At 48.5% G+C, this 905,564-nt stretch overlaps 316 protein-coding genes and 1 non-coding gene across 317 annotated transcripts; 156 read left to right on the top strand and 161 right to left on the bottom strand.

The window, feature by feature from the left end:
• Positions 1-2,602: 2,602 nt before the first annotated feature.
• On the bottom strand, positions 2,603-7,383 carry RhiXN_00771 (Retrotransposable element Tf2 protein; the record flags this gene model as incomplete). The annotated part of the gene is made up of 2 exons (XM_043320590.1): positions 2,603-5,951; positions 6,035-7,383. The coding sequence occupies 2 exons, from the start codon at positions 7,381-7,383 to the stop codon at positions 2,603-2,605; spliced, it is 4,698 nt and encodes a 1,565-aa protein (XP_043179602.1).
• A 1,192-nt stretch (positions 7,384-8,575) lies between these two features.
• On the top strand, positions 8,576-10,262 carry RhiXN_00770 (Retrotransposon-derived protein PEG10; the record flags this gene model as incomplete). Its single annotated transcript, XM_043320589.1, has 3 exons — positions 8,576-8,630; positions 8,679-10,223; positions 10,258-10,262. The coding sequence occupies 3 exons, from the start codon at positions 8,576-8,578 to the stop codon at positions 10,260-10,262; spliced, it is 1,605 nt and encodes a 534-aa protein (XP_043179601.1).
• Positions 10,263-10,383: 121 nt separating this feature from the next.
• RhiXN_00769 (Retrotransposable element Tf2 protein) lies at positions 10,384-13,830 on the top strand (the record flags this gene model as incomplete). Its single annotated transcript, XM_043320588.1, has 3 exons — positions 10,384-11,393; positions 11,436-11,732; positions 11,781-13,830. 3 exons carry the CDS (start codon positions 10,384-10,386, stop codon positions 13,828-13,830), a joined length of 3,357 nt encoding a protein of 1,118 aa, XP_043179600.1.
• Positions 13,831-15,419: 1,589 nt separating this feature from the next.
• Positions 15,420-16,922, top strand: RhiXN_00768 (flavin-containing monooxygenase/FMO family protein; the record flags this gene model as incomplete). Its single annotated transcript, XM_043320587.1, has 2 exons — positions 15,420-15,595; positions 15,644-16,922. The coding sequence occupies 2 exons, from the start codon at positions 15,420-15,422 to the stop codon at positions 16,920-16,922; spliced, it is 1,455 nt and encodes a 484-aa protein (XP_043179599.1).
• A 428-nt stretch (positions 16,923-17,350) lies between these two features.
• On the bottom strand, positions 17,351-18,322 carry RhiXN_00767 (carbohydrate-binding domain protein; the record flags this gene model as incomplete). Its single annotated transcript, XM_043320586.1, has 6 exons — positions 17,351-17,438; positions 17,500-17,651; positions 17,718-17,813; positions 17,878-17,980; positions 18,041-18,072; positions 18,134-18,322. The coding sequence occupies 6 exons, from the start codon at positions 18,320-18,322 to the stop codon at positions 17,351-17,353; spliced, it is 660 nt and encodes a 219-aa protein (XP_043179598.1).
• An 892-nt stretch (positions 18,323-19,214) lies between these two features.
• RhiXN_00766 (carbohydrate-binding domain protein) lies at positions 19,215-21,440 on the bottom strand (the record flags this gene model as incomplete). Its single annotated transcript, XM_043320585.1, has 4 exons — positions 19,215-20,579; positions 20,637-20,762; positions 20,932-21,086; positions 21,308-21,440. 4 exons carry the CDS (start codon positions 21,438-21,440, stop codon positions 19,215-19,217), a joined length of 1,779 nt encoding a protein of 592 aa, XP_043179597.1.
• A 199-nt stretch (positions 21,441-21,639) lies between these two features.
• Positions 21,640-23,385, top strand: RhiXN_00765 (uncharacterized protein; the record flags this gene model as incomplete). Its single annotated transcript, XM_043320584.1, has 7 exons — positions 21,640-21,932; positions 21,981-22,312; positions 22,420-22,705; positions 22,756-22,978; positions 23,029-23,088; positions 23,145-23,225; positions 23,284-23,385. 7 exons carry the CDS (start codon positions 21,640-21,642, stop codon positions 23,383-23,385), a joined length of 1,377 nt encoding a protein of 458 aa, XP_043179596.1.
• A 730-nt stretch (positions 23,386-24,115) lies between these two features.
• RhiXN_00764 (transporter protein Sec23) lies at positions 24,116-27,424 on the top strand (the record flags this gene model as incomplete). Its single annotated transcript, XM_043320583.1, has 16 exons — positions 24,116-24,314; positions 24,367-24,540; positions 24,592-24,633; positions 24,689-25,092; positions 25,152-25,249; positions 25,311-25,416; positions 25,481-25,703; positions 25,766-25,915; positions 25,968-26,227; positions 26,293-26,421; positions 26,471-26,543; positions 26,605-26,823; positions 26,880-27,025; positions 27,079-27,226; positions 27,280-27,314; positions 27,374-27,424. 16 exons carry the CDS (start codon positions 24,116-24,118, stop codon positions 27,422-27,424), a joined length of 2,457 nt encoding a protein of 818 aa, XP_043179595.1.
• A 2,179-nt stretch (positions 27,425-29,603) lies between these two features.
• On the top strand, positions 29,604-30,745 carry RhiXN_00763 (uncharacterized protein; the record flags this gene model as incomplete). The annotated part of the gene is made up of 3 exons (XM_043320582.1): positions 29,604-30,298; positions 30,349-30,510; positions 30,562-30,745. The coding sequence occupies 3 exons, from the start codon at positions 29,604-29,606 to the stop codon at positions 30,743-30,745; spliced, it is 1,041 nt and encodes a 346-aa protein (XP_043179594.1).
• A 450-nt stretch (positions 30,746-31,195) lies between these two features.
• On the top strand, positions 31,196-33,495 carry RhiXN_00762 (Cellulase (glycosyl hydrolase family 5 protein); the record flags this gene model as incomplete). The annotated part of the gene is made up of 9 exons (XM_043320581.1): positions 31,196-31,341; positions 31,391-31,464; positions 31,537-31,785; positions 31,840-32,030; positions 32,092-32,239; positions 32,291-32,552; positions 32,613-33,100; positions 33,170-33,388; positions 33,446-33,495. 9 exons carry the CDS (start codon positions 31,196-31,198, stop codon positions 33,493-33,495), a joined length of 1,827 nt encoding a protein of 608 aa, XP_043179593.1.
• A 225-nt stretch (positions 33,496-33,720) lies between these two features.
• On the bottom strand, positions 33,721-36,560 carry RhiXN_00761 (FHA domain protein; the record flags this gene model as incomplete). Its single annotated transcript, XM_043320580.1, has 12 exons — positions 33,721-33,900; positions 33,959-34,108; positions 34,164-34,274; positions 34,331-34,663; positions 34,794-35,162; positions 35,212-35,259; positions 35,313-35,364; positions 35,421-35,578; positions 35,631-35,967; positions 36,029-36,093; positions 36,144-36,254; positions 36,303-36,560. The coding sequence occupies 12 exons, from the start codon at positions 36,558-36,560 to the stop codon at positions 33,721-33,723; spliced, it is 2,172 nt and encodes a 723-aa protein (XP_043179592.1).
• A 322-nt stretch (positions 36,561-36,882) lies between these two features.
• Positions 36,883-39,074, top strand: RhiXN_00760 (endoglucanase; the record flags this gene model as incomplete). Its single annotated transcript, XM_043320579.1, has 10 exons — positions 36,883-37,180; positions 37,245-37,270; positions 37,328-37,376; positions 37,431-37,544; positions 37,601-37,606; positions 37,663-37,735; positions 37,786-38,434; positions 38,488-38,559; positions 38,593-38,603; positions 38,654-39,074. 10 exons carry the CDS (start codon positions 36,883-36,885, stop codon positions 39,072-39,074), a joined length of 1,719 nt encoding a protein of 572 aa, XP_043179591.1.
• Positions 39,075-39,502: 428 nt separating this feature from the next.
• Positions 39,503-40,506, top strand: RhiXN_00759 (Uracil phosphoribosyltransferase; the record flags this gene model as incomplete). The annotated part of the gene is made up of 7 exons (XM_043320578.1): positions 39,503-39,673; positions 39,764-39,794; positions 39,855-39,995; positions 40,048-40,167; positions 40,229-40,308; positions 40,358-40,426; positions 40,477-40,506. The coding sequence occupies 7 exons, from the start codon at positions 39,503-39,505 to the stop codon at positions 40,504-40,506; spliced, it is 642 nt and encodes a 213-aa protein (XP_043179590.1).
• An 85-nt stretch (positions 40,507-40,591) lies between these two features.
• Positions 40,592-42,639, bottom strand: RhiXN_00758 (small nuclear ribonucleoprotein; the record flags this gene model as incomplete). The annotated part of the gene is made up of 9 exons (XM_043320577.1): positions 40,592-40,728; positions 40,781-40,888; positions 40,938-41,113; positions 41,176-41,308; positions 41,364-41,553; positions 41,606-42,019; positions 42,074-42,214; positions 42,268-42,582; positions 42,637-42,639. 9 exons carry the CDS (start codon positions 42,637-42,639, stop codon positions 40,592-40,594), a joined length of 1,617 nt encoding a protein of 538 aa, XP_043179589.1.
• A 367-nt stretch (positions 42,640-43,006) lies between these two features.
• RhiXN_00757 (alpha/beta hydrolase family protein) lies at positions 43,007-45,530 on the top strand (the record flags this gene model as incomplete). The annotated part of the gene is made up of 15 exons (XM_043320576.1): positions 43,007-43,102; positions 43,162-43,238; positions 43,296-43,402; positions 43,459-43,563; positions 43,623-43,638; positions 43,688-43,746; positions 43,808-44,036; positions 44,092-44,145; positions 44,204-44,348; positions 44,399-44,552; positions 44,607-44,706; positions 44,757-45,048; positions 45,106-45,113; positions 45,168-45,252; positions 45,315-45,530. The coding sequence occupies 15 exons, from the start codon at positions 43,007-43,009 to the stop codon at positions 45,528-45,530; spliced, it is 1,743 nt and encodes a 580-aa protein (XP_043179588.1).
• A 225-nt stretch (positions 45,531-45,755) lies between these two features.
• Positions 45,756-46,323, bottom strand: RhiXN_00756 (ribosomal S13/S15 N-terminal domain; the record flags this gene model as incomplete). The annotated part of the gene is made up of 3 exons (XM_043320575.1): positions 45,756-45,976; positions 46,033-46,233; positions 46,290-46,323. 3 exons carry the CDS (start codon positions 46,321-46,323, stop codon positions 45,756-45,758), a joined length of 456 nt encoding a protein of 151 aa, XP_043179587.1.
• A 68-nt stretch (positions 46,324-46,391) lies between these two features.
• On the top strand, positions 46,392-49,879 carry RhiXN_00755 (ribosomal protein S6e; the record flags this gene model as incomplete). The annotated part of the gene is made up of 13 exons (XM_043320574.1): positions 46,392-46,491; positions 46,537-46,653; positions 46,714-46,737; positions 46,791-46,842; positions 46,891-47,346; positions 47,399-47,509; positions 47,559-47,624; positions 47,674-47,752; positions 48,020-48,213; positions 48,268-48,431; positions 48,480-48,571; positions 48,624-48,986; positions 49,046-49,879. The coding sequence occupies 13 exons, from the start codon at positions 46,392-46,394 to the stop codon at positions 49,877-49,879; spliced, it is 2,652 nt and encodes an 883-aa protein (XP_043179586.1).
• Positions 49,880-49,990: 111 nt separating this feature from the next.
• RhiXN_00754 (neugrin domain-containing protein) lies at positions 49,991-50,716 on the bottom strand (the record flags this gene model as incomplete). Its single annotated transcript, XM_043320573.1, has 1 exon — positions 49,991-50,716. One exon carries the CDS (start codon positions 50,714-50,716, stop codon positions 49,991-49,993), a length of 726 nt encoding a protein of 241 aa, XP_043179585.1.
• A 253-nt stretch (positions 50,717-50,969) lies between these two features.
• On the top strand, positions 50,970-51,632 carry RhiXN_00753 (cofilin/tropomyosin-type actin-binding protein; the record flags this gene model as incomplete). Its single annotated transcript, XM_043320572.1, has 5 exons — positions 50,970-51,003; positions 51,063-51,121; positions 51,175-51,378; positions 51,435-51,548; positions 51,603-51,632. 5 exons carry the CDS (start codon positions 50,970-50,972, stop codon positions 51,630-51,632), a joined length of 441 nt encoding a protein of 146 aa, XP_043179584.1.
• A 585-nt stretch (positions 51,633-52,217) lies between these two features.
• Positions 52,218-53,058, top strand: RhiXN_00752 (NAD(P)H:quinone oxidoreductase, type IV; the record flags this gene model as incomplete). Its single annotated transcript, XM_043320571.1, has 5 exons — positions 52,218-52,229; positions 52,290-52,332; positions 52,388-52,445; positions 52,501-52,897; positions 52,960-53,058. 5 exons carry the CDS (start codon positions 52,218-52,220, stop codon positions 53,056-53,058), a joined length of 609 nt encoding a protein of 202 aa, XP_043179583.1.
• A 213-nt stretch (positions 53,059-53,271) lies between these two features.
• RhiXN_00751 (glycosyltransferase family 8 protein) lies at positions 53,272-54,213 on the bottom strand (the record flags this gene model as incomplete). Its single annotated transcript, XM_043320570.1, has 3 exons — positions 53,272-53,750; positions 53,809-54,001; positions 54,115-54,213. 3 exons carry the CDS (start codon positions 54,211-54,213, stop codon positions 53,272-53,274), a joined length of 771 nt encoding a protein of 256 aa, XP_043179582.1.
• Positions 54,214-55,579: 1,366 nt separating this feature from the next.
• On the bottom strand, positions 55,580-58,375 carry RhiXN_00750 (uncharacterized protein; the record flags this gene model as incomplete). Its single annotated transcript, XM_043320569.1, has 8 exons — positions 55,580-55,743; positions 55,826-55,982; positions 56,132-56,284; positions 56,364-56,499; positions 56,554-56,830; positions 56,888-56,998; positions 57,050-57,561; positions 57,609-58,375. 8 exons carry the CDS (start codon positions 58,373-58,375, stop codon positions 55,580-55,582), a joined length of 2,277 nt encoding a protein of 758 aa, XP_043179581.1.
• Positions 58,376-58,535: 160 nt separating this feature from the next.
• On the top strand, positions 58,536-60,225 carry RhiXN_00749 (Serine/arginine repetitive matrix protein; the record flags this gene model as incomplete). The annotated part of the gene is made up of 8 exons (XM_043320568.1): positions 58,536-58,577; positions 58,637-58,840; positions 58,915-59,145; positions 59,208-59,342; positions 59,502-59,600; positions 59,656-59,843; positions 59,893-60,169; positions 60,223-60,225. 8 exons carry the CDS (start codon positions 58,536-58,538, stop codon positions 60,223-60,225), a joined length of 1,179 nt encoding a protein of 392 aa, XP_043179580.1.
• Positions 60,226-62,522: 2,297 nt separating this feature from the next.
• On the top strand, positions 62,523-65,899 carry RhiXN_00748 (protein phosphatase PP2A regulatory subunit A; the record flags this gene model as incomplete). Its single annotated transcript, XM_043320567.1, has 10 exons — positions 62,523-62,843; positions 62,911-63,156; positions 63,207-63,443; positions 63,500-63,614; positions 63,668-63,913; positions 63,965-64,302; positions 64,352-64,631; positions 65,027-65,348; positions 65,436-65,567; positions 65,737-65,899. 10 exons carry the CDS (start codon positions 62,523-62,525, stop codon positions 65,897-65,899), a joined length of 2,400 nt encoding a protein of 799 aa, XP_043179579.1.
• A 1,239-nt stretch (positions 65,900-67,138) lies between these two features.
• Positions 67,139-68,418, bottom strand: RhiXN_00747 (uncharacterized protein; the record flags this gene model as incomplete). The annotated part of the gene is made up of 3 exons (XM_043320566.1): positions 67,139-67,674; positions 67,719-68,228; positions 68,280-68,418. The coding sequence occupies 3 exons, from the start codon at positions 68,416-68,418 to the stop codon at positions 67,139-67,141; spliced, it is 1,185 nt and encodes a 394-aa protein (XP_043179578.1).
• A 350-nt stretch (positions 68,419-68,768) lies between these two features.
• Positions 68,769-70,678, bottom strand: RhiXN_00746 (uncharacterized protein; the record flags this gene model as incomplete). Its single annotated transcript, XM_043320565.1, has 7 exons — positions 68,769-68,972; positions 69,031-69,158; positions 69,220-69,372; positions 69,431-69,512; positions 69,569-69,835; positions 69,904-70,148; positions 70,429-70,678. 7 exons carry the CDS (start codon positions 70,676-70,678, stop codon positions 68,769-68,771), a joined length of 1,329 nt encoding a protein of 442 aa, XP_043179577.1.
• A 966-nt stretch (positions 70,679-71,644) lies between these two features.
• On the bottom strand, positions 71,645-72,271 carry RhiXN_00745 (anaphase-promoting complex subunit 4; the record flags this gene model as incomplete). The annotated part of the gene is made up of 1 exon (XM_043320564.1): positions 71,645-72,271. One exon carries the CDS (start codon positions 72,269-72,271, stop codon positions 71,645-71,647), a length of 627 nt encoding a protein of 208 aa, XP_043179576.1.
• Positions 72,272-72,634: 363 nt separating this feature from the next.
• RhiXN_00744 (WD40 domain-containing protein) lies at positions 72,635-73,903 on the bottom strand (the record flags this gene model as incomplete). Its single annotated transcript, XM_043320563.1, has 4 exons — positions 72,635-73,298; positions 73,354-73,421; positions 73,466-73,653; positions 73,699-73,903. 4 exons carry the CDS (start codon positions 73,901-73,903, stop codon positions 72,635-72,637), a joined length of 1,125 nt encoding a protein of 374 aa, XP_043179575.1.
• Positions 73,904-74,041: 138 nt separating this feature from the next.
• On the top strand, positions 74,042-76,707 carry RhiXN_00743 (DEAD/DEAH box helicase; the record flags this gene model as incomplete). The annotated part of the gene is made up of 7 exons (XM_043320562.1): positions 74,042-74,209; positions 74,264-74,426; positions 74,484-75,547; positions 75,610-75,975; positions 76,036-76,156; positions 76,206-76,294; positions 76,348-76,707. The coding sequence occupies 7 exons, from the start codon at positions 74,042-74,044 to the stop codon at positions 76,705-76,707; spliced, it is 2,331 nt and encodes a 776-aa protein (XP_043179574.1).
• A 126-nt stretch (positions 76,708-76,833) lies between these two features.
• Positions 76,834-78,941, top strand: RhiXN_00742 (NADH pyrophosphatase I of the nudix family of hydrolase; the record flags this gene model as incomplete). Its single annotated transcript, XM_043320561.1, has 10 exons — positions 76,834-76,966; positions 77,029-77,122; positions 77,188-77,636; positions 77,739-77,794; positions 77,860-77,975; positions 78,039-78,132; positions 78,215-78,230; positions 78,308-78,435; positions 78,498-78,585; positions 78,652-78,941. The coding sequence occupies 10 exons, from the start codon at positions 76,834-76,836 to the stop codon at positions 78,939-78,941; spliced, it is 1,464 nt and encodes a 487-aa protein (XP_043179573.1).
• Positions 78,942-79,181: 240 nt separating this feature from the next.
• On the bottom strand, positions 79,182-84,012 carry RhiXN_00741 (RasGEF domain-containing protein; the record flags this gene model as incomplete). The annotated part of the gene is made up of 15 exons (XM_043320560.1): positions 79,182-79,286; positions 79,339-79,482; positions 79,536-79,611; positions 79,666-80,022; positions 80,072-80,175; positions 80,226-80,626; positions 80,679-80,716; positions 80,767-80,986; positions 81,040-81,104; positions 81,159-81,636; positions 81,688-81,942; positions 82,005-82,223; positions 82,274-83,321; positions 83,374-83,919; positions 83,974-84,012. The coding sequence occupies 15 exons, from the start codon at positions 84,010-84,012 to the stop codon at positions 79,182-79,184; spliced, it is 4,095 nt and encodes a 1,364-aa protein (XP_043179572.1).
• Positions 84,013-84,966: 954 nt separating this feature from the next.
• On the top strand, positions 84,967-88,622 carry RhiXN_00740 (amino acid permease; the record flags this gene model as incomplete). Its single annotated transcript, XM_043320559.1, has 10 exons — positions 84,967-85,102; positions 85,158-85,283; positions 85,336-85,597; positions 85,659-85,925; positions 85,969-86,273; positions 86,337-86,426; positions 87,633-87,814; positions 87,867-87,925; positions 87,979-88,386; positions 88,439-88,622. 10 exons carry the CDS (start codon positions 84,967-84,969, stop codon positions 88,620-88,622), a joined length of 2,019 nt encoding a protein of 672 aa, XP_043179571.1.
• Positions 88,623-89,849: 1,227 nt separating this feature from the next.
• RhiXN_00739 (F-box protein) lies at positions 89,850-91,911 on the top strand (the record flags this gene model as incomplete). The annotated part of the gene is made up of 6 exons (XM_043320558.1): positions 89,850-90,942; positions 90,996-91,003; positions 91,061-91,104; positions 91,157-91,355; positions 91,415-91,462; positions 91,510-91,911. The coding sequence occupies 6 exons, from the start codon at positions 89,850-89,852 to the stop codon at positions 91,909-91,911; spliced, it is 1,794 nt and encodes a 597-aa protein (XP_043179570.1).
• Positions 91,912-92,036: 125 nt separating this feature from the next.
• Positions 92,037-94,397, bottom strand: RhiXN_00738 (Ran-binding protein 3; the record flags this gene model as incomplete). The annotated part of the gene is made up of 7 exons (XM_043320557.1): positions 92,037-92,222; positions 92,277-93,758; positions 93,813-93,896; positions 93,951-94,040; positions 94,097-94,169; positions 94,231-94,286; positions 94,338-94,397. The coding sequence occupies 7 exons, from the start codon at positions 94,395-94,397 to the stop codon at positions 92,037-92,039; spliced, it is 2,031 nt and encodes a 676-aa protein (XP_043179569.1).
• Positions 94,398-94,547: 150 nt separating this feature from the next.
• On the top strand, positions 94,548-95,390 carry RhiXN_00737 (Endoplasmic reticulum vesicle transporter; the record flags this gene model as incomplete). The annotated part of the gene is made up of 4 exons (XM_043320556.1): positions 94,548-94,878; positions 94,945-95,017; positions 95,077-95,207; positions 95,269-95,390. 4 exons carry the CDS (start codon positions 94,548-94,550, stop codon positions 95,388-95,390), a joined length of 657 nt encoding a protein of 218 aa, XP_043179568.1.
• A 151-nt stretch (positions 95,391-95,541) lies between these two features.
• On the top strand, positions 95,542-97,590 carry RhiXN_00736 (uncharacterized protein; the record flags this gene model as incomplete). The annotated part of the gene is made up of 3 exons (XM_043320555.1): positions 95,542-95,570; positions 95,626-95,835; positions 95,886-97,590. The coding sequence occupies 3 exons, from the start codon at positions 95,542-95,544 to the stop codon at positions 97,588-97,590; spliced, it is 1,944 nt and encodes a 647-aa protein (XP_043179567.1).
• A 3,599-nt stretch (positions 97,591-101,189) lies between these two features.
• RhiXN_00735 (xenotropic and polytropic retrovirus receptor 1) lies at positions 101,190-104,933 on the top strand (the record flags this gene model as incomplete). The annotated part of the gene is made up of 22 exons (XM_043320554.1): positions 101,190-101,203; positions 101,261-101,279; positions 101,336-101,361; positions 101,409-101,868; positions 101,923-102,097; positions 102,151-102,257; positions 102,309-102,410; positions 102,459-102,670; positions 102,721-102,748; positions 102,801-102,828; positions 102,879-102,907; positions 102,962-103,076; positions 103,133-103,267; positions 103,320-103,516; positions 103,572-103,851; positions 103,901-104,070; positions 104,117-104,177; positions 104,230-104,303; positions 104,358-104,447; positions 104,506-104,523; positions 104,582-104,705; positions 104,761-104,933. The coding sequence occupies 22 exons, from the start codon at positions 101,190-101,192 to the stop codon at positions 104,931-104,933; spliced, it is 2,637 nt and encodes an 878-aa protein (XP_043179566.1).
• A 569-nt stretch (positions 104,934-105,502) lies between these two features.
• On the top strand, positions 105,503-109,315 carry RhiXN_00734 (xenotropic and polytropic retrovirus receptor 1; the record flags this gene model as incomplete). Its single annotated transcript, XM_043320553.1, has 21 exons — positions 105,503-105,516; positions 105,565-105,583; positions 105,634-105,659; positions 105,718-106,246; positions 106,293-106,473; positions 106,536-106,741; positions 106,792-107,015; positions 107,080-107,107; positions 107,163-107,190; positions 107,247-107,275; positions 107,324-107,438; positions 107,490-107,624; positions 107,684-107,880; positions 107,932-108,211; positions 108,266-108,435; positions 108,487-108,547; positions 108,597-108,670; positions 108,719-108,808; positions 108,858-108,875; positions 108,935-109,058; positions 109,116-109,315. The coding sequence occupies 21 exons, from the start codon at positions 105,503-105,505 to the stop codon at positions 109,313-109,315; spliced, it is 2,748 nt and encodes a 915-aa protein (XP_043179565.1).
• A 216-nt stretch (positions 109,316-109,531) lies between these two features.
• On the bottom strand, positions 109,532-111,150 carry RhiXN_00733 (uncharacterized protein; the record flags this gene model as incomplete). Its single annotated transcript, XM_043320552.1, has 6 exons — positions 109,532-109,683; positions 109,734-110,334; positions 110,388-110,514; positions 110,576-110,711; positions 110,770-110,931; positions 110,997-111,150. 6 exons carry the CDS (start codon positions 111,148-111,150, stop codon positions 109,532-109,534), a joined length of 1,332 nt encoding a protein of 443 aa, XP_043179564.1.
• Positions 111,151-112,201: 1,051 nt separating this feature from the next.
• Positions 112,202-113,389, top strand: RhiXN_00732 (salicylate hydroxylase; the record flags this gene model as incomplete). Its single annotated transcript, XM_043320551.1, has 1 exon — positions 112,202-113,389. The coding sequence occupies one exon, from the start codon at positions 112,202-112,204 to the stop codon at positions 113,387-113,389; it is 1,188 nt and encodes a 395-aa protein (XP_043179563.1).
• A 554-nt stretch (positions 113,390-113,943) lies between these two features.
• On the bottom strand, positions 113,944-116,281 carry RhiXN_00731 (cytochrome P450 family protein; the record flags this gene model as incomplete). The annotated part of the gene is made up of 13 exons (XM_043320550.1): positions 113,944-114,030; positions 114,089-114,194; positions 114,260-114,371; positions 114,433-114,580; positions 114,633-114,704; positions 114,758-114,903; positions 114,964-115,172; positions 115,271-115,407; positions 115,472-115,591; positions 115,651-115,794; positions 115,856-115,947; positions 115,997-116,088; positions 116,148-116,281. The coding sequence occupies 13 exons, from the start codon at positions 116,279-116,281 to the stop codon at positions 113,944-113,946; spliced, it is 1,599 nt and encodes a 532-aa protein (XP_043179562.1).
• Positions 116,282-117,562: 1,281 nt separating this feature from the next.
• Positions 117,563-118,720, top strand: RhiXN_00730 (salicylate hydroxylase; the record flags this gene model as incomplete). Its single annotated transcript, XM_043320549.1, has 1 exon — positions 117,563-118,720. One exon carries the CDS (start codon positions 117,563-117,565, stop codon positions 118,718-118,720), a length of 1,158 nt encoding a protein of 385 aa, XP_043179561.1.
• Positions 118,721-118,932: 212 nt separating this feature from the next.
• Positions 118,933-121,551, bottom strand: RhiXN_00729 (DSBA-like thioredoxin domain protein; the record flags this gene model as incomplete). Its single annotated transcript, XM_043320548.1, has 9 exons — positions 118,933-119,088; positions 119,135-119,333; positions 119,385-119,422; positions 119,478-119,670; positions 119,724-119,788; positions 120,851-120,949; positions 121,009-121,134; positions 121,194-121,392; positions 121,454-121,551. 9 exons carry the CDS (start codon positions 121,549-121,551, stop codon positions 118,933-118,935), a joined length of 1,173 nt encoding a protein of 390 aa, XP_043179560.1.
• Positions 121,552-122,206: 655 nt separating this feature from the next.
• Positions 122,207-122,795, top strand: RhiXN_00728 (S25 ribosomal protein; the record flags this gene model as incomplete). The annotated part of the gene is made up of 4 exons (XM_043320547.1): positions 122,207-122,209; positions 122,366-122,474; positions 122,545-122,715; positions 122,773-122,795. 4 exons carry the CDS (start codon positions 122,207-122,209, stop codon positions 122,793-122,795), a joined length of 306 nt encoding a protein of 101 aa, XP_043179559.1.
• Positions 122,796-122,950: 155 nt separating this feature from the next.
• Positions 122,951-123,405, bottom strand: RhiXN_00727 (4-hydroxybenzoate polyprenyltransferase; the record flags this gene model as incomplete). The annotated part of the gene is made up of 3 exons (XM_043320546.1): positions 122,951-123,108; positions 123,171-123,324; positions 123,376-123,405. 3 exons carry the CDS (start codon positions 123,403-123,405, stop codon positions 122,951-122,953), a joined length of 342 nt encoding a protein of 113 aa, XP_043179558.1.
• Positions 123,406-124,703: 1,298 nt separating this feature from the next.
• Positions 124,704-125,878, top strand: RhiXN_00726 (uncharacterized protein; the record flags this gene model as incomplete). Its single annotated transcript, XM_043320545.1, has 4 exons — positions 124,704-124,800; positions 124,850-124,987; positions 125,048-125,193; positions 125,258-125,878. The coding sequence occupies 4 exons, from the start codon at positions 124,704-124,706 to the stop codon at positions 125,876-125,878; spliced, it is 1,002 nt and encodes a 333-aa protein (XP_043179557.1).
• A 472-nt stretch (positions 125,879-126,350) lies between these two features.
• On the top strand, positions 126,351-126,989 carry RhiXN_00725 (NADH-ubiquinone oxidoreductase family protein; the record flags this gene model as incomplete). The annotated part of the gene is made up of 5 exons (XM_043320544.1): positions 126,351-126,466; positions 126,524-126,573; positions 126,624-126,652; positions 126,708-126,824; positions 126,885-126,989. The coding sequence occupies 5 exons, from the start codon at positions 126,351-126,353 to the stop codon at positions 126,987-126,989; spliced, it is 417 nt and encodes a 138-aa protein (XP_043179556.1).
• A 395-nt stretch (positions 126,990-127,384) lies between these two features.
• RhiXN_00724 (FAD-dependent oxidoreductase) lies at positions 127,385-128,958 on the top strand (the record flags this gene model as incomplete). The annotated part of the gene is made up of 7 exons (XM_043320543.1): positions 127,385-127,481; positions 127,534-127,633; positions 127,678-127,703; positions 127,768-127,967; positions 128,035-128,255; positions 128,297-128,700; positions 128,741-128,958. The coding sequence occupies 7 exons, from the start codon at positions 127,385-127,387 to the stop codon at positions 128,956-128,958; spliced, it is 1,266 nt and encodes a 421-aa protein (XP_043179555.1).
• A 157-nt stretch (positions 128,959-129,115) lies between these two features.
• Positions 129,116-133,635, bottom strand: RhiXN_00723 (Serine/arginine repetitive matrix protein; the record flags this gene model as incomplete). The annotated part of the gene is made up of 8 exons (XM_043320542.1): positions 129,116-129,514; positions 129,547-129,770; positions 129,824-130,020; positions 130,087-130,548; positions 130,606-130,820; positions 130,876-132,788; positions 132,845-132,902; positions 132,961-133,635. The coding sequence occupies 8 exons, from the start codon at positions 133,633-133,635 to the stop codon at positions 129,116-129,118; spliced, it is 4,143 nt and encodes a 1,380-aa protein (XP_043179554.1).
• A 367-nt stretch (positions 133,636-134,002) lies between these two features.
• RhiXN_00722 (ribosomal protein L3) lies at positions 134,003-135,495 on the bottom strand (the record flags this gene model as incomplete). The annotated part of the gene is made up of 7 exons (XM_043320541.1): positions 134,003-134,358; positions 134,410-134,671; positions 134,723-134,911; positions 134,974-135,113; positions 135,165-135,282; positions 135,340-135,426; positions 135,481-135,495. The coding sequence occupies 7 exons, from the start codon at positions 135,493-135,495 to the stop codon at positions 134,003-134,005; spliced, it is 1,167 nt and encodes a 388-aa protein (XP_043179553.1).
• A 332-nt stretch (positions 135,496-135,827) lies between these two features.
• On the top strand, positions 135,828-137,186 carry RhiXN_00721 (TPR-1 domain protein; the record flags this gene model as incomplete). Its single annotated transcript, XM_043320540.1, has 7 exons — positions 135,828-135,993; positions 136,049-136,185; positions 136,248-136,253; positions 136,299-136,438; positions 136,490-136,643; positions 136,700-137,009; positions 137,047-137,186. The coding sequence occupies 7 exons, from the start codon at positions 135,828-135,830 to the stop codon at positions 137,184-137,186; spliced, it is 1,053 nt and encodes a 350-aa protein (XP_043179552.1).
• A 2,092-nt stretch (positions 137,187-139,278) lies between these two features.
• Positions 139,279-142,849, top strand: RhiXN_00720 (RNA polymerase I-specific transcription-initiation factor; the record flags this gene model as incomplete). Its single annotated transcript, XM_043320539.1, has 12 exons — positions 139,279-139,416; positions 139,466-139,579; positions 140,670-140,714; positions 140,764-140,887; positions 140,938-141,229; positions 141,281-141,386; positions 141,446-141,584; positions 141,638-141,830; positions 141,875-142,003; positions 142,059-142,218; positions 142,280-142,358; positions 142,416-142,849. The coding sequence occupies 12 exons, from the start codon at positions 139,279-139,281 to the stop codon at positions 142,847-142,849; spliced, it is 1,953 nt and encodes a 650-aa protein (XP_043179551.1).
• Positions 142,850-143,118: 269 nt separating this feature from the next.
• On the bottom strand, positions 143,119-143,702 carry RhiXN_00719 (U6 snRNA-associated Sm-like protein LSm1; the record flags this gene model as incomplete). The annotated part of the gene is made up of 4 exons (XM_043320538.1): positions 143,119-143,289; positions 143,342-143,457; positions 143,507-143,575; positions 143,648-143,702. The coding sequence occupies 4 exons, from the start codon at positions 143,700-143,702 to the stop codon at positions 143,119-143,121; spliced, it is 411 nt and encodes a 136-aa protein (XP_043179550.1).
• Positions 143,703-144,032: 330 nt separating this feature from the next.
• Positions 144,033-146,964, top strand: RhiXN_00718 (RNA polymerase I-specific transcription-initiation factor; the record flags this gene model as incomplete). Its single annotated transcript, XM_043320537.1, has 10 exons — positions 144,033-144,108; positions 144,160-144,263; positions 144,309-144,519; positions 144,575-144,712; positions 144,762-145,008; positions 145,058-145,187; positions 145,237-145,447; positions 145,496-145,870; positions 145,916-146,030; positions 146,079-146,964. The coding sequence occupies 10 exons, from the start codon at positions 144,033-144,035 to the stop codon at positions 146,962-146,964; spliced, it is 2,493 nt and encodes an 830-aa protein (XP_043179549.1).
• A 309-nt stretch (positions 146,965-147,273) lies between these two features.
• On the top strand, positions 147,274-148,868 carry RhiXN_00717 (uncharacterized protein; the record flags this gene model as incomplete). Its single annotated transcript, XM_043320536.1, has 6 exons — positions 147,274-147,464; positions 147,520-147,623; positions 147,777-147,989; positions 148,042-148,144; positions 148,196-148,586; positions 148,644-148,868. The coding sequence occupies 6 exons, from the start codon at positions 147,274-147,276 to the stop codon at positions 148,866-148,868; spliced, it is 1,227 nt and encodes a 408-aa protein (XP_043179548.1).
• Positions 148,869-149,304: 436 nt separating this feature from the next.
• RhiXN_00716 (NADH dehydrogenase (ubiquinone) 1 alpha subcomplex 5) lies at positions 149,305-149,796 on the bottom strand (the record flags this gene model as incomplete). The annotated part of the gene is made up of 4 exons (XM_043320535.1): positions 149,305-149,362; positions 149,418-149,533; positions 149,590-149,674; positions 149,735-149,796. 4 exons carry the CDS (start codon positions 149,794-149,796, stop codon positions 149,305-149,307), a joined length of 321 nt encoding a protein of 106 aa, XP_043179547.1.
• A 990-nt stretch (positions 149,797-150,786) lies between these two features.
• On the bottom strand, positions 150,787-153,589 carry RhiXN_00715 (proteoglycan 4; the record flags this gene model as incomplete). Its single annotated transcript, XM_043320534.1, has 4 exons — positions 150,787-150,886; positions 150,960-151,209; positions 151,281-152,431; positions 152,484-153,589. 4 exons carry the CDS (start codon positions 153,587-153,589, stop codon positions 150,787-150,789), a joined length of 2,607 nt encoding a protein of 868 aa, XP_043179546.1.
• A 2,136-nt stretch (positions 153,590-155,725) lies between these two features.
• Positions 155,726-156,469, top strand: RhiXN_00714 (ribosomal protein L13e; the record flags this gene model as incomplete). Its single annotated transcript, XM_043320533.1, has 3 exons — positions 155,726-156,142; positions 156,202-156,378; positions 156,437-156,469. The coding sequence occupies 3 exons, from the start codon at positions 155,726-155,728 to the stop codon at positions 156,467-156,469; spliced, it is 627 nt and encodes a 208-aa protein (XP_043179545.1).
• A 240-nt stretch (positions 156,470-156,709) lies between these two features.
• Positions 156,710-157,795, bottom strand: RhiXN_00713 (RNA polymerase I specific initiation factor; the record flags this gene model as incomplete). Its single annotated transcript, XM_043320532.1, has 5 exons — positions 156,710-156,943; positions 157,005-157,111; positions 157,172-157,302; positions 157,361-157,440; positions 157,490-157,795. 5 exons carry the CDS (start codon positions 157,793-157,795, stop codon positions 156,710-156,712), a joined length of 858 nt encoding a protein of 285 aa, XP_043179544.1.
• Positions 157,796-158,310: 515 nt separating this feature from the next.
• Positions 158,311-159,432, top strand: RhiXN_00712 (cytoplasmic protein; the record flags this gene model as incomplete). Its single annotated transcript, XM_043320531.1, has 3 exons — positions 158,311-158,424; positions 158,476-158,844; positions 158,953-159,432. The coding sequence occupies 3 exons, from the start codon at positions 158,311-158,313 to the stop codon at positions 159,430-159,432; spliced, it is 963 nt and encodes a 320-aa protein (XP_043179543.1).
• Positions 159,433-159,676: 244 nt separating this feature from the next.
• Positions 159,677-165,417, top strand: RhiXN_00711 (AhpC/TSA domain-containing protein; the record flags this gene model as incomplete). The annotated part of the gene is made up of 29 exons (XM_043320530.1): positions 159,677-159,708; positions 159,758-160,167; positions 160,347-160,639; positions 160,691-160,785; positions 160,832-160,923; positions 160,975-161,163; positions 161,207-161,274; positions 161,322-161,407; positions 161,461-161,647; positions 161,699-161,756; positions 161,814-161,894; positions 161,982-162,009; positions 162,077-162,341; positions 162,394-162,455; positions 162,508-162,756; positions 162,814-163,040; positions 163,092-163,189; positions 163,243-163,314; positions 163,374-163,601; positions 163,663-163,728; positions 163,788-163,874; positions 163,930-164,224; positions 164,274-164,478; positions 164,536-164,568; positions 164,627-164,703; positions 164,754-164,952; positions 165,005-165,083; positions 165,236-165,337; positions 165,367-165,417. The coding sequence occupies 29 exons, from the start codon at positions 159,677-159,679 to the stop codon at positions 165,415-165,417; spliced, it is 4,014 nt and encodes a 1,337-aa protein (XP_043179542.1).
• A 1,128-nt stretch (positions 165,418-166,545) lies between these two features.
• RhiXN_00710 (Fungal specific transcription factor domain) lies at positions 166,546-168,219 on the top strand (the record flags this gene model as incomplete). Its single annotated transcript, XM_043320529.1, has 6 exons — positions 166,546-166,900; positions 166,966-167,098; positions 167,145-167,250; positions 167,296-167,796; positions 167,849-167,974; positions 168,034-168,219. 6 exons carry the CDS (start codon positions 166,546-166,548, stop codon positions 168,217-168,219), a joined length of 1,407 nt encoding a protein of 468 aa, XP_043179541.1.
• Positions 168,220-168,343: 124 nt separating this feature from the next.
• RhiXN_00709 (nuclear fragile X mental retardation-interacting protein) lies at positions 168,344-169,905 on the bottom strand (the record flags this gene model as incomplete). Its single annotated transcript, XM_043320528.1, has 5 exons — positions 168,344-168,517; positions 168,565-168,675; positions 168,728-169,445; positions 169,496-169,583; positions 169,641-169,905. 5 exons carry the CDS (start codon positions 169,903-169,905, stop codon positions 168,344-168,346), a joined length of 1,356 nt encoding a protein of 451 aa, XP_043179540.1.
• A 619-nt stretch (positions 169,906-170,524) lies between these two features.
• On the top strand, positions 170,525-171,449 carry RhiXN_00708 (methyltransferase domain protein; the record flags this gene model as incomplete). Its single annotated transcript, XM_043320527.1, has 4 exons — positions 170,525-170,663; positions 170,713-170,935; positions 171,039-171,261; positions 171,309-171,449. 4 exons carry the CDS (start codon positions 170,525-170,527, stop codon positions 171,447-171,449), a joined length of 726 nt encoding a protein of 241 aa, XP_043179539.1.
• Positions 171,450-172,905: 1,456 nt separating this feature from the next.
• RhiXN_00707 (methyltransferase domain protein) lies at positions 172,906-174,112 on the top strand (the record flags this gene model as incomplete). Its single annotated transcript, XM_043320526.1, has 5 exons — positions 172,906-173,044; positions 173,109-173,331; positions 173,435-173,615; positions 173,661-174,000; positions 174,051-174,112. 5 exons carry the CDS (start codon positions 172,906-172,908, stop codon positions 174,110-174,112), a joined length of 945 nt encoding a protein of 314 aa, XP_043179538.1.
• An 833-nt stretch (positions 174,113-174,945) lies between these two features.
• On the top strand, positions 174,946-176,243 carry RhiXN_00706 (methyltransferase domain protein; the record flags this gene model as incomplete). The annotated part of the gene is made up of 4 exons (XM_043320525.1): positions 174,946-175,090; positions 175,145-175,367; positions 175,436-175,616; positions 175,713-176,243. The coding sequence occupies 4 exons, from the start codon at positions 174,946-174,948 to the stop codon at positions 176,241-176,243; spliced, it is 1,080 nt and encodes a 359-aa protein (XP_043179537.1).
• Positions 176,244-178,183: 1,940 nt separating this feature from the next.
• RhiXN_00705 (CBS and PB1 domain protein) lies at positions 178,184-178,767 on the bottom strand (the record flags this gene model as incomplete). The annotated part of the gene is made up of 2 exons (XM_043320524.1): positions 178,184-178,510; positions 178,570-178,767. The coding sequence occupies 2 exons, from the start codon at positions 178,765-178,767 to the stop codon at positions 178,184-178,186; spliced, it is 525 nt and encodes a 174-aa protein (XP_043179536.1).
• A 275-nt stretch (positions 178,768-179,042) lies between these two features.
• RhiXN_00704 (CBS and PB1 domain protein) lies at positions 179,043-179,493 on the bottom strand (the record flags this gene model as incomplete). The annotated part of the gene is made up of 2 exons (XM_043320523.1): positions 179,043-179,200; positions 179,247-179,493. 2 exons carry the CDS (start codon positions 179,491-179,493, stop codon positions 179,043-179,045), a joined length of 405 nt encoding a protein of 134 aa, XP_043179535.1.
• A 189-nt stretch (positions 179,494-179,682) lies between these two features.
• On the top strand, positions 179,683-181,472 carry RhiXN_00703 (SPRY domain protein; the record flags this gene model as incomplete). The annotated part of the gene is made up of 2 exons (XM_043320522.1): positions 179,683-180,046; positions 180,094-181,472. 2 exons carry the CDS (start codon positions 179,683-179,685, stop codon positions 181,470-181,472), a joined length of 1,743 nt encoding a protein of 580 aa, XP_043179534.1.
• A 1,206-nt stretch (positions 181,473-182,678) lies between these two features.
• On the bottom strand, positions 182,679-184,793 carry RhiXN_00702 (uncharacterized protein; the record flags this gene model as incomplete). Its single annotated transcript, XM_043320521.1, has 4 exons — positions 182,679-184,223; positions 184,277-184,350; positions 184,397-184,674; positions 184,741-184,793. 4 exons carry the CDS (start codon positions 184,791-184,793, stop codon positions 182,679-182,681), a joined length of 1,950 nt encoding a protein of 649 aa, XP_043179533.1.
• Positions 184,794-189,122: 4,329 nt separating this feature from the next.
• Positions 189,123-191,952, top strand: RhiXN_00701 (Nascent polypeptide-associated complex subunit alpha; the record flags this gene model as incomplete). Its single annotated transcript, XM_043320520.1, has 7 exons — positions 189,123-189,506; positions 189,560-189,868; positions 189,915-191,091; positions 191,138-191,463; positions 191,520-191,666; positions 191,722-191,795; positions 191,853-191,952. The coding sequence occupies 7 exons, from the start codon at positions 189,123-189,125 to the stop codon at positions 191,950-191,952; spliced, it is 2,517 nt and encodes an 838-aa protein (XP_043179532.1).
• A 1,084-nt stretch (positions 191,953-193,036) lies between these two features.
• Positions 193,037-194,570, top strand: RhiXN_00700 (protein phosphatase 1, catalytic subunit; the record flags this gene model as incomplete). The annotated part of the gene is made up of 7 exons (XM_043320519.1): positions 193,037-193,094; positions 193,204-193,335; positions 193,385-193,615; positions 193,675-193,851; positions 193,905-194,191; positions 194,249-194,476; positions 194,556-194,570. The coding sequence occupies 7 exons, from the start codon at positions 193,037-193,039 to the stop codon at positions 194,568-194,570; spliced, it is 1,128 nt and encodes a 375-aa protein (XP_043179531.1).
• Positions 194,571-195,360: 790 nt separating this feature from the next.
• Positions 195,361-198,629, bottom strand: RhiXN_00699 (major facilitator superfamily transporter; the record flags this gene model as incomplete). The annotated part of the gene is made up of 15 exons (XM_043320518.1): positions 195,361-195,414; positions 195,479-195,555; positions 195,606-195,667; positions 195,834-195,986; positions 196,038-196,046; positions 196,100-196,148; positions 196,201-196,253; positions 196,302-196,941; positions 196,993-197,597; positions 197,648-197,669; positions 197,726-198,015; positions 198,063-198,076; positions 198,128-198,301; positions 198,358-198,525; positions 198,579-198,629. 15 exons carry the CDS (start codon positions 198,627-198,629, stop codon positions 195,361-195,363), a joined length of 2,421 nt encoding a protein of 806 aa, XP_043179530.1.
• A 602-nt stretch (positions 198,630-199,231) lies between these two features.
• Positions 199,232-201,729, bottom strand: RhiXN_00698 (C2H2 zinc finger; the record flags this gene model as incomplete). The annotated part of the gene is made up of 6 exons (XM_043320517.1): positions 199,232-199,339; positions 199,418-199,692; positions 199,740-199,809; positions 199,864-201,217; positions 201,300-201,419; positions 201,485-201,729. The coding sequence occupies 6 exons, from the start codon at positions 201,727-201,729 to the stop codon at positions 199,232-199,234; spliced, it is 2,172 nt and encodes a 723-aa protein (XP_043179529.1).
• A 459-nt stretch (positions 201,730-202,188) lies between these two features.
• On the top strand, positions 202,189-206,649 carry RhiXN_00697 (transporter protein Sec23; the record flags this gene model as incomplete). Its single annotated transcript, XM_043320516.1, has 15 exons — positions 202,189-202,951; positions 203,004-203,036; positions 203,091-203,123; positions 203,179-203,206; positions 203,258-203,532; positions 203,881-203,905; positions 203,956-204,102; positions 204,159-204,453; positions 204,512-204,826; positions 204,881-205,039; positions 205,106-205,345; positions 205,406-205,931; positions 206,124-206,302; positions 206,364-206,573; positions 206,626-206,649. 15 exons carry the CDS (start codon positions 202,189-202,191, stop codon positions 206,647-206,649), a joined length of 3,252 nt encoding a protein of 1,083 aa, XP_043179528.1.
• Positions 206,650-206,759: 110 nt separating this feature from the next.
• RhiXN_00696 (uncharacterized protein) lies at positions 206,760-207,256 on the bottom strand (the record flags this gene model as incomplete). The annotated part of the gene is made up of 3 exons (XM_043320515.1): positions 206,760-206,897; positions 206,955-207,065; positions 207,140-207,256. 3 exons carry the CDS (start codon positions 207,254-207,256, stop codon positions 206,760-206,762), a joined length of 366 nt encoding a protein of 121 aa, XP_043179527.1.
• A 2,131-nt stretch (positions 207,257-209,387) lies between these two features.
• On the top strand, positions 209,388-209,940 carry RhiXN_00695 (uncharacterized protein; the record flags this gene model as incomplete). Its single annotated transcript, XM_043320514.1, has 2 exons — positions 209,388-209,843; positions 209,893-209,940. The coding sequence occupies 2 exons, from the start codon at positions 209,388-209,390 to the stop codon at positions 209,938-209,940; spliced, it is 504 nt and encodes a 167-aa protein (XP_043179526.1).
• A 127-nt stretch (positions 209,941-210,067) lies between these two features.
• RhiXN_00694 (pre-mRNA-splicing factor SPP) lies at positions 210,068-211,708 on the bottom strand (the record flags this gene model as incomplete). The annotated part of the gene is made up of 3 exons (XM_043320513.1): positions 210,068-211,280; positions 211,329-211,611; positions 211,663-211,708. The coding sequence occupies 3 exons, from the start codon at positions 211,706-211,708 to the stop codon at positions 210,068-210,070; spliced, it is 1,542 nt and encodes a 513-aa protein (XP_043179525.1).
• A 460-nt stretch (positions 211,709-212,168) lies between these two features.
• On the top strand, positions 212,169-215,271 carry RhiXN_00693 (AMP binding enzyme; the record flags this gene model as incomplete). The annotated part of the gene is made up of 12 exons (XM_043320512.1): positions 212,169-212,410; positions 212,460-212,852; positions 212,905-213,062; positions 213,117-213,374; positions 213,435-213,497; positions 213,551-213,608; positions 213,666-213,954; positions 214,012-214,086; positions 214,555-214,737; positions 214,798-214,988; positions 215,050-215,116; positions 215,179-215,271. 12 exons carry the CDS (start codon positions 212,169-212,171, stop codon positions 215,269-215,271), a joined length of 2,070 nt encoding a protein of 689 aa, XP_043179524.1.
• Positions 215,272-215,591: 320 nt separating this feature from the next.
• Positions 215,592-217,829, bottom strand: RhiXN_00692 (O-FucT domain protein; the record flags this gene model as incomplete). The annotated part of the gene is made up of 10 exons (XM_043320511.1): positions 215,592-215,862; positions 215,913-216,102; positions 216,157-216,328; positions 216,384-216,531; positions 216,589-216,709; positions 216,787-216,988; positions 217,044-217,155; positions 217,221-217,321; positions 217,384-217,523; positions 217,574-217,829. 10 exons carry the CDS (start codon positions 217,827-217,829, stop codon positions 215,592-215,594), a joined length of 1,713 nt encoding a protein of 570 aa, XP_043179523.1.
• Positions 217,830-218,198: 369 nt separating this feature from the next.
• On the bottom strand, positions 218,199-220,977 carry RhiXN_00691 (cohesin subunit rad21; the record flags this gene model as incomplete). Its single annotated transcript, XM_043320510.1, has 17 exons — positions 218,199-218,272; positions 218,325-218,446; positions 218,497-218,557; positions 218,617-218,744; positions 218,799-218,994; positions 219,049-219,165; positions 219,221-219,328; positions 219,379-219,475; positions 219,528-219,707; positions 219,768-219,860; positions 219,922-220,021; positions 220,072-220,103; positions 220,142-220,348; positions 220,410-220,482; positions 220,536-220,667; positions 220,719-220,782; positions 220,923-220,977. 17 exons carry the CDS (start codon positions 220,975-220,977, stop codon positions 218,199-218,201), a joined length of 1,839 nt encoding a protein of 612 aa, XP_043179522.1.
• Positions 220,978-223,608: 2,631 nt separating this feature from the next.
• Positions 223,609-225,646, top strand: RhiXN_00690 (glycoside hydrolase family 47 protein; the record flags this gene model as incomplete). The annotated part of the gene is made up of 12 exons (XM_043320509.1): positions 223,609-223,629; positions 223,682-223,945; positions 224,002-224,011; positions 224,061-224,167; positions 224,222-224,293; positions 224,352-224,580; positions 224,631-224,733; positions 224,788-224,833; positions 224,901-225,020; positions 225,076-225,114; positions 225,146-225,367; positions 225,425-225,646. The coding sequence occupies 12 exons, from the start codon at positions 223,609-223,611 to the stop codon at positions 225,644-225,646; spliced, it is 1,455 nt and encodes a 484-aa protein (XP_043179521.1).
• Positions 225,647-226,244: 598 nt separating this feature from the next.
• On the bottom strand, positions 226,245-228,392 carry RhiXN_00689 (uncharacterized protein; the record flags this gene model as incomplete). The annotated part of the gene is made up of 6 exons (XM_043320508.1): positions 226,245-226,583; positions 226,660-226,872; positions 227,013-227,918; positions 228,056-228,151; positions 228,216-228,224; positions 228,312-228,392. The coding sequence occupies 6 exons, from the start codon at positions 228,390-228,392 to the stop codon at positions 226,245-226,247; spliced, it is 1,644 nt and encodes a 547-aa protein (XP_043179520.1).
• A 2,260-nt stretch (positions 228,393-230,652) lies between these two features.
• RhiXN_00688 (uncharacterized protein) lies at positions 230,653-231,199 on the top strand (the record flags this gene model as incomplete). Its single annotated transcript, XM_043320507.1, has 2 exons — positions 230,653-230,842; positions 230,898-231,199. 2 exons carry the CDS (start codon positions 230,653-230,655, stop codon positions 231,197-231,199), a joined length of 492 nt encoding a protein of 163 aa, XP_043179519.1.
• A 1,778-nt stretch (positions 231,200-232,977) lies between these two features.
• RhiXN_00687 (cation efflux family protein) lies at positions 232,978-234,907 on the bottom strand (the record flags this gene model as incomplete). The annotated part of the gene is made up of 8 exons (XM_043320506.1): positions 232,978-233,006; positions 233,059-233,439; positions 233,495-234,247; positions 234,308-234,388; positions 234,450-234,594; positions 234,644-234,683; positions 234,730-234,781; positions 234,829-234,907. The coding sequence occupies 8 exons, from the start codon at positions 234,905-234,907 to the stop codon at positions 232,978-232,980; spliced, it is 1,560 nt and encodes a 519-aa protein (XP_043179518.1).
• Positions 234,908-236,254: 1,347 nt separating this feature from the next.
• RhiXN_00686 (glycosyltransferase family 31 protein) lies at positions 236,255-239,035 on the top strand (the record flags this gene model as incomplete). The annotated part of the gene is made up of 8 exons (XM_043320505.1): positions 236,255-236,279; positions 236,333-236,510; positions 236,564-236,855; positions 236,905-237,289; positions 237,349-238,113; positions 238,162-238,280; positions 238,336-238,553; positions 238,636-239,035. The coding sequence occupies 8 exons, from the start codon at positions 236,255-236,257 to the stop codon at positions 239,033-239,035; spliced, it is 2,382 nt and encodes a 793-aa protein (XP_043179517.1).
• Positions 239,036-239,349: 314 nt separating this feature from the next.
• Positions 239,350-240,338, bottom strand: RhiXN_00685 (uncharacterized protein; the record flags this gene model as incomplete). Its single annotated transcript, XM_043320504.1, has 5 exons — positions 239,350-239,505; positions 239,730-239,896; positions 239,957-240,122; positions 240,199-240,268; positions 240,316-240,338. 5 exons carry the CDS (start codon positions 240,336-240,338, stop codon positions 239,350-239,352), a joined length of 582 nt encoding a protein of 193 aa, XP_043179516.1.
• A 199-nt stretch (positions 240,339-240,537) lies between these two features.
• Positions 240,538-241,187, bottom strand: RhiXN_00684 (uncharacterized protein; the record flags this gene model as incomplete). The annotated part of the gene is made up of 3 exons (XM_043320503.1): positions 240,538-240,683; positions 240,743-241,033; positions 241,088-241,187. 3 exons carry the CDS (start codon positions 241,185-241,187, stop codon positions 240,538-240,540), a joined length of 537 nt encoding a protein of 178 aa, XP_043179515.1.
• Positions 241,188-242,699: 1,512 nt separating this feature from the next.
• Positions 242,700-243,485, bottom strand: RhiXN_00683 (uncharacterized protein; the record flags this gene model as incomplete). Its single annotated transcript, XM_043320502.1, has 2 exons — positions 242,700-243,316; positions 243,410-243,485. 2 exons carry the CDS (start codon positions 243,483-243,485, stop codon positions 242,700-242,702), a joined length of 693 nt encoding a protein of 230 aa, XP_043179514.1.
• Positions 243,486-243,809: 324 nt separating this feature from the next.
• Positions 243,810-246,779, top strand: RhiXN_00682 (uncharacterized protein; the record flags this gene model as incomplete). Its single annotated transcript, XM_043320501.1, has 8 exons — positions 243,810-243,846; positions 243,947-244,544; positions 244,590-244,928; positions 244,980-245,558; positions 245,607-245,769; positions 245,823-245,881; positions 245,940-246,711; positions 246,762-246,779. The coding sequence occupies 8 exons, from the start codon at positions 243,810-243,812 to the stop codon at positions 246,777-246,779; spliced, it is 2,565 nt and encodes an 854-aa protein (XP_043179513.1).
• Positions 246,780-247,252: 473 nt separating this feature from the next.
• RhiXN_00681 (WD repeat-containing protein) lies at positions 247,253-250,744 on the top strand (the record flags this gene model as incomplete). The annotated part of the gene is made up of 17 exons (XM_043320500.1): positions 247,253-247,708; positions 247,764-247,836; positions 247,889-247,995; positions 248,046-248,132; positions 248,193-248,295; positions 248,383-248,408; positions 248,507-248,567; positions 248,620-248,745; positions 248,797-249,048; positions 249,099-249,206; positions 249,436-249,660; positions 249,714-249,795; positions 249,854-250,010; positions 250,069-250,483; positions 250,537-250,564; positions 250,619-250,679; positions 250,730-250,744. 17 exons carry the CDS (start codon positions 247,253-247,255, stop codon positions 250,742-250,744), a joined length of 2,382 nt encoding a protein of 793 aa, XP_043179512.1.
• Positions 250,745-251,264: 520 nt separating this feature from the next.
• Positions 251,265-252,577, top strand: RhiXN_00680 (glutathione S-transferase; the record flags this gene model as incomplete). Its single annotated transcript, XM_043320499.1, has 8 exons — positions 251,265-251,384; positions 251,433-251,465; positions 251,520-251,542; positions 251,596-251,672; positions 251,736-251,749; positions 251,805-251,864; positions 251,913-252,198; positions 252,255-252,577. The coding sequence occupies 8 exons, from the start codon at positions 251,265-251,267 to the stop codon at positions 252,575-252,577; spliced, it is 936 nt and encodes a 311-aa protein (XP_043179511.1).
• A 262-nt stretch (positions 252,578-252,839) lies between these two features.
• On the bottom strand, positions 252,840-254,113 carry RhiXN_00679 (uncharacterized protein; the record flags this gene model as incomplete). The annotated part of the gene is made up of 5 exons (XM_043320498.1): positions 252,840-252,952; positions 253,021-253,349; positions 253,404-253,597; positions 253,653-253,843; positions 253,903-254,113. 5 exons carry the CDS (start codon positions 254,111-254,113, stop codon positions 252,840-252,842), a joined length of 1,038 nt encoding a protein of 345 aa, XP_043179510.1.
• Positions 254,114-254,637: 524 nt separating this feature from the next.
• RhiXN_00678 (BRCA1 carboxy-terminus (BRCT) domain protein) lies at positions 254,638-256,181 on the top strand (the record flags this gene model as incomplete). The annotated part of the gene is made up of 8 exons (XM_043320497.1): positions 254,638-254,862; positions 254,916-254,959; positions 255,016-255,079; positions 255,146-255,259; positions 255,321-255,475; positions 255,526-255,892; positions 255,945-256,085; positions 256,137-256,181. The coding sequence occupies 8 exons, from the start codon at positions 254,638-254,640 to the stop codon at positions 256,179-256,181; spliced, it is 1,155 nt and encodes a 384-aa protein (XP_043179509.1).
• Positions 256,182-256,351: 170 nt separating this feature from the next.
• On the top strand, positions 256,352-258,276 carry RhiXN_00677 (PTCB-BRCT domain protein; the record flags this gene model as incomplete). The annotated part of the gene is made up of 5 exons (XM_043320496.1): positions 256,352-257,443; positions 257,503-257,571; positions 257,622-257,793; positions 257,845-258,032; positions 258,082-258,276. 5 exons carry the CDS (start codon positions 256,352-256,354, stop codon positions 258,274-258,276), a joined length of 1,716 nt encoding a protein of 571 aa, XP_043179508.1.
• Positions 258,277-261,366: 3,090 nt separating this feature from the next.
• Positions 261,367-269,511, top strand: RhiXN_00676 (SHREC complex subunit Mit1; the record flags this gene model as incomplete). The annotated part of the gene is made up of 31 exons (XM_043320495.1): positions 261,367-261,488; positions 261,541-261,633; positions 261,683-261,841; positions 261,909-262,063; positions 262,114-262,147; positions 262,252-262,627; positions 262,684-262,735; positions 262,797-263,040; positions 263,091-263,212; positions 263,284-264,903; positions 264,959-265,179; positions 265,232-265,306; positions 265,359-265,644; positions 265,717-265,805; positions 265,854-265,996; positions 266,051-266,087; positions 266,157-266,220; positions 266,270-266,375; positions 266,424-266,589; positions 266,637-266,702; positions 266,756-266,852; positions 266,908-266,947; positions 267,000-267,013; positions 267,062-267,107; positions 267,164-267,189; positions 267,240-267,485; positions 267,541-267,809; positions 267,865-268,449; positions 268,504-269,311; positions 269,375-269,463; positions 269,509-269,511. 31 exons carry the CDS (start codon positions 261,367-261,369, stop codon positions 269,509-269,511), a joined length of 6,453 nt encoding a protein of 2,150 aa, XP_043179507.1.
• Positions 269,512-270,335: 824 nt separating this feature from the next.
• Positions 270,336-273,524, top strand: RhiXN_00675 (Cell-membrane associated Mucin15; the record flags this gene model as incomplete). The annotated part of the gene is made up of 14 exons (XM_043320494.1): positions 270,336-270,416; positions 270,469-270,501; positions 270,556-270,628; positions 270,666-270,723; positions 270,783-270,820; positions 270,877-270,942; positions 270,997-271,005; positions 271,089-271,145; positions 271,197-271,211; positions 271,267-271,317; positions 271,362-271,647; positions 272,843-273,006; positions 273,059-273,154; positions 273,223-273,524. 14 exons carry the CDS (start codon positions 270,336-270,338, stop codon positions 273,522-273,524), a joined length of 1,329 nt encoding a protein of 442 aa, XP_043179506.1.
• Positions 273,525-273,911: 387 nt separating this feature from the next.
• Positions 273,912-274,981, bottom strand: RhiXN_00674 (uncharacterized protein; the record flags this gene model as incomplete). Its single annotated transcript, XM_043320493.1, has 4 exons — positions 273,912-274,178; positions 274,233-274,432; positions 274,508-274,598; positions 274,820-274,981. 4 exons carry the CDS (start codon positions 274,979-274,981, stop codon positions 273,912-273,914), a joined length of 720 nt encoding a protein of 239 aa, XP_043179505.1.
• Positions 274,982-275,285: 304 nt separating this feature from the next.
• RhiXN_00673 (uncharacterized protein) lies at positions 275,286-276,895 on the top strand (the record flags this gene model as incomplete). Its single annotated transcript, XM_043320492.1, has 2 exons — positions 275,286-275,629; positions 275,674-276,895. 2 exons carry the CDS (start codon positions 275,286-275,288, stop codon positions 276,893-276,895), a joined length of 1,566 nt encoding a protein of 521 aa, XP_043179504.1.
• Positions 276,896-277,115: 220 nt separating this feature from the next.
• On the bottom strand, positions 277,116-278,703 carry RhiXN_00672 (Isocitrate/isopropylmalate dehydrogenase; the record flags this gene model as incomplete). The annotated part of the gene is made up of 10 exons (XM_043320491.1): positions 277,116-277,278; positions 277,334-277,396; positions 277,452-277,532; positions 277,587-277,634; positions 277,685-277,702; positions 277,754-277,911; positions 277,960-278,100; positions 278,153-278,354; positions 278,408-278,529; positions 278,593-278,703. The coding sequence occupies 10 exons, from the start codon at positions 278,701-278,703 to the stop codon at positions 277,116-277,118; spliced, it is 1,107 nt and encodes a 368-aa protein (XP_043179503.1).
• Positions 278,704-279,471: 768 nt separating this feature from the next.
• On the top strand, positions 279,472-283,045 carry RhiXN_00671 (vacuolar protein sorting-associated protein; the record flags this gene model as incomplete). Its single annotated transcript, XM_043320490.1, has 19 exons — positions 279,472-279,734; positions 279,789-279,818; positions 279,867-280,251; positions 280,304-280,364; positions 280,420-280,481; positions 280,538-280,632; positions 280,685-280,758; positions 280,810-281,084; positions 281,139-281,194; positions 281,246-281,321; positions 281,371-281,413; positions 281,467-281,505; positions 281,562-281,836; positions 281,912-282,017; positions 282,075-282,157; positions 282,204-282,244; positions 282,293-282,775; positions 282,826-282,862; positions 282,917-283,045. 19 exons carry the CDS (start codon positions 279,472-279,474, stop codon positions 283,043-283,045), a joined length of 2,613 nt encoding a protein of 870 aa, XP_043179502.1.
• A 352-nt stretch (positions 283,046-283,397) lies between these two features.
• Positions 283,398-286,020, top strand: RhiXN_00670 (mRNA-decapping enzyme subunit 2; the record flags this gene model as incomplete). The annotated part of the gene is made up of 7 exons (XM_043320489.1): positions 283,398-283,537; positions 283,588-283,659; positions 283,717-283,930; positions 283,990-284,088; positions 284,138-284,290; positions 284,342-284,439; positions 284,493-286,020. 7 exons carry the CDS (start codon positions 283,398-283,400, stop codon positions 286,018-286,020), a joined length of 2,304 nt encoding a protein of 767 aa, XP_043179501.1.
• A 435-nt stretch (positions 286,021-286,455) lies between these two features.
• On the bottom strand, positions 286,456-288,699 carry RhiXN_00669 (aldehyde dehydrogenase family protein; the record flags this gene model as incomplete). The annotated part of the gene is made up of 13 exons (XM_043320488.1): positions 286,456-286,611; positions 286,668-286,780; positions 286,837-286,875; positions 286,927-286,967; positions 287,042-287,101; positions 287,159-287,193; positions 287,250-287,289; positions 287,349-287,728; positions 287,804-288,058; positions 288,127-288,195; positions 288,248-288,404; positions 288,465-288,595; positions 288,655-288,699. The coding sequence occupies 13 exons, from the start codon at positions 288,697-288,699 to the stop codon at positions 286,456-286,458; spliced, it is 1,521 nt and encodes a 506-aa protein (XP_043179500.1).
• A 240-nt stretch (positions 288,700-288,939) lies between these two features.
• Positions 288,940-289,697, top strand: RhiXN_00668 (uncharacterized protein; the record flags this gene model as incomplete). Its single annotated transcript, XM_043320487.1, has 2 exons — positions 288,940-289,003; positions 289,063-289,697. The coding sequence occupies 2 exons, from the start codon at positions 288,940-288,942 to the stop codon at positions 289,695-289,697; spliced, it is 699 nt and encodes a 232-aa protein (XP_043179499.1).
• Positions 289,698-290,035: 338 nt separating this feature from the next.
• On the bottom strand, positions 290,036-291,704 carry RhiXN_00667 (F-box-like domain-containing protein; the record flags this gene model as incomplete). Its single annotated transcript, XM_043320486.1, has 5 exons — positions 290,036-290,366; positions 290,435-290,706; positions 290,809-291,432; positions 291,489-291,588; positions 291,640-291,704. The coding sequence occupies 5 exons, from the start codon at positions 291,702-291,704 to the stop codon at positions 290,036-290,038; spliced, it is 1,392 nt and encodes a 463-aa protein (XP_043179498.1).
• Positions 291,705-291,797: 93 nt separating this feature from the next.
• Positions 291,798-292,511, top strand: RhiXN_00666 (uncharacterized protein; the record flags this gene model as incomplete). Its single annotated transcript, XM_043320485.1, has 3 exons — positions 291,798-291,980; positions 292,036-292,389; positions 292,440-292,511. 3 exons carry the CDS (start codon positions 291,798-291,800, stop codon positions 292,509-292,511), a joined length of 609 nt encoding a protein of 202 aa, XP_043179497.1.
• A 137-nt stretch (positions 292,512-292,648) lies between these two features.
• Positions 292,649-293,619, bottom strand: RhiXN_00665 (uncharacterized protein; the record flags this gene model as incomplete). Its single annotated transcript, XM_043320484.1, has 5 exons — positions 292,649-292,701; positions 292,757-293,039; positions 293,095-293,249; positions 293,306-293,456; positions 293,509-293,619. The coding sequence occupies 5 exons, from the start codon at positions 293,617-293,619 to the stop codon at positions 292,649-292,651; spliced, it is 753 nt and encodes a 250-aa protein (XP_043179496.1).
• A 313-nt stretch (positions 293,620-293,932) lies between these two features.
• On the bottom strand, positions 293,933-295,782 carry RhiXN_00664 (transcription factor TFIID complex subunit 8 carboxy-term protein; the record flags this gene model as incomplete). The annotated part of the gene is made up of 8 exons (XM_043320483.1): positions 293,933-294,136; positions 294,175-294,394; positions 294,438-294,597; positions 294,648-294,723; positions 295,077-295,256; positions 295,309-295,593; positions 295,645-295,725; positions 295,780-295,782. The coding sequence occupies 8 exons, from the start codon at positions 295,780-295,782 to the stop codon at positions 293,933-293,935; spliced, it is 1,209 nt and encodes a 402-aa protein (XP_043179495.1).
• Positions 295,783-295,934: 152 nt separating this feature from the next.
• Positions 295,935-299,190, top strand: RhiXN_00663 (Myb-like DNA-binding domain protein; the record flags this gene model as incomplete). The annotated part of the gene is made up of 16 exons (XM_043320482.1): positions 295,935-296,057; positions 296,107-296,244; positions 296,297-296,363; positions 296,412-296,493; positions 296,552-296,645; positions 296,695-296,916; positions 296,974-297,175; positions 297,225-297,405; positions 297,454-297,553; positions 297,603-297,689; positions 297,747-298,113; positions 298,158-298,255; positions 298,628-298,700; positions 298,763-298,833; positions 298,889-298,957; positions 299,023-299,190. The coding sequence occupies 16 exons, from the start codon at positions 295,935-295,937 to the stop codon at positions 299,188-299,190; spliced, it is 2,142 nt and encodes a 713-aa protein (XP_043179494.1).
• A 294-nt stretch (positions 299,191-299,484) lies between these two features.
• RhiXN_00662 (endo-beta-1,4-xylanase) lies at positions 299,485-300,729 on the bottom strand (the record flags this gene model as incomplete). The annotated part of the gene is made up of 5 exons (XM_043320481.1): positions 299,485-299,724; positions 299,773-299,991; positions 300,042-300,209; positions 300,266-300,443; positions 300,497-300,729. 5 exons carry the CDS (start codon positions 300,727-300,729, stop codon positions 299,485-299,487), a joined length of 1,038 nt encoding a protein of 345 aa, XP_043179493.1.
• A 423-nt stretch (positions 300,730-301,152) lies between these two features.
• RhiXN_00661 (glycine cleavage system T protein) lies at positions 301,153-302,485 on the top strand (the record flags this gene model as incomplete). Its single annotated transcript, XM_043320480.1, has 4 exons — positions 301,153-301,374; positions 301,425-301,803; positions 301,856-301,996; positions 302,052-302,485. 4 exons carry the CDS (start codon positions 301,153-301,155, stop codon positions 302,483-302,485), a joined length of 1,176 nt encoding a protein of 391 aa, XP_043179492.1.
• Positions 302,486-302,542: 57 nt separating this feature from the next.
• RhiXN_00660 (uncharacterized protein) lies at positions 302,543-306,348 on the bottom strand (the record flags this gene model as incomplete). The annotated part of the gene is made up of 12 exons (XM_043320479.1): positions 302,543-303,216; positions 303,266-303,344; positions 303,408-304,214; positions 304,272-304,469; positions 304,516-304,796; positions 304,856-304,983; positions 305,036-305,295; positions 305,348-305,712; positions 305,762-305,853; positions 305,901-306,046; positions 306,102-306,250; positions 306,303-306,348. The coding sequence occupies 12 exons, from the start codon at positions 306,346-306,348 to the stop codon at positions 302,543-302,545; spliced, it is 3,225 nt and encodes a 1,074-aa protein (XP_043179491.1).
• Positions 306,349-306,667: 319 nt separating this feature from the next.
• On the top strand, positions 306,668-308,399 carry RhiXN_00659 (polygalacturonase; the record flags this gene model as incomplete). Its single annotated transcript, XM_043320478.1, has 10 exons — positions 306,668-306,811; positions 306,853-307,108; positions 307,157-307,271; positions 307,330-307,520; positions 307,574-307,687; positions 307,742-307,773; positions 307,842-307,931; positions 307,983-308,056; positions 308,110-308,220; positions 308,276-308,399. The coding sequence occupies 10 exons, from the start codon at positions 306,668-306,670 to the stop codon at positions 308,397-308,399; spliced, it is 1,251 nt and encodes a 416-aa protein (XP_043179490.1).
• A 304-nt stretch (positions 308,400-308,703) lies between these two features.
• On the top strand, positions 308,704-309,400 carry RhiXN_00658 (uncharacterized protein; the record flags this gene model as incomplete). Its single annotated transcript, XM_043320477.1, has 4 exons — positions 308,704-308,793; positions 308,850-309,029; positions 309,079-309,207; positions 309,269-309,400. 4 exons carry the CDS (start codon positions 308,704-308,706, stop codon positions 309,398-309,400), a joined length of 531 nt encoding a protein of 176 aa, XP_043179489.1.
• A 323-nt stretch (positions 309,401-309,723) lies between these two features.
• Positions 309,724-310,876, bottom strand: RhiXN_00657 (ATP(GTP)-binding protein Fet5; the record flags this gene model as incomplete). Its single annotated transcript, XM_043320476.1, has 8 exons — positions 309,724-309,765; positions 309,819-309,941; positions 309,994-310,102; positions 310,159-310,284; positions 310,335-310,467; positions 310,520-310,599; positions 310,662-310,724; positions 310,773-310,876. The coding sequence occupies 8 exons, from the start codon at positions 310,874-310,876 to the stop codon at positions 309,724-309,726; spliced, it is 780 nt and encodes a 259-aa protein (XP_043179488.1).
• A 225-nt stretch (positions 310,877-311,101) lies between these two features.
• RhiXN_00656 (Mago-bind domain-containing protein) lies at positions 311,102-311,695 on the top strand (the record flags this gene model as incomplete). The annotated part of the gene is made up of 2 exons (XM_043320475.1): positions 311,102-311,205; positions 311,257-311,695. The coding sequence occupies 2 exons, from the start codon at positions 311,102-311,104 to the stop codon at positions 311,693-311,695; spliced, it is 543 nt and encodes a 180-aa protein (XP_043179487.1).
• A 268-nt stretch (positions 311,696-311,963) lies between these two features.
• RhiXN_00655 (phosphoglucomutase/phosphomannomutase, alpha/beta/alpha domain protein) lies at positions 311,964-313,827 on the bottom strand (the record flags this gene model as incomplete). Its single annotated transcript, XM_043320474.1, has 6 exons — positions 311,964-312,043; positions 312,101-312,424; positions 312,472-313,063; positions 313,163-313,504; positions 313,561-313,678; positions 313,727-313,827. The coding sequence occupies 6 exons, from the start codon at positions 313,825-313,827 to the stop codon at positions 311,964-311,966; spliced, it is 1,557 nt and encodes a 518-aa protein (XP_043179486.1).
• Positions 313,828-314,112: 285 nt separating this feature from the next.
• On the bottom strand, positions 314,113-316,351 carry RhiXN_00654 (Fungal specific transcription factor domain; the record flags this gene model as incomplete). The annotated part of the gene is made up of 6 exons (XM_043320473.1): positions 314,113-314,316; positions 314,372-314,497; positions 314,548-315,060; positions 315,111-315,406; positions 315,459-316,249; positions 316,299-316,351. The coding sequence occupies 6 exons, from the start codon at positions 316,349-316,351 to the stop codon at positions 314,113-314,115; spliced, it is 1,983 nt and encodes a 660-aa protein (XP_043179485.1).
• A 535-nt stretch (positions 316,352-316,886) lies between these two features.
• RhiXN_00653 (alpha/beta hydrolase family protein) lies at positions 316,887-318,125 on the bottom strand (the record flags this gene model as incomplete). Its single annotated transcript, XM_043320472.1, has 5 exons — positions 316,887-317,041; positions 317,101-317,555; positions 317,650-317,728; positions 317,777-317,821; positions 317,885-318,125. The coding sequence occupies 5 exons, from the start codon at positions 318,123-318,125 to the stop codon at positions 316,887-316,889; spliced, it is 975 nt and encodes a 324-aa protein (XP_043179484.1).
• Positions 318,126-318,626: 501 nt separating this feature from the next.
• On the top strand, positions 318,627-323,373 carry RhiXN_00652 (RNA recognition motif protein; the record flags this gene model as incomplete). The annotated part of the gene is made up of 22 exons (XM_043320471.1): positions 318,627-318,701; positions 318,759-318,796; positions 318,852-319,082; positions 319,132-319,306; positions 319,357-319,681; positions 319,736-320,393; positions 320,443-320,506; positions 320,560-320,603; positions 320,657-320,714; positions 320,884-321,091; positions 321,145-321,179; positions 321,284-321,560; positions 321,892-321,952; positions 322,007-322,100; positions 322,155-322,298; positions 322,355-322,508; positions 322,557-322,606; positions 322,661-322,823; positions 322,879-322,931; positions 322,984-323,134; positions 323,196-323,234; positions 323,300-323,373. The coding sequence occupies 22 exons, from the start codon at positions 318,627-318,629 to the stop codon at positions 323,371-323,373; spliced, it is 3,171 nt and encodes a 1,056-aa protein (XP_043179483.1).
• A 449-nt stretch (positions 323,374-323,822) lies between these two features.
• On the top strand, positions 323,823-324,164 carry RhiXN_00651 (glycosyltransferase family 20 protein; the record flags this gene model as incomplete). The annotated part of the gene is made up of 1 exon (XM_043320470.1): positions 323,823-324,164. The coding sequence occupies one exon, from the start codon at positions 323,823-323,825 to the stop codon at positions 324,162-324,164; it is 342 nt and encodes a 113-aa protein (XP_043179482.1).
• Positions 324,165-324,187: 23 nt separating this feature from the next.
• On the top strand, positions 324,188-327,538 carry RhiXN_00650 (glycosyltransferase family 20 protein; the record flags this gene model as incomplete). The annotated part of the gene is made up of 14 exons (XM_043320469.1): positions 324,188-324,280; positions 324,337-324,499; positions 324,556-324,878; positions 324,929-325,077; positions 325,134-325,296; positions 325,347-325,663; positions 325,824-325,848; positions 325,953-326,198; positions 326,251-326,541; positions 326,594-326,670; positions 326,727-326,794; positions 326,995-327,044; positions 327,104-327,175; positions 327,230-327,538. 14 exons carry the CDS (start codon positions 324,188-324,190, stop codon positions 327,536-327,538), a joined length of 2,346 nt encoding a protein of 781 aa, XP_043179481.1.
• Positions 327,539-328,713: 1,175 nt separating this feature from the next.
• On the bottom strand, positions 328,714-329,064 carry RhiXN_00649 (protein-L-isoaspartate(D-aspartate) O-methyltransferase; the record flags this gene model as incomplete). The annotated part of the gene is made up of 3 exons (XM_043320468.1): positions 328,714-328,810; positions 328,842-328,909; positions 328,975-329,064. The coding sequence occupies 3 exons, from the start codon at positions 329,062-329,064 to the stop codon at positions 328,714-328,716; spliced, it is 255 nt and encodes an 84-aa protein (XP_043179480.1).
• A 396-nt stretch (positions 329,065-329,460) lies between these two features.
• On the bottom strand, positions 329,461-329,832 carry RhiXN_00648 (eukaryotic translation initiation factor 4E binding domain-containing protein; the record flags this gene model as incomplete). Its single annotated transcript, XM_043320467.1, has 2 exons — positions 329,461-329,687; positions 329,742-329,832. 2 exons carry the CDS (start codon positions 329,830-329,832, stop codon positions 329,461-329,463), a joined length of 318 nt encoding a protein of 105 aa, XP_043179479.1.
• A 465-nt stretch (positions 329,833-330,297) lies between these two features.
• Positions 330,298-331,400, bottom strand: RhiXN_00647 (mitochondrial acidic protein mam33; the record flags this gene model as incomplete). Its single annotated transcript, XM_043320466.1, has 7 exons — positions 330,298-330,345; positions 330,420-330,536; positions 330,590-330,742; positions 330,882-331,014; positions 331,071-331,129; positions 331,184-331,302; positions 331,355-331,400. 7 exons carry the CDS (start codon positions 331,398-331,400, stop codon positions 330,298-330,300), a joined length of 675 nt encoding a protein of 224 aa, XP_043179478.1.
• Positions 331,401-335,790: 4,390 nt separating this feature from the next.
• RhiXN_00646 (2-oxoglutarate dehydrogenase E2 component (dihydrolipoamide succinyltransferase)) lies at positions 335,791-337,557 on the top strand (the record flags this gene model as incomplete). Its single annotated transcript, XM_043320465.1, has 10 exons — positions 335,791-335,842; positions 335,909-336,036; positions 336,099-336,219; positions 336,273-336,348; positions 336,380-336,518; positions 336,594-336,974; positions 337,035-337,087; positions 337,151-337,221; positions 337,309-337,434; positions 337,505-337,557. 10 exons carry the CDS (start codon positions 335,791-335,793, stop codon positions 337,555-337,557), a joined length of 1,200 nt encoding a protein of 399 aa, XP_043179477.1.
• A 334-nt stretch (positions 337,558-337,891) lies between these two features.
• RhiXN_00645 (uncharacterized protein) lies at positions 337,892-338,832 on the top strand (the record flags this gene model as incomplete). Its single annotated transcript, XM_043320464.1, has 2 exons — positions 337,892-338,032; positions 338,068-338,832. 2 exons carry the CDS (start codon positions 337,892-337,894, stop codon positions 338,830-338,832), a joined length of 906 nt encoding a protein of 301 aa, XP_043179476.1.
• A 1,475-nt stretch (positions 338,833-340,307) lies between these two features.
• Positions 340,308-341,090, bottom strand: RhiXN_00644 (major facilitator superfamily transporter; the record flags this gene model as incomplete). The annotated part of the gene is made up of 4 exons (XM_043320463.1): positions 340,308-340,423; positions 340,475-340,603; positions 340,828-340,904; positions 340,966-341,090. The coding sequence occupies 4 exons, from the start codon at positions 341,088-341,090 to the stop codon at positions 340,308-340,310; spliced, it is 447 nt and encodes a 148-aa protein (XP_043179475.1).
• Positions 341,091-341,511: 421 nt separating this feature from the next.
• RhiXN_00643 (major facilitator superfamily transporter) lies at positions 341,512-342,743 on the bottom strand (the record flags this gene model as incomplete). Its single annotated transcript, XM_043320462.1, has 7 exons — positions 341,512-341,673; positions 341,726-341,984; positions 342,050-342,149; positions 342,214-342,270; positions 342,318-342,351; positions 342,401-342,464; positions 342,520-342,743. The coding sequence occupies 7 exons, from the start codon at positions 342,741-342,743 to the stop codon at positions 341,512-341,514; spliced, it is 900 nt and encodes a 299-aa protein (XP_043179474.1).
• Positions 342,744-343,307: 564 nt separating this feature from the next.
• On the bottom strand, positions 343,308-348,039 carry RhiXN_00642 (major facilitator superfamily transporter; the record flags this gene model as incomplete). Its single annotated transcript, XM_043320461.1, has 19 exons — positions 343,308-343,393; positions 343,447-343,575; positions 343,634-343,710; positions 343,760-343,896; positions 343,951-344,075; positions 344,126-344,160; positions 344,209-344,474; positions 344,522-344,676; positions 344,745-344,848; positions 344,913-345,012; positions 345,072-345,128; positions 345,190-345,223; positions 345,280-345,343; positions 345,407-345,779; positions 345,839-345,989; positions 346,038-346,076; positions 346,333-347,075; positions 347,133-347,432; positions 347,484-348,039. The coding sequence occupies 19 exons, from the start codon at positions 348,037-348,039 to the stop codon at positions 343,308-343,310; spliced, it is 3,531 nt and encodes a 1,176-aa protein (XP_043179473.1).
• Positions 348,040-348,784: 745 nt separating this feature from the next.
• On the bottom strand, positions 348,785-350,077 carry RhiXN_00641 (protein farnesyltransferase/geranylgeranyltransferase type-1 subunit alpha; the record flags this gene model as incomplete). Its single annotated transcript, XM_043320460.1, has 6 exons — positions 348,785-348,844; positions 348,896-349,199; positions 349,252-349,653; positions 349,719-349,833; positions 349,888-350,014; positions 350,075-350,077. 6 exons carry the CDS (start codon positions 350,075-350,077, stop codon positions 348,785-348,787), a joined length of 1,011 nt encoding a protein of 336 aa, XP_043179472.1.
• Positions 350,078-350,495: 418 nt separating this feature from the next.
• RhiXN_00640 (uncharacterized protein) lies at positions 350,496-352,908 on the top strand (the record flags this gene model as incomplete). Its single annotated transcript, XM_043320459.1, has 10 exons — positions 350,496-350,519; positions 350,645-350,986; positions 351,036-351,133; positions 351,183-351,200; positions 351,257-351,513; positions 351,571-351,639; positions 351,698-351,999; positions 352,049-352,540; positions 352,602-352,761; positions 352,814-352,908. 10 exons carry the CDS (start codon positions 350,496-350,498, stop codon positions 352,906-352,908), a joined length of 1,857 nt encoding a protein of 618 aa, XP_043179471.1.
• Positions 352,909-353,737: 829 nt separating this feature from the next.
• RhiXN_00639 (Serine/threonine-protein kinase) lies at positions 353,738-356,044 on the top strand (the record flags this gene model as incomplete). The annotated part of the gene is made up of 8 exons (XM_043320458.1): positions 353,738-353,957; positions 354,011-354,077; positions 354,137-354,178; positions 354,227-354,271; positions 354,327-354,624; positions 354,678-355,580; positions 355,636-355,801; positions 355,851-356,044. 8 exons carry the CDS (start codon positions 353,738-353,740, stop codon positions 356,042-356,044), a joined length of 1,935 nt encoding a protein of 644 aa, XP_043179470.1.
• Positions 356,045-357,579: 1,535 nt separating this feature from the next.
• Positions 357,580-359,253, bottom strand: RhiXN_00638 (uncharacterized protein; the record flags this gene model as incomplete). Its single annotated transcript, XM_043320457.1, has 5 exons — positions 357,580-357,830; positions 357,918-358,245; positions 358,309-358,354; positions 358,411-358,627; positions 358,674-359,253. 5 exons carry the CDS (start codon positions 359,251-359,253, stop codon positions 357,580-357,582), a joined length of 1,422 nt encoding a protein of 473 aa, XP_043179469.1.
• A 4,239-nt stretch (positions 359,254-363,492) lies between these two features.
• RhiXN_00637 (Complex 1 protein (LYR family)) lies at positions 363,493-363,876 on the bottom strand (the record flags this gene model as incomplete). The annotated part of the gene is made up of 3 exons (XM_043320456.1): positions 363,493-363,579; positions 363,632-363,714; positions 363,777-363,876. 3 exons carry the CDS (start codon positions 363,874-363,876, stop codon positions 363,493-363,495), a joined length of 270 nt encoding a protein of 89 aa, XP_043179468.1.
• A 68-nt stretch (positions 363,877-363,944) lies between these two features.
• Positions 363,945-367,521, top strand: RhiXN_00636 (Zf-CCCH domain protein; the record flags this gene model as incomplete). The annotated part of the gene is made up of 9 exons (XM_043320455.1): positions 363,945-364,143; positions 364,195-364,224; positions 364,282-364,444; positions 364,503-364,586; positions 364,641-364,678; positions 364,730-364,917; positions 364,981-365,218; positions 365,281-366,347; positions 366,400-367,521. 9 exons carry the CDS (start codon positions 363,945-363,947, stop codon positions 367,519-367,521), a joined length of 3,129 nt encoding a protein of 1,042 aa, XP_043179467.1.
• Positions 367,522-371,160: 3,639 nt separating this feature from the next.
• Positions 371,161-372,756, top strand: RhiXN_00635 (Cyclin, N-terminal domain; the record flags this gene model as incomplete). Its single annotated transcript, XM_043320454.1, has 3 exons — positions 371,161-371,580; positions 371,631-372,179; positions 372,232-372,756. 3 exons carry the CDS (start codon positions 371,161-371,163, stop codon positions 372,754-372,756), a joined length of 1,494 nt encoding a protein of 497 aa, XP_043179466.1.
• A 1,557-nt stretch (positions 372,757-374,313) lies between these two features.
• Positions 374,314-376,141, bottom strand: RhiXN_00634 (oxidoreductase family, NAD-binding rossmann fold protein; the record flags this gene model as incomplete). Its single annotated transcript, XM_043320453.1, has 11 exons — positions 374,314-374,565; positions 374,631-374,813; positions 374,879-375,062; positions 375,118-375,226; positions 375,279-375,458; positions 375,512-375,571; positions 375,626-375,669; positions 375,725-375,828; positions 375,883-375,984; positions 376,041-376,048; positions 376,108-376,141. 11 exons carry the CDS (start codon positions 376,139-376,141, stop codon positions 374,314-374,316), a joined length of 1,260 nt encoding a protein of 419 aa, XP_043179465.1.
• Positions 376,142-378,159: 2,018 nt separating this feature from the next.
• On the top strand, positions 378,160-378,975 carry RhiXN_00633 (ribosomal protein L16p/L10e; the record flags this gene model as incomplete). Its single annotated transcript, XM_043320452.1, has 4 exons — positions 378,160-378,234; positions 378,313-378,551; positions 378,606-378,851; positions 378,900-378,975. 4 exons carry the CDS (start codon positions 378,160-378,162, stop codon positions 378,973-378,975), a joined length of 636 nt encoding a protein of 211 aa, XP_043179464.1.
• Positions 378,976-379,608: 633 nt separating this feature from the next.
• Positions 379,609-382,441, top strand: RhiXN_00632 (poly(ADP)-ribose polymerase PARP protein; the record flags this gene model as incomplete). Its single annotated transcript, XM_043320451.1, has 18 exons — positions 379,609-379,984; positions 380,048-380,092; positions 380,146-380,159; positions 380,215-380,240; positions 380,289-380,391; positions 380,450-380,552; positions 380,608-380,735; positions 380,792-380,866; positions 380,925-381,079; positions 381,129-381,198; positions 381,247-381,400; positions 381,460-381,562; positions 381,620-381,759; positions 381,812-381,840; positions 381,892-381,944; positions 382,006-382,119; positions 382,173-382,320; positions 382,373-382,441. 18 exons carry the CDS (start codon positions 379,609-379,611, stop codon positions 382,439-382,441), a joined length of 1,905 nt encoding a protein of 634 aa, XP_043179463.1.
• A 457-nt stretch (positions 382,442-382,898) lies between these two features.
• RhiXN_00631 (Isocitrate/isopropylmalate dehydrogenase) lies at positions 382,899-384,951 on the top strand (the record flags this gene model as incomplete). Its single annotated transcript, XM_043320450.1, has 15 exons — positions 382,899-383,030; positions 383,087-383,152; positions 383,213-383,275; positions 383,327-383,363; positions 383,414-383,454; positions 383,504-383,623; positions 383,674-383,817; positions 383,871-383,930; positions 383,990-384,118; positions 384,173-384,253; positions 384,316-384,354; positions 384,414-384,471; positions 384,525-384,750; positions 384,806-384,857; positions 384,910-384,951. 15 exons carry the CDS (start codon positions 382,899-382,901, stop codon positions 384,949-384,951), a joined length of 1,290 nt encoding a protein of 429 aa, XP_043179462.1.
• Positions 384,952-386,631: 1,680 nt separating this feature from the next.
• Positions 386,632-388,937, top strand: RhiXN_00630 (aldehyde dehydrogenase family protein; the record flags this gene model as incomplete). The annotated part of the gene is made up of 15 exons (XM_043320449.1): positions 386,632-386,750; positions 386,818-386,864; positions 386,922-387,058; positions 387,109-387,234; positions 387,286-387,356; positions 387,417-387,528; positions 387,584-387,612; positions 387,665-387,776; positions 387,802-387,937; positions 387,992-388,055; positions 388,113-388,230; positions 388,292-388,412; positions 388,467-388,613; positions 388,675-388,770; positions 388,822-388,937. The coding sequence occupies 15 exons, from the start codon at positions 386,632-386,634 to the stop codon at positions 388,935-388,937; spliced, it is 1,551 nt and encodes a 516-aa protein (XP_043179461.1).
• A 290-nt stretch (positions 388,938-389,227) lies between these two features.
• On the top strand, positions 389,228-391,834 carry RhiXN_00629 (major facilitator superfamily transporter; the record flags this gene model as incomplete). The annotated part of the gene is made up of 18 exons (XM_043320448.1): positions 389,228-389,555; positions 389,670-389,754; positions 389,809-389,823; positions 389,880-389,906; positions 389,962-389,997; positions 390,048-390,113; positions 390,166-390,187; positions 390,246-390,580; positions 390,631-390,658; positions 390,709-390,766; positions 390,823-390,860; positions 390,904-390,942; positions 390,988-391,161; positions 391,211-391,259; positions 391,312-391,430; positions 391,484-391,500; positions 391,551-391,706; positions 391,765-391,834. 18 exons carry the CDS (start codon positions 389,228-389,230, stop codon positions 391,832-391,834), a joined length of 1,662 nt encoding a protein of 553 aa, XP_043179460.1.
• A 718-nt stretch (positions 391,835-392,552) lies between these two features.
• On the bottom strand, positions 392,553-394,131 carry RhiXN_00628 (RNA recognition motif protein; the record flags this gene model as incomplete). Its single annotated transcript, XM_043320447.1, has 6 exons — positions 392,553-392,875; positions 392,929-393,060; positions 393,113-393,257; positions 393,313-393,685; positions 393,756-393,832; positions 393,949-394,131. The coding sequence occupies 6 exons, from the start codon at positions 394,129-394,131 to the stop codon at positions 392,553-392,555; spliced, it is 1,233 nt and encodes a 410-aa protein (XP_043179459.1).
• Positions 394,132-395,129: 998 nt separating this feature from the next.
• On the top strand, positions 395,130-395,887 carry RhiXN_00627 (uncharacterized protein; the record flags this gene model as incomplete). Its single annotated transcript, XM_043320446.1, has 5 exons — positions 395,130-395,158; positions 395,214-395,332; positions 395,367-395,538; positions 395,600-395,709; positions 395,766-395,887. The coding sequence occupies 5 exons, from the start codon at positions 395,130-395,132 to the stop codon at positions 395,885-395,887; spliced, it is 552 nt and encodes a 183-aa protein (XP_043179458.1).
• Positions 395,888-397,680: 1,793 nt separating this feature from the next.
• Positions 397,681-400,214, top strand: RhiXN_00626 (PQ-loop repeat-containing protein 1; the record flags this gene model as incomplete). Its single annotated transcript, XM_043320445.1, has 7 exons — positions 397,681-397,809; positions 397,867-398,088; positions 398,138-398,197; positions 398,246-398,340; positions 399,205-399,549; positions 399,604-399,634; positions 399,717-400,214. The coding sequence occupies 7 exons, from the start codon at positions 397,681-397,683 to the stop codon at positions 400,212-400,214; spliced, it is 1,380 nt and encodes a 459-aa protein (XP_043179457.1).
• A 788-nt stretch (positions 400,215-401,002) lies between these two features.
• RhiXN_00625 (glycoside hydrolase family 128 protein) lies at positions 401,003-402,414 on the top strand (the record flags this gene model as incomplete). The annotated part of the gene is made up of 8 exons (XM_043320444.1): positions 401,003-401,095; positions 401,146-401,399; positions 401,454-401,522; positions 401,571-401,717; positions 401,768-401,947; positions 401,999-402,021; positions 402,165-402,263; positions 402,314-402,414. 8 exons carry the CDS (start codon positions 401,003-401,005, stop codon positions 402,412-402,414), a joined length of 966 nt encoding a protein of 321 aa, XP_043179456.1.
• A 1,380-nt stretch (positions 402,415-403,794) lies between these two features.
• RhiXN_00624 (NAD(P)H:quinone oxidoreductase, type IV) lies at positions 403,795-404,819 on the top strand (the record flags this gene model as incomplete). The annotated part of the gene is made up of 7 exons (XM_043320443.1): positions 403,795-403,810; positions 403,866-403,882; positions 403,936-404,018; positions 404,079-404,194; positions 404,251-404,333; positions 404,385-404,686; positions 404,756-404,819. 7 exons carry the CDS (start codon positions 403,795-403,797, stop codon positions 404,817-404,819), a joined length of 681 nt encoding a protein of 226 aa, XP_043179455.1.
• A 624-nt stretch (positions 404,820-405,443) lies between these two features.
• Positions 405,444-407,365, bottom strand: RhiXN_00623 (WSC domain protein; the record flags this gene model as incomplete). Its single annotated transcript, XM_043320442.1, has 11 exons — positions 405,444-405,484; positions 405,542-405,659; positions 405,719-405,835; positions 405,908-406,215; positions 406,268-406,276; positions 406,331-406,359; positions 406,470-406,610; positions 406,672-406,695; positions 406,767-406,884; positions 406,935-407,061; positions 407,117-407,365. The coding sequence occupies 11 exons, from the start codon at positions 407,363-407,365 to the stop codon at positions 405,444-405,446; spliced, it is 1,281 nt and encodes a 426-aa protein (XP_043179454.1).
• Positions 407,366-408,907: 1,542 nt separating this feature from the next.
• Positions 408,908-411,169, top strand: RhiXN_00622 (bZIP transcription factor; the record flags this gene model as incomplete). Its single annotated transcript, XM_043320441.1, has 9 exons — positions 408,908-409,143; positions 409,198-409,267; positions 409,327-409,438; positions 409,519-409,584; positions 409,644-410,571; positions 410,626-410,714; positions 410,763-410,822; positions 410,875-410,992; positions 411,043-411,169. The coding sequence occupies 9 exons, from the start codon at positions 408,908-408,910 to the stop codon at positions 411,167-411,169; spliced, it is 1,806 nt and encodes a 601-aa protein (XP_043179453.1).
• Positions 411,170-411,627: 458 nt separating this feature from the next.
• RhiXN_00621 (Peptidase family M28 protein) lies at positions 411,628-413,609 on the bottom strand (the record flags this gene model as incomplete). Its single annotated transcript, XM_043320440.1, has 15 exons — positions 411,628-411,773; positions 411,834-411,877; positions 411,941-412,027; positions 412,082-412,155; positions 412,206-412,283; positions 412,356-412,453; positions 412,510-412,561; positions 412,613-412,672; positions 412,730-412,813; positions 412,867-412,911; positions 412,968-412,981; positions 413,034-413,141; positions 413,195-413,244; positions 413,303-413,340; positions 413,400-413,609. The coding sequence occupies 15 exons, from the start codon at positions 413,607-413,609 to the stop codon at positions 411,628-411,630; spliced, it is 1,188 nt and encodes a 395-aa protein (XP_043179452.1).
• Positions 413,610-413,854: 245 nt separating this feature from the next.
• On the bottom strand, positions 413,855-415,615 carry RhiXN_00620 (ribosomal L22e protein family; the record flags this gene model as incomplete). The annotated part of the gene is made up of 7 exons (XM_043320439.1): positions 413,855-413,885; positions 413,937-413,987; positions 414,038-414,140; positions 414,200-414,377; positions 414,447-414,466; positions 415,144-415,531; positions 415,583-415,615. The coding sequence occupies 7 exons, from the start codon at positions 415,613-415,615 to the stop codon at positions 413,855-413,857; spliced, it is 804 nt and encodes a 267-aa protein (XP_043179451.1).
• A 3,032-nt stretch (positions 415,616-418,647) lies between these two features.
• Positions 418,648-419,494, top strand: RhiXN_00619 (uncharacterized protein; the record flags this gene model as incomplete). The annotated part of the gene is made up of 6 exons (XM_043320438.1): positions 418,648-418,823; positions 418,865-418,923; positions 418,985-419,042; positions 419,100-419,166; positions 419,248-419,376; positions 419,429-419,494. 6 exons carry the CDS (start codon positions 418,648-418,650, stop codon positions 419,492-419,494), a joined length of 555 nt encoding a protein of 184 aa, XP_043179450.1.
• A 452-nt stretch (positions 419,495-419,946) lies between these two features.
• Positions 419,947-421,078, bottom strand: RhiXN_00618 (bZIP transcription factor; the record flags this gene model as incomplete). The annotated part of the gene is made up of 5 exons (XM_043320437.1): positions 419,947-420,245; positions 420,339-420,457; positions 420,511-420,587; positions 420,673-420,846; positions 420,917-421,078. The coding sequence occupies 5 exons, from the start codon at positions 421,076-421,078 to the stop codon at positions 419,947-419,949; spliced, it is 831 nt and encodes a 276-aa protein (XP_043179449.1).
• Positions 421,079-422,143: 1,065 nt separating this feature from the next.
• RhiXN_00617 (transcription factor atf1) lies at positions 422,144-424,126 on the bottom strand (the record flags this gene model as incomplete). Its single annotated transcript, XM_043320436.1, has 6 exons — positions 422,144-422,385; positions 422,455-422,559; positions 422,608-423,139; positions 423,191-423,396; positions 423,447-423,774; positions 423,821-424,126. 6 exons carry the CDS (start codon positions 424,124-424,126, stop codon positions 422,144-422,146), a joined length of 1,719 nt encoding a protein of 572 aa, XP_043179448.1.
• A 621-nt stretch (positions 424,127-424,747) lies between these two features.
• RhiXN_00616 (major facilitator superfamily transporter) lies at positions 424,748-427,074 on the bottom strand (the record flags this gene model as incomplete). Its single annotated transcript, XM_043320435.1, has 13 exons — positions 424,748-424,808; positions 424,855-425,027; positions 425,087-425,185; positions 425,249-425,496; positions 425,551-425,634; positions 425,715-425,811; positions 425,872-425,969; positions 426,049-426,136; positions 426,208-426,324; positions 426,388-426,580; positions 426,632-426,707; positions 426,764-426,835; positions 426,888-427,074. The coding sequence occupies 13 exons, from the start codon at positions 427,072-427,074 to the stop codon at positions 424,748-424,750; spliced, it is 1,593 nt and encodes a 530-aa protein (XP_043179447.1).
• Positions 427,075-427,483: 409 nt separating this feature from the next.
• RhiXN_12372 lies at positions 427,484-427,580 on the top strand. Its single transcript has one exon. It is a non-coding gene; the product is annotated as a tRNA-Ser (tRNA).
• An 843-nt stretch (positions 427,581-428,423) lies between these two features.
• RhiXN_00615 (inositol phosphorylceramide synthase catalytic subunit aur1) lies at positions 428,424-430,047 on the bottom strand (the record flags this gene model as incomplete). The annotated part of the gene is made up of 3 exons (XM_043320434.1): positions 428,424-429,093; positions 429,142-429,355; positions 429,402-430,047. 3 exons carry the CDS (start codon positions 430,045-430,047, stop codon positions 428,424-428,426), a joined length of 1,530 nt encoding a protein of 509 aa, XP_043179446.1.
• Positions 430,048-430,215: 168 nt separating this feature from the next.
• Positions 430,216-431,353, bottom strand: RhiXN_00614 (superoxide dismutase, Fe-Mn family; the record flags this gene model as incomplete). The annotated part of the gene is made up of 4 exons (XM_043320433.1): positions 430,216-430,893; positions 430,944-431,068; positions 431,118-431,287; positions 431,343-431,353. 4 exons carry the CDS (start codon positions 431,351-431,353, stop codon positions 430,216-430,218), a joined length of 984 nt encoding a protein of 327 aa, XP_043179445.1.
• Positions 431,354-431,510: 157 nt separating this feature from the next.
• RhiXN_00613 (dolichyl-diphosphooligosaccharide--protein glycosyltransferase subunit dad-1) lies at positions 431,511-431,985 on the top strand (the record flags this gene model as incomplete). Its single annotated transcript, XM_043320432.1, has 3 exons — positions 431,511-431,719; positions 431,771-431,869; positions 431,919-431,985. The coding sequence occupies 3 exons, from the start codon at positions 431,511-431,513 to the stop codon at positions 431,983-431,985; spliced, it is 375 nt and encodes a 124-aa protein (XP_043179444.1).
• A 128-nt stretch (positions 431,986-432,113) lies between these two features.
• On the bottom strand, positions 432,114-432,542 carry RhiXN_00612 (uncharacterized protein; the record flags this gene model as incomplete). The annotated part of the gene is made up of 5 exons (XM_043320431.1): positions 432,114-432,143; positions 432,194-432,228; positions 432,277-432,306; positions 432,356-432,393; positions 432,451-432,542. 5 exons carry the CDS (start codon positions 432,540-432,542, stop codon positions 432,114-432,116), a joined length of 225 nt encoding a protein of 74 aa, XP_043179443.1.
• Positions 432,543-432,664: 122 nt separating this feature from the next.
• Positions 432,665-433,979, top strand: RhiXN_00611 (Transcription initiation factor TFIID subunit A; the record flags this gene model as incomplete). The annotated part of the gene is made up of 6 exons (XM_043320430.1): positions 432,665-433,012; positions 433,057-433,167; positions 433,214-433,480; positions 433,532-433,604; positions 433,701-433,775; positions 433,840-433,979. The coding sequence occupies 6 exons, from the start codon at positions 432,665-432,667 to the stop codon at positions 433,977-433,979; spliced, it is 1,014 nt and encodes a 337-aa protein (XP_043179442.1).
• A 211-nt stretch (positions 433,980-434,190) lies between these two features.
• Positions 434,191-436,147, bottom strand: RhiXN_00610 (aldehyde dehydrogenase family protein; the record flags this gene model as incomplete). Its single annotated transcript, XM_043320429.1, has 8 exons — positions 434,191-434,337; positions 434,394-434,433; positions 434,489-434,660; positions 434,734-434,864; positions 434,929-435,135; positions 435,187-435,524; positions 435,575-435,719; positions 435,774-436,147. 8 exons carry the CDS (start codon positions 436,145-436,147, stop codon positions 434,191-434,193), a joined length of 1,554 nt encoding a protein of 517 aa, XP_043179441.1.
• Positions 436,148-436,898: 751 nt separating this feature from the next.
• Positions 436,899-438,850, bottom strand: RhiXN_00609 (hexokinase; the record flags this gene model as incomplete). The annotated part of the gene is made up of 11 exons (XM_043320428.1): positions 436,899-436,936; positions 436,991-437,112; positions 437,175-437,517; positions 437,570-437,607; positions 437,658-437,716; positions 437,766-437,954; positions 438,002-438,161; positions 438,222-438,312; positions 438,363-438,469; positions 438,526-438,561; positions 438,624-438,850. 11 exons carry the CDS (start codon positions 438,848-438,850, stop codon positions 436,899-436,901), a joined length of 1,410 nt encoding a protein of 469 aa, XP_043179440.1.
• A 620-nt stretch (positions 438,851-439,470) lies between these two features.
• RhiXN_00608 (acyltransferase) lies at positions 439,471-441,377 on the bottom strand (the record flags this gene model as incomplete). Its single annotated transcript, XM_043320427.1, has 6 exons — positions 439,471-440,181; positions 440,251-440,561; positions 440,726-440,796; positions 440,850-440,937; positions 440,993-441,214; positions 441,371-441,377. The coding sequence occupies 6 exons, from the start codon at positions 441,375-441,377 to the stop codon at positions 439,471-439,473; spliced, it is 1,410 nt and encodes a 469-aa protein (XP_043179439.1).
• Positions 441,378-442,204: 827 nt separating this feature from the next.
• RhiXN_00607 (uncharacterized protein) lies at positions 442,205-444,037 on the bottom strand (the record flags this gene model as incomplete). The annotated part of the gene is made up of 5 exons (XM_043320426.1): positions 442,205-442,316; positions 442,371-442,550; positions 442,600-442,658; positions 442,709-442,807; positions 442,862-444,037. The coding sequence occupies 5 exons, from the start codon at positions 444,035-444,037 to the stop codon at positions 442,205-442,207; spliced, it is 1,626 nt and encodes a 541-aa protein (XP_043179438.1).
• Positions 444,038-444,435: 398 nt separating this feature from the next.
• RhiXN_00606 (Adaptor complexes medium subunit family) lies at positions 444,436-446,272 on the top strand (the record flags this gene model as incomplete). Its single annotated transcript, XM_043320425.1, has 11 exons — positions 444,436-444,467; positions 444,528-444,724; positions 444,778-444,890; positions 444,941-445,059; positions 445,113-445,235; positions 445,285-445,346; positions 445,402-445,474; positions 445,529-445,689; positions 445,742-445,938; positions 445,989-446,056; positions 446,107-446,272. 11 exons carry the CDS (start codon positions 444,436-444,438, stop codon positions 446,270-446,272), a joined length of 1,311 nt encoding a protein of 436 aa, XP_043179437.1.
• A 532-nt stretch (positions 446,273-446,804) lies between these two features.
• On the top strand, positions 446,805-449,701 carry RhiXN_00605 (ATP synthase subunit D; the record flags this gene model as incomplete). The annotated part of the gene is made up of 11 exons (XM_043320424.1): positions 446,805-446,834; positions 446,907-446,946; positions 447,012-447,238; positions 447,305-447,409; positions 447,467-447,548; positions 447,604-447,637; positions 448,092-448,596; positions 448,648-448,753; positions 448,801-449,329; positions 449,387-449,479; positions 449,530-449,701. The coding sequence occupies 11 exons, from the start codon at positions 446,805-446,807 to the stop codon at positions 449,699-449,701; spliced, it is 1,923 nt and encodes a 640-aa protein (XP_043179436.1).
• Positions 449,702-449,993: 292 nt separating this feature from the next.
• On the bottom strand, positions 449,994-450,438 carry RhiXN_00604 (Conidiation protein 6; the record flags this gene model as incomplete). Its single annotated transcript, XM_043320423.1, has 3 exons — positions 449,994-450,083; positions 450,153-450,221; positions 450,304-450,438. The coding sequence occupies 3 exons, from the start codon at positions 450,436-450,438 to the stop codon at positions 449,994-449,996; spliced, it is 294 nt and encodes a 97-aa protein (XP_043179435.1).
• Positions 450,439-450,707: 269 nt separating this feature from the next.
• On the top strand, positions 450,708-452,220 carry RhiXN_00603 (uncharacterized protein; the record flags this gene model as incomplete). The annotated part of the gene is made up of 7 exons (XM_043320422.1): positions 450,708-450,966; positions 451,139-451,291; positions 451,352-451,576; positions 451,630-451,734; positions 451,788-451,896; positions 451,945-452,019; positions 452,070-452,220. 7 exons carry the CDS (start codon positions 450,708-450,710, stop codon positions 452,218-452,220), a joined length of 1,077 nt encoding a protein of 358 aa, XP_043179434.1.
• Positions 452,221-452,316: 96 nt separating this feature from the next.
• Positions 452,317-453,173, bottom strand: RhiXN_00602 (ADP-ribosylation factor family; the record flags this gene model as incomplete). Its single annotated transcript, XM_043320421.1, has 7 exons — positions 452,317-452,365; positions 452,414-452,442; positions 452,495-452,508; positions 452,561-452,669; positions 452,724-452,903; positions 452,958-453,005; positions 453,063-453,173. The coding sequence occupies 7 exons, from the start codon at positions 453,171-453,173 to the stop codon at positions 452,317-452,319; spliced, it is 540 nt and encodes a 179-aa protein (XP_043179433.1).
• Positions 453,174-453,733: 560 nt separating this feature from the next.
• Positions 453,734-455,139, bottom strand: RhiXN_00601 (methyltransferase domain protein; the record flags this gene model as incomplete). The annotated part of the gene is made up of 9 exons (XM_043320420.1): positions 453,734-453,939; positions 453,996-454,032; positions 454,107-454,261; positions 454,315-454,366; positions 454,424-454,580; positions 454,639-454,700; positions 454,754-454,806; positions 454,937-454,998; positions 455,057-455,139. The coding sequence occupies 9 exons, from the start codon at positions 455,137-455,139 to the stop codon at positions 453,734-453,736; spliced, it is 867 nt and encodes a 288-aa protein (XP_043179432.1).
• An 835-nt stretch (positions 455,140-455,974) lies between these two features.
• Positions 455,975-457,052, bottom strand: RhiXN_00600 (dihydroorotate dehydrogenase; the record flags this gene model as incomplete). The annotated part of the gene is made up of 3 exons (XM_043320419.1): positions 455,975-456,176; positions 456,240-456,889; positions 456,939-457,052. 3 exons carry the CDS (start codon positions 457,050-457,052, stop codon positions 455,975-455,977), a joined length of 966 nt encoding a protein of 321 aa, XP_043179431.1.
• A 260-nt stretch (positions 457,053-457,312) lies between these two features.
• On the top strand, positions 457,313-458,480 carry RhiXN_00599 (20S proteasome subunit; the record flags this gene model as incomplete). The annotated part of the gene is made up of 8 exons (XM_043320418.1): positions 457,313-457,315; positions 457,372-457,500; positions 457,569-457,672; positions 457,720-457,808; positions 457,857-457,934; positions 457,982-458,104; positions 458,153-458,263; positions 458,332-458,480. 8 exons carry the CDS (start codon positions 457,313-457,315, stop codon positions 458,478-458,480), a joined length of 786 nt encoding a protein of 261 aa, XP_043179430.1.
• Positions 458,481-458,623: 143 nt separating this feature from the next.
• Positions 458,624-460,412, bottom strand: RhiXN_00598 (cytochrome C oxidase assembly protein COX15; the record flags this gene model as incomplete). The annotated part of the gene is made up of 4 exons (XM_043320417.1): positions 458,624-458,950; positions 459,003-459,190; positions 459,239-459,801; positions 459,862-460,412. 4 exons carry the CDS (start codon positions 460,410-460,412, stop codon positions 458,624-458,626), a joined length of 1,629 nt encoding a protein of 542 aa, XP_043179429.1.
• Positions 460,413-460,933: 521 nt separating this feature from the next.
• Positions 460,934-461,745, top strand: RhiXN_00597 (glutathione S-transferase; the record flags this gene model as incomplete). The annotated part of the gene is made up of 3 exons (XM_043320416.1): positions 460,934-461,285; positions 461,341-461,525; positions 461,578-461,745. 3 exons carry the CDS (start codon positions 460,934-460,936, stop codon positions 461,743-461,745), a joined length of 705 nt encoding a protein of 234 aa, XP_043179428.1.
• Positions 461,746-461,909: 164 nt separating this feature from the next.
• On the bottom strand, positions 461,910-463,051 carry RhiXN_00596 (uncharacterized protein; the record flags this gene model as incomplete). Its single annotated transcript, XM_043320415.1, has 5 exons — positions 461,910-462,193; positions 462,243-462,340; positions 462,389-462,700; positions 462,756-462,997; positions 463,049-463,051. 5 exons carry the CDS (start codon positions 463,049-463,051, stop codon positions 461,910-461,912), a joined length of 939 nt encoding a protein of 312 aa, XP_043179427.1.
• A 3,088-nt stretch (positions 463,052-466,139) lies between these two features.
• RhiXN_00595 (alkaline phosphatase) lies at positions 466,140-476,849 on the bottom strand (the record flags this gene model as incomplete). Its single annotated transcript, XM_043320414.1, has 43 exons — positions 466,140-466,207; positions 466,276-466,349; positions 466,403-466,634; positions 466,685-466,734; positions 466,786-466,908; positions 466,972-467,029; positions 467,079-467,183; positions 467,239-467,260; positions 467,306-467,447; positions 467,484-467,542; positions 467,595-467,760; positions 467,814-467,823; positions 467,891-467,906; positions 467,957-468,093; positions 468,153-468,244; positions 468,299-468,341; positions 468,394-468,461; positions 468,520-468,626; positions 468,679-468,729; positions 468,792-468,911; positions 468,975-469,160; positions 469,600-469,962; positions 470,017-470,358; positions 470,412-471,186; positions 471,240-471,544; positions 471,593-471,638; positions 471,690-471,877; positions 471,929-471,947; positions 472,004-472,199; positions 472,255-472,318; positions 472,366-472,523; positions 472,578-472,846; positions 472,900-473,177; positions 473,238-473,402; positions 473,453-473,874; positions 473,933-474,566; positions 474,620-474,646; positions 474,766-475,311; positions 475,364-475,462; positions 475,513-475,971; positions 476,027-476,227; positions 476,281-476,722; positions 476,776-476,849. The coding sequence occupies 43 exons, from the start codon at positions 476,847-476,849 to the stop codon at positions 466,140-466,142; spliced, it is 8,001 nt and encodes a 2,666-aa protein (XP_043179426.1).
• Positions 476,850-477,221: 372 nt separating this feature from the next.
• RhiXN_00594 (ankyrin repeats) lies at positions 477,222-482,740 on the top strand (the record flags this gene model as incomplete). Its single annotated transcript, XM_043320413.1, has 16 exons — positions 477,222-477,338; positions 477,400-477,508; positions 477,578-477,723; positions 477,771-477,881; positions 477,940-478,031; positions 478,103-478,116; positions 478,177-478,507; positions 478,959-479,259; positions 479,392-479,589; positions 479,643-479,771; positions 479,827-481,446; positions 481,506-481,701; positions 481,776-481,975; positions 482,030-482,255; positions 482,327-482,496; positions 482,552-482,740. The coding sequence occupies 16 exons, from the start codon at positions 477,222-477,224 to the stop codon at positions 482,738-482,740; spliced, it is 4,149 nt and encodes a 1,382-aa protein (XP_043179425.1).
• A 160-nt stretch (positions 482,741-482,900) lies between these two features.
• Positions 482,901-485,512, bottom strand: RhiXN_00593 (ABC transporter; the record flags this gene model as incomplete). Its single annotated transcript, XM_043320412.1, has 8 exons — positions 482,901-483,002; positions 483,056-483,259; positions 483,315-483,721; positions 483,784-483,890; positions 483,946-484,190; positions 484,247-484,862; positions 484,917-485,023; positions 485,078-485,512. The coding sequence occupies 8 exons, from the start codon at positions 485,510-485,512 to the stop codon at positions 482,901-482,903; spliced, it is 2,223 nt and encodes a 740-aa protein (XP_043179424.1).
• A 1,991-nt stretch (positions 485,513-487,503) lies between these two features.
• Positions 487,504-489,197, bottom strand: RhiXN_00592 (C2H2 zinc finger; the record flags this gene model as incomplete). Its single annotated transcript, XM_043320411.1, has 4 exons — positions 487,504-488,611; positions 488,669-488,806; positions 488,866-488,937; positions 488,992-489,197. 4 exons carry the CDS (start codon positions 489,195-489,197, stop codon positions 487,504-487,506), a joined length of 1,524 nt encoding a protein of 507 aa, XP_043179423.1.
• A 1,426-nt stretch (positions 489,198-490,623) lies between these two features.
• RhiXN_00591 (uncharacterized protein) lies at positions 490,624-491,625 on the bottom strand (the record flags this gene model as incomplete). The annotated part of the gene is made up of 3 exons (XM_043320410.1): positions 490,624-491,155; positions 491,259-491,325; positions 491,406-491,625. 3 exons carry the CDS (start codon positions 491,623-491,625, stop codon positions 490,624-490,626), a joined length of 819 nt encoding a protein of 272 aa, XP_043179422.1.
• A 267-nt stretch (positions 491,626-491,892) lies between these two features.
• On the bottom strand, positions 491,893-492,591 carry RhiXN_00590 (nucleic acid-binding protein; the record flags this gene model as incomplete). Its single annotated transcript, XM_043320409.1, has 6 exons — positions 491,893-491,957; positions 492,012-492,103; positions 492,157-492,241; positions 492,303-492,349; positions 492,399-492,514; positions 492,562-492,591. The coding sequence occupies 6 exons, from the start codon at positions 492,589-492,591 to the stop codon at positions 491,893-491,895; spliced, it is 435 nt and encodes a 144-aa protein (XP_043179421.1).
• Positions 492,592-492,901: 310 nt separating this feature from the next.
• Positions 492,902-495,719, top strand: RhiXN_00589 (cell surface glycoprotein 1; the record flags this gene model as incomplete). The annotated part of the gene is made up of 6 exons (XM_043320408.1): positions 492,902-492,936; positions 492,986-493,034; positions 493,102-493,153; positions 493,209-494,429; positions 494,491-494,544; positions 494,632-495,719. 6 exons carry the CDS (start codon positions 492,902-492,904, stop codon positions 495,717-495,719), a joined length of 2,499 nt encoding a protein of 832 aa, XP_043179420.1.
• A 411-nt stretch (positions 495,720-496,130) lies between these two features.
• Positions 496,131-499,550, bottom strand: RhiXN_00588 (Elongation factor Tu GTP binding domain; the record flags this gene model as incomplete). The annotated part of the gene is made up of 14 exons (XM_043320407.1): positions 496,131-496,296; positions 496,351-496,560; positions 496,614-496,704; positions 496,758-496,934; positions 496,994-497,183; positions 497,243-497,507; positions 497,556-497,721; positions 497,770-498,040; positions 498,240-498,988; positions 499,090-499,128; positions 499,183-499,320; positions 499,373-499,396; positions 499,446-499,490; positions 499,538-499,550. 14 exons carry the CDS (start codon positions 499,548-499,550, stop codon positions 496,131-496,133), a joined length of 2,544 nt encoding a protein of 847 aa, XP_043179419.1.
• A 1,373-nt stretch (positions 499,551-500,923) lies between these two features.
• Positions 500,924-502,254, top strand: RhiXN_00587 (uncharacterized protein; the record flags this gene model as incomplete). The annotated part of the gene is made up of 8 exons (XM_043320406.1): positions 500,924-500,987; positions 501,047-501,151; positions 501,336-501,476; positions 501,535-501,597; positions 501,663-501,833; positions 501,889-501,952; positions 501,996-502,030; positions 502,082-502,254. 8 exons carry the CDS (start codon positions 500,924-500,926, stop codon positions 502,252-502,254), a joined length of 816 nt encoding a protein of 271 aa, XP_043179418.1.
• Positions 502,255-502,380: 126 nt separating this feature from the next.
• Positions 502,381-503,147, bottom strand: RhiXN_00586 (uncharacterized protein; the record flags this gene model as incomplete). Its single annotated transcript, XM_043320405.1, has 5 exons — positions 502,381-502,473; positions 502,523-502,608; positions 502,666-502,729; positions 502,782-502,952; positions 503,007-503,147. 5 exons carry the CDS (start codon positions 503,145-503,147, stop codon positions 502,381-502,383), a joined length of 555 nt encoding a protein of 184 aa, XP_043179417.1.
• Positions 503,148-504,058: 911 nt separating this feature from the next.
• Positions 504,059-504,925, top strand: RhiXN_00585 (uncharacterized protein; the record flags this gene model as incomplete). The annotated part of the gene is made up of 2 exons (XM_043320404.1): positions 504,059-504,351; positions 504,403-504,925. 2 exons carry the CDS (start codon positions 504,059-504,061, stop codon positions 504,923-504,925), a joined length of 816 nt encoding a protein of 271 aa, XP_043179416.1.
• Positions 504,926-505,222: 297 nt separating this feature from the next.
• Positions 505,223-511,141, top strand: RhiXN_00584 (integral to membrane protein; the record flags this gene model as incomplete). Its single annotated transcript, XM_043320403.1, has 22 exons — positions 505,223-505,689; positions 505,736-505,865; positions 505,922-505,936; positions 505,992-506,006; positions 506,062-506,161; positions 506,212-506,296; positions 506,350-506,355; positions 506,406-506,597; positions 506,653-506,799; positions 506,866-506,975; positions 507,033-507,078; positions 507,920-508,123; positions 508,180-508,450; positions 509,160-509,391; positions 509,450-509,730; positions 509,795-509,937; positions 509,987-510,099; positions 510,152-510,266; positions 510,315-510,409; positions 510,462-510,644; positions 510,695-510,833; positions 510,892-511,141. The coding sequence occupies 22 exons, from the start codon at positions 505,223-505,225 to the stop codon at positions 511,139-511,141; spliced, it is 3,339 nt and encodes a 1,112-aa protein (XP_043179415.1).
• A 365-nt stretch (positions 511,142-511,506) lies between these two features.
• RhiXN_00583 (GTP cyclohydrolase I) lies at positions 511,507-512,587 on the bottom strand (the record flags this gene model as incomplete). Its single annotated transcript, XM_043320402.1, has 5 exons — positions 511,507-511,651; positions 511,729-511,901; positions 511,959-512,068; positions 512,122-512,316; positions 512,371-512,587. 5 exons carry the CDS (start codon positions 512,585-512,587, stop codon positions 511,507-511,509), a joined length of 840 nt encoding a protein of 279 aa, XP_043179414.1.
• A 167-nt stretch (positions 512,588-512,754) lies between these two features.
• On the top strand, positions 512,755-514,605 carry RhiXN_00582 (PPR containing protein; the record flags this gene model as incomplete). Its single annotated transcript, XM_043320401.1, has 1 exon — positions 512,755-514,605. One exon carries the CDS (start codon positions 512,755-512,757, stop codon positions 514,603-514,605), a length of 1,851 nt encoding a protein of 616 aa, XP_043179413.1.
• A 490-nt stretch (positions 514,606-515,095) lies between these two features.
• On the top strand, positions 515,096-517,886 carry RhiXN_00581 (short chain dehydrogenase; the record flags this gene model as incomplete). The annotated part of the gene is made up of 10 exons (XM_043320400.1): positions 515,096-515,498; positions 515,560-515,940; positions 515,987-516,160; positions 516,426-516,524; positions 516,577-517,049; positions 517,210-517,263; positions 517,318-517,423; positions 517,479-517,639; positions 517,693-517,833; positions 517,884-517,886. 10 exons carry the CDS (start codon positions 515,096-515,098, stop codon positions 517,884-517,886), a joined length of 1,995 nt encoding a protein of 664 aa, XP_043179412.1.
• A 1,944-nt stretch (positions 517,887-519,830) lies between these two features.
• Positions 519,831-525,054, bottom strand: RhiXN_00580 (Vesicular-fusion protein Sec17; the record flags this gene model as incomplete). The annotated part of the gene is made up of 21 exons (XM_043320399.1): positions 519,831-520,063; positions 520,121-521,226; positions 521,293-521,417; positions 521,929-521,940; positions 521,989-522,051; positions 522,103-522,158; positions 522,212-522,291; positions 522,348-522,530; positions 522,584-522,804; positions 522,880-522,990; positions 523,046-523,111; positions 523,164-523,367; positions 523,425-523,482; positions 523,543-523,560; positions 523,624-523,638; positions 523,687-523,867; positions 524,004-524,055; positions 524,106-524,261; positions 524,314-524,488; positions 524,545-524,725; positions 524,775-525,054. The coding sequence occupies 21 exons, from the start codon at positions 525,052-525,054 to the stop codon at positions 519,831-519,833; spliced, it is 3,576 nt and encodes a 1,191-aa protein (XP_043179411.1).
• A 180-nt stretch (positions 525,055-525,234) lies between these two features.
• On the top strand, positions 525,235-526,323 carry RhiXN_00579 (uncharacterized protein; the record flags this gene model as incomplete). The annotated part of the gene is made up of 4 exons (XM_043320398.1): positions 525,235-525,559; positions 525,608-525,988; positions 526,043-526,157; positions 526,206-526,323. The coding sequence occupies 4 exons, from the start codon at positions 525,235-525,237 to the stop codon at positions 526,321-526,323; spliced, it is 939 nt and encodes a 312-aa protein (XP_043179410.1).
• Positions 526,324-526,450: 127 nt separating this feature from the next.
• Positions 526,451-529,700, bottom strand: RhiXN_00578 (Gpi16 subunit, GPI transamidase component; the record flags this gene model as incomplete). The annotated part of the gene is made up of 13 exons (XM_043320397.1): positions 526,451-526,845; positions 526,897-527,110; positions 527,167-527,454; positions 527,506-527,607; positions 527,705-528,029; positions 528,180-528,378; positions 528,429-528,485; positions 528,544-528,723; positions 528,793-529,032; positions 529,080-529,210; positions 529,259-529,451; positions 529,497-529,563; positions 529,641-529,700. 13 exons carry the CDS (start codon positions 529,698-529,700, stop codon positions 526,451-526,453), a joined length of 2,451 nt encoding a protein of 816 aa, XP_043179409.1.
• Positions 529,701-529,760: 60 nt separating this feature from the next.
• Positions 529,761-533,271, top strand: RhiXN_00577 (AAA family ATPase; the record flags this gene model as incomplete). The annotated part of the gene is made up of 11 exons (XM_043320396.1): positions 529,761-529,907; positions 529,951-529,999; positions 530,043-530,234; positions 530,281-530,510; positions 530,576-530,699; positions 530,765-531,205; positions 531,545-532,047; positions 532,095-532,130; positions 532,190-532,597; positions 532,650-532,796; positions 533,161-533,271. The coding sequence occupies 11 exons, from the start codon at positions 529,761-529,763 to the stop codon at positions 533,269-533,271; spliced, it is 2,388 nt and encodes a 795-aa protein (XP_043179408.1).
• Positions 533,272-533,709: 438 nt separating this feature from the next.
• On the bottom strand, positions 533,710-534,473 carry RhiXN_00576 (GATA type zinc finger; the record flags this gene model as incomplete). Its single annotated transcript, XM_043320395.1, has 3 exons — positions 533,710-533,787; positions 533,839-534,277; positions 534,319-534,473. The coding sequence occupies 3 exons, from the start codon at positions 534,471-534,473 to the stop codon at positions 533,710-533,712; spliced, it is 672 nt and encodes a 223-aa protein (XP_043179407.1).
• Positions 534,474-534,814: 341 nt separating this feature from the next.
• Positions 534,815-543,942, bottom strand: RhiXN_00575 (DEAD/DEAH box helicase; the record flags this gene model as incomplete). Its single annotated transcript, XM_043320394.1, has 28 exons — positions 534,815-535,253; positions 535,304-535,407; positions 535,459-535,886; positions 535,940-536,002; positions 536,055-536,211; positions 536,264-536,578; positions 536,656-537,049; positions 537,100-537,356; positions 537,413-538,154; positions 538,207-538,292; positions 538,350-538,373; positions 538,437-538,515; positions 538,576-538,671; positions 538,727-538,911; positions 538,966-539,275; positions 539,328-540,577; positions 540,627-542,125; positions 542,176-542,219; positions 542,269-542,333; positions 542,638-542,801; positions 542,853-542,949; positions 543,003-543,065; positions 543,122-543,265; positions 543,329-543,390; positions 543,444-543,597; positions 543,646-543,678; positions 543,731-543,772; positions 543,835-543,942. The coding sequence occupies 28 exons, from the start codon at positions 543,940-543,942 to the stop codon at positions 534,815-534,817; spliced, it is 7,404 nt and encodes a 2,467-aa protein (XP_043179406.1).
• Positions 543,943-544,203: 261 nt separating this feature from the next.
• Positions 544,204-547,317, top strand: RhiXN_00574 (SH3 domain-containing protein; the record flags this gene model as incomplete). Its single annotated transcript, XM_043320393.1, has 9 exons — positions 544,204-544,270; positions 544,329-544,381; positions 544,430-544,528; positions 544,582-544,638; positions 544,693-545,381; positions 545,898-545,907; positions 545,960-546,016; positions 546,076-546,111; positions 546,160-547,317. The coding sequence occupies 9 exons, from the start codon at positions 544,204-544,206 to the stop codon at positions 547,315-547,317; spliced, it is 2,226 nt and encodes a 741-aa protein (XP_043179405.1).
• Positions 547,318-547,670: 353 nt separating this feature from the next.
• Positions 547,671-548,279, top strand: RhiXN_00573 (uncharacterized protein; the record flags this gene model as incomplete). Its single annotated transcript, XM_043320392.1, has 1 exon — positions 547,671-548,279. The coding sequence occupies one exon, from the start codon at positions 547,671-547,673 to the stop codon at positions 548,277-548,279; it is 609 nt and encodes a 202-aa protein (XP_043179404.1).
• Positions 548,280-551,287: 3,008 nt separating this feature from the next.
• RhiXN_00572 (aldo/keto reductase family protein) lies at positions 551,288-554,997 on the bottom strand (the record flags this gene model as incomplete). Its single annotated transcript, XM_043320391.1, has 16 exons — positions 551,288-551,435; positions 551,494-551,627; positions 551,685-551,824; positions 551,880-551,946; positions 552,001-552,071; positions 552,647-552,749; positions 552,801-552,893; positions 553,586-553,713; positions 553,773-553,888; positions 553,947-554,074; positions 554,126-554,290; positions 554,348-554,493; positions 554,545-554,632; positions 554,686-554,785; positions 554,837-554,900; positions 554,958-554,997. 16 exons carry the CDS (start codon positions 554,995-554,997, stop codon positions 551,288-551,290), a joined length of 1,731 nt encoding a protein of 576 aa, XP_043179403.1.
• Positions 554,998-555,620: 623 nt separating this feature from the next.
• Positions 555,621-557,675, bottom strand: RhiXN_00571 (uncharacterized protein; the record flags this gene model as incomplete). Its single annotated transcript, XM_043320390.1, has 5 exons — positions 555,621-556,833; positions 556,893-557,131; positions 557,181-557,347; positions 557,394-557,466; positions 557,514-557,675. The coding sequence occupies 5 exons, from the start codon at positions 557,673-557,675 to the stop codon at positions 555,621-555,623; spliced, it is 1,854 nt and encodes a 617-aa protein (XP_043179402.1).
• Positions 557,676-557,790: 115 nt separating this feature from the next.
• On the top strand, positions 557,791-558,924 carry RhiXN_00570 (uncharacterized protein; the record flags this gene model as incomplete). The annotated part of the gene is made up of 4 exons (XM_043320389.1): positions 557,791-557,925; positions 557,980-558,267; positions 558,319-558,628; positions 558,689-558,924. The coding sequence occupies 4 exons, from the start codon at positions 557,791-557,793 to the stop codon at positions 558,922-558,924; spliced, it is 969 nt and encodes a 322-aa protein (XP_043179401.1).
• A 191-nt stretch (positions 558,925-559,115) lies between these two features.
• Positions 559,116-564,733, bottom strand: RhiXN_00569 (uncharacterized protein; the record flags this gene model as incomplete). Its single annotated transcript, XM_043320388.1, has 13 exons — positions 559,116-559,660; positions 559,714-559,809; positions 559,859-560,097; positions 560,163-560,316; positions 560,369-560,837; positions 560,888-561,163; positions 561,216-561,516; positions 561,567-561,707; positions 561,772-562,241; positions 562,292-562,464; positions 562,551-563,391; positions 563,441-563,682; positions 563,734-564,733. The coding sequence occupies 13 exons, from the start codon at positions 564,731-564,733 to the stop codon at positions 559,116-559,118; spliced, it is 4,947 nt and encodes a 1,648-aa protein (XP_043179400.1).
• Positions 564,734-565,773: 1,040 nt separating this feature from the next.
• RhiXN_00568 (uncharacterized protein) lies at positions 565,774-567,057 on the bottom strand (the record flags this gene model as incomplete). Its single annotated transcript, XM_043320387.1, has 4 exons — positions 565,774-566,043; positions 566,102-566,910; positions 566,964-566,970; positions 567,019-567,057. The coding sequence occupies 4 exons, from the start codon at positions 567,055-567,057 to the stop codon at positions 565,774-565,776; spliced, it is 1,125 nt and encodes a 374-aa protein (XP_043179399.1).
• A 77-nt stretch (positions 567,058-567,134) lies between these two features.
• RhiXN_00567 (Fungal specific transcription factor domain) lies at positions 567,135-570,602 on the top strand (the record flags this gene model as incomplete). The annotated part of the gene is made up of 18 exons (XM_043320386.1): positions 567,135-567,176; positions 567,231-567,468; positions 567,541-567,570; positions 567,632-567,862; positions 567,920-568,567; positions 568,625-568,782; positions 568,820-568,949; positions 569,006-569,073; positions 569,129-569,225; positions 569,288-569,411; positions 569,462-569,554; positions 569,605-569,629; positions 569,687-569,811; positions 569,871-569,877; positions 569,930-569,959; positions 570,010-570,089; positions 570,142-570,217; positions 570,267-570,602. 18 exons carry the CDS (start codon positions 567,135-567,137, stop codon positions 570,600-570,602), a joined length of 2,538 nt encoding a protein of 845 aa, XP_043179398.1.
• Positions 570,603-571,034: 432 nt separating this feature from the next.
• RhiXN_00566 (Enoyl-(Acyl carrier protein) reductase) lies at positions 571,035-572,101 on the top strand (the record flags this gene model as incomplete). The annotated part of the gene is made up of 7 exons (XM_043320385.1): positions 571,035-571,122; positions 571,191-571,261; positions 571,319-571,368; positions 571,429-571,532; positions 571,593-571,784; positions 571,847-571,939; positions 571,992-572,101. 7 exons carry the CDS (start codon positions 571,035-571,037, stop codon positions 572,099-572,101), a joined length of 708 nt encoding a protein of 235 aa, XP_043179397.1.
• Positions 572,102-572,173: 72 nt separating this feature from the next.
• Positions 572,174-572,928, bottom strand: RhiXN_00565 (cupin domain-containing protein; the record flags this gene model as incomplete). The annotated part of the gene is made up of 5 exons (XM_043320384.1): positions 572,174-572,379; positions 572,439-572,472; positions 572,524-572,623; positions 572,675-572,748; positions 572,809-572,928. 5 exons carry the CDS (start codon positions 572,926-572,928, stop codon positions 572,174-572,176), a joined length of 534 nt encoding a protein of 177 aa, XP_043179396.1.
• Positions 572,929-573,230: 302 nt separating this feature from the next.
• Positions 573,231-575,408, bottom strand: RhiXN_00564 (peroxisomal membrane protein PEX16; the record flags this gene model as incomplete). The annotated part of the gene is made up of 9 exons (XM_043320383.1): positions 573,231-573,453; positions 573,502-573,550; positions 573,605-573,679; positions 574,007-574,113; positions 574,166-574,282; positions 574,347-574,784; positions 574,842-575,109; positions 575,192-575,203; positions 575,279-575,408. The coding sequence occupies 9 exons, from the start codon at positions 575,406-575,408 to the stop codon at positions 573,231-573,233; spliced, it is 1,419 nt and encodes a 472-aa protein (XP_043179395.1).
• A 164-nt stretch (positions 575,409-575,572) lies between these two features.
• Positions 575,573-578,092, bottom strand: RhiXN_00563 (CorA-like magnesium transporter protein; the record flags this gene model as incomplete). The annotated part of the gene is made up of 8 exons (XM_043320382.1): positions 575,573-575,847; positions 575,909-575,974; positions 576,031-576,132; positions 576,184-576,339; positions 576,368-576,665; positions 576,715-576,933; positions 576,981-577,921; positions 577,969-578,092. The coding sequence occupies 8 exons, from the start codon at positions 578,090-578,092 to the stop codon at positions 575,573-575,575; spliced, it is 2,181 nt and encodes a 726-aa protein (XP_043179394.1).
• A 958-nt stretch (positions 578,093-579,050) lies between these two features.
• On the top strand, positions 579,051-579,657 carry RhiXN_00562 (uncharacterized protein; the record flags this gene model as incomplete). The annotated part of the gene is made up of 5 exons (XM_043320381.1): positions 579,051-579,112; positions 579,166-579,191; positions 579,254-579,410; positions 579,471-579,529; positions 579,584-579,657. The coding sequence occupies 5 exons, from the start codon at positions 579,051-579,053 to the stop codon at positions 579,655-579,657; spliced, it is 378 nt and encodes a 125-aa protein (XP_043179393.1).
• Positions 579,658-580,400: 743 nt separating this feature from the next.
• Positions 580,401-583,291, bottom strand: RhiXN_00561 (White collar 1 protein; the record flags this gene model as incomplete). The annotated part of the gene is made up of 5 exons (XM_043320380.1): positions 580,401-581,518; positions 581,568-581,824; positions 581,876-582,066; positions 582,121-582,709; positions 582,762-583,291. The coding sequence occupies 5 exons, from the start codon at positions 583,289-583,291 to the stop codon at positions 580,401-580,403; spliced, it is 2,685 nt and encodes an 894-aa protein (XP_043179392.1).
• A 1,289-nt stretch (positions 583,292-584,580) lies between these two features.
• On the bottom strand, positions 584,581-584,923 carry RhiXN_00560 (uncharacterized protein; the record flags this gene model as incomplete). Its single annotated transcript, XM_043320379.1, has 2 exons — positions 584,581-584,741; positions 584,809-584,923. The coding sequence occupies 2 exons, from the start codon at positions 584,921-584,923 to the stop codon at positions 584,581-584,583; spliced, it is 276 nt and encodes a 91-aa protein (XP_043179391.1).
• A 2,141-nt stretch (positions 584,924-587,064) lies between these two features.
• Positions 587,065-587,663, bottom strand: RhiXN_00559 (SnoaL-like domain protein; the record flags this gene model as incomplete). The annotated part of the gene is made up of 3 exons (XM_043320378.1): positions 587,065-587,278; positions 587,358-587,408; positions 587,464-587,663. 3 exons carry the CDS (start codon positions 587,661-587,663, stop codon positions 587,065-587,067), a joined length of 465 nt encoding a protein of 154 aa, XP_043179390.1.
• A 2,715-nt stretch (positions 587,664-590,378) lies between these two features.
• Positions 590,379-592,139, bottom strand: RhiXN_00558 (DNA repair and recombination protein RAD22; the record flags this gene model as incomplete). The annotated part of the gene is made up of 6 exons (XM_043320377.1): positions 590,379-591,203; positions 591,256-591,378; positions 591,433-591,576; positions 591,642-591,748; positions 591,800-591,858; positions 591,889-592,139. 6 exons carry the CDS (start codon positions 592,137-592,139, stop codon positions 590,379-590,381), a joined length of 1,509 nt encoding a protein of 502 aa, XP_043179389.1.
• Positions 592,140-592,422: 283 nt separating this feature from the next.
• On the bottom strand, positions 592,423-593,687 carry RhiXN_00557 (delta-sterol C-methyltransferase; the record flags this gene model as incomplete). The annotated part of the gene is made up of 5 exons (XM_043320376.1): positions 592,423-592,875; positions 592,927-593,012; positions 593,066-593,333; positions 593,394-593,488; positions 593,546-593,687. 5 exons carry the CDS (start codon positions 593,685-593,687, stop codon positions 592,423-592,425), a joined length of 1,044 nt encoding a protein of 347 aa, XP_043179388.1.
• A 392-nt stretch (positions 593,688-594,079) lies between these two features.
• Positions 594,080-596,631, bottom strand: RhiXN_00556 (DEAD/DEAH box helicase; the record flags this gene model as incomplete). The annotated part of the gene is made up of 9 exons (XM_043320375.1): positions 594,080-594,314; positions 594,376-594,553; positions 594,610-594,839; positions 594,899-595,068; positions 595,124-595,245; positions 595,300-595,490; positions 595,566-595,678; positions 595,733-596,257; positions 596,332-596,631. 9 exons carry the CDS (start codon positions 596,629-596,631, stop codon positions 594,080-594,082), a joined length of 2,064 nt encoding a protein of 687 aa, XP_043179387.1.
• Positions 596,632-596,994: 363 nt separating this feature from the next.
• RhiXN_00555 (RNA recognition motif protein) lies at positions 596,995-599,995 on the top strand (the record flags this gene model as incomplete). Its single annotated transcript, XM_043320374.1, has 12 exons — positions 596,995-597,226; positions 597,281-597,479; positions 597,544-597,652; positions 597,711-597,845; positions 597,900-597,990; positions 598,060-598,142; positions 598,194-598,244; positions 598,302-598,353; positions 598,445-598,689; positions 598,746-599,722; positions 599,778-599,814; positions 599,876-599,995. The coding sequence occupies 12 exons, from the start codon at positions 596,995-596,997 to the stop codon at positions 599,993-599,995; spliced, it is 2,331 nt and encodes a 776-aa protein (XP_043179386.1).
• A 292-nt stretch (positions 599,996-600,287) lies between these two features.
• On the bottom strand, positions 600,288-604,140 carry RhiXN_00554 (heterokaryon incompatibility protein Het-C protein; the record flags this gene model as incomplete). The annotated part of the gene is made up of 20 exons (XM_043320373.1): positions 600,288-600,955; positions 601,012-601,129; positions 601,242-601,308; positions 601,359-601,444; positions 601,503-601,550; positions 601,606-601,618; positions 601,679-601,704; positions 601,763-601,872; positions 601,927-601,989; positions 602,042-602,351; positions 602,401-602,607; positions 602,673-602,806; positions 602,858-602,881; positions 602,934-603,024; positions 603,082-603,160; positions 603,214-603,229; positions 603,396-603,446; positions 603,743-603,797; positions 603,850-603,886; positions 603,938-604,140. The coding sequence occupies 20 exons, from the start codon at positions 604,138-604,140 to the stop codon at positions 600,288-600,290; spliced, it is 2,406 nt and encodes an 801-aa protein (XP_043179385.1).
• A 1,189-nt stretch (positions 604,141-605,329) lies between these two features.
• RhiXN_00553 (uncharacterized protein) lies at positions 605,330-607,242 on the top strand (the record flags this gene model as incomplete). The annotated part of the gene is made up of 14 exons (XM_043320372.1): positions 605,330-605,454; positions 605,512-605,535; positions 605,591-605,621; positions 605,675-605,742; positions 605,799-605,902; positions 605,963-606,109; positions 606,167-606,191; positions 606,247-606,308; positions 606,366-606,466; positions 606,533-606,554; positions 606,611-606,691; positions 606,751-606,822; positions 606,858-607,048; positions 607,102-607,242. 14 exons carry the CDS (start codon positions 605,330-605,332, stop codon positions 607,240-607,242), a joined length of 1,194 nt encoding a protein of 397 aa, XP_043179384.1.
• Positions 607,243-607,750: 508 nt separating this feature from the next.
• RhiXN_00552 (nuclear transport factor 2) lies at positions 607,751-609,448 on the bottom strand (the record flags this gene model as incomplete). Its single annotated transcript, XM_043320371.1, has 3 exons — positions 607,751-608,176; positions 608,244-609,194; positions 609,257-609,448. 3 exons carry the CDS (start codon positions 609,446-609,448, stop codon positions 607,751-607,753), a joined length of 1,569 nt encoding a protein of 522 aa, XP_043179383.1.
• A 914-nt stretch (positions 609,449-610,362) lies between these two features.
• RhiXN_00551 (mitogen activated protein kinase kinase) lies at positions 610,363-611,962 on the top strand (the record flags this gene model as incomplete). Its single annotated transcript, XM_043320370.1, has 9 exons — positions 610,363-610,459; positions 610,512-610,705; positions 610,764-610,824; positions 610,883-610,956; positions 611,011-611,371; positions 611,415-611,584; positions 611,641-611,706; positions 611,760-611,820; positions 611,883-611,962. The coding sequence occupies 9 exons, from the start codon at positions 610,363-610,365 to the stop codon at positions 611,960-611,962; spliced, it is 1,164 nt and encodes a 387-aa protein (XP_043179382.1).
• Positions 611,963-612,301: 339 nt separating this feature from the next.
• Positions 612,302-614,175, bottom strand: RhiXN_00550 (mitogen activated protein kinase; the record flags this gene model as incomplete). The annotated part of the gene is made up of 3 exons (XM_043320369.1): positions 612,302-613,072; positions 613,121-613,408; positions 613,462-614,175. The coding sequence occupies 3 exons, from the start codon at positions 614,173-614,175 to the stop codon at positions 612,302-612,304; spliced, it is 1,773 nt and encodes a 590-aa protein (XP_043179381.1).
• Positions 614,176-614,538: 363 nt separating this feature from the next.
• On the bottom strand, positions 614,539-616,099 carry RhiXN_00549 (mitogen activated protein kinase; the record flags this gene model as incomplete). Its single annotated transcript, XM_043320368.1, has 9 exons — positions 614,539-614,585; positions 614,638-614,737; positions 614,921-615,081; positions 615,140-615,359; positions 615,408-615,503; positions 615,576-615,656; positions 615,710-615,905; positions 615,970-615,994; positions 616,051-616,099. 9 exons carry the CDS (start codon positions 616,097-616,099, stop codon positions 614,539-614,541), a joined length of 975 nt encoding a protein of 324 aa, XP_043179380.1.
• A 398-nt stretch (positions 616,100-616,497) lies between these two features.
• Positions 616,498-620,192, bottom strand: RhiXN_00548 (CAP-Gly domain protein; the record flags this gene model as incomplete). The annotated part of the gene is made up of 8 exons (XM_043320367.1): positions 616,498-618,233; positions 618,289-618,324; positions 618,350-618,485; positions 618,533-618,708; positions 618,770-618,878; positions 618,944-619,453; positions 619,502-619,917; positions 620,000-620,192. 8 exons carry the CDS (start codon positions 620,190-620,192, stop codon positions 616,498-616,500), a joined length of 3,312 nt encoding a protein of 1,103 aa, XP_043179379.1.
• An 817-nt stretch (positions 620,193-621,009) lies between these two features.
• RhiXN_00547 (uncharacterized protein) lies at positions 621,010-622,747 on the top strand (the record flags this gene model as incomplete). The annotated part of the gene is made up of 6 exons (XM_043320366.1): positions 621,010-621,179; positions 621,228-621,468; positions 621,515-621,578; positions 621,627-621,745; positions 621,802-621,981; positions 622,037-622,747. 6 exons carry the CDS (start codon positions 621,010-621,012, stop codon positions 622,745-622,747), a joined length of 1,485 nt encoding a protein of 494 aa, XP_043179378.1.
• Positions 622,748-622,876: 129 nt separating this feature from the next.
• Positions 622,877-624,248, top strand: RhiXN_00546 (alcohol dehydrogenase; the record flags this gene model as incomplete). The annotated part of the gene is made up of 5 exons (XM_043320365.1): positions 622,877-623,267; positions 623,320-623,485; positions 623,555-623,873; positions 623,927-624,021; positions 624,074-624,248. The coding sequence occupies 5 exons, from the start codon at positions 622,877-622,879 to the stop codon at positions 624,246-624,248; spliced, it is 1,146 nt and encodes a 381-aa protein (XP_043179377.1).
• A 189-nt stretch (positions 624,249-624,437) lies between these two features.
• On the bottom strand, positions 624,438-625,910 carry RhiXN_00545 (glycoside hydrolase family 16 protein; the record flags this gene model as incomplete). Its single annotated transcript, XM_043320364.1, has 9 exons — positions 624,438-624,660; positions 624,709-624,877; positions 624,938-625,046; positions 625,100-625,143; positions 625,195-625,211; positions 625,268-625,374; positions 625,435-625,519; positions 625,572-625,714; positions 625,773-625,910. 9 exons carry the CDS (start codon positions 625,908-625,910, stop codon positions 624,438-624,440), a joined length of 1,035 nt encoding a protein of 344 aa, XP_043179376.1.
• A 509-nt stretch (positions 625,911-626,419) lies between these two features.
• RhiXN_00544 (NUDIX family hydrolase) lies at positions 626,420-630,282 on the top strand (the record flags this gene model as incomplete). The annotated part of the gene is made up of 14 exons (XM_043320363.1): positions 626,420-626,524; positions 626,575-626,626; positions 626,677-626,751; positions 626,799-626,825; positions 626,882-626,893; positions 626,950-627,066; positions 627,125-627,265; positions 627,623-627,862; positions 627,914-628,171; positions 628,219-628,488; positions 628,560-628,913; positions 628,943-629,309; positions 629,354-629,501; positions 629,554-630,282. The coding sequence occupies 14 exons, from the start codon at positions 626,420-626,422 to the stop codon at positions 630,280-630,282; spliced, it is 2,895 nt and encodes a 964-aa protein (XP_043179375.1).
• Positions 630,283-631,976: 1,694 nt separating this feature from the next.
• Positions 631,977-639,795, bottom strand: RhiXN_00543 (ABC transporter; the record flags this gene model as incomplete). Its single annotated transcript, XM_043320362.1, has 51 exons — positions 631,977-632,069; positions 632,126-632,160; positions 632,218-632,238; positions 632,303-632,321; positions 632,379-632,417; positions 632,471-632,543; positions 632,594-632,603; positions 632,659-632,708; positions 632,764-632,912; positions 632,972-633,103; positions 633,159-633,200; positions 633,253-633,305; positions 633,361-633,553; positions 633,606-633,624; positions 633,676-633,738; positions 633,798-633,837; positions 633,891-633,938; positions 633,990-634,027; positions 634,081-634,213; positions 634,264-634,344; positions 634,400-634,442; positions 634,494-634,519; positions 634,568-634,576; positions 634,627-634,644; positions 634,705-634,716; positions 634,769-634,861; positions 634,986-635,035; positions 635,093-635,197; positions 635,257-635,277; positions 635,329-635,372; positions 635,438-635,470; positions 635,525-635,860; positions 635,918-635,944; positions 635,996-636,156; positions 636,211-636,252; positions 636,303-636,333; positions 636,383-636,409; positions 636,474-636,545; positions 636,603-636,787; positions 636,850-637,133; positions 637,196-637,277; positions 637,498-637,531; positions 637,598-637,687; positions 637,745-637,771; positions 637,834-637,931; positions 637,986-638,021; positions 638,074-638,132; positions 638,184-638,475; positions 638,542-638,774; positions 638,825-639,201; positions 639,565-639,795. 51 exons carry the CDS (start codon positions 639,793-639,795, stop codon positions 631,977-631,979), a joined length of 4,509 nt encoding a protein of 1,502 aa, XP_043179374.1.
• Positions 639,796-640,008: 213 nt separating this feature from the next.
• On the top strand, positions 640,009-641,174 carry RhiXN_00542 (NADH:flavin oxidoreductase/NADH oxidase; the record flags this gene model as incomplete). The annotated part of the gene is made up of 5 exons (XM_043320361.1): positions 640,009-640,065; positions 640,117-640,225; positions 640,276-640,677; positions 640,731-641,059; positions 641,112-641,174. 5 exons carry the CDS (start codon positions 640,009-640,011, stop codon positions 641,172-641,174), a joined length of 960 nt encoding a protein of 319 aa, XP_043179373.1.
• Positions 641,175-641,737: 563 nt separating this feature from the next.
• RhiXN_00541 (Zinc-finger double-stranded RNA-binding domain-containing protein) lies at positions 641,738-642,557 on the bottom strand (the record flags this gene model as incomplete). The annotated part of the gene is made up of 4 exons (XM_043320360.1): positions 641,738-642,033; positions 642,082-642,300; positions 642,354-642,468; positions 642,522-642,557. The coding sequence occupies 4 exons, from the start codon at positions 642,555-642,557 to the stop codon at positions 641,738-641,740; spliced, it is 666 nt and encodes a 221-aa protein (XP_043179372.1).
• A 236-nt stretch (positions 642,558-642,793) lies between these two features.
• Positions 642,794-643,581, top strand: RhiXN_00540 (uncharacterized protein; the record flags this gene model as incomplete). Its single annotated transcript, XM_043320359.1, has 4 exons — positions 642,794-642,904; positions 642,958-643,118; positions 643,171-643,264; positions 643,324-643,581. The coding sequence occupies 4 exons, from the start codon at positions 642,794-642,796 to the stop codon at positions 643,579-643,581; spliced, it is 624 nt and encodes a 207-aa protein (XP_043179371.1).
• Positions 643,582-643,686: 105 nt separating this feature from the next.
• RhiXN_00539 (RNA recognition motif protein) lies at positions 643,687-646,563 on the bottom strand (the record flags this gene model as incomplete). Its single annotated transcript, XM_043320358.1, has 10 exons — positions 643,687-643,894; positions 643,954-644,104; positions 644,158-644,260; positions 644,342-644,389; positions 644,443-644,607; positions 645,320-645,382; positions 645,436-645,547; positions 645,611-645,648; positions 645,701-645,982; positions 646,042-646,563. The coding sequence occupies 10 exons, from the start codon at positions 646,561-646,563 to the stop codon at positions 643,687-643,689; spliced, it is 1,692 nt and encodes a 563-aa protein (XP_043179370.1).
• An 846-nt stretch (positions 646,564-647,409) lies between these two features.
• Positions 647,410-651,826, top strand: RhiXN_00538 (autophagy-related protein 11; the record flags this gene model as incomplete). The annotated part of the gene is made up of 18 exons (XM_043320357.1): positions 647,410-647,477; positions 647,533-647,662; positions 647,715-647,805; positions 647,859-648,221; positions 648,280-648,373; positions 648,431-648,501; positions 648,554-648,618; positions 648,670-648,871; positions 648,926-649,138; positions 649,189-649,350; positions 649,410-649,448; positions 649,496-650,065; positions 650,115-650,574; positions 650,624-650,730; positions 650,790-650,905; positions 650,964-650,986; positions 651,036-651,467; positions 651,520-651,826. 18 exons carry the CDS (start codon positions 647,410-647,412, stop codon positions 651,824-651,826), a joined length of 3,513 nt encoding a protein of 1,170 aa, XP_043179369.1.
• A 408-nt stretch (positions 651,827-652,234) lies between these two features.
• On the top strand, positions 652,235-653,515 carry RhiXN_00537 (RNI-like protein; the record flags this gene model as incomplete). Its single annotated transcript, XM_043320356.1, has 2 exons — positions 652,235-652,663; positions 652,730-653,515. 2 exons carry the CDS (start codon positions 652,235-652,237, stop codon positions 653,513-653,515), a joined length of 1,215 nt encoding a protein of 404 aa, XP_043179368.1.
• Positions 653,516-653,975: 460 nt separating this feature from the next.
• Positions 653,976-655,707, top strand: RhiXN_00536 (DEAD/DEAH box helicase; the record flags this gene model as incomplete). The annotated part of the gene is made up of 6 exons (XM_043320355.1): positions 653,976-654,004; positions 654,054-654,117; positions 654,170-654,766; positions 654,823-654,951; positions 655,006-655,186; positions 655,244-655,707. The coding sequence occupies 6 exons, from the start codon at positions 653,976-653,978 to the stop codon at positions 655,705-655,707; spliced, it is 1,464 nt and encodes a 487-aa protein (XP_043179367.1).
• A 734-nt stretch (positions 655,708-656,441) lies between these two features.
• On the top strand, positions 656,442-657,899 carry RhiXN_00535 (glycosyltransferase family 32 protein; the record flags this gene model as incomplete). Its single annotated transcript, XM_043320354.1, has 1 exon — positions 656,442-657,899. The coding sequence occupies one exon, from the start codon at positions 656,442-656,444 to the stop codon at positions 657,897-657,899; it is 1,458 nt and encodes a 485-aa protein (XP_043179366.1).
• A 231-nt stretch (positions 657,900-658,130) lies between these two features.
• On the bottom strand, positions 658,131-658,757 carry RhiXN_00534 (succinate dehydrogenase assembly factor 2; the record flags this gene model as incomplete). The annotated part of the gene is made up of 2 exons (XM_043320353.1): positions 658,131-658,328; positions 658,395-658,757. The coding sequence occupies 2 exons, from the start codon at positions 658,755-658,757 to the stop codon at positions 658,131-658,133; spliced, it is 561 nt and encodes a 186-aa protein (XP_043179365.1).
• Positions 658,758-658,988: 231 nt separating this feature from the next.
• Positions 658,989-662,006, top strand: RhiXN_00533 (periodic tryptophan protein 2; the record flags this gene model as incomplete). Its single annotated transcript, XM_043320352.1, has 8 exons — positions 658,989-659,006; positions 659,064-659,176; positions 659,233-659,342; positions 659,383-659,482; positions 659,532-659,678; positions 659,729-659,864; positions 659,924-661,839; positions 661,895-662,006. The coding sequence occupies 8 exons, from the start codon at positions 658,989-658,991 to the stop codon at positions 662,004-662,006; spliced, it is 2,652 nt and encodes an 883-aa protein (XP_043179364.1).
• Positions 662,007-662,679: 673 nt separating this feature from the next.
• On the bottom strand, positions 662,680-664,356 carry RhiXN_00532 (transcription initiation factor TFIIE alpha subunit; the record flags this gene model as incomplete). Its single annotated transcript, XM_043320351.1, has 7 exons — positions 662,680-662,786; positions 662,845-663,269; positions 663,331-663,528; positions 663,579-663,820; positions 663,871-663,999; positions 664,058-664,172; positions 664,238-664,356. The coding sequence occupies 7 exons, from the start codon at positions 664,354-664,356 to the stop codon at positions 662,680-662,682; spliced, it is 1,335 nt and encodes a 444-aa protein (XP_043179363.1).
• A 324-nt stretch (positions 664,357-664,680) lies between these two features.
• Positions 664,681-665,485, bottom strand: RhiXN_00531 (GPI-anchored small secreted protein; the record flags this gene model as incomplete). Its single annotated transcript, XM_043320350.1, has 5 exons — positions 664,681-664,864; positions 664,918-665,025; positions 665,078-665,193; positions 665,253-665,324; positions 665,387-665,485. The coding sequence occupies 5 exons, from the start codon at positions 665,483-665,485 to the stop codon at positions 664,681-664,683; spliced, it is 579 nt and encodes a 192-aa protein (XP_043179362.1).
• A 1,293-nt stretch (positions 665,486-666,778) lies between these two features.
• On the bottom strand, positions 666,779-667,933 carry RhiXN_00530 (GPI inositol-deacylase; the record flags this gene model as incomplete). The annotated part of the gene is made up of 3 exons (XM_043320349.1): positions 666,779-667,089; positions 667,140-667,274; positions 667,330-667,933. 3 exons carry the CDS (start codon positions 667,931-667,933, stop codon positions 666,779-666,781), a joined length of 1,050 nt encoding a protein of 349 aa, XP_043179361.1.
• A 1,927-nt stretch (positions 667,934-669,860) lies between these two features.
• Positions 669,861-670,744, top strand: RhiXN_00529 (charged multivesicular body protein 5; the record flags this gene model as incomplete). Its single annotated transcript, XM_043320348.1, has 5 exons — positions 669,861-669,926; positions 669,997-670,314; positions 670,368-670,479; positions 670,532-670,641; positions 670,694-670,744. 5 exons carry the CDS (start codon positions 669,861-669,863, stop codon positions 670,742-670,744), a joined length of 657 nt encoding a protein of 218 aa, XP_043179360.1.
• Positions 670,745-671,704: 960 nt separating this feature from the next.
• On the bottom strand, positions 671,705-679,950 carry RhiXN_00528 (IQ and RasGAP domain protein; the record flags this gene model as incomplete). The annotated part of the gene is made up of 19 exons (XM_043320347.1): positions 671,705-671,909; positions 671,969-672,079; positions 672,132-672,288; positions 672,344-672,375; positions 673,233-673,604; positions 673,663-673,944; positions 674,002-674,242; positions 674,294-674,435; positions 674,485-674,624; positions 674,678-674,862; positions 674,915-675,000; positions 675,054-675,169; positions 675,217-675,337; positions 675,393-675,584; positions 675,638-677,352; positions 677,409-677,611; positions 677,662-677,738; positions 677,790-677,867; positions 677,935-679,950. The coding sequence occupies 19 exons, from the start codon at positions 679,948-679,950 to the stop codon at positions 671,705-671,707; spliced, it is 6,471 nt and encodes a 2,156-aa protein (XP_043179359.1).
• A 588-nt stretch (positions 679,951-680,538) lies between these two features.
• Positions 680,539-686,330, top strand: RhiXN_00527 (histidine phosphatase family containing protein; the record flags this gene model as incomplete). Its single annotated transcript, XM_043320346.1, has 29 exons — positions 680,539-680,577; positions 680,633-680,741; positions 680,800-680,893; positions 680,957-680,975; positions 681,035-681,062; positions 681,159-681,204; positions 681,255-681,367; positions 681,426-681,638; positions 681,700-681,845; positions 681,901-681,984; positions 682,038-682,078; positions 682,369-683,092; positions 683,140-683,233; positions 683,285-683,396; positions 683,452-683,621; positions 683,671-683,793; positions 683,840-684,186; positions 684,247-684,283; positions 684,337-684,369; positions 684,422-684,447; positions 684,498-684,982; positions 685,040-685,095; positions 685,143-685,209; positions 685,267-685,434; positions 685,494-685,689; positions 685,744-685,754; positions 685,803-685,952; positions 686,006-686,078; positions 686,130-686,330. The coding sequence occupies 29 exons, from the start codon at positions 680,539-680,541 to the stop codon at positions 686,328-686,330; spliced, it is 4,005 nt and encodes a 1,334-aa protein (XP_043179358.1).
• A 137-nt stretch (positions 686,331-686,467) lies between these two features.
• On the bottom strand, positions 686,468-687,669 carry RhiXN_00526 (ABC transporter; the record flags this gene model as incomplete). Its single annotated transcript, XM_043320345.1, has 7 exons — positions 686,468-686,754; positions 686,812-686,892; positions 686,949-687,043; positions 687,102-687,155; positions 687,206-687,300; positions 687,360-687,460; positions 687,510-687,669. The coding sequence occupies 7 exons, from the start codon at positions 687,667-687,669 to the stop codon at positions 686,468-686,470; spliced, it is 873 nt and encodes a 290-aa protein (XP_043179357.1).
• An 891-nt stretch (positions 687,670-688,560) lies between these two features.
• On the top strand, positions 688,561-689,075 carry RhiXN_00525 (uncharacterized protein; the record flags this gene model as incomplete). The annotated part of the gene is made up of 2 exons (XM_043320344.1): positions 688,561-688,772; positions 688,826-689,075. 2 exons carry the CDS (start codon positions 688,561-688,563, stop codon positions 689,073-689,075), a joined length of 462 nt encoding a protein of 153 aa, XP_043179356.1.
• Positions 689,076-689,547: 472 nt separating this feature from the next.
• Positions 689,548-693,025, bottom strand: RhiXN_00524 (ubiquitin-conjugating enzyme; the record flags this gene model as incomplete). Its single annotated transcript, XM_043320343.1, has 15 exons — positions 689,548-689,820; positions 689,870-689,907; positions 689,961-690,135; positions 690,188-690,229; positions 690,282-690,348; positions 690,399-690,413; positions 690,487-690,602; positions 690,651-691,011; positions 691,067-691,413; positions 691,461-691,724; positions 691,779-692,171; positions 692,228-692,464; positions 692,527-692,697; positions 692,755-692,907; positions 692,993-693,025. 15 exons carry the CDS (start codon positions 693,023-693,025, stop codon positions 689,548-689,550), a joined length of 2,685 nt encoding a protein of 894 aa, XP_043179355.1.
• A 1,007-nt stretch (positions 693,026-694,032) lies between these two features.
• Positions 694,033-697,639, top strand: RhiXN_00523 (BRCA1 carboxy-terminus (BRCT) domain protein; the record flags this gene model as incomplete). The annotated part of the gene is made up of 12 exons (XM_043320342.1): positions 694,033-694,113; positions 694,180-694,279; positions 694,344-694,428; positions 694,544-694,812; positions 694,861-694,954; positions 695,304-695,589; positions 695,639-695,690; positions 695,739-695,900; positions 695,960-696,270; positions 696,322-696,477; positions 696,524-697,099; positions 697,157-697,639. The coding sequence occupies 12 exons, from the start codon at positions 694,033-694,035 to the stop codon at positions 697,637-697,639; spliced, it is 2,655 nt and encodes an 884-aa protein (XP_043179354.1).
• Positions 697,640-698,106: 467 nt separating this feature from the next.
• Positions 698,107-701,855, bottom strand: RhiXN_00522 (mitotic chromosome condensation-like protein; the record flags this gene model as incomplete). Its single annotated transcript, XM_043320341.1, has 15 exons — positions 698,107-698,508; positions 698,559-698,668; positions 698,724-698,812; positions 698,876-699,000; positions 699,057-699,188; positions 699,239-699,487; positions 699,546-699,674; positions 699,726-699,902; positions 699,953-700,110; positions 700,165-700,515; positions 700,566-700,668; positions 700,718-700,985; positions 701,035-701,220; positions 701,275-701,470; positions 701,522-701,855. 15 exons carry the CDS (start codon positions 701,853-701,855, stop codon positions 698,107-698,109), a joined length of 3,009 nt encoding a protein of 1,002 aa, XP_043179353.1.
• A 1,080-nt stretch (positions 701,856-702,935) lies between these two features.
• Positions 702,936-704,799, top strand: RhiXN_00521 (mucoidy inhibitor A; the record flags this gene model as incomplete). The annotated part of the gene is made up of 5 exons (XM_043320340.1): positions 702,936-703,064; positions 703,138-703,633; positions 703,695-704,257; positions 704,313-704,405; positions 704,461-704,799. The coding sequence occupies 5 exons, from the start codon at positions 702,936-702,938 to the stop codon at positions 704,797-704,799; spliced, it is 1,620 nt and encodes a 539-aa protein (XP_043179352.1).
• A 699-nt stretch (positions 704,800-705,498) lies between these two features.
• On the bottom strand, positions 705,499-709,794 carry RhiXN_00520 (glycoside hydrolase family 16 protein; the record flags this gene model as incomplete). The annotated part of the gene is made up of 27 exons (XM_043320339.1): positions 705,499-705,654; positions 705,714-705,731; positions 705,789-705,871; positions 705,925-705,949; positions 706,005-706,135; positions 706,191-706,329; positions 706,382-706,425; positions 706,475-706,572; positions 706,621-706,639; positions 706,696-706,759; positions 706,825-706,963; positions 707,035-707,070; positions 707,125-707,383; positions 707,434-707,599; positions 707,935-708,072; positions 708,131-708,148; positions 708,207-708,289; positions 708,350-708,374; positions 708,428-708,558; positions 708,610-708,751; positions 708,803-708,846; positions 708,900-708,997; positions 709,085-709,103; positions 709,154-709,230; positions 709,280-709,408; positions 709,458-709,493; positions 709,550-709,794. 27 exons carry the CDS (start codon positions 709,792-709,794, stop codon positions 705,499-705,501), a joined length of 2,562 nt encoding a protein of 853 aa, XP_043179351.1.
• A 527-nt stretch (positions 709,795-710,321) lies between these two features.
• RhiXN_00519 (ribosomal L15) lies at positions 710,322-711,205 on the bottom strand (the record flags this gene model as incomplete). The annotated part of the gene is made up of 6 exons (XM_043320338.1): positions 710,322-710,346; positions 710,399-710,469; positions 710,522-710,608; positions 710,658-710,830; positions 710,917-711,071; positions 711,129-711,205. The coding sequence occupies 6 exons, from the start codon at positions 711,203-711,205 to the stop codon at positions 710,322-710,324; spliced, it is 588 nt and encodes a 195-aa protein (XP_043179350.1).
• Positions 711,206-711,716: 511 nt separating this feature from the next.
• RhiXN_00518 (2OG-Fe(II) oxygenase family protein) lies at positions 711,717-713,114 on the top strand (the record flags this gene model as incomplete). The annotated part of the gene is made up of 7 exons (XM_043320337.1): positions 711,717-711,812; positions 711,867-712,095; positions 712,147-712,358; positions 712,417-712,526; positions 712,584-712,749; positions 712,803-712,863; positions 712,939-713,114. 7 exons carry the CDS (start codon positions 711,717-711,719, stop codon positions 713,112-713,114), a joined length of 1,050 nt encoding a protein of 349 aa, XP_043179349.1.
• A 304-nt stretch (positions 713,115-713,418) lies between these two features.
• Positions 713,419-714,075, bottom strand: RhiXN_00517 (uncharacterized protein; the record flags this gene model as incomplete). The annotated part of the gene is made up of 4 exons (XM_043320336.1): positions 713,419-713,555; positions 713,589-713,810; positions 713,870-713,984; positions 714,025-714,075. The coding sequence occupies 4 exons, from the start codon at positions 714,073-714,075 to the stop codon at positions 713,419-713,421; spliced, it is 525 nt and encodes a 174-aa protein (XP_043179348.1).
• A 1,796-nt stretch (positions 714,076-715,871) lies between these two features.
• On the top strand, positions 715,872-720,013 carry RhiXN_00516 (cytochrome P450 family protein; the record flags this gene model as incomplete). The annotated part of the gene is made up of 14 exons (XM_043320335.1): positions 715,872-716,067; positions 716,128-716,266; positions 716,335-716,541; positions 716,596-716,911; positions 716,972-717,102; positions 717,160-717,173; positions 717,241-717,426; positions 717,506-717,572; positions 717,629-717,643; positions 717,709-717,816; positions 717,873-718,019; positions 718,632-719,104; positions 719,160-719,255; positions 719,316-720,013. The coding sequence occupies 14 exons, from the start codon at positions 715,872-715,874 to the stop codon at positions 720,011-720,013; spliced, it is 2,793 nt and encodes a 930-aa protein (XP_043179347.1).
• A 514-nt stretch (positions 720,014-720,527) lies between these two features.
• RhiXN_00515 (uncharacterized protein) lies at positions 720,528-724,197 on the bottom strand (the record flags this gene model as incomplete). Its single annotated transcript, XM_043320334.1, has 12 exons — positions 720,528-720,847; positions 720,904-721,144; positions 721,193-721,368; positions 722,685-723,066; positions 723,115-723,182; positions 723,238-723,477; positions 723,531-723,627; positions 723,682-723,758; positions 723,817-723,877; positions 723,929-723,936; positions 723,991-724,038; positions 724,095-724,197. The coding sequence occupies 12 exons, from the start codon at positions 724,195-724,197 to the stop codon at positions 720,528-720,530; spliced, it is 1,821 nt and encodes a 606-aa protein (XP_043179346.1).
• Positions 724,198-724,364: 167 nt separating this feature from the next.
• RhiXN_00514 (Serine/threonine-protein kinase) lies at positions 724,365-726,382 on the top strand (the record flags this gene model as incomplete). The annotated part of the gene is made up of 12 exons (XM_043320333.1): positions 724,365-724,407; positions 724,459-724,664; positions 724,722-724,812; positions 724,877-725,035; positions 725,089-725,171; positions 725,225-725,306; positions 725,366-725,422; positions 725,464-725,472; positions 725,528-725,609; positions 725,672-725,882; positions 725,940-726,084; positions 726,153-726,382. 12 exons carry the CDS (start codon positions 724,365-724,367, stop codon positions 726,380-726,382), a joined length of 1,398 nt encoding a protein of 465 aa, XP_043179345.1.
• Positions 726,383-727,117: 735 nt separating this feature from the next.
• RhiXN_00513 (uncharacterized protein) lies at positions 727,118-729,394 on the bottom strand (the record flags this gene model as incomplete). Its single annotated transcript, XM_043320332.1, has 6 exons — positions 727,118-727,865; positions 727,923-728,259; positions 728,308-728,487; positions 728,546-728,791; positions 728,843-729,035; positions 729,089-729,394. 6 exons carry the CDS (start codon positions 729,392-729,394, stop codon positions 727,118-727,120), a joined length of 2,010 nt encoding a protein of 669 aa, XP_043179344.1.
• A 1,590-nt stretch (positions 729,395-730,984) lies between these two features.
• RhiXN_00512 (endoribonuclease Dicer) lies at positions 730,985-736,138 on the top strand (the record flags this gene model as incomplete). The annotated part of the gene is made up of 19 exons (XM_043320331.1): positions 730,985-731,141; positions 731,189-731,207; positions 731,265-731,342; positions 731,399-731,484; positions 731,597-731,983; positions 732,055-732,159; positions 732,221-732,307; positions 732,361-732,485; positions 732,535-732,557; positions 733,555-733,942; positions 733,994-734,375; positions 734,430-734,710; positions 734,783-735,034; positions 735,079-735,164; positions 735,219-735,282; positions 735,334-735,525; positions 735,579-735,831; positions 735,880-736,002; positions 736,035-736,138. 19 exons carry the CDS (start codon positions 730,985-730,987, stop codon positions 736,136-736,138), a joined length of 3,192 nt encoding a protein of 1,063 aa, XP_043179343.1.
• A 331-nt stretch (positions 736,139-736,469) lies between these two features.
• Positions 736,470-738,442, bottom strand: RhiXN_00511 (Sugar (and other) transporter; the record flags this gene model as incomplete). The annotated part of the gene is made up of 10 exons (XM_043320330.1): positions 736,470-736,577; positions 736,639-736,727; positions 736,780-736,917; positions 736,980-737,062; positions 737,118-737,128; positions 737,213-737,298; positions 737,351-737,500; positions 737,549-737,712; positions 738,047-738,154; positions 738,234-738,442. 10 exons carry the CDS (start codon positions 738,440-738,442, stop codon positions 736,470-736,472), a joined length of 1,146 nt encoding a protein of 381 aa, XP_043179342.1.
• A 697-nt stretch (positions 738,443-739,139) lies between these two features.
• RhiXN_00510 (Sel1 domain-containing protein) lies at positions 739,140-741,735 on the bottom strand (the record flags this gene model as incomplete). Its single annotated transcript, XM_043320329.1, has 6 exons — positions 739,140-739,332; positions 739,388-739,824; positions 739,878-740,174; positions 740,242-740,463; positions 740,528-741,457; positions 741,514-741,735. 6 exons carry the CDS (start codon positions 741,733-741,735, stop codon positions 739,140-739,142), a joined length of 2,301 nt encoding a protein of 766 aa, XP_043179341.1.
• Positions 741,736-742,984: 1,249 nt separating this feature from the next.
• Positions 742,985-743,308, bottom strand: RhiXN_00509 (uncharacterized protein; the record flags this gene model as incomplete). Its single annotated transcript, XM_043320328.1, has 2 exons — positions 742,985-743,227; positions 743,279-743,308. The coding sequence occupies 2 exons, from the start codon at positions 743,306-743,308 to the stop codon at positions 742,985-742,987; spliced, it is 273 nt and encodes a 90-aa protein (XP_043179340.1).
• Positions 743,309-746,192: 2,884 nt separating this feature from the next.
• Positions 746,193-749,403, bottom strand: RhiXN_00508 (uncharacterized protein; the record flags this gene model as incomplete). The annotated part of the gene is made up of 2 exons (XM_043320327.1): positions 746,193-748,458; positions 748,520-749,403. 2 exons carry the CDS (start codon positions 749,401-749,403, stop codon positions 746,193-746,195), a joined length of 3,150 nt encoding a protein of 1,049 aa, XP_043179339.1.
• Positions 749,404-751,264: 1,861 nt separating this feature from the next.
• RhiXN_00507 (anucleate primary sterigmata protein A) lies at positions 751,265-756,696 on the top strand (the record flags this gene model as incomplete). The annotated part of the gene is made up of 7 exons (XM_043320326.1): positions 751,265-751,534; positions 751,587-751,749; positions 751,797-751,964; positions 752,017-754,004; positions 754,057-755,707; positions 755,762-755,904; positions 755,953-756,696. The coding sequence occupies 7 exons, from the start codon at positions 751,265-751,267 to the stop codon at positions 756,694-756,696; spliced, it is 5,127 nt and encodes a 1,708-aa protein (XP_043179338.1).
• A 788-nt stretch (positions 756,697-757,484) lies between these two features.
• Positions 757,485-759,625, top strand: RhiXN_00506 (actin cortical patch component; the record flags this gene model as incomplete). The annotated part of the gene is made up of 12 exons (XM_043320325.1): positions 757,485-757,570; positions 757,620-757,682; positions 757,739-757,802; positions 757,854-757,938; positions 757,988-758,166; positions 758,216-758,285; positions 758,348-758,442; positions 758,570-758,799; positions 758,856-759,039; positions 759,090-759,218; positions 759,273-759,314; positions 759,368-759,625. 12 exons carry the CDS (start codon positions 757,485-757,487, stop codon positions 759,623-759,625), a joined length of 1,485 nt encoding a protein of 494 aa, XP_043179337.1.
• A 202-nt stretch (positions 759,626-759,827) lies between these two features.
• Positions 759,828-762,651, bottom strand: RhiXN_00505 (uncharacterized protein; the record flags this gene model as incomplete). Its single annotated transcript, XM_043320324.1, has 10 exons — positions 759,828-760,109; positions 760,164-761,116; positions 761,165-761,231; positions 761,279-761,396; positions 761,446-761,568; positions 761,634-761,776; positions 761,828-762,206; positions 762,257-762,376; positions 762,432-762,515; positions 762,575-762,651. 10 exons carry the CDS (start codon positions 762,649-762,651, stop codon positions 759,828-759,830), a joined length of 2,346 nt encoding a protein of 781 aa, XP_043179336.1.
• A 358-nt stretch (positions 762,652-763,009) lies between these two features.
• RhiXN_00504 (lysozyme) lies at positions 763,010-764,050 on the bottom strand (the record flags this gene model as incomplete). The annotated part of the gene is made up of 7 exons (XM_043320323.1): positions 763,010-763,062; positions 763,113-763,131; positions 763,186-763,305; positions 763,366-763,499; positions 763,553-763,603; positions 763,657-763,791; positions 763,858-764,050. 7 exons carry the CDS (start codon positions 764,048-764,050, stop codon positions 763,010-763,012), a joined length of 705 nt encoding a protein of 234 aa, XP_043179335.1.
• Positions 764,051-765,123: 1,073 nt separating this feature from the next.
• On the top strand, positions 765,124-766,892 carry RhiXN_00503 (aquaporin, Major intrinsic protein family; the record flags this gene model as incomplete). The annotated part of the gene is made up of 9 exons (XM_043320322.1): positions 765,124-765,216; positions 765,269-765,637; positions 765,688-765,804; positions 765,857-765,890; positions 765,946-766,041; positions 766,101-766,254; positions 766,316-766,414; positions 766,473-766,586; positions 766,697-766,892. 9 exons carry the CDS (start codon positions 765,124-765,126, stop codon positions 766,890-766,892), a joined length of 1,272 nt encoding a protein of 423 aa, XP_043179334.1.
• Positions 766,893-767,319: 427 nt separating this feature from the next.
• RhiXN_00502 (glucosamine-fructose-6-phosphate aminotransferase (isomerizing)) lies at positions 767,320-769,848 on the bottom strand (the record flags this gene model as incomplete). Its single annotated transcript, XM_043320321.1, has 9 exons — positions 767,320-767,344; positions 767,400-767,712; positions 767,771-768,050; positions 768,111-768,389; positions 768,447-768,952; positions 769,003-769,174; positions 769,224-769,422; positions 769,474-769,751; positions 769,807-769,848. The coding sequence occupies 9 exons, from the start codon at positions 769,846-769,848 to the stop codon at positions 767,320-767,322; spliced, it is 2,094 nt and encodes a 697-aa protein (XP_043179333.1).
• A 2,513-nt stretch (positions 769,849-772,361) lies between these two features.
• Positions 772,362-773,731, top strand: RhiXN_00501 (alpha/beta hydrolase family protein; the record flags this gene model as incomplete). Its single annotated transcript, XM_043320320.1, has 7 exons — positions 772,362-772,510; positions 772,573-772,780; positions 772,841-772,903; positions 772,954-773,106; positions 773,137-773,301; positions 773,326-773,387; positions 773,449-773,731. 7 exons carry the CDS (start codon positions 772,362-772,364, stop codon positions 773,729-773,731), a joined length of 1,083 nt encoding a protein of 360 aa, XP_043179332.1.
• Positions 773,732-774,304: 573 nt separating this feature from the next.
• RhiXN_00500 (cytochrome P450 family protein) lies at positions 774,305-776,334 on the bottom strand (the record flags this gene model as incomplete). The annotated part of the gene is made up of 10 exons (XM_043320319.1): positions 774,305-774,356; positions 774,426-774,710; positions 774,759-774,840; positions 774,892-775,064; positions 775,113-775,282; positions 775,333-775,448; positions 775,500-775,645; positions 775,711-775,899; positions 775,958-776,090; positions 776,142-776,334. 10 exons carry the CDS (start codon positions 776,332-776,334, stop codon positions 774,305-774,307), a joined length of 1,539 nt encoding a protein of 512 aa, XP_043179331.1.
• An 836-nt stretch (positions 776,335-777,170) lies between these two features.
• Positions 777,171-778,301, bottom strand: RhiXN_00499 (DnaJ domain protein; the record flags this gene model as incomplete). Its single annotated transcript, XM_043320318.1, has 3 exons — positions 777,171-777,302; positions 777,358-778,122; positions 778,182-778,301. 3 exons carry the CDS (start codon positions 778,299-778,301, stop codon positions 777,171-777,173), a joined length of 1,017 nt encoding a protein of 338 aa, XP_043179330.1.
• A 200-nt stretch (positions 778,302-778,501) lies between these two features.
• Positions 778,502-779,003, top strand: RhiXN_00498 (LSM domain-containing protein; the record flags this gene model as incomplete). The annotated part of the gene is made up of 3 exons (XM_043320317.1): positions 778,502-778,515; positions 778,575-778,651; positions 778,726-779,003. The coding sequence occupies 3 exons, from the start codon at positions 778,502-778,504 to the stop codon at positions 779,001-779,003; spliced, it is 369 nt and encodes a 122-aa protein (XP_043179329.1).
• A 103-nt stretch (positions 779,004-779,106) lies between these two features.
• On the bottom strand, positions 779,107-780,776 carry RhiXN_00497 (asparaginyl-tRNA synthetase; the record flags this gene model as incomplete). Its single annotated transcript, XM_043320316.1, has 4 exons — positions 779,107-780,087; positions 780,138-780,275; positions 780,335-780,452; positions 780,511-780,776. 4 exons carry the CDS (start codon positions 780,774-780,776, stop codon positions 779,107-779,109), a joined length of 1,503 nt encoding a protein of 500 aa, XP_043179328.1.
• A 90-nt stretch (positions 780,777-780,866) lies between these two features.
• On the top strand, positions 780,867-782,625 carry RhiXN_00496 (Pre-mRNA-splicing factor of RES complex; the record flags this gene model as incomplete). Its single annotated transcript, XM_043320315.1, has 6 exons — positions 780,867-781,516; positions 781,580-781,658; positions 781,716-781,815; positions 781,872-781,954; positions 782,415-782,472; positions 782,522-782,625. The coding sequence occupies 6 exons, from the start codon at positions 780,867-780,869 to the stop codon at positions 782,623-782,625; spliced, it is 1,074 nt and encodes a 357-aa protein (XP_043179327.1).
• A 405-nt stretch (positions 782,626-783,030) lies between these two features.
• On the bottom strand, positions 783,031-784,930 carry RhiXN_00495 (enolase C-terminal domain-like protein; the record flags this gene model as incomplete). The annotated part of the gene is made up of 10 exons (XM_043320314.1): positions 783,031-783,121; positions 783,176-783,322; positions 783,386-783,713; positions 783,770-783,902; positions 783,960-784,009; positions 784,071-784,188; positions 784,283-784,403; positions 784,461-784,576; positions 784,634-784,836; positions 784,897-784,930. 10 exons carry the CDS (start codon positions 784,928-784,930, stop codon positions 783,031-783,033), a joined length of 1,341 nt encoding a protein of 446 aa, XP_043179326.1.
• A 650-nt stretch (positions 784,931-785,580) lies between these two features.
• On the bottom strand, positions 785,581-786,229 carry RhiXN_00494 (uncharacterized protein; the record flags this gene model as incomplete). Its single annotated transcript, XM_043320313.1, has 2 exons — positions 785,581-786,060; positions 786,116-786,229. The coding sequence occupies 2 exons, from the start codon at positions 786,227-786,229 to the stop codon at positions 785,581-785,583; spliced, it is 594 nt and encodes a 197-aa protein (XP_043179325.1).
• A 2,843-nt stretch (positions 786,230-789,072) lies between these two features.
• Positions 789,073-790,686, bottom strand: RhiXN_00493 (GPI-anchor transamidase; the record flags this gene model as incomplete). The annotated part of the gene is made up of 7 exons (XM_043320312.1): positions 789,073-789,495; positions 789,563-789,673; positions 789,729-789,846; positions 789,901-790,075; positions 790,137-790,342; positions 790,398-790,420; positions 790,480-790,686. The coding sequence occupies 7 exons, from the start codon at positions 790,684-790,686 to the stop codon at positions 789,073-789,075; spliced, it is 1,263 nt and encodes a 420-aa protein (XP_043179324.1).
• A 166-nt stretch (positions 790,687-790,852) lies between these two features.
• RhiXN_00492 (HCNGP domain-containing protein) lies at positions 790,853-792,197 on the top strand (the record flags this gene model as incomplete). The annotated part of the gene is made up of 6 exons (XM_043320311.1): positions 790,853-790,859; positions 790,912-791,066; positions 791,164-791,203; positions 791,264-791,547; positions 791,602-791,812; positions 791,872-792,197. 6 exons carry the CDS (start codon positions 790,853-790,855, stop codon positions 792,195-792,197), a joined length of 1,023 nt encoding a protein of 340 aa, XP_043179323.1.
• Positions 792,198-792,509: 312 nt separating this feature from the next.
• On the bottom strand, positions 792,510-795,651 carry RhiXN_00491 (general transcriptional corepressor tupA; the record flags this gene model as incomplete). Its single annotated transcript, XM_043320310.1, has 8 exons — positions 792,510-792,532; positions 792,590-792,661; positions 792,717-793,401; positions 793,533-793,644; positions 794,094-794,195; positions 794,569-794,812; positions 794,938-795,405; positions 795,453-795,651. 8 exons carry the CDS (start codon positions 795,649-795,651, stop codon positions 792,510-792,512), a joined length of 1,905 nt encoding a protein of 634 aa, XP_043179322.1.
• A 1,179-nt stretch (positions 795,652-796,830) lies between these two features.
• Positions 796,831-798,279, bottom strand: RhiXN_00490 (major facilitator superfamily transporter; the record flags this gene model as incomplete). The annotated part of the gene is made up of 11 exons (XM_043320309.1): positions 796,831-796,999; positions 797,052-797,077; positions 797,129-797,186; positions 797,236-797,268; positions 797,324-797,499; positions 797,550-797,593; positions 797,653-797,716; positions 797,769-797,782; positions 797,863-798,003; positions 798,061-798,204; positions 798,255-798,279. The coding sequence occupies 11 exons, from the start codon at positions 798,277-798,279 to the stop codon at positions 796,831-796,833; spliced, it is 894 nt and encodes a 297-aa protein (XP_043179321.1).
• Positions 798,280-800,011: 1,732 nt separating this feature from the next.
• RhiXN_00489 (major facilitator superfamily transporter) lies at positions 800,012-802,285 on the bottom strand (the record flags this gene model as incomplete). Its single annotated transcript, XM_043320308.1, has 16 exons — positions 800,012-800,087; positions 800,144-800,169; positions 800,231-800,288; positions 800,343-800,375; positions 800,428-800,603; positions 800,668-800,699; positions 800,754-800,817; positions 800,872-800,885; positions 800,940-801,089; positions 801,138-801,281; positions 801,332-801,424; positions 801,491-801,511; positions 801,570-801,638; positions 801,699-801,743; positions 801,797-801,929; positions 801,998-802,285. The coding sequence occupies 16 exons, from the start codon at positions 802,283-802,285 to the stop codon at positions 800,012-800,014; spliced, it is 1,422 nt and encodes a 473-aa protein (XP_043179320.1).
• A 450-nt stretch (positions 802,286-802,735) lies between these two features.
• RhiXN_00488 (methyltransferase domain protein) lies at positions 802,736-804,058 on the bottom strand (the record flags this gene model as incomplete). Its single annotated transcript, XM_043320307.1, has 9 exons — positions 802,736-802,794; positions 802,849-802,888; positions 802,942-803,153; positions 803,208-803,340; positions 803,393-803,478; positions 803,530-803,642; positions 803,693-803,715; positions 803,772-803,805; positions 803,859-804,058. The coding sequence occupies 9 exons, from the start codon at positions 804,056-804,058 to the stop codon at positions 802,736-802,738; spliced, it is 900 nt and encodes a 299-aa protein (XP_043179319.1).
• Positions 804,059-804,964: 906 nt separating this feature from the next.
• RhiXN_00487 (Enoyl-(Acyl carrier protein) reductase) lies at positions 804,965-806,017 on the bottom strand (the record flags this gene model as incomplete). The annotated part of the gene is made up of 5 exons (XM_043320306.1): positions 804,965-804,998; positions 805,053-805,218; positions 805,292-805,403; positions 805,461-805,648; positions 805,708-806,017. 5 exons carry the CDS (start codon positions 806,015-806,017, stop codon positions 804,965-804,967), a joined length of 810 nt encoding a protein of 269 aa, XP_043179318.1.
• A 431-nt stretch (positions 806,018-806,448) lies between these two features.
• Positions 806,449-810,797, top strand: RhiXN_00486 (AMMECR1 domain-containing protein; the record flags this gene model as incomplete). Its single annotated transcript, XM_043320305.1, has 13 exons — positions 806,449-806,606; positions 806,695-806,820; positions 806,883-806,945; positions 807,001-807,033; positions 807,107-807,290; positions 807,599-807,764; positions 807,822-808,319; positions 808,368-808,619; positions 808,676-810,364; positions 810,415-810,469; positions 810,527-810,549; positions 810,624-810,648; positions 810,710-810,797. The coding sequence occupies 13 exons, from the start codon at positions 806,449-806,451 to the stop codon at positions 810,795-810,797; spliced, it is 3,360 nt and encodes a 1,119-aa protein (XP_043179317.1).
• Positions 810,798-812,059: 1,262 nt separating this feature from the next.
• RhiXN_00485 (uncharacterized protein) lies at positions 812,060-814,068 on the bottom strand (the record flags this gene model as incomplete). The annotated part of the gene is made up of 3 exons (XM_043320304.1): positions 812,060-813,600; positions 813,663-813,795; positions 813,865-814,068. 3 exons carry the CDS (start codon positions 814,066-814,068, stop codon positions 812,060-812,062), a joined length of 1,878 nt encoding a protein of 625 aa, XP_043179316.1.
• Positions 814,069-814,562: 494 nt separating this feature from the next.
• RhiXN_00484 (uncharacterized protein) lies at positions 814,563-815,015 on the bottom strand (the record flags this gene model as incomplete). The annotated part of the gene is made up of 3 exons (XM_043320303.1): positions 814,563-814,571; positions 814,622-814,732; positions 814,785-815,015. 3 exons carry the CDS (start codon positions 815,013-815,015, stop codon positions 814,563-814,565), a joined length of 351 nt encoding a protein of 116 aa, XP_043179315.1.
• Positions 815,016-815,242: 227 nt separating this feature from the next.
• RhiXN_00483 (uncharacterized protein) lies at positions 815,243-815,943 on the bottom strand (the record flags this gene model as incomplete). Its single annotated transcript, XM_043320302.1, has 5 exons — positions 815,243-815,354; positions 815,411-815,453; positions 815,506-815,718; positions 815,772-815,798; positions 815,859-815,943. The coding sequence occupies 5 exons, from the start codon at positions 815,941-815,943 to the stop codon at positions 815,243-815,245; spliced, it is 480 nt and encodes a 159-aa protein (XP_043179314.1).
• A 257-nt stretch (positions 815,944-816,200) lies between these two features.
• Positions 816,201-820,211, top strand: RhiXN_00482 (Minichromosome loss protein 1; the record flags this gene model as incomplete). The annotated part of the gene is made up of 18 exons (XM_043320301.1): positions 816,201-816,277; positions 816,346-816,466; positions 816,536-816,687; positions 816,741-816,852; positions 816,904-817,013; positions 817,066-817,145; positions 817,196-817,260; positions 817,312-817,418; positions 817,474-817,913; positions 817,971-818,105; positions 818,159-818,336; positions 818,388-818,569; positions 818,623-818,741; positions 818,791-818,970; positions 819,023-819,126; positions 819,178-819,830; positions 819,880-820,011; positions 820,063-820,211. The coding sequence occupies 18 exons, from the start codon at positions 816,201-816,203 to the stop codon at positions 820,209-820,211; spliced, it is 3,096 nt and encodes a 1,031-aa protein (XP_043179313.1).
• A 231-nt stretch (positions 820,212-820,442) lies between these two features.
• RhiXN_00481 (succinate dehydrogenase subunit D) lies at positions 820,443-821,191 on the bottom strand (the record flags this gene model as incomplete). The annotated part of the gene is made up of 5 exons (XM_043320300.1): positions 820,443-820,480; positions 820,531-820,663; positions 820,717-820,919; positions 820,979-821,050; positions 821,107-821,191. The coding sequence occupies 5 exons, from the start codon at positions 821,189-821,191 to the stop codon at positions 820,443-820,445; spliced, it is 531 nt and encodes a 176-aa protein (XP_043179312.1).
• A 486-nt stretch (positions 821,192-821,677) lies between these two features.
• Positions 821,678-825,312, top strand: RhiXN_00480 (Sugar-tranasporters, 12 TM; the record flags this gene model as incomplete). Its single annotated transcript, XM_043320299.1, has 8 exons — positions 821,678-822,637; positions 822,694-822,917; positions 823,133-823,255; positions 823,561-823,913; positions 823,965-824,112; positions 824,165-824,610; positions 824,663-825,066; positions 825,121-825,312. The coding sequence occupies 8 exons, from the start codon at positions 821,678-821,680 to the stop codon at positions 825,310-825,312; spliced, it is 2,850 nt and encodes a 949-aa protein (XP_043179311.1).
• Positions 825,313-825,633: 321 nt separating this feature from the next.
• Positions 825,634-827,813, top strand: RhiXN_00479 (alpha-amylase; the record flags this gene model as incomplete). The annotated part of the gene is made up of 11 exons (XM_043320298.1): positions 825,634-825,720; positions 825,780-825,873; positions 825,932-825,954; positions 826,011-826,070; positions 826,175-826,381; positions 826,437-826,497; positions 826,550-826,561; positions 826,614-826,666; positions 826,718-827,202; positions 827,259-827,595; positions 827,646-827,813. The coding sequence occupies 11 exons, from the start codon at positions 825,634-825,636 to the stop codon at positions 827,811-827,813; spliced, it is 1,587 nt and encodes a 528-aa protein (XP_043179310.1).
• Positions 827,814-828,320: 507 nt separating this feature from the next.
• On the top strand, positions 828,321-831,065 carry RhiXN_00478 (glycoside hydrolase family 43 protein; the record flags this gene model as incomplete). Its single annotated transcript, XM_043320297.1, has 17 exons — positions 828,321-828,559; positions 828,610-828,728; positions 828,782-828,880; positions 829,413-829,472; positions 829,522-829,596; positions 829,659-829,665; positions 829,720-829,752; positions 829,808-829,897; positions 829,956-829,992; positions 830,049-830,180; positions 830,234-830,258; positions 830,310-830,361; positions 830,421-830,488; positions 830,542-830,671; positions 830,723-830,775; positions 830,842-830,931; positions 830,989-831,065. The coding sequence occupies 17 exons, from the start codon at positions 828,321-828,323 to the stop codon at positions 831,063-831,065; spliced, it is 1,386 nt and encodes a 461-aa protein (XP_043179309.1).
• A 656-nt stretch (positions 831,066-831,721) lies between these two features.
• Positions 831,722-833,342, top strand: RhiXN_00477 (fructose-bisphosphate aldolase, class II; the record flags this gene model as incomplete). The annotated part of the gene is made up of 11 exons (XM_043320296.1): positions 831,722-831,745; positions 831,807-831,866; positions 831,918-831,929; positions 831,987-831,992; positions 832,049-832,095; positions 832,150-832,302; positions 832,354-832,919; positions 832,979-833,010; positions 833,067-833,144; positions 833,194-833,281; positions 833,332-833,342. The coding sequence occupies 11 exons, from the start codon at positions 831,722-831,724 to the stop codon at positions 833,340-833,342; spliced, it is 1,077 nt and encodes a 358-aa protein (XP_043179308.1).
• A 512-nt stretch (positions 833,343-833,854) lies between these two features.
• On the top strand, positions 833,855-836,188 carry RhiXN_00476 (glycoside hydrolase family 16 protein; the record flags this gene model as incomplete). The annotated part of the gene is made up of 10 exons (XM_043320295.1): positions 833,855-834,007; positions 834,066-834,310; positions 834,366-834,641; positions 834,696-834,856; positions 834,911-835,024; positions 835,079-835,086; positions 835,170-835,480; positions 835,536-835,632; positions 835,688-836,037; positions 836,092-836,188. The coding sequence occupies 10 exons, from the start codon at positions 833,855-833,857 to the stop codon at positions 836,186-836,188; spliced, it is 1,812 nt and encodes a 603-aa protein (XP_043179307.1).
• A 683-nt stretch (positions 836,189-836,871) lies between these two features.
• RhiXN_00475 (Beta-glucan synthesis-associated protein (SKN1)) lies at positions 836,872-842,971 on the top strand (the record flags this gene model as incomplete). The annotated part of the gene is made up of 27 exons (XM_043320294.1): positions 836,872-837,063; positions 837,119-837,384; positions 837,435-837,707; positions 837,758-837,918; positions 838,121-838,242; positions 838,302-838,606; positions 838,660-838,756; positions 838,817-838,996; positions 839,049-839,218; positions 839,293-839,318; positions 839,376-839,410; positions 839,687-839,772; positions 839,828-839,864; positions 839,917-839,978; positions 840,040-840,151; positions 840,205-840,242; positions 840,302-840,701; positions 840,754-840,975; positions 841,034-841,106; positions 841,156-841,383; positions 841,731-841,768; positions 841,827-841,959; positions 842,023-842,190; positions 842,250-842,343; positions 842,398-842,656; positions 842,710-842,799; positions 842,855-842,971. The coding sequence occupies 27 exons, from the start codon at positions 836,872-836,874 to the stop codon at positions 842,969-842,971; spliced, it is 3,984 nt and encodes a 1,327-aa protein (XP_043179306.1).
• Positions 842,972-843,347: 376 nt separating this feature from the next.
• RhiXN_00474 (uncharacterized protein) lies at positions 843,348-845,396 on the top strand (the record flags this gene model as incomplete). The annotated part of the gene is made up of 3 exons (XM_043320293.1): positions 843,348-843,432; positions 843,491-843,506; positions 843,554-845,396. 3 exons carry the CDS (start codon positions 843,348-843,350, stop codon positions 845,394-845,396), a joined length of 1,944 nt encoding a protein of 647 aa, XP_043179305.1.
• Positions 845,397-846,141: 745 nt separating this feature from the next.
• Positions 846,142-850,053, bottom strand: RhiXN_00473 (ribosome assembly protein 4; the record flags this gene model as incomplete). The annotated part of the gene is made up of 6 exons (XM_043320292.1): positions 846,142-847,566; positions 847,626-849,125; positions 849,190-849,237; positions 849,288-849,429; positions 849,483-849,619; positions 849,676-850,053. The coding sequence occupies 6 exons, from the start codon at positions 850,051-850,053 to the stop codon at positions 846,142-846,144; spliced, it is 3,630 nt and encodes a 1,209-aa protein (XP_043179304.1).
• A 1,982-nt stretch (positions 850,054-852,035) lies between these two features.
• RhiXN_00472 (vacuolar protein) lies at positions 852,036-854,847 on the top strand (the record flags this gene model as incomplete). Its single annotated transcript, XM_043320291.1, has 20 exons — positions 852,036-852,147; positions 852,212-852,241; positions 852,300-852,348; positions 852,400-852,454; positions 852,515-852,613; positions 852,670-852,719; positions 852,774-852,790; positions 852,842-852,860; positions 852,913-853,044; positions 853,096-853,195; positions 853,251-853,297; positions 853,348-853,436; positions 853,498-853,578; positions 853,628-853,636; positions 853,689-853,771; positions 853,820-853,940; positions 853,988-854,173; positions 854,230-854,456; positions 854,510-854,735; positions 854,789-854,847. 20 exons carry the CDS (start codon positions 852,036-852,038, stop codon positions 854,845-854,847), a joined length of 1,791 nt encoding a protein of 596 aa, XP_043179303.1.
• A 208-nt stretch (positions 854,848-855,055) lies between these two features.
• Positions 855,056-856,039, top strand: RhiXN_00471 (5-formyltetrahydrofolate cyclo-ligase; the record flags this gene model as incomplete). The annotated part of the gene is made up of 7 exons (XM_043320290.1): positions 855,056-855,155; positions 855,207-855,332; positions 855,394-855,540; positions 855,609-855,647; positions 855,706-855,750; positions 855,803-855,868; positions 855,924-856,039. The coding sequence occupies 7 exons, from the start codon at positions 855,056-855,058 to the stop codon at positions 856,037-856,039; spliced, it is 639 nt and encodes a 212-aa protein (XP_043179302.1).
• A 117-nt stretch (positions 856,040-856,156) lies between these two features.
• Positions 856,157-856,877, bottom strand: RhiXN_00470 (uncharacterized protein; the record flags this gene model as incomplete). Its single annotated transcript, XM_043320289.1, has 5 exons — positions 856,157-856,297; positions 856,358-856,450; positions 856,501-856,635; positions 856,691-856,756; positions 856,809-856,877. The coding sequence occupies 5 exons, from the start codon at positions 856,875-856,877 to the stop codon at positions 856,157-856,159; spliced, it is 504 nt and encodes a 167-aa protein (XP_043179301.1).
• Positions 856,878-857,222: 345 nt separating this feature from the next.
• RhiXN_00469 (lim-type zinc finger-containing protein) lies at positions 857,223-861,974 on the bottom strand (the record flags this gene model as incomplete). Its single annotated transcript, XM_043320288.1, has 12 exons — positions 857,223-857,933; positions 857,984-858,022; positions 858,071-858,122; positions 858,155-858,471; positions 858,528-858,872; positions 858,932-859,751; positions 859,816-860,191; positions 860,259-860,849; positions 861,016-861,566; positions 861,618-861,664; positions 861,731-861,923; positions 861,967-861,974. 12 exons carry the CDS (start codon positions 861,972-861,974, stop codon positions 857,223-857,225), a joined length of 4,050 nt encoding a protein of 1,349 aa, XP_043179300.1.
• Positions 861,975-862,001: 27 nt separating this feature from the next.
• On the top strand, positions 862,002-863,214 carry RhiXN_00468 (Golgi apparatus membrane protein TVP23; the record flags this gene model as incomplete). The annotated part of the gene is made up of 10 exons (XM_043320287.1): positions 862,002-862,161; positions 862,213-862,235; positions 862,290-862,391; positions 862,442-862,489; positions 862,540-862,629; positions 862,688-862,719; positions 862,773-862,782; positions 862,835-862,905; positions 862,958-863,023; positions 863,082-863,214. The coding sequence occupies 10 exons, from the start codon at positions 862,002-862,004 to the stop codon at positions 863,212-863,214; spliced, it is 735 nt and encodes a 244-aa protein (XP_043179299.1).
• A 179-nt stretch (positions 863,215-863,393) lies between these two features.
• RhiXN_00467 (uncharacterized protein) lies at positions 863,394-868,586 on the bottom strand (the record flags this gene model as incomplete). Its single annotated transcript, XM_043320286.1, has 11 exons — positions 863,394-863,848; positions 863,911-863,967; positions 864,021-864,165; positions 864,224-864,259; positions 867,440-867,591; positions 867,652-867,729; positions 867,806-867,934; positions 867,989-868,141; positions 868,192-868,330; positions 868,383-868,425; positions 868,486-868,586. 11 exons carry the CDS (start codon positions 868,584-868,586, stop codon positions 863,394-863,396), a joined length of 1,488 nt encoding a protein of 495 aa, XP_043179298.1.
• Positions 868,587-869,310: 724 nt separating this feature from the next.
• Positions 869,311-870,376, bottom strand: RhiXN_00466 (uncharacterized protein; the record flags this gene model as incomplete). The annotated part of the gene is made up of 4 exons (XM_043320285.1): positions 869,311-869,473; positions 869,529-869,878; positions 869,938-870,193; positions 870,252-870,376. 4 exons carry the CDS (start codon positions 870,374-870,376, stop codon positions 869,311-869,313), a joined length of 894 nt encoding a protein of 297 aa, XP_043179297.1.
• A 586-nt stretch (positions 870,377-870,962) lies between these two features.
• RhiXN_00465 (AMP binding enzyme) lies at positions 870,963-873,727 on the top strand (the record flags this gene model as incomplete). Its single annotated transcript, XM_043320284.1, has 22 exons — positions 870,963-871,054; positions 871,262-871,351; positions 871,410-871,423; positions 871,475-871,523; positions 871,574-871,637; positions 871,676-871,736; positions 871,788-871,875; positions 871,929-871,947; positions 871,998-872,025; positions 872,077-872,116; positions 872,165-872,191; positions 872,250-872,319; positions 872,377-872,466; positions 872,525-872,664; positions 872,691-872,721; positions 872,766-872,984; positions 873,036-873,163; positions 873,220-873,229; positions 873,275-873,302; positions 873,350-873,578; positions 873,630-873,648; positions 873,695-873,727. 22 exons carry the CDS (start codon positions 870,963-870,965, stop codon positions 873,725-873,727), a joined length of 1,569 nt encoding a protein of 522 aa, XP_043179296.1.
• A 339-nt stretch (positions 873,728-874,066) lies between these two features.
• Positions 874,067-880,203, bottom strand: RhiXN_00464 (Cyclin, C-terminal domain; the record flags this gene model as incomplete). Its single annotated transcript, XM_043320283.1, has 12 exons — positions 874,067-875,159; positions 875,215-875,302; positions 875,360-875,596; positions 875,647-876,323; positions 876,390-876,602; positions 876,659-878,175; positions 878,238-878,625; positions 878,919-879,062; positions 879,135-879,454; positions 879,508-879,706; positions 879,755-879,948; positions 880,009-880,203. The coding sequence occupies 12 exons, from the start codon at positions 880,201-880,203 to the stop codon at positions 874,067-874,069; spliced, it is 5,265 nt and encodes a 1,754-aa protein (XP_043179295.1).
• A 1,048-nt stretch (positions 880,204-881,251) lies between these two features.
• On the top strand, positions 881,252-884,009 carry RhiXN_00463 (urease accessory protein UreD; the record flags this gene model as incomplete). Its single annotated transcript, XM_043320282.1, has 9 exons — positions 881,252-881,439; positions 881,507-881,561; positions 881,610-882,214; positions 882,516-882,576; positions 882,629-882,769; positions 882,834-882,982; positions 883,030-883,329; positions 883,383-883,498; positions 883,564-884,009. 9 exons carry the CDS (start codon positions 881,252-881,254, stop codon positions 884,007-884,009), a joined length of 2,061 nt encoding a protein of 686 aa, XP_043179294.1.
• A 1,183-nt stretch (positions 884,010-885,192) lies between these two features.
• Positions 885,193-891,831, top strand: RhiXN_00462 (intermembrane space AAA protease IAP protein; the record flags this gene model as incomplete). Its single annotated transcript, XM_043320281.1, has 14 exons — positions 885,193-886,965; positions 887,021-887,176; positions 887,243-887,379; positions 887,432-887,527; positions 887,578-887,728; positions 887,993-888,578; positions 888,631-888,725; positions 888,775-888,912; positions 888,965-889,574; positions 889,628-889,673; positions 889,721-890,404; positions 890,462-890,551; positions 890,607-891,428; positions 891,483-891,831. The coding sequence occupies 14 exons, from the start codon at positions 885,193-885,195 to the stop codon at positions 891,829-891,831; spliced, it is 5,733 nt and encodes a 1,910-aa protein (XP_043179293.1).
• A 106-nt stretch (positions 891,832-891,937) lies between these two features.
• RhiXN_00461 (Secretory pathway protein Sec39) lies at positions 891,938-895,041 on the bottom strand (the record flags this gene model as incomplete). The annotated part of the gene is made up of 3 exons (XM_043320280.1): positions 891,938-892,823; positions 892,876-893,035; positions 893,091-895,041. The coding sequence occupies 3 exons, from the start codon at positions 895,039-895,041 to the stop codon at positions 891,938-891,940; spliced, it is 2,997 nt and encodes a 998-aa protein (XP_043179292.1).
• Positions 895,042-895,271: 230 nt separating this feature from the next.
• RhiXN_00460 (cAMP-independent regulatory protein pac2) lies at positions 895,272-896,955 on the bottom strand (the record flags this gene model as incomplete). The annotated part of the gene is made up of 5 exons (XM_043320279.1): positions 895,272-896,094; positions 896,146-896,348; positions 896,401-896,610; positions 896,660-896,699; positions 896,750-896,955. 5 exons carry the CDS (start codon positions 896,953-896,955, stop codon positions 895,272-895,274), a joined length of 1,482 nt encoding a protein of 493 aa, XP_043179291.1.
• A 336-nt stretch (positions 896,956-897,291) lies between these two features.
• Positions 897,292-898,049, top strand: RhiXN_00459 (uncharacterized protein; the record flags this gene model as incomplete). The annotated part of the gene is made up of 4 exons (XM_043320278.1): positions 897,292-897,512; positions 897,564-897,570; positions 897,622-897,674; positions 897,734-898,049. The coding sequence occupies 4 exons, from the start codon at positions 897,292-897,294 to the stop codon at positions 898,047-898,049; spliced, it is 597 nt and encodes a 198-aa protein (XP_043179290.1).
• A 1,623-nt stretch (positions 898,050-899,672) lies between these two features.
• Positions 899,673-901,836, top strand: RhiXN_00458 (uncharacterized protein; the record flags this gene model as incomplete). Its single annotated transcript, XM_043320277.1, has 2 exons — positions 899,673-899,899; positions 899,955-901,836. 2 exons carry the CDS (start codon positions 899,673-899,675, stop codon positions 901,834-901,836), a joined length of 2,109 nt encoding a protein of 702 aa, XP_043179289.1.
• A 198-nt stretch (positions 901,837-902,034) lies between these two features.
• On the bottom strand, positions 902,035-902,976 carry RhiXN_00457 (uncharacterized protein; the record flags this gene model as incomplete). The annotated part of the gene is made up of 4 exons (XM_043320276.1): positions 902,035-902,051; positions 902,108-902,282; positions 902,338-902,504; positions 902,553-902,976. 4 exons carry the CDS (start codon positions 902,974-902,976, stop codon positions 902,035-902,037), a joined length of 783 nt encoding a protein of 260 aa, XP_043179288.1.
• Positions 902,977-904,553: 1,577 nt separating this feature from the next.
• On the top strand, positions 904,554-904,886 carry RhiXN_00456 (uncharacterized protein; the record flags this gene model as incomplete). Its single annotated transcript, XM_043320275.1, has 2 exons — positions 904,554-904,665; positions 904,720-904,886. The coding sequence occupies 2 exons, from the start codon at positions 904,554-904,556 to the stop codon at positions 904,884-904,886; spliced, it is 279 nt and encodes a 92-aa protein (XP_043179287.1).
• Positions 904,887-905,564: the final 678 nt, after the last annotated feature.

Here is a 905,564-nt window from a genome sequence, read left to right as displayed (position 1 = left end):
AGGGTCGCACTTAAGCTGGTTCTAGGTTCCCTGTATAGGTTGGGACCGTCCTAGAGGCTATATGCGCCGAACTTAAGAGCTTTAGGCAAATTTACTATGTATGATACTTAAAGAGATCAATAGAAGTTCTTAAGAGTCACACAGGCTGAGAGAGTATGGTAAAATGTGATGCATTCAAAAGGCCAGTTCAAGGGGCTATTTATACCCTTAGAGGCCTGTGATTACTATATACAGTAGGGTAAGATACATGACAAGATGAAAAGAGATGAGATGTTAAGTGAGAGCCTATCTCATAAAGCCATGCCTTATAAGAGTTAGCCTCCAGTTCTAAGAATATCCTTCCCCTCACTAAGACACTCTAGGAAAAGGCTGAAACAAGCTGTGCTTTAAGAATAGCCAGTTAGACTCAAGTTATTAAGTCTTCCCTTCAAGGGACTGTTTCTCCCTTAATACCTCGAGTATTTACATGATTAAAAATAGTAGAAATAACAGAAAAATTCAAGGAATATTTCTATGTACTTTACAAGTGTTTGTCTACACTAATTTCAAGGCCAAATCATGTTTGCTTTGCCGTTCTTTACTATTTTATCCTGTTCCATAACAGGCGGGGGAGTGCAACGTCCCCCAGCGACTTATATTATTAATATATCACTGTGCATCATATATACTATATATATCTTTGACAGTGGATATATATGGTAATAACCCCTCCAGATATGGGTTATGACATTGAAAACAAGCTGCTTACCTATACCCAGTATATATATACATATATATGTGTATATGTACTGCCTATAGGGGATGTAGGGATGACTAATGCCCCTACATCACTGATGCACAACATATTGTCCCAACAACACGACGTCAGATTACCATTTATGGTAACTCACCTTCCTAATTAGGAAAGAGACATAACTTGAAGAAGACTTTCAAGACAATAGAGACTAAGCAACCTAGACTTACCAAAAATGGCAATCCCCTTTCCAAATTAGGAAAGAAGATGAAATGGATGGATGACTAAGCTTAGTCAGCTGAACTCTGATGAGTCAGCAACCAGATCACATGATCAACTCATTGATAACAAATCAAGTATGACTAAGCAGGATGACAAATGCTTAGTCAGCAACCAGGTCACATGACCAACTCATGAATGACAAATCAACTATGACCAAGCATAATGACAAATGCTTAGTCATCAAGTACTACCTGCACTGCCACAATCACATGATGATGGCTGTGCTTGATCTCCGGGTAAAACCGGGCCGGATTGGGGAATAGGATTACCATATATGGAAATTGGATGAGTCATACTTATATTGTGGCTGTGCATGCCAAGAGTATGAGTCATACTTAAGCAGTGTTCCACGTGATCATGTGCTAAAAATAGAACCAACTCCGCCAAGACCTCACCTCACCGGTATATTTCTTGGCATTTGATTGGCTAATCAAGCACTGCCACATGGTTCTTTGACTCATACTGCTTCTTGAGGCTGTGCTACGGCTCCAAGAGGCTGTGCTCCCATTTGAAATATGTATATAGACCCAAGTGATGCCCAGGTATATATAGGGGTGGAACAAGCTGCTTAGAAAGCCAGCTTGTTTTCCCTTGTCTTACAACCTATAGGGACAAGCAGGTGCTGCTACACCTAAAAAAGAGCAACTGAGTGATTAATTTCAAATTCAACTATCAACAACTGTCAACAAAGGGTCTCCACTGACTCTTATATCTGATTTGTGATAAGAAGTACTATCAGAGTCTTCTCATCACCTGGACCCTAGGTGTCCATTACTTTACTTGCAATCAGCTAAAGACCTCTTTGTGGGTTGCGCTATTTTGCTCTGATCAATAGAAGCTCTTGGAGTATTCTATTTGAAGAAGATACTGAGGTATCATTGATTATCAATTAAGATAGCCTTATCTTAAAGAACCACTTCTTAAAACACATGTCTGCCACTCCTGAACCTGACAGTGCCACAGGGGGTACAGATATTAGAAGAAACCCTAGTAGAACCAGTCGATCTTCAACTGTCCTAGACGTCTGTAAGGACGTCGAGGCGGTTGGCGCTTGCGGCCAGGTGTAACTAGTAAGTGTTGCTTAAGGCAACGAGCAAGCTACCTACGACGACGACCAACTATACTACGGTGACAAAGCCTGTAAGGGCAATGATGAGCTACCTAAGTACAGTGCAGAAGCCGCTTAAGGCGACGTGGAACTGAGTAGTCTAAGTGAGTTACTGGACCTAAAGTCCTTGTACAGTTAGGGGATGCGACAAGAGGTAATCGACCTGGGTGTTACCATGGTCGGTTGGCCTCCTTATATATTACAGAGGTAGTCTATTTACCAATACATAATATGCAATACCATAACCAATAAGAACCCCGCTCCGCAGTTGGCCTTACTCATGCATACGTGTCACTGACGTGTCATGGTGATGTCATCAGGTGGAGGTGGCTACGTGTGCTGAGGTAAGTGCAGATAGGGACGTGGCTCGGCGCTTAGCGTATGATATAAGCGCCAATGTCACGTGATCGAAAATATCGTCCGTTTGAGTTCGTTTAAATTTGAGAAAATCGGAATAAATTCCGTGGTATCGAGTGTGTCTACGACACTGCCCCCCCTCTAAGGGCCTTGGCAGCGCCGAGGGCCTTCTTCTTCATTTCTTCCTTGTACTTCTTCAAAATTTTACCCGCGTTTTTTAGGTTTTCCCGGGGTTCCCATGTGTTTTCTTCTGATCTGTAGCCCTTCCATTTCACCCTAAAGAACCATTTTCCATTTCGTTCTTCCGCGTCGGTTATTCCTTCCACCTCGTATTCCTCTTCCCCATCCACAGTAACAGGTGGGGGGCGGTTCTCAAAGGCTTGGTTTTTGTCACGTTTGACCTTGGATAACAGTCCTACATAAAAGACGTCGTGGATCCTCATGGACGGCGGAAGCTCCAGGCGGTATGCGCGGTCGGAGATTTTCTCGGTTATTTTAAAAGGGCCTAGCCGTTGTTCTGTTAGCTTGGGACTCAGGGTCTTTAGCTTCACATTTTTGGCGTCTAGCCAGGCTTCTTCACCGATTTCAAAGATTGGGGGTTCTCCTGTTTCTCCGGCTGTCATACGTGTTTTTGACTGCCGAAGTGCTGCTTCTACTTCCCGCCATTGTGCTTCCATCTGAGTGGCTAGATCGTCTGCTTCAGGGACGTCTGTCAGGATGTTGCTTGGTGTGAGTACAGGTTCCCAACCGTAAAGTGCCTTAAACGGAGTTTTTCCTGTGGCGCTATGAATCGCGTTGTTATAGGCAAACTCCGCCATTGGTAACCATTTTACCCAGTCCTTCTGGTTGATCCCTGAATAAGCCTGTAAGAAGTGTTCGACCGTAGGGTTTACGCGCTCAGTTTGTCCATCGCTTTGTGGGTGGTAGGCTGAAGAGAAGTGGGGGTCTATTCCCAGGCGCTGGTACAGGGCCCTTAGGAATTTATTGTTGAACACCCTCCCTTGGTCCGATACCGTCTTTTCGGGCATGCCATAACGTTTCCACACGTGTCGTAAAAACAGGTCTGCCAATTCCGGGGCCTTGAGTTTCTTGGAGCATTCGACCAGGATTACGTATTTAGTAAAACTATCCACAATGACCAAAATGGAGTCATTGCTTCCGTCCTTGGGTAGGTCCACTATCATGTCATAGGACACATGTTGCCAAGGCCGTGATGGTAATTCCAATGGTTGAGGGGGAATGGACGCATATTTTGGTTTTTGGATTCGTTGGCATGTTTCGCAAGAATCAACGTGCCAGTAGGTGTCTGCACAAATGCCAGGCCAATAGTAGTTTTGCAAGAGCAGCTCCAGAGTGCGTTGCCTTCCTGGGTGCCCTGCCAAGGGACTATCGTGGAAGATACGAAGTAGATCAGTCCTTAGCGTTCCGACGTCTGGGACCACAATGCGACCTTGATAGAATAGTAACCCGGCTTCCATCTGATAATCCTTGAACGCCCGCTTGATTGAGGGGGGCGCCTTTGACTCGTTCTGGAGGAATTGTAGTATCTCCTCCAGTGATTCGTCTTGGTCTAGGGCAGATTCTATTTGACGTTGGAGTTCCTTTTCGGGAGTTACCAGGGCTACGTTAGCAAATACGGGGTCGGGCAGCATTGTCTGGTTTGCAGGAGGAATATCGGCATGGTCGGATCTGCGGGACAGAGCATCAGGTTTGCCGGACTGTTTTCCTGGACAATAGACAATCTGGAAGTTGTAACCGGCAAGGAGTAAGTGCCACCTGGCATGACGACGGTTGAAGGTGCGGGACTCTTTCCAGTATTCCAAGTTCCGGTGATCTGTGAAGACGGTGATGGGATGTAGGGTCCCCTCCAGGAAGATACGCCAGTATTCAAACGACCTTATGATTGCCAAGAGTTCCTTATCGTGGGTGTCATAGTTTTGTTCGGCACCTTTGAATGATTCCGAAAGGAACCCTAAGGGGTGTAGGCGGCCGTCTTCCTGTTGCTGACTGAGTATGGACCCCAGGGCTGCTCCTGATGCGTCTGTTTCCAGGAAGTAAGGCTTTGTTGGGTTGGCGTGGCAGAGAACCGGGGCATTGGTGATGGCGTCCTTAAGGGCCTGAAAGGCCTCCTGTTCCTTGGTATCCCATTTCCATGGAGTGTCCTTTTTTACCAAATTGTGCAACGGCCTGGCAATGTGACTGAAATTGGCGACGAACCGGCAGAGGAAGTTGGCGAACCCTAGGAATGATTGGACTTCTTTAACCTTAGTGGGCGTGGGCCACTCTTGGACTGCCTGGATTTTGAGCTTATCCAGGCTGAAACCCTTGTCCGATACGATTATTCCTAGGTATTCCACCGATGTGACGTGGAACGTGCACTTGGATGCCTTGCAGAACAATTGGTTTTCCATTAAGCGCCGTAGGACCTCATGGACGTGCTGAGTATGGGTTGCGTCATCCTTTGAGTAGATTAGGATGTCGTCAAGGTAGATGATGACGCATACATCCAGGAGGTCTTTGAACAATTCGTTCATGAAGTGTTGAAAGGCGGCAGGGGCGTTTGTCAAACCAAATGTCATGACCAGGGACTCGTATAGGCCGTACTTAGTGCGGAAAGCCGTTTTCCACTCGTCACCTTCTTTTACCCGGACGTTGTTGTAACCCCATCTCAGGTCTAGTTTGGTGAAGACCTTGGCGCCACGGAGCTGGGCCATGAGGTCATCTGGACGGGGTAGTGGGTAGACATTCTTCTTAGTCCGGTTGTTGAGGCGTCGGTAGTCTACTACAAGGCGGCGGGAGCCATCCTTCTTGGGTACAAACATAACCGGGGAGCTGATTGATGATTTACTGGGACGGATCTTCCCAGCTTTGAGCTCGTCCCTGAGCCAGTCTTTCAACGTGGCGGACTCGGCATCGGTCATGCTATACAAAGGAGAGTTGAGCGGGCCTTCTTCCGTAAGTTCAATACCAATGTCATAGTGCCGGTGAGGGGGAAGCTTGTTGAATTCTTCCTCTCCAAATACCTTGGCGTATTGATGGTACTTGGAGGGTACTCCTTCAAGAGGGGTTTTGTCAGCTTCTTCTTCCTCGGCAATGGCAACTTGTTCTGGTGGCGCGTGAGGGAAGGAGAGGGTTCGCTGATTCCAATCAATCTCCGGGTTGTGGGCATCTAACCACTTTAACCCTAGGATGGCGGTGTGGGACCCTGTGTTGCAGATTAGGAAGGTCTCAGTCATTCGTTTGCCATCAAGGGTGAAGGTAAGATTAGCCTTCTTCCAGATCTTGCCAGCCTGGGGGCTCGACCCATCGAGCATAGTAACGGTACGTGGGGTGGGAAGGTCAATGAGTGGGAGGCGGAGTGATTCCGCGGTGCGAGGGTTCATGAAAGAGGATGTGGCGCCTGAGTCAATCAGGACTTCTAAGTGTTCCGCTTTGTCTGGTTTGATTGGAATAGTGAAAAGGGGTTGATTTCTATGAGAGGATGATATATTACATAATTCCAAAGCAAAACCAGAGTCCTTGGGGTCCTTGCGCGCGGCAGCAGGTACCCTTACTCTTTTCCCGCTTGGGACTCAGAGTCTTTGCCAATTTTGGCGGATTCCTTCGCCTTCCCCTTTTCCTCAATAGGGGTGGCCTTCCAGCCCGTGCGGCATTCCGCGAATTTATGGCCCATCTTGCCGCACTTGATGCAGGCGCCTGCGGCACAGCGGCGATTGCGTTCCTCTTCCGACACGAAGTTGGGGTCGTCGGATAGTTTCTTTGAACCGGAACTTGATTGGCCGGTACTCGTCCCCCTTGCGGGGTTGGATGGTCGGCTAGACTTATTATCCTTTGGCGGATGGCTAGCTTGCTCTTCCCAGAGAGCATTGTCAATGACGAGTGCTGCATTTTGCAGCTCGAGGAGAGTACAGGGGCGGTGTTCGCGGGTTGCGATTTGGCGGCTGACCTCCCAATGGAGGCCACGGGCGAACTGGCCTCTAAGGGCCGCGTCGTTCCAGTCCAGTTCCATAGCAAGGGTTCTGAACTTAGTAATGTAGTCCGCGCAGGTGCCGGACTGGGTGAGTGTTGTAATTTTCTGCTCGGCGGCCCTTGTGGCATCAGGGTCGCCGAATGCTGCCAGGAATTCCAACTTGAAACCTTCGACCGTTTGAATGATAGCCCAATGTGATCCAAGCTGGTCGAGGTGAGGGTGGGCCCAAGCCCCGGCGGTGTCCTTCATGTTCATCAAGAGGAATGATAGGACCTCTTGATCGGAGGGGAACATCCGCGAGTTAAGGCGGGTCCAGGCCAACATCCGGGTCAGCCATTGCTTTGCTTTGCTCCCTATTTTGCCTGTGTAGGCGTCGGGGTGGTCAACCTTGACCGGAGCGGGATAGGCGGCGACTGGAGCCGGAGGTGGAGGGGCAGATGCTCCAATGGGGGATTGGAGACGCGGAGAGATAGGGGGAGAAGGGACTCGCGGGGGTGGTGCTCGGACCGGTGTGGGCTGGGCAAAGACAATGGGGGCCTTGGATGGTTCAGCCCAGAAGGACACCCGACTAGTCGATCCAATAGGGTCGGCTTTGGGTAAGGGGCGTGGCGTTGCTTCCACGACCGGGGGTTTGGTGTCTTTGGGGGTGCGGGGCCCGTGGAGCTGGAGGCTTTTAAGCCCATCCTTGACAACATCGACCGCCTGGGAGATGTTTTCGAGGTTGGTTCGGGCCTTGACTCCTGCTTCTCGGACTTCTTCAACCTTCCGTTCAAGGTTCTCAACCTGGCCAAGGAGGCCGAGGAGGAGCCTTGTGATTCGCTCAAGGGAGACTTCCCCGAGTTCGTCATAGGGGGTTGCCGGAAGGTGGGGTCCCAGCTCTCCTTGATTGATTGGGGAGCGGGCACGAGAGGGCGGCCGGGAACGGGTTGCCATGGAATGTGTGGGCGGATAGGATCGGCCAGCGTGGGAAGATGCCCGAGACGATGAGCGGGTGGGAGTGCGCGAGGTAATGGTGGGCGAGTGGGGAATGGTGGGGGCTGTACAGCCAAGGGTGCCTATGTCAGGACTTATGAGTGCTTTACTACTCGAACGCTAAACCTTTGTCTCAGCCGACCTAGCGTTGGACAGTCCTTTCAACCAATCAACAGCCGTGAGCAGGCGTGATGTGGAGTAGGTGTTCTGCAAGCGGGTGGATTGACTGTCTAAGGTCGCAGGTAGAGGGTGCAGCAACCGGGGTAAGCGGGCGATAGGAGTATTCAGCCTTATAGCAATTTCCTACTACGTGGGGGTGGGGGAATTTTGATTATTCTTTCCCGCAAGGTGGCCCTGATCACGTGATTTCGGTCGTGCTAGTACTGGTACTCTTCTCGGTGGTTGGTTCTTAGTGGTGGGTGTACAAAACGGTTTGCAACCAACGTAAGGTCGATTACCTAGTGTCCTAGACGTCTGTAAGGACGTCGAGGCGGTTGGCGCTTGCGGCCGGGTGTAACTAGTAAGTGTTGCTTAAGGCAACAAGCAAGCTACCTACGACGACGACCAACTATACTACGGTGACGAAGCCTGTAAGGGCAATGATGAGCTACCTAAGTACAGTGCAGAAGCCGCTTAAGGCGACGTGGAACTGAGTAGTCTAAGTGAGTTACTGGACCTAAAGTCCTCGTACAGTTAGGGGATGCGACAAGAGGTAATCGACCTGGGTGTTACCATGGTCGGTTGGCCTCCTTATATATTACAGAGGTAGTCTATTTACCAATACATAATATGCAATACCATAACCAATAAGAACCCCGCTCCGCAGTTGGCCTTACTCATGCATACGTGTCACTGACGTGTCATGGTGATGTCATCAGGTGGAGGTGGCTACGTGTGCTGAGGTAAGTGCGGATAGGGACGTGGCTCGGCGCTTAGCGTATGATATAAGCGCCGATGTCACGTGATCGAAAATATCGTCCGTTTGAGTTCGTTTAAATTTGAGAAAATCGGAATAAATTCCGTGGTATCGAGTGTGTCTACGACATCAACCTTTGATGAAGGACCAGCAAGAAGGAGGGGAATCTCAGGAACCTCATCTGTAGGAACCTCTAGAGCCTCTTCTCCTACCTATACAGCAAGGGGACCATCTGTCATGCCAGGATCAATGCCTGGCTCTGAGGATGAAACTACTGTGATTGAGGATGATAGTACAGTAGAAAACCCTAGCATTATGATTACTGACACTTCTACCTTAGAACCCATAGTAGTGCAGGATACACCTCCTACACTACCAGTCACTCATAACCAGCCTTCCAACAGATCTTCTGTCACTATAGAAGACATTACTGCCCAGGAAGGGGATACCACTCTTAGGAGACACAACCTTACTGGTACCACCATAAGACAAGCCAGAACAAGAAGCACTTCCAATATGGGGTATCAGGAAACAGCCCTACAGAGCATTCCTGCATCCATTACATCTAGTAGGAGAACAAGCCCTGTAGAGCTTGACCAAAGGCTGGGGGAACCAACACTGGGTCACCAGCCAGCAGCATTAATTGCACACCAACCACAACCCCAGATACCTATGCAGGGGTTACCTTTATCCAGGGCTGCTATAGCTGACTATGAGGCCAAGAGCCATCAGGTGATGCCTCAAATCAGGGTAGAAGCAGCCATCAGCAGTGCCATCAATGATATCAAAGATGACATTGCCTTGAAGATGGGCCCTATCAAATACATACATGCTAATAGCTCTGAAAGTGCAGCTGCCCTGAGACAAGTAGGCAGAGATGTAGCAGACCTCAACCTGCAGACCAACTATATAAGAAGGAAATTAGGTGAAGTCTCTGAGGAGCAAAGAGCAGCTCAAACAGCCCATAACCACCTGGCAAATCAAGTAGAGGATCTACAAGACAAGGTGGATGCATTGCCTCAACTCTTTCAGGATGTACAATCTAGGATAGCTACCATGGAGGAAAGACTTTTGGAAGCAATTTTGGAGGTAGACAGGAAGATAGGACTACCTAAAGAACCAGAGCCAGAAGGAACTGAGACTGAAAGCAACAGTGAGGAAGAAGATGGTGATAGTCTTCATCTCTCTAGACAAAGACAGTCCTCTCCAGCCAGAAGAACTTCCATTCCAAAAGAAGCCAGACTTAAACAGCCAAATGCCTTCAATGGAAAAAGAGGTACTGAAGCTGAAACATTCATCATGAAGATGGAAATGTATTTCAAAGAGTATCCTGGTACCTTCACTGATGAGAGAAAGATCAGGGCCACCTTAACCAATATGGGAGAAGGTGAACCAGTCAAATGGGCCAGTCCCCTGATGCAGAAACATCTCAGTGATGAACCTCATGAGTACCTTACCTCCTGGAATGCATTCAAAGCAGCATTCCTACTCAACTTCAGTGATCCATCCAAAAGGGATAGGGCTATTAGGGAAATCAATAGCCTAAAACAAACTGGATCAGCACAAATTTATGCCAGCCAATTCCGAATTTTAAAGGAAGATCTTGATTGGGATGAGAAAGCTCTCATTGACACCTTCAAAAAGGGACTCAAGATCAACCTGCAGTCAGAATTGATTTGCATGAAGATCACTACTCCTGAAATTGACAACTACTCTTTAGAGCAAATCATTGAAGTAGCCATCAGGACTGATGACATTCTTCAACAGGCTGCTTCAATCAAGGACACTACTACACCACCTAGTATCCTAAAGAAAGGAAAGACCAACAACTATAGACCTACAGAGAGGTTCCCTGCAGAGACTTTTCTGAGGAGAAGCCAAGCAGGTGAATGCCAAAAATGTGGGAGCAAGACTCACAGGCTAAAACAATGCCCTGAGAAATTCTACAAACCTGACCCAGTACTGGGAAAGAGAGGGACAGAGAAAAGGATAGAGGAGGATTGTGAATCCATAGAGTCAAAAAATTACCAAGGGCCTCTGTAACCATGTCAGAGACTCCCCTAGAACCCTCAGAGGATAGTGATGAAGTGTATATTATGAAAGGAACAAATGATACTCTATCCACTTACACTTCCATTGAGGGAATCATGGACCCTATTAAAACACTTATTGACTCTGGCTCTTCACAAAACTTCATGGATATTACCTTTGCTAGGAACCTCAAGATTCCTCTGATTGAACTCCACTCCCCTAGGACAGTCATAGCCATTGATGGGAAAGAAGTAGAAGAAAAAATTCGATATAAGGCCATCTTAAACCTTATCATTGAAGGAAGAACTTTCAGACAGACCTTTTATGCTATGCCACTAGGAGATACTCCACTTATCCTAGGTCTCTCCTGGCTAAGAGAAGCCAACCCTACCATCTGCTGGAGGGATTTCTCATTAAGCTATAAGGATGAGGAACCTATGAAAGGAAAACTGGCAGAGATACTGGAACTCCCTTCTGAGATAGAAGACTTCCAAGATGTATTCTCTGAAGAGCTCTTTAAACAACTCCCTCAACACAGATCCTTTGACTGCTCCATTAACTTCAAGGAAGGGAGTGAACTTCCAAAACCTGCTAAAGCCTATCCCATGTCTCCAGCAGAGTCCAAAGCCATGAAGGAATATATGGAAAAGGAACTATTGGATGGGAAAATTGAACCAAGTCACTCTCCTATTGCTTCCCCATGCTTCTTTGTGAGGAAAGCTGATGGGGGACTGAGACTAGTAGTGGACTATAGGAAGATCAATGACATCACCATCACAGATCAATTCCCCATGCCCTTGCAGTCTGACCTTCTAGAAAAGGTCAAGGATGCCAAGATTTTCTCCAAACTTGATCTGAAGTCAGGATACAATAACATCAGGATCAAGGCAGGAGAGGAATGGAAAACTGCTTTCAGGACAAAGGATGGTCTCTTTCAGTATCGTGTGATGCCCTTTGGCTTGAGAAATGCCCCTCGAATCTTCCAGAGGTTGATGAATCATATTTTCCATGACATGATTGATGTGTCAGTAATTATCTACTTAGATGATATACTGATCTACTCTAGGAATAGAGAAGAACACACCAAACATCTCAGGGAAGTACTTAGAAGAATCAGGGACAACAACCTATACCTGAAACTTGCAAAGTGCCTATTCTACACCACTGAAGTGACCTATATTGGCATTGTGATTACCCCAGAAGGTATCTCCATGGAGAAAGAAAAGATTAAGGCAGTACAGGAATGGAAGGAACCTAAGACTGTCAAGCAACTGCAGTCTTTCATAGGATTTGCCAACTTCTACAGACGCTTTATCAAGGACTTCAGCACTATTGTAAAACCCCTAACTCTACTTACCAGGCAGTAAGTAAAGTGGAAGTGGGGTGAAGCTGAACAGCAAGCCTTTGATAGAGTCAAGGAGGAAATTGGAAAGGACCCAGTACTTATTCACCCTGATGCCCAGAAACCTTACTTCTTAGAAACTGATGCCTCTGGAGTAGCTATGGGTGCTGTCCTTAGCCAAAGACACACTGATGGCTACCTACACCCTATTGCCTTCCTATCAAAGAGCTTTGATGATGCCCAGACCAACTATGACACACATGACAAGGAGCTACTAGCCATCATTACTTCCCTGGAACATTGGAGACTTTTCCTGGAAGGCACAACTGAGCCCATCACAGTCTACACTGATCACAAAAACCTGGAATACTGGAAGACAGCTCACACCTTCAACAGGCGACATGCAAGGTGGTACCAAATCCTGGCACCCTTCAACTTCAACATTGTCTACAGACCTGGAAAGATGTCTGAAAAGCCTGATGCCCTATCAAGAAGACCTGATCACTTAGACATTCCCAACAAGGAACAGATAATGATTGATCCTAAACACTTCCTGGTAATGAAGGCAGAGGTAACAACAGACATTATTTCTCAGATCAGAGAGGCTCAGGATGAAGATGAGTCAATTCAAACACTGATTGCCACTGTCAAACACAAGGAAGAACTTCCTCCTAGTGTAGCAAAACAATTTACTAAATACCAATGGAAAGAAGAACTCCTATGGTATGAGGAGAGAATTTTTGTACCAGACAGCAAGGCTATCAGACTTGAACTCCTAGAACAGTACCATGACTCCCCCATTGCTGGCCATCAAGGGCAAGCACGTACTTTGGAACTCCTGTCAAGAGATTACTATTGGCCAGGAATGAAAGCCCAAGTAAACAGATATGTGGAATCATGTGAAAACTGTCAAAGGAGTAAAGGCCACAAACATACAGTCCCCATAAGACCACTACCTATTCCAAGCAGGCCCTGGGAGGATATTGCCTATGACATGATAGTCAAACTTCCACTATCCAATGGATATGACAGTATTCTAGTGGTAATAGACCGCTTTTCAAAGCAGGCCCATTTCATTCCTTGTATAGAAAAAACCAATGCTAAGGAAATGGCTGAAATCTTTATCAAGGAAGTATGGAAACTGCATGGTACCCCTAGGACAACAATCTCAGATAGAGGCAGAGTATTCAACAATGAATTCCAAAGGGCCTTATATGAGAAATTGGGAATAAAACCTCTATACTCTACTGCCTATCACCCTGAGACAGATGGCCTGGCAGAAAGAACAAACCAATGGTTGGAGGGATTCTTGCGCAGCTACTGCAACTATGCACAAGATGATTGGGCAAAGTGGCTACCTATAGCTGAGTTCTGTCACAACAATCAAGTCAACTCTACAACTGGCAAATCAGCCTTTGAGACAGTGTATGGAATGCACCCAAGATGGAATATTGCACCTACCACCTCCAATGTACCACATGCAGAAGACATGACCAAACAGATGGAACTAATCTGGGATGAAGTCAAGGCCTCCATGGAGTTCCACAAAGCAAAGGAAAAGGCACCCAGACAGGAATACAAAGTAGGAGATAAGGTGTGGCTAATGACCACCAATATCCAAACAAAGAGACCTGCAAAGAAGCTGGACAACAAGAAAGCTGGACCCTTCACTATCATTGAAAAGATCTCATCCCATGCTTACAGACTAGACCTTCCTAACACCATAAAAATCCACAATGTGTTCCATCTCAATCTCCTGGCTCCCTTCAAAGAGGACACTGACTTCCACAGAAGACAAGTGAAACCTCCCCCCATCATAACAGAGGAAGGAGAAGAGGAGTATGAAGTGGAAAAGATTGTGGCATGGAGACAGGACAAAGAAGGGCTGAGATATCAAGTCAGATGGAAAGGATATGATGAGCTAGAGGATACCATGGAGAGAGCTGAAAAGATTGCCCAACTGCCTGAGATCATGGAGAGATTCAAAAAGGAGTTCCCTAATGGGCCTCTACCTCCTGAAATCAAAACCCCAGGAAAGAAAAAGAAGACAATAAAGAGGAAATCTGCTTATATGAGTGTGTCTCACTCTAACAGATATGCACCTCTTCAAGTCCCCTAAAGAGGCGCAAAAGGGGGGGCAATGTCATGAGCCACACCCCTATTGTGCCCTCTATTCACATACCAGGGCACTCATGGTACACACTACGGCCACCGGAAACACGCATATACTCGCACTTATGCACTCAGAAACCCCAGGATCCCACATATAAGAGACTTATGGTTGACATGGCTGGACTTAGTGATATTCTCTAAGTCCAGGTCACATGACCTCCCCCCCTCCAGTCCTTTATCAAATACTATACTAAACTACTACGGATTTGAGGTGGGGGGGGGGATGACATAATCTCTTCTATAATAATATATTATTCAGACCTTGCCCGCGGGCTCCATTAACATTGGCCCGCGGCTAGGGGGGCGGGGGGAGTGCAACGTCCCCCAGCAACTTATATTATTAATATATCACTGTGCATCATATATACTATATATATCTTTGACAGTGGATATATATGGTAATAACCCCTCCAGATATGGGTTATGACACCAGGTTGATTACCTCTTGTTGCATCCCAACGCTGTACAAGGGCCTTAGGTCCAGTAATCACTTAGATAGACACTAGCTCACCACCTTAAGCAGCTTTATCATTGTACTTAGGTAGTAGCTCATTGCCTTAAGCAATCTCAATGCCATAGTACAGTTGGTCACCACCATAGTTAGGTCCTTTGTTGCCTTAAGCAGCTTATCTGTTGTACGCTGCAGCTGCAAGCACCAACCCCCTTGGCATCCTTACAGACATCTAGGACAGCTGACTAGGGTCTGGGACAGCTTAAGCACTGAGCCAGCCTGACAGCTGGGAGGATCCAACATAGACACAAAACATTGTATATAGCATGTACAGTGTACATAGCAATTAAATAGATGACTAATTAACTTTATAAGGAGTCTCTAAATAAATATAAATATGTATTACTCAATAAAAAAATAGTATTTGGGACAGTGAGAGAAAAAGAGAGGAGAACAAAATGAAGTAGCTCTATCTCAGTTAATACTTTGCAGATTTGGACGCTCTTACGCTCATTTGAATGCTGTAGGAGACGCAAACAACATTAATTAAGGCATCTAAGTGTCAAAACGGCAGGAAAAAGCTCCCCCTACTAATTGTAATTTAAGGCACATTTATACTTGCACACGTTCCATGGTGCCTTTGAATTGCATTGCTGAAATTGTTGTGTCTCTTACGTGTACCTTAACCGCCACTTATTAATCATTGTCAATCAGACGTAATAATTACTATCCTTGGGCTCTACGGGGACTGCAAAACCTCCGGAGCACTCACTCACTCGTGAAGGTGAGCGAGTACTTTGGAGTATTAAATATGGCGCTCCGAAGTGCTCGTGGGACGCTCTGGATCCGGTAGGATCCAAATGAGGAGGTCCCCAAAATCCGGACATTCTGGAGCACTCCGGGGTTTTTCGGGTCCCCGTAGAGAGTTGGTAAATCAAGTACACTACCCTGTGCTTCGATTGTGCTAGGACGTAATATTTTACTCATGTTATAGACTCTGCTATATATACTATTAGTTAATTGGACCATACCCTGAGTTCAGTGGTAACTTTCGACGAGCGTCCAACCGAGAGTAATTCCTCCCAATGGTTTCGACTTCAACACGACCAACTCGCCCACGTCGCTTCGCGGTGATTGGAGCTGGAGGTGCAGCAGGGCTCGCCTCACTCAAAGTACTATTTGATGAGCTTCGCGACTATGTTCGAGCTGGGGAAGTCGAGGTAGTGGGGTTTGAACAGCGTGAAGATGTCGGAGGCGTCTGGTATGACTATGAATCGGCTGTAAATAAGTCTGCTAACATTGTTTTCAGGCTTTCCGAGCCACGTCCAGATCCCTCGAAAAAGAAATGGCCCGAGACACCCGTGTACGATTCGTTAACTACCACTGTTCCACATCCAATCATGTTTTTCCCTTCGCACTTAGCGCCGCCATCGACTCCCCTTTTTACAGGCTCTCAGACGGTCAACGATTATATGCGGAGCTATGTCGACAAGTTCGAACTGAGAAAGTACATTCAGTTTAATGCACAGGTGACCTCGGCGACTTGGAATAGTTCAACCCATCAATGGAAGGTCGTCACCAAGCCACATGAAGGACCAGGAGCTGAAAGCGTCTCTTATTTTGACCATCTGCTAGTAGCCAATGGACACTACCGACACCCCTTCGTTCCAAATATTGATGGGTTCGGAGAATGGGCTTCATCAAACGACCGAAGCTATATCCATTCGATATGGTACCGTACACCTGACCCATACCGCAACCGCGACGTCCTGGTTATCGGAGGGAGTAGCTCGGGAGTCGATTGTAGCGACAAAATCTCCCTTGTGGCGAGGAAGACAGTCCATTCGGTCAGGTCACTCGGGGACCAGGACTTTGAGCACATCATCCAGAGAGGCGCTATATCCCACTTTACATCCGACGGCTTCGTTCATTTCAAGAACGGGAAGAGAGAATACGTAGACCGAGTTATTTTTGCAACCGGGTACCAATACGACTGCTCGTTCTTGACGCAACTACCGGTCGAGGAACCACAGTACACCTCTGGCCACTTGTACAACTCGGGATTCCATATATTCCCGCTTGCACTACATACATTCCCCCTTCGAGCAGCGTTTCCTCCGAACTCTCTTGCATTCATCGGGTTGCCCATTGGGATCACCGTGTTCAGTCTGGTCGAGGTTCAAGCTACGCTCGCAGTCCGCCAAATGACGGGTGGAGTCTCATTAGACTTTGATTACGAGTTATCACGAGCTCTGCAATGGAACGACGAGCTGCAGAAGACTCAACCCTCGGCATTGGAGGTGGCAAGAGCATGGCATAAGTTTCGAGGCCACATGTCATATGACTTCCTTGATTTACTATGGCAGAAGGCGAACGATGGTAGGCGTATCCCCAAGTGGAAGAGAGATTTGGTGCACCATGTATACGCCATGCACACAGAGTGGAAAGAGCTAGAGAGGTTAGGGTTAGCCGCAAGGTGGGCGCATGGGGTAGGAAAGGGAGGAATTCAGGATTGGATTGATCTGATGTGGCGAGTCATACATCGAGCGGAAGATAAGCAGCGGAGGCACATGAACCTTTTGACTTAAAACCGTATTCACTTATATTGATCAATGTTATACATTCGCACATTGTACTTTTCCTTAGCTATGCAATTCAACTGGAGCTAGTGGAACCGAGAAGCGAATCAGTCGTAATGCACACCACTTAGAAGACAGATGGCTCACTCTAATGTTTTGACGTCTAGTACCTGGCCGTGCCGGCCGTGCCACAACGATGACGAAGTACAAGAGCTGAAAGCTTATCACAGTAACGATGTCTTAATCATCCGAGTGTAGGTTTTCAGAGTTCCTTATATTTGGGTACCATGCCGCCGGTTATTTCTCCTTACATATTTTCATGAACAATAGCTTTTTAGATCATAGAAATGTATGCTGCCTAAGACAATACAATCCTAGGGAGAAAGCGCGCGAGCCGCAGTTTCAACCGTTTAAAGACCCATGTATGCGCCAGTAATTTAGCAAGCACCGCCGTCTTGCCAGACACCGCTACCACCGGTGCTGGGAGTCTCGTACTGAGTCCACCATTTAGCGGTCCACAAGTGTCTGTCGAACAACCAATTATTAGTTTGTATTCACGACCATCAACCAAGCCCGAGTTACTTACCCTCCATAAGTACACTTTTGCCCCCCAGTGTAAACAGTAGCGGAGCCATATGCGGCGACACCAGAGCACTTTCCGGTACCAGGGTTAGTGTTTCCGACGGAGGCCCGGGCTTGGTTGATCAAGTTTTGGGCGATACTCTGAGCTTGGTCGTACTAGATAATCAAGATGGCAAAAGTTAAGAATATGGGATGAGTGCATCCGGAGGAACAAGGACTCACACGATCGGGGAACTCAGAGCGCTGAACAGATTGAGCGAGCTGACCGGCGGTGTATCCTGGGTTGTTCCTGTCGTTGACAATGGCTTGGTCGAGGTACTAAGTTCATGATTGATGATGATGAGTCTATATGCGGCTTTTCGTTCAGAAAACCAAATCCTACCTTGTTGGTGCTGTAGTCGACGTTCATGATCTGGTCGTAGGTTCCCCATCCTTGACTGGGGCGCTGTTGGAAGACACCGATTGAGTCCTGGTCGCCGCAAGGCCTAAAACGATTACAGGTTAGGTTGGCGCTGATAGTTGGTACGGTGATTGTAAGTGCTCACAAGTTGTTGACATGGGATTCAATCCAGGCGGTCTGAGGAAAGGGTCAATGATGAGTCGCTCCGCATGAAAGCATATACAATGGATTCACGTACCTCAAAGGTGCTGAGCAAGACCTTGGCGGTGACACTACGGGATTGAGTGATACGATAGACTTGATCACGAACCGCGGCGTTGGCAGTCGAAGGGATGGTCTGGCAATCCCGAGCCTTGACAGCAGGTGCTGCGAAAGACACCTGAAGGAGGGAGAAAGCGGCAGTGATAGCAAGTGCGAAAGTCCTCATGGTGAATAGTTTTTCTTTTTTTCTTTTCTTTTCTGGACCTTGGGAGATCGAAGTAAGAGATGAAAGACTTGCTGGTGCTGGGTATCCAGTAGCCTACTGTGCACATTATTTATACTTTCAGCCATATGCATGTACCATTACTATAGTGACCTCGTCTTCAAACACAATAACATATGGAATGCTATTCCACATGTGAAAGAATGATACGCGCCGTCGGCTGCGAGCGAGAAGGACAAGTACACAGACAGACAACCACATGGAGGAGGCCGCCTGAGTACCCGAATCCCATGGATGCATAGGCGCTCCGGTCCATACGCTCTCGACGAGGAACGTGTTCAGGGGCAGCGTGGGTGTCGGGGTATTGTTACATTCGAGAAGCATAATCGAGCGTCGGCAAATCTCCTGCGAGTCTGCCAAGCATGTGTTTGTATACTTCAGGAGACGGTTGTCACCAGCACTGTGCCCGTGCTGGCCGGCACTATTTGTATTCACTTGCAACTTAAATCTGGTCAATGATTGCTAATTAGCCAGAATGCACGATACTTGGACATGTCAATAGTAGATTTTTAATCTGACTGACCATAGATAGTATTAGGGCTTTAAGCAAAGCGCAACGCACATAACTTATACAAGAATTCGTACTGAAATAAATATAGATCCACATCAAATCGGGGATTGTCCAGCACCTGGCAAATTGCAGTATGCCAACAATGCCAAACAATTTCTTGATCGGGTCATTAGCCAACGTTCGCTAAGCTCGCTTCGTGAGTCGGAAAAGAGTCATCAGGTTGACAATGTGAAAACATAGGATAAGTTTGACCGAGCTATATGTCCAGTTGTAAGCATCATGAAATATTAAGGTCCCCAAAGCAGACCGACATTACCGGCGATATTAACTAAGCTTTAAGCTCCTTGCCCAGCTACCTCGGGTGAAATCCCACTGCTCGGGTCCGACCCTGGTAACCCACTCCTCTCTACGCAAAGACTCTATCATTTCCTTCACAACAAGGTCTGGAATGCACGACCATTGCCCATCGCTCCTTAGAGCTTTTGTCCAGGTTTTGAGGTCCACGCCGCCACGTTGAGCTATCAGACACCGGCGTAAAGCAGCCAGCATGACCGGCCGTAAGACTTCAAGTGTTACGGGGATATAGGCATCCTCACTATCAGAGGGGTCAGATAATAACTCTGTAGATTGGCCATCGCCCTCTGAAATAGTTTCCAAATCGGAACACGAGGGAGCAGTCAACGCAGTTGAAATAGTGCTTGCGCTGCTGCTCGCTGTGGCGCTGGTTACGTCGTGCCAGATCCCACTCGGGGTCTGAGAGATTCTTCCGGTTGGCTCGTTGAACAAAGGTATTTGCCTCTTGGGACCGTCGAATAGTATTAATTCTCCCTCGCTGACGAGCGTACGCAATGCGGATTCGAAAAGCCGTTTCATACGTGTTGCTTGCTTCTTTTTGTCCTCGTCATGTAACTTTGATAGTTTAGCATGGTATGCGGCTCTTCTGGCAGTTTCTTCTGGCGTGATAGGCTGGCTGACACGAGACGAGGAGCGTGGTGTGCTTGAGCTTCGAATCGAGTTGGGGTTTGAACCCATTCGACTTTGAGTGGCACTTGAACGCTGGAGAGGTAATGATTCGGTACTCGTACGAGAAGATCCCGCTATCGCTTTGGCCGAACTGGATTTATGAGGGACCCGCGACGATTTGGAATGAGACCCTAAAGTCGTAGTCGTTTTAGAGGCGGAAGCAGTGGCAGAGCTCGGAGCGACCTTCTCTGAAATTGACGAGTGTGCCGCTTCATACTTGGCTCTGGCACTCCGTTCCGCGTGCCTCATGGCCTTGTCCCTTTCATGCGCCGCGTTATCCACAACGCGTCGGGCAAGATCAGAAAGAACCCGGACGCGCCGAAGATAGGAAAGAGTTACGCCAAGAGTAGGAGTAGGACCTTCGTCAGATATCAATCCTGCAGGTTTTCTTGGAGTAGGAGAACCAAACGAATCGACATAAGGCCGAGTAGACCGCGTTGGTGTTTTGTTGAATGAGTCTGAACCTGCCCTTTTCTGGGAGGGCCTAGGAGTCGAGTTACTAGTGTTTCCCGGCATTGACTCCAGAGGTAAGATGTCATGAGAAGTGGACTCCGGCATAGAGAGTGTCGACACTACAATGTGCGAAAGATACATCCTGAAGACATTTTCATTAAGATCCTTGGAGCGAAGGCGAGAAGGATGTCGAAGACGTGGTTTATCTTCTTTCTGTAAGCAATAGGCAGGATCAGTTGTGGAAGGATTAAAGTCATAACATGGGCGTACCGGTGACCCGACTGGGGAAGAATGGTCAGCGGTCGCAGGTGAGCTTGCCATAGAGGATGCATAACCATATTGCGGGGTGAACCTGTCGCTTTCCTTTGGGGTAGAGGGGTTGGGGAGTGGTGGAATCTTAAGGGTTGAGAATACACATCACGGTGTTGCCTCAAGACGTGAAGCAGATGCTGTGATTCGGCATTAGGGGACGCGCACTTCTCTAGTTGGTGGTTAGATGGGCGGACAGAAAGAATACGAGAGGGAAAAGTGGCCCACCTATAGAAGAAACATACAACTGGCGAACCTCCTTGTAACTTTCAATTTTACCAATAACAGAAACGATGTCTCCAATTTCAAAGCCCCGTAATCGATGAAATGATGAACTCTCTCCCAATTCTTCCATTGACATCCGTTCATGACGCCTCTTGAGACAGTTGATCGAAGCAGTACCATCATCAACTAACATAACGCGTTAGTATGATTTATTCTTATTTTAGTAAACCGGACCCGTCCTACTCAGATAAATACTACGAGATTCATATTCGGTCGCCTCTACAAGTAGCCCGACAATATGTACGTTTCTACATGGAACATTGCCAAGCCAATAAATATCTAGATCTAATGATGGCCGTGATGTCGATGAGCTCAAGAGGCTAATATATTACAGCGCGAAACTGTACCTTTGATGGCCTCTGGGACTGCGTGCATGTCTGCTACCGAGCAGTGCGCTACGGCATCTGTTCGTAGAACGTAAGATTTGACTTGGTTAGCTGTGAGAGCATCCGACTTTGATAGTTGGTCGTTGATTGGCATTGAGCATTGCCAAGTCACATGACCCGCGCGTTCGCGCGCTGGGATTATTGCATCATAGATCTAGGGACGCTGGACGTCATCGCTGATGCTTGAAGAAGACACGGCATGCGTAGAAAGCCACGATGCGGCCTTTGCGTGGGGATAAATACGAGGCAGAATTATCCACAATCGGCTAGAGCTAAAGAATCCCTCACCTACCATGGCTCGTTCTCTGTTCGTTTTGTGTGTTGGTACCGCCCTATGCAGCCGAGTTATCGCCCATCCGCCCCCGGAACCAAGAGCCACACCGACTCCAACGACACCGGTCAGACGCGACCTCACAGACATCCCGGCTTCAGTGACCTCTCTCCTTGGTAGTGCTATTCCCTCGGATGCTGCTGGCGGGATTTTGCCCGCCTGGCTTACCATGCCATCAGACGACCAGATCAAGGAGCAGCTTGGCCTCAATGATACTTCAATCTCTCAGCTCCCAGTGGAGGTCATGAATATTCCGTGAGTACTCTTCTGGAACCGCCTCAGCAAATTCTCACAATCTAATAGAGGCTATGCAAACTGGACCGCAAATGGCTGGAACAATCGTATACACGGTTATGTCTATAAAAACCCACCAGCGACAGCAGACCAACTGGATGCAGCAGCCCAGGTATTCGTACCGTCGCTTGACGAATCGGGTTTCACGGATGCCAATCGCGCCATGGCTCGCAATGTGACAGCGGCACTTATCACTTTGCCGGTACAAAACTACAGCTTACAGTTCAACTTGCGCTACAATGGGCAACCTGCTGCGAATATCACTTTCCCACTCCCAACCGACGACCGTGGTGAATACGATCAGTTTGTCCCGTTCACGTCGCCCGGGTTAGTCCCCAATGGTAACGAGACCAATGTCGTCCAAGGACTGGAACTGTTCACCCCCGCAATCCAGAGCAAGTAATTTCATCTTGTCTGTGAGATCACCGAGCTAATTGGCCCGTAATAGGTGGAAATGCTTCGTCCTATCTGGTCCCACCTCAAGGCATCACTCTAGTAGCTGATATCGACGACATACTCAGAGTTACACGGATCTATCAACCAGCTGACGGTCTCAGAAACTCATTTGCGCTACCCTACGTCCCGTGGATGAACATGCCAGATGTTCTTAAGAGCTGGGAACAAAGAGTCCAAGGCTTGCATTTCCATTACCTAACGACGACTCCCATCAAGGTCACTCAATTCTACGAATCATTCATATACGCCAATTATCCCCTTGGAAGCTTCGACATACGGTAGGTTAATCCATCCGGTTTACCGGCATATATGCTGACAATTAGAGTAGTCCTCTAAATCTGACGACAGTTGATCAAATATTCCAAGTCAGAAAAGTTAACCTTCACCGAATCTTTGAAACCTTTCCCCAGCGCAAGTTTGTCCTACTCGCAGATACTTCGAATGGCGATATCATGAAACAATATCCTGCTATGGTCACTCAATTCCCTGGTCAAGTACAATGCATACTGCTGAGGAACACAAGTGCCACGGATTCAGGGAATCATTTCCCGGTGCGTACATTTAAGAACAAACAAGTCCTACGTTCTAACTTTTCGTGTAGTATGATACCTCTGGGTTCAAGGATATCGACAACTCAACCTACATGTTCTTCAGAACTCCAGTGAGCTGTATCATTAAGTGTGCATCGCATATATGCTGAATCAAGGAATCCTCTAGGACGATATTGCTGGATTAGATTTCTCAAACGGCGATTGCAGGAATGCGTCGGTCCCTCAAAATGTCACATTTGAATACCAGGTATGCGCTCGCGAATTAAAAGGCTTCGTGTATGCATCTTGACACTAGCTTACTTCAGGGGCTACCAAGCGTTTTAGGCAATGCTGCGGTGTTTACCAGGCCCAACAATCTCATCCTCGCGCCTCTCTTGATTCCCTTCCTTGTTGCACTATTTGCATGAGCGAGCTCAATACGAATGTTTATACACGAACTCTTTCCATTCATACCCATGTCGTTGACGATGTTGAACATTGGAATATGTAATTCTGGCTTTTCGATTGTCTTATAAGTAGCCTGAATGGACTGGCCACTCTCGTTTAGATTATAATGTAGTAAAATATAAGCACTTCAATCTCGAGAGTCCGGGGTCGCTAGCAATGAATACAAAATAGGCCAACGATATGATGGACCCCCAAATTTTATTCCACGCATGCGTTGTATCATGATCTTACACCCGCCGGCGTAGCCCACAGGCAGTGTGCTTGCTTGTATTTGTGAAACTTGAGATTGCTCCTCCAAGAGAGATTCGACATATTATCACGATGTCACGATATCCAGGCGGACTCTCAAGATGCAAACCACAAGTTGGATGGATGAACATGCAAGGGTTTTATAAGCTGGATCTACCGTACAACAAGTGCACGCATACAATAAATCAAATGGGCATGATGGCCTAAGTCAGCAATCACATCTGTAGAATTTATTCTTGACGTCTCCTGTGAACGATTCGACAGGCGCCTGGAGATTGGCGAGCTGAGAGCGGGACCGATCACGTGATATGACACGCGCACCTACTTGCCCTCATCTCAAACGACTTACGCCTCCACCTGTGGGAGGTGGTCCGATACTAGCCCAACACAAACATTTATTGTACTATACATCAAAATTGACAATTGGGCTTGTATCTTAGAATGCCCATCCCTCAGCCTCCACATAGTGCTGGTCGCCCGTTCCCAGGGCTCCGCTCGCGAATTGACCCCTCTCAAATCCCATCACCAGTAACATCATGGCAAACAGACCAAGCAACATGGGATAAAGGAGCATTCATGACTTGCGCGTCGCCTCAGACTATCCCTATTTCAAGCTCGGAATATGTTGCAGTCGATCAAGGTAAAGTGATGATCAGCTACGAGGCAAACGAGCATTCTTATGCCTCCAATAGGAAATTCTGCACCACGATTTATCCGGCTCTCGACTTATTCGATGCCATTCTCTCATGACCTAGCTTCTGGATGTCACCTACCAGTTGCAGCAATGATCCAACCCTTTGCACAGCAGCCAGACAACGAAGCGCCGGTTCCAGTTGTGGACTTTGGAGAAGCTGGACCACCCAGATGTAATTCATGCAGAGGATATATTAACCCTTGGTGCACGTGGACGAACGCAGGCCAAAAATGGATCTGCAACTTGTGCCAGGAAACGACAGAAGGTCGGTTTGATTCAGAATGCACTTGTATTTCACTGGATGTTTACAAAACACCTAGTTCCGCTGGAATATTTTGCAACTTTGGAGGCTTCCGGTCAGCGTGTGGACCATGAATCCCGACCTGAATTAAACCACGGTACTATCGATTTTATTGTGCCTAAAGAATACTGGGCGCAGCCTCCCCCTCCACGTCTATTGTCTTCCAACAACGATCCCGTCGCATCTCCATCCAGAACCACATTCCTTCCGAACTTGCAACAACCCCCTCCACCTAGTAGGAAGCCGGAATCCTTGCATATACTCTTTGGAATAGATGTTAGCGCGGAATCAGTCACCTCGGGTCTCGCACATGCAATCTGTACTATTCTTAGGCACACTATCTTCGCGAATCCAGATGTCTCATCGAAAAACATAGGTATCGTAGCATATGATGCCAAATCGGTATACTTTTTTGATCTATCTGTACGTATTTTTGTTTGTGCAATACAATCGAAATTGATTATTGTATTTGCATACTCTAGCCAAACTTATCTCAACCAAAGATGCTCGTTGTTTCAGATATGGAAAGCATGTTTGTACCACTTCGAACGGGGTTATTTGTCGATCCGTATTTATCCAGGTACGTAATTTCTCTCCCAATAGAAAAAGATACCATAGTGGATATTTGTGAAATTATCAAGGAATCTGATTGAAGGGCTATTGGACATGATCCCCACATATTTTATATCAGCTATCTCAGGTGGAGCTGCCTTGGGAGCTGTTGTACAGGCCGGTCTCTCTGCGCTCGTGAGTAGACGTTCCTCATATAAGTTTGTTTTAATATGATATTTATATTCGTGTGTCTGGTCAGTTGCCTACAGGAGGTGAAATACTCTTATTTCAACGTTCCCATCCTTCAGACCTACCCGAGAGGTCCAAACCCGACCAAGAATTAGCTAGCACGGACAAAGAGAGAACCCTGTTCGTTCCAGGATCTCTGAAATGGACAGAACTCGCGGAGGAATGTGCAGAAGCTGGTATCGCTGTGAACACATGGCTCTTCCCAAGTCAATTTGCTGACGTTGCTACAATAAGTAAGCAGTGCATACATGGTTTCATGACTTAATTTTGCTTACACATGGTTACTACATCACAGACGCGTTATCACTAAAGACAGGAGGTGATATTTATTTCCACCCTCGGTTTTTACCTGAGCGTGATCAAGCTGTGGTTGGCTCAGAAGTCTCGAGAGTTTTAACTCGACCAATGGGGTACAATTGCACTATGCGCGTACGATGTTCCACTGGTTAGTGTGTCTGGCAACTCCCTGCGGGGTGGAACTGAGTCAATGCCTCCAGGTCTCTCGGTGTCAACAAACTTGGGTGCATTCCACCAAATGTCACCTTCGGATTTGACCATCGCTAGCAGTCATGCAGATAATAGTGTACTCGTCACGTTTACTCATTCCGGGCGCCTAGATGATCGCCGAGAAGCGCATATACAGAGTGCAACTTTATACACCAGTCGTACGGGAGAGCGTCGGGTTCGCGTTCTCAATATCGCAGTTCAAGTCAGTACGCTAGCCGCCAACATCTTTAAGAACGCAGATCTGGAGGTTGTATGCTGTACATTTACTCGAGAAGGTAAATATCTGCTATGTTTTATGTAAACATGGATATTCAGTGCAAAGAAGCTTTACAGATGATGTCCCAAAGATCACTTACAGAAATTCGAGATAGCATTAGCGAAAAATGCGCAGCCCTCTTACTTGCTTACAGGCGTAATTGTGCTGCTTCGACTTCACCAACGCAGGTAAGATAGTGAAGATAGGGGGTGCCTACATATGGTTAACCGATTCCAGCTTATCCTTCCTGAAGCATTCAAAACACTACCTGTCTATGTACTTGGACTTCTCAAGTCCCGACCCCTGAAAGGTTATATCAACGCCATTCACTCCATATGGTTAATCGGCTTACAACTAATTTACTTACCTAGGCAGCAACGTTATCACCGACGTACGCAACTATCATGCAGAACGGCTGATCTCGATTAGTACTTCAGCAACTATGCGATATCTTTACCCCCGGATGACCGCAATTCATGATCTGTCGCCAAACGTCGGGTTTCCTTCCGAACAAACTGGGCGCTTAGTTCTCCCATCACCCATGCCTAGCTCTTACACTCACATGGAGCCTCATGGTGTTTATATGATTGGTGAGCTGCCGTATGTCATGGTATTTCGGCTAAATAGGCTGACATATAACGATCAGAAAACGGAGAAGATATGTATATCTGGGTTGGAGATGGTGTATCCCCACAAATTCTACTCGATCTTTTCAACGTCGAGAACTGGGATGAGATTGGGCCACGCACGGCAAGTTTATCTGGTACAACTGATTTCAAACTTGCTTATTCTGTTGCACTTTTCAGCACTCATTACCTGAGCTCCAGACACACTTATCAGTTCAGGTTCGCAACCTTATCACCCATGGTAATCTGTTGCGTGGACGAGCGTTACCGTTGCATGTCGTTCGCCAAAACATGGATGGAGCGGAGATCGAGTTCAGCAATCTCCTTGTCGAAGACACGAACAACGACGCAATGTCATATGTGGACTGTGAGTTAGATTGTATCGTAATATCACTTTACTTGAATAACATGGTCTAATAGATTTATGCTACGAGCATAAACAAATCAACCAGGCGGTAAGTTCAATAGATGTAACTTTCGCCAACAATGTAAACTCAATATAATGCTTTTTCAGCTTGTCAATGGCACTAACATTGGGTCCAACGGGTGGCGTATACCGTGGTGATTTTTAGGCCTAATATAGTTTCTTTTGAGATTTATACTTGAGCAATGTCGCGCCATTTAGCTGTTAGATCATTACCAATAAATACTATACTCGAGGTTCGATAGCTTAGGACGGACCAATAATTAGCTATAGCGAGCCAGGTTGCACGGGAAGCTCGGTGATATGCCTGTAGAAAGGCCCGCGTACATACTTGGAACTCTAGCGAAGTACGGGTATTAATAGCCTTTTCGTATTCACCTAAATTAGGCAGAATACCGAAACGTGGACAATTTCATAATGTAACATATGATTTACCTGGCCGGTCAACATTCAAATCTTTAATTCCAAGTACGCGATACCATCTCACTATTCCAATCCAAAGCTCCGTATCCCATATTCTTTAGTATTCCGATTTGTTACTCGTGAAACATTCAAATGGCAGATTGGGAACCTCCCAAAGATTCCGGTGATCTCCACCCCCCGCAGGCAGAGAAACTGGAGAGTGAAGTGTTCGGTTTGGCAAGTAGCCTGATTTATTGACTTAGATATGCATAAAACCATCAACTATTAAATCAAAAGTAATATAACTATCATAACTCAACCAGATCTGGACTCGCAAGTGAGTTATTGGAATTACTATGAACTCTTGCCAATTACAAATAGAATAATTCCAGGAGTTTCAATTTTGAAGCATAGGGCTCGGAGGTAGAGTGCATTCATGGTCAAAATGAACATCGTGCGATGCCTTGGTTTGAATACAATTCAAGGAATAACACCTTCGCATGGCATGGATTATGAGGTAGGCAGGGCATTCGGTCATCTGAACCAGTCTAGGAGGGGAACGTGTTATGCGCGAAGCATGCGAAATCCATAGCAAACCTACCGTGCCTCTGAGTAAGTATGCCCATTCTTCGAAGCATATTATGGAAACCAGTTACCTGACTGAAATAACACAATATACACTTACATTCGTTGTGCTGACTTCAGTATAATGCGGGCGAGTATGTTAACGACTGAAGAATATTTGGGCGCTTGTTTCGAAATGCCAAGAGAGCATGGGGGCCAGCTGGATGACGTGGATCTGATGATCGTTTTAGCGGTCAGCGCTCACCAATTCAAAAGAACCCAGATGCTTTTGTACAGTACTAGGTTCTATCATGTACACAATCTAATAGTCACGAGGCACCTACTATAAGTTGATGCAAGTCCGATTGTACTCGTTACAAGTTGCGTCAGTCAAGATAATTAAGTGGATACTGATGTATGACTTGGTGCGGTTTTACACTATTGAACGATTTAATGCCCTCCCTTTCTTCACCAAAATCAAGCTTGTTTGTTTGTGGTTCTCCCAGAGCCCACCAAGTCCAATGAATAACTCAGGTGGCTATGAAGTGGCGAAATGAATTTGCAATATTCGCAAACAGACGTGCCAAGTGTAGATGAGACATCGACTCTATTGAGGACGAAGTCAAGATTCCAACTTCCACATCTGCTGGAGTATGCTCTAGGCCACTACGTTATAGACATATGACCACGTCTGATTGGCGATCGGCTGTGGATCCTCCCCACATGCCCTAGGGATGCTCCTGTAGCGCGCAGGGTTCCCCAAGGTGGCATCCGTCATCGCCATATCCCGTACCGACTATTTGTTAAGAATTTCCTTGACCGGAACATCACCGGCTCGCCTGGGAATCGGAACATACCCTATGTGAGCTCGGAAGATCCTGTCAACGGCGCAAATGGCCATCGCGGTGGGGAACGTCCACAAATCTTACATGATACACGTGCAACTAAATGGGGCATTGTAAGCTCAAGCACTAACAACCAGGCAGCAAAGAAGATCCGAACCTGGGGTATCCAGTGAGTCTACCACATGAACCAATTTAGTATGCCCCCCACAAATGTAGTGGTGGAAATCAGAAGTACTGCATTAGTTATTCGGAGCTGTGCCTATCATGGCGACCAGCCCTACGGATGGGTGGAGGTTGATATGATCCTCGATCTCCAAGTCAGGCCTCAGTGTAGGCAAATTAGCTTATTTGTTTGACGGGTCCAAAGCTCACCATAGCGAGTTGATGATCCTGCTTGTGCGTGGCGGATAAGCGAAGAGGGGGGAGGTATAATAACCCCTGATCCGAAGTCTGGTACACCAACCTGGTGTTCCCCATCGCTCTTCAGTATACCTCAGTCTAAGCTGAACATGGCTGCATTCACGTCTCTCCCCGGAGAACTGACTGTTATCATCCGTCAATGCATACCTTGCGATGACTTGAGCACCCACCTCGCACTCCATGTAGTCGCACGAGGAGCCCGCCTTACTTTGTATGACGAGGCTGTTTGGCGTGACCTATGCTACGCCAATGGCTTCGGGGGCATCTTCTCCAGGGATGTGATAGAGGGATGGCGTAAAAGCGCCCTAGTACTTTCTCGATACCAAGAGCTAATGGGTGAATCCCATTATCGTCGCTATGGTCCATTACAGTGGTCTAGGTCGCTACCATTGGCGAGCATACATCCACCCTCATCGCACCCCTCGCTCGAACTCCACCCTGCATTCTCCAGCCTATCATTTGACAGACGAGCTCTCGCTGCAAGTCAAGGTTTATCAGCAGCATATCTCCATGCCCAGCCATGGGATTTAGATGACCAGAAGAGTCGTACGATTGCGGACCAGATAGCGGATGTGACCCCAACGCAGCTGGAGCGTCATATCGGTGCATACGCCCTTGCTACTGTACCAGCAGTATCTGAATTGAACGTCCTATTTGATCACTGGGGTGCGTCCCTCGATGCGAACACTGCCAAGGATGCCTGCTCCTTTACGTCAGAGCTCGCACGAGTACAACGAGATGACGGCGTGCGTGTTATCGACGTGGTTGGAGGAATACTGAAATGGTAAGATTGTATACTCAGACCAGTCTTCGGGCTCTAATCAGACATACCAGGTTGATGACCCCTTTGACGGATACCCAAGTTGATAAGTTGGTCGAGCTCGATAGAATGCTCGATCCTGAGCTATATGCCATGCTCGAATTCAGTACGGATCCTGATACCCTATCAGCGTATTGGAAACGGAAGTACCAACGCCGAGGAGATGTATTCAAAGCGTGAGTATGCTACTCGGGATTGTTGAAATAATACTGACTCGGGGATCCTAGGCACTTCGCCGGTTTGCGCCCAGTTGAAGGGGAACCAAATACTGTTCGGGCTGTTTGGTGTCCAGAAATACGTTTTGAAGTCCTTGGTTATAATGGAGTTGTAAATGCGAAGGAAATAGGCGATACACCAGCTGCCGGCAGCTGGTTGGCCGCCCAAATCAATCGGATTGCAACTCTAGCTTGATAAATACCCTTTTCTTGCTGTTTCTATTCTCGGACATTCGTGTTGTATCAGTAGCCATATTTGTATACCTCCTCACTGCCGGGTCTGTAGCAGGGGTGCTGGGCCGGGCCTACTTTATGCTTACCTAGGATTATGCTGAATTGAATATGATTATTTCCTCTTTCACGATTAATTAAAACCATAGTTAAAGATTTTGTTGATACAACGCTACTTAGAGCTGGGTGAGGTTTTGAAGATTGAGACACTTTCAAATGGGTTAGATAAATAAATACCTTAGGGATACAAATGATTAGGTCCGAACTGTATTTAGCCCGAAAAATTCTTTGCCAAACCCTAGCGTCTGATATCGTTCAAAAACTATCCAACCAGTTGAGAAACATGATGGTTCTGGACGTGGTCGATAGCACTCACGAATGTTACTCCACCTTCGTCCCAGCCATTTACCAAAGAATGGAAGAACAACAACTGTCAAAAGAAGCTGCAGCTGCTGCACAGATTCGTCCCACTCCTGCTGCGCCAAACGTTCTTCCTCCTCTTCGCTATCATACGAAATTTGTGATCTCGAATCATCGACACTGGAGGCAGGAGAAACAGAGGTCGATGATTTGGGTTCCAAGTATGCCATCTTTCTAATACTGATTTTAGGGTACGTGGATTCCAACACCCACTCGAATATCTAAGAAGGGAATCAGAATCTGGAGATAAATGGAAGCTGGATGGTACGAGGTCATGTGACATTAGAAACACAAGGGCTGACATAATGGATTGCATACATACATCCAGCCTTCCAGTGTCGTCATGGAGGTCAAACAAGATATACCACACCTTACGGCAAAGACGCTGTTCCTTTTCGTCTACCAACATGGATACCTTGTTCAAGAAGGCTATTAATAAAATAGATAAAGAGGTGTCGGATAGATTTGGTGTCAAGATTGCCGACAAAGTGTTCACAAATAGCCCAAATTTCTCAACGCCAAACGTGGCGCCTCTTTCTCCACGGGATATCTTCAGGTTTAGGAAGCAACGAGGGATAAACCTTGGTAAGTAAGACATGACGCCGCACCATTGCTCAACCCAAGCGCATTATCACATAGGTTCCTGGTTTGTACAAGAGCGCTGGATATGTGAATCGACATACTGCGGCTGCGGTGGAGGACAAAGTGATCTTCACATCGCACAAGGTGCTAACGGAAAGGAGATAATGGAACATCACTGGGATACCTGGATCACTGAGGAGGACTGGAGCGCTATCCAATCACAGGGGTTCAACACCGTACGACTACCGGTCAGTAGCTCACAACCGAGATTCTGCCCTCGCTTCGCCCAGTTGATCACCTCCATGCTAGATTGGATACTATCACGTATCAGGGGTAGATCATTCAGCCTTGGATGACACAGACTTCGAATCATACAAGCATATTTTCTCGGGAGCATGGGGAAGGATCCTTCGCGCAATTGGGGACGCTGAGAGATATGGTCTTGGAATATTGATAGGTGGGTTGCCATCAGAATGCCTATTTTTTTCTCGCTTAATGTTATCACCAGACCTCCACGCTGCTCCCGGCGCTCAGAACAGGGACTCCCATAGCGGGACCGGATCTGGAGAGGTTCGCATGTGGACCAAGACGAACCTATCGCGTACGGTTCACGCGCTGCAAGTTTTGACAGCTCAGCTTGTATCACGTCCCAACGTGGTCGGCATAGAGCTCGTCAATGAGCCGGCCAACAATGATCACGTTCAAAAGTGGTACGAAGACACACTAGCTGCCCTGCGCAAGATAAGCCAAGACCTTCCTCTGTATATTAGGTAAATACGATCAAGCTCGGACAAGTTACACTAGGGAGCTAAAGTACTACATTGGTCTAGCGATGCTTGGGACGCACAGTGGTATTCCAAAATAGTTGGTGCTCGGTCAGATTTTGTCGTCTTGGACCACCATCTATACCGCTGCTTTACTCCAGAGGACGCTAACCTATCAGGGGACGAACACGCAGCAGCGCTCCGTAATTCTCGTCCTCTTGTTCCATTGTCTGCCGCGGCTAGAGGAAACATTATAGTCGGTGAATGGAGTGCAGCATTAAACCCGGCTTCATTGCGTTCCAACGAAGCCGGTGAGCAGGACCGTCAGCGTCGTGTATGGGCTCAGGCCCAAATCGATGCGTATGAAACTTCATGTGGGGGCTGGTTCTTCTGGACCTGGAAAAAAGGTACAGGATGGGACGCAGGATGGAGTGCAAAGGATGCAACCCTAGCAGCAATACTTCCACGTTGGGTCGGGGGTCGAAGGAAATCTGAGGTTAGACGTATACCCTCAGATGCAAGGTGGAAGCAGCAGGCGCTGAATGGAGCATTAGGTGGGCCCGGGTTTCTGGAATTGCGCACGCTGAGCTGTCAGATTGTCTAATGCGGATCCCCAAATCAAGATCAGCACAAAAATTATTGGGCTTCTCGAGGCGCGTATAACGAGCTTTGGAGATTTGAAGATGGTTATTCTACTGGGTGGAATGATGCGGTCATGTTCCTGACGTTTAACGACAACGGGCCGTCCGTATCCGAGTTAGGTTTCCGAAGCGAGTGGTTGAAACGGCGTGTTGCAGATCACGTCAAAGCGCGCGGGAAGAGCGGAAATATCTGGGAGTTTGGTGAGTATAGTCAGTAGAATTCGAGAACCTGCGAACTCATGACATGTGTGCAATAAGAGCATGGGTTTAATCAAGGTTTTGATACTGCGTGGGCCAGTGCCTTTTAACTGTATTACGACATGGAGGTAAACTGAGGTGTGACAATGAAAAAACACTGGATATTGGATTTGTTGTTGTACATGTACGGCAAACCAGATACCATATGTATGTACCGTGAATAGTCCGTATGATACAAGAACTATGTACCAAGATATCAAAATATCTACAGATAAAATCAGTAAGTCACAAAAAAAGCGTAGATAAGATCCTGAGTAAGATGTCGTCGGCATAAATCAGACAACCATGATAGAGGCGCCTCCGTCGTTTGTGAGTCGTTTGCGTGTCTTGATAATAAGGTATTTCCTGCTTAATTGAGCAACGGCCTTCTTGTTGGCTGATGAACCTGTCGTGGGGGGTGTGGATGGTGTGAAGGCTGCGATACAAGCTGGTGATACCACTAGAGCTTGACCGGTCTGCGCGTAAAGGATGCTCGTAAGTTCGTGAAGCCCACGGTTACGCTACCTAACGTACTTTTAGCGATACCAGTTGTGCAAATGCGTCATCCGGCATATCTGCGGAGATATGGCTGAGAAGATGATCGTACCACCCTTTGCTCGAAAAACGATGTAGAATCAAACAGCTGCACAAATCAATAAGTACGGGAGGGAGTACGGTAGGTTCCTAGTATAGGAGTAAGCTTAGGAGGATTCTGCACTACCTAGCGAATAAAACTTACCTGTGTACTAATTATAATCCGCATTCCTAAATGGCGTTGTTGGCGAATGAGTGATAAGAGAGACTTGGTCAATTCCGAAGTAGCTCCTTTGCCGCCCTCGGTAGAAAGATACTAGAGCCGGTAACATGTCAATTTCAGTTTATTTCTAATAGTAATAAACTTCTTACTTTGTGTGCCTCATCCACAACGCAAACCTTCCCCGTTCCAACGTCCGCACGAATAAATAGCCTCAAAACAATATCAAACAGGCCAGCTGCCGATGCTGGGTCAATGAACGGGTCCGAAAGATCTATCACCGTCAATTGTCCCTCTGCAAATCTAGGCGCAGAGCTTCGTCGGCTAGGAGGGCTAACTGATGTGGTAGACATGACAGAGGCACGCCGGTTGGTGGATGTGCCTATCGTCGCGACTGCACTGTTAGCCTGGTTTGGGGGTTCAAGGAATGATTTCAGTAGAGCCATGCGTTGTTCTAGGCCAGCTAATTGAGCGGAATTGAAGTTCTGTTTATGTTCATCAAGTTGTCGAATGAATTCAGTGTAAGTGTAATTTTCGCCTAATTGACGAAGTATATTCTTTGTAAGAGCAACTTGTTAGAAGCGGCCCAGACACGATAGAAGCTTGTAAGCTCACCAATATAACCTGCATGTATAACGGAGCACTGTCTGACCCTCCACTAACTGCCATAATAGACAAAAATGCTTGTGCATCCAGTTCTTCTTCAGAAAAGTATAGTGGTTCAACAACCACACCTGACCCAAGAGGCGCATAAACCCTTTTCATAGTGTTCAGCGATGCGGGAGATACATATACTCGCACAGGCGGTGGGGTCACTGATGAATCAGTACAAAGAGCAATGTGGGCCGCTTCACAAGGAGTACGAGTCGTTGCAGAGCCTTCTCCATAGTGAAGAACAAGTCCAGATAAGGGCTTCTGAGTCTGACCAAAGCGAGGATCTGGAGGTAGAAGCATGTTTTCCAGAAGTACGCCAACGGTATGACTCTGGTAATTTGTTAGCAACCTACGGGGGGATAGTTCCATTACTACTAACCTTTCCCGACCCCTGTACACCACAAACTACTGTAGACATGGGTGCATTCTGGATATCAGGTTAATAAAACATCGTAGCAAGCAAATGACGATCCTGCTCACGGTGTTGACATAGATTCTTGGATCACGGAATCGTTCTGATTTGGACTTGGAGCTTCGTAAAACCCTGTGTTAGCGCCTGGGTCCGCGATGAATCAGGAATAAACTCACTAGACTGCAGCAACTTGTCCAAGTAGACCATACTGCTTAATATGCTCGCCAACGCCTAGGTCAAGAGCTTCCCGAGTAACCAAGGGAGCCGTTTTGAGCTCATGGTCATCGCTCCCTGACGGTTGATTGGCCATTCCAATATCAAGAAGCGAGAATTCCTAGTATGGATATTTGTAAACAAATAAACAAAACGAGGGTATCGTGACGTACTGCTTCAAAGTTGTCCTGTATGGTCTTGACAGTCGTGAAGGAAGTAATCGAGCTCGGGCGTTCCATTCGGGGAGTCTTGGGCAAAGCCTTATCGTCGAGAACTGTCCCATCTGGTAGCAAACGCGACCGACCAGGGCCTGCTGTAGTTTCGTCGCTCTCGTTTCCAGAGTGGTTTCTGCCAGGAACATGGACATGGGGAGAGAAGGACACGCTCAAACGGTGTCGCAGGCCCTGCTTAGGGGAAGTCCTACCACCTCCACTCAGAGTACGGTTCCTTTTCAGCGAGGGGACGAGTGGAGAGTTTATGGAAACGGGCAGAGTCTTGCAAGCGATACATCTGTGAAGTGTGGTGTAATCTCAGCGGCTGAATGATACGTTGTAGAGGGGCAGGTGCTGACAGAGTAGGATCATCGAAGACCTCTGCCTTAATCGACGGGACCCCATCCTGGCCTTCTCCGAATTCCTACGGCCCGGGGTTAGCAATGTGAGAAAAACAACAAACGGAGCACCCACCAGAATGTCATGACACTGCAAAGTAAACCGTTCGGATTTCTCGCCCTTGGCAGATAGTCGAGAACCGTTGATCCATGTGCCATTAGAGGAGCGTGTATCCCGAATTAAAACCTACAAGCACTGAGCTGAGAAATTAGACGTAAGTTGAAAAAAACAAACCTTGCCGTCCTGGCCAGACCAAATGAGAGCATGATTTCTGCTCATCCATTGGCAGGGAAACAATCCGTTTGTGCCATCCTCTGTGTCCCCTGCCTGTGACCTGCCAACGACTACTCGGTTCCCAAGGGGCAATGGTATTGTTTTCGGATAAAAAGCGCCGGAACCGGTCAAAGGATGGAGATGGATGCTCGGTACTTGTCGTTGGGAGCTACTTAGTGCAGTAGGAGACGAGGCCAATGTCGCGGTTACGCCCTCCATCGAAGCCGGGGTCTGTGGAAAGTCGTGATCGTTAGTCAGTATCATCCCTCCTCTCCAGGAGTGTGGCGGCCACTTGTCGTGGCTAGCATGGTCACGTGGGAGGGGAAGACTCACCCTTTTCAGGGACTTTGTGTTTGGGTCGAACTTGGATTTCTATTTTTGGTCCTCCGACGACCGCGTCTGGCCCCCTTGAGCACAGCCATAACTCCGGTCCACGCCCTGGCTAAAGTGCAATATAAAACCAGGCTCTCCTCGGGCATTCTTTACGACTGAAACTTCTCAGACTTAGTTCTTGCAACCAACACCCCTCTGGGTACGAGCTATGCGAACGCTCTCTGCTCTCTCGTTGCTCTCGCTTGCAGCACCATCCTTGTCTCAAGTTGCGTTACCTTCACCCCCGATCCTACCACCCCCAGCCGCATCTGGTGCCGTCGCATCTGCGACCAGTAAACCCAACGCACAATGGTCAACTCTACTGAACAATCTACTATATTTTTATGAAGCTCAAAGGAGTGGTAAACTTCCCTCCAGCAATCGCGTCTCCTGGCGCAACAGCTCCGGACTCAATGACGGCAGCGACATTGGTAAAGACCTAACGGGAGGGTACTTTGATGCTGGAGGTATGTTTTTTTGCAGCCACCTCGTACGTTTCCAATTGCTGACTCTTGGCTTCTTGGCACCAAGACTACATAAAATGTACATACCCATTGGTAAACTTATCCCCTGTTACGCTCATAACGTTAATCTGATGACAATGCCGTTAACAGTCTTTTGTTCTTACAAGCATGTGCTGGGGAGCAATTGAATTCGGTACCGGTGAGCATAGCGACTCTATGCCGTGACCTTTCATCTCATGTCATGCTCCTGTAGGGTACGATGAAGCGAAACAGACGCCGTACTTGGATGACATGTTGCGATGGGGACTCGACTGGATGATCAAGGCCCACCCTGAGTCGGGAAGTCTTGTTGTTCAAGTTGGTACAGGTATGTGTCACTCGGTCTAGTTGAGGCCGAGCTCGGGTACTAACTATGCGATCTAGGTGATGGTAAGGATTATTATCTAATCCAATAATTTTACTTTACTGAATACGTGCCTATAAAGTCGACAATAATTATTGGGGCAGCGACCAAAACTTTCCTACACCTCGTATTTCGTATCTGATCAATAGCACCCAGTATGTGAATTTACATCATGCTCGTACGTACGCTTTCTCACTCTCACCAGTCCCGGCACAGATGCCGCCGCCGCGGCTTCCGCTGCATTTTCAACTTGCTCCATCCTCTATTCGGGTTCCAAGTCTACTTTTGCCAACTCCGCTCCAGCCTCGCTTGCCGATACGAATTACGCTTCCACCTTGTTAAACCACGCGACCCAGCTGTTCTCGCTTGCTGCTAATTCGACCTTTGCGACCTTTACTTCCACGCTTCCTGCTGTCCGAGATGTGTACCCTTCGTCTGGATACATAGATGACCTCATCTTGAGCGCGGTCACATTGGGAGCAGCAACAAACCAGAGCGCATATATCAACCAGGCATTAAGCTGGTGGAAAGACTCTGGCCTTTCTGGATCGGACAACGTTCTCAACTGGGACTCCAAGGGCCCGGCCATTCCAGTCATGCTCGCACAACTGGCCAGCGCTCAGCCTCAAATGCTACCGAGCTCGAGCTCCCTGAGCAACTGGCAGAGCGAGGCCGAAGGTTACCTCGACCGAATCGTCAACGGCAAGGGACGAGGCTATCTTACCAACGGCGGGCTACTGTACTACGATGGCGATTCGGACTCGGTCAGCTTGAACCCGTCCCTGAATGCGGCGATGCTCATGTTGCATTACGCACCCCTGGCAACCAGCAGTGAAAAGAGGAATGCATACACGGTTAGTGTGATGTACTTGTACAGGTATCAATAAGCTCATTAAACCTCCTGTAGTCGTATGCTCGCGGCCAAATTGCATACGCACTGGGCAAGAATCCAATGAACGGCAAGTCGCAGTTTATTCACGTACAAGTTGACTACTAACAGTACACCCTGTAGTCCCATACGTCGTGGGCTCCAACCCCAACTCTCCTTCGAACCCTCATAGTGCACCAGCCAGCGGTGGTTCCGATATTACCAATATCAACTCTTCGCCTCCCCAAATGGCCCACGTTCTCTACGGCGCCGTCATCGGTGGACCCGACAAGAACGACAACTACTTTGATATTCGCGATGACTGGCCCCAGACCGAGGTCGCCCTCGACTACAACGCACCGCTCCTGACTATTGCTGCAGCATCGGTCATGACCGAAGCCGAGGACCCGTATTTCACTCGCTTGCAAGAAGGCGCGTACGCCAGCGTCAAGCCAAGTGGGATGCCCTGTGATGCCATGTATCCGTGCAAAGGCGGTCGCGGTGGGCTCAGCCGCGCTGGAACTATTGCGCTCGCTGTGGTTCTCAGTATTGTGGGCCTTTTGATCATTTTGGCGTTTGTGTATCTCTTCTTGGCCAGCAAGAGGAAAAAGAGCGGGAAAGCATAAATTGTTCATCTTGGGATTGACATTGACTGAAATGGACTATATTTTTCATTGTAATTCGTCGGACATTTTACGTTTACATTTACGACAAGGACATTTCTGTATATCTAAATTTACTTTTACAGCCCAAAAGAACATGTTCTCTTCCGTTGGATCGTCCCCCTCGGCTTATCTATCCAGAGTCTGAAATTCCTATCTGTTTAATTAAACTCAACGTATTATCGGACTTAAGCCCAATCGCCGGACCGCACCGGATCGGGCAGTGTGCCCTTGAGCTTAAAGGCCACCACGCATTCAGCCGTGTATAGCCCTCCAACCACCACTCAGCCAATATTACCGTCCAAGGTCGAGTACCGTTCTTCCCCGCATCAAGATTGATACGCGTGCTTGTACTAAAACCAGAACCTTTCACTCGCCTAAATAGGATCATAATGTCAACCAACAACGTGCACGTCCTATCGCACCCGCTCGTCAACGCCAAATTGGCTGTGTTGCGCGATGCAAGCACCAATGGGAAGGAGTTTCGCGAAGGTGTAAGAGACTTGACGTACATGGTCGCTATCGAGGCGTCGCGAGACCTTGAGGAGAAGCAAGTAACCGGAGTGAGTAGCACACACAGAGACATATAGACACAGACACTATCTGTACTATGCTCGATACAATACTAATTCTTCGCGTTTTACGTAACTTAGACTACCCCAGTCTCCGAGTTTACAGGATCCAGTAAGTACATGCCCCATTTCGATACGTGAAGCCAATGTTCTGACGCGAATAACCACCCAGCGATCAAACCTCGAGTAGGAATCGTACCTATCCTCCGAGCTGGTCTAGGAATGACCGATGCTATGCTCAGCTTGTTCCCAACTGCACCAGTATACCATATCGGGCTATTCCGTGAAAAGGTTAGCCTTCAACCGGTTGAATGTAAGCATGTGTACCAGCTCGGTGCTGTTGCGTCCAAACTCATAACTCGTAGACTATTCGAAACTACCCAAGGAACCGACAGTGGATCAAGTATTCCTTGTCGACCCTTTGATTGCCACTGGTGGAACTGCCATTGCGGCGGTACATATGATTTTGGACTGGGGCATTCCGTGTATGTTATCCCAAGCTGGTTCAGTATAGCACTATATTGACTCGGTTGGTTAACCGAATAGTGAACAAGATCAAGTTTTTGGGTGTATTGGCATCTCAAGCCGGACTTGACCATGTCAAATCTGAGTTCCCTGAACTTGAGGTGGGCTAACATTATGATTATCACATGCAAGTTAATAATTTAACTGTAGATCTGGTTCGCTGCTGTGGATCCTGAGTTGACGACAAATGGTTTGATCAAACCTGGACTCGGCGACACTGTGAGTGCTATAGACCAATCTCAAGACAGGTGAACTAATGTAGGATATAGGGCGATCGTTTGTATAGCACGACTCATTAAATCGATATTCCTGCAGCCGTCGCGATTATGTATAGTCCAGATACATGATAACAGTAATTATACAAGTGAATCTCTTCCAAACACGCTATTTGCTAGTGCCACTTCCACTGGCCGAACCCTTCGTACCAATGAAGGAGAACGTTCCAGTATTGGCAGCAAACCACCTCTCGTTTGCTGCTTTGACCCGTGCAGCTGCTAACGAAGGATTCACAAGTTCCAAACCTACAAAACACAATTAGTGCGGTCGAGAGACGATTCTGATAGAAATAGCTACCTTGAGCGGGAGTAAAAGACAACGAGGTGGCAGTACCAGAAGTGTTTGCTGATTGAGCAGCCCTCGTAATTGCTTGGGTACGTAATTTGTTCGCCTTGGACATTTTCGCTGCGATAAATGTTAGTAAGAGCGTACTTGGATAGAGAGTCACACTAACCTTTGCTCTTCGCATCCGCAGCACCCGCACGTACTTTCCCGAACGAGTTGCCCATCATACCAAGACCCTTTGTTTCGTCGAAAGCACCGACCTCTTCTTCGGCCTTGCCAAATTCCATGCGATTTTGTAGTTTGCGAAGCTCTGTCATTGCATAGGCTTCTTTGGCCTTTCGCGCTCTGAATAGTGAAAATAGGGTGATCAGTTAGGGCCCGCGTAGCCTCAGATGAAAAGCACCAACCGTTTCCCCCCACGCCGCTTTTTAGGCCCATCATCTGGGATAGGTAGTGCTTTGACCACCTTTTGTGGCGGAGGTTCAGCAAGTCTTTCGAGGTGTTTCTCGATCTTTGCTCGCAAGTCCTCGCCGTAAGAGCCTACGAATCCATACGCGCTAAGTTCATTGATAATTAAACGTAATGCGGCACCTACCATCTCGTCGAGTTCGTTCCATATCCATCCGCGCGGCCAACACGCATTTGGCACCCACAGTGCGTTGAGCCTTCATCCTGTATTCTGCCGGAGTCTGCTGGACCAACTCAGACTGGAATACAAACCCAGTATGCCGGTTCTGAGTTGCAGTAGAGAACCCAGCCGTGATCTTTTTCTGCGCTCCGAGAAGCTAGAATACCAAGTCAGATGTGGTTCATACGCAGGATCAAAACGTTACACACGTGAACGTTGCACGCAGGCATTTTTGCCAACCCGCCCAAACCACCTGCTACTCCGAGTAGCTTGGCAGCAGTTGTTGTCCCTACAATCTTGCTCAAGTTGGGGGCCAAGATGCTCATACGACTTCGGACGTAGTTAAAGATGGTTTTACGCGCCTCCTCCAGCCGGTCGGCGAGCGCACAGGCGTCTTGTACAGACTGCCAGGAAGCAGGGCTTAGCTCTTCTCCGCGGGTGGTCGTCGCTGTCACTGCGATTGTCATGCGAATAGCAGGTGGGACTACATCGGAGATGGACTGGGCAGCAGTGACAAGATCGGGTGGGTTCCCAATAGCGCGAACAGTACGAATGAACATGTTGGGATCGGTAACGAGCTGTTCGAGTTCGGGAAACCTGGGATTGTAGTGATCACGAATAAACTAGCTGGCCGTCAGTAATGAAGAGCCGCCTAAGCAACTGAGGGATTACGGTACCTTGTGAACGACCAATATTTCGTTATCTACATCAACACTCAAGTTGTTTGCGGAGACGATAAGTGCGTATTCAGGATTTTCGTGTGCAGGAAGGGCCATTTGTTCGGGAGTTGAAGGGTTCTCTGTGAACTTGGCAATTTCCTGGGTGCCTATGATTAACAACCGGGCCATATGCACCTCCGATCCAAGCCTACCTTGATGATGTCTGTCATCCTTTTGCTTCCCTCTAGCTTAGCCACCTTTCGCACATTCTCTACTCCACCCAGCTCCATTTTTTGGACATCTTCGGCGTCGAGCTCGTCCGCTGGTTTAATACCTCCTTCAAGAACAAGTCCGCCCTTTCCTTCGGCCTCTTCATCATTCACATCGTCGCCCTCCTCATCGTCCGACATTGCATCTGCCTTGCGCTTCCCGTTGGCATTGCTGCCAGAGGCCTCGGAGTCTTGGAAGGAAGGCTCCTCCTCATCGGACAGCCCGTCGAGATCTGCAAGAAGCTCGTCTGCAAGACTCTGACATAAGTCTCAATGAGTCCTAGGTTGCATGCACAACGATGTGCGACTTACCATCTCGCTTGGTGGTCGTTGGTCACAGTAAACAAGCCTTGCGCAGCCACCACGCACCTACCTCTCACGTGATTATGGCCTCTTTCCACGACCAAACTCCCAAAGACTCAGAGCAACACAGCGGCGTGGAGAGCGTATAGTCATGCATGTATTCAAATCTAGCTTCGCCATAGATTCGGATTTATTTAATCAGCAGTACCGCAAAGGCACTATGTAATCGAACCGAACATGGATAGAGTTGGAGCCCATATGGTCAGCCAAGTTCCGTATCAAACTTCTCGGGCGGCTCGGTAACTTGTAGCATACTTGTACCCACGACCAGCCCTGGTGAGCTTTTTATCTGCCATATACTACACCTATACATAGTAGAATGGTGCGGCGTAACCAAGTCCTGAGGATGAGTACTATCCTCTGTCTGGCTGAAAGCTGCAGGGGTACTTTTCTAAACGATGAGATCTTACTTAAAGTAAGGTTCAATCGTGAATAGGAACTTATTGTAATGTAGAGCTTATGTGATCTCTTCAGTCTCGCGTCGTCGGCGACGTAGAATGGCATCAATGCCCAGATATCACAGATCCACTTATCGAGTGTGGTACAATCGTGTAAGCCGGGCTCTTTCCTCAGACCAAACGACAGATATCAATGACGCCATTTTACAGCGTTCCACTTGATTACTTTAACGCTAGTGCTGGAACCGCAACGATCGCTCTAGGAAAGTATAAAGCACTAACGAGCCCTAAAAAAGGCACCGTATTTCTAGGCGCCGGTAAGTTCGATGATCACGCTCATAGCGTTCTGTTTAGCGCTTATTGTACATAAAAGGGGGACCTGGTGATCTCGGACAGCTCCTCGCAATCGATGCTGGAGAGTTCTTCAGTTCTATGCGCGTCGGAACTGATTACGATATTATTGGATTTGATCACCGCGGTATGTACTTGAAAGAATATCGAGATGTATGGGTTTAATGAAGTTTCTCCTGTTAATAGGGATGGGTTCAACGACGTGAGACATATGCGTCATATAAATCATGATACTGAGACGTCCCCTCAAGGCCCACAGTCACCTGTTTCAAGTCGCGTGAAGAAAAAGACGTATTTTATCGAAATACAGGTAAGTAGTTTTGCTTGTATCATGGACACACCCGCGTCTGAATCTAACATACCGCAACTAGTGTTCGAATTAGGGTATACCCAACCGCCCAATGTTACAGAAGATCCATTTGCCAGGCTAGATTTGGTCCTTCAGTACCGTCAAGCAACCTCTATGTTTGAAACACAAGCAAAGCTTTGTGCTCTAAATATGCCCGATGGAGGTGCCAGCCTGAAGTACATGGGCACTCCAACTGTGGCCCGGGATATTGATTACATGAGTAAAATGATTACAGGTCCAGATACACCCATGTAAGGAGATCTTACCCCTAATCCATGTCTATGCCAAGTACTGTTCATATTACAGCAACTTTTACGGGGGATCTTATGGGACAATTTTAGGGTCGTATCTGGTCAATATGTGAATGCGTTCCTCATTTCATTCCTTGGAACAGCTGTATTGATAACCCTTTCTTTAGGTTTCCTGATCGCGTTGGCCGTGTCGTAATCGACGGGGTTGCCGATCCAATTAGTTGGACTACAAAGCACTCCTACGAATGGATGGACGGCTGGCTCAACCAGACCGAAGCTGACTACGATTGGTTTTTGCGCGCATGCATTCAAGTAAGGATTAAAAACGCTATTTTATTATATATATCTGATGATATAAATAGGCTGGACCGACTAAATGCGCATTGGCGACTGGGGATAATACTATAGAAGGGCTCAAGGCTGAAATCCAAGCATTCTTAGATCACTTATACTATCACCCCATGGCTTCACCCAACAGCACAACACCTGCATATCTGACCTCTGGGGCCGCACGCGGTAGGCCGGGCCTATTTCTATAAAATATACCACACGAGATCTAACAGCCTTCAGCATCCCTCTTCCTTGGAATCCTCCGACCACGAACATGGTCACCTATCGCTGAAAGTTTGAAAAAAGCAATGAACGGAGACCCTACTGCGATCATGAATGAGTAAGCTGCTTTGATCTGCCTAAGACCGGAGTCTGATCCAAACAATTTAGCCTGGTGCCGGACTCAAGCCGTCCAGTAGCAGATAAAGGAGATTTGTATCGCTACGCTGTAACTTGCTTGGACGCACTTCCATTCGATGATCCCTCCACCTGGCCAACAGCCGAGCAACTGGCCGACCAAGCTATAAATCGTATACGGAAGGTCTCTCCTCATTTCGGCATCAGCGCTACACTTTCCGAACCTGATGGTGGTTGCGAGTTTTGGCCCGCAAAAGGAGTAGAAAGATTCACCGGCCCATGGAATCATACTTTGGCCTACCCAATTCTTGTTGCCTCAACCGCGGTGAGCTGTCAATCTAAATCTGTTTACGGCAAAAAATTAACATGGAGATTCCAATAGGTCGATCCGTAAGTGTTTGCATACATGTTGAATTCCAGTTTTTTTTTTTTTTTAACTCAAAGCAGCATAACCCCATTAACAAGTGCGAAACTTGTCAATAAACTTTTAGGAAACTCGTCTCGTTTATTGGTTCAGAATAACCCAGGAGTGAGTGGTAAACAGGTAAAAAAACCCACCTTGTACTTTTTATTCACATCTTGCCATTTTAGCACGTCACTCTATCTGGCGTGTCAACGTGCACCGCAAAAGTGTTCTTGGCCTATTTTGGAAATGGTACATTGCCAGAAGACGGGACTGTATGCGAAACCGACACACAACCATTCGGACTGAGCTCCCCGATTAACGTTACTAAAGAAGATTTGGAGCTATCGAAACGGATGGAGGAGCTACACAACAAGATATCTCTGACCCGGCGTTGGTTTTGATCGTTCTAGATTATATGCGCTAAAGGTTACTTGCTATCACTGATTTGAAGCATCATGCTGGGGTGATGGTATGGTTAATAGCACTGTTTCGGTTTGTGTGGCTTCACTTCTCTCAATCAACTTGAACGACCATGGCATGAAGGCATAAATGTAACACGAATACAACTGGCATGCACATAATTTTCCACAAACACCCCGTAAAGATGTACGTACACTACAATGCATCTAAGCAATAAGGGCAGATGCGTTGGAGGCCTCGTACTTCCAGGTGGGAGGAAGCTGTTGCTTGGTCTTGTAGTAGCGAGCAAGACGATGGATTCGGGACTCGATCAAAATGAGGCGGAATTTGGAATCCTTGTCCTTGCGGTTGGTCTCGAGGTGCTTGCGGACGGCAACGGCCTTCTTGACCAAGAACCACAAGTCCTCAGGGATGGCAGGAGCAAGACCTGATAAATATAATTAATACCAAGGTGGAGATCAATGAAGTATTCCTTGTGCTTACCGTTGGATTTCAAGATACGGAGGATCTTGTTACCAGTGACAAAACGGACCTGAGGAATACCGTGGGAGTCACGGAGGTAGACACCGATTTGAGAGGGAGTCAAGCCCTTGCGAGCGAGCTTTCCAATGTGCTCAATCACGTCCTCGGGGGTGGTCTTTAACCAGGAAGGAGGGGCGCGGCGGTAAGGGAGGGCAGAGGACGCTTTGGGGAGATCATCAACTATTTAAATACACAAACTCAGTCGCAATACTACTCACAAATGCCCTTGCCGGGAGCGTGCATGCGACCCATTTTGAAACTGTAGCACTCAAAATATCAGCCGGAGTTACTTTGCTCAACCGCCCCGTGCATTCCGCAAGATGCATCGAGTGCTTCGAGCCAGAGTCAAATATTACGACTATACTTACGAGTTTGGGGGTGAACTTGAAGGGCTTGAGGGTGAGGTTGACGATCAACTCGGTAATTTGCATCCGTTAGCATAATCCGACTGTTCTGAAATTGCAGCTTTACAGTTCCAATTACCAGCCACTCAGAGGACTCCGGAAGCAAATTCGACACATCCGACCCTCAAGCTCGACGTTCAAGGCGGTGATCAAGGCCGAGCCGACAAATTTCTTTCTGGTGAGCGAATATCAGCTTATGTCTGATGCTATGCGTTATACTCACTCTTTGTGCTCACAGACAAAATGAAGCTGAACATCGCCAGTAAGAACAATTCGGATTTGTTGATAGCACTCGGTGCTCATTTGTTCGAACAGACCCCGCGACTGGGGAACAGAAGACCATCGATTTCGATGACGAGAGGCGCTAGTGAGTATAATCTCTTATTAAATTCATAGGTGCTAAGTGCTGTTTCAGCCGCGTTTTCTACGAGAAGCGCATTGCGCAGGAGGTTCCCGGAGACTCCCTCGGAGACGAGTTCAAGGGATACATCTTCCGCATCACCGGAGGAAACGATAAGCAAGGTTTCCCTATGAAGCAGGGTGTTCTCCTCCCCTACCGTGTCCGCCTTCTCCTCTCCGACGGCCACTCCTGCTATCGCCCCCGCAGGACCGGTGAGCGCAAGCGCAAATCCGTCCGCGGCTGCATCGTCGGCCCGGATATTGCCGTGCTCTCTCTTGTCATTGTCAAGCAGGGTGATGCTCCTCTTCCCGGATTGACCGAAAACGTTCTCCCCAAGCGTCTCGGCCCCAAGCGTGCTACTAAAATCCGCAAATTCTTCAACTTGGGCAAGGAGGATGATGTCAGGAAGTTCGTCGTCCGCCGTGAGGTCAAGTCCAAGAAGAACCCGGATGCCAAGCCTTACACCAAGGCGTAAGTATTAAAATTGGTCTGTATATGCATCGTTGACTAAATCTTGTTTCAGACCCAAAATCCAGCGTCTCGTCACTCCTCTTCGTCTCCAACGCCGCCGCCACCTCCGTGCTATCAAGCGCAGGAGAATCGAGTCCGCGAAGGAGCAGAAGGCAGAGTTCGAGTAAGCATTTTGTTTGAATAGCGAATTCATGTAACTCATTTAATTACAGCGAGCTTGTGGCCAAGCGTGTTGCAGAGAAGAAGCAGAAGATTGCGGCCAAGGCTTCCCAAAAGAAGTAAGCACAAATTAGTGCCGTCCTTTATCTTATAATGTACTGACCATAGCTGCCTTTCAGGGCCGCTACGACCACCGCCTGAGCATGAGGCCTATTGTCTTTCGCATTTGTACTCTCTGTATGATCATGTACGACATGGTGTGACTGTTATGCATGCTCAAATATGCCCTTTCCTTTGCTTGAAATTTCAATCATGGTGCTTTCTTCGTATATAGCAGTTGAATAGCTACAAAAACCAGCGCATTTAAGCTATTATTTTGTATCACGTGATGAAGAGGGATTTATTCCACGCCCCCACCACGAGTATAATTGACTGTTTGGTTCCTGCCCTATAGCTGACCCCCAGCTGGACCTAATACCTTAACTAGATTTAGACATAAATGACGCTTGAAAAGATTCAACGCCAAGGGTCGTTTAGCAAGGATGTCTATGACGAAAAACGTTCGATGAATAACGTCACCAGCGAACCTCAAACCCGAGTAGCAAGGGACCAGGCCATCCGAGAGGCCGTGGAAAGAAAAGACTGGTACTCATTAAGAGAACTGAGTAACCGGCCTGGTGGATTTCAGGGGACTCGTTCAGTAGCATGGTATGCGCCACCCTAAGTGCTATGGAGCGCTACTATATACTCATCTTACTCTAGGCCGTTCTTGCTCCATGTCGCGAGCGCGTCGCGAGGTTCAAGTGAGAAGAAAGAAAAAGAAGAAAACTCTCGAGATGGTCAATCATCGTCTACGCGAGTACCTCACCGAGACGAACGACAAGTTGGTCTCGACACCAACCGAGCGTTCGTGCATTATCCAGTCGGTGAGTCTATCTGCCAATCTTGCTTTTATTGAATTAATAATTTACTAGAGAGCCAGCAGCATAAAGAGAAGAGGAAGAAGCAACTAACCGAGCTGATCCTCGGCGTACTAGAACGGCGTCCTCAGCTTAGTTACTTCCAGGTATGTTGGAGTGATAATCTCAAGCCAAAACCTGTACTTAGTTGATATTCAGGGATACCACGACATCCTATCGACACTCCAACTTACGCTCCATCCTTCTCTGGACAAGGATACAGAGGCGTGGCAGCTTCTGCAAGAGTGTGCTATCAAAATCACCCTACATCGCGCCAGAGACGCAATGGGCGCAGGTTTGGAGCCCCTGACTGGCCAACTCAGGATCCTGAGACGCTTGATACGACTCGCCGATCCTGATCTAGCTATGCTGATTGAAGAGGCTTCGCCCTTGCCTTACTGGGCCATCTCTCCTTTGATGACCTTGTACACACACGACCTACCGACCCTTACGCTCGCACAGCGAGTAATGGATTGGATGCTGGCCAGGCCACCCAATGCAGTTATATATCTAGTTGCCGCTGTAAGTCGCTACCCGCCCCCCTTGCTATTGAAATTGTTTTACTTACCAAGAGTATTTAGTTTGTACTTCAGAAAAAGGAAGAAATACAGAAACTTGTCGAAGACGGCGACGATGGAATGATGCACTCATTCTTGTCCAGTCTCCCAGATTTGGAGGCCGACGAACTGCCGGAACCCGTTGATGCACAAGAAAATGACCAGTCATCTTCAACTCACGCACCCTTTAATTCGGATTTATTAACGTTAAATTCGGACGTACCTTCTGACGTCGACTCTTCCAGAGATGATCTAACCAGTTCGCTTGTCTCTGTCCAACCGCCATCCTACACAGAGAAGGCTTCACAGCTACCCGCTTCCTCGCTGGATGAACTCCAGGACAGTCCAAATCAACCTACCGGCCTCAACCCCCCTGCCCCTCCCTCCCCGGCCTCTTCGTTGTCATCCTTGCCTCCTGAACTCCCAAACATTGATCACCAAAGCGGTCCGACTGTTCCTCTGTCCCAGATATTACAGGCTGCAGATCGACTTCGAACTAGATACCCCATATCGTATGAGAAACTACGCTTGAAGGAAACGTTGGGTCCGCACAGCATGCTGCGTACATGGTCTGAGGACCCAGATGAGATTATTGGAGATGATGAAGCTGAGGAATATGTGCTTGCAACGGACCAAATAGTTTATCCAGACCTGGATGACGATGTATTCGAGCCTTACCCACCGCCGCAACCCGTCAAGCTATCCAAAACGCGCACACTCCTTGCCCGTTTACCAAAAATCGACATGATGGCATATGCTGCCTTTGGTTTGGTCGCAGTCGCCGTTGTGGCCAACAGCCCCACCGCTCGGGAACATACCAAACGCTTGGCTGAGGTGGGTTCAGGTTTTATGCTCTGAGCGGGCCGGCGCTAGAATTCAAGGACTATTATTTATTTATATATAGTTCATCCTGGCGAAGTTCACTCTACCCATTGAATAGACCAATTAGATTAATAAATACTGTATTTACTATTTCATGGTTAACTTGTCTTTCCCTTGAGCTTTTTCGACTATATCCAAACGGCCTTCCAGCGACTTGGCAACCTCTGCCCGCTCCATCTTAATCTTCTCGGCAATCCGCTTGTCCTTGTTCAAGTTCTCCCGTGCGATCATCTTTGCAACGCGCTCGGGGGATGGCCTCCATTTACTCTTGAGTATTCTGGATACTGCCTCCGGGCTGATTTTGAATTTATTGGCGAGTACGGGCGTTCGGTACTGGACGGGATCGCTTGCATGCAGGGCTCGTAAGACCTCCATTGCATCCCGAGATATGGTTCGAGGAGGCGCCCATCCCTCTGGATATTTGCTTTTTATTCTCTCTCTATGTAATTTATACTCAGAGGGTGTTGGAGGAGGGCGTGACCTTGGTCGAGGGGGGTATTGTGGCTTTGAAGAGGCGGGGCTAGGATCAGATTTCGATAGTGATTTATCGAACAGGATGGACTTATATAACGCCTCTGGTCGAGATGGTGTAGTTGTAGAGATGGTTTTGTTAGAGTAGGATGTTTCTGGTATTGCATTTTTCGGTGTGTATTTTTTGGATGAAGGCTTTGGGCTAGATTGTTTGGCAAGTATGTGACTCTGAGAGAAGATACGAGTGCCAATTGAAAAGATAAGTCCTAGTCGATTGGAAGTATACAAGGCATAATGTATTGGTAGAGTTTTAGCCGCCCTGGCAGCGTATAAAGCAGTCATTGTTGTCACTGGGAGAAATGCTGGAGCAACCAAACGAAGTTCTTGATCAGAGCAGTTTACAGTAAAGAATACACTGACGTAATTATATAGGCGCTTAAGTACGCGGACTGAGAATATGTATTTGGCGAGATGAATTTGAAAAGGCACGAGGAAACGACCCGCGACGACAGCTCTCTTTCTCTCCCACTCGTGCCTTTCCTCATCACATCTCGTTGTTCTTTCTCTTTTGCTTTCCCCCTCGTATTAAGTACCAATGGCTGATGTTACACAACCTGAAATCGCCACAGGTGAGGCCTTTCGAACTTAGTCCAGGCTCCCTTACTTGCTTTAACCTGAATTCACACAGCGTACCAGAATGTGAGAGAAAACAAGTCGGATATAAATTGGCTTGTCCTCAAGTACGAGGTAACTACTATCTACATCGTCATATCTACCATTCATCTGCTGAATGGCCCCAGTCGGCGCGTTCAGACAAACTTAAGCTCGAAGCAACGGGCACCGGAGGCCTCGCAGAACTCCGCGAAAGTGGACAGCTGGGAGATTCTGAAGTGGTGTATGCTTATGTTCGGGTGTCTTACGCGAATGACAAAGAGAGTAAAAGAGAAAAATTCATCCTGATTTCGTGGATTGGCGCCAGTGCTGGAGTCATGCGTAAAGCCAAGGTGGACGAAAATAAGCCAGTCTCTGCGTTGATCTGCTGACCCTTGTTTGCGTTTAGGTCTCGGTTCATCTGGCGGACGTTAAAAAGACACTTGCAGTGTATTCCATAGAGGTTTCGGCCCGTGAAATGGAGGACCTGAAGGAGGAGCCGATTGTCATTCGCTTGAGAAAGGTATGTTCTAATATTTGTGTTGGAGTTGTCATCCGTATCTGACGCGGGTACAAGGCGGGAGGCGCGAGCTATGATGGTGTATAATCTGGACGTACTCAGTTATATTGTTCTATTTTCGCTGTCGCTATTCAATGCAACCTTCATTTAGACATACTCACCCGAATGGACTAAGCGTATAAAGTAAACATTTTGTCTCCGGATTAATAGCCGTGATATCGCTTAGACTAGCAACGGCGTTCTCAGAGCGCGTCCTTCTGTTCACACCACGACCTTTGTAAGCTGCATTCATAGATCAAGTCCCTACTTCTTCGGTGTGGTCTTGAAGAGACACATGGTTTCTCACGGTCTCCTGATCACATTTGATAAACCAATCTGGTTTACCAACCTCGCAGAAGTGGCTCGACTCAACTGCGATGTGATGCATGTTCATAATCAGGTCCAAGGTCGGTCATTGGCCCATCCGTGGGAAGATTCTTCTCCTTTCAATCGCAACCGGGGCCCCCACTATGCTCGCGTTTGTTCGACCATTATGACGCGTCTCCCGGCCTCCTGTATATAAACCGGTCATTCTGACCCTCTTCTCTACATCCTAGGTACATATAACACTCTCGACGCGACTGTTAGCCCTCAACTCGTCCCTTCTACTCTTTTTACTCAAGCTCCTTCGAAATGGCTCCTCGCGTGAGTGACGCCATGCCAACACAATTGCAATATGCAAATGACAACTTTTGATTTTTGTAGGTTGCAATCATCATTTACAGCATGTACGGCCACATTGCCAAGCGTAAGTTAAACACTATATATGCGTTATTGTTTTCCAATGCTGAAGCCTTGTGTAGTGGCTGAGTGCGTAAAGGCCGGCGTGGAATCTGCTGGTGGTAGCGCCACGATCCACCAGTAAGTGCCCAACTACCACGGGTGACAATCACAAAATCTTATATGCCATTGATAGAATTGAAGAGACGCTCCCCGCAGATGTTCTCGCTAAGATGGGTGCCAACAAGCCCAGCTACGAGATTTTCAATCCCAACGACCTCGTCAACTACGACGCATTCTTGTTCGGTGTACCCACTCGTTACGGCAACTTCCCCGCCCAGTGGAAGGCCTTCTGGGACAGGACCGGTGGCCTCTGGATGAAGCAGGCGCTCCACGGAAAATACGCAGGTGTGTTCGTGAGCACCGGTACTCCTGGCGGAGGACAGGAACAAACCATTTCGAACTCGATTTCGACTTTTGCGCACCACGGCCTCATCTTTGTTCCTCTCGGATACTACTCCACGGCCTACCCCCACCTCACCAGCTTTGAGAAGCCTCATGGTGGATCTCCTTGGGGAGCTGGTGCATTCGCGGTTCGTAGATGCCCTCCATTCCGAAATTAGAGTGTTTTTTTATTGACATCGTGTTGACACAGGGTGCTGATGGCTCTCGCCAACCTAATGAAATCGAGACGGCTATTGCTCAAGCCCAGGGCGAGGCATTCTGGAAAACCATTTCCAAGGTCGCGTTTTGAACCAAAATTACTGGGACACTTGCACACCTTTGATAGGAATCATGCACGCCTGTAGTTGTAGTTAGCTAAATGTTAAACATAAAATATCAAAACAATATCCATGTCTGCTGAGTATGAATGTGAAACCTTAATAAATATCTTAACCGACGCTATTGCTGCTATAGATACGCCCTAGCATGTGCTTATATCAACAATGGATAAAATACATGCGTCTCAGCTCGGCATACCCTTGGAACCAAGGGAAGTCAGGTCGACGACAAGCTCCCACCACTGTTCTTCCTTCTTTTCAGCTTCGAGTCTTCTCCACTCATCCCACCACCACCCGTGTATAACATGAAATTGCTCATCGAGCTTTTCCGTATCTTCCGGAAGAACCCATGGTTTATCCTTGAATATATAATGCACATTGCGAATGTTCTCGTCTCTCCATATTGCACTGTGACACTTCAGCATAGGCTTCAATGCATTGTACTCGTATCCCAAGAATTTAACCCGGTTCTTGAAGTGACTTGAAAGGAAGTCCTGGTCCGGAAAGCCATATCTGGTGACATTAGGATCATTATGGAGGCCATCGATAATTTCGTCATTGAGTTTTTCGGTCGGATTAAGCACCACAATGCCCGAATTGATCGAATGCAGGGTAATTCCTGACTCTGGGAGAGGCTGAAAGGCCGTGCAAAGTGCGTCGGGCCCTGGTCCAGCGGGTTTGGAGTACGTATGACCACAATTTATGGGAATCCTATAACACACGCACGCCCGTGTTAGTAAATGTCATCAAAACATTAGTATCAAGGGCCCGCCAGTAAGAAGGATAGTGCGTTATATGCATAGGATTGCAAGTACACGCATGCGCAGCCGCAATCCATCCCTCCTCAAGTGGAACATCGAACAAATCGTCCATATTCTTTCTTACCAACATGTCGGAATCAATCAACACAAGCCGCTGTGTTAAGTACACTCCAGTCAGTAATTGCGCCCAGCTGGGTATTGGCTAGATATATATGAATCCTTGGGTTTATAACCCAGACTTGCCTCGTATTCAGTCAACCCAAATACCCTCAGTTTGCCCCGGGAATCGACGAATCGAGCGTCGGCGCCTGTGTATCCCCCGTCTTGAGAAACTAGACAATCGACCTCGTGCAGAATAATCCCCATGCTTGTTAGGATGTCTCGGTATTCTTGAGGAAGACTCTCGGCGGGGTCGTTTTTCTTTAATGGGTTCACCATAGCCACCACAGGATACCCTGTCCCATGATGCTTTAACGACCAAAAGAGGACTAAAACGCCCACGACATAGGTTTTCTTATCAGACGACTAATAACGAACAAAACGACGATTTTAGATATCAACAAACATTGGTCGCGAGCGTCACCCAGGCCTTTTTGACACTGGTATTTCTGGTTCCTTCAATGCTGGTTGACATTTTGAACTCCACAGCTCTTCGTGGTTAGGGTAGTACGGAATCGACCTCTCGCCGGGTTGTCGATTTAATTCGCCAGGAATTCGAAGTAGAAGACGGCTCGAGTGGGGCTCGACGAATCCAGATCGGATGTTATCTAATAACCCGTGTGCTGCATATAAGTGTGACGGTATGTCAAATGTCCATAAAACAAAGTCAAACCCTAGTATCTTGCGCAGAATGGGAACAGATCGACCTAGGCTAACCTATTACCGTACGGAGTAGTACCCGTCAAAATAATATCATGCATACAGTTAAGTATCTAGAAGTCTTGTTGGTAACTGTGCACTTGATAACTGCGCATATACCCTCGTCGTCTCCTTTATATAAGCGCGTCTCCCTACTCGAACCTGATAATCCAAGAAACTACGCGCCACCCTCCCAATTCGGTACCGAGAAAGTACATAAAGAGCCCCTCGTACCTGAATATATGCGCATATGTACGTACGTACCTGGATGCTACATTATTTAGACATAACCCCTGATGAGCTCGATAAGCTCGATGAGGTTTAAACCGCAAGCGAATCTTGACCCGAATATCATATGTCTAAATCAATCAATTTGATCGCATTGTACATACTGTATTCAGATAAAGGTTCGCGATAATGAAACAATAGATACACATATAATTCATTTAACCAGACACGACTCGGGATTAGTCGAATGATAAGCAAATAAAAGACCCCTTTAGGGTCGAAACGTAAAAAGAAAAAAGTCAGTTCAGGAAGTTTTACTCAAACGAAACGAGCAAGACGATGGTGATGTCACTGGATGAGAGTGTCTGCGAACGAAGAAACTAGCGGAAAGGTAACATATGTCTAGTGAACGAAGAAAGAAAAGAAGAAAAGAAAGAGCGGAAGAAACAGAAACAGAACAGAAAGAGTTCCATGCGTGCAAGCGGGTGAAATTCCTTCACCGCCCTGCACGCAAGGACGTTGAATGAAAAGGTTTTGCACACAGGGAACGACAACGAGAACATCTCGTACGCTGGGGCGAATCTCGTACACAAACGCGGGGAGGAGAAATAGAGTGGTATGCCACCCGATTGGCTTTCACAGACCATTAGCAGGGTCTTGGCTTCGGTTTGCCCCACAGCTCCTTAATATTCATCCCTTTGCGCTGCCCACTCCTCGCGGCCTCCATCAAATCCCACCCAAGCCTGACCTGCAGGGTCTGTAGGTACGCCTTGGTTGTCGTCTTTTCCAGGTCGGTCGCACGAGCATCCACTAAAACACAACAACGTTAGCCGCTGTTCTCCAAGAACTGAAAATACCAAGTGGCTAAACGATAAAAAGAAACAAGACTCACAGATCCGCCCGTGCACATCCGTCAAATACCCAATGACTTCAGCAATCGTGCTGTCGATCGGCACGCCCGCTTGATACTTGACTGATCTCCCGGCGTTTCGTTCGGCCTGGACGAGCGCCCCAATATCCCACATTGCAATGTCCAACAGCTGAGCAGCCTGCAAGAGGTCTGAATAATCAGTTTCGGTGTAATGTGAATCGTATGTGTATAGGAGTTTATTCTATCAAGTGGTGGGTGGGATGTATATTGTTCCTGTTTGAATTTATCAGTCGAGTTGCTGGGAAACAGGAAAGAGCAAGGACATACAGGAGAGACACCCGTCAGGCCTTGGTTATCCAAAAACGCGATAGACAACCACATGCATAGCAAGACTCCAATGGGTCGAGTACCTCTAATGACCCTAATCACCAAATCTCGCTTTTGTTGAATGGGAAGTCCGGTAAAGGCGGAAAAGAGCGACTGGCACAGTGACAATTGCTGTAAAAATCCAATTTCATAAGCAATTAATTTGTTGGAAATGCGGCAATAGGAGACGCACGGATTCGGGAGATTTGGCCTTGGTGATCCAGCATTGCTCGACCACTTCCGCAATCTCGGAACGTGTCCCAACCTGCAGGGCCGGGTCGAGTCCGAGTAAGCAGAGAACGACAATCACAGGGAAGATATTCTTAGCCCTATAGAAATCAAGTTAGAGTTTTATGGCTAGCTGCTTTGTGACGAATAGATACCTCGGCGCAAGGGCTCTGAGCAACTGGGCACAGAGCCAAATTCTGGAGTTCCTTTCGTGCCCAGTGGTCGAAGCATACTTCGGCTCGGTTTGTAATTCGCCAAGAATGGAACGGGCAAGATAAACACCGTCACCGGGGGGTCCAGCTCGTAGAGCACAGCGTGCAGCGTGCATTGCACACCGGTCGTGGGCGTCCGAGTCTTCCAGGTATCTCACGAGGCATACAGCCTGTTGCTGAGCATATCGCGCGGTCCGGCTTGAAGTGGGTGAAAGGGTGACTGTCAAAAGGATGAATACCGGAATGGTTAGATTAAAATGTAATATGGTAAGCTTACCAAGTTCGACTAGCCACTTGATAACCCTTTCCAGCGCGGCTCGCTCGGATGGATTGGAAAATGCAATCTCGACGAGGTTACTATTTAGTATTTCCGCGAGAGCATCGTAATCTGTAAACCCATTAGGCCAAGTGTGGCGGAGCGAAAGAGGGAGTACCATACCCTGGGCATGCACCTTGACTGTAATCCATCCCCAAACCTTTTTTGCGAGCGGGGTAGTGAGAATCCCTTCGAGGCCGTGCGGAAGTTCGGCCAACATCTTGCCACTGGGCTGCTCGGTTGCAAACACACGCCATCCAAAGTCGATGTTTCCTGTGCTTCCGGCTCGACGGACGCGTTCTGCCTCGGCTGCAAAGCCACTTTCTGCCAGTTGATTAAGGGCCGCATTGGATTCCTGTGAGCCACCCTCGGGATCATCGAAACTGGCATCGGGGTCGCGCAAGAGTGCGGCGTTGGCTACGTCGAAGATCGTCTGGCGTGATCCGTCGGGAGCACGCGGGAGAGACTCTTCTCGTTTGGCGCGGGCAGCGTGTTGTTTGACAAGGGCAGCAAATGGATTGGAAGCTGGTTTGGCTTTTGGTTTGGAAGAGACAATCGTGGCTGGGGATAAATTTGGACGTTTGGATTTCCGCGCCGAGCGCCTGACGGCTTTCGGAGATGGTGTAGATGAGGCACTGACGGACAATTAGGGGGAATTAGAGTGGAATGGTGATGTACATACCGGCGCTTGTGCGGTTGGGCCGTGTTGCCAAAGAAGAAATTACCGTCGGGAAGGGAATCCGAGTCGCTATCGTCCAATGGAGAGTGAGATCGCTTGAGGGTGGGGGAAGTGGAGGCTGCATTGGCACGGGCCCTGGCGCGGATGTCGTCGACAATGTGGCGGGTTTTTGAGTCGGGAGAAAGCGGACGTGGTGGAGTGGATATTGCCGGAGTGGGTGGCTCGACAGACGAGAGAGATGTCGAGGGGGATGACATGTGAAATATAGGGATAGACTCGAGTGTTTCAAGGTCATCGTCGATCATAGGTTCTGCATCATCTTTCTGGCTACTGGGAACTTCATCGGTGTCGGAGGGATCGCAGTAGTCGTCGGCAGTCCAATAGCACGGTGGCGATGTTCTGCGGCGCTTGTCGCGGCTGCGCAGGGGCGAAGGACCTTTGATACGTCCAGGAGGCATGCGGGGGGGAGTGAGAGGCACAAACGTGCGTGTGCGCGGTGGAGGGGGAACAGTAGGAGCAGGTGTGACGCTGGCGCTAATGCGGCTAGAGCGACGAGGTGTGGGTGGATTCTCGTCAGCAACAGACGAAAGACTCGAGCTCCCAAACGATTTCTTAGTCTCTAGTCCAGGTCGATTTGTATCCGGCTCATCATCTTCCCGCTTAACCCCGGTCCCCCGGTTCACCGCTTGTCCATGACTCATCAAGAAATAGTTGGTCAGCGCCACCTGGTTTATTCCACTTTTTTCTACCGTTTTCTTGCGTCCCGCCATTGTCGCTTCGAGCTTGGTCGTCGTCGCCGATGAGATACGCGTTACTCGAAGCCTTGATTCCCCACGGCACGTGAGCAACAGAGTCAAAACGTCACAAACATAAGATATCACGTGACCAGGCACGCACTTCATTGCTCCGCACTTTGACCTATTCCTCATCATGGCCGATGCTGGATTCTTCAAGGGGACGTCTGCCGAGCAGGTAATTGCTTATTTTATCATCCATTGTTCTCAGCTCCAACTAACTCATGGCATTATTAGGATCGGCGCTTCGCCGATAAAGAACACCGTCTACTCAAGTCGATCAAGTTTCCCCCAGAGTTTGACCGTAAAGTTGACATGCGCAAGGTCGAACTCTCGGTCATGCGCCCGTGGATAACGAAAAAAGTGGTCGAACTCGTTGGATTTGAGGACGAGGTCGTGGTCGAGTATGTCATGGGGCTTTTGGAGGACCGGTCGAAGCCTGTGAGTACCACCTTGTTCACCTGGCTACTCACCTTGACTTTTATTTATTTATTTGTTTTTTTTCGTCACCATAGCCCGACCCAAAAGTCATGCAAATTAACCTTACTGGGTTCTTGGAATCCAAGACTCCGGCCTTCATGTCGTCGCTCTGGGCCCTCTTGCTTGAAGCACAAGATTCCCCCGCAGGAGTCCCCGCATCGTTCGTGCAAGAAAAGAAAGAAGAGCTCAGACAAAAGCACGAGGCCGACGAACGGGCTCTTGCAGAAGCCAGGCGTAGGGGCGAGCATGATTTGCGTCTGGACGAGGTCAGTCATTTTTTTTTGGGGGTTGAAATGTCAAAACCGAGACCGACTGTGGTACACGATAGATTCGTCAACGCGAAAGAGGTGAGAGGCGCGGCCGAGGCGGTGGGCGCGGTGGAGGAGACTCGTTCCGTGGTAGAGGTCGCGACTCGGGATGGGGTAATCGTGGTGGCGGTGGTGGAGGTGGTGGACGCGGAGACGTGAGTTCTCATTGAGTTTGGTTTATGGGAACTGGACTGATGGATTCTCCCACTAACTAAATCAATCCATCACATTCTTGGTCGACCAAATTTTACTCGTTCCATCAATGGAATTTGGGTTAACGCATTTTTGTATAATGGAAACTAACATATAGCGAGGTCCGCCACGTCGCCGCTCCATATCTGGAAGTCGAAGCAGGTCCCCGTCTCCACGGAGGCGGTACAGGCGCTCTCCTTCCCCCAGATCTCCATCCCCAGGTGGACGTCGTCGATCTCCTCCGCGCAGAAGACGCTCACCATCTCGTGGTAATAGACGCTCTCCCTCACCCCGTGGTGCCAGGCGTTCACCTTCCCCGAGAGGAAACAGGCGCTCCATAACCCCTCCTCCTCGTGGAGGCGGAAGGAGACGTTCTCCCTATCGTCGCCGCTCGCCATCAAGGACTCCATCCGCGAGATCGAGGAGCGGATCTCCACCCCCAAAGCGAAGGGATTCGCCCGTTCGTAATAGAAGAGACGATTCTCCCCGTCGTCGGGATGACTCGCGCAGAAGAGACGACACACCACCTCGTAGAAGAGACGGTTCTTCACGCAGGAGAGATAGTTCTCCGCGCAGAAGAGACGATTCTAGAAAAAGGGGCGATTCGCCACCGCCGCCACCGTCACGCAGACGGGACTCGCCCCGTCGAACGACTTCACGTTCACCTTCTCCCAACGCACGCAAACGCCAAAGAAGCGAACCTGGAGTCGATGTCGAACCGCTGAGCATCAAGGGAGCTGCATCTGGGAAGAAGAGTCGATGGGGCGAGGGGCAGGATGAGAAAGACGACGTGAGTTGATTTTTTTGAAAAATAACGGGATAGGCAAGGGTTGACAAATAAAGTAACTAGGAAAAGACGGTAAATACACGGGTGGAGAATGAGCTTAGAGAGAACCTACTGAGACAAAAGGTCGAAAGGAGCAGAAAGGGCAGGAAGGGAAGTGTAGGTAGTGGTTGAGGTGTACTTATTACAAGGGTTTTGCGTTAATTGTACCCATTGCTTTCTTGTCAATGGATTGGTGATAAAACTGGGAATATAGTGCTTAAGAAAACGCCATGACCAGGCAATTCGGTTCTGAATATGATTGTTGTAACGGCCTGAGAGTAGGGCTGTGATTTCAGGGGTGACACCCTATGATCGTTCTTACTCTACTCGATGGTTGGAATTAAGGTATCGATCGAGGTCCCGCCACTATAATTAACACATATTACCAGGAGGTAAACCTAGATTGTGGAACTGAAAGGTACGGATATTAACCAGCCGCGCGCCATGATTGGTTCATACCACCTGTTTCACAATGATATCACCAGAGGGATCCGGGATGTGGCGGCCACTTGAATTAACTTACGAGGTGTCATCAATATAATCGGGCTGAATGCGACCAAATGCTCCACTTTGCGCATCTTGGTGACATTGAGGGTTCCAGCGTCACAGAAGATTGACGCTTTGAAGCTAAATTACAGGACCTCAAGAGTTTTGAACCCCTACTTGAATGCGCCACACCTTGAACCATAGAGGGTTCTAATTTCACCGCATACAGTTCATGAGTTGCCAGAGGAATTCTGAACGTAATGGTTCTGTGCATACTAAAAGGGGGAGGATCGTTTTATACCTAAGATCCACCAACGTAATTCAACCAAGGTATTAGGAACATAAAACGTGTGGTTTGCTGGGCAAGACACCTTGTGGTTCGCTCATCAAAGAGGTACCATGGAATAAGGTAAATACATGTGGAGATCGACCCGTACAGTCAGCCCTCGGCCATAGGGCTGACATTCCTCCATTGCATAATGATAGTTCCACAGGTATTGAAACAATCTTACTCAATAGCACAAGTAAAAAAACATCCTCAAATGACAAAGTGTTGAATTTCCAAGGCAAGGTCACCGCCTGAAGCCTGTCTTGCAATAAGTACAAAACACGATTCTACCACCTTATGGAATCAACAATGCACTTGCGATATGGACAACAATGCTACACGGTTTTGCTTCTATAGGAATAGACCCGGATTCTAATATCCTGGGACTACTGTTAAGCTCAAATAAGAACGTCGAACAAGGCATGGTTTCTCCGTGTCCTTCAAGTTCGAGCCCACGTATCAATGGTCAACCTCGAATCCTCGGTCAGATTCAGATAATAAACATCACTCTGGCGCCGAAGCCAGTGCCAGACTTGATGTATCGATCTGCACCAAGCATCGGTGTCGGGCAAACGTGCGGGTACCGTGACAGCTCTGGTATATCATCATGCGAACATCGGGGACTGAAAACCAATCGTATCAGGCTGAACTGTATGTCGATAACATCAAACGATGATAGGTCCGTCAAAAAGCACTGAATCCCGTTCATGCTATATCATCACTGGCATCATGCCCACCCCGAACGAAGCCGTCAGGACTTTCGAGCACAGCATCTGTAATTTTCGTTTTCAGCCTAGCATCGTTCGGTTTGGATAATTCGGTTTAACACGAGGTTTAAGGAGGTCCCTAAATTTAGACTATAAGCGTCGTAGTGAGGATAGGTTCTAGCCCTATGTGAAGATGAGGCTTTCTCAAGGGGCGCAAAGGGATGTTGCGGATAGGTCCGTGAAAACGTCGAGAAGAGGCTACATGCGCGCGTCGATCCTATTCATGTTTGCCTTTGATGAAATTGGCGGACCAGAATGCACTTAACTGGAAGGGTGTGGGTATAGTTGCGCATGTACGAGGTACTTGAAAATGACCACTGGACTCCCAAACTCGGGGCGGTCATTGAACATGCGACAAACGGCAAGCTTACATGCAATAAGACCGGGCCGGACCCGGTATATGGTTGCAGATATAGGTGTTACGGAAGTAATTAGTTTAGATCAGTCTTACCATGGGTTTGTAGTGTGTAAGAAGATGATTTTCAGGCGTGGTCGTTCAATCGCGGGTCTTGGCGCTTGTTTCAGTCGAGAGCGCTAGAGAGCGGCCAAACACAAACAACCGCCAACCCTTGCCCCACTTTCACCCATACACGGGTTACATACACGCGATTACCGATTATTACCAGTTCTTGCCACGACCTCGTATCACGCATAATTATCAATTCTCCTGACCGTGACTAGACCCGAGGCAAGTGAATATTACACTTGAGCAGATAGTGTGCTTATCGCCTACAGAATGGACACCCAAGGCCAGGATGAACTCTACCCGATTGCGATCCTTATGGATGAGCTCAAGTCTGAGGATGTCCAGCTCCGTCTGAATGCTATCCACCGCGTGTCAACTATTGCACTTGCCCTTGGCCCCCAGCGCGCACGCGACGAACTAGTGCCCTTCCTACTCGACTCCCTCGACGACGAAGACGAGGTTCTGGTCGCTATTGGTGAGGAACTTGGCAATGGGCTTGAGGAATACATTGGTGGCCGCGAATATGCACACCTACTATTACCCGTTCTTGAGAAATTGTCGACAATGGAGGAGACCTTGGTACGCGACAAGGTACGCGTAACTGCGCTATGCGTGTAACTTTTTTGAGTCAAGCATTTTGCTATTTATGTCCATTTAGGCGACAGAATCGATTAACAAGATTGCCGGGCTATTATCTGCGCGCCAGGTTGAAGAGTATCTCGTACCTATGGTTCGCAAGCTCTCGAGTGGTGACTGGTTTACTTCTCGGACTTCTGCGGCCGCACTATATGTATCCGCATACCCTTCCTCCGCATCGCATAAGGATGAGCTTAGAAAACTCTACTCGAGTCTTGCGCACGATGATACTCCCATGGTCAGGCGAGCAGCCGCCAAGGGACTCGGTGTGCGTCGCATCCACCCATACGCACCCACAAATACTAACCAAGAGCACAGCCGTTTATCAAGAAGCTCTCCAAGGAACATTTACTCTCTGAAGGCTTGCCTATTTACAAAAAGCTGGCATCCGACGATCAAGATTCAGTCCGTTTGTTGACAGTCGAGGCCCTCATCGCTATCGCGGAACAACTCAAGCCTGCAGAGGTCAAAGAACAATTGCTGTCTCAGATTCGACAAGCTGTCTCAGACAAGAGCTGGAGAGTCAGGTATATGGTTGCCAACAATTTTGTGAAGGTTTGTATGATATACTGGTCTAGGGGTTAACGGTCACTTACGTAGGAGCTATGTAGCTGGCTTCGGTTGTTGGTCCAGAAATCATCCGAGATGAGATGGTCGGCGCATATGTTCAATTGCTGAAAGATAACGAGGCCGAGGTACGCTCAGCGTCCGCCAGTCAGATTCCTGGTAATTTCGTTTGTACATGAGGACCGGGTTCATGGGCTCACACAACACCCTAGGATTTTCCAAACTGCTTGATCGTGATGTCATCTTGGCTCGTGTCTTGCCTTGCGTGCGTGATCTCTCCACGGACACCTCCCAACATGTTCGGGCTGCTCTCGGAAAGGAGATTGCTGGATTGTCTCCGCTACTCGGCCGGGAAGGCACCATCGATCATCTTTTGCCTCTGTTCATGCACCTATTAAAAGACGAGTTCCCTGAGGTCCGATTGAACTTGATTGGAAAGCTGGAGCAAGTGATTGGGGGTGAGTCAATATTTGATAACCGGATGACGTTTATTTAATCCAAGTGCGCAGTTATCGGTATTGAGATGCTTTCGCAATCGCTCTTGCCCGCGATTATCGAATTGGCCGACGACAAACAATGGCGTGTCCGACAGGCCATTATCGAGTACATCCCTCTTCTTTCGACACAGCTTGGTGTAACATTTTTTGACGACCAACTGAGCAATCTTTGCATGTTGTGGTTGGGCGATAATGTATATAGCATCCGTGAGGCGGCGACAGTCAACCTGAAGCGCCTGACCGAAGTATTTGGGGTTGACTGGGCCAAGACAACCATTATACCCAAAGTACTTGCGATGGCCAATCACAATAATTATCTTCATCGAATGACGACGGTATTTGCGATTGCTGTACGTCCTCGCATCATTTATCATCTTCCCGTACTTATCTATAACCCAGACCATGGCACCAAGCCTGACCGTAGAGGTCATCCGTGATAGCGTTCTCCCAGCTATGCTTCAGCTCGTCACGGATCCTATCCCTAATATCCGTTTCAATATTGCGAAATGCCTTGAAAAGTTAGGTGGCTCCCTTTCTGCTTCTGGCTCGCCCGAGGGTCACGAGGTTGCGCAGCGATCGATTGTGCCTGCTCTTGAAAGTTTGCGCAACGATCCTGACGCAGACGTACGATACTTTGCTACCAGGGCGTTAGAGAAGACATTGGGAGTCCAGGTTCGGTGTAAGTAGATCCCTCTCCTCATCCCCAGAGACTTACTAATTAGCTCGGCTTGTCTACAAGGATAGGATTGTAGAATGTATATAGTAAATTGATTGGGTATCATGGAGATTTTTGTGCATTGAAAAGACATGGATTGTTAGAATGCTCATTGCTCTAAAGATGATGTTTGATCCGACTGAGATTTGTACGTGCATTTCAATAATACCAAATAAAAATAACAGAATTTTTCTTGCTCTTACTCTTCGCCAACGCTTGGAGGCTGAAACATAACGATAGAGTAATGTGCGTGGTTTGTGTCATGATCGTGTTCGTGATCTGACCTCGTTGCAAGCGCAGCTCTCAACCACAATTACCATGTAAGGGTTAATCGTGCCATACATCAAGCAGCATAACAGCCACATCTTCTAATTACTCCCAACCCGTCATCTCGAACACCATCGTGACCACCAGTATCGTCATCTTGTCGATCACCACTTATCCACCGGCTATCATCTTGTTATCCAGCTTTACCAAACAAGCAGCTTATTTCACTACAGCTTCTCCCAAGCTTGCGGTTTACCTGCCCTCGATGATGCGCATTCCGTTCTGGTCGCTTTTACGTCTTGTTTTTCTGCTAGCCCTAGTCTCGGTTACTAAGGAACAAGAAACTGGTCCGCCTATTATCCCATCGCCGATCACGAATACGCTGCCTATTACTACAAGTCCGACCAGTGCCAGGTAAGTCTCACCGGGTGTTGGAATTAGGAGGTAGAGGTGCGATCGGGTGTTTTGGCTACTCACTGATGGATCTACACTTCATCATAGTGTTAGTACACCGACGACGACGATCATACCCACACGTTCTTCCAGCACACAGGCTGGTACTGATGTGGGCACGACTTCAACTCGTGCACCTGGAACGTCTGCCTCGACGTCGGTTTCAGGTAGCCCTAGTGTGTGAGTTTTAAATCACCAGATCATTATCAAGTTTACGTCCTTTCTAATCGTGGACTTATCCTGGGGGTTTCTTATCGACATTGGTCATCGGTATCGAACTATATCGTTGATGTGGGCGGCTCGCCTATTCGACTTGTTCTGACCCTCCAATGGCGCACTGTGGTGCCAGTAGCTCGCCTCTGAGCTTCACCGCTACCTCTGGGAGTGCGAGTGACATCGCTACCCCTTCCCCGACGATCATCCCTAACTCATCGGGCGATCTCAATCGCCCCTGGACGACAATCACCATCGCAGCACTCGGGATCGCTTTTTTGGTCGTCGAGTACGTATAACCCCTTACCCGCTTTTTTTCGAATCGGCGGTTCGGGTATTTCGCTGTAAAACTCAAGCCGCCGGCATCAGCTTTGAACTTTTAGTTACGTTGGGGGGGGGGGGACTGAGGTGAGGTTAAAGCCGGGGTTGTGCTTTCCGCGAGTTAAGCTGTATCCATTAACTATTACATCTGGAGTGTTTATTATCTGGTTTTTTCTTCTTCCCCGAGTGAGCGGGTTGAATGTATGCAGTACCGATACCCTAGTCCCTGGATCAGTACCATCCGTTATCACCGTCCTGAAGTTCATTACGTGCCAAGAGTCCCGATTCATGCGATGAAGTTGGTCATTCTTATAATTAATAAGAACGCACAATATGATACGTCAGCAGGTTTAAGCTCCTGGGTTCTTCTTCGGTTCATTGATAAGGCTGGCCAACCCGGCTCGACTCTAAATCACCCCACACACGCACACAATATTGGCATTACCTAAAAAGGAACATCCGCGCATACATGCAAGTTCGAACATCTCAATCTAACACGTCTCTCGCTAGAGCCGGATTTGGAGAGGAGAAGAACCCCGATGATGGCGCACGTCACTTGTCGCTGTCGCGGCGACCTTGCCAGGACAGGAGATGTCCGGAGTGCTGTGCAAGGACGATATGTTTTATCGCCCACTCCACGATGTCTTGACTGGCTTGGCCCTGGTGGCATGATTTATTAGGTCCGTTGCGTCGGGGAGGGCCCGATCAAATTATTCTAGGGTAGTTCGGGGAGGATGAATTCATTACCGCGAGAAGTCTGTTTGACAGCACGCGGGGTCTCATATAACAAAAATAGAGATATATGAATTGAATGGATTGCAAGCTATCGTAAGGAGAAAAACAGAAACAAAACAAAAAAACATGGGGGCCATAATGCGGGATTCGGAGTCATGGAGGGGGTATTTTACAACGCATGAGAGTTCATATACACTGTACAGAGGATAGGTAGGATAGGTCGTAAAGTGGATCGGGTAAGGAGACACGAGTTAAAGAGACAAGTTGGTGGATGAATACATAGATGCGAGTAGAGAGATGATGGAGAGGGAGAGAGATAGGGAAAGTGTTGTCCAGAACAGAAAAAAAAGATACGAAAATTCGAAGTATTCATATCCCGCAAGACAGCAACAGAGCAAATCAAAAAAAGACAAAGCAAGTGAAAGAAAGGAATCACACGGTCGGGACAAAAAGTCGTTTCGGGAGATCGCTGGATGTTGATCTCAATCTTCGTCGGCTACACCCCTCGTGCTCCGTCTTCGTCGTCGGTCTACTGCACCGTCAAGTGATACACCCAGGGACAACCCACGGGCTTCGAGAACTTCCATTGCAACTCGAGCGGCGTGCTCCGATACACCTCGGTTGGCGCGGGTACGGGTTTTGCGTGCGGTGCCAAAGGCTTGGGCTTTGATAACAGCCAAGGTGTCGGAGAAGGCAGGACCATCGGGGCTGTCGTCGCGGGCACGGCGGCGTTCGCGGCGGGATTCGCTGGAGCCGCCGGTGGAGGGGGTAGGATAGGGATCGCTGCCCGATTGGCGGCGAAGGTGGGAGCGGGAGCGGGTGAGTCGACGTGGTGTCTGGGGGTCCATGGACTCGATTTCCTCCGAGGCTCCATGGTCAGATGCGGAAGCGGGTGTGCTGGGGTGGCGCATGTTCACGACGCTGGGGTCGAACGTGGTGAGAGCACCGGGGGAATTGTGGAAGCGAACCATGGTGTTGCGTTCCATTTGATTCTCGTCACCAAGTTCCGGATGATAATCTGGCCAGAACCTGGTGAGCAGGTCATGGGAGCAGGGGCCGAACCATCATCCATGGACGAATAGGCGTTTCCTCCGCCCATCGAAGCATTCCACTGGGCAGAGCCGTCGTGGTGGTTATCGTTGAAGAGCGGGTAGTTGGCACCAGAAAGCATGATGTTCTGGTTTGCGTAGGCATCGTAGCTGGGGAGTGCGTTCATGGTGTCGGCCGGAGACGGCAGTTGGTGTACCGAGAGTTCACCAGGCTGGGGATAGGTGAGGCCGCGGCCCTGGTAGTCGATAAGAGAGTTGTCCATCTGGACCATGCCGAGCTGTTGCTGGCAGTTGGCGGTCACGAGGGAGCCGTCGGTGTCGGACGAGGCATCGGAGAGCGTTGCCTGGGGATTGCCGCGGTTGTTGAGCGCCCGCCATACTCGCTCCCGCTCCCGTTCAGCCTGGCGCATCGAGTTGATAGTAGCTCGGAGCTCCATGTTCTCTTGCTTGGTCTCCTCGAGCATGTCACGGGCCTCTCGGCAGTTGTTCTGCAGCTGGCGGACAACAAACTCGAGGCGGGTGACTGGGAGGAGGTCAGTGCACTGAAGAGAGGTAGGCAGCAGTAGTAACATACCAGTCTCCTCGAGATTGGCAATGTAGTTGGCGCGGCGAGAGCGAAAGGCAGCCTGGGCATCGGCATTCTTCTTGCGGCGGAGAGTAGCGAGCTCAGTGGGAGAGAGGTCGTCGGCCTTGTTATCGACGGGAGTAGACATGGTGGAGGAGGAGGGGAATGGTGAATCCGACTGGCGGATCGGCTGGATTTGTGCTCTCGAGAAACCAGCCTCGTGGTGGCTGCTGGAGCAGGAAGCTCGCTCGAATGGATCACGTCGCACCTAATCAAGCGCGATGGTAGGCACGCCATGAGTTGGATAATCCAACCCAAGAAGCATGCCCGTGTATGGACTGGCTGCGGGGGTCCCGTTCTTCTGGATGTCTCACTCCTCTAACACACTCCTCTCACAAAACCAAACACGTGCTAAGGGTCTACCCGAAATGAATTATCCAATTGTGTTTGGTGTAACCCATTTCTGTTTATCCTAGGGTCGAGACTGCCGCGAGGCCATCACTCTCGTTCGCTCTCGCTCTCCGCCTCTTCCTCGCCGCCCTCAAGCTCCATATCCAACACTTCTACAACCCCGCCCGAGTCTAGTACACACGCCGTCCGCCGTCCCCGCCGGCCGTTCACGGCCAGCTGAGCCGGTCCCGTTCCACACCCTTGGAGCTCCCGCGAGCGAGCGATTGTTTGAGCCAGTTGCGCCAAACCCACCTGTGCATTAGTTCAGCTTTCAGATCCCCGTTTAACGCGAAAAGGCCCCCCCGCGTACCCTGTCAGTTTCGTGGTAATGCATCACCACTTCAATCAGCCCCTCGCGGGACACCACCTCTTGGCCACCCCAGACATCCTCAGTCCACCCAAGCTCCCTGTAGTATATCATGCCAATATGCGCCCTGCCTTTTGACATGGTATTCAAATCTAATTCGGAGCCGCTCAGCAAGCAAATTCATTAGCTTACCTCGTGTACGAATAATGACAAGGAGTTGATTGTCGTCGAAAAATCCAATGTCAAGGATCTCTACGTCGATGCCATTGACCTTGCACTCGATCACCACACCCGCTCTCTCTTGCGCCTGCGCCTCGTGCTCGGGCCGAATTCTTAGGAGGCACACTGCCGTCCGGACCAGGCCGAACACCCATCACTATATCAGCGCCACGCACCAACTCACAACTCCACCGGAACGCACGATATTCCCTGCCTGAATCCCTCTTGACCCGTGTCACCACGTATGTTTCCGGACGTGCTACCGGCTGTTTGAAATGTATCCTAATCGTACCACAAAAATATTAAGTATATATGCACTCACTTCCTGGGAGGGCCATGTGCACTCGCGCGCAAGTTCTCGTTGTTTCTCGGCTATTTCGCCTTCGTTTTTCGGATCTTCGCTGTCGCCAGCCCGTACAGATACTCCGTCGACTTGAGCACCTCTCGTTGTAGCCCCCGCAGCGACCTCGCATACTTCGGCACACCCCTTTGCAAGTTCATCCACCATCACTAAGATATTCCGCTCCGGATACTCGGCTAGCAACGATCGACCACCCTGGACTTGGGCCGGTTCCTTTCCTTTTCTTACCTAGGGTTTCTCATTTATGTTTCAGTACCACCTTGCACGAGAACGACGTCACAAAGAAACAAACAAACGGTAGCGTCGTCCTTTCCGTCGAGCGCGCGCCTCGCCTGCTCAATTGCCTCCCTCATGGTCGGAGGCGTCGCGTGAGATAGCTCGCCGGGGTACGTCCGAGGTCCGAGGCCTGTGAACCAGGCGGTGAGCGCGCTTTCGAGAAGCCCTTGCTCGATGTATGCCATGGCCTCTAGCGTGTCGTATTGTACTTGTGTCTGTCCAGGCGGGCGCGCATTAAGGTCCGGTTCGATCGCTTTCTGGATCTCTGTGTGGGCGTGGGCGTCGGGAGCGAGGCAAGTTTAGGTTAGCACATGTGAATAGAAGGGTTGAGCGAAATGCGTAATGGAATATAACAAACGGTGTGGAGCAAAAAAGAACAGAACAATGTGCAAACGAGAAAGAAAGAAAATACTCGATTTCCAGTGGCATCAATCAATGAATAAACAAGGAACCATACGCCCCTATTCCATAGGCCTAAAGCCGACACGCAACAAAAGAAACTCTACTTTACAGGCCAAACTGGGGACAAATAAACATACACTCACCGCTCCGCATAAACTTGATAAACTCAACAAACCGGGCAAGTTCCGCATTGGCTTCAATCGCAAGCCACTGGACGTATGCAACCAACCGGTGCGCATGGCTAAGACAACGTTCGATCACCTCCTGCGAAAATCGGAACTGGGCATAGCGGTCAGGCCTATAGAGCCGAGTGTACGGGGCGAGGTATGTCCATATGTGTGTGTGTGCATAGTAGAGATGAGGGCGCGCGCGTGGCGGGGTTAGTGCGTGCATAGGGGTATGTTTGCGCGCATAGAAAGAGGATCAAAAGGGAATAACGGGGTCGTGTGAGCGCAGGGGGGTGTCCAGAGAAGCGTTCGTGCATGTACATATCGAGCCCCCGTGAAGGCATGTGTGTAGAGTCCAGACGTGAGATTGGCGGTTGTTGCGTGTAGAAAGTCCAGATGGTACGTCCAGGCGGAATCCAGACAAACGTTGCGTGTTGTGCAATCCGGCCAGGCGGTTGTCGTTGCGCGTAATCCCGGCGTGTAGGCGTGTAGATGTCGAGGCGCAAAGGGTAGGACAGAAAGAAAAGAACAAAAGTCGGGTCAGCAATGCACACAACTTACACCTGGATCTGGAACGATGAGAAGCATAGTACAGTCACGGGATACGTCTGCGAAGCAACGGCGCAATAATCACCATCCAAGGCAAAGCAAGGGGTAAAATAACCAATGCGATCGACAAGTATTCATGAAGCATAAAGTCAAATCAGGGGCGTGTATGGGTGCCACTCGGAAGCTTGAGATAGACTCGGAGGTAGAAGAGCCTCGTTATGTGACCCGGGCAACTCCAATGATGGACCCACTCATTCGAACTCACCATGCAGCCCACCCTCTGATTTCCTCGAGTATGATTACCACACGTTCAGCAGCGGGTGCGATCCGTTGACTCGTATAATCCCTCATGCGGATCAACGCATGTGAGACCGTTTGTTCCCAGTGATTGATACTCTATCCACACGGTATACAAGTCGATGATAATAACATCCGACATGTTCGGGTAAGAAATTAGAAGCATGTTGGATTAGGACGTAAGAGTAAGAGGATTGCGTGGGTCCAGTTTCGAGAGAGGGAAATAGATGCATGTGTTTCAATGGAAGAAGTTTCGGTAGGTGCATGTAGCCAGTTTCGTACCAAGTTAGGAACATCCCGGGTTTGGTCCGAGTTAAGAAAAGCATTGTTAACGCGTTGCCCGGTTTCAACCAGGGCAAGGGGGCGAGAAGGGCGTGTCCACCAGGCAGCCAGCATTGTTTGGACAGGTTCCCAGATCATCCATCGCGGTGATAACCAGTATGGCAGGAGCGGAAAGCACGGTTTCGCCCGAGTGATCGCCAAAGTGTAGGCACAGCGGTCGATCAGTTTGGACCAGGATCGTGCGAGCGACCGAGCGTGTTAGAAGATCACAGATAGAGCCCCGGAGATTGTATATGCGATTCGCACCAAGAGATCGTATCGTTAGAATGTCAGGATTATCGCCGTCCCACCCAGATCGTAAGGGAACCATGCAGCGTTGTATTGAAGTTGGGCAAAGTGCCATGATAGGAGTCAGTACAATTCGACCAAATCGTAAGTTGTTTGACAGGCCATCCATGTGGGAGCATACCGGTTTGACAGGGGCCAAAGGAGAGTTGAACCGGATCATTTGGAGTCGATCGTAGAGATAGAAAGGGAGGCAGGGGCGTGGTCGAAGTCGTCCAAACAAGAGAAGATAGGTCGGGTTGGAGATGTAGAAGGTATATCCACCGCCAAGTGGTAAAGGCCCCCAGATCCATATTGTGGGATGCCGGAGTGGAAAGTACCGGCCGACGGCGGCGGACCATCCCATTGGCAAAGATTTCAAACGATATAATTGAGCAGGTATTGGTGAGTTTTCTCCCAGATACGGTGTTTATAGATCGCTTACCCGATCCGTTAGTTTTCCCCCACCACCTAGGAAATCTTGCAGGGAATCTGTGGCGCGTCCCGTAAGTAGTAACAATGTTAGTTGAGCAACGGGTCCAAGAGTCACGCCTACGGAACTTATATGTTAGTCATTAATGAGGGCAGTGCAAAAAGTGTGTCATGACGAAACCAACGGAGCGAAATGAAAGGTCAGATAAAGACAATTTGAACGACGGCGTTGAGTGAAATGGGATCAGTGGTGTGTGTATGGTGCGTTTGATAGATGAAAGGGATATAGTGCGAACAATCAATACGAATCAAAGGATGGGCTATACTTACGGCCGGCATGAGCTCGTTCCTTCTCGAGTATGATCTTTGCCCAAAATGAGCCAAGGTCTTTCACACCCCCACGCCCATCTTTCGCTCGACCACACCAGATTATTTCCAGTTCTTCGACACCGAGGTGGATGTATTCGAGCAATGCTTTCAACGTCGACGACGCCCGTGCGACCTTGTGTGTTTCCGGGGTCGTCGCAAGAGGTACGTGGACGAGGGTGGATGCCAGCGATGTCGAGCGCGTCATGCTAGAGGTGAGGCCGGACCCATACACACCAAAGGAAGTGATCGAGCCTCGTTTGGACAGGCCGCTAATTCGCACGGCTGTGGTTGATGGGTAAACACGCACCTCGCCCACGGCGTAGCTTCCATCGAGGAAGAGATGGACTAGCCCATTTGAGTCTGCGATGACAACTAGGGTGCCACGGTTCGGGTCGACTTGTTCATCCTTTGTTGTCGAACTTGTGGGCTTATTCCGCGTTGGTACCCTGTCGGTAGGTGCGAGAGATGCTGAAATGGGCGAAGGGGGTAGAGACTGGATCCTTTGCACGACGGGTAATGGCGTACGCCAGTCTTGAGTGGGCTTGGGGTCGGGGAGACCAAAGGTTATGGGTGCGCCTAGTGGGTTTGGTTTTCTGTCAAATGTATTCTAGTTTGAAATGAAACTGGTGTGCCATAGATTGTACTTACGCCGGAAGAGGATCCTTATAAGGCTCCAGGAGGGGCAGACGTGCTAAGAGTGAGTGGGCTGAGCCCGGCTACTGAGATGTTAGTGGAGTCAATGTGAACGCGAGCGACTCACAGTATTGGGACCTCTTTTCATAAGGTCTCCAAGTTCGTCGATCGGCGGTTGTTCATCTGGTTCAACCCACCAGACGCCGGTGATACGAGTAACGGTGTTGGGGACGAGTAGTTCGCCGATTTGCTTGCCATCATGTACAGACCAGAGGGTGGCCCGGGGTGGTTGATGAACGCAGAGGATAACTCTGCCTAGTAAATAGTGAGTAGGTGCGGATGCCGCATGGATATACGCACCGTCTGGGCTCCATTCGATGTCGATCACGTTGTGCACGTCGGCGGTCCACACGCTCCCGCCCTGCATGCGCCAGAGAGCTAGTCTTTCCCCAGATAGAATAGCCACCAAGTCCATAGTAGGGCAACAAGCCCCCGATAGCAGTTTCGAGCCCGCAGCAACCCCGAAAGTACCGTGTACACCAAACGCAGAGTCCCCAAGAGCCATGACAGTGGTCGAGAACGCACGCAGATCGCGTTGATCCCAGCCAGCGGGACCCTCAAGTGTGGAGACATAATGACATCTTATCTTATCACTGCACAGCCACCCCTACCCGACCAAATTTTGTTCTTGCTTTTGTCCACCATGGCCCCAGACTATGTGATGACAATCGAGTCTGACGACGAGGGGGGCATAGAGGGCGATGGGCCAACTATTGACCCGGGGTTTAGCTTTGATGTTGCCGGAGGCGCTTTGACCGGAGCGGGCGATGCTTGGGATAGCGCCGACGTAGTGCACAGCGGATCCAAGCCGGTGCGGTAAATGCTAGGCGGGAATTGTTTTGGTACTGACCGAATTGAAGCGCAGGAGCCCATATCAGTAGACGACATTATAGCGCGGCGCAAACTCAGGGCCCAGGCGGAGGGCAGCTTGAAGCGCAAGCGACACGAGGCAGACCAAGACCAAGACACCAGCGACGAAGAGGCCTCCCAGGGGGAGAGCTCGGGGGAAGAGTTGAGCTCGGACAACGGTCAGTCTATCATATACCCGGTCGGCGTGCACATGGCACGTTTCTGACATGTCTCAGATTCTGCCTTTGGCGGTGCCGTGGAGGAAGCCCACCACGATGAGGATGACCCCCTGTCAGACTCGGATTCGAGCAATGGCCCAGCCTCAGAGGCAGAGGGCGATGACACTGGCTCTCAATCTGACTCGGATGCCGACTCGGATGTCGAAACCCCCGCCCAAAAAGCTGCCAAGGCTGCATACTTTGCACCATCTCCTACAGACGCACAAGTACATACATCATTCACAAGCATGAACCTATCTCGACCCCTCCTCCGTGCCCTGACTTCAGCCGGGTTTAACTCCCCCACCCCCATCCAAGCTGCTACTATACCAGTTGCACTTCTCGGTAAGGATGTGGTAGGTGGTGCAGTCACAGGCTCAGGTAAAACCGCCGCATTTATCATCCCTATTCTCGAGCGACTTTTATACCGATCCCGCGATGCTCATACCCGCGTACTCGTACTCGTGCCTACTCGTGAACTTGCTGTTCAGTGTCACGCTGTCGCTGAAAAGCTTGGGACGTTTACCGATGTTCGATGCGCACTCATCGTCGGTGGTCTTTCCCTCAAAGCACAGGAAGCCACATTACGAACTCGACCTGACTTGGTTGTGGCTACCCCGGGTAGACTGATTGACCACCTGCGTAACTCTCGTTCTTTTGCACTGGATGCATTAGACGTACTGGTGCTGGACGAAGCAGACCGAATGCTCTCGGACGGCTTCGCGGACGAACTCAAAGAGATTGTTCAGTCTTGTCCAACAGGTCGCCAAACCATGCTATTTTCGGCAACTATGACTGACGACGTGGAAACACTCATTCGCCTCTCCCTCCGACACCCCGTTCGACTCTTTGTCGACCCGTCTAAACAAACCGCCCGTGGACTCGTTCAAGAATTCGTCCGTGTACGCGCAGGAAAAGAGGCCGAACGTCCAGCTTTGCTCGTCGCTCTTTGCCAGCGCACCGCTCGAAAAGGTGTCATCATTTTCTTCAGGAGCAAAAAATTGGCACATCAGTTCCGGGTCGTGTTTGGGTTGTGTGGGTTAAAGGCATTGGAACTGCATGGAGATCTAACACAAGAGCAGGTAAGTATATAAAGTTCCGATCGTGTAGCAGAGTAGATATATATTGGCTGATTTTTAAACAGCGTCTGAACGCGCTCACCAAATTCCGCTCAGGCGAAGCCGACTATCTTCTAGCTACCGACCTTGCATCGCGCGGTTTGGACATCAGAGGCATCGAGACAGTCATCAACTATGACATGCCAGGTCAAATCGAGCAATATGTCCATCGTGTGGGCCGAACAGCACGTGCGGGAAAGAAAGGACGGTCAATTACACTGGTGGGCGAGGCAGATCGGAAGATGCTCAAGGCAGCGATCAAACGCAGTGAAGCTGACAAGATCAGACATCGCGTCGTACCGAGCGAAGTCGTGGCCTCAGTTGTGGAAAAATTGGAGGAGCTCAAGGGAGAGGTCGAGGAAGTCCTCAAAGAGGAAAAGGAAGAAAAATTGGTGAGTGGGAAGTACGCATGCATGGTGTTGATTTGACGTAATTTCATTTGGATGGGTTAGTTGCGGACTGCAGAAATGGAATTAAAAAAGGGCCAGAATATGATCACCCACGAAGAAGAGATATTCGGCCGACCCAAGCGAACGTGGTTCCAGACTGACAAGGAAAAGGAAAAGGCAGCTGGTGAGTTTGCATCCATCGTTCAGTCGACGCGTACCGAGCCCGTCCACAGCGATTAGCAAGCAGCAATATGAAAAAGGGTTTACTTCAAACGTGGACCTTGGAAAGAAAGATAACAAATCCAAGGATAAAGATGAAGACGTAGGTTTCCGAATAATTTAACTTTACCACATTCATTTACCATATTTGGGCAGAAACCTAAACGTGACAAATTCTCTGGCCTTACTCGGCGTGCAAAGAGACGCAAACTTGCACGGGAGGCTGATGCCGAGTTTAATGATCAGCATGCAACTGATGCAGCGATCCGGAGCGCCAAACGAGCCCAGCGACCGGGGAAAATTGGTGAACCAGTCAAGAAATTTGACCCCAAGGCAGGCAAAAAGAAGTCCAAGTCCAAGATTCGTAAGGTTGGGTTTGATAGAGATTTGGCAGATAGGGGAAGTGCCCAGGCAAGAGAAGGAATGAGGGCCAAAAAGGGTGAGGGTATCAAAGCATTGAAACCCAAGCAATCCAAGGGAGCAGGCAAAAAGGCGGCCGCGGGCAAGCGCCGTTGAGGTTGTGCAGGAGAGTACCTCGCTCCATCGGGAAATTGTCATAAATTATAATTACTAAAGCATCTTCGCTTCGAGTGTGAGAGAGTATCGGGCATTGAGCAATCAAACTCCGGTGGAGGGCACGCAATGCTTTGTCAGGTTCTACTTGGAGTGGAAATAACACAACGGTTATCCCATGCCCCTTTACCGAGGATATCTACTCGTCCCTCGTCTCCGCGTTCTACCAAACTCCTCGCAAACACGATCATTCCATTACTCCGTCTGTCGCTCAGATAAAGTCTATATGGGGGAAAATTAGTATGTTACCACAATAGGCTATAGTGCTCGCCGCGATACTAGATATTAATGATCAACACCCAAGCGTCCATTTCTACGGCGGAAACTCGCTGAATCGACTTTCATGGCTTCGCTCCAAGTAAGTCAGCTAGCCCGCGCTCTGGGGTCACATCAGGTACACGAATAAACGCCCTTGGCCCACAGTTCTAGATTTGTTTCGGGGCTGTTCGCCAATCCAACTACTCGCTGTGTGATCTTTCGCAACGGAGATCCACTAGTCGTTGCCCACAGTCAGAATGGGGGGCCAAGCATTACACTTGCCAAGGTTCCCCCGGGTGAACTACGGACTGTGCTGGGAGAGGAGCCGCTCTTTGGCCAGGGGCAACATCCGGGAGAGATCGCCGCAGAGGATATCAAAGTGCTCCAGAGTGCACGTTGGCGAGGTCCGAATCTCGTCTTCCTAGGCGTGGAGGAACCATCTGCCGAGTTGAGCACCCCTAAGCATCCGGAGGACGTTCGGGGAACGCCGTATTTTGCGCTGGATGCAACCGATATCTCGACCGATGATCTCTTTGGTGTCCTCAGCGTTTCGGAATCTCAGCGGCTGGAATTTGCTGAACCTAGGAGTGCGACCGCAAAATTGTCCAGTTTTGGTATGTGCCCGCAAGGTTTACATGAGGCGTAGCATCTAAATGATTGATGACGGTTGCAAAATGTGGCACGATCTGTGTTCATATGTGCTTCACACCGGCTAGATGCGAGCCTATTTGCTCTTGCACGTACGATGATCGATTGGGTTGGTCGACGCAAAGTAGGTTTAGAAACTATGACAAACGAATCGACACTGTTACCTCTGACACATTTCAAACCACCTAGTTTTGTACAGCATGTGGATCACGAACATATCCTCTCTGGGCAGGTTGGAAGCTGAGTTGTACCTCGGTCCTACCTTGGGCCGAGAACCAGGGAAAGCCCCCTTGTCCCTCTTCCTCGTGCGTGTTTTGCTTATACTTTACCTTAAGTTTTAGAAAATTTCACATTTATTTCTGATATAGCGGCTTAAACAACTACATGCACCCGCGCACTGATGCGGTGGTTATCACTGCTGTATTGGATGAAACCGGGGATCGAATACTGCTGGGTCGGAATGTAAGTAGTAGCTATCATATGTCCGCTATATGCGCTAGCTTCCAAGTCTAATCCACGCGCTTCCTTTTTTCATATTGTTCAGAAAAAGTTTCCTTCAGGTGAGTCTGATCGCATAGGAAGATCATCCTGCTACAGAATCGCTATAATGATCAACCCGTTCTTTGCCCCTATCTAGCATTTTATTCAACCTTGGCTGGGTTTTTGGAACCCGGGGAATCGTTTGAAGATGCTGTGAAACGTGAAATTTGGGAGGAGAGTGGGGTACGGGTACATGCGGTCCGATATCATTCTGGCCAACCCTGGGTGCGTGGACAACACTTCGTGGAAAGTTAGTCGATATTGCTAACCCTGTGAATTGACAAAAGCCTTACCCAGCAAATCTGATGATTGGATGTTATGCGAGCGCAGATTCTTCCCAAACAATACGCACTGATCTAGATAATGAACTAGAAGGTATGCACACCAGTGGTTGCGCAATGGGATTCGTGCCTGACTAGTTCCCTTCATATTCACTTCTAGACGCCAAATGGTTTACTCGCGAAGAGGTGCTAGCAGTGCTTGCTCATCCTGATGGCACAAATATCAGACGTCGCGAGTACAAGAATTTCGATGAGGCGCAAGATCACTCTGCGAAGTCAGCCACTGCGGCCGGTTCGATTGATCCACAGCCTCTCAATGATCAACCACCGTTTCGGGTTCCTCCTCGAAGTGCCATTGCAGGTGTATTGATATCTCAGTGGGCAAAAGGTGAAGTACCCGGGCTCAGCTTAAACAACGGTAGCACCACGTCACCAAAGGGAAAGATATAATTTGTTACATGTTCTGTTTCTGTACTAGAATATGATACTGTATTGGTATAAACAAAACGCAAGGCGCTAAAAATGCATGCTAAACAACATTATATATACGTCGTGAATGTTCATCAAATATATCTGATGCAGTCGAGGACTATTCGAAAACAAATGCGAAGTAGGTATCACAAAACATTTAACGTCAGTAAGAAATGCAAAGCAAATGGACAGTACGGTATTCGAAAAAAAAAAGCGAAATCATCTATCAGAGAATACTTTTCGGAGGACACGAGCGCCCCACGTTCCTGTACGTCCCACATTGGTCTCAGTCGCACTACTAGGGAAAGTCTTTAACACAATCATCTGTTTTGAGGATTTAGCCTTTGCGATGAATTTTTGAAATTCAAAAACGCACCTCCTCAGTCATAGTCTTCGGATCGTTGAGCAGCGATGCGATGTGAGGGCGGTCTGGAAAGCTGTAGATATTCGTGGCGCGTAGGCGGCCTTGAAGCTCTATCATTTGATTGACGATTTTTGCGATAATTTGGAATTTTCCCCACTGGGCAAACATATCAGCGATGTGCGTGTGACAAAGCGGCGAACCATACATACGTGTATGAGAGTCGGAGCATCTTCCTTGTAATCACGGTTTGACATGACGCGAACTAAGTCGCTCGTGTGAATTGCCCTGGTCAAATACTAGGTCAGCGTGCAGATCAGGTCAAAAGATAGACATACGTACATCGTCGGAATAAGGGGCTGGGTTGTGTGTTTGAGCGCGGTTTTGTATGCGGTGCCATTTGACTTGAGAATCAACACGCGTAAGCTACGGGTGGTGTTGATTGATAAGTGTAAACCGAGTAGAGTGTTACTTTCAACTCGCCTGAGCCATTTATTCCAATTGATATCACTACTTTGAATGTAAGATTCAATGCCCTCCCCCTCTTCACCACTGTATATCTTGTCCAATGCCGCGACGATTGAGTGCAGTGCGGCGAAGTTATTGTAACTACGAACAATTAATGCTACTCGAAGAAAATACTCGAACATACGTCCACGGTCGTGAAGCTTAGGGCACACAAGAATCAGCGAGTCAACTCTGTGCTAAAGTGTCAATATGTGGTTCCGGGGCAAGTAAATCGACGCACAAGAACCCCAGCCTCTCAAATCGATGAGCTATTTGGTCTAGCGCATGAACCGCAGGATCACGGTCACGACGCGTTGTATATGCATGTCGAAGCCAGTCCCGTGGCTATAAATGAGTGTCAGCTTCTTGTCATTCGCATAAAAGCTTGAACTCACCTGGATTGACATGAACAATTCGTGGTCAACTCTTGTAATCTCTTGGGCAACCTCTTCAGGTTCTAGCCTCAGGATGAGCTTTCCCACACGCCTGAGTTCTTGCTCCTCTGTCTCTGATAATCCTGTTACCAATGGGGCCACTGGTGAAAGCCGGCGGCCAGTTGTGGGAGGTTCATCCCCTACTACCAGTGGTGAAGTGGACTCTATCACCGTTGTTGTACTAACCAGTACGCCAAGAGGCGGGCTGGAGGACAGGGATTGGATCTCAGAGCTATTTGGTCGGCTGTCGGGGTCGCGCTCCGTGTCTGAATCCGAACACTCTGTAAAGTCTGTCGTTGGCTTTGCCCAGTCAGTAGCATCATCTTTGAGGGTATTCAACATGGGGAGAAGCTGATCCAAATCTATAGACTAGGTGTCAACCCCCTGCAAACTAGATATATGCGTTTGATTCACCTTTCGCACACTCATGAAAGCCATTCTCTTTCAGTACACTATACGGACAATCAGTTTCTTATACATCGTAAAGAATCCTTTGACTCACCGAATTAAAGTCTCCAGAGGTGGAATCGCCCCAGGAGCAGCAAAATCTGTTGGATATTTATGCACCCAATGATGCAAGTAGTCGGCAAGGATATCAACCGCACGCGCCCGACCGTCACTATCGCTCCCTCGAATAAATCGAATTATACTCAAGAGGATAGTACGAGGCGCGGCAAACCGGCGATAACTGAGTGCAAAAGCGGCACGAAAGGCCAGGTTGTCTAATAGACCCGACGATTAACGGACGAGGGTAGGTGAGTTGAAATAAACATACTAGGATCGGTTTCATTCCCCCATAATAGGCGGGCTATCAGTTGATCCAGAGTTGCGAATGCAAACCTATAGGTAGAAAGTAATTGGTATTGTTTTCCAAGATTTCTAAAACAGACTTACGGATCCGGCGCATACTTGGATTGTAATACAACAACGCTCGTGCCTCCACTCAGCTTAGGGGCGTCACCACTCGGAGCGCGAGAATTCGTATCTGGCTCCTTTGGTATATCTATTGGTGACATGACAGATTCATATGTCGGCCGCGGCAGAATCATGGGATTCACAGTTGCACTAGCCTTACGAAGAATTGCCGCCGAAGCTTCAGTGACTTGATCACGAGCAGCCTGGCTTAGGAGGTCACTCATAGAGCGTGCACGAGTTGTCCTCTGAGGAATCAGCAATGAAGGAGAGACTGGAGATTTTGGGGGAGAAGATACTGGGCTAGGTGGGTGAGGGAGCACAGCAGGGACAGACCCAAGCGCTGACTGGGTTGGAATGGTAATTGGCGGAGGCCTGGATGAGTTGGGTTTTCGATTGAATACATCAGGAGATGCATGATTATGGTATTCTTGGTTCTTCTCTCCATCTTCTCGGCTACCTAATGTCCTGTCAACACACATGGTGAAGATAGGTGATTCTGGACACCTACGACGTGCTCGTCCAACCGCCTTGTACATCCATGTCATCATGTTGCGCATTTGCTCCTTGCCATGTTGGGAAGTTTTTGTGACTTCAATCAGACCAGTGTGCTCAGCACCAGCTAGGATAAATACTTGTTGTGGCGGCACAATTCCCGCTGGTAAGATGCGAGGAGATGCGGGCTGGCCATCTTTCTTAGTTGGGCGGATCCAATCGCTTTTGCACGCTACCCAGATGATTGGGTAGTGCAGGGCTGCAAACGCGGCTAGATTGAGGATAATATATTAGCTACATTAGGAAGACCAAATGCAGTGAAATAAGACCTACCAGTCAATCGGACTATGTAGTCAAAACTCCCTTGTCCATTGCCTTCAGCGGATGCATCGTAGCATAGGACCACACCATCAACTTCAGGCATCCCAGACGGCCAGAATTGAGTCCCAGTTTCTAGCGCCTTAATGAATGGCGCCGAATTGAATTCAATCGCATGGATAGGGTAGCCTACGTGGGCCTTGTCGACAAGAACATAGGCTTCACGCATCTCAACTGGATAGTAAAATGAATACTAGTGTAAAGCATAGGTATCTACCACTTACAAGTCATGTCGGTGTCTCCATAACGGACGGTTTTAAGCGTAACCTGTGGTTTATACCTAGAATTTGCCGCCTTGGACCCTTTCTCGATGAGCACCGTCTTCCCGCACCCACCAGAGCCAACAAATGCAAATGTGTATTTGGGCCGGGGGCGACGTTTTGCAGGCTTTATATGCTCAATTCCTCGCCCAGATGAAATACTGGGCGGGGTCTTGCGAAGAGCTTGTGCTAGACCGCTGGCAAAACGCCCTCGTGAATTACTTCCAGCTCCAGAGCTACTGCCACCACCAGACTCAGATATTGAGCGTTGACGTAACTTTTCAGGTGCTGATGAATGACCCGGTTGTGGCGACACATTGCGTGAGCGAGATTGAAAAGTAACGGTGTGGTCTGGAACACCTGAAGAGGGGCTCGCATTGCTGCTACTTATACTCGTACTCATACTCATGCTTGCTGAAGACGGAGTAGCCGGAAGAGGTGTGTAGGAGTTCGTAGGTGTAGGAGTTAAAAGGGAACGCTGATCTACGACCATCGAAGAACCGAATGGAACCGCTGCTGTCCTCGGAGATGATGCCGCGCGAGCCCGAGAGCCGAGCAACGCAAAGGGTGGAAGAGGTGGGACTGGCGGTACGTCATGATTAAGTAGAGTCGAAGGGAATGACCGACTCGATGAACGGGAACGGGAAACGGTTGGTGGGGGTGCAGGGGGAAGAGTAGATGTTGAGGGTATCAGTGTAGGTATGTTGTTATCATCGGTGTCTGAGATTCCTTCAGATACCGTCCCACAATGCCGATCTTCGTCTCCATCGCCCCCTAGGCCAGGCTTGAGCCCCTTGAAGCCGAGCGGTATGAATCCGGGCGATTCAAGGTGTTCAGATGTTGGAATCGTGCCAGGATGAGCTGCTCCATATTCCAGTTTTTTTACTTTCCCTTTATCTTGATTGCCAGATAATTCTATACGAAGGGGATAAGACGCAACATCAATTGGGAGAGTAAGCTCGCGTCGTTGATCATCCCCACTCTCATTATCGCTACTAGTATAATTAGGATTCTGGGTTATGGATCAATCAAGATGAGTTCTGGACTAGAGTGAGCATACGCACATAAAGGTTTGAGTAAATCTGCTGACTGCAGAATGCGTTTAGAATGTTGTTGGCATCCGCCAATGTATTGACCCACGAGGGCGATGGTACGTGGATATCCGCAGGTGCAGAATTGGGAAGAGGAACTGAGTTCCTGGGTGTGTTAGAGCTAGGAAGAACCGCAATTGAAGGGCCATCAGAACGAGTACGGAGTAGCGGAGGGGGAGAAGGAGGGCTAAACGGCCGCATAGTGAGTCTGTCGGCAGATGTGGGACGGCGAATTCTGAGTTCGGACGAAGACTCATCAGGGGAGTTCAGGTGACCCAATTTTTGCTCGCTAATAGCTGGAGATGTGTCGGCAGTCTGGTAACTGTTGAAAGACGTAAATACTGTGGCTGGGCCTTCTCCCCCTTCTTCGAGTTCCGTGTCGTTACTAGATTCATATCCTGGTAGGTTAATCGTGCTGTTGGCTGAGTTTGGTACCAGCGACCGGCGAAATAACGAAGAGTCGCTTCCAACGTTCCCAGGAGTTGGTGTGTTCACTCTCGAGGCACTCTCGGAGCGTTCCTAAACAAGCACATACATCGGTTCAATAATTCAGATTCATACTACTCAACTTACCCGCCCCTGGAACCCTCCACTCAGTTTCGCGTTGAACATGCTGCTGTGAAATGCTAAACACCACTAAACAGGTATGAAGTCTGTAAACGTGTGCAAGAGTGTGGTTAGTTTGGGTTGACAATCCTCAACATGCGTTTCGCTCACTAAATCAGAATTCTGATACCAATAGTACTCTCAACGCATCACTCTGTTAGTTCCTAACACACCGTATTCGCAGATCAACTGGTGAACGCTGAAACATATCACGTGGATTTCGTCATCGCGCCACACGTGCCATGGGCGCTTGAAAGTTGAAATATCGTGGTTCCACCTATTGCCCTTATCCCTTTTTGGGGTTGGTCTCGTTGTTACATCCACCTTAGTTTTATTTCCGAATAACTTCGCCTGGGAATTCGGTTTGAGTGACCTAATTTGTACACAACCTGACTTCTCGAATTTGAACCTCCAGTTGAAGCCGGAATACATTGTTGATATAAGCTACGTATATCGATACCCCTGCCCAGGACCTAGGCATCTCTGACAAGGGATCATCCTCTAAATGATTGTCAGGATTGACTCGGACTCTGTCGGATCCTTCTATCTGTATGCTCCTCTATCTAAATTAGGTATTCTTTGGTGGCTGCGTGTATTTCTAGCATAATCAAGGGGATGGAGCCCTTTGAAGCGAACATGAACGATAAGCGATTTATAATCTACTGATAAGAGGTCAGCTTGCTTCCCGATGCTCAATTTTACGTCTTCTGGTAGGCGATATATGCACTCCACTATTGTTATTGAGCTCCTCGATCACTCAGCACTATCATTGTGACGGTGGCTGGAATTCAGTCGCTGCAAGCGAGACAATAATGGATAAATGCATCACACCGTGCCCTTCAAGGGACGCTCTCTGTACCTTAAGGGTAGATAATCCTACGCCAAAGGGCTATATCAATACTTGAGAGCCCCAAAATGTTGAGAAAACTTCCCCACCCCTGAGCCTACTTTCGCTGTACAATGAGTTTGTCGCCCCGTGAATCACGTTCTTCAGAGGATAAGTCCAAACCCCCCGAGAAAATACATTCCATAGTCACTCGCGTTGCACCCACCGATACTGAGAGCGATGTGGACGCACGCAAGTTGGTCGAAATGGGTACGCTGCCGTTATGATTCTCGGCTAAAACCCATTGACGTATACACTTAAACAGGATACCAGCCACAACTGCGGCGTAACTTTAGCATTTGGTCTATCCTTGGTGTGGGCTTCTCTGTGACAAACAGTTGGTGGGGTATTAGTGCCGGACTGGTCGCTGGAGTCAATAGTGGTGGTCCAGGTAGGCTGAAGAAGTTTGTCTGGTAATGAATGTTAACTTAGCATTCGCTCAGTACTTGTCATATACGGTATTATTCTGATCGCCACGATCTCCACTGGTGTAGGAATCTCGCTCGCTGAGCTTGCGAGTGCGATGCCTAACTCGGGAGGCCAGTACTATTGGACCGCGCAACTGGCTCCCCGCAAGTGTGCACCAATTCTTTCATTCTTGACTGGTGCCGTAGGATGGGCAGGAGCTGTTTTTACCAGTGCCAGTGTCTGTCTGAGCTTAGGAAGCTCATTAGTTGGGATGTACGCGCTCGGTCACCCTGACATGTAAGTCGATTTGCCTACGGATCCTCACAACAGATGACCCGAACTTTTCAACTGTGGACAGGATCATCCAGCCTTGGATGGTATTTGTAGCTTATCAGCTGGTCAACGTGTTCGCCTTTATCTTAAATTGCTCTGGACGCCTTTTGCCCAAGGTGTCGGCAGCATCGCTATACATCTCCCTTATTTCCTGTTTTGTCATCACGATCGCGGTCCCAGCTGCCAGTAGAACGAAACAGTCCGCCAAATTCGTGTTTGCGACTTTTGTAAACGAGACAGGTTGGGAAAACAATGTGATTGCCTTTATTGTGGGATTAATAAACCCTAACTGGTGGGTACCTGTGGCTATGTAATACAAGTTACTAAACTTATAGCAAACGGTTTACATCCAGGTCATTTGCTTGTTTGGACGTTGCTACCCATATGGCTGAAGAAATTCATCAACCAGAACGAATGATTCCTCTTAGCATCTTGGCTACAGTAGGAATTGGTCTCGTTTCTTCTCTTGGCTATAGCATCGCCGTCTTCTTTAGTATGTCCGACCTGGAGAAAATAACTGGCACTCCCACCGGTGTCCCTATTCTAGAACTTTATCATCAAGCTACAAGGAGCGTTGCTGGGGCAATTATTCTTCAGGTACTGATTGTCTTAACCGGCCTTGGGTGTTTGACCGCTTGCCGTAAGTTTCGCCCATCCAGCTTACCTGAAATGTATACCTAAGAATTCTCACATGTATTTGTAGACACCTGGCAAGCACGTCTTGCATGGTCATTTGCTCGAGACCGAGGTATGCCCGGATCTAGGTATTGGTCTGTTGTACATCCTAAGCTCGGTATGAAATGTTCATGTTCGCGCTTTCTTTCCTATGACCTAAACCAAACCACTTAAACTTTGTAGGTGTTCCATTAAATGCTCACGCCATGAGCTGTATATGGGTGGCAGTCCTTGGGTGCTTGTACATAGCATCTTCCACCGCATTCAATAGGTTCGTCAGACAGGTTGTGAGCGGACTAATATCTTACGCTTTTGGCTCGATTAGTATGGTCACAGGCTGTTTAATTTTCTTGTACATCTCCTACTCTATTCCCGTAGGCTGCCTCTTAGTGCGGGGTCGTTGCACTCTTCAGCCTGGGCCCTTTTGGCTGGGTAAACTCGGACTAATAGCCAATATTGTGCTGCTATGTTGGACACTATTCACTTTGGTATTTTATAACTTGCCCTTCGTAATACCAGTCGAAGCAGGTGAGCTGACAGGATTTATTGAATTCCACGCCCGCGATGACACAGAATCACTCAGGGAATATGAATTATGTGTGTGTTGTCATCGGAATTTACGCGTTGTACTTGTTAATCTATTGGATGGCGCGAGGTCATCGCATGTTTAGGATACCGGAGACCAAAACCGTCCCGGATAAGAATGTTACAGTGTAAATAGTAAAATGCACTTGACCTGAATCCCGTACGGGTACAACAGGAGTGGTCCTACTACGCGCGAGAAGCATGCTATTGATAGGGATCGTCGCCAAGGACATATCAAATTTCGGAAAGACTGTCGTCAACATTGGCATTCTAACATCCGTGACGTCAATGATTGACAGGTTTGACAGGTCGGGGTAGCCAGAGTAGATGGATAAATGCGTCGAAATAGGGGGAATACTGTGCGATTTTGTTGAGGATAGAGTATTAGTTGAGAGGATGGAGACGGGGGAGCGAGCCGATTATCTGGGAAATCAAACATGTTCTTGTGTAATCTAGAAACGAAGGCCGTGGAGCACGTAGAAGCATCTCCTATTGGCCGTTAGTACGTCTTCGCGAAGTTAAACCCGTGGAAAAAGACTTCTTTACACCACACAGGTTGACTTTTCCATCGTGACAAATCCTTTCGCAAGAATGAGGGTATGTTCGTATGTTTCAGACCGCCGAGCCGGCAGGGCTTCGCACAGTATAAGAGAACGGTGGTTAGTCACCCAGTAAAAGCATCCCCTTGGATTTTCTTTTTCCTCACCCCCGACCTAATCGTCTTAATCGTCTGTTGCAGGCGTCCACGTTCTCTTACCTTCGCTCAAAACCACAGTCTTTTATAACTCCGTATCTCAAACCATCCGCAGCACGATGAAATCCTTTACTAGCATCATCGTCTTCTCCGCAGCTCTCGTTGGCTTCGTAGCAGCTAAACCTGCTGTTGAAACTCGCGACAGCTGTAAAGGCAACCAGTTCTGGGTTAGTCGGTCTTATTTTTAGAGTACCGTGATTTTGATTTACATTCTTTCAGTATGCCAAACTTGGTTGCTGCCTTGACCATGGAGGACCCTCGGCTCCTCCTACTCCTCCGTGAGTATTAATGCAACTTAACATCAAGTTACTTACACTGACTTAATGTTTAGCCGCTCCCGCGATTGCCCCAAAGATAACTGGTACTGGAACACCAAGCAGGGTTGCTGCACTCCTCGTCATGAAGACCCTCCTGAGCCTACTTGCAAGCGCGGCTTCTCTTGGTCTAAAGGATCTTGGTGCTGCGAAGAAGATCCCACTCCTACCACCGGCAACTCTACCCCTTCGCAAACTCCTCCGGGTGGCTCTTATGGGGGAGGTAACAACGGTGGATACAACGGAGGATACAATGGGGGCAACAATGGAGGATATAACGGTGGAAACAACGGAGGATATAACGGAGGCAACCATGGCTGGAAAGCCAAGCGCCACAATCGCATTGTTGAGCGATGCCCTAGCAAGAAGACCGAATGCCCCATAATCGGCGCTAAATCTCTCAACAAATCATCTGATTATGAGTGGTATGTATATTCAATAATATCAACAGGTTATTTACGACTAACTTCTTCTTAGCGTTGATACTTATCAAGATATCAAGCACTGTGGTGGGTGCTCTTCCCTGGGCGAGGGCCAGGACTGCACTGCTGTTGCTCACTCTTGGAATGTGGGATGCGAGGCCGGTGCTTGCAAGCTATACACCTGCAAACCTGGCTACACTGTGTCAAAAGAAGATGGCAAGACATGCATCAAGTCCTGAGCATCTCACCTTCCCTAGATTTAGTTTTGTTTCTGGTTTTACTTGTTTCTCCCGTCGGTTATCATATATAACTTTTGTTGGATCACTTTTCTTGTCGGGAACGGACTCACTTTGATACTGCAAGTTTGTGGATGTTCACTTTCATCGGACTTGGCGTATCTCTGAAAATTTTTGTACTTTTTCACGAGTAATGCCACGCATGTTGTTTATACACCCCATTGTGGTTGAATTTGGCTCCATATTCTGCTAGTTTTAGGTTTCGCCTCACTCCCGTATCGGTTACACCCCCAGCATGTAATGACATATTTCCCCTCGTAAGTTCGGCAAGCACATCAGAAGTTTGGAATAATTCAATTTGCCTTTCGTCCCGTTGCCATGTAGCCTACGTTTATCCGCTCTTACTTAATCTCTTTTGGGCTCTACGGTTTCTCGTAAAAAGGGGCTTCTTACCGATAGTGTTGGAACTGCAAGGAATATTAATCACTTGGCGACGAATGAATTGTTTTCCTTAAATTTTATTTGTGTGTACTCCTACATCAAGTATATATATGCGTCCCTAATTATAGATTAGACTATTTTGTTTATTCATCTTCGACCGGGCGGGTCTATAGATACACTGAAGGAGCTGAAGCCTTACCCTCCGATGTCTATTTAACTGCAGTGTAACTGTGGGACTTGAACTAAGTTTGACATTCCCAGGAAGTAATACGACGTATATTTGAAACTCCGTGTTTAATCCTTTCACAGGTTTTTGCGGGAGCCCGGTACCCCTGCTAAATGCCGCAAGCATATTCAATGGTGAGCGGGCACCAAGTTACATCTCAATCGGTAATGCTAATACGGTCAGGCTTCTACCTGTGTAAGTGTCGGTGATGCATGTTTGGGAAAGCCCGCTTCATCTCGCGCTCTTTTATTACATTAGATTTTTCGCCGAGTTTACTTCGACTTATTTAAATACCAGCACAAAGGTTGTGCGCCTGTATGCTAATCGGCGTTTGGCTACGCCGGATCATCACGTGTGGGTAGGTGGAGGCTGACCAATGCATTTGACCCCGTTGGGATTATGAATGCCTATCGACCGTCATCTGCTCGCTGTCGTACCGTGCGCTTCACCGTTTACACGCACGCCGCTATTCACACGTTAGTTTAGCGTGCTCATTAATTTCGTTTGACAGTCGCAACGCATCCATTCGCTTGCTGCTTGGACACGTACCTTCATAACTGGGCATGATCGGCGCCTTGGCTTCGTCAGAGACGACATCTAGATCCTCAAATGGTCCATCAACTCAAAGCATAAAGCTACTCGACCTTCCGCCCGATGTTCTAAATATCATCATATGGAAACTATCTCCTGTTACTGTATCTACTTTTTCTCGCTCTTGCCGTGCACTCCACAGCTACATTAAAGGACTAGGTGATTTACTTTGGAGAGATCTCTTTATCTCAATATGGGATGACCCAAGACTCGCAAATGAAGCTATCATGGCAATACGGACTCCTTGGTTTTGCATATCGCCTCTTGCAGACGCCGATCTAGACGAAGACCAACGGCTACAGTTCTATATTCCAGACGAACTATTAGATGAGAACGGGAGACCCCCAACCAGGTTCAGGTGGCGAGACCAAGTCGAACGACGTATATCAGCACAGATGTTCCTATCGAAATTAGGGCTCAGCTCGTGTGCCACTGACGAAAGGATACCTGCCAGGCGTTACAGAGCTATTCGGACCATTTTGTCCATCCTTGAAACAACACCTCCCGCATCGATTGAATTTACTCGTTCGCGAAACGTCGCGTGGCTAACAAAGCTACTCCATCCATCTAGTTTTAGCACCGAATTTCTCATGCGACATTTCTTACACGACCCAGATATTGAACAGCCCTCCTCAGAAGACCGTCAACTAACGGCCGAGCTTCAAGTTTGTTTCTTCAACGCCGAGCATAAACTACCCTCAGAATTAGCGCAAAAATCTCGCCTAAACGCCCGAGCGTACGTGTATAATATTCAGAATTACCGACAGGAGGGCTGGCATGGACCATGGAGGATGACGGAACGGGGGATGGAGCCGAATTGGGTCCATCTTGCAGCATGTCAGCGAGTAATAATCGAAAATCTTGCCCAAAGGCGAATTATTGGACATAATTACCCCATTCCTCCGACAGGTCCGCAGGCCGTTTGGGGTGGCAGCTCAAAAGCCGCAGCCGTTGCTCTAAAAAACAACCCATCACGCATAAATGAGAAAGGGATCAACGATTGGGCGGGCGTTGAAGGTGTGTGGAGGCGGCTAGTATGCTTCATGGATTATAGAGATTTTCATGGTATGTTCGGTGTTAATATGTTCAACATAATTTGACACTAAATTATATCCTAGAGTATAATGTAAGTGCAAAATAACGTAATTATATGCTCTCGATCTTGAAGTTCTGAGCCATGTAGGTACACAGCAGACGTCCAAACGGCGGGTTAGACACATCAGTTTTGTGTGTATATTCATTCATAACGGAATCGTGCGCATGGTTGACGTATTGATAGCAAGCACAAACTCTTCAACGAGGCGACACGAATAATCACTATGACACTCAAACTAACCAAAGCTGAGCCCGCAGACCCACCGTTCGAGGATCGACCGATATTACACTTCAATGGCTTCAGCGTTGCAAACGATACGATGATCAGTGGGGTACATGGGTTTGTATGCATGACTTCAAACGGATACGTCAGATGGCGCTTGGTAAGCTCTTTCTCCAGATACATTGATTTCTCCGAAGCTCACAGGGACTTGATTGATAGGTGACCCGTTATGATACAGATGATCGCTGGGTCACAGAGGCCGTGCAAGTACGTATCTTCTAGTTCCGGTGAACTTTGGCTGAAACTCTTATTAGCTCGGGGACGCCGGTTCGGCAGCCGGCTTCCTCGGAACATGGACTGGTAATAACCATGAGCCAGACGACCCCGCAGGGCCAACCTGGCTATGGAAAGTCGCCGATGTGACCGAACTGCCCAAGCCCGAGCGAACGAATACTACAAACGAGGGATGGATCTTCCCTGATGTCTTTTTCGGGGGAAATATGTTTGGGGATTTAGAGAGCGATGAGGGAAGTGAAGAAGAAGATGGCGAAGCCAACGATGACGACGAAGAGATGAATTCGGGGGATGAGGATGAGGATGAAGATGAAGATAATGAGAGTGGAGATGACAATGACGAGGAGAGTAGCTCAGAAGAAACGGGGGTTCCTCCCTCAACACTGCCCACCCTCCAACCCCTGCCATCTCTATACGACTGAAACCTGACAAGAGCACATATCTTTCTGAAGGAGTTTGTTTCCAGTAATATGTATAATACGCAGTGCATATATGTACTAGCCATCAAAAGAGCAAACGAGAGCATATAACAAAAAAAAAAAAAGAATCAAGCCTTGTCACCCTTGGCTGCTTCTATCGCGTCTTTGAGGGAGTCCGTAAGCGATTCGGCCTCAGCTTCCGTCTTAACCTTGACGCGGTACAACATGGGATGTCCCTGGTCATCAAGAGCAGTAAATCGCATAAGTCCTTTACTCTCCAATACAGGATTCATCTCTTCGAACAAACCACAATTCTAGCACAATAAGTTAATTCAAGGTTCCCAGAAACGCAATCTGGGTCCACTCACCAAAACCACCCGCCCGGTTCCCTCCAACCGATGCAAAACTCGTCGTTTCTTCGTCTCGCGATCATATTTAATCTTGAACTGGCCGATCCCTACACCGACCCAGGCCTGGTTGTAAAACCTCAACACGCGGGCACGGGCACCAAATACCGTGTCTTCGTTTTCTTCCCCGGCGCCATTGGTCTGTGCCTTGTCCGTATCGGGTTCTTCGTCCGTTTTGTTCTCGGCGGATTCACCTTCCTTGGGCTTGTCCTTGTCATCGTCCGAGGTCGCGTGGCCCGCTTCGGATTTAGGTGTCGCGGCAGCAGACGTCGGGCCGGAAACAGCGCCGAACGGGAACGAAGCGGGTTCCTTTCGTGGGGGGCTAGCGCCAAACGAGAATCCGACCGAGCCTGCCGGTTTAGCGGTCGTGGTGTTCCCCTTTGGCGAACCTGCACCAAAGGCAAATGGCGTCCCGGGTGTAGAGAGGGGATTCGTAAACGTAAAGGCTTTGGATGGTGTACTGGCGCCTGGCGTGGCGGTCGTAGAAGCTCCGTCCACACTGGCCGTGGTGGTAGTGCTCGCGCCTCCGAACCCGGAGAAAGGGGTGGTATTGGATGTGCTAAAGCTAAATGGCTTGGCATCGGGTTTGGCCGTCGTAGCCAACCCAAACGGACTCGAGGTAGCACCGAACCCGGTCGAGGAGCTGCTTCCAAACGTAAACGCTGGCTTGCTCGGGCTGGCATGTTTATCCTTATCCTCTTTCTTCTCCTCGACGCTTTTCTTCGCCGCGACCTCGAATATGTTCGGTGTGGACCCTTCGGGCATAGGAGAAGGTGTGGGGGTAGCCTCGGGAACAGGAGCCTCGGTCGAGTTGAACATTGGAGCAGGCTTTTTAGGAGAAGGCGGGATCACGGGTGGTGTAGCAGCCGGAGTCACGAGCGGTGCATCTTTTGAGCCGAATGAAGTAGGTTTAGGAGGCATCGGCAGAGTAGGTTTCGACTCGGCGGGCGCCTTGGGAGCACCAAAAGTAAACGGTGAAGAAGCCGAAGTCGATGCACCAAACGAAAACGTCGACTTGGTCTCTGCAGGCTTCTTTCCAGAAGATTTCTTCGAATCTTCGTACTCTTTTACAATCTTTTCCCTAAACTCTTGGTACTGCTTCACTGGCCCAGTCAAATCGGAGAACATGTCGCCCTCGTAAGATTTCTTGATGTTCTCCACAAACGCATGATTTAACCCGCGCAATGAAGTCCAGTACTTGAGCGCCGCGTCCGTATCCACGTTCGTATTCTCCTTGGGCTCGGGGTCGGACTTGGGAGGTTCGGGTTTGGGTGCAGAAAAAGAGCCAAAGGGAGATGATGTAGGTGCGAATGTTGCGGTAGTAGTAGACTTGGCTGTACCGAACCCAGTGAATGCAGGTTTAGTCTCGGCTGAAGAAGTCGAGGCAGGAGCGGCGGACTTAGGTGCTGCACCGAATCCCATAAATCCTGCGAAACGTGGCGTCTGTGCGGACATCATGAGACTGGAGGGCTGTACACCTATGATATCACCACTCACCTCGGCTGGTTTGGCTGTGGGAACAGGAGCAGGAGCTGAAGCAGGAGCAGCTCCGAATCCAGCGAACCCGGCGAATCGCGGAGCCTGGGACATGCAATGTAAGTCAATGCCACCCAACAAATAACCAAAAGCACAAACCTCTGGTTTTGTCTCTGAAGAGGCAGCAGCAGGGGAAGCAGCGGGAGCCCCGAATCCCGCAAACGACCCCATCCTTGGACTCGGATCGGCCTATAGGATGGATTGTGTTACTAAAAGTGACGCTTGTGGGACCATGTGGAGCTTACGGATGACGAGTTGGATGAACTTGCGGATGTTGCGAGAGGAGTGGCGCCCTTGCGTTTTGGAAGGCCTTTTATTCTGCGAACATAGATATCTTAATGAAAAAATTACAATGGCGAGCGAGTGGATGGTGACGTACTGTCGAGTAGCAAGCACACTCGCATCGGCTTTGCTCATTCCGACTTTGACTTGTTGCTGTAGTTGTCTATGAGCATGCGAAAAAAAGTCAAGAATTAATGTACTCACATCTTCATCGTCGCTCGCGTCGTCCCTCGTAATCTGGTGTTCGGACGCTCGCTTGGCCATATCTCAATCGCAGAAATCGTAGTCAAAGTTCAAAACAACACGCTCTCTCATCCAGCGCTTGGGGCTCTCCCTCGGTCCCGGCGCTTAACCCTCTCGACACGTCCCTTCCTTACTTACTTTACGCTCCTCACTCTATTATTGCTTTGCACGATGTTACGACCCCGTATTTCGCTCTCTGTACTCTTACTAGCCTTCTTATTATCACCTCTGCAAACTGCAGCTATCAAATTCGCTCTTCCAGCATCCAAAAATCCTATTCGAAAGTGTATATGGAACGCGGCGCACGATGGCGCGTTGGTGGTTATCACTGCCAACCTCGGTCCTGGGGAAAACCAACGAATTGACGTCGATGTCGTAGACAGATCAGAACACCAACATATGTATTTGAGCAAAAAGGGCTTAAAGTCCGAGACGAGGGTTGCGATCACGGCTCATGGTGAAGGCGACGTAGGGATTTGTTTTACAAATACGTTGGTGGGGAGTAAGTTTTTTGGGAAATAGCTCAGGGGAAATGAAGAGGGAGGTTATTGACTTTGGGACCCAACAGGTGTTATTTCGGCGGATCAGGCTAGGGTTATTGATTTGGACGTGGACATTGGCGCAGACGCAGTGGATTACAAGTGAGTGTGGACATGCATATTAACAGAAGCGGGTACAAACCTACTGTTTTATTGCTTAGTGCCATTGCGAACCAAGAGTCGTTGTCAGGGCTGGAAACGGAAATGCGCAAACTGGAGGCGGTCGTACAGGAAATTACAGACGAATTTGGCTATTTGAAGCGGAGAGAAATGCGCATGAGGGACACCAACGGTGAGTTGGGATTATTACAGTTCTCCGCGGCGGAGCACTGATACGCCGAATGTGTAAATAGAATCGACGCAGCGTAGGGTGGTGAATTTTGCATGGGTGACCATTGTCGCACTGGTTGCATTAGGAGCCTGGCAAATACTGCATTTGAGGAACTTCTTCAGGCGAAAATACTTGATCGATTAGATAGAACAATATACTGGCTACTATCACTCACTAAATGCAAGTCCGGGAGTATGCATGTAGCGTTAGCGCCAAGGGCCGGGGGACTAAGGCTGCGGTCGGGACTAGAAAGCTTACGTGATGGGGCCTGGGCTGAATAAATAGCGAGGTTGAAATGGTTGCCATCGTGGCTGATGTAGTGAAGTAGGTTGGTGGTGTATTAGATTGCTCTCTCCTCCACGACTCTCTTCATCGCTAGTCGACCGCCGCTGGTCGTCGTCGTCGCTCTTTATCTCAGCATATCACTCGCTCTCTACCCCTTCCTGGCATCCTCTCCCCGCCCTCCCACTCCAATGTACCACGGTATCCCATTTACTTTGTTGGGCAAGCGCTGTGAGCTGTCTGTGGATGCATGCCCTACACCAGTGTGCAATTGCAAGGCCGATGAATCATGCCAGATTATTTTCCGGTACGTCTGCAAAAGAGGTAAATTGCTTGAATTTTGCTCATTATTCCTAGGACGTGTGATCAATGCGACAAGGTGATCTGCACTCCAAACTCGAGGCCCGCAAGCGGATCGATTAGTGAAGGAGCGGTAGCAGGGGCCGTCGTCAGCTGCGTAGTGGTCACCGCACTGCTCGCCGCCATGCTCTGGTTTCTCCGACGTCGACGGGCAGCACGCAAAGCAGCCCAGGTGATCGCTGCCAAACGAGCGACCCCGTACACCGTCGAAGGCGGTCCCACTGGCACTCCTGTCGGGACACCCGCTGGCGAAAAGCCGCCCACACTGCTCAGCACACCTGCCTCACCGCGTACTCCCAACGCCAATGCCAACGGCACGAGTCACACACTCCATTACGCCGCATCGGACATTAACCTCGATCCTTTTGCAGACGCACTCTCGGTCCGCAGCGGAAACTCCTCTCATGTGATTCCTATTGCCTATGTCCCCCCGAACTCGGCCAGCATGTCCCTCGCAGACGGTCATCGCCAATCGGTTACCAGTCTTCCTCCCTCGAGACCCCACCGATCACCTGATCTCAACCTTAAGCTCGAACCTCCCAAATCTGCAGCTTCTCGCTTGTCCGTCGGCCAAGACCTGCGTCCTCCACGATTCTCTAGTCCCTACGCTGCGAGCCAGCGTTCTGGCGCCTCTCGCGCATCGACCATCTCCAGTGTTGGCAGCTTCATGTACAGCGACACCCCCGTCGTCGTCTCCCAAGCCCAGGGAGGAGTCCGTCAAGTTCTCGGAGTCGCACGTCCAGCAGTCGTTCAGGTCCCTGCCGCAGGGCTCAGCAGTGGTCCGCCCACACCAGGCTCAGGTACAGGCGCAGATCTCATCCGTAGTTTCTCACAGCGGAGCAAGAAGAGTGCCGGTACCGTCCCTCCCCTCCCTGAATTCCCGCCCGAACACATCGCCGAGCGATCGCCGTTCTCGCCCGAGAGCGAAGGTGGAGACCCATTTGCGGACAAGGAAAACGAGACGGCTAGTTACTCTGTGCGCTCTGTCAACACTTTTGGACAACCCGGTGTGCCAGGACGAGACATTCGAGCATCCAAGTCCCCAGTCCAACCCAATTCTACCACCTTCCTGGCCGAACCGGTGGGGTACGACAGTCGTCCGAGCAGTATTGGAACTGTGATTGAAGGAGAGGCGCACAGGGTCGTATTGGGCAGTGCATCAGCAAGTGAAGAAGATATAAACACCCTTCCCCCCGTTCCTGTACGTCGCACATCAGGAGCAAGTGTTGCGGATTCGATCCTCGCTGGCTTCCCATTCGTCCCCCCTAGTCCGGTCGGCCAGGGCGCCGAATCTACAAACCTTAGACCCGGTTCGCTCGCCATGTCCGTTTCCGAATCTCTCGCAGACCACAACCCTCCGCCTGTCCCTCCCGTCCCAACACTATCCGAGCTCGCACGACAAGAAGAAGAAGCACTCGAACAGGGCCAAGTTGCTCGTCTTCCACCTTCGAGACACACGCTTGGAATGTCCACGTTCTCAAGTGCGTCGGGTGTATCGTCTTCTGGTCTCGAAGCGTTCCCGTTCCAATTCGGCCCGGCAGGCGGAGCCCCGCGAGACTCGCTGGATACTAACGTCGACGTCGACTTGGGCGCTGTAGGCGGCAAACAAATCGTTCGAGCGAGCTTGGATACCTTGGCACTCAGCCGGGACGTAGAAGCTTTCCCATTGCCCGAATCAGGATACACTGTCAAACGATCATAATTTCCTCATCCTCCTTTACACACTTTGTTGAAGAAAAAAAATACACGCGACGGGTTCGTGTATACTAATTCTTTATTTCATCTCCCTTCCCTCCCCCCCTCCTCCCCCGCTCGTGTGAATAAACACTCATAGTCACATGCGCTCCGTTTTTTGGGTTTTGTTGAAAGACTTTTTTTTTCCTTTTTTTGTTTTTCATCGTGTGTAGTATCTTACCTACGGTTGTTTCTATGCCTCGGACCCTTCCAGATGTTGGGATTCCGGCTGTGTGTTAGTACTATTCAACTACTGTCGCTCTTTTTGTTTCTTTTTTCTCCTTTCTCACTTGCTCTTTTGTGTGCGTGTGTGGATGATTGTGATGACGACATGTGATACCCGGACCTCGAGTTGGGTCTTCTACGACAAATAAGCGTGGATTGAATGTGAGGGGATGTGTTAGAATGTGCCGTTGTAGGGAAATGGCAGAGTGGGTACTGCGACAAGTACAATGCAGTTTCATACATTGATGACACATTCGACGACCGCTATGCCGAGTATGCTAGTGGGTAGAACTATCATCACACAAAGCGTGAATGTATGCGCTTATTCTTTTGAAGAGTCCAGATGGCCATATGAACACGCGGGTTTGTCCACAGGAAACGAGTCTAGGCCCGAGGTCAACTGGGCAGTCCACATTCATGATAGTCAGATCCTTTAATGGTATCGGAAATCCTTGCGTTCTGCTTCGAATGTCTCGAACGCGTGTAATTGAATTGGTCGTTGTCCAGATTATGTATACTGATTTTATGATGGTAGACTATAATATACAGAGAAAGGTGGTCCGCATACTACGTCGGAAAGAGTATACTTTTTTTCTTGTTGCTCGCAAGTCGCACCGGCTCGTTTTCCACTTTGGTACTAGAAAGGGTCTCATGGATTGATGTGTTTTTGTCTCCTTGAACTCTCTTCTTTCTTGTTTCGATCACCCCCAGAGTTGAAAATAGCGCATACGGGTTAGAAGACCGCGTTGATTCAATTGTAGGTGGTATCTGCAACTTTGAATCAATGCGCGAATATATAGCGTGCACAAAGTAGGACCAGTACAGTAAAATAGCACAGAGTTCTGGTAGAAACCGGGACTAAATGTGGGATGTATACAAATATATATCATTTCCATTACATCTCTAAATCCACATATTCCAAACCCCACACGTTACGCGTCTGCGCAGCCGAGTTTGACATGACAAGATGTGGGTATACATGCGGGAGGACTGAAACCAGTGCAGCGAGGACGATTTGGAGCCAATCATGGATGACTCGGGGGCGAGTGGCCCCGAGGTTTGCTGCAAATGACGAGTGCTATGGGCTGCGCGCGTTTGCTGGGCTTTCTCGCCCGGGGTATCAACGGGGCTCGATGTCCTTGTACTGCGTTGTGACAAGGACGAGCGTTTTTTAGGAGGACAAGTCACCCGCATTGACTCTTTTGTTTATGTTGATCGCTATCAGATAGACTTGTACAAAGTACATAAAACGATGTGGTCTTGCTAAGCGATGATGGGTAGACCAAGGAGGTGCAACGAATCTCGTGAGAGGGGAAAGGAGTTGGTTAACTCTAAAGGGGCACAGTGGGCAAAACGGGCAATCGTTGATTATTCTGGTATATCTTCATCTCAAGGTCAGAGAACATTAAGAGCAAGCAAAGAGAGTAGAGGTGGACTGGAGCAGCGAACTTTAATCGAGGAAATTCGTGTCTTTGACCATGATGTGCTTATGCAGTACTTTAAACGCGACTTGGCTTGAATGTCCTATAGAACTTACAGCCGTCTGGAAGATGCGTCGTTGGATACGATTGCTTTTTAAACAAAATGAAAATGAAGTAATAATAATAAACATAGAATACATCAGAAAGTCCCAGCCCGTTTGGGTAATACGATACATAAATCCAGAGGCTGATTCCGCCCAACAGAGATGACAACAAAGTTTCGCAGATCTATCAGCGAGAACGGATCTTTGTGTGAAACGAATCTGGGAACTTTAGGATGCCCTTTGTGAGTTTCACTCGCGTTTTGGAGTGTATTGCGCCTAAATACGAATGGCATGGAGGAGATAAGCTTGTTTTCTGATGTCCGGCAATACAATCCTTCGAAACCACTTCGACTTGGTAGTATGCTATTTATCATTGGTGAAAGGCAACACCCATTGACCGGCAACTTCGATCAAATATACATACACCCATTGTATACATTGTATGGTTATATGCGTGCAAATAAGATATTGGCTACTTGGTAGACACTGTATTACTACAGGAGATTGGGTTGATAGGCCAAGAAACACTTATTCAGACAATTATCTAGGCAAAGGTTGAAATAACAATTATTTCGTCGTTCTAGTGCACTGTCACACTTGCCAAGTTGCTAATGTATAATGGGCCTTTCAATCTCGGCCGGCAATAATAAAAAGGCCAACAAGTAAGAAGTGAGTACTGACGGCTTGGTCTGGAGAACTTACGGAACCCAGAGACAAAATTGGCGCCGAATCCGCGTGAGGGCGGAGTGGCGCAGGTTGCTCGTAATTGATCGAGGACTCCGCCACTATATCCGAGTCGATATGCAGCTGTAGTGTTTCACGGGTTAGTAATTATATACGTTGCTTCCGCTTGTACATCTGAGTTTGGCTGGAAGTAATTAACTGAAATCATTCTTTGGGTAAATCCGGTTGTTCTGGATTTCGCACCAGAGAGACAATACACATTTACCGCTCGGTTTGGTATGATTTGGTATCTAAAGCATGTCACGATGTGACTTTCACCACTTGCGAGCTGCTTGGCATAAGAAAAGCATATCTCAGTCATGGCTTGGCGGCCTCATGTGGACCGCAACTACCTTGGACGCCACTTGATGTGGAGATTGGAACATGGCGTTATCGATGGTATTCGGGCAGTGTATGTTAGGCCACCGTTCCCATCTTCCGAATAGCGGAGCTGTAGCTCCTGTAGCAAAATTGGTGAGCTTGGTTGCCTCGATACTCTGATAAGCCATTGTACAAAATACGAAATTGATCATTATGGTTTATTTCCGGCTCTCGTGCATATTTGAAAATGTCGCTGACTTCTACAGGCTGCTTGAGACTCGGGTTGTTGCGCCTGTATCTTAATCATAATTTATTTTTCAAGGGTTGCAGATACAACTTGTTTTCAAGGCCTAAAGGATCATGCCAGATGGATGATCCTGGATTCAATTCTATTACAGGAGAACATGGGATTGTGTGTACCCTGCGCGCATCCATACAATAGACAAATGCATATGGATCGCATCCTCGGGGTGCTCGATCAATGGCGCATACTCCAAAACCAACAAACTTGTACTTCTATTGACGCCGACTGAAGCTTGGCGTACTACCCTGCCACAATCTTCATTGGAGAAGCTTTGCCAAGCCAACGCATTGAGAAATCGAGGCTGCGCCAAACTGAAAGAGGCAGTTCTTGATGACGCGAGAAACCCCATGTCAGTGGCTTCGATGTCATATTGGGCGGTCAGCTTATATAAAAGTAAATTCGGGTCGTGTGCACACCTTTTCGTATCTGGGTACACGTTGACAAGCTCGTTGCGACTTTTCTTAGCAAGATGAAGTTTGCCAGGTATGCTTAGTCTTAGTATTCATCCGTCCCAGTCCCAATTGACCTCCATTTTCCCAGATATCTCGAAGAGACTCAGGTTTGTCATTCAACTGTTATTCGTGTGATGACTGAAGTTCAGTTCAGCTCGTGTAGATACCAGAATGGAAAAGGGCATACCTGTGAGCTACTGTATTAATTCATGAGTCTGATGCTAACTATATTACAGCGATTATCAGCTACTCAAATGCAAGTTATCCACTATCAAACATTACTATGAGGCCAATCCTCCAACCCAAGAGGCTCCCAGTGTTGTCAGCAAGACGCCAATAAGGGTCATGGGTTCTGCCGCTTCGATTCTTCGAAGTAGCCCTGCAAACGCTTTTCGCAACACCACTCCTAAGAACCTACTTGATCCTGAGGAGTACGCGCCATTGGCCACATCGGACCTTAGCCCAATCCCGAGTCGAGCGGACACTCCTGCGGACAAGAGGAAATCAATTCCTCTAAATGCTAGTAGTCAAGATTCTCTCCAAGACTTGGAACTTCCACCTCCGATGAAATATTTGGAACCTCAGCCGGAGGAAGACCTTATTGACAAGGAGGAAAGGGGAAGTGCAACCGGCGCTGACCTCGGTCGACGCAAGTCGCTCCCAACCAGAGCGTTTGCCGGAAACATCAGGGCAAGTGTTACTTCCAGCTAATTCCAGGCACAGAAATACTGACATTCAACTCCGAAACAGCGTCCACCCATGTCAAACCGTAGCGCCAGTATGCAGCAAGCGGAATTTTTGAAATACACTCACCGTGATGTACCGCCTATCAATACTGCTGAAGCACCCCCGGCACAAGCACCAAAGACTCCGAGAATCTCGTTGAGCGGTTTTAGGCGATTCACCCTCACGCGCCAACGCCGTGGTAAGTGCAGTTATTGTATTCTTGTATTCAAACATCTTGAACTCGACTATTAGACACACTTCACTCAGCCCGGCTTCCCTCTACGATCGATGACATATTATCATCTTTGAATCCAGTCGAGCTCGAGTTCTTTGGAACATTGCACCAGGAGGTTGAAAAGGTGAGACCACTGAATATGTTATTTCGGTAGTCAATCTCAATTCTATCGTAGGTTGACAAGTTCTACAAAGACCGTGAAAAAGAGGCCGTTCTGAGAGTGAATGCTCTCAGGGAGCAGTTGGAAGAGCTTCGTGGACATAAGAAGCTGCTTGATGTACGTCCGGGCTTGAATAATGTGTAGGTTATTAATCGACCTGTGCAGGAATCCAATGATGGCGCTTGGCCAGGGGTCTTGTCGGTCTTTGGCACGATTAGTGCACCTCGGCGTCCAAAAGCGACGAGTTCTGCAGACAACTCGGGTGGATCTCGAACTGGTTCCCGTGAGCGGGCACATGTTGATCGAGCTGCGCACGATCCAGATGCGTACCGCCGTGCCAAGGGGAAGCTGAAAAGGGCAATCTTGGAGTTTTACAGGTATAGTCATAACTTCCCATAATGTTATTCTTGGCTAATATTCTGAGCAGAGGCCTGGAGTACTTGCAGAACTACCGAGTAAGTGCACCAACAAGTTGTTGCTACCGCATACATACTAAGGTTCGGTCAGATTCTGAATGTTACAGGGTTTCGTAAAGGTTGGCTTTAATCCTTACATAAAATCCGTTTTGTACTTATCTCACTATAGCACTAAAAAAGTTTGACAAAATCACCAAAGTACGTATTATTCGCTTTCAGTAGCCTGGGTGAGCTAATTGGCCTGCTCCGCAGATGGGGGTTCAAGAGCAGTATACGCGCGAAAGAATTGAAGGTCGTGATTTCACATCGGGCGAGACCTGCGATAGACTCCTCAAGGAAGTGGAGAAAATCTATGCTAGCCAATTTGGTAAGATTTATATGGAGCTTCCTTGATAGGAGCACTGATATTCGGCCGATAATTAGCTCAAGGGGACGAGAAAAAGGCAAGGGGGAGACTTCGCGCTAGTCCCCGCACGTCCACCCACCATTATAGTACCTTCCGGTCCGGTACCTGGATCGGCCTGTCAATACCTGCTCTAGGGATGGCGTTGTACCGCTGTGAGTGCTTCGGGCACATTCTCCCGAGAATACTCTAATAGGAATTCAATAGTGCTTCAGGCAGAAGTGAGGGAGCAAGTACCAGAGTGGCACTCCCTACTTCAAGTCTATGCGGCTCTCTCGCTTCCGGTTATTTTTGTTCTCCTTGTCGGACTTAATCTCGTTGCTTGGGCGCGAGCAAGAATTAATTTCGTTTTTATTTTCGGGCTCGACGTCAGAACAGTTATTGACGCCAGAGAATATGTGGAAGTAAGTCATATCAAACCTTTATCTACTCGCCTTTTAATAAAGACCGCATTTGCAGCTACCCTCTTTTCTTTTCGCAACTCTTGCATATGCCTTTTGTATTTCTTTTACAATGACGGGATCTGAAATTATCTCGCCTACTAAATGGCCAATCGTTTGGGTTGGCTTAGCTTTGGTAACTATATTCAATCCGCTCCCTATTTTTCATCGCTCCGCCAGGGCTTGGTTCTTGCGCACTTTTGGTATGCTCTTCCTGAGCGGCACGAGACGCGTGGAATTCGCAGATTTCTGGCTGGGCGATCAACTCTGTTCACTCGTTTACACTATGAGTAATCTATGTAAGTTTGATCCAACAGGTGCTTCGTATATACACCGACTGTTTGACAGATTTCTTAATTTGTGCTTATGTTGACCAATGGGAGCGCATTGAGGCGCGCTGCCAACTGGAGCAACACTGGACCGTACCACTCGTTTTATCAACCATTCCATTCATTATTCGATTCGTACAATGCGTTCGTCGTTATTTTGATTCCAAACACGGACACCATCTTGTCAATGTGAGTAAAAATATCCTGTTTAATCCATATCGCTGACCTCGTCTAGGCTGCCAAATATGTTGCAAGTATCGTATACTATGTTACCTATTATGTCTGGAGATACAATGGTTGGTTGCTCCACATATATTGTATGCATCATCCTCACAGCTACCGCCATAGACATGGAGTATGATCTCCATCTGGCAATATTTATTCTTTTTGCTACCATTAGTTCAGTATTTGGTGCTTATTGGGTGCGATTTCTGAACATATTACACTATACGATCTGAAGCTTACAACTGCTCTAGGACTATACGATGGACTGGAGTGTATTGAAGGTTCAAGGCATAAAGTACAAGTTTTTAAGAAAAGAACTTGCTTACCCGGGCTGGATTCCTGTGAGTAGTTGATACATGCTCTTCTTTTATATAATGCTGACGGTCACCTAATTCATAGGTGTATTATATTGCAATAGTAAGAATCAGCGGTACTGGATATTGGGACGAGTATTGATGCTTTGAATGACATCTAGATAGCAAACACTCTGATTCGCTTCTCGTGGGTTGGATATATACCTCGCGGAGGACCGCCAATTACCACGCGATCTTTCATTATCGCCGTTTTCGAAATGATTCGAAGGGTGCAGTGGAACTTTCGTGAGTACCAAGCACATTTATCATTCCCGTGTCCCCCTAATGTGGGACTGCTCAGTCCGCCTTGAAAACGAACACATCGGAAATGCCGACCAGTTCCGGGTTACCCGAGAAATTCCACTCCCGTACGCCTTCCCCTGTGAAGCAGAATCAGATGACGAGGAGGGTAGTCCAAGAAGTTCTAGGCAGTCGCGGCGCTCGAAAGAAGGTGGTGTGGGCTTGGAGAAGTAGACATAATAAAGGGAACGAAGCAGCACATTATACAGCTATACCCCTATCTGTAACTTATCAATACAATATTATTTACCCGAGTATATACCTCCTATGATTGGAGACAGACGCGATTGGATTTTCTGAGAAACTGTGGCGCAAGGCAATCTTCGAAAATGAGAAGCTCTCTGGAGAAGCCATTTATAGAGCCTTGTGCCTGTGTTGCTCGTTCAAGGTTTGACTTGAATCGGAAGTGATTGAATTACTTGGTAGATCATTGAGACGAACTATTTTATCTCTGTCGGCTTTTCTCACCACCTTCACACGACATAGTTCCAAATGGATAAAAACGTTATTCTGCGCCCATTAAGGTATACACAATGTAGAATGGACGTGTCTACTAAGATTCGGCAGAGCTCGGCCGGGCTAAAGGCTGTTCTATTGTCCATATTTAGCAAAGAGATCAGGGTCCTTTACGAAATGATGTCGCCAAGCCCCAAGTTGATGCAACTGGTCTGAATCTCTGTTTGTCTTGTACCTCGATCGTAGAGGGGTCCCGAGCAACTCGACCTCTGTTCTAACTCAACATCATGAAGTTTGCAAGGTATGAATCTGAAGCGTTGTGTTCAGAATATGGCTAATTTATACCCAGATATCTTGAAGACACGCAGGTAAGTGTCACCATCCTCCTAAGGAGTATTCGGTCTCAACAAGCCCAAAGATACCAGAATGGAAGAAGGCCTATATGTGAGCTCTTATTCTACAAAATTCCCCAGAAACTGGCTCACCTAGATACGCTTCATAGAGACTATCGAGGTCTCAAGAAGAAGATAGCTGTCGTTAAAAGGGCGAATGAAGCTGCACAGGAAAGGAATTCCGACTCCCGTGTACGAATACACGATCAAGCACGTTCGTCTATTACAGAACCAAGTCCTGGTACTTCAGCCCTTCGGCGAAGAAATTATGGGGCTGTTGGGCGTACTCCTCCCAACGCAATCGGTCGTACCCCGCCTGGCGCTAATGGACGCACTCCCTCGATTACTATAGGCCGCACTTCGGGAGGTGCAGGCAGTCTGCTCGGCGAACAGCAGACAAGGCACTCCATTTCAGAGCATGTACCACACGTTCTCACACCTCCAGCTGCGGCAAACCGGTCTGTAAAATCAGCTCGCTTCCGCTTAAGCACCGACGAGCTGGGACCGGATTTCGAGTTGCCCCCAGCAATGACAAGTATGGATTCTCTCAAGGATGGGACAATTGTATCTCATGTCACTTCGAATTCCACTGGGGCAGAAACTCGAAGGGCGCTTCCTAGTCGGGTTTTCAGCGGAACGGTACGCATTTGTTCGGTACTCTGTATGCATCTAACCATTACCTCAGTTATCAATAGTGCAAAGTCGCAATAGCACAATGAAGCAATCTTATGAACAAACAGGGCTCAATGATACGCCCATTTCTGTACCAGCTCCTGCGTCTGTCAGATCAAATGCCGAAACGAGGGCAACCCCCCGTAATCCTTTTAGTGGTATGAGGCGACGTTTCACGACAACCTCACGCCACAGTTCGTATTTTCACTGTTTCAGCACTTGGTTTTTTGAAATTTATTCGAGCCCACTATTCCAGATGATATTGGTTATTCACCACCAGAGACCATCCAAGAGTTGTTAGCAGGGATAGGTCCCAACGAGTTAGCATTCTTCGCGGCGCTGGATCAAGAGATAGACAAGGTCGAAGCCTTTTATTCAGAGCGCGAACGAGATGCCCAATTCAAGGTAGCCGCGCTTAAAGAACAATTCCACGAGTTACGAGGGCATAAACAACTAAGCAGTGTAAGCAGAATAGCATGGTCAAGGAATATTGCATGAATAGCTCGTCATAGGTCGGAAATGAAGGACTTTGGCCTGGATTCCTTCATCTCCTCGATTCGATCAATATAGCATCCATACCTATTCCAGGTCAACCCAACGCGGGGAAGTCTGCAGACGCATCCGCCAAGACTGAAACACCACTATCCAACCCGCAAGCACACGTTAGTAGCAGTATTGCACATGATCCAGATGCCTACCAGCGCGCAAAGAAAAAACTTAAGAAAGCCGTTTTAGAGTTTTATCGGCAAGTTTTCGCACTGATACACTGATGAGAGAGCTGATGTTGATCGCTCATACAGTGGCTTGGAGCTTCTACAAAACTACAGAGTCAGTCCAGACGAGTAATGAGTATTAACACACGCACACGCTTACCTCCAAGTAGATTTTGAATATGACCGGATTTCGCAAAGGTACGCTAAATACTTTCGACAATCTCCACATCGCTTAGACCCTTTCAATAATACAGCGCTCAAAAAGTTTGACAAGACTGCGAAGGTGATTGATGGTTATATATATTGGCCTATACTCACCGTATATGAGAAGATGTCCACTCAAAACCTATACATGCGTGAAAAGATCGAGCCATGCAAATTTGCGTCTGGCGATACCTGTAGTGGCTTATTGAAGGAGATCGAAAGGATATATGCAACGCGATTTGGTTAGTCCTATCCAGAATTGAATTGATATATTGCTGACGTGCGGAGATTAGAGAAGGGAAATGAAAAGAAGGCTCGTGTTAGGTTGCGTGCTACTAATCGGCAAAGCACGCATCATTTTAGCACATTCAGATCCGGTATGCTGATCGGCTTAGCATTACCGGCCCTTGCTATGGGCATATATTACTGTATGCGGGACAACCCATGCTCTCACTCATGCTTGTTTTTGCTCATATCATTTCTCTAGCCCTACAAGAGGAACGACGCGAATTAATACCGGAGTGGGCTGCTTTACTCCAAGTGTATGCTGCTCTATGTATACCGGTCATATTTTCACTTCTACTCGGGCTGAACTTGGTCGCATGGGCTCGCGCTCGCATCAATTTCATCTTCATCTTCGAGTTGGACGCTCGAACTGTGATCGATGCCAGAGAGTACATTGAGGTATGTTTGAACCTACCAACTAGCCAGTGTTGGATTTTTAAGCGACTCTAGCTTCCGGCTTTCCTTTTCGCCACACTCGCATACGCGTTCTGGCTATCATTTTCTCGTGCAGGGGCTGAGACGGTGGCTCCTACGAGTTGGCCAATTATGTGGCTTGGCCTGACTGCGGTAGTTTTGCTAAATCCGTTCCCTATTTTTCATCGATCGGCGCGGTGGTGGCTTCTCAGAACAGTAGGAAAGCTCTTTGTTAGCGGGAGAACGCGGGTCGAATTTACAGACTTTTGGATGGGTGATCAATTCTGCTCGTTGGTATATACCATGGGCAATTTGTGTAAGTTCATCTCTGTCAATGCACACCTCATGAACAATACTGACACTTGATTAGACTTCCTGGTCTGTGCGTACGCTGACCATTGGCATCACATTGAACAACGATGTCAACTCGGGCCACATTGGACCATTCCACTCGTGCTGACAGCACTTCCCTCCCTGATTCGGTTGGTTCAGTGTGTTCGACGATACGTTGATAGCAAGAACCATATCCATCTCATCAATGTAGGTCTGGATCAGACACAAATTGCTAGCGTTCGCTTGAATTCTTAATAGGGTGGCAAATACACTGCCAGTATAGTCAGCTATATCGCGTACTATGGGTGGAGACATTATGGTAAGCAGTCTGATTACATGTATCAATACAGGTTGCTTATTCTTATTAGGGAGTAACCGTGATTTCCGCATGGGGGTATGGATCCTATTTGCGACGATTAATTCATGCTACACGTCATACTGGGTATGTTTTCGTCATTATGTTCACTAAAAGTGCTCACGCCTATATCAGGATCTCATGATGGACTGGAGTGTCCTACAAGTTAAGGGTGTGCAGTACAAGTTCCTGCGAAAGGAATTGGCTTATTCGAACCACATTCTGGTAAGAGAACATTTGGTGTTGTTTAATATATGCTGAGGCTGCTAAACAGGCTTACTACGTCGCGATTGTGAGCAACTATAGTTGGCGTTCACGGAGATCACTACTGCTAACCAAAATTATCTTCAGGTGACTAATGTAGTTCTCCGCTTTATTTGGATTTGGTATATACCCAGCGGTGGTTTGCCAGCTGGGACAAGAGCATTCATGTTTGCGATTTTGGAGATGCTACGAAGAGTGCAATGGAACTTCTGTATGTCAATTCTACTTTGGCAGCTAACCCCCATGCTGAACGCAAATGATCTACTAGTCCGTCTGGAAAACGAGCATATCGGTAATGCTGATCAATTCCGTGTAACTCGAGAGGTGCCGCTTCCATACGTATTCACCGGCGACAGAGATTCGGATGATGAGGACCATGGAGCTGAGCGCCCGACTCGAAAGCTTTCGGTCCGACTTCCAGTAATGAGTAAAGATAGTAGTACAGATGTAGAAGCCGAGGGGCAATGAGAGCATAGGATGCACGCTTTATGGTTTTGATTTGGGATTCATACGATTTATTAATGGGACATCATGTTTTTCTATTTATAAGAGCCACGGCTCGTAGAACTCGACACTGCTGCAGGAGCGCACCGCAAGGCATTGTGCATCAATTTCCAGTTGGTGATATGCATTATTCAGTCACGCTACAACTTAAAATACCATCCTGGGCTTCACGCCATCAATCTATACACGGTCACGCACAATTTCGGCCCTGTTAAGCATTTCCACCCTAGCAGTGATCGATATTTCTTCCAAATGGTCGCGAGGAGATATAAGTACCCATGTCCGAAGCTGCCCTGAAGCCAGCATTGCATTTTTGTCGGTTTGTTTGTACTCTTGGATGCGTGTTAGTGAGATTGACGTTCCGTAACAAAAGATGACTTACTTGGATGCGCTAAGGCGAATCCCTTCCTTCCCTTTCCCTCTAGCCAAAGCCTCTCGGCTTTGGAACCTGGCCGAAAAACGTTAAGGACTATTGAACCTCCTTCCAGACATATTTTCTGCTTTTCAGCCTTTTGGCCCACTGCCCGAATTATCTGGATTGTATTTTGCGATTGCTCAATCTTGATTACCTGACGGTTGTACGTTTCTAGATAGAGGTTAACGTTATGTGGGGAATATTGATAGGCCGGATCCCATTGGGGATGCTTCTCTTGCCCATCAGCTATCATATGTCTTTGGGCCTGCAGCTTCACCGATTGAGCATGCGATTCGCTTGCGATGCTTGGATCGAAATGTATTTTGGAATTCCAGGTTTTCGGCGCATGATCCAGACCAGGTAGAGCCTCTCGCAAAAGATTCACCACAGGCACCTCAACCGAAACGCCAACAAATATGTCCATTGCGTTTCGCTCGGGGTACTTGTAAGTTAGGTTGTAGAACATCTCAAACCCCTTTTGATCCTTCGGTAAGGCAGGCTTGATATACGGCAAGTTGCTCGGATCAAATTCAATGGACGGGGGTTGGAGTATCACAAAGTGGTTCTCCTGTTTTAATAGTTTTGAGCAACTTGTATGCAGGGTGGGGACCTCAGACCTACCTGGTAAACCTTTTCAAGAGTTTTCCGAGCAAGTTCTATCTTGGTTTGAATGGAAATGTTGCCTCCAAGTTTTGGATCATCTAATAGATCAATAATTGCTTCGTTGGACGGATCTATCTGAAGCGCTCTTTAGTATATGTGGTACACAATGAGTTTTCTCGTTGTTTTGTACAAGTAAGAGGGGTTACCTTTCGCAGCAATCTATTGCCTCTTCATAACGTTCGTAATGAATCAATGCTCGAGCAGCTCGAAAGTAGCCTTTGAGAGATTTGAGGTTTAGTGTTATAGCTTCTGCTGCAGGGCCTAAGACGCCAGGCCAGTATTCTGTATATCGCGCATGAATGATTGAATGATTAAATGATCTCACATCTTGTCGGCTTACTCAATTCGGTGTTCGCCGCCGCCATATTAAGCCACAATAGTTCCACAAGTTTGGGGTCCGTAGGACCGAACTCAAAAGCCTCTATGTAAGCCTCGCGAGCATCCCACCACTTGCGCATTCTGAAAAAGGCGTTTCCCTTAGTTTTAAATTCCAAGGCGATCTCTACACGAAGAATTAGCCATAATTCTTACCTCTGAGAATGCAAAGGGCGATTAGTGGGTACATACCATCTGGAGTACCTCTGAATATTTCTTTTTCGCCAACAATAGGTAGATGCGAATTGTCTGGAAAGTTCATGGGGAAAGTCTTTCCGGGTCTCATAAAAATAGGAATATCTACGAGTTTTCTTTCCTTCGGCTGGGAAGGTGGATCATCCGTCATTAGCGCTACTCGTTCGGGATTGTACAATGGTCCCCGCTGTTTGATTCTCAACATACAGGGTCTTCCATCTTCGTCCTTGAGGTCTAGAGCCATAGTTCTTCAATTTGATTTGTTGGCCAGTAGAGATCGTGGTGGATGATCATAGGTGTGGAACAGGGCCTTGTTCTCTTGTAATGGGGTGTTTACCCTGCATCAGAGTCTGCATCGAGTATAAACAGAAACTAGTGTTCCAAACCTGGCTTGCATGCGCATAGATCACGTAAGGAGAGGCTTATCGATCGATTTGCCCCGGCGCTAAATAAACTGTTAGGAACTTGAAATTTGTCTATCATCGGGTGGCAAGCACAGCCAAGAGTCCCCACGCGCACACTGACTTTGCCTCTGGCGCAGCAACTTAGCACAATGGAATCACACCGACCATGCACGGCTTTGATATAGACCAAGTCAACGTTTCCCAGAAACCCGTGACCCCCGGTCCTGGGGCGGGCTGCGTAACCTTCTTGCCTCCTGATGTCAACCTGGTGCCTTGTTGATTGTAGCTATGCCGGCCGAGTCACTCGCCAGATTCGACTGGGGAAAACTGTATTATTTATATCTCGTAGTCACGCGTACAGTTTACTGCTTATCACAATTGTATTCTGGGGTTGTCGACGCATATAGGTGCAGCGTATTACCTACAAAATAACTCACAAACATCAGCTCTTGGATCAAGAGTAAACGCACAATATTTCCATCCGTTCGGAGACTTGACTCAATGAGATTCGATTATATTTTGATCCCCTGCTCCAATCACATTGAAAGGGTACCAAAAATAACTATCATCGCCTTAACGTAATGTTCGCTCTGATCGGATCATCATGACCCAGAGGTCGGGCGTGCGACAGCTTCCGGCAGCAAAGTGTACGCAATCGCACTGCACCTTCTGATTTTCGGCCTTACCGGTATACGTTAACGACACTTGAATTAGAATGCTATAAAAGCTAACGCAAATGCTCTGTTCTCTTCAATACGCCTATCGTCCTCGACAAATTTACATCTACCTATCCTTCTCATGTCTCCCCGTATTGCTATCATTGGCGCTGGTCCCGGGGGCCTAACACTCGCCTGTATCCTCGCCCGACACTCAATCATCCCTACGGTTTTCGAGCGCGAACCATCCCCCGATTGTCGTCAACAGGGCGGAACGCTTGATCTCCACACCCACTCGGGCCAGCAAGCATTGCGAGACGCTGGACTATGGGACCAGTTTCTAAAACACGCTCGCTACGATGCTCAGACCGCGAAAGTTGTCCTCAAGTCGGGCGATATAGTCTTCGAGGATGGTCCCGATGAAGATAAAGAAAGTGCCGGCTCTCGTCCCGAAATCGATCGCACGGCCCTGCGCAACATTCTTCTGGAGTCCTTTGGCATCAGTAACGTCAAATGGGATCATGCTCTTGCATCCGTAGAGCCCACGGACGACCATAAGCACGACCTACACTTTAAGAATGGCCAAGTCGAAGTTGGTTTCGACCTCGTTGTTGGCGCCGACGGGGCTTGGTCTCGTGTACGCCCTCGCGTCACATCAATCGCGCCCTTCTATTCCGGCGTCTCTGCAATCGAGTACAATATCTCGAATCCAACTGGCCCTCGCTTCGACTATATTAATGGCCTAGTTGGTAAAGGAAGCATGTTCTCCTTCAGCGATCAGAAGAATATCACGGCGCAGAGACAGGGGACTGGCAGCATCCGTATATACACCGCTTTCGCTATGAGCAATGTCGGGCCCGATTGGCTCAACAACACATTCAATCCAAACGACGTAATCGCTACCAAGGCGAAGGTCTTGACCTTTTATGAAGATTGGGACCCCCGTCTCCGAGATTTTATTCAGTTGGCGGATGACAACTTTATTGCCTTCCGACCCATGTATATGCACCCTATCGAACATACTTGGGAGCCTTGTCTGGGACTAACGCTTTTGGGTGACGCGGCGCATTTGATGACTCCTTACGCGGGGGAAGGAGTGAATATCACTATGTGGGATAGCCTCGAACTGGCGAAAAAGATCGTCGAAGGTACAAAGTCGGGTGATTTGAACCGGACAGTGCGAGAGTACGAAACCGACATGTTCAAGCGAAGCTCTGAATCTAAAAAGAGGACCGATAGGAATAAAGTAGCACTTTTCAGTAAGGATTTTCCGAAATCGATGGATGCGGTTATTGATGAAATGAGAGGAGGTGGTCTAGAGTCGAACTAGAGGAATTGATGGGTCACTAGAGGATTTCTGTTTAGGATTTTGCAGTTTCAATTTGATCAATATATATCATATATATAAACGCCTGATGAGTCCCGTTGGTAGAAGATCCAACAAGCTTTCCACGGGAGCCATCACCTTTGGCACTAAAAGAAGCTTAAGCGCTTAGGACGAGTTTATCAATAATTAACATGTTTTACAACAATGCGAACAAAGCAAATCTAAGGAGCTTCAAAGTCGAAAATTCCCTCTGAATTTCCCTGCTGTATGAATGGTTGGCTTCGGTAAGGTGCTGGTGCGTTAATATATCCCACTAGCCTATGGTGTTCTGAAAGAAGTATGTCGAAAGTACTGAACACGCAGAGTGCGCCTAGGAGTGCTTCAAAGCACGGTATATGCGCGTAAATTTGCTTTTAATCATCCTAAGTGATAGTATCTACCCTTGCTGTGGTTAATAATAATTAATCCAGTCATAATTCCCAGGGAGGAACCTCACATGACGCTCTAGGTATATTGAAACCACGTTTATCGACACATGTATATATACATGAAGAGAATCAATAACGGCGCTTAAAGACCAGAGGAACCCTGATTGGTGCAATAGTGGCTTCTTGCATTGGCTCCAATAGACGTGCCTCTCGTTCCTTGGCAAATAAAAGCACCGTCAGACGACAAAATCTGAACGCGTAACGGGGAACTCACGAGTGCACTTTCTCCCGGAACGGAAAGAAATTCCTCTTCGTCGATTTTAATCTCATAGCGCTCAATCAGCATGGCGAGCGCAACGATCCCTTCGATTTCGGCAAACCTGTAGAGGGGCAGTATTTTTGTTGAATGATTACAAGTATCATTAAAAACTGAGACATTGCCTACCTTCGTCCAATGCACGAGCGAGGCCCAGTAGAAAACGCAAGGAACGCATCCTTGTTGTAAGGCTCCAGGAACCTTTTGGGTCGAAATTTTTCGGGCTCGGGCCAGTAAGTGGCTATCATCCAACAATGATATTTATTGTTAGTAAGGATATCTACCTTATGAAAGAAACTTACGGTTGTAGTGAACTGCGGTAATAGACAGCCAAACGTTTGCGCCCTCGGGAATAAAGAAGTCTTCGCGTATATCTTCGTTTGTACTAGAGCCGTTGCGTGCAACACTTACTACCGAGTCCTTTGTAGCAACCTTGGCGATGTGAGTCACCTTGAAAATCATGTAAGCAACTTTGTTCTACGAGCGCAACCAAGATACTCACTACGGGATACATGCGCAAACTTTCCCAGAATACACATTCTACAAGGTTGATATCATTTAGTTTCGAGTAATCCTGTTCCCGGACATGAAACATACTACTAGGTATGGCAGTCTTTTCGTACTTACAAGCCTTCCATGTAACTTCATGAACTGTTCGATCTGCACATACACCTCCTGTTGAGTCTCTGGATATAGAGCCAATAGCCCAAGGCAGAAAGAGAGTGTATGCGCGGTCGTCTCGTGCCCTGCAAACAGGAACAGAAAGATGTTTCCTAATATGATACATTTTAGTGCTTATCTATATAACACAAGCTATTAGCTGTGAAGTTCACCAGCAACTTCTCTATCATCCAATCCTTTTTTTTCATCCTCCATGTTTTCATCATTCGCTGAGAGGAGAATGTTGAAAAGGCTATCGGGTGCCAATTGTGTTTGGTGTCCATCTTGTAGCTGTTCACTGGTGATTTCGGAACTCTTGCGACCCAATCCAACCATGTTGGTGAGATATGCTCCAAACTCGGAGAATGCGGTTGTAACATCCCTGGTTTTCTTGGTTAGATTATTTGCCCATGTCGGAATCAGCGCTCTTTGGTTGTTCTGACGGTTTATTAATATCCACAGGTCGAATTACTATCATACCTGAAAATAAGGTTCTTGGAAACAGTCCGCAGCGCATTTGAGAAAGACATCTGGCGCCCCTCGGGGACCTTATCCTCCTTGGGATCCCAATTGGTACGGCGTCCAAATCCTGCCATTGAAATTACAAGCAGAGCAAGCTGCCCGGACAACAATAAGCCACGCGATCTTGGGAGCTGATGGCCGTTTAAATGGAACACTCACAGTCTCGGTCACGTCGGTTGCGTTTTCTACGCGAACTTCTTTATGGCCTTGATTGTCCCATATTTTGAACAAACTCCGCATGATGTCTTCGGTCTCTGACCAAACCAAACGAATATTTTTCTGGCACGCGAAGTTCAAACTGTAGTGTCCTTCACGTTATGACAAACGGCAACCCATACCTCATTAAAGGCGCGCTGGGTCTCCTTACGCTGCCTCTTCCATACTTCGCCTTCAACCATCGCCAGGCTTTGCCCGTAGTGCCCGATAAATTGGTCAAGGTATTCTACATCTTTGACGTACCGCTGCTTTTGTGTGGCAATAACCTAAGGGCGATTTAATGACCATGGCTGCTTGGTACTATCAAATACACGGCGAGGACTGTACCTTGATCGCTTGAGGATCGGCGATATATACATTTGGCCGCAGGTTGGTCATTGCTACTTGCATATACGCATCTTTTCCCGCACGCGAAAATTCTGGAGGAACTAAACATGGGCATTATCGAGAATCGAAATTGATACATACCGCTATACTTGGCTCGAAAAGCGTGATCGCCACCGTAAACCACCCCCGGAATGCTGACTCCGCCGGGAAGAAAAAGTCTCAATAAAAGTGTCCTGGGAGAGAATATGTATAGTCCAAAAATCAGAGAAAATAGGATCATGTGTGCACATACTCTTCAGAAACGATCATGTGCTGGTGTGCGGCATACTTCCGACCAACTCGTAACATTTGTAGGTATCGAACAAAGGTCCATACGATAGCAGCGGAAAGTACCGCGGTAGCAGGAGATTTGGGCAACATCTCCATTATATATACTGAGAATCTAACGATTCAAGCGGTGTCGCTATGTGTTAGCATCTAAATTAATAAATAAAATAAAATAAAATAAAATAAAACAAAGGCACACATTGATGTCCAGTTTAAACGAAGCTGGTAGCTGTCTAATGATGGTTGTAAACGAGATGCCATGTCACCGGTATGATGCCCCTGGAGCCGAAAGGGGGTAACACTGCGGTCACCTGACCATGGTGAGTTCCCAACGAACCCTACCAGGAGTTGGGCGTTATCGTTCATCTACATCCTGTCTCGTCTGTTGTCTTGTACTTTGTTCTCATTAATGCATTCATATCCAATATTTCTGGTCTTAATATACATATATGTACCTTTCATGGTCGTGTAATATCTATAGCGCTCGTCGATGCTACATGGGAAGGCAGAGAATTCACCTGCTATGTCTCAGAGGCTTGATTTAGATATGTAAATCAGCCATTTTTCTGGTTCATAAATGTCTCTCATAGTTAACCTCAAGCCGTGGGTGAGTCACGTTGTATAATTGATGTGGGACGTAGCAAAAGCAAAGTACGAGAGATACGGCTTGGTGAAGTAATTGGATCTGCGTCGTTTCAGTGGCCAAACGTGACTAATTGCTACAATGCCTGTTTGGCCTTTCTGTATAAACATGATTATCAATAATTCAGGTCAGTATAATGAAGGCGCCGTCCACACAAGAAGAATTGGAAACACATTTGTAAGCTTTCTATCGACAACTATTGCACATGAATGTCATTTACATCATAGTATATCCATCCCGGTGGCCCTGGTCCAAGTAGATATTTCCTCAAGTATGGGATCACCTTTTGAGTCGTCCAGGCTAGAGTTTCCTACACTGTAATGTACATGTGTTGTAGTGGCAAGATTCAAATACATCAAATAGATTAGTGAATACCAGCATTGTGTTTCGAATCCCCTCATACGAAGAAATAACCGGATTTGAGCGTTTATACTTCCTGGACATTAGCTAATTGCAATAGTACTCGATCGATCTATGATGTGGATTGACGAAGAACCAGACCCGTTGACGTCGACGAACCTAATTATAATTCATCGTCATAATCCATCAATAACGATCTCATGTCGACCAACTCGCGATCGGGCCCTTTCAAGCAATAGCATACGCGTATACGCACTAGTGTATTGAGACCAATGACGACGCACATTCTATTAGTTGGGACAGCTACAAAAACAGTAGTATCTTGACTGGTCAAGAATCTTGTCCTCTGCACCACTCAAGCTGTTACAACACCGCCAATGTCACCTCGTATTGCTATCATTGGTGCCGGCCCTGGTGGTCTTGCGCTCGCTTGTATTTTGCGCAAGGGCTCTATCATACCATCTGTATTCGAACGCGACCCCTCTTCCAATTACCGGTCGCAGGGAGGAACCCTCGACCTTGACGTTCATTCAGGCCAGCAAGCTCTGCACGACGCTGGCTTGTGGGATCAATTCCTGAAATACGCTCGCTATGATGCTCAGATAATGAAGTTTCTCACAAAAAACGGGGATATTATACATCAAATCGGACCAGATACAGGCGAAGATACACGCCCTGAGATCGATCGAACTGCTTTGCGCAACATATTCCTCGATTCGTTTGGCACTGAAAATATTAACTGGGGCCACGAGCTTGTTTCTGTAGAGAAAAATCAAGACTCCCGCTACGACTTATATTTCAAGAACAGCAAGTTAAAATCAGGATTTGATCTTGTTGTTGGAGCGGATGGCGCTCACTCCCGAGTTCGCCCTCGTATCACCTCTGTTGCACCCTTTTATTCTGGAGTCTCTATCATAGAATTCGACATTTCGGACCCCAAAGGCTATCGTTATGACGCTATGAACGACTTAGTCGGCAATGGGAGCGCGTTCGCATTCGGTGACCAAAAGTGCCTTCAAGCGCAGAGACTCGGCGACGGAACGCTCCGCATATATGTCGGTTTTGCGATGGAGGAGGTAGATCCCGACTGGTTGAAGAACAATTTTGACCTAGAAAACCCGGCTCTAACCAAGTCAAAAGCTGTGCCTTACTTCAAGGACTGGAAACCGGTCATACAGGATTTCTTGATATTAGCTGACGAAAATCACACTGAATTCCGACCATTGTATATGCACCCTGTCGAAGAGACGTGGGAGCACTTTCCCGGATTGACTCTCGTTGGTGATGCCGCACACTTGATGACCCCATATGCAGGCGAGGGTGTTAACATCGCTATGAGAGATAGCCTTGAGCTCGCAAAGAAAATCATCGAGGGTGTAAATTCAGGGGATCTGGATCGAGCACTCCGTGAGTATGAGGCGGATATGTTTGAGCGAGCACTAGACTCGAAGGGACGAACGAACAAAAATAAGAAAGGTTTTTTTGCTAAAGACTTCCCTAAGTCTATGGAAAGCATCGGGCCGAAACATGAATAGGTATGAGGCTTTTAAAATAACATGTGTTGGTAAATACATTAACATGCATTAGGCGGTATTTTAGGACAAGATTCAAGTCAGAGGAAATTCTGGTTAACCGTACTAAATCCAGATGTAAATACATGTACATTTACAAATCACTATCTTTGGCAAGTCTTTCAAGAAGCTACGGAGCAGTAAGTTTGAGCAGACATTCAATAGTAAAATCAGTCTTACTTGATAAAGACGTCCGAGGGCTGGCCGCCCGAAATTGCCCACTTATTGTCGATCACCGTGAACGGGACACCAGTAACTCCCATATCGCGTGCTTCTTGGATCGCATCAGCAACCTCCTTCTTGAGCTCATCAGTGGCTAAAAACTCAAGAGCCTGCGGTGCAATGAGTAACTAGCTACGGATAATAGATGGGACAAACCTCTTCCTTGCTCATAAGCTTCGTCTTTTCTGCATAACCTCCAAGCACATCTGGGTCACCAATGTCTTGTGCAAGTTCATGATAACCTCTTAGTATCTCAGTCAGGAGCGCTTGTTGGGCATCCTGTCCGCCTATATTATAGGCCTTCATGAGGATGCGATGCGATGGAGTCGTTTGGCGGACGGTGCCCTTGAAATTTCTGCCAAAAGCTCATTATGGATGCTATTTGATTGAAATATCATTAACGTACAAATTCAAGCCGAGTGGCCGGGCGCGAGAGGCAACATTCTCGTGCATTGCCTCAACCCTATGTATAACTTCGTTCAGTCATCTTAATACCAACCTTCAACAAGAAGACCTGCCTGTCTCCAAATTTCTTACGGTAGCGTTCCACTTTATCTAGCCCTTTGTCCTCTGGGAGGGTAGGATCCAATTGGTACGGTCGGTACTCTAAACGTATCTGCAAGGGAAGGTTATTTGCTTGTGCACGAGCAAGGGCTTTGCGCAGTTCCATGGTACCGATAAGGCACCATGGGCTAGACAATGTCGCTGAGTAAAAGCTCAGGCCGAAGTGCTTGGATCAATTCACCAAATACTGTCACTGATGACTTTTAGGCTCACAACTCGTGCGGCAGCGGCCATAGGTATGGGGATCTGGTCGACGTTGAGAAGCTAAAGCGAGATTGATGGGGTACGGGCTGTAGTGCCCGGACTCATGCCACTAATATTTATAACCGCGGGTGCCGTGTGCGCGCTCTTAGTAATTAGGAATGAAACAAAGCAAATTCGGCACATGCACAGTTGCCGGACATCAATACCCGCGGTAACAGACCTCCCGCTCAACCTGCCGTTATCCATCTCTATGTATCCGACCTAGCCGCTGGCATGTTCAGAATAACACCTTTTATAGCCACTCAAAATCTTATGGAGCCTCCGAGAGAGAGATTAGGAGGGTTCCTGTTCTAAGAGGAGCAAAAGCGAACCAGAAAATAGGAATACCTGTAGCAGACCAATAGCGAACTATATAAGACCATATGCAGTTTTCCATCCCAGTTTATTGCAACAATCAGAATAGTAGCCAAGGCTTAGAATGTTTTGATATTCGTCGGCGCATAAGTGGAGTCTACACGCGCGAAGAGAACACGCAATCGTGATTGCTAAACATCGAGATGGTTTTACTTAATTTAGATTTGTCGTCGGTCTCGTCGAATAGATAAATCGCATGATAGCCCATATGCACGATAAGAGTAATAGTATCCATTATTACCCGAGTACAGTAGGCAGTAGCATGGTCGATTTCATGCCTTCGAAATCGACATTAATCACGTGGAAATGACCATGATGTCCCCGGTTTGAAGCTATACAGTACCTTGAAGGTATCGGCCTTGAATGTATGCAGGGAGTCGATCTTTTATTTATAGCTTTGCTACTACATTCTGATATATAAACAACCACGTAACTTAATGGTGTATGGCTAGTTAAGGGTTGAGCAGGTACTAATCCGGTAAGGATGTGTTGCTATTGGGAACAGTAGCACGGCATACATAAACACGGAAAAGCTCTTAGGAGACGTATAAGCTAAACAAGTCCTGAGCTCATAACATAGAGCTAGATAGCAGATGGAGTGGGAGCTGACTCAAAGAAAGTATACTAAGGGGATGACGTTTGAGTAAGTTTCTTCAAAACTATCTTTCGATAGCCATGTTCAGGACTTACAGTACTAGACTCCAAGTCGGTTCCATTGGCAGAGGCGGTTGCGGTATAATTGGCGAGAGAGCTGGTAATGATTCTGGTAGAGTTATGAGTAGTGTTGTTCTGAACAAGACATATTACTTTTAGATTCATCTTTAGGTCTGTCTTATGTTGAGGCTTACCGAAGTAGGCCAAGGTAGCTCGGCAGAGCTGGTAAGAGTGGAGGTGGAATTGACGATACTGGTAAAGATAGGCTGTTCACTGGCAAGAGTCGATCTAGAAGCGGGAGGTGGTACCCATGTGAAAACCTGACATTGAAAAGCATTCACATTAGTGGTTTTCAAGTAAGCATCGATAATGAGCCTACGTTAGTAGACACCGGAAGGATAACCGATGATACAACATGCGTACACTCCGCAGAAGGAACAACAGAGGTCACATTGGTTTCAACGGCAGTGGCCGGTTCAGATACGACGCTGGTTAATGGCTCAGACACAATTGACGTGTGAGCAGGAGACGGAACCGGAGTAAATACTCCAGAGGCGAGTGAAGTATAAGGCTCGTGGCTAATGAAAGTAGAGCTTGGGTCGAAATCGGCTGTGGAACCAACTGGTTTCAGTATCGTACTAAACAAGTTCTTCACAATACATAAATGTGACGATCGGCTTTGCCATGCTAGTAGCAGCCATAAACGCGGCGCTGAAAACAATAATACTGGTGTGCATATTGCGATACGTGTTGAGTTCGAGAGTGCTAAAAAAAAAGCAAGAGAGTAGTAGAGGCTTTAAGTGCTTGGTTCGGTGAGTATATGACTCTCATTGCTCTCTTTTTATACAATAGACATTGTGATAGTAACGGCATAAACTGAGAGCATGGTGAAATTGCAGCCCACTCATTTCTCATCGCCAGACTGCAAAAATTGGAAATTGAGCTGAGATTTGTAGTAACTTCGTCGTGGATCAGTATCCCGAGTCCGTTGAGTGCGTGCGCCAGCTGATGAACACAGTATCCACGGGGGGTAACATCATTTGTACAAATACGGACATGAAATCTAAATCTATTTATGTGTTTGACTACTTGCTGACATATTTTAGAATTGGGATGAATTTTCTTGGCAGGTAATGGTATCTTGCTGTGCTATGAGCGTAAGTCGTGGAAGAGGCGAGACGACCGTACCCACGATCAATACGAGCTACTCGAGTATATTAACTTTCCGTTTCCTTGTTGTGCAGCCGCAATTTGCGCGCTGCAGGTGTACAGAGACACCAGGTCCTGTACATTTCATGCGCGATTATCTGGTGGCAGTGTAACTTGGAGATAACCGGATGCAAATATGTATTCCAAATTGGCCCAGCGCTCGTCAACGTTCCCCAAACCACCATGGTGAGTATACACACAACCGAGAACGGAGAAGGTTATTCTAGTGCGATGGGTTAGCATACAATATCGTATAAAACCCAGTATTTCGCGTGAAGATGGCCGGAAACGTTCTGTTACTGTCGGATTATAGTTTGCTAACTTGGATGGACGGTTTTGTAGCCCAAAGCCAAACCCGCAGCGACCTCGGGCGGAAAAGCCGCCAAGAAAAAGAAGTGGTCGAAGGGAAAGGTCAAGGATAAGGCGCAACACGCGGTTACTCTCAACCAAGGTGCGTAGTGTCTGAACGACTCCACTTATCTAGTGTATTTCTTCCCTCGCTAATATAACTGCCACTATAGCCACCTATGACCGTATTATGAAGGAAGTTCCCACCTTCAAATTCATCTCTCAGTCTATCTTGATCGAAAGGCTGAAGATTGGTGGCTCCTTGGCACGAGTAGCAATTAGGCACTTGGCAAAGGAGGGACAGATCAAGAAGATCGTACACCACAACGGCCAGCTGATCTACAGTAAGCTCCTCATAGGTTAGATGGTTCAATTGCATTTGCTAATTACCTGTAATGTAGCTCGGGCGACTGCGTCTGACTAGACAGCTTTGCTATCTGTACTACTCTTTTCATTGATCGTTTTTCACTCTCGCATTTATTTGCCATCCTCTATGTAAAAGCATGAGTCCACTATGCAATCAACCTTTTTGGTGTCTACCTGAAACTTGGTCGGTATGAAACTATAACATAGCGCTACTCAACTAAGTAACAATGTAATGTAATCAACCGTCGTCCCGGCCCACATCCAGAATCCAAACCATCCACAACGTACGAATGCTTTCCAGCAATCAGCCCGATCATCAAAGTCAACGCGGTAAAGAATCCGAGCTAGCTGAATAGCTCCCAACCCAAGGCCTACCCAGGTATCATATCAATAAGATCAATACTAGGCTGGGCAAATGATCTAGAGAACAAACCTGCAAAGTAGCCCAAGCCCATTCCGCCTTCAAGTCCCGCAAGTCCGATCAATCCGACAGACGACAATGCGAACGCGCTCAAGATAGGTCGGGAATTATCTCCGAAAAGAAGGGCAGTTGAACGAATACCTGTTAGGGGGTCATCTTTTTTGTCCTTCATTTTGGGTCAGCGTGAGGGTGGTTGTTTGTGGATGCAGAAACTCACCTGGTGCGCATAAATAGTGTCATACACCATTGTCCAGCATACACTGCCGGCATACAATGGTAGGCATACCGACCAATCGACTGCACCGGCAACGGCGGACCATCCTAGCAACGCGCCCCAATTGAAGGCCAAACCTTGATGTGTATGATAAGTTCAGCCTGTAATAAATGCGTATACTATGTTACCTAGAACTGATTGAGGCCAATAGGTTATACGTTTCATTACCGGGTATACGATTACGAGCGAGAGTGATGATGCACCGAGAAATATGCTAAATAGCGCATAAGATTGGAGGAAATAGAATTAACAAGGATTACTTGCCTGTACCAATTGAACTGCGTCAAGACTGCAAGACCGGCGCTCAGTTGCACTCCCAAGAAGCTGAGTGCCTGCCATGGGGTCAAGTCACCTCGCGCCAAGGGGCGGGTTCGGGTCCTGTCTTGAAGAGCTAGGTTTAATCACAGATTAGAAGAGAAGAATGGATACTAGTACCAACTGCCTTGTCCAAGTTACGATCCCACATATCATTGATTGTACAACCGGCGCCTCGCATGATAAATGCACCAATACCGAATAGGGATAAGTATGTCAAGGGAACAGATATAGGCTCATGTGTTACGTATGATGCCATAGTAATCGACCAGGCTAGAGAGAGCTACATGGTTGGCTCGGATTCAAGGAACGGGATCCGTACGTACTACAAGGCCAGAGAAGTAGCATAGTCCCGATAGGTTTGTCAACGCGAGCCAAAAGAGCATAGGGTTGTAGTTTGGGCGGAAGACGTTCGACCCATGTATTGGTCACCAATGGGGCAAGCTGAGATGAAGCAGGGGTAATTGGAGCCGGATTTGTTGACAGTTGGCGTAGTGGGAATGTTTTCGGCAAAGACTGAACTCGACTAAGGATGCAAAATCTTTGAAGACTTGGTATTTTAAGCAAGGTTTTGGGGGCTATCTGCCCGAGAAAGGGTCTTTTCAGACTTGAACCACTGACTCTGTAGCCTGCTCGGGCAAACATTGTGGTCGGCAATAAGAGGAGAATTGCCGGCGGCAAATTAATTTGCAATAGATGATCATTGTTGGGATTGGAAACAGTAACAGTCGCATCACCAGGCTGGATCTGTGCTGTTGTCGACCACCAGACAAGCAAGGGGGATATATCATTGGGCTTGGTCTGATCCTCGACGTATCCCACCAACCCTAGTCTGAAATCCGCAATAGATCCTGGGCGCCTTTGAACCACGGATTGGGTATAGGCGACCAGGGAGCGATTATCGTAACATTTGCACCTGCATCCCACACCACCAGCCACCACGATATCCGCGAATTATGGAAGTTGATACACAGACAACGGCTCCGGTGCCGACTGTGCTCCCGCCCATCGCACAGGGGGGTCCTGGCATCTTGACGGAGAGCATGGGGCTTGGTAAGCACATGTGTATCTGTGCACAGGCGATAGCTGACACCAACCACAGTTCGCCACGAAAACCAAGAGGTCACTTTGTCCGAGCTACAGGCTCGCCTTTTCTTGCGAGAAGGCGATGAATGGGTCAATTTGGGCATGGGTAAACTGGTATTTAGCATAGGAAAACTATCAATGCGAGCCTACATTGGTCCGTAATCCATTGTCATGTTACAATAGCGCCACTAACCGGGTACCGCTTTAAACACAGCCGTTGTCTCTATTCGCTCTCAAACTGTCTTGCTAGATTTTGCTATCGCAGAGGCTGGCAAGCGACGTGACAGGCATGTTTATGTGAACGCTCCCAATCCCAAGGCAACAAGCGGAAGCCCACACCCTCGCCTCCACTGTTTCAAGGTGTGTGAACTTTTATAATAATGTCCGTGGCATCGATTTGATTGCTGACATTTTCATCGGAAAGTTCCAAACGGAGAAGCACGCGTTTCAGTTGGAGAAACGTTTAATGGCACTTGCCAATCGTGACCCCGTCGCAGCCATCAGCCGTTACCTACCATCCCATAAGACTGCCACACCCGAGCAGATCCAGCGTGCTCGGGCGAATTACGCCAGCGCTCGGCTCAAGCAGCTCCAAGAGTCTGGAATCCACACGAACCAGCTTGAATTTCCCGACTCGTACGGTCTTCATTGGGTCAGTCCCGTACGTGCGTCATCAGCCAAGCCTCGTGTACATCCATACGCAACCGTCACCAAAGAACGGAAACCGAGAAAGTCTGATGCCAATGCCGACAGTACCGCCAGAGCTCTTGCAGAAGCACTCGCCGCCACCAGTATCACACCTACTGACCAACTAGAGCGCGGTGACAATGTACAGTCTTCCATTTTTGGACCACTTCCTCCTCCGCCTCCGGCCGTCAAATGGGGTGGTTTCGCCGAGTTTGGTCCCCGTCATCGCAGTGCAGCAACAAGCAAAGAAATCACCCCAGACCCGACAACAGAATCACGTGTATCACAGGATTTTGTCACCGCATTTGCTTCTCAGACGCTCCAAGATACGGAACAATCGGACTCTGCCTCTAGTTGAAGCTTTCACGAGCTCTCTTTCATAAAACGGGGCAAACGAGCTAATGGTCTAGCCCTATTGTCTAATCAGAGGTCTAGTTCGTATAGATGTAATCATTTCCCTTCTTCCTTTGCGTCCGCTTTTGTGTCCAACCTGTGTTATGATTGTTCTTTCGTGATTTCTTGGGCTACACTTCTCTCTCCCGTTGTCGTTCTTTCTTTCTAAGCTGCTGTCCGTTTGAGGCACTCCTTGCCTTACAGAGAGACCCTGTCGCCGTATTCACCCTGGTATCGTTGTGCATTTATCACCTTTCAACATTGTATCATGTATGAATGACATTTCCTCAAACAAACCAAGTGTGTTTCAATCGTGAGAGAAGATAAAGGTTAATCTGGGATAAGAATCATAAGATGGACAAATCGGTCTTTGCGGCCAGTCACGTGGTTATAATTGGTTCAAACCCGTCTGTTATCACCATTTCGTTGATCTCATTATGGTGTCACTACTAAGGACGCTGCGGAGCATTCGCCGCGTAGGTATGAAGGAGTATATTCGTCAAATGTGGTATATTGGAGATGCAAAGTCGGGACGATTCGTTGGGGCGGACCAGTAAGCGATTTACCTTGGTGTGAGAATGAGTGATTTGGGTTTATTGAAGGGCAATAGGTTCGGTAACAGGTACTTTGAAAACACCAACGCCGAGGAAGAGCTTCCAGGTGTGTACGGACACTTTGATAATCGCAAGCCAGGTACTGAACTCGTTTAGGACGCCATCGCTGGGTCGATTATCGCCAGGTAAGTCTGCGATCACCATCTGTAAACGCATGCCCACCTTAAACGGTCCACCTAGCATGAATACAATGCGACCCAAGTCCCACCCGACTGGCACTCATGGCTCCACCATATCCGAAGCGAGCCCCCTACCACCGACAAGATAATGCATGAGTCTACTCAACCATGGCAAGCCGTGAGTCCTCTCATCATCCCCAGTGAATTGAGTATTGATCGGCATGTGTTGCTGTGTTAGCAATATCTCGAGAACTTGACTGGCACCAGAGGTGCATACCGTCCATATAACACTGCTGCACCAAAAATCACTGCGTGGGACCCCAAGACCAGACTGCGTGCATAGACAAATTGGTTGGTCTTTGCGCGCGTCACACGTATGTAGATAATACTATCTGAACTTGGTTCTATCTTTTTGCATAGTGGCGTCCTTGGTGTGCGCTAATCTCGTAAATGCAAAAGTCTATTAAGATGCGTGATCACTCTTGTGTTTACTGTTCGCTTTCTACTCCGGTTCAAAATAGTTTGCTATTAATTCATTCCCTCCAAAATGACACCTACCCAATAAGGGGCCCTTCTTTAGTAGTCTGGCTATCAAGCTCCGTTTCCGCGGAAACGGATCATTTCCCAGTTTCTTAGCCAATCATATCTCCTCAAAGACTTATCTTAACCACCATCGTGAGTTCTTGGCTGTCTTCTAAATCCGTTCCCCCAAATAACTTGAGCCTGGGTAGCATCAACATGTCGATCAGGGGCTTGGCTGTTGCTTTGAATAGCAATGGTCGATACGCGTATAGGAAGCCAGAGATGGCAGTGGATCATCTGGTCATTGGAGCAGGTGAGCGCCATATCAACCAGGTCGAATGATTGATATATTGATATTTGACTAGGGGTGGTTGGTCTGGCAATTGCCCAACGCCTAGCATACAAGTTTCCTGATAAATCGACGTACTTAGTGGAACGTAATAGCAGAGTCGGAGAAGAGACGAGGTGAGTCATTTTTGACTCTAATACCTCCTGTTTATTGGTCTGAGGATGAAAGAGCTCCCGAAATTCAGAGGTAATCCATGGAGGCAAGTCCTATCCACTATATTACTTTATAGATCATCTTAACACTGGACCAGGACTTTATTATCCGGCCGACTCACTGAAAACTCGACTATGCCTACGGGGCCGACATCTGCTTTACGGGCACTGTGACAAGCATAAAGTTCCTTATCGCAAGACGGGAAAACTCATTGTTGCAAGGAAAGGCCAGGAGGAGTATCTGAATAAACTACATGCGCACGCGAAGGCTCTCAAATGGCCACCCTTTTCTAATCCAGTAAGTTACAAATTGCGACACTTCTGTGTATGGCCCTAAGCATGCATAAAGCTAAGGCGTACCACAGGACTCGTCCAAATCCCCCGTTGCCCCAACCCGGTTGATCTCGGGAGATGAAGCACGGCAGCTCGAGCCCGATCTATCCCGTGAGATCACAGCGGCCATCGAGAGCCCTGAGACTGGTATCCTTGACTCTCATTCGTTCTTTGAGTCTTTGGAGAAGTTGATAGACGAGAGCAATGGCGCTGGGACAGTGGCACTCGGTACCAAAGTCGTTCGTGTGGACCCGTACGTACCGCAACCGGGAGACAACGTTGATGGTTGACTAGCGGTTGGGTAGTGCAATTTCTCACTGGAGATAGCGGCGAGCCGGATAGTATCCTCACGCACACGTTAGTCAACGCATCAGGACTATCTTCGACACTCGTTCTGAACGCACTTCTCCCACTGGACAAACGCCTCACTGCATTTTTTTCGCGAGGGTCATATGCGTCGTATCGCGGCCCTGGTACCTCCCACATTAGCCGACTTATCTACCCAGTTCCTGAGCAGAGCACAAGTCACGGACATGCAAGTCTAGGCACACACCTCACGGTAGACATGGAAGGAAACATCAAGTTCGGACCAGATGCAGAATGGCTTCAGCCCCCCGAAGACATGGCGCTAGACGGGCAGGAAACACATGATTTTTGGAAAGACACCTTATTCCAAGCGACAGTCGCCTTGAACAGATGTATCATGCCGTCTTGACCTATTTGCCTGATATCGTCAAGATGGCTTATCCTCCGACTATGTGGGCATCCGCCCTAAACTTGTTGGCCCCGGACATGGGTTCCAGGATTTTGTTATTCGACAAGATTGGTCTACCGACTTTTACAGCGCGGAAGCCAACAGTAGGTCCGGCCGAATGATTAGCTTACTAGGTATCGAATCACCCGGACTTACGTCTTCACTCGCTATGGGGGAGATGGTTGTCGAAGAATTAATCTGATAATATGTATTTATAAAACTACTAGAACAAGATAGACCTATAACAACAAGCAAGAATATCATGGACGTCAAAATAGTTCACTGCACAGGCTGTATGCGTTACAATATTTATAGACAAGAATAAAGAAAGCGCATAATCCATGGTATAAGTATCGCTGTTACCTAAACCCACTAGCTTTGGATCCCAAACGACTGAGCTTGTTGGAAGAGCTCGATGAAGTGCCAGCAAGGGCAGATGGGCGATTGGAACTCGCACTCTTAGTCTTGGTAACTTTGTTTTTACCGCCATGACCGGTGACCGACACCCCTTGACCCATTCGGCCAATGTTGGCGCGATTCCCGCCACCCTCTTGTACTGCCCATTGTTGAATACGTGAAGCAACAGAATTGCCTCGAGTAACCGGGGCCAATTTCTGAGGGACAGCATCTGGAAGGTCAATAGTCGCTGGGTCTTCTTCATCAGAGTCATTGTCATGGTTGAAATTCGGTGGTTTGAAGCCAAATGACACTTCGGCCTTCTCGGAAGACGGAATATTTCTATACACAAGTTTAACACCCTCGCGAAACGAAGTTGGAGATTTAACCTCACTTTAGAATGTCCAAACGGAGTTTCGGGTGCTGTCGCCTCCTCTTCCTCGACACCCACTTCTTCGCCTTCTTCTCCCTCTTCGTCATCTTCCTCGTCTTCATTCATCCCAGGAGCAACGTCGATATCTTCGGTAACTTGGTTTAAATGTGCGAATTCGTCATCTTCGGTAGACTTGATCGCTTTGTCATACATATCCACAAATGCTCGAGTGGAATCGTGTTTCGCTATGTCACAGAGGCTATCAGGCCACGCCTTTCCAAGATTAGGTCACACATACCAAGTGCATCCAAATGGTCGTTGTCAATCTTGCGCTTCTTGAGGAAATTCTTTGAGCTACGGTGATGCTCTTCTTCGCTCTCGTCATCGTCATCCAGGTCCATATTGTCCCCACGCCGTCTTCGAGTACGGAGCTTCCCTGCAACAACGTCTCTTGCCAGTTTCTCTCTCGCTTCGTCATCTTGAGCGTTTTGTTCCCTACCATAACGCCAGCCTCATCAATGCCATAGTCATGCCAGCTCAGAGGGAACGACAGGTACGCACATGAACTTGGCCTGAATCTGGGCAGCAGCTTCCGTATCCTCATCCATCGCTTGATCATCCACCAGCCCCTCGAGATGTCGATCTTCGTCACTGTCCCCTTCTTCTCCCTCTTCATCCTTCGAACGCAGTCCAAACCCTTCGTACTCGTCGTCCGACTCGGCGGCTTCGCCTTCCACAAAATCTGACTTGGCAAGTTTACGCTTACGCTCTTGTTTCTTCTGTTTCCCGCGTTGAGATGCCATGAGCTTATCAAATACGGATGGAATTGGAGCTAGTTCGGACTCGCGTTCAGGAGTCGAATCTTGCGCAGAAGCAGCTCCACGCCGGATTCGATATAGCTTTTGCGAACCTGACGACGGTGTACCTAGTGAAGTGGTTGGCATATGTACAGGAGTCGAGCTGGGCTCTTCGATTTGGGTGCCAACGGTCTGTGTCTGAGCGGGCTTGGTCTGTGTCCACAATCTACGTCGAATTATATCAAAAACTCAATCCATTTTACAAAAGATAATAAGGACTCACCCTTCTTCGTTCAACCACATCTGATTTTCCTCCTTTTGCGTAGGTGAGAATGGCCGAGCCATCAACTCATCTTCGCGCTCAAATAATTCCTGATCTCGTCTAGCTTCCTCCTCAGATATCTTGGGCTTGTACAATAGTTTGGCACGTTCATCTTGAGTCAGCTCGATATTATTTGAATTGACCCGCAGGGCTGAAAAAGCATCGGATGGTCCAGCCTGAGATAAACCCTCTTAGTGTATGCGCTACGACATGGCCAGAAAAGTGACTCACATTAGCAGAGTTGGCGAACAGCTGCGTCAACCCACCACCACCTTGGCTCGGCGATCCAGTAGGAGCGGATTGACTCTCGAACCCAAATACGTCCCCCAATCCACCAAGCATGTCCTGTGTTTCGACCTGACTGAAGCTTTGTGTTCCTGTAGCCAAACGCGACTTTTGAGCGCGCGGAGTTGGGGAACCGAACCGAAGGGATGGTGACAGCAAGCGCTGAGATGGGGAACTGAGGAGTCGTTGAGAGGGAGAGCTAAACGAGAGTGGCAGCTTGCGCTGGGAAGGCGAGTCTAATCGACGCTGCAAAGTGGAGCCTGGCTTGCGTCGAGGAGATGCAATCTCTTCTTCGTCTCCAATTACGCCCTTTCTATGTCGTTTCATAGGCCTTCGGACAACATCTTCTTCATCTTCCTCATGTACATCCAGCTCGCCGAGAGGTGCACGCGCAACAGCTGCATTTTCTCCAGGAACTTTATCTTCGTCTTCCAACTCGCTGAGAGGGAGTCTTCCGGAACCCGTCGAAGATAACCGTAGATGAGACGGGGAACGGCCAAACAGATGAGACGGAGAGGGTGCAGCAAGACCAGGAGATAGACCAGGAGACAGGTTATTGATATGGGTGGGCGAACGAGCGCTTAGTCCGGGAGAAGCTGCATCTATCCTGGCAGGGGAAAGGCCTGATCCAATGCCCGCAAGCTCTAAAGAGTTCTCCTTGTCTTCGTCCCCCTCACCCTTCTCGCTCCCATCGAAATCGCTGACTGGCTCATGAGGCTTCCGACCTCGCCCGGCAGTAGGCAAGTTCTCCTTGTCCTCTTCTTCCTCCGATTGTTCTTGCTCAGAGGCGGAACCACGATAATCTTCATCCTCTTCATCCTCTTCATCTTCCTCCTCCTCCTGCGGGTGCTCGGCACGCTCCAGAGCCTCTCTAACAGCCTCCTCAACACCCAGCCCCTCTTTCCTGTCCTTTTCCCTCTTCAACGCCCTCCCACCATTCGCTTTCCATCTCTCTTCATCCGCCCTTTGCCTTGCCTGACCATCATCAAAGGACTTTGTGGCGACAAAGCGCTTCAGTTGCTCCATTGTCATACGTGCACCGTTGTTCCCCCTTCCAACGGGTTGAGTGGGCTTACCGCCCTTCCATCCCGTTGCAGTTCGCGACGGTGTCCCAGGCAAACGAACAATCCCGAATTGCGAGTCTTCGTACTGCCCACCGCCTTTAATTGGTGAAGACGATGGAGCGGCGTCCAGCCCAAAGTGATTCGCATGACCGGCTCGGAGGACTTGGCTTTCGGACACCTCTTGCTTAATCTTCCTCTGTGTTGTAGCAGCCTTTTGACCAGGCCGGGCCAGAATTCTCGAATTCGTGGGCCGGGACCCACCAGCAATCTCCAGATCGTCGTCCGAGTCCGACTCTACCTTCCGATTAGTAAGAGCGCGTTTTTTCTCCTCCAGCCCAACCTTCGATGGCTTGGGCTTGGGCTTGGACTTTGGTTTGACGGCAAATAAGACCTGGTTAACAGCCGGAAACTCATCTTCGTCGCTATCCTCCGCACCGAACATCGACATTCCAAGCGCGTTTGGTTTCCCAAATAAGTCCCCTTTTTGCTCCGACCCGGCTTCACCTTTAATCGGCCCTGGTCCACTCTGCGAGCTTCCGACTATCGGATCGCTCGATACCTGATACTTGGTTTTAGGTAAAGGAGCAGATGCGGGTGCAGGATGCGATGACAAGGGTCGCATAGCTGCGATCTTTTCCCTCAACTTTGCCTTACTGTCGGTCGGTTTTTGAGACCTCGCGCCAGGTGGAAAGGGATACGAGTCGATTTCGGCTTGGTTCAGAGACGAGTTATAGTTGGCAAAATAGGATTTATGGTCTACTCGTTTGGTTGCGTTTTGGATACGGATCTCGCGTGCTAGTAGGCCAATGTTATGTGTCAGGTAGTAGTTGATAATAAAACATAAGACGCACAAGCAGCAATAGCTTGCTGGGTCTTTGCCATTTCGACTTTCTCGGCCTTATTCAGGCCCTGGAGCGAATAGCAGCTATCAGCACGGGTGCATGAGCTGCAACAAACATGGACTGACCCTTTTGGTGGAACGCTTGACCTGGGGACTGCTCGCATCTTGGATCTCCTCCTGTTCTTCCTCCTTGTCGTCCTTTGGCGGCTCCTCGTCGCTATCGTCACTAAGCGCAAGTTTGACAGGCTTCTTTGCGCTACTAGCAGGCGTTGTGGGATTCGAAGACTTGGCCGGCCGGTCGACAGACATCTGACTGGGGGATTGCTTGTTGTTCGATTCTTCATCTGAATCAACAACGCGTAAAGGTTTTGCCATCCTTTTAGAAACAACTGGCTCGTCCTCGCTGTCCGCCTCGTCATCCTGTTCTGGCATAGGTTCTCCGTCGGAAGAGGGCATAGCCACAGCGGTGTTGAGTTCGACGCTGGTGTCGGGATCGTCTGTATCTGGATCTCGGTAATCTCTCGAGGGGCTTTCACGTTGGGGCTGTGACTCAGGCAAGGCCGATAGCGACGAAGACGATACAAGGGGCGTTAAACTCGAGCTCGTCGACTCGCGTACCATCTCGCCGTCGTATTCGTCATTGTCAATGTCTTTGAGTTTTTGTTTCCAATCCTGGTTGAATTCGGCCTCGGTAGGCGATGAATTTTGGTCATTTGTAGCAGTGGACTGGACGCTAGAGACATTCAGCTGTGCGCTAGAGAGGCTAGTAGGAGGTCTCGGTCGGCCATAGGTGATCGGCATTGTGGTTGGTCGGGTTGGCCTCCAACAGGGGGAAGAAGCAGGGGGTGTGCTCGAGTCATGACAAACCTCGGCGTTTACTCCCGTGATCTCCCCGGGAACAATTGTCTTTGTCTCTGAAGGAGTACGAGACCTTACCATCCGGCTGGACAGATGAACGAACGAACAAAACGTCACGCGTTTCTTTCAAGATCCCCGCACTTAATTACTTTTAGCCTCAGGCACTTTTGCGGCAGCCGCTAATTTCACGTGATCGCGACCAAGGGACTTCTCAGTGTTTCAAACGACATGGCATGCATGGGACATAAAATGGAACATAAAGCAACAACAAGCAACACAAAGGTAACGCGCATAAATCCTCCAACTACACTCAGTCCTTCTTCTTGAGTGTGCCCAAGAATGCAGACTTCTCCGCCTTGGTCTGGAAGGCACCGTGGCCGAATTTGGAAGAAGTATCGATGAACTTGAGTTGCACCTTTTCGAGATCCCGACGGGAGGTGTGGACCATCAGACTCTTACGAATGGTAATGACACGCTTCTTGGTACCCGGAATAGAGCCCTTAAGCATGAGGTAGTCGTTCTTAACGATACCGTAGTGAGGGAAACCACCGAGAGGAGTGATGCTCTTATCCGTGGCGTCGGAATCGGTGCGTGCGTTGGCAGCATCTGAGCCGAGACCGATGCGGTAGATCTTCTTGTTAAGCTCGGTACGGTGGTGGTATCCATCTGTTCATCCATCAAGTTCTCTTCGCTCAAATCAACCCCATTGAAACATACCTTGACCAGCGCGAGCAACAGAGAACATGACCTTGCTAGGATGCCATGCTCCGATACAAGCGACCTTACGGAGACCCTTGTGTGTCTTGCGAGGCAGCTTCTTGGTTCCCCATCGGGCAGTAACACCCTCGAATCCATGACCCTTGGTCACAGCAATAACGTCAACGACCTCGTCTTGCTCGAATACAGTCGAGACCTCAACAGGCTTTTCGAACAGGCCGTGAGCAAAGGCGACCTTGTCGGCGATAGATCCACCGTTGACCTAACGAATAATGAGTTAAGTGGATATATGCGCATAGAGTCTGAATCCCACCTGAATCTCCATGAGATGTGCCTTCTTTTGCTTGAGGCCAGTCTTGCGGATCTGGGTGTGAGCAAGGACACGAACAACAGTGCAGTATTTCTTGATACGCTCGAGTTCGCGTTGAGTGGACTTGCCACCATTCTCGGCAGCCTTCTTGGCGTAGCGGGTGAACGCCTTTTTCTTCGAGCGATACCAGTTCTGCATAAAATCGACTGATTAGCTTGTATAATTATGAGAAATAGGTGATTATATTAGCTGACCTTGTAGAATCTCCTCTTGACCTCGTCGCTGAGGTGGTTGGCCCAGACGGTGGTAAGAGTACGGAGACCACGAGGAGTCTCGACGTATCCAACAACACCAACGACAATGAGAGGGGGTGTCTCGATAATCGATACAGCCTCTGGTTTCTTCATTAATACCCGTTCTAATTATTTCAGCTAATTGAACTCACCGACAACCTCACGCTTGTGCATCTTGGAACCAGGACGGTCAAGGTCACGCACGATGTGGGTCATACCGGCCTTGTAGCCCATAGTGGCAGTCAAGTGAACCGGCTTCTTAGGGTCGTCCTGCACACTCCTGATTTATATTCTATTCCTCAGCTAAGTAATTTCGATTGAGCGTACCTTGGGGAAGGACTTGACCTTTCCGCGGTGACGGGCAGCCCTCTTGCGGGGCAAGAATCCCAAAGATCCATGGCGGGGCGCCTCGTACTACCCCCTCCTCGTCAGCCATTATTCAGTCCGGATGAATCGGCGTCAGCGTACCTTACGGTGAGACATATTTTCTTGACAGTCGGTGTGTCGGTCGGCGAGCGGGTACCGGAAGCAAAATTCCTTCTGGACGAGTGGCTTGTCGAGGAAACTAACCAGGACCAATCATTGGAAATTAGTTTTCGCGCAGAAGATCGAAATTGATCTACGCTTGACTCTGACCTGGATGGACTTGGATTCGGTCATATAGAATAATAAGGCCTAACATAGAAACGTTATAAAAACTGATCTTATACAAACTCATACTACCCACTGGTGATACCTGCGTCGCTTGACTGACTCAACGACTTGCGCCACAATCTGGAACTTTGCGACTCTGATACGAAGCCTCCCCACTCACCATGTCTGCCGGCCCAACTCCTCGACAGCCTGTTTCTCTCTCGACATTCGACACCACGCCACTTTTCATGCGTGAAGCTGCTGTTGGAACAGATAGAGACGCTCCTGAAGATGACCAAAATACCCTGGCTGCGCTTCAAAGTCTGATTCATGAGGGCGATCCAGAAGGTATACACGAATATCACAGCTACACACGATGCGTAATGACAGATCTGGGCTGCAGAGGTTGCATCGAACTTTAAAGACCAAGGAAATGGGTACTTTAAGGCCCGTCGATTCCGGGAAGCAATGGGATTCTATACCCAAGGAGTCGAGGCGTTGACAATTCAATCGATTGACGGAAGTCCCAAGACTGTGGAGGTAAAGAAAGGACCGATCACTTTATAATGCGTTACTGCTCAATAGAGCAGCGGCAAACCTAGAACTCGGTGAGTGGCAATTGGCGAGAGTTAAGATGAGTACTGAGCAAGTAGAAAGAGAATTTTGGCAAAGTATTGAAGGATGTCAAACTTGTGCTTGAGACAGACCCACGGTCATCCAAGGCTTTATTCAGAGCTGCCAAGGCTTTGGTCAAGTTGAGACGGTATGAAGAAGCGCTAGACGCTTGCGATCGGTACGTTTCCTTCAGCTCTTAACTGTTCATAAGCTAAACGCAGGTTGACAGATGCCTATCATTTGATCCAGACAACGGGGGAGTGAAATCTATACAAGTGATTGCTCAAAAAGAGCTTAATGTTGAAGTTAATAAAGCCAGGCAAAAAGCTGAAGCCGAAGAGAAAGAGAAGGCCAAAAAGGCAGCTCTTAGTCTTGCACTGCAAGTAAGTCGAACCTCGTCTGGTTTAATATAGCTTGACTAACATATGTGCGAATACAGCACCACGGAATAACAGTCCTCAAAGATAATACCGATCCGGAACACCTTCCCTTCCTTGATCCACCTACGCCACCATACCCAACTTCCGCACAACTTATATGCCGTGTCGTTCTCGTGTACCCGCAATATGGACAGACGGATCTCATTGTTCGGTTCTCCACAGAGGATACGCTCGGAGCACATCTCGATAGCATCCTTCCTGACCCCGAGACTGGGAGTGACGTACCGTTTGCCCCATGGGACGAGAAGCAAGAGTACATATCTAATAAAGTCAATGTGTATGTCAAACTCGAAAGGGAAGAGTACTGCGGTTGGGCCGAAATAAGATTTTGGCGGACATTTGCAAGACTGCGAAGGGGAAGGAAGGGAAGATGACGGACTTGTGATTGGGCAAGGTGTTGTTGCGTTTGTGGTTGTCCCAAAAGGTTCATTGGCCGAAGAGAAGTATTTGAAGAGTGTCAAGGAAGAGAGGAAGGACAAAGCATAGGTGATAAATAACCTATATGTAAATTGATCTTGAGTATTTTAATAGCAAGCGAAGATCTAGGGCGACTGGTTGACTGGCGTCATAGAGGTCACTACAACTTACTGTAATCCAAAAACAATTACAACGACAACGACATTTGGCGGTCGAGGTATATCGGAATGATTATGAGCGTAGCTCTTTTCAATCGCGCTTACTTTCGCATGACGGAATCAACGGTTAAAAACCTGTACAATTACAAATGCGAGACATATGATGCATCTCTATATCACTACAACATCTCAGCTTGACTGAAACAATCAATTACGTTAGAACATGACAAAACACATGCGTCTTATAGTCGGAACAACGTATCTGGTATATCAGAGTCTCTTGCATTGGAACTGATCACACAACTGGGAGTGCCATATACCTGTGGTGAGATGCCCATAGTTATGACTGCTACATGACAGTTATTACTTGACATGCATCTGAGTCGAATAGGAACCCAAACAAACGCAAGCTTGGAGGTGTGTGATTTGATCGTGCAACACATGTAACTTATGGCATACCAAATGGCTACTATGGCAAAAGTCTAGATTGACTCGAGGTAGGTATGTCTGGCTTAGATTCCAGAGAAACGTCAGTGGCACCCGTTTATTGTGCTGAAAATGGGTATTTGAAAAAGGAGGGTCGACCACGCTGTTATGCCACTGCCTGCATCGCTTATCCAGGGGGCTCGGAGGACATCATGTGGGTGAAATATATAGAGATATGTCCACATATATATTTTGGCTGCTAGGAAAACCATGTAGCCACCATAGTTCAAGGGCTTTACACATATATGACACCACCGATAAGTAACGCATACAGCGCCCGGGTAACGGTGAACATGATGAAAAATAACGCTGATAAGATAAAGAAAGTATAACGCTGGTTTGGAAAGAGTCCCACAGCAAGTATGTGTACTAGATTCTCGGGGACAACTGCTTCATGCTCAATACTAACAATTCCCAGTGTAGCCTCAGCGGCTTGAAAGACACCGTATTGCCTACCCCTTCTACACGTAGCTCATAGTTAATTATCAGCTTGGGTAGAGTAGCATAAGATGATAGCTACCTGTGATATTTACTTTGAGTATTCAACAGAATCACCTCCTGTACGAATTGATGGCGGAATGACAAATTGGCTCTGATTTGGAGTGATCAGAGATTTATAGAGCACATCCATACTAAGCTGACAACAACGTGCAGCGTACTCACTGTGCCGTAAGGTTGCGAGGCTGGTGCACCAAGGTAGTATCCGAGAGCATAGAAACCGAATGGACAATTATTGCCATGTCTAGGTATGCGATAGTAAGGATAATGGGTGAGGACCAAGAGGCTACTTCAACTTGTTTATGGTCCCGTGGTCCGCAGACCAGGTTTTATACTGGCAACTCGTTAGAACGGCGTGTACTCTATTGGGTACATAAAATATATTGACACATGACTCGAAATTATCTGGCTGGTTTTTGGTGCCTAGTTATCATGGTTTGAACCAGGCACTCGGTAATGATGAGTGGTCATTAACAATTGCATAATATCTTTGGTACACCTCATCCCTAAATGTGGCAAACACTTTATCTTGTATGATGTATTGATCAACCCTTGCTGGTCACATTGCCTTATATAGATCGCGGCTGGCGTCATGAGGTTCCAATGGATGGGTTACGCAGTAGTCAGAACGTTTATTTCATTAACATTCATTCGGCCACGGTACTTGCCGGACATGGTTCCGCGCGGCTAGCTTCGGAGACGGGATGGGTTGAAAAGGGTTGAATTGCCGGCGGCGATGGGAAGATGGTCGTGAATCAACTCCAGAGTTCTCCAAAGTGCTCCGGACATCTCCGGAGATTCTGGAAGCGAAATTCTCTGAAGGGCTCTCCAGAACGCCCCTGCCAGCTGGTATTCCCCATTCCGCTGCCGCAACGGTTCGCCGAGGGAGACAAGTCGCCCTGATTGGAGCAGTTTGGAGAACCCTAGAGAAAACAGGCGCTTAGTTGAGAAGAACCACGCGGAAGTTGCCGCATAGAATTTCGCCAGCATGTATACACTAACCTTGTATGTTACTACCTATGAGCCTGACCCATGTTACAAGCGCTAAGGCGAAAACTCACTTCTCGGAGGTAACCGTGCGTCTGAGCCGGATCGCAGCCCTGGCGTCACAGGCCAAAGAAGCCTCACAGGCCAAAGAAGCCTCACAGACTCGCCAGGTTTTAATCCCAACGATCGACGCAAATGTTCGTTTGATAACCTCGGCAGCATAATAATATTGGCGTTGGGGAAGACATGTTGAGGGAGGGTGGGGGCGATGAAGTCGAAGTCGAAAATGAAAACGAGGAAGAGAGGGAGGGGGCTAGGCGACATGGGAGTCATGTATGTCTTACCTGGTGGTGACGATCCTCCTGGGGAGGAGCAAGAGCTCAAGCTCTGGGTGTGCGTAGGATAGAGTACACGTGTATATGTATTCGTTATATAATTTATATACATATTCTAGTCAATTTGTTGCAAGAATCGTGCATATGTTCTTGAAACTTATTTGAGGCCATTATTCGACAATGATTTACGATTAATATGACCTACGACTTCCTGTGCTAATACCAGGGCGGTTTGGATCAACTCTCTCATTGAAGATACTGTAATTTACAATAATAACATGGTCGAGCTGTTTTTATGATCGCGAGGCAATGGTTTTCCTCAAACAGTACTGTAGCTACTCAACGAAACCCCCTATTTCTCCAAAAGGATCACTTAGCTTCAGAGATCTCCAGGGTCCTCTGCAGCGTCTCAGAGCTAAGTCACCTAATTGAAGATCTTTTGAGAAAATGGAGACTTACTTGAGTACAGATACCACTTCCCTCATTTATTGGAAATTAGCTTGGGCCAATATATCAAGGTGCCGGTAGAGACTCCCTGGGAAGTCGGTATCTTAACACAAGCCGAAACTTGTAATTATATTTTGTGGCTTCGTCAAAACCGTGAAAGTTGGTGTCAAAATGATTGTAGTATACCCAATTTATAAGAGATTTACAGCACGTGCCAAGCAGATGTTTCAAATGGGGCGCTGATGTGCTTCGAGTGGCATTCTACAGTGATCCATGGCTGTACCAACATGTCCCGTTTGTACTTCGAGAAAATGGAGGAAGGCGCCCGGGACTGGGGAGTTAATTTGCAGTGAAGGACACGTCCTAAAGGTGAGATTACCGGGTCAAAAACAAGCAAAGCTGACGTCCTGCAAGGGGTACAGGAATGAGTCAAATGAAGTCACAGATATGGGCGCGCATACGGTACATAAGCGACAGCTTCGGGTTGGTCGCCGCCTAAGAGCAGCAGTTGATAAAGGAAATCCAGATAGTATGTGTTAACATTAGCTCTGGTAGCTCGTATTTACCTTGTCCTAGTTTATTATGGACCGCGCGCACGATATTTATATTACCAGTGTCGACAACTCATACTGCGTTACCAGATTGATAGTCTTGTTGCTTCGTGGGATTTGCCTAAAGAAGCAAAGGTTGGTGTGGTAAATCACTAGCGACAAGTTATTGACATACGTTGTACAGAATGTTTGTCGAACTATCTGGCTTCTGGCTCTCGATGTTTTACCTCAACCACCACCACCTCAACCTTGGCTCTACGCCCAGACAGACGGTTCCTCTGAGAGAGGTGGATCGGCGCAGGAGCAAGGTTCGTTTGGATTTCTAGGCCCAGAGCAGTGACTAGAGTTCTGCCTTTAGGCGAATTTAGTGAAGCACAAACACCCGAAGACACCGACGAACCAGAGGGGTTGAGCGATGATGAAGCAGACATAGAGGCGCAAATGAACCAAGAAATAGAAAATTTGCTTCGTGAAGCATCGGAGACCGACTCTAATCCAGATATCAAAAAAATGGATGCGAGCGAAGGGCAACGAGCGTATAACAAGAACACCCGCTATACGTTGTACGACTCAACAGCCGCAAACATATCCATATTAGTTTTAACTTGCTGGTGGCTTAGAGTCCCTGTTATCTACTCTGATTTCGTTAGGTGAGAATTTAATTTGATTCCGCGAATTCGAAGTTACTAATACTCCTACAGTTTGATTAACACCTACCAACTTCCTTATTTGAGTGTAGTACCTCTTCTTCCGAAAAACATGGAGAAACACTTGTCTTCAGCACTACGACAAGAGCTTACCCCACCCGTATGTCCGCCATGACACCCATTTTATCAAGATGGCTAATGTTGTACATTGATTCAAAGCACGCACCCACTGTTGCTGCCCTTCATGTTATAACCCGGCGAATTGCTAGGCGGCTACATCTTGTTCATGGTGTCGATATTCCGGAACTCAATGCTGCTCCTATTCTGTGGCGTGCGGTCCGAGCCTTTCAAGGTCCACGTATGTGCGCTGATATAGAGGATAAATATCAGTAACTTAACATATATTTCTAGCTATGCTATATACTATGGTAAAGATTCTAATGGAACGCCTGAAAGTTCCGTTGACTATTCATCCAGCGCTTGCACCTGCTCCAGCTCCTGGCGTGGCGAAGTACGCTGGTGACTGGGCACCTATCGAAGTCACAATGTCTGCTATTATCATAGTTTGTCTCAAACTTGTATATGGGTTCCGAGAAGTGACTAAGTGAGTACGTCGACCTATGGACAACTCGGCTACTTAGTTTGTAGCGTTGTTCGTGAAGAGGATGATCCTGCCGCATGTTTCCTACCATTTTCAGATTATGTCGCAGCTCTGAGGGAAGGGAAAGAGGGCCATCATAAGAGCTTTGGCCGCTTGCTCACTTCGGAAAATGATCGGTGCGTATCTGTCAAATCTCCATCGGGGGTATTAACGCTGAAGGTGTGAGCTCAGAACAGCAGATACCTTGACCGAAAAAGAAATCGATAGGTACTTGGAGGTTGCAGAAAGGGCTTTGAAAACGTCGCGTCTAGGGAGTCTCAAATCATTGCGCAAGTATGACACCCTTTCAAACAATGACCCACTAACCCAAAGCAGCATTTCAAGGACTTATGTCAATCTATGAGCAAGTGCATACAGAGACGGGGGGTTCTACTCCTCTAGCGTACGTGCAGGACAATTCAATTACGCCAGAAGGTTTACGTAGGCCAGAAATTAACCCGAACTTAGAGAAGGCTACCAATATACTGGCAAGTTTTACTCGGTTGGATTGGCAGACGAGCAGCCGTGCAAATTAATCCTTTTAGCCAGGCGAACAGCTGACGATTTGGTCTCCCGAGGATCCTCTTGGAGCGCTCCCTCCCGATTATGCGCTGCTAATCCTCACAGCAAGCTCCTGGTCAGGGGTCCACAATTCCAACATCAACCACCTTGTTGCCATACTGGAACGTAGGCTGAAGCGTGATAGAGGACCAGACATTGGTGGCAGCCAAAGGTCAACACCAGAAGACTCTGAGTCCGATGGAGAACACATTGATGTAAACCAACCTGATGTATCAGAGGAAGAATCAGAGTCCAATGACGAGAGTAAAGATGGATTACATCACAGCTACCAGATGGGCTCTCAAAAGTGGAGGTCCCGGGTGCACCAGAAACTTGCTGGATCTAATCGCAAAGGCACTCCACAAACCGACGAAACGAGTTCTCCACAAACGAGCACCCCTCCCGAAGAATTTCGAACCTGATCAGCATCATACACGATACTTTCCATGGGTTTATGGGCAGGCTATGTTTAAACAAATATATTTGCGCACTATTATTCTGTACCTCCTAGTAATATAAGGCTGTATATTCGTCCTTTCACCTTCCGTATACAGGACTCTGGGTAAGTCAGTTGTGTTAATGAACGCGAATTTACGTGTACAGTATGTTTCAAAGATGTATAGTTGAAATTACATCTAAAAAGTTGCGGTACAATGTAAGTTTGCAATTGTAGTTAGTGCATGTGGTTCATCTAATACCCGTCTCCTTCTCCCCCCTCTTTGGAAAATCCCTTTTCATCATAAAGGATTTGAGCCTTGGCCTGTTCAACTTGCTTGCGTTTATCTGCTTCCTGTTGATGAGTGTATCCAATTTCTTCGATAGGAACAGGTCGCAAGGGCACTTCGTCCTCACGATCTAGGTCCTACGAATGATACAATCAGTCATGAGCCTCTAAAAGAATGCCTCGAGCTTACTACTTCTCCGAGCAACACAACATTCTCTCCTCGAATCAAATATACTCCTCGGCGAATGTCTGCAAATGCATCTCCGTGGTAAATACGTTCGAGTGTGTTTTCCATGACAAGATTCGCTGAGATCTGCTGTCAGTATCTCCTCGGGCGTCAGTCAAGGAGACTAACCGAATTGATCATACGATCTCAAAACTCCAATCAATTTACGGCCATCTCGCAGGACAACGACCATCTTCTCTGTGAAACATCAAAGCAGCTCAAGCTGAATTATGTGAAATGATGCTCTCAGTAATAGAGACACAAACGTACTATCGACGCTTTCGACTAACGCGCCGGAAGTTGTAAACGGTATTAATGAATCCATGAAAGGCGTCGTCCGACAAAATCTGATCCGGCGGTTCTGGTCTGGTGAACCACCTTGTCAAAGATCTCAATTGAGAGTAAGCGCCAAAACCGTGGAAAGCGACACTTTCTTTTGCGCATGCCATATTACACCCAAATAGTGCCTTCTGGTGGGGACGACCTGGGATGTTGACGTATTGTGCTTATTCTATCATCAACAGGCTGTATGAATGGAAGGCTGGCCTGTGGACTCTCGCGTTCAAACACCACCCGAAACTTTAGCCAAACGTCAAGGTCCTCGTAAAGTCTTGCCTGAGTTAAATTGGGACGTACCTATTATCGACATTGGGACATGGTCATCCTCGCGATTATTATCAGAGGAGCACAAAAGCTTGCCCGGCTTTCTTGGGCGAATATCAATTCAGAAGGTGCGGCACTTTCTTGGTTCACAAATGTGTTGGCTGGGTAACATTGTGTAGGCCCTCGTATTTCGACCGGTAATACTAGATGTATCTTTCCTCCTACACGGGACGCACTATCACTCGCTGACGGACTCTCGTTTGAGCGAAAGGTACTCGCTACAGTAAGTTTTATTCTTGCCAATTGGCTCTAGCTAATAATTGGCCAGAATACATGGCTTAGAAGCCGGGAAGGAGTGGACGATTTGGAGGCTATAGTTTTGCGCGAGTTACTAGAAGACGACGAGAAATTTGCCAAGGCAGCTGCAACATATAATCCCTATTGCTCTGATTTGCTAGCCATGGATTTTCTAACTAAAGGTCACCGAAAGCGAGCTGGGATAATAGCATATCCTATGGGGCAAAGCTTTGATACCTTGGGTGGGTCATATCGTATCGTAATATTCTAAGATAAGTCTTAAAGCGGGACAATTAGGTGCTTCTGTACTATTTGACGAGAAATGGGGCACGGTTTTCAGCTCGGGAGAACAGTCAGGCTGGAAAGCACCGTCATCCATTCTTCAGATTACAAACTCTAATACCATTTACAAACCTGATGCTACCACTTACGCCAGTAAGTGTATGAAATTTTCGATTGAAATGTGTATGACATATATGCGTAGACTCTGGGTGCCTGTTTGCTGTTCGTACACTATTCGACGTTCATTTCGTTAGTATTTCTCCAAGGCCAGGGGCCTCGGTAGTTGCAAAACAGAGGGTGCTTTCATCCTTTGGACGAGCCGACATCGGGAACCACAGGCCCTTTGAGCTAGTGTTTAACCCCCATGAGCGGTCACACGCGGGACTCGTCGTCTCTGATGTTGGCGAAGTTTGGAGTTTCGGGTTGGATTCTAAACCCTCTTTATTGTAGTGAGTGGTATTTATAATAGCTGCCTTTTGTGCTTACCTGGATTTCTAGTACTCAGATTGATGATCCGATTACTCGAGTCGGCGCATATGACCTACCTTATTGGGGGCTACGATGGGGGGTACACCCAGAGACCTTTATGTTGGGTTCGCGGTCCAAAATTAGTTTTTATGATAAGAGGGTAGGTGACCAAAATCTACACAGAGTGTGACGCTAGAAATCTATTGCAGACATCGACCATTGCGTCCGTACTACCTGTTCCTCAAACCGTAACAAGCTTCGACACAATTCGGAACGAAAACTTTGCCCAGATATTCCTTAGCGACATGAAGCATGTATCCTTGGTTGACGAGCGAATGCTGGGTCGCCCGATTATATCCTGGGCCCACCACCGAGATGGTGACATGACGCTACGTATCAAGGCAGTCGAACTTGGCCAGAGTAAGACTTATTTACTTTTCAATCAATCTTGTGCTGACCCCTTAGCAGAGAAAGTTGGCCTGCTTACTTCTAAACGCTCGAGTTTCATCAGCGTTTACGATCCCGTGTTGTCTGAGAGCGGGGGATTAAAAGGCTGCGACTCGTATGGTTTGGAATGGGACTCGCCGAATAATTGCATACCAGCGAGCATCGCGGTGTATATCCCACCCACAACCGTTCGACCTACACTATTTCATCTCTCTAACGTGGGTGCGATATACCGCCAAGATTTGGCCATCGGGGCTTGTGAACCTAGTGTGGAGAGGGTTGTTTGGGAGCATGAGCTGAAGAACATAGCGGAGAAGGTTGAGCTTCAGCATGAGCGGTACAGCAAAGAAGATATGGCCAAGTGCCGAGAGGTGAACGTTCGAAACAAATACGAACGTAAGTACTCACTTTTGTAAAAATGCAAACCTAACCTGTCCGTAGGAATATTTATGAACAGCAACACAGACTTGGATGGGCCCTCAGTGGCCGAGATTATTGACTTGGCGCCAACTGCGTTCCAAAGGGCCAACGAACCAATTGATAGACCCATGATTCTGTATGTGACTCTTGCTTTCCATTGACATAACGATTAAACTTCTCCTAGGCATGACTTGGCTCGCGTGGTTCCTCAAGAAACCGCATCCGTCATCCCTCGCTCGTTCTTTGCATCAACCCGATCGTTACCCCTTCCCAAGGCTCGGTTGCTCCTCAGGCACACTGAACACCTACGCAGCCAGTCCCAGGAAACTGTATCCTGGAGCTACGACCTTTTGAAAACACAAGCCCACATCTGGCCAGGCCTTTCACCAACCCCAACTGTGGATGACCTCCTTGCTTTCAGCGTACTAGACAACGCATCGGAGAGAGCTTCCAAAAGAGACAAAGAAGCGAGACAAGAGATAGCACTGGACTTGGCTCTATCAACAACTGTATATTCGACTGTTCCCTTCCAACCATCTCGGCCCAAGCTGCGACCTGCCCCGGTAGCCCGAGACAACGATGACATGCTCTCCGTTGCGGCCTCTGCCTTGACTTTGGAGGGAATCGAGCCACCTCATGTTCAACACGTTCAACCTTGCCCTACAAAAGGACTAGTTGATGGTAAAAAAGGTGCTGAGCAACGACAGAGTCTGGTCGCACGTTTATTGGCATCAGAATGGGATCCAGATTCGTCTCCAGGCGACTACGAATTCCATGATCCCTACAACCAAGATTACGACGAGGCCATGCCAGCCTGGAAGTTAATGGCTCGCACCAAAGCGGATAAAGAGTTGCTTGAACAAGCCAAGTTGAGGCTCATGTCAGGTAGAGCAGCGATGGCTCCTGTCGGATCGGTATTACTACCTTCGGTTCAAATCTCTCGAACCAAACCCCTGCGATATCAAACCCTGTCGCTGTTCGAGTCGTACGCCAAGTGGAAAGTCAACCCGAGCTTGCTGCAAAACAAACGGCGTCGGACCAACTTGGAGAGGCAACATCGTCTCAAATGAATGGGAGCTCCCAGGCGGCCAACACACAAGTCTTACCGGGTCCATTTGGTGTTCGGCCTGGGGGGAGTGCTGCCCCAAAGAAGAAGAAATCTAGATTACCAGGCTTTTAATGTCTTCTTGTCTATACACTTGTTGTCTTGTTTTATAGTTTATTTATACTCTTTGGCTATGCTTCGCTAATAAATAATGCGTTCGTCAACCCCAAATTTTCATCTTCCAACCAGCTTGCTATTCGTACTCTGGCGCCATGGACAAAAACGCACTGATTTTAGTAGATGATTCAAGAAAAACTTGTTATTATACTATTAAATGTACAACAAGACATTGCGACACATCCCACGCAACGAACCACGAAGAGTTCACCGCAAGTTGAGCGCACCGCACCCAAGTCTCGTCGACATATCTATTCTCCGGCACAGTATGACGGTCTCGGATTTCCTCGATCCACACCAGTCCCCGAAAGGCGGGCGAATCCTCGTCGAGATGCTTTTAGAAAGGCCGTGGGTATAAGCGTTTTGTGTAAAATTTCGACGAGCGAAAATCCAATTCTTATAGGCTCCAGGGTGCTATACAGTTTCACCAAGCCACACGCAGCGGGACCCCAATCACTGCACATCATACTCACATCATAGGACGGTCCATCACCGACCAAAAGCCCCGTAATCCCGCCGCCTGAGTACCGCCTAAGTAGTCAAAGGCACCGCCGCCATGTCGGTCGCCTCTAGGAATCCGTTTGCTTTGCTCAATGGTACTATTACTGCGATATATAATGAATGAGAGCTGCTATTAACATGCTTGTTGTTGATCTGTAGATGATGATGTGATCTCTACCCCTGCGGCCGCTGCAGCTCCCGCCACCAATGCTCCCGCCCCCCAGAAGAAGGAGCAATCCCAAAAGGGCCCATCTAACCGCGGTGGACGCTACTACCAGCGCGGAGGAGGAGCCAAGGCCGCTCCCCGCGATGAGCGTGTTGCTACCCAGGAAGCCTCCACCGGCACTGGAGATCGCTTCGCAGAGGGACGCCGTGAGTGGCAACATATTTGAATATATCCAGAAACTCATCCCAAGCAATTTAGCCGCCGACCGTGGCCGTGGACGTGGTCGTGGACGTGGTCGCGGTGATGGCCGAGGCCGCGGTCGTGACCCCCGACCAGACCGTCACTCGCAGTCAGGCAAAGTGTGAGTACACTTGGAAGATTTCTGCCACTCCCTCTAATGCCAATATTCCAGCGATACCGAAAAGCGTGTCAACTCTGGCTGGGGCGCCGAGGAAGGACGCACCGAATTGGCTGCAGAACAGTCTGGTGCTGCTGATGCTACAGTTGACGCCGGAAACGAATGGGGTGGCGCAGTCAATAATGACTGGGGTACCCCTGCTGAGGGGGGCGCAGAGAGCAAGCCCACTGATGGCGAGGAACAAGGTGAACGCCCCCAAAAGGAGGAGGAAGAGGAAGACAATACCATGACCCTCACCGAGTACCTTGCAAAGAAGAAGGCCTCCGAAGCAGTTCCAGGAAAGCCTCAGGGACGCGCTGCCAATGAGGGCTCTGATGGAAACCTCTGGAAAGACGCAACTCAATTTCAACGTGACGAGGGTGAGGAGAATTATTTTGTCGGAAAGGTGAGACCATAGAGCATATACTCGCATAATCCGATACTTATCGATCCCAAATCACAGGCCAAGGCCACACCCAAAGCTCGTGCCAAGAAGGAAGAGAAAGTACACATCGATATCGATGCACGATTTGCTCCCATTGAGCGTGGTGGACGCGGACGTGGTGGTGACCGTGGCCGTGGGGAGCGTGGTCGTGGCCGCGGTCGTGGCGGAGATTCTGGACGTGGCCGCCGCACTGAAGCCAACCTCGATGTTTCTGACGAGTCGGCGTTCCCGTCGCTCAGCTAAGTGCTGCAAAGCAGAAGTCTTTAGTCAAAACTCTCAGAGTCGCATGTGCTACCCCTATTCATTCGTGAAAGGGCCTTTTGGTATGATCTTTCTTTCCCTTTCGCTCTGTATGATGGCGACAGTATGCTCTTCCCTTTGCAATGAATTTTTGATTTTTGATGAATTGTGTGAATCTGAAAGGCTATAGTTAATGGACCACATGCACACTCGGATAAACGCACATGTCTCGAATGACCTCTATTCCGAAGTTCAGTTCGGACGAGGTTCAAATAAACATCACCAAAACAGCATAGCGCCAATCAGGTTGTCTCGGATATCAGCCAATCAGAAATCACACATACCGCGAACTAGTTGTCGCATACACACGCTAGCACTCAGACCTCACAAGCCAAGCTGATACATACTTTAACTAAAACTTCGTGATTTTGGTGGACATCTAGTCACGGACATAGTCCCATTGCCCAGGAGCGGGCTTAACCTCCAAAGGTTCCCACCTGGATCAATAAGTTTAACCTCGCTGTTTCCGATTTCAGGAAACGGATTACTCACGGTTTCCACTCGAGCATTTTTCCCGCCAAACTCAACTCATCCTCAGCACTCATTAAAATCTCCTCAATCTGACCCTCGCCCAAGGTATTTTCTACCTGTGTTGCATCACCCTTAGACTTCTCGATGAGATCCAATCGGTGCTTTACAAGTGCTCAGTTCCCTGTCTGTATACCGCATGAGAAGGCATCTGGGACAATATCGAGAGCGTCGATTCATATGTTTTACGGAGGACCGGGAGAGGATCGGGATGTACGGCACTGAGCAGCCCAATCGAGCATTAGACCGTCATATTTTTAGAATAATTAAATTAAACTCACACGCCGTATATACCAGTAGTAGACTTGAGTGCTTGTCTGAGGGGGCGGGTGAATCGTAACATGGTGGACGGCAGGAGAGGTCGTGAGCCCCGAAGGCTCAATTTCCAACCAAGTCGATTACGCGCTGGACTTGGACATCAATTATTTCATTTACATATCAGGATCTGTTCTAGTCAACCACTCGTTATATATCTCAGAGTGTGCCTAGTTGTCTCTAAGATGGCTTCATTGGCGCTGCCTCTAGCTCGGACGTCGGCTCGCATTGCATGGTCGTCTCGACTCTTTGGCTTGGGCATCACGACTGGACCTGTACCCTCTGGTACGACTCTTAGGCTGGCAGAAAGACTATCTGCGCTCCCGAGTTTACGGACTCTGCTTGAATTGTTTCCTCCTATTGTATTGGCAGTACCCAAAAAGAAGACATCGCCCTCAAAAAGAGAATGCGTAGTGCGAACAAGGGGCTCAAGGACAAGACGAGTGCGTGCCCCAAGTCCTCGCATAGATCATCGTGGTACCTTTACTGACCTGCTACTCGTTTCGTCACATTCCTGGGTAGACATCGTAAACTGTCCAGGCTGCGGGTCCCCCAAGCGAGCGCACCATGTTTGCCCGCAGTGTTTCTCGGAGATCAACCGTGCGTGGAAAGCAAGTCAGAGGGAAGCTGGGACGGGAATTTCGGTGTAGCTATGGATGCAGATCAATGGTAAGTTTGGACCGGGCCAAATTGATAGATTAATTTATAACTTTATTTGACTTAGATAAAACTTTTCATGCCGGCCCAAGGTAATTTATTCGTGCTTCCCTCAGTCGCGCGCGCAAGTTTTGTTTCCAATGATCAATGTATCAATTTCGGGTCATGAAAAGGTCATAAAGACGTGTACGAGTGATACATAAAGCAGTCATCAAATCCCGATCCACATGTATAGGCCCAGTCAGTTGATAAATATCAGTTTAGACTTCGAAAAAAGAGAGTTGAGAAGAGGGGTAACCGGTACAACGAAAACAGCATGTGTTGCTACATGAGGATAAAGAAAAGAAAAACGTCGTTTAAATCATCGGGGGCACTCCAGATCAGGTTCAGGCGAGGGACTCAGGCTGAATTCAAATCGCCGAGGAGCAGCCTCATCCTCGAGATCTTCCTCGTCCGTCTCGCTAACCGGCCCCCATTCAATATCACCTCGCCTAACCGCGCGTCGACCGAGGAACAAAAAAGTGAAACATCCACCTAGCAGGGGCAGTGACAACCTTGGCGGTGGTGCGAACGGCGGCAGGAACAGCCCACGTCTTGGACACGATCGGTGTCTCGTCGCTCACACCGCGAATCGCATTGAAGCGCATCTCGGTACGCTGACCACGACGGAGTGGCCACCATCCACCACGCTTCCTATTCGAGGGGTTGGCAACATCGCGCTTGCGACGAGGCAGCACAAGCGACAGAGTAACGGCCAATTGAATAGCGGGACTGACGGCCCAGTCTAAGTGCCCATCCACATTAAGTGATACTGTATTTTGTTCAGGCTCCGAGTCACACTCACCAGGCAGGTACCGCACGCGGGCCTTGCCAACTTCCGTAGGTTCGTCAGGATGCTTCCTCTTGACTCCGATGATGCTGGGAGCAGGGCTGCCTCGGCGGTTGGAGGTCGAAGGGCCGCCATTGGACTGGCGGGGCGGCGCGCACGGGCGATTTCGCGTTCGATACCGGCATCCCACGGCGAAGAGGATGGGCTGTTGGGGCTCACCGGGCTCATCAAATTTGCAGGTGCAGGTGCAGGTGTGGGCGTGGTGGTCTCAGCCACCGGAATGGTGGGGGCCTCTGCTTCAGGTGCAACGATCTCTGGCACAGAAACCTCCTCGACGGCCACAGGCGTTTCTTCAGCAGGTGCAGGTGAATCCTGGGGTTGCTCGACCTCGACAGACTGACTTGGCTCTTCGGCTATAGTTTCAACTGGAGGTTGTACCTCGGCAGCAACAGCGTCGAGGGCTTGAAGGTTCTCTACGGCGGAATCCATGCCCGACGCATCGGAATCAATAGTGACCATAACTGGAGACAACTCAGGACTGGTTGTCTCAGCTTTGACCACAACAGGCGAGTCCATAGCTCCGACAGGAACGGGTGCCCCGAAGACTTGTTCTGGAGACTGAGAACGGACCAACATGTGAGGATTAAGTGGAGCCACTGGTGACTCGACGATAGCGGAGAGTGGTCGCTGGTCGTTGTAGAGGCGCTCGGGAATCATCAATGAAGGACGAGACTCGGCGAGTTCAGTCGATACGTCAAGAGAGGATGCTTCGGGCGTAGAAGCCGAGCTATCGGCCTTCTCCTTCTTTGCCTTCGTTACAGCACGGATTACTTTGCCCCATCCTGATTTCTTGTCACTCTCGACAGGAGAGTCATTCGGGGATTTGGCACTATCACGACGACCAAGACTGAAGCGGCGCTTCATGTTGTCTTCGGACTTCTTGGGAGCAGGCGGATCAGGTACAGGCAAACCAGTTCCCCATTTGCGTTCGCGCTCCTTGACCGACTCGGTATCACTTTCATCGTCAACTGGTCCGCGCGATGGGGAGCGGACGAGACCAGGCGATCCCGAAACACTTGGTCGGCGATCGATACTCTTTCGTGCCCATTTGGTAAAAGTGCTGCGGCGTTTGGTGTCTGGCTTGTCAGGAGTAGGTGACCTGCCGAACGAAGTCGTGCTGTGTGGACGTAAATAATGATGTCATTGATAACATGAGGCTGCCAGCTTACCTGGCGTTACGAGACATTGACGGTTTAATTGGAGTGTGTGGTTCAACTGGCCTAGAGGCGGGAGGCTCATTGGAAGACTGGGCATTGACCGAGGAGGCAGGGGTGCTCTCCTGTGGAGTCGAAACAACGGCGGGCTGAACTTCGGTTCGGACTTCGGGTTGATGCTCAGGCTCAGGCTCTTCAACCACAGGTTCAGGAACCTTGGTTTGAGGAGCTTCAATTTGAGGAGCTTCAGTCTGAGCAACTTGCGGGATCACTTCGGGTTGGCCAACTTCAGACTCTGAGTCCACAGCCTTGGGTGCTTCGGGCTCCGAAACAGGCTCAGGAGTGGATGTCGACTCGGCTGTCTTGGTGGGGATTGGCTCAGGGCTTGCAGCGTGACGACGAAGTGAAGAGATAGAAGGCGACCTGCTCAGGGACTTTTGCATTTCGCCTTGAGCATGGATTGAGGCGGTCTCGGCTTGCGGGGGACTTGCGGGACCAAGCAGCGAAAGGCGACGAATGCTTCCGCTGACGCTGCGACGGCTAATATTGGAGACTTGACGGCGGAGCCGGCTTGGGGAGCGCGAACTAGCGATTGAAGCACCATCATGAGGTGAATCAGATGTGAGATCTTCAGGCTTGGAAATAGGTAATGGCTCGGCAGCTGGAGCTGGTGGAGGCGTCATTGGGGGTTCAGATTCGACAGTTGATCCCGAAAGAGCGCGAGCGTGACCAGAGACATCGGCGCTAATGTCTTCCTTTGGCGCGTCGATTGAACCTTGCTCGGTCGTAGATGGCGCGGACTTGATATCTAGATCGTTTACAGCCTCGGAACTTGGAGCCTTGGAAGAGCTAGCCTTGGTTGAAGACGGGGCGATAGTTGAAGAAATCCTGCGTTGCAGTGCTGATGGTATGATACTCGAGCGAGACCTGGTGGTGGGTGGTGGTGTGGACGAGTCACGAGTGGCTGAGCGAGTCGGAGTAACGCGTCCTGTGGAACTAGTAGTAGTGGAAGGGGATACAGGACGACCGCCGCCCAAGGTAAGGCCACGAATAGGATTACGCTTGAAGCGACTGGTAAGGCTTTCTGAAGCTGAACGTTGAGGTGTAGGTGGTGCGGACATTATGGATCGTAAAGTGATGTGCAGGAGAGATCGTAGGCAGGTTAGAGAGATTCACAAGCACTCGCTGCCTTTTGAATGTTCTCCACAAAACGGCAGGGCCTCCGCGAGGCAGGTAAATAACCCACACGTGTTTATCCCCACATTTGTCATCAAATGCGGCGTTTCTATCGGTTTACGTCCCGACGTGGGTCCCGCCCCGGCCAAACACAACCCTGACAACTCGGAATCACGCTCCTTTGCTCATTTCGCGCCGCTCTACCGACCTTCGTTGCTTTGTGAGTCTACGACGCATACCACTTTTGTTGTACGGATTATCGTTGTATGCATCTGCCGTGACATCTACACCGCGCCGTGCTGTGCAGCAACGTGTAGAAGGTAATAGCTCCCACACACATGTTGTGCCTCGAGGCCCGCGAACCCGATCGCAGTAAATCTCACGTGATCGCTATCTCCAGCTTATCCTGTCCTATTCGAGTCAGATTTACCACGAGTTCCTCGATTTGTTCGCTCATACATGTCGCATTGGACCCGAGCGATGCAACACGCGGCACCGGTGCTCTATGGATGCCGCATGTTCCGAGTAATAGATGTAAATAAATGGACGCATGTTCACGCATACATAGGCACTAGCACGAATATGTACTTGGAGAGTATCCCTTCCGATTCTCGGTGCCACCATGCGTGTTTACCGAATGTCCATCAATGATGAAGACCATGTCGCAGAGCGCCACGGCCACCCGATCACCGTAACGTGGACCATGAAAATCCACTTGGTGGAGTGACTACCCGTTGAGATTGAAAGCAACATTCTTCTCGACTATCGGCTCGTCCCAAACGTGTTGTGTGTCAAAGATCAGTCAGCCCGGTTCAAATGTATTTTGAAACTATGAAAAAATGATACCAGACGCGTAGCGAGCGACATCCCCTGAGGGCGAGTATGACGATCTACCCACCCTGTTCTGTAATTTATCAGTATCCATGGCAGCCATGTTAATCGGTTGTAGAAATTGACTACGAAGGGGTGCAATGTAGTACAGTGGCGAAGTGGCCGTGGTGTTACCGAGTGTAACTGTCAATTGATGTAACAACTCGCATTCGCAGAGATGCATAGGTAGGGACAGGATGCCAACGGGGAGTACCGCCAACACTCAGGATAGGGGGTACGATTAGGTTGTGTAGATCAGCCAGGATAATGTGTAGTGGAGCAGGGAGGCATGATCGCGTCGGATATGGACACACAAAAGCGAAGAGCAGCGGTTACGACAGGTCGGTTTTTTTGCTCTAATGATAAAGTTGTGGTTCATAGAATATTCGAACCGAAAGGCTACGCACCATTGTGCTAAGCTCTATTTCTGTGGTTCGCTGGTACTTTCGTTCACCAATGCCATTTATCAACAACACACCAAATTTGAGGTGGGGTTATACAAACCAAAGCGCTACTTGAACTTAAATAAATGACAACACGAAATAACCTGATATTCGATAGAATAGACAGGCAAACAGAGTGATAGCACAGGAGGGAACGTTAGTGTCAATTATGCTGATATGGAGCCTAAGAATATCCGAAACTACTCATGTGGTGATTCGCTTTGTGATCAACAGCCTATCTTCTCTAAAGTGTATTTTATTATTATTCCTTTTAAGACGGAAGGGACTATCCATGAACTCTAGTTTATATGGACTATCCCGGTTGGTCCGTATTTGTATGGCTTCCTTTCTTTATCATGCCGGTACTTGAAGTTCATCCCCCGTGATTATCGGACCATCTTCCAAATAAAGGAGCATATCGGCTATATACTGTTTCAATAGAAGTATTAAGTGATAGGAGCAAGTTTTTGTCTCATAGGCGCGCATACATACATAGTATCACGTGCAAGCGTTACGCTTTGATTCGTTTCCGAAATCCGGAAGCAAACCAGCTTGGTTGGTTGATTTGGTCGCTGCACTTCAAGCACTCGGCATCATCAAGGTTAGTGAGCTCATTGTATGCTTCTAAGCTGCCCACTGTGTCCACTAGAGCAATATGCTGCTATTTTGTCTCAAAATTCCGTCTCTTTGGGACGGATTGAGCACACATCAGCTTGGATGGACTTTTATGAGTAAAAAACTGACCCGACCCATTTCGCAGATTTAAAAATGGGTTTCGCCCACAACAACGTCCTCCACGCAAACCACTTCCGCAAGGACTGGCAACGCCGCGTTCGTACATGGTTCGACCAGCCTGGACGTAAACTCCGCCGCCGCCAGGCTCGCACCGCCAAGGCCACCCGTCTCGGTGTCAGGCCTCTGCAGCTTCTCCGCCCGGCAGTCCGTGCCCCTACCGTCAGGTACAACAGGAAGATCCGTGAGGGACGTGGATTCACTCTCTCCGAGCTCAAGGAGGCCGGTGTCGGGAGGAAGGAGGCGTTGGGATTGGGTATTGTCGTTGACCACAGAAGGAGGAATCTGAGCGAGGAGGGAAAGAAATTGAACGTCGAGAGGTTGAAGGCGTACAGGGAGCGACTAATCGTCTTCCCTCGCAAGGCTGGAAAGCCCAAGAAGGGTGACTCGACGGTGAGTAAATGCGTGTATTCAAGGTGGAATTAATGTTCATTTAAATTTATGGTACATAGGGAGACGACCTCAAGGCTACTACCACCCGTGCGCCTATTGCCCTCCCCCCCTCATCTGTCCACGAGGCACCCCGCAAGATTACTGCCGAGGAGCGTGACTTCAAGGCTTATCGCGCTCTTCGTGATGCCCGCGCCGAGCACCGCCATGCTGGTGCCCGCAAGGTCCGCGAGAAAAAGGTGCTTGCATCCCTTGTTTACTTTATCTCGTTTACTTACAAGTTATTTATGAGTACAGAAGGAGGAAGAGGAGGCTGCCAAGAAGAAGTAAACTGTTCTCCGACACTGAACCTCCGAGCCATTACCACCTATTGGAACCCATGCCCCCATCCTGTTTTTCGGGTCCTGCCCACCTGTACGCTTGTGTTTGTTATGCCATGCATGTGCAATCTTTTCATTCAATTATACGAAAACTATGCAAAAATGAAACGACGGGAGTGCACAACGGATGAGAAAATAGCTGAATATACATTGATAAGTTAAGGGTATATGCATAACCTTTTGGGCAAGCTCATTCTGTGTACCCTCTCGGTCGTTTGCTGGGCCTTGCTTCATCCAAGTCATCATCGTCCGAGTCAGTATCCATTTTTATAGAAAGTGCTATGAGATCGTCATCTTCATCTTTGTAGCTAGCCATTGTGATATCCGGCTCCTCTTTAATATTCGCCTCTTCATCTTCATCTTCATCATCCATAGCTCCGAGACTTGATACTTCTGGCTGTTCTCCTGCGGCACCATGATCCAGCTGGAATGGTTCGGATGAGCATTTTAGATCAAGACCAAATGCACTAACTCCAAGGACTTACTCGCTCCAACCACCCCCTTGCGAATTCATTTCCAGGATCCAGTGCGATAGCTCGTCGGAAATGACGTTTAGCTGCTGCTACACGAGGCGCATTCCAACGCGCAACATCTAGTATCTCTGTCTATTTGTTAAAAGGCGAAGACAAGTCGAACCAGTCGAGAGACCGACCATTTCTACTAGTTCCCTTTGACACCGAGTCGATTGAAACTTCAGCTTGAGGTTGAGCAGTAAAAAGCCACAACATCCCTGCATAAAGATGCAGCACCGGGTTTTGGTCGAATGGCATTGTAACAATGTACCTTTCTCGGTAAGTCAGACCCAGCAATTCACTTCAACCGATTCGATCGAAAGACGTACAGGTCCAATTCGTCCAGTGCTTCCTGGTATTCTTCTAGATCAATTAAGGCCAAAATAGTCTCTTTGAGTAACGTTTCTTGCTTTACTAGTGTCAACAGTGAGCCAGAGGAGAGACGAGGCGAGACGTACAAGATGGGGTATTTGCAACTTGACCCGCTTCAAATAGTTTACGTGGTCCCTCGTCGATCTACCTCCTTTACCGCCCTCTCTGCCTGGTATTAGTGCCAGCCCAACAGTCCACAGCGTCCTCCAATCTATTTCTGAACACTTTACAAGTATCGCCCATGCTCTTCGAGCTCGAACCAGATCCCCACGCTGGAGACACACATGTAACAGGTCATATGTGAATCGAATGTGTTGTTTTCTCGAATTGGTAGAGGGGATCAGCGTGCGGTGTGGACGAGGGGAAAGCGCAAACAGGGGAGTAAAGGACATTCTGCCCGATTTGACCAGAAACAGTCTTTTTGAAAGGAACGAGTGCGAAGTTGGATGGATCACGTGACTCTGCAATTGGGATTATCTCCCAACGACCGCGACTGTGGCACCAACTGTCTCTCTCTCAGCGGACTATCACCAAACAAGTCGGGATATTGAGGACGTCGGTATAGGGTGTGATTGGCTCTGACATGACTGCTATTTGCTCAATCTGCCAAGAGAAACTCCAATGTGGTCGGGCGGTTGTCTTGTCTCTCTGTGGTACGCTCAATCTTACCTATGATTTCAAAAATTGTTCGATTTAAAGCTAATATACTCCATCCAACTCTTTGCTGGTAGGCCATGTCCTATGTGAAGGATGTATCCATCAATGGGCCACACGCAACAACCTAGCGAGCAAAGTCGACTGTCCAATGTGCAGAAAGAAACATACATACCCCAGGCAGACACATAAGTTATTCTTTGAAGAAGAGCAGAATGAAGCAGAAATCTTCAGGAACGAAATACGGACAGTTATGAATCAAGTAGAACGATGCACGGGAGATGGAGAGTCAGTCAGGGGTGTTATAGCTGAGCTCAAGAAGCTCTCAGATGGCGCCAAGAAGTTGGATAACCCAAGTGTCACACAGGTAAGCCTGACCGGACTGAATTTGTAGTAAGAGATTGAAGAATTACACAAGGCTACTACAAGCGGACTGGACGCTATGATCACTCATCTATCCAAGAAACTTGCACCTCTACGGTCAGCGGAGGAATTGGAACAATCTCTAGCAGACACTTTGCGCGAGTTGGATCGAACTCTCAAGGAACACAAGAATTCGGTCACCCAGCGCAAAGAGTTAGAGGCTAAGCTAGCCGCCCAGCGCTCCGAGATGGAGGCCAAGACGAGGACAATAGATGCGATGAGGCAAGAATCCGAGCGTGCGCGAAGAATAGAAGCACAAATGACCAAGATGAAAGCAGAACAGGAAGCGTTAAAAAAGGAGCTTAAGAAGGCCCAAGAAGATAGGGAAGATGCTCGGGAGAGAATACTAGTACTTAAGCGTAGGGTTAGTATCATTGTTATAGTGCATATACACATTCCTCTTTGACCATGATGCATGCGATGAGACGGTTGGCTCGCTCTTCGAATAAATCTGACACCGGCTCTTTTACAGAACCATAATCTTGTGACGACAAACGAGAGCCTCAAACTTGACCTCAATCTCTCACTTTCCGCTCGCCCTCCTTCACCTACTCGCCAACCTTCTGAGCCCACTCCAACGAAACGCTCTAGTCGGGGATCCGTAATATCTATTCGAAGTCAGTCCTCTCCTGATACTAAATTTGTGTCTCTGGTTAGTAGCGACGACGAGGTACGCAAGCCAACTGAGAGTTCTTCCGTTCAATTCATCTCCGATGATGATGACGAACCAACTCTCATGTTTCGAGAGATCAAGCAGAAGATCAGACCTGTGAAGCCCTTGCTATTTCAACAAATACCCCATGCATCTAGCTCCCGACCACCCAGGTCCGTGCGGAAACGCAAGCTCGCAGCGAGTGTACCGAATACTCCCGCCAATGGGGGCCTCGAGCTTAGGAACGGCAAACTCACCCGTCTGGTCGCGACAGGCCCCAAGCGGTCCAAAAAAGCATAGATTATTGTTCTTTCTATACGGCATTTAGCTCCCTGAGCTAACTTGTGCTTTGTTTGATGGATACCCCGATAACATGGTTTATAGTTCATTGTTCAGACTCAAGCTAATTCATTGTGTGTATGGGATGGTCACGCAGTCGTCATTTGTTGTTTGTTATATGTACATTGAAACGAACGGTGCCTCTATTTGAGGCCAGTCAAGGCACTCCGAATTCCGGAGCAATAAAGATACTTTCGTCTTCCCCATGGCCTATATCTTGAAAGCTTGCAACCGAGTGTGCATAAGCAACGTAAATCACATTTGTAATTGTATGATTATATATTAGTCCTTCACGAGGAGTCCTCGGAGGTAAGCGCCGACTGGCCGCGAATCTTCAAACTGTTCCTCCAGGTCCGAAACCGATTCGTCTGGTTGGCTGCAGGACTTGTCGCCGTATTGGCATACCTTATGCTCAGAGCTCGGATACCACAGAACGTCGTATCAGTCGACGGATTTCGGCATCAGCCCGGCTTTTTGTAACCCAAAATAACCCTCGTCTCCAAGGTGCATTGTCTGAACACGCGGCCCAGTCACGTTTCCAGTTCCGGTCGCTGGCTACTATTGCCACTACCACAACCCCTACGACACACCAGCTACCTGGCTCAATGACTATACCAACTGGAGCTGAGGCATTTGACACCCGCAATTTTGAGTTATTGCAAAGGGTAAAGCTAGATTATGCGGATGTCGAGGCAAGTACATATACATATAGATAGGTCTTTGGGTAGTCATTGAGCACGCTGTATACCGAATAGGTGACGAAATGGAGAAGCAAAGAGACAGGATTGACCGTCGTACACATTGACTATGATGGCAAGATTGTTCCTTCTCTACTTGATCGATCAACCTAAACTAATCCCCAATGTAATTTCTAGCTCCAATCGTGAAAGGCTATTTTGTTGTAGCCACAGAAATTTTCAACGATTCGGGATGCCCACATACACTCGAACACCTTGTCTTTCTCGGATCTGAGCAGTACCCTTACAAAGGTGTCCTCGACAACCTTGCCAATCGCGCCTTCTCACAGGGTACAAATGCATGGACTGACACGGACCACACGGCGTACACAATTTCGACAGCGGGGAGCCAAGGTTTTTTGCAACTCTTGCCGGTGTACGTGGATCATATTCTTTATCCTAGGATTACGGACGCGGATTTCGTTACCGAAGTGAGATCAAGTACCTGATTCAGTTCTGGCCTAGGGTTAATTTATGAATAGGTCCATCATATCAATTCAAAAGCGGAAGATGCAGGAGTCGTGTACAGTGAGATGCAAGGGAGGCAGAACACTGCTGGAGACTTGATGTATCACAAGTAGGTAACGTGGCACATGTATGACCAGCCCTAATATTTCTTTTAGGCTCCAAACGTTGTTCAATCCGCCAGGAAGCGCATACCGTAGCGAAACAGGAGGACTAATGGAGGCGTTGAGGATACTCAAAGTGGATCAAAGTAAGCGCCTCGCTACGATTCTATCCCTTTTTAATTGAATCAACTACGTAGTTCGGGATTACCACAAATCTTATTACGTTCCACACAACCTCTGTCTTATTGTCTCTGGTAAACTCCAGACCTCGGAACTCTTGCACGTCTTGCAAACCAAGGTCGAACCCCGTATCCTTGAACATGGGCAGGTCAAACCCTCCACCTGGAAGCGTCCTTTTATTGAACCCCGAGTGCACAAAAGCCAGCGTTGAAAGGCAATACGAAAGCTACAGTCGACTTTCCTGAACAGATGAGAGTGCCGGGGAGGTTGCAGTTTCATTCCAAGGTCCAGAACCAGAAAAATTTACTGAATTAAAGGTGGGGCTCTCCTTGGCTTATGGATGAATAACTGACGCATACGCCAGGCTATGGAACTGCTTGGCCTTTATCTGACGGACTCACCCGTTTCGCCGCTGACAAAAGAATTTGTGGAAAACGCCAACCCCCTCTGGTACGTTGTTCGACTTGTCATTCTCTGTGCGCCCTAACGTCCTTGCACTACAGTACATCTATTTATTGTGACAACAATGAGCGGGCAACATTTACTTCGAGTAATATTTATTTTAGTTCGGTTCCAACGGAACAACTGGACGCTCTTCATGAGAAAGTTATTGCCAAATTGAAACAAATTGTTGCCGAGGGTATAGATATGGATCGGATTCGGTTGGTGATCAAACGCGACAAGCTCAAGGTATGTAGCTCCCACCGAATGACGATTTGGTTGGCTAAAGAATGGCTATAGCTTAAGAGCATGCTCGAGTCCGATGGTGGAGATGTTTTCTCCAACGGGCTAATCACAGGTTAGTTCCTTGATCATTTCAAGTCGAGCAAATGTGCTTATATGCACCAATCAACAGACTTTTTGTATGGAAAAGAAGACGGAAGTGATATCGCACCTTCATTGGCTGAAATGCAGCGCTATGAAGAGCTCGAAAATGGTCCGCAAAACAGTGGGAGGATCTTTTAACAAAGTGAATATCTGTTTTCCCTGAATATTTGGTCCCTCACTAACCAGCTTTTAATAGATACTGGATTGAAAGTCCTTCAGTCATAGTAGGAGCTCGGCCTTCTGCAAAGCTTCAAGACAAACTCGAAACAGACGAGAAAGCCAGGATTGAAGCTCAGCGAAAGAGACTGGACCTGAGGGCATCGCGAAACTGGAAGAAGAGTTGAACAAAGCCAAAGCTGAACACGACAGACCGATTCCACAGGACATGCTTACGAGTTTCCCAGTGCCTGATGTGAAGGGCATCTCGTGGATTCCGGTCCAAAGCGCTAGGAATGATCCTTTTTCAGCCAAGTCTGCGAAGAAGAATGAGTTGAATGAACATTTGGATAAGGATCCCATCGATTTGCCATATTTCGTACAATACGATCATGTCCAAGTGAGCTGAAAGGTGATAATTTGTCGAATTTGGCTGATTTAATTTATTACAGTCTGATTTTGTCACGATATCCGCATATCTATCTACCACATCATTACCAGAGCGTCTACGCCCGTGAGTCCCCTATTTACAGGTGCATTATCCATCTCATAGCTCCGAAACACAGGTATATTTCTCTTTACCTTAGCTCGTTCTTCGCACTTCCAGTCACTCAGTTAGACGGCACCAAGATTTCGCACGAAGACCTTGTTAAAAAGCTTGACGAAGTGACGGTAGCCTACGATGCCAATTGCGGAATTTCTGGATATTTTGCGGACACTGTTCGCATCAGCATTAAGGCAGAAGTTTCTCAATACGATGCGGTCGTTGGTCTCTTGAGAGATTTGTTGTATTCTCCAGAATATGTCAAGGATCGGTAAGTGTACTTGTCTCTTTCCCGGCATTGCCGTTTATGTTGACCTTTCGCACAAAGTCTCGAGGTCAACGTAGCTAAAATTCTTCAATCTCTCCCGGAGCAAAAACGAGACGGAAACACGATCATGACTGCGATCTCAAATTCCTTGACCTTCGAAACGTCCAAGTCCGTCTCTAATGCTGGGGGCATTATTACTCAAATGGAATTTATCCCTGAGCTGGCCAAGAAGCTTCAGGAGAGCCCAGACGAGGTTGTGAAAGACATGAAAGAATTCCGCGAACACGGTATGTTTACTACTCAGTTTAGATCCAGAATCTGACCAACTCTTGTCATAGTTACTAACCCGCATGGCATTCGGTTTACTGTTGGAGGCAACGTCCTTGCATTGGAACAACCTCGTTCTGCATGGAAGAACAAATTTGAGCAAATCAAGGTAAGATTTATTTCGAGTTTTAACACGTTGATTATATGCTGATACTCTGATAGACCGATTCATTGGAGCCCGTTTCCTGGTCCAAGGACGTGCTCTCAGCTCTAGGTGAAGACCCAAAGAAGAAAGTAGGTCATAGCCGCGAATACCTTTCTTCGGGCCCATAATTGACTAATCTTATGGATAGGCTGTCGTGGTATCTATGCCTACCATTGAAAGCTCGTATGCTATGCACACTGCACAAGGTGTAGTCGGATTCGATCACCCTGACTACCCGGCTCTACGTCTGGCTTGTGAGGTTTTGGACGGCACAGAAAGTTTCTTGTGGAAACTCATCCGAGGAAGTGGGTTGGCGTATGGAGCGAATATGTCTCTCGATGCAGAATCTGGGCTCTTGAGCTTCCTCCTCTATCGAGTTGGTCATTTTAGACTTATCGTATGTTGCATGCACTTACTCTTGTACCCAATTCATTTAGGCACCGGATAGCTATAAAGGCTTCCAGGCCGGGGCCAAGGCGGTCCGAGGACTTGTGGATGGGACGGTACGTTATGGTTATCACATGGCGAAAGATCGCCGGAGCTGACTCACCCTCAACGGCAGATCGAACTTGATGAGACCGCGCTTGATGCAGCCAAGAGCAGCCTGGTCTTTTCTCTAACCCGAAGAGTCGCGTCGCCTGGCAAAGCGGTATGTCAACCGGGAATAGCCGAATTTGCTAGAATTACACTAACGCCTGATTCAGGCACTGGATTCATTTGTGAATCAAGTGTTGAAGAAAGTTCCCCAAGATCATGGGCGCGAACTCCTCGACCGAATTCAAGCGGTCGACCTAGAGGGCGTACGGAGGGCACTAAAGACTCAAGTTCTACCATTGTTTGATCCTGCCACATCGATTGCAGTGGTAGCGAGCTCTGCATCCAAATCATCAGATATTGCGGAAGGACTCAAGAGCTCTGGATTTGATGTTGAACTTCGCACGCTCGATTTATCTGGTGATGAGGACACCGATGATTCAGGCAGTGAGGGTGGGAACTCGGGTAGTTCTGGAAGTGTGTAAAATAAACTCAAATAATGAACCCTGAATAGAAGCTTCACCTGAGGGAGTAACACATAGAAATAGTCGCGTATCCAGTCTTTGGAACTTCACTTTGTTTCAGCTCTTCCTCCCTCCAACTTCACGACTGTTCACTATGCCTGCATACGTTCAACGCCCCGCGCCTGCCTTTTCGACTACTGCGGTTGAAGACGGTATGTTCAAGGAAATTTCTCTCAAGGATTATCTGGGAAAATGGTGCGTATTGAAAACAAAGTAAAATCTGGCATGGTGTTGAAGTTAAAGTACTTGTAGGGTGGTACTTTTCTTCTGGCCCATGGACTTCACGTATGTATCCGTACATCCAGACATTATATTTGTAGTTATACTTAGGGGATCATTACAGGTTTGTCTGTCCTACCGAGATTCTTGCGTTCAACCGCGCTCTTCCCAGGTTCCACGAACTGGGTGTCCAGCTTATTGGTCAGTATCCTCTCAAGCTCCCGGAACGCATCTTGCTCACCCTCGAATAGGTGTCTCTACCGACTCTGAATATGCTCATTTGGCATGGGCGAACACGCCCGCAAAGGCCGGTGGTATTGGTCCTGATATGAAGATCCTGCTCGCCTCGGACAAGAGTCATAAGATCTCCCGAGACTATGGCGTCCTTATTGAGGACGAAGGAATTGCGCTACGTGGCTTGTTCATTATTGACCCGAAGGGTATCCTTAGGTGAGCATAATCGCGAGATAACTTATCTCCTCGGATTGACCACACCATGAAGGCAAATCACGATTAATGACTTGCCCGTCGGACGTTCGGTGGATGAAACTATTCGCTTAGTGGAAGCGTTCCAATTTACGGTATGTTGCTCAACCGTAGCGTTATGGGTGCAGGTCCACTGAACATGACCCGACCTTGTTGCATTCATCTATTCGTGCATTACAAATAGGATGGTACGTCGTGTGGCGCAGTGCAATAGCTCACCTTGCTAACAACTTTTCTTTTTAAAGAGCACGGGGAGGTATGCCCGGCAAACTGGAACAAGGGTGACATCACGATCAAACCCGACCCTACCAACTCCCTCGAGTATTTTGCTGCTGCCAATCCTCAAGATGTACCCATGACCATGGTACGGCTAAAAAGCGTGTCGCCGAGGCCGATGACGGTGCCTCTAAGAAGGCCAAGGCGAACTAAAACATCTTGTTCTGCGAATAGATTGTGCCACAAGTAGAGATATATTATCCTTAATCGTTAGCTGTTTCTCAACTGTTTGAGTGATCACGTCCTGAACAATCTGGGGTGGCATGCGTCGATTTGGTTATTTTCTTCTCGCTGAAGGCATAAACCCATCCGGTATTGAAACAACATCAGGATTGGTGCGGCAAAAGGACGTGGCTTAGTATCGTGATATTCAAAATTAAGCTTCAATGAGGTAAGTACTTGGCCGGAATAAACAGCTTCGCCATCAAGCTGGTCACCTATGTAATACAGTGTATCGGAGGTTTTGGTTCTTTCGACAAAAGGATCAGACTAGTTTATATATATTAAGCATACTCATATATGCTCGATGGCCAGAGTTTACGACACTCTTGGGTGAAGAAATGAACAAAGAAGGCAATAATAAGATCATCAATTGGTGGCTCAATACTCGACACATACCAAAGGAGGACTCCTGTGTAACATTTAATTCTAAGTGATGATCACGATGCTTCGCGATGGATCATAATTGTAAGTTGGAGTTCGGTCGTTCCCGCAGCTATTCTTATACGCTTATTGCGTCTCAAAAATGGCAGTTAAAAAGGTAAAGTTTCAAGTGATGCGGTATGCCAAATTTGTTGGGAGGATTAGGATCACGTAGAAATGAATCTATTCGCAAGCTTAAGGCAAGTTTGCGACGATGATCGGTCCAGATCCACCAGTCGCTTCCAGATGACATAAGAAAAACTGGTGGTTCGTCATAAATTACAAACTCCTGGATAGACCTAGATGCCGAGCAAGGTTGGTCTTGCCCACCTCCACAGTCCCCACTCAATCTACCATGGACCCTGCGTGTACTAATAAAAGATCTAAGCAAGGTTGCTTGCCTTGTCTTCGAAAGTAAAACATGACAAATTTATCACACAACCAATTCTATGCTAACTAGTTTCCAGGCGGAAGAAATGCGATGAGACAAAGCCTATTTGTACTCGTTGTTCACGGGGTGACGATCAATGTGTATGGAGATCGACACTGACAGGGCCCTCGGCTGTTTCTCCCCAGCTTAATTCTCGTGTGCTACCTACTTACTCACATGGCACCCTTCTTTCCGCCAACAACGTAGCAATGCCGGGATTCAGCACCACCGAACTAATTCAGAATAACGATATCCAGATATTGGATCTTGGAATTGATGTTAATAGTTTTGTGGACGCATTTGGGAGCGGCTATGCTTTTGCTGAAGCTCTCCTGGCCAATTCGACCTTTCAATCACCCGAGTCTCGTCCCCTATATAACCCATCCCAAGCTCGAATATCGATATTAGGGCAGGATGAATACACTATAGGCACAGATTCTTTCTTGGACGATGACGAACAGGAATTCATCAAACTACCAGAATGGAGACCAAGGGCCTTGGAGGCTTTGAGCCCGTATATTCCAGATACCGACCAAGCCAATTGGTTGAATGCCCTTAGTTCATGTGGGTACCATTTATTACACCTTTGCTACCGGAACCAATTGATCCGGACCCATCGTATGCCCAAGACTTTACTTTTATCTCCCGCTACACATACGAACCTAGCAAGTTACTGAAGGTAACTAAAAATCTTACTGTGGGCTATATATGGCTGAGCTCTGCACGCCTTGGGCTACTGGGTATTGCCGCCCTTTTCCATTCGTACATCAACCCAATGGCATCTCAATCCGTGCTCATGAGCGGTCAGACAACTCATTGAGGCAGCTATCACTTCAATCCAACGCGAGGTAGCACAACCTGGAATACCCATAAACGCTAGCTTAGCGGGAATCTCAATGATTCTCTCATATCATGTGAGTATAGCCAGGGCTGCAACATAAATTACTAAGAGTCCGTAGTGTTTCTCAGGCAACTCAAGTGCATATCTGACGTGGATCGAGACCGCGCTACCTATGATAAAAGCGCTGGTTGGTTCCAAGCCGGTGGCATTACATCGGCTGCATGGTTTAGAAACTATCGATGTTCGAACCTTTGTTTGGGGCGACATTTTCACTGCCATCTCTTCATCACAGCCTACGAGACTCGTTTATGACTGCAACGCCGAAGTACTCCTAAAAAAGAACCGAGAGGGACCAAATCTTGTTGGTGCGGATATGGAAATTGGACTGGAGTGGTTGTGTGGACTTCCCGACGCAATGCTGCTACTGATAATCCAAATAATCAACCTGCGTCACTCATCCCTTCCCGAGACAGAGCGTTTCGCCCAAGCAGCAAAAATTGAGAGCGCACTGAGGGATTGGAAGGTCTGGCCAAGCGAGACAACAAATTCGGTAATGAGGGTACGGCGCATGGCGACACAGGAGATTTGGCGGCATTTTACAATATTGTACCTTTATCAGGTAAGTTATCTTCGCCCTTTTTGTTGGTGTTGACCCATGGACTCTATAATAGGCGATTCACAAGGCTTCACCTAGTCACGAAGTAGTGCAACACTGTGTAAGCCAGATCTTCAAACTTGGGTCAACTCTACCCCTAGGAAGGAACCCGGATTGTCTGTTGTCCGTTCCCTATTTTGTTGTAAGTAATCATATCCAACAGCTATAGCTTGACTCCACGTACCCGATCCGAAATTTCAGGCTGGAACCTTTGCAATTTCACCCAAACACCGACAGTTATTTAGGAGCCGACTGCTCGGGTGTGGCTTGGAGGCATATGGACAGGCATTAGCGAAAGCATTGGAAGAACTCTGGCAGAGATCACTCGACCCTAGCAAACATGATGATTGGACTACGAAGTCTCCGCCTATTGTTATTTTTTCTTGACATCCATCATACTTAGGGTAGTTATTCATGGTCAGGTATATCTTAGGGACTTCAAATTTTAACACAACAACTTTTCTAGTCGTACTCAGTACGGGCATGTTCTTGAGACAGAAGTACAATAACATTAGACCTGGGTATCATTTTGCTGCGGTTGGGTATCGATATCCATCGGTTGAATTGGAATATTTTCAGCGTCTCCTGGTTTGAGTTCCACGTTCTTCAAGAAGTCGTTGGCGACCAAAAATTTGATAGCTTGTGAAAGGTTTGACACAGTGGCTTGAATATCAGGCATTAAAAGCTATTTGTATGTAAGTAAACGCATGATATCAGGGATAAGCATCCTACATTACGAAGAAGATTTGGCCGTTGGTTAAACGGGTTGTATGCTGGCTTGGGGGGCTGAGCAGCATTCTTTCGGAGCATTTGTTGTTTGGAAGGATCCTTTTTCGGCGGCGCCTTTCAATGTTTTCAGTGCTTGGTACAAATCGACAAGTGTACCATCACATACCTCTTCACAAATCTGCATCGCAGTTGTTTCGTTGGCTTCAGATGACTGAGCCTCGGTACCAGTGTCTGCGGGTAACTCAACCTTGGACGAAACCGCATCTTTCACGGGGTCCATATCTGACTCTGAGCCATCATCAGATGCTGATTCGTCTGACTCGGAACTTGAGAGTGTTGAGGTAGATGTATCTGTATCTGAGGTAGCGCTCGTAATCCGCTTGCTTTCGTCCGCATTGACAGGACGTGGTTCGTTTGCTAGTGGCCTCCCTCGTCCCCTCCCTCGTCCTCTAATGCCGGCGACTCCACTGCCACCACGACTGCCCCTCCCTATTACATGAGATCCTCTCCCAGGGACATTAGAAATAGGCCGGGGGCCTTGGTTGAGACTAGAAGTTTCGATTTGGATTTGATTCGTGGGCCTGCCTCGACCTCGGCCCCGCCCACGCTGAGATAAACTCACTTGGCCATGGCTACTGTCGGCCCTCAACTGATGCGGTCGTGAGGGCTCTGTGAGAATCTGACCACGCTCTAGTGCTTCACGACGATGTTGAACCTGAATAATGCCGATCAATGGGGACGGATCGACATGAGTAATATGAAGTAATGTAACCTTTTCTGCAACTCGTTTAGCTGATGGCCAACGCCTTTTCCGTTCTTCCAGCCATGCGGCAATTGCTTCAGGCGAATCAAGCTTGACATTGGTCCCAAGTATTGAGGCAGAGCTACATGAATGACTTTAGCGACAATTAGTCCAGACCAAGATAGTACGCACCCGCTTGCGCGAAATTGGGCTTCTTCATCGACATAATCGTTATCTCCCTCTTCCCTCTTTCTCTTCCCTTTACTCCTTTCCTGCCACCCTGGTGGAAATATCAGATGACGATCCATCTTGTGTACTTCCACTTCTTTCTGTGTACCAGTAAACAAGCACCCTTCATGGCCACATTTGACGGGGCCGCCACGGTTACGCATGTGTAATGGAACAAGGGATGCCATTGACTGATTTCTGAAAACCCCAGGTGATGGTATGGTAATCTGAGATTGAGGCACAGCAACTCCTTGTTGTCGATAGTGGTATGCACCAGCATAGTGAGGCTGCATTTGAGTCTGATGATATCCACTTTGCTGGCCATTTGTATAAGAGTACGGAGGTGGTAAACCAAAACTACCATTCCAAGACATTACTGTTGGTTTCGTGTGTGGTCGCTGCAGGAGGAAGAGAAATTAAATTTCCAATTGATTCAGGTTCGGTCATGTGAAATTAGGTGTGTTGCACAAAACTGCCAGCCAAATGTAACCATAGCCAAGACCCGACCATAACCCAGTATGTAAATTTAAACCATATCCATCAGAAAGGGGAAGATACTCGGAAGATTAACTTCTTACTACAGGGCTCAAATCATGCCAAGTTAGTCACATTCGCACGATGAATCTTCAAGTCGGAGGATACTGCGGAAAAGCTTCCATGCCGAAGTTCCAGCATTGCCTACATTAGACGAGCCAAGCCCTTTGGTCTACGATCTAACGCCACAGCTCTCAGGGGACGTGGTGATGCACGGTAGGAGTAACACCCACTTGGTCGACTACCGCATTGCAAACTCCCGCTACTTCGCTCGTCTTAAGTTCTTGAGCATCAGGCCGAGAGCTTGTGGGCCCTTCGCGTGCGTACGATAAACAAAATCACCTACGCTGTTCGTTTGGCATATAAAGAGATTTGACTCATACCAATCAAGCTGGATGGCCTTGCACCACTACGTCTCTACCAAAGCCGCATTAATTTCGTTGCGTTTGTAGCACTACTATGGACAACAGAGACGGCGCTCCTATATATACCGTCAATGACTGGCAGGATAACTCAGAAATAGGCAGCACATATGACACTACCACCTCTGAACCGACTGACCATACTATGAGTACCCTAGCTTCTGACACGGCATCTGGTAAGTATTTTAGCATCTCTATTTTCAGCTTCCGAAACTATTTGCGTAGAATACTTCCAGGAGATTTATGGGCGGATGTTTCCTATCGACGAAAATGTTCCACCTCTATTCCCAACCGACGACGCTGAAGTGCGGCGCCTCAAGTTGCAACATCTCAGTCTCAAATTAATCATTGGGTCCAATTATTTTGGGCCGGTGCGAAATGCACTCGCAGAGAGCCCGGATGGGAGGCGCAAACGTGTATTGGACCTCTTTACTGCGGACGGAACATGGTGTGTTTGAAGTATTCTAGGCCAATCCGTAGATCGACTAACGAGTGAATCCGGTGTGCACATGTGTTCAACACAATGAATGGATTGCTCACAACCCACACAGGGTTCGTGAAATGGCTGCCGAGTTCCCTCATGTCGACTTTACAAGCGTGGATCTCGTTCCAATCGTCCCTCATACTCGTTGTGCAAATATCCTGGGTTATGAAGTGTACGATGTGTACAACGGAGTCGCAGAAGCGGACAACACATTCGATGTTATCCATTTGCGATATTCTATGAGCAAGGTGAATCCAACCCCTATCATACGCCACCTACGCCACATTGCCGTGTCTAGCCTTACATCAATCATACCGGTCTAACTCAAGCATCATAGATTAGGCAGCTACCCTCGCTCGTGCGAGAGTTGCATAGAGTACTCCGTCCGGGTGGACTCTTTCTCTACGGCGAATACGAGAACGAAGTGTTTGATGCCTCGATGGGAGATCATGCCGCCTCGAGCACTGCTCCCTACTAGTTCACGCAACACGTCTTTCTAGGGAAGCGTTTGATCGCCAAGGGGTCATGCGTATGCATTTAAAGATGTCCCTCGTTTGCTCAATCCTGAATGCGAGCTGTGGGGAGACCAAATCCAGCGCAAGGGATTCATCAATATATCTCAGGAAGAAAAGATTATTCCTGCAGGGCAGTGGGGCCAAACACCCAGTTTACGCGAGGTTGGATTGATACACAGTATGTGTGGTGCGAAATGTGGAAGAGTCTGCGCCGTTATTCATCAGCCATGGATTAAGCACTCTGGAGGCGAGCGATTTAATTAATGGTGCAATCAGAGAGCTCATGGACCCCGGTTAAAACACTTTACGCTAAATATCATGTACTGTGCGATTCAACCTCTGTAAAATTACGTATACCCGGTTACTACTATTCAATTGGATTCTTACCAATTGCGTCGAACATTAGACTATGGCTACCATACACAATTAAAAGGATGAATCGATTACACCTTCTATAGAATAAAAGCTTGTATCCTCAGATAACTACAACTCTTACTCTACAATTATTTTACAGATACGTGTGAGGTCAACATTCGCGTAATATAATGCAAGCAAAATCCATTCAACTTTAGGGAACTCAACATGTCGTTCGACAGAAACCTGAGGCGTGCGTGAAGTACTGGAGCTATGGTAAGTACGAATATAGACCTGATGGTTCATACTATCGAGCAACGCTACCCCCGCCATAAAACCACTCGTGCATGCAACTAACCTACAGGGTACATGACGGCTAATTGATCTACAACCTGCGCTCGTTATGTATGTGCCTGTCCCAGCCGTTGAAGGCGCTTTAAATTTTTTTCAATCAAGCCCAAAACCGTATTGTAATGTGTCCAACTTTCCAACGGCATTAGCCGAAGCACCGCAGGCCCATCTCAGCCTACCTTTCTTTATTTGCTAAGACCGAATTGGATAGATGGTGCGTTTCACGCACGTTTATGCTGACTAGGCGTATTTAATGGGAGTCTCGGCATCATACGGTACTTAAAGTTATGGATATTCATCCATTCAATTTGCGCTGTGCTTGCTTCGATGTTTACAATCCGATTGACTGTCATACACCTACGATCGGTCAACTACTGTGATTATAGCGATTGGTTTATTCCCTCAGTTACCAGAACTGAAGCCAGGGGACATCAGATCTACGATGGCTTACGGGGGCAAAACTTTGACTTGACTGCTGATCTCAACACCTGATACTTCGGGTCCTATGTACTCCATGGTCCATTGTACGTTTGGCGCCACGAAAGAATTTACATCAGGAGCTAACTACCCTTAGCAGTCACACCTGGGCGTTAGGAGATCTAAGCCCATATTTGCATGAAAATCTAGCCCGTTGAATTTCAACTATATAAAAACCAAAGATGGGGTCACCCAACCCAGACCACTTGGCTCTACACCTCACTTAATTGTTCAGCTATGGAGGAAAGCGAGAGCACTCTAATTTACTTCGTGGAAGACAACCAAGACGATGACTCAGATATGGCGAGCATTTGCACCATGACGTCTGAACTTACCGAACATACGATGAGCACACTTACATCTGATTTAACAACGAGTGCGCCTCTCCGTCTCACATTGCGTCATGGGCTTCCACTCAGCTTTGATCTGATTTATTGTAGACTATTTCCGAGAGGTCAATGGAAGAATGTTTCCTATTGACCGGAATGTTCCATTCATTCTTCCGGCAGATGCTAGAGAGTGTCAGCGTCTGGAGGCTCAGCACACGGCCCTGAAACTCCTCCTCGGAGCTAATTATTTTGGTCCCGTAAAAGAAGTGCTATCCCGAGCCCCTAATCAACCTCGTAAGCGCGTATTAGATCTATTCACAGGGGAAGGTACTTGGTGCGTGAGTTAATGATGTTGTGGGTGGAGAAAGACTAACCAAGGCAATGTGGCGCTGGAACTCACTTTTCAACCGCCCGGGAATCTCGATAAATTTGTACAGGGTTCGTGAGATGGCTGCAGAATTCCCTCACGTAGACTTTATCAGTGTCGATACTGTCCCGTTCGTCCCTCACATTCGGTGCGCCAATATACTAAGCTACGAAGTATATGACCTGTACAATGGGATCGCGGAAGAAGACGAAACCTTCGATATTGTGCATCTGAGATATGCAATGCTCAAGGTAGGCTAATTAATTCGTAGGTACCTCACATGAATATATTCTAAGAGCATCGCTTGCTCCCCCCGTGTGGCACAGATAAAAGACCTCGCCGAGCTCGTACTGGAAATACACCGTGTGCTCCGCCCAGGCGGCCTCTTCCTCTATTGCGAGTTTGAAAACGAAGAGTATGACGCCTCCGTTGAAAACCATGATGCCTCCCGTACTGCGCCATGTTTAGTTCGGGCAATGCGCATCTCCCGAGAAGAGCTTGACCGCCAGGGGGTATATGCGTATGCTTACAAAGACGTTCCTGCCTTATTGAATCCCACATGCGCTCTTTGGAGAAACGAAGAAGAGCCGAGAGGCTTCACGAATATCACAACGGAGGCGAAGATGTGTCCTGTAGGTCCGTGGTCCGTTATGCCCCACTTACGTGAAGTGGGACTGATTACACAGTCTGTCTGCTGCGATCTGTGGAGGAACCTGCGGTCAATGTTCCTTACCTATGGGATGAATGAAGCGGAAACAGACGAGTTGATAGATGGAATAGTAGCGGAGTTAAGCTCACCGGGAGTGACCAAGCTGTATAACAAGTATCATGTGCTATATGCTTTCAAACACAGCTAGAGAGTCTAATTTCAAGCGACATTTAAACGGTTAACTCAACAAGCCATCTAATAGATTCGGACCAAGCGACATGAGCACACCCTACGAGTGATCGAAACAAGTAGCATCTCCTGAAACTGGATTCCCGTTTTCAGATATCGATATCGCGCCACATTTGAATGTCGGTGTGATCTGCCGCTATTCGGTACTCTACAGGCTCTGTATCCCGGCGCGTAAACGGTAACGCAAGCCCTTCAGCCCACTAACGCCATTTCACCTTCGAGAGGCTGACGCGTACTAAGCGACACACACGATCGAACCATTAGCTGAAAGACTACCTCAATCTTGTTCTAGTCTATGTTTTCTAATACTATCCAATGAGGTTCATCTTAATTTGACCTCGTTGTTACTATACAGGATCAAGCAGTGCCCCACCTGTGATGATGCCATGGATCTAACGTATAATTAGGCAAACACTGACACACATGCACAACTGTAGCTTTACTAGTTCTTGCTGCACACTGCGGTTGCTTCTGATTCTACGTTGATTGTAAAAGGAAAGTTCAAGGAACATCGGCGTGTGAGCGTTTGCGTTCGCATGGCGATCATGGCGGGTCCGAAGCAATACAAATTCGAGCGTTGCAGTCAGTCTGTTTCAGAAATTGTTCGCTATAAAAGGGGCCACACATATGGAGCAGTATGATGCGAAGATCCTTGTCACTACTTCCTCGTTCTAGTACTTGGGATGGAAGAAATTGAGCCGGACAATACCCTCGTATACTTGGTCGATGATTGTCAAGACTACGATTCGGACATGGACAGTATTCACACCATCAGCTCAGAGGCCACCATGCATACTATGAGTACACTTACCTCTGATGCGGTAAATGGTAAGTCACTCGAGATCACATCTATACTACCTCAACAGTATTCGAGTCCCACAGAGTATTTCCAGGAAATAAACGGGCGGATGTTCCCAATCGACGAAAACATACCTACTTTGTTCCCAACGGATCACGCTGAAGTCCATCGACTCGAGTTACAACATCTCGAGCTCAAAGTTCTCTTGAAGGGCAATTATTTTGGACCTGTCAAGGAGATATTAGCGGAGAACGAGGGAGGGCGCCGTAAACGTGTACTTGATCTACTTACAGCCGATGGAACTTGGTGAGTGCACGCCGGTGGCGTTTGGAGACACTCGAAGTTTCGGACTGATCAGCATATCCACCCCGTAGGGTTCGTGAAATGGCTGCAGAATTTCCACATGTCGATTTTACGAGTGTAGATATTGTCCCCCTCGTTCCCCATGTTCGAGTCGCCAATATCTTGAGCTATGAAGTGTATGACTTGTACAACGGCATCGCCGAAAATGACCAAATGTTTGATATCGTTCACATCAGGCATGCCATGTCAAAAGTGAGTGCCACGTATTTGTCTTTGGCTCTATCCCCTATTTCTTGATTTCATTTACCCCTTACCTTGTCTCACGCATAAACCCCTCTTTTTCGATAGATCAGAGACTTGCCAGCGCTTGTATTGGAAGTGCATCGTGTGCTTCGCCCTGGAGGTCTCTTTCTTTATGGCGAATACCAAAACAATGGCTTCGATGCATCCACTCCAGATCATTCTGCAGCAACGACTGCGCCCTACCTAATCCGTGGGCTACGAATCGCTCGGGATATCTATGCACGTCTAGGGGCATACGCATACGCATTCAGAGACGTGCCACCCCTATTAGATCCGAGCTGCGCGATATGGACGAATCAAAAGGGGAAGGGCTTCGTTGGTATCAAAGGGGAAGAGAAAATGGTACCGGCGGGGCCTTGGCACCCGGTGCCGCGCATGCGGGATGTGGGTTTGATCACACAGCAGGTTTGGTGTGAAACTTGGAGAAGTCTGCGGGCAACCTTTCTGAGTGATGCGGGGATGGATATGGAAGAAGTAGACAACCTGATTAATGGAGCAATCGACGAACTGATTAATCCAGGGACGAGGCTTCTATACGGCAAGTATCATGTACTATATGCGTTCAAACCCGCTTAAGCATAGACGTAACACTGGCCACTGAGGGGACTAGGCCCAGTGGGAAAGGGTTTTGGGTTACACAGAGTTTCGATCAGGGGAGAGGCGAGCTCCATGGGGTCGGTTAATCTGCTCACAGCCTGTTCTAATTATCATTCCGTTGTTCGGACAGGTTTGCAGGGTCGTGGTCACGGCCTTATGAATGAACCATCGTACCCATAGGTGATTGTCTACCCCACGTTACGCAGGGTGGCTAGTCCACGCGTGGCTCTGGCTCATGTATTCGTAGTCTAATAGTTTATGTATTTATAACCATTGCGTAAAATATCACCGCCAGAGTGTTAGCAGGAAATGGCCTTTCTGTAGCAAACGTCCAGAAGAGGACGGAATAGGGCGTATTGGGCTCGTAGGTAACGCCGGATTGCTATTGCGGCGGACAGGAGTTCAGACAAACACGCACCGGTAGTTTACACTAACTCGAGTAGAGATTTCAGACAAATAAAATTAGCTAACTCTAGGCTAAACTAAATCAAGCCGTTGATTCAATAACTTTGTTTAGATGAACTGGGGGTAAATCTTAGGGCCGCTAGATCTACAGGGGAAACGCCTCTTGACATACTAAAAGAGCATTGAGGCTATTTCAGCCCAGAAAAGATCAGTTTAATAGTAATAATACCTTGTAGGTCAATATAACACAGCTGACAAGCATTCACTCACTGATGGTTCTTGAGGGATGTTTATATGGTACGCCCATGTATACTTCCTAGTCGCACCACAACGAATACATGTTTCACTCCTAGCGTTGTTAGGAAGACTGTTCGAGATGGACCACATGGGTCTATTTGTTCTTAATCCCGAAGCACTCCTACATGCATAAAGAGTAATAAATTTCCCAAATCGGAAGCCGAAGTTTGATGCAAGAGAGCTGCGAACTCCTCGATACCGGCAAGTCGCATAACTGGAAAGTCAAAAGAAGAAGAAAGAAGCAAGATTAGTATATTTTACAAGGTACGAAGGAAGTTTCAAGGATATATAACATAATCAATTATCTGTCGCGGCCATAGGGAGAAGGGGGACAGGGGGCTGCGTTTGCTTGGTATCCACATCCAGTCGATTTCCGGCAAGGTTGTGGCTAGTCTGTCTTGTTGAGACTGACATCCATGTTTTCGACGCCACATCCGCACACGGGGCCCACGCCTCGCTCACATGTATCAACCCCGCCTTTGACTAACACCGAATTCCCTAGCTACGGACCTTGCGATCCATTGTTGTGCACACGGTTATCGATATCAATGATGCCGACACACTAGTCCCCAGTACCAGTGTTAAGGTTCGGCTAGTGAGCTTGACTCACTGTCCTAGACATTGGGCTGTTTTAATTTCTGGTTTGTCTTTCTTCTACTTGCAATTGAGCTCCCTGTTTCGTCGTCTGCGGCTACATACTAAAGGGGGGGGTATATCGAGGTATGAGCCGCGAACCGGGGGCTAGGAAACTTTGTTCCGGGTCGGTCTTGACACCGACGAGGGCCTGTCGATTGGTGACTATTTGATAGTATTAGTCTCAGGAAACCTGCGGGAGTAGTGTAGATAACTCATCAATGGATGAATATTTATTTGCACAATAACATAGAATTACCGCTCGTATACGTCGTGTTTCGATTTTTCACGCATTTCAGTTGTTGAAGACCAGTGTATACTTCTGAAAGACTACCAAGGATCGGAATCTTGTGAGTAGACAATGGTGGTTGGAACGTAATCGGCTTTCAGAGATTTACTTGAATTACTGATCGCCATCTTAAAGAAGGATCCCCGCACCCCGGAATCACGTTTAAACCCAGTGGTTAGCATGGTCAGTTAACATACAATTTTGACAAATACAAGGTATAGAGTTCCAGTACACACAGGAAGATAGGGATTCAGATGAACAACACACTACAAACCACGACAAAAAGCAGGTACATTTACGCGGGCGAGCTTTGTTGCGACAGCTCGTTGCCCAATTGTTGAGCCGGGGCTGACTGAGGGCTGGCAGAATCAACGTCTTCTCCGACTACATATTTGAGAACGTCACTGAGAGTGATGATCCCTGCCAAACGACCCTTGCGCCCGTCTTCGCCTTCGACAACGACCAACCGATGGACTCGTCGTTGGCGCACTAGCGCGAGGAGGGACGCGAGACTGTCCGACGGAGTACAAGTAATCACACCCGGGAAATCGGGAGCCCGATGTGCGAGGGCTGCGGCGATTGTAAGGTCCAGAGATTTGTACTCTCCTAGCCGAACTAGGGTCTGATTTAGGGCGCATTGAGTTCTAATGCGCCAGAGGTGGATCAATTCGAGAAACTCACGATGACGTCAACAGTCTCATACAAATTGACAACAATACCGTTTTCGTCGATAATTGGAACCGCGCTGATTCCTCGTTCGCTGAACATGTGGACCACATCAAAGACACGAGTATTGAGCGTGGCGGTTGCTATCGGATGAAAAGGATTGCTGCTATTGGGGTCGACATAGGTACCTATACCTAGAGTGCGAAGGGACATATGAAGATTGATAATGTCTCGGCACTATAAATGAATGGTCAAGATGTTAAGAGATTTGGCGAATTAGGGAGACTTGCATTGATTGCGATGAATTTAAGGACCCGGTACTGGGTCAAGACCGATAAAACAACCTGCCCGCCAGTTTGTTCATCGTAATCGAGTAGAGGTAGACGACGAGCGTGTGTCTGAATAAGCAAGCGACAGGCCTCGTACAGTGGTTTAAGGGGATGAACAGATTGTGTGGGTGGTGTGGTACTTTGAGTTCACGTTCGATCCTACGAAGAGACTCTAACGAAAGTGCTCGACATCGGCTGCGCATTGTCGTAGGATGAAGTGTGGTAGTAGTACTGAATTAGGTGAATAATGTCCGCCACGGTAAACATGCCAGCAAAACTCGAGGTATCGCTATCCCAAAGAGGGGCAGAGACAACGCCTAGTAGTAATTGTTAGACAGCATAGATGTATTGTTTGTGCCATACCATTTAAAAGGAGCGCTCCTAGTGCCTTCTTTACTTCCAGTTTGGTATCCAGCACGATCAGCCGAAAGCTTACGGGAAACACATCGTATGACGAGCGGCCGTTGAGGAAGACGCGGATAGCGTTCAAAGCGGATTCATGGGTCTCTGGTGTCTGGTACTGGGGGAGCACAGAGCGTGCTCGTTTCCTTTGACCGGCTGTCGAACCTCGACGGGGACCGCCTCTAGGAGTATTTGGGGAGGTCGACATCAGGATGGGCAGCTTGTGGCAGTGCGGTAGTATTTGAAATGCGATTTGTCAGCAACAGCGGAGCCAGAAGGCAGCCGAGGCATGGCCTGATCCGGACTTCAACGACGACCCAACCCGACCACGACTCGCTATACTGCACTACGGGATACAGCGACTATCGGTTGTGACCAAGTGGGCGATAAACCGAGTATGTCTGAGCCATCTGTAGTTGTATATACGATGTACACACAGGCACAGGATGCCATCAAATCTGGGGCGACCAGCCCTGGCTCAGTGTCTATCAGTACTCGCGGTGGCGGACAGAACGATGCACTGCTAGTACTGCTCCCTCTTCTCATTGTGTTGAGCTGTCTGCTCTTTCTGCTCTTGTTCTTCCTAGTATTTGTCCTCTTGTTTCGACGGCGACGATCCATCGCACTCGGCGACCGCAATGGCCCAGTTGATATGAGTCGGGAAGACTTCTCTGGTGCCGATGGAGGCTTTGAGGGACTTGAGCAGCGATGGCTCGACGGTGTATCAGACATGGAACAACGCCAGTATCACCGGGTCAAAGGTCGGTTCTCTCTCATTTGACACAGCCCCTACTGATCCCCCACACAGAGTATCAACAACAGTTTCCTCCCAATTCACAAGCAACGGACATCACTCTATCCCAATTCCTCACAATACAGGAAAAGGGTGTCTCAGCCTGGTCCTTTGAGCCCGACTACGAGGCTGGGGCTAACCTCCTTGTTCACGCTCGCACCGAACTCACGTTCCTGCCTGATCCTTTCTCTGCCACCTCAGTCCAATCCAATTTGCCTCTACCCAAGTTGAACGAGGTTTACTACTGGGAAGTTAAAATGTTCGATTTACCAGCCACGACGAACATCGCCATTGGCCTTGCGACAAAGCCATTCCCATCATTCAGTATGCCAGGCCATGCTAAACAATCATTTGCCTACCTATCATCAGGCGAGCGCTGCCACAATTATCCATTCACTGTCACCTCCTGTGGCCCCCCACTCATCGAGGGTGACGTGCTCGGGATCGGCTACCGTCCTCGCACCGGATCTGCCTTTTTCACTCGTAACGGCCGGCGCTTGGAGGACGCGTTTACCGGTCTCGGCCGGCTGAATCTCTTTCCCACCATTGGCGCTGACGGTCCTTGCAGTTTGCATGTTAACCTTGGACAGGCTGGGTTCGTGTTCATCGAAGCCAACGTCAAGAAATGGGGCTTAGCGCCAAGCGTTGGTACGCTCGCACCTCCACCTGCCTATGGGTCCGAACGCGGAAGCATCCTACTTGAAGCAGGAGGTGCAATCATACGCACCGACGACGGCGCAGAAGGAACGAGCTTTGGAAGTACAGGTTCTCCTGGATACCGGACTCCCACCGCCCGTCGGAGCACACGACATCATCCTCACGCGAGCTCGAGTTCGGTCCCACCTCACCCGTCTCCCCTGCGGACCGGCCGCTCAGCATCGACAGGAGCAGGAGCAGGAACAATAGCGCCCGCCGCGCCTTCTTCCTCGCTCACGCCCACGATCGAAGAACCCGAGACAGACACCGACGCAGAAGAGGATGAACGAACGCCGTACGTCAGTCCTACAGACGCAGAGTTCCACACCCCGCTCAGACGCCTTGTTAGGAGACCAGCCGTAAGCGATGACGGTACGACGACCTCTGCGAGCGCACGAGACGAGAATGCGGTGGTGTTGGCTTCGCCTCCCGTCTCGCCCAACCCGCCCACGCCGCGCGTTACAGACATTCATTTGCGACCGTTGAACCTCGGTTCCAGCGCTGGGAATAATGCGGGATCGGGAGCCAACGTCCCCGCGCTTTCGCCCCGGACACTTGCTGCGCTGGCTCCCCCTGGTCCTCCCCCACCGGAATACTCTCCCCTAGACGTGAACAGGTACCCAAATGGAGTTGCACTCGACTTGCCGGCCGACGTCATCGCAGCTGCATTGGACGGTCCCTCATCAAGGAGGCACTAGGTTCATTCCCCCTCCCTCCCGCCGTCCCTTCCCCCACAATTTAATCAACGTAAATCCAATACTCCAAGTTTGGCTCATTTTGTCCTGAAGATGTTTTGTAGATTTTTTGTATTTCTTATATCGTGAGTGTTTCCCGCTCGGCTTTCTTCCTAATTGTTCCATGGGGACTGATAACTTACGTCACAGGCCTACAACTGCGCTTTCCTCATTTCATTCGCATCTTGCACCCTCCAACACGTTCACCCGTCCGTCCGTCCCTTCCCCTTGTTGCGCTCTAGTAGTCTGGTACCTCTCGCATGTGTTCACTGGCCTTGGCTGATTTGGATTGACATTTAAGCACTATATGTAATGTAACAAGTTCACACTCATTCTGTGTCTGCCCTTTTTCACCCCTCGGAGGGATCTTCACCCCCCATTAACACCGCTCTTGGCAAAGTAGATAACGCAATGGAGTTCAGGTACGTGTATTTGAAACGGTATAACATCCGGCGTCAAAATCATTTCTCGTAATTTCGGCGCGGGCGGTAATTGATTGGATCATAAACAGGAAGATGAGAGAAAGAAAAAAGTGACAAACAGATAACCAGCACAACTATTGGACTAAAGCGAGGATCTGATCTGTAGAGAGAGAGAGAGAGATGGAGAGAAAGTGTCGATAGAATGTGAGGATAAAGCGAGACAGTGTCACAAGTCCAAACAACAGTCGGCATGAACAGCATTCGTGGTGTGTTTTTGTCCAATAACACAGGAGACGAGAGGATGAACGTAATAAGGTCCACGTATGGACAAATGTTAAGGAACGTGCGTAATGGTAAAGAGACATGTGGGTAGGTGCAGGAAAAGGAAACAAGTCAAAAAGAAGAAAGGGGAAACCGAGGAACGCAATATGGTAATACATGAGGGGGACAAGTCCAAAGCCGAGGGAGTTCAAGACCCATACTAGGAAGTAAAAAAAAGGAAAAGTCTAGGGTTGATTGATGATAAATCGTGTTCGTTTGACCAAAAAATAAGATCGGCCGGGGATGTCAAACCCGAGTTCGCTCACTCGTCCTCCGAAGTCGTTCACGCGTGCGAGGACAGCATGAGCGCTTCAAAAGCCCGGTTCTCGCTCGAGCCTTGTAATTTTCTGCGAGCCTTAAGCTCGTCGTCTTCGCAATACATCCCCACCACTACCCCACTCCGCCTCTATCGCTCGTATGGCGGCCATTACATGTGTGCACTAATCTTTCGCCCGCGACCCCAACTCCACCATTTCTTCTTGGTCTCGGTGGCCTCGGTGCTACTCCTCAATGGGCTGGACTTGCGACGGTCAGGCAAGTCCTTGGTCGGGGACCCAGGTGTAGGGGGTGTAGGGACCGATCCCTCCCAGTCGTTCAAGCTCACGGTCGTTCCCGCCGATGGGTTATCATGATCCCTCCAGTACTCGGTATAATTCGCATGGGACTCGCTATCGCTCGATTCTGGGGGCGTAGGGAGCGAAGCGCGCTGGTCTCGCTTGCTAGAGTTGATCGTAATCGCGGGGACTGGAACCGAGACCTGCGGACGAGGCTCGGCAGTGCCAAGAGAAAGGGTCCGACGTGTATCACTACGTGCTGGGCGTGGCGGGCCGGGTACAACCGTCGTCTGGGGACTGGATGGTGCGGAAACAGGCGCCGATTGGGTGCCAGAAGTTGAAAGCGAGCTCGGGCTTGGTGCAACGCCCGTTGTTCCTGAGGCCGAACTGCCAGGGGTCTGGAGTACAATATCAGCGACACCTCCGAGCCATGCCCTCCCTGTCATCCACTCGGTCGTGTCTGATATCTCACTTGCTGCGTATCCACTGGCCGGACGAGAGTTGGACTCGGCTCGGCAGTCCAGTAGGCCGCCAATGACGAGATCGCCCAAAGTGTACTCTTGTCGCCTAATGCGCATGGTCTCGGTCAAGCCAGTCCGGCTCAGCAAGAATGGGCGCAATCGTTCTGACGACTTTGGCATGTTTGGATTCGAGTTCAATTTCATGGCAGCAGGCGAATAGGAAAAATCAAGCAAGAAGGCCTCGAGTTTTCGGATGAGATGAGCATGGGCAAAGGGACCCTGGGGAGGAGGGAGGTAAGTGAATGGGAGGATGTGAATGATGCGGGCGGGTGTTGCAGGCATGGGCGGTGCTAGCGAGGAGGGTGACTGAGACCGGGGGTTTGAATTGCTGATGACCAGGGATGTTCGGGAGCCGGAGAACATACGGGACCAGCGCGAGTTGAGGCGCACATCCGCAGCGGATGGGACACGGGAGAGAGAAGGTTCCGTGACACCCGAGGAAAACAAGCCGGGCTTCTGCGGGGTGAGGGGAAAGAGCGAGGGCTTGACGATGGTGGTGACGAGAATTGCCTCTTTGATGATTCCCTTGGCGTTTGAATTCGGAAGGAAATTGATGACCATGTCGAGTGCACGCTGTTGGTTAATGTAGTTCTGGCGATCTCGGCCCTTGGGAAGGCGGGACGTGGGACGCATGCGGGGAGTGGCTGGGGGAGTAAGTAGCTGGGAATCGCCGCCAAACGAGAGCCTGCTGCGTTGGGCTGGGGGACGAGTGAGTGTGCCAGTCGATGGCTGTCCAGCGTCTACAAGGTCCCGGCGCCATTGACGAGCGAGCTTTTCGGCTGACTTCATGATGTCTGCCAGTCGAGCTGCTCCTTCCTGTGTGCTCTCAGCCTCAATAGGGAGCAGCCGAATTTCAGGCGTGGGTTCGTTCTGTGGGATATCGAGCGATGGCCGGGTCTGCCAAGAGTCAGTCTAGAGATCGACTTGGACGTATCATCACACGTGCTCACCGACGCTACTATTAACAGGGATGATGCAAGCGACTTGATGCCCAATAGAGGCTTCAGAGCCAGCGGTGAGGGATCTGTTCACGTCAGCAGCGCCGAGGCCGATGGCTAACTTGGACACACCTCCTAGGATGAGAATTGCACTCTTCTGGGGCTCGGAAAGCGATTCGAGCGCATCGAGCTCAAGAGACCAGGGAGCACGTCGGTGCGCACGGCTCGACCGTTCAGACGTCCCCGAGAAGCGCCCTTGGACTGGCTTTGTGCATATGGGTCGGCCGGGTATTGGCTCGCAGGGCGGAATGGGCCACGAGGCTTCGACATCGTCCGCGTCAGATTGGGTGGAATCTAGTGAGTAGTGTGTGTGCACTCGCCTCTTGACTCTCTTCAAGAACACACTTGCGCTTCCGCGGATTCCGTGGTTTCAGCCAAATAGGCAAGACGTCATTGTTCCTCTCACTCTCGCGCACACACCGTTAGTCCCTGCCCGAACTCTAACTAATTCCTTTACACCATCTCCCATCTCTGTCACCACCTTTCCGTGTGCTCAGAACCCCGTGCTCGTTGCAGTCCCCGGCTAGCGCTTGTCTTGGCGTGGTAATCTCCTACCGGATGGTATTCGGGGTCTCGTAATCACTTCCACCGAGCTCGTCATCTCAATATCGGCATATTATCCCAATGACGTCCACTGTCCTGATGCTCATATCAAGTTATTTGCACCCCATCAGCAGTTCGCTCTCCCCTTGCAACGCTAGAACATACGTAAACGTAAATAAAAATAATAAAATAAAAATAGTTCGCCTCGTGTTACGCCGACAGACCCATGTCCTTTCTCTTGGCATTCACTGCTAACTGAACAACGGAACTTTAAGAATATCCCCATTAATGACTATTACAGCATTCGATCTTGCGAAAATTCTCGGCAAGCGCGCTCCGCAGTAGCAAGCTCAAGATCGCACCTGCTTTTACATCTCATCAGTAGTCCCACACCAAGTTACATTCGGCCAATCTCATATAAAGTAATATCCCCTTTCCATCTCCTCTGCCTCAAGACCAGTACTGTGTGCCCATGTGGCTCCCACGGTCATGCGGCTCCCAATACTGATCGGCCAATAGACTTTTCCCCCTGTCGTGATAGGACCGCCCTTGGCGCATCACAACAAATGCCGAAGTCGCTGAACGAGGTTCTTCCATCCATTCGAGGCGCATACATCTCGGCCACTCGGTGCCCTTGTGCCTCCCCCGATTTCCCCATCTCGCAAAGTACCTATATCAAGCCAACATGCGGTTGAAACGAACACGCTACTCGCTCCCTGGCGACATCGCTTATCGTCTAACGACATTGAAGCCCTCCCTCCCCCTCCCTCTCTCCTGCTGGGTGAATTGTAGACAATGTGACTGATTACAGCAGTGACGGAAGTCCTGGTGCGATCAGCCTCCTCTCGCACGTGGATCGCCAAGACGCTCAGGAAGTCTTTTATTGGAACTATCACTAACGGTGTCAGGAACTGTAACGGATCCGGAAGCATACCTGGAATGAATTCAATCGCGTCTACAATCGGGACGGAGGACAGCTACCATCACAGTTTATCCTATGTACTAACGGACAGACTTTGTTCATCCATTATGCCACGGAAATACCTTCGTCCGAATACAAAGTCGAGGCATGCTGCGGTGTACAGGTTACAATTGCTCGCTCCGGCTTTCATAGATTGCAAACCCCCATTCGATGGTAAGTCTATTGAGATGAAATGGCCCTTTTTTCTCGAGATGTTTCCATCCCTCGTTCCCTTGGCCACACCCGAATAAGACCAAGCCCATTGGGTTCACACATCAAGCACGCATTCGCAGGGGGGTTATTAGTTGCTCCGCGCATTTCGACGTGCGCGCGAACCGTAGCCATGCGCCGCTAGCGAATAACAAAATTAATAAAAATATCTCGTTGTGGGCGTAACATACAATGTGTCTTTCAGCTCCACTGCTTTACGGTAACTTGTATGCCCTTGCCCCCTTGGCCTTGTAAGACAAGCACCTCTCCCGCTGACTCCACACGCCACAATCGAATGCACAATCTTTGACAGTTCACATTGCCTTGGCATCCGAAGCTGCCTCATGGCCTCATATGGACCTCGAGGCAGCTTCGGATGGTGCCTTCGATGATGCATGTCTATGCTCAGCGTCTGTATCGGTTCCTGAACACATCTATAACTTTCAGGGCTAACACTAAATAAATTCGGGTAAATTCCAGCTTTATCTCTCCGGGACTTGCTAGATCTAGACAACATTATTTAAAAATAATTTCTGGGCTTACACACGATCGTCGTGTGATGACTGACGTGACGTCATTTCAATCGTTTCAGGGTTCTGTCTTGTGTTTTGTGCTTGGTTGCTGGGCAATCTCTCGCATTGTACACTCTTTATCTCATTTGTGCTGGACTCTCCGCGCCAAGGCGGGACTTATAGTGTATTGTCGTGACGTATTGACTTTCTATCTCACGGATTTAGACGCTCATTTAATGGGATCACCAATTGATAAGATAGTGTCGTAGTATAGGCTAGTAGCGCACGCGCACGAGGTCTGTGAGGTCCAGAAGTGATCGGAACCCCGGAATCGCTAGCCGTAAAAAATTGGGGTGAACAGTTCAAGGCAAACGAGTACGAATTGGCCGCACATGCTGTTTCTCCATGATCATGGAGGAGCGACCGATCTTTGGGTTTGATAGAACGTCGCATGCTCGTTTTGAATTGTACAGCTATGGGTCATGTTCGATGTGATTTCCGTTGCGGTTCTTCGCATTGTTTCATACATAGCCTTGGACAAGTTGCATTACGAAGCGATAATGTGGGAACAAAATGTTCCCGAATAAATGCATCAGAATGGCGAATCCTCTTGATGATCGCTATTACGTATCATTTCCTCACCTCCGCCAGCGGAAAATGTCAATTAGAATGATGATCGGAATAAAGACAGCCGAGGGGTCGTGCAGCCCATAAAACTTTTCAACCCACCCCCTTTTTTTATTTTCAACCTTCAGCCCTGGGAACCAGCTGTGGGAGGTCACGTTGCCTTTCCGTGTTATTTCATCCTTCCCAAGCTCACGTACACCGGCACTTTTTTTACCACTCGCCTAAGAAGCCAAGAAAGCCGACGACACCCGAAAACGTCCCAAAGTCGTAGCCGGCGGATCGGCTGATTGACGTTCAGGGGCGCGCTACGGGTCGGCACATCGATGGGATTTGAGTCCCGAATTCGAACCCGAGAAACCATTTGGCGATGTCGCTTTATTCGCAGCTGGTATCCGATTGTTCACGGGGTGTGCATACTGTGTCCAGACCTCAGAGCCTCGGTGAGCTAAAGTTAAATTGATGGATGCCTATTATGTTATTGTTTCGTCAGTATGTGTTCACTGCGCAGCAGTGCAATGTTAGCTCTTATAGAACAGCAAGTGATCTCTGGCTGTTTGTGATCTTATTTGAGGCACCGGCGTGTCAATCGTCCTAACTAAAACGATACATATTTATTGCCGCCTCCACTCCCAATCTGTTCAACTGTGATGGGGTCTGAGTCCAAATCCGAGTCATGTTTCTCGTATTTGCCAAGTTTGTAATCTGTCGCAGTTGAATCGAACGACAATAACGATCGTCGAGCAGCGAAGAATAAACAAACAACATGAGTTGCAATCTCTCGAGTTCGATGTATTTTTGATTACCGTGAGCGGTTGGTACGAGATAGGGCGGCGTGAGTAGTAAGACCAAAGCGGAACGAGCGTCCAACCCATGGCCAGTTGAATTACTAAAAAAAAAAGTTCTTTCAATTCTTGAAGCATATGATTCGACTGCGGAACTCCACAGGTATATCTTAGGGGTGGAGCAATGCGGAATGCATACTGAATCGATGGGAATGGGAAGCGCTCTCCCGCTATCTTCGCGATCGGGATGAACGGGATTGGATGGCCGCGGCTTCAAGTGGTGCGTAACAAGATTGCGTTGGTGTGAGCATATGGTTGGAAAAATGCACCGTCCAAGCCTGGTTTCACTCGTACCGTGTGCGTTCAATAATAATACCAAGTTAAGTTTAGATACTTCTAAATTGGTCACAGGTCGACTAGTAACGAATACAACTATCATTTATCTTTGTTTCAGTTGGTTGCCCGTGTCAGGGGTTTGCCAAGCGATGCTTATGTGATGATCCTATCGTGATACACGGGCTCCGTATGTGCTGTATGCGGAAAGCTCATACGTTCAGGATGCCGAGATCCCGAAGAACCGGCTGGTCTATGTTTAGGGCATTCATCCGAGGGGGTTTACGCATTTTTTGACCCAGTGTGAGCGGCGGGATGGCTCGCGGATGAAACATATTTGCTCAACGACGTCGCCAGTGACGCCAGACCGTGTAAATTTATTTAAATTTATTTTCATGTATGCCCAAGATGGCAGGTGGAGTCTGCACGAGGTGGTGGCTGTGATACCCAAAAATGGGAATCTGCGGGGTTGGCGAATTGGATGGTATGTGCGTCATCCGAGTGAAGAGTTCTTTGACAGACCAGTCGAGATCTGGGTGAGGTTGGATAAGCGCAAGTACAAGTTGCGCTGCAACCACAGGGGCACTCACAAACAACCACTTTCTGCAGGCCGTCGGCTGAAGAATGTCGATTTAAGCAGGTGAGTTCTGTTCTCGTTATCTCTCAGCCCTAGTGCTGCCCCTCGGAGCTTAGCCTGAGCAGCTCAATTCGCATCGCTCCCATAAAGCCTACCCTGGACTTGGACTTCCGGTTGACCCTTTACTGATACCTCCCCACCTCGTCTGCGCCCCATGCAGGTGGTTACAAGTATATACCCACATGCAAACATAATGCACACATTCTCGGCTCGAGAACCAAGAAGTAAGCTCAAGACGAACATCTCGCCGATCTACTCGACTCGTACCCGTTCTCTATCTGCGCTCTCTGTGCTTCAGGCATCACAAATACACGCACGAGCTTCCTCAGTCGTACGCAAGGTCCTAGGAGTGCGTTCGCCTCTGAAAGAGCCGGCACTATTTGACACTCCCATCGAGGGCGCTTCGTGTGACAAACCGAGATCTTCTGCCGACTCCACCCCCCGTGAGGGCAATCGTCCTCGCAGTAATACGACACCAACGGAGATCACTTGGCCAAAGGCCGTTACGATCACTCCGGCCAATCACGACACCCTTTCGGCACCCTCTTGCACGTCAGGCCCCACACAAACAACCCCAGTTAATTCCTCCTTTTCTCACCAACACCCAACACTCCCCCTTCTGACGACCAGGAAATGGAACCGGCCCAATCCTCTCCGAAGCGACCATCTATCGTTCAAGGCAGTCCAGAGATCGATTCTGGCTATGGCTCTGGGCAATCTTCCGCAGCACGCTCGGCACTCCCACCGACAAATAACTCACCTGTCATCGCACGGACGCCGCGGGCACTGGGAAAAGCAGTCAGTTCGCCTGTGACCCCAGGAGGAATGAACATGCGATTATCCCCTTCTTTGCCACGGTCAATAATGCCCATGCCTATTCTTAACCTACCACCACTCCCACCTACGCCAGCCCATGACCATACATTACCTCGTACGAGGGTGAGCATCGTATCTCTTTCACAATCTATCTATGTTTAAATAATAGTGGTTCCAGAGCTTTCACCCAGAGGAGATGCGTCATGTGAAAAAGTCTATGCCAGCCCTTATGCGTCACGGCACTTCGAATATGGCTACAACGCACGCTGAAGAGGACGACGATGAAGACGGAAGTAGCGACGGCACTGATAGCGACTCTTCAGACAACGAAGGCATGATGCCTGATGGAGACTCTTCTCCAGAGGCCCATGACAGCATTGACGAAAGCACTGAGGAATCGACATTGCATAGTGGCAGCGAAGGGCCCGATGGCGATTATTTTGACGCACGTGAGATGCACGCACCCGCACCTTCAGCAGATGACCCTTCTGGACTTGCTACGCCTCGTGCTTCCGACCAAAATCGTACGCTTGGTGAGGCCTCGGCGCTCGGCCTACAAATTACTCCTACTCCCGGTCCATCGACGATCAATGGATCGCCATGGACGGTAGTAGATATTACCCCTGGGGTTGACCGTGCCTCGAGTGGTCTTCCACCCAGAACGGATTACTTTTCTCATCCGGTTGCGGCCGCTCGGCAGGCTCTTAAGACTCCTCATCGGACGCCGAGGGTCTCTCAATTAATATCGCTTGCATCCCCCCGAGCCCATGTATCGTCGCCCAAGGCGGCCCCGGTACCATTGTCTCCCTCGAACACAATAGCCGCACGGCGCGCACGGGCCGCAACGGTTCTGCGCGACCCAAATGGCGAATCACCGCGACCGGCATTGTACCAACAAGTATCCCACAGTATGATGAACTTGTCGTCGCCCACTCACTCAGAGGAGATGTCTCTGACCGGGTTCGATGCACTCCGCACTCCTCGGGAATCGATATGCCCTATGACCGCTACGCCCGGTACACCTACTCCATCCACACCCAAGCTTTTGATACGACGTAATTCAATGCCGACACAGATCAGACACCCCCCTGGCTATAATGACTTGTACCCTTCCGTACCGCGCGAGGAGGAGGGAAAGGAAGGGCTTCCCGGATACTCATGCGGGATCCATATCGAGGCGATGATGCCCCGCAAGATGGAATTTAGTGCACCGGGTGTCTTGGCCAAGGATCGGGGCTGGAAGAAGCAGTATATTGTAATACACGGGACCAGTTTGATGGTCTACAAGTACGACATCAGGAAGGTGCCTATTGGAGGTAAAATCAAGGGCAAGGATAAATACGAAGGTGTCGTACTGAGGACGAGGTGGATTTGAACTCACCGACAGGTGAGTCTATGCGGTGCACGAGTCATTGATGCGTGGTATTAACGTAAAAATAGTGCACTTGCCTGGTCATGAATCGGCCGCTCCACGCTTGCCCTTGAATCAACCTTCACGGCGTAACTCAAGGAGAGCTTCGTCAACTGCAGCGAGTGATAATGGAAGCCGCTCGTCTTTATTGTCGCGATTCCACGGTAACTCTTCGAGATCTACCGTATCTCAACCGCAAGAAACACCTGCGCCAGATGATAAAGCGAACGCGAACGACAGCACGGTCTCGATCAGTGCAAGTAACTCTACCTCGTCTTCTCGACGATGGTCGCACACTCAAACTTCGGTTCCATTTGCTTCGGGCCTGCCTCACTTTAATCCGCCGTTTCGTCCGGAAATCAGCTGATCCGCCAATATACACTCCAGAGAGCCGAGAGCGGACTGGGGAGTGACTATTATAAACGCCGCAACGTGATCCGAGTCCGGTGCGAGGGCGAGCAGTTCCTGCTCCAAGCTGAGAATGTGATGCAAGTTGTAGACTGGATCGAGGTGAGTGTTTCTGCATATATTTGAATTCAATTTTTAACGAGAGCGATGGGTTTAGTGTCTACAAGCTGGTACTAATGCCGCATTGGATTTGGACGAGCGACCCATGACCAAACCTCCACCCTTCCCTCGGTATGTTACATCCACCAAGTCTGGGGGCCAAGAAGCTGATACTATACTTAACTTTAGTCGTCGTCGCCGTCGTCGTGCCCGCCCTGATGGCACCAACGAAGCCAATGGTAATGCGACTTCAAACCACAACGCAAATGACAACAATACGAACCGATAATGTGATCGAATACGAATTTATGATATGTATCTCAAAAGACATGTACAAGGCTGCCCTGTATGATTCTTATCTGTTGGTACCATGTAGCAGCCTACTTGGTTTCGGTTTCGGTTTCGGGCTATTTCTGTATCCTCTCCGCCTCTTCCTTTGATACTCTTTTATCAGTATAAGCGTAGTTATTGATTAGCTATATGGTTTCTTAATCACTATATCTGGTTTTATTTGAAGCTAGCGCTGTGCGCTTGTTTGGTCGCGTTACGGGGTGATACCGTACATCAGAAAATTTTCATGATGCAGATGGGTATTGATGTATCTCGTGCCCATGAGCTCATGGCTCCCGTTTTGAGCGCACTTGAGCAGCAGTGCTTCTGCTGACGTGGTGTGGGTTTGCTGGCAGTGTAGCCACCCCATTTATGCCCTAGCACCGCGCACGTGACCTATTAAAAAATACGCGACAGAGCTAAGGAATAGAAATATGATTTCAGTGAGATACATTGGGAGATGCGAATGGAAACGTGATGGACAAGATAGAGACAAATGTGGGTCGGGCAAATTTTCTGAGCTTGTGAACGAGGGGGTGTGTTTGCTGGTGCTTGGTGTAGCTATAGGCGCCACCGAAGGGTTGTGCTGTTCTCACCAGATCAACGACCACAGCTCCTCTGCCCACGACTGGCCGGACACCGAGCACGATATTATTTGCAAGTCCGGAGCAGGTTGTATCAGGCGTGAGCTCACTGCTTATTAACGTTGGTATTTATTTGTTTTCTTTTTGCGGTATCTGCTGTGCCGTGCTTTTCCCCTTGTCGCATGGCGAGCAATTGCGCATGTTGCTACTTGCAGCAGGATGTTTATGTGCTTATTCGCGCCTTGAGCAGTGGCCCGTGCGCTGAGGGTGCGGATACAGCCAGTATCAACACACGCCCACCATGCCCCGCTCCCCTTGCCCGTTCTCTTGCTGATCCACCACCGCTGCGTTCCAGGACACTTAATCCCTATCGAAATCCGAGTATATTCCCCTCTCCGGTCCCCTCCGAGACTTGATACAGCGATCCCGACTCTCTCCCCCACGAACACACGACCCCTCATGGCAGACAACGCGGGTGACATTGACTTGGACTCGGTGATAGACCGTTTGTTGGAAGGTGAGCATTCGAAATTATCATATTTTCCCGTACTCGACTCGTGTGGTGGCCCAGTGCCCCACTCCGAGTCGTGCGTAAGCGCAGGGCGGATCTAACACGGGTTACACAGTTCGAGGAAATCGCCCCGGCAAGCCCGTACAGCTCCAGGAGTACGAAATCAAGTTCCTGTGCACAAAAGCGCGAGATATCTTTATTAACCAGCCAATTCTGCTCGAACTCGAGGCTCCAATCAAGATATGCGGTTAGTCGGAATATTTGTCAGATGACCTGGCGTTGACGTCGTGTTCCAGGCGATATCCACGGCCAATATTATGACTTGTTGCGGTTGTTTGAGTATGGCGGTTTCCCTCCAGAGGCCAATTATCTCTTCCTCGGCGACTATGTCGACCGTGGAAAACAGAGTTTAGAGACAATTTGTTTGCTCTTGGCTTATAAGATCAAGTACCCCGAAAACTTCTTTATCCTACGAGGCAACCACGAGTGCGCGAGTATCAACCGTATTTATGGATTTTACGACGAGTGTGCGTGATTAAGCCCTTTTCACTCACTATGTACATCTAATTTCTTCCTGGTTTGGTAGGCAAGAGGCGGTACAACATCAAGCTTTGGAAGACGTTTACCGATTGCTTCAACTGCCTCCCCATTGCCGCCATCATCGATGAGAAGATTTTCACCATGCACGGAGGACTGAGTCCCGATCTGCAAAGCATGGAACAAATCCGCAGGGTGATGCGGCCTACCGACGTTCCCGACACCGGTAAAGCGCATATTCTTACGTAACCTGACTCGATCTGATATCATGGTGCCCAGGTCTGCTTTGCGATCTTCTGTGGTCAGATCCCGACAAGGATATCACCGGCTGGAGTGAAAATGACCGTGGAGTCTCATTCACTTTTGGTCCGGATGTAGTTGGCCGCTTCCTGCAGAAGCACGATATGGATCTTATTTGCCGAGCGCACCAAGTCGTGGAAGATGGGTACGAATTCTTTGCAAAACGACAGCTTGTCACGCTATTTTCAGCTCCCAACTACTGCGGCGAGTTTGACAATGCTGGTGCGATGATGAGTGTGGACGAAACTCTGTTGTGCTCCTTCCAGGTACGCGCCGCCTGCGGTTGCGCTATTTTAAAACTAAACCTGACACATCTACCATAGATCCTGAAGCCCGCAGAAAAGAAGGCCAAGTACCCATACGGTGGTGTGAACGTCGGGAGACCGATAACCCACGTAAACAAAAGAAGAAGGGCGACAACAAGATGGGCTAAGTGGTCTGCACGGTTTGCGGCCGCACCTACTTGCGTCTTGCGCGGTGCGGCATCTCGTGTGTGGGTAGATCGGGGGATCGGAGCTTTGGCACAGATTGAGAAGCGAGGTGTGGACATGGTAGACTCTTTGCGGTTAAGGGGCTGGGCTGGGTGTGGGATATTGCTCACTGGCGCCCGTGTACGATTGCGAAATGTAGACGTATTGGCTTTAGGCTTTTTGCTGGCTTTTTTTCCTATCTTTTTCTGACCGAGCGTGGGATACCACCGTGTGTGTGCCCCACCATCTAATCACTGACCCATCCCGCGCCTCACAACCTGGCCACCCCTCGCCCGCTACTGAGCCTACCATCTGCCCCTGCCCTCTTCTGTCCAATCTTGCAGTTCCCTCTTGATCGTACTGACTGTCACGAGTGTGCTCTATGCCCTGCTTTCCTACCTTTTCACCCACAAATGTTTGCCTCCATTCTGATCTTGCCCCTTGTAATACCTTATGCTTGCGATCGCACGTATCCTATGGGTTGTGTACTTTTTTTCTTCCCCTAACCCCTTAACCTCCCACCACCGCGTCTATATAAATTTGTCTCTACACACAAAGAACCATTTATCTTCTCAATCCCATTCCAAATTCTAAATGCGGCTAGATGTATTGACAATTTGAGATTCAACGCGTTAGATACAGAAAAGGATATATCGAGTTAGTTTCGGCATTACCAAGCTGAGCACTTCTATTAATCACACTCGTTGAACAGTACGAGGTCGAGCTTTGCAATGCGAGCCACGACACGAGATGTGCACACCGGTGATTAGCGGCCATCGAGTTTGTTACCGGATGGTAAAGCTGTGAAGGATGCAGAGTGTGCAAACTGCGGTGCACACGTAGAACCCAAATCCGTACTCGTTGGGGTTATCTTGCACGCTGAGAGACCATAACTACGATTCGAGATGATTGGGTATTAAAGGCCGAGAAGCAAGGAAATGATTGGCGAGACCGAGCACGATGTTTTAGTAAGGAATAGGGATACGACTAAACGTAAGACTTACATATCCGCCAAGGACCTAATCAACCACATTGGGACATCAGTGGCCATTTTCGCACAAGGTCGAAGGTTTTTGGGCTTACCGGACCAATAAATCGAGCGAGCGAAACGACCGATTGTGCCATCCCGTTTGATAAGCTCACAACGTGAGGCGGGGACACTGTTCTTAAAGTTAGGATCCAGTTCAAGATAGGCAACAGTCGGACGTACTATAGTTGAGCAGAACCGCCACACTGGTGTACGCGAATGTATTCCCGCAGTATCGAATCGCGCTTGAGGGACGCATGTCAGCGCCGATTCAGTTCCAGGACATCAGATCCAGACCCCTCTCCCTCTCCCCACCAGACGGGCTAGGGGGCCCAAACCATTGCTCAACTCCCCGATACACCAAAACCGTAGGTTCTCGGTAACAAGAGAATTGGCGAGGAAAATACTTACGTGCTGATCGACAATAATATCATGATCGGTAAACTCCCTCCACTAACGGGGCTTGCGAAATGACGGTAGAGAACGACAGTTAGGTAGGCAGGAATATAGAGTGCGTTGCCGATACGGAACATTGCCAAGTGCGAGAAGCGACCAAGAGGGGGCCTGGCAAAGGCATGTTAATCAATAGCATCGATGCCTTAATCTGAGACTCACCCAATATTCCTATTCATCCATCAATGACATTAGTATGCTAATAACAAGCTGGTTCGACTTACGGATAAAGATAAAATTGGAATACAATCTGCGCAAGACACATTAACGCCACTGCTCTGCTTTGTTAGTGTTCATTGCTCAAGTTGGATTGGTTGGCACCCACCAAGCTGCGCAAAGTGACCAGGGTTGAGGCCCAGTCCTCCAGTTTTATAGGGTCTGCAAGTATCTCAGTATTTTTGCCAGAATAAATGAACGTCCACTTACGAGACTAGATAGCTCAGGAAGATCTGATCGTGCGTGGTACCATGCAGTGCCAAAAGGCCATACTGAAAGATTATGACAAGCGGAAGTTGGCTAATTGCACTGGAAGGTCGTTCCTCCACTATCACAAGGGGAGTAATCGTACTATCGGCTTGTTCAGTAGGCTCGCTAGCAGATGAAGCAGTTCGACCCTCCATGATTGGGGCGAGCGTCCCTGCTTCGGTGGCGACAGAAATAGAAGCTTGGTCCATAGGAATACTTGTAGCATACGCGTATCCATGATCGTCAAGTCCAGTATTGGCAAAGATCGCAGGGCGACTCGAGACAGAAGATGCCCGTCTAGCAGGAACCGAGGACATTCGAGCCCCAAGTGACGTACCCATGTGGCTAGATGCGAATGTTCCAGGGCGGGAAGGAGAACGAGTATAGCTCCTCTGAGATGAAGACGGTCGGCGTGAAGATGAAGGCTGACGTTCACCAGGGGAAAGGTGTGAAGGGGACGCATCAGCGCTGATCCGAGGTCGGGCGTCGTCATCTGAGCCTGCGCCATCGGAATCCCAGTCTTCAAAAACTTGTTCGTTATCGGCAGTAATGGCTGCGGCGACCCAAAGGTCGGTCATGTTTGTTACATTATGTTCGTTTGCTATGCAGCCCGTTAGTCATTCGTTCCTGTGATATAGGCTATTAGACATACCCATGAGCAGCCGTTGGGCAAGCCCAATATTTTCATCTTGGTTCCCATCTCCGGCTCGAGCTCTAGCGGTGCTTGCCATACTCGCTCTCCGCCTCCTGACACTAGCCGCCACGCTGTTCATTCGGCTACGGTAACCATATGCTGAGCCTGTCCCAACCCCTATGGACGGGGAGCGTCCATCGCCATTGCTTGGGGAAGCCAATGGAACGGGCGAGCCGTTGCGCGAGTTCTCTCGTACACGGCGCGCAAAATATCCCGAAAACCGTCGACTGACTTTACGAGCGACGCCCTGAAGCGGGCCCGCCGGTGATAGCCCTTCAATGTGAGAGTGTGTATGCGCTTCTTCATCGGCGGGCTTGTCGTCTTCTCCATCATCGGGAAGACGAATAAGTCCCGTCCGTGGACCTCCGTCCCAGCCAAGGAAGAGGCATAAGAATGCACCCAATCCAGTGATACAGCTCGCTGTGAAACATGGAAGAAGATAGGGATAAGAAACAAGAAGGGGAAAGCGGCCCTCGGCAAAGAATGTTGGCCATTTAATAGCGGGAGACTCGAGAGACCCTCCAATGATGGCCCCAGCTACACCTCCCAACCCCCAAGAGAAGCTGCACAGATATCAGGTACTTTGGCTTGCAAGAGATATACTCGGACTAACCCTAGGATGGAGTATGCACGACCTTCATTACTTGAATCCGTGATTCCCGCAACAGTTCCCGGGCAACCCCCACTGCACCGTTAAATACACCCTGCGCCAGACGAATGACGATTGCCTGAGGCAGATTGGTGGACAATCCAAACATGGTACATGTCAATGCATTTCCGAGCAGCGAAATGAAAAGTACGGCACGCCGACCGTGCTTATCCGCGACAGTAGCCCATGGGAGAGAGGTAAGAAATTGAGTAATGAAGAATACTGAGACGAGAATGCCGGCCCAATATCCTGCTTCGGCGTCTAGTTCTTGGGAGTTCTCGGATTTGTCCTTGTTGTCCTCGAAGAACGCCTTGACCATATTGATAATGAACCTGTGTATACATGAGAAACTTGAATTTTGGTGATGGCGTTGACATACGGAGTGGACACATTCTAAATTTCGATCAATATACATATCCTCAACCAAATCACAAATATACTCACCGCACTTAAGAATTCTCCCAACAGTGCTATGGATAGTACGATCACAGATAATACTGGCAACGGAGTGGCATCCGACGAAGGATTAAGTGCGCTCGGGATAGGTGGCGGCTTATCACCGTCATGACCATCTGGACCCCAAGTGTTGGGGAGAAGCAATCCTGCTGCATCGTCATCCTGTCTCCGCGATGAACTCCGTCCGAAAATTGAGTTGCCCCCTCGAGAAGGTCTACGTGCACTTGGATGTTCATTCGCAGGTGGGCGACTAAACGAAACTCGGGGTGCTTGGGCTGGTCGACTTGGAGTGCTGCCACACGATGATGCGGGAGAGAAGAGGCCGAATCCGCAGGCGTGGGCTCAGCCGAACTCGATTCGAGTGCGGACTCGCCGACTGGTGCGAGCTCAGTGTCAGTGCTCATCATTGCTTGTGGGTACATCAATTTCCAAAACTCACATGAGTTTCGGGAAGTGTTATGTGAGTGGGGCGAGGCGTAGTGTTCGCCATGTTGGATCCACGCGTAATCACGTAATAGGCGCTGCTAAACACTCTATTGAAAGCTCTTCGGACTGCGCTGTGGACGTTGACCTCGGTCTGAACACAAGCACTCTCTGACGTCATTATCTAGCCAGAAGGGTCCTTCCAAAATTAGAATCAACTATGGTTGTCATTCTGGGTCAGATAATCACAATACGAAGTATGTCAAAAGGGTATGGTGCGATCCCCTGACCGGGTCGACTGACAAAGTCTGGACGAGCCTAGACAAGTCTTCGGCCCTGCCACGGGATCAAAGAGGAAAGCATAGACAATAGACAGTGAAGAAAATACAAATGTTAACCAAGTCCCAAAAATACGGAAGCGCATATCCCCTGAGCAAGAACCGCCTTCATCTGGATGCCATAACACGAGACATCCATCAAGCTCGGTGATGATCATTCTCCCATCCTCTCGATCTGGACAGGTCGCCACCAAATCCGTACGCGCCGCGTGCCCTAGCTAGTTCCGCCTGGCTGGGAAGTGGCCCTGGAAGAGTCGGGCGTAGCCTCCACTTTACCGATGAGACAGTTAAGGCTCCGCGATCTACACCATGTAAAGCTATACTAAAGAACCTACCATGAGCGGGTGATATGGAGTCGGCTGATCCGCTTCTTGAGCGTAGAAGAAGGAATCGCGTTCTTCATAATTCTCATCACCTGGGCATCCATGAGGCCGAACGGCTAGATACAAAGAGAAATCACGAATTTATCATGAAAGGCGCAACTTAATCAACGGACTTACCGGGGAGAGGAGCGCACAGCGTGGCGACTTCCTTGGGCATCTTGTAGGGAGGACGTGAAGACAAGACCTTGAAGTTGCGCATTCCGCGCAAACTCTCGGGGCACAGGGTTGTACATTCTTGCGTCTTGAAGCGCGCGAGACTGTGGCTTGGGAGCATCTTCTTTGCGAGCGACGTTACGTTTCTTGCGTCCGCGAGGTTGTGATCCCGGAGATTTGTGATTCTTTACGTGGCGCTTGAGATTGGAAGACACGCTAAATCGACTACCACAATTCGGGATTGGGCATATGTGCGCTAAGGAAGAATTAGTTTACTTTAATTTGAGGGATGTACAAACGTACGTTTCTCGCCCGTGTGTGTATTCATGTGTGTGACGAGTGTCGAAGGACGATTGAACCGCCTATTGCATACCTACTCGCGCATATATCAGTTATTGTCGGACGATCAAAAGTTGTAAGGACGTACATCACACCGGTGCTCCTTGCTACCTCCTCCAACTTGACTCATCTCGCCAGGCATAAACGGCGCGAATCGACGAGAGGGTCGAGTATTATCGCGCCGATCTACCAAGCTCGAAGTGGTTGAAGGAGTAGGGGAGAGGGTCAAAGACCTGACCGCAACAGGAGAATCAAAAATACGCATAGGGGTGACCGTGCCAGGAGCGTCAATAACATCAAGAGAAGTCCGCCTGGCGAGCGGACTGGACACAGGCGATAAATTAGAATGACTGAAAGAGCGGGAGATAGGGCGATGGAACCGAGCCGAATCTGTCAAGTTCAAAGTGCCCGCCTCAGGGTAGCTGTATGTCCCAGGAGCCGAGTGGTCCAAGACGCCAGTACGTGAGATCGGGCGGTCGAAGGATATGGATGTGCGCCTATCAAAGGCGTTGGAATCAGAGCCATAACTATGTGGCGAATCACGAGTGTATGTCCCAGGGGTTTGCTGATGATAGATGTGTCCTTCGGATGGATCGTACCCACGGCCGTATTGTTCATATTCCCGAGAAATGGCTTGATCGTCGTCTCGCGGGGTTGGCTGAAATTGTGCTTCGCGCGAATACGAACCGTATGGGGCGGGAAGCGGAGGTCGACACACCAAATCGAGCTGTGCCTGATGAGGAGAAGACGGTTGGAGTTTGATATCCCTATGTCGGGCATCATTCTGAGTGGGAAGGAAGCCACGGCAATCACCGTCGTGAACCTGAGTTCCATCAACCACACAACTGCCTATCGGCAAGTGGTGCTGGATATATCCTAGGCCACTGTACCCAAGTGAGTGTTCATCGGCCGGGCCGATATTTCCATCTGAGCATGGCAAAGGACCTGGGCTTGGATCACAGTTGGCTAGACGGTTAACCCCATCTTGGCGGGAAGCGATCGACATTTGCGCTGGGGTTGAAAAGAGGGTATGCTGATGTCGTGTTGATACATCGCTCCTCGGAAATGGCAATGTGGTTGCCTCTCGTGAGTAGGGGGCACAGTCGCTATATGAGTGACCCTGGGAATGGGAATAGGAATAGGAGGGGGCTTGGGTTGTTTGATAGCCATCGCTTCCTGAAGCATTTAAGACACTATACGCATACTGATATCCATTGGACGAGTCTTGGCTTGCTTCCAAAGTGGGATCGGGCGCATACATGGACTCGGACCTAGATGCGGTACGATCTGCCCAATAGGCAAGCGAAGGAGGGTAGGCCGATGTCGTTGACGGCTGGAGTACGGTTGGCTGGGGATCAGGAGTGCGGTTCATTCGTGTAAAGGGGTGATCGTGAGGGTCGAATTTGGAATGGTCGTGATGCATCGGGTACGAGTGATGCGTACTATCAAAATGAGAGAATGAATGAGAATGGGGCCGGGGATGATACAAGGTCGCAGGTGATGGATTCGTAGCCTCGGGCTGACCGCGCGGATGTTCTGAAAGCGTCGGTGACTGAGCCGTGTCGCCGTCCAGGTACCGTAACTGGCCCCTCGGAGATATCAAGAGCTGGAGGCGACAGCTCCGAGGCGGAGCCACCATCGGGACTGGATTCAGATTCGGATAAGGGACACGGAGGGTTCCCAAGGTCGAGCTGAAACTCGAGAATCACTGGCCGAGTGTCCTGAGGGTGTGGGCGGCGCGTAGTGGCGCAGGAACCGGACGCCCACGGACACCATCGTGAGTCGTAAATGGATCGAGGCGGAATACGCCAATATATGGCTTGAGGATATCATCCTCGTCTTCGGGGGGATAATGAATGACAGAGTCAGGCAAGCGAGGACAAATGAGCTGAGAAGAAGATTCGATTATGAATGGGTCAGACGGTGGAATAAAAGGTGGATCAGATGCAGGCATGTATAAGTTTGATTGATTGTGGGAGGGGAGGGGGAGAGTCTTGGAATAAGTGACACTGAGCCAAGGGCCAAGATATAAAGCTAGGAGCGGGCATCGCATCCCAGCAGGCTAACGAAGATATAATTAATCAGTGCGATATGGATGTTGTGTGTTACTCACGTGGGGAAGCTAAGCAACATGGAGGTTCTACACCACTGATGCTTCTGGTGAATCCGCCGATGAACTTCGCGGTAGGGATTAAGTTGGTGTTTGGCCACACAGTGGACCAAAATAGGCACACAACGAGAAGGTGAGGATTGGCAATTCCAAGGCACGAGGATCTCCAGGATGATGGGTATTCCCGCACCGAGAAAGCATGAAAGACCCTGAACGAGGATTGTTCTTGTTCTGGACCACGACGGGTTTCCGACACTTTCTGCCTTGCGAGGCTCACATTCCTTTGCACACTCGCCTTCATTCATGTTTACTCCGCCCCCCAGTCCTCTCCCAACACCGAATGATCCCCTTGCTACGGCCGGTTCAGCTCCATTGGCTCCCAAACCGAAGCATGGTCGATTATCTGCTCACCAGCGGTTCCTTGGCCTTGTCGTACCCGTGGTAGTTCTAGTTATAATTACTCTCACCTCGAGACATGCAGTCACCGGACCGATAGATATCGATATAGAGGCTCCAGCTCCTTACGTAGCCTCTCACTGGGCAAACCGAGTAGCCAGTCTGAAGCACCACATTCCCAGGCAATTGGTATCTCTTGACCCTGCAGACGAACTCCGCCGGACACCAATACCAACACCAACAGCTACCACATCTGCTCTAGATACCACAGCTCCTCAGCAACTTGGAGCAGGCATCTCTTCGGTTGCCCCTGCCATCCCCGACCCGGCCTGGCCTGTTCCAACACCATTCCCCCAACCATTTGATTCGAGTCTCTCTTTTAACTTCTCGACCCCGGCGTGCAGTAGCTTCTTTTCCTCTTTTACAACGAACATGACATTCAGAGCGTGCCGCCCCTTTTCGCTCCTGCTGGGCACCTCAAATTCCTTTTTTAATATCCAATCTAACCTTACGGAGCTAACGGCCGTCATGGGTGGTACTTGTGACACTACAAGATCCATCGGAGAGTGTCGTACTACCATGAACTGGCTTGCTAGCGAGATCGTAAAGCCGGAGGTTTGTGGGACCGATATCGCAAATCAGAATGGGAACGCACTCGAAGCATTGAATGGTGTGTTTTGATTGTTGATCTCGTCACTAGTTTGCTGATTTGTCCTATCTAGGGTTCAAGACTTATGACCTCATGCGACAAGCAGGTAGGAGGATTCAGCTCTATGTTTGGCACGTATTGATGAACAAGGGTTGAATAGGTTGCTTGGTTAACCAAAGGAGCAACGCATATTGTGAGTAATAATCCCAATTAGACGACAAAGAGCAGAGGGCTAACAGTGGGTCTAGGCTTTGTCGAGTCGGTCGCTTCCAGCTCGTGAGTTCAAATTCTAGTGCACTTTCGCGATCATGACTAATTCTTGTCTAGACCTGTTGATACCTACTTCTATGCATTGCCGATAGGTACACCGGTACCCCAAAAGTCTACCCCGTCATGCAGCCCATGTACCAAGTCCCTGATGTCCCTTTACGCGCAATACGCTACGGACAAATCGCTTCCACTGTCCAAGGTCTATTCTCCGGCCCAGAAGCTGGCTGCCAACTCATGCGGGGCGGACTATGCGCAAGCTATTGCGACTAACGCAGCAACGCGAGTTCCTGTTGCTACCGTTTCCTTTTGGTTGTTCTTTGGCGTTACACTTGGTATTCTTCTCGGTTTCTAACCAGACATCACTTTCCATTCTGTACTTTGTGTACATCCGTTTCCTTCTTTTTTGTTTTGGGACGTTTGAGGTTTAAATTTGCTGTATACTGGCCTGGGGAGTGCACTTTATTACGGAATTAAGTTCTATTTCAGTACAAATGCGTCGAGGGTTATCTAAGCACAGTCTAGGGTACAGCCACCAGAGCCTCCACGTCGCATTTGTCTCAAGCCTTGGCCATCTCACCTTGACAGCTACACAAATCCCGCGATGAATTTTGAGGACGTCGAAGAGAGAGACGGTATGGCCAAAATACGAGAGATGTAGCATAATCTTACGTTTTACATAGGCGTGCGACTTAGTTGGAACGTATGGTATGTGTTATACGTTTGCAAGTGACGCAAGTCTGACTGGCGCGTCACAGGCCCTCGAGCCGTATTGAAGCCACTCGCACGGTCGTTCCTATCGCGGCTCTCTATACACCACTCAAACACCGTGAAGATTTGCCACCTGTTTTGTACGAGCCTGTAACATGCAAGCCGCCTTGTCGCGCAATCCTGAATCCATACTGGTATGCGCCTATCAAACACACACTAATAAATGCTTACTTTTTCGTTCCTATTTTAGCCAAATCGATGTCCGTGGTAAACTCTGGATATGTCCATTCTGCTTGCAGCGCAATGCATTTCCTCCCCACTACAAGGACATCTCGAATACCAATCTCCCAGCCGAACTCTTGCCCAAGTACACTACCATCGAGTACACGCTTTCCCGGCCTGCCCCTGTACCACCTATCTTTTTGTTTGTCGTTGACACATGCTTGGACGAGGAAGATTTAAAGGCTCTCCGCGATGCCCTGGTGCTTAGCTTGAGCTTGTTGCCAGCGCATGCACTTGTCGGACTTATCACATATGGCACTATGGTGTGTATGCTTCTTTCCCAAATTCACCCACATCACGACTGATGGAAATTGACCCTAGACTCAAGTGCACGAGTTGGGCTACGCTGAATGCTCCAAGTCTTATGTTTTCCGGGGCGGAAAGGAATATACTCCCAAACAGATTCAAGATATGCTCAACCTCTCCTCGGCCAATCGTGCAGCTCCACGCCCGGGCCAGCCTGTGCCCCCACAATCATTCGGCGCCGCCCGATTCTTGCTGCCTATTTCCCAAGTCGAGTTCCAACTCACATCGATTCTCGAGCAACTCGCGCGTGATCCGTGGCCGGTTGCCAACGATAAGCGACCGCTGAGGTGCACCGGTGTAGCGATCAGCGTTGCTGTGGGACTTTTGGAGGTGAGCATGCGCGGATTTAGATGCTTGATCTCAAGTGCTTATCGTCGGGCCTAGTCGACATTCTCAAACACTGGCGCGCGCATCATGGTCTTTTCCGGCGGTCCGGCTACAGAAGGACCTGGGATGGTTGTCAGCAACGAGCTTCGCGAGCCTATTCGTTCCCATCATGATATCGATAGGGATAGTGTTAAGCACTTTAAGCGTGCCTCCAAGGTGAGTTGGTAACCAATTTTTAAAGCTAGATGTAATAAACGCGTCGATGCCGGTTTACAATCATAGTTCTACGAAGGCCTTGCAAAGCGTGCTGCCCAAAATGGACATGCGATCGACCTGTTCGCAGGGTGCCTGGATCAGGTCGGGTTGCTGGAGATGAAATTGTTGGCAAATATGACCAACGGTGTTATCGTCTTGTCCGACTCCTTTGCGACGTCGATTTTCAAGCAAAGCTTTATTCGGATTTTCAACAAGGACGCACAAGGGCATTTGCAGATGGGCTTCAATGCGACATTTGATGTCCAGGTGGGTACTTTGGCATCATGGCGTCATGCCATATTCAAACTGTGTCCGCACATTTCATAGACGACCAAAGAGCTCAAAGTCTCTGGACTTATTGGCCATGCTATTTCGGCTAACAAAAAATCAGCGTGTGTTGGCGAGACAGAGATTGGAATCGCTCAAACCTCTGCCTGGAAGATTTGCACGCTTACACCTAGAACCTCGACGGCTGTTTACTTTGAAGTCGTTACTCCCGCTGGTCAACCACTTCAAGCAGGCTCGCGTGGTCTGATTCAGTTTGTGACCCACTTCCAGCATTCCTCGGGTCAAATGCGTCTGCGCGTCTCGACAATTGCACGTAACTTTGCCGAAGCAGGATCGCCAACAATCTCGGCAAGCTTTGACCAGGAGGCTGCAGCAGTGCTTATGGCCCGTATCGCGGTCTTCAAGGCGGAGATTGACGATAGTCCGGATGTCCTTCGCTGGCTTGACCGCATGCTCATTAGGTTATGCCAGAAGTTTGCGGACTATCGCAAAGAAGACACGATGAGCTTCAGACTAGCTGATAACTTTAGCATTTATCCGCAATTCATGTTCCACCTTCGCCGTAGTCAGTTCTTGCAGGTGTTCAACAACAGTCCTGACGAAACAGCGTTCTATAGGCAAGTCCCTGATTACTCAACAACACACACGGACTAATGCGCATTAATTCAGGCATATCTTGAATGAGGAGGACGTGAACAATTCGCTCATTATGATGCAACCTACTCTGATGTCGTACACTTTTGACACACCACCTCAGCCCGTATTGTTGGACAGCGTCTCGATCAAACCGACGTTATCCTTCTCCTGGATACATTCTTCCACATCCTCATTTTCCATGGAGAAACCGTTGCTCAATGGCGAAAGGCAGGGTATCAAGAACAAGATGGCTACGAAAACTTCCGGGAACTCTTGGAAGCACCTGTGGGCGATGCCCAGGTAAGGAAGCATAAGCGACAGCCAAAAGTTGTAATGCTGATCCCCGTTGTCCTTCTGGTAGGACCTTCTTGTTGATCGATTCCCTATCCCACGTTATGTTGTTTGTGACCAAGGAGGATCTCAAGCACGTTTCTTGTTGTCCAAACTTAACCCATCAACCACACACATGTCACAAGGAATGTATGGGACATCGAGCGGCGGTGGTGCGGGCGCAGCTATCTTTACGGATGATGTGAGCCTGCAGGTGTTCATGGAGCATCTTAAGCGTTTGGTAAGTTCTCTACTTGTCCAGGGCTTTGGGTTTATTAACCTTATTCCTATAGGCTGTGGGTGCATCGACTACTTGAGCTTCATGATAGAGTATATACAACTTGTATAAAAGTTCTCAAAAATGTATACAATCTAGGTTTCAGTGTTAGTTGGGTGTGCATGTACTCAGGTGTAATGCCTCGACCAACTAGTCAATGTCTGAAGAATCCACGGGCGTGGCATCATTGTCGTTCCCTTGGTCTGGTACACCAGTATCCTTGATCACCACAAATGATACAACAAACAAGGTTTTTTCGGTGCCTCGCTCCTTGCAGATAAAATGAACCTTGGTGAATATTAGTCATCAGCGAACTTGTTCCGCATGTTCAATCTGTCTACTTACGGGCCGCTCATCATAATAATACATTAGGTCGAACTGCAATCCCCCGGGGAGCGCCATCGTAAGTGACGGGAATTGGAGATAGCCGTGTACGAAATCGGCTTGGATCAAGTCCTTAGACGATATATCAGATTAAGGATGCGGGGCGTTTTTTGAATATCAAGTGCGTACCCGTGGAGTAAAATGACTTCTTTGCGGTGGGATTCATCAGTAAAATACTTTCTCCGTTCTGCAGGCGTGGATTCGGATTCGAGCACAGGAGCCAAAGGTGGAATAGATCGTTCCACTGTTATAGGTCCCAGCATGTCTCTCGGGATTGGAGTGCAGGATCGAGCTCTATGCGTTGAAGATATGGCATAGTAGATAAGAAAGGAGACCTACAACCATGGGAGGCAAGCATAGTAACATCTAACGTAAGTTCTGATACGGTTTGACCGGGATGTACTTAAACATACAGGGCCCATGGCTTCTCTCCGTACAGATCGTGTTCGAGACTTGGGTCAATATACCTGTTTTAACATGGGTACATAAATAAGTTTTTTCGGTGCCGCTCTTGGTAGTGAGCCGAAATCTCCTTGATTTGCCCGACTTACTGTGCAAGATTTATGGCTGCGCCGAACCCCCAAGGAAGGGTCAGAGGTCGATCAAAATGTTACCGAAAAGGATGTCATTTCCGTTAATCGCCTTGAGAAAACGACCTGTGGAGTAGAGGCGGAGGTTATCTCCCACTATAAAGTACGCGGGCTGAATTCTTACCTTGTAAGGCTATTGACCATGTGTGTCTAGCACGCGACTCGTCGTTAAAGTACGTACCTTGCTACTGTTGGTGTCGCCAAAGTCACCTTTAATATGCACCGAGACAACACCATCAAACAGTTGACTTTGTATCACATGTGTGGAACCATCGTTATAGGATATTTCTTTTAGTTCGTCTACGTTTGGTCCTAGGGATATCTTAAGAGAAGGGGGCATGGCGACGAAATGCCAACTTGATAGAGACTGTTGAGGATGTCCTGACTACTTTAGAAGAGATCAGCCGCGGCTAATCCCTTCTGTCATTTTACATACATTATGTCATTGATCGTCACCGCTTAAACTGGTCCTTGATCGCCTCTGGAGACAAATAAACCGGTTGAGGTAATTATTCATATATCCACGCTCAAGTTATTGAACTTTATTGCGCCTAAACCAATCGCTTCGAAATTTGTCTAGACTCACTGCCTTGGCTCATTTAAACTATATTTCATTTATTCTATAACAGTTCATAGACGACATTTGTCTATATCTGATGAGTTATTTGAATCGTATGATTTTTGCATCCGGGTTATGATGAGTAAAAGTTACCGACTACATAACACAGACCAGACTCAATTGGGAGATCCCGCACTTAATCTGAGCGAGCTCGTGGTGGACCGGTGAGTCGTGGCAAGGGCAAGTGGAGATAGCCACTCCGCTGTCTCTTGAATGCCACACATACTAGAGCTGGAGCTGGAGCTGGAGCGCCCCACCAATCTGACATTCAGGTTACTTGAAGTTCAATGATCAAGCACATCTGTGGGAGAACAATTCCGTATCCGCTGTTTATGAATAGAAGTCATGCACAACTAAGTGTAGGTTCTTCTGACTCCTTTGATGACCACAGGACTGTAGCCTATCGTGGGGCCAATCGCCTTGCCTTGGCTGTTTGGTCAATGCCAGTAGATCCTATTCATTAAGTGTCTTAAGTATCAAACCACGACATAGTTCATAGTCCATTGTCGCAGATCCTATCCCACCGATTTGGAGCTTTTGCTAGGTGGGGTGGGTGATCCAATCCAGAGAGCTCGGCAGGCTGACCGTCCTCATAATCGCATCCAAGCCTAAACACCTTCTGATGCTTTCGCTCTAAACTATATTTCAGTAGGGAGCTACTATTTTGATACTGCCACGAGTTTTCTGATAGAAAAATAACCCGTCTGTGCATCAATAGGAGACCTCCTGTCGCAGACACACGCTATGGCTATTAGTAAAGAGGGCGTGCGGTCACATTGGGATCGGAGGACATCACGCTGAGAAGTTACCGAGCACAGGGCCCAAAGACCCCATCGCGGGGATGTCAGGTGGTATTTTAGAGTATTAAGCCTACAATGAGAACGATGTTGATACTTGTGGTTGATAGCACTATTACAACAACATGGTAAATTTGGGATAGATGATAATCGTGCAGGGGTTCACGAGATAAACGCGGCCTCGAGGACATATGTTAAGAATAGCCTTAAGTGACGAGTGCGTATTGAGAAGATCAATTATTAACTAAATTTCCGCGTTAGCCTGCGCATATAACCGACAGTCCGGTGTAGTTGGGAAGTGAGCTTGCGATTCTTTAACGGCGTTTTACACTCTTCCAAATATATCACGTGACTCTTTGTAGATCCCCTCCTGTTTCTCTCATACACCATGCCCGCCAAAGTTCGTACAGCAAATACACTCGTGGCACGCTTCCTTGAACGTGCCGCAGCACAATCGCCAAATCCCGGGGCTCTGGTCCCCAACCCATTCCTTCCTCAGAAAAATTCTCAAACTGGCCGCTGGCACGGTCCCCGGTATTCGTTGCGTCGACAAAAAGAACTCGTGAAGCAGGCCCGTGCAGATGGGGTCATCGGATTACTACCCCCGGGGGTGAAGGCTCGCCGCGAAGATGGTGCTGGCGAAAGGAGTGATGTGGCTAGTGCTTCAAGTGGTCTACCGGCGTTAAACTGGGAGGGCGAACCGGCGCCTAAATCGACCGTGGGGATTCGTTCAACTCAACGAAGATTCAAGGGCCACAAGTGGGAACGCGAAGCGAAGGAAAGGGCCGAGTTTGTGGCAAAAAGAATGGAAACCATGGCCAAGAGGATCGCCGAGGCTAAAGCGGTATGTTTTTTGAGTAGAATAATATGTGCCAAATTGATTTGTGATTTAGGCCAAGATACAAGAAAGGACAAAAGCACGCCCATCGTTGCCTTTCTAACTATTGATATTTGTCTTATGAAAATACATGGGTCACACAACAACATTCATACGAAACGCCCAATACAATGTGCACAGAATTAGATGGTGCAAATCAGCACCTACCCCGACCCAAAGCTTCTTCCACATTAGTGCTCTCGAAAGACTTCCAGCCCTATTTCTGCTGTATCCAGGGCTATTCTCGCCGTATTGTCCCCATAAGATGAAGTTTTACTATGCCGCAACATGGGATCGTCATCATGATGCCACGGTTCCCCCTCAGCTTGTACAGGGCTACCGTCATAAACTCTCCATAGTCGGCGCCAAAACTTTCGTTCTTTTATCCACAGAGGGATCTGAATCCAGGCATGGATAAAAGGTAAGACCAACACCCAAGCTCCGGAGACGCCTTCGACAGGAATCAAAAACAGGAAAATGAGCCATTGGACAATGATATCGAAAAACACCCAGAATATCTCGCTATCTTTTGCCCGTTTCCAGGTCGCACGCATCAAGCTCACAGGCGTAGGTGGAGTAGAAGTAGTGTACCCGTGCCAAAGCTCATCGGGAAATCGACCCACTAATGTTCGAGCATACAGACGACACATGAAAGTTGTTGCACCTGATTCGGGCATAACTGAACATATGGTATCAAGACGAGATGCAACGTCCGATAGCGTTGCGATGGGCATGTAAGGCGAAATAAGTGCCTGATCAGAAAGCGAGCGATTAAGTAGCTGGATAAGGATGGATGGAGGCACGGGTGGCTCTTTCACGCCCCAGGAAGTTCGAAGCCGAGCCCGGGCCTCGGAGTCAAGTCCTGGACACGAGTCAATTATATTCCAAAGTCTGGTGCGATAGTCCTCAATAATCCGGCCGTATTCTTGCCTTACTTGCACGTTTTTGTGGGGAACAAAGGGTACCAACCAGGAAGGGGAAAAGCGAACGCAGAATGACTGCAGCATACACCTAAGGATCCCGGTGTCCATCGCTTCTGCTAACACGTTTGCGATATCAGCATGGACATACTCTAACCCACGGGAATCAGCCCAGCGCCTCCCAATTTTCGCATTAGGGAGGTATAGACCGTTGGACTCGTAACGACGTAGGCTTTCGTTGACCACGGTGCATGTGTCTCTACGTGCGTTCTCGAGTGATCGTTTCAGATCCGAGATTAGTTCGGTGGATGGAAGCGCGTGTGTCCAATATTGGTACTTTTGAAAACACTCGCCCTTGGAGGGATCGGCAACTTCATGTCCCACTGGACCAGCGAGTACGGTAGTAGCGGCTCGGGTATCGTTTGGCTTCAAGCTCCATGGGGTTCGATTCCACCATCGCCCTCGAATACCCAATTTCCCATATCTAGATTTAGTAAGTAATGAGTACAAGTGTATACTTAAACTGACAAACCTGTCAAGACGTATCGCAAGACATGGAGGGACTCGCGGGCTTGAAGAAACATAGAGCACGACGTATTCGTGACCCGCACAGTTTTGTGGTGCAGCCCTCCACTCTATGCTGGTTACATAATTCGATTGGGCAGTCAGCCTGTTTGCCGTGGTAATAAATGTTGAAAACGACACGGCTTTCGAGGACAGTTCTTGTAGGGACTCTAGTAGTGAGTCATCGTCCCCAGGACGTACAGTTTTACTAGAAGATACTTCAAGAGGCGAATCAACCTCGTCTTTCAGCGCTACAATCCATTAGTTAGCATTGGTCAGCATGGGACGATTGGTCCTCGTACTCTGAAGAGTATACAACACCAAGGAGTTGTCAAGAGAGATCGACATGGTGGCTGGCCATGGGCGACATGACCCACTCTATAATATTGGTATTGATGTCAGTCCTGAGGCTATGCTGCGGAATCGAGCGCTTGGAGTACAGTAGCAAGGGTAGCGCTTTGCTCGTGACTGATTCCCAGTCCGAACTGCTTGGCAGAGCTTCCCGAGGCATCGAACAGAAGTTTAAATATGACATATATACACGCCAAGCTCTCGTGGTGTGTCGCGTCTCCGACACCGCCCCGGTCCGCCAGTGAAACAGCCAAACTATCACGGTGACAGTTATATAATGAAGATGTGGTCGCCAACTATATGAAGTACCCTGATCGTCATCGGCGCTAATTATAAATCGGATGTACGAAATTGAACGATGCCGTACCGAACTGATATCACCGTGACGATTCAGCCCGATTTAAGCGCAGCCGTGCTCTACTGACTTTGTCCGTCACCCTCTCTTATCACAACCCATATGGCAGACTCATACACTCTCCTATCATTGACACCGAACGAGCAGGCGCTCGCCCTCACACTCCCGGCATCTGCTTCTGGTTCGCCTCAAGTTGATGTCACTTACTCTGAATTGCGAGTCCTTGTTCTTGAATTACGCAACTTGCTCCGGAATGAAGGTGTTGCTGCCGGAGACATCGTCGCGATGAGCCTCGTCAATAGCTTGGAGTTTGTAGTTGGATTTCTTGCTACCGGTGCTGCTCGGTAGGTGTATCCAATATCGCAAGTTGCCTGAACTGAGTTGGGAGTCAAGTGCTATTTCTGCGCCCCTCAACCCGGCCTATTCCGTTTCCGAGTTCAACTTTTATCTGGAAGATACGAAACCTCGAGTGGTTTTGCTTCCCCGTGATTCATCCAAAACAGCTCCCCTTGCACTCGAGTCAGCCAGGAAATGCAATGTGAATGCATTGGAGCTTTGGATTCAAGCCGGGAGACCCTACGTCAAGTTGGTGTTCGAAGCTATAAAAAGTGGTAAAACAGTAAAGCAGAGCCTTGATAACGAGCCGCCCCACGGAGATGATGTTGCCTTGGTACTCCATACATCTGGCACAACAGGGCGGCCCAAGTCCGTACCACTCACACACGCAAACCTCCTTCGAACAACAACCAACATTATACACACTTATAAACTTACCCCAAAAGACAGGTTAGTAGATTTGGCATGTTTATTTCACTCCCGGTTCGATTACATTATATAGGTCATACCTCGTCATGCCACTATTTCACGTCCATGGCTTACTGTGCGGGCTACTCTCGCCCTTGGCGAGCCGAGGCAGCGTAGTGATACGACCAAAGTTTGCGGCCTCCAGGTTTTGGAGTGATTTTATCACTACTAAATGCAACTGGTATACAGCCGGTAACGTCTCGATATTAATATCGCTGTGATCCTTGAAGCTTACATAGCTTTCAGTGCCAACTATACACCAAATACTGTTATCAACCCCGCTTCCTTCAACTGTTCCCAAAATTAGGTTCATCCGGTCGTGTTCGTCGGCGCTTGCTCCTGCAACACTCGAGCGCTTGGAAAAGGCCTTTGGGGCCCCAGTACTTGAAGCGTATGCGATGACAGAAGCGAGCCATCAAATGTGCTCCAACACATTTGAATGCCGCATACCTGGTACAGTAGGAGTGGGGGTAGGGGTAGAAGTCAGTGTACGAGACGAGTCGGGTGCGGCCTTTCTTTCCAAACATCAAGCTATTCCTTGTCTCACCGAGCTAATTTAACCAGGAAAGCAAGTCAAACGCGGACAGATAGGCGAGATTTGCGTAAGGGGACCAAACGTGACTAAGGGTAGGCTGAAAGTACTTTTGTCGTGCCTGCAAGTGGGTAAACATGGTTTCTAGGATATTGGAATAACGAGAAAGCAAACAAAGAGAGCTTTTGGGAGGGAAGGTGGTTCCGGTACGCACTTCTGCATTGACAAATACATTCTGTAGCTGATAGTCCACCCGCTCTCAGAACTGGTGACCAAGGCCTCATACTCCCCGAGCCCTCAGCACCACACCTCAAACTTACTGGTCGTATCAAAGAGCTTATCAACCGTGGAGGCGAAAAAATTGCACCAGCAGAAGTTGATGCTGCCTTACTCTCCGTTCCAGGAATACACGAAGCAGTGACCTTTGGGGTGCCCGACCAAAAGTATGGCGAAGTCGTATGGGCCGCGGTGGTCCTGGACTCAGGGGACAAGGGCACCGGGAAAGAGGAAGGCGAAAGGATCAAGCGAGTATTGCAGGGAAAAATATCCAAGGTATGACCGCCAATGCTACTCCACGTATCTTGGGGCTCTAATCTCACCATCTATTAGTTCAAAATCCCAGAGAGGATTGTCATTACGCAAAGCATTCCGAAGACTGCCACTGGCAAGGTGCAAAGGCGCCACGTGCGTGATGCCTTCATGAAATCGGTCGAGACGAAGGCCAAATTGTAAAGAACGATTGCATTATACGAACCGGCTTTCTTGCGATAATTCATTTAAACTTGCTAATTACTGTAGATTACTTTACTTAGATAGAGATGACATTGGTCCGTTACTGTTAAACTGTATGCTGGGTTTTGTCAGCGATATTCTAAATCGACCCTTAGGTATAACATGGCCAGCCTATCTGTGAATGACTGCACAAGCACACAACATGCCGGTAAATGCATTTACCATAGCTCACGACTAAAGGATAGGCGTGCTATTAGAATGCACTCGGTGCATTTATAGAACGGCAGCGCCTACTCCCTAATTTTATTTCATTTGAGTTAGTCATGAGAACAGGCTACTACAAATACCCTTGGTATTTCTTTCTAGACCCAATCTTGCACTGACAGCTGTCCTGATCACTGTACTCAACTCTGCGCTTAGGACAACGGAACCAAGAATGCAACCACAGACAGCGGCACACGACCTACAGAGGGGATATATTATCTACGCCAGGTCATCCCAAACCGTAACATGGGGGTGGGCGGTATGTATGCAACCCGAAACGAGTTCGGTGAACAGATACAAATGGCTGCGTTGGTACCCTCCACGTTCAACGATCGCGACGTGAGTCTTTAAACACTCGGACTGTAGCATTCTTTTAGATCCAAACCGCGATTCTATCAGTGGAAAATCGAGCGTGCTGGAAATAACACGTTTTACATTGAAAATGCACAAAAGTACCCTCCCGGTGTTCAACTCACTGGATTTCACAACACTGGCTTAGAGAACGATGCATCCGTCCTTCTGGACCAACCGAGAGAGTTCACCATTCAGCCTGTAGGCGACGGTGTCGTGTTTGGAGAGAACGTGTACATGTGAGTTGGCGGGGGGGGGGGGGGGATTTGGGCGGAACAACTAAATATGCATTTACACTAGTATCCGCCCGTATCCAGCCGGTGAGCAAATCGGAATGGATGTTTGTGTTGGGGTAGAAGAAAGAGGGGTATGTTTAGTAACGTCTTGGAGGATATTGCCATCAACCTAACATATGTATACATGGATTAGGTCGTGATCAAAGCGGTCCCTGCTGATGCGCCTCTAGAGGCGCGTCCCGCGTGGTACTTCTCCCGGCGGCACGATCTCGAAGATGCGTCATGAATCCAGGACCAAAGAAAGGGTCAGATATGATCGAGGGGTTAATTACTGTGCGCGTGCAAATGATCTACTGTGCTCATTACGATTTCTTATATACAGTAGTATATAGGACCAATGATTAAATATAAGATTAATATACAGGTGTATTTCAAGAAATCATACCAGATAATCTCATTAGACAAAAAAAAAAACGAACAAAACCTGTCCTTTTGTAAGATTGTGATGGAAAGAACGATCAAGTTCAAAGGAGGTAAGCATAACGAAAAAGCCGTGCCTTCATAGTTGCTACAAAAATCGATACCCGTCCAGACTCTAGTTATCAGTTAATCAATCAACGCAGTTCTTTTGTCAGCCCCTCGCGATGCGCGCATATTCACAACGCCACCGCCAACACTACTCATCGCGTGGGCGTAAAAGTAGGCTGAATGGCTGAGGACCGTTTGCTCGATAATCGCAAGGACATCGGTAATCATGATCGGCCACCCAAACTCTTGACGATCTTCCAAGGTAAGCAGGTCCTCAATCAATACCCCACCATTGCTTCGAATATAACCAAGTCCGTCTCTTGAACGTTCGTCGGTAGCAAGATAGAATCTAAAGTAGAGCATTAGGAAGAAACCGGCAGAGGCATAGGTGTGACGCACGAATCGCTTTCCAGCGGTGGAGGTCGGTCAAATATATCCCGCTCTGGCTCGACATTTGGAACTTCGTATATCTGAATTTGCTTGGTGTCGTAGATTTCCTGGAGAATTTTTCGGCCATTGCTTAACCGTTGCGTGATTCGACTCAAGTGGCCTTCTATACTGTGCTCCATCACCCAGCCTTGATCAACAACTGGAGACAAATATTTAGGAGCGCATTTACGGAATCCACACAAGTGTAACTTACAATCCCCACGACGCATATGGGCACCCATCCATTGTCTGCCTCCAACAATCTTTTGCATACGCTCATGAAGTTTCATGGCCAGGCGACGAACGGGGCCGGTAGGACGCATGTCGTGCAAGACGGTTGAAGCAAAATGAGCCTGTTGCTCGGGATGGACAAATCGAAGACCACCCTTTGTAGTCACAGTGTTCAGAACCGTAAACCAAGGATACAGATAAAATGCTTACAGGCTTACGGTTGAGGTGAGTCTCCCCAGCGAGGATCAGTACCTCTTCATTTATGTGATTGTAATCGTCAAACATGCCGCGTAGGCGGGATCGAGGAGCGACTTGCTTGATGGGCTCTACAACACTCTTGGTATAGTCCATACCAAGCCTGCCATACAATAGTAATTCAGATGATCGATGGAAACGAACCCATGCTATTACTCACGCGCCGCGATAGGTATGTAAAACCTCCCACCCATGTTCGCGAAGGAATGCCTCGAGCTGGTCATCTCCGGAGATTACCACACGATCTTTCAGAGCCTTTGCGGCCTCCTCCAAGTCCATGACTGTGCGGTCACCCAGTGCAACGAGCAATGTTTCGGAAAATGGATTGTCCTCGTTGCCTGGTGGATGCGATGGTAACATTTCAACGCGTACCGTAGCTTAGGATCGTATTCGTTATTTGGAATCTCATGGATCGATATCTTCCCGTCGTTTTGGTACATCTCCCTATGCCAAGCGCCGTTTGACCACTCGATCGAGGGGGACATGCCGTTGAGTTGCAGATATTCGGCAACGGTGACAACTGGATGTGCTTTACGCAGATGGTTCATGTCGAGCATGACCTGCCGAAAACGGTTCGTTATTCGTTCTATAGAGAAAACGTAATGGGGCACCTACCCCTATTGGAATACGCCATCCCATCTGTTTCTCGATCGGCAAATTACGCCATTCCCCCCAGCCGATAGCATCCCCTCGGTTGACCATAGGAGCAAAAGATGCACATACTTGACTGACCGTGAGGAAGTAAAGACTCGATTAGCGCGGTTCAATCGAGATATTTAGATACCCACTCACATATCCCACTCGCAAGCACGAGCGTAGATGAACGAAGGGAGGACAAGGGTGCGGTTAAGCAACTGGGCATGCAACAGCGAAGCCTCGAAGATATATCGGACCTGGTGAATTGGGGATAATTTAGCCTCAGAAGCCTTATGTTGTGCAATTTGGGAGAACGTACGTTATTCCAGCCCAAACCTAAGCTATAGTCGCGGGCGTAGTAGCCTTTGGTACGGCCAACCATCTGCCGAATTTGGTCCATCGTCCATGGCGCCTCCTCTTCAGCGATCTTCTGGGCCTGCGTCTTTGGCGGAGGAATGCCTTGGCCGGTGGGGCGCAGTCGGGTTTACCGTGAATAACACTTGTTTTACCCTCGCTCGATTTGGGACCACCAGGAAGCCAATCGCCAACGGATGCCGGCACCCGTTGCCGAACTACCTCTGTAGACCCAAGGCCAACCAACACAAGGTGAAAGGCAATACCAGTGATGATCGCAGTTCCGTAGAATTGAAGCCATCGCCTCGTACGCGGCGCATGTGATTTGAGAGGCCTCGGTGAGTGACGTTCGTTGACATGGGTAGGTAGTAGCAGCGGCGAGTGGACATCCGACCCGTCGCGTGACGGCATCGTAGTTGCGTTCAGTGTGCGGGTCAGAGAAAAGGGGTTGAAACAGGTCATTTCCCACCAAAGGGCCATTATATATATATATCCATTACAAAAAAGGAGCCTGTTTCATGCCGCGGAAGCTCTTTCGAACCCTGAACAATAAAGCCCATTGTGGCTGGGGCGATACTGGGGCGATTGCCTGCAGGTTTATGGGCATCCGGACCCAGAGCCTATCTACGACATATGCTCCAGAAATTATCTTTACGGAAGCTGCCTATCGCGCACTATTGAACCCATGGCCGAATATATGATGCCTTCGGACATCGATGCAAGAATAATCTGCCTCGTAAATTGAAGACAGAACGATGACGAATATTTATATAGTAGGTACTACAAAGTATATATTACGAGATCTCCAAACGGCCATGCCTGCTTGACACGTATTGCCGACTTTGTAGCAAGCGCTATGACGATATTGTCAGTACCAGATACCGCTACTGGCTCCTGTCTGCATACCTAACGTGTGATAAAAGGCCGAGGCTGCTACATGAGCCGTGCTCGACTCCTGTGGCGCAATACTACTGAACATGACCCCTCCTGATGAATCCGATAGCGCTCGTGTTTGCATGCGCGCGTATCTATTATTCAATTCGTTAGTCGTGCCGATGAAGTCATGGTGACCACGTACTCGAGGAATTTGAACGAATTTTTTTCGAGGGTTACTTCGGTTTGAATTGGTTGCCCACCAACTACATTATCCAATATATGTCAATTCCCCAGATATGGTGAAACCTTCATCCGGGCTCACCAACGTCATTCATCTCGAACGCATCAGAGCCTAATGCATCTAACCCCGGCCCAAATTTTCCTGGAGAAGCGGACAGCCTAGATAGAGTCACGGAGCTTCCTCGCCCACTATGACTAAAACTCTTTAATCTGCCAAGAAACTTATTCATACAAGAGAAAATATTGACATAGAGGCTGAACTACCTAACTGTGATATGTTCATCCCCCTCAAGCGGATTCAGGGGACCAGCGCCCCCGTTCGTAGACGAAGAAATGCCCACATTGTCCCATGGCAAAAGTCCACTGCGTTGGGATATATTGATGTCTTCTGGAGTTTGAGATACATGTCGAGATGGATTCATTCCCCGTTCAACCGATGAGCTGCGAGGGAACTCTGAGCCTTTAAGCCGGTAAGCACGTTGGGCTTGGCTATATGCGCGCGAATCTAACGCACCGATGCCTCCTATCCCCCAACCATACTCGCCACCAAAATTCATCATTGGTGTTCCAGCATTTCTTCCGATCTCGGGAGCCTGGCTGGGTGTCTCTTCTCTTCTGCGCTTGGGAAGAGCTAGTCAACTTGAATCAGTTGCCGTGCTTTGGTCGTTGTTCGGAATGCAACGCACATGGGGCCGCAAAACCTTCGTTTTCATCACGCTTCCTCTTATTTGATTTATCGTAGGTGAGGGATTTAAATGATTGTTTGAGCCAATCTTCAAGGGCTGGACAATCGACTAATACCTGAAATTAACTCCCGTATTCTACCGACGACAATGCAACTCACAGCCGTACGGTACTCCTTCCATCCACACATCAACCACACGAACCGCATCTCGCTCCTGGCGACGCAACTCTACTTCGATCCGTAGCTTTCCTTGTTCCTAAAGAGTTTCAGTCAGATCCATTTATCGCAAAACTTTAATCGTAACTTACTTTGAGGTAATTGTTACGACTGGCGATAAGCTCATCATCTGTTAGTTCTGTACGGCGATCTTGAATAACTCCGGCCTTTTTCTTGGGTCTCTTTGGACCGGGTGGTGGAATATGCTTGTGTTCATCGACGACATTACCCGCCTGTGGTGGATCCGGAAAATTCACATCAAATGATAGGCTCTTGCGACTGGAACCTCAACGGCTCAATCGATCCAACGCGAGAAGAGAACCCGACCACACCTCCACTTCCTGGAAGGCCACACCAGAGGACGAGGGATAAATTCCTATTGCCCAGTCATCGAGATTGAGCGGCTCAAAAGGTACACTCGGCTCCTATATCTATTTAGACATTCGACGCACTAGGGGGGACAAATATCATAATTCAACGACTTACGCGAGCATACATTGGGTCAGTATTCTTTTGATTGTTGGTGGAGACCCTCGGCTTCGACTTGGGTTTCTTTGTATAAAAGCTGGGGTTGGTGAGCTCCGAACTGTCGCGGGCTGTCAGTGTCTAATGTGAAAGCGACTACCTTTGGCTTACTCGTCGAGAGGCACGATATCTCCAAACGCATCCTGTTCTAGTCCGAGGTCAAAATCCTCTCCTAGGATACCAAGTCCATGGCAGCGGTATCCAATCCGGCGGGTTCATTGGAAGTGAGGAACTCGTACGATTCCTCGAGCGTGTAGAGCGGACGATCGTTGTGCGCTTGCGTCTGAGTTTGAGTGCCGGTAAAATCTTGGGATGTAATCCCGAGGGGACTGGAGTGGCGCCCATTGCCTCTTCCAGATGAACCAACATCCATGAAATCCTGCCATATCTACGCAACAATGTTATTTCAGCACATGCTTGTCCGAGACACACTCATGGGAAAAACTCACAAAGTAGCTAAAGTCCATTTCGAGTCCCATGGAAGTGCCTGGTTCCGGGACGTTGAGGGTGATCGCATCAGACCTGATGGAGTCCTGAATGAGCAACAGGTGTGCACATGGGCATAGATCACCCACCGTACACTCCCAGAGGTTAGATTTATTGCCACACTGGCCTCCGCAGCATTCATCTCTAGTATAGTGCGCTTGAGAGTAGTAAAGCACGTTGTTACTTCGGATAGAAACAGGTCGTGCTTGACCTTATAAACGCTGTAAACATGTAAGGGACTAGAATTACACGCAGGGTTGTATCCAACGTACCGCACTACACCGACCAGAAGGTTACTACTCAGGCGTAGTGCAAGGGGCTCCGCTGGTTCAGCAACTAACTCGCAGAGTTTTGAGATGTTTGCGCTCAAGACATTGCGCGGTTTAGTTTACCAATCGACGTCTTACCCAGGGTAGCTGCCATCCTAGACACCCACAGAATTGGCTAGGTATGTGGAATACATGCGAATCACATACCAAAGTAAACCAATCCGCTATCACGCTTTGCAAGCAATTCTGGAGTGAAAAACATGGAATATGCAGAGGGTGCAGGTAGGAAATGATCTTGGGCTTAACACAACCGCCCAAGCATGACTTATAACTAGGACGAGTCTGTCAACAAACCAGCTCTGGAAAATCATTGTCATGATTAGGTATCCCGATGTTCAAGAGATCGACTCCGTCGAAAATCAGGGTTCTTCTGGGGATTGACTGTCCACATTTGGGAGTTATTTATCCAAGTCGATCAGGTCCGGTAATGCGTATATTACAACAAGGTCAAACAAACATGTGTACCAATGGCCTTACACCATCTTTACAACTTTAGACCCATCGACTAGCCCTGCGAGGCTTTTACATCCACCTTTCCATCCTTCTTCCTCGCGAGTAATTCATCCCACCATCCGAACAAGAAGTCTCGAGCAATTAGTTTGAACCAGGGAGTAAATGCGTTGGCTGAATATATGCATTAAGGCATAAATCATGTAGCTTGGTCGCGCAACCAATTTACCCACCTGGATCTTCAAACATAGCAATAAGTTCTTGCTTGGACACATACTTGAAATCTCGGATTTCGTTCGGGTTGAAGTTACGATAACGTCCCCAGACATGAAGAGAATATAGTCAACTGTAGGGCAGAGTTATTATATTTAAAATGGGTTTAGGGCAAGGTTAGTGTACCTTCGTGCTCTCCCCATAGGCCATCACTAGGAGCAAGGTAATGGATCCGCGTTAAGTACTGGAATCCATCAACTGGTGTTTGATCTCTAGGGATGCCCAGCTCATGCTCTAGTTTCCTCGACGCCGCCACCCGACGCCTAAGGGAAATTAATTCTTCGCATTCAGGACGATACTTATGAAACTAAGCAGTTACGGCGCACCTAGTTGGTTCTCCTCTATTTTCTCCTCTTCAAAATCATCCAAAGGATGCGAACAACAGGTATTGGTCCACATATCCGGGAATGTGATCTTTCACTCGCCCGCTGCTGAAGGAGGAGTGCTCCATCAGATGGCCTGAAGACAAACGCGGAAAACGCGCGATGCAAGAGGCCCTTATTGATGTTTTTCATAAGGTGACCTACGCCAACGGTCAACCGACGGCCTACACTAAGAGATAAATGCTTACACGTCTTCTTGTCAAGTGCACCGATAGCCCTATCGTTTCGTCACCACTATGCACCTTTCATCCATGAGCCTTGATTGTTCGGGGTCATATTCAGAAAGATCAATCGTTGCAAAGTCCTTGGATTGTGCGGCTTCAGTGGCCATCGCGCGTGTCCTAGTAAACGCTGAAAGTTTCGGGGTGTGTAGTTGTGACGAAAAACACGCGCTGCCGGTGGTGGTCGTGTGAGGATGCTAGGTGGAGGTCTATGAAACACTAGTCGGCCCACAAAAGCGAGTGGCATGATCTTGTATTTCGCAAGAACTATCACGTGAAGTTTTCCCGCGATTATCTACCTTGATCGAATGAATCGGCACAATGCATTTTAGTGAGAGAGCACGAAGGGATGAGCCTTGGGATGAGCTCGAGATGAGCCGCTGCACGAATCACAAGGGGCTGACGATTCATACAATGACTATCGCTTGCAACTGCTCCAAATAACGCACGTGTATGAATCAAGCATTGGTCGAAGACGGCCGGTTTTCCCTTTGAAGAGAATAAAGAACTAGACTTTAGTCAAATTGACCTATGGTTCCTTGGTCCTTTAAAGGCCCAAGAGCAAAATAGAAGCATAATAAAAGCATAAAAATACTAAAATTAGTGGGAAAGACCATCAAATAATAAAAGACCATCTCTATTGCGAAATTTAGAGCTTCTTTCTGATGAATTAGAACAGGGATTTGAAGTACTGAATGTCCATTTGGGAGGATCGATACCCATAGCGCGGACCCCTTAAAGCGTACTGAATGAGGCATACATAGGATGAACCAGCATCAATAATGACCTGTGCCAGCTAACCGACGAATAGGAGCCGCACAAATTAATTGCAAGTGATTATAAAAACTGGCCAAATACTCCTAGTCACATGATTGTAACCCTGGTATTCGAATTCCTCTGGCCGCTCCAATCCCCAATTTCCCGTTCTGGCTGGTACTAAGCCAAAATCGCCAACAGACACAGACTACCTACTACCCGCTAAGACTAGGTTAATATTACAACCATTATCATCGCCCTAGATATATCTTTGGTGCATCGACCATCCCAGTTTCGAGCCCCGTGTCAGCCTTTCTCTAGCCGCAGGACACGTCAAGCATGGCCCCATGTCAAAACTTGGTTATGCTATCGCATCACCACTTTCTTACTTAATTCACTGCTACTCGTTTCTGCAGGCAACATACAAAGGCCTGACCTACAGCTTCCGTAAGTGGTTGGCTTATCGGGTCTGTGTATTAGAGCGCCAACGCTGCACAAAAATCCAAGACCCGACGCGGCAGAAAATGCTCAACATGTAATAGAAATCTTTAAATCTGCGTACCAAAGTTACAGGATTTCAGCTTGGGGACATGACTCTTTGGCACCCCTTACTAACGGTTACGTCGACGGTTAGTTTGACTGTCTAACCCAAAATACACACGTCGACACCATCGCAAACTGAATTCACGCATTATACATAAATTAGACCGAAATGGGTGGGGAGCGACCATTGTAGATTCTTTGTCAACTATGTATATTATGGGATTGGAGGTACGGAAACCCTTCTCATATAGTTCAACGATATCAATGCGACACTCTTAAGGACTTATTCAGCGAAGGCGTGCAATTCACTCTCGACCTCGACTTTAGTAGAAGCAAAACCAACTCTACCGTCTCGCTATTCGAAAGTACCATCAGATATATTGGGGGGATTTTGTCCGCCTACGAACTAGACGGAAAAAGTAATAAAAGACTGATAGATAAAGCCCAAGAGCTCGCGGAGAAGCTGGTATATGGCTGGGTAGGAGACAACGATATACCATACAACGAACTTAATTTTACAACCAATCAGCCTATCATCGAAGAGGTGAGCACTGAGAAATAGTTCACACTGCATTGGTGTCCAAACTAATTGTACACAAGACAGGATTGGGTATGACATATGGGAATTTCTTTTTAAAATATCTGAAGCATACATTTAGCTGTTGCTGGAACTCTCGTACTTGAATGGTCCAAGCTCAGTGATTATACAGGGAACACTAAATACCGTACTTTTGCTGAGAAGTCTATGCGTCGCATCGGGCTTCTCGTGAGCACCCCGCAGCCTATATTTCACGAGCGGGTTTTGATCTGTATATATTAGCCAGCCCCATTTCCTGGCCTCCCGGCTCAGATGGTCGACCCCAAAACAAACAACCCCAATGGCACATATATTGTGAGTGTAATACCATCAATTACTCAAACTTCTTAGAGTATAAATGTTTCACTTGCAGACATGGGGAGCTGGATCCGACTCCTACTTCGAGTACCTGATCAAGTACGGAAGATTAACGAATAATGCCGACCCTATCTGGACAAAGCAATGGCTCATTGCGGTTGACTCCTCGATAACTCATCTTGCTCAAGAAGCAGTTGATACCGACGTAAAGGGACTTTTGTATTTAGGAGAGTGGTACAATGGAACATTTAGGCACCTTGGATCCCACTTGGGATGCTTTCATGGTACGGCCCCTTCACTTCATTATATTTAGCACTATTTACCAGTTGCTTAGGTGGAAACTGGATCATGGGAGGACGCCTGACTGATAACGACACTATTGTCAACTATGGATTGAGGCTCACTGATTCTTGCTGGAATACGTATGAAAGGACTGCGTACGTAATCCCACATGGATCAACAAAACTAATTGAAACATGTGAACTTTGTAGTACTGGCCTTGGGCCGGAGGTTTTTGGATTCGTGGGGTCTGACGGGGTAGGTGACACGACCTAGTTGAATTGACTGCCCATAAAAACACTCAAAAATGTGCTATAAATGATAGGACCGAGCTGGGAAAGTCAGCCCTAGTCCAGATGACTTGGCCTTCTATAAAGAAAATGGTTTCTACTCCTACAACGATAATATGTGGGCGTACTACGATCTTCGTCCCGAAGTACTTGAGGTATACATATAACTAGTTACATATGGTCAATCCACTCATCATTACGCATAAATAGAGTAACTTCTATGCTTGGCGCGCAACAGGTGACATAAAGGTAATTTATGCATACATTCAAGGTAATTCAGCCCTTCAACTTATTTTCCAGTACCAAAAACGTGCATGCCGCTTTGATGAGTATCGAGAAGTACTGCAAGCTCGATGGTGGTTATGTTGGTATTGATGACGTGCGGCTGGTCAAACAAGAATCCTATATTAATCAAACAGAAACATTTTTATTTGCTGAGGTGCTGAAGTACCTCTATTTGACATTCGCCGATCCCCAGAAAATCAATTTGGACGAATGGGTGGTGCGTTAAAACTTATATCTCACAGATTCCGACTTCAAACGATCACCCTCTCGCCAGGTAAATACCGAGGCCCATCCGTTGATAGCACCCGCGTTACTCAATACCTATGCCATTACCCGTTGGGTGGCACCAGTGGAGCCATTCAGGTTACGTGCCGTTCGCGCAACAGTGACAATGGCTAGGTCAGCTTCATACTTGAACACCCTAGGTTGGATCGTGGCCATTATTCTCCTTGGTACTTCTTGGAGGCTCCGACACCGAGTGCTGAAGGAGGAATAGGCTGATACCAGCCTCGTCATCCAAGGAATCATATCCATTCTTGTATCGAACTGGTTGTAAAATACGTTAACCGTTAAATCTATCAAAATTTGGCCCCACAGCGCCTGCTCACCGGGTCTACCATCGCATAGATGTCTCGGTTTTTCGAGATTAATTATTCACAAGTTCAGTTCAACCTTAGTCCTCATCCAGTTATCCAGACAAAACAAGTACCCTATAAAAATTTCTAGGGTACTTGGAATAGCACTGGTGAACTACAAATGATGATAGCAACAACATAGTAGCAATTGTGTACATATAAGGGGTTTACAATACGCGAAATAGACAGATTAACCATAGACATAGAGGTGTGAATCCTTATCACATTGGTGAACAAGGACGGGTCGGGCTCGGATAACCGAACCGGAACCAAAAAAGTGGGTTATACGATATCAGAAAACAAAGTAGCAGACTTCAGAACATCATTGCTATCACCAAGTCCAAGAAAACAAGGCCGTGTTGATCAAAACGGGAATCATATTTGAAATTTCTGATTATTTGCCTTGGAATCAACTGATCACAGCGTCCCCTCGTCGCACATCGACGTCCGAAGAAGTCTTTAGATTTGGCCCATTCCCCAGTTGCCATGCTCTGTGTACACGTCGTTGTCGAACAGGGAGTCTTCGCCCGCATACACGCCAACATCTTCTGAGAAAACGCCAGGTCCAGAGCAAGCTCCCGCGCCCGCATACAAGCCGCTTCCTACAATTGCGGGGGACGCAGGTCCTGCACTATCTGCAATTGTACTACCAGAATGATGGGGCTGCGGCCTAGGCTCGGTGCTGCGCTCTGGCGTCATCGGAGTGGTAGTTCCATCGGATCGAATAGGAGGTGTGCTTGGGGAGGGCTCGACATGCATAAACTCGTCTTCTTCCAGAGCTTGGGTTCGCTTGGGAGACTGCACAGTCGAGTACATACGTTGCCGTCTGGGAGACCCATCAGCCATTCGGCGTCGCCTTCGTCATCGGTATCACGTCGAGCGAAATCCGCAAAGAATCGTGGGGTAATGAACGAATGAAAGGGAAATGGGCGGTCCGCTCCGGAGTTTCAGGCATTGCAGCAGGAGGTAGCAGGAGCGAAGGTTGCCATTGTGGGGCGCGCGTGGATATGGGGGGAGGTACGACGATCCGGCGGCTGGGCGTCGAGTTGGGTACAAACGTGGGTTGGAAGACGGACTCGGGTGCGGTCTTGGAGGGGGCACATCGCCAGCATCGCCAGTGATTGCCTACTACGGGGGCATCCATACATATCCGGTGTGCCCAAGTGCGACAGTCGCTACATTGGATCATAGGGCGCCCATCAACCCCGCCCTACAAATGCATCGTACTACATCGCCCGATGGTGTGTGCTGAACGACCGCACGGGCCGTGCGACGAGCAATGAAATCCTGTACGGATGCTCGAGCAAGGAGTGCAGTTCGCGCATCAGCTCCATCTTCATCGGAGGCCACGGAGTCCGAGAGACTAGAGTTGATAATGGGTCCGGTGGGAAACTCCGGCAGCTCACCGAGCCCTGGAAGCTCCCCTTCGAGGGTGGAAGCAGAATTGTTCCATGCAGGCTCTTCGTCGTTGTCATGTTCGTCATCGGCAGCTGCGAGCCACTGTTCGACATGGGCAAGCTCTGCGTGGCGCGCTCGCACGCGTTGGTCTTCTACCTGAAGGGCCGTAAAAGACCAAGGATACTGAGCATCAGGCCAAGGGCCAGCAACGCCAGAACCATCCTCAAGATCGGATGTGAGGACACTAGAAAGCGTGCTGATACTATCATTCGAGGTGTGGGTCATACTCGAATCGGTGCTAGACCTGTAACTAGTGGAACCCGATATGGATCTAGGACGTTCTCGTCGACAGGCCCTTCGGGTCCGAGCAGCTCCAGGCCCCATTACCCGCTCCTCAGCTTCAATAATTTGGGCAAAAACATCCGCATGAACAGCAATACGTCCCATTCGATGAACGTCGGCAACAATGATCCGTGCTCGGGGACGGGGAGCGATTCGGGCAAATGCCTTGAGATGGCGCGGGAGGCTGGCAGATGTAGTCGGGAGAGGTGCAGGGAGAGGATCTCGGGACCCGGAGAGGGAGCTCCGATGAGGTAACGAAGCAGCGAGACGAACACGCTTGGAAGCTGGGCTAACATCAATATCAACCTTGGAGAAAAGCCCATCTTCAACTGGGGTGGCATCCTCCAAGTGGACGGAGTGACCCATGAGTTGCCCGCTGCCTAGAATAGTCCGCTGCCTGTAAATTACGAATCAGTCACATGTAGATGTAGAGATAATTAGAAGGAAAAGACAATTGTCGACACATAAAAAAACAGATCGATGTGCACATGGAAAAGGCATCAGAAGCGCCCAGATAACAAGACACATACCCATAGTTCGCCCAAAAAGGCTGGGCAGAGGGGCCTCGGGAGCGATGGGGATACGATGTTGCTGACATTGTAGCGGAAGGAAAGGTGGAAGCATTTCTGGAGATAAAATATGCATGAGTATCGATTGGAGAGCCGGGATCAAAAAATGATGAACACTTACAGGCGTGTTCTATTGGTCGGAGTTGTTTTAGGATCGGCAAAGAAATAAAGCAAGAAGTCAGCTTGGAGTGGCTTGATGGGCCTTTGAACAGCTCACGGGTGTAAGGTAGTCGAGTTCAGGGCAACGGGTTGGAGCGGCTGGTAGTTTTGTCTGGTAGAACATGGTCCAGTAAGTCATTGTGTGATTTGTAGGCATGGAATAGCAGCCTTCGAAGGGGTGTACACACATAAAAGAATTAGATGATGTAGAGAGTACATTCGTGTCTACTTTTCGTTTTCTTGAAATGGGCGGGACATGAACATTATAGCGAGGGTGTTCGTTGTTCATAAGACGAATAGGACGATCCGCAGCGAGGCACCGGTCCGTCACCTAAGACAACAGGCCACAAGACCAAATATGGTCAGAATATTCCTCCAGATATATCGCCAAAGACTCAAGTGCAGACAACATACTTGCGCCGGATGTGTTGGGGATTTTGAGGTTGTGGACCACCTTGATTCGGTGGAGACAAACGGGGTCGTGATCATTAGACCCGGGGTCCTGGGTCCGGTCACCCATATACAGTTCGCGAATTGGGTAATGAATGTTACGCCACGCGCTCTTGCTTCTTCAACCAGTCCGTCTTGAAAATACACCCGCCCTCACCCTTGGCCCTATAATCTTCATTAATTATTTCCACTATTACAGTGATTTTCGGAGGTTTTAATTACAACCGCATAATGAAACCGTATCTTAGACAAATCGGTAACAGGGCTGACCGGCCCTGAATTGATGTCGTGTTCAAGTGGCTGTGACTAGTTATTGACGTACTTAAGCTTCATGATCATCGTTTCTTCCAGGTTTGGATTGTACTCTGACCCTTCTTATCTGGGATGTGAAGCTACCGTCGCTCTTGACAACCGAATTCCCGTCCCATATTCTCTTTTCGGCTCTTGTATTAATAACAATTATTGTAGTCGAAGAATTCATAAAACAGCTGTATTTAAGCGAGCTTATGACTAGTAGTTTACGAGTGTTGTTACATATTTAATCCCGATTACTGAGGTCGAATGCATATGCTAATAAGGGCCGCGACGGAGATCACGTATTCATTACAACGCCAGTACCACGCCTTCACATTATATGTGACTGTAAACAAAAGGCTCAGGGGTAATCTAAGTGGTCAATAAACACATACAAGTCGTAGCCATTCGAATAGTATGTGTCCAACCTGACGCGACATTCTTTTGCAGTGACCGAGGTCTTAACTCATCCATTTACAATCATGCCACGCCACCCTACATGGTACCAAATTCCTGTTCCTGTTATACAGTGGACATTTCCCTGTTAACATATCGGTGGTATGGGGCTCCATTATAATTTAAATTGAGGAAAGTCCTATGAAAATCCGGTGTTATGCATGGAATAGGACCGGAGCTTGGTCAGCGATAGCCTCCCAAATAGTTTGAAGTGTTGGGTCTCGAGTGGATCCGACCCCATGATTACCCACATTATGTTGGCCTGAGTATTGTGGATAAACCACTAGTTGTGTGTTTTGAGTCATGTGGCTCCAGATCCCAAGTCGATTCGAATTCTTGGCTTCGAGCAGCTGTAACACTTGTTTTGTTTAGCGCGTTTCACGTGATGGGCAATCGTGGTGAATCGCGACACGCTAGTTGGCACCTCAACTGGCCTCATCATCTCGATTTCTAGCATTTAACCAGAAATGGAAGAGGAGGATAAGCAATGCTTGCAGGCCTCAACAACGCCGACCCTCATCTAAGTCCGAACAAATACCATCGGATCTATCTGAAGCCGAGCTTATTTCGCTGGGTGATGAGGAGAGTGGTTTAGACGCAACTGAACAAGATCTAAAATGGTTGGACCGTTCACTGTGCTAGATACAGCCAAACGCTAATGTGCCGTTCATTTACCTATATTAAGACGTTCACCAGAGTTTGCCTTTGAAGACGCGAATGTTGAAGTACGGGTACCGTTCCTGAGCTGATAACTATGAACACCAACTTATATAGCAAAAGACCGGTGATCAGGTTTTCTGGTTCACGAGTTTCAACTCAACAAACTCGCTAAAATGGAGCCTCATCCGAGCGACCCGTAAAGAAGGCTATATTTCAGACCGCAACCGTGTCAAAATTATCTGTGATGCAGATAGTATAGATTTCTACAATGCCCTTCGAGTATTGTACGCACCGTGAGTATAGACAAACATTACGAGACAATTACTAAGGCTTCGCTTCGGATAGTGCAATCCTCGGCGTCCCAATTTTGAGTTATACACTATCTCTGCCCTACGAATTGCCTCAAGTTACGACCATCCTGACTAAGAAATTTGCCATCAAAGAACTTGAGAACGTTCACTTCCTGCTATTGATCAAATAGAACTATCAGACGAATTTCCTCCCCACTGGGAGAAACCACGTTCATTAACTCTGCTATCATGCTGAGTCAATTACGTCGCATGAAGCACGAATCTGGGCGCGGACCGATTCACGAAATTGCTCGTATTAGAGAAACACAGCAGCGTCGCCGTTTCGTGAAACTTTCGACAAATCGGTTCAGCCATGTGACTTGCTGGCTCAAATGGGAGGGCCAGATCAGGCAAGTGCGCTACGACGCGACGCTGGTCAGTATGTGTTCGATAGACCTGCTCGTATAAATCCAATATTCCTCACACAATACCAGAGATTTCATCCTGCCGCGGAAATTTGCCTGAATGCAATTGCAAGATCCATAAGAGTGAATCCGGCTCTCGCTCGATCTCCCTTTGTCAGATTCACGAACTCGCGCCAGTAATTTTGAACGAATCCCTCACCCTACTTGAGCAACGCAACCAGCTACTCAATCGTCTCGCTTCATTGAACAAAGCACTTGCGAGCGAAAAGCTAGGAGCTGTAGGGGAGATATGTTCAACGTTCGTTGAAAATGAGCTCGACAAAGCGTCCTGGATTCGTCGTGAAAGTAGCACAGGTGGCACTGTTATGTAGTTTTGGATTTCAATCACTTGGGGAGAGGTTATCTCATATTTCTTTCGCCATTTGGCGACTCGTTCATATGCGGCCTTCGTACGCACTAAACCATGATACATACCACATTTGGGCTCGAATCTTTAACTGAAACTTTTCACTATAGGGTAGGTTATAGGACTGGCGGCAGAGTGGTTTGATTAGCCTTTCCGTCTATTCGATCGAATTTCAGGACTTCAATGGGGCCTCCTGCGGGTTTCAGTATATTCGTATAGACTCCAATGCCGGATACTAACCCCTCACCGAATGTACCTACACATTGCACGCATACCAACAAGGCTGAGCTACATCATCTGACTCCATCGTTAGTTTATTGTGACCCCACATCCGGCTTTGCGCATACTGGTCAATGGGATCCACTTGGAAAAGCAGGGCTACTGGCAAAGCTACCAATCATTGCCCCGGGTGTGGGCTTTTTCTGGATGCGTGGTAGATTTCGGCTCAATCAGATCATAGTTTCGTATGATTGGGTCGGGCAATCAATTGAATATATGTATGCGTACTGAAACAGAGGAAAATTATTCACAAATTCGATTTAGTTACAATAAGGCCATAGGCTTGATCCACGGATCCTACGTGATTGATGAATTTGTTTCGCTGCTCAGTAATATGTAAGCCTAAATCTTCAATTCAAACTGCCTGTTTTGGACCGTAAAAACTGACTGGTCCTTCCATTTGGCCCGAAGAAACCCATATAGATGGGCTTGCCTATGCGCTCTATCGACTCAGCATCCAGTGCCCGTGCTATACTGTTTGAGATGTGGGATCGAAATTAATGCCACCATGAATCACGAACTGAAAGCCAAGATGAATACTTTATTCTCTTTTCTAGTCGATCTGGTTCAACCAAATTCCACATGTATGCTGGGCCTATTGTATCCAAATACAATGAGAATCATATTTCCGAAGTATGCTGGTGCATATACTAAAAATCATCGTTTAAATTTGGGCTAGCATACTTGCTCGTTTCACGGGTTAGTTGCAATGCAATGGACTCCAAAAGATACGGACGGAGGTTTGGTCATAAAATTCAATAAACCGATCAATTTACCTGTTAAGAACGGTAATTGATAGAATCCTTGAGGTCAAAGGCTCAGTGATCATGAAAGATTCGGATAGCACATTCAAAGCAATGTATCCTCTTTAAGTAGACCTTTCGGTACTTTCGCTTTGGTAAGATCTCAAATAAAGAAGAATAGAGGGTTTCATTATACAGGGATAACAAACCTCAAACGTTCGCACCAGAACCACATCTGTCTTTCCTGATCGCCTAGTCAGTGGAAGTGGAAACTACCATGGAGATAGACGGACACCTCTTCAGATGAGCGGTGACACACAGTTCTCACTCGAGTTCGCCAATAATCGATCTATTTGGGCAGGAATGTAAGGTGCTAGGCCTGCACCGTGGCTTCAAACGCCGTCAACTTCATGTTACTCTTGCCTCCCTGCACTTTCAAGTCCATAAAAGGGCTTGCGACGAGAATATTACGTATTGAAAACTCAGTTAATGAGTGGCCATAAGGAGGATACATTAGCCGCCTTGACCCGGTTTCATGTTCCCAAAGTCTCAGAAAGAATGGCTTTTTCTGTCACGTGTTTGAAAGACCCAATATCGGTGAGCTCGGCGCTGTTGTGTAGTTATTATAGACTTCTATACATGATAATAGGCAACCCATATATTTACGAAAGATGGGAATACAAAAGAGATAAATCGGTCTATCCGGTCAGGTATTCGGGGCCTACTGTGTGCGTTGGTCTGGCGTGGGAGCTATTGATAATTTGGTCAGCGCAGTCTACCAAGGAGCAACGGATAGACTCACGGCAGCACCCATCTTCAGGTGCACATCCCTTCTGCCCAGGAGCACCACACGGAGCCAAACAGCTATCACCAACACACCCTCTTAGTTCTTCCTCACTAGCATGCGCGCTTACGGCCACTTCTGCGTACTCGGGTTGAATCGTACTAGAATGAACACCAAATGCGTGCAACACCCCACGAACTCGAGCAGCGATGGCCATAAATTCCGTCGGGTGGGCAACCCGGACGTGAACGCTCGCAACCGACTTGGCTTCCGAAAGTTGCCATACGTGCAGTTCGTGTACGGCTAGAACACCTTTTGTCTTGTTTAGCGCACGGCGTAGGTGTGGGAGAGAAAGCGACGGTGGGACGGCTTGAAGAAGAATAGAAGAGGTGGATTTGACTGCACGTATGCATATCAGAATTAGAATCTGAGAAGCTTTGGCTGAATGACGTACCAAGAGGCAAAGCGCTAGAGAAGATGATGACGGTGATGACTAACGAGATGATTGGATCGCAGTAATATTTGAACTTCCAATCTGAAAGCCAGATAATTAGGCCAGTTGCGATGACTCCAACATTACCAAGCGCGTCGCCTAGAACATGGAGTACGAGTGCACGCATGTTCATCGAACCATGGCTGTGGCCGTGCCCATGTCCATGCCCGTGGGAATGGCTATGATCATCGTTGTGCTCGTGGTCGTGTTCGTCATGATCATGCTCGTGGGCATAAGGAGTGATGGGGTGTCCATGTGCGTGTGGGCCCTCAGTATCGCCCATGGGATCCTCGCACTCGTCGTCAGATAGCACTGTGGAAGGGTCTACTACTACATCCATACGGTCTTCAGATGCATCATAACCCATCTGCACGTGGATTCCCCGACTAGCAGCAAATGGACCTGCCACTGGTGCACTCCGAATAATACTATCCTCATCGGCCTTCGCCCTCTGCCTAACTGGACGGGCCTGAGAACGTTTGGCTTCTTGACCGGCAGCAACCAATGCAGCACGTGTGTGCGCTGGGTGACCAATTAGTGATGTATTGGAATCTGCACGAGGGCGGAGTGTGGATGCCTGCGACGAGGAACTGGCGCTGGTTGAAGAGATGAGCAAAGGTGTAGACTCGGTGGCGCTGTTTGGTATGGGCTTGGCAGTTGGTGTGTCAGTTTTTGAGGTGTGGTCCTTTTCTTCCGAGTGATCGTGACCATGTTCTGTTGTTGTATTTCATAAAATAGGTTAGGTGGTGGGAGTATGTGGATCTCGTGACTCACCATGGAATAAGAATAAGCCCAGAATATTCGAGGCTAGCCCTAGTGAACCCACGACGACTACGAGCTTGGGATTTGATATTTCTGGAGCAGGATATTAGGAAGGATTGGGGAAGTAAAAATAGAGCCAATCATCCTGGCGCACCTGGCGTGGAGAAAAATCTCTCGATAGCTTCCATGAAAATTGAGAAACAGAGTGCGAGAAGAAAGACACCGTTGATTAGGGCAGCCAAGATCTCTGCACGATGCCAGCCGTACGAATACTTGGCGGATGCGCCACTCGATGACAGCTGGGCCCATCGTTAGGGGGTGTCTGCCACGTTCAGTTGGTAGACTTACCTTGATGGCATAGAGTGCGACAACGAGGGAGAGAACATCACTGGAAAAGTGTCAACATAATCATACGTGCGTATCCAATAACGCACTTGAGCATGTGGAAACTGTCCGCGACCAGTGCGAGAGATCCAACGGCATAGCCTGGGACCGTATTAGCTAAATAATATATTAAAGGTCAAGGCACTCACCGACTATCAACTCAACAAAGAAGAAGGCGGTGTCTATCACTAGCAGCGTCTTAATGCGGGCAGCACGGGAGAGGCCCATGGTGGTGAGTGGAAGAAGATGGTGATGAACTAAACAATGCATCTTATCTTATCGCTTAGTCAGAGCTACGGATCCCGGTTAAGTTGGACGCCGTGCGCATGTCGAATAAGGCACCAGTGGATTGCACCGGCTGACACTCTACACATCACTGTGTAGCATGGATCTATAATTAGACACAATATCGCACCGTAATTGTGACGTTGGGTAGAACCTTAATTACACGGATATTCCTCACCTCTCCATACCTTTGGCCAATTGGTATAATAATTCTGAGCTACTGACGAATGAAGGTATCTTGAGCGAGCTTGATAAGTAATATTCAATTCTTGTCGCTATAGAGTGCCCTTACATTTACGCCCGAAAATCACTTTGAGATTACTGGTATACCCGTTATTCGTATTGATACAAACTCATGAGCTGCACTAGCACTCTGGTTTATTTTACACGAATGTAATTGATATCTTACGGACGATTACCAACTAGAAGAGTAATACTGGACAGTCATCATATGCGCATTCATGGAGGGCACTGGCATGATTATGAACACTATGCGTAAAAATTCTGAAGCCAATCTGGTACTTGGTCGAAATTGGGCACCAAGACCACTGCACGCAAGATACCTACCCCAGATGTTCTTTATGCTTTTGGGAACTATGAAGATAGCTAGAAGTCGGACTCGTAGATAAAGTGTACCCCGATATGACCGTAATGCCGTAAACATACACGCATATATGTTGCAGATCGCATCCGGGAACATAATAATAAGTTCGAATAAAATAATCATTCGTGACAACTTCGTTGATACAAGAAATATTGAGAACTGGGCAGGACCAGCGTCAAAAAGGTAACAAATTTTCCGGCGGCAAGGAAACTACCTCAAAGTTTCTGACATCAATCTCCGAATCCATGGAGGCGATGTTTCCTAATATGTATTAAGCTGTTATGCAGACTTATAGTTGATAGTCGAGCACCTGCGATCCAAGACGAGAACAGTGCATAGTTCAGCGAGCATACTCTGTATAGTAAAGAGCGTGGTAGCTAGGTGTTTTTATCAGGTACGGTGCTGTGGCCTAACCCAAGGTAGTCTGAAATTAATGGTGAATTTGAGAAGATATGATATCTGAGGTTGCATTCTTCTGGGGTATTCCTAATTTCAAGTTTCCCTGGTTTTTGATGCGCGTATACACTGCTTGGCATTCAATTGTATACTCGACTGTAATTAGGAGGCCCCAGCCCAAGCCCATTATATACTCATCGCAACCTTGTTCAATAATTGTCAATTGTATGCTACTCCTCAAGTTGTAAAATTACGCTGCTCGCTATTACTCTACCGAGTACTGTACCACTATGGTAATAGCGCAGATTGGTTACCGTGGATCACGTGGGATATTTTCTTTCTGAGCGCTAATGTAGCTTATCGCTTAGTCAGAGACACTGCGGATTCCAGTTCAACCTGGACACTGCTTGGTGAGAACGTAACGACGATGAGGGGACTGCCTTTTACGATCCTACCACCCTCCCGACCTTCGTCTCGGCCGTCATCTCCACCGCCAGATGCCTATGACTCCAGCACTAGCGAATACGAGGTTCCTAACCGACGGGCGTATGCCTTCGATTCGACGCCTGGATATTTATTTCCTCCGCCGAGGTCCCCAGCATCATCGTCACTGTCGATAACACCACTGCCGTCTCGCTCGGCAACACCGGCACCAAGTCGGCCGACAACTCCGACGTTCGGCTCTGGCTTTGGCTCGGTGTACGCGAGCACCGAAGACGACACCGAAGACGACGGCCCCTTGCTCCCTCGCCGCACTCGCCCGGGCTGGTGGTCTTCCCGCCCAACCCGGTCCAGGAGGAAACGAGACCCGCTATACGGCGTACATGGCTGGAAAAGATGCTTGATGGTAGTTGTCCGTCATCCCTCTTTCCGACTCAAATATCCTCTATCGTAAGTGCCAAGCATCTGGTAATCATATGAGTTTGCTGACATTGCCTAGCTATTGGCCTTGCTATTATTTGCTCTGTTCGCGCTCGCATTGACCCTGCTGCTCATGCATATTCTCAACCCAGACAAGTACCAGCTCCCATGGCGCTCCTACTGCTCTCTCGCACCCGCATTCCCCCCTAAGCCATCTGGTTCATCCCTGCACGTCCCCACGCTAGACCAGCTCCCACCTACGGGCGTTTTTGTTGGTGTCATGAGCATGGATTCAGCCTTCGAGCGACGGCAGCTCATTCGCTCAACATGGGCTTCTCATCCCCGTAGTCGCGGTGGTGCCTCGCCCGAGTACGGCCTCAACAATACTTCCCGCACTGTGGTCAGGTTCATACTCGGCCAACCCCGCAAAGACTGGGAGCGTCGTATCCGCCTCGAACAACAAGGTGAGTTCTAAATTTGGTTTTTTTTCAGACGTCTTAATCACATCTGTCTTGTGTTTTAGCCTATAATGATTTGGTCATTCTCCCGATTAAAGAAAACATGAACAATGGCAAAACCCATGCCTTTTTCACATGGGCTCATTCAAACGCGCTTGTTCCCCCTCCGGTGTTACTTCCTTCTGTGCCAGAGCACGACAACTACACGGTTCCACTCCATAGCTCGGGGCTCATACCTCCGTGGTACCGTCTCTATGCAACCGAGAATGAGTCACACGTCAGGCGTGGACCGGCCCCCGCTAAACCAGCTCCACACGACCCCGCACCCGTGCTCCAACCAGAATCGGATACGGCCCGACGTTCGGCCTCGGCCTTTTCGTCCAAATTCCCCCGCCATTTGACCTCCACTCCCAATTTGTTCCCGCGCGAGGCGCACGACCACGGCCACAGTTCTCGCACTGCATCCAATGAATGGATCAGACCTGACTTTGTGATCAAGGCAGATGATGATTCATTCGTCATGCTTGCAGAGCTCGAGGCACGCCTCAGGTGGGAGTTGTATGAGGCAAAGCGGGCTGCTGACACTGGGCCTGGGAAGGATGACTCCAAACGCGATGACTCTTCTACTACTACCACTGATCCCATCCACACGAGTCGAAGCGAGAGCGCACCCGAGACGACCGCAGAAACCTCGTCGACAGAGGCTGAGCCCAGTTCCATGCCTGATATTGGGAAGCGGGAGTTCCCTGAGGGTATAGTTTTCGATAAGAGGGACTGGAGTGATGGGAAAGGAAAGGATCATATCGAAGGGCCATTGATTTACTGGGGATGTGAGTCGGAAATTTTCATTTGGGAGGGTGCAAGCTAACCCTTTCTAGATCTTGTCAAATCTCGATTCATGGCTGGCGAGTTGTATGCACTGTCTTCGTCCTTGGTTGAATACGTCGCTACGTATCCCGCACTGAAGAGTATGACCAACGGCGCAGAAGACAAACAGGTCAGTCAGGGTTGCTCTCAATGTTTTCCATCATCAAACCAACGTTGTTACGTAGGTGGCCGCATGGATGAAGGCACACCCTCAAGCCGCCAACGTTCGGTGGCGAAGCGAGCGGTGTTGGGTGTACGACCATCCTAAAGCTGGAACCGTCTATTCCCATGGATTCCTGTTTCCCTCTGAAGCAGCGCGCGTCAGGTACCAAACAACACACGGCTTGACCCCTGCAGAGATTATCCACCTGCCTACTTCTTACCTTGTTGACGACCCAGTCATGTCGCATAGCACCGTTTCCAGGCAAGTGCATTATTCAAAGATATACATACCTTAATTAAACTTTCGGCCGGCATCGTCATAGGTTTGGCACGCGCTATTCCATTCCTGGCGGTTTTACAAATTTTTCTATTCCTATGGAAGTCGAGGCCCTTGTAGAAGGTAGTGCACTCAGTCGGCTAGGCACGATGCCTCCTCCATTGTTGCCTTCCTCGTCTGTGCAACCTACCTCGTTCCCATCCACAAGTCCCAATTCCCAATCCCAATCCGATCAGGAGTCTCTTCTCGCGGCCCTGAAAGATCCTCAGTGGTCCGACGTTGTCAATGCCTACGCATCACGCGAGAGCCGCAAGTCAAGATACGCCGGGCAGAGCGTGGGCGGGACGGTCGTTGTGCACTACATCAAGCGCAACGAGTGGTTCTTGGAAGCGGCACTGGCGTTGTTGGGTGATGACGATGGGACCGAGGATGGACCCGCCTTATGATGAGCTACAGATTTAGTGAAGGCAACCGAATGTTATTGCTGGGTCTTTTTTCTTCTTAACTTTTATTGGTTGGATGCTCGTATTTGTGTTCTGTTGCAGTGGAAAAGTTTCCTCTTAATTGTCGTGAAAACCCTGTCATTTCTTTGTTACTGTTTTTCTGTTGCCCTGAACACTTTCCCCTTTCACTTGTCTTTATCTCGCAATCCATTGTTTATAGCTATGTCAGCATGAAAAAGTGTTTGTTTTAATTGGGTTGCATAAATTGTTTTACATGGGACAGCAGAAGAATGCATGAATGACTATAAATCGATGGTTCAACCCCATGGCTTGTACTCGCTGCCGGAAGGAGGCTTGACCTCGACCTTGCCCTTGCGAACCTCATCCCAATTTGTGCTAAGTGAGGTCCCTCCGGATTCAGTGTATGACTTGAGCATAGCACGCTTCGTATCTTCATCTGCGTTTCCGTAAATCTACCAGATTAATTAGTATATGTCAGCGGATAAGAAGGGTCCAAATGACAGGGTAGCCCAGGGTGTCCGTTCGGGCATACAAGCACATGTATTTGAGGATACTGTGTAAGCGTGGGCTTTCCTCCAGTTATTGATCGCAATGCGCTCGGGCGTGTGCGTGTGTAGGTTTAGGTAAAAATAATGGCCACCCGGGTAGGATGCTCCGTCCAGATTTATAGACTTACCTGCTGGAAGAACGTGTTGAGTGCAGCATCACCTCCAGCATTTGGGTCATCCTGGAGAGTCTTGTCGCCGTCAAGGGGGATTCCTGCCACAATCGAGTCCCAGTTCTTTTTATTCGACGTATTGGGCTGAGTCGACGACGGTGCAGCAGAAGATTGTAGAGGCAGACCTTTCGAGTTTGGGAGATGAGCCTTTATACTACTAGCGCCACCCTAGCCAAGCGACGTACCTGGTGCAGAACCGGAACTAACTAATGTCCCCCATCGACCATGCACAAGCTTCGCGAGCCATATTTCAACCTTGACTTTGCCTACACGGTAGCCCGATTGTGCAGGGTCGATGCCTGCTCGCAGAGGACTAAGGTACAAATGTTGGTCTCCGTAGGAGAAGTCGACCTTGAGAGCGCACACAGTGAGTTGGGATAGACATAGTGTCTTATGACTTACGCTATCGTTGGAACTTTACGCTGACCTGGTCTGGGTTCGCATTGCGGACAAACACGGAAAGCGTTAGCCTGTCGTCCGTCTCATAGAATTCGTGTCTGTGTTTTGTCTTAGCCCATTAAATATATCTTTTGCCTGCTTGTACCTGACTTGCCTTGGTTCAGCCATGGTAGGTGAGATCGGGCGAGGGTTGGGCGATGGAAAGATCCAGATATTTAAGCATAAGCGCGCTAATGGTCACGCTCAGCGAGTCTCGCCATAACGTAATGGGCGCCAGATTCGACTCATCAAGAACGGAAACTAATAATACACATGCACAGGATGCAAAGCGACAGCACTATTGATTTCATCACATGATATTATTTTCTCAATGCTTTTCACCATAGTATTCTTGTCTTCCTTGATCAAGAGTTTCCTGGTTACCTGTTACGGTGCCGAGCGCGATCTTGGCTCCTCCCGATATCGTGGACGCAGTTCCAGCCGGGGCCGTCGAACTCTTGTTCGATGGGGCGCCTATCATGATGCGCGATCAATCTATCGGTCGTAATACCAGCGCTCCGTGAATGACTCACCAAACTCGGGCTCGTCATTGCTCAAAGGAGGAATGTTGGTCCCTTCAAGGATTCCTGGACGGGCCTCAACCACTCCTGCCCCGGCGTTGAGCGCCCGTTTAGCATCTCGGCCGCCTTGGAATGTAGGACCTGCTCCGGCGCCGGCTTCGTCGCTCGTCGGGTCCGTGACCTGTTCGCAAAATTGGCTCGTGTGTGTATGCGGAATCGGGGAAGATTGGTACGTACAAAGTTGTCCGTTTTGGGTCGGTTGAGGTTGAGAGGAAGTAGGGTTTGCTACCCCTTCATAGACGTCTGAACAAAGGTGAGTTACTGAGCTTGGACTAAAGGCAACTTTGGTAAACTTACCAGTTCCCTGCAAACGAGCGACAGTGTCAATGGAGGATGTGGCTGAGTGGCTGAATGAACTGACCTGGGTTGGGTTGATGGTAAGGTCGTTGATGGCCATGGTAAGTTGTGTAAATGAGTAGGTAGTTGGTTCACTCGGTTGTTCGGTCAGGTTATATGCACACCCTATCAGTAACCTGACGTCAGGCTACACCACTTGCATCATTGGGGCTTGCTAGGTCAGAGAAGTAGCTATCGTACGCGAAGGCCGACCGTCGATAAGATAAGCACATTCGAGTGATACATGGTGGCGACAGCTGGTACTGAATAGTACCACGCTCAGCCCCGGGCCGCATGAATAAAAGAACCCAAAAACATAGGGAACAAGCGAACCAAAAGAGGTTGGTTTTGTTCCACCTTGTGTAGAAGCCACGCTAGGTCAGAATATCATGCAAATCGGGTTCTTGTATGGTAAGGAAAATATAGGTACTACCCCTATCTGCTCGGGAAGTTGGCTCGGTCGAATTTTCCTTCGCGATGTGAACGCATATATCAAGTTGTCCTCCCCAATTGAGCCCAATCATGACGCCATACCACATGTCACTCGCTTCCTGACACGCGCTGTGTAGGCTAGAACTGGACTAGAACCCCCTATGGAGTTAAGGATCGGCGCGTAATTTATAGTGTAGGGGGTTACTAAAGTAGGAGTTACAACATTGGCGCTTCAAATTTGGGAATGCGCATAGAATTCACACTTTTTAGGTCAAGGAGAGGTGATAGGTCTTCCAGTGACCCAGAACCCAAGGAACGATCGCTGAAGCGCAGCAAAACTGAGTTGATTGGCCCTCACCAAGCTTGGAGTTGTGCCTGGCTAATGAGCGCCGGTTGTATGCAGTGCTAACCCTAAGAAAATGCTCCCGATTGCTTGTCCAATGTAGTTGAGATGGTGCAATCTTGGCATTTGGAGCAGCGTCCAATAGGACCAACAATAAGTGATTTTTCAGACTTTTTTTAATATTGTTACTGCAAATGACACCAAGAACGTTGAGAAGCGCCTCGCCAAGGTTTGCGCTATATGCTCGTTGTACTTCCAGAACAATATCTCAATAACTAATCAGTGACCCAGATGAAGACAATGTTATACTCTGGAAGCGCCAGAAAACTCTGCGAACCAACGCAAATTATTGGGCGGGCTAATCATCTCGAAGCTACCGCGCGCGATCCGCCCGGGTTGAATCTGTAAAGCAGGGTCAGTGCCCACGCCCCGGGCAATTGGTGTCTGGAGGAGTCTCGTTTTGGACTTCCGAGAAGGAGGGGGCGATGAGTGTGGAGTTGCTGTACTGTGGACAAACATTCACACAGCTCTGGGTCCCTTGCCGACCCCCCAGGTAGCCGGGCTTGCTTCCGACTTTGACTTTGCCCTAGTCCCCCAAGTCAAGTCCCACTCTCTTTGGATTGAACTTTTTTGGCGTCGACGAGGTGAGTGGCTACTGTTTCAGATCTGGCTTTGTGTGTTTGGGGGACGTGCAACGGTGGTTGCCGCCGAGGCTCAACTCGCTCGTTTGTTGTTGGTTCAACGGTGGATGTCCCCCTTCTACTCCGTTCTTTCATAATAGCGCATAATTGGTGGATTTCATTCTGACTGGCTGCTCGCTGCTTTTCGCAATAGGCCGACAGCACGCAGGAGGGAATTTGCAAAGCTGTCAGCGATCGCATAGAGAGAAAGGATCGCCGAGGCAAGGGACGGTGCGTGGGTGCTTGAATTTGGCCACGATCTGTGGACTGGCAGCAATTGTTCTGTTACTTGCCTGCTTTGAGAGCCACGCAGCGTCGGGACGTTGCCACTATGAACGACTTTCATTCTCTGCTCGAAAAACGGCAAGAACCCAGCGGTTAGTCTATTCTTTTCCTTCATTTCCCCACTTTCCTTTTCCTTTCCCCTTAGCTCTGTTGACCAGAGTGGTTCTCCCGCGTTTAGCTTGGACAGTTCGCTAATTATTTTCTGCACATTTTCCGTTCCAACTCTTGTTGCTCGCGATGTCTGTCTCTGCCTCGACACCCTCTGATCGCAATGAACAAACAACATCCGATCCTTGTTGGTCGATACGCGCCCGTCCTTGACGACGAACGAACCGACTCCCACCTCGCCCTCTTCTCCGCGTCCTACGACTACGACTTCGACTAATGCCTTTTCTTTTTCGTTCTCATTCCCCATTTCGACCCTCGATATATCTTCGTCGTCACGATCGACTTTAATTCCGGAACCAACATTTGTACCAATTCAATCGCCTACGCTTACGTCTTTTAATCCTATTTATTCCTTCTTATCATCTACCCACATACCCTCTGATTCACCAACACGATCTACGTCCATCGACGGTTCCTTGGTACCGACTCGGATTACGGCATCCGGCGGCATCTCGACCACGATTATCACATCTTCGGCACCGTCCCGTCCCCGACTGTGTCCACGGTGCGCATATCGCCGAACACTGAATCTATTCAATCAACTGTCTCTCTACCCCAAATATCGTTGGATCCTTCGATTGTCTCGACTCGCCTCCCATTGAATTTACCCGTTACGACCGATGATTCAAACCCGAAATCGGGAAATTCGACTTCATCTGATGCGCCCTCTTCAAACTTACCTACTTCATCGTTTGCCGACGCGACCTTGACGTCATCTGCCCCGACCTTAACTACGCCCCGGTCAACCCACGCGTCTGAACCACCCTCTGTCACGATGTCGTCTGCTCCGAACGATACTCCAACCCCAACACGTGCGTATTTCTCTTTATTTCCGGTTTTATCCTATCTTGAAATACTAACCCCAATGACTCTTTGTCATTGCTGCGGTTGGGTTTTGACCTCGTTCTATAGGATCGGCACCCGCTGTGACTTCCGAACCGCCGACTACGACTCGGGATAACGAAACGACCGCCGCCCCCGAAACTACGCGTGCGCCTACGACCACTGCTGCTCCCGAACCGACAACTACGCGGGAACCTACGACTACACCTGACGAAACTACGCCGGCGCCTACGACCACCCAACCGGAAACGACCACTCAACCTCCCGAAACAACCTCTCGACCGCCTGAAACGACGTCCCAACGCCCCGAAACAACCTCGGCGCCCCCTCAAACCACATCTGAACGTCCCGAAACTACTGCACCTCCAACTACGTCCGTTCCGCCTGAAACTACGTCCGTTCCTCCCGAAACTACATCGGCCGTCCCCGAACCAACGACATCTGCACCTCCGGAAACTACGTCTGCGCCGCCTGAAACTACTTCGGCTCCGGGATCGCCTACTACTGAACCAACTACATCTAATGAACCGACATCAATACCTGAATCTACGCCGCCCCCTACCACTCAAAACACCGCCACGCCCACATTGGCTACTCCTACGTCCACTGAAACAAACCCGCCCATTACCACGTCTGCAGGCACTAGCGTCGCTGAGCCTTCGCCAACGTGAGTCCCATCGCCATTTTTTCTATCCCCCCCCCCCATTTATAGTTTCAGCTCTAACCCACCTGCATCATCTGTTGTTTCTATATCTGTATCTGTCGGCCCTACTGTGACACCAACTTTGGATGCACAACCTACAACTACTGAAAATCCAACTACGTCCGAACCGCCCGAAACCACGTCCAATCCGCCTGTCACTACCTCCGAACCACCTGTAACTTCATCTAATCCTCCGGTTACTTCGCAAAGTGAGACATCGAATGAGCCCACTCCTACACCCACACCCACCCCCACTCCTACGCCCACTCCTACGCCCACTCCTACACCCACTCCTACACCCACTCCTACGCCCACACCATCGCAATCTCAGCCATCTGTGACGCGTATGTGTCTGTATTGGAATTTTCATAATTGTACTAACATATATGCGCTTTCTAGCAACCCCCAGCGAGACGCCAACACCAACGCCTACGCCTACTCCAACACCTACTCCCACACCTACTCCACACCAACGCCGACGCCGACGCCGACGCCTACGCCTACTCCTACTCCCACACCTACGCCAACACCTACACCTACACCGACGCCGACGCCAACTCCCACACCCACACCGACGCCGACTCCGACGCCAACACCGACACCAACGCCGACTCCCACACCGACACCGACACCAACCCCGAGTCAGACGCCCTCACAAAGTGAAAGTGAAACTCTCTCTCAGTCGCAAACGCCTACACCGACGCAGAGCCAAACGCCGACACCTTCTGAGACTCCATCGGTTTCTGGATCACAGACACCACCAATTACCCCGTCTCAGACTCCATCGGCCACGGCCACGCCTTCTCAAATCATTCAGAGTCCAAGTCAATCAGTCTCAGAAGGTCCCACTGTGACTACTGTCCCGCCACAGACCAGTCCGTCGAGTGTCGCTCAACCTTCTCAGTCCGTTACCTCGCAGGTTGAACCTACGTCAACACGGGTCGTTACCATTACATCTGACCGACCCCAGACCCCAACGTAAGTTTTCATGTTAGTGCTGAGAGCATCCTACTGATGCTTAAACAGTCAATTGCCTGCTTCGACACGACGACCAGACACCACCGCAGAGTCATCGTTCTTCGTTACGACTACTGAATCGAATGGTCAGGTTTCTACGTTTGCCCCATCAGAGATCACTTCTGTGATGCTCTCAACTCGGTCGGATGGGGCTATGACAACGATTACACAAGTACGTGGATCAGTGCCTGAATCATGTTTTGTATTAACAAGCCGCTGCGGTAGATTGTTGCACAACCCACGGGAGCACTAAACCCTGATACTGGGGGTCAAAGAAGCACGGCGTATGTTGTCACTGTATACTCGTTTTATCTGGTACCGGTTGTTGACCTCCGTTTATAGATTTTTCCAAAACAAAGGGGCCGTGGCTGGTGTATTTTTAATTGTAGGTATTGCAGGTGCTGCGATTCTTGCCTTCTTGCTTCTTGCGTACCATCGGCGGCGGCGACACAAGCAAAATGAACGCGACGCAGTTATGGCTGCATCACTTGGCCCTCAGAATCGTGTACCATTTGAGGATGATGACGACGACGAGCCAACGAGTAATAGCCACAGCATGTCTCAGCGAAATCCATTCGGGTATGCCGCGGGTACTCCGCATGCGATTGGGCAGCACGGGGAATACCTTGGCGCGGGCAAGGCATCTTACGAGCCGTATGATCCCTACGCCGCGTACAATGTTCCAACGGCTTCCTCGTCCGGTCACCCTCAATCAACGATGCACACTCGAATTGGAAGCGGAGGACTCGATGGGTATGAGTATGACTATAGGCATTACCAGGTTCCGTCTGCCACGGGAGGTATGCCCGATCCCCGGACATCGCCAACTTCTCCTCGACGTGCCATGTCACCCACATCCGGTTCTTCGCAAGCGCCTACGTATGCACCTGGACTCGGTCATGGTGCGGCTGCCATCGCCGGTGGACCCAGTGGTCAAAACAAACGGGAGTCTGGTGATTCGGTTTCGATGTACTCTGTCCCAGAAGGCTCGTTGGTCGGCAGTGATGACGGCCGAGGATTCAATGGCGATACATTAGGAATGCGTTTACGTGGAGGCGTAGGAAGTGAAGGGAGCTTGCGAGACGATGAGGACTATACTCGCAAGGTATTGACTGTGAGTGTACTTGAAATTACAACATGGAACCATCCTAACAACATTTTTAGGTCACTAATGCCACATAAACGGACATAGTTTTCGCTTCTTCGCAGTTTCTTTAGCACAGCTTGCACGATTCATCTTGACCTGTTGTCTCGCCAGCTTCACTCTTTGATTTTGATTAGCGCCTTTTCATCTATACATGCATATACTTTTTACGTTTCTTTCTCTGTGCAATATCTTGCTGATCTCGTCCGGACACGAACCTTACATTCTTTTGCTTATTTTGCCTTTCCTTGATATAGTTGTACATCCACGGTATGCATGCACGCATACTCTGATTGTATCGATTTGGGTACCCTTCCTCATTCCTGTCGTTTTGCTGCTCCCTATGCCTCCATAGACTAAGAGCTCAAACATAATAATAGCGGAAGTGTATCTGTATGTACGTGATACCCGATTATGGACTATGTATATGAGACAGACGCGCCCAAGCGCCGCATGTGAGGCACGACAGAATTATAATTAGTCACGTGAAGATCGTGAGCGTTTGGGCGAAATGTTACTCGACTTTACAGAGGTATTTAAACAAACCGGCCAACTAGCACAATTCAGTCCTGGTACCACCTATCTTTTGACGGCTGTTCGAGATCAGCTCGTAGTTCGTCGCTGTGGCACATTCCAGATCGCACGAACATGGGACGTTGATACTTCTCCCTCCTCGACCAACTCGCTTGTGGCCCCAACTAATGCCCGTTCTCGTACTTCTCGAGTATTGCGATCGAGCTCTACAACTCAAAACGAAGAGGCCACTCCTGACGGATGGATTACCCATATAGGCTGGTCTTGCGACTCTGAATACGTACTTGCGTGTTGTTCCAAACGTGGGGTTGTGAATGTATACAGCATGGTAGACCCACAATGGAATGCGCGTGTCGAAGCTGGAGCAGAAGGCTTAGCGCGTGCCGAATGGGCTCCAGATGGCCGAAGTATTATCTGTTTCTCGGAGTGGGGAGTGAGTGACTCGAGCGTATCAGCAACCCCAGGAGAGTACTCATAGGTCACATTAGCTGCGGGTAACAGTATGGTCACTCCTAAATGGGACGGCAACTTATATTCAGTTCCCCAAGCATATGGATCGCGGTAAGTAAGATATAGATATGCATTCCTTGCAAAAAAAGCCTGAATCCGATAGGTTACACTTTCAGAAAGGATGGTCGATACTTTATTTTGGCCGAGAGACACAAGTCAAGAGATACCATTGGCGTATATGATGCCAGGGACGGGTATAAAGTCACTCGGGTAGGGTTGTTTCCCCTTTTACATACTCACATACCAAAGCATTATGTTAGCACTTTCAATCTCCTACCCAATCACTAGCCGCTATGGCACTGTCCCCAAATGGAAGGCACCTGGCAGTCTGGGAGGGGCCACTCGAGGTATGACAGCAGCAACAGCACATATTGTCACATTGTCATATATTTATAATTCTGTCTCAGTACAAGCTTTCGATCCTAAACTTGGCTGGCACCGTTTTGAGGACATTTACTCCCGATCCTGATCCTGGGCTTGGCATACGATCCGTTGCCTGGCATCCAAGTGGTGCGTTTCTCGCCGTTGGAGGCTGGGATGATAAGGCGAGTGTGGCCATAATAGTTTGACGAGTGAGATGTATTGATATACCCATAGATTCATATCCTCAGCAGCTTGAGCTGGTCAGTAGTTATAACCTTTGAGCTTAATCCAAGGGTTCCACTGGGTGTTGTGAGTGAATGAGTAATCCGAATCTAATAATCGCTCATATATTACATAGAAAGTTTGGAAGGAACCGGCGAACTGGCTAACAAAAGGGCCGGAGGGCTCTTTTTCTGAATGTAAGCCGCCTTTACCGGAACCTTTTTTTCGTATTTTAATAATCTTGGGTAGACGACAGAGGGGTTGGTATCACAGCTCTTACCATCACACGCCGAGATGGCGCCAAAGGTCTTCCAAAAACAGGCGCGGCGCAGGTCGAATGGAATCTCACAGGGACCATGCTCTTTGTCAGATATGGTGAGCCACAAGGGTATAACCAATAAGTATCAGATAATAATTCCATTCCAGAATCCACTTCCACTGCATTGCATATCTACAACTTCCCCGCCCCTGATGAACCGTTTAAACCCTCGTTGAAAACGGTCTTGCTTCACGCAACTCCAATAACCCGTGCAAGCTGGAATCCTGTGAGGGCCGAGTCACTTGCAATATCGTGCTCTCGTCCCGCAGTGTACATGTGGACTTCGAATAACGAATGGGTGAATGACAACGTGGGAGAAATAGAGGATGAGGGTGCGGAATGTATTGGAGTGCCTGGTCGTGAGTCTTAATCACTGGCAAGGTGGAATTTACTGAAAAAACGATTTCAGAGGAAATGGTGATACGAGACGTTCGATGGGCGCCAGATGGTCGTGGTATTCTTCTCGTAGATACTAATTCATATTGTTGCGCCTTCGAGGTGGAGGACGAGGACCAAGGTTCATAGTTACGAGAATCCATTTACGTTGGTCTCCATTTTGTATAATTCTGTGTAACTGTATATGCTACGTAAATTAATAGAGGATGTCGGAGATGATGGGCCCGAGATATTTCGGTAGTTTCGCCGGGATATTCAGGTGGTCATATGCAGTTGTTTGGCTGTGTTGTGGGGCGGCCAGACAAAATCCCCAACCACCATGCCGAACACGCCTCAAGCCTTATTCGTAGGCTCCTTCGTTGGTACTATAAGTTTGCTGATCCTCTTTTCTCGAGCTCTCGGACTCCCACCTTTTGCTTCAAGTGACGAACACACCATCAAAGACCCCAAAACCCAGTTTACGCGCTCCCTGGTCGCAATATCAAACGCAATGGGTATTGACTCTACTCAACTACTTGCCATGGGTGTGGGAGCCGCAGCTACTTGTGCAGCTCTGTATTTCCTTGGCTCCAAAAGTGAAGCATTTTTAGGCATAGCCTACCATTGCTGACGCGCCCGTTTCTACTAGAACGAGCACCTATACTAGATCCAAAAGAATGGAAGGAGTTCCCGTTGATTGAAAAAATCGAGGTATCGCCCAATACTGCAATGTATGCACATATGGCCAGTCATACATGCATTTTGCTGAACTACACTGATTTTTTCTAGCTATCGGTTCGGGCTGCCTGACCCGAACGACATACTGGGCCTTCCAATCGGCCAACACATCTCCGTTCAAGCCGAAATTAACGGGAAGGACATTATGCGTAGCTATACCCCCACTAGCAGTGATGATGACCGAGGACACTTTGACCTGCTGGTGAAGGTATGTTCAATTAATGCATATAAAAAATCAAAATCGAGTATCAATTAGCCATTTTTAGACTTACGAAAAAGGCAATATCTCGCGCTACCTCTCGCTCTTGAAGATTGGGGACAAGGTTCGCATTAAAGGGCCCAAGGGCCAATTCAACTATCACCCTTCTCTTTCGCGCGAGCTCGGTATGATTGCCGGTGGAACGGGTATTACACCCATGCTCCAGATTATCAGGGCTGCGTTGAAGAATCCCTTGGATTTAACAAAAATTAGCCTCATCTATGCCAACGTTTCTAAGGAAGACATCTTGTTGAAGACGGAGTTGGATGACCTAGCGGCTCGTTATCCCTCGCGTTTCTCTGTCTACTATGTCTTGAACAACCCTCCTGAGGGTTGGGACGGTGGTATCGGATTCGTCACGAAGGATATGATCGAGAAGCACATGCCCCCCACTGAGTCAAATATTAAGATTCTGCTCTGTGGTAAGTGTCTTCCGATCGTCATTCTATTTCTATCTAACGATGCGATGCGCTAGGTCCTCCACCAATGTTGAACGCGATGAAGTAAGTTCCTTCCGTATTGTTATACTATAATATTCTCATTTCACATACCCACAGGAAGCATCTCGATGACCTTGGGTACCCCGCACCAAGGACTGTCAGCAAGCTGGTTGATCAAGTGAGTTTCTATATTCGTAGTGTGGATACGTGTCACCAACAGATATCTAGGTGTTCCTCTTCTGATATTCTCTTAATGATGTATCTCAGTTGTTTATCTAAAGCGAAAATAACTTCTTTCAATCTGCATCGAGCTCTCATAGGTACTTCCCCATCAAAAAATGCGTGGGAATCTGTAACGCATCCGCATTGCGCATATCACCTCTTTGTCGCGTCAGTGCTTATCTTTGAGTTTAGGCGCTACATCGTGATCCGGCCAACCAGCAGCGATGAAGCGATGCTTCTGCTTTGTGGGGCATGTCGAGATCTCTCAGCACAACAGTATTCCAAGTTTCGCATGTGGGTCCCTGTCGATGATTATAGCCGTACGATTGCTTCCCCATCACTAAGCGCCGCGGTCTCCGGTAAAGTGAGGCCGCGGCCCTCCCCTCTAAAAACAACCCACTGATTCAGCTCTTTGGTGAATAAGAACCAACCCTGGCCTTAGCTACTCCCACGACTTGCCCCCCTTCCTCCACTGACATTTATTCCTTAATTAACCACAACTTTCTGCTTGAATAACGCTCTCTAATTAACTCCAACCAACATGTCATCCAGTAAGCCGGGAAACTTCATCACCCGTCTGTTCCACCACAAGAAAAAGTCTGAGGAGAAGGTCACCACGGCTTCTACTGAGACAACCAAACCCGCAACTAGTACAACCAAGGTAAAATTAATTTTAGTAAAAAAAATCACAGGCTTACCTCTTGAGCAGCCTGTTTTATATGTATTTATTGCCAGTGTGTGGGTGAGTGATGTTTTGTGTCTCAACTGATCATCGTCCTTACCGACATATGCGCAGGCATCGGCTCCGAGCCTCGCTCTGTAAGTCTTTTCCAAGGCTACTAATTTCAGTGTCTCTAACCACAAGCCTGTAGGCTGGAGCTTAAATACCCCCCTGGAGCTGTCGAAGAGAAAGCAGTTAATCTGGTGGAAGGAGAAAACTTTACACCTGGTGAGTTGCTCGCTGTGACTATTGATACATGGCCTTTTTATACTTACGGGCATCGGTTTTCAGAATTCATTAAAATCGTGAGTTCATGTCGTATCTCAAATCAGCACAACCGTGACCATGGGCCCTTCCTAGAACAACAACGCCACTCTCCCAACCTTAGCCACCACTGATAAAATATATACCGACACTACCGTGAGTCCTGTAAGGAGAATCTGGGAACTTTACTTAACTTGCAATTAGGGATCGGTCGAATGGATCGTTTTGAATGCCCCTACTCCGGGTGCCAAGTCATCCCACCAAGACGTTATTGTGGCCATTCACCGTGATAATATCGACCCCAATTTCTCATTGCTATCCGCCCGTAACCAAGAAGAACTCGATGCCAAGCGCGGTGACGTTCCGGGACAATTCATCCGTCAGCGTCAGGCCAAACTTGAGGAGCTCGCTCCCAAGTCACCCGAGAACCTCCAGAAATGGTACAAGGATAAGCTCGAATTTAACGGCTTACTTTCGTCTGTTTACGCTGGTCAGTGATGTCTTTATGCGTGAACGATTGAGTACTTATCGATCCATATATAACAGAGGGTGCTCCCACTGATATCACCTCTGGTTGGTTCGACAAGTCCAACCAGCACTGGGACAACGTAAAGACTTTTATCGCTTCCGAGCTCCCAGCCTTCCTTCCCGAAAGCGGTTTTGTTGATGGCTCGGCTCCTGGAGAAGCCGACTTCCATGTTGCCGCATGGCTTGCGCGCACAGCAGGAGTCTCCGGTGCAAAGATTGATGACATTTCTCCCTTGGGAGAAGCACTAGGATTAACGCTGGACCCCAAGGTTGTTGCTTACTTTGATGCTTGGAAGGTCCGCGATTCCTGGAAGAAGGTATATGCGGAGGGTCTGCATTAGATCTTGAATTTATAATTGTGCGTCGTTATCGACCACCATAGACTGTAATTGTATCGGTGTTAAATGAACATGATTGAGTGTATTTTAAACACTTCTGGCTTTACAAATAACAGATCGAATAGTTTTAGGAACCATGAATCATGGAAGATTAGTACGAAGAAGTCGTACATGGTGGCATTGAAGTCAGGTCATGAGTGGCTTCGTGGAAAATCGTTGATAGAATACCAAGTCGATTGGATCAGTCCAATGAAGTATGGTTTCTCTAATACGGTTGTGCACGATTCTTTCCTAGGTTAATTCTGGGAGACCTCCTTGGGCTACTTGGGGATGGAGTTCGGCTAGTCCGAACGTTCTGGCGTCCCCGACTTCGATTGCCTATATGACCAATACAGTTAGTTACATGATTAATAATTTAGATGGATCCTAAAGTAAACCACGCTTACTTGATGGGCGATGATTTGGTTTATGCTCCATTTTGAAGGCTTCACGACGGTGTGCTAGCTCAAAAAATGTATCTAATCCAAGAATGCTTGCCTCGGCGAGAGTGATCAATTCATCTCGAGCGCATAGCTCACTCAACGCTTCCCTTGACCATGAAGGGATATTACATTCACGAGCGAGCTCGATACGTTCAATCGGCGTTAGATCTCTTTTTTCAAGGCATAGGATAGCGTATCCGCGCATGTGTTCGTATTCGTATTTGGTTGCCAATCGGAGTGTTGACTTCAGGACTGGAATGCTATGATCATCGTCTGTCACACCATCACACACGCTATGGTGTGAGATTAGTCAATATAATCTGGGATAAAGCGAGGCAAGGGCCTACTTTAGGTACAAAATCTCGACCATGTTTTCAAAATCAGTCGGGCTTTCGTCGTTTAAGGGGAGCTCCAGTCTCGTGCAAGTGCTGTGGCCGGGATCTGGTTCGTGTCTGTTCTCATTTGCTGCTCGAATGAGTTTCTCCAGAGCCGAAAACTTGCTTAACTGATGTTCGTGCAACTTAAATGAATTGTTCCCTATCTACAGGATTGGGTGTGTTCATTGACGAGTTTCAAACGCGATCATTCATCCTTACCAGTACGCGAACGTTCCAGTCTTTGAAACTGATACGGTCAATATATTCTTGGGAGCCAGTACGCGTCGAATTTGCTTCGTGCAACCTATCATTTAGAGGGGTGGCGTCTCTTGGGTGGTCGGGTTGGTCCCGCAAGTCTGGAGGGTTCGGGTACGGGGGTTCGGGGTCGACATGGCCCCGTTCAGTAATATCTAAGAGGTAGGGAATGTCATGGCACATGCTCGCGCTTGGATAATCAGACCAAACCGACCATTTCCCTCCAAATCCCTATGCATCAAGGTATTCCCGCCCGGATTCGCATCAGAGGTGGGTGTACGAAACGGAGAGTCCTCAATGACATGGTCTAGCTCGAGCGACAGCCATTCCTCAGTGTCGGAGTCAGGAGGCAATTTGGGTACCGGAACGTAGCATACAAATGGTGGTGATGTGGTAACGCGAGTCAATCGCGCTCTAGAAGACATAACTTGATCCTAGCACGGCACCTTGGGGTATGGTTGGCTGCGGGGTACACAGTATACGGGATTATATGTTGATTATTATATGGGTTACGCCTATCAGATGCGTGTATAATCAATATACAAACACATGGTTTCCACGCATCCTTGGAGCTTTGGGATGCATCAATCTCGTGTGACTTATACATCGCATCTCTTGCAGAATGGATAACTACATTCCGTATATAGTTGATTAGTTAGCATCTAAGTCACATGCAGGCCTTATGTCTACTTCTGGCATAATACAGCCATGGAAGTAAGTTGTTTGGACAACCTTGGCAGCAAGGTCTCAAACTGGAATATGGGATAGGTACAGACATTCAGGGCAAGGTGATGGTGGCGGTACTGGTGCCGTTGGGCTACCACGTGACTTTGGCGTGGCGCTTTGTTTGTACCGCTTTAGCAGTTGACTGGCTGGGAGCGGCCGACCATAGTTGATCACAACGTATGCTATTTCTCTAAAGACCGTAACAAGATAACACCAGTATACCATGCCTTCGGCCGACCGAAATTCAGATGGACTATCCCAGCTATTTTCTGGGGTTCATTTCTTTATTGCTCAGGGTTTGCCAACTGCTATGATCGACCACCTGCGCGAGCTCTTAGTCGAACGTGGCGGGCTTGAGGTCGAGCATACAAACACTGCTACGCATGTTATATCTTCTTCCGATTGCTTCATTGGAGTCGATGACGCGAAAGAGGCTATTATAGTAACAGTACGTGCCATTCCATTCTCCTTGAATTAGCTGCTAATTAACTATGGCAAAAGCCTACTTGGGTGGAACGTAGCGTGATTCTGGACAAATTACAAGAGTGCGTTAGATTGCAATGTAAATACAGGGAGAAGTGTCTAATGGAATACTATCTAGTCCACGATATTTCTCTGCCGACCCCCACAAGATATTTTCTGGTGTTGTGGCTACCTCATCGGACGTATGTTAATGAGGTTGTTGACCATGTGTCCTAGTTATTGATTTATTCCCATTCCTTTCTATCTAGATCCCTCTGAAAGATAGCGAGTCTATTGCGGCAGGAATTGTCGCTTTTGGAGGTCAATGGAAAGAAGCGTTGACCAACGATGTTACTCATTTATTTTGTTTGAGCGAAAGTGGGGTAAGTTTCTCATCGCGCAGGGCCATCCAAGAGACAAACTTAAATTCCTTTGAAATGCTAGCCTAAGTACGCGAAGGCGCTAAACACCCAGGGCCACCCCCTGCAGATTCAAGTAGTTGTCACACATTGGTTCTCTGACTGCTTCAAGAGCGAAACTCTCCTTTCCACCAAGAACTACTTGTTCCCCAATCCTCCCATACTCAACCCAGACTTTAAGTAGGTGCTTCAACCATACGCTTTAGTTCCGTCGTTAATCAGAAAATTAGTGAGAATATGGTTGTGGAGGGCGTCCCAGAGAATACAACAGACGATTCCAAGGCAGTGACTCAGCGTGGCCTTTTGCGCGCCGCCATCGGTACTGATCTCGAACCTAATTCGAACTCGAGTACTCAACCATCTAACAGCAAGAGCCCGTTTAGCAACCGAGTGCTTGGTGGTAAACGTGTTGTTTTTTCTGCACGTGCGGTGCAGAGCGATCCCAATCGAGATCACGTTTATCGGCGCCGGGTTGAACAAGTTGGAGGCACTTATATATCAGGACTCAGCCTGGGAGGAGACGGAGTGTCTGAGGAGACATTAAAGGGCGCCGACATATTTATTACGTCTTATCGAGGCAACCACGAATACGATCTTGTAGGTCTATTGAAATGGTACTCTTCTCTCCAAACTCATTTTCTCTGTCTAGGCCGCTACATTCAGCAATCTCATTATAGGCACACCCGCCTGGATCCTCTATGTCACCAACACAGGGTTATGGTCGGCACCGAGAGAGCATCTTTTGCATTATCCCTATCCCGAACATCCAGTTCCCGGATTTGAAGACCAGGTGAGTGGTGTCAATTTAGCCACGACGATTTACCGACAATCGTAATATCAGGATATTACTATCACAAACTACATTGGGATGCTCGCGAATATCTAAAAAAGGTGCGGGCACTCACTGGGTCAAGGAGTTCGTACTAATCAAACTAATAGTTGATTTCTGCCCTGGGAGGCAAATTTACACCTTCTATGACTTTGAAAAATACATGCGTAGTGGCTTCCCAGTGAGCGTTCCTTCTTTCGACTAGGTCTTCTCAACTGAGCATTGCCATGTTGAATAGCACTACAATTCCGCCTGAACAAGCGAGACAAAACAAGATATCCAAGGCCCGGGAATGGCGGATTCCCATTGTTAATCACCTCTGGCTTGAGGATTGCTTCAGGGAGTGGAAAAAACTTCCAACGAGTGACCAGAAATACTTAAATTTCCCTCAAGGCCACGACTGGATGCAGGACATCAACACTAAGGGTGTGGGCAATGGCAATCTACCTCCAGTCCCCGCCCCTCAAAACAAGAAGTCCGAAGTAGCCCAGGATCCGCATTCTGCTCGTGCTCCTAACACTATGGTCGACGATGCTTCCAGGCCAATCTCTCCTTCGAAACCTATGCCTACGTCAAAACCAGCATCTCCACGACGGAGTTCTGACGCAGGTCAGCGAGCTCGTAATGGCGTTTCTTCTAACGGCAAGACACCGCAGCACACCTCTCCCTCCAAGTCCACCAAACCCAATTCTGTGAAGCGGAAGAACGATATTAGTACCTCCCAGTCAGCAAAACGCCCCAAAATGGCCCGAGCCGCGAACGACGAGGACACGCCAATCTCTCCATCCAAGTCAACAGGGAAGCAATTGTCCGATAGTACTTCGGCAGCCTCTTCCTCTTCTTTCATAAAGCCCTTGTCAGAGGTGCAACCGAGAAGTGTCATCAAACTGTTAAGTCCCGATAAGGGCAAACACAAATCTCGCAAATCCTCATCAGATGATGAGAGAACTGACCACCACAGCGATTCATCCTCGTCATCCGAGCGCTCGATTCGTCGAAAGCCGTCACCTCCGAGCATGTCAGCCGGAGGTCGTACTCCACGTGCGGCTGCAACAGCTGCCCAGAATAAGCTACGAAACGAGATCATGCCCGACGTCCAGAAGTTCCAGAACGAGATGAGCTCCAGTAAAGGGGACGTGCGTAAGATGCAACAACTAGCCGAAAAGAAACAGCGTCGTACGAGTATAGTCAACCACGACGACGACGCCCCGCCCCCCAAGAAGAAGAAACATGGGGGCGACGACGACGGAAGACCCAAGAAATCACAGGTCACGAAGTCTTCGCAAGGGCAGAATGAAGCGAAGAAAGAGTCTGAAAAGGTCAAATCTATCACGGGGGGTAAGAGCAAACCCAAAGCAAGTGAAGACGTCAAGCGCAGAAACCAATAATGAAATCTCCTGTCCGCATTGTATGCTCCAAATCGAAACCAACCGAGAGCGAAATCAAGGTGAGTTTAGCCACTTGATTTAATAATCGCATTAACATACGACTTTACAGCAAATGGAACGGCTGGGAGCAAGTTTCACCGAGGACGACCCATCTCAGTGTACTCACCTTGTAGTCAACTCGATCAGTCGTACAGAAAAATTCCTTTGCGCATTCCCAGTATGCAAATATATCGTAACTATGCGTTGGCTACAAGATTCAATCAAAGAAGGCAAATTGCAAGGTGAGTTTACTATTTTATTTGTACTGTGCGATCCGCTAATGGTGGCCATAGACGAGGCCGAATACAAACTGTCTGATCCAGACAACGAGAAGAGATATTCGATGAGTTTGAGCAAATCGTTGAAGTTGATCAAGGAAAACAAAGGGAAATTGCTAGAAGGGCACACATTTTATGTAACTGACAATGTCGGGGCCGAACTCAAGAGCATACAAAGAGTCATTGAATCCTCGGGCGGTGTGGTAAGTTGAACGTCTTACTTCTACAAAATTGATGTTCACATTCCGACAGGTAAAGCTGGAGCCGAAACCGACAAAGAAGAAGATAGGAAATGATATGAAGCACAACCACGTCATATCCAGTCAGGATGCCAAGGCCAGCTGGCAAACGCTGATCAAAGAGGACGTCCCTATATATAGTAAAGAATTTGTGCTCAACGGCATATTGCGTCAGAGGCTTGACTGGTCGGCCGACCGGATTCACTAGCACTCCATTCACAGGCGCAGTGGCTTTGTCTAACCTCGGGATATCTTGCTTTCTATATTTACCTATCTCTACTGTCTCTATTCACCCGACCAACAGTACATATATTTTATTGCTCTTCCCGCAAATCGCGAGCTTGGTTAAATACTTGTACATGGTTATTAATGAGGCTGTTTCACAAGCTCGATCAAATTTGCACGCATCTGCATATTTCTCAATGTCCACGATTGGGCTCGACGCATTCAATGCCTTATCGTGCCTCATGCCCTGTGTTATGTCTGAGACTATGAGGAGACGAACCAGGATCATACTGCACACCCATCTCTCGTCAAGATACAATCAAATCCCATGTTTGAATTTGAACCTATCGTACCAGAACGCCCCCGATACCACTAACGCCATTCACATCGATCTCGACAGACCCACCAGTACAACCTTCCTCTATCCTTGCAATGTGAGATTTCTCCGGTAGACCTTGAAGCAAGGGAACTCACCCTGGTATAAAAATGCCCTACCTCCCTGCGTTCTCGCCGATGCTGACCAGCCACGAAGTTCATTTGGGGTCGACATGCACGCGCCAAGCTGAAGACTTTCTTGGTGGTATGCGTTAAATGCCCATACCACAAGTGAAGCTGGCTTACACTGGTATATACTTACACAACCCTTCAAAATCATTTCCTGGACCCGTGGTATTCAGACGCAGAAAGTGGCTATAGACTCTGGGACTGGTCATGCTCACCGATACAAGCGTAAAGCCGGTTCCTTGTGGTACCCCGCCTTTGCTCTCTAACTAAAGAGCGGACTATCCTACTTTTGCCAAAACTAAGCGCCAGAATAGGAAGAGCAACCACGTTTATCTCTCCAGCGAAGAGACCTATTGCCATAATGTTAATCCACTGAAAATGCATGTATGTAGAGAGGCTGACCTAACAATTCTTTTGAGACGGCACTATATATGCGCGGAGTTGGGCTCAGAGTTCCACCCTCGTCTTGGGCAGGGGGTTCGGAAACAACACTAAAGATTCACTCCGACAAACTCGTGCATGTGCGACGATATTGCTGATTGCTATGTTAGGCTTGTGGATAAAGGCACTATGGTACCGCGAGCGGCTCGAGATATTGAGCTGGAGTTACGATGCCACCGTGTCAATTAAAGTTGATGATAAGTATGTAGCCTTAGCATGGTTCAGGAACAGGCTAACTGAAATAGAGGCAGCGTGCCCATCAACCCCACCTTAGACTACATCAAGCGCGCCTACTAGACGCCAGCAATGAATTTGAGCATCTCGCCAAGTTAATGAGCAACCACGCGTTTACTTGCTGGTTGTCATGAATGATTGGAATTTTGACGTAGAACAACTATGTATTTATTCACATACAAAGCTAAACACCTGCAGCTTAAGCTGCAGGGCTGCAACGTGGAGGCAAGCAAGGAGTTGGCGTATTATAAGACCTATACTGTTTTGTTTTTGTTTTTGTAGGATTCAGCTGAACAGTTCAACTACCGCCACCCATACAAAACTTACCATAGTGTCCCCAATATTTCCCCAGCCTTCTGTATCTACCCAAATGTAAGGGCCGGAGCAATTATCCCCTGCGAAGGACGTTGGTACAGGAATAAACAGACGACTACGCATACATGCCTTGGTACAAGTAAGCACCATATCTTAGAGCCCTTACGGAGATTAAATTGTTGCGGAACATTCCTGTCGTGGGAGTGCAGACGCCAGTCTGGCCACTGTATATGGGGCAGGTGTCAACAATACTTGTATTAGACGCTACCTAAATAGACGATATACTTGGGCGTGGTTTCACAATGACCTCCAAAATTCTTCCCTAAAATCGTTTTATAGTTAACATATCGTGAAACTGGGATTACCCATAGCAATACATACCGGTGCACCCATAGAGCTGGCTGCCCGATATCGCACGAGCATATGCACCTTCCCCCACAATACTACCCTTAGTCGGGGTAGACATACAGCTGGTAGCTGTGAGCAACAAAACAGAGATACTGGGGCCAAAGCGCATAATCGTTATTGGTCACAGTGAGCTTGTTGTTGGCGATGTTGCTCGGGGGCTTGTTTAAATAGTGGTGCTTACCACCTCCCCCGATCGGGCTCGCATAAAACAGGTAAAGTTTCTACTGCAGCAAGCACTAGCAACTTCCTCAAGACAGCCGAGCGTTGCATGGGGGTTTCGAATAATGATGCCCGAGTTCTCGATGGGAAACTTAGAGTGAGCTGTCTGCTATAGGTATCCCAATACTTCCCCGAGTCGTGGGTTGCTCGTGCTAAGGCAATTGAATCGGTCAATAGAACCTATAACGTAAATGACCATGATACACGTATGATTTCCGTGATCCACACCGATCACGAAGGATGTTGTTCATCTGACCTGAAAGTTATGGTCAAATATTCATCTCCTGTCCTGTAGTCCGTGACTCCCTTGTGATCTGTGTAACTGTGAGGCTTGATACTCATCATTCATAGCTGTCTTGAGACATTTTTCACCCCCCAAGTAATGCATGTCAGTTCAATTTATTGAAGCAGATATTCCGCTGGACGAAGGGTATATAGAGCTATATTGGTATCGTCCTTAGTCTTTGAAGGGAGCGGTTTAAGAGAACCCTGCTTCATTGATATGCATATAGTCAGCTCATAGCCTTCCCCGACCGATAATAAACGCAAAAAACAGTAGTACAGCGCTGGAAATGGGGTCCGCTGTTGGGTGCTGCTTGGAAAATCGCATATTCTAATTTATTCAAAGAAGTTGACGATTGATTCGCCAATCACTCGTCAAGTATTATTGAACTCGACAAATTTGGTTCTCGTCCAGATACGCCGTGAAGCTTACGGTGAGAAGTACACCACGCTCAAACATCACATCCGAGCTTACTTCGGCGACGACGGGGGCAGTGGTGTAGAATCAGCGGAGTGTATATTCATAGTAGTGATCGCATATAGGAACCACCTGTGATCTACAACCGTTTTTTTATCATTCCGTATTCGATGGAGTCTCATGGGTTCTGCACGCGCGAACTCGGGCTCGGACCGTTCTTAAGCGCCGGCGCTTAGGTACCTCCCTCACTGTATGCGTCCGGGTTCGCTAACCCACGCCCGCAGTTTTGTTATGTTTCGGCGATTGCCATCGCCCCATCCTAATCTTCTATTGGCCCGCAGCCTCTTCTTGGTGAGCGCCGCCGCTGCTTCCAAGTACTTCCCGCCAGATTCGCTAATCAACGGAGGCGATCCCCTGTCCTTTTAGGGATCCTCTTTGCCTTCCGATGCTCGTGAATTGTGCGCATGATCTGCAAACATATACTCCGCCAACTGGGACCTTGTATATGGCTAGCGGTAGGTGCGCGTTTATTTGGTCGCACCCAGATTCAGTACTCACATATATCCAGTGTGGAGATGACGAGTCGCTACACTGTCACTAGTCGTCCCCGTTGCGCGCCTGCACGGTTTATCTCACGCCACCCACCCGCCTCACCCTGTCTTATTACTGTTGCTAGTATAACCTTTTTGTACTTTGTCTCAAACTCTCGCGTTTTCTCTTCTTTGGTGTATGCCATTTTGATCTCGGACTCTCTTTCTTCTCTTCTCTGTTGATTCGTGTCTCGCTTTGTATAGTAGACGTATGGTTGGCCCACCTACCCACGCTTTGCTCGAATCTACTACTCTTTTTGGGCCCGGCTCCGCTACCCGCCTCCTGCCGTACTTTTCCCTCAGGAAGTCGATCCCGACTCCTCCACCTAGATCACACCGCGAGCGCGGAGTGAAGAGCGGTATTAACATTGTCAAGAGTGTTTTGAGATAAGATAATTTAGGGAAACAGGTATATTTGAGTTACCTCACCTTGGGCTGGGGCGGTCTGTTCGAGTAGGCGATTCACGTGATTAGCCAAATAATTCGTCAACAAACACTACGCGCTGGAGCTTCCCTTTGCTTACTGATTTTCCTTTAATATGGCCAGGAGTCTGGCGGGCAAATCCGCGACAGAACACGGCCAAGCCATAGAAGTACTGGACTCATCCGAGGAAGAGAACGTATCGGTTTCTCATAAATCACCCGGAATGCCTTCTTCGATGGCGGGTTCGCCTGACGTTCAGCCGCCACCTAAATTCTGGATTGAACTCCCGCCACTACCCCCAAATCATCACGAATACGAACTTATCCAAGTCCCACGTCTATCAAGACGCTTTGGATCGGTAGGCTCGAGTGGAGAGAGCTCAGAGCCACCAGCAGACGACGTTGTTGATGCTCCAATTCTTGAGAAGATTGTCGGGGAATACAGCAATAACGGGAAGTATTACTACTATGCCGCAGTTGAATCAGGCGTTATCTACAGGGTACACTTTATAGACCAGTATTCGCAATGCGATCCTGACACTACATTTTCTCATAGTTCACTGCTCATTCGGTGAAGAATAAATATCCAGAGCTTATAGAGGAATACGGTGGGCATTGATTTTTTTTTTTTGGCTCTCGTGATAGTGTTAAATCATTGGATGCACACAGAGCGTGAGCTGAAGGATGGTACACTTTCTGATTTCGATCCGACGAGTACGAAAGTAAACCCCAAGCATCGACTAAAACATCACTCTAAGCCACCTCGACAACCTCAGAGGACTACTCGGGGCAAATCGAGCCGTTCTTCCAGTGCAGCATATGGGAGCGAGCCTAGCGAAGTTCTTTCAATATCTTCCGGGGACGACAGCGATGTCCCCGTTAGGCAAAGCTCCCGCATTGCTACAAATAACAAGTCCGCCAGAATTTATATTTAGCTCGCATTTGGGCTAACGAATTATTCAGGAACAACAGAAAGCCAGCCACTCGCAAGCTACGAAATCTAAACCGAAACAACAATGCTGGCTCGTCATCGGATTTTGAAGACAAAGCTGATTCTGGTTCCAATTACACTGTCTCATCCGACGGTGATACTAAGAAGAAGCGCATCCCCCTATCCACATAAAACGTACTCGACGTCCGCGCCAGACAATACAAGGCCTCGGGATTGTTCGACCTTTCATCGAGGCGGTTGACTCTGACGACGAGGCGGATGAGGCTGTTCTTCTCCGCCACCGACAACATTGCGAAGCTTGTGGCCAGCCATCTGCCTTTGACATGCTCGAAAAACTGAGGAGACGCAAAGGGAAGGGGAAATCTCGCGGTAGACAGCGAAAGAAGGACGACGACGACGAGGCAAGCGAACCTGAGGAGGAGCGTCTCGAGAACCTAGGCGGGTGGATTCGTTGCCTACGCTGCTGTGTCGTTGGACATTGGGGCTGCCTCAGTGCTGCACAGAGACAAGAAATTCTAATGACAATCAAACGGCACGAGAACGATTTGGCAAAGGCTGAAAAACGCGCCGAAGGAGTTGAGGTGGATGATAATGCGGAGCTCGTTGATAAGCGCAAACAGATTTGGCTGGATGAAGCGACCGAATTCATCTGTGGACAATGCGCCAAAGGAGGTCGTTGCATTATTTGCAAAGAGGAGACAGCTCATCGCCCGGTACCCGCCCCAGATGAAGGATCCAGCGCCGACAAAGCTATCGACTTAGATACTCCGCCCCCCGACAAAGCAAGCAACTTGGAGACTCCCAACAAAACTGGTGGCTCTGCTTCTGGACCCTCTCCACTTGGACCTGCTAAGCCTGGCGAGATTCGCTCGCGTTATGTGCCGCTCGGCGCACCGCAGATTTTGTTCCGTTGTATTACTTGCCGACGTCCCGCGCACTGGCAACATCTACCTCCACGAGACCCAAACGACAAACACCAGAATACTGCGTCTCAAGTTGCTGAGGCATACGTGGAGCCTGGTCCTGATCAATGGAAATGTCATGAGTGTCTTCGACTCAAGTATCCCGTAGAAAGTATCTTGGGCTGGAGGCCTGACCCACCCGGCGCCACAGAGACGCTAGCGCGAGGTCAAATCCCAAAGCCAAAAGACATGCTTCCGAGAGAATATCTTGTTAAATTTAAAGAAAGAGGATTCAAGCGTGTCGAGTGGGTTCCCCATATGTGGATGCTCGCGATGCACGAAGGCCTATTACGGAACTTTCTCAAGGACGGAACCAAATTGCATCTCCTCGAAGACGATAGCGAGGAATTTCTTGATAAGATCGGCAAGGCAGAACAAAGCGATGACAAGGAAAAGGATAAAAGCTCCGCTAACCGGGCGCTGGATGTTTTGCCTACGTTCGCTCAGTCTCGGTCCATCTCGGTCGAAGGAGATGTGAAACCAAAACCTTCTTACGAGGAAACTCCTGGCCCAATGCCTGATGCTCAACTGCGTATACCAAATGCATGGCTTCGTATCGACCGAGTTCTGGATCTCCGTTTGCGTCGTTTGAAACCCAAAAAGTCTGGCTCGAAAAGTGCTACAAGCACAAAGAGGCGCAAAGCTACCAGAGTCGCAGACTCGGATGAGCTGGACGAAATTGAATCGGAATCCGGAGATCTGGCCGAGGCACACTTTGTGGATGGCGAAGAACCTTCAAACGATATGAGCGAATCAGTGGCTGACTTTGAGATGAGAGAAGGCAGAATGCCAAATGCCGAGGAGCTTCTCGAACGTGCAGTATGGGTTTACTTCAAGTTCGAAGATCTACAATATGATGAATGTTCGTGAGCTCTTCTACCCATACGCTTCTATTGGTGGTCTGATTGCACATACAGGTGTGTGGGACAGTCCTCCAAAGATGGGATCTTTGGAATGGGACTCCTATAAGCGTGCCGTGTCCCAATACCTTTTTGCACATGCTGTCCAAGTTGTCCGATTAACAAAGGCAGAAGAGAAACAACGCGATAACCGCCCACACCGAGACCTTAGTCATTGGTCTGGAACGGATCTTCAACCCAAGCTGGAAGATGAATCGCTGAAACTGATGCCTTTCCAAGTGAGTCAATCAGGTCGACGTCACAGAACATTATTTATAAGATGGCATACAGGTACAAGGTTTACAATGGCTCTACGGCAATTGGTGGAACCTCCAGCCTAGCATTCTTGCGGACGATATGGGTCTGGTATGTATATGCGTGTTATTTAAGACTTAACAGTTTCTGACACCCAGAATAGGGAAAAACTGTGCAGCTTACCAGCCTTATTGGCAGGCTTGTATCAGAACATGTCTATCCGCATCTGATCGTTGTCCCGAACTCCACTATAGTCAATTGGATCCGTGAATTCGAGAGATGGGCTCCCCATGTGCGTGTCGTGCGCTTCAATGGTGAAGCCAAGGCCCGTCAAGTGATTAAGAAGTACGAACTGTGGAACACCGAGGGACATCAAATGTACCATGCCTTGGTGACCACATACGAAACACTTGCAGGACCCGAGTTCCATCAGGTGTTCAAGAAACCCGGTCGGTGGGAAACGGTTGTTGTTGACGAAGGCCAAAGACGTGGGTGATTCGAGCCACTAAAACAATACCTAGCTGACTTCCAGAAAGTCAAAAACGATTCAAGTCTCTTATTTAGAAAGCTTAACGAACTAAATACCATCCATCGTATCTTGATGACCGGGGTATGTACCTATCTACCACATTGCTAGTTTTAACTAACGTATTCCCAGACTCCATTGAACAACAACATCCGCGAGTTGTTTAACCTGATGAATTTTCTTGATCCCACAAATTGGAATAATTTGGATGAGCTTGAAGAAGAATATGATCAGGATAACCTGACAGAGGAACTTATCGCGCAACTTCACGAAAGGTATGAATATCCCTTATTTTGTTGTCCCGTATCTCCTAACTAGATAACCTGAAGACTGCGACCCTACTTCCTACGTCGTCAGAAAGCTGAGGTATTGGATCTTCCAGTCAAGGCGAGTTAATCACGAGTTTGATCGACTCTGAGCTAATAGTCCCAATAGCATGAAGTCATCGTCCCAGTTTCTTTGGTCCCGATCCAGAAGGACATTGTGCGAGCCATATTGGGTGAGAATCGCGTCAAGCTGACATGCGCTGTACTAAAACTATAATTTAGAGTCGAATATTCAGAGCCTAGGCCTATTGGCGGATAAGGATCAAAATCGCAAGGGCCCTGCCCCTAAAAAATCGGCTTTGCATAATGCCTTGATGGAGATGAGAAAGTAGGTATCTTGTTATAGCGATCAACCTCCGTAACTCAGTTTATGCAGGTGCATTCAGCATCCGTACCTCAATCAGCCCGACATGGAGAGGAGAGGTTTGTCGCCGGAGGAAACTCATAAGCAACTCATTGATGCAAGCGCCAAGTTTCGCTTACTCAAAATTATGCTGCCTCAACTCAAGAAAAGAGGTCATCGAGTCCTTCTGTTCTCCCAGGTTAGTTGTGTTTTCTCTGGTTTACCTTAGTTACTCACGAACCCTAGTTCAAAATCGTGTTGGACATTATCGAGGACTTCCTAAACATGGAGGGCTACAAACTACTGCGACTCGTGAGTTCCAGGACGCATACAGCTCTTTATCTTGCTGATAATATTTGCACCAGGACGGTGATACAAAATCTTCGCTTCGACAAAAAGAAATCGACGAATACAATAAGCCGGGGTCCGAATATTTTATCTACATTCTCACAACTCGGGCAGGTTAGTGCTTTGTACACTTAGCAATAGTGATATTTAGCCTTACGGCGATCTAAAGGTGGCGTGGGTGTTAATCTTTGGAGCGCCGACACGGTCATGTACGTGCTTTTTCGCCTGGAAGGGTGTGTCTCTAACGAAACCGTATATTAGTGTATTCGATCCTGGTAAGGAGCAACTTGTTTTGATCTGGTCCTTCTAATTTTTCCTTGTAGATTTCAATCCTCACCAAGACCTGCAAGCAATTGCCAGAGCTCATCGGTGGGTATTTACCCAAGCGTCTATTTCACCATACATGCTAATGCTCTACTTTACAGTTACGGACAGAAAAATCGGGTAATCGGTAAAGTGTGAAGCCTCCAAAAAATCGATAGCAAGCTTAAATTATCCTAGTTTTCAAATTCATGGCGAAGAATACCGCAGAAGGTACGTCAAAATTATGGCATTACGAAGGGTGTACTGACAAGATCCCGTATGAAGAGAAGATATTCATGATGGGCAAAAAGAAGCTCGTCCTCGATCATCTTATTGTTCAGAAGCTCGGAGATGAAGATGAGGTAGAAGACATCCAAGGTATTCTTATGTTCGGTGCAAAGGCCCTATTCGAAAATCCCGGCGAATCAGCCTCAGACATTAAGTGTGCGTATAACCTGGTAAAATATACTTTTTTTCGATCTAACAAAGGGTCGAGCAGACACCGAAAAAGACGTCGAGGAGCTCATTATCCGAGCGGAGACCGAGAAGATCGAAGAGAAGCAACCCGGCGAAGGCGGTGGGATGAAGTTCGATTTTGCGCAAGTCTGGAATCGTCAAGGAAGCAATACCGAGGTCGGCCAAGACACTCAGGAGACAGAAGGTGATGACGACTTTTGGGCTGGCGTCATCAAACGCGCAGCCGAGGAGAAAGAGAAGAGACGTGCCCAGGTGCTCATGGGACGTGGAGCTCGTAAACGAGCGATTGCGGTGCGTAACAACTTACATGGATTCTTTTTTATAATTGAAGATTCATTTCTGGCAGAACTATCGAGAAGGAGATGTCGAGGATTCCCCAGAAAGGAAGTCCAGGGAACAAGGCTCGAAAGAGAAGGAAGGCGATGAGGAAAAAGACAAAGAATTCAAGCCCGTGGGCGAAGGGTCATCCAGTGGAAGCGAGGCTGGATCAGATGGGGCGCCCAGCTCTGACGACCATCCCTACCCACCGCTTGGTAATGAAATTCCTCCGATTCCTTTTCCTAATAACTCTTCTATGGTCCCTCCTGGACATCCACCTACGGTCAACCAGCCAGGCTCGCTTGGTATGACTCAAGGCATTTTCCCGAGTACCGAAATGCTGTATACAATGCAACTACCTAAAGCGAAGAAGCCAAGGAAGCCAAATCACCCTCTCCCAAGTTCGCATGTCTCTGCGCAACCTAATGGGGTGCCCAGCACATCTGGAGCCATCGGTTCTCAAGCAGGCCCCGGAAACAGCCTTTATTTTTGTCCTCACTGCCGCAAAAGACATGGAACCGGCGGATGTCCTGGGTCGGCTCTCATTGACCAGCTTCTCAAAACGCACCGGGAAATTCTCAGTCCAGACAACGAGGACGAACCTGATCACAAAGTAAGTTCGTGGCTATTTCATCACTTTTTTTGCTAGGCACTTAATGCGTTTCAGTACTGGGCTCTCCATCACATTGAGAAGAAACTAAAGGATCAAGGTTTTGATGTATCTCAGGTTAATAAACTGGAGCTCAACTCCGTCCCCTCCAAGGTGAAACCACCTTCGAAACCTATCCTAGATCCCAAGCCAAAGCCAAAGAAGCCAAAGCCATCAGCTCCTAATGCCGTTCAAGAACCAGTAGGTGATATGGCAGAGCTTTCGACAATACCCATGACATCGAATGTAAGCGCCCCGAAAAAGTACATGCCTGCGCCTCCACCTGCATCTAGACCCAACCCTGGACCTTCAACTACCGTTGAACACCCTGGCTATTCTGCCTTTAGTGCTTTCCCAGGTATCTCGATACAAGCTTACAACGGACCAGCCGCCCTCAACTACGGTCCCACCCCTGCTCCTCTTCCATTTGCTAAGCCCGGACCAGTCGCCACATTCGCATCATCAACTGCCGATGCGTTCAACGCAGCAGCCAGGGCCCAAATTGGACATACATCAGGCTATAGAACGGTCCCTCGTATGGAAGCAGGGCCACAGCCGGCACACCCTACTGTCAACACCTCCGGTCGCGGCGTACCTCCAGGCAATCCAAGTGTGCGCCCGGATCCCAAAACCTCTACGATGCCACACGCTCTCCCGAGTTCTTCGCATTCTTCGGTACCACCTACAATTATACAGCAACCGAGCGTCGCAGCTGGCACATCGGCCGCTTCGGTTTCTGCGCCAAAACGCCCTGCGAACAGCCCACCTGAAGAAACCCGGAAAAAGCAGAAGTATAGCGCATGTACCATCTGCGGTCAAAAGCCAGGTTCGTATATGCTAGCCTTTATTAAGCCCATACCTTGATTAATGCTCTTCCCTGTCTTCGCAGGCCACCCTGCGCACGACTGCCCTAGTATTAAAACATACGAAGGACTACAGAGTGCAGTGAAGAAACTCGAAGAACAGGGACCTGATGTGGTAGGTAAATGCCCCCACTCTCTGCCACGCTCGTACTGATATTAGTAGGCACCTGTACTCGCTATTTTGCGGCGCATAATGAGTCGGCGAGCCGGCCAATCAGCATGACAAGGGTAGCTCATTATCGAACTGATCAACACTCTTCATTTTATTTCGTCTAGGACTTTATATCACCTAGCACAATTATGTATAAACCTATTTCTGCCTCCTTTTTCTCCCAGTCATATACCGACCTACCAATGTCAATAATAGTCTTTCATCTGCACATAGATGCCAGTGTTCATCCAGCCTCATACTCTATGTCGAACTGAAGTCAACATCATCAAACCCATAGCTTGCGCCAGCCGCTTCTGGTAATCGGCTTTGCTCTCTGTTGGCACTAATTTTCTTACAGTGCTTGGAATTGATCAACTGGTCTTCGAAGTATTCGTTAAGGGCTAATGGTCAAATCAGTAGCTTGCGGGGTTTACATAAATAAGTATAAGTATGCTTCTCTGCCTCGACGAAATTGTATTGCTCGGTGTAATAAACTATCGGTTGTTAAGTAACTCCGATACAGGTTTATCGGCTCATTGTACAAGTGATAGCTCCGAGATATATTATCTATTTGATACAAGCGTACGTGTATACATTGTCAGCGAACACAGGACTACGATGGTACAACATAAAACACTTTCAGCGGAGAGCGCTCACTCTGGTGCCAAGGCTCATTCCCAGCACTGCCTCCGTGCCCGAGTCACATAATTGGACTGGTTCAGGGACAGAAGGCCAACACCTTTCTAGGGTCGATCCAGGAGGAAAGCCATTCGGATTTTCGGTTATATAAGAGTTGGTTGTCGTTGACTTGACGCATTTTCAACATCCCCTCCGAGATGGTTCGTTCGTTTGCTGTTAGCGCATTCGCCGTGATCGGTCTCCTTGCTGCCCAGACCCATGCTCAGACCGAGCCGATCGTGCGTACCACCAACACACCTCTTGAAAGTGCGTTTCTGACCTAATTTACAGTGGAGCAACGTAACTTGTATTGACCAACTCTGGGTGGGCATCATTTGGTTCATATCTAATGGAATATCTTTAACATCGCCTGCATAGGCCAACAACTCGATGGGCTGGTCCCCTTGTTTGGTATCCGCGCACCTTTCCGCTCAATGCACATCCGACAATTGTATGTTCTTGTTCTCTTAGACCGATTCCGAACATAGGCTCTGATACTCGACGATTCCAGCGTGGGGAGTGCCCGCTATTGGCGCTGAGGGCCCTGTGAGTTAACTCATCCGTACCAACCTCGGGCATGGGCTGAGATTTGATCAATCTGCCAGTATTCGCCGCCTAACGGAACTTACGCCAACCTCTGCCGGTGAATAAGATTTATTTATCCGGAGGTATGGTCTATTGACATATTGATCATGATAGTTGCAATTCCGTACAGTGGAATCTCCTCTCAGCCTGCTCTATGTGCCAGGGCGGCCAAGCCGGCACGTAGGTGTCCCTGCACATATTTGAGCTAGCACTCGCTGAAAATTTGACTCGCAGCTGGCAAAGGTGGACCGTTAATTGCTCATCGGATGTTATAACTACACCCAATGAGGGGGGATATCCTCTAAGCGTTCCCACTGGGGTGTTAGTGCCTCACTGGGCGTATTACGACTTCACACTTAGTGGGGTCTTCAATGCCGTCATTGGTTCGTGTCCTTCAGCTTCACGTTGACTATTTTTAATGTTATTCTCCTTAGCCTCTCAACAGACTGGTATGGTTTAATTTGTTCCCAAAATATGCATTCGTTCAATTCGTCACGTTGATAGGTCCCGAGTCATCTGCCGTGGCATCCGCTACCTCTACAGTGCACCCACTTCGTTCATAAGCACTCCACCTATCGCTACTGGTACTAATCTCCCAGGTGAATCACAATCGAGCGGCTCCAACACTGGTGCGATTGTTGGGGGCGTCGTCGGGGGTATAGTTGGCATCGCTTTGATTGCTGTCATCGCGTTCATAGTGGTCCGCAAGAACAAACAAAATCAAAACACGGGAACGGAGGGTCAGTACAACCAGGGACAATATAACCCACAGGTAGGACACCAACCCAGCAGTGGGGCGCCAATGATGGGTCAATATCAATCCGTCACTCAGCATTCCGGAATGTCTCCGATTGTGGGCTCCGAACACAAGCCTTATGATCCAAGGTAAGTATCACGATGGCTCGATAATAAATCACAAATTAAGTTGCCATTTTTAGTGATCCCTCCACTTTCCCAAGCAATTATAATGCACCCAGCCATTATGCGGAATCTATTCCTTATTCCCATCAACCTCAGTCTCGCCCGGGGCAGTACAATGGGGTCCCAGAAATTTAAGGTTTGACCGAGATGGCCAGTGCAAACCCCGGTCTCGCTTGAGCAGGCCAAACACGAAGTTTTTTTTTGGTTGTAGGTGGTCAAGGATTATTGTTGTAAACTTTACCGGTTCAGTTCGCGATACCAATCTATATTTATATTTATAATGCCGACAAGGCATTACAATTGTGGCGGTGTTTGGAGATGAGAGAAGCCGACCACGCACAGCCCAACGGACGGATTCGCGAAGATTGGTATTGATTAGGGTACCCTACTTGGAGCGCACTCCGAGCCCTCGGGCATCTTACTGCAAGTGTGCGGGGCTGGGGAGCTATAACACGACAAGCTGGTAGGAGCTCATCTTCGCCACCCTCACACGGTACTATGCGTTTCGGCGAGACTTCGTTGGCCATTCCGCTCTTCGTGGTTGCGAGTGTTCAAGTTGCATATGCTCAGGTGGTAAGCTTCTTTCAGTTCAACCGGAGGTGCTTGATCATACCTCATTTTGCTCCCATGAAGACTAGCAACGTGACTACGTGCGTGTTGGATTATCAATGGGTAGGTTTTTGTAACATAGCTTTGTATAATATATTAATTACTTCTACTCATCCGGGTAGACGATAAACACCTTAGGTCAAACCCCATGTTTACAATCAGGATATTTATCCGCTCAATGTAATGGCGGAAGTGAGTCTCAAATATACATGTGCCAAAGCAATTAACTCAAGTACCGGTCAGACTGGAGTGTAAATGGTTTCCCGGGCGGGGCTCCCGTATGTGATTTTACTGCGTTGTGGCGGCCATCCATTTTGATCACTTTCGACATCAGTACAGAGGGCCCCAAGGGAGTGGGGCAAACGTTTGTCGGTGAGATATATTTACCTAAATTGGATCCATTACACTGGCCTAATATCTCTTCAAGGTGCAATACCGTAGTATGGAACTTGCTTCAAGCATGCTCTCTCTGCCAGGGTGGAAGAACTGCAACCTGGTACCTTAAGTTTCAATTGTTACTTTCCGAAATATAAGCTAAACCACATACTAGGGCGAACTGGATATCTAATTGCTCACACAACGATGTTACGGTCGGCAGATACCCTCTTCAACTTCCTCCCTCTGTGGCTATCCCGAGCTGGGCCTACCTCGATTTCACTTCCCCAGGTACATTCCAAGCTGATCAAGCCCGCCAAGTTGCAACTGCAGCGACAGGTGTGTTATGTAGAGCTAGTGCGATGACGGATCGTCATTAATTATTACTTAGCGACCGAATCTATGAGCACTCGAATCCAGGCCCCAACTTCTACTACGGGCACGCCTACACCAACGTCGGCTCCTAGCGGCTCCAATAGTAATGCAGGTAGGTAAAAATTGACCCAGCTTCAATGAACTCGATTCTGATGGTCATATATGCGTTTGATTCGATAGGTGCTATTGCGGGTGGTGTTGTAGGTGGTGTGCTCGGCGTCGCGCTTTTGGGTGTACTCGCGTGGTTCGTTCTCCGTCGAAGAAAGAACGCCTCAGCCGACCCCCGACCCACCAACGAAAGTTATTCCGGAGATGGTTACGCTGGGCAGCATGAACAGGGAACTGGATATGCTGTGCAGCCCTACGGCACTGGAGCATACACGCCAGTCCCCACCTCTCAGGGTGAGGAGCACGGAACAGGAGCCGTTATGCAGGAGAAACCTTATGCTCCTACTACTTATAAGCCTTATGATCCCAGGTAGGAGGTCCGGGTTCTCTGTTTTCGGATCATATGCTGAGGTCGGCATTTAGTGATCCATCGACATTTCCCCCGCCGGCGCCATATACAGGCGCTACTTCTCAAACAAGTATCTTGGGACATGGTAGTTCTGAGTATAGTTACCAACAGACTCGGCCTGATCAGCATAGGTATATTCCCGAAGTATAAAGTAACTATACATGACATTGTGATTCGGACTTATTTATCTTGAAGTTGGGTCTATATACGTAGTTTGAGTCTTGTTGTTTACCAAGGCTACTGGGTTCCATTACGCACGGCATATTATCTCTGGTTACCAAGATAGGACTTTTACGTTTAAGCAACTTCTTACTGAAATGAAATGCAATCATGATATCTGTAGAATACACGGTTACACGTCCTGAGGCCGAATTTCGCCCTTCAAAACCTTTAGAATAATTTTGGCCCGTTTAACTTTTACCTTACTTGGCGCAGAGATTTCTGATTCTGTAACTTTAGGCTCCGTGGTCCCGGCCGCAAAAGTTACCTTTTTAGTTGATTCACTTTTTGCTTCTGAAGGTTGGTCTGCTTCAGGTTTAGACCCGTTTGAATCACTTGATGGGGAGGCCTTGGAATTTTTGGCTTGCTTCTTTATTACTTTACAAGTCTTTTTTAATTCCTGAATTATGGAAACGATCAATCGAGGTGCTCGAAGCCATATGTTAGCACTTACATTGCGCGCTCCTCCTTGAATGTTCTGAACATATATAAGAGATATAGGGAGGTATGAGTCTGGGATAGTCGCGGGTTCTATTACGTTGCGTAAGATCCAGTTCTGGCGGGCTTTGTTAAATTTCCAAGGCTGCTTCGCAGCCCGTTCAGATTCAGAAGACAGCGAAACATGCTGGGCGTATTGGTAGGCATACGCAAGGCCTATGTAACATGTTAGTCGACACAAACATTAACATGAGCTACAAGGTAACCTCACCACGTTGGGCAAAATCCGACAGGATTCGTCTGTCAACGGATTGGTATAAGGGATTGGTACATCTGCGATTCGTATGTTGTCCTTGAGGTTCGAGGTTTCATCCTTGCGCCCCTGCTTGGTCGTTTAGTACGTCGCTGTGATTTACGCTAAATATTTACGTGCACTTGCCTTTGATTTATCCTTGGGTTTCTTGGGCCTCTTCTCCCGCTTTGGTTTTTTAGACAATGCAGCTTGGGACTCGGCATCCTGTTGCTCTCCTATTTCAGGTGTCACGCCTCATCCCTCTTCTGCTTTTTTGTGGGTGGTTCAGTATGCTCGCTGGTCAGCTGAACCGGTTCGGCTGCTTTCGCCTCACACGTATTGGCATCCTCGTGTTGTTTCTTTTTCCTTTTCTTCTCTTTCTGAGTGGAGTCGGGCCGAATTTCCGGCTGTTGTTCCTTTTGTTTCTTCTTCGATTGGGTTTTATTCGTGGGGATAGGAGGGGCGCTGACCATTGCGAAAAGTTTGAAAGTGGGATCGCCAGGCTCCCTTGGCAGCACCCAATTTCAAGAGCGATGTGTGGCGGTGCTAATGAGTTGGGTTATTTGGCTCAGCACCACTCTGGCAGGCTCCTGGTCAGTTTCGTCGACCATCGTGATCTTCAACTCGACCACGACCACAGCCCGCTGCCCTGTATCTCTAGCCTTGTAATTATCTCCTACAGCCTCTTCAACACAATCATCGGATTTTGGTTTTGGTTTGTTCTTTTTATTTTGTGCGAGGTGGCTGTCCTAATCTGGCCTGAAAACGTTCAGAGCAATGCCGGTCCCAGCGTCTGAAACTCCTGCTCAAGCAGGCAATCCCACTTCGCCAAACGGAAAGCAGCTCGCAACACCCAAGCCCTCTCCCGCCGTGAAGTCATCTCCTCTTGGTAAACAGGCTACCGTATCCAAAGGTACACAGCCAAAGGTTACATCCCCGCCGTCCAAGACCACTGCAGTCCCGCCGACTGCTACTTCATCACCTATTGAAGGTACCAAGAAAGTCCGGCGCAAAGGCAGCAAGCCAATTATCAATGGTTCCAGCGCAAACTTGCCGGACGCAAACCAGCACATCCGCCTGTTCCCGGTTACGAGCGCGGACGGGATCCCAGTCCCCGGCACGTGCGTCCAATCTCCCAGTCCCGCTCAGTCGGTCCATCCAATAGGAAAAGGCGAAGTGGCGTCACTGTGGGCGATGTCGATGGCGAACTTGAAGCCAGTTTGAGGGACGCAACCAGCATCCGGTCGCGTTCTCTCTCTCCTTCTCTCGGTCCCGAGTCAATATGGGCGCCATCTATGCAGTACGAAGCTGACGACGATGCGTCAATTCGTCCCCTACCTCCGACATCCCCCCCTTCACCTACGCCTTCCAACACCACTCATCTTACCCAGACTACACATTCTGGATATATATCGGACCCGCGTACCGTGGGTTCTCCTTCGGTTTCAACCAAACCCACCACTCTTCTCTCAGTTGACATTGGAGGAGGTGGACAAATGGCACATATTGCTCAGGCTCATACGCCGATTCCTACCGTGGTCGCACCATCTCCGACCTCTGCGCAGTTTGCACGCTTCCCTTCCACCCGGTCAGCTCACCATCAACCGACCTCCTCGGCAGCTTCTGTGACGTTTTCAAACGCAGCTTATCCGTCCTCTCCTCTGTCGACTGCGCCTTATTTCCTTTCTGGCGATAGTGCAGGAGATGAAGACATAACGGCCCAAGTACCTACCCACAGTCATCCTCATCCACGAAATAACCCCCGCCCATCTTCGCCGCCTCTCGACAATGCCAGTATATTGACACTTGCATCGTCTAATTTCAACGTTTCGCGCCCAGTAGAGGCTGATGCTGTTAGCGTCAGCGTGCGGGCCATCCGCAGGCGTGGCAGTTGGGAAAGCGGAGAAAGCCGATGGAGCGCTGTGGTTGGAACTCGACGCCCGGCTAGTTTCCGCACCGGTGGGAGCTGGCGCACGGGCGGAAGTATTGGCGGCGGCATTGTTCTCGATCCAGATCACATTGAACGCGAAAATTCTGAATCCGAATCTGAATCCGAGTCGGACTCGGAGGACAGGTCGACAACTGGTATTGGCGATAACCGCCGCGACAGCGAGCCGAAGCCCGAACAAGTCCCTCTTCCTGAGTCGCCCCTCAAGGCACATGTCAGCCCCATCACTCCGTTGTCCATCTTGACAGACTTGCCTGTCACAGCTGGGAAAGGGGGCGGGCTTGCATCAGACGATGCTCTTTCGACTGCTATTCCGGGTAGAGCCTCCATCGACGGTGGCGATGAAACCGAGAAGGAAAGCAACTCCGGGCATGGTGATACCGAAGGAAAGAAAAAGGTGGACGTTATTAGTGCTGCACTCGATTCTTTGCCCGAGTAAACCACCATCCAACTCTGTTTTTTTTCTTTCTCGATCTTTATTTTGGACTCTTCTGATACCTTGACTGATACCCATATGCTATTCAATCAGCCCTAGTTTTGGTTTAACTTTCGAACTCAACCACACAATTTGGACTTGGTCGTTTTCGTGTTTGTACTATGTCCAGGCTTTTGGATGCCCTTCTGTGAATGCATGCTGCTATTACCAACAGACCAGACTCTCAGATCTTCTTCAGGATAGCATCTGTGACCTCGCTCGTCGTGCTCTTTCCTCCCAGATCCGGTGTGATGAATTGACCCTCGCGAAGCACCTCGTCCACTGCATTATTGATACGTTGGGCAGGGGCATGATATCCCAGGTGGGAAAGAAGCAACGCAGCGGATCTAAGTTAATGAATATTCAGGTTGTATTGTGCGCTTATTGATTGGGTGAACGCACCTAATTGCCGCAATGGGGTTCGCAATCCCCTTTCCAGCAATATCGGGGGCTGAACCATGGACACTACGAGTTGCGTTACCTGAGCGGACGTCCGTATGGCCAGAACTAAACCACTTACGGCTCGCCCATCACAAACGAGTCACCTGCATTTACAGAGGGCACGAGCCCAAGGGACCCAACGAGAGCCGCGGCAGCATCGCTGATGGAGAAATTAGAGTCCGTGTATGGGACCTGAGTCTTGGAATGAACTCACGAGATAATATCGCCATACATATTGGGCGCAACTGCGACATCAAATTCCCTGCGTCACCTATTAGTACGATGAGAATATCCGATATTGGATACATTTACTGTGGTTCGCGGAACATCCTAAGAGTGCCTTAGTTAATACTATTCCCTTCATTAAAGGTTGAGACAGACCTGTAAACCATACTATCCACTAATTGCTCGTTCACAGTTACTCCGTCGTACTTCCCAGCGACTTCGGGGAGCGTAGGTACTGCACGTACTGTCTCACGAAACAGACCATCTGTTACTGAGAGAACATTCGATTTGTGAACCACAGTCAAGGTCGGAGGCTAGTATGGAATGAGTTTGGATAAACCAGGGAAATTTAGCGCATTTACCTTGCCCCGTCGACCACCTCGAGCTAATGCGACCTCAAAACCCATCTTTCCTATCTTACGGGAGGCGTACTCGGTGATCAGACGTGTTGCACGAGCCTCTTTGCCAGTCAGTCCATCCTCGATCTTCTCTTGCTTGACATACTGAATTATTGCTATCAGCGAGTCGAACTACGCTCGAAATACAGCAACTGACTAGACATTCAGTGTTTTCCCGTACGACTACCATGTCTACATCTGGGCCAGGTGTACCCTTTACTGAGGATACTGGGCGGATGTTTGCATATAGGTCAAGTTTCTTCCGCAATGCGACGATTGGCGAAGAGTATCCCGTCACTTTTCTCGAGGGAGAACTAACAGCACCAAACATGGCTGCATTGCAGTCATTAGATAGTGCTCTGTCAAAGCAAGTTAACCTCACTATGAAGTTGCGAAGTCGGATGATACATACTCAACCGTCTCTTCTGGGAGCGCAATGCCATGCCTAGTGAAAAACTCAAAACCAGCATCAAGGTCAACGAATTGAGGCTTAGGAATATCAGATCCTAGCGCTTCTAATGCTTGTCGAGCTGCCTATGAACCAAGGCCCATGTTATACCATTGCCTCTCAGGCACAGAGGGGGGTTATGGACTTACCGGCAGAACTTCCCGACCTATACCATCCGCGGGAATCATCCCAATTCTTAAAGAAGTAACCTTGGGTGGGACCTGGGTTGCGAGTCGTCTGATTTGTGAAATACTAGCCATATTTTGTGAGGTCCAGGTAAGTGTGAGTATGAGATTATTTGAAGGGATGTGGTATATTTATTGGTCGGCTTTCTTCGGATTAAGTGAAGCGCCAAAGATCAACCACACGTGATATTGTGTTAACTTTAATTCGCAAATTGCGATATTAAATTCGTCGAACTGAAATAAATCCGTAATATTTGGTGGAGTCTCATTTTAAGCGCTGGCGCGCTTAGACATATCTCGCCGTGTGTATCCAGATTCACTAACCCGTCTTCGCAATTTGCTATGTTTCAGTAATCATCATTGCCTTTTTCCCTCTTCTATTAGCCAGTGACCCCTTCTTAGTGAGCGCCGTTATTGTTTACAAGTATTTCCCGTCAGATTCGCTAATCGACGGAGAGCGGTCCCCATCCTTTTAGGAGATGACCTTGTTAGATTCGCAGAAATTCATCAGATGGCTAAGCAGTAAACACCGTGCAAGGCGAATGGCGGCGGCGAAGGTTACGGATTGAGAGGTTTGAGTGCGTAGTGAGAGAAATAAGCATATTCTACAAATAAATTGGAGTTGCAAGCAATGAAAGGCATCGGAATTTCCACATTTGCTTATATAGAAAAGGGGCATATATCAATAATTCAGCAACATTCAATTCTGATCAACATCTAAAACTTGCAAAGAGTGAATTATATGCGGGCTTCACGTGATTGTGACTAATATAGCTCCACCCACCGATCACGCACAAAAGAAGCAGAATTGCAAGTGTAGTATTACAACGCCTGACGCCAACCATGGGAGGCGAAAAAGTGACTAAAGGCCTCGTCGAACTGCCTCCTCCGGCTGCCTCACGTAGCGTCAACCGCCCTCATAGGCTTAGAAATGTTGCTGCCCTAGCAACTGCCTGTGGTTTATTCTACTTGGGAGCCACATCCTGGAATACCTATCGTATTGGACCGGCTAATCTCATTGACCCTTTGGTGGGAACAAGCAATGAAATTAGTCATAGGTATAAAAACTTTGGACTTGATCCTCAAAAAGCAGAAGATATTTTCTTGTGAGCTTGTTTTCGGTCCACGTTTTGGAGTCTTGTTGAGCCATTGGGATTTAGGTCATCTCCGAGCGCACAAAGCGCCATCTCGTGAGTGCTTATTCTCCTGCGACTGCTCTATACACTTATATTATTTAGTGTTGCGAGGGTCTGGACAGAAAAGCCGCATCTTGCTGGCACGGCAAACGACTATTATTCGTCTGTTCAACAGTTGGAGGCCTTTAGGAAGCATCTTGGGATTAAGTCCACGTCAAAATCCCTCCCTGTCTTCGATGCCGGAAGCGAAGAATCTCGCCAAGCCATTTTGTCTATAGCTCATACTACAGAGCCTACTGCATGGATAGACACCTATTACCCCCTGCTCAACTATCCTAAAGAACGTAAATTAGAGATCCTCAACGAGGATGGAACCCCATTTTGGAGTGCGAACGTGGAGGAAGCCCCTGCGGAAGGAGATCCTGCCGGCCAATGGTACGATACGATTGGAGCCTGGCACGGGTTTAGCAAAGGAGGTGATGTCCAGGTTGGTCGTGTAACGTAATGAGGCTACAGGAATGAATTAACTGTCTTTTTAGGGAAAACTTGTCCATGTCGGTTACGGCCGCAAACAAGACTTCGACGAACTCGCTGCAGCAGGTGAGTGTTGGTATTTAAACACATTGTAGCAAACGGACTAACACCCGCTGGAAAGGATATGAACTAACTGGATCCATTGCACTGATAAGATATGGTGCAGTCTTTCGTGGACTCAAAGTGCGTATTATAGCGAACTTGACCCACAAGTTATCGCTAATGAGAGGTTTCTATAGGTTCAAGCAGCTCAAGAAGCTGGTGCCGTTGGCGTCTTGATATATTCTGACCCTCGTGATAATGGGGCCGTTACAGTCGAGAACGGATATGAATAGTAAGCATCCGTAATCAGAATTTTGAGTCCATCTTGTAAATAGGGTTCGAAGCTGGCCCAATGGTCCAGCACTAAATCCAGACTCGGTACAACGCGGTAGTGTTTTGTTCCTAAGCACATACCCTGGTAGGTCTCTGATCGTATCTCCAAGCCACGCTCTAACAATTAGCTTTCAAGGGGACCCCGGAACCCCAGGAACCCCTGCCTACCCCAATGCAAACCGCACCGAGGGAACTAATATCCCCTCCATCCCTTCACTCCCTATATCTTGGGCCAATGCACAGGTTCTCCTAAAAGAATTGGGCAGAAACGATTCTATTTTCAGTAGTCGCAAAATTCGACTGTTGAATCGAGTAAAGAACGAGATCAAACCTATTTGGAACACCATGGCAGTCATCCCAGGTCATATCCGCAACGAAGTAGTTCTTCTTGGAAACCATCGAGACGCATGGGTAATTAGGCTAACCACCGCTGTTTATTCTGATCTTTCCTGACTTGGTTCTCAGGTTCTGGGTGCCAGTGACCCTACCAGTGGCACAGTGTCGGTTCATGAAATTGCCAAGTAGGTCTATTGTGATTGACATTAAATCAATAACTTAATGCCGGAATATAGGGGGTTTGGAAAATTATTAAAACAAGGATGGAAACCTCTTCGGACAATCGTGTTCGCAAGCTGGGACGCTGAAGAGGTGCGTCTTTTCTTATAGCACTTGTTTGGTAGTTACTAAATCGCATTAGTATGGCCTAATTGGGAGTACGGAATGGGGCGAAGACTTTGCTGGTAAGTTTACTGTTTTCTCCATGGGAATTTACACTCAAATATCGCTATCGAAGATTGGATTCAAGAGCATGTGGTTGCGTATCTCAACGTCGGTAAGTTGCTCTCGACTTTTGAGGATATGAATTCATTGTATTCTATTTCCTTGCAGATGTTGCATCAGCTGGCGATAGGTTTGGACTTTCGGGGTCGCCTTCCTTAGCGCATATTCTTCGCCAAGCAGCTATCGATGTCCCTCACCCATCCGACGCAAACCGCACCTTGTGGGATGCAAGGGATGATCTTGGGCCATTCACTGGGCCTATTGAAAAGGACGCCTTTGTAGTTCAACAAGAAACTGAACTTGCGCGTAATGCTGCTTCAGGCACTGGAGTTAGCCCCCTCGGTAGCGGCAGTGACTACACTGTATTTTTGCAGAGGCTAGGTGTAAGTATTGCTTACTTTCCGATTTTATTCCTAACAACTCTTCTATTGACGCCAAATAATCCATCGCCCACCCAGATTGCAAGTTCAGATGAAGCATTTAGTGGAACTTCTCAAAGTGCTGTCTACCATTACCATTCAATCTGGGACTCACAAACTTGGATGGAGAAATATGGAGATCCTGGTCAGTTCAGTCAGGGAACAAGGTCAGCTCTATAGACTAAACCTTTGGGCTTAATAGGCTTTTTAAGACACGTTGCGATTGCTAAGCATTTGGGACTTGTTCTTCTCCGACTCGCGGACTCTATCGTCCTACCGTTGAACGTAAGTGCTCAACTGTCTAGTGTTCATTCACTTACAGTAGATATAGACGACACACTACGCGTACGAATTAGAGAATTATTTGGATCAGTGCGTACAAGCTCACTGGCTCTGATATATGCTTACAGCTTGTCACAGTGTTGTCGAACTTGCCACTGGGTTGTCCGAGACACCTAACTTTACGGATCTTCGTCACGCCATCACAAAAGTCAAGAAAGCCAGCAAGAAGCTCGATGATCGTAAAGCGGTCGCGGAGCACCGCCTGAAGAGAGCTTTGGAAAAAGTTATTCACAGAGAGAAACAAGGCGCATGTAGCCACCGTAAATTCGCTGGAGCACGTGCATGGATCAAAAAGGTTTTTGGAGTACGCGAGGAAAAGAAATCCTCCTACCCTCAAAAGTGGCCAAAGGGGGCTCGTGCTACGCCACGTATTGGAAGACTCCCTGCGTGGGTCGATGAGCAACATGAAAGGACCAAGGAGCACGACCATGAGGAGCGTGGCCAACACAGAAATATTCGAAAGCTTATTCGTGCAGTAAAAGAAGTGCAAGCTGTGAATAAGAAGCTGTCGACATTCGAACAAGGCTTCTTGTCCGGGGAGGGGATCAAAGACCGCGAATGGTAAGCCACATGGTTTACGCTCTAAAATAGTGCTGAGCATTCTGGTGTAGGTACCGCCATCTCGGGGTAGCACCCGGAAAGTGGTTGGTAAGTCAACGCCTGAGAGCTGAAGTTGGCCCGTATACTAAACGGTCTATGCAGGGCTATGGTGCGACCACCCTACCTGCGCTTACTGAAGCTATCACAATTGAGAAGAACGCTACTCTTGTGGCGCGCGAGGCAGAAAGACTCACCCATTTGCTAGAGAAGCTGGCGAAAAGCCTGAACTAGGTCGATACTAGATAAGAATGATACAGACAGTTATTTATTATGTAGCTCTTAGTAGAGCCTGATCGATGAAATGGAACGACGACTGGTTCGAGTTTAATTTTTAAAAAATACATGGTTTCAACTTCTTCATAGTGTGCCGCGGACGTTATGCCTATAGGTCTGACCTTATTGGCGTTATGATCACATGAATCAACTGAAGGTTAACCCTGGCCCAGAAGTATGTTCATTGTCGTACTCCCTATCTTGATGCGATGAGTAATAGCCACTTGCCACGGGATTATTAATACGTGTGGTCAACTTTGTGACACGCCACACGGCCAACCAAGTGACCGACGCTCTCCAACCACGACCGATGTCTAGCGAAACTCCACATACAATGTTTGCTCAATCCTCAATATCCACGTCATCCGATCCCCCATTACCGGGACTTGTATTTGGATCTTTCTCATTCAAAGATGCTACCATCGACGATGTTTGGGAAGATCTTTCTAGGTGGGTTGCATTGACAAGACCCACGCCTCTTACTTAACACCATATTGTAGTCGATTCATCCTTAATGTTCCTGATGAGGAGCTTGAGACTGTCGAAAGAATATGTTTTCAGGTAGAACAGGCGTAGGTACATTAGCCTGTCCTAATAGGCTGTTCGTTCACACAGGCCCAACTATTTAGGCATTGGTTTTATGAGGATTTTATACGAGACGAGAATCCCGATTTACCCTCGCTTCCATTGAAGAAATTCTCCCAGCAACTTTTCGCCGCATGTCCCCTCCTTCGCCAGTGGAGTGCCAGTCAGGAGCATGAACAGGCGTTTCAGGAATTCATGAGATACAAGACACGAGTTCCTGTGTGTGGTTGTATCATGCTGAATTCCTCTCTCGATAAGGTAAGCCTGCAATGGCTTGCCTATCGACCAGCTGATAGGCTAACTATTGTGTTGTGTAGTGTGTGCTTGTCAAGGGCTGGAAGGCTTCATCTGGATGGGGCTTTCCAAAGGGCAAGATTAACGAGGATGAGGAGGAACATGACTGCGCTATTCGGGAGGTGAGTGCTTCCCTATTAGTTCGTGCCCTTGCACTCAAACTGCTCCCAGACCCTAGAAGAAACAGGATTTGATGTCACTTCGCTTCTTGACAAGCGGATTTTCATTAAAAACACACTCAAAGAACAGCAGCTTACTTTATACATTGTCCCCGACGTTCCAGAAGACACAGTTTTTCAGACAAGAACCAGGAAAGAGATCAGCGTAGGTTTATCCCAATATTATCTGTGAACTTTTCTAAAGGCTTTCGCTCAGAAAATCGAGTGGTTCAAGCTTAGTGATCTTCCGACTTGGAAGAAAAACCGACCAGTTGCCGCAAACAACAAGTTTTATCTTATCTCTCCATTCGTTAGGTTTGTGGGACATAATTAGACTTTATTTTATTTGCTGACATACCACTCGGCAGCCAATTGAAAGCATTCGTCAGTGAGAGAAAACGCCAGCGCAAGGCAGTCCGCAAAAGTGGACGTACTCCGGCCATTTCAAACCAGGAACCAGCTTCTTACCAACCAGGACAAACCTACGTAGACGAACTAGATACTGCTTCCCCCTTCCGACCCAATGCTCGCCCTCACGAACGATACGATGCTGATCTGCGGATGGATTCAAAATCGGGAAACCCATGGGACGATGTGGGCCCTCAGCATGCAAAGCCTCGTGCATTGGCTGTCCATGTTGGTCACGATTCTGAATCATCCAGCCAGAATTCGTCCGGTACAAATGCGTTGACAAGCGGCTCAAGTGCTCATGCATCAGCTTTCGAACCTATTACACCCTCCAGCGATACTCCCTATGCAAACGATGTGCATGTTAGGAGCGTGGAAACAGGACCTTCCAATGATTCGCCCCACCTTGCTCGACTTTTGCAGGGACTAACTCTATCCGCGGCAGTTGTTGATCCAATCCAGCAACCTATTATGGACACCAAGGCCGCTATGCCGCCCCAGTACACTGATCGGAAGAAGACACCACCGACGAAAAGCATATTTGACTTTGTTTCGCCATTTGATGCGTTGGCTAGTCCGTCTACCAAACCAGAACCAATGCCAACGCCCACGCCTCCACCTCAACCCATCGCGGCAGAAGCTAGATCAAGCAACCCCCTTGCTAATCGCCAACCATCGGTCCTATCTGGACCCATCCTAAACTCGCAACCTAGGGTAGCGCCTATGACACCCGCCGCGTTTGCAGATCTGGGCCTTGTTCCGGCTTCTCTGACGTCTAAATCACCTGTCTCACACAAGCGGGTGGCTGCTACACCCCAGCCATATAGTGTTCCCAACGGCTTACCTCCCCCAACTGCGACGCCTGTCCCTGGTGACCCTGGCGACCACCCCTTTGACCGTCGCCGTAAACAACTTGCGTTACTCGAATCGATCGCTGGAGATGCGGATCGTATGATGACTCCGGCCCCGCCGACCCCGCTGATGTCCTCCCGTACCCCTGCTGCTCAGTTCCTCAATCACTATGCTCTCCCAGGCGGATTCCAGCCTCCCCCACCCACTGATAGGATGCAATACCCTATGGGACTGGTAAACGGAGGGCTTCGCCCGGGTCTCCCACCGTCTCCTCTCTATTCTCGCCCCATGCCAGCTCGTATGGCCGGGCCCGAGTCGAATGTTCACAAGGGACATCTTTTGACAATGTTTGGCTCGACCCCTACGCCTGCACCTATGCCTATTCCAACGCCAACCCCTGGTCCATATTCTCAAGCAATGTATCATAACAATATACCCCAGCCTCATCTTCAGTTTGGTCCTAGTTTCACTCCTGCTCCGATCCCAGGGCTGAGTAACCACGGTGCACCCAACTACCCGATGCAGCCGCAGTACGCTCCATCCATGAACGGAGGATTCCCCCCAGGACCTCCGGGGCCTAACAACATGCATCATCCGGTACCTGGGCATCCGTATTCGACTCCTGGCCTATCCTAAACATCTCGGCTCGCGCGTATTATATTTTGTTATCTCGGCACGAACCTCCGATATTTGGTTTGTGCTTGACATTTTATACGTTACTCGACTTTGTCTCGTGCAATCTGTTTCTTGTATCTGTAACCCGAAGCTGAAAGGTGTATGTTTGAAGAGGATGGGGATGTAACATCTATATTGTCGCTCGTTTTTGTGCTGTGCTGGTGTGTGGGAGGTCGAATGGTTAATCTCGTATACGCAATGCTACTTTTTTTGTGCGCATGTGTACCATATAAACGTTGACCTGGCGTCCAATGAAATGAAATACTTAGTGCCAAGAAGATATAACAATGTATTCGTTTTGTGGGAATTACAGTAGATAGAAAAGCGAGCGAACAACCGATTTTTAGCGGACAAGACCACGCATTAGCATTCCTAGTATCGGCTTGAAGCACTCTTTTACCTCTTGCTATACTTGGCAAACGCAGCACTCAGAATCGCCAAGACACCCATGATAGTTGCCCACTTGCTCCACGGACCAGCTGCCTTGGTGCCAGGCCTTGGGAAAGGAAGAGTAACAGGATTGAGACCAGACAGTTTCTTGGCCTTGGCCGCCTGTTGCATACACGTACATTAGACCTTTATGCGCCAGGGCATATGACATAACTTACGGTGTAAGGAGGGAACCGCGCCCCAAGTATCAGGTCCAACCATCCAGGCGAGTCGATAGAAGAACGGAAGTGGGTAAAGGTATCGAACGTGAACTTTGAAGTATGTGCTCCGTCTACGAATACGATAAGCCTTTTATGAAGAGGCAGGATGCACTGTTAATTCACTCACATCCGGAAGGACCAACCCCGCCGAAAGGAAGGCCGTCGACTGCATAGCGATTTCAGTTTGGCCGTGCTTCTGAGATGGGAGGATACACACCGGCAATGTGGATAATCAAGTCATTGGCGACGGCTGCTCCACTCTGGGTATTGTCAAAGACTACAAGTGATAGCGATTTAGTGAGGTGTCTTTGTATCAAAGCTATATGCTGAACTTGCCTTTGGATTTGAACGAGGGATTCTTGGTGAAGACGTAGAGCGCAAGCGGGTGGTCGCTTGGGCCAAAGCCGTCAGCATACGACTTTGAGCTCTTGATAATGAAAAGGACTTACTTGGCATTAACGTACTCGATCGCAGCATCCACGTCCTATTTTCCACCCCAGTCAGAAACCGCCGTGAAGCGACCGGTAAACAAAAGCTCACCTTGACGGGTACAATAGGCAAAATCGGTCCGAAAATCTCACTATCCCGTGGTCAGCCAACCAGCGCCAGGACCACAGATGAAGAAAAATACAAACACACCTCTTCATCAACGCATCATCACCACCCACATCCTTGACCACAGTAGGCGCAATAAACTTACTATCCCGATCCGCATCCGACCCACCGCCCAATACGACCTTGCCGTCAGTCCCATCCAGCATACCCTTGAGACGGTCCCAGTGGCCAGCGGAGATGATGCGCGAGTACGAGTCGGAGGATTTCGCGCCCTGCGGGTAAAACTCCTTGTACGCCACCTCGAGCTCTCTGACGAGTGCGTCCTGGCCTTCGCGCGGGACGAGGACGTAGTCGGGTGCGACGCACGTTTGGCCGGCGTTGATCGTTTTGCCCCAGAGAATCCTCCGCGCCGCGACTTTCATGTCCGATGCGGGGTCGATGATGACGGGGCTTTTGCCTCCCAACTAATTCGGTTGTGTCAGTCGCCAAGTCCGGGTCAACAAATAATAAAAAAGAGGGGTGGGGAGAATTGGGCGAACCTCGAGTGTGACGGGTGTCAGGTGCTTGGCTGCAGCAGTAGCAACGATTCTCCCGACGTTCCCACCACCGGTATACATAATATGGCCCCATGGTAAATCAAGCAACCGTGTAGTCTCTGGAATCGCGCCGTTGACGACGGTGACGACATCTGAAGGGAGGTACTTGGCGACCAACGACGCGAGGAGAGCAGACGTCGCGGGCGTGAGCTCGGATGGTTTGAGTGCGACAGTACACCCAGCGGCAATGGCCCCGATCTAGGCATAAACACATTAGATTGACTTGATTCGGGTCAACTAGGAAAGGTGCTTGATTTTCGACTCACAACTGGACTGAAAGCCAGCCAAACGGGGTAGTTGAACGGCGAGATGACGAGAACTGCGCCTTTTGGTTCCTATGCTTGAATGAGTACTGCCAGCAACGGAAGAGTGGGGTGGGGGACGTACCTTGCGCACTACGGGCTTCATAGGCGCAAAGTTCAACGAAAACGGAGCCTTGTCGGGCTGAGCCCATTTCTCGACCGACTTGTAAACCTCAATCGACTCTTTGATGAGTGGGTCTATTTCGAGGAACGAGGATTCAAGTTTGGGTCGTCCCAGGTCGCTATATGTTTCCAGCTTCCAGTTAATTCGGAGCAGGCGATGGGATGTAAACCAGACTCACACAGCCAATGCATTCTGCAGGGCTTCGACGTTGTCCTTTATCATATAGGCAAACTTGACTATGTTTTCTTTTCTGGCATCGATAGATTTGGTTTTACCAGCCCGGAAACTCGCATGGAGACGCGCATGAATCTATGATCGGTCGCTCGCCTGGTCAGTCGCATGTACAACACCCACACTGGACAACTCACCTGGTTGATCTCATCCAGAGGAGTATACTCGAGTTTGGTCGTCATGGTTGGAAGCAAATGGGTGGAACGAGTGGGTCCTCTAGTCACGTATGTATACCGTGGCTCCTCGGTATTCCCTGCCCGGCTACGCGGCAGATTGTATCATCCCGGTGGGTTTCCAGCCTCGGGCTCGGGCTACTACTATAAAGTACCGGGCGGGGCATGATTCCAGTCGGAGGAATTGCAGCCAAACGCCCAGCGGCTGTAATTGGCTTTTTGATTTAATTTGTCCCCTACCGAACCATAATGATCGTCGTCGTTTCTGGGATGAATGCGCTAGTCCGCCGCTCTTGCGTTCGTGTCACCGTGCGTACGTTTGCGGCTGCTGTGAAGCCAGAAGGCCCGGGCTCTGGAAACAAAAAAGCAAAGGTAATACAAATAAAAAAGCAGGAAACAAGTCAAAGCCTGTGTCCCCTCCATCCGCTTCTACTCGTGCTCCTTCCCCAGCCCCTGCTCCTCCTCCTACACACACTTCTCCACCCAATGCAGAGCCCACGCCAAGCATAGCATCCTTCCACGAGTCCCTAAACGCAAGCGAACGACCACACATCCCACTACCCACTCCAAACCCACCGCTCTCATCCTACGCGCTCGCCCCCGAAAAGCTGCGTGCGCTCATCGACCTGTACCACTCTTCGACAGGGTACATCACGCCCGAAACACTCTCGTCGGCCATCGACAAGACGTTCGCCCCCGCTCGGCGCACTTTTAACTCGGGCGGGCTGCTCAAGTCGTACAGGGACCTTGTCGCGGAGCGGGACGAGCTGGATGCGGAGCCCGATCGTGTTGTTCCGAGCGCGAACGAGTTGAGTGGGCGTGGGCACGGTACGGTCGATGGTATCGCTGGCCCATTGGCCGGTGGGTGGAGTGAGAGCAAGGCCGAGAGGGCGAGGATGGTCAAGGCTGCACTCTGGGGTGTTGATCCGATGGCCAAGATTGGGCTCGAGACGCTTTTGGAGGCCAAGGTTGAGTTGGAGGCCCAGGACAAGGAGCGAAAGGAGTGAATCTGTGAGTTTGCTCGTTGAGTTTATGCGGTTTAGGTTCGATCTGATCAGCAAGTAGTACGTGTGTACAACCTATTGTCCCATGAACAAGACGTACATACACGGGGGAAAAAAGAGTCATTTGCTACTGTACAGATTGCGCCTCCCCGTCCCCATCCCCGACCTTTGACCGCCACAAAGAAAACACTATATAAAGAGTGAAAAGGTTTTTGAAAAAAAAAGGAAAAAAGAAAGCGACGAAAAGAATAAAGTGTAATCAGATACTGTTACAAGCAGGAGAACACCTTTTGCGGTTTTCCTCCACTGAACAATGCGCAAATAGAAAAAGCACAAGCGTGCTATGAAATAATAAACATCCCGCCACCCTGTTCACTCTCAAACAGTTCATCCACATCACCTTCCGCATCCGCATCATCCTCGAGCTCAATACGAGCATAATCAAGTTGCTCATCATCGTCGTCCGACGAATTGGGTTTAGAGAATCGGCCGCTCGGACGACTGCGTCGTCTGGACGAACGCATACTTTCAAGTTGCTCGATCCGATGGGCTTCCTGTTGAGCCGCGGCGAGCTCGAGCTCGAGTTCGCGGTCGACCCACCATACACGCGCACCATGGCACTCTCGAGCCGGTTCCCATGTTGCTTCGTCATCGTCTTGTTTCGCGACCCACCTGTTGTGGACCCCAACCGGTTAGCCGAAACGCGAGTGTGAAATGAAAATACCGGAAACTATGTTTACCTGCATCCGCTGGGAAAGACAACCTCTCTGAGTTGCCTTGCGCACGTATGGAACGTCCTTGTCACCTGGAGCTCGTCTTCCAAGATGGTATGGTCCACAGCGGGGGGTGGCGATGGCGAAGGAGTAAAGCTCGCCGATGGAGTAGAGGGGGAAACGGAGAGGTGTGACTGCGGACTTTTTGGCAAGGCACGGATCGCCGGCCAACCGATCAACGAAACCGATGTGAGTTGCGGGCTACGTCCAAGAAGGGGAGCCATGTCGAGCAATAGGCCCTGAATATCACCAGGGCGTCAATCCACCAGAAAGTTGATCAAAAGAAGTAAGTAGAGGAAGAGAGAGAGAAATGGGGAGAAGAGGAAAAAGAAAAAACGCACTGCATAAGTCAATGAATACCTAAACATGAACCGTCCCTTGACCCAAAGACTCCTTAAATCCCGAAGGCGAACTGTTATCTCTTGCATGACCCCCAACGAGACCTGTTCGGTCTCTAATCCCAGACTCAGCAGGGGCCCCTTGGACGCGGCTAGACTCTCGATGACATCGGCCATGAATTCGCGAGGGACCGGACGAGAGATGACTGCATGCACGACCGGACGTTCGGGGACGAGGCAAGCGACAAGGGCCGGCGGGGCTGTGATACTCGTCAAGCGCGGTACACACTCCGCACCGAGTTCGACCATGGATTCCGGGCTCTGGTTGGGGAGGGACAGGCTGACAAGGTTCGGATGGGAGATGAGAAATTCGGTGAGGGCAGCGGTTGGCACATGGGTCGTCAATGCGAGTTCACGCAGGGTGGGGCTGGAGGCGTAGAGCAAGGGAGTGGGATCGATGTAGTATTTTGGATCGCGTGGGGGAACGAGCGATACGGCCAGGTGTGTGAGGTTCGGAGAAGCAAGGAGTGCGGCCGCGATCGCAGGTATAGGAAACCGCGTGTGTTCTCGGATGTCGATCGACACCATGTTCAGTGCGTGTGCCGCCGATGCCCGGCTTGTCAGTGCCTGCAAATCATTTATTATGCCATAATAGATCTCGAGCCCCAACCACACCCACTCACCTGGCAAAACGACGCCAGATGATTCACGCTTGCTATATGGTTCCGTCTATAGAGCACCATGTCTGCAATGCGCAGACTGCGCTTGGACGTCCTCGCGAATCTAGACCATGCCAATTTAGTTTGGAAATAAAAACATAGCACTCGCACTCACCGACTAACATCGACCGGCCATAGGTACGACAGAATCTCGCGAAAGACATCGTCCGGAAACACCATCGAGGGCGAGTGTTGGAGCCCAGAAAGGGTTCACCAAACAACCATCGGCAGTGCTTACATCAGACAAGCACCCCCGCTCTGGTTACAACCACCATGGCCGACTGCGAAACAGACCAATGTCCCCCCGCACCAGTCTACCATGCCCCGGCAGAGGTCCATATATCAACCGCTGCGACGACGACGACAACAACAGCAACAAACACACTTGATCCCACCACGTTTATCGCTCCCCGTTCCGGGCCTGCACCCAGCGTGGTCATCGAGTTTTGCGATCGTGTATGCACACACACCCTCTTTGCCCTATATACGATCGAGCGAGGCTGATCTACAGTATGCTTGCAGTGCCGATGGTATGTTTTTCTCGCCTTCTCATCTGATAATCGCAACCGAATGTCCTGATAATCGACTCGTTGGGATTTCCTTTGGTTGTGATAATCGGGTTGGGCCTGTTTCCATGCGTGATAATCGAACAACCCTCTCCAGGCTACATCGGGCCACATGGACCCAGACCGAACTCTTTTTGACCTTTCCTCCCCCCGCACTATCCTCCATCACCCTCGTTCCCCTCAACTCGACCGAAACGGGTGGTCGTTTCCGCGTCTGGTTGCTCCCCGCCGACTCGGACGACCCCAAACTAGTATGGGACCGTAAAACCGAAGGAGGTTTCCCAGAGCTAAAGGTTCTCGTAAGTATGCATATACCCCATTTTCCATCCAGCTTTCTTATCTATGACAGAAACAACGAATCAGGGACGTCATCCAACCTGGGACGTCACTTGGCCACTCAGATGCCAAACCTACCGCATAAACTGTATTATATTTGTTCCTGCAATGAGATGATATGAAACAATAACGTTATATATTCTCACACCACGCGTACAACATCAGTCATTAACAAAAGAATAGCGTCCCGGTATATGTCCGCACACAGACATAGAGGTATATTCATCGATCCAACTCGGAAACCAAACTCTCCACCATCGAGCGATCCAATGCTTCTACAAACGCACACATCAGCTCATTCCCTCAACAAGCGATTCGAAGAGTACTTACTTCCGGGCCCAACGCTGTGCTTGCCGTTGAACGATGACGAAGCGCTCGCAGCAAACGAATCCCTCAGCGAAGGCGAAGGCGGACCGGTATTCAAACTCCCACTCAAGAACGGATTCGTACTCGACCGAGAAGGAGCAAAAGGGTTCGAAGCCGACGCAGCCAAAAATGGGTTCTTGTCGCCTTTGGTAGGGGAAGTCGACGCAGTTGGCATGAACTCCTTGGATGGCGAACGGAGTGGCGAAGGAGGGAGAGCAGGGGCCGGGAAGCTGGGTGGACGAGAGGGCTGGGAGTTTCGTCAGTCTACTGAACAATCTACCAACGGTTTGGGATGAACAGACCTTGGGTGTGAGGCCCCTCAGCCTTCTCTGAGCAGGTGACAAGGGCGTCGAGAAGGGACCAGGGGTAGGCGGAGTAGGTACATATGTCGCCGGCCACTGGATCCTATACGCGGCCTCGATCGTGTTCCATATCAAGACCAACGGTACCGATATCTCTACTCGACACTATTTAAACCAAAAATCGAATATTACGAAAAGTAAGCGGACTTACCAACAAATGAAGCAAACTTTCCCCCAAAGCTGTCCCCGAATATAGGCGAGAGAGTCGATGCGCACAACTTGGTCGTGGCGAGCGTCAGTTCGACCGCTCCGGGTGCGAAAAATTGTAGTCCGAGAAGGACCAAGAGCGCTGCAACATTGGACTGGGATCCATCTCAGCTCCCGCACCATGCACCCCAACCAACGATAACCCACCTTGAATCTAGCCTGTGCAGTTCCCCTGGTAATATTCGTCGCAAATACCGACTTGCTAGGCGACGTAGACCCAGCATAAGCCTTTCGAACAGGTGTACGAGGAGCGCTCATCGTATCCAAAAACTCCAAATTCTCAAATAAAATAAAAACAGATGATTCTTTTTGTGTGTTGCGAAGGATTAGTCCTCTCGCATTTAATTTACGTAGTTGAGGGAGGGGCAGGGAAGGGTTGTGGTGGTAAACTGTTGAGGTGGGAGTTTAGATCCAGCTTCGTTTCCGAACACACGGAAGAATCGTGATGCTGATGCAGTGTTGTGTGCGCGTGCCCCAACAACAACAAACCTCTGTGGGGCCGCCGGGATGAAAATTAAATAGTTGACATGACAGAACAAAGACACAGTACAAGGCTGAGTAAAAATAAAATCTAAACGTTCCATCGTTTCATGTTTTCTGCTGCCTGCGGACCAACGGTCTCCCAATTTACAACCTCAGCGAGGAGGTCGTGTTGAGGTGTTGTATCGGCACCGTTGGTCGCTTTGACAATGTTCTGTAACGAGGTTTGAACCAGCATGCTTCGCTCTAGTTGTTGATCTAGAAGGCTCAACGAGGGTTTGGGCGCACTTGAGGACTACGAGCAATTATCAATATTACGTTCTTATGGGCAACAAAAGAACTTGCTGAAGTTCGCATGTAAGAATGCTTGGGCGGTAAATCCGGAAGCTGACCCGGAAGATGTTTAAGTGTCCTAGGCTTGTTCGAATTATCCTTGGATTTTTCTGTCTTGGATGTATCTGGGTTTTCTTCCCCTGCAGAGGATTCGTCTGATCCCAACAGTTCAGGACTCGGCGACGCTTGGGAGCGGGTTTGAACATCGGCACGCTTGACCCTTTTGTGCATTAGTTCAAAGAAAGGAGTTAACAAGAACGAACGACGTACGAGACACCTTGGCTGTTCGCTTCATGACTCGCTTCAGGTCCTGGACTGACAAGTCTCCGTCTTCACATGCTTTGAGAACGTCTTGTGCACCGGGTCTTGATCGTCCAGAATTATTCGCGAGTGCGACAGCCAGTTCGTACGTGTCATTCAAGTCTACTTTCAGATTAGTATCTTTAAGAGTACTCATGTACGGGTCGACTCACAGCTAACCACCTCTCGCTCGATGGCGTCCATCGCGCTCCGGTCCGCCCCTTTGAATCCCTCTACTCTTAACTGGATCTGAACCAAGCGTTGAATACATTGAGAAGCAATTGGCTCGGTTATAGCAATTCCAGATGGTGCTTGTCCATTCCCGTTTGAGTTCTTGTGGTTGGATCTGGTTGGTGATTCATCAAACGCGAACACTTGGTCGGCCATAAGAGCTTGGTAAGTTTGGGATTAGCCGTCTAGCCGATTAACAACAAGTAACCCACATCAAGCCTATGGCGTGTCGTAAACAGATCGTGGCAAGCACCAAGCTCACAGAATTTGAAATACTGTATACATGCACACTGCATCTTTTATCGATTCAAAAGTAGTAAATTACATGCATAACAAGAACACCACGTCTTTCTAAATTATTTCGAGCGAACCTGCTGTTGTTTGACGCGTGGATCACCCTTTTCTGCCCTCTGCTGCAACTTTTGTTGACGCTTGCTCGGTCCAGTAGGTTCTGCTGCTGACGCATCTTCAACTGGAGCAGTGCCCGATTTATTGAAGAACATCGGACCAACAAACTTGGTATAGATCTTGAATCCCGCGTAGCCGGGGATCTGAACCACAGTTGAACACGTTTCGAAGAACGATGAACGAGAAGCCACGTACCACAAGATAGAGCCACCACACCCAATTGCCCAACAAGGAGCTACCAACTGCACATCCCCACGTCACGTAAATAATATCCCAGCACCATTCGGTTATCCCAGATTGGTGTAGGTCTTCGCCTGGGGATATTAATGCCCCGGTTTTAGGTTCTTTTCGGGGGAGACCAATGGATGTGAGATGTCTGTATAGTACGACGGTCGGGATGAATGTGAGTACGTAGAGCGAAGTTGGGCCTCGCGCTAAAACAGGTCGGCGAAAAAGAAAGCGTAATACCCAATAAAGAGCCTATTAAAAGGAAATGAGCAAGTCAATGATTACCGGAATGTATATGCTGACATTGGCTATGAGCATTCCCATCTGCAAATTCCGAATCGCAACCTCATTCTGAGCAGCGACTTTTTTAGCGGATGCATTGGCCTACCCAATGACCTTGTGAGCTTAAGAATACGTATAGATGCTGGATAACTCTACCATGGCCGTGGTCGAAATTAGACTCGTGGTAATATTTGTATCGGGTTCTGACGCAGTGAACCTAATTTGTGTCACGTGCGAAGAACTGAGCGTTTCTGAACGATCATCCTAGACTTTGTGTCAGTCTATAACACTCTTCTCTTGACTGGGAAAACATGGACAATGAAGCTATAGATACCACACAGAAAGCATTGGGAGAGAATACGAAACTTCAAGAACAACTCTCCAAGTACATCCAGGACCTCGAAAATGAGCAGGACCAATTGGACAAACTCATCGTTGAGTCGTTGATATTTCACGCATGGCTTCTAACTAATGCATGTACAGAATAACTTATCCAAAGTCGAATCAGCACTTCCTGAAGGCTCACCAAATAAGGAGGCAGGAGAAGTCGATACTGCGGTGTATGGGACACACTTTGAAGGCTTGCGCCACACATTAACTGCCAAGCAACTGGCGGGAGATGTGAGTCAAATTATTAAACACGATATTCGAGTGATTACTCATAGGGCGAAAGGCATCGCCGTTTCGTAAAACAGTTGAACAACGACAGTGGTATGAACAAATGACCACCACGCGACCGTGTAAGTCAAATGAACTTTCGACATTGCTCACGCTCACCACGACTCCAGTCACAAGGGACGAAACAAGATTGCTTCATACAAGTGTTATCCTAGAAAATAAGCGTTTATATGCTCTGCGCGCTCAAGCGAGGTATGTATGTCTTGGAATACGCCCGGAATTACACAGTAACGCCCTTGCGTAACTTTAGAGGAGAAAACCCATTCACGACAGTACAACAATTTCCCGATTCATATTTTGACGTGAATGACCCAGAGATCAACTGGAACTCAGTGGCGCAAAATGTAATGGTTTCAGCCAGACACAAACGACTTGCTGACAATTCCGCTATAGATGGACTCTATTCCGCCCCGAAGCGCAGACCAATGCCGTATCATGTATGTTAGCACCGAGCTCCCTGCCATCAGCCACTCAAATTGGTCCTCAGAAGAATACGAGAAACTGAAACAAATTGTGGAGATACACAACGAGGCTTCATCCGAGCCGGTTGCAGACGTGGAAAGGGATAGGGAGAAATTGCGCGTTGATTGGGTTGAAATTTCACAGGAGTTGGGGGTGAGCTTGTTTGATTTTCTAACTCTACGCCGAACTGATCCGCTGGTGCCTTGCCAGACAAATAGAACGACACTTCAGTGTCTCAGAAAGTTTGTATTTGAACCTAGTCCACTTGAAGTTGCTTCGAAAGACAAGGAAAACCCAGGTGGTGGAACATCCAAAGGTCGAGACAGGGCGGCGGGTAACCCATGGAGCGACGACGAGGACAAGTTCCTACTCGAAGGCATACAACGTCACGGAATGGGCAATTGGCCAGAAGGTACTGCGTTTTAACATGCTTCGGGAAACTCACTAAACCTTATATTTAGTTGCTTTGCATCTGAATGCTGCGATGGCGGGTAGACCAAACCATGTGGCGCGTACACCCAACCAGTGCAGCTTCCGATATAGCAAATCACTCTGCCCAACCATCAAAAAAGGTAAATGGACCAAGGAAGAAGATCAAGCACTACGCAAAGGTGTTGCTTCCTTTGGCCGAATGTGGACCAAGTAAGTTATCCCCCAATTGGAAATGTCTTACTAAACGTATGGGTAAAGAGTACAGGAATACGTTCAGGGTCGGACTGATGCTCAGTGTCGTGAGCGATGGTCGAACATGCTAGACCCAAGTCTGAAGACTGGACCGTGGGAGGAGGAAGTAAGTAAAGAACGATATGATGGCCAACAATTCGCTCACCATCCACTAGGAAGATAAAATCCTTTTTGATGCGGCCAGTCAAAAATTACCCTGGAGCAAAATCTCCGCATTACTTCCGGGACGGACTGACAGTCGAGTATGTAGCAATTTCCCTCAAACTGTCTGAAAAGGGCTGACGGGGTTGGATTTGAAGTGCGCGAAGCGATATCAGATGCTGATCAAATTGCGGGATGGTGGCTTATCCCCTGCTGAAGCACAGGCTCAGGCGTCAAACCGGGGAAAGAAACGTAAAGAGGCTCAGGCATCTCCACAATCTCCTAGTGGAGAGGAGGCACCTGTGGCGAGTGGCGATCTTGATCGAGGCCCCTCTGATATTTCGTCGGCTAATGGTGTGGCCGCGTCTGCGTCTGCTCCTAGAGCAAGACCGAAGCCTCGCCCGCGACCAAAACCTAAAGGACAAGCTAAAGTCGTGGTATCCGAGGGCGGAATGTTACAAAATAAAAAAGGAAAAGCACCGGTTAACTCATTGGAGGGCGTCCAAGAAAATAACCAAGTGCATGGTAAGTTCAATGTCCAATTTACACGCATACACTGAAAACAGTAGTGAATGAATGCGTGTCGATAGATGAACAAAATACTGAAGCAACGATAAATGGTATTGGAGGGGATGGGCTAGGAGAGTTGGGAGATAAAACTGCAGCGGTGAGCATTTTGTGTTTACATTGGAATGGGCAGCACTAATGGGCGCTTAATAGCCCGAGGGAGATACGAGAGTGCATACATCCGTCGGACAACCGAGAAGAAGCGCTCGTAACTCGAAGCAGAAATAATTAATTTGTACATCTTATTTAATTTTACTTGAGAACGTACAGGAAGCATGAGCTATTTTATCAGTTTTGTGGGCGTTGATGAGTTGTTTTTTGTGAAAGCACGTGATCCTAGCACGTGAGGAAGTTGTTTTGGCTTGGAGCATCCGCCCTATAAGACTAGGAGACGGAAGGATAGCATCCGTCCAACATCTCCCTTCCACCCACGATTATCCCACCTTCCTCTCGTCTCGTCCTCGTTCGATAGACCGTCAAAATGCCCAAGGCCGCCACCACCACCAAAACCACCAAGGCTGCCAAGGAGCCAAAGGAGCCAAAGGGTATGTTGGTTACCGCATACACTCACTCCGTTACCCGCGCTAACCACAGAAAAATTCTGCAGAGACCAAAGAAAAGACGCCTTCGCCCTATCAGCGGTTCATGAAGGAGCGCCTTCCTACCTATAAGGCTGAGGTACGATCACGTATTCGTGTCACCCAACACCGATGCTGATGTTGTGTCTTTTCAGCACCCTGATGTCTCCCACAAGGATGCCTTCCGTGCGGTTGCTCTCGAGTGGAAAGATGCGGATGCCAACGTAAGTACTGTTTTCTATACGATCGATTCTATTACATTGGAGCTTACATGCGGTTTGCTGTGCAGCCCAACAAGGGCAAGGTTCGCGAGGAGAAGCCCAAGCCTAAGCCCAAAGAAAAGGCCGACAAGGAGGCTGCTCCCAAGAAGAAGCGGGCCACCAAGAAGGCTGCCCCCGTTGCCTCAAGTGAGGGTGAGGATGATAAGGAAGCTGATGAGGATGAGGAGTCCAGTTGATCTGCTTTGTATGTTGGCCATTATCTCTCAGCACATCATCTTCAGTGTTGACCTTGTCGCCTCAGTTTCCCGCGCATTTCTATCGTTCGCTCTCATACTTATACCATGAATCCGGCACTGTAATTCGTCCGCCTGTACTGCCGTGTACTTATTTAATATTCTATGTCGCTGCTATCTGCTGCTTCTAGTCAATGTGCAGTGTGTTGAGGAAGTGAGTTGGATTGTCATGCTATTCGACATGAATATAATGACTGGTAGCACAGAGCGAATGCCAATGTCAGCCAGTTGAACTGCTTAAGCTCCCAATGCCTTGCGCATCGCATCGTACGCTGGCTTAGTCTTGAGTTGCTTGTCCCAAGGTAAAGCGTCGCCCTCTGCGGGGAACACACCAGGAATCCAGCTGAGCGCATCGGTAAATTGCCATATGGTGATACCTACGCAGCGTTTTACCCCGAGGCAGGCGTTGACCGATGTGATATAGTCGGTGGCTTGTTGCGCCAGCTTCGCTGCCGTCGCCGGGACTTCCAGTCGAATCTACTCAACGTCAGAAATATATTATATCTTGAAAAGCTGGATACGCACATCAAGCTCAGTCAGGGCTACGTCCACACCTAGATCTGCAAAGCGCTGAAGGGTCTGCTTGAAGTCTGAAGGTACTTGTCCGACAATTAGGTGCGCTTGTACGCCAACACCGTGAATAGGAACTCCCTTGGCTTTCAGCTTTTTCACGAGTTTCACGGCAGCATTTGTCTTAGGAGTGATCGATTCGAAGTTGTAGTCATTAATGTACTTGAGCGAGTACTATTCAAGGGAATGTTAGGTGAGCTTGGTACTGGACGAATGGGACTAACTGGATCAGCTTCATGTGCCCAACGGAACGCCCATTCGATGTAGTCTTCGCCGAAAGTGTTGTACCAGATTGACTCACGGAAGGTTCCATCTTCGTTAAATGCTTCGTTGACAACATCCCAGGCATAGATTTGTCCCCGATAATGGCTGGCTACGGTTTGAACATGGCGCTATATTGAATTGAAACGTTGGTTAGATGAATGGTACGCTTCACTAAGTACGTTACCTTCATGACCTTCTTCAGCTCAGACGCGGTATAGTTATTGGTAGCGACCCATGGGGCAAGTTGGGAGTGCCAAACCAAAGTATGTCCGCGCATCTTCTTTCCATTCTGCTTGGCGATACTGAACAACTTATCCCCCGACGTGAAATTGAAAACCCCTGGTTGAGGCTCAATAGTCTCCCTATGCGACAAAGTTTAAATGATAACCCAGGTCTCTGAGGACACATTGCTCACCACTTGAGCGTGTTTTCATTGGTATAGATGCCGAACTCGTCCGATGTAGCAATTTTGGCGTACTCTCTCCCGAACGTGGTAGCATTCAAAATGTTGTACGACTCTGTTGCGACCCCGATATAACGACTTGGCTTTAGACCTTGTGCAAGTACATTCAAACTCCTAGGTTGGCCAGGAGCCGCAGCAATACATGAAGCCGTGGTGACGAGCGCAAGAACCGGGAAAGCGAGCATGTTCACTCCAGAGATGGATCGACGTGAAGGATGTGGGGAAGAGCCTGGAGAACTCTGGAGAGCAAAGTCTGTTTACTAGATTCATGTTTTATATTCCGCTGGTCAGGTACATAAGTATATTGACTTGGTTCATCTTAACAGACGGCACGGTCACGCGAAGGGAAGCTAGGATGCGTATTGCTCCATTTAGGTCCTAGTCCGGTACGAACTTATATAAATGGGGATATTGAGGGTAAGTACACATGGTCAAGGACATGGTGTAATGGGGGAATATTACGGATGTTGGTACTGTATCGGGGAATAAATTCAACCAACTCATCTCAATTTCCAAGTCGTGAAGATCCTACAACTAATCGTGGTACTCTATAGTCCCATGCATCATGCCTTCCTATTGGATCATGTTTACCATTCGTGTACCAAACCATGATGCACTTGGTGAGACTGAGCCGATCTGCCCAGTCTCAGTTGCTTGGCTTTGGAATCCGCCGGTTCTCATCTGCAGCAACGGGTTCAAAGTTGGCTAGTCAGCTGTCGAACCGTGGTGTTCTTTCTGTGTCAGGTACGGACTCGAAGGCCTTTCTCAATGGCATTGTCGCGTCAGCCATCAAGGATCATCCTTTCTATACCGTTTTTTTGTCCGCTCAGGTGAGCTACACGCTCGAAATTAAGGGATGCAATTTTTGACCCTTTTGCAGGGGCGGGTCTTGTACGATGTCTTCATTTATCCGTATTCCAGTGATGGTCGACCAGGATATTTAATCGACTATGATAATCGCTCATCAGAGGCCACACCAATTCTCTCTCTTCTAAAGCGACACGTTCTACGCTCCAAGGTTCGTGTACGCGATGTTTCGGACGAATGGAAAGTCTGGAGTGTCTGGAATAATGCATCACAAGAAAGTTCTTTTCCCACTACAAGAGAATGGCGTGCTGGCCGAAGTGGTGCGATGGAACCACTATATGCGGAGAACGAGTATCGTTTAGATGCCGAGTATTCGCAGAACATAATCGGAACTCGGGATTTACGGGCACCTGGCATGGGCGACCGTCTGTTGGTTCGTGCCGGAGATAAACGTCAGTAGCTGAGCACCCAAATCCTGGCTTTACTTTCTGACCCGCATGCTAGCGAATCTATCATGTGATATAACAAAAGACGAGATACAATTTACTCTCCATAGGATCCTCCACGCAGTGCCCGAGGGTATATATGATATCGTTCCACAGCAAGCGTTTCCCATGGATTCCGATGTGGACCTAATGGGTGGACGTAAGTAACAAGCGTGCCAAGTCGATCGAATTCCATCTTTAACTTGGCATTTAAGTTGATTTTAGGAAAGGTTGCTATGTAGGTCAAGAGTTGACCGTTCGAACTTATCATACAGGGGTGATTCGAAAGCGAATCATGCCCGTATCGCTCACTCTAGCACCATCTTCTAACACGGCTGAAAGCCCACTGAAGCCCGATCCTTCGATCCCAACACTACCTATCCATACATCCATTCAAGCTGAGCGTCTCGCAAGTTCATCGCAAACTAATTCTCAACGACCCACTCGCCCTAGAGGGACTGGGTCTTTGCTGAGCAATGCTCAGGGGGTAGGGCTCGCATTGCTCCGCTTGGAACATGTCGGGGGCGTTGAACAAGGGGAACTGGTGATGAACTTCACCCAGATGGGAGATAGAGGAACAGAGTCCTGGATAGTCGAACCAAGGCGCCCGATATGGTGGCCAGTCAATGACCATTCAAGTCCAGAATGAAAAAGAAATACGATGTATTATAAATAGTCCTGCATGCATATATGAACCTATAAATCACTACGCCACTCCCCGTTTGCGCCTCTTGGTGCCAAATCCTTTAAACCCGCCCCCATCCGAGTCGCTGTCGGCTACAACAATCTTCTTTGGTTTGCTAGGTTTGATTACCGACGAACTAGATGTAGCTGGTTTACGGGCTCCTAGGCTTGCATCACCCAAACTTGACATATGACTAAGAGCCCCGGTAGTAGTTACTTGATGAGATTCTTGTTCTACCATATAACTAACGGCATCTTCATCGCCAGCCTTTGTCGAGGCTCCAAAAGATTGTTCTTCCTGGAGTCGTCTACTACGAGATCCGCCCTCGTCTTCTGAGCCTGAGTCCTCGTCACGCATACCGAAATCTGCGAGGTTCGTCTTATGTGTAGATCCTACAGCCAGTCGGCGCTTTCCTATCCCGACATTGGATGAGGCGCCCTTGAGTTTCCTCATTCCATCTTCATCCGATTCGCCACTCGATAAGGCGATGCGTTGGGGCTTGATCTTTGCTTTCGGCTCGGATATAACACTTGTCTTTGAGTGTGTAGTTGCATGTGCTACTTTATGGCCGCGCACTCCCCTTGTTATGTTCGGCATAGGAGTGTCCGAGTCGTCATCCTGAACGCGGATATTAGAACGAGGTCCTTCACTTGAGCCTCGCACGTCAGCCAGCGCAGCCTTTTGTTCCCAATAGTCTGAAACGATTGTGAGCGACCACAGGGTCGGCTAACAACTGGCGCTTACCATCTCCCATCCCATAATCGACATTTGCATCGTTATTAGGAAAGACGTCTACCCGTGCGACTCTCGGCCCTACTATTTTCTTCAAATTGAAAATAATACGTTTAAGGTCGCATGAGTAGTGCTCGTATACAAACAAACACACCTTTTTGAACTTCTTGAAATCTGGCTTCCCATCCCAGGCAGGGTTGATACTGCGTGCGGGTGGCCCACGATTTCGACGCACGAGGTCTACGAACTCAACTACCATGAAATTCCCTCGGACGTTGACATCCCGTTCGCACTCCTCCCAAATGCGCATTTCTTCTGCCCGACGTCGGGATGCTTCTTCCTTGTCCTTTTCCTCTGCAATACGCATATTGGCAAAATCTTGGTCAATCGGAGCATTTTTAGTACCCTTGAGTTTCCCATCCCTGGACACGGCGATGGCCTCATTCTCGGTTTGTGCTAGAGCACGCAAGAGTGCTCCGTCTTTATCTGGAGCTCCTGGGGCTGCTCCCCGTGACCCGGATGATCTTGTATGCGCTTGACCAGTTGATAATAAATGAGGTTTTGTCGCTACTTGTGATCCTGGATCGGGTTCACTGGTGGTAGTGTTCTGGTCCAAATGGCTATATTGTTGAGAGATCCCAGAAGCCAGGACACGCCGCTTAACGCGAGTGACATCCTCCACGTCCACATCATCTCGATCTGCGGATTTTCGTTTCTTAGTATCATCTGCTGATACTAAGGACTGGAAAGGTTGGTTGGAGGCAGCAGCACTAATGGTTGAACCCTCATCAACTTCAACGACAGAGGAAGCTGCTCGTTCAACTCCTTCAAATAATTGACGGTATCGTTTAAGGGCAGGTGCCTGTGGAATATCAATTTCTACAGGCGTTGGCGCAGTAGTAGTACGCTCGGCCAAAACATCGGCTCGCCGTTTGAGTCGATTAGGTCGCGATGTAGAGGACTAGAAAATCCATAGTTTGTTTACATTCCAAAATAACGCATATAACCGTGAACATACTGCGGCTATCTCAGAGCCCTCGTGAAGGGTAATCGAGGATGGAGGCCTGTTCAGTCTCTGCGGCTTTTTGGCTTCTGCCCGAGGTAATTGAGGTTTAAGTTCTTCTTCAAGGGGTATTATTGCAGTTATCGATGCACTAGAGTTGTCCAATCCAAGCGCTTCTGCAACAGTAGTTGTTTTCACTCGTCGCTTAAGTGGCTGGGGGAAATAAGTACATAGTATATGGCTGGTTAAAAACACTTACTCGTGGCCGAGAAACTTCGGACGCTTGGTCATGTTTATCCTCTGTCGTTTCGAGAAACGCTTCCTCCGTGACAGGTTCAGGTGGTGGCATCTCCGAGCGTTCTTGAGATTTCGGTCGAAGTTTCTTTAGGGGCCTGGGCCTGCGTGCTTCAGGCATAGGAGCTTCAGATGGCTCCGGGGCTCTGGACGCGGATGTGGTTATGACTGATGGCAGTCCTGGAGCAGATGCATCACCAGTGTGGCTTGGCGGAACAATACTGGAGAAAGATGGATTCGGCATTGCTTGAATATGCTAATATTCAGTAATAATTTTAGGATATCCTATGATAATTGTTACTTACTGCTCTTCTTGGGCTGTGCGAGGACCGTTGAAGATCCAAATGTTTCTAGACCACAATCAATAGATTTCGCATCCATTCGGAGGACTGCCAACGTGATGTCTTTGGGAGCAACAGATTTGAAGCCATTTCTTGGATCGTTGTTAGCCTTTACGGCCAATCGCGATACTTGGGCTAACTTACGCCTTCATTCCTTCTCGATAGAAGGTCCACATCGTTTCGCCAAGTAGTCCTGTCAATTCGGACGGTTTGATGACTATCACCACAGGTGACTTCATACAGGCAACTCCGCTCAACTTTTCGGCCTCAAGTCTAATCTTTTGGAAAAGAAGTTTAGCTTCTTCCGCCGTGGTGACCGCCTCTCCTAGGTTTTCGGGGTTGTAGTTATGAGTCTTGAAAGTACCTCCTCCCAGTTGAACTTGATCTGTCCATTCCGTTGGAACCTTCCATAAATTTAGCTTTGTTTGCTACTGAAACTACTAAAGCCGTGCTTACTGTATCGTCGCAAAAGAAATGAAACTGTAGTCCATCCCAAATTGTCCTTCTCGCCGGATTAGCATCCCATAGCTCAAGAGGCCATTGCGTGATGTCTTCGTCTTCATCGTCAGGCTTGACCAATTTTGGACGAAAGTCTGGCTCGTTCGGAAGAAGAAAATGATATTCAAGTGCTACCACACCATTCTCCTCTGGTTCTGATTCAACAGTTAAAGTGTTACCACGGCGAAATAGTTCCTCAAGCCAATTTAGATCCACCAATGGTATTCCGAGCATGAGCGAGTGTAGGACCCGTCGTGACATGTTAATCGAAGGGGTAACGAAATGGGTGGCATCATCCCTCCAAGTTTTCGACACGGTTATACCTACAGGCAAAATCAGGGAACGGTATGTGAGACGAGGGTATTATCGTACCTATCTTGGCCGCTGAAGCCGCAATCTCCCTCATTCTCTCTTTTTTCACTCGATTGTCTGCATTGACAACGACCACTGGCTTCCAGAGCACGCTTTCGTATGTTAGTAATTTTAGATACACCAGGTGATGAACACTCACTAAATCGAGATTTTGTTCGTCAACGCAATTTCCGACCCGGCTTCCAGATCAAACACCATGCCCTTGGTAACTCGCTGATTCGAAACTATGATATCCTTCTCGCGCTTTAAAGTCAACTGGACAACAGGTTTTGCTTGGGAGTCTGGCTAAAGCTCCTCGTATGTTAGAAATGACGGGTCGCCTCGTTAGAACCTGACTTACCACATCGTCAATCTCGTAATTTCCGACAACGATTTCAACATGTTCGTGGCTAATCGATTTTTGTTCCAAGTTGATTCGGTTCAGCATGCTCTGTCCGGCCTTGGCACGTCCAACGATATAAGTTGTTCCAGGTTTTAGTAACTTCTCCTCTACGATATACAACGTCAATTAACGACCAAGGTAAGATGTTGAGCCGCTTACTGACGCCCTCCTGGACCCCGTCGAACGGGCCAGAGATCACCCACATGATTTTGCTTAATGGTGAGAAGCTCCGAGCTCGAGGACAACAAAACCGGATGTGCGCTGCAATTACTTGGACAAAACAAGTGGCGAGCCGACAAGACTGTAGATCACAGTGTCACTATCACGTGAACGCGCGAATGATGAAAGTCACGTTAGTCCCACTTCCAGATCTGGCGCGTCGAGATCACTACTCCTGGACTTAAAACACCGCCATGCTTGGTAGAAGTATAGTATTTCACAGGCGGCCCGGTCATTCCGCTCCCGATATTTTGCTATAAAAACTAGCATGATTCCAATACAGACTTCATTCCCAGCTAAATATCATGAGACCTCAGCTGGTTGCTGCACTTGCTTTCGCACTTGGCCCATGCGCTCTCGCTGATTCAAAGCAAAATGCCAAGTGGACGGATGTCAAGCCTCATGGGAAGGATAAAGATGATGCTCCTTATTTGGTGAAAGCACTCAAGGTTAGTTTATTTTCTCGTGTGCTATCCAAAACGTGGCTCAGGATTGGCATGCCTATGGTGATCATCAGTCCAATGCCCGGGTCCGTGTTCCCAAAGGCACAACCTTGAACATTGCCACTGCAATGAATACAACTGGTCTATTTGGGACTCACCTTCGGCTTGAAGGTACTCTGCGTGTGAAGCCCGACTTCGCCTACTGGGCAGGGAATGCTTTTGTAGTGCCCTATCAGAAGAACTCAGCGATTTGGCTATTTGGTGGAGAAAATATCGTTCTAGATGGTGGAGGAACGATTGATGGTGAGTAACATAGGATTGAACTTAAAGCGTTGACTAACTATCGGTAAGGCTCTGGGCAGAGTTGGTGGGATGCCCGGCCTAGTAATGTATCCTTGATCCCACCTTTGACACTGGTAGTTCACCAAGCACATAATGCCCGTATCAGTAACATCACGTTTTACAAGTAAGCTTTGTTCTTCGAGGCCCCAATTGCGAACGAATGATCCTACCAAGCCACACAGAACTCCCAAATGGGCGAATCTTGTTCAAGAGTCCAGCGATGTTGTTTATGAATACATCACTGTTAACTCTGTCTCGAACTCGACTGCAGACATGCGGGAGACAGATGGTTGGGACACGTACCGCTCAGATGGCATCACCATCCGAGACTCGGTGATTCATAATGGAGATGATTGCGTCAGTTTTAAGCCAAGTAGGTTTCTTACTAAAAACATCATCGATATATGCTTAGACAGTTGATAACAGATAGTACGAATATCGTTGTTCGAAACCTTCAGTGTACAGAATCACATGGTATATCCGTGGGGTCTCTTGGTGAAATCCCGGGAGTTCAAGATATAGTTCGTAACATCTATGTTGGTAAGCTTATTTCGATGGCGTGGATCTATTAACTAGGGACTAAACCGCACGCAGATAACATCTGGATGAGCAAGTCTGAAAACGGTGTTAGAATCAAGGCAAGGAGATTTTGGGAGTATTGCGTTTAACTCTAATAATGCCCAAACTATTCCAGACCTTTGCGGGCCAGAACAGGGGCTACGGAGTTGTTGACAATGTCATTTACACAAACTTCCATAACATCGACAACGACTACCCTATCACAGTGAGCAAACTCTAGTGGCGTGCATCACAAGTGCTAACGCTCTTAATCTAGATCGACAACTGTTACAAAACAAGTGTGGCAAACTGTACTGCTTATCCTTCTGGTATCAAAATCAACAATGTCTTGTAAGTTTCTGTCTTTGAAGCACAGTCGCCAATCATATTAATATCAGTATTAGCCTACGGAACATAACCGGGACTTCGAGCGGAAAATACAACTCTACAGTTGCGTCGCTGGTTTGCAGCCCAGGAGCCTGTGGGTCCGTGTATCTCCAAGACATAAACATATCGTAAGTCCGAGCTGTTTTTAGGTGGAACGAGGCTGATAATCACATCGTCCGTTAGTCCCCCTCTCAATTACAGCGCGGCCTCTTACACATGCTTGAACTTGAACGTTACGGGACCTTCAGCTGGTCTCTTCAACTGCACCACCGGAGATGTCATTGGAAGTCCATACCCCCCTGCATGAGGTTTGTGCTAATGCATGTACCGCGTTTAGTATCATGTAATAGTGAATATAAACCCAGTTATTTTCAAGAATTCTCTATAACTTTTGATTTGTCGGTCCTGTCGATCAGATTGATCCCTAAACTAGCGCTTCTTCTTGCCTTGAGGCTTATTTTTGACATATTGAACCCCAATTTCCACCACCATCACGATATCACCCATCCGGCCAGCGTGTTTTGTATCTTCTTACTTGTACAAACGTAAACGATTTCACCTGATTATCCCCTGTGACATAAATCAACAAAACCGAAACACAGGCTTTCCCCATGTCGACTATTTACAGCCATCCGTCTTCACGCCATTCCCACCGGTCCCATTCACACTCTCGATCTATGTCCGACTCGCGTGGTCCTGTGGTATGTCTTCTAAGTGATGGGGTCTACCCTAGGATTGAACATCCTTGGAATTTCAGTACATCAGCTCTGCTTCATCGCACGGGTCTGGCCGTTACCATGCTGGAAGTTCCTATGGCGGCTCGTACTCTTATCCCGACCGTGAACGCTATGCCAGTGTGACAACCCTCCATCGACCGCCATTGCCTCGCTCAAGGAGTTTCACCAGTCTAGTTGGCGAGCCCAGTATCACCGTTATCGTGAGTAGGTTAATCCACAACTCTGATAGAGCGCTCAAGTGGCAACCAGCCTCCTTCTCGTAGCCATTCCCGCAGCGAGCTCGGATATGAGCCGCAGTATACAGAAGATGGCAAATTAACGATCTCTACTATGGTCCGACGCCTGTTCGGTCTTGGGCCCAAACCGGTCAGCACAGTGGTATGTCTGAGCTTTAACCATCATATTCAAACTTACTTAAATCCGAATGTCACGCTCACAGAAAGTATACGATGGAAGCAACAGCTTGTTCCCCAAGTTGGGCCGCAAGAGCTCTAGGTCATCTTCCCGCTACGTTTACCCATCAGCTCAGGGATCTCGTCAACCTGTGCAAGCTGTCTACCGAACTCACTGATACCCCTCGGTTCTCCCTAATCCCGGTTATGTTCGGGTTCGTACCGAGATAACATTGAGATATGCACCAGTGCCCTTATTGCACTCCCTGGTTTGGCCGTCCTTGTTTCCTTCCTCAACACGTGTTGGGTGCTTGTGTGTTGTCTTTATTTGAATATGCCCACCATATGTGGGGGGCATGTTTGTTACTTTTTTCGAGACGATTTATGTGTATTATGAGATCACGCTGTTGATACGGACTACCCTCCAGAATATTATTATGATTCTTCAAAGATTTAAACCTAACGGGAGCCCCAAGATCCAAAGTTCTATATATGTCGCTAACTATTCCATTTCAACGAAATCGCCCTGGTCCATATCCTTGGGCTATATGATTGCTGTTATTTAATAGTAAGGTATGCATTAGTATGTTTGCTTACCTCACGCGGCTCTTCGTCCTCTCCGTACTGCATTGTATAATCTATGTGGCTCAAAACAGCCTCCAAAGATCTTGTGGACGAGAGGTTGAGTGGTAGGAACGATACTAGTGGGTGATCTTCAATCTACAGGGCCAGTTAGCGAGATGAAGCATTCTTTTAAAACATGGTTGCACACAAGTTGTACAATTGCTTCATTGAGGTGGTGAAAGCGAGGGTTTTGTTCTTCGGTGCTACTTGGTTGACCTGGAGCGGATTGCATCAGGAACGGGTCGGGGTCAAGGAATCTATAATCCAATGTTTCGTATTGCAGTATTGCCATCCTTATTCGGTAATGTCTTACCTCGCTACATCACGTCGTCCTTTGACTCCATTACGAGCGTCCCCACTAATAAGATCCATTTTGGACATTATATTAATCCACGGGACGCTAAAGTTTACCATTGCCGACATCGCGGACATAACCCCACTAAGTAGGTGATGTTAGTGTGCGCCTTGGTGTTTGCTAGGCGTTCATACCTAAAATATTTATACCGGTCCTCCATGAACTGCGAATCTAAAAGATAAACCCCACACAGGCGAATTCCAAGGCGAGATAAATGTGACATGAGTGTGGGCAACAGGGGATGGTGGGTGTACAGTTCTATCTGGCCTGCAGATTCTTTAGACAATGACATGCTATATACTCAATAGATGGGACATACCTGGGCAATCAATGACAATATAGTCATTATCATAATCTCCCAGTTCCTCGTCGAGCCAGTCCATATTTTGCAGCAAGTATCTAGTCACTCACCAAATCAGGATGGATGAAGATATACCCATCCAGCAACACTCACAACTTACTCAAAGCAATATATCAGCCCACCATTAGGACCAAACCCAAGTTCTTCCATTACATCGTCCAGACTGTCCAGGCGTTAAGGCTAATCTGTACTTGAACAAGATATACAATACCTAATCAAGTCACGAATGTCGATTGCTGGTTCATATTCGAAAGATCCTGGGTCAGCGGCTGGGTCCAAATTGAAGAGGTGTGCGGTTCGTTTTACTGTCTGCATATGCGTTTGGAGCGCTGTGCAGAACGTTGATTTCCCTGCACCGGCAGGGCCACAGACTAGTATCGCATATCTCATTTGGGAGGACGCCACACAAGACAGCGAAAAGTAGGAAGGAAGTAAAATAACTAAAAATCAAACGGCTGTTCCTCAATTAGCGCTATCGCCGAATAGCATAGCCACTGCTAATCCCTCGGACCCAACTACCACATATCACCTATATTCGCGATGTCGCTCCCTCCCTTAAACCCCGAACAGAAACCGTCTGGGATCACTCTAGATCCTAGGACATTGGAGCGAGTTGTTCCTTCGACACGGAGAGCAGATGGCAGGTGAGTTTTGCAACTAACCAAGGACGTAATTACTCAACGCAAGGCCGCCAGCGTTCGAAAAGAACTAAAAATTAGGCCAGGCTTTACCCCTCAGGAAGATGTCGGCCGCTTTCGTGGGTCGAGGCAACAGGCAGCAGATAGAGTAGCCTTACCAAAAGGTCATATTGTGGGCTGGACTCCGTCATCTGAAGCTAAGCCAAAGCCTAAACCCGGGGGTCTTGCGGCGGCGGCAGCAGCGGCAGCGGCAGATACAGCTGGAATGTCAAAAGCTCAGAAGAAGAATGCAAAGCGTGCGGAGAAACGCGCCGAAAAGCGTCAACAACCTGTTGTGGTCAAGGAGAACTGGGACGACGACGACGATGATGATGATGACGATCAAACTGACCAGAGGAAAGTGGGGGATGCAAGTGATAATAAAGTATCCGATAGCAAGACCAAGCCTGTCGATGTTGATGCAGTCACCAAAGAAATTGGTGAGCTCAAGGTTTGAAAGTGTCCTTTAGAGACATATAGTGGGCAGGTAAGTAGTCATGTTATGCATATAGACTGTATTTGTGACTGATCTACCACTATGTTCTAAGGTACAGTAGCAGAGGCAATCAACATCAATACCCTTATCTTTGTATTCATTATTCACTGTGCCACTTTGAACAACACCGTTCGTTGAGCCATTGAGTCAAATACCCGAATTCGACCCCGGAGCTACTACACCACACGCACCGCCGTGTTTAAGATGAGAGTGATGTGCTCTCGGTCAATTAGTATGTCTCACGTGGGCGGCCGAATTGATCAATTTCTCCGTGCTCATATACCAATCGCGCGACTCGGTTAGCCAATTCTATGTGTGCAAGATGAATTGATCTATAAACTTATATTTATAACAAAGTGCACTGACCGTCAACTTGTGCTACGTTTGAACACTCCGCATATATCCTGACCACGTCCTCGGTTCCACTAGGGCGAACGAACGAACGCCCTGATTCGTACTTGCGAACAGTATCATCGATCATCTTTTGCAGACCAACAGGTGTAGCAAGCCTTCTCTCCGCGTCTTCGGTTGTAAATATGCTTCGATCGCGGACCTGGACCTTGAGAAGGCGATTCGGAAGGTCTGCATAGAGTGAGTCCCATTCGACCGGGGTATACAAGCGATGAGCCAGGACAACTTCGCAGAGCAGAAGATCAGAGAGCGCGTCTCCGACAGTCTGGTTGATCAAGTCTCGAAGATTGCGCAGTGTATTGAGGTGACTTGCGTTGGATGGGTACCAGGTTGGTGGGAGTCTAAGAGTTCGAGTGTTTGATGGGAGAACAAGACAGTTCCGTGTCCGTTGGCCTCAAAGTATACGCCAATCCCGAAGCGTTGAGCAGCATGGTGGAGGTGTTTGACCCCGGTCGGGGTGCACTTGACTGGCAACCGACTCGAGAGGTACTTGGTCGAATTACCGTTCGCATACGCCGTCTGTACGATTCCGACCTCGATCTTCCCGGCAAGCCCCGCAGCCTTGACCACATCGGCAAAGAAACCAGCAACGAGCGCGGCGATTTTGTCACCGTCGAGCAAACGGAACTGACGCTGGTCGTCGACATAATAATAAATTAACCGATCAGCGTCGCCGTCGAAACTACAAGCACGTTGAAGTATCTTGAGATTTTCAGCCACAGAAGGCGGCATGCGCTGTTGCGTTTTAACATAATCGGCTCCAGCTTGGTGATTCAGCGCGCCTTGAGTGTCGATGGCCGTGTTGATTGGTATGAATTTAAGAATATCTTGGACATAGGGAGCGAATTCTTTGATCGCTAGATAACCAACGCCATTCGCACAGTCTACCACCAAGGGGGATGGCGCTTGTTTGGTTGCCTAATACATATTGTGAGCCGAATAAAGTCATTCGTGAAATTAAGCACATGCCATTAGTTTCCGGAATGCATTAGCCATTTTGGTGTAATAGCCTTCTACTGTGTCCTCGCCATACGCTTCAGATGTACCTTTAGTGTTAACGCAGCGAACAAGGTAATGGACCATTGGTGTGGTTTGGACCCCTTCGTTGCGGCCTACAGCCCCGACTGAATTTATTCCGTCCTCAAGTGCTTTTACAAGTGCTGGGCCAGAAGGGCGAGTGTCCCGCGCATACAAAACATGAGCTGGCTTGGATATATCGATTTTGAGAGATGTCACTAAATGATTGCAACCGTCAATAAATTCCTCAGTGCTGGGGGCATTCGCCAGAGCCGTCGCGTATCCTTCCCAAGCTGCCTCGAGCATTTCTCCACGAGGGTCAATAAGCTTGACACCATTGTCCTTGTGAGGAGAGGTTCAGACACGCTTGAGTCTCCTTGGGCCACACTTTAACTCACGTGTTCTGGGTTATGAGACGCGGTCACCATCACCCCAATTGTCTTCCCATCAAGCCTTTTGCTACGAAGGCCTGCTATCACCCCGACACGAAAAAGAACCGAGTCAAGGGTATCCGCACTATGGAACTAGTTAGATCGGGGATTGACCGGGCTTGAACGCGCTTACGCTGTCCTAAACCCAGCTGTTCCATAGCTGAATTTATAACGATCTGGCTTGGGATGAAGCTCCGAGAAGTGGGCAATTTGAGAAACAGGAAGTTCTGCCATATCTTATAGAATTCAAGTTTATCGGTGCGAGTCAAGGGGATGAAAGGACCAGAGGGTCGGGTTGTGAGCCTGAATTGCAATTCCAAGGCTGTACTTAAGTTCAGTGCACGTGACAGGACGAAGGGCGCTTGAATAGTTGTGCATATATACAAACTAGCAAAGTTATGCATTTAAGGTTCAAAGGATAGTATAAATACTGCGTACAAATCATTTCAAGCGATTCAAACCAATTGTCACATGTTGATCCAGTCCATGAAACAAATACTAGGTTTACCGGCCATTGTATTAGAGGCCAGTTACCCGGCGGAATGCGACTTGCACATCCACCCACAAAGCCGGACGATTCTCAGAGTCCGCTCTTCTCCAAATATCGACTACCATGTCTACCAAGTCACTGCCAGCAGTACCAGAGGTTCGACACTCGCGGATGTTTCGCATACGTCCGTAGATCTTGTTCCTGTCTGCCGTATGGCAGGATGCAACTGAAACCTATAGATAGCGCTATTGTTAGCTATTTATTATATTATGCCACACATCTGCGCACCACAAAGAACGGTAGTAAAAGAAAAAGGTCAGGAATTCTTCTTGGTTGAACAGTTTTGATAAGCTTCATAAAACTCCTGTGGGCATCTTGCACTCGAGGGTCGTCAGAAGTTGTTTTACAGATACCCTGCGTCAAATGTAGTCTCCACGCTATGTGAGCTTCGGGTTGACTCTTACCATGTATAAGTATATCAGCAATGTCTGCCTCCAACACTCTTGAACTGCCAGTCGGGCGACGGCAAGATGCGGATCCTGAGACAGGGGGTATCTGGGTTGCCAGCCTCGGATCGATTGTTCGATTTCGCCTACTTCCTGCACGTCTATTCGTCGGGTAGCATCATCCCTGATATTATGCATGCGAGCGAGTAGGATAATAAAAAACTCGGGGCATCCATACATCCATTGTAGACCTAAAGCATCAGCCGCATCGAATACCCCAGATGCACCCAGTACGGGGTCTGAATAGGTGACATCGTACTGGAAGCTCATCGGACACCCAGTTCCCAGGCTTGTCATAACATCCATAGAAGAGTACTGCCTTAAGTCGGCGTTTGGAACTATAAGTTTGCTAGGAAGGTTAATTGGGTGTCCAGGAGGCTCGAGTACAGCACGCTTGAAAGCGAGAGCGACCTCACGCAAAAGGGACACGCTGGTCGCCAAGGAGCTTGTGGCTAAATGCAACGGCATAATCTACGAAACATCAATTAAATTAATCCACGGAGTAGTCGCAAATGTATTACCTCAAGCGCAGAATTTAAGGTTTTCATAGCCTGTTGTGTCCCTTGCTCATATATGTGGGGTTCGCTGGCGTTGAATAAGAGTATGTTGTTTTGCACTCGCCTATGAAGCATTCGAATATGTGAAACTTGGTTGGGAGTCAATCCGGAGGATTTTCCAACGGTCCTTACTATATTGGCGATAGATGTGAGTGTTGTACGCGATTCCTCGGATGCCATGAATCGTTCAATAATATGGCTTCGCAAAAGATGTGCGGAACGCATTGGCTCAAATACCGTTTGGGACATCCACCAAGAGTCTATCTATGCGTGTTAGTCACTGCTCAAACGTCGATATAATTAGAAACCCACAAGATTGCAAGATGAAAGGTAACACGTCGTTCCCATCACGCGGGCGGGGTTCACCCCCACATACAATTTCAGTTATGTTATCGTGGTCAGAATCGTCACTAGAGTCTGAGTCGTGGTCGTATAAGGAGTCCTCGTTGGAATATCTAGCTGCCTCAGATCTACTCCGCCGAGACTGATTGACGCCCGAGATTGGGTAATTGGGATGACTGATACCACTAGCTATAAACAATTGGTTGTCTTCAGAGTGCCTGGGTTGATGAAATTCGACTGAGACAGATTGGTGGCCAGAGGAAGCTGATGTAGAAGTTTGTCCAGTAAATGATTGGCCAACCCCTGAGTTATCTATACCGGTACCAGGACCCGCTGCTCCCCACCAGCCGCTTGTTTGTCCGTGGGATTGACCGTCAAGAGTGTTCGGACCCGAAGACTGGGACAAGAACGGGAACTCCATTACATCGAGGTGTGTAGCGTCTCCCTCTGAACGCGCGGTATCGCGTACGACGAAATCATGGCTTGGGAGACCACTCGCAGCCATGCCAGATGGAGTGGGGACGCTCTCGCTCCGTGTTGGTATAGGGTGCCCCCTCCATGCAGCGAACTGGCTCGGTCCAGCAACGGCACCAACGGGGGAGTTTGGTTGTTCGGAAGTGCGAGCAACTCTACTAGCAGCAATCTTCGCCCTCGCCTGTGCTAGCTCCTCTGGATTATCAAGATAAGAGTATCCTAAACACTCCATCTTTGCCCTGGCACATCTTTCACAAGTCGGTCGTTGTTCGTCGCATTTTTTGCGCCTGTGGGTGGTGAGAGTAATTTCATTGGAGAACTTATATGAGAACGCACCTGGTTTTACACGTCAAGCATCCGGTCTTCGACCGGCTTTGCTTAGTCGACATTCCGTGTCAATGATTTGAAGAGTAAGCAGATCTAGGAACGTAAATGCGCGCGGGTAGCAGGGAGACGAAGGAGGACGTTGATTAAGAACTGGTTGAGCGCAAAATTAGTTGACTATAGTTATCCACGAGACTCGAGCATGGCATAAGATGTCCTAGGTTCAAGCGGAACCCCGGGTAAGACGACCAATATTATTTGCAGCATTCCGACCTTAGTTGGCAATAATCAGCCGGTTCCCGCGCGCGTGACAGTGGGGATCAAGTGCTAAAGTCTCCCATATTCAAGAAACTGAGTGAGGTTTTGAAGTTGGCGGGGCTTCTTATTTCCTAAGAAGTTTATTAGCAAGTGATACGCAAATCATCGTAAATCTGCACCGAAAACTCTGAGCTAATTTATACCGATAGTTGGGTGTTGAATAGCCGTATTTGACTATCGTGTCTCTCGTAATTCTTGACGTATGACACTCATGTTCGACTAGATGCTGAAGCCGAGGGGAAGTTTCATTAAGTTCAATCGGATCGGAGCATATATGAGGAGCTATAGACGGAGAGCCACTTTTGCCTCCTCGAATATAGGATACATGACTTCAGCAAATCCAAGTAGATCGTCGTGCCCTGCTTTTGGAAGTTGAACAACATTGACATCGAATACGTCGCTTTGATCCTTCAGTAGATTTGTATACCATCGCTGTCCTTTGATCGGGATCAAGCCATCATTTCCCCCCACCATAACCTGAAATGAACCCTCCCACCCCGTTGCTTAAATGCGCGGCTAATTGAATCAACCGTGTTGGAAAACCAATCTGGATCGACGCTTCCTTCTCCTCGGCCCAAGCAAAGTAAATAATCCTCCGAAACACCTTGCATTGGTTCGTGCTTCACTAAATGCGTTAAGATTGCATCGCAGATTGACTTAGGGATCTGAAGGGTATGCTGTGGGTGAGGAGCTCCTGCCACTAGCGCAGGGCGGGGTATGACGTCTGGGGGCATGAGAGCCTTGGTATCTACTCCGCTGAATATACTCTTCGAGAACGCGAGGCTAGCCCCTACGCTGTTAATAATTGGGATTGATGCAGGAAGGACACGATGAAATTTGGATACGAGCGTAGATGGCACGTAGCCGAGTCCCATTTGTCCCGAAACAGGAATAGGCACCCATCCGGATGTCACAAACACGCGTAGGTTCTTGGTGAAGAGATCAGGATGTCTATTTAACAGGTGTAGTGTGAACCTTGCAGGTTGGTAATGTTAGCGCGTTGCCTGGTTTTATTCAAATACGCACGATGCGCCATGGTACTCACACCGAGCCGGCACTGTGGGTTAAAATCGCCATCTTCCCGGAGTCGATGTCCAGATGCTCTAGTACGCTCCTAGTGTTATCTGGCAACTATTTAGACAACTGGAATACCGGGTTAGGAGCATGCATACCCGAGGCAATGGTCAAGCGGTCTTTCAGAGCACATCGTGGAGTGCCTTGACAGTATGGTAATCTTAGTGTTATCAAACTGCTGGCTGTGCGGTGTGTGTGTGCCTTACCTCCGCAGCCAGGACGATCGAGCGATAAGACCCTCATGCCATAATGATCAGCCAAAAGGGACAGGAGGAGTACACCGATTAATCTTGAGCAAAAAGACGGAACAACGAAGAGCAATGTTCCTTTGTAAGTGGCGCCTGCCTCGGCAAATTTGACAAGAGAGTTTGTTCGAGGACATGTAATAATCTGGTTGTATTCTGGCCTGTTCAGTAATTCTTGAGGATCAATAGAATTGTCGGACATTGCAACGTGAGTTTCTCTGAACTCGTTGGTCGCACTGGTCAAGAGGTCTGATCGCCGACCAAGTTCGTTGATTGGCCAACACCATATTTTCTGACCGGCGGTTGCCCGCATCACCGCGGCCTGGAGTTGTGAGCTGGACAGGCACAAGCATAGCCACAAAGAAGGCTGAAATTCAATTGGGTCTTATCGCTGCCGGGGGCCTGGGGTGGGTGGTAGACACTAGTTCTGTTCATCGTGTAGCGGTTTGTATCGAATAATATCGAACATTATATATACTGTACTGGGCTGTATAAGGTGGATATAAAAAGGCTCAATGAATTATATAATTTACTATAGCAACTAGCCGGAATGGTAATTCAGGACTTCTTTTTTGCTTGGGTGAGGCGTCACCCTGACGTTGTTGTTCACGCACGTTCTTCCCTCCACTTGGCTATGCTGCAACGCAAATAATAGGCCAAAGTCATCTCGCCACTCGTTTGCTTGCGTCCACCTTTTGCTACAATGATATTCTCCGCTCAGTACATGTCTGAGCGAACTCTCCCCCCGATCGGGCCATTGCTTCTCACAGTGTTTGCAGTAAGTCATCGCTACCAGAAATGGTATCCAAACTACAGCCACTAATGGGTATACAAGTGCATCCTCGAAGTATTCATACTATGTTTTGCAGGATGGTGAGTAGATCCTATATATGCCTCAATGCGGAAAGTCCGTTAACATACAAGACAGGGTGCTAGCGCGCGTTGGAATCCTGGACCGCAAGACCCAGAAACAACTCAACAGACTCAACGTATCCCTCTTCACTCCGTCGCTCCTGTTTAACAAGGTCGCATTTTCTCTTTCCCCTGAAAAACTCCAGGAGCTATGGATTATACCCATATTTTTTGTCGGTATCACCGCCGTCTCTAGTATAGTTGCCTGGGTTCTCGGAACGGTTTTTGGTCTCAAGCGTTCTCAACGGTGAGTCATCATCTTTTTCAATCTTGCTCGTGCTCATATATGCTTAAAGCAATTTCGCCATTGCTGCGAGTGCTTTTCAGAATAGCAACAGTTTGCCAATCGCCTTGATGCAAAGCTTGGTTGTGACCGTGCACGAACTCAAGTGGGGAAAAGGGGATACCAAAGATTCCATGCTTGGCCGTGCTCTGACCTACTTGGTGCTCTATAGCACATTGGGCATGATTGTAAGTCAACATTCTCCTTTTGAGTAGCTCTGTATTTGACTTTGATATAGCTGCGGTGGAGTTATGGTGTCCATCTTCTGGCCCAGGCCGACGAGGAGACACTCGCAATCAACGAGCAGCCAACTGAGACGGAGCCGTTGCTCAGCGAACATCAGGAGGGTACTGCTCAGACTGCCCAGGGGTCCATGTCGCGGCCCAAATCGAGAGTTTCGTTTACCGTCGATGGTGATCAAACACCCGGATCTTCGCCGAGGGCACAACTGTCGCACCTCCCTCAGCCTCCGGCAGTTCTCGACCCATCGCCCACCCTCCAAGTTCCCACCGAGCAAGACTTTGCCCGGCCCAAGGCGGGTCGTCGGCAAACAACGTTCCGCGGTAAGGGCGCTGCATGCTCCACGTACTCCCGTTCATTAAATCATATATACATAGATTTCTATTCTTTTCCTGCAACTCCCGCAAGATCTCACGACAATATAGCTTCCCTTGCTGCATCAACTGCCGACACTCCTGACTATAACGATGACGCTAGCCAAGACGATGAGTGGGGAAGCACTCAGCAGCTTCTGCCTCATGCTGCTACTGCACCAACTTCGTCACGCTTCCAGTCGTTAATCCGTCGTGCCAAGCGTCGTATTATGCGTTTCTTGAAAGGTCTCAACGAGTTTATGACTATCCCAATGTACGCTGCGGTCGCTAGTTTGATAGTTGCATGTGTCCCGCCCATGCAGCATGCGCTAGACAAACACATGCAACCAGTCAAGGGTGCATTGCTCAATGCTGGGTCATGCTCTATTCCTGTGACACTCATCGTCCTTGGCGCATATTTTTATCGACCGAAAGAAGACACTGACGTTGCCACTACCGCTGGGCGGGTTTCAGCATCCAGTAGTACCACGTTGATCGGAAATTGGCGAGATAATCTTCGCCTTGGCTCTTTGACGAAGGGGTCTGAGGACGCTTCAAAATACCCAGGAGAAACTAAAACTGTATTCATTGCAGTGTTGTCGCGCATGGTCATCACACCTTTGGTACTGCTCCCTCTGATGGCAGTGTTTACCACCTTCGATGTCCACGAGCTCTTTGTCGAGTAAGCGCTCAACTTGTGTGTTCGCTGAAAGAAACTGACCTATCTCAAGCCCTGTCTTTGTTGTTTCGATTGTGCTCTTGATATCGTCGCCTCCAGCTCTAACATTGGCACAGGTGAATAGTCCGGTTGCACTCTGTTCGACACCTAACTGATACTGCATTTTTAGATCACGCAAGCAGCATCTGGTGATGCGTTCGAGCGCTTGATTAGGTTAGTTTACTCTCGAGTGTTGCGCTTTGAATACCTCTGACCCTTCCTCGCAGTCGAACCATATTCTGGGCTTATTGCGTATTCACACCCCCACTCACGATTGTTTTCGTAGTATTAGGGCTGATTCTGGCCAAGCTTTAGTATTTTCATGTGTGTTTCGATGTAATTGGGCGTATGTACTGGACTATGTACCCACAAATGTAAAGACGCATATATTCCACCGAATTTTGTCGGGTCATGTGACCCGTCATCAGTTTGTTTAGCGCCGTTTGATGTCCAGAAGGTCTCAACTTTGCCTCTGCCCACCACACCGAAAAACAACTTCTTGAAAATGGAGGTAGATTCAGCTTCAAAAGACGACTACTCTCGTCGGGACGATAGAGACGACCGCGACCGCAGGAACCGGCGTGATCGTGACCGCAGTCGTAGCCGTGATCGTGATAGGGATCGTGAACGGGATAGAGACCGTGACCGCGACCGGCGAGACGGTATAGAAGCATCTTTTGCTAAGCCCATCTCTCCACTAATCTGTATTATTTAGAACGGCGCCGAAGCGATTACTATGATGACGATAGGGTAAGTGAGAACCTTTCCAGTCCAACCCTACCAGTCCTCCTATCCACTTCGCACAACATGGTGGTATATGAACCTCCGTCTGACTAAAATTTTATCTGTTTCAGCGCCGCCGCCACTCTCGCTCTCGCAGTGGATCTCGTTCTCGTGATCGCCGCCGCTCTCGCTCACCCGGAATGCGTGGCAGCCGTCGTCATCGCTCCCGTTCTCGTTCTCGGGACAGGGAGCGTGATCGCTTCTCACGCTCGCTTGGAGGTCCAATCAACGCAGACCCAGATGAAGCGGCCGAATTCAGCAAGAGCAGCAAGAAGGAAAATCGGGTCTACGTTGGAAATCTCAGCTACGATGTCAAATACGGCGACCTGATGGAGTTTATGAGGGGAGGTGGGTGGATGATGGATTTTGGTTTTGGCTCGATCTTTCTTTGGAATGTGGGGGGCAATGTTAGTCCTGCGTGGTGGTCTGGTATGATCTGGGGACATGGCGGAGCATGGGGGGGGGTCATAAAGTGGATAGTACGGCGAAGGTAGGGGTTAGGAGAATGTCGAGACACTCAAGGTGAAGAAGTGCATAGCAATGTTCCTGGAGGGGACTTAACGACCACCACCACCACTATCGTCATTTTCTTTCATCGAGGCGAGCTTGGGGAGTTGGAAACTGGAGATGGATTATTGATGGGATTTGTTTCTGGTGATGCCGGTTTTGGGTCACGTAGCTGGCGAGGTTGTCTTTGCCGAAGTTCTGGTTACTCCAACCGGGGTGAGCAAAGGCTGCGGGTAAGCTTTATTGATCTGTAGTGCTGGAAGTTGTTTTTGATACCCGTGGTGCAGGATTGTGGAATTCAGTACACATGAAGAGGCTCAGCGTGCCATTCGAGACTTATCCGAAACGCCACTTCTGGGTCGCCCTATTTTTATTCGTGAGGTAGGCATTCAGCTCAGCTCTTCATACTTTTACCCTGATTTGTATCCATCCTAGGACCGCGAATCCGAAGCCCGATTCGGCGCACCATCGGTACCTGGCAAGATGGGAGCTGCAATGGCGCACACAGGGTATTCTACCCCTCCTCCACGTTCGGCACTTGCAGGTACCAATCCTGGTAATCAGCTCTATGTCGGCAACGTACGTCTGTTCGATCATTATTCGCACAGAGTCTGACTTACATCGCGGGTCAATAGTTGCCCTACCAAGCGGGCTGGCAAGACCTCAAGGACCTTTTCCGTACTGCCGGCGCCATCGTTCGTGCTGACATTAACGTTGGCTATGACGGACGTCCTAAGGGCAGCGGCACCGTTATATTCGAGACTGCCAAGGATGCGCAAGCAGCTATTCGTAAGTTGTTGTGTTTGTTATGGGGAATTGTATACCAAACATGACTAGAAATGTACAACGGATATGACTGGTACGGGCGGATCATTGAGGTTCGTGAGGTATGTATTTTCTTATACTAGCTCAGTGCTTCGCTCATTTTGTTCTTACAACAGGACCGTTACGCTGGTCTCTCAGGCGGACGAGGGCGTGGCCGCGGTCGTGGCTCTGACCGTGGTTTCCGTGGCGGCCGCGGGGGGTATGGCGGTCGCGGAGGGTATGGTGGCGTGTCAAATGCCGATTTATATGCCGATTATTCTGGTCCTGACCAGCAAATGGGTGAGTCAATTTGCCTAGCATATGCGTACTAGCACTTAGTATTCGAATATCATAGGTGGTGGATTCGGTGCAATGCCTGAACCTAGCCAACAAATTATGGTTCGCAACGTGAGTGTACTACGATAGATCACTGAACGTTTGTTAAATTTGTTTCGATAAGCTCCCTTGGTCGACTCTCAACGATGACCTAGTAGAACTATTTGAGACTACTGGGAATGTCGAGCAGGCCGAGATTCTCTATGATGGCTCCCGTTCCAAGGGCGCTGGAGTTGTCCAGTTCTCGACAGTAGAGGAAGCAGAAACTGCGATTGGTATGTCTTCCGAGGCTTCACGTGTACTCAATTGCTAAACATGTATAACATCGGATTTTAGCCAAGTTCCAATCATATATGTATGGAGGTCGTCCTTTGGGTGAGTTTTCACTACTCGTGATCTTATTTAGGAGAACGAAGGGCTAATCATCGCGGGAATATTAGATGTGCGCTTCAACGATCGATGGCACGAATTCACTTCCTCCTCTGCGAAGGGCGGTCAAACAGCCCTTGCATAGGTGGGCAACAGGCTGAATCGGGAGAGAACTGGTCCCATCTACAGTGCCTCTCTCGGTTGTGCGGAGGATGGTTAAGATCCGTGTCAGATGAGTTGGATGGGCCGAAAAATCTATCTGGGTTCAGAAACAACGGAGAATTTCTGGATCGATGAATGTTGGTAGATGAGACTTGGCTCTGATTAGGAGATGATATTGAGCTCGAAGGACTGTTTGTTATGTATGTTCCGATATAAATGCGCCTTGATTCTGGTAAATTGCCTAGCACGTTCGTAAGGTTCCGGTCCAGCCCGTATTTACCTGAATACGTACGGGATGACGCTGCTGATGACGGAAACGGTAATCCATCGATTACATTAGTCGAGGCGCCCTACCAGAATAGGCGCATATATAAGGTCTAAGCATTCGGTGTTACAACTCCAAGACCACGATCGAGAGAACTTACTCTAGCGATGGACGACTTTTCCGCATCGACACAGAATCGGAAGCGCGAGCCCGCTGGGCCGGAATCGCTCGAAGATATTCGCGCAGCCATTGCAAACATCGAGGCCGACTACCGGGCGAAGGGTGTCACTCTAAGTGGCCGCATCGTGCACGCATGTCACTACTTACCCATCGTTAGCCGTCTGAATACTGGCGAGACACCAAGAGTCGAACGCAGCGGCCTCGCTACGCCTCCCCGCACCCCCGATTTTTTGCCCCGCTCTCCAGAACCTGATGTCGTATCCCCTGGCCCTTCTCTCGACGGAGCGATTCTCGACCAGGAGAAGATGCGCCCCCTCGCTGGGTACTAGCACCTCGTCGGGGTCACTCGACTATGACCTCTGGCATCCGCTCCCTGTCTGCAACACACGAACAATTAATTGTTGGATGGACTGGGGAATTCCGCAGCATTGCATCTGACGAAAAGGTAGGCCAAGTTTCCTCAAAATTTATTATACCGCAGTCTAATGTAAGATTTTTTAGATTGCAACAAACTCCGTGACCGATAGCGACCGGGCGTTGCTCGAGACAGAAATTGAAAGCTACAAGCCATCTGACGCAGAGAATCCAGAAAAAATCACCTACAAGCCCGTGTGGCTGGACGACGCGATTTCTGCGGGGCACTATGAAGGATATTGTAAGACTAGTAAGTGATGTCATTTTGCCTCAACCATACGGGGACTCAATACTATATTATTACAGCACTCTGGCCACTTTTTCACTACCTTCTTTGGCAAGACGTTACTTCCGAAATCCCTGTTAAAGACGAGGGCTTTTCGGCTTACAAACAAGCAAACCAAGCATATGCCAATGCAATTCTTGCGATCCTCAAACCGGGCGACCTTGTTTGGGTCCATGACTACCATTTACTCCTTGTTCCTCGTATGGTTCGTACCGGCGCTCCGGAGGCACACATTGGACTTTTTGTCCATACACCTTTCCCCAGTAGTGAAGTCTTCCGTTGCCTCCCAAGGAGAAAGGAAATCTTAGATGGGATGCTTGGCGCCAATCTGGTCTGCTTCCAGGTAAGCCTACTCTCAAATTGGACTACCATGGCTCTTACAAGGCTTCATAGACGTACTCGTATTCTCGTCACTTTGCCTCCACTTGCATCAGGGTTTGTGGATATGAAGCTGCCCCACTTGGTATCGATGTACATGGAGCGCTAGTTGCAATCTCTCATAGTCCTGTTGGAATTGACGCTGTTCGCGTTGAACGGGACTCGTAAGTTGTTCGAATCGGTTGTGTGATCATATGTCTTGACCTCACTTGTTTCACAGTCAACGTCCTGGTATTCAGCCCAAACTCCAGTCCCTGCGCTCCATCTATCAAGGCAAGAAGATCATCGTTGGTAGGGATAAACTTGATGCAGTGAAAGGCGTCGTCCAGAAGCTTCGTGCTTTTGAAAAACTCCTGCAAGACTATCCCGAATGGATCGGAAACGTGGGCGTTTGTATTGAGCCCTAGTTTAGAGAAACTGACGATTGCTCTAGGTGGTCCTTATCCAAGTTACATCTCCTGCTCTGACTGATTCCCCTAAACTTGAGCGTCAAGTTTCGGAACTGGTAGCCCACATAAATGGCGAATATGGTTCACTCGACTTTATTCCGGTTCATCACTATCACCAAACAATTAAGAAAGACGAATTCTACGCACTTCTTTCGGTTGCAGACCTGGCGCTCATCACACCCTTGCGTGACGGAATGAACACCACTTCAATGGAATTCGTCATCTGCCAACAACGCACGGGGAAAAGCCCTATCGTCTTAAGCGAGTTTATGGGTACATCCCATCACATGTCTCAAGCTTTGTGGGTCCTCTAGTTTAGCACGTTCAATTTTCGATCGCTGACCCCCAATTATTTCTTGGTTTCGTTTCCGTGTGGGGAATTTCTTATCGTGTCTGGCCTCCTTCCTTTTATGGAAACGTCCTCTATTGATCCGCCCTCGCAACCATTTTTGGATCTTTAGGCAGATAAACCCATGGAACCTGGGGGTGCGTCATCGTCTCGATGATTATGATCCATTCCAAAACTGACTCGCGGATTTCATGCCCTCTTTGACCTCGTGCCCCCAACTATTTAAACCTACCGGATCCAGGACGTGGCTGCATCTATCCACCGCGGCCTGACCATGTCTATCGAGGATAAGGAGACTCGTCAATCTGCTCTTTATAAGATTGTTACGACCTATACGTCATACAGCTGGGCTTCAATGTTGGTCAAAAAACTGTTGCAACAGGTTGGGGCTGAGAATACTGCGCACAACACACCTGTGCTGGACCGCTCGCTCATGACCTCGATGTACGAAAAGGCTTCCAAGCGGTTGATGCTCTTCGATTACGATGTGTGTGCCTCTTTTTCCGTGTGTGTTTTCTTGCGTACTCATTATCGTCTAGGGTACTCTCACTCCCATTGTAAAAACACCCAGCGCCGCTGTACCCTCCAAGGATACCCTCCGTGCCTTGGAAAAGCTGTCGTCGGACCCGAAAAACGTGGTTTATATTATTTCAGGGCGAGACGGCGGCTTCTTGGATCAACACCTTGGTCACTTCAAGCAGGTCGGGTTTTCGGCCGAGCATGGATGCTTTGTGCGGGAGCCAGGCCAGTCCGAGTGGAACAATCTAGCAGCGAGCTTGGATATGAGCTGGATGCCAGAAGTCCACGAGATTTTCAAATACTATACCGAAGTACGTCGATTTTGTCCCCGTTAATTTCACATTGTCTTACACCAATGAACAGCGGACAACAGGTAGCTTTGTAGAACTGAAGAAGAGCTCAATAACATGGCACTACCGCGCGAGTGATCCTGACTGGGGGTAAGCAGCCCAGTTATTGTCTACACGCACGATCACTAACCCTCAATCCATACTAGCTCCTTCCAGTGTAACCAATGTCTCGACCTCTTGCAAACAAACATTGCACCTAAGCGACCAATTGAGGGTAAGTTTGTTCACTTATTTTGATTTACCTGGGATCCAGGGGACCTCCGCCTCCCCGTCTTGTCCCATGCAATGTGGTTCACAGCTTTCTCTCTAAAACTATTGGACTGGCTGCCCCCCTTTTTTCCATGGGCACCCAGACCACTTTGCCACTCATACCAACCACGTTCACGTTCGTCTCACACAAATTCGCATTTGTAGTACTCGTCGGCAAGAAAAACCTCGAAGTTCGGCCCATAGCAATTAACAAGGTGGGTTTAGTTTGTAAGAAAACTGTTGCGTGGAAAACTCACTTCAGTCTCCACTATAGGGAGAGATCGTGAAACGCCTAATGTATGCTAATCCTGACGCCGAATTCGTCTTTTGTGCTGGAGACGACAAGGTATATTATCTCTATTCTTGAACTTGCGAAGTTTACATTGATCCCTGTTTATAGACTGACGAAGATATGTTCCGTGCACTTGGCTCTCTTTTCCCCTCTGGCGTGACAACTGCGACTATGGAGCCTCCTCTCTCGGCAGCGCTCACTGCTGGTGTAGAGCAGTCGTCCCTGAAACCCGTGCAACTTGCCATGCCTCCTAATGGTATATTCTCGACTACAGTTGGAGCGAGTAGCAAGAAGACTCTTGCGCGGTGGCATGTCACAAGCCCCTATGCTATTGTAGAGAATATGCTGAGTTTAGTGGGAGAAACGCCCACCGCGGCAGAGGAGCCTGGCGAGCCAGACTCCAAGGCAAATCTGTAGACTGACATGATCTAGAGTGTATTCTTGTGTTCCGATTTTATTATATTCTTTGTTTTTGATTCTGTGGACGCTATAGCATATGGTTCCGGGTTTTCTTCGCACCCACTTGTATGAAGTACATAAATGCATTGAACCTACAGGTTATATCGAGATCGGATTGGCCAAGAAGAGCCGCGGAGAGACATCGGGATGTCGGATCAATAATACATGCTCTCCGCGCGCTGCGATTTTTCCTCTGTTAAGGGTACATACTAATTAGTACCAGCCACCGGCAAGCATTATCCGACCATCGATATACCCATCCAAGTCCGGTTAAAGAATACACAATGTAGCACGGAAGATCATAAGTGAACAGAACTGCACCCAAAAGACGTTGGCGACTTACCCGGACTCCGAAAAGCTTTTCTTCTTTGACATTCCCTGATTCGTCCTTGTCTACCTGGTAAATATACTGTGCGCCTCCGTCCGGGCCCACTGCCGATCGATCAGTATGGTTAGTGGCGGATACCAAGAGACCGACTATATGCAGATTCGCAAGCGACCGCAAAGCCCTTATACGAGGAGTGGAGACCTCATTCTTGAAGAGAGATGTACAGAGAAATGGTGAGATATGACCGACCCCTCACCTGGTACAAACATTCTTCCAGGCCTTGCTAATTGTTCGACAAGTTGTTGAGGCATCGTGGGCGCCGCAGCTCCCACGTGTATTACATTGTAAGGTCCAGCTGAGGGATATCCTATCGTTTAGATTCACGATCGACAGTTGTGTTGTTCCAGTAAGATTACCACAATATATGAACAGGTTCAACTCTGAGTTACGTCCATACCAATTAAGACTTACCGAGCCGGCCGTCCCCGCAAACCATTTTGATTGCTCCATTACTTATGTAGGCTCCCAATCCATCCCGCTTCAAATTATCTGCAGACCAATCAACCTAATGGGATTGCTTATTTTGAGTTATAGTAACACCAGGAAAAACAGCATACCAATTCCGAAATATGGTCAATACCAACAACTTTCCCTCCTTCAGATCCAGTGGGGTTGACCAGGTGGTGGAATATTGCGCACGTATACCCAGAGCCGCTTCCAACGTCCAGAACCTTCGCTCCAGGTTTCAAGAGCGGCAAGAGATATTCTGCCGCATGCGCATGCTATACCAACCGTGTAAGTAGATCTACCATGATTCCACTGTATAGATAGCCTTGCCATATGTGGTGCAGAGATTGTCGCAGCGTGTCCGATTGACCTTTGTAAACACATGCATTGGCAGCCTGTTCGATTAGCTCCGGGATGTCAACTTACTGAGGTGAGTCGTAGTATGCATCGTGTTTGTTACGAACATAGTTGACACGATCAACTCGCCTCAAAGCCTAGGCGCAACGCCGCATGTATTAGCAATGTATCGCATACAATGAAGTGTATTGTAGTTACTGACCTCACCAACAAGCTCCGATTTGAAAAGACCGGCATTAAGCATGTTGTTAACGAGTTCAACATTTGTTTTTCCGGAGCATGCCCAAGCCATGTTAATGATTTCGTGTAGTCGAGTAAAGTGCCGTGGTTGGTCGGATGAGCACAACCGGCGTCATACGCCAATTGTTTGGGACTACATTATGTAATTGGATAATACTTCTCACACCACTCGCATAATGCCTCTATCCGTTGCATATTATTGACCCCTGAAGCGATACCCAGTGGGGCCATGGGAATAGACTGAAGCACTGCTGCTTCATATAGCGTAATCTATAGTTAACTTCTGTGCCACCCCATTGGAGTGTCTCACTCGCTCACTCAGATAGTGATTGTTTGGTCCGTACAATTGATACTTGTGTTACAGAGTAATGATACATATAATTAAGAGATTCCTCATCATGCGGCCATTCGTTATTCCGTTCAGTTATAGGGCTCCAGCGAGTCTAGTTTATTCCAGCTCAAGTTCAAATTGCTGAGACGTGCTCAATCCAGGAGCTGCTTCCTCCTTGTCCGAGTCGTCTTTGGCATCGTTTGAGGCGGTATTAGAAAGCCCATTTCCTCTTGTGCGAAGAATAGAGGTAGGAAAATCGCTAAAGGCCGCGCTGTCGGGTGGAGTTTGACTTAATGGGGAGGAGGCAAGGCTCAGAAGCTCTTCACGAGTGTAAATCAATAAACCTGAGTACACGCGGATATTAGATATATGCTTAATTAGCAAGTCGATAAACATACCAAAAGGGCTCCCAGGGCTAGATGCCGGGGTAGACAGATTTGAAGTAACGGTAGCAGAGGCACCAGAGATAGGAATGGAGACGGACGACATGATGACGAGGGTTGTAAACTAGTAATAGGGAGAGAATGTATGGACAGTAGGCGGTATAACTCAATAATATGGGGATGGGGTGGAGGCCTGACAGAACAGGAGACACCATCTCCTTTGTTATATACTCACGCACCTCGGCCCGTTATGCTTGGGGCGGTGACTGAGAGTCACATGACCGACTGGGCCTGAATAAGGGAATCTGGCCACGTCGCTACGACTGCGCAGGCGCCTGTCGGACTGTGAAGAAGCTCCTCGAACGTACCCGAACTCTGAAGGTTAGGTTCTCAGCCATATTAGCCACTCTTCCCTCTTCTACGATCAAAATGGTTGGGGAGGAATAACATTTGTGGACCAGGTCCTGCACTGTACGTGACTTGCGGTAATATTGCAGGGTCACATGGTAGAGGTGTGATAATTGATTCATTGATTCGAAATGCATGATATGAAAGTCAATCCAAGTGGAGTTTAGACGTCGATGAACGACTTGACGTTCTGTAGCCATTTGACATATTCCTAACGTGGTGGAGTTAGTGTTAAACTGCCCTCGGTCGACGTAAAGGATCACACGACTGCGATTCTGGACCCACTTTTTGCTCTTTGTATTCGGCATAATCCGGCACAAAAAGTGCTAAATCTCCACCAATGCCCCTTTCATCAAGGTACCGTTCGAACTCCTCCTGGACATTCGTATCGAGATGATCGAACTTTAAAGCACTGTCTGCACAAGTTGATAACCGGATGGGAGAAAAAGTCTTACCTGAGGCCCGATGTAGAGACCTCGGCGCTTCCAGTCGGCCTCGGAGGTCAACTCTGTCGCAAGTTTTGCATTTGTATAGAAGGAGATATTGTCGACAACTATCGCGCCATCTTGCGCCAATGCATCAATCGAAAGTGCACCTTGATCTGAACCCTAAATGAATAGATAGGCCATGGTAAGAAAATTAATTCTATGCGTGGGAGCAATGCCGCATTCAAGCAAACATTCTTGCGCCGTGAGGTTTGGCCCTTATACACATAACAGCAAGATTGAGGGTGGCAGGAGTACCTACCTTGGTGATGATTATAGAGCAACGGATAGGAGGCATTGGTATCGGAGCATCCTGCTCATCAGCTCCCTCCGCATCCTCGAATGCCGGGTCTTGTGGTGCATCAATATCAGCGATGGAGAACAATACCCGAATACTACAGAACTCGCGATAAATACGCTGCATCATATGCAGTCCCAGTAGATGACGCACGTCTCATTTCCGAACGTCCGCTCGAGTGCAACTTCATCATGTCCCTCTAGGTCTTCAATCTACCCCATGAATAAAGAGTTAATAAATAAACTTGAAAGTCGCAAGTGCTCTACCTTCCAAATTCCACTAGATTGAAATTCTTTTAAAAAAGCTGGAACTTCTGCATTAGCCTTTGCCGCCTGAAGCTCAAAGTTTATCTCCTCGTGTAACTTTTGACTAAGCGAGAGATCCGCTGAAGCACAAAATGCTTAGTATTCATTCCTTACGGGCATGAAGTTACTCACTTTCCCCTTGACTAAGTCTCCAGGCGGTGGTACCAAACGCCCTCATGGTGGGTGTACCAAGATGTGATGCGAAGCATGTGCGAGACAGTGCGCTTTGGACAACACGTGGCGCAATTCTTGGTGCACTAATGCGAGCTATTATTGAAGATGCAGAACGAAGAATGCGCAAGGACATTTTGAGGGCTGGGTGTTTGTTTGAGGTCGATCACTTTTTCTTAGCCAATCGCACATGACCGTGACCAATTTCAAGAAACTGTAAAGTACCAGGTCCCATTGGGATTGACTCAATATATTATAGCACGACACTGTTATAGCATAAGATGCTAGCCATGTACATAATCCCAAAAAAACATAACTTATGACAGCTTATTGAAAACTTCATTCAACTTGAAAAGTTCCAAAAATTGTGGTGCGTTGGTACCAAGGCTCTCCAGACCTTGGCTAGCGTACCGGCGCTATGCTTGAGCCCCTCTTGGCTCGTCCCGCAACCCCTCCTATGCGACATCCTCGGGCCCCTGGCAGTCGAATCCCCCCATTTAGGGGGAACGGACGCCGCCTGGTAAGGTGGTAATCAAACCAGCATACCAGGATGAATGTAATCACGCCATTAGCGGATCCCAAACATGCGAAAGATCGTACGGCGGCCTGAATAGACAGGCTAGTACGTGATAAATCAGTGGAGAAACCTGATCCTCATACGCAAACACTACCGCAGAGTAAAGTGGGCCCTTGGGTGCCACTACAAATTGCATTGGCACCCTCCCCAAGCCCTGACGGAATGGGGGCCCAATGTTGGGCTGAAGCAACAAAAGGCATTGACCACACCATTAGATATGAGATCCTGGTGGCCCGTGCACATCCAAAGTCAATAAGGCTGGTGAAGACCCAAGGATTTCGGTTCGACAGACAAAGACGCTATTTCACAAGGACGGGCCTGCGGCCATAGTAGGTCTAGAGTCATCGATAAGGTTTACAGCATTATCGAACCTCCATAGAAATTTCCGCTTTGGAGCTCGGGTAAATGACGGGTTGATTGCACCGCGTGATGCACGTAGCCACCCCTAGCCACATTATCGACGGCGTATATCTCGAGGATCTTGCTCGACATATGATAATAAGCATTTATTGTTAAAGCGTTTGGATTTTCGGGAAATGTCCGGCGTATGGTAATGAGACTTGATTAGTACTAACTTATGATGACACGCATGCCAAAATACAAGTGCAAAAGTTACATGATGCCAATAATTCAAGCCCACAGTCATCACGAGGTGACAAATGTCCCAAAAATTAAACATGCGAACCGTTTGCTATAGCTTCATTGGTGGTCTCCTCACCTCAACAATAGCACCATGGGCATCGAGAATCAAGTGCCCCAGGACCAAGGACGCGCGGGCAGTCAACCACGGTTCAACGACCCTGTTTCCAAGACCGCTGAGCCGCGACCGACCGCCCGCGCCTCCCCAAAAGCCTAACGGCCCATACAGGGCAGGTCGCGGGATAGCCGCCACACGGAGACATGAGTGGAGCCTCGTACACGAACAACGATTAGACAACCAGGGGAAACAAAACTTCCGACGGGCGCACACCCAGAGCTTGCTGGGCATGTGCAAGGTCGCATGGTGAAGCCCCTCAGTATCCAGCTAGCTATATATTCGGATTCAGGTGGCTGTTCCAGAGATCTGTCCCCGGATTGAGCACTCTAGCCGTTCGTGTGCAGAGCCGGAATTTCCCTCGTAATTGGATTTATCGGAGTATTTTATCTTCTTATGGACATAACCAGCAACGACCTCATTCTCAGTCCTTGACTTCCCCCCGCAGCTACACCCAGTGCAGTGCTTATATAGCACGCTTGCGTTTCGTCAAGCGTATACATGCAGTCTCTTAAAGTTGTTGGTATAACTATTTGCATTTATCTGCTATGTAGAATTTACGACGCTCCGACGGCTCTTGCAGAAGCTACATTGATAGACGTGTACAACTAACGTGATCCTTACAATCCCCTGGAACTTTCGAATTGAAATCATATAGGTATTGTATATTTATACATAACGTATAGCATACTGGTATTCGCCCAAGTTTGAACGTGCTTAGAATTTTACGACAAAACGCACTCATTAGAACAGACTAGAATCTATCGGGTAGTCTGTAAATAGTCCACATTACACTAATGCATAGCAAATCATCTACAGCGTCAACGATCAGATATCATTCAACGAGGGGAAAGACATCATGAAAGCCAAAGACTCCAAGACTTGAACCAGGACACCACTATCACTAGCTTTCTGCAGCCCCCTAGACACGCTACCGTGCAAAAGCCGACTGGCCCTTTGTTGAACCATTGAGGGAAATTGGTTGTGGAGCCCATAAACTAACAATCAAGTGCCTACCTCCGAACTTATCTATGTATGCGAACGATGGTATAGGTGTCAGCGTGCAGAAAGCAAGAATTTAAAATTGAACCTCGAGGCGGGGAAGAAATACCACAGCAAAAGAATGATTCGTTAAAAGTGACTTATGGGCTTCACTAATTACCATCGGGAAGAAGAAATTTCTACTTTAAATGCCTGCAGACGCAACCGTAGTACTCTCAGATAGGAAAGGGTAATGCAAAGGTTCCACGGCAGACTTTACATAAGTTCAGTGCTCCTGATGCTAGCTATCTGGTAGAACCCTTCAGTTCGCCCAAAGTGGTGAGATTGACATCACTAACTACTTAGATTTACCAATCACACGGAGCGGGCATCGGGCCGCTGTATTCTTTTACGGCCCACTTATCATATTCTCGAATCCCCTCAAGGCCCGATTTCAACACAAGGAAGCCCCTCGGAGTATACGGCTCTAGAATAATAAAGTTTCTCACGAGAACATGTTTCAGGGGTCAAGCTTTCGGTGCCACTGGATAGCCACCCCAAAAAATGACGGCAGGTAATCTTCTGAGTCTTACTGCATTTGAACAGCGATCATCACCACAGGTCCAATGCTGCGTATCCCATGTAGGACAAGCAAGGGCTCTCAACCCTCTGATCCAGTGGCTACGCGAATACTACTGCGGTTGATAGAAACCCACTGCCATTACTTGTAGCCATACTGGTACTAAGGAATGGTTTGCGCATTATATCAAACTCAAGACTAAACAGGAAATGCTACACTTGAGGCTCAGCGCGCATTCGCTGGTGCAATGAAGACTTTGATATTAACCTGATCATAAGTTCCCCGCTCGTGGGTAATCTCTTTGATCCCCGATGCGCTCTGCTCATATAAACAAACTCTAAGCGATGCAAGTATGAGCAGCTACGTTCAAATCATCAATGCGCTCCAGGCTGTTCTCGACCAATCGACTGATCAGCAACTGAGACGTAATACTACGCAATGGCTGCCTTATCGGCCAACCCCTATATATGCATGTTCGACCAGGAATTCCAGATCTACTAATTCAATGTACGATATGGACTTTTGGTGCTGTATGGTGCGTCCGCAGGGCAGCCATTCGACTCCTGGCTATCCAAGTTGTAGCAATATAGCAAAACGATACGCATCGTATTTCTGTTCATCCTCTCGGTCACTCATTAGAACATATGGTAGTGCACATTCCAAAAACTCAGGAACACATGGATACTCCATTACTCAAAAGAAACTCCGCCTCCCCAACTATCCAAACACGGACAACTCGGATTCAATCCACGAAACCAAAGAAACATCAGCCCATCATGTTCAACCGGTGGCTTAGACAATTAAACAAGGGGCCAACACCGAACGCAAGAGGTGTTACATCCTCGCAGGATCCGGCGGCCGAATAGGACCGGTGGGGAGTAAAGTTGCTGGGCTCACGCCAACTGTAGGCCCTCGTGCCGCATGTCCAATCTTCTCAAGCGGTCCCTTTCTGAGAGAATTCGGCGCTTAGTGTGGCAGTATGTGAGAATGGACGAAGAAGGGGGGGGGACTAGAGATCCAAGCGGGGGAACTCATGTATTACCTGAGCCCTATACATATGCGCATTTGGATAAGGGGCACGCCAGATCGCTACTACTGAATATATCCGCAACCCAAGTCCCGACTTCGGCGCATACAGGAACATTATCCGACGAACCAGTCACAAGACAGCCCAAGAAAAACTACCCGACTCTCGCCTGGGAGAGGAAGAGAGAGAAAGACCAAAAAAAAGTGTGGCAAATTTAAATTTGCACGTGCTTGGCCAATCCCTTCGCGCGCGTCACCGTCTCAATCCGTGCGACAATCTCACACTTTTGCCTTGTCCTGTCTCGGAACCTGTTTTGTTCTTACTGAGAAGAAAAATGATTGCTGCTCGGCAGTTGGGTTTGCTCGCTTCGAGGAGGATGGGGGTGGCCGTTTCGTCCAGGGCGTGAGTGTGCTTGTGTGCCTAAACCTAGGATTGTGATGGGATCTCTCAACGTGCATGGCTGTGGGCATGTAGGAGTATGGCTGCGCTGCGTCGTGCGCAGATGTTCCATACGGGCGTGAGGCTTCTTGGTAAGTTTTACATTCAAACGTAGATTACTAGGAATTAACAATGCATTGGGTATCACAATTTCGTAGCTCCCGAAACCATCAAAGTTCCACAAATGGCTGAATCGATTACCGAGGGTACACTCAAGCAATGGAGTAAACAGGTTGGGGACACGGTCAACCAGGATGACGAAGTTGCGACGATCGAAACTGACAAGGTGCGTGCGTGATTAAAAGGGTTGCGGGCCCCTGATCCGCATTTGTCTCATGTTTGTGGTAGATCGATGTGACGGTGAATGCACCGATGTCTGGGAAGATTGTCGAGCTGCTGTTCAATGAGGAAGATACGGTGACTGTTGGTGCAGATATGTTTCGGATCGAGCCGGGTGAAGGGGGTGCATGTGAGTAGGATTTATTTGGGTAGGTGTAGTATAGTGCTAAATGGCTTGAGCAGCATCGTCGCAGGCCCCAAAGGAGGAAAAGAAGCCCGAGCCGGCAGCTGAAGAGTCCAAGCCTGCTCCCAAGGAAGAGTCCGAACCTGCGCCTGCCCCGCCTAAAGAGAAAAGAAGAGGTCAAGGAGAGCAAGAAGGAGGAAAAGAGTGAAAAGAAAGAGGACAAGAAGGAGAAGAAAGAAAAGAAGGAGGACAAGAAAGAGTATGAGACACCGAAGCCTGTGGCCGGATCGCGCGGCGAGACCAGGGTGCGTACGAGACGAGAGTTGGGATTGGCAAGCGAACGAGCATTTATCTCTAACCCATGCGGAACAAAAAACTAGGTCAAGATGAACCGCATGCGCCTGCGGATCGCCGAGCGTCTGAAACAATCTCAGAATGCGGCCGCGTCGCTGACGACATTCAACGAAATCGACATGGGTTCGCTGATGGAGATGAGGAAGAAGTACAAGGATGAAGTGCTAGACAAGCAAGGCGTGAAGCTTGGGTTTATGAGTGCGTTTGCCAAGGCATGCTGTCTCGCGCTACGGGAAATTCCGGTAGCGAATGCGAGCATCGAGGATGAGTATATTGTGTATCGGGACTATGTCGATCTGAGCGTTGCGGTCGCGACTCCCAAGGGCCTAGTCACACCTGTGGTTCGCAACGCCGAGACAATGAACTTTGTCGAGATTGAACGTGAGATTTCCGCATTGGGCAAGAAGGTGTGTTGTGCTGGTGCCTGGAGTAGATGGGCAGGGTACTGACCTGGTATGGATGGGCAGGCGCGGGACAACAAGCTGACGCTCGAGGATATGGCCGGAGGAACGTTCACAATGTGAGTGCGAATGCCAATCCTAATGGAGACGTCATTGTGTAACCGGGTGACCTCTCAACTCAGTTCGAACGGCGGTGTGTTTGGGAGCCTGTTTGGGACTCCGATTATTAACCTTCCTCAAGCGGCCGTGTTGGGTAAGTGGGTCGTGTATGCAGCGCGGTGATGTGGGGTGGGAGGGCTGGCCACGCGAGAAAAGAAACTGACGGAGCGGTCTGGCCCAGGAATGCATGCGATCAAGGATCGGCCTGTGGTTGTGGACGGGAAAATTGAAATTCGACCCATTATGGTTGTTGCGTTGACCTACGACCATCGGTTGCTGGATGGACGAGAGGCTGTTACGTTCCTGGGTGAGTTGGAGCAGGGGGGGGTGGATGGAGCGGGGGACGGATTGGAGTGCTGACTGATCTGGCGTTGCAGTGCGAGTAAAGGAGTACATCGAGGATCCGCGCAAGATGCTTCTGGCACCATGAGAGTGGGGCATGATAGGAGGGGTACGGAAAATGTAATTGGAGTTGTAATGCAGTGTTTGCCGAATGGTGCCGTGTGTTCTGGTGTGTTCTGAGAATGGGAGTGGTGTCCGGGGGATGAGATGTCGATCTTGCCAGGGTCCCCGAACAGGGCCGCTCCACGGAAGTGAGGGCCAAACAAGGGCAAAGTGAAGCGAGTTGTTCATTTGCCCGCTTGTTCCTTCCCGCCTCAACCGACACTCCTCGCACCCCCGTTCGCATTTGCCCCAGTGGCTCCTCCCTTTACCACTTCCCTATACTCTTGAATATCCGTATCGACTATCCTCTATCGACCAGCATGTCAGCCGTTGCGATCCAAACCCTTCCCGTAGGCTTCCACCCGACGTTCCAGCAGAGCCGTCACTCTGCAGCACCTCCCGCGGCACTGCTTACGCCGGCCAAGACACGCACACCGGGGATCATCACACTCTCGAAGCCTGTGAACGCCCAGCGCCAAGCCCGCGACAACGCAAGGCGACGGCGAGTGCAGTCCCCGCGGCTCCCTCGGCGACACCCAAGTCTGAAAAATCGCGCAAACCACGCTCGAGGCCTTCGTCGGACGAAGAGCACGAGACGCCGTCCAAGCCCCGTGGCAGACGCCAGAATGCCGAAAAACAATCTCCAAATGGGTCTCCTGCTGCCCCCAAGCGCCGCAATCCGTCGCGTGCTCGCCAGACTCCCTCGCCCGAGTCTGACCCTACTCCTGCTCCCCAGCTGCAAAAGCCATCTGGCCGCTTGGCTAAGCACCGCCGCGGTTTTACCAAGTCCACTCCGGCCCTTTGTGCCGCCGTAAGCACCGCGGGGTCTGCACCGGTCCCGGTTCCGCAGCTCTCGAGTTCTGCCTCCCACCCGACGGGTCTGTCCCGCTCGGCCCCTCTGGCTACCCCGCCCATGTCCCAATCCATTCCTGCTCGCATGCGCCGGACTCTGACGGGCAATGGGCGTGAAGAGCAGCAAAAGGACACCCCTCCCTCCCCTTCGCCCCGCCGTGTGCGTGAGCCCTCCAAGGGCCCGCTCACGGCTCCTCTGGCCAGCGGCTTCCCCATTCGTCCTGTCCACGCACGCTCCCCCTCCGAGGCCCTCTTCAATCTCTCCCTCGACGAGCCCGAGGACGAGCCTCAGGACATGCCTGTTCTCTTCCGCAACCGCGGTGGCGACAAGGTCTACGCTGGCGGCAGGTTCCAAAATGGCCCTGATCCCACCATGCTCCCCGCACCTTCGTTCTTGACTGGGTTTTAAGGTGTGCTTGGACTTTTTTTCTTCTTTTTTTTCTCCCTGTTCTGACTTGATCTAGTTTCTTTTAAACTAGGTGTGTAGGACTTGTTTCGCCCGTGGCCCTAACTTATCGATTAATAGTGTTAAAGTACTTTACTACAACCGGCTGGATCGTTTTTACTGTTACATCAATCTTTCATCACCCTCTCTCCCCCTCCCCTCGGCGCAACCCTCAAACTACTCCGACCGAGTTCGCCGACTTCCTTTTTGGGCTACCTTTTCCTTCCAACTCCTCTGGGTACCCTCCGACCTCCGACCTTATGCTCTATATGGACTCGTTTCTCCCCTCGCCATCGGTTGTGAAATTATAGAAAATGGCCCTCTTGCCGCCGATCGGCCCCCTCGCCTATGCCTCCCCTGGCCCTTGGTGTTCTTCTCTGTCTATTTACTTATTGTCTCTTATCTCGTGCTCGTTTTTGCATCATTGTATTCTCACCACATCTGTCTCGCTCTCAATCAGCATGCTCTCATGTTCCGGTTTGGGTTCGGGTCGAAGCGAACACTCTTTCTATAGTCTTTTTCTCAGTATATGCCATTTTGCGGCGGTCCGGTGCATGATCTTACGTCACTGCAACGTGTCCTCCTGCCCTGCTTTTGCCATATGTACAAGCCTTCATCTTTTTTATTCTCTGCACGTTCTTTATTTCCTGTCACACCTTGTGTGTCCCTCCCCGCTCCCACTCCACTCCCTTTTCCTCTATCTCCCTACCTTGTCTATCCCACACACCCCGGATACCCCCCACCGGACCTCCGACACCACCATCACCTTCCGACTCCCGGCACCCTCGCATCGTCCCGTATACCAGAACCATCGCATTTCGCAACCTCGCTCGCATTTTTATCTACACCGCACGTCAACACACTCTCTCGCATCGTCACTGCTTCGCGTTTCTTATGCCTCCTGCTCGAATCGTGCTATTCCCTTATGCTTCCTGACGTTCGTTTGGTGTACCACCATTATCATTATTGGGAATCGGCATTGGTTTCGAATAGGGAGCACAGGACCGTGGAGTCTGGACTCGCACGCTTTATTCATTATAGACGAGATTAATTGGGTTTCGTTGCGGTTTTGTTGGTTAATTGATTGAACTGGGTCTGCGTTGAATGCGTAGGAGCAGCAGAGTTTCTTATTGTAGTGTGTACGCAATGAAAACATTTGTGTTAATGACCTTCAAACGTCTTGTTGCGTGATAGTGACACTCGAGAGTTCAATTGAGAACATGTGCAAATCCAGCTTCTATCCAAGATGCCAGCACAGGCTGTCATTCATTTTTACACCCCCCTTCCTGGCTCCAACCCACGTTGTACATGTACGATCTGTGCAAATTCCAAACGTTCTATGCTCTCTACAAAGGGTAGTCCATGCGGGTACACTTTCCCGATACACTGCCAGGTCATGAGGGGAAGAGCCATTTGCAAACGCATGATCATCATCCCTTTCAATCATCGTGCTCGTCTTGTTGCTTTGTGCGCCAATCATCTTCATGTTCCCTCAACGTAAGTGAATGCAAAAACGCCAGGCAGGCTATCCAGTCCGCTTTGATCAGCACCGATCCTTTTCCAACCGACATATAACAATACAACAGCCAAAAAGGCTGAAACTCACTAAACACAAACAAGAGAACCCAGACGAGGTTCCCTCCCAACAGGTGCTTGTCTACCGAGACCGCAAAGAGCGAGTTGGCCAGGGCTGGGGAGATGGCCTGTGGAAGCACAATGCTAATTTGGGATATGCCTAAGACAGACAGGGGTGGCCAATTCGGTAATTCAGTAATTGGGCAAGTGGGTAATTGGGTAATTAACGCCGGTTGGGCTGGATACAGCCTTTGGCGATGAGTGGGGGGCGAGGGGGCGGGTGAAATGAGGAAGAGGAGGGGGGGGAGGACCGGACGTAGTCTAATCGGGAAACCAACAAGGTTTCTCCGCCCCAGGGACGAGATAGATTAGAGAGAAACGTACCGTTGATTAAGCTGAGTGCTTCCGCCGATGGAGACGCATCGTTGACCATCGTGCCCATGCACACCCACGCGAAGCCGCTGTATACCAAATCTCTGTCAGCATATACAATAGTACACAGCCTCGAGACTCTTGACGTACCAGACACTCCAGGCTAAGAAGAAGATAAACTGCGCGGTATTGAATACGATGCTCTTGATTCCTGTCAAGCTCGCCACCCAATGGAGGAACGGGAATCCGAGAACGACGAGAGACCAAAACGCCATGGTTACCTTGTTAACAATCATGAAATCATTTCATTATCAAACGGCGCAAAATTCACGGGGGGGGGGGGCCCACTTTGTACAATCGGACCGTGCCCAGCGCACGATTGACTTTGGAATAGACGACCATCATGAATATATGCACGACTGCTCGAATCGACATCTGTGTCCCTATTTGGCCTTCGGACATTCCCAACCCGCCTGGAACCCAAGAGTTGAATTTTGACGTGATTGATGAACGACTAGGGTGCCAAGGGATCACTCACCTGAAGCAATAGGTGTAAACGCAAAAAGTGGGTACCTGATCACCCGTTCATCAGATGCGTGTACTCAAAATAAATAAATGTCGCCTACACAGAGAACAGCATTTCCGACGCGACGCACATGCACGCATTGTTGATGACGAGCGAAAGGATCGAGGGGGTCATGACTGTACGCCATGTCGGTTTTTTACTCGCCCGGTTGTCTCGAGTTCGGTTTCGTTGACGAGGAGCGGAGTGGTTTGTTTTGTCGGCAGAGTGGATGAACCGCTGCTGTACGGCGATCGCTTGACTTTGCGTCGGGATTTGACTTTGGATGGAAGCGTCTGCCCCAAATTAATTTAAATCCAAGTCATTTCGTACTTGTTCAGGACTCACTTCTTCAATAAACAAAATACCAAAGAGCACCGAGATCAGGGAGAAACCCGCCCCGACCAAACACGGAAGAAGAAACGGGTACTCGTTCCAGAACGGTGTTTGGAATGCTTTCCATCGTCGCTCGGGATGCGCGAGCAGACCGCCAAGTGGTAAACCGATGATTTGGCCGAGCCGATAGGATACGTTCATCATCGAGAATGCGGTATCTTGGTTGCTTCGGTCTGTCATTTCACCGACCATGACTTTGATGGCCGCCCAACTGCCATAGTATATTAGGACCATAACGAACGATGGTGTGCACGTGTGAAGGAGAAAGAGGCATACCTTGCTCCGAGGGCCCCACCAATGCATCTGCTCATAATCATTCCGGCTAGAGATTTGCTTAGGCCAAAGCTCATAATCGATATGCTAAGACCTCCAAGGCCTGCATAGCATATATTAGTTAGCTGTAAAGTTTTTGAACAGAAGTGCTGAGGTTGGACGCTCACCCAATAACACTACTGGTTTGCGTCCAACATGGTCTGAAACATATCCACAGGGTATGACTGCGAAATATCAGCATCCGAAAGACACGTTGAATGGATTCACTCACTCATAATGAGGCTCATGACCGAAAATACCGATTCCTACAAAATAGATAATTAGTTGGGTCATTTTAGAAAATGGACCACCTACAATAAGACCCGAGTAAAAACCGACACGCTCTGGATCATCTGTTACCCCAATTTCGACAATCATGCTACACCATGATGAGTATCTCGCAAATTTGTATATAGACGCTGGGGCAAACTTACGAGTTGACAAATGGATACACCAGCTCGAATGCCAGCGGGCACACCGCGTTCAGAGCCGTCAACACAATCAGCGGCTTCCATGGTAAAGGCGTCCTTTCGGGCTTGCTAACAGGAGTTGATGTCCCATCGCCGGGGAGGACAGGCTGATTCCCATCCTCCCTTGTGTCATGCTCTACGATCAGAGGTTGTTCATCGAGTTGAGCGGCGACGGGTCCTCCAGGCATAATATGGTCGGAGAGAGAGAAAAACCAGGTCCGGATGCGTGAGTTCTTCCAGTGGGGTTCTATAGTCATCATTACCTCGCTGCCGAGTCATCTCCGAGGTGCGATCCGTATTGTCGATTAACATTCATGGGTCAAATCTTTTCTCTTTTGCTGACTGAGCTTGATCCATTGCACCATGTGGTCGCTTCCCAAACTTGCGAGTGGTGCAAAATGCGGGGTCGAATCAAAACCAAGTTTACTTGGCAGTAATCAAAGCTATCCGAAAAACTTCGGCCGAATCACGAGCCTTTAAGCTTCACATATCTGGACTTCTGGGCCTTCGAGCTACTCTTGTGAGAATCAAATTCGCAGTACGGTGTTTATTTGGGCCGAATAATCGGCATCCTTTACTCATGCATCTTTATCAAACGGCAAGTGGTCAAGTAACCGCCCTCGTACAAGGCGCTGGATTGATTGCTGAAAAGTATAAATTACAATGCGTGATGTAGGAACCGAATCGGAATCGAAATCAAAACCGAATTGTGTTTTGCCCGCCGAGTTTGTTCAGTGTTTTGTCAGTCATAATTACTCGTCGTCATCATCATTAAGATTTTCGCGCCAGTCATGAGTGGAGGTAGTCAGGGTGAGCGAATGAGCCCAGCCAAAGGTAGCTGTGGTAACTAGGATCAGTCGGATAAAAAACACCGTATTCAGTCAGACGTACTCATAGCTAACATCACAATCCAAACGAGATGGCCTCCCAGAATGTCCTGGTGAACTGAAGCAGCAAACAAAGAATTTCCCAGGGCTGGAGATACTGCTTGCGGGAATACGAGGGTCATTTGAGAAATACCTATGCATGGAGATATAGTCAGATCATAGTTTTATGAGCTCGCATGTCGGGTACGTACCGGTAGTCAAGCTCAAAGCCTCAGCGGATGGAGCGACATCGTTAACCAGCGAGGCAGAGGCAACCCAGCAGAAGCCGCTAAGAATATGTGAGTATATTGGCCAACATTTCACGATAGATGCCATACCCAATACTCCAAATAACATAGAACGCGAATAGACAACCCTCGAATAGCATGCTCTCCGCTCCAAGCGAGTGGGCGCGTACAGCCCAGTTCAGGACCGGGAAGCACAGGATTGTAATTATCCAAGCCACCATTGCAAGCTGTCAGGGCAATGAGTTAGACATGTATTACACTTTGTAGAAGGTATAGCGCACTTGGTAAATACGAAGCTTGCCTATTTTGCGAATCAACTTGCTATAGCCTAGCATGAGGGTAACTTGGACGATACTGCGAACCGCCATCTCCGATCCTATTTTCGCCTCGGACATACCCAATCCACCTGAAGGTAATGTTAGTAAATTTCGAAATGTACAATAGGCGTTTGGTTACCTGAAGCGATTGGTGTATATGCAAAGAGAGGAAAGCTTTAAATAGAATAAGATACAGACCAAGCAGAACACACAATTACTCACATCGAGAAAACCATTTCAGAGGCGAAGCACATCAGGGCATTGTTAAAGAGCAGGGACCATATTGCCGGAGTCATGACCGAACGCCATGATGGTTGAGGCTTGACTACTTTCTCAACGCCCTCGATGTCAATGGGCTCTTGTGCACACACAGATTGCTCTCGTGAATCTACCAAAGTTGAAGTCGTACTAACTGACGAGTCAGTCGAGCCGTAGGATGTGGCCCTCTTGTTAATCTTTTTACGTTGCCTCCGCTTCGATGGAAGAGTCTACGCCCAATTCAGCTTTGATTTTAGACGGCCCGCAGTATCCTCACCTCTTCGATATAAATAAACCCAGGGATAACTGAAAAGATTGCAAATGCAGAGCCCACAAGGCACGGCAATAAATAGGGGTATTCGGCCCAGAACGCCGTACGGAACCATGAGAATCGTTGCTCCGGGTGCGCAAGAAGCCCACCGAGCGGAAGACCTAACAAAGTGGAGTTGTATTTAGCATAACAAGCACCGCATGTAACCCAAGGGACTGCTCCAGCTGACCAGCAATCTGTCCTAGACGATATGTCATTTGGAGGAGAGAGAATGCGAGATCTTGATTGCTCCGGTCCGTCATTTCTCCAGTCATGACTTTAATCGCAGCCCAGCTATCAGAGGCATAAATGTGAGTGGAGGCGAAAACACCGCGCGCTATTAGCGCATATAGCTCACCTAGCTCCCAATCCTCCGCCAATACATCTACTAGCAATCATTCCGGCCAAGGTTTTGCTTAGCCCAAACGAAGTCATAGATACGGCCAAACCGGCGAATCCTGCGTATTATACTCTAAGTTAGAGAATCAAATATCAGTCAAACCTCGGTCGCCCCTACCTAAAAGGATCACTGGTTTACGTCCAAATCGGTCCGAAAGGTACCCGCATGGAAGAACTAGTATATGCAATGAGTTTGTTAGTTGAAGGTTTGACCGGATAATAAAGCTGGCGCTCACTCATAATGAACCCCATCAATGAGAAAATAGACTCCTGTAAAGTTCTATCTCTTAGCAATCTCTCCGAGTGTTTACAGAGGCCAGACATACCACGAGACCAGAGTAAAATCCAACGCGCTCAGGGTCGTTAGTCACACCTATCTCGACGATCATCCTGGTGATCAAAAAAGGAAAGTTTTCAGATCCCGGACCGACAACAAGTATGGTGCAAACTTACGCATTCACAAACGGGTAGATCACCTCGAAGGAAAGCGGGAAAACCGCGTTGAGCATGAGTAGAATAGCAAATCTACCCATTGGGAGGGGCGTTACGATATCTTTAGCAGGAGGACTTGCGTCGAGCTTGATGCTCGCAGCAGGTGAAGCAACCACGGTCGACGGACAGCTACTCAATTCATCCCGGTCTCGCGCCTCCGGAAGAGACTCCGTATCAAAATTTAAAGGTTCCTCCTCGGGCAGATAGGCAGCGTGTGTGACGCTCATGGCAGCTCGGAAACCCAGTTGGTCTGAAACGAGAGCTGAAATGTACCTGGGAACGGAGGAAAGCAGTAGTATGGATCCAAGAAACAGAGACCGCCTCCTCACGTCCGCTGCGTAGACAGACGAGAGAAAACGAAGACGAGGGTGCGGGGATAAACTAGTTATGTACTGGGAGCCAGGTCAAATTCCGATCCGACTTGCGGGTATAGGGGCGGGGTCTGATTGGATTCGTCCTTTCGCAAAGATTCTAAAAACTTTCGAAGGTATTGGATGCAAATGCCAGAAGGAAGAGTGATCCCAGGATCAGGCACTCGCCCGTCCTGAGTTGGACATCCTTTCATTGCGGAACGTGAAGAAAGAATACTCACAGGCGCGATCTGATAGGTACTTGCTCGGTAGGTGAAATCCTATCCTCGTTCCATTAGTCAAACCTAATTCTCTTACGTAGAAAGATCAGACGAAGCTCAGATGGATAAGAAGACAGCAATTGAAGACATTCGGAATACCCATACATGTAATTAGCCCGCGATGTTACACAAACGCATTGACATACGAATACATAAAACTGTCAGTCCGCCCTTGAGGGAGGACATTACCTAGATTTTTAAAAAAAAAACAGATCGACAACAGTGTCCGATAAACAATACTTCACCACACACTAACGGTCCGCCCAGCGGTCCAGACAGTCGCAGCGAGCCCTACGGGGCCCAAGACGGCCCATACTCCAATATCCCACAACACGCGGCGCGCGAGGCGACGCCGCTGCAAGGAACGCTCCTTGTGTTGTAAGAGTATCTCAGGATCTTGACTATTGCCTGGCTCCGAGGACGTAATGGCAGGAACATTTGAGTGGGTAAACAAGATGGAGCGGGGTCTCCTGAGACCGTGGAAGATCGCGTGTAGTAATGCAGGAAAAACATAGCACGTAAGGAGCGACAAAGTCATTGCAAGACCGGACAAACCGGCCCTACGTCCAGGGATAACAGCCGCCAACAGGACGGATGAAAAGAAAAGGATCCAGCGATAGGCACGCTGACGAATTCGGGGTACAATTACTCCGGCAAACAACGGGGGGATAGCTAGCAATAGTGCAAAGACTTGAATTGTAGGGATAGCGGCCTCGAGCTTACGAGACACAGTTTCGCGCAGTGGTGGGCGGAACGGAACAGTTGGAATAGCGGCCGGATCGGGAGGTGCGGCATGTTTAGTGAGTGGCGCAAGGATTAACGGGACAGTGAGAGCGACCGAGATAATTGTCGAGACTAAAAGAAGCATCGGGAAGGATGTTATCATACGCCTGGTACGAGGTCGCGGTGCGAACGTGGGCTTGGCAGCAAAATTGGTGGCTAAGGCGGTGTACAGGGGTAATGCAAGTAATTGGTTCGCAAAGGCGAATGATAAAATTGCTAAAGAAGCCGATCAGTGCTGATTCTGATTCGCCATTAAAATTTAAGTAAACTCACAAATGGTCTCCCATGTGCCTACTTCTGTATGCGAACGCGTAAATTTAGGGAGAGCGCGCTTTGTCCCAGCATGCCCGTGTTTAGATTCATCTTGAGAATGGAAGTAATGAGCGACACCAACGATAGCAATTACGAATTGAAGAACGATCGACAGGAAATTAGACCACAGGATCTTGCGTTCACCAAGCGAAGATGCAGCCACAAGGGGAACAAGGAAGGCCGCGAAAATAACTGTTGTTCCAGCCTGGGTCGCGTGATTGGTCTCGAATGGGAGAGCGGCTTGCAACAAGTGTGCTGATTCTGCGGAGATGGATTAGCTCCGTTGAAAGCCTGAAATAGAAAGAAGCTCACCATGTAAGTACATTGCACAAAGCAACAACGCGGTCAAGCACACTAGGCCCCTAATTCCCTTGCGAACTCGCCGTTTCCACTTGTCCTTGGGGCTACCCCGCCTTCCAGGGTTGCGAATGATTGCTTCGGCGACAATTTCCTCGATCGTCCAGCGCGAGACATATCGGCCCAGAAGCACCCATACTTGGCTCGTAAAAGCGCTTAAAAGCGCCATTCCAGCGAGTCCGACAAGAGCTGGAACAGGCCCTGCAAGGTCTACCGCACGAGGTATATATGTTGTACCGAGTTTGAGGCATGGGGATATCAAAAGTGGTATAATCAGACGCGGTGGTAAAGCCGGTGCATTGGATGCAGCAGAGCTAGTTCGCTCGATATTGGCTGTAGTTGGCGTAACAGGCGCCTCTTCATCGTCTGGCCACAGTCCCAGCAGGGCATCGCTTTCAAACTGGTCATCTGGAACCAGTATTAAACGTTCCTGAGATGAAGCCGAGGTTGGGCTGCTTGGCGGCGAACTTGGAGGAGACGAATGCGGACTTTGCGAATGTCTCTGCGACATGCCTTGTAAATCAACACAATGACAAGATTATCAGCGACAAGCTGTTGTAAGATGAGACCTGGTGAGAAAAGCTGCGCCCCAACCAAAGCCGTGGACGAGGCCTCGGTTGAGCCAGAAGTAAACGCCTGATCCGCGGGAATGACAAAGCTCGGGGTGTGTTACCCCGGGTCCGGCATAAATTACTGCCGCCGAAGGGCACAGTTGGGCAGCAGATACTGTTCATGAGGCAGTGTGCCGTAGTTATATAGCCCCCACACACCATAGAACTATTTCCTAGCACCCATGTCTTCTATCGATGGTATAGGTTTGATTCGGTATGACTGCGAGTTGCCTGCCTGATATTCAGATCCAGACGTATGCCCCAGCCATACACCCTACACCTGGCTGACCGTGGCATGGAATCTATGATGGGCCTTAACAATAGCGATCAATGCCCTGTCAGCTCTCATTGTTTCTGTGAATTTTGGCGGCTATCTAATATATTACCCAGATGGCCCTCTCAACCCTCCCATTGGGCCATGGCTGAAAATAGCCACAACATATATGGCGTGGGCGTCTTGCTCGGTCATCGTCCGATCTAAAACACCCGGTTTTGTTTGTATTCACAACGTAGGTGAACATGAATCGGCGAACAGGGACATCAGCTAACTCTCAAAGCTTGCGCAGTGTCATGTTGTGAGCTCCTTAACTCGAAATTCCCAGTACCTGCGGAGGAAATTTAGTCAATTTCAAGCGCATATAACTGCTATTGAATCACTCGCCTTTTCCGGGTGATGTCATATTTAGTAGCCAGGGACTTGAAAAGCTGCCGGAAGGATTAGGTTATTTTATCGAGATATTGGGTGTAGATACCTACACCAATGGCCTTTTCCTTGTCGCCCTCTTCCTCAGCAATGTCTCCTAAGAATTCTATCGCTAGAGGCACGGGTAATTCGGCCTGTGCTGACGGCCCAGGGTTATCCAGGTCCACTACATCATCTGCAGCTTCGGAAAGCGTAGACCGAGGAACAAGTGGATCACTAGGTTCCTTTGATACGACATACAGTTCCACGAATAGTCTCTCGTTAGAGAACGGCAGGCGCCCATGCTCGAGAACACCACGTAGATAGTTCCACGCTGAAGGATTATTTGGAGCAATAGCAATCTTCTGTTTCGTGAATCTTGGGATTACAATAAGTGAATATATCGATATGCACTGGTACCAAGACATACGTGAGTTCACGTCGGATGATGGCTTCGCGATCCTCTTCGCCCTGCCTAACGCCACTTCCGAAAACCAGGAAATATCGATGATGCCACGCTGAGTTATTACGAAAGTCTTCATCTAAGAGTTCTTCAACGTATCCCAACTCGCCCGCCCATAGTTCGGGAAGATTGAATTCAGCAAGTAGCCACTGTCGGTAGGCCCAAGTATGATAGTTCTTAGAGTCTTGTTTAAGTGCTGCGCTGATGAAGGAAAGTTCACTTTTCGGATTGCGTAGTTTAGTGATCAAAAGTCGGCGATGGTGCCATCCTTGATAGTTCTTGATAAATCTCCGTACAACCTCGTCTGACCATTCCAGTTCCTCTTCAAGTGGCGAATTAAGCTCGAGCAAGGTCTCCCAACGGTATTGCCTATATCACACCACGGTTAGATTTTCCGCCAGTCTAGTATCGAAAATAATAGAGTGTTCACATACCACACAGAATAATGAGCCGGGTTAAGATTTATCAGGTGTTCAGTAAGCTCCAGGCCACGCTTTGAATGCTCGCCGGCTTGTACGAGCGCGCGAAAGTAGTCCATGGCATCACGATCTGATAGAATTCAGACATATATGGAAATATTTCTAAATTGAGCAGCAAGCTCACATTCGTTGCTATACATGATAGGACACAGCGGGGCAAACCCTGGTTCATGTTGTGGGATGGGTGTCAGATCGGACCAATCCTGACGGACAGAATAGGGCAATTTCGCAGCATCGAACACAGAAGTAGCCTAAAAACTCGCAGTTTAGTGAGACCGGTAATACCAAGAGGAAATATAACGAAGTCCAACCATGTGGTAGGGTGGGTACAGTAGTGAGGGAGTAGCGCTCGTTCGGAGGTGATGGGACGAACCCGTGTGGACCCCGGACAGAGCGCCCCAGAAAACTCACCGGACTCTCAATCAACTCGGCTTTGATTCCGCCGTGTGCTTTCGAAAAATACATTTATCTTGACTCTCTGCTGCGGCTACACCTACGCTGACCGCTGGAGGTACCTCGCATTGCATACGGGTCTCGAAAATCAGCTTATTTGAGACTATATAGCTCCAGTCGTCATATCGTCGGTCTGCGCAACAAGACCGAGCGCCGTGCATCTAATGGCGGACCGATATAGTCCAACCAAGGATTCTGGCCGTGCCTTACATAGAGGTACTGGTTGTCATATTTGCCGCCAGCGAAAAGTGGTATGTTGAAATTCCCGCAAAATCGACCATGTTGACCCTCATGGTCGCAGAGGTGCGACGGCGCCAGACCCTCCTGTGGTCGCTGTGTCAAGTCTCGTGCAGAATGTACATACGATGAGGCAAGCATTTCGATCTAGATTCATTTCGCTCCTACTAACATTTTATTCTCTTGCACAGGAGATCAAGAAAAGTAAAATCACCCTGCTGCGCGATGAAATCAGCGAGTTGAGGAAACGCATTCACGAACTCGAAGGCGGTAGCGATCAGAAACCTCTTCATCCGTCGAACCCGCAGCAATCTCTATCTCCTGCTGCTGTGCCCTTGTCGTCTTGGGCGAGTTCCCCTGCCCTCTCCGACGCACACTCTATCAACAGTTTTGCCAACCAGTTCAACACGTTAACCCCAGACCAGAAACCTATGTTCTTGGCCCCGGTTATCCCGCAAATGTCACTTAGCCCAACATATCAGCAGATGTCTGGAATTCCCGGGTTAAGCGAATTCCAATCGCCTATACTTCATGTGAGTAAGCCTAAACAACAGGATCGTTACCCCATCTAAGCTATTGTAGGAAGGCGCAGGATGGGGAGAAATGGCCCCTTCACCCAATGGAGCTCTCGTATACAATCAGTTGGAGCAACCCCTAACTATCGAACAAACATTACACAAGTAGGTCTCCAGTACACAACTTGACATACGCCTCTAATAATTCACCTAGCCTTCAGATCATTATGCCGTACGTCCAAATACTGTTCCGCCACAATACCAGCCGACTGACGCCTTCAAACATAGTTATCGCCTACAATGTGCATTCGAGATTGACATCCCAAGTTTCCGTGAATCGCTCGAAGATCCTGACCCCAATAATCAACCTCACGAGGCATTACTAAACGCGATCGCCCTTATGGCGTGCTACTACGACCAAACTATGCGTGATGGGAACCGAGCTCAGTTCTTTGTCGAACGTACCCGCAGATCGCTTCAGCTCAGTTTGACCGGGGTCAAATCACGCAAAGTTATACAGCAAATACAAGCAGGACACCTATTATGTACGTATTGTGGATTTGGATAGGGGAGTCACCATACGGATTAACACGACAAAACAGCGTGTTACTTGTATTGGACGGGCAGTCTCCTCGAGGGACATGCAGCCCTTGCTGGCGCTGTCTCCCTCGGTACGTACAACCCCGCATACTCCGTTATCAAGCCACTCACATTTCTTACTTTAATCAGCTCGACTCTGCAATCTCCACAAAATCACCTCCTCAGACTGGCGGAATAGGAGTGACAATCTGTTGGAAGAACCTAGTGCATATCGACCGCAGCTCAGACCCCTCCCCTCGATATTGGATCACTCTCGAGCACGAACTGCTATCGAACATGGAGAAAGAATTCATTGCTTTTGGAACTTGCTCCTTGTTGATACGGGTGGGTCAGTCTCGACTGGTTACCCCTGTCAGTTTACCGCGTCAGACTCGGACCCCGGAACGAAAATAGAGACAGTCTATCCCTTGTCATTGCATGAGTACATGTCGGTAAGTTCGTCATCCTGGTCGTGTCGGCTAGGCACTGACACCGCATAAGGTATCCGCTCGCGCGCAAGAGCCAACGAGTTCTTATGGAGACATATTTAACCCCCGCTATGTCTCGGCCCAAAACGACAGCCCTCTCGTAGCTCGGATCAAAGGTGCTTTGCTTCTTCATCGTGCAGCGCGCCTAGGTACCGTTGGAAAGGCCGCTCACCCCGGATTAGACGATGAATTTTCCCAACAATGGTTCAACTTGTCTCAGTGCCTGGAATCCTTCATTGGTACGCTCAGACCGATTCCGATATCAGCCGAAGCACGCCCAAAGGGGACTGAAATCACTGAAGAACGACGGAACTTTTTGTACATGTTTATCGCCTGGTCCCTGGCCTTGTGTGCACGGGTGGTTATGTATAATATCACGCCCGTAGCGTGGCGGGATACGCAGAGGCAGACTCAGGCTTGGAGTGCTGCAGATCATATTGTGCAATTGATCCAGACCTCGAAGCCGTCCGAGGACGAAATGCGGATGCTGGATGCTATGGTTGGAGTAAGTAGTTTGTGTGTATGAACGCATACTGTCCAAGCTGACGTCGATATGGTGTTTGTAGTTTTCTTGGATGACGGCAGCCAACTTCCTCATCAGCATGCGCGATACCTATACGCAGAAATTAGGGGGGCCCGACAACTTTGATGTAGGTTATGTGGAGAGGTTGTTGGACATATTGGATCATGCTACGGTTCAATTGGCTACAGTATGTCGCCCAGTAGGTAAGCTGTCGAGCATTAGGGTAGATGATCGTGCAACTCACGATGACCGCAGTCCGACAGGCGCAAGGAACCAGAGAGTTTCGGGCACGCAACGCAGGGCCATACCAAGCTGCTCCAGCACAGGCACCGCACACTTGGGCGTCGTAGCGCACATCGACTGGGTTTATTGGTTCAACCTCTAAACATAACCCTATTGTTCACTCCCAGAGTGTAATAATTCTATTATCTATCCACATCCTTGTACTTTTGATTTGTTTATGGTTCTGGTCTTGAATCTTGGGTTACATTGATTTATAAACATTTGTCCTAGGCCTCGAATTACGCCGCCAACTGGAAATCACATGGACGTCGATCTCAAAATCGGCAATGACAACGGCGCCTAGATAACCGAGACCCCTATTTACCTTGTTCCATTACTAAATTAATTATTCCTAAGCGATACACTGGCTGAACGCGGCGGGTCATGTGGAAAGGCTAGGCGACGAAGGAATGGCGGACTTTTATGTTATTTTGCGCCGAGGCGGCGAACGAGACCCTAGGGTTCGAGCGGCCGAGATAAGGCGGGGACCACGAGGCAGATGTGAGCTGGGCACGTTGTCTTTCGATTGGAGAGACTAGGGGTATGCATAGCTCTCTGCAGAGCTCGACTGAACAGGATCAATACAGCCAAGGGGGGTGACGGGAGGTGAATGAAATGGAGCGAGGGGAGAGGGGGCACAGGGTGGGTTGGTATAGGACAGTAGTGTGTGTGTCAACTACAGTATATGCGGTTAACTAGTCGAATTCTAGTGAGTTACGAGAGAGCCGGGATGACAGGGGCAGATATACCAGAATCGAATGGCCGGGTTGAACATCTCGATCTAGTTTCATGTGGAGTGTGGGGAAGAGAGCCGGACATATGGTGACCGGAGTCCCGTTCTTAAAGGTGGGGCGTCTAAGGGCCCTGCTGTTGTTTCCCCCCGTCAACCACACCCATATGTCGCTCGCCGTTCGTGGAAAGACTGCGAATTTAAGTTTGCCGTTCATAAGGCGCAGAGATGGTACGCTAGTGTATTCCAACGCACGAGCGGTGCCTATACCAGTACCAGCCTCGAGCTATGCTTCGTCCTCGTCTGGAATACAGAGTGCTCCGACCAGAGAAATGGACATGCGGGAACTTGACAAGGAAGAGGACTTGCTGGATTATGCTGATGGAGGTCTGTCCATCTTTGTTTATATTATATTTTCATTGTGTGTTGATATCGATTAGGTTATCTCCCTGTTCACATCGGTGATACATTCAAGGAAGGACGCTATCTTATTGTACGGAAGCTGGGGTGCGTGTAACTCAAGGGCATGTGTGTGTAGCGCACAGTTGCTGACCAGATGAGTGCAGCTGGGGACATTTCAGCACCGTCTGGCTTGCCAAAGACAGAACGTAAGTCAAATGGCACTGGATAAGAGCTAGGCTGAGTATATCATATAGGAGCAATCGCCATGTTGCAATCAAGGTAGTCAAGTCAGCCAAGACGTAAGTAGTCAGTCATTGCGGGGATAACGTGTCTGACTCTCCATCTCTCCATCAGCTACACAACAGCTGCCCGTGACGAGGTCGGGATCCTCCGCTTCATCAACTCGGTCTATAAGGATCCTGGGCATGAGAACGTTGTACAATTCCTCGACACATTTGATCACAAGGCCGAGAGCGACTCGGGTCCCTCTCCAGTCCATGTCTGCATGGTCTTTGAGCCTCTGGGTGCCAGCCTCCTCACCCTCATCCGCGCCCATCGCAAAGGAGTACCCGAACATCTCGTTCGGCAAATAGCAACACAGGTATTAGCCGGCCTCGCATTTTTACACGAGCGTTGCGGGATTATTCACACCGTGAGTGTAATCAAATTTTGGTGTCGGGTATCTGCTCACATCGATTACGATAGGATCTTAAACCCGAGAATATCATGATTTCTTTGGGCAGCAAACACGACATTGAAGCTATTGTCCAGGCCGAACTTGCTACATCCCCCCGCTCATTGTCTCGTATGGTCGGCATCCCTCCCGGTTGTGTGCGCGGCGGCGTGGCGACCCCAAGATACGGTGCTGACCTTGCTGGGACAAAGCAGGTCTGGATATTTGGCTCTCAGCCACTTCCTACTTCGGTTTCCTTGCCCCGGACGCGGTCTGGGCAACCGGATGGACTTGTTCGGAAGATGTCCACATTGGCTATTTCCACGATACCTCCTCAACCTGAGCCTGGCTCTGCCTCTGCCTCTACTTCTGCATCATCCTCATCTACTCTTGCCGAGGCCCTTAGTACGGCCCCGACTTCCTTCATGAGTACCGGCAAGGGAATCACGTTTGGCTCTACCAGAAGTCAAAAGTGTCTGCCCGCCGCGAACAAGGTGTCCCCGGTAACTATTGTGTGCCAATCTGATGGAAATGGTGTCACAGTGACTGCCTCATCTGAGGCGTCGGTCCAAGGTTTACCGGAGCGTTCGCCACTAATGGGAGAGGCACAAGCAACCGATATTTCAGAAGACGTCGTGGGATCCGCCAAGCCACGCGATGTGGTTGCCAAACCTTGTACCCCACCGTGCAAGGGTCCTTCGCTGCTGTCCCAAACTGCGCCCAAGTTGGAGGCTCCGTTGACCCGGCCCAAGTCTAGTATTAGCTCCAAGGGCGACAAGGACATGATTGAAGTCAAGATTGGTGATCTTGGCAACGCATCCTATTGCTGGAAGCATTTTACCGAGAACATCCAGACTAGGCAGTACCGTTGTCCAGAAGTCATTTTAGGTGCTGAATGGGACGCAACTGCGGACGTGTGGAGTGTAGGGTGCATAGTGAGTTAATCTTCCTTCTCCACTCCACTTTTAATTTATGACTGGGTTGCATCAGTTCTTCGAATTATTGACTTCCGACGTGTTATTCGACCCTGCTGAACGGGTCGGTGCATGGTCCCGCGATGATGATCATATCTGTCAGATGATCGAACTTTTAGGACCCATGGACCCCAGGTTCGCACTATCGGGTGATTATAGCAAAGAGATATTCCGCTCTGATGGTGGGTTTGATCCAATCTTAAGTACGCCCAAAGACTCACCATGTGTTAGGTGTTACACTGCGCAACGTGCCTGCATCCAAGATGAGTCACTGGCCCTTGCTTGATGTATTTGTTCAAAAGTACAACTACAAGCGGGAACACGCGGGGCGGCTGGCCGATTTCCTACTCCCATTTTTACGCATTGAGCCAAAGGCACGAATCTCAGCGCAGGACGCACAACATCTGGAATGGCTCAAGTCGTGATTTCATTCGTGCTGGCCCACGTCTGGACTTCATCAGCCTGCTTTTTCTTCAGGATTTTTTAGTGTATAGACGCTTCTCTCTAGTTCTGGGCCCGCGCCACTGCCCTGCCGTGACTGTTTCAACTTTTCTTTGCCTTGTCCGCATGCTGTATAATTTTTCACATCCACTGTCTCATACCTTGCCTGTGCCATACATACCCTTATCCCACTCGCCTCCGAATATTTTATCACTACTATATGCTTTCTGTTTCATTTGTTATTGGCATTTGGTTTCTGTCGCAGAATCCTGCCCGTTACCACCTCCCCTTGCCCTCTCTTTCTGCTCTCTCTTTCCCCTGGTTTCCAGTGTCTGGTCTTCGTCTGGGTTTCCTTTTTTTGGTTCTTTCGCGATGCGATCTTCCCAACGCTGTACTTCACACTTTAAATGCAATTTCTCTATACTTCTTTTAATGAACACACACTCCATTCATTCGAATCTCAGGACCAACCGAGGGCGCGTGCTGTGCCTGCTTCGTGAGAGTTCTAGCGGCTTCCGGGCAAGCGTGAGTGGAGCCAGGTGCGCGTGTGGGTGGGTGGCACTTGTGATAATCGGGGTATATGCTGCGGAGACTGAACGCCGAGCGGTGCATTTATGCGAATTACGTCTAGTTTTATGGACTTTAGCGTCACCCCTGTGTGCTTTATCAAGAATACCCCCTAAAACGTGGTTCGTATGATGTTATAGTTGGACGCAGCACCACTCGCTGCTTTCAAAGACTCAATTGTCAGCCACGTAATCCACCCTCAACCAACACTAGGTGACCGTGAACCCCAAAGGGATAACACATCAATCACCACAAGGCCTCAAGTGCGACCGACGCGGCCGACTGTGCCCACATGGTTTAGGGAAGCCAAGGTATGGGTGTAAACGTGCCGCGCTGTGAACAACCGACTCTAATTCTGTGAATCGTTCATTTCCAAAAAAATGAGGAATAAACTTTAGAGCTGCACACGGGCGCGACCACCTAGGGAATAGATCGTGATAGATAGGGGTTTTTTTTTCAAGGGTGGGTAACACATGTGTAGCATATGTTCAAGACCCGGAACAAGATGCGATAGACATACATGCGCTGAAAAATAGGAGCCCTACATGAGATACTATAAATGCTCGTGATATAGACAAGAGACAACAAGGGAATGTGTTATGACCGCAGAGACGGGATGCAGAGAGGATGAGATGCAATATAGAATGAAAACATGCCAAAAAAAACTATGCCACCAACCCAACTCAAGACTAGACCGATGCAACGGACAAAACTACAGGCCAAAGGAAGAGAAAGTAAGCTACAGATAAGGACAACGCCGATTGCAACATAGAACACGGATTAGAACCCCCATAGGCTCATAATAGCACAAACAACAAAGCGAGATCTCGGAAAAGGGAGGCCATAATGGCGATCAAACTTGGCATGAACGAGATGAGAGCGAATGATGTAAAAATGAGGCACAGAAAGGGGGAGGGGGAGAAACGGTTCCATGGACAACACAGTGCTACATTCACTGGAGCCCGGCTCCCCCTGTGAACCATCCGACACTCCGGAACACAAGTAGTTCTCGGGAGAGTTCTGCGCCATCACTTGACGATCCGGGACCACTATTATGGCCACCGAGCAGCGAGGCAAAAAACCCACTGCGCGTAGCCACGAGGGGAACAGCGGCCTCGAGCCTGAAACCATGTGCGGATACAGTTTTTAGAATGTGAGCCAGAGAGCTCGCAAGATCGTCGGCATCAGCATCCGTAAATGGTGCTGAGGGTGTAAATACTAACAAACACATATGCATACAATCAGTTAATTGCTCCGTGGGCGGAGTCCCTATAATTAAAATCCACTTACAGGCACCGAGCCCCCGTTTCTTCGAAGGCTGTGGACGCATTTGGATCTCATAATTACCGGGGCCAGCCCAGCCATCATAAAGATCCTCTCGGCGAGCACGGGACGAATCTTTCTCGCCAACAGGACCAAGCTCTTCACGCCGACAGGTATTGCGAGCTACACGGGCAATAGCGTCCGTAACATCATTAGGAGCATCAATGATGCGCAGGGTAGAGCTATCGCGGGACACTGCGATCGCGAAGAATTGGGAGGATGCGTCCGCTGGGGCGGAAGTAAAGATTAATCGACCGGTTGATGGCGGAGAAGTTGTACATAGGAAAGAAAATCCCTGTTATCCAAGTCGTCAGATTGCGGACAATACCAAAAGATTCGAGATGGTATAACAATTTACCTTTCGGCCTAGTGTTTCGAAAACGCGAAGCAGAATTCGGGTAGCCCTGAAATCAATGATCAGTCTAGAGCGCGCAGACTCAAGGTAAGGACTTTGACTTACATGACACCTTCGTTCCCGCGAGCAGCCCAAGGTCCGGCACCAGCATTCCCACCAACTCCAAATTCAAGTTCAAAAGAATTGCGATCTTCGCGAGACACTGTGGTCCCTCGAGACCAGAGGGGAGTGACCGCATTCTGTAAGGCAGTACGGATGCTGACATCGGGCAAGTTGGTAAGCTTGAGTGATCGGCTCGAAGGCAAAGACATAAATATATGATCTAAGGAGTGTCAGTGGATATACACAAATAACCAAATGGAACATACCAGGTTGAAAATGGACTGTAGATGGCGCCCGGCGTAAAGTAGGCCGCTTCTTGCTCTTCATCGCCGACTTGGTCGAGTAATCGGAACCGTTATGACTCGATGGTGCCTTAGGGGTCAGCGAGGGCGGTTGAGGAAGCTTGTTTGAAGACTGGTTGAAGAGACCTGCGAGCGGTTGACGCGAGCTAGGTACAAGTGTGCCATTGCGTCGAAGAACACCGTACGAAGGTCGGTGCTTCATTTCTGTAGCTTTTCCAAAACTTCCCGCTTGCGAATAGTACTCTGAAGGAATATGTTGGAGGTCCGGGCGAGGTGTCCCAATGCTCGAGCTGGAGCTCTTGTGGCGACGGCGCGGCAAAGACGGAATAGGCTCCGAAGGTGGTGCTGGCATGGCATCGTGTACAAGCAAAGGCCGAGTAGAATGAGAGGTAGTGCGATTGCGTGACTTGGATCGTGAGCCCCTCGAGGCCAAAGATTTTGAATAAGAGAGTGGGGTCGATGTCTGAGAGTAAGGTGGAGCTGCAACTTCATAGCGTGTGCTCCCAGTGACGGAGCCTGTCTGAGAACTGTTACGATTCATCATGGGTCGGGTGTGTGCGTGAGGCGACATGGTGATTGCTGGCGAGCGTGGGTCTAATTGGGGCTGGCTTTGGGTAGTGCAACTGAACAGTCCGACTATGTACACGAACGACTGAAAAGCGTCGGACAAATATGAGAGTCTTTTAGGAAATGTGTGTGGGCTGGCTGGGAACAGTCAGGTCGGTGATGACGTGATAGTCGTTGCGATATTCGTATGGAGGTCGTGTGGTCGTGATCCTCAGTGGGGACGGGCGGGGACGCTTCAGCAAGAGCCGGCGGACAGGCTTTTTAGATTTGGCTGCCTGTGCCTCGAGGCGCGCCCGGTAGACACAATTGACAGATGAAAAACAAGGAGCTGGAATCTCGCTTTTGGGAGTCCCGATTTACACAGATGCAATGTGTTCTTTCCAAGCGCACACAAATGGGTTGTTCACAAATACTAGACCATTCCCGCTATTTCAGGTCCCAGCAACGTGTTTTCTGAGTACAAATCCACGGTACATATAGGGTTCTTATAACAAAACTGCTTCTTCTCACGTCATCTTTACCTCCTTAGGGCCGCTGATCTGTCTGGACGTGCGACACAGCGGGAAACAGAAGGCGGGATACCGCAAGCGCGCCCTCAGTCTCGGATTCTCCTGCAAGCTCAAACCAGCAGCTTAAAAACGATATAGAGGTCACATCTTGAATATCCCCCCGTGTTATTATCCAACGGCTTCTCTGGCTACTTGACCTAAGACGCTGTTGGCGGGCTTTGGTTGGCTCTTTTCTTTGATTGATCTTCCGGAGTAATGTGTCATTGGGCCTTATCGTTCTAGAATCGGAATCGCCCACCGGCTCTACGTCATGACTAACACGCGCCTCCGACCTGAATTCCCCGCACTGTCTGGACACTCGAGCCGATGTTGAGTACAGCCTGTGAATGGCTGTGGCTGGGTGCGCCCCCTTTTCTCGCGGCTTCGACGACCGCAGCTTGGTGATCAATCGTCGGCAATTGTGTATGGGACCAAGGCGTACGCTTGCGGGTTTAAAACCTTTTGCTAGTAGGGGTTGCTTGTTCAACAACTGGCACACCTATTTCAAACGTAGGCGGGAGTTGTTTGTCTTGGCACATTCTTGGATTGATGCCTACTCACATAGAAGTTTATTTCCTCAAATATAATGCTGAAACAGGGTGAAGAACAAGAGCCGACATATGCATCGGAATCAAAAGGGACAGCTTGTATGCGCAACAGCTCAATTAACTGATGAACCCAGTTGACCCACCCGTCATTCAACAAACGCACCTAGAGACACGGACCGATTCAGAGTATTATACGGGTATCTGGATTGTGGGGATACTATTCGAAACATCTCGGATTTGTGAAATTAGGATAGCGGAACTTCAGTTATGTCTAGACTTTTCGATTCTCAACTCTTATGAGGCTTCAACGCTTAACTTTGCCCGTGTATCGATACTTACGACATGGCATATACTTCTAAATAAATGCGGGGCGGTATTGAATCGTTGATTCGTACGGGACCGGCTCGTTATCTACTCTGGCTCATCAGTTGTTCATCTCACAAGCATTTGCTTCTTTTCGATTTTGGCTATTCCGAGCATTGGAGTGCGGGGGGCATGACGCAAAATGCGATCATCATTCAGTACGACGCATGCTGAAGACTTTTCTGGTGATCCTCCTGTGGCAAGAAAGGATCGAGGCAAAGCATACAAACGCACACCCGCTCACTGGAATAGGGAGTTCCCACCACTTGGCTTGATATATTCTTCTCTACTTTCCCCTAAATGTACAACATGTACCTGATGGAAAGGCTTGAATCCCTGGCGGTCAAGTAGAGTTAATGGTGACCATGGCACCCTGGCCTCTTTTTGTACATCCATTTCTAACTCTACCTCCATCATGATCAGGGTATCTAAGTTTACTCACTTTCGCCCCTATTAGTCTTATCGAAAGTATATTGCGGGGGACTATTCATGAATTACGAATTTTTCGCAAATTTTGACCTCGGACGTCGGTCAAAGGTCCACATATAACTGAACAGGCTGCATCGGAGGAATTTTGATATGCTTCGTTAGAATTTCGACCCAGTCGAAGCGTGTTTAAGGAGTGGCTAGCGAAGTCGACGCTTAATAGTTAGTGTCCATTAAACCGTCGGCTACGAGTTTGGGAGAATCGGAAGTTGCTGATACATCCATTATATTCGGCTACTGCACAAGCCTCTCAGAATCATACCAAAGTACCGAAAAATACAGCATGTAGGATGAACCTACCCTTACTCCCCTGTTTTGAATGGGTTTTATTGGAATTCTTGCTAGACAAAATGGGGCCCCACAACATGCCTACTACGTCTCACGCATGTACGGGGCGTTTTCATTTCGGGCTTGTTGCCAATTCCAAATCTAGTCCTCTACATTCACTATCTGTCAAGAACGAGAAACCTAATTGAATTTTTTTTATCACGTATAATTCCGAGGTGGGACAGGGCTGGGTCTGAAACCTGGCTTTCTACCTACAAAATTTCACAATCTGTATGCAAGATTCCTATCGAAATGCCACATAGATTACTGGCCAGGGAAGCCACGAATGGAGCATATCCTCACTGACTGTTTAATTTTTAGGTAAGTTGTTTAACACCCAGATAGGTTACCCATATATACTGTGTACATCTTCTGTATCTGGTACAAATTTCCTGATCTCGAGAATTTGTTTGCTATTGTTGATAGGCAAAGTGCTTGACGTCATTCTTGGACTGTGTTGGTAAAACTCCGCTCTACGCTCTTCTACCCCGACTTCATAAAATATATTATATGACTAACAATACCCAACCCGACCGCAAACATACTCAAGAGGATTACCATGGCCAGTCTATGGCTGAGGACCAGAAACTATCACGTCCAAGTCTTGGAAGCGAGAATTATCACACATCATCTAGCGGATCGTCTAGCTCCAATTTTTCAACGGACTCGGTTGCATATCATCCTCCAAACCTGAGTGAGCTAAGCGCGATGATTCGGTCACCGACTCGGAGTTTCTACAGCGGGACCTCACTATTATATTCGACCAGTGGATTCGACATGCTTAGCGTTATTTCTCGAGTAGGTAAGCTCATAACCTGGCTTTAACGCGGATATTATGTAGTGAAACAATTTATGTGACCAGTCACACGACCAAATCCCGTAGTGAATCTCGGTCCTGTTGGTGAGTTTTCAAGCCACTTATAGATAGTTACAGTTCTGATTTAACTACCAAGACCACTCCTGTTCATTTGTGGTTGTTGACCCTTATACCCCAGATCATGAGATTGTATATTGCAGGTATGTACTTATTATTGGCTAAAAGTAAATCAAGTCATATATAGATATACCTCCAGTCCCACTTTTTGTCAATTAACACAATACCCTCCGGAGGCCATCCTGAACAAAAATTGCCGTTTCCTTCAATCTCCTGACGGTACTTCACGAAATATCGACATGAAAATCAATCTCACTCTATAACAGGTCTTGTTGAACGTGGAAGCATAAGGAAACATACTGATCATGAGGTATGAAACTGAGAATAATGCTTTATATGTCTGATATCGTAGCGTTTATAACGGAAAGGCTGTAATGCATTTCAAAAATGCAACAGAAAACCACAGGGAATGTAAGTACACCTGTCTAAATCTTCTAATATTTTTGTGTGATTGATCTATGCGGTGAAGGCCAAGTGACATTGATCAATTATAAGAAAGTAAGCACGCTTCTAGGCAGGGCAGCCCCAGGCACGCGATACATATCCTTCTAGGGCGGCGAGCCATTCCTTAACCTTGTGACGATCGTACCAATTGCATGGGACGGCGACGAAATACGATACCATGTCGGATTTCAAGCAGACCTAGTTGAGGCACCACGGCAGTTGATGGAAAATGTACGCAAAGGAAGGTGTGTGTTAATAGCTCTTTCGTGAGATCGGTAAATAATGTGTTGAATGAAGGTATAGCGTCAACACTGGTCCTATTAGGTGGCCCCAGTGACGGGTGGTATTTGGAATTATGGTTAGATTTTTATTGGACGAAAGAAGCAGGATTCTGGGACACGCCTCTATTAAATGGTTGATGCATACATCTACAAAACAGCGATGCCAGGGGCAACGAATATGAGTAGTTTAGGCCTGGTGAAATAGGGCCCGGGCCTTACCGTTAGCGCATACAGTATTAACAAGTATGGCGTGTTTCATGGATCCACTCCGTTCGTATTGGCCCATCAATGAGAAGCGATGGGCAATGAAAACATAGAAGACGTAGTTTTAAGTTCTCGTTTGATGCTAGCCAATTGCCCTTGAATCGCATCCTAAACGCTCAATGTCAGACGCCATAATCTCTAGTACAGCATGTGGTTCTACCAGGTCAGTAACATTAGCACTGCGTCGAAAGTCGTGCTTAAACCACTCAAGTGTCTCGCGTCGTGCGTCCGCATTGGGTATCTCTAGGTGTGGCAAATATTATTTCAGCTAGATTACCACGCAACTGTATAGCGCAATTCCTCACTGCGACAGGCCCGTATCACCTGCCGATAGACTGAGAACACTTCTGCCTTGAGGAGGAAGTGTCGCAGGGTTGGACCGCGAAGTGGTAGTCCCCGTTTCATTGACAGTTCAGGACTGATATATAGATTGGGTATACATTATGTTATGTTTGCGTGATCAGGGGGTTGTCATGAAAACGTACAATCTGAGCAGTGCCTGGGAGCAAATGGTAGTCACCTTTGAATGCGACCTCACTTCACGTGACGAGGAAGCGCCGAGGGACAATTGCCCATCCATCCATACACTTGTTTCCACTCTGCTCGTACAATACGATAACTCGCCACCGCACAGTTGCTTACAATCAAATCTCGCGCTTTCATATTCGATGGGTAAGAGAACAAAGAGCATCCGATACACGCTGAAGCTAACACTAAGTACAGCCGACAATGCTAAATCAAACCTGGATCAAAGTATCAAACTCGATATTCGATGATATTCTATATAATTACTTACTCTATCTGATACAGTGCAGCCTTCGGTTGATGAACCACTGGAGCAATCCACCGACCAGGACAAAAAATACTCTACACGTCCCTTCGTCCGCTACACGCGTGCTCAACTTTTGTACCTCAGCAAATCACCCCTTGTGACCGTCCCAAATGGCATGCCTCATTTCAAGGATTGGTTCGGGTAACTAGTACTGAGATTCGTAAAATAATCACATTAACTTACGTGGTATCCGTCGTAGTGAATGGGGTGACGCTTCCATTGCGACGACTAAGAAGGAGCCTGCGTCAGAGGCGCTTGGGCAGTTGCCCCGAGACCGCGCAAGGTTGGCATATCAAGTGGTATTTGTTCTAGGATCTAATCGATTTAAATTCTACAGATTCAGGAGGGATAACGAGGACGGAGAAGGGAGTCGCGGTGAGGCTCGAGTATAGCATTAGCCTTGAACTCTTATTCACTATTGATCAGAAGCGCCATCTTCTGGCCGCCCGACATTCAAAAATGCTCTTTCTTTTTCCCAGGCATCGGGATCTGCGATGGGTAGTATGGGAAGTTTCCGCCATCCATCTTCGCGTCTCGAGTCCGACGCTAGGCGAGAAGAAAGGGAGCGCGAGCGTGAACGCGAAGGTCGACGTGAAACCGAGAACCTACGTAACGTAAGATGTTTGTATTTCTACCCACCGGACGAGAACTCACGTTTGTGATGGCGTCTCTCCCAGTTGAGCCAACAATTCGACCGTGAACGTCGTGACCGAGAAGCAGCCCCACATCTCCATCGTATCGTGTCGGGTGCCTCCAGTACAAATGGCCGGGATCCCAAGTCACGAGATCCAGCTCGTGACAACGCTAAGGAGCCATCTCGGGAGACGCGTCGAGGAAGAGGAGACGATGCTCATGATTGGCGAAAGGCTCGCGATGATGATAGACAACGCAGTCGTAGCCGCCCACGAGGTAAAGGTACTTATAATTTCACAAAAAAAAAAAATCTGCTGGACTTTCTGACGAATTCACCTAATTAGGTGAGCGCGAACCTGGAGGTGGGTCTAAGCGTGAAAAGGATAATTGGACATCTCCTGAGGAACGTCGGGGTGCTGCAGGTCGAAGACGGAACGCCGCAGGTGACGATCGTGTGGAGGGGAAAGCAAAAGACGAAAGGGCTGCTACCAAAAACGATCGTGATAAACTACTTCAAGAAGAAGAACCCGCTTGGATGGGTGATTATGTTCCGGAAGCTGGGAGTCGTGGCATACTTGGACTGGCCAAGGGAGAAGATGATATTCAAGCCTGGAAACGAGAGCAGAAAGAAAAGGACCGAACAGCACAAGGAATAGAGGCGGACTCTCCCGACGATGAGGGCTTAGGAGGGCTTGACGATGCTGTCGCTCACATGAAATTGATAGAGGAAAAGGCCAAGAAAACTGCGTTTGGCCAATCTGAAGACGATGGTCTGGACGAAATCCAAAGGTTTAAAAAACTCATGCAAGAATCCGAGCGGCAGCGCCGAGAAGAAGCGGAGCGGAAAGCACTCGAGCTCGCAGGAAAGTCTGAGCCCAAGGCAACGGCAGAGCAAACCCAGCCAACCAATGGGGTGGCGGATGCACCAGTTACAGTACCGCCACCGGGTCCTCCTGGCCTCACCAAATCTGTGACGGATATTGATCTGGCGTCCACACCACCTGTGCCAGACGTGTCAGATACCAACGGGCGCATTGGTGGGATCTCTCTCGGCTCATCCAATTGGCCTATTTCGGCAGCTACGACCCCTTCGACAACCGCAGCAACTTTATCAACGCCTGGGTGGACTCAGTCAGGAGGATCTAGTACTGACTCGGCGTCCAACTCTCGTCTTTCTCCCATCCAAGCTCGCCGTTTCACCCAAGATGGTACTCCCGCGGATGGTGCGGTGGTCGGTACTCGAAGCACTAGTCGATTCGCAAACTTTTTTGGCGACAAGCATCGCGAACCATCTGCTCCTCAGTTTAACAGCAACGTACCCGTACCCGCCCCGCCCCATCCACAATTCATGCAAGGGGGAAACGATTCGCAACTATTGGAGACGTTGCTGGCAAGGCTAACTGAATCACAGGTAAGTTCGTAGCCTATCGCTCACCAGAACCCACCGATTTATTTGCACATAGGCCCGGCAGCAAGTCCAACCGCCTCAAACTCAGGACCGAGCATTTGCACAGAGGAACCCCAGTATGCCATCACAGCCGCAGTACTCTGGAGTTCCACCACAGAACATTATAAACCTACAGCACGCTCAACCTACGGTCGTCCAGCACCAACGTGCGCAGCTTTCTATTCATCAACAGCAGCAGCAGCTCCTGTCGAGTTTAAATGCTGGCTCAATGTCCAACAACGCAGCAGGAATCCATAGCCTGGGGCACGCCGGACCCTCCAGTCACCCCCAAGCAATGAATTCAGGATTGCTCAATCCTAGCCTTAACCTTGACATCGATGGCCGCTTTGTGAGCGACAACCTCGTTCCTGGTCTCCGCCCTCGTAACGGTTCTGTCGCATTCGATGAAGACTTCCAGGTCAATCCGGCGGCTGCTGGTATGGGTCGGGGAACAATGCAACAACATCGACCACAGCAATCGTTTGATGCATTGCACAGACAACAACAACAACAACAACCAGGAGTGTACAATATGGGTGGAAATCGTACGCCGACCGGAGGTTTCCGCAACGGGCCATCGCCTATTGGCGGCCACAACCCTAATCCCATGCAACGTGCACCCGATCTACCCCAGTATCTTGGCGGAATGCCTAATGCTCTTACCGGAGGTCCTGTTGGTGCAGGAGGAAATTCTAACGGGCCACAACAACAACAATACGGGAACCGCTTGGGTGCGATGGGGAACTTAGGAAATATGCTAGGAGCAGGCGGACCACCTAACCAGCCGCGGTTCGATGAGCGACAGCGCATACAACAAGGTCAGACCATTCATCACCAATCGGGGCAGTCTTTGTCCGGAATTGGTGGTCTTCCGCTCGACTTTGGTCTTCTCCATCAACAGCAACCTCAACGACAAATGCCTCGTAATGGTATTCCCGGAGTTGGTGGGTACCCCATGCAACAGAATCCGTCACAAATGGGCCCGCGTAGTGGTTCTGGTTTGCATGGAGGTATGGGTGCACAATATCCGGGTCATATGCACAACGACTTCGTGGTTCAGCCAAATCAAACGACGAACGCGAGTGACATCATGGCTATGTTCCTTGCAAACCAAGGCAACGCGGGGATGGGTGCATGACGTGCATGACGCTCATCGGGTTCATCCATTTGGCCACCCTTAACTTCAATACCTCTTTGGCTGCCCTGTTTCCTGTGTCTTTTTTGTAGTGCTTCCTTTCTGTTTAGGTAGGATACGAGTTGAACTCTAGTTTCGCTTTCCGTTGTAGTTCTCAAGTGATGTTCTCTAATAGCATACATATATGGATTGATATTCAACCAAATGTGGTATTAAATTTAGCACATTGCATCGTGTGCCTCACTCGATCGTGCGCTCCTTCTCATCATATTCATATCACATGCTGTCACTTTTTCCCACAGGATGTCAAAGTGACTACGAGTCGAAAGGTGAGCGGGAAGAGGCTGATTTATATGCCTAGACCACGGTGAATGGTCTTGCGTATGGTGGCTGAAATACTAGCTACGCGATGGGGATGATGGCAGCGCGATGTATAGCACTACCTCGGGTGACCCGAGCAAAGACAAATGTGAAGTGCAACCGCGCCACGGTCACCATCAGACAGCGAATGGGCCACACATTAGGAACCCCCTGTCTAGCGTTTTCTAGCGGCTATAGGGCCCCCTTTGGTGAAAGGGTCGGTTGGTCTCTTGAATAAAACAAAATCGAATATCATGCTTTAAGGAATTGGTCGAACGGAGGGGCGCACGCGTAGGATCCGGTGATTGAGGCTAGACCTCCTAAATTCGCATTGCAATAAATATATGGAATTAGAGAGCCAAGCGCAAACTCGTACACTAAACGCCGAAAAATCACGATAGAACGCATGTAGTTACCCGTGTGCTAACGCTTGGCTATGATGCGCTCTGAGGCCAACCTTCTGTTCTTCCAAAAGGCAAAGCACGAATAGAAAAGTTATGTCCAGCTGTCGATTTCCAACCAGATTAAATTTAAATTTATGGCTGGCAAGGTTTGTTTGATTGCCGCTTCGGGTAGCGGGAAGCACGACTTGGACTGCCGGATTGGTCGGTTGCCGGCGTCTATTTCACGGAGGGTTAGGTGGGAGGCCTGCGAGTGCGGGGAGCAATGGGGGAGACCGGGTACCATTGGCTGTTGGGATAGCGCAAAACTTTAGAGCATTTATGCTGAAAATTTATATAGTGAGAACCCTGTGTGTTACGAAAGCGCGCGGATGGCAGAGAGAAGCCATTGCCGCATAGAATCAAGACCATCGATTGTGATTCTGTGAGAGTCGCCAGGTCCTTCACAGTGGCCGAGCGATCGTTGACTCGGGTCATCTAGGGCGGGGGGCAGATGTAGGGAGCCAGCGAACGCCCGGTGATTAGCGACTGACTTGACGAATTGGTCGGTCAACTTGGCCGTGGTTCTTTCCTAGGAGAGAGGTTATCCATCTTAATCAATACTTACGAGGGTGCAGTGTATGGGAGAATGAGCGATGAGCTAGGGAGGGATCCAGGGTTTCGACCCATATGCACCCTCGTTGTACCCTCCCTGCGGTTCGTCACATGCTTCATCACAGACTTCAGCGTCCCTAGCGAGCGCTTCTTGCATAACAAAGCTGTTGATGGAATAGGAAGATAGCGCAGATAGACGCCATAGGTGCGACATCAAATGAGTGAATGGTAATGGCCCTAGCCTGGACTGCCGAATATAGAGGAGCGAATACGCCCACGAGATAGGATGCTTAGATCTGGACAAGCTAGGGGAGAAGTGACTCGGGGAGGAATGGTGGCTGTAGGATGGAAGTTAAGAACAGAGGTGTGCTTGAGCTGGTGGAGGTTGAGAGAGAGGACCGGAAGCAATTTATAATAATTGTGTGGGCGTAAAAGCGTATCCTCGAGGGCGACCACTCGTGTACCTGACACACCGCTCCTGGAACGAAGCCGGGGTATTCAGGATACTCCCTACAGCCGAGGTGAATTCCTTTCTGCACGGCTCAGGCCCTTGCTTTCCCTCCACTACTGCCCTCCACACCGTTGCGACGTTTACTTGACCGTCTCCGTCGCCAACGTATCCACCAGTCGCCCGCGCTCAACGACGATCTACCAGATTCGTCAGCAGGCCTCCGAGTCGAGCATCGTCATCCGGCTTTCGACTGGTTCCCCTCTTATCCCTGTCTGCACTACACGTGCCGCTCCAAACCCCTACATTCATTCATACCCCGCCATTTTATATCCTCTCTTATAACTAGTCCTCTTCCTTTTCTTTTCTTTCCTTTTCGCTTCATCTCTCCTCTCCAATACTCTGCTGTCTTCCCTATCCAACTTACTAGTCACTCATTACTATTACCTTTTCCTGTCCCCTCGGCATAGTCTCTACAAGTTTGGCAATTTCGCGTCGTTACTGCGTTCAATTTCAGACTCGCCTGTGAGTATCCATACATCGCTTGCTCGTTACCGGCGCTCAAACAGCCTTGTTGTTAGACAAAAATTTGCCACACAATCGCCAACGCACTCATTCATTTGTGTTGTGTTGCGCGCTGCTTGTTCTAATCGTGAGTTATCTCCGCTCCGTTATTATTCGGATGTGCACAAGATGGAATGGTGGCGATTGGATGGGTCTGTGTCGAGTCTTGGACCATCATATTCACTTGTTGGTGTGATCGAAAGACCGAGTGCTCACGAACAATGCGCCTCGCATCGTTATATTTCTAGATCGGACTCCTCTGCCTCGAAATCACCCTCAATCCTACTCCTGCTCCATTCCCATTCGTGTGATCGAGGTAGGTGCTTTTCCACTACACACACACTTATTTCCATTCTTGTTTTTGTTTTTTCGCACGCTTTCATCGCGTGCTGTTTCTCCGTCCGATCGACCATCCTTCTCCGGTAGCTGCTGCGTCCGAGAGGGGATGGCAAAAATGCGGTCCAATGAAGAGAAAGGTGGCAGGCACGTGACACACCAACGTCATAGTGACTTGGTGGTCACACCCTTCACATTGAGCCCTGAGCTGGCAGTGTCTGCGTGTATTCCAGCCTGCTGGGTCTGTGGTTTTGAAAAGCCTGGGTCGAGGCTGGGGCAAGCAATCTCTCCTCCCTATAGTCGCTTGGCCTAGCACAGGCAACGTTGTGTTGCCCCTGCTAGTCGCCCTCTGCATACATCCATAGCCGTTGCTCGGATACGAGCATCGTTGCCCCACCCTCCTTCTCTTCCTCTCGACATCACCCATCCGCCCATCCGACCAGTCTCTTCGGCGCAGGCACTGACTTCACTCTTTACTTCTCTTCCTCTATATTAAACCCACAACAGCACACCCATATCCCACAATTATCTCGGACCGCTTGACTGCTGCTCTTAGATAATTGCCCATCCACATATATACCGCAGTAACACCCACAGATTACATTTACTGGTGAGTCTTTTCCTTCCTTTCCCCGCCTTTTTTTCTTCTCCCCCCCCCTCCCCCCACTTTCTTCGGCACAAATTTATTTCTCCATCCATCCACGTGCATTTGCATTTCCCCTCCACCCTTGCCTCCTATCCTCCTACCCCTATCCAAAGCCGTATAAGAATATGATGGGGTGCATGTGCACCCCCATCTCTTGCCTACCACTCGGCCTTTCTTTCGTTTTGTCTGTCACTTTGTTCTGTTTAATCCCTGTATCAACACTTGCTTTCGCTACCCTTCCACTCCCTAATATTCAGTCCTTACTTACAAGCACATAATAATTAACGATCACCATGCTGACTGTTTTCCCACCCCTTACCACCGCTTCGTCTGCGCCCTCGCTCACTTGCCCGGACGCTCGCCCTGGCGCTAATCATGCTCATCCTATTGTAAAATCTGCAACACAGCCGCTCGACTCATTCAATATGAAGGCCACTTCCACCATCTCCAACAGGCCCTCTCGAAACCCCCACTATTCCAAGGCCAAGCGCCCGTCTATGGCTAGCTCCCATGGATCTCCGAACGGTATTGGGAAAAATCGACCCTCTTCCTCGACACAAACAACCCAACGTCGTGCCCTCTCCCCTACTTCATCTGTCGATGTTCTCAAACGCCAGCGAACCATCCAGCTCAACGCGTTGTCCAGAGACATCAAGAAACTATTGGAGGAGGAGTACCGCGAAGAGGTTATGGAATATATGCTCGATATGGAGGTTCGTTATATCCCTAACCGTATCAACATCTTGGCTAAGATGAATTTTAGAAACGCACCATGTCCTCGGCCGCAGCTATGGATATGCAGCCTGAACTTCAATGGGAAATGCGACCTTGCCTGGTTGACTTTCTTATCGAAGTCCATGTCCAATTTCGCCTTCGACCAGAGACGCTCTATCTCGCTATGAACATCGTCGACCGATATGTTTCTAGGCGAGTTGTCTACAAGAAGCACTACCAGCTTGTCGGCTGCTCTGCGCTCTGGATTGCTGCCAAATTCGAGGACGCAAAGGACCGGGTCCCCACTGTTCAGGATTTGCACCAGATGTGCCGAGGCACTTATGACGAGTCCGCGTTTATCCAAATGGAAGGACATGTGCTGGCGACCATCCAATGGACCGTCGGTCACCCGACCGCTGAAGCATGGCTCCGTATTGCATGCACGAGCGTGTGTTTCGAGGACACCGAGACACAGCACGTTGCCCGCTTCATCATGGAGACCACACTGTTCTACCGCGAGTTTGTTGATTTCCCCCCTTCGGTGCTAGCCAACGCCTCATTGCTTTTGGGGCGTCACGTACTCGGCAAGGCTCGACGAGTGAGTCCTTTTCCCTCTTTTCTGTACTGTTCCGACCGCTAACATGGCATAGGCTCACGAGATGACCCCCGAGATCCTCGAGGCGGTTCGTGTGTTGGACGAGCTCTACTCGACCCGGATACAAGAGATCTCCCCGGTTCTTGTGGACAAGTACAATCCGTCCTACTTTTCCAATGCATCGGCCAAGACTGTCAGATTCTACCTCAACGGCGGTCGCTTTGACTTTACCCCCATCCCCGTTCTTGCTCCTGTCACTCCCCTTCGCCAACCCCTCTCCAACCGGCCGATGTCTGTGTGCAGTAACACTTCGGATATCAGCACTCCGAGCAGCTGCTCGGAGACCGATGATGAGATGCCCATTACGCCTCACACCCCAATGTTCCCGCTGCACCCAGTCAACGCGCCAAACGCTCAGGACAAGGAGAACATCCCTTCGGGTATGACCGCACAACATGTCAACGTCTTCAAGTCGTACGATCAGGATACTTCGATGCACTTTGCTGCCCCTGGGCAGTTTAGTATCCTTTACGGGCAGCAACGATCAGCGCTTTCAGATTTGAACGCGTCAAGAGGATAAACGACACGTTTCCCCCGCGCTCAACGTACATTTACTTCGTCCCGCCTTGTCGACTCTTTTCGTTCCGGTCATGTGTTACTATCTCAATTTTATCATCGCTCTCCGTGCTCAACTTGCCACACTGTACTATCATACACGCACGATTTGACAACCGGTTTTTCTACTCTGCAACTTTTACACCAGCATGCATCTCACTTTCCATTGTCTCATTGATCTTCTGAACCCAACAAGGTTGCTCCGTCTTCTATACTACACGGACCCATACTGCTCGCGGACTGAGCTGGGTGGCAGGGTGGTATATGATTGTGCAGCTATTTTCGCATCGGTCCTCTGTTATCGGTCGCTGAATTTGGACAGTCCTTTCATCTTTCCTTCACTCGTGCAATTACCATCCTGTCGTACTTTGTTTTCGATCCCACTGTGCTCACATCATCACTTCCGTTCACCACATCCCTTCTACGTTAGCTATTCGAACTCCTTGCGGCGGTGTCGACCTTTCGCATTGTTATTCTTTATTTAAACGCACCTTTTTTTTTGCGTTGGTTGCACTGTAATAGTCCGTTGCTTGCGAGGGTTTGCTACCACCTCTGTTCCTATCAGTTGTCAAACTATACATCCTTCCTTGTGTGTCATATCCAGGTTGTCTAATGGACGGTTTAGATGCAATGCAAACCATCGTGTGATCAAACGAAATGACAGCAAGGTACCTCGGCTTGAGAAAGGCTCCGAACTGTGAGAGTCTAATCAAGCGGTCATGTATGTAAGCTCAGCCACCGATAAGGAACACCCACAGCGACACATGACTATATGCACGCAGCAAGGTATATACAGCTTCTATCAATTTATCTTTACATTCCAGGATTCTAGGGCTGTTAGATGATGGAATAGAACAGATGTTTACGCTATACAGACTCTTTCCCCCCAAGAGAACCAAACTCCCTACCTCATGATGGAATCATAGACTCAATATTCCCAACATGCCTCGCCCCTGCTTTCCGGGGCCATAGTTCCGCGAAATCCCTCGGTTGAAGCATCATCCCCCTCCATCCCCTACTTGAATTTTCGGGCTCACCGCTGAGTAGTAATCACTTTCGTAATTTCGGGGGGGATCGACCAAGCGAGTAGTATCGGATCCACCTACGGGGCCCAATCTCACGAATCAACTCAGTCACACGTACCTTTGAGTACCCGAATCTTTAGATTATAATCCCGACTATTTTCACGCCCCAACGCGCCAATAAGGAGGAGTGGTTTCAAAAATTGGAGGCGCCCTTCACACAGTTAGTCGCAATAATCTCGGTCCGGCCGTGATCGCAATAGCTCTGATGAAAGCTTAGGCATAACAGACGCATGCAGGATGATGGCACGACTGCTCGTAATTTCTCTTATGACCCCTAATAGCTATGGCAGACTGTTTACCAGGGTTAACTCCGCTAGGCGCCGAAGCTACTTGACTACACTCTTTTGTATTCACTGGCAACCAAGAACAAATAGATAGTTTACATGCGCGAACGAATGCTCCTGCTGCACATGGTGGTTTTCAACGCACCATTACTCCTAGACGAGGGTCCACTCATCGCCTTTCTTCTCGATGAAGACTGCTCGCTTCTCATCCAGACTAATGCGCCCGGCGTTGAGGATCGCGGTCGTGAGGACAGTGTTACGGATCGTAGGGAAGCCTTGTTTGTCAAAGTCCTCAGGTTTGGCGCCACCAGAGTTTACGAGACGTGCACCATCGATAAATTTCTCGATAGAGATATAGCCGTAACCCCGCTGGCCGTCAAAGTGACCGGTTTCGGAAGGTGTGTACTAGAATATTACCAAATTTGTACAAATGAGCAGGAGCGGTCAGTCATCGAGCAAAGGCCACTAACCTTCATATAGAAAGGATTATACCAAGTAATTCCAGCACCGTCAACAGTGACGTCGTAGCCGCGATGCGCTTGGTCGACGTGAATGTCTCCCTTCTCCGCCATATAGTGGAAATGTTGTGCCGAGTGAATACCTGCTCCCAATGGCGCGGTCCACGAGGCGGTATAGACACCAGTTCCCTTGTGCTAGAATATGATTTACGAGCTTGGGTTCAGATACCCATTCGGATCATGTGTCAGATCCAACTGACCTTGGGGGAACTGTACGATTGCCAGTCTACCAAAAGGGTGATAGTGTCTTCCGTTTGGGGGACACAGTTGTAAGGCTCCGAAGTTGCGATACCGGTTGCAGCCGATGCAACAACGCGAGTAGGGTATGCTTTGTCTTGTAACATCCACGCGCAGATATCGATATGATGAGAGGACAGATAATAGCTGAAATATGGGCATAAGTCTAACTTTGGTGCGGAGGTGGCGTCAAGGCGCGAACCTAATATCAGAATCCTTTCCTGCCCATGCACGGAAGGTCTCCAATTGTGACTTGGGTTGAGACATCCACGCGCTGAAGAAGTTGAATTCGCCGAGAGCGGCGGCGCGACCTTTGTAGGGAATGAGTTTCATGACTATGCTTCCACATCTCACAAAACCTACCGCGCGCATCGGAATACGCAGGATCATAGCGCTTGTGGTGCTCGACCCAGCATATAACACCGTTCTTTTCTGCGAGGGTGATCAGTTCATTGTGATGAGTGAGTAGTTGTGTCGCGGGCTTGGTGACCAATACGTGAAGCTTGCGTTCGATAGCGTACTTGGCGATAGGATAGTGGGTACCTATGCAAATATTTGAATCGAAAGATGAATATCAAAGCAAAAAGCTTGCTCACTGTCGGGAGTGAATATGATGACCGCAGCACCAGGCTCGAGAGCGTCGATCGCGGCCTTGTCTGTTGAGATCTCGGTAAATCACCGAATATTGGGAATCAAACGACGGAACGTACAAGCCTCTGGGTCAGTCTTGTTTTCTTCGGGATAGGATGTAAACCTAAGTTGCATACAATGTTAGTCAGGAGGCTGGCCGCGTAGAGGCGAACACTCACGTCAAATCTAGATCCTTGTAAACTTGACCGATCTTCTCGTCCAGATGTTGGCGAATGGCCGGGAATTTACCTCCAGAGACTCCAACCATGCCAAGTTTATCGACCTGAGCCCAAATTTATTGAAATAAGTGATACCCTATGCTAATATGCGCCCCTACCTTGCCCAATCGGCGAAGATCGAAGAGCGTGAGCCCAACGACTCCAACTTTCTTGTCGGATTTGGATGCTCCGGAGCCCGTCCATCCCGTAGTGTACTCTCCCTGTGATAGTGATAGAATGAGAATCCGGAAGCGATTGTATAGGGTGATGTACTCACAGTACCGCCTGTTGATTGCGCATATGCTCAATTGGACTGAAGAACACTGCAAACGACGACCACTTACACATAAGAACGTCCAATTTCTTTTGCTCAGCCATGATATAGATGAAAAGGTGCTGCGATGAACGTGTGTGGTAGAACGTGGTTGCTAGTTTGTTGGCTTTAATCTCGGCGCATATTTATGGCCCGCCATCAAGCGCACTCTAGTGTGAGTTTGCCCGGCCAGTCGGGCCGGCGGAGCCGGCACGTGCCCTTGGCGCTTGACATGGCGGGCCGTCATTCAACGCAAATGCTGGAAATGATAGGTTAAGAATAGTTCAACCATCTATATCCGGTCACATCTTTCTAGCGCTCTCACATCTCTGCAAGTAGATATCTCAACCTTATGTCATGTGGAGTTTTTGTGGTTCTTGAATTTTGAAACAGGAGCCTGCCGAGGGTCGATCTTGTGGGCTGTGTAGGCTGCCTATCGCCCATAGACCTCTTGCCAAATCCGTACTCGCTAGGCCTATACCTTCACAATCTTGACCAATAACGGACACCCTAGGGTGGGTCGAGGCCGAATAGGATTAAGGACGTGATCCACGAGCCGGAATTTGAATCCCACAGCCTCTATTCAGATCATATTACCCTTCTACCTTTGGCCATCCCATCAACCTTCAACTTGGTGAGACAACGTGTTTTTATCACCCCGAACCGTGACCGAGGCGTGACAGGTGAAATACGGTCCAGACAAGGATGGTCAAGACAAACCTAGTGGCAATACCGACGAGTGATGTACGTGATATCGGGGTTGCCGCAAGCGGTGAATCCACCCTGTTCCTGATTAAAATGTCGTCAAAGCTGCGTCGCAACCGAGATAGTCACTTGGAGTTGGGGCCGGGATGAGCATAGGAATCCAATAGTTAGCCATCGACTCCTGGAGACGCGTTGGATCGTGATGCGGCATTGAATCTCCATAAACTTTGAATTACATTATTAGGAGTAACTTGCAAGCGCTGACAGTGCGACCTAAATAGGTGTTCTTCTTTGACCGATCTTTAACTTGTAGCTCTCAGCGTCATTACAAAGACATGAGTTCCGTAGAAAGCCAAGCACAACTCAATTTTTTGAAAAAATTGGACCAGGTGAATCGCTTTTGTATATTAATTACTTGGAGCCATGGGCTAGAAAACTCAGTACCTTAATTCCACTCTTGCTCCTTTCTCGCACGTGAGATTAAAGTTGGGCTTTTGACGGGTCTCCGGGCATGCGGAAACGACTGTCCACGAGACACTGGCCACGGGCGACAAATGTGCCGGTTTTTATGACCTTTAGTGCGATCTGGGATCCCTAGCTGTGTCTCTGGTCCAGGATATAGGGAGCCGATATTGCATCCTTCCCACATTACTGTTCCTACTTTATTGTGCGAGCGGTGCGGATAAATGGTGCTCATACTATGTGTAAAATTGACATTTATATATAATATGATCCTGTTGCAAGGAGTTCATCTATTGTGACCGCACAATAGGGAAAGAACCAATTCCGACACAGTTTGAATTTCAGGAAGTCCTATAGGAACCCGGTGGAATGGCTGGGACTCGGTTGGTGAGAGCAGCTTTGATGACTCAGTCCCTGTCTTGAAGAGCACGTATACACACCTTTGTAAGTCAAGTCCACCTTACGCAGTTCGATGGATCATAGGAAATCGTATAGTCGGCGAAGGCCTGTATTCAGCATATTCTAGTGTCCTCTGACACGTTCAATCGAGAGATTTGCCCTCATTCGGAGTGCCACAGCCGAGCAAGGTGGTTGTATGCGGAGTGGATCTTGCCCAAGCGCCGGCTAGCTGATTTGTCAGAGTGGAGGCATCATGCTCAGGGCCGGCGTCGGAAATCAGTCAGCAGAGGTCGGAAGAATCTCAGTCAGCAAAACGTCCACGACATATAAAACGGTGAGTACGTTGCCAGCGCGGCACAATCCCCTTTCTATTGACTCCTGTAAACTGTACGTACCGCATTGATTGAAAGAGAAGAGAATTGGATGGAAAATCGAGGGTGTTGGGAGTGGATTGCTATCTGCTTTGTGGATGGACTTGTGGTGGCAAAATTCTGACGGATGAGTTGCAGAATTAACAATGGGTCGCCGTCCCGCTCGCTGCTACCGCTACTGCAAGAACAAGCCGTACCCCAAGTCGAGGTACAACCGTGGTGTCCCCGACCCCAAGGCGAGTCCGTCATGGATAGGGTTTAGTTTAATTTTGCTGAGTAATTTCTTGGGAATATTTTAGATCCGTATTTTCGATCTTGGTCGCAAGCGTGCCTCGGTCGATGACTTCCCCTTCTGCGCCCACTTGGTCTCGGATGAGTACGAACAGCTATCGTCCGAAGCTCTGGAAGCCGCCCGTATTTGCGCCAACAAGTACGTGACGAAGACCTCCGGAAAGGATTCGTTCCACTTGCGTGTGCGCGTACATCCTTTCCATGTTATCCGCATTAACAAGATGTTGTCCTGTGCCGGGGCGGATCGGTGAGTTTTCGTTTCCTCCTGATCGGGTGGGACAATTCCTTATTCTTGTCGCAGTCTCCAAACCGGTATGCGTGGTGCGTGGGGCAAGCCATACGGCACTGTCGCCCGTGTCAACATCGGCCAGATCATCCTTTCCATCCGTACCAAGGAATCCAATGCCGCTGTTGTAATGGAGGCTCTCCGCCGTGCTCGCTACAAGTTCCCCGGTCGTCAAAAGATCATCATCAGCCGCAAGTGGGGTTTCACCAACGTCAACAAGGAGGAGTACCTCAGGTTGAAGGAGGAGAAGCGTGTGCTCCAGTAAGTGATGACGTATTGGCTGATCAATGTGAACTAACAAGGCTGTAGGGATGGTGCCTACGTCCAGTACATCCGCCCGAGGGGCAACTTGGAGACCAACCTCCGCAACCAGCTCCGCGCTTGAGTGCTTTGTACCTCGCATTCTGATTTGTACGTGTATTGATTTGGTGGATTGTGTGTGACGTTTGTGTGTTCCTTGAGATGCTTCATGAGCTTTCATCCCTCATATTCATTACAATGCCTTGTTCTAGTGGGCATTGGTTAAGGGAAACGGGGGAAAGATGAACTTTCTTGTTGTGTGCCTTCGGGTGCTCACAGGAGTAGCTTTGGTTTTCTAGCAAAGTTACTCGGTAATACATGATACATTAATTCAATATAACTGCATTTTACATTCCTTGTTTGGGTGACCGAGAAACCAACATGTGTGCAGAAGCGAGGAGTCATCCTGATTCCTGATATTGCATCATTCATTGGTTGCTTCGTGCCTGTCTGATCAGGGTCCGAATGCGCCCTGCGGAGCCGTCATTGAAACCGCGCTAACATAACATTGCGGTGATTCTGACCGGTGCATGTTGACTCCCCTGGACTTCGGCCTATAATAGCTGGGCGGCTATCTAACACAAACCACAATCGATCCCGCCCTCTTTCTATCTTGTGCGACACTTGGTCTCTTTCTATATTATGGCCCGCACCACACGTTCTTCGGCCAAGGCGGCGGCGGCTCGCCAGTACAGATGCCACTGATACCCAGCTGCGAATGACACGACAACGGCAACTGCGCCTGCCTCCAAGTCAGACCGACGAAGAAGGCCCCGGCGTCAAAGAAGCGACTCGGGCCGATACTGACACGCAGGACGACACGGCCGATACTTCAAAGCCAGCCAGTCGCAGTACCACCAAACGCACCAAGAAAAGCGCCGCCAAAGAGGCTGCCGATGACGACGACGATGCTGACATGGCCGACTCCACATCTGCCACAACTCCCAACGATGCGTCAGGGAGTGCTCAAGCCCAAACCGACGCAAAGGATGCTACTCCCCCCAAGAGTAAAACCCCCGAGCCTCCTGCAAAGATGGTCTCCGTTCTGAAACGGGGTGCCGCACCGGTCGACCCATTGTCGCCTCACCTCGTTTGTGAGTTTCCGATATTATATTCTGTTCCGCAATTGGTTCAAACGTCTGAGACAACTGTAATAGCCACCCATCAAGTTTATGTGGACGACCAGGGTGAAATTTGGGATGGTGAGGTGCCTTTATTTAGTGTTTATACAACTTTCTAAATAAAAATTCAATAGCCATGTTGAATCAGGTAATTTGTGCCTGTGCAATTAACATAGTGATGCAAGTATTGACCATGATTGCAGACTGACGCAATGAATAACAACAACAAGTAAGCCCTTTTCTGAGAGCACTCTCAATCCACTAACCATTTCTTTAGATTCTACGTTATTCAACTTTTGCATCCTTCTAAAGATAAGAATTCAGTGTCTCTTCACGTACGCTGGGGGCGAGTGGGAGAGAGTGGATCATCACAAGACAAGGTGTGCTTCCCCGGTCGCTACTCCCTTCCAGAGCTGGCTGAACCGGGTTTGACACCAGGGCCCCTGGTCGCCTGATCGAGCAGCCCAAGAATTTCTGAAACAGTTCAAAAGTAAAGCCGGGACCGACTGGAGCAACCGTAAAACCATGCAGCCTAAAAAGGGTATGTATTCAAATGACTAGTCTTGATGCATAGCTGTGAACATATTATGCTCTAGGAAAATACATGTGGCTTGAGCGTGCATATGGAGATGACGATGAGGAAGACAATGGTAAAGGAAAAGCCAAAGATGAGGATGGTCCTCGCGCAAAGACCCCAGAACCCACGCTTGGAGCCGAGTTACTCGTGAGTGTTACAGTCACTTTTCGATCCAGCCGGGTCTAATTTCTTGTATCCTAAAGGATCTTGCAAGCTTGATATTCTCGGCTAGCCTTATCCAGGCGGCACTGTCCGAAATGAACTATGATGCAAACAAGGTCAGTCTTACATGAATGAATGCTTTCCTTCATGAAAAATTGACGCATAGTTATCTAGCTGCCATTGGGAAAGCTCGCTAAATCCACCATTCTGAACGGGTTTACCGCCCTGAAAGGTATCGCTGAAGTGCTTGCTGAGCCAAATGGCGCCAAGGCTGCAGAGCACGGCGGACAACGACAAGCTTGCATTGATCTAACGAATGCTTACTACTCGTAAGAATACTATATGTTGAACACCGTATATTTAGACTAACTAGAACAGGGTCATTCCTCACTCGTTTGGTCGTCGTCATCCTACTATTATCGATCGTCCCGAGATCCTCAAGAGGGTTGTTGGTTCCTTCTGCCTTTATTCGGCACTCAACTCATCTCTTTTATAGGAACTCGAGCTTGTGGACGCATTAGGCGACATGGAGATTGCGAACAAAATCATGTCCGATAGCCGCCCCAGGGACGCGGACGGAAATCCTGTCAACCCACTTGATGCTAACATGCGTTCATTGGATCTCAAGTTTATTGACCCTGTTGCCCGAGGTACGAAATAATTCGCTGAATTCATCTCGTCATTTGGCTCAAAAACTATCTACCTTCAGGCAGCAAGGAATGGAGCACCATTGCTGACTACATGACTGGTACTCACGGTGCTACTCACTCGAATTATAAGACTAGTCTGAGAAACCTATTCCGGGTCGAACGGTAAGCAGAGCTCTTTGTTCTATACCTACTTCAACTCATACATAATCATGCTACCAGCCATGGCGAGACCGAAAACTGGAACAACGCTGGGTGGGGAGATCTCAAGGATGGAGAAAAGATGCTGCTTTGGCATGGATCACGTAGCACCAATTTTGCAGGTATTTTGAAACAAGGTTTGCGCATCGCACCTCCTGAAGGTAAGTTTCGAATAAATTCCATCCTAACCCAGCTGAACCAACGATATTTTAGCACCCGTAACCGGATACATGTTCGGCAAGGTCAGTACATCCAACTCTCAAGTGAAACAATATTCAATTTATTCGATTTAGGGTGTGTACTTTGCCGACGCCTTCAGTAAATCGGCAAATTACTGTCATGCTGGGTTAGCTATTACTTGCTATCAATTTCCCTTGTATTTGGCTAACTGGTTCTTATCTTATTAGACAAAGTAAAAATATTGGTATTATGCTGCTTTGCGAGGTGGCCGTAAAGCCATACCTTGAATTGAATGATTCCGACTACTATGCCGACCAGAACAGCAAGAATAATGGCAAAATGTGGGGTTCATGGGTTTTCAAAAAATACCTTTTATGCTAACCCTTATCAATAGTGCAACCAAGGGTGTCGGAAAAGCCCAGCCCGGCGAATGGCAAGATTGTTCTGATGCCTTGGACCGAGAAGATCTCAAGGGGGTGGTTATGCCAAAAGGTGGACTAAAGCAACTTAAGCCGCCTGGCGCATGGCTGCAATATAACGAGGTAAGCATACGCTTGACACCAATTGAACAGTGGACTAATTATTCATGTTTAGTATATTGTATACTCCCCTAACCAAATCCGTGTGCGGTACTTGTTGATGGTGGACATGAAATACCACTAAAAATTTGGGCTGGCGGCCTGTGCTTGAAAAGTCTTTAAGGCGGTTCCATTTCTCCATTGTATATTATGTTTCTTGTATGTCTTTCGCCCACTTGGTGTGCTTTAATGACATTATTTATTTTGATACTATAAATGCGCGTAATACTTCTGATTTCTTAATAAACATCAATCGGACATATCAGATCATATCGCCGGCCCGAACAGGTCCGACCAGAACTGAAGACTTATTTGGGAACTCCAGTCGCCAGCATCATTGCCCCGACCAAACTTGTCTTGATCCTCTATCCTCGACCGCGTGTGCTCATTCAACGATAACATGCTCGGAATTTATCGTGCCGCACGAGTGTCACGCTATTCCCTGCCCTCCCCAACACGGTATGCTTGGGCCGGAAGCATGGTGCAGCGTTGTAAGCTGATTTCAACGCTGGACTCTACTACCACCTTGTGCTTGTCGCACAATGTCTAACGCTCCAACTGTCCCAACAGATGCATCCACAGGCTCGTATGAGCGTATCAAAGTCTCCAACCCGGTCGTCGAGTTGGATGGCGATGAAATGACCCGTGTAATCTGGAAGAAGATCCGGGAGGAGGTAGGTAGCCACTCTCGCAGTGTCGATCGTCACAACAGAGCTGAAATATCTACTAGCTCATCTTGCCGTATCTGGACGTTGACATCAAATACTACGATCTTGGTATGGAGAATCGAGATGCGGTAAGTCTGTTGCTCGATGACATCTTGTAGATCTTCCAGCCTATTCATTCGATTTATCAGACGGATGATCAAGTCACTGTCGATTCGGCTATGGCCATCTCTAAATACAATGTCGGAATCAAGGTGTGACATCGAGCTTTTGGATGAGATAATTTCGATTAAAGTTATTGATAGTGCGCCACCATTACGCCCGATGAAGCACGAGTGAAGGGTATGACGTTGTTTAATCGCCAGTTGTGTAGTTGATTGATTTTGCTGCAGAGTTCAAACTCAAGCAAATGTGGAGATCCCCCAACGGAACCGTGCGTATTGCGTTTATTGCTCTCATATGTGTCTCTTATCTTAGAATAGATTCGCAACCTGTTGAACGGCACTGTGTTCCGCGAGCCTATCATCCTTGAACGAATCCCGAAGCCCGTCCCCGGCTGGGTCAAACCGATTGTTATTGGGCGCCATGCGTTTGGTGATCAAGTAAGATAGCAGGCGTTGCTTTACCTGGACCGTTAATTCACACCACACAGTATAGGTCTACCGACTTTATCGCCCCTGGGCCAGGGAAGCTTGAGCTTACCTATACACCCAGAGATGGCGGCAAGCCAACGACTTTGAATGTTTACGACTTTGAGAGTCCAGGTATCGCGCTTGCCATGTACAATACCGATGAGGTCAGCGATTCCAAAACTTTATCCAGCTACTCCGACTAAATTCAAGTTACTAGTCCATCCAAGGGTTCGCTCATGCATCGTTCAAGATGGCACTGGAAAAGAAGATGCCGCTCGTATGTCTCCTTCTCTTCCCCTGTTGCGTGTATTGTAACCTGACATCTTGCATTTGTAGTACATGTCTACCAAGAACACCATTTTGAAGAAGTACGACGGTCGCTTCAAGGATATTTTCCAAGAAATATACGAGAAGCAGTACCAAAAGGAATTCGAAGCTGCGGGCCTGTGGTACGAACACCGTTTGGTATAGCAGCCTAGACAACCATTTAGCCGAATATATGCTAATCTGTTGATCCAGATCGATGACATGGTTGCCCAAGCGATTAAGTCTTCTGGTGGATTTGTGTGGGCATGCAAGAACTACGATGGCGACGTTCAGGTATAGTGACGTTCACCCACCGGGAATGACTACTATATAGGTTATTTATGGATACTATGTAGTCCGATATTTTGGCGCAAGGTTTCGGATCTCTCGGAATGGTTTGTTTTTCATAGCTCCATGGAGTTCGAATCATACTCACGTAGCATTATACGCTCAGATGACATCGGAACTTATCACTCCTGACGGTGGAACTATCGAAGCCGAGGCAGCACACGGTTCGTCCAATTACGTTTGGTTTGTCAACGCTGGCAAATTAATATGGTTCTAGGCACGGTAACCCGTCATTGGCGAGAGCATCAGAAAGGAAAAGAGACATCAACCAACCCGGTTGCTTCAATCTTTGCCTGGACTCGTGGACTCGCTTTCCGCGCGAAGTTGGATGGAAACGATCAGCTCAAGGCTTTTACCAAGAAGTTGGAGGACTCATGCACCGAAGTCATTGACAAGGATGGGATCATGACTAAGGATCTGGCACTTGCTATTCACGGTAAAAGGTAGGCTTCCTTGTATTCTTTATGTGGTTGAGAATACGCTAAGGCATTGCTATAGTATGACTCGGGAACACTGGGTCACTACCACCGAATACATGGATGCTGTGAACGTATGTGCTGGTTTTAACAAATACACAACCCATGACTGAACAGAGATTATAGGCCAAACTTCAAACCAAACTCAAACCTCAAACCAAGCTGTGATCCGAAGGCTGGATAAAAAGGCCCTATGAATATAATGAATCATGGGCTATATCGTTTCTTGTGCATTGTTTTTAGCACTAAATGATATGAATACCAAAACGTCAAACATACGCGCATATATTGAGAATATGTATGCCGATGTGTTGTGAAACTAGATCACATATTTTGAACCACCATTTAAGAGACCTCTTATCAACAGTGACTACTTTCTACGCCACACCCCCAAACGCTCCCTGCCCTCATGAGTTGGTCGGCTCGTAGTGGGTGCTACATTCACGACATTATCCCATGATTCCTTAAGTACAGCGGAATAGGCATCGAAATCTACGGGAAAAGGTGGCCCATCATTCCGCCTACGACCCGGATCTATCGGATACATGAGCGCGATAAGATATCCGCCAGGTCTGACAATTTCTGTCATGCGCTGACCCCAAGACTTTCGGAGCTCTGGTGGGATAGCACAAAAGAAACTAGGGCCAGTAGTTTAATTACTACCAACACAGTAATAGAGACAAACTACTACGTGTAGTCATATACAAGATCAAACGGCTCCTCCGTCAGTGAGGGACTTTGAAAAAAATCAAGTACTTGAAATCGGACATTGATATTTTCTGCATCAGGTTGCGACAAGAGGTATCTAAAGGACTTGGAGCAATGTATTCCTTAGTAGTGATAAACTTCACTTACTTTTGTGCCTCACTGACCGCAGTGGCAGAAATATCCGCGCCAATGACATGATAACCTTGAGACGCTAGATAAATTGTGTCGTATCCCTAGCGGACTGGTTCAGTTAACCAAAATTGACTGGTAGCTAAATTAGATGACTCACTCTTCCGCACCCTGGAACCAGAGCTCTCCCAGACCTTATCATCCCTAGATCGCTCCAAATATTTGTCTCAAATACCTGTCGCAGTGGTGGCTGCGGCACCCCAGCATCCCATGGGGTCACACCTTCTTGCCTTGCATAAACCACAATTAGTGTTTTATCTCTCAAGTAATTCCTGGACATTAAACATGCCATGCAGCATCCCATCCGTTCTGCTCCTGTTCCTCGGATTTGCACTGGGCAAGTAACGCACGTACTCTCAAAACTGCGTTCCGGGAATCTACTTGGGACAAGTCTTCGCCTTTTGGTTGGTCAGGTCGAGATTGACTCATCGGTCTAACTAATCGTATCCCGCGGGTAAAGATAAGATATTGTTTTCGGCGTGGCTGGAATGTATGGCGGAGGAGAGATCCCAAAGGTAGGCGACCAGTAGTTCGACTAGTCATTCTGGACCAGGGCACTGGAGCGCATATGCGAAGCGATTACACGTGACTGATAACTTGTTATAATCATGACACACTTGTAATTAAATAAGTGATTGTTCGAGGCAGTATTTGAACGGACGTATATCTATGCGATGGCTTCTGAACTTCGGATGGTGGATAGCGATCGCACAGGAACGGTGACTGCCATTGATTATCCAGATTTGTTCATCCACGTCTCGGCTACAACATCTCATTATCTTAGCCATGATTCCAGCTTAGCCAACGTTCCTCAACTAGCCACTCGTCATGCGCCATTCCTTCAGTCTATTTAAACCTGGGCTTCCTCGAAGGAGAACGTACACTGTACTCTTCAGACGACCATATAGCTTGCTCCACAATCTCGCACCCAACCGGGTAAACTTTTCGACCATGGCCAACTCTCCGCTCAGTGTAGAAGTGTCGCTTCCCTCAGGCAAAAAACTTACTATCCCCACTGGTCTGTTTATCAACAACGAATTCGTTCCCAGTGTGACGGGAGATACGATCGTGTGAGCCCATGCTTACATAAAGCTAATTTATTCCCGAGCATTAAACACATACTCGCATGATTTGAAGCACCGTCAATCCGAGCACTGAAGAAACAATTTGCACAGTACAAGCGGGTAAGCGCAGTTGTTCGAGATGGAAATGTTGCTCTGGTTTAATGCAGTTCCTTATAGCTTCCGCCAAGGACGTTGATATTGCTGTACAAGCTGCTCGCAAGGCATTCGACACAACATGGGGGAAACATGTACCCGGAACTCAGAGGAGCGCGTTGCTTCACAAGCTGGCTGATCTCATAGAGCGTGATGCGCAGGTAATACGAGTGTATATGTGCGATTATAGGGCGTCTAACACGATCAAAAGTCTCTGGCAGAGTTGGAGTCGCTGGATAATGGAAAACCCGTCGCTGTAGCCCGTGATGGAGACATCGTGGAGAGCGTAGGATGCTTGCGGTACTACGCTGGATGGGCCGACAAAAATCACGGACAGGTGATGGCTGGTTTACTTCTTTCTGTGCCTTAAACTAAGTGGAGATCGCAGACGATCGAAGTCAACGATGATACTAAGATGGCATATACCCGACATGAGCCGATAGGAGTCTGCGGACAAATGTGAGTGACCATAAATAAGTCGCTTACGACCCAACAATATGTTTACGGGAACACGTATAGTATTCCATGGAACTACCCTATCATGATGTGGGCATGGAAAACGGCTCCAGCGCTCGCATGCGGCTGTACCATTGTGATGAAACCCAGCGAGCTCACCCCACTTACTGCGCTGGTAAGTTAGTCTCCCACTCTGTGTTCCTATTTAACTTACTTGGCGACTTTACCAGAAACTCTGTGAACTAATTGTTGAGGCTGGGTAGTCTACTTTGCAGGTCCTAACTGATGCTTCTCTAACCCTTTTCGTCTAGCTTTCCAGCTGGCGTTCTTAACTGTGTTCCATCTCTAGGACCTGTGGGAGGAGCTGCTCTGTCGGAACACCTCGACGTCGATAAGGCAAGGCGTAGGTTTCATCACTTCGTCGTATGCTATGCTTAACGTTATTTAGATCGCATTCACTGGATCGACGGTTACCGGGCGTAAGATCCTGGCCGCAGCGGCGGCCTCTAACCTTAAAAAAGTTACTCTCGAATTGGGTGGAAAATCACCGAACATCGTGTTCCCAAGTGCAGATCTAGAACAAGGTAAATGTGGCTTTATCCACGTTGAAAACGGAGCCCTCTAATCTGGCGGTTCAGCGGCCAACTGGGCTTCGCTTGGTATCTTCTACAATCAAGGTCAGGACTGTACCGCAGGATCCCGGTAAGAACGCTGTTTTAATGAAGCATATCACCACATGCTCATACAATAATCTTACAGAGTCTACGTACACTCCTCAATCTATGAAAAATTCCTCGAACTCCTGGCCAAGAACGCTGCAGAGTTTGAGAAAGTTACAGGCGACGGGTTCAAGGAAGGTGTATCTGGTGGTCCAATCGTGGGGTTTCATGGTTTTAGAGCGTTCTATATACACTCATCATTATTCATTACATATGTAGGTTTCTCAAACACAACGCGACAAGGTTTGGTCGTACATCGAGAAGGGTAAATCCGAGGGCGCTCGTGTGGTAACCGGGGCCCAAAAATGGGAGGGAAAAGGATACTTTGTTAAACCCACGAGTCAGTGCCTTTTTTGTCATTCTCTAGGATTGCTTATTAATTGTTTTGGTCTAGTTTTTGCCGACACTACTTCGAACATGAAGATCGTCCAAGAAGAAATATTCGGTCCAGTCTTGAGCGTGTCCAAATTTGACACCGAAGAAGAGGTCATTGCCCTTGCAAACGATACTACCTACGGACTTGGCGCCGGGCTCCACTCCAGTAAATCCCACATCTTATATGGCAACCTTGCATATTCGAACTGACATTCAATATTTTCTAGACGATGCTAATCAGATTCACCGTGTTGTCAATGCCCTTAATGCTGGTACGGTTTGGGTGAATCAATATAACATCCTACACAATAATGTGCCATTTGGTGAGCGCCTTATTTCGACTTACCCGTACCTGCTAACGAGTTATTTGAAAGGCGGATACAAACAGAGTGGTATCGGTAGGGAATTAGGCAGCTATGCCCTCAAGGAATATACCAATGTCAAGGCTGTTCACTGGAATTTTGGAGAGAAGATGGGCTGGCCCTTTTAAATATTGAAAAAATGACCTTCAAAATAACTGTTTAATTAATCGAATGAATTAATGAAACTTTATTCGGACGGCTTGCCGATCGAAGCAGGGACCGATTGCACAAACGATAAGACACATGAGCGATCGGGGTTAAAAGAAGTTTGGTTGGCAATTGGCACCTCCCTGGTATAAATATCGGTGACCATGAGTCAGCCAACTACCTCGCGCCTGCTCTCACTCCCACATTGGTCTGAGCGACGTGCTAACGCCCAAATCCTCTTACTGATCAAAGTGCCCACCAGTGGGCCAGAATGTCTAACACACCAGTGGATGAGCGCCAAGCTTTGCTAACAAAAAACGACGGTGGGACACCAATCGTACAAGAATATGGCACAGCCAGCTCGTCGGGCACGTCAACACCATCCATAGTCAAACCGAGCGCTATTAATAGCCCCTCTGGAACCGACTTGCTTTGGATTCTTGGTGGTCTATGGTCCGCCGTTTTCCTTGGAGCTCTGGACACCACTATCGTTGCAACGCTTGTCTCACCTATCGGGTCTTATTTTCAAAAGTCACATCAGGCTTCTTATCTAGGAACCTCCTACTTGCTTAGCGTGTGCTGTTTTACTCCCCTCTATGGTCGGTTGAGTGACATCATGGGACGCAAAGGAGCTATGCTGCTTGCTCTGTCATTATTCGGCATGTTTTTCCCGTAACCGTATAGCGGCCAGGTTTCTGATATAATCATATTAGGAATTGGCACACTGTTGTGTGGAATAGCTACTTCTATGGAATTCTTGATTTTTGCGCGTGCAGTCGCTGGCATGGGTGGCGGAGGGTGAGTGGATAAATGAGCGACTCTCCAGTCACAAATTGACAGTGTTTGTTTCAGCGTTATGACAGGTCGGTACTTGTGTTATTGCGCCGACCAACAGATGTCTTATGCCTCACCGCAGTTTCCAGTATTTCAGTCACGGATATTATTCCATTGTACGTGAGAGCATTCTTGACTTCTGAATACGCCGTTGAAATGTAAGTCTGGCAGGAAGCAGCGTGGTCTGTATCAAGGACTTGCCAATATGTAGGTTTAATCTCAATCTTCGAAAATCGGTCCCGACTCACTTGGACAAGTTTGTTTGGATTGGGTTCCGGGATTGGAGGTCCAGTAGGCGGATGGATAAACGATACTTTCGGATGGTGAGCTTCAGAACTTGAGATTCGCTACGTGTTGTTGATGTCCATCGCTTAGGCGCACAGCATTCCTTATTCAGGTGTGTACTTACAATGTTCCCACCCATGCATTCCACGCATTAATTTCCCCAACTTTAGATACCCATTCTTGTGCTGTCTGCAATCGTTATCACTTTCAAAGTTAACATCAAACTACCCGAAACCAAACAAACTGCGCGCCAGAAACTCGCACGTATTGACTATGCTGGTTCATTTACGTTAGTGGTCTGCGTCGGATCGTTACTCCTTGGATTGTCCCTCAAAACCGGGGAGGATCTCAAGTGGAGTAGCCCCATCGTTGTCAGCCTGTTGTGCTTGAGTGCTGTCTTTGCGGTCGTGTTTGTCCTTGTGGAGGCGAAATGGGCACCCGAACCGGTAATGCCGATGAGACTGCTCACGATGAGGACGCCGTTTTTTGTCGCAGTTTCGAATTTGTAAGTTGGTTTGAGTTGTCCCAATCCTATGCTCACGTTTATCTGCGTAGCTGCATGAGTTGCTATGCATTCTCAATGGTATGTGTGGCCCAACCGTGGGTGAGCCAGATTCTGATCATATTATCCAGTTATACAATGTTCCGCTGTACTTTTCAGCAGTACGGCTTAATTCTGCTAGCGAATCAGGTGCGTGCGCAAGTATTCGTGACTACGCTCTACATGTTAATGTCAAACCCTCTCAGGTCTTCATTTATTGCCTAATGCGGTTGGTTTAGTCCTTGTACGTGGTTGAAAGTGATCGTCTAAACTTGCTTTACGTATAGATAGCTGTCTCGTGTGGTAGCGTCTTTGCTGGGTGGCAAGTTATCCTTGTTCATTTGTCTGAGTATCGCCTAATGATCTCGTAGGATGATGCGAAGAACCGGAAAACTGTACTGGTTGACGATTGCTTCAGCAGCTGGAGCTTTGTTATCAGCCGCCTTGATCTCTTCTTGGAACGAGTCTACGCACCATTTGCACCTTTGGCTCGATATTGCATTTGGAGGGTTCGGCATGAGTTCCCTCATCACTTCAACTCTTATGTAAGAGGTTTGCTATGACACTGATTGCTGAATTCTTACATTTTACCAGGCTCTTATTGCAAGTGTAGACAAAAAAGATTATGCTGTCGCGACTGGTAGTGAGTTCAATTTGGCTGGGAACCCATTGGATTTTCTAACCCTTTGATAAAGTATCATATTTATTTAGGACTACTGGTCAAGTTCTTGGAGTAAGTCTCAGCGGAGCCCTGGTCCAGGCTGTCCTCGTAAGCTCCCTTAGAAAAGGTATACAAGGGCCGGATGCAGAAAAGGTGAGTCCTCATCACCCGTTTGCCGCGTGGAAAGTCTGAATATATGATTGTAGATCATCCAAAGTATCAGGTTCGGAACACAACAAAACCTCATTTTGTACAACTGACACGTTTGATCAGACATTCGACCGCGATCATCCCCACGCTTGACCCACCTTTGAGGGTGGTCGCAATACAATCATATCAACGTGCACTCACAACTGTTTTCACCTGCCAAGTCGTTCTCGCTTTCGTTCTTATGCTCAGTTGCTTGCCTATCGAAGAGAACCCATTACCGTCAGTCCATTTTCCAATTGGCACTGCTTTATGATTTTGATGGCCAATTTCTTCGCAGGGGTTCTCATGAGGAACAGGAGCAACAGGAGAGGCTCAGGAGGGAGAGAAATGGGAGGGTAGCTGCCTAAAAAGTTGTTTTCTATTCCCTTCGTTGTAGATACTTGAATCTTGCCACGGAGCAGAGCATTGGAGTAGTATCAGTTCTGGCACTATGCGCCAGTCACAATCGTATTTATGTCGCACTAACTGCAGGATGAGAATCAACCGAAATAAGCGTAAAAATGTGCTTACCGGTGCAGTATTTAGGTCAAACACTAGGGTATTTCTCCTCAATCCACCTTCGCTGTCTCTTTTCTATGGTCACCCGTTGTTGGCTGGGTTCCCCAGGGGTGGTCTCCATAGAATCAGCAAGCCGTACTCGTGTACTTCTAGCCGGACATGGAAGCACGCTGGAGGCAGCGACCGTTACAATCGAGCCAAAGAACGTGAGTCCGAAGAGAGACGAAACCAATGAGCGGCGTTGAGTTGGGGATATGCGGAATCGGATAGACCGGGCTGGCATATTTACTATAGGGTCACAGTAACGCATCCGGTCTTAGGACATAATAACGATGCAAGTTTCTTTTGAACATACCAACCAAGAGGAGACACTCAAGAGCATCAGTAAGCGTCGCCCGAACGTGGTTATCTCCAAGTTTCCACACCCTTAGATAATCACACATCTCGCAATTTGGAAATATCCCGAATAAAGAAATAGTGTATTTTTGGGTTAAATAGTCTCGCGTGATAGGCATCGCATTCATCAAAACAGAGTCGAACAACAGCCATGTAAAAAAAAACGACCTATCAGTGCGCGACGACAGTGGTCTCAGGAGTGGTGTCATTCTTCTCCGCAGAGTTAGCAGCGGCATCCGCGTCCGTCTCACCAGCCTCCCTCTTTGGTGCGTCGACTGCAACCTTGACAGCAATCTGGCGACCGTCGATTTCCTTTCCGCCAGCAGGAGCCGACCCATCCCCAGACTCAACAGGCGCGAAATGGGCAAGCGCCTTTTTCTGTTCCTCCTCGTTGCCGACATCAACAAACCCAAAACCTTTCGAACGACGAGCTCCCCAACGACGCGTAACGACTCGAGCGGATACAACATTGATACCGGCATCCGTGAAGATCTCTGGAATTAAATATAAGCTGAAATATCTTAGATCTAAATGCGCCATAACTCACGCTTCAAGCGAGCGTCGTCGACCGAAAAGGCAAGATTGGCCACAAACAGCATGTTCTTACTTGGCTGGCCTTCTGGTTGTTCACCTGCGGGGCGCGGAGGGCGTGGGGCCCTGGGTGTCCTAGGCTTCTTGGCTTTCTAAAGAACATGTTAATTTGGTTGTATTAGAGTGCATTATTCAGATACTTGCCTTGGGGGCAGAGTCGGCAGCTCCGTTAACGGCATCAGCTCCAGCGGCGGATGGTTCACCAGCTGGGGTTTCAGTGGTTTGTTCACCTTCGGCGACAGCATCGCTAGATGTAGTTGGTCCCTTTTTGCCCTTGCCCTTGCGCTGTAACGGGATAAGGATCAATGATGGGGAAGAAATCGACCTAAAATCGACCTACACCCCACTTCTTCTTCTTCTTGGGCTTGAGAGCATCGCCCACGGCGGCAGCAGCTCCTTCAACCGCATTTTCAGCCTTTTCGACAAGACCGGGCTTTGATTCCTCAGCTTGGCCTTCTGCCTCGGCCTCGGTTACCTCACCAGGCGGAGCGCGCGCATTGCGGCGACCGGTGGCACGTCGCTTGGACCTGCGCTCGTTCCTCTCCTTTTCTTTCTCTGAGGCAGGCTTGGCGAGTTGTACAATAATAGGGCGACCTTCAAGTTCCTTGTCGTTGAGATCTGTGACAGCCTTCTCAGCTGCCCCGAGTGTCTTGAACGTGACAAACCCATAACCAGCTGGGCGGGATCCACGATGGATGACCTCGGAAGATACTCTATAACCAAAATTGCCGAATTAGTCCAATGTGGCGCATGTATGCTATATAAATTTTACAGAGTACGCACATATCATTGGAGAATGATTCGAAGAACTTTTTGAGACCTTCGTCGGTGGTGGCATAGGCGAGGTTGCCGGCAAACACCTAGATGTGTAGAAAAAGACGCGTTAGCAACGCGATTGGAGACTCGGAACATTCTCAGGGCATAGTGAAAATGGGATCGTAGAGTGATGTACGCGTGAAAGGGAAGGAGCATGTACCTTGTGTCCCGTCTCCTCGGGGCTGGCTGGGGTAGGCTTGCTGTCAGCAGCAGGGGCAGCCGCGGGGGTGGTCGCGCCAGCTGCAGTCCCAGCGTTGTTGGTGGTAGCTGCAGTTGCTTCGCTCGTCACGCCGTTTGTGGTAGGCACGGCGTTGACTGGTGGGGGAGCGGCGACAGAGGACATGGCGAGCAGGTTGCTGAAACAAGCGCGTCAGTATATCTCAATCATCATTCCTACTCCTAACTCACGCGTAGAAAGTTTATAAGAGCAGTTGCGAACAGTGAACCAAGTGGATTGACGACGTGGTTAGGAGAAAAGTCCTGATCCTTGGGGCCGTAGCTAAAAAGGCGGAGGCCTCAGTCACCCCATGTGGACCCCGGAGATTCCTGTTGACATCATCCTGGACTAATCCTAACACTTTATACACCACAGTTCCGCTTTTTTACGCTGCCAACGTAATCTATACCAGGTGGTCGGCTTTTTTATGTGAACAATCGATCCTATATATTGGGGTCTCCCGTCCAACTGTATCATAAATGTCATTCTGGGATTAAGCCGCGTAACCGTAACCTGTTTCAGATGTGTAACGCGGTGGTCCAAAGCTTTGAGATAGTGGCTCTAGATTCCAGAACCAGATCGCCAGATTTGGCTCTGGTAGCCCATATGAGATTACTTGTTTAATTTGCTTCGATATTCGATTTACCGCCACAGGCGTCGTTGTTTCAGTCCATGCTTCGGCCCAAATAGATATATCGGCCCCTCCATCCACTTAGAAGATTGTCTTGATCCCGTTGACCCTGGATATGATTATAATTTTTAGGTCCGCACGCCCTCAGTGCAGGACATACTCCGGCACATTCCGTGCAGAGCCCCCAACAAAGAGCTATAGTATTGATGCTACTTGCTTACGACTATTCAAGTAGCTTTTCTACATTGCCATCTTTGTGCCCAGTGTCCCAACCAACCGGGACTGGCCCCCCATTCGCGATGTGGGGACAATTAGCTTCTGAACTTCCTTGCAAAGAAAACCAAGATGGTTGAAGCCCCGCGCATGGCACTACTTTGGTCGAGAAATTCTGGCGCATATCAAGATTAGGATAGGGGGTGACATGCTCTGTACTTATAAGCCTTCCCGGTTTCAGCACCCTCCCTAATCTCTTGTCCAACCCATCCCACCAAGGATGAGTTCTGGAGACCTAGTGTTGAAATGGTAAGGCCACGTACTACCCAATACATCGTTCACACTCTTAGCCATATACTTGTAGGGCGTGGCCCAACCCAGAAGACTTACGCAACGCAGAATTGACATCGACTAGAGAATCGGGAGAAGTGAAGGAGTTTCAGGCACGTCCTCCGTTCCCCAACACGCTACAGAGCCATGATCGTGACAGTTCATCTGTAGTTTGAGACACCTCCAGCAGACACCATATTCGTCACCTACTTCTTCCGCTTTAACCATCACACCGGAAGGTTCGAGGAAGCTGGACGTCTTGACTGGTACCCCAGCTCCGAACGTGCTGGGTCGGTATACTTTGGGGAGCGTCAGGTCCAGATGAATGCGTTGCACAGGAAGAATAAGCCTACAAGTCGGTGAGTGGTCTTGTTTAGAAAATATCGTCTGGCTTTCGACAGCTAACACTGAGCGGCACAGCTCGCGCAGATTCAAGTCTAACAAGGGCAACGAGTACAAGTGGAAGAAAGGGAGCGACGCAGGGATGCAGGAGCTAGACTTTGTTTGCGTGGATTCTTGGCGACGAGTTGGTACGTATTATCGTCCCACAAATGTTTGTCATTGATAATAATGCCACATGAAAAAGTCGGCAGATGGTCGAACGAGTCACAAACCTTGACAATGACTTCTGGTGGCTTCGCCATCTTCGACGAGTTGGTGGTCACACTATGGCTACAGATTTGGCGAAGAGAGAAAGGCTTCTGGTAAAGTCCACCTCGATTCACTTTGTTTCAGCACACTTCCCTCCCCAATGAACCCATATTACTGAAGCTGTGGCTGCTGTTTGTGCATTAATGTCATGATATTTTCATTAATACATTCCAACGTGCTACATCAACTGCGTGTCAACGAGCCTCCGGGTGGGCGCACGGGGTCAATTCGACGATGAAAACCAAATCACTTAGCAAATGGCACCCTTACTCACGAGTTCGGCAGACAATGAGCAAGCCGTTCAAACCATAACACGATGGACCAGTCGGGTGGAATTGTAGATTGCCGTGATACCCCCCCCCCCTCAAGAGGACGGGGAAAATCCATAAAATGTTTGAAACTCGTTGGTGATGCGATGGTCGGACACTAGATAGATGCGCCAGGCTGGAATCATCACACAGCCAGCGGCTAAATTAAATGATGTCCAGAGATCTAGACAAGTTAACCAATCGTCAAGAGCGTCGTGCACTTTGTCGGGTATCGGAAGCGAGTGCACGAGGCTGGATCCCACAAAATAAGCAATAAAAACGAGATGAATTCCCAGCAAGATCCGCAGAAGATAGTACATAGAACATCGATTGGCCGATCATCTACGTTATCAAGGCGATGGGACGTCAAAATGGATCTTGGTGAGGCAAGTCAAGTGGAACCCGGCGGCAGAACTCGACTTGGCCATATATTGCACATGTGATACATCGAAATATTTTTCCTGGTGGCACCTCTGGTCCGATCGATCCCCCTGCGCACTAGATACATCAATCCGAGGACGCGTTACCTAGCCTCAAATTGTACAACTTTTACCCAAGGCGGTCATTTACGCAAACTATTTCGCATAGAAGGCGTACTCACTACGAGTGGTACGCTTCTTGTACATTATGCGGTGTCCGCATTCCTTGCACCGAATAGGCTCCCTGGGTCGTATCTCGTTTTTTGCACCACAGTCTACCATGAAAAGTTGGCAAGGTGACAAAAAAGAATTTGAAAGGTAGAAACGTCAACTTACCAGCACAGAGGTAGTCCATTTCTCCTCTATTGTGGGTTTGTGATATAGCTATTCCATTATTGTATTGATTGTCCATCCTGTCTATCGAGGCAAAGTCTAGTGGCAAGGAAAAAAACAAGTTGTTTGTGCCGAAGACCGGAAGCAGCACAGCACGTGAGCATGCCTCGTTCGGTTTAAGCTGCTTACGAATCACTTCAGCCGGGCATGTACCGTGAGGAATGAGAGAGGATGACAGAGGTATGGCGCCATACATGGCCCGGGTGTTCAAACATCTCCGCGGGGGCACGAGACAGCAATAACGGATAGCAATAACCACCACTACCTCGGCGGTCCAAGACACCGAAATACTTGTTTAGAGCCTCTCTTTCCCGTGCTACATTTCTACACATCCGCCACACGACAGTGACCGATCTTCCGCGCGCTTTGAAACAATACACACCTAGCTAGATCTATCCCCTATTTAATGATTGAATCTATTAGAGCAATCGTCTCCCAAGTATGTGGTTTTTCAGCTGTGACGCCACTTCGGAAACACTGAAAGAGTGAATCCTTAGTCTCTAGGATGGTTATACTTTATCTCGTGGACGGTATCGTTCTATCCTCAAGTGTTTCTTAATATCCGTCGCAAAAGGTAATGTTTCGATCTGATGAAACCGATCCAATTAGAATCTCATAAATTCCGCATGATGAAGTGTTGAAGGACTATCTATTGACTTTGTGTCACTCAATGTCGTTGGATTTGCTAGGTAGCTACACGACCCACTTAACCTCAGACTGCGATCTTACCATGCAACGTAGTTACGCAATCTATACAACTAATTTCTATTTTAACGAGGAAGTTCGGGAGGAGTACCGGCAAAGGCATAACGGTTATGACAACTCAGTCCAATTGAACGATATTGCATTTGCGATTCATGTGAATTTCGCTAAACCTCGTTTGTACCATGCATTCGCCTCTTACACTGATACCTAGGCCTTAGCATTAACACTAGTTACCTGGTCTCAAACTTTTTACTACCACCGAGGTCCCGGGCAAACATTATCGACCTTTAACGGAGTTACAATCGCATTTATGGTGATATTCATTGGGACTGATCTCGGAAGGGTGGCAATTCACCAAGCTCGTTTGATTGACGTTCTTTACCATCTTGGCACGTTTAAGCTCTACGTGAGCATTGCAAAGTACATCCCTCAGGTATGTACAACACTTATCAAACCTGACTTCTACCATAATTATATCTCAGGCCTTTTCAAACTTTAACCGGAAATCTACCGAAGGATGGAGCATAGGAAACGTGGTCTTGGTGCGTGGATCATATAACATACATGCGCTCATTAACACATATTACTAGGATTTCACTGGTGGAGTATTGTCACTATTGCAACTTCTGATAGATTCATTTGCACTGGATGATTGGTCATCTATTACCGGCAACCCAGTCAAATTGTGCGTCCACTACCATTATCTTATTTATCGCAACCTCCTGTTCCTGAAGCTAGTTGTTTATTGGTAGCGGCCTATCCATGCTGTCTTTGGGTTTTGGTCTTCTGTTCATCTCCCAACACTATATCCTATATGCAACGAACCGCTCAACAAGTCATGACAACAGTCCGCATGACACTGAAGTCGCAGCCGGAGAATCGCGACCTTTGTTGCGATAAGTTAGGGGGCCAATATAGACACGCATATATACATGTAACGTGCTATAATAGATCTATATTCTTTCGGTCTTAATACGTGTGCTCCCCTGGCGGTCACTTTCCCTGGAGGTCCTGTTCGGTGCATCACAAGAGAGCGTGTTTGATTGAACTCGGGGCAAAGATCGTGATGCGCGTGTTGCCCCCGTTGCTATGGTATACCACGTTTTCAGTGGGGGAACTGCGCGCGGCGTCGGGACCTGACAGGTGCGATTCAAGCACGATCTAGGACTTAACCACGGCCTGTGCGCTTTGTGTAACGATTGATAGGACAGAGTTAATAAAACGCTAGAGGAAGTTCGAATGGACATGCTATGAGTAACGGTAACGTAGCAACAGCTGTGCGATTTAGGCTCGGCTGTAACCATGCCAGCCAACAGACGAAAAGTCACCCATCTGTGAATATGCACAGTCCGCATCGAGGTTGCATCCGCTTTGAAAGGAGACCGCCCCACTTTGTCGTTCCCCAGTGGATACGCCGTTTTCCGTGACAACACATCCAGAGTTCGATCCTGCGCTTTAAAGTGCCATCACTAATGATCGCCCTCAGACACAACCCCTGCCCCTCGTAAGAGCTGCAGCGTCCAAGCCAGTCTATTGGCTTTCTCCGCAGCGCTGTTGGTATTGGTTTTTCCTTTCGCCATTTCACCTCTTCCGTTCCTCAAGCTAGTCTTGTCAACATGACGACACTCCCTACATTTATTGAGCTTTTGGCATCCCTGGGTCTGGATGAGAAAGGCTCTCCCCCGCAACGTCATGGGTCACCTCCCTCTTTGAGAAGTTCTTCTAGTAGCCCTAATACTATTGAATGCGCACGATCCTCGCCTCCATCTCGAGAACACTCACTTGGCAGCTCACCTGCGATCGTCATTGATGCTCCCGATTCTGTTAAGGTTCGCTCATTGGGTCCTTCTTTCGGAGTCGGGGAACCCGATATGCACCATACGGTGCAGAGACCGTGAGTACCAGGCACCTTTTCTGAGGTGCCGCAAATTGACTAAAAGTTACACAGAACGGACCGTTTGTTCGACGTGGAAGTATTAGTTCGCTAGATATGCCGCCAATTCACGTAAGTCCAAGGCACATGGCGACAAATAAATTTTTTATCTGATATTTGGCCCTTAGTCTGTCCACGAAGAGAGTTCGGCTAGAAAACTTGGTTCTTCCTCTCCGCCAAATTCACGGCTCATGTCTCGCCGACGGCCCTCAATGGCCAATTTGACCCTCGACCCGGACACGGCTCAGAGCTCGACCCCGATCTCTTCATTGTTGCGTCGGCGGTCACCCCAACCATCTCCAACCACTCCCGGTTTCAGAATGTCCCGACGTAGCTCGGTCGCTTCAGGCACCGCCTCCCCTTCACCCTTGACGCCGCCAAGTGTTCCCGCCCTGCCAACTCTGCCCCCGATGCCAAGTAACTACTCGTTCGGCACGCCAGGACTACGTACCATGCCGAGCTCCGAGTTTCGCTCTCCGCGACGAGGAGACATGAGCGATGTGGATGAATTGCCGGCCCATTCATCCCCACGTATACATCGTAAAACCCATTCACGCTCCATCTCTGCGGGGAGCTCCAATTCTTCGATCAGTCGTCGTGTTCTCAAGACTTCAAGCAAGCCTTAAGTTTCCTAGATTCATTCATTCCTGCATTCATTCATCCATTCACATATATCTATGGACTCGTGATCGCTGTATTTTTATATCGTTTTTCTTGTTGCATTTGACTATCATTAACTATCTTTCGGCTTCTACACGTTCCACTTTCATGTCAAATGCTGGTTGTCTTGACTTTTATTGTGGACAATAGTTTCATTGTTACTAGGGTCTGCGCTTCGATTGCTGCGTTTGGGTGATTTTATTTTGCATCATGGTCATATATACAATATATGCGCATCAAACAACAACATATTTGATTAATATTTCCTCAATAAGAACTAGCCCTGAGCCATCTTGCAATATAACAGGGCGGTCGAGCGACTCCGCAGCACGCTTCGCTCGCATGTCCAAGAATAACACAAGCCCGACTGGACCGTTGCCGAGCCCGTATAGCCCATAAGTTTAGTTTTCCACCCTCGAACCTCGCAACCGTATCCGTTAATTTGCAAGAGTAGCCTATAGTCCTATGCAGTACGTGAACATGACATATGATCAATCAGGACTATGACAGTTACCAGCATTCTAAATCCTACATTTGAAAGAGGTTCTTACACATGGTGGAACCGCGCGAAGCGGATATGAGTACGCACAGACCAAGGGGCCTGGTTGCTTCCGATGTTTGATGTAAAGTCGCTGCCGATCCTATTTCTGGCGTTCAGTTCCTTTTTCTCTCTCGCTCCAAACCTCTTGCGCCTTGTGCCCCCCGCCGCTCATTGAATTCCTCTCTGTACAGTCTCTCATAGACCACCGCCGCCATGGCTGTTATGTCTCGCCTCCTGCCGCTTTTCGGCTATTCCACATTCGCAATTTTCCTCCTTGTTCTAATCGCGACGCCTACCGACGCGCTAGTACATGAACCCGCGCGCATGTTGCCCGTGGTCACGACGCCATCGCAAAGCGCAAGCGTAATCCTGTAAAGCGCGCCAAACGATGCCGTCCTCAGACCTCTACGTTGGTTTCAGCCAGCGCCACCCCGTCGAGCTCCACTCCGGCCCCGGCAACCACTTCTTCCTATTATTCCGCCCCAGCCGAATCAACCCCCGAGCCTACTACCAAGGCCGCCGAGCCACCACTTCCCAAGCACCTGAGCCTACCACCTCGGAGCCAGCTTCGACCTCTCAATCTGTCGTTCCCGCTCCCATCAGTACCAGCGTAAGCATTGGGGGTGGAAGCAGCGGCGGAAGCACCGGGCTGGATCCCAACAAGAAGCTCTTTTGGCCTGGACCAGCGGTCCTACCGACTTGGAGAAGTTTGCATATGGAACCGAGTTGGAGGGTAAGTCGGGTATTATTCAACTTGAAATGTCTACTCATTGTGTTACAGCGTGTACACTTGGAGTCCTTACAATCCAGATACCACCGGAAAACTCGGCATTCGTTTCCTCCCGATGCTTTGGGGAACTAAGCAAAAGTCTTCCTTTACAGAACAAGTCAAGTCTGTCACTGGCGAGTATATTTTGGGTTTCAATGAGTATGATTTTATATTTTTTTCGGCCAAATTATCCTACTAAAACACCCCAGACCAAACCAGGGAGACCAGTCCAACATGAGTGCTGCGGACGGTGCTGCTCTGTGGAAAAGCATGATTCTGCCGCTGAAGGCAAAGGGTGCCAAGCTGATCTCCCCTGCTACTACATCGGCACCATCCGGTAAACAGTGGATTAAGGACATGATGAATGCTTGTGGTGAAGACCGTGCCAGGTAAATTCATTTTTACATTCATTTTCTTATTAGTGACTCACCAACTTTTAGTTTGATTTTATTGGCTTGCACTGGTATGGCACGGACATCGAGTCGTTCAAAGCTTACGTGGTAGGTTAACCCCTCCCAGCTGCCCAATCTATTAACTCTGAATAGACGATTTTTAAAACCTTCAAGCCACTCATTATCTCGGAGTATGCCTGCCAAGATTTCTCAGGTGGTCCTCAGTGCACCAAGCAACAAACCGAAACGTTCCATTACACCATGGGTGCTTGGTTCGATCAGCATGAGGGTGTTGCAATGTACAGCCCATTCGGTAAGTTGGTATGACTGGCTTTTTGTGAGTTTGTCTAATCCGCTCTCAAGGTTTCATGAAGGATATGGGTAATGTCAACCCCGACAACCAGCTCATGAACCAAGACGGGACTCCCAACAACCTGGGTAATTGGTACCTTTACCACGAGTAATGCAACCGGCTCGTTCTAGTTTGTTTGATATATACCCGCCTTGTTCACTGTGTCTTACAAGGATTAGACTTTGGATACTCCTTTCAATATATCTCACAACTTTTCTCTGTTTAATGGGTGTTCGGTTGTGTACTTTATCTGAGTTAATGTACAACGAACTCCTTTGTATTATTTATCTCCGTTCATCCGTTCTTTGCATACACAAAACTCGGCCGCCCGCGCGGTGGATCTAAACAGGAGTAGATGTGCGTCATTTTAACTCAAGGTAAAAGCGAGATGTGAGTCATGTGACTTCACGATAATTTATGTCGCCCATTCACGTGCAGGCAGGATCGGAGTCTTTCTGACAGTCATCATGAATGCTCGCGTCCTGCGAGATATCGCCGCACGTAAAGGTGTTGCTGCCACCGAAATAACTCGAAGAGCTTATCTCTTTGTTGCACGAAACCAAACTCTGCCCCCTCAGATCCGTTACCAGGCACAACTACAACTAAACAGTTTTAGCAAATATACTCGCCCGAACAGCGTAAAAAATCGATGCACAGAAACTGGACGAGGGAGGGGTATCATATCTAAGTTTGGTTTGTGCCGAGTAAGTCAACAATGGCTCATCGTTACATCTTACTGAAGGCTAGAACAAACAAACTAGTATCAACTACGGCTACAAGCACTCAGGGGAGAACTTAATGGTGTAAAGAAAGCATCGTGGTAGTTTTACTTGGGTGAGTGCATCTTGGGTGCGGCACGCAAGTTCAACTAATCAGGCCCCACCCACAGCTCTTCTTCTATCGTCGATGATTTGTAGATTCCAAGCTGGTCCAATCTGCATTATAATCTCAATTGCTCGTTTGGGGCCTCATTCATATGGAGATAATATTCTCTATGTACGATCAGACGCCCAATAAGCGCCCCATGCAGCCAAAACACAAGCCCAGTAGTGTGAGAAAATTGCACGTCGTGCTCTTACATCATACCTCGGCATTCTATTCTGCGCTATTATGGCGAAACTGGATTCTCCGGACCTTGAGTGAGCTCACACCGTTCAACACTGGTATAGTACTTGATCAAACTCGTCGAATAATCTCACCTCGGTACTGTACCTTATGCACTAGACGCTTTCTATGCCGAGCACAATTGAGCCGGTGATAGCAACAGTTTGCCGACTATGTGCGGGCCTATTCACTCACGCTCAGGACCCTTCAGGTTGTGCTGAGGTCGCGCCGACACTGAACTCCGATGTGGTCGCCAGCGGACACCCGGACAAGGGCTTAAGTAGGCCTCGCTTGACAGCCTCTGAAGACCAGACCCATCTCACCTTCTAATCCGAGTCGCTCTCGATACACCGCTACACTTACCTTCTACCTCCCGTCTAACTTTATCATGGTTGTCAAGATTGGTGAGTGACAGGGCTGAGCAACCTTGACAGAATTCGAGGCTGACTGTATGCATAGCTGTCATCTACTACTCTGTAGGTTAACTTGTGATGTGGATTTACCAAGAGCTAACTGTTGCGACAATTAGCTTTACGGGCATATCGGCAACCTCGCCCAGTCGATCAAGAAGGGTGCTGAATCCGAGGGCGTTGAGGTCACTCTCTTCCAAGTGTACGTATCTTTTGGGTGGCCACACTTTACACCAAAGCTCATGTGCTCTTCGATTTTCAGTCCCGAGACTTTAAGTCCTGAAGTCCTCACTAAGCTCGGTGCTCCCCCACGCAACCCAGATATCCCTACTATCACTGCTGAGGATATGAAGCAATTCGATGGGTTCGCCTTCGGAAGTGAGTGTGTGCATAATGTGCTCTATTGATGTGATACTGATTCGGTTTTTCGTTAGTCCCCACCCGCTATGGACGTGCTCCCGCGCAAATCAGCGCCTTCTTCGATACAACCGGCTCTCTTTGGTTCACCCAGGCCTTGGTTAGTATATGATTTAAGGAATTTCCAGATTTATTAACGCATTTTGAATAGCACGGCAAGTTTGCCACTGTCTTTGTCTCGACCGGTACCCAGCACGGTGGTCAGGAAACCACCACCCTCACTACCATGCCTTTCTTCGCTCACCACGGTATCAACTATGTCCCCATCGGTTACAAGTCTCCTCTCCTCGGTGACATGTCGGGCGTCCAGGCCGGTGGTCCCTTTGGCTCTGCGACGATGGCTGGCTCGGATGGTTCGCGCCAAGCAACCAGCAATGAGCTCGCCATCGCCGAGTACCAGGGCAAGCACTTCGCCGAGGTCGTCAAGACCTACGAGAGGGGCAAAGCTGCCGCGTAGGTGCGCTCCGCATTCCAGTTGAACAACGTATACTGAGCTCACCCTCTTGTTTCTTTACTTTGCAGACTCACTCCGGTCAAAGCTACCAAGCCTCCACGCAAGGGATTCTTCGCAAAGCTTCTCAAGTAGATTAAGCAGGGGCTCTCGTGTAGGTTACGACTCGGACTTGGTAATATTCGGTGTGGTGTAGTTGTGTTCATGTATACCATATCTTTAATTTCATCATGCAAGTTTATGCGCTATACATACAATTTCTCACAATCAAGCTCTCTAAGGTGGCTCCGGCGATCGCCTCAAAATCTATAGCGATTATTCGTTGGATTGAATCGCGAGTTTGGCGTACATTCCTGTAATAAAATGTCTTTGCGGTGAGTACTCTCACGTCTATCAGTACTTCTCAAGAGATGGCGATGCTAGATAGTGAGAGTCACTTGAACAACTGGGTGCACAAGGTCCGGATCATACGACCAGGCTATCATACTGCTCCCAACTGACTGAGCAACAAACTACGAGTCTCACTATATACCCTAAAAAGCTTAGGCCATGTATGTGCATTGATGGTATGTAGTTATGTGGATGCATACATGATGTGCAAAAGCTATTAATCCGACACCGGCATCCCAAAACTGAAAGGGTGAGAGCAAAAAAAGAATGTGGCCAGATCCACCAAGCTAGATTGCAAATTAGAACATGGAGTGTAGTATCAAGCGATCAAGCGTGGCAAGTAGCACGACGCCATACTGGACGAACTGTCTACTGGTACACGGTGACCGACTTGATCTCCCAATAGGCCTCTGCAACGGAAATATGATTAGAGAACCATTTTATTTGACAAAGATAGACATTCGTACCGTTATAGTTGGATGGCTCCATGATCTGATCGGTGCAAGTGCCCGGGCATCCGGAAGAGCCGTAAGCATCACCAGCCCAACCCCCACAGAGGGTGGTGTTGATAACGATGTTGTGTTTCTATAGGTTCAGTAAGGTTATTAGTATAAACATAACTTCAGGCGCGAAACTTATCTTACCTTGACTTCATTGGCAATGTTGCAAGTAGCATCCGTCCAAGAGGCGACTGGAGCACCCCAAGAATCCGGATTGGGGTTAGTTGCGTCGCCCTGAAGATCAGCTGGGATAGAGTCGCGCTTAAAACGCCCTGTATATACTTTATTAGCGCCACTTTCGCGAGATACATATACAATCAGGTGAGTACTTACAATGCGGATGCCAGTTTTTGTCCACTCCATCGCAATGACTGCTCCACCCGCATTGTTAAAGGCTTTACCATAGCTGGCCTCCTCTGGGTCCGAGAAACCGCATCCCGCGTTGTCGCCCTCCTTGCTTGCGCAGGTCTTACCCATCATATTCGACGTAGACTTATATTTAGCGATGGGGTTAGAGTCAAGCGTGCATGTCGAGTTAGGGCCGGTGTGGAGTGTGTACTGGTTAGCAGTCGCCAGGTTAACGTTTTCGAGGATGTCGATCTCTCCGTTGTTAGGCCAGTTATCCCCAACCGTCCAGTAGGCTATAAATGTAGTATTAGTCAATAAGTAACCAGAGCCGAGGCTTTGGCTTACCTGGCCAACCTGGGTGCGTAATTGGTAAACAATCGTGCAAGATAAGACAAAGGCGACACTTACTGAGCACCCGAAAGGCATATGCAAGAAATCTGCAACAAACAAACCACCATCATATTGCTTGCTCGATTGTATGCGGACCCTAAATGGTGTTTATACCACCTTAGTGCCCGATCATCCATATACGACATATTGGACTCACGACTTGCGTGCTTGGCCCTTTTCGAGCTTAGTGGTATTGTCAACCTTGATGACAGCTGCCCCGTCTTCCTGGACGTATGCCAAACCTGCGGCTGTGGCGTCTGCTTTGTTGAGGTAATTAACTTGGCCATTGGTAGGGTCGCTGTTTGGAGCCCGTAAGTCGACCGTACGCTATGAAAGAAAGGAGCAGGGTAAAGACTTACGGGAAGTTAAAGAACCACCAGTTCCTAAATTAGGCGATTGTTCGGGTCAGTCGGTTGGAAATTGATCCGGAAAGGCCGATGCTCCATGCACTCACTTGTCTGCGAAGAAGTCCTTGCCGGCAAATCGATCCTGGATGGCGTACTTTTTGCTGCCTGAGGTGGGTGCGCTGTAAGACGCGGATGTGGTCGTGGTGGCATTCTTTCCAGCAATTGCTGCGAATAAATTCATGTGGTAATTGCCGCCACAACTTGGCTCGCGTCACCGGCACAGGACATGTCACATCCGTTAGAAGATTGTCCAGCACCTCCCGCAGCAGCGAGTGAGTTCCCGCACCAACACTCTTTGCCGAACTGGGTTCCTGCCAGCTTGTAGCCATTCGCAGCACACGACTGGTACCAACTCATTAAGACCCAACACAGAGATCATCTAAATCAAGTAACTAACCTTAATACACGACGCGGTGTTCATACCGGTATCTGTGTGGTGATCTGAGAGAACGCGATTGGGAGCCTCGGCATCGGTGATGCAACCTTGCGCTTCCCAACCAGCTGGGACTGCTGTTGCACGACGAATATGGGCGTGGCGCGTAATACGGTGCACAGGTTTGTGGATATCAGCTTGAACCAAGGTTGGCAACACGGAGGTTGCAACGAGTATGGCGCCAGCGCCGAAGCTTGTAATCGAGCGGACCATTGATCAAGAAGTGGGCGCAAGAAGTGGGCGTTGCGATGCGATAGATAGCGATTTGAGTCAGGAAAGAACGACTAGGGCGCTGAGTGGAGCAAATAAAACGAGAGGTAGAGTCCAAGGTTGAGTTGGTTTTGGTGGAAGTCACCGGTTTTTGGGTGCCGCACGACCAAGAAAGAAGGGAAGCACGTTAATGGAACTGGCACGTGTTGTCTCCATGCATAAGGACTTCTTTCGGACTAATAGCAGTCTAATGATTATGAGAAAGGAAGATCGTTGGATAATCCCCCTGTTTAGCTAAGCGTTGCATATAGCTCAGCTCAGTGCTGCGCAGGTCCATCATTCTTTACCCATCAAAATATCGCTGCTGCGTGGAATGTATAGTAATTCGGCAATGGGCCGGTCTTGGTATTGTGCCGGTATATGAACACGCAAGTTTGAGCACCGGCGTCCTCCCGTAATTTAGTTAAGCGAGTCCTACTGTCGGAGAATGAGTATATTTTTGACACATTTACAAATGCACTATTTTAGTCTAGGTGGACCATTCGGACTGAAACTCTCTCATCTGTGAACGTATGCGTCGGTTCACGTCCGTTTCTCAGTTCCGTGCCATAGTTCGACGGGAATACTAATAAAGCAGAGGCTAAATTGAATCGGACAGCGTATCACGCTACTATAATGGAAAATGTCTGGAAGCCTCGCGTGTGTTAGATCCCAAGGTCGGCGGAGGAACCAGGGGCAATACTTTTAGCGAGACAGACTGATCGCCATCAAGCGGTGTTTGTTTGTTACAACCAACTTGTGCCGTGGATCAGGCTTGGGGTGTTTCTGTTGGAAAAGCAATAATTTCCATGGATACCCAGGGGGTAAGATCAAGTCATCCGCTAGTGCTTGTGCTCGATCATATGATGTACTCAATTGCACGTGGCGAAGGGGGAAGGAGAGGGGAGCAAGCGAGGGGGATTGGAATTGGGGCTGAAGACAAGGCTGATATGTATTGTAAGGACGTCACGAAACCCTGTTGCTGTACCGGCGGCAACATGACATGTAGCGAATTTCACCTGTCCTCTGCGGATCGATTCAAAATTTCAATAGTGGAGAGTGTTGGTGGAGTCTGGTTAGTTTGGCGCCTGGAATAGAATACAATAACAAACGCGTCAGCAACATTTGGTCAGCGACGGGTGGTGAAAGCCAATCCGATCGCAGTGTGCCCGGGGCGAAGTGTAAGTCCACCGTTTCCGCCAACACTGGGCAAATGCTTCCTCCTTCACAGCCTATCTCTATAACAGCTCCACTATCCCGTGTACTTCCCCTCCACGTTGAATCAACTCCATGAACCAAAATCCTTCTAGTCAGGCTCGGGAGTCATCTACTCACCCAGAGGTAAGCATTCATATACTACCTCTACCCTCTCAACACACTCGTATCGTCCCGCTTTCAAGTTCAGACATGCATCCCACTTAATTTTATGCCACCATCATCTTCTCTCTGGTTGTCTGAATCTGATCTTTCTCTGGGACACTCTTTTTATATACACATCATCTCGTAATGAGCTTTGATCCATTTTCTCCAAAATCCTTTCCCTCATCTTCATTACTATCGTTTCCTACCGCTTTTAACCCGAACTCAATACCTTCATATTACCATCAGGCCGATTTTGACGATGGTGATGAGGCTTTGTCTCCTGTTCCCTCGGCTGCCGATGACCATCTCGATGGGAGCGGTGCTGGGAGTGGTAGCAAGTCAGGTGCCAATAAATCGGGTCGCAAGAAGTCCACAACCAAGTGGGTATCTACCCATGAAGCACTTCAGTCTACTGAGTCGGTTCTTCTCTCTAGCTCTCAGGCCGCTCGGAGAGACCAAAATCGAATTGCACAGCGTGAATTTCGGCTCCGCAAACAGCAGCGTGTTAGTCGTTTTCTACACATGGCTTGGGGCGTTCCCACTCACCAGACCTGATTCGACAGATACGAGATCTCGAGGCTCGAGTGGAGATTTTGTCTGAGGGACAAGATGAGGCCTATGCCCAACTCCGAGATGTTATTCGTGATCTTATGGACGAGAATACTGCTCTGCGGGGTTGCTGAGGGATATTGCTGGCTTTGTCGGTATGGAATCAACCTTCCGTCCGCTTGAAATTCATGCTCACAGCTCTATAGGCGAAGGTCTGGGTGGAACTTTGAAACCACGTACCGGTTGGGATCCAAACAAATTTCGGGAGTTTTGTGAGCGTGGGAGACCGATACTGCATATGAGGGTTGGCTTGCGCGCAAGCGTGCTCGAGCAACGGGAGCTCAAGGGTCTGGAATGGTTGGCAGCGAACACGCGGACGATGATCTCGACGATCCCTCCGGTTCACGAAAGCGTCGACGCAGCACTCGTAAGGACTCTGAACTTGACGCACCATTTGGCCCTAGTCCTCTAGGAGCAAGCGACAGTGATAAAGTCCCCTCTGATATCTCACTGCCTCGGCCTCACCTAGACGGGCTCGATATTGACTGGGGCAGGACCGGTCTCACTATTCCTCAGTCTAACCCGAACGCACGATCGCGCAAAGACTTGGAGCGTCCTCCGTCAACTTCGAGCGGAACCACCAACCCAACCTCGTTCACCGACAGCTTTTCCTCAAGTTTCGCAAGTGGAAACACTACATACCCTGGACCAACTCAGACGACAAACAGACATTCACCAACCACTGCACCAGGAGGGACTGGTGGGATAAACCCAAGTCCGGGAGGAGGAAGCATGTCATCCTTCTCGGCCATCTCCCCACAGATGTCGTCCACGCGTACGCGAGTTAGGCCTTCTATAGACACCACTCACGGTGCTGACATTATTCCTCCGCTCCCTTCCATCTCGACGCTCGGCCCGCCTCCACTCGATGTGGGATCTGGCGGACTCTCTGTAGGCATTGGTGTGGGCGTAGGCGTAAACATTGGCGGATCAGGACAAGCAGGTTCACTTTTCCAGCCACCTGCGACCGCATATGGTGTACCCCCTCAACTTGCAGCGTACGGTCCAACTACAAGTGTGGGCGCTGGGCGCCCGATGTCTGCAGGTGGCCCTCCATCGTCAATGTACTACACGCTCCATCCTGGCGGTGCGAGTGGCACGGGTGGGGCCGACTCTCAGACATTAAATCCTCCACCTCCTGTGGCAGATGATTTCGGTGAAGCTGATCCACAGCTGAGAGAGGCCGGCGCATTAATCAAGTGAGTGCATAATGCTCCTATGGACAAGCGCGATGTACTAAAAGGTGTGAATAGGTACCATATTGATAACTATCGCCGAAGTGAAAATTATCATCTCCCTCCTTCCTTGCGACCGACTCTCACCCAAAGGACTGTGCAGCATAGTGAGTACAAATATTTTGTTATACAACATGAATTCTGACTGCTGTTAGGCGGTGTTATTGATGGGCTTATTTTCCCCCCGATGCGAGACCGTGCGATTTTGCTCTCAGGTATGTCATTGATTGGTTGTATTCATGATCTCTTATTCACGGCGGATTCCAGGTCGGTTCGACTTGGCCGAGTGTTTCGCCGACCTGATGCGCGCGGTAATCATACATGGCGACGACGTTCTTGCACACGCAAACTGGGAGATTGGTCTCAACTGGTTAAAGCGGTATCAGTATGTCATATTCCCCAGTTCAACTAAACGAAACTAACCGGTATCATTAGTTTCCTTGTTGACGAGACCATCTTGAATGAGTCGATCAACCCTTGGAGACGCAAGCGGGGGGAGCGCGAACTCACCATGCAGGACATCCAACCCCCAACGTCGGAATATTCCGAGCCCAACAAATGAAACATTCTTCCCTCCATGGACTGTTCTTTTTTTTAACGATTTCACAAGCATTTCTGGCCCTTTATTCCGTCACGACCCAATAACCAACGCCCGTGGCACTTCTTTAAACTTTACTTTCTACATTAGATTCGCGCCCTTTAGCGTTGATTCAGGCATCGATGGCCGTCCGCGGGGCTTATATTTACAACACACCCTATGTTATGTTTGTTTCCTCGTTTTTCTTTTCAATGTGTTATGTCGAGTATTCTCTGCGTCTTTTCAGGATCAACGGTTCACTTTGTTTTTTGGGTTCGCGACCTTTTGAAATTTATGCCTCGTGTGAACAATGCTTGTAACTCAGAATATCAATTATGCGCAAACCCATCGTTTGGTTCGTATTCTCAAAACATTACATGATCGTAAACAAGACGTGGAGCAGGTATGAAATAGGCGTTCAGCGACCAGTGCCGGGCGCGGACTTAGTTCTGCCATCCACCAAGTTCGATAGCGAATGCGACAGCGAGTTTCGAGAACTCGAGGGCGTGATCAAAGCTAAACTCGGAACTGTAGTCGATGCGGTCGTTCGCTGAATGGATGTTGTGGTTGGTGGTTTCAAATGAACTCTCTGTAATGGAACAAGAGTGAGCAATCTCTCGAGGGAAAGCAAGCATTGGATAGAACGAACCTATCGAGAAGGCAGAAGGATACCCATACTTGGTCCAAGATGCGCTAGAACATTACAGTCTTTCAGGGGAATTGTTCATGCTACTCTTGTTCTCACAAGGTACTTACTGGTCGGAGCATGCATAGCCGCATTTGGTATGAGCGGGAGGAATAGAGAGGTATGTCTCCACGAGCTTGGTAACATACGAAGTAAGACTAGAAGATTAAGGCAAGGTAAGCAGGGGTGGATACAGCTAGTAATGGACATACTCGGGGTCAACAAAGTCTGTGATAATCCCGACTTCTTCGCGAGAGCCACGCTGGACCCAAGCTGTCATATCGAACTATACACTGGAATTAGAAATTGAATTGAGCGAGACTTGGGGGGCCATACCTGAATCTGTGCCTTAATGTTCGCGCTATGGTCATGATAATGCTTAGCGACCGCCTGCGAGCCCAGTAGGCCTCCTTCCTGTGCCACACGGAAGCGCAAGTGGTTGATGTGAGTATATCATGCGCCATACGATCGGTTCGATGAACTCACCTCGGCGGAATACCAGTGAAATTCGACGTCATGGACAGGAGTGAAGTCGGCGGCAATCAAAGCCCGGTACGCCTCCAAGATCGTCACCGTACCCGATCCTATAGCCAATGAGTAAGTATCCAACACATAACGCATTGGTAATTAAAATGCACACCATCATCATCGGCTCCGGGTGCAGGCAAGAATGGCCACATATTAGTAGAATCCTATATTAGTGGGTCAACGTTTGTGGTTAATTTGAAGTCGATCTGGCGTACTTGGTGGGCACTGATGATCACAGTTCCAGCACTAGGATCAGATCCCTTTATTCTCAAGATCTACACGGGTATTGAGCGTCAACGATCCGACAACCTCTCGTATTCATGCTGACTCACGATGCTATTCTGTCCCCAAGAGTGAGGGAATTCGGAAATACTGATCAGGGTTTGCAACTTGGAAGATGCGAACTTATCCGTGGTCTGTGTAAAATAACGTTAAATGGCCGTATTATTGGAGTAGCATCTGCACTCACTTCAGAGATCTTGGACTTGAGCCACTGCTGAGACTGCTTGCCAGTCTACCCAAAAAATACAGATCAATCGGTTTCTACCTCCGACTCAAGACTTGCCCTACCTCACTGCGATAGTCTGGGACTACTGGTCAGCACATGCAATAATGTTATATTGTGGCAATACGTACATCGGGTCCTAAAGCTAGTGAATTTCTCCAAGTTTGCCTTGGGACCATCGGTACTAAGAGTTTTGAGTACCGGCTTCACGAGCTCCGTGGCATTCGGAGACCCGTAGTCTGTTAACCAACCCGTCAGCCCACGTGAGTATCTAGATCAATTGTTGACATACTGTGTTTGAACACGCGAACAGGCGAGAAGGCAGATTCCGGGTGGTCCGTGCTATGAGTACAATCACGTTTATTTTATGTCATCAGTGGCTCCCTAAAAGAAAACATACATATCGAAGAACTTCCTGCCAGCAGCCTTGGCAACGATCTAGCCGTAACAAGGGAGAGATTGAGATTGCGTTCTTCTACGTATAGACTGATGCATACCTTTTCCAGCTCTGACACCAACACCGGCTCCTCCTCATCACTAAATTGGACCAAACGCTTAGACTCAAGATCGATGTTGAAGCCACTGGGGACCTTGATGGAGGACTCTGGAGCACCCAGCCCAAACGTAACCTGATTATCCACCGCTGTGCGGAGCGGCGAAGCAGAAGAAAGAGCGATAGAGCTGCACAAGAGAGCGGACAATAACATTATGAACGGTTGATGCTAGTTGACGTTGATAGTCACGCAGAGGACACTTCAAACTGGTATAAGTACAGGATTCACAGCTCAGGCGCCGGGCGTTTGACACGTGACACTTAATGTATAAACGGCCGAAATGGTTTCGTCGAAACGAAAATAGGGTATATATCGATGATAGGATGGTATATAACGAGGGACCGCCAAATGAATACATTTTAACTTCAAGACGACACCACTGTCATAATATATACACATCATGCATCTTCGTCTTCATCACCAAGACCGCTATATTAATTGGTTAGAAACTGTTAGCATTGGAACGTTTGATAGACTTACTCGATCTTGTAGAAGCGAAGCTCATAACCATCCTTAGAAGTAGCGACAACCCTGACGATATGTGGGTCGGAAGTAACTTGTAATTGTTCGAGAAAACATACCTGATCCAGTCACGGAGCGAATTCTTCTTCAAGAATTTCTGTGTCAAATACTTGACATAACGCTTGGAGAAAGGAACGGTCGATGCAATAGTGAGCTTCTTGGCTATTAAAAACTCGACCGTAAGGTGGCCATTAGTGAATACTACAAGGGAAATCACATACAGTCACGAGTGATCTTGACCTTATCACCAAGTTGGCCAGTTTTTCCCTCGAGCTTGATACGACCACGGAGATAGTCCTCGAATGCAGCAGCGTCAAATACACCGTCGCCAGCAGGGCGAGAGTAATCAACAAAAAATTTGTGCTTTACGCCGGCGGCAGATGCCTTCGACTTGGGAGCCTATGCAGAACAAAGTATAGGGGTTAGCCTACTGAGAAGAGGTCTCAGCAAAGCAATATTATCGCGAACCATGGTGATATCGGTGGTGTCTTGAGGTTAGTGAATTGAATGCGTCAACAGCGGATGTAAACCAGCTTTGAGTGGCTTGGTCCTATGGTTCTGTACATGTCCGGATATTTGAAATTATATTCGGCGGATTATACAAAGTAAATTAAGGTCAGTACTATTATGTATCCATCCCCTATACTCTAAGCTAGTTTCGAGTCGGAGCCCAAAGCTTCATATAGTAATCAGCTACATGCTGTAAGATCCTATCAATATTATCAAGGGATAGTCGTGTGACGCGGGGCCGGGTCGTCCGTTCATCAGACAGATAGCCTAACAAGCATGGCATTGAGTCAGGGTTCTTGAAAGAGCCATCTTTTTAAATTAATTTCCGTCCCCTTCAATTTCCTAGCGATGCGACACGAGGTATTAATATGGGTAATCCCGATGTAATTAATACTGGCGCATGGCTTCTTATGCTGCTTCGCTTGGTTCAACACCCAATACACGTGACATCAAGCGAGGAAGGTTCTTACTACTAAAATTAAGCCGAAATTAGTCAACTAACACAACAGGATCGCCAGTTTGGGAAAACGATAAAAAATATGAATGCGAGTAAATCCATGTGCTCCTGACCCTCGTGTTAGGAAAATCAGTAGCAGTACACAATTATTGGGTATAGAACCATCCGCTTAGTGAATTCATGGTACAATTTTAATACCAAGCGTGCGTGCGCTCCCAACTATAGATTTGGCGATACCCTCTAGTCCGATGTGTTTCATGTGCTCATCGGTTGCCTTAATCTTGGCAATCTCATAGATGTGCTTCAATGTCAAGGTCCCAACCCAATCATGCCCTGGCCTTGCCGTCCCTTTTTCGATTCCTGCAGCTTTCTTCAAAAAATACGAAGTGGGTGGGGTCTTGGTAACGAACGTAAAAGTACGGTCTGGTTGGACCGTAATCAATGTTGGAGTGGGGATCCCGGGCTCCATATGAGCTGTTCGTGCGTTGAATTCTTTGCAAAAATCCATCGACTTGACACCACGCGCACCGAGTGCAGGCCCGACAGGCGGGGTTGGAGCAGCCTTTCCGGCTGGTACAAGCAAGCGCTATAATAGTCTCTCTAAGTTTCATATTATAAATTGATACGTAAATCATACCACAATCTGCGCAGCAACAGCAGGTTTAGACATATTTTGGATGAATGGGAAGGATTAGTTGCCCAGTCGATCACGTGATATCATGCACACAAAGCACAAACCGTCCTACCGTAATTCATTTGGCCAACGTGCATGCAGTATCATACATCGTCACATATCAATAATCCAGGTTGTGCGCACGGTCCGCTTAGTTGCGCCCGTTTACTAAGCGTTAGCAATAGCTTAGTTGACCCTTGAAAATCCGTATGAGAAACACTAATCGTATTTGTGCTGTATACTACATCTGATCGAAAATACTTGGTGTACTTGGATCAATGGATTTTGATTGGCTGGCTCAGGATCTATCACTCTAATATCCAATGCGGTACTTGAAAAATCCAGGATCCGAGAGAACGCAAACTGAGCACAAATTTTCAGACTCAACAAAAACAGGGTTATTCCGTACTGCTTGATGAAAGCCTCGCGCAATTCTCAGGTGGATGAGTCGAAGACAGGTTCAGTTAAGCTCAAAGGTAAACAAAAAGTATTGGGAGTCATTTAAGTTTCATTTGCATTGATTCCTGTCCTCACCAGTGAGATGATAACCTAGTAATATAATTATGGACCTTCTCAAGCTACGCGTGTGTGTGTGCATGTTCCAGTAGTGAACGTGGTGACTCGATATTGCTGTACTTCCTCATAAGATCGATGTTGATCGACCTCACTCCTAGACCAATGGTGCTGATATAACATCCGGAGAGATGTTGCAGCCGGAGGTTTTCGTAAAAGTGAAATAGTATCGTGGAGAGGGACGGCGTGCGTAAAGCGTGGAGAGAAGGGAAATCACGGTAAAGGGCATGACCGGCTATTCAGAAGCAAGGTCCAGGCCTGGACACGCAGCAAGAGAGGATAACTGTATACAGTCAGCTGACACTGCGCTGTACACTCCCCAAAACGCGGCCTGAGATAGAGGAGACACACTGCACGTGTTGGATATAGAAAAGTCGGCTGGGATGATGATAGGGAAAGTGATAAAGGAAAAAGAGCCGTTGAACTTGGTGGCTTGCCCGACTCGAATGGTGACGTACTCGGACGGGGCCAGGTACGCTCCTTCGGGTGCCAGTTACTGTAATTCCTTAGCCGCCGAGTTGGTAGTGGCAATCCCAGAGAAGGAACTAGTGGTGCTAGGCAGGACGAATAAGTCACGCATAATCCCAAGTTATGGGAACAGCCATGCGTTAGAAAACCGATATGGCTATGGCTTCCCAAACAATACAGCTTCGCATGATTAACCCTACCAGATGGCTCGGACGGCCACGAAGGAGAGGGCGGAGTTTCAGTTGTCCGTAACCCGGGAGTGAGTTTAATGAAGCCAAATGCCCAAATCACGATATGCGATGAATTTGTGGGGCAGGTCCCGCCAAACCGACCCACGTCCCGGCAAACGATGGCGGATAATCCAGGAATAGTGCAAAGCATAGTGTTAGGAAGGGCATGTGTTAGACATGCGGTGAGAGGAGGGGGCACTGCAGTAATTTCTTAGGCTACGCATGGCAGGAGTCAAGCGTCAAGAGAAAGCTAAGCATCTAAACAACTTGTGGAGATGGGAAGCTTCCAAACGATTGGTTACTAGCAGATACGCAAGCCGGAAGCGGCGAGGGGATTTGGCGGTAGAACCTATGTGAGGGGCTGATGCGATTGCAGAGTGCGGACCGTCAAAACGACATGCGCCCGCTTCTGGAGACACGCCTGATCTGCGAGGCGTATTTGGGGTAGCTCAAGGCGCATGTCGGTACTCGGCAAAGTATCAGCAGACCGAAAAAAAGCTAACAACGCGCTCGGAGAATGTTAGGCAACTACAACAATGTGGAGCGGTGTGAAAACTTGAGACCAAGAACATGTTGTATGACTACGCAAAAACAAGAACCCGTAGATGCATGCATTGATTGCAAGAGCACAGCAATCCAAGTGGACCAAGAACTGGCAACAAGAAAGCAAGCAGAAAGTGGAACGAGGAGGGCTAGCGGTTGCTGAGGCGCTTAGATGTGAACGAGAGCCAACGGACAACATAGCACCAACTTCGTGCGCTCATGGGAAAAGTTCCAATGTTCTGTCCTTTGTCCGAGCGGCGAACGTTTGTCGTGTCGGTGGTGGGGGCGCTCCTTGCCGCATCTGGCAAATCGTCGCGGATGTTTGGGTGTTGGGAGCTAAGCGCCGGCTCCGATCCACTGCACAGGACCACTTGTGTCTGATTTGGCAATGCCCTTAAGGGTTCATTTCCCCGCGGCACGGTCCCTGTGGGTCGTCCCGCCAGTCTTTGGCCAGGCCGCCCGGGCAGCGCCGTCGCATGATGCCAGCAGCTTCGTATTGTGTCTTCGCAGACTCCTTTATCCACAAATTCTGCCCATTTCGTTGTTATTCATTTCAGTGTTCGTTGCCAGTCTTCATCTGGGAACTCTGGAGGAGAACTCTGGTCGATCGTCACCCCTTGGTGGCGATCTTTGTGGCCACCAGCAGGTATTCAGTCAGGGCCTCGGCGGCTTTCGTTTGAGCGGTCGTCAGGTCGACTGCTCCCTCCCTTATTTCGTACCCAGAAATGGATTACACTTCGCGTGTTTTGGTTCATGCGCATGTTTGCCTTGTCATTTCGTACCGGCTTCGATCGCGCGCTTTAGTGCCATGCATGTGTCAGTTACCGTGAATCCTGTTCATCTCGCCTCGCCCGGAAGCACGTAGTAGTTTCTCGGTCCAATAGCCAAGATCGCTGCTCGAGTCTAGGTGGACTTCAGATCCTTTCACCCATCCAAGCAACGCACCTAGCAGATCTTCCTATCATGCGGCACGGCTGCTCCGCTGACATGGTGACCGAGCGCATGTCCTCCGATTTACTTGCTTTTTCTCCTTCTATCCCGCGCCATGCGCCTTCAGTTTGGCCCTGCCTCGAGGTATAAAACTCGTGTTGAGGTGCTTCCCACCTCCATTGCAACCCAGCACTCGAACAGATCCTCCTCTTACCGCGCCCAGCGACAAGTTTCAACCCTATCATCCACCCTTGCACTCCGCCCTTACTACATTCATCTCATACCATGGAGTCTCAAGTTCTCTCGTGGACCTCCCAGGACCCCCGCGAATCGAGTCTCTTTACTACTCACTGGGGCGTGCTCTACCGTTTCACCACAGAAAACACACTCGGCCGTATGGTCACTACCCTGCATAGAGCCATTCGCCAAGGCAGGGAAGACCGTGTGGCCAAACTGGAATGGTACGTTGATTCTGTGCTTCGTTTCATCTCACTTGCTCAAGCATATACCCTACTTTGGGCATCAGGGCATCCAACGGTGGACTTGGTCGCGCTGTGATTGGTGAGTTTTGCTAGTCCCGTGAAACTTTGAGATTTTTACTCAGTTTGTGCGCGTCAAACAGGTCGCCAGATCGTGCCTATGGCTGATCTCGTTCGCCCCGATAGTACCTTTGGAAGTCGGTTAGTTACAATCGAAAAATTCCATCATGTCCGCACGCTCATCTGAATCGTACTCAGCACTTTTAACGGCCCCGATGGCTACCCATACCAATGGTCCCCAAGCCACGATAGCCAGGATCTTCTGGTGAGTGATGATTTCTATTTCGGGCCAACGCGCCACAAAGAGCTACCACTTATATCCTGATGAACGCGTATCATCATCTAGTTAAAAGATTCGCGCGGGAATGTAATCGCGTTCTATCGACCGACTCCGGTCAAACGATTCAACGTTGGTGAAGTATACGGTGAAATGCACTTTCTCACGGGTGCTGGCGCTGGGACCGTCCTCCATCCAGTAAGTCTTCTTGCGTGAACTTCAAATTGGTATATCTAACTGTTCTTGGCAGCCACTTATGGATATGGTATGCGTGACGGCACTTTTATACCGCCTCGTATCCATGTACAATCTCTAAAAAAAAAGCTCGGGCTTGGGTCTATATTTTTTTTTTCTATCCATTAAAGTATAGCGGTGTCTGGTTTCCCTTGAACCCTGTAAAAAGTTTGGCTTGATACTTAGCCCTGTACTATATTCTAGGATTGTGTTCAATGAAGAACAAGTATCTTATTCCTTCCCCACTGAAGCCAATCGGTGCCTAAGTCCGTGTCGTCATCAACTGGCCCAAATTAAATCTAGTTCAAGACACCGATCACTGGCGATCATCACCCTGGACAATGGAAAGCAAGTGACGATAGTCTGGTCCTGTCATTTGTGGCAGTACGTCGAAGGTGAGCTCTAAACCATCTGGTTGCCAACAAGTGGTCGCGAAGGGGAGGATGCCTAGTGTCAGATTTCCGATTTAGGCCACGCTAGAACGGATCAAAGAAAGCACAATCTACATGTTTATTGATATACGACCCAACAGCACTAGAGCCTGGCACGCTCAAGATGTATTCCTACCACCGCATCAGAGATAGCATCGGCCAGCGCAATCACCCATTCGGCCCCTTGCTCGCTGGCAAGCCACCGATCATCGTCGGTTTCAGACTCTGGATCGAATCCACGCGCTTTGAGAAGCCCATACACGTGCGAGACTAATTGCGGTCCAACGCCCCCCGAAGCGCGCAAGCTGGCGACCGCCACCGCCGAGGTGAGCGTGCGCGACAGATGGTTATGGCCTGGTACGTTTGAAAGCAGCGCGCCATACTCGTGCTCCACGATCCATCCTGATCAACCCCCCACCCACCCCGCGGTGCGCAAGGGAAGAAACACTAATTAGAGCCCCGTAACAAAGGAAGGAACAAGAAAATCGGGATTACCGGCAAAATCTGGATGGTAGCTCTGCAGTTTAGATAGAAGCTTATCGGTATGCGGGTCGTACACGGACTTGAAGAGCTTGAGTCCGTTTTCTTGGTTCGTTACGGTGCTAGCCTGGTTTCTGTTTTGCTAATCAGTCCAAACACGGCTTTCTCTCCTCGTTCACAGACCGACCTTGGATTCTCCTTCGGAAGAGCTGCCTTTACATCATCCTCTAGGGCCTGGTACAACCCGGCAAGACCATTTATGGTCTAACATGTTGCATGACATAACCCACGGGACATCCGCCCATAAGAAAAAGAAACCTCGGGGAAGAGAAAAAAAACAATAGCGCACCTTGGGTACCCCTACAAACACTCCACACTTGACGCCTGCCTCGCGCATCAGCGCTGCTGCCGCCACTCGGTCTTTGAGCTCTTTGAGCTGCTGGGATGCACCATCGTCTCGAGTGGCGAATTTGTATAAATGTCCTATCGAATCGGGAGAATTGACTGTGAGGAGTGTGCCTGTCTGATCTCCCCATTCCCCTATTTGTTAGTCGTCGGGTTCACGTGGCCCCAGCGCTATGAATGTAACTCACCGCGATAGCCAACCATGCATTCACACGACCTGGAGTCTTGGCGGTGTTGCGCGTAGAGGTAAAGGTCTGATCGAGGATGTGCGCAGCCGGAGCTGGAACGGCGGATGCACCTCGAAGGGTGAGCAGGTGTCGCAGTCCTTGTGAGAGTTTCGAGCTCGACATGGTTTTTTATCACAAGGAGCGAGCAGCTATCGAATCGGTAGGAACAAATGGGACAAGGCCGATGATCGTCGAGTTCAGGTACGCTTAAGCCAAGGGGAATTGACCTTTATCAGGCCTATTTTAGGTCCTGCGGCTATGAGGTGCTTGCGGGACCGGATGAGTTAGTAATGAGGTAAGTACATCGCAACTCAGCATAATTTGTTTTCCTGTATGCGGTATATTAATATTGGTGAAATGAATGTGTATGACCAAAACCTGTCATGTGACGTGCAGTCTGGAAGATCGACGTATTGGATGAAGAAACTGGGTACTAGGCACAAGGCCCCTTGTACTGTACACACTTTATTTGGTGTGAATAGAATAAGATTTTCAGGATGTCGCTTTCATTAAAACCGCTGATTATATCACCTGGTATTCGTAGTAGCTTCCGAGTCGGAAGAGCGATCCGATCCGGGTCCGTCGACGGGCCACACATCAATTCACGCCTTTGAGGTGAATGTATAACTGATAATCGGGCTCGCTTCACAAGTATATAGCAGGCATTGCCTCGTGTTTCAACAATCCCCCCATACTATTACGTAGTTGCCGCCGGGAAATTCCCCCGCATGAGCGGTGATCATGAGGGAATGAAAGTGTCAAAGTTTATTCACAGCGGAAGTTTAAAACAAGTGCGCAAGTCAATCGTGAATTCATTCAAGCCATAGTAAACATCGAACACATAGGTAAAAACATCTGAATAAGTAGCAGAAAGTGTACAATAGTATACCACGTCGTGTATCATATAATCTACTGTAGCTCCTCTCCGTAAAATGACGAGACACCAGGGGACGAAACAAAAGACGAAAATCGTGGAGAAACGAGGGGTACGCATGAGCCTGGGCACGATCACACACGCATAGAGCTAAAAGTACAATGGACGTCATAGATGAATGCCTGGAAACACAGACAAGGCAGGCGATGATGCATCCAAGTTCTGAGACCTGCAGCTTGAGCGATCCGAACATCGTCTGAGTAAATCTGGGGCATCGAGGCAGCGGTCACGGGCAGCGGAAAGTCCGGATAAGATTAGTATCCATATCCAGAACGGGTTCTGGCACCCCCGACAGCGCCCACCGGGACGGACGCTACGCTGCTAGCACCCGTCTGGGCAACGCTCACGGGGATGCTGACGGGTGCTCCGGGTTGGCCATTGTTTATACTACTGGTTGCTCCATGTGCTAGCTGAGTGCCCAAGGCAACGCCCCCTAGCCCACAATCCCGATGCGCGACCACGATGGCCGATAGCCGTGTGACTTCATCCCGCATGCCTATCAATCAGGGTTAGTGAGCACGGAAGCGGTACGGAATCACTGTGGAGCATCAATATGCAAACTTACCTGTCAGTGTGGATGTGAGCCGGTCGTTTTCGGCCGTCAGATATTCGACTTTGGCCTGAAGTTGAGTGAGCCATGCCTTTTTGCGCTGGCGGCATTTGAGAGCGGCTGAAGAAAAGTGAGGGTGTGTGCAGAGTGCATACAGTTGACACATACCTTGTCGATTGCGTTCAAGGAAGTTCTTTCGCTTCTCCTCTTCTGTCTCAGCCTTCTTCGGCTTGTTGGTGGGTTTGCTACTTTCGGGTTCATAGGATTCTCCTTCCATGTCTGACATGTCGTCGTCATCACTGCCATCGCCGTCATCATCGCTCTGGCGGCCTCGCTTGGATCGCATGGACCGGGTCTTCTTGGCGACAGGCTTGGATGGGCCACTGTCGGTCGACTTGCGCTTGTTGTGTCCAGATATGCTGTTATTGCGCTTGGAGCCGGCAGGTTGACTGGCAGCTTGTGCGGCCTCTTCTCGTTTCGTGAGTTCCTGATGGGCCTGGCTGAGCAAGAACAGGCCATTGGCTGCGGCAGCGGCGGCGTTTTGAGCAGCACCATGGTAAGGATCGGTGTTGTTCTGATACGAGTTGGGTGGGAACTGGCCCTGGGTGCGCTGCTCATTTTGTTGATTGTTGTTTTGACCAAATCTGCCGGGAAGATGAGACATGGACAAGGGGTGAGGCTGGTTTTGGTTGGTGTTGGTCTAGACTCATGTGTAAGAAGAGGAGCGCATATGAAGAGGGATTTTGCGTACCTGAGACATGCTATTGACAAGAGCGGTGAGAGTTCCGGGTGTAATCGTGGCACTGGAGCCGGGGACCATGTCACCTGTAAGCGCACCGCCGACGGTCATGGCTCCAGATACACCAGAGGTGTGGTTTGTGACCATGGCGAGAAAGGCGGCGGTATTGGGTGAGGGCGGGGGGAAAGAGACGGGACCACCGACCAAGGGGGTGAGACCTACGTAAGGTTTAGTAAGCGAGTGTAAAATGGCGAGTAAGAGTACGGACCCGTGCGGCCAACGTCTGGGGTGAGGCCGGTACGGAAGGCAGGGTGGGAGGGGTCCCAGCCGCCGACACCGGTGCCATTGGGTCTGCCGGCCTGGTCTTTTGGGCCGTTGAGAAGGGCAGGGGAGAGGGGCCCACTGCGTAGGCTACCAGAGAGACCGCCGCTGCCTAGCCCCCAGTGGCCAAACGCATTGGGACCGCCGGGCGAGGAGAGCGAGGCGAGTGGGGGAAGGACTGGCTTGGGCGTCTCTGGGCCATTTCCAACGGGTGGGGGCAGCGTAGCACCAGGTGATGTGCGGCGGGTCGAGCCTGGGGAACGGGCACCGTTGGTCTGGAGAAGAGATAAGATCGAGTCGGGGTCGGGCAGTTAGACTTACAAGGGTGTGTATGGATGTGCCCGAGCCGCGTGAAAAAGACTGCTCAAAGGGATTGGGCTCGAGATCGAAGTTGTTGCGAGCAACAGGACGTGCACCAGGGCGGGATGGGGCAGGGGCCTGGTCCTTGGAGGCCTTTTTGGTGGGATCGGTCGGGGACACTGGGCGCTGGGCGGGAGAAGAGGAGCGGTGTTGGGGCGGAGAAGGCAGCGACGAGAGATCGGTCGACGACGATGCTCGAGATGGTCGCTCCTCGCTCGGCGGGGGACTCTGCTTAGAAGCGTTGATTGCGTTCGACTTGGTAGGCATTGCGTTGAAGACGGACGACGTCAGGGAGTGACGTCGTTTGTTCCCGGCTTTTTATCAAAGCTCAGTGACGCAAACAAACATACGCCATATCACAGGGCTGTCACATGTCCCCGCTCCCCCGCTTCATTCCAATTTTTCCCGCCTTGTGCGCGTCAAATTAGATCTTATTCCACACACACCCGCATCCGTCAATCACACATACTCAATCCTATCCCCTTGACTTGTATTTTATTCTAATATTTAATCCTCTTTTTCCCCTCGCAGTGAGCGATGATACGGATGATGTCAAATTTTAAGGGATCAGAGTCTCGACCCCGCACATTTCCCGGTCGGCAGTTACGTGAGACAAACTGAGATGTCACCGTAGTGACGCTCCACATTCCGCCTTGATTATATGCGCCCTCTGTCCAATCCTGCCTCCAGTACGGCTCGCACGGATGAGCTGCGGCCGCCGTTCAAACTTACATTCGAACACGTGTCTGCGAATACACATCGCGCGTCGATCCCCCTTTGGCCATACCCATTTGTATTCACTTTGAGCTTAAATTGAGTTCCTATGACGTGGATTCCAGCGTCGCAACTCATTGCGGTGTCCTCGAATAATCTCTTTATCCCCGTAGCTCAAATAGAATATTTAATAAACAGAACCAGCGCAATTGTGATACAAGCGCCCAGGAACGTCCTATCACCAAGTAAGCAACAGTCGACTAGATACTTCCGAAACTCACCATCCACCATAGGTCCAGGCTTTGATAGCTCGACGCCCAGGTTCCGCACTCAAATCAATCCTCTTCTCCGTCTCGACTCGCTCTTTTTCACTCATGCTCAGCACCCCACGCAACAGACGTCGGTCAAGCACCCCGTAAATGGATCCCCAGAAAACCTCCATGCCCTTCAACGCCTGTCAAACGCACTCAGCTTTGGAGCTACTAGCATTAACACCGCTTTCACGTCACGTACTATGAAAAACGCAATCACGCCGTTGTACCCGCCTCCTGGTGTCGTGTCCTGGATCGCACCAGCAGCAACATCGATAATCACAGATCCTGCGTTGTTAAACTGTTACCAACACGCGTTTTTATCAATTCCAAGCCCAGAACTTTCAGTTTGCGCTCCACTCACAGCCTTGTAGAGCCCGTAACCCGTGCCGATTTGATCTTGCGAGGCGACTAGTATCGGTACGGAACATACAAATGGCATAGCATTGAAGGCTGGAATTACGCTCAGTTTCAGTATATTGGTGCCCCTCTTCCTCCTGGCTTCTAACTTGCCTAGCGCGACCGAGGAAAACACCATCGGGAATAGGGCGTTGACCGTCGAAAATCCCAATACAGCGAAAACGATGATCCAGATACACGATGTGATTGAGACTGCCATCAGTATCAGTCAGCGGCATATACCGTCCCATATACACGATCACCTACTGAACAACATGCGGCGACCATATCGATCGAAAAATGCACCTAAAAACGGCGACAGAAAGATCGGGATGACCTGCTGGACCGAGCCTGGAGGCAGCCAGGTGGGGGCCAGGTCAGTATAAGGACAACTAACAAGGCTGAATCAGGATTATTATTATTTTACTTACCCTGGTACCCAGCAACTTGTGCGGTGGTGCCTCTGGTCGCACGGATTATATCGGCGCTCAAACCGTTGAACCCCCCTACCACGCCCGCTTGACAGATCTACAGGTATATGCGCTATCGGCCTCGAGATACGAAGACCGGATAGTCTAGGCTTCTCACCTGTGTGCAAAACATGAACCAGAAAAAGGACGGAATCTCTCGTGCGGCTTTGAGACTCGGCCGACGCAACTGTGACCGTGCTCTTTCCTGGGCCGACACTTTACGCCCGCCACACCGCCACCCCAAGCGCAAACCATTCAGTACCTTATCGTACCTCTCAAAGTTCCTCGGACTTACACATGCGGAACTTTTGGGGAAGCGTGCGTATCCACAGCATGTATGCAAACGTTAGCATAATATTTACTCCACATATCACGGCCGGGATCTGTATTATTACGCCGAAACTCTTGTCAGAATGCAATAATCGCGAATCGAAGCCACTTTTTGATAACCTACCCACAAGGCCCAAGCCCACTCGTCCCCAACTTTACTCATCGGGACTGCCGTGGCTTTCGCAACTAGCACAACAACTTTGCCCCAACTGACGTCGAGTCCAAGGACAAATGCCAACCCCTATGCCGATATCAAATATTACATATGTATAATTTGTTTATCAAGCCGGATGGGCTAACGTACCCGACCTTTGAACCAATGGCAGTATATCTTCTGCGGGATAATCTCGATAACCGTGCTCCCGAATCCCATCAGAAGACGTCCGCCTAAGACTGGGCCAAACGCGTTGTGCTGCGCTCCCACGGCGGAGACGATCGCCCCGGCAAACACTGTAAATGCACAGAAAATCATACCGTATTCGATAGGATAAAAGTCCCTGGTGATTGATGGTGAGTAGATTGAAAATATGGGGTACAGAGCTGCGTACACTAGGTACCCGCCAATAATGGGGAGAAACATGTTTACGACTGACGTAGCTGAGGAAATTGTACCATATCGAGCGTCTACCGCCGAGAGTAGAAATTAGCCCAGACGGTTAACCTTTAATAAAATAACATACTAGTGATATGAAGCTCTTTGACAAGCGTGCTTTTTAGTGGTCCCAAAGTCGCCTCTGAGAAACTACTCCCAACTGGGCGATACGGTCAGGATAAAACCAACCCGCAGTGTGTTGAACGGCATACCAGCCAATGAGAGTGCAAATACCATAGCGATGATCCTCCATTTCCAGGGCGCGCCTTCAGTTGGGTCTACTTCCAGCGCCCTCTCTTGAGCTGATGGCTCAGACTTGTCGTCATCGCTGCCGCCAGGTCCATCAACCAAACGCCCATCATAGGGAAGTTTGTTGGTAAATTCGGCTTTCTCAGACATGGTTGACATTGGTGAGAAGGATCCGGAATAGTACCATCCCACTTCCTGACGAATTCTTTTATATTCCTTTTCTCACTTTTTTTCTTCTTCTTCGGCATTCGAAATATATCCTCATTAGAGTAGGTTCCCCAGGCTGCGCTTGACAAGAATACGGGGGATCTAATCTGATAATCATGATGTGCCTTGTCATTTCAAAGAAAATCATTTGGAGAAAAGCTCGGCAAGTTGAGCTCAGAGAGATTGGAGTCAGGCTACATTTCAGACAGTAAAGTGACTACGAGAAAGGCTGAATGAGCATGACCGAGTTCACAACGTAAAGCTCGCATATTCATGTTCTTAAAAATCGTCTATCGCGACATGTATCCCGGCTACTTATATTATAATTTTTACAATGTCGAAGTGACAAGCAGACAGTTTAGCAAAGTGGTTACTGCGATTGATTCGAATACTCATTCGAAGTTATCAATTCCTCTTCGAGGGCACAGGTTCGAATCCTGTAACTGTCGGACTTTTTGCAGCACTTGGCGACCAAGTGAGCATTCCCTAGCGGTACCGAAAAAACTACTTGTTTCGTATACATAATTTTGCACTTAGTTGACCTTTCTAACATACGGTGTCCTGAGACAACAATCATCTAACGTACGAGTACAATATGTCTATAAGCTCCGAATGACCCAATACCTACTAGCAGGGTTCGGATGTTTGACCAAAAGATACCCTCGGAGCTGCAGACGTGAATCAAGGAATACCAGAACCAAACTCATCTGCGTACATGCGCTAAAAGCCGACACACATACTATCGTTTAGCCTTGAACATTCTACAAAGCAGTGCATGTTCGATTTTATGGTCACAAGATTCGACCGGCTAGTCATTTTCCCATGCAGCGTGCACTACGGCTAGTTTTCGTGATTTAAGTTTAAGGTCGGCAACTGAACACTACAATTAGGGGCTTTAGTCGGACATGACGCAGCCCAGATTTAAACTCTGATGAAAACACCATGCCCTGAAGTAAACCAAAATGTGGCGTTCTGCAATGAGAGTTTCTCAAGCTACAACTGCCCAGCTTCCTCGCTCCTGCAAATTGTAAACTGTGAGTTTCTAGGTATCCGCTTGCGTCGATCGCCCCTAAGATTAGCTCTATGCCGTACGGCCTGAAACGAGGTTCGAGTTAACCCCGAGCCAAGTCTAAATCTTAAACCCGGTAGTTCGTGCCACCCGGACGAGGCTCCGAAGCTAAAGTATCAAGCACCTGGTCTTCAGAAGCATATTTGTACTCAATCTTAAAATTAGATATGTATTATCACTGGGTGCATATACACAAAAGTAAAAGAGGTATCCCAACTACCACCTAATGTTCCGTACCTCCAACCTGAGGCGACCTGATCCTCGGGCTCGCCCGTCCCGACGCAGGATCCTGCTCAGCGACGGCGGGGGGCACAAGTTCACCAATCACCCTCCCCAAACTTCCTCCTCTCGAATGCCCTACCCGGCCGTTATCCTCCGATCCACGCGGGAACGCAAACGCTCTCGGCGTCCCGTTGGGGCCTGCCCCGACCGGACTCCAGCCTTCGTCCACCCGTTCGTCGGCGCGAATCAAGCTCGCGATCGAAGCAGTGTGCTTATGCGCTCGTTGGCCACGGACGCCTGTCCCCGACCCGCGGGGAAGGAATGGAACGCCGGATGGAGGTGGTGCCTCTCCTGAGCGGTGGGATCCCGATGAAGAGGCAGGTGAGCCAGAACGCCAAGGTCCGCGTTCTTCATCATATTGTTCATGTTTAGAGCGGCCGCCGCGCCCGATTCCGCTGTAACCTGATCCAGAGGCTCCGTTTGCAAACACGGAACTCATTTTGGTCGAGGCAAAAGGTGATGGAGAGTCGTAGGGTGTGCGCAAGGTTGGAGGGAGGAAAAAGTAGAACATGAATACGGTGAGACAAGTTCCGCCAACAACGTCGATGAGGTAGTGGTGGGTCAGATACATAGTTGCCCAGTATAGCAAGGCAGCATAGCACCAGATGTAGCTGTTGCTGCGTGTTAGTCAGGATTCACTGATCGCAACTGATACTCACCGACGAAGCTTGGGGAAAAAATGGCTAATGAATAAAGCCTCCATTGTCGCACAACCAGAATGCAAGCTCGGGAAAGCCCCAAATACGACGGGTGAAGCTGAAAACGTTGTCTGGTACCCATTTGAATGAAACAGCGCATCAATTCGAGCTAGACCGCCGGCCGCGCCGTGAATCGAATAATTGGCGGGTGTAAGACCGTATATAAGTTCGTACCCTGGTCCAAGGTCAGTAAGAGATTAGCGGGCGGATGATGCACGTACAAGGAGGCGCGCATGGAAAGACGATCTGGATCAAGACCCCAGCAAGGTTCATATATCCAAATGCCCTCGCCCAAAACTTGAGTGCTTCATTGTTGCCCTTTCCTGCATTCCCTCTCCAAAGCCACAATGCGATTGCAACCACAAATGGTGCTGTAAAGTGGATAACACCATACGGCAACCACGCGAGAACGTCGAGCACAGGGTTCGTATAGCGCGTGAGGATATCCGAAATATTTCCACCATAAAGAACCGATTCGAGTGTCGGAAGCAACGAAACGGAGATCGACGGTCGCCATTCGGTAGGGATAAATCGCGACGAGAAGAAAGTGATAACCCATGCTAATACCGGTGTCGCGGGAACAAGGAACTGACTGGTAAACGGGATAATAATACCCGTAGTGTATAGCATCGGAATCATCAGCTTATACGGAAAGGGGGGAGCCGTCATAATCGTCACCCAAAAGGTCGCAAGGACAGTTAAGAATCCATATTCGCCGATTTCTGTCCATGTAAACTTGTGTGCGCGGAATTTGGCAAACGTCACCGAGGGGGAGAATGAATAATTGAGTCCGGCTGCGGCGTTGAGGAAGTCCTGGTAAATATACCACAGGAACCGAGGAACAGCCCTCCGTGTTGGCGAGGGCATGGTAGAAAGCACAGTAAAGGGAGCGGAAAGAGGTGGTGGGAGTCCGCTTACCACGGTCCTCTTGGCGCTTAACCGCTGAACTTGGACCCCGGGCCACCTCTGGCTCTGAAATTTATCGAGTGATGAAGATGCGTCATATGTGTGTTATTTTATGGATACAAGTTACAGCTAATGTTGAACAGTAGAGCCCAGCCAGTACTCGTATGTCCTGCTCACTTTCTCCCAGTCGAGCGCGGTCCAGAATTTCTTCAGGTAGGGCTCTTTACCCCATACACCATACCCACTTGACATCCATGCGTGCTCGTGTACCGAGATGCAGAACAACGGACTCAGAACATCACCGATCTTTGTAAAGTCGGTAATGTGTGACTGACCAAGGATATTATTAATATCGCCTGGGTTGTACGAAGGTCCTTGGGAATAGGATGATCCAATTGCGTATTCTCTAGAGGGCGGGGTGCGAGATTTATCGGTGGTGAGTTTCTGAGAAGTTCGTGGAACCGTGCTTCCGGTCAAGGGGGATGCCGCAGATGGGGTTTGAGGAGAGGCAGAGGAGCTTGGGATATTTCTTGGGTCGGACGATTCGCCGACGATGGCAGTAAATGTCGGGGCCCTATGCTTCCTGTTTCGTACGAGGACGGTACCAGCTCCGAATGTGGGTACGACTCCAAGCGCACCACTAGCATCCTGAACGAGCCATACCCAACCGGAGGAACTCATTCCCAGCGCGGCGGCAGACACGGTCGATTTGAGATGTGTTAGACTGCCAAAATCGAGTTTGATCCTTTGAAGGAGAGCAGGGGAGATGTTGGCTTCGTGTGATGTTTCGTTTTGAGCAAGAGGTCTCTGTGATATGTAATTTAATTTGAGATTTTATGCAGATTAATTGAACTTACCAGGTTGTCGAGAAAGAAACTATTGTTTAATGCTTGACTTGCATACACGAACGCGAGGCTTGCGCTCTTCTGAGTGGATGTGTTAATGAGAGTTTGCATAACACTCTGCCCCGCGAGCTCAGTATCTGTATATTGTTAACTAACCAGACCGCATTCATCGACGAAATTGCATACCTTTGACCTCCTCGTTCAATCTATTAAGCAAGCCTTCCTGCCATTCCACAGCAATCGTCCTCAATCCTTCGGGGGTAAGAAATTCTCCTACACCACCCTCGAGAGGATACTCCAACTCTCGCCTCACATGCAGCTCAACATTAGGTTGGTCCGCCGAGGTGGAAACATGTCTAGGGAAATACCGAGCTGGAGTAGGTCTGCAAGTCCGTACAGAACGCAACGAACGAACCAAGCATCGGTTCATCATTTGCACGAGGAATATAAATACCTAGAGACTAATGATCGCTGCGAAAAAGGCGCTGAGATAAATCCTCGATTGTGTAATCGCAAGTCACGTGCTTCTCCACGTCGACACGGGCGCAGCACTCGCACTTTACTCCCATACCCGACTCGATGCCTCCTCCAAAAATCGCCAACGCCCAGACTGGGGCCGTATCTACGACCAATGCTGTACAGCAGCTATGGAAGGCATATCAAAAGGACACGCCCGATAGGTTGAAACTGATTGACGCCTTTTTGGTGTTCATTATGATTTCGGGCATTGTGCAGTTCCTATATTGCATACTTGTTACCAACTATCCCTTTAACGCGTTCTTGTCTGGGTTAGTACCAATGCTGAATGTGGGTTTACGCTAGCTAACATGGGCATATAGCTTCGGGAGCACGATTGGCCAATTCGTATTGACCGCTTCATTGAGGTCTCAAGTTAACCCAGAAAACCGAGCCCATTTCAAGGATGTATCGCCAGAGCGGTAAGCCCATAATCTCTATTATATGCACCTATACTCAACTGTCGCCTAGAGCATTCGCAGACTTTTGCCTCGGGTCAATAGTGCTGCACTTTTTCGTATTCAACTTTTTGGGATAAATGCATTCGAGTTGTTACACGTTAGATTGAGTGAAGTGGTAATACAAAATACTATCATCCAGCATAATAGGCTGGCTTGGGTGTGCTTGCATCGTCGTTACAGGCCACTGTTAATGGATGCGGTTAATTCATCGCTTCCTCTCGAAGTATTCGGAGCGCTGGGTTACATGTCAGTCGAGCGATGAGACAGGAGAGTGAGGTTACTTACCCCAAAGAAGACGACAGCAAAGTCAAACGTATATTCTGAATTAAGATCAGTGGACCGAATCAAGACCATGAGCGATCAGTTACCTCCAAACTCCAAGTATTGTTTCAAGACGTCTGTTACCAAATGTCAGCATTGGACAATACTCTTTGGGAGCATATATACTCCTTATATCCTTGTTCTTGATTCTGTTGAGATTAGGACTGCAATGCGCATTAACAACTTAACGATCCACCGCAGTCAATTTGGCCGTGGCTCACGTTATACCAGTGGATCTCTGGACACCAGCCAAGAAAGCAGACAGCAATGCAGCCTCGACACCCAAACGGAACAAACTGCCGAGTCCAAACATATCGTGTGTCAGTGGATGGTGATGGTCGAAAGATGGTAGCACAAGGGCATCGCCATCCAGGCGCTTAGTTTGATTGGCAATTGGACTGTTTGCTTTGGACTAGACTCGACCGCCGCGGCGCGATGGCGAGCAACACCAACGGCAACGAACAACAACAAGCGCCGGCGACTCCTGTGAATGTGGGTGGGACATTGTATCAGCCGACACCAACTGCAGCGTCAAGACCAGCTGCGACGACGAACACAGTGGGCACGACAAGTACGGCGAACACGGCAACCCCGGTCCCTGCTGCAGCGGCGAGCAATGTCCAACCGACTCTGAACACTATTCAAGCTAATCTCAGCAATTTGTTAAAGACCCCAGCTTCGGCGACTCACTCTGCCCAGATTGCTGCTGCTCTGGCGCCGCATATGACACAGATCATGAATCTGGCAAAGCAGGGAACATTGACAGAGAGTCAGATGGCACAGGTGAGTATATACAGCTCATACTGAACAAGACTAATTTGCTGCAGTTGAAAACACTCGCTGGCATTGTCGCTCCTGGAAACCAACAGCCTACTCCAGCAGCGACCACACCACGCCCACTAACCACAGCCCCACCCAGGCCAGCCGGCACACCACAGGTATGTCTCCCTCCGTTACCCGTTACCCATCTCATACTTTCTCCAGCCAACAGCCGCCCCGGCCACCATGGCTCAAACGGCGGCCAAACCCGCGGCCACCACACCAGCAGCGACCTATCCACCCGCGACACAACAGTCATGGTCTCGCCCTGTCCCTGTTCTTTCCGGCCAGCTGCTCCCACAATATGCTGCCACGGCTCCTGCGTATGCACCTGCTGCTCCAACTGGACCTGCCCCTGTACCTCGACGAGCCTTGAAGGACTTGGTATACGGTTTCGAATCAGACGTCAGGGTGGATCCCGATGCTGAACAGGTGAGACCGCTTTATCTACTGCTCCTCGTTCATTTGATAATAGTTCTGTAGTTTTTGTTACAAGCTGCAGACGACTTTATAGAATCAGTCACCCAATTTGCGTGTCGTGTGGCCAAACATCGAGGTTCGGACACACTTGAAGTCAAAGACTTGCAACTTCATCTAGGCGAGCACATTCCTATCCTATCATTTCGCATCTAAACATGAACTTTTTCTATAGAGAAAAACTACGACCTCCACATACCCGGATTCGCAACTGACGAGACACGACATGCAACTGCGACAGCTGCCCAAGGTACGTATCATACCCGTCATAGTCACGAAAACCCGGGATTGATGACCCGAACCAAACAATCTAGCCTCGGTCACAAATGCCATCTCCAAACCCATTGCACCGCTTCCTGCAGCCCGCAAGAGCCGCCATCGTGCAACCGACCCGGCGACACTTCGTGCATCTCGCCTGGCGGCTGTACGCGACGCTGCGTCTCGACCTGCCTGATAATTCTTGGACATTTTATCTTGTCGTTTGAATGTAAGCCCCGATTGATACATAGACCCATTGTGTTATATGTGTCTTTTACACGCACCCTGCCGCTTTCATGACATTGTAGTTGTAGTTTTAATATATTTGGTCATCGTACATCCAAAATGATACAGCTTTATTACATGTGTGTGGTATGGGTCGACAGGAATCTTGGTCTTGTCTGGGTTCACGCGGCGAGTACTGTCGCACGACCGTTTCCACTTGTTTCGACCTTCTTTCCATTTGTCTCCACCCCATTTGTAGTGATGGGAGGGATACGTTCGAACGGAATAGGTTGCTTGACAGCTCCGAAAAAGATGTTCGTTGCTTGCTCCTGTACAACAACCGGTCAGACTCTTGTACATCTCTCAAAATAACCACGGTACTCACACTGTACGGGGGGTAGCGAATGGAGATGTGCGGTTCAGCCCTATCAATACCCCCGCATTAGTACACTCCTTTATATCACAGAATGTGCAACCCACTCTTTAGGTACATCAATCGAACTCCTCAGATGCGTAAAGCCGTCGTAGGTGAACTTCCCGCCTTGGTACCCGTACCCGCTCGCACCGACGCATCCGAACGGAAGGTTCGTCACCCCGAGTTGCTGGTACGTGTCGTTGAACACGATCGATCCGGAGAGTGTTTCATTGATGACTGAGGGGGAGGGGGACGGAGTGAGAAACAGGAACGGGATTGAACAAAAAAAAAAAAAGGCGAGCAAACTTACAGCGAGATTTGACAGCTTGGTCTGCGGAGAAGACGTAGAGCGCTAGAGCTTCGGGCATATCGTTGATAAACTCGATCGCGTCGTCTATGTCTTGCACAGGGACGATTGGTAGAATAGGGCCGAATATTTCGCTGGGAGTCCAGACATTAGCACTTGTTTATTTCGCTCTTTCGTGTGAGCCAAAACTCGACATACGTTTGCATCAGTACGTCTTGCCTATCTTCAAGAACGACAACCGTAGGCTCGAGCTTGAGCCTCGTTTCGTCTACTTGGCCGCCAATGACGATTTTGCCTTTGGTATCGGCAAGGAGCTTCTCGTGGCGAGCCAAATGGGCGCGATTCAGAATGGAAGAGTAGCTCGCATCCTTTGCAAGTGCCCCGTCAGGATAGAATTGCTTTGACCTGTGGCCCAGTCAATCCAAGCAACGCGACTCTATCAGGCCCAATACTCACACAGTCCTAAAGGCCTCCACGATTTCATCCACCATACTCTCCTTTACAAGTACATAATCTGCTGAAACACAGACCTGTCCCGCATGCTGAGTTTTTCCCCATAAGATGCGCTTCGCAGCGCGCAGGACATAATCTTCATCATCGGCCGGAACGTTCGGATCGATCACGGCCGCGCATTTGCCACCCAGTTCAAGAGAGCACGGGGTGAGGTGCTTGGCAGCGGCCGTAGCGATGACTTTGGCAACTACGGCAGAACCCGTGTAGAAGATGTGGTCCCATTTGAGCTCCAGAAGAGCAGTGGTTTCGGGAATGGAGCCGTTGACTATGCGGTAGCAGGACTACACGATGTGAGCACATCTAGATACTTCAGGGAAAGAAGCAAACTCACCGAATCAAGATATTGAGGAAGGAGCTCGGCCAAGAGGTTTGCGTATGTCGGAGTGAGTTCACTAGGTTTAACCACGGCACAACATCCCGAAGCAATCGCGCCCGTAAGCGGCTGGAGAGTAAGAATGCACGGATAGTTTGAAGGCCTGGCAAAATATTATCAATACGCTACGGCATACAGGCGGTACATCATTGCTCACCCTATGATCAACACAACACCCTTCGCGGCTTTGTAAATCTTCGGCCCGAATGGTTTCCACATGTCGTCTGTCTGGACGTCTTGTGGGGTGGCCCAGTTGGCGACCTCCCTAGCTGCTTTCAACGCGCCGTTCAACGCGGCTCCAATTTCGGCCAAGTACACCTCGAGCGCGGGTTTTCCTAAATCTTGGTACAACGCATCGGTAAAGCGCGCATGGTTGTCCTGTAGCATGTATGCAAGCTGTGCAAGTTGCCTTTGGCGGTATTCGACAGGACGAGGAATCCCTTTTCGAAACGAGTCGCGTAAAGCCTGGCGATAGCCTGCATAGTATGTGATCGGAGTGGATTGGATCTGGTGGATGTGGGTAGAAGGCATAGCGGGTGTACTAGGACGGAAAGTTTGGTGTACGCATTTTTTCCTTGATCATTTTATAGCTTGAGCTTGGTATATTCAGCGCTAGCATGTCTCCCGGCAATGTCCTGCCCTTCACGAATCGCGATCGTGATTTCTCGGCGAGTAGACGACGGATAAATTCAGGACCTAGAACCCTCTTTGATGATCTGAATTCCTGTCCCTCTTGCCTTGAAATGATCTATACAGCAGATAGAGTGAGTGCATAGATGAAAGGGATCTAGATAGTGATAAATGAAGGACTAGCCGTGGAGTATAGCGATGAAGCGAGAAAAAACAAATAGCCATTTCCTCCATTCTGGCTGCACACGCACCAGTCCCAGGATGGCGAATCGGCTCCAAAGAACGAGTGCTGATGTGCATGTTACAGATCCACGGGGGCAGACTCCATAGGGTCTACAAAGGGACTGGACAGAGATAAGTTCTTAGGCACCATAATGGGTTGCCTATTCCGCATCATAAGGTAGCCAACAAGGTTCTTACGGACATCCTCTGTGCCTGATTAGCCTGGTGCGGTACATATGGACGTAATGAGTCCCTTTGGGGAGGGTGTCCCAGCATACTATACTCTACTTTACCGCCTCATCACCTTTCAGAGAATGATAAATACAAGAGCTGTTCAACTGATTCAAGTACATCAATTGTAAATTGACTTTCATTTGGGTAAAGCTAATATTATACAAGTCCAAGTAATGTGGGAGATCACTCAAAAGCGTTAAGCTTGCTTTGATGCCTGGAGCGCGCATAGAGCGGCTGAAACCGCGCATTTTAGCCCAATTTAGTTTAGTAAATAGATATTCAACTTACCTCCAACGCCACTTCCATCCTTTGCACGCCCAATCTTGACCTCTTTCTCAATTTCGGGGCCAACGAGAAGTTGAAGAGATAAACGAAGTCGTTGCTCGAAATTGGGGTAGAATTCGAACAAACTTGTAACCCAAACGTTGCAGGTTTAATATCAAGCGAAGCTCGGCGATTACGAATGGCATACCTTCCATCAATTCCGACCGAAATATCCTTCGTTACCCCAGTCTGCTTGATCGTCGCTGCTACCGCTACACCGCTAAGTAGAGCAGCTCGAGTTCCGACGCACTGACACGCCCAGCGGACAATCTCAAGGTCGGCCCTCTTGATCCACTTATCCTCCAAGTTCAGCTCTTTGACGAGGGTTTGCCGTGTTTGACTCAAGTCTGTGGAAGTATCGGACTCAATCGCAGACATCAATGCAGTATCAAACCCGTAGTGCTTGTTGAGCTCGGCGGTTGAGCGGCCAGAGAAGAGCATATTATTGTCGATTAGGTAGAGCAGGATGTTGCGGGTGATCTCTCCAAGGTCTAGTAACGAGTTAGTATTTGCACAGAGTCTCGATAGTAGGCAGAGGCTTACACATTCCAGAAATCAATTTTTCGAAGCATTGGAATCGTCTGGAGGTACCAGATTAGAGCCTGAGTATTCGATCCTTGATCGTACTTACGGATTGATACTTTCCCGATCCAGTTTGTTATCGAACGGTGTGACATCGAGCACAGCCCGCTAAATGGTCTTTAGGACTCGTGTATGATTGAAAGTATAAGGAACACACCTCGTTGTCAAAAGCACCCCACTCTGTGTTTACAACCATGTATTCCGACTTGACTTCTGACAAAGCACTACCCATTTTGGTAAAGCTAGCGGTTTTCTCGACAAATGCACCGTTCGTGCCGGTTCCGAAGATAGCTCCCAATAGGCAACCTCCGGTAGCATATGCATGGGACAAAAGAGTTCCGACAGTCTACTCCTCAGTGAGTCGGGTCAAGCATCGTGGGAGGTCGGACCTACATCGTTCACCAGTGCAGTGCATTTCACGTGCAAATTCTTGCGATCCAGCGCATCTTGCAAGAGCACTACAACGTCGTGACCAACAGCACCAGTCGCAGAGAAACCTTTTGTCCAGGTAAGAATCTTCCCCCTGTCAAGTGCAGTTTGTTCGACTGGGAAGCTAGTAATATTGGCAAGCTTAGATGTGCAATCGTGTCAAATATAGAATTAATTGACCTACCTGAATGTCAAACCGAGCGACAGGACGTCATCCGAAGAAGATGCATGACTTGATTCGTTCAAAAATGCATCAACGCAGCTTGCGATGTAATCTTAAAGATGCTGTTGAGCCTAAGTAAGGCGGAGTAAGACAAGCGCCTACCGAAAAGGGCGGTTGCAGTTCCAGTCTTCAGTTCAGTGGATACCTTGAACTTTTGTGCTCGCAGGTCGAACTTGCCATTCCCTTGTAAAATGACTTCACAAACTCGCCTATGTTTTAAAAATGAGCTGACGCCTTGAAAAATGTAGGTCGTTGCTGTACATACAAGTTTGTTCCGCCGAGATCTACCGCAAGGAAGGTTCTGTTAACATGGTCAGAGGTTAGTGCCCGATAGGCGATCGCATATATCCTGTGTACGCATACCCAGTTTCTGATCCATTCGGGACACCGGTCACAAACGTCGGGATCATGGCCATGGCCTCTCCATACTTGCTATACCCTAGCCTGAAGTCTTCAACGAATTTAGCTTCAATTGCTTTGAGCTTGTCCTCGCTCAGGAAGAAGGACTCCTCGATGCTGGCCATGGCCTTTCGGGTGGTCTCTGGAACGGCTCCAGAGACTTGAGATGACCAGGATGGTGGGGGCGGCATGATGTATCTTGATCTGAAGATATCCGATCACTGGTGAGTAAAGGAGATGTATAGTATACATAACCGTTGATCCTTACACTGTCCTAAACTAAAAGGCGGAAGGGCGTTATTCTGAGAGTGCATTAGAATTGTATAGCAAAGTGTAATATTCAAGCACCACTTACGCAAACGGTTGACTCAATTCAATATTCGTGTCAAAAATGTGAGTCAGTGTAGAGAGAAGGTCGCCTGTCGTGTGCGGTGGTTGTGATGAACCACCATAATATACTCACGTCATTCTGATTTCAGAGGCGTGGGAATTTCCAAGACTTACTGGAATCCTCTCAACGGAGACGAGGGGGTACCTCATTACATTGTCCAATACAAGCAATCGATCAGCTTGGATTTTTCGGTAGACATAATATTTCTTCGGAGAAAGTCGCAAGGAAAGGGCATATTATATTTAGGAACCGCAATATTGGATCTTGAATTAGATCGCAACTATTCTGCCCGATCTAACGCATATAGTCAGAATTTCGACCAAAAACTAATCACACGTTCCCCGAGAGTCACGGCAGAAGAACAGTGAGCGTCATTGCAACTGAGATCATTTGGCACAAATCACAGTATCGGTCAAAACATCACAATTCATCGTCAGGGAAATATGTCTGGTCATACCACCTCATTGTTTCATTCCAATCACGCTTTCTTCGCCGACGCAACGAGAAGTAACGGGTACCTCTAGCCCATAGCCCCTGAGTACGACCCTTGTCAGCCCCTCCTTTCGTGTCCCAACGTGGCCCGGGAGATTTCTTCGTCGAAAAGAACTCCTCCGGGTTTGCGGGGAGCTCAAGTCGTTCGATAGCCAATTTCATGACACGGGCATGGATATCTCCGCGCCATAGAAGCGTCTTGTTCATCTCTGGCTTTCCGACGAGAAGTAGTCGAGCCAATGCGACAACAGAACGAACGCCTGCGACAAGATCCTCGGTCCATCGAAGTGCCATCCACATAACGCCGGGAACAAGTAACGCGGTCGCAGGAGCAAAAGGAAAAGTGACGACACACGCGATGAGCCATGTTATTGCTCCTGCTGCGAGACCGTATATTAGTTTGGTCTGGGATATCTCATCATATGTATCCCAAACTGGACCGGTTTGCTTGTGCTTTTTGGTGAAGTAAGCCACTGTGGCAAATACAGGAAGCCAAAGTGCCAACCCGGGAAGCGCGAGAGTACCAAGTGCCACAATTAGAGGAATGCGTATCAGTATACGAGAGGCGATACGTCGGCGAGATAGGGTATTATACTGGAGTACTCGGAAGTCCTTCAGCCCTAGCCGTTCGAGATGGGACTGATATAACTGAGAGCCAAGCGATAACATTAAGTCTAGGGTGTCGGAGAAACACTGGAGAAAGCGCACCTGAATGTCCCGGGCCAAGGTCTCTACAAATTCGTCACTAATTGAGCTGTGCTCCATATTTTCTACCACGGCCTCCTCTTCGGATGGACCTGGCTGCCATTCAGCACTGATTATCCCAGATTTTCCGATCGATGATGCAGAGCTATGCAAACTTGGTTTTCGACTTCGCACTTTTCCTACTCCACCAAAACCAGCCTCGCCAGCGAAGCGCCCCACGACACGGACCCAGTCTCCTAACCCCATGCCTGTTCCAAGTGGAACGTAAATTCTCGATGCTGCTTTGGCTGTTCGAATAATCTTCCATGACGGGGCTGTAATTGTTCCTTGGGTGATCTGGTCGTAGAGAAATGTGGTCAATGAGCGCACTGCGTGCTGGGTAGTAGAAGGTTCATTTGGTGAACAATTTAATAGGCTTGGATGAGTCTATTTGAACTGCCAATAGTCAGTTGGGTATGCGTCACTCCTAACAATATACGTGCTTTGGGGGTTAATTTCAAGGGTGGGTTAAACGAAACCAGCACGTCACTCCGGAAATGCTCCCGATGCCTGGAAGGTAGTGACTTCGAATTCAATCCTGCTTATCTCGTAAGTGCACTTACATATATGTTATAGAGCATGTTAGCAGAGTGATACAGAAGTCAGGGTTATCCTTTTGTTGGGTTAGGACGTCAGATGCGATACGAGCAACTGACAATGAATGAGATATGGTATACTCTAATAAGTACTGTATGTTTGGGCTTACCTCCAGTTTTCATAGGAGCGACACTGGGATGGTAACGGCTCATGCCTTCAGGGAACAAACAAATCGCGTCACCTTCTTCTAGTGCTTTGACTAGAGCCCCCATTACAACAGTATTATCCGCTTCTCCTTCAGCATGGTCTTTCCGTCGCTTGATAGGGAGAGTCCCCGCGCTCTCGATCAACCATGACTGAAATGTTAGTTTCCCAAACTGAGTATCTTTGGCTGTCAGTCGCAGCAAGTTGCGTCTCTGAACCCGGGTTAAAAACTAGCGGATTGGGTCAAATGTGTAAATATGTGCTTGCCTTAGATGAAATAGAAGCAACAAGGACACTGGGAAAAATTTTTAGTTGAAGGGAAATATATTATTTATTCACTCACAGTGCATCGGTCAATGAATTACTATGATTCGCACATACAATACTGCCGCCATATTCAATGAGTATAAATCCAATGTCAAAGCAGAAACTCACCATGCATCGCCATTTTTAGGTATGAAGTGTTCATTTTCGACTACTATTGTCCCATAAAAAACCTTGAGTACAAACTACAGGGCAATGGCATTCTATGAGGTGGCAGTTTATCAATATAAATGTGCGAAGCCGACCTTGAAGAGAAGCCTGGTATTGGGTTAGAGTGTCCCGGAGGATCCATGCCCAGCTATACTCACCGTACAAAGAAGTATGTCCAAGGGGTTGGCTTGATTTCCGGTTTCTTGGCCTGGCTCATGGAACCAGGCTTTCTTATCAACACGTACTAGAGTAGTCGTAGTTCTATTTTGGGCAATATGGTTGCTCCTGATTTCAATATACCAGCGCTAATGAGACTGGTCGGTGGTATCGTGAGGGTTGGTATTGAAATGCGCCAGATGCCGTTCGAGGGATATCATAACGGCGGTCGCATAACTCACGTGAAGGTGTGGGGTTAATTTGAGTTACCACACTTAAGTCATTTATTAGACTATTTTTTTCAACATTTATTCTATCGCGTTTACGCACTCCCTCTAACATGCGAATAGTTAGGATAATTAGTCAATTTAACCAAATCCGTGATATACTGTTTTGAAGGTGTTTTATAGCAATCAACAATGGCTAATATTAAAAGCGCATCTATTCACACGACTAAACGTTCATCTTATAGCTAGACATATATGCGTACATGTCAAACAAGAAAGCAAAATCATAAGTTACCAAGCGAGCTTCATTCATGCTATCATCACAGGCTTCCCCAATCAATTTTGAACCACGGGAACTTGCGTTGCTTCTTTTCCTTGCCCTCCGGAACGACAAGTATCCAAGCGTCCTCCTCTACGACCATCGTTTGGGGACTTGACAGGCTTGAGCTCAGCATTGTCCAAATAGGTCATAGGCACAAAACATACCTTAAATCAATTTCATAAACTTGGCCCCGTTTTTGTGCTTCATAAGCCACCTTTCGAAGTTCGAGATTTCGTGCTAGTTGTTCACTGGGTGGAACAGTAAATTTACGCCTCCAGATAGCCATACTTTCTCCGGACCGCGACATCAGAAATATAAAAACAAGGGTAGTTTTCGAGGGATCTCTTGGTTACGAGGATTAGTATGAATTGAAGTGAAAATGGTCAGACATACGTGAAGGCAATACTTTCTTGAAGGACCTTGTCGCCAGTTTTGCGGGCATCATCGAACGTCTGGGCCAAATTGGTTAGTCCCAGGTGGACCAGCATGAGAGCATACATACAATCCAATCGTAAGCTGGGCTATCGGGCCATTCGGGTGCATGATAGCCTGCGTTAGTCATAATGGCTCCTTTGACGCCAAGAGCCAAGTACATGTCAAGCTAGCCCAAGGGTTTAGGTCTTGTTCAAACAGCAACTCAGGAATGTGTACATACTCCATATAATGCCAATTCTCGTGATGCTTTGTCCACATCTCGAATACGGTTCCGTACCCGTTCGTCATGATCAGGTGGCATTGTCCAATATATCCTCTCATCTACCGGCCTGATACTCAATTCTGCATAGAGGGCTCGTTCGGCACGCATTATTCCCTCCCCGCTGCTTTCAATAATTGTACCAGGAGGTGGAAGCACCTGTGGTTTATATGCTGCATTATTGATCATCTGGGTATACGGGCTGGTTGGATATCGAAGGTTCCGAGGTTTTGCAAGTGACCCCCGCCAAACTCTGTACGTGTTTTCGCTAATGGGCGATGTAGCACCTAACGGATTCGTGGTCGAGGGAGCGAGTGCGCTTGCAAGCGTTCGAGAAGTTGAGGATTGGGTAGGAGACACAGGAGAAACGGGAGAGGTGGAAGCTGTTGTAGGTATGGGAGCTAGAGTTGATTTAGGAATTGAAGTTGGTTTAGGGATTAGCACCGGCTTAGCAGTAGGAGTTGGCCTTGTAATCTGAGTTGGTTTAGGGGGAATTGGTTTAGTAGGAGCTGAGATGGAAGGTGGGGTATATCTAGAAAACGGGGTAGGCTTAGGAGCCGGGGCAGGTGTAATGGCTGAAGTGGGTGTAGGGGCTGGTCTAGCAACAGGAATAGGCTTAGGAGCATGGGCATGGGCAGGGGTAGGCTTGGGAGCTGAAACTGGGATCGCACTGAGGGCTGGAGTTATGGCGGGAGCCCGAGGAGGTGTGCTAGGTCTGAGAGCAGGCTTGGGGGCAGCTGCAGGGAGAGTCGGTCTACGAGCAAGCGGAACGGTAGGTTGAGAGACTGAGCGTGGTACAGGGGGTGTGACGCGAGAGGGAGGGGGTTGAGTCCGGGTCGATAGTGGTGGTCTAGCGGAAGCGGGCGGCACAGTAGTTGTCCGCATAGGTAACCCAATTTTATGTACGTCTCGAGAAACTTCGTGGGGGGAAACGCTGGTGACATCGGATTCAGATACCACCGAGCGGGTTCGAGCGAGACTAGAGCGGCTGAATCGAGGAAGGTATACTGATCCACCAGTGTATCTTGAGCGCACTACTGCTGCTACAATCTTACCAAGTTTGGTTCCCGCACTGGTTCCTCCTTTTTCTTGCTCATTGTTATAGTGTTCCAATACCGTCTCTTCTGGGGCTCCCATATTTCGTATATCGGCCGGCCAGCAGCATCTACAGGGGCAACATCAATGGAAGACGTGCGAGCAGACGATCCCTCTGATTATTTCAATGCATTAGAGGCTATTCGTCTTCTACCATAATGATCCGTACCTTCTGTAATTGATGTTATTGTGGTTCGTCTAGAGCTCGCCTGACTCGCGAACCGTACATTTGGAGATGCACCGGAGCGTTTACGTTGCATCCAAAAAATGACTCAAGATCCCTATATCCAAAAAGGCGAGAATACAAAATAAACTACACCCAGAGCTAACAACTAGCCGGCAGCTGAAACGGTATATGGGAATCCAACTTCGGCAACAACCTAACACGCCTCTAGTCACGTGACCGTGAACACACATCACTTGCCACCACCCTGTCATCGATGGATGGGCTAATTATCTTGGACAAAAACAAGTAGGTGCCTGATTCTGCGAATTCGCTGGCTCTGCCTGAAACATGTCAGTCGATTCTTAGCCGACCTATAATCCAAACTGCGTTTCGAACTCTACCTCCATCGTACACACTCTTGCATGTGGATGCATTTACCTCAGCACGCGAGAAGAATGGATTAGCGATAGACCCCGTTCTTTATGTTGATTCTGGAGAAAACAGCGTTTGTTGCCATCGGAGCGCAGGGGGACTCCATATATTATGCCCTGTAAGGGGAGATGGTAATGTGTCTTGATTTGATTCGATATAGGCCTAGGCATCTGACCTTCCACAGTCGATCCGCTGTTTGTCTTCTCGTTCTTGGATGCGGTTGTTCAGATTTTACAGGAGTACCTGGGAGAGCTTAGTACAGCTTCACTAAAGGATAATTTTGATGTTGTCTACCAGGTGGGGCGCATGGGTCATTTCCTTTGATTGTTTTATTAATTGGCCTCAAGTTACTTGAAGAAATGCTCGATGAAGGGTATCCTCTCACGACAGAGTCGAACGCTCTGAGGGATATCGTTCTTCCGCCATCCTTACTGAACAAGATACTTGCGGCCACAGGTGTCTCGGGGTGGGTGAAATTGGGATTCCAACTGTAAAATGGGAGACTGAGAGATACCCCAGACTCTCTTCAGCTGCGCCTGCACCATTCTCTTCTCCTATTCCTTGGCGTAAAGCAGGGCTAAGATATAACAACAATGAGATTTACTTTGATATCGTTGAAGAGCTCGAGGCTACTGTTAATCGGTAAGCGGTTCAACCAATCAGTCTTCATCCATTATATCGATTCTTGCAGGAGTGGAAACGTTGTAGCAAGTAACGTGTGGGGCAAGATTCTATGTAAATCCAACCTTTCTGGTAAGTAATGGACCTTCTACTTGGTATGCTCAAACTTCAATTTAATGTTGTCCAGGAACCCCGGACCTCTCGTTCTCGTTATCCAACAGCAAAGCACTACGCGACTACTCCTTCCATCCCTGTGTCAGGTAGTCATCTGCCTACACTCCACCTGTGAATCTTCAATTAAAGGATTTTAACAGGCTACAAAAGTTTCTTCAAACCAACCAGCTTTCTTTCGTACCCCCAGATGGAAACTTTACTCTCCTCACATACCAACTCCCTGTTCCATCTCCAAACCCGGCGGCACCCCCTCCGCTTCCTATCAATCTTAAATCCAGCGTCTCATTACATGAGCATGGTGGTAAGGGAGCTTTTACCTTGGCACACTTCTTTTCGACTGACGCATTTAATAGGCGCTTTCGAAATTACCGCCACGGCTCGATCATCCAAGATGCTCGAGAAAGTCTGTATCGAATTAAGGCTTGGAGATTCTGCTATGGGTGCTGATTGTGCCCACACGGGCTCTGGAGGACAATCAGCTGGAGGCGGTTTTGGCGCATTGAGTGTAAACGGTGGTAGTGTTAGGTGGGGGTATGACCCTCAGACCAAGGTATGAAGATCACGTTTGGACTTCAAGTAAGATGATTAAATATTGTATAGACGTTGAAGTGGGAAATTCCCTCTTTGACCAGTATGACGCAACATTTAAAGGGAACCTTTACCTCTAGGTTCGTGTGCATTTACCTTATTGAATGACCTCTAATACGGAAATAATTAGTGATAAGACACCCAAACCATCAAGATCTTTCATAGTAACCTTTGAGATTCCTCAGCATTCGCTTTCAATGGCCAAGATCGACCAATTGCGAGTTAGCGGAGAGAGCTATAAGCCATATAAAGGAGTTAGGTCCTCTGTTGAAGCTCGAATCGAGTACCGTTGGTAGATATATACTGTAGAGCCGTTTGGGTGTTGGGGTAGACACCAACCAAGGAGCTAATGTGTTGCCGGATCATATAATTCATGTTGAAATGATCTTTGCTGGACTTGGCACTGCGGCAACGCATTGAAAGATTTCTGGAGTCAACTGCATGCAATACCTGCGGCTTGATCAGCTTTATTTAAAAGGCGCATACAATAGTTATATATCAACGCCAATTAATATGACCTCAACATAGAGTAGGCTATATGGACTCAGAAGTACCCTGCTATAGTTCAGGTCGAACTAGCTACTGGTTATAAATTTCAAGTTTATCACCACCACGCATTTTCCAAGCTGGAGGACAATAATTTAATTTATCCTTGACACAAATCGGGACAGACCGGGGGCAGTCTTCACGTGATGATATCGGGACAGGACCAAAGAATAGCAGTGCCACCGACAACCCCTACCGTAAAATCCCACCACAGATCTACTCCAAGCAAGTCCAATATAATCACCCAAACTGGCCTAAACTAACACACTAGTCATTGTAGAAATGGCCTCGAAGAGTCTTGCTGCTGCCATCGTAAGCACCCCCAATCCGCTCATTAACCAAAAAAGTTTGTCATTTCGGATCGGCTCACGCGGGTTTGGGTAGGACTGGACTCGCATCTATGGGTCTCTTGGACTTGGAAAGGGTACGTACGAGTGCATATTGGTCGATTATACCCACCATTACTAATTCGAACTAATCCACGGGCAGAAACTGTCGCGTCCCTCCAAGCGTTCAGGAAACGTCACTCTGAAGCCCAACGGGTGCACAGTCTTTACGCAACGCAGCCCACCACTGTGAATATCGCGCATTACCGTTCGGTGCTCAAGAACCAAGCGGTTGTGGACGAGGCCGAGCGGATCTTGCGCGAGTTCAAGCCGGTGAGCTATGATGTGAACGAGCACGTCAAGGCTATCGAGGCGTTCGAGGCCAAGGCGGTTAGTGCATATTTTTTATAGTAGAAGGGAGAACGGACGATTGATTGGTGTGCTGGAAAAAACTAGGTCGCTAAAGCTGAAGAAACGTCGGTCAAGATTGACGAAGAGTTGGGCAATCTCCAAAAGACGTTGGCGAATATTGAAGAGGCCAGGCCCTTTGAGGACCTCACGGTGAGTATCATGCAGAAGTTGTGGGAATTGGGGGAATCTGATGGCGGTTGGTTGTAGGTGGAGGATGTCGCACAGGCACGGCCCGAGATCGTCAAGACGGTCGAGACGATGATGAAAAAGGGGAAGTTCTCTGTCCCGGGTAGGTGATTTGGATAAAGGTGCTGATTTGAATTGACTGATGTGTTGCTCGGCAGGGTACAAGGAGAAGTTTGGAGACCTATCGATGGTGTAAAGAGGGTAGTTACTCGGTACAGAATGGAATTAGTGTATTGCGGAGTAAAAATAGAAAACCAGGTGTATGCAGTAACTGTGTGAGCGCGTGACGTGGGACGTGGCTGTTCACGAAAGCGGAACAGAGGGCGGGGACGGCCGTGGACTGGCTGGGGTCTTGATGGAGGGAGGAAGGACGGAATCGGAAAAACGAGTTGAATCCGACCTCGTCTGTGTGTGTATTTTGTTTGTATGTTGTAAAGTATTTATAGTGTAGATGGGGTTTGGGAACCACAACCACTACTACAGCGGAACATCGTGAGTGATTAGATTGTTTTATATAAATATCGTGATATTGGATTTCTTGGCCGATCGACAAGGGTGGGCCCTGTGTGTCGGCGCCAGTTGGAACGTTGACTTGAACCCGTCACTCTCTTTTTGAGCCATCACGAGCACTTACCTGTGTTTGCAGACTCTCGACCCACCCTCACCGGCGCACCGTATCCTCTGGGGTATCTGGCTTTACCATCTCTGCATACACCTCTCCCTCGCCGCCGCCCACATCTGCCTCGCCCCTCGTTACACGTACACCGATCCTCATGGCTGGGAACGATCTTGCACCGCCCAGTGCACCGTTTGCTAAGCGCCAATCGGTAGCGTCGAATGGGTCAGCATCGCCGTCTGCGTCCCAAAAGAACTTCCGAGACTCGGCCTCGTTGTCTATCAACTATGTTCCCGCCAAGTTCTCGCGCCCCCACAGCCCTGGCATTCACAACCGCAAGGGCGCAAAAGGCGCCGAGCCCAAGCGCGGTGGAGGACTCGATGCGTTCGGCCAGGGACACAACCGCATGGCCGACCGTGACGACGAGGACTACGAGGGCGTCCAGTTTGGCAGCGGCCCAGGCTGGTCCAGCAACAAGAAGCCCCGATTGCGCTGGAACCGCTTCAAGTGGATTCTCTTTATTCTCAACATCCTCGTAAGTAACTATTATTATTATCATTTTCCCTTTGTGCTCACTCCTCTCCAGCTCACCATCTACACCCTCACCGGCCTCATTTTCTGTCTCTTGACATGGTTCAACGTCTGGACACATGCTGACATTGTTCGCGTCGGCAACACAACCGAGCTAATCCGTAAGTCGCCAAGCCAATCCTCATCAATTATGACATAATTTCCGCAGTCTCTACCGTCGCCGCCTCTTTCGGCCTTCTCACTTCTGTCATTGGCTGGTCCGGCATTTTGCTCAACAACCGAGCCTTCCTTGCCGTCTACACCCTCTTCCTCTGGATCACCTTTGGCTTGCTCGTTGCCCCCGGTTACGTAACATACAAGAAGAAGACATTCAACCTCGAGGGAAAGATCAACGCCCAATGGTCCACTGGCATCGGTCTCACTGGCCGTCTGCGCATTCAAAATCAGCTTCACTGCTGTGGCTACTTTAGCCCCTATGTTGAAGCTACCATCTCCCAGACCTGCTATTCGCGCTCTCCTCTTCCCGGCTGCAAGGGCGAATACCTCCGCTTTGAGCGCAAGGTCCTCACTTCCTGGTACACCGTTGCCTTTGCCCTCGTTCCTCTCCAGCTAGCATGCATGGTCGGTTCCTTGCTCTGCGCCAACCACGTTACCTACCGCTTCGGTAAGGGCATGATGCCCAAGGCCTACCGTCTCGATCTCAACTCCATGGCCGTCATTATGGACAACTATGCTCAGTAAGTTTTCCTTATTCTGGTTTCCTCGGTCTCGTTTTGATAAGCGCGTCTCCTCAGACAACTCGCCGAACAATATGGCGATGACGTCGCCTCCGAGATTATGGCCGTTCTCGCTCGAATCTTCAGGTTGACTCGCAAGGCTACGGGTCAGTTCGCAATGCCGAACCCCGACCTACAACCAGTCCTCGTTCACTGGTCAGGGAGGATATGGTTCGGTCCCTCACGCAGGCAGCGACGACAACCTCCGCCGATAAACGTCCGGTGTCAATCTTGTCACATCTCTACAAATTCACGACTGCGCCTCGGCCTAGCTCGGCTATAGACAAACTCTTAAACATGACTTGTGTGCACCGATCTTCTTCCCCAGACTGAACTCCTTTTTTCCCTTTTTCTCTTGTCATGGCGTTTTTGTCGCCAAGGACTTTTTCCCTCCATTTTTCTGCCTTGGCCAAAAGACTCTTTTTCTTCTCGTTCCTGTCCCACCTCACTGTCGTTACCCTAAACTTGAACATTGCTCTCTAATATTATTACGATGTGCATGCTTTTCGTTAACCGGTTGCCAAGCACGTGGGATCACTTGAGTCGCATTCATTCAGGGTTATCAATACAGTGGGTATAAAAATACAGACAATACAACAGTCAGATCATTTTCCCGTGTAATTCATTAGTATTGGTGCCGACGAGGGGTCGACCGAATTCCAAGAGCGCGTTTGATGCGGGTTCCCAGGGACACATGTGTCTCGTTTCCGCGACCCTACAATGACATCACCCCCTCCGACATCAAAAAACTGCCCTCTCAACCCGAAAAATGGCGTTAGCTTACCATTCGCTTAAGTTCGCGCTTGGCGTGTTTACGTCCTTCGTGCGTCGTGTTTGGGTTCGATAGTGCAGCCTAGAAGAGTGAGGGTGTATCAGTATACAATTCTACCTTGGCACCCTAGGGGTTTATTCGCTTGGGACTTGACTTGACTTACTTTGTACCCTGCTGCACGGCGGTTCGGGTTCTTCTTATGATTGAATAGCCCGCGGCGCTGGTGTGTCGAGCGCGTCCTAGTCGAGTGGTGGGTCGTGTGGCGCGTTGTGCGAGAACGGGAGCGAGTGCCGAACATGGTTATGTGTGTATGCGTTGTAAGCTTGAAATGGGGGAGGAGGGTTTGCTAAAACGGTGATAATCCGCTCTGGCCAAGTTCTTGGGAACGGCTTTATATCCTCCTTGCCAGTGGAGCCCTCTCGAGTCCGACATCAATGTGCATTGGAGCACAAGGTCACGTGTGGAGCCACCCCCTCGTCATTTCATCCTCCCCTTCCACATACAGTAACGCAGGGGGAAGTGCAGCTCTAGTACTACAATACCATACCATATATAGCCCCAACATACATGACTTCACCCGACCCAGACGAAATCGCACGCGCATGTATAGACAAATACACGAGCCACCGCGAGTTTTGGCCGGACGTTCGGTCAAACGGTGTTCCCCAGTTCACGGTCCTCGCCGGTATAGTACTCCACGACTCGGATTCGGGTCAGACCGAGTGTATATCGCTGGGAACGGGCGCCAAATGTCTGCCGTTTAACAAGTTACCCAAGTCGGGCGAAGCGCTGCATGATTCGCATGCAGAGGTGTTGGCGCGACGAGGTGCGATTCGGTGGTTGTATATCATCTTTTGAGTGGAGAGTCCGAGTGGGTGTGCGACAGGAGGTTGAGGAGGGGTACGCAGGTGTGGTTGTACATCTCGACTTTACCATGTGCGTGTGTTTCCTTTTCTTCTCGGTCTCTTTACCTCCATGTTCTGATCGAGTGCAGGTAGGTGGGGACGCCTCGACGAGCGCGTTGGCGATTAACCAGCCTGTCGAGATGGCCACCCTCAAAGCTATATCACCTATGCCTCAGCCAGAAAGGGGAACGACCGCGAGGGGAAGAGACAACTATAATGCATTGGGTTGGCTGAGAACTAAACCAGGTGAGTTGAACTACTAACGCTTTCAGTACACAATATTTAATGCATATGCACATGGGTTAGCAAGAGCAGATGCACCACCGACAATTTCACACTCGTGCAGCGACAAGATCGCACTATGGAGCCTCGTCGGATTCCAGGGCGCGTTGCTCTACCAACTCATGGGTCCGTTGTTTTTCTCTGGGTTAGTGATCGGGGATGTCCTTGGGCAATTTTCGGACTCGGAAGTGGATCGGGTTCGGGAGGATTGCCAGCGTGCGTTTGTTGATCGTCTGCGCCCATTGCCTGGTAAGCACACCCCTTGTATGGGAATACATGTAGAACTCACGACTTTCGCCCAGATGGTATCCAGGTTGTGCACGAGTTACGGATCGTGTTCACGAGGGTTTTGTTCCCACACACACGCTCGCAAATTGTAGCACCCAATGCTGTCTCCGATCCAGAATGTATGTCCAATAGTGACCCCCGTTTGGAACCATGGCTGATTGTTGTCCTTTAGCGCATATATGGATCGGCCCAAGCACTAATAACCCGGATGCTTGGGAGACCATCGTGAATGGTTTCCGACGGGGAATAGGTCCTAAACGCTACCAAACCCCAAGATTCCAGTATGTGAAGCGTTATGCATTGGATAGACCGAATTAACTTGTCGATAGGCCTCTCCTTTGCAAAGCATCGTTCATGAGGCTTCATATAATTTGCTGCAAAGTGCTGGGAGAAATAGATTATTAGTATGTTAACTATTCTCACTCGCACCTCAATACCCTGATTCAATCACCAGTACTACAACCTACTACCAAATGAAACGATGTGGTTGCGCTGAGAAATACCAATTCGCCAAATCTGTATTACGGTCGTCTGGTGCGCCACTAGAGGGGTGGCTTGTGAGTGGACAAGAATGGGAAGATTTTGAAGCAAATAAAATGGATTAGGGTGGTAATAAGTAGTCGGCGAAAATACATAGGCCTTAAATCCAGGAATATGTAGGCGGAATGGGAGTATGCCCGAAAAATACAAGAGAATATGAATCAACGTCGTTCCAGACGAGATGCTAGCCAGTCTAATCCTTCGAATAATCTAGTCGAGCTTTAGTTTATAAAGAGGAGGAACCTGGATTTTGCTCACCCTTGTCCCGTAAGTGCGGAACATGCCATCTGCAAATAAAATTGAACATGTGAATAGATAAAGTAGTAATCGATAACTAACTATATGCCATTGACCTAGACAAATCGCTTTAGTGTTTGTCATTTAGACGAGAATCAATACACTCACGATCCCGCAAGTCAGTCAGTTTGAGTTCTTCTGATATCCTTGCTGGAGTCAAGCATCCTCGGACATCCTGCTTGTTCGCAAATACCAACAAAAGCGCGTCCTTCAGTGACTTTTTCCAGGGCGTTATTACGTCAGGTTACAATGCCAAGTGAGAATCACTTACCTCGTCCGCACACATTTTGTGTAGCTCCTCCTTGGCTAGGCTTAGTCGGCCAGCATCACACGAGTCAATAACAAGTATTACGGCTCGTGCGGCTGTAAAGTATTGTGACCATGATTGTCGCAGCGAGGTCTGGCCACCAATATCCCAGAGCACGAACTTGAGGTTTTTGTACTCAAAGACCTGAGTGACGTGTCAAATTGAGGAAAATTCTGGTGGTGGTATGTAACAGCATACCTCTGTGTTGCTTCCTACTGTCGGAGCAGTGTCGACAGCCTCGCCCATCTGGGTTGGGCTATGTAAGCACTGCACGATGGCTGGGACACGTATACAAACTCTCACCGTTATCTTATACAACATTGTTGTTTTACCGGCATTATCCAGCCCAAGAATAAGTAGTTTCATTTCTTCCTGCCCAAAAAGGCGGGACCATAGCTGAGTGAATTGTGACATGGCCACTACATTGCCAGGAATTCAATTACAAGCCTGGGTGTATGACCATGCTACGCACCGCCCATATTGATAGACAAGGAGTTGTAAGTATTAAATTGAGTATGTCGTTAATGTGAGTTGCAAAAGCCGGCTCGATAAACAAGAACGGGTCGTTGTCGTGGTAAACGTCAGGTAGTGGGGAAAATCCAATGGTCGTCAGTCCCTGCCTGTCGATCAGACCCCCTGATGACAAATCAAATTCTTTGATCCCGTAAGCTAATCATACTAAATATGGGGGTTCGAGACTACAGGTAGACTCTCATTCCATGTTCGTTGTGGGCTCCAATCAAGGGGGCCGAAGCCGGGATTCCAGCTACCTTATTGGCTAAATGGCGATAAATCCCCTCAAAAATTTGGAATGAGCGAGCATGGAGTGAGAGTCTACTGTATTTACATTTTTCTACTGCGAGGTTACCTAGATCCCAGGGAAATTGGATGCCCTCACCCAGTCGAATAAATACTGAAAATGTTGCATACAATTATTATATTCGAGTCTTGTACCTATAGAGAATTGAACTACCTTAGGCCCTAACAGCCCAGACGAAATCATATAGAGTTTCGAGCTGCCACTTTGAGCCGTCCTCCAGTTCCTTGGCTAGCCTAAGTATAATATCATCTACTTCACTTTCATCCATCCTGCCAATGTCGATGAGATTAGGACGGAACCCATTAAAAAGTTCTATGGTTTGGCGCTGCATAAGTTGACCCGCTTCTTGACCCACCTTATCTAAAAGCCAAGGTACTTGTGTTAGATAATCGAGTACTGTACCACACCAAACGCACCAGTGGCCCATACACCAATCGGGACACCAATTTTCTTCTGGTTGACGTTCGTCCACATCAAAGGGTTTTACGAAGAGATGGTGCCATTTGACTCGCTATGGACCAGGATACGGGTTTCCCGTCGCTATCGAATGGTGCTTTGTCTTTATCCTCGTCGTGCATATATCCACCACGCGCCACTGCTTGGTCAGCCTCATCTAGTGCTGGAGGACGTTTTCCTGTACGTGATATCGGTGGAGATAGTTCAACTAGTTGAATGATACCTCCTGTCCGAAGCTATGTTTAACAAATGCGGGACTGAATACGGTGGTAGTCAAACCTGGGCGTAGCACTCGATGAATCTCCTGATAAATTGAAGTCCTCTCAGTTATCTGTTAGATTTTAGTTTCTTAAAATAACATGAACAGAGTCGAGTGGTGACCACTTACACTTGGGACGATCCTCATCTGAACTACATCGAAAGATGAGTCACCAAATGGGATACCCTCGGCTTGAATACATATTAGTTTGGAGTTGGACACTATGGTTGCCAAGACGTACTGATGTCTCCTGAAAAAAGATGCATTGCCGGGGATATCATGATTCCTGGGTCCAATGGAAAGTTGGTTATCAACTTTGATGTCGTGACGGAACATGAACTTACGAAATTCCTGGGCTACTAATGTCCACTCCAATGACCCGGGCTTGAGGGAACTCGTGGGCAAGCTACGTGCATATTAGTTACATGTGGAATCCTCAGCCTCAGGTATAAAATATACCTCAATTACCCATAGACCGCTTCCACTCGCGATATCCAGAATATCTTTGGGTCCTTTTCCCGAATTTAGTCGTGGTAGAGGTGCCGTATAATTGGATCCTGTCATTTTTTTTTGTCAACCACCGATTCTTGCCTAAGACCAACAGCTGTGCATCGATCCCGTTAGCAGATTTTTAGTACTGACCAGCCATTAGTTTAATTGCTCGGAACTGAAGATTTAAGCGCCTAAACTCTCTTTCATCGTTACTTGAGCAGTAAAAGAGTTGCTAGTGATGTTCATGAAAAGGTTGAGGCGGACACTTACGGGAGCCCATAGCCACTTTGACTCTTGTGGAATTGGCGCCCGTGGCGAATACATATGTCTGGTGAGCTGGCAGCAAGCTCCATTGCTAAACCTCAGTGTGTACACTCAAATCAGACACACAAGGAAGAGTCCTTTAATCAAAGTATTATAATATCGTTTAGCAATGTGGTGGTCCGAAAAATCAGAACATAGGTCTGGTAGATGCAGTCGGGTGCAGATCAGGCCTGGGTAGATGCACATGCTACACATATTACGTTCCGAGTGTAATCGCGTCTCCAGCTCGGTTGTAAACCAGCATTCACGGACAAAGCTCGAAGTCGAAGTTTTGAATAGCCGTATTTTGTGGAGCCGGGCTACTTTCCATAAAGGGCTTCATCGCTACTCACTGAGTCCCTAACGAAAACAATCAAACATAATTTACTCATATCCATTGTCTTGACTCTTTTTAATCTTTCGAAGCATCTAATATTAAGTTTCGCTATATACGCGGTCATCTGTTCAGAATATCATTCCTATTCTGAATAGGGGCCGAATTTTCAGCTCGAGGCCATATGTAACCGATCCAACCGACTTAATTTGTGTAATACGTACTTAAATTACGAGGCGGTCGAGGTGTTGGTAAATTGCAATATCGGGATCAGTGATATACATAGGGTTATCGAGGCTAATATAACGTGATTTAAAAATCTTTCAAGAATAGTGTGGCTCTGGTTCACCGAAGTCCGATACTACTGTCGCGCATTCACGCTGGCCATCAGTATTATAGAATGTATGCGCTAACTTCGTTTAAATCAACTGGCCAAAAATTTGCTCCAGTCTGGCTTGATTGATCAGTCTTGGGCCGAGTTCTTGATCAGCTAAGCAACAATAACTGGTATGTATATGATTTATCTAATGATCGTTATAGCTATGTGAGCTCTAGAAACCTTTGGACAATTCCTCGAATACCCCCACACCCTTAGCCCCTATTATTGTAGCGCATTCAACTAGTGTCGCACCCGCTCTAATCATGCGCAAGGCCGCTTCGTTACTCGTAACACCCCCTACTCCAATGACAGCAATATTTCGAAGCTTGATATCCGAATGCGCCTTCAACAGACTGGAGAACCGATGAACGTTGCTGGATAATCGTACAAAAGCTTAATGTCTAAATCGGTTGAGTTTGGAAAGAATAGTGCTTTACCCTAAAGATAAGGGGTGAATCGCATCGCCCGCAAGGCCACCATATACTGTGGGCACAGCGAAATCAAAATCTTCAGATGGCTTCCCAAAACTGGATGGAATTATTTGATCTTGGAATAAAACACTAGATCCCAGCGTATTAGTGCATGTGAGGAATGCAATAGGGTGTAGCCCGTCGGAAGGAGAATGCCTCGCGAGTTCTTCAATAAGGTCGGTAAATTGTTTAGAATGAATGTATGGTGGGAGCTTGAGCCCAACTACGAGGGATGGATCATTTGTGACATACCGAGCGATGACCGCCAGCAATGGGCGCATCGCAGCGGGCTCGTACGCTGGAGGTGGTTCGTCGATTATATTGGGGCAAGAAGTATTGATTTCGACAGCGATTCGAACCGGATCATTTGTATCTGTGCATATATCACCAAGCTCCTGACGAAGCGCCTGGATTGACTGAAGTAATAGGTCTAGAGATCTTTGGGTTTCGTCCCCATTCACTCCAGGTGGGTCAAACGTGATACTAATGATAATAGGCTTGATAGAGCTGGGATCTTTGGATATCAATTCCTTGGCCCATTGAAGGTATTGAGTCAATGGATAAGGGGAGTAACCATATGAATTTAAGGAAGTTGTACTGGCTGAAGAGAATGCAACCTTAAAGAGTCACAGACCAGATGCACCAACATATTATCAAGAGTCTTACTTGATGTATTTGAGAATCGTCCGGAAAGCCTCCTAAAGTTGCAGTTCTTGTTGTTACCCCTCCAGTGAACGGACTTGCGTACAGTTCCCTGAGGTTACCCAATCGGAAGCCCATGGGCAGGAAGAATTTAATAATGGGACAGAGAATCTCAGGCCTCTGATGGATGTAACCATTATCACTGGATAAGTGAATTCTGGGGAGGTGGCTGGTTATTGGTCTGGTGATCGGTGAGATTATTATAATATGAACTCATATTTAGTGTTATCGTAATTTAAGGACCACGGTCCGCGCGTCAATCAAATCTGGTGGCTGTGTAGCATCCTCCTGCTCGACGCGTCAGCCAATCGCGGAGACATTGCATTCACGCACCCATCATGGTAAGTACAACATATCTTTGAACACATCTCAAACTAACATAAATCATAAAACGAAGTTTAGGAATACATATGACTCCGATAACACCGTGTTCTCTCCGCAAGGGCGGCTACACCAGGTCGAATATGCTCTAGAGGCTGTAAAGCAGGGTTCGGCAGTTGTGGGATTACGGTCGAAGACTCATGCTGTATTCTTGGCACTAAAGGCAAGCTGTTCAGCTCAATTGGTTAAGAGTAACTCTCAAACATCCTACAGCGCTCTCCCAATGAGCTCGCATCTTACCAGAAGAAGATCTTGCGAATTGACGATCATTGTGGTGTAGCTATTGCTGGTCTCACATCCGATGCCCGTGTCTTAAGGTATTATTATAGACCAAAGTTTTTTACTATCACTCAATTCATTCCAGTAACTTTATGCGTCAACAAGCAATGTCTTCACGAATGCTCTTCAACCGACCCATCCCTGTTAACAGACTGGTCTCATCTATCGCAGAAAGTATGTCAACTTAATCCAGATGCTTATTGACTCTAAATTGTCTACCAGAGGCCCAGGTAAACACACAAGAATATGGTAGGAGACCTTATGGTGTTGGGTTTCTAGTGATTGGCCAGGACCAGTTAGGTTAGTGTCCTCACCTTCCTATGGAAGGCGTGTTAATGTAATGAAAGGCCCTCACTTGTACGAGTTTTCGCCATCCGGAAATTCCTACGAGTACTATGCTATGTCTATTGGTGCCCGGAGCCAGAGCGCCAAGACTTACCTGGAGAAACACTACGAATCATTTGCTGATGGTAAGGTGACTGCCCTCGGTTACTCTCATGGTGCTTATCGTTATACAGCTCCTCTGGATGAATTGATCAAACATGGTCTACATGCACTGCGTGAAACGCTTCAGCAAGATAAAGAATTAAACATCAACAACACATCTATCGGTGTTGTTGGTCCCGCAGGTCCCCATGAACAAGGCAAGTCCACTCAATTCAGCGGGAGATACTTGTATAAATTTACCGAAATATAGGTGTTCGTTCCGATGGGTCGTTCCGGATTTTGGAAGGCGAACCAATTCAGGTATTCATTGATTCTATGGTCCCAAAGGAAACAGCTGCCCCTGCTGAGGAAACAGCTGATGCACCAGCGGGTGGGGAGGATGTGGTGATGGGCGAGTAATGTATCACTTGTATTTTAACAGGTCAATCAAACGAAATATGTCAAATAGTGCACATATTCGTATGTCTACCAGATATACAGATTGCCGAGTGGGGATAATGATATCACTAAAAACAATTATGCTGTATTTTTCAATTCGGTCGTTATGCTTGCGGGAGTTTGGTAGTGAATGTAGCCTGGTTTCTTTGCGCCGCAAGCTTCCAGAATCGAGCAGCACGACCGGGCTTCCGTAGGCTTGTCGCAAGAGCGATAACTGCCGTAAGGAGAGCAACACTTCCTGCCTGATGAGATGCGGCAAGCGGTACTGGGACCAAGTACAAGAGGGTTGTGATCCCAAGAGCTACTTGAATATTAGCTAGTCCAAAAGCTAGAGCTGCCAATCGTTTTGTCTGAGCAGGAAGGAGTACGCGAACCGCAGAACGACGTGAATGAAGGAAAACCAGTGCCGTGCTAAGGTATGTTGTCACGGCCTGTACCGGCATAATTAGCGCATTTAGAACAACTAGGATGACAGTGGCTTACCAGTATACGATGGTTAAGTTGAACTGTGCTAGGATTTTCCAACATATTCCTCCACCACAGATCAGATTTGTCTTCCCTTTGAGCATATGCTGGGTTCATCAATTCTGCACGAGGAGGGGCAAGTCGACCGCCCATAGTAGGGAACTCGTTGTACACGAGCCCGGCATCGAGTCCAGCAACAAATGCCCCTACATCTGATGAGTGACAAGAAATAACACCGATATATGCGTCCTTACCAGAAAGCGCTGTCAAAAACACAAGTGCTCCAAGAACTCCCACTCGTGCCTTGAAAACCTTGACAGCGTTGCTTTGCAGAGCCTTTTCTAGTGCCTCAATTCCCTTAGCTTTTCCATGTGCCCATTTCCAATCCCTTATGACCGCCATGCCCCCTCCGAGCATGCCAACGTAGAGAGCCAAGGCACACCCGAGATGGGCAGCCAATCTGTATTGACTAACACGAGGAACAGCGCCTGGCGTCGTCAAAAGCGAGTCTGCGAGCCCAGATTTCACCATGTACCAGCCTAAAGCCCCTTGCGCACCGATAAGCAGCGCCAATCCGCCGAGGTATGGCGTCAGAGTCGGTAATGGGAGAGGGTTAGGGGCTGGAGCGGATGCCGGTAAACCAAGTTGTGATCGAGTCAGGCCAGGGAGGAACATAGAACGAGGAACGCGCTTGCGGATGACGAAGTATGCAAGAGGCAAAACAAATGCAAGACCAATTATCCGGCCCAGTACACGATGCGCATATTCCCAAAAGAATATTTGTTTAAACTCTTCGATTGTAATACGATGATTCAGGCTAAGCACATTCCGGCAATGGTCGTCAATTGTGTGCCTACTGGAAAAGTAGCACACTCACATCTTAAATTCGGGAGTGGCCTTGTATTTAGTAAATTCTTCTTCCCACTCGGCCTCGCTAAGTGGAGGAAGAATACCTGTGATAGGTCTCCATTCCACAATAGATAACCCTGATTCTGTTAGGCGGGTAATCCCGCCAACGACTACAATTGCGAAAACTAAGCCGGCACAACCAATCAACCAATGGCCGACTACGGGCGGCGAAAGCACAGGTGTTTCAATAGGCTCTTCTGGCGGTGGCGGAGTCGAATTTTGGTTGGCCTCCGGCTTGCTATCAATATCGACGAAAGTAGAAGCAGCGCTCGCCATTTTTCTAGATGTAAAGAAACCATTAAATTGCGTCAAGGAAACTGTTAGTCGAGGGATCGCCGTCGCAGACATGTTTCGGAGCAGCTTAGATCCACATAATGTCGTGGTGCTAGTGTTTTTGACAGTTGGGGCAGCGAAGTGTCCGAATGAACGGAGAGGGGTCGAGCCTGACCCCAGTATCGAATTTGACAGGGCAGAACGTCTCAGGCAGGATGCCCACTGAGGCGCCAGTAGACGAGCCATAGGCAGTCGTTAGAGGTTTGCCTTTGGCCTCTAGAACGCGTTTGTAATCCCATAGATTTGATTGAATAATCTCAGCTTGCTTACCGTCGATTTTGCTCCAGTAGTGTGATGGGAATCAGAGACAAGATCGAGAATATGCCGCCGGTAGATTAAGCGCCCATATTACTCAGCCTAACCCGAGGGACAAATGCTGGCGAAGCTAACCGTGATCCGATAGGTCCTCAATTGATGTTCATCCGCTTGTATGCTCCGGTTTCGAGTACTTTGGTCATTATATACTACCGATAGATCATATTTCAGTATTTGGCGGACCATTTCCACTTTTTCGTGATGAGATTTTCGCTCAATTGCATCGGCTCTTATGACTCGCGAGATACTTAAAAAGATGCGGTTTAGTAGGACTGTCGCCTCGCTCAGCTGTCATCAGCTTCCCTTCTCAACTTTTAATTCTCCTTCTATCTTCTGTTTGTCTTTGAATAGGCTTTTACTCTGTTTCTACTGCTCTACTCAAAGCCAAAACAATGTCTGCCGTTACCAATGCCAACTCTTCGCTCCCCGGGTACACTCTGATTGGAACTCCGTTTTCGACATTCACAAGAACAATCGCTATTGCACTTGTTGAAAAGGGTATCACTTACCAACAAATCAAAACACCTGCTCGCTCCGACGTAGCTGGTGAATTTCACCCCTTTGGGCACCTACCCATTCTCGTGATTCCACGACCCAACGGACAAGAGGTTCACTTGAGGGAAGGCCAAGCGATTGCTCAGTACTTGGATAGGGTAGCGCCCACACCTACGCTGGATTTAGATGAAACCGATGCTTGCGTGCCTGAGAAGATGTGGGAGTTTGTTTGCTTGGTTGTGCGCTTTGGTACGTCTTTCATCCCAACGAAATGCGGTGCTGGCTCCTGACCAGTTAAACACAGGCTACCCGGCAATTAAAACTGGTGTAGTACAGCCACGAGTAGATGGTCTGGATGCGTGCAAGCATACGATGACCGAAATTAGGCAGCAAATTAAGCAGGCCGGAGGTATTGATCAGCTGAAAGATTTCCTCGCCAAGATTGAGCCCCTATTTATGCCTGTGGGCCCCTATATCTTCGGCCAAAGGGTAAGCGCTTTGGTCATCGGATGAGCTATCCCAGGCTAACGTTGGATTTAAGATGACATGGGCAGACGCCTTCTTGTACCCTCTTATTGCAGACCTTATGACAGTGCCCGAAAGCATGTTTATCAGTACACGCCTTCTTAAATGGGCGAAGGTTATGGAATTAAGGAAAGGTGTGCAAGAGACTTTCCCGGGTACTTTGGCTGCTCGTGGCCGCCCATGAGTCGGTTTTGCCTTTGTTGGTTTATTCTTCTTTCATTACATCACAATCCTCATGCCTTCATCATTCAACTCTTCATATGTACACTCCAACATATATTGTACGACTATTTATTACGAAGAGATCACACAACCTATTACTCGTTAGACAACCAGAACTTTCTTTGCCTATGGATAATGGGTTAAGCTTGAGATCTCGTGTTTGCTTCCAGCCAATAACCCTGCTTGCTCCATTTTTACGCGACGAGCCTTGCGCAAACCATAGCGACCTATTTGCGTAGCTATGAATGCGATCATTCCAATCCCAACTGTAGCTGCCCAAAATGCCCAAGGATGCTCTTCAAGATGGCTAGTCAGATTCATTCCAAAGATCGCAGCTGGTAGCGCTCCAGCTGACATAGCTAACATAGCTATCTCTAATCGGATCTCAAGATGGAGTAGCCGGTTACGTGCTACCAAATGGTCAATTGATAACTCTCAGCTGGAGTGCACTATGCTCACTTGAAGATAAGAGTAGCGTAAGGTGCTGAGATGCCGAATTCAAACGCTGTAGATTTCTTGAGGCAGTTAGTGTCAGAGAGGTCGAGTACTTGAGATACCTACGTCAGGTTAGATGTGCATATACGACGCAGGATACAAAGTCTCACGTTTCAAGGAGCAATTCTATTTCGTCGTCGTCACCATATTCTCGTGGGCGTCCGGCACTGATTCCAGTCAGATACATTCTCCTCATGTCATCCGGTTCCGAAAGAACTTCAGAAATAGCGTCCTTCACACTAGTAGCTGCGCGTAGGAATATCTCGTTTGCATCCTTGACTTCGATCATCTCCTGCATATGGGCAGTCGAGATCACGTCTTGCGATGACATTGACGAGAGCAGCGTGTTTACGCGATCAGTAAGCTCGGAAGATGTTTGGGAAAGATGGTGGATTTCCTGTGACAGTAGAGATTCGAGCACACTGTATTGCGCCAACTTAACTACCAGTTGAATTAACAAAAGGATACTACACTTACATGAATTCAAACGGAGTTACACCGCCGTTGTCGTGGCCATCATGTACCCGTGAACCAATATGCTGTATATCCGATACAACATTTTGTACAGTAATACTCGTTTCTGAGTCGTCTTTGTGTTCAGTTTCCGCTTCTAATGACTCGAGAATAACCAGTTTGTCCGCCTTGATAATAGCACGTATATTTGGGGTACAGAACAATATAGACTGGTACCTGACCAATATAGAAGCCGGAAGATCGTGCTATATATTCGATCAGAAGACGTGTATTAGATATACTGAGCTGCTAAATACCATATCAGTATCCAATGACCTTAGATCCCGTGGTTGAATTCCATTTTCACGGCAAAGTTGAACTTTAGAAACCTTCTGGGTAGTTTCAATCAGTAGGTTTCCAAACAAAGATTGAATGAAGGTTCCGTTATTAGTGCCAAATTGCCCGGTCTGGTTGGGAGGAGAGATGGTTGTGCAACGGGCATTAAGTATTCTCTATCGTTCTTATCTTCCACCGATAGAAATCGTTTGCTTTGTAGGGTGAATGGACCCGAGGCTACCGAATAGCCTCTAACCAGAGGAAATCCAAAGGCAGAATACCTAGGATGCACAGGCTTAAGGGGCCATGTCCAAGAAAAGAGTATCCGATGACTAGTACTATAGGCTACCTGCTTATAAATGACCCTGGCAAGTCTATTGGGTACATAGTTCATCCCCCCTAACATAGATTAGATAGGACCAATCGAAGGAGGGTGGGATTAAAGTATATGAGTGAAGTAGTCCAAGAGCACTTTGATGACCCTCTGACGTCAGCTTTGGGGCTCCACGTGACTGTCGATCATCAATCTCTGGCGATCCACCTTCGAGTGCTGTTCTTGAGACAACGAGATGCTCAGACTGGGAGCCTGGAGGGCTATCGGGCATCATGTTGGATGGTCAAGATCTTTCGCGACTTCCTCTGTTAACTGGGCTTCCGCGCCTCGGAGAACATTAACAGAGGGAGAGCAAGTAGTCTTCGAAAAGCTCAACTCCAGATTTCATCCCTCCAACCTTGATGTAGAAGATGTCTCAGGTGATTATATACATACATCAGTTTATTGATCTAACTCATCGTGAAGGTGGATGCGGAACCTTCTATGCGATCTCAATAACTTCTGTGGCTTTCAAGGACCTTCCCATGGTTAAACAGCACAAACTTGTCACAGAAGAGCTTAAAAAGGAAATAGCCGGTTTTCATGGTCTTCAGGTACAATATAAAATATTTCAGTGCAGTGATGATATGCTTATTATTGTTTAGATAAAAACGAAGGCAGAGTGACTAGTTTACGCCGACCCAATCACGACCTTCGTATTCGTTGAAGCTTCAATAATGTGATAGCCTGACGAGAATAAACCTCTCGCTCCGGATCGTCTGTAACCTTGAAGAGTGTTGGCACTTAAAATGAATTAATGTACAATCCCATACCTCTTCCCAATTAAATTGCTTTTTTAGCATTCCGAAGAAACGTTTGTCAGCCTATTGAAGGATTTAGTAAGCTCAAATTCTTGAGTGTGCTATGGCCTCACCTTCCGTCTTTTCTTATAGCAGAATAAAATTTCGGCATTTGGGTAAGCATTATTGAGGTCGGATAAAGTTGCGACAAGCAAAGGAAACGCAGGTTCAGCATAGACACAGTCGGCCGCGAGAATTATGGACACTGTTGGTGGCAAGTTGGCTGATAATGGTTCTCCCCTTTTGGGGTCAGGCTGGATCAGTACGAAACTTATCAGTTTAATTTCAACTCTCACCAGTTGAGGACGGATGCTCGCACTCGACTTCGAAGGTTGTTAAACTCAATATTTTCTTGCATAATATTTATCAATTGTCTACCAGAAAGCAGATACCATTTAGTTCTCCCCTGAAGATTATGAAGTACTTTTCATACTCTTGGTCGGTAATAACAACATCTTCGGCGCCAAGTAAGCCTGCGACTAAGCCCACAAGCCCCGTTCCTGCTCAAGTTTGGAATCCCAATGATGGCAGGTTGCGGTGGAGATCGCACCTGAGCCTAATTCTATTACTCGCTGCCCCGCTAGAGAGCCTCTCCTGGCAAGGTATCGTGACAAAACCTAAGCCATTTAGGTCAGAGGAGCGTTCTTTGCGGATGAGAGTGGGGCGACTCTAGCATTCGGTATGTACCTCCCCAGCAGGCCACGCAATCCCCCCACAACCTTTGATCAAAGCGAAGTTATTAAAAATTTAAACACATAGATGACCCACAATTTGTTGCACTAACCTGGGCCGGCGTCTACCATTAGTTTCACTGGTGAATCTAGAGGCGGAAACAATATTTCTATATTTTGGCGAGCTACCGTTGGAATTTGTGGAGGTACTATTACTTCGCTTGAATCATCTCGTAGATGGCGTAGAGGATCCAATTTATCGAGGTGTTCATCGAGTGTCGCTTCGTTCATACCCATATCATGTTGGTTCATGGCTGAGATCGATCAATGTGGTCGTCTGTAGTTGGCGGATGGCGGTCGGGTTCTTCAGGGGCAACACCATTAGCCTTTGAATGACTTTCCTATCTAGAAAATTTGCCGGGTTCGGAGCTTATTATACAAATAAGTCTGCCTGACAGGTGTTCACTCGGGAAATGTGTGCACCACCAGACTTACAGTTTCTTAAATTGACTCGAGTCTAAACAGCTGGGATAAACATTCAAGAATGAACCACGCATATATTCCAGCAGAAAGGCAGTAATATCTGTACTCTGACCCAACACTACCAGGATCAGCGGTTCCTTTCCGGATGATTCACAGGAGGGGCATATTCGTGCTTTTCGAATTTATACACGCCTCAGACAAAAGTTGTTGGCTAAGGTGACAATCACGGCAGTGTCACATCTATAGGATCTCGAAAAGTGCTTGTGATTACATACCAGGTAAATGATCATCAATACAGTACCCATATGTTGAATACATGGGATAGACCAGTTGTACCTAAGTCATAGTGGGTGTATGCGTATTGAGTCAGATATCTACGCGCGGTTATTTTGTTATCTTTGTCGACTTTAGGCTAGAGCGAGTGAGCAGGTCAGCAAATAAAGGCTGCTGACATCACTGGATGAAATGAGAGTTACTCAAAATCTGACTTAGAACAGTTCGAGTGGATGTGAGAACCATTGGAAAAGCAGTACATCTAGAATAGCTCAAAGACTCTAACCTAACGCGCTGATCGATATTAAAAGATAGATTATTCACAAGTCAAACCCTTCGTAATTCTTAATATTAATTGCAATACACAGAGACTGCTGGGGGAGGATACAATCACCAGGTGCGTACGGTAAGGTCGCATTTTCATAGTCTTATATGCCAACAACGCTGTAATTAGGCCCCTGCTATCATGGTGTTAGTTGCCTTTGAGAGCGCCAGCTGCAACTTTGCCACCGGCTACAGGACGACTAAGCTTGTTGGCACCTGTAGCAAAAAGAAAGTAGATAGAAATATAACTCCAAGTGGCCAGACATCGGTAGTAAGACGCTTACCAGCAGTAACGTGGAACTCGGCGCTCACGAATGCCTCCGTATTTGTAGTATTGAGGTTTCTCATAGCGTAGAATCTGTAGCAGAGCTGTCAGCTATGATCAACCTGGAGTAACCAATGACAGCCTACTTCGCAGTCAGATTTTTGGGAGCAAGGCTGAGAGTAAAGAAGCCGCGCCATGAGCCCTCGCTCCAATGCAGGTCGGGATTAGAGGCAACGAGTTGCTTGCTGACTCCGTCAGCTACTAGCGGAGATACTCCCGCCCCAAGTGGTGATGGTGAGGAAACAGCGGTGCCAGCGAACTCGACACCGATAGCCCCTTGACCAGTCGCAGGGTTGTATGTAGTCGTATCATTTGGGTCTACTCAGTTGTTTTAAATCGAGACATAGAGGGCAAATTTGTGGACATACATGCGAGGTCGCTGACCCAGTTTGCATGACTATCGCCGCTGAGGATAACACTATGTATTAATTAGCTTAAAAGGCAATGGGATCAATTAACTATCACGTACGTGTTATCAATCTTGCGTTTATAAAGTAAGTCCAAGATCCGCTTGCGATTGGCGGTGTAGCCATCCCAGGAATCAAGGCCAATCGTACCGAGTAAATTGAGTTGAGTGAAAACCACTTGTTGCCTGTATGTATAAAGGATGGCAAAATGTAAGTGATTTGTCGATTCGTTCATATAAATAACTAACCCAATGATGCGCCACACTGCACCACGGCTCTTCGAGTTTAGAAGTTGCTGCTCCAACCCTATAAGTGATCAGCTTGTTATCAAACAATCATTGGACAACGTACTTACATTTCTCTTGTTTTAGCCCCATAATAGATCTATTCTCTCCTTTGTGGATAGAATCCACATACTGGGTGTTGTAATATACATCTGTAACATCACGATCGTAATTGCCTGGAAATGAACACTTTAGTGAACAGCAACCTTGCAAATATGTTAGACATCTCACGAGTATCGAGCATAGTCAGGTCCTGTAGCTGAACTATTAATATGCCCAACTAGGCTGCTGAAAATACACACCAATAGCTTCCCAATTGGAAGTTCCGCCAGATTCGAAGTTTATCGTCCAAGGCAACTTGTCGAATGGGAATCCATTCATGATAGGCCCGCACCGCAGAGAGCTTGCGGTCTGAGAAGCACCTAAAATAGAGCCTGGGTCTAAAGGACGGAAAGTTGAATAAAAGTGGTACGTACGTCCCAGAGGGCGAGTACTTGCATCCTGATACAGTGTCGTTGGAATCAGCGGTTCCTGCCTGGGCAATTATATGTAAATAGGGGGTTCTTTTTCTCTGTAGTTACCCATACCTTCCAAGAATTATCGGCCACTTCATGGTCATCCCATACTTGTATCCAAGGGAATTGTTGATGATTATATGCGAGTGATTCATCGGTTCGATATAGAGCGAGCCTGGCCCTATAGTCGGAGAGCGTAGCAAGCTCACGATCGGACACAGTCCTGTTGAGAGGTGCTCTGAAAACCCGATCAGTACCATTGGACGCCACTGTTCAAGGAAAAAGGCTTACCCATTACCATCTATTCGAAGTCAAAGTAGCAGGATGTTAGGTGATTGGAATTTTACCAGTCAGCCCATTTAACTCACAATGGCCTTCTTCATACTGGAGGTGAAAATTAGCCTATGCGATTGATTCTTAGCTATTGGACCAACCTCGTATATATAGTCGCCAAGATGTACCATGATGTCTGCGTCAGTAGACTTGGCTGCATAGCCGTAGGCATTGAAAAAGCCAAATGGATAGTTGGAGCATGAGAACACTCCAAGAGTAAGCGGCTTTCCGCCATTCACTAAAAAAAATAGTGTCATAATCCACCCTATTATAGGACTTGTGTAACACCGTGTATACCTTTTTGGGCGGGAGTATTCGCGCTTGCTATCGTCCTTGTGCGCCCAACGGGTGATACAACGCCAGGATCTGTGCAGTCATTGAAGATGTACCTGCCGATGTGGTTGAACCGACAAGAAGGCTTTATAGAGGAAGTACGAGCTCACCAGTACCAAGTGTCAGGCCTCAAGTTGCGAGCTTCGACTTTGACTGCCGCCCATTGTGTGTAAGTCATGGGAGGATAGCACATCATTCTACGTACCAGTAAAGTCGACGTCCCAACTTGTAAACGCCGATCCTTTAGTCACCACTTGCCCCTTGAGCTGCTCACTAGATAGGATTCATTTATCAGAACATGAAGTCGTTGTATTGACAATGCGTGACAGACTTATCGTAAACTTGGTATCGTACGCAAACTGGGACAGATTGGTCTGGTCCAGTCCCTTGTGGATATGCTCTTGTCCACAGGAGTACAGAGGTATCAAGAGGATCACCCTGGGTGGTTGGATTAGCTAACGAATGAGTTCACTGCGCTCGCCTGCCTTACACTTGCAACATTGTGGGAAAACGTAATGCCACCATTCCAAATGAGAGGTGCCTGCATAAGTTAGAGTAAGGTCGACTTCTTTGTTGAATTAGATCGTTGAATGTGGAGCCTACGTTGCTAAAATCTGCTCCGTAGAAAGTTGGATATGAATCGTCGACAAAAGGCGCGGACTGTGTGTTCTGTCGCGCAGAAAATTGGTGCCTTTCATGTAAAGCTGGTGTGTCGATGTCGAACTATATGGATTGGACCATAATTAAGTATATTACTACCAAGCATTAAATTTGAACAAAACTCACCTGAGGATGCCCAACGAACGGGCTCTTATAGCCAAGGTTTGCGTCTAAGAGAGGATGGGCATTGACTGCAAAGAGAGATAGGAAAGTAAGGTTAATGTGAACGGTCGCATATTGTGCACCCGTTGGGTGTGATCTGATGGAATACATTACTGCGTTGCCTAGTTCATATTTATACGCATCCTTGGTCTGAAGACAGCCATTAGTTCTACCCCACATGGTGACTCGCACGAGCGAGAACAGACCGTGCCGACTATAAAAATGTTTACGCACGTTGCCAATATTCGTCGCATTGATTGGATGAAGGCCGTTATGGAGACCGTGATCGAAGAACTGACTACGGATTCCCTGAATATTTTTGCCTTCACCGAGCTTCTGCCCATATGCTGAACCAAATCCTTACATCCAGATTTGATGATCTACAAGACCAGACCCTGTGTGACTTCATTCCATCAGACTTAGAAGCCAGACCAAAAATTAAAGAGTGAAGGCCTATTGGCGAGTGGTTTTGGTATTATGGCTACTCCCTAAGGTACACATGGTGTAAGCTCATGTAAGAAAATGTGAATAATTATTGGCTGTCCATCCTGTTCATCCTGTCAGTCCGCTCGCTTCTTCTTCCTCTCACATCCTGAAGTGCAGCTCCAAAGGTACCGCTTCCATAGCCCCCAGGTCCTCTGGGGCGTTGCATTTTGGCTGGCCTATCAGTGTCGCGGGGTCCGGCGTCGTCTGCTGGGCCACGCTTCTGTGGGATCGAGGGGTTGTTGAGACGTGAAGCGAGGGAGCGAGAGCTCTCAGAGAAAGACGCATCAGATGGGCGCGGGGCCTCGAACATTCGCGGTGAATTCCTTTGAGGTTCACGAGTCAATTCATGAGAGCGGTCGTAATCAACAGGTTTCGCTGGAAGGCCGGCTATTGAGTTCGCTTGGATTTGTTTAGGCCCAATCGGAACTTCACCAATAGGTTTACTTGATGCTTCGTTGTCGGTCACCTACCACCATTGTTGTCAGCATTAGCGTCTATCTCGAGTTCACCCATACCATACCTGGTCAATTGAGTCTTCCCCACGCAGGCCTCTCCTACCTCGATTACGGTCATTATCCCTATCTCGTTCACGTTCCCGGTCCTTTTCGCGATCGCGTTCTCGGTCTCGTTCCCGAGGTCGATCTTTCTCTTTCTCTTTCTCTTTTTCCTTTCCCGGGTCGCGGTCCCGCTCGCGATCTTTGTCCTTGTCTGACCGATTGCGTTCGCGGTCACGGTCGCGATCACGATCACGATCACGATCCCTGTCCTTGTCTTTCTCTCGGCCGCGGTGTTTATCCTTTTCTCGCTCTTTCTCTCGTTCGCGACGGTCGCTATGGTGTCGGTCACGTTCTTCGCGTCTTTTCTGTTATTGGGCTTTCGTCAACTGGGAGCTGGGCTGTGGTAACATCCACGCACCTCGTCACTACCGCTTTTATGTCGCTTTGCGCTGCTCCCATCGTCGTCTTCGTGACCTCTGACACGGGAGCCTTCGCTATCGCGCTTTCTATGATCCTTGTCCCTATCGGACCTAGTTTTGTTACTGTGATAAGTTTGAGAGCGCCGCCGGTCGCGATCGCGATCCTTCTCCCTATCCTTATCCTTTTCACGTTCGCGATCATCGTGTCGATCCCTATCGCGGTCCCTATCCCTATCACGTCCCTTGTCTCGCGTCCTTTCACTGACTCGGCTGTCAGCACTAGTATTGCGGCGCGAGGGCCTGGGAGAGGGGGTACGGCGCCCATCCGGAGTCGACCTGCGGCTGGGTGCGCGGTCCGACGAGGTTGGAGCCACAGTTGACTTTTCTGCTGCCTTCTCCACCGAGAATTTGCGCAATTCTTGAGCAGTAGCAGTTGAGCTCGGCTCGATAGGACCGGGCATAGAGATCCTGCCTAACCTGGGCGAGTCAATTGAGTTGTGTTTGCGAGGCCCAGTAGGAGTAGGTGGCCGGGAAGAACGTGCGGAGAGTTGCGCCTGAACAGGCTGTGGTTTAGCCAATGAGGGTTCCGAGCCATTGAGTTTGGCGAGATCGAGCCGGGGAGCACTGGGTGCAGAGCGTCGTGGCTCAGTGGGAGGTTCGATGGTTCGGGAGTTATTTTGCAGCTGAGAAGTATCGCGCGAAGACGGAGGAGGTGTAGAGGCGACACCGTTATCTCTTTGAACCCGCCCTTTGACAATGCTTGGTTTAGGAAGACTTTTGGTGGATCGGATTAGTCTGTATTCATACTAAAGAAATTGTAGTCATACCTATCAACATACGATTTGCTTTCCGGCTCTCCAGCAATTGCCCCGGCACTGGAGATTGGCTGTGTGGGCTCTGCGGTTGTAGTGGGAGCTTGGGAAACCCCTGGTTGTGGTAGAGGTGCTGGTGTCATTTCCACGTCTTTTTGTGCATCATGCTCCGTGCCATTCACAGTAGAAACCTGTGCATGTGAAGAAGTAGGTTTCAAGGCAGAGCCAGTAGATGAGTCCGATGGTGTGGATTTTGCACCGAGTGCGACGGGAGGCTTGACAGGGACGGGGTTTTGTACCCGGAAACCAGCATCACGAACCTATAGATTGTGTTAATTTTATATAAGCATCTTATTTCAAACGCGTACCTCGAGCTCCCAGTGGGATCTTCTACCGTTCAATTGACCATGATAACTATGGGGACGTCAAGACCAATGTTTTTTACTGGCTGAACCAAACTCTTACGATTGGGCCATATTGAAAAGATCTGGTCGAGTTTCCTTCTCCAAGAGCTGACGTACACCATTGATAATAGCAGGACCGGCATTGTGAGAGATCTCTTTGAGTGGGAATACTGGGAGAACCTCCGTTAGGACAATGATTGCATTTCGGATATGCATAGCCTCGCCCGATTCGAGACATTCAACGCAAGACTGCGAAAAGAAATCAGTATCGCCTATGTAAAGCAGGTACCATGGACGCACCTTATACAACCTTGTGTGCCTATAGTTGTGCTGGTCGTCAGTACAGTTCTCTGGGCTATACGAATAACGCCATACCATTTTCCAACAACCCTTCTGAAAGTATCCCACTGAGTCATATCGGATGGTTTGACTGGACGCTGTGGCGTGCCCGCCGTTCTCTGCCAGACACGCATAAAGGATGGAAGGAGTTTGTCAACTATTTCAGACTTGTAAACTTTTTCGTCCTTGGCCCATGCACCAAGGTCTCCAAGTACGCCACGTAAGAATCGGCCTAATCAAAACTTCAGACATTCGGTTATGTAGAGGTTAACAGTAAAGTATCTGACCGTAGTTTCGGGCTTCTCGTTCGGTACAAGTGAAAATAAGGCTCGATATGTGACCAGAGAAAACCTAAAAGCGAGATCAGTGGACCGAAAATAGTAAAATTAAGATATAACCAAATCATAAAACTTCAAGCAATTCGCCGTTGTAAGATTCATCCCGGCCAAAAGCTTCAAGAAGTGAGAACAAAAATCGGCGTCCAAGGGAGTAAGAACAGCGCGTGGGTGGATACAATAATGCACAAAGTCTGAGGCTACATCGTTCTGGTTCGGGTCTGGCAGCAATTGATTAGCCTACCGTATTGTGGTGACAGTATTGAATAACTTACAGAGAGGGAACCAAAAATTCTTCTCTCGCCGTAGCCTGGTTGCCGTCAAACTCTTTGCCGTCATCTGTCGTTTCATTTCTTGAGGAAGCAGCTCGACTTGCTGTTGCATGCGCTTTCGTCGCTCCTCCAAGAATCGTGCATCGCGCGATTGAGGGGGAATCGGCTCTCTTATTTTGTTTGAGAGTCGAGTAACCACGCTTGTGTAGCTCGCGTCAGGTACTGCCAGTTCATACATGCTTAGCTGCCAAAACGTGACGAAGAATGGTGCGCTATGTGTAAATTGGATTAGTGGAGCCAGTGTTGAAGGTAAGAGCTGACTTACCCGATGGTCTCGAGAACTCTCTCAGGGAGTAAGGCCGACACCTCCTTTATCACTGGTACGAGAATAGGGTGCCAAGGAGACGTGGAGTTGGGCTCAGAAGGAGGTTCTGGAGTAGGCTCAGCACCAACAGAATCAGGAGTAGGAGTCGCTTGTTCCCTCTTGGCTGATTGAAGTTTCAGCTCGCTCTTGAGTCTCCGCTCAGCGGCCTCAGCCGTTTCGAGGGCCTTGCTTGGCTTGGACTCGGCGTCAACTGGCTCTCCTTTGGTTTCCGAGGCTCGCTAATACACATTGCAACTCAGTTCGAACCAGATTTAAAAAAAATTGTCAGGATAGCCTACCAGGATAGCCTCACGTAGTTTTGGCCGCAAAATATGCATTGCGATGGAAAATTCGACCCCGTATTTCTCCACCAAATCCGTAATACTGGGTGTGACAGCAGCCCACTCGTCATGAGACGTATTCTTCCACAAGAGTTCAAGATATTGGAACAACACAGCTTGGCACTACACACAGTCAGGTCTTGGTGCACGATGGTTGATACAAAAGACTTTACCTCGTCTAGTATTAGCCCCAAAGTCTTCGGGTATTTGGCACGTTCTGTGTTGGCGAACGCTGATGTCTGCCTCAACTTGGCTAATAAAACAATCATAGGCCCGAATAGTTTCGTGCGACGTAGGCTATCGAGCAGCCTTGCGGTCGATCGTTGGCCCATTGGTGTCAGACCCTCGGCTCCACGCGTTTCTGGGGCCAGCATCTCCACTTGAAGCAATGGACCTCCTCGAAGAGCAACAAGCAACCGGTCGGGCAAGGCGTCCATCGACGCATCGATATTGGTCATCTTATTGATGAGGTTGCGTAGGATGACCAAATCGTCATAGCGGTTATTGTGGAGCTGGTGAGACATGTAGTTGAGAATATGGGCGGAATCGAAAGCCGGGTGTCGTCTACAGAGTTGGCCCGCGAAAGCAGCAAGGCCTGGAAGCGTCCCAGATTGCATCAGTAAGGTATTTGTGCACGGAGACACCGAACATACTTTGCAGCCACATGGAAGTATTTTCTCCATCCTCCTTGACCTTGCCCCTATCATCATCGGAGAATGCCTCCAGTAGGTAATACGTGAATACGTCAAACTCCATGACGGTCAGGTACTTGGAAGTCCCAACTACAGCCTTTGCAAAATTATCGTACGCCATAAGCTGCTTCATAATCGCAGGGAAAGTGATGGTGGGATTTGAATGAGAGAGTTTTGCAAGCAGTCTGGCAAACATCGTAGGATTCTTGTCCGTAATCCGGCGCATAAGATCACGCGTATCACGAGCAACCTCCGCGCGGCGCTCCTTCAGTAAGTCCCTTATCGCCGAATCCTTGGTCTCCAACGCCCGAGCATGCGCGTCCCTTGCCTCTCGCTCTTGCTTTTCCTCAGGAGTTTCATAATCAGGATCGTACTCGTCGTCCGCATATGGAGATATCCGTGGCGCGAATACGTTCCCAGATTGCCACTCGCCATATACTCCCCAGCGCATTGTTGGATCAGCGTGACATAGAAGGCTCCATATCTCGGTGGCGAAGATAGAATTGGAACGCTGCATAGATAAAGATGGGAGGAGAAAGAGTCGGGTGATATCGACCCAATCCTTCAAAACATCAGGGTCGGCAAGTTTGGTCTCCTACAAGACTGGTCCGTCACTCAGCGATTTCAGGACACGTTAGGACTACTTACCGGGTCAACACTAGCATCGAGCTGGGCCTTTCCAATACGGCACAACCGTGTTAAAAGAGCGGTGTTTCGATGTACCAATAGGCCAACATGCCTTAGCAATGGGACTCCAACATTCATTAACTGCCATGACTTCTCAATCGTGGCACCCATTCATGCCATCTGGGATAAAAGAAAGTGAAGAAACTGTTGAAAGTCGGTGGTGGAACGGGCACGGCGAGGGTGAGTTGCTGAGTTCGAGTAATCGGGACTATGGCCTTGGCGTTTGTCCACTTGCCTCGCGCGGTAGCATTGCTAGCCGCATAGCGAGGAGAGCGCTGCGCCAAAGAGATGGGTGCGTAAAGTGGCTCAAAGGATACATCCAATAGACGTAGGAGTGCGTCGGCGATATCAGAGTGGGCGGATGTAAGCCAAGGGAATTTGGAGAGAATAGACAAGCCTTGTCGCAAAGCTCCGACACAAAAAAGAGCATGAACAAGCCGAGCTTTTTGGTTGGCTGGTATTTTCGATTGTGTTGAATCGGTTGTTACTGCCTTGGTTTGAGTCGAAGTAGAACCTTGTGTACGGTATCCACGACCATCTTCTGGGAGGGGTGCGGCCATGGCCAATGCATTACTACGCAGCGTGGCGACTACCGGTTTGGACGTATTCCACCTGTCCTCGAATTCCGACATGCCTTCGTCCGTGGGTTCCAGCTACGACAATCGTTAACACAGAAACTGATAGAAATGCCAGGGTCCGACATACATGTAGGTAAAGGTCGTCAATTTCAATAAACCCCTCGCGTATTAGCAAGGCAGCCAACATGTATAGCTTCGGTGGAGCTTGTTCTATCACTGCTGAAGACTAGTCTGGGTTTAATAATGAACATGAAGTGCCATTTTAGCGAGACCGACCTGATAATAAGCAAATTTAAATCCCAGAAGCTGGCCGCATTGGCTCCCTTGAGGGGTACCAGGGTCGCTAATAGTCTTGGGTTCCCCTTCAGCTTTTTCCAAAACTTCGTCCAGATTGAGCCCTTCCCAATTGGGCTCTGTATCATGCTCCATGACATTGCTGCCCACATCCTCTGATCCAAGCAACTCATGAGGCTTCGCGCGACTCCACGGCGAACAGCGCAATAACTCGAGGAAAAATGCCCAATGGGTGGTGAGGTGTGCCTCGAAACAATCAAGAAACACATCTACCACGCGATTTGGGTCGAGGTCGAAATAACCGATCAAAGCAACAATACGGGCCCAAGTTTCTTGAGCTCGTTGGACCAGTCGGGCCTTTGTCTCTGCTGGCTCTCCGGTCGACACATCATGAGAGGGGCCAACGGATTGATACAACTCGGCTACGAGCTTCGAATACCCCTCGGATTGTTCGCGCAAAAGATTGTAGCGAGTCTGTTTGTAACTATTCACCCACAGGGAAGAATCGCACCCGAGCGGAAGTTAATGGTAAGCAATTGAACGGTGTTGTTGAAGCGAGTGGGGCGTACAATGTCGCAGTACGAAGCTTGGCTTCACGTTGCTTTATTGTGGATGACTGACGGAACAGCGCTTTGATTGCTGTGACCAGCACGGACTCCAGACGCTCCCGGCAGTGGTCAGCGTCGAGAACGCCAGTCTTTGTGAAATGAGTTGTATGCTAGCACTAAGCTATGTTGGGCAATTACTCACCAACAAACGCCTGATCAATTCGACCATCCTTTGACGATCCTCTGTTCTCTGGGTATTTGCTGCTGAGGCTCGTGTTTGAAGTGCCGAGGGAATTTCAGAGCCTGGGGCAGACGCACGGGCCTCCTCAACTGATGCGTCTTCGAGCTCTGAGTCGAGCATCCAGAAGACATCGACAATGATTTCCGATAACCTAGCTGCCTGTGGCGAGATCGTTGAGCCTGCAACCGGTGCCTTGTGACTGCCAGGGGTCTGCGGGGGGCAAGTACGAATAAGCTCCAGACAAAAATCATTCAACCCATCCGGTGTGATCACAGAGTCTTTGGGTTGGCGCGAAGCGGAGATCGTAACGTATGAGACAAGGACAAAAAACGCGGCGCTCAAGATGCGAACCGACTCTGCATCTGAGAGTATACTCGCTACATGGGGAGCAAGGTATTTCAAGCTTGGTAAATAGCACTTTAGCCAGCATTCTGACTCTATAAAACAGGCCCATACCATGATGCCTTGCCACCAGTCTCCCATTGACGAGCGTATCCCGTGACTTGCGTCACAACATCGTTATGAGCCATTTCAGAGCGATAGCAGTACTACAATTCCGGCTTGTTTGATTAGGAAACACTCCAGCGCTGAAATCGGCTACTCACAGCAGGCTCAAATGGCACAACAGTCGAAGTCGAGTCTCGGTTGTTGTGATGAATTAGCGCCGAGCGCCAAACCTACACCTGCTTCTCACCCCCACACATCCCTACACTCACCCACCTACCCATTCCCCATCACCACTCGTACGGGCTCCGGCAGCTACATCTACATATATCTTATGAGATATAAGCTCTCTCATAAATACTGCTGTGTCAATAGCTAGTTTCCATAAAGTGACCAACAAGCCGGTAGCTCACGACTGAAATCATATCAAGTATACATTCCCAAGACAGCCTCCAAGCATGGAGTTTCTCGGAGATATCACTGGTCTTGACCCAAATCGCCCCTCCCTGCTCGAACTTATCGCACAAGAACAACTGCGCGACACCCTCCAACCGGCTATCAAGTATATCCTAGCCGTAAGTCTATGTATTGTGAATTCGAAACTTTCACGAACTGGTCTCTCGTTGCTCCCTCCAGGTGTTCGCACAGCAATACCCTAGATACTTGATCCGATTAGTAAATCGTTTCGAGGAATTCTACTCAATACTTATGCTTATAGTGGAAAGACACTATCTCAAAGTACATGGTGAGTGATAAATAGCCGACGAATATATCCCATCGCTTATCACCTTGCAATTCATTTCCTGTTTATCAGGTGCCTCTTTTGCAGAGAACTTTTATGGATTGAAACGACGACGCACGCCTGCCGTCGAAACTGTCAGGGTAAATGCGGCCCTCAATGAGATCTCACCTCATGAGAAACTTCAACCAAGAGATATAAACCGGTCCTTGTTCTTCCTCGTGAGTATTGGTCCGGAATCATCCTCGTATTGCTAAAGTCGCACTAGGTGGGTATTCCCTACCTTCGCGCCAAGGCGCACCAGTACTACGAAGACTTTGGAGGCGGAATTGATTCAAGTTTGGTTGATGGTGCCTCCCGGCCATCGTTGAGCCAGCTGGTCAGTATATGCGATCATCCCTTTTTTGACGAACTTGCTGAGTTGTCTCTATAACTAGACACTGGCAGATAAACTCAAAAATGCATACAAATCAATCTATCCCTGGATGAATTTGGGCATGGAGCTTTGGCAGTTAGCTCATAGCTTGGGGTATTTGTTTGATAAGACACCCTTTCATAGGCCTTGGCTTGCATGGATGGGTGTTGATATTCGACGCTTAGGTTCCGCAGACTATGTAAGTAGGATATCTAAATGCCGCATATTCCCGCAAATTGAAATGATTATTGCATCGCAGGCTATGTCCCAAAAAGCGCAGACAAGGATCCCGCGCGACCCTCGGGCGTTTTGGCTTTGATTCGGCATTATTTGTTCCATAGCCGACGGCAGCTCCTCGACTCTCTCAAACTCCTTCTCCCAATATCCATATTCTTCCTTAAATTCCTGGAGTGGTGGTATTCGCCCTCCTCCCCAGCACGTGCCCTCTCCGCTCCCCGCTCTGGACCTGCTATCCCACCCCCGGCAAAACTAAGTCCCCATCCACGTGGATTGGGCATTGGCGACCTACCCTACGGAATATGCCCATTGTGCCATGAAAGACTCCAAAACGCTACAGCACTCCCGACTGGGTACGCTTTTTGCTACCGGTGCATTTACAGCTACGTCGAAGAACACGCTCGATGTCCTGTGACGTTACTCCCGGCGCGGATTTGGCAGCTTCGGAAGATTTTGATGTGATTTATTCTGAAATCACGAATAGGCTTATTGCTTTACCTTGTTTTCGTATCCATCCTTCCATATACCTGTGTGAGCAGTTTGGTGGTCAAATTACCTTGAGCAAATCAGTGTTTGTTAAAGACGAACGTGCGGGTGATTGTTTGGTCATGTCCTGATCCACCCGCGCTTGAGTGGGTATTGCTCAGCATCTCGCTCTCCATAGCCGTGGACTGTTTTCGACGTCAAAAATTCAGTGCCTGTAGGCTCCCAGGCTAACTCGTGTTGCGCTTGCCAATGCCAATTGCTATAAGTCTCGGATTACAATGAAGGTTAGAATATATACCCTGGCTCAATCCGTCGCAGTCCTGACAACATCTCTATGGCACAGTTTGGAAAACAGATCCAAAGCCAACAAATACCTGGATGGGGTGCATATTACCTCGACTATAAGGCATTGAAGAAGATAATATCATCACTTGCATCGTCTCAAATCTCCCAATATGATGCCGTTCGACCCACCGACCTATTGAATCTCGCGAGCCAGCCTGTCCAGATTGAGAATGTACCACCAACCGAAGTTGCTTCTGAATTACCCGATGGTTTCTCAACGACAACGCTGTCACTCTACCCGGGGCAAGAGCACGATCCCCCAGGTGCCGGAAACGTATTTCACGCCCACAAAGCCGCATTCTTCTTCAAGCTTGAGCGAGAGCTTGAAAAGGCGCGCACAGATTACCATCACTGTATCTGACCCCTACTTACTTTTCGAGGTCGGGGGACGCTATTGGGTGTACAGATCAACTCATTCTACTTGCTTAAGGAAGGCGAACTTAAACTGCGACTTGCGACTCTTCTTTCCAAGCGAAAAGCTGCTGCGAAACGATCGGGTGCTCGAAGCTCGGGCGATTCCAATATAGATGAAGCGGATGGGGTCGAGTGGCGGGCGGTCCATGAAGGATTTCGACTTCTCGAAAGAGATTTGAGCAAATTACAGGTGGATTTCGATCCTGGTACATTGTCCGTAATATACTCACATGCCGAGAATAGAGTTTTATCGAACTCAACGCTACCGGCTTTCGGAAAATTCTCAAGAAATGGGATAAACGTTCGAAATCACGAACAAAGGAGTTGTACCTTGCTCGTCAAGTCGAGGTCCAGCCCGTCTTCAATCGAGAGGTAAATATGACATTCATCTTTTAGTTAGCCTAAATAACCTCCACCGTCGTGGTAGCTCATCGCAGAATTGTCTGATACGGTAGCTGCATGCCTGCTTGACCTTACAAACGCTTCTATAGATGACTCGCCCGTCCAGCCAGGATTGGGTTCTGGTGATCTCATGCTGACACAACACATTGCGCTTAGTCGCGTGAGGCATAGCAGTGCAATTGCGGACTTGGAAGGCAACCTCAACAAGGCCATTCAGAACTCTGAACCGAATGAAACTCATATTCGACAGCTTTTATCCCTGGCTCAAGAGGCGATAACGACATCAGACAAGAATCATATTATCCGGATATTATGGAGAGCAGCAATTGAGGCCCCGCGTATTGTCTCGGATGTGATTGTCGATTCTCCTCCTTTCGATATCGAAGCGATAGACGATATAAGCGGACGAACCTTCCTACATGAAACTGCTTTATCCGGTCAGTTACGGTTGGTTGAGATGGCGCTTGCTCGGGGGGTCGACCCGTCCAAACTTGACGTATATGCGCGAAGCGCGCTTCATTATGCCGCGCTAAAAGGCCATTCAGATGTGTGCAGGGCGCTACTCGCTTCGGGCGCTCCTTCGGATGCTCTAGATATGGATAATTTCTCCCCAATCATTCATGCAACTGTCAATGGACATCTAGAGTGCTGTAGTGCGCTTCTGGTCGACGGACACGTTAATCCAATGTCTGCGCAAGCGGGACAGGACCTCGCCCCTCTTTCTTTGGCTTGTAAACATGGCCACAGGAACGTGGTTTTACTGCTACTCGCGCACGGAGCTACTAGCCAACCAAATTCGAATGGAGAACTTCCGCTTCACCTTGCGGCTCAAGAAGGCCATGACGCGATATGTCGGTTGCTACTTCGCGACCCATTCCAGGACGATATTCCCGACAAATACAACGAATGGACGCCGCTATTTCATGCCGCACGTTACGGCCGTATTGAGTGTGTGAAGCTGCTACTCGAAGCCGGACACAACCAGACTGCTCTTGATGACGTTGGTAGACAACCTGTCCACTACGCTACCTGGTTCGGTCACATCGACTGTATGCATGCGCTTAGTCAAGCAATTCATCCCCTACATGGTACAATGTCCAAATCAACAAAAGCTTCTTCAATATCCCCTGCGTCCGACCTAGATGCGCCCCTTGATTTTGACCTTGATGCTGATCCTATACCAACTCTCTCATTACCTCCGCCTATTATGCCCTTCCGAGTTTACGGGCACAACTACCTTGATCAGAATCATCTTGTTCAAATTGCGCTTGGGTGCCCATGGACGTTACATGACAGTCACGTTCTTCACCCTGTGGCTGGCGTTCAGCTGGTCCCCCGTTTACAGGGAATTTCCAGCAAAGCGCTCCCTCAGTCCAACCCATCACTGAAACTGGTGGCGACATCCAATTTCTCCGCTACCGATCCCTCATTCAATGTTGTCCTACCACTCTCAGATGACCAAGACATATTCTCCCTCCAAGTTAAGGGATTACAAAACCTAACGTTAGAGTTCTCAGTCTATCCCTCATTTGGATCTAAGGCTATTGGGCGAGCTGTGGCGCTTTCCCACTCGTTCACTGAACTACAAGGCACAGGAATGATTATTTTGCCGATATTGGACCACCGATTACACCTCATAGGCCAGGTATGATTTCGACCTTTGCTAAAGACGTCGCGGTCTCGTAACACCTATGGCATTGTTAGGTTTCATTTGATGTGTGCATAATCACACCCTTCAGCAGCGCAGGTTTCGATTTGAGCAGCAAGTTCGAAACTTACTGGAAGTCTTCAACTGCACCTCTGAATTCAGTAACAACACCTGCAAGGCAACCTGCTTCGCGTCAAGGCTTTGCGGCGGGCGCTAATTCTGCGAACGCATCCCCTGCTCTGAATGTAACTGGTCCCTTAATTGCCGCCGGGGGACAGTCATCACGTCCTCACTAACTGGAGAATTCGTTCACCTTATCGTACAAGTTACTCGGGATCTTGTGCCTGTGGTATTTTCACGTAAATGGCTGCCAGTTCATGGGTTTGACTTGAGTATTGGGGTCGTGACGTATGCGCAGTTCAAGAGTCTTTCTCAGGGAGATACACTGAAGGGAGACCCCACGTCTACTTCAGAATGGCATTTCTCTTTATCATCAGGTTTCTATTCCCTAGAGCATGCCTTAACGGTAGGTGATCGGATTTCTTTCACACAGAAGCTCATGTTCTTAATGAGTGCATAGGTGCTACCCCTAACATTGGGTGCATGTATCGAGCTTGCTTGGTCACCAGGATCGGACCGAAGACCTAAACAGGATCTGAATGCCATCGTTGATTCTGTTCTTCGTACTGTATATGCGGTCTCCCGCCCAAGTCGGACCAGCGATTTACAGTCGTCAAGACGTAAACTAGTGTTGACATCGTTTTGCCCCTCCGTATGCACTGCCTTGAATTGGAAGCAGCCAAATTGTGAGTGACCGAATGGGATAGCCATGTCTACCCTCTCGGAACGGATCGGTGACACGTTGCCCTTCCCACAGACCCAGTGTTCTTTTCTAGTTACTGTGGAATGCTGCCTCGTGAAAACCACGACGCAGAGGCGAGTATCGAAACAGCTCGGGGGGATTTGCGACAACGGAGCATCAGCGGCGCAGTTGACTTCGCAAAGGAGAATAATCTTCTAGGTGTTTTGGTTGATGCCCGCTTAATAGTAAGTGGGCCGATAGTACTCTATGTAGTAGTCACTGATCAAGGTCATCCTCCAGCGCCAAGTTCCAACTATAGCACAAGCTGTCCGAGATTCGAATATCCTGCTGGGTTCGTTTGGGTTACCCGACCAAGTGACGGTCAGCCTACCGGTTGGGCCAGATCTTGAACCTCTGAACCTCGATGCTACTCTCACGCAGGGAGTGCTGACGATGCATGATCATTTTCCATCAGGCCATCAATTATGAAGCACTTGAAACAATAAGCATTGAAGATACAATATGTGCAAGAACATAGAGATACACTAAAATACATAATTCACACTGGCGCCCTTGTTGGACGATCTAAATTCGGTTAAGGATAAACTGAACGAAAAATACTGTGATAAGTATGAGCAGAGAGTATGGTTCATGATCCTTGATGGTGTAAAGCAGCATATGAGCCCCCCAATCTCATGAGCTCTTCATGTCGGCCAATTTCAGAAATAATACCGTCTTTGAAGACAGCAATCTGAGAATGATCTGTTAATACTAGGAAAACCTATCACTGTTATTGTAACTTACCCGGTCAGCCAAGCGGGCTTCTTCCAGTCGGTGAGTAATAAATATAGTTGTTCGCTTTCGTACTCTTTTTTCGTTGCGATTCAAAAGGGACTGATAAACTTGTCTAACCGCTTCGGGAGACAACGAGGCCGTGGGCTCGTCCAAGCAGACCAAATCGGCGGATCCCAGCCTCATAAATGCGCGGGAAAGGGCCAGACGTTGCCACTGCAACGGGATTCACTGAATCAATGCGAATATAAAATTGAATTCTGTTACATACCTCCCCCCCGCTAAGACCAAAACGCTCCTCTTGCCGATGCACTCCTGTATAGCTCCCTGATTTGTGTCCGTGTGGGGCGCAGAGATCTACTGGAGCATGTGAACTAAATCCACCAAAGTCTAGCTTGGTTTCTAGACCAAAGGGTAGTGACTCGAGGAGGGCAGTGGCACTCCCACGTTTCAAAGCCTCTTCCACCGCCTCATTAGAAGAAATGCGGGATATGTCGCCTGTACCAGTATTCTCGCGAACAGTGGCATTTCCGAATTTGGAAAACGATTGGAAAAGCGCTGTTGTGCGACGGTGGAGGTCGGCAGGCGAGTACCGCCGGATATCAACACCGTTGATGAGGAATTCTCCTGATGTAAAGTCAAACAGGCGAAGTAGAACATGCATTAGCGTCGTTTTACCTAAGCATGACTCGGGCTTAGCCTCATTTCACATGACATATGGCATCGGAATCTGCACGCACCGGCACCGTTGATCCCAATTATGGCAAGTGTCTCCCCAGCGCGAACGTCTAGGTTAATGCCCCTCAAGGTTGGCTCCTTTTGGCCAGGATAGGTGAAGGTCACGTTCCTACATTTGTGGGACATCAGGAGAGCAGACCACGAATGGCCGAACAAGAACGTACTTGAGTTGAAGAGCCATTCCACCGTCATATGAACTTTCATAAGGGGTCTTGGTTTCCGGTGCAGGTTCGAGTGCAGGCTTCAAGTTCAATGAAGCGTGGAACGCTGCCATTAGGAAAACCGCTTGGAAGGCCATAGAAAATGTTGTTACGAGCGACGAGAAGGTAAAAGCGAGTTGATGAACCGCTGAACGATACATAGTAATGGTACCGAGCGAAGATTTACCCAACTGCAAAGCCAATGGGATCTGTTTTATGAATTTAGTTTCGAAACATTCTACTGATCAAGTGACTCATGACGTACTTGCTGTACCATCCCAAACAATTCAGATGAGCTTGACCGCGCCATTTCCCGAAATGTACTAGCGGTTGTTGACTCTTGCGAAGCCGAAAGTCCAAGCACAGACTTCCGCGCATTCGCCCAGTTTTCCAAGATCCAATCGCTGAGCCCAAAGAGAAGAATTTCTGGCTTATGATATTTGTCGTGGGCCAGTCTGCGCATCCGCTCGTGTCGCTCAGAGTGCCCCGCACCTTCAGAATCTTCGCCGTAATCTGGCCACGGACAAGAGAGCAACTGGGAAACCCGCGAACTAGCCCACGAAAGCATGGATGGCAAGAAAGCGAAGACAAGCGTAAGTATATGCGATGTATCCAACAGGCCTGCCGACATAGACCACACCAAATATAATTGGGTTGCGAGCTCGGAGAGAGTTGAAACAGTTCGAATCAGATCGAAGGGTGACAGCAAGCCAAAGCCACCGGCGCCTGAAAACGAGTGCACGAACATGTCGGATTCGTTTAACAATGCAGCAACATCTGGATCGGCCAGAGTAGGGATGTCCAGCCTGAGTCGGAGTTGAATCTGAAGGTATTCGACTCGATACCTGACGCTTTGCTGCACCAACGTTTCATTCTGTGTTCTACACGTATGTGGCGATTAGTTCAGATGTTAAAAGTGCTTTAAAAAAACGTACGTGAGTGAGTCGAAAAGAGACTCTGCGAGCATGCGTAGGATTTCTATTCCTAATGATCTGCCTATTTTTTCGAGTGCAATATCGCCCGTTGTTAGGCTTGTTTGGATCTATCTCTGGGTATTAGTCATAGTCTATCTAACTTTGACCTGTCTGCCACTGACCGCATCGATGATCCGTGCCTGCGAATGTAGCCTGGCTGCTGGCAGGACCCCCCGAACAAAATTATGAAGGATTAATGCAATGGTGCGTATGGGATGCACCCCCCAGAGCAATTCCAAAAGATCGATGAGACAGACGCTCAGGATGCGCAGAGCAATGACGATGTTGGCTGGGGTCATCCGCCTCGGCTGACCAGGGGCGAGCACCTGCCCATCTCGAATTTGCCTCGAGGATAACCACGCCTGGTATATCTTGTCTTGCTTTGCGTTGACGCTGCTCATTGGCTCGGCCATCACATTATCAGACTCTTTGCGTTCAAAAACACGGGGAGGCTGATCAGGTTCGTCATCACATTCGGTATCGTCAATGTCCTTGCCCAAAGGGCCGACGCGAAGCCAGGAACAGTGTAGTAGCGCAGGGAGCGCAGAGAAGATCATGCTGGCGGATGTCGGTAAGACAGTCACAGTGGGCTATATAAGCAGGGGGCTGAAGCGAAATCAGTCGGGGAGGGAGACAATGAGGGGAAACTGTGAGAACAACGTCCCCTCGAAACATAAACCAAGCGGGCCCATTGGAAGTCATCGGTGGTTGCGAGTCTCCGAAACCGAATGCCGGGAAAGGCGAGTAGGAGCCAAACGGCAGAGCCGGGCCTAATTGTCATTGCAGCCGAAAAAATATGAGGTGATTCTCAGCGCCATAACATCGCCTTCTTCCCAAACTCCGTAGGTCGGGTCCAGCGCTCACGACCGAGCCGCCACACCATATACGGTATTATGTACCCAGCGAGGGGCCAACACTGCCCCCAGTATGTCGTGTATGTTTGACCTTGTAAACAATGCCAAGCAATCTCGTCCACCCGCCGAATGTTAGAAAAGCGGTGTCCACGGGCAGCCCCACCGGAGACAGCAGCCCGCCTGAGCTCTCCTGTTGGGGCCTCAGCACAGCCAACCATACCAAAATATCATCTTGCCGTACTTATTGGGACAATACGGTACTGATTCCCTTTTTGCAATTCGTCGCGGCCTGTCCGGGGTCCTCATCCACGCGGTCTTGCTCTCGTGCGAGGCATATCCTATTCAAGCTCTTGCGTGAGCTCTGTCTGGCGACCAACAGAGCTTCCGCGTCCACTCATGCCTGCAGGCTACCTCCAGGCTGGCTTGGGGAACGTCACACTGACGTGCATTTCGACTGAATGGGGCTGAAATTGATTGGCCCTGGATTACAGAGAGACTCACGCACATCCAACCCCATGAGGTTATGTGATTAAAAATCGAGGGAAATTGAGGCTAAAGGCTGTAGGAAAACTGGGTAAAACTAGGCTTGAAATTTAGGAAAGTTAGACTTACATATGTATTTTATCTGGCTAAGAAGGCGCCCATATGTCGCAGTCTGAATGCCAATGGGAAGTGTTTCGTGTGAATACTGATACCGAAACCAAAGACAGATGCGTGTACTGAACCCAAGAATTCAAACGAACAATCCCTGAACGGTCAGTTTATTCTACGTGGGAACGGCGGTCGAGAGAGGGTAACGGAGAGTATTGAATAAAAGTGCCAGCCGCAGCCAGCGCCATGGCGAGGTTGTCTGGATGTGCAAAGTTAGATGGTTCTGTGACATGAACGAGTGTCGCAAGTCTCGCCCCTTGGCCTGTAATAGTAAATTCTTCCCGCTGGTATGCCTTCTGGCTGCCACATAAGGACGCGCATACCTGGCAACTCCCCCACCAGGAGGCATACCCCAAAGTCTAGAGTTCGGAAATATGCTCATCCTCTAGGCTCGACTAATCTCGGAGCCTTTGGATTAGTGCTGGAAGTTTCGCAGATATGATTGTGGAAATCATCAGTACAAGACAGCGAGCCTCATGTACTGTGAACTCCTGCCTCATGGAGAGCTATTCCGATAATCACGTGTCAGGACCCCAGGTTTTAATTAGTTTGTCCAGCGAGGTGTCTGTTTTGATGTCGCTCCAACCACAAAGTTGGATACACTTTAGGCGCCTGATCCGGCCTTGACCACACACCATGCGCGCCATCCCACACATGAGCCGGCTGACGAATTGTCTCATCATCAACCTTAGCTCAAACACGCCCATGTGGCTGGCGCGTGCACGGCCCATTTGATTGACAATGCGGGAGGGACAACACGCTGTGATCGCCGAGGATGTTCATTGATGGTAGGCGCTACGGAGTGCAGAGGCTATTGCCCCAATCCACTCTTTCGTTGTTCATCGACAGCTTTCTTACCTTGCCTTGCAAACTTATGAGAACATCGAAAGAATGGGTTCAGGTAGTGCATTTAAGTTACTGACAAAAAGCATACACAATGAAACGAAAAAGATATACGTATGGATGAATGTTAAGGTAGAGTTATGGATACATTATAGAGCAGGGGACCTGGAAACGAAACGACAAAACAAGCTTTATGAGAGCTAATAGTACAAACGTCCGCCATGGCCAGTTACGGATCGGGGGATATGCAAGTTACGGTCGGCGACACCATCTAGTGGCTTGCAATTGGACTCAAGCATGCCTTGACTGTTCGAATCCGAATGAGATGAGACACTGTAATCGCTGGGGGCCCTTACAAGTACCTGACGATCTCGAAATGCATTGATAGCAGCCTGACCGTAGTCCAGATTCAAGGATGATGACCCAGATGGAGGTTTGGCTTGGTACTCGCCTATGGGCGGGTAGATATTGCTAGTGGTGGTGGTGTAGAACATCTCCAAACGATTCTGCGGTACAGTGTTGCCTTGATAGATATCCTCACGTGCCCTAGTATAAACTGACTTTACATCGGTACCATGAGACGCCCGAAGCATGTCATTCTCGAGAGGCCATGGGTGTTCGTACGAAGTCGTGGGCCAATGTGTCTCAGGGAGCACAGAGTTTTCGGAAGAGGATTCATAACTAGCAGCATTCGATACTGTGTTGGGGGTGGCTCCTCCCAGCTGTGCGGTACTATATTCGCCGATTACAGAGTGTGCTGGGGAAGTTGAATTGTTTTGCACACGGCTTATGGCGTCGGTATAAGGAGAAGCGGCGTGAGGACCCGGCTGATAGCAACTCAAAAAGGCGTCGGCAATCGGGTTGTTCTTGGTGGTGGTGGTGGTGGTGGTGGTGGTGATGCCGCGATCGTCTGGACCACTGCGTTGGTGACCCAGACGGGTATTATCAGCATCCTGAGGACTGAAAGAAGTGATGGAGGCCACTGCGTTACGCCGCGAGAGATGCTTCTTCGTAGGGGGAGGCTTGAAATCGTCCGAAGATGTAGAGTCGGAACGCAAGTGTTTCCGGTTAAAATTAGATCTTTTGACTGGTGCTGCCAGAGAGCCATCGTCGTCAAAGTCACTCGTATTAGCACCGGCGTTTTGGTTAGAGATATTTGAGCTGGCCGTTTGATTCCCATTAGCCGCCCTGTAGTCCTCTGCACATTTGGCTTTGGCAGCTGTGAAGACGGCCGGACTGATCGACTCCTTATTAGGCCACGCATGGGCGTTGACCATATGGTCCCCAAACATGCCTTTGCGCTTAAATCTAGGACGGTAGGATGTATGAATATGAAGGCGGATGCTGTGAGACCAATACACTTACGATTCGTTACAGCCAGGACGAAGACATTTGAACCCATGTGCGGGGTTATGAATCTCGTTCTCGTGTCGCCCACGGGAGGATGGATCAGAGAATGATCGGTCACACCCAGCACGGCACCGATGAGGACGTGCACCAGAGCTTGGAGAGTTTGTTAGCTTATCAATCCTCGTATTGACTGAGCTTGGCGCGTAACCTACTGCGTGTTAAAATGAGTAGATAGAGCAGTTTTCTGGGTAAATCCCATAGGGCACAGAGTACACTGATACTGCCTTAACATGATGTGAATTTGGGGGCAAAAGAGGCTATGCTAACCAGGCGCATACCTATCTTTATTATCCTTGTGGGTCCTCTCGTGTCGGGAGAGAGCAGATTGATTGGTCCATTTATCATTGCCACACTCCTTGCAGACGAAGTTTCCCTTTGGGCTTGGCTTATTGATCGAACATTTGGAACTGAGAGTGGAAGTGGGAGGGAGGCTACCCGGAGGGGAAGCCGGCTTGAATCGACCGGCTATGCCAGAGTGTCCCATGGTTAAGAGGTTGACGAGATTGGCAGGGAGATGGACCAGAACACTTCAAGCGTACGGTTAAGAATGTAAAGTGCCTAACTAGAGGTCGAACGGGTGAGAGGGGTGTGGCGAGAGTTTCTCCCCCCAAGACCTTTGGACTTAAAAGTCGGATCCCCGACCCCCTATAGTGGCAGCCGGCTCCTTCGTACAATCGAAAAGGTCCAAGTGACCCCCTCGCTCCGAAGCATATTGACTCGTGATTATGGTCCAAGTAGGATAATAAAGACAAAGGCTCCTTAAAATTAGGGGCCGTGTCCCCTCAAGAGCCGTTGTTAATACTGTACTTGGGCCATGGAGTCTGACTCCGCTCTGAGACAGTGTAAAAAGTGCAGTAAGTGCAGCAGAGTCACCGGAACAATGGACCACATAGTTAAGTAACGGTGAAATCCCAGAAGAAACAGTGTCGGTGAACGGGCACAGCCGATTGAACGTTGTTCTCACTGGGAGATGGATCGGTGCGAAGGGATCTAGGCGCACCCTGTTTACAACTGATCGCACAAACTCCGCTGCGCGCGTAATCGTAAAATTCCCAGGAATTTCTATTGTGTGTATATTATGATCGACCATTCTCATACTCCCTCCTATTGGTCACTCGCACGCAAGTGAGACACAAGACGTTCTCAGAACAGAGAAAGGGGCTATGCTCAGCAATTATGCACTACAATGTTCTCCATATGGCTTTGCTTCAACAATCACAGGTTTTAGTCCATCCAAAGAACTCGATTTATCGCGAAGAAGGCGCATATATGCGACTCAAAAAAAAAACAATGCGATTTTTTTAATCTTAACAATAGACGACTCACCTAAACTTGGCATTCATCTCAGGTTCCGAGTGAAAAATAACGCTGAAACATACTAATGATTTGTCTGGGATTTTGTGTTTTCGGAAAAAGTCTTCGTGAACGAACATATTCTACACAAGGCCCGGATCGTGGCTAGCCACAAACAGTGATCACTCCAACAGTAGATCAGCTTGATTGACAGCTCAATGATGAACACGAAATTAATTTGCCCGAATAACCAAGCGAGAACAATGTCAGGGTGCCGGGTGGCTCACGCGGTTCAGAGGTCGACGTCATGCATCGCCTTCAGATGAATTCGAGTGGAAGATAGGGTTAGTCAGATCGCTCAGTTGGGGCTTTGGCCACAAGTGGCCATAGCCGTTGGGCGCCCATCAAATTAGACTTCGGTGATCTGAAGCGCCGAGTGATCCGTAAGACACATCTAATCAATTTGGAAAATTGTAAATACAATGGACCAGTATTCAATCCCGGTTCTCGACCGGCACACATACTGAGTGGGGCGTCCCACCATGTGCCGGCCCAAATCAATCTTGAATGGTATTCCGGGAACGGCGAGGGATAAGTCCCGGAAATTAATAAAAGAATTACGGAAATCGGTCGTGATAACGTCTGTGGGCTCTATGCGTATTTGTTTTCGTACCACTGGAGATAAAAATATTTCTTGCGTTCTGGGGGGTTCCAGGAACATCTAAGCTTTGCGGAGCTGCCCGAGAAAAGTAGGAGAACGTCCGCGATAGAGTTGACCTTCGAGGAGTGGGCGGGGGCGAAGAACTCGAGGCACGGGATCTGGGAGTGCGATTCGGCGGGCGACGGGTGAAGGAAGGCGGAATGCTTTCGCTCTCCGCATCGGTCATGATCCCAGGCCAGCGAGGGAGCTGCGATCGCACATTCGTCGCAAGGGATTCGCGGAAGTAGTTTTGCGCGGGAGAGCTTAAACCGAGTTCCCGCTCAATCGGATCTGAACCCACTTGAACTCGCACTCGGCTCATGGTGGCAAACATGGGAGAGAGTACCCATGGAGTATGATCTTGTAGGTTGCTTTCCATTACAGGCCAGAAGAAGCGCATGGTACGCTCAATAAGGCTTAAACCGAGTGGTGGAGTATCACTGAGGGGTCTACGTGAAAACAAGTGGACCATGCCACATCAGTTTGAAGGGTTCACCCAAGCACAATGTGTGGAGATAAAACGTATGAAGAATGGATGGCGGTGCCGCTCACTTTTGCAAAACGATCCCGAACATAATATCATCCACATTTAACTCGTCTGCATGATTCCCATATTGTCCTATTTATTTGTTTTAATTATGTTACGGTAAATTTTGTAAGTATCGAACGTTACAATATGCGAAAATAGCTTAGGCACACCTTGGCATTGTAAACTGAACGTTGCGCTCTTGTTATTAAAATATCTGGACTCAGAGATGGGCGCTTGATCTTCAGGAAGGTTCTTGACGCGCACGGTGATCCTGCCACGAAAGTGAGGGGAATAAATCTCCACAGGACAATCGTCATTGTTGACATCAACCGGGTTGTGTGTCGATAAGTCTAGGCTTGGACCAGCAGTAACGCTGAGACGGTAAGGCATACTATATGCTTTGGTGGGGGTTCGATGAGAAACTTGGGTAACCAGTTCGTATCTTTATACACGAACGATGTCAATGGGCATAGAGCGCCGGGTGGCGAGACGAGCTTGGAAGGCCCATATATACGTATACGTTGTCACGACACAGCCACAGATGTGGCTGGATCAATTTGCGTAAGGCAACATATGAAAGTAGATATATTATTCCAACTAGAACTGCGTACCATATACTGTACATTTTTTTCAGTCAAGAGTGGAATAGGAGCCAACTTAATTGTCCAAATGTTCAGCAGATGCCTCAGCATTGGGCCCTTTATCGAGAACTTGAAGTTTTTCTGTGAAGACAAGGTCAGGCTGGGTGGACTGGATATAAATTAAATGAAACACACCGTGTCTCAAGTTGACTACTTGACGAGAAGGAAACTCTTCATTTGCCTCCAACTTCTTCATTTCATATGTAGCTTCTACGTATACTCGTGCTCTAAATTGGATTAAATCATTAACACGGACGCACGCCCAAATGAACGGACGAACCCCTTCCGTAAAGCGGTAAGTTTGGAGTAAGTAGTAGGAGTGAACGATATTATATTGTGCCATGACTTCGCTCGTGGTGGGTATGCTGAGCGATCAGTCGATTCGATGAGATTAATGACAGGCGAGTAAGGAGCATTGAGACTTACTGCCATCTGGTAGGGGTCGAGAAGGAACGTCGGTTGTTACAACGTATCTTGGGAGTGTATTAGAGCGCTTCCGTTCACCGAAATATTGATACACACTTTACATATTCTGCCCCGCTTGTAGATGTCTTTAATTCAGGATCAGCACCAAGGCGACCAATCAGAGTCAGGCGTGCGAAACCACGCGCCGGCGGAAAAGCAGAACGGGTTGTGAGCTAAAGCATATCAGTACATGTTGCTTATTCAACGGTTCTGGGCTTACTCGTGTAGTGCGGAGAACAGGGGCGAGCATGGTGCGAATAGACAGGTGAGTTGAGACCGAATTTCGCGATGACGAAGTATTGGCAATGGCTTATCTCACCCACGCGTGATCTCATTTTCGCATTTGTTATGGCGCCGAAGGTCCCTTCTGTATCAACAGCGTCCACCACCCCCCATCTGGAACAGCGCATTTACGACCCGGGCTGACACACAATACCATAATACATAAGGTGAGTCCTATCTTCCTGTTGTTCAACTGCTCCTGACAGTCCCATCCACCTTTCCCACGACCTTGCTCTACCTACTCCCCCCCCAGTAGCGGCAGTTAATCCACCCACGACATGGCCGACGACCTCCACACTGCAACATTCACATGGTATGTACTAGTCTATGCGCGGAAAAAAATCTTCTTACTGGGTTATCAGGCCGTCTACAGATGCTACAGAAGTCATCCTTACAGGCACCTTTGATAACGTGAGCTGACGCAATAACCGATGTCCGCCACCGGTACCGGTGCTAACAATACCTTTCTTAATCATAGTGGTCCAAGTCTCTGACCTTGACCAAGAATGACAAGGGCTTCACTGGCTCAAGTGGGTATTTTTTTCACGTAGATCACTGGATCTCAGCGTATCTGACATGGCGCAGTTCAAATTCCATGGGGATCTGAAGTTCAATACAAGTATGTCGTCGATGGCGTATGGCATACGTGCCAGGAACAGTCCGTCACACTCGATGGCTCGAATGATAACAACGTATATACTGCCCCAGCCAAGGCAGCTCCGGCACCTGAAGCAGACACTCTTGTTGCAGCGGCGGCACCTGGTCCTACTTCCGTCCCTGAGTCTTCCGCTCCGGCTCCAGAACCGGTTGCGGCCTACACTGAGGCGGCTGCTCCTTCTCCCCTCCCTCCCACTGAGCTCGATGGCTCTAAATTGCCCACTGATTCCGATTCGGCGGACAAATCGAGCACTGAGCCCCCTGCTAAGCCGGCGGAAGAGCCAACTACAGCACCGGCCACTCAGCCCACCACCGAAGAGACCGCGGAGCTTGTTACTAAGCCCACTACTGAGGAAACCGCAGAGCCTATTACTAAATCCGCCGCCGAGCCTGTCGTCACTGAGCCCGAAGTTCAGCCAACTGCGCAACCAGTCGCCACTCCGATTGTTGCTGCCGCTGCGGCCGTTCTTCCCGCATCTGCAATTCCCATTGTTGAAAAGGTCGAGGAAGAAGTTGCCCCCATCATTGCTCAAGTCCAGGAGGCAGCCGCTCCTCTGGTCGCTAAGGTCGAAGAGGTGGTGGCTCCCATAGTTGAAAAAGTTCAGGAGACTACCGCTCCGGTCACAGAACAGGTCCAGGCCACCGTGGCCACAGTTCAAAACACTGCTGCTCCCCATGTTGAACAAGCAAAGACCACAGTCATTCCTGCTGTCAACGATACTCATGCCACTGTTGAGACTTCAGTTCAGTCGGCTACTGCGGATGCCATCCCTATTGTGGCCAGTGCTATCGAGGCTACCCAACCTCACGTCGAAGCCGCCAAAGAGGCTGTTGCTCCGCATATCGAGGCCGCCCAGGCCGCCGTTGCTCCTCACGTCGAGGTCGTCCAGGAAACTGTTGCCCCTCACCTTGATGCGGTCAAGCAGGCCACTGCCCCCCACGTCGAAGCCATCGTTAACAGTGCTCCTGTGCAGGACGCGAAAGCCAAGGTTGAAGAGATTGCATCTAGCGATGAAGCTAAATCTGTCACAGATACGATTATTGCAAAGGAAGGTGCTGAAAATGGCTCAGCGCAATACGTACTTTCTGGCGTTGGAGCAGCTATCCATACTGTTACTGGGATTGACCCAATTAACGCTCAAAAGGCAAGTATGACAAATATATTCATCAAATGTCAAATTAAACCTGGATGCATAGATTCCCGTCGAAGATACACAAACCTCCGCTCTCGCCGACTCTGCGCCCGAGCCTACCACTACTGGCGGTAAGTAACACCCTTTCCAACCTGGTCTCTGGGCAAAAAAAAATCACCTATACTGACGAATGGTGTGTACGTGTCGATCCCTGACAGCTGCCCCAAAGGATCTTGTCCCCACAACTGCACTGCTCGAGCCTTCCGGGGCCCCGGCCACGGATGCTCTTATCTCTACCCCCGCACATGCCGAGAACATTGTGACCACCCTAGCGCTCGAGGAAAGCACGCCCGTTGCCGATGAAAAGAAGGTCGCTCCTCTTGAACCCACGGTCGTCCCAGTTGCTGAAATTACGAAAGCTGCACCTGTGACTGAAGAGCTCAAGGAAACCGCTCCAGCGATCGAAGATTCCAAGAAACCTGTTCATGTGGACAACGAACTAAAGGAAGCCGCTCCTACCGAATCCAATCAACCTGATACCGAGCTGAAGGAGGTAGTTCCTGCCCCTCTTAAGGTGGCACCCGAGCCTGAGCCTAAGTCCGAGCCCGAACCCAAGTCAGAACCCGAGCCAGCCGTAATCAACGAAGAAGCTGTTGCCAAAGAACAGGTTGCGCTCAAGGATTCCGAGGACGTCATTCCCAAAGAGGCCGCTACCACTAAGGAGGAGCCCGTCAGCGATGGTACCCCCGAGGTTGCTGCCCCCAAGGAACCCACTCCTGCTGAAGAACCTGTCCCCAAGGTTGCTGTTGTCGTCTCGGAAGATACCGCACCTAATGATGCAGCAGTTCCAAAAGAGGAATTTGCACCCAAGCCGGACGATACCGGCAAGGATACGGCTCCAGCAGCAGCCGTTGTCAATGATAGTGTCGCTCCCAAGGAGGATGTCACCCCTAAAGAGGATGTTGCCCCCAAGGAGGACGCTGCTCCCAAGGAGGAGGTTGTCCCGAAAGACGTTCCGAAAGAGGCCACCGAGCAACCCAAAGAAAGCCTTGCTGTTCCCGAGGCAGCGCCCAAGGAAACCACCAAGCTTGATACCAACCTTTCCCCTCCTACCGCCCAGACCTTCTCGAAGAGCGCGCCCGTTACCCCTGCAAACAGGACCCGCTTCCCAGATGAATCAGACGGGAGCCCAACTGAGTCGACCAAACCGGAGAGCCTCCGTAAGAAGCGTCATTCGATTTTCGGTAGGATTAAGAGCGTCTTTTTTGGTAGCTCGGAGAAGCGCAGCGGTACCGACTCGGCTTGAATAGGCTTGCAAGCCCAACCAACACGGACAATTCCTTTGTGTGCTTGATTTTACTCTTGATCTGATGTGCTACATTTATCTTTGCTTGGATATCCTTGTTTCAGTGCTTGTTGTGTGTAGGGTGTATTGTTGGTATGCGGAAAGTGAAATGCTTTTGTATAACATGCGACACCTGACGCATTTCCTTCCGGCACGTGTATGCTCCTCTTTTCTTCCTTCTCTGTTGCTTAGATGTGCGCCCAATGGCTTGTGATGTTCTTCTTTGACAAATTGTATTGGTTTTTTTTTTTACAGAAATGGCTGGTTTCAGTTAGAGATTAGGATAAGTGAATATGTTTAGCTAAATATCTCTGTCACAATGCCTGTTCGACTTCTTGTAAACATCTCGGACCAATGTAGGTATGAGGTTAATTACTCGCCTGCAGCAATTGTCTCACCCCCGCGTCTAAGCAAAATACGACCCATTTCTTTATTTACTGAAAAGGGCTCCAGAGGAATGGAGGCTGGTCGAGCGGATGGCCCAGAAGAAACCCGAAGAGAGATGGTTACTTTGGCCGAGCTCGACTTCGGGAGAACGCTGTCACGTTAATTAGGAAGCCTGTCAATTAATCATACAGTGTGTAGCCCTTACCGAGGATTTCGCTTGATTACTGCACCCGTGGCCCGATCGACTGTCTCGATGAGCTTCGATACCGAGGCCGGTACCTCGCGCGAATGATGGAATAGCTCAACAGAAGAGCCACCAATAATAGGCAATTGAATGTCGAATACGATTATTTGAGCATTGAACGAAGAAGCCAATGGTACTATATCACCCGGCGAGCATAAAACAGAGCCGATGCTGAGAATGCACGAGATCAGCTGAGTCATTATTTCATCTACCATTAAACAGACCTGAGGTGTATTGGATCAATATTGGCCAGATAAATTGTGACGTTGGATCCAGCTGCGGCCCACTGTACGTTGACGTCGTCCTTCTCGATACCTAACCCTTGGATTAGCACGTATATGACACAACCTAGTGTGTGATCCACTTACTTTTGATGACCGCTGTCTCGTCGCCCGGAACAATCCGAACTCTTTCTCCCACTTGTACAATTCCGCCACTAATGCGACCCGATATCCCAATTCCAGAAGAAGTCACCCCCTTGAAAACATTGGATATCGGAATTCGGAGAGGTGTGTCAAAATCTCGGATAGGAGGTTCAAGTCGATCTGTAAGTCCAAAAATTTCAGACCTTGCCCAACGTGTATAATTAGCCTTTTGGTCTCACCTAGGTGATCGACGATCGGTTTACCATCCCACCATGATTGCAATGCTGGTTCCTCTGACTTGGTTAGATTGACACCAGAGACACCCGCGCACGGAACAAATGTGACGCGAGATGTATTGAACCCTGCTTGAACAAGGAAGGGAAGTAAAGCGACTTGAATCTCGTCAAATCTTGATTTTCGATAGTCAACCTTCACCCAAGGATGCGGTTAAATCTGAGCTCTGCGCATTGAATACATTATTCACGTACCATATCCATCTTGTTTACAGCAACAACGATATTCCTTACACCCAGGCTGCGGACAACCCCAATATGTTCACGGGTTTGTCCGCCTCCTTCAAAGCCTTTTTCAAAAGCTCCAGTTGCGGCATCCACTACTAAAAGGGCACAATCCGCTTGAGATGCGCCCGAGATCATGTTTGGCACGAAATCTTTGTGCCCAGGCGCATCAAGAATTGAAATTATCCGATGCTCCGTCGGAAGTACGGACTGAGCAATGTCCATAGTAATACCCCTAAAATGGATGAGCTCATTGTTTTCTGTTATGTAAATGGCGACTAACCTCTCACGCTCCTCCGCCCCTGCGTCAAGCTCCCATGCCCAACTAAAACTTGCCTTTCCAGCCTTTTCACTGGCGCGCTCGTGTTCCCTCCGCCTTTTTTCTTCAACCTGGCCACATTCGTACAAAAGCCGCCCCATTAATGTCGACTTTCCGGCGTCAACGTGTCCTACCCAGAAAACTAAGTAAATGGACATGATAAATGAATATTACCAACCAATTACAACCAAACTTAGTCGCTTCCGTCCATCTGAATCCCCTGAAGTGGCCTCTTTCCTAGCCTCTTCAAGTATTCGCTCCCGAGCGATGGATATCTTGGGAGGAGCCTCCTCTTCGGGCTGCGAGTCCTGTGGCTTGACAATATTGAGACCGGCCATATCCATATCTAATGTGTCAGCATTTTGCGTTGTTTCCTGTTCCAATTGCTTCTTTGAACCGGAAGGACGCTGTGAAGGTGCCGTTTTGGGAGTAGCCTTGTTCGATGGAGGCTGCTTATTAGGGTTAACTTTCTTAAGCCCCGGTGGTGCATGGGCTTTATGTGCGGCTACATATCATGGTGATTAGTATGATATCCAAAAGGTCACGCAAAACTCATCGGGCATAAAGAATAGATTGAAATTCAGAGGGTGTATTGAGTGCTACTGGTATTCGACTGAATAATCCGCAAAGTCACTTCCGAGATCCAACTATGCCAGACGCCTTCTTGTAGGCATTCAGGCGCGTCCCCTCTCGTGCGGCCATAACTGCATCGTCAGGAGAAGGTGTATTGAACTGAAAAGCCGATGGAGGTCCAGAGACTATGCCAGAGTAAACTTGCGCCAACGAGACCGCTACGTTGGTTGAGTCCTGCCTAGAAGCCAGAATGTCCCCGAAGAGAGATGGGCCAGTCCTAAGTTTGCGCAGAAGGGCTACCTGGGGGTCCGCTGCTATGTAAGGATCGTTGGGTCGTAAATTGCCAAAGCGCTCGAATTCAGGCTTGAAAGGTTGTGTATCAAGTTCTAGCTCATGTGGATCTATTTTGACTTGAGGTTGTGCTGCCGCTTCTTGAGCGTCCTTCTGTGCCTTGATACGTAGCGCAAGTTTCGAAAGTGGCATGTTGGTCGGGGTATTGGTTTGTGGCGCTGGGGGTTTTGCGACAGGATTGGCTCTTAGTGAAGCTGACTTCTGGGCCAATGCAGAGAGTTTGGATGATTTAGGCGGAGGGTTGGCTGGAGTAGGGGTAGCGCTTAAAGGCGGCCCGACACTCAAGGACTTCTTTGAGAGCCCCTTGGCAAGTCCGGCAAGTCCACTTGGTTTGTCGGTGGTGTGGCTAGCCGAAGACGATCCAGCTTGTCGGCGCTGCAACGCAAGTCTTTGAAGGGCGGATAAAGGTAGTTGTATAGCTTCATCTTGATCGGGGACTAAGGTGTAGGCATGCTCAGAATCGACCGTGATTGCTATGGATTGACGAGCAGACGAACCAAATGTGGTCGCATCGGTGACCCAAAGCGGGAAGAAAAGGAAGAAGAGAAAGTGATAAGAATGCGTATATACAAACCTTTTTTAGCGGCAGCAGCAGCCTCCTTGGCCCTTTGGTCTGTCCAGAAGATCAGCTGGCCTTTGGATGGGAACTGGATGATAAGTGACTTACCTAACAGCCAAGAAATTGTCCCCTCTACATCAAAGTAAGAATCCCATAGTGCATCCTTGATTTGCTTGTCATCCACTCCAGATGCATCCTTCTCGCCCAATACTGAGCGGACTTGTGCCAACCCTACTGCCATTTGGTCTATCCGGGTATTAGTTGCATTAATGCACCGTTGTTGGTATCAATGTGGCACCTTTCTGTTCGTTGGTCATTTCCTCTAGAGAATAGCTGTTGGTTTAATCTCCAGAATAGTGTGTTCTACTCACCATCCTCGTCATAGGTATCGGAAACGTCATCCTCAGCGAGCTCATCTACGAGGTGTTGTTGAGATTATCTATTAGGATAACGAAGTACTTACCATGAATATTCATATTTCTCACATCTCTATGTCTAGACATGGTGGAAGATCTTTATGGAATATATTGTAAGTGTATCCTAGGGGTTTGTGGTTGCAGACGTTTGTCAGAAGGATCGTCGATGACATCAGTAGGTCAAAAATTCAAATGGGTGGTTTCCTTTTTGGGGCTATCAGTGGTTTTCGCCCGCATACACATGCGCGGTCACTATTTCTGACACACTACATAAACAATTTCAATGTGCGGATCCACCCCAAAGAACATTGAATCAGGGCTCTTTACCCGTGGTGACAATCTGAGGCTTGCTACTGGATGAGCTCGAGGATCTTGGGTATTGGGTCAACGTTTAAGTGGGTGCGCCACCGATGATTCTATAGATTGATTTCAATAGAGTAAAACTATATTAGTACAGCAAAAATACTCAAAAACCTCGGTTGATAAATATAAAGAATTGGCTCGATAGGAGGACAAAGCACTGGGATATTGTGTTCTCTACAAACCTTCATACATAGACTGACGGGTAATAACTCTTTTTAGGCTCACTCCAGCATCTTTTTCGCACTGTTTCGTTGTATCTCGTGCGTGTCAACCGACATTGCCTTTCCTATGGCGGTAGGCTTATAGAGTGTTTTTACGGCCAGGATAAGATATGATTTGATTTGAAGTATTAGAGCGGAACGCAATATTGCTAGCTCAAAGAGATCAAAGTTGTTGTCTCTGTAACTGATGAGCTTGGTGTATCAACTTAGCTTGTATCTCTCGACGAAACGACATTAACAATGTATAGTATTTCGACCTGTTAATGAAACTAAGGAGTAAATATTCGCTGGAATATGATAGTACTAAAACAAAGTCTTTAACACATTGATTCTAAGAAACAATTTCATCCTCGGGCTCCGGATAACTCTCACTAAATTTAGTCAATAATATTACTTATCTATCTTTAGGACAAATTATACCCAAAGCAGCTGATTTTGAAAAACATACCAGAACACAGAATCTTGGTACGATATAGAGATATAGCTTGCACATAGCGCGGCTGAACTGGCCAAACTAAAATACACCGATTCGTTTGGTTGTCTCGATCGCGACGAAACATAGCTGATAGAGAAGGTAATCATATACATGCGCATTTAGCAGGACCCCAGATAGCGTTGAAACGCAATTAAACATCTAGAGCGGCGCTTGGGTTGCATCCGAATGCTCGACCGCATGCTCAGTGTGCCTTCTTGAATAATTGTTCTTGGATTATCCACGTTACACGTGCAGTTAGACTCTCATTACGATCAATAGCTAACATCGTTCTACCCACCATGAAAGGCGAGTTGTTTGATAGCAAAAGTGTCATACTTGCACATCATACTCACATAAGAGCAGACTATATTGTTATGTTCACGGAAGCTGCCTCCAAGGGTGATATAGAGAACTACAAGCACAGAGTTCAAGAGAGCGGTACGCTATCAACCTTTGATCAATATGCTCCAAGTTTTTCATTTCCCATGGTTGAGCAGGTGGCTCGATTAAATACCATTATGATATCATTAAAGGAATAGCCATAACAATGCCTGATGATCATGTACAGTCCTTTGCCAATGATCCAATCGTTAGCACTATGGGTGAGTATATACCTGCTCGAGTTTCAAGAGCGTCAATCTTGACCAGATCCCTAGAATCTGATGGTGTCGCCACTATCCAAAACTGACCGGGAGGGGGTTAACGGGTAGTCATTGCTATAAGTCATATTTTGTCATAATACAACGTCCTTGTGAATTATCATGTTTGATCTAAGTAATAAAATAGATGCTTCAATATATAGCGAGCAGATAACCTACACGAATAAGCGAGCTTTAGTTCTGATGACGTCGTACTTCTGGGAATTTGTCATCCTCTCCCTTCCACCATTGCACAATCAACATAACTTCGAGTTCACGGTTAGAATGGGTGAGGCAGAATCAAGATTTTGTACGAATAATCTGAAACATGGCTGTGAGATTAGCAGATACAGTAAACTTGAACGAGCCGCATCCTCCGACCGAGAGAGCATTGGAGGCATTCAACCAAGGTATACATAGATCCCGATCAATCTCCTACTGAGCTTGGAGAATACGTATTTAAGCTTATATTCAGTTCTCCCCAAGATTAAACTAGCCATTATCAGTTCGAGGCGCGACTGGGATAAGCACGAGCCTCGGATGTGGGCCAGAGCAAACCACCTCAGGGACGAGGAATTGACGAGCTTCGTTATCGAGAATGACCTAGTTGAGGTCCGTGCCGGCGCTACTTCGTATGGCACAATAGGTAATTATAAACTACTTGAATTCAGTTTGACAAAGAGTTTTGATGATTGCAACAGTATTTGGCAAGATCAGAATACCAGGGATTGAGGATGAAGAGGGACAAGGGTTTATACATGTCAGGTATGTCAGATGTTATATAGTTCTAAGCTAAATACTTACCCAGCTCCCGCTGGGCAGGATTCATGACCCCCCGAACAAGTAAGTGGACCAAATGATGTTCTACCTAGCGTGGTTCTGAATCGCCCTCAGGGTATGTCACCAATAGCGCTAGCGGATCTTCGCTCAGTGTGTTCCAGGGTACTGAAGATGTTATATTTCACTCCTTGTTCACTGACGAAGGAAATCCTGATGGTAGCGGTCGCCCAACAACGTTCCGCGCTATTCAGACTCAGGAGACACCACTGGAGTTCTTCAACGAGTAGATGAGTAAGGAAACAAGTCGCTTGAATTACAATTAGGTACCGCGTGTCAGTGTCATACACCAAGATGAGAGAAACATATGAACATATACAGTAAATGGATAGCGTGGTATAAGGATTACAAGCACTTTACTCTCCAGCAATGCTATGCTCGCCTGCTTTGATACTACCACCAGACTTGGCCATTTTGTTGAAAAAATCCCTGATGCCCATCGTTACCAGCTTTGGGAAAAGTCAGTATAAGAGGAGGAAACATGATAAAATAACACACGTTGTGATCCTCCTGAGAAGACCCGCCATAGACAGCCACGATACCCATGGGGGCAATAGGAGAGTTTTGCAGCCATATTGGGAATGCTATTATATCAGAAAAGGTTCGTGAGGATACACGCAAGATTGGATGTTTACGCTTACCTCCTCCTTCCATCAAGAATTCTGGCGATGGGAGCCCTAGCTGCTCCTGTGTTTTTCCAACAGCCTGAGAGAGAATTCGAGCGACATTCCTAATATTAGCCACTCCAAGTTCATACCTTCATGCCCATAGAAACATAATAACTGCTATGTCCCGTTCGCTTCACCACGTTGATGATGGCGTTGAGTCGCATCCAGCTATCCAGGCTAACGTCACTGCCCTCCCCGACAGTACAAGCAAAGAGAGTATGACCAGCTACTGTTTGGATTGAGATGACCAGTCCTTTGCCCTAAGGTAGCCCAAATCAATCCTTGAACTTAATTAACCACGCCAGTTGCCCTACCTTTGCATGCCTCATCGACCCTCGAAATCGTTTACGAAGAATAAGTCCGAGTGTTACAGCATCTTCAGATTTGAATGAGGGAAACCGAAGGGTGAATTCCTCGTTGAGGGTGGCGGATGCGATTTCAGAATCGCTGGGCATGTTGCGCTTGTGGTCGATAGGTGGTGGAGCGTTTTAACGATATGATCACCTGTTGAGCGTGAAGATCAGTTCCTGTTGGGCGAGGAAGCGGCGTGGTATTGTCTGGACTGATATGTCCGAGCTACAACGAGGCGAGCAATCGACCCCATGCAGTCGGAATGTGGTCGGATTGTCCATAGTTTACGAAGCACGTGCTCGAAGTAAAGTCTCCGGATATATTTATCTTAAGGGAAAACGACCTACCTCTTTCCTCAGATAGTTTGGGAATATGGTTGCGGTAGTACGACCGAGAGGCGCTCTGGGGACACGAAAACAAACATGTTCAACAAAGCAAAATAAGGGTTCAAAGTATTGGTGCACCTTTTTACGCCACCAAGCACATTAATAATATCATCTCCTAAAGGCGTATATGGCACCCACTTTTCAAGCACCACACAAGCCACCTTCCTATGAGACCCAACTCAAAAGAATAAACTAGATTTGGCTGGGCTGTGATCGAAGTACTTTACGTATATGTATGGGTACGCATTTATGCCATATATAAACATAAGCTCGGTTGATGGTAGCGCACGTCAGTTGTTCGGCTCTTCTGGAGCTCAGAAGATCAGCCAAGGATATGGTAGGGATCCGTGACAGAGCCACCGCTGAAAATTCAGCACCGGTCCTTTGCTATGGAGAGCCCCGGACACCGGGCCTTTGTTTGGTTTGTTTGGTCATGTGCTCAGTGGTTTAAGACAGCCGAGCCTGCTCTGTCCGCGCGCGTCTGTCGCTTTGCTCCTGCCATTCGTTTATAGTCTGAGAAATCATCGTGCGAGCGGGCTCGTAGTTCAAGTATGCAGTATCACTCATTATATGAGCCTTATCAACTTCCACATGGAGAATGGACATCATTACATCTTACTTGGCTGAGGATGCCTGTCCCTCGTTCATCTCATTTCTCTCCCTGGCGCCTGGTTTGCTCCCACCACATACATGACGGGGGTCTTCGTGCACAGTATAAAGCCTACGGGGAATTTCGATTGTCCCAGCAATCCCAACACATTCGCGAACTAGCGAGCCACAATTTCATTTGCGAGATGCCACCCTGCTCTTGCAAGGCAAAGGGCTTGGACATTAGCGAACTTTACAGCGAGGGCTATAATCAGTCTGACATCCCACAATGGGGAGATATAGGGCGTAATTCGACTACACGCAGACACCGAAAGTAAGTTGGATACTTCTAAATCCCAGTCGTGCCACCAATCATTTACCCCAGGCGACCTACTTTTGCGACCCGCACTTACTGCCCCAATCCTAATCTCAAACAACAATCCGGCACTCACTCATATATACCTCCGGACTCCACACCCACTGATAATGCCAATCGCCCGCAGTCCCGCGCACCGCCCCCTCAGCCACATTCCCAGAGGCCTACTTCGAGACAAGCTGCCCAAGCTTGGAGCAATTACAAAGAGAGATGTCATGCGATGTGCAATCTTCCGCAACAGGCCGATCCGGGAACACGATATCTAACATTCTCATCGATTCCATGGCCGGTATTCGGTGCCGTAAATATAATATCGGATCTCCATGCAGAGGCCATCAAGGAGTTTCTGTGTCCTCCTAACTGCGACCGCCGTGAACAGCGAGCACGAGTCAAGAGCGCTCTTTTAGTTTTCCACCCCGATAAATCAGCCGCTCGTTGGATCTCTTTCCTGCGTCATGACGATATACCTACTGTCCATAGTGCTTTGAATATTGTTACCCAACATCTCACATCCATTCTTCAATCCTTATAGCCTCAGCCACAATGGGTCTCTTGACATTTCCTTGTAGTACATAGCCGTGCTTTGTCCTATCATTGTTACACTCATTTTTCACTGTATCGATGAATCTTTTGACTTATTTTCTCATTTACGACCATTTTAATATTGAAATGAAACCATAATGTCCTGAACCATATCCGCCAGAGGCCATTTGGACTTATGAAGTTTGACTGTATTGGCGCATACAGTCTAGGCCCGGTAACCTCGGGGCCACATCAGTGGCTATGCCTCAAGCGAGTTCGAAGCGGGGCCCGTGGACTTTCCTGCCGAATGACAACCATGATTGTCTTGAAGACGGCTTTCTTAGTAGCCGCGGCAAGCTCTGGGATAACATTCGTGGAAGCGGCCAACGGGGTGGCATTAGACAGTGCCCCGCCTAGTCAACTCATATCCCCCCTAATTGAATCTAAACTTACTAGCACGGCAGGGTCACTTTCTTCTAATAACCCAACAACCTACCCACAATGGACATACCTCTCCGGCAATGGAACCTGGCAGTATTTTCGGGCAGCGACATGGACAAGTGGATTTTTTCCGGCCTCTTTGTATCTCATGAATACGCGAAAATCCGTTCTTTGCACCAATGACTCTGAGACCGGTTCTACGGACTGGCTTGCGGCTGCACAGAGTTGGATGCAAGGACTGGATCCTGTTGCCAACTCCAATGCTGGGCTCTTTGATGGGGTGCGGCATGACGTCGGATTTCTCAGTTTCGGTTGGCTTGAAGCTTTGACATTGTAAGTTTGTATATCTCGGAAATTGATTAGACTGATATGGGTACAGGAATTCGAACGATGACAAGGCAAAGGCAGCCATAAACTCTTATGCAACATACCTTGCCTCCCGCTTCAATCCTAACGTTGGTTGTACAATGAGCTGGGATCCTCCGTCTAGTGACCCTACACAATTTCTGGTATGCTTTTCTTTTTCAGAAAGTACCTCATGTCTTACATCACATCAATAATATAGGTTATTATTGACAACGTGAGTACAGTCGCGGGTCCCTCGACGGACTAATCAGTGAGGCTTTGTATTGTAGATGATGAATTTGGAAGTAAGTTGCCGTATTTTTGAAAAATATAAAGATAACCGAGCATTGGACATCAAAGCTTTTGATTGTTGCTTCCAAACTCACCGGAAACTCCACTCTTTATAATATGGCTACGAGTCATGCGAACAAAACGATGGTGAACCATTTGAGGCCGGATGGTACGTGAATTATACGAGCCTACCAAACTTGTTCTTATGTACCATGCTAGCTTCAACATATCACGTTGTCAACTACAATCAAACAACAGGCGCAGTGATATGGCAAAGAACCGCTCAAGGTTATGCTGATAATAGGTCAGTTTAATGTAAGCTGTTGAGGTCAAACTTATCAATCAATTGCTTCATAGCACCTGGTAGGCTCTTGACAAGCAAATGCTGGGCCATTCTTACGCTCCACAAATAGGACACGGGGTCAAGCTTGGGGAATCCACGGCTTTGCAACCAGTAAGGATGTGAAAGCCACCAAAGTAATGTGGCACACTGACGAGTTTCTTCCAGTGTACAATTACACAGGCGACTCAAATTATTGGATCACATCTCGGCGACTGGCAGAATACTACTTATCTCGCTTGCCCGAATCCGGAGTACCTCCTTGGTAGGTTTGATCTAAAATGGGAGCGACAATCATTTTGACTCATTTACTGTTTTAGGGACTTTGATGCACCGCAGTACCTGGTCGACCGTCTGACACATCTTCCGCCACAATTGCCGCATCTGGTATGCTCATGCTTTCTCGATTCGAGCAAAGTGTGTCAAATACCACTGGCGCCAGCTACTGGGCCAATGCTGCCGTTCGGGTGCGTTAAACAGTAGCAATTGCTATTTCGTGCCCTTACTTTCTGCATTTCAAAGCTATTGAGTAGTACCACCAACTTGGCGTGGCGTGAAGAGTCCAACTGGCAAAGCTTGCTTTCCAACGGTACAGTCAATAACCCTGCAAATCCCCCCAACAACAACACCGGAATTATCTATGGTAAGTGTACGACGAAGGGTCTGAGCAGCGTGATTCTAAAACAGTGCGTTATTTCAGGTGATTATTACTACATCAAGGCAGGAAACGAGCTTTTGAATCAAGGGTTGATGAATTGTTCAAATGGGCAGGCCGCTACCCCTGCATTGACAAGCCCCAACACCCCCCAGACAACCCAACAGACAAATGGTGGAGTTCCTCTGATAAGCGCGTTCTGGACGTTGATTGGGCTATGTAGCCTCTTGAACTTTCTGGTAGAATTAGTCTAATCACATGTGTTCGTCGTAGCTGTTCTGTTATTGCAGATCTTATATTGTAAATGCCGATCGCGAAAACCAAAAATGTTAGATTACCGCCCTGCCTGTGAACACATTGCAACCCGGACCTTGCGCCAGACGCGCATAAAGATGGCCATCTCAGGCATAACGCTGCAGCAAAGCGCCAAGGCCTAATGCAGTTGACCACCGAGACCTTCGGTAGAACCCCACGACTGACTGTGCATAGATGACCTGAGCTTCACCGAAGCAAAGGCAGTACGATGTGTCATCATGCCATGCTGCTTAGGCACCACGCCAATTGGCTGTGTTTATATAGATTGCACCCTCGCATCCAACGCTCCTCAGCCCTACTGATCCTTCTGCTCTTCTATCATCTAGGCACCCGTTTTTAACCAAGCCTCCAACCTTAACTCACTAAGTCCTCGCCTCTTATGACCTCTATCACCCGACCGCGACTATCGAGCATAATGCAGTCGAATGGGATATCTCATAGTGCTTACCAGATTGTTGGGGGTCCACGTACTACTCGAAGGCCCACCATTGGGGCTCCCGAGGTTGTGCTCGCGCAGCAACCAGCTGCAAGCCTCAAGCGGCGTTCACATATTCGTCGGACAAGCCGCAGTGGAAACTCCCCTACTTTCCTGGAAGGCCATGAACTTGAACCTCTAGATACACCTTCCCCCCGGCCTCCCGCAGGAGCAGACAAGAACTCCCGCTATTGACTACTGCGTTCACCAGGAGTGTTGCTACATCAATCTCGTCCGGCAGTATTATCGCGAGGCAGAACACACTTATTGAGCACTCTGGAGTCGAGTGGAAGAATTCACCCCATTATCAGCCAAAAGTAACGCCTGGGGGCGACATCACACGAAGGTAAGTCATACGAATTATTTGACACTGATTTCGTTATTGACACGTAAATTATGTAGATCGACCGTTGCCTCGGTATACTCACTTCCCTCTGCCGCACCACATGAGTCTCGCAGGCCAACTCAAGAGAATTACATCGTAGACTGGTCTGTCGTCGACCGTGCAATCGAAAACCGAGTAGAATCGCCGGTCGCATCGCCCCACTGTAATTGGCCGCTCCACGACCATTCGCATTGGTCTTCCTCAGCCGTTTCCCAGGCTCACGCCCAGCGCACAAACGTTTGCACTCGGCGCAATCCAACCTCTCTTTCACGTTCGAATACCACCCAGGTGCGCTCGTTGATAATGGACCGGCAACAAAGGCGAAATGTACTCTCAACCGCCCTCCCTGAGTGAACCTGCACTTGATAGCGCCCATAAGCCCGTACTGCCTCAAAAGTTGGGGTGGTGGTAGGTTTACAACATACCCCCGAACTCTCCGAATCAATACCATTTCATAATAATTTATTGTATTCAACTTCATTCACATATCGTGTCTACAGCATGGTCATATTGTTTCCCTTTTTAGCTTGGAACTTTTGGTGGACTCTGAACCTATGACACCTTCCGAACCAGATTTATGTCGCATATATATTACTTCTCGATGTTCACTAATCTGTACAATACCTATGTGTTCATTTTATCTATCGTATATATGCATATGCGTAACAATACTTAATTTGGGTGTAACAAAATTATGTGGCTTACTGGAGGGACATGACACCCACACGTGGTATGACGGCTAAGGACCCTAATTCGAGGGTTGTTGGACCCGAGTCGCTTGCGATACCCTCGGGACTTGGTGACGATCTTGACCTTCAAGCTCAACCACAGCAGTGTGTCTTTCGGATAAATCGCTTGACGACTTCGAGAACTATCACGTGGCTCCATTCTACGCGATTTACACGTGTTAAGCACTACCTTGGGTGGTGCTAATCGCCACACCATACCCCCTTCCTACCCCGTCCGCCCTGCGACTGAGAGTCGAGAGAGCTTATAGAAGAGAGAGATGGCCTCGAAGCCGGTTCAAAGTTCCAATCACTTGTCTACTCCAGCGCTTGTGGCCGATACCCCCTCATCTGTTGTTTCGGATGCTTCCCCTCTTGAATCTCCCCGAGGGGACTCTACAGTACTACCGACCCCAAACCTGAAGGCTGGTGGCTACCAATCAGAAAAGTTTACCTCACGCGATGATTCCAGTCAATACTGGGCTGGTTCTTTGACACTGCTCGGTACGTCATAAGATCACGTCGGATGGCTGTGGCTCATATCATACTTGTACCTTCTTAGATACTCTCGAAACATATTTCGACTCTCGAATCGATCTTCTCGAACGTCGTTTTAAACATCATAGCGATCGGTGGAAACGCAAGGCAGGCTATGCCCTGAAGCGCACTACATCCGAGGCTCTGAAGCGGACGAAGACCCCAACGGAGTTAACCCGCTTATATGATGAAAGAAGCAAAGAAATAGAGGTGGAACTGGCAAAGATCAAGAAAAAGTTCCAGAAACGTATATCCACTGTACAGGATGCATGGGAGAGCGCTACTGTTGTCCGTACTCGAGAGAAGGTAAGTTGTAGGCAGAGATCGGCAACTTGATGGACAGCTTAACTGACAACTTATTCTGCATCAGGTCTCTTTCTTCTATGGTGTTATGATGGTTCTCGCGTCTGCTCTCTTGTTTGGACTAGCCCCAGAATGGTTGCACGTTGTATACTCGGTACACGTCGCCTATTTCCTTCCGACAAGATTTTATGTCTACAAGAAGAAACACTGGTACGTGGGCTTGACGCTGAGGTCTCTATTACGCTCATGCCATTTATAGGCATTATTTTCTATTCGATCTTTGTTACTACGCACAAATCTTGTGTCTAGCGTACATCTGGTGGGCCCCGTCTAACACTACGCTTTGGGTTGCGGCATACTTGCTTTCTCATGGTATGCCTCAACGCATTATCTTCGCGATAACAAACTAACAAACGAATACAAGGCTCCTTGGCAAGCGCTGTGATCACCTGGCGGAACAGTCTTGTGTTTCACGACCTAGACAAAGTTATATCCTTATTCATTCACATTTATCCTCCATTTGTGTTTACTGTGATACGGTAAGCACTAACGAACAATGACTGGATTTATCTGACGAATCCGTGCAGTCACTTTTATCCAAACGTTAAGGAACGCTTCCCTGCTGCGGCCAAGGTCCAATATCTAGAGCCTGTTCAATCACTCTTCCTTAGCACTATTATATGTGAGAAAGGCTTCGATGATATACGCTGCGTTAATACTGATTTACTATGGAGACTTGATATGGCAGACTTTGTACTGGAAGTTCGTCCTTGTTGATAAACGCAAAAAGATCGAGTCTGGTCAGCGCACCACTTCGTTCTCTTTCCTGCTCAACGAAAAGCGTGGTGCCATTGGCAAAGCACTAAGTTCTATTCCTGCACAGTATCGAGAATTAGGATTCATGATGGGCCAGCTTGGTAAGTACTCCCAAAACACCTTCTCGTCGGTTGACTAATTCCATGTCTAGTCTATTCGGTTTTGACCTGCTTGCCGGCTATCTTCCTATTGTATACGAGTCCGAAGTGGTCCGGCGCATTCCTCATGTTTATCTTTTCAGTCAGTGTGTGGAACGGTGGAGGATTCTATATTGAAGTTTTCGGGCGCAAGTGTGTATTCCATATATCGACCGACTTCTACAGTATACTGACCGAGGCCCGCCTTTAGATTCGAGCGGGAACTTGAAACATTGCGAAAAGAACTCGCCGAAGCAACTGCTGCTGGTGCTACTACCCCTCAGAGCCAAGGCGCGAACACGTCCCCTCAGCGCCCTAGTGTCAGCGCGAGTAGCGACCCGGGCGAGTCTTCTTCATCCAGCGCCCCAAATTCACCCCTGGTCATGGGACGCGATAGGTCTGACGAATTTGTTGAAGAACTTTCTTTGAGCTTGAAGGACGAACAGAAGAAGAACCAGTAAACGGACGATATAGATGAATCGATCAAGACTTGAAACCTCGAAAACTGACGCCTCGGAAATTGACACCTTCGGAACGAATCGCTGTGATTAAAGTATACGCTACCAGGTTAATTATGTATGTCGGTATCTTATATACCGACCGGAGTTTGTAAGATGGGAATAATATCGTGTATCTGAAACAAGTTATCTTGGCTCCATTATTTCATTCGCTTGATGCGTAGAGTACATGCAGTTGAGTGCACTAGTAAAAGGTATAGTTATTTAAGTTAATCGCATATATGCATAGGACATTCCAAAAATCGATAGCGAACGCGGAAGTTGGATTCGGTGCGTGCCTAGTTCTATTGAGATGTCGTTTCAGTGGATCAGAATCGATTGACCGATGGAGTTCGGATCAATGTTAAAAACTCCTCGCGCGTCTTGGCTTGAGAGCGGAAACAACCTAGCATTGTCGATGTCACGGTCGTTGCGCCTGGCTTTTGAACACCGCGCATAGCCATACATAAATGTCTGTGGATACGAAACAGACCAAGAGGAAATGAGTCATAGAATGGGGTGGAACACATTTGACTGAGAGCCCAACTCACGTAGCTTCCATTACAACAGCAACACCTTTCGGCCTGATAGCCTCTTCTACAGCCAATGCCACCTGGCGTGTGAGTCGTTCCTGAACTTGGAGCCGCCGGGAGAATGTTTCCGCAATCCGGGCAAGTTTAGAGAGGCCGAGAACAAGCTTGTTGGGAATATATCCAATGGAAATCTGTAATAATATGCGGTCGGAACGTGGGTAGTTTTGGGATGTGCTGGTATCTGTTACCTTGCCTGTGAACGGAACCATATGATGTTCGCAGAGACTGAATACATCAATGTCCCGTACGATTACCATTTCATCGTGGTCTTCAGCAAATACAGCATTATTGATGACCTCTGAGGCAAAAGAGGTTGTAGAGGGGTTGTGAATATATGAGAATAGGTCTTACCACTGAGCTTCTCTTCGTATCCCTTGGTCATCCACAACAATGCTTTGGCGTACCTGTCTGGGGTACGCTGCAGCCCCTCTCTTTCGGGATCTTCGCCGATACATTCAAGCAAGGTACGAACGGCCCCAGCAAGCTTTTCGATTCTCTGTGTTTTTTGTTCTGGGGATTCATGTAGACGAGAGAGCGTTGATTTGGCTATTTGTGTGGTATATGAATATCAGCGAGCAGGGTGTTGAAGACTTGACTCACCAGGCCATCCAAGACCGTTTGGATCTATTACGGGACTGGGTGCAGATACTCTGGCGGCTGCAGCGGCAAGGGCCAAGTGGGTTGGTGTATTGATCCCAGGACGTCCGCGAGGGCTAAGTGAACCAGCATTTGCGGAGGGAGTTGAAGTGTTATAGGCGTCTTCAGCCCCCGAGTCGCTATCCACCTGGTAGCCATCGACCATATCTCGAGCAGACATTTTTCTAGGGTATTTGTTTGGGATGCGTATGGGATAACGTCGTGCAAAGCGAATGGACCTCGAGACAGATGAGTGCATTTTGTACTTTCTTGTTCTGCTTATGTGATGATCAAGATGATCGGAAAGTGTCCCGTGACCAATTTATCTTTCGACGCTTTCCAGCGTTCATGCTACGCCCCGTTGCTGGTGTACGTTCGTTTGCTCGCGTCTGCCAATTCTGTACTTCTTGTCACGTCGCTGGGCCATCGAAACAGACCAAGACTCTGGCACGCAGAAAAGCTTGGACACACCGTATCCCAGAAGACCAAGATTCCATATGGACCGAATCTCCAGATTCACCATCCCTCGGAGAGAGTGCTATTTCCTCGTTCCCGCTTTCAGAGCTTCTAGCTCCTCGACTACCCCCTACGAATTTATCCAATTCTCCAACATTTTCTCCCTTTCTCAGAGATATTTCGCAAGGAGCTCATCCAGAAGATTTTGGGACATCAAACCCACCTACATTCCGCCGTCATCGAAAGCAGGGCGAAGGAGAAGAGGCATATACGGACTATCAAAGAGAATTGCTTGCCGACCTCGAGCAATACATAACCGACGGAAACCTCGGCGCTGTAATCAAACATTATGATGCATTCGTCAGCGCCCACCCTCGAGGTGCAGTCGCTCTTCCCTCCGACACAATCGTTCGCTTTTCTGCATTATTAGCTCGCACTCGACCCCGTAACCGCGATCTATTCCGACGTCTTCTGAGCCTCCTCGCTATCCTTCGCGCTGCCGGAGAGCCTCTTCGATCATGGCAATGGAACTCACTGGCAGATTTTGCCGGCCGTGGGTTCCGTAAAACCACTCTCGAGGACTACCGAGCTGTAGTCGCCGTCATACAGGACATGAGCAAGGGCTCCCACGCCGTGTTCAAACCTGATGTTGTAACATACAATACCCTCCTAGCTGCTGCTGCACGTACACGAGAGCACCGTGCTGTCCAGCATGCATTAGCCCTTATGCAAGCCAGCAAAGTTCCTCCTGATCGGCTTTCGTTCCTAACTCTCGTTCCATTCTACGGGCGGGTCGGCGAACTTCCTCGAGCACGGAACACTCTACAAGCTATGGTCAAGGAAGGTTGGGAGGTTGGGGTTGACGGCCTAACAGCTGCTATATGGGCATGGGGCAGAAATGGTGGCCATAACCTCGAAGTTGCTATGGGTATATACTATGCTCTCCGACGTAATGTATGGGACGGAGGCGCTTCAGACCAACCACACCCTTCAAGCGTCATTCCAGATGAAGCCAATCCCGTCCTCAGTATTCCTGGACTTTCCCCGCCGCTCCCACCATCTCTTGTTCCGAACCGCATCACGTACAGCGTACTCATCCAGTGCTTGTGCTACCACGGCGACCTTGTGAGGGCTTTGCAAATTTACCGTGCATATATGTCGTCCCCTCAAGAGCTGAATCATGAGCTTTCGACAAAGCGCGATTATTTAAGTGAAGAAGAGACAACAGTGGTCATGTTTCGAGCCTTTTTCTTGGGATTCGTAAGGCATTGTGTCGGGGCTAGATCCCTTAGTCGGAGCAGTCGAAGCCTGCCCCCCATGCTACCACCACCATCGCACGACCTGTCGTTCTTTTCCCATCTTCCCACTCGCTTTACACCTACCGCCTCATCAGAGCCTCCAGTTACGTCGACGGATACAGAAGAAATTATTCATGAAGTTATGAAGGGGAAATTTCCAGAAGTGCGGCTGATGAGCCGATTGCCGAACCCGTGGACCCGCGGTGCTTTACTTGCAGTGACCGATTCTTACATTGCTGCTCTAGGCACTACAACTCCTACTACTAGCGTGTTATGGTGGCTACTTCGTGCTGCCGCTGGTACGGCAGAAATGGGAAGAGAGAGCGAGCGTGTACGCGAGATGTGGGAAAAAGTGCGCGATAGATGGGGTGCCGATGTGGGCTGGAACAGAGCACTTGGAAAGAGAACACGGGGATGGTTGAGAAAGATGGGTGTTAAAATATAACCCCGCATATACGGATGTTTTTATTTGGTTTTTGAATCAATGTTCAGATCCGTGTATCATTCCGCTCGCTGTATCAGCCAACTAAATTTGAAATTACTATAGCCCCCCGACGGTCTCTCTGATCTCCCCCCCCCCAGAACCACCCTCGTACATTGTTGACCTTTGAACTTGATTCAATATATTTAGAGCCTAGGCATCTCTCCACAGGCATATGTTTCAATCATCTATAATGGCCGTTATTTAACTGGTCGGCCATCGGGCTACGACATGCCCGAGTCCGACAGCTGTACACAACCCTCAATAGTGGCTTAGAAATATATCCATAGCAAGTGCTGCTGCATTAATGCGAAAAGAAAAAAATCAATCTTAAAGGTATAAAAGGTCCTCTGTTCTGCACTTACTGCTCACAGGTCCCCCGTTGCCTCAGTTCTCAACTTCAATACCTCCCAGCCGTCTCCCCCCAAAACATCCCCGCATATATCTACTCGATATGCCTTATTCCGAACATGCGCACTATGCACCTGTTGGCTCGGCCCTTTCTATAGCATCTCAAATTAGAAACGGCCTAGGAAACTTTATTATACCATTACTTCATGATATGCCTCCTCCCTCGGCTGACTTGCGCGGAAAACAAGCAATCGTTACAGGTGCCAATTCTGGTATTGGGTTTGAAACCGCCAAATCCTTGGCCAAATTAGGGGCACGCGTTATTCTGGCCTGTAGAAACAAAGACAAGGCCGAGAAAGCACGAAACGATATCGAGCAAGCTGTGAAAGGTGCGCAAGTTGAGGTTGAAATCCTAGATTGTGCGAGCCTTGGGAGCGCCCGTCTGTTTGCGGAGCGGTGGGGTAAACGGAGCTCTTTGACTATTGACATCCTTATCAATAATGCTGGTGAGCGAGACTGATATTCTTATAATAGGTATACTGAACTGACATCTCTGATGGCATCAAGGTAGAGTTCTCAACACTCGCACCACGACGATCGACGGATACGAGGACACCTATCAAACCAACCACCTCACTCACGCCTTGTTGACCCTCTCTCTACTAAAACTGGGTTACCTTTCGCCAAATGCGCGGATCGTAAACGTGTCATCGATTTCGTTCTTTTCTTCTCCGCCTTTCGAAGCTCAAAATACCGATGCCAGCGACATGATCAACCGTTATGAGGAAGGTGCAGTATTACCATGGGAGATGATGATAGCACTTTATTCCCGAGCCAAAGCCTGCCAAGCTATCTGGAGCATGACCTTGCAACGTAAACTACAAGGCGCTGAAAAATGGAAGGGCATTGTAGTCCAGGCGTGCCATCCAGGTATGGATCATAATTCGGGTCTGTTTATTTACGGGCTTTTAAACGATATACCTAATATATGCAGGTACCGTAAAATCTTCGATGCTATCACAACCCGACGGTGCAGGAGGGTCTTCTGGAGCCGCACTCAATGCATTTAAAAGCTTTGTAAATACTTTCGGAATCTCCAACGGGCAGGGCGCAGTAGTTCCGGTATGGCTTGCCGTATCCGATGAGCCTACCAAACCAGAGCTGCGCGGTCTGTATTGGGATAGAATGCGCTGGATGTGGGTTGCTCCGTGGAGCATGGGAATTAAAAGGCAGGATAGCCTATGGGATAAATGGTGCCTGGATGCAGGAATATCGTTCCCCTAATTCTATGTACTCACTTATCTAGAGTATATACAAAGTTTTCTTCCTTCTCGTAATTTTTAGTAGATTAAGATCACAGCTTTTGGAGACGATCACGTGAACAAGGGCTCCTGACCCAGAAAACCATCATGAACTAACAAACTCACGCCAAGCCACATATTTCATCATGCAGGATTTAGAGTCGACGCTGAATGATCTATCATCGAGCCTTGAAACACTTTCGACCCTGAACGAAGGCGAACCACCGCTTGGTTCGTGGAGGATATAACGCACGACATATTAGACACTGATTTTCTATGCCAGAGCTTGACACCGAATCGTCGGAAGCATTGGTTACTTGGAAGAGCTCTACTCTGAAAATATTGGAGAGGCTCGAGAATGTTCTTAACAGAGAGGCTGCTGCTCTGAGTCTGGCCGAGCGAGCTAGAGTAATCTCCCTCGCGGCAGTGTTTATTGGGCAGGATAACTTTACGAACGAGGCTTGTAGAGCGGTTGCTCAAGGCAAGTCACAGTCTCGTTCAACGACCAGACCCACTGAAGTACTCCAAGGCTGTCTAGGTAGTATCGATACTGTCGATAGAGCTGTGGCCACACGTGTTCTCAACGATTATATCAAACCTTTATTTCAGGCTTCTGTGCATCCCGGAGTACACTTGGACACAGGAAGAATGAAGCATAACGCCATTAGTGTGCAGAGTATGTACGACGAACAGCCCTGGAAGGTAAAGGGAAGTGGTAGCTGGAGCATTCTTGTATGGGTATTATGGAGTATTAATGTAAGTTGAATTATTTCAGTAGGAACCCTTGCTGAATATAACAGGAGAACGATATCGAAATCCTATGGCCACTCATAATCCCTCCTCTCTTGACGCTCCTGGATGACTACAAGTCAACTACAAAATCAGAGGCGTTGAAGTAACTAACGCCTTACTAAAGAAAGCTCCTTCGTCACTACTCCGCCGAACTGGAGTTGATGAACTTCTCTTCAAGGTAAGATCCTGTATAAATCTGGTCCTAGTAATTACTGCTTACACCCCCTTTCAGTCACTCCGAGGAGCACTTCAGAACCTGACTTCAGATTCTTCTCCGGAATTACTTTGTACGGCGATGCCTTGCTATCTGACGCTTGTGGACCTTGTTCTACCAAATGGTGGGCCATCAATCCGTTCTTCTCACTGACGATAACACTTACTTGCAGGACTTAGACGACCTCAATCGCTATGCTAAATTGACAGAGCTCATAACCGATGTCATCATCCCAGGGTGGTTGTATGCATCATCAAGAGTCGATGTTATGGTTGCATCGGTATCTGCTCTTTCGTTGGTAGTTCAAGCACTGGGTTCAGGCTCCATAAGATTTCTCAAGGTAACTTGTTCATATTCAGACATTTATATCGCCTAACTGACGATGAATGTGAGGCTATTATCCCCCAACTCACCGAAAACCTGACCCCAAAAGAATTTTCACCGGTTCAAAAAACAAGAGAACTTCAAATCGCAAGTGCAAAGTGCATGCTTCTTGTAACGGTCAATGCGAGGCCTCGTATCCCATATTGGAGAGTGAGGATTTTAGATAGCATACTTCGTTGCTGGGTCGACATCGGCGAGAGTAAACCGGGGGACATAGGTAGGCTAAATAAAATAATATTAATCTCATGAATAATCCATTTCCAGAAATTGATCATGGAGAATTGAGAGAATGCTTGATGTCAATCTTTCGCGAACTACTTACTACATCAGGAAATCTCCTCCGGGTGAGATTACTGATATATACCTTGATTCAAACCAAGTAACTCTGTTCCTAGGACGAGATAAGGACACTAACAAATCTAGATAATCAGCTATTTTCTGACTTAATATCAGAAGCTCAAGGGAGTCGCAGTTAAGGACAGTGGCGCCCATCACGTGGGCCGCGAGATGACCGACCTACCCGAAGGATAGGGTACTTGCTAAACGACACGATGCTTGGGTTGGCTCAAAAACTATTTCAGCGTTTGGAGGAGACTTGGAGGATGCATTATCCTGCAGAGGCGCCGAAATGGACGCAAAACGACATGCCTGACCTTACTGGGAAAGTTGTTTTAGTAACTGGCGGCTCCAGTGGTATAGGCTTCGAAATGTGTAAAGTTAGAGTTTTTATTTCATGAAAGGCTCATCTGGTCTAAAAAAAACAGGCTTTCTTAAATAAAAACGCAAAGGTCTATATGCTCGGCCGCCAAAGTGACAGGTCACAGATGGCGCTTGCTTCTTTGGCTAGAATCAATCAAGGGGAGCTAAAATTCATCGAGCTAGACCTTACGAGTCTTGATAGCGCTCGCACTGCAGCGCGAGAGTTCTTAAGGTTAGTATATTATCCATCCCTGTCGTATGAGTGGAGATGCTGAGAGGTTCAAAGCCAGGAGCAGAGGCTCAATGTGTTGGTTAATAACGCGTAAAGTGGTCCGCATTGTCTCCACAAACATTCAACTGATGTTTAATTATCGTTTTTACATTCAATACAGTGCAGAATTTTTACCTCCTATTGATAGGCTGACAAAGGAGGGTTATGATCTGGTATTCGGGGTGAACTGTGTTGCCACATGTTTCTTTACCTTGTGCCTTTTGCCATGCCTCATGAAAACACCACATGCTCGCGTGGTCAATATGGCTACTGAGGTGCATAGATGGATCGATCATATTGATTATGCTACTGTCATAGAAGGCGAGAAACGTCGAGAGATGGATCAATTTGCCAACTATGGACAAAGTAAACTTGTAGGGCCTTTTTATGGATCCAAGTTATACCCTCAAGCTGATTAACACTCGCAGGGCCTTATGTTATTCTCGAACGAGTTGCATAGGAGATACCATAAGCGTGGCCTAGTATCAGTTTCACTTCACCCGGGAAGTATCAGAAGTAATTGCTTCAAACACAAGCCTCTATGGTTTCGATTCATAATAGTGCGTGACTGAAGTATGTCTCGTTGAAGATTATCTGAAGGTTTATAGCACCTTTTCATGTACCCAACGGAAATGGGCGCGATAACACCTTTATGGGCTGCAACAGTTGGTGAGGACTTGGGTGGTCGGGTAAGGGATCCAATTCAGTACCAAGAGATCTGGGTTTTGTGGCTGATATGAATTCAAGTATCTTCTACCATGGGCTAGGGTAGCTCAATGTGAGAGTTGGGCAGAGGATGTCGATGAAATGAAAAAGCTCTGGGGTTGGATTATTGACCAAACAGAAGGCTTCAACCCAAGCATTGCCCAATTTAGGGAGGAGTAAGGTTTACAAGCTATTTGGGTAGTGAGGGAAGTGACTGGTACGAGGGAACATCAAGGAGTGTAATCATTGGTTTAGGGACAATAGACGTGCATACATGCTCCAGATGATGCGAAGTCGAGCCATTGGTTTTACGAAGTAAGAATACAAATTGATTGATCTAGCCATATCAAGATACAATAGAAAAGCATTCGATGGTGCAAGGTGGTATGATGATGAAGAGATGTGCATATGATGTATGTACGAAAGTGCGATGAAGAGCGAACGAATAAATATCCAGGTCTGTGGTTACCAATTAGTATGCAACTCCAACCATATTCTGGTAAGGGCTTCGGGAGCGCATACCACCAAGACCGAAGTTGAAAGAAGAAATAATGGCAACATCAAGGTTGAGGAATGGTGAAAGTTTACCCAGTTTAACTGAATGTCGACGTTCAAATTGATAGCAATTTTGCACCCTCAAGTCCCTAATAGGGACATGTCTAGTTGAATCACTCGCGTTGCGAGATTTGATGCATTCAACCAGAGCTATACATGACATGTTAGTTTTGTCTCCAGACAAGATACGAGTGATTTCAAACGCACCAGTTCCCGTTATTTGGTGACATTGCTCGAGTTTTAAAGTGTGAAGTGCTGGGGCAACCCAAGAGTCTGCAGTAGTGTCTGTCATGGGCTGCGCCAAGCCACGCAGCAAGACATCAGTATTGATGGAATGAATTAACTCGAGTTTTTCAAGCCCTTCCATTCGCCCCAGCGCCCAAATCAATTCATCGTCTTCCATTCCAATTGAGCATAACCTTAACTGGCGAAGGCTTGAAGCTGGTTGACGCAAGAACGAGCGAAGGCCAATAGAGCACCAGCGATCGCTGGGATTTCGTATGTCTTGCAATGAGAGATATTCCAAGACAGGGGCTTCAATGTGGCCAAGTACAGACGCCATTGGCGAAGTCTGCAGGATCAGATCGAGGGTCTGAAGCGAGGGCAAGACGAGGGCCGGCGAGGGCAAGGTGCCGGTGTTCGAGATCGTTGCGTGAATCTTGAGGCTGCGTAATGAAGCGGCGCAAGTCGACAATACCCGGAGAAGATCGCCGTATGCAAGTGGGCTATTGCCATTTTGGACCAGCTCCAATGTCTCAAGGTGTTGTAAAGAGGTGAGCCAGTTCAAATTGACACCGACCCCATTCAGCTCGAGCAACCTCAGAAAAGGTGCCTGAATCAAAAAGTTCGTTGGCATACGAGGGTACTCCCCATGTGCCCTGGAACCGGGCTGAAATACGAGTCGGAGCTCTCGAAGTGCCGTAGCGGTCCCGCTAAGCGATTTGATAACATCGTAGGAGACTCCCGAGTTTGAGCAGTGAAATGAAAATGAACGCCAGCGAGGGATATGCGAATACAAAGCATCCATAACGCCGTTTGATGGATCGTAGCTGTCACCATAGCTGGCTATGACTTGGACATCAACTGGGCAGGCACCCGAACGGGCTAGGTAAGCCAATGCTTTCTCAACTTTCGGGTCATTAGAGGTCGGGGACATGTCGGCTACCACTCTGGACCACGCTCGTGGAGAGAATAGGGCGACGCGTCGCCAGTGGCTACACACATGTGACAGTTGGATGATTGCTCCATCTTGTTCCTCGGATACGATCTCGAAAACTTTGGATAGGAGTTCGGTTGGGAGATAGTTGATACCACTATGTTTGAATATCGCCATAGTGGGTAAGAAGTAGTGGTTAGAGGGGGGAGGAGCAGGCACTTACGGTCCCGGCTGTCTTTGTACGTCTTCAGATGCCTTGAGGACGTTATCGTGTAATGTATCGGTAGAAACGAGCTGTTGGGGGGCTAATTCCGGCTTTGAGGGAGGGGTGGTTGCATGCAGCATATACTGCTCTAAAACCTGATGAGCAACCATGATACACGAGTGAGGCGATGCGATTGAATGTGGAAGCTGAGGGACCGAGGGCCTAAGTATGGGGTGAGGTGAGAGTGTATTGTAGATCGGTTCTACGGTACTCATACAACCTATATATACTTGATCCAGCCTTGGGCCCGCTTAGGGGCTTGGCCATGTCTCAGGGCGGGGGCACGCCCACGCGGGCGGAAACAATGGCTGTTATTTCAAGGGATCATCTGGGGCGTTCCGGCGCATTAGATTATCCTCAAATTGCTGTATTGAACACCCAATTTCTGACCGAGAGCAGAACAATGAGAGATCAGACTCATCATAGACAAAATGGAGTCTAACCCAAAATGGGCAATTCTTGTCAAGCGCCGAAAAGACTCAAAAAAGAACAAAAACGAAAAAGTCCCATTGCGTCACATTACTGGGTAGCCAAATAATACACTTGTACGGTATTAGTAGTGGAACAATCTCTGATACACATTAGACGACGTACGAAATCAAGAAGCTATATAGAGCATGAGATGACACTGGTAACGGAGAAACGCTAGTCGACCTTCCACTTGACTCCAAGGTCATCGTCCTCTCCTGTCAATAAGATCTCCACAGACCAGGCCGCCTGGTTGAATTATATCATAATCAAGTTTAGAGCTGGGTCTGATTGGCTTACCAATGTAAAGAAGATATTGGTCCACCTCCACCAAACTTGAGAGGTATGGTCAAGTACTACATACCGACTTGGTCAGTGTGATATCCGAGGCATGCTTAATCAAGCTTACACAATAGGTGCGAATAGACTGTGACAAAGATGGTTTGCCGATAAGTCAGAAGAACTGTTGTTACTCGCGAGCTCTGCAAGCTGTGTAAGATGCAGCATAACGAAATTTGATAATACTTGCCGGTCGCTCGTCCCACCCATCATCGACACCGGCTTCACCCGCCCAGCTATCACTTCCGATCAAAGGAAGTATGCGCGAGGCCAAGTGAAGTACGGATAAACGATAGAATAATGACACTAAGAGTGGCTTGGGAAGCGTGTGCCGAATGAAATTAACTAGGGTCTGAAGATGAGGCATGATATTCGCAACGAGCGGAGCGCTAGTAAATCTGGATTAGGAGCGAGACTATGAAACCTAGAAAACCTCGCTTACTATGTGCTTGAAATATGGATCCACCCTTCACCGTAGCCATCACTATCACCCGTTTCTGAGCATAGCCAGATGTTATAGGCAACATATAGTGCCAGACCAGCCGTCTCTATCACATTGGTTCGTCTAACCGCAAACCCTATCAAGGTCAAGAACACCAGTGTAGTAACTGCGGCGCCAACTAGGGTCGAGGATAGCGGTGTGACCGCGACCACCGGATAAGTCTGTTTGCAAGCAGATTAATCCATGGGTTCCTATCCGATTATGGCTATATGAGGATAGTTTAGTCATAGACTTACCACGACTAACCACCATGATGCTGCGACATACGCTGCGGCCGCTCCCACCAGCAATCCAAATTGGGCGCTTTCTCCTTGTTCAGCAACCTCTTTGCCTTTGCGTCCGGTGAACTGAATCACAAGTAAACTGGCCATTCCCTCCATTCCAACGAAGAGAGGAGAAGACCATCTTAAGCATTTCCCCCACCAACTTGACGCCGCTAACAGAGAGTGACGGGGTGTTGAGAATAAACTACAGGTTATATACGTTAGAATCTGACCCACAATGCAAAGTTTGAACTCACTTGAACGTTGTCAGCAATACCACCGGGTGCATTGGTAATTGCATGAATGACAACATGGGAGATAGCCATGGCATCAAGAGGTGCATGGTCCCATGGATGAGAGCGTGTAAGGTGAGACCCAGTGAGCACACAAGGAATGCAGGTGTGGATAATGTTGAGAGTGTCAGGGGTAGAAACAAGAGTATCTGCAAGACAGTTGATAGTCTGTCATACGGAGTCGGGTTGGTGTCGGGTCTTAAGACAGAGCTTAGGCAAACTTACCTCGCTGTGTTCGTTATTGCGCTCAGCAGGATCCACGGAGTGGCCATGGCGAGCTTTTCTACAGGTTCAGACTAATTTTCTTAGTTGAATTAAGATAAGACGCCACACAGACACTCACAATATACTCCTACACGTACTGGTTTGGTGTGAACATGAGTAAGTTGATTTTAGTGTTCGGCGCTTGGACCAACGCGCTTACCTCCAGTATACACCACTATGCAAAGCTCTTAGCAAACGTTAGTCAGATTATAACCATACTCACAGTGAAAAAGTACAACGCGGACCAGCGCAGTAAGGCGCAAAACGCAAAACGTGATGCAAAGTAAGGCTCGCTCGCGTGGTGGGATGCATGCCACAAGGCAACCCGGCATCGCCAAACATGACTCCATAATCAGGGACCACGTAAATGCTGTACCATATGCCGTTCTCGTCGATATTGGCACCTTTCAAACAGCGCTCAGGCAGATGGATGCTTATGTCCAATTACAATATATTCAGTGTGAAACGATATACAATAGCATCTCCAGGCCTCTATAACCCGTATTAAAACTCAGGTCAAGCTCATCTCGTCCGCGATACCCCTCTTGATGTGAAGGAGTATGCTTGTCTTCCAGTTGTCAAGTTTCGTAACCTATGGAGGAAATAAATATCTGGACTATTACTCTCTTCTTTTGGACTAACCTGATCGTATTCGAAAACTGCGTTTGTAAATCCTTCCTTGTCCCCGGCCTCGACTGCGTCAGTCAGTGTGTTAATGAATTTGGCTTCACGTGTTGAGGTGAATGTGACATCCTTCTGTCCATAAAGCTGCATGTTGCGGCGAACTGTGACCGTATCCTATAGCAAGATAAGTCGCCATATCTGTGGTTGTGGGTTATCCTGTCCGTACCTGCATAGCCAAAGCGCATAGCCCGGCCCGCAGCCAGTATTCTTTCACACTATACTTGGTGAGTGCGCTTGTCATCGAGTGGTCGGCTACTTTTTGGTACAATGCGATAGCATGGCCATAATTTCCCAACTCGGCGTGCAAGTCTGCGGCGTCCTTGTAACACGCGTTAGCAGTTCTGAAAGGGGGTTTTAAGTGAGTACCCTGAGTATTGGATGACATATATATACTAACGCCATAGCATCTTCCTGAGCATACCATTCCGCCGCACGCTCAAACGACTCGCATGCCTTTCCCAAGTCTTGCTTCTCCTGTAGGTAAATCTGAGCGATTTCCTTTTCCCTGTCGGCAGCTTGGCGGAACCTCCCAGCCTTAGTTAAGAGTGTGATAGTCATAGTTAGCGCTCTAGCAGCCTCTGAAGCAACGGTTAGAGACAAGTGGCTTATGACGATGTTGTCACGTACCATCTGGGAACCCTCGCTTGTAGGCTTTGGCGGCATTCCAATATGCATTTGCAGCATCATCCTTTTCTCCAGACTGTTCACGACACTCGCCCTCCTTCATAAACGCATCGCCAGCCTCCTTGAATTCTTTATCGATCTTGAACGAATTGGCAGCTTGCTGATACAAGTCTCCAGCCTCTTCATACTTGGAGCTGCTACTGGAGAACCATCCGGTTGAAGAGTTGAATTTCTTGTCGGCTTTTGCACGTAATTGCTGGGCTTGTGAGAGTGAAGGTGCCATCGGGAGGGGAAGTGTGTGGGGTCGTCGCTGAGTCGGCACCTCGAGCGCGTGGCTGTGCCGGCTGACTTGATTCGACCCTGAATGTCCCGTGCTTTGGGCTGTACCCATGGAACACGTACAGTTTGCTCAGTTTCTCGTCATTCTTGCTGCGGATCCCCCATTGCGTAGAGCCTCACCGCGATGGCACAACCATTCTGCGAGATCCTCATGAATACTCTAGGATTTATACTCTTGTCTATACTGCACATTGCCTATGCCATTACTCGCGCGTTTCAGGCTCTAGTCAAAAATCTGAATCTTCGACGACAGCCAGCTAGAGGTGTGCACCTTCCACGAGACAAGGTCCCTGCCCATATAGCTCTTGTACTTGCACACGGAGATGCCCAGAAGCGACACGGTCAACTATCCGTTGACGATGTCAAGGCGATGCTTGAATCGGTGCTCCGAGTAGCAGAATGGTCACAAGCTGTTAAGGTATCCAAATTGACGGTCTACGACAGAGAGGGTTAGTATTCTCAGTATTTATAGCGCTACTGAGCTCAAATTTCTCTAGGTGTCTTGGTCTCCAAAGCTGGATACCTTAGAAGAAAGCTCCTACCTACCCAAGAGCCAGAAACCGACAACCAAACCTTGAAACCCATCGTACTCAACTACCCTCTTACTCCCCCCTTATCTGATGCATCCACCGAAGCTACGGAAACCGAATCGGATGTTGGAGATTCAATGGATTTTGGTTCAACACAATTTACAGTTCCGGCTAGCTCTGAAAAGGCACAACCGCTGTGCATTAATGTAATATCCGACAAAGACGGCCGCACCGAGGTTGCACTATGTGCACGTCAGCTTGCTGCATTCCAGAAGACACAAAATAAACAGCTCGACCCCGCTACCCTCTTTAAATTAGATATCAATACACTGGATGCAGTTTTGGAAGGTGAGCCAATCTCTACAAACGCAGGGGTCCCACTAATTTTTGATGTGTTTCAAGCCAAGTTGCAATCCCCGGATATGTTGTTGGTTCACTCGATGGCACCAGGTCTGTTCAAGAGACCGTTAGAGCTCCATGCGTTCCCACCCTGGCAGATCCGGTTGACAGAGATGCAGTAAGTATTCCCCTGTTGCTAAACGATGCAAACTAAACCGTATCCAAGTCATTCTCAAGTTAGACGATTCCTTCCGTTCGGAAAATCATACACTATAGTAGAGGAAGCGGCGTTTGCTCAAGCTCTAGATATTTACTCTGATGCAGAATTTCGACTGGGCAAATAATACTCGTACTCGACCTGGTCGTTCTTAATGGACTTTTGTGGTATGTATTATACAGTAGCGCATGTATTACACAACTAGTCTATCAATCATCTTACTCGCATCTATCGTGGAATGTCTTCTCTTCGTTTTACCATGCACCCAAGATACGGCAACAAGGTAGATCACCTCCATGGACTTGACTATTGACGTCTTTCACCCCTGTTGCAACCTTATCTCTCCACAATTGACTGATGGTGTCTGGACCGTGGTCACCGGCTGAAAGCGGGGGTTGGCACACGACCTCTAAGAAAGCACAATCGTGGAATGGTGTTTTGCAGAGCGAGGGTCTTCGGTCGACTCGGAGCACTTGAATATCACTCGGGATAGATCTAATGATGGAGCTTAATGTTACTGTTGGGTTGGATACGTTGGATTTATTGACGGGTGGCAATATGCATCGGAGGAGTGCTCGTTGCAGGGTCGGGAGCCGGATTTGCGCAGGAAGGGGTATCTTGGAAAGTATGATGAATCTAGTAAAATTAACTGGTGTGAAAGTTAGCCACAGCCGGGCGAGTCTATGCGTCGTTTCCTTACTTTCTCCGTCTTGTATGCCATTCTGGACTAGTTCAAGCTCCTTGTGCATATCAACACAAATCCGCGAGCAAATTGCCGCGGAACAACGGGCCAAAGAGTCCCCCTTTGCTGAGAGTTCTAATAGGTGCTCTGCAGCCGAGGCGGTCGAAGCAGTTCGTACTTGTGCGACATTGGGAAGATGCGTCGATAAAAAATCATGACACTGTCCTAGAGCCTTAATGCCAGCAAATCAGGCTATTCCCAGGGCTCCCAACGATTTTTATGACTCACCTGCTCATGGCTAAGCACCCTCGTAATTTCTTCTATTCGAACGCCGCGGCACGCTATTAAACAGTGCTCGATCCCGATGGTAAACTCCGAGGTGATACTAACAGCGCGTTCGAGCGGTCGATCCACCCTCAAAAGGTCCAGAGTCTCGATCACACTTCCGTGCAGACTATTTTCGAGCGGAATGCACGAAAACTCAACCCGGTCTTCACAAACGGCTTCAAAGGTATGACTGATGGTTTTGCAAGATAGGAACGTCGCTGGGGCGTTTTTGAACGCAGCGGCTGCTGCCTGCGAAATAGATGGGAATTCAATGAGAACAACTGATGAGAGTACACATACCTGGTGTGAATAAGTCCCTTGGGGACCTAGATATGCGACTCGGAGTTGTTCGGACTTCATAAGAGCGATGGTAGTTCTATAAACTGATCGAGGGCCGTCTGACTACCGAGGCGGCATAAAGTCACGTGTAGCATCACGAATAATATGCTTATTATAGAAGTCAAATGTAATACATGGATCAAGGCTTCCCAACGCGAACAATCACAAACTTTCTAGTCAATAGGTTGAAGATGCTACCAAAGAATAATGCGACAACCGTGCTGGTCATGATGATCACATTGTAAGGCATGCTAAAGTCCGGAGTAGCGAGGTCCACCAAAAGTGTCGAGGTATATAGGCGCGTACCGCACGTGTCTACAAGGCCCAGACCATAACGATGTGTTAGCTCCATAGTTTTCGAATCAGCTTCCGCACAAAGAGGGGTAATAACAGCAGCTGGAAGGTCCCATCCACGGTGCGCATCCGGTGGATGTTCCGTGTATAGGATGAATGCCTTACGGAACGATACCGTCACCTGGAGCGTACTATGTGGCGGTACAGACAAAATAGCTTCCAGCATAGAGGCACGTCGAAGATCATCTCGTGGCGGAATAAAGGTCAACCGCGATAGGAGATCATCTGTGATTAATGAATAGGGACATTCAGTTATAGTAAAAATGGCGTATAATGCTCACTCGCCTCGTTTTTGGCCATCTACGCGAAGCTCCAATGTGTGGAGGAAGAACTGAATAAACCAAGGCATGGTTTCCAGCCAGGCGGTGGTAAATTCTGTATTCCCTTCATTGGTAATGCTCAGGAGGAGGCCACCATGTGTTTGTTCAGCGCCGGTCAGCACGCGACGCACGGTGATAGGCAATTGTGGTGACACGGGTCCTGTAGACCTCGGATCAGATGCGAACTCGCCTGTTGATATGTCCACATACCGTAGGAAAACACTTTTTCATCTACCCACTGCTGCGACAACTGGAACTCTTCTTTGTCTAGAACCAGGAACGGGTGAGGCCATGAGGAAAACAGGCGATGAATAGGGGCACTCACTATGACTGACATCGTATACGGCCAAACTCCTGGTATCGCTCATTTTAAGGAGCTTATGCCCATACGGAAGAAGTGCGGAACCTTCACTTGTGGGCCCCATTCCAACAAGCACCTTGCTCTTTGACGCAATGAGGCATGACTTGTGCAATCCCCGTCCAAAGAGGGATTGGAACGACCAGTCTGCGAACGCAAGTCAGAACAGAATTGATTCCCAGCCAATTGACTTGCCTCGGCGCATGCTATCTTCACTTAATCTGACGGGATCCATGATCGCACCAAACCCTAATCGTAATTCGATACCGGTATTCTCCAACCACCGAACGGTAATGCTCATGCCATGCCAGTCAGCATCGAACAGGCGGTGAGGGTTGAGAAGCGAAGCTATTCCGGCGTGAGCCTTGCATGGGAGAAGCTTAACAAAGGGGGTAAGGTTTTCGGTGCACACATTTTCGGATGGCATGGCCGCGTATCTTAGACTGTGAGGATAGTCTATTGGGCTGGTTAGTGATAGCAATGGGAGTGGGCATTAGACGCACCTCTAGGCAAATCGCCTTCTGGCCGAAAAGCAACTTCTGGAGTGATCGTGCGACGTGCATCCATAGATCCGAGAGACGCGCAAAATAGTCCAGCAAGTGCATTGGTGAGGCCGTGCCATCGTGCGTCAATTCTAGACAACGTCAATGCGAATCGTTACAATAGCAAAACAATGACTCACGCCTCGGTAGTCTCGTTGTGGGTATGACCCATCCACGCCCAAAGCTCTGCTCCAGAAGCAACACTTGGTACCAGAGGCACACCCCATGTTTTGTAATTCCACTTTCCGGCGTTGAGTGAAAGATGGAGCTCTGTAACGGAATATTCTCGTAATATTTGGCCCAGAGCAAGGGGCACGACAGTGTAATGTTGCGCTAAAATTCATGAGTACAACCCTACGCTTTCGATACTAAACTTACACGAATCCTCAATACTCAACGTGTCGGGCCGCCTTGGAACGTCCTTCAACACGGTCAAAAATTCAAACTGAGCAAGTAATTTCCCATCTTGAAAAGGTTCGATCCATAATTGTTCATAAAAGTCTCTCTGTCCTGGGCTCGAACAAATGACGCGAATATCGCCAGCAATGGCCAGAGCTGCATGGAAGGTGGAGTGGCTGACATCATCCCAGCATCAGGGTTTAGTCTCGATCGCGAAGCGCCCAGGGGCTCTTAAATTCTGCCATGACTGCATATACACTCGGTGTACGTTCGGAGCACGAGGATTCACTGCATCGAAAGCGTTGTTTGCTACCTCAGCCTACTATTGAAAAGCTGGGACTGAGGACGGGAGAAGTAATCGCAATAACGCCCGTAGATGCGACCCGGCCTGTGAGTTCTAGGTGCACACGGTTTCTGTACTGACTATGACTAGATTGTCTTGTGCGTTGCATGGCCATGGACACGGGACGTGGACCCGTCTGGTAGGCACCCCGTTATCTATAGAACTCGACTCATATTTCACAGGAATCAGCCTATCCTACTTTTCAGCCAAGGCTCTCAAATGTGATCGAGTCCAAGTGTGGAAGAATCCCAACTCGCAATGGCACAAGCACCTCACGCATACTAGACATATCACCTTGAAAGCACTGGAGCCACTCCCTGTGAGCATCGAAAAGCGAGCGGAGTGGCTCAAGCTGTTAGCAAGGGAAACCACAAGTACGTATACCCGCTTAGGATGGACTCCTTCTAATACATTTTACAGTCGACTTGAAATACGTGATCCAAGGTCAGGTGGTTACTGTTCCATTCGAAGGCCATCCGCGGCTGTTTCAGCTTGAATTCGAGCAAGACAAGGCTCATCCGGAGAAGCTTGCTCAAAATATCTCGGGATTATCGATAACAGACCGTGTCGAATGGGCAAATGTGATACAGTCGGCGGCCGAAGTCGATTGGGACACCCAAGTTGACATTGATGATGAGCATGAAACCAAGGTGCGTCCTAGCAGACCCATATCTCCTCAGGGGGCCCCTCTTTTTATCCCTGAAATAATTGACAGCCCCCCATCATCGCTCATGTCGGGAGCCCCTACTCGACAGTGGGTGGGTTGGACAAGCAAATCGCAGTCGTGCGCGATCTTATCGAGATTCCGCTCACGAATCCAGGACTGTTCCATCAATTTGGTGCGCCACCCTCAACCAGCTTGGACTGGCTTGCCACTCACGTCATGTCATGGTTTTTTTGGCAGGTCTGAAACCGCCCAAGGGCATTCTACTCTATGGACCTCCAGGAACGGGCAAGACTCACCTGGCACGGGCGATTGCACGGTCGACGAATGCGTCGCTTGTAGCCGTAAGCGGGGCTGAACTTGCGAGCGCATACCACGGCGAAACCGAAGCTCGACTGCGCGCTGTATTTGCCGAAGCACGCAAGCAGAGTCCATGCATTATTGTATTGGATGAAGTTGACGCGATGTGTCCGCAACGAGAAGAAGGCGGTGGAGTCGAAGCTCGAACCGTGGCTACACTTCTCACCGAGCTAGACGGCATCGACACCGCGGACCACGGCGGAAATGCGCATGAACAAAGGAGACAGCCGAGAATAGTCGTGGTTGCGACCACGAACCGGCCCAACGCGATAGACCCTGCATTGCGTCGCCCAGGTCGGTTTGACCGTGAGATTGAGATTGGTACGTAGCAAGGTGCCTTGGTTAATGAACAACAATCGCGCTAAACCACAATCGTCGAACCTGCTTCTGTACCGGAATATTCGCGGCCTGTGAACCGGTTGTGGAATCGCTCAAAACCTTGTCCGTGTGGATTTTTTTTCGCTCACCGATCTGTTGGATATGATTATGATGCCCGAACCCACCCCGGCACGATGCGCGATACCTGACCGTATCATGCCATGCCCGAACCGGGCGGACCTGCGCTTGGATCCCCCCCAAATGAATATTGATGGCGTGGATCCCTACTTTGGTTTGTTGGCCCACGCAATCAAAAAAAAAAATATACATGCTTGCCTGCAGGTATCCCCGACGCATCCGCGCGCTTGCAGATCCTATCTGTGCTGCTTCGAGATACGCCACACGAGCTGACGGGTCCAGAGCTCGAATCGCTCGCCGGACGCACGCACGGATACGTCGGTGCAGACCTGAGCGCGGTCGTTCGTGATGCAGGGACCCGGGCGATCAAACGCACGTTGGCGTGCGGATCGGCCGTGCCCTCTCCGATCGGCGCGACCGACCTCTCCCACGCGTTGTTGACGATTCGTCCTTCTGGACTGCGCTCGCTTGCGCTCGAGACTCCTACGACCCGATGGGCAGATGTGGGTGGCCAGGCTGACGTCAAGGCTCGGTTACGCGAGAGCGTCGAGTGGCCGCTGCGTCATCCTGAAGCATTCAAGCGGCTTGGTGTCCGGCCTCCTGCAGGGGTGTTGATGTATGGCCCACCGGGGTGCAGCAAGACGCTCATCGCGCGAGCGTTGGCGACCGAGAGTGGTGTGAATTTCTTGAGCGTCAAGGGTCCAGAGGTGAGTCTTTGAATGCCGGGCTAGGCCCGTGTACTGAATTTGCGCAGTTGCTCAACAAATACGTCGGAGAATCCGAGCGAGCTGTGCGTGAGATGTTTACCAAGGCACGCGGTGCGGCTCCGAGCATCATCTTTTTCGTAAGCCCTCCTTGATTCGAGATAAACCCCAAATTCACTCTCCCCCAACAGGACGAAGTCGACGCACTTGCTACCGCACGCGACACCGATTCGGGCCGAGCACACGAGGGGATCCTGACAAGCCTACTCACGAAATGGACGGCGTACAAGAACTCGTGGGCGTGACAGTCGTAGCAGCGACGAACCGGCCAGACGTACTGGTAAGTGCCCACGTTCTAGCTCTAGAGGAGGACTCGCAACCTCGCAAACATCTCCCGCTCGCGCGCCGGCGGGATCTATTTGATTACACACCAGAACGTTTGATGATCGCCATCATCAGCATCATCAACGACAAAAAAATGCTCCCGCTCATCAGCACGATCAGTGGCGCTGATGGGTTCCGAGGCTCGATCATCGAGAGGGGGCTGGGTTGTGTGAACCTACCGAGAGTCTTGCCGGGCTGATAGTGCGCTTTGGTTCGTATAGGACTCGGCTCTGATGCGGCCTGGAAGACTAGACAAGCTCTTGTACGTGGGACCACCGGACTTGGCTGGGCGGAAAGAAATCCTGGCGATTCGGACAAAGAAAATGAGCGTGGACCCCGAGTTGGACTTGGATGTATTAGCAGAACTGGTGAGTGATGCTTTGTTGGATTTTTAAGGAATCTGGCGCTTGGGGGATGGGGAGAAACGAGATAAAGTTGGGGAAGGAGAACCTCAGAGGTGCAAATGCGCAGCTTGGGTAAGCGTTAGGGAGGGAGGGGGGGGGGAACCTCTGCTCTTGGCTGGATATATATACCAATGCGGTCAGCCGAGCGATCAAACTTAGCATGTCTATTGTACTCTGTACACTGAACTGACGGCGATCTGTTTGTGGCACACTGGCGACGATCCCCCTTGCATTGCACTTGGTGGCACCGCAATCAACTGATTTGTGGCACGAAACCTCGTACTCGGTGCTGATGATGATGATGGTGATGATCTGGTGATCAACCCAGACCGAGGGGTGCTCTGGAGCAGAGATCGCGGCGCTGTGCCAGGACGCAGCGCTTGGGACGATGCGACAAGACATGGATGCAGAATACGTGAGTGGAGGCCTTGTCGAGTGAGATTAGACTTTGATCGGTTCTTTCGGGGGGCATCGGACAAAAAAAAATACGAAAAACTATGACTTGGATTGGTAGGTACGACGAGCTGATTTCGAGGCTGCGGCGCGCGGGATTCAGAGACAGATTACGCACGAGATGGTACGTTCATACGAGGCATTTGGACAACAGAACCGAGGATAAGAGAGGAAAGAAGAAAAAGGCTGTTCGCGTGTTACAAAAATTTTGAAAAACAGCAGATGATGATGTTCTACACACGGTTGCAGACAGAGAGAATGAGAGAAAATTAACAGAAGCGTGCTGGACGCGAGAGAATAGATAGAGTACATGGGTATGGGGTGGCTATTGTGTGGGGCCTTTGGGATTGTCCATGTGAGTGGACGGGGGCGGGCGTGACTGCGTTCATATAAACCGCACTTGTTGCATACCTGTTGGGGGGTGTCAGAAAGAGGACAAAGAACCGAGTGGGTTGCGCACAATTTTTCCAGGGTTGAGGGTGGACTTGCGCCATCCAGGGGGCTAGAATGAGATCAGAGTGACGCCACAGAAGAGGGGAGAAAGGGAACGGACCTCTGTGACACGGCAGTTGAAGCAGCGGCGGCGCAGGTATTGGGTAAGCTTTGTGGCCGAGTCGTCGGTGTATGTGATCTGGACGTCGGGGCGGGATGGATCGGGGGGAGAGGTGGGGATGGGGCGGCCGTAGGGGTCTGGCTTGAAGATCGTGGGGTCGACTGTCGGGCCACCCGGACCGGGGGGATACGGGGGCTGGCCGTACGGGACCGAGGGCGGGTACGGATACGACGAGGGCTGGCGGTGGTAGCGCGGATCGTACTGGCTGGGCGGGGGAGAGCGCGGTGGCTGTGTGCGCTGGGGGGCATAGCCCTGGGGAGGCGGGAGCTGGTATCCCCAGCTGGGCGGCGGGGGCGGCATCGGCTGTGCGCGTGGCTCGATGTAGGCATGGGCACCGAACGCGTCGTGCTGCGAGTAGTAGGGCTGGGCAGGCGGGGGGCTGTGCCAACCACCAGTGGGTGCGGGTGCGGGCAGACCGACGGCCGAGGTGCTCTGGCGACGGGGCTGGGGCGGCCGCGGGGGTCCGTGCGCGAGTCGTAGGTGCCGCTGCGTCGGGGAGGCATGACCGAGTGTGCGCGCTGTCGCATGTCTGGTTCGTGGTCGTGGTCGGGCAAAGGTCGCAGCTCGTCCTCCATGGCTCTCTTCCAGATATTCCAGATATTACACGGTTGTACGAGTCTGATGATGGCGGGGCTCTCCCCTTTATTTATGTCCTCAACTTCGGGCGATTCCAGGCTTAAATATCAACGGGCGCTTTTCCGTGATGTACCCATTCCATTGGTTCCCTCCCATCAGGTGAAAATCGTATACCACGGCTCAACCCTCAGGGACACAGACCCTGCAACACGACCTTCCCCGAATCACCCGAATCCCCAGCTCAACACAGTTCTTTGGATCAGGTACCTCATATACTTCCGTTACACATTACATCATATACATCTTATCCACATGCCCAACCCACACCCACACACACACACTACTCGGACATGTCCTCGTCCTCGTCCTCGTCCTCGTCATCGTCGCTGTCCACCGCCGCCCCAACCACAATCCCGTCCATCCGGATATCATGGTCCGCCCCCATGTACGAATCGCAAATCACCAACAGCTGCGGTCGGTGTTCTCCCGCCGGCAACGCAAACTCCAGTTTGACCCGCAGCGTCTTGGCCACGGTCACCCGTTTGATCGTCAACAACTGTTTGGTCCTGGGATCTCCCACCACGAGCCACCACTGCGCCATTTTCTTCCCCGGGTAGAATGGCGCAACCACCGTTTGATCGTCCCCGTCTTCGTCATCGGCGTCCCGTGCGAGTGTAACATTCATCGTAATCGGTGCTCCGGCAGTATACTCGCCTTCCACAAGTTCGTACGACACTTCCAGCGAAGGATACGCGTTGACGAACGCTGCCACGTCGCGCCTACCAAACCAATCGGCAACAATTCCACTACGCATATACTCTCTACTCACATTTGCCTGGCATCCATCTGCAGCACCTCGTTCCGCTGATCGTCTTCCATCTCCATCACATCGTACACGGCCTCCACACCTGCCGCTTTGCAGCGCTTGATCGTCTGCTCGAACCAATCAGCCGAGGTCCACAAATAAAACAACTCCATACTCACCTCGGCGTCAAAGTGTGGGATTTGCTTCAACGGAGAATCGCTCTCCCACACGGCCTGCACACACATCTGGCTCAAGTCCATCGCGTTGGTTGCGTTCATCCGGCCCCCGGAACTCAGCACGTCCACGCACGCAGAGAGCAGGTTCAGCACTTTGCCCAGCACCAACGCTTGGTCCGCCGCTAGGTCAGGTGGCAGCGTCAGCCTCGAAAAGTGCGCTTGCAGCAATAGGAACGTCTTGAAGTACGGCGCCTCGTAGTCGGCAGAATCAATCTTGACCGGCACACGCTCGTAGATCCGGCGCAACAGTCCATCTTCGTGCCTCCGGATCGGGATCGACTCGAACTCGGCACTCGACGACACAATCTCGAGTAAACCCTTGAGTTTCGTCGTTTCCTTGAGCGACATTTCGTAGACGTGCACCGTCACATCTGGGCTCCGATCGTTAGCTCTCGATCAGCAGCTGTATGCGGTAGCCACTTACAGGAAATGTTGTAATACGCCGCAATCATACCCAAATTCAACGGGCTCACGTCCATTTCATCCTCTGTCCCCATCTGTTAGTACTCGGAATTCAACACGTTGTTCGAACAACCCACCAATGGCAATGCAATTCGAGTTGGCAAGCTCGCTCAACGTGTTTTCAACCAGCTCCGACAAATAGTCCGACAAGTGCTCATGGCCCAGATTGTTCAAATTGTAGTAGTTCGGGTTTTGCATCATCCGGCGGTAAAAGTATGTCCATGTCAGGATATCCTGCGCAACATTAATCAGCCTCGGCTCGACTAAACCAAGCAAACGAGCTTACCGTCGCGTCCTGCTTGTTCTCGATCGTTTTGACAGCAGTCTCGGCCAGGAACCAGTCGTGCAGCAGGTTGGTCGTCAGGTGCGACTCGATAGGTAGGCCCTCGCTCAAGAATTTCTTGTAAAACTCCTTGCGCGTCTGTTGACACATGAGCACGCATCGGCTGGACGCATCCACTCCAGGCCGACACGCGCGGCCCATCATTTGAAGCACGTCCGGAACAGGGTAATCCACATATCGGTGTTCCCTGCCTTCATAGTGCTGCACGCCCATGATGACGACCATGTACGCAGTAAGCGGCAAGCTCCAGCACGTTTCCTAAAACCAACAAACCAACACGCACGCGAGTTTGAGTGATGTCCATCTAGATGGAGAAGCGAAACCATGCTACATACCCTTGATGCAATCACCAGTTGAATCGCTCCAGCCTCGAACAGCCGCTCCACAATCCGCTTGTCCTGCTTGCTCAGTGCCTCGTGGTAGTACCCCACTCCATGCTTCAAGGTCTCGACCAGTCCTGGTTCAGACACGCGCTCCAAATGCGGCTGCAGGTCTGCCATTTCAATGTTGAGGAACCGATCCTCGTCTCCGTCAGCTGCACAGTACGTGAGAATGTCATCCGCGGTAAGGCGGCATTGACGTCGTGAGGGGACAAATGCGATCACAGGCTTGGTCGGTGCGTAATCTTTGATCGCAATATAGGTCGGCTTGGCCATGGCGATCATAAGCGAGGGGAAGTGAGGGATCGTAAAGGATTGAATGTGGACTTCGAGAGGGAGTGGTCGCGTTCTGTTCGCGAGTCAGTACAAACACTTGCGCATATAACCAGAAATACCCACGCAGGAGAAAAGTTGAAGACGTTGTGAGCACTGGCACCCATCCATTCGCCCAAATCGCGAGCACTAGCCAACGACACGCCAAACGCGACGATACGGACATTGTGACCTGTCTCTCGTGAAACATACCGCGTGCGCGATACAACGACTTCGTATACTGGTCCAATTTCGGCACCTAGCAAGTGGATCTCATCGCAGATCAACAAGTCTATGTTCTGCACGTTTTTACGTTGTCTCCAACGCCGGGAAAGCACGTCCCACTAGAAGCACAAACGTTAGTTTACTTCGTGGGATCTAGTGCGAGAATAGATAATACCTGTTCGGGTGTACAAACAATGACATCACCGAGTTCAAGTTGTCGCAAGTCCGCACTGGTTTCACCGGTGAGGGAGACTATCTCTTTCCCGCCCTGAACATTGCCGAATTTGGCTCGCCACTCGGCCACACGTTGTTCAACCATATCTGCATACGGCTCGATGCATACTGCTCGGCCCGCTTCAGGCTTTTGCCACAGCCGCATAAGCGCAAACTCGGCACAAATGGTCTTGCCACTCCCTGTCGGAGCCCCAATGAGCACGTGTTCGTCCGAATTGTAGAGCGCTTGGAAGACTTGGGTCTGGATCTTGTTAAATGTCTCAAGTTTCGACGCATAGATCGCCTCGAATTCTTTGTTCCGAAGGGCAACTACAGGCAGAGGCTGAAGATCAAGTAGGGGAGTCGGGGGAGGGAATTTCTCGGGCAGGAGCAGGTGTTTGAACGAGATTGGCAAGCGTGTTTCCGAATGGAGCCACCTGTCAGATACGAGCGAGACGTAATAATTTGGTGGTACGGGCTCGAACATGGGGATCGTGAGGGTCACTGTGTGTTCGGCCTGAGCATATCTCTGGCGAAGCACAAACTGATCGTGGAACAAGATAATTTCGCCGTCTACGTCTTCGACGATGATCCAGAAGGCTTGTGAAGTTCCGTGCGCGCGTTCATCCCACTGGAAATCAGGCGTGATCGTAAGATCGATGCGAAGAAGCGAGCGCGTTATCGGTTGAACGTGGGCCTGGAGGCTAAGGGGCGATTATGAGAAAACCGATGCGTGGAAATTTACCGTAAACTCACTCAAGCTTGGGGAAGCTGTGGACCAAACGATGTACGAGCTTGCCGGCGGCTTGGATACCAATCAATTCCCCGATCTCAGGGGGCGTCTGCCACGTCAAATAAGATCAAAACCCCGCACTGATGAAGAATATGGCAACACCTACCAGATCAAAATATCTATACCACGGCTGTTGATTAAACGTGCATCAGTGCCATGTGCGATCAGTGATGCGATGATGATATTAACTTACGAACTGCTTTCCTTCGGCCTTGCGAATTACGTCTGCTGGTACTTTGTCAAATTGCCTGAGCGGCGTCATTGAGGACCACCTGCGATGACGGAGTCCATGGGTCAAACAAAGACATCGGCTGAACTGTGGAAAAACTCACATCCGGCGCTCCACCATTTTGCACATGTCCAGTGCGGCCCTGGCAGGAACCGCCCATCCCCGTTTCAGACATATCTCAAACATGGCCCGGAGGATACTAGACCAACATCAAATCAACGTTTATCATGAACGGATTCAAGAAAACAATTTACCGTCCAGCTGACTGGGTAACGTAAACCATATCAGCAACCAAAGCAAACCCGTCAAGTTTCATTTGGGAAATATACGCTTGCAGCAAAACATTAATTTTGGCGGGAGGCTCGTCGACACCTTCCTTGACTGGAATTGGAACTCGTTCCAGTAACTTGGCCAACTCGAGCTTCTCTTCTTGCCGTACCTAACACGCCACTAATTAGTCAAAGTTCAAGCGTAATAAATTCATAATGCTCACAGGAATGAGCTTGAATTCGTTTGATAATGCAAAGACTCGGAAGAGCTCAATTGTCGACATATTGGATTTCAGGTGCTGGTTGTAAACCGACATCGAGTTGTAGGTAACATAATAGTGTGATGCGATGCGTCCAAGTTCGGTTGATGTAAATGCACCGGTCTTTCGATCGTATTTGAGCAGATTGCACTTCTCGAGCATCACTGCAGCTGTATGTGCAATATCTGCACGTTTTTGGATCAAATGCGGATCATCTTCCGAGTAATCGACGCCGATCCCGTAAAGAACTGGTGTCTGCAGCATTCGCACGTACCTATCGGCGGAATATTAATTTGATATAGTTTATGAACGGAAATGCCACCTACAAATACGTATACCCTAGCCATTGGATGGCCTCGTCCCGGTTCCGCACATTTCCAAGCACAATCTCGGCGTTTAGATTGTCGGCCAATTTTGCCACAAATTGCGATTCGATAGGAAGCTGTTCGTTGAGCAGACTGAGGTAGTACTGCAACTCGCTGTGGTTCGTGATAATAACACCCTCGCCAAAAGTATCGTATTGGGGACGACCGGCTCGCCCGAGCATCTGAAGCATATCCTGAGACGATAATTCTGTCCAGCGACCCTTTTCCGGGTTATAAATTTGGGTACCCTTGATGATAACGGTGTGGGCAGGCAGATTGACACCCCATGCGAGCGTGGCAGTACAGACAAGCACTTGGAGATGGCCATCGTTGAATAGGTCTTCCACCAGGGTGCGATCTTCACGAGTCATCCCCGCGTGGTGAATGCCGAATCCAAATGGCAGTAGATCGATTAGGTTCCTGTCCTTGACGGTCTCCACTTCGGTCTGCAGGATTTCGCGACTCGCAGATTCCGGTTTAACGAATTGGGTAATCGTTTCCTTTTCGAGCGCCATGTCACGAATAAACTTGGCTGTCTTGGCCGTCTCCTTGCGAGAGTGAACGAAGACCAGGACTTGATTCTTTCCGGCATGATCGAGTACTTTTTCGTAGCAGACCTCGTTCATGACCTGATACCGTTTGATAGCCTTCTTCTCCGTGACGCCGATAAACTCCTGACGAAGACCACAAGGCCTGTAAGTTGCATCAAAATAGAATAGGCCTTTCTTCTCGTCCACGCGAAGGAATTTGGCAACGTCTTTGTAATTAGGCAGCGTAGCCGACAGGCCAACAAGGCGCACATACTCGCCATTTTGTTCCATGCGACGAATTGTTCGAGCGATGATACTCTCGAGAACAGGGCCGCGGTCGTCGTGGAGCAAGTGGATCTCGTCAATGATAATAAGGCGGACCAGGTTGGTGTAGCTGGTGTCGGTAGATTTACGAGTAATAACGTCCCACTTCTCCGGAGTCGTAACAATGATCTGAGTCTCTGAGATTTGTTGCTTGGTGAGCTGAGAGTCACCGGTAAGTTCACCGACTTTGACCCCAAACGGCTGCAGACGTTTAGTGAAGCTGCCAACCATCTCCTGGACGAGTGCCTTCATGGGAGCCACGTAGACAATCTTGAAAGAATCGAGGTCAAATGTCCCAGTTTCTTCGTCCCGGGACTTGGCAAGCTCGTTGAGGATCGTTAACATCGCTACGTTGGTCTATCAAACAAATTTAGCTGAAAAATATTGAGTAATGGATACAACATACCTTGCCAGCACCAGTCGGAGCACAAAGAAGAAGTGGGTCATCTTGGCCGAATGCAACAGGGAAAAGTTTACTCTGGACGCGATTGAGAGTAGGCATGCCAGGGAACGCTTCTTGGGCCCAGGCAGGAAGGCGGGATATTTCGACAAGTTCGCCTGGGACAGCGGGGCGAGGTTTGGGCTCGGGGATGTGAATCTCCTCGTACCCCTTCTTTGTACGCTTGAATGAACCTTCTGGGAGTTTGACCTTCTTGTTTGAGTTTAAATGACCACCTTGGCTGAACGCCATTCCTTCCAGATCGACGGTCTTGCGAGGCTGAATAGTCGACCCGGGAGCAAGCGTCGCGGTAGTCGGAACATTCTTAGTGAGTTTGGGGTCGACATCCATAGCATCGCCATTCGCGCGAGCAGTCCTACCACCAGCCAGGGCCTTAAGAATCCACCCTACGTTCTTCTCTCGCATCGCGACTTCAATGTTCGCCCGCTCGTTGTCGTCGCTGCGGGCAAGCTTAGTGCACCACACAATGACGTCCCGGTTTTTGGTCAAAAGGTTGACCACGTTGAACATATCGTTACGGTAGTCGAAAAGTTCCATCAGTTCATTCTCGCAGTCTCGCAGACTCGACTCGGCCGACAGGATTTGAAGAGCAGCAGTCGTCTTGTCAGTGGCGGCAACCGCATCGGTGTATGTGGCAGAGAGCAAGCGTTGAAGCCAGAACCCATCAATGTCATGAGGGGAAACCTTGTCGCTGGTTGCAGCTGAGGATCCAGCTCGCTTTGATTCTCCTCCCAAAACAACTGCATCGTCTTCAGCTGCCTGGCCGTCACCGGTCTGCTCAGTTTCCTCTTCCCCGGCTTCCTCGTCGTCAGATTCATCTCGGATTTCGTATCCCCCATCCTCGTCTTCCTCTTCTTCCTCTTCCTCCTCAAAAACGACCGCAACGCCTACTTCGTCATCTATTTCCGCATCCTTGCGCTCCATATCGGGATCGGCCATGGTCTCGTCATCAGCAGAATAGTCGGTAATCTTTTTCGACAGGTTAACGAGCTGTGCGAAAACATCGTTCGGGATAGTGCCGATGATCTCCTCGATTAGCTTTTTCTTATCGAAATCCTTGAGAGTTTCGGTTTTGAGAGTCTCCAGTACGGTGTCGGCGGCACTTCGAACAATGTCTTGAGCTTGATCTCCAAGCGCCTGGTGCACCGAAGCAAGTATCATCTCGTAGACTTCTCGGGTTTCGGCTGTCCGTGGTCGATACGTAAGCCCCTCGACATCCTGTGTAGCCTCGATAATATCTGCATATCCAAACCCAGTAGCTGGGCCCTTGCGCTTTGCAGCTTTTTCGGTGCCATCCTGGGCGGCGGCTTTTTTCTTCTTTTTTTCGAGGTCTTTTGGTGTCTCACGTTGTACGCGATCGCCCATTTGCTTAGGGTCAATACGTCCGACGAGAGTCTCGGGGGCACCGTCAGGCTCTCGATCGCGCCGAGGAAGTGCAGAGCGGTCTGGGAATACAAAAGTGAGCCACCTCCACATACGACAGCGAACAACATACCCGCAGTCAGCACAAGCGATGATATTGCCCCATAATTATACCCGCTAAGGTCGCGTTTTTGTCCAGAAGCCATAATAAAGTGTTAAAAATTACAGAACAACAACCAAGGAAAAGATGTTGAATGAGTAAATCGCGTCGTAATAGCTCCAGTCCTGCGTCTGTAAAAGACGACCAGTACGGTTTACACAAGGAGATACGAGTATTCTCGTGTCTTTCCTTGGTTAATAGATAGGCACTGTGTAACACAGACGTTTGGTCGATCACCAGCACACAACTGTGATGCGACGGTGGTGTCCGGTAAACAGTCTCGTGTGGCCTGTGTTGACTTGTTTGGAAGGCGCTTAATTCACCTCACGATCCTAATTCCTACTTTGCAGAACTTATATAATCAAATGATGTAGAAGTACAGTGAGTGCTAATTTATAACTTCGCTGCAAAGTTTTGTCCATTTCTAAAATTAACCAGACTTCCTCCGTCTATTGCGATAGTGGCTCCGTTAACATATGCACCTGCACGGGATGACAGATACAATACTGCTCCAGCCACATCACTCGGAGAACCAATACGACCCAGCGGGACGTTGGCAAGTATCGAATCCCCCTGAGTGCGCAACGTTTCGGCCATCACTGCACATTAGATTAGGTTACTATATACCAATTTTTCATACTTTTACATACTTTTGGATTGGAACGGGCCACAGGCCAATGTATTGCTTGTAATACCATCACTTCCAAGTCTTCCGGCAAGGTGACGGCTCAGGTGTGCAACAGCAGCCTAGAAATGACCTTCGTTAATCTAAGCAATCTTTTTATATGATTATCACGTACCTTACTGGCACTGTATGCGTATGTTTCACCACGAGGCACTCGCTCACCTTCGACCGACCCGATCTTTACTCATCGTCAGTGGTGCTCATTATCATACAAAACCGATATGGTAAGCTCACGTTTATTATCCTTGCGGGATCTTTCCAGCCCCCTTCTTCCTTACCACCTTGCTTTGCGGCTTCTCGAAGAAGTGGTAACAGAGCCTGCGTCAAAGTGAAAACGCGTTGCACATTAAGAGTTAACAACTTTGTGAATGCCGCATCCTAGAGTGACAAATCAGTACTCGTCCTATCATCTCTCCATCTATTTGAATGACTAGCACCCACCGGATACGAATCGATTCCGTCTCCCCAAGCAGCGCCAGCGTTATTAACAAGGATATGTAATGCTAGTTGAATAATTTGAGCCAGGCGAAACACGCAGGCATCGTTTTGGACTCACCCTTTTCATTCTTTGATACTTCTTCAATTAATCGCTTAACTGCACCAAGGTCTTGTAGGTCCGCAGGAATGGAAATACAGGTACCAGGGCCGATTTTTGTGAGCTCTTGAGCAGTTTTATCGCATTCGCTCTTTTTACGGGAGCTAATGTAAACCTAACTCGCCATGAGAGCGAGCCTCTAAGTCTATAGTGACAATCCTACCTTCACCCCGTTCTGTACAAGCCCAGTAGCAATCTTCATCCTAATTTATGAACCTGTTTCGCCAGTGGAAGGACCCTTCACACACCATTTTTCCAATCCCTTGCGACCCACCGGTCACTAACGCAACCTATGACGAACAATGGTTTAGCAACGCTATCAAATAAGAGGTTTCACTATGATTGCATGTACCTTGCCCTTTACATTGAACAAGTTTTCCACAGAGAACGACATCGCGAGTTCAGCTTTATTGAATGTGTGGTAGTCGAGTCCATAGTCACGGGCTCCGGGTGCCCGCATAACCGGAGCCCATATTACGTGATTGTTGCGGGGTGAGCACGATCAGACTATAGAGTATGTTTGCTCTCGCTTGCGCGTATGTACATGTATCTTCACGATGCGATAGCCACCGGGCCATCGCGTCGCGATCAGGCTAGACCGCGACTACCACAGTATCACGAGTCACATTCATATAAAAGGTATAACATCATCGGAACACTATTTGTCCCATTTGATTTATATACAGTTACCCTTTTCCAGAATCTTAAAATACGATATCCTATGGGTCCACCTATCCAAGTATTCCTCACATCAATCGCGTCGGCTCCAGCCCTGAGACAACGGCAAGGTTAGTCTTTGGGATATTCAATGGGAAATAGATATGGTATTCAGACACACTCCTATAGAGCAACTTCTTCGTGTGCTCCAGGTCAAGAAAATCCCCTTTACCTCTTATGATGTACGTACTATTTGTCGTCTGAATCACACGCCTTACCCTCAAGGCTAGCTCGCTGCAGACGAAGAAGCAAAGAAATTATGGAGGAGGAAGGCGCCGAGCAATAATTCGACTCTTCCTGGAATCTTGGTGGGAGGGGAATTGGCTGGGGTAAGTAATGTCCCCGTCGGAACGCCCAGCTCGTGTGGTGACATTGAATACAGACATATGCGGAGTTTGAAGAGGCCGTCGAGTTTGGAGAATTAGACCGATTCTTCAGGGTAATTTTGTATTCAGCTTTTATTTCAAGAGCGTATATATTGACATTTGTATAGCTCAATGAATCTTGGGGAGAAGAAGATGAAGCATTTGCTCCTACATCCGTACCCCAGAAGCCAATCGCGGTTCCTGGAGTAGCAACACCATCTCAAATTACTGGCCAGAGTCCATCTTTCGCCCCCTCGGCATCTAAGCCTTTGAAGAAATCAACGCCTCGTACAAAATCGATTGACGTTGGAAGTCAACTGGGGTTTGGGTTGGAAGGAGTCAAGCTCACCGAGGAAGAAATGCTTGAATTAGTTGAGAGTTTAGGGCTGGATGGGGATGATGCGGGCGAATTGGTCAAAGGGCTCGGCCTATCATCCTCCAAAGCGACATCCAGAAAGTCTACTTTTGATAACCCTCCGGCCCCTTCGACATCACAGACAGATACAAAGACAAACGCTTCTTCCGAGTCGACCGAGACTTCGACTCCCACCGACACCACTACAGCTCCAAGTGACGCAACTAAACCTAACTCTAAAGATCGACCATCCGCGACCGGGGAGTTCTCCGCTGGGCGACGATCAAGCAGTGTGCCTGAGAACAAGGACACGGCCACCAAGACAGCACCTGACAGTTTAGCATTGACAACTGCACTTGAGGCGAATGAGACGGCATCTAAAGACGTTCCCACTGATGAGTGGAGTCATAAGGTAAACATTCCGGGAACATCCCCGGCCGTTGCTGTTCCTAGCGATGCAGTGTGACTTCCATCAGCGACTAATGATGCGATGAACACGCTCAATTGGTAGCTCCTAGACAACACTGCACATAGTCAAGCTGTATCAAGTAATTCAAGACTGAAAGGGGAAGTTAAGGCGCGATGTAAACCCCGTTGATTGTATGAGTAGTTATAGAACGGTTTGATAATTGGAGATCGTTGTGCAGAGACCGGCCTGCGTTTGTAAATTACGTATGGTTCTCGCCCCTGAAAGGACGATCGAAGCCTGTCACGTGAGCAAATCTTGTGAAGCCCCATGCGAAGCAACTTCTATTGCGCAGCCTGTGCTTGACCTCCACCGCAACAACATAGGCCCACTCTTTTTTCTTGTACGTCTAAATTGCCCCTCGCCCATCCGATCCCACCATCACCTGTACACCACCATCGATTTGCATTAAACTTAAATAAAGATTATTTACAGGCTCAATCCTCTCTCGTATTTCGTTCCTCCTGTTTTCTAGATATCTTCGATTCGCATCTGTACTTATCCAAATCCAGTCTCATAAATGTAAGTTGGTCCCCTTCATCCAGAAGCTATAGGCATGCTGACATGCGTATAGATGTCCCCTTATTATACTGGTCCTGTTCCCACTGCTCCACGATTCTGGGATATGAAGGTATGTCCGATTCAACTTTGTTTTCGCATCGGGTTCTAATCGGGCATCGTACCGACTAGGCTGCTACCGCTGCCTCCGACAGTTCACTTGATAGGGTATGTGATTCGTGGCACGGGACTGATCGTGTTCTCACTGGCCCCAAGGCCTACCATGTCCCAGGCCATTTTGATATGCGTTCTTCAAAACGAGACTCACCGGAAATCGTTTCTTCTCCCGAGGCATCCCAATATTTTACTCCAACCATGCATCAAGACGGTTTCAAATCCAGCCCTCCTTCAAGCGTTTATTGTACTCCCGAGTCGATCCAAAGCTCCCCGGAACGTCGTGTAGCAATGTATAGACAAACAAACCCCGAATCACCCTCGGCCTCACCGTCTCCTTCCCCGACGGAGAGCATGTTCTCGCGTCTGTCGCGCCCCGAAAGTGCTACGTCGTTTGTCGAATCCGTTGACGACTTCCACGGTAATAAGCGCTCGCCTCAGCGTCAGCGCTCCATTATCCCATCGCTCGTGGTAACTGATTACGATTCCGATGAGGAACATGAGCCCAAGGTGGATGCCTCACCCATCCGGGAGACCTTTATAATGCCGGCCCATCAGCGATCAACGGACTTGCGCGTAGATGCGGTCACATTCCGTCCCAATCCTGCACGTGATCACCGACAAATCACCACTGTCCCATCACCATCCATCAACGGCGGAGCCACTCCAGTCGTGCGACCTCAGGCGAGGGTCGTTCCTCAGTATCCATTGCCTCCGCGCTCGTACCCATATCCTACTCAATCGATGCCTCAGCCCCCGCGCCCAGTTCTACCTGCTACGGTTGCTCCTCGCTACAAACAGGTGCCGGCCTTCCAGGTGGTTCCAAGGCGATTCCCGACACCCAAACCGATTCTTGCGATGCGGATGGCTGGTGCACCACAGTCGGTTATGCAACCTGTACAGGCCGCGCAGCCGCTGCAGTACGCGGCTCAGCCTCGGGTAGCCAAGAACCAGACCCAACCGCAGCAACACTCCACTCTCTATGACTCACGCGGCCAGACTTTCGAGGGGAAACCTGTTCGCCCGGTGCAGCAGCGTGTGTCCGCTATGCCACTTTCGAGTGTCCGCCACTTGTGGCCAGCTACTGGCGTGTCCTTGCCCAATGCGGAAGCCAACTCGAGTGTTTGGCACCCCTCTTTCCAGGAAGCTCAATCTATCATCTCAATCCAGCAGGCTCGGATTCTTAAAGGCTTATCCAACGGCGTTCCCTACGGTGGAGGCCTCTACCTCCCTATCCCTTTTGACGAAAACCTCCCTTGAATGCGGTAATTTTTGTAACACTTTGTACAGGATCACGGATACGGACTGCAGTATCGTTAATTCTCGGTCAACTTTGGACTGTTCATAGCACTTTTTTCTTCTTTCCGATCAACCCGTCCACTCTTTTGGCATCGTTATACTTTCTTTTCGCCGCTCGGTTCTAAACAACAATTGTGCCATTATCGTTTTGTTCTTCCCATACCCTACTTGCCAGTTTCCGTCGCGCTCTCTGCGATGACATGTATCAACCATAAACCCATATGTCATATTTGATTCACGGTTTGCGTTTGCCGTACCACTTATGTTGTGTGATATCAGTGGATCCCATCAACACGTGCGGATTGTACCTCATAATGAACAACGACCTCGATCTGCAGAGCATCCTTGGTGAACCACGTAACTCGCCCAAGTTGAAGGCCCTAATTCAACAGCTTGGTTCACTTGCTACTCCACCTGTCACTTCACCTGCTCCTGATTCCAAAACCTACGCTGGTACCACCTACGATAATTACTATGACATCGGGATCAGCCTTATGTTCACCCATCCGACAAAGGGCTCGAATATCGACGAATATGTATGCGACTCGATCGATGTGATGAATGTCCCAGATGCAGAGGTTGGAAATGCCCGAGCAGCGAAAACATCTTCTCGGTACCGCCCGTTTCCCGGTCTACCACTCCCGCTCTCAAAGCGGGACCCTTCTGTTGCGGCAGATAGTACATCTCGTACGAAATCTTTCACCCTCAAACCCACCTCTGTAGGCGCCGAATTTGTCCAGTACTTTGGGGAGCCTGGGCGAAAAGGAGGAGGAACGGGGTCCGCGGGACCTGGCATATGGTGCGACTGGCCGGGACAAGGCCTCATGGTGGAATTTGGCGGCGACGAGGCGCGTGGTCCGAGTGCGTGGGAAACGGGAGCCAAAGCCGTATGGAGCGTGGTAACACTCTTCCGTCCGACTTGAATTCAGAAGTGGTGTACATGTGCATGTAGCATAGTGTAATGTGGGCGCGGCGTGCCGGACGCATGAATTGATTTGTGAACTCGTCAGGTTGACCCAGCGGGATGAGTAATCTCACCTCGGGGCCGATGGGGCAAGTCATTGGCGGGTTCGCATCAGGTTCGGCATGCCTACCGAATATTGGTTGTCGCGATCTGTCCATGCACAAACACTAAAATTTCAGCAGTAGCCGCCCCGAGGGTTGATAACAATTATAGCTGATGTATGTTCAACACGATTGGAACACGCATGATGAAAAACTTTAGGATGGGCCATTTTAGGACACCGACGTAGACAAAACGTGTCAGCCACGAGCCTATGAGAAATCGCGGATCTTCTTTGGCTAGGGACCCAGTCTAGCTATTCCAGTCCGAGTAAAAACCACGAAACTGTCGCTGCGCCTGTCAAAAACTTGAATTCTATGGGGCGTGATGACCACGCGAGGAATGAAACGAGGACGATGTGCACATATAGGAGGTGCATGAGGGTATGCATAAACATGCATACATGCTTTGCAGATCGAGGATATAATTCATCGCCTAAGCGACGTTGTATCGTGAGTAAATCCTCCTGTATTTGGCATTTCTCAATTAACATTGTGTATACGGCGTAACCCGAGTATGGGTGAACCTATACGCGTTAGTCGAGTCGACCGCATAGGTTTAGCTCCTAACCGCACATGACAAAACCAGGTCTCTCCAGGCAGCTGTCATGCGCCTCTTTTGCCCTCACCGAAATCTAGCGCCTTACCCTCAGAGCGTAGTTACAAACTCTAGGTTCCGGATTGACCTATAGGGGATGTGCTGAAGTTTTGGCAGCATCGGGCCAAGTGGATATCTTCCATCACAAGCGAGAAAGAATCGCCGAGCACGGCATCATGCGTACTTTGCCACTCCTACCCCGGGGCCCGGCTCTCAAGCCATGGCCAGGGTACGTTACCATAAGGATGCCTAAAACCGGAATGAGCAATATGAGAACCGATACAACATTTGGAAGTTACGAGGCAAGTTAGGGCGACCACCCTCACTCGGTTACACCAGTCCGAGTGTGGGGACATGTATACGTATACGAGCTCCGGCAGTAAGAAAGCCGCTTAGGTCATCGACTCACTTCCCTTAATTGTATCAGCGTCAAGCGTACAAGTGTCGTGAGCTTTTGTAAGGTCCAATATATCCAGTCCTGAACAAACTGACAACCACTGATCTGTTCCCTTTCAGAAATCTACGTTTGATAGGACGGTCAAACGAACCTGAAGTGTCGTAGAGGAGGAGATTAACGTTACTTGAACTCAGACACAGAATATGATATTGCATACATCTAGTTCGTAACAATCAATTGAATGACCGTGGATAGCTTACTTGTCTACTGCGGGGAAGAGACTAATGTCAAGCAGAACTACCGATCTTCCGTTAAGATTCATTTTATTCACGACCCTGCCCTGGATACTTAATGCTTAACCATCCCCTTGTTCTAGAATGCACCCACGGGGCAATTGCTCTAAATGTATACCATTCAAACAGACGGTACTTGATACACTTCTTTATCACCAGAGGTCATTGGGGAATAAGCGGTGATTGATCCACTTGATCAAGCACATGGCTATCACCAATGCACATGGTACTTATCTTGTTCAAGCCTCAAGACCCCTTCCACGCGTCCTGAGATCAGCTTCCGTCTTATGCACGTTCTCGTCTAGGCTCTTAAAGTCGATCCTCAGTAACTCACGCACCTTGGCCGAGCTAAGATGTTGCGAAGGAGACCCTTACTCCCACTGGATGTCCTCCGGGGGCAATGAGTCGACAATATAGCCACTGATTTGTCAATCTGACGATGCCCTATACTTGTATGTATCTTGCCAACAATAGGGTTTCCCCGAGACTATGAATCACTAGCTTACGACGTCCGAGCTCCTGGAACCAAACGATATTTGAGCTGAATAACTTTATCGACATAGGCAAGGAGGTACTGGCCTATGTGCGAATTCGAACGATTAAAAGATGAACGTAAGATGAACGTGATAAAAGTTGGGCGTTTCTTCATTGGAATGAAGAGCATTGATGGTGTATTCAAGCTATCACCTAGCGTAGAAATCGACGAAAGACCTGATGGTTGCGTTTGGGCAAGATCCTAACACAGTTACGTATGGATGGTATGATGCTCACCGTCGGAGCGTTAGTTGTAACAATGCCCTGCCTGAACATATCACGTACTTGAACCTGTCCCGGTATGATTTGACAAGTTTAAATAGATGGGTCCCTTCTGGCTTTGGTCAGATAATTTCCTTGCAAGTATGCTGATCCGTGTAGAGTCAGGTGAACTAGCTCGGCAGTAATGTCTTCCAATACACTGGTTAGTGTATGCTGAGGAATGCGTTTATACCAGTCAATTCTACCGTTGCGCAATTGATCTGTAGAAAGCACACAAGTCGTTGACTCTGCTTCTCACGTTGTCGCTGGGCTCCCTAGATGGTACAATTTTTCTCGCTGTTCGTTTGCGTGTAGCCCAACATGGTCATGCCATTAATATTGGTGGTAGGGTATTTCCCCTACTTTATCTAGTCTTGCTTCACGCCTACCCTACCTCCTTATGGATGCTTCCTCCTTTGTTTATCTCCGGTCGGACTAGGCTGTCAATGGTGAGATGCATTTCTGAGGTTGGTTTTGCATGGATTATGGCCCGATGAGTGGGTTACCTCGTTTGTGTGCGGTGCTTGTTATTTCTCGTAGACCTGCGTTCCAAAATAGGAACACTCTGGTGGTGATGTCTAACTGAAGCCTATTTCAGCGCTCGAACCCCCTCTATGGGTTGCCAAGCTCGCTTAGGTCACCTCCTTCGTTGAGGCAACGAAGATCATATAGATACTTTCTTGTGAATGAAACCTCTATTGCCATTATCAAACACAACAAATATGTGCGCATGGTAAGAGTGTTTACAGATTGTAGGAGATCAAAACAAGGGTAACATCTAGAAGCTTATCGCCAGACGGTTTTCATCACTTCTTCAGGATACCGGTCCCCGGATATAGGGTTAGCTCCAATTATATGCGTGATTTCTTCTGACTCTTGTTTACTCAATTCGATTGAAGCTGCAGATGCGTTCTCGACAGTGCGAGCCGCGCGGCTACGGTTATAAATAATTGAGTTACGCTATGGAGAATAGTATGAATCCTGGTACTTACGTGGAGCCTGGAATGGGGACTACATGTTGCCCGAGAGAGGAGACCCAGGCAAGGCTGAGCTGAGCAGGTGTGATGCCCTTCTTTTCAGCGAGGTCCTTCAATGCGTTCACTAGTTTTACGTTGTTTTTAAAACTCTGCGAGTTGGAGAGGTTTATCAGTGAGATAACTCTGAACCAAACCAAAGTGATCACCTCCTCTTGGAACCTAGGAAAACGACTGCGGTGATCGTCCTTGCCTAGTTCGGCCGGGTTTAGCTTTCCGGTTAGTGCCCCTTGACCGAGTGGACTATATGCGGCTATGACTGCGCCAATCTCGGCGGCCTTGGAAATTACTGGCAATCAACCGAATTAGCACTTCAATCCTACCTCCGAAAACCAGAAGCGCACCTTTGCGAGTCTCCTCTTCATAGCTCCAAAGCGAAACCTCTATCTCTACGGCCGCCACCTTACCAACCTACCTCTATTGTGTCAACATTCGTCCAATAAAAGATAAGGCGCATATATGTACCTTGCTTGCTCGTTCAAGCGTAGCTGCGGAACATTCAGACAATCCAATTGATCCAATACTACCCGATTCGACTGCAGAATCCAGTATTTGAGTATAAAGAACAATCAATTGTGAATCGGAACTCACCGTGTTTATTAAGCTCGCTTATGGTTTCTTCATAGAGACATTGGGGTCAACCCTTTTAGAGCCCAAAGCATTGTCAACTTGATTCACACATATCACATCCAAGACTTACCGCGCAGGCTCGAACAGATCGATCTTCTTGTTAGGACCAAGTTTTTGAATGATATTACTGATGCTACGTTCCAAACCAGCAGGACTGGTTTCATAAAATGAGTAAATTTATATAATTGTCTTAGTAGGCATTAAGCTTTACTTACGAACAGTCTTGGGAAAAACTATGCCCCGAAAAAACAGTTGCACCCTAGTGGGGGCATTGGTCGTAAGGACCGATTTTTGTCACTCCAACGGTCAAACTTGCCTTCACTGAAAGAAAAGTCCGCTCAGCGTATTCGGGGTACTTGGTAAAGAATCTGTTTAGTAGTTCCAGATTGGCTGTTGTGTTTGGCCATGTCCCATAAAATTCTCCTGTGGAGTGATTGAATGTGTATGCGTTCGAATAACCACACACAAAGTTGTTACATACAAGCGTTGAGGAAAACCTTAACTCCAGGAGGAGCTGCATTGATGCCCGCAATGATTGACTCAAAACATTCTTCGTCAGAAGGGGGCTCGGGCACCCAAGACATCTACACGCACTTGTTTATCGTATTCGGGATATAACTGTAGATTATACTTACCGACATTAATCCGTGTCCGATTTTAACAATGGGGGTCCCAGCTATAGTTGTTGTCTGTATCATTGTTATTTGGTGAGTAGATTTGGTGAGAGACTATGGATGATCCATCAGCTATATATATACTACAGCTATGCGATAGGTGGAGTATTCGTCCATCATTTTCTACTGGTATACGCGCGTCCTTAGTGTACAGTAAGTCTTTAGCTCAGCAGACCACCAGGATATTGCGTCCGATCGTAAGAAAAATGACGCAGAGTCCAAACATTGCTCGCTCTCCTGTCATCTCACGGGTAGGTACAAAGCCAATTGCGGCAAAATGATACCCGCAATCACTGCGGATCAAATACCATGTATTACGAACCTAGTGCCAGGCGGCAAATGTCACTCCCGAGGTGGAGGTGGAGGCCGCGGAGGTTAAGCCCGTGGTGAAGTGGACTCGTAATCCATTTGCGGTTATGCAGCGCGTACGGCCCGAAAAGAGACCCAAGCCCTTAACTTCTCTGTAAAATTCACCGGGGCTTGAGACTACGAATCTTGCAAATTCAAGCGAATTTTGCGTTGTCTGGTAGTTTATACCAATTAACCAAAAATAAATAATATCGTGCCTGTTATTTGCATTTAAAGACAAATACAACCCAGTGTAATTTAGGTTGAGTATGCATGTATCTACTGTCATGATTAAGTCATTTGAATTAACTTTGGTATACTTTACATGTGTATAGCTATCTTGTTTACGCTTCCACACCCCACCCGCGGCGTCTCAGCCCCTCCTCTGTATCACGAACACTTTCTTCAAGTCCTTTAAAATGAATTCCGAGCACACTGGTCGCCTTGCTGGCATCGTATCTGCTGTGAACAAGGCCCTTCCCCGAACCAGGGGTACCACGCGGGTGCGGAGGCGCAAGGACATCCACTAGTGAGCACCAAATATCAGTTGAACAGTCATTTGAAAGAAGACGAGGGAGAACGTACAAGCATCTTGCCAGCACAAGGTGCCTCCAGAAGTAATGAATCGTTGTCCTCCTGCTTCTGGGTTCTCTAGAGCCCGCACGTGAGCAAGCGCAACATCTCGTACATCAACAAAGTTCCTATAAGTTACAAGCATATCAGAACCTCTCGGGGAGGGACCGAAGTGTTTAGACCTACATGTTGGAGGAAAGTAGCGTCTCCTTCGTCAGATCAGCTTCCTTGGTATGCAAAATCTTGTATAGCATCGCAACCGAGGTGTTCAAACTCTCAGGATTCGATACTTGGTGTAGAATGGGGCCAAACACCTACGCAAAACGTCAATCAACCGTCGTGAATGAAAAAATAGGCAAGTATACCATCGGTGGGTTAATAGTCGCGATATCGAATTTGGGCTTTCTCTCCTCCAAAAATGCCCATGCAGCTTTCTCAGCCAACGTTTTGCTTGCGCGGTACTTGTCTCCTCCAGCCGCGGCCTTTCCTTTAGTTTCGACTTCGTCGAGGGAGAATATGTTCCAGTTATCCTGTTGAGGAGTTGATCAATTGCGTGTCGAGGGGTTGGGCATAACGTGGGTACGCACTTCAGTAAAGACAGTTCCGCTCGGCTTGGATCCGTCCATGATAGCTGCCACGCTCGAAGTGATCACTATTCTCTGGACGTTGGGTGCATACTTGTGAACACTGGCAAGAATCCCAAGAGTTCCTTTGACCGCGGGTTCGATTAGAGCTAAAAATACAAAAATCAGTCGAGGTAGCAGATAGATAAACTGGCACACACTTTGTGGATCATCGGCCTGGAAGTGGAACGGAGAAGCAGTATGGGCAACTGCATCTACGCCTTTAACAGCCTCGTCAAAGGCTCCTTCCTGTAAACACTCCGATAAATACATCGTAATGTATGCACGGTGAATGTACGAACCTTGGCGATATCCTCAACAATTACATATTGGAATTTATCTCCATAATTTTTGAAGAGATCGGTGAGATAGTCACCCTTGGATGCAGAACGGACAGTCCCTCTGCTCGAAAATCAGAAAAAATAGGCCAAGTCTAGGGCAATATACGCCTACCTGACAGTGTACCCCTCCTCCAAGAAGGTCTTGACAACCCAAACGGCAATAAATCCGCTCGCACCTACGTCCCACTCAGATTAATAAACCATATATCGAACGATAGGCGTGAGAAGCCAACCAGTTACAAGGACAGTCGCGGGTGCTTTAATGGCAGTCATATTTTTGGTGGATGTCTAGCTGATGGATAAATTCTGCAGGTGGGCTTAAAGGGGCGTTGGAAAAATCCAAGCTTTATATATGCAACGAATCGTCTCCTTGCCTTCCTTCCTAAAACTGCTTATCAATCGTTACTTTCATTTCGTCGAATGACGCGACGACCCAGATCCGGGCCGGTGGAGGTCTCGGTGGAGGTCAAGTGGAGGAATATACTTCACCTAATGATATCAAACAAAGCCTCCACAAAAGCTATAAAAAGATACACTTTGATTGATTGATTGACAAGGCTGTAACACTATTGTATCATGTCGTGTCGTGTCATGTTCCGATTCATGAGTCGAGGCCAAATTCGAACGAAGCAGGGGAGAGCATACGTGGGTGTAGTACAGGGTGTTCCAAATAACCGAACGGTGGAAATCAAGAAAAGGCTGCCAACTAGCCAGCGAGATATCGCCAATCTAGGTGGGGCTGAGCTACGAAAACAAACAAACAAGCAAGCAAGGACTCTAGGCATGTGAGAGAGAAAGCATCGAGCAGAGGAAAACAAACGATATAGCGGTCCGGATGATGTGCACATGCGCCACTCGAATTTGACTTGCACACTCCGAACTTCCCTCTCTCGCATCTAGGTGCTCCCATTCCGGCGCCTACCCGAGAAGTCTGCGCTGCTCCCGCTCCGTCCTTCTGTCAGTCGTGTAATAATGTCTGCGGCGGAGACATCAGGCCCGAATACAAACGGTTCTCCATTGTTGTCCCAGTCACGATCGCGATCGCGATCGCGTTCTCGTTCTCGTTCGCGAGGCCGGGGGAATTGTGAATGTGATTCACGCCTAGAAAGAGGTACGTCGGGAGATTTGGGTCCATTTCCTATGCCCGCTCCTGGAGTTACTCTGTCTCCACTACCACTCACAACACGATCCCTATCGGGCGACCTTGGCCCCATACCAGTTGTTACCCCTATGGGAATAGGCGGCGGAGACCGTATGGTCCCTCTCAAGTCTTCCGAATGCCTAAGTTTACTCGGACGTCGGGTCAAGCCAGGGCCTTCTCTTGCCGCTCCTCCAATCGTCGTAGCACTCGGGTATTGCACATATTGAGGAAATGATTGAGATTGCTGGGCGAATGCTTGGGCCGAGGGAGGTGCTGGCGGGGGTGGATTGGTCATCTGGACAGGTGGAGGTGGGTTATCACTTTGCCGCCTTCGGCCCGCGTTTGCGCCAACACCGGCACCGGGGCCGGCACCAGCGCCAGCATTTACCCCAGTACCAGTCATCTGCTGCTGCATATGTGCCGGGATGCTGGCTTGTGATTGGAGATGATGTGGGATAGGTGGTGGTGGTGGTATGTTGCTTCGATCGCGCTCCCCTCCGCCGGTGCCGGTACCACTGCTTGGACTGGTACCTTCTGCCATTAAATTTGGATGTGGAGCATTAGTTGCGAGCGCACTAGGGGGTCTGAAAATAGGAATTGGCTGCGTTCCGGCTGTGTTGGTCGGTCCCGTAAAATGACCGGTTGAATAGTGTGACTGGCCCGTATCTTGTCGGCTGATACCATAACCGGTGTGATAGGGTTGTTCGGGACTCGTCCCCACAGAGGGCTTAGGAAAATTGCGGGTACGGGCAGATGTAGGCGGAGGTGGTACGATAGGGGCGGGGGGAGGAGCATCCATACTTGTAGGTGAACTTGAGCGAGATTCAGGCTCCGAGTCAGAATCATGGGTACTCGTCGATTCGCGAGGAGACTGATAAGTCTGGACATTTGGAGATTGTGATAGATTTGGGGCAGGAGGAGGAAATGAGCTCGGGTCGAGGTTGTATGCGTTGACTAGCTCGGAGATCCTAATTAGACATGATCAGTGTAAGCGCTGAGCGTAATGGAGCGGAGGCGCGGGACCTACTCCTGCTCAATTTCGGGGAATATGGGCTTACGAGGGCCGCCTACACACTTGGCCGCGTGTGCAAGAATTACAAAGGGATTGACACCGGGAAGAGGATACTGAGGTGGACGGGGGAGGTTCTGGGCTGACTCATGGTCTAGGGGCATGGTAGACACGAGGGTCATACGTCCACCCGCGGGGGTAATGGAAAGGGCATCATCTCCAAATGCACAGTTCAAAAAGTCAAATTTACCGCTGAGCTAGTGGGTGGTCAGTAAGGGTTAAGTAAGCAGAGGCGTATGGGGATACCTGAGGAACTGTACGAGGTATACTATGCCCCGGGCCGAGGGTACCTCGACGATAGAGGCGATCGCGCATGTCTTGCTCCTCGTGAATACGCATTATATGTCTGTCTTCTGGGCATGGCACAAAACACCATCGTCTATGTAGGAACAACTCGTGGTGGTTCGGACATACTATGTCATAGGTCAACGAGGCACCACAAACTATCCAAATGCTTACATGAAATAATATTCTGTGGATGAATCGCATTGAAAGCCTCGGGGACAAGGCCACGCTCCTTGAGCCATTCGAGCTGCAAGCAAATGAGCACCAGCTAGATCGGTCAATGGCTATGCCCACCTCGATCTCGTCCCAAGGTGACCCAGCAACGATAAGCGCCGTGTCGGGGGGAGTATTCGATGCTCCACACAACAGACACTTGCGCTGGTCGCGCTTTCTCACAAATTCTCTCATCTCCGGCGGCACATTGTACGCGTTACTTCGGTCATCGGTCCCTGCCATCGCAGTCGCTCGCCGGTCGATAGCACAAGCACGTGCAGTCACGTGCAATTCATCACGTGACATAAAATAACCTTTTTTGTCGAGCACACATTTGATCGTCTATTTACCTGAGCATATGCCTCGTCGACCTCGTCCAACTAGCCGTGCACCGCCAAAGCGATTGAGGGAGGATGAGGATGAAGGTGCCGATGGGAATGAGCGAGAAGATACACCTCGATTTTCCCAGTGGGTCCCAGAAGAAGAGCTAGATGTAAGCTCGAGCTTTCAGTGCCCAATTTAACTACACCTAACTTGTATCTCTCAGGCAGAAAGCGACGCTGAATCAGGGTCAGGCCTAGAATTTAACGAAGACTCTGAAGAAGAAGAAGAATCGGACTCTGGATCGACAGCATCATCCGACGGAGACTCGGATTCGGATACGGACTCGGGTTCCGAACCTGAAACCACCTCGACAAAACCATCCAAACCAGAGTGGGCAACCGCCAAACGTAAAAAAGACATAGCCAAACGCTCAAGCAAGCATGCACCCACTGAAATAACTTCAAAACGACCCGTTTCGAGGCACCGAACAGTTGTGGATGTACCTGTAATCGTAAGTCTGTCGAGCTGAGGCGCATACTTGTAAAATTTTGACGTGCAGTAGGAAACTCGGGACCCCAGGTTCACGCCTCTTACAGGACAACTGTCGCAATCTCAGTATTCCCGTTCCTACTCCTTCATAACTGATCTCCAAAAGAACGAAGCCGAATCCTTACGAGCATCTTTAGCTAAGGCTCGTAAACAGCGTGCACCATGGGAAACTATTGAGTCACTTGAACGGGCTCTCAAGCGGGCCGAGAGCGCTATCGAAAAGGCCAAGAGAGAGGAGAGGGAAAGAGCTGCTCTGGAAAAGGTCAAGAAGGAGGAAAAGGAGAAAAGACAAGGGGGAAAGGGGGCATGGTTTATGAAGAAATGTGAGTTCCTGATCTAGCTTGGAAGATGGACAGCCGCTTGAATAGTCTTGTACTACACAGCCGAGAAGCGAGAGCTCTTGCTCAAGGCCAAGTTTGATGACCTTGCTGCTAGTGGTGGCCAAAATGCTGTTCGAAAAGCAATCGACAAGCGCAAAAAGAAAATTACCCAGAAGGAGAAAAAGGCCCGGCCTTTTAGTAAAGCCCAAGCTAGGGCTTTCTCGCAGGGTGGTGGGTCTGGCAGCGGTAGCCAGCCAAATACAAGTGGTGGTCGCGACAAGAAGCGACGGCGCATCTGACCAACTAGCTTTTCGTTATGGACCAATGTAATCGTATTGTAACTGTATAATCCAGCTGGATAATGTAAAAGTAAAACTATACTGAAGAGTGAATAAAACAAGCGAAACAATAGGTATGGTACAGCGCACAAATGAACAATAAAATCCGTAGGAAAATAACAAAAAATGTCCAAGAAAAGCGAAGTTTTGAATCAGCTAGCCTTGGCTCCAGAGCTAATACTCATCTCTCGTTTGAGCTTCAGTGCTTTGGCAACTTGTTCCCTCATAGCAGCGAGCATCTCTTGCTGTCTAAGCAACTCGGCTGTGTCAAGTTCTGCCAGTGCCTCCACATCGATCATGAGGGCCTCAAGCGATGCGCTCCGCGTAACGGGTGCGTGCAAAGGTCCAGGTTCGGGGTCCTTCATCTCTACGCTTATGTTACTTGTTTGACTCTCGGTGCGTGCCAAAGCTAAAGTTGCCACCCTCTCAACCTTCTTCAAATCTAGACCAGCAAATTTCTCAGCCAAAGGTAGAGATTTGACTCGTCTGAGGCTGGGTGAGTCTACTGGAGATTCATTATCGAACATATCAGGTGCTGGGCCAGCTGCTCCGGGTGTGCTGGTCTTGGAAGGAAGTCCTTTTTGGTGAGAGCGGAAAGCGCGGATAGAGGTGGTTGGTGTAATCGTCCGGTCGCCATCATCTAAACTTTCGCGATCCGAGCGGCGACGTTTGAGTGGCCGCCGAGATGGGGTAGACTCTAATAGCCGATATATAAAAGTATTCTCACTGCGCAGCCGATTTGCTACTCACCGAGCTCAGCGTTCACATCCATCACTGACGGCACCTTGGACCACGACCGTGTTCGACGCACGCGCTCCGGTAATCCAGCCTTGACACTCTTCGGTGCTAATTAGAAAAGTTAGTCCAAATTCTACTTATTCATGGCGAGACGTACTTGTACTGGTGTCGGCCGCAGATGTATAGACACTCTTCCCCGAGTCACTAGACCATCGTCTAAGCACATCCTGCACGCGAGGAACCTCGACTACCAAGGTCATGCGTTTTTTTCTGGTTGGAAGGGACATTGTAATATCGGGCAAATCGACGAGATCGTTATTCAGCAGGTCAGAAATGTCGCCCGAGTTATCGCCACCCATTGACTCGTTAGCTAGGCTCTGATCCTTAGCCTTGGGGCTGGATACATCAGACAAGGGCTGTAATGTTCCGGTTGGGGACCAGGCGGGAGGAGAATATCATACTTGCTCGGCGAGTAGAATGTCGACTCTTTGGCTGCTAATCCGGAAGTGAAACTGGGCCGCGAAGCGGGGCTAGGGAAGCGTATTGTAGACAGCGCTCCACCAATCTCTGGGTCAGCAATGAATAACCCTTTGGGACGTTTGCTGGGCTCCATAGCTAAGGGAAGGAAGAATCAATACCAATCTTTTTAACGTAGGTGATCACTGACCATCATCATACTTGCGTTTCCGAGGCGATTCGCATATAGGCAGGGCTCGCGAAGGAGTTGAAACAGCAGTGTCTATTTCAGGCTGGCTATCAGGAACGCACTGAGAGCCTTGCGCCTGGGGTTTATTGGTCGGTTCAGGAGTCTTTGATCTAAGGCGCTGAGGAGGCTCGTATACAATTGTGTCTTCGACGGCATCCAAGTCATCCGCCAGCTGGTCAATGTCTTCCGCACTCGAGCCAACAGTCCCCTCTGGAGCTCCAGCAAGTTCCCTTGCGGAATCCTGGATAGTCTCTGCTGTGTTCGGTTGAGTCTCTGTATTCGATTCCTGGGCAACTAGCAAGACATCCTGTTGTGGAACACTCGCATCAACCTTATCCATGTTCGTATCGGTCTTTTCGACACTCGTATTAGGCGAATTCATATTCGTATCCACGATCCCGGCGTTTCCACTAGATTCTGAAACCTGTGACTAACCAAACCATAAATGCCCTAGTTGCCAACTAATTCGCGAAAACTCACCTGCTCCTCTAATTGAGTACCCAACGAGATCCCGCCTTCCATCAGTTCCTCGACATTCATAATCCCTCGCAAGCAAGGTTTCAAAGTCTCGGGCACCGATACACCGCTGCCGTGGAACTTTTGGTTCCAGAATAAAGAGAACGCAAGTGGACCGGCTCCCGGTGGTGGGATACGCGTAAATGCCGATGCAAGGAAAGGAGCGAATTTGTCGAGGTCAATGGCTGAAGCAGGGAGAGATGTGAGACCTTGCATCGCGTGTGCGTAAAAGAGGATGGGCTGAAAGGAGTCGAGTCAGCATAACTGTCATTGCGACTAGGCAGGAACGTACACCGTCATTGAACTCCTGATCGCTTAATACAAACTGCTCGTCCTGGATCCACACCATCATTCCGTTCTGAACAGCGTCAATGATTTCGAGGCAGATCGCGTCGGGAGTAAGGATGTTCTTTAGAGCCGAAATGAGTTCCATGACCGCCTCCATCGTGTTAGGAGAAAGACAAGACCCGTATTCTCCTCGGAGTCGATCATTTGCCATTGCTAACAGGCTTTGGAATGTCGAATCTGATTCAGTGATGGACAGTTCGGGGAATGAGAGGAGAATAGAAAGGGGTCGGAGGGTCAATGCAGTTCTAAATGTCAAGTCAGAGAAAGCGCTACAAGTTGTTAAGAAAAGACTCACGGAATGCTAGACGCCTGCGCGCCAGCAACCATATTCAACAGGCTGGAAAACGCCTGGTCTCCTTCACTCATCACAAGTGCATGAGCCAAATTAGACCAAGCAGTCCAATCGTCTTCGGAAAGAACCCAAGTGTAGCTTTCACTAAGTATCCGTTAGCCGAGTATTCTTTAGGATGCACAAGGCCATTTTCCCTCCGCAAACTCACTTGAATGGCACACCACACAACACTAGTCCAGCCTCGAAATTCAATTCTTCCGGGTACTTACCCACAACCCCAGCATACACGCTGCCCCAGAGGGTTTCAGGAAGGACGTCGCACAGAGTATCGGCACTATCCAACGCCCCACTCGCAAGGACTTCAGCCAGCAACGTGACCCATGCCTCGCGTACGACCTTCTTTCCGAGATCTGGTGGGCGCTGGGCCAAGGTTTGAATCAAGTCGGCTGAAAAGTCAGCGAGAAGATTGTTCGATGACAGAGGATTAAAGAAAACTTCGTGCACCACACGCCACAGGCGTCGCACAAAATTCAGTGTAATAGACATTTGTTGCGGGTCGTCGTATTTGCTATTAGCGAACGCCGTTAATGCTTCGGCTATTGAGACAAAGCAGGGAATATGTTCTTTGACGTGGGTCGTTACGAGAAGAATGGCTCGCCAGGTTGTGAATAGGAGCTCCTGCGAAGAAATGTTAGCGCATATATGCGTAAATTCAATCTGATACCTACTGGTGCTTCACCATCATTTGTCATTGGGACTGTGCCGGGGAATTGCTTCCAGGCTTGGAACAATAAGCTCCACTCGGATACACGTTCGTCCATAGTAAGTGGTCGAATATCCTCCGGCTTTATACCTTGTGCAATATTGCTATTCACAGCAATACTCAAAGCCTTCAGATCAGCTCCGACGAGCGGTTGGTCAACAGATTAGTTGGAACCACTAAATCCAGTCTATTAGACTCATCCTAACAGCAAGAATAAAACTTACGTTTACGATCAATCGCCAATGAGTTGCTTTCTACACTCGCATCTTCGTCACCCAGCAACCTTGCAAACAACTCGGGTGCACCGGCACAGTTCTCGGTAATCATTGCACGCACGGTACGAGCTATCCTACGGAGTCGACGATTTTTGACCGCCTCGCTCCGGTCCAAGGCACCCATCAGTGCAGCGACAACTCCGAACCCAACGTGCTCTACCACAACTTGGGCAATCAATTTCTCGTTCTTCAAGCTTTCTTCTCCTTCCCCGCGGGTAGAATCGTGTTCGTCAAACCGCTTCCACGCCCACACAACACAGCTCCACAATAATCCGCCCGCAGCACGAATAGCAGCCTTTTTGGCATTAAAGGCAATCATAGCGCAGGTGGCAATAGCAGTATGCACCGCGCCACATTTGAAAAAGTTGCGTTCCAAGAGAGTAACAAGGGATGCGAGGACCGAGAATGCCCAGTGAGGTGTATCTCCTACCCGGGGTCCTTGGGCCGACGGTTCTGGTCCGAACTGAGAGATGATGTCCTTGATCGCTTTGAGCATAACTGCGTTCTTTCCGCCCGTTTGGAGGTCGAACGCTTCAAGGACTACTTCGGATATCTTTCTACGAACTTCGTGGATGGGGGTCGGATCAAAGGTTCGTCCAGCATCATTGGACGAGACCTCTTCCTCTTCTTCCCAGTCAAACAATCCCTGGACTATCCCGCCCAACGAGAGAGCAGCGCGTTGACGGATAAGCATCATGGGAGATGAGAGGCATCGAATAACGTCCCCAATCAATGCAGGTAGCATTGGCCCAAGTATGCATGGATAATGCGTAGACAAACATTGCACGGCCTACATATAACAGTAAGTATGCAGCCAGACTGAAACACTATTGACTCACAGTCAATCCTTCTGAAGTCGAGCCCTTCTTTCCTTCGCGACCCAACTTGCCCTGGATAGCCATTTGGAGTGCGTCGAAAAGGGAATCCGCAATGCCAGGCTTCTTTAGTGTAGATAATGGAAGGCGGACCATTTGAAGAGCCCACAAGGCAGCCGTGTGGGTCTTGCGAGGATTGGGGGTGGGGAGGGGCATGGTGTTGGGGATGGATATCAAGACACTAAGCATGTCAGCCAATTCTTGGTCTACACATTGGGAGTCAGTCTGATTCATGCAAGCATACGGACAGTGCTCACCCGTAAAATGGGAAGAAATCGCAGGTTCATGGAATATTACTGCAAGTACTCTAATAGCCGATTGGGACACCAACGATAAATCGCGCGCATACTTGACCTCTGCAGCAGTAAGACCACGTCTCTGAGTTGGGCCCAAGGGGGAACCAGGTGGGGAAGATGAACCAAAAACATCGGAAGAATAGTCAGACGACCAGTCGTTGATTTCCTCGGCGTGATAGGGGCTTGGTGAGAAGGACGCAGGTCGAATAAGCGCACGCCCCACATCGCGAGAGAGCGCGATTGCTAATTCAGTGTGGTGCTTTCGAATAGGTTCGAGAAGTGGGAGGTCTGATGTGATTTCAGTTTCGGTCGGGCTACCGTCGGGATCAACGACCATTGCTTGTAGGCGCATTCGAACGAGCATGAGAGCATAGGCTTCGGCGATATCGTGAAGACTCATAGGGAGCGGACCATATGTCTCGCCATACTCTCCGTCAATTCGATTTGGTTGCGGGGTAATGGTAACAGATGAAACAATCGTCGAGACGGGGGAGGATAGGTACGTCGCACAGTGCAGAGGATTGTCTGGCATTGGAGTCATCTCTCGACCATGCTGAGGCGGTGCCTCGGGGGCAGCAGCCTCGAGCACAACCACTCGCTCAGGAGTCTTTGCTTTTAGAATAGACCGTGAAGCAATAAATGCCTGCGGCTTGGACGAGTAGGAAGGCAAAGCACGGAGAGGAGTAGTGTACACGTGATGCGAGTCTTTTTGCGCAAATGAGACTCGCTGAGTGCGGGAGCGCGTAAGTAAACTGGGTGGGTGAAGATTGGTCGGGCGAAGGTGACCCCGTGAGCGATTGGGCGATGACCGTGGGGAGGCCGGGGAACGTGGAGACCACTTGATCTGTTGTGGGGACACGGGAGGCCTAGGCGATGGCTGAAAGGCTTCTCGTAGCACCTTGGGCGACGCTGGAGACTGTGCGAACGGCACGTTTTCTTTCTCATATGGTCTGCTTGACATTGGCGGCGTCGGTAGTGACATATCCACTCTCCTATGAGGTTACGCAAAGTTAAGCATTTGCAGACAAATTCATAATAAGAGTTCTACATACGTCAAGCGTTTATCTTTCCTCCGAACCAACCGACTCGAATTATTGTAAGCTGAATTTATATAATTTTATACTCGAGACCGAATCAACTCAGGGCCGATGGTAAGTGGGCAAAAAGAAAATAATGGGTGTGTTCGGGACGGCGCCACAGATGATGACCGTGGCTTCAAGAGACAAGTTTCTCCAATCGACGTTGCCGTCCAAACACCACAACAGACACGATCCCGTGACGTATCCCTTGCTTTGTCATATTAAGTCGGTACCACTTTATTCCAAGCTGAATATGACCTTGCTATTATGCTCCTTGCAGAAACTTGAAAATAATACAGTCAAGAGCCCTGAACCAGAGCCACGTTGGTATTCAATAGGCTATTGAACGTAGTGGCTCATAGAATGAATCCAGATCCCCGGAGGTCCTCCGGGGTCTAACGCACTTTCGCAGACAACCTAAGCCTTACAGCTTTTGTTCCTCCTTAATAGTGGCCTGCTAATTATATATATTAGAATATTCTACGAATGACCAGATGATGCGGGGTGGTAGGGCCAGAGCAGTGCGTTCTGACAGGAGAAACTGGATCTTCCGAGTCATATGTATTTACACAACTATCCATATGCCATATCTTGCATAACCTGTGAACTATCTCAACTGGAAAAAGAGGAATCGGGGAACCTGATGCTTACTAGAAACGCTCTGTTTATTAAAACAAATACCGATGGTGTAGTAGACTCAGCCGTATTCAGGATGTAGAGACTACTCTGTACATCTGTGGTTTTTTATACATAGGCACAAACCATTGCATCCCTTACGCTCTCCCGTCAGGGTGAATAGTGTTAACACTATTTCTAAATCAGATTACTACTCGCGTGTGCGCGCTCAGTAGGTAATATATGCGCGTACTACAATCCAGTTCACACAATAAATAAATAGCGACTCCACGGAAACCAACCGTGCTCAATTATCTTCATCCAAAGAGCAACCCCAATCCATAGCCTCTTCGTCAAACGCCCACTCCATCACTTTGTCATCGCTACTCGACTCAAAGGTCACCTCACACAAGTTCGGACAATGCTCCTTCCAGTCAAGTACTACATCCCTCTGCGTATGAAACCACAAAGCCCCGAATAACTGTGGGCATCGAAGCCGCAATCCAAAGTGTCTCATGCCTGGCAATAAAGACATGGCCTGACAAACGCTCTCGGATGTAAGATTTGAATATGCGACCTACCAAAACCCAGAATAATAAGAAAGTGAACGGCAAACTTGGCTTCTCGGTGCATACCATTGCGGGACGAACAATACGCAGTTCTAGGCGGGTCAGGGTTGGGATATGTGCGCCAAGGAGAGTGAACAGCCTGGAAGATAACTCTCCGGTTTGTAACGCAAGGGACTCGATTTGAGCAGACGTTTGTGCTAGTACAGGCAAGGCAGACTCGAACTCGGATAGCGACACTGATCCATTCAATGCCAATGATGTAACTGGCCTACCGGGCAAAACAGAAACAGCTTGAGCTAATCTGCCTGTAAAACTAGAGAGAAACGGGAGTGCGTAATCTGCTAGGTGGGGCTCAGGCTCTGGAGCAACCCCCCTGAGTTGGACCGGACGAACGGTGACTAGAACGTTTAGTGATGATTGGGTCTTCAAGAAATCACATATGGTTTGATCCCATTGAAACCACGAGACAAACCGGTGCAGTTGGAAAGTATTAGGCCAAAGAAGCCGGGCAGGCCAGTTCACTCTCCAAGACCCCCAAGATAACGACAAGCTGCCCAGATTTGGACACCCGACGATGGCTCGGATGATAAGTTTGATGCCGGCTGGAAGGAGTATTGGTTGGATCGCGTTCTCGATGAGCTCTACCGAGGCATCGCGCACATATGAGGATCTCCGACTCGATCGTACCAACGCGCGAGCCAATTGGATTGCTTTTAGGCCAGGCGCGAATTTGAGTGTGTCATAGAGATAAAACTCGGCTGATCTGGTGAACGCGCGACAACACCGAGCTAGTGAGCAAAGGGTGCCTGGGCCCGAGGTAAATGATATGATAACACTGAATATTTCAAGTGGGAAGTGAGCGCTTGGGGGCGACGCTATGTTCATGATAAGTGCCAAGAATTTCCTTGAAGCACAGTTCGCTGCGCACCCATATACTAATACACGTATAAAGCTGCGGGATGACAGCAAAGCTATGCTCGCACCTCAGGTTTAGATCGTTGAGAAGATTCGCTAGGCAACATAGCGCATGACTAAGGGTGCGCCATGGCCACGTTGTTGGCAAATCGTTTTCTGCTGAAGCTAAATCATCGTGTCTAGCATGCGACGAACATCTAGTGACGATGACGCATGCGGTCTCAAGGTACAGGTCGATATATGGATATGGATCGCTGTGCAGGTGTTCTCTGTGTTATAGAACTACCATATAGAGTTTCTCGGATCAAAAGTTGCGTCCCTCACACAGCCTTCGGTGGTAACAAACACAAACCCCAACAATCCCAATCAGCCAGTCTCCCACATCCATAAGCCATTCAAGTTCAAGTCGGGCTCCCAACTCCAGAGCTTGAAGAAATATGCCTCGTATTCAATCTGCTGGGTCAGCTACTGGTTCGCAGGCGCCTGCGGCCACTACGCAAGCGTTGAAACGAAATCAGGTGCGTTGTTTGTCTCTACTCGTGACCTCGGGCACGGGCTCGGCCGAGGCTCACGTTCTCCCCATCATTCAGGCCTGCCATCAATGTCGAAAACGCAAGTTGGTGAGTTATCTTACTCATGATCCACAATAATTATATTCTGACTGGTGTTTAATATCAACAGAAATGGTGCGTATCAACTTCTTGATTGTTCTAATCCCTGGCTTAAAGTCCCTCAGCAATGCTCAAAAGCCTTGCGCCACCTGCGAAAAGTCACATCGCCTGGCTGTTGCCTCGAACCCTGCTTTGAACGGAACTGAACCCGAGTGTACTTACGATGAATTCACTCCGGAGAATCCCCCGCCTGTTCCAGAAGGACCACGAGCAAAATACCAGCGTCTGGAGGCCAGGATAAGTACGCGCAGTCATCTAATCACATGCCCCCCGTTTTAACTAGCTTGCCCAATCACAGACGAATTAGAGACACTGCTCAAGGAACAACAAGCCAAGGAAGTAGCCGACAACATTAGCAACAACACACCACCGATATCTCAAACTTCGCCCTTGGCATCTCTTTCAGCTGCTAGTTCTTCGGGCTCGCCCGCAAACAATGTACCCCCCGTCCCAAACACGCGGGATGCGTACTATCGTACACTTTTCATAGATGAACCAGGCCCGTTTGTTCCCAGTGTACTTCCAACCATTGCGCCTGCACCTACAGTCGACGAGTCTTCCCAACAAATCATCCCCAACGACTGGCCTTCTCGCCTTCCAGCCCCAGACTTGATGCACCATCTCATTGACGTTTTCTTTAATTGCTATCCCGTCGCGCACTATATATTACATCGACCAACATTCATGGCATCGCTTTTACTTCCGCCGAGATCGCCGGCATTTCCCCATTCGTCACTACTCCATGCTATATGCGCATATGCGAGTATTTTCTCGTTTCGCGTCCATACTCCCTCAATCGGGCCCGAGAGAGGCCCATTTCCAAGAATAGATCCCGAGGTTATACGAGAACGCGATAACTCGTTTGCAGAGAAACATGTTAGATGGTCTAGACAGGCTAGGGACGACGCCACGAGTATCGGAACCAACCTTGTCGAATGCGTGCAATGTGGGTACTGTATTAAATTGACCTTTGAACTGAGTTTATTGATTAATTATGCACTAGCGTTGGTTATAATGGTTGGGTACTACCACCTTACTGCCCGTTGGGTCGAAGTCTGGGCTTCGGCTGGGTTGGCGGTCCGATACTGTGTTCCCCTTGGTCTCAACAATCGCGCTGGGTTCCACACAGCACGCACACATCCTAGGACCTGGCTTCGTAATGTAAGTATATTTTCCTAATTTGGATATGATTTAGTAGTCGAGCATCTTCAAGGGGGGCAGGAGTATTTTACCAGAGCCCGATAATGCTATTGAGCGAGAACAACGTGCCAACTTGTTTTGGATAGCATATTCATACGAAAGATTCCAAACGGCGGTTGGACCGTGGGGTGAGCCAGGACCAGATATATCACTAAATGCCCCTTTTTGATAGACTGTCTTGTAGCTATGTGCTTGGACGACGAGGATATTAGCCAGTTGCTCCCAATCAGGCTTGAAGACTTCGAATCCGGAGTAAGCTACTTTATTCGGGCAGTGTTGGGGGTCAGGCTGAGTTTAATGATTTTAGAAAGAAGTTGACCTTAACAGGCAATGTTTGCAAACACCCAACTTCCTCACTACGCACATACGTGAGACTACGGATAGTTTCACGCTATTTATTAAGGGTGCGTGTAACAACTAGTCTATCGTAACGCTGGCGTTTAGATAAACCCTTATTGCTACTTAGCGTCAGTGATACTATCAAAGGTCAAGATTTTGGCACTACGAGTGGGTAACCGTTACCCTGATATTCCGGACATACGAGATACACCGGCATTTAGACACCTAGAAAGCACTATTGCGACATTCAGGTAGTGTCTTATCTATTTTAAATAACATGTACTAATACAGGAAACTACAGGAGTAGCTTCCCTTCGGAATACCTAGAGCCTATTTCTCAGACCAGCAAAGGATTCGACACTCTACTCTATGTCGCACATTTGATTCCTCATACGTTAGTATATTTTAATTATCGATATCTGACAATCGACTGAACTCTCCTAGTGCTATTATCTTGATGCATGAAGAAGTATGTAGCTTGAATTGCAACTTGCCTCCGGTCTTGCTAACGATTCTCGGTCCCCAGCACGCGGATGTAAACTCGCCCAACTGCCTTTCGATGCAAAAATCTTTACTGGCAGCACGCGCGATACTCGATCTTATATACCTCGTATGCTCTACGAGTTATGATATGACCAGGCTTCCTTCAGTGTACGTCTGTTTTTGCACATGTCGTGTCCTCATCGATGAACCCAAACGTTCGTTCCCAGGTGCAACGTGAGCTGAGGTTTCCTTCTAAGCACCCCTTCTTAAACTGATCATCCCGAAGTTCTGTTGGTTTATGGCCGCACGGGTGCTGGTAAGTTGTGTTTCAAAGGTTAATGATATTGGAGTAACGCTATGTGATAGGTTCGAGTATTGAAATATCGACACCAATCTGGAAAAATGGGTGAAGCTGCAACGATGCGGTCTGAAGTCGAGGTAATTAGGTATGGTTGTCATATCAAGGCGCTATTATTGGGTTTGACCAACTCCATCCAGGCTCGCGTTTCAAAGAATGAGCGAACGAATTCCAATTGCGACCAGACACTCCGCAATGCTCGATGAGCTTCTTGCAGTATGCCCATTCGTTCATTCAAATTATATTGGCTAATAGTTCTATATAGACTGAGTTACATAACTTGGACGATACCATTTATACTTGCAGGTACGAAGCGATATATGACCCAGCATACGTTCGCGAAGGCAGTGCCTTTGATTGGCCAGATCAAGTAGCAACGCTAGTCGAAGTGACCCAAGGAACACCTACAACTGCGAGTGCATCCGTCTCGAGTCATATCCAAACTCCAGAGGCCGGTATTGTGGTTGACCCTGGGCCCATCCTAATGGATGCGCCCAATTCTGCACAGGCTACATTGGAACAATTACTGCAATCGATGGATTCTGATTCATTTCTTCTGGCCAGCGGCTATGCTGATCTCGCTCAATTTCCAGTCTCTTAACATCTTCATGAAAGAATCTGTTTAAACTTCTTTTTGCCTTCAGTTAAGAAATGCTTGTATTATATTAACATTTTTATATACGCCGATCATAATTCACAGTGACCACCGTCCAGCCTATCTTATTACATTTAGTATAACAATGCTAGCACTACTATAGGGTATATGCGTACCCGCTCGGTCTAGTCTCGGATGTACTTCATAGCGACCAGCTTATTGGCTTTGGTTATCTGGCGCATATATTCTCGACGCATATTTTTCAGAAGCCCAGCACACTAACTCCGGCGATCCGGCCCGTGCCTCCCGCTTCGAGCTTACTCTTCTTGGTCCAATCTCCGAAAAGGCAGATCAATTCTTTCAAATGCAAGTCCATATAAATTAAATATTTATCGTACACGTTTCTACCAACGCTGCCTCGATCTCCTAACTACAACGATGTCACTTCTAGCTGGTAAAGTTGTCGCTATTACTGGAAGTTCCAGGGGTATTGGCCGTGCTTGCGCTGTCGAAGCTGCTCGGCATGGTGCGAAGCTAGCTTTGCACTATCTGGGAGATGAAGTGACTACCAAGGAGGCCGAATCCCTTAAAAAGAGATCGAAGCTTTGGGGACTCAAGCTGTAATTATACCAGGTGATATTGCCAAGCAAGAGACAGCGGTAGAGGTAGGTAAAGGTTAATTGTAGTTCTTATCGACCTTCATGTGATTTTTTTTTGTTCAGATAGTCCAGACTGCTGTTGATTCATTTGGGAGACTCGATGTCCTTGTTAGGTAGAAGTTAAACTCCATTTGGTACTTCTATGGGGTTCTAACCATCTCGATTTTTTTCAGTAATGCAGGGATTTGTCCGTTCTATTCATTCCTGGATATGCCACCAGAGATATGGGAAAGGACACGTAGTGTCAACCTCGATGGTTCATTTTTCATTGTACAAGGTAGGCGCCTCTCATTGCATGCGTAGTGCCCAATTGATTTACCTATCAAACGTCTATCAGCCGCAGCAAAACAGATGGAAAAACAAACACCCCAAGGAGGAGCTATTGTTGCAGTTTCGTCCATTAGTGCACTAGTTGGGGGCGGCATGCAGACGCACTATACCCCTACCAAGGCTGGAGTTTTATCGCTAATGCAGTCATGTGCGGTTGCTCTGGGTAAATACAACATCCGATGCAACGCAGTACTTCCTGGTTGGTTGATAGTTCAAATAGTGCTTTACTTAAATTTATCTCATTTATCTTGTACTACACAGGTACTATTGCAACTGACATTAACAAGGAAGATTTGTCTGACATCCAGAAACGGGAGTATATGGAAAGCAGAACCTGTCTAGGGAGACTGGGAGGTGAGGCACATGTAATATGATTGACGACATTATCTTACGTTCGTATACACAGTACCCGAAGACTTGGCTGGCCCAGTCGTATTCCTTGCATCTGACATGGCTCGTTATGTCACAGGAGCGTCACTGCTTGTCGATGGAGGACTATTTGTCAATTTACAGTGAATTCATGAACATATCTACAAGAATCAATATAATTCATGCTACTATATCATTCAGTTCAGTGTTTGTTTTTAGTCACGGATGTTTGTCTTCTCCCTCAAAGTAAGGTCCCAGAATTTTTCCGTTAACCTCGACGGGCTTTGCCTCGACCAGGACCGAAACCCAGCGAACCCAATCATTAGTCCGGTTCTCCCACCTATGGTTGGTGCCTCGCTGAACTACTATATCGCCCGGCCCAACTTCTTGCTCGCTGCCATCTTCAAGAACATGAACCGCTCGACCTGAAACTGAATAAGCAGGCTTTTAACAGCATATATGCGACATAAGTTAGTTTACTCACTGATAATGTTGTAGTCGATAGAATTTGTACGGTGCTATTCATAATGAAAGGGTCGAACTTAACGACTTCGGGACTGGGGACTTACCATGGGTGTAACTTGGCCGGGACCTAGGTCGGTTGTTCGACAGTTTGTTCCCCCGGGCGACACTAGCCCCCCCTCCAACGGCTTGAGCGATACATCCTCCCTAAGGCATGTATGTGAGTATTTTCATCTAGGGCAGGGTTCTTGAACATACCTAGACGAGTTGTCTGCAGGACTTTGGTTTGTTGTCCATATACCTGCCTCTCTAAGTATTCCTTTGAAACCAATCTATCGAGTAGTTGATCTATTCGTCAGTGTCCAAATATTTAAAGCGGGAAGTTGTCTTACTGTCGTTTGAGGAGTATCCTCGAGCAAGACCTCACCGATCCCAGTGTTCGGATTATTCGCTGTCACAACTCGACGAGGGTTTGGAAGAGGGGTTAGATTCGAGACGTCTGGAGGGGGCATTGGTGGTTGTCGAACTGCACTTTGGAGTACGGCCCATCGCCCGGCATGCACCCCGATACACGGCCCTGAGAAATACAATTCCATATTCCATCCACATTCCATCCGGGGCTTGTTGATCACGAGGACATTGGTGGTCCAACTCGGGTCGAGATTACATCGCAAAATCCAATCTAGTCATGGAACTTGTATCACCATAGTTTCAATCTCACAATGAAATCCATGCTACCGAACAGAGGATACATCGCTTAATAGTACAAGATACAACGAGAAACCCACAGAGACATATGTGATACAATATCTTATCAACGGTGACCCAGCTCTGATTTGTGAAGATGCATGAACGAGGTCTTTGGTGAAGTACTTGGGGCTCCGCGTCCGTTGGGCGGGACGGCGTATGCCCCTCTGTGTTCGATTTGAGGTTCAATTGGAAGACCATGTTCGGCCGCAAATGTAGGCGGTGGAGGGGGCCGAGGGTAGCCTTGTGGTTCGGCGGGCTCTGGCTCATTGGTGGTAGGAGAGACATGCCTATAAACACGTCACTTAGAAGTCCCTAAGTTACTCCAATCGACTTACCTTGGTTGTGGTTTACGAGAGAAAGAAACTCTTCTTCCACCCACAATAGCTAAGAAGGCATCAGCTTGCATAGTAATTGACATAGATCCAGGGAGAGGCTTACTAGCAGGGGAGTACTTCGAGTCGGCTAGTATTTCGGACATATGGATAGCGTATGGATAGCGGAAGGAGCTGGTCGCTGTTGGCTCAGAACCGCCACTTATATACCTTGTGAGGTCATTTCATGCCCGGTCCTGCGCGAAAAGGATAGGCGATGTACGCCGGTCGGAGCTGGCGTGATCCCAAGGGAGACGGGCGTAAAGAATCTACCCAATTTGGCCACCAAGCAGGTGGAGAATTACATACATAACAAGGAATACAGAGCATATGAGAGAAACAAAAAACGGGAACAGATGGGCATAGTTGAGAAGGTTCAATTCGGATCATTCACTATTAATTATGTTGCGGTATCTGAATAAACAAGATTAGGCCGACTGGAAACGGCAAGAGCAAATCAGACGCTTACAGTAATAGTATTCGTCGATCAAGGGCACCCAGTCCCCAATAAATGCACTGAGGAGACCTAGTAAAGGTGCGTCTTGTGTCTTTTTAGCAACGGCATCGAGTTTTGGCCTGGAACGGGCAGTTCAGCTTGTAAATACTATCCTGGAACTTCCCGACTCACCTGGTCCACTCGGACCAAATAGCCCCACGGAAGAAGTACCAAAGGAGATCGCGATCACGCCTAGCGTACTCTGCGCGCTCGAGCTGAGAAGACGGAGGAGGAACTCGCCGTAGGTTCCTGGAAAGGAGCTCGATCGCAAGAGAAACACCAAGCGCGGTAGATTTGTTATTTTTGTTTGAACGAGACAGCAAATAAACTAATGTAACGGGTTAGTTTCGTCTGGCCATCAGTGTGCACAGGGGCAGGGGAAAGGCACTTGCCATATACCAAGGGCCGTGCGATGAAAAGAAGCTCGGCTAACCAATCGCGTGGTGAGATTAAGATGTCCATCAGCCTCGTGGGTGCACGCAAGTCATCTGTGCTCAAAGCCTTGCTCATAAGATAATCTTCTATTGCCATGGGCTTTGCCCCACCTTTGGGCGGAGTGAGCAGAGGACTAGGAAGTGCATGACGATTATTCTTGATGTGATCTGGTGTGCGTGGGGGAGTGGATGATTCGTTCACCGGTTCGGTGAGAGGGTCGAGGGACATGGCTGCTGGATCGATCTCACGCTCTGGGATAGGGGGCAAGAGAACCGGTCGTCGAGTAAGTTTTAGGAGGAACAAGCGAAGGGCCGCTCTATCGACCATTTATGAGGACACCGTAGGGCGTTGGTTGGACAATAAGCACACTTACTTTATAGTCTCCAGCGCAAATATGCCCTTCCATGCCGTCCGTTTCTTGAACTTCCTCCTCATTCCCATCTCGACCACCAACTCCACAAATCGCACAATCTCGAGCAGTCGTGCCGCCCAACGATATCGGCTATCGCACTTGGCCCACGCTCGCGTATATCGTGAGTGAACAGATGGTGGGAGAATGGGCTTGGCCTTCGGGTCCAATTCCATACGCCTCGCCAGCAGCGTATCATGATACAAGCTGAGTAGATTGAGTGTAGCAGACACTGGAGGTAGGCGCGAGCGCGGCAAGTAGGGGCAAGATTTCAGACATCATCACAAAACATATAAAGTAATAAGCAGACTAACAAGCCTCGGATGCTGTGAGGTTGGGTAAATATCGAATGACGTGCACTTGGTTTAGTACTGAAATGCATATTATTGGATTTCACTCACCCAGCTCCGCGTCTCGAAACCGCCCCGGCAAGAACCATGTCAAAGACCTCAGGCTGGACTCGATTGTGGATATAGTCGATGCATTGGAGATTAAGAAAGATTCATATCGAGCAAGAGGAGATGTGGCCATGGTTGAGAAGTGCAAGTCCGGCTGGCGGCTATTGCCGCCGGTGATGACTAATCATAAAAAATAAAGCATGTGAATCTATTTATGTTGCCGATAATGTGGTACACAATGTCTAGTCCGATAGCGAACGAAGTCTGAAAGAATGCGAAAAAAACAATAAATATGTATTAAAGCTTGGCATTAGTCCTTCTCTTCTTCTTCGCTAGTATCCACCACCACCAGACGAGTAAAAAGATTGCAAACATGACACCTATTGTGACTCCCAGCCAAATGAAGAAGTAGTCATAGTATGGAGTGCCCTCTTGAGTAGGAACATTGACATTCATTCCGCCTAGACCAATGGGTAATTGCATCGCGGGGACCGTGAATATGATAACCGAGAGTATGAGGATCATCTTATCCTTGCCACCTTTGGCTTCAGACAAGAGTAGCCTGAGATGAGCTGGACGAATATCATTAAAGACGTCGACATGGATGTTTGTTCAGTGCACACACCTATATACGCGGATGGTCATGACTAAGAATACGCTCATAATGGTTCAGAGCCTGTTGCATGGTTAAGATATGATCTATCGACGGGGGTTCGTCACTAGTCGCTCAGAGGCATTGTGGGCATGGTGCATACCTTGAACGTCTCCCAAGTAAATTCCAACCTCTTGTCCCCGTGCCATATCCCCTTCGTCCCAATCAACAGCACCTCCAGGGCCCCCTGTAAGCGCTTCCTTAGCTGCCCAATAACCTCAGACTTGGTGGCCAACAGTCGGACTAGTGAGGTAACCAATCTTCGCGTATTCGCCATTCGGAGCAAGGTTTGAAAAGTTGCAAGTTTCGTCGGAGGCTCGACAACAACCTTTTGGTGACCGAGTTGCAATCTCTCTATCACCGACGACCACATTCGAGCCTTCCAGAATTTTATCCCGATCGAAGCCTGGACCTGAATCGAGGATATGAGATTTGAAGACCCGATTTCTCGTTTTCCCCCAAGTCTTCAATCTTCTCTGTGATTGCATCCGACGATCCTGCTTGAATCGTGATTTCGGAGTGAGGCACCGATTCCAGAGAATCATGGGGGTTCGTAATGAGTGCATCGACCCCTTCAACCTCCTTGTCAATCTTTCGGAGCAGTGGTACAAACGCATCAACCATGGAATCCATCAGCCCGTGTGAGATCCAATCGGATGACATCTGAATGGTCTGCTCAAACTCGATAATTTTTTGGCGCACTCGATCCGCGTGCTCAGCAATATCCTCAAAGTGAAACTGTCCGCGCGGTTCAGGTACGTGATAAAATAGTGGTAGCCTTACTCACAGTGACAATCCCTTCCCTGAATACTACAAAATACACATTCACCGCACCAATGGTACCTTCCTGTTCGGCATCAGGAGGTCTAGGTCTTCGCAAGGCGGCTTGAGTCTCGAGAGCGCGGAAAACGACGAAATAGTAACCCAGCCTGGGAAATAGCTCTAACTTCTCGCGAGGATCTTCATGAAGAATATCCTCGAGTGTAAGGGGGTGTAAGTGGAGTAACTGCGTAGGGTCAGATAATATCTGGGGATCAATCAATGAGGACGCACCTTGCCAAGCACCCTCATATCCTCCCAGGTTGGAGATGCAACGTCGAGCCACCAAGCACGATTTCCCGGAACAGGCCCCGATACCAAAGATGTGCTAGCAACAGGCTTTGATGGTCCCTTTGGATCATCGGGCACAAGCAATCCCAGTGTGGCTTCGTTTGGCTTTTCCAACGGAACGGGTTGTTTGCTGGTTGATTCGCCCAGGTCAGTCACATCAGTCTTCGGGGTCCGGTCAGGTGGCGTCGGGGCCTCGAGAACAAGCTGAGGTATTTTCTTGTTATGCGGGTTAATAGGCGCGGACGGTAATTCGCTGGGTTGGGATACGGCAGTATGGCGCGATTTGAGACGATCTGCAGCTCGTAGGTCCCTTGCATTCTTCTTGAGAGCAGCTTCGAGCTGAGTTGCGATAAGCTTAATGTGTCGTGTTCGTAGCGTACGCTGGGACTCAATTACGGCCGGCTGGCCTAGGGGTCTAGGGGATGGCCTTGAGTCTGGCTTGGTCGATAGCCCGTCAGGCGGACATAGCGACTGGGGCAGAAAGAGGGTGAACTCGCGAGGGACTCGTTTTGTTATTTTGATTTCTTCCCGGGCTTTGGCTCGTTGGGCTGGCGTCTTGGCTCTTGTTATAGTCGTAGTGGTAGTGCTCCCTTTCCTTCTGCGACTTCGGATGCGAGAATGGGAGACACTCGATGATGAAGAGGAGGATGAAGAAGAGCTACTAGAGCTTGAGCTTCCATCGGATGAAGAGCGCCCCCATCTCGCGACAGCTGCTTCAACAATCGCTGCAAGGGTACCACGCCTCCGACCACGACCGCCTGAGGAGACGGAAGACACTGAGGATTGTGCGTATAGTGACAACATAGGAGATGGCGGGCGCTCTGGAGGTGCACCCGTCGCACCTCGGTAGATGTCGTCATCCGGTACAGGCAGGTGAGGGATTACTAGGTTGGAGTCTCGGTAATCCTCGATGTGGTCGTAGTCCACACACGATCTGTCAAATGTAGCGCAGGTAAAGGCGCCTCGGCTTGTTCGACCAGTGCATGCAAGACTTCAGGGTTTGGTGGGATAGAGAAAATGGTCCCGCTCGGAGAAGGAATGTAAGATTCGTCCATTGCTTTGATCTACCCATCTTCTGAATGTTAGTGCTATTCTGTAACTATTCGAGAAATATACGCACAGGTGGAAGGTGGAAGAGCTGGTTATCTCATTCGGTTGAGTTTCTCCATAGATCGTACAGAGGAATGCGAGTCGAACAGAGTACGCGCTCCAAAGGTTTTGGTGGTCAGGTGAATGGACCTCTGATGAGCCCGTAATCGCCTTCCTTTCACACGTTTAGTCTGCCAAACAACAATATGGTATCTTATGTGATGTTAGTCCAGGAGCCAACAGGCTCGTCGCGCAAGAAAAAACTTTGTCCCCTGGGTACACAAAGTTGGAGTAGGAACCAAAGTGTAAATCGCCCAATAATTACAAAACAGTTACCATTACGTCACCGTCCCAATAGGCCACAACAGACCCCTGGCCATAGGTGAACTCGAGCTGCGCTGCCACCGCAATCACCCTCGCTCTCCACGCTCATCCTGGCTATCGAATACGTTTCGCATTCGACTGGATCTTGCTAATCGACTTGCCGCAGAATGAGCCAAGGCCCGGATCATATTACCCGACACTTTCTTTGTATAGCCCCCCCCCCCCACCACTACCTTCCACAACCTCCAATGCACTCCAGCAAAGACCTCTTATGCGCCTTCTGTATGCTCCGAAAAGAGATTGAAACATACCAGAGTTCGCCTTGGCTGTTCTCTACCGAGAGTTGGATCTTATCTCTGTGCCTGTGCAGCAATAGCCCACCGCTAGCTGAAAATAGACAATCCGGACCCCGACTGGCCTAACCTATATATACCCATCTAACTAGGTCGCTGTCTCGCCAGTCGCTCGCCAAGCAACTCCCAGCGGTGTTCTTTCTGAGCCCCCTCGGTCCAGCCCTTTTCATCTGTCGCGTGTCAAGCAAGTCTCAGTCAACACAGACCGGAACCCCCCCCTCTCCGCGCCTCGCTACCTCGTCAACCAATGTTGTTCCGTGCGCCACGCAGACCGTGCTGGGAAGTTGTAGATCACAAGGAGGTCAAACCGTACGTGTCCATATCTCGTTTATCATGATGGGAAGTATTGACATGATGTGTAGCACACCTGCGTACTATGATCAAGAAGGTGAACACAGATGTGCATACAGCGGAGGAAGTACAGGAACTAACCCGGAGTTATAACTCTAGATCTCCAGATACTCAAGATCCACGACTCGGATATTGCAGGCCAATATGAATTCGAGATGAGATCCGACTTTAGGTGTCGCCAGGCATTGGAAGCAGCGAGACTGGAGCTCCTACACCAGATAAAGAAGGACCATTGCAACGTGCTGCTCGTCGAGGGGTATGTGCGATCATCCTGGCCAACTTCAATTCGGCTCACATGTATCCTACCTTCCTTTAGGTGGAAACTTACCAAACTCCGACGCGGCCGAGAGATGCGTATTAGGGTACACTACCATGGTAAGATTCTTCACTTGTGGCCTTCAAATCTGCTTACTCACATGATATTTTCAGGACGCCCTGCGCGAGCAGCGGGCAACGTAAGACATCGGTATCCTCCTTTTATGGAGGTCCTCGAATTCAATTAGGCTTTGCCTCTTCGTAACCCCGCTTCTTCCTTTACGACCCACTCATGACAAGCATCTTATCTATGTGAACATCGTATGGACTTTGAGGGATTTCTGTGTATCGATTTCTCTGGTGTTTATGTACTTTTACCTGTGAATGAAAAAAAAAAGTGAATCAATATGAACAATCACTCCACATCACGCAGTGAGCTTCCTACACAAGAGTGAATTACTCGGGGACATAAATGCGTGTATAGGGCGTCCCTGACTAAACCGAAAATACAGAACGTGATCGAACAAAATACAACCGAAATCATCAAATGGAGCCAGAAAATCACCGCAGAGAAGTATGAGCCAGGGAAGAGCCTCATCAACGACATATGGGAAAGAGGCGGCGATTCGTTGGTAGTACATTACAGAGCCGATAAACACATTGACCTTTTTGTATATACGAAGAATTGAGCCAGCTACACGCCAAAAAGGGATGCAATGTCCTAGTGGGTGACTGGGCGAGACATAGGATACGAAGCCAACACAATGGAGAACAGAGATAGAAACGCAAACGAGGGAAGGCTGCCATGATCATGAACATCTATCCGGATTTAAATAGTTCAAATAGGGAGGGGGGAGAAGACCAAGCTCCTGGCCCAGGAATAAATCGAACCGATCGTATATGCAGGTCGTCAGGTCGTTATACGGCAATCACGAGCTAGGGTGATTCAGTTTGGGAATCCAGGCTTGAGTTCAGGGGTGGACGTAAACCGCTATTCGCTTTCCATCGTGTCTCGGGTCCTTCGCCTGCGGCTCCCAGACGCGTTTCCTTCCCCAGATAGACGCTCAACCAGCGAGTCCACCTCGTCCTTCATGCGCCTGTTGGAAATTTTGAGTTGTTGGAGCTCGTATTGCCAACTAGTGCTACGTGTAGTCTCGAGCTCCTCAAACACATTGGACGTAAGATCATGCACGATATGACCTTGTAGCTGGTCGGTGACGCCGGACTGGAGGAAGTCGGTTCCCGCAGTATTGCTGTTACCAGGCATGGAAGTCATCGTCCCCGAACGTGAACGACCCATAGCAGAGTCGGGCGAGACAACTTTAATCTGACAAACTAGAGAGGCGGGGCCGGATTTCATCATTGGAGTGGCCCCAGGGGCACCATCATCGAGAGATGCGAGTGGAGGGTAGAAGTAGATGTCAACGGTAATCTGCTGTCCTTGACGAGAAATCATAACGCAACGAGCGATTTCGGGTGCCGTAGGGTCGAGATTGGCCTCGGGATGTCTCGCAGACTCAGATGCGAAGCTTATCGCGCGGGTAGGGGAGATCGCAGCCGCGAGACGAGCCAGTATTGAGGGCTTCCACTCCTCCAAAAGGTGATCTGCAATCAAACTTGTGCCAAGGAACTCATTGGGTGTGTAGCCCATGATATCGTGGACACCCGAGCTGGCAACAAGGACCAGGCCGTCGACAGACATTTGGACCCAGAACTCTTTATCGCCGAGTCCACCAGCACGCGCAATGCTGGACCACTGCAAACGAGGTACCTCCTTCTTTCGACCGCTCATGATGATGGCTTTGCGTCCCTTCCCGGGCTCGACATGAAGGCGACCTTGGCTTTCGATCCACACGTAGCCACTCGTCTTGCGACGTACGCGCAGGAGCAAGTCGACGGTCTTTTGTACGGGCCCAGTTCCGGACGCGCCCCCTTGGACGATCGTAGAAGAGTCCTTAAGCTCGCGCATAACGGGAACGATATCGGAAGGGTGCGTGACGTCAGATATACACTTTCCGATCAGCTCCTCAGGCTCATATTCGAGAATGTGACGGACACTCGGAGAAACGTAGAGGAATGCACCCCTTAGTGATAGCACATGGATGAAATCTGTGGAGTGACGTTAGAGCCGTCTTAGTAGCCTCTGCCCGATACTTACCATCCGAATTTTCTAGCAACATCATATTCAGGTCCTGACGCTCGTGCTCCTCACCGCTGAATCCACCGGTAGACATTGTGCTGGCAATGATCCGGCGCAGCTCGGGGTTTAGTGCACCCAATCTGTCCCTGCCAGGCGATAGAGTCGGCTGTGGGTGCGACTGAAGACTATAATTGACGATGTAAGACCCATCGCGCATGGTCTGCAGGATGGCATGAGGCTGGTCAACAAGATCAACTTGGAACCCAACGTGATAACTAGTAAATAAATAGGTTACGAGGGAATTCACTTAAATCAAAACGACCTACCGAATATCATCGGAGTCCCAAGTGATAGGGATGATAGACACTAGGTTGATAAAGGGCTGACCATTCTTGCGATAGTTGATTAAACTGGCTTGGCATTCTTTGTCCGCAGACAGACTCTTTTTAAAGTGGGCAACTGCGGCGTTGTCCGTGTACGTCCGAGTTGAGCCTCGCTCCACCTTCCCGTTCGGGGCCTGTTAGAAGTCGATCAGAGTCAGCCCTAATGAGAGTGCTAAAGGAGCTCCCACCTGCAAGAAGCGGCAATTGCGACCGATGATTTCATGTTGCTCATACCCTGTGAGTCTGTGGAAGGTGGGCGACGCGTAGACGATCGGGTGATCATAGCGTTTGACATCGACGACCGTGAATGAGCATGTCAAGTCGACGGGCCCAAGAACAATCCTTGGGTTTGGACGAGAAGCAACACGTGCGAGGACTCCAAGCATATCGAAACCTGAAGTTGAATAAAGCCCAGGCATAACCGTACCGGTTGCTGCAGGCAGCGGTCCGATAGGAGCACCTTGAGGGGGGGATTGCGTTGGAGCGCGAGGGATTTGGAGAGGCTGGAACGCTTCAGACGTGTTTGAAGGTGGGTATGTAGTCGAGCTGGATGGCTGCATACTTGACGATTGAGCTAGCTGGGGCTGAACATCCTGCGATGACTGAAGAGTCATTTCGCCAGGAGTGAAGTTGGAATACGCTTCTTCCTGTGAGAAGCCTCCCGGGTTCATCCCCGCTCTCTCGCGTGCGCTCGACTCGTACTGTTCATCCTGAGAGCTCTGGATTCCGTACGGCGAAAATCCTGGATAATCGCCCGCTCCCAAGTTCATGTCGGACCTAGAGTGTTCAAGATGAGCGTTGGATATAGATATGTAATAATGAATCATACCCAGATGCGTGAGGATTAGGGGTAACCCCAGAATACCATGCATCGGAGTAGGAGTCAGACCTTGCAAGATTCGATGCAGGGCCCGGAACAACGTCGCCACCGCCTCCGGGGGCGACTGTGGGTCCAGTCAGGAACGATGGGAGTTGGAATGAAAGTTCCGTCGAAAACACACTCGAGTCGATGCCCATCGCCTCAGCAAGTGAGCGAGGTGTCAAATTCGAAGATGCCATAACCGAGGGTGTCGACTGGGCGGTCGGAGGAGGATATGCAAATGGCCCAGACGGGAGCTGGGACTGGCCAGAACCTGGCTGTTGGGACTGGCCCTGTCGCATCTGGTGGGTTTGCATCTGCTGCTGTTGCTGCATATGGTGATGTTGCTGCTGCTGCATTTGCTGAATAATAGCTTGCTGTTGCTGATGATGCATCGCCATATGATTCTGCATCGATGACTGCGAATGCTGTTGTTGGTTCGGCGATTGGGGCTGCATGTCGGGAGGGGTGCTGGTCAAATAATTCGAAAAGTCCTCCATGTTTGCAATTCTTTATAGGCGTGGCCTAAGGCCTGAGAAGAATAGAAATAAATTGTTTAAGACTAAGCCTCAACTGGAACGTTTAATGGTTTATGAGTTGGAGGGATAGCCAGTCGTGGTGGCAAGGAGAGACATCTCCACACCCCCAAGTGCAACCGAAATTCAGGGCTTCTTGCCGGGATGCCGTTACAGAATCAGGACGAATCCCCTCTAAACTCCGTGAATAATCTCGACATAACCACCACGTCCCCCTTCCCACGTGCTTCCACTCGACCTCCCTCTTGCAAATCTTAATCCCGGGTTTACTACGGAGCCCTCCTTTTCAATCAAACAGCCTCACCGCCTCGTACGGTAGCTATGGCCCCACCTCCACGGTGTGTGGTACTCCACCTTGAAAACACACTAGGAACAAAATCCTCTTGGCCGAGCACGGTAGGCTTAAGCTTTTGGCAACCCTCCTGCCTGCTGTGGCCGCGGACGGCACACTTGAGGTTCTGGAATATTCGTGCCCGCGTGGCTTTATGATTATGTGTGACTTCATGCCAGACGAGAGCAAAGTATTGGAAGCGCAGCATACTGTGTTTAATTACACGTCTGAACCATCGATCTGCGGCCTCGGGGTGTCAACAATGGCAAAGTTTCAACTCTCGACATTTTCGGCGTGAATCGTCATCAATGACGTAGATTAGCACTGTCTGATGCAGTGCACGCAATCAAATCCAATTATTCCTCTTTCGTATCCGTGTCTGTTGGCCTCGTAGGATCGCCTTGATCGGCGTCGTGAGCGATGAACCCCAGAGTTGATTTTAAGATCCCGTACCTCTTTGGTAAGCAGCGACGCACTCGAGGAGCCAGGCCAGAGTGTTCTTTTGGGAATGTGAATTTCGTGGATACTCGGTGAACTGAATGATTATTGTGGCTGAAACTTATTCGTTTATTATATAACAGACCACCCTAGCCACAAAAATCGATCGTAATCCAAGAATGGAACGCATAATAGGGAATTTATTAAAGTGTAGATGTCTAGCCTATGGACCCAGCCTGCCAAAAAAAAGAAACCTAGAACATGGAACTAAACCCAATTTAGACTTGGAAACTTTACTCGGCCCCGAAGAGGTCAACAAATGGTGGTGTTCTATGAATTACGTCCCCAAGCGCAACTGCAGGCCTACCCGAATACACAACTACGATCCGCAACAGTGGTCCCTTTCGTAGATGAGTTAGTCTCCACCTGTTAGCATATGCCTGTACATTAGATGACATAAGACAATTCAGGAACGTTTGGACACCTACGCTTCACCCAGCAACATGTTGTAACGGTCCTTCTTAATCTCATGTATTAACTGTATGCGTGCCGCTTGCAAGGCTTTTCGGGACTGGTATTTACTACGCATATCGAATGTGTATTGTCCTGTGATAGATTCCGGAGAAACCTGTACAATCACGATATCTACGCGATAATACAAATGCGCCTTTTAGAGAAATCGGCCTTGATGCATCAACTCCCCGCAACTCACCATGGCCTTCGTAATAAATAGGCATGGGTGAGGCCTCGGATACGTGAACCACGTCCCAAGCACGCTGTTTTCTCGGTGCCGTTTTCAGCGCACACAAGACGATAGGCGGAGACATTCCAGAAAACACAGGTGAATATCGAAGGGGCAAGAAAGCCTTTACCCAATAACTGGGTTTGTCCTTAAAATCAGGGGTGATACGAGCAAGGGAAGAAACAAACGGTGCAGGGAACTAACATTGCGCGCAGGGCCTTAAGCACAGGTTGTGCATGCTCATCCATCTCGACTGAGCCCATTTCCCTTGGGGCGATTGCTGTTTGGATGCAGATATGCCCCGTCCGTAATCTTTGGCCCAAATATGCTCGTCAGCTGTCAGCCCCGCAATCATGGGGTATATTAGGGGTGCGATCGAGAGGCGCCCGTTTGTTTTCAAGTCCCTGGAATCTATAGGAGGATGATCCAAACGTGTATTGGATGATAACATGTATGTATAGCACCTCTTTGCATAAAGATCACACTATGTCGATCAATAGATAAGGCGATCATACACATCGAGTAGTTGCATGTAGCTTTTGAAAGTGCTGTGGTACCCGTTCACTCGCATATGTATTGGTTCAAGATGGGTCTCTGTACTACGTGTGCTGAGATGTTTCGGTGCGCATGAGGAAAAACGGAACCTCGGTCGCGGCGGTGTCTCGAGCTCTGTCTCTATCACGCACCCCGCTCGTATAACCTACAGTTGAGCCCACTCAACCGGGGGGGGGGGGGGAACAAACGGTCATGTGCAACATGCTCGTTTGAAAACAGCGCACGATCTGTGTACTCGCCCGTTATTATTGTGGCTAATCCAAGAGTAATTTGCTGTCAAGCAGGTGCGGCATATATGTGTAAAAACGTCATGGTACCATCAATCCAGTGCTGCCACCGTCGTTTGCAAGGCTTGAGGATCGAGGGAAAATCACAGAAATTTAATTCCTCATGTTGAAATTACAACGCCTGCTCGCTCTTTGATTCAATCAAAAACAGAAGGTAGTGGAACGGATGTTGTAGTCCCGCTTGTCAATGATTGACCCCAGAGGCCATGCTGGTCAAGCCTATGTTGACTCATGGTCGTAGCCACCACATTGGCGCTAGCGCTCATCTGAAGGTTGGTCAAAAAGCCTCTTTGTTTACACATTTGATGCGTGGTCCGGTATCTATCGCACTCTCTGGAACCGCTATGAAGATCATAAGTCAGGAAAGTAAAAGGAAAACTGAAGCTCATTCGGAACAATGTTTTTCACTTGCGCTATAACTAATCAAGCTGGATAAATGCTTTTGCTGTTCCGCTAGGCGCCAAAAAGTTCCGGCCTTTGACCCTAGCTCAAAGACAGCTGCATAATTAACAGTAAAGCGCGAGTAAGCCGTAAGTTTTCCGTACGCACACCCATGTACAAAGTCATCTCCTCTTTCCGTTGGACTTTTCGAACACCCGTATGTTGTGCTCCAAACACCAAGAGGCATTTGATGGATCTTCGCGCGATAGAATAACTTCTCATTCGAACCCAGTCAGTTGGTGTGGGGTTGTCTTTCAGTATGCCTCTCCTACTTCGATGTCTGCCACCCATAATCCTTCACATGGAATCCCAACTATATTCGGAAAAAGAAGGGCTGTTGTACAATAAATTATGACAACCAGTCGCCCATGCGGTGCTACTTTTGAGAGCGAAAGAAAAGGTTACATCAACAACAGAATACCCTAGGCTGACTCTTTGAGATAGATATATCCCCGATTGGAATATGTGCCCCTCGAGTGTGACTAAATATTACAGTCCAACGGATAGCTGAGGATACCAGGTATGGCAAGGGGATAAATTCGGCTAGGGATCGTTAAAGTTATGAAGATTAGGTCCAAATATCGATAACAATGTATGTCGACCAGTAGGGTTTCTGATTGATCTTTGTACATTCCCGTTTGAATGCGCATACATACTTCTATTCGGTACTTAGAATACTCGCTGCTCCTTGTTAGTACTCGATGGTAGGTGAGCAAATTAGGAATGCAACAACTGTGCTCTAATTCACGCTGACACCAGTTTAATGGGCTCTATTTAGCGGGGTGTATATACGATCCTGAGAAATCATTAATCGAATTTATGGGGGGAAAACTGCCGGTAGCCAGTATATCTACATTATGCCTCCTGCTCCGGGCATTGTGAACTATCATTTTATCGTTTTGTTGGTTAAAATTACTCCGGGGATTTAGTGAAACAATCACACTCACAGTTTAACGTGGGTAATTTTCCAGACGCTATCCACCTTTTTAAAAACCCAGCGATAGTTTCCTCTTATAGATATCAACTTGGATTCATCATCAGGGAATACATCTATGGTTGCGTGTGAGCAGCCAGTAGCCAGGTCAGATTCAGATTCATCCAAGTGAACTCTGGTGTCAAACAACCGGATCTGGCATCCTCGGCCACGTCCTCCTAGGCTGAAATAATAGCCGTATCACCCGAGATTACATACTGTCGTCAGTTGATAGGTTCGAGGTTGAATTTGAGCATACATACGCTTGCTGTGCCCAGGCCATCTTCCCTTCTCTACCCTCGTGTGTCCCAATACTAGTGGAAACGTTAGGAGCTTTTGAGAACTCTGACATGGAAGTTATAGACTTACGGCCCAAGCTCAGAGACACCAGCGGCATCAAATAAACTCTCCCAGGCCAAGTCGTCTTTCCTCCCAGCTTTACTTCCAAAACACTTGTCATGAGAAAAAACATATGCACTGATCAAATTAGACAATTCCTGCTCTTCGATTGCGTCGTTGAAGCTCTGCTTGAGTTCAGTTGGTTCCACTTTGAGTTGAGCGGTCTCCATTCTAGGCGCTTTAGACAAGAGGGTACTTGGGATGGTTGGTGAGTGCCGAATGAAGTTCAAAAACCCAGCAGGTACTTATGTAGGGCCGTTTTTGATCGCCAAGCATCCAGGATCGCCAAACGCACGGGGTCAAAATCCGCAAGCCGATTTAGTTGAACATAACGAATTCCTCCGAAATGCATTTGGTTTCCTCAATTAATGGTCATCTGCCAGTTGGATTTATCACTTGAAAAACTATCGTGTGAATTGACATAGGTTAGAGGTTACTACATGGCCGGAATCAACGACCCTTCATGGGCTTATCGGCCACCGATCAAGCTTCACCTCATGATGAGGGTTCCTTAGATGAATTTAAGAGTTTCCTAATATCAGACTACCTATTTAGTCTCTTTTCTTCTTCTCGTGGTTCATCTACCGGAACATAAATTATGAACAAAATACTCGCGGACATTCTGGATCAAACGCACAACGAGGTCCAAGTACTATACCACTTTATGGGGGTTAGGGGCAAAGTTATAGATAGCACCACAGCTAATGAAAATTTAATATGTAATTTCAAAATTTTAACAAATTTGGTTGTCTTCTGTGCGGTTGGTGTTCAGCATACTGTGCATGTAGATCGGCTCCTTGGGCTGCCGGCTGGAGCGTGTTTCAGCTTTAAGCCAACAGAACCTGTTTCATGATACGGCCGGAGCCGAAGGGCGCCAAAGAGCGAACTTGCTTATGCGTGCCAAATTCTCACGAGATCGTACTTGATGCAATACATGTATGGCTGATGAATGGAATAGAATATTTTAGCTTTATTGCAATAGGCTATTTACAGATATGGCCGATATACAAAGATCCCCTCAGGCTATATATATCTTCATAAGAATACTATGTATGTATGAACCCCTTCTTCGGTGTGTGGATGGAAGTTACTGAACTGTGGAGTTTGACGGCTTATTTTGACGATCATCTAAGTTTATACACCGTAAGGGTAGAGTTTATATCGACTGGGCTCTTATTGTTCGTACAACACTCGTCCCGAGTTCCTGTCCTTCTCTTGTGATTTGTGGTTTGGATGTGATTACTAATGCTGCTATTTCCTGAAGTTCGACTTGTGACGAGAAGGACGCTCTGTGTATAGGGACTCGTTGAGCCTATGTATAACTCACAGATATGGTCTACTATCGGAAATTTCGCTCACAATTTCAAAGACGCTGTCCCGCACCCTCCCGCCCTCTTTTTGAGAATGTAATTCATAATTCTCCCTTGTTGAAGGGCTCTTCAGGGGATCGTCGGCAAACACTTGCGGAAGCCCATATGCTTGGCTCATATGTATACGCTCATTATATGATATCATGAATATTGCATCATTCGTATATTTGATAGTTATAACATTATATGCGGAGGAAGGGGGCTGATAAGCATCAAACTTACGTGCGCGTGCAGTTGTGTGATTGCATTAGAGCTCCAGGTGAACAGGGCCTCCTGGACCATGTCATCACCTTGTGTCTTATCTTGATCGAAGCATAAACCGTGATAGCGTCTATGGCTTTAAGTTATAAAATACTTATTCGTCAACTAATGTATTTAACTTGCGCTTGAATTCATAGAAAGCTGTCAATTGGTAAGTCGCCCGTAGCCACTGGGCGGAAGCTTCAAAGGGAACCTAAAAAAGAGGGGCATACAGGGCTATGCATATGCATTCGACATAAAAATGCTCTACCCGTGTAAGAAAGGTGTCGATGGTATGTGGTAATTGCAACCATGCCGAAAGTGAACTATGCCGCCGTGGGGTATATCTCCCAGCTTCCACGCGATTTCCTTCCGGAATCGAGAGCAACTATGCCGTTAAGCACCACAATCCAGGAATTAACAATCCTTGAGGAGCGCATACTTTTTCATGCGCGTGAAAGGCACGGCACGATTCCAAATAACTACGACAATGTGGTCGACAAATGGGGCCACCCAAAGGAAGATAACCATCTAGAAGCAAATTGGATTTTCAACGAAACCAAGCGCATATAGGCCCTTTTAATACAATAGTAGGAAAGATAAGTTGCTGCTTGTTTATATATCTGCTCAGGCGTGATTGATATTATTGTGAATTAAAACTTCGGAGCCCACGATCGAAGTCTTTTTGCTAATTGCATGGCACGAGACTTGTGATATACAGCTGACCATCGGGACTCTTGCGTGCAGAAGCTAGCCATTGTCGCTTTTTATGCTTAAAGCCACATTGAATTTACCAAGGTCCTATTACTTCGTTGTAGCTAATACAAATTGCTCCGTCACAAGGATCATTTCCTGTTAAGTCAGAATGTAAAAGGGACTTCTACGATGGATGGATGTAGGCGCAACCACAGCACCCTTGTATGAATAAGGACGATACGATGTTCTACAGCAGACCCTCTAGATACTCGCTTTTTCTGACAATACACGGTCATTGAGGGTGCTTTTATCAATTTAACCAAGGGAATTAGCCCTGTTCATGCGTCAGTTGGCCGAATAGTGGTTTGCTATAGTCGGCCAGTTATCCGATTTCGCAGAGAGTGTGCCTTGAAATTAAGGCCTTATCATTAGTCAACCGTATACACATAATTGGCGCATTCCTCCCAAAAGACATCCAGAAGATTCGTGCATCGGAATGCGGGGTATCACTTGATCCATATCTGTCTATTTTAGTGGGAAAATAACCTTTGTGCCCACATGCATTCCTTCGTGCCAAAGTCAATTGGTTCGCTGACGTTTCTGACCCACACCTGGCCCAGACCCACCGGTGCCAGGAGCCCCACCACGAATAGCGTCAGCAAGCCGAATGCGAGGACGCTTGGTAACAGATTCTTCCAGGATTCCGTTACTAGTCGCACCAGGAGGTGAACTAACTGAATCGGATGTGTTACTTGGCTCTTCCTGAGCCGTGGGGGAAGCACGAGAATCTGGTTTAGAAATCTGGGGTCTCGCACTGCGAGGAGGCACGGGCGGAACATCAGGGACTTCTATATCAAGTTCACCTGGTAAAATATTGTCGAAGAAGGCATCGTCCTCCGAACCACCGTACACGCTCCCATCTTCAGGCAACTCTCCCACAAGCCGTATGTCAAATAAGGCCTGGCCTGAAGTAGGCTCCACTGGGGCTGGTGGGGCTGGATCTTCGGGATTTACCTCTGAAACTGGCGGAGTCACACGGGTATTGCTATTGTCCGTGTTCGGAGGATGAGTAGGCCGAGTTATTGGGCTAGCGCTACGAGGGGGTTGAGGATTGATGTTACGAGAAACCTTGGTTTGAGGCGCAGGCTGGGCAGGCTGAACAGATTGAGCGATAGCTGGAGGACCAACAAGTGAGGTGTCCGGAGTAGGTAATTCATTTCCAAGGGTGCGGTTAGTAACGGGGGTCGATGTCGCAAGTGGAGAGGGATTTCCGAGAGGACGAGGAGGCAAATTTCGTGCGAAAGAGGTCGTGGACTGAGGTGTAGATTCGCGCGGAGGAGGCATATTTGGTACCGGCCCGGCAAGGTCAGGTCGACGATGAAGAGACTCTTGGTCGAGCTTGACCTAGTAGACGACTCTTAATTCAATGGATAGGGGTGAATATGACTAAACTTACCACCGGCGCCTTAACCTTTGCTATTTCTGACACGTACTGTTTATCGTACAGACAGTTACCTAAAACATTACCAAAGTTGCGCAAGGTTCGCTTGATCGCATCAGTTACTGCCTCTTTTTTGCACTTCAACCCCAAGTCAGTCTGGATCATCATGCTATGACTTTTGAGAAATCACACCTTGTCTAGCGCAGCGCCTTTTCCCCTTGAGTTTTCCAGAGCGCCGAATCCAACGTCTTCATGAAAAGCGCCATCACGAAGGGTAACCCGAACAAGAGCGGAGACTCCAACATTGTACCGATGCGTTTCCGGATTTTGGTCGATCTGAGTAGTAAACAGGTGTAAATATGCACGAATACATGCGACCAATGGCTAAAAACTGAACGCACATAATCTGTAGTAATTGACAGGACCGAGGATGACCAGCCGTTGAATCCAAAAACTTCGTTGGCAAGGTTGATAATCTTCCAACCTTCTGCATACGTGAGCTTGGGACCTATCAAAATATCGGTCTGTCAAAAGATTGCACTTTAGATGAATTATTTACTCGCCTCCTCCTGGGCCGGGGCGTTGGGATATAAATCTGCATAAATATTGAGGTGAAGGCTGCGCCACGATAATGAGATAGCCACGTACTCCGGCCCAAGTTTTTTGTTGAGCTTTGCTTGCATCTGGGCAAGCTGCTCCACCGAAAGGCTATTGTTGCTCATCATAGACATTTGGGAGTAGCTTCCGTGTGTCATAGGGAAAAACCCAAGTTGCGTTGAAGAGCCATGGCCAGCCTGTCCGTGTCCACCAAATGGCGGGGCTGATGCCCGACGACTATGGTCAAAGCTATCAAGCAGGTGTGCAGAAAGAACATGGTTCATAGACATATTTTCCTCCATAGTGGCTCTACCAAGAAGTGAGGTGACAAGAAATAATTCAAACTGCGTGCTCTGGGCAGAGAATCAATGGTGGCTTGCTGGTAGAGAGCAGACGCGATCAGTCACATGACTTGCGATTAAGTTACATCATCAAGTTTGGCAATTTGTGAATAGGTTTCCAAGACTGACGATTTTCAGAGAAACAAAATATTAATATTAAGCAAAACATACTAGTCTAGCAAACATCCCAGAGCGGATACAGGTATAATCCCAGCGGATAAATAATACAACGGGACAATGACGTTTACTCTGGCTTGCGGCTAACCACAAGATACATGGGAGTAAAGAGTTTTTGCTGTCCACCACGGACCAGGGCATCGGCGGCCTTCTTCAGAGCCTCACCGACATCAAAGGTGCCCTTAGGTACAAGCCCGAAGGCTTCGAGCACCCTCACTGTAGTCTGGGTAACAATCTTCCCGCTCCACGACATGCGCCAAACGGTAATATAGTCCCAGGCAGTCTGAGCCTTCCAAATGTCACCCTCGAGAGGGTAGTACCAGGGGATAGGGTCAGGACGGTCTGCCAAATCTTCTTCGTGGAGGATCTCGAAGCCAACGGTCTTGAGAGCTTCACGGGCTTGCTTAATTGTGCGCATTTCAGGAATTCCATCGCCAACTTCAATACCGTGGGCGATGTCCTTGTGCTCAGGGTTAGAGGGATCCCAGGCGTCAGTCATGCACCACTCATAGACACCGAACTGGAAGAAAGCGTCAGACAAAATTGCAGTCACAGGTAATCAACCACTTACGATTCCTCCGGGCTTGAGGACCTTTTTGATTTCACCATATACACCTTCCCAAGTGGGAGCATGTACCGTGGCCTCGATGGCATAAACTATGCGCCACGTTTAGTCTACATGGTGCGATGTTTAGATAATAGGGGCTTACCTGCATCGAAGGTGTTTTCTCCAAATTGCTCACTGAGCTTCATAAAGTCGCCCTTGACAAACTGGACTTGGTCCGACAACCCAGCCTTCTCAGTGTATTTACGAGCACGCCCGATCTGGAAGTCGTTGTTGTTGAGACCGGTGATGTTAACGTCGGCAAAACGAGCAATCTCGCGTGCTGGACCACCGACACCACATCCGACATCGAGGACACGCATACCGGGCTTGAGGTTCATCATGGAAGCAAGGTAGTGCTCATGACGGGCCAGCTAAGATATAGATGAATTAGTAAAACAATTACTGGGCATCAGATCTAGACTTGGGCCAACCGATTGCAAAAAAGCTTCGCCCCTGTAGAAGCGGGAAAAGTGGAAGCTTTGGGCCCAGCCATACTCGTAGAGCTCAGTAGCTCCGTCATAGTAGCCTATATGTTGTCGTCTGAGCAAAATAGGCAATTACCAAAGCGGAAAAAATGCCGCACCGTTGATGACGTCCTTGTAGTTTTCGAGACGGTTGTCCTTGTGAGCATCTCCATCCTTGGCCGAGTCGTTGTCCCAAAAGGCAGTGTAGTTGGCGACGCGCGACTTGACACGTCCGTCATCGAGAGTTTCGGTGGTGGCCATTGCTAATTGTAAAAAGTTAGTTAGCAATAACTCATTTGGAGTCGACAAAATACTCACTTAAGTGGAGAAGATAAAAAGTACAAGAGGTGAAGGGTAAGGAGGATGGTGGTGGAAGGGGGTAAGGAACCTGGATGGCCTCACACGCGGATTAAATGGTCCAGTCGGTAAATATCTTTTTGCATCGAACGAGTTTTCATGCCGCGACACGCGAAAAATAGATCCAAACAATCCCTGACTATATTAGGTAATTTCTTCCTCAGTTGGTGCCGCGAGGCGCATATATACACGCATAGGTCACTAGATAACGCGCATAGTCGTGTTTCGGGTGCACATGGAACCGCAGCAGCATAATATTAAACACTGTCGAGGATTCGTGTAGTTATATGTACGAATTATTTGGATACAACCACATCTTCTCCCGCAGATACGTTAGGCACGCCGAGCATCTTCTTATGATTGCGTGCATTCACGAGGTCGTCGGCAATCGACCGGCTTCCGGATGTTATATACCGCCGAGAGATCCCCCTTGCAACCAGCGGCTCCGAGAGTAGTTCTTTCAGCTCCAGCTTGAGTTTTTGCACCTTGGCAAAGTTTTTCTTGGCTTGATGAGACTTCTCATTATGCGCTCTGCAGGTTAGGAACGGTCACGTTATAGCGGAACAAACCAAGTTGTGGTAAATGGACTTACTCAATATCTGAATCCAACTCGATTTCTAGTGCTTCCGCCGTCTCTTTTAGCCAGTTCTTTTCGTGGTTGTCCTTCTTGACCTTGTGCTGAGCAGCATCAATCTGCCTTGCAAGCTGAACACGATGCTTGAGTCTATCTAAGATATCGTGTTCGATGGGCAGTTCCACAATAGGCTCCGCTAAAGATGGGAATAGACTAAATCGAATACACTCCCAGAAGACAAATATCACTTACCACGCTTCAAGCTCTCCATCAATCCCTTCATAATCCCTCTCTCATTTGGGGCAATCAACAGTAGACTAAAACCTTCTCGCTGAGCACGAGCCGTACGCCCGTTCCGATGAACATAGGCGTCTGCCGTACGTGGTAGTTGGTAATGAATAACATGATCAACAGATGGTATGTCGAGACCACGTGCGGCTACATCGGTGGCAATTAAGACGGCAGAGGGGGTCGATTTGAACCTTGGAGCAGACTGAAAGTGAATAATTCCGGAGATTATATCTTGTAAGGAATCCCTCACCTGTCAAGGTTTTTTAATCTCTGACGTTGCTGGAGTTGCGAGTGGAGCGGAAAGACTTTGAGTTGAAGTTGTTCCATAATGGGTGTGAGGCGTCTGATCCCATCTATGGAGCTAACGAAAACGAGAGAACGTCCAGGATAGCGGAGTAGGAAATAGTATAGATAGAAGTCCTGGGCGTTAAATGATAAGAATAATGACAAGTGTAGGTAACTAAACTAGGCTTACTTTGTCTCCAGATACGCATTCAATACGACTCTCAGTAAGGGTTGAAACTTTCCCATATTCTGGGCTCAAGTCAACGATGGCTGGGTTGGGATCTCGGAAATCCAGTTTCATGAGTAGATCGTCTGTAAAGTTAATTAATACTTGAATCTATTTGTCAAAATAAGGTCTCAACGCACCCAGGGTCGAGCCTTTCTGATCTTTATTCTTTCGCTTTGTCGACCGACGAGATAAATTTATTTGAAGCTCTTTGCTCATAGTAGCCGAGAATACAAATGTCTGCATTTCAGTATTTGCTGGGGCGGAATCTACTGTTGCAGCTGTCGCTTCGGCGAAAACGGGGTCACCCGCCATCTCGTCTTGCTCTTCCCTATAGCAGTTCATCTCAGGATCAGAATCTACTGGGCTTTAATTTAGGCAATGCTTACGGTTCCTTTCGTCGTACGGTGAGCTTGACAATGTTATCCAACTCTTGAAAGTGGCCTCCTCTACCATACGGTCCGCTTCATCCAATACCAGGAACTGCACGCTACGAATCTGACGAGCGAGTGTGTTGTTCTACCCAGAAAACTTAGTACCTGCTCGTTCAGCCAGCAGATACACGGAAAATACCTCTCCCAAAACATCCCACAAACGACCGGGGGTTGCCACTATAATATCAGCTCCTCGTTCGAGTATTCGCCGTTGTTTTTGTACGCTCAGGCCTCCCACAATCGCAGCAATGCTGACCCGAGGCACCCCTCCATTGGATGAGCTAGCTCCTGCGCTAATAACCTTCTTGAGATGCTCGCATACTTGAAGTGCCAATTCACGAGTTGGGGCCAGAATCAAAGCTGCAAGTTTCCTGCTAGAATTTGAAGTCGGGTTGGACAGAATGTATTGCAAGATGGGGAGAGAATACGCCAAAGTTTTCCCTGAGCCAGTTTCTGCCACTCCTACGACGTCACGGCCTTGCTGTGCGAATGGAAGAGCAGATTTTTGGATCGGGGTAGGATTGGTGAATGATAACTCGAGGAGACTGTGCGATATTATGGGATGAAGCGACATCGAGGCCCATTCCGGAAGAAGCGACTGGTCAAATGTTACATTCGTAGAAATAGGGTCGTCTTCGAGGGCTTTGTAGAGTCGTTTGTCTGCCTTTTACCAGAGCTTCGCCCCCGTTTCTGTAGGAATGAGTACCACCCTCGTAATAAATAAATAAAAATCTTTACTTTGAGTTTTGCAATACGCCCCCCTGCCTCAGTGTCCACATATTCGACATCGACATCTTCTATTTCCTCGATAGTAAGCAGCCCACCATCCTCATCTAGACCGCCTCCAAGCATTGCACCGGCTGGGCGAGAGACGGGGCGCCATGCCAGGCCGTCATCCTCTGTATCCGAGCCATAGTTTGAGACATCTTCATGAGCAGAGCCGAGTTTATTCTTTTTCCTAGATGTGCTGGTTACTGCGCTGTGCTTGCGCTTGAGCATGCGCGGAGTGACTTTACTAGGCAGCGAGATGGCCTCCATTGTGCAAAATCGATTTGCAATATGGAGCACAAATTTATTGTAATAGGCGCCAAGCGTCTCTGCCTCGTTTGATGCATCGTGCTTCGTTACGCACATAAAACACTACTTGTGACACAAGGAAGGGCCCATTAAATGCATATGAGGTGATCCGTCGCAGGTCCGGGACAGAGAACACACATGAAGCATGGCACGAGGAGGACATGGACATTCAGCGTGGCCCGCCGCGTGGAGCACGTGACATGGGAATTAGCTTAGGGTTTCTGCTACAGGTGTCTTCAACGACCACGGTGAGTGTAGCAGGCTGGGCTGAGTATAAAGAGTTTTGACCAGACTTTCCTATTTAGCCTTACGACGATTACGACTATGATGTCCGCTCCATACCCGCAGTATCCTGCCTCTCCTCCAGCTGCTGCCCAATATGTCCCAAGACCACCCGATGCCGCACCTGCTGCCCATCCTTTCCTGCGTGAACCCAAGCTATATATATCAAATCTGAGTCCTCTTGTTACTGATCTCGATCTCGCCCATGCATTCGAATATTGTGTCCCATTTCGGCCTACTGTCGTTCGAGACGGCACTGGCCAGCCAATAAACGGTCAGCTTCAGTCAGAAAATTAGATCGGGGTCCTCTACTCACGCCACCTCTCAGGATATGTTGAATTTAAGCACCCAGAACGCGCCGAAAAAGCGTTGGCTACTTTGAACGGTTCACTTATACCTAATACACAGTTCTATCTTCATCTCTCGCCATTCGCGTCTCAGGCTACGCCCCCACCTTTGGCAACACCTCGTCTAGTCAAGCATCTTCCTCCTGGTACCAACGACAGCATTCTCTACGACCTCTTCCGGTGAGGCAAATCTTTCGTGTCACAATGGATCCGTCCCAGGCTCATTTAAATTATGACAATGCAGACCCTACGGCCCACTTGCCAGCGCCAAGATGGAAGCCTCGTTTGGAGCAGAGTCTGGCATTGTGCATTTTTGGAATGAAGACGATGCTGCAGTCGCCGAGCAAGCAATGGTAAGTATTGACACATATTTCGACGTACAAATACGTGTTATCTCATGCCTCGATGCAGCATTGTGCAGAGGTTGGCGACCGCAATATCGCCGTTGTAGTTTTCCAACAACCTCGTCGGGCACCCAGTGCGCAGGACCAATTCAACCCCAATCCTTCTGCGCCAACATTTGTACCAGGGATGCCCGCGTTTCCGGTAAGCGCTCTGTCCGCCACGGTAATAACCAGGGCATTTAATATCGTGATTTAGTTTACTCCGCCGCGTGGCTCGAATCCCTATGCTACTAGTAGGACGCCACCTCACCGCAGCCCACATAGTCCCCCCATCCCCTTCGTGCATGGTAAGGATGATCTGCATTTCGCATATACCCCACTAACATGAGGCCACGGCATGGCTGCATTTATGATAGGGCCTGGACAACAAGTTCAGTACGCTCCTCAGGGTTCGGGATCCCATAGTGGTTTGATCGACCCATGCAATCTTTTCTGCAAGGTAAACACAATTGGCTATGTGTCGTCATATCAGCTAAGCACTATTGGATAGAATCTTGACCCAGAGATCGACTCCAACAAACTCTTCACGCACTTTAAGCCTGTACGTCCCGACTCATTTATAATTATTACCACCTAATAGCATATATCTTTCGCATAGTTTGGTCAAATCGTGAGCGCTCGGGTTATGAGGAATGATGCGGGCCAGAGCCGTGGGTTCGGTTTCGTCTCTTTCCAGAGTCCTGAGCAAGGCGAGTCAACATCTAGTCTAATCTTGGCATCAATTAATGCTTGGATGGATAGCTGCGGCTGCTCTACAGGCAATGAACGGTATCTTCTTGGGATCAAAGCAAATTGCAGTTCGTTTGCATGAACCCAAGCAACTCAGGCAAGAAAAATTACAGCAACGTTTCTCGCCTCGTACGCGTAGCGGCGCGACTAGCCCGACACCAAGCGAAGGAGGTGATAGTATCTACTCTGCGTTCTCCCCTGACCGAGACTCGATACGTGAACGCGCTGTCAGAAGGAGCTCGGGCAGCTACTATACAGTGCGTCGAGCGTAAATCATACTTGATCACTCCCAGTTAATCCGCCACACTTGTAGGCCGCCTTGAACGGAACGCTGAACGTACCCATGCAATATGAAGAACTATCTGCGCTCAGCCCTATTGTCCGAAGAGACGTGTTGACCGGGGAGCTCACTCGCAGGCTCAAGTCCACGGAAGGCGTTCAAGAAACCGAGGTCGAGGCATTGGTGGAGGCGATGGTATCCATGGATCTCAAGGAGATTGTTGATGGCATTCAGAGCCCCTCGTTGTTCTCAGAGCAACTTATGCACGCACGACAGAACGTTGGTGGGATTACTAGTAATGGTGAATCCTCGCCAGGTTCGGACACAGGAGCAGAAGGTAAATTAAAACACCTTCCATCCTCTTCCGCACCCGAACACCCTTCGACCCCAGTATCCTTCGCAGGCTCTCGTATGTCGCCACCGCGCACCTCTTCTCCATCGGGGTCGGCGATGTTTGGAACGGATGGGAGCAAGCAATCTGAACGCGAGCGTCTCGCCAAGGCTGTTGCGAAGATCGAACCAAAGAAGGCCCAAGAAATCACGGATCTACTTCTTTCTCTCAGCAAGAAGGAGCGCGCGCTATGCTTATTCAATGTCGACTATCTCCGTACCAAAGTCACTGAGGCAAAAGACGTTATAGAAGTTCTCTTAGATGACAAGCCCGAAGCTGATACCACACAAAAATCCAAGGCTGCTCCCAAGACGCCCCAAAAGTCCGGGACCGGTCCAACTGTTGATGTTTCGCCCAGCACACCCCCTCTCAGTTCGCGTGGTGCCTCAGCAGCCGCTTCGCCTACACCAACAACCCCGTCGCAGCCAACGGTACACACCCTGGCAACTCTGGCAAAGCTCACTGCATCTGAGATCGTGATGCTTGCGGGTTCCCCTAGTGCCACTGGATTGCCTCTGCCCAAGGCCGACCCCACAGTGGTCAAGACGACCGACGAGTGGATCGATGGGCTGCAAGACAAAACACCACACCAGCAGAAACAGACCGTCGGTGACAAATTGTAAGTCTTTAATATCCCAAGCAGTGGCAAGGCTAACTCCGTGAACGATCTTCAGGTTCCGCGTTATTAAATCATTTGGAATCAAGCAAGCAGTAAGCAACTTCTAGTGATCACCATGGTACAGATTGATGCTCACATTCCAATTTTTCGTAGCCAAAGCTTACCATTGCGTTGCTTGACCGTGAGGATCTTCGCGCGCTTGCACACCTCATGAATAGCTACCCTGCTGTGTTGAAGGAAAAAGTGTTGTTAATCGTCCCCGAGCTCAAGTGATTATTTTCACAGCCGTCTTGATTCTATTTTGGTTGGGCCTTGATATCAATCTCTTTCTCAGTTATCCCATTTATCTGCCAATTGACCGTCAGTATAATGACAGTATTGTTTCTTCCCTAACACAATATTATGAGCTCCGATTCCTTGATTTAACACTCTCTAAGGAGATGAATTTATATTCAATCCAATTCAAAACATACTAAACACTTTCAATTCAATGCAACGCAATAGAGTAGAATTCTAGAAATCAGGCAAATGCAGCACTTGCCACCTTGGGGTTAGGAATACACCTCTACCATCCTCCGCCTCCCCCGTAATTTGGGTTATAACCACCCTGGTTGTGACCATGCCCTTGGCCGGGGTATGTACTAGTGTTTGGCTGGAATGGTGGTTGCCCGTAAACTCCACCTGGTGGTCCTCCAGGGAAAGGTGGAGGGCCGGGAGGCGTGCCATAAGCCCCGCCATACGGGGGCCCAGTGAATCCGCCTGGTTGAGGGAACCCAGTATTCGGCGGATATCCCCCACCTGGTGCCGGGAAACCTGGCGCCGACGGGAAAGCAGGCGGTCCACCAGGGAACGACGGGGGTGGTGGGTTTCCATACGTTGGATTATACCCCGAACCCGCAGGGGGTGTATGCGTAGGGTTGAATGAGGGAGATGGGAATCCGAAGCCACCCACGCCACCGCTAGGAGTATGATGGTGGCTCCCGTGGCTACTGTGGTGGGAATGGGAGCTTACTGCGCTCCCGTAATATTGACCCGCTTCGCCTGTAGCAGGGATGGCCGAAGTGTTGACATGAATAGGTGGTGGCCCATGAGCTGGAGGGCCTGATGGTGGAATATTATCACCCGAAAGTTCACGCGAGCCATGTCCTGAGAAGATGTTTCCAATACTACCTGCTCCCATGTTATTGAAATAATTTGCAAGGTCCTGCTGTGCTTGCAAGCCGGCGGTGTATCCTACGTTAATCGTTGGTTACGAGAATCGCCATGCCGGACATATTGCGCATGCTTACCAGCCCCCGAAGCATGAGCGTCGGCACCTTGTTCCTTTAGACGTGTCGCTTGATGATTACGCACACTCTCCCTGCTAAGACGCCTGGCCACATCATGAGGGTTGCTTTGTGATTTTATCTAGAAGCACGTATAAGTAGGGGTGATTGCATAAATTAACTTGATATCTTTGATCTTACCCACTATATTCAAAGGTCAGTTGCTATCTTCTAGAGGAATATTTGAAACTTACTGTACCCATATATTGTATCATTTCACGTTGTACCGCCGAATTGGGGTCGTGGAAATCAGGATGGAACCTACTCGAACGTTAGCCGGCGGCAGAGCTGCTCTGAATCTCTTGGCATACATGCAGGCCAAAATCGGCTCGATGGCTTGCCGAGGATGGATAGAATGATCGTCCCAAGCATTCACTACCATTTTCACAGAATGAGACTACGGGAAACATAAAGTTTAGCATCAGTCAAATCAAACTATAAAGTGTGCGGCATACCAGTATGATCTTGGCAAGATTACCAGCAGGCTCATTCAGGATGAGTCCCTAAAAACGGCCAAGGTATAAGTAACTGAAAGACCTTCGTAATCGGCTCACTTACGAAGTGATCCTTGCTAATTGCGAGTAACGTATCATCAGCCCAATCTGCACACGAAACATTTAGCTATACCCACCTCAGGAATGAGTGCGTTGGATCGGACTAACACATATCAATAACCAACCGCTAAACAAGTGGATGGAGATGCCTAACAACATACCGCGTGCGGGTCATTAAACACTTCATACTGATCATGAGAGTTGATGACTTCTGCTGAGCCTGATTGTAACGCAGTGGTCGCCGACTGTAAGATTGGCTTCATGAATGGTTCTGGAGTCTGGATATCAGCGAACAGGCACCCGGTAGCCGGGACTTATCACACACCGAGTGTAGTGTAGATGAAAACGGCCAAGTTATCCGTAATTTTCTCGATTAACGCACCCAACCCTAGAAATGATTATTAGTCGTTGAAATAAGTATAATTCTTAACACTCTTTACCTGGGATTTTTTCGATAGTCTTCTCTATCTTCTTTGCAACACTATCACGGAACTTTAAAACCTGCCAGAGTACCGCATGTAACTCCTGGGGGCTCATTTCTTCCGGTGGCTTAGTGCCCCCGGCGACCCCAGGTTGAGTAGAGGCCCGCAGACGCTCAACGCCCTCCATGTCGCGCCGAAGATCATTGTCGCCTCCGCCCGGCAGTTGGAAGATCAGCTCTCGAAGAGCTGCGCTAGCCTGAGACTGATTTGCAGAGCGCGAACGAGCTTTGTCAAACTCCTTAGTCAAATCGGATACAGAAGCTTCACTCTATGTAAACCCCATAAGCGCAAGTTCCGATCAGAATATGCCAACTTACGATATGGTCGGTGGCCTCGCCTAGTAAGCTATGGATGAAATCGCTTCCTCCAAAAGTGCCGGTGACGAGAGGTGCCACCATGCGCCCATTAGGTGCCTGGATTCGGACCTGATCACCCATGTGTACGAACACCTCATTGTAACCAAGTGAGACTAGAGCAAGCTCGCAAAAGTTGGAGTGAGCGGGGAAGTCTTCTAGCGTGTGCAGCTGTGTGATTCAAGCGCAAATTGTAAGTTTTCTATTTATCCGTCTGCCGAGGATCGGGCAATTACCGCTGTACCGAGCAACCTGAGCGACTCATATTCTTCTTCCTTGCGTCCGCTACTTCGAGCTCTGCGTCCCATCTCAATGCATTGTTCCAACACCCGTCGGATATGCCCCTTTGATGTGTCCCACGGACCATCCTCTGTCTTTTGGTTAAGATAACCAGGATCATGCGTGTTTGATGGCCACATACCATTTCCTATGTAGTTCTTCATGCCTATTATACCTCTCAATAAGACTATGTTACGATGCGATTCCCGACTGCTCACCCGTGCGGTAATCTACCTCCAGCTCCCGGGGATCAATCGCCGCCCTGAGTTTGGGATGGTACTGGCGGGGATCCTCTCCATCGCCGTACCCCTGTGCGTGATTAGAGTTAGTCCGTGTGCGTCGGAGAAGTATCTAATGTGTGGGCACCTTGGGGTTATCTATGTGTTCGACAGGCAGATACACACCCAAACGCTCTTCCGTCACCTCGAATTCGTTCGTAGCATAACTGGAAAGTGTTTTCGCACATAGTCATGATCTAGTTGGGGAAAACGCTCTTACCCGTGGGCCAAGAAGCCTATATCGGAATGTTCGTCACGTCACGTTTGACCCATGTCGTACAAATAGAAACGGAATATAATGATATCCAAGGGCCAAAAGCGTGAGGGAGGGGTCGGGAAAATTGGATATGGTTCAAATGCGTTTAGTATCGGAGAGATATAGTAGCATTTAGCCGGACATACCCAAGACCATAACCAGATTGATTATGCTCTGCTTCTGCAACCGCTTGAGCCCTAGATCGTACATTTAAATATAAGACAATTAGCATATCTTGATCCGCCAGGTGAGCAATATTTTAGAAGGGACTCCTCTATATCTTTCCCAATACCCCAAAGTAGCTCGGGGATCATTTCAAAATCTTTCCGGAATCGCCCCACAACTATTCGGGGGCCTCCCATTGCGCAGATTACACATAAGGCGACACTACTCACCTGCTATGTCCATTGCTTGAGAATAATCTCTGAGCCAGTTACCAAAATATATCCTTTTTATTTGCAACCCAGTAAATTTTTTCGCTCCGCTAAAGCACTTATGCCCAAGAGCCCTTTCCCCGCTCCCGCAGCAAGTTCAGCAAGGGTATCTTCCTAAACCTTGGTCAGTCACGATTTTTGAATGAATACAATGTACTATTCTTACAATATCCCCATGACGAAACGCCTTTCCCTCCATGTGGCTGATACACAGGCTAAGCAACAGTGCCCTAGGTAGCACAAATAACACTCACGAGTAACTGGGAATGTTTCCGGCACCAAAGGCGTATACACCCTCAGTGGGTAAACATATAAGTATAAGCACGCATATGAGTATAAAGTAAGGAAATCGCGACCGCGTAAAGGCGGACATGATCGATGCTGGGGGGAGTGGTTGAGGTCGTGTGTACCAAAAGATTGAGATTGTGGTGGCTTTAACAGGCCGTAAATCGACCATCGAAGTTACATCATATGATCCCGAGATTATGATGAACAGCCACCCCAGGCCGGATATATCATGCCGTTAGGCTTTGCGCCTATACGGTAGCCTTGTTGTGTTGATTGGCTCTAATTTCTGCTCAACCCGAAGGCGAATGCTTTACTTTTAGAGTTGATGACTCTGTTAGTGGCGCACATAACAACTGCGGATGCTTATCCTAAAACTGCATCTCGCGCCAACTGACAATTTCATAGTTCTGTATCACAATTATTATCCGTGTACTCCCCAAAGAAGAATTCAGTGAACCCGCTACACTCTGGCGCTGAGTGATTATAAATTCTGCGTGTGTGCGTTGATGACTAGGATGGACAAGTCATGAGGTATCTTAGCCGCTTTGCGCATAGATTCAACAAACTTGCGGCGACCGAATGTCCATCAATAAGTTAAGATATCAACGATGTCCCTCCATCTATCATTGACATAACTTTGACAACGGAAGTAGTGAATTCAGCACAAGGCATGATTTGTCAATGTCTAGTAATTTTTCAAACTGCTTGCATAATGTTGCAGTGTCGTCCAGGGACAAGTACCAATCACTGGAGGCTGATGCACCTCCATACTGGCCTAGGCGCTAGTGCTAAAAATCCCATCTCATGTCTTCGGCATCGGCAATCGGAGATTTGCAACCATTCAGAGATAGTTAATGTATTGAATCACGAGATCATGTAGACAGGCGTTGCACACCTCAAGCTTTGCCACCATTCGCGCGCGATCGCCTGATTTTCAGGTGTGGCTCAAACATGACGCACGAATCGAGAATGCCATGCGCCTGGATGTCAAATACATATGTGAGAGTGCCTCAACTAAACCTTCTCTAGCAGCTTATTAGACAAACATTGTGAGTGTAAGCGAAGCCCAAGAAGCCAGGGGCGCTCGGAGATGAACCAGGCCCCGTGGAAACCAGCCCGGACCGAACCGAAAGGAGTCTCAACGTAGGAGAATGCCACGGGAATTTAGAAGCATTTGGGGTATCACTGTGAGCCAATTTGCTCATGTGGTAGACCGGCACTTATATATCTGCCGGCGGGACTGTTTTGCCAACTCTCCCTAACACCTTTCATCCCCCCCCCCACATAACTCCTTAACCCTCGCGGTCGCCGAGGGACGTCTCTCAGGCAGACAATTCAACGAGGAACTCTTGGTCGCGATGAACGCTACCGAAGTCGCCGCCAGCATCATCGAAAATGCCTTTGGAGGCAATAGTACCACCGCAGCTGCGGCCAGGACGGGTAGTAACGTAGATAACCCGTTGACGAGCAATCTTCGTGTCGCGTGAGTAGTCTAATCACCATTCAAGCTATATTCTGACTCAACAAATGAATTATTCAGAACTTTCTCTATCGCACTTTTCGAGTGAGCAAATCGAGTATTCATTTCAAGAGCCATGTTAACCATTATATGGCATTAGTGTCATACAGACTATCCCAGGAGAAATTCAGGTGTGTATACTCGATCAGGAAAAAGTCTGGGAATTTAATCTGAATCCCCGCAGCTTTACCGCAAGCAGTTTAAGAACGGTCGCATGTCATTTGTCTGCTTTTTGTTCATTGTTGTCCGATAGTAAGTGCCAAATTTCATCGACGTATGTACATTAAAATAACCCCCCCCCCCCTCAGCGTCAGTATTGCGGCCCTCGTTCTCAATGGTGTGGGTTATTATGGGACGACTTTTACCTATGAAGCGTGTGTGAAATTTCGGTTGGCACCTCCAGTAACCAAAAGTACGCCAGCTTTATTCGGTGCAAATTATTGATCCTGCATGCTGATATTCTTAATTATAGTGGTTGCTGGAATAGCCTGTCAGGCTATCATCCTGTTACGCACATGGGCCATATCTAGAAAATCACGAGGGGTTTTGATCATCTTAGGAGTTCTATTCGTTCTAGGCCTCCCGTTCCTAATCTTAGGAAACGTCTATCGCCGAGACGGTGAGCAAGGCCTTACTTTTCTAGCCTATGCAACAGCTAATAATGACTTTTGACCAGCATACGTTGAGCCGGGTACAGGGTCGTAAGTCTGGCACGTAAGCGTTGGATTGAAAGCAAGTTCAATTAATTTCGGCTAGGTGCATTGCAAAACAGTTGGGAAGCTTGAACACCGCTCCGATGTACTACGGCGCAATGTCTGGTAAGGAAGACTAGATCAAGCTTCAGTGCTGGTGCTGACTATTGACTTGCCATCCAGCATTCGACGTCGTTGCATGCGTGATTGCGACGTACTACCTTTTGGACCTGGACGCCAAGTCCATGTCCGGATTTACCCGGAAGGTTTTGAAACATGGTTTGGTGAGCAGAGTCTGGCAATTTGTTACCCCTGAATCATAGCTAATATGACAGCTGATCTGATTTTAGATTTATACGTTCGGTACAACCTGTAAGCTGGCTGACTACATGCACCACAAAGCACTGCTAACCGTTTCTCGTCTGTAGTCTCCAACATCATCGTGCTTATGGCCGTATGCCACGTCAAGTATATCGAGAAGCTTGGCGCGTTCCTTTCTGTTGCTGTCCGTAACGCAATTTCAGATATTCAACTAGAGGAGAGAAAACTAACTTCTAACGTACAACAGATTACCATGATTATGGCACAACACCTCGTCCTTTCAACGCAAAGTACGTTGGCACCTCGACATCCCCGGCACGTAAATGCAATACTCAATATCTTATTGATTTTCAGATTTCAACGACTCTACTTCCGCCAATTACTCTAGCGCTCGGGAACCTCCTTCATTGGGGCGCCCCGTCTTCCCCGCCAAGGGATTCCAATCCAGCGAGTCTGGCAAAACACGGCCAACGTCTTCAATCACCGTCCATGGGAGCGGCATACGTAATCTTCGTGGAAACCCAACGGACACCTTCGAGCTCGGTGTGCGCATACAAACCGAGACTCACATGGACACCGAGGGCGATGGTGGCGTTAGGACTGTAGATCTCCAAAGGGTCGAGTCGCACTCCTCGACGGCGCCTCGGGAAAAGTGAAGTACGACCCAGAGCGCGGATATGAGCCATATGATGAGGACGAGACCCGTCGATACGATTCTGATGCAAAGCAGCTTCGATGAACGCGCCACCGGATCATTCTTCCATATTTTTCTTTTCATTTTTTCACGCTCTTTACTTGATTTCTTGGTTATGCTGGATACTGGATTTTTGGATTCTCCTGACCTGGGCTATTTTACTTTACTCATTAAGCGGCCGACTATCCTCACTCCTTTAAAGCCCTCGTAACCTCCAACTGGTTGTTCTTCAATTGGCCGCTGCGTGGTTGTACTTCAATAGATATGCAAGTATCAATGGATCTTACTTCAAAGACATTTATAGGTGTTGAGTGGATGGCATAAATGTCACATCTGGTGCAGGGTGTGATAAACAAGGCGTGCGGAGGTGTACAAGTGGGTAGTAGAGACATAAAGATGAATGCGAGGAGAAACAATGCAAAGCAGATGACGATGCAGAGAGAAGAAGAAAAGGAAGGTCGGCATAAGGCACACACACAACAAATTAGACGGTCATAAACGCACTCCACCCCCCACGCACATCACATCACATCAACGTCGAGGCCTGGACATTTTACTTGGCAGCTTGCGGGGCTCCACCGCGGGTCCCATCACCCCGGCCACGTCCACCCCGGCCGCGGAACGAACCACGCTGCTCTGGACCGCCGGTACGCGGACGACCACCCGACATGGGACGGTCGCCACGTTCCTTGCGCATTTCAACGGTAATGCGGGGAGCACGTTCATTTGGAGTATCCTCCCCAATACGAATGCCTCCCTCACCACCTTGATTGGTAGGTAACGACGCCAAGATGGCGCGACGTGCCGAATCAACTTGAACGAATTCCAGGAACGCACACGCTTTGGTGCGCACGACCTCGAGCTCCTTGATTGCTCCGAAACGAGCGGTGAGAACCTCTTTGAGCGCTGCAGGAGAAACGGATTCGGCGTTGCTCTGGGTCTGATTGCCGGCGGCGTTATCGCGCACCCAGTCGTTGAGCTGTGATTAAGTTATTGATAAGATTAATGATTGTCTTGGCAAAGAAATATGCATATTGATGCTTTACCTTGACGAAGCATTGCGGGGTGTTTACGGAAAGAGCGGCTTGTGCCTGAGGCGACAAGTTAGACGTGTCGATCGGAGGCTCTTCCTTCCGGGCAACGGGGGCCGGTGCAGGCGCAGCTGGCTTGGGTGTCGGTGTAGCCGGCTTCGCAGGAGCGCTCACACCGCGAGCCCCCGAAGAGACCTGGCCCCACCCCGACACGTTGGTGGCAGCGAGGTTCGCCCAGGTCTTGGGAGCAGGAGGAGCAGGAGGCTGAGCCGGTTGGGTAGGGGCGGGAGGAGCAGATGGAGGAGCAGCAGAGACTTGGGGTTTCTCGGCAGCAGGAGGTGCGGGAGAGGCTGCGGGCGCGGAGTTTGTAGGAGCTGGAGCTGGCGCGGGAGCTGGAGCAGGGGTGGGAGTGGGCGCGGGCTCGGCTGGCGCGGGCTCTTCTGCCGGCTGAGGCTCCGGTTCAGGAGAAGGAGAAGGCAGCTGAGTGGTCTCCTTTGCCGGTTCGGGTGTCTTTTCCTCAACATGTGTCCCATTGACTGCCGGAGCATCGGGAGCTGGCTCTGGAGCGGCGGTTTCTTGTGGTGCTGCAGGTGGGAGCGAAACAACAGGCTCGGGCTCAGGCTGAGCGACCGGGTGCTCGGGAACATCGTGAAGTTGGGTAGCAGCAGTAGGTTCAACAGCGGCCTCCTCGCCAGTTTCTGCCTCTTCCTTATCACTGCTTACCTCATCGTCAGCATTAGTCTCTTCCTTAAGGTAGCGGAAGATATCGTTCAAGACAAAGTATCCGTTGGGTTGCTCAGCGAGGAAGAACGATTGGGAAAATTTACGCCAGGCCTCTCCAGCGTTGGATATCTCGCCGATGACCTGGATGAGAATACCCGAAGAGGCAGACGACTGGGCATCGACACTGTGGATAAAGACCTTGCAGTCCTGGAACCCAATGGAAATAATTTTGTTGTGGATTTCCTAAAATGGATTAATCAAATGAGTTTTGTTCGGTTGCATTTTTGTGGTTCTGGAGCGCCTACCTGCTGACCGTGGCACGGGGGAGAATCCTCGCCCTCAACCCCGTGAGTATATGTGCTATGTTTGGTGTAGAAGCAGTGCAGCTTGGAAGGCTCTTTGTTCACGTATGTATAATACTGGGAGACGAACTGCCAGCCGACTTCTGAGGGCACGACAGTCGATTTTGCCTGAGCATTGGGTGCGGGGGATGCCATTATTCCTATCAATCCGAAACGATTTGTTCGTCGTCAGTGCACGTGTAATTGTACCTTTATGCGCGGATTTGGACTTACAAAGCTTGACCTGGGCAAACGACAAATCGATGGCAGAATGGATGCGTAAGCTCATTGTCTGAAAAACAACAAAGGCTGAACTAACTTGATTGGGGAGACTTTTTGAAACCAAACTCGTGCGTGCGAGTAGGAAAAGTGGATGAGATGAGTGCGAAGACGCGGTGATGGTGTGCTGCAGGTGCTCAGATGGCCACCCGCAAACAAAATCTGAGAGGCGGGACATCTGCCACCCCTGTGACACTGTATTTCTCGTGCATACAATGAACAATATAGATTCTATTGGGGATAATCAAATGTATGCAACAACTTGGGGTAATTATTTTAATATCATTATATGCCAATTCCTTGTCACTGGCCAGGTTTTGAAGAGGAGGACCCCCGACACAGCTGGTCTGTGCACGGATGCCCAAGTGCCACCCGAACGCGTATCCTAGAGCGGAAGACTCGGCATAAACGAGTAATAAAGTTAGGACTACGACCGGAGCAGTTGTGTGATGAGATGGATTACGTCGGATAGATCAAAAGGAGTAGATTGTCAGGGTGACGAGGGCGGACCTTGGCTACAATCCAAATCAAGCGAGTGTACAGAGAAATAGATCTACATTGGGAATAAATCGACGGATAAAGATTGGCAAGATTCCATCGAACAGTCCTATTGTCATTAGCAACAGAAGACTACAAAGGTCGGACAATGCGTTTCAGTTACAGACCTGGACAACAGTAGTAAGGATCCGAATCCGGGCGGATGCTTTTGGGCTATAAGCTGGGGCTCTAGTACAGACTTGATTGTATTCTCTCCCCACCACACCCATTAGCGCTACTTATTCCCATACACGATGCCCGACCAACCAGCCAAGGATGCCTCCAAGTCCAAACACGCACATGCCGCGTCCCAGAGCCAGCCAGCACCCCGCAAAGTCCGTTTCAACGTCGGTCAGTGCTGTCCTCTACTCGCTCATCTGCTTGCTTACCTACGCCTCTACAGGTACCCAGTACCAGGTACTCGATGTCGTCGGAGAAGGTGCATATGGTATAGTCTGTTCGGCGTTGCACAGACCCACCAGCCGCAAAGTAGCAATAAAGAAGATTGCACCGTTCGACCATTCCATGTTCTGTTTGCGCACCCTACGAGAACTCAAACTCCTCAAGTTCTTGTCCGAGGCTGGTGTCAGCGAAAACGTGAGTATACCTCCTTTTTCAATTATTGCCCTAATGCTCTAACGCACCGTCTTGTTAGATTATTTCTATTCTGGACATCATTAAACCTCCTTCGCTCGAGGCGTTCAAAGAGGTCTACTGTGAGCATCCTGGTTGAATTTGTCGTCGACAGAAACTGACCCGGCTTTATTCCCATAGTGATCCAAGAGCTCATGGAAACTGATATGCATCGAGTTATCCGAACGCAGGACCTTAGCGACGATCATGCCCAAGTAAGTACCTCCCGCCTTGCACCCATGCGCCACATCTAACTCGCATATTTTCAGTATTTTATCTACCAAACGCTTCGCGCCCTCAAGGCACTACACAGCGCTGATGTCATCCACCGTGATCTCAAACCCTCCAACCTGCTCCTAAACGCGAATTGCGATCTCAAGGTCTGCGACTTTGGTCTTGCACGGTCCGTTCGGACGGCCGAGCCTTCGGGCACCGAAACAGGCTTCATGACGGAATACGTTGCGACGAGATGGTATCGCGCACCCGAAATCATGCTTACGTTTAAGCAGTACACCAAGGCAATCGACGTCTGGTCCGTTGGTTGTATTCTCGCGGAGATGTTAAGCGGAAAGCCCTTGTTCCCTGGACGGGACTACCATCACCAGTTGACTTTGATCTTGGACGTGCTAGGTAAGCACTTTCCGGGGATTCTCCCCACCTTATTCTCTCGCAGATCCTCACACATCGTTACAAGGCACACCCACGCTAGACGAGTTCTACGCGATCACCACCCGACGATCCCGCGATTACATTCGTGCACTCCCATTCCGGAAACGTCGACCATTCGCCCAGTTATTCCCGAATGCTTCTGCGCTCGCCGTGGACTTTTTGACGAAAACTTTGGTACGAGCACATGTTTGATATCTAGGTTCGCGCGTATTCTGACCTGGTTCTTCTAGACCTTTGATCCCAAGAAGCGAATCACTGTTGAGGACGCACTCTGCCACCCTTACCTAGAGGCATACGTGCGTAGACGTCCAAAAACCAACGTTAGAACTCAGCTAACGCGTCTCTATAGCATGATCCCGATGATGAGCCCGTTGCCCCTCCTCTGGACCCCGACTTTTTTGAGTTTGATCGTACGTTCATTCCCTTCCTTACATATGTACGTTCATCGCTGACTCACACTCCTTGTCCACAGTGCACAAGGACGACATTAGCCGAGAGCAGCTCAAACAACTTCTATACGACGAGATCATGACCTTCGTGCCAGTTATATAAAAACCTTTTTTTTCGATCATGGATTCGGGTCTGCGCCTTCTGGAGGGGCGTTGTGTTGTTGTTTCGGGATTCTGGTCGTTCTCCACCCAACATTTTAACTTTTTGTAAGACTATCAACTGTCATTTTCTTTTTGCAAGTAAACATGGAGAGTGTTATTTAGCGGACACTAACACTGAAATTGCATTTTATTTCTTGATCATCAACCAGTTCGAGAGAAAAAAAACGCCATGTTGTTTCTATGTACAATTGTGCAGTAAACATAATCGAGAGCGACGTGAACCAATGAGCTAGATAAAGAAACAGATCGACAACAGATAATACAACTTAATAAGTACTGTTTACAGATCGGCGGACAAATCCGAGTCGTTGATATCCTCCAACGCGTCACCATCGCTCGAACTATGCCCGTCTAATTCCGAAAAATCAAGCTGGTTGATACCCAAGTTTACGTTGGATACCCCAATCGTCAAACCCTGCATCCACTCTTCCGACGTCGGCGGAGGCGGATCTTGGTCGTCATGATCTTCGCCATCCGAGGTCGTCCAATCTTCATCGTTCTCGTCATCGTCATCCTCGACGCCCTCATCCTCAGTTTCTAGCTCAGGAAACCACAATCCCAAATCCACGTCCTCTTGGTCAAAAAAATCAGCTTCGTGAGCGAGAAGTTCGTCCATGAGCTCGTCGAATACGTGCGCGTCGCTCGAATCATCAGGTACACTTTCTGTCCGGTTGTAAGCGACGATGCGCAGACCGCCTCCACGCCTGTGTCGGTCGACTGCGACGTCGGGCCCGTTGGTGATCCAAAACGGTCGATACGTATCACCCATGTCCTCGAAATGATTCGGTTGGTTCTGTCGTCCAATCATAGTATACCCTTTGATCAACGCAGGCGAAGGTGATAGGCCCATGTCGGAATAGAAAGAGTCGAGCGAGCGCATAGGGATAAGGGGCATGGCGGGAAAGTGCAGCGTCTGAAGGTTGGGTATATGTTCGAAATACATGTAACCGAATTGTCGGCAGTCGAATCTTCCACATCTGGGTAAAGCGTGTATTGAAATCGCTAGGGTATGCAGATTCTGCGCAAACGCTAGCGCACCCGCGTACATGGTCTACCTAGAGTGAGTAACGGTCTTTCGTGCCAGAGCATACAAACGCACCTGATCTCCAGGCCACTGGAGCGTGAATCGGCTTCCCCCTGCCCTGTAATCAAGCACCAATTCCTTTAATCCAGCCATGTTGTTAGAGATGTATGCTAGCCAATTTGGTCCAAAATCATCTGGCACGTAGTTCCTCCCTAGGTCATGGAAGACCTCAAGCCCGATTGCTGACAAGCACAGATGGAACTTTTGGATAGGATAGTTGGAAAGTTCGGATACGATTCGGAAGAAAACATCATTGGACATTGGGACCTCTATGGACACCTCTTCCAGAGACGTCATTGCTCCCTACAGGAACCTATAAGTTTACCCGTTCAACTCACCAACGGAAATGATCTTACTCTTCCGGATTCAAGTATCTTCGTCGCATACGTATGGTCGACAGCCGAGAATCTGAACGATTTGAGGTTGTGCCACTGATACGAGATCATGCTCAGATTCCCAATATCCCAACTGTCGTGTACGTCCAGGTGTTCGAGGCCAAACTGATCGACTAGAAGTTTCTGTTCGACGATACCATGGCACCAAATCATAGTAGCCTCCTTGAGCTCCGTATAATCGCAGGCGACGTCGTACCCATCGTGGACTTTAACCCGTCCGAGAAATAGACGCTGGAGCTTGGGGAGCCGGGCTATACGAGACAGTGTCTTATCGAATAGTTGATCTTCAGGCATCGGTGGAAGGTCGATTGAGAGTACCGTCAGGCTCGCTGTGAGTCGGACAAGCAAGTTGGCAATGTCGTCATCTTGAATATCGGTGTTTTGTTCGCCCTCCAGCGAGCCTGGGGGCACCGCGCCATCAAGGAGACAAGCACGAATGAATAAATTTTGTGTGTTTTTGAACAGATCCGTACTGTGTCGAGTTGTGTCAACCCAATACACGAAGCGCTTCAGCTGGGATTTGACTCCGGGGCCTCCAAATGTCAGCGTTTGCCATGCTTCAGAAAGACAATGGCTCCGAAAGGCACGACAGGTGGCGACGAGATAGCGTTGGGAACGATCGTCAAGAACACGGAAGATGGCGTCGAAGAGCTCAGGTGGTAGGTCGATGAGCATTTGGCAAAATCAGCCTTGGAAGCCAATTGTTGTTGTAGTCGAGTAACACGCCCTGGAACAGCCACATTTCGTCTTAGCGGCTAATCAGGGCCGCCAATTTCGCTAGATCGCAATTGGCTGCGATCAACACGATTTCTCGAGGCATTCAGGCTTTTATGACGATCGCTCGCAGGCCTCGAAACCGAGTGTCCATGATGACCCATGTGCAATCAGATTATTCGCCAGCCCAATACAATAATGTAACATGACAACAGTGTGACCACTAAGAAAGTATTAAAAACCAAGATCAAAGTACCTTATGATTAGGGTGCATGATAGTGAAGAGATATACCAGATATTCAAGATAATAACCACACTCGATTATCATATTTGATGTGGTAGCGGTCGCATGACTTCTTCATAGATCATTACTACATCACAGGGTAAGCTTAAGTCCGCGGTGAATATAAGAAAAGCACACACCCTTCAGTTGCTCCTTGGGAAGTTCGACTCCATTGTCAAAATCAAAGAATGATGCATCAAGTGGAGGAGCACCCGGCTCGTCCTCCTCATCGTGATAAGGCTACAAAGCATGGTCAGATACGCTATAGTAAGCTGTCGCGTGGTACATGCCTCGAGATATGGGTGAGCGAGCGCCTGGACAACGTCTATAGACAGATAGTCAGGTCTAGAACAATCAACCAACGTTAAACTTACCTATTCTGCGTTGCGGGTTAAAAGTTAGACATTTCTCCATGAGATCTACCGCCATTGGGTTCGCATTCGGGAAGAGTGTCGCAAAGTTTTTCTTCTTTCGGAATGGAAGTGCACGAATGTACTCGCGAGAGCGGGTCGAGTTGATAGCATAAAAGTCGTCCAGTGAGGGAGTTCCGAGCACTTCCAAAATGAGCGAAAGCTGATGATGATCTGTCCAAGAACTCGGTGTCAAGACCGGATCACCGAGACAAAGTTTGGTTGAACTTACAGTCACGTCCAGGGAATAACGGCTTGCCTGACAGCATCTCGGCTAGTACGCAGCCCACACTCCAAATGTCGATTGCACGCGTGTACTCTTTGAAAGTGAGCATCACTTCGGGTGCACGGTACCATCTCGTTGCAACATATTCCGTCATGAATGTCGATGCATCATTGACAGCACTGGAAGGAGGTGGTAATGCAGAACGGGCCAGACCAAAATCGCAGAGCTATAGCATGTGTTAGTTGGGTTGAAATGCCAGGGATCGCCCGAATACCTTTAGATCACAGTTCGCGTTCAACAAGAGGTTCGACGGCTTTAAATCTCGATGTAGCACATTCGCCGAGTGTAGAGCTTTTAGCGCCCGTAGAGTCTGATAATTGCGAGCAGCAAGAAGGGTCAAAATGATGCGATGAGCCCTTAACAACGCTCCGAGACGGCCTACCTGGTAGATGAAATACTGGCAGTGGTCGTCGGAGAGCTCTTGAGTTCGGATTACGCGGTGCATATCCGTCTCCATGCGTTCCTGTAAACCGCGGCTCAAGTACCAGGACAATAGAACGAAGGGGAAATACGTACCTGAACGAGATACACCTCTTTGAAATCTTCAAAACTAGCCGGTCGGAGTAAATCTAATATACTGATAATATTCTCGTGCTGAAAGTGCCTGAGCAACTTGATTTCGCGTAGAGTACGCAGGCAAAACATCGAATGGTCAAAAGGACTGATTTTCTTGATAGCAACTACTCTCTGTGATGCCTTGTGAGTGGCCGAGCTGAAACCAGCGCACATGGTGAGCATAAATTCTAAGAAAATCGGAGAAAATACGTGGTACTTACACGACAACGCCATACGCGCCCTCGCCTATGTGATTGGGGTCTGGTCAGCAGATCAACCGCGTCGATTCGAAATGAGCTTACCAATGACCTCGGTGACTTGGTAGTGCTCTCCAACATTGAAGCTCTCCATCGTGTGTGCTGTCTGAGTCGCTCAGCGAGATACAGCTAGAGGCGGGAGGTGGCGGCGGGTGAAAACGATAGGCTCTTGCTTGGTCTCGATCCCCACAATTTCATGACTAGCAAGCGCGGAGTATACACATACAAATAATCCTTCCCTCTCAATTGGATTTCTGTTCCCTTGAGCGAACCATTCGAATTCCATTTTACCGCCGCCAAAGGGATATACAAGGGAGGATAGAGTATAAGTGCCGGATAGGGTAAATCTGAGTTTGTACATTGCAGCCCAATGGAAAAGGGAAAAGACAAAACAAAAACATTGGTATATCCGGGAGATGCCATATTATTAGAGGAGTAGATGCCCTTGATGAAGGAAAAAAGGGAAAGAAAACAGACAATAAATGCACACAATTACCGATCGTCCACAGCGTCAAATACGTAGATCACGTCCGACGGGCGAACAAACAATCCACGGCTCTCGTTTGTGTTGGACATATCGGACATGGCTGGAGACACACTACGCATCCTCAGGCGGTCGTGGTTGATACTCATGGTATCGCCGTCGCGCGCCCTACCTGACCCTGCCTGCATCAACACGGACTCAATTCTGCGCCTACGCATCGCACGTTCGTCGCTGTCATCCCATGGCGTGGACCCGTTGCTCAGCTCGAAATATCGAATCCCTCCGACACTCCCGTCGTTCCATTGTCGCCCGTCGAGTTTGTCACTTCCCCAACTCTCGGAAATAGGCACTTCTACCCCGACCCACGGCCCTTGTTCCCCATGAATTTGACCAATATATCGCGCAAACGCTTTATACTTGGCCCGCCTGGACGTAATAAGGCAAGGAATACCAACGCACAGAGTAACCCCATGGATGGCAGGCATATTACTCGATTGGTTGAGTTGGTTGAGTTGGTTGAGCTTAGGAACAGGTGGAACAGGGGGTTTGACTGTGGATACTGTCGAAGCAGTAACTGTGTCCGTCGACTTGCGTGAATGGTGGCCTTTTGGAATTACGAACGGCTGTGTATTCTCGACTCGCAAGGTTGAGGCATTGCTCCTAATTGAGCGTGGCTCGGATGTCACAGACTCGTCGTCTGGAGGACCCGTCGCCTTGCCTTTACCCTTTGACGCCGCCTTGGTCGGCGTGACATCGCTAATACGCTTCGAAGGCTCTGGAGTCTTCTTGGGAGTGGTGCCCTGGGTCCCCCTAGGCGCAGGCTGTTTCCTGGGCGGCGTAACTTGAGGTTTGACCGAGGGAGTTGCGGATGTACGACGAGGATTAGTCGAACGTGTGGAGGCATTGGTTCCTGAGCGCGAGAGACCACCATTCCCAGCCAATTGTTGAGCAGCTGCTGTGCGTGGTGTAGGGGGAGCAGCGGGCCCGGTGGCAGACGAACTCGACCCGCGCCGACTAGCGGGTTTAACACTTAACCCTGATGCATTTGAGGCTGTAGATATCTTCCTCGCGCGAGAAGGGGACAAGCCCGCGTTCGCGGTCTTGAATGAGGTATTGCTGACTCCCGATACCGGGCGAGCAGGCTCCCGAGCAGGAGACGGAAGCTTTTCATCGATCGGGGAATCCTTGCTTCTTTGGCTGTGACGAACGGTGGATGCTGTTGAGCGAATTGAATTGATCGATGGAGCAAGCGATTTAGGTCGACCAGCAGGTGGATTGGGTGACGTGGTTGAAGCTAGACTCTTACGTCCGGTCGACGCAGTCGAGTTCCTAGGGTTGGGAACAGGAAGGTTCGGAGGATTGGCTGTGCCAGTAATCGCCGTAACGTCGGTCCCAGATACGTATGATGTCCGGTTGGTAGACGCCGTCACAGGCCTAAGGCGTGTGGGATTGGTATTTGGATGAACTGCACGAGTGGGTGGCCCAGGCGACACCGGGGGGAGAGAGGGACGGGAATTGATTGAGCGAACTGAACGAGAGGAAGAGGCCACTGGGTCGCGTCGTGGCTGAGTGCCGCTCGTAGTGGGATTCCGGTTGGTCACATTGGTGTGAAGTGAATGTATACTTATCGATTCGGCGTCTGCATCTGGCCTGGGGACAGCGAGGGACGTACGAGCAGCTGTCCGCGTCGTAGAACCCCGAGGTCCACTAGATGAAGCAATGTCCTCGATAAGTACGTCGAGTTCTATCGCACGTCATAAATTCAATAATGCAAATATACTCGAATTCAAGGCGCTTACCATCACTGATTTCCTTCAGTGCCCATCCCTCAAGGCCTTCAAAACAGCTTGACATTCGCACCGAGGTCCAGTGCTTCCTCATCCATCCAATAGTATCCATTCGCAATTGTTCGACCTTGGCTCGTAGCGGGAGTTGTTAGAAAGAAGCGTTGTTCCGGGGGTGGGGCCTGAGCGCAGCAGACCGACGAGACCAATGTCTTGGTGGGAATAAGTAAAATTGAAACGACACAAATCAGAGACTCACCTGATAAATGTGTCCAGCATTCTTGTCAGCCCAGCCACGTCTAATCGACTCGAGGGTCAAATCAAACTTCTCCATATCGCCGAACCCAGCAGCATCGCTCTCTAGCAAGCCAACCCACTCGTGTTGCTCAAAGAATTCGTCGAGATTGTTACACAAGACTTCGTCGATTTTCTTCTCTCTTGGAGCATAAGGTCCTTGACGGCCTCGCTGGAGGCTCCGAGTTTGAAGCAAGCTTACTGAGACCGGCTTGAGTTGCTGCCAAAAGAGGAATGATGTTCTGAGGCACCGTTCGCTGCTTGACGCCTTTGAGTAATATGTTCTTCAACCTCAGCGGCAGGGCCAAGAACTCTGATGTCGTCCATCCTTCGCCATACATACCCGCTAGTGCACGTTGCGCCCGCGTTCAAGTACATTATCCCGCACATCATCTCCCAGCGCAAACTCTAGCACACGGGGTGCGCGTCGTTGACATTGCTTGCATTTGCAACCCCCGGTACCCCACTTGCCCTCGATTACACGATCATACTCCTCGAATGGAAGGTAGGCGTGAAATAGACCATGCATCATTTCTGAGATGATCCGTGCTCGCGCCTCGTTGTCGAGTGAATCGAGCCCCAAGTACTTTGCGGATCGAATGACATTGAAGGCGGTATCGAGGTCCCAATTGCGGTGGGAGAAGGCCATGGTACCGGTATAGACAAATCCGAGTGTGAAGTGGAGTGACGCCGGTGTGAAGGGAGGAGCGGGAAGACTGAGTGGAAGAGGGTTGGCAGAACATATATTCTGGCCGACAGGAGCGAACGATGTGGAAAGCAAAGTGCGGAAGTAAGGCACACGCGACACAAGGATAAATCGGTGACTAGAGAAGACAGCTGTGGCAACCTCAGTGTTACTTGATGAGAAGCTTCCGGTGAGTGTTATCTGCACAGATTGTTAGTGGAGTATAACCAAGAAACTGTAAATACTGACCCGGACATCGCTATATAACCGAGATCTCCACATGTAAACCAGATCTTTGCGCAGTTTCTCGCGTCTTTCCATTTCTACTGATGACTCTGAGCTCTTTGCTTGACCGTTTTCAGCCGACGTGTCAAACAAAAACTCAAACGCAACCCCCATTCCCCGGCCGGTATAGAGATACTCGAGTTCGTTGCTGAACAGACCGGATTTATAGATAGTGGTATACGGAGAAGGGTGCCATTGCCGGTCGAGGGTACTGGTGATTGGGTTCGTTGGGGGGCGCCAAAGGGGGACGGAGAGCGAGATCGGGGGCGAGATTCGAGTGGTGGAAGCGAAAGTGATAAAGATGACTGGGCCGGGAATAAATTTTGGGTTGAATAAGGGCCGGGTGAGTCTGAGGTGGTGCGAGGAGTGAAATATCTCGCCTGGAACGACGGTGGGGCTCGAGCATAGACAATAGCTGCGACCAAGTCAACAACGTACACGATTACATATACACGTATATACCTTTATGACCCCATATTTCATCGGAGCGGTCGTCGTTGTCATCGAGCATGTCCCAGACGACATCTGCATAGCGAGACTTTGCCTGTTCGAATAGAATTTTGAGTTCATTTTGCCATGTTTCTGTCGCTGTTGTGAGTGCGTCGGAAAGTGCTGCGGATGACGAGGGAATCGGTGGGGGCGGAGCAGGCGCCATTGGGTTGCCAGTCACAAGGCGATGGTCGGATCCAGGTTTAGGCTTTCAGCCAGGCAGCCAGCGATGAGATAATACGACTACGATCGCCGAACACAGCGTGATGGTCCCAACTAGTATTTTCTCAATAATATTATGCTCAAATTACGGCGATAGCGATGAGAGAGCAAGTCTGAGCCACCGGTACAGCGGTATTAAGACGTGGACGCAAGATGGAAAATTAAGGAAAGAAACGGCAGCGGTGGGCACAGTGATGTCCCAGCACACGAGGCCTGCCATGCGACATCAACCCAAGTTACCCAAACCAGGACAAACATCTATACCCATACTGTATTTGTACCTTTATATATATTATTATTCTCGAATTCAACGCTTTTCTTATTTGAGCAACGCCACCTCTATTATGCTGTTCGATATGTCTACCAACATGAGGGAACCCAACAACACCTCGGAATGTATATCTCGGCAATCACCCAACACCCAAATTACAAATACTTTTATCTCGCCCATACATCATTGTCAAGCCACAATGCCCACAATCAGAGCCCAACTTTATAAAACCAAGCCGTTATGTTGTTATCTCTGTTATGGGTACGGGCGTCTCGAACAAGGTTGTACTTTTCAATATAACTCAATCGGGCCATTGTTCAGGCCAATTGCGCGTGATTTCACCCATCGAGCCTCCTCCCGTGATCTGGGGCTCACGATCGGCCAAGAGTCGCGGTTAGGGCTATCATAAAAGCTCTCGGGATATTACAGGACCTTTGACTTGTCTACGACCTCTCGAGTACTTGTTTACGTTCAACGGTCTACAATAGCTATGTTTATCGTTGACAAGATTTCACGACCGTTTCGTCCCGAAGACATAGTTGAGATACAGCACAGCAACCAAACAGAGCATATACTTCCAGGAACTATCTGTTCCAAGTGGGATTTTGTTTTCGAATGGGACGAAAACTGTGTTAAATCTTCTACTTGGAAGAGTAAGTGGTGGGTGTGGATATATGTAGCTAGTGGAGCTGAATGTAAAATGTTTAGGTGGCGGCAACACTCTGACAAGTTATGCGACGAAGCACTCATTGAAACCTTTCCAAACCCATCCTCCAGCACTGGTACGGACCTTCTCGAGGCTATCGAACGTAGAGCAGAGCAAGGACCCGGCGCGGCACGCAACTTTATCGACCATGTCAACCGTATGCCCCCTGAAGGGATAAGGGCATCTGACGACCAAATACGACGAGCACAAAGATTTTTCTATAAGTACTCCTCTCCTATCCTGGTAAGTCTTATGCACTTCAGCCTCGCAGGTGGATTTGCCAGGTTAGTCTGGAAACATGCCTCATGACCCTTGCTCCGCCCGAGTATATGCACTCAATGCACCTCGTCACAGTGCGCGTATTACGCGAGTATTACATACTGTATCTTATCTGGTTCCAGGAAAGTCTAGTAAATCGGGAGAATACTCAATTACCGAGGCCACCAATGATCGAACCTTCAGGCGACTGCTGGAAACACTTCAGATGATCCTAGATGCCATGGGCGGCCACATTAGTTTAGTGGAACGAGAAGGTATAAACATCAAGCCAGCGTTCACGATCTCGCTCCTGGCGAGGAAGGATGGAGATCGATTGTTCGCGTCCGGCTTTTACACGGAGTTGCACGTCGTCGGATAATGGAGCGGGTGCGTCATCCCGAATTGACTGGAGGAGGTTTGCCACGATATGACTTCAGCGTGGACGGATACCCTATTAACCAAGAAGACCTTGCTGGTACTCTATCTTCGTTTTGCACGGTGAGTGCATATATGTCTTGACCCGCTATATCTCGCTTACGTTAGCTTAAACAAGGCGCCTCTATTTTGTATGGAACGACTTGGCTATCACCCACCGTTATTCGAAAAAGAGGATTATCTTGCCTTATGGAGGCATATAGGCTACTATATGGGCATCAACCCGGAAATTCTATCGCGACACTTCTCGGGTGTTTCGGTCAATAACAAGTTCATTGTCTCCATCATAGTGCATTTACTTGAGGATTCCGAGCATGAAGAAGGAAGCCTACCTCCGCCAACAATGCCCATCTTACACGCCATATCTAACCGCCCACCTTTCCCAACGCCCTTTGCTTACAACTGTGCTTTGACTCGTTTTCTAGTCGGAGACCTCCTGGCCAACTATCTTCAGATCCCCAAAACTCCTCCTCTTGAATACTGTTTTCTCCGTACCCGACTTTTACTAGGGAAAGTTCCGTACCTATTCGGTCGAGTCTACCGAATCCGGAATTGGGAATCCCGGAGGATTAGAATATCGCGCGAAGGACTCTCGCGCATGGTCCGTTGGCAACTGGGCATGCGAAGAACCGTGTTTCGTCCTCGGCAAGAAGACGGGGACATCGCTCCAGGGGTCGAACAAGCCGAGGCTGTAGTTCCGAACATGGTGCTCGGACAAGCATTTTTGCGGGAATATAATCTTTTTATTAGGGAAATGCTGGGAGTGATGGGTGGCGTGGTTTTGTCTGCGCTTGCAGTTGGATGGCAGGCTAGGCGTTGGATATGCTGAGACTGTATGCATTCGATTACAGCCGATAATTTATTTGTTTCCTGAAGAACAGTAATTCAGATGCATATCAATCGATTGTACATCTGATGGGAATATCACGACTTTTATCCCTTTCTGCACGACCACAACATGTCGAACCCACCACCCAATCATCTCGGCCTTCCAAAAACACAAAAAGCCGTAGTCTGTCCGGGCCCCGGACAACCATGGGAGCTAATTGATGACTTCCCTGTACCCACTCCAGGACCACACGATGTCCTTATCAAAGTTATTGCTGTTGGATTATGTGGAGGAGATGGCGTTTTGCGTACCGGTGGAATGCCAGGGTTGAATTACCCTGTAGTGGCAGGGCACGAGATCGTAGGACGGGTGGCCGCACTCGGAAGTGACGTTGAACAGTTCAGCGGAACATCAATATGGAAATGGACCATCGGACAGAGGGTCGGAGTTGGTTGGAATGCAGGAAGGTGCCAAAAATGTTATTATTGCAGAGCAGGGAACCCACAAGGGTGCGGGATGGGTGGGCAAATACTCTAAAATCTTCAAATATCTGAGTTGTGACGTATTAGTAGCCCATGCAACGGCTCTTACTCGAGACGGCGGCCTCGCAGAGTACATGGTAGCCCATTTTACCGCTCTTGTCCCTTACCCCGATGAACTTTCTCCGCTTCAAGCACCGCTCCTGTGCGCCGGATTAACATGCTTCAACTCCTTGCGTCATACTCGTGCAAAACCAGGGTACGAAGCTATCCCTACATGCATACACTGACTTGGTTAGGCTTTAACATTTTCGCTACACTTGTTTAGGGACAGTGCGCTAATTATAGGGTGCGGTGGCTTGGGGCATGTGGCGATTTCACTCACTCGCGCGATGGGACTTCGACCTATTGTTCTCTCGCGCACAGAGGCCAAGCGAAAATACGCAATGGAGCTTGGAGCAGAGGCGTTTATTGCTAGTCAAGCTTGGCCTGCCACACAGGACGAGCCTGAAGATCCTCTAACCAAAGAAATCATTAGAGTTGCTGATAGTCCCTTTGGGTGCTCAGGTCCAGGGGGTGTCAATATTGTATTGCAGACTGCGCCAGAAGAAGAGACGCTGAGGCGAGTAACAGGGGCGCTGGCAATGGTAGGTACTTGGCCGACGCGAGCAGATCTGGATCATTTTTTTACCTGGAATAGGATGCTGAAATTATATTGCTTTCGGAGCCGGATTCGATGAAAATCGATTTACCTCTGATGCCGTTCTTAATCAAACGAGCCTCCATACGCGGGTGGTACGTAACTGGTCGAGCGAATCTTTTGGAGAACCTAACCCTTTACGCGTAGGACGGCGGGTGTTCCAACTGATGCACACGACACCCTTCGCTTTTGCGTACAGAGCGGTGTACGCTGCATCGTTGAGACAACAACAATGGAGAATGCAGAAACCGCATACACCAACATGAGCAAGGCACTGTTCCGTACCGTCGTTGTCATTGATCCCTCTCAAGCAGGTAAATAAACTGATCCATTAAAAAAACATCACATACATGTATACACATTTAACATGGTATATCAAGCTAATCGTCAAGCTGTAGTCCGAGAACCATTCACGAAGCGAGTGACAACAGTTGGAGAAAAAAAAAACAGTGGCACAAAAACACAAAACACAAAACCCGTAGATAGTCTGAAAAAGGGACCCGCCCTTGGATCACAGCACGGTGCTGAACACCCCCGCAACGGCGCAAAGCATGCCTGCTCCTACACCAAGCCAGAAGTTGTATCCGACGCTGACGCCGGGAATAGCGCCACCTAGGAGCGTCGATTGGTTGGTAACTTGAACGGCCGGGACACCAGTCGAATCGTTGCCAGAGTAAGTGTACGAGGTCATCGCCGAGGCGTTTGTTACACCGGTAAGGGGCGCACACTTTACCCTATACGATGTTTCAGACCAGCTCTGAGTAGTACAATTCAATACTCACGAAACCTCCTTGACGATCGCAGAGAACTGGCCGGCCGCAATGTAGTCGGGGTCTTGCCAGTTAATCATGCCACCGGCCCACTCGATAGTTCCCGGTGCACTAGAATTAATACCCGCAGGCCACAAGCTGAGCTGAACACGGGAAGGAGTGGAAGGGTACTCGTAGCGACCTTTGGTTTGAACCAGAAAAGTAAGAATTCCGCCAAATTTCGGGCCAAGGCTATGCGTACCATTGTTAAGCGTATCAGCCTTCTTCAGCGTGCGGACCACCTTGCCATCGATGAACCAGTTGAGCTCTTGCTCTTGCCAGTCAATAGTATAGTTGTGGTAGTTGACGTACTGAAACTCATCATTAGATAATACGCACAAAAAAGCAAGGGTTCCAGACTTACTGTGTCGCTTAGATCCTTGACGGTTGTTCCATGACCAGCAGAATCTGGGTATCTCGGGTGAGTAGGTTACATCGTAACCTTATTGATACACTTACAGTCCGCATGACCCAACCTGAAACACTCAAGGTTAGCCATATATTCTAATCAGATGGAATCAATACGACTCACCAGAAGTAATTCGTTTGAGCTTCGGTAACCTGTGTGCCCGGCCATTCCCAATCGATTTCATCCTTTACATCACTCATGGTGATAAATGCGGTGACTACACCAGCCCACTAAAGTACATGCCGTTAGTGTTACAATTTTAGATAGTACGGCATGGAAATAGAACGAACTTTACTGGTACGAATCAACGCGCTGATGGTTCCATAGTGAACGTAACGGGTAGAAGAAATGCGGGTTCCGCCGTTTGCCTCAGTGCTAAATGGGAGGTCAGTTTTTGGATGCCAACCGGCCAAGCAAGTTAACCTACAGAGTCAAAACAAGTTCGCCCCCATTTTGATTTGTGTTGAAAATGTTTCCTTTTTCGAGCACGAAATCATGGGCGCTGGCGTTCCCATTATAAAGGGTCACATTCGAAAGAATATTTGATAAAGAGCTATCTGGGAAGGTATACTAGTTTGTAAATAGTATTAGCGTCGCCTCATATAATATATGAAAGGTGTAATCTCACTGTTCCATCCTTGCAAATTGGGTTCGGTTCACAAGATGTTGGGCTATGGCTCCAAAGGGGGTTGCATCCTCCCAAACAAAATTGAGAGCCGGAGCCGCAGAAACCAAACTCGGAGCAGCAAGGGCTGAAGCTGGGCATGCAGTTGTCGCATTGCAAGTCTGACCACCTTGGGCTGCTACCAGGCCGGCCGTGTTGTCAAGAGCGCGAGAGCAAAAGGAGAAACATTTGGCAGTACAGCGAGCAAGTCAAGAAACAGAAACACGATACCAACAGATATATACTGCAGAGTCTGACGTATGTGTGTGAAAAGAGCGATGAGTGAGCGTGGAGAGGTGCTAAAGATACTTTCGGGAGGCAAATTGGGCGGTTGCACTTTTGGCAACCGGATTAGGGAGCCGGCTTGGGGAGCCAAGTCGCGTCACGTAAGGCACAAGGAAACACAAGCTTTGTCAGGCACGTGTGATCGGCACTCCAGCACTCTCGGTAACGCATAGTTGTAATGGTGTAACGTTGACATCAACAAGATCACCATGATCTCGATGCGTATGACGCACACGCTCAGAACCCGCGCATACGTACATACTTTATTGAGTCGACCACCACACAATAGCTTGACCGCAAGATTGTACTCAAAACATCGGCCAAACATGTCCAGCAAGCCTGAAGTTTTGAAAACAGAAGAGCTTTCTGCCCAGGATGCAAAGTGGGTCACACTGCAAAAGATCACATGGCGCGATGAGGAAGGGAAGGAGGTAAATCTTCAACTATCTATGCGTGCTCAAGAACTCATATGCGTATTCAGCGCCCTTGGGAAGTTGCTTCAAGGAAAACAAGAGGCGAGGGTGGTATAGATGGTAATTTAGCATTCGTAAACAAGAGTACAGACTAACTCCATTTTTACTAGCCGTTGCTATTCTTGCTGTGTTAAGATCCAAGTCGAAATCATTCAAACCTTCAACCATTATTATTGAACAGGCAGGTTGATCGTGATATGGGCTTGATATATCTTTGACTATTCCATTTCAGTACCGCCCTCCTGTTGGAGCTTATGTCGTAGGCAAGTGATTTGCTCTGAGGGCTGAAATGCCGCTAATTGCTATTCAACATAGAATTACCTGCTGGTTTGTTTTGTTGAATTGTTTCTGAGGATCTAATTCCGAACTCTAGAAAATTCTAGGGTTGATAAGCTCTGGGGAATCTGTGGAGGAAACTGCAATCAGGGAGCTTGAAGAAGAAACAGGGTACAAGGCGTCGGGTGTTGCAGAAGTGTCGCCATTGCTTGTGAGCGACCCGGGTAAGTAGGGATAGAATGATATAACGGGAAGTTGCCCGACTGATCCCTGCTATTTCAGGGATGACTAGTGCAAACATGAAGTTGATCGCTTTAAACGTGGATGTCAAAGAAGGCGAGGAACCATCTCAGAAGTTGGATGAAGGCGAACACATTGTGAAAAGGATTATCGAACTCGACAACCTTATGGAAGAACTTCAGGGTAAATGCCAGTGTTTATATTCTCTGGTGAAATTTCTGATAGGCCGGTCTGTTATGCTGTATTCTTTTGTACATTGACCGGTAGGTTACGAGCGAAAAGGTACAGGGTACTACCACCATGTACCGAACAATATTGTTGACAGACATGGATACAGGGTTTTTGATCGATGCAAGACTGCATCACTTTGCAGCCGGATGGCATATGGCACGGAGGGTTGTCAACGGATAGGGTAAATGCAAGGGACTGTGTACATAAATGTCTCGGGTTGTACAGCCATGTGGCTGGGTCCAGAGCACGTGTCAATTGGATATTATCCCAGATCGACAGACATCAATTGGATTGGGTTTTGTATCTCAGTCTTCCTTCTTCCCTCCACCATGGCGTATCCCCCCCATGCCGATCCGGACCACTCGCGCTGGCAGCGTGAGCTAGAGAATCTGCAATACATCAACCACCAACTACGGGTTGACCTTGAAGATGCCCAGGGAGCCCTTTCACAGGCCAAGCAAGAGGCCGCAGCATACCGAGATGAGATTGTCGACCTGAAAAACAAAATTGAAGTCTTTTGGGACAGTATAGAGGGAGCACGTGCCATGTGTGAGTGCTATAGTCGTTGGCTAACACTTGGGCTTACACTGACTTGAGTAGTTGTGCGCTCATTTCCAAACTATAACTACCGAGACTCGCACAAGCGCAGTCGAGAGGCAGATGAACGAGAAAGAATGAGCAGGAAAGCACAGAGACTTGAGCCCCCACCTGTCGCTGGCTCGTCCGCCCCAGGGAGAGACAGAGACCGTGAAGGTTCAAGGCGCGGATATCCGCCTGAAGCAGGCGTGGCAGCTCCATATCCTCAAGAGCACGACTATCGTGCACTCCCACGCGGTCAGCCTCACCTAACGGTACCAGGTAAGATACGTCTTGTCTCGTAATCTCATTGTCTGGGAGCCGTTTAGTGACACAATTTCCTTATCTAGTTGCAGGCACAGACAAACATGCATATCCAAATGGCCGCAGTCCCTACGATACACACCCACCAGGCCCGTACCCAGACCCAGCACACCCGCACGTGGACCCTACTCGTGGTCACAGTGCATCGCCCCATCTAGCAACACGCATCCCTACACACCCAGGCCACCGCCATGACCCAAGCGGATATCCTCCCGATGGACAAGGCATCCCAACTCACGCACGTCGTGAATCGGGCGACCCAATGATGATTCCCCGTCAGCGTCGTCCCCCCAATGCCGAACAAGGCACCACTCGTTCGTCTCCTTCCCCCTCAGCACCTCCACAGCATGTCCCGGGGCCCCAATGGATGCAAACCTCAACCGACCAGCGTTGCCGCCCGCGGGGGCAATTATCATTCACCCTCCTGCCGCATTCCAAGTCTCGTTTACCGATTTGCAACCCGGAATTTTCCTCGATCGTAGTGACTTTGGTGCCGAGTATCCTCCCAACTTGGACCCTCCGCAGGGACTTCAAGCAGTGCGCTGTCTATTCTGCGATAAACACTACAGTGGCGCCAACGCTAGGAGTCTATGGAGGCGACATGTTATGGGTAAACATGACTTTACGATGAAGGGTCAACGGGCTTCGACAGTGCGCAATCGCCACATGGGCAAGTATTCATTTGTTTTCTTGGCGCACGGTGACTAACTAGCGCTCATTTTGTAATAGCTCAAGCAAGCATAACTTCCATCCCCGGCGATTTACATGAGTCCGCACCACCGAGCGCAGCCCCTGCGGCGTCCCCCGTGCAACCCCCACCTGCGGCTCCGTCGCGACCAACAGATGCGCGCGCCCCCGCCCAGCCAGGCCAGAGCAAATCAAAGCGTGCAGATGGTGAAGGAGAACACCCTGAGAGTGAAGATGAACATGAACCGTTTGATTACCAACGTCATCGCGGTACCAATGGGCGCAAAGGTCCGGAAGGCCCCCCTCCCGCGACATCCAATGGCAACGGCACGGCTAACCCACTGACTCACGCCGCCCTAGAGAATTGGAACAAGGGTTCTGGGGCGGGCTCTGGGGGTGATGTCGCTCGGTGGCAGGGTCAGGGCCCCGTTCCTGGAAAACCATCCGCTCCAGGGCACCCTGGGGCTCCAAGCCAGAGGACGAAGAACAAACAGTTGCGAGTCACGAGGCAGATAGACAGCGCGAATGGTGTTTGTGTCGCCGTCCAGACTCGTGGGGTGAGATGATTCGTTGTGATATGCCTACCTGTGCCATACAATGGGTAAGTGCCTTTGGTCCACTTTACATTACAATCATTGACAGGTGATATTTAGTATCATTTACGGTGTGTTGGCCTAGATGCGGCGGCAAAAGCTAGAGATGAATGGATCTGCGAAGACTGCAATCGTAAGAACGCTCAGAGGCGCCAAGAAGCCCATCGCGATGGCCCGCTCTCAGCCGTCCAAGATAAAGACCGTGCACCCGCATTGAGGACTCCCGAGCCTGGTACGTCTACCCACCAGGCACAAAACAAGACAAGCACACGACCAGAGGGTCGCGATCCGAGTCGTCGCGAACAAGACGAGGATGTAGTTATGCGCACGACCGACTCGAATACTCGGGAACAACGTGGAAACGATTCGAATGTATCCGACGATGAACCTTCACGCGGTGGCGCTCGCAAAACTCAAGCACGCCGAGTACTATCGGAACCTCAATCTTCAGCAGTTGCCCAACAGGGCGACCAGCGAGACGCCCCTACAGCCGCCACCGATGCTCGATCGGAAACCACTCCAGGCCCAACCACGGATGATAACACCCGCCAATCCGAGTCTCCTGACCAGGCCAAGGCTGGGGGTACTCCGAAAAAGAAGGGATGGAAAGGTTATGCGTTGGTCCCTGTGCCCGATGGGGCTGAACCAGCTCCTCAAAGGGAGTATACGCCCCAAACGGTAACCACACCTGGTGGGTCAAGGCGCACTCGTAGCGGCAAGTCGTTCTTCCCTGAGGATGGTGTTTCGGCAAGCGATGGAGAGCGCCAGCAAAGCATGGAGACCAACTAGCAATAATATTTTGATTCGCATTTTTGTTTGTTTTTCTGGCTTATGTGTTGTTACATGTTGGGATTTATGTTGTAATACACGGGAGGTGCTTTCCTATTTGGAATGTCTGGATTTGAATTACGTGACTTGATCTTCACATGCGCATGGAGAAGACGGGAATTCGAGAAGAATTGGCGTGACCGAGTTCAAGAAATTTCGTTTCCTATTTGGGGAAATAGGCTAAGCATGCACCCAATTATGTTGTTTGACGCAGAGGATCATAGGATACTTGTAAATGGTGAGGTTTGTATCGGAAACAATGTAGGCATAGAAAAATTGTCAGTCTGTGGGCGGCGAGGGTGTAATCTTGTCGGCGGTGTTAACTCTTATAAAATATATCATATGAGAGCTGCTACGTAATGCTGCATGCTGTCTGGTTCGTTCGGTTTGAAGCGTGGAGCATTGGCTCCAAAGGCAGTACGCGGTAAACCAACTATCTCTTCGAAACAGCTCAACAGGATCAATAGAACTCAGAAAAGCGGTTTTATAAGCTTTAATAAATTAGCTTTAGTTCACCACGCACAAGTGACTCAATTAAGCTGTAATCTCTTATTAAAGTTGATGGAGGCGGCCTTGCTATACAAGCATCGTTTAATGAGGCGTATTTCTATGTTAAATTGACTTCAGCCACTAATAAGTGTTAATGTTGGGGATGATGCCCTCCATCTGGATGAATACATTGATGGTAAGTATCGGGATCTCGAGGCTTGGTTCGTGCATACTCGTTTGGATCGAATCTGAACAGTCTCAGGCTCACTCGCACCATATACGAGATTGGGGGAAGGCTTCAGCCCAATGCAAGCGTCCACCGATATACATGCACCATGGTGTATCGGTTAAATGGTTGAAGAACCTGAAACCCAGCAAGGCGGCGGTGGGTAGCATCTTGTTTAAGCTTCAATGGAGTGCACGTGAAACTTACACGAGAAGATCCGTGTACGACCGTCGAAAATTAAGCGGATTTGTTAGGCACTCCGAGTGACCGCAAAACTTTACTACAAAGGAACGCATTTAGTCTGCATCAACTACGGAAACGACTCCAATTGGACTTTGAACAAGTTTGTTCGTATCACCGACGCAGGGTCTGCACCCATACCTCGGTCAAAATGCTAGCATTAAGAAAAGGCCTGTAAACCCGCCTAGCCTGTGGGGCCTCCAAAGTCTAGGGGATTTCCTGATGTAAATTTCTGGGTCGTTCCTGGCATGTAGATCTGGCGTTACCCACATGCGCATCATTTGTTGAATAGCCAGGGTATGGAAAATACTTGCTGTAATACACTTAGCGCACTAGATAGATGGGCACATACACATGTTTGGAAGACATGTCTGGGCATATTCCCCGAGAGATTTGCGAGCCTGTCTATTGGATCTGATTTACTTGGGTGTTCCGAACATCGAGGAATCCAGATTCTCTCAAGCTTAGTGTTCTAAGTGCCATCGTGTTGGTCTGCACCGAGGTATCGGTCGTTAAAACTAACAGGTACATGATTTGCGCCGATACTCTAGCAAAGGAAGCCTACAATCGTGTCTTCGAGTATCGTTCGTAACTTTCTATTTACAGGATTTATTGAACAATGTCCGTGATGTGGTAGATTGAGAGCGACCGTGCCAAGAGTTGGTAATATTCCAAGAAAGGCGGCAAAGAAGCAGCTTGCTCATAGTGCCTGTCTTGCACGAGTAGCTTCTTCAGCCATGTGCTTGAGGACCGCAAATTCTTTCGGACCGGTGGCTTTGCAGAGTGCGTAGAACTATATAAAATGCGCCGTCAGGGTAAGCTAACTTTGTTGCTTGTTCTAGCTCTGACCTTGGACGACGAGTTTGCGAGCAGTGCGCTGGGTTCTGTAAAGCATAACGTTAGGTGATAGTGATAATAGTTATTACTAGGTTCGAACTCACCATCATACTCAGCAATATGACCTAGGTTGAATTGCATACGCAACGATCAATTTTTGCGGTATATGCTTGAGGAAACTCTACTGACCTTGGTCCATTACTAGCACCTAAAGATTGCACAATGTCAGCTGGACCCACAATTCAATGTTAAGGGACACTCATACCTTATCATAGTCAATGATAGTTCGGAGTCGATGTGCAATCTAAGTCGATGGCTCAGCTCTAGGCTAAGACTAATAAGTCCCGGTGAACGTACCGTAACAATGGTACTCTCTGCAAACTCTTTGCGGATGGTTTGAGAAATTAGCTCGTCAGTAACGTAGTCCACACTATATTACCACGGTAAGTACGAAAGAAGCTATGTCCTATATCAGCGTACCTAGCAGTTGCTGCGTTTTATTATATATCAGCTCAAATCATCGAATCGGTACACACTGAGCTTACCCTCATCACAAAACAAGACCTTGGCGCGCTTCAGAATAGCACGAGCCATGCTGATGGTCAAACACTCAATGAATAAGGCATAAAATCGATTTGAGGAGAGCATACCATAAGAGTTGTTTTTCCCCTGCAGAAAAGTTTTCTCCGCCCTCACTGACAGGCGAATCAAGATCACGGAACACGTTTGCGTTCTCACCCAGATTAACCTCGGGCTCATCATCCGATGGCAATAGGTGCACGCGTCGCAAGGCCTCAAACTATCAGGTTGGGGAAGGAATGAATGATGGCCTTGGCATTGGGTCAATAAGCCACGCACTATTTCGTGATCCTCATACTCGTCGAATACATCAAGCGTGGTCCGGAGAGTGCCACTGAGAATTGTAGGGTCTTGTGGAATGATCGTCAAACGCGACCGAAGGTCGGTAAGCCCCAGTTTAGATATGTCAATCTAAACGAGATTCATGTTAGGTTCGGTGATCATCGGCGAGGAAATGGATTTTTACCCCATCAATGACAATGCGGCCTTCCGTAGCCTCAACGAAGCGCTGTACAATAATAGCACTAAGTATTAGCGTGTAGCACTATCATCATACTTACGAAGAAGCTCAATGCCAGGGTCGACTTCCCACTACCCGTGCGGCCCAACACACCTATATTGAACAATTTAGGTGCGGATTCGTACCGTGTATAGGCATAAGTACATACCTATCTTCGATCGCGCTTTGATATCGAATGCAAGGTTGTGTAAAACGTTGGGCAAATTCGGAGCATAACGAATGGTCAAATTCTCGACAGAGATATCTCCTCTCTCCGGCCACGATGCGCTCGGTCTAGGCTCGATAAACTCAGGCGCCTCTTGTGCTATTGTCGAAAACTCATTGATACGTTCGAGCGCGACCTAGTGCACGACTAAGCACCGAAAACAAATGATTTAATGTTTCATCGCCTACCATACTCTGCTCCAGTCCACTATGGTTATGGTGAGTCGAATGGTTAATAGGGAGTAGCACTCATGCTTACACGAATCGGCGAACCATGAACAGTAAATCTCCGGTTATAGTCGATGCAAAAGCGAGGGCAAACCTAAATTCAGATCAATTGTTTTGGTTGTATTTCGCTATGTAATCGGGAGTAATAGTCACCCAGCGAAGGAGGCATCTACGTTATTGTCGACCAACATAACTAAGGGTGATTGTGATATAGTAGGTTCGTGCTTTGCCAGAGTACGGACTTACCAGCTCCCGTAATCGCAACAATGGTGGCAGAGAGCATGTTGAATCGTACTAAAGCTTGTGATCAATCGTATTCGCATGCACTACTTCCAGCGTGCTTACCTGAAAGCCAGCGATTCACACTCCACATTCCGTAATATCTGAAAAGGCTCGTCAAAGATAGTTACTTGATAAATTAGACCAAAAGACGAACGGGCAGGCATTAGTATCGACGCATCTCAGCATCTCTCGAAGGAACATCGAGCTTGCACCGAAGGCCCGAATCACTGTTACTCCAGCGATGGTTTCCCCATAAATGGAATAGAGAGGCGATCGTGTGACAGAGTCTAAAAGAGAGTTAAGAAAGTTGTACTTCACGCGCGAGAAAGGCATGTACCCAGTCGCCTCATATCACGACTTGTTTGGCCATAGACCTTGGATACATTATAATAGAGAACGCCTGTGATACATGCGAGGGCTGGGATAGGTTATGTTAGAATCAGTCTTCAGAGAATTTAACGAAAGCTTCCCACCAAAGAATCGGATGCCACCAACGTATGTCACGGTAACGAATGTCTAAAGGAGGTTCCATAACAAAGCCGATAGTGTAGTCAGATCAAAACTTACCACCAAGACGCTCAAAGCATACATGACTGAGCAGGACATCAGTCTCTAAAAATACTATTGGCCTTTTTACTTACTTGTTCGACCTATATGCCATATAAGGGATTAAATTAACTAATAGACGACATGTACTCACCAAGATTATCAGCAACACCTATATAGGAGTAACCATATCTGTAAGGTTGCGATTCTGTTGACGGGTTAAAACACTTACTTGAATCAACACCTAAAGTCAGGTCGGTCAGAATGCCTGTATATTGGTAGAGGTGATAGCTAACCTTCAAAATCTTTGCCAAAGCGGTTCAGGAGCCTGCCCTTGCTAATAGTATCATGGAACCTAATGTTAGCAAAGAGCACCGCTTCCAGGAGGCCTAGAACCAGAAAAGTGTCAAGGAAGGTAGTGAAACTGGTGCAAATGAATACTAACGTTTGTACTAAACAACAATGAAATTATCTTCCATGTTAGCTATGAGATGATATCGCAGAGAAGATTACTTGCCAGAACAGTCGAGGCTCTGATTGACCCATCGTATAGCACAAACCACCTAAAAGAGAACATTGAGTGATGTATGAAACGACTGAGGAGCCAATCATGAACTTACCTAAGGGTTTGAACAAAAATACCAAAAACAGTGACGAGCGCATACACCGTCAAGTACCACAAAGGGCTTTTCCCATCTTTATCCTCAGAATGGCCCGACCAATACCTATATAATACGATTTAGCGATGTCTATGTACCGAGGACATTCACCTTGCCTTAGCCACCCATTTTCGAGTACTGGGGTCCTGTAATAAAGCTCAGTTAAAGAAAATATGGATAGTCAGTGATTAACCCACAAAGAGCCCCCTAGGATCACCACGGAGAATACAGCCCAGTAAATCTGGGTACCAAATGAGTTCTGTAAGCTAGCCATCTGCAGTGACAACTTAAGGGACGGCTGCTTACGAAAGAACCACAAGCCTTGAAGTAGGATTGCCACTTGAAGAGTAGGTCAGTATCCAATCACCAACCGAGAAAAGAATTGGGGCCCACAATCTCCCATCTAACACGTCCGACAGCCCTAGCCTCATCTTCGATAAGCTTGCGCGGTGCACTTTTCTTGGCAGTAGCGCTACCATCAAGTACAGAGTTATCCTGATAAACGCTCACGCTCTTGACTAACGTGGCCGCATCTGATTCTCCACCAATGCTTTGTCCTGAAGGCTCAGCCGAATGACCTGCGGCTTCTGCAACTTCTTCAATGGTTTCTTCGACTGGAGCTTCCTTTTCATCAATATCTGTAGAATGACTGATTCGTTGCATGACCTGGGAGCCAATGAACTCGGGCTGTGGGCCGGCGAAAAGAACACGACCATTGTCTAAAGCAACCTATCAAGCAGATACTATAAGTATTGTGAACAATTAGATTGAAGTCGATGAGCATACCACATAACTGGCACCAGGTGCAACAAGCTGAAAGCGAAATTAATAATCGATTGTTTCTATTGATACTATACAATTTACCTGTACGTGGTGAGAGACCAAAATAACCGTCCGTCCATTCATCAATGGGCCGCGCAAGCACTTCTCAAACAAATGTGAAGCTGTGTGGGCATCAACCGCACTTAAGACATCGTCGAGAAGCAGGATAGACGCTCGTGAATACACCGCTCGTGCCAACGAAACTGTGAAATTATGATAAGTAAAGGTAGATGATAGCGATAATCAACAGCTCTGACCTCTGGCCTTCTGTCCTCCGGAAAGATTAACTCCCCTCTCACCTAGAAATATATTAGTAACCGGGTTCCTGGTGTATTTTTTGGAATCATACCAATTTCTGCTTCGTCACCATCCTCTATAATCTATACCTATGGTTAGAAAGAAGAACCACAAAAGAAACGTGATACTTACTTCGAAATCCGTGACCAATGCACAAGCCTGATTCACACGTTTCAATTTTGGTAAGAATTCACATTTTCGAGTGAAGGGCAATCTTACTAACCTCAATGGTTTGTCGATACCGTTCAGCGTTGAACGGGAGCCCAAAAATGATATTGTTCTTGATCGAATCATTCTGAAGCACACAATAATCAGTATCAATCGAATCTGTTTGGCCAAGTTCTCTCGTTACCTGAAGCCAGGCCGTTTGAGGAACATATGCACAAATGCCTCGGACAACCCAATTTGAGTTATCAAGGTTTCCCTCTTGGCTTAGTTTAGCTAAGGCGTCTGGAGGGGATCTGGGAGCAATCAATTGGCCAGCTAGGATGTCCGCTTCTCCCAATAATGCTAACAGCAAAAGCGTCTTTCCAGACCCTAGTGAATTTAAGGGCCAGAGTCAACTAAGAATATGCATCGCGACGGGAATCTGTCCTCACCAAGTTTACCGCATATAAGGCTCAACTCTCCATCAGGGAATTCCAATGAAATGTCAGAAATCGTAAAACGGGCCTTAGGGGTAGGCGCGACAGATGGAGCAGAGCTAGCCCCACCAAACCGCGTTTGTGGCCAGGAGATGGTAGCGGATACAAGCTTAACCGAGTCCTCCAGCTCAGTGTCTTGAATGGACCGTACATCGGCAATTTCGGTTGCCGATAGGTATTTCTCAATACGACGAAGACTAACAAGACTTTGAAGAATATTGATGAACGTCTCAGGTAAGCTGTTATAAAGTTGTATATGTTAGAAGCACAACTCAACCAAGTAACATCACAGAATACCTACGTGTTGAGAGCAAAGCGCATCTCATTGAACACAGTCAACGATGTGAAAGCGATTGATGGAGTCAAGACCTCCTTTCGGATGACTGCAAAGTGGAAGAAGGAAACTAAAGTCTAACAAAAGTCTTTGGTGGGCGGTTGTGACACATAATTGATAAGTAGTACTTACCACAAGCTAGAGGTCGTACGTAGTTCAATATCACTGTAAGCATATGCTATTTATGGTTCTCCAAAATGCTTACCACTGGAAGAGCCAAACGAGGTTTGTGTTAGCTACGCTTAGACATTTGTGGGAGAGCCACAAACCTGGTGTACTGTTCCAAATGGCATTGAATAGAGTCTAAACGAGGCGTTTACAAAAGATCAGGCGATGGTAGGGCAGGACGCCGATACTCGCGCCACGTACCTCAATAAGATAATTTCGCTTTTGATGCATCAGCTCCCTCTCACGAATCTTCAAAACTCGGTCCTCAAAACTTCGCTCCCAAGCCATGAACTAAAATTTGTAGAGCTATATTGGTGATCCGCATTCGCTGCTGATTTAAATCCATACCTTGAGCATTCGCATGGCACCAAGTACCTGTTGCGTACGAATAGGAGTTAATACATCGCTCAAACTTCTAAAACAAATGGATCGGTTACCTCGTTCATAAGCGCAACGCGTTCGTCCCGGGCTTTCATCAGGTTATCTTGGGCATCAATCACAACCTTCGAGGCAAAGTGATTCATAGGAAGGAAAACTGGAACAAGATAATTGAATACGTCGATGACGTGCGCATAGAGAAGGCACATACAGCAAGTTACAGCAAGTCCGAAAAAGCATGATACACCTAAAGATAACCAACGGTTAGGTACCTTGTAACCCACCAGTAGTCAACTTACCCAGTAGATTATACAGGAAAAAGGTACCGATGATGATCTCGATGGGTGCATCAACAAGACTGTATCAAGCATGAGTTCCAAAATGCTTGGTTATAGAGCAGACTACCTACGAGAAGAAATGCCAACTAAATTCTGATACGCGGTCAACATCGGTCGTCATGAGTGTATGCACTTGGGCCTTGCTGGAGAAGTCGTCCTCGACCGGATCTTCTTTAGATTCATTACTATTACCAACGTCTCCACCAGGAGTAGAAGGTCGAGAAGGAGCGTTTGAGGACGCAGAGCCAGCAGATGCAATGTCTTTCCTGATGAGGGTCTTGGCAAATAGCGTCGTGTTAAGTTGGATCTTCAAACGGAGCTGTAGAGTAGTCGTGGATATCGACCAAAGCTGTCCAGTGATTACTAGAATTTATGGCGCCCATATTAATAACTGCTACTTGAGCTTCAGACACTAAATTATGAACTCACGGTAAACCAGCATCCCAGACAATAGCAAACCACCACAATACATCCAACCCCAGGCACGATCGATGTCTTGCGATTTATCGGTGCTTCTCGTAACCTCCAAAAACTTAACAAGTTCCCGCAAGAACCAAGCGGGAGCGTAGTACAATGCAGCAGATGTTGCGGACAAGAATATTTGCAGCAAGAACATCCCTCGGTTGGCATAAACTAGCTGGTACAATAGCTCATAACCGGACCTAGTCTCAAGTTAGCATACGATGAGAACGGAATGAACAGCAATATATACCCAGGCTTCCCTTTCCATCTCCGTGCCAACTTGATTCGTCTCATTATTGAACGCATGGTCGAATAGATATGAGGAGCTCGCATGTTGCCCGTCAGGATCGGCAAGTCACGGATTTCCATGGATGTCGCGTGATACCCCAGCATAACAATAGGTGTGACATAGCTGAAAAGAAGAACAGAAGCAACGGATGCTTGTACTTCCCCCACAACGTTGTTCCTGGTCTCAGGTGCAAGTGAACCCAGGGATTTCGAGAGGTAGACTCGTTCAGGAGGAAAATATACGGGTGGGGCCCGATTTGTTGTTGATGAAATGATGACCACGGCAAGGAGGAAGAATAATACGAGCCATTCCATCCAGGTCTCTGGTGAGCTCGGCCCCTGAGATTGGGCTGCGAAGCGCGGTGTGCGTGGTAGTACTTTAGCGATTAATAAAGCTGTCCATACGAGGGCTGAAAGCGCCGAGCAGTGTACGGTCAAGTTCCAGTGTACGGATACATCCCTTGTATGAAGCGAGCACACCGACAGCACAAGTAGGTATACAAAGAATATCGCTTGTAAACACAGAGGCCACAGGTCCACATCCCAAGTCTTAAGGTCATTGGTTGTTATATACCAGCCACCGTGAGCGCAGACCAAAGCCAAACAAAGCGAGATTGCAATAGTCTGGCCTAATTTTATTGCTTTTACCTGGGAACAGATTTAAATGGTTCACTCAGCCTCAATTGATGTGTTTAAACACACCTGGGACCAGAACTTTTCCTCGTGAAGCGGATAGCCATCTATCGTATCCTCACGAGTCGCGATATCAAAGGGGTCTTTATGATCTTCGCCTTGGATTATTTCACCGTGTTCCCCAGCCTCAGCTGTCGGTAACTCGAATCGTCTGGGTCTTGAAAAAAGGAATATAATAACACTCGAAAGAGCGCAAACATCTGCGACCGCAGATGCTACTAGAGAGTATGAGACGGACATACTTGCCCACTCTATCAAGTAAAAATCTCTAACTAGATCCGGAAGAAATAGATACGGTACTAAAATGAGACGTCGAGGCAAGAACAGGAATGAGTTTTATGACCTTTTATGACATATGAATTTGATCATGGCGCTTGTCATTGTTTATATTTTCGAACCGCGCACGCGTGTCACCAGTGTGTCACTGCATTCGAGTCAACAGACTCAACAACTATGGATGACTCGGTAACCCTTCCATGTGGGAAACAGCTGCGGAACCGCCTAGTAAAGGTATGCATATAAGCCTATTTGACTTGATACTATCCATACAAATTAGACTAGGCGGCAATGTACGAGGCTATGGCTAACTTTGGTGGAGGCCCGCCAACCCAACAGCACTATGAGCTTTACTCACGTTGGGCCACCGGAGGGTGGGGGATGATTATTACGGGTAAGCAGAACTATTAAAGCGATGCATACCAGCTTTAGAATGTCCTTCAGGTAATGTACAAGTATGTCAATCACACCTTACACTAGGGAGAGATGTCATATTACCAAGAACTGCAGCTGAAATGGAGTGCTTCAGACACTGGGCGTACTGCATGAAGTCATTCTCGGAAAAAGGGAGTCCTGTAACAATCATGCAGCTAAGTCATGCGGGTAGACAGTCACCCCGATTCATAGGAGGGCGGAACCCGTGGACACCTCCATCGGCTCCTTCCGCTCAGCCGATGACTCCGCGAGAAGGCATTCTCTCCCGTCTAGTGTTTTCAATCTTATTCCAGCCCCCTCATCCTTTGGACAAAGTGGAAATCGGGTCTGTCGTCTCCGCATTCGTATCTGGTGCGCTTGTTGCGTATGATTCCGGGTTTGATGGTATTCAACTACATGCTTCCCATGGATGTAAGTCTATCACGAGCTCAAGCGCACATTGCCGTGAACAATTTCTGGGTCAGACCTACTATCGCAATTTCTTTCCATCAAAAACAATGGTCGGACAGACGATTACGGCCCACCAAACGAGCTTAAACTCCTCCACGACATAGTGTCTACCATACGTGCAGAGCCCCGAATACCGGACTCATTCGTAATTGGTGTCAAGCTGAATGCTGGGGACTACGCTGGCGATCAAGCCGCCGAAGAGCACGCTCTCTCCCACGTGCGATCAATCGCAGCATGGCGAAAAGTCGACTTTCTGGAGATCAGGTTAGTTGGACAAGTGACGCACTTTACATTTTGTAACCTGTTTGAGTTGTTACAAGCGGAGGGGACTATGAATCACCTGGTGAGTCTCACGTTTAACGCTAGTCGGCTTGTCTGTATTCATTTGAGATAAGATTTCATGGGAAGAGCCAGTCCTCGTCAGGCTTTCTTTTCACGCTTCTCCCGAAAAGCCCTAGAATGTATACACGGAACTGAAGACGGGCGACCAAAAATCATGCTAACTGGGTCTGTAGTACGTTGAATTTATCTCCATATTTATAGATTTTTGATAAAGCGATGATAAAGCGCTCGATCAATACTATTGAGGATTGTTTAAGTTGCAACCATGCTGAGCTCATTGGGTTTGGGCGCCCAGCTATACTTTGCCCTGACTTGGCACACAAGATCATCGATTCGAAAGACTTTCCTTCTATCTCGGGCTCGCCCGGGCTACCACGTTGGGTGGCTGACATTGTCCGGGTCAAATTGGTGGGAGCCGGGCTAGACACGGCAGTGTGGACAAGAGCCATGAAACGAATTGCGGGTGGAAACAATAGGGGTTTAGAAGGCAACGTTCTTGACGCATTTCTACATTTGTTCTTTGATTCCACTCCCACTCCCTCACAGTGGATCCTTGGTTTAATACTCTTAATCGTATTAATAACGCTAAGTAGAATGTTTTGATCGATGTCGTAGACGTATTATTAGAATACAATAGTGATACAACTTAATCCACAAACCGACAAGATGGCGCACTGCCTCACTTCTTGGACGATCCAAACCCACCGAAACCCATCATAGCAGCCATGGACTCTTCCTCTTCGGTCTTTTCAACTGCCTCAGTTTCGGCAGGTTTGTTTTTCTCTTGCTTCTTGCGCTTCTTTTCAGCTCGCGCTTGCTCCTCGGTGTCCCGCACTTCCTGTAGACGTTTCTCGAAATCAAACGATCGCGCAGTTGATGCCTCCTTAGTTTTCTCTCGTAATAGTGCAATGCGGGCTCGTACTTGGTCGAGAGTTGACCTAGCAATTTGCGTGGTCTGCCCTAATCTCCGAAGATCTACAAAACAGTCAGATCCATGACGAAAGATAAACTTGTGCTACGTACGTTGCCGACTGTTGACGTGGTCTAAATACGCTGAAGTGTCTTTCAATGTTCGCTGACAGAGATCGCAGTAGAAACCAGGCTGCCCTGGGCCTCTCCCTCCTGCATTCTGAACAATCATTGTTTTATTTAAGTTCTTGCTTAGTTCAAGATCATGTTCTCGTTGTTTCATGAGTTCGGTGGGCTTGGGAAGCTCCTCCTTATGTTTGCGAGGTCGTTTACCTGGATTTGAAGATTTAGATACCTTTGGGGAGGGGTTATAATACATAACTTACCCTTCTTCATCAGCTCATCGTTCTCCTGCATCCGCTTGCGCTCATCCTCATCCTTCTCCTTGGCCTTTTGAGCGTATTCTTCCTTGTCCCATCTACGACGGAATCCGGTCTCAGACTGTGGACCAAATTAATTCCAGTTATGTATAAAATCTAGAGAGTTTTACTTACGGCCTTATTCCCATATGCTCCTACCTTCTCCGACATGACCGTGTGCTAGGCTGTAGTGTCGCGTGCTCGAGGTTGTTCTTGGAACAACGGCGGCGTTTTCGTTGTCCACGTGATGATTTCCCAGGACGTTATAAGCTAAAGGACACGTCGTGATGTCAAATTACAGCACACCTGCAACGTCTCACCGACTCCTATTTTCAGCCGGGGAGGGTCTATCGTGCTCGCGGTCACGATAAATACCATCAACCACGCTCCCTTGATTGAATCGCCTTATGTCTGAAAAAACCAACAACACCACGGCCCCTCCTCAGCTTGAAGAGGTCAAGGTCAACAATTCAAGCCTGACGGAACTCAAGCTTGCATGTGATGATGCATTACGCAGAGTAAGAGCACTCTAGCTGTTATTCAACCTGAAATTTGCTGAAAGCATCTGAAGCATTTGTCAAGGCCAGATCAATTCAAGGCACAGCACACCCATACTGACGTACGTCTTGGTCTTGGGTACGCCAGTGTCGCTATCGCCGCGGTAACGGGTTTGTATTCATGGAAGAAGGATTTTGAAGAATCGAAACCAATGGTCTGGGTTGGCGTTATTTTGTAAGTTAACCGGGATTCGTCTTTCACGCGCTTGTGTAAACATTTTTATCAGATATATGCTTTTAACCGGAGCACAAACACTGTATGCATATTTCGTTGAACGGGACACAGTTTTCGTTGGAAAGAGGAAAACAGTCAACAAGAGAGTAAGTTGAGTACTTGACCTGTGACGCCACATGTATCTAACAGGAAATTCAACTTAAAGATTGAAACTGAGCGACTAACTATTGGTGCCAAGACTTTGCCATCCAACAAAAAGAATGTCTCCACTGGACCGCGCTATGTTTTGACTGCAAGTTACGTCCATACTGCCAACGGTGGCAAATCGCTTATCCGCAAGGCAAAGCAAACCACGGAAGCTACCTTCACAACCTGGTTTGACGAAGAGGGGCGAATGGATGAAGTTGCTTTTGGCGAATGGTTAAGTGGTTTCGTTGAAAAACTTGTTGGAGAATCTTCATGAGTATATCAATCCCACACATTGTACTTTGGCTGGCAAGCATGCATCCATATTTGGGAATATACCACAGTCAGATTAGGGAACTAGATACAATTGCAAACTCCTGAATCAAGCCATCGAAATATCCTCCTCCTTGTTGTTTTCGCCTTTGGTATCACCCTCTCCCATAAACGCTTCCAACTCCTTGTCTAGATCTTCGGCAGTCTTGGGAGCAGGTTTGGCTCGGGGTCCTTTTCCTCCTGTCGGTTTCCCCTTCCCTCGTACGCTCCTCGCTGGTCCGGGTCCGGGTCCGGGTCCTGCCTTGTCATTGGTATTTCTAATATTGAAAAAACTGTTATGTGTGTATCGCAGCACCCGAAATGAAATAATACATACTTTTTAGATGCTTCACGCGCGCCCTCTGCTAGACGATCAACCAGAGGCTTTTTCTCCATACGACTAAGTAATGTATTCGTTGCGTTTCGTCCAGTAGGTTGATGTCGCGAACCTGGCGGTGGCGAATCAAGTTTGACAACCATTGCCTCGCCTACAAAAAAAGGGTATTAGAATGTACAAAACCCCGAATGTTAACGATACTACCTTTTGCCATGACCCCATCCAATTGCTTTTGAGCAAGTTTCGCATCTCTCGCATGAGTAAATGTTACGTTGGCGACGCCAGTTGAGCGACCGCTACGATCGTACTGTAGTTGACGATAGGCCATTAGACGTGGCGAGTGTCATGATTGATTGTGGAGCGGCATGATTGCTAGGGCAGTGCATACCCTGATGGTCGGTTCGCATGAGAGCGTTCCGATAGTTCCAAAAATCATCTGAAATAAGATTATAAGTCAAAAGGCACGTTGGTAAACTTGGTGGCACATACCGACAGATCCTTCTCTGTCACTTCATAATGCAAATTTGAGACGAGAAGGCGAGCCGATTCATCGCCTGTAGTTGAGTTGATAGGTCGAGCCTTATGCTCCTCGGCTGATCCTGGGGCCATGTCGTGCACCCACTGGCCATCCGGATTGTTTGGGGGAGGTGGGCGCTGTAGAGTTGTGTGAACAATAGCCGTTATTGTTTGTAAAACAATCTTACAGAGTATGGGTGACGGCCGCGGCGATTTGTATTTGAGCTCATACCGAAGCTGAATAGTAGAACAAAATGTGCGGAGGGGGTGTGGTCGGTTGTAGGTGACACTGTAACAGCAACACTAACTCTGCTGACGGCTGGTCCCGTGATCCAAGATTAATTGCAAATTTGCTCTGACAGGCGCCAGTACTCCGACCCTTTACACTCGCCAATTTCTGGATCCATAAACGATTACAGTTAGTACCCCATAATATACGCTATTGATAACATTTTTCATTCGTTTGGTATGTCACGACTCCGAGATGAGCCCTCGGACGCGAAACCCCCGGTTTGCTGTCCTAGGGACCGGGTTTCACCTGTGCTTGACACCTCCAGGTCAGAAAACTTAATTGAGTGGCATAATTAATGAGACATTTCCAAACTGAGGGCTACCGAAGTACTGTATGACAAGAGATCCTAGAACAAGGATCGAGATTCTGGTTCACAGCACTGATTACGATTCCTGAACTATAATTTATTTCTTTCACGATCTACCAGTAGATATACGATCGCCTCGTGGTCGACACGACCAAGGCGATGAGAGCCCAGGATGCGAGTTAAGAGACCTGCTCTTCGTCTGCTTTTCGGCTTATTCACGTATTTCTCCAAAGGTCCAAAGGCACTCCCACATGGCGTGCCCATTTGTTGTTCTTCAGTCTTCCCCAATACGTCTTCTGGTAATCGTCCTCAAACTTATCCGGATTCCTCGTTAGTGAGGTGTAATTTTGTAATAGGAATGTCTTACCGATACCAACCGAAGATATTTGAATGCTTGTCCGAGACGAAGCACAAAGTCGCGCTGTTCGGAGCTCGTCCGTTGATTCGCCATAGCATTATCAAACTGAATTATTTGAAGGCTTAAAGAGTAGTAACAGTATCAGTATCCGTATAATAAGGTAATTTTACATAAGATGTCCTACCTCGGAGCAAGCTGCGCGAGCTGGAGTGCCTGGTCCTCCTGAATTGTTTTCCATCAAAATGAAATAACGGCAAGAAGACCTTTTACATACCTCTTCCCGATCAATAAACAACAGACCCAGAAGTTTCATGTGCTGAGAGAAACTGGCCCCGTATTGGTGAATAGCAGGTGTATATGGGGGGCCATCCTCAAACCGAAAAGACACGATCCCGGTGGTGCTGAGGCGCATACAGTCGATCAGGCGCAGTGCATCCGCGATTGCCATATCTTGACTTAGACCATAGTTGGCCCACACCTTTAGGTGTGAAACTGGTCTATATGGTAACAGCATAGTGGCAAGTGGTAGTGGAGCTTCTAGCACTTGTAAATTGGGCTACGTTGTATTGGTTGAATTACTTGCGTATATGAGATGAATATGGACATGATACATACCAGTATATATTCGTGAATAGGTAGAACGGGTCCTACCGTCTCAGTACCTATGTGAAGTTCTCGGATACTGGGATGCCTTTCCAAAAACCTCAATAAATGCGTATCGACCATGAGATCTGCGGAGAATGCATGCAAGGAAGGTATGTCTAACTCGCGAATGAGTTCGACTCCCGAAGCCCCAGGCCCAATCCACAATTCAAGCGCAGAAAGCTTTGTACACCGCATAAGAGCCTGTTGGACCTGGATAATATCCATAGGTTTGAATGCCATACAGTCCGGGGCGGTCGTCTGCACACAAAGTGTCGATAAATGCAAAGATATACGTGCACGTGCTAGGATCATTCTTGAAAGTGTGATCAATGCGCCTAGGGACTCGATTTTGAGGTTTTCCCAGAGTAGTCGGTCGGCCTCACGACCAATTCCACGAGAGACTAATGTTGAAGGCTTCAGGGAGAGAGTGCCATGATTAGATACAAGCCAGCACAAAACGATGGCCCACACGTCGCTTGGTAACTGAGGCATGGTTCGACGGGAAAGGACTAGAGGCATGTTCAATTCCGGCGGGTAGTCGGTGTGTATTAGTTCTTCGGCTGCTCGATCATGCCTTTATAGCCGGCATTTCTAGCATGTGAGCAGCAGACTATACACTGGCTGTACTTGAAAATGCCGTCCCTCGCTAAATTTCAGTGATGACCGAGTTGGTTTAGAGCCAACTACTGCTTCGTGATGCATGCGCACCGGGTTGGTCCCAATAAACAATTGGTCCCGAAACAAGAATGGTGCTTTCAAAACATTGTTAATTTATTCATTCAAGTCCCCAGGTTTTGAATCGGTGAGATTACTGTTAGGATGCTTGTCACAAATGCCACGCTTCGAGCACGTACCGATGCCTCACATAAATTGTAAAAAGCCAAGTGTAAGTGACGTGATGCGTCTCGCTGTACCAGGCATAAGCGAATTGGACGGTAACTAGATTAAGTTGGCCCCCCGCACGGGGCTCGTGTGATGGATGCAGAGCTGTGAACCAAGGGCGGAGATCTATTCGTAAGGATCCCCTATTTGAATTCTACACTTTCCAGAGACTAGGATCATGATCCTATTGCACGTGCAACCCAAGCGGAAGGAATTGACGCGTAGATGGACTATAAACATTACAACAGCCTTAATGGACGGTCCTAGCCAAAGCCGCACTGTGCCTGTCAAATGGCTGGCTTGACGGATCTGCAGATGCGACCGAGTTAGAGTCGGCGCGCCACAAGACCACAACAACGACATGCATGTGATATTCGAGCCTCGAATTCCAATTCGAAATCGAAGCACAACTATTCACCTAAGCTATCGCGCTACCGCCACGGCTGAACGACCACAATGCGAATCATTGCTGCCGAGGAGGGAAGAGAGCTACAGCCCGATGTGGCTTTCCAAGAGCTATACCAGTAAATATGCAGCTTAATGTTATTTATTGGGTTGATCATATCTTTATATTCACAGACAAGGAAACCTGAGTCTCGCCCTTCAGAGCTTGACTGGTATTCCACCAGCGGCACAGCTCATTTATTTATCAAGTGGCGAACAGCTAAGAGAAGAAAATGCAGAAGAGCTCTTATCAGGACCTGACCCCGTAAGCCCAGTCCCCTTTACCACAAGTCGACTGAACTTGATGCTGGTGACAGACGATATTTATATTCAACCGTGACCTGGTGGATGATAGTCGTGATCCTCCCAATGAACTGCTCGTTCTGGATGCGACTTTACCAACATCAGGTTCATTTCATCATTCAGGTTGACGTCCTTAAATCACTAACACTAGGCTACAGGAGACGTAATACATGATGCCGAAATGTACCTTGAGCATATTCGTTCACAAGGAACGTCCGTCGAGATCCAACGCCAGGCATTGTCCACTGTTTTACGAAACTTAGAGTCACATGCCATCGTATTGATGGACGCATTCGATATTTTCCGCAGTGTGGCACAGCGTGAGCTCAACCGCCAGCAATCACTGCTTGACGGCCACAAATTCGATCTTGAAATCATATCCAAAGTCAAGGTACATCCTGAGTTTTTGTCGATAACTGTAAGGCGAGGAGTAGAGGCGACGGGGCGCGAGAGAACTCTTGGGGATTATGTTTCTAGTTCGAAGATGCACATGGTAGCGGAGTCGTGCGGGCGTTTACACAGTGAGTTTTTAGATATAAGTTCATCTAGAACTTGAGCATGGTAACTAACCTTACGCAGGCGACTTGTCTGCTCGCTATGGCACTGTATCGCAAACGTTCAATCAATTGGTTGCGAGCGTCGCTGAGCTGAAATCGAAGGTGGACGGTAACATGTGAGTGGTGGCTGCAGACAACCTGGAGTTGGACAACTCACACTCCTCCCTGGCCAGTTCAAGCGACGCCGTTCTATTAGTCGAACAAGCAGACAAATTTGTTGGAGCCTTAGGAGACGGAACCCAAGGTAACTCACCCCTTGTCATTACCACGTGAAAGCTAAAAATTTAGCCTTGAAGGAATAGATGTTGTAGGAAGCCAGTCGAGCATGGCACAGCTATACTTGGACATCTGCTCCATCAAGGTAATCGATTGCTTCCTCCGTTAACCTACCACTAATTATTCTCATGTGTAGAACAAATCGACAGAACACGTCTTTTTGATTTTATCTGAAGTCGCCGATATTCAACGCCTGATGTCCAGTATACCTGAGACCCTTGCAACGCTGGAATCCGATTTCCGACAGAAAGGAGGGTTTCCTCACTTACAACGCCTGCACAGTATGTTGTACATGTACGGTGCAACCGTAATCGAAGTTGTACGCCGAAGAGAATTCAGTAAGCCGGATGTTCTATCAGATAACCCACTATTGAGCTAAAATCTAATTTTAGGTAGATTTTTTACGGAAAAGGCGCAAGCAATTGCTGAAGTTTTAGCAAAGATATCATCACATGAGCGTAAACGCCGTCAAGTATATCGCAGCGAGGTCCATGGCCAACTTCCGTTTGATCCTCGAGGAATGGATGAGCCTGCGCCTACCATGGAGATCAGTACCAGTGGGGGAGAAGAACCTGCTATTGCCATGGAGCGACATGACATTGCTGGTATGTACACCAGGCCGGAATAATGATTGCGATTCACCGGCTGTTCTTAGTGTTCCTGGATCTCCTTTCTCAGATCGAACGATCGTCGAATTTGGTGACGCTCCCTCCTGGTGTCTTAAATCCTGCTTCCGAAGCTAGACTCGCGTTTGAGCGACTTATAGCAAAGCTCGACAACATTGAGTCAGATTTCGATAGGCTTGCTGAGCGTGCTGGTAAGTTTCAATGGATAGTTGAGCTACTGAATTGATATCATTAAACTCTGCCTACACAGTGCTGTCTGCATCGCGGATTTACCAATCCCGAAGGCAATGTGAGTCGAGGGTTTCGATCACAAGAAGACGCTGACAGGTATTCTAGCGACAAGCGATCAGTCCACTATGCATGAGATAATCGAACAGCTTCATGAAGCGCAGGTTGCTAAAATGGAACAAGAAATCGCTTTCCAACGTGAAAATGCAGCCCTGAAAGTGGAGACAGAACGTTTACAGAAAGAAGTGACCAGTGCATCTGCCGGCAAACAACGTTTAGAACGGCTCGAGATCGAGCTGGATGTTACTCGAGCCAAGCACGCGTCAGAACTCGCGGCTCGACAGGGTCTCGAACAGCGCTTAAAGGACTCGGAAAGGGTCCGAAATGCTCTACAGCAGGAAGTCGATCAATTGCGAGCCGGTGCACATGCTAGCAATATCGTAAAACAGGATGCTACTAAGCTTAGTGCGCTCGAGGAGCAGAAAACTGAGCTCGAAGCTTCTTTGGAGCGACTGCAGACTCAAAATCGCCGGCTCGAGGAGGATTTGGAGCTCATGCACCAAGAAAAAGACGATCTGAATCAAATCATTCGGGACAAGGATGCTATACTGAAGGAACAAGTCAGTGCAGCCGAGCGCTCGCTGCGAGACCATATTGCCGAGACGGATGGTGATCGAGGTTAGTACAGAATGCGATTTGAGACGTGGGGCTAAAGCCGGCCAAACAGCCGTTCTGGAACAACAGGTTGCAGAACTTCGCAACGCTCTCGATAATCATAACTCGAGCGAGATTCAGAAGCTCCAACTTCAAGTATCTCGACTTGAAGAAGACAAACAGCAGATTGAGGCAAAGTTCGGCACTTCCAGCGATACAATGTCCAAATTAGCTGCAGCGGTGCACAACTTGTATGCGAGTCAAACCCAAGCACTATCTGTGGCTCAGAGTCTTCTCAAGGCTTCGAGAGCAAACTCGAACGGAATTGACGGTAATCCCAATCAATCAGTCGAAACGCCATTAGCCCCTCCCCTCGCAATCGAGCTGCCCGCCCCTCTGCCAGACTTCGATCCAGCTCATCCTCAAGCGATGATTGATGCATTGGCGGCATTCGACTCTAAATTACTTGAAGACGCAGTAGCTAAGGTAGGAACTAATGCCCGCAAGTATCTTAAATTGTCCAAAGAATATCGGTAAGTTAAACGTATTTGCGCATCCAGTAGGCAACTAATTTGCATGCAGCGAGCGTTCCAAGAGCAAAATTACGTTTAGAAATTTCGCTCGAGGGGACCTAGCATTGTTTTTACCAACTAGAAACTCAATAGCGAAGCCCTGGGCAGCGTTCAATGGTGTGTTGTGTCTTAGTTCCGGAAGCATTCAGGGAAAGTGACACATTTTAATTGAACAGTCGCATTCCCCCATTACTTCCTGAATGCAACAGAAGATATTAGCGAACTACTGAAGTCTCGTGAATGGATTGTGGCTCGTATTGTGTCAATCACCGAGAGAATTGCAGATAGCAAGGTAGGTTGCTATATACTGCCAAAGATACATTCACTGATCTTGAGATTCTATATGCAAGCGACCCAATGGAAACCCATTTGGGTATGTCCACCATTATGCGCCTCGTTTCATCATTGACATCTACCTTTAGGCTTGGGGACGGCGTTAAATTCCATCTACTGGATGTCGAGGATTGGACTCAACCGAGTAGTGCCGCTAAGAAACGCGTGGATTCTAACCTCACTCGTCCGCTCTCAATCGCCTCGTATGAAGCAAGAGAACGCATATCCTCATGGACGGAAACGACTGCAATGGCCACAGCATTACCACAATCAATCTCGGACAAGGAGGGTACATCACCTGGAGTTACCGGGTCTCCTGGCCAAAAGTTCGGACCTCGACCTCCATCTCCCCCACGTTACTTTAGTAAGATGAGTGTGAGCCCTTCAGCAGGACCCTCTTCCCTTTCCAAAGTGTTAGCACAAGCGCCCGTACCATCATCGCCCCGTCCCTCTTCTACATTTTCTAACCAACGGAATGTGAACCCCGAGAGGTCAAGATCACGTACAACCTCGCTGTCTTCGTGAGTTCACCAGCCATCATCATTTGGTATGCTAATGTCCGGCTATCTTCAGGGCCCGTCGACCTCAATTCAATGGGTCCAATAAAGCTGCTGCAACTACCGCGTTATCCGACCCTGCTGTACCGGCAACATCTTCGGGCGCCACTCCCGAGCCTGGTACCACCCCATCACCTTCTGGATCTGCTTTTGAGGGCATGAGCAGTATCGCACTGGCGCAAAGGAGGCCCACGTCCATCAGCCCGGGCATCAGTGCAGGCAGCACATTAGCTAACATAGCAAGTAATTTGGGTTTGCCAATTAGACGCAAACCCATATTGGAACAAGCTCGTGCATCCCCGGCTCTTTCAGAAATAGAGTAGTGTTTTACATTTTCATCTTTCGTTTGTATCACTCCTTTCTCTGGAATCACATTTATTAGGGACATTATCTATGCAATCTAGCTGTTTTTGTAAACGCGTTTTCTTTCCTTCCCTGCATGCTTTCCTTTTGTATCTTCTATACTTAAACGTTGCCTACAATCATATCGTCGTTTAGGGACAATAACAAATGAACCTAGGCTAGGCTACATAATCGCGACTCATATGATCGTATCTATTCCCACCACCACGAGGTTTCGTTCCCACCTCCTTAAGTTCTTACACGTACTTTAAGACTAGTATTGACACGTTGCTACCGCGATCTACTTCTGTAGCTACTACCTGGATATTGTTCTAGTTCATAGTTCTTTCAAGCCATACTGTGCTCTAAGTTCCAACCGCATTACTGCCATGCAGAACCTAGATCTGCTGTTTAGAGCGCTGGGACTAGGCCAACCACAGCTTAAAGACGGGTTAGCATCCAAAACCCATGTAGACCTATATGATTATGGCCTTAGCGGGCAACAAGGTATGATGCCCAACGGATTCATTTTCCTACTCAGTACTTTCCCTCGCGATGAATTGACCGATATGTGTTTAGGAGCGGAGGTTGTATTGCAACAAATCAGACTTACACCCTATATCACACATATCAACCTGGGACACAATCCGCTCGGCGACTTGGGCTTATCAATGATCATTGACTTCCTATGTCTGAACCGGCACTTGGACATCGAGGAGCTCAATCTAAACGGCTGCGGCATCAACGATCTTGGCCTCAGTATCATTTCGCGTTACATTCAAGATAATACAGCGTTGAGAAGACTGTGTTTGGGGGGTGTAAGTAGTACATCGCACAATATAAACACACGGCTATGGTGCTCAAACTACTGTTCTGAGTATTAGAACAACATATCAGGTTCTAGCACGTCGACCAAAGCCTTCGCCGCCGCCCTGAACCGTTCCCGGGTTCAGGTGGTAACCTTGGCCAATAACGAGAGGCTATCGGACAAGTTTATTGTCCATTTTTTGGGTCATTTGAATGCCCCGTATCTCCGAGAGCTTCATCTCTCCAGAGCGGGACTCACTAGATCCTCATTGCCGGCACTGAACAAGTACCTCACATCTCCAGCTTGTTACGGCCTACGAGGTCTTCACCTCAATGCAAACCATCTCTCAAATAAAGGACTAAAAGGTTTGATTGAAAGCCTTTTGGCGGGAAATACCACTTTATACAGAATGGAGGTATTCGCTAATAGCATGAAGACCGACGGAGTAGAATCAAGAGATGATTCGTCGCTTCCAGAGATCGCCTCGGCTGCACTTCAACTCGCGTTGGAGCGCAATGCTGTGAGGCTTAGAAGGGTAGAATACGAATCGAGAGAACTTTTGGTCATAGCGAGAACGCTGCTCCTCGTCCGTGAGCCCCAAACGCGACAGCCAGTACATAATCCGTCGGCATTTCCGTGGCGGCGATTGGTACCTGAACTCCAACACTATATCCTGCGATTCTTGCATGTCACACTATCTGACGCGCAACACATCCGCATTTGCAATTACGCGTCCAGTATAACCACTCTACCAGTTCTCTTTTCGAACCATGTCGATAAATCGAAGCGTAGGCACGAGTGGATCGAAGACTACTTGCTCGCTGTGGGCTGCAATAGATTTGAAGGACGGCTACTGGCATAGATTAAATGTTCCCCCTTACATTAATATTCAGTTGGTTGATGGCGATTGTATGAGAATTTACTGGCATTTATTGTTGCCTTGATCCAAAAGTTGATGGCCAGATGGGTGGATGCGAAGCCCCGGCGTTTAGCTCAGGGAAGGGATTCCGCGGCACTAACGAGGCCAAACCCCCTCTTGCGCGCCTCCGTTTCGCCAGACCACATCCGAGCCCCTAGGCAAAGCAAGCCTCTACTACGCCTGCCTACACCCACTACTGCTGATTAATTGCGGCTGTAATAAATCTAAAACTCTGCAACAAACTCTAAACAGATCAATATTCATCCAAGTAGCAAACCACACCATTGCCCTTGGACGTTCCCCAGAAAGCTCACATCGACCCACCGCACTTGGACCATCATAGTTCAGTCTGTTACACCGTAAATTACCTGTGACACAACCTCTTCATCCACTTGACTCGATCATGGCATCCGCAACTAACAATTCATCGGCGTGAGTCGGTATGCATATTAGACTTACCTGACCTGACCAATTTCATTAGTTCTAATGAGGACTGGAAGTCTGGGCTACGCGCACCACCTAAAGATGATCGCCCTCAAACCGAGGTACGTCCATGGTAGGATCCGTTTCGCATTTACCTGATTTTTCTTCCGGCAGGACGTGACTGCTACCAAAGGGCTCGAATTCGAGGACATGGGACTCCGACGCGAATTACTGATGGGAATTTTCGAAGCCGGTTTCGAGCGCCCCTCACCGATCCAAGAAGAAGCTATCCCCGTCGCACTCACTCGGCGAGACATTCTGGCCCGCGCGAAAAACGGTACTGGTAAAACTGCAGCGTTCACTATTCCTTCGTTACAGCAAGTCGACCCCACGAAACCCAAGATCCAAGCAATGCTTCTGACCCCTACTCGAGAACTTGCCCTCCAAACGGCCCAAGTTTGTAAAAACTTGGGGAAACACATGGGCATTAACGTGATGGTTACGACCGGAGGGACCACCCTTAAAGATGATATCATCCGTCTCTCCGAGGCGGTCCACGTCTTGGTGGGTACGCCGGGTCGAATTCTGGATCTTGCCGGCAAGCAAGTGGCCGATTTGTCCCAATGTCGCGTGTTTGTCATGGACGAGGCGGATAAGCTGCTATCGCCGGAATTCACGCCAGTGATGGAGCAATTGTTGTCGTTTGTCCCGTCGGATCGCCAGGTTATGCTTTTCAGCGCGACGTTCCCGATGATCGTCAAGCAATTCAAGGTGAATGCGACTGTTTGGGATTGTATGCTATACTGTATACTTAGGCAGCGGTGTAGGACAAGCATATGAAGTCCCCGCACGAGATCAACCTGATGGACGAGCTAACGCTACGTGGTGTAACTCAGTATTACGCTTTTGTGGAGGAGCGCCAGAAGGTTCACTGCCTCAATACATTATTTGCCAAGGTGAGTTTTATGGGCTGGTGATCTTGGGGACCAATCTCATGTACAATACCCCAGCTTCAAATCAACCAATCAATTATCTTCTGTAACTCGACGAACCGTGTCGAGCTATTAGCCAAGAAGGTTACGGAACTTGGGTACTCGTGCTTCTACTCCCACGCAAAAATGGTTCAATCCGCTCGCAATCGCGTTTTTCACGATTTCCGCAATGGCGTATGCCGCAACTTGGTGTGCTCAGGTAAGTGGAAGCATACGGATATATATGAATATATGAATAGAATTAACGGCATAACAGATCTCCTGACACGTGGTATCGACATCCAGGCGGTTAACGTTGTGATTAACTTTGACTTTCCAAAGCATTCGGAAACCTACTTGCATCGTATTGGTCGCTCTGGCCGTTTTGGACATCTGGGTCTGGCGATCAACCTCATTACTTACGACGATAGGTTCAACCTATATCGCATTGAGCAAGAGTTGGGGACGGAGATCCAGCCAATTCCAGCCGAGATTAACAAGAGCCTCTACGTTGCGCCAAGTGCGATTGACGAGCCTGCGGGCCAGGTTCCGAGCAACCGCGGCTCTGGACCCGAGTCTAACAACCGCTCGGGAACCAACGGTCAACCAACGGATGGCAGCAGCCCCGTAATGGCGGTGCACATGGGGGTCAAGGCCGCGGGCAACCTAGGGGGGACATCGTGGGGGAGGGCCCAACGGACGCGGTGCAGCTCCCCAGAGATAAATCGTGTGAACAAATGAATATGGTAGTATGAAGGTAAAGGCGTTGGTTCGAGGCGAGGAAGGGGGGGGTAGGATATGAAGAGAGGGAAGTGGAGTGAAGCGACAAGAGCCTGAGTTACGAGGTAATGCATTGTATGGTAACTGCGCGTATAGTGGGTTTCTTTTATATTTTTACCAATGTACTTTTGTTCACATTGTTGAGGCCTAACGCTATTATCTTTCTTTTTCTTCTATTATCCCGTTATTATCCGGGTCCTTTTTTCCCTGTCACGTTCGCGCATTGCTGTTTGGTGTGTTGCATTGTAATTCATTATCCTTGTTGCCGATCCTGTATTGAAAAAGAAGGATGCTCTCCAGATCCATTGGTCAGCATTACATTAGTATAAGCGCCGACGCGATCCTGAGCGCGACCAGGCCAAACTCTTACGATAATTGACGATCTATTCTTATTTTATCTCGTGTTCTTAAGTTTACGATTGGGGGTTGAGCGGTTGTGAAAACATCGCATGTTCATGTTCTGGGTACTTTACAGTTGAGAACTATAATCAAGTTGGTCCTAATCTCGCATGCATCGCAATGGCTCATTCTAACCCCAAGGAAAGCTTTCTCGATCAACGCTGAGAAAAACCGTGTAAAAAGTTTGGCCCCTTGAGCCTATTCGGTAAGCTCTTTATTTTTTTTTTCCTGCCTGAAACTCGGAGTTAATCCCCGCGTGCTCCAGCAGACCCAGCCCAATTGCAAGCCAACTCGCCATGCAACGACCCCGAGCGGCATCTGTGAGACTCCCCTTGTACGACACTCGGATCATTACCGGTAACGGGCACAGCACCCATGCCAGCCATAGAAGGGCAGCCTCTCCGGATTCGGCTGAATACCGTGCGGCAGGACCATCGAAAAGACGGCGGCGGATTCACTTTGCTCTGCCCCGACGTCCCAAGACCTGGGTATCTTTCTTGAAGTGGATCCTGGGCTTTCTTGTCCTCTGTTTGTTTGCCCTCTGGAGACTATGGGAGCCCCATATCGAAATCATGTTCTTCCGGCGCAGCTGGATCAGAGAAGAGGTCCTCAAGGTAGAGCCCCTTGCTGGCTGTTTTCGCCCAGAAAACATCGCCCGCACCTCGTATAATGCGTCATGGGCCCTCGATAGGCCCAAACGCTGGGAAATACAGGCGGGTGTGCCCTTGCGGATGGGTATGGACTGCTACGACTTTGCCGGAACAGTTGGGCGAGACAAAGCCCAAGACACAGCCGAGAAACACCACACTTACTTTCATACTTACTGGCGAAAGGATCTGAACCCATTTGGCGAGCGACAATCATGGATGCTCAAGTCCTTTTTCGCTACTCAGGATCTGGCTCACTCGACCCTTATTCTCTGGTCAAACGGGGACCTTCGTGATAATAAATACGTCATGCAATTTACCTCTAGGTACCCCAGCACTATTTTTCAAGTACGTCGTGTCAATGTCGATCAGTTGGCAAAAGGGACCAGCCTAGAGGGGTCCTCGTTGCTCCATCAGCGAGATAAACGGGCCTGGGTCGACGGTGATCTGATTCGTTTGTTGGTTACGTGGGCAGAAGGTGGCATATGGATAGACATGGACTCGTTACTCACAAGAGATCTGTCTCCGCTCCTAGAGCACGAATTTGTCACCCAATGGGACTGTTATGGTAAGCAACTCCAATTTAAGGGGGCTCGGGCAGCGTTAATCTCCTGCCTAGATAAGCTTTACACGCCACTAAATGGCGCCTTGATGCACTTTTACAAACATTCCCCATACTTGTGTGAAGCTTTCCATATCATCGGCACCTCTCCTCCGCCTCGTCCGGGTACCACAGACTGGGGTTCTTCCTTGTACCTCAAGGTATGGCGTCGGCTTGTTCATGAGGGAATCCAACCTTTCAAAGTCCTGCCATTTTGTTTTTCTGACGGTCGAAGTTGTCGTCTCGACAATCGGCTACCTGACCCCTTCAAAAAGGACCCTGCGAAATGGGGCGAGGGTCGAATCACAGCGGGAGACAAGACCGGGCTAGCCGAGGGTGGAGAGCTGGATGTTGCACTCGGCAACGTGTTTTCCGTGCATTTGCACAATCAGTGGGAAAAGGCCTTCCCACCTGGAGGCTGGGTCGAGCGATTATTACTGAACCGGTATGATTCACGTCTATCACGATGGAAACGGTCCGAGGTACCGCCAGAAGAGGCCTCATAACATCTGTGCTTATTTTGATTATAGATCCTTTTTTCTAACTATCATAGTATTTTCTTGTACTAAGAGTATAACACCGTGTATTTGGTAGACACACCAGTTTGTGCTGATCCGTGTTCATACATGCTCATCTACTTTGTCCTGATGGTACTACAGTAATTTATACATCGAACTCGATTAATCAAAGACATGTAGTTGATGTGACATTTACACATTTCGTTGATCCAGAGCTCATCACTCTTTGCTCGATCCCTGAGAGGCTGAAAGCGACGAGGTCCACCCGCCCAAAGCAGGCATGCTTCGTACCACCTTGCCCTCATTTTTGGCGTGAACACGCAATTTGTCGAGCAGTGCTGTACCTTCCCATTTCGCCGGCGGTTGCTTCTTGTTGATGGCCCAGTAATAAATGTCCCAATCGGGTTCATCTAGCAACTGGGGGTGATAGGCACCACAAAATCAGAAAATAGCCGCATGTTATCAATTTAAAATCGTGCATACCTTGTCGAACTCTCTCAGCTCGTGCTCCGACATCTTCGAAAGGTGTTCCTTGGCAAACGTGCTCAATAGCAAGTCTGATTCCAGTGTCCCACGTTTGCGAGTTTGATATACTAGGCGTGCTCGAAGAGTGGCCAAGGATTCGTTATGGCGAGGAACAGGAGGGGGCAGCAGTGATTCGTCGAGCCCATCGTTGGAGCTGCTGTTGCTCTCGGCCGCCGGGACATCTCTCGACAGCGGTAAAGGAAACGGATCCGAGAATGAGGAGCTCCCTGGCTTGGAACTCGTGTGTCTGAGCGCCAGACTCGTGCCATGTGCATCCCTCAAGTGAGCCCGAACGACATTTCGTAACATCAGCCTTTGCATAGTCTATTCGAGGATTAGGCAAATAGGTGCTGTGTCTGGGCTGCCAAGGCTTCAGTGGGGCGCAGAGGAGAGGAGGTATGCGCAAAGATTGAGGTTTGCAGCACAAGGATTCCCGAATAATTGCAATATTAATCGAGATCGAGTGTATTTGAAATGATGACTTGATTTTGCAATTGAAAGTCTAAGGCTGCCAAAGTTTCTGCTCTGCACACTACCATCACCAAGCTCTCGATGTCTGGAAGCTTCAAGGTAAAATTCCCCTTCGTCTAGCGTTCAATTCAAACAGAGCCTCATAGCCATTTCTAGTTCTCGAACTTGTGTGGTACGGTCTACCGCCAAGGGAATATTATATTCACCTCTGATGGCAATACAATCTTAAGTCCAGTGGGGAACCGCGTGTCCGTATTCGATCTAGTCAAGTGAGTGCTCTCGCATGAGCTTATGGTAATTTGACCAAACAGATTTTGTCTATTAGTAACAAGTCGAGGACACTACCATTCGAGAATAGAAAGAATATTGTAGCTATTGCTCTTAGCTCCAACTCGAACTTGCTAATATCTGTTGACGAAGGCAAGTACTTTGTGGGTATCTGTGATACCTGATTAACTGTGTCTGGAATGAATAGATGGGAGGGCATTGCTTGTCAACTTCCGAATGGGGGTTGTCCTGCATCACTTTAACTTTAAAAAGCCTGTGCAAGCAATTAAATTTTCTCCCGATTCAAAGTACGTCCGCCTTTGCATTTATAAGGTGTTATATAAAGTGTTTGCATAGATACATAGCTGTTTCACACGAGTCTCACGTACAAGTGTGGAAGACTCCGAACCATTTGTTGCGAGAATTTGCCCCGTTCGTGCTACACAGAACCTATACCGGCCACCACGACGAGGTCATTAGCATTGAATGGTCAAAGGATTCCAAGTAAGTATCGTTCGGCCCAACCAAAGTCCGCTCTAATATATTACAATTAGCTTTTTCCTTACAACTTCTCGCGACATGACTGCACGATTGTTCTCACTGAATCCGATCGAGGGGTTTCGACCAAAGACTTTTGCGGGGCACCGTGACATTGTGATCAACGCATACTTCTCTGAGGATCATCGTACTGTGAGTATTAATGAATTCAGCCTTTTAACCGCGCTCATCACCCATATTCGCTTCACAAGGTATACACCATCAGTCGTGACGGAGCGGTGTTCACATGGCGAGAGAAGGCCGGCATGGATGATGATGAAACCAACAGCGAAACTACATTGCAACACCCAGGCCCCTCTTCTGGGTCGCCGATGCTCCACACCATTGCCCATACAAGGTGGGGCATTAGTGAGCGACACTATTTTAACCAAAACAACACCAAAGTAGTATGCACTACATTCCATCCGGGGCTGAACTTCCTCATTGTCGGATTTTCTACTGGTTTTTTCGGATTTTGGGAAATGCCAAGTTTCAACAATATTCACACTTTGAGTATCTCCCAAGAGCGCATATCTTCGGTTGCCATTAACCCGAGTGGAGAATGGATAGCGTTTGGCGCCAAGAAACTTGGACAGCTGCTCGTTTGGGAATGGCAATCCGAATCCTATGTCCTGAAGCAGCAAGGTCATTATTTCGATATGAACACACTCTCGTTCTCCCAGGATGGGCAAAACATCGCGACTGGGGGCGACGATGGCAAGGTCAAGGTCTGGAACACCAGGTCTGGATTCTGTTTTGTTACATTCACCGAGCATACATCTGCAGTATCTATGGTCGAGTTTGCGAAACAGGGACAGATCCTTTTTACCGCCTCTCTCGATGGGACTATTCGCGCGTACGACCTCGTCCGATATCGGAATTTCAGAACGTTTACATCCCCGTCGCCAGTTCAATTCTCGAGTTTGGCTGTTGACCCTAGCGGCGAAGTAGTCGCTGCAGGATCGACGGATTCCTTCGAAGTGTTCATGTGGTCTGTTCAAACCGGGAAGCTGCTCGACATTTTCACGGGTCACGAGGGTCCAATTAGCTCGCTCGCGTTTTCGCCTACCGGTAATCAGCTTGCTTCCGCCTCTTGGGACAAATCCGTCCGTATTTGGGATGTCTATGGTCGTTCGCGTGCCGTGGAACCATTCCAACTTGGCTCCGAGGCGCTCGCGCTTGCGTTCAGGCCGGATGGTCAAGAGCTCGTGGCAACTAGTCTCGATGGACAAGTCTTTTTCTGGGACGTTGGATTGGGAAAACAGATCAACGTTATCGAGGCGCGAAGGGACATTTCAGGTGGACGAAAAGCTGGCGATCGCATGACTGCAGCCAACTCTTCCTCTGGAAAATCTTTCAACAGCATTGCATACACAGCCGATGGCAAGTCCATCATCGCGGGCGGTAACAGCAAATACGTCGTTATGTATGACGTACAGGAGGGAGTTATGATCAAGAAATTCCAAATTTCAGAAAACTTGTCGCTCGATGGTATTCAAGAATTCCTCGACAGCCGCAAGCTCACATCGGCTGGGCCAGAAGAATTGATCGATATGCAGGGCGATGAGAGCGAGCTCGAGGATCGAATCGATCATTCCTTGCCTGGAACACAGCGTGGTGATTTATCTAAGCGCAGGACACGCCAAGAAGCACGTACGAAATGCGTGCGCTTTTCTCCTACAGGTCGCTCATGGGCCGCTGCTTCTACCGAGGGCCTCTTGATTTACTCGCTCGACGATACCATTGCCTTTGATCCGTTCGATATCGACCTTGATATCACACCACAATCTGCACTTGAAGTTTTGTCCAGTAGGGACTACTTGAAGGCCTTGGTCATGGCATTTAGACTCAACGAGAAACCTCTCCTGCAAAAAATATTCGAGTCGATACCTTCCAGCGACATTCGTCTCATTGCTCGTCAGATACCTTCCGTATACCTCCCATCACTTCTTCGATTCGTTGGAGAACACGCCGAAAGCTCTCCTCACATGGAATTCGACCTCATTTGGATAAACTCGCTCTTGACCGCTCAAGGGCGGTATCTTCGCGACCACTCGGGCGAGTATGCAAGTATCTTCAGGCTCCTGCAAAAGGGAATGTTGGACTTCCAGCAATCTATCTCTCGAACGTAAGTTATACCGCAAAAAAGTGTGGGCGGATGGCTGAACTGAAAATGTTTTCAGATGCGACGACAATTCGAGTACATTGCGATACTTGATTGACCAATCTCGAATCAAGAACAAGGATTCGACAAGCTCGAATCAAAACTTGACCATGATGGACATTATGACATGATGCTAGGAGGCTTCAAATAAAATGTGACATAGATATATGCTATCCTCCAGTGGTGTACACTTGTGGCCGTAGCAAGAAGCCGGGGTTTATTTATGCTTTGTCGCTTGTACCCGTGCTACGTTTGTCCGAGGTATCTATCCACTCATACCCTTAGAATCAAAATTGAAGTACCACCGTGTATTCCAACGTGGATGGCACTCACAGTCCTTTATCTCTGTCGTCCGAGCAGGTTTGCGGTGATGCAACTTCCGTCGTTGATCGATATCCTAAATAAGGAAGGGCTGCTTTGGATGAAATTTCCTAGTTGACAATATATGTTTACCTTTTTAACAAAGTAAAACTATGCCATACACCAAGGTATAAGTTCTCGATCCAGAGAGTTTGCGATAGAACAACTTACTGTGATACCACCCCCAACCAATAGTACGGCCCAACTTGCAACCTACCAAATACTCAGAAACCAAACCAAAGTTTTCTGCAGTTGGATTACTAACCATAGATCGAGGGTTGTTCATCGTGGTGGTGGTGGTCAGTGTGAGATTATGTGCAATCCATTCCACGTGATACATGTCGCCCGCGGCCACTTTGCGGCAGAATCAAACCAAAGGTGAATAATAAAATTATCATTAAACGCTATGTATCCCTGCGATATATACTAGTACACGTTCAAGACCTAAGTGAGTGTGACCGTCAGTTCGGCATAAGCTTCGTATTCCTCCGGGGTCATCAATTCCTGCTCCGCCTCTGTTATATCCCGGAACCGCTTGGCCTCCCCAGCGACTGGATAGCATAAATCAAGGACCAATTCAACCACAGCAAGATGCAAAAATAAACGTACCATAGACAATAGGATTATTTGAATCATCACTCAAGTCTTCCATCTTTTGCATTTTGGGCGACGGGAAGAGATCCTCCTCGGGCTCTCGCTCTCGCTTGCCTAATAACGTCTGTGAAGCCATCACACCGTTGGGTGAAGGGACTGCGTCCCCCTCTGGAGTTTCGTCCTTGTTAAGTGAGAGTAGTACGCCTCCAGTCAACTGAGAGCGAAAGCTCAGCCCGCAAAAACAACCCAAATCGGTACGACGGAAAAAAAGAAAGGGAAAACTACTCTCGCCTTGTGCAAACGGTTTTCGGTCAAGTTGGCCCGGTTCAGGATTAGCCCGCGCGTACTGTGCATTTTGGGCTTCGTTCTTCAACCCAAGTGTAGTCAAATGCCCAGATACGGTGCTTTGCAAGTGCCATTCTGGGAGTGCGTTTTGTTGTCTGCGGGGTGGGGGGACATAGTCGAGTCAAATCCGGAGCTACATATCGGGCACAGACTTACCGTTTGGCGTCGGCTTTCTTTTCACGCTCCCGACGGAGGGCCTCGTCCGTCTTGTCGTCCTCGATGATAACGCTCACTCGTGTGGCCTGGGCTTTGCCAGTTCCGTTTGCACCGGCGATTTGGAGGCCGTCGTCTACGGGTGTACCATCCGGAGCAGCGGCCTGGGCATTTTTCCGTACCCACTCGGCAACATCGAGTCTGTATAGCCCATGTGCACACGCGGTCAATACGGAAAGATGAATACGTACGGCGGTAATGATACTGATTCCACTTTTCGCAGCCCATCGACGATGTGCGATGTCTGGGTGTTGAACCGTTGCATCCGGTCTTTTCCTCCACGAACGTTTTCAGCATTTTCGTTGTCCGTCAACTCGCCCTGGCACAGATCACATACGAACGCACTTCGCATGGGGTCAAACAGTCGGTCGGCGTCAAGGGGTGTATATGTTTTCTGGCATTGGGTGCATATGTAGCCTTTGTTGTTGAGTTCCTAGTATGAAATGAGTCGGGTCCTAGCAGTACGAGGTTGTTCCAGCCTACGTTTTTCAACTTTTCGTCGATAGCTCGGCGCATCGCAGAGATGCGCCATTTAACAACATTGCAAAAGTCCTGATAGTCGATCCAGTAGTACGACCTGGGAACTGCTCGCTGCGCTCTTTCAGACTTGAGCTCGTTTTGCCGGTATCTAGGATTGGGAGAGCGTAAGTTGCTGTTTGCCACGACTAACCATACGATGGGTCTCCCACACTTTAATCAGCCTATCGTTGAGCAGAGTAGCAGTGACCTTGTTGAGCTCCTTGAGAGTGACTCCGACTCGACCTGCGAGCTCTTCCTCTTTGATCCTATCATGTACAAGAGCTGTTTAACGCAAAGAATGGTGGATTTGTATTCTAGCAAAGAAACATACACAGGCAACCGCGAGAGTTGGTCCATGACAACAACGAGACGGGGTTCATAGAATGCTCGCGAAACGATCTGGACAAGTGCCTGGAGTGACCGGGTTGTTTCACTCAGTTGTGGCGGCATTCTCCCGGTCGTTCAGATGGTGGTTCAGAAACAGTGTGTTATGTTGTCACGTGTACGTTCAGAATCACTTTGTAGATCACTGTGGCTGTTCGGCAGAATCGGGTGCTTGGACCATCTTTGCTTCCACAGCCAGTATACGGTATTTTCACTTTGCAAAACACAGCCAACTACAGTATGAGCGAGGCGAGGAATTAGCATATTCATTCGCAGCAGTGACTACACGGGACTACAGCCAACAGACTGAAATGAAACACACATGTACGGTACAATTGTCCATGGAAAATGTCACATCCAAACAAAACAGGCAGATACTCAAGGCAAAGCTCAGGCCATAAAGGCAGCAGCCAAAGCACCAGCAATCACTACAGGCGAGGCACGGGCAACAATGGACATGGCGCCGTTGTTAGATGCGGGCGAGTTAGTTGGGTTGAGGTCTCCAGAGGTCGAAGTGGGGGTGGTAGTACCCGTAGTCGGGCTAATAATCACAGTCGAGCGGCTTGTAACCGAGCTACAAGCCAGATCGAGTTAGTTTCGGATTAATAACGAATAATGGTGTCTCACGTTGCAGTGACCGAGGTGCTAGATGTGCCAGTGCCGGCGACAATTTCGAACTCGGGGCTCTGAGCCAAGATGGTGGTGAGCTCGGTAGGAGACTTGACCATGTTAACACTGAACATATTCATTTAGTAAAGTATACGGAAAAAATAAGGAGCACACACACCGGAAGCCTTTGCCGACAGGGAAACCACCAGAGGGGGCAGGGACATCGATCGATCCAGCTGATCCGGGGACAGTAGCAATCAGCTGTTGGTTGTTGACAGGGAGAAGAGAACGATCCTGTGCATGTTCGTCAGGCACGATGTAACGGGAAATTGAAGAAAAAAATCAATACCAACCTCGTTCGTCAACACCAGAGTGAACGAGTCGGCATCGGTGTTGACCCGGGTCCAATCGAATTTATTGGTAACCTGCAAAGGTACATGACATGAGCTTCTGTTCTCTTTTAATCTCTATTCAAGCATATACATACCGTTCCAGCATACCACTTGTCAGCGGCACCAGGGTATGTGACCTGGTACGCAGCCGCAGAGGCGATCAAGGACAAAAGTGCAACGAAAGCAGAACGCATGTTGAAGATAGAGAGTGTGAGGATTAAGCAAAAGAGGGGGTTGGCAAAGACGCAAAGACTGGAAGGCGGTCGTTGATAAGAACACGGCTGAGGAGAGGACCGGCACGTCTAAAATCACGCCCTCAGGGGACCACCCGGGACGGCCAATACGCCGACGTCAACAAAGGCACACAACTTCCTATTCAAGAGAAATACAAATACAGTCCATTGGCGACCCCCACATAATCCACGCAGTGGCACGCATACAATTTACACAGCAACCGCTAGCGACGACTGCCCATGATCGTACCAATGACGAAACAAGCACAGCATACGTTGAAAATAAGATACAGCACGTAGGTGTACCGCGGCCCCAAGAGCATAGCAATTGAACTCAAACCCGCATAACAGCTGGCAACGGAGCTTCGATATAGCCTAGCGCATATAAATTATATTACCGACTATAGGAAAAGGGTCTGTGAAAAAAGACTTACTTCGATGGCGCATCCAGAACCCGCAATTCAACTGACATGACGACAAACATTACCTTCAGGATGTTATGATCCCCATCGAATGGGTGGTCAATCCAGCCGTGACCAACGTGCGAGCCCAGACTATAAGTACAGGTGCAATCAAGGGCAGCATCCAAAACATCGTCAAAAGCAAATGATGCTTGACCATATGATGATAACTGGACCACGATCAATTCCTGGCGTCGACAAGTGATCGATTGACTCACAAGATGCAAACGTGTCGGCTTGGTCAGGCCTTGGCGTGCCAAATGTACGCGCGAAGTGCTGCAGTCCCATAGATGTAAAATGAATGCAACAAGATAAGCCACTTGATATGGTATAAATACGATGACCAGTGCCCCCACGAACAAGTGAAACACCATAAACGATCGGGTGAATGGTGGACGCCGATTATCTAAATCGGTTGCTAGACTATTTTCAAAGTTAGAAATGCTATAAATACGTGCAAGCATGATAGAACGGATCTCACCCGACGGCATGGAGCAAATTGTACAGCCCAGAGCAAATCCACTGGAACACGGAAAGCACATAGCAACTACATCCTACCGTCATAATCGCGAGCGCGAGGCAAATAGAAGCTAAAACAGAAAACACAGGCTCTCCATTTATACCAAGAAGGAATGACCTCGGGAGTGGGAGCGTGGAAAGTATAGTTACGCCGACCAGAGCTGGGACAGCCAGTCGCTTCGTTATTTGCTCAAAACTTTCAAGGGCGTGATGAACTGTTTATTTTCTAAATTGAGAGGTTAGTCATTGTACGAACAGAGCTCGGAAATTGGGTCTAACCGTTCCATTCGTACCACGCCAGGGCATTCATGGCGGCCACCGTGGCAATAGCCCAAGCAAACACACCAGCCCAAAGCCTTGAAGCGACCCGACCAAAACTGATGCGCCAGTCAACATGAAACTGTATGGCATTGACTTGGCATTCTCCAGAGGCATAAACGGTGATGTTCAAGCCATACTTTGTGCCAATGAACGGCCCTGAGTTGTGAGTGTGCAGAACCGGCTTTCGGGTGGATGGAAGCGTCCGATGGAAATGAGATTCAATTTCGGAGGACGTGTGTACTAGAATTGGTGTCAATAGTGGGTCTAAACCGGTGTCAGTGCTCAAATAATATAGGACAATAGGCTTCACAAACTTGTGCAATCGCCTTCGTGGTTAAATGTGGCCCTGTAGACAACCATCGCATTGGATATTAAATTGGGAATCCATATCCTCCTAATGAGGGATTTAGTTTTTGGAATTTTTATCTCGGTGGATCCGAAAAATGGAGCTATTTAGTTCAGACAAATGAGCAGCATATATCCACTCTTGAATCAAACTCGTACCTAGCTTTCCCGTAGCAAATTCGAGGGAATCAGATTGTTCAAGCCTTGCAACTAACCACGATCCGCCTTCCCTCTTGCTTGACACTGTTACTGAGAAGTATCCCTCGCTAGTCGTAGTAACATCGCTCTCCCATACAACTACACCCTCGCTCTCGTCAGTTCCTTCTCCAGGTACTGGAAACAATCCTTTAAGAGAAGGATTCGGTATGAGGCGAGTAGATCCAGAGTTGATAGGTGGACAGAATACATTAGATGACTCCCTTGGTTGACACAAGTCTACCTCGACCTCAGTAACAACATCTTTCTCTGGCGAAACGCCCAAGATACGACCAGAAGAAAGTAGAATAACCAAACGGGACCCCAAAGATTGGATTGGAAAATGGAAAACAGATGTCCCGACCGGGAGCGAACTACGAGATAGGTAGCCGTCAGATATATGTTCGGGTGGAGAGTGGCTAGCGGGAAGTCTAGGGCGGGATGGGTTTAGGTTAACGCCTCCGGCAAACCATCGGTCAAGGATTGGGCCTCTTGCGCTAGGCTCTGCGACAGCCAGTTCTAAAGAGGCTCTCGCTACCCGCCATCGGACTTGATGACACCAAACCATCTCGCGATGCCCAACGCCAGTCCAAGTGCATCCAAACCACTAGTAAAGATGGTTCGACGGTAGAGTGCGCTATCGTGATTAGCTCCAACAGGCGGAGGGGGAAGCATACATGACTCCATAGGTATCATGTTATCAGTTGCACCCCCACAGAGCGCAAGGACTGGAGGGTTCTCAATCGCCGAGCCATTGGCCGGAATTTTCCACAAGACATCGATGGATTGTCGAATACTTGTTCGATATCTCGGTCAAGGCGAGCAGGTGGCAAGGAATGTGGAGATGACATTGTGATGACTGCGCGTACTAGACTCCGGTGGTGCGGAGACACAATGCATTGAGAGCTACGATGCCACCCATCGAATGCCCCAGTAGCGTACCTGAAGGTCATGCTTGCCTGGATACTTTGAGATGATATACTTAAGAGCAGCTTGCACGTATGCAGTTTGTGTCTGTAATGTTGGTCCGTGGAGTGCACTCAAATCCTCATTGAATTCAACTATTAAAGATAACATTATTTGATTACTAACTATCCAATGTATTATACGATCGAATGTGGACGGACCAGCGTAGAGATCGAGCGGCTCCACGTTAGCAGGTATGTCAGTTGAACGCACATGTGGTGTAGTGTAAATTTGCCGAGCAGCGCTAGACGCGATTGAGCGACTTGATGAGAGGAACCTGCATTCCCAGGGATAAAAAAACTGGACGTCCGTTGGTCTACAAAGAGAAACCATTGGTAAAATGATTTGGTTGTATTAGATAGTAAACTTACTTGTTCGCTATCCCACCCCACTTCACGATATAGAGCAGGCTATACCGACGAGCGAGGGGTGTCCACGAGGTGTTGAAATCATCTTGTACAATATAAGAGGGCGACATCCATGACATACGGCATCCTTGGGGTGAAAGTGATGCCAAGCTATCCAAATACGAGTTATAAAGTATCCAGAATATTGGCAAGGCCGGTATTGTCCATAGTAGCCTTCGAATCAAACCATTTCAAGAATAGATCTGTGTATAGAATGCAGTCAGTTACCAATTCCAAAATTTTTTGGGTGACAAAGAGAATCAGATGGGGTTGCCCGGGGTTTGAGCTGTGGCGGGCACTTTCGGCAGTGATGATACGAAGACCGTCGTGATAAAGCATCATACGCACGAGAGCAAACAATTGCACATAAACTTACCTCTGAGGTATATTAGAGGCCTAACATTAAACAAAATAGTACTACACACAAAGCGGTTAGCTAATATGTCAATGATCACTCAATTTGAGAGGAGCTCAGAAAGTAATAAAATACAGCCATGGAAATGTCGACAGAGATTGATTCAGGCGGTAATTCCTTTGTAACATCGTAGCAATATGGGAGGGGGAGGGATGAAGTGAAGCGTATGCTCACCTAGTCTCTATTGTGAGCGATGTGTCCAATCCTGACAAATACCAAGTCAGCTCACGACCAGAATTCATTGAGAGAATGTGTCAGTTAAAAGTATGATAAAAGCATGGCACTTGGCTCATATACTCTAGTTTGAATTGTTTTTGAACATCATGGGAATAAATGCTATTGCAAACTTACCTTTGGATAAAATTTTTGGGTGGTGGACTGATGGCAAACAGTGGATCTGCTTCCGGTGCCTTTATGCATCTTCAAGGGTTCAAGATCCTGAAGCACCCTACGATCACAATCATGTCATGATGTGTCAGCATCCTAAAGCGGCCGCTTGGTTCTGAAGCTCACGGCCATCTCACTGCCTGCCACCGCAGCCTGTTCATAGCGACACCGTTCTACCCTCGAGGTCAACCAGTTAAATTACAGCAGATCCACCTACCTTGCTATCAAACTTGCGCGAATTGACCTTGGAATCTCAACTGCAATCGGCTAAACGTTTTCTGACGACATTACGGGCTTGAGATAATAAAAACGTCCTCAAAATGAACAGAATCTTCGGAACGACGAACAAGAAGCCCAAACCAACGCTTCAAGATGCCATCGCAGCGGTATGTTCACATCATCCTTACGTCCTATGTCCCAAAACTAATTGAGCCCCAAACCCGGTATTTCGGGCAGACTGACACTCGCATTGCGGGAATCGAGGTCAAAGTTAAGAAACTCGACGGGGAGCTCTCGAGGTATAAAGAGCAGATGGCAAAAATGAAGAGCGGGCCTGGGAAGACAGCCATCCAAAACCGTGCTCTTCAGACTCTCAAGCAGAAACGAATGTACGAATCTCAGCTTGCTGGTCTGCAGCAACAAACTTTCAATATGGAGTCGGCCGCGATGACCACCGACAACCTACGGAATACGATGGCCACCGTCGATGCAATGCAAACAGCCAACAAAGAGCTGAGGCGTCAGTACGGCAAGGTCGATATCGATAAAATTGAGGTACTTAGGCATACTCATTGGCTCAATGACACTCACTCACTTTGCCGCACCAGAGTGTTCATTATGATATGGAGGATCTTCTTGAACAAGCCAACGAAATTCAAGAGATGATGGGTCGCTCTTATGGGGTTCCCGAAGAGGTCGATGAGGCAGAGCTGGAAGCGGGTATGTAACTTTAGGATGTGGGTGCTGCGCTTTGCTCAATTAGCGATCTCAGAACTGGAAGCACTGTCGGCTCAGCTGGAAGAGGACGAGACCCCGTCGTACCTACAGGACGTGGGCCGCGCCCCAGACTTCGTCGATGAAACACCAGTCGAGGAATCTGTGGTATGTGTAGTGGCTTGCATGTCGTAGCAGGTGTATTAATACTTTGCAACAGACACCTGCCAAACCAGAAGCAGCCAAAACAACAGCGTATTCTGCCTCATAGCTCACTTGTATGATATTTAGGACGCTCTCATATTGTGTATGTGTAGATGTTAGTTTACTCTGTAATCTCATCCTCCTGTAATAGACGGCTGTCCGAGTAAGTAATTCAAAGATATACCCCTGCTAATCGAGCCTCGAAATTCCATGAATAACGACCAAACCAGCGATGATCAAAACACTGTGGTGCAGTTGTGAATCATCACATGTAAACAGATTCAGTTGTAGCTACCTGATTATACTCAATGCACGACACCGAAACTGCCACAAGGCCGACCCTGTATGAATACAATAGCATCGGTGGCACAGGATGCATGAGAGCTGGGATGCGGTACGTGTAGCATGACTCACAACAGTCAGTCTCTTCGCATCTCATAACAGCTCCAATCCACCACAGCGGGAAAAGAAGCAGGCCGCCTAAGCATAGTCTATGGGATAGTGTGAGAATAAAGTGGGAGCCAAGGGAGCTTCGTACGTACTTCATGTGAAGAGGATGTGTTTTTGGGTCCTTGGGCCCAAAAAATCCCAACTGCTCGTGCTCATCCTTCCTCGGGTCGCGCCTTTGGTTCGTGGTGTTGTCAAGAAGCTGGGAGCGTCCACGAGGCATCGTCGATTCCCTTCGAATTGTCTTGTTTGCTCCGAGATTTGAATATAAGCCTTCCCAGCACACCAAGACACATTCAAAATGGTAACCTACTCAGTATCGGTTATCCTAGCTCCTGCGCGTAAAGTGCATATGCATTTGGTAAAATAGAGGCAATCGTCGTATCCAACAACAAAAAGTATAAATATTAGCGTGTTCGCTTATACAAAGAAGGCTGCAGGGCTAGGCGTAGGCCATCAATCAGTCGGCGCGCCACGTGACATGTATTCCTCTCTAATTAAACGCGAACACTGCGAGAGCAAGGTATCGTACAACTAGAAATGGTATAGGTCATCCGGTCGCTGGTACCCATACCCCGAATCAGGCCGTTGGTTGTGAAGCCCAGGAAGTAAGGCCAAGTTCTGAACGAAGCTTGTTTAGATCAGAACTACTCGTTCGCGAAAACATAAGAATGCCGGTGTCACTTGCATCGCGATTTTCCCCGTAGAGAGCAGACGAAGATTGAGATAGTGAAGCAGATTGGGCCGCCAGGGATGCAAACGACGAGGTTGATTCTTTATACATCCTGACAATAGAGCGAATTATTACTCGTGAGATGAACAGGAGCTCCAGATAAAAACGCACCTGAAGGCGTCCTTGTTGAGGCAAGACGCTTCATCAAGTCCGTCTAGTGCCCTCTTCTTGAATGAAGCTTTGATCCAGTGCAGAATATGGAACACATTATGTTCATGAGAGCTGAGACATGTCCTAATAAGGCTATATGATCATAGAGTTCGACCTCACGTACCTCCAGTCAGGTATACGCGGAGCTAAAGAGAATATCCCATCTTTAGTGGAGACTAATGGGTGATATACATCAGTTGTAAACTGAACAACGGGTGGCCTTGCTGGATAGTCTGAAGGAAATGTAATCTTGAAACGAAAAATCGCAGACCGGTAATATCCTAAACATACGAGGCGTCAGTTATGAAAGCCAACGATATTAAGTTCATGACAAACCCTGGTGGATAAAAAGCATCCCGTTCCATAATCTTTAAAAATATGTTAATTGAGGCACCCAGCAGGCAAAATGTACCAACCTCATGGACCGCTCAGATGGCACTATATATATGCCCTGTGGACAATGTGACCTGTTGTGAAGTGAAGCACTGTACCTTTTAATCAGTACGATTTTGCCGGAAGACATAGAATAGGGCCATACTATTCCACGGCCAATTTGGCGTGTGCTAAGGTTTTGTCCTTTGGTTTCGGTTGTTCTGGTTGGTGGCTTGGGGTCGTGGGCCTGCTCCTCGAGCTCCAATTGATCTTAGGAGGTGGAAGCGTAGCAAACATAGATATGATTATTGGAAGCAAGGATTAGTATGGTGATAGTAAGAAGTAGGGTCGTAAAATCGTGTGCTCTATGGACGTTGTAAGTTAGCTTTATGTTTGTCTCGTCATGTGATGGCCACGAGGATTGCTATTCATTTGTCTATCAGCAAAGGACCGGCGGCTAGTGGACAGCAACATCTCCCATCAATGAAATAATCTATACATCCTTTGACCAGCAAGTCACCCCATGAATATTGTGTGACAGACCCTAATGCGTGGCTTTAAATTCACAGGTTTAGCAATAACCTCACTTCTACTCAGGTGCTCGATTCTCCTACTGCGTGACAAATCAACCGAACACTGCCATCACATCAAAATCGGAACCATAAAGCTCCATGACACATTTTGTGTGATAATTCTATTCAAGTCATAGGTGCCCAAAAGATAAGATATGAGTGTGATACAACATGGATGAAGTAATAGGGAGTCACGAAAAAGTTCATTATAACGTTATACATAGAATCTATTAGGTATATGCGTGAGCAATATATTTTCAGCAGTCGGACATGACACTCACTTCTTGTTTATTTGATACAAAAGCAAGTTTATGTTGAATTTGGCCAAGCCATCGTATAACGAAAGAGATACCCTGTTCTCGAACTGAGCCTGCAGCAAGTCTTCCATGCGTATATCTTCGGTGACCTCGGATGCGCCTGGAAGATTTCTAATTAACTGGATCGTGAAAATTCCGACTTCATTGGATGAAAGGACGATATCGATGCGATCGAACTGCCGAGGAGAACAGCGATCGATTGAAAGGAGTATTCCTCGTTCGTATAGATATTGTGCGCTGTACTTGTACGATCCGAACTGAGGCTCTCCTCCAGTTCGTTGCAATTCGCGCAAGTGGAAGAATTGTTTGGTGAATGGCATTACGAATCGCTTTTTCCTGGTACAGTGTACAAAAGGTCAGAACAGCACACAAGTGAGGCAAGCGCGATTCTCACCCTTTTCCGCGCTGCATCGTGTTCATTGCGGAGTCTATGTAACTGTGGTAGCTTGATATCTGTTCCTCAAAGGCACGCTTTCGCTCCTTCAGGTGGTTTAATGCCTCGCGCATATTGTCCATTTCCTGTTTACGCTGAACTCGTTTTCTATGTTTACTGCGTACGTCGTTTGCGATTGCGTTCAGAATTCCTTGATAACCATCCGTACGAGTAACCTTGCCCCTTTTCTCCAACTCCAATAAATATTGAATGGCGCGAGCCTTGACTTCTCGGAATGATAATCTGTAAAAATATCGTTATGAAGATCTGTTCGCCGAGATGCTGCCGATTTGTGCTTACGTTCTGATATCTTCCAACCGATAAGCAGAGTCCTGCGCTCCCTGCGAAGGCAATCGTCGTTTTTGAAGCATACGATCGGTTACGAGTTCCTTGTCAACGATATCTTCCCAGGTATATTCATCATTATCAGTGACAGGCCTCATTAGTGATTCGACCAGATCCTTGGCAGGTTGCACACGCAATATAGCCAATACACCGCGCTTGGCTTGTACCCAAATGGCCTTCTCCTCGGCGAGCGGATCTATAGGAAATTTGTCAGGATAGCAGAATTATGTTTAGTTATAGAATGTACCCTTTACTTGAGCAAATCTGTTGGAAAGTTCCAGTGTAACAGCACGATCCCGAGCGTCTTTCAGCTCATCAGTGGCGCTCAATGTCGGGGGCCCGACCAATTCCGTCAGGACGGCCCGGATAGGATCATTCTTGTCAGAAGCCTGGGGAGAAAGCGTTAGTCCGGTTCCCCCAAAGAGCTCATAAACTGACCACTTGTTCCACATTCTGAGTGAGAATCCCATGCATAGCGTAAATCTCATTGGGAGAAATGTACACCGGCTTGGGTTGGAGGGTTACGTCGATAAATTCGTGAGCGTGGTATTCTGTCTCAGCATCAGCCACGTTAGCCACTAGTAAATATTTTAGTAAAGACTCTGGTCGACCCGAATAGGTCAAACAATACCTTCGAGGAACCATGCAGCCATGGACGGGATGTTTTCAGCCACAAACGCATTCATAGATACTAGGTTTGCGACCTCAAATTCATACCCAGATGAAATCTGAGTCAGAACCTTGGATATGTCGGCAAGATTGCGGCGAGCGGCAGGAGTGATGGTAGTTGGGACGACATCGTAAGTTTCAGGAGTACTAGTGACACCAAAATAAGGAATATGATAATAACAAGAGTTTATTCACTTACATGATGGCAGGATTAATATATCGATAGTAAATCAAGCGACCAAGTGCAATAGCGTAGGTAGGTTCTTGCTCGTCAGGGAAGCGTGACTAGTAAATCCATTCAGCAAGCTAAGTTCCGTGGCTTCGGTGGATTGACTCACCTTCAAGGCGGCCAGAATTTCTCTGGCCAATAGCCGCATGGCATAGGGCATGCGCCTTGTTGAGCCCAGGATTGTTCGAACAAAAATCCCCGAAAGCCACTGAAGTTTTTGGAGGTCTAGGGGGCTATTAGTGCAAGAACATATAAGAGGGAACACTACGTACGATGGATGTATTTTTCTCGAGTCGCATGGTGCTGCATAGCCTCCTCGGTTGTAACATCTTTCTTGTAGACACTCTTTTGCCCAGTGCGCATTTCCTCCTGGTTTATGAGGGTCTTGTAGATCTATTTAACTTAACGTTAGATTCGGTAGTAGTGTACTCAGTATACGAGCACATACCGCAACTGGATCGGTCTCTAGGTCGAGGTCGTCCATTCCGATGACTTCTTGGATGATGGTTTTGAGAGTGTCCCGAATATAGGCTGTCTGTTTATGCTTGATGTACTGGATAGCGACGGACAGGTACATCGGATGACTTTGAATTACTTCTTGAACAGAGTTGGCGGCCGCAACTTCTTCCACTATCGACATCTGAATAATTTGATTGTGATCACAGACCTCAGTAACTAATTGAAGCTGCTTACCTGGAACAACTTCAGTAGCAAGTAGTCCTCCCTTGACTCCTGGCCATACCCGAAAAGTGTTAAAACAACTCGCTCCACCGTCCGTTTGTTTTTCTCCGGGACCTTGCTTCTTGAAAGGGAGAAGAAAAGACGGGCAAGATATCCTCCTTGTGTTTGAAGTAAGTAGAAAAGTTGTTGATAGAGTTCCAGTCGGCGCATAGTCTGTTGGTCTAGCGCATTAGTAGCCGCAAACGGATCACCATGGGCAGCAAGGACCGAGGCACGAGTTGCGTGGAGCGCAGAAGAATCCGTCCCCAGACGACGTGCTTTAATCAATTCTTCAAAGGTTTTTACGTTTTGGACCACGAGAGCAATCTTGGTATCCAGCTCGTTGACTTCCGTTTCAAGAGATTGATTCTCCCGAATTCCTTCAACGACCTGCTTTCGCATCCATTCTACCCTGATCTCATCCTCGAAATCTGCCTCCGAATCATCAAGCAGATGGACAAAGTTCTTGATCGTTCCAACGTTGACGTTCTTGCCCATGGTCAATTGACGGTACTGCTCTCGCTGCTCTTTGGCCCGGAAGAGGGATTGGATCTTAACAACCTTGTCCAAATTGTCTCGGAAATATTGCATCTTCTGGCGGAATTTGCGCCGTTGTAAGGCCCCGCGCAGCAACGACTGAAGATAAATCGCTTCCGGCTGGCTGCCGTGCAGATAATCGCGCCAGGCCCAGAAGAAATTCCTCACAAGCGCACCACGAGCAGCAGCTTGCAACCCGACGACATTGGGCTGGCAAAAGTCTAGTTTCTTTTGTTGTTCACGATGCTTGCGCCGGGTCAGTGCAGCTCGAGCCAAATTCTGGAGTCCTCCCACTGCCGTAAGAACTTTGACCTCTCCGAGAGCTTTAGTCATCGCTTTATGTCTCCTCCGGGCCAGGTTCGCCCGGGCTTGCGCCTGCAGACCGACAACAAAAGGCACAGCTTTTCTCAGACCATGAATCAATGACAACAGATCCCTCCTAGCCAAGAAAGCTCGAGCAGCGGCCTGAATGGAGACAACTACATCTGTGGCATCGTCTAGTTTCTTCAGTTGACGGCCGATTCGTCTTCGAACGAGCAAGCCTCGCACATGTGCTTGTAGGCCGACAAACAAAGACTCGGCCAAAGCATAGTTGTAAAGTTCTCGAGAGATACGCATTCGAACCAAAACTCCTCGGCATGTCGCCTGAAGTCCGACTACCCCATGCATAACAACTGGTTCGTGCAGAGACTTCACGGCCTCATGATGTGCAAGTCGCGCAATCTTGGCGCGGGCATAGGCTTGAAGTCCAACAAAGGATACTTTACTTGAACGCAAGGCAGATTTGAGACGCATATATCGTCTACGCTCCAAAAGTCCTCGAACTTGGGCTTGAATCCTGACCGAGAATTCGGATGCGGACCGTACGCGAACCACGCGAGATCGCAGACTACGCCTGGCGAGCCAACCTCTGCTGGTAGCCTGCAGTGCACGAATCCAAGGATCTAGGTCTGCCTGTTGCTTGCGAGCCTCGGACATCTTTTGTCTCTGCAAAAACCCGCGTCCTCGAGCTTGAAGTTTCATAAGAGATCTTTCTGCGAGTCGAAGATGTGATTGACGAGCCTCTTGGAGTCTTCGGATCAGATATCCACGTGCCTGAGCTTGCAAAGCAATGATTGAAGCCTCGTTCTCGAGCAATAGTCTATCTCGTCCTATTATATCAGTTTGCGGTTAGCCCAGATTCAACCCAACTCAAAAAATGTCATACGTTCGTCCTCGGTCTCCACCTCGACCTCTGGTTCTTCGTTTATTTCCTGTGCAAGTTTGTTGCCCACAGATTTGAAGTTGGGTAGGTTCACCCCGGCCGCTGCTAGACCCTTCTGCGTTTCGGCGAGTTGATCGTCCGAGAACTGAAGTTGTCCGAGTAGATTTCCTATGCGTTGCGCTTTACCACGACGGGACAACAAATGACTTTTGGAACTGGTAAGTACCAATTACTATACAACTGCCCAAATACGTACCTGAGTGCATGAATGCAATATATAACCTTTGGGATATTCTTCTTTTCGTACAAATCTATGGTATCAAACTCGAAGCTCTAGTTCAAAAATTTTAGGCAACCGACGCATACATGAACAGCATCACTCACCAGTGGTAAACCGACGTTTCTAACAAACACAAGGAAGTAGTTGATGTTATCTGTGTGACGATATTGCAATTTTGGGTGCTAATTGGACCAGGATAAAATTTGTCAGTTTATGGCCTACCAAGTGATCGATTTCTGATCAGCATACCTCAAATATCCTTCGGACAACATCACCCTCGCCAGCCTCTCCAATCGCCTTGGCCAGCTTCGCAAGCACAACACCATTCCTTAGACCTTCATCCATCTCTACAACTCCGAACCCAAGTTCCATGCCTAGACATCCCTCAATCCACTGTTGAGCCTCCCCTACATGACACAAGTACTCATACGCTTGAAGATGTTTGCGCTGAGAATCGGCCCAATTTCCTATCAATCTTGAACTTGGCATGGGTACTGTATCACGAGTAAAACGCAATCGACCAGGTATCCCAGCTACGTCATCAACACCAGCCGGTGCAGTACTTGGTGGCGGTAGTGCGGCGGATGCAGGGAGAGCCGGTGGGAATTCTTCTTCTATGTTATGCCCCTGCAGAGTCCGTCGGCGCTCTCGAGCTTCTCGCTCCCTCTCCCTCTTTTCCTCCAGCTGCTTTCGCTTTTCCTCTCGCTCACGCTCGCGTTTCTCTCGTGCGAGTACCTCCGGAGGCTTGGCTCGTGGTTCGTCCCAATCGTCACCGCCGTCACCACTCGCAATACGAGGAAGATGCCGACCAAGCCTCCGGCCCCCGGCAGAAAGACCAGTACCATATTTGTTTCGCTTGAGAGTGGCTGAACCACCAACGGGATTGTTCTCGGCGGTTTGTCCAGATTCATCAAGTGTTAGTCTATCTAGAGCGGGAAGTTCGAATCCGGGCTTAGTAGGGGAGGGCAGTGTAAATCCAGCTTTGACCGGTGATGGTGGAATAACGATCTGCTGAAAGGACTTGACAGGAGATAGGGGCGCTGCATCCTCTCCGGTCTTGGAGGGCGATAGCGGAGGAACCGGAGATTGAGACTCCGGAGTCGGAGCTTTGGATGAGGACGAGGGTCCTCCGGTCCTCCGTAAGCTTCCACGAGAATGTATCCACATCGGAGTATTCGGCTCCGGCGTATAGTTTTTTCTAGCAGCTTCGGCTTGGGCAAGAACATCTACGCTTTGAGAACGGCCTCGTCGGGGCCCCAACGTATTAACTCTCTCAGGGGGTTCGGCTGGCTGACCGGGCCCTAGTCGCTCGTTCGTGGGTGGGAAATGTATCGTAGTTGAGTCTGATGGGGCATTGCTTGATAATGCATTTATACCGAAGCGCCGCCCTAGGGTGGCGGTTTCCGAGGGTTGCTCGGCATTGGTCCGCGAAATGGAGGACGGTGCTCTGAATGTGCGTCCAAGAGTAGCAACTTCCGTTCGCTCAGGACCTCTTGTCCTAGTGGGTGAGACAGATGCTGGCGCTGAAGAATTTGATTCTGAAGCCACCGGATGTGATTTGGGCTGGCTCTCTGGCAAGTATGAAGATACGGCAATTGGTGCTGGAAGGGTCCGTCGTTTCACAAACGAAGGCGTATCACGAGGCCGAGAAACAATCGAAGCTGTCTGCAATGCTGCGTTGCTCGGTGAGGGTGGTGTGTTTGGTGCTTCGGTGAGGTAGGTGTGAGTTCGAGTAGGAGATTCAGAAACAGTATCTTTGAGAAGATCACGCCGTCGTAAAATATCTTCCACAGTCCTAGACGGAGGCCTTTGAAGTGGGGGGTGAGAATCGTCCATTGCCGGGGGCTGAGGTTCGGTAGAGTGTAGCTGCGTAAGAGAAGACTCTGAACTCGTACTTCGTGTGCTTGTATTACGGCGTATAATGTCCTCAACTGCGGAGGACATCGGCCTCGTTGGCGATTGGATCGGAGTGATTTCGCCTTCATGCTGATCTTCGCCGCGGGAATCCCATCTTGCGCGCGCAGTATCGACGCTAGCACTTACTCTATGCGCTGGTACCCATCTTCTCGTAGGGGTAGGTCCGCCCGTTGGTGACGCAAATATACCCCTATTCTGAGTATTCTGAACCCCAGGCCTGCCTGATAGTGTACGTTCAAGTAGACGCTCCTGATATGCAGCCAACCCAGTATTTGATGTTTTAGATGTGCCACGCGACAGTGAAGAGGCCGCAGATGATGTCGACGCGGTGCTGTTAGAGCGGTCCATCAGAGTGAGGAACAGGGGTAAAGCCTCAGATGAGAGGACCAAGGGCGACCGGCACGTGATGTATAGCAAATTACATATGAGCTCATTTATCAAACTTTGTAAAGCTCTTCTTTTGTTTAAGCCCGCATATACAACTTTGTTTCAATCGGCTCTCAAACAAAATGAGTGATAGGTGTTACTGCACTTTCGACCCCGTCTTGGTACAAAGTTTTATTTCGTAGCGATATCATTCAGGTATGTGTGCCCCGTAGCCGATCGGTGCACTTCACCGTGCGCTACCTTATACCTGGCCAAGCATCTCATGGTGATTCGGTAATTGTACCATTTTTCTGTGAATACTATTGTCTTACTGCAGACTCTGAGAGAATCCAGCCTATTGGTACCTATCTCCGTTGCGCCACGCTTTCGTTCTGCTTACGGAGCACAGCCACTCTTGGGAAGGACGACGCGGACTTACCGCGATGGGACCCGGGTAGATGATCTTCGTAGATTGGGATCAAATTGGCTGAGCCTATAATCTCCCTCACACCGGACTCTCATATTCATCATCATTACCACAGTGTCATCTGGTCATCTAATCCATTCACTATGAAGTCAATGAAAGTTGCTATGTACAGCACGAGGCAGGTATGCAGGTTTGCATTAAAACACTCCCAAATGTCTTCTAATAGCGGTTATTAAGTATGACAGGAGGTCGTTTGAGGGCGAGAGCGAGCATATTACCGCTGCTGGAATCGAGATTACATATCTTGAGCCTCACCTGAATGTAGTGACCGCAAAGCTTGCCGAAGGTAGATATATTAATTGATACTGGAATAATCATGTTCTGACGGATAAATCCTACCACAGGTCATCAAGCTGTATGCTTGTTTGTCAACGACGATGCCAGTGAAGAGACATTGCGAGTACTGCACTCCCAAGGGATCAAGTATATTGCTATGAGGTATAATCTATTGTTGTTTCTTCTGTTGGATGTTCCCGGCTAATCCAATTTGCACACACATAGATGTGCAGGGTACAATAATGTGAGTTCGGTAAACGCATGTTTTACTTCCGTTTTGTCCTAAGTTGTCCCGCGCTACAGGTCGATCTGAAAGTAGCCGAAGAACTCGGTATCTCGGTTGTCAACGTACCCGCATATTCTCCCGAAGCTGGCATGTACAGCATACATCCCCACAGTATAACGGCATTGACATAACTTCTAATAGTCGCGGAATTTACTGTTGGAATGCTTTTGACTATCGTCCGCAAATAGTAAGATAACTGATTATATTTCACTTAATTGAGCTCACATCTATGGGTAGTCATAAATCATACAACCGAGTTCGGGAGGGCAACTTCCTTCTAGATGGACTTATGGGCTTTAACCTGGAGGGGAAGACCATTGGAATCATTGGAACAGGCAAGATAGGCAAGTGTAGATTCTTTGTATGCACACCTCATAATGTCACGTATTGATTAATGTCTATTTCAAGGCCTTTGTACAGGGCGTATATTGGCCCACGGCTTCCGTGCCAAGGTCATTGGATACGATCCATACCCGAGTCCTACTGCTGCAGAAAACGGAATTCAGTATGTTTCCTTGGACGAACTGTTTAAGGCGTCCGATATTATCTCGCTACATTGCCCTTTGACACCCGACACAGAGTACATTGTTAACGAAGAAGCGCTAAAAACCACAAAACCAGGTAAAAGTACAGCTCATGTGCAGTGATATATGGTTCCTAAACGGGCCACTTCTAAACGCAGGCTTGGTCATAGTCAACACAAGCCGAGGTGCCTTGATCAATACTGCAGATTTAATCCATGGACTTAAGTCGGGGCACATTGGTGCTGTCGGCATGGATGTGTATGAGCGTGAATCTAAGTACTTCTTCCGCGACTCTTCCAATAAGGTGCGTTTTAATATTCTCTAACTATTTATTTGACGTTGAAAGCGTTGTGAATTAGATTATCCAAGACGACCAGCTCTCTCGCCTGGTCTCGTTCCACAATGTTTTCATCTCAGGCCACCAAGCCTTTCTGACTAAGGAGGTGGGTTTGATTTATCTATAATATCAGGAGTTCACTCTGAAGAGACCGTACAGGCACTATCTGCTATTGCGAGATCTACTGTGGAGAATCTCAGGTTGCTTGAAGAAGGATTACCATGTTCTAATTCTGTGACCCAGAAATAAACACCAAAAGAGTCTCATTTGTATTGTACTACTAGAAATTGGAATTTTCTCTGGAAATTGTCCAAATAAAGTGTTTTGACTCCCAAGCCCAATAATCGCATGGTCGGATCCCTCAGCACAGCCACTAATGTCTGGACATTTCATTATTGGGCCCAATTTGGTAAATTACACCTTCTACAACCACCGCTCCAATGTCCAATTTTCAGCGTTCGGTGTCCAGCTCACGTTTTACGACCGATAGAAGTCGTGCGCCATCAAGCCTTGGAATAAGGTCACACTCACCTTCGCCCACTCCCTCTGATGGAGCACAGCTATCAACTGTGGTGGTTGTGGGCGTTTGTGCCATGGACGTCAAGGCAAGATCGAAGCCCATGCGGGAAATCATCACGAGACTGGTAGAGAGGGGCCGAGGCTGTATAGAAGTCAAACTTTTCGGAGAACAGGTGATCCTAGGAGAAGGTCTGTCGCGTGACCATAGTCTGCAGTTTCGATTGAAAGGCACTTATCTTGTCGACTCAATAGATGTAAAAAACTGGCCGCGCTGTGATATACTTATCAGCTTCTTTAGCACGGACTTTCCGTTGTTCAAAGCTGTGGAATACGTTAAACTTCGTAACCCGGTGTGTATCAATGACCTTCATGCCCAAGCGCTCCTTTGGGACAGGCGGGTCGTTGTCCGCATCCTCGATCACTTCTCTATTCCGACTCCTAGACGACTGATAGCTTCCCGTGATGGTGGTGCCAAACTTGATGCAGACTTATTGGCACTTGTTGAGAGTCACACTGGGCTGAGACTCAACCTCGAGGAACCGATGGCTGACGTTCGGATGAGAGAGGATGGCGAGGCTATCATAGTCAATGGGCAGGTGATGGAGAAACCGTTTGTGGAGAAACCAGTGAACGGGGAAGACCACAACGTCTACATTTATTTTAAGGGTGGGCAGGGAAGGAGGTTATTCAGAAAGGTGATGTGGTGTATGAGCCAGAGGATAGGATCCTGATCGGTCTCTAGGTCGGGAACAAATCCAGCGAGCTCGACCCTACCCTCTCTACACCACGCATGGAAGGGTCGTACGTCTATGAAGAGTTTATAGACGTTGATAACGGTAGGCTGAATCTGTTGATTATCCGGACATCATTACTCAGGCACGTGGAAGCCGAGGATATCAAAGTGTACACTGTTGGCCCAACTTACACCCATGCGGAAACACGCAAGTCACCCGTCGTAGACGGAGTTGTCCGCCGGAATACTGAAGGAAAGGAAATTAGGTTCGAGCGCGATCATATTTCATTGAGGAGAAGCGAGCTTACACCTGGCGCGTAGATTCATTACTCATTTAAGTGACGAGGAAAAGTCCTGGGCAAGCAAAATCTGCGAGGCGTTTGGACAACGCGTGTGTGGATTCGACGTGCTACGTTGCGACGGTGGCGCCCGGAGTATGGTGATAGATGTAAATGGGTGGAGCTTTGTAAAGGGAAACGAGACTTACTATGGTACGTGACGAATTCCACGCAAGATCATCGGTAGCTGAAAACGAGCTAGACAAGGCCGCGGAGATTTTAGCGGATGTATGCTTTAAATACAGCATCAAACCTGGTCGAGCTCCCGGTGCCAATGATATTATGGATGATGGCCCTCAGTGGACACTCAAGGCCAATGTCACGGGTACGTCCCTTGCAATGTCATGCCAACTCCCTAACTCTCGATATAGTGTTTCGTCACGCCGATCGCACACCAAAGCAAAAGCTGAAATTTAACTTCCCTGTTTCGGAACCTTGGACAAAACCCTTTGTCGACCTACTCAATGGAGAGAAGGAGGAAATCATACTGCGTGAATCAGAGCAACTTAAGAAAATCGCCGAGGCTATCCAGCAAGCACGAGATTTGGGGGCAAGCGGTGAAGACCTGAATAAACTCACGCAGCTCAATAATGCATTATTCAGCAAAATTGACCTTCCTGGAACCAAAGCACAGCTAAAGCCTGGGTTTACCAAGGGTAAGGCCGTTGGTCCTAGAAAGCTGGAGAAACTACAGCTAGTGTTCAAATGGGGAGGCGAGGTATGTTTTAAGAATATATAGGATTCAATTAACCTACTGATTCATTCATCTTTGCGAAAGTTTACTCATGCGGCGCGTTATCAGTCACGAGACTTAGGTACGTCTTAGTATTCGTACTCTGGTCCTACCCTTTCCAACCTTCTAATGCAGGAGAAAGCATGAAAAAGGATATTACTATTATGAGTATGTTTTGCTATAATTTACAGCCACTTTTGAATGTTGACCTTAGCCACAGACAAGGATGTTCTGAACAATGTCAAGGTAAATATAATATCAGGACGTGGCTTTACAATACTGAGTGGGAGCCTCAGATATTCACATCCTCAGAGCGAAGAGTCACGGCCTCCGCAGAGATATTTGCTGCGGCACTCTTGGATAGTAGCTCCGCCACAAATGCCACGAATAGCACGCTTTCCACCACGACCACCGCTACTACTACCACCATCAACCCATCGTCTGCATTCACAACTACACTCACACCCACCAAGTCTTCTCATGCTTCTGACAGCGGGTCTATCATGTCCGTCAAGGTACCGACTTATCAGCTTATTATCCGTAAGGATCTCTTGGACGATTCGAATGCTGCCAAGGATCTCACCGACGACGTAAAGAAACGTCTCAAGTTTTTGCTACGCCCAGGCGAGAGCGAACGCAGACCAGAGTTGACCTGGCCCAAAGGTCTAAAGAAGGAACCGGTGGAGGTTGTGAGGGAAGTTATAGAGCTATTGACCAAGTTCCGCGAAGTTATGCGCAAGAACTTTGAAACTATGGACGTCGAAAGAATCCAGCAGCGATGGTAAGCGTAGGTATATGCGTGCTCAACGAATATGTATCTGAGAGTCTTTTCGGCTAGGTGTTGTGGAGACGAACCATGGCTGTTCCGAGAGCGATGGGAAAAGTTGTTCGAAGGTAAAGCTTAATTTTTGTGTATAGCTTCCTCTAATTATCTGCTGTAGACTTCTGCAACGTCAAGCAAGAAAAGTTCGATCCATCGCGAGTTTCAGAGCTCTACGACACACTGAAGTGAGATTCTAATGTAACAAGTTCACAATCCTCTCTGAACTCATGTTGTTGTAATAGGTATTGTGCACTGCATCACCGCACCTTTCTCTTCGCCATATTTGACGAAAACGGTGGCAGTGAGCTGGGAGCGCCACAAAATCGAACACTGCATGAGCTTTATGGTCGAGCAAAAGCTCTTTTTGACCTAGTCGCCCCTCAAGAATATGGTATTGAGCCGGCCGAAAAGTAAGTGAATTATGAACACAGCTTGATGTTCTAATCTTTTGTGTGATCTCTTACTCAAGGGAGGAGATTGGAGTCTTGACGTCTCTGCCTCTCCTGAGAAATGTTGTTCATGACCTCGAAGAAGCACGCAACTCGGGAGAATGCTCTTTGACACTTTATTTCACCAAGGAAAGCCATATTCACACATTGGTGAACCTTGTACTACTCAGTGGCCTGCCTATTGCCAACCCAAGGATACCTGAACTCGACTATGCTGTATGTACTGTGTACCCAGATACCCATCAACTTGCTTACTCATTTGTTTCGTAGTCTCATATAACGTGAGTGACAGTAATTTAGGCTTTCGTATCTCCAGTCATTTGGAATAGGTTTGAATTGTACGAGAGAGTTGGTGGACGCGACGGCCGACTCGATAAAGAGTACAGCATCCGACTGGCACTCAGCGAAGGTGCTCACTCTTCTAATGTGCTGGATTCCGCGCTCGATGCAAGGCATTCCCTGAACGTAAAGCAGAAGAAGTGAGTCGGGCTAACGTATTGAACAAAACCATTTGGAGTTAACCAAAGTTCAGGAAACTAACCCAACACCTACCGTATGATATGGTTATTGAAAAGCTTTCTAAACATTTCCATCGGGTCCCTAACGTAGGTTTCCACACTGCCGCAGCTTATAGTATTATTGATCATTTTACTCAGGACGAGGACATGTTATCAGACCCCAACCCTGAAGCAATTGTTGTCCATTGGTTGGAGTACCTGAAGTCTAAATTGTCACTTTGGGAGACTCATTGTGGTCTGATGGATTTCACGATTCAAAATAGAGTCGAGACAATTTTATTGAACTTGAATGTGTTGTCTATTGTACAGTTGAGTGTACTGAAGATGATGCTACAATAATTTATGACGATTCTTGAAATAAATGAGCAACGAGTTGAGCGCGCTCAGAGGCACGTGGACGGAAATGCCTAGTGGCTATAGTCGTACCTTTGAAAAGTAGAGTATATTAGATGGTCCCAAGAATGTGCCAAGGTAGCTTACTTCTTATAAAACACCTCGGAGTCAGTTGGAACTCCGGTGTCAGGCTTTGCACCACGAGTCCTGTTCAGCCTACCGGCCACCTCTTCCTGCTTACGGAATTCACGATCATCCTTGAGCCAACGCAATGCCAATGCATGTAAGGTAGAGCCGGACGAAGGAGAAGGCAATTCCGGTTCAATTCTTTGCTGTTCCCATAATACTGGCTCGGAAACAAATTGACCAAAGCGCATATGGGCAACATATGTTGGGAAAGTGTTCAGGCCATCGAATATATGTGTAGCATCTGACCAAATATCAGTTTAGTTCGTCCGATCATAGAAAGATAGTTTAATCGACTCACACAAAATTGTTGCTCCCCTAGTTTCGCTTTCTTCTTTCAGGAACTTTAATAGATCATCACGAACAAGAACGTCGAGGTCGACTGTTACCTGTTTGGGCAAATGAGGATTACTTTCCATTTTATTCTCTAAAAAATACTTTCCTCGTCAAGGAGAAGGACGTCCCACTCTCCCATTAGGCCCATGACCAGCTGAACTCTTCGACGCTCGCCGTCCGATATAGCGTGCATGTGCCTTTCCGGATGAAGAAAGGCATCAGGACCGGGGGAAATCCAAAGTAACTTAGACCAACCAATCAAGATCCACATCCAATATGTCCAACAATCTATCCCGGCGGGCTTTGTGTCTGAGAAACTGTATCATATAAACTGCTATACAGAGTTCCAAAGGACAAACCTATAGCCTCCGATACTGTCTAGAAAGTGGGAGACGACGATGTCAGAGCGAACAACTGGGTTCATAGCCCACTCAGTCCCGAGATAAGTTATTCCCTACAGCATGAGCATAGTATGAGTAGGAGTACTGTCAGCAAGACAGACATGACACACACCGGAGGTGAATTGCGAAATACATCTCGGCCAAAGATTCGAACGTCATTGCTCTTGACTAGTCGCTTGCCCGCGAGTATCTGAAGCAACGTCGATTTCCCAGCTGTTTTATATGAGCTTCACAATTGTGGCCTCTTTGACTTCAAACTTACCTCCATTTGCGCCAATCAAGAGCGTTCGCGATCCTTTGGGAAGACTCAAAGAGAGGTCGACTAGTGCAGGAGGAATGCCATCAAAAGGAGAGGCATGCTTGTATGTCAAGTCCTTGATATCAATAGCGACTGTGGTTTTATTTTCTTCTTGCCCCGACATACTTGGCGAGATGACAGTTGGAGTAAATTAACTAAAGACTGACCCGATCATGGGCAGTCCTGCATAGCCACAGGGAGTATTGATCGCCAACCAAGCAAGATATGTCATGTGACTAACAAAAGTGTAACAAACTACCCAACCTCAAATCGCCTTATAACCACAATGGATTTCTCCAATTTTAACGCTGCCGAGCAGGCGCATATGACAAAGATAATCGAAAAGAAGCAGGTTGGAAAGCGTTTATTCCTGCTGCACAATATAACTTATAACTAAGATAGATGCAAGACTTCTTGAAACTTTATTCCGGTTTAGTTGAACGCTGCTTCAACTCTTGCGTCAACGATTTTACTAGCAAGTCTTTAGGAACAAAAGAGGTGGGATTCCATGAAGCAATTGCCTTGATGTATCCTGACTGTGCTGGTGGAAGGATACGTGCATACAAAACTGTGTGGAAAAATTCATGAAGCATTCAGAGAGGGTTGGGGCACGATTTGCCGAACAGAATGCAGGTGTGTATATCATCATTTGACGAGAGAATCTTAACTTAAATATTTTATACCAGATGCTCAACAAGCAATAACGAAACCATAATTCTATTTAATGTCTTTATCTGTATCAATAAAACCCATGCCATGCATAACACCCCATCCGTGTTACTCCAAAACCCTGCATATTACCGATCGGTAGTCTGCTTAAACTGGCACAGATAAACTCCTTTGAGCTCTCACCGAAATCCCGCATAAATGCATAAACCATTTACAACACCATCAGTACATCCAATGACGCCAAGTAATTACAAACTAAGAAACACCGCCACTAGCTAAATCCGAACAAAGCGAGAATGTGGGCAGCTCAAAGACCTCGTTCTCTGCAACCACACTCAGCATCACCATGAAAGTCACGAATTATCTTATTGCAGTCATAGCCTATGCCTGTTACTCGCTTGCTCAAGATTCAACTACCTTGGACACTGGGATTATGACGATCCAACCTATAACGTCAATTATTCCCTCGTCCCTCACTTCTACGCTTCCGCCCGCGAGTACAAGTACGACTACGCGTCTTGGAGGTTCTCAGATTGAGCCCAGCTCATTTTCAGTCTCGTGAGTGGCGAAAATACATTTTAATAATGATGGACTAAAACCTTGTCCACCAGGCGACCCACGATCAGCGACGTTTCGAGTGATAGACCTACTCAAACCACGACAGGCTCTTCCGACGTTGTAACTACCACCATCTCTTTGCCTACTGGCACCTCTCCTGCTGGTAGCTCAACCACGTTGGGTGGTAGTAGCCCGGCTTCGAGCCCAACACCTACAAGCAACGCTGGAATTGAACGTTTTTCAGCCCTTCCCATCGGTCTCGTTGGAACTCTGGCTGCTCTTAGTGGAGCTATTCTATTTTAGGAGCTCTGGTTGTGCTGCGGATGAATATTGCACATGGCAGCTATGCTTCGGAGGCGTGTGGCACTTGAGTTTTGACGTACTTAATATTCGGCATCAGCCTATTTGGGCTTATGGATCAGTGTCTAGTTTGCACCGCTATAAACGCTCAAGGAATGATATGAATCTATTTGTGACTTAACCTGGTTATATTTGTTGTTAGACAAGTTGGCGCTGCGCTCATGGCCCATATTCCTGATATCCCTACACGCCCTGATCAAATTCTCTAATACCCCAACTTTCAGATGGGGTTCTACGATAACCAAGGTATACATGAACTATTTCATTAACGTCAGTGGCCCGGATTATTTCTAACGAAAGAACGAGTATTGGTTGAAAAGCGCGCATACATATATTGGTTGCGCAGTACAAAAGTATCACCCGGAATGACTGACAACATCTTTGAACTACCTGATAGGTAAATCAGGTTCATAGTTCAGTCTGAGCTTGCTGTGCTATCGCTTGCAGCTTTGGGATCTAGCTTCAATAAAAGTGACTTGAGCTCCTGTACATCACGACGAAGCGCTTGTCCGGCACCCGAGCCCGTGGAGTTTAGCTGTCCACCCCCGTTTTGACCGTCGAGAGGTCGACCATCATCCAGTTCGAGCCATTCGTCGAGTTGTTTATACAGCGAACGAGCTTTCAGTCGGAAATGAGTGCTAATCACATCTGAAAATGGCTCCGGAGGTGCTTTTAGATTGCCGAGCATCTAGATAGAATTAGTGAAGGATGGTCGAGCTTGTTGGAGTATAGCTCACGGCAGTATGAACAACCATCCGCCTAACGTTTGCCGAATCTAATGAACCTACGTCAAAAAAGCTCGTTCAGATCCACTCAGTATACACGCACATGCTTTTGAAGCGGGAGTACCACCTCCACTCGACCAGCCGGGCTCGTTCAAGTAAGGCTCGTCGCATAAAATCATAGATTGAATCGAGATTAGAACTTGAAGTAGCGTCGACTTGCCGGATATCCAACCAGGGCCAGACCAAGTTCCAAGCAATGACAAGCACACCTTGCCATCCTAAAGGGGTCTCAGCTCTGATTTTGGAAGATTTATCCCTACGACTACGTACTGCATACAAGTTCGGGTTAAATCGGAAACGCCCACCGTTGGTCTATGGAGAATTCATCAACGCCAAGCTCGGAGAAGACATAGGAAGCACCAACTGTCATGTATTTAACGCTAGGCGGAGAGTTGTTATAGCTTGCACCGAGGAAAATGTCAAACAGGAAGCTAGAACGGCCTTCAGCTGCATAGTCTACCCAAATCAATGGCACACACACCATCCATTATAATACCTATCCAAAAGCATCGACTAGAATGAGCAACCTATTACAGCCAACTATGCGAGGTGTCTTGAGCTATGCTTACGGAGTTCCTTCTGGCCCAGTTATCAGCGCCTTGATGACATCCACTCTCGACTCGTCCACACGTAAAAATACGGAAGATCCCCATGCGACAGGTAGATTGGTCGTCAAAACAGCGAGCTGTTAGGGCTGTTTAGCATATGATTCAAGATGGGGCAGCTTGATCACCTCTTTGGCAATAGCTAAACTTCTCTTCGGAATATCTGCATTTGCGAGCATTCGTGCATCATTATTGAAGTAGAATTTGTAGCTGGGCGCCGATGGTGTGCTTTCTCCCTCTTTTTGAGCTGGAGCCGGTATCGATAGGTCGCAGTACTCAAATCGGCATTTGTTCGCCCATGACTCGTATATCTGAATGGTTTCCTCGTCACTGTCTCCAGGAACTATCGTGGGTTGGTCTTCTAAACCATGCGAAGGTCCGCCTCCAGCAGCTTTGGGCAAAGAAGCGTGTAAGCGATTCACAAAGTCATCACCCTTTGTCTCTCGCAATGAGCGATCAATTCCAGCTGCAGCTGAGAGGATACGTTCACTGGCATACCAGAATTTACTCAGTCGACAACCATCGCTTGTGGGATTACACCTACCAGAATCGAAGCAGATTCAGATTTTCATCTGGCACTGCGTCCGTCAATTCTTTCTGTTTTCCTTTTTCGCTAGCAGTCATGCGTTTTTCGGTTTCAGTCATTTCTCCCTCTGTATGCTCCGTATCTGCTGGCTTCATCCCTTCTAGTCCCTTTATCGCCGCTTGTGCCTGGATAACAATCGATTCGAGTAGTTCCCGCGGCCCCGAGCTGCCTTCGTACATAATGATACGCTCTCGTTGAGCAGGCCTAGAGCCTGAACCAGCTATGGGAGCCTTGGGCTTGATCGAGGCAACAACCATAATCGGCATCGCCATCATAGACGCCAAGGCTTCATGATTCGAAATTGTCTAAAACACCCATGAGTACTAATTGGATGTGGAGGTTGCAGTATTACCTCAAGCCATGAAAATAGTTCAAAGTACAGAACCGAACGATCTGACATATCTGTCAGTGAATCGTTCCTTAAGAGCGTGCTTCCTATCCAATTGAACCTTCGCCTGAGATGGGCAAGGGCGCTTGGATGAACAAGGTAATCAGATGTCTGTACGCCGCCCTTTCGCTGAAGCGAAGGCAGGAACTCGCGGACTTCAGCCATAAGTCCAGCCATCTTGGTGTCCCTAGCTTTTTGGCTTTGCATTGCTTCCATGTACCCGGTATGCTTGGCTAATGCGTCAATCGCGGGACGGTGAAGCTAAGGAAACTGGGTGCTCACATCTTCCTTCCCCATACCCGCATACCCAGTTCCAGCTTTGGCCTTCTTTCCTCTAGCCATCTCGTTTGATATGTACTCGTCTTCGTCATCATATGAACCAGCTTGAGGGGACACTTTACGTTTCTTTGTCCCACCGACTGTATCATCGTGCGTTCGGTGTTGCTCCTGGAATAATTGCTCGATCATATGAAGACCAATCCCTAGGATGACCCCTTGTAAATTGGCACAGTGGAACAAGACATTGGCAACTCCGGGTGCGCCGGGGAAGCTACGCTGTTGAACTGGAGTGGAGGATACTCCTTCACCACAAGCTAAACAGTACACCTGCTTGCACTTTGGGCATGTTTGGTGAACCGTCTCCCGCAAGTTATTAGTGTATGTCGTAAACGAGTTCTGTTGATCTTATAAATTAAAAAGTTCCGAAGAGAATATCCCCAAAGCACACTCACGTATATCGCAAAAAAGTCTTTCTTCGACCTTGGCCTACTTCCACCACATTGACTCGGGCAAGCACAAGAACCGGTAGAAAGCCCATTATAGAGTTGAAACAAAAACCCCTGTTCACCACCCTCGGGACAGCCTTTCATCCATTCACTCTGGGTCATGAGTGGTACAGGGTCTGGGTTGCCCGGAATCACCACCAACTCAGGCTCTTCCTCGACTTCGATAACTTCTTCTTTACGATCCTTGGAAAAGAATATGCCTGCAAGACGGTGAAATAAAAATTATTGAATTATTGAATTTGGACCTGGCAAAGAAATGACTTGCCAGCATAAGGATCTCCGTGTACCCCGGAATCTTTCCCCGCAACTGCCTTGGCCTCATAATCCGAATCGTAATCCACATAGTCGTCTAAAGCACTCCCATCATCATCCTCAACACCCTCTTCATCTATACCTTCGTCGTCATCCTCTGGAGTCTACATGGTCACGGCTTGAGTATCAACGATTTAAATGATAGAAAATGGCTTGCAAACCGTTGCCCTCTTCCCCTTGTCCTTCTCGCTACCCTTCATCTCTTCGTCTTCGTCTTTAACATTATCAAACCTCCCGTCGAATATCTGTTCCGCGGCAGTCTCAACATCACTAAACTTGCGGAGCGCAGCCCGCGCCTGCGCTGGGGTTGCTCCCTGCCATAAAACCGTGTAATTAATCATCCGAGTCGAATTTGCCGTCAAGGCGGCATAATATTGAAGTAGAGGTAGTCCAACATACCATATCCACCAGGGCTCGCACTTTTGCATCCATGATCGTCGCTCGGTGGTAGTAAGGAATCAGAGTCGATCAAGAGCAGGTCACACAAAGGTCGGTACACAGAGGACCCCGTCATTAGGTAATCAGCTCCTATTACTTGTGTGCTATTTTCAGAGTCTGAAATTGGTTACTGTAATCCACCGTATTTTGTGTGACCTTAGCCGGAGGTTTTGAAAGGACATTGAGCCGTGCGATCTTCATACATAAAATGATAGACGCGAAGCATTCGAGCGGGACGTATGGCTATGTCATGGAGATGATTATCGAAGATACGTTGCCCGTAAAGTCCATTTTCGGATCTCTGGCATTTTGTAACCTAACCCTATGCATATGATTCACCTGTGTCCATAACTACAACTTTAGCCCCGCCCAAACTAGCATTAGGAATGAGGTCTAGCCGTAGCCACGTGCACGGCTATCCAGGTGCAGGGTGGAATATATCGAACTCACTTATTTGCTGATTAATTCATGGGACGGCCGAATATCATTTTTTGTATATCTTTCCGATACTATTCCACATACCATCCACGAGGTTCATGTATATACTACCGGACTAATAATTAAGCCTTGGGTCTCACGACTTCGAGTCATGATCATACAGTGGGAAAACTTTGACAATCGTTCCTGCGACTTATTGCAGTGCTAACCCAAATACAATGGATCATAACCCTAGGTGCTGGAATGCGTTACCTTCTTGTAGATCGTACCATGTGCATCAATGATATGGCCCATCTGACCCCTCGGTAGTGCTATGCCGTCGAATGATCGGTTATATGCGCGGTCCCGTATTTCCATCTGACTCGCGCAACCATTGAATCCCATCCCTTTTAGAGATAGAAGGGAATAGAAGCTACATGACTCGTGCGCATTGCGCGCCGAAAGAGAGGAATTACATCATCACTCACATCCTCCCAGTACTTAAACCTCCACTCAAGGCGGGGTTGAATTTCCAGATACGCCATCCATTATTCATAACTCTCGACAGCCAATAAGTTCCGCCCATGTCGAACATTCAAAACCCAGAGAACAAGAAACTCTCGGACTTTAAAGTTTTGAATTTTGATGTCTATGGGACGTTGATTGTGCGTATCTTTGTCTTGGTCATGACAAGTTTGAAGATCCCTCGTCTAAATTTATCCTACGAGTAGGACTGGGAGTCTGGTGTCATCGATGGGATCGAACCATTGCTTAACCGGTCCAACGAAACTTCTAGATGGACTAGGAGGGAGAAATTAGATGCATTCGAGGGTATGATCCATCCTTTAACACGCATATAACTTTGTCTTAACCGTTCCTTTTTTTTTTTTATCAGAGGTCGAATCGGAGCTTCAACGCCAGCACCCAGATATGATTTACTCCGATATACTTGCAAACACGCACAAGGGTCTCGCGGCAAGGTTAGGAGTCGAAAGTACCCCCGAACTCGACCAGGCATTCGGACAGTCCATCCGGAATTGGAGACCATTCCCTGACACATGCACTGCCCTGGCCAAATTATCCAAATACTACAAGCTCGCCATACTCCAATGTTGACAACGAAACTTTCAAACACACTGTACAAAAGCTGGACAGCGAAGGTGCCAAGTTTAGTCAGATTGTAACTGCGCAGGATGTAGGAAGTTACAAACCTGACGAGAGGAACTTTCTTTACGCGTTAAAAGAGATCAAAAAGAATTTTGGTATTGAAAAGGAGGAGGTTTTGGTTACAGCACAAAGCTTGTTCCATGACCATGCGCCAGCGAATAACCTTGGGCTCAAGTCCTCTTGGATTGCCAGAGAAAGTAAGTTTTCTGATTAGAATTAGGTCTTGGTTATTCACGATAGGGTAGACGTAACTATCGGAAGGAACTCTCCGGCCTCATACACGTTCAAGTTCGTGACACTTGGAGCTATGGCGGATGCAGCCGAAGCAGAGTTTGAGAAGTAATGCACATAATGCATGTACCATAGCACAGTGGTTATAGTTGCGTTGTAATTGATGGTACAATTGGCCAGGCGAAAACAAATATTTGACCAGGCTTTTAGAACCAACCGTGGTCTCGGCTCCAGGGCTTTCCTCAGAAGGCGTATATTAGGGTATGCGATTCACACAGCTGAAAATAGGGCTACATTCGAATGATCTATAATAGCCAAGTGAGAAAAAACCATGCATATGGATTCAGGCTGTCCTGATCATTCAGCGAGCTCATTTGGGGAGTTTGGTGGTGGTTGCCAATTGCAGTGTATATGACGTAATAGTATTTGATTACGTGTCATGTTGCCCTCTTCCCAGCAACCACTTGGTCGGACCCCTGACACGACCTCTCGCTGCAGATGTCCCAGCAGAACCGCCGGAGTCGAAACCCGATAGGAAGGGGTGCGGTCGTGGTCCCGCCGCAGATTGCGCCGGCGCCGACACATGCTTCACAGCCACAGCCACAGCAACCGCACCCACCAGTACAACATGTTGCTGCCAACGACAATCCGGAGCTGTTTGTCGACCTCATAACGGCGCGCCGCTGTCAATGTATGTTGAGAAAGATGTTCCTGGGCGAGATGAGATTATTCGCTTGATTGAGGTATGCAAACTCTATATACATATGCTTCATAAAAACTTACAGTGAGCAGAAACACAGCGGGGTCGTGGCTACGGCATACAGCACAGTCCCGTACATTCTGGGTAAGTTAGAGTTGGGTTCGTCGGTGCAGTCCCCTGACACCGTCACAGTGGACCCCACCAAAGAGTCGGGTCAAAACCTCTACCGCCAGTACAGCGCCAAGCGCGGCAAGACTGTCCTCAACGCGCAATGGGTCCATGCGTGCATAACCGCAGGTCAACTCCAAACGTTTAGAACCAATTATGCCGGATTCAAGGTTGACGGCACCGAGCGTGACCGGGCCCCCGACCACCAGCCCGCGCCTCCCGCCAATCCTCAACCCCGCCCCAAGACCCCGAGTCTCCTCGCGCTGCCACCCGTCGCCGCCGACGCACAGACCCTGCTCCGCCCCCTGGACCCGCCTTTACCGCCCAGATCCAGTATCAGCAATGGCCTGAACATCCACACTATCCTACCCAACCTCAGCAGCCGTACTACACTGGTGCACCTCCCCCAACCCAATGGGCTACTAACCAACAATATCCGGCTCTCACCGTACCGGTTATCGAAGGCTCGGCCTATCCACCCTACCCTGGCTATCCCGGCGATGAACAGGGCTGGGCAGCACCAGGAGAAGATGCAGAGCCATCGTATTATGATCATGTCAAGAGTTTCATTCCGCATTCAGTGAACCCACGTCTGACTTGCATCTAGTTTCAGCAGCTTCCATACGAATACATTCCCGCTCCTGCGCAAACCGTCGCACCCTCTCAGCCCGAGAACCCCTCACAAAGCCCAGAGCCTGCTGAACCGGAAGAGGAAGAAGAACCTCGTGGGCGAAAGCGCACCCGTAGCGGTCGCACTCGCAATGTATGCCTATTCACATCCTTTCTGTACTTTCCTAACCCTTCCGTAGGTCTTGTCTGAAAAAGTTGACCCACAAAAGCTAGTTTCAGCCCGAGGACCTCCTGCTCGTTCGCCCGACCCTCCAGCACGGGTAGTCAAATCCACACATGGTGGTAATCTCTTCACTGCCGATGACGTCCAATATCTCAAGTCCTATATCGAATATTGTCAGAACCAAGGTCTGGTTCTTTCGCTACGAGAGATATGTGAACGTCTGGCTGTCAAGGCACCCCACCATACCTTTTATTCGTGGCGTCGCTACTGCAATAAACACCAGATTCGACTGGGGGCGTACACTATGGATGATCCTGTCTCTGAAGATCGAACAGGCCCCCCGCCTCCGAGCAATGGAGCAGGAACACACCAACTTGCTGCTCCATCTACCTCGGTCCGACCTTCGGTCGTGGGGCTGGGCCGTACAGACCGGAGCCCGACTCCACCTAGAGCCTTGTACCGAAGCACGACAGGCAAAGGAATCGCGTTTACCGAGACAGACGTAACCTTCTTGATGAAGTTTTTGCACTACCGCCGGCGCAAGAATCCGGAGCTCGATATGGTCCAGTTTTGGAAGGACGTGGCCGAGCGGGTGGGTTCATGCTAGGTTTCGCATTGTCTAAAGCTTATGTATTGGCTTGGTATCTAGGCCCCACATCATTCTCGCGCATCATGGATGAAATATTGGCGCCGGCATAAACATGAACTCGAGGCCGATCCGTCCATGGCTGCCAACCAACCCCCAACTACTTCGTTCTCTCATCCTTCAACAAGTGCTGCCGCATCCACCTCTACCAGTGCCCCCGACCAACCACTTCCACAAGGACCGCCTCAGAAACGCAAGCGTTACGACAATGAAGATGACCTTTTACTGGCTCGATATTTTGCTACTGGCCCACAAGGAACGTCTGACGCTATCTTCCAGCGCTTTGCCCAACTGCATCCTCATCACCCATGGAAAGGCTGGCAAGAGCACCACAGGATCCACAAGAACCAAATTGACCATCTCATGAAAAAGATCCTTGCAACTAATGCGGCGGCCGCCATGGCAGCTGGAGCACAACCTCCCGGATCGACAAACGGAGTGGGAGAGGGCCTGAGAGACTTTGGGCTAGATGCGATGGAGGGGTAGGTGTGCGTTGGCATATAGGTGCACATAATTCCTAGGAAGCGTTGTAGGAATGGATATTTTGGGGTTTCTATTCGTTTTCTGTATGTTTTATATTTTTGTTTGGCTCTATGTACGGTTTTGCAGATGTCTGCGGCTATGATACGTTTGTATTAAAAGTGGTCTTAGTACTGGGGTATACGATTAATGATGATCGGTGTTGTCTGAAACATAGCGAGATCTTTTGAACTAAGAACCAGAGGATTCCATGTAATAAGCAGCCCAAGTGTGCATCAGATTAATGTCCTGCAGGCGCTTCGCATAGCATCCTCCCACTTGATGGCTGAAGTCGAGTAGTAGACGATACAGATTATACGATTTAGGATACATGTGTTCATGTAACCCTCACAAGTCGTTGCCGAGCATACATCACACCGAATATGATAGAATAGATAAATACAATGTACTACAACCTGACCAGTGCATTGTTCTCAATCCTCTTCTTCTTCCTCTTCGCCTTCTTCCTCTTCCTCTTCCTCGCCATCATACGGCTCTTCTGCTGTAACCTCGGGCTTTTCTTCGTCGGCCGCAGATCCCTCCGCTGCCTCTTCCTGATGCACAGACTCGGCTCTGGAAGCTGCTTCGGACTTGACCCTCCTGGCCCGACTGGTTCTTTTTCCTTCCTGCGTCGCATCAGGGTGCGCGTACTCTTCAGCATCACTGTCGGCCTCGATTTCATCGATCCAACTTTGGAGCTCCTGGATATGCGACTCTTGGAACGCAGCGTGGTCCGCTTCGCTCATGCCTGTAAGTTGAGCACTGTATTTTTTCCTGAAAGATGCTTCAAATTTGGTAAATGCATTACGATTGGGTGCATCTCTCAATGGTCGGCGCTAGTAAAGGAAAATGTAAGAGCGAGCTGAATGTTATACCGGGTACTCACGAGCTTGAGATTCATAATCAACAAGTGAAGACTAAGGACCTTGGCATCGCTGAGCTGGTCTGGAAGATATAGCTTCCCGAGTAACTGAACCAGCACTTTGCGTACTTCCTCTGGATTACAAGCAGGTGAACAAGACAGGAAGAAATTGGTTATGTTGATACTCACTTTCCATGTTCTTCTCAAATAGCTCCCTGATTATGTCGCAGCCTACATCTACGTGTACGGAGTCATCATGCTTCTGTCCCAAGACTTCTCTGTTTATATCCAAAATGGTAAGTCAAAGAGATGGGGCACATAGACTAGGTCAGACGACTCACACAACTTTCAACGGATCCATCCAATCCAAAAAGAGTGCTCCTAGCTGGGCAGGAGTAATCATCTCTTGAGAATCGTCCTTGTCATGATATACTTCACAGAGAAGTTTGAAGAGGACCATAAACACCTATATAAGCCATAGTCTTAGTATAAATAGGTGTGTACGACCAGGCAAGACCTCACTCTTTGCATGGTGCGCTGGTTGTTAGATGAAGAGTAGCAATAAACCGGCAGAAAGTAGCTAAGGCATTGTCGAAGGGGCTGATTGTCCACGGTGTCTGGTTGCAAGTAGGATGCAACCAAACTGCGTAGTACCTAACGGGACTTGATTAGAGCGGCCCTAACGCCAAGGCGAACCCACATACCTTATCATCCGTTACGATTCCAGCCAACAGCAGTTTGGCAAACCCGACGCAAGTAATCGCTTGAATTTCCTCCTCCTCGTCTTCCAGCTGGTGCATTAAAAAGTTAATCATTCGGGGCTCCCGTAAATACTCGGCGTCATGATGGACCATAATCAAGTCGTATAAGATTGGCAGAACCTTCTTCTTCACCTCAGTGGATGCAGTTTGAACTTGGTTGACAAAAAGCTGATAAGAACCAGCAGTCATGCGCTAATTATGGTCGTGAGCTAGGTATACCGCACCCACCCACTAAATTGAATTAACTAACCTTGTCAATCAAGCAACACAGGCCCAGACACACGAGTCCTTTCTCCCGTAATTGAGGGTGTTTGCTTTGGATGCTAGGAATAATCAATTCGGGCACTAATCCGTGCAGCGCCGAATTTTCTTGAAGGGTCTGGTTATTCCGTTAATAAATGCTAATTGCGCGAATGTGTTTACTACTAACCGAATTCACTCGCTCCAACATCCCAACACATAGCGTAACACAACGCAAATCAATAGCAAGTTTGTGCATGAGGTCCTCTTCACTGAGTTCAGGCTCTGTTGGCCTTGTACCCAACTGGGTCCGCTCTTCGTCACCCCACTGGGTTGTGCGATCGTCGGCGGCTTGTACGCCCTCGAGCTAACAAAGTGGGTAAGTTACAAATGCCTTCATTTATATGGGGGGCGTACTTGAGCATCACCATCCTTAATCAGCACGTCCCGTAGCTCAGTAACAATCTCCACGACCACCCGAATCATATCACGCTCATTCTCAGAGAGCTTAAGTAAGACATCCAGGCCCCGGTTTAATAAACCGACTGGCAAAGCCTCTTGTGACAACATATCCCCTATAGCGCTTACGATTAGCTTAACGAACAAGCAATGTAGTAAGACCCACAGACTTATAAGCTGGAACATTCTTCTCCTTCCAGTTTCATCTCCATAGTCCAAATTGACAGCAAAACCGAGAAGTTCTCCAAGTATTAGCTCTCCGTCGATAGCCTGCTCCTCCAATTGTACATCCTTTTTTTCGTCCTCTTCATCACTTGACTCGGAGTCTTTGTTATTGCGAACCTCGAGCTGGCGTAACACTTCCAAAAGTTTGTTGTACTCTTGTTGTATACGGAACGCAAACATGGTTACCACGGGGAGCGACCTATCCAACCTTTCGTTGTCCTTTTCGGCAACGCAACGGTCAATAAACACTCGTGCAAGGAATGCTTTTTCAGGTGTCAAATTGCTCCAATAGTCATCTTTCGATATAGGTCAATACCGGGAATCAGCAAGAGAATACCAGACGCACCTCCAAACTGGACAGAGTCATGAATTTCAGGACGGGCAAGGAAAACCGAGAGTAATGCATCTTCGGCGACTTTACTTTTCAGTAGGTCAAAATATTTTAGGAACTGAAAGATCGTTGATTGTCATCCTGTTGGCGAATTAAAATGTGCTTACCTCGAGCAGATCTCCATTCTTGGCATCCACCCAAGTACCAATCATTCGAGCAGCTGCACCGCGCACACTTTCTTCACGGTCACCAAGCCCGTTGCTCACTACCTCTTCTCGCTGTGCTACTGATAAGACCTCGGGTTTTAAGCTTGATAAGACATGATGATACACAAGCTTCCTCAAAGTGGTATCTACGTCTCGTGTTCGGGCGAGTATGGTTTTTAGTGTCCTTTGAGTAGGAGCAAAATTTAGGAGTGCCGCTCGGCGAACTTCACTGTACAAGAATGAGTAAAATCGTAGGTAGCGATAATTCAGAAACTTACGGAGCAGAATCATATTGTATCATGTCAATCAGAACGTCAGACAAATACACCTCTCGCTGCTCCCTTTGCATATCTTCGCCCCGAGCCAGCTTCGCCAGTGCGATAGCTGCTTGCAAACGAACGAACGTCTCTTTGTCCTGCGCTCTATCTAGCAAAGAACTTCTTAAACTCTCATAAATGTCCTCACTGAAGAAGTTTGGCGTTAATGGGTTGGTATCGAGTTTACAATGCCAAACTTACTCAATTTCCCCTAACCCGGAAATCATCTCGGCGGTGATATGAACACAGCGGTATCTGATATTTTTGTCTTTAGCTACGAAACCTTGAAGCACGTATTTCAACAGATAAGTGACGAAACGCGAGGCTGGGGTATCGTCATCCTCTTCGTCGCTATCAGCTGGGTTCTCTTCGTTTTCCTTGGCCTTCTGTTGGGCGGCTGCCTATAACTGTTAGATATAGGCTAGTGTCGATAAAACGGGCTACTGACCTTTGTCGGTAATATATTTGACAAACGACCCAATAAATCTAATCACTCTGTCTGCGTTGGAAACGCCCTTCTTGATAGGCAGGACGCTGTTGACCATCCTCGCGAACATAAGTTGAAAGGCCTTTTCTCCAGTCAAACGGATTCCTCCTCCTCGTGATTGAACCTCCTCGTAGATCCCAGCACATCCGCTAAACAATTTGGCAAGAGCTACACAGTTTTTATTGTGATTGGCAGTCGATGCCTGGACTTGTTGAAATATTTCGGGTATAGGGGTCGTGTATGTGTCAGGAGTGAGAGGCTTAACATCTTGGGCAGATTGCTTATTCCGGGGCATGGTGGTAATCAAGAATACAATAAACGCGAGCCCGCGTCACGGTCACGTGTCAAAGAATCAAGCCGTGACTAGGGTTAGGCCTTTAATTATCCGTAAAAATACAATGTGTGTAAACTTGGCCAAAAATTGCTCAACTCCTTACGGAGAGGAGACGGGTTTGGTAGTTAATTTGCAACCAGCAAATAGCTGAACCTCGGTAAAGACCTCACTGGTGTCAGCGCGTGCCCGAGCACAAGAGATGGTTTGATCAGTTGCCAGATCTAAGGTATAAATACCCAGAATGCGCGCACGGACCATGCCATCTCGGTTAGGCTGTGTCACATATATGAAATCCTAATAGCGGCGAAGCGCATTGGACGAGTCAACAATTTAACAATAAATGAACTACGTGCATTCTAACCGAACAGGACACGATTGCTGGAAACATCCATACCATTATTCAACTTCGAATTCATCAACTATAACCGCCATTACTAAGTTAATACTCTCATGTAGCACGCGCACATCGTGTGTATTGACCAAACTCAACGATATACCTCAGATTAACATTAAAGGCCACGTCCTAGGCCTATAGTTTGAGCAACCTAATTTCTATGTTTTCCTATACGCAAGCTAACTTCGACCCTCAATAGCGTTAAAAGTCTCAGCCTCAAGGTGAAATCCTACTTTACTCGCTATAATAATAGTGCAAAATCAGCTATACGAAGATCCAAGAGGCAGGTAATATACTTAATCCTAACGGCTATTCAATTGTAGCCTGGCAATACGTGTGTGTACTACGGTTGTGTGCATACATAGTCTCCTGAGATTCGTAACTCGTGGCCCCTAAAATTTGTATAATTAGTTCCAATTACTCTTAACTCAAACATAAGCTTTTGGCTTTCTCACGTACGAGCCAATTGATCGGGGGTTCAAACTTGCCCAAAAGCCCCGAATGCTATGATTTTTGTTTGCTTTGTTGTTGTTTACTTCTTATCTAACACAGGACCACGAATGAGCTTCGCCACGGTATTGTAACCTTTATATCCGGGAGTGATGCCCATGGGCTGAGAGTTCAACAACACTCCTTCGTTATCACTTATGGTCGATTCACCTGTTTCTCACAGAGTTAAAATCAATGCTTCGGAGCAAGATCATTTGATTGACTCTGTTACAGTCTTTCAGACAGGTCAAGCCGAGATCAAACGTCATGTCCAACTTCATCTCAAGGTGAGTAGTATAGCGAGAGTTGCGTTTCTCCATTCATGGATTGGTGCTCGTGATCCAAAAAGGACAAAACGAGATTGTCACCGAGCATCTCCCAAGCCTTCTTGTCGAAGACTCCTTGCGCGTTCAAGGGACTGGTACTGCCATCATTTTCGACGTTGTATATCATTCTCCCAATAAGCAGTCTCGACTCTATCCAAAACACGATGAAAGTAGTGATGAAGGTAACGAAGAGGAGAGTGAATGCTACGATACGATACAGGCTCTAGAGAAGCAACGCAGCACAGTTGAGAGCCAGGTCTCGTTTCTGCAAGCATACGGCAGCTCATTGAGTAGCCAAAACTATAGCGTGAAAGATCTGGATGACTTTCTGGATATGTATGGGTCTCGACAAGATGCACTAAACAAAAGGATACGGGAGCTGGACTTGGATATCAAACGAGCAAAAAAGACGTTTCGCACAGTACAGAAGAAACAAACGGAGCACAAACCCCAAGCGTACAGACGCACCAAGGTCACTGTCACCGTGATATCCGAGGAAGAAGGCAGAGCAGAACTGATACTAACATATGGTGAGTCTGAAAATAACAAATAACTCCATCGGATAATTAATACTTGTATTGGCACCAATAGTTGTATGGAATGCAAGTTGGACTCCAATTTACGAAGTCCGAGCCTCGATGTCTTCATCTCCCAACTCTCCGTCTACTGTTATGCTACATTACCGAGCGTCGCTTACTCAAACAACTGGGGAAGATTGGTCAGAGGCGACTCTAACATTATCGACAGCAGCACCCTATCGTGGGGTTAACATGCCAATATTATCAACGTGGCGTATTGGCGTGCCACCAATGGCAGAACGACGAGAACAGTACCGGTCCCGATCTAGATCTCGATCCTTATCTCGATCCCCAATAAGAATTGCTCGCGTGCTGGAAAGTTCAGATCGCTCAGCCTCACGAGGACGTCCGTGTTCGCCAATCCTTCCAGTTATAAAGGATAAACCTACTTCAATGACCATTCGTCAAGCAAGCGAAGTTGATACAGGAGTACTTAGTGCAACATTCAAAATCCCAGGGATTAGCAACATTCCGAGCGACGAAGGAAACCATAAAGTGCTTATATGCTCGCTAGACCTCCAGATAAACCCCGAATGGATTTGCATACCACGAAAGGATGAAGCCGTATTCCTACGGGTGAGTCTTTCATAACGGACTTAAGCAATATAAACTCATGATAGGTCGCTCGTAGTGCAAAATCGTCGGCTCAAGTGAATATACGTTTCTTCCGGGAGAGGCTAGTGTATTTATAGGGGATAGTTTTGTATCCAAGAGCCAGATTCAAGTGAGCGTGTTTGGTCCCTCGAAGAAGGGTTCGTTTTGACCATTGATGATTAAAGGATGTTCCAACAAATGACTCCTTCCAACTCTCACTTGGCACCGACCCCACACTCCGTGTAACCTATGTGCCCGTTCAAACTCACAAACACACGACATCGGAGCCCGGATTCAATTTCCCCGGGCGTCAAAAACAAGCCAAGCAAATAATAACAAAGTACTCCCAGCAAATTAATATACGAAACACTCGCTCGACGGTGGTTCCAGCCTTGCATATAATTGATCATGTGCCCGTTAGCAACCTCGAGACCCTCAAAGTGAAAGTCGTCTCACCCCAAGGGCTACGAGAAAACCATAGGCCCACGGAAAGCGGTGGTGCTCAAAGTCGCGGAGAAGTCTGAGTTCGGCCTCAGAGGGGCGTGCGAGCTCAGTGGGCGCCCCCTGATGTGGCCGGCCAGGGTGCAATCCAGTGGCTGTGTGCTATTGGTGCCGGGGAGGAGGTGGAGCTGAAACTGGGATGGGAGGTCAGTGCGCCGGAATGGACGGAGTAGCAGAGCTTTTAAGGGTTTGACCACGGCTCGGTGGTTGCGTATATATTAGGGACTAAATGGAATCATGCTTGTTGTATGGGTAGTCAAATAAGAGAAAGTGTTATAGCTATCGAACGCAACTAATACGCTTGACTTCGGCCAATTCTTCACGGTGTTGGAACTTGGACGTTCCATGACCACTGCGCAATATGCTGTTAAGATACATATAGACACCCATGTCAATCCATAGCTTGAGGACAATTGTAATAATATTGTACTATCAACGTTATTTTGATTGCTCTAACTACAGTTCAGATTTAACAGGCTTTGGGCGCCTCTAATTACGCATGCACTCACCTCGTTTTACACACGATCGCAAGTCTCTCGCCGATCTGTCAATGACGCACATCTGACCTCGATACAAATTTCACCAGATCTCTGTGGAAATATTCAATAATTGATACTAAAGTCATGTACTACAAAAGTCTACATATTTATCATCTCATCATCCAACATGTTGAATAGGTGCAAAGAAAGCAAAAGCGGTCGTGTTATAACAAAAATACATAGCTAGTTCGTCAAAACAGATCTAAACGAGCGCCAGGCCCAACACGCGAAGAGCAGAGTCCAAAGCAAGAACGTTGTATCCAACGGGCGTGAAGTCATGTGTGCAGAGGAAGGTATAGAACCAAGGACTTTAGAATTGCGGAATACATGCACGTAGTTCTGTGAACGAACAAGTTGTCAGGGGTTGCCTATTTAATGAGAAGTGGACAAGTGCTTACTACAGACCAAGAAGCATTCTAGAGTTGCGTTGTATAGTCAATTTCTGTTAAGAATGGTGCGCAAAAAGGGCTCACATTATAAACAGAAGGGCTCATAACTTGTTCCGCGCATGTTCCAGGGCATCCACTCGTTGCATAGGTAGGACCGCCCAGATCACCTATCAGAAAAGGTCAATATCGTAAAGAGATAGTTACAGTTAGTCATTCTTACCACAGAGGGTGATATCAAATACAATCTTGTGGAACCAATCAGCATCCATGAATGGGAAGGCGACAGAGAGTTAAACATACAACGTGATCCCAGAAATACTTCTTGGGGTCGCAGCTTTCCGGAGAAAGTAAAACGGTAGGCTTCCCCCAGTTCTTAGGGTTGGGAGTGTTATTTGTGATATCTCGTGGAATTGTAGAACGATGGAAGAACCCTGCACAACATATCCTCAGTAAACCATGGGCACCCCAAAGAGAGCGTACACCTACATCCCCAAACGCCATCGTCATCCCATCTCGTAGCAAATACGCCCCCACCAACAGCGTTGAACGGAGCTCCGAAACTCGCAACGCTATCGTTTATGAGGCCGCATCCCATTCCTCCATAGTCGTGCGAACAGTCATCCGACTATAACCGACTGTGTTAGCAATCGACTTGAAATAAACAATGGGGAACATACAACAAGGTTTCCAGTGAAGTTTTGTGGGTTGGTGATTTTGCATCCTAACGGAACTCAGTTGAGTCTGAAACGAAGAAATAAGTACAAGCTCACCAGAAGCAGTGTGGAACGTGGCCTGATTCTTGGTACTCTCGTGTACGCCTTCGAATATATCAATCTCACCTCCGTGAGGCCAGTTGGGACCAACAGTCCTGGAGTGGAATGAGCAGAGCAATCAAGCAAGCAAGAGGTAAACTTACCAAAATGCAGGCCACGCGCCTTGAAGTGAAGGGGATGTCAGTCAAACTATGGGAGCTTTTGGGGCGATGACGTACTGCAGGCATGAGGAGCCCTCTCGATGTCGATGATAAACAACCCTCCGTTGTACCGTTTTTTGGTCTGAATTCGTACACTGATAGATCCAATGAGTCCAATCTGTCAGTTTACCATTGCTAAAAGAATACTGAAACTTGCCTCTTGCGGTATTCGCCGGCTTTCAATACAGTGGTATTATCAACCTTCATCACAATTTTATTATCGGGCGTTACATATGCTAAACCTTCCTTGAAGGCCGTTTCGCGGTCGACGTAATCAACCATTCCACTAAAAAGATAGTCAGCCACAGCCCAGTATGGATAGCGCATTGCCGCCCAACGTAAAAAAATGCAACGTACTTGGTCGGATCGGCGTAATTGAAAAAGTCCCACTCACTGAGTCCAGTTCCATTAGTACTTGATATTAGCATCGCATCGCAGAACACTCACTCGTAGAAACTCTGTCCCTCGTATAGCGAGTCTACCACCCAGAGATTTGCCGTGTCGTTGGTGTTCGGAGTGGGGCTCGAGCTTTGCCTCCGTCCGACAGAAAGTGCGCGTTTAATGGCTGAAATGGGCTTTGACAGATACATGGAAGGTGGAGAACGAGGGAGATGGAGAGAAAGTGCATGGCTTTGAGCGGCCAGAGCCCCCAACACAAGAACCACGTTGCGGCCACGAAAAGGCTCGGCGTTTTTGTTCATCATTTCTTGTCGTTTCCCAGGAGTCACCCAAAAATTATAATATAATTGGACAAACTAAGTATGGGTGGTCCAGTAGGGTCGTCTATGGGCAGGGTCGTAAGTGATTTGAAGGTAGGGGGAGGGTAGGCGTCGATGGGTCGTTCGTCCAGTTCTGAAATCGAGCGCGATGCCAAGTCCTTAATTTCAAACACATGAGGCGGGGTGTTTACCTCATCGCTGCTCTCTAAGCGAATGTCCATAAAGGTAAACATTTAGGCAGACGGAGGCCGTTACTCCAACAAAGGGGTGACTCCTTTAAAGGTAAATAGTGGAGTAACTGTGCTTGTTCGCTCCTAGGCAAAGCTTATCCTACCTTGTCTAGGTGCATGCAAGCATACACAAGGTGGTCTCGTTCTTGTCCAGGATCCAGGCACACTGAGACGGACGATCTTCGACCAAGGCGATCTCGGAATTCCATCGTATACCAAAACCATATGCATACAGTATATTTATTTGAATCGTAAGGGCATAAATATCGAAATAAACTCCATCTATAGACTGGCCCCTAGCTTCATACCAAAGTGCTCCACGACAGCGCCGCTGCCAACGCCACCAGGACGAGAGCCAAGGGGCCACTGGTTATGGGCGATATGCGAGGCATGGCAGCGTTCAAACTCCCGCTCACATGAGCGTTTCTAAACACGTGAACGTAATTCTGTGTAACGATTGCGTTAGAATGGGCTTGGACCTTTGAGAAGTAACTTGGGACGTACGATTAACCAAGTTGTGTTCTAAAATAATGTCGAATTATTCATTAACGATTATCTAGCATTCGAATTTCACACTCACATAGAAGTTATTGGGGTCCAGTACGTGGTCCGAACAGGTACCAGGGCATCCGTCTACAGAGTACGAGGCGCCTGCCCAATCACCTTTAATCGAAGACGAGTATTAATTTACATTCACACTCTTCCTCTGTTACTTTAGCTCACCACAGAAGGTTATATCAAAGACGATCTAACGAATTCCAAGTATTAGCAAACCCAAAGGAGAGAAAAGGGACAACAAACCTGATGGTCCCAGAAATACTTGTTCGGGGGGCACGAGCTATTTGATAACAATGCCGTTGGTTTTCCCCACAGTGAGGGATTGGGAACTTTGTTGGTAATATCGTTCGGGATCGTTGAGCGATGGAAGAACCCTACATTCGCCGTCAGAATGAATGAATGCCAGTCAAGCCACACTGACTCACAAATCCAAACTCCATTCGAATCCCACCGACTCGCAAACACCCCACCCCCAACAGCATTAAACGGAGCTCCGAAGCTCGCAGCACTGTCGTTGATGAGACCGCACCCGGCGTTATTGTCTGCATATGCATAACAATTGCTTGCCTGATACTATTTTTAGCTTTCATTTTTCCAGATTCGAAATAACCAACATACCAGCATCTCGCCAGTAAAATTTTGTGGATTTGTGATCGTACATCCTGCAAAAGCAAGTCGTCAGAGCAACAGGATGGTTGGAAGGCGAGGCACAAACCGTCCGCGGTATGGAATGTCGCTTGGTTTCGGGTATTTTCGTGTACGCCCTCAAAAATATCTATTTCTCCGCCGGCAGGCCAGTTTGGTCCAACAGTCCTATTTAGGTTCAAACAGAGGTAAAATTATAACCAGGTCGTAAGTGAGTGAGACTAAAACAGAGGCAATTTATTTTAATTTTCGTACCAGAATGCAGGCCATGTACCTATGAGCGAGGAGTGAGCAAGAGAAGCAGTGATGGACAAAGGGACGAACCACACCCATGAGGTGCCTTTTCCAAATCAAGAATGAAAAGTCCCCCATTGAATCGTTTCTTGGATTGAATTCGCACGCTATTATTCTTGAGTGATTGCCCGCCACCAGTGGCCGAGCCTAACTAACCTCTTTCGGTTCTGTCCCTGGGTTAACCAAGTGGTATTATCAACTTTCATAACAATCTTGTCGTCGCTCGTCACATAGGCTAGACTTTCGTTAAATGCTGTATCGCGATCTACGTATTGGACTTGTCCACTGCGCTAAATTGGCATTCAGTTCGAACTGGCACATGTTCACAACTCACTTGGTAGGATCACTTCCCGTGTAGAAATCAAATTGGCTCCAACCGCAGTCAGCACAAATGAACTATTGTGTATACAGCCAACGTGGACTCACTCGAAAAAGTCTTGACCTTCATACAGGGTATCTACAACCCATAGGTTCGCCGAGTCTGAGTCGTTTGTTGCTCGACGAACAGTGCTTCTGTGATTGTTTTTCTTCCACAGGCCATTGATTCGGTGTTTGTAATCGGTGAGCGGTGGGAATGGGACTTTACTTAATATCGAAGGGCGTGATGGGATGGCTGATACAGTACTAGAGAGCGGGAGAAGTGCCAATACAAGGATGCCAAGGTAACCCATTTTAGCTTCGAGTTACGAGAACAAGGCGAGATAACACGTCTTGGCACAGTATATAGAAAGCGAAAAAAAAATAGCAGAGAAATTAGAGCAAAGCAGAGCTAAGGATACAGTTCCTCTTTAGGCGTATGCGATTCTAGTTTAAACACAGTAAGAGACACCGGGTCTATATTTCATCAGGTGTCGTGCAGGGTGGGGGGTGGAGCCAGGGAACTCGTGTTGGCGGTCTACACATGTAGCCAAATATTTGTATCTGATTTGGGGGGACTCGGCTATTCTCTATAAATAGAACCTAACACGCGGCAGGCATGATTTTTTGGCGAAGTTAAAGTATCCACATTTCGGCAGGAATTCAGCGAATACACCCTGGGAGGCGCAGTCGAGGTGATATGGTTGGTTTCATATTCTAACAGTCGAGGCAACGCATAGTTGACCACATGGATTCCATATCTGGCATGATGAACATATTGGGCACACAAGGCGGTTGACAAAAGCACGTAATACAAGGAGTGAAAAGACAGACAAACCGCTCATCGGTAACGGCGGAGAGAGAGGCTAAGCGATAATAAATCAGTAAATAGTAAATGGGGTGTGGAACTAGACGTACGTATTGTGCCTCTTCCAGGTAGAGCGGGCAGGGGTGTGATTGTAGCGGTTGCCCTTGCCAAGTCCACGGTTCTACACGGATAAAAATTAGGAGGAGCTGAAAGTAAGCGAATAATGAACTAACTTGTTTTCCGATGCTAGTAAGACCACGAGCCTCGCGCCTCTTGTGGACAGGGTTAACAATCCAGCTGATGCGAGGATCACGGCGAATCTATGGCAAGGTCAATATTGGTATCCGCGCATATAATGGGAGTACTTACAGCCTTGTGGGAAGGATCGACAAGAATGACCTCGTAGTACTTGTACACACCGTCCTGGTTAACCCAGTACGAGTTGAGCACACGCAAGTTTCCGCAGCGACGAGCAACACGCTCCTCAGCAGTGCTCCTCAAGCCGCGCTGGAACTTGAGGTGGTTGACACCCTGGCGACGGGCTTGCCGTAGGTTGCACCTGTCGAAAATCGAGAAAATTGGTATTATTATGGTGGCGTCAACAGGAATACACTGATTGGCAGCGTACCCTTCGGCACTGGCTTTTTGCGGTTTCCACGGCGCACGCGCACGCGGTACACGACATAGCCTTGTTTGGCCTTGTAGCCTAGACGGCGGGCCTTGTCGGGGCGAGAGGGGCGGGAAGCACGGTGAATAACATTGAGTTGGCGGTACTCCCAGCAGCTAACGACAGGTATTAGATGAACGGGGTCAGCCGGCGCATAGAGGTGGAAAACGTACCGGACGCGGAGGAGGAACCTGAGCACGTCGCTCTGCTTCTTTTTGTAGAGTTCACTAATGTACTTGTATGCGCCCATTTTAACTCTGCGCAGTAAGTGTCAGTTGCATTTAGCTGCAGTTCATCCAAATGCGAGTCTAATGTCCACCAAATATCCATCCACTTTCGGCTCGCACTTGGCTCACACGGGTAATAATCACCCCACGGCCCTTCTATGCGACCTCTATGACGTTCAAAAGCCCCCTCAAAGATGCGCGAGACAGCGATACCTACCTTGCCGATAATCTTGACGGACGTCGGAAACGACAATACACAAAACGGATGCAGAATTCTTTCCGGTATCAACACAGCCACAAGCCACCCTAGGTGAAATTGTCAATCACGCGCCCGGCGCCTGATGACTACCGAGTCGCCCGCCCCCGAACGGGACCGGTGCCGCGAACACAGTATTGCCGCGTGGTCAAGACGAGTTGTCAAGCGCTGCGCTAGTAGCGATTTAAAAACTCCCGACGAATAATTCGAAAAAGAAACCATCCCTTCTCTCAACCATCACCTGGCACTCGATTACTATACCCCCTACGTCAGTTACCATGATTGTCCCAACTTTGCGTTCTGGTTTCCGTGCACAACTCCCCAAAACAGTGCAGTTTGGCTTACGAGCACGTAGCCTCGCAACTGTTAGTAGCGTGAGTACCAAACCTGCTGCTCTTGTGGCATGCATGTCTTATCGCCATGCATAGGAGCCCCATTTCTCCATTCCCGTCATCGATTTTAGCAAATTCCGCAGAGCACAATCGCTGGAAGAGAAGCAAAGGACGGCCGACGAGATCGTATCTGCCTTTGAGCGAGTTGGATTCATCTATCTGTCCAGGCATGGGATCGCACCAGAGACGGTGGATACCGCATTCAAGCAGAGTGCCGAGTTTTTCAAGCTTCCAATGGATGTTAAAGCCAAACTTGCCTGGGAAGGTGCGTCTGACATCACCAAATTTTTGATTTTGCGATTTAGAGTATACGTAGATCCCCGTTCGAACAGAGGCTATGTGATGCCTGGTCGTGAGCGAGTCACTCAGTCGACCGACCCAGCAGAAATTGCCCGTCTTCGCGCTTTGGCTCCGGATGCGAAAGAGTCTATGGAAATTGGCCGAGACTGGGACGCAACTTGGGCAAACAGATGGCCAGATGCTAAAGATGCACCCAAATTCAAGGAGACATTTTTGAGCTTTTTCCAGGTGAGCAATTGACAATAACAAGTGGCACGAGAGTAGTTTGATTAATTTCAGGAATTAGACGTGCCACGAGTTACATGCCGAGGTCATGTCTTCCATTGCTCTCGGGCTGGGCCTCAATGAACGATTCTTTGATAAACTGATCGATGAACAATATCACAATCTTCGATTGTACGTATACGTTCGCCGGCTGGGTTTCTATCTCTAACCAGACAATTTGGTATACAGATTATCTTACCCTCCAATCAGCCGTGACGCACTTCTCAAAGACGGACAAGCTCGTGCGGGGGCCCATTCGGATTACGGTACTTTGACTTTGCTATTCCAAGACCAAGTAGGTGGATTGGAAGTTCAAAATCCGCATACTAAAGACTTCCAACCTGCCACTCCTATTGTAAGTATTATTTGTCTCAAGTCCTATATATCTATTAACACGTCGACACATAGCCTGGAACGATTGTCGTTAACGTGGGAGACCTCTTGGCTCGATGGTCCAATGACCGACTTCGTAGGCAAGTCCATTTTCTCTCTTCATTTTTGCTCGTCTAATACTTGTGACTCTGTAGCACACTCCACCGGGTAGTTGCACCTCCTATCGGAACCGGCCCAATGACGCCTGCAAGGCAGTCCATTGCGTTCTTCTGTAACCCGAATGGGGGTGCTGAGATTGCGTGCTTGCCGAACACTGGCAAGCCCAAATATCCGCCAGTCCAAACCGAGACCTATATTGTCGGGAGGTTAAAGGCTACTTATGCATAGATAGGTTGGAATCGGGACACGTTCTAGGCGCTGTAAGGGATGGTATAGGACGGTTGAGGTTTTTTTGGGTTGGTGCATCGTCTGGTTTCGTTATGTAGGGTGTGTCTTGGTCTTGTATGTATCTATTCCTAGGCAGTGAAATTCATCAAACCCAAACGGAGAGCATAAGAAAATATCCAGTTTATTGTAAACGAGGGGAGACAATAGAGTACGAGGCGCAAAAGATGGGAGGATGCAAACTAAAAACAGGTGTCCAAGTGTAAATCAAATGTCTCTAGACAAACCAAAAAAGAAACCACGAATTCTACATCAGCTGGGCGGCAACGCCTAGTCCAAGTCCCAGCAGTATAGTCACGCCACCCGCGACAAGTTTCTTCGCACCAGAGATATAATTATCATCTGGCCCAAGTGCGGCTTCAAAAACCCCGTCATTCGATCGGCCTCCGATGCAGTATTAATAGAACAAAGACTTACGATTGCTTCCACCTGGGCTGGGTGCGACCTGGCCACCCTGGCCGTTAGGGCCGGCCGTTGAGGCAGCGGTGGGATAAGTTGTAGGTGTCGTTGAGGTCGAGGTCGCGTTTCCGGCTGGTTGCGTCGCGTTCCCTCCGTTCCCTCCGGAAGATCCGGTGGGCTGTGCCGGTGCTATTGTGCTAGTGATTACAACTGGGACAGAAACCGTGACTTGGACACGGCCTTTTAAACACATATTTCATGGTCAGCTTCAATCCCGTATTTTATGGATTTGAACTAACTAGTTCCAGAAAGTGAAACGGACTGCTGGAAGCTGGTAATCACGGTGACTGATGGCGCTTGAGTAGTGGGCGCAGGTGATGCAGCCGAGGATCCAGGTGCAGCCGAGGATTGCTGCTGCTGAGAACTGCTCGGGCCTGAGAAGAGGCCTGCTGACCCAGGCAAGAGTTACAAGCGACAGAGCCAGTGTACATGTGATGATCTTCATTTTTGCCTTGAGTTGCTGGTCGTCGTTTCGTGGTTCGGATACTGCAGGTCACGTGTAATTCGTAGGCGCTAGGCTTTATTTGATGTACCCTCACTTGTCAATCTGCTAGCATACCTCTATTATAAGTGACACGCATAAACACATTCTAGAATATCGTTATGATTTACCGTAGTAAGCGGGAAATAAGAGCTGCATGGAGCAGAGTTTTATGACCGGAAATTGTTGAGGCTGTCGAAAGTGGTAATTATCGACCAAAAGGTGTACTCATACACTTGCGATTTGCAGATGGGGAACGATATTACTCCTTTCACATTTGAGACGGAATTCTCCTTATTTCTACACATACCCGAATACTCCGTTCAATCCTGATCAATCTAGAGCGCGTGATGGATTGGCCGGCTGTCCATACCAATCCCAAGGCCAGCAAACGAGCGCCAACCTGTCAGATTCGCACGGAATGTAAACCCATTGAAACGTTACTCCCATGATACTATTTATCTGTAAACTGAAAGGCAGAGCTTCAGATTGAATCCTGTATCACATTCAAAAACTTGATTGCTAGATAATTTTGATAAATACATGAATGTATGGGAATCGGGAGAACTTCTTACACGCTTCCCATTACAGGTACCTATACGCGAGTAGGAAAGTGTTTGATATACGCTGATAGAATAGTGCGAAACGAAGCTGTGGTGTCAAGAAGAAAATGCCTGTTGTGAGTGATCGATTCATGTATGCGAAAAGCACATTGCACTTTTGTTCGGGTGGAAAGGACTCCCTGCGTTTTCACCTCTTCAACTTCTAGCGCGGGACCTACCACCTAATTTGGTATCTTAGTAAACAATTCGCAAAGTGTTCTGTGGAAATTTCGTTATCCATTGATGTAGCTTCAATCCCGCAACTCTCAAGGCTCACTTCAAGTTTTTGAACGAAGATATCGCATATCTTGTCGCCGGCTTGCTTGTGTTCAACAACTGCTAGTTCATCAAATCATTCGCCAATTTCAGGTCTAGCTTTCGCTCGGGCAAGCAAAAGGGTCGATTTTCGTAAATGTAACATGTACCTTCATGCTGAGCTCAGCCTGGTTTCTAAGCCGAGCAAAACCACGACCCGAGATGAAAAGCGATGACTTCGGTATGTTCTGTAATTCTGTGAACTTTATCTTTGACGAGCTCGACGATTGGCCCTGACACTTCGCATTCTCGCGGGATGCGAGTCAAATATGACACTGGGGTACGCGGTCAGCCTTGCAGAAGCATTTGGGAATCATGATTAACGATTCGCATAAACCACGCTAGCGTTGGGACCCATATATGCGTGTTAAGATTTGACCAATTCTTAGATATAGCTACTAACTACGCACCACAAGGCTGATTAATAGCGCTGAGTGGCTTGCATAGTAATGAAATTGGGCGCGTTTAATGGGAAAACTAGAGACATAACCTCAGTTACGAAAATGAGAGCTCGTGTTGCAATTTCATTTGGTTCATCTCAATAACTGATACACTAAGGCGGAGATCGTAAGCCCGAGTCTGATCTTCAGGTTTCGCGCGGGACTCGAACCTGATATGGGTTGTGCGCAAGCGTCAACCTAGTTTATGTGAGATAACGTGGAGGAAAAGATCATCGAATGCAGGGTGGGAGGCAATTTGGTAGGTGATCCAGAATTCAGTGGTTGCACGGATATGCATATATAACTAGGCCGATATACGCTGCACTGACAACGAAAACATCCATAAAGCACCATCCCTCCCCCGGACCAATTGTTTTTAATGCAATTGCTACAGATCCCCAGCATGTCGTCAATTAGCTCGCGTACTGCTGTTTATGTTTCTCTAGCATTACCCGGCATAGTTATCCTTCGGAAACTGCTGAAATCGAAAAAACACCGCCCCCCTTCTCCACTATCCCTTCCTCTCATTGGACATTTATTGTCAGTCCCTGCTGACACTGAAGGCATTGCGTTCCTCAAATTGGGGAAGCAACTCAACAGTATGTACCTTGTTATTCCTACTTTCTTACGATTATTCACGGCTTATCAAAATTGAATAGGCGACATAATTTACTTACACCTCTTCGGGTATGACTTTGTAGTTCTCAACTCTGCCCAAGCTGCTACGGAACTCTTGGACAAACGCTCGGCCTTGTATTCAGACCGTCTATGCCCAGCTATGATGCGAGAGCCCTCTCTGTAAGTTGGATCATAATCAGCATAGTAGACGTACATTGTACTAATCGAAAACTTGTTCCCACTATGAGGCTTGACTGGGCTGACCACCCTGTATTCTTGGGATATGGTGATGCCTGGCGGAACACGCGACGAATGATGAACAACTGGCTGAATGGGCGTGCTGTTACAAAATACTATAGCCAACAGGAGCGCCAGGCCCGTCTACTGGTGCAGGAGTTGGCGGCCCTTTCCGGCTCACCCCAACCATTTGCCGAAGTAAAACATGAGCTTTTGTAGTGAGTTGTCTGCACTGACCTTTGCTGATTGACATGAATTTATTTTTATGCTAGCACCATGGCATCATCGATGTTTCAACTAGTTTATGGCTACGAACTACAAGGCAAAAGGGATATGTATCTTGAAAAAGCCCGGACTATAACTGATAATGCTAATGGTGCTGCGATGTTTACGAGCAAGTCATCAGATTTGGCTTCCTTAAGTTCCTGGCTGACGACCCACACAGACTTCCTAGTCAACATATTCCCAGTACTTGTACACGTTCCAGATTGGCTCCCGGGCGCAGGTTGGAAGCGTACCGCTCGAGAATGGAGATCATTAAAAGAAGAAGCGATAAACTCACCTTACGAGTGGACAAAGGCCCAAGTGGTGAGTCAACTGGGTTCAACACATCGTTATACTCGAATTTTGAAACACCGGCCCATACAGAATAAAGGGATCGCCCAGCCTTCTGTAGTGAGCTCTTTACTTCAGGATCATTCGTCAACCATAGGCATGAGCCCGGAAGAAAAGGAGACACGTATCAAAGAAGCTGCTATCACTTTATACCAAGGCGAGTGGTGAATTTCGTGTCGATGAATATGCTCCAGCCTACGAAACACTAACTTTGTATATAGGAGGCTCAGATACCGTATGTGTTTTATTAAAACGAGATAATGAGTTTAATGGAACAGCTCACCACGAAATATTTTAGTCAGCATCAACGTTGCTCGTTTTCGTTGCAGCAATGGTTACTCACCCTGATGTACAAATCAAGGCTCAGCAGGAGCTCGATGATGTACTCGGCTTTGAAACGCTGCCGACGATTGCTGATCGAGAGCGGTTACCGTATATTCAAAACATTATTAACGAGTTATTTAGATGGCAACCAGTATTCCCTACTGGTGTGTGGAATAGTTATACCTAGACTGCCTAATAAACGCACTAACGGTTCGTGCGTAACACGAATTGAATTATGTACAGGTATTCCCCATATGTGCTGGCAGGACGACATCTACCGAGGATATAATATCGATAAAGGAACCGTGGTGTGAGTTGTTATTGAAGTATATTGATAGCCTGGTATAAATTCTATTTTCGTTTTAGTATAGGCAACATGTGGTAAGAATGCAACCAGCTAGATCCGCATCTACTGTACTGTATCCCGAGCTTATGCATGCTCTTAGGGCGATGAGCCGCGATGAGCGCTTCTACGAAGATCCTGAAGTTTTTAACCCTGACCGGTATCTGGATCCAAATGTCCCTATTATACCTATGTTTGGATGGGGGAGACGGTGAGAAACTGTTGTTATGATATATACCAGCCGACTAACCCCTGCCGGTGTGTTAGTCGATGCCCAGGAATGTACTTCGCCGAGCCCTCGTTGTTTGTGAGGATAGCTTCAATCCTCGCTACGCTCACCCTCTCAAAGAAGAAGGATGCGAACGGAATAGAAATTACCCCTGTCATAGAGCCCGGGGCCAACACGGCTATTGTGTGCGTATCTCATTTACCTTCACTACTCAAATAGGCGTGCTGAACACCCATTCTGGCACGGGTCTTTTGCACTAAACAGTTCACCGAAACCATTCGACTTTCAAATCACTATTCGCTCGGAGAAACACAAACAACTCATATTTGGAAGTACATGACATGTTTCCGTTCAACTTATTAATACGGTCATAAAGATGATATAGTTTTTAATGAGTACTTCACAATGGTATAAGGTCGTGATTATATGCGCATGTTTTCAGAACAGCTCCTTCATATGAATCGGATGGATGTAGCTGACATAGCGACTTAGTCTGTCTGCGCAAATGTATGTATTCCATTGATTTCTGTTGGCATAGCGCTATACCCGTTCCCCAGAGATTGTATGCTTTCCCATGCGAGACTAGGTACTATTATTTAGCTATTTGCTTCTTTTACTTGTAATCGTCGAATGCAGACGTGTACAATCTGCTTCAACGGCGACTTCCTGGTTGCCACGTGATAGGGGACTCGGAGAAATAGATTCCCTGGGATTGGAAGCCCAGCAAATCCCTTGACAGGAAGCCAGAGAGAGGTTGGCATGTGACTTTGCTATTTACTAAACTGCTTGCTCCGGAGTCACCCGCGCCTACCAATTCCCCACACTCATAAGTTGCTTAAGTATGATGGCTGCCTGGGCCCCGCCGATTACCCCAGTTCCGTCTCTTCGACCATGAATCCCACTCCCATCGCCTCACACACCATCTCTCTCGTTCTCCAGTACTTGCTCCCCCCGTCAGAACTCCCAACATACCTTATTTCTCGCCCATTACTACAGCGTCATCATTTCCTCAGTATCTCTTCCACCGACACTGCCGCCTATCTCTGCTGGCCACATCCTGGTGCTAACCCCGAAAAATCTGTGGCTGCTCTTGAATATCTCTCTGCACAAGACCATGAGTGGCTCGTGAGGACAGCAGAGATTCGCTACCAACCACAAGCATCGTCATCTGATGCTGCCCAAGCTCGAGTTTGGTTAGGTGACGCCATTCAACTAGTCTTCATTTGGGAGGAAGATCAAGACGGCGCAGGGTGGCGGTATTTTGACGCCGGTAAGAAAAAGCCTCGCCAAAACACCTCTTCATTCCGTTTGACCTGTAGTTGCAGATCACAGGCCTTTGCCTTCCAACTGCAGCCCCACTTTGTCCCCAGCACTTCAAGTCACTCCTCCGGAGCAAGATCAGGAGCAAGATATATCAGCAGGTGAGTTGCGTCTACTCCCCGGATTTGATTCGCATTCATCCTTCTTCACGCTCACTTTAGACGATTACTGGGCCGGGTATGATTCAGGGTCTTCTCCACGCTCCCCTCGTATACCCGAGCGCGAGCTTGGCTTGGATGACGAAGATGCTTACTGGGCCTCGTATGGCGCGGTTCATGGCTCGGCAGATTCGACAATCCCTTCACCTGCACCTCAAAAGAAGCGCCTAGACGCATGGGGTAGAGAAGAGCTTCCCTGGGAGGAACATGCGGAACTTGATGCACAGGCCTGGGATATCGATGAGACCGCATCTAGGCATGGGTTAGGTGTCACGATTCTTTCCAACTCTCGGCCACCCACACCTCCCACCATGGCAACTCGAACTCTCGTTCTATCAACCCAAATTCATCCACCCCAGCAAATCGCGCCGCTTCCTGATTTGAATCACCGGAATTGGACAAGTCCCCCATCGTCTCTTTCCGCGCCTTTCTCCGCGTTGTCCGAACCAGACGACGCACCACTCGATGAAGAACCCAAGGCTGAATATTCAGAGTCGAAAGACAATGAGGATCACGTCCCTCCCTTTGTCTCACGGCAGCCTTCTTCCTCCAGCAAAGTTCCCAGCACTGCAGACACGGGATTGTCAAACGCCATAAGGGGCATGTATGCAATGTGGCTCACTTCCCGTCAAGACACCGGCTCGGAGGAGACCAGGAAAGCATTCATGGAACTGGTCCAGGGTGCTTTGATTGACGGCTAGAAAAACCAAAATTGAACACTACGACTAGTTTTGATGACGCTTTTGACTCGCTACATTTGCTATTTTTCCCCGTATCTCGCAACTGTACTAGTAACCACTTATACCGCAATATATCGTACTATCTGATTCCCTTTTGTATCTGTACCGTAGTCGTCAGCTACTGCCAAGCGATTTCGTGAGACTAAGTTTGCGGCCCCCACAGGCCTAGCCACGCTATAACTACCAATTCCCCACGGTTTGGTTGTGCCTGAGTACGAGGTCAGCGGCGACTGCATTCCGAGGGTCTCCGAATCGAGGCCTGACATTAGGAATACGAAATAGGAAGTTCGATTGAATTAGGAATACTTGTCGCGCGGGAGTACTCGGGTCGCTGGTTTTGGGCGTTTATATGAGCTGGAATATGACACATACACATATATCAGCTACAGACGATAGAATCTTGATTCGACATAATTTATCTAGAGAATACATGCACGTTGTTAATGTCAGCTATAAAATTTATTAACGTATTTTGTCATGTAGGAGGCCGGCGCATAAGGACCGGATCGCTCGTTATCCTCTCTAACAAGGCTTCAAGCTTATCTACTCGCTCTGCATATACGATTTGCTCTTTTTGGATATGCTTGAATGCCTGAACTGCGCATGATGGAAGCTTGCAGGCAACTTGATGTACTTGTGACACCAGTTGCCCCGATACCGGATCTTCGCGTGGGTTCAGATACGTTTTACATTGGCAGTCTGCAACGACCAGTTCGATCATAGCGACGTCTTTAATAGACCCCTCTCTTTTTTGACCAGGAGGAGGAGCATCAATAAAGCATGGCTTGGGATGAGCTTTAGATAGAGTGTAATGGTTAGCGAGCGCGATTTATCTAATTGAAGCTTCCAACCTTTTGCTCTCTCTTTCTTAGATTTGATTACAGTGCCCGACTTGGTGCCATTTACACGTTGCGAGCTCATCCTCGAGTTGGAGCGACTAGCTGTAGGCGATGCGCTATAGTCTTGTGTAATCATAGTCGGGGTAGAAATCCCCAAATCGGGTATCGCTGGTGCACGACGGCTAATGGGTACCCTGGGCACTAACGGGGGCGAAGGGGAGCTACTAGGCGCATTGGGCTCAGGAGACCGTAACTGTAATCATGTAAAATATTTGCCTTTTCCAAGAATAGTTAATCTTACCTTGTTCCTCAATGCTACTTCTCTTCTCCTTGAAATGTCAGCAAGTGTCTCGAGTCCAAGAACAATGGCCTCCTCGGCTGTTATCGGCTCTTCGCGCTCGCCTAGCTCTATATATGCTGGCTCTTCCCACTCCGGTAGGTTGCATTGTCGTGCGATCTCTATTCTTCGTATCGGCCCTAAATCGGCATCATTAAGTGTGTGATGGAATAGGCGCGGAGCGCTGGGTAGTCGTATAGTGTGGCCAGGCGAAGGGCAGATACGAATATAGTGGCGTCGAAATCAAAGGGCGAGTCAAGGGGACTAGGCATCATTATTCGAGGATTAATGCTGTCAGCTACCGGAATAGTATGGGTTAAATAACTTACGATGAATATAATATCCTGAAAGCATTGTGAAAATCCTCAGGGACGATACTTTCTTCTTCTAGTACATAGGTAGGGCGTGCGCCATTACTTGGGCTCTCTAATAGCTTTGCTGCCAGCACAGAGAAACGCTGAAGAAGATATTTGTGGGTGGATAGACCTTCTCCCTTAACCTGGAGCAATTTCAAGGCCCATTGAGCACAATATAATATGACATGAGAGGGTACTACATACTGAGAGTAACACATCTCCATATTCGGCTTCGAATGGGCCGATACTCGTGGCTTGAATAGGAGGCTCGGGTGTAGGTTCGGGTGTGGGTTCGGGTATGGGTTCGGGTATGGTTCAGGTATGGGTTCGGGTATGGATTCGGGTGTGGATCCGGAAGATACTTTTTCGAGAGAATGCAAACTTAACAGATCCGCCAAACGAAGGCACCGTAACCTTACCTGAACGCTGTTTTGTTTGAACCACTGGTTTTGGTTTCACATTTCGAGTGTTCCCACCACGACTGGAGTCGCTGCTTCCACTAACTGATGAGCTAGATGAAGTGCTAGGCATAGTGGAGAAAGGGGAGCTGTATAAGTGTAAAACGTGTACGTTTACTTAACTACCGATGCGTGGCTATCCACGCGGTAGAAGCCGTGCATGGTATGCATGGCATAAAACGTGGCTAAGTTGATCAATCCTCTATTGCAAGTTGTACTAAGTTGTCTTTCTAACAGATCAATCGGGGGCCTTTTCAAATTACGCAAAATCGATAGGTATAACCAAGTGCGATGGTATAATATCGGGTGGACGTCAACCTCACTATATGCGTATGGTCTCCTGTTGTAGGAGATCGTATCAACCAATTTACATAGTGATATTTGACGTAGGAAAGGGGTATACTTCGAACGTACCTACCTATCGAAGAGCTTATTAATGAACATTGGAAACAAGCTATCTACTTCGGGACATGTACGCATATCTGTGTAAAGACAGATGAATTTCAAGTAAAATTCCAGCATAGAAGCAAGTCAGATACTGTGAGATATAAGCTATATTCGTATACACTACTCGAACCTATACAATTCAACCTTCCGACTGCTCCTCTTCTATGGACCGGCTTTACCATTTCCATATAGTACCCGCGGCAATGTCTTCCCCTTCACCACCTGGACAAAATGCGGCACGCATCGGCGTTACGCTTGCTTTACCGTTGTGCACCGCCCAGGTATCGGTCCCATGGGGCACTTTATCCAACGGCGGGGAAACCAGGTTTTGCATGTCAGGCGAGAATGTGAAAACAAGTTCAGAACGTTGTAGGTGTGGTGGTATTGAAGGAGTATGAACGTGATGGGGATTGGGGGTGGATACGGATTGATTTGGCGTCAAAAGCCCATTCTGTGGTTCTTGGTGCTGACCATGCAAAGGTACGTTCGGCTGGGCTGGGGTTGTCGTGGTTGAAGGCGGTGCGTCTGGGCCGGCGCGACTAATCTTTTTGTCGCCCTCAGTTTGAAGTTTGAAAAGCTAGGGCTTATATGAGTAGATGATAATACTGAAGTTGCTGTGACGCACCCTGCCATAGCTGTTGCTCCAAATCGTGGTCCAACATACCTCCATACCCTCAGATTGCAGCAGCTCGTCTATGTGTATATACTATCAGTCTGCTAGATTTGGGACCTTGAAAAATTTACTAACCAACCATAGGAATATTGACATTGTAGAGGTCCACCTCATTCAGTCTCAATCCGTTAGTATCTATTCCCCAGTTCTCCCAGAGCCGTTTAATGATCCGTCCAGCGAGCGCATGCGCGGGCGCATTGTATTTTGGTGGGGACGGATGGTGGAAAGTCCCGTATGAGAGCGCGATAGACCTCATTCGAGAGATAGCACCAGACATCGCCGCACCAATTGTGCCCGAGGAGAGGGTAAAAGCAGCTATGGTATGAAGATGAGAATGAGAGTCATGCTTTTTCAACATTCAGACTAACAAGCAGTGTTTCGTCCAAAATTGGGTCCAGAAACAACCAAATCGATCTCTCCGGGGTATAAGTTGTGTAACGCAATGTTCGTGCATGTCGCCGGTGTCTATATACCAGTGAGCATGGCATGTGGATCATGAGATGGAGGTTTTATTATTACCCCTTCAAGCAAAATCCATTCGCCAACTTCGCCAGCTTTGAGAGGTCGAGATACCTCACATTTCTCGCCGGTTCCATCTAATTAATGAGCGAATGGTAGTGCATCTCAGGTTACTCGGTTCCGACGGAGATTTACAAGTAAACTCGCCTTCTTTAGGATAGAAATATTGGCCATGTATGACATCACGAATAACATACTAGTGTGGGTTAGTTGACTCAACCAGTAGCCAAAAGGGGCAAATACATACAGCCTTTCCTGGATAGTAATGCATCAGACTGGCGTCGTTTCACTATTGACCGGATCACTCACCTATCCAGGATTTTTGCGATGCGGGGAGAACCACTCGTACATCCCATCCTGAGAATCAAAACATTACAACAGGTTTCTGACTTGATAGTTGCTTTTCAATTTACCAAGCTTCTTGAGCTCCAGATACAGGCCCAGGACGTATGGAGAATCCTTGGCCGGTGGACCATCGTCGTTGGTGATCAGTACGCGAATGGGCGGATTACTCATGGTAAACAAAGTAAAGAAGAGGTGGTGGGGGTGGTTGACTTTTGGTTAGTTCTGTTAGCGAGGGCTTTACTCGCTTGGTGCGCGCAAGCCAGATTGAGAGCCGACGGCACGTGACTTTGCTCGCGCTTTCGCGATCGGATCCGTGTGCCTTGTTTTACACAACGACCATGGATGGTGACGTACCAGACAAGATTTATCCCAAAATTGGCGGTACGTTCGTTTTATAGTCCGGCCCCATACTATTTAATTCCAGTTGAATAGGATACAGCATTCGCGATTGCATTGGGGGAGGAGGCTTCTCTCGGGTATTTCGCGCCATTAATTACGAGACTCGCGCAACTGCCGCATGCAAAGTCGTGCTGATTACATCAGACACACCATCTGCCCAAAGGAAAGACCTCGAAAAGGAAATCAAGGTTCACTCATTACTGAAGCATATTAATGTGTTGGAGTTCTTACGGTATAAGGTGAGGTTTTATGCTTCATAGTCTGACGATCAAGTTCATGAAGTAGTCAAATAAAAGACGGTTGAAGAAGCAGAGTCTTCAAAATATGTTCCTGGGGTCTACATGTTACTCGAGCTGGCGTCGGGTGGCGATTTGTTTGACAAAATTGGTGAGTAAATAGATTGCACATAATGATATTTCTAATCGGTCTCTGCCTTTTCAATAAATCAAAGCTCCCGATGTTGGGGTGGACATGGATCTTGCACGATTCTACTTCACTCAGCTGATAGCTGGAGTCGAATTCATTCACTCGCAGGGCGTATGCCATCGAGACTTGAAACCTGAAAACCTGTTGTTGAACTTGGAGGGGCGATTGAAAATAAGTGACTTTGGTAAGTTCTTCGATATATTCAACTTCACCTGTACATCAATTATACGTTTATAGGGCTGTGTTCAGTCTTCAAATACAAAGAACGTACCCGAATGCTGAGCGAACGATGCGGGAGCTTGCCTTATGTTGCTCCTGAGGTACTGGGCATGTCAACCTACGTACTTCTTGTCTGACTCGTTGATTGGTGTAGCTCAGCACAAGCGAACCGTACGCGGCTGAACCTGTTGATGTGTGGGGGACTGGTGTAATCCTATTTACATTACTAGTCGGTAGTAAGTAGTATTCAGTGAATTATATGCTAAATGACCAAGTTGAAACCCGAATAATCCAGATACTCCGTGGGATGAGCCGACAGCAAACAGCCCCGAGTTTGTATCCTACGCCCGAGGTGAATATTTCAGTACGAGCCCTGGAATAAAATTGAATCAGAGGCATTGGGTGGGTCGTTTGTTCTTTAGCTGAAAGCCAGCTGACCAATTTGTCCTGGCCTTAGCCTTCTTGAGGACTATTTTAACCATTACGCCTAAAAAGCGAGCTACAATTGCCCAGATTAAGTCTCACTCTTGGTTCAATCAGTGCGACTTATATCTTCCTATATTCTGAGTATATGCGGACGCTGACCGATGGTAACTGACAGACCCTCGCACGTCGAACGAACCAATCCACAGGCATTAGCTGAGCGGCTTACGCAGAACTTAAGAAAAGCTGGTGATCTTAGCATTGCTGCACCAGATCCAGCTGATCTGGGAGTGCCTGGCTCGGACATGGATGTCGATTCCCAAGAAGCTGGCGATAGGATGATGACCTTGACTAATGCCACACAATTCACCCGAAGTTTATTGTTATTCGTAAGTCCACCTACCAGTACCCTGGACTATACTGACCATTGGTTACGGGGATTATAGTCCCAAACTCAAGGGGGGACAAGATACACACCCGCCTTGACCCGGTTTTACGCTGCATTGTCACCCGACGAATTTCTTCCTATTCTCGTGACAGCACTCCAGGGAGACGGTGTGAAGTGTGCAAAGGGTGATGATAATTCGAATCGTAAGCGTTGGCAATCTTTGGCCACACGGAGATCGTCAAATATACTAAGGTGCATCATTCAACTTTAGCGGAACATCCCGGCCGCGTATCTTTCCGTATAGGTGGACTTGACCGACGAAGGGAGCAATTCCGCGGTACGATCGAATTGGAGCCTTTCAGGCTTGTGGATCGCGGATTGGACGGTTCGTTTGTGGTCATGACTCGAGAGCGTGGTAACCCTCTATCATGGCGCCAGCTGTGGAAACAGACCATCCTGAATGATGTAGTAAAGCGACATGTGCTTATGAAAAGTCACTAATATCTAGACTTTCTACAAGGAGCACTCTTTGTGATTGATCCTAGAATTCTTAATGCTTCGGGCTTTGTTTTTATAAAATACCCCACATTTAATTAGATGATGAACCCGTGATATTCTACGACCAATGGCATGTAAAGATGTCTTGCACGCAGTAATTGATTCGCGATTTTCTTGGTGCACAAAACCAAGGCTTTGTTTCCAGAGGTTCGAGTACTAGTTAGCAAGCGTGATAGGGGGTTATATGCGCAAATTTATACGGTGTGTTGAGTCGGTAGCATCGACCATGGAAGAGGGCTTATTCATAAGATATCCGGAAAAATAACATTCTGGCATCATTTTGCCACCAGCGATATGCAAGACATAACGTGGAACTTAATAACTTATGCTATACTTCAACTTTCGCTAAACTAGTATACACACTGAATGAACAAGATATCCAAGCAAATATCGGCCCAGTCGACGATCTCACCACACAGGCGTTTCAGTCCACTCAGGCCTTATTGCTATATCGAGTGTTGGATGGCGACCGCAGTCTTCGGAATAACTCTGTCAATGTCAGGCCACCATCTACCCCCCATCTACGCCAAATAAATCCATTAGCTGCTAATCGGAATCTCGAATAAAACCAAGTCTTACTCTCCAGCTGCGATTTCCCGGCAGCATGTTTCAAACTCATCGCTACGTGAGACTTCGTCCCATGCGTTAACCACGTAATCTTCTATAAGAGAATGTAATTCATCCCACACTCGGGTGGCCAGCAGTAGGGCAAATGCTCTTTGGGGTGTGATTGTTTCTAGAATATGATTCAACGCCAGTTGTGCCAAACCTGGCAACGCATAGCGGTGTGCGGTTTGGTAAACTGCGAGCGCCGATGCTGGTGGCGGTGGTGGGGTCGGGTGAGGATGAGGGTCTGGCTGGGGGCGGGGGGTGAGAGCGTGAGGATGTGAGTGGCCATGAGAGTGGGTGTGTGAAAAGCGAGGTGCATGCGGGGAACGTTAGCGAACCCAGATTACCGGCTCGGAATGAGCTCGAGGTAGATGTAGAACTGCCCGTAGCTGCACCACGCGCTGGAGGCCCCGTTGTATTGCCTTTGTTGTTACCTCGTCGCACACCTGTCCCAGGCGTCGTACGCGTAGCAGCGCGGGGCATCGATGCGGTGGATACACGCGGGCTGATTTCAGGGGATACTTCTGGTTCGGCCCGAGGGCCACTTGATGCTTGACTCGATGTTTGAGCATGTCCTGCCTCGGGATTCGGATCGTCCAAGACCAAGCTACGAAGGCTTTGACTAAGGCTACCCGCCTCTGAAGAAGCATCGATTCGGTAAAGAGTTTGCCAGTCCCATTCGCCTGCCTGGCGTGCTGACGACGGTGGCCCTTGACTAGGTCCGGGAGCATAGGAAGATGGGAGCCATTTGACGCTTTGCCCCTGTCCCATCGCCTTGAATACAATACGAGGATCGTCATCATCCTGGAATAATAGCCTTGACCGATACGTTCTCTTAGAAATTAAACAGGCCTACAAACGGTTTCAGACTTACCAATTACCGTAAACCCATTTCAGCATCCAAAATATTGTGCTGAAATCTGCTTCTTCAACAACGACGGTATGTATCTTCCTTTCCCCAGGAGAAGGGGTTGCGTTTTCAGAAAAGCCTGAAGAAAACATTGTCGAAAAGTATTCGCCACCACCTCGTGATCTAAGGATGTCCGAGTGAGCGTAAATAATTCTTTTACGTGCCACAAGTTTAGGAGATGATAGGACAGGGTGAGCGGAGGATTCTGAAGATGATCGACGAGAATTTGGTGTAGAAGACTCTGGTGGAGAACTGGTCGAGTCCAGACGCTCGAGGCATACGAACTGCACATCACCAGTATCTACATAGCGGGTTAAATCACGGGCCAACACAGTAGCCAATGACTCACTAGAATTGTCCAAGGAGGCTTCAATTCCTTCGAGGAGGTCCTTCGGGACATAATAGATAGATGGCTGTTGTGGAATTTGGGGTCCAACTGGCGTATGAATCTGGATGCAAAGGACAAAGCTATTGGTCGCGGCAATCCGGGGGTGCTCAAGCAGAGTTGATAGCGGAGGCAACGAGCATTCTGGTATCATTAATTTGAATCACCGTATCCAAGATGTGTGTAACTGGAACCGGCTTACCCCAGAATTCATTTTCTTTGCGGAATGTCCATTCCTGGTCCCAAAACTCCCAAACCCAGTCTGCACGTGCGCCCCTCTCCCCTGCCAGGTCCCCGCGTACTTTGATAGCAGCCATCATTGTAGTACATAGCTCGGTATCTGTATGAGGAGCATAGTCAAGCATGAGAGATGTAACAAACGCGGATAACCGAGGATCAACGGGCCCAGTAGAGTCTTGTGGGATGTCCGGCCTGGCAGGCGCACATGCTGGAATGAATGTCAGAATGCTGGAGCATTAGAATAGCTTACAAGACGCACAGGCGCACACCTCAAGTTTGAATTTTCCATCTCCAATTATGGGGCTCTCTCGAAGCAGCTCTGGTACACTGTGATTGCTCCCGTCGTCCAAGTGCCCTTGATTTGCATGAGTAACGGAAGAGGCCTGCTCTGCACTCCAACGATCTAAATATTCTTTGAGACCCAGAACATCGCGAACTTGCCATTCAAAGGCCTGGCAACGAATAAACAAGTCGCATCATGTTAAGCAGTACCAAACTGGCTTACGTTGAATGACCACTGCCGCATGGTATGGTCTTCCATTGGTGCCGAAACAGTCGCTGAAACCGCTTGTGGTATCACTTGCTTCATTGGAGAGCCCCCTGAACTTGATGAGTCACGCTCCCAACTCGAGCTGGATATGCCAGGAACCGGACTTTGGCTGTAGTGCTGGCCAAGCGAAGAGGGGCGTGGATGAGGTACCCAAGGAAAACTAGGTCGTGCGGTGATGATTGAGGGCCGAGGAGACGACGACGTAGATGATATAGAATATGAACGGAGTGAACGAGACGCCTGTGGAGAAGCTGGGTGCATGGCCGTTGTCGGAGACAGGGTCTGAACACCAATTGATTTACCTAATCGGGTACGCGATGTTTGGCAATGTCTTATTGGAGGGTATATATATATCATGTGAATTTATCGTCGTGATTGGTACAGGAAAAAGCACATGTCTATATAGTCATTAAATAGTTGCCTATGTCTTGAGCCAGCCACTCATGTACTGCACTGGTCAAATGAATATGATCTGCCCAAATAGCCCCACCACGCTTTTGGGCATCTGTCCTTTCAAAGCCGTATTCGACAGGATCATCCAGAATGCTAGTCAAAAGCCTGAAGGATGAATACTGAAAGCAAGATGCCTCAATATACTCCGCAGAGAAGTGTTGAATCATCTCGTTTAGGTCTTTATTCCATATGCTATATGCCCAAGCGACTTTATCGCTGGTAATTCATCTTCGGGTAGCTATTATTAGCGTATTGCACAGGCTCCAAAGAGACTGGCGTACTTCTGACTATTAAAGGGGCTCTATTGACCGGTGGTAGGTCGATAAATAAGAATGCTCGAGCGCCGCTATTATATACCGTTTGAACGCAGCAGAAAAGCTCTGTAACCCTGTCTTTGATCGGTTGTTCATCACCAAGGCACCTGCACGGCGTTGGAAATGAGTATAGTGTCGATATTAGTCTCTAAACTCGTACGCAAGATCATTAATACCGATCCAGAAGACTATAGTTTGGGAAACATCATACGTTGTACACCCGATACCAATAAAAAGGGCCTACCGAAGAGCGACGTTCCAGGCTTCCAGTGCTCATTGCACTTGCATCGACTATCAACTAGCTCTTGGTAAGGGCCCTCGATTGCTGCTTTCATGTTGCACACGGTATCGCCACCCAAAGCAAAGTCGTATATTAAAAGCGGCTTCTCAGACCATGCATTCACCAGATGGCCAACCTAATTATAAGTAGCCAGCGTATGTAGCGTTGAATCGGCTTGCTCCTAGTTGCCAGCTTACCCAGTTTGGACCCTTCCCCCCAGTCCATGTATGACCCGGGAACGGAACTCCCAACGGGAGATCGGCTGTCGGACAGGGGGTAGTTCCACTTTCTCCGCGTTTGAGCACGGAGCTGGATTCAATGGTCCTCTAGGTAGTCCTTTAGGGAGGATTGGAATTGGACATACCTGTATGAATCACCACTGAAATGAAGGTTATGGTCCAGTTAGCATATGAGATATATTTTCACAGTTTAAACGGACAAAATGAAAAGCTTGTCCAAGTTTTTGTGGCCTTGCCAGATCGATCTAGGACCCTCCATCACAGAACAGGTTGAAGTCCAGGGGATAGGTTCTAGGCAATTTGATTTCCAGCTCTCAGAAGCCGCACGTGATATAATTTACCTGAACCAAAATAACAAACTTCTTTGTATGACTACCATAGTCTCTCGTTTTGCGATTCTGCGACCGTTCGACAACGCTTATATAGATAGTTACACTACTTTATATACGTATAGACCGATACCTATTTAGTCCAAGAAGCCTTGTGCTTTTAAGCTAGCTGGTTTACACTGCGCAACAAGCAGGGAAGGTCGCAGTTGACTTAACTCACCGCTTTTTTACCCTTAATGTTAGGCTACAGTGCAGTCCCGCGAACCATGAGCCACCTAAATAGAGCTGCTCCCGGAAGTGGTGGCCTTCCACCCACTTCTGGTTCTTCTCTTTCACCTGGTGGGCTTGGTGGTCTCGCTCCTGGAGTCAGCACCGCAATTCTGAGCAGTAATAGTAAGCAATAAGAATGTAAGCTCTTCAACAATCTTATCGTCCCCTAGCTATACTTTCGAACCTAGCGTATGAAGGTATGCATCTGTTCCTTTTATCAAGCTCATTCATAATGGCTCGATACAGAAAAGCTACGCACTATTCAGTCTCTGCTAAAATATACGAACGTTGGGCCAGGCGCTTTGTGATGTTATACTTAACTAGGTTCGTCAATGATTGCCCTAGTTTACTGTTACTCTTACCGTCCAACGATCTCCAAGTGAAATAGAGGACGCCCGGCGAGTATATGATGGTCTGGACTCCGATGCTAAACCCAAGGCTTCCCTTTATACACCGTCTACATCCGGTTCAGCTTCAATCATGTATGGTTTAAAGAACTGAGGAAGGGCTAGCAATCACCCCACATCTGTAAGTCCATTCATCCGGTAAGCTATGATTATACGCTGAGCTTCTTTTAGTACGCACTCCTAGCGCTGGATGTGGTCTAATAAAGCTATCTCGGCTGTCGCATCTCATAGTGGACGATGCTCACCTGGTTGCCCTGGAAGATCTTTCATCCCCTCTTTCTACAATACTTTTGGATCATTATGGAAAACTACCTACTGCCGGACGGCCGCGCGTTCTAGGTCTAACTCACTACCCTTTGGAACTAGAAGCCAATTTTGGATACTCTGCTCTGCGTATGGAACAATTATTGGATGCTCGGATCTTGGGTAATCTTGATGCGAAAAGATTAGAAGTAGCTCACAATGCCAATAGACTGGAAGTTTCAGTGCTTGAGTATGAATCCGTAAAGGAGCATTGCCCGTACTCCCTCCAGGTTTCCATCCGGCTTTTGAAGCAGCGTAAGTAGCATCGCTTGGATGGCGGCTTTGTTGATTTAGCGTCCATATCTATTTCAGAACTCTGGAATTAGGGGGCTGGTGTGTTCCTCTGTTCTCGTTATTTAATCCTGATTCGGATTCAGAGGGTCTAATCATGGACAAGAGGACTGTTACAATACCCCTGCTGGAAGGAATATGTATGCATGGTCTATATACTACCTAATCACCAACGTAACATCTTATGTTTGTCTCTCGCAGCCCTGGATCAGACATCAAAACTTAATGAGATCCTGAAATATTTGAACGCTGCATCAATGTCATCGCACTTTCGGTGCATCATAATTGGTATGAATGTTTAATTTATTGGAAACTAGAAATAACTCACATAGTATATGTAGTTAGGAACCCGTTCACTGCGCTAGCTCTTGAATGGCACCTCTCTATATACCAACAGCCCAAAGTACGAAGTGCCCTCTACTTGGACCACTTGAAGATAGATCACGAATCTGGCACTAGAGAAGCTGTGAGGACCACTAGGTGTTACTCATTAATGTTGAGCTAATTGGGTCTAGTTGGAAGAGGATTTCAAGAACGGGTTAATCAACACCCTTATATGTACCGAGTCTATTTTAAGCAGCATAGATGGAGACGTTTGTTCTCATGTTATCTGGTACAGTTTATTCAGATCACTTTGAGAGTCACTAAAGAACAGGCTATGTTTCAAAGGTTCAATCTATGTGGCAGCTTAATCTCATTTGCTCGATCTCGGTTATTGGCTTATCGCAGTGGCGCGAGCCTGACATTTTTAGCTGAGCGGGGCAATCGGGAGCACTATCAAGTTGCCAGGGATATCCTAAAGATGGACAACTCAATCTATAATTGGGTTTTGAATATGATGTCGACGGAGCACCAAGTCCCCCAAAGCCATTGGCGAATTGTCGCCGGTTTAATCAATATTCCATTATCATCGGTCCGTCGCGCGAAAGCTCACGAGAAAGCCCCTATATCAAGATCCAATTATTGGTTCTAGAATCTATATCCAGGAGTCCGAAGAGGTGTTTTACCGATTTTTGGCCAACAGAGCTGAAGAAGATGCCGCTCTAATACCGGTCAAAGTATTTTCTTATGAGCGAGTTTCTGTGGAAAACACTGATCTCAAGGATCACTGGTGCTGCACAATCCGGACAAACTCATGCGACCCACCTCTCGAAATCCACGGGGAACCTTCGTTGTGTAAGGCCCTAGCTAGGAGTTCTGCTTGCTTTCGCGCGTGCTTTACACTATTCAACCTTGGCTTACTCCCTTCTTCCTTTTTCCCGTCGCGTCCCTTGCACACTTGGAAACATGGTATACTACAGCCACCCAAGAACAGGGTGGCTATAGACACGTATTATCCACCTGTGCTACCACTGTTTTGGCACAATTGCCTGCTTGCGGCCCCATCTAAATTGTTTTACCCCTACTTGATTCAATTCTCGATGGAATCGCAAACTGGTTTATATCCAAGCATGATACTATTGATCCGAATTCCCCTGGGCGATATCAAGGAATTCTCGGTGTTCCCCACCAGACTGAGCTCAAAGTATCCTCAGTCAATGTGCACCTCTTTCCTTGATTACCGAGCAAGTAGAACTTGCATTTCGCTACACATTAAATCTTTGGCGTATTCTTGGAAACAAGCAATATGACAGTCCTTCCGGCGAATTGGCGTATTTTGTACTTCCTGTCAAATTTGGTCCGAATTTCGAGCCTACCCGTATTGCTCGCACGACCTCGATTGAACCGTGCATATCATGGCAAGAGGTCAACGACTTGGTTTCGTTCCGAGTGCGACCCCTAAAATGTAACAACGTGGATGAGATGTGGCTGGATTTAATGAATGGTGTCATTCAGGACCGTTCGAACGAATTTACTCGTAGGTTTGAGAATGCCAAGCTACGAAAGGACCTGAATCCACTATCATTGATCATGCAAGACAAGGTGAGTGGCAGCGCTTCCCTTGTGACATGACAAAGTATTAAACTATACTAGCCTGGAGAGCCCCAGATATCGTTGTTGGACTATTATAGAACCCACCGGCATGAGTTCGAGGGCATCAAAACCTACAGCAGCCTCTTATTGAAGCGACTTTGTTACCGGCCTTGCAAACCAGCTCAACCCCCAGGAGCCCACGTCCAAAGGACAACCAACTACCTTGTGCCGGAAATATGCTACGTCTCCAGTATTCCCGCCCCAACTTTCCGGACAGCATCGCTCCTCCCATCTGTGATCTGGCATATCGAGAATGTATTGATCGCCAAGGAAGTCAACTTGACGTTTTTCCAAGGTCAAATACAGGATGAGCTTGTTGCACATGCACTCTGTTCCCGTATGGCCCATCGCACTTTTAGCTACGAGAGACTCGAATTTTTAGGTAGGCACCACATTGTTCCCCACATGTTTGACTCAATGCGTCTTATTTATGCAGGAGATACTTTTATCAAATATGCTGCATCCGCTTACCTATATGGTGTAGAACCAACTGCACCTTCCGGGGTTCTACATTCAAAACGGCAGAAAATGGTCAATAACAGATCCTTATGGTTGGGGGCCCAGGCGCTGGGCCTGCCGCCGTGCATTCAATCGGATGTGTTCCGACCCAAGCAATGGGTCATCCCCAACGTTTTGATATCAAAGAAAAGCCCTATTCATGGAGAGAACCCAGGATTTACCGGGCAAGCTCAGTTGCTAAACTCTAGACATATTCACGTCAGATTCCACCAAAAGTGAGCATTTGCCGATATTTGATCTATCTATATGCTGAAGCTATGCATGGAATAGACCATTGCGGATGTGGTCGAGGCCATGATTGGCGCCGCTCTTTTGAGCGAAGGCGAGGAGTTAGCCTTTTCCGTAGCCAAAACTCTGGGCTTTGACACCCTCAAAACCTGTGACTGGCTCGATGTTATTTCCTACGCACCCAACAAGTCGATGACTATGAAGGAGTCTGATCACAAGGGAGAAACTTTGGATGGGCTCATAAAGATCATAGGCGTTTCATTAGACAATCCTGAGTTACTATTACAAGCGATGGTACGCATATTCCTCAGTATAATCAAACTTGAAGTTGAAATGAGAACTGTGCAGCAACACGCATCAATGGCGAGATCTTCCGAATCATACGAACGCCTAGAGTTCTTGGGGGACGCCGTTCTAGATATGCGTAAGTTGTCCTAATAAAAATTACAAATGGTTAACTATATATGATACGTTGTAGTGGTTGTGCAATCGTTCTTCTCGATGAAGAGGAATGGTCGCCTCATAGCATGACCCTGATCAAGGTGAGTGAATCTGACTCAATTCTAACTAAGCCAACTAAAATTATAATTTAGAGTAGCATGGTCTCTAACAGAGCCCTCGCAATCATCTGTATCGAGTCAGGTTTACATCAATACTTGATGCACGATACAAATTCTCTGGCACAAAGCATCGTAACATTCATAGATGAAGTCCAAAAATGCAAACAGATTGCTCGGACTGATGCACAACGTTTGAAGTATTGGTCCAAATTAGTCGCACCAAAGGTATGGTTGGCCTAAAGTTGGTTGGGAGTTACTCACTTCTTCCATATTTAAAGGCCTTGGGAGATGTGGTTGAGTCCCTCTTGGGGGCAATTTATATTTCTTCTGGATTTAGCATTACGCGAGTGAAGACAGTCTATGATCGCGTATTGAAGCCCTTTTACGACCGGTACATAGATAAGAAAGCTATGCTAACACACCCCATGTCTCGACTCATGAAGAGGTTGGAGTCAATCGGATGTCGATCATTCGGGGTTGCGAAGGCTGAAACGCAGCTTCCAAACGGAGGAACTGGGTTCAAGTGTGAAGGTCAGTTTTTAGCCAATTTCTCGGGATAAGTAACCAACATACATTCAGTCAAAATCCATGGCCAAATAATTGTGCAGGCATCATCTGAGAAAGCCCAGCAGGCCATTAAAGATGCCACAGAACGAGCACTAAACTTACTTGATGCACAGCCTGACCGCGTTCTGGCCAATTGTACGTGTAGAGCTGGGCCTCAAGGAAAGAAGCGCAAAAGAGTGTCAATGGAGGATGCGGAGAAGGAGAAATTGTTGAAGCACTTCCTGGAGATGATGCAGACCACCCGATTGACGTTGATATGTTTGATTTTTGACCAATGTATATGCACGCCGTTCCTCGAATAACCCTAAGTTATGAAATAAAATGATATCCACTGCAACTATTACAGAAGCCTTGAGAGTGCCCCTTGACCTGTTGTAACAGTCTGCCTTGGGGAGACTAACTGCAGTGGCTGACCGCTCAAACTATATGGTGCTCGTGTTAATCTGCTATTGAATGACATCATGAACATGGGATATTATACATTTTCTAAGCCTGATGAACCTGCTCAAAGTGATCAGCTGATGGTTCTTTAGATGGGTTCAAATCCCTTGTTTCGCGCTCGTTGGGACTGTTTATTGATCGATCTAACCGCGTCTCCGGAACTACTTCGTCCCCGAATAGTCTGCAATCTCTTCTAGGCTGAGCCCTTTTGTCTCGGGGAAGTACGCCCACACCATGACTGCTGTACACAGGTTCAATGCAATGAATAGCTGATTGGTCAAAGACGCTTTAGCCAACGAAATCTCAGGGGCGTGGCCACGATACACTTACCGCATAGAATCGATATCCAATAGTTGCAAAAGCAGTCGGTGCCGCTTGGTTTACGGCAATGTTGAAAACGAAATGAGAAAAGGCGGCCACTACGAAGGGATTGTGGTCAATATAAGTTGATGTTATATCTGGATTACTTACAGGCATTACCTTTGGACCGAATGTGTACTGGAAGCACTTCGGCCCCATATGTCCAAGTTACGGAATTGAATCCCAGATAGTAGATGAACGTATAACAGAATATAAAAGCGATGATAAATCCTTGCCCAACAGAATTATCTGTCCGGCATAGAATTTTGTGAGGGTCTAGTATGTTGGGAGTAAGTGGCTAGCCTATTTACTTGACCATTGAGTCCCCACCATCACCAGCGTAAGGTCAATCACAAGTGCTATTGCTCCCCAAAACAGTGACCGTGTACGTCCCCTTTTTAGTGATGAAAATCGTAAGTATGTTAATGGACAGGCAATTAGTTCCTCACCAAGAATCGACCTTCCAAAGTGAGATTAGATTAGCGATAGCTATCAGTTTATTTGGTATCTACCGACGTTTTGAACGAGATAAGTTCCTACTTACGCCCAAATGTTCCGTATGCTCCCGATAGTAACAAAACAGTCTTTCCCGTGATGCCGATGCTTGCATATAAATAGTTTGATAATAACCTACAGACAAGTTTATCACGAGTAACCAAAAGGACCTTGACGAGAAACACACCGATCACATTGACGCCCGATAAACTAGTGCACGTCTGCACTGCAACCGATACTAGAACACGCCGACGATAGTATCTCCAGAGCTGGGATATTGATTTGACTTCTCGCGCTTTTTCAAGCTTGATTTGTTCTTTCATACGATTAAATTCGACTATATGCGGTAGATTTCAGTGAGCTGGATAAGCGCGATTGATTATACCTGACATGCCTTCAAAATTCTCGTCATCCGAACCCATCAAACGTTTGAGTGCTGAATAGGCCTCGCTTTCACGCCCTTGAGTGATCAACCATCTCGGGCTATAGGGGAGGAACCATATCCCAGCGAGTACGATCAACCCGGGAGGTATTGCATTGCTAGTGGAACTGTGTGGGAGTGACATGGGAAAGTCAATTCAGCTATAAATGGATAAACGAGTAGACTCACAACGCCAACGAAAGTCCTTTGCGCTTTCAGGTGCATAGCTGACGCATAGCCCCAATTGGCCTATTCTCACGAGAATATTGAGTCTATATGTGCCCGCATAGTATAGTAAACGACTGACCACAAGTGACCCTACGCCAATCAGTTGGCCTGATAGCCCGACCAATAGGCCACGGTGCTGGGGCGGTGATATCTCTGATTATATACCGGGACTGTCAAGACCATCTAGACATGAGATGAGTACATGTTATCTCCAGTGATTGTTTTGTGACCCACGCATCCACTGCCCTGAAAATACGAAGCCAAGAGGGGTCAGTGCCAGCATCAATTCGCTTGATCATGATACCTCGGACACGACCCACATTCCAGTAATAATTCTCCCGCCTATTCCCGAACGTTTTAATTGTGCCCTAGTTTAATCTTTAACATATGAATCCTTACAGAGCAACATCCCAATGTGCACCGAAGCCGTTGAATGACGGTTCCTACAGTTGCGGTCGCAGCCGCAATCGTGATCGTATGTCTTCGTCCCAGTGCATCACCCGACCACGCAGCGAAGCATGCGCCAATAGCTTCGCCTGCGATATAAGTTGATACGAGCGCCCCGATAATGCTCTGCGAAGGATGGTCAAAGTACTCTTTGAACGAGTCCTGGGCGATAGTCGTCGTCATCCTGGGGTGGCGATTAGTCTCTTGATAGTATATATGGAACCAACAGGTCGACTAGAGTACTCACACTCCTGAATCATAGCCTATATTAATGTTGCAAGGAAACCGATCAGTGATGAAGATCTCAGTCAACCGAGTTGAGGTGCCTACCAAATAGGTAGGAGCCTACGGAAACGAAAATGGCACAAAGTAGAGTGTATGCCCTCATTGAAACTACCTATAGCACATTGTTGTTCTGTGTTTTGTGCTACTCAATGCGAAATAAAGGCAACCCCGTGGATCAAAACCCCACACAAGGGTGCGGAGACCTGGGGAATTCAGACGCACCTTCATATCTCTTGGCTAAAGGGGGTTTATAAATACCCAACTCAACACGCGTGCCGCTAAAGCATTCGAATTAACCGAGAGGCGAAGGAGTCGAAGCAAAGAACAATTGAGATTCCTCGGCGTTTAGCTCATTCTGGGTCAAACCGTTTGTTCTTCACGGAGCAAAGAATGTCCCTGGGCGGATTAAGCGGGGCCAGGCAAGAAACTTATCGCCGAAAGAAGGCTTTAGAGTAAAGTAGGGAAAAAAGCAATTATAGTCACAGCAAATCTAATAATTATGGAATCATACATGGTCAAGATTAATCAAATATCGTTGGTACACCACTTTGCACCTCTGCTACCCGAGTTTAAAGGGACCTATAGTTCGATTATTTCACATGATAACGCAATCCTTGTCCTCTACAGGCTGGCTGTGGAATCCCATCTCTGCAAACGACTGTGGGCCTTTCTTTCCTGATAGCTTTGTAGCCGCAGGAGTGGTTGGAGAAGGTGGTGCTAGAGCCGGTGCAGGTGCAGGTGCCGCTGGGGCAGATGCAGGGCCGCAGATGCAGGGGCCGGTGTTGATGCTGGGGGAGGTATAGAAATATGGGGTTGAGGAGGTGCTGTAACAGGAGTCGACACCTGCGGAGACGAAGGCGTTTGGAAACCTTCGTCCGTAAGAGTGTATCGCTGCTGGAACCTCCCGCTACTTGCCCCTGGGGCTGGGGCCGGCGCTTGGGGGACGCCATCTGCGCCTGGGCTGGCGACGTCACGCGCGGGGGAGTTTTTACACCACCGTCGCTGCCAGGAAGAGGTAACTGACCAGGCCGCCTGGCTGGCTGCCCGACGTCGGAGTCCGCAGCCGCGTGCGCAGCGCCTTCCATGGCCTTGCGATCTTCCTCTCCTTTGGCCTGTGCAACTCGACCGGCTGCTGCAGCCGTATCCTTGGCTTTGGTGTGCCTCCTGACGAGTCGTGAGTCTGTAAGGGTCTCGTGCTCGGCGCGCGAAAGCGGTGCTGCGTTGGGAGCAGAGAGAGCGGTAAGACGGCCCGTAGCTTCGGTGTTACCAGTTGCCGCTGCCTATTGAAATAATGTGAATTTATATAATTTATTAGGAGCAACTGCGAGCATACCTTTTGATACCACTTGATAGCTTCGTTCCTATCAGCTTTGACGCCAACTCCGACTTCATAATAATAACCCATCGCGAACATTCCAGTAGCCAACTTCCTGTTGGCCGCCTTTTCGGCGAAAACCACAGCCAGATTCTCGTCCTTTTCAAAGAAACCCTCAGAGCCGCACAGGAACCATTTAGACAAGGACATATCCGCTTCAGCTTCTCCACGCTGGCTGGCGGATGAATAGTATTGGACCGAAAGTAACGGGTCGTATGCGCAGCCCATCTTGGCGTGCTCGTACCCCCAGCCCATCTTGTATAGAGCAGGACCGTAACCGAGGAAGGCAGCACGTCAATGCGCCTACGGGCCTCGGACGCACGAGGTGTGGGTTTTGTGGAGTGGGAGCAGGAAGGGTTTTGGCCAAGAGCGCGGGCGGGAGTTCGACTTGGGCGAATTCGCCCAAGAGTAGCATACCAAATACATAAGCAGGCTGGGGAACGTCTACGTTGGCAAGGTCAGCGGCCTCTTGGAGGAGAGGCACGGCGACAGCGGGATTGGCGGTAAAGCCTAGCTGGCCGAGGAGATGGGCCATGCCAAGACGCTGAAATAGCGATTCAATGGCATTAGGCGCGCGCGCAATAATCGTACGGATAGGAGTTACTTACGTATAGACAACTGGTCTCTTTGAGACCTGCTCCGCGCTCAAAGACTTCTCTGGCGCGAGCCATATCCTTCACGCTCTCGTAATCCCTCCCAATCTTGAACCATCCGGCCTTGTAACCTTGTCGCGCTGCCTCGTTGAAATCCCGGAACGCTGACCTCTGGTCGCGAGGGATCTTTTCAGGGAACGCACCGCTGGCTTCCAACGTACCACGCAGGTAGAGTGCCTCGGCTACATGGGGCGGCACGGGGTCTCTGCTCCCAACCTGCCAGACCGAGGCAAAGCTGAGAACATGCTGGATGGCCACATTGGCCAGTCGGGCGACAACCGGGTCTGAAATCGGCTCCGGGTTGCTCGGGTCTGCGTCCGGTTGCTGGCGGTCCACGAGCCCCAAGACGGCCTTTGCCCACGCGACGATGTGAGACGGTTTTGTGAGTTTGGATTCGGCGGCAAGGAGAGTCGAGACGGTGGGCATGGGCGTGACGATCGCCGGGGGTTGACCCGGGCCAGCAGCCGGCTCCGCAAAAGTCGGAACGGGAGATGTTGCCGGAGCTGGTGGTTGAGGCAATGGTGTCGCAGGAGGCGGGATATTTGCCGCAAAAGAAAGCGGCCGGGGTGTAGGGGGACCCATCAGGGACGATTGACGGGGAGAAAACCCGGGCTGCGGTCCAATGGACATTGCATCGAATGATTGTGTGATGCTCAAGCTCGATTGGTGGTGAGGAACAGGAGGAGCGTGAGGATGCTGGGCGAACCCGCCTGGTCCAGGGTATGCAGGTGGTCCAGGGTGCTGTGGAACATTTGGTAGTGCTCTGAACCCATAACTCACGCCTTGAGGCGGGGGCGGAGGTGCTGAAAAGCCTCCGGCAAACGATGGAACGGGCATCGAGAATGAAGACGGAGTGTGCATTCCTTGCTCAAGATTCTGTGCCATCTACACAAATAATGAGATACATCGGCGCAGATCAATGAATAGCACACTCACATCACTCGGACGTTGGACATTATCTTTTGTGGGCGCGGGGCTGGCATGGGATCGCCCCAGTGAGGACTAAGGGTATCAGATCTATAATTGGTTGGCAAAGGTGGTATCGGAGGTGCATTTGAGTCTTGTCGTTGCGGGTATTGAGGGCCTTGTGCACTCGAATATTCGTCCTGGAAATAGTCTGGTCGCGCAGACATCGGTCTAGGGGGTACTGGTGGGGCGGCCATGGCGCGATAATCAGTGGGGTGTATGTTGCCGGGGTCCTTTCGTGTTTCTATTATATATTTGCCCTCCAGATGGTGGCGGTGCCATGTCATAAGTCTTCGGCTCTTTAGACGCGCTGCGGCAAGTGTGACACAGCCAAGCCGCAGCGAACTTCTTCAAGTGAAAGAGTATTTTTGATTACATTCATCCCAACTATTAACTAATTTTACCATTTACACATATACGGGTCACTCCCAGCGCCCTTTTCACCGAGCCTCGTATAATTACGAAACACGGCTGTCGCTTTGCACATTTGATGCCGTGAACAAGCTCGGCCCAAATGCTGCCCTTTGCCGATCATAACGATCCAACTACCGAATAGAACAAGAACCCCGTAATGTGGGAGTCCAATGGGATGAAATTGTCGTGCACGTTGACCCAAATTTCCCCAGGATATGTACAGCATCTAGGCACATCTTGTTGCTACTCGTCAATCACCTTAGTTGGGCAATGCCCGCGAGCGCCGACGTTGTATAGCACCAAGCTATGACATCGGTGACAGGGCATAACGCAATGAACATATCGTCGGCACTCATTATGCTCGTTCTGCCACGAAGCTTACAATAAAGGCGCACTCCTGCTGGCCATGGAAGCGGTGTGAAATCCTTTGTAAATACTTTGGCTGTGGCCTGATGGAGCACATTCCCAATATTCCAAGTGGTACACAAATACGACATGCTATTTCTGCCGTTGTTTACTATATTTAGAATCAATGTCCCAAGTATTGTCATCCATATGAATTAGCAAAAAATAGATGACATGCAATGATAATGGATCTGGTAATTATTTGGCGAGTCGAATGGATTCATTCGCAAACTGCGCTATCGCAGTTGGTCTGTGACAATCGTGTGGACGGTGAAATTAGCTCTTGGATACACCTATTGCAAGAAGATTGACCCACTTAAACCCCCAGTGACAATACCACCGTGCCTCGAAAGAACAAACCGAAACTCGATCAATCGTGTTTCGAGATTGGACTACACCTGGATTGGTTCCTGTATCACAGCTTGCCCTTGAGCTTTGTTTGACCGCAGATCTCCATCGCCGGCTGAAGGAAGGTGTGCGGAAAAGCCAAAGCCTATTTAATAAGGCGTGAGCGTTGTGCTTAAGTTACCTAGCCATACGACAGAGATCAAACTGTGACTTACGTATGAACCAAGCCGTGTACAATGAAACAAATACCGAGATGAGTCTATGGACAGAAGTCTGGGACTAGGGGGGGAAGGCTCTCCTCCATGACCATAGTACAGGTCGGCCTCGCATGCCTGCCGATATGACGTTTGCCCGTACATCCACATGAGAGCCCGGGTAGACATAGAAATGCCTGAGAGCCTCGGAGCGCTCAGACGAGTCTCCCAAAGACGATACTACTCTAACTGGGCTGTCAGAGAGATGTGGAACAAACGCCAATTTGGCGAGGGTGCCAGGCGACACTGCTATTGGTACAACGGGTAACTAGGCTTAGAGTCAGCGACATTAAAACAAACAATTTCGTGTAAATCGTACGAATACTCGTAGGAGGGCGTCCGGAGCCATCAAGTGGCACTCGCACGCCACCTTATAGCTCCACTACTGAGGGCAGGTCACAGCGCTTACCATTCATGGTCCTACGCAATGCACGGACCACCCTATATGTATCGACAGTTTATTGTAAATCGTCACCCCGGTCCGTATGCTTCCCACACAAAGGTTTTCCGCAAGGCATCTGCATAAATTGACGGCACAGCCATAAACAAATTGACAAATGTACAGCAAGTGCAGCAGACAACACGGGAATGAGGGGATGAATCTGGTAATTATTTGTGCGGCCAGTAGCTAAAAGCTTCCCGGTCTGGTTCCGACGCAATCCAAACAACGGATGCGACACCTCAGGTAAGCACACATACACACATGCAGCTCCCGCGGGTACTGGATCGGCCACGAAGAATCCCTTCGTCGTCCAGGATAGTCAGAGGGGCGGAGCCCGACCGACTTGGATTGCTGCACCCCCCCGGGGGGATGTAGCCAACTACGGGTACGCAGACTCGCTGGTCTAGCGCCCGTTCGAATGGGTGCGTCCACTCCGGCTGATGCTACACACTACGTTGGCAAACGTCGAGAGAGCAAAAGAATTGATCGACCTACCCTTGTACCTTCCATTCGGCTTCTGAGTCAGATCATCTTGTCTGCACGAGCAACTTGGAGGCTTGTGGCTATCACAATATACGACGGCTGCACCTATATAAGACAGACTGCATCAGAATACGATATGCCGTGATAAGGAGGCATCACCCTTACGTCTGCACCGAAGGGGGTCCTCGCTCCCAAAGGAGCCATATGACGATCTGATAATTATATATGCGAAATGACTTGAGGGCCGGTGATATCGGAAGCAAATGGGATTCCAAGCGCACGGACCATTCTAGTATACGCATTTACGCTGGGTGACGAACGCTGCACTTGAAAGGTTGGACGCTCCCCAATCAGCGAAAAGCAACAGAACTCATAATTTAGGCATCTTGAATTCAAGACATGATAATGTCATTCGAGTCGTTCGAATCGATTGATTTTTCTATTTCCAAGATAACCCTGTCAAATACCCATCTGGATCACCAATATGACTGGACTCTGTGCGCACGAACCCTCGGTACAGTCAATGTAAAGAATGCGAACGCTTAGGCCTTACGATGTATTAACATCTCACACAATCGAATTCCATAAATCATCTGCATATGTGACGGCACGGTTACGAAAAGTACACGAGTGCAGCAGACAAAGTGGAAAGGGATGGTTCTGGTAATTATTTGGCGGGGTCAATTGGTCAATTTAGGAAGACAATGCTCCCAACATTTCCATACAGCATTTCTGGCCAGTCGCTGACAACCACGAACATGAACTCTGTGCATGAGTGCAACAGACAAAGGAGAAAATGAATCTGGTATTTGTTTGAAGGGTTTTGGTAATTTCTACCAAGGTAAGGGATTAGTCAGGCGGGGCCATGACTATTGATTGGGTTGATTCCAGTCCTCGGAAGGTCCGGGTACTGGGTGGTGAAGCGGCTTAGCCTTAGATTGACTGGCTTTGAGCATTGGGTTTGGGTAAGTTGGGTGGTTTGAATTGACGGTTTGAAGTAAACGACGGCACCAGGCTGAAATTGTCAGGCCATGGAGGTCAGGGGGTTTAGGCTCTCGGCGATCGGGGGTACACCTGAGGGGGCGCGTGGCTGCGCAAGTACGACGATCGTATCTATACGGCCGAGTTAGTACGAGCGTAACGGTCATTGTTGAAGACCAAGTGCACTCACGTCTGCAACCGAAGGGGGCATCTCCCAGGGATCCCAGTACGCCTGGCAATCGTGCTATATACTAAGGTCACATTAGGGCCGGTAAAGAAATGCTGTGCAGTGCTTGCAAGCGCTAGTACGGATGATATCACAGTCACCCATGGATCAAGCAATTTGCCAAATTTAAAGGTATAGGGCACACATGTACGACATAAGGCATATCCATAATTCGGACACTTTAATCAATACAAGAACATTACGTGGACAAAACCATCTGGTATTTATTTGTTGAATGAACTTATAGCCTAACGTGCTTGGCACGCGGACGGAGCATCCATCGGGTGCATCCCGAAGGCGCAGTCTGCGCCTATTCGAGCTAGACTTGAGCCGAGCTAAGATAGTAACAGAAGTATTTTTGTGTATATTTTGCATTTTCTGGTTAACATAACGTAAACATTGGTTGAGCTGAAGAACCAAACTTAAGGTGGCTCACATCGTTTTTTTAGGACTTTGTTATTGTAGAGAAAAGATAATAGATAGCCTTATTGATGCCTAGAGTCTCAGAAACGGGAACTCGGGAAACTTTTTTTAGTCTTCATTTGCTTCCAGGCCACCTTCAGAACACGGGGCCTTGTACTAGGTTTAACTGGATGAACAAAGTCACGTTAGCTCGAAGTAAGACATATAGGTGAAGATATAATACGAACTTTAGCCTTAGCATGGAAGGGGGAGAATCCCGGAGGTCGCTCTGAGCTTTGGAGCCTGGTTTATAGACATCATGCTTGAGGGCAGGCCGTCCTAGAAAGGAGAACGATGCAACGGTTAGAATAAAGTCTAGCCTAAATCATACGCATGTATCCACTCGTCTAGCTTCTTTCACGTAACAATAAATAGAGTTACCACTGTAGTCCACCTATGGTACATATCCAACTGAGTTGTTATTATAAGTAGATCCACCTACGGGTGCACATGCGCTTTAAGGCTAGCATGAGTAAGAATTATCGCCGTGGAAACTATCCAAACCACTAGACAAGCTATAAGTTGAATTCAATCAAGAGAGGTAATAATATTCAGTACATGATTACAATATGACCCGCATACACCCAACGAAACACACTCTGACCCACTTCCGATCCTAACATTAGTGCCAGGCCGAGTTCACCATGCGCTTCCGATCCTCGCCCAGAGCATATCTTCTCTCAGCTTTGCGATCTCTCTATACGCCCGATCCTCCCAAGAGTCATCGCCTACGAAGTGAGCACCTACTTCTGTTGAACGCTTGCTACCCACTTCGTCATCGATAGTGTTCGGAATGGAGGTTATGTGAGAAATACTATCGTTTGTGGCCGAGGTGACAAGCGTCGTAATAGCAGGGCCGCTTTCTTTTGTGCTGTGAGCGCCATCGGTATATATGGAGTGCTCAGATGCGGACTCGTGAACTCTACTCTCAGCAATCGATTTCGTTTCGCTAGGTTTCCTCTCTTCGGGAGCTTTCACCTCAGTATTCGTAGCTTCCGATTCCTTCACCTCTTCGTGGTGCTCCACTGGCTGTGGCGGCCTCGCACGGGGAGGCAGAGGCGGGCCCGGAGGGGGAGGCACGGCACGGCGGGGCGGTGGGCGTGGGGCGGCCCGCTCCTCAGCCTTCAACTTCTCTTCCTCCTCTATCTTGTTCTCTTCGACTACTGGCTTGACCTCCCCGACTTCAGGCGTGGACTCCACAGTTGACTCAGCAACTTCTGGCTCCTTCGCAGGTTCCTCGGGCTTCTTCTCAGTCTCTACCGGCCTTTCGCTCTCGTGGACCTTTCGCTCGGTCTTCGATGGAGTACCAGGCGGCACGGGGGCGGCCCGCCTGGGTGCCCTCCTGGGGATTTTGGGCGGCCCGCTTCCCGCCGGAGATGACGGAACGGGAGAAGACGCACGGACCGACTCTATATCCCGGCGTATACTTCCAGCTCGGATTCGAGACGAAGGAGAAGCGATACTAGGCGAGACGGCACGGAATCGGGTAGGCGAGGGTGTCCTTACTCGCGAAGGAGAGACGTTCCTACCACTCATGGCCGGCGTCCCGGGGCGGGAGTCGGGAAGGGGGATACCGTTGGGGGACATGGGCCGATGTAAGATTTCTTCATGGGCGATGGGACGGACACGTGGTGGACGGCTGATCACGGGTGGGCGCGGCGTGTCGGGCTCCTCAACCTCTTTTTCTCCTCCGGGTGCCAGATGTTGAGTTTCAGGAACAGTGGCGGAGGGGCTAGGGAGATGGTCTGATGTAGGAGGGGCCTCAGATGCTACCGTCTCCGGGAGTGTCGCCAATGTATCGGTAGGTGATTTGGGCGAGGAAATCGGGCGCAATGGTTGGTGAAGGGTAATAGGAATTGAATGTCGCTTGTCTGCCGTTGGCGAAAGAGCGTGATGACCATGCTCATCAGCAGCTGCATCAAAGACCATCGCATGCTGAATAGGTTCTTGGTGCTCGTGATCATCTGTATGAGTTTCTTGACCTTCGGGTTTAGAAGGAACGGGAGGGACTGGACGGGCTCTAGGCGGCGGTGGCGGCGGTGGGGCAGGAGGAACGATAGAAAGTTTAGTGTCTACCGGCACAGGGGCTGGCAGAGGAGGTAGCCTTCTTGGCAGTTGCGGAGGAGGTGTTTCTTTTTCTTCTTCCGGTCCAGGCGTCCCACTCCTACTTCCCGTGCGACTCCCCCCAAATGCCCCAAGTCCCTTTTCCCAAAGGCTGCCCAGCTGGCTTAATTGTCTTTGCCGTGGTTGAGCGGGAGGTGTGATATCTTTGGGATCTTTGTCCCCAGAGAATGCATTGACCACGGAGCCTAATACACCTTGCTGAGTACGGATGCCGGAAGAAATTGGACCTTGATGCAACGGTTGCGGAGGCTCCGACCATACCTTCTCGATCACACCCCGTTTTAAGAATGCGCAGAGCTCACAGGTTGCGCGTAATCTGGCAAGGCACCATCCTCCAGCACATAATACGTGAGGAGCTGCTCCCGTGCCCGCCTGGGCTCCAGCAATCCGGAAGACGTAAATAGGAGGAGCTTGAGGGTCCGCGATGATTCGCTGGACAGGCGATTGTGTAACACCATTCGTATGGGCTTGAGGAGAGGTGCCAGGGGAAGCCAGTGTACCTTTGAAATATTTGCTGGTTGAGGAGGCCCAAGCCACCATCGATCCCGAGCCATTAGGAGTGTGGGATTTTGGTGAGAGCGCGTGCGTTGCGGTCGTGGGGCTGGTTGTCGCAGAGCTGGGAAGCGAACCATTTGGGTGTGACCCACACATTGCGCATTCAGCCTCCTGTAGACCGTATACTGGCTCAATCTCCAGCTGGCCTTGTAGTATAGCGCCATGGACAGCACGCCGGGTCAGCCAGTTTAGCGCTGGAGCCAAGTCGAGGCGCAAAGTTGGGTCACTACGCGTGGTAGGGCGCTTAGCATGACAGCGGAGCATATGCGAAATTACAAGGAGCTCACCAGTCCTCGACTATTAGCCGTGCAATAAAAGGTAACGAGGTCAATGATGACAATTGAGGTATGACTGCAGCGTTCGAGCGCAACCCCCTTAAATGTGAAATAAATGCGACATATTCTCGGTATACAGTGTGGGTGTTGTATAGTCGCCTTCGGGGTCCATCAAGCTCAAGTGGTCCATCTTGCTGGGTCCATTTCCCTTTGCCGATTCGTGCATGCATTTCCGCGACTTTCATCTCGGCCTCCCGACGTGCTTCTACCATCTGTTGCATTTGCATTTGCATGCTCTTGATAGCGTCTTCGGCGCTCTTCAGTGCACCTTCCGTTTCTTCGACCTTTCGTTCGCTAGCTGCCCGCGCGATGCGCGCTTCGGCGACCATAGTGTTTGCACGCGCAAAAAGATCCGCGCTCAGGTCATCAAGTTCCGTTTCAATACGCGACCGGGCTGCATCGGCAACGCCTCGTTGCGCTGCTTCTTCGGTCGCCCGTTCCATGAGCCGACTGAGTTCGTGTGCGACGTGTTCACGCTCTACGAGCACTCCAGTTTCGAGAGCGGCCTCGTGAGAAGCTTTTGCTGCCTCCAACTCGCTGATCCGCGCTCGAGCAGCATTAAGTGAATCGTTGGCATTGTCAAGCGAATCTTCAAGGGTCGAGACGCGATCATAAGACTTGACGAGCTTGGAATTTAGTAGGTCGAGTTGGTTGTGGGTATCGGTAAGCTGTGTCCTAAGAGTCTCGACAAGCTGGCCTCTAGGATCATCTTCTTCAACATAAGGAGGCGTAGAGTGGCCGTTGGGATGCTTAGTGCTATGAATCGACGATGCGGCAGATGCGAGGGTTGGGGGCTTCGTGTTAGCAGGAGATGCTCTGGAAACAGCGTATTCCATTCCTAACATATGTTGCTAGTTGTGGTCAGTTAGGGGTGTACATGTATCAGTCTATAAGGGAAAACAGTTATTACGTACCTCACGATCTTAATCGACAGTTTCGTGATGTAAAGGTTAAGTCGTTATGTTCTGTAAAAATCAGGGCTCAGTCTATCCCTGTATGCGCGGAACAACTATTTGACTAAAGTTCGACGTGGACCTGCCAATGCTCCTAAATATATATCGTACAGACTTTGAAGCTAAGCCAGTTTCCCACAAGAATGAGCGTGGAATGGGAATGGCGCACGTGATTGAGACGCGGTAGCACGTGCTTACAACCCTGAAACGAGAGCCCGGAAGTAAATGAAGTGCTGGACCTAAAAATTTGCCATTCCTGGACGTTCACAACCTCAACATCTCACACCATGCTCTAATCCTGATATATAGTAAGTGCCTTTACTACCAGATAATCACTCGCTGGCTTGATGTTCCAAAATATTCTATGCTAAAAATGAGCCTTTCGGGGCCAAGAGTCAAACTACTCTCTGACCTTTCGTTCCTCGTGTGTTATCGCACCGTCTCCCAACTCAAAACTAACCGGTAGATACCAGCAGGTCTTGACTTATAGATATATTTGAAACTAGCTGCTAGTTCTTATCTTAGATGGTGAGTTCCACTACTCTACGACTCGTCGTTTTATGATGAGCCTTCATAAAAAATATCAACTAGAAGCTGTTCCTGATCTACGCTCCGCGTACTGATTGCACATCCTGCTCTGATCATTCCTCCAGCCTTTGATACCTCCTTACTATATATACTAACGATAGTTTCCCTACAGCTCCGAGGGATGTTCCAGAAAACATAGATACCACTATCTGAACCACTGAGTATATTTCACTGGTGTCGAAGATAGTTTCATGCCGTAAGTATTGGGAAAATTCTATTACTGGATGAAAACACGAGAACTGGATAGTGCTTCGTAAAAACGAAGGACAATGCATCATTAGTTCAGAATCGCCCTGATCTTTTATTCATTGAATTATTGTCTTGTCGTAACACTGACCACTTTCCATGTTGCAGGCGTCAGTCCTTCGGGATGTTTGCGTCTAAATGTGAGTGCTCGTTGAAGAAAGAATATCCTCAGTGATAGTACGAATATTATGAATATGATTACAATTGCCAAAAAAATCGGTATTGAGATTTCGTGTATGCTTTCTACTGTAAGTACGAGTTGCTGCATGTCCCTGCACCAATCCGCTATGCAGATGCTAGCGTATAGTGTCAGAAGGCGTATGGCTGGAGCTTGATGTGATGTTCGTTCATATTGATTTATTGATCATGTCCGGGGAGGTATGGTTTACGTCACCAGCTAAGTTAAATTGTATGCGCATACTCTGACCTTAGTAGGCCTCCAGCTGGTGAGCATTACATTTAATGTTAATTATGCTAGACTTCTCGCGTAGGCTCGGTCTAGAGCCCTTTTAGTAATATTACGCATTATACTTTGGCACTTCGTAATATTAGGTGCGCCAAATCATTGTTTCAAGGCCCAATTTGAATACAGATGGGCGGAGTATGGCTGGGTCGTATTAGCGTCTATGCTTTGAATTCTCATCATACTGTTACTCAAACCAACCGAAAGATGCCAGTTGTCTCGCCAGCGCCGCCGTAATTGTAGTCTTACGTGGATTATCAAGGAACCCCGTCTGTGCCCACTTTTCTGGGCGAGTTTAGCGCCAGCGCTTAAGTCTTGTTGAATTGGTTGAGCTGCACGTGCTCCTTTGGTTGGATTCGCGCGACTTGCACGTTCCTCCAATCGTCGCGGTGGTACATAAACTCTATTCTCCTTGCTAACTCTGCCGATCCTTATTTTTCTTTCACCATGGCGGGGGACATGAGGGTCCAGCTGCAGGCGTTGCTGGACGACAAGGAGAAGCAGTTGAACCTCGCTGGCACCCTCGGCCAGCGCATCCTCGCCCAACAACTCGAACTTGAAGAGCGAATAAACCAGCTTGTCGATGCCGAGGAACGCTTACAAAGCAGCCCCGAGGATGGCGATTCAGAAATGCGCACCAAGCTTCAAGAGTTGGCCGACGTGATGCAAGGCTGGGAGACTGAAAACGAACGAATGTTTAGTAGTTTCGGCACAAAGGTTGGTTATTTTTTTTGTACTTTTGCACTTTGCTCAATTGTGTTTTCTCTAGTTGAACGGGGGTGCTGGCATGCCACCGTCACCAGATATGTCGTCGATGGGCGAGTTTGGTACGCGAACAGACGAGGGTTCAACAAGTATGCGCTCCAATGGCCCATCGGCGGCGCAGTCAAGTCGACGTGCAAAGAATGCGGCACATCGCGCAAACGACGTCGGTATGTACTTCAGCCCTTTGCTTGCACTCTACTGAGACTGCTTCCAGAATTCGCATTTGAGATTGGAAGCAGTTTGCTCGTCGAAGTCCGGCGTCTTCAAGCATTACTGGCGGAGCGCGACAAACTAATTCAAGACATGAAAGAGGAGAAAGATGATCTTGAGAGAGCTGTCGAGTCCTTGCGAATAAGCTTACGCGAACAAGAGAGCACCACCGGTTCGTCCTCCGAGCGCCACAATTCAACGTTTACTAATTAGTCCATTTACAGATAAATTCAAGGAGGAAAACTGGAATCTCGAGGTTCAGTTGCAGGAAGTCAGGAGCACTCTCAACAATGCCCAGGCATCTTCATCGCGTCTGGAAAGTGAGCAGAAGCGGATGGCCAAGCAGCTTTCTTCAGTTCGCGAAACGTCCGATGGCTACAAAACTGAAGTGGGCCGCCTTTCCGATCTTCTGGAAGAACTACGCGCAAAGCACGAGACCGATATTGCCCAAATGCGAAAGAACAATGCGGGTCTGCAACGCGACAAGTCCGATCTTCAGGCTTCGCTAGACGCCCTCAAGGCTGATATGGCTCAGCGTGAGCGTGCTTCGATTCGCTTCGGTTCCCCTGCGACTCCAAGTATGATATCTCGCTCGGCCATAGACGAGGAGGATATATTTAGCACGGGCGGCGCGTCTTCCAGGCGACATCTCGACGTCAGCGCAATCTACTCTCAGGGGCCTGGAGGAGACTCTTTGCACGCTGAGCTAGACGAGTCACCACCCGCATCACCCACTCGATCTACACGCGTTGGTCCATCTCACCCTTCCAATGAACTTGAATCCACCAAGCAAAGCCTTGTCCATGCTCAGCGGCAGATTTCTACTCTCAAGTCCGCAGTGCAACGGGAGAAAGAGCTCAATCGCGATATGAAGAAGCGACTTACGGACCACCTTCGTACCAACACAGAGGGCGAATGGGACGACGATGAAGACCCGGAAGAAAGCACGGACGTTATACTCGATGAGCCCGGCCAGCACAGTCTTCCGCGTATTACCCCTGCTCGTATTCGGGGACGAGGGCGAGGACGAGGGCGTGGCGCTGCTCCTCGCGCCGTTGGTGGCAGTCGTGTTACATCGTTAGCTCAGAAGTTCGGACTTGCCTCCGGCAGCAATCGTCGCAGCTCACTTACCCCCTCAGATGGAGAAGAGAGTGTTGCTACTATCGGCGACGAGTCAGAGATAGGCCCTCAAGAAGACCTGACATCACCATTTGTGGATTCCACCCGGACTTCGATGGATGGTATGGACCCCGAATTTGCCAATGTTTTCCGCAATGCTCGTCCTCGCGATGGGTCAATTGACTCGCTGAGTGTGCGCAAGAATGACCAGTCATTTGGGTCACAATCATCTCGAGGCAGTGGCCGTCGTGGTCGCGGTAGCGGACGCAGGGTTGTCTCCCGACCAACCTCGATCGTGGGCGCTCTCGCGGGAGAACTTGCCGGCGAAGGTTTCTCAATGGCTGCCGAAGACCCCGTATCCACTTCGGCATCGCTCCAAGCCGACCTCGGACTGGTATCTCCTGCTGCAAGCCCATCGCGCTCGGTATTCCGATTAGGCCAAATACCTGTGTCTCAGGTTGAAGAAGTTGACGTCGAAGTTCGTGAGATCGATACTCAGACCGACCCTACGGAACCTGAAGTACGGGAGATCGAGGTTATTCGCGAAGTCAAGGTTCCTGTCGAAGTCATTCGCGAAATCGAGGTCGTGAAGGAAGTCCCCGTCGAAATCATCAAGGAGGTTATCAAGGAGGTCCAGGTGCCAGTGGAGGTCATCAAAGAGGTCGAGGTTGTAAAGGAAGTCCCCGTTGAAATCATCCGAGAAGTGATCAAGGAGGTACCAGTTGAAATCACCAAGGAAGTGATCAAGGAAGTGATCAAGGAGGTGCCTGTTGAGGTCATCAAGGAGGTCGAGGTCGTCAAAGAAGTCGAGGTCATCCGAGAGACCCCCGTTGATGTAGTCAAAGAAGTCCAAGTCGAGCGCGTCAAGGAGGTTCCTGTCGAGGTCGTCAAGGAAGTCGAGGTCGTCCGTGAGGTCGAAGTCATCAAGGAGGTGGAGGTCATCAAAGAAGTCGAGGTCATCAAAGAGGTGGAGGTCATCAAGGAGGTTGAAGTCATCAAGGAGGTGCCGACGATTGTGTACCAAGAGAAGGAGGTTCCCAAGATTGTGTACCAGGACAGGGAGGTCATCAAGGAGATTGAAGTCATTAAGGAGGTACCGAAGATTGTGTACCAGGATAGGGAGGTCATCGTGTACAAGGACCGAGCCCGAGCCCGAGCCCGAGCTCAAGCCCGACACTGCCGAGTTGGCAACCCAGACCGAGCCTGAACCCGGACCCATTCCTATTCCTGCCCCTTCGACCACCGAATCTTCGACCCAAACTCAACTTGCCACTTCCGAAATGGGGGTTACCGCAGCTGCAGGTTCTACCAATGTCAGCACACAGACCCATGCAGTCCTTATGGCCGAAATGGAAGTTCAAGTCGACGAAGAGATTGGTACCCCTATTGCAACGGCGTCTGTTCCCCTCGTCAATGGAGCTGCGCTACTCACCACTCCCCCGCGAAACGTCAACCCAGGAGCCTTCGACGACATTACTCCTACTCCAAACGCACTCCGCGCCGGTGCTCAACTCGGTCTTGCACCTGTTCAAACACGCGACTCGTTCTTGCAAGCTCGTGGCCCCTTCCTCCGACCACGAGATGAGGACGTACGCACGGTTACAGAAACTCCTACTGATGGCGAATGGGAGGACGCTAGGGAGAGCATGACTACCCCTTCAGGCCTCACTGATTTCCACTCAATGGCTTCCACTATCAACATTGGGTTCCAGTCCGATGAAGATGACCAAAGCATTCGTGCTGGTCGTGTTGGAACTTACGGCCATAGGTGGTCGCTTCAACCCCAACCCCAGACCCGAGAGTTCGATTCCAAGTCTATCGACGCAGCCCAACCTTCTAGCCCTACTCTCAAACCCACAATGCGAGAGATGTCGACCCAGACCGACACACCTGCACCACACACTCCCGGTGGCCCTGCTGTTGGATTCACTAGGATTGGTACCCCATCGCAGTTCAAGTACATCCCGTCTGCTACGTCTACGCCCTCAGAGGTCGCCATGGGCAAGCGTCCTGCTACCGCCCCGCGCGAAAGCTCAGATATCTTTGCTCGCCAGCGTGACGACAGACGGTCGATCGACTCGGACGTATCCAGCATGCGCTCCATGTCAAGTCCTAAGAATCGCCCTTCGATCTCATCTGTAGGACCGATTGTTCAGGTAGATCGTACCCGCCCACCAACGATGATGTTACCACCTCCACCTCCCATGCCACCCCCATCAATGCCATCCCAATCCATGCGACGAACCGCAAGCACCATCGTCCCTCCTCCTCGCCCGACTTCTCCTCCTCCCGCCGAACTTCTTCAGCGTGCAACCACCCCTACCTTTGGCCCTGGCTCGTCTTTGCTTGTCCCACAACGTACTCTTGGTCGCCAACAGGGCTCTGGTATGTCGCCTGTAGGTGGATTGCGCCAACCCGCATCAACTAGTAGCTTCCGCTCCGCATCCAATACTCGCCCCGCTGCAATTGCAGCCGGTGCATCCATGGCTTCTAGTTCGTCGCGCCGAATGTCTGTGTCCTCTGATCGCTCTAGTGAGCAGCAGCACGCTCGTTTGGCTCTTGCCGACCCAACCCATCCTCAAGGAAATGGGACAACCGATCCTACTATCATTCACGCTATCACTCAGACTATGATCGGCGAGTTCTTATTCAAGTACACCCGCAAGGTGGTCGGAAAAGGGCACGGCGAGAAGCGTCACAAGCGATTCTTCTGGATTCACCCATACACCAAGACATTATACTGGAGCGATGCGGATCCTGGTTCGAACGGAGTTTCGGAATCAAGTGCTAAGAGTGGTAAGTAGAATTTCTGCCCAAGCAACTACATGCATATACTCACTCAACACCCAGCCTATATTGATTCGGTCAAGTCTGTCCTGGATCCCAACCCCGTTCCCCCTGGCATCTACCAATATAGTATCATTGTATCAACACCTCAGCGCGAAATGAAGTTCACTGCCCCGACCAAGGAGCGCCACGATATTTGGTTCAGTGTAAGTACACTTGTGACGATATCTTCAATTTTACTTATGTCCCCATAGGCTCTCAACTACCTACTTGCCCGACCAAGTACCGTTGCTCTATCTCCCGAGACCTCTGCCAATCGCTCTCGCTTTGGATCCACGACCCCTGGTGGACCCTCTGGCCCGGCTGACGAAATTCGCCAGCAAATCATGTCCAGCCCCAGGAGTGCCCGCACAACGGCGTCTAACCCTTACCATGAGGGATGGAATACCACTCCTAAGGCATTCCGCAGCCAAAGTCAGATGTCTGTCGGATCTGTAGGCAAGCGTGCTGGCACCCCAGCTGCAGAGTACATGAGGTGGAATCCTCCAGAGGCGCAAAGCCCGACCAAGTCTACGCGCGCGTACCAACAGCAGTCAGCTGACGACAGCATGGACTTCGAGAACGCTGAGTATGACGAGCACGATGACGGGTTTGTGCCAACCGAACCTGAGCCTGGGTTTGAAGGGCTGGAGAACGTTCGAGCTTGCTGTGATGGTGCCCATGATATTGGTAGTCTTATCCGTCACCCTGGGCAGAAGAGCCATCACCACCATCACCACCAAACTCGAAACCTTGATGTTGACCGTTCGACCTCGCCCCGCCCCGCTTCGCCTGCGTTTTCATTCCGATCGCGGGCGAGTTCTCGGTCACATGGGGATGGAGCCAGTATATTTTCATGGGGAGGTGAGAATGGCGAGAAGAAACTCAGTCTGAGATTCGGGTCCAAGCGCTCTAAATCAAAACGACCGATGTCACCTCAGCCCTCCGAGCGCCGATAACTACAATTCAAGTTAAATTCGAAACTTCTCTGATAATTTTGATATCAATAGTTCGATTATGGCTCGCATAGTCTGATTACTTTCCTTTACTGGTTATTTTCTGTTCATTAGTCTATTTCGCTCTCTATTTGCTCTTGGTGATTGTATACTTGCGATCTGTGCTGCTGCTGCGACCCACTCTCTTTTTTTTTCTTCTCGCATACTACTTACATCAATATATCCGTTGTCTTGCTTATTCCTCGACTAGAAATGAAGCACTTGGTGGACGGGTTTCATTGTATTGGCTTGGTGTTCATATTTCCAATAGAAGTATTGATTATCAGTTATATGTGCACGTGCATCTTGCAAGCTTAGACATAACTACCTGATCCATCACCTGGACTTTCTTGACTAACCCTAAGTAATGTCTGTTATAGCGGAGAAAACCTATCCATGCAATCCCTTGACTACTAGAGGATCCTCGACGAAACTGAGCAGCCATGGGGACAAGATCGTATACACCAACGGCCGGTCCATAGTGGTTAGTGGTTAGCCATCACGAACGCAACACCCTACCTTACGTCCTGCCCCCGAATTACAGATTCGTGATTTGAATGTATAGTAGGGTAACATCCCAAGGGATACGCGCTTATAATTACGATTCTCAGACACCTGCTTTCGGGATAACCTACTCACAGCACACCCAACCTGCTACCGTCGCGCGTATCTCACCTTCAGGATATTACTGTGCTTCAGCTGACATCGGAGGAAATGGTAATCATTCAACAGGATAATTTCCGTATCTTCTTATGCAACATCCTTCAGTTAGGATCTGGGATATTGCCGGAACCGACCAAACCTTAAAAAACGAAAAGAAAGCTATCTCAGGCCGAATGTAAATGCCAACACTTCCCTGATTTGCTTATTACTGATATGTGCTGAAGTAACGACTTAGCATGGGATGCAGATAGCCAGCGAATCATTGCCGTTGGTGACGGCAAAGAGAGGTTTGTCATTGACGAGGATAGCTACCAAGTGCCACTGACCAATCGACCAATTACAGATTTGGTGTGGCCTTCAACGCTGAATCAGGAAATTCAACAGGTGACATTACAGGCCATTCAAAGGTAATAGCTATCACGTTGCCGCGTCGATCATACTCAACTTGGCACACTCAGGTACTCAATGCAACATCCATACGCCACAAACGGCCGTTTCGTGCAGTTACCGCAGGAGATGATAATACAATCGTATTCTATACAGGTCCGCTATTCATATTTCCCAGTTAGAGAAACTAAAGAACGTTTCACAGGCGTCCCCTTTAAGTATGATTCCATTATCAGTACACACACACGATTCGTTCAGGATGTCCAATTCTCGCCTTCTGGAGATGTATTTGCCAGCGTTGGATCCGATATGAAAGCGTTCTTGTATAACGGTGAAACTGGAGAGACTCTGTCAGAATTTGCAGGGGCGCACAAAGGCAGTATTGTAGGTGTGGCAGTAACAACACTAATGCCCGTTGTTAATATTTCTGTAGATGGCATGCGCTTGGAGTCCCGACTCTGCGAGTCTACTTACGTCCTCTATGGATCGTACCGTCAAGTTATGTAAGTCTTTTTTTTTTTATTGGAATAGCCACACACACATGTTCACGTCTTTTGCCTCGTAGGGGACGTCGAAACCCACCAGTCCGTGACCACTTGGAATTTGGGTTCTGGAGTTGAACATCAACAAGTTGGCAATACCTGGGCTGGGGACAATCTCGTTAGCCTATCGCTCAATGGAACTCTGAATATCTTTGACAAACGGGATGGATCCAAGCCGACCCGCACCTTATATGCGCGTATCTGATCTACAATTTGCCCTCAGTACCATACTGAATGCCAAACAGGGTCCCACCCACTCCATTTCCTCCATCGCAAGCCCATCTCCAGGAACATTCTTGACTGGGTCCAACGATGGTCGAGTCATCTCATTCACTACTGCAGAAGGCGCGCGGCCTGTTGCAGGAGAGCCTCATAAAAGTCAAGTTGTCGCACTTGCTCATTCAAATGATAAGCTTTTCTCGACTGCATTCGATGATAGTGTTCGATCCATCGACATTGGAGAGAATAAATTCTCGTGAGCATAAATATGTACGTAAACACCCCCGAACACTAATATATGCATATGTCCAGGGCAATCGCTACCCCCACCAATGGCCAGCCAAGGGGTATTGCAACCTCAGGGTCTACTGTTTATGTTGCTACTTTGAACGGTGTTCAGGTCCTGGAAAGCGGGAAAGAGAAGTATAAGCTCCCCGTTAATAATCCTGTTACCGCGATTGCAGTTTATGGAAAAACTGTTGCAGCTGGGAGCGAAGTCCGTTATTTTTATATGGTAATGCACTAAACTAATTTGGTTCTATGTAGGACAAGTCAACAACACTTTATGAATGGGACGGAAGTGGACTTAAAGAGTTGGGGAAACTTACATCGAACAGGGGGACGATCACGGCGATCGCATTTTCTCCCGACGGGTCTCTCGTCGCCGTTGCAGACGTAGGTTGCCATTTACGATTCCAAGCAACTTTTATAATTGATTTTGATTCATAGTCTGCTGGCAAGATATATGTGTATGACGTCGTGAAGAAAGAGGTACGAGATGGTATTTTCTAACATATGAATCCCCTTTAAGTAGCACACCGTAGGTCGCTATTTCGAGTTGGGTTTTCCACAGTGCCCGCGTTTATAGCCTTGCTTGGACGGCGGATGGAAAGCATTGCGCGTCGGGGTCCTTGGATACGCACATCTATATTTACTCCGTCGACTCGCCAAACAAGAATGTTTCCACCAAGAACGCCCACGCAAACGGTGTCACAGGAGTTATGTGGATAGGAGAAGGGATTTTGGCTAGTTCAGGAGCAGACGGTTGCGTGAGAACTTGGAAGGTTACGCCCCCATCTTGAGAGCGTAGCATATAAATCGATCTAACAAATACTATTTGGCTGGGTGTAACATGATTATATTGGTCGGCTTACTCGTGTAAGTTTCCCATATGATTATCTGCAACAGAGAAGACAATTATACGCAAGAGCCAGTGAATAATAATATGAACAAAAATCGCCAATACATATATACAAAAAGCGATAATCCTGCTAGTAGCGTCCGTTATGTTGGGCACTTGAAACGGTTGAACCGTTCTGCGGTCCGTTCTGGACTGGAGATGATGATATCATTATTGTCTATTACCTTGGAACCCAGGAGAAAGTCTTCATCGTCGTCATCAATCACAATCTCGGTCCTCAACGCTGGCTCTGACTTGCGACCTCTCGCCTTGGGTCGACTTTTGGGCATTCCAAGGGGCTGAAATACATGAGTGGGTCGTGGGCCCAATAGTTGGGGAGGTGATGGGGGTGCTGTAGATTGAGCGGGAGATAGATAAGGCAAGGACTAAGGATAATGAGCAATCGAAATCCTATACGCCCACATGCTATGAACACATACCTTGCGTCCTTTGACTACTTTAAATCCATACTTCGCCTCCCAGCCCCGAGCTACACGAGACCGCCGCTCAGCAGCCTCTGCTTCGTGTTTCTCGTCATCCGAGAGGTACTCCGTATCATCCAGATCTGGGACTCCTTCATTCACAGCGACTTGGCCAACGAGGGGATCACTAGGCGTCCACGGGCCTTCCTCTGATGCACTGATTTCGCTGACGCTTTCCTGAGAAAACACTTCCCGTAGATCCACCAATACCGATTTCTGTCTAGTTGTATTTGGTGGGAGCGCATGCTTAGAAGAGCCACCTTGAAGGGAAGTGCCCAACTTGTATGTAAGCATTGGGGTTGGTATCGGTAGATCCTGGTCCGGGCTTCCCGGCTCGGTGGATCCTATAGACAGGTGGGGCTGCAATCGAGGGTGAGAAACCCGTTTTCGTGTTGATTCGGGGCTCGATAAATCTCCTGATATTGATTCTGGACTCTTTGACCTTGAAGTTCGATCAGGTTGAACCGGGGATGAGAGATCCTGGAGCAATGAGAAGGTGTCTGGACTGGCACTACGCGAGACAATAGAGCCCCCCGCGTCAGGTTCACTATTTTCTTCGTCCATGGTTAGATCCACCAAGTTTCCACTCCATCTTCTTATCAAGGTTCGAGCTGCGCGCGGAGTCGTTATTTCTTCGAACGAATCTGCTCGTTTCCGCTTTCGTTCTTCAGCTTCCCCGGAAAGGGTACGAGATTTTGGGGGTGTAGATTGATCGCCAAAGAAACGACTGGTTGTGTTAGAGCATGCGTTCGGTCGTGTAGGACCTTCAATCTCCATAACCTCCCAATCCTCCTCCGGCGGAGTTTTGTCTACAAGTTGCGCAGAAAGTGAAGATCTTCCACTTCCTTTTACACTAACGAATTTGGGAAGTGGTGTATGTTTCTTGCGATGTGAAGATATTGTTGCAGCCCCTATATAGGGCATAAGTCACGTTCGCCTCGAGTTGGCTAAGTGCTTACCAAAGAAACTTGAGATAGATTTCTGAGAATCTTTGATACTCGCATTACTTGGCACTTCTGTCGATATCTTCAACATCATTAGTCAAGTTCGCGGATCAATTCGGTTTTACCTACTGTCTTGCCTTTCCGAGGTTTTGGTTGGAACGCCGGCATCATATCTATCATTGTATCTCGCAATATAGGGCAGAAATCCCCCTCAGCAATCTTTTTGGCAACATCGGGAGGTAAATCTCTGCTATTCCGTGAGTATATAGGCACACATTGCGTATATATCGACTTACTCTCCTACGAACGCGTCTTTGCTTTCATCCCATCCTTCGTCGGCAGGAGGTGACCCCAGGTGAGTTAGCCTTTGAGAAGCGGGATCGTAAACCCGTTGGTGAAGAAAAGCCAGTTCAGCGATTCTAAAGCTTTCTAGGTATCCCTTTGGCATTTTGAAGGTTCCGTCCATTCGAATTGCCTGAATAACCTATCTCCAAATTCATGTCTGATTCGTCGTCGCTGCGTCATGTTACTTGCCTTTTCTGCTGTCTTCCATTTTCGTAAAAGTTTGTAGGCTGTTTTCAGTCCAAGTCCTGGAAGAGAATCAATGTAGTCGCATCCGGATAGCATCTGCAAGCAAGTTGGTCATTGATGGCAAAACCTTCCAAACAAATCACTCACCGCCATCCATCTTAGTTCCTTATCACTCCATCCTACCAAGTTCAGACTGGTGACTGCCGCAAGGTCCTCTCGTCGAACGTTCACGCAAGAGCCATCTTGCCCGAGCTTGAACAACAGATTTCTACAGCCGAAAACGACCAAATCCGAGTCTTCGGTAATTATGCCATCCACAATCCCTTCTCGCTCCAAGTAAGCCATTTGAGCGTCAGCCTCGTACGGTGCAACAACATACGATACCCCTTCAGCACGTAGAGCCTTGATAAGCTGGTAGGCCATCTGGGGTGTAATATCGACACATTTTTTGTAGTACTCGTAGGCCTCGTTTCCCTTGCCTTGTGCCTCTAACAGCTGAGCCTGAGCAAGACTCTTGGAACGCTTCCTGGAGAATTCGTTAGTTACACTAGCATAACCCAATGCATTACCCCCTACTCTTCGCGATCTTTCTCAGTACCTCGCTTGGCAGGCAATGGACCACCATCAAACACAATGTAAGGAGTAATACCATGGTGGCGCAGCATCCGCACTCGATGCATCGCATAATCAACATATCTTTTGAGTTCTCAGTGAGCTGACGTGTATTTCCCAACATCAGTTGAGCACTTACTTGGTCGTGTATTGCCCTTTCACTAGCTGAATAGCACAAGCATATGCTCCTCGATGAAGCCACACATAACCATCAACTGCTAGGCTTCCAAGCACAAGCGGCTGTCAGACTATATTTAGCTGATTTAACCTATTTCTACTCACGTTTTTCCTGAAAATTGGGTTATGTTTGTATTGATATGGATAGACTTGAGCAACGGGAGGAGTCCTTGTATACCCATGAGAATCACTTCGGAGCCTCAGAGTTGACAATATACTGGTTTTTGTGCTTTTAACAGATATATTACGTTGAAAATTATTCAGAGAGAATTGACGGAGAGGTCGCTACGAGCTAGGAGCGGTGTTGGTTAAGCTCTGGACCCCAATGTCTCTAGTGGGGCGCGCCCAAGTCACGTGGCTTCAGGTACCACCCCTACCCCGAACACACGCGCATACATGATCCCAAGGGTCTTCTATTTTTGCCCATCAGATATTGTCGGCCTTGACGCGCACAATGGCTTTAAATTTAATTTTGAATGGCGGACTATACAAAAGGCCATGCCTTGCGATGTGCAAGACACTTTGCATGAATTTCTGAGCCTAAGAGCCCTTCGCATAACGTGCCAATCCAGCGGCATCCCCGTTCCAATAATCTGAAGGGCCATATTAGCAAATAATAGAGCAACGATTAAACATTGACTACCTTGGTCAAGGGGTGAAGACTAGAAGTATATGTAAGTAATTGTCTACAATGTATGCAGTGCGCCGCTACTTACGCTGTACTGCCAGAAAGTATAGTAGGCCCATCCAGCGGGGAGAGTGCCAACAGCAGAGGCATAACGGGCGATCCACAAGGCGTTAGTAGAGCCAAATGCAGCAGAGTTTCCAGTGCATGTCTTATACCCGAATAGTAATTAGAAAATAGTGGCTGGTGGGATGCTTTACTTCTTACTTACCTGCCACCAATCCGTGGTAGTATAAATAGTGGGATAACGACCCGTCTTCGATTGATAGGTATTACTAAAGTCTTTAATCCAACTAACCATGCTTGCCGCCGAAAGGCCGTAACAGGTCGCGCCATACGGGTTATCTAGTGGTGGCATCTCGTAAGAATGTACTGTCAGGCTAAATTGTGGTGCCTACACTCAATATCAAGAGCGCCTGGTAGTGTCTTTCCATCAGCTGACCACCCTCCTGCGAATGGGCATGAATAAGCTTATATAGCAATCCAAGGGCCAGACTCGTACCCCCATGGGCCAAGAAATAGTTTGCTTGGGTGGCTCCAGAAGAGATGTCTGGGCGAGCAAAATGATAGGAGCCACGGACGATACCAACGTTATATGACCCGCTATATTGCTGATTGAAGTAGGGGTTGGTATATCCTAGAGAAGGTACATATGATCGCGCTTGAGCTCAGTGTATCAAGAGTAATCGAGATGAAAGCTCACCAGTTCCCTCAGTGGCTTTGATATACGCGAACGTGATTCCGGCGCTCTTCTGAGCTGCCCAGTCAACATTGCCTTGATAACCAGACACGTCGATACCTTTGGGTTGCGCACGCTTCTCCAGGGGTGCAGTAACTCTTGCTGATACCAACCCAGTGATAGCGAGGGTACCAGTGATAAAAGCGACAGTCTTCATCTTACGAAAATGGTTCAGGAAGGATGTTCAAGCTAACCGGCCTCTGTTGGAGTGGGTTTTATACCAGTGGATTCGCTATGAGGGTACAGAGTCTTGACCCATCTCCTTCGCATAGGTCATCGAGAGATCGCCGGGTTCAGCTCGGTCAATGTCTAAAGACGTGTCAGTAAACACATTCTGATCGACGCTGGGTGAGAATTTCGAGCTTCCATGATGCTCAAACCATATGCTTCAACGAACTAATCAGTCAGACTTATTTGAACTAGGCTATTTTAAACCAAACAAAGTATTTGACCAATCATACAAGTGGCAGTTGCATGAGGATCCGTCACGGTTATGAAGTCCTTCGATGATGTAAATATGAAATTTCATATGAGAAGGTAATCACGAGCGAAAGTAAGCATGGGTGTATGCGTTTAATTTGGCTGTTACTAGAAATTGAAAGCCACGTGCATATGTATTCGAATAAATACTCACCCAGTCCCTGCTTCAACCGGGTGCACTTGCCTCCCTCTCAATCGCTTTCGCCTATACCTCAGATATTCTTTCTCGTGTTATCACGCACCATATACCATTATTTACTGTTACGGGGTTTCCAACCCCATAATCAGCACTGGTACTATTAAGTAACTTGAATCGGCAACAAACATAAACAATTGTAATTCTACAACTCATAAAGTGCGATCCCGCTACGGTCCTTCTATGCCACAAGGAAATACATATACTCTACTAGCTTCCCCTCAGATGTAATATTTCCATGTAAGCAATGTTTGCATGAGTAGATGAACTGGAAGGGGATGCCTAATTAGTACTGAGCATTACCACGATACGTGGTATCACATGATGAGTCAGCGTAAGTCTTGTTGCGAGGATTTTACCCGACGTCAAGATTCACACCCCGTATCAAGGGCGCAGTGGGATTTTCTTACCCATTCAGGTCAAGCATTCCGTGTGTCTCTCGTGCTTCATCAGCTCCGAATCACTATGAGGTCACATCGCTCGTTACGGCTCGGCCTATTGTGTCCCTGTTGCGCCTCTGTGACCCACCTCAGTTCCCAGGTTTTACATGTTCTATGTCCCGTAGTGCGGCACCTTTGACTGGACTACAAAACCCACTTGAACTGGGTGCTCACTGGCTTTCACTCGAGTTTTCCCGCATCGATACGGTGTCGACGTGACCTATCACTCGGAACTGGTCTGATATTCATATTTATCGAGACTAGGCCTGCTTGTCAAACCAGCTGTCTTCTTATTCTTCCGGAACCCACCAGTCCTTCCACCGATTCAATTTCTTGGGGTCGCTGGGGAGTTATGTCAGGAAAAGTTCATGTACTTAAACCGCGTGTGCCAGATGTGTTTCCTGGCTCGTGGGCTGTTGGTGCACGACCTGCGTCGATGATGAGCGGTCTCCCTGTCTGGGCTACTACAACTGAAATCCCGCCGCTCCCCGAGTTTGACTCTGACGAGAAAACCCTTCAGCACGCTATGAACAACCTCCTTCCTGCACCTTCAAGCTCCTTCAGTAATGGATTCAAGGGCTTCTTCGCCTGGGATATGTGGTCAAATGCCAGGTTATGGAAAGCCGGTGTAGGTATCCAAAGCTCCTATTTATCGACTGGGAGTTGACTTTCATTTAGATGGTTGAAGGCGCCTCAAGTATAGCCTTTACATTCTTAACGGGTGCTGTGGGTGTAACCGTCCAAGGTTATCCTGCCGCGGCAGTGGGTCCGGTCGTTTTCTTCGCCAATACTATTGTAGGGGGTTTCTCTTGAATAGTTTGTACCATATGCTTAGCCTTAAATCTAGATTTTGTCTCTTTTCATTTTTGGGCTTTCAACCGGTAACCCATCTCCTTTCTTTATCATTTCGATTGAAATACTCAGTATTCTATTCAGCTACTGGTGCACATATCAATCCTCTGATCACTCTTTCGACAACAATTACTGGACTATGCCATCCAGTGCGAGCAATGATCTACATTATCTGTCAAAGTCAGTGACATTCGAAGCCATTGATCAAGTGTTCAAACTTAACCTTGTTTAATTTTTAGCTGCCGGCTCATGCATCGGTGGTGCCTTGCTTCGTGGTGGTATTGGTCATGCTCGCGCACTCGAAACGCATAATGGCGGCTGCTTCCTTGATCCGAATGGCCCCATGTCGGTTGGAATGGCATTCTGTATCGAGTTCGCGTCGGCGTTCGCTTTGTAAGTCATGCTCTTACGTTGTATGTATAGCACAGTCTTATCGGAGCGCCCATGAATCCAGGTTGTTTGTATCTTATGGTGTTGGTCTAGATCCCACACAAAAAGAGCTGTATGGCGCTGCCTTGGGTCCGCTATTGGTCGGAGCCTTAGTTGGTATGATGTACGTACTTCCCATCATTTGTTATACTGCCGGTGTTCTGACCTTGATATGCACGAAGCACGGCCTCTACATCTGGTCTCAACCCCGGTTACAGCGGAGCAGGAATCTTCCCCGGGCGGTGCTTCGGTCTTCAAGTTGGTGTCGGACAGTTCTACAGTCATGATTGGGTATGGTGAGTGTCCCAACCGATCTCACTACCCTGACGGAATATATGCACACCAAATTTCCTCCCACCTATTTTCCTAAATTGGGCATAACCACTTACGCAACTGTCCTCCCCAGGTATGTACCGGATTTTGCGGCCGCCATTCTCCACGGTGTTGTCTACCATTTCGCACCTCCTTATACTCGCGAGTGTCCGCTCTCGGCGACTTCGTGCCCTCGTGAAGGCGGTGGCGGTGGAGAATCTAGCCCTTCCAGTGGAGACACTGTCTCGCTCGACGAAGAAGGTGTCGTCACCCTTGAAGCACGAGTTTAATGGCCTAAAATCCATGTGCTCGTGGCTGGCTTCTGCGACTTTCATGGTGTAATTCGCTACGTATCACTGTCCTCATTTCTTCAGGACTTTGTTCTGGGTTTGTCACATTGGATATGTCATTTCGCATGGTTATCTTGCCTATTTGAATGCCTGGAAAAATGCTTGAATTGTTATCATTACCATACTGTCCACTTAATAACTGTAATTTCATTCTTTATACACAACGCCGCATAAATAACCATTATTATCAGGCAAATAGACTAACAAGTGCTCCAACGTGCAGTCATGACTGAATGCCCTGATGTTTGAAATTGGATAAATTCATAAACCAAGCAGAATTTCGGATACAAGCAAACTGAAATCAATACACAGTAAAAACAATTATCAATGTCCGTCTCTTCCCCCAACATCTACTACATGCGCATCTTTACTCCACGGTCACCGACTTAGCCCTGTTGTAAAATCTCATTAGTAAGCCATATTGGTCTCCTAGGGTGAGTGACTTACAAGTTCCTTGGGAAGTCGACATCGAATCCGTTAAGAATAGCCAAGTGATACGAGAGCAGTTGCAGAGGGATGATATTTAACAAGCCCTGCAGGCAATCGACAGTCTTTGGCACTTGGATTGTCTTTGCATTCTTAGGAATGCTTTCATCACCCTCGTTGCAAATAATGATCGGCTGCCCCTTGCGAGCAGTAATCTGCGCAAGTGCAGACTGCACTTTGGGGAAGAGCGCGTCACGAGTCATAATGATAATAACAGGCATGTTCTCATCGATAAGGGCAAGGGGTCCATGCTTGAGCTCTCCGGCAAGGATGCCTACGAGCGCGATCAGATCAGGCTTAATGTTAATATGTTGAGATTGAGAACAACTCACCCTCAGAGTGCATGTAGCTGATTTCCTTGATCTTCAAGGCACCTTCTAAGCACGTTGCATATTGGAACCCACGACCCATGATCAGCAAGGAGCGGGAATCGTGAAGGGTCTCGCTAGCGAGCTGCTGGAAGTTCTTGTCCCCCTGAAGGACGGCTTTGATCTGAGCCGGCAACTCGTGGAGACCATCGATAATTTGCTTGCGACGCTCGGTCATAGAAGTACGGTCCTCGGAAAGAACAATGGCCATCATAATGAGAGCAATGTACTGCGAGGTGTATGCCTAGCAATCGAGTATATTGGTTATAAATGAATCCTTACCCTGAAAGACTCAAGTACTCACCTTGGTGGACGCGACACCGATTTCCGGACCAGCATTAATATGGATACCACAGTGGGATTCGCGGGAGATGGATGACCCGACCGTGTTTACAACACCCACACAAAGGGCACCGCGCTCGATACAGTAACGCATGGCCAAGATCGTGTCTGCGGTTTCACCCGATTGAGATACGAAAACGCACACATCGTCACGGAAGATCGGCGTTTTCCGGTCAAGGAAGTCAGAGGCGAGCTCGACGGAGACTGGAATCTCGGTCAGTTCTTCGAAGATCGCGCGAGTCTAAATTGGAATCAATTAATCAACACGAGGTTAAGTAATGCCCATGAGAGAACTTACAGCTAAGCATGAGTGGTAACTGGTACCGCATGCGGAAAAAACGATACGCCTCCCGCGGCGAATGAGAGGGAGGTATGCACGGAGACCACCCAATGTAACCGTCTGGGTATCAAAGTTGACACGACCACGCATAGTATTGATGACAGATTCAGGCTGCTCATAAATTTCCTTTTGCATGAAGTGGTCAAATTTGCCCTTCATGATCTCTGCGAGTTCGATTTCCAGTGTCTCGATAGCACGGACTGCCGAGAGCTGACCATCATCTTTACGCAGGCGGTGAATGTGTAGCTCGCCCTCCGCGACGTGCGCAATATCATCATCCTCGAGATATAGCACACGTTTGGTGTGTTCAATCACCGCACTAGCGTCAGATGCAATAAAGAATTCAATGGGCTGAGGCATGCCATCCTCGGACATGAATGCACGCGATTGCGACCGGAAGATTTTACCACCAGCACCGGCTGCTGCCGGCGGGGCCAAGAGTCCACTCTCAGTGGGTGGGGCGACTGAATTAAATTATTAGACGCGACCTGGTAATATAAATGAAGGAGCTTACGTGTATCCAATGCCTTCTCGGTATCGCCAACGCTTGGGAACTCGACGTCAACGAAATCAACTTTGAGCTTCTTCTCGGTCTTGACTCCGATGAGTAAAGGAGAACCGCGACGAGCGGTAACGATTTCGTTAGGGAAATGAATAGACTTGAAGACAAAGGCGAAGGAGCCTTCCTACACGGGGGTTAATTTCGGAGTCGTAGAATCGGCTAACTTTACGTACCAGTTCCTTCAGAACGGCCTTGACCAAAGACGTGAAAGTGATCCTTTGAGAAGGCTGAGAGTCCCATATGTATTTGCAGAGAACCGCGACGGCCTCGGTATCGGTTTCACTCTCAAATACAAACCCACGCTTCTGCAAGACAAGGCGGAGTTCACCAGAGTTGGTTACGATACCGTTGTGAACAACGATAAACTCGTGTCTAATACTCGGTTAGCCCCTGAATTGACGCATGTATCCAGGATAAACTTACTTGGGATCAGAGCGCAGGGGGTGGCAGTTGCGGGTGCTGGGCTGACCGTGGGTAGCCCAACGGGTGTGGGCAATGGAGGCTTGGGAGACAAAGGTCTTGGTTGGATCGGCAGATCCCTCGGCGATGAGTTTCTTGAGACCGGAGACCTTGCCTACCTCCTTGTAGAGAAGGACGTCGCCAGGCTTGTCGCCGTCGATGCCGATACCTGCACTATCGTAGCCACGGTATTCGAGACGCGAAAGACCCGATGTGAGGATATCACAGATGGATTTGCGATCCTGTCCAAGCGAAAGGCTGAGTTAAATGCTCATTTGACGCGTCACAAACGCGTACCTTCTCCACCAGGAAGTTGCAGTATGCGAAGATTCCACACATATTGGCTTGATTTTATGACTATAAGTAGATTATGTTCAGTATCTGAACGTAAAATAAAATAGTGGAGACTTACGAAGGGGGGGAATGCTGGGTGACTGGTAGGGCTATTGGGCAGTCTTATAAGGGGCCCAGGGTACGCGCGCTTCCCCAGTTTGATCTGTGGCGGTGCTCGGATTGGTGCCTATTTATGTGATCATATATAACCCCCGTAATCATGTCGAGGCTGTTCAATGCACCTCTGCTTTGTTATCTCAACGCCTTCGCATCGCGTCATATGTCCTCCTGAAGTCAATGATCACTTATTCGCAACAGTACTGTAACCAACACAGCTTTCGTGCCCCATGAAATCTCAAACATCCGCCTTCAACTGGTGCCTCAGAAACCACGGCGGAATGCGTGGTCAAGATAGATGCTATACAATGGCCCATCCTCATTTCACGTCAACCCCAGCATAATATGTCGACATCAAGCGCGTGCCGGCTTACTCGGCATCGGTCATACATACCTTAGACAGAATTGTCCACGCCGGGGTCTTTCTCTTCCGAGTAGTATTCTTCTTGCAAACCCCTGCCCGACGAGGTTACGCTATCCCTCAGGGAAGACCAGCTCTCTATCTCCTTGCTTTGCATTCATGCCGACCGGATTCGACATGTACATCCAATTTTCGGCCCGGGCTTGATGGTATCTATGTGCTCGACGTCTACACGTTGTTGTCAACCGATCGTGAGTCTTCACTCGGCCGATCGCACAGACTGTTCGCTTTACGTGGCGCTTATGTGGCCATCTCCCAGCCAAGACACTTGGGGTTTGCACTAATAATCATATGATGGTCGTTTGTGAACTGGAGAGTCAATGAAGAACTTTATTTTTGCTCTGCGTTTGGGAGGCACGTATGTCTACATGTGGTAGCCTTACGGTCGTTAGCAAAGCATTCCAGACCTTGCTCACTTATACATAATATTTGCACAATCCTGAAGGCTCTCTCTCAAGGCAATTATGAAAGTTCAGCTAACTTAATTCCAGCTATATGCGTTTGGTACGGATGTCGCCAAGATGGTAAACGCATATCCGCTATACCCAACTTCGAGAGATTTTCTCCAAAATTAAGACCACGCACGTGCTTAACTATACCCCTATGATTTTCATCATCCGATAGCCGATGGGCAATGGTAAAACATGCCAAACCTCGGAATACATACTCGCAAATTCTGTTGGCTGCGCCTGCATTCACAGGCGAGTTGCGGGGTTGACAGGGATGTACCCGCTAAGTCCAACGATCGTATTCACCCTATTGCCAACCGATAGTAATTTAAGAAGACGTCATCACAAAACATGAGCAAGCAATGCGTATCCTAGCTCAAGGTGCTTGGCATACCACAGTAAGGGCTCGTAGATACAATCGGGTTATGTGCGTCATTCTGCCTGAACTCTGGGACACCAAGCAAATCATCTTCAGCGTGTTCCTGGACGATCCCGGTATTCCAATTCAATCCTCCTTCGGCTCATACCTAAATATTATACATGCAGAAGAGCGCAACCGTATGCACCGCTTTCGGCAACTGTGTTTCTAAATCGGTACACCGGCTATGAAAACATTTCATAACATAATACCAGTGATTATTCTATTATTCAATCACGAATAGCCCGAAATGCCGGCTACACCACACCACAATGTTTGCTTCGGTCCCCTCATTCATTTCAGCGCAGCGATATGTATGGGGTTTTTGACAAACCGTTGAGGTAGCAACCGTGCCTCTCGAGGGCTTTCTAGTCTAACATCCAGGTCCATCCACAATTTTTGACGTAATCGCACGGTTATGTTCAATGACAGTGGGCTGTCGAGCCCAACGCTTTTACAAGAGGATTAAACCTATAAATGTTCCTTATTTATTTTACTTAGCGCCGCAGGATTCGCAGCAATCTAGACCAATTCTACCTCTATAGAGGGTCGCTTGGTTATGTATACGACACTACTCTTCTAGCCTATTCCAAATCCGTCGACGATGCACCCATATGTATATGTTCATACATCCACTGTATATCGGCTATTGTTCTTAGTCAACCAAACGGATCTTAACGGAAAGGTGTTTAAAATTATACGAGATCGCAATGGTCAATTTTTTAAATCCTATTCCATGCATGCTACCGGGCTTTCAAAAGGCCTATCGGAATGTAGATTAGGACGACTTAGTGGGTACAGCCCACCCCAATGTGCAAGCGTGGATCCATGGGATTGCAATCGAGTCATTCGTCTGGACTTTAGGCCGCCTAAAATGTGTCCATATATGGAAGTTGTTGAACACGTGCTTAATCATCAAAGAGGCTTACTGGTCGACTGCTCATTGTCAGGAACGGAGCACGACGAGCGCGCTAGCCCGGTGTCCACTTGGCATTATGACCGAGTCGAGTCGGTTGATGTAGCCAGAACGCTTCGGTGGACCTACTTTTATTAGTTATAAAAACGTATGAATACGGCCTGGAGAACAACAGACGATTCAATCGATTAATCCATCATGTCCTCTCAGCTTCACCCCCTTGGGTACAACAGCAAGATTGCGAAGCTCTCTTCTGGTCACCATCTTCGCTATGTCGATATTCATCCACCTCAAGGCACTGCACCTATCGTTACGGTGCTCCTTATACATGGCTTCCCAGATTCGGCGTCAGTGTAATCTTTCTCATTATGCGCGCTGCATGTATACTGAAGGGTGTTGAATTTGGCAGCTACGGGTGGCGGCACCAAGTCAAGGGATGGTCTCAACGTGGTATTAGACTTATCGTACCAGATACTATTGGCTACACTGGTAGCTCTCAGCCAACCGACCCTCAAGAGTATAGCATGAAGTCTCAGAGTGACGATCTCGAGGAATTAGTACGCCAAGCCGGCGTTTCTGAGAATGAGAAAATTGTGCTTGTTGCTCACGACTGGCAAGTATCAGCATAAATTATTGCGTTGCAGACCTGGATGACTTATATATATGCTCTGTTGCAGGGGCGCAATCACTGCTTCGCGGATGGCTCAATTCAAACCGGATCTCGTGAAAGGAGCTGTCAAGTAAGTTTTATTGGAATACAGCTGTGTTTAGTGTGCTAATGAATTTTCAGTCTCGGTATTCCATTCATCCCACCGTCTCCTCAATATGTTCCTCTGGAAGTACTGGTGCAGATCTTTCCGAGTTTTGGATATCAGCTATACTTTGCATCGCCTCGTTCGAACGAGGCAATGGATTCAAATGCATGCTACCTTTTCAATTTATCGTGCATATCGAAAACTTACACTAAAAGCAGGCGGAGAAATTCATAAACGCTCTCTATTCTTCTCCAGCGAAATTTGCTTCGGCTGAAGTCCCTCAATTCGAGAAAGCAGGAGTACTTGAACGTTGGCTTCAAGATCAATCACAGATGACTAAATCGGATATCTTGTCTAAGGAAGCAAGTGCCTTTTTGGTTTCAGTATTAACAAACTAATCGTTTGAGTATTGGGCTGTGAAGGAACTTGATACAATTATTTCCCAAATCAAAGCGGGCGTTGGCTTCTCGTAAGCTTAAGCTTACTACAATTTTCTACCCAACGGAAGTTTGACTGATTGAATCTCCAAGTGCCATGCTCAACTATTATCGGACAACCCAAATTAACTACGAGCTCGAAAAAGATCTTCCCCAAGAATTCCGCCCGGATATGCCAAAGCTGCTGATCCTTCCTACAGCAGATCCAGCGCTTCCAGCTGATATCCTCGCACAGGCACAGCAAGGAGCCAAAGGAGTTGAAATTGTGTGGCTAGAAGGTGCAGGCCACTGGTTGATGCTAGAGCGGCCTCAAGAGGTTGAAAGCTTGGTTGGAGAGTGGGTTGAAAAAATGGTAGCTCAAGATTGGACCATATGAGGGCCGGGTGGTGCATATACTCATTTTATGTCCTTCCACTTTGACAATGTATCGCGGTGGTAAATTAGTAGTAACTACAGTATCAAAGAATTGACCGAGAGCCACAGAGTATGTATTATTTGAGTACTTAAGTGCAGATAGATAAATTTGCAGGCTGTCCCCAGTATATCTACAGGATGCCTCAAGACCTTATCATAGGCACCTGGAGTGTTTCTGCAATCTAACAACCAGTAGTTTGAAGTGAATTCAATTTTGAACAGGTTCTTTATAGCCCTCAGAGAAATAGAAGAATGTAACCTCCGCAAACATCCCTTGTAAAGTAGCCATGTAGAAGCCGAGCAATATCGTCAGTATGGAGGCGAGCTAAACGATACCGCTTAGTAAATAACGGGTGAGTTTATTACTTTGAGTTTGGTTTGATAGGGCTTCTGCATATATACATATTCAAACTTGGTGGTAGCACCAGAATAAACGTGCTATAAGAAACTCAATTTCATTCATTTGTTCATATTGAAATAGAGAAAACGACCATTACAACTAAACAAGGGAACGGAGAACAAGCATATATATAATTTAAACCTCCGGACGTCGGCGCTTGAAGTTGCACTTGAATGGCTGCGGATGTCTAAATGTCCCCCGTTGAAGGAGAAGCACATGAGCAACAAGTAAAAATCAAACCCTTGAAGACACTCACGCAATTGTACCGTCTCTGTATGTTCCTTCTGGGGGAACAGGAAGCCCAGTGACCTCGTCAACCCAGGGCAGAATTTCAAACCTGGTCAAGATCGAAGCAGCAAATAACCATAGACTTTCGGTAGCTAAAGTTCGACCAGGGCAGACACGACGGCCAAAGCCAAATACGAAATCGTTGGGATCTACTGCTGGTTGATCGTGTAAACCGCCACAAGATTTAGGAAGGAAACGCTCCGGTAAGAACTCATTAGGGCTTGGGTACATGGTCACGTCTCTCGACATACTCCTGAATAACAATTCAGTAACAAATGAGCAAATCCGACAAGATTCATACCAAATGTTGGGTAATAGAGTAGTTCCTTTGGGAATTTTGTAACCTTCATGAATTACATCCTCAGTAGCGACATGAGCGATAGCTACATGCACTCGGTCAGCACGAGTCTCAACTGCACAAGCCAAAGTATTACCTAGGGGCAGAACCGGATGCCACCGCAGTACTTCCATTACTAGGGCACCTACATAGACAAGGGAATCTCTGTCATGAAGTTCGGGCATTCTACCAGGACCCAATACGGTGTCTAGTTCTTGCTGAGCTTTCCGTTGTTTGTCCGGGAAAAGCAACATTGTCAAGACAAATGTGCTAAGCGCAGAAACCGTCTTTATAAAAGCGCGAATGCATTGTCATTACCGACGATAAATTCGAGATCTTTGAAGGACGCCCACCGTGTCGGAGCCTGCCGTATACAGTGACCCAGCAGCATACTTCATGGCCTGGACTCGCTCGCTGTCCCAACCTTCTGATTGCGAACGCTTGTCTAACAACCGCTGCAGGAATGAAGGTTCAATTACACCCCGCTCCTACAGAATAGTGAGAAGATCTCATTCTAATATCATATGAGGGTATATACCATTTTACCCCGGACCACCAAGAAGGGAGCCTCGATGGATTCGCGCCTAATCTTTGCCCACTCCCTAGCTTGAGCCTTGAATTTAGCCCCAGGGAACCACTGAGGAATATACCTCACTATATGCTCATTTTAGTACTCGCGTTTCATCTATGCCAGCAAGCACTCACGTATCGGCAAGAATTCAACTAGGTATGTGCTTGACAAGGCGACGGATACAGAATCCAGCGACTTATTAATGAGCTCAACTAATGGATCATGGTCTTCGGCTACTGTATGGGAGTAAGCGAAGCGAAGAACGACAGAGGCTACAGCACTTTTAAGTTAAACGAAACATTTATCAATACTCCGGAACCAGTAGCGTATTCACCAGTCGCTTACCGTCGAAGATGCTGAGAGAAGTCCCATGGAGCAAACTCCAGCTTTTTCAACAGCATGTCACGTTCTTCAGCAACGATTGGGTGACGCTCGGAAAAGTTCCGGGGGTGAAGCGCTGGGACCATATATCGTCTCATTTTTCTGTGAAACTCATTGGGCTGTGAGGTAGCAGTTGCAGTGTCAAATCCCATACTGAAAATGGATAGATTGAGTATTAAGCTAATAAGCGGACATGGGAATGTTGACTCACAGTTCACATGCCATGACAAACCGCGGTCGTCCAGCTGTGGCTCCAGACTGCTTTGTGAGGATTCCGACAGCGGATTGAAAGTCGTTGACAATGACCACGGATCGCCTTAAGACTCTGATATGAACTAGGCCACCTTTTTACAGTTTAGCATCATGTATTCCATGCTAGTTATGTAGTAGCTAACCATAGAGCTCTCGCCATTTGGTAAATATCTTCCAGCGCTGCGGTGACTTGAACTCTCGTAAATTACCATACAGAAAGTGCCCTGGTGGTCCTGGTGGCAATTGGTGAGGCGCGCGTGCATTGGTAAACCATACTCTCAAGCCAAGTAAAACGAATGATACACTCAAGGTGATCAATAGGACTAAGGGGGACATGATAGCAGGAACGTTTTAGGGAGTACTATTGGTGGGATGGCGGCTCTATCGTTCTTTAATCCCCCTCTCCTCCATGAGCCCTTACCCAGAAATTACGAGTTACACAAAGGGTAAGTGGCTGCGATTGAACACATGCCGTGGTATGGCGTGGGCTTGAAGCTTATAGTAACGAAATCATAATCGAGCATGCCAGAATGGGAGTCAAATGAGTGCATAAGGGGGTTGGAATGCTTGTGCATACATCTGGTAAGGAATAGACGCCGACATCATTGGCAGAGTGATGATGGCGTATCGGAATATGCCATTATAACGTTCGCATCACTATTAACTGATCGGTATTCATGGATGCAATATGACAAGAAGCACGAAAGCAAGCTAAAAGCGTTCGATTGTGGTTAGAATGTCGATTTGGATAAGGCGGAGAGACTTGAAGAAGGGACAGGTGAAGTAGGTTCCGTCGGGTGGCGCAATTAAACGCAAGTGATGGAATGTTACAATCCGCGTTGAGCAAGAAATGGAGTCGCCAACTCCAGAACAAACGCAAGTCAAGTGAATTGCCCACGTTGGACACGTCGAGATAGAGTTTGGCGCTTGGTTGGTGACTTGAGTCCCGGGGGGGGGGCGATTGGGTGGAATGAATCCATAATAACCGGGTCAACTGTTCCCTAGGCCAAAATATCGCATTAAGGTTCGTACCATAATTAATCCATGCAAAGGTTGTGTGGTATACAAAATATTGATAATCAGGAGCCTGGGACATGGCAGAAATAGTCGATGAGGGGAGATTGCTCGGTGAAAACTGGCAGAGACGATGTCTGAGACAGTTTCGGAATGCATTATTCCTCAGTAGCCTCTTGTTCGAGTATTTCGCGCTCAAGTCGTTCTCGTTCCAACTGACGCATTCTCATGAGCGTAACAGATTCATAATCTAAACCGGGTTGTGACAATGGCGCGCCAGCATCCGGCGTCTGGAAAACCATCATCAGTTTTCTTGAGCGAACAAAATATGACAGGGTCGCTTACTGGATCTGTTGGGAAAGAAGAGTATGCATCTCCGTCTTGAGACTGAGGAGCGTTACTGATGGTGTTCCCTTGAACCCGGAGCCACTTGATGATCTCCGGCTCATCCTCTGTGACCCAGCTAACCTCTATGCCGTCCAGACCGCGATCTACTTTCCCTGAAGAACAAAGACAAGAATATGCATCACCTGCTGTCTCAAATGGGACTAGCGCAGTGGCAAATTTCGGTGGTTTATCGGGCTGTTTCTTGTTCGTCTTGAGCGAGATAACAATTGCGCCGGTGTCGACGGGGCCAAAGACAGCCAACTGTGCAGCTAGGGCTGTTGCCGTTGTTAAAGTTGGATGAGTGGCGAGCTTGTACTTTAGTCGTACAGTCGTATCGTGCGGTCCTATCGGAGGCTGCCCCGAGACTACCGGACCAGGCGGACGAGATCTCTTGGCTAGTTGTTCTGGTTCATTTTTGCCGAGCAATTCCTCTTTTTCTTTTCGCCGACGCCTTCCCTCTTCACCAAGTCGCTGTAGTTCTTCCTGAAGAGCTTGTTCCGCCTGTGCTTTCACTACCCGCGCTTTTTTAAACGCACGCTCTCGTTCCTCGAGTTCGTCCTGTAAGCCTTTGCGCTTGGAGTCGTACGCAGCAAACCGTTCGGCTCGAGCTAGTTTAATCTTCCTACTTGCATCAAGAGCACTTCGTTTGGTAGGGTCAAGAAGAAGTTCATATGCTTGATTTAGTTCGTGAAACTTCGCTGCAGCTTCAGGATTGTTGGGGTGCTAAATGGGCTCCACTTAGTTGCTGCAAGTTCAGAGGCAAAACAAAACATACAACATACGCGATCAGGATGGACTTTGAGAGATAATTTCCTGTACGTCGACTTGATGTCCTTTTCTGTAGCCTCTATAGTAAGACCTAGGATTTCGTATGCATCTAGTTCGGTGTCTGCAGGAGGCATGGCTGTAACGGGATGGAATTCTTGGTGGTGGCAAGTGGTGGCGGTGCTGCATTCCACCGTGTCCCACGTGACGCAATTATCATTTACCTCGTGTCGATCACGGTGTGGTTTATCCAACCACTGTATACGCCCACACCCGAATACCAGAATAGAGCCAACTCCTTCATCTTGATTCGTTTGTTCAACTTTTATTCGTCAAAATGAAGCTCGTAAGGTATGCCATATTACAAACCAAACTAGTCGAGCGCCTATTCACTAACACTTCACCAAAAGATTTTTGATGAAGTTGAACAACGAGACGGTGACCGTCGAGCTCAAAAATGGTTCAGTTGTGCACGGGACATTGACAGGTAAGCATTACTCTTCGTTTATTCGTTATAGATATTCCAAATATGGACTCTGAGCCACTTTGCCCTGGACTCAGGTGTCGATGTCCAGATGAACACTCATCTTAAAAACGTCAAGCTCACGTCGCGAAACCGCGAACCAACTGCACTGGATACTTTGTCTATTCGCGGGAATAACATTCGGTACTTTGTACTTCCCGACGCGCTCAACCTCGACGCGCTATTAGTGGACGATGCGCCCAAGCCCAAGGGCAAAAAGAAGGATGACGCTCGCGGACGCGGACGAGGCCGTGGTGGAGATCGTGGCCGCGGTGGAGGTCGTGGCGGTCCTCGTGGCCGTGGCCGTGGCCGGTAAATATCTCCCGTAACTAGCTAGTCTGACCGTTTGTGATTTATCTTACGACGTGCAACGAAGAAAAACAACACCGAATTTTATTTATAAGCGTGTGATGCTCAGGTTACACTTTCATTTTGCCAAAAGCTCTGGGGAAGGCAATACACTCGCGTACATTTTCTAGCCCGGTAACAAAACTGACTAACCGTTCAAATCCGAGCCCAAAACCCGCATGCGGCCCCCCACCATACAACCTCAAATCTCTGTACCATGCAAGTTCGTCCATGACCATGCCTCGCTGATTCAGAGCTGCGTCCAGACGATCGAGACGCTCTTCACGCACAGACCCTCCAACAAGTTCTCCAAGTCCAGGAAGCAAGAGATCGAAACACGCGACAGTTGGGGGCGTTGTACTTTCCTCATTGAGTCGCATATAAAACGGCTTAATATCGGCTGGATAGTCAGTTACAAAGACGGGGCTGTCGCGTGCTAGGTATCTCTCGTGCTCGCTCCGTAGCCCTTGTCCCCACATAGGCCTAGGGACAATGTCCTTTCCCTTTCCCTTCCCTGCTGGCTTGACGAACACGCCTTGGTCGTGGGCGCGATTGAGCTCTTCCAGAGCGTGAGTATACGTTACCCGCCTCCATTCGGTTTCTAGTGCATGACGAGCTGCTTTTGCCTCGGGAAAGCGCACCATTGCGTCCGTGCTCCTAGTGTAGGTGTCGAAAACAGACCGCAACAATCCTTCCACCACGTCAAGTAAGGGACCCAGTGACGGAGTAGCTAGCTGTAGCTCAGCCTCAAGCATCCAAAATTCAGCTAGATGCCGGTTGGTTTGAGAACGCTCGGCACGAAAGGAAGGTGATAACGTATACACGCGAGAGAGTGAATGCGCGAGCGCCTCCAGATGGAGCTGTGCGGATACGGATAAGAACGCGGGGACACCAAAGAACTCTGGTTTGGCCTCCGAGGTACTGCTATTCGATTCGGTCAACTCGAGAGGCTCGAGGGGTTCTGATGTTGGGCTGACGCGGAAGGTTTCTCCAGCTCCCTCTGTGTCGTTGCTTGTGATGATAGGGGGGTGCACTTGGATGAATTGTTCAGACTTTCACTGTGTTTCAGTGCTAAGAATACAGTAATGCAACTTGGACGCACATCAAAATAGTCACAAATCGAGCGATTGAGCAAGGCTCTGGTTCTTAGCATGGAAGAAGTCTCATCTGTGCGTGGGCGCAAGTGGGCATTTGCTCGGAGGTGCTCATGAGTGTGAGTTTTTTTCTGGATCGGGTATGCCTATACATGCGCAAGACACTAAGTCAAAAATCCGAGTCAACCATACTTGAATGTCTCACCGCCGGGTCACAGTGACCAAGTATTTCTACCTCTCTCACATCAAAGTCCCACTCTTGCCCACCTCCAGCACTCTTTACGAGTTTTCCAGTGAGCTTCAGATTCGATCCAGAAGTGATTCTTGACGGTATGCATGTTAGATCCACTCGATGGCATATAACTACTGTTCTATACTTACCGGTGAATAATATCCGACTCGAATCCATCCGATTCTATGACGGCTTGTAGCGGAAACGGCGTACTCCCATCAGATATATCGGCAAATGCGACATGTTTCTGCTTGCGAATGGATCGAACAAACCCGGTGAGAGTTGTGTTTATCTCGCTATCAGGCGAGGAAGCCAAAAGCTGTTTAATTGTGTGGGGTAGAACATAAGCCGCTGGCCTGGAATAGTATCTAATGCCTCTCAATACCAAGGCACGGTGTGCACGCCAGGAGAGCATCTCGATTGGAATCCAAGTTAAAGTGATCGACAGACACGTGACACAACGGTGGCTGTTCCTCGTCCTTGTGTTATCCACTCGCCAACCACCATGTCGTCCTCTATGCAGGCTTATCTAGCGTCTAAATACATGTCTGGTCCCAAGGCCGATGCAATTCTGGCACGCACTAGCGATAAGCCGAAGAAAAAGAAACGAAAAACAGCGACTGAGGCCTCTTCCTCGGGGACTGGTTTCATTCATGATGATGACGGCGGGTGGGGGCGCGAAAAGAAAGACTCTGACGATGAGGATATGAAAGAGGCTCAACTGGCATCTGATCGCTCTTTCAAGAAAACTACCAAATCAAATTGGGAGGTTGTGCAACCGGGAGACCAGATACCGGAGGAGGCCACTCCAAAGGACGAGGAGCCGCAAGTAGTGGAAGATGATGACCAACCTGTGTTTCGGGCCGGTCTGATGACGGCCGACCAGCTGAAGAAGTCTATGCCCAAAAAGAAGAAGCCGACAAAAGAAGAGATCGACGAAGCGGCTGCAGCTGCTGCACAAGAAACGGTGTATCGTGATGCGTCGGGTAGAAAGATCGATACCAAGGCCGAGAGGGCAGAGGCAGCGAGGAAAAAGCGGGAACGAGAGGAGCTAGAGGCGAAGAAGATGGAATGGGGAAAGGGTCTGGTACAACGTGAGGAGGAGGAAAAGAGGCGACTAGAGCTCGAAAAAGAGAAAACAAGAGGAATGGCCAGGTATGTTGATCCGGTTGTTGCTGACAATGGTTTTCCTATTCATATCGTTTTCCTTATTGTTAGATACGCCGACGATGTGGACTTGAATGCCGAACAAAAGGCGCAAGAGAGATGGAATGACCCCGCAGCTGCTTTCCTCACGGTGAAACATAGTCTACTTTTCTATGATGTTTTTACTTATAACCTGTGATAATTCTAGAACAAGAAATCCAAAGGTCCAAAGAAACCCGAGTATCAGGGCCCACCTCCACCCCCCAACCGTTTCGGTATCAAACCTGGCTATCGTTGGGATGGTGTTGGTACGTCGCAATTCTGAATGAGTCAACACAACCTGAAACTAAATGTGCTCATACAGATCGAGGAAACGGATTCGAGAAGAAATACTTCCAGAAACAGAACGAACGCATGCGGCGTGGTGCCGAAGCATACGAGTATTCGGTGGACGATATGTAGCTTTATCAGGATCTTTCTATAATTTATTCAGTGTGTACGAGACCGATTGGCGCCTATATAATACCACGTGGCTATCTCATCATCTGCGTCCTGCCTACTGTTTAGTCCTCTACAACCACGTGCAATAGCGAATGGTAGATATTCAACTCAACAACACTCAGCTCCTTTTCCTCCCGGGTTCTACCGAATCTGGTACACCCCACGTAGTTCAAGTTACCCTCAACTCAGAAACGTGAGTGGATCAAAGTTGAAACGCTCTTCCCACTCAATTGAAAAAGCCGACTATAGGAATCCTGTGTCATTGAGGCGCTCGCGAGATATCATTCGGTTCAACCTCACTTGACGGTATAAAAATGGATCTTACTCCTCCCCTTGATACAGAGTCTAATATATTTGGGCGCATACATTTCCAGAAACTCATCCTTCTCATCCTCACCCATCACAGAAGCAAGCCGCTTTCAACCCCTGCCACGTTCCTGGAGAAGGATTTGCGCTCGTAGCAAGTAAGGGATATTTCATCTTGTGCGAGAGCTATTCTCATCTCATTGCTAGCCCATCGACCCTGGATATACGGCAAAGGGTGGTCTTTCAAGTGGGGTGAAGGGAGTATACCTCCCGCCGAAGACAAATGGACGTTTGAGTTCCAGGTTCGCTAGGGACATGGCTCGCTGCCAATGGTGATCGATTTTTTTTGTTTCCATCTTCACGGCCTTCACCTCGACATCATTATGATAATGACTTTATGATGCGCGTGGCTGAGGAAGAGAAGAACGCTGTAATGTTTACACCGGGATTTGATTCGAATGATTGCACCAGTGTTCTTATCCCGGTGGGTCTTCATTCAGTGACTCCAGTCAATCCGTAGCAATCGCACCAACATTATCGCGCACAATAGGCCCCAGACCCGATTCACACCGGACTAAACAATGATTCACCGAATTTCACCTCATACCATTATGATAAGTACATTGAACAACAACCAGATCGAAGCAAGCCCATGCATGTGTGTATAAAAGCTAACAGAAAAAGAGACAAGGTATGACACGACGACGCGTACGAGTTTAGTACGCAGCGTTTGTCTTGGGGTTGGCGACCCAGTAGGAGCCATTTGGCCACTTGTACTCTTCAATGCTCTGGTTGTGCATTTGGATACTAGGTACGGCTATAAGTCCGACAGAATAGTGGACACAGATCAAGCAAACTTACCTATAGCCTTCTTCGGGGTTAGAGGGGACATTGTATCGTCCGTTTTTGTTGATCGAGCAGGGGTAGATAAAGTGCTCGTGCAAGTGGTCAACAAACTCAAGCACATTGCGCTCCATGGTACCAGAAACGGCAATGTAGTCGATCAAGCTATGCGTTTCCGTGAACATCAATTTTCCTTCAATACGAAAAAGCTTGCAAGATAGGACTCACCTCAGGTGAATAACGTATTCGCACAAGCCAACGCCACCCGCATGTGGGCATACTGGTACACCAAACTTGGCAGCCATGAGCAGCACAGCCAGTACCTCGCTCACACCGGCAAGACGACACGAGTCAATCTGGACAACGTCGATTGCTTCAGCTTGAAGGAGCTGCTTGAACACCATTCGGTTGTGAGCATGCTCCCCAGTAGCGACGCCAATCCCGTGAGGCTTAAGGGCCTTGCGAATGGAGGCATGGCCAAGGATGTCATCCGGAGCAGTAGGCTCTTCAATGAACCAGGGCTTGAGGGACTCGAGCTTTTGACGTACTCGATCGCCTGGGGGACATCCCAGACTTGGTTGGCGTCAATCATGAAAACGGAGCCAGTCGGACCGGCGTTCTTTCCTGCGATCGACTCAGGGGTAGGTGGGGTGCGGTCCGTAGGGAGATACTTGGGGTCGTCAATGATGGAACGGATAATGCGACCACGACGAAGATCATCGTCGACATTGGAACCCACTTTCATCTAATTGTCGTGTCACAAATCAAAGTGTATTTTAGAAATATTATTCAAATAACTTACCTTGAAGTGGTTGAAGCCAGCAGAGACGGCCTCCTTGGTGAGGCGAGCAACTTTTTCGTCGTCATATCCGAGCCAACCAGCGAAGTGACATAGGCGGGGTAGCCAACTCACGAACTTTGGCCTCGCGCTCGGCCTTGCCCGCCTCGCGGGACTTGAGCATGGCGATCGCCTCCTCCTTGGTAATGGCATCCGAGATGTAACGGAAGGCGGTGGAAGCGACGAGCTCCTCCTGAAAACGAATAATAAAAAAAGAAAGAAAGAAAGAAGAATTAGGCACTAGATCTCATGCCATGAGGCACAACCTAACGTGAAATTAGACTCACGGGTGACATGTCAACCACAAGCTTCCACAAAGGCTTTTTCCTGGATTTAGCGTAGAGGTCCCATACAGCGTTGTTCACGGCACCAGATGCGATGTGAATGACACCTTTTTCGGGGCCGATCCTACGGGATTATGAGTAAGATGGGGGGAGCGTATAGCCCATAATTGTGAGTGCTTACCAGCGCAGCTGGGGGTCGGCAAGGAGGTAATCCCAAGTCTCTCCCATGTTTTTGAAAAGCTCCTCGGTTTTTTTACCCACGAGACGGTCCGCAACAGCGGCAATAGCAGTACAAACCTACGAGCCATGAGGTGTTAGTGTCTCGGTGGCAAACGAATTCCCAAGTATGCATACAATATCGTTGCCGCGGCCGATGGTAAAAGTCATTCCTTGGCCCACGAGGCCATCAGATGTGTGGAGTTCGACGTACGCTGTATGCGGTTCAATTAGACCAATCCGGCGTACTCTCGAGTGAGACAACTTGCCTGAAGAGTAGTCGCACTCTTTGTTCATAGCATCGGTACCATCTCCGGTCAAACTAGTGGGGAAGCGGACATCTAAGTGTCCGAGTCAAATTAGTTTCCCACTTGAATGGTGAGACAGGAGGGGAAACAGACGACCATGAATCTGATACTTGGTGATCGTCGACATGGTGGTAGGGGGTGTAGAATGAAGAAAGCTTAGCAGCGAGAGAAACAAAAAAACGAGTACTGACCACTCTGCGCGTCGCGCTCAGCTTATATATAAATCTAAAATCGGTATTGGTTCTAATCCATCGCGGATCGGTGCGCACCCGTGTAGTTAAGTTCGTCCGGCCCGGCCGGTCCGTAGGTCATGGGTCAATTTCGATCCTGTAAATCTCACATTCTGTTTGACAACCTCTCACAAGTGTTGTAACTCGAGTTCGGGATGCCCGGCGCGGGTTCCGAGCACATGGAAAGATATTTTTAGCTAGTGGTAATCACCTAGTCAGGGGGCTGAGCGCTAGGGACGCGACGTTTCACACCTTAAAATATACGAAAATCATTATACATTTACATCAATAATGATACAAACAATCAAAGGCAAGGCATGCTGTGGGCATCCTGCCAACCTAATAAGTTACATGCAAAATTCCGGTCCATCGAATCCCAAACGAAAAACAAACAAACAATGGAGAATACATGCGGGTGCCAACGCCTATGTGGATATCATTCATACACAAGTAACTGAGATTCATTAGGGAGGCAAGATACCAAAGCCTCCATCCTTAGGGTACTTATTCAAATGCCAGGAGGGAAAGAGCAAGTGGATCGGGGGGTTCATGGAGAGGGGCGAAACACGACGCGATATGGGTGCATGCGCGCAGACTTGCCGCGCTCACGGACGTAGCGGGCAATAGCAGGGCCTATGAGAAGCAGAGCGCGTTTAGGGTTGGTTGAGTCGGGGAAAACTACCGCAGCTTGAGCGGACTCGTTCGAAGTCACTGGTTCCAAACGGAGGGAGTAATTGCGCGTAGGTGTGGAGGGGAAAGAGGAACGAGCAGAAGGAGGAGTCAGAGGTGGCGAGCGGAGAACGCGGGGTTGGACGTTCGTGTTCGTCGTCTGCGAGGTCATTTGTGTCATTGGTGAAGGAGACCGCGATGCTTCTGGGGTGAAACACTGGTGGAATCGCTTTGGGAATCTGGTCGTAGCGGGGTGGCTGTCGGAGCTGGACGAAGCGGCAGAACTCCAGGAGGGAGTACGGATATGAGAGGCTGTACGCCGTGCTTTTAAGGATTTTTGGTTTGAGAAGGCAGTGTCCTGTGGTAGTTATATAAGTACATTTTGGGCGTATTCAGATATTATAGTTACTCACTAGCTGCGTATTCAAGTGGTTCAAGTTACTAGTAGGATGAGGAAGTCGAACTCGTCTGGCTGAGGCGTCAAAGAATGGCAGCGATGTCTCAGAAACAGTAGTCCGGGTGTTCATGGGGGTGAATGAAAGAGCACGGTAGAGCAGAGGTCGTTATATAGAGCCCCAAGATCACAGAGTTCCTCTAGACAATTGTGCGGCGTGAAACCAGGAGACAGAGGGTAATGAAGCGAGGCCGATGCGTGTCTGGAGAGGGATAGGGGGGCCATGATGGTTCGCCATGCGAGGACTTTATAACAGCTGGGGTATGTGTGCCAAATCGGTTAGGAGGAGAGACCGACAGATGTAGGATTAGAGTGCACAGAAGCGAACTGCCCTATTCAGCCCACACGCGCCAAACGACAGGCACTCGGCCGCTTTTGTGTGACATATTGTAGACGGAGTCTCTGTTGACTCGTATTTGGGTCCAAACAGCCTATTGACCCGCTATTGTCAATCCGCTGTATCCGGTCATTTCCAGGACTCATCCGGAGGTGCTTGTTTGTTATTTGTTTGTCGCTTCCTTACAATTATCCTCTCAGTCCCGACCGCCCACGAGTCCCAATGGCCGAAGTAAAGGGAGTTGTAGATGAAGTCGAGAAGATAACCCTAGTGAGCTCTCCTTAATTATGTACTTGGCGTGCAGAACTTACTCTTCCCAGTTGAAGGGCTGGACCAAGTCCGCAGCTACCTACTGTATCATGAACGAGTCGCACACCATCGGCAATAGTCTGCGCTGGATGCTGATGAAAAAGTAAGCTGCTGTACCTCTAACTCTCCCAGGGTATTTCCCTAAATTGACTGACAAAAGCCCCAAAGTTGAATTCTGCGGGTACAGGTGAGGATAAATTTTTTGTCTCTATTCTCCTCGTTTCTTCCAGTTCCACCGATCTGTCCGGTGTGTTCCGTTGCGTCACGGCTGTTAGCCAAAACCATGGCCCTACACCGCTCCACCATGTCCATAGGACTATGTCTCCAGACGGCCGGGTCTCTCAATGTTTGGAGCACTTGCTATATCTAGTCACAAAGGCGCACAGCAACACGTTTTATGGCGACAACGCTGTGTTGGAATCATCACAATTACAGCGATCCTCGCTTACACCGGAGCTTCATCACCCCCGTGGCCCCGTGGCTGGTCGGCATTTACGGCCTTATGCGACTAGCCGATACCGTTCCACCCAGCACAACGTGTTTCGGCGTCGGCCCTCTATTGTCTCTCGGCGTTACTACAGATGCCGTGCAAGCCGGGAGCCCTCCTATCCGCGTACGACGTACCGGCTAGCTAGTGTGGCGCTATTTGTTCAGTCGTCTAACCTCTTGAGGATAGCATTTGTCCCCGCATACGTCAATTTTGCCTCCGCGGGCTTGACTTTTTATCGCCATTATACCTGGCTAAACGCACTCCAGGGCTTATTTCCCTATGCTCCACCGACAAATGGCATCAATCATTGTCTGCGGTATTACTTGGCTATATGCAATAGCCCGGATGCTCGATCCCGTTCACCGATTTTCGGCAACTCCCACCCCATCGTTCTTTTGCCTTTAGCCCATTTGTTCTGTCTGTCAACTTTTACTAATGAGACCTTGCACATTTCCGTCATGACCCTTCGTCGGCTGCTATGCGCCTATTGTTGATGATCCTTGCGCGCAATCCACGCACGAAGCGTACCGCACCCCTCGGAGAATAAGATCCATCTCCGCATTCAGATGTACGGTGAGTAATATACTTTTCATTGTCGATATGAAACTCCCCCTAACTCACTTGCCTTCTACTCGTTAACCGGACAAAAAGACGAGGAAGATTCGTTAGAAGCACTCATTACAGCGCTCGAGAACCTTGACCAAGTGACCGCTGAGATTGGCTCCCGGTTCGACAACAGTATCGAGGCATACATGCATGAATGAGTTTGTTCCCACAAGATACAATCGCACGGTAAAACGGGCATCCTGGCGGGAGCGATCTTTTCTTCCTCCTGCCCCCCCTTTCCTCCTGTTTGCAAGGGTCATTTGGTTAAATATCGGACCGGAGGATGCATTAGGTAGACAGACCTTTAAATTTGGGGTGCTAAAAGTACTGTACAGTCACATGTATTTGTTTCTACTCATTTGCCATGTCAAACCCCCAGATCTATATACGTATCGATCTGTTCTGGCATCCTACTTGAGCTTCATCCGCGTCGGTCAGTGTTTATCCCCATCGTAGCAGCACCCTGCATAGAAAGCCGAATTTCACGTGAGGGTGTCCGTGCACATGCTCGCGTGGTTGGTCTACTCAGGCCCATTGATCGTTGATGGGTCAACAACTACGTCAATCAAAAAAAGCATTTCACAGCCTGTATTATACGCCGCAGCGCTGCCCAAGCTTCTTAAAGAGCGTGTTTCGTAAACTTGCTGGACCTCCCGAAGCGCTACTCGAGGTCCATCACTATACCATGCTTGGACCAATATGTGACAATAAACCACCAGGCGCAAGACCTCCCACCCCCCGGAGCTTGCGCGAAATGAATCCTTGAGCGGAACATGTGCAAATTCCGAGCATGGACATCTACACAATAGGGGACATGCGGTAAGGTGGCTGCAAAGTCTAGACTTCCTTGTTTGGGTTCCCTAGTCGGATGATGAGCTATGGACATAATAAACTGGGGGGAGGCCGATTTGGGGAAAACGAATATCACTTCCCCCCAATTCAACATAAATCAAAATGGTAATCATGAGTCGCAACGGAGTTCATTGGCACCGGGATTACAATAACTGAGGTTCGAGGCCTGACCTCCGGAGCTATTCAGTGGATACGAAATGCGCGCAGCTCGACCCGGCAAGGTGATTGGCAACTCGATAAATGACATTGCAACTAGGTTATGGAAATTAGCCAAGTAATACGTCTATTGTACAATAAGCTAAACGGAATCAATATCTACAATCTAAATTCGCAACGAAACCCTCAATCTAGACCACATGATTAGCCCGCCAACGATGGCCGTGGCCGCCCATAAACCGTCTCTTCCTGCGCCACCAATTAATTCGTTTGCCGGAGGCGTATTTCCAGAATGCCATTTGGCTCGAGAGGGGAAGCTCGGATGGTTAGCTGAGATCGGGTGTGCCTGAGATGACGAATCCCTCGATGAGGGGCGATCGCTGGAGCGACCTTGTGAGGATGCTTCCGAGAGAGGCTGTTCTTGCGCAGAGCAAAAAGCTGGTAAGCTCGGGATCGGTTCATCTAATACTTCGATTTGAGCGACTCCTCCAAAAAAATCGGTGACTTTCGTAGCACTCAAGGGGCGGTTGAAGAGGTCGGAGCGGACTCCGGCATGAGATTTAATTCGGACAGGGTCATAGTTTGCAAACTGAAAACACAAGGTTAAGGGTGCGTGTCATTAGGGGGTTGTCTGGATGAGAGATAGACAGACATACCAGATCTGCCATTGTCGCCTTGCTTGTCTTATTAATCTGTTCCAAATATTGGAGTACATAGTGCGTGTAGCTATCGATAACCGCTACCCCTATATCGTGATCGTTCTCATGCTGACACTAATGTGAGTACGCGGTGGCGTGTGAAGGAATAGCAATCTTTGCACACCGAATATGAGTTCTCGCCCAATTCTGATGACCCAGTTGCAAGAATGTTTGGCGAATAAAATTTGGAGTACATAGTGTTCGCTTGGCAAGTATCGATCATGAAAAAGATCTCATTGTACCTGAGGAAGAGAAGGTTATGTAGAGTAAACCAGGGTAGGCATGGGAATACCTACCGCTTTTTCTGCCACATCTGTTCGAACGCATCAGCGATATCAAAAGCGCTGATCTCTTCATTGTCCTGAAATTTGAGGAATTCATTCCCCCCATGGCCCGTCATGTATACAAATATATTCGATCGGTCGTCGGTCAAAAGTCGTTTCGAGCGCGGAAGAGAAGGCTCCACTCGGCCTGATGGTTTAAACATCAGTCAAAGACGTGGCAATACCATGGCAGCACACATACAACCTACCAGTCAAGAGACGAATAAAGTTTTCAACTGTAACTTCATATCCTCGATAGTCCACCTCAATATTATCTCCATAGAGGTCCATCTGCCGACCAGGGTTGGCGTATACAGAGCCGGGGAACTTGTTCCGTGTGTTACACGCAGCGTCGTCCGCCAACATCAAAATGATATTAGAGTCTGGAATACCAAGCCGTTTGACGGTGCGGTACCTGCCATCCTGTTCAAGTAAATGCGTCTACCAAATGCGAAGAAGATAAAACCTACATTCCTAGAGCATTGGCCATGTGCTTCAATGGTTTATTACGGACGAGTTAGTAAGAAAAGTAATCGGAAAGAACTGTCTTACTCTATAGTTAAACCAATATCTCGAGGCACAGACAAGCACAGCCCAGTTATTCGTATGCCCTTGTGTGTCATGCTGAGCACGTTCAAAGAATGCTTGGGCAGCAGCCTGGTTTTCCGTTTGTGCGCGAGAGACTTCGCCAAAGAAAATAGCAATAAATATTCCGAGAGATGCCAATAATCCCAGAAGAGATCGTTTCAACCAAGACATTCAAGTATAGCTTGAGTCAAGTCCGAGCAGATCTGTGGTGGCTACTGTGGTTGGGTACAACTCGCTTATCCTCAGTGTTTGGCACAGTGAGGCCATGCGATTTGATATTTGTTTGCCTTCTCTTCACAACCACAACCAGCAAGCCTACCATCCTTTATTGTATACAATGCAGAGTATGTACACTTCCCGTCAACAACGAGTCACTTTAACCCAACAGATTTCTAGGCATCATTGGATATAGTGATGACGACCGAAGTGATGACGAGGTTAAACGGTCTTCGCCTACCAAGCCTCGGTCTAAAGACTCACTACTCCGAAAATCCGTATCGACTCCCATATTGAAGGCATCTTCTAGTACTGAACAAATACATGTGGCAAATGTGAGTCTCAAACCACACCTTGCTGGTCTCTGCGCCTACGGGCGTGGCGCACCCCTCTGTTTTCGTCCACGCCTGGCTCCTCTACGTTCCGAGACAGGAACCCAGGGATCTTGAAGGCACTGACTCTTCTACGGGATGTGAGTCACTTTTGTTCTCATCTCAACTTACCCAAATTAATATATTGACTATTGGAATAGCAAAACAAGCAGTACGAGGCGGCAAAAAACCCCGAATCGACCCTACCATAATTCGACGCACGATAGCTCAAGCTGTCAAGCCTCCCCAGGAACAACGAGAAGCACAACCCAATGAGCCTCCGAGACTTCAGGACCTTTCGTTGGAACCCACCAATGATCCCAAACAAGCAGGCGCGGATGATTTGACACAAATACGTGCCCTGCTACGACCTCCTCCCATCGCAGGAGTAGAAAACTATGGTATTCCACCTCCATCCGAAGACCCGGTGGACGCCGAGCTTGCTGTGCGTAGCATTCTCGGTTCATGACACTTTCTCAACTTGACCCTCACTCCACAGGCCAAAATATCCAAGTTCCTCGCCCTCAAAAAACAAGGAACACATTTCAACGACATTCTCATGAAAAACAAGTCCTTCAACAACCCACATATATACGCCAAACTCGTGGATTTTGTCGAAGTCGACGAGACCGGAACGAACTTTCCGAAAAACGTATGGAATCCGCATGATATTCGGCCAGAATGGTATGCGGAAGAATTAGGCAAGTGGGGTTTTTTTTAGATGTGTTCAAACGTGGGAATTCGTTGTCTAAGTGGCTTGCTCCTGTAGCTACAGCGCAGAAGAAACGCAGTGCCGAGGCGGTCGCAGCTCAAGCACCTGGAAAACGGTCTCGCATCGCCTTTGATTCGGCTAGCTCGAGTTCTACATCGAGTGTTCATCCTTCTGTCTTGCAGAAAGGTAACAGACACTCGGATGAAAAAAGAGGGAGACATTCGGATGAATCTCGCAGCAGACGATCGGACGGTGGAAGCAAGCGCAAGGATGACGATCGACATGGGGGGCAGCGCTATCATCCGTATCAGTACAAACCTGATGCTAACATGGGTTGGGTCCCTCGAAATCACTCCGCTGGCGACCGGCCTCGGAGATGGTAATTTCCAGACACCATCTTGGTTCACCAACAATACATATCCCTATGTTTCTTTCCCCCCATAAGATGTGCTTTCTTATACTATGTTTACACTCCCGCGGTAGTGAACACAAATCAATAATATCAACCAGCTAAAACACAACAATCGGTCGGTCAAATAACAGCATCCTGCGGTCCAATAGACGGGGCAGGATAAGTACAGAGCGGGGACTAAAGGGGAAGGCATGTAATAAGACTTTTGGAATACATTCCGGAGTTTGAGATTCGAGTTATATGCAGCAGAAACAAGCCGACTGCGTTAGTTCCAAACCAACATCTACTGGAGTGGGGCGTAGCTCCCTGTATATGGCAAAGTTATTCGTATTTTATCCCAATTCAGAAAGCAAGGGTACTCACAAACACGGGCCTGCCAATCACCACTTCCAGTAGCCAATAGCCCACCAGCAGGGCTCAAATCAATCGAAATAACTTAACAATCACATCAGCACCACAACCAGGCTCACATGACACAAGTTATACTTACCCGAGTTCTTATGTCCCTGCAACATCAATTGCTGCGTCGCGCTCCTAGGATCCCAGAATTGCACCCCGCGGTCCTTGGAGCCGCTCACAATCCATTGGTTGTCGGGTGAAACCGCGACGCTGAGCACATAATCCTTGTGCCCCAAGAAGCTAGTCGTGCATACGCTTCCCTTTTCGCCGCCCTCCTTGCGTCCCAATCCGCCAGGGAAATTGGTGCTGTTTGAAGGAATGTTGCCACCTTGCGGGAGCGGGGTCGCCATGCGCGAGTTCTGGAGAAGGCCTCGGAGGTCCCAGTACTTGAGACTCTTGTCCAAGCTACCGCTCACGAGCCCACGGCCATCGGGAGTGAATGCGACACTGTAGACACTATCTTGGTGACCACGCAGACGCTCAACGAGATTGCCGGTGTGGGTCTCCCAGATACGGACAATGGTGTCCAAAGAACCCGCAGCGACGAGTCGGCCATCGGGAGAAATTGCAACGCTCGTCACACCAGCATCAACCACATCTGGCTCGATGATCTGAAGCACCTTGCAGGAGCCGGTTTCCATATCCCAAATACGCGCGGTTTTGTCCCCCGAACCCGAAACGATGAGGCGACCATCTCGAGAAAAGTCGAGAGAATAGATCTCCTGTGTATGTCCCTCAAAGTATTTTTGGATACGCTTTTTAGCAATATCCCAGATCTGAAAACGATGTAATTCGGGTCATATCGTGGCGAAAGATTTGCCAAGGGACAAGGGTAGGCCATGTCACATTTACGATCCGAATGCGCCCGTCAGTTTTTTTTGATATCATTGACAATGGGAAAACGTACCCGAATTTGCTTATCCTCTGCACCGGTCGCGAGATACTTGCCATCTGGGCTGAAGCATACGCTACGGATGTACAAATCGCCGGTTTTAGTGGCAGCCTCGTCAATAAGAACACTGATGGAAATAACGTCAGCAAAGGGAGTAATATATAGAATATAAGAAAGCGGAGGACTAGGTCTTAATAGATATCATCCAACAGTTTGGAGCGCTAAGAAGCGATCAGGCGACTTGCAAGCCTCGTCCAACCGTAACAGAGCCCTTAAGATACCAGCAGTGCTGACGCAGCATTCCTTATAGGCGACGGATTTATTCCTGCTCTCAACAACCACAGGCACATGTCCAGGTTCCACCCAACGCATCAAGCCTACAACGACGCCCGATAGGCCATGACCCAGGCTTCTGACGCCTTCATTTCAATGCTGAAGTCACCCGTGGCAGAAACATCAAGAAGCCCATCTGCGCTCCCACCCTAGATCAAGGTACTCTGGCCTCACGTCTTGTGCAAAGTACCATGTGATACCGACCGGCACGATAGATAAGAGAATGACGGGACGAACACTCACCAAGTCTTGGCACCAGTTTTGGTATCATATATCTGGGCGCTGCGGTTGCACCCAGTGGCAAGGTATTTTCCGTCTTGTGAGAATCGAACGCAGCAGACGACGCTGAGGAAAAAGGTCGGTAAGCAATTTCATCCTTGCACATGGGGAATCTATTGATATGGTCATCGAACTAGGGTGCTGCGGCCTGTAATAGGGCTGCAAATAGCGCCCTCGCACCCCGGACAGGGACAACCCCCTGTCCCCTTTACGCCGTCGGAACGTTTAGCACAGGCAAGCGCCAACATCGACCACCGCATGACGTAACACATCTCCCCAGAGGTATGGATATTATCGTGCGCTTCGACAGCACAAGCCGGTATTTTGTTCCAGGCCTCTGATCCAAGGTTTGATATGCAACGCGGTAGAATACCGGTTCGTCGTAGCTAAAAGCCACGACACCCAGGCAACCCAGACTGGAATAAAACGATCAACTCACCTCTCATGGGCCAAGGTAAGTGTTAAGCTGACGTCGACAGCACGTTTGGCCTTGGGGTTGAAAACGGCAAACCAGTCACCGCCTTCCTTTTTGTGGTCGGGATTGACGATTTCTTCAAGGTCCATAGGCTCCGGGTGAGAAACGGGGCCGGAGCTGGCGGGAGGGGCAGCCGATGTGGATGCGGCAGCACGAGGAGGGGAGGTGGGAGAGTTTCCCTCCCATCCGTAGGACTTGTTTGCTGGGTCTGGTAGGCGATGCGTTAGTATGTTCATGTAAATAAATGAATAAAAATCGAAAGAAAAAATAATAAAATTCAGGGTAAAACGAGAACAAGTGTACAGTATATCTAAAACCGACGAGCATACGCACCAGCTGGGCGCTCGCGTTCGGACTTGGTAAGTGGGACGGCTGCAGGAGGGGCCGAGGGCTTTGTCTCTCTAGGAGTGGAGGTACTCGGTGCTGGTCGCTTGGACGAATGGAATTCAGGTACTCGGCTTTCAGCAGGACGCATCTCGCGGTCACGGTCAGCGCGATCTCGGTCACGCTGACTCTCGCGCTCTCGGTCCCGCAGTTCACGCTCACGCTCTCGGGCAATACGATCGCGCTCCCGATTGTGTTCTCGCTCCCGCTCCCGGTCTTCCCGTTCCCGTTCGTACTCGGTCGGATAAGGGGCTGCCTGTGGAGGTACAGTCGTAGGGGGGGCAACGGGTCGGTTCGCAAGCTCTTGGGTCAGTCGCTGAAACTCGTCTTCATACCGCAGCCGCACAGCCTTGTGCGTTGCCTCGAGTTCATAGAGCGACTGGCGAATGTGGTTCAGTTCGTTGACCTGTGCGTTGACTACAAACAATGAGCCAGCTGCAAAAACAATAACAACGGTGGCATACTCTTCGCCTCGTATTCATCCCGCTGCATTTTGAGAGCAATAGTCTCCCGTTGTGCATCGTCGTATGCATGCTTCAACGTGTCAAGCAGTTCGTCGAACCTCGCCGACGCTGGGGGCACCGCAAGGTTCGGCGCTGGCGGCCCACCAGGAGGTGGAGCTGCCGTTCCAGTTGGCTGAAGCGAGCGATGCTTTGAAGCCATCGCACAAGCGTCAGTCGTGGCTATCCGGGAAATCAGTGAACGTAACTCACGTTGTATATCGTCGAGGACATCTATATAGGCTCGTCGAGGGTGTACACAGGCAACGTCTCACCAACACATGCCACAGCCGCCGGGCGCTCCCGAGAACCCACCTGGACCCTGAAACTTGTCCTTACAGGGGTGACCCCTATTCCACGGGTCAGAATTCTATCTCCGTCAACTCGGGGTTATCTTTGGGGTTTCTAAGTCCTTGTATAAGCCCCAAGAGGACTTGGTGCTAAGTTGATCCAAATTATTAAGATTTTACCGGTAACCCGCTCATTAGACTGGTACTCCACTTGGCCCTTGAAAATTCACAACACATCCGTGATACATCAGCCGGGGGTTCCCAAGCAATCAAGCACCATACACTCGTGATTGAAATCGATCCCCTCCCCTAAAGTTTAAGCCTTTGAGCTGGCTCCAACGCCTCAATAATAACAAATAATCATTCCCCTGAAAAAACTACAGCTACGTATACGCCTTGTCTTCTCTTTTTCCAACTCCCAACCGGATCACCGGGAAAATGGTTTCTATAGCACCCGGACCAAATCTGACTTCCGAACCTAGTCATCGCCGGAATCATCTCCTATTGGAACTCTGATCGCTCACGATTCAGCTTGGTTCTGATCTTCCAACTCCAATAAGCGTCCTTAGAATGCCCCAAATGGCATTGAGACGACTGGGCCTACCTCTACGGGTAAATTGAAATGCGTCCCAGCAGCCTTTTGTTTATGTTTTTGGTGAAGACCGGACGTAAGGGCTTCAGCTACTTAGTTCCAGCACAGCATTGCTTACTAATCCGGCTACTTGATCAGGTTTGCCGAGTAGAAACGTACATGTATGCGTATGGATTTTGTTCTAAACGTTGATGAAATCGTCATATAATCGTTTAGTATCGAAGTTGTGCAAAGAGGAGATGAACTATCCTCGTTTCCACAATGTTGAGCTACTGAAATGGATCTGGTTGACCGTCACAGAATGCACGGTTAAATAGCGGTAGAAACAATGTGAGCAAGCTCCTGGGATCGTCTGGGGTCATCCGTTTAATCAATGGCAAAGATAGTATTCAAGCTATTCGGGTTTAATAAAAGTATATGGGTGAATTTTGACTCTCTTTCTTTTAATCAGATCACACTATCAAAGAGCTTTAATTTTGGAAGAAAAACAAAGGGGGGCACCCGCGAGGTACATGCCTATGACAGCTTTTGACTGTGAGGAAAACAGGTAATGAACTAGTCTCCCCGGCGCCGAGGGCCCGACGGAACCATGGACCATAAAACGATGAGGTACCAGTGTCCCGACCAACCTACGATGCGTTAGCTTATTCGACTTCAATAGCTGCATGCGAGTGGGCTTACAAAGGCTGGAGTACTTTCACGCCATACTATAAAAACCTATTCAAACAGCTATTCTGTACGATATTAATTGCATTCACCTTTTGTGCAAACACACCAGTTATAAATGGAAAAGCCGCTGATCCAGCCTGGCCAAATCTGTGTCATATGTCAGCTCGGTTGTATTGAAGCTTTGAGATTCGCATACGATGCAATCCACCCGATGCTCCCCGTCAAGATCCTGCATTAGCTTAGGTCACGTTGATATTGAAGGTCAGCAACAAAGACACACATACCTCCTAGGAATAACGCTCGAAGTTATGTTCATCGCAATAGGATACATTGGACCAAGGAACAAGCCGACGACAGCCACCGCAAGCGCATTTCCAATGACATCCGGTACGAGCCAGACAACTGATTCGAGCCCGATAGCCAAAAGGCCATAGATATACACGACCCGGCGTTCCCCGACCTGGCGAGTAAAACCTCAGTATGATTATGCTTAATCCTCGTTTAACTGACCTTCTTGTTAATCCATAATAGCACCACACGCCCTAGCATTAGTCCTGAACCCATAGGTTTATCTTAGTGTAAATTGGCATATAAAAGATAACTATCAAGTTACCACCAAAGAAGCCACTACTAATATATCCTGCAGATGCGCCACCGCCACGGACTTCGATAATGAACTGTAGTATGCTATGGGTGTGATGTAGTGTAGCTGAAACCTGAAGCACACACCGTGACAATCCAGCCTATTTATAAAACCACGTATCGATTCGTAAGCGCAGTTAGTTCGCTGGTGACTTGAACGAACCTGAGATCAAATACTCACCTCCGATAGTAACCTCAGTTCCAACATAAACCCAGATAAAGAGTGCTATCAACTGCACAGCCCGAGAACTGAGTATGCCCTTATATTTGCTCTCTTCACTCTGGGAAGCACTGAGGTTGGGCTCATTGACACCTGTAATATCTGTATGTGTATGTAGTGTACTTCAGCTGGCTAGCAGATTCAGGGGGTACTACTGACCATGTAGCCGGCGGAGCTTGAAGGCCGAAAAGAGCGATAGCGCATTAAGAAGAGCAACTCCGAGTGAAGTCATATAATAAAATGACCATCGAGGTAGTTGTGCGAATTGGGTGGCAATCAAAGGGGCGATGAATGCACCCATTCCTGGGGTACTCTATCAGTTATCTAACTGTATGCCTACACATGAGACTTACCGTAGCTCGCATGCAATAGTCCCATCTTGGTCGATGCGTTATTAGGAAGTTGTGCAATAAAAGTGTTCGATTGGGCGTTTTGAAGCGCCACACCTGCACCATCCGCGATTTGTTAAAGGCGTTGTTAGTAATTAAGCTACCGGGGATTATTTCGATTGGTGTTCACCAAATCCGTTCAGATAGTATGCTTTCGTTTTGTGGTTAGTAATTCAAGCGCCTTCTTGTCCTAACTGAGGCTTACCGATACACAGAACAGGAAATGGAGGGCCCGGCGACAGTACTGAATATGCCACCACTTGTAGTAAACCGCCTTAATTCGGGAGCACTTGTATAACCATTTAGTACTTCTGGGTAAGTCTGGCAGGCTCACCTAGAAAAATGACTTTCCCGAACCCCAACCTATCGGCCAGATGTACTATGTACGGTTATGATTTCGGGGTGAAGTTTGCTCATATACAAATCGAATACACTCACTATTCATCACCGCGGCCATAATAAACCCAATACAGCTTGATACGAATAACATCGATACCACTACGAAGTCTATGTTATAATGATTTTGAATAGCAGGTAATAATGGGCCAGTGCTAGCGTCATTCCATCCACCCTGGTACAATCGCGTCAGTATACTTCTAATCATTAAATATTCGAGGGTACCATGAACATGCATCCGCAGCAAGCGGCGATAGCAATCCACTCGCTTCTTTCAGCCATGGTCCATGCTGTTGCTTCTGCCGGACCTTGTGATGTCATTTGGGAGGCGCGGTGTTATGAAAGGTGGTCATTTCGAGAGCTTCATGACCATAATCCTGCTCAGAGACTGGTGCAGGCGAGACCAGAGGCTGGACCCGGTAGGTAGCACGGGGCTTGGAGAATATGTTACTTTCGGTATCAAAATGTGCCGAAAGTATATCAGTAGGCAAGGAAAGTCTGGAAGACGTCATTTTGATCACGAGCGCCGCTAAACGATCCAGAGTCGATAATGGGGAGGAAGTGTCTTTCTCCGCCACATCCTATATATGCTATTCGTATGGCAAGTTAAATGCTAAGCTTCGAAGTCACGCAGTCACTTTGTTATCGTATTATCATCTGGTGAATGATCGGGCTTAGTAACGAGTTTCCTCGATGTGTCGTCAATGAAGTCACCATCACAGTGCGTGGAAAGATTCCTAACGTTGACTGGATTCGACCCTATCTTTCAATATATTTGTCAGCTCAAAGTCTTCGGCCGATACTTCAGCGCAGGACTGTTATAGCTTTACAGAGCTCTAGAGGCTTTAATGGTGCGGTTAACGTCGTGCAGGACCAGACTTATGTTTAGTAACCTTAGGCTTGTTAAGACCCAATAACCTAGGACAATGCTAACCTGACCGTACAAGTGAACTAACCGCTGGATAATCTATTGGGAGATGTACAAAAAGCTCCTGAATGAAATGCAAACGATGAGCTAGTACATTGGTATCGTCAGTACAATCATATACGGCCGGTACGGTTTGTAACAGCATCCTCGAAAATTCCTAGAGTTATATAGGAACTACTGCAGTGCATGTATTTCATTGCACTATTTCATATCCATGTAGCTTGGTGTGCCGTATCCGTATGCCAGGTGCATGGTGCGCGTAATAATTCATTCATAGTAATGTACATTCAGGGCCATTTCTAGTTGTGTTGAATACGAAACCATAGGCCCCGACCCACTCGACACCACATTTTGGGTTCCCTCTGTATTGGGAATCCCATGGTCTTGGCATTAGGTGTTAGTCTCTATGACGTTGAGGGCCAGCTGGGACCAAGGTCCATAACAGGATAAGCGAGCCGATCATTCCCACTAGCCTAAAATTAAAAGGAGAGTTAGTTCATCACGAGCGAGCAAATGACCAGAAACATACATAGGCTGTAGAACTTTGACTCCGTACTGAATAGCGCAATAAGCATACGCACCAAATGTACCAACGTGCTAACTACAATCAACCAACCTTTTGTGCCAGTGCACCAGTCATAAATGGAAAGACTGCCGAACCTACTTGGCCAGAGCTGGTAAAGACAAGTAGATAAGTGAAATTAGTAGTTATATTTGATCGTACTTACGACGCGATCCATCCAATGCAGCCAGTTAGGATTCTGTTTCGAATTGCGTTATAGATATTAGGACGGGCGACTGTTGGATACCCACCTCTTAGGAACAAGCCCTGAAGTAACTTTCATTACAATTGGATACATTGGACCCAGAAGGATTCCAATAAAAGAGACCGCCAGTGCATTACCGATGATGTCTGGTACGAGCCAGATTACGAGTTCGAGCCCAATAGCCAGAACGCTATAGAGGTAAACCACACGCCGCTCTCCAATCTGTATTCTACTTTTAAGTCTTTCAGAAAACTATCAATCTTTACACACTCGCCTTCTTGTTTACCCATAACAGCAGCACACGACCGAGCATTAATCCTACGTGGCAGTCATAATCGGATGCATATATGCGTGAAATAAAGAAAAACCCACCCCCAAAGAAGCCACTTGAAACATACCCCGCGGAAGCCCCGCCGCCACGTTCTTCAATAATAAACTATATTTTTATCCCGATAAATAGTAATATGGTCACAGTTCCCGGCCTACGTACGGTTACAATCCAGCCTAATGGTTTTTGTTATCGAGAAGTAACCACTAGCAGGGGGTCGCTTTGCTTACCTCCGACCGTAACCTCCGCTCCAACATACACCCAAGTGAAAAAAGCCAACAGCTGCACCGCCCGAGAACCAAAGACCATTTTGTATGCATTCTCATCGGTCCTGGAAATGGAAGCATTATCGCCATGCGGGGCCGGAACTCCCATGATTTCTGTAGCGAACGTCAGCCACGCATACATACCCCCATTCAACTGCCTACCATGCTGTCGGCGGAGCTTGAACACAAAGAACAGTGCAAGTGAATTGATGAGAGAAATTCCAAGGGAAATCAAAAAATGGAAAGACCATTTCGGCAGTCGTGCAAATTGGGTGGCAACCAACGGGGCGACGAATGCACCGGCACCTGGTTAAGATTGGTAAGCAATTGTTAATTCAATTGATGTAAAACTTCACCATATCCGGCGTGTAATAAGCCCAGTTTGGCTGAAGTATTATTCGGAATTCCTGTAACGAATCCATTGGCCTGCGCATTCTGAAGGCCAATACCTGGCGTATCGAAGTTAACTGATCAAGTGACTGAAGATTATAGCGGGATTTTGATTTTGTACTCACCGAAACCGTTGATAGCGTACGCTTGAGGATGACCGTTGAGCAACAAGAGAGAAAAAAAACACGACTTGTTTCGACTCACAAATACACATAACAGGAAACGGAGGAGTTGGAGCGAGAACCGCGTATGCCAGTATCTGCAGCACACTACCTACCCGTACTCAATAAGCTCGGCTCTTTTAGTAAACATTCTCATGGTCATTTAATTTACCTAATAATGTGACTTTTCCGAACCCCAGACGATCGCTTAGGTGAACTACGATTCGCGTCAGTTCCAGCTCCAACGGCCTTTGCGTTATGGCTTCTTACTGTTGACTAAAGCGGCTGATAGATATCCTACACAGTTCGATACGAATAGCATAGAAACGACGATAAAGCCAATGCCATAATGAGACTGAATGATGGGCAGTAGAGGGCCCGTGGTCGCATCGTTCCACCCGTTCTAAAGCACAAGACCATGATGAATAAATGCATTTTACCTTCAGAAATTATCCGTAAGAGTATACTCACCATGAACATGCACCCACAACACGTAATAATAGCGGCCCATTCTTTCTTCGGATTCATGGTCCATGCCGAAACCTCTGGAATCCCAACGGTAGAAACCGACTTTGGATCGAGGTTATCCCCAAGTGTGCTCATTTCAACGGCTTCCTGGTCATGACGATAATGAAGTCGAGGGGACGCAGCACGTTCGACCCCGGTACTTTTTTGGGCAGCAGAAAATGAAGCCCTTCGCTCAACGTTTGGGAGATTTGACAGCACATCAACAGGTAAAGTAAACGTCGAAGTTGCCATCTTGTCAAACGTGCCAGTGAGATGACTGAAGGGTGAAAGAGTCCTCCCCCTGCGCGCGAATTCACTTATACATGGTTGGAGCCTGGGCCTGTACAGTTCATGTGCCAATCGGGTTAGAAATCTAATTGAGCTTAGAAATTTCCCGGTGGTGGAGGTGGGTGGAGGGTAGCCCAGACGAAGCGGTGTTTAGAATTCAGAAAGCGTCTGATATGATTGTCAGCGGTGCACGATCACCAATCGCGTACAGATCCGCGTAGCGATTGGAATCACGGTTTACGTTACAATAAAGATGCGAAAATATGGGATCCGCACTTGGGCCAGTTGCCCGCGCTTTTGAAATTTCCGGTGCTGCACCAGTTCACAGATAGGATTGAGGCAAAAGGCTCAAATACGTACGAGGAATTAATTATTAAAGTCCGGGTATAAGAAAATCAAAACTCTGATATACAGCTAGTCCTGGACGACTTCGTGCGAAGCACCAATATTCAGGAACGAGTACTCGGAGTAAGCTGTGGAACTAACTCAGTACTTTGACCAGCTATCACGATTTATTAGACACTTACTTGGTTTTGTGCGGTACCAGCTCACAACAATCAAGTTAGTCTGATTAATTGGTGTTAGTGAAATCCCAAATGGGAGCGTCGTTTAAAGCCCACCTCTGTATGGAAGGGTCGTAGACCTGCAGCCTCGAGGTCCTCCCACCATTGCAAGAACTTCTCAAACGGCACGTTCTCGGAGTGAATCTCGAGCTGAAGTTGGCCGAAAGGAAGAGGCAAGTCGCGCTCTTTGTAGTACCTAACAGTTTCTCCAAGGACGTTGAACTCTGCGCTTTCGATATCAACTTTGAGAATATCGATGAACGTGTGTCCTGAACAATGACATTGGTCTCATGCACTTGCAGATCAATCTGGAAGTTACCCACCGTGATGCTCCATCAATGCCTGGAGAGTCCAGGCTGGAGGGTTGGCATGGTGATCGTCCTTGCCAGAAATAGCGTACTTGTAGAAGTGTGCCCTCTCGCGCAACTCGGCAAAATTCTCAATCTCAGGTCCAAACTACGCAAGTATATTACTATTGCGTGCCAACTGTGTCCGAGACGCCACTCACTTTGTCTACGCTGTAATCAAAGCCAAAGACCTCGCATTTCGTACGACGGATGATGTCAGCCTCAAACGAGGATTCGACGTTGATACCTTTACCATAATAATTAATAGTGTATACGGGGGTCATCTCAGAAAACATACCAGCAGAGTATACAACACAGTTGGGCTTGCTAATCAATCTTGAAAGACCACAGACCCATTTGCCTCCGTCGCCCATTACACCGAGACGTGATGTTTCGTAGGGACAATTGAACCTGTGAATATGATATGTGATGGATCAATCAAGTCGAGCGTATGGACATACGATGCTGGGAAGAAGTCCCAAAGCTGAAAGCACAAATGATAAATATTTTGAAGGAAACTTGACAGCAAGCATCACACACCGTATAGGTTTTGTAACCAGGTTCATCAGGGTAGCTTCGTGACACCAAGTTAGCAGAGGCCAGAGTGTGGACGCGAGAGCGACTCACGGAACGACCTTGTCGGGAGTTGGACCTACTTTCCGAATAAACGCGTGTCGGTCTTGTACTATCTGTGCGTAAGCCTCCTCTTGACGATCGAGCTTTTGGCGCACGGTCATCACGTGCGGTCGACTCATGAATCCCAAGCCTGGCGAGGAGTGGGACTGGGACGCAAGCAGAAGCACGGTGCATAGCAGACCAGCGGCCATGCCTATCATATATCTCGGGTGACGACCGACTAGACTCATATCTTCTACAGCTAGCGAACGAGTGGTAGAGTACAGGAGCTTTCGGGGATCAGACGCTGGTTATAAACACTGCTTGGCGCTCGTGACGCGTCAAAAGTAAGGAACCAACGTTAACGGCGAGCTCAGGGTGGAAGAGGAAAGAACAGAACCCTCGTTTCAAAGCTCCATCATGCGGTTCCGGGGTGTCTACGAAGCCCCCGGTCATCCACAACAAACGAGCGCTTGGCGGATGCTCAATCCATGTATGTTCATCCAACCACTATCATGTATCCATGAGTCCGTAATTTCAAGTTGTAAAGTGTTATCGGAGTCATGCACAGACTACAAATATTGACACGTAGATATGATGCATAAGTTAAGCTCTCAGTCATCAGCTCAGGACTCAAGGTGTAACGAAAGCCGAGGTGAACCCAAGAACAAATGTAGATCAGTCTGATAAGAATTTCAAAGCGATCATGAGGCCCGTCACGGTATGCACCGCGGTATCACCTCTGCATGGCTTTTCATCCTGTTTTCAATCTAGCTGTTGCAAGGAAATGGGAGCTAGGTAGGGACGATTGTCCCCTGTGCGCCCCTAATTACCGTGGGATAGTATAGGTAGAAGCTGTAAAAGGAGCCCTGAGTAGATTTGACCAAACTCGGGTATATGCGTGGCGAGCCGCATGTGGCAAGTTAGCACCACGTTGACATTGGACAACTATGGAGCATACGATGCGTGTATAATGATGCCATAAACACCGATGTAACTAACGTTACACCCCACATAGTCAGCGCATAAGAGTTTATAATGATGTATCTGAATGTTGTATTCCTTTTTCATTATACAGGGGTTTGTCGATTTACACCTTCCAGCACCACGACCATTCCTCACCAAGCGTGGTGACCACCACTGACGAGGATACTAGAACAGTCCGTATGAATAAAGCATTAGAGAAGTACTGTAATTAGAACTTACTCGCTGCCCGTACAAAATGTAGAAGCATCTGAAGCAAGCCATGCAACTACTCCGCGCAACTCATCAGGTCGGCCGAGACGACCGAGCGGATTCATGCTGGCCCATTTCCCAGCAAGTTCGGGTTGCGTGTCGATGAAAGCTGCAGTCATTTTGGTATAGATATGGCCTGTGTTGCAAGTGAATAAACAATAGTTATTATGAAACTGTTGGAAGCCTAATAATGAATAGGATGTACAAACCTGGCGAAATGGAATTGACACGGATTTTATGCTTTCCAAGCTCGCATGCCATACTCCGTGCCATCTGCAAAACAGCGGATTTACTGGTATTATATGCGACCCAGGCATGATCCTAAAATAGGTTTACCAGTGAATAAATAATATGCTATGGTAATCGTATACAACCTACTCGATTTGTGATGGACCCACTCATTGAAGCGATCAAGATTATGCTTCCGGGAGTACCGTACTTTGTCATCTGTTGTCCGGCCGCCTGTGCGGAGTAAAGTACACCATTGACGTTGACGTTCATTATACGCTGGAAGTCATCGGCCTTGTAAACCAAACAATCGGCGCCTCCCAAGATTCCGGCCGCAGCTACGCATATATCGACACGTTTCTCGACATCACCAATCGCCGCGACCTTGTCCACACACCCTGCTGGTCAGTGACGTCAACCGATACATATTTCAAGGCAGAACCAAGCTTCTTCGCGTATTCCGCAGTAGCAGTAAACTCCTCTCCTGGGGACTGTGGTAGATCAAGCGCATACACGGTGGCGCCAGCCTCACATAAAGCCAAGGCCATCTCTAGCCCGAGACCCCGATTAGCTCCAGTGACAATCGCTACACGACCCTCGAGTGAGAATTCATTAAAAAGTGTCTTTTTGGGAGTGAAAGATGGATCAGAGGCCGCCTTTAGTGCAGCTGCAACGCCAACGAGAGGTGCTTCGGTCGTGGAGGCCATGGTGAAAGTGTGGTGGTAGATCTATCTACATCACTCATTATCAATTTAGCTATTTATCTATCGGAGGGAGTGGTGGGAACTCTGGATCCACCTTGGCCTCAACGGATTCCGGAAGGAGGTTGGTATTCAGTCATTGGTTACCTCGTGACTACAATTCTACAGAAAGGATCATGGCGAGTTCCTAACATGGTAAATTTAGCCGGTCTATTCATTCTAGACTATTCATTTTAGTCAGCCTTGAAAAACGCCCAAGTGTAGCGCTTAGTGAGCATCACAATAGACAACCTCAACCGCCACCTGTGGAGGGACTCGGGGATCCGCTGGGCAAGGTTTTGTTCACTTTTTTAGTATCGGTGGGTGGCTTGTAAGTCCTCGAGTACACAACGGTGCTAAACTATCCTAGGCATAGTCTCAAACCACCAGCGTTCCCAATGGCAGAGCTTACAGATGGTGCCGATTTATCGATTCGCAAACCAGAGAGTTGTACCATAGAGCATTGCTATTATGCCTTCGACACTCTGTACTGCGCGCTCACCAAGGAAGATCTAGTCGATATCGATTATTTCCAAGAATATCTCAAAGGGGAATTGTGCGTTATCCAAGTCTTAACATCTTCAGATGTCACATTTGGCCGCTAAACTGACTTTGAAGTCAACTCCAATGATTAAACGACACAGCCCCCTGTTTGTGACGTGGAATACCGTGTCATCTCGCTCGTTGGGGGGCGTTCGACTTCGTGGCTGCATCGGTAACTTTGAGGCGATGAGCCTGGACGATGGCATAAAGGAATACGCATTGATAAGGTGGGGGATATACGGACAACCATCTCCATATGATGTATAGGCTCACGGGATCTCCGTTTTAGCGCGTTCCGAGACCATCGGTTCAGGCCGATCGAAGAAAAGGAATTGCGAAAGTTGGAGTGCACGTAAGTCCAGTTTTGGGTCCTACCTGTAGAATCCTTCCTAACAATCCATTTATAGGGTCTCTCTTCTCACAGACTTTGAGGACGCCGGGTCTTACCTGGATTGGGAGGTTGGAACTCATGGTATATATAACCTTACAACTTCCTATCATTCCTACGTCAAGCGACACCCCATCTGCACCATCTCCCATATCGTCATCGACGTCGTTGCCTAGACCGTCGGGCCGTCAACGGAGGTTGACCGCGACCTATCTTCCTGACGTTATCCCTGCGCAAGGATGGACGAAGCAGGAAGCAGTGGATAGTGCTCTTCGAAAGGCTGGATTTGATGGGCGTATCACTGAAGAGGTTCGTCGAGCGGTCAAGCTTAGGAGATACCAAAGTTCCATTTGTTCCGCGCGATGGGAAGAATATTGGGCCTGGAGGCAAGGGGCGACTGGTGTAAATACTTGACTTTTGAATTTCGAACAAGAACATCCGAACTGAAATAGTAGAGCTTGTTGGAAAATAATGTAGAATACGTACTTTTTTTTTCTTGGAATTCGAATATACATTTATTTATAAACTCATGTGGGGGCGTCTCGAAGTTGAATCAGCACAACAGGGACAAACCGTGCACCCATCTGGGGTATATTGGTCCTTACGACCATCTACAGCAGAACCCTGGCTCGCGTCAATTGATGTCGAATCCAGAACAGCTTTTCAACTCTCTTCGACTCGAGGTGATCGTTCCCGACGAAGTCATTGAATTTCCTGAGTCAATTGACAGTGCTTGGATACGAAAACTTGAGGCACTAGGAGAAAGACCAGCCGCATATTTTGGTTAGAGTTTCGAAGAAATCGCTCTTGCTTGTTCGACTGAATCTGGTATGCTGCTAGATGAGCGCTTGCAATTTTACCTTGTCTCCCGCGTTGGCAGCAAGCCTGCAGGTGGACCGGGTCCGACACCTCCCTTGTATTTGCTCAACTTCCTCGTCTACCTGCAAGTCGCCATAGATGCGATATACGTCCCTTCCTACACTCCGGCCTCGGGCGGAACCTCACCGCGTCCGCCCGCCAAGTTGCGTCTACCACAAGGGTCTGGTTCGATGCTCAATATACCAGCACACTCATCACCTCTCAAGAACCCAGTCAACGCGTCAAGGCCAGTCCCAGTGCAGCCACCCGAAACTCCCAACCCTCAGCCCATGACCTCAGAAAGTGAGCGTATACTAGGCAGGACGGATATGGGTGTTCCGGTACAGTCTTATTTCTGGGGAGAAGAAAATGACGGCCAGCGGAAGATTGGAGTTCAAGATGGCAAGCCATCTTTTCGTTTGGTATGGCTACCAGAGGAGGATAATTGGGCTATGATATATAGACTCGAAGTCACGGTTGGTGAGTAATCCTTACGAACTCCGATATTAGTACTCATCTCATTGATAGAGTATCTCAGGGTCAGGATGCAAGATCCAGTCCTGTGCTTGACTGTATCAGCAACACTGAGAGATAAACCTATGCTACAAACACCTCAACGGGAAGAACTGATTGAATTATTCAAGTCTGCCGGTGGAGTTTATCAGGTGGTGAAATCTAGGCCTAAACATAATGGCAGCGTCCCACCAAAGGACCAAGAGATCGAGGACGACGTTATGTATGGCCTGGAGGAGGTAAACCTTCTTGAAGGTCTTACTGATGGTAATCGAGATTTGACTATAAATGTACCTGTGATGATTGCTGAATCGTCGTTGAAGGTATTACATTTACCCCCGAGGACCCGGCGGACAAATTGACCTTATCGACCTCCCGCATGGGTACTGGTATTCGTCGACAAGCCTTCTCCCTTGCACCAACGCCCTCTCGCCAAGAAGCTACCTCTCCAGCTAGCGTGGGCACAACTACAGCAACGCCTCTATCAAACCGTCAATTACCAACACTTCGTAAGGCGTTTCGCAAAACGTTACCTACTGCTTCTGGAATACAGGTTCGTCTATTGCCAGCGTTCGTTCCTCATGCGTTTACGGACGACGACTTTGCCGAATACGATGAAACTACTGGGGAAGAGCATTCTGTAGTGCTTAGTATTGAACTTGAAAACTCGGGTGGGCAGGACAGTGGATTCTTGGTCGAGAAAATCCAAGTGACTGTTAATGGTGAAGACACCCAGACAAGGCTCTTGGGATCAACAAAATTTCCTTTGCCCTTACGATCCCGAGATCAGTATAATCTCCTATATGCGGTCATGTTCATGTTGCCGCCTGACTTGTTGGACGCCGCGAGTGGACGCACCCATAGTCGAAGAGACAGTATTCCCGTGACTCGAGACTCATTCATGCACCGTATCGTCACGATTATTGTTACTGGTCGGCCCTTTGATTTGACTAGGCATGATATGTCCTCTCAAGATTTACAAGAACTCGGGATGCGTACAAAACCATTTGACGCTCGCTGGCACTGCCCACTGGATCTTTTTGCCATGTCCCAGCAGAGTGCTGCACGATCTAACCGGCCGCAGAGCATGGTTGACCCGGTATCTGTCGATCCTAGTCGTGATATTTATCCTGTTCCGCCCTCACCATTTCCTTCGGTCATGTCCCAGAGGAGGAATACAGGCACTCCACACTCTTCTGGTCATCCGTTTACTGGTCCTTTTTCTGGTTCTTCAATGACTCCCGATGGGTCTTCGTTTTCTTCGGTCTTTGGTGGGCCAGTGGAACTACCTAGTGCGACGGTAGCGGGAAGCAAACGGCACACGATTGCAGGTCTCGCCAGCCTTGCGGCAAAACGAGCCAGTCTACCTACCTCAATTAGCCAGCGAGCATCCACTCCAGTAACTGTACCCCCTACTGGACTAACTCGCCCAGGAGCTCCCCCAAAATTTATGCCTATGCCTCCTTCGGTAGCCGTTTCCGCAGGTCTTACGCCCCCACATGGTGCCAATTCGTTCACGCAATCTCAGATGCAAGGTACACCAACCAAGGGATCACCCACCGCAAGTAGCCATAGTAGTCTTGCTGTTCCCTCCAGTGGGCCTACCCCTGTCACTCCAGCGTTCCCAGCTTACCCAGATGCGCCCTTGCCGTCCAGTCCGCTATCGCAGGCCCCAATGCAAGGACTCATGGCTTCTGTTGCCCCTCCACTCGAACCTCCGGCTCGTCGAGATTCGCTCAGCCGCCAGGACCCACAGAGCCGTAGAGACTCGCTCAGTGACCCTCTTGGACTTGGCCAACGTCATGCATATGCTCCGTCTGTGTTGCAACCCGTGTTAGTGTCTGTATCGCTACTGCCACCCGACGGGTCGTCGGACGAACGCATATACCCCATGAACACATTCTCCCTGGAGATATTTGTATTCAACGAATCAGACGTTGTACGACGCTGCGAAATCAGTTGCCCGGCGCGTAAGCGGTGGAGGCAAGAAACAGCACAACGCTCCCAAGATGGTGAGTATCACGGTACTTGGCAGTATATCTATTGATCTATATGGCTATAGACCATCCAGGAAACCCAACTGGTATACTTCCGCTGGAGAACCACATCCGTATTGGGTACGGGTCCTGACTTGTGATTACCCTAGTGAGCGTACCTGACTTGATTGCCTATAGCCCACTCCGACCCGGACATGTCAGTCCGTGCGCATGCGATTCCTAGCTATCCAACCCGGCTCGCACTCGGTCGACACATTGACCCTAACCGATGTAGCGACGGGCTTTGCGATAAATCTACGGTACGCCCTCAATACGTTGGCCTTTGTGTAAATTTCAGTTGTTGACTGAATTTGGTCCTAGTGACACAATGAATGTTGTTGTTCACAAAAGGGAAGAGGCGGTATCTCAAGTCGTGACACCTGCTGCTGAAATACCAGTCACCGTCTAACGATATTGCTCAGAGTCGATTGTGATTTCACGTAACTTCCAACCCTGAACATACGGCATCTTTTGTAGTTCATGGTATAGGCTGAATGAACGCTCACAACATATGAATAGGATTACCCTAGCGAACGTGATCGTACAACATAGAGTGAAAAAGAGTGGTAAAGAATACAATAGGGTGGGATGGTAATCATTACGCCCCCAGGTATCTTGCGTGTATCAGGAATACATGTTAGTTAGATTCGAATTCGTCGACGTGGCTCGAGGTATTTAGCACACGAAGCATGGGCAACAGCACTAGGTAAGGAGTTAGTGGAAATACCTCCTGGTAGGTGTACAAGACTCACGAATGCTGCGGTAGCTCCAGCACAGCTATAAAAGGCAATCGAGATTAGTCCAAGTTAAGACCGAGAATAGCATGGGGTTTCGGGCTTACCAGGCACAGCACACTCCGCAGCAACTATCATCGTCTTTACGCTGCGGGGGAGCTTGAACATACACCATCTGCGGTTGCGCTTGTGGCTGATATTGTTGATGGTGTCCCGGATGATCTACGAATCCCAAAAAAGTTCTATCTTAGTAATATCTCAAAGCGAGACGAAAGAGGTACTTACGGCCATAGTGAGCCTGTTGAGGAGGTGGAGGAGCGTAGTACTGAGGTTGGTCTTTATTGTCTCCTCCAAAGAAGCCCATTGTAAATAAAAATGCAAGTGAAGAAAAGGGGGAAAGGTGGTGTGCGGAACTGGGCGGGGAGGGGGAGATTGGGGCGGTTCAAGCCCAAGAAGTGAACTTATAGGTCATCTACGGAGCATTAGTGGGGCGGTGCTGTACGTTACATTGAGTAACAGTGTTGTTGCCGATGCCGAGGCCCTTACGTTGAACCACTATTGGTTGTTTGCCGGTTACTGTTATGTATCGGTCAGCACTCTGCGCGGCGCGCGCGGATTTCGTGGAGGCAAAACCATAATTACATACGAGCTTCAAGAGTGAGCCTGTGCTTTTGATTGTGCCTGGAGTCGAACAAAGTGGGCCGACTGTCGAGTTGTTACAAGTCACCAGTATGGAACGTAACTGTGTAACCGAGCGCATACAGCCTAATCCAGAATCCAGGGTGCGTAAAACACGTAAATGATAGATATTGACGATCATAAAGCCATTAATGAGTACAGGTTTCGAAATCATGTCTGAGTTGAGAATGCGTGGTCTGAGAGGCGAATCAAAGAAAGAGAGAGAAAAAAATCATGCAAAAGAAGTCGTATCATCCGTTTATCCCGCGAGCGGTCGCCATCCATTCGTATTATAATCCGACGTCGGTTCGTCCCGATCTACTGACAGTCCACTCGTCGGACTTGAATGGAACCGTCGAGCAGCATCGTCATCACGATCCCATTCTCTCCAGTCTACATCCCCACCACTAACAACGCTCGCCCGTTCGTCGTCCAAATCGACCAACGGTTCACCTTGTTCTCCTTTGCCCCGTCGGGTCATGTACCCTTTACTCGAAAGTTTCCCCTCGGCCTTGGCACGAACAGCATCCAATCGAGGTTCAAGTTCTCCGGCGCGACGACGCACTTCATCGTAAAACGTTTGCGAACGGACCGACGTCCGGCGCGAAAGCGGGTTGGGGGAAGGCGACTCTGCTCGTGACTTGGGGACCTGCCCGCCCGTAAACTGAATACTCTCGGGCCTGCGGCGCGGCGGAGGCTGGATAGGCGTATCGTTGGGTGGTGTGTGGCTCGGAGAATGGTGCAAGCTCTTGGACCGAACTGGTCTTCCGGGAGTAGGAGTCTCGACCGGCCGACTCGTGCTCGCCCCGCGCGAATGGCCATGGTGCGACGCAGGTTTGGGTGGTACAGGCGGTAAAGCAGGGACCGGATCCGGACGAGCAGCCGCTACGCGATCCAAGGACGAGGCGTTGGTCGAAGGTCCAGGTGGCGGATGTGGCGCGTGGGGCAACGAACGTAAATTCGATGCGGTCAACTGCGCAAAAGCCTGTGCTACCCCACCGGGCCCGCTAGGATTAGACGAGCCGTGCGTACTGCTTTTGATTACTTCCCACGTTCGCTGCTTTTCCAGGCTCGTCTCGTTCGCACGCTGAGCTCCCTTTGCGGCGCGAAGGGACTGCTTGATGAGCTCAGATGGGGTCCCACCCGCTGGAAGCATTTGGGGAGGCTTGGGCTTGGAAGATGCAGATGGTTTAGGCGGTTTGGTTGGCTGTTGAGGGTGGCGTGGGGGCGGAAGCATATGAGCAGTCGAATCGCGGGGTGGTGGAAGAGGTGGACGACGGGGCAGTAATGGTGGTGATTGAGATCTAACCGGAGGTGGAGCAGGAGAGTGAGAAGAGCGTCGGAAGGGGTTGGAAGGTGATTCGGGGGCGGTCTTGGTGCTCAACGAACGGCCGAGTCCAGTTGCGGGCTTGTCCCGGATAGGGCTCCCTTCCTCATCCATGAGCGCCGAACTCGACGCGAGTGCTTCCGCAACTAGAGCGGGGTTCAAGCTTGGCATAGGAGGTATGTCAAAATGATTGGGTGTCGTGTCACCGGGAGTAGATAGCGTTCGTCTGAATGGGTTCGAAGAGCCACCTGGAGGCGCAGACTTTGGGAGCACAGGTTCTCCTCGGACTGGAGAAGGACCGAATCCGGAAGGAGCATATCGATCATCTGAGCCTGGCGCGGGTTCGTCAGGCGCGAGCTGCAGAGGCCGAACGGGTGAAGGCCGAATGGGAGCTGGGGGTACAGAACGAAGATTGTGGAGCGACTTGGCCTTGTGTGGCGATGTCCGGCCATTGCTATCGTTTGACACTCGAGCTGTACGACCGAAGATAATGATGTTGAGGGTCATGACAACCGTGTTGAATATGACCACATACCTTGGATGAAAACGAGTGACTTGTCGAGCGCGTGTCCACGTTGAGCATGAGTTATCAGCCGCAGTGCAGCAAAAAATTGACCGGCTGAAAGGCAGTCTGTTTGGGCCGGGGCCGGATAGAAGTAGCGCAGAATCTAGCAGAAATGACACGACCAAATGAGAGTGAGCGTGGAGGAGAACAAGTAGTTATGGTTCCCACATACCTTGTCCACTACATCTCCCTCCAGCTGATCACGGTAACGGCCTTTCATCCAACCCTTTGCAACGAGCAGTGAAACACTTCGGGATTCCCAGTCCCCCTTCGCACCATCCTGGCCAATGCTGGCGATGTCGTCGAGTGCAGGGGGATATGCTTCGTATTCATCGGGGCTCAGAGCACTGATGTGCAGCCATAGTGGTCGCCCCATGGGTTGAAATAGTATTACAAGTAGCTGAAATCAAGAGCGGCGGGAGAGTTGCAGGAAGGAGGACGCGGTCAAGGTAGGTCCGTGATTTATTGGTCCTTGGCGCGCAAAAGTAAATGATGACATACTTAATGCCGAAACAAACACGCTTAGCGCCGAACCAAAATGAGACGGACCTTGTTTGTGTGAATTTGGTTTTGAATAAATGGTTGCTGAGATCTGTAGGTTCTTGGCGGATCACCAGCCACTGGTTAGGTGTGCACATGCCTTTGTATGCAGCAAGTATCCCTCGTTTGGAAGATCTACGGCTTCGAGGGCAACTGGGCTGGCCATGACGAGATTATCTTGGCTCACGACACACATATCAAATAGTGACTGATAGAACATCGTTTCGTATTAAGATATCAAGGCCCTGGGCGTTGGTAGATACAGCCCCCTTCTACAATCGAATAAATCCAAAGAGGGTATACAATAGAAACGTAAAGCATCAATAACATTCAGTCCCACTACGAACCATGTATTAGCCATATTTCAATGCGTGGTAACGACATCTTACCCGAAGCGGTTCCTCCTCTCGCTCGTTGTTGATCCGGTTCACAGGCTGGTTGACTTTGGCTGCGAGCTGGCCTTGTTTAGGATTCGATGCTACTGTCCCGCGAGCTGCGGCCTGTGCACAATATAGTCAGTACCTATATACTCACATATTGTAATAAACTCACAGCCTTGGCCCTTTCTTCCGCAGCCTGTGCCCTCCTGGCTCTTTCCTCTGCTCCATTTGCGTCTGCTGCGGGTCCAGATGACTTTGCTGGCCTCGACTTTGCTACAGGCGCTTGAACTGGCGTACCATTATTGCCCTGTGTCTGTGGGTGAGGAGATTCAGAAATAGATCCTAGTCGGTGGTGAGTAGGATGATCGTTGAGTGCCTTGGTGCCGCCGCACACATTCCCCATCGTGGTGTCCACAAGAGAGCCAACAAACCGCTCGAGCCGCCCAAGCCGATCAGGTCCAGGGACCGCCAATCTGCACACGTGATTCATCACTCGTTGCTTTCCCAGACAGACTAATTTATCAGAAATATATTCAATCATTAAACAAGGTATACAACAGCTCTCGCTGCTCAGAATATTTAGAAACACGTCATAATATACTAGGTATACAAGAGTATGTGTTTGCGCGTCTAGAACACGGTCGCTGCTCCCGCGAAAACTCCCACAGTGACAGCGACGAGCGCAGTAAGGAGAGGGAAAGAGAACCAGTCAGAGCGCAATCCGTGAGTTGCAGCGTTGGTTCTGTAAATAATAATAATATGTCAGATTTATCCGCCTCAATGGATGGACGAACTTACTCAAGAGCACGGCTAGTCGCGCTCTCGGCTGCAGACAGAGCAACTAGAACATTTGACTAAGCATTTGGGGCACATATATTGATGTATAAAATTACCTGAATAAGCTTCCCCGGCTGCATTGGTAGCAACAGAGTACCACGTTCCTTGCGCCGAGACTTGCGTATAGACGGAACCCGCGTTCGAGGTTACTAGAGTGTATACACTGGCCGCACCGCTGGTCACCTCGCTAAAGGCGCTTCCCGCTACACTGGTTGCTTCGCTCGCCACACTCCCAGCAGCGCTCGTGATACTGTTGAAGCCACTCGTCACTGAAACACTCCATGGTTGGTCAGGGTGTATGCATGTTTCAGAATATGTTTACCTTCAGAGACAATCGACGATAGATCGGCTGAGAAGTATAACGTTAGCGTAACGTTGACCGGCTACGACAATCTCAATTAGCACTTACGAATCTGGCGTTTCTGGGCGGGGTTTGCCAAAACAACGGCCAAAACCGAGAGCAGAGCAATCAAGGTAAAAGCACGAGCAAACATATTAAGCTGGAGAGGGATGAGGGGATACGTATACGTAGAGGGAATGAACAAGTATACAAGTCATTGGAGCGGGAAGGCTCGTATATATGGGGCGGGGAAAAATCAAACCTCCGGAAGGTATCCTTTCCTGACGGGCAACCTATGACATATCGACTCCCCGTAGCCGAAGTCACGTGGACGAGGCTGTGCTCGTGACCGCGCAAACGCGCCTCTTCTTTCCTGTTTCCCGATCGGACTCGCCCGCCCGCCAGCCAGTCATGTCGGATCTTCGTGTAACGACTAACCAAGCGCACGATCCCGGTTTCTCCACGCTCTGTTTCTCAAGGGATGGCAAGTGAGGAAAAAAATAGCATTCAATTTCAGGTTCGAGCTTGTGGAAACTGACACGAAGGTTTGCTGCAGGAGGCTGTACACGGGAGGCAATGATAGTTTGGTTCGCGTGTGGGATACTGCGCTCGGCGCCGAGCAGGAGCCTCAAGTCCTAGGCGAAGCAGCTTTAGATGTCATGTCCATTACTTGTTCGGTCAGTTGAAACTTTTCAAACGTAGAGGAAGAAGAGAGAGAAGAAAAAGATATTAATTAAGCTGTGAAGGATTCGTCGTGTTACACTGCATCAAAGGATTCTTCTGTCCGACACTATGACGCCAATAACGAGTTTACCGAGCTTGTGGCCGAGGCTGCGGGACTCTGTGTTCGGTGTATTGCTTTGAGTCCAGACAACCAGTGGTTGGCTGTTTGTACTGAGTAGGTGTCTAGGAGTTTTTCTTGTCGCTCGGGTTGATTAATATGTGTCCCAGGGATACCATTGTCAAAATAATCAACACGACAACGACCTCTCGAGTGGCGCTATTGGATGGTCACAAAAAGGGCGTAAGGTCTGCAACTTGGGATCCCAAGGGAAGATACCTTGTAAGTTCAAACAGAAATATCAATCTGCAGCTTGAATTCACCATTGTCCAGACAACATGTGGTCAAGATGGTCAGATCGTTGTTTGGGACGTGAAAGAACCACTTCAAGCCTCACAGCTGAAAGTAATTGAACACCTAATACCTGCTGTTGTAGATTCAGAGTAGGTGGCATTTGGTCGGTACCCAATATTCACGCGATCTAACCCTTTTTAGATCTCCAGAGTTTCATTACAACTGTGCAGCGGTCTGGCATCCGTCGGGAATGTACTTTGCCACGGTTTCAGCGAGCCATGGTAGGTGAAACCTCCTCTTTTCGCTGAAAATGTGTACTAAAATCATACAGATATTGTATTTGTTTCGTCAAGTACGTGGACCAAGACCGAAATGCTGAAAAATGGGCATGATAGTGTACGCCACTTAGTATATGCACCTCTGTATAGCCTAACTAGTTATTCTCAGGTCGCAACTTCTTTGGTATTCTCCCCGAACGGATCTTACCTTGCATCTGGAGGGACGGACAACAAGGTTATTGTTTGGGACTTGCTCGACAAGAAGGCCAAATGGAGGTCAGTATATTGTTTCCTGAAATTACCGGACGCACAGACTTACTCTGCCTTCAAGTACACCAGCAGGACAGCAAGGCAAGGCAGTTACAGCAATTGGATTCCATCCTCGCGAAAATATGCTTGCATGGATGATCGACGGAGCATTGCAGCAATGGAGCACGCCTGTACCTGCCTCGCACCCTCATCCCTCTTCGACGAAAACGACGGTATCTGCGCCCAAGACTACATCTACTTCAATGGTTGATGATGCCATGGTTGATGATGACCTAGCGAGTGTCGATGATGATTACGGAGACGATTGGATCGTAGACGACCTTGGAGATGGAGCGCACCTTGACGAACCCCAAGAACCAGCGGCAGGAACCAAGGGAAAGTCAAAGAAGCAACGTCTTTCGGGAGACAAAGGTGGTGTTCGGGAGATGGTCAATATCACCAAGGCTCAACCACCGTTCCAACCGGGTGCTACTGCCTTTAGGAATAAGAAGAGATACATGGGTGAGTTATCTTTCCAATAATATTAAACACAGCTGTATTTAAGCAGTAATTCCGTAGCATATAATATGAAGGGTGTAATTGAATGCACGAACCTTGATGTTCACTATGTGATCAATGTCGAGTTTCATGATAGGTCGTTCCACCAAAACATCCATTTTCAAGACGTGAATCGGTTTGACATTGCCAGCCTGGGTATGTTTTATTTTGAACAGCGCGTAATTCGAGGCTGATTTGAATCGGATAAGGTGAATACGGCGTTGCATTTGCATGCCCTCCAGATAATGGTCACTTTGCGATAATAGAGTATCGTCCGTATTCAGAATGGTCACCGAACGCTCAATGGCAGTTCAAACTACCAGAGGGTGAACACGTCATTGCGTTGGCAGCTGCTGGTACTCCCGCTGGACGAATGATTCAAATGAGGTATGAAAACAAGTTATATGCGTCGAGTACTGTGTTGATTATCGAATGCAGTGGAGGAAAGTACGAAGGTTTTGGTATGGTCGCTGCTGCCACCAACAAGGGATACATTCGCTTTATCAGTGGTGGAGGAGTACAGGAATACATTATGAGCGCTGCTGGAGACGTTGTCTCTATGACGGGTGGAAAGGAATGGGTGTTTATAGTTCACCGAGAAGGTGGAACGAGTCTGGATGGTAAGTTTTCTTTCCTCATTTAAATCCTTTGTATTGTATACTGAGCCTCCTAGGCTGCCAAAACCTGCGCTATTCGCTGGTCGCTGTCGACGGATTCGACCTCGTCCAAGAGGGCCGTCTTCCCGTGCCTAGAGGAGAAACGCTTAAGTGGATTGGCGTTACGACTGAAGGAGTGAGTTTGAAACAAGATCAACCAGCACGCATTTATTCAAGTTTTCTAGACTCCTGCTATGGCAGATTCCTCTGGAGTCTTGTATGTCCTCGATCGTTATAGGCGACCAACACAAGCCCGCTGGGTGCCGGTTTTAGATTCAAATATGTTATCTAGACGTGTTGGCAAAGACGAGACGTATTGGCCCGTTGGTCTATCAAGTTCACAGTTCCATTGTATTATCCTCAAGGTAAATCCGCCGCCCTCGTTAACAGAATCTTTCTCACATATTTTTCGGATAGGGGAGGGAAACTGAGCCTGGCTTCCCAAGGCCTTTGGTTCAAGATCTTGAAGTACGAACTCCACTACTGATCCCCGAGCAAGAGAGCGGCGAGCAAGAAGAACAGTAAGTCATAGTATCGCTTCCTTATTTTGTGCATTTGTAACACGTGTACAGGCTTTTCAGAGAAATGCTTCATCACACTGCGCTTCAAGACAGTCAACTTCACGAAGAAGAAGAAAGCGAAGAAGTCACGCGAGGAAAGCTTTCCATCGACAGACTTATTTTGATACTTATTCAAGGAGCCTGCAAGAGCGGACAGCATGCGCGCGCGATTGACCTCGCGTCCATGCTGCGTTCCTTTGCTTCGATCGAGAGAGCCAGTCAAATCGCCGGGTTCTACCATCTGCGGGGATTGCAGGAACGATTCAATGCCATGCGTGAAGCGCGTGAAGAGGATGACGGCGCCGCCGAAACAATCGCGCGAGAATCATGGGACCGCGCGAGTGATGCGATACCTGACAAGGTTGGACAGTTCAGTAGCAGCGGCCGCAGAAATGGTCGGCAGCAGTACTTTGACGAGTTCGCGCCACCGCCGGTTATTACACGGCGCTCATTGGCCGCTGCCACTCCCATTGTCGTGAACGATGATATACCCGAGCCATCGAGTAGCATGGCAATTGATGAGACGTCTGCGCCTACAGAGGCGAAACGGAAACGACCTGAAGAAGATACTTGGGACATTGAGATGGAAGACGATGGCGCAGACTTTAAGAGGCAAAATGTCCAAAAAGTTGACGCGCCGAAACTTGGCGCCACCAAATCTAACAGTAAGTGTCAACTTGTGTGTGGGAGAGTAATATTTTTAACGGCGTCTAGGTGGGAATCCCTTCGCGCGCAAGGCTACTGGCAACCCTTTTGCGAAGAAAGCAGCGCAAGCGACGGCCCCGGCAACAAAAAGCACAAGCTTTTTTGATAAAGTAGATGCAGCTGAATCCGCTGGACCCAAACGTGAGTTTCACCTCTCCCCAATAAACGGCCTTGAGCTAATACGTGCTCTAGGAGGCGCTAAATTTGCTCCCAAAGCAACCTCCCGTCAGACCACTCTGTTCGGGATGTCTGCGAAGAATGCAAGCTCAGCTCAGTCAAACTCACAGTCAGAAACGAATGATGGGGAAACCCAGCTCGAGGATCCTGAACAGACACAGTAGAGCATACCAATTACATATTTCCCCTTCTCTACTGCGACCATGTAGCATAGACCCATCAGTAGTTGATTTAATCCGACATCTTCATATCTCCAATCCTAAGCACGTGAATTTCCTGTTGGCGCTGAATTGCTTATTTGGTAGGTGCATCTTGCATTTATAACCCCTTCACACAAGAACAGATGCACAAGGACAACCATAGTTGGCGAGACTGAATACAAATCGCAGGTAATTTTATGCGTGCCAAACGCGACGAACGAGCTCCGACAATCCTGGGGAGAGTCAGATCAGATCCGAAGTGAAAGCATCTCGTTATACTTACCAACATCTTCAGTGTTAAATTGATAAACTCCTATTAAGGTTCCAGTGGTTAACAGGCGCAAGGTCCATTTCATGATTGGTCCCAAAATGGCGAACTTGCGGGGGTGAAGGTAGTCCACAACCATCGAGTCAAACTAACAAAAAGAACATGTCAGATCCCAATGCCATATCAAACTAGTGTGCTTACGCCAATATGAGAGTGAACGACAAGGGCGACAGCAAGCACGCCATCGAGGACTGGGTACGCCGTAGGAGAAACGACAAAAGCAGAAACGGTCGCGGGAATTAGCGCGACTGAGAGCAAGCGCTCAAACGCCCAATGATGCGAGCCATGCATACGGTTCGGTGTTGGGAATGGTGTGGGGTCATTGACTGTGCCTCGGAGGACAGCTTTACATGTAATAGCGATTAGAGGTACTAAACTTGGAGAACATGAAGAAATTACTTACGTCCGCCTGCAATATAGGGGTACTTTGGACTCCCGCTCGTCGTTACTCCCTGGGCCACACTATTCTGGCGAGCTATGGTATCCATATGAGCATGTGAACGCTCATGTCACGCATGTATGGGCTCTCACCGGAATGAAATGCAGAGATAAAGACCCTCTTGTGGATCTGTGGAGTCCTTGTCAATACTGAGCGAGCAGCAGCTAGCGAGGCCATCGTGGTGATCGTCGACAAGATTGTGGACACTGTCTGAGATACTCCTGAAACCGGCTTCACCCGATTGGACCGGGAGCGGCTACTGAAGCGCCCGAATCACGTGCGATAGGCACCTCACGTCATTGCCATTATATTGGTCTCTAAACGCGCAACTTGTCTGAACTTGTCTGACATTCTATTATCAAGGCGAGTCTCGTGTCGACACACTGGTCCGAGCTCAAATACGCCGGTGAAAATTTGTTCTGAACACTGAGATTTACCCATTACGCGTACTATCAATTGTCCATACTATCTAATCATATTATTACATTTCCCGGTAAGTCCTCGACGCATGCCGCGTGTTTGACAGTGCTATTTAGCTCAGTCATCCAGAAGCCGAAATATCACCGCATATCCAGTAGTAGCTCTCTGCTTTTGATCGAGTAGGTTGAGCCATATGTGATATTGTTTTCGAATTAACCCGTCTTGCGCTATTTTCAGATCAACATGTCTTGGTACCCCAGCCACGAACCTTTGATACCCCTTCCAAGCAACGCCACTCAGCCGGTCGATAGCAATAGTCAAGCATCTTCAAGCCAGTCGACCTCATTACTTGATCTGATTTCATCTAGCCCTCTCGAATCGAAAGAGAATCCCTTATTCCCTGAACGCAAGCCAGCTCCATCGTTGTCTAACACACAAATACCACAACCTCCTTCACGCCTAAGCGATGAGCCACCATTGTCCCCCGGATTTGGCGATTTTGTTTCCGTTCCACCCTCGGCTGATCCACTCGGAGATTTCATAGACTTTGGGACCCCATTAGCAGAACGACCTTTGGGTACACAATTTCTGGAGGGTGCCAAGGCTCGGTCTGCGGAGAAAGAGCGCCAGGTAATGGACGAATTTAGGCAGGCCGAGTCCAGAAGTAAAGACCCCCTTGGTTTATTACAAGACCGAAGGATTGATCTATTAACTTCGGAGACCGAGACCGAGACTCAAGCAAAAGATCCAAGAGCGTCATCCGAACTAAAGCGCATCGAGTCTGCGCCATCTTTATCGGCCTTCGAACAACCCAGTACTGTGCCAGTGCCGCATGCGGACCCACTCGCCACCCCCGCCTCAGCTAGTACTTCTCCGATCCTCGGACTCTCTGGTCGCCTCGCTCTTCCTCGAAGCTGGACCTCCATACTAGGTCATACCATACTCGGAACTGAGCATACACCCCCTCCTCATTCTCCAGAATCCTCTCCCCACGCAAAACCCGTTCGCGAATCCAGCATTACTCATGATAACCCGTTTTCTCATGTAGCTGTCCCGCCGAGTGGTGCTCCTGGATACACAGGCGAAAAGTGGGATAAGGGCTTTGGGGATGATGTAGCTTCGAAAGGCTCTGGCTCTGGCCTGAAGCTTCTTGGGAGAACTGAGATGACAACACCAATTCTTTCGGTGGAAACAGCTGAAAAGGTATGTTGTTCAATTCCTTGTTATTAGCATGGTACGAACTATCTGTGATCACTCAGCTACGCCCATATCTCCCCGCGCTCCGGCGGTTGTCACCGAAATGGTCATTACTATATTCTCTAGATCAACATGGCATTTCACTAGCTACTTTCTACACCCGATGTGAACAACCCACTACAGGCGGGTGTTTGGTTGCTATTCGTGATTCAGAGGGTGCCACATTTGGGGTTTGGTGTGGAGATGGTATTCGAAAACAAGATGGGTACGCCGGAACCGGAGAATCGTAAGTCGGATTATCAAGTTTTTCCAAGGTCTCAACCTGTTTGTACTAGCTTTTTATGGAGCCAAAAGCAGGACGGCGGGCCTGTGAAGATTTTTAAATGGACAGGTAAAAATGATTATGTTCGTCTGTGTGAGACTGATTTTATTTCGTTTGGTGGGGGGCAAGTATATTACCTTTAACCTCGTAACTTGATCTGACCTTGTTCTCTCGATTAGAAACGGTAAATTTGGGTTGTACCTCGATTCTGCGTTGCTCGACGGAGAGTCTGCATCGTGTCCTACGTTCGACAACGAGCCATTGTGTTCGGGTGGTAATGCTTCATCAGCAGGCACGGTCAAGTATGAATGTGTTGGGATTGAAGCCTGGAGCATTGTTTGAGAGTTTCAAATTTAATCCACGCCGCCACTTCACATTTCGCATCGCCACTGTATCAATAGTTTGCACCCCTCAATCGCATTTCAGACGATGTGCATTGTAACATCTGTCTCCCTTATACATGCCAATATTGGATTTGTCAGTCGATTATAGTAGATCTGGCTTAAGCAGATCTATATGCATGTAGGGGAAACTTACACCCTGTGGCCAGGAACGTGCTCTCAAAGCTAGTTGACTTACTGTAAAAAGGGCCTTTTGGTTGTTTCAGACTTGTAACGCTTTCCACGCGTACGGCAATTCACATCTTCTTGGATCAAGCTTCATCAGTCGCCAAGTCCTTTGCTGTAACGGCGTGTTTACCACATAACCCGCGCCGGACTGCGCTCCTCCTCTGCGCAACCACACCCGACACCATGCTCGAGTCATTTTACGCGTCACAGCTGGTCGTGATGACCGGCTATGCGTTCTTTGCAATGTTACTCGAGAATTATATTGCAAAGAGACATATTCCAAAAGTTGAAGAAAACGATCCTATAGCTGGGAGACGTCCCACCGTTGCCGGTGAACAAGCAGCGCGGGCGCTGTCATACAAATATCTTGTGGTTTATGGAGTCGTAATGGGTAAGTTGGTTTGTACATCAGTTCAAGTTTCCCTAACACGGTTGTGGAAAGCTGCGGATTGGCTGCAAGGTCCTTATGTCTATTCATTGTATAAAGACCAATATGGCTACTCGGAGCGAATGGTTGCTATCCTCTTTGTTACTGGCTTTCTATCAGCTGGGCTGGCTGCTCCCACTGTAGGTGTTTGGGCGGACAACTAGTGAGTGTCTCCTACATCCTTTTTGTCAATTTATTGACTTGTAATTTGTCAGTGGCCGTAAACGTATTTGCATGGGATTCTGCGTATCTTATGCGATAAGTTGCTTTTGCACTTTCGTCAATTGGCTCCCGGTCAATCTTGCCGGACGGGTATTTGGTGGTATCTCAACTTCGATACTCTTCTCGTGCTTTGATTCGTGGCTGGTATCCGCCGCGCAAACGGCCAACGTGTCATCACAAGATTTGAGCTCGATTTTCAGTTCGGCAACCTTGATAAATGGAATGGTCGCTGCCGGAATGGGAGTTTTCAGCAACGGGCTCGTTGCCAAGACTCAAACGTTTGCGAGCCCCTTTGCCGCTAGCGCCCTGTGTTTGGGTATCGCATGGTTCTTGATTGCTTCTATGTGGTCCGAAAACCATGGTAGCCGCACGGAAAGTGCATCAGCGGACTTGCTACAGATTGGGCGTCTGAAGGAAGCTTGGAGTATTGTCAGGCAAGGTCAGTCATGTTTGATGGTGCTCTGGGGTTTGTGTTTAACATATAATTTCAGACTCGTCGATGGTTGTCCTCGGCCTAGTTCAGACATGCTTTGAGGGGAGCATGTATTTGTTCGTATTCCTTTGGGTGCCGTCCATGCAAGAGGCGGCTGGGTCCTCAGATTTACCCCTTGGAATTATATTCTCGGCATACATGGTATCCATGATGCTTGGATCTCTTCTTTACAAGTGTCTTGTTGCTTATGGAAGTGGCGGAGAGTCGACTTTGGTGTTGCACGCCAAACTCAGTTCTCTGACTTTGCTGACAGCTGCCTTTGCTTTGGCGGTAAGCAACCTCGCAAGTGATTCCCATTGGCGCTTCTGGGCGTTCTGCCTATTTGAGGCTTGCGTTGGCATGTATTATCCTATTCAAGGCATGCTGCGTGGAACCATGATTCAAAATGACCACAGAGCCACTGTGAGTGTACACCCAAGTAATTCGAGCTGTATACTGAAACGTTATTCCATATAGCTTTCGGCACTTTTCCGTGTGCCTCTCAATATTTTCGTTGTGGTATCACTCATGTCGGGTGTCTCTTCTGCACGCCATCTCGTTTTTTCTGCGTCCACTGTCTCGCTTGCTTTTGGGAGCGTGATGACAACCTTTGTGATTGTAAAAAAGGCGATAGCCATGGAGCATACAGATACAACGCGCCTCGCATAGTAATCAGACGATGTAATTGGTTGTGGATATAACACAGCCTCTTGTAAAAAATAGTTATTCCTGAAATAACGGGATATTTTGCATATCTTCAGTTTGATTATGTATGCGTCATGAGCCGATCTTAGCCAATCAGGGGCACTCGCTTGATGCCGCCGGGGTGCAATCCACGCCTCGGCCCAGACGACGAGGGACCAAAAGACCCTGCTCGGCACCGCCTGGGCCTCTTTATAGCTCACTTTCCCAACCAACACCACAGTCTCTACTCCAGCTCTCTCTTTATAACAACTCTATCTTATACCACAATCGTTTACTAAATATAACATGATCGCTGTTCCCGTTCTTTTATCCCTCGCAACGGGCGCGTTTGCTGCGTCCGCCTCCGAATGGCAGTCTCGTTCCATTTATCAAGTAAGTCCCGAGGCGAATTTTTTTTCTTTTTTGCGCGAGGCTAATTAAAAACTATAAAGGTTCTTACCGACCGATTCGCAACTTCAGATGGATCGGGCCCATCCTGCAATACTGGAGACAGGAAGTATTGTGGTGGAACTTACAAGGGCATTAGTATGTATTGAGCGGCATAGAGATATACCAGGGAATGCTTATATTATTACCTACAAAGCAAGCCATTTGGACTATATTCAGGTGAGCACATCAAGGCCGAATTGAGAAAGGAGCTGTTTTGACCGTAGTTTGAACAGAACATGGGTTTCGATGCCATTTGGATTTCGCCAATTACTAAGAACATAGGGAACACTGGGGTAAGCAAATATTTATAGCTACAAACTCTAAACTCACTATCCTTCCCGCTTCCTACTCTGGAAATACATTGATACACCTCTTGTCGGATATATTATGCACGTAGTACGGCGACGCCTACCACGGGTACTGGCCCAGTGATTTGTCTGGCCTGAACGACGGTTTTGGTTCTGCCGATGACCTGAAGGAACTTTCAGCAGCCCTCCATAAACGGGGGATGTATCTGATGGTGGACGTCGTTGTAAACCATTTTGCTGCAACCAGCACTCCTCCGAGTCTCACATACAACGGATTTTCACCATTTAACGCCGAAGTAAGTAAGGGGGTTTCGAGGAACGGGCTTAGATTAAATATATGGACTTTACCAGACCGATTTCCACCCCTTCTGCTTCATTACAGATTACAACAATCAAACTCAGGTCGAGCAGTGTGAGTGATATCACCACTTATCAGGACTTGCTTGCTGATCATCACTTTGTAGGTTGGCTAGGAGGTATTTCTTGACAGATGATTCTTCGAAACTTCTGCTAATTGCACCTTAATAGACACAACCGTTGCCTTGGTTGACATCAACACGGAATCTCAAAACGTTGTCAACGTGCGTAGAATTTTAGCAATTGCTTTGAAACATAAACTTATAATTGGACAGACCTATAACTCTTGGATCAAGAATTTGACATCTTTCTACAACATCGACGGTATCCGAATCGATACAGTTAAACACGTTCGCAAGGATTTCTGGCCAGAGTTTGTCAAGAGCAGCGGTGTCTTTGCTATTGGCGAGGTCCTGAGCAACGAGACTGACTATACCGGTGATTACACAAATTACATGGATGCAGTTCTCGATTATCCCTCTTGGTTTGCCGTTACTCAGGCATTCGCGTCCACAACCGGCAATATCGCACTTATTGCTCAAAACATCCCAGAAACACAAAAATACTTCAAGAACGGTGGAATTTCGACCGGGGCTTTCCTTGAGAATCACGACCAGCCACGCTTCCAGAGCTGGACTACCGACCTTTCTCTTGTCAAGAATGCGATGGCTTATACTTTTGTCACCGACGGTATCCCCATCTTGTACTATGGTCAGGAGCAAGGTTATACCGGAGGCCTCGAACCTGCAAGCCGCGAAGCGTACGTTGCGAATGCCTTTTCTGAGTTTCAGTTGCTTATCGCTTCACGAATTACAGGCTTTGGTTCACTTCTTACCAGACTCAGAACAAACCTCTTGTTGACCATGTTGTTAAGCTCAATGCTGCGCGCAAAGCTTCCATTGCGGGAGACTCCAAGTTCCTATCAACTCAGATGAAGGTTGTTGCCAACAATACTCACAACATCGCTGTTCAAAAAGGCAAGCTGTTGACCGCATTGACCAATGTTGGGTCTCAAGGTGCAGCTGAGAAGTTTGAACTCACCGGTACTGGTTATTCTGCAAATGAGCAACTCGTAGATGTACTCAGCTGCACTAACATCACTGCGGATGCTAGTGGTAACGTTAATATTGCATTCACCGGAGGTAACCCTCAGGTATGTTCGCCTGGATATTTAAGATACGTGCTAAGCTAACTCGTTTAAAGGTCATCATCCCCGTCTCGCAGCTGAGTGGTTCTGGTCTTTGTGGGAGCGCCAAGTCTACCACCACCACCACTTCGTCCGGAAGTAACAACGGAGCCACAGCACTCGGCCTATCTGCCTTGCTTGCTACCTTTTTCGGCATTATTGGAATGTTACCTCTCCTGTTCTAAAGCTACAGTTGGTTTTTTTTTAATTCTTACTATCCTTCATGAACATTTTACGGAATGCGCTTGGGACTTTACATTAGTACTATGTACTTGGACTCTATAGTAATTAGGATATAGATATTCATAAACGCCACAATCATCTGTCAGTTTTCACGGTCAAATTGGGTAGTGTAACATTGGTATTGCTCTCTGGTTGCCAATTTAACATTGACGATCGCCCTCGCAATATTAACTAGAACTTGACGACATTTCTATAACAATAAAGGCATTTTTTTCTTAGCTTGCTAGTCTTGGTCATTTTCGTCAAAGATAAACCTGCAAGATAATTCGTGTCCCTCTTACGTATCTACCAGCGAATTCGAGCGAGCCCAACGCTCCCTCGGAACTTCTCAATTCTTGATACATAGCTGCATACGTGTGGTTTTGATTCAGGTGTCCAACCCGTGGTAGCTGCCGTCAATCAGTCCTTGCCTCACTAGCTATAGGTTTCATTGAGAATTACAATAAATCATGCCCAGGCATAACTGCAATACAATTGGCCCCAGAGAGCCTACTTCGCCTACTTCGCCGGTTGCCGTATACCCCCCGCCTGCCCCGCCGGATAACGAGAACGCCCCTGGTGCAGCAGCAGAGTTTTATGGATTTGTAGCGTGGGCAACGACCGCTATTCTATGGTTTATTTACATCATTTGGGCATTGCTACCCGATTCTGTCATTCGGGGGATAGGAATTACCTGGTATCCCAATAGGTGAGTGTTTCCTTATATTCATACCAAGGCGAATACTGATTGGTTGGAAGGGAATGGGCACTCCTGATTCCATCTTATGCGGTATTCCTGGTATTGCTCACGTACTTCACATACTTCGCACTCGGTATCTATGCGACGCCTTCCTATTCTGATGTTAAATCAGTTACCGGTCAGGGATTATACGTGCAAGTACTTTCTTTCATTGCTGATTGATTGGTTTAGATGAACACGCGCGGTACGCTGTGCAAACGAGCGTCTCTAGGTCAACGGTTCCACAGGTGCATGATCTCCCCATCGGGCTCGTAAATCGTGTTTTGTATGGTAAACGACGCCGATCCAAGTCTTCAGTCATGTGAACAGTGTTTTCGGTTGCTGTGTTTGTGTATTGGTCCGAGTTCCATCGCGCAACTAGCCTTCGCGCTGGCAAGTTCGGCAGAACTGAGGAATAATTACCCAATTGAATGTGTTATCATCAACTTCGGCAAACTGTCACCTGTTCTTAGTTTATGCACCAAAGCACGTTGCTATTACCTTCTAATGATCGTGGAGTTTCTCTAACCGTAGGTAGCCATGATTCCGTTTGGCAGCTTTGTATTTCGTTTCTACCCATATGATTGAAATCAACGCGGGGAAAGACCAATGGAGATGACGAACCCTCTTGGTAGCAAGCTTAGCCTTGAGAACTACCCCAAGTAGTGCATGGGTTTTAGGTTTTGGATGCCGCCAGCGGGCCGATGCACCATAACCCATGCATGTATAAAAGTCAACGTTCCTTGTGCTCGAACGATTTCATTGCCTCTCTAGTGCTTTGCCTCTCCCCAACTCTTCTTTACTATGCGTCTCACTCTTTCAGCTATTACCTTGTCCGCACTATCGCTTGTGAGCGGCGTGTTTGCTGCCTATCCTAACCCTGGTTTGTGTCTTTTCTCGTACGTTGACATATATGCTGAACAATCTCCCAGGAAAAGTTTCTGGGAGCGTTGACGTTCATGACCCCGCTATATGTCGGGACTCTGCTGGAAAATACTTCTTGTTTTGTGAGTGGCTATTTTTCGTGGTTGCAAAGATATCGGTGTAGCTGACGGATATGATCGTACAGCTACCGCGTAAGTCAAGGCGCGCACTTGTGAGGAATTCAATCTGACAAATGCGCCTTTCAGCCCTGGCATTGCCATCCGCACTTCGACAGACAGGTACGTGATTGATCATCCTACAGCCAGAATCCATCCATTCATATTTTATCCCCAGGACTAACTGGAGCTACGCTGGCACCGTATGGGCGGCTGGTCAGGCAACCTGGACTGACAAATACACCAAGACGAGCAACGGGAACCTTTGGTAAGATAGTAGTGTGCTCTATTTCATTTTTGCTTAATTAATTTACCATCGAATCCAGGGCTCCTGACTGTACGTATAAGAACGGACAATTCTACGTGAGTTTTACCATTCATACCATACGTGTATGGCTTGAACAAGTGCGCTTCTATAGTTGTACTACTCGGCCTCCTCTTTTGGGAGTCGTAACTCGGCTATTTTCTTCGCCAAATCTAGCACTGGTCTTCCAGGCTCGTGGAGTAACCAAGGGCTAGTTATCTCCACTACAGACTCTAATGATTACAACGTGAGTTGCTATCTGTTTTTTGAAACCACGTTTGATCAATGTATTTTGGTTAGGCAATCGACCCCAACTTGATCATTGGTACGTTTCAGTCCTGATTTAGTTGAATTGCCATCTCACGGAATGACTTAGATGGCAACAACTGGTGGCTTTCGTTTGGTTCTTTCTGGACTGGCATTAAGCTGTTAGTGACTTATTAATAGTTTCATGCCCAACTCGTCTGACATCTTCGGTTCCCAACAGTGTTCAACTCGGATCCAGCACTGGCAAGCCTTCCAGCTCTACTATTTACTCGATCGCAAAGCGGACAGGTAGGTTGAATCTAGTTACCGGTCTAATCAAAATATAACCATATACATTAAAGCGGGTGGAGGAGCAGTTGAAGCACCCATAATTGTCAAGAACGGCAGTTACTATTACTTGTTTACTAGCTGGGACAAATGCTGCTCTAGTACATCATCTACTTACAACATCCGCGTAGGACGATCCACCAGGTTTGTTGAAAGTAATTTTATCGCTATTTATGCTCACCTTATATTCCACAGCATTACTGGACCTTATGTTGACAAGAGCGATGTTGCGCTTACATCCGGTGGAGGTTCGTATCCGCTTTCACCTCAAGTGAAGATTATCTGGAGTTGAGCTAAATTATTCAACCCTTCAGGTACTGAAATCCTTGCTTCGCACGGCTCCATTATTGGGCCCGGCGGACAACACGTTTACAAAGACTCGGATGCCTGGGTTCTCGACTACCGTACGTCTAGTTTCTGGATACTCCCTTATCGTGCGAGCTAATGCCAAATGTTCTCAGATTATTACACGAGCTCCGGATCATTGCTCGGAGTCAACCTGCTCGATTTCGCGAGCGGCTGGCCCGTGGTTTACTAGGGAACACCCGGTCTAAACTCCGAGTTTTTGGGAACTGTATTAGCTATAGACTATGTCCTGCCGCGACTTTTTATAGTCAAGTATTATTTCCGAACGCATCCGAATGTACCTGTGGCTTAGGAACTATGCCCTGTTCGCCCCGTCCGGGCCGCATATTCATACCTTCTTTTATTCTCGAGCTGTGGCACCATGATGCCGTTTGAGTGTTGGCTGTTGTCGAATTAAGGCTCACGGGCGGCCCGCCATCTCCGAATCACGCCGTGTCTGTAACCCGGTGAATCCCGCGTTATCGTTGGATTGTGGGTCTGAGGTTTAACATGGAAGTCATCCGAATCTATTCGGCTTCACATTTTAATGTCAGGCTATCTACGTTGTAACGAACTGCGATATTCAAGCATTTGGGTCAAGCACTATATGCGCGTCATCTCATTCGCGGGATAACTGCTATCCCTATTTCAACCGGCCTAATTTCAAGGCAGAAAACGGGCGGATTTAGGCAGGCGATGTGACCTGATGGGATCCGATCACCCATTCCCACGGGGTTATATAATTCCCTTGGTCCACTCCCAGCCCTCACCAGAGTCTCAAAAACCGCCTGCAACCGGCTCAGCTTCTTTATCTCTTCTCTGTCTCTTCCGACCACTACTAGTACTGCCATGGGTGTCCTCGACGTTGTTCCGGTGGGTACATATTCAGATGCATGGAGGGTTGCAAAGCGCTCATGGCGTTGAATGCATGCAGGCTGGTGTCTTGACTGGCGATAATGTGCGCAAGCTCTTCGAGTATGCTAGGGAGCACAACGTGAGTATTCTGTAATTATCGCCCTACAAAATGTGCTAATGCCTGTCCCAGTTTGCGATTCCGGTAAGTCTTTGGAGCAAAATCAGAACTAGGGGCTAAGGCCGATTCGATGCACTACAGGCTGTGGTAGGTACAAGCTACATTCAATCCATAAATTAAAATATTCTAACAGCATTCTTCAGAACGTCACCTCGTCCTCGACCGCCAACGCTGTTCTCGAGGCTGCTCGGTAGGGATCCTCTTGGCACGTGATTAACGCGTATTAATTTCTGGATGCATACAGCGACATCAAAGCACCTATCATCCTCCAGGCTTCCCAGGGTGGATCTGCCTACTTTGCTGGCAAGGGCCTTTCCAACACCAACCAGGAAGCATCGATCATCGGTGCCATTGCGGCCGCTCACCACATCCGCACTGTCGCCAAGGCTTACGGCGTGTAAGTTTAGCCCGTACGTGCCAAGATTTGCATCTTACGAGAATTATTTAGTCCCGTTGTTTTGCACACCGACCACTGCGCTCACAAACTCCTCCCGTGGTTCGATGGTATGCTCGATGCCGATGAAGCATACTTCAAGGAACACGGAGAGCCTCTCTTCTCGTCGCACATGCTTGACTTGTCTGAGGAGCCCAAGGAGGAGAACATTGCAACATGCGTCAAGTACTTCACTCGCATGGCCAAGATGAACCAATGGCTTGAAATGGAAATCGGTATCACCGGTGGCGAGGAAGACGGCGTTGATAATACCGGTGTTGACAATGCCGCTCTTTACACTCAGCCAGAGGATATCTATGACGTCTATAAGGCACTATCGGATATCAGCCCTAACTTCAGCATTGCGGCCGCTTTTGGAAACGTGCATGGTGTATACAAGCCCGGCAACGTTGTCCTCCGGCCTGAGATCTTAGCCAAGCATCAAGCTTACACTGCGGAAAAGGTTGGCGGCTCAAACAAGAAGCCGTTGTTCCTGGTCTTCCACGGTGGATCCGGTTCTACGAAGGAGGAAATCGAAACCGCCGTTGAGAGCGGTGTTGTCAAGATGAACGTTGACACTGGTATGTGACGGCACATGTTCCTGAAAGAGGCACATCCGATGACATTCTTTGTTTGACAGATACACAATTTGCCTACTTGGCCGGTATTCGAGTGGGTCTTGGCATATAATTTCAAGCTTGGCCGTTGCTAACGCAGTGGCTTGTTAGGACTTTTTCAAAGCCAAGGAAGGTTACATCCAAACACAGGTCGGCAACCCCGAGGGTCCAGACAAGCCCAACAAGAAGGTGCGCATCAAATGCTATGGGCCAAGTCATGAAACTAACAACATTACAGGTATACGATCCGCGTGTGTGGGTACGCGAGGGTGAGAAGACACTCTCGGCCCGTGTGAAGGAGGCTTGCAAGGACTTGGGCAACGTCAGTGAGTGCATCACATTTATTTCTCCGAGAGTGTTGCTTAACACGTTCCAGACACTCTGTAATTACTACTATTGGCTATCTCTGTTTTATCAATGCATGAGAATAATGAATATTGATCCATAAATGGAAATTGAGCATGATTGGTCAATAACCGAGTCGTACTTTGAACATTTTGCCATGACCCAATGCTGGGTTCTGATCTATTGGACTGGGGGGACGTGGTGAATTCAGTTTCTTACACTAGTAATCCAAGCTTCTTATTTCGAGTTCGATAACTGAGGTTAAGTCGAGCATTAAACTCTGGAATTTCATTGAGCATGACCTATCTGCAATATGTCCCAATATGTATGCATCCTTGACCACGCCAAGGATAGCACGTGATGCCGTGACGCCGAGAGCCTTGGTCCGCGACCGAGCTTGTAAGCCGGGTTGGCGTCGCGTTGTAGTTTACTTTCTTCAGCTGCACCCTCGTTCTCGTTTTTCGTATTTTTCTCCTTTTTAGCTACCCCGGCGGCCATCGACTGTATCGACACAAGTCCTCCATAGGACCCCCCCCCCCAAAAGCACTCTTTCAATGCACTCACCATATTCTCCTAATGTTAACTCGCCGCAAAGTTCGAGCGTGTCGCTTCTTGGCCCTCAAGCTGTGACGCGACGTGATGGTCCAGGCTTCCAAGCCGCTCACATGCGAGCACCCCAGCCAGGAGCTGGGGGGGCAATGCCTCTAGTGCGTGGTTTCTGAGTACAAAACTACCCTGATCGACTCACCTCTGTTTATCTTCCAGGGTAACTCATACAGCAATTCGGATATGCCCGAAAAATCGTTCTCTTCCAAGTACTCCTTAGCGCCTGACCCTGCGAGGTGGGGTGCTCGCGTCGACTATGGCCATCCAGAAGCCGACGACGAATTACACAATCCTGACCCCAAGCGCGACCGTTCGTATGACTCGGGTGGATCTTTCTTTACTGCCCGAGGTCTTGTAAACCTTGGGTGCCTGGGGATACTCTTGATTGGATTGATTGCTCTATTGTAAGTTGGTCTGAAACAGGTGTTGCAGCGACGCATGGGTTGACGGAGTATATAGCGCCGGATACCCACTAATCGTGCACCTTACCCAGAAGGAAATGTCAACCTTGGGCGGGTACAACCTTGGTGGAATCAATGCGACTGGACAAGTCCCGGAAATTCCTGGCAACTATGGTTTAATTGACCGGGATACGCCTCCAGAAGCGTATACGCACACCTCGTTTGAGGATGGATCTGAGTGGGATCTCGTTTTTAGCGATGAATTCAACGTCGACGGCCGAAGTTTCTATCCTGGAGACGATCCGTATTGGGAGGCTCTCGACATCCATTATTGGTGAGCTTAGTTTGGGTTAAGATTCTAGGCGTAAACTTAATAAATGACATAAAGGGGAACCAATAACTTGGAATGGTACTCACCCGATATGGTGCATACCCACGGCGGATACCTAAATATTTCACTCGATAGAACTCCATGGCGCGGGTTGGAATACAAGGGTGGTTTGATGACCTCGTGGAACAAGTTCTGCTTTACTGGGGGTTACTTTGTCGGTATGTCTTTTCGTGATCGGATGGGGTGGGTGAATATTGACATTATCGATGCAGCAAATGTTTCGCTTCCGGGAAGGAGCGATGTCTATGGTCTCTGGCCCGCCGTTTGGGCCATGGGTAACCTCGGTCGTGCTGGATATGGTGCCAGTCTGGATGGGATGTGGCCTTGTGAGTACCTTTATTTCAGATTTTAAGCATACCAACTAAAAGTTGTGTGATTAGACACTTACGTGAGTATTTTCAATGATACGCGGTGTATGCCGCGTAGTATATTTTGTGTCTAGTTTTGGGCGTCGACTGAACTAGGTGATAGGATACATGTGACGTTGGCACACTGCCCAATCAAACTCGCCCGGACGGTACACCTATCAACGCGACAATCAATGGCGACCCAGGAAAGGAGGGAGTGCTCTCGTACTTGCCAGGACAACGCCTGAGCGCATGTACTTGCTCCGGGGAGTCGCATCCAGGACCCAAGCGACCTGATGGCACGTTCGTTGGCCGTGCTGCACCGGAAATCGACGTTATTGAAGCGCAAGTCAGCGCTGATACTCGAATTGGCCACGTCAGTATGTCTGGACAGTGGGCGCCATACAATTACGGTTACGAGTGGTTCAATACCTCGTGAGTATCATCATTCTATTTATTTGATTTACCTGTACTCATCGAAGCCGATCAGCGAGAATTTCATAACACACGAGCCGGGTCTCACATTGAATACTTACCACGGAGGAGCCTATCAGCAAACAACTAGTGTGTTGGTTGACACTGACCAGGTTGGTTCCAACCTGAACAATTCAAGTGCGGCGACTGACCAATCCTGTGCTCCAGAGGTGTTATGTAGAAAGCGGAGGTTGCTTTTCCGTATATGGGTTCGAGTATAAGCGCGGCTATGATGGTTATATTACCTGGGTCAGCGAGGATAAACCAGCTTGGACTCTACGCGGAGCCGGAATGGGAGCCGACGACCGCGTCGAGATTGGCCCGCGCCCAGTCCCGATGGAGCCCATGTACATGATCCTCAACTTGGGTATCTCGCCGAACTTTGGTGCCATCGACTTTGAGAATCTTGTATTCCCTACGACAATGCTTATCGACTGGGTTCGGGTATATCAGCCGAGGGATGCGCGCAACATCGGGTGTGATCCGCCAGATTACCCTACCGCGGAGTATATCAATACGTGAGTTGCGGATCAATAATATCAAGAGCTATTTGGCTGACCTTTGCAATGTAGGTACATCGAGGCATACACGAATGCCAACTTGACTACCTGGGTGGATGACTATAAGCAGGTCATTCCAAAGAACCGACTGGTCGACAACTGCACATAGTTTGTGCACGAATTTCTCGCGCAGACTGAACTTGGATTGCATTAATATGTTTATTATATTGGACAGAATTGTTGTTGCACGCATACACACCTTGAGTTTCTATTATGGGCTATTGTTTCGATTTACTCTACTTTCATTTCTTTCGTTGTAGGTCTAGAGGATGTTCATGCGAAATATATACCATGTTTAAATGTCTCTGGGAGTGTTTGAGTGAAGAGTGGGTGGTCATAGATGGCGTTTGCTCTTAATCTTGGGCTACCTATGGGTTTTGTTTCGACGTTCCATGTTCACGTGGATTGGTCCGCCGGTGAGCCCGTCCTTTTTCGTGGCAAGATTCGTGCCTAACTGAGAATATTGCTGGTCCTCGCATAGTATTTCTATTGGTTGGCGTCAGGACGCCCCTCGAATCAAATGATGGTAACCACGGCTCCTGCATTGGGGCTGTGCGTGACCCACATCAAAACTGCCTTTTTGGGACATTACCTGAACTCGCCGATCAGAACGGTCTATGAACCTGACCTTGGCGCGGCTCGCAGGTGAAGCCGGCGCTAAGTGTCACAAGGGTGGACCCAGCATGAAGTATTTTTGAGCTTTGTTCTTGTTCTCGGCTACCTGTAACTTGGCACCATCATCCACACTCCTGTCGTTCGTTTTTTTCTTTCTTTCTCGTATTGCTGTATACCATGTCTCGACGCCAGTCGTCGAAACCCAGTTCGCCCGATGATGTGCCTTCCAACATCGCATATGGGAACCGTTCTCCGCTGTCGCCGCAATCAACACTGAATGTACCACTCATGATGCGCGAACGGAACGTCGAGGCAGCCATGATGAAGCCTCCTACGACTGGCCTGTATTCTTCAGTCGCAGCAAGTGCGGTAAGCTTTCTATTGGTTTCTGTGTTTCTGGAGATTTTAATAACATCCATTACAGAGCAATTTGTCCCTCTCTTCGCGGGCTGATACGCTCGTTGGCCATGCTCCCCCCGGTAGTGTCACATCCAAATACATGCTTACACCGGATCCGTCCAAATGGGGCACGAACGTCTACCTCAACGTTCCCGAGCCCGATGACCATCTCCATAACCCTGACCCACGTCGGGACCGACTGAATGATGCAGGGGGTTCTGTTTTCAATCCCCGAGCATTGGTTAATTTGGGGTGCCTGCTTATTCTTGCCTTGGCGCTCACTGGGCTATTGTACGTTGTATTTCGAGGTGACGCATTTCAGGGGCTAACTCTTATTGTAGTGCGGTATATCCGATTACCGATAGCTTTTTGCGCAAAACAGACACTCTAGGAGGATACAATCTTGGTGGAATCAATGCCTCTGGCCAGGTACCGGAAATTACCGGGAATTTCGCACTCATCGACAAGGATACTCCCAAGTCTGCGTACACTCACATATCCTTGGAAGACGGAAGCGAATGGGACCTCGTGTTCAGCGACGAGTTTAATACCGAAGGTCGTTCCTTTTATCCTGGAGATGATCCGTACTGGGAGGCAGTTGACTTACACTATTGGTAAGCTCATATATTTTGTACTCAAGTTCTACTTAATCAAGAGGCCTTAGGGGAACAAACAACCTTGAGTGGTATTCGCCCGACCAGGTTACTACCAGGGGGGGTTACCTTAATATCACCCTGGAAAAGACCCCCTGGCAGAGATTGGACTATAAAGGCGGTATGATCGCATCCTGGAATAAATTCTGCTTCACCGGAGGTTACTTTGTTGGTGAGTGATCGAATCGGAATTGCAAACACCCACATATAGCGCGCTTGGATGGAAGGGGGCCTTGGGACATCCAGAAGCCGAGAGCTTACATGATGCCCTCAAGTATCTTCTCAGCCAAATAGCGTTACTCCTTTGGAAATTCCAATCCACCCTTGTGTTAGTCTGTTGGTAAGAACATTGCTGATTTTGCTTGTTCTTTTAGCGAATGTCTCTTTGCCCGGAAGTAGCAAAGTTCATGGCTTGTGGCCTGCTGTCTGGTCCATGGGTAACCTCGGGCGAGCCGGTTTTGGAGCCAGTCTGGAGGGTATGTGGCCATACACTTATGTAGGTTTCTTTCCCTTGAGCGGTTAATATTAATAATCTGATTGTTTTGGGGGGCAAAGGATACCTGTGACGTTGGTACGCTTCCAAACCAAACCTTCCCCGATCATACGCCGCATCTGGCTACCGTCGACGGTGATAAAGATCACGGCTATGTGCTTTCATACCTTCAGGGCCAACGTCTCAGTGCATGTACCTGCCCCGGAGAGTCGCATCCAGGGCCGATACGTTCAGATGGTACATTCGTGGGCCGCGCTGCACCTGAAATCGATGTCTTCGAAGCCATTATCAATGATCATGTTGGATACGTCAGTCAAAGTGGTCAATGGGCACCATTCAACTACAAATATGTTTGGAAGAACACAACGTAAGCATTGTTTTCGAGTCAATTCAGAAGCCCTTTCTGAAAATTTAAATCAGCGAAAACTTGCATATTCTGAGCGAGGAAACAGAGTTCAACACATACATCGGTGGTGTTTTCCAACAATGCAGCAGTGGTCTTTCAAAGACGAATCAGGTGTGTACCTTGTCCTTTTACCCAAGCTCAAACTCTAAGTACGCAATGGGGTTTCTACAGGCATGTTACGAACAAGACGGCGGCTGCTTTGCTGTCTATGGATTCGAATATAGGCCCGGAAACGATGGCTATATTCTCTGGACCAATGACAATGAGCCAGCTTGGAAAATGTACGGAGCTGGGATGGGTCCCGATGACAATGTCAAGATTGGTCAGCGTCCCGTACCACAGGAACCTATGGTAAGAGTCTCTATCACACGACTTCAGCTCTTGTACTCACTGGTTCATTCAGTATATGATCATCAACTTGGGCATTTCTCCTCAGTTTGGTGGTGTGGACTTTGAACATCTGAAATTCCCTGCGACAATGCTCGTCGATTGGGTTCGGGTTTATCAGCACAAGGACCATCATAACATTGGATGTGATCCGCCAGACTTCCCTACGAGGGACTATATTAATACGTACGCACTCGTTTATCTTTTTTTTTGTTTTTGTTTTTGTTCCTCGCTTTCGATTACTTACCCGCAGTTCTCAGATATATTGAAGCTTACACCAATCCGAGTAAGTCGCCTGCGTTTGTCTTGCTTGCAATTATCCTAACTTGATTTCACTTTATAGACCTGACCACCTGGGTGGACGATTACAAACAGAAGGTACCCAAGAATCGCCTGGTTGACCAGTGCTGATCGATGTTGTACTTTTTTTTGGAAGAATTTTTTGGGCTGTTGTAATATATATCCTGTTTGTTCTAATATACTTATAAGTGGACCGAAGTAGGTTGTGTTGAATCGCATACATTTCATCGGTGGTCCGAAGTTGCCCGATCAATGGCCTCACGTGAGTGGCGTGAGTATAATTATTTCATTGTAGGCAACCACCGAAACTTGACCCGTACGTATACTGAAGCTAAAGTCGTGCTTATAAACAAGATGGAAGTCCACAAAAAAACCATGTCCGCTCTCAAACTCTACCCCAATCCCCTCGAACTTCGCTTTGAGAATCTGCCCATCCCAGAGTGAGTTGATCATTGGATTAATAGGCAATCATACGAGTTTTGAAGTCGTTGGAAGGATTTCTCACCCAGATGATGCGATTATCAAAGTGATTGTAAGTGTCAACTCCCATTCAAAAGTAAACTGAAGCGGCTGACTTAATCTAGCTCGCTGGCCTATGCGGTAGTGATCTACATGCGTATCGCGGACTAGAGCCGTTTGATGTACCGTAGGCTGGAATTTTTTAATAAGAAATAGAACAATAACGGGCTATTTCTTGGGTCTCATAGGTACGTTACTGGTCATGAGCTCGTTGGCGTCGTTGTGAGTCTTGGGGAAAGCTTCCAAAAGGCTGCAACCGGACGCCCAGAACTCTACTCGACGCTCAAGGTTGGCGACAAGGTACATCAATATTGAATAGCCGATTATGATCCATTTTGAGCATTATTAATTAGGTCGTATCGCCGTTCACATCGTCGTGTGGCGAATGCCGGTAAGGAGATTGCGCTATACATCTTGCACAAACGATGTCTGATGTAGTTCTTTCTACAGTCCATGTCGGATAGGATTTACTGCTAGATGTGTTCATTCCTTGCTCTTTGGTTCGCCGCACCTACCTGGAGCGCAGGCCCAGTATATTCGCATTCCTCACGCTGGAGGCACTCTATTTAGGATTCCCCAAGATGACAGTCTCTTGGGGACAGAGCCCGTCGCTTGGATCAGGACTTCGGATGCTTCCCTAATCCTGCTCGCCGACATTCTTCCAACTGGATACTTTGCGACTCTTCAAGCAATTCAGCATCCGAACCTGGCATATGCGTTTGCACGTAAAGCGTTTCCGGTTATCCCGGACTTTGTGAATGCGTTCGTTACCGGCGGTGAAGCGATCAAAGTTCAGGAAGACGATGCGAAGTTAGCGTTCGCGGTGATTGGACTGGGCCCAGTAGGCTTAGTAAGTTGAATGAGTACACTGAATAGTGGAAGGTCAAACTAAGCATTAATAGTGTGCGCTGGTCAGTTTAGTCGAGCTATTAGGCTTGAGTGGAACGTCCAATTTTGCAATCGTTGCGGTTGATCTCAATGAAGCTCGTCGAGCCAAGGCCGAGGCTATCCTCACTGCACTTGGGCCCACTGCTGGGGGTGTGATCAGAGTCGTATCTCTTGAAGATGCGCCCAATGTATCTAAGGAGCTTTCTGGCGGACTCGGCTGTGACGCAGTGCTTGAGGTGGGTGGCTATATGCAAAAAAATTGTTTCTGTTGATCCATGTTGAATTGGATAATAGATTGTTGGGAATAACTCAGCCCTTCAACTGGCTTACGAGTTAGTTCGACCCTTTGGTGTTATATCATCTGTTGGTCAGTAGTCCCAATTTGAGAGCATGAAATTAAGCTAACAGTACAAAAGGTGTTCATACTCACCCTCAGTTCCCTCTTAACGGCGACGCTCTATACTCTAAAAATGTCAGTCTTGCGTTCGGGCGATGCCCAGTCAGATCGATATTTCCCTACTGTATCGAACTTCTCATGAGCCGTCAAGACATATTCTCAGTTGGTGGTGTGGCAGGGTTGATTGAAGGAATAGTTCCATTTGATGAAAGCTCAGTGAAGGAGGCTTATCGCATGTTCAACGAGGGTAAATGCGGAAAGGTGTTGTTTCAAATGCCTTCTGAATGAACCCTAGTAATGGGGTGTATATGAATTAAATATGACCGAGTAAAATCTGAATAATGAAAAACCACTGGAAGAATATAGCAACGGGCACCACAACTAATGGGCGCAAGGTTGAAAAATAAGAAGGGTCATTTTCAAGCTCAAAGCCTGATCAGGCAATCAGACTCGTGAGCAAGCTACACGTGACTTGAAATTGTTTCAGACGAAATATCTACTGATCGACCCGCCATCCACGACCACCCTTAACTCGACGCCATGAGGTATTATCAACAAAATACCCCGAGGTCGATGACCTGGTGATGGTGCAAGTGCGCCAGATTGCTGAAATGGGTGCATATGTCAAATTGGTGAGTCATGTAAATTGCCCTTGTCCGCTCTCCCAAACGCTGACTTGGGTGTGGCAAGCTTGAATATGATAATATTGAGGGAATGATTTTGCTTTCCGAACTGTCTCGAAGACGTATCAGGAGTATTCAAAAGCTTATTCGAGTGGGTCGAAATGAAGTTGTGGTCGTATTGCGTGTGGACAAAGAGAAGGGTCAGTCGTCATCGCCGGTCTAGGAATTGGCCAGATTTGAAGTTTGAATTTGCGGATCTACAGGATACATTGATCTTTCGAAACGTCGTGTCTCTCCTGAAGATATCACAAAATGTGAAGAGAAATTCATGAAGTCCAAGGCTGTGGCTTCTATTATGAGGCACGTCGCGACTAGGACAACCGGAGCCGTGGAAGAGACGCCAAAGGAGGGAGAGGCTGCTGCGCCCAAGGGTGAGGGAAGGAAGAGGAAGAGGAGGAAGAACATGATACTGGCGTTCCTGGTGGATCAGATGATGAGAAGCTGGAAGAGTTATACGAACAGATCGTATGGCCGCTTGCTAGCAAGTATGGTCACACTTACGACGCATTCAAGCTCGCATTGACGTGAGTGCGTATGTGATTAGCAACACAATAATACTCACCTAGAGCTCTGTGTAGCTCCCCTGACGTATTTGAGGGCCTGAATATCTCTCAACCAGTGCTCAATTCTCTGATGTCCACTATCGCCCGACGGTTGACTCCTCAGCCTATCAAACTGCGAGCGGATATTGAACTCACGTGTTTCCAGCCGACTGGAATCGACGCCATTAAACGCGCTTTGACGGCAGGAGAGGCGGTTAGTACCGAGGCAGTCCCTGTCAAGGCTAAGCTGGTCGCGCCGCCATTTTATGTCCTTGGGACCAACGCGACAGATAAGGTAAGCCAATGCCCCCTCATTTGGAACCTTTCTAATGTCATTCTATGTGAAAGGTTGCTGGGGTGGAGGTTTTGGAAAAGGCGATTGAAGCCATCAAGGCAGCTATTCTTGAAGACGGTGGTGAATTAAACGTCAAGATGAAAGTACGTCTATTTGTGAAATGCTACCTTTTTTATAGCCGCTGATTTAATTGAATAGCCCAAAGCAGTTTCCGAAAGCGAAGATCAGGAACTGGCGGCGATCATGGCCAAGGCAAACCAGGAGAACCAGGAAGTTTCCGGAGACAGCGCGGAAGACTCTGCTCTGGAAGATTAAGGCCATCTGGGTCAAAGTGCTCGGCGCTGGTTCTGTCGCTTGTATCGGGCTCCACTCGGGTGCTGTGCAACGCCGCTATTAGTAATTCACGTTCAGGCCTATCAGTTGAGTGCTAGACTAGAGGGCTTCAAATGAAGAAAGTATGATATCATGAAGTTGATTGAACGCATATATTGTATAATGCAAAGGATTAGGGTTGAATTGAGTTCAGACCTTGTCCAATTTCTTTTATCATTAATTTTACCTCAGGTTCCGCGGATTCGCATGCATCTGGCTAGCGCCTCCCTCGCGGCTTAGGCTTATTTACAAGAGCCCACCATCGACTTGCTGTCTATCTTGTATACCTGATATACTCTCTTTGAGATCGCCTAATACTATGCCTACGACTGCGCCTGCTAATAAGCCGGATGAATCGGCTGCTGACAAGGACAAGAATGGAAAGGGGAAAGGTCCTAGTAAATGTGCGTGACTGTCAGCATCTGCCATATCATCTGGGCTTAATGAGTATGATACATATAGCCAAGGATCTATCACAGTGAGTCGACAGAGTATGCTATAGACTATGATACTGACTCGTACTAGCGTTCCCTGCAAATTCTTCAAGGTTGGGGGGTGTACTGCTGGGCCATCGTGTCCATTCTCGCACCATGTAGCCGAGCCCGGGGAAACCAAAAGCGTGTGTACGTGGTTTGTCAAGGGCAGCTGCAAGTTTGGCCACAAGTGCGCCCTTGCCCACGTGCTCCCTGGTCAGCCGATGTCGATGGACAAACGTAATAAACGAGCTGCACAGGCAACTGCTGGAAAGAGTGGCGAGAAGAGTGGCGATACCAAGTCCCCTGACAAAGCAGCCCCCAGCCAAACCCGCGAGCGTAACCGCCGCTCCGGTCCCGAAGGAGATCGCGGTGCCAAGTCGCGCGAACGCAAGTCTACATTGCTCGGGACTCCTCCTCCTGGCATAGGTATTGGGTCCAAGGCTCCTATTACCATATCCAAGGCCGCACCTACACCAGCAGCTCTCTCGGGTCCGGCAATGACTGACGATTTCGACGAACTTACTGCCACACCCCGCCAGCCCCCTCCTCGTCAATTTAGTCCAATCGCATCGGTCGCAGCTCCCCTCCCCGATCCTAATTCATCCCAGCCTGGCGCATTCAATGGTGCACAGTCGGCTGCAGCCCCTACCGAACCACCCCGCCGGCCATCTCCACTTCCCCTCTCGCGCCCAACCGGTAGTTCATCGTCCGGGCGTTTATCCCGCAATAACCCATCCGTGGACTTTGGCCCCGTCGGCTCGCCGCCCGCAGCATCTCCCGGAAAGCCTGGGTTTATTTCGGGGCATGCCGCGCGCACCAATATTAATGGGTTCGCAGCTGGCACATCTCCTCCCGTTCGTGGCGACAACCCAGCGCCGTTTGGGTCATCGCCGTTCTCTGCACCGGGATCGAGGTCACTTTTCTTATCGTATAGTTTGGACCAGCACGATCCTGGCAGACAGCCCGCGCCTTCCGATTCCAAATGGGACAAACAGCGGACCATTAAACCTCGAGATCTCGATAACGCCGTTGAAGATGAAGATCTTGAAGAATTCTTGCCTTCCAGTTTGACCGATCTCTTATCCCCCGGCGAGCGCGAGCGTAGGATGAGTCGCACTAGGCACGGAGCTCGACCAAGTGTTGATTTATTCTCCCGGTCTGTTCCATCGTCCAATATGCTTGACATCAAGTCTATCTGGGACGAGCAGAATAAATCGAGGGGCCGCGATGCCGACACCTCGCTCCCACTCAATTCGCAAATGCGTGCTACATCTCAGGGACGGTACGGCGAGGAAGACACCAGGTCTACCTCGTCCTCGCTTATGGGTACATCAAACGTATCTGCAGGCTTCTTGGGCCAACGCCCCGCAGGTGCGCCAGGTGGCATGAGGCCCATGGCAGCTCAGTCATATGACAACAATGCACCAGCCGTGCCCGACTTTGCCCTCTCCGCTTCTATTGACCCCGTATCGACACTTGGCGCAATGCAATCGCGACCTATACCCGGTGTGCAAAAGCCAGACTTGTCGTCTGCGCTCTCACCTTCGACTCGTGCCTTGCGAAACCACGCGCCCGGACAGAGTTTACCTCAGGGATTGGCTGCAGGGCTTAGTCGCTTGCACTTGGTTCCCGCCGCCAGCGCAAACGGACAGTACGACTGGTCACCCGATGGGCCTCGTCTTGGAAGTACCCCTCGTGCATACGATCCATTCAGCTATGAAGACCGGCCGACATTCTCTACGTTGAACAACCTCACCAGTCCTTCGAACGCTGCTTTGTCTCCACCCCCGCCTTCGAACCAAAGGCCCCATGTATGGGCGAGCCCACTGGCCCGCGCTACTGCAACTAACGATGACGATGACCTGTTTGCGATGGACGAGGCACTCGAATAGAAGTAAAACACTTGGATATTCTTTATCCCCCACCCCCATACTGAATCTTGACTCGATTTCAAAAGTTCTAACTCCTGTATTTTTGTGGCCATGCATAGATACGTATATCTACATGCCGCATTTCTCGTTTTCACATGTAATTGTTCAAGTACAAGTCATGTACAGTATATACGGTTTCGATTGGTTCGAACCGGACTCGAATACGCGGAATCTATATCCCCGATTTGCCAATCGAGATATAACTTTATAAGTGGTGAATCATGTAATGAAATGGGGCGAGCAATTAGCATCGTATATATACGCCAAACATTCTGAGAGTATCTATAAAGGTGAGAACCAAGTATTAAACATACGCTAGCATTGGTGTAATAGGTGTGCGCATTGAATTGTGGTCCGGTAGCAGACTATAGCTGGGACCTCACATCTCGAGGTATCCCTCAACTTACGAATACACAGCGGATTCCTTGGTTCTCCTATACTGTAATATACTTAGATATGTGTTATTATTGTCACTCGATAACCAGAATGATCGAGTTTGGTTGTATTACCCCAACCTTGTTACTACGCATATATCTACCGCTGTTGAATTTATTGCTCGTTGAATGCACGAGATAGGGTAGTGGACCAGGGCCCCGCAGATACAAAGTTGGAGTTTACATATTTAAATATTACTGCTCGGGGCCTATTTAATACAAGAGGACTAAGGTATACATATATATACAAAAATCATTAATTAAACGGTAGATCATGTATCTTCGGAATTTAGAGGACCAACATAACATTCACTCCAACGCTTCCCGACCATGAGATCACGGAAATTGAAAACTGTGACACCCTCGGGATGGAGGATGTGCGTGCACACAGGAAGGATGCACAAGTCATTGAATATAGATCGGTGCTGGTCGGGAAGCCATACCACTCGTCGAGACTCAGGGTCCCTCACCCATCCCTCACTATCAATAGCCCAGCCAGCGAGGGTATACGTACTGAGATCTTTTTCCAATCGTTTATCGTGCATGTCACCGAGGTCGCGTATATCCCAATGGAAGATCGTATTTGGGGGCTCTAAAATGGATGTAATCTCATTGCCATTGGCATCAGGGGAGATCGTAATGCACGATGGAGATTTAAGCCTCTCTAACGGAGGCGCCAACGGCACACCCTCATACGAGTCCCATAGGCGCATCGTTTGATGGCTGGAAGAGGATACCAGGCATCTACCGTCGGACGAGAAAGCCATGGATAATATAGGGTTGGTATGCCCCTTGAATGGAGTAACAAGCTGTGCCCCCGAATACGCATCCCAGATAGAGATCTCCCCAGTCATCGAACCGAATGCAACTCTTCGACCATCAGGCGAGACTGCAGTAGACCCCTTACCAGGGAAATCAATATTTGCCGCTAGTTCGCGATCAGAATCTCCTAGTTCGCGATCAGAATCTCCTAGATCGCGGAGTTGAGTACGCGGGCGCGACGAACTTTTGGACTGGGCAAGAGCGTATGAAATATCAGGAGAGAACATGATACTCTCAATTGAATGAGTAAAAACTCGATGACTTTTCTGCTCCATAAGTGTACCGTTGAGGAAATCGTACACCCGAACAATTCCATTATCCGAGCCGGATATGATTTGGCTACCATCAACTGAAAATACCACTGACAAGACCCCAGCTTTATGTTCTGTAGATCCACTAACACTGCCAGCAAATTGACGTGATGTCATATGTCCCGTATGTGCATCCCAAATATGAATTGTGCCAGAATCAGATACCGACGCTATATGGCTTCCGTTGGGGGAGAACACAACTGATCTGATGCGGGATTGATCGACCTCGATTGACCTTGGGCATTGCGAGCTGGTGTGTAGGTACCAAATAAACATCTTGCCATTCTCTAATCCAACGGCAACCTGGGTCCTATCGGAAGATAAAGCCATTGAAGTGATGGGACTCGGTTCCTCGCGGATATCCTCTGGCGTTCCTTTAATCACCAGCTGTCCTTGCACTTGGGGTAGGTATCTTTCGTAGATGTAACTCTTCTTTGAGACAAAAGGAAGAGCAGATATGTAAATGTGAGGTGTGCTATCTGAAGCAGCGCTCATGATGTAGGCCTCGAAAAAGTCATGCGCATCCTGAACAAGTTTGTGAAGTTCGTCCTGCTCCTGAATATGCTACTTACATTGCATCAGCACATGACATTCAAATACAATATAACCAAGCGCATACATACCGATAGCCACTCAAGAGTCCGCGCCAATGCTGTAGGTCTTTGTTCGATATAGTTATTAAAACTCAGCACCTCCATCCAGAACAATAACCTTGATAGGAGGAAATCGCGTAGATGTTCAGTCGTCTCGCTTGAAGGCCCAGTTACTGCTAGATACTCGGACCAGTAGCGACATGCGTGAGAAAGTGTTGATGAAACTGCTTTCGAAACCCGGCAATCTATATCGGGGACTTCTACATTTCGGAGCGCAGAGTCATCCAGGTTGCACATATTGAACCGTAGATGCTTCTGCATTATGATGAAGCATCTAATGGCAAGGAATTCGCTATGTTGCGTTTTATCGCAATAATAGGTTCCCGATCGCTCTGAGTCAAATAAGAACTCTTGAAATGAGGCATGCCGCAAAAATATGTACCCCGTTACACTACTGATATGAATCAAAGGCCACAGCGGCAAAATTGCGCCAATCACAACATCTTGACTTTCTAAACCAAGTAAATCTGCAAGCACTGCTATCGACACTGGGACCTTGGCGCATATAATTGTCTGGAGCACTAGCCGCCTCGTTTCTGTTTCTTTTGAGTTGTTACCAGCAAAAGCGTTTGACAAAATAGTTGTGTATAGTCGGTCGAGTGCGGGGTATCCCGGATTAATTGAACTGCCTTCAATTAATGTGTGAGCGCGCTGTTCGATATCGAAAATTTCATACTCCGAAAGCAGGTACTGGATAGCGGTGGTAGCGAAGATGAATAGATCTCCAGCTCGACGCGATAGTTGATCGATGCTAAGGCTAGGTGCTACCGAAGATAGCACCCTAGCAAGGTATTGTTTGATGTTTGGTGGAGCGGTTCCTAGTAGAAGCTCTTGGATTTGAGCACGAGGTGGGGTATGATGTGGAAATATTTCATCGACAGAAATATCGGGTTGACTCGTAAAAAGAAGTTTGATGGGCAGGTTCGTACGCTGACATAAAACTTCTAGCAGAGCTCGTATACGAGTGATATCTGAGCACTTCTCGAGCGCATCGATTACGATAACTACATTGCTCGGGGTTTCTCTGCTCGCGAGTGGAACGGCTATAAGTTGATCCAGCTGCCTACTGAGATCCCATTTGGAGAAATCTGGTTCACGCAAGGCTCTGGAGAGTGTATCCATGTATTTATTTGAGAAGCGACCAAGCTGGTATGCAATGGTTGGGATGATTAGATCAACTTTATCGCAATTAGGGAACTCATTGGAGCAGAAGAAGCTGGCACCAAGACGCTGCTCCGCATCAAGAATTTCACAAACGGAGTGAGCAATGGTTGTTTTGCCGGTCCCGATCCCACCGGTCATCCAGAACACCCTTGGTCCGTCGATCTTATTTGCCCATTCTTTTATAGTGTCTCGTATCTTCATGAAATCGTTAGTTGCGCATAAATGCAGGCAAACGTGTGCGAGCCATATAGCGTTGTACGAAGCACAGTAAACCGGCAACCCCCACTGTTCAATCGAGGGTGCATTCTACCAAATTATGAAACAGAATTAATCCACAGTAGTCAGGATCAGCGCAAAGTCCCAAACATACCATTGAGATTTGAGCCTCATCAGTGCTATTTAGGGCCTCATGGGTGACCTTTATTAAGGTTATGAAACCTCTGGACACCGCGAAGTGTAGCAACCTACTTGTAACTGCTTCAAGAGCCTAACAATCATGCGGCAATCGGTAATTTCTCTGTCTAGATCTATTGTTCTCCTTAAGTTTGCCTCCGTTGCCTTGAATTTTTCTCGACGAATCTTGATTCGACTAATTATTTGTTGAATCTCTCTAGCCGTATGCCAATATAAGAGAGAGACGTATTTAATTGGAAGTATATCTACCTGGAGACGGGGCGCTCCTCCGTTGACTCTGCCGAACTCGAGGGTACATATCGTAGGTTACCTACGATGTTGTTTAGCTCGGTGAAGAACGCCTCGTATTTTTCCTGGATTTCTTCATTGATTTCTTGTGAATTATACTAGGGGGTTACGGTCAAATTCTTTACCAGAAGGTAACACGTGGGATCAAACATACCTCGATACAAGCTATGCACATTCGCATACCTGCAATAAGGGACCTCTGCTCCGGAAATAAGATTAAGGAGAGCTCCAGTCGCGAGAGTTGGAACCAGATGTTTCTCAATGTCTGATGGCTAGACACGTGAATTGAATGAACCATGGGTGGTACGGCATTGCTCCTATTGATTATTGGATCAATGGCTATAGGTTCAAGCTGTGGTATTATCGGTATCGTAAGAGAAGGTAGAGGGGCCAAGGCAGCCGGTGTATTGTTGGCCTGTGTGGACCTATCCATGTCACCAATTTCTGGTTGTTGTCGCTTGGTGAATGGCCACTTGAAGCGATCTCGGAAATATGACACAGATCGGCGCCGCGGGTTGGAAAACAAACCCATCGTAGGACAAGCAATGGAAGGAGAGGATAGCGTCTGGTTACAAGATCAGTTCTATTATAACTAGTAGATTCTGACAAGCCACACGAGAATGACACGCGTTTTCTTATGTGGAAAGGGGTCTGCCGCAGAATGTCAGTATATAGAAATTGCGATAAGATGAGAGTGACGGTAAGGGTCCGAATCGCGTGATATACACGCTCATATCATTCATATATCACACCATACCGAGTTGAGACAAGTCTGCTGAACACTGACGTTATAATTATAGTCATAAGCTAAGTTAAGTGCCCATTTGGCCTCTTATAATGTCTCAAAGATATACAGAATGTCATAAACAAATAAATACCCAAACCTCAGCTCGGGAAACTGGTTCTTGGTAGTTATTTATCTACGAAATCCATCGGAGCTCGTGAAGTCGAAATGCTCGAGAGGCTTAAACTAGATGCTCATGATCATCTCATTTATTTTTGTTGAGCATTTCGGACTCATGAGCTCCAGTAGTTTTTGCAGAATATTGGATTTTGTGGTAATTTTAGACAATGTCTGTGTCAATGCTCATCTAGAGTTATTTTCGCACTCATCGATAACTGTTGGTGCCACAGGCCTGGAGGATATGTCTATCACAATTAGCGAGGGTGGTACACGACCCGGATTTCTCACATCCTCGCACGTTCAGCAACCTAATTCGGTAACCCAACGGCAAGTCTAAGTAAAGCCTACAGCTAGATCGGGCTGATGAATCTGAGAGCAGTATCTTCATATGCTTCTTAACGTTTTCCGATGATTTCATTCTGGGTTCGATGAGCTCAATCGATCCATTAGACGAGCAGTTGAAACAGGGCACACTTGCCTCAGTTTATGCCACGTAGGTCCATACACGCGTAGTGGCACTCCTGAGTTCAGGGCAGTCATCCATAGCCAAAGCCGCTTCCAGGCTCGAGAGAGCAGCCTGGAGACGATGGATTGTTGAGTATATGCGTTTGAATCGGAGCTGTGGATAAATGTCGCACATTCAAGTTGATTGGTTGGTAGGCGAGTGTCCTGTTCTAGCGCTGGGCCCCTTGCAATTCGGGAACCACGTCCGGATGAGGCTCTCTGTGATGAATCCTCACTTTGGGCCCTTGACGCGACCGGGGGCAGAATTCGCCGTTTCACACTACGCCTAAGACACGGCATTTCTTGCTATTCATGTAAACACGAGCCGTCCAAAATTGGGCCCAGTGCTCCGATATGCACTCATATGTATGTTTAAACAAGCGCTTAAAGTCAATGTACCTTATCTGTTGTTGTCTTACTAAGAATATTGGCACAAAATGCTACTAGATGAACGACCGACATGAGCCCGAAACACACAAAAGACGCTTGGGATCTTTTCAATATAAAGCTATTGTCTAGACGAATTATTTGGGGCCAGTTTTGGGTTACACTCGCGGAGCTCTCCCTCTATCTGGAGTATGTCCAGTAGGAGGACTCTATGGGACCAAGTATGGTCTTACTTCTGAACTAGTGTAATTGGGTTCCGAGCTCCCTTCGTTCCTTTCGGGCTCATATCTAGCTGTGTTTTGTGCCAATACTCTTAGTGGAACAACAGCTGGTAACTCTAAGCGCTCGTTCAAACATACATATAAATATATATCAGAGCGTTAGGCCCAATTTTGGGCGGCTCGTGTTTACATGAACAGCAAGAAGTGTCATCTTAGGGCGCAGTATAAAACGGCAAATTCTGCCCCCGGTCGCGTCAGGGGCCCACCAGGTGCCTAAAGGGAGTGTCCTCAGCCGTATACGGAGGTCAAAATCCGGACGTTTGATCGCCCAGCCCTATTCGAGGACGAGATTTATTTGATTGATGGTTGGTAAATGACAGTGAGGGTCCTGCCATACTCATGTGTTTGACCCTGGAGCAATCCCTTCAGCCATTTCGTCTACCACCATCAAGCCTTTTTACTGTTGTATACGCGACCAGTCTTTTGTGAAGTTTGATAATGGGAATCACCAGACAACTGCTTTATTTCGGGTGCTTCCAAGTGGCCTTGTTAATCTGTGAGGCAAAGTTAACTCCAGGACAACCTAAAGGTCCACTTCCGTGGGGAGACAGTGAGTCGATTCTCGCGGTGCTCGTTCGAACTGGCTCACCCAACACTATTAAACTATTTACCAGTCAATATCCTCCATACAAGTGACACTCACGGTAAGTCTCAACCTTGTATAACAGTACACATCAATCAAGCGACTACTTTTCACGGTAGGATGGCTTCTTGGACACACCAAGAACCAATGGCCCGAACCAAATTACTCGTAAGTGTCAGCTTTGTTGCCTGTACAATTGCAAAGTATTAAGTTTCATAGTGCCACGCTTGGAGACTTTATTTCCTTTGTTGGACACATGAAAAAGTTGGCTGAGGTGAGTGTTTCTAATACCTGTCATGCCGTGTGAGACTTATTTTATTTTGTTGATCTCTAGGAAAGGAGCGTCGACCTTCTTTTGGTTGACTCGGGTGATCTGCATGATGGCTCGGGTCTCACAGATGGTTATCCATCGGGAGGTATCAACGGGGAAGAAGTATGTATCTGGGTTATTCAAGTGAAACTACAGTGCTTGAACTACATCTCCAACAGGCCATAAAATCGTTCCTCAAAGTACCATACGATGTAATGGCCATCGGCAAGTGAGTAGTCCCACTTTCATTAAATTATCAAAAACCAACATTTTGCCTGAAAAGTCATGAGCTATATGTTGGTAAGCAATCCATCCCAAAGAAATGTGCGTTATCTCATCCATAGTCACCAGGCGACGTAACACGGGACATGTATGTTATCGTGCATCTTTACGACGGTTCCTCCGAGCTGATTAGATCATAGATACAACAACTTCGCTCCAAAGCTAGACGGGCGATATTTGAGTTCCAACTCGTATCTATTAGCCAAGGATGAGAATGGAACAGATTTCGAAGATGTAATCGGATCGAGATATCGTCGATTCAAGACTCTTCGGTAGGTATTCAGCCAGCACTTTTGAGCGCAACTCATAGCTAATCTTATTAGCGGACGACAGGTCACGTCGCTTGGAGTCATATTTGACTTTAAAGAACACGATAAGAGCACTACGGTTCATGGGCCAACTCAAATGATAGAGGAAACATGGGTATGTCTAAACTCTTAATCTTAAACGAAGGCATCCAACTGAGAACCCACCATAGTTCAAAGAGCTCCTGCTGCAGCCTACGGACATTTTTGTTCTTGCAGGGTGAGCAGAATAATGTCTAAAATCTTTGGTCTCACTCACAGTACTGTCAGACACATGTCGGTCGCACACGGGGAATGGGGTGTGGTCTCAAAAAAGATCCGCGAGCAGCATCCCAACACACCAATCGCAATTCTAGGAGGTATGTTTCGTTTCAAGGCGGTCGACCTATACAATGGGACAGCAACGTTATGTTACTTTAGGTCACACGCATAGTCGAGACTGTCGCCAGTTTGATTCAAACACCATGGCGTTAGAATCCGGAAGATTTATGGAGACAGTTGGTGAGTCAACCATTCCCTGGATAAGTCAACTGATTCTTACATTGACCAGGTTGGATGAGTGAGTTTATACCCCTACAACCAATGCTGATGTCTCAAGCTAACAACGCTAGGTATATCTCTCAACAAGTCGTCACCTACTCCTTCAGCTTCCTTTGAACGGCGATATTTGGATACCAACAATGTAACATATATGGTTGGTAGGGAGTATGACTGCTCTTGACTCGTATTGATGTTCCCAAAGTATCACAGTGGCACAACAGAACAAAATTTCAAAAGTGTGATAGGAAAGGAAGTCGATGGGTTCAATCAGGAGCTTACGACTAGATGGAACTTGAGCCAAATACATGGATGCTCTAGCCAGAGTAAGCAAATATTCTCTGGGTCCCGTTCGATACTCACATCGTTTCAGATTATTTTCTAGAAAGGCTTGAATGGCCCCACGCTCAAAATCTCTATGCTTTCTACATTTTCCAAGTCCTTCCTGAAGTTTTGATCAAAACCTCAGGCCGTGAAGATAAGCCGCACGTCATAATAATCAACAACGGCATGTTGCGGTTCGACATCTACCGAGGAACATTCACCTGGAACGATCAATGTATGTACAACTGAATAACCTGCTAGGCTAGCTAACCAAACATGTTCTTACCTTAGTGACGGCTCTCCCTTTCAAAGACCCCTACATGTATATCGAAGTTCCTTGGTCGATTGCGCTGAAGGTCAAGGAAAAATTGAATGAATATCCTAAAGACCATATAAACACCGCCAGGTTCCTGAAAGAGAAATTTGGCTCTTCCGCGTATGCAAACGTACCAGATTACTCGTCTCAGACCCCCCTGTCTATGTCCCCTGACCCATCTCCAGGATACGTAACTAAGGATGTAAGCCAAATGAGTTATTATTGTGGAATCACTTGGGCTGATAAACGCTACAGGAATGTGGAGGGAATGGCGACGATACGGAGCATGCGCCTATTCCGGTCATCCCCAACCCGGACTATATGAGTAACGATCCAGTCTACCCGATTCCTCCTGAAGTAGTGGTGGACCTTATTATCCCCAAGTTCTTGAAACCAAGGTTGCTCAAAGCGATAAACGAACTCGGATTTAATGCTACAGAGGATAAAATGCATCAGTACGGGAATGTAACCTCCAAAGAGAGTGAGTTCCGCCGATGAAGCGGAATAGGATTGGCTCTAACACTACTGCATCAGTGTTCGCTAGGTACTTTGAGCGTTTCCCTTCAACCAATGGTGAATGCCCCGACGACTAGTTTATCAAGATGGCCCTTGGCCATGTATTTTCTGTATGCATCTGATCAATTCTAAGTTAGACCTATTTCGATAATACATATAACCTATCAAAGTTGCCTTGCTTCATAATAAAGTGTGGTGTTCGGCCAAGCCGCCAGTAGCCGATCAAATGTTATTGGTAAATCACATATCACAACAGGTCGTGACCGTAAGCTTCAAAATACCACCATGAGCATTCCTTCCACCGTCAAAGCCCAAAAGGCGGCTCTCCGACAAACCGTTCTTCATGCTCGCTCCTTGCTCTCGCCCTTGGAGGTTAAAAGCGGCTGTATGTCGATTTCCATCTTGTCTTGGCACACAGTTATCTTTACCCAAACAGCCGAGTCGATTACTAAAAGATTCGTTGAGACGCAGAACTTTAGAGAAAGCAAGGCGGTGAGTTGCTTTTTGAGCATGTCAGGAGAGGTAGATACGGACGGGATTGTTCGGGAAGTTTTACGAACTGGTGGGTCCCGTCCCAACTAAATTTATCTTATATCTGAACTCGCACTGGGGCGACTTCTTAGGGAAAACTTTATACGTGCCTCGAATGAATGGCCGAGTCATTGACATGCTGCGAGTGTATGACCTCAGAGACCTTGATGCACTTCCATCGGGAAAGTGGGGTATCCAGGAACCTGAGCCTGTGAAGGATGGCGAACCAAGACAGGATGGTGAGCGTTGGTGAGCGTACACCACAGCTTTACCAGAGATTGATTTGCCTGGGATTTAAATTGGTTAGCCATGCAAGCTGGGGATCTTGACTTGATTGTCATGCCAGGTACTCCGTTAAACGCGCCCCCATAGTATTGTATGTGCTAATCTGACTGCTTGACAAGGTGTTGCGTTTGACGACAAACTTGCCCGGTTGGGATATGGTCGAGGTAGGTCCATTTTGATATTTGAGGGACGCCTGACTTGACCATTCCGTGCTAGGGTACTATGATCGGTTTGTAAACACTTATGCCGAGAAATTTGGGGCTGCCCGGACACCTAAACTATGTACGCGGACCCCCTCCCTATCCAAGCCTCGCTTATTTCCTATCACCGCATACAGTTGGAGTGGCGTTAGATGCGCAAATAGTTGGCACTGGGGAGATCCCTCTCGAGTCTCACGATAGGATCCTTGACGCAGTGATAACGCCTACTGATGATTATGGTCGAATCCAATGAATTCGCGCTACAGTGATATGTAAATCAATTCAGTATATGGCATCATAATATCTGGTATACAACAAATTCCCAGATTAAGTAAAGTAGTAAGGGAGAGAGGCCATAAATAGGAGGTCACTAGGCTGCGGATGGACCAACAGTCGTAGCAGGCGACTGAGCAACAGGTATGTTCACGTTTTGTGCGGCCGGATCAGAGGCAGTAGTGCCTCCAGTTCCGGTGCGTGTGTGGAGTTGAGCAATTTTCTGGTCACGAAGTGCCTATATAGTATCAAGCTCATTCAAACATCGAACTATCGCAGTTATACGGGAATTGCTTACGTCGTTTGTTTCTTTTCTTTTCTGCATTTGCTCAAGAGACGCCTTCTTTGCTTCGACATCCTGCTCTAACCGAGATTGGTGTTGCTTCTTGATCTAAGCTCATGTTGGGTCAATGCAACTTGACAGACAGAGTATAGAGTTACCTCGATGGTCTTTAGTGCGCTCTGTTCGTCAGCAACTCGAGCACCATGTGCATGCTGGGCTTTGTTCAACGCCTTGGCAGCATCGTGCTCCTTGCGGACGGTCTTCTCGTGTGCATGAATGGCCTTGTCAACCATCTAGATTTCTTTATGTCAATCTATAAGCGTTATTTGTGGAGTGCATAGTACGGACGTTCTCTGCCTTGACTTCAGCCTTTTCGGCAGCTTCGAGGTCCTTTACGGCATGTTTCAGAGCGGCCTAACATAGTTTAATTAGCCAAGTTTGCGAAGCATCGGAATGGGAAACTAACAGCATCGTTCTTTGCTTCTCGTTCGAGCATCTTCTCAATCATTTTGGTATCCTGTTCGTGAGTGGACATAACTGTAGTGTAATTGGAGCTTCAAGTTCGAGGTTGGATCTGGAGAATCTTGGTGGTGAACAGGTCCCTTTTAAATCGTGGTAGGCCTTTGCACCGTGTTCTACGGGAGCCACTTCGTCATAGCTGACGTCGGAGCGCTCCACTCGAACTAAACGCGATCGAGGAACAACCTGATCGAGAGACAGTTTATCCCTCGATGTATACATCGAGCACAGCCACGAGTGTACAGAAATCCAGAAAATCATATTCAAAAGAGTAATTACTGTATGCACACATCCAGTGTATAGAAAACGGGAAGAAAAAACATGTTTCCAGAAACGTGTATTCATATAAGGTCAAATCCCATTAGATCTTCCAGTTCCTCATCCCATAAGCAGACTTAGGTCGTTCCCTAACGGGAGGCTCGTATGCTTCATCCGCATCACTCATCGATACTCCTCTTCGTGCAAGCGACATGGCCGTGCGGAAGCCTTCACCTCCCAGAGCTGAGACCGGTCGGTCATATGCACGTCCCCCAGTGTATTGGGCTTCCAACTCTTCAAAGTTTCCAATGCTTTTTGCAGCAGAACGACGGTAAGAGCCCCCGGTTAGTTGCATCGTAATGGGGAGGCCTCCACCAGTTAGTTGAGGGACTAGTCCCCCAACAACGCTACCTCCGGTGTATTGAGCAGTCACTCCACCGGCTGAGCGACCCGTAAGCTGAGGGCGAATAAATCCACCCCCACCGGTCGTTTGAGGCTTGAGGATCCCACCACCACCCGTAGTCTGGGGTTTTAGAATCCCACCACCGGTTGTTTGAGGCTTCAAGATCCCTCCGCCGCCCGTTGTCTGGGGCTTAATGATACCTCCTCCACCCGTTGTCTGGGGTCGGATGAATCCCCCTCCACCTGTGGTTTGCGGTTTTAGGATGCCACCTCCAGTGTTGTTAACGGACACGCCAGTGTGTTGGGCGACAACTGCACCACCACTTGCCCTGCCCCATGACTTGCTGCCGGTATGAGTAGGCATAATCGGTTTGATGGGTGATGACGGTCGCATGTCCGATGGAAGTTTGTCCTAAGGGGAGACATCAGTTTGGTATGTATAGATGCAGCGCATATACTTACAATACATTCACGGCACCAGACACCACCCTCTTGATCATACTGTGAACGTTTTTAGTATCAAAAATTGTAAATAGCACTGTAACGTACCTTGGCACCCGAATCCAACTGCTTCCCGCACCCTGGGTCTTTGGGATTCCTCCTGTTCTTTTTGGCATCTTTACCTCCACACACCAAACATGAGGAATGCCAGCGACTCCCGTTCGGACCCGGGCACGTTCCCAGTTCCATTGGGCTGACGCTCTTGCCGCATGGAGGGCAATACATCGACCCACCAAACCGTGGGGCACCTGCCCGGTCGTTCCAGAGCGTGGTCGAGTAACGGGAGCGGGAGCGGGAGTGGACGAGGTATTCACAGTTGGTGTGGGGCGTGGTACCGCAGGGGCGGACCTCAATGGAGGCTCAGCTGGCTGAGGTTGTGACTTGACGGCGCGATTCAATTTGGTAGGGCTTGGTGTATAGGTTGCTGTCCTCACGATCGGAGGAGCACACTGAGAATATTCGATCAATACAAATCAAATGCAGTCATGTGGTCGTATATACGTACCTCTGGGTGTGCGATAACGTCCTTGAGTTGAACAAAGCGCGCTTGTTGGCCTTCCCAGGCATCGTTTCCAAAGGGCAATTCACAGACAGAACACTTGAAGCAGTCGACATGGAAGGTTCGTGCAGGCGTATATTCTCCTGTGTTGCCAGTTTTAGCGTAGCCGGGCACGGTGACAAACATGTTTCCGCCATCCAAGTGCAACTTCTCATTACACATCGAACAGCGCTCGGTCGAATCGATTGGCATAACCAGCCCATCGACCTTGCTACGACGTTTAGAAGGCGAAGGTGCTCCTGAACTAGGGGTGGAAGTAGGGGCAGGCGCTGGAGGGCTAAACGACTCGGGCTCTGCAACACTGACAGGGCGCGAAGGTAAGACGTTGTCTGATTTAGTGCTACGCATACCCCAAGGCAGAGAATCGTTCGATGTGTCGCTATAATCGCCTCGGGCTTAACAAAGCTTCGGGTGCGGGTCTCGCGGTTCCGCAACCAGGATGTGCGTGGCTCCTCGGGCTCATGGTAGTCACCCATGCTTGGCTTCTTGCCACTTGATGGTGTGCCAGAACGGACCCGACCAGGGGTGACGGTTCCTGTGGTGCTTGCTGGCGACTCTCGTCCGATACTTCGTCGTCGTGGTAAGCGGGATGGGGTCGAGGACTTTTCTAAATCCTTATCGGTGGACCGATCTATCGACCTATCCATTGACCTATCCATTGACCTATCCATATCCTCGTCGACTCGAGGATCTTCTTCGACTTTAGCTCCATCAAACGGTTCGTTGGTTGGGGTCTTTGAGAGATCAGATCCACTGTCACGCGATACCAGGCTGCTGCGAATGGGTCGACGGGACTTGGCCAAGGTTGAAGGCGAATCGGACCCAGTAGTATCTCCAAAAGTAATGAGTGATCGACGGGTCTTCAAAATCGGTTTGACTTCGACCGCACCAATCGAAGATGGAGAAGTAGAGCTGCGTAGACTAGTGGCTGCAGAAGTAGAGGAGAGTGCGGTGTATTCGGAACGTGCAATGCTTGAATGGCTGTCAGAGGCAACAACGCTCACATCGTCACCAGAAGCAAGGCCGACGGTGAGAGAGCCCAAGTCTCGCGTAAGCTTGCCAACGGGATACATAGGAGCAATGTCTTTTGGAGGCGGGCTGGTACTGCGCTCGCGTTCGCGCCGGGGCTTGGGGTCAGACGGCCTGGGGCGACTAGCGGATCGGAGTGCACTGCGTATTGGTTTAGGTTTGGACTCATCCTCACCCCTCCCCTACGACCTCCTGGTGGACTGACGCTCCGCTCTTTTTGCTTGAGGGCACCCCTAGACGAGGACCTTCGCAAGGGTTGCGTACTCGAGCGCCGTGAAGCGCTAGCGGGAGGGGGACTAGTGCTACGCTGGCGTGGGCGGCTCGCAGAACGCCTGGCATTCCGAGTTGATGGCTTCTCCCCAGTGTCACGCGACTCGCGACGAGCAGCGGAAGGACTTCCGCTCTGCTCTCGTTCGCGCTCTCGTTCGCGGGCCCGACGGATCGCACTTCCAGCTTTGCGGGTCCCATGGTATCGCGCCGGATCAAATCGGGGTTAATGGGGCTGTTCTCGGGTGGTACACGGTCGTCATCTTGGTCATAGTCATAACTGCGCTCGAGCTCGCGTTCCAGTTCTCGTTCGGCTTCACGGTCACGTTCACGCTCCCGCTCCCTTTCTCGTTCTCGTTGCTCTCGTTCACGCTCGTTCACGTTCTCGTTCGCGGTCCCGCTCTCGCTCGTTCGCGCTCTTTTTCGCGCTCGCGTTCACGTTCACGCTCCCTGTTACGCTCTCGGTCCCGTTCTCGGTCCCGCTCGCGATCACGTTCCTTGTCTTTTTCCTTGTCCCGATCAAGATCCCGGTCCCGGTCACGAGGTCGATCGCGCTCACGGCTCTTGTCCTGATCAGGTTCTTCTTCTTCGTCCTTCGAGCGTTGGCGCTCAGCGTCACGACTCTTGCTTCTGCTACGAAGTGTTTCTCGGCGAATGGCACTTGGCGAAGGGGCTCCTCCACCGGCGGACTGCCTTGCTTTAGTTCCTCCAAGAAAGACATAGATTCGCGCGGGCGAGCAGGTGGGGCTGAATCGGAAGTATTCCCCTTACTTTGAGCGTTGGAACCGGGAGGCGGACCCCGCGGAGTGCTGGTGCGACGATCCTCGGAAGTACTTTCGTTAAGACCTCCAGACTTGCGTGTGATGCGTGTTGTGGATGGGGGAGATGGTCCGCTGGGGGTATTTAATATTTTTTCGAGGCAAGGTTCGCAGCACGGTTTGCCCGCAGGATCGCAGGAATGCCCCGGTCGACCTTATTGCCGCAGTGAGTACATTTGAAGCACTTGCTGTGGAAGAGTTTTTCGCGAACAGTGACCGAAGAGCCATCATGGCGTCCCATTAAAACTTCGTTACCGCATGCGGCGCAGTGTCCCTTGAGACCACCATTTCTTTGAAGCATTGTCGGCAGTAAAATACACCCGTAATTCCGCGGGGATCATCCAGGCCAGGATAGCGAACAGCATCCGTGGCAAATGGCTCATCACAGCTTGCGCATAATTGAACAGGTAAGGTTTCCTTGGGCTGAATAGTAGATCCCAAGGTATTTGTCAAATCGCCTAAATCTTCATCTGCAATACTGGGCATGTCGTCATCATCGGTAATGTATTGGTCTCGCCTGTCTGATATGGGAGGCGAGTCGTGTTTTGGTGGAATATAGGCTTGTTTCAGCGGCGATGAAGGACGATTGGTGGTAGTCGGACGGGAGCTGACGCGGGAGCTGTGGTTCAAGGGCTTGGGGAAAGAGCGACGGCCTGGAGACCTTTGAACGGGAGGTAATGCTGCAAGATTCGTATGTGAAGTGCCAAGTGCGTCTGAAGGTGGGGGTGTACGAGGAGGGGGAGAGACATCATCATCCTTATTGAAGTCCATTGTTAACATCCCAAGTGGTGGGAGGCCCGATGAGTTACGAGAGTTGCGATTAGAGGATGAAGTAGAGGCAGAGGTCGAAGTCTTCTCTTTTGAGGTATATCTACATAACAATCAACATACATAGTGTTGACACAGCCAGTTCTTTACTCACGTTTTGGACCATCTATCGGTGTTCCCATCCTTGATGCCTGGGGATACCTGAACAGATCCATCTACATATAATACGTAAGACAACCTCGGGATATGACAGGCAGTTCAACTTACTTCGAGGCCGCCCACCGCATTTACAGCGCGATGTTTGGCTATTGACGAGGTCTCCGCAACGCGCGCAAAATCCCATTGAGACTTTGTGCTATTGTATGTCTGCTCTAGTCGTACAGCAAGAAAGTTTTGCGAACGACGCGTGGTTGAAGGAGGACTATGGGCACGTTCCCAACAGTGCGCGTGTAATAGAACCCTAATCACATGATTCAGGGTCCCGCATACCCCCGGGTCTGAACCCAGACATATCTGCGACTCTCGTCACCTATCCACCATGTCGACGACGGATCCGTTACTCACAACAATTGAACCCGATGAGGTCGCTCCCGCCGAAAACACCTCGAGTACGAGGAACCAGCCTCAGAGAGAACAAGTGGTACTTACCCCAACTAACCGGGCTCAGGGAAATGCATCAGCGTCAGATGTGGAAGCAGGTAAGCTCCAGGCATGTTGTCTCGGTTTGGCGCACTCTAATTTCCATCAAGGTCTCTCTGGGATACTGAGGCAGGTATGAAAGCCAATACTATTGCGCAAATGCGATGCCAACGTATGCGTGTGCCAGTCCTCCCATCCTACCGTTCTATTCTTCCTCTATCTCTTTCGGATTGCTGCCATTGCGGTGTACCTGTTGTGCGGATTCTTCACAGATAATTACGTACTCTCAGTAAGTGACATAGATAGCATGTGATATTTAGCCACTCACGATATATGTAGACTGTTGTTGTAGTTGTCCTGCTGGCTATGGACTTCTGGAACTGTCGCGTAAGTTTCTGATGAATCAATTACTCCCCATGACATTAACCTTCTTATAGAATGTCGCTGGGCGCCGCTTGGTGGGACTTCGCTTTTGGAACCAAGTAGATGAAGATGGTGAAAGTTACTGGGTCTTTGAGAGTCGCGACGTAGGCCCCCAACCCTTTTTCGTTCCAGCCATGAATACTCAATGGGCCATCCATACAGCCTTCACGGCCTGCCAACCCAATTGACTCAAAGTAGGTACAATTGCGATATCAATTGAGCTCCAGATCTTCTAATACGAGTCTAGAATGTTTTGGGTAGGTTAAACAGCGGAAATTGCCAAACGTATTTTCATTAAAATACCTTCAGACTGCCCTCTACGTCTTCCCGGTACTCTGGGTCCTTTTGTTCATTGTATCGCTCCTCAAATTCAACATTTCGTAAGGCTCTAATCCTGTCCTCGCAGGAGTACTGATCTTAGGCGCTTGGAAGGTTTGTTCCGATAGTTGGGCTTGCCCTGGTATTCAATATCACAAATGTGATTGGATTCACTTATGCGTGAGTGGAAATAGGCTAGTTGGCTCATTTCACATCTAATCTTCTTTACCCACTGCAGTGACCGGGATGCAAAACAAAGATGGGCCTCGTCGGTTGCAGGCGATGGCTGGAACATGGGCCTGGGTGGCATTGGTGGACGTATTCTAGGAGGTGCAGTTAGGAACAGCGTCGGGAGAGCTTTCGGTTTGTGAAAAAAGAAAAATAATTGATTACATGTGGCAAGATACAACGAATATGATATGCGCAAGAGAGTGTTCGACGATTGGATAGGGTCAATTGAAAGCACGAGTCAAAATGTCGTGAACTAAAGAAACATGAAGTGTAATGAATCAAGCAGAAACGTAACTCAAATGAGAGATTAACGGAGAGACTAGAGAGCAGGTCGCTTGAGGTTAAGGTGACTAATAACATGCTTGCGTCGGTGCTTGAGGAAGAACATCGGAATGAACGAAATGCAGACGAATACTAGGGCCGAGGTAAGTATGGCGACTGTGATGTGCTGCTTATTCCACACGAGCATGACAATACCCGCGCAGAATAACACGAATGCCGCCGAGCAGATCCAGATAGCACTCAGGAGAATCTGGCTCATGAGCTTTTCCTTCATGGTCGCTTCGCTTTCGTTCTCCCGAATATCGCGCTCCAGTAGCTCGAGCATGTGTTTGATGTCTTCATCCCTCGGATTCTTTAATCCTTCTGGGTCTTCAGTTGAGGTGGTAGATTGCTTTTCTTCGGGATCTAAATCAAATAGTAAGTCCTTGCTCAGACCCAGACAGAGGTCACCACATTCTGCATCATCTGACAACTTTTTTTCCCATAGGCGATCTGAAATCGAACATAGTCCGGAAGTTTAGGGTGCTTGTCATTACATTCTGCTGCTAACCAACAGCTCGACAAGTACTCAGAGTCATCTTCTCGAAGGATCGAAAACCACCTCCCAGACACTGCCAACCAGGACGTTAACCATATGCCCTGATGAGGCAAGGATTCTACGTACAGCATGCCAACAGAGCACTAAAGACCGACAATACCAAACCTCCGTAGAACACAGCGTTTGTTGCGATATCCAGGGTATTCTGACCATCAGTGTCTTCCGCAATAATTTGAATGAGTTGAGCCTGTACACCACTGAACAACACGGCCTTCGCAGAAAGTGTGCTCTAGTATCGAAACAAATTCACACCGCAGGCTTGTGCTTACAACGAGTGCCAAGTTACTAAATCCTTCCACAATTAGCTGAGTTTCAAAAAAAAAAAAAAAAAAAAAAGATCCCGCATTAGATGTGGCTGGTTATAAGATGGCTCTATTGACACTCACTTGAGTACGCTGCCTAGTTGCTCGCCCACTGATTCCGTCGCCGATATCTCCATTGATGAGATGCATACTCGGAGATAGAGAATGCCTGTGTTCCGGCGATTGATGCTCTTAAAGCGTTGGATCAAGGTCGAGGAGGCTCGGTATGGATGCGGGCCGGCTCAGTATTCATACGAGTTGGAGGGGAATGGACGCGAGTTGGTGTATCAACAATTTCAACAGTGGCTCGTCGGGTTCCAGGAGTTGACATATCGTGGTCGTTGAGTGCGTAAAGTCGTGCTATTGGCTACAACGTGCTCAAGGCCAGTACCAGTCGTGGTTAGAAGGAAAGTGGCGATAGGTATTTTGTCCAGCGGCATTAAATCTCTGTTTGAAGCCAGGGTCATTCCCGTAAATGGTACGTATAATCGCGGGCTCTGTCGCCAAGCCTAGAAGAAAGGGAAAGATTTGAGTCTTGCCACACTTCCATATGCGGCATACTCCCGTGGAACCCGTCAAAGGAGCGCCCATCAATAAGATAAACAAGGCAAAACGGCTGTGCATATAATCACAGCATTTGGTCAATGCTCTGCTACCCCATCTCGTCAACTTCCCAGAGAACTTTGGCACCACAGAATCTCAAGGAGTGTAGGAATGTGGCAAGCGAAGTAACTGCATAATAACGTTTAAAGTGGTATTTATAGTCATAGCATACACAAATCGTGGTTTGGTTGAATGCAATATTCCGAGAATTATAGAGATGCCCTCCCCAAGTATATGTGTTTGATAACATGTTTGTGCCGATGCTCCAGGAAGAAGAAGAATAGGGGGACGACACAGAAAAGAACTGTTGCTGAGGTAAAGATCGCGACCTGTAAATTATAAAGCAAATGTCAATGCCCAGTTACTCAAGGAGCAAAGTTCTCTTACCGATCTGGTTGCTTGTCCCAGGCATCATCAAAATTCCAGCGGCAAACAACACGAAGGATGGAATGCACATGAGGATAGGACTCAACAAGGCCCAGCCAGAGCGCGCTCCTTCCAGGTTGTATGGACATTCGTTGGCCTCGTGATTGAGTTCCGTTTGTTTATTTGAGAAATTTGCTGGCTGTCCCGTCGCTCTTTATGCAGGAGATTAAGAATACAATCAATATCGAATACCAATGGTCAAAAGCTAGTGGCATAGAGTTAGACTTGAGCACAAATTGAAGTTAAACAGGAGCCGTGGTGGCAGCACCCACCATTAGAATATCCATTCATTTTTCGTCGCCCCCGAGCCCAGGTGCCACAACTCAGGCGATTCGGTACGTTAGAGGCGCTATCTCAGTAAGGTAACCCCACAGTTTGAGTCCCGGATCGTATTGGATGTGCTTCCTAATGTTCCAGCGCGAGACTTCATTCCTGCTCTATCCAAAACCGTTAGTGACATAGAGATTCCAAAAATTGACTTGGGTGGGGATGGCACGCACTTTTCGACCTAGCATTTTGTAGTGTTTGATTTGTGGTCGAGGTATTCCTTAAGATCTGGACCCAATTGTTGAGAGCCTTTCTCGGCATCTAACTCTGAACTGGAGTCCTGGGCTAGCCACCGCTTGACAATAGTCCGCATCATCTTCTCTAAGGATGGAAAACCATCTTCCTGAGACTAACAGAGGTATCAATACAATATATGATGTATATACTTTAACTTACGAGCGGCCAAAATCGCGGTGAATATGGAAAACATGAGCCTCCAAAGAATGCGGCACTTGTTGCGATAGACAGAGCCCCTTCGTTATCGTCATTTGTATCGGATAAAAGTTCTGCTTGTACTCCGGCAAAGAAAGTGGCCTGAGCCATCAGTAAGCTACCCTAAACACGGCCGACGACTACTATTAAAGCAAGGTTCGAAAAACCTTCAACTATAAGTCGAGTACTGCCCCCTGCTTGTGAGATAGCTTACACCCAGCAAAATAATTGCTTGGCACTTACCGAGCTCGGCTGGCACGGCCGCTCTCTTCCTCAAAGTCGTCAAGATCGTCCAAGTCAACCTTTGATCGTGCATACGAGGTATGGCGACGGGTTTGTCTACGCCCGGGAGAGGCAGGATTGTAACCTGAATCGGCCATGATATGGTATTGGTGTGGGTGAGAGAGGGGTGGTGTCAGTATGCCATATCACACCACATTTTATAGCTTGTGAGCGCTTTTATTCTTTCTGCCGTAAGATCATTCTATCCGCAAGGCAATCACATAAGTAGCAAGTGAACAAGGGCGCGTGTTATTGGAGAGCAGGGGAACGAGGGGTTCACGGCAAGCTCTTACGGAATGTCGTAGCTGCCCCCTAATAGCCTTGACAGCAAAATGAGGCGGCGGGGAGTTAACCACGAAAGCTCCGTGCTTCGGCAAAAACACGCATATGAATTTCTTATCATTGTCATCCGTTGTTGTAATCAATGCATCGCGAAGTTATTGATGCATGTCAATCATTGCTGTTCTATCATTGGGACTTCTTTGAATTTCAAATTAATCAGTTGGTGTATTGCGAGCACCGAGCCCAGTAACAGCAAACTACGAATTGATTGAATCGGAATACAAGTGTACCCGATTTCCTTCATTTCGCACATGCGCACGCTATCGCTAGACGCAAGTAGTTAAATATCTCCACACAACACCCCCCAGGGTACAGACGTTCGGCAGAATTGGCACCTTCTGGGTTCATGGTGGGCCGCCGCAATCTCTGCCTAGGTTTAGGTATCTCAGTTTGATTCATAGTCTCACATTGAGTGAAATCAAAGACGTCTCGTACGGGCAAAGACAAGCAATTTCCTGAACGCATAAATCTGGAATGTCCCTTAGTTCGTAAACCTAGAGTCACAGTGCTAATACTATCAACAACCTCCCAACACCATATGCTGAATTTCCACAGAGTAGGAGAAAAGCATGTGTAGATTCAAATACCGAACCCGACAAACATATCAGTATGAAGGTCTTCTCAAGTAAATATGGCTAATGACATGTTTGTGCCGGTGCCTGACAAAGAAACCAAATATCGGTATTATGCAGATCAACACCGTAACCGATGCGAATATGGCAACCTGAGGAACGGTCAATATAGAACATATGATGGGTGACATTTACTTACCGCTAAATGTTGTTTATCCCATGCGAGGAGCAAGATACCGGTCGTGAATAAAGCAAAGGAGGGGATGCCAACCATGAGTGGGCTCAGCAGTACATAACTCAAAATCTTCTCTCTGTGTGTAGATTTGGGCATTTCTGGCGGGCTCTCGCTTCCTTTTCGAGGCCGAGATACCGGATCAGCAATACTCTCTACCTGACTTTGTTGATGCATACCGTTTTCGACATCATACCCTCTTTCTTTTCTCAGTAACCGAAGGATACATTCGGCATCGAAAACAATCGGATTGAAACCTAATGATTATTGAGGTGAGGTGATTAAGCTTCATCAGAACTGTGTTTAATAATTGATCGCATGAATATGTCTTACGTTGTGTTCCAGTAGACTGGGTCTGTGGTTCTCTAGACTGGGCTTGCGGTTCGTCAGACTGAACTTGAACAACCTCGCGATCGAATTGTATTACAACAACCCGAGAATTTCGCCGATTATTTGACTCAGCTAAAGTTGTTCCAACTTTTAACAACGAACCACGGGAAGATAAGAAATACAAACCCTGGTCTCGAATTTTTCCCAATGAACGAAGTTGATAATCAAGATAATCCTTTAGAAGATTATCATCCTCCCGTTTGCTGTCTTGAGCAAGCCATCGACTAGACAAATAGTCCGCATCATCTTCTCTTAGTATGGAAAACCACCTGGCGGACACTAGTAACGCGAAGTGAGTACAACTGACTGTGATTGGTGTGGTTTCTTACGTGTGGCCAATACAGCAGTGAATGCTGAGAAGATGAGCCCCCCGAAGAAAGCTGCATTGGTGGCGATTGCTACCGGTCCAGCATCCTCCGTATTTGTTACTGATAAGAGCTGGGCTTGAATGCCAGCAGCGAAAATAGCCTAAACCGTGCAATAAGAAATAGTATAGATAGGGAATCTCATGAAATTTCACTATTATTGCAATGTTAGATAATCCTTCGACGACCAATCGAGTCCTTTGAAGTGAGATTAATATCTCTATTTTATAAATGCTAACCTGAAATCGAACAACCCACCTGGCACGAGTTGCACGCCCGCTTCCTTGCTCGAACTCTTCAGGGGGATTAGTGTCTGAAATTGCCAAAGAGACCCGCTTTGATTCCGACTCGGACGCCATGGAAGGTCAAGATAGAAGAGGGGATGGTGGTGCAATATTACAGTCGAAATCACGCATTTTATATCATTGTAGATGCTCCTATCTAGGAAAGGATCAACTGAACGAAAGTAACGTTGGCAAGTGGTGTCAACTTTACTCGGGAGTCTGCCCATGGGCTATGCGGGTTATGCACCCTCCGCCGGAGAGTTCACCGGATCTGAGTCACAGGGTATAGCATATAGTAACGCATCCATCAACAAAGTTGTTACACTCCTAATGCGGTGCTCGACCAACGCGCGCCAGTGTTCTTGGATGTACCTGTGGCCTGATATGGTTGAAATCAATTGAAAGCAACCATTGATTGAGGTTAGGTTGGGGTCGATTTGAATACTTGTATCGATATGACTTGTGAAGAGCAAGCCCAAAAGAAACCAACCAAACAGCCGCTTTCCTTTAAACGGATACGAACATGCGATTAGTCCTTGTTCCTGAAAGCACGCTGTCACTGTAGCGCCAAAACTACTCAGCGTCTATTCAAGTATTACATGGCTGCAGATCGTGGATCAGCTGCGTTCAAATAGCACCGAGCTGTAATCGACTGTACCGATCAAGTAGCCGCGTACATTTTCTTTTGGTAAACCCTCCGAATGGATGTAGTAATTGGACTTGTATCATGCACTCTCTTATCGTAAGTTCGAAATAGGATAATTACACGGAGGCTGGGCTAATTTAGTTGGATGCATTCTTAAATGCCCTGGATCAACGCAAAACAGACGCATCCTGTGAAGAGAGTCAAGAAGAGTGGGTTTGAAAGAATCCGAGAGCTGGAGTTAATCGGAACGAAGGAGCTCAGTGATGGTGTGGTAAAGACAGTAGTAACCATGGTCGGCAATAAGGTAGGAATGGCCCTACGATAAGGTACGATGTAAAAAAAGCTACAACATTAAAATGAGGTACACCTACGTTGTGACAGTGCTCAGACTTCCATCGGCAAGAGTCAATGTTTGGGTCTGGGTAATCGAGGTGGATATCTCTGAAACTACCGTTTTAGTCAAAGTGACAGTGACGGTATTCTGGGTCCCCGGCAACGTGTTTGTCGGTGCATTTACTTGAGAAAAACCAGTGGTGAGCGAAAATCCTGCCCCGAGAAAAGGTTGTTCCGGAGGAGGCGAGGATGCTTGCGGTTGGACTTCAGGCTCCGTGGACCCATCGCACGCTTTGTCGTCCTGCTGGCTGTTGAGTATAAATATAGGGATAGGAGTAATCGAAAAGAAGGTTTCTCCGTTAACACGCGAGACCTCGTAATAAGTATACTACCAAAGTAGGTCAGCATGACGTATAAGGGAAGAAGTACATCTTATTATACGCGTACATTATAGTCACCGGTCTTCAGGCAGCTTGGTATCGCAAAATTGAGATGTTTGACGGTACTTCCTGGCTCGCCTTCCAAAAACTGCGTTCCGCTGGTTACCGTAACATTGGTGTTGGTTTGAGAAGAGATGAGGAATATATTCAACGATATAAATGCAGTTGGGAGTGTTGACCCCGGAAATGATGCTGAGATAGGGAGCCTCCCATTACCACTTACATCGACCGAAACCCCTATGGCACCTCCGGCAGAATACTGACTGTGATTTAGGTTGGCATCGGTCATTGGGTATTATACATTATCAACAATTGGCTCACCTGCCGGGAGCAGGCGCATTTGATATCGCAAGCCCTGGTGTGTAAAATTGGCCGTTAACAAGTTGGGTAGATACCAGCGCCAAGTTGTTCCAAAATATGTAAGCGGTTATAATCCAAGGGGACATGCGCTGATATTGCAAGTAGAATAGCATCGAAAGGCTGGCCTGCAACCAAATTAGCTCGCGACGCAAGAAGCGGGTGAGAGCAAAACACTTATGTGCCCAATATGCTTTGTACGAACCAAACAACGTCAAAAGACTGGGAAAATGGTGCGACTATGAAATGACGAGACAAGGCTTGGCTTCCCTGTAGCCGTCGTATCCACCTACAATACTTAAATAAAATGCAAAGAGTCTTAAAGCTGATAGCAAATATTGCGAGGAGAGCAGCTGGTCGAGTGAAAGGAATGTGAAGTTGGGCCCAGGAGAGCTTCAAGAGCAAGATTCTGACATTGAAACAGTTTTTCTGGGACATATAAGTTGTACGAGACTGGTGGGTCATTTCTATGGGAACGCTTGTTGGTTGTTATGTATCTTCCTGGGATCGGACCTGAAGATCAGAAATGAATGCTTTGGCTTCTTAAATTAGGAGATTCCATTTTATTAGGGTCACTCGGCGCTTAACTATGACATAGCGCTGTAAATAAATGTAAATCCCCTGACCCCGCAACCAGTCGAGGTCCGAGAACCGGTGCGTCCACCATAGGAAGAGATGTTCACCCCGACCCCAGCAAGTACACCCCCGCCAAATGCGGTACTAAGGTTGAAGTACTCCAGCAAACTCCCTGTCAACATTACCCTCTGGTATGTTCAGTACTTAGGCTGTCGATATTGTCTTGAGCATAAATTCTTGTAGAACCCAGTGTCGTTTCTCCTTCGTGCGGCTTTGATATATCCGAATAAACTCGCTCTTTCATCGCCAGACGGTCCCCAACCAGTCGCATATAGCTTCGCAGTATGGTAGGAGATGTTAGTTCCCCTCCAGGCTATTCTTTGTCTAACCCTTCCAAGGGCTCAGCGAGTTCAAAACCTTGCATATGCGCTGAAACGAGTCCATGGGATTAAACCTGGAGACAGAGTCGCAGTCATAGCACCCAACTGGTAGGTTGGCATTTTTTTTTTGCCATGTTGTCATGATGGATCCTTGACCTCCGCATAGTTCCATGATAGCAGGTACTGCATTTTACGCGGACTCGCCTTTCTGTGACTAAACATTCCCATCAGATGCACACTTTGGGGTCCTTGCAGCAAGGGCTGTGATCACGCCAATCAAGTAAGTGTGATATTGGTCCCGGATTTATCGGAATTTAATCACTCATTCAGCACACGCCTGACCATTCCGGAGGTTGACTACATCCTAGAGCATAGTGGTGCTAAACTCGTTCTCGTAGACTATGAATACACAAAATTTGTTGAAGGAAAAAGATCCCATACGTTGTATGCAAAGACACGGGTCGAGCCGGAGACCCTTATGAAGATTACCTTAGTAAGGGTTGACTATGACTATTCGGCTTCGGCATGGCTAATATCCTTTCAGCTCAAGGTCGTAAATTAAGCGGCGAGGAGGGATGGGCGGGCCTTGAAATGGAGCCTGATGAGAATGCAAATGCCAGTTTATGTTATACGTAAGTGGCTAGGTGATGATACTCGCTACGCAAGTCTGACTTTCTCTACCAAGTTCGGGAACTACTGGACGAGTGAGTTACAGGAATACTGGATAATACAACTAATTCATAATTTCAACTAGCCAAAGGGCGTGGTTTCTACATTCAGAGGTGCAGAACATATGTTTACTGCTTCCACCACTGTACTCACTTAGTCCACAGGCTCCTACCTCGCTGCCATTGCAAATGCATATGAAGCCCGGTATGTCCTATTCAAAAACAATCATGAGTAACCTGACGCAATTTTTAGGATCACGCGTGACTCGACCTATCTTTGGTAAATTGTATACTCTTGATTGCTTGTTTGAAAAGGAAGCACTAATACCTACTTGTAGGATTCTCCCCATGTTCCACGCGTGTGGCTGGACATACCCCTGGGCAAACGTGTTTGCCTTTGCAACCCAGGTGAATACGCAGCGTGCGCGTATATTTTATGTGATTCAACTAATAAGTGCGATCAAGGTTACGATCCGCGCGGTGGTAAATTCGATCGTTTGGAGGCACTTTACGGAATCTAGAGTGACCCATTATTGTGGCGCCCCAACTGTACAGGTATGCAGAAAGGCACCGGCAGATGCTCCACGGCCCAGTATTCATTTTTTGCGTATAGATCGGGATAGTTAATGCCCCTGAAGCACAACGGCTCGAGCACCAAGTTCACGCAATCATTGCTGGATCTGCACCAACGGCCCACTTGATCGGGGAACTCGAGAAGAAGAACATTCATGTTACACACGTATATGGACTCACGTAAGTCGCTTATTTGTACCATACAGACACGCACTCAACGTTCCTGTAGCGAGGCAGGTTGGAGCTTATATGCGGGGCCTGGCGCTAAGATAGGTTTGTAGACGTACGGTCCTTTTACTCGCAACCACCCCCAGCCCGAATGGGCGCGGTTAAGTTTGGATGAGCGGGCCAAATTCATGGCACGCCAGGGACAAGCCTTTGCCACCGCAGATGAGGCACGCGTGGTATACACCGACTCGGAAGAGAACCTTAGAGACGTTCCCGCGGATGGTAAAACTGTTGGTGAAATTGTTGTTCGTGGGAATATCGTAATGAAAGAGGTGCGAACAAGGGCTACCAGCGTGGTCCAGCCCACTGATCTTCTGTACCAGTATTTCCAAGACCCCGAGGCCACGAAGAAAGCGTTCAAAGGTGGTCATTTTTGGTCTGGAGATCTTGCAGTGAGGCATCCAGATGGTACAATAGGCATCACTGACAGAAGCAAGGACATCATCATCAGGTGTGTGCAAGTTCACTGGCTATATGCGTACTGAATCTGAGACATTAAACCATTAGTGGAGGAGAAGTAAGCATCCACCCAACAATGCAAATCCTACTGACGTTATCATAGAATGCATCTTCCCTAGCTATCGAACAAGGTACAAACTCTTTTGCCCTCGCCGACGCTATCTAACGCCCTAGCCAGAGCTCTCAACCCACCCCGACGTACTCGAGGTAGCCGTGATCGCCCGAAACCATCCAAAATGGGGTGAACGCGCAATGGCCTATGTAATCCTGCACAGTCACAAGGCTGGAAAGTGGAAAGGCAAACACGCCGAGTTCGAGGCCGATATGAAGAACCATGCGAAGAAGCGTTTGCCTGGGTTTGCATGTCCTGAATGGGTCGAGGTTGTCCCAGAGCTGCCCAAGACCTCGTGAGTCGAATCAAATTATAGTGTAGACGTTTGGCTCATGACGTGGACCAGGACTGGCAAAATTCTAAAGGTACTCTATTTTATATATTCGCAAAGCTGAACTAACTACCCCATAGAATGTCCTCCGTGGCCGAGTCTCCAAACTCTAGACGAACCCGATATGAAGTACATAGAACCCACCTGCAATGTCATTCATCTATCGATTGAATATAGCTCCATGCTGACAAGCGTAAAAAAAAAGAGAGACAAAAGAAAGAACGGTAGCAGTGAATAAGCAAGTGAATTAACCAACTCAAGAGAGAAAATGCAAAGAGACGAAAGAAAACTTGTACACATCGTGATCATGGGGCATAGCATTGGGAATGTACACAAGGGTCAAGGATACGTGTTTAACCCTATAAAAAGACACAGGAAGAATAAAAGAGGGGCTGGGCCGAATAAGCAAGACGGACTGAGAGAGTGAGAAAAAGAAAGTATTTGTAGTAGAATTATACACTCGGCGCTTTGGACAACTTTAATAGCCTAAACTTGCCCGCGTTTCGTTCACACATGTATACACTGTCTCCCTGGCGCGCAAGGAAAATTACACCTTCGTCAGACAAGAACGCGAACGGACTGTCTGAGAATGGGTTGCTATCGTCGTTTGACTCGGCGTGTCGCTTTCCTCCGCCCGCACGACGCTTTCCATTCCCATTCCCATGACCGCTTGCATTCCCATTCCCAGTCGCAGCGCTAGGCTGAGGAGTGTCGACCGCAGAATTCCCAAGAGCAGAAACCGAGGTGCCCAGTTTCCAAACCCACGGGGCACGCCGACTCGTCCCGCCCGACACAGCTACACGGTACGCCGGAACCGCAGTCCTGGACTCATCCCCGGGCTCCAACAGCGCCTCGCCCACGTCCAGCGCCTCGATCCCTCCCTGTCGAAGCGCAACAAACACGGCTCGATCACCCACATCGAACGCCTCGATGCGCTGCGTGTCCCCCATCGCGTCGTTGGACGACCAGTGGATCCGGCCCTTGAGCACCGGTCGACCGCGAGCGTCGACGATCGTTGTGCTGTGTCCGCCACGAGAACAGTAGAACAGCGCCGGAGGCCCAAAGTGTCGTGGTTGGGCGAGCAGAGAGAGGGGTTTGAGCAGGGCTTTTGTCGGTTTGAAAGGGTCGGGTGGATTAGGTTTGGATGTTGTTTGCGAGGTAGACGAGCTGGGTTGGGTTTGCGCAGGGGTTTGGGACGGGCTTGATTCTGTTGGGGGTTTGGACGTATTAACTTCAGCTGGGATTTGGGATGTGCTCGCTTTGGATGGAGTGTTCGTCCCGTTGGCTTCTACAGGAGTATTTGACCCGCTTGGCTCTGCGACAGAGGACGTGCTGGCACCAGGTGTACTTGTCCTTTCAACTGCTGGGATATGCGTCCCACTCTCTTCCCCACTCTCTACCTTTTCTGGTACCTCGGTCAATTCGGACCCGGACGCTCTGACTGGCTCGGGCTTGACAACTACAGGTTCATCCACAGGTGTAGGAGGTATCACAGTTGGCGTAGGAGGCACGACTGGACTGGGTGGAACAACTACCGGACGGGGTCTAAACGGCTCGGCCGGATCCTCGACGCTCGCTCTCAATCTTCAACAGAGTATACTCGGTCTCGTCCGCTCGTCGAACTGGGAGTTCGGGCGGGAGATAGCCTTCCCGGAGCCAGTTTTGCATGATGGATGGTTTCCACGGGCCTGGTGTTTTATTACATGCATTAGATAGGGATAGGAGTACAGGGAAAGGAGACGGACCTTGAACTACGCCCTTTGGATCCAGGTAGTACCATTTTACCACTGCTGGTGCAGGGACTTGAGCAGGTTGTACAGGAGGGGGAGGAGGTGTATGCGATGGAGTCGGAATCGGCGAAGACTCAATAATAGCCTGTTCGTCCCCACGTTCATCTTCATGCTCAGATTCGGGCTCAATGTCAATCTGTATCCCGTGTGCAGGATCGTCTTCCAACCCTTCGACGACAACCACCGGCTCGTCTTCCATCTGACTGGGCGCAGCCTCCACTCTGGGCAGGTTGGGCTCCCACGTTTCCCTGTACTTGCAGAAATCAAGATAGGTAGGCGGGATGATATAGTCGTCCGCGATGGCCGCGAGAGGAAATTGGGGCGCAAAGATAGCTGCTGGAACGTCGTATACGGCCCAGACTGGATCGACGATAGTGCCGCGAGCTCTTCTGCCATCGTCGGATCGGTAGGCTGCGGGACCGGCGGGACCGGTGGGATGGGAACAGGAACATCGGGGGCGGTGACGATTCGTCCTTGGACTTCACGGCGCCTTCGAACAAGGGACGTACTTCGTCGCGACGCAGGAGAGGCGGGCTGATGATCTTCCCCAACCGATACAGTAGTCGTAATCACTGTTTCTGCTGCCCGTGATGCTGCTCCTCCTCCCGCTTGCCCTGCCTCAGAGGGTTCGATGGTCCGACTGCCCCCGTTCGCGGCTCTCGCCCGTCTCCGAATAGCCCGTCGCTCGTTTCTCCCGATTCGGACTTCGCGCACGCGTACGGTCGCCGGCTCGAGTCCAAACACGTTTTGCGCAAACACGAGAAAGACTTCGACCAGATCATCGCCTTGGAGCTGCAGCTCCAACGACTTGGGCGAGTCAGGCAAGATAAACGTGCGCGAGAGTCCAAGCGCAGTACGATACGTCCCCGCAAACAATTCGACCTTTTCGCCCGATTCGCCGCACAAAATGGCTAGGAAACTGCCCAAACACAAGTCACAAGTCAGCTCGATCGATGCCAACAAAAAGGGACACTAGGGGATTTACCTTTTCTTGGGCGTCTCGACCGCCTTGATCATAATCGCACCTTTGGTTCCTGGCAGCTTGATGTACTCCAATTTGGGTGCCGCAGCGGGCCCTTCGGGCGGTGCACCCTCGGTATGGCCGTTCCCTGATGGCCCTGCCCCGCTCGAGGTCCCGGCATGGGCCGAGGCCGCCCGATCGCGCGACTTGGAGCGGTGCTTTTTGGACCCAAACGCGCTGAGGATTTTGGGGAATAGGCGACGTCGGGGTGCGGGTGGTGTGGGTGGGCGAACGCTGGGTGAGGGCTGGGACCGGGTCGAGCGGTGGGATCCTTGTCGAGGTGATGGAGGGGGTATAGCTGACTGGGAGGACGCAGCCGGAAGGGGTATAGGCGCGAGCGATGGGGTAGTATTGGCTCGTCTATCGGCTGCTGTTGCTGTTGTGATACGGTGGTATTTGCTGGGATGGAGGTATGCGCCGGTGGCCGGGATGCGATAGGTTCAGGTAACGAGGAGCTCGAAGGGGCGACAAACGACCATCGTCTTGGTCGGACATCGTCTCCCGGTGTCGGAGGTGGGTCGGTGTCTTCGCCCACAGGATCCAGTTCGCCAGGTTGGAAAACAGGATGAGTCTGGCTCTGAAGCATGACGACAGATGCCCGTCGCTGTGTAGTATTGGCCGGAACTTGAGGAGGAGGCATCCTGCTCTCGCGTAACATCTCGGCCATGGATACCGAGTCGATGCCGACCTCGGGCTCGGCGTCAGTCTCAGCGGTAGTCGGACCACGGGGCAAGAGTTGGCTATTGGATCTTGAATGAGCGAGGGCTGAGCGCATGGAGGATAGAGTGGTGGCACTCTCGGCGCCCACGGTTGCGCGACGTGCTGATGTGCCGCCAATTTGAAGTGGAGGAGAGGCAACGGATGCAACAGGTGCTGCTTGCTGTGGGTGCTGCTGAGCCGCAGCCGAGGTGCGTTCGTCCAGGGCAGCACTGGCTTCGGGGCCAGCGGCAACTAAGACCTCTTCATCGCTCGCCTGAAGCTCTGCCCACTCTGATTTTTGAGTCCCGTTTTGAGCAAGACCGACAATACTGGAGAGAGAACCTCCGCGGTGCCTGGGGCTTGCCGCGGCTGCCATAGCTGCCAGATTGGTGGTAGACACGCGAGTGATGAGCGGACGAAGGGTCTGGTCGACACTGGCCGAGTAGCTCGGGGGAGGGGCTGTCGGTTTCGAAGGCTGAAGTGCAGATGGGGCCGAGTTGGAGGCGGGAATGGTGACTCCGGGAGTGCCTTTGGACCGCGAGCGACGTGCAGCTTCGGCCTCGCGCTTGAGCTCGAGGTCAAGGCGCCATTCGACAGCACGGCGCACTTCTTCGAGTGCATACACACGCACGCCGTCTCGTCGTCCAGCAATCGCAACAAGCACACCCCGCTCTTCCATGACGATCACACTCTTGAACGACACTCGCCTCACGAGTGCATACGGCTGGGGAGCAGGGGGAGCATTGAGCGGCAAGACATCGAGGCCCTGGCCGTGGCAGAGGAGAAGATAGTGGGGCGCGAGAAAGGTGCCGCTGGTAGGGGCCATGGCATACTGGGCGGTAGTAAGGTTAGAGGTGATAATCGACAGTTGCAAACCGAGTTCTGAGAGTGTCGGGGGTGCAAGGGGCGGTGGCGGTGTCACGGGGCGAGTGGGACGCATAGGCGATGGCGGGGGAGACACGGAGCGTTCGCGTGGCATCGGAGGCTCGCGTTCCGGTCGTCGTGTGGTCAGCAGCTGGGAGAAAAACCCAGACAGGCGGTTCGCTCGGCCCTGTCGTCGTCGTCAGCAAATAGAAATAAAATACAAAATGGCCATATATCCAATTCACGCACATCCATTGTCGCTCGTCGGCTCCGCGTCGAGCCTGTTGCGGCCGCAGGGGGCAACAGTGAGGCTCTCGACGATGACGCATGGGAATGCGGGAGTGGGTCCGTTTGCGTCGATGTCCGCGGCGGTGGAGGCGATGGCGAGCTTGTTTCCGTAATCCGCACCTCGGGCACCTTGTCCAACAGCGGCCCTGCCATATCGCCACCCTCTCCCCCGTTCTCTTCGTCTTTCAAGTTGCCTTGCACATCCACAAACTGGGCACTAGTCGGCGAATCAACTTCGGCAATACCTCCTATAGTATCCCCCGTGAGTCCCAGTTCGGTCATTCTCCCCTTGCTCGCTGCCACGCCCAAGTCCAGTCGGGATCGCACTACACGCAGTGGGAGCAACGGTCTAGGTGAGAGTTCGGACGAGGATCGTGAGCGGTGGTTGGCAGTCGACTCAGCCATGACCAATCAATCACCACAATAAACTCGCGCGCTAATGAGTTCAACTGTCACTCGGGATTTATATACCACGTCAAATCTGACACCGTGCCACCAACAAGAAATAACTAAGGGCCGATGAATAATTACATAGTTGCCGACGCCTACACCGGCCCTCGCAAACTAAATTGCCCCCTCGGACTCGCTTGGTAAACACACCCGGATATTCCCCTAAGCGACCCCACCTCCCACCCCCCTCACGAGCTCTGCGGATCCCCGCTAGGCAAAGAAATCGAAGGTCCAAACATCTCATCCTGGCTCATCCTCGCCTCAAGCGATGCAGTCGCCTTGAGCGCACGCTTCTTGTCCGCGGCCGCATCGGCTTTTGCCTGTCGAGCTTCGTACCTATCCCACACATCCCGGGTTAACCCTCGCTAGGTGACGCGCCCATAGGGAAAAAGAAAAAATAACACGCACGCTTTGCTTCCCTTGACTCTCTCGGGATTCTTACACGTCTTGAGCCGAAAATCAATCTCCCTCACGAGACCTACATCCGTTCCCTTCCCGTCCCGTTCAATCATCGCCGCGGCCTCTTGAACGACGCTCAGCATGTTCCCGCTTCCCTTTTGCGAGAGGTAGGTTTCGGCTAACTGAGGGTCCGCGAGATACAGGCAGGCCATGGCGATTTGGGAAGGTGTGTAGATCAGCTCAGCGTCCGTCAAGCGCGAGTTGCGAATGTGCTGTAAAGCGGCGGAATGTGTGTGTTTAGTTGATTCTTGGTCGATTTCAGGTATACTCTGTATTGATTAATATGTAAATGAATCAAAGGGAGGTGAATCATAGTGCTCACCTGAATATCCAAGACAATGCCCCACAACGCTCGATGGGCGTGCCATACCGAAAACTCAAAGTTCAGACTCTGGGCAACCAGAAACTCGAGCGCGAGCACATCGGCAGCCTCGGTTTTGCCAGAAGGCAACTTGGAAACGTAGTAGTCTAGTGAAATGGGCATGTTTGATGTTTTTGTCGCCAGAAATAGTATTGTTATTCTATCGACCAGGTTAGAAGCTGAAACAATTTAAAGAGGGGACACATACGTGACGTTCATAGGATGCCAATCCATCACCGTATTCTTCAAATAAAACCGCTTTAGATAACTCGTCGCAGTTGCTTCGACCTCTTCGGACAGCCCAATCCGGACACACATTGACCCAATCACGCGTGCATAATACACCACAAGCGCACGCTCTTCTTCAGGCGTCAAGAAATGGATACTGGACGTCGATCCTGGCTACTACACCATCACTCTACCTCATCCGAATAAAACGAGCCGACAAGGCAAGGGACATACCTCCTCTTCTTCCAGTAACTTCTTTAAACTCTCTACTGCAGCTTGGTTCAGCTCTCTTCGTGACTTGGCAAGCTGTTCGGGTGAGAAGCGCCAGTGTTTGAATTGGGTTGACGATTCGTATAGTGGTTGTTTAGGAGCGGCGGGAGGCGGTGGTGCAGACGATTCGGTGTTGGTTGGTGCATCTGTTATAGCCATTTCGTATACTGGGATTTTGGAGTGTGGAATGAGAGCAGGGGAGTAGAATGTTCACGTGATGCGCGCCATTTCCACTGGTGACTGGGGCGTTTATATGCATCCAGGTCGGCATGTTTGAATATTCGGCTTCCTGCCCACGCATTTCAGACGCCTTACCAGATAGATACAGCGATGATGACTGGGCCCACACTTTTGAGGCTACCAGAAAAGTGGTCCTAGTTAACTGGAAATCCACTGCACTTGTATCCCTTGTGTTCAATTACCCCTTTACCTGATATCATACCTATCTGTGCAAAGAGGGCGACATAATACCTATAAACCCTTGGTACCGTTCAACCTTCGCGGCCCCTACCCCCAATGTGTTCCAGCTTAACAGTCATCTTATAGGCTCACTAATGGTACGTTCAAACACATCTACTTGCTACATTGCTTGGGAAAATAGCAGATCGGGTATGGACTCGCGGTGTAACGAAGGTCTCGGTAGGAATAGTACTTGACCGAACTTATATGTTCGTATATGCGGCCTTTTCGTATTGGTGTGGGCAAAAATATGTGCTGTGTGACCATAGTCATATTCTTGCGGGCAACAACTCGGAAGTTCTTACGACAAACAGAAAACAGACTTTATGACCATCAATATGTGAATCTGCAAACTGGACCCACGCCCACCAGGCAAGTGAATGTCTGTGAGCAAGATCTCGTGTCTAACTTGTCTATATATCTACCCTACTGGTACCATTAACGAGATAGATACCACATCAAGAACATCTCTGCAGCTCCCGAAGTCGTGGGGAGCTACGGGAGCACCTCTTCTTGAGAAAAGCTCTCCCGGGGTACTCATATCAAACTGTGGCGGCGCTTCGAGGACATTTCTCCCTGTTGAGAGGTGGGCTGTCGCGCAGCTCCCGTTAGGCCCCGCAGCCCATGGGAGTTTGAGAGCGTTTACTACTGTAGTCACGTGTCAAACAATTAATCGACTATTCCAATAACGAAACTTCTCCGATTTCCGAAACGTTATCTCGCATACAACTCGCCGAAACCAACCACCATGTCCGCCCCAGCTCGCTCACCCCAGCATGGTATCGGAAAAGCCCATATCCACGCATTCGGACCCCATGCGCATTTTAATCAACTTTCGTACACATACCCGCTACGACTTCTCGCTCCAACGGTTCCGTTTGCGGGTGATGGCCAGGTTCCTGTAGGTGTGGCGTATATGCTTTCGTACGGAGGGGGGTTGGTGAGTGGAGATAGGTCAGGAAGTGGTTTGATTTCGGTTTGGTGCTGATAGGATGGAGTGTAGGATTGAGCTAGAGGTAAAGGTTGAACAAAGCGTTGGGTTGGTTTTCCTTACCCAAGTGAGCAGATAAACAGCCGATATCGAAATTAGAATTCACTGTCTTTAGGGCTCGACAAAAGTGTTCAAATCAAGGATGGGTGCAGATCGATATCGACAAAGCTCTTCGACTTCATCAGACACTACAACGCAATACCTAACAGCATCACTCGCGTCTTCCAATATTTTCGTCCTCCTCCCCGACCCAATTACATGCTTCCAATCCGCATCTTATACACAAGTTCAAACTTTTCATTTGTCCCCTTCTTCTTCTCTTGTCTTGCTCGACTGGTTTACCTCCGGTCGTATGGCTCGAGGAGAAGAATGGGTATTCGAGCGGTATTACAGCAGGAACGAGATTTGGATCGATGGGAAAAGGGTAGCAAGAGACGTCATGCTGCTGACGCAAGAACAAGAATCTGGGGTTCTGAAAAAGAGAACACTTAAAGAACGACTCTCACCCTATGCATGCTATGCAACACTATTTCTTATTGGCACACTCGTCTACCCAGTCGTTCAGTCCCTCCAAACAAGTTATGGGAGTATCTCTCAACGACAACGAACTGGTCCAGAAGACTTGATTTGGTCGTTGAGTCCACTGGTGGATGGTGATGGTGTATGTGTACGAATAGCAGGGAAAGAAACCGAACTCGTTCGGGAGTGGTTGAAAGTTAGGTTAGCTGGGTTGAGAGGGGTGGTCGGGGTGGAAGCATATAGTAAAGCGTTTGTTTGATCGATCGAATCAATTGAATGTGAGATCGGCCCAGTTAAGGATGTTTGTTTGGAGCGCGAGGTTGTGGCGTAAGAACGTCATGTTCTTCTGTCCGTCGATCGACGTTGGTTATTAGTACGACTTTGTGGATAGCCACGACCAACTGCCTTTTTTTCGACTATCATGTGCGGACGATTTGCGTTGCATAACTTTGTGAGTATTTTGCCATTATACCCGTGGCATGACTTGAATAGGATTATATAGCATCTGGACCGTGTCAGGAATGAGTACCCTGGTATACCACCACGGAGATGGGATGATGAAGGTGTGTTATCAAAAAGGTCATCTATGTCCTACGTTATCTAAACTCATTTCAGAGCATTTTCATTCTCGGTGCGCATATTCAGCTCCGTCACGGACCACACAACTTATTTCCCCAAAGCTACAATGTAGCCCCACAAACCAATATCCCGGTTATTATGCAGGAACCGAATGGACAAGGCCAACAGGAGATGATCGTACGAACAATGGCAAGTTATTTTAAGATTTGAGGGTCATCTTTGAACTAAATTACTACGCTAGAGATGGGGAATCCAGGCCAGGTGGTGCGATCCCAATAGTTTTTCCTCTAAGAATCCAATCAACGCGCGCTCAGAAGTTGTCCTCGACGGGTCGGTAGCCATTTGGAAGACCGTACGGGGAAGTAAACACTGCATTGTTGTTTGCGACGGGTGAGATTGCCTTGCTTCAGTTTTTCGATCGCTAACAACGGAAATAGGTACTATGAGTGGCTAAAACGGGGTTCATCCAAAACGCCCTACTACGTAAAACATCCACAAGACCACCTTCTCCTTCTGGCAGGATTTTACGAGATCGTTCGAGGGACAGACCCTCCCAAGACTACGTACACTTGTACGATCCTTACTACTGAGCCCAACTCCCAGCTCTCATTCTTGCATGATCGGATGCCAATTATCTTGAGCGGAGAGCAAGCTTTAAGGTGGCTAGATGTTGGCAAAGGCTGGCAACCCGAATTATTGGAGGAGCTGAGAAAACCATATACTGAGAAACTTGTTTAGTGAGTCGCTTTGAGCAGTCTAGTAAGCACGGTAATTGAAGCAATAAGCATAGCTACGAAGTTCCGTCAGGAGTTGGTAAGGCTGGAGCCGAAGATCCGTCATTTGTCGAACCAATTGCGGAAAGAAAGGATGGGTTGAAAGCTATGATGAGTCGAATGGTCCAGAAGCGTGAGTCAAGCCACCTTTCGTCCCGGCGTCGCTTTCTAAATTGATGTAATCAAACAACCCCACAGAGGACAAGAAGCAGGCGCCAAAGCTCGAGCCATCAGAGATAGTTTTAGATTATCCAGAAGTCAAGGAAGAAGATCCCAAAGTGAAAGTAGAATTAGCTCAGAGCAAAACTGTCAAGAAAGAACCTTTCATGAAGCGCGAACTGGAAGAAATAGTGTTAGATGATGACTCGGACATTGAAGAGGACACTACGAGGACTAAATCCGAGCCTAAATCATCTCCCAAGTCATCTCCTGTCAAGCGGCGCGCGCCATCCAAACGAGGTTCTTCTCCGATCGAGATCGACGTGAGCTCGGGATCTGAAGGTGAAGACAATCGCATCGATACTGAGAGAAAGAGACGAAAAGTAGATGGAGGATCTTCGCCTCTTGCTGGGGATCAGAAGCCTTCGAGACCTGTGCGGTCCCCAAACAAAAAGACAATTATGGACTTCTTTGGAAAGAAGTAGATATTCATGCACGTTTGTATTCCGTATTTCTATTGCTTTCTTGTCGATCGCTGTCGTTTTAAACACCTTTCGCCGATGCACTCTATCACAAACATTCTATCTGAATTTGCATGACATTATACATTCGGTTGATTGAATAGAGTGCTTGAACACTCAGACTATACCAGTACATACACGCTCCATACCAACAGTTCATGCCAGTGTTTACAGTATTTAACCGAAAACATCACAGTCAACCTCGCAAGGTCGCCCGACTAAGACGACATCAGTTCTTATCCAGAAGACAGTTGGTTAAATACTTACTGCATTGTTCGGGGAAACAGCACGTAGGGCAGGTTTCGGCAGTATGTGGGTTACATACCCGGTTGGTAAGGTGGCAGCGTGCATCCAAAGTGGTGGGGACAGCACTAACTGTTGCAACGAATGCTACAAGAGCAAGGGCGATGGACTTGGGAGAAATCAACATGACTATGAAAACGAGTAAGGGAAAAGAGCTTCGTCTGACGGAAAGTTCTGACGGTTAGGCCCATTTATGCGTGTATGTATGCGGGCATACCGGGGCTTGGCTCTGGGCTAATATGATGGGGGCGCGTGGCCGGTCTTTATACCTAGGTTTGAACGTAATAGATAGTGCTGTAGGTCGGCAAAATGATTGAAATATTGTACATTTCTCATCAATTTCGTGGGAGTGAGCAGTGTTGGGCCAGGGGCAACGCGAGCACCTATTCCTGTAGCCATATGCTATAACTCTCTTCTTAGGCATATATATGATACATGGGGACTCGCGCGTCTTGCAACGTATACTTATGTCTGAGCGCTCAATAGATTATAAAAATTTAAAAGCGTTTTACGCCTACTAATCTACTAGCCAAGCCTCTTCACCACATCCATCTAGATATGTACACCATTAGTTCATATATTCATAAAAAGCATATGGTTCGGCAGTAACTAGTCTGATGCCAAGAGGCCATCCACGGAGCGCCATCTGGCCCAAGTGATCATGATGGAAGTGGAACCTCTCCAACTGTGGCTGTGCATCCTGCGCTTATCCCACTTGATGGGCTCTCCGAATGATGATTACGTGCGGTAGCGATCGCATCGGCAGCTCGCGTCAGCTTCCGGCGGCCACATACGAGGTTTAAGATCGAGTACGGGGCTACGACTGACAACCACCACAGCCAGAATGCATACTTTCGTTCGTCGGGCAGCGTGTGCAAGACGTGTTCCACTGCAAGTACGTCCTCTTCCGTTGACGTCGACTATTGCACCCAGGCTGGCCCGTGCATATGCAACCCCAACGGACGACAAACCGAGCAGTACACAAGAGAAGAAAGACTCGGAAAAGGGAAAGGAAAAGCAGTTATCGGACGAGAACAAGGTGCCTCCAGCTCTGAAAGGCCTCGAAGGCTTTTTCGGTGGGAGCAAGTCCTCGGAGTCCGGCTCTCAGCACCACGATCACGAGCATGACGAGTCACACGAACGGCGCCATCGATCGACTCCTCCCCCCGGAGGCCCCAACAACCAACCAGGTCCGTCGATGTACCAGAATCTGGCGCTGGTTGGTACTGCACTTTATCTCGCATATACGCTCTCCGCAACTAGTGCGGATTCTCGCGAAATTACATGGCAAGAATTCCAGAATGCCTTTCTCGAGAAGGGGTTGGTCGATAAATTGACGGTAGTCAATCGCACACGAGTGCGTGTACACCTTCATTCGAATGCGACGGGGACTATGTACCCGCAATCGACCGGGCAAGGTTATTACTTTTCAATAGGGAGCGTCGAAGCATTTGAGCGCAAGCTAGATGAGGCTCAACGCGAACTTGGTATACCGATCAACGAGCGTATCCCCGTGGCGTACCATGAGGAGATCAGTGCACTCAATACTGCCCTCCACTTTGCCCCAACGTTAATCCTTGCCGGTCTCTTACTCTATTTCTCTCGTCGTGCTACGGGTGGAGCAGGCGCAGGAGGCAGCGGTGGTATATTTGGTATTGGCAAGAGCCGTGCTAAACTCTTTAATCAAGAAACCGATGTCAAAGTCAAATTCAAGGACGTTGCGGGTATGGAGGAGGCCAAAGTCGAGATTATGGAATTCGTCAGATTTTTGAAGGAGCCGGCCAAGTACGAGCGACTGGGAGCCAAGATTCCCCGCGGTGCTATCCTATCCGGCCCCCCTGGAACTGGAAAGACATTGCTTGCAAAGGCAACTGCTGGCGAAGCGTCCGTTCCGTTCCTGTCCGTCTCTGGTTCGGAATTCGTAGAAATGTTTGTTGGTGTGGGTCCTTCTCGCGTTCGGGATCTCTTTGCGTCAGCCAAGAAGCACGCGCCGTGCATCATTTTTGTTGACGAAATTGACGCCATCGGAAAGTCGCGTGGGAAGGGTGGCAATTTCGGTGGCAACGATGAGCGCGAGTCGACACTGAATCAATTGCTTGTCGAAATGGATGGCTTTGGTACCAAGGAGCATATAGTTGTGCTAGCTGGTACTAACAGGCCCGACGTACTCGATCCCGCTTTGATGCGCCCTGGACGTTTCGATCGTCATATTCAAGTAGATCGACCCGACGTCTCCGGCCGCAAAGAAATCTTCATGGTGCATCTCCGGCCACTCAAATTGCACGAATCTCTCAAACTTGAAGACATTGCTCAAAAGCTTGCTGTCATGACACCAGGATTCTCAGGTGCAGATATTGCTAACGTCTGTAACGAAGCTGCCCTCCACGCTGCACGTGTCGAGAACGATAGCGTCACTGAGACAAACTTTGACACTGCGATTGAACGTGTAATTGTTGGACTTGAGCGCAAAAGTCGTGTACTGGGCAAGGAGGAAAAGAAGACTGTGGCTTACCATGAAGCTGGCCATGCGGTGTGCGGGTGGTTCCTCGAGTATGCGGACCCGTTACTCAAGGTTAGCATCATTCCTCGCGGTGTCGGCGCTCTAGGATATGCGCAGGTGAGTTGGCGTTTGTATGCAGTCTATCAGAAAGCGCTGATCGGTATATGATTAGTACTTGCCTGCTGAACGTTACCTCTACTCAACTCCTCAACTCATTGATCGCATGTGCATGACACTTGGAGGCCGCGTGTCCGAGGAGATATTTTTTGGCGAGATTACAACCGGTGCACAAGATGACTTGCAGAAGATTACCAAGATGGCCTTTGAAGTAAACGATTGTCTTTCGCATCCTATCCTTTGCGATTAGTTCTGACGTGCTGGATTTGTTGTATAGGTTTGCGCCAACTATGGGATGAACGAAGTGATCGGGCCGGTGAGCTATGGTGGGCGAGACTCGAAGGAGTCATTCCAGAAGCCGTTTAGTGAGAAGACCGGAGAAATGTTGGATAACGAAGTTCGAAAGATGATTGTGTATGCGTGCTTCCTTCCAAACGCCGATATTTTACTAAGTCAAAATTTCTAGGGCTGCACATAAGCGCACGAAGGACCTCTTGACAGAGAAGAGGGAAGAAGTCGTCAAGGTCGCAGAGCGATTACTTGAAAAGGAGATTCTCACTCGGTACGTATATTGCGTTGGTTACTCTTGCTGTCTATTCAGATAATACATAGACAAGACATGATTGAGCTTCTCGGAAAGCGACCGTTCAAGAATCAGAGCGATGACATGGACAAGTACCTTGACAAGCAGGGTGAAAAGAGTGCACCTCCGCCGTTCGAAGGTCCTCAACCCGAGCCCTCAGTTGCGTCCGAAGCGGTGGACGTACGCTCGTGAACTTACTAGATTCAAATACAAATGCATAATTTTTTCTTTAGTTCGAGAACAACTCCATTTTGTATCCTATGCATTTAATATATATAGCACACTCAGCTCGCATGATTCCTTGTTGTTTAGGCGCTTGAAGATCTGTTCAGGGTCCGTGTTACTGTAGGCGCTGAATGACGAACCACTCTGGGAGTCGCTCTCATGTCAGCCCCATCTTTCTCTTCGTTCCCCACTTTTTCGTCATTTCCTGATATCGAGGAGCCGAAATCTAAAGGAAAAGATAAGGATAAAAACAAAGATAAGGACAAACGGTCGAAACGTGAGGAGCGGGAACGAGAGCGGGATCGGGACGAACACAAGTCGAAGGGTGATCGAGACCGACACGAGGACAGGAGGCGGGACAGGCGGGACCGGGAGCGCTCTCGGTCTCCACGACGGAGAGATAAGGATAAGTCACGGGATGTAAAGGAGCGCTCAAAGCACAGGGAGCGGGACGATGGAGACAAACACTCAAAGGCCAAGAAAGCAGAAAAGGCATATCGAGAAGAGAAGCGCCGAGAGCGCAAAAGTAGGCATGGGGAAAAGGAAAAGGATAAGGATAAAAAAGACAGGGGAAAGGATATTGACTCGGGCTCTGAGCTGGACGAACTTGGGGAAACATATAATTTCGAACAGGACCTTGCCCATGCGCGTAAACAACAAACGATACTCAAGGACAAACAGCGAACCGAGTATGAATCGCTGGAGCTGTCGAACCTGTGTATGGCCGATGGAAAAGGTGATAGCCAACTGATGCAGTTTGGTTATTTGGAATCGAGCAAGGTTCCAAGGTTTATGAGGGCTGGGTGTGAGTCGAGTAACCTGGTTTGCGAATTTTAGAGCTGACAGCAATTTCGAAGATGGGAATGTACTTGGAGCGCCACATGGATGGAAAATTATACGTGGGAGAGGAAGCAATAGGCAGGTTGAATTAGGCAAGGGCGGTCGTCCACCGGTATGTGAACTTGACCTCCGCCACAACATCATGGCCAACCTGTTCTTAGGCAAAACGATACGTTGACCGTCGAGCAATCCCTTCCACAACTCGAAGACTCATTCCTTCCAAATCAACTCACTCATTCACTCAAGAGGAAGAGGAAGAAGAGTTCATTCGAGTAAACAAACGCCGAAAGCTCAAACATGTGTGTATCTCTCTGCTCGACTACCGGTTCAACCGCTAATACAATCACAAAGGATGACCTGGCAGACGAGGTGGACGACTTGGGCAAAGTCAAACGACGGGAGGATGGCCCTGTTTACCGTGAAATCACTCGTGTCAACTCTGATTCGTCTGCCTCTGATTTTTCAGACTCAGAATCCGATACAGAGCTTGTCACTCCAGAACTAACTCGTTCCGGAAAGCTGGCGGCTCGAGTAAAGGAGTACCCAATGGATATATCCGCCTGGATGGCACTGCTAAAGCACAACGTGGCGCCTGCTCAAAACGAATTGGCTCGCGCCGAAATGGCTGTATCGGTGTTATCTAAAGCTCTGGCTGCCCACCCCGCCAATGGACGATCTCCCTCGCTCAGGTTACGATTTCTGCGTGCAGGAGAGATTATTTGGCCCTCTCAGCAACTTGAAAAAGAATGGGAAGGTGTTTTGAGAGATTTTCCGCATGATGGGGACGTATGGACCGAGTGGGTTGGATGGAGAATGCGGGTTGTACGGGTTATCAACGGTGTTGATGATACTCTCGGCGATATTGCGCATGCGTTCGAAGTTCTCCGTGGTAATACGGAAGAACTTGAAATGCAGAGGCTCAGGCTATTCTGGAAGGCTTGTGTCTGGCTACGTCAGGCTGGTGAGTTGTTTGTTGCATTTATGCGCTCTTTACTTATTGTGGTGAGAATACAGGGTATATTGAGCGCGCAATTTCGGCTATGCAAGCTCAGATTGAAATGTATGCTATTGTTCTTTTAGATTCGATGCTGCTAACTGGATCTATAGCACTTTCTTTCCTCCTTCGGACCGACCAGCTACCTTTCCAGATACTCTGAAAATGTTCGAGGAATTTTGGGATTCAGAAGTCCCGCGAATAGGGGAGGAAGGAGCACAGGGATGGGCAAATTGGGTTTCTGGTGGCGGTTCAGGGGACGTATACGATGCGGGACAAGTATTTAAGCAGCTACTGGATCCCCCAGCCGATCCATACTTACATTGGGCCCAACGAGAGAAAACCATGGATAGCACTTTGACTCAACCACTCCGTCTTCGTACTGCCAATTTCCGCTTGGATGATCCTCACCGAGTCATCGTCCTGTCCGACTTTTCGCCCATTCTAACCCCGCTCGTCACACCAGTCGCCCGTCGAAATTTGCTGTTTGTGTGTTTACATTTTCTTGGCTTGCATACACCTGGATCAACCCCTCCGCCTGACGATATCTGGGCAGACGACAGATGGATGAAGCGCGAGAGCGATTTGTTCCCTGATCAACTCAAGTCTATGGGACCCCGTGTTCTGGATGGAGGCGCACTCATTGGCCATGAGAGGGTATTGAGACCTGGATGGGGACGCGTCAAAGAGTGGGGATGGGGAGTGGGTAGAGTGGTCGGGGCAGAGTCAGATATGAAAGCAGGAAGCCATATGTGGGAAGCGGAGGATCTTGTTGGCGTGGATATTGAATTCACAAGGTGCGTCCGAGGTATGTTGCTGTTAATCCACTGGACTGACTTTTGGGCTATGAAAAGTCGCGTATTTTCTATGCTAAGCCCTGTGGTTCAAGATGAAATGTGGGACGAGCACTGGCTTGCTTTTGAAGCCGCCTCTAATTTGAAAAAGTAAGCAAGTGCTCTATATTGGGCTTTAAGAAAGATCTCTGACTTGTCGAGCAAGAGCTTTAAAACTGTCGCGGTTACAATTAGCTCAAGATCAAACATCTCTGTACCGCTGGGCAGGTCACGCCCGCCTAGAGCGCGCCCGAAATAAACCTGAAGAAGCTCGCAAGATTTACCGGGTCAACTTGACAAATGTCAAGATCGACCGACGAAGGCCCGGTGAACTCGAGCTCTGGTGGGACTGGTCAGAAATGGAATGGGTTCAGGATAAAAGCGAAGATGCTCTACAAGTCGTGTTAATGGCTGCAGACGCTTCGGCCCCAACCCCAATAGAGATCCTCCGGGCGAAACGGATATATGATGCGTCTTTCAAGGACGATTTCTCGAACGATCCGATGGCTCGCGTGGCGCTTGTGAAACTACGTGCACTACTAGAACTATTGTCCACCAAATCTCTGGCCTCTACTCTGGCCATTTACAATCACCACCTTCAAACTCCGCAATTCCTCCATCACACAGCAGAACACGAAGCTCTTGTGTTGTCAGCCACATTATGCGCATTCCATTATTCACGTACATTGGGAAACCCCTGTCCACCCAACATATTGCGAGACCAGGCTACTGCGGCCATCAAGTTGTACCCAGGAAATACTACTCTGCTTGGACTCTTCCTTGAGTCTGAACGTGGAGAGAAGGTCTGGGGTCGTGTGCGAACTGCAGTCTCGGACATCATCCTTCAGGAGGACTTGAAAGATGATATGAAGACCGAAGTGTCACTCGCAAGAATTTTATGGGCTGTATGGGTCGAAAGCTGGGAGCATGGAAGCTACGAGCAAGAGCGTGTACGAAACGTACTCAGCAAAGCTATTAGTGACCATAGGTCAGTGGGGTATTATAACTAGAGCGGTCGCAGCGTACCTAACTATCTTAAAAGGACACGCCAATCTCCAGTTTTATGGCGCATTTATTTGGAGTTTGAGATTCGAGCCGGTCAGCTTACCCGCGCAAAGGCGTTGCTTCATCAGGCTATAGGGGTTTGTCCTTGGGTAAAGGACTTTTATCTCCTCCCGTTCAATCAGCTGCGGCCTGTTTTTACCCACACCCAGCTAGATTTCTGGATCAATGCCATGGCAGAACGCCAAATACGTACCCGGACTGATGTTGAAGAGCTGCTGGTAGGTTGGATACCAGAAGAGGATTCAGATTCAGAGATTGAGGTGGAAGGTGGGGAGCACGACATTGAAGATAGGGCCCAAGAGCTTAGAAGACTGCGGCCTTACTGAATGTTTATGAGATATAGAAAAGAGCCTGATGCTATAGTTATACAATACAATCTAATCGGAACACATCCTCCCCAAATAATTGACCATAAAACGTCCAATAAAATTTTTATTCGCCAGCCCCAATTAGCCATCCGACCCCTCTCGAAAGCGCATGTCTTGCTGAATTTGATACGGTACTTTCAGGACTTCTCGAGCGCGTGGACATTCCCGATACGACTGATTCATTATCCCTATCACCGCCCCCTCCATACCCCAAACGTCCACGAACGGAGAATGGGAAGTTGGCAGCCGCACCTGCAACGCGACTAAATGTGCGTGCTGCCGCTGCTGCGGCATCTGGACTGATCAAAGGAGCGGACAGATCGGGTATCGCGAGAAGGTCGTTTCCTGTGCGCGTTCTTCGTGAACTTTTCGTAGCTGGCTCCCGTGTTTTGAAGGCTTCCAATTTTTCCGCCTCTAACCTCTTCCAGGCGGCCAACACATCGTTCACATTTTCTGGAGGGCAGAGTTCGAGCACGTGGGCCAGCAGAGTCATCTTTGCCTTGGTGTCTGTAAACTCAGTTTGCCGTCCCAGTTGGTAACATGTATGCCAGCAGACTTCAGTAGCCTCGCGCGCGGCAGCGGTGTCTGACGCACGTAATTTGACAGCGGTCTTAACCATCCGAATGCTAACCTCGGCCGCCACCTCGAAGTCCTCCGATGATAGAGCCGCGTCGGCAATCATGGCAAGTGCTTTGACCTCTGCAGCTAGGTCTCCCCTAAATCCAAGCTTTGCAACGAGATCTAGTATGACTTGAGTGTGTTTGTATGCATCTTCGGTGCTTGACAGGACTCGTCCAACCAGACTGAGCCTGTCTTTGACTAAACGAATTTCAAGCGGTGTGATAGGTACTCCTGGTCGGGATACTACATTGAATGCGCAAATTCGGCTTGTCGCTTCGATAAATTCGCGCTCTTTGATGACCACTGGCGTGGGAAGAGGAACATTAAGACTATAGTACGTTAAGCGTATGGATATTAACCCATAATCGCAGACACTCTTACCATTCGTATGCCAATTTCATGTCACCACTATGTATATTGCCGGAGGTGGCATTATCGTAAAACTCTCGAGAAACCCTCAAACAAAGGTTTTCGACCACATCAGTCGGAAGCGGGGGCGGAATTCCTCGAGGATTAAGCATGTCATGGGCCATGTCGAATCCTATGAATACGCAGTTAGAAAACAACAAGCACACGCATTTGTAGTGGCAACATACTCCCGGAGCTTAGCAGCCCTTCAAAGAAAATCTTAACCACTTCATCTTTCTTCAGTGCACCGAAAGCACCCCTAAGATCGCCCAGTGCACCTCCGCTAAGCTTAATCATATCATCCAACAGCACCTCCCCGCCCTCCGCTCCGCTACGCCTCGCCATCTTAATCGCCCATGATCTTTGGAGAGTGGCATCGCCTGCGCTTTGGACAAACCATCTTAGCGGTGCAGGAACACCCCACCGAGAAAGCACTTCCCCGGATTCCAAGTGTACATCCAATATATCCAGTGCTCGACTGAGTGCACGAGCTGACAATGGCTTAAAAAAAGTGTACAAATCGGCAGGCGCTGTCCTAGGTTTTGCGGTGGTAGGGGTTACAAATGCTGCAAGTGAAGCCAACGTAGTGTCCGCTTCATCCGCGTCTGCGTTATTTTCTCCGGATTCGGATGTTTCCCAAGCTGGAAGACATTCAAATATCGAGCTCATAGTGGGCCACGCGTTTAGTGCATCTGAACCATACAAGCAAGCTAGGGCTAGACGGGCAAGGTCCTCGTCTTTTTGTATAATTCGTGTCGTTTCCGGAAGGTCGGCTTTGGATGCGAAGAATACAGCGGCAGCGAGATCAAGGGAAGCATTGAGGATCCAGCCATATAAGAGCTCATCGGATAGGCCTTGCTCAACTTGTACAGGAGCGGCCGCGTGTTTGCGTTGTTTCCGCGCATCCAGAACAAATAAGTATGGGACAACAAGGCGACGAATGTCTGCGGCTACGGTTTCAGGAGTGGACTGCGTCAGGTATGCACGAATGACCGCGGGAGGATCCATGGAACGCCATCGAGATAAGTTCCAGTCGTCCGCTGCTGCCAAAGGTTTGTCTTCCGAAATAGGTGCATCGTAAACGAGTCTCGCTAAGAGAGTGAGCTCTTCGCCCTCTTCGTCGAGGTCGGGTATAGCCAATGAAGCCGCATGCTGGACAAATGTAAGAGCAATATCAATCAGGCCAAGCGTGTCTATGGCTTCGATACGTCGCTTAAACCACACGGTCAATTCTGCACCCGAAAGTAATTCAGGTTGAGGGTTGGATGGCCTCTCGACGGTAATGGTTTCGAACTGGGGGAAATCCTCTACCCCAGTGTCTGCTAAAGCGGCTCGAACGTGATGTTGCTCCACCCAGTCTAAATCCTCACGCCAAGGATGCGAAAGTCTCGTTTCTTCTTGGGCAATGGCGAAGTTACATGTGGGAAGTAGATCGACGTATTCGATAGGGGATGCATGCGCCGGTATACTTTCGAGCACATGGAGCCGGAAAGGGAACAAATCACGTAGATGGTGAATGAATAAGGTTTTAAGGGCGCTAAATCGTTGTGTGGATGCGCAAAGAAGTGCTAAATGAACGATGTCGGTCGTTAGGAAATCAAAGAGAGATAAAAAAGGTGGTCCAGAAGAAACAGAGGGTGGCTTCTCCTCAGCCCAAGGATCGTCGTCCTCTACTTGCTCATTGCCATCCAGCGGGTTCAGTGATCTGGAGGCCAAAAGTTCGCCATATGTTCTGGTCAGGTCCAAGCGCCGCAACAGCACAGCTCTGAGGCCCAAAAGTTTCCTGCTTGTCTCGTCTTCATTCAGTGCACGTTTGAGTAGGTCGGATTCTGTAGGCCTGGTATGTTTTGAGTCTCGCCCACTCCTATCGTCCTCGTTGGGTTGCTCTTCAGGGTCGGTGTCTTCTCCAGAATTAACCAACTCGTCAACTGCAGTTTGAATCTTTTCAGAGGCTTGCGAGGTGCGGAGTAACCCAAGCTCGAGTAATGCTGTTTGTGCCTCGACATCCGAGAGAATTCGATCCGCGCAGGCAGCAGCTACCCAGAGTTCATCTTCTAGAGGGAAAAGTACATCCCGTATTATATCGGGACTTATATCTTCGTTAGACAAGTCAACCCAACGCTGGTATCTTTCATCCATGAGGCTGAATGTGGAGTCGTGTCGTGTCGCTACAGAAAGACGCCAGCGTCATGCCGATCCCGGCTCACGTGTCCATTTCTCACAGAATAGAGGACCGAATAATGATTGAATTTAGATAACAAGGGCTGCTCTATAAACTAGAATATAACTATAAAGATACAATTTGGACGGGATATCGAATAAAATCGCCTGATGTCGAGACATATGATGAATAAATTTAACCAAACTAATTAGTTTATGCTAGTGTTCTTGGCTCCTCCATATCTTCCCATAGGGACAGCCTCATACTCAACCGTCTCTCCTGAGGGCCCAACTTCGGGGTCGCGGGACAGAGATCCAAGGTGGTTTGACGTCGTTTCGGTATTCCCCAGCCGTATAGATCCATCGTTAGTCGACCCAGGGTATGCATAACATTGGTTTGTGCTACCCCCACTTCTATCAACATTTGATGGAGGAATGGGCCAATTCGAGCAGCCAAGATATTCTGGAGAAGGTGCTAATAGCTCATACTCTATATTAGGGGTAGGTGAGAAGGGTGATCTAGTACGGTTGAACTCTGTCTCTCGTAGGGAGCGCGCAACGTTCAAGTTCTTCGCCAGTGGTCGATCTTGATTTCCCGGGTATGGATTTTGACGGCCATCTCGTAGCCTGAGAGTCGAGCGACTAGACGAAGGGTTCAGAGTCGATTGGATGATAGATGGCGACAAAAGCGGGGTTTGATCTTGAACACTCGCGGGAGTATTGAATTGAGAGAACTCGTATTGCACAGCAGTGGTCCGAGCCTGGCAAGTATAAGCAGGGCCGTCGTAATATACCAAAGAGTCCACAATAGGCATGGGGTCCCAAACTCGGGTTGACGGGGGTTTTCGAAGAGGTGGGAGGTCATGTATAGGGCTATCTTGCTCCTCTATTCCTATAGAAGGAAGGTGAGGGAAAGAGGAGAGAGTAGAAAGCCCAGTGGGAGCCTGGGTCGAAGATATTGGCTGGGATGTACGACCCGATTCTGGAGGTACTTTTTCAGAGTCGACTGGGTTCTGTTTCTCGCCCTCGCCACTATAGCTCAAGTTAGGTACTTCCGGCGACAAAAAGTGAACAAAAACCCACGCATACACCAAAAGCCCATTTTCTAATTCAATACGAGGTGGCACCCGATAAGCAGATTTGTCTCTCAAGAGCTCTTGAGATATTATCAGGCTTGTAAACTCGGGATGTTCCGAAGGCGTAAGGAAACGCCCCTCCATCGCATCATCATAGGTATAGTAGCCTATGACATGAATGTGTTTGCCTTCAGTCATCAAAGAAAAGGTCTACCCTTTCCCATAAATGATTTGTCTTGATTCATACGTAGCCACCACTTACCCTTTTGACAAGGCCATCGGTCTTAAACCTCTCGTTATGGGTGAGACTACCAACGTATAGTTGCTCCTTCTTCTTTTGATCGCCGCTTTGCTCCAGGTTAGTATCTGTGCGAGAGCGTGTGAGGCTTCTTGCAGACGCCGGCTGAGGGGGCAAAGCTGCTCCCGCGCGCGACGTTGGACGAGGTTCATGCTTCTTCATTTCTCGATATACCTATCATAGTATAAGATAAGATTTTAGAAATCGAGATCAACTACCCTACCAAATAATTGCCGATGATGCGCGAAGGGCTCCAGACCAAGCTTTTTGAAAGGTAAGAAAGCGATTAATAAACAGTAAAGCAGAAGCTCACGTATCGGTAAATCGCCGGATATTTGACTCGAACTCATCGTAGACAAATATAGCTCCAGAATAGATGTTTTGTGCGCGTTCCTGCTCAGTTAAACGGCGGACGAGTCGGGGGAACAAACCACGCTCGGCTGCTTCGATGATGAGAAGCGCATCTTTGGTGGACTTGAGCATAAGCTTTGGGGGTTGGGAATCTTTGGATTGGACCATGGCAGAGGAATGTCGGTGCTAGTGATTGAAGCTCGCAGTGCCGCGGTGCGCTTTTAGATAAATAGCTCTGGCACAAGCCCTCGTGTCTCAACCGGGAGCTGTTTGTTCTAGCTCCATGTATGACGGTCTTTGTTGGGCCGTACCGAACATAGAGAGCGATCGTGAATGCCGATGGACCGTCATTCCCTTTGTTGCCACGATAGCTATGATCACAAAGGAACGGACAAATGGACCTATAAGCGCCGGCGCAATCACCCTGACCAATTTCAGATTAATTATCTATTTGCCCTCCGCAATCTCAGCCACGCGCGATTCCTCTCCACCACATCGAACGCCATGCCTCAGCGTCAGAACAAGAAGCGGAAATCAAAATCCTCTGCAGTCCCCCCACAGCCTGCTCAGGAGAAACGGAAGGAGAAAGCTCCTGGCCCCCTCGACCCTGAGTTTTGCCACTCGTCTGAGTCTGAGCCAGAGGACTACGGCGATCTTCATGGCCAGGAAGAATGGGAGATTGATGGTGTGGTTGATTCACACTGGGGAGAAAACGGGCGGATGAGGTAGCTAAACACCCAATTAAACGGATTTCGGAAGACTGAATAGGCACACAGCTACAAGGTATTACCGTAATGTCATTCCCTAACACGTACAATTGCTCATTGTACATAGATCCGCTGGAACAAGGACGATTGGCAACGGGCAGATGGTACTAGTGAAGAGTGGTGAGGATACACTTCTTTTTCTTCCAGTTTCACTGATACGTTTATTGGGGAATATGCAGGATACCTGAACCCAGAGACACCCGCTCAACGCACGCAAATCTAGTCAAGAAGTACAGAGCTAGAGAGTTTAGCAAACTCGGTCCCTTGGAAACCCGGCCCTTTAGTATATCCTCCAAGGACGATACCTACTATTCTCATTTGTACTTCGGGGCTCCTGGATGTTCGAAAAACCTTTGGAATCAGACCAACTATCTCGGGATATTTGGTATGGGAGACGCTCCAGTATCCCGCTTTTACATGACAGATCCGGATTTCATTCCCGAGGACAATGATTTGGATTCGGATTCTGACCAAGTTCTGACCGTCGCCACCTAGAGCTAGGAATGTGCTTATAAAACAGAGCGATCAACTTCACTTAGTCTCGGAGGTTCTCCTGTTGCTCCTGCTCTACATTCCCCTAACTGCACTCCAGGAGTTGGAAAGAAAATGGAATCGAGCCGCGTCTGATGTAGGCGCTGGTCCAATTACGCTAAGAAATGATATAGACAAAACCATCCCCTCGCTGAAGAAAAATTTTGAATACAGTGAGATGGAACTTCGCTGGTAAGTTTTATCTTTTCAATCAAAGCTGCAATGACGCCCAAAAACATTACAACTTTAAGGTCTCCAGACTTCGAAGCGAAGGATATCCTCTTGGACCAGAAAATTTTACTAGATGTGACTGTTCCGAATGTGATATTAATTACCCCTACAAGTGTGGTTGTCAAGCTCCTATACTTGATCCTGCTCGCCCCGAGTCGCGCATAAGTTTGCTATGATCGGAACGTAAGTTTAGTGGAGCGATCATCATGGTGGAAATCATCTGAATCCATTTTAGGGTCGGTTTAACCTGAAATTTAAAGGCGTCTCTGTAGAGTGTAATCAGGTAAATGAAGCACCCAATTTTGTTGTTAAATTGCTAACACCGTAGCCTATTGCGTTTAAGAGTTGTCGGTGTCCGCAGAGTTGCCCGAATCGTGTTCTCCAGCGTCCCCGAAGTGTCCATATCGAAATCGTTAAGTATGAGATTCGAGGCTGGGGGGTTCGCGCCCGAGAGAGGATCAAAGCTGGTCAAGTCCTCGGCTCGTTTACGGGGTGGGTGACATTTCTATCCAGTCCTATACTTTAAGTATTAACAGATTCCCCTTTGTTAAGAGAGATAATGTAAGTTTGTACAATAATCAGTCAGCGCATATACTCAAAATAATTGAACTTTCATTGCAGTACTAAAGAAGCCGCGTCGCGCATCCCGTCCAATATTGCTACTACAGAAATGTCTAGCGGCCAAAGACGACGTTCAAGGACCGCAATCTTTACATGTTTGATATAGATTCGCAACACAATAAATACACACTTGATTGCTGGGCAGTAGGGAATTGGACGCGCTTTATCAAGTGAGTTTGCTCTGCTTGTCACTTGATGTTTTCTCACTAAACGAATCTTAATAAGCCACAAGTGTGAGCCTAACCTGAAGATTTTTTCAGTGCTTTATGACACACTGCCTGATGTAGGGTCTTATTATTTCATACAAATCTATATCACTAACACACGCAAGACCGGACTTGAACGACACGCAGTTGTTGCATTGAAAGACATACCGGCAGGAGAAGAACTCGGGTTTGATTATCATCCACATGCCGAGCCAGGAGAGGGAACGATTCCTTGCTCTTGTGGTTCGCAGAATTGTCGTGGATACATTTAAGTAGTTGTTTAAGTATGATATGGTACTAATGCGTTCTCTTAAACTTTCATGTTCTTTCTTTATCTGAATGTGCATATCATTAAAATCTGTGCAATACTGTGCAAGGGCATATATACCATCCGTCACGTGGATCCACAAGAACCGGAACTCTTACGTGATCCTGTCCGCACTTACAGCTCCGTCCCACTACAGCTGAACTTAGCCACCATAACGATTATCACGCCACCCTTTCCATCTCTTGTTTATTATATTCACCGATGGACGCACACAGCTCTAGCCAGATACCTCCCCCGCTTTATTCTGAAGATCCACAGTGGCATCAATTAGACTCGACGCTACCAGACGACCGGCCGTTGATTCTAATCACACCCTCTGAGGGCAAAACGACGTTTCAGTCTGGGTTTCTCGGAGCAGAGGGAGACGTTTCTTCTTTTGAGGGGGAGGTTCACATCAAAAGCGCGTCAATAGAGAAATGGCAGAGTGTGTAAGCCAATCCGTTTCCCCGGTGTCTCACTTACTCACGAGGTGGGATATTCTAGTACTATCACATATCGATCGGAAGAACATGTTGGGATTAACAAAGTAGAGCTTGGGTTTTCGAAACACGTTTTGTATTCGCAGGAACAGTCACCATCGTCGTCAACCAGCCCTGATACCAGTACCTTGCCAGGGGTACTGCCATTTTCGATCCCTCTTACACCCGATACACCACAGTGCCTCCACACTTCAACCTCAGGTATAACTCATATTCTTACTGTCACCCTAGAGTCTCCTACGCTCCCATCGACTAGCAAGTCTATTGAAATCCATACTCGGCGCTACACAACAATTACATCTCCTTATTTACCAGTGGCCCCTCGCCGTATCTCTCTTGACGCCCCGACACCAACCACTGTCGAAATACCGCGCACTATTTTTCGTTCTGGGGAACCCATTCCGCTTTATTGGGATATCCCACCTCCAGATCGAGCCGTGATACAAAGGGGCGTGCGTTTACGAAATCTTCGCGCAGAATTAGTTCGTTTGATCCGAGTGGATACCGGTGACGAAGACGAAGATGCTGAGTCGCTTGTGTCTGAGGATGAAACGGGATGGGCACCGGCCGAGCCCGATATGAACTTGTTCAATAGCCCACCTCCTACCGCCGGTTTTGAAAAGGGCTCATCTATGCAAGCTGACCAACAAAGTGCTTCGAGCTCGCTTCCTTCCGGTGGTCCTATACATCCTACTATTGTTACTCGATCCGGTGCTCCTGCACGATTTCATCCAACGAAACATATTCAAGTCCGCTTGGTCCTGCACGGTCTATCTCACGATCCTCACGCTGATATCCAAAGACAAGAGAATACTCACGAAGTTTGTGCTTCGATTTCCCAAACAACTTTGATGCACGATGTCTCGTTCCATGTAATCCTCCGAGCATCCTTCCTAATCGACGGACAGGAACAAACAATCAAAGCACGAATTCCAGTTACGATCATCCCCCGCGTAATACCTCAGGTTGAAGTCCCTGGAGAAATTGAAGAAGCATACATGAAGAAGCACGATAGACCTCCAGCGAAGACTGTGCGTGCGGCTGATGCCGATCATGGCGAGGGCCCTAGCAACGGACCACCTCCAGCATTCGAGGAAGGTACATCAATAATTGGAGGTGAATTGGGTGCACCACCACCTTCTATTGATGCTCCTTACGCTGTTCCTCCTACGCACCCAAGTTCGTCCCAACCGCCAACTTTTCATGAATTAGAATCCCGGGCTAATGAAGACAACTTACACGATGGGCGCTTACCTACGTTTTTCGAGTCGGAATCTGCCGCAGTGGCCGCTTCGAGTTCATCAGCCTCGCGAGTGCTTCCTCCTGCGCCTTCTGGTACATTTGGAGAGTGGACTCAGACAAGCCCCGATTCGGGAATGGAGCTTAGGTTCCCTGGAGAGGGCTCAAGTTACGGCTTTGCTCCGAACGACCAGTTCGATGGACTAACCTTAGGTCTATCACATGATGAACAAGGACTTCCTAGTGACCCCGGGTTCTCTCACCCACACTCTCGTGCGGTGTTAAGTCCGGATATCCTTGCCGACATTAATTCAGATCCTCCTCCGCCTCTTACGCCTGTCGGCGATGACCCCGTTTCAAACTTAACTATGAGATTGCAGTTGATTGCTGCTGCCTCTTCTGACACAAACGAAGCCGCCCCACCACCACCACCTGCACTAGACGACCCTGCTGACCCACCACCAAGCATAAACGACCATTTTCGTCAAAGAGGTGGACTCGCGCCTGGTTCCGGAGCATTAACTGAAGCACCTCAACCGGTTCATGTTGACGGGGCTCTTCCGCCTTACCTTAATACAGGTGTTTCTGCCCCAGTCACTGCTGGACCTCCTGCGTATGCAGATGTACCACCGAGAGAGGAGAACTAGATGAAATAGCTACTTTAGTTTCACTCTTGCCTATAATTTGCACGTAGAGGAATGTAAATTATCGATGTTACTACAATCAACGGATACACTAGCTAAAGTTGCTCCGGAAGCAACCCATTTATAGATGAAAGCATTTCGGAGGCCGAAGTCGTACACTTCATAACCTCCTCATTAGTACTGAAAATCTCATCAAGCCATTCAGCTGACTGTCGAGTCTATGAACAAGAGGTAAGTATGAGCGCGAAGCACATGCAGTAACTATAGAGTCTACGTGCCTGTATCCCCTTATAATCTAGATTCCGCCATTGTTCTTCCTGTTCTTCCCGAATAATATTGAGCATCTCACGGCGGATAGCACTTAAACCTCCAACGGTTTGGTTACCAGATTTATCGTCCGTCTTCCGCGCCATAACCAAGACCTCCTTTGATTCAGTCTTCTTTTTTTCCTGCGATTTTTCAGCTTGCTTATACAACCTTAACATGGCATACTAGATAATTGACCTTTGGCACGCTTGAGGAAGGAGCTGGTTCGTCGGGATCTGGTGGAGGGCCTTCGTCGTCCGAGTCCTCGCCGCGAGCTCGTTTCTGTTTCTTTGACAATGCATCAAGATATGTCAGGCTTGGGCGTAATTGTAATACGTCATGTACGGGATGTAGATATAGTTTCCCTGTTTCTATGAATAAATACGCAATACACATAATTTCCGATGACTCACCATCGCGAACTACGCCTAACATATATACACTGGTACTCTCCAATTTTTCGCTTCTTAGTCTGACTTCGCCTAGACGTTGCTCCTCCCTTTCTCGTTCTTCCCTCTCGTAATCCCGCTTCTTGCCTTTAGCCTGCTCTTCTCCAGCTGCAGCCTGTGCTGCATCTTCATCGGCTCGTGCTTGACCTAGCTCTCTTCCTCTGTCCACATTCCAGACTTCTTCACGAGTATCGTTAGGAACTTGAACTTCGTATCGACCAGCTTTGGGTTTATGTCGAGCTTTGATTCGTTTGCCAGTGAGAGCCGCTGAAGGGGGGACCTCAAGAGGCCGTGACAATAGCGGGTACTGAAATATGTGCAGGTTTTGGTCCAAGGAGCCAGATAAGTAGATGGGCAAAGTAGTCTCGATTGTGTCGTTTTCGTCCATGTTGCAAATTAAGTGAAGATGTGTCGGCTACAAAAGTAAATTATTACGATCGCCGGTCACGTGCGTTGGGTGGGAAATAGTCCATTCGAAACATATCACTCTGCAAAATCCATCGGAGCTCGCGAGCCCGAAATGCTCGAGAAGCATAAACGAGATTACCACGGGCGCCTCGCTTAAGTTTCTCGAGCATTTCGGGCTCACGAGTTCCCGCGGATTTTGCAGAGTATCAAGATGAACTACAGTGGCTCACCCGTAATCGTGAGGTGGTACTGGTAGGCTTAATTCGCTCATACGAGTCATCATGTACGAGTCATCAGGTGGGTATTACCCCCACAAGTTCCATAATAGTGAATCCTCCTTTGTCGAGAACGCAGCAGTGCTCCACTCTTGGAGCTGACTTTTGGTCGGAGATATCATTCTTAATCCTATCGGGCATTACCCCTATTCCTTGATATACTTAACCATTTTATCAAGACCATGTTCTGATACCAAAGACTATTGCTCGCCTTCATTGTTACGCTCTCTCCAGCCGCCCTTCGCTTCTCTCTCCAAATCTACATTCTACCCGAGACAGGTCGGTGATAGTGGAGACGCGACATTTAACTATATTCTCGCTCTATTAAAATAAGTTATTGGTGGAATCCGGATACACTCGTCCTCTTCTACTTGAAATTGATTCAATTGCGTGAATACTTGAAAGGTTCTAGTAGCTATGCTCCGAAAAAATACAATGGCATGTTGGTCTGTATTCATCCGAGGTTCATAGCGTGGCGATCGGGTGGCAGCAAGTGTCATCAGTACCGATTGTTTGTGGAGTAGATATATGAACTCTACGGAACTACGGAGGACATGAGCGTCCATCTATTTAACAATCAAAGGTTTGCCTTGAGTCAGCTGAACATCTGCAACTTGTGTACAGATATTTAACATCAACGAATCTACCTGACCTCAAAATCAATTTGTAAGGTTTGTGGTATATACACAGTGGCCCATGCAACTAACGACTTTGTCTTTTGAGCTGCTTAGATCGCAGGCATGGGTGAGTAACTAACCGCCACCTACTTGATTTTTGGACCTTTAATTTTCTTTGTTGGTGCATTTTCTTTCAGCTCATGGCACATGGCACATGCTACCATATGGCCGTAACTCCACAGTCCATGTGAAAAAGGAAATTAAGGTGTTGTCGTGTAGAAAGAGTCACACAACGCGGAAATTTCTGATTGTCAATCATATTGGTTTCAGTGGCTGTTCCAACCATACATCCTATATAAGCCTTTAATCGACAATATCCCATCGACCGAGTCGCTATTATAGTAAAAGTCAACTCTTACATGGCACCTTGAGCCCCAGTAGCCCCTCAGGGGGCGTCGCTCCCAATTGATCGGGCAATCTGGGCGCAACTGGGGGGAGGTTTGTGGGTTGGTAAATTAGAAATAGGGGTGCGTACGGAAACACAGCCTTCGTTACTTATAAATATAGGGTGGCTAGTGGCAACCTCTTCGTCCAAGAACATCCAACCATACATTGTCTCTTATTAAATAGTTATTCACTCACACACGAATAGTATTGTCATCACAATGAAGTTCTCTATCGCTTCTGCTGCAGCCCTTGCAGCCCTTTCTTTGAACATTGGCCAAGTGGAAGCCGGTCCCATCGCGATGGGCTTGTGCTATACTGCATGCAACGCCGGTGCGTTTGAATTTGGCTTTTTGTGCGCCATTCAACTGATAGGGTCGATACCAGGCTATGTCACTTGCTGCACTGTTGCGGGAGTGACTGCTGGAACGTTCACTCTCGGGCTTGGCATTCCTGCTGCCGTTGCCGCTTGCTCTTTGTACAAGGAGCATGCATGGCGGCATGCACCCCTTTGCTTGTTGCTCCAACCCCATAATTTTCTCCAACAAGGTTAGCATCATAAGGCTTCAAATATGTTTAATATCTGTTTGTCGTATCACGTTGTTTACTTGCGGGCATCAGTGTACATTAGTTGCTGGATCATAAAAAAACGTGTGCTATAGTGAGCCACCCCAAGATCCAGATTCGGTAATTTGAAACCACAGGTACTACCTATCTCCAGACGCGGAAACATGCATGCCCGATCACGAATTTGATATATATCCTTACACTAAAGGAAGGGAGACATCTAAACGAATAAATATATTAATAATTGCTAGGAACAAAGTGTGACAGTGGTGGATGAGCTTCTTGCCTTAAATGAGCGCAATTTAGATGTTGTAAGCTATTCTGCATCGTCCCATATCTGATGAATGGTCGGGTGTGCTTCTGTAAAACCAATCGTTGGGCAAGTGTTCAAACAATTCGTAAACCCACAAGACTGTAAGTACCTATCGTATAGTCCATTGAGAACCTAGCTCAGACAAAAGGGTCTATGCATATAACTACTAGGATGAACAAAGGATCAGTGCACGGTGTATTTGGATCGTTCAGATGCGGGTGTGAGATCCAGGTACATTGTAGACATTGTTGAATATTGCGCCGATTTCGTTGATTCGTTCGTGAAACACAATAAATACACATATTCAATTCGTATCAAGTAGCACTCAGATAACATGCTGAGATGTTTTATC

The sequence above is a fragment of the Rhizoctonia solani genome, chromosome 4 (genome assembly GCF_016906535.1).
Source record: "Rhizoctonia solani chromosome 4, complete sequence".
In the NCBI taxonomy this organism is placed as follows: domain Eukaryota; kingdom Fungi; phylum Basidiomycota; class Agaricomycetes; order Cantharellales; family Ceratobasidiaceae; genus Rhizoctonia; species Rhizoctonia solani.
The sequence above is the reverse complement of the archived record's forward strand: the minus strand, read 5'-3'. Positions and strand labels throughout refer to the sequence as shown.